Below are 1,026,644 nucleotides of genomic sequence, written 5' to 3'. Positions count from 1 at the left end.
GATAGAATGGTAAACGTGCTATACTGAAGCTTGCTTTCATCGGATGGGGTGTTTTGTGTAAAATTAGGGAACACATGTTGCAGCTGCATAAAAGGCCACATAAAAAGTGAGTATTGTGTACTTCTGGTTGCTGCATTTCAGGGAAGATGTGGAAGTATTAGAGAGCAAAAGAAGTTCATGAGGATACCTCTTGGATTAGAGAGGATTTGCTGCGAAGAGAGGTTGGACAAAATTGGATTGTTTTCTCTGCGGCATTAGAGGCTAAGTGATGGAAGTATATAAAACCATAAGAAGTATGGACAGGGTTTGGAATTTAGGATCAAAAAGAACACATGAGTATTATAAGGAGGACAGAAAAGAACTAAAGAAGGAAATTAGGAAAACAGGAGGGGCCATGAAAAGTTCTTGGCAAGTAGGAATAAGGTGAATCCCAATGCATTCTATACATACATCATAACCAAGAGGATAACTTGGAAGAGAGTAGGACCACTCAAGGATAAAGGGGGGAACACTTGTTTGGATGTGGAGAATGTGAGTGAGGTGCTTAATGAGTATACTGTATTACTTCAGTATTTACTAAGGAGAAGGATATGGAGCACCAGGAGATCAGTACTGAGTGCACAAGTACGTTAGGACATTCAGAGGTCAAGGGTGAGGAAGTGTTGGGCCTTCTAATGGGTATTAAGGTGGATCCCAGGGCCTGATGGAGTTTACCCCAGGTTGTTGAGGGAGGCAAGAGTTGAGATTGCTGGGCCCTTGACAAGTATCTTCATGTCCTCTCTAACCACAGGCAAGGTCCCAGAGGACTGGTGAGTGGCTAACGTTGTACTTCTGTTTAAGAAGGGAACAAGGGAAAAAGCTGGGAACTTATAGACTGGTGAATCTCATGTCAGTTGCAGGGAAATCACTGGACAAAATTCTGAGGGATAGGATATATGAGGATTTGGAAACCCATGGCCTAATTAAGGAGAGCCAGCCTGGCTATGTGTGGGGCAGGATATGCTTTACCAGTTTTTTGACAAGGTGAGAGAGATTGATGAAGGTAGGGCAGTGGAAGCTGTCTATATGGATTTTAGTAAAGCATTTGACAAAGTCCTTCATGGGAGGCTAATCCAGAAGATTAAGATTTATGGGGTCTGCAGCAAGTTGGCTGTTTGTACTCAGAACTGGCTTGTGCATAGAATATAAAGGATACTGGTTGAAGGGAGTTATTCAAGTTGGAGGTCTGTAATTAGTGGTGTTCTGCAGGGATCTGTGCTGGCGCATCTGCGGTTTGTGATGTATATAAATGAGTATATCAAAATGTAGATAGGTGGATGATACCAAGATTGATGGAATTATGGATAGTGTAGAAGACGGGCAAATAATACAGCATGATATAGATCAGTTGTTGATATGGGCAGAGAAATGGTAGATGGAGTTTAGCCTAGATAAATGTGAGGCGTTCCACCTTGGTAGGGAAAATGCAAGGAGGCAGTTCACTGTTAAGGGCAAGATCCTTAACAGTGTTGCTGAGCAGAGAGATATTGGGGTTCAAGTTCATAACTCCATGAATGTGGCTACACAAGTCGATAGGGTGGGTAAGAAGACTTATGGAATGCTTGCTTTTATTAGTCGAGACATTGAGTTCAAAAGTCAAGAAGTTGTGTTGCAACTTTTTGAAACTCTGGTTCGGCCTCATCTGGAGTATTGCATACAGTTCTGGTGCCCACGATAGGAAGGATGTTGGGACCTTGGAGAGGGTGCAGAAGAGGTTTACCAGGATACTGCCTGGTTTAGAAGACATGTGCTATCATGAGAGTGTGTAGGTAGGAGGGATTACGTTTTTTTGGTGGGGGGTGGCATTTGATTTACTTTTTAGCTGGTTATATTAGTTGGCAATATTGTGGACTGAACTGCCTGTTCCTGTGCTGTACTGTTCTATGTTGTTAGTATGATTTTTTTTGCCAGAATGAAAAAATTCAAATAGAGAACATAGCTTTAAGGTGAGAGAGAGAAAGTTTAAAGGAGATTTTTGAAGTAAGTTTTTGGCACAGAAAGTGAGAGAAGTCTGGGACACACTGGCAGGAGACAGGGGAAGGAGATACAATAGTAATGTTTAAGAAGCATTTGGACAGACACAACAACAATAGAGAGTTATATAAATGTGCAGACAGACAGGATATTTAAATTAGCAGGTGGCACAAGCATCTTTAGCCAAAGAGACATTCCTGGCTTGCACTGTTTTGTGTTTTAAACTCCTGGTATTCCCTACCATGTAAGAACAGAGGAGAAAAAACCTTCCCAATGGAACTAAGAATAAAAAAGTATCATACATACCTGGACAATGATTTTTCTAAAATAAATGAAACCAATGTAATAGAAAAATCCCATCAAAATTCTGTTCATGCTCCAATCTGGAGAAACATCTGAAATGTCCGCTCTGCTGCTGCTGCTACTGTGCTGTCCGGAATCTCCGGAGCAGAAGGCCCCGAATCCTCGGCTTTGCTTGTTTCAGCGGCTGGGGCGAGGTCGAAGGTGCTCGGCAGAGGATGGTGCTCGGGAGGCTGTATCGGAGTGGCTGGTCGGAGGCTCAAAGTTGTCGGATGGATGGTCTCAGTGTCGGCTGTGGTCAGGTGCTTCCAATGCATCGGCAGTCATCAGTGCCTGGAGGTTTGTGGCAAGGAGTTTCTTCCTTTTGCCGCCTGCTATCAGGGACTCGGGAGTCGATCGGGACTTGAGGCTATTTTTACCATGCCCATGGTCTGTTCTTTATCAATTTAAGGTATTGCTTTGCACTGCTGTAACTATATGTTATAATTATGTGGTTCTGTCAGTGTTAGTCTTTGGTTTGTCCTGTTTTTCTGTGATATCACTCTGGAGGAATATTGTATCATTTCTTAATGCATGTATGCATTTCTAAATGACAATAAATGAGGACTGAGTGTTCTCATAATCTAATCTAAATAGCTGCAGATTTTAAACGCCAAAGCAAAGTATTTCTTCTGTGCATAAGAGATTCTGCAGATGCTAGAAATCCCGAGTAACACAAAATGCTGGAGGATCTCAGCACATCAAGCAACATCTATGGAGAAGAATAAAGTGCTGATGTTTCAGTGTTGGTGAAGGGTCTTGGCCCAAAATGCTGACTATTTATTCCTCTCCTTAGATGCTGTTGAGTTCCTCCAGCATTTTGTGTGTTTTTCTCCTATTGTTTCTTCTTGTGCTTGTGATCAACACAACATGACTCCGATTCCATGACTACAAGTAGTAAAATTCATTCCATTTAGAAGTGTTTCCTTGTCATAAATGGCCCTGTCGAATTTCAGCCCTGATTTTAAAACAGATCTTTTACATGTGCAGAAATTCACCAACTTGCTGCTTGGTAAAAGCTAGTGATTACATTTATTTGCCTGAAATCTAATATTACTTCCTCCTTGTGCAAAGCATCCCACTTATTTAATTGAATAACAGATTATTAAGATTTGGGAACTTGTAGTGCCTGAGGGATCTGCTGGAATCTGACCGGTTAGTGTTGCACAGTACAGTAGTATGCTATCAGATATGTATGCCAGGAGTTTCCTGCTGATTAGAGAATGGTTTACTGTATTATCCAGAGACAATAGAAAAGAATGAGATGGATCTGGCAGGTAAGGTTAGGGGAAATCTCAAGAGGTTCTATGGCTATGTTAAGAGGAAAAAGTTGGTGCTAGGGAGAGAGAGAGAGAGAGAGAGTAGGTCACCTTAGAGATCAGCAGTGCCACTATGAATTGAGCAATAGGCGATGCATGGGATTTAAACAACTATTAACTGTTAACTGAGGAGAAAGTTATTATTGCTCAAGAGCTGAGGGAAACAAGTGGAGATGTTTTTGGGGACATTCATAATACCAAAAAAGGACGTGCTTGCAGCCTTACAGTAAGGTGGATAAATCTCCAGGGCCTGACCAAGTGCCTTCTCTTTTTTTAAATTCAAATTTTTATTATCATTTATTCTTATTTTACAAAGCAGCACAGCATATCACGGAGCAGATACAGTACAGCATATTTACACAGCCATCCCATGACAGGAAAACAAATAAAACTTAGAGACAGAAAGAAGTTCTAATTTAAGTTTAAATTAACATACAACCAAAATTAATCCCACACATCTTGCACCTTTTCCTCACTGTTATTTCTTCCCAACATGTGTTCATATGATGAAATCTTAATCAGTTCCTCAGTCCATTCCTTTACAGTGGGACATCTGGATTTTTTCCAATTTTGCAATATAATTCTTGCAACTGTGATGAGACCCACCTTTAAAATAGTAAATCTGTCCTTGTTTACATTAGGTATCATTGTCCTATCACCCAAGATTCAAAGCCGTGGGCACAAGGGCAGTGTGGAACCCGACCAATTCCGTAACAGATCAAGATCTTTACACCAAAATGGACGAATCATGGAACACTCCCAAATCATGTGAATTCTCAAACCTTATGGGAGGCTAGGGAAGATATTGCGAAGGTCCTCATGAAGAGATTTGTTTCATCATTAGCCACTGGCAAAATTCCCAAAATCTGGAAAGTGGCTGATGGTGTTCCATTGTTTCAGCTTGGCAAGAACAAACCAGGAAACTACATATTGATCAGCCTGACACCATTGGTGGAGAAGTTACTAGAGGGAATTCTGAGGGGCAGGATATTCCAGCATTTGGATGGACAGAGTCTGATCAGGAGGAGTCAGTATAGCTTTGTTTGTGGAAAGTTGTCAGTCACAAATCTTTTGAAGAGTAACCAAAAATATAGATGAGCGTAGGGCACTAGATGTTGTCCATTTGACTTAGGAAGGCCTTTGACAAGGTTCTGCATGTTATCCTGGTCTGAAAGGTTATGTCCCATGGAATCCAGGGAAAGCTTGTTAAAGTGAATTCAAAATTGCCTCGGAGGTGGGAAGCAGAGGGTGGTGGTTGAAGGTTGTTTCTCAAATGAATGCTTGTGATCAGTGTTTGGACTCTTGTATATCGCTATTATATAAATTATTTGGATGTGAATGCACAAAGCTTGGTTGGTAAATTTGCAGATGACACAAAATTAGATGACATTGTTGACAGTGAAATTTATTGAAGATTATAGGGAGATTTTGATCATTTAGGGAAATGGCCCAAGTGGCAAATTTATTTCAATCCAGATAATGTGATGCATTCTAGAAAATCAAGGCAGCATAAGGCTTGTACTATGAATGCTGGGCCAGTAGGGAGTGTAATGAAACAGAGCAACTTAGGAGTACAGTGGATCACTTGTTGGAAGTGGCATCACAGGTAAACAGGGTGGTGGAAGCAGCATTCAGCATGCTGGCCTTCATCAGTCAATGCACTGCTTTGTGAAATTATGTTGCAGTTGTACAAGTCGTTAGTGAATCTGCACTAATGACTTATGCAACTAAAATATGGCGCAGTTAAACTGGAAAGGGTGCAGAGAAGATTGAGAAGGATGTTACCAGGATGAGAAGGCCTGAGTTATAGGGAGAGTTAGGTCAGGCGAGGTCTTTACTTCTTAGATCTTAGGGGAATGAGGGGCAACCTATGGAAATGTTTACAATCATGAGAAGCATAGATAGAGTAGACATAGTGGAGTCCAAAACTAGGGGACAATTTTTAAAGGGACCTGAGGGGTAACATTTTCACACAGATGGTGGTACGTATATGGAATGAACTGCCAGACGAAGTGGTTTGAGGCTTCATTTAAGAAGCTTTTGGAGGGGTGTCACTTAGAGGGATACAGGTGAACACAGGAAATCGGGACCAGCTGGATGAGCACCGTGGCTAATGTGGACTTACTGAGCAAGAGCTTGTATCTGTGCTGTACTGCTCTGTGGCTTGAATTACTGGCTCTGGTCCACATTTTGATTGGTTCCAATAATCTATTACATGCATTGAAGCTGTATAGCAATGTGGAGAACTGATTTTGAGGGCAGTTGCAAGTTCATAAATGACAAATGTAGGTTAAAACCCTGACTTGCCAGATGGTACAATTGAAAACCTTCAGAAGGAGCATCTTTGGCAATATTATTCAGACTAAGATGTATAGTGCAATGTCACTGTGCTTCTAAACACAACAGAAATATATATTATGTCCTGTTGAATGCTGATACCTATGCTCTAGAATTTGAATGTTTTTTTAAAAAAGCGGTATGTAACCGTTTCCTACCAAGCAATATAAATACTGTTCTTGAAGGCATAGAGGAAGAGAAGGGGCTTTTGTTGTGTTAAACTTGGACAGTGCATGCTGGACTTTAGCTGGTGTGTTTTTAGGTGCTTGGCATTTGCGGACAAATTGATGAGCTCAATAGAATAAGATTCCAATAATCCAGCATCCAGCTATGTGGAAAACTTTGCGTACCATGCAGTTAGTCTCAACGTGAGCAGAAAGTCAGACACTGTGTAGGGTTTACAGACAAATCCAGAGCTCTGTGTACAATGTAGGCTGTATATGTGGGTACAGCTCACTTCAGAGTCCAGAATTTCAGAGGTCTGGAACATGGTTAGATTTTCAGCATGAGGTAAATTCTGGAGGGCTGGAATGCTTCCCGCTCCTTTTAAACTCACCAGATTCACCAGGAAATTTATTATACGATTTTGCAACATGCCATTATTTTAAGTGAAACAAAAATCTGCTAAAAAGAGTAACATTCAGATGAATGGAAAATTGGGCTCCACCAAAGTCCCAAGGTTGCTGGACTATCAAAGTTTTATTGCAACCAGTTACTTATTTATTACAGTCGCACAAATTGTAACCTATCAACCCGCATATTTATATTTCTTTAATGTTTTGCCGTGTACCTACCTAGGGAAGAATGCACCTTAACTGCCAAAGATTTGCAGGTGTGTTAAGATTTTCCCAAGATGAAATTTTCCATTCCTAATTATTTTAAAGATTTATAATAAAACATTAGCTACCTCATCATATTTGAACATCATTGTCAAAAATGGTTAAGAAAAATCAACCTTTTATCTGCAAGGATGAAGTAATACTTACTAATTAGAATTTGGTATACAAAGCCAGGCAATCCCACAAGGATGCAGAACTGATGCAAGCAAATAGTATTAATATAGATAGAACAAAGTTCGGCTCGGACCATAATGAGACGAGGGCCTGTTTCTGAACAATACGACTCTGACTCATGGTGAGACAACATTGAAATTCACAAGGTTGGGCATGGCAAAAAAAGTGACACTATGTTTTCTCCCTAAAAGCTATCTGCAAGACTTTCTCATTTTGAAAATTTGGAGAGAAATACCTACCAGTTTACGGCAGATTGCAAATCTTGTTTTTCCAGTGGGCAAAAAGCGAATGCCATCAGATTTTAATCCAGCTGCATAATTTTTCTTATCAACATGCCTTACTACTTGCAAAACATCCCAATCTGTTTGTCATAGAAATGAAAAGGTAATTGATGTGTTTATTCATAGTTCCTAGTTATGACTCCATTTTTCCTGCAGGCTAAACTGGGAATTCCATTCACAAAGCTTCACCGCAAAGTATATCTTGGATTAGACTGAGACAGGGTGGAGTTGTTTGCCTGCACTATAAACAATGAGGTAAACTTTCTGGTGTTCATTCATAAATGCCTTTCAATACTTAAAGGCAAAGTCTAACTTCAAGTACTCGGGAAAGAATGTTATGTTCTGCAAAAGAGTGTGAGAAAGGCTTGCAACCTGGGAAATACAATTCTTGAAATAGTATTGAATGATCTTATGCACTGGAAGTCAAACTTACATAAACTTATAGTATGTCTGCTGCTATCTTACATGTGCAATGAGTGATTTGAGCTGTGTTTGGGTATGACTGTTGTTACTGTGTTTTGTACCTTGGCCCTGGGGGAACGATGTTTTGTTTGGCTGTATTCATTGGTATTCACGTATGATAATTAAACTTGAACTTATTTTTTTTAATTGAACCAAATTCTGAAAAAAAATCAAACAAACAGCTTTAAATACTTTGATATTGCATTGCTGAGTTGGTTTTCTGCAGATTTCATCTGCGTAATTCACAATTTGTTTTTAAATTTGGGGAAAAAAAAAATTTGTGAAAATGACCTTCTAGCGGCAATTAATATTTAGGAGCCATTTTCCCACAAGCTGTTTCATGTCTGAGGCTTAAGTATAAAATATCAGGACAGAGGTAATATTGGGTATAATGCTCAAATATATGTACATATAAGCATAAATAAAGATTCCATGCAGTTTCAAAGCAATTGTCAGCAAATGGAATATAGTTTGTGTTAATGGCATGAATAAACAACAGGCAATAACTTGCCAGACCAGTGAAGTCCAACGATATTTAGACTTGTTCCTTGTCTGTGCAATCTTACTGATGTTTTATATTGCTAGTTACTAGAAGTGGGAGGTGATAATGTTGTGCTGATGTTAACTGAGAAGGTGGGATTCAAATTAACAGGGCAGGTCAACTGTATATCTCCTTAACCAATAAGATAGAATAAAAAAAACTATAATAAACTGCATGAAATACTGAGCAGGAAATGCAAGTTTTCAGAAACTCAACAGGTATTTGTATTTGTAATGTCTCTGTGATATTATTATTCCGATAATATTGACTTTTGATAAATTTAAATGTGCAGTTACACAGAAAAGATCAAGCCCAAGGTTTCTTCAGCAACTTTAGCCATGTGAATTTCTATTAAAAGGTGGATGTAAAAAGATAATATTTTCTTAAAGTTCATGGAGGACCAGTGCTCTTGGGGTTGCAACTAGTAATTGGCTTATTAATTTGACACGTACTGATATAACACGAAAGGCTTTGTTTTGCTTGCTGCTCAGATAGATCATTTCGAATTCAAGTACGTACATTGAGGTAGTACAAAGCAAAAATTGACGACGGGATATAGTGTTACATTTACAAAGGAAGTGAATTGTGGGTAAACAGGTATGTTAGAAGGGCAAGGTAAGTGTGAGGTCATCCCCTTTGGAAGGAAGAATGGAAGGTCCAATTATTATTTAAATGGTAAAAGGTTGCAGTATGCTGCTGTGCAGAGGGACTTGGGAGTGCTCGTGCATGAATCACAAAAGGTTGGTTTGCAGGTGCAGCAAGCTATCAAGGAGGCAAATGAAACGTTGGCCTGTATTGCTAGAGGGATTGAATTTACGAGCAGGGAGGTTATGCCGCAAATGTATAGGGTACTGGTGAGGCCGCATCTGGAGTACCGTGTACAGTTCCGGTCTCCTTACATAAGGAAGGATATACTGGCTTTGGAGGCAGTGCAGAGGAGGATTCCAGAGATGAGGGGGTTAGACTATGAGGAGAAATTGAGTTTCCTGGAACTGTACTTGCTGGAAATTAAAAGGATGAGAGGAGGTCTTATAGAAACATAATAGAATTATGAAAAGGATAGGTAAGATAGAGGTGGGAAATTTGTTTCCGCTGGTAGATGAGACTAGAACTAGGGAACATAGTCTTAAGATTTGGGTGAATAAATTTAGGATGAAGATGAAGAGGAACTGCTTTTCCCAAAGAGTGGTGATTCTGTGGAATTCTCTGCCCAATGCAGCAGTGGAGGCTGCCTCAGTATATACAAACGTTTGGAGATTTAAGACCTATTTGGATAGATTTTTTTCATAGTAGGGGAATCTAGGGTTGTGGAGAAAAGGCAGGTAGGTGGAGATGAGTACATGGTCAGATCAGACATGATCTTATTGAATGGTGCAGCAGGCTTGGCAGGTCAGGTGGCCTACTCCTGCTCTTATTCCTTGTGTTCTATGTTTAAGGGCCATGGCAAGATAGATTGTGAGGTCAAGGGTCTATCTGATCAGATCTTGGAACTGTTTAATTGTTTTACAACAGCAGGAAAAGAACAGTTTTTCTGCCTGGCGGTACATTTTTCAAGCTTTGTCATCTGCTGATCTATAGAAGGGGAGAGAAGAGAGAATGCTCAGGGTGGAAGGGATGTTTGATTACTTTTGGTGTTTGATTATGCTCACTGTTTTCTTGAGGCAGCAGGAAGTTTAGACAGAGTCAGTGGAGGGGAGGCTGGTATTCATGATAGACTGGACTGTGTTCACAAGTTATTGCAACTTCTTATGGTCTTGGGCCAATCAGCTGCCATACCAAGATGTGATGCATTCCAACAGGATACTCTCTATGGTGCATCTAGGAAAAAAATAGTGAGGGTCATTGGGGAAATGCTGAATTTCCTTAGCCTTCTAAGGAAGTAGAGGTATTGCTGTGGTTTCTAGGCCATATTGATTGGAACAGGACAACCTATTACACTTAGAAACTCGAAATCCTTAAACATCTCCACCTCAGCACCATTGATAGAGACATGTTCTGTGTTTCTCCCTGCTTCATAGAGTCATAAAACACCACAGCCCTCTAAAAAAGCCCTTCGGCCATCCAGTCCGTGCCAAACTATTAATCTGCCTCATTCCATTGACCTGTACCCACCCTCCATACCCTTCCCATCAATGTACCTATCCAAATTTCTATTAAGTGCTGAATTTGAACCCATCACTGCTTCTGGCAGTTCGTACCACACTCTCGCCGCCCTCAGAGTGAAGAAGCTTCCCCCCCAAGTTCCTCTTAAACATTTCACCTTTCACCCTTAACCCATGAACTCTAGTTCTAGACTCACCCAACCTCAGTGGAAAAAGCATGCTTATGTCTACCCTATCAATACCCTTCATAATTTTGTTTATCTCTATCAAATCTACTCTTATTCTCCTACGCTTCAGGGAATAATGTCCTAACCTATTCAACCTTTCCCTATAACTCAGGGTCTCTGGTCCTGGCAACATTCTTGTAAATTTTCCCTGCAATCCTTTAATCTTATTGATAACTTTCTTGTAGATAGATGACCAGAACTGTATGCAATTCTCTAAATTAGGCCACATCAACGTCTTACACAACTTCAACATAACATCCCAACACCTGTACTCAATACTTTCACTTATGAAAGCCAATATGCCAACAGCTTTCTTTATGACCCTATCTACGGTGACACTACTTGAAGTTATGGATATTCCCAGATCCCTCTGTTCTACTGCACACATGTGCCCTACCATTCATCGTGTATATCCTTCTAAATTTCTTTTATCTTTTATCTAGATGGCTCTTAAATGTTACTAATTTGCCTGCTTCAACCACTATTTGTAGCTGCTAATTTCAAATATGCACTGCCCTTTGCTTGATGAAGCTGCCTCAGATATCCTTCTTAAATCTCTCATTTCCGATCTTAAACCTATGCTTCTTGTTTTTTTGCACTCCATCCCAGAGAAAATGACGGTGTTTTCACCCTGCCTACGTCTCTCATGATCTTATATACCTCTCTCAGGTCACCCCTTGATATCCTACATTCTCCGGAATAAAATCCTAATCAATACAACCACTCCTTATAATTCAGGCCACCCAAGTCTAGCGTAGTGGTTAATACAACTATTTACAGTACAGGGAACCCCAGTGGGTTAATTGGTCATTGTTAATTGTCCTGTGATTAGGCTAGGACTAAATCAGGTGTTTGTTTGGCATTGTGGCTCAAAGGGGCAGAAGGCCCCATTCCACACTGTATTTCAATAAAGAAATAAATAAATAATCCTGGTAAAAGCTGTTCTGTACTCTTTGTAGTTGAACACATCTTTCATACAACTTAGTGCCCTGACTGATGAAGGCCAACATGCCAAACACGATCCTATCTACCTGTGATTCTGCTTTCAGTGATCTATGCACTTGCAAAAACACTCCCTAGGGCCCTATCATTCACCACACAAATCCTAGCCTGGTTTATCTCCCAAAATGCAATACCTCACTTATACCTGGATAGAAAGCCATTTTCCAGTCCTCAGACCATATACTGAGCTGACTAAGATCCCCCTTTAATTTTTCATAACCTTTTACATGATCTACAATGCCACCTATTTTGAAATCATCCACAAGCTAAATAATCATGCCTTGTATATTCAAACCATTTATACTGTAGAAATGACAAGCAACAAAGGTCCCAGCATAAAGCCCTATAGCATAGCACTGGTCACAGGCCTTCAGTCTAAGAAACAGCTGTCAACCATTTCCTTCTACTTCCTACCACCGAGTGAATTATGAATCCAATCCACCATCTCCTCTGGATCCCACGCAATCTAACCTTCCAGATTAGCCTGCTGTGAGGGACTTTTTCAGCGGCATGCTAATGCCCATATGGATAACTTCTACTGCACAGCCCTCAACTACTCTCTTGGTTACTTCCTCAAAGAACTCTAAGAGATTTGTCAGACACTACTTCCCATACACAAAGCCATGGTGATGATTCCAAATCAGACCCTGTCTCTACAAATGTTGGTAGATCTTGATCCACTGATGTCAGACACCTGTAGTTTCCTCACTTGTTTTTGCTTCCATTTTTAAACATGAGTGACATTAGCCATCCTCTGGAAATCAACCTCTGCCCTGGGAAGAAACAAAACTCTATGAAAGAACCTCCATAATTTGTTCTCTACCTTACCACTGGGTCTAAGAATGCACTAGGTCAGGCCCTGGGGACTTATCCACCCTAGTGCACTTTAAGGCCTCCAATACATTTTCTCCACTCATATGTGGTCTAAATCAGCACCTCTCATTTCCCCCATTTCCCTATCTTCCATCATTTTCTCCATAGTAAAAGCTGAAGAGAAATATTTATTAAAATATCACCGATTTCCTTTGTTTTCACTCACAGATAACCATGCTAATCTTTGACCATAAGCCCATAAGATACAGGAGCAGAATTAGAACATTTGGCCCATTGACTCTGCTCTGCTATTTCATCATGGCTGATCCAATTTTCCTCTCAGCCTCATCTCCTGTTATCTCCCTGTTTCCCTTCATGTCCTGACCAATCAAAAATCTATCAACCCCTGCCATATATATTCATGAAGACTTGGCTTCCACAGCTGTCTGTGGCAAATAATTCCACAGATTCACCATCCTCTGGCTAAAGAAATTCCTCTTCATCTCCATTCTGAAAGGATGCCCCTCTATTCTTGAGGCTGTGTCCTCTTGTCTTAGACTCTCCCACAATTAGAAACATCCACTCTATCAAGGCCTTTCACCATTTGATAGGTTTTAATGAGGTCATCACTCATTAAAGAGGGCCTATTCTCTCCCTAACCACTCTTTTACTCTTAATATACCTATAGAATCTGGGATGTTGCCTCACTTGCTCTGCCAGATTCTTCTCACATCCTCGTTTTGTCCTCTCTAAAGTTCGCAAGAGATTCACCTGTTCTCAATTCCTCATGTACAGTGTACATCTTGTTTTTGTTTGTTAACCAAATCCTCACTATCTCTCATCAACCAGGGTTCCTGAAACCTGCCAACATTGTTTTTTCCCCTAACAGGACCACATATGTCCTGAACTCTTGACATATACTTTTAAAGGCCTCTCACTTAACAGATGTGCCAGATCTGCTGATACTGATCCAGAGATTCTTCAAAAGTCAAGAAAGAGGCATAAAACTTAGTGGTTATAGCCATTTTATTAAATATTACAAGAACAAAGAAAGACAAAGAAAAGTGAAACAAAGAAAAAGAAGGGACAGTTGTTTTTATACTCAGACTAGAGAAAGCACTTTCCAGTGGTAATAATTAACCTATAAAATACCTAACTTCAAGTAGTGTGACACCAGCTGAGGAAAAACTCAGAAGCTTCCAGCAAAATACAGGATCAACTATCCCACAATCACTGAACAATTGGATGTATCTAGCTACTATATAAAAAATATAGGAAAAGTAAACTCCAGGAAAAGTACGAGAAACCTAACAATTCTACACCCTAATCCAACAGACATTGCTTCTTCTGCAAGCAATCTCACCCAATCAACTACTGCAAGATCCTCCTTAATGGCTCCAAAATTTGCTCTGCCTCATTTCAAGACCTTAGCCTGTGTACTGGACATAGCCTTCTCCATAAATACGTTTGTATTTTAAAATTAATAGAATTATAACCAAAGGACTCTGCCACTTGCTCTACCTCCCCAGTGGTGGGGCCCTGTGTTTCCATCTCTCTAGTAGTTTCCTCCATATATTGATCAAGGAAGCTTTCTTGGATACTAATTTCAAACCGTTCAAGGTGTTTACACTATGGCTGGCTAATATTAGGGAACAGAATCTCCCACCTATCCTAATCTATTATGCTTACAACTAATCACAATCTTTACCTATCTGCTCTCTCATTGCAGCTGACTACTGGGGGTGGGGGGGGATGTCTATAATACTTTCTCATGAAAGTGATCATCCTTTTTTGTTTAAGAACCTTAAAGGCAAGTTCTACCCATAAGGTCTCACTGGATGACCCTCCCAGAGTATCGTCTTTAATCACCATTATTATGCCCTTCATTAAGAAGGCAACTCCCACTCCTCTCTTACCAGCACCAGTATTATAGTTGTAGCATCTCTGTGTTGAACATTGAGCTACCAGTCCTGCCCTTCTGTCAGCTATGTTTCTGTTATGGCTGAAGGAGGGGGAGTTCTCATAGGATCAGCATGTGAATAGTAACAATATTTTCACCATCACACTAGCAGCAAATTGTGGTCTAATATGTTTAATAATTTATTAGGAACATGTCTAGGCAGTGATATTTTACTCTCACATTAAGGAGAAGAAACACTTCTATTTGCCTTTGGACACACAAGGAGCATACATTTTTGTTTTATTCGTGACATTCAAACTGAATAATGGTCAGGGTCATTAGTATAGCAATTGCAGTATTGAATTTGGACTACTAAAATAAATAGTTGATTCTTACTCAACGTTCTGCAGTTATTAGCAAAGAAAGAAACTGAATATAAACTCACACCGTATGTCTTCAAAAGAGTGGATAGCAAAATACCCCACAGTGCATTTAGAGGAATTGCTTCTTTCAATTTGAGCCAACGTTATTAATTTCCAAAGGTCTAAACTGTTTATTTGCTGAAGACCCAAGCTTTTAGATTTATTCTAGGAATCGCGTTTCTATAAGTTTTTAATATAAATGCTCCTATCGATGGTAAATTTGTTTCCGTAAAAGCCTGCTCATGTTAACTCTGAAGCATATTGCGATCAGATAATGTTTCTCACTAGATAAACTTGCAGTATCACATGAATAAGCACAGCCCAGGATATCCTCATATAACTAAAAGTCACATTTTGATTTCTGATGGCTCCTGTCATGTCTGTTGTCACTGCCAGTCTTCCTCCTTTTCCTCCTGCAACAATTATATGCTACTTTTGGTGACAGCATCTGAAATCATGGTATCAGCTCTCATACATATTGATTCCAAAGCTATTGCTTGACGACCCAGAAGTCAGTCTGATGTTGGTTTGGATGACTGGCCCAGCTGATTGGAGATAAAGTTAAGATCATCCTTCTTACTCACACTGAGCTCCTATTTTCCTGTCCCTCCGGTTTCATCAGTGGTGTTGCTTGTGACTTTGATCAAATTACAATTTCATCTACATCTTGCATGTCTTCTTCAATTATTATTTATTTTTTCTTTCTCTTGCGCATTGAGTGCTGGCCTTTACATTTAATTTCATTCTTTTTTCTTTAATTGGTTTCTTTCAGGTTTCTTGCTTTGTGGCTACCTGTCAGCAAACAGGTTTCACGATTTTATAATTTATACATTCTCTGGTATTAAATGAACCTTGAATCTTCAATTTAGCTCTGCCATTGAAATTTCTTTCTTCTAGTGTAAATATTACTAAGTTGTGTCCATAATTTTGAAACTCTAATCTATCATTATCTTGTTCCTCAACTTGTTGAAAGCTCTCTCCTGAAGCCTCCCAAGTCTTAATACATTGCAAATTGTGTATCTGCCTGCATCCATCTCCATAGCACCTCATACACATTTACTAATGCCCCATCACCGGCCTTGGTGACTCACTGTGGCCCTTCAGTTTAGTTTTGATACCTTCATACTCTTCATTTTAAATCTAGTTTCATTCTAAAAATCTTTTTCATCTTAAAATCAATGTTCATGTCCTTTTGCTTCTCCAATGCAGATGGAATTCATTCCTCTCTGCCTTCTGTGCTTTCCCATTCAATATTGACTGCATTATATCCCCAACTACATTTGGCCCAGGGCTAGTAAACAATTTGTCTCATTTTGCTCTTAACTCTCTTAATTAGCATTAACCTTTTAAGGCACAATAAGTAACTTTTTTTTAGTCATTGGGGAGCTTTGCAGTGACTCCTGCGCCAGTAGGCTGCCTTCATACTCGGAGGTGTTAGAGGAAACTCGAGCAGGGGCAGGAACATTTGTTGCTCGCTTGCCTATTAAATGCACTATGATCATAAGTCTTCACTTTCAGAATGAGAATTACAGTCCCAAATCCACAAGCTAAGTTCTCAACTTTGAATACTGTAAAACTAGAGCTATAAACAATCTGCTGGAAGAACTCAGGAGGTGGAGAAGCATTTGTGGCGTCCTGATGCCGGGTCTTGACCCAAAACATCGACAGTTCCTTTCCTCCTATAGATATTGCTTGAACTATTAAGTTCCTCAGGGAAATTGCTTGGTGCACATACAATCTCTTGTGTTTCCATCGGCTAAAACTAAATTGCTAGATTTGAAGGGAGAGTAGGTTACAATGGATTGAGAAATTAGATTAAAGAGTATGGTGGTACATAAGTAGAAGCAAACACTTAAGAAACATTTCATAATTATCAGCAAAGGTATACATAATTGAGAAAGAACAATCCACCCCTGACTAACAAATAAGGTTAAAAGTAAAGAAATGATAGTAGGTCCAAGGAACAGGAGAATTTTAGTGACAAATAAAGGTTAACTGAAAGGAATTAATGTAAAGGTAATATTGGAGCATATTAGCAAGGAATATGGAATCAGATTCAATAAAATTTTGTCCAAAAAGAAAGTGGGTAGCAAAAATAAATGATGGTCTATTTTATCATGAGATCAGTGGAATGAAAAGACAGTGATAGAAGTACAGCACAGAAATAAGCCTTTTAGCCCACCAAGTCTGCACTGAACATCAAGTACCTATTTATCTGAAGCTTATCCAGCCTATCTTATTCTCTCCACAAACTCCCTCAGATTCAACCACTCACAACATATAAGGGTCTATTTATAATGGACAACTGTACTGTCACCACACATGTTTTTTGGCATGTGGGAGGAAATTGGAGTGCTTAATACCCTTTCCCTAGTATTTGGGAACATCCCAGTGGATTTGGAAAACTACATGTATATTGCCAATATTCAAGAAAAAGGGGAAAGACAAAACAAAGCTGCAAACCAATTAAATTAACACAAGTCATTAGAAAAGTGTTGGAATTTGTTATTAAGGACCTGGTAACGTAACAGTTAGAGAATCATAATACAATTAGACAGAATCTAGATGATAATATTAAAGGGAAGCCATGTTCGCTAAATCTAGTTGAGTTCTTTGAGGATGTAGAACTAGCAGGGAACAAATGGATGGAGTATATTTGGATTTTTAAAGGCCATTCAGTACGGTGCCATGTGGAATGTTACTGCACAAGAAAACAGCTCACAATATTGGGGTTAAGCAGGAAGTCATCACAGTGATTAGGCTATTACAAAAGGAATTGGACATAGTAAATAGGCCACATTCAGAATGGCAAGCAGTAACTATTGGGTACCACTGGGATTAGTGTTGGGGCCGTAGCTTAGACAAAGGAATCAAGTGTATTGTATAAATGATTTATTGTAAAATGAGGACAGAGAGTCTGTAAAAGTATAAAAAGTGAGTGGGCAAAGTGAAGAGAGAGAAAACATAACGTAAAGATTTGTGATATTGTTCACTTCTGGAATTTGAGAACATAGTATGCATATGTTCAGAGAAGTTTTGGTGTCCTTGTATAAGAAGCAAACTGTTAGTATTCAGTATACTCTATATATTCAAGGTTGAGGTAGAATTTTAGACTTACGGATAATGAAAGTTTGTGTGAGGACTTGCGATGGGGTTCAGGTTAATGATGATCTTGTTGAAAAGTAAAGTTTTTGTTTCTTCAATGGATCTTTTACCAGTAGCCTACTCTACAAAGTGAGTTCCAACATTTTTCAGCAAGGCCTTGCACAGCAGATAGTGCTCTAAATGTCATCGGCTAGTAGAGCTAGAACTCTAATTTTATAAATTCACATTTTATGGCATCGTCGACCAGGAATGCATGCTGCAAGCTCATTTGGAAGAGAAATCCAATTAATATAAGGATTTTAAAAAATTTATGACCATGCATTTTTCCATATTATATTCCATATCCTATATTGTCACTCATTCACTTAGCCTTATGTTCAAGTCTATGCTCACTTAGTCTGTGTTCTCCTGAAGTCCCTTTGCATCCTCTTCGCAGCTAGGACTACCATCCACTGTTGAATTATTAGCAAATTTAGGCATCTTGTGCATGATCCCCTTATCCATACCATTGTTATGGATTGTGAATAGCTTGAGTTCCAACATCATTGCTTTGCTATTCATCCTTTCATAAACCAATGGGGACTATGCCCAATTCCATTATTATTTCCCACATCCTTAAGAAAAGATTCCAGCAATTCCTCTACTACTGAGCTCAGGCTAATTGCTTCATTGTTATTCTGCCTCCATCCCTTTTTCAATAGCCGAGTTATATTTGCTTCTTTCCATTGTCTGGAACTTGTGGAATTTTGGATAATATTAGTTTATTGTTATCACATGAAACAAGATACAGTGAAGAGCATTGTCTTGCGTGCCGTACATAATTACGCCGAGTTAGTAAAAAGAAACTAAGATGTAGAATATAGTACAGTATTGTAGTTAAAGAGAAAGCATCGTGTAGGTAGACCAGTGCAAGGGCCATGATGAGATAGATTGGAAGAATTTGTCTTTATTGAATAAAGTTCAGTAGATATTGTATGTATGATACCATCTGTGCCACAATTCATCCAAAGTCGGGTCTTTATCTTTAAAGTACTTGCACTAAAATATCGCAATGGGTTGTTTCTACATATGCTGAACAGCTCTATTCTTTTAACAAATAATGTCCATTTCTTTCAAAATCAAAGTGGGACAGCAGATTTTTCTTAAGAGGTGGTGGAAGATTATCTGAAACATCAGGAAATTAAGGGTTCTGTGAAACAGGCACAGAAGAGGAATGTTTGGTGGCTCCAGGCCCGTATGCACTGGAATTCAGAAGAATGAGGGGGATCTCATGGAACCCTGTCAAATGTTGAAAGGCCTCAATAGAGTGGATGTGGAGAGGATGTTTCCTTTTGTGCGGGAGTCTAAGACCAGAGGACACAGCCTCAGAATAGAGGGATGTCCATTTAGAACACAGATAAGGAGGAATTTCTTTAGCCAGAGAGTGGAGAATCTGTGGAATTCATTGCCACAGGTAGCTGTGGAGGCCAAGACATTCAGTATATTTAAGACAGAGGTTGATAGATTCTTGATTAGTCAGGGCACGAAGAGATACGGGGAGAAGGCATGAGGTTGGGGATGAGAGGGAAATGGAACAGACACAATGAAATGGCAGAACAGACTCAATGGGCCAAATGGCCTAATTCTGCTCCTATATCTTATGGTCTTATGGCCTTTAAGAGGTTGAGGCCAGAGAGAGATCATACAGAGTGTTGAAGTAGATTTGAGGGGTCTGGTATTTTCTTGAATTCTTATGGGTGACTTTGAAGAATTAGAAGTGTTTTTTTAAAAATAATTCTGGTAGTTTCATCACTGTAGTTACTGAGATTAACTTTTCTAAAATACAGATATACTTTAATTTATATTTTTCTGTCTGTATTGAACTTGTATCTCTGGTTAAATTGTCCAGGACCCTGGGCACCAGCCCAATAACTTAATCTTAGTTGTCTAAATGCAACTTAATGACATCAACCCGCAAAACCATTGGAAGACAAGTTAGTTCTCACTTGCATATCTTATTGCTTTTCCTCTTCTTGACTGAAAATGTAAAAACATTACACTTCCTTAGGGGTTGCTTCTTTCTTTTCTCAAACCTACTATTGATAATTATGGTTAATATTTCTGTTGGTCCATCCCCAAGTTAGCATCAATATTGCCAGCTTGGTATTGTGGGTCTAGATTTTGCAGTATGCAGGGTAACATGCACAAAATGCTGGAGGAACTCGGCAGGTCTAGCAGCATCTGTGGAGAGAAATACACAGTCAATGTTTCAGGCTGAGACACTTAGGACTGAAAAGGAAGGGAAAAGAAGCCAGAAAATGGAGGTGAGGGAGGGGATAGACACATATTACCAAGCTAGCAATATTCATGCTAACTTGGGGATGGACCAACCATAATGATCAATAGTAGGTGATAGTTGAAGACAGGCGAGGGAAAGGTGGATGGTGGAGGAGGGGGGATGAAGTTATAAACTGGGTGGTGATAGTACGTATGATGGATATTCACTTCCTAGGGCCCAAGAGGCTTATTGCTAGCCTCGGCTTTCTACTACAGCAGCATAACCTTTCCAAAGGGTTGTTTGTGACCAGGTTAAACTTCTAATAAATATTCCTTGCTCAGCATCTTGTTGTAAACAAGAATCAGTCTTCATTCTTAATGCAAACTGCAAGCAGTAATATGTTTGAAGTGAAAAGTTCACCTAGGCTAGCTGCTAAGAGATGTGGTTTGCAAAGTGATGTGACCATAGGATTTCTTGTCTGCATTAGACAAATGCAAAACAACTGGGCTATGTTCATTGGCCTACATTAAACCAGGCAACTACAGTAATTTATTTGCACAGTTTTCCTTAGAAGCTTTTAGAACATTTGTGTAAATAACTTTGTCCCAGCAAAGTTAACTGGAAAACATCACATATAGATTATGTTATCTTGTAGTAAAACAGTATATATAAATGAGAAAGCACTGGCAGCTGTTAGGAATGAGAAGGAGAATGACAGAAAGGTGGAGTGACAGAAAGAAGAAATTCCTTCCTCAGCTTTCAGTTTGCAATGGACGGCCCATTCATCTGTAACTCATTGGTATGTTCTTCTAGTTCGTAAGAATTGTACATGTGTTTGGAATTGCTTTGTAGTTTGTAAATGTTTTGTAATTTGGAAATCTTTTATGTCAGAAATCCCCTGTGCTAAGTATTATTTATCTAAATTTAAATGTGTATCATTAACACTAAAATAAATTGAGTTTAAACTACTTCACTAGCTAGAAGCATCTCCTCCTTGGTAGGGAGGAGGCTGGGCCCCACAACTCAATCAGTGGGTATTGCCAGCTAGGCCTCGCCACAAAGGCTAGACAGGGAAGTAAGCTAGTCATTAAAGAGTAGGTGGATACAGTATAACCCATAGATAGCTATATCAGATCAGGCTTAAATCTTCTTTTGAGTTTAGGTCTTTGCAGACAGGGAACCCAAAGCTATCAGAGTAGAAAAGATAAAGGACTAAAGAAGAAGGAATCTGATAAGGGAGGAGAGTGGACCATGTGGGAAAGGGAAAGAAGTACAGCACCAGAGGAGGTGATAGGCAGATGAGGAGAAGGCAAGGGTGAGAGAGGAGCCAGAACGGAGAGTGGAAAAGGAGGGAAGCTGGAGGGGGGAGAAATTACCAGAAGTTAGAGACATTGATGGAAGGATAGCTTCAGATGTATGCGTCAATGGGCTCTCTTCCAGGACATTTGGGGCTGATAGATATTAGTAAATTGGTTTATTGTCGTCATATGTACCAAAGTATAGTGAAAATCCTGTCCTGCATTTTATTTTCATGGATCAATTCATAACAACAATGGATTGAAGTAGTACAAGGTAAAACAGTAACAGTGCAGAATAGTATTATAATTACAGAAAAAGTGAACTGTGGGTGGACAGGTGCAAGGTCGTGGTGTGGTAAATTGAGGTCAAGAGTCTATCCTATCATACTAGGGAAATGTTTAATAGTCTTATTATAATGGAATATAAGCTTTCTTGGTTGTATGCACTTCCAGGCTTTTGAATCTTCTGCACAGTGGGAGGGGAAGAAAGAGGATGACTAGGGTGGGCAGGTCTTTGACTATGCTCGTTACTTTACTGAGGCAGCAAGCGAAGGCTGTTTTCCAAGATGTGATATGCTATGTCCAGAATTCTCTGCAGTTTCTTGTTGTCATGGACAGAACAGTTGCCATTCCAAGTCGAGATGCATCTGAATAGCGTACTAATGTGCATTGATAAAAATTGGTGTGGTCGAACCAGCTTGTGCTGTTAGTAATGTTCACTGCTCTGTTGACTTCAGCACTGTGAATACAAGCAGGAACCTGTGCACTCCCTAACCCACCACCCTGACTCATCATTATTTGATATATGGCCCACTACAGTGGTATCATCTGCAAACTAGTAGAAGGGGTTAGAGCACAATCTGGGCATGCAGTCATAAGTGTGTAGGGTGTAGAGCAGGGGGCCAAGAATGCAGTCTTGTGGGACATCAGTGCTGAGGATAATCATGACAGTGATATTGCTGTATATCCTTTTTGATTGCAGGCCTTTGGTCGGGAGGTCAAGGATTCAACTGCAAAGGGAAGTGCTGGGTCCTAGGTCTAAGAATTTGGAGATTAGTTTGCATTGAATTATAGTATTGATGATGGAGCTGTAGTCTGATGTTCATGCCTTTATTGTCCAGATACTCCAAAGATAAGTGTAGGGCCAGGACAATGGCATCTGCCGTAGACCTGTTTTGGTAGTAGGTGAATTGCAGTAGGTTGAGATTGTCCAGAAAGCTGGAATTAATGTGTGTCATGACCAGCCTCCCGAAACACGTAGTGATAGTGGGTTTCAGAGCCATTGGGCAGTAGTCATTAAGGCATATTACTATGTTTTCCTTAGTTAATAGGGTGATAGTGGTCTTCCTAAAGCTGGTGGGAACCACAGAGTGAAACGGAGTATTCGTAATGTCTGAAAATTCCCCACCAGCTGATTTATGCAAATTTAAAGATATATCTGGGTCACTATCTGGGCCATCATCATCATCCTCATCATTATCATCATCAGGTGCCATGCCCAGTTTGAGCTTTGACTGCCATGGCCCACACACTCCTGTTTCAGGTCAAGTGGATCAATTCATTGGTATTCATTTCCAGTTCTCTGGCTGCTGTCTCCATCATCATTTGTCTTTGTCTTCCTCTTGCTTTCTTCCCTTCAATCTTTCCCATAATTGCCGCACATTCTAACTCCTCTTTCCTAATCACATATCCAATGAAATTACGTTGCCTTTTCATGATCTCATACATTATTTCTCTTTTTGTGTTTGCTCTGTTCATAACATCCTCAGTAGATATTTGTTTCGTCCATGATATTCTTTGCATCCTCCTCAAAAACCACATCTCTGCTGCTTCAATTTGTTTCCTCATGTTACTAGATATTGTCCAACATTCTGAGCCATATAACATAACTAGATAAAGGTAACATTTCAGTACTCTGAGGCGGTTTGTCATGACTAGTTCAGTATTGGTCAGTATATTCTTCATTCTCCTAAAGGTGTCTTTTGTCATCCCTATTCTTCCTTTGATGTCCAAGTCGCACCTGCCATCTGATGTCACCCAGCTTCCGCAATAGCAAAAGTTCTGTACTTGCTTTATGTCTTCCCTGTTTATTCTCAGCCTGCAGATAGGATTCTCCTTCTTTTTGAATATCACTATACATTCTGTCTTTTTGCAATTGATAGACAGACCCATCTTTGCACTTTCTTCAACAACTATATCAATTAAGTTTTGTAGATCTTCCTCCATACTTGCAATTAAAACAGAGTATTCTGCATATCTGAAATTATTGATGTTTTCACCGCCAACTTTGATTCCCAAGTTGTCTCTTATTTTTTGTAATATTGTTTCACTGTACACATTAAATAAATCAGGGGAGAAAACACACCCTTGTCTAACGCCTCTCTTGATATTCGTAAACTGACTCACTTCTCCATCTATTCTTACAGCGGCAGTTTGTTTCCAGTACAGATTTCTGATTAGGCAGAGGTCTTTTGAATCTAGATCTAGAGTTTTCTGTAATATTTCAAATAACTTATTGTGCTTCACTTTATCAAATGCTTTTGTGTAGTCGATTAAACAAACAAACAGATCTTTTTTTGCACTTGAATAGCTCATTCTGATAGTATCCTTAACATCAATATTGCGTTTCTTGTACCCTTGTCCTTCACAAAACCACATTGTTCTTTACCTATTTCAGCTTGTAACTTACTTTTAGCACTTGTCATCAAAATTCTTAGAAGTATCTTGCTGATATGACTCATTAAACTTATGGTCCTATGTAATTCACATTCTATTGCTCCAGGTTTCTTAGGAAGAGTGATAAATACTGATTTTTTCATCTCTTCTGGTATTATTCCAGTCTCATAAATATCATTGATTAAATCAGTAAGTTTTTCAGTTCCATAATCTTCAAGGGTGATAATTTGTTCTATTACTAATTCATCAGGACCTGCTGCCTTTCATTTCTTCATCTTATTGTATTACGAACTTCAGATTTTAAAATACTTGGACCTTCAATATTTTTCTTAATTTCTGGTGTTACGTACCTCGTAACTGGGTTGCCAAACCAGCAGAAATGGAACACTCGTTGGAGTCTGTGATTATTGGAATTAATAAAGTTTTATTAATGAAATAAGTAATACAGTACACTAATCACAAGGATATAAATGTAACAGGTTAGCAATGATAATACACACATACTCACTGAAATAGGGTAATAGGAATCAACCAAGCTGTATCGCAGTCTTGGGGTAAAATGATCAGTCTTAAGTGAAGCAGAGTTCAGTTCAGTTTAGTGCAGTTCGAAGTAATCGCTGTTGTTGTACTGTTGGAGAGAGAGATAGAGAGTAAGAGATGCAGTTGGTTTCGGGCAGACCTTTTGATGTCTTCTGATCCCGCTGTGGTCACCGACTGTGACCCCTCCGTTCCGGATACGGTCATTCTTCCGTGGTGAACCCGGCACCCAGGCAGGGGCGGACACACACCCCAGGTTCCCACCGATCGTACCTTTACACCCTGTGAGCCTCTGACCGATTCCCGCGAACCGGTCCTCCAATCTCCCACCAACTTGTGGGGGCACACTGCTCCTTCCAGGGTCTCGTGGCCTGTCGTGCCTTAGCAAACCTGCTCTTTTTATCCCCCTGCTGGGGTATCACCTGTCCATCAAACTTCAAACAGTTCAGGTTCAAAGCAAACGGTCTGTCAATATCTGAATTGTGTTTCTTTCTCGTTAATCTCTCTCTTCTCTCTTATTAGCATTTTGAATGTTTCTCCATTGTCTTCTGTTATCTCTCTCATTAGCATCATCCGTCTGGTAACTCTGCTTGGCGTCACACATGACACTGGTTTTTCGCCTCGATCATCTTCAAACAATTCCTGAATATACTCAGTCCATCTGTTCATATATCTCATCTTTTTCCATGATAATGGTACTGTCCTTTGATGTCAAACATCCACCTGAAGAACAGAGGAGCTTTTTACCAATTATATTCTTGATTTGTTGATGTAACCTTTTTGGATCAGTAATAGGGATTCTTTCTATTTGTGCACATTCCTGATTTAACCATTCTTTGGCTTTTTGACATAAGCTTTTAACTTTTTTATCTATGGACTTATATTTTATAGGATTTGCCTTCTTCCGTCTCCTTTCTTCCATTAGATTTTTGATTTCATCTGTAGTCCATTTATTCTTTGTGCTTTTTTCTTTTTTAGGGATCACTGACTTTGCTGATTCTACCAAGGCATCCTTTAGAGAGTTAAATTTCATTTCTACATGATTGCTATCATCTTCAACAGATTCTATTTCTTGACCTTGAAATCAATTCCTGACTTCAATTGTAAATCTTCGTCTTGACTTTTCTTCTTTAATTAATTGCAAGTAGTGAAGGGATTGTTCAGAATCTGGTTTCTTCAGTTTTTCAAGTTTTACTTTTACATGACATACTACTGGGTTACGGTCACTATTACAGTCTGCACCTGGATATGTTTTGCATTGAGTCACTGAGTTTCTAAATCTTTGGTTGAAAGTAATAAAGTCAATTTGATTTCTGGTTTTATCACCTGGACTTTTCCAGGTCCACAAGCACCTTGGATGGTTTTTAAAGTAGGTATTCATAATGCCACATTCCAAGTGGAAATAATTTTCTTTTGTGTTACTTTAATTTTATGAGCAGTAGCTTGATGACGGTCGGGGATCCCCTGCTGACCAGAATCAACCATACCAAGCGAAGCATCTTCAGAATTATCTTGAAGATCCTCTTGACGCTGTTGTTGTGTGATACATTTTGTGAGTTTGACCATGGTTTTCTTAGCAAATAGATTCCAGGAAACCTAGTATCTAGCAATGGTGGTTTGCTATTGCCTACCATTGGGCAAAGTAACGAAATCACCATTTCTCTTCCCATATATTCATCCGCCTGTACTATAGCCATTGACATTTGAGGTCCTAGGTCATCCGTCTTCTCCATCATGAGTTCAGTTACTTAACCTGCTGGATCTGCCATTGGCCTTCGATCATATCCTGAGCAGAAACCCTTGCAGGTGCTACTGTTCCAGGTCAGACCGGCCCTGGGAGCAATGAATGACTAAGGGGTAACTCCACTTTCCCCAAAGCTCTGAAAGTCCCCAATCAGAGCCTCATCACCAGTTGTAGTTTAGAGTCATACACAGGCCAAAGAATGACCATATGTCCATGATAGTGATGGTGGGTTCAGGTACATTAGAGATTGTCAGGGTGGATGGTGAATTGACAATCCCCTTCTGTTCAAAATGTGCACAGAATGCATTAAGTTCATTGGGAAAGGATGTGCTATTGTCTGTAATGCTGCCCCACTTCCTTTCATAGACCCTGATGATGTGTAAACCCTGGCATAACTGATAGCTGGTCTTATGTCCACAATGGTGGACTGTGGTTTCAGGTGCATTGGATGCTTTTAGAGAGGGTGGTAATATTCCAATCCCCTTCTGTTCAAAGCATACATAGAATGGATTAAGCTCATTGGGAAAAGCTATTGTCATCAATGCTGCAAGGTTGCAGTCTGATCTTAGCTTCCAAAATCTTGATCCCTTTTCCTTCCTGACTAAATTTAGAATTACTTGGGTCACCTAAGGTTCCCTTACCTTCCCACTCTTGTCTTTCCTCCTTATTGTACATGCCGATCCTGAATTCTCATCAGCTGGTTGAAATCAGATGTGGATTTACCCAGCTGCAGTAGCTCCTAACCAGTTTCCCAATCTTCTGTCTCATCCTGCCATAATTTGCCCTCCTCCAATTTAACAGCTTCCTTCAAGACCCAATTTTATCCTTCCTCATAACTATCTTAAAACTTAATAATTTGTGGTCACTCTACCCTAAACTATCCGATCACTGTCAGATTCATCACTTGACCTGGCACCTTGTCCACAACTAGCTCCAGTAAGTCCTCTACACATGTTGGACATCCCACATACTGTTTCAAGAGCCCCTCTTGGATGCAGCAAAGAAATCCTGCCCCATCCAAGTTTCTTGAGTTAAGAAGTTCCAAACAAAACTGGGGAAGTTAAAGACCCCACTATGACAACCCTGTTGTTTCTGCATCTTTCCATAATCTGTATGTATGTCTGTTCCTCCACCTCTCAGGGGCTATTGGTGGGGCTATAGTATAATCCCATCAGAGTAATTGCACTGTTCTTATTTCTGAGATCCACTACAACTGTCTCTGTCGATGAGCTCTCCGTATATTATCTCTGAGTACAGCTGCACCTTTCTCTCTCATTAGTGGTGCAATCAATACCTCCACCTCTTTTACCTTCTCCAATATTATGTCTAAAACAATGAAATCCAAGAATGTTGAGCTGTCTTGTCCCACATGAAACCAGATCTCTAATGATGACAACATCATAATCCCATGCACTGATCCAGGCTCGAACTTTTATCCTCTTTACTGTGTAAAAGTAAACACAGAGACTGGTGGGTGTGTGGAATGCACTGCCAGCGGCGGTGGTGGAAGTGGATAAATAAGGTCTTTTAAGGGCCTCTTAGATAGATACATGGAGCTTAGAAAAATAGAGGGCTATAGGCTAGGGAAATTCTAGGCAGTCTCTAGAGTAGATTACATGGTCGGCACAACATTGTGGGCTGAAGGGCCTGTAATGTGCTGTAGGTTTCTATGTTCTAAATACATTTCTGCCAAACAGTCTCACCATGTTTAATAGCCTGACTTTGCTTTTCTTCCTTTCAGTCCTACAATTCGTACCATTGTTCTTGTCCTCAACCTGACACATGTTGTTCTGTTGTCATGTTTCCACCTTCCTACCACATTAGTTTAAACCCTCCCAAGTATCACTAGCCTATCTCCTAGTGAAGATGTTGGTTCAACTCTAGTTTAGATGTAAACTGTCTTGTTTGTACAGGTGCCACTGACCTAATGACCCATAAATCTGAAGCCCTGCCTCCTGCACTAATTCCTTAGCCATGTATTGAACTGCACTATGTATCTATTTCTCACCTCACTCACATGTGGCATGGGTAGTAATCCTGAGTTTACAACCTTCAAAGTCCTTTTTCTCTTTCCATCAAGTTCCCCAAAACTAGCTCCCTAAATTGCTGGGGCCTTGACTGGGTTTTTTGTATCCATTCCAGCCATAGATGAGATTCTAGAGAATAGCCAGGGTTGGTCTTTTGTTTAAGAAGGAAAATGGGGACAGTTCGGGAAATTAGTAGCTGGTCAGACTCAGACAGTGGTCAGGAAGCTATGGGAGAATATTCTTAGGGTTCTTGCATTTGGAAAAACATGGGCTAATTAAGGACGGTTGGTATGGCATTTTGCAGGGCAGATCATGTCTTACAAGACTGAGTTTTTTGAAGAGGTGATGAAGATGATTGAAATAGGGCAATGCATTTTGTCTACATGGACTTTGGTAAGGTGTTTGACAAGGTCCCACATCATTCATCAAGAAAGTTAGGATGCATGGGATCCACGGTGAATTCAGAAACACCGAAAATCTGCAGATGCTGGAAATCTAAAGCAACACACACAGACACTGCAGGATCTCAGCAGATCTGGCAGCATCTATGGAAAAGAGTAAACAGTTTGTTTTGGACCGAGACCACTCATCAGGTCCCTTCATCCTGAGTTAGGGTCTTGGCCCGAAATGTCGACTGAGACTGTGCCTTCTGGTCCTAGACTCTCCCGCTATTGGAAACAACCTCTCCATATCCACTCTTCTAATTTTCTCTGAAATCCTGTCCAACAGCACTATGAGAGTACTGTCACCAGAAGGATGCAAGGTGGTTATAATTACCTTCTTAAGGGCAGTTAGTATCAGTAAGTCTTTACTTGTGAGTGAATATTGAAGGTGTTTGAGTGGAAGGTGACATTGATTTTATCAATGTAAAAATTCCTGTGCTATTTTATACTATGACACTGCATTGAAACTTACTTCACATAGCATTTGATTAATTTCTTATAGATGTAAATAATTGTATTACTCTCTAACATTTTTTAAAATCTGAGATATTTGCTTCAAAAACAAATTTCCTCTTTTGTTACCAGTTTTCTCTAACTTCCGGTAAATTATTCCCTTTGCCCCTTCTCTCTTTTCCATTCCCCATTCTGATTACCCTCTCATCGCTTCTCTTCTCACGTACCCATCACCTCCCTCCAGTTCCCCCCCCCCACTTTATTTCATGGTCCATTGTCCTCACCTATTAGATTCCTCCTTCTTTTACCCCTTAGAACATAGAACTGCCTGTCTACATATTGTGTTGGGAATCCTTCCTGGGCACACCGAACAAATTGCTCCTCTTCTAAACCCTTTGTACTGAGGAGGTGCCAATCAATATTAAGGAAGTTGAAGTCACTCTTGACAACAACATTGTTATTTTCCATTTTTCCAAAATCTGCCTCCTGATATACCCCTTAGTATCTCTGTTGCTATGGGGGGGGGGGGGTGACAGACTATAAAATACTCCCCATAGAGTGATTGCTCCCTTCTGATTCTAACTTCCACCCACACTGATTTAGTAGACAAACCCTTCACAAGTCTCCCCTTATGCATTTGTGATTCTATCCCTGATTATCAATACCACTTCCCCCCACCCTTTTGTCTCCCTCCTTGTCCCTTTGAAACATCTAGACTTCACCTCTTACACTTATCATCTCCCAGCTTCTTATTTCAATCCCTCTCCTCCCACCTTCTTATTCTGGCTTCTACCTCCTTCTTTTCGTGTCCTGATGAAAGGTCTCAGCCCAAAATGTCGACTACTAGATGCTACCTGACTTGCTGTGTTCCTTCAGCAGTTTCTGTGTGATTCTTTGTTTACTATGACCATTGGCTCTTTTCAAAGAAAATTTCTACTTTCTCAGAAAATGATAATTATTTATGACAATAAGCATTGATTGGTTAGTTGGTACTGGGGCATCAGGGTGATTGTAGCTGAGGCCAGCCCTGCTCTCTTTCATTTCTGGACATGCACAGTTCTATCAGGGATATTTGGAATTGTGTATGTCAACTCCAACCCTGATACAGATTCAAAGGCTAACCCTTTAAACATAATACCCCTCTATTTATATCCCTGCACCTCAAATGAGGATTCAAAATCAACCTAATGGGAAAATTTTTTTATTGTTCAGCCTTTGCTTTTTTTCCAAAGTGACAGTACACCAATGTACTACAAAGCAGAGCTATTGTGTTATACAAATTAGAGCATACACAGATTCTTCATTTCAAAAGACAGTTGTTATCAGTGATAGACTGCATGCTGACAATACGGTACAGTGTTGTGTCTCTGATTCCCACTGTCCACACTTTTTGCTGCAGGAGACCAAGTAGTGTTAAATTTAGATGCACCGTTGACTCTGAGATCACATTAGATGGACTTTTTACATGTTCTAGATACCCATCATGTATTACATCAGCGCTGAGTCAGAATCCCTCATCCATGGGGGAGGTCTCTTGCCACACACATTGTAGATGTTCAAGTAATAGCAGATTGACATTTTTTGGGACACCTCAGCATGTGCAATAAATCCCGTGTCACATCATTTCAAGAACCCAGGGAGTGGAGGGGCTGGGGGAGTTGCTCATCTTTGAACTTGTGACAGTGATGCTCAGGACAGTCCTTGGGCTGTTTATGTAGAATTCTGGGCAATGTCTTCCTTAGGATGCAATTATTGTCATTCGTGGTATTGTTTCCTTTTTTCTGTTGGTTCACAATGACAATTACATTGCGGTAAGATGTCAGCTAATTGATAAAGGTCCTGTAGCTATTAGATATCACTATCAAAGGCACACTTGACAGCTGTAGTATTATGGATGAGGAGTGATACATCACCAGAAAACATTCATATTCATTGCTGCGAGGTTTGGTTGCAAATCCTTCCTGCTGATCTTCACAATTTTCTTATTATTATGTTTACACAATATTATGTATACACAATATTATGTATTACACGGGAATTATGACTTTGTAAATATTTTGATTTACATTTTTTTCTACATTTGAATGATGATGAAAATAATGGGGAAAAGGTGAGAGATATCTGAGTATTTAAAAAAACAGTGAACAGTTATGCAATATTTATGTGTAAAGGATGTACACTGTCATAGTTCACAGAAAGGATAGATCACAAATAGTGCTAAAGCGTTCATTCCATCTGTACCACCACCATCTTTCAATAAAACATATAGGTCTTGCATTATGTAACCAAAATAAAACGCGTCATCAAAATCCTTCTAGGACAGTGGTTAGTTTTTCTTAATGATATTATGATTACACAAAACTGAGCTACAGTGCAGATACCTTGAAGAACAATTCTATTTGTAGAAACACAAGAGAATCTTCAGGTGCCAGAAACCCAGAGTAACACACACAAAATGCCGGAGGAATACAGCAGGTCAGGCAGCATCCATGGAAATGAATAAACTGTCGACTTTCTGGGCTGAAACCACTCATCAGGACTCGAAAGGAGTGGGGAAGAAGCCAAAATAAGAAAGTAGGTGGAGGGGAAGGCGTACAAGCTAGAAGGTGATAGGTAAAGCGGGTGGGTGGGGGAGGGGTGGATGAAGAAAGAAGCTGGTGAAAAAGGGAAAGGACTGGAGAAGAAGTGATGTGATAGGAGGGGAGAGTGGATCATGGGAACAAGAGAAGAAGGAGGAGCACTAGGGGAGAGGTGATAGACAGGTGAGAAGAAGAGAAGAGGTAACAGGGGGCTAGGGTGGAGAATTGAAGAAGTGGAAAGGGGTAGGGGGAGCTTACCAGAGGCTGGAGAAACCACTGTTCATGTCATCAAGTTGGAGGCTACCCAGGCAGAATAGGAAGTGTTGCTCCTTTAACTTGAGTGTGGCCTTATTGTGGCAGTACAGGACACCATGGACCAACATTTTGGAATGAAAATGGGGATTGGAATTTAAATGGCTGGCCAATGGGAAATCCAGCTTTTTGCAGATGAAGTGAAACTGTTCAACAGTACGGTCCCCTAATCTACTATGGGGCACGCTAATGCAGAGGAGGCTGCATCATGGTTAGATTAGATAACCCCAATGGATTCACAGGTAAAGTGTTGCCTCACCTAAAGTACTGCTTGAGGCCCTGAATGGAGGCGAGGGAGGATGTGAATGGGTAGTTGTAGCACTTCTTCCACTTGCAGGTGTAAGTGCTGGGAGGGAGATTAAGTAGGGACAAACGAATAGACAAGGGAGAATCTTCAGCCAGGGAGTAGTGAATCTGTGGAATTTGTTGCCACAGGCAGCTGTGGAGCCCAAGTCATTGAGTACATTTAAGGCAGAGGTTGATAGATTCTTGATTTGTCAGGGCGTAAAGGGATACAAGAAGGCAGGAGATTGGGGTTGAAAGGGAAATGGATCAGCCATGATAAAATGACGGACCAGGGTCAATGGACGAAATGGGCTAATTCTGCTCCTCTAGCTTATGGTCTTATGGAATCATGGAGGGAATGATCTTTGCAGAACGTGAAGAGCGATGGTGGGCGGGGGGGAGGGAATAAAGATATGCTTGGTAGTAGGGTCCCGTTGAAGATGGTGGAGGTTGTGGAGAATGATGTATTGGATGTGGAGGCTCATGAGTGGTATCTGAGGACAAAAGGAACTCGATCCTTGTTAAGGCAGCAGGAAGATGGGTCAGGGCTGATGTTCAGGAAATAGAGGAGATACAGGTGAGGACAGCATCAATGGTGATGGAACGGAAACCCCATTCTTTTAAGGGGACATACAATGGAAAAGAAAGCCTCATGTTGGGAACAGATGTGGTGAAAATGAAGAAACTGAGAAAAGGAAATGGCATTTTTACAGGAGGCAGGATGGGAAAATTTATAGTCAAGATAACTGTGGAAACAGCAGGCTTATAAAAGATATCAGTAGACAATTTATCTCCAGAGATGCAGACAATGTGAAAGTGAAGAGAGGTTGGCCTGGTTTCTGACACCACAAAAAAAAAGATCATTTTAAACAATAAAGAATAATTTCTTACAGTTCAAATATTTGTGTTTTGGTTGAAGGATATATCCAGGCATTGCTCATCTTCATTGGCTACCATGTTTGATATAGTAAAATAAGTTCTGCATAGAGCTTTACATAAATCATTTTTTTAACAAGGCATAGATCCAAACTATACAGCAATGTGAACTATTACATTACTTGGTATTTAACCAAGGTGAAAGTGTTTGTGTCTCAAATGCAGTTCAACAGTATCCTTCAGAGTAAGAAAAAAATATTTTGTCCAGCATTTTCATTGGTATTAATTGCCCTGTATTTAACATTGAAACATCGATAGAAAGATGTTCTGTATGGGCTTTATGCTTTTCCTGCTTTTACTGTCCTGCATTGGTGACCTTAGTTGTAGTGTGTTGCTCAAATGTCAGGTTTATTAAAATCGGCAATCATACCTACACTGTTGGGGAAATGGTTGCTTATACCCTGCAGATAAAGGTGGACAGACATCAACACTGTGTTATAGAGAGATAACAATGGTTATAGTGCACTGAGAAAACTTTACTGCGTGCTTAGTAAGTCTTTATTATTTTTTATTCCTGGCAGATACTAGAAACAAGTATCACATAAAAAAGGGTCATAAGTGTATACAAACCAGGTGCACGTCGCACTGAACTTACAGCAATAAGTAAGTGCTTTGTGATGAAGCCCATGACAGAAGAAAATATCAACTGAGTGGATTGGTTAGTATGGCCTTTTCACCTGGAACTTATTTTGGAATCCAATTCAAGCTGTTAACATAAGATAGGTGATTACTGATCAGGGGTCTCTCGCAAGAGACTCACTTGCAAGAGACATTAGTTGATAATCTCACAGGTCTGCAACTCCTGATTTTTCATCCATCCAAACTAGTGGTGAAAAATTAAGGGCTAAGAACTTCTGATTCCCCATTGATACTCTCACCAGTAACTGCTTCTCATTTGAAATACCTGATCAAGTCTGTTCTTTTTGACAGCTGTTAGAAATAAAGCTACAGAGCCCAATTTGTACATGATCACATCCAGAAATACCTTACTTGCAAAGAGGATGAAAACTTGGGATCATGAGTGCTTGTGAATAGTGCAATAATTTATTAACTGGGTTTGATTACATAAATGGGAATTTGGAAATAAAAAGACACCCTTTATTGCTTGAATTTCTCTTGTTATAATGTCCTGGTTTGTGCTTGCATCTTTTTAACTGAGGAGAACAAAACAACCTATGATAATTCAAATTTTCTGACTTCACATACCAGATATTTCTGGTACCTGGTATAAGTTTAACTGTGCAATGATGTAGACCCACCTTCACTGGATTATAGCTGCTTACATTTGATGAATATTTAGAGTTGACAAAAAGATGAGAAAGCGAGAGAAATCTTAATTGTTCAGCAGCCAATTAGTGGAATGCTGTCTAGTTTCAGAGTGTTATGGCTTCCCGCCTTCTATGTTAAGATGCAGTAGTCAGGCAACGGCTAGTCGACCTAGTTGCACCTTGGCCTAATCTCTCCACCCTTTCACCTAAGCAGATGGAACGTCAGATGGCTTGAAAGGACAGTCTGGATTTTTCCTGACAAATGAGCTCATTTGCTTCACTTAATCCAACAAGCATAATACAGAGGATTCAGGTTAACTGGGACACATCGGAACCAGTACACCCAGCTGAAGCTACTTTGAAACGGTTCGCTCTTAGCATGGTGTATTGTCTAACGGCCCCACAAGATACTAGTTAGAAATTTGTTGGCAACTGTCCCCTGTCCCAGTTAAGCAGCAGAGTGTCCCAAGAATCTCAACTATTTTCTCAATTAGTTTTTGTTCTTTAAGAGATGTCTCAAATAAGCAACTGCCCTGATTAACCGATAGCCCAATTAACCAGTTTCCACTGTATATGAATCATTTTTGGTCAGGTTTGGCTGTATATTATTTATGGCTGTGCAAAGGTGATGTCTTTTTTTTGCTTTAGCGTACAATAATGATGGAACTTGACAAAGAGTCCAAATGCCAGGTAAATGTGAGCTCATTTCTACATAACTATTTGATTTTCTGTGTGAGAAAACGAGTAACAATCTTCTATAGCTAAGTAGGCAAAAATAGTGATGATGTCTGATTTGAACTCAAATGCCAATTGTGTGCCAACTGTCTGTATAATACCTTAAATATCAAAACCTTAAATATCTTTGGTAGCTTCATTTTTAACTGATGATATCTACAAAGACATATCTAAATATTTACTTATCTTTTTTGTCCCAGTAAAACACTTTTGGCAGTAAATCTTATCATTAGCAACTGTACATTTTGTTTTAAGAATTTACTTCTCAAATGTTGGGCATGAACAAATGCAAACATTCAATAATTTGTGGAAACATAACAGAAGAAGCTTGCCAATGATGTGACTGGTTAATCTGGGATGAAATTACTGATATTACTGACAGTATCATTATTGACACTATAAATTAAGTTACAGTTAATTGTAGGAATTGAATGTTGATCTATTTGCCTAAGATTAAAAAAAAACCTGAATACCTGATTTTTCCAAATTAAAACTTCCTGTATCAGTTTCATCTCTGTCATTATTTTGTAGGTAAAAGTATAACCTTTCTATTCAACAAAATATACCGTCTAGGTAGTCTCCAGCCCCTTGGTATGAACATAGAATTCTCCAACTTCTGGTAATTCCCTCTGCCTCCCTTCTCCTATCCCTATGTCACTCTGCCCCCTCCCCCAGCTGCCTATCACCTCCCTCATAGTTCCACCTCCTTCTACTACCCATTATGTTTTCCCCTATTCCTTCTTCACCTTTCCTGCCCATCACCCCCCTGCCTCCCTCCCCCACCCCTTTATCTTTCCCCTTACTGGTTTTTCACCTGGAACCTACCAGCCTTCTCCTTCCCACCCTCCCCGCACCTTCTTTATAGGGCCTCTGCCCCTTCCCTCTACAGTCCTGATGAAGGGTTCCGGCCCAAAACGTCGACTGATCTTTTCCATGGATGCTGCCCGACCTGCTGAGTTCCTCCAGCGTGTTGTGAGTGTTGCAAAATCTCCGCTCTTAAGTTACTAATTAATAGATCTTGAATGAATAATTGGATTAATCATAATCTGATCATAAAGCTATTTTTATTTAGTTGAATATGGTCCAATTTTTTAGTGTGTGTGTGTGTGTGTGTGTATATATATTTTTTTCTATATTATATATTAGACAAAGTAAATATTCTAGGGATCCTGGGCCACAATGCTAATAGTATATTCTATTTTAAAACAAAGTTGTTAATATCTAGCTTGATATTTTAAAATATCCATTTAAATTGTTACACATGAAAACAGTTGACTTGGGATTTTCCACTGGTTTTCAGGTTTTTACCACAATTCAGTTACAAATCATGATTAAAGCTGAATGTTTTGTGCCAGAACTGTGTGCTCTGGGGTGCAAACTGAAATGCAGCTTTCCACTGCAGTTAATTGGCATCTGCAGAACTTCTGCTTTGTGCTAGTAGATTCCTTTTGGATTTTAAAGGGGTAATGCACATTCCATCAGATTTCCTATTAATGAGTGGGGAAGCTTTCCTGTTAAATTTCCTGTGTAATAATATCCATAGATTACTGATTAGAACATTTATTTAGATTACCTGAGTTATCATCAATTGTTTTTAAGGAAGCATAAATTATTTTTGCTTTTAACTTTTAATAATTTTTAAATTTTTCAACTTTTTTAATAGTGCATGTGTGTTTATTAATGTCATTCCCAATTTTAGTGTGAGCCTAGGAGTCATGGCCCTACCAATTATCCAAAGTCATAGACATCAGTGAATCATTGTACTGGCACTTGCCAATCTCCTGGCAGTAGTCATGTGCAGAAGGATGTGCCTGTGTCCACACTAGTCAAGGCAGTGAGGTCCTAGGAGAGACAAACTGAGGAGTTGCACCATTCAGTGGATAATATGGGCCAATAAACTAGGATAAAAAGGTGAGTTGTCTGTTAATTCCAACTGTTATTTTTCAAATCATAATCTTTGTTCTCGTCCCTGCTTTCTGTTTTTAACTTCTGTACATCAGCTATATAAAACAAAGCAAGCAGTGCTTGCTCTAACCCCACAACCCTCAATCTGTCTTTACAACTGTACAAACAAACAACACTAAAGCATTGTGGAAATAAATGAACTAATGCTTAACCACAGAATCACACTTGCATTGGTTGTACCCTGTGACTTTTCTCTGCTCTTTTGTTGAATGCTGTAATTCACACGGGATTGCAGACTCTACAAGTGTTATAATTTCCTTTATTTCATCTAAGTATCCACTCTTCCTGTGTGAATCCTGACAATTACTAGATGGACAGATAACCTTGATTTTCACATCTCAGGCTCAATCTTGTGATCCATCAACTTACAGGTTGTGATCAATCAAAAGAATCAAAACGCACAAGACGTTGGTGGAACTCAGCAAGTCAGTAGTTAAGGACGGGAATAAACAGTCAATATTTCAGGCCTAGACCCTTTATCAGGACTAGAAAGGAATGGGCAGCAGCCACAATAAGAAGGTGGGTAGGGAGGGAAAGGAGTATACACTGGAAGGTGAAAGGTGAGACCAGGTGAGGGGGAAAGGTGGAGGAGGTGGGAGGAAGAGGTAAAGGGCTGAAAAAGTTGGAATCTAATAGGAGTGGACAGTCAACCATGGAAGAAATGGAAGGAAGGAGGAGGGAAAATGGAGGGAGGTGATGGGCAGATGACTAGCAGAGAGGGGGTGAGAGGGTAACCAGGATGGGGAATGGAAAAGAGAGAAGGGGTGGTGGGGAAAGAAATTTCTCCGGAAGTCAGAGAAATCTTAATGTTCATGCCATCAATCTGGAGACTACCCAGACAAATTTGAAGTGTTGTTCCTCCAACCTGGGTTTGGGTTTGGGTTAAGGTTAGTAAAGGAGGCCATGGGCAGACATGTCAGATTGGGAATGAGAAGTTGAATTGAAATGAGTAGCCACAGGGAGGTTTTGCTCTCACCTGATCTCAACTATTACCTGCTGAACTATTCCCTCCCTTCCTCCACCTTATTCTGACTTCTGCCCCCTTCCTTTCAGTCCTGATGAAGGATTTTGGCCTGAAATGTTGACTGTTTATTCCCCTCCGTAAATGTTTCCTGACTTGCTGAGTTCCTCCAGCAATGTGTGTGTGTTGTTCAAGATTTCCAGCATCTGCAGAATTTTTTTTGTGTTAGCAATCCCAAATATAGTCTTTCCACTGTCATTTCAGCTGACATGATCTGTGTTGTATTCACACTTTTATGCAGAAGACCATAAAACCATAAGACATAGGAGCAGAATTAGGCGACTTGGCCCATTGAGCCAGCTCTGCCATTCCATCATGCCTGATTTATTATTCCTCTCAATGCTATTCTTCTGTCTTCTCCCTGCAATCTTTGACATCCTAACTAAGAAGTTATCAATCTCTGCTTTAAATATACTCAATGGCTTAGCCTCAAAGGCCATCTGTGGCAATGAATTTCACAGATTCACCAACATCTGGCTAAAGAAATTCCTAATCTCTGTTCTAAAAGGACATCCCTCTGTCTTGAGGCTGTGTCCTTGGGTCCTAGACTCAGTCGCTAGAGGAAACATCCTCTCTATATCCACTCTGTCTAGGCCCTTCAATATATGATAGCTTTCAATGAGATTCCTCCTCGTGCTTCTAAGCTCCAGTGAGTACAGGACCAGAGCCATCAGATGCTCCTCAATTGTTAACACTTTCATTCGCAGAATCATACTCATGAATCTCTGGAGCCTCTCCAAAGCCAGCATATCTTTTCTTAGATAAGATGCCCAAAGCTGCTCATAATATTCCAATGCCCTTAAAGCCTCTGCATGATACCCTTGCTCTGACATTCTAGTCCTCTCAAAATTAATGCTAACATTTTGTTTGCCTTCCTTACCACCAGCTCTACCTACAAATTAACCTTTAGAGAATCCTGCACAAGGACTCCTAAGACCTTTTGCACCTCCGATTTTTGAATGTTATCCCCATTTAGAAAAGAGTGTTGATGCTTTTATTCAAAGTTCAATGTTCAAAGTAAATTTTATTACCAGTATATGTATATATATGTGTCACCACATATAACCGTGAGATTTATTTTTCTGCAGGAATACTCAGCAAATCTATAGAGTAGTAAATATAACAGGATCAATGACCTTCTACCAAAGTGCACGACCATACACTTCCCCACACTTAATTCCATTTGCCACTTCTTTGCTCATTCTCCCAATCTGTCCAAGTCCTTTTGCAGACTCCCTGCTTCTTTATAACACCACCTGCCCATCCATTTGCAGACTTGGCCATAAATCCATCAATTCCGTCATCCAAATCATATTACATGAAAAAAGCAGTCCCAATAGCGACCCCTGCAAAAACCACTTGTCACCATCATCCAAACAGAAAAGGCCCTCTTTATTCTGACTCTCTGCCTCCTGCCAATCAGCAAATTTTATATGCGTACTAGCATCTTTCCTGTACTACAATAGGCTCTTGATTATCAGCTTCATGTGCGGCACCTTATAAAAGGCCTTCTGAAAATCCAACTAAACCATATGTAATCAGGTGACTGTCGAATCTCATTCATTATTGTTAAAGGTGTACTTAGGCATCCATCCGGGTAATGCTAGAATAGTTGTCTGTGCCTTTAAGTGGAGATGGTGATGTCATTATGCACACGTGCGATAGCGGGGAGATCATTTTTCTTTTCGGCAGAAGAAGCTGGTGGGGCTTTGGGATTAAGTTCCTCCCAGAGATACTGGGCATGGTGAGGAAAGATGAGTATTAATTGACGATATCCATGTGAATTTGTTTATGCTTGTTGGTGAATTGAGAATATCCGTAATTTGACATGTTTTACATGTGGATGCTTTAGATTTTCATGAGTGAAGGCATCGACGCTGGATCACGTGGCTTGTGCAAAGTTCCTCACCGGCCTAGTAGGTCAGCCTTCCTGTAATTTAACTACCAAGCAATATCTTGTAAAAGTTGTGCCAAAGTCTACCTTTTGTCTAACTTTATTATATCATGACTGATTGTGAATTGAACAGCGTAAAGTGAATGTTTAGTCTCTGTTTGGAAGTTCAGCACGTGTGTACTAAAAAGTAGTAGACGTCTTAGACGAGAAGTATTCGCTTACATTTTCGCTGCAATGTATAAGGTGCAGGGTTGGTGGGATTCTAATGTTGTTTGTATTGTGTTCCTGCAGAATTGATAATACCATATTAGTTTTATGCGGTTTGCTTTATGTATTTTTATGTTGCATACACAATTCATCGATACACAAGGGTGTGGATCGAAATTTAAACTGAGATTGTAACGGCAGGAAGTGATTGTAAATTCATTCGTTTTGTTTTGAGACCCTCTTCCGGCACTAAAACATCCAGAACAGATAAAGGAATTAAAACCTGAAAAAGTACTTGTTGTCCTGAGTGTGTACTTTTCCCCACGCTACAAAATTTGGTACCAGGAGTTGGGTTAATTCCAAGCCAGTTTAGAGGGTCCCTGATTGTTGTATGCAGTATAATATACAATACCTAATACAGTAATGTATGGCGCGTGGCCAAGTGGTTAAGGCGTTCGTCTAGTGATTTGAAGGTCGCTAGTCCGATCATGAGATTGACGGATGCCTATAAAGTACGGTAGTAGTGAAGACAGGAACGCTGTTCCTGTCGGGGGGAAGGAGGGAGTGCCTGTTGCCTTGTGGAGGGCGCAGTAGAGCCTCGGAAATGTGCTATGACATCAGCGACTGATGTCAGGACGCAGAACGGAGATGTGGATCCAGGGAACTGTGGGCCATGAAGTCATCGCGTTTGCAGCAAAGGACGGCAGCAACTCTTTTTGCAGGCTTGTTGTTAAAACTTTAAAGACTTGAGCTTTTACTATGTTACACTCAGATTTCACACCAGTTGAACTTGATTTGAATGAACAAATTAGGGAATTGCATAGTAGATATGACGAAGCCATGGCAACCATAAATAAATTAAGTTATATGTCCCAAGGGAAAGACACTTTGTTTCATTCATGGGGGATGTTGAGAAAGGTGGGAGGTCTGTTGATGACTTTATTGAAGAAGTACAATGTGCACTTCATACTAGAAATCAGCCTGACCAGGGTCAGTATGACTTTGTTATGTCCCTGCTCAGGGGGGCAGCCTTAGAGGAAGCACGTATGCACAGTGATGCTGAGGAAGACCGGGGCTGATGACTTGTTCACCTATCTCAGGGAAGCTTTTAGAGACAAGCGTAGTGCATCCCAGCTGTGCCATAGCTTCTACAGTTGCAAACAGCGTGAGGGTGAAGATGTAAAAGAGTTTTCACATGCCCTAGCCCAAGCTCTTAACTTGCTACAGAAGCACTCCCCTGATGCCGTGACCAATAAGAGGGTGGTGCTAAGAGATCAATTTATAGAGGGGATCAGAGATCCTTCCCTCAGAAGGGAGCTCCACAGCTTTGTGTGGGACCACCCTGTGTCCTCAATGATAGAAGTGCAAGAGGAGGCTCGTCTGTGGCTTGTAGAAGAGCACCTGGGAAATACAAGGTCTGGAAAGTCAAAGTGTAGCAGTGGCCAGGCACAGTGCTCGATTCTTAAAGCTCGGGAACCTGAGTCTGTCACACTAGATGATGTCCTTAAAGTGGTCGCAGAGCAGGGCAAAGCCCTTTGTGAAATGACACAAGCAGTGAAAGATCTCACTGTACAGAGGGATTTTACACGCGCTACTAGCAGTAGACATAAGTTACAGCCTAGGTTCACAGAAGATGGGCAACCAATATGTTTCAAGTGTCAGGAGGGAGGGCATTTGGCCAAGGACTGCCCACAGAAGCGGGGTACAAGGGAAGTGGAGCCTGCATCCTCCTGCCCTCAAGAGGTTGGGAGTCGGGCAATCCGGCAGAACCTCATAGACACAGATAATGTACAGCTATCCCATGACCAGTTGCTGCAACACGCCATAGGAACATGTCCAGTTGTTGAGCTTGAAATATCAGGTGTCGCTGTCCGTTGTCTGTTGGACACAGGTAGTCAGGTAAGCACCCTGACTGAGCAGTTCTTTCGAGAACACTTGAATGGACAGGACAAGGATATGTTGTCCACTGCTGGCTGGCTTAGGCTAACAGCTGCAAATGGTCTTGATATTCCTTACCTTGGGTATCTAGAGCTAGAGGTTCAAGCAATGAGCATGAAGGTACCAAATTGTGGCTTTCTAGTAGTCAGGGATCCTGTTAGCACCGAACCACCTATCCCATGTACTGTAGGCATGAACATTGTCAGCCAGTGTAGGCAACTTGTCTACGCAGAGTTTGACACAACTCTAAAAGGGAAGCTGGATTCAGATTGGAGAGATGTTTTCCAGAAAGTGCAGATGCACACCACTGAAAAGAAAGCAGTAATCCGAGTATTGGGAAAAGATACTGGGCACATACCTGCTGGATCTGTAGACACCATTGCGGCTAGCAAGGCCACTGGCGATGCTGGTAGTGACCATGAAATGTTACTTGAGACGCTTAACACCCCTTTACCAGGAGGTGTCGTAGTCATTCCTACGGTCATTGAATCGTATAGTGTCAGTGCAGATTTTAAACCTCTCTCGAGAGGATGTATGGCTCGCACCTAGGATCTGGCTGGGTATCCTGTCAAAGGTGGAATGCATGGATAGTGATCAACAATGTGCAGTAAGATTTCAGTGGATCTCAGCTGGTGTTGATCACGTGACAATGGATGTAAAGGAGGAGTGTAGTAATTACAAGTTAAAGTCAATTCTAGACAAGCTCGACATTGGGAGTAGTGAAGGACAACAAGTTCAGCTAAGAGCTTTACTGGTTAAGTACCTGGATATCTTTGCAGTTGAAGAGGTAGACCTTGGGTACACTGACAAGCATGAAATTCAGTTAATTGATGACGAGCCTGTTTCACTGCCATACTGTCGTGTTCTGCCAAATCAGTACAATGAAGTGGAAGAGCACATCTCAAAGTTGTTGAGGAAGGGTGTAATTCAGGAGAGCAATAGTGCATATGCCTCACCTGTGGTGTTTGTCCAGAAGGCGGATGGTAGCATAAGACTGTGTGTAGGTTATCGGAGACTGAATCTTATGACCAGAAAGGACGCGTTCCTGTTCCCGCATTTTGATAATTGTTTTGATGCCCTGCGGGGAGCGCAATTTTTCTCGACAGTAGATCTCGTGAGTGGTTACCACCAAGTGGCGGCAGAGGAGTGTGATAGGCATAAGACTGCTTTTTCGACCCCGTTTGGTCTGCATGAATACCTTCGCATGCTGTTTGGGATCTGCAGTGGACTGGTGACTTTTCAAAGGCCTGTGCAGGCAACCATGAATGACTTAGTCTTCCAAATCATGCTTTTGTACTTGAGTAATATTCTGGTGTATTCACAGACTGTCCAGGAACACTTGGAGAGGCTGGACACTGTGTTTAAGCACCTCAAGGAGACTGGTCTGAAGATAAAATTGGAGAAGTGTAATTTTCTGCAGTCAGAGGTCAAGTTCTTAGCACACCAGATATCAGCCAAGGGGACAGGCACCGATCCTGAGAAGGTCTCAGCTGTTCAGCAGTGGCCAGTACCATCGACAGTTAAGGACTTAAGATTGTTTCTTGGTTTTTGCAGTTATTATCGACAATTCATTCAGGGATTCTCAAAGATTGCAGGTCCGCTGCATGATGTAGTGAATTTGTGTACTAATGTAGGGAGTCCAAGTAAAACAAACCGGCTGTTAAAACAGTCTTGGACGGAAGAATGTCAAACTGCCTTTGACTTGCTCAAAGAGAAACTGACCAGATCCCCCATCCTTGGCTTTGCCGATTTCTCCCAGCCCTTTATAGTGGAGACCGATGCCAGCAATCATGGGCTAGGAGTTGTGTTATACCAACAGCAGGGAGAGGCAAAGGGGGTTATTGCATATACAAGCCAGCGATTAAGGAATGCCGAGAAGAATGATAGGAATTATAGCAGCATGAACTTGGAGCTGCTTGCACGTAAGTGGGCTGTGGTAGAGAAGTTTTGTGGATACTCGTTGGGTTCCAATTTCACTGTAATCACTGACAATAACCCCCTATCCCATTTGAAAACTGCCAAGTTGGGAGGAGTGGAGTAGAGATGCATCTCACAGCTGTCAGTGTTTGACTTCGAAGTCCAGTATTGTCTGGGTCGGAGCAATACCGTGGCTGATGCACTCTCTAGACAGCCATTTGCAGGGGAGACTGAGCCTGTCTCAGAGGATGCGGAGTTTGATGGGTCTGTGGCGATCTGTAGTTTCATCAATCGCGGCACTGCTCTTGACCCGGCACTGGTTACCGCTGGTTAAGCAAATTCAAGCCTGGGAAGCTGGTACTAGTGATGTAAGTGGTCTGATGCAAGGGAACACTCCAACCCTCCCAGGTTATTCTAATGGGGACTTGCAAACTTTTCAGCAGCAAGACCCTGTGTTAGGTGTCCCAAGAGACTTATGGGATCAGAAAAGGAAGCTGAGTGGCCAGGAGTGTAAAACTCTGCCTAAACCTGTTTCGTCTCTGTTAAAGCACTGGGACAGTAACAGGGAGTGTAAAGGGTTACTGTATAGGATAGTTGAGGATGAGAAGCTTGGGGAGTGTTACCAGCTTCTGGTACCTATCAGCTTGAGGAGCAAAGTGTTAGAGTATGTACATGACTCTATGGGCCATCAAGGCATAGGACGCACTCTGCAATTGTTGAGAAACTGATGTTTTTGGGTGGGCATACACGAGGATGTGGTACGGTGGATCAAAAATTGTCCACGTTGTGAGCTAACTAAGATGCCTCAGCCTGGGATCCATCCCCCCATGAAGTCATTTCTGGCTTCTAGACCACTTGAAGTTGTAGCTGTAGAATGTCTTAGCGGTCACGGACATCTTCACTAAATTCACCCAAGCATTTCCCACTCAGGATCAAAAGGCGGATACCACAGCAAGGGTGCTCGAGGGGATGGTTCATGAAGTACGGTGTTCCTGAGAGATTGCATCCTGATCAGGGCCGTAACTTCAAAAGTGAGGTCATAGCTGAGCCTTGCAAACTATACGGGGTAAAGAAGAGCCGTACTACACCTCATCATCCTACTGGAAATGCGCAGTGCAAGCGTTTCAACAGGATGATGCATGATTTGTTGCATACATTGCCTCCAGAAAAGCGCAGATGGCTACAACATCTACCCGAGTTGGTGTATGCATATAATGCGACACCTCACACAACCACCGGGTATTCATCTTACTATTTGTTGTTTGGGGTGGATCCCCACTTGCCCATGGATGCTCTGCTGGGGCAAGAACAGATTGTGGACTGGAAATATGACTGTACAGTTTCCATGATCTCACTACTTGTTTTCCTTAATTCCATAGACTTCATGCCAGTTTCCTTAGTAAACACAGACGCAAAAAACCTATTTAAGATCTCCCCCATTTCCTTTGGTTCCGCACATAGCCGACCACCCTGATCTTCAAGAGGACCAATTTTATCCCTTACAATACTTCTGCTCTTAATATACCTGTAAAAGCTCTTTGGATTATCCTTCACTTTGACTGCCAAGGCAACCTCATGTCTTCTTTTAGCCTCCTGATTTCTTTCTTAAGCATTTTCTTGCACTTCTTATACTCCTCAAGCACCTTATTTACTCCCTGCTTCCAATACATGTCATACAACTCTCTCTTCTTCTTTATCAGAGTTGCAATATCCCTTGAGAACCAAGGTTCCTTATTCCTATTCACCTTGCCTTTAATCCTGACAGGAACATACAAATTCTGCACTCTCAAAATTTCTGCTTTGAAGGCTTCCCACCTACCGATCACATCCATGCCAGAGAACAACCTGTCCCAATCCACGCTTTTTAGATCCTTTCTCATTTCTTCAAATTTGGCCTTCTTCCAGTTAAGAACCTCAACCTTAGGACCAGATCTATCCTTGTAAACTGAGATTGTAACAGCAGGAACTGGTTGTAAATTCATTCATTTTGTTTTGAGACCCTCTTCCGGCACTAAAACATCTAAAACAGATAAAGGAATTAAAACCCGAAAAAGTATTTGTTGTCCTGAGTGTGTACTTTTCCCCAGGCTACAAAACATATCCACTAATATGCCTTTGTCCAGCCTGCCTGTTATTTCCTCAAGGAATTCCAACAGATATTTCAGGCAAGATTTCCCTTTAAGGAAACTGTACTGACTTTGGCCTGATTTATCATGTGCCCCCACATATCCCGAAACTGAGAGCGAGAAACAAGCTGATGTCTGACTGATTTAAGTGCCGGGCTAGATTGAAAAGGTCAGCGTACTGGAACTGGAGGCGAAAAACATTCAGCTCCTTGCTTGGTGAGTTTTACTCGTCTTTGCGCTGAACTGAGAGTGTGTGGCTTGCAACTAAATGGGCTCCTGGACTGGCTATGATGTTGGCCGGCTTTGTGGCTGTGAACTCACTTTTGTGAACTTTAGTTCTGAATATGATTTGCTTACTTTTTAATGTTTGCATGATGTGTTCTTATTTTCGCACATTGGGTGTCTGATAGTCTTTTTTAATGGGTTCTATTGGGTTTCATTGTTTTGTGGCTGCCTGTAAAGACACAAATCTCAAAGTTGTTTACTATATACATACTTTGCTAATAAATGTACTTTGAACCTCATCCTCAATGATAGACTCTAACATCTTCCCATTCACTGAAGTCAGGCTAACTGGTCTATAATTTCTTTTCTTCTGCCTCCCTCCCTTCTTAAAGAGTAGAATGACATTTGCAATTTTCCAGTCCTCTGGAACCATTCCAGAATCTACACGTTCATGAAATATCATCACTAATGCCTTCGCAATCTCTTCAGCTACCTCTTTCAGAACTCTGGGATGTAGTCCATCTGCTTCAGGTGATTAAACTACCTTTAAACCTTTCAGCTTCCCAAGCACCTTCTCTTTGGTAATGGCAACTGCACTCACTTCTGCCCCCGATACTCTCGAATTTCTGGCATACTTCGTGTCTTCTACAGTGAAGACTGACACAAAATATTTATTAAGTTCATCCATCATTTCTTTGTACCCTATTACTACCTCCCCAGTGAAATTTTCCAGTGGTTCAATATCCACTTATGCCTCTCTTTTACTCTTTATATATCTGAAAAGAAACTGTTGGTATCCACTTAGATATTTTTGGCTAGCTTACCTTCATATTTCATCTTTTCTCTCTGTCTGCTTTTTTAGTTGCCTTCTGTTAGTTTTTAAAACCATCCTAATCCTTTAACTTCCCACTAACTTTCGCTCTATTATTTGCACTTTCTTTTACTTTTATGTGGTCTTTGATTCCCCTTGTCAGCTGTGGTTGCCTCATCCTCACTTTAGAATATTTCTGCATCTTTGGGATGTATCTACCCTGTAACCTTCCGAAATGTCCCCAGAAACTCCAGCCATTGCTGTTCTGTTGTCATCCCTGCTAGTGTTCCCTTCCAATCAACTTTGGCCTGTTCCTCTCTCATGCCTCTTTAATTCCCTTTACTCCGCTGTATTCTGATACATCTGACTTTATCTTCTCCCTCTCAAACTGCAGTGTGAATTCAGTCATATTATGATCACTGTCACCCAAGGGTACCTTTGCCTTAAGGTCCCTAATCAATTCTGGTTCATTGCACAACACCCAATCCAAAATAGTGGGCTGAAACACAAGCTGCTCTAAATATCCATCTCGTAGTTCCCTCTCTCAGGATTCCCCAATTTACCTGCATCTTGAAATGACTCATGACTGCTGTAACTTTGCCCTTATATTTCCCATTGAAATTTATATCCCATATCCTACTTACTGTTCAGGAGGTTGTATATAACGCCCAGTCAGGGCCTTTTTACACTTACAGTTTCTTAACTCCATCCATAAGGATTCTATATCTTCCAATCCTATGTCACCTCTTTTTAAGAGCCACCCTACCCCCTCTGCCTACTTGCCTGTCCTTTCAATACAAGTTGTATCCTTGGATATTAAACTCTCAAAACTTCGATCTTCTTTCAGCCATGAATCAGTGATGCCCACAACATCATACCTGACAATCTCTAAATGCACTACAAGATCATCTATCTTATTCTATATAGAGCATGCATTCAGATATAACATTTTCAGTCCTGTACTCATCACCCTTTTCAATTTTGCCTCCTTGTTACACTTCACCTTATCCCACTGACTGCAATTTTGGCCCAATCATCTCCCCGTCCACCCTCACAGTCTCACTATATTGCATTGACTTGTATACCAATTGCCCCAACCACAGCTCTATCACTCCAGTTCCCAGCCCCCTGCCAACTTAGTTTTAACCCACCCACAGCAAACCTGTCTGCAGAGATAATGGTCCCGCTCATTGGACTGAGTTTAACCATCTGATCATGTTTCTCTTTACAATTTGATGAAAAATAATATGTTTGCAGTGTTGATTTGTACCAGGCATACAATCAGGTACTGACTTGCATCAGTTTGACTGCTAAGTGCCTACCCTGGTATCCCAATGCTAGTAATGTTCCATCTGTCATTTAAATGACTCTGCTCTTAAAAGGAGGATCCACAGACCTCTGGAGATTTTAAGGTAAGATCTCCTGTACTGCCAGCACATTCAATGAACTGCCTCACACTGAAGAAGCAGCCTCCTGATGAGGTAACACACATAAAAGTTGCCGGTGAACGCAGCAGGCCAGGCAGCATCTACAGCACCTATAAATGCTGCCTGGCCTGCTGCGTTCACCAGCAACTTTTATGTGTGTTGCTTGAAATTCCCCATGTGTAGATTTCCTCGTGTTTGCGTCTTGATGAGGTAACTCCACATCAAAATTTATCTTTTGGCCAACCAGAACAGCTAAAGTGTGTTTCCTTTTAGAAAACCAGGGAACAAACATTACAAGCAAAATGTTGAAATCCTCCAATCTCTGGAATTGCTGTCAGCATTTTTGAAATATTATTTTCAAGATTCAAGAGTGTTTAATGTCATTTCCTGTAGACAAATGTAAGGAGAACAAAATAATTGTTACTCTAGATCCAATGCAGCACAAAAAATACACAAAAGAATAAATAACAATAATAATGCTAAAAGAACACAATACTCATAAATACATCAGATTGCGGATTTACATAGATTGATTGTATTGTGTGTCCATAAAGTGATGCCAGGCTGTACATAAGGAAGCTGATGGGAAATAATAAAGTAGTGGTGGAGTTAGTGGATGGAGTTGTTGATCAGTCTTACTGCTTGGGGAAAGTAACCATTTCTGAGTCTGATAGTCCTGGCATGGATGCTACATATCTTCCTCCCTGATGGGAGTGGGGCAAACAGTTCATGAGCAAATGTGTAGGACTCTTCTTGATGTTACTGGCCCTTTTCTGGCACCTTTCTAAATATATTGTATGTACTGTATTTGATGGTAGGTAGGCTGGTGCCAGCGATGCTTTGGGTAGTTATGATGACCCGTTGTAGAGCCTTCCCGGCTGCCACAGTGTGGTTTCCATACGAAGCAATGGTGCAGCTTGTTAAGATGCTCTCTACTGTGCATCTGTAGAATGATGTGAGCATAGATGTGCAATGTTCAACTCTCTTCACCCTCCTCAGAAAGTATAGGTTTTGATGTGCTTCTTCATTGTGTAAGCTGACTTCACTATGGCACAAGATCATCTCATGGCTATGGTAATCATCAAACTACCTGATAATCCTTAGGATGACTGAATGCCAACCTATGTATGTCCACACTAGCTTTTAAAACATATTTTTTACACTATCACTGTCCACTATAGATCACAGAGATCTAAGCAAAAATTGAAATATTCTGAATGTCCCTCTGTAATACTGAAAATGTGGATGTAAATAGCATTGTCTGTGACTGCATCAAAGGGAATCCCACAGAACAGAAGGGCTGCTCCTACAGGCAGCTGAAGGACCAGATACCATAAAGATACAAGCACCAAATCAGCCGCAGTTGGTGCTTTGAAGATAATTGAATAAACCCCTCATTGTGTTGCTGGAAAGTCTAACCCATCAGCAATGTTGCAGCTGAAATGAATGGTGGAATGTTCTGATAAAAATATGCTGAGGTGTCAAATTGTGTAGGATGTTTTGTCTGGTTAATACCAGGCATGCAGAAGAAAAAGAATTTTGAAAATTGGCCATGGGCAGGATATTAAATGTGCAATTGTGCTGTTTCATTTAGCAAGCAAACATGCTGAGATTAAAATAAAGCATTTTAAAAACACCATATTGAATGTTAAAATATCACAATGTCACATATTTAGAATGGCAATTTGCATATAGTAACATGCAAAAAAATATACAAAATCTTACAAGTCATTTTAAACTCTTCTGCTATCTTGGTTAAGACATTCCAATTGCAGCAGTGATCTTGCTATTTCCTTAGTAGGTGATGTAATGAATCACAAAGTATTATAGGGCAGAATTAACCTATTCAATCTATAGTACTGATTTTTTGAACTAGTCTCTATCCCATTATATATTTTCCCTTTGCAAGCATATGCAGTATCAAATTTCCTTTTGAAAGCTATCTCTGAATCTGCTTTCATCACCCATATGGATGCTTGCCATGTAGAAAGAAAACAAATTTATAAGTTCGAGTTCATTGTCATCTGACTGTACAACCAAACGAAACAATGTTCCTCCGGACCACGGTGCACCCACACAAAATATATCACACACAGCACATAAACCAAAATATTATCCAATAAATAAGTTAATAGAATATAATTCAAAATGCAAGTGATAAAGCGCAGCACTGGTAAACAGTACAGTAAACAGCTCACTGACCTAGTGACGAGACCTCGGTAGTGACAGAGAATACACTAGTCTCACAGCCTAATGGAAGAAGCTGTTACCCAGTCTGACAGTCCTAGTTCTGATGCTTCTGCACCTCCACCCTGATGGTAATGGGTCAAAGAGATTGTGCGATGGGTGGTAGGGATCCTCAACAGTGCTTTAGGCCCTTTGTGTGCAATCTTCTTGATAAATGTCACAAATGGGGGGAAGAAGACCCCAGTGATCCTCTCAGAAGTTTTTCCTGTTCTCTGTAGGGTCTTGTGGTCTGATGTCCTGCAGCTTCCATACCACACAATGATGCAGCCAGACACAACATTTTCAATGCTGCTCCTGGAGAAAGTTATTAGAATGGGAGCAGGGAGCCTTGCACACCTCAGTCTCCCCAGAAAGTATAGACACTGCTGTGCCTTCTTGACTGGTAAGGAAGTGTTGTGAGTCCAGGTTTGATCATGTGTTATATGCACACCAAGGAACTTTGTGCAATTCCCTATCACAAACCCATTGACGTGTGCTTTCCTGAAGTCCACAATCGACTCTTTTGTCTTGTCCACGTTGAGACTCAGGTTGTTGTTCTCACACCATTTGACAAGCCCCTCTACTTCCTCTCTGTATGCTCACTTATCATTGTTGATGATGAGGCCAACTTATGTACAGTAGTATCATCAGCGAACTTGATGATGTGGTTTCAGCTGAATCTGGCAGTGCAGTCATGAGTCAGAAGTGGACTGAGCACACAGCCCTGGGGGTGCACTAATGCTCAATGTGATAGAGCTTGAGATGTCACTGTGAACTTGGAATCACTGGGGTCTTTCTGTCAAGACCTCCATGGTCCAGTTACAGAGAGGGGTGTTGAGTCCCAGTGAGGACAGTTTACCCATAGCCTCTGGGAGATGATCATGTTAAACGCCGAGATGAAGCCAATGAACAACATCCAGGTGTATGAGGCATAATTTTCTAGATGGGACAAGATGGAGTGGAGGGCCGAGGCAATGACATCATCAGTGCACCAGTTTGAGCAGTAGGGGAACTGGAAAGGTTCTAATGTAGCTGGAAGGTGGGATTTTATATGATCCATTATCAGCTGCTCAAAACACTTCATTATTGTTGAGGCTAGCGCCACTGGGCAGTAATCATTTAGGCCAGTTTCCATCACTCTCCTATGCAACGGTCGCTTCCTTGAAGCCTGCAGGGACAGTGAACAGAGAGATATTAAAGATGTCCATTATGACCTCTGTTAGCTGAGCCTCACAGTCCCTCAGGACCTGACCTGCTATGCCTCCCTGGACACACTTTAGTCTGTGCCTTTCAAACAGTCCTGCAAAGCTGAGGTAGCACATTCTCAACAGGTCCTGATATCCCTGGGACCGGGTTTTACCAGTTGTCTTTACGTGGGATTAGCAAAATGGATATGTGGTCATAGTATCCAAGGTGAGGATGAAGGTAGTCTTGTAGGCTCCATGTACGTTGGTGTAAACCACATCCATAAGCCACAGGAGCAGATTTAGCCCAACTAGCCCATCGCCTCTGTTCGATCTTTTCATCATGGCTGATCCATTTCCCTCTCAGCACCATTTTTCTGCCTTCTCCCAGTAGCCTTTCATGCCCCGACTAATCAAGAACCTATGAGCATCTGTCTCAAATACACCCAATCCTGGTCTCCACAGCCACCTGTGGCAACAAATTCCACAGATTTTGCACCTTATGGCTAAAAAAAATTGCTCCTCGTCTCCATTCTAAATGAATGTCCCTTTATTCTGAGGCTGTGCCCTCTGGTGCTAGATTCCTCCACCACAGGAAACATCCTCTCCACATCCACTCTATCTAGGCCTTTCAACATTTGATAGGTTTCATTGAGATCCCCTCCTCATTCTTCTAAATTCCAGTGAGTACATTCCCAGAGCCATCAATCGCTCCTCATGCAATAAGATCTAATATATTCTCTCTGCTGATTGTGAAGTTAACATGCTGGTAGATCTTCGGCAGGACTGTTTTTAAGTTGACATGTTTGAAGTCACCAGCACCAATGAAGACACCGTCGAAGTTATTGGCTTTGAGGTTGCAGATTACATCGTACAGATCCTGCATCGCCTCCACAGCACTTGCACAGGGCGGGATGTAAGCAACAATAAGCACAATGGCAGTGAACTCCCTCGGTATGTAGAAGGGTCTGCACTTCACCATTAAAAACTCTGTCTGCGGTGAGCTGTGTGCTACCACTACTGAGGTATTCAGGCGCCAGTTCTTATCGATGCAGACACACAGACCTCCTCCACGGGTTTTCCCGGAGGTCGCAGCAGTTCTGTCCACCCGAAAGGAGAATGGGTCGTCCAGCTGGATGGTTGAGTGTGGAATGGTGTCCAGACAAAGCTGAATATTCCAATTATAATTTTAGCTAAGTAAATGTATGAGTACTTATCATAAGTTGCATTTTGTGTACCAAGATCATTCTCAATCAGTGCTGCTTTTATATGGAAATGGAGAAAATAGCTGACAGAGCAGACCTGACTGTTTAGCATTTACCCTGTCATGTTATGCTTGCTTAATTTATCCATAAAACAAGTCATTGAATGTTTCCCCACTTTTAGTCAAACTTTTTTTTTGTAAAAGACTGCTCTTGCATAAATCCATAAGCCACATGTGCAAAAAAGAGTATTTGCAGCAGTGGCAGCCATACGTGCAGTGCGTACTGGTGGACACTGTTACGTCGGCACCGCGGATTACCCATGCCGGAGTAAGCCTTCACGAGGGCCATGAAGACAGTTTAAATGGAATCTGCTGAAGTCGGGCATTTGAACAGGCTGTAGATAGGGTGATCTTGAAGCAGAAGAACAAGCCTGATGTTGCATCTTTCTCTCAAGCTTTCGCCTCTCAGTCCCTGCCCCAGCTTGTTTCCCACAGTACACCATTCTTCAATACCTACCTCAGTTGACTGTAACCTCATCTCAGCAGCTAATCATTTAAACCCCCAAATTTTATTCCACTGAGTCCTTTTGGCCTGACCTGACCATTTTTTTCTACACTTGCTCCACCATGCTAGGTAAGGAAGTTCTTTTTTTGGTGTCAGACATGAAAAACCCATGCTACTCCACATAATTCCAAAACAGAACTCTGTAGCTGCAGGCTGTATCAAAGACACAGTCTGGCCTTCATGCACAACCTGCTTAATATGCTTTTCAGAGCAAAAGAGATTTTGGGGCCAAAGTTTCTGTCCCTAATCTGACTATTATTGTTGGTTTGGTAAATTGAATTGGTTTCTCAGCTGTTGTACTAAATCAAGGGACAACCAAAAGAATGTCGCCGAATGAAATGGATTTCTACTCTCGAAGAATCACTGGGCCTAGCTCAAGGTAGATAACAAAAGTCTGGCAGGAAACTGGGGTTCCTTGTTTAGTTGGCCACTTGAAAAGATCTTATGGGCAATATTCTGAGTTTGTCCTACAGCCCTGGAGTGTAAGACACTGAAAACATAACACAAAGATCCATTTATTACCTGAATCGCAGATTCTTACAGCCTCTTCACCCTTGACTTCTTGTAAACCCTTCTGCTGAATGGTATTTTGTGTGGGAAACATCAGAAGTACAGAATCACTAGCAGAGAATTTAGCTGCATTGCCAGCTTTTTTATGTTGTGTACACAATTTCAGTCATTTGCAACAGTATTTGAGCAAATTGGTAGGAAAAATAAAGGAGCACCTCCCACCCAAGTCTCCAGCCCCTCTGAAAGTTGCTTTTGAAGCAACTTGTCAGATCTCATGAAAAGCTGAGATCTGACAAACTGCTTCAAAAGAATTTTCCATCATATTTTGTACATCTAATAATAGGATTGAAAATACTGCTGCATTATACCAGTAATAGGTTCTCTGATACATTCTGTACAAAATTCTTAAGGAATTGTTAACATTTTAGTTTCAATAGAGGACAAGGAACTCCCTATAAATGTTTCTAATGTGACACAACTGCTCTTAAAATGGGTTTGTTCTGTATTAAAGTTTAATATATTTAATTGCTGTCACTTTAGCCCTCTGTCCTAATGACAGGGAAGCTTTTGCAAAGGAAATAGCTCTGAGGCAAAAATTGTCTCCCCAACACTTGCCAAAAGGTTAAAGCTGGGAGGCTAAATCTGCTGTAGAAGATAAATGCTTGTCATCTGTATGCCACAGACCAACGGCACACATTCCAACAAAACTTTCATGATTTAATTCTTATATTCAATCATAGAAATGACAACTGTGCAAATAAATGGCCTACAGTAATTTAGTTTGGGGGAAGGGGGCTGTTCTGCCTTTGCAGTAAGGGAAAACCTCACCTGCTAATGGTGCCTAATGCAATTTTGGTCATCTATTACCTGATTTTCTGAATATGATTGTAAGTGGCCAGGACGACTATGTAAAATCAGATTTTCAGTATGTACTTTCATGGCAAGATTCCAGCAGAGAGAGAGGGCAACTTTTTCATAATTCCTTGTTCTCACTTGAAGAGAAAAATGCACATAGTTTTTTTTCTTTCTTGTATCTTTAACTCCTAGTCCTCTTGATGATTGAAGAAACAAAGCCACTCTTGGGAGGTGGTGCCCTCAGCATCGGGGCTTGGTTCTTGTGATTTATTGTAATCTGTGAAAAACAGAAATAGAGGGAGGGAGGAGATTGAATGAGTTTAAAATTAATATTGGAGCTGTTTTATAAAATCATCATAATACTAGATTGACTAAAATATATATTGGATTACTCAAATGATTCACCAATCAGAAAAATAGGATTCTTAATTGCAATCCTTTTAGTTATGCCAAATATTCTCTTCCTTATATGGGTCATGGTAATGAATGAGGATTTTTGACTGCAATTGGAACTTTTGAATTACACAGTTAAGTAGTACATTTTTGATAACATATTGGAGAAATTATTGCATTGTATGCCATTTATATTTTTTTCTTCTAATGCTACAGACTGCAAGTTACTTGAGAATTAATGCATTTACTCTAGTAGTTCTGCCCAATACAATCTGTGAAGGAGTGTCTTGCACGGTCAATATTGACACAATCAAAAAGAACAAAATATCTTTCATAATTTTAACTGAAAAAGGAATCAATCCCCCTCACCCTGTTATTGTTTTTAAACAGATTTGAGTATTAATCACATGAATACATAGTTTTCAGAGCATTAACTTTTAATCCATAAAACAGCTATACTTAGCAACCACGGTGTGACTGGATGTTTTGCCAGCTGGGAAAATGGTTGATTTGTTTCTTCCAGACGTTCAGCTGGTCATTATTATAACAAGCTGGCCTGGAACTTTAGCCTCTGAAAGGGACTAGAGTCATAGACATAGAAATCTACAACATATTACAGGCCCTTCGACTATGTAACTTACTCTAGAAACTGCCTAAAAGTGTCCCTTCACTTTTTCCTATTTCCATCTTGTTACATGTGAGCCTTTTTTTTGGTCAGTCATTAAAATATTGGTCTTCGTTAACTATCTTGGAATAATGGTTGCAATTTGTTCCTTTTCATATTTTTTTCCTTCATATACAGCTACTTTAGCTAATTATATGATAATTAGCATTAACGCTGGCAAGTCCAGTGAATGTCAAATGGACTTCCTACCTTTTATTAAACTGGTAACATTCCTGTGGATCTGATACTCATTTCATTTTTTTTTTAAATTTGCTTAATGCAGATGGTGCTTTCTGGGGAAAAATTCTTAGGTGATAATTTTATTTTCGAGGACAGCTGCATCAAAATGTACTAAATGTAATCGTATTATATCACTGCAATCAGAAGTAATGAACATCAACTCTACTTGGAACATAGCAATTAAAGTATTCTTTCACAACGTTAGACTAGGGACATTATTGTGTCATTGCAATTCTATAACCTGCTATGAAAATGACAGAAATGCAAAATTAAAATAAATGATTAATGGTATTTTTCCATGTTTTATACTAATAGGTATCCCTGAGCCTTGAAATTAATAGACCTGTCAAGCTTCAGGTTGTTATAGATGGAGTGCTGAACAAAAATGGAAATTAAATATTCTTCAGACACTGCGACACGACACTTCTGAATATTTTAAATTTAATTACTAGTTACTGAATTTTTATCTTTTATCACTAATTTAATTGTTACAAATTAATTAGAATTTTGTCATAGTTATTTCTCTTATATTGAAGTGTGCTTATTTGACCAGAATGTTAAAGCACACAGTGTAAATTAGTTGTCAATAATTTTGTAAACAACTATTAAGAGAATTAATAGTAGAATTACCTTCCTCTCCTTTTGTGGTTTTCATTGGAATATGGAATTCTTTTTGGTGTTTTCATTGGCTAGTGTAATCAGTGTACTGTGTTATCTAAATGTTTACTTAAACTGGTGGTCATCTTAGAACCAATTCAAAATTTAAAGCAATGCACAGCAAGTTGATTGGTTTATGTCAGGTTATGTACGTGACGCAATGATGGCTTCACTTACAACTTGACTGGGTATTCACCAGGCTTCTTTTAAAGATTTTGGGAAACAGAAATCACCGAGATTTTGCCAGGCTGCCTATGTCCTCTTTTCCACCTTTCACCGCAACCTTTCCTCCTTTAAAGGGTCACAATCATCTTTAGGACTGATTAACTAGCTGGTGATACGCTTCTATACTGACAGAATTTCTCTCCAACTTGTAACCCAAGAATTTTAGATCAATGCAAGAATATAAAATTAACCAACTCTGACTAAATCCTTTGATAAATTAGTCATCTAAATCAGAATATCAAAATTTTGGACTGAAATCAATTAGCTTTATCTGAAAGGTCTAAGTTAGTGATATCTGAATAAAATCACAGTTTCTCAAAGTTGATCTAAAAGCTAGTTACATACAAATATCTGCCTGTGCACAACGTGCAGATTCACCCAAAAACAGAGCAATACTAATCTTTGACAACAATGTTTTCATTTATAGGCAGACAATCCTTCTTTGGCTATAATTTTTACAGTAGTTAGGAGAATTTAGATTTATACCACATGCTAGTTCAAAAAGTTGTAGTTTTCTGAGAATGAAAATAAGTCTCTATCTTATCACATGAACAAGTAATACCTCTCGCATCTACATATCCTGTTATGTTTAGTTTCATATTCCAGACATGCTGGAGACACTGCAGATGAAGTGTTAACAACTGAATGTTATGAAATTAGGTTCCTACTGCTGATGGTTGTTCTAGGATGGTATGTTGAGAGGCATCACTAAAACTAAATTTCTATGTTCATTTTTTTCTTTGCAGGATTTGCTAGAATAATGTGTTCAAGTGTCCATGTTAGTCATAATGAATTCACAGCCACTATAATAGAAATTTTCCTATTGAACTGTCAACACAGATGCATTTTTCACTATCTAAAGGGATGTATAATGGGTTGTATTCAAAGATAGACTTAAAATTGCACATTTTGTTACAGAAATAAATCACAATTTTTGGAGGTTTTATTTTGAATGTTCTGCAAAGACCACTAACAGGGTGTTGTATTTGTGGGCTATCCAGTACATGCTTGGATGTGAATTTTGTGATCAATGATCTGAAATTACCATATAAACCATAGAAACTACAGCACAGAAACAGGCCTTTTGGCCCTTCTTGGCTGTGCCAAACCATTTTCTGCCTAGTCCCACTGACCTGCACACGGACCATAGCCCTCCATACACCTCCCATCCATGTATCTGTCCAATTTATTCTTAAATGTTAAAAAAGAACCCGCATTTACCACCTCATCTGGCAGCTCATTCCATACTCCCACCACTCTGTGTGTGAAGAAGTCCCCCTTAATGTTCCCTTTAAGCTTTTCCCCCCTCACCCTTAACCCTTGTCCTCTGGTTTTTTACTCCCCTTGCCTCAGTGGAAAAAGCCTGCTTGCATTCACTCTATACCCATCATAATTTTATATACCTCTATCAAATCTCCCCTCATTCTTCTACGCTCCAGGGAATAAAGTCCTAACCTATTCAACCTTTCTCTGTAACTGAGTTTCTCAAGTCCCGGCAACATCCTTGTAAACCTTCTCTGCACTCTTTCAACCTTATTTATATCCTTCCTGTAATTTGGTGACCAAAACTGAACACAATACTCTAGATTCGGCCTCACCAATGCCTTATACAACCTCATCATAACATTCCAGCTCTTATACTCAATACTTTAATAAAGGCCAATGTACCAAAAGTACCAAAAATTGGAATCCTATGCAGATTTAGCATGGTTCCTCCTTTGCTAATTTTAATTTCCTGACTAAGTTACTTTCATCTGTAAAACTGCTGGCAGTGTGTTGAATTCCTGCCCCATTATCTCTCAGTTCATTCATACTATAAAGATTTTTCCATCCCTAATTAGAGGTAGTTTATCTTTGCCCACAAGTAATCAGACATCATTTCATATTTAATCTGTAGCCTGGATTAGCTCACCCTCATCTTGTCATCGTTGACTGCCTCATATTAAAGAACTGTGAAGTGAAAGTAAGGGTTTATTTACAGTACAAGATATACTGTCTCATCAAATCAATGAACCATACCGATGAAGAAATCTTAAAGCTCAGCAATATTTGTGAAACACAGCATAATGAGCTTCAGTGTACAAACAGAAAAGTGGACAAATTTATACAATAACAGTATAATGGATGGCCTTATTCAGATGAAATAGGAAGATAAAAGTTGACAAATAAAACTCAAAGCCACAATGGAAATTCTAGACGATTGATAAGCTATTAAACTAACATAACTCCAAAAGAAAATGAATCAAGCTTTGCAGTTCCATGAAATAATAAGGAGAAAAGATCAAGTCAGAAACTTAAAAATGATACTACTTAGGGAGTTATTAACAGTAAATGGAAACAATACAAGGTTTCTGAATTCTAAAGGCTTGTGTAGAACCCCAGAGTTATGGGATAATAAAATCCATTGACAAGAAGATATGCATGATGTAAGAAGGACTATACATTTAGAAATCAAGAACTTAAGGTGAATAATATAAGCCAATCTTATATTCTGTAATTTCTTTCCCATCTGAGAAACATCAGTTAACATCTTATTTCGGTAGCTAAGTAAGTTATATGCTGGCATTCTAAGATTTTCTCTTTCCTTCATTTCACGTCAGGTTTTACCTGTCGAGCTTTTTTCACAACATAATCACAGCCAGAAAAGCCTGACAGCAAAGGCTCTGCAATTAGTCAACGTCCTAGCTGCACCATGGAAGGCTCGTTTTAGAACTCATTGCCCCAAGCTAACTGTTCCAGTATAGTTATAATTCTGGCGCCTAAGAACAACGTGGAAACATGCTCAGGGCTCCCCTGTACAAAAAAGGCAGGACAAATGCAATCCAGTTCATTTCTAACTAATCAATCTACTTTCACAAGTTAATGGTGTGGTTAAAAAGGCGTATGGTGTGTTGACCTTCAGTAGTTAGGGGACTGAGTTCAAGAGCCATGGAGTGATACTGCAGCTCTAAAAAACTAGGTTAGACCACACTTGCAATTTTGTGTTCAGTTCTGGTTACCTCATTAGATGAAAGATATGGAAGATTTAGAGAGGATGCAGCAGAGATTTACCAGGATGCTGCCTGGATTGGAGAGTATGTCTTATCAGGATAGGCTGAGTGAGCTAGGGCTTTTCTCTCTGGAGTGAAGGAGAATGAGAGGTAAATTGACAAAAGTATACAAAATGATAAGAACAGATAGGTTAGGTGAATAGATAGAGACTTTTTCCCATGGCAGGAATGGCTAATATGATGAGGGCGTAATTTGAAGGTGACTGGAGGAAAGTATGTGGGGAGGTCTGAGGTAAGTTTGATTTAAATACACAGAGCGGAAGGTGTATGGAACGTGTTGCCAGGAGTGGTGGTAGAGACAAATACATTAGGGACATTGAAGAAAGATAGAAAAATGGGGAGCTTTGCAAGAGGGAAGGGTTAGATTGATCTTAGAGTATGCAGGTTTGATAAGGCTGCACTGTGATGGTAAAGCCCTAAACTCATTTTAAGCTATATCTGATTGTGACGGGATCCTGGATTACCCCTATGAACTGTGCTTTTAAAAGAAAGAGAGAGAGAGAGTTGTGGAACACGGACACCTTGTTAAAAAGAGAGAAAGAAAGAGAGAGAGGCAAAGACTGCTCACAGTTTGTTTATACTTTCTACAAGGAGGCTGCCTGCTTCTAAGTTTTTACAGAGAAAGAAGGAAGGAGCTACTTGAGAGACAGTTGGTATTCAGCACGGTGAGATAGATAGAAGATCAGATGATAGACCTGCAGACACATGGTTTTGGACACTGAATGAGCTTTGTTGTGCCCACAGAAACGGTGAGCTTTGGAGGATCGATCAGTGGCTCTCACAGTGTGAAAAGGGTGTGACCAGTGGGGAGTTATTCGTGTTTCAACCCTCACCTGGATTGATAATTCCACCACAGAAGAACGGTCCCCTTTGTTGTGGTCACAGTCGGTGACTTCTAAAGGAATTTGGAGGACAACGGGAAGATCGACGGCATCAGCTCACTTGAAGACTCAAATTGCTCCCTCTCTCTCTCTCTCCATCACTACTCAACTCAATACCACGAACTGAACTGAATTTTACTCAACATCGTAAGACTATCTATTTATCCCCATACTTGAAGAAGCTTGGGTTTCGTATATCTCCACATTTACATATATATATATATAAAATCATTGCTAACCTATTTGATATATCTGCATTTATATTACTGTATTGCATAGTTACTAATAAATATTATTAGTTAATAGCAATACTGGGCTCCAAAGTGTTTTCCATTTCTGCTGTTTCTTTAACCTGTCACGGGGTACGTGACATGGTATAAATGTCTACAGGTATCCTCACTAAAAGGAGGTTATACTGTATCCACCTACTCTTCAAGGACTATCCTGCTTCCCTGTCTAGTCTCTATGGTGGTGTTCAGCTGCCAATACCCACTGCACAAGTGGTGGATTCTTCTCCTTACCAGGGAGGAGATACTTCTAGCTTACAAGGTAGTTATTTTATTTTTTAAATTATATACATTTAAATTTAGACACATAATTCTTAACACAAATTTAACACTCACAGACAATATCAGATTTATAAAAGGTTTCCAAATTACAAAACATTTACAAATTACAAAGGATCTTCAAACACAGGTACAATTCTTACAAACTAAAAGAACATACCAATGAGTTGCAGATGAATAAATTATCTGTCGCAGAAGCGGAAGGTTGAGGAATGAATTCTAGTTCTTCTTTTTGCCACTCCATCACCCTGTCATTTTTATGTCATTTCTAACAACCTCTAATGCTTTCAAATATTTATACAAGATGACATATTCTACATGTGATGTTTTCCAGATATTAATAAACTCTTCTTGGGGTTCCAACTGGTTACAGGTATCCATTCTAACTGACATTTTGATGACAAACTTTGCCATCTTCATCAGGGATGATGCCTGGGCATGTCTAGTCTGGTGGTGTTTATACCCCCATCATCCGTCCCTCCTGATTGGTTAGTCCTCGTCCAATCAGGTTTCTGCTCTCCCACCTTCTTTACAATTGAATTCCAGTTCTTACTTACAGTGAGACCTTTGTCGTTGTTAAAATTCTTTTCCTCAAGTTTTATTTCAATGGCTTCCTTTACCAGGCGGTCCCAAAAGCCATTGGCACAGCACAATAGATTTGTGCCATTGAAATCAATCCTATGGCCATTGCAAATGCAATGTTCTGCTACTGCCAGTTTCTCTGTGCATCCCAAACAGATACACCTCCTGTGCTCCTTGATGCAGGTTTCCACCGTGTCCCCCATCTGGCCGATATATGCTGCTCCGCATTCACAGGGAATCCTGTAAATGCCAATCATTCTGCGTCCCAGGTTGTCTTGACCCGCATAAGCTGTGATTTGAACTTCTTTATGAGTATGTGGATGGTATTAATCCAGTATGTCTTCAGAAACCTGGCAATATTTCCAGAAACCATGGAAATATAGGAAAGACAGGAGGTAGCGACGGTTTCCTGGTTTTTTTGTCGGCCCTTTAAAATGCTGAAGATCCTGAAAGCTTACGGAGTGCCAGACCATCTACTGAGAGCAATAGAGTCCAGCTATACCTAAACCATGGCGAAAGTTGTATCACCAGACAGAGAAACAGCAGTGTTCGAGCTCCTAGCTGGTGCGCTGCAAGAAGACACTCTGGCACCCTACATAATCATCCTTGATTATGCTCTGCGTCAAGCTACCAAAGTTCATGACAAGCTTGGTTTTACCATAAAACCAGCACAAACCAAAAGGGTCAGACCAGTTACGCTCACAGATCTCGATTTTGGAAATGATATAGTTCTGCTCTCTGACCAGATGGAGGAAGCACAGCAGCTACTGACAAAAGTGGAAATTGAGTGCAATAAAGTTGGACTTCACCTAAATGCTAAAAAGACAGGGCACATGGCATTTAACTGCGACAAAGGTACTCTCAAGACCATAAAGAATGATACCGTTCTTTGACTGTAAGTACTTTGGGTCAAGAATAATGACTTCGGAGAAGGACATAAAGATACAGAAGGTGCTAGCGTGGAGGGCTATGAATGACATGAAGGAAATCTGGAAGTTGAACCTGACCAGAGGGCTTAAGAAGAAGAACTTCATAGCAGTCATAGAGTCTATTCTTACGTACGGATGCGAGACGTGGACACTCACCAAGACTATGCAAAAGTCTCTAGATGGTTGCTATACATGAATGCACTGGCTGGCTCTTGACGTGAGTTGGCAAAAGCACACGACGAACGTCGAGCTCTATGACAACCTACCAATGCTCACCACTAAAATCGAGGCGAGAAGACTGCAACTAGTGGGGCACTGTCTACGCCACCCCGAGCTACCTGCCAGCCTAGTCATCGTATGAGAGCCCAAGCATGGGAGGATGAACCCTGGGCGCCCTCCCAAGACTATGGTCAACACGCTCCAAGAAGACAGCGGCACGGCTAATGTAGATGAACTGAACACACACTTGAGGGAGAGGGAAAAGTGGAGAGTCCGTCATCATGCCCGACGCCGACCCCCTAGGCCTGAGTCAACATAGTAGTTGTAGTTTAAAGGGCACAATTAATTTCCTTCAGCTTGTAGCTATTCTGTAGGAACATCGTGCATAATCATCTTATTTTCTTCTGGATGTTCTAATATGACAGCAACCGAACGATAGCCTCGGACATGCTGTCCATCAGAAACCCACTCACATAGACCTATACAGCACCTCAACAATAACAGCCACCGTCATGCTTTCCAATGCACAGTGGTTCATTCTACCTTGATTAACTGTGAGAAAACTATTTTGGACCTGGAGGGTCTCCATGAGGAAATAAGGTTTCCCTGTGAATGTGGAGCAGTGTACATCGGCCAGAGAGGATGCACAATGGAAACCCACACCAAAGAGCACAGAAGGTGTATCTGTTTGGGTTACTCAGAGAAACTGATAGGAGCAGAACATTGCATTTGCAATGGCCATAGGATTGACTTTGACAGCTCAAATCTACTGTGCCATGCCGATGGATTTTGGGACTGCCTGGTGAAGGAAACCATTGAAAGAAAACTAGAGGAAATGAACTCTACCAAAGATAAAGTTCTTGCTCTAAGTAAGAACTGGAGTTCCATTGTAAATGAAGTGGGAGAGTGGAAATATGATTGGATGAGGACTAACCAATCAGGAGGGATGGACAACGGGGGTATAAATACCACCAGACTAGACGTGCCCTGGCATCATCCCTGATAAAGGTGGCAGAGTTTGTCATCGAAACTTCAGTTAAGATCAATACCAGTACCAGGCTGGAAGCCCGAGAAGAGTTTATTCATCATATATGCTGGGAAAGCACTAAATCTTATTTCCATATACCTTTGCTGTGACAAAGTAACTCACACAGATAGTCTTAAAAGTTTCTGGTGACAGAGATCCCAGACACCCACAATTAATGCTTTGAGGGTTGACCTTGGAGTACAGAAGCATCCTTATTTGTAACAATGTTTGATATATTAAGTGACACAATGCTATTATCCTGCGTTTAGCTGATGTAGAGAACTTCTTGGTTACAAACAAGAGAAAATCTGCAGATGCCAGAAAACCAACCAACATACACAAAATGCAGGAGGAACACAGCAGGCCAGGCAGCATCTATGGAAACGAGTAAACAGTCAACATTTCGAGCCGTGACACCTCCTGATGAAGGGTCTTGGCTCGAAACATCGATTGTTCATTCTTTTCCATACATGCTGCCTGGGCTGCTGAATTCCTCTAGTATTTTGTGTGAATGTCTTGGTCACTCCACTTTGCAAAGCAGAACTCTTAGCAGGCAGCCACCTGCTGTGGGCTATCAGCCTGTATTCTGTAACACTGTTGGCAAAGCTGTACATCTAACTTCAAACTGATTATTGCTTATAATTTACATTAAAAACTGGAGACTGGTTTTTGTTTATAACAAAAATCTGAGAAAAGAACACTTGTTAGAAGTCTAACTTTGTAACCAACAACTCTGACCCTTTGGAAAGGCCATGCCACTGTGCAAAAAAGCTGAGGTTAGCAATAAACCTCTCAGGTCCTGGAAAGTGAATATATATCACAGCACACCATCATGGCCAGAAGGGCCTGTACTGTGCTCTAATGTTCTATATTGTAAAGGGCAAACTCAAATTCTTGATCTCCCAAGCTAACTTGCCGTGGCCCTTGCACTTTATTTGTCTCTCTGCACTGCACTTTCTCTGTAAGTGTAGCTCACTATTCGACATTCTCTGTTTTTCCAATCACCTCAGTGTAATAGTATGGCATGCAGAACAACTATTTTGCTATCAAATTCTTTGAATCTTGCTACATGTAACGATAGTAAAATAATAGTAATAAAGGATGGTAGCTTACCTCATGTCACACCTCAAGTTACTCAGATAATGCATCTAAAAACACAATTTCCGGAAACAAATCCGCCTGACTTACATTTGAACTACCTAGCACTTAAAATGAAGCTACATTAATATATGAATGAGAAATTAGTTGATGGACTGGTAAGTAGAGCTGGACAAAATAGTGTGAGAAGAGGCTCATATGGACATAAACACTAGAATCTGTAGTTGGGTCAAACAACCCATTTTTGCAGCATTTACTTAATGAAATTCTATGTAATTAATTCTAACCACTTGTAGAGTCTTCCCAACTAGCATCGAGCCTCCTTCCTTAATGGTGTCAGCAAAGTGACATCCCTACATCGCTCTGCCGGAGAATTTGAGAAGACTCTGCTGATCTGCCTGCTGCTAGTCATTCATGGGAATTACCGGGATTATCCTCAGCTGCAGGTTTGGTGTCACTTCTGGCTGTGGTCGAGTTATTTGACAGCTCCTGGGGAGCTTTTATTTTTTCTTTATGGAGAACCCATAGTGAAAATGATAGTTTAAAGTTAATACAAAGAGTGTAGTTCTTCAGTTGTATAATTGATTTCCTTCATGTTTGGAAGTATGTATGTTTGGAAGTTGGTGGTTTTGTATTAAGACTTGTAACTGTACCTGGGCATTTGGAATTTTTAAAACATAAATCAAGTTGGGAAGGGTTTGGGAGATACCAAGCCTTCAGTTGCTTCTTCCTTTGATGGTCAGAGCTGATGAATTTACACACACCTTGATAATTAATATCACCTTTTCCAAGCCCCAATCCAGTTTCATCAGTAAATTTACTGTTGATTGCAGAAATATGTACTAAGTTTTCTGCCTGCTGGTTCCAATTTTAAGTGCAGTACAGTTGCAGCTAAGTCAGAATATCTTTGCCCAATCTGATTAGTGTCCTGAGCTACCTAAGTCAGCTACGGGAACAATTATTTAAACTTTTTAGTCCCATCTAGCAATATTAAAAAGAGCTGATTCTGTGATATTTGGTTGAAGTCCTTAGGAGAATTCATGGTTTAAATTTGTGAGGTCAAAGCACATACAGGAACATGGCTAATGTATGCTGGGAGAAAATGAGCAAAAAAATCTGTGTGAATGCACTTCATTGAAAATATTATTTTCTTCCATTAAAAATAATATAATTGTGAAACAAAGTAATGAATGAGGTATCACTCAAGGTAATTAATCCATTCAGAAGTCAAATTAGGGATGGAAGTAGAAATAGGAATTGATTTATTTTGCTTAATTTTTCACATGGGATTGGAGAAAGAGTGGATAATTATTAGAAGTGGAAGTTAAAAGGAAGGTAATGGCCCACTTGCAAGAGACACAGGAAGTTTTGCAGATGCTGGAAATCTTGAGCAATACCCACTAAAAGCTGAAGGAACTCAGTGGGTCCAGAAGATCTATGGAGGAAAATAAATAGTTGACTTTTTGGGCTGAGACCCTTTATTACTGATGAAGGACTTGGCCTGAAACTTCAATTCTTCATTTCCCTCCATAGATGCTGCCTGACCTGCTGAGTTTCCTCCAGCATTTTGTGTGTGCAGACCAATTACAAGTATCCTGTAAAGTGTATGGAAACACAATTACTAAACCTTTGTCCATTGGTTTCCAAACTCTTGGAAAAGAAAAAAAATAATTTCATAAGGTCAAGGAAGCAGTAATCCTGCTTCAATGAATGAAAAAGGAGTAATCCAGGGAAATTAAGTGGCAGTGTTTTTCCAATAAGTCACCAATGTTCCTGATTGGAGATGATATTTTCTCATTTCATATAATTTCTCTTTGTTCTTTGTTTTTTTTCTGTTTCTTTTCTTGGGAGCAGCAGAGGCTAAGGGGAGATCTGACAGAGGTTTAAAGATTAGGAGACACATTAATAAAGTAGACAGGGAGTATCTTTTTCCCAGGGTAGAAGTGTCTAATACCGAGAGCATGCATTGAAGGTGAGAGAGGGTAGGTTCAAAGAGGATGTGAGGGGTAAGTTTTTTACTCAGAGAGTGGTGGATGCCTTGAATGTGCTGCCTATTATGGTGGTAGAAGCAAGTACTTTTGAGGCTTTTAAGAGATGTTTAAATAGGCACATGAACGTGAGGAAGATGGAGAGATATAGACATTGTGTAGACAAGAGGAATTAGATTCTGTTTTTTTAAATTTACTTTTTAGCTAGTTTGGCACAACATTGTAGATCAAAGGCTCTGTTCCTGTGCTGTACCGCTCTGTATTCTATGTTCTATGTTCTATCAACCTGGGTCAATCAGAATTTTGGCAAAACAACATTATTTTGTGAAGAACTAACATGAAATTCAGTTTGTGTAGATATTCAAAGTGAGACATATGACCAAGATATGAAGTTGTGATCAACACAAAGGGAATATGATGCCCTCTATTCACTGTGCTGAAATGTGCTATTATCAACGATAAGATTGTTTGAAGGCAGATATCTGTGGTGATATCTCAGTGTACTCGGATAAGCAGCACAAAATTTTAAATCAGATTCAACAGATAAAATGAATGCTGAAGAAGAAAAGCCAGAGGAGTTTTCTTGAGGAAAGTAGAATGGATCAAAGTGTGATTTAGAATGATAAGACCTGCAAACCTCTATGTTGGACCATTGATATTCATGACAGGGGTAACTGTCATAATCCATCAGTTAGTTACTGTCAAGGCAAAGATGTCAAGGAAGTCAACCAAGGTAAGCTTGTGGATGACCAAGGGCTTCATTCTGAGCTGATTGATGTTCTGGGGAGGAGGCTTTGCAAGCAATATACCTTCAATCCCGGCAGGGTTCATTTGGACAAGAAGGAGGTTGATAAGAACAGTACCTTCTAGGCAAGCTTGGTAGGGAGATAAGCATGATTATGAGATAGGTAAATCGGAAGATAGTAGTGACTGGTTCCTTGGGGCGCTTTTTGGAGGCTGCCAGAAGAGACAGAGTGAAACCCATTGCTTAATAGGAAGAACTTTGCATCTAGTGATCATAATGCCATTGGATTCAAAGTAAATATGGAAAAAAGACACGTCTGGTGCATTGGTTGAAATTCTAAATTGGAGAAAGGCCAATTTTGATGGCATCAGAAAAACTCTGATAAGGAAAAATGGAAGATCCGATTATTATTTAAATGGTAAAAGATTTCAGCATGTTGCTGTGCAGAAGGATTTGGGAGTGCTTGTGCATGAATTGCTAAAGGTTGGTTTGTAGGTGCAGCAGGCTATCAAGAAGGCAAATTGAATGTTGGCATTCATTGCTAGAGGGATTGAATTTAAGAGCAGGGAGGTTATACTGCAACTGTACAGGGTACTAGTGAGGCTGCATCTGGAGTACTGCATGCAGTTCTGGTCTCCTTACTTGAGGAGGGATATGCTGGCTTTGGAGGCAGTGCAGAGAGGGTTCACCAGGTTGATTCCAGGGATGTGGGGGTTAGATTATGAGGAGAGATTGTGTCACCTGGAACTATGCTCGCTGGAATTCAGAAGAGATCTTTCTGAAACATATAAAATTATGAAAAGGAAAGATAAGTTAGAGGCAGGAAAGTTATTTCCACTGGTAGGTGAAACTAGAACTAGGGGACGTACCCTCAAGATTTGATGGAGTAAATTTAAGATGGAGATGAGGAGGAACTGTTTTTCCCAAAGAGTGGTGAATCTGTGGAATTCTCTGCTCAATGAAGCAGGGGAGGCTACCTCAGTAAATATATTTAAGACCTAGTTGGATAGATTTTTGCATAGTAGGGGAATTAAGGGTTATGGGGAAAAGGCAGGTAGGTGGAGATGAGTCCATGGTCAGATCAGCCATGATCTTATTGAATAGCAGAGCAGGCTCAGTGGGCCAGATGGCCTACTCCTGCTCCTAATTTTTATGTAAGTATCCATGGGACAGGCTGTTCTCTGGCAAAGGTGTACTTAGTAGTTGAAAGGTCTTCTAAGCTGACATTTTGAGAGTACAAAGCTTCTATATGCCTCTTAGAATAAAATGTAAAAATAACAGGTTTAGAGAGCCTTGATTTTCAAGAGATATTGAGGCCCTGGTTAAGAACAAAAATAAGGTGCATTGGATGCATAGGCAAGTAGGAACAAATGAGGAACTTGAGGATTATAAGAAATGCAAAAAAAAAAAAACAAAAAAAAAACAAAATGCACAGGAAAGAAATCAGCAGGGCTAAAAAAAGGCATGAGATTGCTCTAGCAGACAAGGTGAAGGAGAATACTAAGGGATTCTACAGAAATGCTAAGAGCATAAGAATTGCAAGGGACATAATTGGTCATCTGGAAGATCAGAATGGTAATCTATGTGTGGAGCCAAAAAAGATGGGGAGGATCTTTATTAGAATTTTTGCATCATTATTTACTCAAGAAATGGACACAGCTTCTATAGAAATGAGGCAAAGCAGCATTGAGGTCACAGACCCGCTATAGATTACAGAGGAGGTGGTGTTTGCTGTCTTGAGGCATATTAGGGTGGATAAATCCCTAGATCCTGACATGGTGTTCCATCAACCTTTTGGAATGCAAGTACAGAAATTGCAGGGGCCCTAGCAGAGATATTTAAATCACTCTTAGTGACAGGTAAGGTATGGGAAGATTGGAGGATAGCTAATGTTGTTCCACTGTTTAAGAAAGGCTCTAAAAATAAATCAAGAAATTATTGGTTGGTGAGCGTGATACCAATAGTAGGCAAGATATTCTAAGGGACTGGATATATGAGTATTTGGATAGACATGGACTGATTAGGGGGCTTTGTATGTGGTAGGCTGTGTCTAACCAATATTATGGAGTTTTTCGAGGAAGTTACCAGGAAGGTTGATGAAGACAAGGCAGTAGATGTTGTCTACATGGACTTTAGCAAGGCATTTGACATCGTCCTGCTTAGGAGGTTGGTCAAGAAGGTTCAGTCACTCGGCATTCAAGATGAGGTAGTCAATTGGATTAGGCATTGGCTCTGTGGGAGAAACCAGTGAGTAGTAGTAGATGGTTGCCTCTCTGTCTGGAGGAGATACTGGTGAGGTGTAGCAGGGATCAATGCTGAGCCTGTTATTGTCAATGATCTGGATGATAATGTGGTTAACTGGATTAGCAAATTTGTAGATGCCACCAAGATTGGGGGTGTAGTAGACAGTAAGGAAGGCTATTAGAGCTTGCAGCAGGATCTGCACCATTTGGAAAAATGAGCTGAAATACGCCAGATGGAATGTAATCCAGACAAGTGTGAGGTGTTGCACTTTGGTAGGACCAACCACGGTAGGTCTCACACAGTGAGCAACAGTACACTGAAAAATGCGGTAGTACAAAGGGATCCGGGAAAACAGATCCATAATTCATTGAAAGTGACATCACAAATGTAAATAAGGTTGAAAAAGTACGAAGAAAGTTTACAAGGATATTGCCAGGAATTGAAGAGCTTAGTCATAAGGAAAGATTGAAGAGTTTGGGACCTTATTCCTTGGAAGGTAGAAGACTGAGGGGAGATTTGATAGTTATTGATGGTATAGATAGGATAAATGCAAGCAGGATTTTTCCACTGAGGTTGGGTGGGACTACAACTCTCATGGGTTAATGGTGAAAGGTGAAAAGTTTAAGGGGAACATGAGCGGAAACTTCTTCACTCAGAGGATCGTGGGAGTGTGGAATGAGCTGCATGTGGAAGTGGTGCATGCAAGCTCAATTTCAACATTTAACGGATGTTTGGATAAGTACATGGATGGTAGGGATATGGAGAACTATGGTCCAGGTGCAGGTTAATGGGAGTAGGCAATTTAAATGGTTGGGCATGGACTAGATAGGCCTAAGGGCCTGTTTCTGTGCTGCGCTTTCCTATGATTAACAGTGGCAATAAAGTAGAAAGGCTAATGAATACTTGGAGTGGCAAACTGAATTCCAAAGAATCACAGAAAGAGTTTAAATGAAAACGAAAGGAGAGATAGGCCTGCAAGGGAAAATTAGTATGAAAAAATATAAAGCACTAAAAATGGAAAGGGTAATGATACGCTGGGGTGTGTGGCGACCGTCAGAGTGTGCAGGCAGATGAACACAAGGAAAACCCGTTGATTTGGTTTTGTAATGTCAGTATTCCTAGGATGCATGTGTAACTAGGGAATAAGGTAAGAGTTTGAAAAGGTAACAGGAATAGTCATTAAAGGTGACTAATAAGAAGGTGAGAAATAGTCATATTCAAAGTGCCATACAGGATGAAGAAAGGCCCTTCAGCCCAACTGGTCCATGGGATCCAAGGTGCCCATCTAAGGTAGTCCTATTTGCCATATTTGGCCTTTATCTCAAGCAGGCTATTTCCACTGAGTTTTGGGTGGGACTACAACTAGAGGTCATGGGTTATAGTTGAAAGGTGAAAAATTTAAGGGGAACATGAGGGGAATCTTCTTCACTCAGAGGGTGGTGAGAGTGTGGAATGAACTTCCAGCACAAGTTGTGCACTCAAATTCAAAGTTTTAAGAGTGGTTTGGATATGGATATTTCCTGTCCTTGTATTCCTCTAAGTGTCTCTTAAATGACGTTAACGTACTTGCCTCAACCACTTCCTACGTAGACTACTATTTTGGGGGGTAAAAGTTGCCTCTCAGGTTCCTATGAAATCTCTCCCCCTCTCACTTTAAATTTATGCCTCTAGTTCTTGATTTCACAACATTGGAAAAAGAAAGCTCTGTGCATTCACCGTATGTCCCTCATGATTTTATGCATCTCCATAAATTCACCCCTCATTCTCCTATGCTCCAATGAATGAAGCCCCAGTCATTATATAAGGCAATTAAACCAGTTTCATATTTGAGACATAGAATACATAGACAAAACACATGACAAAAAAGACAGAAGCAGGCCCAGTACATAAGATAGTAGCTGCACTGTTCTTTGCTTTCAATCTCCTAAACTGACCCCTATAACCTCCAACTCCCCTTTCATCAAAAAAATACCTATCTCAGCTTTGAGAATACATCACAGGCCCCTGTGGAAGAGAATTCTAAAGATTTACAACTCTCTGAAAGAAGAAATTCCTCCTTAACTGAATCTTATATGGAAATTTCTACTTCTGAAAACAAGTGCTCCCTCCCACAATTCTATATTGCTCCACCAAGAAAATGTCCAACAAGTGTCCACTTCATCAAAATCATAAAATCTTTCATGTTTCCTCTTATTTTTTTTCTAAATTCCTGACTTTCTCTGTGCCATTGTACTCAATATTTTCTTGCAAAACAATACCCTCATCAGAGGAGTCAATCAAGTGAACCTATTTTGCACTAATTTTACACATGTATATCCTTCCTCAACAACACACACATAAAATGCTAGAGGAATTCAGCAGGTCAGGCGGCACCAGGATCTGAAGGATCCTGATGAAGGGTCTTGTCCAAACTGTCGACCGTTCATTCATTTCCATAGATGTGCCTGACCTGCTGATTTCCTGCAGCATTTCACGTGTATTGCTTTGGATTTCCAGCACCTGCTGAATCTTTTGTGTTTATATCTTTCCTTAAGTATAGGGATCAAAAGTGCAGGCAATGTTTGAGAAGGAATCTCAGGAAACCTTGGACAGCTGGAGCAAGATTTCCATTCTCTTGTAGGATTACAACTAAAGAAAGTTAGACCAAAAAATCATGACAAAACAGTGCAAGGATTAAATTTGGCCACATCTGGAATATTGTAGATAACTTTCTATCTTATGAAAGATACAAATATTTTTTAACAAATGCTACAGATAAAGCCAATGATGTCATTGAGAGAATCTTGAGATATTAGAACTTTTTCTATTGGTGTTGAAGTATGGGGTGATCTGATAGAGATCTTCAAAACAAGATAGTACAGCTGTGATAAGTTGTTTCCACTACTCATTGAAATAGTTACATCAGGGCACATTTTCAAAATACCTTCTCAAAGGATTACAAGGAAGGCTAATAATATTCTATGAAAATGGGGGATTGAATATCGACTGCTCTCTGATAAAGTACCGAGGAAGAAGGCTCACTCAGAAATTTGTTTTGGAAGGAATTACCTGCTTTTAAAAAAAATGCAATATTTAAAGGAATAAGTGAACAGGCAGAGTGAATTTAACTGGAGAGAGAAAAAAAACACAATTAGTTACTATTTGGGATCCAAGATACTGCCTTGTAAACTGATATGTATCAACTCTGAATATTTGTTGCCTTGAGTATTTTCTGGTCAGTTCCTGTTATGCTGTTTTTTGTTTCCTATCTCTCTCCCCCCCTGACCTACAATGCCTTTTAATGTTTTGGGCCTGGAATTGCGGGAGAGATGGAAAGTTCAAAGTGAGATTCAGAGGATCAGGACTTGGTGACTGGCTTTCTGCAATGTAGCTGTTGATTGACAACTAGGGAGAGCGCAGAAGATGATCAGCATCAATTGGTAAGTGGTCTCTCTCTTGGACAGCTGTCAAGTGATGCAGGAGAACAGGGGAGACAGGATGAAAAGAAGCTGACAAGGGGCTAACAGGGTAGGAAAAGAGTGAAGAGGAATGAGCTAGTGGGAGAGTAATTGAGGAGGGAGAGGACTAATGAAAACAATTAAGGGAAGTAAAGTAAAGATAGGAAGATTAAAGAGGGTTGTTTCCAACGGAGAGACAAGATCAGGTTAATGTTTGTGAGAAGGAGTTTTTAAGGAAAAGTGTGCGGACAGTGTCCAGGTCATGATATGCATTTGTCAAGGAGTCTTACAGCAAGAAAACTGTGTCTTTGGCCCTAAATGCCAAACATCAGGCATTCATTTACATAAATCTAATTTATCCTCTTGCATTTCCGTCAACACTCCATCCACAATTCCACAACCTGCCAACTCTTGGGACAATATATAGCAGCAAATTAACCTACCAATCAGCATGTCTTTGGTACATGGGAGGAAACCAGCACACAAAAGGAAAACCCAAATGGTCACAAAAAGAACATGCAAACCATACAGACAGCACCCGGTATTAGTCAAACCTGAGACCATGGAGGCGCGAGGCAGCAACACTAACCACAGAGTCTATGTACTGTAGGTTAAGTCCTGCAGTCGAGCCTACTCCCTAATTATCTTTCCCAGCATGTGTGTTAGCAAAACACTTTATAGCGCTAATAATTGGACAAACGGGGTTCAATTCCCACAGCCGTATTTTCGTCACCAAAACTGTGTGGGTAACACAGCGCAGCATATCACAGAAACCAATCTTCCGGCCTTGGACTCACTTTACACCGCATGCTGTCGGAACAGTGCTGCCAGGATAATCAAAGACGCGACCCACCCAGCCAACACACTTTTCGTCCCTCTACCCTCCAGGAGAAGGCTCAGGAGCTTGAAGACTCGTACGGCCAGATTTGGAAACAGCTTCTTTCCAACTGTGATAAGACTGCTGAATGGATCCTGACCCGGATCTGGGCCATACCCTCCAAATATCCGGACCTGCCTCTTGGTTTTTTTTTTTTGCACTACCTTACTTTCCATTTTACTATTTTCTATTTATGATTTATAATTTAAATTTTTAATATTTACTATCAATTTGTAATCCGGGGAGCCGGAAGCACAAAATCAAATATTGCTGTGATGATTGTACGTTCTAGTATCAATTGTTTGGCGACAATAAGGTATAACGTATCCTCCCATATTCCAAGGACATATTGGAGAAGGTTAGTAAGTTGTGGCCATGCTCATTGGCATTGGACATATAACGACACTTGTAGCTGCCTTAGCACCTCCTCGGATTGTCTTGGTTGTTGATGCAAATGATGCATTTCCCTGTGTGTTTGATGTACACGAGAAGTAAAACTAATCTTTATCTTTAGTAACGCTAATCCATTGGACAAAAACACATTCCATCGAGACTGTGAGGTAACCAGTGCACGATGGCTACTGCTTTGTGAAAAGAATTCTTGCCCAGGCTTTTTGCACATTCCAAAAATAGAGTGAAAGCAACACATCTTCCATGATAGAGGACTGCCAAAGAGAAATGGTAGCTTTCCGAAGGGGAATTTAGCAATATTGAAGCTCTCACATTACTGTCGAAAAGATTTCTGAATTTAGGAAGAGCTTCTGGGCTACTTCCAGAATACCAGTTTTGAGACTTGCTCACTGGCAAACATATATCTAACCCAAGTAAGATGGTTAAAGGACTGGGTTTACTTTCCCTTTAAGTAATCTTCAAAAGCCTCAAAGCTCTGCAATTGGAGCAAAAGGTTAGCTTCAGTGTCACACCAGTCAGCTGAGGTCTTTCTGAGTAACGGTAGTAAACATGCTTACAGCCAAGATAAAATGATCAACTCGGTCGTTCTACCTTATCGTTGGATAAGTGTATTCCGGGTGTTATTATCAAAAATACTTGCTATCCTGCTTCCTTAGGGACTGTGTTAAGGAACTGGAGCTGCACTTCGATGACCCTTGGCTTATACAGGAAACTGAGGAGATGATAGATAGGAGCTACAGGGAGGTAGTCACCCCCTAAGTTGCATGAGGCCGGCACCTGGGTGACTGTCAGGGGAGGGAAAGAGAATAGGCAACCAGTGCAGATTATCACTGTGACCATTCACCTCAATAATGTCTACCACTTTGGATGCTGTTGCGGGGTCAATTACCGGGGGGGGGGGGGTGCAGTGTTATAGCTTACCAGCATGCAGGTAGATTGGAACACTTGGTTGGTGCAGAACCGGAAGAGAGGTAATTTGTAGAATGCTTACAAGATGCTTTTTTTAGAACAGGTTGTGGTTGACTCCACTGGGGGAATGACAATTCTGAATTGGGTGTTATATAATGACACAGATTTGATTAGGGAGCTTAAGGTAAATTAACTCTTAGAAGGCAGTGATCATAATGTGATGTAATTCATCCTGCGGTTTAAGAAGGAGAAGTTAAGTCAGATGTATTAGTATTAGAGTGGAGTAAAAGGAACTACAGAGGCATGAGAGAGGAGCTGGCCAAAGTTGATTGCAAGAGGACACTAGCAGGGATGATGGTAGAATAGCAATGGCTGATATTTCTAGGGGAGTATTGGAAGAAGTATTCTAAAGGAAGAATGAGGCAACTGTGGCTGACAAAGGAAGTCAAAACAACATAAAAGCGAAAGAAGGGGACATATAACATAGCAAAAATTAGTGGCAGAATATTGGGAAACTTTTAAATACCAACAGAAGGCACCTAAAAAAGCAAAACAGAGAGAAAAGATGAAACATAAAGCCAACCAATAATCTAAAAGAGGATACAGAAAGGTCTTTCAGGTATATAAAGAATAAAAGGAGAAGAGAGTGGATATTGGATCACTGGAAAATGATACTAGTGAGGTAGCAATGGAAAACAAAGAAATGGTAGACAAACTTAATAAGTATTTTGTGTCAGACTTCACTGTGGAAGACAATTGTAGAGTGCCAGAATTACTACAGCATCGGGGGACAGAAGTAAGTTAGTTGCTATTACTAAAGATATGTTGCTCAAGAAGTTGAAAAGTCTGAAGGTAGATAAGTCACCTGGACCAGGTGGAACTCACCTCAGGTTTTTGAAAAAGGTAACTGAAGAGACTGTGGAGGCATCAGTAATGAACTTTCAAGAAACACTAGATTCTGGAAGGGTTCTGAAGGACTAGAAAATTGCAAATGTCACTCCAAGAAGGGAGGAAGACAGAAGAAAGAAAATTATAGGCCAGTTGGCCTTACTTCAGTGGTTGAAAAGATGTTGGCGTCCATTATTACGGAGAAGGTTTCAAAGTATTTGGAGACATATTATAAAATAGGCTAAAGTCTTCATAGTTTTCTAAAGGAGAAACCTTGCATGACAACTCTGTTGGAATTCTTTGAGGAAATAACAGGCAGGATAGACAAAGGAGAGTTAATGGATGTTATTTGAATTTTCAGAAGGCCTTTGACAAGGTGCCACACAAGAGGCTGCTTAACAAGATAAGGGTCTATAGTGTTACAGGGAAGTTACTAACATGGATAAACTCTGATTTCAAACCCCTGCTGCCTTGCGGCCATACCCATTCATGGGAAAGGCTTTGGGAGTAAACCCTGAAGACAAATCCAGAGCTGGAGTCCCTAAGGCAGCCCGACACTGCCTTCAACCTTGTTCTGGCAACTCCTGCGACAACACTGGTGCCAAGCTGTATTGGCCCTTGCCCTTCCCTTGGACAACATCGGTGTCGTGGAGTGGGGAGACTTGCTGCATGGGCAACTGCCGGTCTTCCATACAACCTAGCCCAGGCCTGCACTCTGGACAGGACAGAGACTTTCCAGGCGCAGATCCATGGTCTTGCGAGACTAACGGATACCACCACCACTAACATGGATAGAAGATTGGCTGACTGGCAATAGGCAAAGATTGGGAAGAAAGGGGGCCCTTTCTGGTTGGCTGCCGGTGACTAGTGTTGTTCTACAGGGGTCGGTATTGGGACTGCTACTTTTCATGTTATATGTCAGTAAATTGGATGAAGGAACTGATGACTTTATGGCAAGTTTACAGATGATACAATGATAGGTGGAGGGGCAAGTAGTGTTGAGGAGGCAGGGTGTCTGCAGAAGAACTGAGACAGATCGGGAGAATGGTCGAATAAGTGGCAGATGGAATATAGTGTAGGGAGGTGTATAGTTATGCACTTTAACGTGAGGAATAAAGGCATGGACTATTTTCTAAGTGGGGAGAAAATTCAAAAATTAGAGGTAAAAAGGGACTTGGGTCTCCTTATGCAGGATTCCCTAAAAGTTAACTTGTAGGTTGAGTCAGTAATAAGGATGGGAGATGCATTGTCAGCATTCATTTGATGAGGAATATAATACAAAAGCAAGGATGTAATGTTGAGGCTTTATGAGACATTGGCCAAACCGCACCAATTTTGAGCCCCTTATCTGACAAAAGATGTACTGGCATGGAAAAGGCTCCAGAGGAACTTCACAAGAATAATCCGGGGAATGAAAGGGTTAACATATGTGGAGTGTTTGATGACTCTGGGCCTGCACTCGCTGGAGTTTAGAAGAATGAGGGAGTATCTCAGTGAAACCTTTTGGATATTGATAGGCTAGATAGAGTGGATGTTGAGAGGATGTTTCCTATATTGGGAAAGTGTTGGACGTTAGAATTGAGGGGTGTCCACTTAGAATAGAGATGAAGAAAAATTTCTTTAGCCAGAGGGTGGTGAATCTGTGGAATTCATTACCATAGATAACTGTGCAGACCAAGCCATTGGGTATGTTGAAGGTGGAGATTCGTAGGTTCTTGATTATCCAGTGTGTCAAAGGTTACAGGAAGAAGGCAGGGATTGGGATTGAGAGAGATAATTAATCAGCCATGATGGAAGGATGGAGCAGACTCGATGGGCCAAATGGCCTAATTCTGCTCCTATGTCTGATGGTCTTATGGTCTTTATGATTTTGTGCAGTAGAGTTTAACATTTAGTATTCAATGAAGATTGGAATATAGGATATACTGTATGTGTGTGTGGGGGGGAGGGGTGAGAGGGGAGGGGCGCACAGCACGGTAGCATAGCAATTATCGAAATGCTAATACAGCACCAGCAGTAAGATCAGTGTTTGACTCCTGCCGCTGTCTGTAAAGAGTTTGTACATTCGCCTGTCACCATGTGAGTTTCCTCTAGGTGTTCTGGTTTCCTCCCATATTCCAAAGATGTATGGTTAAGGTTAATGAGGTGTTGGCCCCTGAAATGTGGTGACCAGTAATCTTCACTGATTTAATGCAAAACATTGCATTTCACTTTGTATTGAAATATATGAGGCAAATAAAGCCAATTTTTATAAGTACTTATCATTTTGCTACTCATTAAAAAACATTTAATAATTCCACAGTTATGCAAACATTTCTAATTTTAAGAGACTCACAATATCTAATAATAAAATCTATATCTTAAGTATCCATGGAATTGTCACACTGTTTTGAATCGCCTCTACAATCCTACACTTAAGACAGTATTCTGCTACATCAAAATGAAGTTCAGAGTTGAAATATTCCTCAGAATATTAAAAGTTATACACTTGAATTATTTATTTCCAAATGGACTTTGCAATTAAATGTGAATATTAAAACAAATATACTAATATGGCCTAATTTAAGTTTATTTGTTCACTGTGTACATTTTGTAGTAATTAAAACTATGTGTATGCTCATATTGTGTTTGAATTATACAGTGAAGAGACAGCTGGACAATGATAGTAACCTATTTTGCAAACTGAGTGAAACCTTCCTATTGAATTGTGGAGGCTACTCCAAAACACGGGCAGGTCCTTTGGGTTATTTAATGGAAGGGATCATTACCCCAAAACATCATTTATGAGGATGTCTTAAACTCCATACATGCAATTAACAAATCCTTATGAATATCCTAACTCTGTTTCCCAGCGATAAATAATATATAATTGAGAATAAGATAAAAATATTAATTTTCAGAATTTTGCCAAATTCGTTGTCTGTGCGGGTTAATGTACATTCGCAGTCCCACTGTTCACACTTCGTTTATTTTCAGTTGATTCATCCGAGGTTTATTTTTCCTGTACAGATATATAATTTGTACACATCCCTTTCCTGGGTAAAATGTAAACACTGGAAAATATACTGTACACAGTCTTTTAGAAACATCAGTTACAACCCTCGCTCTGCCCAAATATTGGTAATTACTAAGATGCAGTATTTATTGGCACACCACCATTTTCTTTTTAAATTTGACTTTATAATGGTTTGCATTAGTCAACTGCAATTTTTTTCTGACAGGGAAGGTAAATTGTTAAATAAATCAGAAAATTTGAACTCTAAATTTCTCATAGCTTTTAGCTTATGTCTATTTAATAAGGATGTAATTTAGTTTAAATATGTGTCCATCTGAAATGTTGTTCATTATATTTTAACAAAGATAACACTTAGCTGTCCCAAAACCATTGTGCATTACAAGTACAAACCCACTATTTATCAACATAACATCTGCATACAACAAGCATGAGATATGCCACAAGTCTCTATATTGCTGACATTCTTTGTCCATTAAAGATTATGAGCTGCTGATAAAATCAAATGGATCGAAAGCTGAGGTGAAAACAGTATAGACTCCAACAGCCAAAAACAGGTCAATTGGCCTGATGTGCTACTTTTGGCTTTTTGGTGCAATAATCCCATTTCTTTATCCTCCTCCATAAAACTGTACATGATTTCCTTTGATGTGTTGAAGAATGGATACATAGACACCTCAGTACAGAAGGAGGGAGTCCCAGGAGTACCTGGATGCCTAGAGCACACAGGAGTGGTGACCCAGCTGATCCAGGAGGCAAGGGAGAGCAGAGAAGACCTTGCAGCACTCTGGCTAGGCCTAACCAACACTTATGGATCCATCCCACACAAGCTCATTGAAACAGCACTGACAAGACACTATGTTCCAGAGATGATCCAAAACCTCATTCTGGACTATTACAGCGACTTCAGGTTGAGAGTCTCCTCAGGGTCACTAACATCCGCCTGGCATCGGCTGGAGAAGGGCATAATCACTGGCTGAACAATCTCGGTGTCACTCTTCTCATTGGCCATGAACGTGATTGTCAAGTCAGTGGAGGTGGAACGTAGAGGCCCCATATCTAGATCTGGTACTCGGCAGCCCCCCATAAGAGCATTCATGGATGACCTGACGGTGATGGCAACATCCGTCCCTGGGTGCAGATGGCTCCTTCAAGGGCTGGAACGGCTCATCTCATGGGCAAGGATGAGCTTTAAACCAGCTAAGTCCAGGTCTCTGGTCCTTAAAAAGGGAAGAGTGGCCGACCGGTTCCGCTTTACCCTGGGAGGGATCCAGATTCCATCGGTGACAGAAAAACCAGTCAAGAGCCTGGGCAAGATCTTCAACAGTTCCCTGAAGGACACAGCCGCACTTTAACAAACCAGGAGCAACTTGATAACCTGACTCACCACGATTGACAAATCGGGGCTTCTAGGAAAACTCAAAGCCTGGATGTACCAACACGGAGTCCTGCCATGGCTACTCTGGCCCCTTCTAGTCTACAAGGTGCCAATGTCAACAGCAGAGGCTCTAGGGAAGACCATCAGTCAGTTTCTCCGCAGGTGATTGGGGCTCCCTCGGACCTTAAGCTGCATTGCCCTGTATGGGCATTTCACCAAGTTGCAGCTCCCCATCAGCGGCTGTCAGAGGAATTCAAAGTCACTCGGGCCAGGGAGGTTATGATGTACCGAGGCTCCTCTGATGTTAAAGTCGATCCGGCAGGAATCATTCATTTTTTATGGACTTTCACAGTGGATATAAAGAAACACAATTGAACCAATGAAAAACTATATACAAAGACTGACAACCAATGTGCAAAAAGACAACAAATTGTGCAAGTACAAAATAATAATAGTAAATAAATAAGCAAGAAATAGTATGACAAATATGAGCTGTAGTGAGTCCATTGGTTGTAGAATTAGTTCAATCAGTTCACTATTGGGATGAGTGAAGTTATCCACTCTGGTTCAGGCGCCTAATTGTTGAGGGTGCGGGACTTAAGTCTCCTGCAGTTCCTTCCTGACAGCAGCAGTGAGAAAGAGCATGGCCTGGATGATGGAGCTCCTTGAAGATGGATGCCGCTTTCCTGTGACAGGGCTTCTTGTAGATATCCTCATTGGTGGGGAGGGCTTCACCTGTGATTGAGTGGGCTGTATCCAGTACCATTTCAGGCTTTTCTATTTAAGGGCATTGGTGCTCCCATACCAGGCTGTGATGCAAACAGTCAGCATACTCTCCACTGTGCACCTATAGAAGTTGCTGAAAGCTTTAGATGACGAAGTTTTAGTTTTAAACTCCTAAGAAAGTAGAGGCACTGCCATGCCTTCTTTGGAATGTGCTAGATCCTGGATCATTTCAGAGGATCTGTATTGGAACCTGGACAGATCCTTTCAAATGATAACACTGAGATGGAAGTTACTGACCCTCTCCATCTATGATCCCTTGATGAGAACTGACTTGCGGACCTCCACAGACTTCTCCTCCTGTAGTCCATAATCAGCTCTTTGGTGTTGCTGATAGTGAATGAGAGGTTGTTATTGTGGCACCATTCAGCCAGATTTTCAATATGCTGATTAGTCACCACGTTTGATTTGGCCAACAACAGTGGTGTTGCTAGCCTCCGTCCAATAGAACAGGGGTCCCCAATCTTTTTTGCACCGCAGATTGGTTTAATATTGACAATATTCTTGTTGACCGGCCAACCGGAGTGGGGGGGGGGGGGTGGTGTTCAAGTAGGGTTGCCAACTTTCTTACTCCCAAATAAGGGACAAAAGTAGCAGTCAAATACGGGACACTTGTGTTTACCCCGAGAAAGACTACCATGACCATGAAGCTTTGCGCGAACACCTGTGTGCGCATACATGACGTGTGCATGCGTGTACATGCGATTTTTTTTTCTACAAATTGGTTTTGGCTTAATCTTCCTGATTCTGTCAAGTGAAACTACACTGTACATACATTATTTCTACTTTATATAGGCTGTGTATTTATCATACCATTCCTGCTTTTACTATATGTTAGTGTTATTTTAGGTTTTATGTGTTACTTAGTATGATTTGGTAGGTTATTTCAAGTTCAACAGTGTGTGACAGGGAATGAGGAAAGGTGCAGCTGACTCATATAATTTCATATCGCCAAATCATATTGTTTCCTCACGGCCCGGTAGCGCATGCTTTGTGGCCTGGAGGTTGGGGACCACTGCCATAGAACAAAAGACGAGAGACCAATAATACAATCAGAAACAATTTACTGAAATTCCCCAGGGAACAGAAGTTTATTTTTCTAATTAAACTGCAAATATCTTCTGATCCATTTACCAGAAGTTTCCAAAAATATAAAGGGATTGTTCTGGGACTCAGTGACAGCTCTAACCACATTGTTATTGTGCCTAACAACAAGCAAGGCGAGACGAGATGAAAGGCACACTGTAGTGAAGCAGTTAGCACAATGTTATTACAGCTTGGGGCATTGGGGTTCTGTGTTCAATCCTGGCATCCTCTGTAAAGAGTCTGTATGTCTGCCCTCTACAGACTCCTTACAGAGTACACCCCGATTGAACTCCAAATGCCTGGGTTTTCTCAGGGTGCTCTAGTTTCCTCCCACAGTCCAAAGATATAGTTAGTTGGTAATTGGTGATTGTAATTTGTCCTTAAATTGGGGGCTGTTGGGCAGCACAGCTCACAGTGGCAGAGCAGCCTATTCCATGCTGAATCTTAAAATAAATAGAATACATGAAAAATTAAATGAAAAAAAGACCAATAAAATGCTGTCTTTCTTTCTCTGTCTATAAAAGTGAAAGGGCCTGTTTTAAAGGTACTGTTCTTTTAAAAGTTTTTTTTAAGGTACTTAGGGTAGTCCAAGGTAATATAAGTTGTCCCAGGATGTCAGGATGTTTACTAGATGGTGGGACCTACCAATGGAGTGCAGTGTAACCCCCCCCCCCGGGGTATGTGATCCTACTGAATAGTAATTGAATGAAAACTTGGCTTAATTTTGTCAAAGAGAACTCAAAGAAAATCTGAAGTGGAGTGGGAATGAGTTACTAGTTGCCTTTTAAGACCAATAACCAGGCAGGTGTGATACCTCCAGTGATTGACAGCCAGGGAAGGCCAAAGTCACATAATAGCCAACAACTCTGTGTAAGATACCAACACTGTAGAGACTGATTGACAAGTAGGTTTGACATCACCTGTGCTTCCAGCATCGAAGTCAGGCCAGGCTCAATACTAACACTGCACAAGGTGCCCGTACTGTAGAAACTGAGAGTAGCCAAGCCTGATATTCTATGAGGTGCCAGACTGTCATAGGGGTAGGCCAGAAGAAAAGTCAGTTAAGTGGCATAAGCACAGTAGTTAGAAGAATTTGGGATGTAGGCTTGAAGACTAGGAAGAACCATAGGTTGCAAAGGTTTTAATGAAAATAATGACAGCTAATAATCTACTGTTTCTGGTCTGCTGAGTCTGCTTGAATCTGCACATAATCATGTTGATTTGGGGCTTCAAAGTTCTTCATAAACTCCATAGTTACATTACTAGATACACAATTAAGGATGTTTTGTTTGGCGTGAGGATTCCTTACCTCATCTCCTGCCTCTCTGGAAGGCAGGGAGACCTCCAGTGTCCTTGATGACTTCACCTGCAAGGAGTGCATACAGCTGCAGCTTCTCACACTCCACATTAAGGAGTTAGAGCTGGAACTGGATGAACTCCAGATAATTTGGGGGCTGAGGGGTGATAGACAAGACATATAGAGAGATAATTACTGTGTTATTACGTGTGTACTTAATAACAAACTTCAGTTCCCAGTGTGCAAAGTGGGTGGTTCACCCGGAACCTGAAGTGATGTGGGTGTGCCGGTCACAAGAGCTCAGTTTGGAGCTAGAAGCCATAACTGGTGCATCCTGTAAATAAATATGTGGTAGCGTTAAAAACAACGCAAAGTTTGTCATTATTAAGAACAAACATAACGTGGTGTCAGAAGTCAGCGTAAGGATTAAATGTACCTTGAACAATTAAGAAAGAGACACTAGATTCCGATGGAGAGAAGCTGCCAGCCAGAGAGCATGTTGAGTCCTGAGAGAGATTCAGGTGAGAGCCCAAAAATTCCGTAATGGATAAGCGAAGTCCTTCCATCCCTATGCAGTTTACTGTCAATCTAACGGACAACTGAAAACACTTCAAACAGCGTTTCAATATATATTTAGATGCGAACAAAGCCGGAGGCGTGTTTGAAAATTTGAAAGCGTCTCATCTTTCTACATGTAATTGGCAAAGATGCTTTGGACATCTGTAACAACTTTCAAATTGATGAGATAGCCCTGACATTGGACACCGTGATGACAAAATCTGAGGAGTATTTAGTCCCAAGTAAAAACATCATGTTTGAAAGATGTAAGTTCTTTTCCTGTGACCAGAAACAAGATAGTAGCTTTGACTAATTCTTAGCTGAGCTTCATACACTGAATAAGTTCCTGTGAGTTTGGAAATTTGAGAGTCTCGCTAGCTAGAGACAAAAAAGTTTGCAGAATCCTAGATAATGGACTTGGAGAAAGCCTGCTCCTTGAAAAAGATTTAACGCTGCAAAAGTCTATGGATATGCATAGGGCAGCACAGACCACACAAGCACAAGCCAAGGAGCCGCACAAGACAGACACAACAGTGAATGCTGTGAAAGCAGAGGGACAGAGCACAAGGAACTTCCCAAAGCAATAGTGAAGCAGAGAGGTAGGCTCAACCAGCAAATGTGGAGGTAGACACATTCCAAAGATGTGTCCTGCCTATGGATAGTCCTGCATTAATTGTGGAAAGAAGCAAAGTGCTGCAAAGCTGGGGCTACCAAGAATAAGGTGCACATGGTTGCTGAGGAAATGGAGGAAATCTTTGTAGATTCGATACAGACTGCTGATACTGTTAACACAGAATGGATTGTTCCAGTGACTATGAACAAGACAGTAATTCTATTCAAGCTTGACATCGATGAATCTATTATCCATAGGTGATTTCAAGACTCTCAAAGTAAGGAGCAAGATTTATCCAGTGAAGTTAAAAGTGACTGTCTAGACTAGAGAGAATGTACCAGCAAAAGGGGGCTGTATGGTGACACTTAAGCACAAGGGGCCGCACCTAAAGACACAACTACTGATTGTTGAAATAAGAGTACAGCAGATATTAGGTCTGAGTGCATGTGAAAGGCGGAACCTGGTGGAACGATTTTTCATAGAGGCTTCATAGATGAAAGATGACCATGCAACACCCATGGAAGAGTACACAGATTTCTTTGAGGGGCTCAGATGCTTACCTGATGTAACCTGAGAGCATTATAACAGCATTGACAAGAGCTCCAGAGAGGTTATGCAGGAGGAACACAAGAACTCCACTTTGCATAGACATCTGTACCAGTTACACCAGCATGACAGTCAGGATGCCAGTGCTGAACAGAGTGATCATGATGAAGAAGTCACTAGTCTTGCTTCCATGTCATACAGCTGTGGTTCAAAATCTGCCTCTCATCGACTTCCATTTAAAGTGAAAATCTAAAATTCTCCATGATCTTCTCTGAAGTTGTAAAGGAAAAATAAAAAGGAAGATGGGAGTTCACACAGAACTCAAGGTCAGAACAACAGCACCAGTTCAAAGCAAATCAACACGAGGAGTTGCTATCTATGATACACAGCCAACAGAAGGAGCTCCATGAATTGAGATTCATTCAGTTGAAACATTTGCAAAGACTCACTGATCACATGGATGTAGTCCAGGGCTCTATTATGATGTACATGGAGTGAATTATGGTCACACAGCAAGAACAAGAACAGAGACAAACAGGTAGGAGCTTGGCAGAAAAATGTGAAAGAAAGAAACATGTTGATCAGAGTTCTCAAAAAGAAACTAATATAACACAACAAGTGAAAGCAATACACCTGTGGAGAGAAAAAGTAGGCCAAGAAGGATCATAAAACCACCTCAGAGACTGATTGAGAGCCGATGAGTGAAAAGGGATTGTATTTGCTCAATACAATTGAAGTTAATGTCAATAACTTTGTTGGAAAGCATTACAGCTTGTTGCAGGTTTATAAGGACATTGTATTGCATTTGTATTTTTCTTTAAAGGGAGAAGATATGTTATCATATGTGCATATAATATAGAACTTCAGATGCCAGTGGGCAATGCAGGCAGTTCACCTGGAATCAGAAATAACATGGGGGTGATGTCACATGCACTCAGTGTGGAGCTAGAAGCCATGGCTAGAATGTCCTCTAAATAAATATGTGCTAATATTAAATACCACCCAAAGTTTGTCTTTATTAAAACAAACATAACATTTATAGCAGTTACACCCAAGGTGCAAGGACACAGAAAACTGGATGAGAGTTGGGAGGGTGAAAGAGGTTAAACAGCCCATGTGGGTGAGACCTAGCAGAGAAATGTCACAGTGGCCAGGTCTCTGGCCCTGGGTGTGGCTCTGGAGCCGAAGGGAAGTGGGGAAAAGAGTCGACTTGTGGTGTTAAGGGATTTGTTAGGGGAATAGAAAGGAGGTTCTGTGGATGCCTACCAGGTGCCAGATTCCAGGACATCTTGGGTGAGTCCTCAGCTTTCTTAAGTGGGCCGGTAAGCAGCCAAAGGTCTGGGTCCATATAGACACCAACAACATAGGTAGGAGGAAGGATGAGGTTCTGCAAAGTGAGTTCAGAGAGCTACGTGCTATGTTAAAGGAAGGGATGACCTCCAGGACAGCTACCCATGCCACAAGCTAGTGAGACCACAGATAGGAAGTTTAACACATGGCTAAGCAGTTGGCGTAGGAGGGGGTGTTTCAGATTTCTGGATCACTGGGGTCTCTTCTAGCAAAAGTAGAACCAGTACAGAAGAATAGGGGAGCTAATATTCTAGCAGGACGATTGCTAGTACTGCACCGGCAGTGGGGGGGGGGGAGTGGGGGAGCTGTGTTTAAACTAGAGTTGCGAGGTGATGGGAAACAGATTGCCAGAACAGATAGTAGAGAGGCTGTGGAAACAGAGTGTTAAGACTATAAGACATAGGAGCAGAATAATGCCATCTAGCCCATCGAGTCTGCTCCACCATTCAATCATGGCTGATCCTTTTTCTCCTCCTTAACCCCAGTTACCTTCTCCCTGTAACCTTTGATGCCATGTCCAATCAAGAACCTATCAATCTCTGCCTTAAATACACCTAATGACCTGGCCTCCACAGCTGCACGTGGCAACAAATACCACAAATTCACCACCCTTTGGCTAAAGAAATTTCTCCGCATCTCTGCTTTGAAAGGGCGACCCTCTATCCTGAGGCTGTGCCCTCTTGTCCTAGACTCTCCCACCATGGGAAACATCCAATCCACATCTACTCTGTCTAGGCCTTTCAACATTCGAAAGGTTTCAACGAGATCTCCCCTCATCCGTCTGAATTCAAGTGAGTACAGACCCAGAGCCATCAAATGTTCCTCGTATAATAACCCTTTCATTCCTGGAATTATCCTTGTGAACTCCTTTGGACCCTCTTCAATGACAGAACATTTTTTTCTAAGATGAGAGGCCCAAAACTGTTCACAATACTCAAGGTGAGGCCTCACCAGTGCGTTATGAATGCTCGGCATTACATCCTTGCTCTTGTATTCTACACCTCTTGAAATGAATGCCAACATGGCATTTGCCTTCCTCACCACCAACTCGACCTGCAAGTTAACCTATAGGGTGTTCTGCACAAGGACTCCCAAGTCCCCCTGCACCTCATATTCCTGGATTTTCTCCCCATTTGGGAAATAGTCCGCACATTTACTTCTACTACCTAAGTGCATAACCATGCATTCTCCAACAGTGTATTTCATTTGCCACTTTCTTGTCCATTCTCCTAATCTAAGTCCTTCTGCATCCTACCCGTTTTCTCAACACTACCTGCCCCTCCACTAATCTTCATATCATCTTCAAACATGGCAACAAAGACATCTATTCCCTCACTTAAATCATTGATATACAACATCAAAAGAGGTGGTCCCAATACCAACCCCTGTGGAACACCACTAGTCACTGGCAGCCAACTAGAAAAGGATCCTTTTATTCCATTTGCTGCCTCCTACCAATCAGCCAATCTTCTAACCATGTTAGTAACTTTCCTGTAATACCATGGGCTCTTAACTTGGTAAGCAACCTCATGTGTGGCACCTCATCAAAGGCCTTCTTAAAGTCCAAATATACAACATCCACGGCATCCCCTTTATCTATCCTACTTGTAATCTCCTCAAAGAGCTGCAACAGGTTTGTCAGGCAGGATTTTCCCTGACAGAAACCATGCCGACTTTGTACTATCTTGTCCTATGTCACCAAGTACTCCATCACCTCCTCCTTAACAGTTGATTCTAATATCTTCTCAACCACTGAGCTCAGGCTGACTGGTCAATAACTTCCTCCCTGCTGTTTCCCTCCTTTCTTGAAGAGTAGAGTGACATTTGCTATTTTTCAGTTCTCTGGCACCATGCCAGAGGCAAATGATTTTGAAAGATCCTTTCTAATGCTACCTCTTTCAGAACCCTAGGGTGCAGTTTATTTGGTCCGGGTAACGTATGTACCTCTAGGTCTTTTAGCTTTTCGAAGATCTTTCTCTTGTAATAGTAACTGGACCTACTTCTCTTCCTTCACACATTAAAACATCAGGCATACTGCTAGTGCCTTTCACAGTGAAGACTGATGCAAAGTACTCATTTAGTTCATCAGCCATCTCCTTGTTCCCCATTATTATTTCTCTTGCCTCTTTTTCTAGCGGTTCTATATCCACTCACATTTTTCTTTTATTTTTAACATACTTGAAAGAACTTTTACTGTCCACTTTGATACTATTTGCTAGCTTGCTTTCGTATTTCATTTTTTCCCTTCTAATGATTTTTTTAGTTGCTCTCTGTAGGTTTTTAAAAACTTTGCAGTCCTCTATTTTCCCACTAATTTTTTGTTTTCTTGTATGCTCTTTCTTTTGCTTTCTTACTTTTGACTTCCCTTGTTATCCATGGTTGTACTATTTTACCATTTGAGTATTTCCTCATTTTTGGAGGACATATGGCCTGCATCTTCCTTATTTTTTCCCAGAAATGCACACCATCGCTGCTCTGCTTACATCCCCGCCAGCAGCTCCTTCCAATATACTTTGGCCAACTCCTCTCTCATAGCACTGTGATTTCCCTTACTCCACTGAAATACTGTTACATCAGACTTTACTTTCTCCCTTTCAAATTTCAAGTTGAACTCAGTCGTATTGTGATTACTGGTTCCTAAGGCTCTTTTACCTTAAGCTCCCTAATTGCCTCCAGTTCATTACAAAACATCCAATCAGTATTGCAGATTCCCTAGTAGGCTCAACAACAAACTGATCTAAAAAGTCATCTCTTAGGCACTCAACAAACTCACTCTCTTGAGATCCATTACCAACTGATTTTCCGAATCGACCTGCATGTTAAAATCTCCCATGACTACCGTAATATTGCCCTTTCGACTCACCTTTTCTTTTTCCCATTTTAATCTGTGGTCCACCTCCCAGCCACTGTTGAGAGGCCTATATATAACTGCCATCAACGTCCTTTTACCCTTGCAGTTTCTTAACTCAACCCACAAGGATTCAACATCTTCTGATACTATGTCACATCGTTCTACTGATTTGATGCCATTCTTTACCAGTAGAACCAGACCAGCCCCTCTGCCTATCTTCCTATTCTTCCTATATAACGGGTAACCTTGGACATTCAGCTCCCAACTATAACCATCAGTCTGCCACGATTCAGTGATGGCCACAACATCATACATGGCCATCTATAATAGTGCAACAAGATCATCCCCCTTATTTCTTATACTGCGCAAATTTAGATACAACACCTTGAAGTACTGTATTTGCTATCTTTCCTGATTCTGTATCCATAAAGTTTTAATAGTCAGCCTGTTGGCTACAACTAAGTCTCATCACCTGCCTGCCCCTCCTGACAGTCTGACTGCATGCTATCTTTACTTTTTTACCATCTGCCCTATCCTGAGTCCCTTCACTCTGGTTCCCACCCCACTGCCAAATTAGTTTAAACCCTCCCCAATAGCTCTAACAAACCTGCCAGTGAGAATATTGGTCCCTCTCGGGTTCATGTGCAACCCCTCACTTTTGAACAGGTCATACCTCCCCCAGAAGAGATCCCAATGATCCAAGAACCCGAAGCCCTGCCCCATGCACCAGCTTTTCAGCCACATATTTATCTGCCAAATCATCCTATTTCTATGTACCAAGACATCTGGCTGCTCCCCTGCCTCTCTAAAAGACATCAGACAAAGTTAGGAATCACAAACTTTAGTATGATGGGACTAATGTTCTGAATTGCATATATTTCAATGCAAGAAGTATTGTAGGAAAGGCAGATGAGCTCAGGGCGTGGATCAACACATGGAATTATGATATTGTCGCCATGAGTGAGACTTGGTTGCAGCAGGAGCAGGGCTGGCAGCTCAATATTCTGGGGTTCCGTTGTTTCAGACGTGATAGAATGGAAGGGTTTAAATGGGGAGGTGTGGAAGTACATGTCAGGGAAAATGTCATAGCAGTGCTCAGTCAGGACAGACTGGAGAACTCATCTAATGAGGAGTTATGGATGGAACTGAGGAATAAGAAAGGTATGACAATGCTAATAGGGCTATACTATATTCCACCCAACAGTCTGTGGGATTTCTAAGAACAAATTGTAGAGAGATATAAACTGTTGCAAGAAACTTCAGGTTGTCATAGTAGGTGATTTTATCTTTCCACATATTGACTGGGATTCCCATACTGTAAAAGGACTAAATGGGATAGAGTTTGACAAATATGCTCAGGAAAGTTTCCTTAATCTTTCTCTCCTAATATTGGAATGAGAAAGGGCTGGTGACGCAAGTCTGTGTAGGGGAACACTTTGCACCTAGTGATCATAAGGTCATTATTTTAAAGGGAATTGTGAAAAAGGATAGGTTTTGTCCTTGGGTTGAGATTCTAAATTGGAGAAAGATCAATTTTGATGATCTCAGACAAGATCTGGCAAGTGTGGATTGGGACAGGCTGTTTTCTGGCAAAGCTGTACCTGGTAAGTGGGAGGCCTTTAAAAGTGAAATTTTGAGAGTATAAAACCTGTATGTGCCTGTCAGAATAAAAAAAAAACAAGATAAATAGATTAAGGAGCCTTAGTTTGTGAAAGATATTGAGGCCCTGGTTAAGAAAAGAAAGGAGGTGCACAGCAGGTGTAATGTCCTGATTAAGATTCCTGCTGCTATGTTGTAGTTATTTCATTTTAGCAGTTTTCTGCAAAATTAGTGAGTCCTGCTGGTAGAATGTTTTGGTTTTGGCTAAAGATACGAAACCAATTTAGTATTATTATTTAGTATGCTGTTCAATTTAGGATTATTGTGTCAGCCAATCAGGATGGTGAGATTTAGAGAAAGTTCCAGAGAGAGCAGGGCGGAGAGAGTTTCGTGACGGACAATAGCATGGTTTGGGGACTTTTGGCGGGAGCTGCGGAGTAGGACAGGAGGGAAGGTGCCATAGAATGCCATTGGAAGGAGAGTCCCCATTGCAAGAAGTGCTTTGTGCTGATGAATGGCTCCAAGGAGGAAGGGCAATACTCCTGAGAGAGCTAGTTTGCTCAATTTGGTCTTTGAGGGGAGTTCGACAATGTGGCATGTGTTTTTCACACAGACCATGGGTTCAGTGTGCGAGTAAGAGATGCACCCTAAAATATCCAACTTTGGAAGAGATGAGCACCAATGGCTATGTACACATTGGCCTGATTTAGCTGTAATGGGCCCTTTTCTTTTCTTTTTCCTGTTAACTGTTCAATAAAGCTGAAATTGGTAAGGATACTTTTTTTATAATTTTATGCAGTGTACGATCTTTTACTTCGTGCTGACCGACAATTCTAAACGGGCAGTATTTACACAGCATTAGCTCAAACCAAGGATTCTTTAATTGGAACATCATGCCATTCCTATTTGGTTGAACCCCAAATCATACTGACCCTGGACAAATATTGTTTATGAAAGGTCACCTTGTCACAATTGAGCTACATTGCTGTTAGCCAAGTTAGCAATCAAGCCAAGTTTGCATATGAGACCGGTGAAAGGGTAACACAGGTATAGGCAGGTAGCAACAAATTAAGTACCTGAGGAATATAAGAATTGCAAGAGGACACTTAATAAATAAATCAAGAGGACTAAAAGAATGCATAAGGTTTTTCTCGCAGTTAAGGTGAAAGAACATATTAAGGGCTTCCACTAATAAATTAGGAGCGAATGGGTTGCAAGGAATACAACTGGCCCTCAGAAAGATTAGAATGGTAATCTACACATGGAGCCAAAAGAGATGGGGGAGATCTGAAGTTGATTTTTTGCATCGGCATTTACTCGGGAGAAGTGAGTCAAAGCAGTAGCGATGTCATGGGACGTTTACAGATTCAAGAGGTAAAAGAATTTTCAGGCTTGAGTCTAATTAGGGTGTGCCTCAGAGATCTGTTCTGGAACTCCGTCTCTTCATGATTTTTATAAATGACCTGGATAAGGAAGTGGAGGGATGTGTTAGTAAATTTGCTGATAACACAAAGGTTGGCGGTGTTGTGGATAGTTCAGAGATTGCAGTGGGACATCGATAGGATGTAAAACTGGGCTGAGAAGTGGCAGATGGAATTCAACCCAGATAAGTGTGAGGTGGTTCATTTGGTAGGTCAAATATGATGACCAAATACAGTATTAATGGTGAGACTCTTGGCGGTGTGTTGGGTCAAAGGGATCTTGGGGTCCAAGTCCATAGGACACTCAAAGCTGCTGTGCAGGTTGACTGTGTGGTTAAGAAGGCATATGGTGTATTGGCCTTCATCAACATGGGACTGAGTTCAAGAGCTGAGAGGTAATGTTACAGCTATATAGGACCCTGGTCAGTCCCCACTTGGAGTACTGTGCTCAGTTCTGGTCACCTCACTACGGGGAAGGATGTGGAAACCATAGAAAGGGTGCAGAGGAGATTTACAAGGATGTTGCCTGGATTGGGGAGATTGCCCAATAGGTTGAGTGAACTTGGCCTTTTCTCCTTGGAGCGATGGAGGATGAGAGGTGACCTGATAGAGGTGTGTAAAATGATGAGAGGCATTGATCGTGTGGATAGTTAGAGGCTTTTTCAGAGGACTGAAGTGGCTAATACAAGAGGGCACAGTTTTAAGGTGCTTGGAAGTAGGTACAGAAGAGATGTCAGGGGTAAGTTTTTTTATGCAGATAGTGGTGAGTGCGTGGTATGGGCTGCCGGTGATGATGGTGGAGGTGGATACGATAGGGTCTTTTAAGAGACTCCTGCACAGGTACATGGAGCTTAGAAAAATAGAGTGCCATGGATGACCCTCGATAATTTCTAAAGTAAGTACATGTTCAGCACAGCATTGTGGGCCAAAGGGCCTGTATTGTGCTGTAGGTTTTCTATGTTTCTATGACAAATCCCTGACAAGGTGTTCCTTTGGACCCAGTGGGAGGGAGGTACAGAACTTGCTTGAGCCTTAGCAGAGATATTTAAAGCATCAATAGCATAAGTGAAGTATTGGAGGATAGCTGATGATGGTTGTTCCACTGTTTAAAAAAGGCTCTCAGAATAAATCAGGAAATTATAGGTTGCTGAGCCTGACATCAGTAGTGGGAAAGTTATTGGAAGGTATTCTAAGGGACCGAATATATTAGTGTTTGAATAGACAGGGAATGATTAGGGATGGCCAGCATAGCTTTGTACAGTCTTACAGAGTTTTTTGAAGAAGTTACCAGGAAAGCTGATGAAAACAAGGCAGTGGATGTTGTCCATATTGACTTCAGCACGGCATTTGGCAAGGTCCTGCATGGGAGTTTGGTCAAGCAAGATTAATCGCTTGGCATTAAGATGAGGTAGTAAATTGGATTAGACATTGTCTTTGTGGAGAAGTCAGTTGTAGATGGTTGCCTCTCAGGCTAGAGATCTGTGACTAGTGGAGTGCCACAAGGATCGGTGCTGGGTCCACTGTTTTTGTCATTCGATAGCGAAGGTCTGGATGATAATTTTGTTAACTGCATAAGCAAACTTATGGATGACACAAAGTTTGGGTTGATAGCGGACAGTGAGGAAGACTATCAAAGCTTGCAGAGGTATCTGCATCAGCTGGAAAAATGGGCTGAAAAATGGCAGATGGAATTTAAAGCAGACTCGTGCAAGGTATTGCATTTTGGGAGGAACAACCAGGGTAGGTCTTACACAATGAACTGAAGGGCACTGAGGAGTGTGATAGAACAAAGGGATTTGGAAATACAGATATAATTTGTTACAAGTGGCATCACAGGTAGATTGTGTCGTAACAAAAGCTTCTGGCTCATTGGCCTTCATAGATCAAAGTATTGAGTACAGAAGTTGGGATGTTATCTTGAAGTTGTATAAGACATTAGTGAGGCCTAATGTTGAGCAGTTTAGTCACCTACCTTCAGGAAAAATGTAAATAAGATTGATAGAGTACAGAGAATTTAGAAGGACTTTGCTGGGACTGGAGGACCTGAGTTATTAGGAAAGATTGAATAGGTTATAACTTTATTCTCTAGAACATAGAAGATTGAGGGGAGATTTGATAGAGGTATACAAATTATGAAGGTTATCAATAGAGTGGTGTCAAAATGATTGTTGTGATATGTCTCGGGTGGTAGTGTAGTGGGTAGTACTTGTCGGTCTCATTTCCAGCTACCGATGCTGGCTAGCAGTCTTGTAAAAAGGAGAGCTGAAAGTGTAAGTCTCTCCCTGCCAGTACATAGCTTCGACAACAGCAAGCCTCATGTAGTGCCTCCATGTGGAAACTGAACTTTCGGACTCAGGCTGAACTACAGAGGACAGGCAGGAGGTCTGGCCCCTGCACGCATAGCACGCAAACCTGCCGGTGTGTGGACATGTCCTGGTGCTCGTGAACCAGATCCCCAGGTAAATAGACCCACTGCCTTATGGGCAGCCTTAGGAGAGACAAAGCTATGGGAAGCCGTTCTAAGTGGAGGTCAGCGTGTGTGTGGCACCTGTTCCCCTGAGGGTCAGAGTGTGAGTGTGGGATCCGTTCCAAGCAACGAGTGTGTGTGTGTGTGTGTGTGTGTGTGTGTGTGTGTGTGTGTGTGTGTGTGTGTGTGTGTATCCTTTTCCAGTGATAGTGAGTGTCTATGGGACTCAGTGCCAGTGAGGGAAGGACAGTGTGTCAATCCCGTTCACTGTGAGGGTCGATATATTTGTATCGCAATGGAATAAGGGGAATTACAGAGGCATGAGAGCTTGCCCAGGTGAATTGGAGAAGGTTCAAACATCAGAGGTGCAGAGGGACTTAAGAGTCCTCATGCAAGACTCACAGAAGGTTAATTTACAGGTTGAGTCTGTGGTAAAGAAGGCAAATGCAATGTTGGCATTTATTTCAAGGGGTATAGAATACAACACTAGTCAGGCCACACTTTAGAGTATTGTCAACAGTTCTGGGCCCTATATCTCAGAAAACATGTGCTGTAATTGGAGAGTCCAGAGGAGGTTCACAAGGATGATTCTAGGAATGAAAGAGTTAACAGTCGAGGAGCATTTGGCAGCTTTGGGCCTGTACTCACTGGAATTTAGAACCATGCTGGAGCGGGGGGGGGGGGAATCTCATTGAAACCGACTGAATGTTGAAAGGACTAGGTAGGGTGGATGTGGAGAGGATGTTTTCTATGGTGGGGTATCCAGAACTAGAGGGCACAGCCTGACAATTGAGGGGTGACCTTTTAAAACGGAGATAAGGAGGATTTTTTTTTAGCCAAAGAGCAGTGAATCTGTGAAATGCTCTGCCACAGACTGCAGTGGAGGCCAAGTCTGTGGGTATGCTTAAGGCGGAAGTTGATCGTTTCCTGACTGGTCAGGGTTTCAAAGGATAGGGCAAGAAGGCAGTTATATGGGATTGAGTAGGATCTGGTTTCAGCCATGATGGAATAGTAGAGCAGACTTGATAGGCTGAATGGCCTAAATGTGCTCTTATGTCTTAAGGTCTAATGTTTTTCTACTGTTTTGTGAAATTGCCCGGTCAGTGATTTGCTTGCAGTTACAATTCTTCCGTGCTTGTTGGGAGCACAAAGGTAGAAAAGTCACTTTGTAAAATGCGTTTGTTTCATTTACATGAGCCAAATTTAGCTCGAAGATCCAATGAAGCCACCACAAAGCAAACAAAAAACATGGTATTTATAATGCACTTCACATTCTCAGTGCACTCCAACTCATTTTCCAGCCAACACATTACTCTTGACATTAAGTCACTGTTGTTATGTAAACAACAGCTAATGCCGATTTGCATACAACAAGATGTTAAATAACTAATCTGTATTTGTTTGTGCAGACTAAAGGACTATTAACTGAGCAGGATACCCAGAAACAAAGCCTTGCTCCTCTTAAAATATTGCTGTTGGATGGCAAGGAAATGAGTACTGGAAGGAGACTGTGGTGGTGTGGAGAAAGAACAAACAATCTGCCCTGTCTTGTGCTGCTTCATTTTGATTTGGAAATCAATGAATTTTAATAGAAAACAATGAGCTAATTCATTTATGGAGAACCATTTTAAACATTGGTCACTGCAGAATTTTATGTAGAACTGGAGTTTCTTTGGAATGCAAATGCATACACAATGATCTTTTTGAGTACCAGGTATCCAGTATTTAGAAACCATAGAAACCATAGAAACTACAGCACAGAAACAGGCCCTTTGGCCCTTCTTGGATGTGCCGAACCATTTTCTGCCTAGTCCCACTGACCTGCACACGGACCATATCCCTCCATACACCTCCCATCCATGTATCTGTCCAACTTATTCTTAAATGTTAAAAAAGAACCCGCATTTACCACCTCGTCTGGCAGCTCATTCCATACTCCCACCACTCTCTGTGTGAAGAAGCCCCCCCTAATGTTCCCTTTAAACTTTCCCATGTCCTCTGGTTTTTTTCTCCCCTTGCCTCAGTGGAAAAAGCCTGCTTGCATTCACTCTATCTATACCCATCATAATTTTATACACCTCTATCAAATCTCCCCTCATTCTTCTGCGCTCCAGGGAATAAAGTCCTAACCTATTCAACCTTTCTCTGTAACTGAGTTTCTCAAGTCCCGGCAACATCCTTGTAAACCTTCTCTGCACTCTTTCAACCTTATTTATATCCTCCCTGTAATTTGGTGACCAAAACTAAACACAATACTCCAGATTCGGCCTCACCAATGCCTTATACAACCTCATCATAACATTCCAGCTCTTATACTCAATACTTGGATTAATAAAGGCCAATATACCAAAAGCTCTCTTTACGACCCTATCTACCTGTGACGACACTTTTAGGGAATTTTGTATCTGTATTCCCAGATCCCTCTGTTCCACTGCACTCCTCAGTGCCTTACCATTAACCCTGTATTTTCTACGTTGGTTTGTCCTTCCAACGTGCAATACCTCACACGTCAGTATTAAACTCCATCTGCCATTTTTCAGCCCATTTTTCCAGCTGGTCCAAGTCCCTCTGCAGGCTCTGAAAACCTTCCTCACTGTCTACTACACCTCCAATCTTTGTATCATCAGCAAACTTGCTGATCCAATTTATCACATTATCATCCAGATCATTGATATAGGTGACAAGTAACAATGGACCCAGCACTGATCCCTGTGGAACACCACTAGTCACAGGCCTCCACTCAGAGAAGCAATTCTCTACCACCACTCTCTGGCTTCTTCCATTGAGCCAATGTCTGATCCAATTTACCACCTCTCCATGTATACCTAGCGACTGAATTTTCCTAACTAACCTCCCATGTGGGACCTTGTTAAAGGCCTTACTGAAGTCCATGTAGACAATATCCACTGCCTTCCCTTCATCCACTTTCCTGGTAACCTCCTCCAAAAACTCCAACAGATTGGTCAAACATGACCCACCACGCACAAAGCCATGTTGACTCTCCCTAATGAGCCCCTGTCTATCCAAATGCTTGTAGATCCTGTCTCTTAGTACTCCCTCCAATAACTTACCTACTATTGACGTTAAACTCACCGGCCTATAATTTCCCAGATTATTTTTCAATCCTTTTTTAAACAACGGAACAACATGAGCCACTCTCCAGTCCTCTGGCACTTCACCCGTAGACAGCGACATTTTAAATATTTCTGCCAGGGCCCCTGCAATTTCAACACTAGTCTCCTTCAAGGTCCGAGGGAACACTCTGTCAGGTCCCAGGGATTTATCCACTTTAATTTTCCTCAAGACAGCAAGCACCTCCTCCTTTTCAATTTGTAGTTTCCATGGTCTCATTACTTGATTTCCTCAATTTCATAGATTTCATGCCAGCTTCCTTAGTAAACACAGACGCAAAAAACCTATTTAAGATCTCCCCCATTTCCTTTGGTTCCGCACAAAGCCGACCACTCTGATCTTCAAGAGGACCAATTTTATCCCTCACAATCCTTTGACTCTTAATATACTTGTAAAAGCTCTTTGGATTCTCCTTCACTTTCACTGCCAAGGCAACCTCATGTCTTCTTTTAGCCCTCCTGATTTCTTTAAGTATTTTCTTGCACTTCTTATACTCCTCAAGCACCTGATTTACCCCGTTTCCTATACATTTCATACAACTCCCTCTTCTTCTTTATCAGAGCTGCAATATCCCTTGAGAACCAAGGTTCCTTATTCCTATTCAATTTGCCTTTAATCCTGACAGGAACATACAAACTCTGCACTCTCAAAATTTCCCCTTTGAAGGCTTCCCACCTACTAATCACATCTTTGCCAGAGAACAACCTGTCCCAATCCACGCTTTTTAGATCCTTTCTCATTTCTTCAAATTTGGCCTTCTTCCAGTTCAGAACTTCAACCCTAGGACCAGATCTATCCTTGTCCATGATCAAATTGAAACTAATGGTGTTATGATCACTGGAACCAAAGTGCTCCCCTGCACAGACTTCTGTCAGTTGCCCTAATTCGTTTCCTAACAGGAGATCCAATATTGCATCCCCTCTAGTTGGTCCCTCTATATACTGATTTAGAAAACTTTCCTGAACACATTTTACAAACTCTAAACCATCTACACCCCTAACAGTATGGGAGTCTCAATCAATGTATGGAAAATTAAAATCCCCTACCACCACAACTTTATGTTTCCTGCAGTTGCCTGCTATCTCTCTGCAGATTTGCTCTTCCAAGTCTCGTTGACTATTGGGTGGTCTGTAATACAATCCCACTAATGTGGCCATACCTTTCCTGTTTCTCAGCTCCACCCATAAGGACTCAGTAGACAAACCCTCTAATCTGTCCTGCCTGAGCACTGCTGTAATATTTTCCCTAACAAGCAATGCTACTCCCCCACCTTTCATTCCTCTGCCTCGATCACATCTGAAACATCGGAACCCTGGAATATTAAGCTGCCAGTCCTGCCCCTCCTGTAGCCAAGTTTCACTAATTGCTACAACATCATAATTCCACGTGTCAATCCACGCCCTCAAATCATCCGCCTTCCCTGCAATACTCCTAGCATTGAAATATATACACCTCAGAAGATTATTACTACCACTCACAACCTTTCTATCAGCGGATTTGCTTAAACTTTCAACATCATTTATTTTCACCCCAGCCACACTGTCAGCTCTGGCACTCTGGTTTCCATCCCCCTGCAAATCTACTTTAAAGCCTCCCCAATAGCACTAATAAACCTCCCTGAAAGGATATTGGTCCCCCTGTGGTCCAAGTGTAACCCGTCTCTCTTGTACAGGTCCCACCTGCCCCAGAAGAGGTCCCGATGATCCTGAAATCTGAAACCCTGCCCCCTACACCAGTTCCTCAGCCACTTGTTCATCCTCCAGAGCATCCTATTCCTACCCTCACTGGCACCTAGCACAGGTAGCAATCCTGAGATTACCACCCTTGAGGTCCTGCTTTTCAACTTCCTCCCAAGCTCTCTATACTCACTGTCCAGGACCTCTTCACTCTTCCTTGCTATGTCATTGGTACCGATGTGCACCACGACATCTGGCTGGTCACCCTCCCACTTCAGAATGTCATGCAATCGATCAGAGACATCCTTGACCCTGGCACCTGGGAGGCACAAACTTTTGGTACTTTAAATTGTTTTTATGGTAACTTTAGTAATGAAATCCATCAAATAAAGGTTGGATAAGTTATTACGTAGATTTTGCATCCAATTACAGGCAGATATGGAGTATACTAGTAAGTTTCCCTGTGATCAATAATTTCAGCCAAATGGACTCGATAAAACAAAAAGGTGAATGTGACTTTACCCAGGACAGTTAGATGGCAAATCTATGAATGTCAGCATGGTTTCCTTAAGGGGAAATCTTGTCTGACAGATCTGTAGGAACTCTTTGAGGAACTAATCAGTAGGATAGACAAAATAGAGTCTGTGCTGCTGTTTACCTGGATTTTCGGAAGGCCGTTGACAAGATGCTGCACATGAGGCTGCTAAACAAGTGGGACAGACAATGGTATTACAGGAAAGATACTAGATGGGACAGACAATTAGCTGACTAGCAGAAAGCAAAGAGGGACCTTTCCTGTTTAGATGCCAGTGACTAGTGCTGTTCTGTATGCGTTGTTGTTGTTTCCAATATTTTGCATGTTATATGCTAATGATGAGAAGATGGAATTGATGACCTTGTGGCCAGGTTTGTGGATGATATAGATAGGTCGAAGGCCGGTAGTCTTGAGGAAGCAGGGAGTCTGCTAAAGGACTTGGATAGATTAGGAGGATGGGCAAAGAAGTGACAGATGATTATAAATGCAGAGAAGTATATAGTCATGCACCTTGGGAGAATGAATAAAAGCATAGACTATTTTCTGAATGGAAGTGCAAAGGGACATGGGAGTCTTTGTGCAGGATTCCCTAAAGGTTAACTTGCTGGCTGAGTTGGTGGTAAGGAAGGTGAATTCAATGTTGGCATTCATTTCGAGAGGGCTAGAATACAAGAGCAAGGATGTAATGCCAAGGATTTAAAACGCATTAGTCGGGCTGCATTTGAAGTATTGTGAGCAGTTTCAGGCCCCATATGTACTAGCACTGGAGTGTGTCCAGAGCAGGTCTATGAAAATGATCCCAGGAGTGAAAGGTTTAACATATGAGGAATGTTTGATTGCTCTGGGCCTGTACATGCTGGCGTTTCCCTGAAAACTACATCTGCATGAAGTGCATTGAGCTGCAGCTCCTTAGAAACCATGTTAAGGAATTGGAGCAGCAGCTTGATGTCCTTTAGCTCATATGGAAGAATGAGGAGGTGACAGGTAGGAACTACAGGGAGGTAGTCACCCCTAAATTGCAGGAGGCAGGTACCTGGGTAACTGTCAGGAGAGAAACAGGGAATAGGCAGCCAGTGCAGAGTATCCCTGTGGCCATTCCCCTCAATAATATGTATACTGCTTTGGATACTGTTGGGGGGGTGGGGAGCAACTACTAGGGAAAAGCCACAATGACCTCAACTCTGGCACTGAGTCTGTCTTTGTCGTTCAGAAGGGAGGAGGGGTGAAAAGGAATACAGTAGTGATAGGGGATTCCATAATTAGAGAAACAGACAGCAGATTCTGTGGATGTGAAAGAGAGACCCGGATGGTATGTTGCCTCCCAGATGCCAGGTTCAGGAATGTCTCGAATCGGATCCACAGCATTCTAAAGGGGAAAGGTGAACAGATGGAAGTCATGGTAGATACTGGTACTAATGATATAATGTAAAGGAAAGAAATTTCTGAAGAGAGTATATAAGAAGTTAGGCAGAAAGATGAAAAGCAGTACCTTCAGGGTAGTAATCTATGGATTCCAGGTTGTGCCATGCACGAGTGAGGGTAAGAATAGGGTGATATGGCAGATGAATGCTTGGCTGAAGGATTTATGCAGGGTGCAATGTTTCAGATCTTTGGGATCCCTCTGGGAAAGGTATGACCTGTACAAAAGGAGCAGGCTACACCTAAACCTGAAGGGGACCAATATCCTTGCAGGTAGGTTTGCTAGAGCTGTTGGGCAGGGCGTTGAGAACTGAAATGATAGGGCTAAGGACGGGGCAGTTGGTATATAAATAGATGCAGTGTGTAGTCAGACTGTGAGGAAGGACAGGCAGATGATAGGGCAAAATTGCAGTCAGTTGGATGAGTTAAAGTATAATGGGGGCCAAAATCAAAAGGGGTGATGAAAACAGGACTGAAGGTGTTATATTTGGATGCACACAGTATACAGAATAAGGCAGATGATCTAGTAGCACAGAGATTGTGGGTTGTAGGTATCTCCAAGTCATGGCTGAAAAACAATCAAAGTAGGGATCTTAACATCCAAGGATACATATTGTATGGAAAGGACGGGCAGGTAGGCATTGTCTGTGGCGTGACTCTATTGGAAAAATAATGAAATCAAATCCTTGGGAAGAGGTGACATATGATTGGAAGATGTAGAATCATTGTGGTTTCAGTTAAGAAACAGCAAGTGTAAAAGAGTTATATACAGACCTCCAAACAGTAGTCAGGATATGGGCTACAAATTTCAATGGGAGACAGAAATGGCATGTCAACAGGGCACCGTTATGATAGTGTTGGGGGATTTTAATATGCAGGCAGATTGGGAAATTCCGGTTTGGGCTGGATCATAAGAGAGGGAATTTATAGAATACATATAAGATAGCTTCTTGGAGCAGCTTGTGGCTTAACCAAGTAAGGGAATGGCAGTTCTGGATTGGGTGTTATGTAATGACCCAGATTTGCTTAGGAGGCCTAACATAAAGGAACCTTTAGGAGGCAGTGATCATAACATGACAGAATTCACCCTGCAGTTTGAGAGGGAGAAGATAAAGTCAGATGTATCAGTATTACAGTGAAGTAAAGAGAATTTTAGAGGCATTAGAGAGAGGTCAAACTTGACTGGAAGGGGACACTAGCTGGGATGATGATAGAACAGCAATGACAGGTGTTTCTGGGGGGACATTCAGATGGTACAGGAAAGATACATCTCAAAGATGAATAAGTATTCTAAAGGGGGGAAGAAAGCAACTAAAAGCCATAAAGAGAGAAAAGATGAAATATGAAGGGAAGTTATCTAATAATATAAAAGGGAATAAAAATTATTTTCCAGTTATACAGTATAAAGAGTAAAAGAGAGATGAGAGTGGATATTGGACCACTGGAAAATGATGCTGGACAGGTAGTTATGGGGTACAAAGAAATGGCAGAGGAACTTAATAGTATTTTACATCAGGCGTCACTGTGGAAGGCACTAGCAGAAGGCTAGAAATGTGAGAGTGTCAGGGGGCAGAGGTGAGTATTGTTGCTATTACTAAGAAGAAGATACTTGGGAAGTTGAAAAGTCTGAAGGTAGATAAGTAACCTGGGCCAGATGGACTACACCCTAGGATTTTGAAAGAGGTAGCTGAAGAGATTGTGGAGGCATTTGTAATGATCTTTCAAGAATCATGACATTCTGAAATGGTTCCAGAAGACTGCAAAATTGCAAACGTCACTCCATTCTTTGAGATGTGAGGCAGGCAGAAGAAAGGATATTATAGGCCATTTAGCCTGACTTTAGTGGTTGGAAAAATGTCTATTTATTAAGAATGAGGCTTTGGGGTGCTTGGAGGCACATGATAAAATAGGCCAAATTCTGCATGTTTTTTTAAAGGAGAAATCTTGCCAGACAAATCTGTTGGAATTCTTTGAGGAAATAGCAGGCAGGATAGACCAAGGACAGTCAGTGGATGTTGTTCATTTGGATTTTCATAAGGACTTTGACAAGGTGCTGCACATGAAGCTACCTAACAAAATAAGAGCTGATGATATTATGGGAAAGGTACCATCATGGATAGAAGATTGGATGACTGGCAGGAGGCAAAGAATGGGAATAAAGGGGGCCTTTTCTAGTGGCTGTCAGTGACTAGTGGTGTGCTGTGGGGGTGTATTTGGACCACTTTTTTGCATGTTATAAGTCATTGAAATAGATGAAGGAATCGATGGCTTTGTGGCCAAGTTTGCGGATGATACGAAGATAGATGGAATGGAAGGTAGTGTTGAGAAAGTACGGTGTCTTCAGAAGAATTTAAAGAGATTGGGGGAATAGGTAAGGAAGTGGCAGATGGAATATAATGTATGGAGGTGCATTGTCATATAGGTTAGGCAGAAATATTAAAGGTGTGAACTATTTTGTAAATGAGGAGAAATTTCAAAACTCAGGGGTGCAAAGGGACTTGGGAGGTCTTGTGCAGAATTCCCTAAAGATTAACTTGCAAGTTTAATTGGTGGTAAGGAAAGCCAATACAATGTTAGCATTTATTTCCAGAGAACTAGAGCAAGAATGTAATGCTGAGGCTTTATAAGACAATCGGTCAGTATTGTGAGAAATTTTGGGCCCCTTATCTAAGAAAGGATGTCATGGCATTGGAGAAAGTTTAGAGAAGGGTCATGAGAATGATCTCAGGAATGAAAGTGTTAATACTTGGGGAGTGTTTGAAAGCTCTGCTCACTTGAGTTTAAAAGAATGAAGGGCATTCTCATTGAAACCTATCGAACATCGAAAGGTCTGGATAGCGCGGATGTGGATTCGAAGTTTCTTGTATTGGGGAAACAGCCTCAGAATTGAGGGTCATCTGTTTAGAACAAAGATGAGGAAATTTTTCTTTAATCAGAGGGTACAGCCTCAGAATTAAGGGATGTCCATTTAGACAGAGATAAGGAAAATTTTCTTTAGCCAGAGGTTAGTGAATCTGTGGAATTCTTTACCACGGATGGCTGTGCAGGTCAGGTCAATGGGTATTTTTAAGGTGGAGGTTTATAGGTTCTTGATTAATCAGGACATCAAAGGTTACATGGAGAGGACAAGAGACTGGAATTGAGAGGCATAATAAATCAGCGATGATGGAATGGCAGAGCAGATTCCATGCAATGAATGGCCTAATTCTGCTCCTAGGTCTTAAGGCCTTAGTGATAGATTTTTAATTAGTAAGTGCTTCAAAGATTATGGGGAGAAGACAAGAGAATGGGTTTGGAGGGAAAATAAAATAGCCACATTTGAATAGCGGGCCAATCTCGATGGGTCAAATGTTTATTTCTGCTCCTGTCTTATGGTCTTATTGACTTTATCAAATTAAATGTTATCTAATATTAGTAACTTAGTTTTCTCATTTCATCTTAATTTATATTAACCTAAGACTAGATACTTAAAATCAGCAAATAATTGATGCTGAATACTCCTTTGTAATTTATTATGCAATCTGTTTCCACCACCAATAAGTGCCACTTTTTAATTTTTCATCTTTCTTTAGACTCATTTGCCAATAATCTGAAATACTTACTGTAATTCGTACTATATGCAATTTCTATTTTAAGCAGTTCAGAAATGAATGCAAAACAAAACCCCGAGTATTATTGCATCATTTGTTAATATCCATCTCAGCTACAGCCAACACTAAGTCCCATCAATTCGAGTTGTCAGAATATACAACTGTTCTTATTGATCTTTTGGCCTAAATCCAAGTCCCAGGTTAGTAGATAATACATGGTAGTATTTAGCACAGATGTCTAATAGCTAATTTTGGATGAATACAAAGGATATTATTTTCTGCTTTGCCTTGTAAAGGATATAGCTTACTCATTTCTCATTGGAAGAATATTTACCTCATGTTGATAAATTATTCTCAAACATGTCATGTTATTTTACACATGCGCAAGTGTGTTCCAACTTTCAGTGGACCCTGGTGTGCTCCATGTGAATACCTTACATAATCTGGCAGCGTGACTAAAGTCAACCTCGTCAATATGCCATGCTCTCAGTAGTAAGTTACATATAATTAAGCCAACAAAAACAAGATTAAACAATATGCTCCAATATTTTAAAGATCTGAGGCTCACTGTATTTCATCAGTTAATTCATAAGCAAATTATAATCAGAGACCAAAGCAAATTTCAGACATCTTCCTCAGTTCGGTTGATATGTTTATATTAGCTTTCCTTTGCAATTGTTACTTTGAACTATGAAAAACAACCCTGGTGTTAGCATATATTGGTGTTATTTTAATTTAGAATTTACAAGAATTATTATTCAAATAGAACACAGTATTTACAATTCTATCAAGATGCAGCTGGTCTACCCAGGGAACAGTGCTTTGCTGCTGAATAATTCTGCCGTATTACTTCAATGTATATTTCATCTTTTTAGTCTTGATTATAACGCATAAGACAATAGACTTAGGAGCACAATCAGGCCATTCAGCCCATCACATTTGCTCCACCATTCTATCATTGATGAACTATTATTTGTCACAACCTTCTCCTGCCTTTATTTCACACAGTATTTTTCCCTCAAATCTCTTAAAGTGTTTCTGATGTAGTAAAAGCAGAACAAAATAATTAAATAAATTAGGATACAAGTGAAGTTTGCAACTCACTGGTTACAGCTGTCTAACCTTTATCATGGATGTGCAATCCCACTACACTTAATCTCACTTTGAGAGTTTAGAAGCCCGCATTACTCCTCGCCACGAATACGTTCATGTGCCTGACTGAACCTATTATCACGTACATCACAGACCCTTCGGCGCAGGAAGCTTCTGCAAGTTTTGACACCAAATTAAACTAATTCCATCTGCTTGCACATGATTCATATCATTCTATTCTCTGCATGCTCATGTGCCTGCCGAAATGCCCCTTAAAAGTTGTGATCATATGTACTTGCACCACTACCCCGACAATCCATTCCAGGCATGTGTCACTCTGTGTAAAAACACTTGCCTTGCACATCTCCTTTAAATTTTTCTCTCTCATCATACTGTATGTTCTCCAGTACTTGACATTTCAATCCTGGGAGAAAGGCTCTGACTATTCAGTCTATCCATGCTTCTCATTATTCTACATACTTCTATCAAGTCTCCACTTGGCCTCCAATACTCCAGAGAAAACATTCCAAGTTTGCTAAATCTCCTTCTAGCTGATGTTCTCTAAAACAGGCACCATCCTGGTGATGCTCTACTGCACCTTCTCCAAAGCCTTCACATTCTTTTTATAATAGGGTAATCAGAATGGAACGCATATGCCAAATGTGGCCCCGCCAAAGTTTTATACAGTTGCACCATGTCTTCTCAACTTTTATACTCAATAGCCCAACTGATGAAGGCACACTTTGTGATGCAGTATACCTTTACCTCCCTATCTATTTGTTTTGCCATTTTCAAGAACCAATGGACTTGTACTCTAAAATCCGCCTGCACATCAATGCTCCTAAATATCCTGCTATTTATCGCAGGCTTCCCCCTCACATTTGACCTCACCTCACACTCTATCTAACATTTCTCTGTCCATATTTTCAGCTTTTCTTTACTTTTCTGTCTCATTTCCTAACCTCTTCTCTGTCCGCAGCTCCACAAATTTTTGTATTGGCTGCAAAATTACTAACCATCCACATTTTTTATCTAAATTATTTACATATCTCACAAACAACAGTGGTCCCAGCACTGATCCCTGTAACACCATTAGTCATAGACCTCTAGTCAGAGAAACATCCCCCTTTCTAATTACTAATTTCTATATGCTAAGTCTGAATCCATTTCCCATGAATCACATGTTTCTTAATCATCTGAATATGCCTACCATGAGAGATCTTGTTAAATGTCACACTAACGTCCACTTAGAAAACATCCACTGCTCTAGACCCACCGAATATCTGTTATCTCCGTAAAATATCCAATCAAGTTAGTGAGACAAGACTTATCCTGCACAAAGCCAGGCCGATTATCCCTAATAAACCCATGCTGTTACAAATCTGAGTAATCCTCTCTTATAGCTTTCCTACCACTGATATAAAGTTTACTAGATTATAATTTGCTGGATTGTCCCTATTGGCCTTAAACAAAGGAACAACTTTAGTTATTCTCCTGTCCTCTAGGACCCTGCCTCACATTAAAGAATACCTCCTTCAACTCCACTCACTTTCTATATATCAAAGATATATGGACCTCATATGGGCCCAGGATACTTGTCCTTTTGTGGATTGCACAGAAAAGTCTTTAATTCAGTCCTTGGCTCCTTCTCTCAATTTTTCTTCCAATTTATTAACTGCTGTATTGGTGCTCCTTGATTACATTTGCTGAAAATTTCCACCTTGCTTTTACCTTCCATCTTTGATCCCTTCTGTTTTTGGATCTCAGGGACCAAGCTAGTGTTAAACATTAACCCAAAATGCCAGCAATTCCTTTCTCCATACAGACACTGCTTAACCTGCCAATTTCCCCCAGCAATACAACTATTACAAGTCTTCAGACTCCCACAGCTATTTCCACTACTCTACCAGTTTTTCCATCGCTGTTGTAGTTACTCCATTGACAAGGGTTTCTCCAGAATGTCTTCCCTCTTCCTAAACCATGGCTCCTGTCTACCATAGTTTATGGAGTTCTTGACTGCATCTCATCTAGTTCTCCACATCTCTGCTTTCATTTCTTCTCCTTAACACCTCCACCACCTTCCACCACAGCAGCCTTTGTATTCAACAGATCATCCTCTACAATTTTCACTTTCTTCCACACATCTTTCACCAGACATAACTTCCCTTTTCCACTTTAGCAATCTAAAGGAATCATTCCCTTCCTGATTCCCTGGTGTATTCTTTCATTCCCTGTAGTCATACCCATTCTTACAGTATTTTCCCATAGCACTGCAGACAACATGTCATTTTACCTCTTCCCTTCCAACTACATAGGGGCCCATCCTCTAAATCATGCTGACTATTGGGTGATCTATAATATAATCACATTAACATGGTCATCCCTTTCTTATTTCTCAGTTCCACCCATATAGCCTTGGTAGACGAGCTCTCCAGTCCTGTCTCAATATTGGCAAGATGTGGGGGGGGGGGGGTGAATGTGTGAATTCAGATAGTTATGGAGGCCAAGTTATTGGGTATACTTAAAGCAAAGTGTGATAGATTCTTAACTAGTAAGGGTGTCAAAGGTTTTGAGGAGAAGGCAGGAAAATGGTGTTGAGAGGGATAATAAATCAGCCATGACGGATTGGCAGAGCAGACTCGATGTGCTAGATGGACTAATTCAGCTGCTCAGTCTTATGGTCAAACAATCCTCCTGAGTGAGCTAGGAATTCATTTGAATTTCTTTCAGTCTAGTCCACTGCATTTGGTATTTACGATGTGGTCTCCTCTACACTGAGGACATGAATTGGATGACCAATATGCAGAGCAACAATGTTCAGTCTAAAGAGGCAACTTAAAACTTCATTCCAAAGCTGCTAACTTTATATAAATGATTTGAGATTAGAACATAGTACAATACCACACAGTACTGATCCACAATCAATTCAAAGCTTTTTCCTACATGGCCCAGAACCCTGCATTTTTCTTATATCCTTTTACCACCCCTGGCAGTGTAATCCAGGCATTTATCACTCTTTATGTAGAAACTTACCTCTGACATCTCCTTTATACGTTCCTCCACTCACCTTAAACAGATGTCCTCTGGTATTGACCTCTGCCTGCCAGGAAACAGAAAATGGCTGTCTCCTGTATCTATGCTTCTCATAATCTTATACAGCTCTACCAAGTCTCTTCTCATCCTCCTTTACTCCTGTAGCCCTCTCATTGGGCTCGTACATGAACTTGGCTTGTTAGCTGGCTCTGCTAACAACCTTGTGACACATCAGAGAGAAGGTCACCTTTCATAAACAACATACGTCTAGGGTCGGTATGATTTGGGGTTCAACCACACAGGAACATCGTGATGTTCTGATTAAGGAAATCTCAATTTGAGAGAATTTTGTGTAAGTGCCGCCCAATTATCAGTTGACAAGAAATAACAGATCCTACATCACATAAAATTACAAAGAAAGTATATTTACAAATTTCACCTTTATCAAACAGTTAATAGAAAAAAAGAAAAGAAAAAAAATAAAAGGGCCCATTACAGTTAAACCAGTCCAATATACACAGACTGTTGGAGCTCATACTGGAGTCAGCTTTTACTCTCGTGCTGGACCCACAGTCTGCGTGAAAGCACACACCACATTCTGAACCTCCCTTGAAGTCCAACTTGAAAAAACTGGTCCTCTCAGGAGTATTAGCCCTTCCTCCTTGGAGGCATTCATCTGCACAAAGCACTTCTCGCAACAGGGACTCTCCTTCCAATGGCATTCTGTGGCATCTTTCCTTATGTTCCGCTCACCGCTCCTGAACCAGACTACTGTCCTTCAGAAATCTCTTCTCCACAGCTCTTTAGAACTTTCTCTCACATTGCACAAACCTGATTGGCAGACTCACATTTCTACATTGGACTGCGTGTATCTTTATCCTTAGCTGAAGCCAAAATATACTTTCCAGAATGGCACACTGCTTTTACAGAAAGCTGCTAATATGAACTACCTCACAGCACAGGAGTAAAAGTCTTAACCAGGATATTACACTCCAAAGAGAAAAGCCCCAGCTCACTTAACACTTCATCATAGATTGGCACAAGTATACCAAACTGTGGCTGCCAATACAAAATTAAGCAGCATTGCAAACTGAGTTGTGCAAATTACAATGGACAGCAGTTACTCCTAGGCAAAGCATGATTAGATAAGAAACTAATTACGTAGTAGTGAGAAGGGAAGTGGAAGCAGGTCTCTACCTGGTATGGAGGGTTATTTGCCTTTTATCTTTGCATGGGTGACTAAATTGAGGACACAAGAGGGAACAATAAAACAGATGTGTATCATTGTTCAGATTTTGTGTAAGTGATCTCAAGATCTTGAGTATCTTTGATGGGGATGCCTTCTGAAGCAGACTGCAAGATTGGAACAAAATACATTTCAAGAAGCAACATTGAAGAAATGACCATTGTAGAGCTCTGAGACAATGACAAATTGTCAAAGTGAGCATCAGCATTTAACTCCTTGAGCAGTATTTATATTCAAGCTGTGAGTTAGTGTAATGAAAAATAAGCTAGAACAGTAAGTTAAATGTACAGTCATTAGTGATTAATTGAATGCCTCTATACTTGAAGTGGTTTGAGTACTAAGATTGAGTAGTACTAGACTTCATTTGAGTGCCTCTTGGTTTACTGTTGAAGCTGCAAAGAAGCAAGAGGGTCAAGGTGGCATGAAAGTCAGCAGTTGGAATATTCTTCTCCAGATTCTCTCCTAGATCAAGTTAAACATTACATAATAGAATAATCAACTCAATTTAAAAGATAACATTTGGTCCACAGTCTTATCATCAACTAGACCTACTAATGTAATATAATGTCCTGGGATACTTTGCATGAATGAAAATAATAAAATCCCTCTGAGACAAATAAGCTGGCATTTTGAACAGAAAATTGCAGTACAGCTTTATGAAGGAGATTGGCTTTATGGATCAAACTAAACAAGGTAAGGAGAATGATATAGGATTAAGCTGGTCACATAATGGTCAGCTCAGATGGAGTGGGCTAGAGGGTCATTTTCTGAACTATGTTACTCCACAAAACTAAGACAGGAAAAGAACATCAGCCAAATAAAATCAAGAAAGTGGAACAAGCCAGAAACTGAATTGGGTGACAGACAGGGTGAGGGGTTTGTGTGAGAGCAGAGTCGATGGAAGAATTGGAGCACAAGAATGAAAGGTTTAATTTCAAGCTGGAATGCAGAGCCAGCAGTATCAGTGCAGAGAGAAGCAGAGTTAACATATCAGCTGTGACCTCCCACATTGACAAGGCATTTTCACCCACAGAACTGCCACCACTGGATGCTTTTTGTGTTTTTGCACCATTCTCTGTAAACATCAGACACTGTTGTGTGTGAAAATCCCAGTAGACCAGAAGTTTCTGAGATACTCAAATCACCTTCCAAGCAGGTGGGGCTTGTCAGCTGCGGTTAGCAGCTCACCTAGATGAAGGAAGACTCTAATCTCAAACTTCCACTGTCTTGCAGCAATACCCACTCATGGGGAAGTGTTTGGGAGTAAACCCCTGACCAATAATCTAGAGCTGGAGTCCCTAAGGCAGCTCTATACTGAGGTCAATGCTTTCTGGCAACTCCTTCAATGCTGTTGGAGCAGACTATATTGGTCTCTGCTGTCCCTTTGGATTAGTTGCGTGGAGATGGGTGGGCCTATTGCATGGGAAACAGCTTGATCTCCACATCATACTACCCTGGTTTGCTCATTGACTGACAGTGCTGCACCAACAATGTAGACATTTATAACACAACATTCATGTTTGACTCCAACCAACAGAAGGCTTCAAACCACCCTGTCTGGCACCAACAATCATTCCATGGTCAAAGTCACTTAAATCACATTTCTTCTTTATTCTGATGTTTGGTTTGAACAACATCTGAACTTCTCGACCATGTCTGCATGACTTTATGCATTGAGTTGCTGTCTCAAAAATGTCTGCTTAATTATTTGCATAAATGAGTAGGTGTACAGATGTACATAATAATATGGCCACTGAGTGTATAATCTATAATATAATAAGCCACTGTAATCAGAATACATGTGCAAGATCTTGAGTGAAACATGATCATGGCTATTTTCAGACACATGGGTCATGTTGGTCCATCAATATCACTTTTGTAATGGATGTATGATAAGAAATGTCATTCCTTTAACATTATTTTTAATCATTGCTAGAGAAACAGACTGATCAATTTGGTCAATTCTGGAATAACCATGTTTTACAGGAACCGTGATGAATACAAATTTCTGAAGTAAAGTTTGGTCTTATCTTTAATATCTGGGCTCCCATGTTATCAACCAACCTCCAACACCAATCCCATGATTTGTCCACTGGCCCAGCTGTCTGACCACATCTATTTTGACTACACAGTTCTCTCCCCAGCCCAGACATTATTCTTCTTTAACGAGGTCAGCTGCTGCTATTTTCCACAGCAGGGAGTACACAGCAGCACTGTCAATAATGCATCTCTCCTCTTGGAATACCATAGTGCTCTCCTTCCTCGGAACACACCTGAAGTGCAGAGCAAGGTTATTGCATAGAAAACTACAGGTCAAGCGCTGGAAAACGGAGTCTGTATAGACAGGCACTTGATTGCTGGCACTAACACAAGGGGCCGAAGGGTTTGCTGCCAATCTCTATGACAAATGCAAAGGACCCTGCATCACCAGTAAGCCATGAATGTGTAAATAAATATACTAAATAAATAAACATTTTTATAAATAATAAATACAATGCAAGTAAATAAATGTGAATGGTTTAAATATTTATCAGTGAGGTTGAAAAGATAAAGCAAAATCTCCAGAATTCTGAAAAGTTAAACATTGAACAACATTGGCAGAGCATGAAGAGCAAAAGTTGAAGAATGATTTGATGTAAAAGGTTACCAAAACATAAAGCAAATGATTGTAAATTTTATTTAGATAAATGTTAGAACACAGTTTAAAATTAAATATCAGAAAAACTATGAAAATATGGAGAAAGATCAGAAAATAGCATTAAAGTAGATAATTCAATTGCGTTAAGAATTCAATTCAATACAAACAGGTGACTCCTCTGTGTTGTAAAATCATTGAATCTGAAGCGTGAGAAGACGTAGCTCACTCAGGTTCACCAACTGAATTTGCATCGATTCGCAGCAGTATGGTGTTTTGAGCAGAGGCTAATCTAGGATCGGGATTGATTGGAAAGAACAAATTAAAATAGGGCAGCAGTAAACAAAATGGCCTTTGATGGAATGGAAAGAGTTAAAGTGGGAATTTTGAGGCTTTAGCTCTTCGAGGCTTCAGCAAAGAGCTTGAAGCCTCAGAGAGGAGAGACTTGAGCGAGAGAAGGAGGAAGGAGAAAAAGCTGCGGGTACTTCCCCCCCCCCATTTTATTTATGGTTTTCCTTCTTTACATTTGCACAGTTACAGCAGTGGGGATGCCAAGCAGGACAGTTGAATGCTCTTCTTGCAGGATGTGGGAAGGCAGGGCGTCGTCAAGTGTCCCTGATGACTTCACCTGCAAGAAGCGCATCCAGTTAAGGAGTTGGAGCTGGAACTGGATGAACTTTGGATCTTTCAGGAGGCCAAGGGGGTGATAGATGGGATTATATAGAGAGGAAGTTACACCCAAGGCGCAGGCACCGGAGACTGGGTGGCAGTCAGGAAGGGGAAAGGACTTAAGCAGCCAGTGCATACTACCCTTATGGCTATTCTCTTCAACAGAAGATCGGGTGGGGTGGGGGGGTGACCTGGCAGAGGAAAGCCACAGCGATGAGGTCTCTGGCACGGAGCCTGGCTCTGTGACTCAGAAGGGTAGAGAGGAGAAGAGGCAAGCTATGGAGATAGGGGATTTGGTAGTTAGGGGAACAGAAGGGAGATTCTGTGGATGAGGACAAGATTTCTGGATGGCATGGTGCCTCCCAAGTGCCAGGATCCAAGATTTGCAAAGTGAGTTCAGGGAGCTGGGTGCTAGGTTAAAGGGCAGGACATCCAGGGTTGTGATGTCAGGATTGCTACCCGCACTATGTGCTAGAGAGGCCAGAAATAGGAAGATCATACAGTGTAACGTGTAGCTTAGGAGTTGACATTGGAGGGAGGGCATCAAATTTTTGGATCATTGGGCTCCCTGCGAAGGAAGGTGGGACCTGTACAGAAGAGTCGCTTTGCACCTGAACTGGAGTGGGAAAGTGGGAATCTTAGTGGGAAAGTTTGCCAGTGCTGTATGGTAGGGTTTAAACTAGAATTGCACGGGGATGGAAAACAAAGTGCCAGAACAACAAATGGAGAGGTTATAGAGGCAGATGTTGTTAAGACCCCAGACAAATACAGGAATTAAAAAGGTTGAGCATGGTGTGACTAATATCCCGAGCTGCATATATTACAATCCAAGAAGTATTGTAGGAAAGGCAATGAGCTCAAGGCATGGATCAACACATGGAATTATGATATTGTAGCCATAAGTGAGACTTAGTTGCAGGAGGGGCAGGGCTGGCAGCTCAATATTCAGGGGTTTTGCTGTTTTGGACCCTAAAGAGCAGGACGGGTTAAAGAGGAGGGGTGGCATTACTAGTCGGGGAAAATATCACAGCAGTGTTCATTCAGGACAGACTGGAGAACTCGTCTAGTGAGGCTTTATAGGTTGAAATGGGGAATAAGAAAGGTATGACCATGTTAATTCGGCTTTATTATAGACAACCCAACAGTCCACGGGACTCAGAGGAACATATTTGTAGAGATCACAGACTGTTGCAAGAAACATAAGGTTGTGATAGTAGGTGATTTTAACTTTCTACATATTGGTTGGGTCTCCCATGCTGTAAACGGACGGGATGGGAGAGAGTTTGTCAAATGTATTCAGGAAAGTTTCCTTAATCAGTACATAATGACAGAGTGTGCAAATCAAAAACATGTTCTACTATTAAGAAATGAGACAGGCCAGGTGACAAAAGTTTGTATAGGGGAACACTTTATATCTAGCGATTACAATGCTGGCTAGTTTCAAAATAAATATGGAAAAAGATATGGCTGGACCCTGGGTTCAGATTCTAAATTGGAGAAAGCCAATTTTGATGATATCAGAAAGCATCTGACAAGTGTGGATTGGGACAGGATGTTTTCTGGCAAACGTTATTCTTGGTAAGTGGGAAGCCTTCAAAAATGAAATTTTGAGAGTACAAAGCTTGTATGTGCCTGTCAGAATAAAAGGTAAAGATAGCAGCTGTAGGGAATCTTGGATTTCAAGAGACACTCAGGCCCTGGTTAAGAAAAAAAAGGAGGTGCATAGCAGGTATAGGCAGATAGGAACAAGTGAGGTACTTATGGAGTATAAGAAATACAAGAGAACATTTAAGAAAGAAATCAGAAGGGCTAAAAGAAGGTATGAAATTGCCCTAGCAGACAAAGTGAAGGAGCAAAAGGTTTACAAGGAACAAAACTGGTCTTCTGGAAGACGAGATTGTTCTCTCGGACCCTATGGGAGGCAAGTGCAGAAATTGTAGAGGCCCCAGCAAAAATATTTAAATCATCCTTAGTGACAGGTGAGGTACTGGAAGATTGCAGGATCACTAATATTGTTCCACTGTTTAAGAAATGTTCTAAAAATAAACCGGGAAATTATAGGCTGGCGAGCCTGACGTCAGTCATGGGAAGTTAATGGAAGGTATTCTAAGGGACTGGATTTATAAGTATTTGGATAGACATGGACTGATGAGTGGTACTCAGCATGGTTTTGTATGTGATAGGTCGTGTCTAACCAAACTTTTTGAGGAATTTACCAGGAAAGATGATGAAGGAAAGGCAGTGGATTTTTTCTACATGGACTTTAGCAAGAGATTTGACAAGGTCCCGCATGGGAGGTTGGTCAAGAAGGTTCAGTCACTCGGCATTTAAGATGAGGCAGTAAATTGGATTAGGCATTGACTTTGAGGGAGAAGCCAGAGAGTGGTAGTGGAGGGTTGCCTATCTGACTGGAAGCCTGTGACTGGTGGAGTGCCACAGGGATCAGTGTTATGTCCATTGTTGTTGGTCATTTATAATAATGATCTGGATGATAATGTGGCTAACTAGATCAGCAAATTTGTGGATGACACCATGATAAGGTAAGTAGTGGACAGTGAGAAAGACCATCAGAACTTGAAGTGGGCTCTAGACCACCTGGAAAAAGGGTGAAAAATGGCAGATGCAGTCAAGTGTGAAGTGTGGTACTTTGGGAGGACAAATCAGGGTAGGACTTAAACAGCGAATGGCAGGGCACTGGTGAGTGGGGGGAATAAAGGGATCTTGGAATACTGGTCCATAATTCATTGAAAGGGCAGCACGAAACAAAAGTTCTTGCACGCTGGCCTTCATATATCACAGTACTGCGTGGAAGAGATAGGATGTTATGTTGAAGTTGTATAGGACATTGGTGAGGCCTAATTTGGAGGACTGTAAACAGTGTTGGTCACCTACCTACAGGAAAGATGTAAATAAGATTGAAAACATACAGAGAAAATGTACAAGGATGTTGCTGGGACAGGAGGATCTGAGTGTGACAAGAATACACATAGATGTTAGCTGTCCTGTGTGATCAGCAGTTGGTCTGCCACCTGTCTTCGGGAGGGAGAGAGATAAGGAGCAGCATTTGGAGATGTGTAATGAAGGGACAGGAGAGAGAGCTGTCTAGAGCGGCTCCCCCTTTGAACCCTGAACTGTTTGAAGTGATGGACAGGCGATTTGGAGATGTGTAATGAAGGGACGGGAGAGAGAGCTGTCTAGAGCGGCTCCCCCTTTGAACCCTGAACTGTTTGAAGTGATGGACAGGCGATACCCCAGCAGGGTGATAAAAAGGGACAGGTTCGCTAAGGCAGGACACACACGACACCACGAGGTAACGAGACCCTGGAAGCGGTGCCCCTCCGCAAGTTGGCGGGAGTCGTTTGGAAGGCTGGTTGCGGAACCAAGCCTTAGACGCACAGAGTGGAAAGGTACGATCAGCGGGAACCCGGTGTGTGTCCGCCCTTGCTTGGGTGCCAGGTTCACTGCAGAAGATCGACCGCATCTGGAGGAGGGGTCACAGTCGGTGACCTCAGGTGACATCACAAAGGACTGGCCCGAAAGCTGCTTGTGAGCAATATCACAGGTCTGTGTGTGGAAGCCATTTTGAATGATCATTCGTTCTTGTTCTCTCTCTCCTTCCCCCACATTGTCCATCGCCACGGCAACGATTACTGCGAACTGAACTAAATTGGACTGAACTTTGCGTCACTTTGAAATTGGTCATTTACCCCTAGACAACGATAGAGCTTGATTAATCTTGTTATCTTAATTCTGTGTACATGTGTGTTTATCATTGCTGAACTGTTGCATTTATTAACCTTTTTTGATTAGAGTACTGTGTTGCTTGTTTCTTTAATAAAACTTTCTTAGTTCTAGTAATCCAGACTCCAACTGAGTGATCCATTTCTGCTGGTTTGGCAACCCAGTTACGGGGTACGTAACATAAGTTATAAGGAAAGATTGACTAGGTTAGGACTTTATTCCTTGGAACATAGCAGACTGAGGGGAGATTTGATAGAGGTATAGAAAATTATGAGGTGTATAGATAGGGTAAATGCAAGCAGGCTTTTTCCACTGAGGTTGGGTGGGACTACAACTAGAAGTCATGGGTTATGTGTGAAAGGTGAAAAGTTTAAGGGGAATATGAGGGGAAACTTCTCCACTAAGATGGTCGTGAGTGTGTGGAATGAGCACCAGCATAAGTGATGCATGCGTGTTTGATTTCAACATTTAAGAGAGGTTTGGATAAGTACATGAATTTTAGGGGTATGGAGGGCTAAGGTTTGGGTGCAGGTCAATGGGAGTAGGCAGTTCATATGGTTTAGCACGGACTAGATTGTCCAAATGGCCTGTTTCTGTGCTGTATTTTCCTAAGACTTTATGATTTTATATAAAAATCATTATCATCTCCTCAGAGCCAATTTTTCTGACTTATGGTGAAATCAAGGACTGATAGAGAAATGCAGTAATGTACGAGTAAAACTAAAATATATTAAATAATTTTAAATGACTTAACTCTTAAGATTTAAAATTGCAGTCATCCTTCTGAATTGCCCGAAATTACTTCAAGAAATAAAAGAGACTTGTGTTAGTTAAGCCATCTTCAATTCTGTGAAATGGCAACTTAATTCACAGAATACATTTGGGCTTGAAGTCATTGGTTCTAAGTGATGCAGGAGACTCAATGGCTCCAAGTAAAGAAGTTACTGATAAGTCAGATGCTCAACTTGTCTGGTTCATTCAATTTTTCTCAAGTTTCTGTTGTGTCAGTGGAGAATGTAGTCAAAGAAGTCCTGCTATCCCTTGGCTATTTCCACCACTCAAATGAAAGTTTTTAAAAGTGATCTGCGTACATGGGCTGAGAAATTAAAAAAAATGGATGATCACATGAAACCCATTAATGTTAACGACTTGTTCAAAATACAGGTGAGTGTCTGCATTTCCTACAAGTTACTATACCTGTCCCTGGGAATTCACTAACCAGATAATTAAATGATCCTAATAAAGAAATATTGTGATTTCTTTAAACATTTATTAAAAAGTTAACAATTAGGTTGAATGTTTCTATTGCAATATCAGATTAAAGTGAAGGCAAGAAAAATGCACATTATGAATTCTTTTATCAGAGATTACTCCTACTGCTCTGAACAACAGTAAATCACTTGGGACCACACAGGATGAGATTTTGACTACTACATGAGTTGGACTGACTATCAGATTTTGATCTGAATAGAGGAGGGAATACAAATTTGATTTGTAGGAGATTCCCAGTCAGGACCCAAGGAAAGGGTCCTGATTTCCCCGTCTTTTTGGTCCAAATTCTTCTTTTCATCATTATGGCTCGGTGAGGATGAGAATTGGATAGGAACTAGAAACGTGTACAACAGCTTTATGCATGTGACTTTGTACTGAAATTGCAGACAGGCATCAATAATATCAGTGATTCCTAAACTACAGAGTAAATAGTGGATCTTTCAAGTCAACCTCAGAACAGTAGATTAAGCTTGCAAGCTGTAGCAAGTCATTAGAGCTGGGAGCGTAAATTGCACTAGCCATTTTCATATCTATATTCTAATTATTCTTTACTTTAACTCACAAGTTTAAAAATTATCCAAATGTTTTTACCCTGCTATGCTTACTAACAAGGCTGGATGGACAAATCCCATAAGCTGAATTTCTTATATTTAATATTAACAGCAAACTTTTCAAACATCTACTATATATTCCCTAAACATAATTTCAAAAGTTAATAAACATTGATGTGGAGTTCAGAAAGGAGGATTGCTTTTCTGCAGATTGATAAAAACTCTAAAAATGAGAAAGATAAAATTCTCAATAGTGGATTGACAAGAAAGGGGTGATGTTGTAAATGATATCAACAGATCTTTAGAAGGTCATAAGAAATATGAGCAGTAATGGACTCTACACTCCTTTACATATCAGGAATTGCAGATGCCAGGAATCTGAAATAAAGGCAGAAGATAATGGAAGCACTCAGAAGGTCAAGGGAAAGAGAGAACTTCAAGTTTTCCCTTTATTAGGGAGAGAAAGAGAGAGGCTGTAGCAGGTCAAATTGTCGGGTGAACGATTAGTTTTTATTGTACTGCAGATCATGGTCTTTAATGGGGGCCTGCTTGGTGGGTGGAGGGTGTTGATGCTTTTTTGAGGAAGTTGTTGGGGTGGGGGATGGTTGTCCCTCTGCTGTTGATTGTGTGGGAGGGGGAGTGGGGGAGAGCTTTGGGGTTCTAACGTTTTAACTGTCACTCATTCTTCGAGGCTTTCTTCTGTTTTTGCGATGTCTGCGAAGAAAAAGAATTTCACAATGTATGTTTGTATATTATATACATTTCTCTGATATTAAGTGGAACAACTGAATAGAGTTGTATATAATTCATTACTACAGGTAGGGAAAGAGTTTATGATGGAGTTAATTCTTATTGAAGGTCAACAGAAAGGTAAGAATGATTGATTGATTGATATTTAAGGTACTGATGCTCCTCTTGCTGCATTAACAATCACTCTTATACCTACAATTTACTTGCTTTTGAATTGCCACAGATTTTCTCTTAAAAAACCTGTCAAAACCAATTTGCATCTTCTGCTGTACAGAGTAATTGAAATGGTTGTCCTACAACCATACCGTATATGATTTCTTGCTAGGACATTGGCAATGTAGTTTCTGACTCATGTGAACAACAAGTGAAATTCACCCTGAAAATGTTATTTCATAACCTGAAAACCCGAGTCTATTTTCATTTTATAATTTATTTTGAGTACAAAATTGCAGGAAAAAGTCATAACAAGTAAATTAATAATTAAAATTTTCAACAGAGTAGATAAATTTTAAGTGTAGAAGAGCCAAGGATTATAAGAATGAATGCAGGAAAACATCCTGAAATCTGATCATTCTAAAATTGACAGTAAATTGGAAACATTTTGACAAGGAATTCAGTCAGTCAAGGATGAAGGACAAGTTAAGAAACAAATTGAACAATTGTTTAAATATCAGGAGAAAATCTTTACTTAACCTTTTCCCAGGATATGTAATAAGTACTGTCATCTATTGAGCGGACTGCACATGGTTTGTAATGTTGCTTTAACCAGCTGCTTAGCTTCACTTTGACATGTTTTTTCTGCAATAACAACTTTTCAGCTAGTCATTTCCAGGAGCATAAGAGCAGGAATGAATAACTTAGCCTGGTCCATGTAACTTAACCAATAGCTTAATTCCCTTAATTCAAGGAGTCCTATTGGATAGAAATATATTATAAATTGCATTATTAAAATTTCCACTGAACTTTGACTAGTTGACAATCAACTATATGATCCCTAATGGACACATGTTGCCATGGAGCCGCAATTTCAATCCTCCATCTATGCTACTTCTTATTGGGAACAGTTTCATATGTCTACATTTGGTCCATATCCCTCTAAACCTTTCTTATCCACGTAACCGTCCAAGTGTCTTTTAACATTTATAACTGTACCTGCCTCTACCACTTCCTATGGCACTTCATTCCACCACCCTACCCTCTATATGGAAAAATGAGCTCTTTCAGGTCCCTTTTAAATCTCTCCCCTCTCACCTTAAACAAATGTCCTATAGGTATTTGAAATTGAGCAGGGTGGCAACAATCACACCTCCCTATACAAAGACCATAGTTCAAAGTCAAATCTTAATTGCTTTTGGCATTATGAAGAGTACTTCTGCTTACATCTTGCATGAAGATGGGCAGAAAGATCTCCAAAAATGAAATGTTATTTTATCTGAAATACCATTGGTCCACGTAGGTACTAATGACATGAACAGGACATGTGACAAGGTTATGTATAGAGAGTTCAGGGAGTTGGGTGCTATGTTAAAGGGCAGGACCTCCAGGGTTGTGACCTCAGGATTGCTACCCGTGCCATGTACTAGTGAGGCTCGAACTAGGAAGATTATACAGTTAATACGTGGCTAAGGTGTTGGTGTAGGAGGGAGGGCATATAAGCTTTTTGGATCATTGGGCTCTCTTCCAGGGAAGGTGGAACCTGTACAGAAGGGACAGTTTGCACCTGAACTGGAGGGGGACTAATATCCTGGAAGGACGGTTTGTTAATGCTGCATGGTGGGCTTTAAACCAGAGTTGCAGGAGGATGGGAACCAAAGTGCCAGAACAATTAGTGGAGATCTTGTAGAGGAAGATGTTGGTGAGACCTCAGTCAAAGTTAGGACTCAAAAGGTTGATCATGGTGCGACCAGTGTCCTGAGCTGCCTATATTTCAATGCAAAAAGTGTCACCGGAAAGGCGGATAACGGTGATGAAAATGAAGGTTTGCAGAGGCAGCATGTAGTGAGGACAGGCTGTTGATAGGGCAAAATTGCAGAGAAGAGGATGAATTGCAACATATAATGTGGACAAAATCAAAAAGGGTGAATACAGGACTGAATAGGTTGCATCTAAATTTGCGCAGTATATGGAAATAAGATAGATGAATTTGCAGCATAGTTGTAGATTGGCAGGTATGATATTGCAGGCATCACAGAAAGGTAATATCTGAGAGCTTAATGTCCAAGGATACACATTGTATTGAAAGGACAGGCTGGAAGGCAGAGGAGGTAGCATTGCTCTGTGGGTAAAAAATTATATCAAATCATTACAAACAGGTAACATAGGGTCAGAAGGTGTTGAATCATTGTGGACGGAACTAAGGAACTGCAAGGGTAAAAAGATCTTGACAGGAGTTGTATACGTATCTCCCAACAGTAGTAAGGATGTGGTCTACAAATTAAAATGGAAGAAAGGACACGCATGCCAAAAGGGAAATGAAACAATAGTCATTGGGGACTTCAATATACAAGTAGATTGGGGAAAATCAGGTTGATGCTGGATTACAGAAGGGGGGATTTCTTGAGTGCCTATGAAATGGCTTTTTTAGAGCAGCTTATGGTTGAGCCCACTTGGGGGATCAGCAATTCTGGATTGGCTGTTGGGCAATGAACCAGAATTGATTAGAGAGTTTAAGGTAAAAGCACCCATAGGGAAAATGATCAAAAATATGATTGAATTCTCCCTGAGATTTGATAAGGAGTAGCTAAAATCAAATATATCAGAATTACAGTGGATTAAAGGGAGTTATGGAGGGAGGAGTTGGCGAGAATTAATTGAAAAGAATACTGGCAGGGATGACGCAAAGCAGCAACGGCTGAATTTCTGGAATCAATTCGGAAGGCACAGGACATATACATCCAAAGAGGAAGGAACATTCTGAAGGGAAGATGACACAACCATGGCTAACAAGAGGTCAAGGCCAACATAAAAACCAAAGGGAGGGCATATAATGGAGCAAAAAATAGAGGATTGAGAAGCTTTTACAAACCAACAGAAGGCAACTAAAAAAGACATTAAGAAGATAAAGATGGAATACAAAAGTAAGCTAGCCAATAACATTAAAGAGAATACCAAAAGTTTCTTCAGACAGATAAAGTGAAAAAGAGAGGTGAAAGTGAATATTGAACCACTGGAAAATGATGCTGGAGAGGTAGGAATGGGGGACAAAAAATAGCAAACTAAAAAAGCATTCTGCATCAGTCTTCACTGTGGAAGACACTAGCAATATGGTGGAAGTTCCAGATGTCAGGGGTCATGAAATGTGTGAAGTTACCATTTCTAGAGAGAAAGTTCTTGGGAAACTAGAGGTAAATACGTCACCTAGACCAGATGGTGTACACCCCAGGGTTCTGAAAGAGGTGGCTGAAGAGATTGTGGAGGCATTAGTAATGATCTTTCAAGAATCACTAGATTCTGGAAAGATTCTGGAAGACTGGAAAATTGCAAATGTCACTCCACTCTTCAAGAAGGGAGAGAGGCAGAAGAAAGTAATCTATAGGCCAGTTAGTATGATGTCAGTCATTGGGAAGATGTTCAGATAATTATTGAGGATAAGGTCTCAAGGTACTTGGAGGCACATGATAAAAGAGGCTGTAGTCAGCATGGTTTCCTCAAGGGTAGACCTTGCTTGACAAATCTGTTGGAATTCTTTGAAGAAATAAACAGGATAGACAAAGGAGAATCAGTTGATGTCGTATACTTGGATTTTCAGAAGGCTTCTGCCATACATGAGGATGTTTAACAAGCTACAAGCCATGATATTACAGAAAAGGCTCTAGCATGGATAAAGCTGTGATTGAGGCAAACAGCTGGAATAAAGGGAGCCTTTTCTGGTTGGCTGCTGGTGACTAGTGATGTTCCATTGGGTTTGTGTTGGGACCCATTTTTTTTAATGTTATATGCCAATGATTTGGATGATGAAATGGGCTTCACTCCTCCCGTCCTCCTGGTCTCGCCTATCAACCACCATCTTGGATTTCACCCTCCCCTCCCCCCACCTTCTTACTCTGATTTCTCATCTTTTTTTCTTTATGCTTCGGGTTTGATTCGAAGAAGGAGCCTGAGAGTCTGAGTGGGAGTGCCGAGAAAGACATTTTTGAAATTTTCGTTATTTTTTTTTTCTCCAACGGCGTTCTGAGAGGCGGGACTGCGCAGGCGTGTGACGTTGGGCAGTGCAGCGCGGCAGATTTAAAAGGGCAGGCATCCTGCTTCGGGTTTGATTAGAAGAAGGAGTCTGAGAGTCTGAGTGGGAGTGCCGAGAAAGACATTTTTGAAATTTTCGTTATTTTTTTTTCTCCAACGGCGTTCTGAGAGGCGGGACTGCGCAGGCGTGTGACGTCGGGCTGTGCAGCGCGGCAGATTTAAAAGGAACAGAGCCTCATAGAGCGGGCAGCGGAGTTTGCGGGCTGTGGAGTGAGCCGGGAGCAGAGTGAAGACTTAAGGGCTTCGGCTCAATGGGCTTAGGCGGAAACAGGCGAGGAAGGTTTGGCATTCATTTTCTGTTGTTATTTGAGGAGAGAGGCAGTATGAGTGTGAGGGCAGTTTGCTGTTCTCGGTGTCGGATGTGGGAGGCCCTGGAGTCTACAAGCCTCCCGGACGTCTACATCTGCGCCAAGTGCATCGAGATGCAGCTCCTAAGGGACCGCGTTACGGAACTGAAGCTGCAGCTCGATGACCTTCGTCTGGTCAGGGAGAGTGAGGAGGTGATAGAGAGGAGTTGCAGGCAGGTGGTCACGCCGGGGCCACGGGAGGCAGACAAGTGGGTCACAGTTAGGAGGGGGAAGGGGAAAGGTCAGGTAATAGGGAGTACCCCGGTGGCTGTGCCCCTTAACAACAGGTACTCCTGTTTGAGTACTGTTGGGGGGGGACAGCTTACCCGGGAGAAGCGACAGTGGCCGTGCCTCCGGCACAGAGTCCGACCCTGTAGCTCAGAAGGGTAGGGCAAGGAAGAGGAGGGCAGTTGTGATAGGGGACTCGATATAAGGGGGTCAGATAGGCGATTCTGTGGACGCAGTCCAGAGACCCGGATGGTAGTTTGCCTCCCTGGTGCCAGGGTCCGGGATATTTCTGATCGTGTCCAAGATATCCTGAAGTGGGAGGGTGAGGAGCCAGAGGTCGTGGTACATATAGGTACCAATGACATAGGTAGGAAAAGGGATGAGGTCCTGTAAGGAGAATATAGGGAGCTAGGAAGGGAGTTGAGAAAAAGGACCGCAAAGGTAGTAATCTCGGGATTACTGCCTGTGCCACGCGACAGTGAGAGTAGGAATGCGATGAGGTGGAGGATAAATGCGTGGCTGAGGGATTGGAGCAGGGGGCAGGGATTCAAGTTTTTGGATCATTGGGACCTCTTTTGGCGCAGGCGTGACCTGTACAAAAAGGACGGGTTGCACTTGAATCCTAGGGGGACCAACATCCTGGCAGGGAGATTAGCGGGGGCTACTGAGGTGACTTTAAACTAGAATGGTTGGGGGGTGGGAATCAAATTAAAGAGGCTAGGCGTGAGGAGGTTAGTTCACTACAGGGGGATGGGAACCAGTGCAGAGAGGCAGAGGGGTGTAAACTGAGGGTAGAAACAAAAAGTACTATGGAGAAAAGTAAAAGTGGCAGGCCGACAAATCCAGGGCAAGCATTAAAAAAGGCCAGTTTTCAGCATAATTGTATAAGGGCTAAGAGAGTTGTAAAAGAGCGCCTGAAGGCTTTGTGTGTCAATGCAAGGAGCATTCGTAATAAGGTAGATGAATTGAAAGTGCAGATTGTTATTAATGATTATGATATAGTTGGGATCACAGAGACATGGCTCCAGGGTGACCAGGGATGGGAGCTCAACGTTCAGGGATATTCAATATTCAGGAGGGATAGACATGAAGGAAGGGGAGGTGGGGTGGCGTTGCTGCTTAAAGAAGAGATTAACACAATAGAAAGGAAGGACATAAGCCGGGAAGATGTGGAATCGATATGGGTAGAGCTGCGTAACACTAAAGGGCAGAAGACGCTGGTGGGAGTTGTGTACAGGCCACCTAACAGTAGTAGTGAGGTCGGAGATGGTATTAAACAGGAAATTAGAAATGTGTGCAATAAAGGAACAGCAGTTATAATGGGTGACTTCAATCTACATGTAGATTGGGTGAACCAAATTGGTAAAGGTGCTGAGGAAGAGGATTTCTTGGAATGTATGCGGGATGGTTTTTTGAACCAACATGTCGAGGAACCGACTAGAGAGCAGGCTATTCTGGACTGGGTTTTGAGCAATGAGGAAGGGTTAATTAGCAATCTTGTCGTGAGAGGCCCCTTGGGTAAGAGTGACCATAATATGGTGGAATTCTTCATTAAGATGGAGAGTGACATAGTTAATTCAGAAACAAAGGTTCTGAACTTAAAGAGGGGTAACTTTGAAGGTATGAGATGTGAATTAGCTAAGATAGACTGGCAAATGACACTTAAAGGATTGACGGTGGATATGCAATGGCAAGCATTTAAAGGTTGCATGGATGAACTGCAACAAATGTTCATCCCAGTTTGGCAAAAGAATAAATCAAGGAAGGTAGTGCACCCGTGGCTGACAAGAGAAATTAGGGATAGTATCAATTCCAAAGAAGAAGCATACAAATTAGCCAGAGAAAGTGGCTCACCTGAGGACTGGGAGAAATTCAGAGTTCAGCAGAGGAGGACAAAGGGCTTAATTAGGAAGGGGAGAAAAGATTATGAGAGAAAACTGGCAGGCAACATAAAAACGGACTGTAAAAGCTTTTATAGATATGTAAAAAGGAAAAGACTGGTAAAGACAAATGTAGGTCCCCTGCAGACAGAAACAGGTGAATTGATTATGGGGAGCAAGGACATGGCAGACCAATTGAATAATTACTTTGGTTCTGTCTTCACTAAGGAGGACATAAATAATCTTCCAGAAATAGTAGGGGACAGAGGGTCCAGTGAGATGGAGGAACTGAGCGAAATACATGTTAGTAGGGAAGTGGTGTTAGGTAAATTGAAGGGATTGAAGGCAGATAAATCCCCAGGGCCAGATGGTCTGCATCTCAGGGTGCTTAAGGAAGTAGCCCAAGAAATAGTGGATGCATTAGTGATAATTTTTCAAAACTCGTTAGATTCTGGACTAGTTCCTGAGGATTGGAGGGTGGCTAATGTAACTCCACTTTTTAAAAAAGTAGGGAGAGAGAAACCGGGGAATTATAGACCAGTTAGCCTAATGTCGGTGGTGGGGAAACTGCTGGAGTCAGTTATCAAGGATGTGATAACAGCACATTTGGAAAGCGGTGAAATGATCGGACAAAGTCAGCATGGATTTGTGAAAGGAAAATCATGTCTGACGAATCTCATAGAATTTTTTGAGGATGTAACTAGTAGAGTGGATAGGGGAGAACCAGTGGATGTGGTATATTTGGATTTTCAGAAGGCTTTTGACAAGGTCCCACACAGGAGATTAGTGTGCAAACTTAAAGCACACGGTATTGGGGGTAAGGTATTGGTGTGGGTGGAGAGTTGGTTAGCAGACAGGAAGCAAAGAGTGGGAATAAACGGGACCTTTTCAGAATGGCAGGCGGTGACTAGTGGGGTACTGCAAGGCTCAGTGCTGGGACCCCAGTTGTTTACAATATATTAATGACTTGGATGAGGGAAATAAATGCAGCATCTCCAAGTTTGCGGATGACACGAAGCTGGGTGGCAGTGCTAGCTGTGAGGAGGATGCTAAGAGGATGCAGGGTGACTTGGATAGGTTGGGTGAGTGGGCAAATTCATGGCAGATGCAATTTAATGTGGATAAATGTGAAGTTATCCACTTTGGTGGCAAAAATAGGAAAACAGATTATTATCTGAATGGTGGCCGATTAGGAAAAGGGGAGGTGCAACGAGACCTGGGTGTCATTATTCACCTGTCATTGAAAGTGGGCATGCAGGTACAGCAGGTGGTGAAAAAGGCGAATGGTATGCTGGCATTTATTGCAAGAGGATTTGAGTACAGGAGCAGGGAGGTACTACTGCAGTTGTACAAGGCCTTGGTGAGACCACACCTGGAGTATTGTGTGCAGTTTTGGTCCCCTAATCTGAGGAAAGACATCCTTGCCATAGAGGGAGTACAGAGAAGGTTCACCAGATTGATTCCTGGGATGGCAGAACTTTCATATGAAGAAAGACTGGATAAACTGGGCTTGTACTCGTTGGAATTTAGAAGATTGAGGGGGGATCTGATTGAAACGTATAAGATCCTAAAGGGATTGGACAGGCTAGATGCAGGAAGATTGTTCCCGATGTTGGGGAAGTCCAGAACAAGGGGTCACAGTTTGAGGATAAAGGGGAAGCCTTTTAGGACCGAGATTAGGAAGAACTTCTTCACACAGAGAGTGGTGAATTTGTGGAATTCTCTGCCACAGGAAACAGTTGAGGCCAGTTCATTGGCTATATTTAACAGGGAGTTAGATATGGCCCTTGTGGCTACGGGGGTCAGGGTTCTGAAAGAGGTGGCTGAAGAGTTTGTGGCTACGGGGGTCAGAGTTCTGAAAGAGGTGGCTGAAGAGTTTGTGGAAGCATTAGTAATGATCCTTAAAGAATCACTAGGTTCTGGAATGATTCTGGAAGACTGGAAAACTTCAAATGTCACTCCACGCTTCAAGAAGGGAGAGAGGCAGAAGAAAGGCAACTATAAGCCAGTTAGTCTGACATCAGTGATTGGGAAGATGTTGGAGATGATTATTAAGGATAAGGTCTCAAGGTACTTGGAGGCACATGATAAAATAGGCTGTAGTCAGCATGGTTTCCTCAAGGGAAAATCTTGCTTGACAAAACTGTTGGAATTCTTTGAAGACATAACAAGCAGGATAGACAAAGGAGAATCAGATGATGTTGTGTACTTGGATTTTCGAAAGGTCTTTGACAAGGTGCCACAGATGAGGCTTCCTAACAAACTGCAAGCCCGATATTACAGGAAAGATTCTAGCATGGATGAAGCAGTGGCTGATTGGCAGGAGGCAAAGAGTAATAATAAAGGGAGCATTTTCTGGCTGACTGCCAGTGACCAGTGGTGTTTCACAGGGATCTGTGTTGGTACCGATTCTTTTACATTATGTGTCAATGATTTTGATGATAGAATTCATGGCTTTGTTACAATGTCTGCAAACAATATGAAGATAGGTGGAGGGGCAGGTGGTTTTGAGGAAGTGGAGAGGCTACAAAAGAACTTAGATTAGGAGAATGGGCAAAGAAATGGCAGATGGAATAAAGTATTAGGAAGTATATGGTCATTTACTTTGGTAGAAGAAATGAAAGGGCAGACTACTTTCAAATTAGAGAGAAAATATAAAAATTTGAGGTGCATAAGGACTTGGGAGCCCTTGTGCAGGATTCCCTAAAGGTTAATTTGAAGTTTGTGTCTGTGGTGAGGAAGGCAAATGCAATGTTAGCATTTGTTTCAAGAGGACTAGGATATAAAAGCAAGGATGTAATATTGAGACTTTATAAAGCACTGGTGAGGCTTCACTTGGAGTATTGTGAGCAGTTTTGGGCCCCTTATCTTAGAAAGGATGTGCTGAAACTGCAGAGGGCTCAAAGTAGCTTCACAAAAATTGATTCTACAATTGAATGACTTGTTATATGAAGAGCGTTTGATAGCTTTAGGCCTGTATTCCCTGGAATTCAGAAGAATGAGGAGTGATTTTATTGAAACCCATTGAACGATGAAAAGCCTTGGAAGAGTGGATGTTTCCTATGGTGGGAGAGTCTAAGACCAGAGGGCTTAGCCTCGGAATAAAGGGGCATCCGTTTTGAATGGAGATAAGGAGGAATTTCTTTAGCCAGAGAGCAGTGAATCTATGGAACTTGTTGCCACAGACAGCTGTAAAGGCCAAGTCTTTATGTATATATAAGGCAGAGTTTGGTAGATTCTTTTTGGTCAGGGCATGAAGGGATAAGGGGAGAAGGCAGAAGATGAGCAGTGAGGAAAATTCGATCAGCCATGATGAAGTGGCAGAGCAGACTCAATGGGCCAAATGGACTAATTCTGATCCCAGATCTTATGGCCTTATAGCTTTAGGCTACCTACCCTGGAATAAAGACTGTGAGAGTCTATCTTAGCTGTTTCCTTTATGACTTTATAAACCTCTGGAGGGTCAGCCCTCAGTTTTCTTTGCTTCAGGGAAAACTGTTCCAGCCTATCCAGTCTCAAATAACTCATGTCCTCTAGACCTGACAATATTTGTGTATCTTTTTTGTACCCTCTTATCACATCCTTCTTCTGCTATGGTGATCAGAACTGCACGTAATATTCCAGATGTGGTCTCACCGCCTATTGTTGGCAGAATCTTATGTGGCAACGAGGAGACATACAGGAGTGAGAAAAATCAGCTTGTTGAATTGTTTTGCCACAATCTCGCACTCAACATCAGCAAGACCAAGGAATTGATTGTGACCTTCAGGAATAGGAAGTCAGGAGAATACTGAGGCACCCATTGTTGAAAGGACGAGCAGTTTCAATTTCCTGCATGTCAACAATCGTGGAGGATCTATCCAAGGCTGGATACATTGATACAATCCTGAAGAAGGCACACCAGTGCGGCTCTACTACTGTAGGAATTTGAGGAGACTCGGTATGCAATCAAAGACTCTCATTAATTTTTGCACTAATACAGAGGAGAGTGCATTGGCTGGTTGGATCACTGCCTAGTATGGAGGCCGCAATGCACAGGATCTCAAGAGGCTGCAGAGGGTTGTACAGTCGGCCAGCTCCATCATGGCGCAACACAACCCTACATCTTCAAGAGACAGTGCCTCAAGAAGGTGGCATCAATCACTAAGGACCCTCACCATCTGGGACATACCCTCTCCTTATCACCATTATCAGGGAGGAGGTACATGAGACCTACTCAACAATTCAGGAAGAACTCCTATGACTTCACAACTTTTATGGAGCCAATCATTTACAGTGGGAAGGAGAAGAAAGGATGCTAGAGAAACCAAAGTTTGAGATGCGGGTGTACGTCAGCCATGAATTGTGAAACAAGTATAAGAGTTAGAAAGATCAACTTCATTTCCCATGCTATGAGATGAATATGTCCTTATTACCTTCCTGGTCTAATGAACGTCACTGCCAGGCCATAGGTGTGCATTTGGCTGTGATTTAAAGACTGCTGGTTTGGCTTTTCAAGATTGTGTCATCAATATTGCATTGCTGTTTGTAAAACACCGAAGTTCCCAAATTGTCTGCCACACTTTTTAATTTACAGCAATCCCTTTAATTAATTGCAATTGCTCTGGAGAAGCCTCAAATTATAAAAAGTCCAAAGAAGAGGAAAAAAAAACTCCATATGACACCGTATTTTTCTACATGATAGGCCAATTGGGGATTATCCCTCCGAATTCTGTTCAGCTACTTTTAATAATTGCAATAGTTCAAGTATAACTAGGGACTGGTTTGATTCTCAAACTCTGTATGAAAGTACTATCTTTCCTTTGTTGTTTATTCATAGAAAAGCAGTATTGAATAAAAAATACTTGCACATATGGAGCATCAAAAACACTGAAATGTTTCAAAGCATTTTACATAATGAATTGCTTTGGGAGTGTTGTATTTGCGTTGACTGTTATGTTCGTGATATGAATTAAAATAGTTGCAATTATAATTATTATTTATCAGTCATCCATATAGCCAAAAGCTATCACAATTTACCTGCTTGTCTCCAAGTCAAATACTTAAATGTTTAAAATCTTCTGCCCTTTCCAATAAACTTAACCTTTTTCTTATTCCACCATGTCATTTGACGGATAGTTAAGTGTGAAGCTTTCTCTGTAAATACCAGTCTTGCAACAGTTCTGTTTGTACTGCTAGGACTTGCAATACAAAAACTCAAATTATCTCTAAGATTTAGACAGAATGAAAATTTTGCTACAGTCACAGAAATTTAAAAATTCTGTAGTTATAGGGAAAACAATTGAAACCAGCATTTAAAAACAATTAATGCCCAAGAGGATTTGGAAGTTCAAACATACTCTACCGAAGAATTCTAGCTGTGAGCTGACATTAACCTCCTCATGGAGTCCAGTAAAGGAGAGTGAATTTGCTACAATCGCCCAACATAATCCTTGCAGAGCCTTTAACTAGGGTAGTTAAAGTGAGTTCATTCATCTCAATGGAGACGAATGGCGCCAAGGGATATGGGTATACATATTTGAAAAAAATGGCTAATGATTTGAATTGTGTAAAATGTTTTGTAGTATAATAACTAAATTTTAATATTTACAATGTCGCTAAGATTATTTTTATTTGTTTCATTACTTTTTGTATGGTTTTCGAATGCCTGGGCAGAACTATGTAAACTCATACTTCAACATCTTGATTTAAGAATGAATTTTTGCATTACTTTAGGTACTATTATTGAGAGCGCAGCACAGAAACAGATGGTCCACTACATTCATGCCTACTCTTTTCACCATCTACTCTAATCCCATTTGTCTGTAATTGCTCTACATCCCTTTATGCCTTGCCTATTTAAGTGCCTGTCTGACATTTTTTCTTGTACGAATAAATTTTACGATCCACATGTCCTTACCGTGCAAGGGGTTTGCATCCAAGGTTCTCCATCAATTTGCATTGGTAGGAACTTGCTGGTTCTGAAAAACAAAGGAACAGCTGATGCAATCACAAGAGAACTAATTTAAACTCCTTGTAAAACAATAGCAAAAATCTTTCAGTGTCTTTATATATTATCTCTGATTTTACGTGACTACTATATTTATACCACGGAGCCATTGTTCACAATGCATTGATATACTGTACTTGTCCAGTTTTGTGATTACTGATCACTATTATCACCCATATACGCTCTAGATTTGCATTAGCAGATAGTAATAAGACCATAAGACCACTACAGAAAGGAGCAGAATTAAGATATTCAGCCCACCACGTCTGCTCCGCCATTTCCTCATGGCTGATCCATTTCTCTCTCAACTCCATTTTCTTCCTTCCCCCCATAACCTTTCACATCCTGACGAGCCAAGAACCTATCAGCCTCCGCCCTAAGTGCACGTAGTGACCTGGTCTCCACTGCTGCCTGTGGCATTAAATTCCACAGGTTCACCACCCTCTGGTTAAAAAAATTCCTCCTCATTTATATTCTAAACTGATGTCCCTCTATTTTGAGGTTGTGACATTTGGTTTGAGACTCCTCCACTGAAAGAAACATCCTCTTCGTATCCTCTCTCTCTAGGCCTTTCAACATTTCATAGGTTTCAGTGAGATCCCCCTCATTCTTCTAAATTCCATTGAGTAAATACCCAGAGCCATCTATCGCTCCTTATACAATAAGACTTTCATTCCTGGAATCATTCTCATGAACCACCTCTGAAACTCTCTCCAATGTCAGCACATCCTTTCTTAAATAAGGGGCTTAAAACTGCTCACAATTCTCCAAGTGAGGCCTCACCAGTGTCTTATACAGCCTCAGCATTACATCCTTGCTTTTATGTTCTAGAAATGAATGCTAACGTTTCATTTGCCGCTGATTCAACCTGCAAATTAACCTTTAGGGGATCCTGCACAAGGACCCTTTGCACCTTGGATTTTTAAATTTTCTCCCCATTCAGAAAATAATCTATGCTTTTATTCCTTCTACAAAGTGCATGAACATAGACTTCCCTGCATTGTATTCCATCTTCCACCTCTTTACCCATTCTCCTAATCTGTCTAAGTCCTTCTGCAGCCTCCCTGCTTCCTCAACACTACCTGCCACTCCACCTCTCTTGGTGTCACTGCAAACTGGGCTACAAAGCCATCGGTTCCATCATCCGAATCATTGACGTACAACATAAAAAGACGCAGTACCTACACAAATCCCTGTGGAACGCCACTAGTCACCATCAGCCAATCCGATCCAAAAAGGATTCCTTTATTCCCACCCTTCACCTCCGGCCAATCAGCCAATACTCTATCCATGCAGGTATCTTCCCTGGGCTCTTAACTAGTACAGCAGCCTCATATGCGGCACCTTGTCAAAAGCCTCATGAAAATCCAAGTACAGAACATCCACCTTTGTCAATACTGCTTGTTATTTCTTCAAAGAATTTCAACAGATTTGTTAGGCAAGATTTTCCCTTAAGGAAACCATGCTGACATTGGCCTATCTTGTCATGTGCCTCCAAATATCCTGAAACCATATCCTTAAGAATCGACTCCAACATCTTTCCAGCTATTGAGGTCAGGATAACTGGCTTTTAATTTCCTTTCTTTTGCCTTCCTCCCTTCTAGAAGGGAGGGACATTTGCAATTTTCCAGTCCTCTGGAACCATGCCAAAATCTACTTTACCAAAGTTGCTGGTGAACGCAGCAGGCCAGGCAACATCTCTAGGAAGAGGTGCAAAATCTACTTGTTCTTTAAAGATCTTTACCTATGCCTCCACAATCTCTTCAGCTATCTCTTTCAGAACCTGGGGTGTAGTACATCAGGTCCAGGAGACTTACGTACCTTCAGACCTTTCAGTTTCCCAAATACCATCGCCATATTAATAGCAACTACACTCACTTCTGCCCCTTGACATGCTCGAACATCCAGCATACTGCAAGTGTCTTCTACAGCGAAGACTGATGCAAAATACTTATTCTGTTCATCCTTCATTTCCTTATTCCCCATTACTATTTCTCCATTGTAATTTTCCAGGAGTCCAATATCTACTCTCACCCCTCTTTTCTTGCTTTAGGAATCATTTTTGATATCATTGGTTAGCTTACCTTCATATTTCATCTTGCCCCCCCCCTTATGGTTTTTCCCCCAGTTACTTTGTTGTTTTTTTTAAATCCCCAAACCTCTAACTCCCCACAAATTTCTGCTCTATTATATTACTTTGTTTTTGCTTTTATATTGGCTTTGGCTTCCCTTGTCAGCCACAGTTGCATCATCTAACCTTTACAATACTTCCTCTTCTTTGGAATGCACCTACCCTGCACCTTCCAAATTTCTCCCAGAAACTCCAGCCATTGCTCCTCTGCCATCATCCCTGCTAGTGTCCCCTTCCAGTCAACTCATGCCTCTGTAATTTCCTTTTCTCCTCAGTAATACGGACATAATCTGACTTTAGCTTCTCACTCTCAAATTGCAAGGTGAATTCTATCATATTATGATTACTGTTTCGTCAAGGTCATCCCTTCCCCAGATGTGAAGCCAATGGTCCAGAAATCTGAAACCTGACCCTTGCACCAGTTCCTTAGCCACGCATTCATCAGCCAAATCCTTGTCCTCACTGGCATGTAGCACAGGCAGCAATCCAGAGATTACTACTCTGGAGATCCTGCGTTTCAGTTTTTAATGTGAATATTTAGAAGGCAATTTAAATTTGAAGAGATAATCAGTATCAGAGCTTTATCCCGTTGAAGAATACCCTATGGCCATTGCAAATGCAATGTTCTGCTATCGCTTGGCTTCTCTCTATTTCTGCAGTCTCTGAAAGGATCACCAGGATCCTGAAGAAATACCAGATGAATATCACCCACAAACCCATAAGGAAGCTCAAATCGCAGTTTAAGTGGGTCAAAGATGACCTGGGACTCATGTCAGCTGGTGTTTACAAGAGTCCCTGTGAATGTGGAGCAGGATATATTGGCCAGAAGGGGTGCACGGTGGAAACCCTCATCAAGGAGCACAGGAGGTTTATCCATTTGGGTTACCTGGTGAAATCGGCGGTAGCAGAACATTACATTCGCAATACCCGTAGGATTGACTTAGATGGCACAAAACTACTGTGTCATGCTATTTGGTTTTGCGACTGCCTGGTGAAGGAAGCTACTGAAATAAAACTAGAGGAAAAGAATTTTAATAAAGATGAAGGTCTCACTGTAAGTAAGAACTGGAATTCAATTGTAAACAAGGTGGGACAATGGAAACCTGATTGGATGAGGACTAACCAATCAGGAAAGATGGATGACTCGGGTATAAATACCACTGTACCAGGCATGCCTCGGCATCATCCCTGATGAAGATGGCAGAGTTTGTCATTGAAAAGTCGGTAATAATCGATACCTGTACCTGGCTGGAAGCCTGAGAGGAGTTTATCCATCAGCTACTGTATATTTCTAGATACTCCAAAGTTTCTCTGCCATAAGCACAGTATAGGTCAGTAGTGTAATGGAAAACTCTCTGCTGGCCCAAATGACCACAACTCATAAGAACCTCAACACTATACAGAACAAAGCGGTTTGATTGTGGTACTCTCGCCCCTCTAAACATTCAATCCCCCCACCATCAGCACACAGTGGAAATGGTATGCACCATCTGCAGAAGATACTGCATTACTTGCCTGAGTTATTCAGATAACTAAGGCAAGTAATGCAGTATCTTCTGTACATGGTACATGCCATTTCCACTGAATAACTTAATTACTGACAACTGAATAACTCAATAACTGGGCCGCACAGAAGCGTAGTGGTTAGCACAACTCATTTCAGTACCAGTGACACAGGTTCAATTCCTGTCGTTGCCTGTAAGGAGTTTGCACGTTCTTCCCATGAGAGTGTGGCTTTCCTCTGAGTGCTCTGGTTTCCTCCCACAGTCTACAGATATACCAGTTGGTAGGTTCATTGGTCATTGTAAATTGTCCCATGATTAAACTCAGATTAAATTGGGAGATTGTTGTGCAGCACGGCTCAAAGAACTGAAAGGGCCTATCTGCACTGTATCTCAATAAACAAATTTTTAAAACATCTCCAAGACCCTTGAGCTTTACCATAAAAAAGAACAAGGGCAACAGGAACCACCTGAAGATTTACATAAATTCTCAATTCACATACCATTGCTGATTCAGTTTTTTTTTTTATCAGAGCTGGATCTAAATTCTGGAACTCCAGCTCCTTCACAAGAAGGATTATAGCAGTCCAAGAAGGTGGCTCATTAAGAACAATTAAGGAAGTGCCAACTTGCCAGTGGTGCACAGATTCACAAAACAGTACAAGAGATCGGTAAAGCTTGTTTTCTGGTTTTGCATTGTAATGCCCAGATATGTAAAATCTCCAGGTAAAGATCCCTAATATGCCACCAAGTTATTAAATATAAATTAAACCTATGAAGATGCTAAAAAGATCCAAATATTTGGATTAAAAATCTCTTCTAAATATTGCTTTGTAAAAGTATTCCAAATACTTTAAAGACACATATACACAAACAAAAAGGCAATTTTAAAGTTATTTTACCCCAAAAGTTTCTAATATGGACCAAAGATCACAGATTTTTTCATTTTAATATTTTTGCATTAATTCTGGACTTTAATGAGCCTGAGGCAGGAATGGGAATAATAAGCAGCATAAAAAATTCAGAAGACTTTATAATTGTTGCCAGAAATAACTTAGCAAGGCTGGTTCTCTCAGTTGAACATACCCACTGTCTGATGCATAGGGTGACTAAATCAGCATTCATCAGGTAGCCACAGACTACAGCTTATCATTGCTGGATTTATAACTATAGATTTACTTGAAACAAGTCTGGTGGAATTTGATATGTCAGCATTTAATCTTAGTGCTGCATTATAACGTCAAATCATCTGCCCTGCCATACCTTGTAGGACTGTTGAAAGAGATTGAGTCGTACCTGAGAGTTACCAAGGAGCACTGTGCCAGCCTTTTCCCTGCACTTTTTAACCCTGTGTAGATCTGTCCCATTTCCATGGCCCCCTCCAAGCCGATTACTTCAAGTAACTGGTCACTTATATCTGAAAAGTAAATAGGAAATTTCATAATCCAAGAATGAATTAGTAATCGTAATAGGTCATAATTCAACCCAGTCAAGTTTTTCTCCTGGTAGCCAATCCTCACTGCAGAAACATTTCATAGATTAATTGCATTTCAGTAGTCCTTTTAGTTGTTTTAGCTACACAGTCATGGAACAATCAGCTCCTGTAACTGACAAATAGCTGGAATTCAATTCCAATTTTGCCATTAGACAGTACTTTTCAATTTAAGAAATACAAAATTGTTTTGAGCCCAAATAAATCCTGAGATAATCAACTCAGTTAATTCAGAGATACCCTCTGAAGTATTGTTTTGCTTTTTTTTTGGACCAAATTCATAGAAGCCGATAACTTGCCATTGACTCTACTGGAAACACATAGCACATAGCCTAATTAAAAATGTCTGTTTAGATTTTCAAAGTTTAGTTGTTTAATCTACAGTGTTATTTCTGCACCATAAAATACCAGTGGAAAACATTTCCCTACCTCTGATCTCAATTGTTATGGATGCTAAGAATCATCATAAATGGAAAATGAGATCTCGAGCATATATTGAACATGTCCAGGAAAAGACATTGTTGACATGGTTAGTAAGTTTGTAGGTAGCACCAAAACTGGTAGTATAATGGACTACTGTGGAATGTAGATCAAGTGGGAAAGTGTGCCAAAGAATTGCAGATGGAATTTAACTTCAACAAGTGCAAGGTGTCTGACAAGGAGAGTCAAAGCCAACATAAAAGCGAAAGAGCAGGCATATAATAGAGCAAAGATTAGTGGGAAGATGGTAGGAAGCTTTTAAAGCCAACAGAAGGCAACTAAAAAAGCCACAGGGATGGAAAAGATGAAATGTGAAGGAAACCTACCAAAGAGGATACAAAAAGCTTTCTCAGATATACAACAGGTAAAGGAGAGGTGACAGTAGATACCAGATTGCTGAAAAATGATGTTAGAGAGGTAGTAATCGGGGACAAGGAAATTGCAGATGAACTATTTTGCATCAGTCTTCACTGTGGAAGACACTAGCAGTATGCTAGATGTTTGAGAGTGTCAGGGGCAGATTTAAGAGCAAATGCGATTATTAGGGAGAAGATACTTGGGAAGCTGAAAGATCTGAAGGTAGATAAGTCACCTGGACCAGATGGACTACACCCAAGGTTTCTGAAAGAGGTAGCTGAAGAGATTGTGGAGGAATTAGTAATGATCTTTCAGGAATTACTAGATTTTAACACAGTTATAGAGGATTAGAAAATCGTAAATGTCACTCTACTCTTCAAGAAGGGAAGGAGGCAGTAGAAGGGAAACTATAGGCCAGTTAGCCTGACCTCTGTGGTAGGGAAGATGTTGAAGTCGATTGTTAAGGATAAGGTGTCAGGTACTTGGAGGCTCATGATAAAATAGGCCAAAGTCAGCATGGTTTCCTTAAGGGAAAATCTTGCTCTATAAATCTGTGGGAATTTGAGGAAAGAACAAGCAAGATAGACAAAGGAGATTTGATGGATAATGTGTACTTGGTCTTTCAAAAGGCTCTTGACGAGGTGCTGCACATTAAGTTGCTTAACATGATGACAACCTGTTGTATTACAAAAAAAAAATACTAGCATAGATAGAGCACCTGCTGATTGGCATGATGCAAAGTGGGAATAAAGGGGTTCTTTTCTGGATGGCTACTGATGGGTAATGATGTTCCACAGGGGACGGTTTTGGAACCATTTCTTTTTACCTTGATTGTCAATGATTTGGATGATATAATATTTTAAATGTACAAGTCATTGGTGAGACCACACAGGAGCACTATATGCAGTTAAGTCACCCATGTCCTACATAGGATGCTACTGGATTGGAGAGCCTGAGATATGAGTAGCAGCTGGATGGATTGGGACTTTGTTCCATGGATCACCAGAGGTTGGTAACTACCTTATAGAAGTACATATCAGGGGAACAGTTACAGTTGTATTCCCAGAGTAGAGAAATGTAAAGCTAAATGACCCAGTTTGAAGGTAAGCGTATAAAGATTAGTTCCTCATTCAGTTTTCTGCCTTTAAGAGTATCTTCTCTTTTCCTGAGGAAGGAGATAGAGAACTCGGTAACATGGTGTTATGATAACAACCTGACCAGCAAAACTAAATAGCTGTCATTAGCTTCAAGATGGAGAGAAGTGTACATGCTCCTCTTTACAATAATGGTGCTGAGGTTGAGGGGGTTGACAGCTTTATATTCCTCGGACTGAACCCCATCAATATCCTGTCCAAGTCCTATCACCTATATACCATAGACAAGAAAATTTACCAACACCTCGACTTCCTCAGGAGGCTAAATAAACTTGGCATGTCTAGATTGACAATCATGATTTTTTAATTAATACATCATAGGATGCATCCTATCTGGATGCAATACACTTGTTCTGGCAACTGCTTAGCCTGTGATCATAAGAAACCGCAGGGAGTTATGGACACATCTCAGCACATCATGGAAACCAGCCTCCCCTCCATAGCCTCTAAGATTAATACTTGCTGCCTCAGTAAAGCAGCCAGAATAAGCAAAGATCCCACTTAGCCTGGATATTCTCTCTGCTCCCCTTTTCCCTCGGGACCAAGATATAAAAGCCTGAACTCATATACCATCAGGATCAAGAACAGCTTCTGCCCATTGCTATAAGATATCAAGTAATTCCCTTGTGTAAGGTTAACAATCTACCTTGTTATGATCTTGCACCATATTGTTTACCTGCATTCATTATACCTTATTCTGTTTTCTGTTATTGTTTTACCTTGCGCTACCCCAAATGCACTTTGTAATGAATTGATCTGTATGAACAGTACCAGTGTTTTTCACTGTACCTTTGTACATGGGACATTAATAAACCAATTCCAATTCTAACTTGAAGAATGAATTATTTATAGAATGGTGGGATACTTACAGAATCCTCAAAAGTACAACCAGAAATGATTTTTACCATAGCTAACATGTTCAAAATGTCTTTTGGATGCATGTATAGCTCAAGATTTTAGAATAAGCACCTATTGTTCTTTCAGATGAATAAGCAATAATTTGCAAAGTTGAAAACTATGGCATTTATTGGAAAAAGATTTTTAAAATTTATTTATGTATGTATGTATGTATGTATGTATGTATTTATTTATTGGAATACAGTGTGGAATAGGCCCTTTCAACCCTTTGAATTACGCTGCTCAGCAAGCCCCAAATTAACACTAGCCTCATCGCAGGACAATTAACAATGACCAATAAACCTACCAACAGGTATGTCTTTGGACTGTGGGATGAAACTGGACCACCTGGAGGAAGTCCAGACAGTTATGGGGAGAATATACAGACTCCTTACAGCTAGTAGCGGGAATTGAACCCAGGTCACTGGTATTATAAAGCATTGTGCTAACCATTACATTACCATGTCGCCCAATTTTGTTGCATCTCCAATAAGCGTTGGACTCTTCACACTATTTTAATTCCCCAATAAGAAAGCTGGGATCAGGATGCCCTGTTCAATATCTAAGTGAAAATGAATGTATTAAATATGTGGCTTTTGTACTTATTTAATAAATTCATTATCTTTAATTGTACTTAAAATGCACCAAAATATGTCATTGTGTTCTCTTATTAGCTATTCTGAGCTTCTTCAATATTCAGTTAGTGCCATGCTAATGTGTCAGCTCTCAGCACACAGCTATCTCTAGATACACCAAGGCCAGCAGCAATCTAGACACATTTTAAAGTTTGCACTTTCATTTGGCTTAGTAAGTGTGTCAGTTCCCAAAGCAAAAGTTTAATACAGCGGGAACGATCCCAAAATAAACATTTATTTTGCTCTTCTTGACAGGTAAACAACCTATTTTATCTTGCTGTGGGAAGCCCGTGACCCATAAAAGTGAATGTGGAAACAGAGACAGTTAAATGTTCTAACTGGCTGTATTTCTACATGCTGTAATGCAGCCAGTTAAAAAGAATCTGGTTTTGTTCGTGATCTAGAATGAAGTCTTATTCAGTGTTCTGTTAGAATCACAATCGAAGAATCCTTGCTGAGAGCCTGTCAATAACTTTTGCTCTCAATAATGAACAATTTAGCACAGCAACAGAAAGTATCAAGGTTAGAAGGCTGGGAAACTGGAAATGAAATGAATCATGAAAACTGATCTGCAAAACTAGCCAAGGTGGACATACAACTCAGTTTAAAATATAGAGCCTCCAAAAGACTCAAGAACAGACTTGAACTTGTACCAATATATGGAAAGAAAACCTGCTGGAAAGTACAGTGGGACTGAAGTGATGTTGATCAACAAAAGCTAACAAGTAGGCATTTCCAAACCAACAGTATCAATAGTTTATACTCTTTATCACTGTCTAGCAGTCCCAGGTGAAAAGGAACTCTTCTTTTTCTGTTACAACTTCTTATCTGTGTTGCATATACATGTATCACTCTACTTCTTTACTAATTTCCTTTTCTCCCCATTGATGAAATTCACATTCATTGTTATAATCTCTATTGTTTGCTTGCTTTTCACTTCATGTTTATTTGATTTCCCCTGTTTTTCTTGTTTTTATTTTTCTCTACTGGATCAAACCTTTGCAGGATCTAAACAAAAGCTAGTAGTGGTTGCAAATTCTCATGATCAACAGTGAAGGACAACTAGGCCAAAGGCATCTTGGGCAACAGTACTAACCAGCAAGAGACAATTTATAATCGATTTTACACCCCATGTAGCTGTTTTTTCAGTAAACCTAGATATGGAGCTGGAAATAAATAAATCCTGGTGAATCAAAAGAACAACTATTTTCAGCTTTTGGAAAGAATATTAGAATTATTCCAGCAACAATAGTAATGTAAAAATAAAGGTGAATCAGAATTAGAATCAGATTTAATGTCATTGGCATATGTGTGAAATTTGTTGTTTTGCAGCAAAGCAGTATGTTGTTTTACACACAGTAATAATAAAAACTATAAGTTACAATAAGAAAGATATTTTAGATTAGATTCGATTAGATTATGAGGACACTCAGTCCTCGTTTATTGTCATTTAGAAATGCATGCATTAAAAAATGATACAATGTTCCTCCAGAGAGATATCACAGAAACACAGGACAAACCAAAGACTAACACTGACAAGACCACATAATTATAACATATAGTTACAGCAGTGCAAAGCAATACCATAATTTGATAAAGAGCAGACCATGGGCACGGTAAAAAAAAGTCTCAAAGTTCCGATCGACTCCCGATAGTCCCGATAGCAGGTGGCAAAAGGGAGAAACTCTCCCTGCAATAAACTTCCAGGTGCCGATAACTGCCGATGCATTGGAAGCACCCAACCACAACCGACTCTGAGTCCATCCGAAAACTTCGAGCCTCCTGAGCACCATCCTCTGCCGAGCACTTCAACCCTGCCCCAGCCGCCAAGCAACAAGCAAAGCCAAGGACTTGGGGCCTTCTCCTCCGAGATTCTGGATCACGCAGTAGCAGCAGCAGCGAAGAAGACATTTCAGAAGTTTCTCCAGATGTTCCTCAGTGCTCTCACGTCTGTCTCCATCAAATCAGGATCGTGCATGGCACCCTACTTGACAGATAAGAGAAATCATTCACTGGAGTGACCGCTGCACGCTGTGTTGCGTTGCCATCTTCTCCTCCTCCATATTTTAAAAATTCATTTAAAATAAGTTGTGCAAAAAGAGAGCAAAAAAGGGAAGCATATCATGAGATTGTGCACGAGTTCATTGTTTACTCAGAAATCTGATGGTGAAGGGGAATAAGCTGTTTTGAAAATGTGGAGTGTGTGTCATCACCTGTACCTCCTCCTTGATGGTAGTAATGAAAAGACAGCATATCCTAGGTGATGGGTGTTCTTAATGATGGATGCCACCTTTCTGAGGCATTGCCTTTTGAAGACATCCTTGATGCTGGGGAGGTTAGTGCCCATGATGGAGATGGCAGAGTTTCAATCCTGTGCAGTGGTCCCTCCATACCAGATGGTTAGAATGCTTTCCATGGTACGTCTGTAGAAATTTGCTAGACTTTTTTGGTGACATACTGTCTCCTCAAAGCCAGAATGAAATACAGCCACTGTCATGCCTCCTTTATAATTGCATCAATATGTTGGGCCCAGGATAGACCTTCAGAGATGTTGACATCCAGGAACTTGAAACTGCTCAAACTATCCACTGCTGATCCCTAGATCAGGACTGGTGTGTGTTCCTGAAGTCTGCAATCAACTCCTTGGTCTTACTTATGCTGAGAGCAAATTGTTGCACCAAGAACCATGGACTTCTGTATGTCATCATCCACAGGGCATATCTGTGCAAGTGTACATAGCTCGTGGTCTGTTATGTTTTCTTGTTATAGAAGTGAACCATGGACCTCTGTAAAGCCTATATTTTAAATGAGTCTTTAATGTATTCCCAGGCGGTTTCTTCCCCATTCTCCAGTCCTGATGAAGGGTCTCAGCTCCAAGCAGTAACTCTTTATTACTCTCCATAGATGCTGCTTGACCTTCTGGGTTTCTCCAGTATTTTGTGTGTGCTACTCCAGATTCTCAGCAATTTTCTCTGTGCAGAATTCCAAATGTAGTTTTGTGAGATATTTGGCAGACTGTGATCTTGAGTTGAGAGTTTGCAAGAAAGGTGCCATTTCTTTGCTTGTAAAGTTTGTGGATAGTGGAGAATGGATGGGGATTTGTGTGAATAATTAAATTAACATTGAGGAGTGTGTTGTTTTCTATGACAATCCATGAGAAGTTATGCTGTTCGTCATTGTGATTTTTTTTTATTTACACTGAAATGTTAAAAAATTGTATAAAAAGCTGCAATTGTATAAAAAGTGGCATAATAGGAAGTACAGCAATCAATCAAACAAGCTTCCAATTTGCCATCATCATTTCACCATGTCATCAAAATATTAAAATACCCAGTCTGAAAACAATAGTGAGAATAATATGGCATGGGCATGACAAGTTTGGTTGCAATTTAGAACCTGCAGTATTTGCAAAACCAATGTAAATATTGAACTGGGCATCTGTTTCCCGTGATATTTTTCATCCTCTTTCTATCCACCTCACTGATAGTTATAAAGGTAAGTAGATGTTCTAATTAATATTAATAAACACAGGTCATAATTGAAGCTCTCAAAATTCAAATAATTTTCTAATTAAGAAACAATAGCAAATCATGAGCCATGAGCACTTGTACAAACATGCACTGCAGATGTTTACACTATGCTTTCCATGAAATGTGTACCTCACATGTTGTGGTATTGAAGATTTGGGCAATTCTGTTCTAATACAATTATAACACTTGCACCAACTCAAAAATGTGGAAAATTGCCAAGTACAGTCTGTCTGGAGAAAGCAGAATGGATCCAATCTCACTAACTGCCACCCAAACATAAAATGATTGCATGAGATTCTCTGAGCACTATCCTAGGCCCAACTATCTTCAGCTGTTTCTTTAACAATTTTCATTTTATCATTAGTGAAGATATATCACTTATAATTGCACAGTATCCAAATTTCATTTGCAACTTTCAGCAAATGCGACAGTGTAGATCTTAACCTGGACAGCATTCAGAGACAGACTAAGTAGGCAAGTAACATTTGTATTATCAAGGTGCAAGACCATAACCATCTTCAATCACTCAGAGAGAGTCTAAATATCTCCCACTCCATCACTGACATGAAATGCATTACCATCATCACCTTGTGGATCAACTAGAAATACAACTGGACCAGCCACACAGATACAGTTGCTACAGGATCAAATCAGAAGCTGGTTATCCTGCTGAAAATGACTCACTTCCAATTCTTCCAAAGTATTTCTCCTTTCTGTGAGGCACAAACCAAGGATATAATGGGATGCTCTCACTTGGCTCTAACAGTACTCAAGAAGATTGGCACCATCCAGGACGATGCAGCCCAGCATCCCAAATATTCAGTCACCCCATTGTTCAAAGTTCAAATATCAAAGTTATTTTTATCAAAGTATATGTATGTCACCATATTTTTACAGACAAACACAATAAATACAAAAAAAACAATAGAATCAATGAAAAACTCTACACAAGACAAACAACTAATGTGCAAAAGGCAACAAATTGTGCAAAAACAAAGAGAAAAACAAAGTAATAACAATAGATAAATAAGTAATAAAAATATTGAGAACAGGAGTTGTAGAGTCCTTGAAAGTGAGTCCACAGGTTATGGAATCAGTTGGAATCCCAGCGTTGGGGTGAGTGATAATATCTACTCTGGTTCAGAAGCTTAATCGTTGTCAGGTAATAACTGTTCATGAAACTGAAGGTTTGGGACCTGAGGCATCTGTACCTCCTTCCTGAAGGCAGATCATGGGCTGTGGTGTGTATCACCCATAAAAACATTTCTTGTTGCAAGATTTCCAAAAAGCTGTTTTGCTCTTACTCTTCATCATGAAGTGGAAATTTATTTTCCATCATAAATGACCTAAAAATATGCTGGACTATTGGAAAAACCCACCTGGTTCATTCATACTAGCCTTACCAACAATGCCAGGATGCAGAGAATGAATAATAAAAAGAAATTACAAGGTGAAATTCTTGGAATATGTACAACTTTCAAGAATTTCACACATCAAAGCATGGTAAACAACCCAGTGCTGAGATGTATTTCACTTGCTGACACACAGGATGGCAAGATGTTGGCCAAATGCCTGTCACTGTACATCTGCTCCTCCAATGTGTAATGTATGAAGACTACTTCTGAGCTTATTTTACAAGATGAGGAGGATATTAGGGAAAACCTAAGGTAGACGAGTGCTGAAGAATTAATTTTTCTTTTGAGATCTCCGTGGGCATTCTTGTATTTGATGTTAAAAGTTACAAAAAAATGTAACAAGGCCAATTCCCTCGGATAGAAAAACTGCCCTGCATTATTACTAGACTTTATGGTGATGTGTGAGGATTCTTAGCTTATTACACAAAATAGATTTTGATTTGAGGTGTAGATTTTTTCAAATGTAAGTCTTGTAGATAGTGCTAAGTGCCACCAGCTCTTGAGAGATTTGCATGTTGGATTCTGACTTGCCTATAGCCAATGGTAGATCAAGACTCATGAGAAGGACAGTCAGCTTTCAGCTGATTTAGGGAGGAGTGTTAATTGTGTAGTCCTCTTCTCAACAGCACAGATTTAAAACAAGACATTTATTGAAGTCAACATCACTTCATGTGAATATCTCAAAAAATCGCCCACATTCCATTGTATTTCATGTGTATTTAGGTAAGAAAATGTAAATAACAGTAGCAAAGGATGCTCATACTGTGATTATGCAAAAATCCAAATAACAATCTGAAATAGTCCAACCTCTGTTATTTGCAAAATTATAGAGTCAATAATCAACGAGGAATTAACCAGTCATTTAGGAAAGATGAACATAATTAAATCAAGTCTACATAGTTCTATGAAAAGGTAAAACATGCTTGACAAGTTTTTTTGAAGTCTTTGATAATGTTACAGGAAGAGTTTATAGAGGGGAATCTGTAGTCCATTTAGATATCCAATAGGCATTTGACAAGATGCCACATAAGAGCTTAAATAAATTAAGTACAAGGAATTGGAGGAAGTGTGCTTGTATGGATTGCAAACTGGCTGTCACACAGAAATTCTCAAGTTAGAATAATTAAGTCCTTTTTAAGCATGAGGGATGTAACTATTGGAGAAACCTCAGGACTCTTGCCCCTCAAATGTTGGAGTAACTAATGTTTCTGAAGGGTTTCTGAACTAATGTTAATGAAGGGTTTCGGCACAAAATGTCGACTGTACTTTTTTTCCATAGATGCTGCCTTGCCTGCTGAGTTCCTCCAGCATTTTGTGTGTTGCTCAGATTTCCAGCATCTGTAGATTTTCTCTTGTTTGTGATTTATTCCATGAAGTTTAGAAGAATTAAAGGTGTCCTTATTCAGATCTTGACAAAGTAGATATTGAGATGCTTTCACTAGTGGAATGGTCCCAACTAAGGTAAAAGCTACAAAATAAAGGGCCAATCTTTTAAAACAAAGATGTGTAGAGGTTTATTCTCTCGGAAGGTAGTAAATCTCTGGAATTCTCTGCCATAAGACAGAGGAAGAGAATTAGGCCATTCAGCCCATGGAGTCTTCTCCTCCATTCCATTATGGCAGATTTATTATTCCTCTTAACTTCATTGTAAGTAATTTGAAGGATTAATTGACTTCTGCCATGCTGGATGTCAACTGGCCCAGTAGAAGGATGCAGCAGCTTTTTCCCATTGGCTGCCTTGCATGCCACGGCACTGGTGTCCAGTTCCAGGCACCTCAGGGGTGTAAGAATAGCAAGTGCATGAGACTTGCAGGCTTTCCTTTGTCTCCAGGAGCTCATCGTCATACTGAGTACTGAGGTTGTGACCAGTGCCGAAGAGCTATGGGGAAAGTATGCTGCAGATATAGGAAGGCTCATGTGCACACTTAGCTAAGGTTCGTCCATCATCATCAGTGAAGACCTCGACACCATTAGTACTTTTTACGAGGTTGAGTTGCTAGCTCGACGCTCAACCCAGCATAGATGGAGAGCATGCAAGGGAGCTGGCCGGATTCGAACTCGGGACCTCTCACCCCGAAGTCTAACGCTGATGCCACTACGCCACCAGCCAGCTTGATGGTGTCAAGATTAGCGCTTGATTTGAATTTAAGTGAGGGAGAGTTGCTCAGTGTCAGCCACACTCTCTCTTCCTAATTCTCATCTGGATCCAGTGGCAAGACAAGAGTCGAGACGGCTGGAGATGGGGCTCGGCGCAGTGGGTGACCAGGACGTCTTCTGTGTCTTGTTGTGCTCTACGCATTCCACGACGCTTGCAGAGACCACCTTCCTGACCGTTGGACCTTCCATTGGTCTTGTTCGCTCAATCCGCCGGAGTCCGTCTTCACGTGCTGAGATAGATATTTCCCTATCTCACCGAGGGTTTGAGACCCGTCGGCTACCCTCACCTGGTTTAACCAGTTTGTCGAAGCCGTTGCCCAGGGTGTGGCCGCTGTCGCATGCAAACTGCTACGAAGAGCCACAGGTGAGAGCTGAATGCCAGGTGGGGACCAAAGGTAGACTAACTGCCTTGAAAAGGACATGACATGTTCCCCCACCAGAGGTGCTACCCCTCCTTGACACCCCATACACCTTAGCTAAATATCTGTTGAACAGTTAATTCTGTAGTTGTGCAACTTGGGGAGACTTAATGAAGTACCTGTTGAGTTTGAAGAGTTACTGAATGTGTAGTGTCATTATTTCTGAATTTTAGGGGGACTTTGATGTTTGGTCAAATGTTTTACTGTTTGTCTGTAAATAAAGATTAATGTGCTAATTCATAAACAGTATCTCCTTTCTCACTTACCAAACCTGTGAGTCTGCTTCCTCATAATACCATCTCTCCTGCCTTTGCTCTGTAATCTTTGACAACCTTACTAATCAAGAACCTATTAAAGTCCACTTTAAATACGACCTGGCCTCCACTGCCATCTGCGGCAATGAACTCCACAAATTCACCATTCAATGGATAAAGAAATCCTCTTCATGTCTATTCTAAAGGAACATCACTCTGAGACTGTGCTCTCTGGGCCTTTAATCTCAAAATCAGAATCAGGTTTATTATCACTGGCATGTGATGTGAAATTTGTTAACCTAGGAGCAGCAGTCCAATGCAATACATAATCTAGCAGAGAGAAAAAATAATACTAAATTAGAAATTAAAATAAAATAAAATTAAAATAAAATAATAATAATAATAATAAATAAACAAGGAAATCCATTACCCATGTTGAATATATTAAAAAATGTGCAAAAACAGAAATACTGTATATTTTTTTAAAAAGTGAGGTAGTGTCCAAAGATTCAATATCCATTTAAGAATCGGATGGCAGAGGGGAAGAAGCTGTTCCCAAATCGCTGAGAATGTGCCTTCAGGCTTCTGTACCTCCCACCTGATGGTAACAGTGAGAAAAGGGCATGCCCTGGGTGCTGGAGGTCCTTAATAATGGGCGCTGCCTTTTTGAGACACCACCCTAAAGATGCCCTGGGTACTTTGTAGGCTAGTACCCAAGATGGAGCTGGCTAGATATACAACCTTCTGCAGCTTCTTTCGGTCCTGTGCAGTAGCCCCTCCATACCAGACAGTGATGCAGCCTGTCACAATGCTCTCCACGGTACAACTATAGAAGTTTTTGAGTGTATTTGTTGACATGCCAAATCTCTTCAAACTCCGAATAAAGTATAATCATTTCTCCAATATAGGAAGCATCCTCTCCACATCCACTCTATCTTGGTCTTTCAACATTCAATAGGTTTCAATGAGATATCCCCTCATTCTTCTACATTCCAGCGAGTACAGGGCCAGAGCCATCAAACGCCTTATAACACTAACCTCAGTCCCTTTGCATCTCTCGTGTCTGAACATTCTCCCATTTACAAAAGTCTACACCTTTATTCCTTCTATCAAAGTGCATGACCATACAGTTCCCTACACTATATTCTATCTGACACTTTTTTGCCCATTCTCCTGCAGACTCCGTGCTTTCTCAAAACTACTTGTTCCTCCACATAGCTTTGTATCATCTGCAACTTGGCCATAAATCCATTCGTTTCATCATCCAAATCATTGACATATAACCTGCAAAGAAGCACTCCCAATACTGACCCCTGCAGAACATTACTAGCCCCTGGCAGCCAAACAAAAAAGGCACTCTTTATTCTTACTCTTTGCCTCCAGCCAGTCAGTCAGCCAATCTTTTATCTATGCTAATTTCTTCCCTGCAAACTATAGGTTTTTAACTTTTCTAGCAGCCTCATGTGTGGTACCTTGTCAATGACCTTCTAAAAATCCAAGAAAACAACATCCATCAACTCTACTTTGTCTATCCTACATGTTATTTCCTCAAAGAATTCCAACAGATTTGTTAAGCAAGATTTCCTCGGAAGGAAACCATGATAATATTGGCCTATTTTATCATGCGCCTCCAAGTACACTGAAACCTCATCCTTAATAATGGACTCCAACATCTTACTAATCACTGTTGTCAGGCTATTATATAGGCATCCGTTAGTCTCATGAGACCATGGATTTGCACCTTGGAAGGTTTTTCCAGGGCGCAGGTCTGGGCAGGGTTGTATGGAAGACCAGCAGTTGCCCATGCTGCAAGTCTCCCATCTCCATGACACCAATGTTGTCCACGGGAAGGGCATTAGGACCCATACAGCTTGGCACCGATGTCGTTGCAGAGCAATGTGTGGTTAAGTGCCTTGCTCAAGGACACACACGCTGCCTCAGCCAAGGCTCGAACTAGCAACCTTCAAATCACTAGACGAACGCCTTAACCACTTGGCCACCAGTCAGGCTAACTGGCCTATAATTTCCTGTCTTTTGTCTCCCCCCTTTCTTAAAGAGTGAAGTGACATTTGCAAATTTCCCACCCTCTGGAGCCATTCCAGAATCTAGTGATTCTTGAAAGATCACTACTAATGGCTCCACAATCTGTTTAGCTACCTCTTTCAGAACCCTGGGGTAAACTCCAGGTGACTTACCTACCCTCAGACCTTTCAGCTTCCCAAGCACCGTTTCCTTAGTAATAGTAACTGCACTCACTTTTGCCCCCTGACACTCTTGAATTTCTGGCAAACTACTGGTGTCTTCCACAGTAAAGACTGATGCAAAATTCTCCACCGTTTCATTATCTGCCATTACTACCTCTCCAATGTCATTTTCCAGCAGTCCAATAACCACTCTTGCCTGTCTTTTACTTTTTATATATGTGACAAAGCATTAAGTCTTTATATTATTGGCCAGATTACATTCTTCTTTCCTCTTCTTGTTTTTTTTTAAATTGCCGTTTGTTGCTTTTTAAAAGCTTTCCAATTTTCTAACTTCCCACTAATCCTTGCTATATTTTACTTTCATGCTGCCTTTGACTTCTTTGTTCCTGGAGGGATCATGAGATATGATTAAGGTGCAGATAAAAAAATATTAGAAAAATTACAGAGTAGAGAGACATACGAAACGAGCACAAAGTAAGTGCTGAGGGGGGCACAGATCCACCATAAACACATTGATGGCCAGGCAGGACTGGGTGCCCTGAAGGCCTATTCCTGCTGCTATTTTTTTTTACATTCTTGCAATGCATAAAGGCATAAATATTTCATTATGGTCACATAAGTTACAATTGCATTGAGCTTTTAAAAACTTGCAGAAGGAAACTCAAAAGGTCAATTGGAAGGAAAGGATGAATTATGAGAGGAAGCTGGCGACTAACATCAAAGAAGATACTAAAATCTTTTTTAAGTACAGGTTTCCCCCACTATCCAAAGGTAGAGCATTCCTATGAAATGGTTTGTAAGCCGGAATGTCGTAAAGTGAATAAGCAATTACCATTTATTAATACGGGAAAAAATTTTGAGTGTTCCCAGACCCAAAAATTAACCTACAAAATCATGCCAAATAACACATAAAACCTAAAATAACAGTAACATAGTAAAAGCAGGAATGATATGTAAATACACAGCCTATATAAAGTAGAAATACTTCTCTGCAGCACTGTCTAGCGCAGCGAAAATCTCGCAGAAACTCTCTCTAGTAACCTTTAAGCTATGAAGCTGCCAAATCACACCAAATAACACATAAAAATACACAGCCTATGTAAAGTAGAAATAATGTATGTACAGTGTAGTTTCACTTACCAGAATCGGGAAGACTCCAATAAATTGCGGTTTCATCACAGTTAAACACTTGCTTATACGAATAAACACCTGACGCAATCGACAATCGCCTCTGATCTGGGCCGACATTTACATGCCGGGCGGCACCTAATTAATTAGCTTGTTTACTTTGGCTTTTTTCTTAAAGATGTGCTGGGTGCATCCCGACTACCGCTGCACCACTGCGTCCTTCGCGGCCCGGTATCGGTCGGCGGTCCGAAGATTGGGGACCACTGCTTAAACTATGAAGCTGCCCTCGCTTCAGAAACCAATCAAACCACCCATGACTACCTTTAAATTCCACTTTGATCACCATCGTCCAGTGCTTTCTGTTTCAGCTTATTAAAAAGACTGACTGATTTCTCCTTAAGTATAAGAAAACTTAATGGAACACCACACTTTGTACACCCATCAATCCACTCAAGCAATAGACTTTCCATTTTATCCATTATTGGATGCCAACTACGAGAGACCACTTTGCTATGAGCAGAACCAACAGTAACATCGGTAGCTTTCAAAATTCTTTCTCTCTGCATATAAATAGTGCAAATGGTGGACGCAGGCAAGTTCAACGCGCGGACAAGTCCTTACTTCGTTCATCATGATCGAAACGCTTAATTATGTCTAGTTTTACGCTAAGTGTAACACCCTTACAAGCTCTTTTAGGCTTTTCCAATACCTTGGAACTCATCTTGCTAACGAATACACAAAAAAAAAAATCGAGATAAAGCATGCATTTAAGCAATGCCGGCTAGAATGCAGTTCCGGGGGAGGAGCTTGGTTGTTCAGGCACGAGCTGCCTTTTTTCACATGCTGCCTTTTCTCATAACAGTGAAAACAACTTCTGTTAGTGAAAACAGGTAACTAATGTAGGTCTTTCGAAACAGCAAGGTGTCATAAAGTGAATGTTGGGAAAATGGGGGCACCTGTATAAAAAAGGTAAAAGAGAGTCGAGGGTAGATATAGGACCAATAGAAAATGATGCTGGAGATATTGAAATGAGAGACGCAGAGATGGCAGAGGAACTGAATGTGTATTTTGCATCAGTTTTCACAGTGGAAGACGTCTGCAGTATACTGGACATTCAAGAGTGTCAGGGAAGTGAGTTTGTGCAGTGAAAATTACGACTGAGCTCAGGAAGCTTAATGGTCTAAGGGTGGATAAATCTCCTGGATATGATGGAATGCACCCTCCGGTTCTGAAAGAAGTAGCTGGAGAGATTGTGGAGGCATTAATGATGATCTTTCAAGAATCAATAGATCCTGGCATTGTACCGGATGACTGGAAAATTGCAAATGTTACTCCGCTATTTAAGAAGGGTGGGAGGCAGCAGAAAGGAAACTATACACCTGTTAGCCTGACATCAGTGGTTAGGAAGTTGTTGTAATCAATTGTTCGGGATGAGATTACATGACAAGATAGGCCAAAGCCAGCATGGTTTCCTGAAAGGAAAATCCTGCCTGACAAACCTATTGCAATTCTTTGAGGAAATTACAAGCAGAGTAGACAAAGGAGATGCAGTAGATGTCGTGTACTTGGATTTTCAGAAGGCCTTTGACAAGGTGCCGCACATGAGGAATATAAGAACCCATGGAATTACAGGGAAGTTACTAGCATGGGTGGAGCACTGGCTGGTCGGCAGAAAACAGAGAGCGGGAATAAAGGGATCCTATTCTGGCTGTCTGCCAGTTACTAGTGGAGTTCCACAGGGGTCGGTGTTAGGACCGCTGCTTATTACGATGTACGTCAATGATTTGGACTACGGTATTAATGGATTTGTGGCTAAATTTGCCGATGATACAAAGATAGGTGGAGGAGCAGGTAGTGTTGAGGAAACAGAGAGCCTGCAGAGAGACGTAGATAATTTAGGGGAATGGGCAAAGAAGTGGCAAATGAAATACAATGTTGGAAAGTGTATAGTCATGCACTTTGGTGGAAGAAATAAACAGGCAGACTATTATTTAGATGGGGAGAGAATTCAAAATGCAGAGATGCAAAAGGACTTGGGAGTCCTTGTGCAAAATACCCTAAAGAAGCTCCAGGTTGAGTCGGTGGTGAAGAAGGCGAATGCAATGCTGGCATTCATTTCTAGAGGTATAGAATATAACAGCAGGGATGTGATGTTGAGGCTCTATAAGGCACTCATGAGACTACACTTGGAGTATTGTGTACAGTTTTGAGCTCCTTATTTTAGAAAGGATACACTGACGTTGGAGAGATTTCAGAGAAGATTCACGAGAATGATTCCAGGAATGAAAGGATTACCGTACGAGGAACATCCGGCAGCTCTTGGGGGATCTCATAGAAACATTCCAAATGTTAAAAGGCCTGAACAGATTAGATATGGCAAAGTTATTTCCCATGGTAGGGGATTCTAGGACAACAGGGCACGACTTCAGGATTGAAGGATGTCTTTTAGAACTGAGATGCAGAGAAATTACTTCAGATAGATGGTGGTAAATCTGTGGAATTTGTTGCCATGAGCTGTTGTGGAGGACAAGTCATTGGGTGTATTTAAGGCAAGATAGATAGGTTCTTGATTAGCCAGGTCATCAAAGGATATGGGGTGAAAGCAGGGGAGTTGGGATGACTGGAAGAATGGGATCAGCCAATGATTGAATGGTAGAGTAGATTTGATGGGCCAAATGGCCTACTTCTGTTCTTATATCTTATGGTCGTATAATTAAGACTGTAACTTAATTGAAGGATGAACATCAAATAATTTGAATATGACAAACAAATTACAGAAATTAAATGATTCCCTATTATTTGGAGCAATTGCAAAGATCAGTGGAAGTGAAGGTCAGAGAGGAAGAGGAAGACCAGAGATCGCAGGAAAGAAGGACTAGATACTCTGGCAGTAGTAGTGCTGATGACCTTCCAAAATGCAGTGCCCGCAATTGAGTTAATTTGGCCCTTTGCATCACACTCCTAATATTGTAGATTCTGCAATATTACAATTCTAACTGGGTGTATATCATACAAAATCCAAACAAGAATAAATATTAGTCCTCTTCACTTTGCCTTTTTTGGTGCTGTAGTTTACCTTCAGATATGCCTTATCTAAATTACGAGCTGCAGAGTCCTGTACTTCTCATCTTTCCCTATTAACAGAAATTTTGCTGCACTGCATGGAAGCAAAGCACAGGCAGGTTGGAGGTTTCCTGAGAAGTGTTGCCATATGGCAAACATATTGGCTCTACCAAGGAAATCGACCTTCCCCATTGTCTCCTGGCAACATCCAAGGCATAGTATGTGTCGGACACTCTCTTTTGCATTGAATCCAGCTGGCCCCAGCACTTCTGATTATGAAGAAAATAAAAAGCAGAAAAAAAACAGTGATCCTAATTATGGTGGCTGAAATTACCTTGAGGTTCCAGTATTTTAAACTACATAACTTTGGTAAAATTCAACACTCACTTCTATTTCCCCATGTGGCAATACTTTAAATGTTCACAAGGTCAATAGCTGCACACATTTCATCCATGGTTCGTATTAAGATCAGATCTGAAAATAAACACTTAATTCACAAATACATTCTTATGACGCAGTTTCATGCCTGTAAGTGGATACTAATAATTAGTTGAAGGAAATTTACATTCCCAAATAAAAAGAATCTTTATTTTATGCTCCCTGCATGTCTACTGAAAGAAAAAAAATCATGAGGACCTCAACAATCTCAAAATAAGTTGAAAGAAACACAGAAAATAATATGAAATCTCCCTTCTCTGCATGTTCGCAATATGTCTGCTGTGTATCAGTAAGATAAGGCTTTGAAGGGTGGTTGCTTCTTTTTCCTCCCTCTGCTTATTTTCAATGTGAATTAGCTTGCAGGCTGTGTGGGAATATGTACACAGTACACAGCCACTCCTGCCTTTTCTATAATCTCTGCCACTTCACGTGCCTCTTCACATTACTGCAGGCTGAAAACAAGGCTTGATCTCATGAATGAGTGTTGATGTCAGCAAATTATGAATGACACTCACTCAGTGGCTGACCTGTCATGCTCAGTCCTCATGATTAGATGAAATTACCAGGGAGACACCATGTTCATTTCCTCTTTAAATTTAGAAAGCCTTTGGACAGGACCACAATCAGTTCAGAAATCATTTTGGTGCAATAGGCATGATTGAACTTGTTTTGGCCTCTACAGATCTAGATGTTAAAGATCAGCATTGATTTTATTGGCTTCTTTAGTCTGAACCTGCTAGCTACATAATGTGTTCTTTCACAGCTTCTTTCCCCTTTATACTTGTTGCAAGATCCAAGAACACAAGTAGTCAAACAAAATCGATTTCTCCAGCAAGCATCAAAAAATTTTCATGGAATTGCTTTCAAAAAACTCGTTCAGTCTTTGAGCTGAGGTAAAATATAATGGTGCAGAAATTATACTGTACATTGTGATGTAGTTCAATATAAAATCCTTTAACCTATGATTTGCCTTCCAGGTCCTATGAACATCTGATGCACTAACATAGGGAAGTGCATCAAGATCCACAGAAATATCCCAGGATATATATCAGCTGGATGCTACTCTGTGGTTTCCATGCACGCATGTCTGACAGCAGATGATGTGAGTCTTTCAGGTACCACAGTACCTGTGAGGCCTGTTTTTCTTGTAAGATAAAAAGACCTACTTAAGCATTGAATTTGGCATTGATAGCCCATATCAAATACATCTCTATCTAGTTAAAATACTTACCCTCGCACACATCATCTTCATGATCCTTCAGCCCTAATTCATGCTAGTCACAACCCTAATTCATGCTCGTCACAAATCTAATCCATTCTAATCCAAATACAACCTAATCCTACAGCCCCTCCCAACTTCAAATTTACTATCTAATCATGAAAACTCTCCATTTTTATTATATTCCACTTATAATCTGTGAGTTGTTCTCCTACACTCACTTCACAATGGTCCAATCTATAAAATACCCTGAACTTTTCTCAGAAAAGAAGCTTGTGGCAACAAGAGTTATGTATTCAATATTTCAGTAATACTTGAGTAATATTGTAAATATGTTGTTTAATTAAGCATTCTTTGTTGTTTTCACAATGCATTGTGACATATATGTATTGTAAAAGTATGTAAATGGCATACATCATCATGCCACCATGTGATAAGTGCGCGTCTCGCTTAAGGTAAAAGACAAAGTTAGACTTGCATTTCTGGCTCTTTTGTTTTCTTGTCAATTAGCTTTTATGCTTTGGACTTACAGTACCTAACAGCAAGCTCCCCTTGGCAATCCTGCACCAGTATTTAACATACCAAGCAGACACCGAAGCAGTTCTAGACCAGGATATTTAATGTGAGAGGGGGAAAGTTTAAAGGAGGTGTGTATGGGAAGCTTTCTTCCCCCAACACATTGTGTAGGAGGTATTTGGAAGAGGCTGCCAAAAATTGTTCAAGCAGATACAGAAGTAGCAATTAAGATGCTTTTAGATAGACGCATCAGTATGCAAGAAATTAGGGAAATGTGTCATGGGCAGACAGAACACTTTTAGTTTAATTTATCACGTTCAGCATAGATGCTGTGGGCAAAGGGCTTGTTCCTGTGCTGTGTTGTTCATAAAATTTTAAATCCCAACCTGAGGTTCACTCTCCCAACTTCTTAAAATAGCTTTTGTCATCTGGACAGTCTAACGATATTATCTCGCAAAAAGCACAGCATTTTGAATTTTCTATTTACATTGCTGAGCAAATATTACCATAAAAACCCATGTGCCCCTCTGATCCTTTGCTGGATGTAACTCTGAAATGCAAGGTGTTAACACTGTCAAAAAGTTTAAAAAGGATACTCTCAATTATCACCTAAGAAACATAAAGCATCTAATGACCCTTGGTCCAACTTTTGGCAATCATCTGAGATGGTTTCCTTCGTTCAACATAGTTTCAACATCTATCTTGGCAAGCTAACAATTCCGTTAAGGATTGTTGGATGGCTTAGACAAAAAGGTAGAGGCCATTACAAATAAATAGTGCATATCAGCAAGTCTCAGGGCATACTGTATGATGATAATTTGCAAACAGTGACTTCTATAATTTACTGGGATGATTAATCAGTCCTTTTTATCCAATGATATGATTATTTATTATTTCTAATATAAAACAGATCCAGGTTACAAAAAATCTCTGCTGAACATATGTAATAGGTAAGGCATACTGCTTGAAGAGGCATTTTTTTCCGTAGTTATTTAATTTCTACTTTTTTCTGAAGTGATTGATACACAGCACGATAGAATTACTTTCTCAGTAATGGGACCTGAGCCTGGATGTTAATGCGTCTCCTTCTTCCTCTTCTTTCACACCTGTAAAAATAATGCTTCCTGCCTATATTTGTATGTGGTCCATTCCTCTTCTACTCCCTGCCTTCTCAATCGCCATTTTAGGACATAATCTGGCAAGTAATATCGACTACAAACCCATGGGCTCCCATTGGTCCCTCAACTACACATCCTCTCACCAATTTGCTGTCAGGCCTCAACGCCCTTCTCTTGGTTTCTTCCACATCTGTATTGCATCTGTTCCAGTGATGCCACCCTCCACACCAAAACATTCAATTTATTTTCCTTTACTTTCAGTTAACAGGTCCTCAATTATATCCATGTTATTCCTTGCATCTCCATTCTCTCCGCACCCGTAATCACCATGGTAATCTAGCCCTCCAACTTTCACATTACCAGATTTCCAACAGCACCTCAGCCAACACTCCGCTCTTCCCTTTTCTTTATTCTGAAGAGACTGTTCTGAGCAGGATATGCTGGTTCAATCCCTCCTTCAATCCCCAAATTTTCTACATGTTAAAATATAGTTTATTTCTGACTATTCCCAGTTCTGCTTAAACGTCACTGACCTGAAACACTGAGTTTGTTTCTCTATCCATAGATGCTGCTTGACATGTTTGGCATTACTGTCCATTATTTTGCTTTAACTTCACACTTCTGGCATCAACACTGTTTTACATTTATATCAGCTCTTGATTGTATGCATTCAGATACATGCAACTGGAAGTATTTGATTCAAGACACAGATCAAGAGCTGATTATCTACCGCACTTGGCCAGCTGCAGAGTCAGAATCAGAATCAGGTTTATTATCACCAGCATGTGACGTGAAATTTGATAACTCAGCAGCAGCAATTCAATGCAATGCATAATCTAGCAGAGAGAGAGAAAAAATAATAATAAAATAAAACATAATAATAAATAAACAAATCAATTACGTGTATTGAACAGATTTTTTAAAAAGTGCAAAAAACAGAAATACAGTATATTAAAAAAAAGTGAGGTAGTGTCCAAAGCTTCAATGTCCATTTAGGAATCGGATGGCAGAGGGAAAGAAGCTGTTCCTGTGTGCCTTCAGGCTTCTGTACCTCCTAAGTGATGGTAACAGTGAGAAAAGGGCATGCCCTGGGTGCTGGATGTCCTTAATAATGGATGCTGCCTTTCTGAGACACTGCTCCCTAAAGATGTCCCTAAAGGAAGCAAACTGTAATGTGGCACTTTTCAATGTAGCCACTAATCATTATTTTTATTTATTTTATTTTATTGAGATACAGCATGGAACAGGCCCTTTTAACACTTCAAGCCGCGCTGCCCAGCAACCACCAATTTAACCCTAGGGCAACTTACAATTAGCCTTCTAACCAGTATATCTTTGGACTGTGGGAGGAAACCCACATGGTAACCAACCAGGTGATCATACAAACTCCTTACAGACAGTGGTGGGAATTGAACCTAATTCGTTGGTACTGTAAAGTGTTGTGCTAACCACTATACCACTGTACTACTCCACAAGGACATGCTTTAAGCTATATCTGAATGTCTCAGCTTTTCCAACATTACTCTTGGGAGGCAGCAGATGGAGGATGCACCTCTAAAGAAACAATGAATCAATCATTGTCCAGGTTATTTTCTCACTTTTAACTTCATAGTAGTAAAAAATGTCCGTCTTGTGAGCCTGTTAATAATTCTAATGCATGTTCCATGTGACTTTCTAGCTATTTCAAATAATGGTCAGAAAATTAAGGGCTGTTAAATCTTATCTTGGAGTGACAAAGATGTATTCTTAGCATATAAGATTCTCTATTCTAAGTTTACCCTCTCTTATTACACTGGTCGACAATTTTTTTTCCAAAAGCGTTGCTTCCTCAGAATTTTTTTTTTGTTTATGATAGACCAATTGAAGCTGAACACAAATATAATTTCAGATGACTTGTATCACGTAGGAATTTGGAGAAACAAGAAATTAACTTATTGAATATAAAGTGTTTAATTGCATAACATTGCTGATGTTTTGCAATAGTTAAACTAAGCTAAAAATGTTTTGGCGATGATTTTCATTTGTACTCAATGTCTGAGCCTTCTTACTTAAGTGTCCTACAATAAACAGCCGGCACTGATGGATTCCAGTTGTTCTGGTACTGTTTCTCCATGACCACAATGTCCTGGTGAAACCTTTCGCCACACTCACCACTGACTGGGCCAGGACCTCCATGGAAGAGGTCTAAATGGGAATGCAGAAAATTAATCTTTAGTGACATGTTGCACTTCATGGTTTTTGTATGTTGAAGTGTGTTGTCAACCAACTGCACGTAGTTTGCTGCTTTGTAGTTGCTACAAAATTTTCAACAAACTCCTTGAATGCCTTCCATGCAATTTTCTCCAGTCCAACTAGAAGTTCTTCAACTTGCCTGTCAATTTGACTGGTTTGATTTATGGACCAACAAAAATGCCTTCCTTAATCTTGGCATCAGTTAGTCTGGGAAATACCTGTCTCAAATATTGAAATCCATCAAGGAAATTTATAGCTTTTCTAAAACCTGTCTTGCCTAAACAAGCCCAGGCATGCCTTGTCAAGATAGAAAACTTTTCAGCTTACATTGTGTACTTTGTGAGTAACATTTTAATTGACTTGAGTTATGAATTGAAATAACAAATACGATAGGTGATATAGGTGATTAAATAAGATTGTGTTAGAGAAATGTCATGGTGGTTTTCATGACCAGCAGCCCGAAATCCATAAGATATACTCAGAAGTATTCAGGAAGCAAAATCTTTATTGTCCAGTGTTACTTGATTGTCTCTGCACGGGGTACCACTCTCATAGAGCTGGTTCTTACTTTAGATGATTCTGACAAATCAGGATGTTGCAATAATGATGAAGGACTATTTCCACTAATTCTGCCCTGGCAATTGACTTGAGTTTTCTGGTGAGACTTCCTGAAATAAGGGAATGTAAGTGGCTCATCCCTAGATACCACATCATTATTCCCACAAGTGGAAAATTAATAGCTTAAAAATCAAATTTAAAATTTAAAAAAATCAAGACCTATTACATGTTGAGAATCTGAACAGCACACATCAAATGAAGAAAACTATGTATAAGGTCATGTTAATTTCAGTCGCAACACCTGCATCTTGGGAAACAAATGATCTAGTTTGTTTTCCATTTTAAGTCTTCAAAATAGAAAATGTTGTACATCGTTAATCTCTAATGTACTTTAATTTTGGTGACTATGCCAACCATTCCTTTTGAATCTCCCAAGTAAGGACACTGATTCTCTGAATGTCAAGCCATTATTGTAATGGCATTTCTAGGTTTTCCTGTTTCTAATGAATGTCTTTTTTATTATTGCAGCTGCTCGCATTGGAACACTAACCCAAATGTCTGCCTTTAGCACACTACTGGCCAGCATCCAGAACTCTAGCAGCGCGTGCATACTGCCCACATTGTATTTGTTTTGTACCACTGAAAACGTGCTGGGGGTATATGCACAGGGGTGACTGCAAGCTAACTGTAGTCCTGTATGCCAGGATATGGTAAATTTCAGTTCATTCATGATCAGCAGCTGATCCAAATGAAAGGGTTGTGCTATAAAGAGATCTTGTCATCATGGATTTCTGGCTCGCAAGGAAAGCTTTCTTTCCATGGAAGTACTATGCTGAAAGTGTTCAAAAAGTGTCCTCATTGTAAAAGCTGCAGCAGATGCAAATTCCCTGCTCCATTTTAATTCTCTAGACTATTTGAGTATTATTATGCAGACAATGCCCTTTTTAATTGGTGCAAATTAACTTTGAGACTTGTTACACATTTGATTAAACTTTGGCTCTTTTTACCCTTATGAGGAATGAACATAGGTCAGGGTTTCAAATGTAGAATCTCTCTATGCAGTGAAGAGTCGTCATTTTTTTTAAAAGCAAAGGAATGGAATCCAAAGAAAATACAAAGAAAAACTTAAATACGTCCCTTATTTTCACTGTATGTCCACAGCAGTGAAATGAGGAAGAAATGAGGAAGTAAATAAAATGTGGTTTGGAGCTGATTCTTAAATTCAAATGAGTAATTAGTTATAGTATATATATACTTTTGTGCATGGGTAGAATTATTGTGCATTCTGTAATGTCAATTACTAGATGAGTAGTTATACTGAACTGCCTGCACCATGCATTTGGTAACAAATTTTGAGGCATTTCAAATTGATGGCAGAGTGCTTTTAACATCAAATCATAGAGATGGTGCAAAGTAGTTTCATTCACTACCATTGTTAGGAAGTTGTTATGTAAATCTGGAGTAAAATCCTAACCTACCTCTGGAAAAAGTGATGATCATTTAGAATCAGAATCATAAACCAATACAGCACAAACACAGGCCCTTCAGCCCAACTAATCCCTGCTGACCATGGTGCCCACACAGCCAGTCCCAATTTCTTGCATTTGGTCCATATTCCTCTGTCCCACCCCTCATGCATCTATCCAAGTGCTTGCTATTTATTTAATTTATAATATTTACAGATAACCATGGTAATAGGCCCTTCCTGCCCAGCGAGCCCATGTCACTCAATTACATGCATGGAGTGCAGGAGCACCCGGAGGAAACCCACGAAGTCATGGAGCATATGTAAAATTTCCTTACAGGCTGAGGTGAGAGTTAAACCCAGCTTGCTGGTATTGCAATAGACTTACACTAACCGTGCTGCCCACTACTATTGTACTCTGAAACGATGCTATTGTACCTGACTTGACCACTTCTTCTGGCAGTTCATTCCATAACTCATTTCTCCAGCTGCAGCATAAGTGCAACCTGAAGCACAGTTAGAAAAACTGCATATATCTGAAGAAGTGTGTTAACTGCAATGAAAGGAGGCAAGCTAATAAAAATCAAACATAAAGATAATTGTAAAAGATTAAAAAAATCTATTTTTTGGAAATCCATGGAATAATAAAACAGAAATTCATACTAAATATGTTTTAAAAACTGATAACCTACAGAATGTGTTTGAGACTAAAATCAATCAAGCATAATCAAAAGGTTGGGCAGACTAGATGGGCCAAATGGCCTAATTCTGCTCTTATGTCTTATGATCTTAATATATACAAAATGTCAAACAATGGGTTCAAATGTGAAAGAGCCAAAATAAGCTCAATGGACTGTGTGCTGGATAATTCAATGATTAAAATTGTACACAAAGTGGCTGTAAGTTTTGTACATAATGTTATTATTAAGTATGATACAATTTGGAGAAATCAAATATGTTTCTCAATCATGGATAAATCTCTTTCAATAGAAATACCTGCTACCCAAATATTCCAATATAGCTTCTTAATATACATTTTCATCAGTGGTACAGTTGCAGTTGAATAGGCAGAGGAGACTTCACGCAAGTCTGGGAGAGAGATTTTAAAAAAGAGTTTTTTCGGGAGGTCAGCTTTTTTTGACAGCTCAGTCACAGTCGAATTGATGGAGGAGGCCTCAGCGAGAACAGGCTTGTGTGAAGTAGTATCTGGTGAGTTTCTTCTTCTTCTTTCCACTTTTTCTTCATTCTTTGTCTGTTGGTGCATCGTTTGAACACTGAGAATGGCTCCAGGGGCTGTGTCGTGTTCTTTGTGACAGACATCCAGCTTCCCAGATAACCACATCTGCACCAGGTGTACAGAGCTGCAGCTCCTCAGAGAATGTGTTCAGGAGCTGCGGTTGCAGCTTGATGACCCTTCCACTCATATTGGAGATGATAGATATGAGCTGCAGGGAGGTAGTCACCCCTCAATTACATGAGGCAGGTAAATGGGTGACTGTCAGGATAGGATGCACGGACAGTACAGACTACCCCTGCAGCTGTTCCCCTCAATAATAAGTATACCATTTTGCATACTGTTTAGGGGGATGACTTCACGGGGTGGGGGCGCAGCGACCAGGTCACTGGCACTGAGTCTGGTGATCTGGCTCAGAAGGGAAGGGGGTACAAAAGGACTGCAGTAGTGATAGGGAAATTCCATAGTTCAAAGTTCAAAGGAAATTTATTACCAACATACATATATGCCACCATATACAACATTTTCTTGTGGGCATACTCAACAAATCTGTAATAGAATTATAACCATAATAGAATCCATGAAAAGCCACACCAACCTGGGTGGTCAACAGTGTGCGAAAGACAACAAACTGTAAATACAAAAAGAAAGAACCATAGAACCATAGAAACTACAGCACAGAAACAGGCCTTTTGGCCCTTCTTGGCTATGCCGAACCATTTTCTGCCTAGTCCCACTGACCTGCACACGGACCATATCCCTCCATACACCTCCCATCCATGTATCTGTCCAATTTATTCTTAAATGTTAAAAAAGAACCCACATTCACCACCTCATCTGGCAGCTCATTCCATACTCCCACCACTCTCTGTGTGAAGAAGCCCCCGCTAATTTTCCCTTTAAACTTTTCCCCCCTCACCCTTAACCCATATCCTCTGGTTTTTTTCTCCCCTTGCCTCAGTGGAAAAAGCCTGCTTGCATTCACTCTATCTATACCCATCATAATTTTATATACCTCTATCAAATCTCCCCTCATCCTTCTACGCTCCAGGGAATAAAGTCCTAACCTATTCAACCTTTCTCTGTAACTGAGTTTCTCAAGTCCCAACAACATCCTTGTAAACCTTCTCTGCACTCTTTCAACCTTATTTATATCCTTCCTGTAATTTGGTGACCAAAACGGAACACAATACTCCAGATTCGGCCTCACCAATGCCTTATACAACCTCATCATAACATTCCAGCTCTTATACTCAATACTTTGATTAATAAAGGCCAATGTACCAAAAGCTCTCTTTATGACCCTATCTACCTGTGACGCCACTTTTAGGGAATTTTGTATCTGTATTCCCAGATCCCTCTGTTCCACTGCACTCCTCAGTGCCTTACCATTAACCCTGTATGTTCTACCTTGGTTTGTCCTTCCTATGTGCAATACCTCACACCTGTCTGCATTAAACTTCATCTGCCATTTTTCAGCCCATTTTTCCAGCTGGTCCAAGTCCCTCTGCAGGCTCTGAAAACCTTCCTCACTGTCTACTACACCTCCAATCTTTGTATCATCAGCAAATTTGCTGATCCAATTTACCACATTATCATCCAGATCATTGATATAGATGACAAATAACAATGGACCCAGCACTGATCCCTGTGGCACACCACTAGTCACAGGCCTCCACTCGGAGAAGCAATTCTCTACTACCACTCTTTGGCTTCTTCCATTGAGCCAATGTCTGATCCAATTTACCACCTCCCCGTGTATACCTAGCGACTGAATTTTCCTAACTAACCTCCCATGCGGGACCTTGTCAAAGGCCTTACTGAAGTCCATTTAGACAATATCCACCGCCTTCCCTTCATCCACTTTCCTGGTAACCTCCCCCAAAAACTCCAATAGATTGGTCAAACATGACCTGCCACGCACAAAGCCATGTTGACTCTCCCTAATAAGTCCCTGTCTATCCAAATGCTTGTAGATTCTGTCTCTTAGTACTCCCTCCAATAACTTACCTACTACCGACGTTAAACTTATCGGCATATAATTTCCCGGATTACTTTTCGATCCTTTTTTAAACAACGGAACAACATGAGCCACTCTCCAATCCTCCGGCACCTCACCTGTAGACAGCGACATTTTAAATATTTCTGCCAGGGCCCCTGCAATTTCAACACCAGTCTCCTTCAAGGTCCGAGGGAACACCCTGTCAGGTCCCGGGAATTTATCCACTTTAATTTTCCTCAAGACAGCAAGGACCTCCTCCTTTTCAATCTGTGCAGTTTCCATGGTCTCACTACATTTCCCTTAATTCCATAGACTTCATGCCAGTTTCTTTAGTAAATACAGACGCAAAAAACCTATTTAAGATCTCCCCCATTTCCTTTGGTTCCGCACATAGGTGACCACTCTGATCTTCAAGAAGACCAATTTTATCCCTTACAATCCTTTTGCTCTTAATATAATAAGAAAACATAAATAAGCAATAAATATCAAGAACATGAGATAAAGAGCCCCTGAAAGTGAGTCCATAGGTTGTGGGAACATTTCGATGGCAATGAAGCCCTGCTGTCACCTATGTCACATCATTTAACTTTATAACAGGTGATAGTATTCAAGCCCTATCACAACTGCTGAGCAGTTTCTGTAAGCAAACTTCTGTCACCTGCCCTGTCTCATTCTCCATAAGCAGATCAAATATCGCACACTCTTCATTGGGACTTCGATTAAGGAAACTTTCGGGAACAGATTTGACAAACTCTATTCTATGTAGTCCTTTTACAGAGTGAGATTCCCAGTCAATATGTGGAAAGGTAAAATCACCTACTATCACAACCTTATGTTTCTTGCAGCAGTCTGAAATCTCTCTACAAATTTGTCCCTCTATATCCCAGAGACTGTTCAGTGGTCTGTAATCTAGCCCCATTATCATGCTCTTGCCTTTCTTAATCCTCAGTTCCACCCTTAAAGCCTCACTAGACAAGTTCTCCAATCTGTTCTGACTGAGCACTGCAGTGACATTTTCCCTTATTAGTAACGCCACCTCTCCCCCTCTATCATGTCTAAAACAATGGAACTCCAGAATCCTGAACTGCCAATTAAGTCTCACTAACAGCTACAATATCATAATTCCACGTGTTGATCCATGTTCTGAGCTCAACTGCCTAACTACAATATTGAAATATATGCAACCCATAATATTATTCACACTGTGCCTGACTTTATCTGTGGTCTTAACAACATCTGTCTCCACAACCACTCCGGTATCTGTTCTGGGACTCTGGTTCCCATCCCCCTGCAACTCTAGGTTAGCCCCCTCCTGCGCAGTACTAGCAAACCTTCCCACTAGAATATTTGTTCCCTTTCAGTTCAATGAAAACTGTCTCAGCTGTACAGGTCCCACCTTCCCTGGAAGTGAGCCCAATGATCCAAAAATGTAAAGCCCTTCCTCCTACTCCAATTCATTAGCCAGGTATTAAGCAGTATAACTCTTCCTATTTCTGCCCTCACTAGCATATGGCATGGGTAGAAATCCTGAGATCACAGTCCTGGAGGTTCTTCCCTTGAACTTGGCACCTAACTCACTGAACTCACTTTGCAGAACCTTGTCCCTCTTCTGACGCATATCATTGGTACCGATATGGTCCACGACTTCTGGCTGCTCGCCCTCCCACCTAAGAGTGCTGAGGATTCGATCTGAGAATTGCTGGACCCTGGCACCCAGGAGGCAACATACTATCCGGGAATCTCATTCTTGTTCACAGAAACTCCTTTCTGTTCCCCTAACCAATGAATCCTCTATCATCAAAAGTCATCTCTTCTCTCCCCTTCCCTTCTGAGTCACAGAGGCAGACTCAGTGCCAGCGACCTGACTGCTGTCACTTTCCTCTGCTCCGTCATCCCCTGCAGCAGTATCCAAACTGTTGAAGGCTTGGCCGTAGGGGTACTCTGCACTGGCACCCAGTTTCTCGTGTCCACCACCTTGGTTGTAACTACCTCTCTATAACGCCCTGTCTATCACCCCTTCAGCTTCCCAAATGATCTGGAGTTCATCCTGTTCCAGTTCCAGCTCCAAATCCTTAATGTGGAGTGTTAGAAGTTGCAGCTGGATGCACTTCCTGCTGGTGAAGTCATCAGGGACACTTGAGGACTCCCTGTATCCCTCCATCCCACAAAATGAGCAATCAACTATCTTGCCTGGCATTTCTACTGCTCGAACTGTGTCACTATAATGGAAACAACAAATAAATTGGGAAAACGCTTTTCACCGTCTCTCAATCAACCATCTCCTTACTAAAGTGTCAAAGAGCTAAAGCCTAAAATCTCCAAATCCCCACTCTAGCACAGTCCACTCCTACAATAGTCACTCTGCTTGCCTCTGCCTTATTTTTATTTATTCTTGTTAGTGAATTTCTAACTCTGATTGGCCACTGTTCAAATGCTGAAATTCCTGCAAAGAGCAGAGCTTTAATGCACACTCGAATCACCACTTCTCTCGTTCACAATCTCTGGCTGGCCGCTGTTCAAATGCCAAAACTCCTGTGAAGCATTGCTTTTTAATGCACATTTGCTGACCTGTGTGAGTCACCTCTTCCCTTGCTCCTGCTCTCTGACTGGCCACTATTCAAATGCCAAAACTCACACTAAGCGTTGCTTTTTAATGAACACCCGCCAACCTGTGAACACGGCCCAGTCCAACTACTTGAAGCAATCCCCTAGCCGCTCATCTGCCCCCACCCCCCCGCCCCCAATGACCTAACCTATGGAGCTTTACTCTGAGCCTCTGCCTGTATGTACTGAAATGCGGTCTAGGCGCAGAACAGTAAGCATTTCTTATCTTAGTAAAATAGTGGTCATGTGCATCGGACTTCTGGTGCTGCTGGTTATATGATGATGGTAATTGGACAGGAGTTTTCTTCAAGCAAGCCTGGTTGAAGTCACTGACTATGATTTGAAATGTGTTGGGATAGACGTTGTCTTGTTTGGAGTTGGCATCATACAGTATCTTAAGCAATTGATTACAGTCGGCCACTGGTAGTACGTAAACGATACTCAGCATTATGGAGGAGAACTCCCTAGGTATTTGACTGTTAGGTATTCAAGGACAGGGGACCAGAGTTTGATAAAGCTGCAACATCAGAGCACCACCGAGAGTTTATCAACAAACACACATCTCCACCAGTTGCCTTTTCCGAACCGGCAGTTCGGTCCATTCTGTGAATCAAGAAGCCTATAGGTCTGATCAGCATATCTGGCGTGCTAGGATTAAGCCATATCTCATTCAAACATAGAACACAGCAATCAGCATATTAAGTTAGAGGAGTATACACAAGATTCTATGGACACGATAGAGGCACCTGGCACCTGGCAGTATGTTGCCTCTCAGGTACCAGAGACAGAGATGTCTCATATTGGGTCCACAGTATTCTAAAGGAGAAAGGGGAGCAGCCAGAATTCTTGGTACACATTGGCATCAGTGACACAGGTAGGAAAAGCAAGGAGGTCCTGAAGTGAAAAGTTAAGGAGCTAGGTAAAAAGCTGAAAAGCAAGACCTCCAGTATTACTGCCTGTGCCACTCAGGAGTGAGGGTAAGATTAAGATAATTTGGCAGATAAATGCATGGCTGATAAACCGGCGAGGGGGCAGGGTTTCAAATTACTAGATCTTTGAGCTCTGTCCTGGGGAAGTTACGACCTGTACAAAAGGGATGCTTTACACTCAAGGAGGACCAATAACTTTGCAGGCAGGTTTGCTAGAGCTGTTTGTGAGGGTTTTAAATAATTTTGCAGGGGGTTAGGAACCAGAATGATAGGGCTGAGGATAGGCCCATTGGTTTACAAGCAGAGGCAATGTAGTGAGACTGTCAGGAAGGACAGGCAGATAACAGGGAAAAATCGCAGTTAGTGGGTTGAGCTGCAGTATAAAAGTGGGACAAAACTGAATACAGGACTGAAGGTATGATATTTGAATGCCCACAGTATAAAGAATAAGATAGATGATCTTGTAGCACAGCTAGATATTGGCAGGTATGACAATATGGGCAATATTGAGTCATAGCTGAAAGAAGAATTTCATTGGAAGCTTAACGTCCAAGGATACACATTGTATCGAAAGGACAGGCAAGTAGGGAGAGGGGGAGGTGTGGCTCTTTTGGTTAAAAAAAAATCAAACCCTTAGAAAGAGGTGACATAAAATCAGAAGATATAGAGTCCTTATGGTTAGAATGAAGAAACTACAAGGTAGAAAGGCCTCCAAACAGTAGATTGGATGTGGCTACAAATTACAACAGGAGGTAGAAAAGATATGTCAAAAGGGCAATGTTACAAAAGTCACGGGATATTTCAATATGCAGGTAGATTGGGAAAATTAGGTTGGTGCTGTATCTCAAGAGAGAGAACTTGTAGAATGCCTACGAGATGGCTTTTTAGAGCAGGTTGTGGCTAACGGGGATCAGCTGTTCTGGATTGAATTTTGTGTAATGAACTGGATTTGATAAGGGAGCTTAAGGTGAAGGAACCCTTAGGTTAAGGTGATCAGAATATGATTGAATTCACCCTGCAATTTGAGAGGGAGAAGCTAAAGTGAGATCTGTCAGTATTACAGTGAAGTAAAGGGAATTCCAGAGGTATGAGTGAGGAGCTGGCCAAAGCTGATTGGAAGGAGATGCTCGCATGGCAAAATAGCAATGGCTGGAGTTTCTGGGGGCAATAGGGGAGGCACAGGATAGGTACACCCTAAAGAAGAAGAAGCATTCTAAAGGCAGGAAGGCACAACTGTGGCTGCAAAAGAAGTCAAATCCAGCATAAAAGAGAGAGCACATAACACTGCAAAATTAGTGGGAAGGTAGAGGACTGGGAAACTTTTAAAAATGAGCAGAAGACAACTAAAAGAGCCATAAGGGTGGGAAAAAATGAAATATGAAGGTAAGCTAGTCGAATATATTAAAGGTGATACGGTAAGTTTTTTCACGTATATAAAGAGAGAAGGAGAACCCAGAGTAGATATTAGACTATTGAAAAATGACGCTTAAGAGGTAGTAATGGGAGACAAGGAAATGTCAGACAAACTGATTAAGTATTTTGCATCATTCTTGCCGGAAGTTTGGAAGTGTCAGGGCCAGAAATGAATGCAGTTGCTACCACTAGGGAGAAGGTGCTTGGGAAACTGTCAGGTGTAAAGGTAGATAAGTCAGCTGGACAAGACGGATTACATCCCAGGGTTCTGAAAGATGTGGCTGAAGAGATTCTGGAGGCATTCATAATGATCTTTCAAAAATCAACAGACTCAGGCAGGGTTCTGGAGGACTGGAAATTGCAAATGTCACTCCATACTTCAAGAAGGGAGGGAGGCAGAAGAGGGGACAGTATAGCCTGATCTCTGGTAGGGAAGATGTCGGAGATGTTGTTATGGATGCAGTTTCAGGGTACTTGGAGGCCAAAGTCTGCATGGTTTCCTTAAGGGGAAATCTTGTCTGACAAATCTGTTGGAATTATTTGAGGAAGTAACAAGCAGGACAGACAAAGGCGAATCGGTAGATGTTCTACACTTGGATTTTCAGAAGGCCTTTCACAATGTGCCACACATGAAGCTGCTTAACAAGATAAGAGCCCATGGTATTGCAGGAAAGATACTAGCATGGATAGAGCATTGGCTGATTAGCAGGAAGCGAAGAGTGGGAGTGAAGGGAGCCTTTCTGATTGGCTGCCAGTGACAAGTGGTGTTCCGCAGGGGTCAGTGTTAGAACTATTTTATGTTGTACGTCAATGATTTGGATGACAGTATTGACAGCCTTCTGGCCAAGTTTTCAGATGACACAAGATAGGTAGAGGGGGCAGGCAGAGTTGAGGAAGCAGAGAGACTACGGAAAGAGTTAGACAGATTAAGAGAATAGGCAAAGAAATGGCAGATGGAATACAGCGTCAGGAAGTGTGTGGTCATGCACTTTGGTAGAAGGAATAAAAGCATATACTATTTTCTAAATGGGGAGAAAATTCAAAAATACGAAGAGCAAAGGGACTTGGGAGTCCTCGTGCAGGATTCCTTAAAGGTTAATTTGTAGGTTGAGTCAGTGGTGAGGAAGGCAAATGCAATGTTGATATTAGTTTCCAGAGGACTTGGATAAAAAAGCAAGGATGTAATGCTACACACATAAAAGTTGCTGGTGAACACAGCAGGCCAGGCAGCATCTCTAGGAAGAGGTGCAGTCGACGTTTCAGGCCGAGACCCTTCGTCAGGATGTAATGCTGAGGCTTTAGAAGGTGCTGGCGAGGCCTCACTTGGGGTATTGTGAGTAGTTTTGGGCCTCTTACCTAAGAAAGGATATGCTAACATTGGACAGGGTACAGAGGAGTCCCACAAGAGTGATACAGGGAATGAATGGCTATTGTATGAGGAGTGATTGATGTCTCTGGGCCTGATTACTTGCTAGAATTTAGGAGAATCATATAGGAGGGATATCATTGAAACCTATCTAATGTTGAAAGGCCTAGATAGAGCAGATGTGGAGAGGATGCCTCATAGTGGGAGATTCTGATGTCACAGCCTCAGAATAGATAGATGTCCATTTAGAATGGAGATGTGAAGGAATTTGTTCAGAAGCAGGGTGGTGAATCTGTGGAATTTGTTGCCACAGACGGCTGTGGTGGTCAGTTCATTGGGTGTATTTAAGGCAGAGGTTGATAGGTTGTTGACTAGTCAGGGCATGAATGGATATAGGGAGAAGGCAGGGGAATGGCGTTGAGAGGAATAATAAATCAGCCATGATGAAATGGTGGACCAGATTCGATGGATGGAATGGCCTAATTCTGCTCCTATGTCTTATAGCCTTATAGTTCCCTGAGTACATTTTATTAAACTATCTTAATGGCTGGAGTTCCATAAGCTGCTATGCCAATATAACATAACTGACTATCTTTAACTCCATATTGAATTATTAGTGGTCCAGTTTTAAAGATGATTACATTCTAGAATTCTTGTTGAGTACCATTTAGATACTAACTATTTATTCCACTCTCATAAGGAAATGAAGAAATGTAGTAAAAGATTGCAAAACATAACTTGTTCATGATGATTCATCAGTTTATTCCAGTTACACTACACTATGTGAAATTGCCAGCACGAGGGGATTACAACAACATCTGTGATTTTGTTAATCACAGTTCAGATAATATTCCAACAACCTGCAGGTTTTATTGAATAAAGTCTAAATGAGTACTTATTGGCTTACAAAGCCATAATTACTGCTTAGCAGGATCCCAAATCTTAAGAAAAAAACTAATTTAAAGTATGTGAATATGAATTACCTAAGTAAGAACTTAGGGAATTCAGCAGAGAACTGCATTGATCAATTTTAATATTAAAGTATCATATTTTATTGTTAATATTTATTTATTAGCTTTCTGATTTTATCTTAATCTAATGATGGTTATAACATTTATTTCAGGCTCTGTAATATTAGCTGAAAGAGTGATTTCTATCTTTTGAGTTGCTGATCTTGAACATTACATAAATTGACTTGTCAAACAGCTGACGAAATAGTGGTACCCTAACATTCAAACCCTGCCAAACAAAAAAAAAGGTTTAATTTATTCCAACTCTTTGCTTTTTGTCTGATAAGTGGTTCTCAGTCCATATCAAAACATTATTCTCAATTGCATGTGCTCTAATCTTGTTAAGCAACTTCCTGCACAAGGACCTTAAAATGTCTTTCAGAAAGCTCTCTGAAGATCCAAAACCATCACCCCCATCAGTTCCTGCTAACTGTGCTACAGATTTATACAGGGAATAAAAGCACCAAGCAGCACCTACTTATACAAACCCCCTGTTCCTTTGTTCTCTTTACATTCCCATCAAAAGTCCTAAATCTGACCACTCATCTGCACACTAGAAACATTTTACAGTTAACAACTGAACTGGAACTGAGAGGTAGCAGTCCTAGACACTGCATTATTGTAACACCCCTTTTCTATTCTATTAATCACATCCTCAAAACACTCCAGAAGTTTAGTCAGAAGATTTCCTTTTCATAGATCCATGGTGACTGCCCAGTTCCACTACTTTTCTCAAGACGTTATGTAATTACTTCTTTCATTATAGCTAGTTAAAGCAGAAACATGGTATAAATATTATATCACAGCTCCAACAACATAGACACAATCATAATCTTCGTTTTTATTTGTGTAGAGTTAGCACATTTTCTCCATGACCGAACAAGTTTTTCCTAGATGCTTTGGCTTCCTCGACATCCCAAGGACATGCTCGTTGGTAACATGACTGGCCATGATTTATTTAGTGTAGTCTGAGTGGCAAGAAAACCAGGGCTGGGGGAAGTTGATGGAATTCTAATTTGATATATTACTTAATAAACAGAATGTTAATTAATATGTTATGGTGGTGTCTTAAGGTTGTGAAGCTGGGGGTGGGGGGTAATAGGGTATTAGGGATAAGACCTATTAAATGCCCCCAATGGCATGCATCTCAAATAGCCTCTGATAACCAAGTCCAGCTTCTGGCTTTTATGTGTGGCTTAGCTACTAAGCCTGGTGGAACTGTATCTACTGATAAGAGAAGGGGCAAAGGCGGGTTGCTGGCACCTTAAAACCAGTCACTTTGAGCAGATGGCACTCAACAGTCATAGTGGGCAGCTCACTTAGGAGAGGGAAAACTCTGATCTCAACTCTCTGTTGCCTGGTGGCTACACACACACATGGTGAAAGCCTTCGGAGTAAACCTCGTGATGAGAGACCTAGGTGAGGATGGCTAGGACCCAAGTGCTGGAGTATCCAAGGCTAGAATCGAGACTGAAATGAAGGTTGGGTTCTTAACTAGACACCAGATGAAAATCCAACTTAGAGCTAATGATTGAGCACCAAACCTCAGTTCAGGTGCTCTTTAAATATTAAAGTACCGGCATAAAAACATGGCTACCAATTAGTGAGCCAGGCCTGAAGCTTTAACGGGGCATGCCAGCTGTCAATATTCCACAAAGTCAGAGCATCTAAACCCTGGAGGCTAGCACAGATGGGTGCGTATTGTAACAGGACCCACTCCCCAATGGCTGACTCCTGATGGCCTTGGCTGCTCAGAGAGACAATGACAGTAGTCTTTGGTGAGAGCTGGATCCAAGATTTCCCTCTGAGGAACCCAGCAATGTTCCTGAGGTCCAAATCCTTCCCAGTCCACAAGGAACTCCCGAACACCCTGTCCAGTCTGTGAATTCTTTTCATAGCCAACACCTGTTCCCCGTCGACAAAACTGTGTGACAGCAGGGGTAATGCTGTTGGGTCCAAGGGCTGGTGCTTACACGTTTTAATTTGGAAATGTGTAAAGTGGGATTGATCTTCAGGCTCTTGGGGAGCTGCAAGGTGTAAGCCACTGGGTTTACTTCCTAGGGAACTTTGAAGGATCCAAAGAACTTGGTTGCCAATTTCCTAGACTCCACCTGGAGAGACAAATCCTGAGTAGACAACCAGACCTGTTGCACAGGCTGCAAATCTGGTCACTGTCTTTTCCTGGGGTTAGTCTTTATTTCGGCCTTCTGGGTACAGAACAAAACAATCTCCCTTGCCTTAGTCTATTTCTCCTTGCAGTGTTGGACAAGATCCTCAGCTGCAGGAACCGCAACCTCGGTCTCCTGCTCAAGGAGGAGTGGCAGAGAATACCCTAATTGGCATTTGAATGGGGACATCCCATGTGCCAAATGCTGTGAAATGTTGTGGGTGACTTCTGCCCACATCAAATGGTTGCACCACTCGTCTGGTTTTAATGATGCCAGGCATCTTAGGGTTCATTCCATATCCCAATTTAGCTGCTCCATCTGGCCTTTGGACTGCAGATGAAATACAGAGGAAAGACTCGCTGTTGCCCCAATCAGCAACAGAATGTACTCCAAAAATGTAATGTGAATTGAGGACTGCAATCTGACACAATGTCCACTGGAAATCCATGGATCCTGAAGACCTGGTGCGGGACAATTTTGGCTGTGTCCACCACAAATGGTAGTTTATTCAAAGCAATTAATTTGCAGGACTTCAAAATCTATATACTACTAAAACTCTCATGCCCTGTCTGTCTGTTTGTCTGTTTGTGACCTCCAATTAGTGCAAACGGTGTATTACAGCGGCAGTTTTTTTGGCTAAAACGAATTAAAATGTGCTAACTTGCAGAATGCAGGCAAATTTCAGGGTTATATATTCGTATAAAATTGCTCATTCGCAAAAATCAACAGCTTCCCTTTCACCAGAGAGCCGATCCGCCATCATGGAAATCGGGACACGACAGCCCAACGCATGCGCACGGCCAGCCTCAGCAGCAACACCTACCAGAGCAAAAGGACAGGGCAGCTCTATCTCGAGGGGTCACATTCTGCTAACCACCATCAGCAAGTGTAGGATTGGGACAGATCTAACTGCCACTCATCAATAAGAGATAATTAAATCTTATTGTAATGGCATACTTCGAGACACCCATAACACCCTTTGCTGCAGTCAAAGGACAGCGCTGACTATATCACGTCCATTTAGAAGAGCACCAACCACATCATCAAGAATAATCAGCATCCTTTGTGTGCTGATAATCGTATCTTCATACAAACATTAGGGTAAAAGACATGGTCAGCCTAATTATGCCACATGGAAAGGGAAGGGGAACATTATGGTCAAGAGATGACGTAAAGCGTCATTGGGAAGCAGCAAGGAGAGGGAGAGAACAAGAACTGGATGATGCCAGGGCTGCACGACTCCAGGATCAAAGAGTCAGGACAAAAAAGGATGAGAGAAGAAGAGACAGAGGAGAAGAGGCATGCACGTCTCCAGGATCGGAGACAAACAACAAACAGCAGAAAAGATGAAGAGATGGGGGATGAAAGGACTGCACGTCTCCAGAATGACAAGAAGAGGCACAAGGGTGGCAGATAAACCAGAAATGATGCCATTAAAGGTGTCTGTCATTAAACGAGGAGGAGTTATATTTGCTTTGCTACGTGTCGTTCTTCTTTGATAAACTGAGGTTTTCTATTCCGTTTCCAAAGTAAAGCGATACCAATAGCATTCAGGAAAATTTAATGTTCATTCTGCTCACATCAGACTGCATTACCCTTCTCTCAAAGAGTGCCCCAATGGGTCACCCCGTTGTCTTCTAGTATGATCTACAATTACCATGATGACAACACTGCACCCACTCCAATGTCTGAGGTGTCAACCTCCACGATGAAGTGAAGGTTCTGGTTAGGTGCAACCAAATGAGAGCTGTCATTAACTGCTGTTTGAGCTCTGCAAAGGCAACCTCCGCTTCGGTAATCCAAAAGAAAGGACCTGTGGATCTCTTGGTTAGTGCTGTCAGCAGAGCCACCACTGAGCTGAAGTTCCTGGTGAAAGTTTGCAAATCCCAGGAATTGTTAGACTTGTTTCACATTTGATGGTTGTAGCCAATCTCTGAATACCTGAGTCTTCAGATTGACATTAGAGATAATAAAATCCAAAAATAAAATGGTGGTTATGTGAAATTTGGATTTTTCCAGCTTGACATAAAGTCCATGATCAAGAAGCCTCTTTAAGACGTATCTAGTGTGAATGGCAGGCTCTTCCATGGACTTCAAGAAAATTAAGATGTCCAGAAGGCAAAGGCGTACTTATGGAGAGCACCCCGGAGCAAGTCATTTATAAAGGCCTGGAAAATGGCTGCTGCATTCACAAGGCCAAAGGATATGAGCAGGTCTTCATTGTGCCCTGTCAAATGTAGTCTTCCACTCTTCACTCTCCATTAGGTGAACCAGAATGTATGCACTACGCAAGTCTAGCTTCGAGAATACTCTTGCACCTTGGACAATCTTAATGGTAGAGTTCATGAGTGGAAGGGGGTATCGATTCATGGCTATTATGCAGTCAGCCCTATATAATCAATGCATGACCGGGGACTCCCATCCTTTTGCTTACAAAGAAGAGGCCTGAGCCGGCTGGTGAGGTGGAGGGCCGAATGAATTCAATGGCAAGAGCCTCCTTTATGTACTCCTCCATAGCATTTTTCTCTGGACCTGAGAGTGTGTACAATCAACCCTGTGGAAGACACGTACCAGGCTATAGGTCAATAGTGTAGTCATAGGGTCAGAGCAGTGGAAAGGCTGAGGCTTTTCCCATGCTGAAGACCTCTTCCAAATCCTTGTAGACAGAAGGGATTTCAACCAGCTTGGGTGTTGCAATTACCATCGAACCTTTCTCTGAGGATGACTCCTGAGGGTCCTTAGGTAGTGGGGGTGATTCGGCAGACCTCAGAGTCTCCTCCATAGGTTCACTAGTTAAAACAGAAGCCAAATCAGAGTCCAAATCCTCATCCTTATCCTCAGACATTGGCAGCAAGGCACTACAAATGGTCCTTGTACTCCTGGGACTAGGCTTTGTGGGTATGCGTTTTGGAGCCTTTCCCTTCGATGGGATCTGGCGATCGGATTCCTTAGGCTTGGCTGGAGCCAGTTTGTCTGCCTTTGGAGACAGGACTGGGTCTTTCCGAAGGCTCCAGATTATTCCAAACAAAAATCTGCCTCCTCATAGGTCACTGGGGGGTCTCGGGAGAGTGTGGGCGTTGGAGCACCAAGCCAAAAACATTCCTTTTCAACTACTGGATGAGGCAATGATCCTCCCTACCTTCCAGGTAATGAAAGGGTTATGTTGGGACAGCCAAGGGTGCCTGAGGATCAGGGTATGTGAGGATAATTGATACAGAAACAAATGTTCCCTATATGTTCCTCTGTCGTCATCCGCAAACTCAAGATTATTGACCTCAGGAGGAGGAAACCAGAGCTCCATGAACCAGTTGTCATTGGGGGATCAGACTTGAAGAGGGTCAGCAACTTTAAATTCCTTTGTGCTATCATTTCAGAGGATCTGTCCTGGGACCAGCACATAAGTTCCATTACAAAGAAAGCACAACAGCGCCTCTAATTTCTGAGAAGTTTGCAAACTTCTATAGATCTGTGGTGGAGAGTATATTGACTGGCCGCACCATGCCCTCATACGGGAACACAGATACCCTTGGATGGAAGAGCTTACTTAAAGAAATTACATGGTCCAGTAAAGCCCTCCCCACCATTGAGCACATTTACATGGGCCTTTGTCGCAGGAAAGCAGCAGCATCCATTATCATTGACTGCCATCATCCAAGCCATGCTCTCTTCTTGCTGCTGCCCTTAGAAAGAAGGTACAGGAGCCTCAGGAATGACACCATCAGGTTCAGTGACAGTTATTGCTCCTTAACCATCAGGCTCTTGAACCAGAGGGAATAACTTCCTTCCACACATCACTGAACTGTTCCTACAGCTATGAACTTACTTTCAAGGACTCTTCATCGCTCGTTCTCGATATTTATTGCTTATTGTATTTCATTTCTTATTTTTGCTCCGCTGAAGCTGGTAAAATCTGAGGTGCGGGTACTTGCAAATTCTAGGAGCTTTCAGATCATCCTAGTGGTGTTTAATATTGTGGCTTTCTGGAGATCCACATAGATATTATTGTGTAGGCCTAATTGTTTAATGCTATTGTGTAGTGTCTCTGGGATGATACCATTTATAGATATTACTATTGGGACAATTACTATTGTCCATGTTTTATAGTCTTCAATTCCCTCTATTAATTCTGCATATCCCTGGTGTTTTTCATTTATTGAATTCTGTATGTTATGTGTGTTTGGGCTATATCTATTAAGTAAGTTGTTCTTGCTTGTTTATCCTGTAATGTTATATCCCAACAGTTATTATGGATTGGCTTATTTGTAATAACAGATCGTAATATAATTTATAGGACTCTGACTCTAAAAGTGGATCAGGCTTATATTTATGGTAAGGTATGGTGTCTTTTATAAGTTTGTGTCTTAGAGCCGGGTTTTGGAGAATGCTGTTTGCCACATAATTGGGTCTGCCTCAGTAATCAGATTGAGTTAAATTGCTGCAGGATCCTGCAATGTGCTGGATTGTTTCTGGTTTCTCTTAGCATTTTCTGCATTTATTGTCTTGAATTTGATTATCCTTTATTGTGCATTTTTGATAACTTTTTTGTGTTAGCCACCTGGTCCTGTATTGCCTCTGCTTCTGGGATGAGGTCTCCAGCTCTGAGCCAGGCATTTGGCGCTTCCTTGTCAACATCTAGTCTGGTTAGATCATGGGGATGTCTTCAATGGAGGGTCATGCCCCTCCATTGGTTAACTTTTTCTTCTGTAATGATAATTTCTTCATTTACATGAGGTGTGCTTATTTGTTATTATTGTTACTTTTCTTTTTGTATTTACACAGTTTTTTATCTTTTGCATAATGGATGGGGGAGGTCATTCTTTGATTCTATTGGTTTTCTTGTACTTACTGTGAATGCCAACAGGAAAATGTTATGATAGTCATGGGAGATTTTAACATGCAGGCAGACTGGGAAAATCAGGTTGCTAATGGATCTGGAGAGGGTGAATTTGTTAACTGCCTATGAGATGACTTTTTAGAGCAGTTTGTCATTGAACCTACTAAGGGATCAGCTATACTGGATTATGTAATGAACCAGGGATGATTAGGGAGCTTAAGGTAAAGGTAACCTTTTTGAAGGCAGTGATCACAATATGATTAAGTTCAACTTGAAATTTTATAGGAAGAAAGTCAGACATAGAAGTTTTTCAGTGGAGTAAAGGAAATTACAATGGTATGAGAGAGGAGTTGGCCAAAGTAAACTGGAAGGAGATGCTGGCAGGGATGACAGCAGAGTAGCAATGGCGTGAGTGTCTGGGAGAAATGAGGAAGGTACAAGATAAGCTTATTCCAAAAACAAAGAAATACTCAAATGGCAAAATAGTACAACTGTGGCTGACAAAGAAAGTCAAAGCTATTGTAAAAGTAAAAGAGAGGGTATACAACAAAGCAAAAATCAGCGGAAAGTTAGAGGCTTGGGAAACTTTAAAAGACCCGCAGAAAGGAATTAAAAGAATTATTAGGAGGGAAAAGATCAAATATGAAAACAAGCTAGCAAACAATATCAAGGCAGATAGAAAAAGCTTTTTTTTAAGTATATAAAAAATAAAAGAGAGATGAGAGTGGATACAAGACCACGAGAAAATGAAGCTGGAGAAATAATAACGGAGGACAAGGAGATGGCAGATCAACTAAAAGAGTATTTTGCATCAGGCTTTACTGTGGAAGACACTAGCAGAGTGCCATGCGTTGAAGGGTGTGAGGGAATAGAAGTGAGTGCAGTTACTATTACAAGGGAGAAGGAAATCAAAAAGCTGAAAGATCTAAAGGTGAGTAAGTCACCCTGACCAGATGAACTGCACTCTAGGGGAGAGGTTGTGAAGGCATTTGTAATTATCTTTCAAGAATCATTGGACTCTGGCATGGTTCCGGAGGACTGGAAAACTGCAAATGTCACTTCATTCTTTAAGAAAGGAGGGAGGCAGCAGAAAGGAAATTATAGACTAGTTCTTCTGACCTCAGTGGATGGGAAGATGTTGAAGTCAATTGTTAAGGATGAGGTTATGGAGTATTTGTTGACACAGGACAAGATAGGACAAAGTCAGCATGGTTTCCTTAAGGGAAAATCTTGCCTGACGAACCTGTTGGAATTCTTTGAGGAGATTACAAGTAAGATAGATAAAGGGAGTGCAGTGGATGTTGTACATTTGGATTTTCAAAAGGGCTTTGACAAAGTGGCACACATGAGGCTACTTACCAAGTTAAGAGCCCAAGGTATTACAGAAAGGCTTCTGACATAGGGCATTAGCTGATTGGTAGAAGGAAGTGAGTGGGAATAACAGGATCCTTTTCTGGTTGGCTGCCAGAAAGTAGTAGCATTCCGCAGGGGTCAGTGTTGGGACCACTTATTTTTATGCTGTATAGCAACGATTTAGATAATGGAATAGATGGCTTTGTTGCCAGGTGTGCTATTGATACGAAGATTGGTGGAGGGGCAGGTAGTGTTGAGGAAACAGAAAGCCTGCAGAAGGATTTAGACAGATTAGGAGAATAGGCAGGAAAGGGGCAATTGAAATACAATGTTGGAAAATGCATGTCATTGCACTTTGGTAGAACAAATAAATGTGCAGACTATTTTCTAAACAGGGAGAAAATCCAAAAATCTGAGATGCAAAGGGACTTGGGAGTCCTTGTGCAGAACAGCATAAAGGTTAACTTGCAGATTGAGTCAGTGGTGAGGAAGGCAAATGCAAAGTGAGCATTCATTTCAAGAGGTCTAGATTACAAGAGCAGGGATCTGATGCTGAGGCTTTATAAGACAGCGGTGAGGCCTCACCTCGAGTACTGTGAACAGTCTTGGGCTCCTTATCAAAGAAAAGATGTGCTGCACTGGAGAGAATTCAGAGGAGGTTCAAATGGATGATTCCAGGAATGAAAGGGTCATCTTATAGGGACATTTGATGGCTCTGGGCCTGTACTCACTGGAACTAAGAAGGATGAGGGGAGATCTCATTGAAACCTTTCGAATGTTAAAAGGCCTAGACAGAGTAGACATGGAAAGGATGTTTCCCATGGTAGGGAGTCAAGGACAAGAGAGCACAGAGAACAGAGTTGTGACCATTTAAAACAGAGATGCAGAGAAATTTCTTTAGCCAGAAGGTCGTGAATTTGTGGAATTTGTTACCATAGGCAGCTCTAGAGACCAGATTGTTGGGTGTACTTAAGGCGGAGATTGATAGGTTATTGATTGGCCATGGCATCTAAGGTTACAGGTAGAAGGCTGGGGAGTGGAGCTGAGGAGGGGAAAAATGGATCAGCCATGATTGAATGGTAGAGCAGACTCGATGGTCCAAATTGCCTAATTCTGCTCCTATGTCTTATGGTCTAAAATGAATCTCAGGGTTTTGTATGTTGTCATATATGTACTTTGATAATAAATTTACTGTGAACGTTGCTATGTTGTAAGAAATTTGAAAAATATGAGGAAGAATGAATGGGCAGATCAAGTTTCCTGAACATATAATGACATATGGAAAACTAGGCTGTACAAAGAACATTGAGTCTTTACCAGGTTAGGTGAATAGACAGTGTGGGAAAATGGTGTATAATGTGTGAAAATGAGAGGATGTTCTTTTTAGCAGGAAGAATAGCAATTTAAATGCGAGAAGCACGAAGGAATGTTGTAGTTTGAAAATCTTGACATACAAAGACAAGAAATAATCATGATGGCATAGCAAACATACAAGTGGACAATCTCTATGTTGGTGTTTATTGAAAGGAAATCAAGCACAAGAAAGGGAATTCTTGACAAACTTGCATAACTTTGCCGAGTCTACACTTAGATTACTTTGAGCAGATATGAATACCACCCCCCCCCCCCACCCAAGGAAAAGAGAATACTTGTCTGGAGATGAGGCAGCATGGAAATACAGGATTAATTCTTCTGAATGGGGTGATTGTCCATATGGAGTGCTCATAAGACCATTCTCATTTGAGTTCAGAAAAATACATGAGTTTATTGGACAAAAATGATTGAGAGAAATTGACGCACCAAATACCGAGAGAATCTGATTTAATACAGATATTTCATCATATATCACAAAACAGTCCTCTTACTTACTGATCATCAAGCTCCCCCATGTAGAACCCTATACCAATTCAATTTTATTCTCCCCACCTTCCCATCTACTCTCCAGGTTCAACCAGCAATCAGTTAACATAGACTTTGGGATGTGATCACAGGAAGAAAGCTCACACAAATAACACCAGAGATAATGATTGAACTGGATCTTGACAGCTCCGAGGTAACAGTTCTACAAACATTGCTATTCTGCTGGCCAAGTTGTGCAACTGTACCACCTGCTATCAGCAAATTTTCATCCAGTGATAAAAGTTAAAATTATCCCAATTAAGTTTCAAAATTATGACAATTTGCTCCAGTATGAGGTCCCACTGGATCAGATGTAACATTTATTGTGACTAATTTGTGGCATCCCCATTTTCTGTCTATTGATTTTATCAGTGAGAAATTTGCTCAATACATGAATTTTGTGCATAAACCATTGAACCAATTCCTTGTCCTACATCCAGTTTAGCAAAACTTTTCAGCAGAATCAACATTTTAACAGCTTACACCCAAAACTGCAAAACAAGTTTTTCTCGTATGAATGACCTATACTTTTAAGTAAAGTTGCTGGGTAGAACTTTTCTGCTAACATAAATATGCCTTTTGATTTCTGCTGACTTGTGCATCTGAGTTGGTCCTCACTGAAGTCCATTAAAAAAAATCTATTCTAATTCTCACTTGTATTTTTAGTTTTTTTTTAAAATCACTTCCCAAGTAATGATTATGGCAACAATAATGGTAATAGCTCAAGGCCATTATATATTACTTTTTATTTTTTTACACAAGCAATCATTAGTCAACTTGTCAAGACTGTTTTCCTTTTAAAAAACAGAGAACAGAATCTTTCAGGGGTCCATGGAAGAAATATTTGCTGTCAGGAGGAAATCCAATGCATTGGCAGACATGTGAAAACTAGCACCCATACTAGTTGTCAAACGAAATCAGCAAAGCCAGGTCTTTGCTGTATTTCTACAACTCCTTCATTTCTACATCACACAATATGTCAATGGGGGTCCCCTGCCAAGCACATTTGATCAAATGGCAGCAGCACTAACTCGTGACTGTGTGTTATAGCAGAGGTATGAGGAATTCTTCAACTCATTCTAAATTCATTTGTGGACCTTGTGCAGAGGGACTTAGGAGTCCTTGTGCCAGACTCCCAGAACGTTAATTTACAGGTTGAGTCTGTGGTAAAGAAGGCAAATGCAATGTTGGCATTTATTACAAGGAGAATAGACTAGAAAAGCAAGTAGATAATGCCGAGCCTTTATAAAACACTAGTCAGGCTGCACTTGGAGTATTGTCAACAGTTTTGGGCCCTATATCTCATTGGAGAGAGTCCAGAGGAGGTTCACAAGGATAATTCTGGGAATGAAAAGGTTAACATGTGAGGAGTGTTTGGCAGCTTTGGGCCTGAACTTGCCAGAATTTAGAAGAATGTGTGGGGATCTCATTGAGACCTACCGAATGTTGAAAGGACTGGATCAGGTGGATGTAGAGAGGATATTTTCTATGGTGGGGGTATCCAGAACTAGAGGGCACAGCCTTAAAATTGAGGGGTGACCTTTTAGAACAGAGGTAAGGAGGGATTTTTTTAGCCAGAAAGTAGGGAATCTGAGGAATGGTCTGCCACAGACTGCGGTAGAGGCCAAGTCCATGTAAATATTTAAGGCAGAAGTTGATATTTTCCTGATCGGTCAAGACATCAAAGGATATGGCGAGAAGGCAGGTGTATGGGGTTGAGTGAGATCTGGGATCAGCTATGATGGCCTAAATCTGCTCCTGTGTCTTATGATCTTCAGTACTGTCTACTGGATTACCAGAACATATTCTGCAACTTCTATTACATATATGATCAAAAAATCAAGAAAAATGATTTTTCTGTTTCTTTCTGGTAAGGTTAGTAGCCGAGGAAATACTTACTCACTGATCCATGAGTCAGTGAAGAGGGCCTTTTCCACATAATCATAGTAGCCAAATATAACTACAATCCCACCTCACCAACCTCCTTGAGCAACACTATCCTATAAACAAAAGTGCACTTCTGTGTGAGACACTCACACATACTTCAGTTTGGGATGCTGCATTTACTATCTTGAAGGTGTCTGAAATCTTCTGGAATAATCGTGTATTCTTCTTTTCATGACCCTTATGCTGATTCCTCCCTTGATGCAGAGGGAATGGCCAAGTTGTGTGAGGTTGGGATTCCCTTTTTCTCCGTAACTCTGCATTGCTTTGCGTCAGCTTCTTGGTACTCATACAAAGAAAGTGAGCTGGTGGGATTTAAATGATGCAATTTAAACTTATTTATTTAGAGATACAGCATGGAATTCCACCCCTAAGAGTTGCACTATTCAGCAATGCACCGATTTAACCCCAGACTAATCACAAGACAATTTACAATGACCAATTAACCTACCAACCAGTACGTCTTTGGACTGTGGGAGGAAACTAGACACCTGGAGAAAACCCACATCCACCCAGGACTTAAAATAACCAGGGCTTGCCTTTTCTTCCAGCAGTGAGTATTGAACTGATCAAACTCAGTCACGAAAACCCATTTCCGTACAGACAGCATTAGCATCTTTGTCTCAATGCTTATAGTACAGCATTCCATATTTATTATCCCTTCAGTTGTACACCTTCATTCTTCTTGCTATAATCCCAAGTTAGCAATCACCTCTCAAGATATTCAGTAAGCTTTGATAGTAAAGTTTGTCATGAATTTGAAATGCTGAGTAAGTTGCCCCTTTGACAAAAAATTCTAACACTGATTCATCTGGCTGTATCCATGGGCATTCATGTACGGTAGCTTAAGTTTCACTTGTTAACAGGTAGTGGGAATCAGCTGCCACTACCTATTAAATGCTCTCAATGGCATGTATCTGAAATAGCTTCTGACAACCAAGTCCAACTCGTGGCCTTTATGTGTGGCTCAGCTACTAAGCCCAGTGGAACCATTTCTACTGACAGGAGAAGGGGCAAAGGCAGGTTACTGGTTCCTTAAAACCAGTTGCTTTGGGCAGATGGGGCTTATCAGCTCACTTAGGAGAGGGAAAACTCTGTTCGCAAACCTCCGCTGCCTTGTGGCTATACCGATTCATGGGGATGGCTTCAGGAGTAAACTCTGAGGAAAAATCCAGAGCTTAAGTCCCTAAGGCAGTCCAATGTTGAGTTTAATGCTGTCTGGCAACTCCCACAATGCCATTGGTGCAAAACTGTATCAGACTCTGCCGTTCCTTTGGATGCATCAGCTGCATGGAGAGCGTAAGCCTGCTACATGGGCAACAGCTCGCTCTCCATATTGTACTGCTCTGGGTTGGTTATCACATTGATGTCCATAGTCAACCCTGACCAACGGGGGTGGGGGGGGGCCTCATGTATGGTTGAGTGACAATTAAACTCGATCTGGAATTTGAAATACTTCTCATAGGTCCATATACACCAGTAATAGTCATGATCTTCAGGACAGGAATAGATGCATGGTGCTATGCAGAAACATTAACATTGTATCTTCTGTAGATCACGCTACAGAATCTGATCCATACCAGCAGTTCTGACATTCACAGGTGCAGATTAGCCTGCGCTGACATTGCTATTTATATGGTTCATTTACTCTCCTCCCTTCATGCTGTCATCTACCAGTGCAACAAAACTTTCTAGCTCCACCATATCATTTCCACTGCCCGGTATTTAGCACCAGATACAGCTCTTTACTGTCAGCAGATTTCAGATTAAAATCTTCTTAAAGAAGAAAATTGGAGTCACCTTGAAAATTAGATTTTGTGAAAACAATAACATCTGAGAATATTTACGATTCCTTTTCAAAAGCTGAAGGCAAAATGTTGGGTGATTTAGTCCAATGCGAGTGATTAAGAAGTCAAGAATACACCAGCTAAACTAAAACCTGTTTTCACCTGGTGATTTGATTTTTCTCTTGTTACCCAAAGATTGCATGAAATGCTTGCCACTTTTATATTTTTTTTATTTTAAACATGTTGTCAGACAGCTGAAACTTTACCAATTTCTTATGTATAACAGTTGGAAATATCTGAAAAATCATCTTGTATGCAAGCTACAAAATATGATTTTGCTTAAACATGCAATTTAACAATATCAGCTACAATTTGCACTTTTGCCTCTCAATTTTTGGCTTCAATGACTCCAATGGATCCAAAAATGAATGCTACCTTATGAGTATTAACAGCTCAAAGGCAAACTTCTATCCAAATCCTCACTAACTGAAGGAATGAAAAGTGTCACTGTACCATCATTGCAAAATATTTAAAGCCAAGAAAATTTCAGAATTCCAGAAATCTCACTCAGCATTCAAAAGAGAGAAAATGTGGATCCTTTTTATTATATTTTGTTTTGCTAAGGATCTCTAGGAAAACCACTCTTTCCAGATGATGAGAGACCTGGTTTATATTTCCTTTATTTTCACTGATTGAGTGTGCGGTGAATAATTTGAAACAACACTTCACTATCAACACTGTCACACCTTCTGTTGTAGCAAAGGCAGTTTTCTGCTCAGGGACATCTTGGTGGAGAGCACAGCATGACGTCCAAACAGCAGAAAGGTGACCTTGATACACTCTCACCCACTGTGTAGATGAGATTACTCTTTAATGGTTATGATTTGCTATAAAAGGAGTTGTGAAACGATATGGGTTGCACTTATCTGGTCTCCACAATTTATATATTTATCCTTTTTCCTAGTACCATCAACTAGGACTAATGATCGATGGGTTGGATCAACCATCTGTCTGTGCTCTCTCAATTCGATGGCAATGGTTTCCTAGCTACAGGAGGAACTCTTACAGAAACAGAGTCAAATTGGTCATTTGCTTCTGCAAACATTCAGGCACTGAGCTTGATAAGCTTACTGAATCTACAATACCTTTATCATCCTGCTTAGTCTCTTTTTCCAGATGAAGGGGTGGAGAATTTTTTTTTTATTTGCTTATGCTAAACATAAATAAGAGAACTGACTACGGTTTGCATTCAGCGACTGATGTTCAATCTTATTAAATTCCACAGAACCAAATACTGAGAGGTGAACAGAGCCAGGTATCGAGTTGCAGGTACATGATACATTCGAGGCCAAAAACATGCTTCCTCCTGGAAGTTCAATACAAACTTTGTGTCTTTCAGGTATGACAAAAGAATTTGCAGCTGCCTAAGTGTTTAAAGGTTTGTCAGCTAAGAAAACCTGCAAGCTACCATTATAATTTCAATTAGACTCCCTGGTGGTCATTGCTATATTCAGATTCACCTTTATGATTTATCACATGTACATCGAAATATACCATGAAATGTGTTGTTTGCATTAACACCCACCATATTAGTCCCCCTCTGGTTCATGTGCAAACCGTCCATTCTGTACAGGTCCCACCTTCCTTGGAAGAATGCCCAATGATCTAAAAATTTCATGCCCCCCCTCCTACACCAACTCCTTAGCCACATATTAAGCTGTGTAATCTTCCTAGTTCTGCCTTCACTGGCATGTGGCATGGATAGTAATCCTGAGATCACAATCGCAGAGGTTCTGCCCTTTAACTGAGTACCTGACTCCCTGAACTCCCCATGCAGAACCTTATTGCTCGTCCTAGCCACAACATTGGTACCTATATGGACCACGACTTCAGGCTTAATAATGCCGAGGACTTGATCCGAGATATCCTGGACTCCGGCACCTGGGAAGCAGCATACCATCTGGGAATCTCGTTCTCACCCACAGAACCTCCCGTCTGTTCCCCTAACTAACAAATCCCCTATCACCCCAGCATATCTCTTCTTCCGCGCCCACCCCCCACCCCCGAGTCACAGAGGCAGACTCAGTGCCAGAGACCCGACCTCTGTGACTTCCCTCTGTTAGGTCATTCCCTCCTCCCCCCCCCCCCCCCCCGCCGACAGTTTCCAAGTGATATACCTGTTGTCGAGGAAGATGGCCACAGGGGTGCTCTGCATGGGCTCATTCACCCCCTTCCCCTTCCTGACCATCACCCAGTTTCCTTCGCCCTGCACCTTGGGTGTAACTACCTCTCTATATGTCTTATCTATCACTCCTTCAGCCTCCTGAATGAGCCAGAGTTTATCCAGTTCCAGCTCCAACTCCTTAACACAGTTTGTTAGAAACTACACTGGATGCTCTTCTCATAGCTGTAGTTGTCAGGGACTCTGGAGGTCTCCCTACCTTCCCACATCCCGCAAGAGGAGCATTTCACAATCCTGCCTGTCCTAGCTGAGCAGATATAAAGAACAGAAACAAAAACTTGAGCGTTTCTTTTCTTTGCATTCTCTGAGTGAAGCTTCTCTTTGCTGAAGCCTGAAAAGCTAAAGCCTTAAGATCACCACTCTGACTCTGTAATTTCAGATGACGGCCGCTGCACTCATCCCTGTCTTCCTTTAACTTGCTTGCTTTTACTATTCAATCTTAAACACTGATTGGCCACTGGTCAAAGTTCTATTATGCTGGCACATACTGCTCCTGCCTTTTATCCTCAGACAGTGGACCTGATTGAAGTCTCCTCCTCTCCAAATATCCTATGTCCGGATTGGCCGCTGGTCAAAGCTCTGTTCTGTTAAGTTATTAACATTTGGGACATTCTGATAAGTTGTTATCATTTGGGACATTATTTGAATATTAATATTGCAACAGATACCATTTTCCTATTACGAAAACACAACATAAGAATGGGATACAGGTGCTGTGTTACTCTCTTTCTGTGAATGATACATGACATTCAATAGAAGCTTTGAAATCAGCATCTGGCATCCTCCAAGACTCAAGGTGGTGTGGACGGTCATATATGCAAACTTAGGCTTTGACTACATGTGATAGTTTCGATGAATAAGAAATAGATCATGCCTTCACAAATCTTTACGTAACAAACTGAAATATAAAGAGCAGCTGAGAGTACAGCATCAGAGCAACAGAAAGCTTAAACCTAATTAACAATCATGCATTTTACAACCATTAATGGAATTAAAATTACCTTCACAGAATAACAGGTTTGAAATCTAAATGTGATCTTATGACCAGAGGAAATAGACAACAGGTTTCATTTAGTGCTTCAAGTATGGAGATTTTGTTCCATTTTTAAAAAATCCTATTGGATTAACTTTAGACTTTCGATATTGATTTTTTTGCTTTCCATATATTTTGTTTACAGAATACTTTTGGTATATCGAAGAAAAAAAGCAAAAGGTCTGAAAATACTTCAGAATTCATCAAGCATAAATATCTTCTTAATGAATCAAATAGCAATTTTTTTGTGAATACTACCACTGGAAAATATCTTAGTATGTTGCATGAATAAGAAAATCTAATTTGTGGATCTATTTATAATCAGTATGTTACGTTGTCACGATTAACTTGATAAATGTCCTAGACAACTTCCTACCTTGAACACAGTATTTCAGCTCCTTGGCGTCAATCACTGTTCGCTTTTCTGGCACCTTTTTGCTGGTTCGATGATAACTGCGGCGTTTTTTGCTCTCACCCCACAGGTTCGATCCACCATGAATGCTCGGTATATTCAAAACAGCTATGCCTTCTAGAGGCATATTGCTCAAGTCCAGTAGAATTCCATCACACTAGAGTGAGGAATCACAACAAGAATAAGACAACTACTTTAGTTGAATCAAGATAAGCTACCACATGCAATGTTAACTATTAATGTTAGTATAGTCCACTTAATAGTCATGTGCACAGGGATCAGTGAATATTGTAATCATTCATTTAATGCTGCATTAGATACCAAGGTTAGAAACTTGTTCTCTGTTGTATGTGACAACTTGCAACATAAAAAGATACATGACATGATGCATGTTAAAGATGTGTGCATATTGAATGCCACTTCTAAAATTTAACTGAATTGGCCTAGAGCCAATCATTTTCACAGCTGGCATCTGCATCTTGCAGTACCTGGGTTCAAAGGTTGATTCTCAAAGTAGGGCACCTTCCCAGATTGAAAAGTAGATGTCTTCCCAGACTGAAGCCAAAAACAAATGGAGAAACTTTCGGCTTCTAAGGAAACCTTTAGATGTATTAACCCTCGCCACCATTGCATGTGAAGGCTCGGAGGCTATTTTTGGAGGCCTGCTGGGAATTTATAGGTGATAAGTCATTCCAGGTTTGATCCTGGAGGAACAGGAGGTGTAAGATGCATTCATTTCATACCACATGCTGAAATTTAAATCAACATTTAGAAAGGAAATAATTCCTTTGGAATGGTTTTGGCGCAGAATTCCTGCTCCCTCAGGCAATCCATCAGAATAGTGCCATTCAAGAATCAGGGCTTCTGATCTCCTGAAGTATGGTGAATTGCAATTGTTCCTGAATTAATTTGTTCATTTCTGAATCTCGATAACTATACTTAAAGGTAACATGCTGTGTTTAATCTGCATGAAGGGTAATCCTTCTAAATAGAAGATCCACAGGGGTTCTTAAATTTCCCTTGGCTTTCTGCTGAGGAGCTGAGGGCAGCTGGAGCCAAGAAGGACAGGTGCAGACAGCAGTATTTCATCATCATCAAAATCACACTCAACACAGTGACCGAATGTTAAAGATTAAGAAAAAATGGATTTCTGTGACATTCAATTGAGAGAAGATAAATTTGATACTTTTAATTGCCTAGGAGTCAATCTTTGTCTGAAACAGGTTATCATTAAAATTTAATTGTTGCCTCAAAAGAACAAATTTCTGTACGTAGACACATAGGGCTCCTGAATTATGTAGGAAGCTTGAGGAATTTTTATCAAAAGTTAACATACTGAACTGAATTTTTTGGCTTCTCCGCTAGGAAATACTCAATAGAATGGAGTGTCCTTCTGCAACAATACGTATAAAAATATTTCATTTTGGTTTTCAAGGAATTAAAATCTATAAGGTTCTTTAACATTTATGTAATTTACTCTACGAAAATTCTCCCCATGTAGTAAAACTATAAACTTCTCTTTTGTTTACACCTTTGCTTTATCAGTGAAAATATACTTATAAAATTTTAAATACATTTTGAAGACTCTGTTTGAAGAGCATACTGAATCATTCGAAATGAATCAAAGATGTAAAATGCATGAGTTGTAAAATAAAGCAAATGGAATGAGCAGTATACAATTTATGAAACAAGTTTAGTTTAATATGCTGTTAAATATAACTATTGTTGTAAAGAATGATTCACATAGCATGACTTTGGTCTTACCCCTTGTTACACTACAATAGATTTGAGGATGCCTGCTCCAAGCAGATTGGTAGATTCTGCTGAAGAACATGTCCCTACTCATCGTGTTTTAGAGGACAGGTAAGTGACATCAGCAGACAGTAAGTCATTTAATTGAAGATCCAGGCTATGGCATTTAGGAGATCTTAGTGACAATAAAATTAATACTGGGAATATAATCATGCCACTGTTTGTCAGTTGAGGGATTCAACTATAAAAGTTATAAGCAGTGTTGGTAAAAACTCTGGCAGCCTCAAGACCATGGAGTTGATACAGAGCTGGCATAGGGTGAAAGAAAGGGTGGGGGTTTAGAGTTAAGTGCTACTGAAGTGACAAATTGTAAGAGAATACCTTCAAAACTGATAGAAAATAGAGAAGGCGGAAGTAACCCTAATGCTGTTAATTTCTACTCATGTAAAGGGGAATATAAAGGAGGCACAGATGTACTGCTCAGCTACTGAAGGAAGGGCTGTTGATACAGGTCACAGGAAGAAGCAACGGGGGACAACATTCTGGAATGAAAATATGTCATCAGTGGCCATTGTCACATGAGTGAAATCAGCGAAATTGACCAGCTGGCAGGTAATCGTTCTCATGCATACAAAATATAGAGAATTTGGCAAAAAAGGGCAAACTTCCACCTGCTTTGCTGTGGCTGCAGGGGTCCATCACGGACGAGTGGCAGAAGGAAGTTGAAGCACTATGATTTCCAACTGCCTTTGGCAAAGTCCCTGATTGTATCACACAGGCGTTACACCTACTCGACTTGTGGCAAGGCACATCGACCCTTTCACATTCAGCCTAGAAACATCTGGTTAAAATTAAATTGTCTGGAAGGAAAATGCAATGGTGCAAACATTATGGAAAGGCCCTGTGTGCATTTTTCTAATGTTTTCTGTTACAACTATCTTTATCAATGTAAGATTTAGGTTTCCAATAGGAGTCACATTTTGTGAATTTCAATCCTGTAAGGTTTATTCGCATGCAGTTCTATTTCTTTTTCTAGTTTTTTCTAATCACCATTTGCAAACTAAGCCCCTTCACATTACTTTTGGACTATGAAGGTATAATCATCTAGTTTAAGGAGTTATTCTAAGCATTAAATGATAAGAATAAAACAACAGAGAGATGAGTAAAGAACAATGCTAATTATCGTTCAGTCCACACCAGCACAAGTGGAACCAATCTATCATTTCTAATACCATAATTAATCTCCTTTTTCTGCCAAGGGTAAAGATTTTATCATAATGAATCAGGCTTAATGAAAAGCAAAAGCAAGCAATGGCTAGCAAAATACATTATGCATGATGTGCAAAGCAGTGTTCAAAAATTACATCAGGTAATGATAATTGCGGGAGAGAGGTAATGGTTAATATACTAATTCTGGAGATTATGCTGGCATTTGTATATCATACAATTGTAATACACTTTGGTATATCAGTTTGAGTTTGTAATTCTTTGTGTCAGTAACAGCACAATTTCATTTAAATAGGAGGAAACCATCAAGTACAGGGCCAGTCTCTACTTGGATGTAATAAAGGGAAACGGATACTAACGTCACAATGGTCATTTTTCCCACTAAACATTTCAGGATTAGCAGGTTAAAGGCAAGAGAAATAAAATCCAGGAAGGTTGAAAAAAGACTGATGATTCACTGACAGAAATTTACACCATTGCACAAAGATCGGATTTAGACCCTAATACCAACCTAAGAGTTTGTAGTACTACTTCATTTTTCATGTCCTCTGATTTTTGAAAATGCATAAAAGCCAAAACAATTATGCTCTTCTATTCTTCTAAACATATATCTGTGGGATGTGGACAGCCCTGACAAGAGCTCAGACTGAATGAACTGTTTTCTTAAATTACTGCTTCCTTGTAGTGAAGGTACTCAGCGTTACTTTTGGGCTGGATGTTCTCAGCATCAATAAAAGAAAAGTGATATACTTTCAAGTCAGGGTGCTGAGCAATTTAGAGGAACTCCTTCAGATGGTGTGAACTTACCTGTTACCTGCAGACCTTGTCTTTATGGCTGGTGGCTGTTGTGCTTTTCAGGAGAGCTAGCAAAGGTATTTTTTATAGCTGTATCATTCAGCTAATTGCTGCATGCATTTTGAGGACAGTGTGTGTGGAAGTCGCAGTATACTAATAAATGATGCTCGGGCTGGTGTTTGGCGTTCAAAACAAGTTGCTTTCTTTTTAACCTCTTTGATGTTGTACCTCCAGAGTGGTGCTTGAGCTGTACTCATTGAGGCAAGTGGATAGTACTCTATCACACTCCTGACCTGTGCTTTGCAGATAGTGGAAAGACTGTGGGGCATCATGAGATGAGTCACTCTACGCCTGGCCTCTGATCTGCTCTTAAAGCCTCATTCAGTCTTTCTACAGTTCTGTAAAATATTTATCCCTCTCGCTCTCTCAGTTGGAACAACATTATCATTACCATAGAATTTTACAGTGCATGAGGGGGTCATTTAGCCTATCAAACCTATGCTTAGGTATGCAGTGGCCTCTTGTAAGTGAACTGTCTGAAATATATATGTATATATGTAACTTTACTATTCAGTAGCAGGAACAATAAAAGTCAATTGCCCATGGGGAATGCCCAGAAAACAGCTGTAACGTTATATAATTTACAGGCTGAATTAAAATAATTTGATCTTTTACTTGGAAGAAATGTCAAATAGTAGGGGGTCTATTGCAAAAAATGATGCACACCACTTGAATTCCAACTAATTCATGTCAGTCACATCTTTATACATATTAAAGTGTGCTTCATACAAGATATGATAAATAAACAGTCTAGTACTCCCAATGGTTAATTTAAAAGGAATTTTCTAAATGAAGTAAGGTGACTTAAATAAAAAAGGAAGAGTTGTGTCAGATAGAAGTTGCTAGGGAGGGCTTCTATTAACACCCAATATCGAACTCAGCAGGTAATTTACTGCTGTAATTATTTGACTAAGCTCTGGCTTCTCACAGTCTACTTACTGGATTATAAAAAAAGCTAAAATACATCACCACATTTTTAAAGTTCAAGAAGCAGAATTATTTGTATAACCTTTATTAAGAACATATTGGAAATATATAAATTCATTTCTGTCAAAGCCTGGATTGCCTTCCCTAGATTTCCCTTTGACCTCATCTTTAGAATTTCTTGATGACAATTTGTTGTTGGTTGCTGCAGGCATTTTTCCTTCTACTGATAAGAAATAACACTGGATTATAGTTCTTGTTGCTTTCCTACTTCTGCCACTCTAAAGTGATAATAAATGTTGAAACGGTTTCATTTGTTATGTGGTTTCATAAATCATATTTGAAATCTATTTAAAGTGTTGAACTCAGCAGTTTCTGATGGCACCTGAAAAGTAACTAAGCTAATCCTGTGAGGCTTTCCTCAGCAATCTAAAATAAAACACAAATTTGAAAAAAGAAATTAATTCAAAAAGAATATACAGGAAAACAAATTTGGAATGAATTCTACCAAAGCTCTTCCTGATGGTGGTAGAGTAGATTTATTTCTTTTGGGCTTGGAAATAAATTTGGCAGTACAGATAAAAATCATGCCAGAAGAGTCAACATTTATACTAGAGGCTACTGACTTTTGGTCTATTCACATTAATTTTGAAGAAAATTAGACATATGACCCTTCATACCTGACTTTCTTCATGTGTTTCATTGAGATAATTATATTGCACAAAGCGTAAGATCTACTGTAGTGTCCTGTGCAGTTATGGAAATATTTGGGATTAGGTGCATTTTTAAATGATTATAAAATGCACAATGTTCTTTAAAATAAATAACTCCTCCTGGGACTAACACGACAACACACACAAAACACTGGTGGAATGCAGCAGGCCAGGCAGCATCTATAGGAAGAAGTACAGTCGACGTTTCAGGCCGAGACCCTTCATTAGGACTGACAAAGGGTCTCGGCCCGAAACGTCGACTGTACTTCTTCCTATAGATGCTGCTTGGCCTGCTGCATTTTATGTGTGTTTCCAATGTCTGCAGATTTCTTTGTGTTTACGTTTTTAAAGAATATTGTGACATGTTGCTGAATCCACTGACTTAAATACTCAGAATGTGTCTTTGAGCTTTTAAATTAACTTATTTCTCTTGTCATGATGCTGCTTGACCAATTGAATATTTCAGCATTTTGTTTGCTATATTAAATAAAATTCACAATACCTTTGGAATTGGACTAGAAGGGAGAGATAGGGGTGTAGAAGAAAGGGGTTAAAAAGGCAACAATTAAACAACAGTTAAAGTCTTTGTAAATATACAGAGATTTGGTGAGTCAATAAGATATAAAACCCTATATCTGTGTAAGAAGTCATCAGAGCAGCCAAGTAAATTATCTGCGCCTCTGACCTTTCCTGCAATTATTGTATCTATGTGTCATTCCTTCATCTATTAAGTGGAGTGTGACAGCAGAAAGCCTCGGTGCTCAGAATACTGGTTTTAGTTGAAGAACACTAGATAACGTATTACACCTCAGACTAAACACAAAAGGTAAGAAATGGCAGGGGTCACAATAAAGTTCAATCTATCTTCAATATTGACATCCTCTTCTTGGTCTGAAGTCAAAAGAAATATCAACATAAATGGTTTGTTGATAATAATTTGTGTAATGTTGGAATCAATTACAGGAAAAGGCTTAATACAAATCAATGGTATGTTTTGGCACTTCTTTGGAAGGTGTAGAACCACAAAGAATAGGTTTCAGCTGATGAAGAAAGTGCTAAGCAAGCGTATTTTCTCAACTTCCAGTACTTGCAGATCATAGTTCTGAAAGGATATATGTTTTCATGCAGTCAGACTCTGACCCTTAACAGCCTCCGAATGAAAAATATTTTTGATTTCTCATGGAAGGAACTTTTTATTTCTTTGGCTCTCCTCTTTGTCACCCTTTAAGCTTTGCTCAGTCTCTTCTGTTGCAAGACTTATTCAATGTTACTACACAGTTCTACTTTTCCAATCCTGACAACACCTTTGCAAATCTCCTCTCTACTTTCCCTGGTGTAATTACCCCTTACTTCAATACGGTGACTAGAATTGCAAATAATTCTTAAGCTGTGACCTAACCCTTGCGACATAGCTTCCCTAATCTATGTTCTAGTTAATAAATGAAAGCATTCTGTGACTTGTTAACCACAATATCTACCTGTTATACTGTCCTTAAAGATCTGTGGACACACTTTCATTGTTTGTCTACACATTTCAATATCCTCTTACTTATTGTTTATTCACTCACATTGCTTTAGCTTCACAAATGTTTTCTTGCATTTTCCAGCATTAAACCCCATTTAAAAACTTACTGTTCAATTGACTGATGAATATACAATATATTTTTCTATAGGTCTTGAGCTTTCCGTCTGACTGTCAGTCACGTAGCCAGTTATTATAACATCTGCAAATCTGCAAATTTCCATAAAACCTGCACAATTCACATCAAACACAATGTCATTCTTAAGCTTCCTTGCTACCTCTTTAAAGAATTAATTCAGATTACTCAAACTAGACCTTCCCTCAATAACTGGTTTCCTCTGATTAATCCGTGCCTTCCTAAGTAGCTTGTAATGGATTCCTAGAATTTGCTCACAACCAAATTTAAACTAATTGGCCTCTAATTACCAAACAAAATGAATAGCTGGAAGAACTCAGCCAGTCAAGTAGCATCTGCTGAAAGAGAAAGTAGTCAACATTTTGGATCAATAACACTTCCTCTAGCCTCTGGTTATTTGGTTCAACTCTTCCTTGCTTTTTAACCAACTTGTTACTTGACCTGTAGTACTTTGGTAGCACTGTAGCTAAATTGAAAAAAAAATACAGATAAGGACTCTACAATTTTTTCCCTGATTCTTTTAATGAATTGGGATAAATTTAATCATGGGAACTGTTAAGTATGCATTAAGAACTTTTATTTATATCCATGAAGGCATATCCATCATGGGGAGAAGGCAAGAGAATGGGGGTGAGAGGGATAATAAATCAGCCATGATGGAAAGGTGGAGCAGACTCGATGGGGTGAATAATTTCATTTTGCTCCAAAGTCTGATAGTCTTAGGGCCTAAATCCACTGTCTCCACACACAGATTAACTTTCAGGTTCCTCAGACCTTACTGATTTCTAAGTTATTCTTTTGCACTTCCAAAGCAGCTTTGGATTATTTTTGATTTTCATACATTCACTTTGGTTGCCTAATATAATTTGTTTTAATTTCACTCCTATACTTCCTATGCTCCTTCAGGTATTTTATGCTACCCAGACATCCCTTCCCACCGATCTCTCTTATCCTTGTAAGCGGAACAAGTGCTACACATGCCCTTACACTTCCTCCCTCACCACCATTCAGGGCCCCAGACAGTCCTTCCAGGTGAGGCGATACTTCACCTGTGAGTCGGCTGGAGTGATATACTGCGTCTGGTGCTCCCGGTGTGGCCTTCTGTATATTGGTGAGACTGGACACAGACTGGGAGATCATTTTGCTGAACACCTACGCTCTGTTCGCCAGGGAAAGCAGGATCTCCCAGTGATCCTACACATTTTAATTCCACGTCCTATTCCCATTCTGATATGTCTATCCACGGCCACCTCTACTGTAAAGATGAAGCCATACTCAGGTTGGAGGAACAACACCTTATATTCCGTCTGGGTAGCCTCCAACCTGATGGCATGAACATTGACTTCTCTAGCTTCCGTTAATGCCCCACCTCCCCTTCGTACCCCATCCGTTATTTATTATTATATATATTTTTTTCTCTCTCTCTTTTTCTCCCTCTGTCCCTTTCACTATACTCCTTGCCCATCCTCTGGGATACCCCCTCCCCCTTTCTTTCTCCCTAGGCCTCCCGTCCCATGATCCTCTCATATCTATTTTACCAATCAACTTTCTAACTCTTAGCTTCATCCCTCCCTCTCCTGTCTTCTCCTATCATTTTGGATCTCCCTCTCCCCCCCACACTTTCAAATCTCTTACTATCTCTTCTTTCAGTTAGTCCTGACGAAGGGTCTCGGCCTGAAACCTCAACTGTACCTCTTCCTATAGATGCTGCCTGGCCTGCTGCGTTCACCAGCAATTTTTATGTGTGTGACCTTGAAGAGGTATATTTGGGAATCTCACCCTTTTTTAATAGGAGGAGATCACCCTGAACTTCTTACATTTTTATCATCAAGCCCTTTGCATGCAAGTGTTGAGATAATTGTCATGACTGACAATGAAATAAAATAAAATAACTGAAATAACTAAAATAACTGGGCCCAGAACACACACACTCATGACTCAAACACACTTGTTATTCACTTGTGCACAAGGCCGCCGGCACCCACACTGTTCTGAAGGCTCAACAGAAAACAGAATTTTATATACAGGTTTGGCTTATCATTTATGGATATTGATTACTCTAAATTGTATACAGTGGCATGCAAAAGTTTGGGCACCCTTGGTCAAAATTTCTGTTACTGTGAATATTTAAGTGAGGAGAAGATGATCTCCAAAAGGCATAAACTTAAAGATGAAACATTCTTTTCAACAGCTTAAGCAAGATTAGTGTATTATTTTTGTTTTGTACAACTTTAGAGTGAAAAAAAGGAAAAGAGCACCATGCAAAAGTTTGGGCACCCCAAGAGATTTGAGCTCTCAGATAACTTTTACCAAGGTCTCAGACCTTAAATAGCTTGTTAGGGCTATGGCTTGTTCACAATCATCGTTAGGAAAGGCCAGGTGATGCAAATTTCAAAGCTTTATAAATACCTTGACTCCTCAAACCTTGTCCCAACAATCAGCAGCCATGGACTCCTCTAAGCAGCTGCCCAGCACTCTGAAAATTAAAATAAATGATGCCCAAAAAGCAGGAGAAGGCTATAAGAAGATAGCATAGAAGATTTCAGGTAGCCGTTTCCTCAGTTCATGATGTAATTAAGAAATGGCAGTTAACAGGAACGGTGGAGGTCAAGTTGAGGTCTGGAAGACCAAGAAAACTTTCCGAGAGAACTGCTCGTAGGATTGCTAGAAAGGCAAATCAGAACCCCCCCCCCCGTTTGACTGCAAAAGACCTTCAGGAAGATTTAGCAGACTCTGGAGTGGTGGTGCACTGTTCTACTGCGCAGCGACACTTGCACAAATATGACCTTCATGGAAGAGTCATCAGAAGAAAACCTTTCCTGCGTCCTCACCACAAAATTCAGCATCAGAAGTTTGCAAAGGAACATCTAAACAAGCCTGATATATTTTGGAAACAAGTCCTGTGGACTGATGAAGTTAAAACAGAACTTTTTGGCCGCAATGAGCAAATGTATGTTTGGAGAAAAAAGGATGCAGAATTTCATGAAAAGAACACCTCTCCAACTGTTAAGCACGGGGGTGGATCGATCATGCTTTGGGCTTGTGTTGCAGCCAGTGGCACGGGGAACATTTCACTGGTAGAAGGAAGAATGAATTCAATTAAATACCAGCAAATTCTGGAAGCAAACATCATACCGTCTGTAAAAAAGCCGAAGATGAAAAGAGGATGGCTTCTACAACAGGATAATGATCCTATACACACCTCAAAATCCACAATGGACTACCTCAAGAGGCATAAGCTGAAAGTTTTGCCATGGTCCTCACAGTCCCCCAACCTAAACATCATCAAAAATCTGGATAGACCTCAAAAGAGCAGTGCATGCAAGACGGCCCAAGAATCTCACAGAACTAGAAGCCTTTTGCAAGGAAGAATGGGCAAAAATCCCCCAAACAAGAATTGAAAGACTCTTAGCTGGCTACAGAAAGCGTTTGCAAGCTGTGATACCTGCCAAAGGGGGTGTTACGAAGTACTGACCATGCAGAGTGCCCAAACTTTTGCTTTGGGCCCTTTACCTTTTTCGTTATTTTGAAACTGTAAAAGATGGAAAAAAATAGTTTTCTTGCTTAAAATATTAAATGTGTCATCTTTAACTTTATGCCTTTTGGAAATCAGGTCATCTTTTACTCGCTTAGCTATTCACAGTAACAGAAATTTTGACCGGGGTGCCCAAACTTTTGCATGCTACTTTTGTATGTTTCAATTCCTTACTTGCACAATCATTCACTATTCACAATAGAGGTGTTAGAGTCAACTGAAACTACAAGTAGACCCCTGATGATATTGTGAAGTTTGTAAAGACAAGTTAGTTGTTGGGTATGTTTCACATCCTTCTATTATCGCACCTGTCTCTGGCACCTCCTATTGTATAAAAGGATGCTATGTTTTACGAAAAATTTTCTGGAGAAGTCTTGCTCATCTGGCTTGAGTATATCCTGCCACCATCTATCTGGTCTGTAGTAATCAGAGTTGTCTCTGGCAGTCGCTCTTCAAAGGTCTCACTTGACTACAACTGCCCTGTGCTATTTTTGCCTTATGGCAACTTCCACACTCTCTCCCTGTTGTCCTGTAGAGGACAACATAAATCTTACTGAATTTCAATAGCAAGGAGTCTCTGAAACTCTGTGACACTTTCATCAGGGGTGATTGGCTGTTGTATTATGATGGAGGTGGCTGTACTGTGGGCTAACATTCCACAGAATAATCTCAGGCAAGAGACTAAAAGGAGTATGACAACTAACAAGAATACATCTCGCATTGCCCACTGTACAAGGGAATTGCCTTAGTTCCCAAACAAACTGTGAAGTCAGTTATTGGGTTCCCAAGGTGAGGATGCAGCCTGGGCAGCTCTTTCTCAATCACCCTAACTTTATCAGCTTCTACCTGGATGTGCACAGCCATACTGGTGATATTTTGAGACATAACATAGATGTACGTGCAACACACTTGACCAATGATAGCACAAACACCTCCCTTTTTGGCCAACAAAATTCCAATGCTAATCAATTTTGAAAGGCCAAAGTGCCAGATTACCATTATTTCAGCAGTGCTGACATTGATGGCTCGTCTCATATCATATACAGTAACGCTAAGGCTCCATTTTGCTCAACCTAAACATGTTTCACCAGCTGTCAGTTATGAAATTAGCTGAGGCCCTCCATTGGTCAGGGTAGACCATGGAAGTTGCATCCCACCTGTACACGTGATATGCAATCTGATACACAAACGTATCAGGGCGGTAGGATATGGAGAGCAGGCTGAAGTTAGCATGCTGGAAAAAAAAGTGCTGATCTCCTGTACCAGAAATAAATACCTTTATAACAAAAGCCATGGGGAAAAATATAGCATCTGCAAATGATCTTACTGTTGATTAGCAATTCTGCACTGACCGGAGATAGAATATTGTAAGTGTTCTTTTTGCTTGCAAGATTATTTCCACCAAATGCATTACTAATGTAATGCATTTTATACAGGGCTTCTTGCCATGGATTAAGAATGAAGTATGTATAAAAAAAACTGTATTCAGTTTAATTCTCTCAATTGCCCCATATAATTGCTTTCTGATATTATCACATGATATAAATACCATTAATGTTAAGAAAATCCCAAAATTGTACCAGAAATATTGGCTGCATTTATGCAGGCCTTCTCCCCAAATATATCATACCAAATTAATTCATTGCGAACCAGCAGCAGATTCTGTTTACCAGTGAATTTCCGGTAGCTTTTCTAAAGCCTGGTGCAATTCCAATGTAAATGGTGAAAAAATTAAATAAATCCATATAAGATGAAAGAGATGACTGCATCAGCCCCAAAATATGTTCATAGAAATCAGACCTCTGGATTCTGAATTAAAATGATTGTTAAGCATTGGAATTGCACACCAAATAATACTGCATATTCCTTAAAGTAACTAATCACCTGTGGAAAGGTTAGGGAGAGTTAGTCTTAAACCATTGCTACTAAATGGCTATTCATCTTACCTCTATCTCTACATATTCATGTAATCTCTTGCATGTAGCAGAGAATGTTTCAGATGTCCCAAATTCAAAATACCAGAATTTGTTCTTCATTCTACAAGGAAAGGATACAATATATCATTTCTCAGAACTATTTCTTAGGAAGTAATCATAGATCAGAACCAAACTGATATTTAGTCATAAAATTATTACAGTCAGTAGCCACTTTATTAGGTACACCTGTATATCTGCTCATTAATGCAAATATCTAATAAACCAATCACGTGGTGGCAACTCAATTCACAAAAGTATGCAGACATGGTCAAGAGGTTCTATTTTTGTTCAGACCAAATGTCAAAATGAGGAAAAAATATGATCTAAGTGACTTTGACCATGGAATGCCATACAGGTGGTTTGAGTATCTCAGAAACTGGGACTTTTGTTCACAACGGTCTCTAGAGGTTACAGAGAATGGTGCATAAAACAAAACAAAAATCCAGCGAGCCGCAGTTCCATGGGTGAAAATGCTTTGTTAATGGGAGAGAATGGCCAGACTGGTTCAAGCTGACAGGAAGGTGACAGTAATTCAAATAACCATGTGTTACAACAGTGGTATGCAGAAGATCATCTCTGAACACACAACACATTGGATCTTGATGTGGATGGGAAGAGCAGCAGAAGATAACAAACATACATCCAGTGACCACTTTATTAGGTACAGGAGACAGGTATCTATAATACATGGGATGGCTATTTCACCTTTTTTGTCAGTGCTGCTCCAGAAAGACCTATCAAACCTAATCCAACTTTCCAATTTCTGCACTATAGCCTTGCAGTTACTTCATTTTAAGTGGTTATGTGGGATAGCATACTACATCTGGGACAGCCAACCAGTCCACTCTGCTGGTTATAATGCCCCCTCCTTTTCTCATCTAAATTTACCAGCATACCTTCTTTTCCCTTTCTCTCTTATTTGCTTAAACAAGCTCTCCCAAGTTGAACCAGGTCACTTCAATCATTCCCCATAGCAGTCAGTTCCTGAACATCACTACTCTCTGGTAAAGGATTTTCTGAAGTTTCTTTTTGATCGGTATTTTATATTGGTGGGCTCTGATTATATCCCCCATACCCCCAAATGAATGCATTTTTTTTGTATCACTTCAATCAAAACCCTTCACAATTTTCAGTCACCCTTCAGCCTCAATTGAACACACATCAAGTACTTTTTAAATGGGATAAGAGATTCTGCTTCCATCATTCAAGAAGTTTTAAAGAAAAACTATTTGTAAATTGAGATATTTTCAGATCATCATCTTAATTGAAAACACTATATTAATTAACTCTTGACAGTGCTGAAAATCTACACCACGCAAAATCTGCTAAGGAAGAGAGGGAAAATACAGATGAAAGTCAATGACAGAAGCAGCTGCTGAATTTTTTTTTAAGTTGTTCGGTAAACTTTGTAGCAGCATTCAGAGATTAATGTTTAAGAACCCAGAAATCCCACAAGAAGCAAATGAGAAGTCTTTCCACTATTGTCTACTGTAACAGTTGGACAAAAGTTAACTCCCTGCCAAAGTGAAGCAACAGTTTGTTTACCTATCACTCTTTTGATCCTCTTTTTCTTTTTCATATGTCCTATTATTAAACTAATACTTTCCCAACAACTTTATGCTACTGACTTTCAGGTGATCCAAACACATGCCAACATTTCCTTACTAGGATCCTGCCAAAGTTTTCATATCACCACATTTTCAGCTATTTAAATAATTAGTTGGTTGCCTTGTGCTGTCTAAAACTGTAACTGAAAACACTGTGTATTTTATAAGTTCTTGAAGTAAACTGACCATATAGATTATCTCTATTTCTAGACAAATTTCTGGCTACATTTAGCTGGTAGGCCTGGGTTGCTTTTAGCTTTATTTTAGCTTCTGTAGGAGCTTTGTGGACTTGAAGGAGTAATAATAAGTTAACAGATATGCTCAATTCACTGTTAAATGTTTGACTGATTGATATTGTTCATTGTCACCACTTCATGTTACAGACTAGACTTGTCATCAGTCCAGTTTTATAGCGTGGCAACATTCTATTTAACCTTTGAGTTCTATTGTAGTGCATGTTTCATTAACTGGGCAAACATTCAGTCACACTAAAATAGTTCAAAGAGAAACAAATTTGACAATATTGATATTGTTGATTTGGAATAAATAGGGAAGTTTACATATTTTTTCGCAATTTTCGCATTAAATGAGTCGATCTTCAGGATTTTGTTTCCTGATGCATTTGTCTGGATAGAACCAGATTTGGCAGTCACCTCTCCTCAGAAGATAACATGTTCATTCTCTCCATTTGTATCAGAACTGTCCATTTCTGCCAAACACTCATCTATGATATTGGTTCCACATTTCCCTCTACTAATATAGGCCATCCTGCTGGGCATATAACATAGCCATACCATTCACAAAATAATACATGAAGAACCACACTGCCACATTAACTCATTTAGTCATACCTTGTCAGGGACATTCCCTTTATTGTGTCCAACCCTCCTTATTCTCTCTGCTGCTTCAACCTAAATTGTTTTTGATTTTTCCTGGTTCTGATGAAGGGTCTCAGACCTGAAATCTGAACTTTATTTCTCTTTCATAGATGTTGCCTGAACTGTTGAGTGTCCCTAGCATTTTTCATTATTTAAGAAGTCCTTTATGTGACAAATTTGTTTCTTTTTACAAAGTCTGCTGTTTGGACCCCTTGGAAAACCATTGCAATTAAATACACAAGTGATTGTAAAAATGCTGGAAATCTTGATAAACACACACAAAATGCTGAAGGAATTCAGCAGGTCAAACAACACCTGTAGAAGGAAATAGTTAGTCAACGCTTCAGGCCAAGACCCTTCATCGGTTGTAATTATTTGTTTTTTACAGTTGATGCTAACCCATAATTTACCTGGGGGACCTCAATGTCCATCACAAAGAAAGGCTTAGTAGCATCATCACTAATCAAGTTGTCCTTCATTACCAGAATTCACCTCATTGAAATGTATCGAATGGTGGAAGGTCTTGATAGAGTGTATGTGGAGACGTTGTTTCCTATGGTGGGAGAGTCTAAGACCAGAGGACACAACCTCAGAATAGGAGGGCATCCTTTTAGAACAGAGATGAGGAGGAATTTCTTTAGCCAGAGTGGTGAATCTGCAGAATTCTTTGCCCCAGGCAGCTGTGGAGACCAAGTCTTTATGTAAATTTAAGGCAGAGTTTGATAGATTTTTGATTGGTCAGAGCATGAAAGGATACAGGGGAAAGGCAGGAGGTCAGGGCTGAGAGGAAAATGGATCAGCTATGATGAAATGGCAGAGTAGACTTGATGGGCCAAATGGCCCAGTTCTGCTCCTATATCTTATGGTCTTCTGGGCTTATTCTAACTGGACGTAGCTGTCAGACTGAGATTTTATAAGGCGGGTTGTTAGAACTGATAAGCCTGAAACAACTCCACCTAATGTGTGACAGGTTTCTGTAGGAGAAACCAGACCTACAGAACTTAGTTCTTCTGCGGACAAGCAGTTCCCATTGGATTGTGCAGCACTACCACTTGTTACATGGGATGCATTTGGAACAGATCTTAACTGAAAAGTTAAAACTGAAAATCTGTAAGGAACTCTGAAGGGAAATTATTAATCCAAAATGATAATTTTGTTTTTCTTTCCACAGATGCTGCCTGACCTGCTCAATATTTGTAACAATTTCTGTAATTCCTTCCTGGAAGGGTTGTGCCCATGATGAACCTGGCTGACACTTCAGCATTCCGCAATACTGTGCACAGGAGCTTCCATGCCAAGCTGGGATGCAACCACACCAAATGCTCTCCACTGCACAGCAATAGAAATTTGCAAGATTCTGCGGTGACATACCAAACCTCCCCAAACTCTGAATGAAACATAGAAAACCTACAGCACAATACAGGCCCTTTGGCCCACAAAGCTGTGCTGTCCCTACCTTAGAACTACCTAGGCTTTACCCATAGCCCTCTATTTTTCTAAGCTCCATGTACCTACCCAGGAGTCTCTTAAAATTCCCTATTGTTTCTGCCTCCACCACCGCCACCAGCAGCCCATTCCATGCACTCACCACTCTCCGCATAATAAACTTACCCTGACATCTCCTCTGTACCTACTTCCAAGCACCTTAAAACTATGCCCTCTCATGCTAGCCATCTCAGCTCTGGGGAAAGGCCTCTGATTATCCACACGATCAATGCCTCTCATTATCTTGTACACCTCTATCAGGTCACCTTTCATCCTCCGTCGCTCCAAGGAGAAAAGGCCGAGTTCACTCAACCTATTCTCATAAGGTATGCTCCCCAATCCAGGCAACATCCTTGTAAATCTCCTCTGCACCCTTTCTATGGCTTCCATATCCTTCCTGTAGTGAGGTGACCAGAATGGAGCACAGTACTCCAAGTGGGGTCTGACCAGGGTCCTATATAGCTGCAACATTATCTCTTGGTTCTTAAACTCAATCCCAAGATTGACGAAGGCCAATGAACCATATGCCTTCTTAACCACAGAGCAACTTTGAGTGTCCTATGGACTCAGACCCCAAGATCCCTCTGATCCTCCACACTGCCAAGAGTCTTATCATTAGTGCTATATTCTGTCATCATACTTGACCTACCAAATTGAACCACCTCACACTTATCTGGGTTGAACTCCATCTGCCACTTCTCAGCCCAGTTTTGCATCCTATCAATGTCCCGTTGTAATCTCTGACTGCCCTCCACACCATCCACAACACCCTCAACCTTTGTGTTAATCGATGAAGCAGAATCACTGGCGTTACCATCAAACAGAAACCCACCAGGATCGATGAAGAATAAAGGTCAGTATAATGTGTACCAATAAATGTAGCAACCCGTGACACTATGTCGTTAGAATAACAGAAATTAAAATTGGGAGCGGTATGTTACAGACAAAACTAAGTGATCCTACAATGAACAAATCAGACTAAAGTTCTTTAATCATCCTACAGCCAGTTCTAAATTGTGATGGAGAATTAAACTTAATCTGAAAAGCTGGCTCCATCACTAATCTCAATGATGAAGCAGCCCTTCACAACCTCAGTGATGAAGCAGCTCTTCACTTAAGACTAAAAGTCAAGATGGAGGCAGTTAAAAATATCTCTGGCCCGAAGTGCTGGGTGCATAATCTATCAATGCTTCCTTCCAAAGACACCACGATCACAGAAGTCAACCTTCATGGAATTTGATTCATTTCACAAGAAATCAAGACATAATTGAGAGTCCTTAATAGAGGAAGAACTAATAACATCCTATGTGCAGTGCTGACAGCTAATGTTCCAAAACTAGCAGGTCCTCTATCAAGCAGTTCCAGAACAGCTACAGTGTTAGCATATATCGATTAAAATAAAATCTTACCCATGTATGGAAAAACCTGTACAACTCCAGTCCAAACTAGTACTGACATCTTAATCTGCTTGTCAGCATGGTGATTCAGGATATAATTGACAGTATTTATCTATAACCTGCTTAGCGATGTTCAATATGTGTTCCATCAGGACTAGGCGTTTTTATTTTAAAGAGCATAATTCCATTGACGAGGGACAGATCACTGGTTTTGACATCAGGGAAGCAATTAATCAAAGTGTAGCATCAAGGAGCCTGAGTAACACTGTACATACCAGCAACTATGGGAAAACACTTGATTACCTCATCACTGGTATTCTGTAGAATTAAGAAACTACAAGGGTAAAAAGATCCTGATGGGAGTTATGTACAGTCCTCCAAACAGTAGCCAGCATGTGAAAATCTGGTTGGTGCAGGCAGAATGCCTACAAGATGGCTCTATAGAGCAGCTTGTGTTGAGCCTAGTAGGGGAATGGCAATTCTAGACTGAATGTTATTTAATGACCTGGATTTGATTAGGATGCTTAAGGTAAAGGAACCATTAGGAGACAGTAATCATAACATGATAGCATTCACCCTGCAGTTTGAGAAGTTGAACCTAAAAAACAGATGTATCAGAATTACAGTGGAGTAATGGAAATTACAGGGGCATGAGGTAGGAGCTGGCCAAAGTTGATTGGAAGTGAACACAAGCAGGGGTGTTTGCAGAACAGCAATGGTTGGTGTTTCAGGGGGAAATTCAGAAGGCACAGGAAAGGTACATCCCAATGATTTAGAAGTAATCTAAGTATTCTAAGAGAAGGATGAGACAACCATGGATGAGAAGGGGAGTAAAGGACAGTATAAAAGCAAAATAGAGGGCATATAATATAGCAAAAATGAGTGGTAAGGTTGAGGATGGGGATGCTTTTAAAAACCATGAAAAGGCAACTAAATCAGTCATGAGCAGAGAACATAAGAATATAAAAACATAAGAAATAGGAGCAGGAGTAGGCCATCCGGTCCATTGAGCCTGCGCTGCCACTCAATAAGATCATGGCTGATCAGGCCATAGACTCATCTCTACCTACCTGCCTTTTCCCCATAACCTTTAATTCCCTTACTACGCAAGACTCTATCCAACCTTGTCTTAAATATATTTACTGAGGTAGCCTCCACTACTTCATCGGGCAGAGAATTCCACAGATTCACCACTTTCTAGGAAAAGCAGTTCCTCTTCGTCTCCGCCCTAAATCTACTCCCCTGAATCTTGAGGCTATGTCCCCTAGTTTCACTTACAAGTGTAAACAAATTTCCTGCCTCTATCTTATCTATTGTTTTCATAATTTTATATGTTTCTATAAGATCTCCTTTCATTCTTCTGAGTTCCAGCAAGTACAGTTCTAGATAATCCCTCTTCATAGTCTAACCCCCTCATCTCTGGAATCAACCTGGTGAACCTCCTCTGCACCACCTCCAGAGCGAATATATCCTTCCTCAAGTAAGGAGACCAGAACTGCACACAGTACACCAGGTGTGGCCTCACCACTACCCTGTACAGTTACAGTACAATCTCCCTGCTCTTAAATTCAATCCCTCTAGCAATGAAGGCCAACATCCCATTTGCCTTTTTGATAGCCTGCTGCACCTGCAAACCAACCTTTTGTGATTCATGTACAAGCACACTCAAGTCCCTCTGCACAGCAGCATGCTGCAATTTTTTACCATTTAAATAATAATCTGTCTCCATAGTGGATGACCTTGCATTTACCAACATTGTATTCCATCTGCCAGACCCTTGCCCACTCACTTAACTATCTATATCTCTCTGTAGGCTCTCTGTATCTTCTGCTCAATTTGCTTTTCAACTCAATTTAGCATCATCAGTAAACTCAGATACACTTGTGATGAGAATACACATAGATTAAGATGTTAGCTGTCCTGTGCTGGCACCAGTGAGATCAGCAGTTGGTCTGCCACCTGTCTTCAGGAGAAAGAGAGATAAGGAAAACAATGGAGCAGCATTTGGAGATGTTAATGAAGGGACGGGAGAGTGTAACGGAAGGAGAGCTGTCAAGATCGGCTCCCCCTTAAACCCTGAACTGTTTGAAGTGATGGACAGGCGATACCCCAGCAGGGGGATAAAAAGGGACAGGTTCGCTAAGGCAGGACACACGACACCCCGAGGTAACGAGACCCTGGAAGCGGTGCGTCTCCCACAAGTTGGTGGGAAGTTTTGGAAGGCTGGTCGCGGGACCAAGCCATAGACGCACAGGGTGGAAAGGCACGATCAGCGGGAACCTGGTGTGTGTCCGCCCTTGCCTGGGTGCCAGGTTCACCGCAGAGAAACAATCGTATCTGGAAACGGAGGGGTCACGTCGGTGAAAGCTGACTGCGAAGAATATCGAAGGTCTGTGTGGAAGCCGTTTAAATACTCATTCGTTTTGCTCTCTCTCTCTTTCCCCCCACTGTTCATCTCCCACGGCAGTGATTACTGTGAACTAAACTAAATTGAACTGAACTTTGTGTCACTTTGAAACTGGTCATTTACCCCTAGATGACGATAGAGCTTGATTGATCCTGTTATCTTAATTCTGTGTACATGTGTGTTTATCATTGCTGAACTGTTGCATTTATTATCCTTTTGATTAGAGTACTGTGTTGCTTGTTTCTTTAATAAAACTTTCTTAGTTCTAGTAATCCACACTCCAACTGAGTGATCCATTTCTGCTGGTTTGGCAACCCAGTTACGGGGTACGTAACACACTACACTCAGACCCCTCTTCCAGATTATTAATGTATCTCAAGAACAGTTGTGGGCCCAGCACTGACCCCTGCGGCACACCGCTCACCACTGACTGCCAACCAGAGTAACACCCATGTTTCCCAATTCTCTGCTTCCCATTTGCTAACCAATCCTCTATCCATGCTAATACATCACCCCCAACGCTATGGACCCTTATACGATGGGTAAGTCTTTTATGTGGCAGCTTATCAAAAACCTTCCAGAAATCAAAATAAATAATGTCCATCTGTTCCCCTCTATCCACTGCGCTCATTATATCCCAAAGAACAGTAAGTAAAGTTCCAGTGAAAGATGTTATATTATGTTAAGCTAGCCAATAATATAAAAAAGATTTTTCTGATATATAATGAGTAATAGAGAGATGAAAGTCAATATCGTACCAGTGGAAAATGAAGCTGGAGGTAACAATGGGGAATAAGGATATGGCAGAGGAACTTACTAAGTATTTTGTGTTAGTCTTCACTGTGGAAGATACAAGCAGAATGACAGAATTATGAGAGTGTCAGGGGGCAGAAGTGAATATAGTTGCTATTACTAAGGAAAGGATGCTTAGGAAGCTGAAAAATCCGAAGTTAGATAATTTACCTGGACCAGATGGATTACACCCCAGGGTTCTGAAAGAGATCTCTGAAGAGATTGTGTAGGCATTTATAATGATCTTGCAAGAATCACTAGATTCTAGAATGGTTCTGGAGCAGTAGAAAATTGCAAGTGTCCCGTTACTCTTTAAGAAGGGAAGGAGGGGGAAGAAAGAAATTATAGTGTAGTTAGCCTGTCTTTAGTGGTTGGAAAGATGTTGGAGTCTATTATTAACAATGAGATTTCAGGATACTTCAAGGTACATAATAAAAAGGCGGGAGGAGAAAATGGCAGCACGCCGCGCGTGTGCAGCTCTCGGGTAAAAAATGATATCGTATCTGTTAAATAAGGGCCGTGGACAATTCTGATTTGATGGAGAATGGACATGGAAGCACAGAGGAACAGCTGGAGAAATTTCTGAAACGCTTGTTCGCTGCTGTTGTTACTGCGCGGTCAGGAATCTTTTGGAGGGTAGGCCTCAAAATCCCCAGCCTTGCCTGCTTTTGGCGACCGAGAAAGAGGTCAAATCGCTCGGACAGAGATGGCGCTCAGTACTTGGTGTCGGAGAGATGATCAGAGCTCAAAGTTTTTGGATGACTCAGTGTCGGATTGTCATTGGCATGGCAGGGAGAGTTTTTCTTCCTTCTCCCATCTGCGTGAGATGTGAGACACCCGAGAAACTTTGAACTTTACTGTGCTCATGGACTTCTTCATCAAGTTATGGTATTGTTGCACTGCTGTAACTATATGTTATAATTATGTGGTTTTGTCAGCTTTTTTTAGTCTTGGTTTTTTCCTGTGTTTTGTGATATCACACCGGAGGAAATAATGTATCATTTCTTAATGTATGCATTACTAAATGACAATAAAAGAGGACTACGTGTCTTCATAATCTAAAAATAAGCCAAAGTCAGCATTGTTTTGAAAGGGGAAATCTTGCTTGACAAATCTGTCTGAATTGTTTGATGAAATAAGAGGCAGGATAGACAAAGGAGAGCCAGTAGATGCTGTTTATTTGGGTTTTCAGAAGGCCTCGGACAAGGTGCTGCACATGATGATGCTTAACAAAATAAGAGCCCTTGGTATAGTAGGAAAGGTATTAGCATGGATAGAAGTTTGGCTGACTGGTAGGAGGCTAACAGAGGGAATAAAGGGGTCTTTTCTGGATGGCTGCCAGTGACTAGTAGTGTGCCGCAGAATTTGGTGCTGGGATGGCTTCTTTTCATATTGTATGTCAATGATTTAGATGAAGGAATTGAGGGCTTTGTGGCCAAATTTGTGTAAGATATGAAGACAGGTGATAGGGCAGGTAGGGTTGAGGAAGCACAGTGTCTGAAAAGAGACTTAGACAGATTGGGAAAATGGGCAAAGAAGTGGCAGATGGAATATAATGTAAGGAAGTACACTGTCGTGCCCTTGGCAGAAGGCAAAAGATGTGGACTATTTTGTAAATGGTAAGAAGATTTAAAAATCAGAGGTACAGAGAACTCATGCAGGATTCCCTAAAGGTTAACTTGCAGGTTGGGTTGGTGTTAAGGAAGGAAAATCAAACGTTAGCATTCATTTTGAGAGAACTAGAACAAAAGCAAGAATGTAATGTGTTTATAAGGCAGTGGTCAGACTGCACTTGGAATAGTGAACACGAGGAATTCTGCAGATGCTGACGAAGGGTCTTGGCCCGAAATGTCGACTGTACCTTTTCCTTGAGATGCTGCCTGGCCTGCTGCGTTCACCAGAAAATTTGATGTGTTTGCTTGGAATAGTGAGCACTTTTGGGCCTCTTAACTAAGAAAGGACGTGTTGGCATTGGAGAGATCCCAGAGGAGGTTCACAAGAATGATCTCAGGAATTAAAGGGTTAACATAGGAGTTGTATTTGATGGCTCCGGGTTTGTACATGCTAGATTTCAGAATGAGGAAGGATCTTATTGAAACCTATCATATATTGAAAGGTCTGAATAGAGTTGATGTGCAGAATATGTTTCCCAGGGTGGTGGAGACTAGAACCATAGGGCACAGCATCAGTATTGAGGGATATCCATTTAGAACAGAGATGAGGAAACATTTCTTTAGCCAGCAGGTGGCGAATTTGTGGATTTCTTTGCAACAGATGGCTGTGCAGGCCAAATCATTGGGTATATTTGAGGCTGAGGGCGAGAAGGCAGGAAAATGGGGTTGAGAAGGGTAATAAATCAGTCATGATGGAATGGTGGAGCAGACTTGATCAGCAGAATGGCTTAATTCTGCTTCTAAGTCTTATGCTCTGATACTGTCGATGAGATAGTATGTCAGTGGTAAGTTTTCCTGCGCAGAGAGTGGCGAGTGCGTGGAATGGGCTGCTGGCAACGGTGGTGGAGGCGGATATGATAGGGTCTTTTAAGAGACCCCTGGACAGGTACATGGAGCTTAGAAAAATACAAGGCTATGGGTAACCGTAGGTAATTTCTAAGGTAAGGACATGTTCAGCACAGCTTTGTGGGCCAAATAGGCTGTATTGTGCTGTAGGTTTTCTATGTTTCTACACCTTGCTCACTATGCTGACGACCGGTCTCAAATACCAATAACCTGTTTGGATTGGATTTGCACAGCTTTCCCTGTATCTGGACAAGTCCGGTAACAAATGTGACCTCATTATTTAAGATATTTGGGAGAGAATTAAACACATGGACAATGAATGCCTGTTAGAGGAAAATTCTAGTGTCAATAATGAAAAAAGCAGGAACAGGACATCACAAAAATTTGGTGGATTTTTTGAAGAAAAATCATGTTTGTCTAACCTGCTGCAATTTTTGAGGATGTGACTAATATAATTGATAAGAGGAAACCGGTGGATATGATGTACTTAGAGTTTTGAAAGTTTGGATGGTCTACATGGAGAAGATTAATCAATCAGAAAGAATTATGGATAACTAGTCATTGATTGAGAATTAGTTATTGGAGAGAAAAAAAGAGTAGAAGTTAATACCTTTTTCCCTCTGGTTCACAGGCAGTGACTAACATTTCCTGCATGAACAATGCTTTGAGCCCACAAGGATTTGCCTGAGGAGACCAAATGTCACATTTCCAAGTTTGATGGTGAGACCAATCTACAGTAGGTGAGTGTAAAGGGAGTTCAAGGGTAGAGGGACAAGATGAATGAGTAGTAGAGGAAATATGAAATAGAAAAACATGAGGTAGTCCAATCTGGTTTGCTGAACAGGAAAATCATAATATTTCTTTATTGGCAATAGATTGGGTAGTGTGATGTTCAAATGAATTTGAATGTCACTGGAAATTACCAGACCAGTGTGACAAATGATTAGAATGGCAAATGATATGTTAGCCTTTATTATGAAAATGACTGAATGCAGGAAAAAAAAGTCTAAATGCAATTATATAGAGCTTTAGTGAGAACACATCTGGAGCACTGTGTAAACAACAGGAATTCTGCAGATGCTGGAAATTCATGCAATACACATCAAAGTTGCTGGTGAACGCAGCAGGCCAGGCAGCATCTCTAAGAAGAGGTACAGTCGACGTTTCAGGCCAAGACCCTTCATCAGGACTAACTGAAGGAAGAGTTAGTAAGAGATTTGAAAGTGGGAGGGGGAGGGGGAGATCCAAAATGATAGGAGAAGACAGGAGGGGGAGGGATGGAGCCAAGAGCTGGGCAGGTGATTGGCAAAGGGGATATGAGAGGATCATGGGACAGGAGGTTCGGGGAGAAAGACGGGGGGCGGCAGGGAACCCAGAGGATGGGCAAGGGGTATAGTCAGAGGGACAGAGGGAGAAAAAGGAGAGAGAGAGAAGGAATGTGTGTATATAAATAAATAACAGATGGGGTACGAGGGGGAGGTGGGGCATTAGCGGAAATTAGAGAAGTCGATGTTCATGCCATCAGGTTGGAGGCTACCCAGACAGAATATAAGGTGTTGTTCCTCCAACCTGAGTGTGGCTTCATCTTTACAGTAGAGGAGGCCGTGGATAGACATGTCAGAACGGGAATGGGATGTGGAATTAAAACATGTGGCCACTGGGAGATCCTGCTTTCTCTGGCGGACAGAGCGTAGGTGTTCAGCAAAGTGGTCTCCCAGTCTGCGTTGGGTCTCGCCAATATATATAGAAGGCCACATCGGGAGCACTGGACGCAGTATATCACCCCAGTCGACTCACAGGTGAAATGTCGCCTCACCTGGAAGGACTGTCTGGGGCCCTGAATGGTGGTAAGGGAGGAAGTGTAAGGGCATGTGTAGCACTTGTTCCGCTTACAAGGATAAGTGCCAGGAGGGAGATCAGTGGGGAGGGATGGGGGGGACGAATGGACAAGGGAGTCATGTAGGGAGCGATCCCTGCGGAAAGCAGAGAGAGGTGGGGAGGGAAAGATGTGCTTAGTGGTGGGATCCCGTTGGAGGTGGCGGAAGTTATGGAGAATAATATGTTGGACCCGGAGGCTGGTGGGGTGATAGGTGAGAACCAGGGGAACCCTATTCCTAGTGGGGTGGCGGGAGGATGGAGTGAGAGCAGATGTACGTGAAATGGGGGAGATGCGTTTGAGAGCAGAGTTGATAGTGGAGGAAGGGAAGCCCCTTTCTTTAAAAAAGGAAGAGATCTCCCTCGTCCTGGAATGAAAAGCCTCATCCTGAGAGTAGATGCGGCGGAGACGGAGGAATTGCGAGAAGGGGATGGCATTTTTGCAAGAGACAGGGTGAGAAGAGGAATAGTCCAGGTAGCTGTGAGAGTCAGTAGGCTTATATGCAAGAGACAGGTACTCTTTTGGTTCTTTACCTAAGAAAGCATATACTTGGTATAGAGGTAGGGCAGTGATGATTCAGTAGACTGGTTCCAGGGATGTATGAGGCAGGACTGAGTAGTTCGAGACAGTATTTTCTAGAATTCATAAGCACTGTATGACAAAATATCTCATTAAATTTACAAATCCTTGACAGACTAAGGGCAGGAACATAGTGTGGGCATCTAATAATTGAAGATTAAGAAGTAAACCAGTTAGAACAGAGACAAGGAGAAAATAATTCCTGACACAGTGTATGATAAGCATTTTATTGTGTGGAGGGGAGGAAAGGGGAGAGGATGGCTGGTATTGAAGGGATGGAGAAACTGAAAACAATAATATTTCATGCATTTTGAATTCTACCTATGATTGTGTGATGCTTCTTTTGTAATATAGGTACTTGTAACATTGCAGAGGCTTATTAGTGTAATACGAAGTTTTATTTCCTTTAAGAGAAAACGTGAAATGGTGCTAAAGCCTAGATCTTTTGATGTTGTTGGTAGTCTGGGGTCATACATGTAATGAACTGCTGATGAGGTAAGTACTATGAGCAGAAATTCATATTATCTATGCCAAAGTAGCAATTATTACAATTCATATGAATGTAATGTAAACACTCTTTATAGAAGCATAGAATGTAGAACAGTACAGCACAGGAACAGGCCCTTTGGCCCATGATGTTGTGCTGAGCCAATTAAAATAATGACACTTAAATTAACTAATCTGTTCTGCTTGTTCATGGTCCATATCCCTCCATTCTCATTTTCTTGCACCAATCAAAGAACCTCTTAAATCTTATTAGTATATCTACAGTACTTCCACTACCACCTCTGGCAATGCATTCCATGCACCCATCACTCTGTGCAAGAGAACTGTCCTACACATCTGCTTTGAACTTTCTCCCTCAAAACTTAAATTCATGCCCTAGTGTTAGAGGCACTTCAACTCCAGGAAAAAGTTTATCTATGCCTCGCATAATTTTATAATCTTCTAACCAGTCTCTTCTCAGCCTTGACTGCTCCAAACTCTGTTAACATATGCCCTTTCATCCATTCAGCATCCCGTAAACATTTTCTGCACCCTATCCAAATCCTCCACATCTTTCCTGCAATGGGACAACCAGAAATGAATGCAATATTCCAGGTTTTGCAACATAACTTCCAGACTTTTGAACTCAGTGCCTCGACTAATACAGTTAAGTATGATATAGGTCTTCTTTACCACCCTACTAACTTGTGCAGTCATATTCGGGGGGGGCATAGTGGTGAAATTTACAACACACACAAAACGCTGGAGGACCTCAGCAGGCCAGGCGCTATATGAGTTATCTGTCATTTCAGGCATATCTGATAACAAATTCAAATTTGAGATAAACAGATTTAAATTTCTGTATTTATATCAGAATAACTAGATTCATATTGCATAATCTTTGTCGACAAAAGGTTTTTCAGGTAGAAGATTAGGCCTGAACAATAATGTAACCATATGAGTTCTGGGAGAATCTACCGCAATCTGTCTTGCACATAAGTGTCGAGGAGACCAAGTTACTTGGGGACTTGTAAGAATTTCTTGTTAAAAAATGTTGTATTACTATGCATAATCACAAAATCAGTCTTTCTACTGTACCCTCAACATCTTGAACTGAGATGAGGGAAAAATTCTTCAATCAAAGGTTTGTGAATTTTGTGTTCTCAGCTACTCAAACCAGTGAATGCTCAGTCATGGAGTATATTCAAACCTCGAATCAAGGTCTTATAGAACATTAGGAGATTATATTTTTGGCTGGATTGTTGCTGTACAGCCTCCAAGAGGACCATAATCTTGTCGTGGTTTGGAGGCTTGCTGCCTCTATGATCCAGGGTACTATGTTGGCTGGAGTCAAGGCTTTATGCTTTGGCTCTTGGCAGGGTCACCCATGCCAAACAGGTCAAAGGGTATAGTCCATGAGTCCTCCAGACTCGAGGTTTCAACTCAGGATTAACAACCCTGATTGGTAAAACAAAATTGTTACAGAAACAGCAATGAAGAAACCTACATCTGAGTGCGACAGTATTCCAGAGTCTCTGTCCAGGGGTTGCATGACTGACAGTAGCTACTGACGTGATGAAGGAAGCCCTGAACACCACCCGAGATGAAGGACCTTCATCGCTGCCCTGAACAGTAATGGCGTAACAGGCAGTAAGTAATATTGCCCAGACATCGTACTGTGGTCCACCAAAGACAGGAAAGTCATTCTGGTGGAGCTTACAGTACCATGGGAGGAAGGATGCGAGGAGGCTCACGAGATGAAGGCCCTGAAGTACCAGTCCTTAGTCCAGGAGTGCAGGGACGAAGGATGGCCGATGCGGCTAATCCCCGTGGAGATCGGCTGTAGAGAGCTCCCGTCAAGGTTGCAATGAAGATTGCTGTCTGTACTAGGCATTGATGAAAAGAGCAAGAACCAAGCAGCTCGCAGGATGGGGGAGGAAGCAGAAGGGGCCTCTTGCTGGATATGGAGCAGGCAAGAAGAGTTGATGGGCAGTGACTTGACTATCACTGCTGACCTGCCAACTGAAGATCGTAGTGATTAAGGGTCAAAACACTCTGTGAAGGTTGGGCACCACTTGATGACATCTGCTCCTGGCTAAAGGCTATGGTTATCTCATCAGGTAGTTGCAGAAGCACCTCAGTGTATAGCGCAAGCAACAACACAGAGGGCTCTCAGTGATGTGAAACACATTTTGTCAAGAAGTTCCAGGCATTAATACTTATGCCAGCTACATCATAAGTGAAACATCTCAGAACACCATTTGAAGAAAGAACAGGGGAGTTTTTATTTATTTAAAGGTACAGTACAGTAATAGGTTCTTCTGGCCCAACTAGCCTGTGCTACCCAGTTACACCCATGTGACTTACTAACTTACTAATGCGTGAGGAAACTGGAGCACCCAGAAGAATGTCAAGCTGTTAGGTTGAGAATGCACAAACTCCTTAAAGCCAGCAGTGGTATTGAACTCAGACTGCTGGCTCTGTAGCATTTGTACCCCCTTACTTATCATCACAAAAAAAGGCCTGATTAATATCAGAACAACATTTAAAGAGGTTTTCATGAACAATTTGGAACTATGAATCCTACATTATAACAATGGCAATGGCCTCAAGAACGACTTCCTTAGTTATAAAATGCTGCATATCATCCTTATTCTTTGAAAGGGACTTTCACACAGGCCATATTTTTTCTGTGTCAGGGGACAACCAGTTGAAGCAAAAGCATCAAGTCAGCAAAATGTTCCGAAACTGCCACACTATACACTGCAACTTGAACCAAATCTTAGAGAATCAGATCAACAACAAGAAGAAATCTACCAGCAATTAAATTGCAAATAATGGATTATTTCTTAAAAGAAATGTCCTTCTTTTAGAGGGTAGTGAATCTCTAAAATTCCCTGCCTCTCTGCTTGGTTAATGGCCAGATGGTTAGATATATTTAAGGTGGGGATAAATAAGTATTTGAAAGATCGAGGAGTTGAAGATTAAGGGGAACTGGCACAGAGGAAGAGTTGAGGCAAGGTTTGGTCAGCCGCAATCATATAGAATGGTGCTACAGACTTGAAGAGCTTAAGGGTCAATTTCTCTTGTATTCTTATGTTTTTGTGTTCCTGCTACAGCATACAGTATGTACTAAACCGTGTAATAATTAAAGGATAGTATTAGGTAGAACACTCAAGTCCAGGGTGTGGTTCAGCAACACTGGTGCCAAGCTAATATTGCATATTAATTGGTATCACAATTTGCCATTTCTGTGTGGTTCTGATTGGGTTTCATTGCATGCACGATAACACAATACATTTGGATTTTCACAAGATAAGAGCTCATATGCTGTATTGAGGAATGGCTAGCTAACTAACAGCAAGCAATGTGCAGAGTCATTTTTAGATGTAAAACCTGTAATGAATGTCATGCATATCACTTGCCTCAACACTGAACTGGCTCCACAAACTACAGACTCCCTTTCAAGAACTCTACAATTCACATTTTTAGAATTCGCTAATTAGTTTTCTTTATTATTTGCACAATTTGTCTTCATTTGCACATTGGTTGTTTGTCAGTCTTTGTTAATGTATAGTCTTTAATAAATTCTATCTCTTTTTTAATTTTCCTGTAACTATCTGAAAGAAAATGAATTTCAAGGTAGTATATGGTGACATATATGTACTTTGATAATAAATTTATTTGACTTTGACTTCGAAGAATCAGTGATGGGACAAAAGCTGCTTACAAATTATATTAACAATTCATAGGACGTAAACAAATGTATTGTAGGTACAATGGTGGATGATACAAAAGCAGGGAAGAATGTGAGGAGAATGCAAACAGTTTATAGAGAAGCATTGATAAATGATGTAAGTGGGAAATTGTTCAAGGATATTAAAGTAGATTATTATTTAAAAGACTGCAGAAAATGGCATCATAAATGAATTTGGCTGTGTTTGAACATGAACATAGAAAGTTAGCATATGATATAGAAGATAAGGACGATAACTGGAAATGCAAGTGGAATGCTGCCTTTTACTTCAAAGTGATTTGAAGATAAACATGGAGAAGTCTTACTACAGCAGTAGAACACACCAGTGGTATTACAAGCAGAGGATACTCTTTCTGGTTTTAAGAAAATAATCAGTGGATTCCGGTTAATTTGGACATATCAAGTCCAGTACGTTTTAGCCCAATTAAGTGGCTGTCCCAATTAGCCGAAGTTTTTTGGAAATAGTTAAAGCGGTATTTTTAAAAAAAGACCAACTACTATTTAAGTGAGAAACACATTAAGCATTTAATTGAAATATAGAACAAATCAGAACATTACCAATACAGTATTATAAAACTGTGTATTAGTTCCTAAAAGTTATTGATGGAAGAATTCACCCAGGTACACCACTGCGTTCTTGTGATTGACTGTAAATGAACAAAATCAGTGCAGATAATGGACTGCCTTTATGCAGTGCATCCTCCAAATCTTCATTTTCATTGTAACATTCAAGGTGACTACCAATACCCTCAAATTCTTTGTAGTTCCTAACTTGTTGAAATAGTGAAATCATTTCATTTTCATTCCCGGCTGTTTCTGGCATTTCCAAGCCTGAACGCCAGAAACAGCAATGAGCAAATTAGTTCTGAATTGTCTTTCTGATTATTTATTGCCAACTATAAGTAACAAAGATCATTGCTTTATGAACACAAACACACACAACTAATGTTATTTAAAAACTGTTAAGCACAGTGTACTATCTAATGGCCACGCAAGTGCACATGACTGATGCTGGTTAGAAAGTGTTCAGTAAATCTCCTGTCCCAATTAAACAGCACAGTGTCCAAAATAAATGAAAGGAATCCCAGCTACTTTCTCAATCAGCTTTTGTTCTTTAAGAGTTATCTCTGATAGATAGCTGCACCAATTAAGCAATGGCCGAATTACCCGGAATCATAGAATAGACAAATTGTAATTAACTGGTATATTATGATTGGAAGCAATTTCATGAAGATCTACCTGGATGAACCCTGATATGTCCTGGGAGGAAAGTTTGAACTGATTGTTCATTATTAGGGGTTTGAAGAATGAGAGGTAATTTTATCAGAGCATAAATTTCTTAGATAGTGTAACAGGGTAAATGATGGAAGAATGTCTTGCCTCTTGCATGAGTCTAGGACAAGATCCATTGCTCTCAGAACTAGGATGTATCCATTTAAGGCTGGGATTAAGGGGAATTTCTTATTTCAAATAGATACATGCCATTGAAATTCCTTCCCTCTGTAAGTTACAGAAGTTAAATCCTTTAATATATTGAAATCAGTGATGGAAAGACTTTTAGATTTGTAAGGGAATCAGGATTGTGGGGTTCACAGACAAAACACTGGAGGAACTCAGCATGTCAGGCAGCATCTATGGAAATGCTCTCATGATGAAGCTTTTCATTCCAAAACTAATGAACACACAGCTACCTGGATGATACTTCTTCCCACCCTGTCACCTGTAAAAATACCATCCCCTTCTTTCTCCACTGCATCTGCTCTCAGGATGAAGCTTTTCATTCCAGAACTAAAGACCTCATAGCTACCTGGACTATACCTTTTCCCATCCTGCCACTTGTAAAAATGCCATCCACTTCTCTCATCGCATCTGCTCTCAGGATGAGGCTTTTCATTCCAGAACTAATGAGATTTCCAAGAAAGGGGCTTTTCTTCCTCCACCATCAATGCTGCTACCCAACCAGGGATAGAGTCCCTCTTGTCCTTACTTACCACCCTATCAGCCTCTGCGTCCAGCACTTAATTCTCCATATCTTCCAGCATCTCCAACGGGATCCCACCACCAAGCACATCCTTCCCTCCCCCTCCCCACCTCCCACTTTCATATCACATGTACAAGGGATTGCTCCTTACGTGAACCCCTTGTACATGTGATATGAAAGTGAGAAGAGGTAAGAGGCCAGAGTGGAGAATAAAAGAAGAGGGGTGGTGGAGGGAAATGTTGACTGTTTTACTCTTTTCCATAGATGCTGCCTGGCCTATTGAGTTCCTCCAGCATTTTGTGTGTATTACTTTGATTTCCAGCATCTGCAGAATTTCTTGTTTCTTATCCGTGGAAGTGAAGAAACAGTTGCTGTTTTGGGCCACGACCCTTCTTCAAAACTGGACAGGTAAGGGGAAGACACCAGAATAAAAAGTTTGGGGGGGGGGTGTGGAAGGAGGCTAGCGGGAAAGTGATAGGTGAAGCTGGATGGGTAGGAAAAGGGCTGGAGAGGAAAGAATTGAATAGGAGAGGAGGATGGGCCATAGGAGAAAGGGAAAGAGGAGGGGCACCATGGGGAGGTGATCGGTAGGTGAGAAAAGGTAAGAGGCAGATTGGATAATAGAGGACGAGGGGAAGGGGAGAGAATTTTTTTCACTGGAAGGAGAAATGGACCAACACCTCAGAACGGTAATGGGAATCAGAATTAAAATGATTGGCCACTGGGAAGCTCTAGTTATGGCAGGTGGAGTAGAGGTGCTCGGTGAAGCGGTCCCCTTACTTACAACGTGTCTCACAAATGTAGAGATGGCCGCATTGGGAGTACCAGGCACAATAGACAACCCCAGAAGACCCACAGGTGAAGAGTCGCCTAACCTGGAAGGCCTCTTTAGAGCCCTGAATGGAGGTGAGGGAGGAGATGAATGGGCAGGTGTAGCAAGTTGGCTGTTTGCAGGGATGTGCCGGGAGGGAGAACACTGGAAAAGTAGACTTGAGGATCCTTTTGAATGGCAGAACAGATGGATGCTGAATATCCTAGTCCTGTTTCTGTTTCTGATGATTCACAGCTGGTGGCAAGGTAGGTGACTGATACCTTTCGGGGACCCAAGCAGCAATCACAGTGCCCAGACAATTGACGTGACTGACCGGATCTTTAACAATCAACTTCAATTCAATACTTACTCTTTTTTATCCTCTTGTGAAAGTTAAATCCATAAAAAATACCCATTGAAAATAGATAAATACCACAGATATTAATTGTTGGAATTTCAATGATCTTTTCCAAGAGGAAAATTTGGATTAAGCTGTAGGAAGTCAGAACAAATATGCTGCAATTGGCATTAGTTCAACTCACTCCAGCTGAAAAGAAAAATGTGATCTTTCATGTACCATTAGCCCTGCACTAATTATTGTCATTGGGCCATCAGAGCTTGCTTATGATGTCTGTGGTTGACAGAACACTGAGACACCCTGACAAGGCCAGCCCCTTGATTTTTTTTTTTCATTATTGGCATCAGCTCATCTTCCAGTTACTTATGTATATTACAGGCTTCATTGCCTCAATGACCATATATGGAGCATTGCACAATTACTGCTGTCAGAGAAATTAATTTATTTCTGTTTGATTTCACAAACCAGCTGTTTCATAGCAAATATCTCATAATCAACAGAATCAGTGAACTTCTGCTTGAACCTTCTGAGTGCTCACTATTGAAGCTATTTGAAAAAGTTACATCTGAAAACAAATAAACAGAAACGTCAACATACTATGAAGAAATATTAAATATTTACAGGATATGTGCTGTTGAATTTGATACACCTGGTAATCTTCTGACCAACAAATAATTTTATTTATGATGAAATTAAAACTGAGCATCTCTATACAGCTTGCTAAAAACTTGGGGAAATGTATGCATACAGTGATCTGAAATTGCCAATAATTAAAGTCACCCTTAACAGTAAATCAATCTTTAGAATTATTTCCTTTTGGTTTATAGAAAGCATGGCAGCACCTCTACTTCCTTAGGAGTTAACGGAGATTCAACATGATATCTAATACTTTGACAAACTTCTATAAATTTGTAGTGGAGAGTATATTGACTGACTGTATCACAGCCTGCTATGGAAACATCAATGCTCTTGAACATAAAATCCCCAAAAATGTGGTAGATACGGCTCAGTCTATCACAGGTAAAGCCCTCTCAACCATTGAGCACATCTATACAAACAGCGGTCACAGGAAAGCAGCATCTATCATCAGAACCCCCCACCACCCAGGACATGCTGAATTCTTGCTGTTGCCATCAGGAAGAAGGATCAAGAGCCTTAGGACACAAACCACAGGTTTAGGAACATTTATTACCCCTCAACCATCAGGTTCCTGAACAAAGGGAATAACTTCACTTACGTTTACTTGCCCCATCATTCAAATGTTCCCACAACCAATGGGCTCACTCTCCAGGACTCTTCATCTCATGTTCTCGATATCTATTGCTTATTTATTTATATTATTGTTTCTTCTTTTCGCATTTGCGCAGTTTGTTGTCTTCTGCCCTCTGGTTCAATGCTTTATTTTGGGCAGTTGTTCATTGATCCTGTTAACAGTTACTATTCTATTCTATTATATAGATTTGTTAAGTATGCCCACGGGAAAATGAATCTTAGGATCTTATATAGTGACATATATGTACTTTGATAATGAAATATACTTTGAATTTTGATCTTTAGATTCTTCTAACGTTGGTGGACAAATCTTTTGAAGCACTGTGATCTACATTGTAGGCCTTCAGCTTTCACTTTAGTATTTAAATTATATTAAATAAGGTAAATATATTTACTGCATTTGATATGTGTAAGGCTCATAAACAATGTTCCCTCTAATTTTTAGTAGACAGTGTGCGCAAAAATATTATGTTGTGCAAATTTTTTTCCTGTGACAAAAGTATGTGCGCACTGAATGCACACATGGCACAGTTTATGTAGGTTTACAAAATATTTGACATAAAACTGCGCAGAATAACAACAAAATAACATACATATTTAAGACACTCGGTTATTTTTTCTCTCTCCCATCTTTGGCATTTACCCATTCTTTGTAAACTCTATCTAGACTAATAGAACTTCCATCCAATTGATAGCTTTTGATTCTCATTAACATATCCAAATGACATTCACCTAAATGGTTTCTCAGTTTGTTTTTCAGTTGATTCATTAGGCTAAAACCTCGCTCACAGTCCGCACTAGACGCAAGAAAGATTCCCCCAATGTCCATCAACTGTGCAAGGTCGCAAAACTGTTCATTTTGAAGTACAAATGCCACCATTTGAGCGAAGTTTGAAATCAGTTTGGATTTAATTTTTTCTTGCACGGAAAATTTGAAATCATTAAACTGTCTAACTATTGCAATATTTTTAGCTAGAAATTCATGATATTTTAGACACAAGGCATTAACTTGTTCATCGCCAAATGTGAAGTCACAATCTGCAATTGCGGAGAAATCAAAAGCTGACCATTCTTGTAACCTCAACTTTGATCTCCTCGTTTTTGCGCTCGCTCATCTGCACTCAACCATCATGCGTAGCACTCCTGTAACGGGTAATGACGGGTTCTGTTGCCTGAGCTTTTGTACACCGTCCAAATGCAATTTACTTGACAAATGATGCTTCAAGAAATCAAGTTTCCAAATATCATCTCACTTCTTTCCACTAGCAAATTCTCCAGCAACTTTCGCATCACGATAATACAGACAGATAACCCCAGTTTCCGAATCGAACATAAATATTTCTCGTAGCTGAATGTTCATGACTTCATGAGCTTTCAGTGTAGCAGTTTCTACTATTTTGTTAAGCCATTCAACTTTATACAAGTTTGCAGTTCTTTTGCGCTTCATGTCCTTCGCTTCTTTTGAATTCGACATAGTGAATCAATATTTTTTCCAATAAAACTTAGTAAGCTATCTACAGGGTTTGAAACAAATCTTTGTAAAATTTATGCTATGAACACTGTCCGCCAAACATAGATTCTGCCGTGATCCAGCTGTACAAACTGGAACAGGATAGGTGAGATGACATAAATTAGTGACATGCATTGTGGTATTTGAAAAACCGACTAGCTAGTTAACAGAAACAGTTAGCTACAAGACTGTTTTCAATAAGTATAATTATTAATTACTACATTATTTTAGGTAACTAACCTTTTGTGCGCACAAAATTTCAATTTTAAGGCTTCAATCTTTCCTCACAATACAAACCTTTGCCATTTTGCAACTGTTCTGTGTACAATTCCCAATATTTCAATAACTCCTTTATGTCTAGGTATGAGAAATAGGGCAGTAAAGACATGCCTTGACTCCGCATTGAACATTCTGACAGAGCTAGAGATGAAAACCACAGGAAAGAGGGATTATACAAATAACTTTATGAACGTCAAACAAGAAATTGTAACATGAGCAACATACAATAAGGCTAATTGACGTTAAGTGGGTCACATACAAAAACAAAATACTTGAAGTAAATGAAGTCTGTTGTGAAAGCAACTGTAATGCAAAACAAAAAAGGCTGAGTACCCAGTCAAACAGCAATAAATACAACCAATCCTCATGCTAGAATTTTAAAATTAGAATCTGTTATCATGCAAAATCATGCCATTCATCATATTGTACACATGATGGGTTTTATTTATAGAAATCCAATTTGCCCCATTTCTCATCTCTATTTCTGCACTTTGAAAAATATTACCTTAAAATCAAGAACCCTAGAATGGCACATGAGCCTTAAGCTAAATAAATGAAGGATATCAGAACATACAGATAAATCATAAACAAGGCTGCAAAAGAAGGGTTCCCGATCAGGGGTCCATGGACCCCTCAGTTAATGGTAGAAGCCTATGGCATTAAAAAGGTTGGGAACCCCTGCTGTAAAAGCTTGAAGTTTTACAGTGCAAATGCTGATTTAGCACTGCATGCAAGGTTAAAAAGCACATAAAATAAAATACAAAAATGTCATTTATCTTTAAAAAATGTTAAACTTGGGAGGGATGATTTGTAAGCCCAGACTGAACAGGAATAACCAGTAGAATATCAAGATTTTAAAAAAAGAATATTGAATGCTGAGCTCTTGCAGGATTTCAAGGGAACATAACATGTAACAGAGCAAGAGCAGGTGATCCAGAAAAGTAAATTCATTCCCAGAAGTCTTGACTGTAGAAATTCTGAATAAACATGACAAAAGAGGAGGAATGGCTTGTTGTGGCTGTTAGATCATCCAGTACAATCTTGGCTGATCCAGTCTTGGCCTTAACATCACTTGCCCACTCTCTCTCCTTACCCACACATCTGTTTACCTCCACCTTAAATACGCTCAGAAAATGTGCCTCCTCAGGTTTCTGGGGTAAAGAATTCTTAAGTTTCAAAACTATCAAGTGAAGAAATCCCTCCTCTCTAACTAAATTTGACTTCACACAGGACACCAACAAATATCACTCAACCTATTTAAAACAGAATAATATATTGCGATAGAAAGACAAATGCATTACAGGCATGAACCACTGCAGAAAAAATAGCTTTTCTCATCTTTACACTCAGGCTTCTTAATAAACTACAGAAACCCAGTCTTATTGAGGTGGTACCAGCTTGCTAGTCTTTGTAGTTACAAACTGTCTTTGATGCTGTCATGAAAAAGACCATTGATCTTTTCTGACACTTAATGCATCCTTCAGCATGATTTACTGCCTTATTTCCACACTAATTTCTCCGCTATCATAGGTGATAAATATCACATACATATAAATAGTTTTCTTTAAACATTATAGTTTACCGATTGGAATTTTGCATTGTGTCTATAATGGAATACATATGAACGATCAGTATAGTAGCAAGTATTGCTATTCATTGATATGGATTTCAATACATTCTAAGGCTACAGTTAGTTCAATAAGATGGGAGGTTTTCCTTCACAGTCATTCAGCAGAATGCAATTTTCCCCCATCTTCAGAAAAACACTGCAAATCATTAAAGCACATCACTTCTTGGTTGCTATTAAATAAATGTGGTGAAATAAATTTCACTAGCTAAGCTTTGTGAAGGTTCGGATGTGAACACAGTCTGAATTTAATTTGCTTCATAAACTTGTGTACCACTAAATTACTTATTATATAATAATGTTTTGATTCCTCAGTGCAAAGGAGGAATGACACTGTTGTTCTAAAATCTGGCATTGGAAGGGCCCTTGCAACAGTAAGACAGGTAAACTTGCAATGTTTGGGTTGGCTGATGTCACCAGTGAGAGGTGCTATTCACTTTCAAGTTGGGGGTCTCAGAACAGAATCAGTAAGTTGCCAACAGTGAAAATATATTTACAGAACTCTCAGCAGGATGGGCTTTCACTTAAGAGAAGTGAAAGACAGAAGCCACAAAGAGCAAGAAGAACACTACAGAAGATTTTTTATTTTGCTCCACCAAGGCCCAATAAAAATCACACCCAATGCACAAAGTCTTATACTTAAGGACAATTACTGTTGTCATTTGTGATTTGGCCATTCAATATCTGAGCACCATATGTTTTGGTATCTGAATATACCTGAACAGCAAAATCTGTCCACAAAGATGAACACCAAATCTACATTGGGCCCTGGGACCCCACTCAAGTAGATTAATACAAACGCTGCATGTTTTGAGTAAAAGGGTGAGCTGCTGTTTTTGAAACATGCTTGAAAATTGAGCTGGTCAGATATTGGGGAGCCAATGAAGAGTAGTTCATTTGAAACTAAGCAATAAATATTTCTTTAAGGACTAAATGACATTGGCAGGGTTGTCTACCCACAAACTTGAATAATAGTCTTAAGGATTAAATAATTGTGTAAGAAGATCACCTACAGAGCAAGGGTGGACAGCAGGCTGGGTGATGTAATTAGAACAACCTGTACCACAGTGTCCTCAAAACTGCAGAGCTGATTGTTGACCAGGAAGGGGGAGGAGGATGAACTAGGCGGATCAGAAATTTAAAGATTAAGCAGCCTTAAATTCCTGAGCGTTACCACATCAGACTTATCCTGAACCCAGCACATAGATGCAATCACATGGAAAGCATGCCAGAGTATTTACTTTCTTCAGAGATTAAGAAGGTTCAGCTTGTCACTGAACACCTCCTGTCAAGATGGCACCTGACAATGTTCCTTCGTTCGACATCTTCTGGAAAGATCCTGAAACCATAGATTTCACTTCTTTTATGTTTAATTTTTGTCTTGGATGTGATTCTGGAACTGTTGGAGCCTGTGATTTGCTGTTTGGAGATTGTTTGTGTGTTCTAGCATTCTTCAGTCTCTGAGACAATTCTGGAAGGCAGAAGCAGTGTGTGTGAACCTCATGGCGGGCAGGGCACTAGCCAACATTTGACTCCATATTGCCGATTAAAGCTTCCATTGTTCAACGATTAATGTGAGGAGGGAGATTGAAATATCGAGGCGGAAGTGGAGGTGAGTGCTGGCTGACTGTTTTTCGACTGCTCTGCTACCAGAGAGGGAGGCCCACCGCTGTGCCTGGAGAATGTTACCCAGGTTTTCTGCATTTTCGATATGGACTTAAGACTATAGAATTTTTTCAGTCTTATAGATGTTTTTTACTTTGTGTTTTTTGCCCGATTTTTCTCTTTTTTTGTGCAGGAAACAGGATTGGGGGGGGGGGGGCGGGTTCCAATGTGCCTCTTCTGCTTTGTTGGTTTTTTTGAGCGGGGAGGGGGAGTTAGGAGTTGACGTGCCTGTTCCGATTCTGTTCACTTTTTGTGCAGGGAGGAGGGATTTGTGGGTTGATGTACCTGTTCCATTTTTGTTAGTTTTTTTGTGCGGGGAGGGGGGATTTGTGGGTTGATGTACCTGTTCCATTTTTGTTAGTTTTTTTGTGCGGGGAGGGGGGATTTGTGGGTTGATAATTGTTCTGCCTTTCTTTTCTTTCTTGGTTTTATGGCTACCTGAAGAAGAATTTCAGAGCTGTATACTTTGATAATAAATTAACCTCTCAACCTTTGAACTTCAAGAAACCTCTACAGAAGTTGTGGTCAAAGTGTTCTGAATGGTTGCATCATGGTCCACCATGGCAATTCAAATGTGCACAAAAGTAGGAAGCTACAGAGAGTAGTGACTCTGCCAAATACATGACAGCCACATCTCTCCCCATCACTGGTAATATCGATAGGAGGGACTGCCTCAAGACGACAATATTCGTCATTAAAAGTCCCCGCTATTAAGGATCCTTGTAGCTACCATTGGGCAGAAGGTACAGAAGTCTGACATCCCACACCACCAGGTTCAAGAACAGTTACTTCCCTTCAACCATTCAGTTCTTGAACTGACCAGCACCACCCTAATCACTGGAGTTTAGCAACACAATGACCACTGCGATCACTTTGCACTAAGATGGACTTTGTTTATTTTTTGTTCTAATTGAGCTTTTTCTGACAAAAATTGTGTTTAATTTAAGCTTTTCTTGTGAATGCTGCTTATATGATGCTACATTCCTGTTATGCTGCAGTAAGTAAGTTTTACATTGCACCTGTCCATATGACAGTAAATTTAACATTTTGACTTTTGCTTTTGAAAGTTATGGCAGGTGTCTAACTTTGAATAGAAATTTGAACCACATTCCTGTTTAGTTCAATAAATAAAGGTTCGCTGAAGGTAGTACTGACTACAGAACACTGGGGACAACACTAATGTTTTGCATTGTTTGGAATTATACAGAACATTGACGGCATTATTTTGTATGCTTTTAGAATAAATAAGTAAACTTGCATCAAGCTCCAATAAGCTTTTGAAGCCACTCTAGTCATAATCCTATTATGACTGCATAGTTGGTTGCATAATGATGAAGAGCATAGAATAAACCAAGTAATTTTAGCATAGGAAGAGATCATTTGTCTGTTCTTCATCAACACTGAATTTGGATCCTTCAGCCACAGATTACAATTCTGTTTTTTTTTCATTTTCTATCTGTTGCCCTATATGTGTCTTTATGAAGTAATTATACAGAATCTATTTGCATATTATAATAATTTTATCATTACTCCTTGCTTTGGGTAAAGCATTTTACATTCCAATAATTCATTATTTAATAAATCTTTATACTTAATCTTATATGTTGAGCTTATTTTGTGTTTGTCCTCTTACTCTCTCTTTAACTACCAATAATAATTAAGCACTATTATTTGCTATAGCTTGAATGTCTAATCAATCTTCTAATGTTTTCTCATTAACTTTCTTCTGTATTCTTGTGCAATATCCAAGGTATTCTGGCTCCATGACTGGGCCAGCCTGAATTCGAATGCCACCTAGCACCAACATTCTCACACCCATCATCAAAATTATGTACACAGGCAGCCCAGAAATAGTTCTACCAGTTAAGTATTATCTGATGTCTGCCAAGCTGTATAAAGAAACATTCACAAAGCTGAGAAGTTTTCAAAAATGGATTGAAGGCTTTGCATGCCATCAATATTATACAATTGTAAAATTATACAAAATTATACAATTAGGCAAAAAAGAAATCTAATTTATTAAATTATTTTCGTATCTGAATCAACTCTTAAATTTTCTCTGCACACTCACACACACCATGAAATAAATACAGACACACTCTTTCTGCTAGGGCTAACCTAGCACAGAGAGATCCATAGACTTGCCAGTGGTGAGGGGTTACTGAAACAATGCTCCCGCACTGAACTCTATGAGAAATGGAGCATTGGAACGCACCTGGAAAAACAGCGCAGGGCTACTGATCACACATTTGGACTTGACATTCATGTGGAAAATCTGAAGATGATCATGGCTGGATGGAGAGCTGCACAGACCATAGGGACTGACAATTCCCAACCTTTTCCTTCTATTCCTTAATATTCTTAGTTCCCTTACTATTCAACTAAGAAGCAACAATAACAAAGTAATGGAAATCTGTTCGTTATTTCTACCATAAATTTCAATCTTGAGCATCTTAATGAACAAAAGATAATTCATAGCTATTTTTGTTGGCTACAAGAAGTCATAGTTCTTGCATTTTTTTATAATCGTGAAGTTTCGTCTGGGAGTCTCAGATGCATGCCGGAGGCCAGGGATCACTGTTTCAGTAATCCGTGAGTTTAGAGCTAAAGGTTGTGCTGTCATGCTGAAGGCAAAGGTGAACTTCATCAGTGATATCTGCCTTTGTTAAGAAATGGCTCCGAAAACATAGAATCAGAATTTCAGAATCACGTTTATTATCGTTGACGTATGTCATGAAATTTGTTGTCTTGTGGCAGCAGTGCAGGGAAAGATAAATAAAAAAAAAAACTACTATAAGTTACAACAAAGAAATTAAATAAATAGTAAAAGAGGAGATTAATGAGGTAGCATTTTTGAGTTCATGGGTTGTTCAGAAATTTGACGATGGATGGGAAGCAACTGTTCCTAAAATGTTGGTTGTGCACCTTCAGGCTCCTGTAACTCCTCCCTGATGATAGTAATGAGAAGGCAGTATGTCTTAGATGGAGAGGGTACTTTATTATGGATGTTGCATTTTGGCTTGACTAAGATTGACTCACCAGTATTCCCATTTGTTAATGTCATGACTTGCACACCATCACAAATCAAATGTAAGTTAACGAGGTGAACTTTTGATTGGTAGCTGACTTTAAAGCTTGTGTGAAAAAGGCCTCAATTAGTGATTGGTGTTGCTTCCTGCATTTTTCTTACAGTTGGAATAGATTTCAGTGGTAACAGGACAGTCAACCTGAATCTTCACTACCATTACTAACAACTCCATCACGATATTACCATTGTTGATGTCTTCTCCTCTCTTTACAGCAGAGTGAAATTATTGTTTACCCACAATAATTTAGTTCACTTCTCAATCATCATCACTTCATCACCTCATTCAACAGCAATTTCTTGCCCGACCACAGAAGACGAAATGGCATTTCAGAATACTCAATTTCCTGCTCACCATACTGTTTCCTCTATAATATTTAGAGGACAAAAGTCTGAATGGGTAATTCTGATCTTTCCATTTGGAATACCTGCTCCGGAACAACTTCTGTCTTAAACTTCAAGTCCACAAGACCATAAGACATAGGAACAGAATTAAGTCATTCATCCCATCAAGTTAGCTCCACCATTCCATCATGGCTGATTATTATCCCTCTCAAGTTCATTCTTCTGCCTTCTCCCCATAACCTTTGATGCCCTTACTAATCAAGAAACTATCAACCTCTACTTTAAATGTACGCGATGACTTGGCCTCCACAGCCATCTGTAGCAGTGAATTTCATAGGTTCACCACCCTCTGGATAAAGAAACTCCTCTTCATCTCTATTCTAAAGGGATGTCCTTGTATTCTTAGGCTGTGGCCTCTGGTCCTAGACTTCCTCAATATAGGAATGTCATCAATCATTTCATTTGTCCTACCTTCAGGATTTCTTGCATTTTCTTCCTATTCCCACCTCTCTCTCTGCATCTTTCCTGCAAGAACAAGAACCAAGGACCCTAAAAGAAGTAGTTTACTTTCTCATAGGAGCCACTCCTCTAAGCAGACATCATCAATGAAAGTCACTAGTACCTTCAGTGTACCTTAGACTTGCAGCACAACATTCGGCGCAAAACACATGGTCTACTGCGCAGCACAGATTCCTGCCTTCCAACATGCTTCCGAGACACTTAACGTACGTACTGTATCATGATTACCAGTGCTATAAAAAGTATTTTTCAGAACACTCATGCTCTTGCGAATAACGTGTGGTTAAACCTTGCAACCTTCTGATGTGGTAGATCTGCCCTTCACTTGCCATGAATGGAAACACTGACAGGTGTTGTGAAAAATCGAAGCATTAGTCCACTTATTTGCTACTGCCCTGACACATAGATAAAGAATTTACATAACTGCAAATACGGTGGTCATAAACAAACCAGTTATTCTCTGGAATTAACACCATCACCATTACTGATTCACTTCGGCCAGCATAGAATTTTAAAAATATCTCCAGAACATTTAGACCAAAATTATTCAACAAAGTTCATTCTATGTACAGTATCTGCAACAGCTAACCTTTTTTCATGGGGGGAGGGTCACTCTAGATTACATACACCAGATTTTCTTCATTGAATCATTGCTAAGAGCAAATATTGCAGAATGTACAGATAATAGCCTCTTTTAAATGGATGATTCAATTAGTTCAACAATTCATTTTACTGCCTGTGTGTAGTAAACATTAGCCTCTCTTATTCATGACTATAAGTGAAATTTAGAGTTGGAGGCCTGGTAGCGTAGGGGTTAACACAACGCTTTACAATACCAATGACCCGGGTTCATTTCCTGCTGCTGTCTGTAAGGAGATTGTACATTCTCCCCGTGACCGCATGTGTTTCCTCTGGGTGCTTTGGTTCCCTCCCACTGTCCAAAGGCATACCAGTTGGTAGGTTAGTTGGTCAATGTAAATCGTCTTGTGATTAGGCTAGGGTTGGAGGGTCAGACACCCTGAGCCAATAGGCTGGTCCTGGACTTATTTCCTGGCATAATTTACATATTACTATTTAATTATTTATGGTTTTATTACTATTTAGTTATTTATGGTGCAACTGTAATGAAAATCAATTTCGCCGGGGATCAATAAAGTATGACTATGACTAACAGTTGGTAGGTTAGTTGGTCAAAGTAAATTGTCCTGTGATTAGGCTAGGGTTAAATCAGGGGTTGCTGGGTGGTGTGGCTCAAAGGACTGGAAGGACCTCTCCCACGGGGTATCACAATAAATTAATGAATAAATAAAATTCTTCAACCAAGCAACTAAAGAATGAGGCCAACATTTGCGACAAATTTGACTTTAGTAAGTAAATAGGTTCTGATTTACTTTTTCCCCTCTAATCTTCTTTACTTTCTCCTTCTACTCAAGAAAAAGCCCAGCTATACTACTAAAGGGGTTTCCAATGCAAATTTCAGGAGCTGCACAAAGTAGGATTTTATGCCATTTTATGTCTCTCTAAGGGCTCACTAAATTTCCTGCCATGGCGTCCAGATTGAGTCTCCTGGTGCTCCATGTGTGACCCTGGACACTAAGTGTTTATTAAAGAGTCAGCTGTGGAACACAGCTCAGCTTCATCCAAGTTCCACAGAAAGCTTGTTTCTGGCAATGGTGAGAGGGATCTCAGGCAGTTACCCAGACTATCTGCTTTACCAAATACAGCTGCAAGATTTCTCATAGAAATTGTAATTGGTTTGTGCCTACTTCTAAGTAAATTCATGTGGAGTTGTTCCTGTCTTAGATTTATTTCATCGTATTCTGGATTATTTTGTACATTGGAACAGATTACCCAAAACATCTGTGAATGAGCAAGCTACAAACTTTAGTTAAGATGGCATTATTGATTTGTGACTTTCACTGCAAGGCACCAAACAAATACAAGGAATAGTTCTATGTTTTAGTTCCTCATAAGCTAAGAAATTAGACTAGTCATAGTCAAAATGATATTGTAAATAGCATCAGTGCTGGTACCACTTATTATCATTACAGACAATATCATTGCCTCCATGGACATTGTAATGCATTATTGCCATGCAAATGATTGGTAAAGATAGTCAGATCTTTAAATGTCCCTTTTGCTAGCAACTACAAAGTGGCTGCACAGAATGTTTTTCCTTATGATATGTGGGAAAAGATTGAAGTGACAGAGAATGAGGATCTTCTGTGTACTTGCCACATTATCATCTGACCTGACAGAGTGCCACTCTACAAATGTCCCCACATGACTGCACTTACTGAATAATCAGCGAGGAAGAGAAGGCAGCACGTTGAACTGAGACAATAAAATAAAAAGACTGTAAACATTGATAGACCAAACAATAGCTATTTTGCAAACATCTTGAGCAAAGCAAAATTAGGCTGGCAGATGTTGTGTGCTATATATCAATGTCAGAACAGAGCCCTTTAATTCACGGCTCATTGACAAACATCAAATGGCTTTGATCTTTTTTTATAGCAACTGTCATGTAATAGACATTTTCTCAATAAAGGAGTTCAATTGCAGCTGGTAAGGGTTAAAGGTGGAATGCCAAACTGACAACATGCTCAGGGTAAAATTAATTTTTCAATGTTTAAGTGGTTGCTGATTGACCAAATTCTGTTGCAAGAGAAACAGTCCCCTGAATAAATTGTTCTTGAAAAATTATTTCCTAATGGAACTCTACTCTTCTGTCCTGGTTCAATACAAATGTCAGTATGTATTCCAATAAACTGGACAATAAGAATGGGATCCACTGAAGGCCCCAGAATGCAAGAGCACTGCATTTGTTGGTTTTGTTTGTTCTCCCCATTTCTAACAACTGGACATTTTAATTTGTCCAATGTCCTTGAAGAATCAAAAGTGCAACAGGTTTTTCTTTTCTTCTAAATAAACATTTTGTTGAATGCGTATTTGGTATTAATCCTAATGATGTATCAATGCAACAGGGCCTGGGTCCTTGGGTGAGGAACGACCCGATGTTTGGACGTTTTATGTAGGGCCAGGTAGATTGAAAAGTCGGGCTGTCTTGAACAGAGGTAAGTGTTGAGCTGCTTCTGCTTGCTACTCCATGACATTAGTTAGCTTCACTCTTTGTTGCACTGAAGCCGCGGCTGTGGGCCTGATCTGGCTGCTCAGAGCTTTGTGTCTACGGAGTCACTTTTGTTCTGAATGTGGTTTGCTTGCTTTTATTGTATATTTAAAGTATAAAGTATATTGTTTGCACAATTTGTTTTTTCATCTCTCTGCATATTGGGTGTTTGTTGGTCTTTTGTTATGAGCTCTTTTGGGTTTCTTGTCTTGTGGCTGCCTGCAAGGCGACAAATCTCAAGGTTGTATAATGTATACATATCTTGATAACAAATGTACTTTGAACTTTGAACAAATATGTTTGTTGCTGCAAGACTAACTTGCAACACAATCTCTCAGATATTCTTGCAACAGCACAATGGTCCTGGGTAATACTTATCTTCTGTTGACATTGTTTCCACAAAATGCCTGCACACTTACCCAAAATCTACAAATTGTTTCTGTTGAGTCATTTCTGGAATAATTTAAATTGTAAGGGGTTATTATATGGAACAAAAATTGTTTCATAAAAGGTATTTATATTTAAATCCTTATTGAAGGCCCACATGCATCAATTTAAGATGTAAAGAAAGGTAGACATACACAATCAAAATAGTGGGTTAGAAAAATGCTTGGTGATTTCAGCTATTTCTCACAGAATATGAGTGATTATACATAAGATAACCAACCTCAGACAGCAATAAAATCCATTTTAGCTTAGTCAAAATAATTTAATTCAAGTTATCTGATAATTTAAATGTTCTTTTTTGCACTAAATCCTCATATTTCTTTGTTATTTGCATTGCACATTCCGATTATTTGATAATTTAAATTTTGATTTTATACAAGTATAAAGCTGAAGCAGGATTTCTCTCCGTATTTTTCATTAGGTAGATTTTTCAAGTCGAAATATTTTGGCATATATTTAAAAATAGACGTATATGAGAGATGGAAAGAAGCATGGAGAGGGAGAGGGAGAAAAGGGGGGGAGAGAATGAGGAGAGAGAGGCAGACACATAAGGAGACTGAGCGGCAGAGACAAAGGCAAGGGAGAGTATAAATGCAAATTATGATATTAAGAAGCGAGACTATTTTGTTCTTCCCAGATTTACTTGCTGATATTCTTGGAACTTATACAAGTAACAATTATTGATCTACAGTAAACATAAGAATTACTGAGCTTACTTAATGGTGGTATTAACTTGCTGCAGTATCTTTTATACATTTGCAGGCAGAACAGGTTTTAGAAATGTTTGAAAGACTTGGTAATGAAAACAATTATTAGAGCAGACCCTTAGGTTCACTTCAAAATGGGGATCCATCTGAACTGCTCAGTGGTTGCCCAGTGAGACGTGAGGGAGCTTGTACCCATACGGTCAGCAGCTACAGATTAAATGCAGGAAGAAGGTGGTAAATATAGTGGCCAGACCCAGTATGGATAGATGATAGCAGCTCCTCACCTCACGAAAACAACAAAAAGAAATGCACCTTTTACAGAGTTGTCAGCATTGATCCTCTTAAGGATCACTTCCTGAGCTTCTCGACCCTTGTAGCATACGAACTGCCATCCAATCAAATCCAACTCTGCCATTTCTATTTGACAGTTTCAAATGTGAATAAATAGCTGGTGTGGGCTATGAATTTGATATTTTACCCCAGAGGAATTGAACACTGATTTAGAGGCTTTGCTTGAAGCCAAATGAGGTGGGCAAATGAATACACAATTCCCACCTGGGATCTTTGGGATTTTGATTATGTGACAGCCCATCTTCAGGGCAGCCAATCAGTTGATATATGCCCACTTTGAACAATAAATGCAGCATTTGGTGCACAAGGGCAGATAAAGCTTGAAACCTATATCACTGGCTGTCAGTTTGGGAATAACTACTGTCAACTGAGTTTCTCTGAGAGTTTGGGAGTTGCCTCTGAATAGGTGAAAGTAAGTGTTTCAGTGTGACACATGATCGCTAAGTGTGACAAATTAATTCGATAATCCTGGTGACCGGTGGACATGCCAACAAGATTGTGTCAGTCAGCCTCCTTGTAATTATCTTCCACCTCCAAAGTCTTATTGGACATTATGTTGGCACAACCCACATCTGCAAAGTATCCTCCTTCCGGATTTTCTGCAGTAATACACATTTGACCTTTGTTCTTGGGAGTTCCTTGGACAAATGTGGCAGTTGACAGCTCACTCTTTGACAGGCTGTCAATTACTGTCCACCTGCCTTTCACCACACACACACACACACACACACACACACACACACACACACACAGAACTTCTTACAAAGTTAAATTGATAATTTTATTGCAAACTAAAGAGAGCTCAATTTGCAACTCAGATTGTCAGCATTTTAAATCTAAAGTGACATTATAATAGTTCAGTTCTAGAAAATTTAATGCAATCTAGTTTTGTTTGAAATTTAAACTCATAAAAATCCCCATTGGAATGGTGAACTATGCAAAGCAATTGCAAAGTAATTGTCCAGGAGAGTGTGATATCAAAATGCAAAAATGCTATTATACATGCATTTATCAAATGCCATGTAGTGGCAATGTGAAATCTTGTCTGAGCATATTTTATTTTTTCAGAAAACGCAGGATAAAATCAAGACAGGTACCATCCAAAGTTAGACACACCATCCAAACTGTGATCAGCAAAGAAATGGAAGGTCAACTTGAAAGTGTCATCAAGCAACCCTTATAAATAAACTGCTCATTGATATCTATTGTGGAGTCTACAAGGACCACTCCACTCCAGCATCATCACAGCTTTAGCCTGAACACGGGCCAAGAATCTGAATTCCAAAGGTGATACGAGAGCAACTTCCCATGATGTCAATATTAGAACTTGACTGAATGTGGCATCCGTCAAGATGTCCTTTGCTGTCAATCATCTCATAGGCATTTAGCATCTCCAACACTAAAGGACTTGCATACTCACTGGTTACATTGCCACCAGGAAACTCCCTAGGGGCGGCACGGTAGTGTAGTGGTTAGCACAGTGCCTCCCAGTACCACCAACCTGGGTTCAATTCCTGACGCTGCCAGTAAGGAGTTCGTACGTTCTCCCCGTGACATCATGGGTTTCATCCAGGTGCACCAGTTTCTTCCCACAGTGCAAAGATATACCGGTAAGTAGGTTAATTGGTTGTTGTAAATTGTCCTGTGATTAGGCTAGGGTTAAAACAGGGGTTGCTGGGTTGTGTGGTTTGAAGAGCTGGAAGAGCCTATTCCACGCTGTATCTCAGTAGGTAACAACTTCCAGGAAACCAGAAAACACTACCAATCAGTCACAAGCAAAAACGTGGAGCATGTACTGTACACAAACACGAGGAATTCTGCAGATGCTGGAAATTCAAGCAACACACATCAAAGTTGCTGGTGAACGCAGCAGGCCAGGCAGCATCTCTAGGAAGAGGTACAGTCGACGTTTCAGGCCGAGAGCCTTCGTCAGGACTAACTGAAGGAAGAGCTAGTAAGAGATTTGAAATCTCTTACTAACTCTTCCTTCAGTTAGTCCTGATGAAGGGTCTCGGCCTGAAACATTGACTGTACCTCTTCCTAGAGATGCTGCCTGGCATGCACGTACTGTAGTTCTTGTTATAGACTAGGTATCCTTTTGACAAGTCAACCACTCCCTGATACCACAAACTCATTTGATCATTGAAAGACAAATGTTAGGAGCATGGTGGAATACCCTCCATTTGCCTGCAACTGTGCAGCTCTAACAGATCACAAGAAACACAACACTACCCAACCCAGCGCCATGTAAGCATGATGGCGGCAGAGTGCACCATCTGGGAGACACATTGAATTACTTGCCGAGGCTACTCTAACAGCACCTCCCCAACCACAAATTCAACCACCAAGGTGGGCAAAGGGTGTTAAGCACAACAAAATGCTCCCCTTCAACATTCTGCCTTGAAAATAAATCACTCTTCTTCATTGCCATTGCAACTAAATCCTGGGAACATTGTCCCCAACCATAAAGCAAGAGTGTTATCTCCAGAAGAGCAAAAGTCATTCCAAAGACCATTGTTTCTAGGATCATAAATGCTGGCCTTGACATTGCTGCACAGATACCCAGGTGTAATAAAATAAAAAATGATGATGTTGGATTCACTCAAAGAGAATTCAGCAATCTGCTGCTTCTGAAAAAGTATTTTTTTACTTGAATGATGATGATCATTTTTAAAAGGTTTTTTTTGTTAAGTCTACTAGTGTTTCATTAACTGCCTAAGAACTAATAACACTTCATTAAGCAGATTACACCTATAGAAATTTAAAATGATCATGGAACTTAGAACTGAGGCAAAAATATGTAAGTGAAGCGGCAATCCAATCAGACATAGGTGACTTTATATAGACTTGAGTGAAGAGGGATCACTGCATTAAAGAAAAGGAAAAAAGTATTAAATATTCACCAGACATTGCTGATAATGTAATAAATCTTAGTGGAAAAAGACCAATGCATTAAAAGCTTGGTTTAAAAAAAGAGTACAAAACCGTGCATTAAATTGAGATCCTGCTGTGGCAGAGGCTGGGCCACAGGTGATATTTCAATGAATTACACTCATAAGTGGCCATGAATTATAGATGACAGCTTAGTTAGAGAAATTATTTTATTTCAAATTAGGACCAAGCAATTAGGCAACTAGAGGCGTTGTATCCTGCAGCAGTGTGAAAGCTAGTGCGGCAGGCTGGGTTGGGTCATATGACATGTCCTTTGAAGAAGCAGATAATTAAGGTAAGTATCTCTTAATGTTCTGGTTTCCCTCTGTCTTTTTGAAAGGTTAAAACAGTATATTTTAAAGAATGGGAGTTAGCAAAAAAAAGTAGCAGCATACCAGGTTTAGAGATTGAATAAATGTAACCTGTCTGCATGAGTTTTCATTTCCAGCTAATTGCAATTTTTGCCAAATTCATAAAATGTGATTTTTTTTTCAGACATGTTTTTAATAAGACAGCACAAAGGTGTTGGAAAATTGTTCCTGAACATTCCTATCAATTTTGTCGATGTTCCAATAGAATGCATGGCAAGTTAAAAGACTCTCTGCATGTACAATGATTTAGTATACTTTCTCAGTGATACCAGTTTCAGTACTGAACTGCTACCAGCTGAAACTCACATGGAATTGACAGATTAGAATTATTCTGCACAGTCCTCATTAGGCTTGGCCCCTGTAAAACTGCATCTTTTTGCTCTCTTGGATATTTTACTAACCAAGGAAGGTCTGTTCCACCTGGACACTTCATTCCATAATATTTTGAGCTGTAGTTACCAAAGAAATAGAAGCCTAATCCTCAACACTTGTTTAAATGGAATTTGCATGACTTCACATTCATTAACATAAAGCCGAGTCCATCTTTCAAACCATCTGGAAATCTGTTACTACTGAACAAGTCGCACTTATTTTGCTGACTGATTTATATTATGAACAGATCGAGTACCCATCAAGGAAAACCTGTAATGCATAAACTGTTCATGCATCTTCTTTACAAACAACAAATATTTATTATAGGCCTGGGATCCGTCACTATAGTGTTTCATTATAGAGTGACATAAAAAGCCTCCACTTTCAGCAAGAAATGGTCTGAATCAAATCAGTAACTGTGTACGTTATCAGGAGCTTTCATAGTCTTTCAAAACTGATCTCTTTTTTCAGACTCCAAAATCCAAAATTCAGTCGCCTCTTTTGCATGATGTTGGCTGGATGTTTTGGAACAGCAGCAATTAAACTAACCATGTTCCCTATCACAATCCACAAATGGCAGCTTTGTGATTTTACTTAAATTTATGAAGGTCTGAATATTCTTTAAAGTTTTAACAGTAGTCTAATCCTTTAGAATGACTTCTGACCAAGTTAATAGGCAAATATTAAATCTGCTGACAATTTTATGGATGAGCTACTCATGTCAATCCCATACAATACTCCATGATTGCCAAGAGGTCCCTGCAATTTCTCATTGGGAGGTTTGCTAGAGGAAGGGTTAATCATATATATTCCCCAAAAAACAGCCATGATTGTAAACTTATCACTAACAAAGAAATCCAGATCATTGTGGACTTCAAAGTTCCTTGTGCTGCTTGGTCTTAGTTGTGTAAAGCCTAGTCAATGACTTTTATTGTGATTTCATTAAATCAAACCATCTTTGCAAAACATCAGATCTTAGCAAAAGGACACCACTGAGCAAATGCAAATATAACTAATGGGCTCTCTGTGATGTTAACTGATGAGGTAATGGTTTCTCTGTAGCAGCAATGTTTGGGTTATAACTAGAGATAACGGGTGACTATCCAATGGGGGAAATGTTATTCTTTCTTGTGTGTCTGAAAGCTGTTGGTTTCGTGGACTTTTGCCAGAAGCTGTGAGGGAAATAAAGAGAAGAGACTCGACTTGAGCGAGCCAGTGGGTTGCTCGACCAGGGGGGATTCCGAGCGGGGGTCCGAAGGAGGAGAGCGAAGGTGCAAGAAGAACTGCTGGATTGCATGAGCTCCAACTTTGTGTGCTATGACTGTTTGATAAGATTATTGGCACCTTTTCTTTTATATTTTGTTTCTCTACTAACCATATTGTCAAAGAATTAAAAAGCTTAATCATTTAATCGCATATTGTGTACGATTTGTTATTTTGGGGTACTGATTTGTAATGGGACACATCGCGCAGCATCCACCCAAACGAGATTTCTTGAGTTTGGCCAGGCAGGGGCGTTATCATCCCCTAGATTAAGCCGCTAGAAGAAGTGAGTGTTACATAACACATCCTGTATCAAGGGAAGGATACAAGCCTCAGAACTACTGTTCAGAAATTAATATTAATCTACAAATGTTCAATATGTCCGTCCAAATTCCTGTCACTATTGGTTTGCAAGTTATTTTAAACAGTTTAATGAGATTGTAAAAATAGCAAAAGGAAGCATGCTGTAATATAATCTTAAGCATGGATATCTCATTCTCTTTGCATCTCTGATTGTGATTGCGATTACCCAGGGTAATCAAGCAGTGTTCCTGTTTCTCAGCAGTCTCACATTGCCACAGTCTGACTGCTGGTTTAGAGATTCAGCAAATAGATAGATTTATTTGATAACTTATAAATAAACCACAACTGTAGTTTCATGCAATTGTGAAATTATTGCAAATTTGTGTTGAGGATAATAGGTTTGCTTTGGGATTGGTGAAGATATGGATGGCTTGTTTGGCAAGCTTTAGGTTAGCTTGTAGCACCAAAACTCATTCCTTGCAAATTTTTCCATGGAATCTCACTGGTCTAAGGCTCTGTGTTTATTAAGCATGTACAATGGAGCAAACCCCAGAGGCATTGACTTATCATTGAATTACAGTACCACAAGCACCAAGTTTAGCTGTGTCACTGTTGAAGAAGATTGAAGAAATGTTGCTGTCCAGACCAGCTCCTTTGGGAACCGAGGTACATAAGACTAAGCTCAACAAAATATCAGTTCAAATACTGAATGAACCATTAAAAATAACATTTTAAAAGATGAAACAGAGAAACTAAACCAATCTGATAAATGAGCACAATAAGTACTATTTCAAACAAGATTAAATTGAAAGTATTTCGTATGCTAAAACATCTTCTTAAGCCACTTAAGGCAAAAGGTACTCTTTTAAATATATTGTGTAAAAATTACAAGGTTATATTTATTTGAAGCTGTTAGAAATAGCTGAAAATTATGAGCTTGCAACAAGCAGCCAGAAGCAGTGAGTCAACTAGTGACTACATTGTTTCCATTTATGATCTTATTTATGTTGCAGTTTTTAAGTCTTTGTAAGATTGTGCCTTACTTACACAATAGATTTTTATCCATTTGAATCTATAATATATTTGATGCTGCATATAAAATTGCTGTATTGATGGAAGGAGCATTGAAGAATAGTTTCCACCATCAGACCTTGGAATAATTGCAGTCCTCGAGAGAGCTTAAACAGAGACCAAGGTTATGAAGCCAAGTCCAAAATGTACTGGTGAGTTCACTCATTTGCTATCAGTCATCATTTACCTCACTGTTAATCAAATTAGAAGAGTTGAAGTCCACATTTTGATAACCTGCAGATCCAAGGTTAAGCCAAGCCACAAAGCAATTTGAAGCTAACCTTTTACAGACTTTTGGACTATCAGAGTCTGAGTGAGCCAAACAGTTGCTCTTCTTACCCTGCCTCAGCAATGCTAAACTGCCAGAACTAATGGTCCACATTCTGTCTCTCCTGGGAAATCACCATCCTTGTTTTATTTTTGAAGAGTTCTTCATGAAGCAAATGCCTGATCAAGTTCACATAACCCTACTAATGCACCCGCGAAGGATTATTGTTAAAAGGGCTGACAGACAACACTCAGCTAGGCAGTAGTGCATCATTCCTCCTCCTTTCTCTACCTCAATAAGTTTAGACAGCAAGACCCCCAATATAAGGACATCCGCGACTGCAAAGCAGACGATGCTGGGTCTGTGTTTTTATCATGCTCGCTTTGGTACAAACATTAGGAAGTACCGACTGCCTTGCAGCTTCGACAGCGCCAACGCATTGGGCTATCAGAGGTCTGTGACCACTATAGGTACCAACTGACAGGGTTGTCTACTGTTCACTACTGATGCCCTTTCAGGGCGACGCTTCCTGTGTGACACGGGTGCTCAAGTGACGATGCTGCCAGAATCACCTAGTCATGAGAAGGCAAAGAACGATGATGTCTCACTGTAGGTCGTCAACAGCAACAGGAGCCAGACCTATGGGACATGACGGGTGATGCTCTCTTCCAGTGGGTGACATTACACAAGACTTCATTCTGGCTAAAGTGGCTAGACCTCTGCTCGGTGCAGATTTCCTGTGTGCCCAAGGACTATGAGTCAATCTTAAGAACTGCCGGCTTGTGGAGGTCAAGGATTTTGAGTTGTTACCCTGCTCCCCCAGTAAATTCCCCACAACAAATCTGTGAAGCGCATCCACCACCACATCTGAGTTTGCTTGACTGCTGGGTAAATTCTCAAACCTCACCAAGCCCACGTTCTCCATCACAGTCAATAAACATGGGGTCGACCACCACATTTCTACAACTAGCCCACCAGTCCATGCCCGTGCATGCAGAATGGACCTAGAAAGGCTGGCAGCCATGAAGGCAGAGTTTACCAACAGGAACGACTTGGTATTGTACACTGGTCACATGGTCCCTAGGATTTGTCCTTCCATATGGTCACTAAGTCCAGTTGTGGTTGCTGCCCAAGTGGCATTTACCAATGCCTTAACGAGGCCACACCCCCGATTGTTACCCAGTCCTACACATCCAGGAGTTTTCAGCACAGTTACCCCAAAAGTTAATTTTCTCCAAAGTTAATCTAGTTAGGGGCTACTATCAGGTACCAGTGTGCTCAGAGGACATTCCAAAAACAACTGTGATAATCCCATTTGGACTTTCTTTTTGTTTACCTGGATGACATACTTGTCACCAGTGCATCCATATCTAAACACATATCTCATCTCCAAACACTGTTCAAGTGTTTAAGTCAATGTAAGCCATTGACTTTCTGGGCTAACTCCTCCCATCAAAAGTAGCTACTATTATGGATTTCCCACCACCCCCATAACTAAAAAAAAATACAGGAGTTTTTAGGTGGTAAATTTCTATCACTACTTCATTCTGTGAGCTGCTGAACTTATGCTTCCTCTGTATAGCGTGCTTAAAGGCAATATCCTGTTTTTTTGTGGATGAAGCTTAGGAGGATGATGGCTCCAAACGGTGACTCTTTTGCTTGCATCTCTGGAAACAGCCTTTTTTCCTATCTTTGATATCTTTTTTTTCCTCTTTCAAGGTTCTTTGGAAGATACATGCTGATTTCGGTTCTTTGCAGAAATGGGACCAACTCTCAAGGACTCACGACCAGCCACCTTTCGATATGCCAAGGACATGGCCTGGAAGACTAATGCGCCTTCAGGGTTCTGGATTTTTGTGGCTCTGGAGACGGGCTGATTTGAGGCCGGTGCTGCCGCCTGATGTGTTGTGGGAGTTCAAGGAAGATCGAAAGCAGCGAGCTGCCTGCTGGTTGTGTGCCCAGGGACCTGAGTTCTTTGGGCACAGAGTTCAGAAAAAGCAATGCAACAGACTTTTAACACCATAAGTCAGTGAGTTTCGTTATCTGTCCCCTCTCACTGTGAAATAGGGACACCTATTTTTCCCTTATTAGGGAGAGAGAGAGCCTGTGGTATGCTGAATACCGGGTGAATGAGTAGACTTTGGTGTACTGCAAGTCTGTGTCTTTATTGTTGCTTTGCTGCATGCTTAAGTACTTGGTGGGGATGCCGATGCTTTATTGCTGGTAGGGGAAGGGGGTCATTACTTTGCTGGAGGGAGTTGGGTGGGGGGGGACTTTGGGGTCCTAACGTTTATTCTTTGGGTCACTCCTCTGTTTATGTGATGTTTGCGAGAAAAAAAAGAATTTCAGGATGTACATTGTATACATTTCTCTGAAATTAAATGTACCTATTGAAACCTATCGAAGTGCTTGATTGGTCAACAGACATGACTAGAGCATCTGATGATACCAAATGAGGTCTTTCTAACACGACATTACTGGTGCACACACAACCCAAGACACCACAGTCTATGCTGTTTGTGCTGTGCATGAACAGATGGTTGGAGGCATGTGGCATCTGCTCACCTTCTTCAGCCAGCAACTCCATCCCTCCGAAAGAAAGCATAGCACATTTGACCGTGAGCTTCTCGGTCTCTATCCGGCTGTCCACCATTTGTGTTTTCTTCTAGACGGTTGCTATTTCACAGCATTCCACCCTCCTCAATAAACCCAATTCTTTCTCAGCTATTCCTACCTCCCATCACGGCGTACAGCACTCTTGGGTTCCTGTTGACCTACTTTCCCCCTCATCTCCTTCTACTTTAGGCCACGAACTTATCAATCACCCCTGATGAGTTATTAACTTCAAACTTTCTTCATAGTAACTGGAAGAGTTGAACTGCATGTGCGTGTAACAAGAGCTGTATAACTCCTCTCCTTCTACCTCAGGCCGCGAACTTATAATCACCACCGCTGTGGACACTTTCTGGAGGTCCAAGATCCATATGCTCCATGACTGCTGGACTAAGTGTGTACATGTAGCAGGGGACTATGTTGAAAAATAAATTGCTAGGTTTTTAAAAATTGACTCCTTCTACCTTAAGCCACGAACTTATCAATCACCCCTCATACAGTATTTGCCTAAATTGTAGGGGCAACTCACTGAATTATCTTTTGTGGTCATACCCTACTAGATGTTATCAGAGAACTTTCTTAGGCTTCTGTGGAAAAAGGAATGACAATCTCACAGTAGTGATCACCACAGTTGAATCGATAAGAAGCCCTAAGTTCAAGTGTCACGACTGAATGTACTATGGATGAGTTTGGGTACATGCCATGGCTTAGCTAAAGAGTTGAATTCTGCCTCAATTTAGATCAACTTTACAAAGTTTATGAAATGAAATGTTCTTGAAATATGTGAAACATTGTTTGACCATTTTATTTTTTGCTTTATTAGAGAGTGACATTGCACCATAGCACAGCTCCTGACGAAGAAGTGATTGAAAATATTCTTGAAACTTGTTTAAATAAACTCAGCTTCCTGAGAATAACTGACCCATGGAGCTATGAATGTCATTTATGACACCTATTAAAAAGAATGTGGTTTCAAGCAAACCACATTTTGAGCTTTCCTAGCAAGTCGTTTACACAAAAGCTGTCTTGTTGAATTTGGTGATTGAATCCAAACTGTTCAACCTAGACCAAATGATCTCTACTGATGTGAGCCACACATTAAGAAGTTGTGTGCAGGCTAGATCCACTTCAGAATGCAGCAATCCAAACAAGTCTGACAAAGAAACAAAACTTTCCTTGAATTCAAAAGTGGCTTTCTCACCAAACTCTGTAAGAAGATCAAGAAGACAGGGAAACTAGTTTTAAATAACCCTATAACAATTACAGCACAGAAACAGGCCATCTCGGCCCTTCTAGTCCATGCCAAACTCTTACCCTATCCTAGTCCCACCGACCTGCACTCAGTCCATAACCCTCCATTCCTTTCCTGTCCATATATCTATCCAATTAACTTTAAATGACAACATAAAACCTGCCTCAACCACTTCTGCTGGAAGCTCATTCCACACAGCTACCACCCTCTGAGTAAAGAAGTTCTCCTTCATCTTACCCCTAAACTTTTGTCCTCTAATTCTCAACTCATGTCCTCTTGTTTGAATCTTCCCCACTCTCAATGGAAAAAGTCTAATCACGTCAACTCTATCAATCCCCCTCATAAATTTAAACACCTCTAGTAAGTCCCCCCTCAACCTTCTACACTCCAAAGAATAAAGACCAATCTTGTTCAACCTTTCTCTGTAACTTAGGAGATAAAACTCAGGCAACATTTTAGTAAACCTCCTATGTTTATATAAGAGTTAAGGTTCTTCTTCTTCTTCTTGTTTTACGGCAGTTGGCACCCAGCTTAATGGTGCATTACCGCCACCTTCTGCTCTGAAATGTGCAATAGACTTACATTCCAAATTCCTTCACCCAATCATACACACACATATACCCTAACCTACATTTTATCCTCCCATATTTGGCCATCCTAGCACCCTATTCCTGCTTATTCATCATATCCTTTAAAAAAAACCCTGTACCCCTTAAGAAAGCTAAAAATACCCTGGCCTGTGTTCTCTCACCCATGCCCAGCAACCTTTTAAACGTGAACTCCTGCACCAATTCCCTTAGATTGATTATCATTCCTGCAACTCAGAACTACATGTTCTATCGACTCCTCTTCCTGACATACCTCACACAATCCTGTCTGGTGTTTCCCTATCATTTTCAATGTTTTGTTTAACGTACAGTGCCCCAGCCTTAACAACTTGCTCCCCATTCCCTACCAGTCAAACATCTCATCACATTTATTACTTTTTTACATTTCTCCTCAACTTTCCTGATATGGTCTGCCCATGTTAATCGTGATTCAAATAAAACTCCCAGAAATTTAAATGATCCAACCCTTTCTAATTCAATCCCATACATCCTTAACTTCTTCCCTACCTCAATTCTTTTCCTGCTGAAAAATACAGTTTGAGTTTTTTCTACTGAAAATCTACAATCCCAATCATAACCCCACTCCACCACTTCATCAATTGCTCCTTGTAGTTTCCTGACTATATGCTCCATGTTCTTGCCTCTTTTCCACAAGGCCCCATCATCCACAAACAGTGACCTACCTATATCCACTGGTACCTTTGTGATCATAATGATGAAAAGTAACGGGCTAACCACACTACCATGATGTGTGCCATTTCCCACTATGTACTGTTTTGATAATTCAAATCCAATCGGAACTTGAAGTTTTCTACCAAACAAAAATTCTTTAATCCAATTAAAAACTCTCCCACCAACCCCCTTATTGTGCAGTTTAATTAACAATCCTTCCTTCCACATCATATCATAGGCTTTTTCAATGTCAAAAAACACTGCAACTACTGACTCTTTATTTGCTTGGGTCTTTCTTATTTCAGTCTCTAACCTTATCACTGAGTCCATGGAATTCCTTCCCTTCCTAAAACCATTCTGGTAACTTGCCAGCATTCCTCTCTTCTCAAGCTCATACAATAACCTTTCTGTTATCATCCTTTCCGTTATCTTACATATGTTTGTTGTTAATGCTATTGGTCTGTAGCTAGTGGGTTTTGATGGATCCTTGCCAGGCTTCCTTATTGGAATTACTACTGCTTCTTTCCATGCACTTGGTAATCTTCCCTCCTCCCACACTCTGTAAAAATAAAAATCTGCTGAAGTTGGAGGTCTAAACAGAGGACAGAAACTGGCAGATATCAAAATATGAGGTAACATCTGTGGATAGGAAAAACAGTTATGTTTGAGGTCAAAATCCCTTCACCAGAACTTGAGAAATGAGAAATGAATTGAGAGTGAAGGGAGAGGAAGAATGGATAGGAAAAAAGGAAGCATTACTCATAGGATGAAGTCAGGGACTCCTAGTGTTTATGGAAACATCTGCATAATAGATCAATGACAGAAGCTGGAGAGATAGAGATACTGTAGAGATAAAGATAGATAGAGAAATAGAGGGAGAGAGAGAGAGAGAGAAATAGAGAGAGAGAGAGACACACACACACACAGAGGGATATGTTGACAAGTTTTTCCACACAGTGAGTGATGGGTGTAAGGAATGCACTACCTGTGAAGGTGGTAGAGACAGTTACGATGGGATCTTTTAAGAGACTCTTAGATAGGTACGTGGAGCATAGAATAATAGTGGGCTATGCAGTAGGGAAATTATGGACAACTTCTAGAGTAGGTTATATGGTCAGTACAACATTGTGGGCCAACGGGCCTGTAATGTGCCATAGATTTCTATGTTCTTTGCTTTGGAAACATTTGGCCTATGATATCTATGACACACTTTGCAGCGTGTCAAGCACAAATTGCCAAATAGCCGTAGATAGGCAATGGCAAAGCTATTTCAACCACATGCATACTTTTAGTGGAATATAGCTTAAACTCCTACAATACAGATAAATGTTGTTCATCTGTACCTACACAGAACATCCCATTGGCAAAGTAATGTAATCACAATTGGATAACATCTAATTTACTTTTTATCACAATATTTTATTTACAGATGTATAAGGTGAACATCCATATGCATATGCTGTACAAAAATGAGAACTGCATGCTCAGTGACAGCATATATTACCCATGAGAATAATTACAGACAACCTGGAACATTCATTCCGGCTGTTCAGAGAGGATACACTGGAGGGCTCGTCAACAGAGGCAATCTGGATGGAGCTCAGAAACAGATAGGTGCAATTTTGCTGATGGGGCTGAGAGTGGGTTTAAGGGATGGGGGGGAAATGTAATCTATGGTCATCTGTCAAGCAGTTGGAGTTGGGGGGTTGTGGGAATTGATGACTAGGAAAGGGTCAGGTCAAATGATTGTCACAAGCTGCTAAGAGTTTGAATGGAAGTCAGTGTGTACAGAGAGATGGAGTGTCTGGATGGAGAGTAAAGAAGACAATAATGCAGGATTCCCAATCCTTTTCATGCCATGGGGCAATACCATTAAGCAAGAGTTCCATAGATCCCAGGTTGGGAACCTCTGGCATAAGGAAGCACTGTGAAAGCCTAATTCTGCAGAGATTCACTGTAAATGGTGTGGACCACTTTGATGTAAATGAAAATCCAGTAACTAGCTTTTGGAAGATGTCACCCTGAATGCCTTGAGCAATCACACCACCTAAGCCCCCAATTTTTTTTCTCAATTTACCTCTCACAGTACTTGAATTGTGCACTATACTTAAACATGATGATTCAGAATTTGGTTTCCAGAAATGTAACTATATCTCAGGACAATGATGAAGAAAAGAATGCATTGTCAAAGTAAAACATTTAGAGTCTGACTGCCCACCTTCAATGAGGCTTATAAAATGTGGTAGATTATTATTCTGAGATTAAAAGTAAATTTGTAGAAGGTAGATTTGCATCATATTTGAACATCTTTTCAAATAGCTTCAGCAACACACATTCCAGTAAGTTCAAGTTTAATTGTCATTCAACCATACATGAATAACCATGAATACAGCCAAATGAAACAGTGTTCCTCCACAGCCAAGGTGCAAAACACCGTATCGACAGTTACACATTTAACACACACACACACACAAAGGAAGTAAATATATAATCACACACAAAAGATATATATAGCCCAATAACAATAAGGTGTCATTTGTTATTTTGTGAGTCAGATGCATAGGACATAATTATAATAGGAACTATCAGCACCAATACAATTCATAAATCATTCCTCTCCTTACATTTCAAAGTAATTCATCATCAGGACATTCCATTCTTGATCAAGCTCCACTAACATCTTCTGACTAAATTATCTTTTCTATTCTTCCACAGATTAATAGAAGATAGAGGGAGTCTGTTGTCGGGAGGTGATCATATCTCCCATATATACCTTGGTATGATCATTTTAACTCAGGTGTAGGAAAAGAAAATCGTCCCTGAAAGAAGAATCTCAAGACCCACCCAGTGAAAAACAAAAAGGTCAGGGGTCAGTGTAGCTGAGTACACTTATACTGACGGAATGAAAATTCAATCTTGTTGAATTCAGAGATGTACCTTTAAAATAGATATTGTACTCCCAACCAAATGGAAGTCTTATGTGCAGAGCTAGACTTGATGATAATAGGATTATATAAAAAAGGGATTGCTGCAGACTGTTACAGTATTGAAAAAAATAGTAAATCTAGTAATGTAGAAAATGGAGCAACTGGTTGCCAAGGCTAAAAAGAGAGATAACACAATGCAGGAACTTGAGACAGAATCTGTGACCAGCTTGCAGTGTGCAGCAGACCCTTCCTGGCCTCACAATGCTTAATGGAGAAATTCTGTTGGATCATCACCTGTACAGGGTGGTGCGTAAGCTTAATGCTATGCGTAGTATTATTGATAACTGTTAATGTACATGGAAGACAGCAAAGTAACTGCAGAGAATAAACAAGCTGTGGTTGTTTGTCAGGTGGATGCCATTAAATGTAATCTGCAAACTTTTCCCACAATTAATGCTCACTGATGCCAAGTGATCTTTCAAACAGAGATATCAGTAATTTCTCAACAAGATACCAAGCCAGGATACAATCCACATGATACAAGATGTAGTGAGCCTTGCCCCAGTCATATATTCCAAAGACTTCTGGTTGGATGTATGACATAAACACAAGGAAGTCTGCAGATGTTGGAAATCCAAAGCAACACACACAAAATTCTGGAGGAACTCAGCAGGTCAGGCAGCATCCGCAGAAATGTCTATTAATTTCCCTAGATGCTGCTTGACCTGTTGAGATTCTCAGGCATTTTGTGTGAATAGCCACCATAGTCAGCCTTTTAGCTTCTCCGCTAACATGGAATTTGAATGCCTACGGCAAAATCATTTTGTAAATATCACCCCAAAAGGCTCTAAAGAGGATGGTGGCAAGCTACCTTTTCAACTAATTTAAGGGACAGTAACATATTGTGTATGTCTGTTCTGGTATTCAGCAGGGGGAAAAAAAAGTTAAAGTAGTGGTCATACGTATCAGTTAGACTTTTTGACCCTAACAGCACATTTTCATCTCGATCGCAGTGTTGCCAGATATTGTTACAGACAAGGTGAGTTTGTTTGATATTGACTAATCTCTGGACCGCAGTTCGGCAGCAAACTAAGGGTGACTGACAAGGAAGTATGTAGCAGGATGTGTGGAGTTTGCTTGCTTCTTGCATGTCTTTCTTCACCTTAATCATAAATATTGTACCAAAGTGTTTTATATTTAAAAAATCACGATATTAAATTACCAACAGAAAAATTGTTGATTTCAGAAATATTAAAATATACTTGTATTAATTGCTCAGTAATTGTTTGAGTCCTTATGCTCTTTCTATTTCGAACAGACATGTTGACAAAAATGTTTTTATATTAAGTTTAAGACCTTAACAAGCCCGAGCATCAAACAGTTATAGGCACCTCAGTGCAGTAAAAAATAAGCAAATTGGGGAATAAAGAGTTGCTTGGTTCTCAACACCACACATATATTTCACCTGATGTCAGGATAAAGTATACAGCCTTGTGCAAATGTCCTTTCCCTCACACCCTTAAACAGCAGATTACCCGTTCATCAAAACATAAATCTGAAGTATGTAAATAACCACCTCTTTATAGAGCAAGTTTCTTCTGCCTCCTGTTTCTCCACTGGACCCCCTTTACAGATCGCAGAAAAGATCAGAAGAACTATCTTAGTTTTAAAGTTTGCAATAGCAAATAAAGTTGCCAAGTACATTAAAACCATGCTGTGAACATCAGCAGATGTTGGCTTCACAGATCATTTGAAGCTACAGTTTGCTGCTCCTTCATTTCATAAAACATGATGAACATCTCCACAGACTTCAGAGACATAAACTAATATTTAAAGATTTATCATGAGATTTCCACATCTTGAAAGGCTTATTTTGGGCTTTCATGCTTACTTTGACTAATCTTGAGAAGGGAACTAATACTTCTTCCTAAAAGATTGACAGCAAATGGTAGTAGTTGAAAACATCAAATAATATTCAATTTTCATATACTTTATCCTCTCTTCAATTCTAAAAATGGAAAGTATTTTATACACCACTTAATATATTTTTTAAAAAATCAGCTGATTGGGTTCAAGACTTAAACACATTGGTTGCTTATCGTTGGAGAAAACCTAATTTTAAGGAAGATCTAACAAAGTGAAAAATTGTTACATCTGAAATACTTCCCGTCATGTTCCTGCAGTTCTTATATTTCATTTTACATCATGATGCAAGATTATCTTACTAAAACATTCCTCAGCATTAAGAAATTATCTGGTCAACTCTGCAATAGTCTTTGAGAATTTGGGGTCATCAAATTGGTGAAACAGTTACTACATTCCAAAAGCAACTTTACTCCGAAATGTACTTACTGACTGTAAATTATTTGGGAATGCTCTAAGGCTCTGAAAAACATAATAAAATTTTGAATTGAACTGAATTGACTTTACTTCTTACATCCTTCACATAGAAAATGGCAGATCTTTCTGTTTAGTACCCAGTGCCTGAGTGAGAGAAACCAGAGATTATCCAGGACTGGACATTGTGCCAGCTTAAATGATATTGTCACTGCTGTCTATAAAATGGCCAAAGTGTTGTTATGATACTAACTGAATGGGTTCTGAAACTCCATGGATGACAAATACAATCCTATTGATTCTTTACTGTAGATTTCTACGAAAATGGAACTCAGTGATAGGTTAACGCTTCACTGAGGTTTCTACTGAACTTCTGTTAGGTAGATTGAGAGACTGGTCCTTCTAGTCAACATGGTGCCAGCGAAGAATGATTCTATGGGCAACATCTTTCAGATAGCAAATCTTCCCAATTATTTCACTTGTTCTATGCCTTCTGCCTGTCCTTTTGTCTTGTTGGTGTTACAGAAACTGATGGTGCCTGTGATGTACAGTTTGGAACTCGATCGAAGGATCCCGCACTATGCTGTGTCCAGAGAGCCGCCTCGTTGAGATCTGACACAGGAGGGGATCGAGAGGGTCAGAGACACAAGCTAACTTGTGGAAAAGACCAGAGACGAGGTGCAGGGTCATGAACAACTCCACCTCAAAGCCGTGAGAAAAGCTGAAGCTTCAAGGTGAATGAAGAGCAGGGGTCAGCAATGGCTCCCAACAGAGATGATCAGCAGTCAGATCAGCGCGTTCAGTCCCGGATCGGCGCGTTCAGTCCCGGATCAGTGCGTTCGGCATTAGGACCTGGGTTGGCAGTTACTCTTTATGGAAGGCCCAAGTTCGTGCTGCTGCTCTCCTTGCATGCAGACAAAAATATGTTTCCCATATTCTGAGGTTTATGTGATTATTGGACTACACTTTATGTTGGTTACATCCAGTTTCTCAGTGTTTCCTTTCTGATGGACAATAGGCAGGAAGGTGATCTGTTAATTTTTTTTGTGTATAAGAGGGAGGTTGGGGTTTGATGCTATTGTCACTGTTCTTTTCTGCGAGTGAGGGCGTCGGGGATTGTTATTTGTAGAGGATCATTGATTGTTATTGTGACTTTTTTGCTGTGGGTGGGGGATTTTGGGGTCTGCAAGTTCTATTTCTTTTCTTTTTCGTGCCAGTTGGAGGCGGGGGGGACTGATGTCTTTTCTTTCATCAACACCCATAGTCTTTCTGTATTTAATGGCCCTCTGGAGTAGGCAAATATCAGAGTTGTATTGTGCATGCATACTTTGACAATAAAATTAACCTTTTTGGACCATTGGTGATAAGTCTGAAGCATTAATATAAATGAAAATTAATTTTCATTGCATTCAATTTTGAAAGGGTGTCATTCTTCACTCAACTTAAAGAAAATTGGAATAGTCTGTTCCAAGCCTATAAAAATATGAGTGTCTTTCACCATCACAAAGACACCAGGACAAATAATGCAGGAAAGGTTACACAGGCAATGCTTCTTAGCCATTCAACAGTTGAACAACCAAAGGAAGTTGTCAACACCTCATGGTCCCTCTTGTTAGATGAAATGTCATTAGGCTGATGTACCTGGCAGAAGTATTATGGATTTTCAAAGCCATTGCCTGTGAATTATTTGCTGTCATAACTATTCATGGATCACATACGAGCCACAGTTAATGCAATGTGTAAATTAAAGACAATTCACTTCTGTTACTCTTTGTGGTGAAGAAATTACATTTTATTGTTCTAATCAAGAATCACTTTAGAAAAAAAGTCTTTACCGATTTCTTTAAATGATAAAAAGTTTGCACTTCTGAGCTGATTCATCTCCAAGAAGGTATATTAGTTCCTGTTCATAGATGGTTTCCAAATGCTCAGTATACAACACAATTCAGAAGTGGAAATTTCCACGACTATGTACAGCAAAGTTCAAACGTAGAGTTATTAATTAGAGCACATCACCTTCCCTAGTTTTGAAATAAGGGAAGGTATACAGATGAAAGGTTTTTAATAATTCTATCCTTTTGTCTGGCCTGTTTTCACGTTATTAAAACTCTTTGCTTTATCCTGAAACCGAGAAGAAATAGGGTCATAAAGGGTGGTTAAATAATACAGCAGGGAAAGAGCCCTTCTGCCTAACTCATCTCTGCCAACCAAGATGTCTTTTTGATCTAGTCTTACTTACCTATATTTGACCCATATCCCTCTAAACCTTTCTGATTCATGTACCTGTTTTGTCTTGTTGGCGAACTGGGGGAGCTGACAGGCATGAGGGGGAGAATTGTCACAGGGGAGTAAGAGATGGAAAGTGGTGGATGGGAATTTTCTGACTGCAGGTATGGACTGAATCGGCTATCATCAGAAATATAAACACAATGGATAACCTCTGGACCCTGTGCACCCCCTGTCCTATTTGGTACATACAGAAATCATAGAGAGGTAATTTTAAGAAAATTCTCACATTACCTACAAACATGTTGGATTGATATCCAAGTCCTACAACACTGAAACCCTGTTTCCATAAACCCGAGTCTCAGGCCTGTACAGATAGGTAGTTTTCGATCTCCACCCAACTAATAGAAATCACCTACCACTCATTTGCAACTCATCACCTGCAGCCTATTTAAACCCAGCTTTCATCCACAGTCCTTGTTCACCCATTGAACCAGCCAGTCAATCCTAGCCTCCAGTTATCCTGTTGCTTGCTGGGTTTGGTATCTGTTCTCTCTTGTTTTGTGGTCCCTCGTGGCTTGTTATTTTTGTATTATTATTATTAAAGCTATTGATCATTGCTGAATTGTCTCTGCTGCTCTGCTTTTGGGTTAAGCTTCCTCTACATTTCCTGACAGGATAGGTGAACCATCGATTGACTCAGCTTACTTAAAAGGAAGTTGTCTGTTGACATGAGCACATGACTCAGAAGAAGCAGGAAACCATTGACCATCTGCTCACCATTCTCTTCCAACTCTCCATCTCGATACAGCAGCCCCAGCACAGTCAACCTCCTCCCTTGGAGCCGCGGATTCCAATGCCTGAATACCATGATGGATCTCCAACCCGATGTCACAACTTCCTATCCCAGTGTGTCTTACGATTTCTGTATTCGATAGACCAGGCCAAGGTTTCCTTTGTCATCTCTCTCCTGACTGGATGAGCTCTGACCTGAGCCACTACTAACTGGGACAATAAAACCACCATTTGCAATAATTATAAGGAATTCACTGCTGAGCTGCACTGGGTTTTCATCCATCCAGGAAATAGAAGGAAGGCAGTGGATTGGCTACTTTGCCTGCATCAAGACTCACACTTGGTGCTGAAGTACAGCATGGAATCAGGACCCTTGTGGTGGAGTGCAGGTGGAACACAGAAGAGTTATTGGCCTATTACCATCGCGGCCTCTCAGAGCATTTGAAAAGTGAGTTGTCTACCTGGGAGATAGATGCCCACTAACCTTGAATACCTCTTCCCAAGCTACTTCTCCATTTCCTGACCCTTAGGTAGAATTTCCTAAGATATGTTTTAGAAGCTGACTCTTAGTGCTGAACTTAGTCTTATCCAAAATCAATCTCACCCTTCCCCCCCCCCCACACAGCATATAACCCTCTATTTCTTATATCCATGTGCCTATCTAAGAGTCTCTTAAATGTCCCCAATGTATCAGTCTCTACCATCACATATATACAGAGGAATTTAAGGTGGGGGTTTACATGGGAAGCAGGGTTTAAGGGTCAGTACAACATTGTGGGCCAAAGGGCCTGTACTGTGCTGTACTATTCTATGTATGTATCTATCTATCACCCCTGGCAGTGCACTCCAGGCACCTATCACTTCTGTGTATATATTAAAAAACAACCTCTGACATTTCCCTAATCTTTTTATCCATTCACCTTAAAAGTATGTCCTCTGATATTGACCATTGCCATCTTGAGAAAAAGTTGCCTGCTGTCTTTTCATCTTCTGTAGCCCTATCAAGTCACATCTCATCCTACCTCACTCAAAAGAGAAAAGCCCTCGTTCATTCAACTTTTTCTCATAAGACATATTTAATCCAGGCAGCATCTTAGTGAATCTCCTCTGCACCCTCTCCAATGCTTCCACATCTTTCTCATAATAAGGTGATCAAAACTGAACGCAATACTTCAAATGTGATCTTCAAATGCAGCTTTTGACCTCATTCCCCTAATTAATTGTCAGGACGCTGCAGAAGGAATCCAATTGCAGACCCAGTACAGGGATATTAATTGAGTAACAAATCGCAAGGTGCAAACAAAGTCTGCGTCAAAGTCCAGGCAGAGATCCAAACATCCAGAGAAATCCAAAAACCAGAATGAGGAAACAGACAGAGTTGATATTCAGACAGACAAAATGCTGGAAAGGCTCAGGAAAATTCACTGGCACAATTTGGCAACAAACAGGTGAAAACACAGGATGGAAATACACTGAGCAATAAACAGAGAGGCAGATGATAAGCAGAGTACAATGAGACACAGGTGGCAGCAATAAAGGTAATAATGAGAAGCAGATGAGAGACGGTGTACTCAGTAATATAGGGGCCAGAGTAGAGCAGGAGTGGGGACAGGAACAGGTGGCAATACAAAACTACAGACTGACAGCGAGGGGGAAACACACAAAAAGACAGAGTTCAACTGGAGGTACTGACACTAATAAAACCCAACATAGCATACACCTTCTTAACCATCCTATCAATTTACATGGCAACGATGAGGCATCTATTAATATTACAACAAAATCCATCTGTTCCTCAACACTGCTAAGAATCCTATCAACTTTTTACCCTGCTTTCAAGTTTAGCTTCCAAAGTGTATCACTTCACACATTTGCAAATTGAACTCTATCCACCACTTTTCAGCCAAGCTCTGCATCTTGTCTATGTCCTTTTGTAATCTATGACAACCTTCTACACTATCCACAACATCACCAACCTTTGTGTCATCTGCAAACTTGACTAACCTACCTCCCTGCTTCTTCATCCAAGTCATTTATAACACCACTAGTCAACAAACCAGGCAGAATATGCTCTATCTGGAACAGTGGTCCCCAAGGGCCGCAAAGCATGTGCTACGATATGACGCAAACACGAGGAAATCTGCAGATGCTGGAATTTCAAGCCACACACATAAAAGTTGCTGGTGAACGCAGCAGGCCAGGCAGCATCTCTAGGAAGAGGTACAGTCGACATTTCGGGCCGAGACCCTTCGTCCTGATAAATACACAGCCTATATAAAGTAGAAATAATGTATGACCAGTATCGTCGAGAAGATCAAGCCAAAACCGATTTGTGTGAAAAAAAAATCGGCACGTACACACATATGCACGTCACACATGCGCACACAGGTGCCCGTGCAAGGCTTCGTGGTCATGGTAGTCTTTCTCAGGGTAAATATGTGTCCCGTATTTGACTGCTAATTTTTTCCCTTATTTGGGAGTGAGAAAGTTGGCCGGTCCGCAAGAATATTGTCAATATTAAACCAGTCCGCGGTGCAAAAAAGGTTGGGGACCCCTGATCTAGAATCATCCACTGCCCTCTGTCGGCAAGTCAATTCTGAATCCATGCAGCTAAGTTTCCATGGATCAGTTCCTTCTGACTTTCTGAATGAGCCTCCCATGGGAAACCTTGTTACATGCCTTACTAAAATCCATATACAGACCACCCTACCTTCATCAATTTTTTCTGTCACTTCCTTGAAAAACTCAGTCAGGCTCATGAAGTATGACCTGCCCCTCAGAGTCATGCTGACTATCCCTAAAAAGACAGTTTATTCAAATGCTCACAAGACCTTTCCCTAAAAAAAACTCTCCATTAGTTTGCTTACCACTGGCGTAAGACTCACTGGTCTATAATTTCTAGGATTATCTCTATTACCTTTCTTGAACAAAACAACAACATTTGCCATCCTCCAGTCCTCTAGTACTACTCTTGTGGCCAGTGATCATTGTCAATGTCCCAGTAATCTCTTTGCTCGTTTTCTGCAGTAATCTGGGGTATATCCTATGCAACCCTAGGCATCTATCAATCAAAAGTTTCAACATGACCCGTTTCTTGACCTCAACATGTTCCAGCACATTAGTCTGTTGTCACATTCATCAAGGTCCATCTCACTGTGAAACAAGGTATTCATTAAAGATGTCTCCTACCTTCTCTGACTCCCTTTATCCCTAATCAGTCCTACTCTCACTCTAGCTGTGCTTCTATTCATCACGTGTCTGTAGAATGCATTGGGGTTTTCCTTAAACCTACTCACTGAGGCTGACTCATGTCCCCTTCTAGCTCTCTCAAATCCTTCTTAAGCTGCTTCCTGGCTACTGTAACTCTTCAAGAGCATTGTCAGAACTCTGCTTTTAAAACTTCATCCCCTTGACTAACTGTTCCACCTCTCTCGCCAACCCTACTATCCTGTCCCTGTCTCAGTGGGACAAAGCTACAAAGCTATCCAGAATCCCATAAAATGGCTCCGTAAATTTTCCGTTTAAGATGACGCTACTTACTGGTTTGAGCAACAACTTTGCTGGTGACAAAGGAAACAAAAAAGTAACTAAATACTTGGTTATTCACACATTTTCTGGTAAATGATCTCTGCAAACGGTGGCCTGTGGCTTCCCTGTTGGAATTGAGTGCAATTGCCTGTACGATCTGGCATTTTTGTAGTTTGACTGGACTCTCACTGCTGGAGGGTGGTTGCAGCATGTCTGGGCTGGAGATATCGGAGCAGACTTGAAAGCAATTCGATGCAGTGGAGCCGAGACGGGGTGAGGAAAGATCCGAGGTTCGATTGAATTGCAAAGGCCAGGTACTGGCCTTATCAAGCCAATGGAGCTCGAGAGCGAGGAACGACATGAGGTTTGTGCAATCTAAGCACTGGGCCAGACTGAAATGGTTGGGGTGTCGAGGTAGGAGGTGAGAGATGGGCCAGTTCGGCTCACTGCTCCTTGGGGCCTGCTCAGCTTTGTGCTGGACTGAGGCCTTCGGAATGAGCTTCTGTGGACATCTGAGTTGGCTACAGTGATGGCCAATGTTGTGAACTTCAGTTCTGAATACTGTTTGCCAGTTTTATTGTTCACACGATTTGTTTTTTTCTCTCTGCACATTGGGTGTGTGACAGTCTTCTTTTGTTTTTAATGGGTTCTATCGGATTTCTTTGTTTCATGGCTGCCTGTAAGAAGATGAATCTCAAGCTTGTATAAAGTATACATTGTTGGTGCATTGGTGGCAACCTTGCACTTTCTTTAGCATATGTGCCTGTCTTTTTTTTTAAAATGAGGTTGAGCTGATAGCTCTATGCTCAACCCAGCGTGGATGGGAAGTGTACAAAGAGCCGGCCAGATTCGAACCTGGGACCATTTACCTCGAAGTTCGCTACGAATGCCACTACACTGCCAGCCAGCAAAAGTATACTTACTTGGATAATAAATATACTTTTGAACTTTGAACAACCAGTCAGTTTAACAACGTTAAGGTCACCAGTAACAACAATCCTGTTATTTCTTCACCTTTCCAAAATCTACATCTTGATCTATTACTCAGGGCTCCTGTTGCTATGGGGGAGGGGTGCTATAGAATACTCCCAACAGAGTGATTTCTCCCTTCCTATTTCTGACATCCATCCACACTGACTCAGTAGACAATTCCTCCATGATTTCCTCCCTTTCTGCAAAAGTGATACTATCCTCAATTAGCAATACCACATTCCATCTCTTATATTTCCCACCCTAAGCTATTTGAAACATCTAAATACTGGAACATTAAGCAGCCATTTCTGCCCTTGCAACAGCTGAGCCTCTGTTTGCTTCCCTTCCCGTTAAGATACAACTTATTCTCATCTTGGGTGGAGCATTATGTTTATGATTACACTGGGATGGAGTGTTTCAGCTATGTGGTGCTACTGGAGAGGCTCAACCTGTGTATGGGGAGTAGAATGGTTAAAAGGGTCATTGATTGAGGTATATAAAAAGATGAGGGGTATAGATAAGGTAGATTGCAAGAAACATATCCATATATCAAAGGCAAATAACACTCAAGGACAAAAATTTAGGGTAATCATGCAGAAGAGTTTCAGTAAGAATCTGAGAAAACTTTTTTTTTATTATACGTATAACGTGATGAGCACCTGGAACATAAGAACATAAGAAATAGGAGCAGGAGTAGGCCATCTGGCCCTTCGAGCCTGCCCTGCCATTCAATAAGATCATGGCTGATCTGTCCATAAACTCAGCTCCATCTACCTGCCTTTTCCCCATAACCCTTAATTCCCTTACTATGTAAAAACCTATCTAACTGTAGCTTAAATATATTTAGTGAAGAATTCCATAGATTCACTGCTCTCTGGGAAAAACAGTTTCTCCTCATGTCCATCCTAAATCTTCTCCCCTGAATCCTGAGGCAATGTCCCCTGGCTCTGGTCTCACCTACCAATGGAACCAACTTTCCTACTTCTATCTTATCTATCCCTTTCAAAATTTTGTATGTTTCTATAAGATCCCCTCTCATTCTTCTGAACTCCAGAGAGTATAGTCCCAGGTGACTCAATCGCTCCTCATAGGTTAACCCCTTCATCCCTGGAATCAAACTGGTGAACCTCCTCTGCACTGCCTCCAAAGCCAGTATATCCTTCCTCAAGTATGGAGACCAGAACTGTACACAGTACTCCAGGTGCAGCCTCACCAATACCCTGTATAGTTGCAGCATGACCTCTCTGCTCTTGAATTCAATCCCTCTAGCAATGAAGGCCAACATTCCGTTTGCCTTCTTAATAACCTGTTGTACCTGCAAGCCAACTTTTTGCGATTCATGAACAAGCACTCCCAAGTCCCTCTGCACAACAGCATACTGCAACCTTTCACTATTTAAATAATAATCTGCTCTTCTATTACTCCTTCCAAAGTGGACGATCTCGCATTCACCAATGTGGTATTCCATCTTCCCGACCTTGGCCCACTCACTTAACCTATCTGTATCCCTCTGCAGACTCTCCACATTCTCTGTACAATTTGCTTTTCCACTCAGTTTAGTGTCATCAGCAAATTTTGCTCTGCTACGCTCAGTCCCCTCTTCCAAATCATCAGTGTAAATGGTAAACAGCTGCGGGCCCAGCACCGACTCCTGCGGCACCCCACTCATCACAGACTGTCAACCGGAGAAACACCCATTTATACCAACTCCCTGCCTTCTATTGGTTAACCAATCCACTATCCATGCCAATACACTTCCTCCGACTTCATGCATCCGTATCTTATTTATAAGTCTCCTGTGCTGCACCTTATCGAACGCCTTCTGGAAATCCAAGTATACGACATCCACCTGTTCCCCTCTATCCACTGCATTCATTATGTCCTCAAAGAACTCCAGTAAGTTTGGCAAACAGGACCTGCCCTTTCTGAATCCGTGCTGCATCTGTCTAATGGAACCACTCCTTTCTAAATGTTTTGCTATTTCTTCCTTAATGACAGCTTCAAGCATTTTCCTGACTACAGACGTTAAGCTAACTGGCCTATAGTTGCCAGTCTTTTGCCTACATCCATTTTTAAAAAGTGGCGTGACATTTGCTGTCTTCCAGTCCACCGGGATCTGCCCAGAGTCTAGAGAGTTTTGATAATTGATTACCAACACGTCTACTATAACCTCCGCCAATTCCTTCAGCACCCTAAGATGCATCCCATCAGGACCAGGGGACTTACCTCCCTTCAGGCCCTCTAGTTTGCTCATCATTATCTCTTTAGTGACAGTGATTTTATCAAGGTCCTCACCTCCCATTTTGTCCATAACATCCTTCTTTGGCATATTAGACCTGTCCTCCGCTGTGAAGACCGACACAAAATAGTTGTTCAATGCCTCAGCCATTTCCTTATCACCCAATATCAATATCAAATATCACCCTTATCATCTTCCAGGGGACCTACGTTGACTTTAGCCACCCTGTCCCGGTTTATGTATTTATAAAAACTTTTGCTATCTGTTTTTATATTTAGTGCTAATTTACTTTCATACTCTATCTTCCCTTTACTTATTTCTTGTTTAGTTGTTCTTTGTTGCTTTTTAAAGTTTTCCCATTCCTCCAGTCTCCCACTACTCTTTGTGACTTTGTACACAAGCTTTTAATTTGATACCATCTTTTATTTCCTTAGTTATCCAAGGCTGGCTCTCTCCACACTTACTGTCCTTACTTTTGACTGGAATATACTTTTGTTGAACCCTGTGAAAAATCTCTTTGAAAGTATTCCACTGTTCCTCAACTGTCCTACCAAATAGCCTGTGCTCCCAATCCACATTAGCCAACTCCTCCCATATCCCATTGTAGTCTCCATTGTTCAAGCATAATACACTAGTTTTAGATCTAACTCTTTCATCCTCCATCTGTATGCGAAATTCAATCATACTATGATCACTCTTTCCAAGAGGATCTCTGACTACAGGATCATTAATCTTATGTGTCTCATTGCACAGGACTAGATCTAAGATAGTATTTTCCCTTGTGGGTTCGCTAACATGCTGCTCAAGAAAGCCATCATGGATGCATTCTATGAAGACCTCCTTTATAGAATGTACTTTCTGAAAGAATGGTGGAAGCAAAGGTTGCTGGCAGCATTTTAGAGATATCTAAGAGAATACTTGAATCCTCTGGGGCATAGAAGGCTAAAAGATGACTGTCAGTCTGGATGTGTTAGGCTGAACAGCCCATTTCCATGCCTCTATATCTCTATCTATAAGTCTATGAAAGTAACACATACTTTCTCATACCTGGTAAAACTAAATATGATGTTAATTAATAATAAAAAGGCCAACAGGAAGAAGTAATAAGCTTTCTTTGGATGCCAGTCAGAGAATAGACACTAATTTGCTTCTATAACCTATTTCAAATTGGGGTACTACACCTACAGTCAGCTTGTGCAGTGAAAATGCTCCAAGATCACAGTAAAACGTTTAGATTTCCAATACTGTAGAAAGAGAACAGCTGTCATTAAATGAATTCCACAGGCCCTGCAATTCAACAGGATTTCTTCGGTGGGTGAATGATGCAAAATCAAGAGAAAAAGCTGCAAACGAGAAAGTCCTCAGATGCTGGAAACCCAAAGCAAACCACAAAATGCTGGAGGAACTCAGCAGGTCAAACAGCATCTATTGAAAAAGAGTAAACAGTCAACGTTTCGGGCTGGTACCCTTCATCAGGACTCAATTCTTCATCAGTCCTGAGTCCTGATGAAGGGTCTCAGCCTGAAACGTTGACTGTTTACTCTTTTCTAGAGATGCTTCCTGGTCTGCTGAGTTCCTCCAGCATTTTGTGTATTTGAGGTCTGCTGAGTTCCTCCAGCATTTTGTGTATTTTGTGCAATGTGACAATTTACATTGCTTTCTAATGGGTTCCACAAGTACAAATATTCTGTTAACCTTCTGCTCTAAGACATTTCTAAGCTACTTCGCAAATTTCATTAAAGACTGGTGATAAACATGCCTGCTATGTTTCTGTTCATCAAAGCATAAATATATTGGGGTCTTTTCTCTAGATCTCCAGGAAACAGTTTATCTTTTATTGAAATACATATCTGCATTTCAAGGTAAGTATTGAAAGGATGATTTTTTTATGGTTTTGCATGTATTTTGTTTCAAAGGTTCACATAATTTGTATTTCAAAATCTACATTTAAGTCCAACATAGTATTTTTCTTTCTATCTCAGGCTTCCCCTTTGATTTTTGCTCACTTCTTCAGATTAACCCTACATCTCCATTCTCTTTTCTGCCAGATACATATAACTACTCCAATTCTCTTTCATCTTCTTTTCCAAACATAAATCAAAAGTATCAGTATTGAGTCTTTTATGGAGTGTGAGAGGCATGCAGGAGGATTGCAAAGCAAAATTAAATACTCTAGATTAAATACTCAAGATTTCTGAAAGCAAACAAATTATTTGGACTCGCAAAAAATGGTTAGATCTTGAAATCACTCAATGTAAAAAACTTCTGGTTTAAGATGTTGCTACCAAATGCATGTGACAGCTCACTGGTAGTTCAAAAGGCTAGAAATGTGACTAAAACATTAATAACAACACCTTTACTGAAGTAAATTGCAGTAAATTATCACCACAAACAATGAAAGACAAATGAAGGCAAAGCAAATTTGAGGGGTGAACCATGTTAGTATGTTACCAACTTGACACAGTTGGAGTGAGCCACTCAAAGAGGAGAGGTTGAGGCAAAGGGAATCCGATGCCCATACAACTGGCCCGGGTGCAAGTTTGGATTGCTCTAGGCATTAAGGAGATTTGGAGAAATCAGTAGCAGCTTCGGGCTGGGTGGCGAAATCTGGCCCTGGAGCAAGTTGTTGGGCAGTGTGTTCTAGGCCCAGTGCCTTTCACTGTAGCAGTGCCCGATCCTAGCGCAAAGTACAATATTTTGTTTGGACAATTTAAATGATATACTGGAAAGACAGGGTATTGGGATCAGAGGCAAGAACTGATTACACTCACTCTCCGGCAATGTTTACTCCTCTCTCCATGGCACTGAAGCTATGAAGAATGCCCTTGGCTGCTGTGCTCCATTGCCTGTTAATATGATGGGCTGACACCAAGGCTCAGGCCTATTCTGGGTTGCTCCTGGATTCAGATCTAAGGATTCTTTTTGGTTCAGATTGTTGCTGCTCACTTCTATTGTTTGCATGATTTGTGTTTTTTTTTCCCCCTTTTTTTGCATATCAGGCTTTGGTCTTTATATTATTTTTTTAAATTGGGTTCTTTTGGGTTTCTTGCTTTGTGGCTGCCTGTAAGCAAGCAAATCTCAAGGTTGTATAACTTATACATTCTTTGATAATCAATGTAATTTGAATGAAATCAGTTCTGTTTACGTGTGCTGAGAGACTTAGACGTAGGTTTGTTTGGGTTTTGGTAGAGCGGTAACTGGCAGGTTCTGTCTCTTGTTCCTTTGTGATAACAAATACAAGGCGATTAACACCTTCTTCAAGGACTATAGTTCATTGCAGGGAAATTGCATATCCAATGTAGAGATCGAATGAATGCCAGTAGCAAGGAGAGGACTGTTACCAAAATTAATAGAAATACCTCTATGGATTGTGGCAGGATAATCAACCTCATCACAAACCAGATGCTAATTCAGCAGTGGGACACAATCTGGCCAGAGTGAGTATGTGGAAGACAGAGACTGCTGTGAAAATAAACCTCAAATGGAAGTTAAGAGTCACTGCAGCTCAGAAGTTGTAGGAAGCTGGAAAATTCACTACGAGCCAGCCAGTAGATCTGGGGACGAGGGGCTGTCTGGGGTGGGAAGATGCAGTTTGGGGGTGGAGGTAGAATTGATCCTGGTACTAATTGAGGTCAAATATCTTTGTATTTGCACAAACAAAAATTACCTCAAGATCATTTCTTGTCCTTTCCTTGAGCAGCCGTCACCCTTCCTTTTGTGAATCACAGACTTAGGCCACTGTCCTTCTGTTGTGAATGGGGATGACAAGATGGCTCACGTGCACTCAAAAGTAATAATATGCTCCTCCCTGCCAAGTTATGGGATATTTGCAATGTTCCCTCCTCTTTCAAATGCTACTACTTTGCATATTGCTAGGAGATGATTGAATTCAAAGTTGTACATTGATGCTGTTTATGATAATCACTTGTTTGATGCTTTATCATTGGAAATAGATGAAGTCAATTAATTTTTTTTAAGGTTTCTGCGCAGTAAAAAAAATGCATGTTTCCTTCAGAGGAGAAAAGTCAATAAAAGAAAGAAGGTAATGATAAAGAACTAGAATAACTATAATTGATACAATTAGATAATTAATGTACTGAGAATTTGTAGCAAGGCTCATCTCTGACTTGCAGGTGAGCTTCGCTACAAAATAATATTGAAATAATGCTGCCAAGATTCCCTACATGCTAGCATTTAGTAAATAACAGTTCTGCTTCTCTTGCATATTGAAAGAAAATATCTCAAAATTAAATGAACTATTGAATAAAATATCAATAAAAGAATATTCCAGAAATGCCAAGCAGATTGGTGACTTAAAGGCATCAATCACAGCAGTTCTGCGAAACAGAAGTGAGTACCTTTCTTGACCAAACTGAGAATCTCAGTGCAAACAATAGGATAGTGCCTTTCAACAATTTCAAGAATGGACAGTAGCATAAAGTACATAGTTACTGGCAGGACCCTAAGGAACATTGACTGCTCTGCTCTCAATACATGACTCTGTAGCGAGGCTCAGCTCAAGTACCTTCTAAGTTGCAACGATGACACAATTATTGTTGGCAGAATATCTGCTGGTCACTTCTGGAAGGGAAAGTTGGCAGAACAATCCCCAAAGGATTAGTCGTAGAAAGGATCAGCAGCTTCAAGTTCCTAGGCTTCAACATCTCAGAGGATCTACCCAGGGCCAAACATATTTACGAAGAAGGCATAGGAGCAGATATGACACATGAGTATGCAGAGAATGGAGGGATATGGACTATGTGCTGGCAGAAATGATTATTTTATTTAGGCATCATTAGTATAATTAATTTGGCACAAGATCATAGACTGAAGGGCCTGGTACTTGTGCTTGTACTGCTCTGCACTCTGTGTTTGAGAATAACAATGCATCAGAGTTATTTCAAAAAAAAATTTTTTAATCTTACCTCATGAATGGATGACTTCAAACAAATGTTACAAATAATGCCTTATCAGTTCCTCTATTTAAATATATTTAAATAAAAACAAAACTTTTTTTAAATTTTAGTGGAGTTGCTTGCAAAATTAATAAAAAATATAGGAGACTGACTTTAATCCAGCTACTTGAATGCAAATAGTACAGGGAAATTTGCATTGTAACCCAAACTCTTTCTTACTCTCTCCACTATTTTATACCTGAAGATTTACATGAAAGGCCACTCAACTCAGAAGAACAGGAGCCCGATCTCATACCAACATGTGACATTTCTGACAGACAGTCATATGGTCTTGAAGCCTCCAGCAGTATCTGGTGGCAGCAGAGTTCCCAAACACTAGAGGAACAACTGAATTAAATTCTATAATTTTAAAGGACACCATTGTGGAACGAGCAGATTAAGGTTATTTTCTTGCACTGGCAGGGAACAGCTGCAACCTGATTCTCTGTAAATTTTTTGTTACCTCTGACAACAGCGACATTCTTCCCACCATCTTCAAGTATGTCAGCATTTAGTCCTGCAGGTGAAGCCTGGGATTTAAAACCTCTTGTTCATAATGCTCCAAGGGAGTACAAATTGCCCACATCTACTCAATCATCTCCACCCCTAAAACAAAATGAGGGTTTAACATTTGTAGTTCAATTTCCAATATATTTTTGTTTCTCTCTTACATATTTATACAAATACCTGACCAATTTAAAAAAGGTTCAAATCTTTTGCTAAGTTCATGAATGAACATGCCTTATGGAGGCATCCATTCGAAGACCGCAATGGGAAACTGTGAGTACTTTCTGATCCAGTGAATTCTATAAATCATGATGAGCACAGTTCACAATTTCCTGACATGTTGTTGGCAAAAGAGGTTCTCTGATGGAGGGGGAAGGGCGATAGCAGGCCTTAAGTGCCTACACCTTTGAACCCCTTTCATGGTACCCTTAGTCTCCCATTTGGCCTTGCTTAAATGAATAACTGACAGACTCAATTTAGCAGCTATTATCTTCCAAAGTGCTTGACATGAGCAAAGCTCTCATTATCTAGATCCTGATCCAAAGACTCAGAAAATCTGTGAATCTGTGCTAATCACTGGCAGGTCAACCTAATCATTCCCATATAGTTGTAGTATAATGGATATTTTCATCATTTAGTTTAATTGCAGTAATAAAATGACTTTTGACATTTCAAGGCTTATTACTGCCTTATTAAGGTTTGCTTTATTCTGTAGCACATAGCAAAAGCTGAAAAGTTATAAGGAGTTTATGGGAGATGGTCAGCTTATTTCAAGCTGTTTTAGGGAGCGCATTGGGTAGGGAAACATTATGTGCATTTACTTACCTACGTTTTAGCTAGAGGTGAGAGTGGAAGGCCCTGAAATTTTAAACTCTGGGCTTCATCTAAATGCCGGCAGCCCACTTCCTACCTATGGCCCATCTTATGACCCTGTTAGATGAGCCTTGCTCTTCTTGGACCAGGCAGTTAGATTCTGGTCAGTTGATCCATCAGGCCTCGAGCCTGATTTGCAGTCAACCTAATGGAAAAGTACAACATTTTCCCCACTCAGCCTCAGTTACAGTACATACAGTGTGATTTGGTGTCCTGAATAGCATAAAACGCTTGAGACAAGGCCGCATTTCTGCTTGATCATAGTCTTCCTTACCTATTTCAAATGCCTGGCTTATTTAGATCAATAAACTGTGCATGTGTCCAAAACAAGTCAAACCAAGTTGAAATCTCTTGATTTCTCTTGGTTTTTGATCAGTCACATCAACTACAGTACTTCCAGGTTACTGATAAGACCATAGACCATATGGCCATAAGATATAGGAGGAGAACTTGACTATTTGGCCCACTGAGTCTGCTCTGCATGGCCCGTTCAATATCCTTCCAACCCCATTCTCCTGTCTTCTTCTCACTACTTTTGACACTCCTACTAATCAAGAACCTATAAACCTCTGCTTGAAATATGCATGCAACACACACAAAATGCTGGAGGAACTCAGCAGGTCAGGCGACCTATAAAGAGTATAGTCGACGTTTTGTACTAGAAACACTTCAGCAGGACTGGAGAAACAAAAGTGAGGAGTAGATTTAAAAGGTTGGGGGAGGGGAGGAAGAAACACAATCTCTTAAACCTACTCATCCTTTTTTTTTGTCCAGTCCTGCTGAAGGGTCTCAGCCCGAAATGTTGACTGTACTCTTTTCCATTAATGCAGCCTGGCCTGCTGAGTTCCTCCAGCATTTTGTGTGTGTTGCTTGGATTTCCAGCATCTGCAGAATTTCTCTTGTTTGTCTTTAAATATACATAATGACTTGGTTCCACAACTGTCTGTGCCAATGAATTCCATAGATTTACCAACAACTAAAGAAATTCCTCCTCACCTCTGTCCTAAAGAGACGTCTTTCTCTTCTGAGGCTGTGTCCTCAGGTTCTAGACTACCTTGCTATAGGAAACATCATCTCCACATCCACTCTATCTAGACTTTTCAATATTTGATAGTTTTCAAATAGATCCCACATCATTCTTCTGAACTGCAGCGAGTACAGGCCCAGAGCCATGAAACACTCCTCAAAAGTTAACTATTTCATTCCTGGAATCATTCCCATGAAGCTCCTTCCATGCCAGCACATCTATTCTTAGATAAAGGGCTCAAAATTGCTCACAATACTCCGAGTGAAGCCTCACCAGTGTCTTGTAGAGCCTCGGCATTACATCCTTGCTTTTACATTTTAGTGCTCTTAAAATGAATGCTAGCATTGTATTTGCCTTCCTTACCACCGACTCAACCTGCAAGTTGACCTTTAGGAAATCCTGCACAAAGACTCCCAAGTCCCCTTGCACCTCTGATTTATGAATTTTTCTCCATTTAGAAGATATTCCATGCCTTTATTCCTTCTATCAAAGCACATGACCATAAACTTCCTTATACTATATTTCATCTGCCACATTTTTGCCCATTCTCCTAATCTGTCTGGATCGTTCTGCAGATTTCCTGTTTCTGCATTATCCTTCATAATGTACTCCAATATCTTTGCAACCACTGATGTCAGGCTAACTGGCCTTTAGTTTCCTATCTTTTGCCTCCCTCCCTTCTCAAAAACTGTAGTGACATTTGCAATTTTCCGGTCCTACGTAAATATTTGAGAATCTAATGATTCTCAAATCAAGATCACTATTAATGCCAGCACAATCTCTTAAATTACCTCTTTCAAAACCCTGGGGTTTAGTCCATCTGATTCAGGGAATTTATCTACCTTCAGACCTTTCAGCTTCCCAAGCATCTTTTCCTTAGTAATAGCAACTAAACACAATTCTACTCCCAGATATTATCAAACTTCTAGCATACTGCTGCTGTCTTCCACAGTGCAGACTGACACAAAATCTTTATTTAGTTAATCCACCATTTCTTTGTCCCCCATACAATATTTCCAGCATCATTTTCCAGTGGTCAGATATTCATTCTTGCCTCTCTTTTACTCTACATATCTGAAAAAAACTTCTGGTATCCTCTTTTATACTTGTGGCTAGCTTACCTTCATAGTTCAGCTTTTGTTTCCTTCTTGCTTTTTTTAATTCCCTTCTGTTAGTTTTTACAAGCTTCCCACTCCTCTAGCTTCACAATAATATTTGCTCTATTGTATGCTCCCTCTTTTGCTTTTAAGTTGTCTTTAACTTCCCTCATTAGCCATGCTTGCCTCATCAATGTGGATAATGTGGAGGTTTTGGTACATGGCCTGGCCAGGTACTTTGCATTGTCCTTAGCACAAGAGTGTAACACCAGCACAACATTGCATTCCTTAGACTCCTTCTTCAGTGTAAGAGCAATGGCCCAAATAGTAAGAATTATATCAAGTATGTGTAAGGATTGTTTTAGGAACTTTACCTAATGGAACTTAGTGATTACCTCCTCTATATTTGTGAGACCTGTCGTAAATCATTTAATTATTTAACCTATGTATAAAATGTGGCCAGTATGATACTAATTCCTACAAACTGTGTGTTAATATGCATACAATATGCACAGGAAGTTTTGTAAAGATTCTGAAGAGATCAGTATCTGAAAATCTTGGAGACCTATGAAAAGGAGCTTCATTTTCTAATAAAAATCCTATAGATTGCTCAATTACTACTCCACTATTTATTAAAAATATTTCATATATTGCCTCTATAGTGGAAGGATTCACAGAAGTTATTTAAAGCATGACTGATGACAAGTGCAAGAAGATGGCTAGAAAATGAAAAGTATACAGTGCAGTGAGGTACATGACTGGGCTGAAGCACCCACATTTATATACACTTCACTATCTAGAGAAGGTCAAAAATAATATTGCACTATGCTTGAAGACAATCACTTAAAAAATAATTTGGGAAACTCCAAGAAAAATTATGTTGTGCACTTGAAGATTGATTAAGCCTGGAGGAGAGCAATATTACATCTCAAAGTTCAAAGTACATTCATTATTAAAGTATGTATAGATTATACAATCTTGAGATTTGCCTTCTTGCAGGCAGCCACAAAACTAGAAACCCAGAAGAACCCACGAAAATACCAACAAATGCCCAATGTTCAGAGAGAAAAAAAAACAAAATTTTAAACCAATAAAAGTTACAAATAGCATTCAGAAGAAAAGTGAGTACTACAATAATTTCCATCTTTGCTAATCTGAAAAATGACAGAGCAACCTTTACTATATCATCTCTGTTCTGGGAACTTTACAACTGAAGATCCCATTGTTCATGGGACCACATTTCTAAATTGTTGACTGATATCAGTTAATTGTGACTGATCATGACTGATATCATGATAATTGTTGACTTATTGAATCAGATATTCAATAAATGGAAGATTTTGGACTGCCAATTAAGATCAGACCTCCATTGTTGACGGAATGCAATATCTCCTTCATTCACATCGGGGTAGCATTTTAACATAGCAGTTAGTGTAACACTATTATAGTGCCAGTGACTGAGGTTTGATTCACTTGCTGTCTGTAAGGAGTTTGTACATTCTCCCTGTGACAACACTTGTTTCCTCTGGGTGCTCCAGTTTCCTCCTAGATTCCAAAGATCAACAGGTTAAAAGGATAAGCAGGTTCAGCAATTCACCAAAAACTCTTTAAGTGTCTTTTCGAAAGTATCCTGACTGTTTGTAACAGTCTGCCACAGCAACCTGAATGTGTAGGAACATAAGCAAGTGCAGAGAGTCTCTATGACACAAGGCATCCCTCCCCACCATCAGTATGAAGCACTGCCTCAATAAGGCAACATCAATCATTAAAGACCCTCACTATCTGGGCCATGTCATCTTCTCGCAGTCACTTTTGGGCAGGAGCTACAGAAGCCTGAAGTCCCATACCACTAGGTTAAAAACAGCTGCTTTCCTTCAACTAACCTGCACACCACACCTCAGTATGACCACTTTGCACTAAATTATTTGTTCTCTTTGAACTGTATTTTCCATATTTTTAAATACTTTTTCCTAGCAAATATAATGCTGCCTGTCTGTGAAGCTGCTGTAAGTTTTTTGTTATTGCATCTGTGCACACATGTACATGAGTAGATGATAATAAATTTGACTTTGACTTTAAAACATTTGCATTTTTACACTGCTCTTCATCTGTTTCAGGCAGGTGAGTTTTTCACCCATCTCCAAACATATTAAATGTAGCATCGTGTGTGTGTGTACATATATATGCGCCATCGGTTACCAGGAAACCCAGCAACTATGCCCTCCTTCCCTCCGTTGCTGAATTCAAGTTCCTGATGATTCAAATTCCAAAATTCAAAATAAATTTATTATCAAAGTTCATGTATGTCACCATGGTTCCTTAAGCTTGTTTTAGCCGGGAGTTAAATGCTCCTAATGGCATGCGACTCAAATAGCCTCAGACAACCAAGTGCAACTCCTAGCTTTCACGTGTGGCTTAGCTACTAACCCTGGTGGATCCTTTTCTACCGATAGGACAAGGGGCAAAGGTGGACTACTAGTGCCTTAAAACCAGTCGCTTCAGGCATATGGAGTTCGTCAGCCGAGGTTGGCAGCTCATCTAGGAGAAGGAGAACTCTGATCTCAAACCACCGCTGCCTTGCAGGTATACTCACTCATGGGGAAGGTTTTGGGAGTAAACCCTGAAGGGAAAATCTGGAGCTGGAATCCCTAAGATAGTCCTATGTTGAGTTCAATGCTGACTGGCAACTCATGTGACACTGCTGCTAAACAGTATCGGTCTCTGCCTTTCCTTTGGGTTTATTAGATGTGTGGAGAGGATGAGTTTGCTCCATGGGCAACAGCTTGCTCTCCATATTGTACTGCCCTGGCTTGTGTATCTAGACATCTAGGACACAACATCCATGGTTGACCTTGACCGATGCAAGCCTCAAATATGCCACCATATACAACCCCGGATTCATTTTCTTGCAGGCATACTCAAAAAATCTATAACAGAATGATAACCATAATAGAATCAATGAAAGACCACACCAAAAGAGCATTCAACCAGTGTGAAAAAGGCAATAAATTGGGCAAATATTAAAATAAATGGGAGTAGTAATAATAAATAAATATTCAATAAGTATTGAGAAACTGAGATGAGTTCTTGAAAGTGAGTCCATAGGTTGTGAGAACATTTCAATGATGGGGCAAGTAATGTTATCCCCTTTGGTTCAGAGCCTGATGGCTGGAGAGTAATAACTGTTCCTGAGCCAGGTGGTGTGAGTACTGAGGTCCCTGTACCTGATGGCAGCAGCGAGAAGAGAGCATGGCCTGGATGGTGGCATTCCTTGATAATGGATGCTGCTTTCCTGTGACAATGCTCTGAATATAAGTGCTCAATAGTGCAGAGGGCTTTACCATGATGGACTGGGCCACATCCACTAGTTTTTGTGGAACTTCCTGTTCCATGAGCTACTATTAAGGCTTGAAATTGGTGTCCTGGGTATTGCAGAAAAATTCCAATAATCTGTCGTATTCAGGACTTTACAGCATTGGCATATTTTCTGAAGTATGGATGTTATTTTAATCTCCCACACAATTGTAATGATAAGTTTTCCGGTTGACACAGCAAGTTTAAAGAGAGCAAAGAAAACAGAACATCAGAAAGCCCAAATCCATAGCTTGAATACATTTCACAGAAAAGAACTGAAGAACAGAAATATACCCATCGATTTGTTCCTCCTGCTGCATATCCACACATTCACATGTGCAGAGTTTAAGTTTTACTCATACCCTTTCCAAAATCCACTGCTTCAGGCCAGTAACCCTCCCGCCTCTATCTCTTTTTCTAGGGATCGATGTAATGTGTTTGCAATGCTTTAACTTTAATGTTGATACAGCAATTCCATTTTCTTCTGTTCAATGACATCATGTACTTTTCATTTTAGTGGATCAGTGACTTTGTATGTCTTTCTATTGGCATCTTCAGTAAAGTTCCACGGTACTTCCTTTTTTTATTTTCTGATGTTTAACTGACAAATGTTGCTAAGATTATTAAATCATTTTCAGAACAATGACATTTATCAACAAGACTGATTTGGTGATATCAAAACAGACTGTGGTGATTGAGCTCTGAAGGTCATAGCTGTCGAATTACATTTGCAGCAGATAGTGAGCGAGCCAACATGAGGGAGGAGCTTATCCTTGCCCTTCTCTTTATTGCAGAACTCTTTACTGTGGTTTTTCCTTTAGCATCTCACAAACCAACCTTTCATCTCAGGTTCTGAGCTGCCAGTTTAGGCAGATCATGGAACCCAGTTGGGCAGCAGCAACATCCAGATTCCACCCCTCCCCTTCCCATCCCACCCCTGCCCCATAACTTGCAGGTTCCCCTCAACACACCAGGCCATTCTGACTTGAAAGTATAATTCTGAGTCCATCCTCTGTAGCATTTTGGGAGTACCTTTCTCAGATAATTCTCTACTACCTTTGTAAAAATATTATGAACAGACAATTATTGGCGTACTCTTATTGCTCTGTCCCTGTTACTGATAACAAGGCATTTTGGAAGCTTATAAAATCACAAATTACAAAACAGGTCAACTTTTGTAAAGCAACTCACACGAAATTCTGGAGAAACTCAAAAGGGCAGGCAGCATCAATGGGAATTAATAAACAGTCAACATTTTGAGCTGAGACCCTTCATCAGGATTGGAAAGGAAGGGGGAAGACAGCAGAAGAAAATGGTGAGGGGAAGGGAAGGAGGCAAGCTGGAAGGAGATTGGTGAAGCCAAATGGGTGGGAAAGGTCAAGGGTTAGAGAAGAAGGAATCTGATAAGAGTGGATCGAAGGAGAAAGAGGCCCAGAGAAAATTAATAGGCAGGTGAGAAGTGAAAGGTCAGAGAGAGGAATGGGGGAGGGGGTGGGGGTTGGTGAAGAGATTTATTCAGCAGGTTGGAAGCTACCTAGATGGAATATAAGTTGTTGCTCCTCCACACTGAGGGTGACCTCAACTTGGCACAGGTAATGGGAATTGAAATTAAAATTAAAATGTTTGGCCACTGGGAAGTTCCTCTTGTGGCAGATGGAGTGGAGGTGTTCGACACAGTGGTCCCCCAATACAGGTGTCCCCCACTTTTCGAACATTCGCTTTACGAAACCTCACTGTTACGAAAGACCTACACTAGTTCCCTGTTTTCACTAACATAAGGTGTTTTCACTGTTACGAAAAAAGGCAGCGTGCGAAAAAAAAAATCAGCGCGTGCCCCGAGCAGCCGCTCTCCCCGGATTTGGAACGGCATTCTCGCCAGCATTGCTTAAACACGTGCCTGTGAGCAGCCGTTTGCAAGATGAGTTCTAAGGTATCGGAAAAGCCTGGAAGAAATCGTAAGGGTGTTACACAGTGTAAAACTAAACATAATTAAGTGTTTCGATCGTGGTGAATGAAGTAAGGACAAAGTGAGTTTGGATGTGGAAGCTGATGAAGATGATGTTGAAGAGGTTTTGGCATCCCATGACCAAGAACTGAAAGATGAAGAGCTAATGCAATTGGAAGAGGAAAGGATAACAAATCAAAACCAAATGAGTAATGATAAAGTACGACCAATTTTAAAAGGGTCCGTCGGTTTAGGGCATATTTGCAAGATGGTTTGAGTCCTTACAAAGAACTGTATGATAGAAAAATGCACAAGGCTCAGCAGTCAAGCATACTGTACTGTCGTTTTTCAAGCCTTCCACATCAGACGACGAACATCGACCTTCGACATCGAGGCAGGCAGTCAGGAGAAGATGACCTGCCTGCCCTGATGGAAACAGAAGACACCCCAGTGTCCCACCACCCCAACCCCCAGGCCACGAACAGATACCAATTCGCGGAGAATGCAGCGGTAACCGGGAGGCACACAGCACATCTTTAAGAAAAAAGCCGAAATAAACATGCTAATTAATTAGGTGCTGCCCGGCACGTAATTATCGGCCTAGATCAGAGGCGACGCAATCGGCAATTGGCTCTGATCTGGGCTGACAATTACGTGCCGGGCGGCACCTAATTAATTAGCATGTTTATGTCGGCTTTTTTCTTAAAGATGTGCTGTGTGCCTCCTGGCTACCGCTGTACCCCTGTGTACTTTGTGGATCAGTATCGGTTCGCTGCCCGGAGGGTGGGGGCCACTGCACCACCCAAACTCCGACGACTCAGCCTAACACACCACCATCAGTGTGCTTGCTGTCTTCCCAATTCCGGTAAGTGATAGTACACTGCACATACATTATTTCTACTTTATATCGGCTGTGTATTTTTACATGTTATTTGGTATGATTTGGCAGCTTCATAGCTTAAAGGTTACTGGAGAGCGCTTGCGCCGTGTTTCTGCGGAGAGCGCTTGCGTGAGATTTTCACTACAGAGAACAGTTCAGGCAATGATTGTGGAAAAGTATTTCTACTTTATATAGGCTGTTTATTTATGACATTCCTGCTTTTACTATATGTTACTGTTATTTTAGGTTTTATGTGTTATTTGGCATGATTTGGTAGATTATTTTTAGGTCTGTGAACGCTCACAAAATTTTCCTATATAAAAATGGTAATTGCTTCTTCGCTTTATGACATTCCGGCTTACAAACTGTTTCATAGGAACGCTCTACCTTCAGATGGCGGGGGAAACCTGTACACAACGGGGCTCACCAATGCAAAGGGGGCCACATCAGGAGTACCAGACACAATAGATGGCCTCAGTAGATTTGCAGGTGAAGTGTTGCCTCATCTGGAAGGACAGCTTGGGACCCTGAATGGAGATGTATGGACAAGTCTATCACTTAGGTCACTTGCAGGGAAAAGTTCAGGGAGAGAAATTAGTGGGGAGGGATAAATGGACAAGGGAATCGTGGATGGAGTGATCCCTGTGGAAAATGGAGAGAGGTGGAGAGGTAAAGATATGTTTAGTGGTGCAATCCCTTTGGAGATGGCGGAAGACGCAGAGGATAAAGTGTTGGAGATGGAGGCTGATGGGGTGGTAGGCAAGGACAAGAGGAACTCTATCAATGTTAAGGCAGCAGGAAGATGGGCTGAGCACAGATGTTCGGCAAATGGAGGAGATGCAGGTAAGGGCAACATCGATAGTAGAGGGAAGGAAACACAGTTCTTTGAAGGAAGACATGTCTGATGATCTGGAATGGAAAGCCGAGTCTTGGGGACAGATGTAACAGAGGCAAAGAAACTGAGAAGAGAGTGTAACTTCTGGAAATATAGTAGATGCTGGTTAATGGGACATCAGTTAATTGGGGCCACCGCTTATTTGGGACAACTCTTAAAGAACAAAAACAAATCAAGTAAATAGCTGAATTCTCTTAGCTTAGATGGGATGCTGAAAAGCTTAATTGTGACAGGAGACTGTTGCCAAAGATAATTTAACTAGTATCAGTCAAGTGCACGTCATGTGGCCATTACACAAAGCTTAGAGCAAACTGCTTTTAAATAGCGTGACTTGATAGTTTCTTTTCAAAAAGCAGTGATTTTTGTCACTGGTAGTCAGCGAGTAATAAACAGCAAGATATTTCGGAACTGTTTTGTTCACTGCGGTTTCAAGCATTCGGGCTCCGAGATGCCAGAAACAGCTGGGAGTGAAAATTAAATGATTTCACTACTTCAACAAGCTAGAAACTACAAAGAATTTGAAGGTATTGAGTCATCTCAAATGTTACAATGAAAATGTAGATTTAGAGGATGCAATCATTGAAAGCACTATTTGAAAGCAGTCCACTACTCTACACTGGGTGTCTTCACTGAATTTTGCTCATTTACAGTCAATCAAAAGAACATGACTGTGTACACTGAATAAATTCCTCCATCGATAACTATGAGGAACTAGTATACAGTTTTATAGTACTGTAGTAGCTTTGCTTGTGTTCTAATTTATTCTGTATTTTATTTAAATACATAATTTGGTACGCAGTTAAACAGTAGTTTGCTCTTTTTTATACATTTTTAAGTATTTCTATGAAAGTTCAGCTAATTGGGGCAGCCACTTAACAGGGCTAAAATGTACTGGTCCTGGTGTGTCTCAATTAACGGGAATCCACTGTATTTCTAACCTTAATAAGAAATAGGTAAACGTGATGGGGTAGGGAATATTGTTTAGTCCAGGTAAAGCAGCCATATTTGGACCACTGATGAAATTTAAATTAATGCAGTGAAAACTGCAGATAACATCATGAAATATTTTAATGTTGTCCTTTAAGTGGATTATGCATGAATCTTTTTGGGAAGGAAACAAACAATTTCCTAATGATGCACACATTTTCTAATGCTCACTTTCAGTTGTATTGGGGGCCTGGAATACTACCATGAGGCAGAAACTTCTTGTTCATACTTGGGCCATGGAATCTGCCATGAAGTGGGATGGATGTGCCGACAAATAGACCAACAACTGGATACCTCCCAAGCAGAGACTGCACAACAAGCAGTAAGCCAGAGATTTGAGCCTCACTGGCTGTCACAGCCATCTTGCTAATGCATCTGTCTATTTGTGCATTGCTCTAGCCCATGCCTATGGTCCAGGAGACCATTTTCCAATGGAAGAATGCATCTAGGACAGTGGATAACTAAGCAGTGTGGAGGTGACAAGTAATGTCAGAATAGAAGAAGATCTCTTCCATTATTATTCATTGAACTGCCAGTGCCTTTTGTATTCCCACAAGAGACTCACATATCAGGATAAATTAATATGGGGCATATTTCCCCATCCACAACATAATTCTCAAGTAATTAGGTTGTGGAGTGGCAATCGAGGAAAACTTAGATCCGGATCTACTTACTCCACAGCAATGATTATTTTTTTTTAAAAGCAGTAAGTAGCAGGTGACAAAGCTTGCCCACCACTACTCCACTCTCTGATACTGAATTGCAGAAAGTCTTCTGCAACATACTCTTCCAAAGACTCCACATCTGGTTCGGTCAGTGACCAAGGATGGCTGAAAAATCACCATACTCCGTGTAGGTTAAGAAATATGATATCTTTGAAATTGTTCCCAAAGTAGGCCCTTATTCTGATTTTGCATCCAAATACAGTGGCATGCAAAAGTTTGGGCACCCCGGTCAAAATTTCTGATACTGTGAATAGCTGAGCAAGTAAAAGATGACTTGATTTCCAAAAGGCATAAAGTTAAAGATGATACTTTTCTTTAATATTTTAAATAAGATTACCTTTTTATTTCCATCTTTTACAGTTTCAAAATAACAAAAAAGGAAAAGGGCCCGGAGCAAAAGTTTGGGCACCCTGCAGGGTCAGTACTTAGTCACATCGCCTTTGGCAAGTTATCACAGCTTATAAACGCTTTTTGTAGCCAGCTAAGAGTCTTTCAATTCTTGTTTGGGGGATTTGCCCATTCTTCCTTGCAAAAGGCTTCTAGTTCTGTGAGATTCTTGGGCCGTCTTGCATGCACTGCTCGTTTGAGGTCTATCCACAGATTTTCGATGATGTTTAGGTCGGGGGACTGTGAGGGCCATGGCAAAACCTTCAGCTTGCGTGTCTTGAGGTAGTCCATTGTGGGTTTTGAGGTGTGTTTAGGATTATTATCCTGTTGTAGAAGCCATCCACTTTTCATCTTCAGCGCTTTTTTTTTATAGATGGTGTGAGGTTTGCTTCCAGAATTTGCTAGTATTTAATTGAATTCATTCTTCTCTCTACCAGTAAATGTTCCCCGTGCCACTGGCTGCAACACAAGCCCAAAGCATGATCGATCCACCCCCCGTGCTTAACAGTTGGAGAGGTGTCCTTTTCATGAAATTCTGCACCCTTTTTTCTCCAAACATACGTTTGCTCATTGCGGCCAAAAAGTTTTATTTTAACTTCATCAGTCCACAGGACTTGGTTCGAAAATGCATCAGGCTTCTCCGAACCTATTCTGGTATCTGGTCCCCACTTTTCCTTCGTTACATCGATGACTGCATTGGCGCTGCTTTCTGCATGCTTGTTGACTATATTAACTTTGCTGCCAACTTTCACCCTGCCCTCAAGTTTACCTGGTCCATTTCCAATACTTCCCTCCCCTTTCTAGATCTTTCTGTCTCTATCTCTGGAGACAGCTTATCCACTGATGTCTACTATAAGCCTACTGACTCTCACAGCTACCTGGACTATTCCTCTTCTCACCCTGTCTCTTGCAAAAATGCCATCCCCTTCTCGTAATTCCTCCGTCTCCGCCGCATCTGCTCTCAGAATGAGGCTTTTCATTCCAGAACGAGGGAGATGTCCTCCTTTTTTAGAGAAAGGGGCTTCCCTTCCACCACCATCAACTCTGCTCTCAAACGCATCTTCCCCATTTCACGCACATCTGCTCTCACTCCATCCTCCCACCACCCCACTAGGAATAGGGTTCCCCTAGTCCTCACCTACCACCCCACCAGCCTCCGGGTCCAACATATTATTCTCCGTAACTTCCGCCACCTCCAATGGGATCCCACCACTAAACGCACCTTTTCCTCCCCCACCTCTCTGCTTTCCGCAGGGATCGCTCCCTACGCGACTCCCTAGTCCATTCGTCCCCACCATCCCTCCCCACTGAATCTCCCTCCTGGCACTTATCCTTGTAAGCGGAACAAGTGCTACACATGCCCTTACACTTCCTCCCTTACCACCATTCAGGGCCCCAGACAGTCCTTCCAGGTGAGGCGACACTTCACTTGTGAGTCGGCTGGGGTGATATACTGCGTCTGGTGCTCCCGATGTGGCCTTCTATACATTGGCGAGACCCAACGCAGACTGGGAGACTGTTTTGCTGAACACCTATGCTCTGTTCGCCAGAGAAAGCAGGATCTCCCAGTGGCCACACATTTTAATTCCACATCCCAATCCCATTCCCATTCTGACATGACTATCCACGGCCTCCTCTACTGTAAAGATGAAGCCACATTCAAGTTGGAGGAACAACACCTTATATTCCGTCTGGGTAGCCTCCAACCTGATGGCATGAACATTGACTTCTTTAACTTTCGCAAATGCCCCACCTCCCCCCGTACCCCATCCATTATTTATATACACACATTCTTTCTCTCACTCTCCTTTTTCTCCCTCTGTTCCTCTGACTATACCCCTTGCTCATCCTCTGGGTTCCCCCCCCACCCCTTCCTTCTCCTTGGGCCTCCTGTCCCATGATCCTCTCATATCCCTTTTGCCAATCACCTGTCCAGCTCTTGGCTCCATCTCTTCCCCTCCTGTCTTCTCCTATCATTTTGGATCTCCCCCTCCCCCTTTCAAATTTATTACTGGCTCTTCCTTCAGTTATTCCTGACAAAGGGTCTTGGCCCGAAATGTCGACTGTACCTCTTCCTAGAGATGCTGCCTGGCCTGCTGCAAACTTCTGACGCTGAATTTTGTGGTGAAGACCCAGGAAAGGTTTTCTTCTGATGACTCTTCCACGAAGGTCATATTTGTGCAGGTGTCGCTGCACAGTAGAACAGTGCACCATCACTCCAGAGTCTGCTATATCTTCCTGAAGGTCTTTTGCAGTCAACCCGGGGTTTTGATTTGCCTTTCTAGCAATCGTACAAGCAGTTCTCTCAGAAAGCTTTCTTGGTCTTCCAAGCCTCAACTTGACCTCCACCGTTCCTGTTAGCTGCCATTTCTTGATTACATTATGAACTGAGGAAATGGCTACCTGAAAATGCTTTGCTATCTTCTCATAGCCTTCTCCTGCTTTGTGGGCATCAATTATTTTAATTTTCAGAGTGCTGGGCAGCTGCTTAGAAGAGCCCATGGCTGCTGATTGCTGGGACAAGGTTTGAGGAGTCAGGGTATTTATAAAACTTTGAAATTTGCATAACCTTGCCTTTCCTAACGATGACTGTGAACAAGCCATAGCCCTAACAAGCTAATTTACATCTGAGACCTTGGTAAAAGTTATCTGAGAGCTCAAATCTCTTGGGGTGCCCAAATCTTTGCATGGTGCTCCTTTCCTTTTTTCACTCTAAAATTGTGCAAAACAAAAATAACACACTAATCTTGCTTAACATGTTGAAAATAATGTTTCATCTTTAACTTTATGACTTTTGGAGATCAGTTCAAATATGTTGCATGCCACTGTAAATGGCAGAATGAGATGCAATTCCTTACAACTGAATGTGAATTGAACTGAACTTTTACTATACGTAACCATCAACTCTATGAAAGATGGAACACAATTTTAATGCTTAAGAAAACAATTCATAAACTAAGAAGTATACCTTTGAAGTAAAAATTAAAGTATCTTCAGACACAATGTATCATTTCTGTCTGACCTCTAATTAAACTGGAACATCTGTGAATAAAATGCAATTGTTCTACTCCAGTTACTGAGCATAACTGAAACAAAGAACCTGTCAGCTTGACATCAGTGGAGGGAAAAGATGATTGGTTACCATTGACCCTTGTAAAAGGACTGCAGCAAGCAGATAGATCTGGAAGTAACACTGTTGCATTGGTACAATGTGTGCAGGAGCACTTTGGTTAAATTTCATAAAACGCTAATGATATGGGAGGTCACTGAACACAATTTTCACTTTCTTATCCTGTCAGCCGGGCTTTCCTGCTGTTCAGTTAATGACATTCTGTAATTTGACAACCAATTATGTTCAGACCTGTTTATTACTTTTAGATTTCTTACTGTCAGGTCACCAAGGATGATTGGGGGTTGGAAAGAGAAATTCTCAAATAATGGCTAGAAGTGACCACGAATCATTTTAAGAATGGTGTAAGTGCCTCAACTTTCTTAGGCCCAAAAGTCAATCGGCCTTAGGGGAGCATAAAATGTGCAGCATGAGCAAAAGTGTGACCAAGCACTTGGCTTTGGAGCTGAGGACAAAATTCCCTGTTTAAGGAGGGTAAAAGCACAGCAGGATATTTTTTGCCATGAATTCAGGCACATCAATGGCCATAGGGTTTCTGAGCATCTGGAATGGACATCTGCCGGCAAAATGAAAAGATATTGTTCTACAAGACTAGCAATAAGCAAATGTAAAAGTTAGTCATATTCTTCTTCCATCCTGCCATTAGCAAATGGGAAAGAGATTGCTTATTCTGTCAAAAAACACAGTCCAAAGACGTATCAGTTAGTAGGTTAATTGGTCATTGTAAATTGTCCTGTTATTAGTCTAGGGTAGGGTTTCCCAACCTGTTTTTGTGCCATGGACCCCTACAATTAACTGAGGGGTCCATGGACCCCTAGACTAGGGTGACCATGGTAGCATAGTGGGTAGCGCAATGTTATTACAGCTGGGGGCGTTCTGGAGATTGGAGTTCACTTCCAGCACTGTTATGTAAGGAGTCTCTGTACGTCCTCCCTGTGGACTACGTGGGGTTTTCTCTGGGTCCCTCTGGTTTCCTCGCACAGTCCAAAATCTACAGGGCAGGTTAATTGGTCATTGTAAATTGTCCTGTTTTTAGGTTTGGGTTAATTGGGTTTGTCATGGGTTGCTGGGAGTAGGAAGGGCTTACTCCAAGGAAAAAGGAAAAGGGGAGGGGAAGGGAGGGGAAGGGAGGGGAAGGGAGGGGAAGGGAGGGGAAGGGAGGGGAAGGGAGGGGAAGGGAGGGGAAGGGAGGGGAAGGGAGGGGAAGGGAGGGGAAGGGACTGTTCCTACTGGTGGAAAGGATGAAAATAAGAAGGCACAGATTTAATGTGAGTGACAAAAGAGTTAAAGATCAGAAGAAGAAAATAATTTTTAGACAGCAAATGGCTATCATCTAGAACTAAATGCCTGACGGGATGGTGGGGATAGATTAAATTAAACCTTTTAAAATAAACTTTGATCTATATTTTTAAATGAAAAAAGGGTCATGGCTTCAGAAAAAAAGGTGTGGACATTAGAAATACAATTGTGCTCTTACAGAGACTGACATGGACATAGGGCTGAATCCCCCCTTCTATGTTGTCATCCTTCAATCTATGAAAACAGATTATCTAATGATGGTCACATTGTGGTTCACTGGTGCTTGATACATGCAAAATATTTTTGATGTTTTCAACACCACAGGGACTAACCATCAAAAGATTTTTTTTTTGTTTGTAAAGCATTTTGAAGTATTCCAAAGATGTAAAAGGTACATTTTAAGTATGTCAGTGTTTTAAGAAACTTTGTGTTCCTTGTGGTAAAGATACCAAGCCAGCTGGACAACATTTAGCCCAGTGGTAAGTGACCTAGGAATCAGCCAGGACTTCATTAAGTAAAACTTGCTATTGCACTCCATTTGACCACTGTCAGTTGCAATCTCCCCAGGCATATCCCTCTCCCACTTTAGTGTTCACCTGAAGCTATATCTAATGCCACAGGTGGGCCAAGATTTGTACATACAGTGGAACAAGCAGCCTGTAGAGCTATGGCAAGCATTGGCAGCTTGCCCAGGTTATTTTCTTGAAGCCCAAGGGCCTCCCATTGTGGGCACATGATGAAATACATCAGCCGTCCTCATGCCAAATTAAGTTGCCAATTTTCTAACCCATCAACATTTGGGATGATAAACATGATGGATTCATGCATGTGCAGATATGCCAGCCAATCAAATAAACACTGCTTACTATTTTGATGACTATTATATTAATGAAGGAACAAAAATTGAAGATGAAGATATTGCATTCTTTCCCGAGCCCTTTTCATCTTAAATGGACTAGCATCTGTTTTAAAATTAACTTGGTAGGGATTAAAAGATTAAAAACTTGATTGAAATATTTTCCCTCAGGGTGCTAAAATTAGCTAGAACTCCACATCCAGTTTGGCAGTCTCAGAAGAATAATAAATTGCCACCTACTTTCTCTCAACATAATGTCTCAACTGAAATCTGCTATGTCTGATTACATTAGCAACCTAAAGAGAGAACTGAGCATGCACCAGATGGAAAATTTACCATAGATGTGTAATAGGCATAATGCAATTTGATATGCCTGGGACCAGCCAGAGAGATCGATTAGTCCTTCACAATCCTAAGTTCCTGACATCAACTGCATAAGAGAACCACTTAGAAAACTACCATGCTGTTTTCTGTATCTCAATTTGATGTAATAGTTTGCTAATTTGCATCAAATTTAGAAAGGTTTATGGAAAACATTGACAATGATTAAGCATGCTGCCCATAAGATGATGTATTTACCAAAGGGAAATATATAACGGAGGATGATTTTTCACCTTCATTCATGGTTTGACCAACCCATGTATCTTTGTAAAATTCAGAAATCAAGTGGCCCCATCATATATTTTTTTAATGTAATATAGTTCCACTAATTAAAACCTGGATTACTCCTAAGTCAAATGAGTCAAAACAGGTCATGTGTGCTGGGAGAAAAATAGGCATCATCCTGCATTTTCCTGAGTACTGTCAGCAAGTCATGTTGCAATTGTCAGGAAGTTTAGAGCTTCCACATCAACAGGAAGGTCTTGAGTTATTTGGTATTACTTGCTATTTCCTAGCTTTGCTCCTCAATACAGACAAAATCCCAACACTAATGGTGAGACTAGGCACATGGAGAGGACAAGCAGAAAAGAAAATTCTAGTCAGTTTTACATTCTATTGAAATATTTGAGATTAGATTAATGTATTTCATTTTTTTCTAATTTTTGAAACTGTTGCTTGTTAATTACTCTTGAAAGAACTGAAAACTCTGAAATTGCAGCAAAAATGCTAGGTCATTCACAAACAATAAGGGTCATTGAAGCTGGTAAGCCTGAGGGTGGGTAGTTATTAAAGAGATGTATAAGGTTACTGAGCTGGTTAGTTCTGATTTTATTCAGGAAATTACTTTTAGAAGACCGAGAATGGGTAACAATAAGACTGGTAGCGATGAAAGGTTAGTGATAAAGGCGCTAGATTGAAAAAGGGCAAAAAAAATTCAGATCCCAAATTAACTAGGCATGACATTCAAATGAGGTTGTAATTGTGCAGTGGAAAAGCAGGGAAAGTAAGATGCAGACGATGCAAAGTTCAGCTCAGCAGTTTTTTTTTGGTGCCATGGATACTGAATTGGTGACTGATACACAGTTGCACAATGCTAATTTGATATAAGTATTATGAAATTGGGGCTCGGTGCTTCAAATGATGGCCTCCTTAACTTGCTAAACAGGCATTAAGCAGCAAGAAGGATCCCCTCTCTGTTAGCATTAACTAATGTAATGAACACTGACAATTTTTTTTTTCTACTGCCAAGATCCAAGACAATTCTTGAATAACTTGAAATCACTGAAGTATAAACGTGGGCGTAAGATGCCAAATAGTGTGAACTGCATGAGTGCAGTAGGAATTATGGGTGCTTGGCTGGCATTACTAAATACCTTGAGGCTACCTTAGGGGCTTGTTTGCTTCTCCAGCTTTCATTCCCATCACCTTTTCAGCATATGTTGAGAGGTCTTGCCAGAGATATTGGCTGTTTCTCTTCCTCCTCCACCAATGCCTGCACTGCACTGTTGAAAAACCATGAAGACCTCTCTGCTCATGTGGCATTATACTTGCTTATCTTTTGCTTTAACTGAACTTCTAGAATCCTTGCCAGCATCGACTGAAGATATTGCAGACTTCCACTTTAAGAAATGCACACTAATCTTGGTTAGTGGAGGTTAGATCTAAATGGTACATGACAATCCTGAAAATGCCCCACCACGTGAGGTGATAAAACAGTGCAGTTAGCCAAAATCATTGTGAGTGGCTTAAACAGGTGCAATAAGATGGACATTTTAATTCTATACCAAGAAATGAAAAGTAGTGTAAATGTGCATTCATAAATTTGTGATATTGATAACATTCCTGCCACGTTTCCTAATTATACCATTTAAACAGTAATTGTAATTTGAAATTACATCACTGGCCCTTAAGTGACTTGAAATAGCTTGAGGTTATGAAACAACTGGTAATACATGTCATGTGTCCTTCTGACATATATGGAAAGCTTATCAATTGGTTATTATAGTCGTCCCTTTTGTACAGGTCATATCTTCCCCAGAAGAAATCCCAATGTTCCAGAAATATGAAACCCTGGCGCCTGCACCAATTCCTCAGCCATTCATGTGGGAAATCATCCTATTCTAACCCTCACTGGTTCGTGGCATAGACAGAAATCCAGGGATTACTACCCCAGAAGTGCTGTTTTTCAGCTTTTTACCTAATTCTCTATCTCCTCTCTTCAGGACTGCCTCCCTTTCCCTACCTATGTCATTGCTACCAATATGTTCCATGATTTCTGGCTGCTCACCTTTCCACTTTAAAATGCTGTGGACCCAATTCAAGACATCCTTGACCCTAGCACCTGGGAGGCAAAGTACTATAGGAGTGTCTCTTTCACATCCACAGAATCTCTCGTCTGGTCCTCTAACTACAGAATCCACTATTACTATTACACACCTTTTCTCCCCCTTCCCTTCTGAGCTATAGAGAAAGACTCAGTACCACAGATACGGTTGCTGCAGCTTCTACCACAGCAGTATCCAAGCAATCATCCCACCCAACAGTATCCAAAGTGGTATACTTATTACTGGGGGGAATGGCTGCAGGGTTACTCTGCATTGGCTGCTTATGCCTTTTCCCCCTCCTGACAGTCACCCAGGTACCTGCCTGCTATAACTTAGGGGTGCCAACCCTGATTCTACCTCCTCCTCATCCTTCCTCATGAGTTGAATGTCATCGAGGTGCAGCTTCATTTCCTTAACACGGTCTCCAAGGAGCTGCAGCTCAATGCACCATGAAGATGTAGGTATCAGGGAGACTAGAGGTCTCTCAGAGTTTTTGCAACAATTCCAGAGAACATACCTCTTACTCTGGAGCCACTGTGAGTGCTGTAGTCATGTAATAGTAGACAAAGAAAGAGAAAAAACATCTAACCAGAAACTTACTTAAAACCTCTGCTTGCTCAAGCCTATTCTCACCAAAGCTTGTTGAGCAAAAATCTTCCACTCCAACAATGGCTGCTCTATTTGCACCACCTTTCTTTTTATTGGCTCAAATAAAACTCTATCACAATGGCTTTGTTCTTTTTAAAGGGCTCCACCCTTCAACAATGTCTCTCTCTCTCTCACTCACTGCTTCAGATTAGGATTCACTCTCGATGAGCCTTGTTCTTTTCAAATGGCTTCTGCCCTGCAACAATGTCTCTCTCTCTCACTCTCTATTTTAAGTTATGATTCAAGATATTATAAGCAAAAGCTCTGATTCTCAGCTCTCCAAATTTGCTAAATTTATCACTTTTGGAATAAAAGTGATGCAGGGTTAACTGTTAAGAGTTAATATATTTTTCCACATCAATGATATGTCTGTTAAATTAACTTCAGTGACAAGTCTTGAGAAAAAAAAAGTGAATTCACTGTTCAGAACTGTTGAACAATAAATGGACATGGCAACCATTAAGAGACAAGCCAACCAAACAACTCCATTTACTATAAAATGGCTAATCAGTTCCACAGCAGGACGTGGAAGCTGAGATTTTAAAATTCTGTCCCTCAATATGCTGGCAGATTAATCTAGAATCATTGCTGTCTAATTCCCATTAGGATCAAATGTAATGTGAAATTGAATATTTCGAGCAAAATGTTTCTTTCAGAGATGCTGATTGCATTATTTACATGAAAAACCTGGAGTGGGAATGAAATATAAAGTTTCCAAGTTTGTCAATGATACAAAAATAGCCAGAAGGGCATGCTGTGATGAGAACATTGTGCAATGGACGATAGATTGCAAAATATCTGAAGGAGTTTAATGTGGGAATGTATATAGTCAGGTACTCTGATAATAGGGATCAAAAAACAGGTTATTTTCTAAATGGAGAGAGACTGCAAATGAGGAAAATTCAGAGGAAACAACATGTAAAATGCTAGAAAAAGAGAGTGGGTCAGGCTGCATCTCTGAATGGAAATGGACACTTGAAAATTCAGGTTGAGACCTTTCATTAGGACCGGAAAGAAAGTGTGGAGAGTTGAAGATGTGGGGTGGGGGATGGGGGATGGGTGATGGGGGAAGGGGTGAGCAAGAGCAGGCAAGTGATCAGTGGACATGGGTGAGAGGAGGATAATAGGTAGGTGAAGGAAGAGGAGTGAGAGAAGCTGGGAGTAAATAGGGGGAAGTGATACAGGACTGAAGAAGAGGGCAGTGGGCCATGGAATAAGGGGAAAGAGGTGAGGAGGAGAACTGAATGGAGAAATGTGTGGGCAATGGGCAGGTGGAGTGGGAGAGAAAGACGAAAGAGAAGGGGTGATGAGAACAGTGACCTTAAGGAAAACAAAGGGGGTGGGAGATGGACGGAGAAGAGTACCAGAAATTAGAAAAATCTCTGCTCATGTCATCAGGTTGAAGTTTACCAAAATGGAATATGAGATGCTGCTTCTCTAATCTGCATCTATCCTCATTCTAACAGTAGAGAACGCCATGTTTAGACGTGTCAGTGTAGGTGTGGAAAGTGAAATTAACTGCCTTTAGTGTAAGGATAACATCATCCTTTTTAACTTCTGATGGAAAACTTGGTTTGTTTGGAGGTAGATGTGTTGCATACTTAAAAAAAAACTAATATGAGAGAGCATAGAAAATAGGTTAGTTAATAAAAAAATTGTGCCTGATTTTTACACCTGTTTTAGATATTTCTGTCCATTTATATTAAGTACAGCATACACCTTTTTTGATTATCACAACTAATCACAGAATAAATATAATGATTCATGATATTACTGTTTTGGGTGGATCATTAATGTGACAATATTGTAACAAAGAGTTTAAATTAACTTACCGACTGTTGAACTTCTCAGGATGTTTCTCCCGCATGATATGGAATCTGTGGGCTATTGAGGCATCCTGAAAGAAAATTAAGAGAGAAATTGAGCAGTCATGTTTTAGTATAAATTTATATGAAATTTAATATTTTCAAAGCAAATTGGGCAGAATGCAAAATGGGCTGTTGATTTGCTATTGCCTACTTTGAGCCAACATGCAAAACAAATTGCTGTCTTGTATATATAATCTTTGAATGGCTCAATAAACATATGCGTAAATTAATGTTCCATCTTTGCACTTTGTTTAACCCAAGTATAAATGTAATAGACCTGCCAGAGTTCCAGACACCAAGTTTATACTCTTGTGGTGGTGCAATAGGAATAGAAAGAGCACAATTATTATATACATCCTTTTCATAAGGATAACATCATTGCAGAAAACTGAACTCTGTTTGTAGTTCAAAGACACAGGTTTCCTTTTCAATGGTATTTTACCATTTGCATTCAGTTCATCTTCAACTAAAAGCTTGGGTGCTTTGCAGATATTGCAACCAACATGGGGCATATATTGATGCCAATGGGCTAACATAATGCTCTGAATTCCTTCCTATTTCAACATCAACTCCATGAAAATACTCTTAACTGCAAAAACCTACTCTTGTTTCTCATCACATGTACAAGTCAGGACATGTACTGCAAATTCTGACAGATAGTTAAATGAATTTTCAGATTAAAGCACAATTTTACGGCTAGATTTGTTACAGATCATTCAGAAATAAAGACCAAAATTGAGGGCAAGGGAGAACATACCCACTGTTGTGGGTGTTAAACAGGTCTAATTCCTATTGACTTGTCTATGGAACTTTTTTTTGCCAATTGTCAAGATCTTCAGCTGTGATGCTGTTACTTGCTGGATAATTACAATCCAATGTCATCCATCTGGTCAGTGTCTAATCCCCTTTCACATCCTTCAAATCGATGATAATAGACTCAGCTGTTTGCCTTCTGCAGCCACTTTTCTGATGAACTACAAGTAGAGATCTTGGTGTGTGAAGTGATTTGGTATCTCTGACCACTATAGTTTGAGATCCAATTTCTTGCATTGAGAGTAATCTTTGCCCATGTAAAAGAAACTGGGCTTAGTAGATTTATACTTTGTCCAGTTTCCTTTGCTTGACACTCCCAAACTCAAGGATGGTAATGCATTAGATGGATAAAATCAGCCTCCTCAATGTCTAACATGTGCTATGATTTATTGGATGATGAATTAAGTTTAAGCAACATTTCTTTAAAAAATACCACAAAGAGTTTAAATCAAGTTTTCGTGACACACGTTTTCATACACATCAGCAGAATGGGTCGGGTGAGAATACACCGCTGACTTTGAATGCCAGTAATAAGTCAGTATCTACGCTCAACTGTTTTCATGTACAATCTTTTGATATTTACTAGCAAAAACATACACACTGTCAAAGTTGAAAGGAAATTTAATCAGTATGTTTTTACTCCTTCCAACTTCACATTTTTTAACCTTCCTGAAGAAAATCAAACATTTTTCCCCCACCAACTCTCAAACAGATAACCATTGGTGATAACGTGTAGGTAAATGTTAACCATGCAATTGAAATCTATAATCCAAGCTGTAAAGAATACATACTGTAAAGCAGAAGAAATGTTCCATGTTATGAAAGAATAGGTAATATTAAGCTGGTGGCTTAAACAGAGAATTCTGGATGAGTGGCCTGAAGCTTTAAGAAATGTTTCTCTTTGAAAAACATATTTATTTGTATCAATCAAAGCTGAAACCATTCTGGAACTCTATGGTATTACATATATGAGTGAAATTGCATCAACATAATTTAGTTAAGCAAAGTCAAACTGTGAATTATGTACAGTATTTGCATCTGATCACAGGCCTCAGTTCCTACTGCAAATTTTGTCCAGCCTTCCCTTATGCATACATGAAATTGGAACAGTTAAGAAACATTTTGTTTTTCCAGCTAAATAGATGTTTTCAGTCTCATCACAGACATTTCATTTATTTTACATTTCCCCCTTCTACCTTCTCTCTCACTGAAAATTAACTTGTATTTCTCTATAACCCAGTTCTAAGGGCCAAACACCCAAAATGCTTACTGTTTCTTTTTTTTTCCAAAGAAGAGTTTTCCCTGCATTTTCTGTATCTGTTACAGACTTTCAGCTTTTATTTTGATATCCATAGGTATATCCCTTTTTTCTCCCCTTTTCAGTAGAGTTTAAACTTCAGTCTTACTGCAATATTCAATAGCAGAAAGCAAAGCCAAGAGCAACCAATTTTGTTAGATCTTGGTGATGTAAATAGGAGTAACTAACACAGATTATTGTTGGGATCATTGAAATTCTGAATGTTCTGGACAGGCATAAAAGGAGCTCAGTGCCAAAATTTACAGATGACATTAAAAAAAGAAAACTGCAAAGAAAAAAAATGAAAATGATAAAGATAGATTAACAGAAAGGGCAGATTAATAGTCAAATCAATTTAATACATGGAGATGTGAAAAGGATAAATGAGGTTATTGAAGATTAGAATTTTGGAGTTCAAGAATAGAGAGGATTAAGTAAAACCTGGAATTATGACGGAGTTGTGCAAGTATAACAGATAAAAATTGTATTAAGTATTCACATCAATGTGTATCTAGTGATGAAAATACTAATAATAAGATTAAAATGGATTCTCCACTGCAACTAATAATCTTACGTAATGACAACAGTCCAGTTGTATTTCAGGTTATTACTAGTACTATTATTATTACTACACAGCATACTACTAGGAGAGAATTCAGCAATACTACTACAATCAATGCCTAGGGAATGTGGTTAGGTTCTCTGTTGTCAGTGTTAATGAGGCACAAATACTGCTTTATACCTAACAGGCCATATTTGATCTTTGTCCAGGTTTTGTTCCAGTGGACATAGATTACTTCATGATTTAAAGAGGTTTGAATGAAATAGAACACTGCAACCATCAGCAAACTGACTCACTTTCGACCTTAGCACTGATGAAGCAGTTGAAGTTGAATGGACATAAGGTACCTCTCTTTGGGGAGTTTCAGCACTGATATCATGAAGGTGACATGTTTGACATCTTTCCACTCCTCCCACTCCGCCACCTCAAAATAATATCAACTTTGATCAGTTAGTTGTCCTTTGTGTGACTCCTGTCAGTTTTCACCATTGATTCACAATGGCTTAACTCAATGAAATGTTGCTGTGGTATCAAAGACAAACACACTCACACTAATTCTTGTATCAGCTCATAGTGAAGCAAGGCTGAAACAAGACTTTTGAGTTAAATGGTCCTGATGAAATCAAACATTAAAAGAGGAGAACAAGTACTGCTTGATCACATGCTAACTAGTACCTTCTAACAGTCTGCTGAAGATGGAGCATAGACTAATGGAGCTGTAATTGGTTGGATTAGTTTGATGTTGTTCTTTGCAGAGAGAAATATAACAGAACACATTTCTACATTGCCAGGCAGAAAATAGTTGTACTGAAATATGGCTAGTCCTGTAGCACAAATATTCAATTCTACAGAGGTGGCTGTGGATTCACCATGTTACCACTGCCTTTTCTGTGTGCCTGCTCCTGCCACTTATTGAATCGTAATTCATCTCCTCACTGTTTGGGTTCAATAGAATAATAGGAAATGCCAATTTATGAAGTTATAGATTGTGGTGGAGTGCAGTTTTGTTGCTGCTGAATCCTGTAGCAATTGTTTTAGTTGTCATGCAGATGTTTAGTTTGTGCTGACAGATCAGCATTGACTCTGAATAAGACTGTCACATTAAATTAAGAGTTTCCTGGGTGCAAAGAAGAGAGTTGATCACCATAAGAATTGGGTGGGCAGTCACTTCTATCAATCCTGCCATGAGCAAGTACATCCAGAGCAGCTGGATCACTCCAGACAAGACCAAGCAGGTTGCTCCCTCATGCTAATTCTTTCATCACATGCCCCTAACCAGTCTGTCAGTAATGCTGTTCAGGAATTGGCCAGCTTGTTCAAGGCCAGCTCAGTCTGATGCATTCCTTCCACTACATTCTCTGCAAATAAAATCACCTGATTTATTTGTTTTTTCTCATTTTGAAAAAATACCTGGAACTTGAAACATAAGACAATTCTCTTTCCAAAGAGGGGGAAGGTCTGCCCCACAGCCATCCCATTCCAATTGGTTTCACATAACAGCTATGCACTGTCCCACACCACTCCCCAAACCATCTCTATCTGTCCATCATCTTCTCCCCATCTGGTTCCCATCAACTACTTGTATCTATGTACTGGCAATCTTTCCTGTTCCCTTAAAATCCTGGTGTAGGGTCTTGATCTGAAATATTGACCCACACCATTTGCCTGTACAGATGCGGTTTGACCTGCCAAAGTATGGCCTTTGTTCTCTTTCAATTGACACGGCATGACCCGGTAAGATTAAAAAAAAATATTTTCAGTTTTTTGTTCATTCCATATATATCCAGATTGATGATTGCCATTTGATACTAAGTTTCTTATTTCTTTCCAATTACAACACTGACTTTCCTAATCAGGATCTGCTCAGAGTGAGAGATGGGTAAAATTCCATTCATCAGTTCACTTTGTTGCGTGGTACTGGTTACGCTGTGTTTCCATTTTTAGGACAGTAAGATGATGAAATCTGGCACTAATTAATTAAACTGTTTTGATTACTAATCTTAAGTTGGTAGCCGTGACTTATTACTTCTCCATACAAAAAAAAATGCTATTTAGTAACAATTTATTCTAAACAGCAGGTGAGTTTTTGTGCTCTATCAATTCTCACTAGGAACTTACAGTAGTTAACACCACTAGGAATGCATTTTCAGGAACCGTGGAATTAGTGATAATAGACGCTCTAGATAGTCTATTCATTAAAATTAAAATGAATAGCCAGAAAATCAAAATCTGACTCAGACTGTGCAATGATACCATGAAACAAAAAAAACTTGATAATGCTCAAGTCTAGCAAGATTGCATTAACTAATGTAAAACAATAGTAAATGCTTTTGTTTTCCTTTTCTCAAGCAATGCTTTTGCTTTCCTTTATGTTCTGGGAGCCAACATCAGAAAATAGGACACATTACTGGCCTCTATTTACTGTTTTTAAATAGGACATTCTGTATTATTTGAGGGTAGATAAATATATCAGAAGGAATATAGTGAAGAAATAGTCTGAAGGGTTGAGTATGTTAGGTTATTGGAAGTATTTAAAGGTATTTTTTTTAAAGATTGGTGATTTCAAGGCAATGAGAAACTGGCATAGGAGAACAGATAAGACCTAATCACACTAAATGGCAAGGAAGAGTTGACTGTCTGAGTGTTCTTTTCCTACTCATGTTTATTTATGTTCTTTAGATTTTCATACTGTTAAATTACTTCTAGTTCCAAACAAACAGTCTCCAATTCTATGTCACTGCAATTTCAAAGTGCAGCAGCAGTACCAATCTCCTTCCATTTTACAGCTATTATTTATCAGGTGTTTCCTCTTTTCTACATTAGATGCCTTACCTGAGAAGATATCTAATCACCTAGTAATTTCAGTAAGCAATAGTTGTCAGAGTAACACAAGGTTAATGACCTTTCCTACAGAGAAAATATTGAAGTTCACTGGGCAAACATCCAGGCGTCTAACCCACACAGTAATCCAGTATACTATCTATCCACAGTTCTCAAAATTCATATTTGCTAGATGACAAACAATCCAGTAAAACCTCCTCCCTAAATTAGGGCTAATTCCATAAACCCATTGTTTGAGGTGAGTCCTATTCAATGGAACCAACTGTTTTCTACTCTGATTCTTTATTCCTCTCCATAATTTATGTCTGAAATCTTTGTTCTTTGAGTCTTTGAGACTTTGTCAGCCCCTTCCATCATAATCTCAAACACCAGTATAAACTTACTCACATACTGAACAACTCCTCCTGGAAATCTTCTGGTTTCCTCACAGTAGAAAAGTTATTGTTGGAATCTTTGTGGGTATAAGCAAGACCTGTCATTCCGTGATTTATCTGCTCTTTTCTTTATTTCAGACCTTCACTAAACCCTTCCTTACTTCTTTCTCTGGTATGTTCATGACTGTATCATTATTGCTTCCTTCTCTCACACTGAACAAGAAAATAGAAATATCTTTGCATCCAACTTCAAGACCTTCCCTCACCTTCATATCTCCAACTTCCTTTTATGTTATTGTTCTCCACATTTCCAGGTTACGAGATGGGCTTACAGTAAACATTCACAAACTATTTCTTAGAGCAAAATGCCGTCACTTGGTTCATACAAGCAGAGGCTCAATTCACGCTTCAAAAAATCTCCACTGACAACACAAAATACTTCTATGTGGTAGCGTCGCTCAGCAACTCCATGGCTGTGAGAGTGGTGAGTCTGCTTGAACACGCACCTGAACTCGATAAGCACTGATTGCTAAAAACACACCTTTTACAGACTTTTGGTCTATCGAGTCTGAGCACAGCAAACTGTTGCGGTCCCTGCTCAACCTTGGCACTGGTAAGCCTTTGGAGTTAATGGACCACATGCTGTCCCTCCTGGGAAATCACCATCCTTGTTTTATTTTTAAAGAACTCTTCATGAAGCAAATTCCTGACCAAGTTTGTAAAGCCCTCACTCATACACCCATGATGGACAGTGGGGAGCTTGCTAGAATGGCTGATAGTCTACACTCAGTTAGGCAGAGGTCCTCCTCCTTTCTCTACCTCAATAAGCCCAGTCAGCAAGGTGCCTAACATAAGGATGCCTGTGGCTGCAAAACAGACAATGCCAGACCTGTGCTCTTACCATGCTTGCTTTGGTAGGAACGCTAGGACATGCCGACTGCCTTGCAGCTTTGACAGTGCCAGCACATCAAGACATCAGAGGTCTGAGAACTCTGTGAGTTCCAGTTTCCAGAGTTGCCTACTGGACACCTTTTCAGGGTCACGCTTCCTGTGTGACATGGGTGTTCAAGTGGGTGTGCTGCCAGCATCGCCTATTGACCAGAGGGCAAAGAATGACAAACTTCACTGGAGGCCGCCAATGGCAGCAGGATCCAGACTTATGGGACATGATGGGTGACACTCTGCTTCACTGGGTGATGCTACACATGGGATCTCGTCCTAGCTAAAAGTGGCCAGATCTCTGCTCGATGCAGATCTTTGGCACAAGGACGGTTGGTTGATCTTGAGAACTGCTGGCGTGTGGATATCAAGGACTTAGGATTGTTACCCTGCTTCCTCAGTAAGTTCCCAATGACAACTCTGTCAAGTGCATGCACCACTGCGTTTACTCAACTGCTAGGCAAATTCCCAAACCTCACCAAGCCCACATTCTCCCTGAAAATAGTAAAAAATGGGGTTGAGCACCACATTTCCACAACTGGCCCACCAGTCTGTGCCCATTTGCATACACTAGACCCAGAAAAGCAGACAACCATGAAGGCTGAGTTTGCCAACATGGAATGACTTGGCATTGTACGCTGGTCAAATAGCCCCTGGGCTTCACCCCTCCATATGGTCCGTAAATCTGATGGTGGTTGCCACCCATGTGGTGATTACCAACAACTTAATGAGGTCACCACCACCAATCACTACCTGGTCCCACACATCCAAGACTTTTCAGCACATTTAGCTAGAAAGTCAACTTTTTCCAAAGTCCATTTAGTTAGGGGCTATCATCAGGTACCTGTGTGCTCAAAGGACATTCCCAAAATAGCTGTGATAACCCCATTTGGTGTCTTAAGAGTTTTTGCGCATGCCATTTGGCTGACATATGCAGCACAGACTTTCCAACGGCTGAGTGACTGTTTTAAAAGACTGAGATTTTCTTTTTGTTCACCTGGATGTCAAACTCAGTGCCAGTGTATACAAATATGAACATGTATCCTATCTCCGCACACTTTTCGAGCATTTAAGACAACACAGGTTGATTATTAACCCTGTTAAATGCCAGTTTGGGCTGTCAACCACACACTTTTCAGTCATCGCATCTCCACAGAAGATGCGCAATTCTTCTGTCAAAAGTAGCCGGTATTATGGATTTCCCACCACCCTGCATTACTAAAAAAACTACAAGAATTTTTAGACATGGTAAATTTCTATCACCACTTCATACTGCGAGCTGCTAAATTTAAAGACAACACCCCAATCATGAACTTGACTCGTCAGCGGACATGACCAGGGCATTTGCTGGTACCAAACAAGTTCTTTCTAATGTGATCCTGCTGGCGCATCCACTCCCCAACGCACCGATTGCCATTATCTCTAATGCTTCAGACTGTGGTGTGGGTGCTGTGCACGAAGAGTGGTTGGAGGTGTGTGCCAGCCGCTTGCCTTCTTCAGGCGGCAGCTTCATCCCCCCGAAAGGGAGTACAACACATTTGACCATGAGCTTCTCAGTCTCTAGCTGTCGGTCCACCATTTTCTTTTTCTTCTAAAGGGCCACCATTTCACAGAGTTCACTGACCACAATCCCCTTGTGCATGTGATGGTCAAAATATCAGACCCTTGGTCTGCATGACTACAGTACCACTTAGCCTACGTATCAAAGTTCACAACTGATATACAACATATCAAGGGGAAAAGTAATGCCGTGGCTGATTGACTCTCACAGGCAGCCACTAAGGTCATATGCTTAGGGGTTGACATGCCGGCATGGCAGCTGACCAAGCTAATGACCCAGAGGTCCAGGCTTACCGAACAACAGTCACGGGCCTGTGGTTGGCTGACATTGAGTTTGGGGAAGCAGTGATTTCTCTCCTGTGTGATGTCTCAATTGGTCTCCCTCGCCCCTTCGTGTCCACAAACTGGAGGTGGACTGTTTCTGACTCCATACATGGGCTCTCGCATCCGGGCTGGAAGTCCTCACATTAACTGGTTGCACTAAAGAAAGGATGTGCGTGATTGGACTGCAGCCTGTGTGGAGTGCCAGCAGGAAAAATAACTGTTATGGCACCTTTTGAGGTCCCAGTGTGATGGTTCGACCATGTCAATATAGACCTGATGATCTTCTTTGCTCCGCCGTGTTTTCACACACCTCCATATCATGGTGGACCGTACCACCAGGTCGCCAGAGGTCATCCCTCTAGATTCAACGACGGCCGCATTGTGGCTCAGGCATACAACAGCACCTGGGTTGCTCTGTTTGGCAGTCCATCTGATATTTTCACTGACTGCTGTCCCCAATTCATATTAAACCTTTGGGCTGTGATGGCCCAGAACCTTGGCATTAGGCTGCATCACACAAAGTGTATCACCTGCAATCCAATAGCCTATGTGAGCGGTCTCCACTGCCCCTTAAAAGCTGCTCTGAGGGCTTCACTGACTGATGAGTGTTGACATGATTCTCCCATGGGCCCTGCAGGGGCTCAAAATTCTTCCAAAAGAGGACCTGCAGGCGTCTGTGGCTGAGTTGATATAGAGACAGCTGTTATGTTTGCCAGGTGATCTCATTCCTGACACCACAACCTCTTGCTCGGCTTCTCAACAGTTTCCACCCTCCTCAGTAAATTCAATCCTTTTCACGTATTCCTACCTCCCCATCATGGCGTACATGGGTGACTGTTGATCTGGATTCCACCTCGTGTGTTTTCATCCGCCATGATGCACACCAACATTCCCTTAGGCCCCCTTATGATGGCCCGTTCCATGTTTTGGAACGTGGAGAAAAGACTCATCATAGATAAGAAGGGAAAAAACAGAATGTATTTCAGTAGGTCGTCTTAAGCCAGCCCAGCAAGATTTGTAGGATTCCTCTACTATGCCCCTACCTTCACGACATGACCATGAGTGTGTCAACACAGCTCTGGACGAGCCAGGGGCACCCGCTGTTCCTCCACCCATGGAACAGAGGACCTAACAGGCTGGGCAGTCTCACAATGCTGGCGAATTCTGGGGTGGAGGGCTGTGTAGGGTAACATAATTGGTGGAAATGTACATAATTCACAACCATTGCCATTAAGTTGGGGTTTCACTTCAAGAAGCTGCTCTGACATGATGGCATAATTATGTAAAGGACTTCTACTGCACTTTAGGTTCAGTTTCAGGTTTTCAATAAATGAGTTGCAACAGCCTTTCTGAAACATAAAATGCCTCCACTGTTTTATTTGCAAAACCCCACAATAGAAGTTAGACAAGTAGAAAGTGTTCCACTTGTGTTGAGGTAGGGCAAGACTCGAAAGGGAAGTGAGAAGACCCCGCTGAGTATTGTAGAACAGAGACTTAGGTCCCGACTATCTAGTTTCCTGAAAATAGCAACATAAGTGGACAGGGTGTCTTGCACACTTGTCTTCAGTGGTTCATCATTGAGCATTTGGGGAGACACAAGACATAGCCCGGATTCAGGATTCACCATGAAATTTTGACATTTTCCATCCTCCCACAGAAGATGCTTGACCCACTGAGTTTTTTGAGCGGTTTGTTAGTTACAATGAGTACAGGGGTTGGAGGATGAGGGTCATAGTACAAATGTACAAATAGTGCTGAGACCACACATGGAGTATTGTCCGCATTTCTGGTCACCAAGTATTAGGGAAATTGTAATTAAGATGGAAGGGGCGCAGAAAAGATTCATAAAGATGTTGCGAGAACTGGTGGGTTTGAATTACAAGGAGAGATTGGGTGTTTTTACCTTGGGGCATAGGAGATTGAGGGGGGGCTGACCTTAAATGTCTGAAATAAGCATGTCTCAGGGAAGAGTAGCTGCACTTGACATTTCTTGTTCAGGTGCCTTGTTGATTATTAAAGCAGCTAATAATGTGTAACTGAGAACTACAGAGCAGCAAGAATGATTTAGCAAGTTTAATTTTTCAAAGCAAAAATTTCACATTTCTTCTAATGAACTCTATTACATTGGCATAATTGAACTTGAAGTAGAATTAGACACTTCATATGATTTAAATACTCCACAGAATTAATATTAAAAATATACAGTAAATGCAAAAAAAACACTCTAAATATTAATCACGTAGAACAGAATGTGTTGGTTAGGATCATTAGCACTAAGAATGAGATCAAAGAGACAGTAAACAAAAGTATGACATTAGGTGACATAACAGGTACTAATACAAAGTTATAATGCATTCAATATAATCAAAAGACTACTTTAGAATATCTTATTGTTCTCTTATCATTACTGTGTAAGAGTGGTGAACATATTTCTTAGTTGTATTGAAGTGAAAATGAAAATAATTGGAAGTTAGTTTTACATTTACACACAAAGACTTATGCTCATATTATCTAGTGACCGTATGTGCAGTTGTAACTATTCCGTTGTGTGCTGTGTATTACTGCATGTACTGTATTTTGTACCTTTGCCCTGGAGGAACACCTTTGTTTAGCTGTATGCATGAATACGGTATAGTTCAATGACAATTGAACTTTATTTTTACCTTCATAATGCAGAATGAAATGCCAGAAAACATACTTAAAGCATATGCTTATGAATACAAACCCCGTGCAATAAACTAATTGATAATCTCCCTTTGTTGTCAGTTATGATGGTTGAAGGAAGAATTGAGTTGACACCCTATAGCTGTTTACGTTCTGAGAATGTAGGAATCCCGGCTATAACACTAAAGATCTGCTCTCCAGAGCCCGGCCAAGTTGCTCTATTACATCTACCCACAATGTGCAAAATTGCCTCAATTATGACTTGTTCACAAGAAAAGATAAGTCCAGCCCATCCAGTTTCTTAATCATCTGTGAATTGACGGTGGTATGGAGTGTCACTCACCCGTGCCTGGTTTGGATTTTAATAGGGTCACTAAGGGACAGATCTCATCACAACATCAGTCCAAATATGGATCAATGAACTTAATTATACAGAGGTGAGAGTAACTATCCTTGACATCAAAGCAGCCTTTGCTGATCAATAACATCAAATAGCACTGATAAATTTGAAGTCAACGCACATTAATGGAAAAAGTACTCCAAACCCCCTAGAGTCATAACTCCCACAAAGGTAGATAGCCATGGTTATTGGAGGTCAATCATCTCAGCCCTAGGCATCACTGATGAAATTTCCAAGGCAATTTCTTAAGCCCAGTCATCTTCAACTGCTTCATGGATAACCTTCTTTCCACCCTATGTCCACATATGGATATTACACGATGTCCTCAGCAAATGAAGCAGCGCATGCCAGCATATCACATTCAAGCATGTGCTGATAAGTGGCGACCAACATTCATGCCACATAGTACCAGGTAATGGCCATCACCACCTTGACAGAGTTTTACCATCTGCCTATGAAAATCAATGGCATTGCCATCACCAGAATAATCAGCATCAATGTCCTGCAGAGCACTTTCCACTTGCACCGGCCACAAAGGTGGATAAATTGTTCATCATAGGCCTCTTTGAGCTAATAGAATGAAACAATTTTGGCAACATTTGTTGACATGTCAGAAGCTTCCTCATTTTTCTTTAACAATGCAGATGTGTTTTTAGAATCATGCAAGAGGGCAGCTGGGAGTTCAGGTCAATGTCTCAACTGAAAAATATTACTTTTAACAATGCAGCGTTCACTGGTGTTTCACTAAATGCAGCTATCTTATAACCTAACCTCTGGACCTTCATGCATCATACGCAGTCATAGCTGACATCCTAAAAACACCCAATGCAATATTACTTCATTATAAAACAAATGTAAAGGCCTATTGAAAAAGGCTTTGAGATTTTAGGGAATAGAGCACAGCAGGCAGCTGCTACTACAGCTCTTTCCAATTGAAGAATCCTTCCTCAGGCAAAAAATCATGTAGCTGGAGATGCATAAATCACTTACTTGTGAGACTGAAACTGGCTGTCATGGATGGTGAGAAAATGAGCCAGAAGTAAACTAGTTTGACAAGCTGAGGTATATGAGCTGAAGTACATCAGTCATTCGTTGAATCACATTATTCCAGGTGGAAAAGCACAGGTGCTTAAATATTTGTTAAGTTAACAGATTCTTTCCCAATGACCTGATAAATGTTACTGATTTTACAGATCAGTTCTGCAAAGAGTCTTTTGCACCCCTTCATGTAGCAAATGGAATTTTATTTAAACAATGAATTAAATTCATAAAACCCTTTGTTAAGGTGAAGATTCATTAAGTAAACAAACAATCTGCTAGGCTGGAGGAACACAATGGTTTGAAAAGAGAAATTGTTGATGTTTCAGGTCAAACTTTACATCAGGACTGAGACTGGAGAGGAGAAGTGGAGTGAATGAATTCATGAAGTAAATGCTTGCTAACCAGAGGTAGACCTGTTATTGGGCACATAAAGGTGAAGTTCTACCACTTCTCCTGCGCACTCTTTCAGAACTGTTTATTTGGCAGACATTGTTTCTCCTGCCATGCAGAGAAAACTGTGCCTTCCATGACTCCTCGGCATCTATCTGTGCTATTATCCAAAAGTGATGGCTCTCATTAATAATTAAATCCATCCAAACAATTTCAACATTGAAAGAAAAAAAGGACAGAAACTGAGAGGTTTTCAACTTCTTTAAATTATACCAAAAGATGCATTTCCAATGCATACACACAATTCGTCGTCGTGGCTATCCCTCGAGGTCGGGGATGATGGTCTTTGTTCTGTTGATCTACTTATGGGTTCTCAAGTGGCTTATGCGTCCAATCTTGGCTTTGAAAGTTCTTCCGCATTCAGGACAGGTAGTTCCAGATGGCAGATCGGACTTTGGTTGTTTCTGCCTCTCTTTCCATTTTCTTCTCTTTTCTTCTAATTCTGCACATCTGTTGGCTTCGAAAGTTGCTGTTCCTCCTTGGATGATGGCTTGCCAGAGTTTCCTGTCCTTGGCATTGGTTTCCCAATTGTTGATGTCGATGTTACATTTCTTCATGTTGGCTTTTAAGACGTCTTTGAACCTCTTCTGTTGTCCGCCTCTTTTACGTTCCCCTTCTTTAAGCTGGGAGTAGAAGATTTGTTTCAGCAGACGTTCGTCTTTCAACCAAACAACATGACCGCTCCATCTTAGTTGGTTCTTGATGACGTAGGCTTCAATGCTTGTTGTTTTTGCTTCATTTAGCACACTGACGTTGGTTCTTCTATCTTTCCAGCTGATATTTAAGATGTTTCGAAGACAGCGTTAATGGAACTTTTCAAGTGCCTTCAGATGTCGTCAGTATGTTGTCCAGGTTTCTGATGCATACAGGAGCGTTGGGATTACCACGGCTTTGTACACTAACATTTTGATGTCTGTTTGGATGTCACGATCTTGAAAGTCTCTTGTTCAGAGGTTTGTAGGTTTTTTGTGGGTTTGATGTGTGGTAATAATGATTATTTATGACCTCCCACGAGTTACTGTCAATACAGTAACTGAACATACATGATCCAGTATGTAACATTTCAGCTCAGAATTGAGCAACAGCGACACATGGCCGTAAGTAATTCTATTTTCTTGATGAAAAGAAAGTGGACTTTCATGTGCCTTATTGGGATTGAGCTCTACAAATGGAGGTCACAAGTTCAATACTTGCCAAACCAAATGACAAAGATATCTGCTTTGGAACCTTGCTTTTTAGAACACAGAACATAGAATAGTACAGCACAGTACAGGCCCTTTGGCCCACAATGCTGTGCCGACCCTCAAACTCTGCCTCCCATATAAGCCCCCACCTTAGATTTCTCCATTTTCAACTCAACTATTCCAAGCTAAAGAATTCTTTCCAAATTTGATAAATGGCCATGGTGAATCTTTTATTTAATAACTTTGATAGTGTTTCTACCTAATTAAAAATACAAATATACACATTCTTAAAAAAATAGAAATCTTATGAGCACTGTTCTTTGAGAAGACCATTTAAGATGCTTGTCTCAAATTTCTCTGACAGTACTTAATGGCCAGTTTAAAATCATTTACATATGGTCTCATCCAAATTTCCTCCTTCCGGACATGTGCCGCATGAATTTAATAACAGGCCAAAATTGACCAATCATGGTGCTTGCTCACTATTAATCATTTTCATACTTTTTGGCACTCAATGAACTGCATCATTACTGTTCCTTCTTTTTGGGCAAAGAAGTAGATATTATGGAAGGAAATTAGATCATCACCTCATCACTCTAGCTGACAAGTTCCAGAAAAGATAAGAAGCTGTGTTGGCAACTACAGCACAGCCTATAATTTAAGTTTGTTGGAAGACCACCTCAACATTGCTTAGCCAGCACATTAACGAAGGATTACTTCTTTGGATGGAGTACTAGGAGTAGTAACCCACTTGGAATACAATGGAAAAATTTAAACTCCAATACTGCAGCCTTTTCTTGTAGCATAGGTTACAATGGGACATTATAAAATATTCCAAATATTATCACTTAAGAATCAAAAATAATCTAAGTAGCTACTTCCTTTCAGCGCCTGGGTGGGTTAAGTCCAAGATCATTGTGGAAAGTTTACTTTGCACATAACATTTTATAATACATAGTAAATAATGTAACAAAGGATTTATTTTGCTCAAAAATCACTGATACCATCGAACTTCTGGGTGAGAGCAAGGCACAGTTACCTGGCACCTTGGTAATTACTATTGCTGTCATTCCACTTGCAAGAGGAGGTCACAACTGTGAATATTGCTTTGCAATAGATGAATTTGGTCAGTGGTGCTTTTCACAGCATATATTATCCTTCTGACAACATGAAATTGTTGCTGAAATTTATGTAACTATGCACAAAAGGTTTGACTCCTTTTACCAAGGAACACAATTTGCTTATCATTTAGGTAGTTTTGTGTCCGCTGTGACACATCTAACTTTGTTAGCTGTTTTTTGTTCAGTATGAGGGGTGTTTTCTCAACATTGGCCCACTAACAGTAAATTCAGATGAAGTTTGGGCAATAAATACATTTTCCCATGTTTTAATATCAGATATCCCTCCTCTCCCAGAAGTTCCGGGAGTCTCCCGCATATTGATAGCAGCTCCCAGACGCCTGGAAATTATATACAATATCCCAGAAATTGATTTTTTTGAGAGGGAGAGCGAGCATCCTGATTGGTCTCTCTTTGTGCTAAGTAGACCTATCAGTTTTCTCTGTGGGCGGGCTTTATAGTCAACATCAAAAATAATGACAGTGTTGCTCTCTGCACTGTTTGCAACAGTGACTTTTCTATTGCCCATGGTGGGTTAAAAAGTAAAAGACATGTTGAGGTGAGTTTAACAGGTGTCATTCATTCATTAGCATAGCTAACGTTATTTAAACTAGCTGGCTAGCTGCTAAGGAGCTACTCAATTGCTGTCCTAGGTGATGAGGCCAAACTCCCTGTAGACTTGCTTAAAGTTGTATTTAAGCAAGTCTACAGAGGTATTCAATATTCAATATTCAGGAGGGATAGACATGAAAGAAAAGGAGGTAGGGTAGCATTGCTGGTTAGAGAGGAGATTAACGCAATAGAAAGGAAGGGCATTAGCTGGGAGGATGTGGAGTCGATATGGGTAGAGCTGCATAACACTAAGGGGCAGAAAACGCTGGTGGGAGTTGTGTACAGACCACATAACAGTAGTAGTGAGGTTGGGGATGGTATTAAACAGGAAATTAGAAATGTGTGCAATAAAGGAACAGCAGTTATAATGGGTGACTTCAATCTACATATAGATTGGGTGAACCAAATTGGTAAGGGTGCTGAGGAAGAGGATTTCATGGAATGTATGCGGGATGGTTTTTTGAACCAACATGTCGAGGAACCAACTAGAGAGCAGGCTATTCTAGACTGGGTACTGAGCAATGAGGAAGGGTTAATTAGCAATCTTGTCGTGAGAGGCCCCTTGGGTAAGAGTGACCATAATATGGTGCAATTCTTCATTAAGATGGAGAGTGACATAGTTTATTCAGAAACAAAGGTTCTGAACTTAAAGAAGGGTAACTTTGAAGGTATGAGACGTGAATTAGCTAAGATAGACTGGCAAATGACACTTAAAGGGTTGACGGTGGATATGCAATGGCAAGCATTTAAAGGTTGCATGGATGAACTACAACAATTGTTCATCCCAGTTTGGCAAAAGAATAAATCAGGGAAGGTAGTGCACCCGTGGCTGACAAGTGAAATTAGGGATAGTATCAATTCCAAAGAAGAAGCATACAAATTAGTCAGAAAAAGTGGCTCACCTGAGGACTGGGAGAAATTCAGAGTCCAGCAGAGGAGGACAAAGGGCTTAATTAGGAAGGGGAAAAAAGATTGTGAGGGAAAACTGGCAGGGAACATAAAAACTGACTGTAAAAGCTTTTATAGAAATGTGAAAAGAAAAAAGATTAGTAAAGACAAATGCTGGTCCCCTACAGACAGAAACAGGTGAATTGATTATGGGGAGCAAGGACATGGCAGACCAGTTGAATAATTACTTTGGTTCTGTCTTCACTAAGGAGGAAATAAACAATCTTCCAGAAATAGTAGGGGACAGAGGGTCCAGTGAGATGGAGGAACTGAGGGAAATACATGTTAGTAGGGAAGTGGTGTTAGGTAATTTGAAGGGATTAAAGGCAGATAAATCCCCAGGGCCAGATGGTCTGCATCCCAGAGTGCTTAAGGAAGTAGCCCAAGAAATAGTGGATGCATTAGTGATAATTTTTCAAAACTCTTTAGGTTCTGGACTAGTTCCTGACAATTGGAGGGTGGCTAATGTAACCCCACTTTTTAAAAGAGGAGGGAGAGAAAAACCGGGGAATTATAGACCGGTTAGCCTAACATCGGTGGTGGGGAAAATGCTAGAGTCAGTTATCAAAGATGTGATAACAGCACATTTGGAAAGCGGTGAAATCATCAGACAAAGTCAGCATGGATTTGTGAAAGGAAAATCATGTCTGACGAATCTCATAGAATTTTTTGAGGATGTAACTAGTAGAGTGGATAAGGGAGAACCAGTGGATGTGGTATATTTGGATTTTCAAAAGGCTCTTGACAAGGTCCCACACAGGAGATTAGTGTGCAAACTTAAAGCACACAGTATTGGGGGTAAGGTATTGATGTGGATAGAGAATTGGTTGGCAGACAGGAAGCAAAGAGTGGGAATAAACGGGACCTTTTCAGAATGGCAGGCGGTGACTAGTGGGGTACCGCAAGGCTCAGTGCTGGGACCCCAGTTGTTTACAATATATATTAATGACTTGGATGAGGGAATTAAATGCAGCATCTCCAAGTTTGCGGATGACACGAAGCTGGGCGGCAGTGTTAGCTGTGAGGAGGATGCTAAGAGGATGCAGGGTGACTTGGATAGGTTGGGTGAGTGGGCAAGTTCATGGCAGATGCAATTTAATGTGGATAAGTGTGAGGTTATCCACTTTGGTGGCAAAAACAAGAAAACAGATTATTATCTGAATGGTGGCCGATTAGGAAAAGGGGAGGTGCAACGAGACCTGGGTGTCATTATACACCAGTCATTGAAAGAGGGCATGCAGGTACAGCAGGCGGTGAAAAAGGCGAATGGTATGCTGGCATTCATAGCAAAAGGATTCGAGTACAGGAGCAGGGAGGTACTACTGCAGTTGTACAAGGCCTTGGTGAGACCACACCTGGAGTACTGCATGCAGTTTTGGTCCCCTAATCTGAGGAAAGACATCTTTGCCATAGAGGGAGTACAAAGAAGGTTCAACAGATTGATTCCTGGGATGGCAGGACTTTCATATGATGAAAGACTGGATCGACCTAGCCTTATACTCGTTGGAATTTAGAAGATTGAGGGGGGATCTTATTGAAACATATAAAATCCTAAAGGGATTGGACAGGCTAGATGCAGGAAGATTATTCCCGATGTTGGGGAAGTCCAGAACGAAGGGTCACAGTTTGAGGATAAAGGGGAAGCCTTTTTGGACCGAGATGAGGAAAAACTTCTTCACACAGAGAGTGGTGAATCTGTGGAACTCTCTGCCACAGGAAACAGTTCAGGCCAGTTCATTAGCTATATTTAAGAGGGACTTAGATATGGCCCTTGTGGCTAAAGGGATCGGGGGTATGGAGGGAAGGCTGGTACAGGGTTCTGAGTTGGATGATCAGCCATGATTATACTGAATGGCGGTGCAGGCTCGAAGGACCGAATGGCCTACTCCTGCACCTATTTTCTATGTTTCCATGTTTCTAATGGAATAAAAAAAATGACTCCATAATATAAGTACATATTTTAATGTCACATTTTCTGCATATACCCAACTTGGTTTACACATTAGACAAAATCACTAAACAAAGTATTACATACACCCTTGGAGGTCGACCGGGGGGGAGGAGGGGTATGGGGTTGCGGGGGGCCGGAGTGCTACCTCCATGAAATGAATTTTTGCAGGGTGGGATGTCTGTAATATGGTTTTCACAAATGCTACTGGTGCAATGAACAACAGAACAAGAAAGATTAGGGAGCAGAGCTAATGGCATGTGTAAAATAATCAGAGGAGGAAATATTATTTCTTGGCCACTGATGGTGAATGCCTGAATGGAAAATGTTTCTTTTATCATCACTGACTACAAAGTGCATAAAGGGAAGAACAACTAGTGGCCAATATCACAACACCCATTCAGCACATATTTCTTCTCCACTATCCCTCTGGGTATCTATGGAATTGCTAATTGAGGACTAGAAATATTATTCTTCATGATAAACTTATCTGGAATTTACACAGTTCCCAGAGACAGTCAGAGTCTGAGTACAGATAAACGTCAACAGAATTCAAAAAAATAAAGAATTGTCAGATTAGAAATGAGATAGAAAGAGACAGATCAAGAAGATGTCATTAAGCACGGAAATGGAGCAAAACATAAAGATAACATATGACACAAAAGAAATTTTCTATCTACTGGTGATTTGTTTCACTAAAATTATGCAGGAGCTCATGTATATGCTCAAATAAGTTTAACAAATGTCTTACTAAGATTTAATTGAAAGGCAGTAATTTCAGAAGCATTTAGCTTAAAGTGTTATTTTAAAATCTATTAGCTTTCAAATCATTTATTTTTATAGACAAGTTTAAAGAGATAGTATAATTACAAATATTTTAAATTCTTATCTTAGATATATATTCTACTGAAGTGCATGATCATTTGAAAGCAAGTTTACGGTTACATTTGGAAAGCATCTGCTGATTCATGTTTCTCCCCTCAAAATTAAGGTTTGTCAAATGCTTATTTTTCAAAGACAATGCCTCTTTAAATGTGCATGCTGTGTTGACAAAAAACATCCACATGACAAGGCAATCAGACAATGCCTCCCATTTTCTGGAGGGTGGTCTAACATTGATGACAATAATGAGCATGAAGTTTATCTTAGATTTCACGCACCACTGTCCAATTGAGCAGTTGACATTCACTTCATAGCAGAAACAGACACTATGTGCTAAAAGCCATGACAAATGTGCACCTTCTCCCACATTACTGTCCATCTCATGGGCAATTAACTGCATCACAGAAAATGTGACTGGGTAATGTGTGACTATCATGTACGAGTCTTAAATAGATTTAAAAAGGGAAACAAAAATAGGCCCTTTGATTTTTTTTGTCCTGTAATTGTATTTACCTTATACCCATTTTCACATTTTAAATTAGACTGTTATTAAAAACATAGACCAATTAGATCAGCCACTTTATTTATCATCTTTATGTTGCACAACTTATCCCTCAAGCATTTATCTTTCTATAAAGAAAGAAGCTTGCATCAAATTATGACCTTATTTCCTCGAATGATTTCTGACAGCTTCAAAACCAATGAATTCTTTTTTTAGAAAAGGGACTCGATTTGCATTTGAAGATATTCCTACAAACAAAAGGCAAATTAAATGACCAGAACATTTCTTCATGGTTGGGTTACAGAAGAAAAGTTGCCCATAGCAGCAGGAGAATGTCTTGCAATCTTTCAAATAGGATAATGCAATCCTTTGTGTCAACTTGAGCAGATGGATATGCTCTCAGTTTAGCGATGCTGCTGAAAGATGACACATTGGACAATGTAGGACTGCCTTAATTATAGACAAAAGTACAAGCCTCTGTTCTATCGTAGAACTTGAATTCAAGTGAGGACTGCAAGGTTGAGAGTGTTATGTAGATTGAGCAGTGCGGAGGTGAGCCATTCAGCCCAGTTCATGCAGACCAGTTTGCACGGTTCATTTATCATTCTTCCGCATCTAACCCTGGATTCCATTCTCCCTCCTGTGCATATAATTAAATGCATCAATCATACCAGTGAGTTTTAATTGCTCATTGCTTTTTCTGGATTACATGGTTTATTTTAGTGACCACCTTGTATTGATGGCACTTGACTTCACAATTCCTACGAAAATGGGGGCCTTTCCTTCCAGGTGAGGCGACACTTCACCCGTGAGTTGGCTGGGGTGATATACTGCGTCTGGTGCTCCCGATGTGGCCTTCTATATATTGGCGAGACCCGACGCAGACTGGGAGATCGTTTCGCTGAACACCTATGCTCTGTCCGCCAGAGAAAGCAGGATCTCCCAGTGGCCACACATTTTAATTCCACATCCCATTCCCATTCTGATATGTTTATCCACGGCCTCCTCTACTGTAAAAATGAAGCCACACTCAGGTTGGAGGAACAACACCTTATATTCCGTCTGGGTAGCCTCCAACCTGATGGCATGAACATTGACTTCTCAAACTTCCGCTAATGCCCCACCTCCCCCTCGTACCCCATCTGTTATTTATATACATACATTCTTTTTCTCTCTCTCCTTTTTCTCCCTCTGTCCCTCTGACTATATCCCTTGCCCATCCTCTGGGTTTCCCCCCCCCTCCCCCTTTTCTTTCTCCCCAGGCCTCCAGACCCATGATCCTCTCATATCCCTTTTGCCAATCACCTGTCCAGCTCTTGGCTCCATCCCTCCCCCTCCTGTCTTCTCCTATCATTTTGGATCTCCCCCTCCCCCTCCCAAATCTCTTACTAGCTCTTCTTTCAGTTAGTCCTGACGAAGGGTCTTGGCCTGAAATGTCGACTGTACCCCTTCCTATAGATGCTGCCTGGCCTGCTGCGTTCACCAGCAATTTTTGTGTGTGTTGCTTGAATTTCCAGCATCTGCAGATTTCCTCGTGTTTGCACCTTTAAAATACTTTTTTTAAATGAAACAAATAGGGTCTTATCCAATAACACATTACGCCAAAATAGTCCTGAAGACTAGATTTTCCTATGAAAACAATTTCTCTTCCAACAGCTTTTTCAGTGAACATACAAAAGGAAAAAAAAAGTGTTATAAAGTCTTATGGAGTGTAGTTTCCATAATCACAGACACTAAAGCATTTTATAGCCAAAAATATTCACTTACAGTGCCCCTGTGTTACAGGGGTGTTGGAGGTGTTGTGTTCCTGTAAGACCATCAGTACCACAATTTTTGTAATTCGTGTGAGCCCTTTTCTCTTTAAGGTTGTCACGACCGGGTATGTGGGGGGAGTGGGAGAGTAGTGGGGATAAGCCCCACTACCTATTAACTACTCCAAATGGTATGCATCTTAAATAGCCTCTGACAACCAAGTCTAGCTCCTGGCCCTCATGTGTGGCTTAGCTACTAAACCCAGCGGAACCATTTTTACTGACAGGAGAGGGGGAAAAATTCAGTTACTGGTGCCTTAAAATCGGTCACTTTGGGCAAATGGTGCTCATCAGTTATGTTTAACAGCCTATCTTGGAGAAGGGAAACTCTGTCTTCAAACATCTGCTGCCTTGCAGCTGTACCCACTCATGGGGAGGACTTTGAGAGTAAGCCTTGAGGGAAAAGTATGGAGCTGGAGTTCCTAAGGCCGTCCTATGTTGATCTCAACGCTGACTGGCAACTCCTGCGACACTGCTGGTGCCAAACTATATCGGTCTCTGCTATTCTTTTGGATTCATCAATTATATGGAGTGGGGGAACCTGCTGCATGGGCAACACTTTGTTCTCCATATTGTACTGTCCCGGCATGTCTACTGTTTTTCATATCGACTTCAACACCTAAGACACAACAACCACGCTCAACTCCGACCAATGGAAGCCCATAATGTGAGCACTTTTCTCCCCATTGATTCCCAAGTTAGGGGCAGAGATGCATCCCTCAACAATAATGCCCTTACAGGTGCGTGGTCTACAGGCAAGAGAACTCTCATTGCATAATTGGCAGAAGACAAAGGGCTGCTGTTTTAATTAACTAGGAATGTCACATTGTTTGATAAAGTAGTGTTGTAAAAATATCAATAGAAGGGATTGGCCCTGTCAGTTTCCAAAGCATATCCCTTCAACGACCTCCAGCTGCCAACCAACATTCTTAATTATTATCCTTGGTAAACTAGTTTGGTTCTCTGTTTACACTTAGTTCTTAACTTTTCTTACATAAATTTCGTAAGAGTGAATTTTATTCCATTTCTCAAAATTTTTGATCATGATTTGTGAATTTCTTAAGGGCAGATCACTATTCCCTGACTTACCATATCACAGAGGTGTACTGCTCTACAGCAGGCAATCTGCGAATAGCAAGATTTCATGTCAGTATTATAAATTACCAAACAATCTGTTTCAGCATTGTCCAGCATAAAAAGGACTCCCTTATTCTTTCAATAATGCTGAGGGATTCCTTACTACCTCAGGAGAAATGGCAAATCTAAGACTGAAGCTCTCCTTCAGTCCTGAACTGAGAATCAGTCTCGGTTCAATGCTCAAGTCAGTGGACTGGGCCTTGAATACACAACCTATTGAGTGACAAAACTGAGTCAAGGCTGACACATAACAAGAGTTACATTACTTACATAAATATCATTCTGAAAGACATTAATTCTATATGTTACTGTCTTATTTCTTTAGCTGGATGCAGCCTCACATCTGTTAATTACATAAATCCACAGTGTTGTCACAAGGTTGCCAGGCAATGATAGGGATTCAGTTTAGGATACAGATAATAGTATTACAACCATATTTCATTTCTTTCATTACTCTTCATTACTCTTCTCTTGCGTCCTAATGTTGCAAATTATCTCTTAAAATCTCATCACCATCACTGAAGGTTTCTAGGAAGGGATAAATTTGACTTTAGAGTTTTGTGAATGCACAGGAAGGCGAAACAAAGACTGATCAAATGTTACTACTACACATATCTAGTATAATAAGTATATCCAGAACAATACTTTTGCCAGCATTGCTCCTTTAGTAAGTTGGCAGCAAACTAATTGAAATGGTCATTCCACAGTCTTTCTTCCGGAGGAGGGATTCTTCCATCTTCACCATGCCCTGACCACTTGTTTTGGAGCAAAACATGGCTACAAACTTTCAACCTTCATTTCAACTCCATGAATGGATACCATTTCCCCTCCTGTTATCTGTAGGTTGGACTGAATTTTGTGCTCTGTTTTCAATCAGCCTTTTTTCCCTACTCATTCTATGTGCAAAATATTCCAGTACACTTGTTGCTGTGCCCTTCTTACAGATATTACACAAAAGGAACTAAAAATTATTCAGCTGTACATATAATCATCATAAATTCTGTTTAATAAGGATCACATATTACTGATTGTTTTGAAGCTTATGAGTGAACAACTTCAGAGACCAAATATAGTGGCTTACAGTTCTCACAGCTAAACAACACATCTGTTGTCAGAGTGTGTAATGCCTTTATTTTCTCAGCAATTCAACAGCTTTTGTTTTTCTTTATGTCACCCAATTGATCATTTATCTGACAGACATAACTAGATGCCTTGAAGCACCTGCCATAGTAAAGTGTGACAAGTGGCACAGTTGTTACAACATCACTAATGGTTACTCAAGGCATATTGCACCCGTATTTCACCAGGTGGGTGAAGCAAAGTGTAACTGAAATTGAATGAATAAACTCTTTAATTGTTGCTCGGATTTGTAGCTGGAAATGGCTATCATGTAATATTGAGGAATTGTTCGCACCCATTTATGACAAATTGAGGTGATTACTTTTCTTCAGAACTCCCTATAATTCTCTTTATCAAAGAGTGATGGAAACAGAGTCTTTGATAGATAGATTAGCAAGGGAATGAAATATTACAGGAGGAGAAAGGGAATGCCAAGTTGCGATCAGCCATTATCTTTTTCAACACCAGAACAGTTCTGAGAAACAGAGTAGTCTATTTCTACTTCTAATTCATAATTTTGTAATACTAATGATTGCTTATGAATATTATGCTACCCTCCATTAAACTATGATCTGATATCTGTAGTAGTCTGTTTTAAATCATCCAACCTTTGCAGATCTGTTAGGGGTTTACAGCGAAATAAATGTATTCATACATTTGAATCAGAAAACCTCACTGCTGAGTTTTAATAAAAGTGAAGTTGGTTATTGATGTGTGCAGGGAGCGACAAAGGTGGTGAACACACAGAGCTTTAATCAGACTAACCAAAGATGTTTACAGGAACATAAAAACCAACAGCTGCCACAAAACATGCAGGTTGTCCTCCTTTTGTTTATCTTGAGTTTTCCACTGCTGTATAAAATAATAAAGGCATCTTCATTTTATTGGTTTATATTCATAGTATTTCTTAAATGGTCGCTTCTAAACTATTTACCCCAAAAAAATCTTAAGCCATTTTTTCCCTCTGTTAACCTAAACTTTGCATCGTAAGGTCACCTTGCAACACTCATTTGGAAAATGAGAATGTTAACTTTTCTCAACTATACTATCAGTATCTTCTTCATGGTTTCATGTTTCATCTCTTCATGTGTCTCCAAAGGGTTGACACTTCTTCATGATATGCTAACTTAAAATGCTCAAGATTATTCTAGATTTCTTTTGTGTGTATTACAGTGATGTAACCTTTATCATGTGTGTTCATTTGAGCTCTTTTAATTGACTCTCATTCCAGTACTTTATTTTAGAATGAATTGTATTTGCACAAATAATCCCTACACAGGCCATCTTTTCTCTATGCATACTTTATGGAGTGTAGTTTCCATACTGGAGTGGCTTAACAAGTTGAAATACTGTTGAAGTGCACTGGTGTAATGTGGAAATTGCAGGTGATAAATTGCACACAATAGCTATAAACTAATGAATGGCCAATTAATTAATATTTTTAGTGCAATTTAGTGGGGGAGACATGTTGATCACCATTTGGAGAAACGTTCTGGGTATGTTGATTTGTAGCAGGCACAAGAAATTTTCTTTCTATGTACAGTGAGGTGGAAGAACAGGCTTGCATTTGGCAACTCTACAGGTAAGTGGCACATTTGACATTGCAATACTCTATGGTAAGGAGGCTGCACTGGATGCAGTCCAGATTTTGAGTTCTACTCTCCAAAATTGGATTTTCATTTTTTTTTTGAATCAGAAGTACAATTGGTGACATTAAGAACTTTAAAATGTCAGTAAGGTGGGTCAATGGATCAGATTGCTTACTTCTGAGATGAAAGGTAACATCCCGTAATGTTTGATGGGGAAAAAACTCATCATTTCATTGTCCCAATAATCATACATTTAAATCCTGTTCTTTTCCTACCTGCATACATGCAGAGGCTAAAGAGCAAAGCTCAGGAGATTAGGACAACAAAGGGTTGGTTGTAGGAGGCAGAGGAGTGGCTACAAGATTGCTTCAAGTCTGTGGACTGGGCGTTGTTCAAGGACTTATCACTGGAACTGAATGGGTACACTATGGTTGTCACGGACATTATTAAAACAGTTGTGGATGAGTGTGAACCCAGAGTCTTACCCAACTGGAAGCCCTGGGCGAACCACCACAATCTGTTGAGAACCACATGAGAGGCATTCAAGTCTAGTGACCAAGAAACCTATAAGAAGTACAGGTATGACATCCGGAAAACCATATCACAGGCAAAGTGGCAATTCTGGACTAAACTTGAATCAACAAAGGATGCTCGACAGTTGTGGCAGGGCTTCAATACTATCACCTCCTACAAGGTTACATCAAACGACATAAGCAACAACAGGGCTTCATTTCCAGATGAGCTCTATGACTTCTACACTTCCTTTGACCATCAGAGCATGGAAGAACCATCACAAACTCCCAGAGCCCATGATGATCCTGTGACTTCAGTCTCTGATGCCAACATGCAAGCAGCCTTCAGGAGGGTGAACACATGGAAAGCATCCAGCCCAGGTGGGATACCTGGCCAAGTACTAAAGACCTGTGCTCATTAACTGGCTGGAGTGTTCACTAAGATCTTTAATCCCTCACTTTGGCATCTGAGATATCCGCCTAATTCAAGCGGGCTTCAATTATGCTGGTGCCCAAGAAGAACCTGGTAACCTGCCTCAATGACTATCAACCAGTAGCACTTACATCCAATGTGATGAAGTGCTTTCAGAGATTAGTGATGAAAGGTATTAACTCCTGTCTGAAAAGTGATTTGGATCAGCCCCAATTTGTCTTCCGGAGCAACAGGTCCGTAACAGTTGACATCTCAATGGCTCTTCGCTCAACCCCGGAACACCTGGACAGCAAAGATGCATAACATCTTCCTAGCACAAAGGTTTGCTAGTACTGCATGGTGGGGGGGTGTTTAGACTAGAGTTGCAGGGGAATGGGAACCAGAGTGCCAGAAAAGATAGTGGAGTAGTTATGGAGATAGATGTTGTTTATACATCAGACAAGGTCAGAAATTGAAAGGATGAGCATGGTGAGATGAATGTTCTGAGTTGAGTATATTTCAATACAAGCAGTATTGCAGGAAAGGCAAATGAGCTCAGGGCATGGATCAACACATGAAATTATGATATTGTAGCCATTATTGAGACTTGGTTGTAGAAGGGGCAGGAATGACAGCTCATAATTACAGGTTTCTGTTGTCTTAGATGTGATAGAGCGAGAGGGATTAGAGGAAGAGGGTTAGTGTTACTAAGCAGGGAAATCGGCATGACAGTGCTCAGTCAGGACAGACTGGGGAGAGGGTTACTCAGGATATATGGGTGGAACTGAGGAATAAGAAAGGTTGATGGACCTATATTATAGACCAGCCAACAGTCTGCAGGACTTAGAAGAACAAGTTTGCAAAGAGAACGCAAGAAAAATAAGGTTGTTATAGTAGGTGATTTTAACTTTCCGCATATTGACTGGGACTGCCATGCTGCAAAAGGACTAGGTGGGATAGAGTTTGTTAAATGTGTTTGGGAAGATTTCCATAATGAATACACAGAAGTGCCAATGAGAGAGAGTGTGGTACCTGATCTCCTATTAGGGAATGAGGCCGGGCAGGGAATACTTTGCATCTAGTGATCATAATGAAATTTTTCCAAGGTAATTATGGAAAATGATAGGTCTGGTCTACGGGTTGAGATTCTAAATTGGATAAACGCCAATTTTGGTGGCATCAGAAAGGGTCTCACAAGTGTGGATCGTGACAGGATGTTTTCTGGAAAAGGTGTACATGTTAAGTGGAAGGCTTTCAAAGATGAAATATTGAGAGTACAAAGCTTGTATGTGGCTGTCAGAATAAAAGGCAAGGATAACATGTTTAGAAAACCTTGGCGCTTGAGAGATATTAAGGTCCTGGTTAAGAAAAAAAAATAGGTGTATTTCAGGGATAGACAGGGAGGAAAAAATCAGGAAATTGAAGAGTATAAGAAATGCAAGAGAGCACTTAAGAAAGAAATCAGGAGGCCTAAAAGAAGGTATGAGGTTGCCCTAGCAGACAAGGTGATGGAAAATCCAAAAGGTTTCTACAGATATATCAAGAGGAACAGAATTGCAAAGGACAAAATTGGTCGTTTGAGAGATCAGAATGGTAATCTAGGCATGGAGCCAAAAGAGATGGAGGAGATCTTAAAATTATATTTTTGCATCTGTATTTACTCAGGAGATGGACACAGAGTATATAGAAGTGAGGCAAAGTAGCAGCAAGGCAAGGACCATATACACATTTCAAACGAGGTGGTGTTTGCTGCCTTGAGGCAAATTAGTGTCGACAAATCCCCAGGGCCTGACAAGGTTCTCCTTTGGACCCCGAGGGAGGCAAGTGCAGAGATTGTAGGGGCCCAAGCAGAGATATTTAAATCATCCTTAGTGAGACATGAGGTACCGGAAGATTGAAGGGTAGCTAATGTTGATCTGTTGTTTAAGAAAGGCTCTAAGAATAAACCAGGAATTTATAGGCCAGTGATACTGAAATTAGCAGTAGGAAAATTAACGGAAGCTATTCAAAGTGACTGCATCTATAAGTATTTGGATAGGCAAGGACTGATTAGGAATTTTCAGCATGGTTTTGAGCGTGGTAGGTGACGTCTAAGAAATCTTATAGAGTTTTATAAGGAAATTACCAAAAAGATGATGAAGACAAAGCAATCAATGTTGTCTACATAAACTTCAACAAGGCATTTGACAGGTCCTGCATGGGAGGTTGGTCAAGGAGTTTGATCAATCAGCATTCAAGATCAGGTAATAAATTGGATTAAGTATTGGCTTTGTGAGAGAAGCCTGAAAGTGGTAGAAGATTGTTGCCACTCTGACTAGAGGCTTATGACTAGTGGAAAGCCACAAGGATTAATGCTGGGTCCTTTGTTATTTGTTATCCATTTCAGTGACCTGGATGATAATATGGTTAACTGGATCGGTAAGTTTGCAGAAGACAGCAAGATTTGGGGCGTAGTGTACTGCAAAGAAAACCTCGTAGCAGGATCTGGACTGGCTGGAAAAATGGCCGATGGAGTTCAGTGCGGACTAGTGTGAGGCGTTGCACTTTGTGAGGATCAGTCAGGTAGGTTTTACATCATGAGCAGTAAGCCACTGAGGAGTGCTGAGCTTGCTGTTGTTGGTCATCTATATCAACGATCTGGATGATAAGGTGGTTAACCGGATCAGCAAATTTATGGATGACACCAAGAATGGGCAGTGAGGAAGGCTACCATGGCTTGCATTGGGATCTGGACCATATGGAAAACTGGGCTGAAAAATGGCAGGTGGAATTTAATGAGGACAAGTGTGAGGTGTTGCACTTTGGTGGGACCAACCAGGGTAAGTCTGACACAGTGAACAGTAGGGTACTGAGGAGTGTGGTAGAACTAAGGGATCTGGGAAAAGAGATCCATATTTCAATGGAAGTGGTGCTGTAGATAGATAGGTTCTTAAAGAAAGCTTCTGGCACATTGGACTTCATAGATTGAAGTACTGAGCACAGGAGTTGTGATGTTAAACTGAAGTCATTTAAGATGTTGGTAAGGCCTAATTTGGAGTATTGTGTGCAGTTTTGGTCACCTACCTACAGGAAAGATATAAATAAGATTAAAAGAGTGCAGAGAAAATTTAAAAACGCAAACACGAGGAAATCTGCAGATGCTGGAAATTCAAGCAACACACACAAAATGCTGGTGGAACGCAGCAGGCCAGACAGTATCCATAGGAAGAAGCACAGTCGACGTTTCGGGCCGAGACCCTTCATCAGGGCTAACTGAAAGAACAGACAGTAAGAGATTTGAAAGTGGGAGGGGGAGGGAGAGATCCAAAATGATAGGAGAAGACAGGAGGCGGAGGGATAGAGCTAAGAGCTGGAAGGTTGATTGGCAAAAGGGATACAAGGCTGGAGAAGGGAGAGGATCATGGGACGGGAGGCCGAGGGAGAAAGAAAGGGGGAAGGGAGCACCAGAGGAAGATGGAGAGCAGGCAAGGAGTTATAGTGAGAGGGTAGTGAGAGGGACAGAGAGAGAAAAAAAGAGAGAGAGGAAAAAGGGGGGGGAGAGAGAAGAGAGAGAGATAGAGATAGAGATAGAGAGAGAGAAAGAAAGAAAAAGAATAAATACCCAGACAGAATATAAGGTATGGTTCCTCCAACGTGAGTGTAGTTTCATCTTGACAGTACAGGAGGCCATGGATAGACATATCAGAATGGGAAAGGGATGTGGAATTAAAATGTGTGTCCACTGAGAGGTCCTGCTTCCTCTGGTGGACAGAGCGTAGGTGTTCAGCGAAACGGTCTCCCAGTGTGTGTCAGGTTTCACCAGTATATAGAAGGCCGCACAGGGAGCACCGGGTGCAGTATATCACACCAGCCAACTCACAGGTGAAGTGCCACCTCACCTGGAAGGACTGTCTGGGGCCCTGAATGTTGGTGAGGGAGGAAGTGCAAGGGCACGTGTAGCATTTGTTCCGCTTTCAAGGATAAGTGTCGGGTGGGAGATCAGTGGGAAGAGATGGGGGGGGAACAAATGGACAAGGGAGTCACGTTGGGAGCGATCCCTGCAGAAAGCAGAAAGGGGCAGGAGGGAAAGATGTGCTTGGAGGCAGGATCCTGTTGGAGGTGACACAAGTTATGGAGAATTATATGTTGAACCCGGAAGCTGGTGGGGTGGTAGGTGAGGACAAGGGGAACCCGATCCCTAGTGAGGTGGCGGGATGATGGGGTGAGAGCAGACGTGCGTGAAATGGGAGAGATGCGTTTGAGAGGTGGAGGAAGGGGAGCCCCTTTCTTTAAAAAAGGAAGACATCTTCTTCGTCCTGGAATGAAATGCCTCATCCTGAGAGCAGATGCGGCAGAGACGGAGGAATTGCGAGAAGGGGATGGCATTTTTGCCAGAGACAGGGTGAGAAGAGGAATAGTCCAGATAGCTGTGAGAGTCAGTAGGCTCATAGTAGACATCAGTAGATAAGCTGTCTCCAGAGATAGAGACAGAAAGATCAAGAAAGGGGAGGGAGGTGTCAGAAATGGACCAGGTAAATTTGAGGGCAGGGTGGAAGTTGGAGGCAAAGTTAATGAAGTCAACGAGCTCAGCATGCGTGCAGGAAGCAGCGCCAATGCAGTCGTTGATGTAGCAAAGGAAAAGTGGGGGACGGACACCAGTATAGGCTTGGAACATGGACTGTTCCACAAAGCCAACAAAAGGGCAGGCATAGCTGGGACCCATACGGGGTGCCCATGGCTACATCTTTAGTTTGGAGGAAGTGGGAGGAGCCAAAGGAGAAATTTTTAAGAGTAAGGACTAATTCTGCTAGACGGAGGAGAGTGGTGATAGAGGGGAACTGATGTGGTCTGGAATCCAAAAAGAAGCACAGAGCTTTGAGAACTTCCTGGAGGGGGATGGAGATATATAGGGACTGGACATCCATGGTGAAAATAAAGCAGTGGGGCCCAGGGAACTTAAAATCATTGAAAAAATCCAGAGCATGCGAAGTGTCACGAACATAGGTGGGAACGGATTGAACAAGGGGGGAATAAAACCGTGTCGAGGTATGCAGAAACGAGTTTGGTGGGGTAGGAGCAAGCTGAGACAATGGGCCTACCTGGACAGGCAGGTTTGTGGATCTTGGGTAGGAGGTAGAAACGGGAAGTGTGGGGTGTGGGAACTATGAGGTTGGTGGCAGTGTATGGGAGATCCCCAGAGCTGATAAGGTTGATGATGGTGTGGGAGACAATGGCCTGGTGCTCCTTGGTGGGGTCATGATCGAGGGGTAAATAAGAGGAGGTATCAGCGAGTTGTCACTGTGCCTTGGCAAGTTAGAGGTCAGTATGCCAGACTACAACAGCACCTCCCTTATCAGCGGGTTTTATAGTAAGGTTAGGATTGGTGCGGAGGGAGTGGAGAGCAGAGCGTTCGGAAGGAGTGAGGTTGGAATTGGAACAAGGTGTGGTGAAGTCGAGACGGTTGATGTCCCATCGGCAGTTAGCAATAAAGAAATCCAGAGCGGGCAGAAGACCAGAGCGGGGTGTCCATGAAGAGGAGGAGGGTTGAAGTCCAGCCTTGTATCCTTTTTGCCAATCAACCTTCCAGATCTTAGCTCTATCCCTCTCCCTCCTGTCTGTTGGATGAGACTAGAACTGCATACAGGCCATGGGTTAAAGGTGAAAGGTGAAGTGTTTCTGCTAGCCAATAATATTAAAGAGGATACCAAAAGATTTTCAGATGCATAAAGTGTAAAGGAGAGGTGAGAGTGGATATTGGACCACTGGAAAATGATGCTGGAAAAGTATTAATGGGGAACAACAACATGGTGGACAAACTGAATAAGTATTTTGCACGAGCCTTCATGGTGGAGGACACTAGCCATATAGTGTCAGTTCCAGGTCTCAGGGGTCATGAAGAGCATGAATTTACCATAAGGTGACTAAGGTCTGAAGGTAAATAAGTCACCACAACCAGATGGTGTACACCCCAGTGCTCTGAAAGAGGTGGCTGATGAGATTGTGGAGGTATTGATAATGATCTTTAAAGAATTACCAGATTCAGCATAGCTCCAGTTGACTGGAAAATTCCACTATACAGGAAGGGAGAAATGCAGAAGAAAGGATAATCCAGTTAGTCTGGCCTTAAAGCTGCTAAGATGTTGGAGTTGATTATTAAGTATTTTGCATCAGTCTTCACTCTGGAAGACACTGGCAGTATTCTGGAAGTTTGAGAGTGTCAGAAGGCAGAAGTGAGTGCAGTTGTGATTACGTGGGAGAAGGTGCTTGGGAAACTGAAAGGTCTGAAGGTAGATAAGTTGCCTGGAACAGATGGCCTACACCTTAGTGTTCTGAAAGAGGTAGCTGAAGAGATTGTGGAGGCATTATTAATGATCTTTCAGAAATCACTAGATTCTGGAAAATTGCAAATATCACTCCACTCTTCAAGAAGGGAGAGAGTCAGATAAAAGAAAACAGTGGTTGGAAAGATATTGGGGTCGATTATTAAGGATGAGGTCTCAGGTTACTTGAAGGCACATGATTGAATGGGCCATAGTCAGCATAGTTTCATCAAGCGAAAATCTTGCCCGACAAATCTGTTGGAATTCTTTGAAGAAATATCAAGCAGGACAGACAAAGAAGAATTGGTTGATGTTGTGCACTTAGATTTTCAGAAGGCTTTTGACAAAATGCCAAACGAGGCTGCTTAACAATCTGCGAGCCCGTGGTATTACAGGAAAGATTCTGGCATGGCTAAAGCAGTGGCTGATTAGCAGGAGGCATTGAGTGGGAATAAAGGGAGTCTTTTCAGGCCAGCTGCCAGTGACTAGTGGTGTTCCACAAGGGTCTATGTTGGGACCAGTTCTTTCTATATTTTACGTCAATGACTGGATAATGGAGTTGATGGCTTTGTTGCAAAGTTTGCAGACCATATGAAGTTAGGTAGAGGGGCAGGTAGTTTTGAGGAAATAGAGAGGGCACAGAAGGACTTAGATTAGAACAATGGGCAAAGAAATAGCAGATGGAATATATTGTTGGGAAGTGTATGGTCATACACTTTGGTAGAAGAAATGAAAGAGTTGACTATTTTCTAAATGGAGAGAAAATATAAAAAACTGAGGTGCAAGGAGACTTGGGAGTCCTTGTGCAGGATTCCCTAAAGGTTAATTTGCAGGTTGAGGAAGGTAAATACAATGTTAGCGTTCATTTCAAGAGGACTCCATTATACAAATAAGGATGTAATATTGAGGCATGATAAAGCACAGGTGAGGACTCAGATGGAATACCATAAGCAGTTTTGGGCCACTTATTGGAGAAAGGACATGCTGAAACTGGAGAGGGTTCAAAAGAGGTTCACACAAGTTATTTCAGAATTGAATGGCTTGTCATATGAACAGCATTTGATAGCTCTGGGCCTGTATTCACTGGAATTCAGAAAAAATGACAGGTGGCCTCATCGAAACCTATCAAATGGTGAAAGGCCTTGATAGAGAGGATGTGGAGAGGATGTTTCCTGTGGTGTTCCCTCTGGTCTTAGACTCTCCTGTGGTGGGACAGTCTAAGACCAGAGAACACAGCCTCAGAATAGAAAGGTGTCCTTTTAGTATAGAGTTGAGGAGGAATTTCTTTAGCCAGAGAGTTGTGAATCTGTGGAATTCATCGCCACAGGCAGTTGCGGAGGCCAAATCTTTACGTATATTTAAGGCAGAGGTTGATAGATTCTTGATGCAGGGAAAAGGCAGGAGATTGTGGCTAAGAGGAAAATTGGATCAGCCATGCTGAAATGGGAGAGCAGACTCAATGGGCCAAATGGCCTAATTCTGCCCCTATATCTTATGGTATTACAATTTAAGAGTAACATGAGGAGAAAGTTTTTTTCACTCTAAGGGTGGTGAGAGTGTGGAATGTGGTAGATTAAATTGTTTGGCATGGACTAGATGGGCCGAATGGCCTGTTTCTGTGCTGTAGTTTGCTAAGACTCAATGACTATGACATCAGGATGTTTTTTTTTTAAATTGACTACAGCTCAGCATTCAATACTATCATCCCCTCAAAACTAATCAATAAGCTTCAAGACCTTGGCTTCAACACCTCCTTGTGCAATTGGATCCTTGATTTCCTCACTTGCAGACCCCAGTTGGTTCAGATTGGCAACTACATCTCCTCCATAATCTCCATCAGCGCAGGTGCACCACAAAGCTGTGTGCGTAACCCTGTCTTCTGCTCACTTTACACTTATGACTGTGTGGCTCCTATGCCATATTCAAGTTTGCTGATGACACCTCATATATGATGATCATCATATAGGAGGGAGATTGAAAATCTGGCTGAGTGCTGCCATAACAACCACCTCTTACTCAGGGTCAGCAAGACCAATGAGCTGATTATTGACTTCAGGAGAAGGAAGCCAAAGGCCCGTAAGTCTGTCCTCATTGGAGGATCAGAGTTGGAGAGGGTAAGAAACTTTAAATCATCAGTGTTACTATGTCAGAGGACCTGTCCTGGGCCCAGTATGCAAATGGAATTACAAAGAAAGCCTGGCAGCGTCTCTACTTCCTTGGCAGTTTGTAAAGATTCGGCATGACATCTAAAACTTTGACAAACCTCTATGGATGTGTAGTGGAGAGTATATTGACTGGTTGCATCACAACCTGGTTTGGAAACACCAAGCCGTTAAATGGAAAATTCTGCAGAAAGTAGTAGATATGGCCCAGTCTTTCACTGGTAAACCCGTCTCCACCATTCAGCATATCTGCATGAAAACACTGCTGCAGGAAAGCAGCATTTCATCATCAGAAACTCCCACCACCCAGGACATGCACTCTTCCCACTGCTACCATCAGGAAGGAGGTACAGGAGCCTCAGGACTCATACCATCAGGTTCAGGAACAGATATTACCCCTCAACCATCAGAATCTTGAACAGAAATGGATAACTTTATTCTCCCATCATTCAAATGTTCTCACAACCTGTGACTCACTTTCAATAACACTTCATCTCATGTTCTCAATATATATTGTTTATTTATTATTATTTATTTGTGGATTTGCACAGTTTGTTGTCTTTTGCACACTGATTGAATTCCTGGGTTCGTGCGGCCTTTCAATGATCCTTTCATGGTTATTATTCTATTTTGTATTTATAGAGTATGCCCTCAAGAAAATGAATCTCAGGGTTGTACATGTTGACATACTTTGATAATGCAATTACTTAAAACTTTGAAATCACAAACCTAGCCAAATTTAATTTAAAAAATCAATTTGAGCCTTGACAATGGTGTTGACAGCTTTTAGCGTTTGAACCACAAACAAGATAAATTACCAACATAAGATGCAGAGGAACTGACCTGTTCTCTCCTAATCCCTTCTCCCAAAGAACTAAAGAATAGTCATGTAAAGGAGAAGTTTTAATGTCTGTATATTGAATTGAATGGGATAAACTGGACACAATCTTGTCTACTATTCTTACTAATTGTAGGCACCCTATATAATGCATTTAAGCCCCTTTTCTCACTTCACATTAGCTCCTGTCCCCTAATAACTGGTTACAAATTTGTAAACATTATCTTATTTCAGCATCAACAATAAATTGTTGCCTATATTTTCCTTAGCAACCACACAGCTCTTCTTGATCACTACTTGGCAACACGGCTTCAAAGCTTTATGTCCGGCTGTGTTATCCATTGGTTGCCATAGCAGGTGTTTATTTTTGAAGACAATAAAAAGAAACTACTGCTACATTCCACTATTTGATTTAATGCCAAATATTACCTCTCATTATTTGATTTTGAATCTCATGCTACAGTTCTCTATTTGATGTATGCTGCATTATCATTGAGGTACTGAAATAGGATTTTGTTTTTCTAGTTTGCTGGTATAGTTTGATTTAGGTTATTGGGGTTCATTTTCCCTACTTACGTTAATGTTATTATATTACATAGTGAGCCAAATTCCTTTCTGTAATGAGAGCCATGTTTCTGGATTTTCCACTTGTTTTTCCAATTCTGATTTAACTCAGTGCTTTGTCTCATTTTAGTGTGTTTTGCCACAGCTAAAGTAGTTCATTATTTTTTATTCTGTTCTCTTTTTGAGTGATAACTTTTGTTCTATATATCTCAACCTTTTCTGTTTGATACAATTTAACTCCTAATATAATGAATTTGGAAGTTATCACTACAGGATCAGTTTGATATTAACAGAACTAGAATGTAAACCTGAAATAGGCAGTCCAAGCTCGAAAGCTTAACTTGAAAATTCCTTCTGGCTACTGCAAAACATATGGACAATAACTGAATCATCATGTCTAGATTTAATATCAATTTATAACATATTGTTACTGCCAGTTATCATAACATGCGTAGTACATAAGTGGGCAGGGTGTCAGGGTTGGAGGCGAGTGACGGTCTGGTTCAGCTCACTGCCCCAGGGGGTTTGCTCATCTCTGTGCTGGATTAAGGCTGTAGCCTGCAACTAGTGGACTTCTGGAATGGCTGCAGTAATGCCTGGCTTTGTGAACTTCAGTTCTGAACACTGTTTTCTTGCTTTTATTATTTGTATAATTTGACTTTTTTTCCCCTTTCTCTGCACACTGGGTATTTGACAGACTTCTTTTGTTTTTGGGTTTCTTTGTTTTGTAGCTGCCTGTAAGGGGACAAATCTCAAGGTTGTATAAAGTATACATGTTTTTATGATAAATATACTTTGAACAATGTCCAAGTAATGTTAAACATAGGCTTTGCTGAATGACAGTAGCTTATTAGATAACAACTACGTTAATTACAAAAGATTTTGAATAACTAATTTTTGAATTTATGGATTGGATTGTGCTTCATTTTGGCACTGCAGTGAGTATGAAAACTACCCTTCAGTGGCAAGTTCATCTTTGACTTCCAACTCTAAATGCTGCAGTGCAGAAGCTTTGGAGGTCAGATGCCACTTTGTGTTTGGCCCATAGCTTTAAGTCAGTCACATATAGCATATGCAGTATAACTTCATTCATTTGAATGGGGCCACTGACTTACATTGAGGGAAATCAGAGGAGGCTCACAAGAGTGATTCCTGGAATGAAAGGGTTACCATACGAGGACCAATTGATGGCTCTGGGCCTGTACCCCCTGGAATGCAGAAGAATGAGGGAGGTGAGTGTGCAGCCCAGCTGACAGAGGTACTGACGGATATACTCAACATCTCTCTGGAACAATCGACTGTCCCCTCAATTTTCTAGGTGGCAACCATCATTCAAGTGCCAAAGAAGGCAACAGTAAGCTGTCTAAATGACTATAGTCCTGAGGCACTAAAATCAACCATTATGAAATGCTTTGAGCAGCTAGTCATGGTGTGCATTAAAGCCCTTCTCCGAGCCACATTGGATCCTTTCCAGTTCACTTATCACTCAAATTGATCAATTGATGATGCCATTGCCTCTGCCCTCAAGTCTGTCCTGTCCTGTCCCGTCCCATCTGGAAAATGAGGTCTCATGTTGCTACTTATAGACTTCATTTTGGCATTTAACACCATTATACCCCAGGAACTGGTGGGAAAACTGCCCTCGATGGGTCTCAATACCTCTCTCTTTAACTGGATCCTGGACTTCTTAACAGTAAGGCCACAGTCAGTCCATGTGGGCAGCAACATGTCTAATTCCATTATGCTGAGCACTGGCCCCCACCAGGGCTGTGTGCCCAGCCCACTGCTGTTCATATCCACATGTCTGTGTCGCAGGATTTAGCTCAAACTGTATCATCAAGTTTGTGAATGACACAGCAGTGGTTGGCCTCATCAACATCGATGATGAGTCGGAGTAGAGAGAAAGAAAGTAGAGTGGCTGGTGGACTGGTATGAGAAGAACAAACTAAGTCTGAGCTTGGAGAAAACCAAGAAAATTATTGTGGACTTTAGGACAGTGCAAATGAACCATCCCCTTGTGTGCATACATGGCTCCTTCGTAGAGAGTTAAGTGCACAAGTTAGTTCCTGGGATTTCACATCACAGGTGACCTCACCTGGTGCCTCTCTCAACATATCCCAGAATAAGAAGGCACAGCAGTGTTTCCACCTCCCACCCCCCCACCCTAAATGAATTTTACAAGAGAACCACCTGTGTCCTGACAAGCTACATCTCCATCTCTCCATCTGGTAGGAGAACAGTAGAGCATCGGAGAGTGGCCGAGAGGGCCATAGGGGTCTCCCTATTATCCATCAGGGCCATTTATCAGGAGTGCAGGGCCCTTCATATTATCGAAGATCCTACCCATCTATCCAGCATCCTCTTTAGCATTCTACCATCAGACAGGAGACTCCAATGCAGAAAGACAAGAATGGTCTGAATAGAAAACAGCTTCTTCCCTCAAGTCATTACGCTTCTGAACTCCCTGCCACATTGCATTTGAAATGTCACCGGATAATTTGTTCTGTATCCTATAATATTTAATTTATGCACTTTACCTTGTTTATCTGTGGGTAATTTATTTGTAGACTTAATTCTTACATTCCCTAAGTTATTGTGTGTTATATGTGTGTAATATGTACTGCTGTGCTTCACATCCTGGTCTGGAGAAACATTGTCTCGTTTGGCAGTTTACATTTATATAATTAAATGGCAATAAACTTGATTTGAACTTGATCTCATTGAAACCCTTCAAATATTGAAAGGCCCCAATAGAGTGGATGTGGAGAGGATGCTTCCTATGGTGGGGGAGTCTAGGACCAGAGGGCACAGCCTCAGAATAGAGGGAAACCTATGTAGAATGGAGATGAGGAGGAATTTCTTTAGCCAGTGGATGGTGAATCTGTGGAATTAGGTGGCTGCGGAGGCCGAGTCATTGGGTATATTTAAGGCAGAGGTCGATAGATTCATGATTAGTCAGGATATGAAGGGTTATGGGGAGGAGGCAGGAGATAGGGGCTGAGAGCGAAATGCTGAACAGACTTGATGGGCTACATGGCCTAAATCTGCACCTATATCTTACAGTCTTATGGTCTAATTCACAAATACAAAATTGTAAATAAAACCATTTGCCTCTTTACATCTGAGAAATGAAAGTGAAATCACAAACAATACATTGTGTTCTATAGCGTCCTGTATCAATGCATTATTATTGGATGACTGGATAAATCAGATTTACATGAGAATTTAGAGCATGGCTTGCACTCATATTACCTTCAGGTGGCTTTTTCAAATACAAGTAACAGCCACCTAGAAATTGTACAGTGCATGAAACATGCTCTGGAATCACTCTGTGAGAGGGGTCTTTGGCAAGATTGACTTTCATTGTACACAATATGCAACACACATTGACAACACAATTCATCAACCTTTCATGCTGCAGGATACATTAATGTAAATTTGGAAGTCACACAAAAAGGACTAATTTACTGGTGGTATAAATTACGAATTCGCAAAGTTCTGGCACAGTTACCAGTTACCAGGAGTAATAATGCAGTGTTGGGTAAGTTGATGGTGTTATGCCGGGACCAACACGTGATTGACCATCCTGCTTTTGTGACACCATTTCGACAGAGTGATGCCAGAGATGAAGATTTGATTGGTGCAATCCAGAGTCCCTAGCATCTCAGTCTCCTCCAAAAGAAGGCAGCCTCAGGTTTCAACAACAGCTTCTTTCTCACTGCCATCAAGTTCTTGAACCTATCTGTATAACCCTAATTCTACCTTGGAAAATATTTCCCTCAACCTGTAGTAATATTATTACGTATATTTTTGTTTAGTTTGTCAAGTTATGTAGAAGCTATGTTAATTTACATTTGTATAATTGAGTTTATCATGTTTATAATACCAGCTGTTGCAAAAAAAAATGGCATTGATAGGTATGTTTGTATGTATGCCCATGACAATAAATTTGAAATTGAAACTTGAAAATGAATTTGTGTGCGATGTGCCCAAAAGTCAGTATATCAATGCTTTGGAGCACAATTAATCATTATTTTCTCCGATGGATTCTCCAACAAATTATGGAGAACCTGAACAGTTCACTTCCTTCATTGGATACTACATTCCTGGTCAAAGCCCCATCTAAGTCACAAATCTAAGGTGCAATGCTGTAGCTGCGATGTCATTTTGTGCTGCATATTGACTGATGTGACCTTGCATGCCTGGTGTCACTTGTACAGTATATATGAGCACCAAGCATATATTGACAGAAACTTCCACAATGCAGCAAACACGTCAGCAACTACTGACCACAATTTACTACCAATTATGCACCTCAATTCAAATCATGATGCCCTTAAAAATCCAGAATTTCTAGACCATTAGTGAGGAGTTCACTTGAATACTCCTGTACACTAAAATTTTGGTCAAGATCCCTACACTGAGAATAAGCATTATTTTGAAATGAACACACTTGCCTAAATGACATTGGGGCAGCTGCCCAATCTGCTTCATTGCAACTTTAACATACCAGGGTGACATATCAATCAACTTTGACATACACAGCTTTATTATATGTTATGGAGGGAAAAAAATCTAAGTACTGTAGTGAAGAATGACAGATTTGCTTTATTCTTGGCTCCTCAAGGCTTCTTTTCCAATTCATATCCAGCCATGGTGCTCAGAGTTGAAAAGAAAAACATAATATAGGAAAGGTAAACTATTGTCCAGAATATTGATCTGGAAACATATTCAGATCACATCAAAGCAGAAGGGGAGATTAAATTAATTTGAAGCAGATGTAGTCTAGGTTGGGATAATGATTTAAAACCCTAAATAGAAGAAATATTTTACTTCAATATAATAGAGCTCTTGCCAAGAAGAACTATTTAGTTTTCTTCATGTTTATCCTCTTTGAAACCTTCTGTTATCTGTTCCAAAATCAGCAAGGTTACTACTATTATTTCTAAAATTATGTCCCCTTCTTTCACAAAGGCACTATATAATCCATGTTCTATTATAGATCCAAATTTATATAAATCTCTGAGGTTTCTTTAAAACATAAAAACATAAGAAATAGGAGCAGGGCTAGGCTATCTGGCCTGTCGAGTCTGCTCCACCATTCAATAAGATCATGGCTGAACTGACCATGGACTCATCTTCACCTATCTACCTATTCTCCATAACCTTTAAATCTCCTACCATCCAAAAATCTATCTAACCTTGACTTAAGTACATTTACTGAGGTAGCCTTCATTGCTTCATTGGGCAGAGAATTCCACACAGATTCGCTATTTATTAAAACTTCAATTTATTAAAATTGTATTTTAGAAACTTTATCTGTTCAAAGAATCTTAGAAGCAACAGAAATGTGGTTTCTTAGAAGAATGTTGAAAATATCATATAGAGATAGGGTAACTAATGAGACAGTACTCCAACGTGCCCATACAAAAAGATCTTTAATGAGAACATTAAATGAGAGGAAACTTAAATTCCTGGACCATGTCATCAGAAAGGGAGAAATAGAATGCCTTACATTATAAGGTCGTATGCCTGGGAAATGCGGAAGAGGAAGGCAAAGAAGAAAATATATGGACACTGTGAAAGAACCAACAGATCTAAGTGTGTGAGATATCATTGACGCTGCATGGGATCACTCGATGTGGAAAGCCATGATCACCCAAGCACGTAACGCGCAAGGCACATGAAGAAGATCATCTGTTCTAACTCACCAAGCAATTCTTCTCATACTCAGAACCTCGAATCTATGTTTCCTCATTCTTCTGAATGTCATTGCCACATTTCAAAACTCTTGTCACAACATTCCCAAAATCTAGCGATACCTCTCTGGGATTTCACCCTTATCTCCAACATATACTCCCCCTTCTTGTCAATTATCTTTGCTTTATCTATATATGCCTAGCATCATTCCACACTTTTCTCCTGTTCTTTATCTTCTTTTCATTCTTTCTGGATTTAAGTCTTAGCTTTCTATATTTTGCAACCAACCCTACAACCTTGATGGATGTGAAACAGTATCTTGGAATTAACTGAGCTTTACTTTGTGCCCACTGCAGGTAATTATGGGCAATAATGTTGATTAGTGCCCTTTTCTGCCACCTCTGATAATGCTAGAAGCATAATACCACTTTTGATGTGGCTGAATGGTCTGTACTAATGAATGTACTGTAGGTCAGTAGACCTACACATTTTACTGAACTTGTTCATCAACAGTATCCCACAACTGTAATACAGTCCTCTTTATGGAGAATTTCAAATATATTTTTGCATTATTTTCAGTGCTAAGCAGCGGAAAATGCATTGTGGCATAACAAGCCTCAGAAGCTCTTCAATTTACCTGTTGGATGGTGAATACATTTTCATCTCATTCTTCTTTAATTCCAGTCATTAACCAAAGTTTAAAGATAATCAAACATTTATATAACTGGGCTTGGAAGGCTGAGTATCCAATTAATTATGAGATTGGATAGCAGAAATATTTTAAATGCAAAATAAATCCAGAAATTATCTACCCAATGTCTTATTAGGATTTGTTTAATATTCCATTTTCACCAATTTTCAGTAAGAAGCCTTCCTAATGCTTAATTTTAAAATGATACCTGGCCCTAATCCATGAAAGTTAAAGAGCTGAGAATGCTTTTCAAAAAGAAGCTATGAAGAATTTTATACTTACTGAGAACCAAGAGCGTCTTTGATACTAAACCATCAGGTTAAACATGACTTTATGATTTCATATATAACATGAAAACCATAAAAAAATCTGACACAGTCCATCACTTCAGCTAAGTCACAGTCACAGTAAATCTATTATACTGTATAAATACTATGATGTCACCATATACTACCTTGAGATTCATTTTCTTGCAGGCATTTGCAGAAAAATAAAGAAATGCAAGAGCTTTTGAGAAACTACACATAAGCAAAGATTGAAAAACAACCAATGAGTAAAAGACAAATTGTGCAAACAAACAAATAATTACTGAGAATACAAGTTGTAGATTGTTACAAACAGCAGTTGTAAATCAAGGACTTTCTAATGAATGAAGGTTACTGCAGTTCTACGCATTATAAAACTGAATCAACAAATAAAGCAGATTAAATTAGAAATGATTATATTATTACCAGAGGAATAGAGTATATGAATACAAGTTTACAAATAAGTAACTTTAATTGATTACATAAAATGTATAAAAGCAGATTACTGAGATTCATGTTCCTATTGACCATTGGGAACTTAACATGATTGTCAGTTACAGGCTTGCAGCTCCTTCTTCCTAAAACCTTCCACTGATTTTATCATTGCAGGAGTAATGCATAATCTGAATATTTCTATTCACTGTTGTTGTTGTTCGTCCATCATTGACGTCGAAGAGGACCTCGACACCATTATGATGGTGTCAAGACTAGCACGTGATTTGGATTTAAGTAAGGGAGAGTTGCACAGCGTCAGCCTCACTCTCTCTTCCCAATTCCCATCTGGATCCAGTGGCAAGACAAGAGTGGAGTCGGCTGGAGATGGGACTAGGTGCAGTGGATGACCAGGACGTCTTCTGTGTCTTGTCCTGCTCTACACGTTCCACGACGCTTGCAGAGACCATCTTCTTGACCGTTGGACCTTCCGCTGGTCTCATCCGCTCAATCCGCCGGAGTCTGTCTTCACATGCTGGGATAGACAACTCCCTATCTCACCGAGGGTTTGAGACCCGTCGGCTACCCTCACCTGGTTTAGCCGGCTTGTTGAAGCCGTTGCCCGGGGTGTGGCCGCTGTCGCATGCAAACAGCTACGGGGAGCTACAGGTGAGAGCTGAATGCCAGGTGGGGACCAAAGGTGGACTAACCGCCCTGAAAAGGACGCGACATGTTCCCCCACCAGAGGTGCTACCCCTCCCTGACACCCCATATTCACTAATTAGATGCTGTTTTACAGGCTCCCTTGTTTCAATTGTGCTTTTGAACTTATTATCTCCTTTGTGTATAGGACCTTGCCAACTCCAAAGGCTTGAATGAATAATAGTAAAGCTTATATGGTCTAGGGACTCAGAAGTCAGAATAGGAATACTAAACTAAGGAATAAAGACCAATCTTGGCCTAACAGGCAACCAAAAATCTAAAACTTTTAACTTCAATACAGAAGATGACCTATAATATATTTTTCCCAAACAACTTCAAAACAAAAAAAATGTTGTCCATTCAGGGAGCATTCTCTTATTCCCCTTCCATCATTTTAGCAATGATTCATTCAGTAACAATGTTGTCCTGCAGCTGCAAATATTTTGCTTGGATTTGGTATATATCCTTTTAAGAGCTGGATTCGGAGGATGTACCTGCTGGGTCAAATGTTCACACCTTAGACAAAGCGTATTGACAAGAAACACTGTACATTACAAAGGAAACATGACAGAGGAGCTTTGTTCAAGTTTTTGATCTTTATCTTCACATGACTTCCAGAGGGAGCATCAGGATACTATATAATCCCATTAACAGGTAATTATACAACCTCTAGGTGAAAACCTCTTGAGCATCAAAGAAGGTCTCATGATTAACAATTCTTTTGCAGAAATATCTATTATTCTCCCTCCACCAGATATTATACAATAAAGGAGTTGGGAGTTTCCAAAGTGAACGTTATGTCCAGCTTGTTTTCTCTCAGGTTTTAGAGAAGGTAGAAGCAAAAGCCGGGCAGTAATGATTTGCCAATAGAAGTGTAAATATCAACTTTTTCTTTTAAATCCACCAAGCACCATTTCAAGACTTAAATTAAATGCTTATCTGCAACAATAGGTATAAAAGCTTATCGTTCGAGCCAACTTACAAATTCAAAATTAAATTGTTGTGTGATTGAAATCACTTCTATGTAATTCTACCCCAAGTTTAGATGCAAGTGAAATCTTTGAACGAGCAAAATTATTCAGTTTTGTTCCTCTTCCCTGTGCAGGAAATGAGAAAGGTTTATGCAGGAATGTTAAAATATATGTAATATCAAGTTGACGCAGCCATCTTGATTGTAATATTTAAACCTGTGTGTTTGATTTTTATGAGTCTGGATTGATGCTATTCAGACCCTGCCAATATTTTTTTCTTTTTATTTTGTGGAGATACAGCGTGGGATAGGCCCTTCCAACACTTGGAGCCACACCACCCAGCAACCCCCAATTTTAATCCTAGCTTAATCACGGGATAATTTACAATGGCCAATTAACCTACCAACCGGTAATGTCTTTGGACTGTGGGAAGAAACCCACACAGTTACGGGGAGAACGGAGAAACTCCTTAACAGCAGTGGCAGGACCAAGGCCAACAAGAAAGCCTTGACAGCAAAATCCAATACAAGCAACAAATTAGAAGAAATGAATTAATTCCATTAACTTCAGATTTATTCAAAGAATGCTGAACACAGAAATGGACCACCTGGTTAAATAGTGTTCACACTGCACACAAGATTGGAATGAAGACTTCCTAGAACATGAAAACAGCATTAATGTTAAATCTGCAAGCCAGTTTGCTCTCAAGTGCACTTTATTGTGAAATTCCCAGACATTTAACCCAGTTATTTAACCTTCTATAATAGTTAAGCAAATATGTGTATCTACAACAAGATATTTGCTTAAAATCTTGTTGCAAACACAAACTTTTGTTGAAGTCAATATAAGCTTGCATAGAGCATAAAAACTGGCAGGGAGAACAAGTAATGTGGTATTGGCATAGAGGATTACCCGTTATTGTGTGGTGAAGTGAGTTCCTTGGGCTGAATGACCTATACCTGCTTTTGGCTCATCTATCTACAGGGCTGCTGGGTTGTTTCTGTTTTCCTCTACATCTGAAGTTGGCCATGATAAGAAATCTTTTATGTAAACACTACCACCTTAATGGCGACCACAGCTCCAAAATGGATATGATCTATAACAACTGTATGTACATGTAAATCATCCCGACAAATCTCTCTGGAGAAGAGGTGTCTGTCCAGTTATCTAGCTCAGTCCCATTCCAGTCACTCAAAATCTGAACTCAAGCAATTTCATTTTACCAGTGCAAACATGAAACTGTCACATAAATACTTGTTATAATTGAACATGACATTTTCCACTGTTTAAAAACTTGCTCTAATAATCAATAGTTTAAAATGAATATGTTATGTTTAAATCGATTATATAAGGTTTTCTGTAGAAACAAGAGAAATATTCAGGGTTGAGTTTTGCTCTGCATCAAGGGCATTTTGGAATGCGTTCTTAGAATACTAAGCAGAAAGAATCTTAGCATGCAACTATCGTAGATCTATTGATGGCTCTTATTGGCCCCAAAAGACATTTAACTATGTCAGTAAGATTTATGAACTGTCAGTCTTTTTAATCTGATGACTTTGCAAAGTCTCAGTACAAATGGGCAATGATCGCTTCTTTTAGCAACAAAATAGTGCTGTATTCATTGCAGCTGAACAGGAATCTAACTTACTCAAAGGAACCTGCCACATACTGGCCTTCAAAATACAGCACAATAAAGTTTTCATTGTTTACTTTAAAAATATTAGCTATGGTTGAATATGCGAGTCTGTGAGATGCCACTTTTTCAAAAGACTTTCCATTTTTCATAAAGTTGACTAGAATATTAGAAGTTGCAGGAAAGCCAAATAAAGGGTGTTTCCTTCACTGCTCTGTGGGTCAATTTTAATTCAGTTATTGCCCTTCCCCACACTAAGCTCAGTTTTTCAGGTTTTTTCCCAATCATTCCTCGTGTCAGAATCACAATGCCCTCATCACAACTTAACCATCTGGATCGCTGGAAAACTTGGGAATCTTAAATTTCATTCCCCTCCCCAAGAAAGCACTCGCAACACTGCAAGATGCTGTCTGTAAACAAGAAACAGTCCATCCCGATGCATTTCAACTTATAGGTGGTGACTTTAACTAGGCCTATTTGAAGAAAACTCTGTCCAATTATATCCAAAATATAACCTGGAGCATCAGAAGTCCAAAAACACTAGACCACTGCTAGTGTTTGCAGTGTTTTTCCTTACCTAGACCGCATTTTGGCAAGTCAGATCATTTGGCTGTAGTCCTTCAATCTGCATACAGACAGAGCCTAAAAGGCAAGGGGCCAGAGATCAAGACAACTAAGATGCAGTCGTGGGAGACAGAAGAATAGTTACAAGATTGCATTGAGTCAATGGACTAGGTCGTGTTCAAGCACTCAGCTGAAGATCTGAATGACAACACCGATGTTCTAATAGATTTCATTATAACAACTGTAGGTGAGTGTGTCACCCACAAACTCATTCAGAGTCTTCCCCAATCAGAAGCCCTGGATGAACCATGAAATCTGGAATTTGATGAGGGTCAGATTAGATGCATTCAACTCTAGAGATCAAGAATGCTACAAGAGGTACAGGTATGATCTTCAGAAAGCCATAACATGGGCGAAGTAGAAATTCCAAACTAAAATGGAATGAACGAGGAATGCTCGACAGCTATGGCAGGGTTTGAATGCCATAACCTCCTAAAAAGTTAAATCAAGCAACATGGTGGACAGCAGAGCTTTGCTTCCAGATAAGGTCAATGCCTTCAATACTCACTTTGACCATCAGACTTGGGGGAACTATCGTACTCCTCCACATCTCCAGATGTTTTGGTCTCGGTATCTGAAGATGTCATGTGGACTGCCTTCAAGAGGGTGAACCAAAGGAAAGCATCCGGTCCAGACAGGGTATCTGGCCAAGTACTGAAGACCCATGCTGACCAATTGGCTGGTTTGTTTACAGATAGCTTGAACCTCTCACTTTAGCAGCGTGTGGTACCAACATGCTTCAAGCAGGCTTCAGTCATACCATTGCCCAAGAAGAGCATGGTAATCTGTCTCAATGACTATCGCCCAGTAGCACTTGCATCCACAGTGATGAAGTGTTTTGAGAGGCTGGTGGTGAAACATATCAGCTCCTGTCTGTGTGGTGACTTGGATCTGCTCCAGTTTGCCTACCGGAGCAACAGGTCCACAGCAGATGGTATCTCATTCACTCTTTACACAACCCTGGAACATCTGGACAGTGAAGGTGCATATATCAGGGTGTTCTTTATTGATTACAGCTCAGCATTTAATAACATCATCCCCTCAAACTAATCAGTAAACTCCAAGACAAGGACCTCAATAGTTCCTTGTGTAATTGGATCCTGGATTTCCGCACTTGCAGACCCCAGCAGTTTGAAGAGACAAGAGCATCTCCTGCACAATCTTTATCAGCACAGGTGCACCACAGGGCTGCATGATTAGCCCCCTGGTCTACTCACGTTACATCTATGATTGTGGCTAAGTAGAGCTCCAACACCTTATACAAGTTTGCTGATGACACCACTATTGTGGGCCACATCAAGAGTGATGACGAATCAGCATGCAGAAGAGAGATTGATAATTTGGCTGAGTGGTGTCATAACAACAACCTCTCAGTCAATGTCAATAAGACCAAGGAACTGTTTGTAAGCTTCAGAAGAGGAAGCCAGAGGTCCACGAGGCAGTTCTCATCTGAGGATCAGACGAGGAGAGGACCAGTTGTGGACCTGGCATATAAATGTAATTGCAAAGCACAAAAGCGACTCTACATCCTTAGGAGTCTGTGGAGATTCAACATGACATCAAAAACCTTAACGGACTTCTATAGATGTGTAGTGGAGAGTGTATTGACTGACTGCTGGTATGAGAACACCAATTGCTTTAAACAGAAAATCCTAAAAAGGTAGTGAATTCTACCCAGTATGTTAAGGGTAAAGAGGATATCTACATGATACACTGGCATAGAAAAGCAGCATTCAACATCAAAGATCCTCACCACCCGGACCATACTCTTTTCTTACTGCTGCCTTCAAGTAGAAGGTATAAGAGCCTCAGGACTTGCACCACCAGGTTTAAGAACAGTTACTACCCCTCAACCATCAGGCTCTGGAACAAAAGAGGATAATTACACTCATCTATTGAGCTATTCCCACAACCAGTGATCTCACTTTAATGACTATTTATCTTGTTATTTCATGCTCCCGTCAATTTATCACTATTTATATTTGCATTTGCACAGTTGTAGTCTCTAAGCCCCACTTGACCTTTCATTGATCCTATTATAGTCACTATTCTATAGATTTGCTAGGTATGCCTTCAGAAAAAAGAATCTCAGGGTTGTATGTGGTAACATACATGTATCCTGATAATAAAAGCTACTTAGTCATTAATTTAAACAGTAAACATTTCAGGGCCATAAACTCCATTAGTTATATCCCTCTAACCTAAAAAGGATGTATTTATTCCAACTCTTTGATTTCTGTGTGACAGCCTGCTTACAATCCATGCTAACCCACTTCCTCCAATACCTTGGGTTCTCAATTTATGTAGCAGCCTCTTAATAGGCACCATGTCCAATGCTTTTTGGAAATCTAAATACAGTATATCTACTGACTTCTCTAACAACTCTCCCTGTCACATTGTCAAGGAATTGTAATACTAATAACAGATGACCAGCGCTCACTATTATTTTATTTTACAAGTGTAAACATCCCCATAAACATACACACGCACTGTTGAAGAGGGAGGTATTAACGTATTTTGAATTTTCTCATTGTCTCTTTTATCTTCCTCTCTACATTTGAAACCTTTAGTCTTTTTGTCTTTTTTCTAATGACAGCTCCTTGATTTTATACAGAATTCACTAGTACAGTAGCATATTATAATAGACTGAAAAACCTGGGTTTCGGTTGGGACGAGAGCCGATTTCGCTTGTTGTCTGCGATGGTCATCTCCATGGCTCAGAGGCTATGAAGACTGCTCTGTCTGCTGTGCTACATGCCACTAATATGATTAGCTGATAACCGAGGCTTTGGACCAACTCAGGGCAGTGCTGTGTTTTGGATCTGAGGTCTCAAGTTTGGTTTGGAATGCTGCTGCTGTTTGCCTCAACTGTTGGAATTTTTTTTTCTTTCTCTTACGCATCCAGTGCTGGTCTATTATTTTTTACTTTTATTCTGTTTTTCTCTTTAATTTGGTTATTTCGGGTTTCTTGCATTGTAGCTATCTGTGAGCAAGCAAATCTCAAGGTTGTATAATTTATAAATTCTTTGATAATAAATGAATCTGGAATCTTCCTGGTTCCAGTAGAACTGTTCATTAAGGATGGGTGAGTAAATGGGTAAATGTGAAGGCAGATACTGGAAAATGTGAATAAATATAAGGTTATCCACTTTGGTGGCAGATTATTACTGAATGGCAAATAGTTGAGAAAGTGAGAAAGGTTAAAAGAACTTGGCTTCCTTATGAAAGTTACCATACAAATGCTGCAAAAGTTTAAGGTGGCAAATAGTTGGTACATTGTTCACCATAGATTGGGTACTTGGAGCACAGGGGAAGTGCAATTGTAAATCGCAAAACTGCAATTATATTGAGCCTTGGTTCAATCCCTGATTTATTTTGATGAAGCTCAAGAACATGGTTATTTTAAGTCTCATTCAATCAGTCATGGCATGTCATTGCTGCACAGTGACAGAGATATGTATGGCATATGGAATTTAGGTTCCATAGGTGATGGACTCAGCTGATCAGCTCCGTATGAAAGAGAGGGAGAGAAGGGGAGAGGGAGAGGGTGAGGGAGAGCGAGAGAGAGTGAGGGATAGGGAGAGAGAAAAGGAGAGATAGATGGAAATCGAGTAGAGAAAGGGAGGGAAAGAGAGTGACAGCGATAAGGAAGAGAGATGTAATAAATAAAAGCCATCCTAACTTTTCATTCCCTACTTTTAGAGATACCTTAAGTCAGCCTTAATTTGAAGGAATTGCATACATTCTAGAATAAGTATGTACATGTAAAAGGGATTTTAATCAATTTTTAATAAAACAAACTTCCTCCTGAAATCCATGTATCCATCTTACTAGATATACCATAAACAGCATTTCCAAGTTGGGTAGTAATTCATCCCTTTTATAGTGCTGAAGGAATACAGGACATGCCTATCACACATTGTAAGCATCTTCCCCACACCTATCATCAGCATCATTAACTTTTATACATTTCACTCCACAATCAATCGGAAAACTTATTGATCTTCACTGTCACATTACCTATTTACTTTACCAGAACAAAGTCATCAAATCAAATCCACAAACCACGAGGAATAACTGCAGCTCATCTCCAGAGTAGTTACTTTTAGATGCATCAGAGATAGGACAAGAGCTGAGTGATCTGTTGTTATATGATTGCCCATAAGCAAATTAACACAATGACTCTGAATTTATATAACTAACTCACTGATGTGACCTGGAAATAAGTAATTTGACCTTATAAACCAAGCCACAGATCATGGTTACAATTGTCTTCAAGGCACAAAGATATACTTAAAGTGGATGAAGTGAAATGCCCCAAGAAATGCATTAAATACTCAAAGCTCTTCACAGGTATATTTTCAACAAACCAATCATTCTCTTCTCTTGGGTTAATTTTTAGTTGCCAGTAAACATTAATTTTATATAAAAATTACAATCGTTTTGTTTTGCCGCTGAATTAAACAGTTCTGTGGCATTTTTCTACATAATATTGATTAATATTTCTTGTTCTTATAAGGATGAACCTCCGTAAGCACTGTATCATATGAGTGATTGCCCACCTACATCATTGCAACAAGTTTATTTATTACATCCTGATGGTGCAAGATTTTTTTAATTGAATAAAATACCCTTATGGTTAATTTGAATCACCAACATTTTTCCAGATGTTGGATGAGATAGAGGTATTCTTCCAAAACCTTCACTTGTTTTGTATCAGTTCATGGGTGCACAGTGGTAGAAAACTGAATGAAAAATCAACCCCTACTGACACCCATTCATTATTTTTGTTCATGATTCATTTGCTTTCTGGTAAACTTTGCAATTATTTACCAATATAATATGGTTGGGCAAATGATTAATTCACTGCAATATCAGAGTAGATGGTCTGTCATACTTACGACTATTTTTGCTTCACTAGATTTAGAAATTATAGTTTAAAGATACATCATTTTTTAATAAGTAAATAAGATGGAATGCTCATGGATAAAATAGCAAATCAGCATATCTGATCATAAATGGTACCATCAATTGGGAACATTTATGCATTCTTATTAATTGTACATCGGAAGTTGCAAAACTGTGCTGTATATTTCCTTCATTTTATTAAATGCCTATTGCTTAAAGAGTAGCTGTGTAGAGACCTTTTGCCTATAAATTTTTTCTGGCTATGAGACAATTATCTGACACAAATGAGGAGCATCAAACTGTTATTTTAATGTATACATTCATATATTTTCAATCTGTTAACATCTCTGCCATATTCAATTACTACGTTAACACTTCTTTTAAACTAGTAGCGTTAGACTAATCACTCTTAACAGCTGCACACACAAATGTGGCAAGCACATGTTTGCTAATATCACTAATTGTCATTGTAAGGCTGTTACGTTTCTTCTATTTTTGAATTTCAGATTGTGTAAAATAGTAAGTGTATGCTTCCTAATATAAACTTTGGCCTCTTTCCACTCTATCCAGAGAGAAGCTGGCCGACATCAGTTAAATACACTCTATTTCTCATGGTGCAAAGCTTGCCTGTGATAAAGTATTTGCTGTTTAGTCACCAGTATGATTCATGGAACGTTTTACAAAAGTGCCACACCTATAACTCATCTTTTGGTATGTAGGAAATGAGATGCTCGGTGCCAAGATGGATTCTAGAGGCTTTGTAAAAAGTTACATATCGCCCAAGTATCAAACCTCATTAACTAGATCAAAATCTAGTTGAGAGAGTGTAGCAGTAGTAACTCTGTCTGCTCATCTGAACCCATTCAGGTGGGCAGTTAAATATTCTGCATTACCTGACAAATAACCAGCTGGATAATGCCTTGACTACAAGTTTGTTACCTTTCAGGAACAGCTTTGGTTTCCTTGCTTGGCAAAGATGTATAAGTAGATCAGAAAGCAGAAGAGGTGCTCCAGCTATGATCTCTACCTTCTTCTGTGGAATAGCAGGTTAAGTTAAATCATCATAACTCCTGGGACTCTTGACTCCACCTTGACACCATAACATGAGATGTCCAAAATTTCCCATCCAGCGTACCATTTTCAATACACATGTAACTGGGACCTCAGTGATTTTCCAAGGTAGTTATTACTTTGTGCCCTTTCTACCAAACTGGCTAGAGATGAAAACAGAGGCTGTTAACACCAAGAATCTCCTCCTAGATTTTACTCTGCTTACCAATATCAGGCTGTCTTTCAAGAGGGTGAAACCTCGCAAAGTGACAGGCCCAAATAGAGAATCTGGTAGGGCTCTGAATACCCTTGCCAACCAACTGGCAGAAATATTCAAAGACATTTTCAATCTTTCATTGCTATGATCAGAAGTTCCCACCAGCTTCAAAAGAGCAACAATTATACCAGTGGCTAAGAACAGTAGCGAGAGCCACCTTAATGACTACCATCCGGTAGCTCTCACATCCACAGTGATGAAGTGCTTTGAGAGGAAGGTTTTGGCTGGAATCAGCTCTTGCCTCAGCAATGACCTGGACCCACTGCAATTTGCCTGTTGCCACAATAGATCTAAGGCCAATGCAACCTCATTGGCTCTTCATGCAGCTTTGGATCACCTGGACCATACAAGTACCTATGCCAGGATGCTGGTTATTGACTACAGCTCAGCGTTTAACGTAATCATTACTGCAGCTCTGATCAAAAAGCTCCAAAAGCTGTGCTTTTGTACCTCCCTCTACAACTGGACCCTTGACTTCCTTACCAGAAGACCAGAATCTGTGCGGATCTCCACTTTGCTGACAATCAACACTAGCATACCCCTGATGACTATTGTTGTCTGAATTTCAAATGGTGATGAGAGGGTGTACAGGAGTGAAATATATCAGCTAGTTGAGTGGCATTGCAGCAACAATCTTGCATTCAATGTCAGTAAGACTAAAGAACAGATTGTGGACTTCAGAAAGGGTAAGGTGAGAGAACACACATAGAGGGATTAGAAGTGGAAAAAGTGAGCAATTTCAAGTTCCTGGGTTATCAACATCTCTGAGGATCTAACCTGGGCCCAACATATTGATGCAGCTTCAAAGAAGGCTCAACAGCAGCTATATTTCATTTGGAATTGGAGAAGATTTGATATATTACCAAAGACACTTACAAATTTCTACAGATGTACCATGGAGAGCATTCTAACTAGCTGCATCACCATCTGGTATGTGGGGGGGGGCGGCGGGGCGGGAACGGATATTGCACAGGATCAAAATAAACTGCCAGAGAGCTGGAGACTCAGTCAGCTCCATCATGGGCACTGGCCTCTGAAGTATCCAGGACAACTTCAAAGAGTGATGCTTCAAAAAGGCAGCATCCATCATTAAGAACCCCCATCGGCCAGGGCATGCCTCGTTCTCATTGCAATCATCAGGAAAGCATACACTCAACATTTCAGGAACAGCTTTTTCCCCTCCGTCATCCAATTTCTGAATGGACATTGAACACATGAACCCTATCTCACGTATATGTAGACACACACACACTTACTGTTATTCAGAGTTTGATTTTTTTCTATTATTATGTTTTGCGATGCACTGCTGTTGCAAAGATAACTAATTTCACAATATATGCCGGTGATATTAAAACTGATCCTGATTCTGATTCTGCTTTTAAAAATACTCCTTCTGCATAATTAAATAAAATTGCTGGCTATAATATCTACATAATTCTGAAGTACTTATTTCAGACAATGGCATCATTTCAAGATTGGAGTCACTAAGAGGTGTCATGCTGCAATTACAGTAATCATTTCTTACTGCCTAAACAATAAAATCTGTTAGCTTTAATGATAGTTCAAACAACTACTTCTCACTGGCTTGCTTGCTCAAGTCAGCTGTCATTTTACATCCCAATTTCAAGCATTTTGGCCGGTAAGTGACTTTATTGTACTTCCTATTTGGAATTACAGAGCCACAAAGTAATGCCGCACAGAAACAGATCCTTCAGCCCAACCCATTCATGCTAATCAAGTTGTCCACCTATGCAAAAAAAATTAAATGTTTAAAAATATGTAAATAAAGTCAATTCTAGTTTGAGTTACAGATAGAATACAGGAGCATTGGACAATGCACAAAAGGTAAACCCGAAGAAAGCCATACAACCATTAGACATTGGAGCAGAATTAGACAATTTGGCCCATCGGGTCTGCTGCCCCATTCTATCATGGCTGATTTACTATCTTCTCATTCCCATTTTCCTGCCTTCTCCTTGTAAACTTGACACCCTTACTAATCAAGAACCTGTCAAGATTGGCTTTAAATATGCCCAATGATTTGGCCCTCACAGTCATCAGTGGCGAAGAATTCCACAGATTCAGCACCCTCTGACAAAAGAAATTCCTCCTCATCTCTGTTCTAAAGGAATGTCCTTGTGTGTTCTCAGACTGTGTCTGTTTCTCCGAGCCTCCCCCAGTATAGGAAACATCCTCTGTATGCCCACTCTGTATAGGCTTTTCAATATTTAATAGGTTCAAATGAGATCCCTTTTCATTTTTCTAAACTCCAGCGAGTACAGCCTAGAGCCAAAGGACACGCCTCATATGTTAATCCTTTCGTTCTCGAGATCATTCTTGTGAAACTTCTCTGGACCTTCTCCAATGCCAGCAATTCCACCTGTAGATATCAGGCCCAAACTGCTCACAATACTCGTAGTGCAGTCTGTACAATGCCTCAAACAGCCACAGCATTACATCCTTGCTTTTATATTCTAATGCTCTCAAAATGAATGTGGTCATTGTGCTTGCCCTCTTTATTACTGACTCAACCTGAAAGTTAACATTTTGGGAAACCTGCACAAGGCTCCCAAGTCCCTTTAAACTTCTGATTTCTGAATTTGCCCACCATTATGTTTTCTACCAAAGTGTATGATAAAACACCTCCCTATGATATATTCCATCTGCTACTTCTTTGCCCAATCTCCCAATCTGTCCAAGTCCTCCTGCAGAGTCCCTGCTTCCTGAACGTTAACCGTCCATCCACCTATCTTTGTATCACCCACAAACTTGGCCATAAAGCCATCAACTCCATCATCCAGATCATTGACATATAAATGAAAAGAAATGGTCCCAACACCAACCCTTGCTACTGTTATTTCCTCAAAGAATTCCAACAGATTTGTTTGGCATGTTTTCCTCTATGCTGACTTCAGCCTATTTTATCATGTGCCTCCAAATAACCTGAAATCTCTTCCTTAATAATGGACTCCAACATCTTCCGAGCAATTGAAGTCATGCTAAATGGCTTATAATTTCTCGTTTTTTGCCTCCCTCCCTTCTTAAAAATTGGAGTGACATTTGAAATTTTCCAGTCCTCCAGAACCATTCCAGAATTTAGTGATTCTTGAAAGATCAATTTTAATGCTCCCACAATCTCCTCAGCTACCTTTTTCAGAACCCTGGATTGTTTTCCAATCCAATGGGTTCCCATTAATTTTTGCTATAGTATATACCATCTCTTTTGCCTTTACGCTGTTCTTAACTTCTCACCCGTCATGGTTGCCTCGTCCTCACCTTAGAATACTACTTCTTTGGGATAAATCTATCCTGCATCTTCTGATTTGCTCCCCAAAACTCCAGCCATTCCTATTCTGCCATCATCCCTGTTAGTGTCCCTTTCCAATCAACTTTAGCCAGCTCCTCTCTCATGCCTCTGTAAGGCAACGGAACGGTTACAGGATTGCCCAGAGTCAATGGACTGGGCTGTGTTCATGCACTCATCTGAGGATCTGAATGAACACACCAGAGTTGTAACAGACTTTATTAAAACAGTTGATGATGAGTGTGTCCCTGCAAAATTGCTCAGGGCTTACCCTAATCAGAAGCCCTGGATGAACCATGAAATCTGGAATTTGAGTATTTAAATCTAGAGATCGAGAATGCTACAGGTGCAGGTATGATCTCTGGAAAGCCATCTCACAGGCAAAGTGGAGATTCCGGACTAGACTGGAATCGCTCGATAGCCGTGGCAAGGTTTCAAAGCCATAACCTCCTAGCAACATGAGGGACAGCAGAGCTTTGCTTCCAGATGAGCTTAATGTCATTTATGTTCACTCTGACTACCAGAACAGGGAGGAACCAACATGCACCCCCACATCTCCCAATGATCCTTTGGTCTCTGTACCTGAACATGACATGCAGACTAATTTCAAAAGAGTGAATCCAATGAAAGCATCCAGTCCAGACAGAGTACCTAGTCATGTACTGAAGAACTGTGCAGACCAACTTTTCATAAATTTTGCTTAACTAAAACTTATGTAGGGTTCTCAGTAATATTAGATGGACTGTTACCTGTTAATTGCCTATTACAAAATGGCTTCTCTGAAGTGTTAAAATAAAATGGTTTCTTGTACTGTTAACTGCTGAGTAAGGAGTTCTCTGTGGCAGCATGTTTAGTTTATACTTGGTGATAACAGAAATTGTATTCACTTGCTCACCAATGGAAGTCATGTTCTGCTATCTTGTACATATGTGCTGAGCTGAGGATCGCAGGCTTTTCGGGAGGAGAACCGAAGAGGGAGGACGTGCTGGACGCGCTCTGGTTGACCACTGTGGTTGGTCCCAGGCAGCCAGTCAAGGTCGTCGGCGGGGATCAAATGGTGGAACAAAGACCCCATTAATTGAGCTCCAACAGTTGTGCACTAAGTGGTTGAACTCTGATAAGTTTGGCATCTTTTACTCTCCTTTTATATTGTATCTCTATTAATTACATAGTTCCAGTAAGATTTATAAAGTGTAATCTGTAAATCGTACATTGTGTGCTGTCTGATATTTGATGTGTGAGTTTGTACCAGGTGGCATTACACAGCAACTACGCAAACATGAGACACAGTTTGTCTGGCAGATGGGGTTTCCCCTAGATAAACACGAGCCGATAGTCCTGAGCGTTACACTTATATTTCAAGATGATTTCTAGTTTGCATAATAATTTCTCTCACTTCATGTCTGCGACATTACCACTCCAACAACATACATGTAATATTGGATCATTTTTCTGAATAAATAAATGAGAAAGTATAATGTTTTATAGTTATTTATTTGTTTTTTAAAATCTAGTTTTAGGACCTATGTGAAGTTCTAATTACGTTTTAAGTCATATTTGTGCAGAAACAGAGAACATTCTACCACTACTGTAACACACATCAAAGTTGCTGGTGAACGCAGCAGGCCAGGCAGCATCTGTAGGAAGAGGTGCAGTCGACATTTCAGGCCGAGTCCTGACGAAGGGTCTCGGCCTGAAACGTCGACTGCACCTCTTCCTACAGATGCTGCCTGGCCTGCTGCGTTCACCAGCAACTTTGATGTGTGTTGCTTGAATTTCCAGCATCTGCAGAATTCCTGTTGTTTACCACTACTGTATGTGTGTTGCTTTAGATTTTCAGCATCTGCAGGTTTTCTCATGTTTATAATATAATGTGTGTCCTTGAATATTAGACTCCTTACTGTGATCTTCTTTCACCCATGATTCGCTAATGCCCACAATGTCATGCTTGCACTACAGGATCATAATACCTTATTCCATATCCTGTGTGCATTCAAATATAACACATTCAATCCTGTGTTTATCACCCTTTCAATGTTTCCCTTATGTTGTTGCTGTTCAGACATTAAGTCAAGTCCGACCCTTAGTGACCGTAGGGTCCATAGGGCTTTTGTGGCAAGATGCTAGGCCTTTCTTCTGCCCAGGTTAAGACCTGGCTGGGTTTGAAATCAGGACCACCTGCCCAGAAGTCCAGTGCTGATGCCACTACGCCACCAGCCAGCCCATGCTCCCAGAAGATAAATACTTATCACTTTCTAAACATTTTGTTTTTTTATTTAATTTGGAGACTCTTGTAACCTCTCCTGCATTCTCCTTCCATTTTACTTTGTCCCCATTTTTCTGAACTGTTGAACCTACCCTATTAATCTTTTTTTAAAGCCCTATCCATAGCTCCTAGGGTGATGAGGAGGAGATACATCTCTACCAAAGGTGATGCAAGGCATTCCTTCCCTCCACTAAGCTGCAGATCATCCTTGAGCAAGGTGTAGCACTTGCTTACCACCACCCTCCCCCCAAGTCAGGGTCATGTGAAGCCATGGGAGCAGGTGGTGGATGGACGTATGAGCAACTGGTGCATTTCACAACTCCTGGTTATGCAACCATTTACACAAATCGGACACTGCCCAAAGGAAGACAATGGCAAACCACCTATGTAGAAAAAATTTCCAAGAACAATCATGGTCATGGGACCATGATTGTGTACTTCATACGACATGGGACAGGAGGTTCTGTGGGTAAGAACAAGACTCCTGGGTGGTATGTTGCCTCCCGGGTGCCAGGGTCTGGGATATCTTGGATCAAGTACTCAGCATTCTTAAATGGAAAGGTGAACAGGCAGAAGTCACAGACCATGTAGAATTGATTAGAGAGCCTAAGGTAAAAGAACCCTTTGGGGAAAGTGATCATAATATGATTGAATTCACCCTGAAATTTGAGAAGCAGCTCCTAAAGTCAGAGGCATCAGTATTACAGTGGAGTAAAGGGAAGTACAGAGACATGAAAAAGGAGTTGACCAGAATTCATTGGAACACTGGCAGGGATGATGGCAGAGTAGCAATGGCTGGAATTTCTGCAAGCAATTCTGAAGGCACTGCATATATACATCCAAAAGAGGAAGAAGTATTCTAAAGGAAAGATGACACAACCAAGGCTAACAAAGAAAGTCAAAGCTCACATAAAAACCAAATAGAGCAAAAATTACTGGGAAGCTACAGGATTGGGAAGCTTTTAAAAACGAACATAAAGACATCTAAAGAAGTCATTAAGGTAAAGATGGAATACAAAAGTAAGCTCACAGATAATATTAAAGAGTACACCAAAAGTTTCTTCAGATATATAAAGTGTAACGAAGAGGTAAGAGTGGATATTGGATTGCAGGTAAATGATGCTGAAAAGGTAGTAACGGGAGACAAAAAAAAACAGCAGATGAACTGAATAAGTATGTTGCATCAGTCTTCACTGTGGAAGACATTAGCAGTGTGGTAGAAGTTCCAGGTGTCAGTGGGTGTGAAATTACCATTACTAGACAGAAGGTTCTTGGAAAGCTAGAAGGCCTGAAGATAGATCAGTCATTTGGACCACCTACACCCGAGTTCTGAAAGAGGTGGCTAAAGAGATCATGGAGGCATTACTAATGATTTTTCAACAATCACTAGATTCTGGAATGTTTCCGGAAGACTGGAAAATTGCAAATGTCACTCAACTCTTCAAGAAGGGAGAGAGGCAGAAGAAAGGAAACTATAGGCCGGCTAGTCTGACCTCAGTGGTTAGAAAGATGTTGGAATCGATTATTAAGGATGAGGTCTCAAGTTACTTGGAGGCAGACGATAAAATAGGCAGTAGTCAGCATGGTTTCATAGAAACACAGAAACATAGAAAATAGGTGCAGGAGTAGGCCATTCGGTCCTTCGAGCCTGCACCGCCATTCAGTATGATCATGGCTGATCATCCAACTCAGAACCCTGTACCAGCCTTTCCCCCATACCCCCTGATCCCTTTAGCCACAAGGGCCATATCTAACTCACTCTTAAATATAGTCAATGAACTGGCCTCAACTGTTTCCTGTGGCAGAGAATTCCACAGATTCACCACTCTCTGTGTGAAGAAGTTTTTCCTAATCTCCGTCCTGAAAGGCTTCCCCTTTATCCTCAAACTGTGACCCCTCGTTCTGGACTTCCCCAACAATGGGAATAATCTTCCTGCATCTAGCCTGTCCAATCCCTTTAGGATTTTATATGTTTCAATAAGATCCTCCCTCAATCTTCTAAATTCCAATGAGTATAAGCCTAGTCGATCCAGTCTTTCATGATATGAAAGTTCTGCCATCCCAGGAATCAATCTGGTGAACCTTCTTTGCACTTCCTCTATGGCAAGGATATTTTTCCTCAGATTAGGGGAGCAAAACTGCACCCAATACTCCAGGTGTGGTTTCACCAAGGCCTTGTACAACTGCAGTAGTACCTCCCTGCTCCTGTACTTGAATCCTCTTGCTATGAAAGGGAAAATCTTCCTTTACAAATCTGTTGGAATTCTTTGAAGAAATAACAAGCAGGATAGACAAAGGAGAATCACCTGATGTTGTGTACTTGGATTTTCAGAAGGACTTTGACAAGGTGCCACACGAGGTTGCTTAACAAGCCCATGGTATTACGTGGATAAAGCAGTGGCTGTTTGGCAGGAGGCAGAGAGTAGGAATAAAGGGGACCTTTTCTGGCTAGCTGACAGTGACTAGTGGTGTTCCACGGGGGTCTGTGTTGGTACTGATTCTTTTTACATTATATGCCAATAATTTGGTTGATGAAATTGATGACTGTTGAAAAGCTTACAGATGATATGAAGATAGGTGGACAGGCAGGTAGATTTGAGGAAGTAGAGAGACTACACAAGGACAGATTAGAAGAAAATGAAATGGCAGATGGAATACAATGGAATGTGTATGGTCATGCACTTTGGTAGAAGAAATGAAAGGGTTGACTATTGTCTAAATGGAGAGAGAACACAAAAAAAAACCTGAGTTGTTTGTCATAGGAAGAGCATTTGACGGCTTTGGGGCTGTATTCACTAGATTTCAGAAGAGCAAGGGCTGATCTCTTTGAAACCGATAAAATGGTGAAAGGTCTTGATAGAGTGGATGTGGAGGAGATATTTCCCATAGTGGGAAAGTCTATGACCAGATGACACAGCCTTAGAATAGAGGGACGTATTTTTAGAATGAAGATCAGGAGGAATTTCTTTAGCCAGTGAGTGGTGAATCTGTGGAATTCATTGCAAGAGACAGCTGTGGAGGTCAAGTCTTTATGTCCACTTAAGGCAGAGGTTGATAGTTTCTTGATTGGTGAGTACATGAAGGGATACAGGGAGAAGGCAGGAGATCGAGGCTGAGAGGAAAATTAGATCAGTCATGATGAAATGGTGGAGCAGAACTGATGGGCCAAATAGCCTAATTCTGCTCCTATATCGTATGGTCAATGGTCTTATAATGATAGTGATGATCCACAGACCCTAATTCTATGACTTGCCAAGACCGAGATCACAGCATGGTTCCATTGAGCCTGTCCCATTGGAACAGCTCCCTCATTCCTCATTACTGGTGCCAATGTCCCACAAATTCAAAACCACTTCTCCCACTTCAACCTTTGAGCCATGCATATAGTTCCCTGATCCCTTTTTAACCTTTGCTCAGGTAACAATCTAGAGATTATTGCCTTTTTTTTTGCATTTTAATTTAGCACCTAGCTGCTCCAATTCTCTCAGCAGGTCCTCTTTCCTCATTCTTCACACATCATTGGTACTCACATGGACCATGACAACTGGATCTTTTCCCTCCCACTCCAAATTCCTCTGCAGGTCAGATAAGATGTCCTGCACCGGGGCACCAGGCAGACAACATAGCCTTTGCTACTCTTGATCCTTGTGACAGAGAATTGTGTCTATTCTCCTGCCCATACTATCCCCAATCACAACTACATTTCTCTTCTCTCACTCATCTTGAATGGCTTTCTGGACCATGGTACCACGGTTCAGTTACTCATCCTTCCTATAGCCTTCACTCTCATCCTCAGAGAGAGCAACAATATCAGAACTGTTGGGCAAGCTCAAGGGCTGAGGTTCCCTCTGCAATACCTCTGACATCTTCCTGCCTCATTCACAGTCAAACCTCTTTTCCCTAGCCACAGACCATATTTGAAATAATTACTCTAAGTGTGACTGCCTCTTAAAATACAGTATCCAGATAACTTTGCCCCTCTCCGATGCACAGTGTTTGAAGATCAGATTCCAGGTCACCAACTTTGAGCCTGAGCTCCTTGAATGACTAACATTTGCTGCAGATGTGGTCACCAGAAATGGCAGTGGGGTCTACCCGCTCCCATTCATGCAGTTTCAACATGTCACCTGATGGTTGCATCCCTATTTTATTTAATTTTTGTATGATTTGGTATCTTTTAGTTCTATAAAACCAACATTGTATGCAATGAAAAAACCCATACCTGTTCTCACCTGCTATTCACTAGTGCATCTGCCTCTTTTCACTGAAGCCTCTTGACCCAAAGCCTCAGTTCTCCACTCTAACACTGTCTACTCCAACAAAGACCGCTCTGCTTAAATAGCACTCCTTTTTATTGGCTCAAGTGAAAGTCACTCCCAATGAAACTCACTGTTTTAATGTCTTCTGCTCAGCACAGATCCCGCTCTTTCTCTCACTACTTCCAAATATGACTCACTCCCAACAAGACTTTGTTGTTTTTATGGCTCCCACTTAGCACAGATCAAGCTTTGATTTTCGCAAATTTGTGCAGTGGATAACTGTGATTCAGGCTTTGCCTCTATCCATGTTGAAGCACTTTTTTATCTTTTGTCCTCATATTCTTCATCCCTTTCTGTTTCTATAATTGCCCAGATATTTCAGCTGTTATGGGCTAATCAGACAAGACTGGATATACTTTTATCTTCCTCATTTTTTCTCTAATCCTGAACTGCTTGGAAAATTTGGCAGACATTCTTTATTTTGTTTTTTTTTTGGGGTGGAAAGCTTATGATCCATTTTACTTGGCAGATAGAAATGGAACTTATCTTTATGCAAAAACAAAGCCTAAATGCCTTCTGAATGTATATATTTATCAATTAGAAAGAAAACATGTATTCAAGTTTGTTATCGATTTTCAGTCTCCCAGAAAATTTCCCAGAGCTGCACCACTCCACCACCATCATTTCACAGCAAAAGACCTGGTCTGTAGGGTTTTGAGTCCAGTTCTGGCTAGGTTACATTTCTGGAGTGGGAACAGCTGCAGAGGAAATCCCGATTGCAAATGTAATTCAATGCATACTGACAGAGGATGACACCATTCCAAATATTAGAAATATTTTAAGACAACATCATCGCATGATGGCACACCAGGTAGTGCTAGTGAGTCCCAGTTTCAGCAACTGCAATCAACCCTGACCTTGAGTATTGTCTTGTGTCATGTTTGCTTATTGTATCTGTGATCGCACAAACTGTACGGAAATCTGAATTCTTTCAAGACACATCTTGTCCTCCAAAGTACTTCTACACCAGCACCTATTTTAATAATCCATTTGTTAACCTATAGAAGTAAAATGTTAGTAAAAATATATTAGAAAAGTAGTCATCTCAGATTTGCTAGAACAATGTTTAAAACTTGTTTTAAATTCAGAAGTGTGAAATTCCCATGTTCTTGAATAGCTTGGTAAGGTAATAAAGGTAGTGATTCCAATACTGCACACCTGAATAAGCATTAAAACCTTCTCATCCTGTTAAGTATCAGTTGGTGATCTTAACTGGTTTCTGGGGGAAAGAACATAGATAAAGTTTAGGTGTTTCTCAAAGAATGGTGTACATTTTAGGACACAGCAAAGTTTCATTCAGCACTTAAACCTTCTTACAATCTGAGAGCTCCAAACAGTAAACTTTGTCCTGTCACACCACATCCTCATATACCAGCTATTTAACGAAATTTCTAACACAAATAGTCTGAACTACAGACTTCCCATCCCTTGTGGCACCTGCAATGACAGCTCTTTAACTCTTTCCATAAGATAGTCTGTATTCAGGGGAAATACAGAGAAACAATGATACAATTAATAGCTCATTGCTTTAAACCATTTAGATTATCATTTCCATTACAAAACTGTTAGTAACACAAAATGTGATTTCAATCCTCAGTTGCTTAGAGCAGGGGTCCCCAACCTTTTGCACAGCGGACCGGTTTAATATTGACAATATTCTTGCGGAACGGCCGACCCGAGGCGGGGGGTGGGGGGGTGTTGTTCATGTAGGGTTAAACTCACCTCAACATGCCTTTTACAGTTAGGGTTGCCAACTTTCTTACTCCCAAATCAGGGTCAAAAGTATCAGTCAAATCCTGACAAAGGATCTCAGCCCGAAATGCCGACTGTGCCTCTTCCTATAGATGCTGCCTGGCCTGCTGCGTTCACCAGCATTTTTTGTGTGTGTTGACGGGACACTTGTGTTTACCCCGAGAAAGACTACCATGACCATGAGGCCTTGCGTGGGCTCCTGTGTGCGCATGCGCGTACGTGCCAATTTTTTTCCACAAATCAGTTTTGGCTTAATCTTCCCGACTACACTGTACATACATTATTTCTACTTTATATAGGCTGTGTATTTATCATATCAGTCCTGCTTTTACCATATGTTAGAGTTATTTTAGGTTTTATGTGTTATTTGGTATGATTTGGTAGGTTATTTTTTGGGTCTGGGAACGCTCAAAAATTTTGCTCATATAAATTAATGGTAATTGCTTCTTCGCTTTACGCCATTTCGGCACGGAAGGGTTTATAGGAACGCTCTACCTTAGCGGGGGAAATACGGGACAAGGGCGGTCCCGTATGGGACAAACCAATTTAGCCCAATATATGGGATGTCCCGGCAAATACAGGACAGTTGGCAACCCTATGTTCAAGTTCAACAGTGCGTGACAGGGAATGAGGAAGGATGCAGCTGACTCATATCGTTTCCTCGCAGCCCGGTAGCACATGCTTTGCGGCCCGGTGGTTGAGGATCACTGGTTTAGAGGAGTGAAGAGAGAGTGCAGTGAAGTTTGTCAGCAGTTAACTACCTTATGCTTCTGATGCTTTTTCTCTCACAAGTGAAGGTTCCTGCCAAAGTCATTTTCATTACAGCAACCACTTAAAAAAGTTCACCAGGGTTTACAGCTTGATTGAATGTGGACAGATTCCCCTCTTGCTACATCTAACAACATTGCTGTCAAAATGGGATGCCTTCAGGTTCTTCTAGGTGGAAAAGCAGAGAAAATTCATTCTGGTAGTCAGATTCAGACTCAAATCTAGACCAACTGCTCCATTTTTGCTAAGCTAAAATTCTACAATTTAAATTTGACAAGAATTACTTCTAATCAACTTTTGGTCTTTGAGAGCATTGCGCAACTACTTTGGTGGCAGAAAACACAAGAGACCTGAGATGCTGGTATCTGGAGCACAAAACTCACTGGTTGAGCATCAACTGAGGCAAAGAATATGACTCTGCATCAGGGATAGAAGTGAACAGGGAAGATAAGCAACAAAAAGCATTGTGAGGGAGGGGATGAGAAAAGGGCTGGAAGGTGATAGGTGAGGCAAAAGGGAAAACATACAAAATAAAAATGTCAGCATACTTCACAAACATGGTTACATTGACCACATCCTGTGAAACTACACACCTTCGTCTTCACCCCGTAACTGTTTACAAGCAGAACAGTTTGCAACTTTGAAATGAAACTGAAATCCCAGTTCCCAGATGTCTGCAGCCCCACAACAGTCAACAAATGCATAGTGCTAGTCTCCCCAGTGCTCATTCATACTTAAGCGCTACAAATCAATCAGGCATTTGTAAGATGGGAAGACCTGTAGTTTAAGCATCTTTTCCCCAATCCAAGCTATTTTAAAAACCTTTGTTATGACAACCCAATAATCATGCAAATTATTTGGAACAGTATGCACCAAATAATGTGACTAGGAAAGACATTTTTGAGTAAGCTTCATGAACATTCCTGAAGTGCATTTGTTGAAAAATCCCTTAAAAAGAGATCAAGTATTAACTACTATCTTCCAGATAAATCTCAGTTTAATTGCTCATGTAAATCTGTCATCAGAACTGTTTAACCCAGTGTGAGCATACCCTTTACATCAGCTGGTACAGTGCACATCCGGAGTTCAGCTACTGTTTCATAATTGCACTCCTTGCAGCTGCAACTACACACATTTATCGTCGCAACAAATGAACAGCTGTGGGCTTTTCTTCTCCAGGGGTGACTGACCAAATTGTGCATGATTCTCCTGCCAGCTGACATCAGCTGGTAGCACCATTCTATGAAATCTGGAGTTGCGTCTTTAAAATAATTGACAAGCATCCGTGCTAAGGCACTCTACTTCCCTTGATACACAATATGTTTCTAACTGTAAGCCTCGCATCTTAAACATAAAATCATGGTTGAACTGGACTACAGTGGGCTTCTCTCATGTGGCAGCTGAAGGCTAATAGAGAACTTGCCATGAAATCCCAAAAAGATCCAATCCACTAGAGTCCAGGAGGAGTTCTAACAGAATACAGACAGCAATGCATGAGCACAAGGAAAAAGAGCAGGAGAGGACCAGTTGTCCCCAAAACCTGCCTCAGCATTCAATATGATCATGCCTCATCTGTACCTTTGTCTTCTTCTATCTTCTGGATGGGTATCTTAAAAGGATGGAAGACAAGAATAGCTTCTACCAGAATGCTAAGCACCTTTCCAGAGGTGCTGTTATGTTCTGGGACCCTTAATTCTATCTCTCTCAATTTCATATAGTCCAGAATTACTAAACTCTGTAAATATCTACATTGATCGAGCCTCTAACAATGCTCTGGAGTAGATAATTCCAGAGACCTATCACCATCTGTGAGGAGGGGTTCCTCTGCATCTCAATTTTACTGCCACCTTACCTTTTAACTATTTCCTTGCTTGAGAATTTACCATGCCCCATAGGATCTGATATGGATCGAATCTCAAATATGCTTCCAAGTAAGCAAAGAAACGCGAGCACATGCACAAAAGTCAGTGCAATAGGGAGCAAATAATATTTAAAAGTTTGAAGCTATTTCACTTGCACTGTCACCTATTCAGTCAGGCAGCTGAAGTCTTTATATACTGTACATTCACATTGCCAAAAGCGAGCGTAAAGATAAAAAAGGTATCTACGAATGTTGGAAATGTGGGAAATGATGGAAAAGTGGGAAATAATGGAAATGGTAAGCATTTGGGCAGCATCCCAAAGAAAATGAAATGTGTTTTTTTCAAGTATGACCCTTTAGAATGAAGATAATAACATCATAGCATATCAGGTGTAAGTTAATCTTCAGTAACCCATCTCTGTTATAATTAGGGTCTGAGAACATAACAGTGCTACTTGTGACATGTAAATTGTGAAATCAGTCTTGACCTTCAAAAGGAACAGCTTTTCCTGATATTTGACCTTTATCCATTACATATCCAATTTCTTTAGCACCCATGATAAGTCACAGGAGTCAACCCGCATATGTTTTACCATGGAGATTTTTTTTTAACGAACTGCAGAAAATTTAAAAATCCAAAATAAAAATAAGACTAAAATGTAAGAATAGCTTAAGAGTTAATATCTTACACATCTGCCTAGCTTCCAAGGGAGATGAGAGTGTAGCTACTGTTTCAATGTCTGTGATTTTCAGTCATTATCCTTTTGTTCCTGCTTCCATTAACAACCCTCACACATAGAAACCGTGAAATGATTTTCATTTGGAGCAACAAATAGTACAATGCTTAAAAAAAGACAACTTTCTGATGCTGAATGTCATGTAGTGGCTGGAAAGAATTTCTTTTAAAAATGTATCGATTTATACCTTTGCATAAAAGTCCCATTCAAACTGGGAACATAAAGAACTATCTTTGCAGATTCAACAATGGTATTATCTAAAAGCTAATGTATTCTCATCAAATGTTTCTTTCTGTTATGTTAAACAGAGAGTAACCAAAAAAAAAGAGCAAAACAAGGCTCGATATGGGTTGATTAACTATTTATAGAAAAGAATCACTAACAGTAAAATCTACCTTTAGGTTAAATTATCAAACTGGACATAATATTTCAAAGACACTTTAAAAAATTGAATATAATCAATATAATTATATCTGAAAACTCAAGTATTATTTAGTAATACAACATAATGTCTAAAATATATATATAGGTAAAAGTCTTCCAGCAGTGAATATGGTTTTGGATTACACTGGACAACAAATTTTATCAAAAGTGTTGCTTCCTCAGAATTTTTTTTTTGTCTAAAAAAAAACACTTATATGATGTAGGAATTTGGAGAAACAAGAAATTAACTTTTTAAAATTTTTATTGAATATGATGTGTTTAATTACATGACAGTGTTGATGCTTTGCTAAAACTAAAAATATTTTGTTGTTGATTTGTATTTATACTCTGTGTTTGAGGCTCTTTGCTTAAGTGTCTTTCAATAATTAGGTGCCACTGATGGATTCCAGTTGCCCTGAAACTGTTTCTGCATGACCACAATGTGCTGGTGAAACCTTTCGCCATACTTGGCACTGATATGACCAAGGTTTGGAGGAAAGAAGTCTAAATGGGAATGCAAAAATGAATCTTTAGTGACATATTGCACTTCATCATTTTGTATGCTTGAAGCATGTTGTCAACCAGCTGCAAGTAGTTCAATGCGCTGTAGTTGCCAAGAAAATTTTCAAGAACATCCTTAAATGCCTTCCATGTGATTTTCTTCAGTCTCACTAGAAGTTTTTCAAATTGCCTGTCACCAGTGACCAGTTTGATTTGTGAAGCAACAAAAATGCTTTCCTTAACCTTGGAATCAGTTATTCTGAGAAACATCTGTCTGAAATATCGAAATCCTTCATGGAAATGTATAGCCTTCTAAAACCTGTTCTGTCATGCAGCCTTTATCCTGCCTGAACGTGCCAGGCATGCCTGGACAAGACAGAAAACATTTCAGTTTCCATTGTGGGCAACATTTTAATTGACTTGAATTATGAATTGAAATAACAAATATAGGAACTTTCAAGTAAATGATGCATGATAGAGAAATTTCATGCAGATTTTCATAATCAGCACCCAAAATCCCTAAGATACACCCAAAGATATTCGGGAAGCAAAATCTTTGTTGAATATCGTGAATATATTATCAAGAGAAACTGCTTAGTCTTGCAACGCATTTCTCACAATGTAACAATTTTAAAATAATCCCATGTTTGAGTTGGAATACGTAGGAATGTATTTTTTTAAAGATTAAATGTTAAATAACTAAAAGGGGTAAATTAAAGTAAAATCACAATGTAAAGGCAGGATTTCCCAGAGCAAATAAGGAAGAAATTTTCTTAAAGGAGTGTTTGGACAAACTTGGATTGTTTTCAATGGAGTGTTGGAAACTGAGGGAGACTGGAGAGGAGTTTATAAAATTGAGAGACATGGACAGCATATTTCCTGGGGTGGAAATGTCAAATACTAGATGGCATAGCTGTAAAGTGAGAGTGGAAATGTTTAAAGGGGATGTGCAAGGCAAATGTATGTTTTTTTAGAAAAACACAGATAGTGGCTGGTGTCTTAACACACTGTCATGGGGAGGGGGTGATGGAACAAATAAGATAGTGATATTTAAGGGGTCTTTAAATATCCACATGAACATGTGGGGAATGGAGGGATATCAATCCAGTGCAGGCAAATATGATCAGTTTAATTAAGCATTCTAGTCAGCACATACATCTTGGGCCAAATGGCCTGTATCTGTATTGCCATGAAATACCAAAATATATATAATAGAGTAAATTATGGATTTAAATTCCATCAGATAAGGAATAGAACTTACGTTTACAAACAATTTTAAATACAGTTGATCATAACTCCCTAGAATTGTAGGATTCTTGTTTCACTAATTGCGTGGAAGACCAACGAAAAATAGGCTTAATTTGTGATAAAACTGAAAAAATGACTTTGACTCTCTGAGAACTCAGTTTTATGACTATATTTACGTTATTAATTTAAGTTGATAAAGACTGCGTGGAATACATTCTTCATTAACTCAACTGCTTATTGAAATTGCATAAATAATAACACCACCAGCCCCCACATCGCAATGGATGAGCAAATTACTGACTGTCAGATGAACTAGAAGGTAACAATGGCCTTAAACTTTAAAACACATGTTTAAGATTGTTAGATGTTACAATTAGGAACTGGAGGTGGAAATTCCTGGTTAAGTGCAAATACGATGAGGGCAGGATCATCTGCAGGCCTGTTTGCAGAACTTATCAAACCAATGGAGAAACACACACACATAATGGTGAAATGACTGTCAGAATAGTTTTGCAAAGGTAGAATTCAGTTTGGCTTAATGCTTTTCATTAAGGAAATGTGTGCATCAGAAATGTGGTGAAATTGTAAAAGGAAGTTTTAGAAAATACGGAGAAGGGAACTGATACCCTGGGAGGTAAGTTTGTGAACTGGCATTTCATACGTTGAACTTCACTCACTGGAAGCATATTTCAGAAATTAACATCAATATGAGCATCCAACCAACAATGGATGGGAAAAATCTGAACAGAAATTTTTACGACTTTTGATATATGCTCCCAAATATCCAGCCCCTTGCAGGATTGTGAATACATGTGATAATTTATTGATTTTTTAAATTTTATTTTGAGATATAGCATGGTAATGGTCCTTCTGACATCAGTCTACACCACCCAATTACACCCATATGACCAATTAGCTTACAAACTCAGACATCTTTGGAACGTGCAGGGAAACTGGAGCACTGAGAGGAAAGCCTCACAGTTTCCTCCAAGGAGGAAACGTACAAACCCCTAACAGACTCAGAGTTGAACCTGGGTCTCTGGTGCTGTAATGGCATTATGCTAACCACTATGCTACTATGCCACCCATGATCCTTTACTTCATGAAAAAGCTCTCTCATCTGCCTAACTGCCTTGAATATACTCTTAACCAAGAAAATTTATTACATGTCACAACATTTAGATGAGGATTTCTGATAACCTATCTGAAAGTAGTGATCACTCTGCACCTAAAACACAGTTCACAAAGTCCATGTTTTTTCTTCTGAATTTTCTGTGCTTGTAACATGTTAACCCGTAGAAATAAACTGCCTACAAAGTGCTATTCAATGACATGCAATACAGGTCTACAAATGCATTGGTCCATACATTGTCGGTGGTTGGCAGTGCATATTGGTGCCAAGTGCAAGGAGAATGCCTCAATGCCCAATAGCACTCATGTCTACTGTGATTGTGATTTGACAGGTTGGTCATGGGGAGAATTAACACATAACTGTGTAATGATCTCCAATTTGTCCACTGCCACAACAGGTCTACAGCAGATGCAATCTCACTGGCTCTCCACTCAGCTTTGGAGCATCTGTTCAACATCAAAACATTTATCAGGCGGTATTCTATTGATTCAATTTGCATTCTACACCATTATCTCCTCGGTGCTAATCAACAAGATTCAATACTTCGGTCTGGTCTCTCGACCTCCTTCTGCAATTGATCATTGACTTCTTTATTGGGCCACCACTGTCAATGCAAAGAGGTAACATTTCCTCCTTGACAATGAATGAAGGAGCAACTCAAGGATGTGTGCTAAGCCCACCACTCTACTCTCTTTATACATAGGACTGTGTGGCTAGACACAGCTCAAATAACTTCACACTCAACAGCAGCAAGACAAAGGAAATGATTGTTAACTTTAGGAAGGGGAAGACAGGGAGAATACAAACCAGTCCTCAATGATGGGTCAGTAATGAAAAAGGATGAGCAGGTTTAAGTTCCTGAGGTGTGTATAAAAGGGATGTGTGCTTAGCCTCCTGCTCTTCTCGCTATACACTTATGACTATGTGGCTAAGTATAGCTCCAACACCTTATTCAAGTTTGCTGATAACCCACTGTTGTGGGCCGTATTACAAGTGGTTATGAGTCAGCATACAGGATGGAAATTGAAAATGTGGTGTCAAACCAACAGCCCCTCAACAAGACTAAAGAGCAAATTGTAGACTTCAGGAGAGGGAAACTAAAGGTTCACGAGCCAGTCCTTATCAGAGGATCTGAGGTGGAGAACATCAGTAACTTTAAATACTTAGGTGTTGCTATCTCAGAGGACCTATCACATAAATGTAATCGGAAAAAAAAACAACAGTTCCTCTACTTCCTTTGAAGTCTGCAGAGATTCAGCATGGCATCAAAAACTTTGACAAACCTTCTATAGGTGTGTAGTGGAAAGTGTACTGACTGGCTACATTATGGCCTGGTATGGGAACACCAGTGCCTTTGAACGGAAAATTCAACAAAAGGTAGTGGATTCGGCCCAGTACATCATGGATAAAGCTCTCCCAACCATTGAGCACATCTACATGAAATGCTGTCATAAAAAAGCGGCACTGATCACCAAAAATCTCACCACCCAGGCCATAATCTCTTCTCACTGCTGCCATCAGGGAGGGAGGTACAAAAGTCTCAGGACTTGACACCATCAGGTTCAAGAGCAGTTACTACCTCTCAATTATTAGGCTCTTGAACAAAAGAGGATAATTCCACTCATCCACTGATACGTTCCCACAACCAATGATCCCACCTTAAAGACTCTTCATCTTGTTATTTCATGCTCTCATCATTTATTGCTATTTATTTATAGTTGCATTGCAACATTTTGTTGTCTTCTATGCTCTTGTTCTATCACTGATCCTGCTTACAGTTACTCTTTTAAAGATTTGCTAAGTATGCACACAGGAAAAATGAATCTCAGGGTTATATATGGTGACATGCATGTACTCTGATAATAAATTTTATATTGAACTTTGGTCAATGTCTCAGAGGATCAGTCCTGGGCCTAACACATTGATGCAATCACAGCAATGGTTTAACTTCATTAAGAGTTTGAGGTGTTTTGATATATCACTAAGGATTGTTGCATATTTCTACTGCTGTGCAGTGGAGAGCATCCTGACAGCCTGGTATGGAGACTCCAATACACAAGATTGGAAGAGGTTGCGAAAGGGTTTCAGACAAAGCCAGCTCCATCACAGGCGCAATGCTCCCCACCATTGTCAACATCATCTAGGTAGTGACTCAAGAATGCAGTATCCATCATTAAGGACCGCTACCATCCAGGGCATGCCCTCTTCTCTTTACTACCATGAGGAGAAGCTACAGAAGCCTGAAGAGCCACAATCAATATTTTAGGAAAAGATTCTTCCCCTCTGCCATGAGATTTCCAACTGGTCCATGAATCCATGAACACTAGAACATTATTCCTCTTTTATACCATTTATTTATTTCTGGGATCCACAGTTAGTTTTATGTCTTGCACTATACTACAGCCACAAAATAACAAATTTCAACATCATATCTTAGTGATGATTGATCCTGATTCTAATCTTAAAGGGTCCAGTTTGGGGAGATCAGTCTGGGAAATCTGTTGCTGGGAAGTGGCATCACTGAAGTTTACGCCAAGTAAAAATTAGTTTTCTTTTCATCAGTTCCCTTAGCAACTAATTACAACAGTCTGCTCTACAAAATATGATACTCTAACCTGTCGCAACCCTTCAGGTCCCATTCCCAACCCTGAACCAATAATTGACACCATGATTGTCTACCCAGCCTCTATCCTCCAATTCCCTTTTCTTCTCCATCCCCACAATTTCCCGACCATCAACACAAGATCCATAAATGAACTCCACATACTGTACTCAGTTCACTCCTGATTGGTGAAGGAAGCACCTCAGAGTTGGTTAACTTTAAAAGGAGTTAGAAAATCGCTTTATTTGTCACATGTACGTCGACCAAATACTAAGCCAGAGCAGAAGAAGAGAACTACCTTTTCAATCAGGTTCACACTCAAGCTTAAAAAACTCAGAACTTTGTGGCAGTTTTTCCAGAGCTAGACTGCGACCACTGAGCGGGATTCATTAGAAAGGACGAATGAAAATAAAGCAGACACAAGTGAAGCTGCCATTGTTGTGAGTGGGCCAGTGTTTAGAGTGGCTTTGCCTCATCGGTCCTGGGTGAGGTAAGTATCTGGTACATTTCTTTTTTTTCTTCTTAACTCTTCATTCCGCATCTGTTAGGGCACAGTAATGCAGTGAGAATGATTTTGGGGCAGTGTTTTCTCCTCTGTGTGGAATGTGGGAATTCTGGGAGACCTCTAGTCTTGCAGTAACCACACCTACACCAAATGCGCTGAGCTGCAGCTCCACAGTGAACATATTAAAGAACTGGAGTTGCAGCTTGATGACCTTTGGCTTATATGGGAGAATGAAGAGGTGATAGACAGGCACTACAGGGAAGAGGCAGGTAACTGGGTGATTGTCAGGAGAAGGAAAGAAAATGGACAACCAATGCAGAGTACTCCTCTGGTTGTTCCCCTCAATGATAAGTATACCACTTTGGAAACCATTGAGGGGATGACCTAGTGGGGGGAGCCGCAGTGACTACATCTCTGGCACTGAGTCCAATGCTGTGGCTCAGAAGAGAAGAGAGGTGAAAAAGACTGCAGTGGTAATAGGAGATTCTGTAGTCAGAGGAACAGAGATGAGATTTTGTAGGTGCAATAGAGACATCAAGATGGTATACTACCTCCCAGGTGCCAGGGTCAGGGATATCTCAGATTGGGCCCCCAGCATTCTCAAGGGCAAGGCAGCCAGAAATCTTTGTGCATATTGGCACCAATGACATTGGTAGAAAAGGTGAAGAGGTCTTGTAGTGAGATTTTAGGGAGTTAGGTAGAAAGCTGAAAAACAGGACCTCCAGGGTAGTAATATCTGGATTGCTGCCCATGCCATGTGTGAATGAGGGTACGAATAGGAAGATTTGCAGATGAATGTATGGCTGAGGAACCGGTGAATGGGACAGAGGTTCAGATTTATGGACCATTGGGATCTCTTCATGGGAAGGTACGACCTGTACAAAGGGACGGGTTACAGCTGAACCAGAGCGGGACCAATATCCTTGCAGGCAGGTTTGCTAGAGCTGTTCATGAGGATTTAAACTAATTTGCCAGGGGGATTGGAACCAGACAGAAGGTGCTGAGGATGGAGTAATTGCTTTACAAACAGAAGCAGCGTGTAGTGAGACTGCTGGAGAGGCTCATGATTTGGCAAAATGGCAGTGAACAGGCTGAGTTGCAATGTAAAAGCCAGACAAAATCGAAGAAGTTGAATACAGGACTGTAGTACGCAGTATATGGAATAAGGTAGATGAACCTGTACGACAGTTACAAGCTGGCTTATATGACATTGTGGGCATCACTGAATCATGGCTGAAAGATTATAACTGGGAGCCTAACATTCAAGGATACACAGTGGATTGAAAGGACAGGCAGGTAGGCAGAGTGGAAGATATGGCTCTGTTGGTAAAAAAATTCAAACAATTTTTAATTGTTAAAATTGGTGATATAGGGAAGGAAAATATTGAGTCGTTGTGGATAGAGCTAAGGAACTGCAAGGGTAAAAAGACCCTGATGGCAGTTGTATACCTACCCATAAACAGTAGTGAAGATCAGGTCTACAAATTATGACAGGAGATACAAAATGCATGCCAAAAGGACAACGTTAAGATCGTCAATATGCAAGTAGATTTGGAAAACAGGCTGGTACTGGATCCCCAGTGTGGGAATTTTTAGAATGCCAATGAGATAGCTTGTGGTTGAGCCCACGAGGGGATCAATTATTCTGGATTGGTTGTTGTGCAATGAACTGGAATTGATTAGAGAGCTTAAGTTAAAGGAACACTTAGGGGAGGTGATCATAATATGATCGAATTTAACTTGCAATTTGAGAAGGAAAAGCTAAAGTTAGTGTGTCAGTATTACAGTGGAGTAAAGGGAATTACAGAGACATGAGTGAGGAGTTGGCCAGAATTGATCGGAAAAGAACACTGGCAGGGATGATGGCAGAATAGCAACGGTTGCAATTTCTAGGAGGAATTCAGAAGGCACAGGATATATACATCCTAAAGAAGTAGTATTCTAAAGGCAGGATGACACCACCATGACTACAAGAAAAAGTCAGAGCCAACATGAAAATCAAAGAGAGGGCATATAATTGAACAAAAAAGAGTGGGAAATTAAAAGATTGGGAAGGTTTTAAAAAACAACGGAAGGCAACTGAAAAAAGTCACAAAGGAGGAAAAGATGGAATACAAAGGTAAGCTAGCCAATAATATTAAAGGACATACCAAAAGTTTTTTCAGATACATAATGTGTAAGAGATACAAGAGTAGATATTGGATAGCTGGAAACTGATGCTGGAGAGATAGTAATGGGGGACAAGGAAATGGCAGATGAAATGAGTAAGTATTTTGCATTAGTCTTCAATGTGAAAGGCACAGTGTGCATAAGATGTATATTCTGTCTGGGTAGCTTCCAACCTGGTGGCATGAACAACAATTTCTCAAACTTCCGGTAATGCCTCCCCTCCTATCCTTCACCATTCCCCATTCCCTTTTCCCTGCCTCACCTTGTCTCTCTACCTGCCCATCACCTCCCTCTGGTGCTCTTCCACCTTTTCTTTCATCCATTGTCTTCTGTTCTTTACTACTGGACTCCCCCTTCTCCAGTCTTGTATCTCTTTCACCAACTTCCCAACTCTTTACTTCATCCCACCCCCTCCCAGTTTCACCTATAACATTTCTCTTTCCCCCCACCTTTTAAATCTACTCATCTTTTTTTTCCTCCAGTCCTGCCGAAGGAACTTGGCCTGAAACATCGACTGTACTTTTTTTTTCCATAGATGCTGCCTGGCCTGCTCAGTTCCTCCAGCATTTTGTGTGTGTTGCTTGGATTTACAGCATCTGCAGATTTCCTCTTATTTGGGAATAAAGGGAGCCTTTTTTGGTTGGCTGCCAGTGACTCGTGGTGTTGCATAAGGCTCTGTTTTGGGACCACTGCTTACCATGTTATATTTCAATGATTTCGATGACAGAATTGATGAATTTGTGGCCAAGTTTGCGGACCATCGGGCCAAGTAGTTTTGAGGAAGCAGGGAGAGGCTACAGAAGGACTTAGACAGATTAGGAGAATGGGCAAACAGTTGACAGATGGAATGCAGTGTCAGGAAATGTATGATCATGCACTTTGGTAGAAGTAGTAAAAGGGTAGACTATTTTCTAAATGGAGAGAAAATTCAAAAATGAGGCACAAAAGGATATGGAAGTCCTTGTGCAGGATTCCCTAAAGATTAATTTGCAGGTTGATTCAGTGCTGAGGAAGACAAATGCGATGTTAGCATCTTTTTCAAGAGGACTTGAATATAAAAGCAAGGATGTAATGTTGAGGCTTTATAAAAGACTGCTGTGGCCTCATTTGGAGTATTATGAGCAGTTCTGGGGGCCTTATCTAAGAACAGATGTGCTGACATTGGAGAGGGTTCAAAGAATGTTTACAAAAATGATTCCAGGACTGAAAAGCTTGTCATATGAGGAGCGTTTGATGGCTCTGGGCTTCTACTCACTGGACTTCAGAAGAATGAGGGGTGAAACTTATCAAATGTTGAAAGGTCTCGATAGAGTAGTTGTGGAAAGGATGTTTCCTATGGTGGGGGAGCGTAAGACCTGAGGACACAGTCTCAGAATAGGGGAACATCCTTTTAGAATGGAGATGAAGAGGAGCTTCTTTAGCCAAGGAAAGCTGAAACTATGGAATTTACTGCCAAAGATGGCTGTGGAGGCCAACTCATTGGGTATAGTTAAGACAGAGTTTGACAGATTCTTGATTAGTCAGGGCATAAAAGGATATGGGGAAGTGGCAGAAGATTGATGAAATGGTGCAGCAGACTCGATGGGCTAATTGGCCTAATTCTGCTTCTATAGCTTACAGTCATATGGAAATACACAGTGAAATATATTATTTGCTCAACATCTATCATAGTCTGAATTCATGCTCTGGGAAGCCCGCAAGAAAGGATATCGAGGAGCAAATAGGGAAACAGATCCTGGAAAGGTGTAATAATAACAGAGTTGTCGTGATGGGGGATTTTAATTTCCCAAATATCGATTGGCATCTTCCTAGAGCAAGGGGTTTAGATGTTCAGGAAGGTTTCTTGACACAATATGTAGATAAGCCCACAAGAGGAGAGACTGTACTTGATTTGGTATTGAGAAATGAACCTGGTCAGGTGTCAGATCTGTCAGTGGGAGAGCATTTTGGAGATAGTGATCATAATTCTATCTCCTTTACAATGGCATTGGAGAGAGATAGGAACAGACAAGTTCAAAAAGCGTTTAATTGGAGTAAGGGGAATTATGAGGCTATCAGGCAGGAAATTGGAAGCTTAAATTGGAAACAGATGTTCTCAGGGAAAAGTATGGAAGAAATGTGGCAAATGTTCAGGGGATATTTGTGTGGAGTTCTTTCCAATATTTTTATTAGTTTCTACATAGAAGAATACAGAGTACAGGAAAGTATATCTAAAAGGTCAAAAAAAACCTACCAATTATATTACATCTATTTATAATAACAATCTCATTACCCCATATTCATGGAAGTTAATCAGTTATATTGAAATATACTAATTTATTACAAAAAAAGAATCTAACCCCTACCAAGACCAAAGCTGTTTATTAAGGAGAAAAAGGTAAAATACCATCTCATATAATAAAAATTAATAATAGCCAACATCTGAATTTAAACATTGAATTGAAAGTTTTGAAAATAATTCAGAAAAGGACCCCACAATGTTTGAATGTTTTGACAAGATTCAGAAATTGGACAACGAATCTTCTCTAAATCTAAGCATGACATAATATCGCATAACCATTAAGCATGAGTAGGTGGAAAAACATCTTTCCATTTAAACAAAAGCACCCTCCTAGCTATAAGAGAGCTAAAGGCCAAAATGTGTAAATCAGATGTCTTCAGCTTGATATCTTGTCCTGCAATAATGCCGATTACAGCCATTAGAGGATTAGGCTTAAAATTGACTTTGAAAAGTAAGGAATGTGTGGAGTTCTGCATAGGTTCCAATGAGACAGGGAAGTTATGGTAGGGTACAGGAACCGTGGTGTACAAAGGCTGTAATAAATCTGGTCAAGAAGAAAAGAAAAGCTTACAAAAGGCTCAGAGAGCTAGGTAATGTTAGAGATTGAGAATAGTCATAGTCATACTTTATTGATCCTGGGGAAAACTGGTTTTCGTTACAGTTGCACCATAAATAATAAATATTAATAGAACCATAAATAGTTAAATAGTAATATGTAAATAGTAATAGTAATATGAAGATTATAAGGCTAACAGGAAGGAGCTTAAGGAGGAAATTAGGAGAGCCAGAAGGGGCAATGAGAAGGCCTTGGCGGCCAGGATTAAAGAAAACCCCAAGGCATTCTACAAGTACGTGAAGAGCAAGAGGATAAGACGTGAAAGAACAGGACATACCAAGTGTGACAGTGGCAAAGTATGTATGGAACTGGAGGAAATAGCAGAGGTACTTAATGAATACATTACTTCAGTATTCATTATGGAAAAGGATCTTGGTGATTGTGGTGATGACTTGCAGCAGACTGAAAAGCTTGAGCATGTAGATATTAAGAAAGAGGATGGGCTGGGGCTTTTGGAAAGCATCAAGTTGGATAAGTCGCTGGGACTGGATGAGATGTACCCCAGGCTACTGTGGGAGGGGAGAGAGGAGATTGCAGAGCCTCTGGCGATGTTCTATGCATCATCAATGGGGAGAGGTTCTGGAGGATTGGAGGGTTGCGGATGTTATTCCTTTATTCAAGAAAGGGAGTAGAGATAGCCCAGGAAATTATAGACCAGTGAGTCTTACCTCAGTAGTTGGTAAGTTGATGGAGATGATCCTGAGAGGCAGGACTTATGAACATTTGGAGAGGTATAATATGATAAGAAATAGTCAGCATGGCTTTGTCAATGGCAGGTCGTGCCTTACGAGCCTGATTGAATTTTTTGAGGATGTGACTAAACACATTGATGAAGGAAGAGCAGTAGATGTAGTGTATATGGATTTCAGCAAGGCATTTGATAAGGTACCCCATGCAAGGCTTATTGAGAAAGTAAGGAGGCATGGGATCCAAGGGGACATTGCTTTGTGGAATCAGAATTGGCTTGCCCACAGAAGGCAAAGAGTGGTTGTAGACAGGTCATATTCTGCATGGAGGTCGGTCACCAGAGGAGTGCCTCAGAGATCTGTTCTGGGACCCTTATCCTTTGTGATTTTCATCAATGACCTGCATGAGGAAGTGGAGGGATGGGTTAGTAAATTTGCTGATGACACAAAGGTTGGAGGTGTTGTGGATAGTGTGGAGAACTGTCAGAGGTTACAGCGAGACATTGATAGGATGCAAAACTGGGCTGAGAAGTGGCAGATGGAGTTCAACCCAGATAAGTGTGAAGTGGTTCATTTTGGTAGGTCAAATATGATGGCAGAATATAGTATTAATGGTAAGACTCTTGGCAGTGTGCAGGATCAGAGGAATCTTGAGATATGAGTCCATAGGACGCTCAAAGCAGGTTGACTCTGTGGTTAAGGCAGCGTACGGTGTATTGGCCTTCATCAATCGTGGAATTGAATTTAGGAGCCAAGAGGTAATGTTGCAGCTATATAGGACCCTGGTCAGACCCCACTTGGAGTACTGTGCTCAGTTCTGGTCGCCTTACTACAGGAAGGATGTGGAAGCCACAGAAAGGGTGCAGAGAAGATTTACAAGGATGTTGCCTGGATTGGGGTGCATGCCTTATGAGAATAGGTTGAGTGAACTCGGTCCTTTCTCCTTGCAGCGATGGAAGATGAGAGGTGACCTCATAGAGGTGTATAAGATGATGAGAGGCATTGATCGTGTGGATAGTCAGAGGCTTTTTCCCAGGGCTGAAATGGTTGCCACAAGAGGACACAGGTTTAAGGTGCTGTGGAGTAGGTACAGAGGAAATGTCAAGGGTATGTTTTTTTTACTCAGAGTGGTGAGTGCGTGGAATGGGCTGCCAGCAACAGTGGTGGAGGCCGATATGATAGGATCTTTTAAGAGACATTTGGATAGGTACATGGAGCTTAGAAAAATAGAGGGCTAAAGATAAGCCTAATATTTTCTAAGGTAGGGATATGTTCGGCACAACTTTGTGGGCCGAAGGGCCTGTATTGTCCTGTAGGTTTTTTATGTTTCTAAAGACACAGAAATATGGCCTCCTAAACTGGATGATTAGGTTTAAGTTGTTTATAGACAGTAGACACAAAACAATATGTTTCCCAAAGATTGCAGGCTTCATTGACAGGTCAGTAGTAGAAAAGGTGAGCAGCTTCAAGCTCCTGGGCAACAACATCGTAGAGGATCTATATTAGGCCCAACACATTGATGCAATCATAAAGGTGACATATCAGTGACACGACTTCATTTGGAGTTTGGGGAAATCAGAAACAATCCAAATCACAGTACATGTTTTGTCAAGATCACTTCAATTAATGGTCCTGTTCTGTTTTCATTCAAGGCAAATCACCTGCTAGTCAACCTTGATTGGCAACGAAATAAGGAGAATGCCGAGACTTTCCTGTAATGTACTCAACTATAGTATTCAGCAGCTGCCACTCATGATATGGATTTGCATCATGAGTACATTTTTGTATATGCTTCTTGCATGTTGGCAAAAAGGAAGGAGGTGCCTTTCTCCTGAGACACAGAGACAGAGAGATTGATCCAGAATGGACCATGTGAAGGTGAGAGCTGAATGTATATTAATATCTTTAGGCACTACTGTCTTTCATTGTCTCCTATGGTTAGGGGCATCAATTACATTTGTAATAGAAAGTAAACCCCCTCTTAAAAGCAGAAAGTACCGGAAATGCTCAGTAGTTCGGACGCTATGTGAAGAAAGAAAAAAGAGTTAATGTTTCAGGTCGATGACCAAGTTGCGAAGAGGAGTCTTTGAACTGAAATGTTAACTCTCTTCCACTTTACATTGATGTATAGTGTTTACAGCATCTTTTAATCTCTCAGATTTGCAGTATTCACAAGACCTTGCTAGGTCATTTTTAAGCCAAAATCAGCCATCACCACGAAGGCAGTGCAAACTGCTGCTAACATGGACCATGTTGATTCTCTTGGTATAATGGTGAGAGCAAGTATTCTGCTTCTTGTGGTTCATGTGCAAAGAGGACTCAGTGAACTTCAAAACAGAATCTTTGCACTGCAACTGGTTAAGACAATTCCCCAGAAAGAGCTGAAGGAATTGCATGGACAATTAGACAGATGTTCACCAATGGCAGGCACATGGGTAATGCTCGTTTTGGTGAAAGCAATTTGGTCCAGGAATCATAGAAGTAGTTGTAGACTTGATTAGTATACAATTCAAGCATGTGAAATTTCCTGAGCTCTACAAGGGTGAATCTCAATCATGCTCCATACCCATCATCCAGACTTGGCGTACTTGAAGGCAGTGAGTTTGTTCATAGGCCTGGAGTATACAAAGACACTGAAAACACGGTTAAAATATGCTCAGCTTGTCAGGATTCTAGGGCATTAACTCCAATTCAAACAAAAAGTTGCTCTAAACTGTTCATTTTGACAACCACCAGATGGAAACAGACGAACTGCTCATATTAGCAGTCTTCTTCATATGGTTAGAATTTAAATAGTGGTATTCTGCAACAAAATGGTTGAATCATTGCTAAATTACAACCAATCATCAGATAATAGGCTACAGGTCTGCTCCTGCTCAGAGTCAGAGTAATGCAGAGATACAGGCTCTCTGCCCACTATATCCATGGACGTCATGTGTGCTACACTAATCCCATCTATCAGCAGTTGTTCCAGAGACTTTTATGCCAAGGTGATTCAAATGTTTGCATAGATACTTCTAGAATATTGTGATTCCAACCACTCCCATGGTAAAAGTGTTCTTCCTCACAGTCTCACTGAACTTCATTTTCCTTGTCCTAAACCTATACCCTCTGGTTTAGATATCTCCACTATGGTGTATCTCCTTATCAAGTACCCCACAAGCTTCTCCACATTGAAGAAAGAAAACACAGACTATCCAGTCTTTCCTCATAGCCGAAAGGCAATATTCCTCTGCATTCCCTCCACTGTAATCATGTCTTTCGAATGGTGTACATAGAACATAGAGTACAGCACAGTACAGGCACTTCAGCCCAAAATGTTGTGCCGACCCTTAAACCCTGCCTCCCATATAACCCCCCACCTTAAATTCCTCCATATACCTGTCTAGTAGTCTCTTAAATTTCACTAGTGTATCTGCCTCCACCACTGACTCAGGCAGTGCATTCCACACACCAACCACTCTCTGAGTAAAAAACCTTCCTCTAATATCTCCCTTGAACTTCCCACCTCTTACCTTAAAGCCATGTCCTCTTGTACTGAGCAGTGGTGCCCTGGGGAAGAGGCACTGGCTGTCCACTCTATCTATTCCTCTTAATATCTTGTACACCTCTATCTTGCCTCGTCTCATCCTCCTTCTCTCCAGAGAGCAAAGCCCTAGCTTCCTTAATCTCTGATCATAATGCATACTCTCTAAACCAGGAAGCATCCTGGTAAATCTCCTCTGTACCCTTTCCAATGCTTCCACATCCTTCCTATAGTGAGGTGACCAGAACTGGACACAGTACTCCAAGTGTGGCCTAACCAGAGTTTTATAGAGCTGCATCATTACCCCATGACTATTAAACGCTATCCCTTGACTTATGAAAGCTAACACCCCATAAGCTTTCTTAACTACCCTATCCACCTGTGAGGCAACTTTCAGGGATCACGAAAAGTAGAGGTCCCAGAACCGATTCTTGTGGGACACCACTATTCACAACCCTCCAATCCAAATGTACTCCCTCCACCACAACCCTCTGCTTTCTGCAGGGAAGACAATTCTGAATCCACCTGGCCAAACTTCCCTGCATCCCATGCCTTCTCACTTTCTGAATAAGCCTACCATGTGGAACCTTGTCAAATGCCTTATTAAAATCCATATAGATCACATCCACTGCACTACCCTCATCTATATGCCTGGTCACCTACTCAAAGAACCCTATCAGGCTTGTTAGACACAATCTGCCCTTCACAAAGCCATGCTGACTGTCCCTGATCAGACCATGATTCAATAAATGCCCACAGATCCTACCTCTAAGAATCTTTTCCAACAGCTTTCTCACCACAGACGTAAGGCTCACTGGTCTATTATTACTCGGACTATCCCTCCTACCTTCTTTGAACAAGGGGACAACATTCACCTCCCTCCAATCCTCCTGTACCATTCCCGTGGACCATGAGGACATAAAGATCCTAGCCAGAGGCTCAGCCATCTCTTCCTTCGCCTCTTGGAGCAGCTTGGGGAATATTTCATCAAGCCCCTGGGACTTATTCATCCTATTGTATTTTAACAACTCCAACACCTCCTCTCCCTTAATATCAACATGCTCCAGATCATCATCATCATCATCATCAGGTGCCATGCCCAGTTTGAGCTTTGACTGCCATGGCCCACACATTCCTGTTTCAGGTCAAGTGGATCAATTCATTGGTATTCATTTCCAATTCTCTGGCTGCTGTCTCCATCATCATCTGTCTTTGTCTTCCTCTTGCCTTCTTCCCTTCAATCTTTCCCATAATTACCGTGCATTCTAACTCCTCTTTCCTAATCACATGTCCAGTGAAGTTACGTTGCCTTGTCATGATCTCATACATTATTTCTCTTTTTGTGTTTGCTCTGTTCATGACGCCCTCATTAAATATTGTTTCATCCATGATAATCTTTGCACCCTCCTCAAAAACCACATCTCTGCTGCTACAACTCATTTCCTCATATTACTAGATATTGTCCAACATTCTGAGCCATATAACATAACTGGATAAACGTAACATTTCAGTACTCTGAGGTGGGTTGTCGTGCCTAGTTTAGTACTGGTCAGTATACTTTTCATTCTCGTAAAGGTGTCTTTCGCCATCCCTATTCTTCTTTTGATGTCCAAGTTGCACCTGCCATCTGATGTCACCCAGCTTCCGCAATAGCAAAAGTTCTTTACTTGTTTTATGTCTTCCCTGTTTATTCTCAGCCTGCAGATAGGATTCTCCTTCTTTTTGGATATCACCATACATTCTGTCTTTTTGCAATTGATAGACAGACCCATTTTTGCACTTCCTTCAACAATTATATCAATTAAGTTTTGTAGTTCTTCCTCCGTACTTGCAATTGACACAGTATATCTGCATATCTGAAATTATTGATGTTTCACCACCAACTTTGATTCCCAAGACGTCTGTTATTTTTTGTAATATTGTTTCACTGTACACATTAAATAAATCAGGGGAGAAAACATACTCTTGTCTAACACCTCTCTTAATTTTCGTAAACTGACACACTTCACCATTTATTCTTACAGCGGTAGTTTGTTCCCAGTACAGATTTCTGATTAGGCGGAGGTCTTTCAAATCTAGATCTAGAGTTTTCTATAATATTTCAAATAACTTATTGTGCTTCACTTTATCAAATGCTCTTGTGTAGTCGATAAAACAAAGAAATCTTTTTGCACTTTAATAGCTCGTTCTGATAGTATCCTTAACATCAATATTGCGTTTCTTGTACCTTTGTCTTTCACAAAACCACATTGTTCTTTACCTGTTTCAGCTTGTATCTTACTTTTAGCTCTTGTCATCAAAATTCTTAGAAGTATCTTGCTGATATGACTCATTAAACTTATGGTCCTAAGTAATTCATATTCTATTGCTACAGCTTTCTTTGGAAGAGCAATAAATACTGATTTTTTTCATCTCTTCTGGTATTATTCCAGTCTCATAAATGTCATTGATTAAATCAATAAGCTTTTCGATTCCATAATCTTCAAGGGCGATAATTTGTTCTATTACTAATTCATCAGGACCTGCTGCCTTTCCTTTCTTCATCTTATTTATTGCATTACGAACTTCAGATTTTAAAATACTTGGACCTCTAATGTTTTTCTTAATTTCTGGTTTCTCACCTCGATCGTCTTCAAGCAATTCCTGAATATAATCAGGCCATCTGTTCATAATCTCATCTTTTTCCATGATAATGGTCCCCTCCTTTGCTTTCAAACATCCACCTGAAGAACAGAGGAGCTTTTTACCAGTGATATTCTTGATTTGTTGATGTACCCTTTTTGGATCAGTAATAGGGATTCTTTCTATTTCGTCACATTCCTGCTTTAGCCATTCTTCTTTGGTTTTTTGACATAAGCTTTTAACTTTTTTATCTAAGGACTTATATTCTATAGGATTTGCTTTCTTCCATCTCCTTTCTTCCATTAGATTTTTGATTTCATCTGTCATCCATTTATTCTTTGTGCTTTTTTTCTTTTTTAGGAATCACTGACTTTGCTGATTCTACCAAGGCATCTTTTAGAGAGTTAAATTTCATTTCTACATGATTGCTATCATCTTCGACAGATTCTATTTCTAGATTTTGAAATCTATTCCTCACTTCAATTGTAATTTTTTGTCTTGAGTTTTCTTCTTTAATTAACCGCAAGTAGTCAAGGGATTGTTCAGGTTTTTGCTTTTTTAGTTTTTTAAGTTTTACTTTTATATGACATATTACTGGTCACTATTACAGTCTGCACCTGGATATGTTTTGCATCGAGTCACTGAGTTTCTAAATCTTTGGTTTATAGTAATAAAGTCAATTTGATTTCTAGTGTTATCACCTGGACTTTTCCAGGTCCACAAGCATCTTGGATGGTTTTTAAAGCTGGTATTCAAAATGACCTGATCATTCATCTTGCATCATTCTACCCATTTCCACCCTTTCATTTCTTTCCCCTAGTCCAAATTTTCCTATGGTGTTTCCAACAGCACCTTGTCCCTCTTTAGCATTTAGATCTTCCATGACAATAACAATATCTTGAGATTTGCATCCATTCTTTGCTTGTTCAAGCTCTTCATAGAATTTATCTATATCTTCATTTGTTCCATCTGTTGTTGGTGCATATACCTGTATAATTGCTAAATCAAATGGTTGTCCTCTGAATCTAACAAGGAGCATTCTTTCTGATAATTGCCCAATATCCTAAAAAACTTTCTGCCATGTTTTCATCAATAAGAATTCCTACTCTATTAGTATGGGATATTCCACAAGAATAAACTAGTGTTTTATTTCTAGTCTGACATGTTCCACCACCTATCCAACAAACTTCGCTAGCTCCCATGATGTTAATCTTTAGTCTTTCCATTTCATTTATCACATTGCCCAATCTTCCTGCTTGATATAGGGTTCTTACATTCCAAATGGCACTAATTTTCTTTTGTGTTACTTTAATTTTATGAGCAGTACCTTGATGACGGTCAGGGACCTCCTGCTGGCTAGAATCAACCCTAGCGAGCGAAACAACTTCAGAGTTGTCTTGAAGATCCTCTTGACGCTGTTGTTGTGTGATACATTTTGTGAGTTTAACCATGGTTTTCTTAGCAAATTGCAGTGGTGGTTTCCTATTGCCTACCATTGGGTGAATTAAAGAAATCGCCATTTCTCTTCCTAAATGTTCATCTGCCTATACTATAGCCATTGACATTTGAGGTCGTAGCTCATCCGCCTTCTCCGTCATAAGTTCAGTTACTGAACCTGCCGGATCTGCCGTTGGACTTCGCTTGTATCCTGAGCAGGAACCCTTGCAGGTGCTACTGTTCCAGGTCAGGGCGGCCCTGGGAGCAATGAATGACTAACTCCACTTTCCCCAAAGCTCTGAAAGTCCCCAATCAGAGCCTGATCACCAGTTGCAGTTTAGAGTCATACCCAGGACTGAAATTCGGAACCTACCCTCATCTCTGCCTGTTTATGCTGAAGCCTGTTGAGCCAAAGCCATCCCACTCTGACTCCGTCCACTCCAACAATGGCTGCTTCGCTAGACGAAACTTCCAGAACATCAAACTCACTCATATTTTCCTCACTGTCAAGTTCCCTCTCATTGGTGAATACCAAAGAGAAGTATTCATTGAGGACCTCGCTCACTTCCACAGCCTCCAGGAACATCTTCCCTCCTTTATCTCTAATCGGTCCTATCTTCACTCCTGTCATCCTTTTGTTCTTCGCATAATTGAAGAATGCCTTGGGGTTTTCCTTTACCCTACTCGCCAAGGCCTTCTCATGCCCCCTTCTTGCTCTTCTTAGCCCCTCCTTAAGCTCCTTTCTTGCTACCCTATATTCCCTCAATAGACCCATCTGATCCTTGCTTCCTAAACCTCATCTATGATGCCTTCTTCCACCTGACTAGATTTTCCACCTCACTTGTCACCCATGGTTCCTTCACCCTACCATTCTTTATCTACCTGACCGAGACAAATTTAGCCCTAGTATCCTGCAAGAGATCCCTAAACATTGATCACATGTCCACAGTATATTTCCCTGCAAAATTTACACCCGCAAGTTCTAGCCTTATAGCCTCACAATTTGCCCTTCCCTAATTAAAAATTTTCCTGTTCTCTCTGATTCTATCCTTTTCCATGATAATGTTAAAGGTCAGGGAGCGGTGGTCACTGTCCCCCAGATGCTCACCCACAGAGATCTGTGACCTGACCTGGTTCGTTACCTAATACTAGACCTAGTATGGCATTCCCCCTAGCTGGCCTGTCAACGTACTGTGACAGGAATCTGTCCTGGACACACTTAACAAACTCTGCCTCGTTTAAACCATTGGAACTAATCAGGTGCCAATCAATATTAGGGAAGTTCAAGTTACCCATGATAACAACCCTGTTATTTTTACAACTTTCCAAAATCTGCCTCCCAATGGTAACCACAAATGCATCCACTCCAGCCTAGCTTAACCAGCGTCTAAGGTTGAATCTGGTGATCTTGATCCAGTGGTTTTTTAAGAACTTGGCGGTTACAGCCATTTTATTAAATGCTACAAGAACAAATAATAAAGATCGTCTCATACTCAGACTAGAGATAACAACATTCCAGTGATAACAATTAACCGACTGAACAGCCAGATTCAAGTGGTGCAACACCTGCTGCAGTAAAATTGAGAAGCTTCTAGAAAATATAGAATCAGTTATACTACAATTACTAGAACATATACTGAACAACTACACATACGTAGGTGATTATATAAAGCTACAAGGATAGGAAAGTTAAACTACATGAAAAATACTAGAAAATAACAATTCTACACCCTAATCCAACATATATGATTTTTTAATAACTTCCCTTGTCTTATATATAAATGTCTCAGTTAATTGAGGTAAGTAACTTGTTTGCCTTCTTCACTGCCGTACTTGTACTGTGTTGCCATTATCAGGGATCCTTGGACTTCTACATTGAGGTCCTCTGTTCCTCCATAATCTCCATGGCCCAACCATTCATTACGTATGTCCCTTCATCATTAGGAGCCAAATTAGGCCTTCTGAGTCTGCTCTGCCATTCAATCATAGCTCAGGTTTGATTTAAGAACTGCTATAAGAGCCCTTACAATGTATTGCGAAACACCTAAATATAGTATTGAAGAAGGGTCTCAGCCCAAAATGTCAATTGTTGATTTATGCCCATAGTTGCTGCCTGACCTGCAGAGTTCCTCCAATATTTTGTTTGTGTTGCTTTGGATTTCTAGCATCTGCAGGCTTTCTTGTGTTTGTGAATACCTACGTATATCAGTCACAATTTAGACATAATCTTTGTTTCATATACTTCATTGTTACCACTATTTTTAATTCACAAATAATTACAATGAATTGTGTCAGATAACATCAAAGCAACTGCTTTCTATCACCTCTGTAAGTACTAGTCTTGTACAGAGGAAATCGTCAATTTAGATAAAAACCATACTGAATTCAGATATGAATAACAACATCACTGCGTTAATATTAAAACAATGACTTCCTATGTATTGACTACTTTGCTTTCCCAGTAACAATGTAATCATGTGTTCATTAATGTGTCTATGGTTGAAATCCTTTAGTGGGATAACATAACCATTTCCAAAACACTCTGCTAATAGCAGCTGTTACTAGCAAAATTAAATTAAGTCATCCCATGAACTTTGACATGTACATGATAACAATAAGGCTGAACAGCTGTTAACTCATTGAAAGATTCAGAAGGCAATTTGTTCTTTCAGTTTACAATGTTGCCTCAGTATGGCTGCTTCCTTTTTACTGCGTCCCCACCTTCATTAATCTCCTTGGGACAAAAGGGTATTTTAATTGGATTAATTAGTTTTACCCAAAAGCCAAAAGAAACTTCAGGCTGCTAAGTAAGAAAGAGTAGAATATTTCAGTCCCAACTCCTGCCTTCCCCTCGTTTATCACATTAAGTTCTCATACACATATGCACAGTCTTAAGTGCAGCAGACTGAATCAGCACACAATCCCAAACTGGTTTGGTGAATCTGCACACAGTCCTACACAAAACGAATCCACACACAATCCCACAGGCAGGGTGGATAACACACTCCAAAGGAAAAGAACATGTTGGAAGTTCCATGGAAAAATAGAACAGTAACAGGCAGATGGAAAGATAAATATGCACACGCAAAGGCACAAGATAAACCAGCAGACATACAAATGCCTGCTGACAGAAAATCAGCTGGCTGTACATGTGCTTACACACACACACACACACACACACACACACACACACACACACACACACACACACACACTCATGAACTGAGGAACGTGACAATTACATGAGAGAAAACAGTGCTGAAATTTAAATTGTATATATCAAAATAACGCACAGTCAACAAATTTTAGATTTAAACAGAGCCGTAAATGTTTGAAAGCAGACCAGCACCCCTGTCTGAAATGATCCTCAAGTAACACCCAGGAGAAATCTATGGGGTTACAAATAGCATGTTTCATTGGAAAAGAAAACATCGGAGGTTGTTCGAGAGAAGAATCAATTACTCTTATGAGTTCTAGCATATGGTCCAGCTGGCTTAGGAAAATATAATTCATTAACTAAGTAAGGAGATGTTAGCAGCCATCTAATGTTTTCATTACAAGGATAATCTGCTTCGTTTCAGGAAATGTGCAGACCAGATCTGGTTTAAATGCTTTTATTTGAATGACATTAAGGAATGCACATGTTATTATAAAAATAGTGATTTAATAGGAATGGCTTTTATATCTGCTTTGGAAACAGCTCTCAACCTCATAAAAGATAATTGTGGTTAACTGTTGTAAAGGATGTACCCCAGACTTAACTAAATTATCTTGAATTCTAATCAAAAGTTGCACATAATTGAAAAAAACTTTTCCCTAGTTCAATCATTTGTGCACAAAATTGCATGAAACAGTAATGATTAAGACATAATGTAAAGATACAGCAAACTATGAATACCATGCAACATGTTAGAGAAACAATGCACAATTTACTGCAAATGGATGCCTCAAGCAGACAATGTATGAATAGAAATTCACCACTACGCTGGCTACCAATTGTATCCCCCTGCTGATGTTTGGCACCACTGAAGTCAATGAAAATATTTTGCAAAACTCCAGTCGATAAACTATCTGCAAGTTTATAAGATAAGATTAAAATTTAAAACATGCTTCTCTTTGCCAAACCAAAAGTCCAAGTCAAAGTAAATTTTATTATCAAAGTACATATACCTGGATGTCGCCATATAAAACTCTGAGATTAACTTATTTTCTTGCAGGCATACTCAGCAAAACTATAGAATAGTAACTATAACAGGATCAATGAAAGATTAACCAGAGTGCAGAAAACAACAAACTGCAAATGCAAATATAAATAAATAGCAATAATTAACAAGAACATGAGATAATGAAATAAAGAATTCTCAATATGAGATCATTGGTTGTGGGAACATCTCAATGGATGGGGCAAATGAGTGTAGTTATCCCCTTTTGTTCAAGAGGCTGATGGTTGAGGGGCAGTAATTGTTCTTGAGCCTGGTGGTGTGTGTCCTGATGGCAGCAGCAAGAAATGAGCACGGCATGGGTGGTGAGGTGTTATGATGATGGTTACTGCTTTCCTAAAACGTTTCACGAGAGATGATCACTGATTGGGAGGGCTTTACCCATAATGTACTGAATCCACTACCTTTTGTAGGATTTTCTGTTCAAAGGCATTATTATTTCTATACCAGGCCATGATACAGCTATAGAAACATAGAAAATAGGTGCAGGAGTAGGCCATTTGGCCCTTCGAGCCTGCACCGCCATTCAGTATGATCATGGCTGATCATCCAACTCAGAACCCTGTACCAGCCTTCCCTCCATACTCCCTGATCCCTTTAGCCATAAGGGCCATATCTAACTCCCTCTTAAATATAGCCAATGAACTGGCCTCAACTGTTTCCTGTGGCAGAGAATTCCACAGATTCACCACTCTCTGTGTGAAGAAGTTTTTCCTAATCTCAGTCCTAAAAGGCTTCCCCTTTATCCTCAAACTGTGACCCTTCGTTCTGGACTTCCCCAACATCGGGAACAATCTTCCTGTATCTAGCCTGTCCAATCCCTTTAGGATTTTATACATTTCAATCAGATCCCCCCTCAATCTTCTAAATTCCAACGAGTACAAGCCCAGTTCATCCAGTCTTTCTTCATATGAAAGTCCTGTCATCCCAGGAATCAATCTGGTGAACCTTCTTTGTACTCCCTCTATGGCAAGGATGTCTTTCCTCAGATTAGGGGACCAAAACTGCACACAATACTCCAAGTGTGGTCTCACCAAGGCCTTGTATAACTGCAGTAGTACCTCCCTGCTCCTGTATTCGAATCATCTTGCTATAAATGCCAGCATACCATTTGCCTTTTTCACCACCTGCTGTACCTGCATGCCCACATTCAATGACTGGTGTACAATGACACCCAGGTCTCGTTGCACCTCCCCTTTTCCTAATCGGCCACCATTCAGATAATAATCTGTTTTCCTGTTTTTGCCACCAAAGTGGATAACTTCACATTTATCCACATTAAATTGCATCTGCCATGAATTTGCCCACTCACCTAACCTATCCAAGTCACCCTGTATCCTCTTAGCATCCTCCTCACAGCTAACGCTGCCGCCCAGCTTCGTGTCATCCGCAAACTTGGAGATGTTGCATTTAATTCCCTCATCCAAGTCATTAATATATAATGTAAACAACTGGGGTCCCAGCACTGAGCCTTGCGGTACCCCACTAGTCACTGCCTGCCATTCTGAAAAGGTCCCGTTTATTCCCACTCTTTGCTTCCTGTCTGCCAACCAATTCTCTATCCCCATCAATACCTTACTTCCAATACCGTGTGCTTTAAGTTTGCACACTAATCTCCTGTGTGGGATCTTGTCAAAAGCCTTCTGAAAATCCAAATATACCACATCCACTGGTTCTCTCCTATCCACTCTACTAGTTACATCCTCAAAAAATTCTATGAGATTCGTCAGACATGATTTTCCTTTCACAAATCCATGCTGACTTTGTCCGATCATTTCACCGCTTTCCAAATGTGCTGTTATCACATCTTTGATAACTGACTCTAGCAGTTTCCCCACCACCAATGTTAGGCTAACCGGTCTATAATTTCCTGGTTTCTCTCTCCCTCCTTTTTTAAAAAGTTGGGTTACATTAGCCACCCTCCAATCCTCAGGAACTAGTCCAGAATCTAAAGAGTTTTGAAAAATTATCACTAATGCATCCACTATTTCTTGGGCTACTTCCTTAAGCACTCTGGGATGCAGACCATCTGGCCCTGGGGATTTATCTGCCTTCAATCCCTTCAATTTACCTAACACCACTTCCCAACTAACATGTATTTCCCTCAGTTCCTCCATCTCACTGAACCCTCTGTCCCCTACTATTTCTGGAAGATTATTTATGTCCTCCTTAGTGAAGACAGAACCAAAGTAATTATTCAATTGGTCTGCCATGTCCTTGCTCCCCATAATCAATTCACCTGTTTCTGTCTGTAGGGGACCTACATTTGTCTTAACCAATCTTTTTCTTTTCACATATCTATAAAAGCTTTTACAATCAGTTTTTATGTTCCCTGCCAGTTTTCTCTGATAATCTTTTTTCCCTTTCCTAATTAAGTCCTTTGTCCTCCTCTGAATTTCTCTCAGTCCTCAGGTGAGCCACTTTTTCTGGCTAATTTGTATGCTTGTACTTTGGAATTGATACTATCCCTAATTTCCCTTGTCAGCCACGGGTGCACTACCTTCCTTGATTTATTCTTTTGCCAAACTGGGATGAACAATTGTTGTAGTTCACCCATGCGATCTTTAAATGCTTGTCATTGCATATCCACCATCAACCCTTTAAGCCATTCAATACACTCTCCACTACACAATTATCGAGGCTTGCCAAAGTTTTAGATTTCAAGCTGAATCTCCACAAACTCGTAAGGAAGTAGAAGCGCTGTCATTCATCCTTTGCAATTGCTTTTATGTGCTGGGCCCCAGACAGTCCTCTGAAATAATAATGGCAAGGAATTTAATGTTGCTAACCCTCCCCACCTCTGATCCTCCAATGAGATCTGGCTCATGGACCTCTAATTTCCCTCTCCTCAAGTCCAATGTAGGAATAGAAATTCATCCACTGTATCCGCTTGCTGATGATTAGCACCACTGAAGTCAATGGAAGGAATTTGCAAATCTACGAACTACAAGTTTATGAGACTAGCACATAAAATAATGCTATTTGCCAGGCAAAAAGTGAACATGAAAGAAGCATTGGATGTAATTGGCCTCTTTGCCTTTAAACATACAGTATATCAAGATTGTGCACAACACAAAATAATTGTGATTTCATAATTGTATCAGCTTTCTGATGATCCTTAGTTTCTGACTATTCTTTTGTAAACTAAGCATCTAACCCTGGCAAAACCTTCCCTATAGGCTCTCATTTAAATGCCTGATTCTAAATGTGTTTTTTCCTCTGATTAACAAAGAATATATTCAAAAGTATGAAGATAAGGGCAGTATCCTAGAGCAGAAATTAAAACAGAAAATGCTGGGGAAATTGTCAGGACAGGCAGCATCCATGGAAAGAAAACTATTAATGTTTCTAGTTCAAGACCATTCATGAGAACTCATCTGAGAACAGAAGTTTTCAAGAAATTGGCCAAGAATTTACAATCAGCATTAACATGATGGTTTGAATTAAGTCCATCAATAGCTCACAAATGACAATCATCCTGAAGTCATATCATTGACTTCAATCATCGTCAAACGCTACAGACTCTGAATGTTTACAAGTGATGCTGGCATGGTTAGTAATTTTTTTAGATTTGGTAGCAAAGTAGGTTATCTAAAATTTCAACAGGATCTAACTTAACTGGGAAAGTAGGTCAAAGAATGGCAGTTGAATTTAATTTGGAAAAGTGCAATACGTTATATTTTGGGAATTTAAACTGGGGCAGGATTGTCCTAGTTTTCTAGCATCAGCAGTTTTATTTTGATGTAACAAACAAGCTCTATATGAACTCAATGGAATAAACTGCATGTATGCAAGCACTGAGCTTTGCTTTGAACTCATTGTATTTGCTGGCAAGGAATCAAGATAACGTTTCTGTAACTGATAATGCCTGCAGAAAGGATTTTTTTCAAGATGGCAGAACAAATTAAACAGAAAAGTAAAGTGGGGGGGAGCTCAAACACGAATCTGAGTCAAAGGAGCTGAAGTGATCATATTTTCATTTCCTAGGCAGGGCTAGCATAAGATCAAGTTGAGTTCAATGGGTAAATTAAATAGAGAGTAGGAAAAATTGCATTGTTATTTTTGAAAACGTTAGATTTAGAGGGAGTTTCACGGGTCTTAGCTGTGATAAGAAACGTAACAGAGGCAGGAGGTGGCTAGTTAAACTCCCTTCTCTCTCTGTATTTTCTTTATGAATTGAGGTAATAAATCCCAAAAATTCATTACACTCTTGGTGAAAAATAATCATTATATCTCAGTCCAGAATGGTCAACTCCTCACTGTGAGATCATGATACCTATTTGCACACACCAGCCCGGGAAAATATCATGCCTCATTTACCCTGTAAAGTCCAGCGAGCATTTTCTTTTTATCAATGAGATCACCTCTCATCCTTGTAAACTCTAAAGGTAAGCAGGTTAATAATGTGAATGATTTATGATGCTATTTTTATTGTATATTATGTAGATACAAAGAAAGTAAGGTTAATCCAACAATTTTGAAATTGTTTTTTATCATCAATTATTACAGCCTTAATTTTCTGTAAGCAATGTTGTCAATAAAGGTCTTTCTGAACTGTCAATCTACACTATGAATACAGAACATAGGTTTGAGTGGGAGAGTGACAGTGGTTACTGATGTCTCCTCACATCACTTAACTCATCGTGAATACCGGCCTAAAGTTAACAATTAAAGTATAAATGAGGCTGCTACTGCTCACCATTGCTTATACCTGACATGGCATTGCAATGACAGGCAAGTACAAGTGTTAGAATAGACACTAACTTCCTCTACATGGGACTTCTTCAACACATGAAAGACTGCAGGTGCTGGAACTCTGGAGTAACGAACAACAAATGCTGGAAGAACTCAATGAGTCAGGCAACATCTATGGAAGGAAATTGACAGTTGATGTTTCTGGTCAAGACTCTTTATCATGCCTGGGAAGGATAAAGACAGAAACCGGATAAAAGAGCAGGGGAAGTGCAGGAGCACAAGTTAGCAGGTGATAAGTGAGTTCAGCTGAGAGAGGACCGATAAGCAGATATGTGGAGGAAACACCTGAATTCACCTATCACCTGCCAGCTCATACTCCTGCCTTTCCTCTTATCCTTTTCTTCTGGCTTCTGCCCTTTTCTTTTCCAGTTATAATGAAGGGTCTCAGACTGAAATGTCAAGTGTTCATTCCCTCCATAGATGCCTCCTGAGCTGCCGAGTTCCTCTAGCATTTTTAGTGTACTACTGAGTTCTCAAGATTTGACCTGAAGTGTATTCCTCTGTTATAACATCATACAAATGGCATCTTCCTGCCTCTTTCCTGATTAAAATACATTGATATGTGGCATTGAATTGTATTTGCATGGTAAACATCAACTGCTTAGAAAAATAGAGGGCTATGGTAACCCTAGGTAATTTCTAAGGTAAGGACATGTTCGGTACAGCTTTGTAGGCTGAAGGGCCTGTATTGTGCTATAGGCTTTCTATGTTTCTGTGCTTAATCTTATCACAGGAGGTTCAGATTCGCCCATGTTGTACTTCTAGATATACAAGCTCTTTGATGTTGTTACATAATAAGGAAAATATCAATGCCAAAGCTACCAACAAAATAATGCACTTTATTGAAGGCAGGCATTTCAACTCCTAGCAGTAGCTGGAAAAACCGTGTATGAAACCTCATACATCATGGTACACTCTTAAAGGCACACTACCATTCATAGATACTGTAATAACGTCATAGACATTGTTAATTTTTATCAAGTACCTCTCTTGACTACAAAGACTATTACTAGTGGGGTCTCAAACTTTTAAGATCTGTTCATTGATAGGGAATTATCAAACTTTAAATTTAAAATGTAAATACTTATTTTTGTTTTAGTTTCTACTTTCTTTCGGGCGAGGATTTGCAGTCAGCGGAGATCTACCTGTACATACCAAACAGGATTCAGATCCTCTACTTATAGTTCTTTGGCAGGAATGTGTGGCCCTGATCTGGGTTAATTCCTTTCATCAAGGTCCTGCACAATGACAGGGCTTGACTTGCTATGTGATCACAGGGGAAACAAGCACAACCCACACAAAAAAAATCAACACACTTTTGACAGTGGCTCCTGGCACTCAAAGCTGTCAAAATCTCTAAAAATGATCTGACATAAATATATTCAAAAACTATTAAAAGCTATTAACCAATTTAAATATAAAATTAATACACTACAGAAAATTCTTCAACTATTTTAAGAACTTAAGCACTCAATTTCAACAAAAATATCCGGTGATGTTTGCCTCAGTCTCTTACAGCCATTCAATTCAAATGAAGCAGAGCTTGCACTGGAGGGAGTTCAGCAACAGAGTTCAGACTGAAAACAATTGTAAGTAGCTGACTACAACTTGGGAATTTCACCTGCAAATCTGCTGGGGTCGTCTGTTGTATCCAGTTCTCCTGATACAGCCTCCTCTACATCGGTGAGAGAGGGCATAAACTGGGCGACCACTTCTGCCAAAAGCAGAAGTTCCCAATGGCCAAACATTTAAATTCCAATTCCCATTCCCATTCTGGCATGTCAGTCCATGGCCTCCTCTTGTGCCACAATGGGGCCACCGTCCCGGTGGAGGAGCAACATCTGGGTCGCCTCCAATCTGATGACAGGAATATCGATTTCTTCTTCCAGTAAATAAACTTCCCTCCACATCCCCTCTTCTTCTATTCCCCATTCTGGCCTTGCAATTCTTCTCACCTGCCTATCACCTCCCCCTGGATCTCTTCCTGTTTCCTTTTCTCCTATGGTCCAGTCTGCTGTTCTATCAAATTCCTTCTTCTCCAGCCCTTTATATTTCCAACCCACCCAGTGTCACCATCAAATTTTTTTCTATCCTCCTTCCCCTCCTCCTCCACCTTTTTATTCTGGTGCCCTCTGCCTGCTTTTCAGTCTTGAAGAAAGGTTTTGAACTGAAACATTGACTGTTTATTCATGTCCATAGAGGCTGCCTTACCTGCCGAGTTTCTTTACTATTTTGTGAGTTCTTGGGAACTTGTTCATGCTACTGACAATTGCATAGAGAAAGGATCAGCAGATATGCAGACCAAAAATGTGGGCTTTTCATTACACTTGCTACATTTCCTTCACTGTGCTTGAGGTGATCATTTCATAACCCTTCAACATGATGCATTAAGATACACGTTGGTATGTATATTCTGTACTGTTATCAATAGATAGTGCAAGAATGTATCTCATAGCAGACATCATACAACCGTCCAGCAAAGACTGGCTCAAATATATGAGGAGAAAGTGGTCAAAACTACTTACTTAAAGCTGGATCATCTTGCCAGAGTAAAATCACAAGGCTTTTTTCCTCATGTAAATCATTGTCATTGGACACCATGATAAAAATTTATGCATCAAGAGAGTTTGATTGATACAGATTATCTGCAATAAAATTAGTGCAGACATACGTAATGAAACTCAAATAATCTGGACCCTCCGGACTTTGGTGTAACTGAGTTACCATTTTTTCTGGACTGTTGGTTATTTACTCCTATTGACATTTCAGCAGATGTTGCAAAGTACCATTGTGGATTTTCCACTGAATCAAGCAAGTGCAAAGGGAGAGAGCAGGAAGTAAGTTTAAAAAGATAATGGAAATGGGGCCCCGTTGAATTAAAAAGGGGAAAGAGATCAGAACCAAGTGAGCCTGATGCAAAACCACCTTGATTGCTAAGCAATCCAGTTGTGGATTATTGCAGTTTAACTCATGATCTCCAATCTTTCTGGCGAAAATCCGAAAATCGCCATTCATATTTTGCAGATGAGATTCCCTGTAATAGAACACATATAGAAATCATCAAATCTCTATTCCTTTATTGTCACAGGAGTGTGTAGCCACCTCTCTACCTACAAGACTATTGCACACATTAATCATGTTTCCAGAATTCAATTCTGAATTTACCCCTTTTACAATTCATGCTTCTTTTCAAGATGTTGTGGATGAGGTGTTAGATTTAATTTACTTTACCTGTTTCATGTTTGATGCACTTCTACAGGGAAACTCAACTTTTATTTCACTATTTCACATTTCTACACTTCAATGACACTTTACCATTTTCTCTATTTCTCGTGGTTATAATAATCTCTCATCTTCCTTCTCATATCTGACCAGTCTTTGTTCCATGACAGTATTCCAAATAGCATGGTGGGAGGAAGGATGGTGAATCTCCAGTGTTGTGGCTTCAATCAACATCACAAGAACAGATTAACCAGTCATTAGTTCATTGCTGTTTGCAGAAGCTTGCTGTGCATAAATTAGTTCCTACGTTATCATCAAAATTCACTCAATCTTTACAATATTCTCTTTCTCTGGTTTTGGTTATAAATCCCAGCCTTTAATTGATCAAGGGGTCTGAAACTCGAACCACAAAAGTGAGACAGATGTTAGAGTTGGTGTCAGTAAGTAAGAATCAGTCTTATTTGTCATTACAGAGTTATCTGTTATTCCTTTTCTGGCCTTTATGTGTGAGTAGGCAAAGAACATTCTCCAGAAACCTTGGTTTGACCTATCATCTCAAGTATGCTCTTGATTCTGTAGCTTGCTTTTGGTGCTTGTCTTGAGGATATCTGTAAAGCCTCCCCATTTCCCATCTACATCAGTGTGTAGAGCAGGGTGAGAGGGACAACATGGAAGTGTACTGGTTAGCACAACACTTTACAGTACCAGCAGCCTGGGTTCAATTCCCACCACCATCTGAAAGCAGTTTGTATGTTCTCCCTGTGACCAATGCTCCCTCTAGTTTATAGTGACCACTGTGTGCAAAAATCGTCAGCTGTGCAGTTTTTCTTTTGCCCAGTGACAACAACATGTGTACATTGAGTTATTGATTCAATAATTTCATCAATAAAACAGTATAAATAAGCCAGTTCTAAAATCTGCAGTCAAATCATCACAACCTCCACATTGTCAATACTGTCTGCATCAGAAACGGAAAAAGAATGGGTTTGTATATGATCGCAAGATAGACTTAACATGCCAACAAGGGTGACAACCTTTTGTGTGCAGTTTAAATTCTTTTATGCGCAAATAATAAAAGATATGTACATATATACACACACACACCTTAGAGGGAACATTGCTCGTGACCATATGAGTTCCTTCGGGGTTCTCCAATTTCCTCCCACAGTCCAAAGACATACCTGTTAGTAGGTTAATTGGTCATTGTAAATTGTCCTATGATTAGGGTAGTGTTAAATCAGATGCTGCTGGGTCGCATGGCTTGAAGGGCTGAAAGGACCTTCTCCACGCTGTATCTCAATAAATAATAAAAAATAACAATTTAGAGCATAGATAACAAATTTCACAACATAATCTGGTGATATTAAATCCATTTCTGATTCTAATAATACAGCATCCACTCCACTTCAAATGATACCGGACAGTCAAGGCCTTAGCTCTGAAGATATTGGCCACTGAGGGGACGCTAACATGAGTACGAAGAACATGCTGGTGCTGGTGTTCCCTGATTCTCAGGTGCTTTCACCCAAATCTTATATTTGGGCAATGAACTAAAGCTATCTTTTCCTGCAATTAGACACCTGACATTTATACTTTTTTTTCTTCAGTATTAATCATTGTTTTAATCATGCGCTATGGACTAAACAATATCACAAATGAAATCAGTCCAATGGAGATCACGTTCAAGTACTAATATGCAAATTAAAAAGCAGAAGCTCAAACTGAAGGGATTATATCTCATCATTGTTCCAAACCTATACTTCAATCAGCTTAAAAACAAAATAAACCCTAAAGTTTATAGAATATTCTATCTGCATGGATTTTTGTCAGTCACATGGAAGGTATATAGTTTACATGTGCTCCAAGAAAAATTTTCAATTTGTTAAATTGTTTTTTGTAAGGTAGAAAATTACCAGGGAAATTATGGGAGATCTCATGATTTGCTAAGTTGTATTAAATATTATCTGAGATTTGTAATATTATTGCATTGATGTCCAACTTAGTAATCAAGCTCATGGTTAGAGACTTCAAAACATCTGTGCTTTTTATATTCAGATCACGTCATCAAATTTATTCCAGATTCATTGATCAAACAGTGCAGAACCAAGGATCTACTGAGAATGGGATTTTTTAAGAAGTAACACTGGATAGAACCAAAATATAACAAATTCCTTAGGCCAAATAAGATAATCAGAATCAAGTTTATTATCACTGGCATGTGAGGTGAAATTTGTTAACTTAGCAGCAGCAGTTCAATGCAATACATAATCTAGCAGAGAGAGAAAAGAATAATAATAAGTAAAAACATAATAAATAAACAAGTAAATTACATATATAGAATAGATTTTTTTAAAAATGTGCAAAAACAGAAATGCTGTATATTTAAAAAAAGTGAGATAGTGTCCAAAGCTTCAATGTCCATTCAGGAATCAGATGGCAGAGGGGAAGAAGCTGTTCCTGAATCGCTGAGTGTGTGCCTTCAGGCTTCTGCATCTCCTACTTGATGGCAACGTGTGGCGCATGGCCAAGTGGTTAGGGTGTTGGGCTCACAATCTGAAGGTCGTGGGTTTGAGCCTTGGCCAGGGCAGCATGTTGTGTCTTTGAGCAAGGCACTTAACCACACACTGCTCCAGTCCACCCAGCTGAAAATGAGTACCAGCAAATGCTGGGGGTTAACCTCGCGATAGACTGGCGTCCTATCCTGGGTGGGGGGGGGGGGGGGGGGAGTCTTGTACTCTCAGTCGCTTCACGCCACAGAAAAAAGGGCATAAGCACCTGATGGGCCACGAAGGCTCGGGACAGACTTTGACTTTTTCACTTGATAGTAACAGTGAAAAAAGGGATGCCCTGGGTGCTGGAGATCCTTAGTAATGGCGATCTTAAGAGAGCTGTTCTAGACAGAATGGATGTTTCATTTTTGATGTTCCGGAGAGGTTGTTCAGAAATCTATCTATCTATTGATTGAGATAGAGTGTGGAACAGGTTCTTCCAGCCCTTCGAGCCATGCCTCCCAGCGTCCCAGCTATTTAACCCTAGCCTAATTGCAGACAATTTACAATGGACAGTTAGGTTACTAACCGGTACGTCTTTGGACCGTGGGAGGAAACCAGAGCACCCAGAGGAAACCCATGTGGTCACAGGGAGAACAGACAAAACCCTTAAAGGCAATGACAGGAATTGAACCTGGGTTGCGGGTATTGCCAAGAAGCAGAAGACACACAGTGAAAGCTACAGCTGTAATTACACAATCTGACATGGAAGATCAAATGTTTGTATCAGACCTTCCCAATTTTTCACCTGCAGTGAAATTAATGAAGGTTCCTGCTAAGACTTCATATAAGATGGGATAAGTTTTAAACACATGGGCTGCTGAATTATAGTATAAATCCGAAGATAATCATACTCAAAGACAGCAGTACAGCCAACATGTATGCATCTCAGATATCAAGTTACCCAAATAAGATAAATAACTAAATTAATTTTTTGGGTGGCTAAGGAAAAAAATATACCAGCTAGGATACTGGGAAAATTCCCCACACAGTTTTTCAAATGGTATCATAATATCCTTGACTTCCACCTTATTGCTGAGACTAATCAGTGATGTCACCTGGCATCATCAGGCATTCTAGGTTTTTCAACATCAGACACTCGCCCAGGTGACCTAGCCAGGGCTGGTCAGGCCCTGGCTTGTGTCCTGGCAGCACTGGTCCACAGATCACACCTTTTGATCCATAGCCATATGGAGGCTCACTCAGCTGCCTCTGTGATGGTTCTGATGGCTCTTTTCTTTGCAGCCCCTGTAATGCCAAGGAGAGAGTAGGTTCTGCACAGCGAGCAGCCAGCAAAATCTCTACATCCCACCTCTATAGGCGTGAATCATGCCTCCACCCCTGTATCAGGTACTGCTCTACTGGCTCCTGGTACTTGGCTTTCTTACATTCAAATGCCTCCTCACTCAGGTCTTCCCCAAGGAACTGTCAGTTCTACCACGAGCAACTGCTTTGAGGTTTCTGACAGAATGATCATGTCAGGCCTCACTAATGATGATGCAATAAAATCAGGGAACCTCAATTGCTTGCCCAGATTGACTTTCAGTTGCCAGGCAGATGCCACGGTGAGCAAGTCTGCTTGTAATCTGGGCTGAGGTGTGGTTGGTCTCCAGCTTTGACAAAAGCTATGGGCTTTCAGGGTTGGCGGAGGTGCCTACTGTTGTTAGTAGCTGAGGAGACACATTCCTTATTTGGCAGATGACGTTTCAATGTAACATATTGTTTAGACTCTCAACAATATGCTTAGAGGATGATGCCTACAACAACCAACATGCTCCTAGCACTCCACTGCTCTGTAAGCCTGGAATATACACTTGAGTTTTGGGATAGTGTATGATACCATCTACTACAGACTCAGATAGGAGTGTTGTCACTGACCAAAACTGTCATTCAGCTTAAAATGTATACAGAAAATAACATATTAATGAAGAGAGAAACAAAGCCATCTCTCTATATGATGAAAGACATCTCTGTTGTTTGTCCGCATTGTGTTTTCTAAAACGATCACAACCAAAATTACTCTGTCAGAAACAGGTGTCTGTAGTGCAGATAACTGTAACTGGCAGCAAGAGATACGAGGTTATTTGAATAAATCTGATTGAGGAATTATGACTCAAGAGGACATAAAATACCAATGATAAGAAAAAAAACATTTAAAACATTTGTTATTCAGTATAAATCGCATCAAAAGTCTAAATGGTTGAAACTTGATTCTCTGACTGGAAGCCTGTGACTAATGTGGTGCCACAGAGGTCAGTGCTGGGGTGAACCTCTGTTATTTATGTAAACAATTTGAATGTGAATGTACTCAGCATGATTAGCAAGTGTGCTGATAATACTTAGGCTACGTCCACACTACGCCGGATAATTTTGAAAACGCCGGTTTCGAGTAAAAATGACAGGCATCCACACTTAGCGTTTTTCAAAATATCTCTGTCCACATTAGATGGATATTTGGGCAAATTTCCTCCTATTGGGCATGCGCAGGACACAGAAAACAAGCGAAGAGCAAACGGTGTACTTGGTGCGCGTTTGTCCAGTTACAGACGTTAGTGGTGGGTAAATTGATGGAAAGTATTCTTAGAGATGGTATATATAGTTTTCTGGATGGACGGAGTCTGATTGGGAACAGACAACATGGATTTGTGCATGGAAGGTCATGTTTGACAAATCTTATTGAATTTTTTGATGAGGTTACTAAGAAGGTTGACAAGGGTAAAACGGTGGATGTTGTCTATATGGACTTCAGTGGGGCCTTTGACAGGGTTCCACACAGTGGGTTGGTTGGGAGGGTTCAATCGTTGGGCATTAATGTGTGTAATCTGGATGATGGGGCGGTAAATTGGATTAGTAAGTATGCAGATGATACTAAGATAGGTGGTGTTGTGGATGATGAAGTAGGTTTTCAAAACATGCAGAGAGATTTGGGACAGTTGGAAGAGTGGGCTGAAAGATGGCAGATGGAGTTTAATGCTGAAAAATGTGAGGTGCTGCATTTTGGTAGAATTAATCAAAATAGGACGTACATGGTAAATGGTAGGGCATTAAAGAATGCTTTAGAACAGAGGGATCTAGGAATGGTGGTGCATAGTTCCCTGAAGATGGAATCTCATGTGGATAGGGTGGTGAAGAAAGGTTTTGGTTTGCAGGCCTTTATTAATCAGAGCATTGAGTATAGGAGTTGGGATGTAATGTTGAATTTGTATAAGACATTGGTAAGGCCAAATCTGGAGTATTGTGTACAGTTCTGGTAACCGAATTATAGGAAAGATGTCAATAAAATTGAGAGAGTACAGAGGAGGTTTACTAAAATGTTGCCTGGGTTTCATCTCCTAAGTTACAGAGAAAGGTTGAACAAGTTAGGTCTTTATTCTTTGGAGCATAGAAGGTCGAGGGGGGACTTGATAGAGGTGTTTAAAATTATGAGGGGGATTGATAGAGTTGACATGGTTAGACTTCTTCCATTGATAGAGGGGAAGATTCAAACATGAGGACATGGGTTGAGAATTAGAGGACAAAAGTTTAGGGGTAACATGGGGGGGGGGAACTTCTTTACTCAGAGAGTGGTAGCTGTGTGGAATGAGATTCCAGCAGAAGTGGTTGAGGCAGGTTCTACGTTGTCATTTAAAGTTAAATTGGATAGATATATGGACAGGAAAGGAATGGAGGCTTATAGGCTGTGCAGGTCGGTAGGACTAGGATAGGGTAAGAGTTTGGCATGGACTAGAAGGGCCGAGATGGCCTGTTTCCATGCTGTAATTGTTATATGGTTAAAAACTTAAAAGGAATTGCTCTTGGCTCTCGCGCAGGAGGACTTAAAACTAAAAAAAAAACACTGGAGCGTATGGAGGCAACCGACAGGGAGTTCACGGACAGTATGACCCGGCTGACGACGAACATTGAAAAACTGAATAACTCTGTTGCATTAATAAAGCACCTTGTTAAATGTATAAAACATGTCTGCATCAGTGTTATCTTGTATTTCCATACAATGTTGCATTAGGCTGTTACACATCTATTGTCAGAGAAGTACTTGCATAAATAGGTAAACCAAATTGGTTCTTGGTTTTTGATCCTCCAAAATACTTCGCATGGAATTTAAACTGGAGGTGGCGGAGGGTGTTTTCTGTCCTTACCTTCATACAAGCAAGGACAAAAAACAGGGCAAAGTGAGTATACTTATTTATTCAGTAAGCTATGGGTTGAAGTATTTGGTGAGTACATTTCTAACTCTTCTGGCTTCGGTCTCGTTGCAGTCTGTTTTGAAATTGTTAGGTTCTGTGAAGCGCAGAATCAAATATCGCTGTGGTGATTGTACGCTTTAGTATCAATTGAAGAAGAAGGAGCCGCGCTGCCGCCATCTGTTGCGGCACGTCATGGCAGCGGTTTTAAAAAGCTCCGTTTACCATGTCCACACTGCAACTGGATATTAGGCGTTTTCAGATCTATTCACTCTGGAGACCGTTTCTGGAATTCTCCATTTTCAGAGGATGACAACGCCGTTTTAGTGTGGACAGATGGTCAAAACGAAGAGAAAAAGCTTCGTTTTCAAAATTATCCGGCGTAGTGTGGATGTAGCCTAAATTTGAGGATCTTGTTTACCGAATTGCAAAGAGACCTTGATCAGTTAGGGAGATGGGCTGAGGATGGCAAATGGATTTTAACTTAGATATGTGTGAGTGACACATGTTTGATATTCAAGGGGGGGTATGACTTATGCAGAGAATGACAGGGCACTGACAAATATTTGGAAACAGAGAGGCCTGGGAGTACAAGTGCATAGTTTGTTGAAAGTGGCAATGAATGCAAATTGACAGGGTGGAGAAGAAGTCATTCAGTATACTGGCCTTCATCAGTCAGGGCATCGAGTTCAGGAGTACCAACATTATGTTGAAGTTATGTAACTGGGACCAAGGACAACATCCAGTGTAGACTCAACAAAGCTAGAAATGTCTTCAGATCAATGAGCAACATATGGGGATCAGTCAAATGTAGCCTCCACACTAAGGCGAAGCTGTACCAGAGCTGTGTTCTGTCCACACTCCTGTACAGATCAGAATGCTGGCACGTGTCAAGAGAATGACCTTGCCAAGCTGTCATCATTCCACACCATGAGCCTCCAGAAGATCCACAGTATTTTCTGGCCAAGAAAGATCTCCAACCACGCCCTACTCCTTCAGTGTCACCATGAAGTCATGTCCACAACCATCATTAGGAAATGTCGGGGATGGATTGAGCATCTGGAGAGAAGAAAGGACAACTCCACCATCAAGACAGCACTCTACTGGAGCCCTGAAGGGCGAAGGAAAGGCAGGAGACCAAAGACAACTTGGCACTGTACTGTAGAGGCAGAAATGAGGATCCTGAAGCAGACCTGGAGCACGATAAAGAAGTTGGCCAAGGAATGCCAGCAACATAAGAGGCAGTAACTAACTAACTATACAGGTTGTTGGTGAAACTGTACTTGGAATACAATTTTGGTCACCCTGTTATCGGAAAAACATTGTCAACCTGCAGTCGGTGCAGAAGAGATTTATGAGGATGTTGCCTGGAATAGCAGGGCCAAGTTACAGGGAGAGACTGGCCACCATGGACTTTTAATCCTTGGAGCATAGAATAAGAGGTGATTTCATAGAAGTTAATAAAATCATGAGGGTTATGGATAAGGTAGCCATAGTATTTTCACCAGGGTCAGGGAGTCTAAAACTAGAGGGCACAGATAGACGAGGGGAGAATTTTAAAAGAGATCTGAAAGATAACTTCATTACACAGAAGGAAATGGGTAGATAGAATAAGCTGCCAGAGGATGCAACTTTTAAATAGCATTTGGATACATACATGAAGAGGAGAGCTTTTAGGCGAATGAACCTAGTAGGGAGGATGCGGAGGTCAACATCGATCAGTTGAGCCAAAGGGCCTGTTTCTATGCTGTTTTACACTATGACTCTGAGCTATTTAGCTGTGAATCCTCAAGTAGTATCTAAGATAACTTCAAGGAGTGGTGCCTCAGAAAAGCGGCTTCCATCATCAAGAACCGCCACCCCACAAGACGAGCCCCCTTCTCATTGTACCCATCAGGAAGGAGGCACAGAACCCTAAAGGCACACACTCAGATTCAGGAGCAACTCCTTCTCTTCTGCCACCTGATTTCCAAATGGACATTAAACCCATGAACACTACCTCACTACTTTTTTAAAATTTCTGTTTTTGCACTACTAATCTTAATTTAACTATTATATATATATATACACACACAGAACATACTTACTGCAATTCAGTTCTTTTTCTATATTTATCACGTACTGCATTGTACTGCTGCTGCAAAGTTAACAAATCTTACAATGTATGCCGATGATATTAAATCTGATATCAATTCTGTAGAAGAATCATGTACACTCCCTTAATCAGTATACAGTATGAATTGCAATACAGTAAAGTATTACAAAGCTACAAAAAACTGAAACAAAAAAGTTGTGTGTGGGGTGTGGGGGGTGGAATACAATGTTAAAAGATGAATACAACTATGAGAAAGGAAAGCAGTATGATTCAATAATTGTGAAATGTTTACAAGGGAATTAGCAAAGAGTTACGTGCCTAATGTGTTGTTAACAATGACACAAATGAAAAACAGTAAGTAAAGGAATTTTACCTGGTATCATTTTCAGTTTATACAGAGATATATACAATCGGCTGAGTGTGACAATTAAAAATACCTCTTAAGATATTCAGACTGCCTCAAATCCTGCTCTCACTGCGTCCCAACATTCAACTTGCCATATGCAGTTTACTAACATCCAAAGCAACAAACACAAAATGCTGGAGGGACTCAGCAGGTTAGACATCATCTACGGAAATGAATAAGCATGTTATTCATAATAAACGACTGTTTATTCATTTCTATAGATGCTGCCTGACCTGCTGAGTTCCTCCAGCATTTTGTGTTGCTTTGGATTTCCATCATCTGCAGATTTTCTCTTGCTTGTGTTAACAGAATATCCGGATTTGGACTTCACTCTCACTGACATTGTAAACACTACATTTCAAAAATTATGTACATGCTCTTACATTATTTTTCCTCTTTCTATGTATGTTTCCTCCAGGCAGATGAGTTCTGATCAACAAACCCTTACAGCTTGAATAAATAAAGAGATTCCCTAAGTTCTCTCTGTTTTTCCCCCTTGTCAGCAATTGCTTGCTTGTCTAAAACTCATTGACCTTAACTGTTAGCTATCTTTCTCCATATGGGTGCTGCCCAACTTCCTGGCAAAATACTACATTTTCTGTTCTTTTTTCAATCTCAGATTTCCAATATTTGCACCAGCCCCACCATCCCGTCACCGATCCTGAAATGCCATGACATAGCTATGGCATTATATAGAGGATTATGAAAATTGAAAAATTACAAATAGCCAGGCTGATAAAGAGTCAATGACAATTAAGCATTAATTCTATTTCATTCACAGAGTATCTCTGCCATTTTCTGTTTTTTTTTATTGAGGACTTTATTTGAGAACCCTGGGCAACATTTCAAAGAATCAAGGATAATTTCCAAATTAAGCATCAGAAGAAATGTAATTCACTGTTCCAAACACTGATCTCCAAAGCATTGCACCAGATTTTCTGAAGTGATTTCAAACTGCCTTTTAGATGCAGGGCAATAGACAGATGTTTCACTCTTTTAGGAACACGTGATCCTGAAAAAATCAATATAGGAATACAAACAAGCTACAATAGCCTCATTCAAGCTCAATTGTAGCAAGAAGGCTTTTCAATGAGAAGCATTTCACTGTTAGGTGATGTTTACCTTCTTAGGTATCCACAGAACATTTGTACAATTGCTATATTTTTCCATTAAATGTTTATGTTGTATATGATGGTAAAGCACTTTTGTATTCAGCATTAACAATACATGCATCATGCAATCTATAAAATAAAATAATGCCATTAATAAGTGCATATAATAACAAAAGTTATTTATGAGTTCACACTTACTATTTTGCTTTGAGAAATCTAGGGCATGCTCTGACAGATTCAACCCAACAAACCAAAAAAAAAACTCCATTATATCATTCCAATCTTAGCTGCTTTGTGTAATTAGAATGCAGATTTGCAGAATTTTATATTAAAAGATTACAAGCCTGGGCCTATATTACCAATTACATTTGTCCCTTAAGGTGAAGTAAGCCCACCTCCTGCTGATATTCCAAGTGTGCATAGGCAGATGCAGCAGGTTGCAAACTTTGCGAATTTATATTCAATGCACCTTATTCCATGTAAATTTTGACTTTGTATTGAATGCTTGATTTACACTTTCATCATGCTAAATTGATGGCGCTAGTTGGAGAAGTGGGGGGAGGGCAGCAGGGAGGAGATGGAGGAATCCGACATAAAATTATTCAATTATATTCATTGTTCTGGGATCAGACAAATTGTATTCATAACTCAAAGCACAGCACTGAAAGTGATGAATGGGGTTTCTTTTTAACTAATGCTGATTAAACAGAAATATAACTGTAGGCGGCCAGGTAAAAGTTTGAACTCTAAAATTAGCTGCACTGTCATTTATGATTCATTCAAATATACATCCAGCTTGAGAATATTTTTCAGTGGGTGGCCTCCTACTCTCCCCACAGTGACTGAAATACAGGGCTGATTGAAATTAGTTACTTGCTATTTGCAGTGGTATTGGGGATTGGTATCAGGAACTTTGGCAATTGCACATCAAATAGGTTTAGCGCCAACTTGGCAATGAGCCTTTGGCTTCAAGCAACAGATTGTGCTGACCTGCTGCTAACTTAACAGATTTGTATTTGGCTTGCAATGCAAATGGAAATTTCCACCAGGATCAACATGATTCATTTTGCTCCAGATTTCTCTCATTATAGATGACTCTCTGCTTTAAGAATAGAGCAAGACCACCAGAGGAATATTGAAAAGAAAAGATACCTGTCTTTAAAGGCATGATGTTATTTTAAGGGTGAAATTTGTTACAGCATTCAAAGTAATACAGCAGGCTACTGCATTCTTCTTTGACTGCATAGAGAACCAAAGCTGGGGTCAAGAATGGCCTCCCAAAGTCCTTGTGAAGATATATGTAAATGTCCGCACCATTTGCCACAAGTAGGACTTCCCGGTGACCAAATATTTTAATCCCCATTCCGACACGTCGATCCATGGCCTACTCTTGTGCCAAGATGAGGCCACCTTCAATTTGGAGAAGCAATACGTTGTATTCCATTTGGGTACCCTCCAACCTGATGGAATGAATAACGATTCCTCCTTCTGTTGACAAAATTTTCCTCTCTCCACTTCCTCTATTCCCTGCTCTAAACTTTTACTTCTCCTCATTTGCCTATTACTTCCTCTGGGTCTCCCTTTCTCCTTTGGTCCAGCATCCTCTCCTATCAGATTCTTTGTTTTCCAGTCCTTGACCTTTCCCACCCACCTGGCTTCACTGATCACCTTCCAGCTAGCCTCTTTTCCCTCCCGCTTCCTTTTTATTCTGGCATCTTTCTAATTCATTCTCAATCCTGAAAAAGGGTCCCAGCCCGAAAGGTTGACTGTTTACCCTTTTCTACAGATGCCGCCTGTCCTGCTAAGTCCCTCCAGCGTTTTGCATGTGTTGCCATGTAAAACTTGTAGTTTACTGACAGGGAAGAGAGGCCTGGGATTATGGTTCAATAAATCTGTAACAGCCCTTTGCAAGAATAACTAAATATTTTGTCCCATATCATCAACTGTAAGTTAAACACAATCAATAAAATCCACAAGGTTTTCATTGCACCTGTGCATATGACAATAAACTTGTCTTTGTAACAAATATGAGATTATTTTTGAAAATCACTGCTTTCAATATAATCCATGGAGCTTGCTTTGATCTTGTTTCAAGTTTGCCTTCTACGTCTTCAGTTTGTTCCTTTTTAATTTTTTGGTAATGCAGTGCAGGTTTATCATGAGCCAACTGCCAATGATCAATGCGTGAACATGAAATTTACATGCAAGTTAGTTATAAACTAAAAATGCATCAAGTCCCAGAAAAAAAAACAAGCTCTCCTGCAATAATCAAGCCTGGCTTGCTCCAAACTCAATATAATATTCTGGAAATAGTTTACAGTAGATCCATTGCAAATTAACGTTCATTTTTTAAGAATCAAAACAGCCCGAAATAGATTAATAAATAAGTAAAGAGAATCAGTCTCTCATTGTTTAATGGTTCCTAGGCCTCTGTTTTTTGAAGTGAGAATTTAATGGAAGTAGAACTAAGTCACAAGCAATAGCATTTTTATGATTTGTTTTGTCAATCACAAACTGTTGTGCTGACAAAACAAACATAAATGTTAGATTACAGATGAAATAGTTTGTAAAACTGTAGACTTACGCTGGTCCTGCAGGTGCAGAATTATTTTTCCAGAGTTACTTTGAGTGATCAATCTATTCAGTTGCATAAATTCCCAGAGACTATTTGAAACATAGAAACATAGAAAATAGGTGCAGGAGTAGGCCATTTGGCCCTTCGAGCCTGCATCGCCATTTATTATGATCATGGCTGATCATCCAACTCAGAACCCTGCCCCAGCCTTCCCTCCATACCCCCTGACCCCTGTAGCCACAAGGGCCATATCTAACTCCCTCTTAAATATAGCCAATATTGTACAACTGCAGTAGTACCTCCCTGCTCCTATACTCAAATCCTCTCGCTATAAATGCCAGCATACCATTCGCCTTTTTCACCTCCTGCTGTACCTGCATGCACACTTTCAATGACTGGTGTATAATGACACCCAGGTCTCGTTGCACCTCCCCTTTTCCTAATCGGCCACCATTCAGATAATAATCTGTTTTCCTATTTTTGCCACCAAAGTGGATAACTTCACATTTATCCACATTAAATTGCATCTGCCATGAATTTGCCCACTCACCCAACCTATCCAAGTCACCCTGCATCCTCTTAGCATCCTCCTCACAGCTAACACTGCCACCCAGCTTCGTGTCATCCGCAAACTTGGAGATGCTGCATTTAATTCCCTCATCCAAGTCATTAATATATATTGTAAACAACTGGGGTCCCAGCACTGAGCCTTGCGGTACCCCACTAGTCACCGCCTGCCATTCTGAAAAGGTCCCGTTTATTCCCACTCTTTGCTTCCTGTCTGCTAACCAACTCTCCACCCACACCAATACTTTACCCCCAATACCGTGTGCTTTAAGTTTGCACACTAATCTCCTGTGTGGGACCTTGTCAAAAGCCTTCTGAAAATCCAAATATACCACATCTACTGGTTCTCCCCTATCCACTCTACTAGTTACATCCTCAAAAAATTCTATGAGATTTGTCAGACATGATTTTCCTTTCACAAATCCATGCTGACTTTGTCCGATCATTTCACCGCTTTCCAAATGTGCTGTTATCACATCCTTGATAACTGACTCCAGCAGTTTCCCCACCACCGATGTTAGGCTAACCGGTCTATAATTCCCCGGTTTCTCTCTCCCTCCTTTTTTAAGAAGTGGAGTTACATTAGCCAACCTCCAATCCTCAGGAACTAGTCCAGAATCTAAAGAGTTTTGAAAAATTATCACTAATGCATCCACTATTTCTTGGGCTACTTCCTTAAGCACTCTGGGATGCAGACCATCTGGCCCTGGGGATTTATCTGCCTTCAATCCCTTCAATTTACCTAACACCACTTCCCTACTAACATGTATTTCGCTCAGTTCCTCCATCTCACTGGACCCTCTGTCCCCTACTATTTCTGGAAGATTATTTATGTCCTCCTTAGTGAAGACAGAACCAAAGTAATTATTCAATTGGTCTGCCATGTCCTTGCTCCCCATAATCAATTCACCTGTTTCTGTCTGCAGGGGACCTACATTTGTCTTTACCAGTCTTTTCCTTTTTACATATCTATAAAAGCTTTTACAGTCTGTTTTTATGTTCCCTGCCAGTTTTCTCTCAATCTTTTTTCCCCTTCCTAATTAAGCCCTTTGTCCTCCTCTGCTGAACTCTGAATTTCTCCCAGTCCTCAGGTGAGCCACTTTCTCTGGCTAATTTGTATGCTTCTTCTTTGGAACGAAAGAACAATGACTAAACCAGACCATGTGTTTTAAGTCCCAAATGTAACCTGTGCAATTATCAAAAGAAATTTTAAATTTAATAAATATCATTTACAGACTAAAACAAGTCAACAGCAATTTGCAAAGAATCATGTTTATTATCACTGATATATATTGTGAATATGTCACGAGGATTTGTGAAGTAAGTAGTCCTCCTCCCTGTCTCTGACGTAGAGAAATTTGGCAAACAATTTGTCCGTTGCTTGTGCACATGTCAATATGGTGAGATGCTCCTTCAAGATGAATCTACTCAACACTCTAAAAAGCCTATATTGAGGTCTAGGAAACACGCATAACATGCCGGAGAAACTCAGCAGCTCGGGCAGCATCCATGGAAACATTGACTGTTCATTTCCACGGATGCTGCCTGACCTGCTGAGTTCCTCCAGCGTGTTGTGTGTTTTGCTTTGACCCCAGCATCTGCAAGAGTATTTTGTGTTTGAGGTTTAGGAGCCACTTGTAGCAGAGCAGACAGTGGTGGCCCAGTGATATCAGGTTACGTGTTACGCTGGGCTGAAAGTTGGAGCTGTCAAAGAGAAAGCTTGTACAATTGCAAGCGAGGTGGAGGTGGAGCTCATATTAGGCCTAAGAACTTGATCAGTGTAACTACAAAGACGGGATGGAGATGTTGATCAGAATAGAAAAATGCAATTAGCAATTGGGAATTAGCCTTGGTGAGAGGGCCTGAGAAGGGGCATTGCCACAGCATAAGAGAGAACATCTAGCTGATCACTGGAGACTGAACGTGGCTCAGAATGTGAATGAAGGAGAGCAGGATGTGGAGGTGGGGGAATGGAGGCAGATTCACAGCAGCAATTTGAATTGCAGTTTTGTTTTCAGCTGTATCTATAATTTATGGCCATAGCAAACCTTTCCAACTGGATATTTAATGCTGGGCATGCAACTATTTTGCAGTTTTGCTTATAGTACTTCTATAGTGGGAGATTTGCAATAATTCAGTTCCTTGTATATACATTTAGATTCATAAGGGCTGGGATTAGGTCCTTCACATCACTGATTTTGTGCCATCCATCAAGCATCTATTTATATTCACCCTACACTGCACCCATTTCCTGGCTTCTCATGAGGGAAGAAAACAGTGCGGTTAAAACTATTTTTCAATACTCAAAGGACAGACTCAGTCCAGCATTCTGCACACACTCGGCAGTTGCTGTTTGTCTCTAATCAGAGGTATCGACGACAATGAAAGAACAATAAGTAGATCACTTAATCCTGTTGGGTAGATATCCAGGGAAGTCTCAATACCGTGCTTCATCAGAATGGCAATTATGACTGTTATACATATAGTATCAGGGTGAAAGACACTTCATCCCAAAAGAAGTGTATCTAATGCATCGCAAGACTTTAGTTAACCCACGCTAGAATCAGCAACAGAAGGAAGTTAACTCATTCTGTGCTTGAATATCACTTAGTCAGACAGTGCTAGGAAGTCATTGAATTCTGATGGAATAATACAGTATATTGTACTTTGAAATCAGCCTGAGTGCACAAAGATCAGTGGTTGGTTGAGTTTCAACTTAGGAAATGATCCTGAAGCAAAAGCTGAAGTCCAGTAACAATGCTGCAGCCATGGAGGAATTTATAGGTTACACACTCACAGTGTGGAATAATTTCTCTCCAATTTCAGCTTCCTCACTATCATTGCTCTTCCATGGTAAATAGGAATTGCACAATATCACGAGCAAAAACCCATTTGTTGCATTAATGTTACAGGGTCATACAATCTGGAAAATGGCCCTTTCATTTATCAACCATCTGTGCCAACATCAATCATCCATCTTCCGATCAAGATGGCACAAACAATGATTCCTCAGATGACATCTTCCTGATAAAGAATCTTGTGTATATGACAAATAAACTCTTCTTGGGTACAGGTACAGTTATCGATGATGCTTCAGTGATAAACTCTGCCATCTTCTTCAGGGAGGAAGATGGCCGAGTTTGTCATCAAAACATCATCAATATCTGTACCTGGCTGGAATCCCGAGAAGAGTTTATTCATCTTCCAGATAGTCCACAAAACTATCTATTTCACTTCTATGTCTTCTTTTTATTTTAAATGTGTTTCTGGTACTGTTAGAGCCGGTAATTTAGTTTGTAGATTGAGTCAGTGATCTAGTGCTTTGCTATCTCTGAGAAAATCCCAGGAGGTGAGCAACGTCAAGGTGAAGAAGCTTAGAGACAGGATGAAAGCCGATGATTGACTCCTTTTCTTGCTGAATAAAGCATCATGGAAGAGTGAAACATCAAGGTGAATGCAGAGGGCCAGCGAGTGTTGAGCGCCGACTCCCTGCCTCTTGTTTGCTGTTCCTGAGGGAAGGTATCTGTGTGTGACGTATTTCTTGCTCGCTGCTCCTGAAGGAAGCTGTTTCTGTGTGATGGATCTCTCAGTCATTGCTGCCCAGGGGAAGTGTTTGTGTGTGATGGGTCTCTCACTCACTGTTCCAGAGGGAAGACCTTTTTGTGCAAGTGGTCTCTCGCTCCCTCGATGCTGTCACCAAAGTTCTGAGATTTATGGATTGGACTGTGGACTCTAGTTCAAATTGTGCTTAATCTATAGTAGTTCAGTGTTGGCACATGGCCAAGTAGTTAAGGCGTTCGTCTAGTGATTTGAAGGTCGCTAGTTCGAGCCTCGGCTGAGGCAACGTGTGTGTCCTTGAGCAAGGCATTTAACCACACATTGCTCTGCGACGGCACCGGTGCCAAGCTGTATGGGTCCTAATGCCCTTCCCTTGGACAACATCGGTGGCGTGGAAAGGGGAGACTTGCAGCATGGGCAACTGCTAGTCTTCCATACAACCTTGCCCCAGCCTGTGCCCTGGAAACCTTCCAAGGCGCAAATCCATGGTCTCATGAGACTAATGGATGCCTATTATTATTATTACAGTAGTTCAAATTTAGTTCAAAAATGTGGACTCTGTAGTTCAAATTGGACTCTTTCATTTTATGCTTTTATATTCTCTGTTTTCGCCCGTTCTTATTGCTGCTTGGCGCCATTTCTTAGGTTTATTTGAGTAGGGAGGTCGTGTTTTCGGGTTTGATGCCTTCCAGTTTGCATGATTTGTTTTGTTGCATGTGGGGAAGGGGCGTGGTCTGAGGTTGTAGTTGCTGTTTGCGCATCCGCCCCCCCCCCCCCCCGTGTGGGGGTGTGGGGTTGGTGATCATATTGCCATTTGAGAGGTTTGTTTTTTTTTGTGCATGGGAGGGCTGATATTTTTCTTTAAATTGCTTCTATGGTTTTCTTGTTTTGTGGCTATTTGGAGAAGATGTATCTCAGCGTTGTATACTGCATACATTCTTTGATAATAAACGTACCTTTGAACTCTAGCCTATACTCATCCCTTTGTTTACATAGCATATTCCTGTCCCGACACTCTACTACTCATCTACCAACTTAGTCAATTAGCCAACCAATTCATACGTCACTGGGAAATGTGACAAAACCTGAGCCCTCCAAGATGCCTCAAAACAGTTAGGGGAAGAATATACAAACTCCAGAGGTCTGTTGGCCAGATTAGACCCAGGTCAGCAGCTCTATGACCATCACTGCATGATACAGTTGCTGTGATTTTCAGAAATAGAAATTCTGTAGAATTATGAACTAGGTGAGTGCTGTGTTCTTTGAAGATATGTTTGAATGTTTGTGGTAGGTTTGGAAGAGGGATAGAGAGTGTGAAGTAGGGAAGCAGAACATTGAGTACACAAATGCACACCAGTTTCCAGCAAGGTGGTGCTCTGAAAACCCCATAACAAGCTCAAATGGAAAATCTGAACCAGGAGTGCCAGATCTCAGACAAGCTCTACACTCTAGTAGATGATGTGGTGTCAGTGGCCCCTGATGAGGCAGTAAGTTCTCACATTCAAAGGAAAGTCTTACCTGCAACATACAGAGATATTGGACCCATCTTCTTTTGTGAAGCACTCCCTGTTAAGAACTGTTCTTTGACATCAGTCCTTCTGTCTTTCACTAACGTTTGCTTTGTCATTCATGCTGTTTCATGTTCACTGCATAGTTGCAGCTGTAAAGTCAAGCACATGTTGCCCACTGACTAATACCATTGTAACCCAGTAGCCCCTGCAGCAGCACATATGGGGATGGAGTGCCCTAACAGTGTTCATCTGGAGAAATGTCAGTTGCACCTTGCAATTCATTTCCAGCTTCAAATCAATTATAAAACAAACTAAATCCAAACTTATATCAGAATTTTTAGACCATAAAACCTTGCAAGAATTTTCAAAATGTTTTTACTGTACACAAAATCAAAATCTTCAATTAAGATTAATGTTTTACTGTACACAAAATCAAAATCTTCAATTAAGACACAAAGAAATTCAATTTCTATTCTGGACTGCACACAGAACCCTCAAATGATCCTTCTTCTCTGGGTTAGGTGCCTCCGCGATAAGCTAATCCAGCACTTGTTTAAATCACTAACCAGATGGTGGTACTATGGATGAATCTTGAATCTGTTGGCTAAAGGACTCCACAATAAATTCTGTCCTTCAGTAAGATGAAAGTCAAAGAAATTCCATACACTGGGAGCTGCTGTGCCATTTTTCAAAAGGGGAAACAATTCTGCCTGAATTGTGCAGAACCTCTCCAGCGTGATCTGATTCAACGCTAGTCACAGAATGATTAATAAATGGCAATGTTACCTAAGGAGATGTTAGAAACTGCAAACTCCTTCATGAATATAGGTACCTTCCTGTATTTAAAAAAAAATCAAAACTTAAATGAGTCTTCAATCTTCTGTGTGAAAACACTCACAGATAGAAATGTATCCTCAGTTGTTGGATGTTAATGATTTGGGTTGTGCTGTGCCAAGCTCACTGTCCAGAGTTGTTTGCCATGGGCTGGATGAGCAGGGCTGGATATGGAGGGTTGATCTTACTGCCTCCACTTTGGATCAAAGAAAATGATTAAAAGAGATAATTACTTAAAAAATCATAGAAATGCTAAAATATAACACTGAAATAACCTTATAATCTGTCAATGAAGAAACTCTAAAATAAATGGTCTCTAATCCCACATAAGACCTGACAAATATCAAAATAAAACTGCAGATGCCAATAATTCTGAGATAAAAACAAAGTGCTGGAAACACTCAACATCTGTGGAAAGTGAAATAGATGAATTGACAAAAGGTATTAGACCTGAAATGTTAACTCTGTTACTCCTTCTGCAGATGCTGCTTGACCTGCTGAGAACTTGCAGTAACTTCTGTTTTTATTGCACAAATTCAGTGTTACATGGGGGAATCCCAGCAATACTGGCCACCACTGGATTCCACAAGCAGGTAATCAGCACAGCATTTTAACACATGCAGCCACATTTGGCATTCAAAATCCATGCATGGAAGACAGAGTCTGAAACCGTCAACCCCAGCAATAAATTTTGTCCTGGTGGGTAAAAACATAGGAATTCATTTTCAATGAAGAAACTAAACTTCATTCATGATCTGCACGATATATGCTCTAAAATGGATGTATATTGATGTAAACAATGCAGAACAGATTTTTACCCATTTTTTTTTTAATATATGTAATGTGGGTTGGATAAGGCTGGATTAAAAAATCCAAAGACAAAATACTCGGACTGCCAAAACTCAGATAAAATCTGAAGATCTTGCTATCCTAGATAAGATGATCAAGTAGAGGACAGATGAGGTGGCACAGTAGCATAGTGGTTGGCACAGTAGCATAGTGGTTAGCACAACGCTTTACAGTACCAGCGATCTGGGTTCAATTCCCACTGCTGCCTGTTTGAGGTTTGTACATTCTCCCTGTGACTGCATGGGTTTCTTCCATGTACTCCGGGTCCTTCCCACAGTCCAGAAACATACTGGTCGGTAGGTTAATTTGTCATTGTAAAATGTCCCGTGATTAGGCTAGAGTTAAATCGGGGGTTGCTGGGCGGTGTGGCTCAAAGGGCCGGAAGGGCCCTTTATAGTGAAAATGTTCCTGTTGTGCCTTAGATATGAGATGCCTTGAATTACTTGAAAGTAGCATGATTGTTAAAGTGCCCCATGCATCTGTTCATTAATGTGAATGATTTCTTACTTTCTATGATCACAGCTGGGTCAGCAAAATAGTGTAATTATTCAAAATTTTGTCAGTATTGGATGGTGGCAGCATTGCAAGGAGCCATGAGGAACATAAATGCTGTGGAGATATGAACAGTGGAATCATTCTTTGCTAATAGAACTGAAGCAAACTGAATTATAAAGTCAAGTTATACAGCAAGGCAACAAGCCATTCAGCCCATCAAGTTCATGCCAAGCAGTAGGACCCCATTCACCACAGCCTTAATGCCTAGGTGATTCAACTGCTCATCTGGACATCCCTTAAGTCTGAAGTCCCAGTGTTCACCAAGTTGTTTTCAACTTAGTGCATCTTGAGGATGTTGCTCCAACTGGTGATGAAATGTCTGTAGCTAATTGCCTACCTCAGTAAACACCGCCACATCAAACACTTCAACCTGAGCTACCAATATTCACCCCCCATCCTGAACCCCTTAAATCTGTACCACCATTCTCTCTGGCTGAACATTCTAGGTACTCACTACTCTCTGGGTGAGAGAGCCCCACTCCCCACATCCCTCTAAATCTCTTGCCCTTTACTCCAAGTCCAAAAGAGCACTCTGTTTTCCTGTTTCATAATTATTACTGGAGAAGTGTTTATGCACAATCTCCGAACTCATGTACACTTTGACGAGAATGGCAGGTTGATAACAATCCATTACAGGTTATAATGTGTGCAACATATTCCTGCCATTAATTTATTATTTAAATCTGAGGACTGATTATTAATGTCTAAAAATGCCCACAATTATTTCATTCAATTGCTACTTCAAACACAAATAATGCAGTATTTAATAGTAGATAACAAATATCTCATGTAATTTAATATAATCAGAAAATGACAGGGGTTTAGCAAGATGTGACAATTTACAATTCTTCATGTAACAACTCTGGAGAACTTAAATGGAAAAACTTAAGTATAAATATAGGTGCAGGACCTCTTTATTAGTTAGATCTGAACACTTGCATGTTAATGCAAATATATAATCAGCCAATCATATGGCAAAAATTCAATGTATAAAAGCATGCAGACACTGTCAAGAGGTTCAGTTGCTATTTAGACCAAACATCAGAATAGGGAAGAAATGTGATCTAATTGACTTTGACCGTGGAACGATTGTTGATGACAGATGGGGTAGTTTGATTATCTCAGAAACTGCACATCTCTTTGTATTTTCACGCTCTAGAGTTTATAAAGAATAGTGCAAAAAAAATCTAGCGAGTGGCAGCTCAGCTGACAAAAATGCCTTGTTAATGAAGGAGGTCAGAGGAGAATAGCCAGACTGGTTCAAACTGACAAGAGTGATAGTAACTCAAATAATCACGCATTACATCAGTGGTATGCAGAAGAGGATCTCAGGACATACAACACTTCGAACTTTGAAATGGATGGACTACAGCAGCAGAAAACCATGAACATACACTCAATGGCCACTGTGTTAGGTAAAGGAGGTACTGGTCACTGAGTGCATGTTTGCTTTGTTTGTAATGTAGAAAATAAACATACCCTGGTACTTGAATCTCTTACTATTACTTCATAACTATATTACACAAGAACACAAACAAATAGGAGCAGGAGTAAGCTTCAGAACCTTCAAGTTCCCCCACCATACAAAATATCTCTGTAACTCAGGTTTTAAAAGATCGATCCCTTAACTTGTAGTTATGTCCCCTTGTCCAACTTTCCTGACTGGTGGAAGTATTCCAGCATTTACCATCAGAAGCCCCCTTTAGATCACAGATGACTGAATACGGTCTCCTGTCATTCTTGCAACCTCTAAAGGAATACAGGCCAAAACTATTTAGGTTCTTATTAGGACAATCCTCTCATCCCAGGAATTAGCCTGGTGAATCTCTTTTGGATGGAATCGTTTTTTTTTTCCACGGAAGGGTACCAAAACTGCAAGCATTATCGCAGGTGAAGTTTCACTAAAATGCTAACAAAACTTTCCTATCTTTAAAGTCTAACCCCTTTTCAAAGAAGAACAAAATGCATCTTGCCTTCACTGCTTGTTGGACCTGCCTGCTAGGTTTTTGTGATTCACACACGAGAACAATGATATTCCTCTGTACTTCACTTGCAGCTCCTTCCACTTGGATAATAATCTGCCTTTTTTTTTTAATTTTCCTTACCAAAATGCATGACTTCACTCTTGCCCACATTAAATTCCATTTGCTAGTCTTTAGCCTACTCATTTAACCTACCTATATTTTGTCACAGTATCACAGTGTCCTTATCATAACATGCTCTTTCTGCTATTTTTGGATCACTGGCAAAATTGAAAACCTTGCATGCTGTTCCTCCCTCTAAATTACTGTAAATAGTGAACAACTGGGGCCAAGTACTCAACCCTGCAGTTCTTCACTTGTTATCTCCAGTAATTCCAGCTCTGTTTTTTGTGAGGCAGGCAGATTTTAATCCATTTTGCACACTTCCACTGCACTCTTATGTTCCAGTCTTTTACGTGGTACATTGTCAAAAACCTTTTAGAAATCTAAATACACTACAGTATGTCTACAGGTTCCTCTCAATGAACTCTCCCTGTCTCATCCTCAAAGAATAGGACTAAGTTTGCCAAACATTATTTAACCATATTGACTGGGTTTAATTATGTTCAACTTTTCTAAATGATCTCCTTTTTGGTTACTGGTTTTAGCATATTGCAATAATGCACATTAATAAAGGAAATCACATTAGCAATATATGTGGCTGCTATACTGGAAGTCCTGAAGATTTCAATGAAACAATGTATACTGAAGTAGAAACCTACAAACAGGAATGCCATTATAAAATTATCCACAGGGGTAATAATGTAGTTCACGGACTTACCACTCCAATAGAGAAATAGTTGTTGATAATGTTATAAGGCACGGGATCTCCCTTTTCTTCTTTGTAATTGGGAATCACCTCAATTTTCCATCTGTCCAACATGACCACTGTGCAGTTCTCAATGTCTTTGATAATTTTCATCAGACTCTCACCTTCATAACCTTACAAGGTAACAAAGAAATAACCTGTCATATTGCTGAAACTGCTTGAGTGAGGCCAAACAACAAGAGTAGTATACAGTATGTGATTAAAATAAACACATAATAGAATGAAAGGATACATTTAGAGACACTCCCAATGCATTTTCCACTCACTGTCAGACCTGGTATGTTTGTACAGAGCTGTTCAATGCTTCAGTTAACAAAAATAATGTGAACTAAGTTTTGCTGGATAGTGGAACCTATTCAGCCATTCCTTCATATTAACTCAGATCAGTACTGGAACCAAACTCTTCTTTCTCTGTATCACTGACCATACATTTGATTTTGCAGTCAAGTGCATTCAGAAAGAAATGGATGAGAAATTAAAAATCTGAATCTGCCAGCCCATGAGTAACTGACCAACCTTCTGGCATGTATTTCCATTCTAGATGCTATCTAGTGATTTCCAATCACTACATTCGATATTATCTCAATTGAACAATGCTTTACAAAGAGCTAATCATAAAAAAGTGACATGAAAATGCATAATCATTAGACTAAGGAAAAGATGATGCACTCAATATGCATAAAATGTTAGAGCAGATCATAGCATGGTGAATAAAGCATCTGTAAACTCTGTCATTACCCATGAGACTGACAGTAACATTTAGTTATAGGCTGTATGTGGAAGTCCCCAAGTTACCATCAGTGACCCAATACACCTTTGTAGGCCGTACTGTTGCAACTTTCACCAACACAATTACCGTCAGCAATTGCATAGACATGTTTTAAGTTTGACACAAAGTGATCCTGCTACAAAATATATTGACAACCCCACACAAACTAAGTTCAGTTGTCCTATGTTACAACATTTAATATTCCCCAACAATTAATAAGCACTTTTCTGACTTTTTTTTAAAAAACATATTTCAGTTTCTATCCATATCTATCAGTACATATCTATCTGTATTTAATGCTGTGCACAACATGTAAATATTAATTAACAATTGCTTCTTGGCGTTCTTTCTGAAAGTTCACCAAGTCACCAACAATATTATAGCGGACTCTGGTCAGAATTCCTCTTGAGTTGTAACAGAAAGTAAGGGGACCTCAAGCTGCGAAGACTTGCAGTGGGATCTTCCCATTTTCTAATAGATCTGTGTGGCAGACTTTTACAAAGACAGTGGAAGCACAATCCTTTCACTATTGACCGATAATTATGAGCTATTTGTAACATGGTGGCTATACCTTGCAGCTCAAATCATTTTGTAATTTTTTTTTCACACCTCGAGAACTGCCTCGCATCAGAATTCAATTCTGAATACACAGAGACTTACTCAACAAACTTTGGAAAACAATTGGTCAAATTTGTCTACTGTGTTTGGAAAATTCTGCTTTGTGTTGACTTTAACTTTGGTATATTGCACATGACGCTGCTACTTATTTAACTACTTCTTTACATGTAAAGGGATACTGCTTCAGATTTGGATATACAGTAAACTGAAACTAGTAACAAAATGCTCTCAAATTTGTTCTGGTTTCCAAATTGATTTGTCTATCTCAGGTTTCCAAACAGCATGAGTCAGTGCTGAGAACTGACAAATCCTTTGTCTTGCAATTAAAATTCCTTGATGTAATTCAGGATGGTAATTTGACACTGCTTAAATAATGCAATTGACTTAATCAGGAGATTCAAATACTTTTGCTGTATTTATTTATTTTAAGTAACTAAAGTTTACTTTAAAAAGTGCTCAAAAGAAATTCTATTGTTCTGTTGGTTTCAGGATTAGAGCTGCAAAAACATTGCAACATTTTAACCAATACAAAAGATCATGCAATATTAATTTGTGCCAAAACTAACCTAACATTGAAATTCTGTCGTCTATTGAGCTTACTTAGCCAATTATACAATCTAAAAGCCCAAACCAAAAGTTTTAACAATGACTAAAAATAATTCAATGGGAACTTCTGTCCTTACCTCCTCCTGATCTAAGACACCGAGCCAAATCATTGCCTGTTCCAAGTGGAAGAACTGCCACTGGAGGATGTTGAGGCAAATTTGCCTTGTCTGTAAGTAAAATAGATAAATATTTTAAAGCTTATTATGTAACAATTTTAAATTTTCTGTAAAAATGAACCAACAAAAGTACTTTGGGATAGATAATGTTTCCCATTTGTTGAGAGTGTCGCATGTACATCTATGCATTACTCAGCTTCTGGAAAATGGAACCAGACTAACAAGGACAAAGCAATGTCACTACAATGCACATTTGCAGCCCATGGCAGAAAATTTCAGGATTTAACCTGAAACATGAAATCTGATAGAGTAATATAGCAGAGAGACAGACCCTACAGGCCAACATCAGTGCCAAAAAGATGCCTTCCTAAGCTATTCCTATTTGCCTATAATTTGGCCTTATGTAAACCTTTCCTATCAATGCACCTGGCCAAATTGCTTTCAAGTATTATAATTACACCCATCTCTACCAATTACTCTGTTAGCTCTTTCTATATAACTACCACCTGTGTGTGGAAAAACCTCTCCCCCAAGTCCCTTGAAATATATTCACCTCTCAACTTAAGCACTTGCTTCTAGATTTAGTTTCCCCATCCTGGGAAAAAGATTATCCCTATCCACTTTACCCGTGCCTCAATATCCTCCATGATTTTATTAACCTTGATTAGGGCAACCCTCAGCCTAAAGGAAGATAAAGAGGGAATCCTAAGAAAAATAGTCCCAGTCTCCCCACAGCCCTATCCTGCATTACTTCACACTTGTTTAAGTTAAATTCCATCTGCCATTCCTTTACCTACTTTTTCATTGATCAAGATCCTATTGTAATATTAGAGAACCTTTTGTCGCAATCCACAACATTGTTGTCATCCACAAACTTACGAATCATGCTACACACATCAAAGTTGCTGGTCCTGACAAAGGGTCTCGGCATGAAACGTCGACTGTACCGCTTCCTAGAGATGCTGCCTGGCCTGCTGCGTTCACCAGTAACTTTGATGTGTGTTGCTCAAAAGAACATCTGCAGAATTCCTGTTGTTTACAAATCATGATACCTGCATTATCATCTAAATTGTTAATATATATCACAAACTACAAGGAACATGGCACTAATCCCTGCAGACACCACTGGTCACAGGTTGATAATCTTAAAAACAATTCCTGACTATGACACCCCTCCTTTCACCTCCAATCCAATTTTGTATCTGATTGGCTACCTCAACCTGGATTCCCTGGGATCTAACTTTCAGGAGCACTCGACAATGAGGGACTTTGTCAAAATCCTTGCTAATGTCCATATAGATAACTTCTACTATCCTGCTCTCAACACAATCCTCTTGGTCACCTCTTCAGAAAACTCAATGAAATTCATGAGGCTCGACTCCCCATACACAAATCCATGATGACTATCGGCATCAACCATTGCCTTTCCAAATGCCGATAGCACAAACATCAGACTCAGCATTTACTATGTTGAGGATTTTTCCTCTAATTTGAAAGTGGCAATGAAATATTAATTTTGATTTGATTCAGCACTGGGACATTACTGTTGGCAGAAAAGAGTAACAGTCAACCACAGCTACGGTTAATCTGTGTTCTCAGCTGGATGCTTATAATGGCAGATTTCATCCAATTAAAAGGTTTTCCAGTCTAACAACTGGGTAGAAAGAGAAGGAAGTAAAATTCAGTACAATAAATACACCGAAACACTCTGTGAATGAAAAACACTAAATATACTTTCATAAAATAATGAAGCTTTTCAAGAAAAAACAACTGAATAATGAAATGAAGACTCCTGACTTGATCACTACAGTGTTTAAATTTTTAAAAAATCAGGCAGGAATATAATGAGTTAGGATTCATGCTATCAATTAACTTCTTATACTGAACCTAATCTTGCGTAATTAAATATTTTAGCTGTTAATATTTTTTAATTGTAGTGCTTCAGGGTCAAAGCTTTCCACTCAATGCCCTAGTGCTGCAGAAGGGTAAGTATTGTGAAAGATGATGTTATCCCCACAAAACTTCACCCAAGATTTCAGAGGTATATACTGAAATGGTTGAACGCAACCGCACTTGAGCACATCCTGTACAGAAGCGTAAGTGAAACAGATTGGCACATTCTTGGACTGTAGTCTCACTTTCCTCCAACTTCAAGTCAGCAGTATCGAAAATAGGCAGAGGTTTGAGTAACACAGATGATACCAAGACTGTCCATGTAAATATTTAGACTACTGGAATTGTCAGGACCACACACACAAAAAAAAATCATCTGGGCAGTAACATACTGTATTGTAGTGGTCTGAGATAAAAAAAAAGGACTTTTCACTTTTACTTTGGGGATTTTAGTCAATCGGAGTCATTTCCCATTAGAGCTTCATATGCGAAAGTAGGTTAAAGTGACTTTAATCAGTTATTGCCCATTGCCTACAAATAGGCATCTCTAGCAGGGATATCTGGATAGCTATTGTGGCTGGATAGCTGGTAAGCTAATTATGCTATCCCATGCACAGGGACACTGAAGCCAATTTTAATTCCCTTGCTGTGACATCAGATAAGATTTGTTTAATTGGCACAGGCCATGATCAAACCTGGGTCCTATTTAGTTGACATGGCTCAGTTACTCTTTGAGAAAACTGCCCAATTAGTTAGAAGAATTAATCAGTTCCACACAATTGTGTATGCATGAATTCACAAATACACATGGTTGCATTGATAATTTTTATGTTGCAGAGCATCTGGCCCTTTCTGTGTTGGGGATGTGAATGAATTCCGGCTGCCTTGCTTGTGACTGAATGGATTATTACTGTGTTGGAAAAGTCTTATTTGTTTCAATGTTTTACTTGCATCATCACCAAGACAACCTGAGCAGTGTATTTAATATTTATAGCATGGAAGCATTACAACTCAATAAGAGAGTTTTTGCTTTTGATGGAGCATTCTCTAACCAGATCATTTGTTTCCCAGCCTCCAATAAATATTCATATTCTTAAGTAAAATGTTTAAAATCAAATGAAAGGAACTAAAAGTCCATATTTAACTGGCAAACTTGTGAGATATTGAGTGGAAGGTTGTTGATAGTGAAACAGAAATGTGCATTGGGGCATGGCAGTGGAAAGGAAGCAAGTGAGATTATAAACTATGCACCAATGAAAAATAGTGAATGTCCAAGAGTAGAAAAAATATAACAACATTGCTCCACTATTGAATAAACTGCTTTGTTTTATCTGAATATTTGGAGCTCCTTCAAAAAGAATTACAGGTTATTTCCCCTATTTGAAATTTACTATATCCCAAATTAATCCTTTTGTTTCAATAGCAGTGGAAGAACTGACCACATGAGAGTCTTCATGAAGAATCAGTTCACTAGATAGCTGCAAGCTTGCCTTTATCTTTGGTGTTTTCAGTTTTATTTCAGGTTTCCAACATTTATCCAATTGTGGGTACAATTCTGGGGCTTACAGTAACTCAGTAACTCACAACCTTACCTATGCAATCGAGGATCCATCCTACTGTTCCATCTCCACCACAAGCCAGAAGTCTAAAGTCAGGAACATCTCTGAAAAAATTTAACCTAAATAAAAAAAACAGATTGTGACAAGCCTATCCTTAATGAAAAAATTGATGCTGCTGGAAAGAGGAAAACACTCAGTATGCCAAGAATTTTCTGTTTTATTTCCAGTTTTTAAACTGAATGTTTCCTTTCTAATGAGATGTTCAGTAATTTCCACAATAGGACTTGTACTAAATGATTTATTACTAAGAGTCTCAATTACAAAATTGTTTAGCCTTTCTTACACTCAGTGGCCATTTTATTTTTTTACACCTGCACACATGTTCATTAATACAAATATCAAATCAGCCAATCATGTGGCAACAACTCAATGCATAAAAGGATGCAGACATGGTCAAGAGGTTCAGTTGTTGTTTAGCCCAAACATCTAGAATTGGGAAGAAATGTGATCTAAGTAAGCTTCATCATGGAATGAATGTTGGTGCCAGACAAGGTGGTTTCAATACCTCGGAATCTGCTGATCTCCTGGGATTTTCATGCACAACAGTCTCTAGTGGTTATAGAGAACGGTGCACAAAGCAAATAATATCCAGTGAGAAGCAGTTCTGCAGGCAAAAAACCATGACAATAAGACAGATCAGAGGAGAAAGGCCAAACTGGTAAAAACTGACAGGAAGGAGACAGTAACTCAAATAACCATGCATTACAACAGCGGTGGGAAGAAGAGCATCTCTGAGCACACAACATGTCAAACAAAAATAAGTATCACCAATCTAGACATGCCTCGGTATCATCCCTGATGAAGATGGCAGAGTTTGTCACCAAAATGTCGGTTATAATTGATATCTGTACCCAGCTGGAAGACTGAGAAGAATTTATTTGTCATATACACTGGGAAAGCACTAGATCTTTTTTTCACAATAACTCTTATCCCAAATACTTATTCTAACATTTTAAATATTAGTAAATTCCCATCAATCCTCTTGATTTCAGAGAATCCTACCATAGTCCATTGAAAATCATAATCCTTATCCTGGCAAATATGAGGAAGTATGCAAATCCACATTTCTACTGTGGTCATTAACGTTTTGACCTATGGATTTGAATTCAATAGCTCTCTGCAGTAACTTTTAAATACATCTTGCCTTCCAATAGATGTTTTAAAAAAAAACTTATTATACACTTTTACACATTTCAATGGCTCGGCCTATAGAACTATGCAGTCTCTAACGTATTATTCTTAGCCTCCTTTAGAAGCTCACAATTTAAATCATTCCATTTCGTAATACAATTTTCCTAAAAGGAGTTAAATGACAAATGATTTAACATTAGAGTATTCAGTCTCTAGATTTCCTATAATTTAGTTATCAAGAACTTTCACTTTTTAGTTTAGTTATAAGTTTACCACAGAAGTAATGAAGTGAATAAAAGAAAGCACATTTAAATTAAATTTGTACGTTATCTTCAAATACAAATGTCTTTAAACTGCCATTTCCAGAGAAAAAAGTTTTTATTTTAATATATTGCATCCCCATTCAATTGTGAATAGCTGTACTTTAAACTTTTGACATTGAAGCATGATTCATATAAAAGTATAGCACTTTGATGTAGTTAACAGCTGAATCAACTCCAAGTGATATTCTGATTTTGCTGAGAGTAAAAAAATGGTCTATCAAAATTTAGCATTTTCTTTAATAAACGATCTCAGATAATTTGAAATCTTGCAGTTTCCATGTGGGATTATAATTTAATATCAATGATGGAAATGTGGCAGCACAACTGAAATATAGTAGAGCATCAGTAGAATTCATACAGAATTAAACAGCTTTGTAAAACACAATTTCAGTTTTGTATAATGAATAGTTTCTCTTGCTACAGCCAATGGCAGTATTTGATCAGCTTTCAACTATAGAATGTCTTTATAAGCAATAACCTGCATTTACACAACATTTAACATAGCAAAAAATTCCAAGGCACTTTACAGAAACATTTTCAAACAAATGTTTCTTTTGAACAGAGAAACCCAAATCCCCTATCTAGAACTATGAACAATTAGGACTTGATGTCTACTGGTAAGTCTCCAGCGAGTTTCAAACATCTTGTTTCAAAGTTATAATTTGCAGTTGGAGACTTGCTGCAAGTTGGAACTGCAGAGGGAAAGCTGCCAATTGAATTTCATGGCACTCAGGGAATGGGTAACATCATTGCCAACTGCCACACAGCTCCACTGTTAGGAGTGTTGAAATATTTAAATACAAGATCCTCACTCCTGACTTCAGCCAACCTCCTGCTGTTAATTTAAAACTATAATATTCCATTTAAATGGCAATTCCCCTGCTGAACCTAAAACTTAAATTGACGCTCATGCAACTCCTCCATCTTCTGAACAGCAATCATCTCCATACATCAAATCTTGAGTGATGAATTGCTAGTTAGAACAAATGACTAGTCAGAACTGTGTTTTGTTCCAACCGGTTCAAATTAGTGCCGTTTTGCTATACTTGTTCCATCTGGTGCTACAAACTCATTACATTTTATTTTTATCCCAATTTTTTTATGAAGTTATGAAATGTGAAATGCAGTCAGAAAAGTCTGTCTTGCAGAGAACAGAACTTTAAAATTTAGCTTTTCCATACATCATACCAAAAAATATTAATAAAACAAAAACATCTCTGACAGTCTGCTTAGAGCCCAGCAGAATTACCACCTGGTCTACTTTATTAAAGAGCTCTTACAGACACAGCATACAGGGAACTTTGAATAAGTATAACCTGAGAAAAAAAATTTGCATTTTTAAAATTGATTGTTTCTTCAAAGCAGGAGACTTTGAAGAAGTGCCTCAAGGAGAACAATGTTACATCCATTAGAAATAATGGAAATCACAGTTTCTGGAGTAAGGTGATTCTAGGAGCCATGGTCAAGGGTGCATCTTCAGCAGGTGTGATGCATGTTTTTGCCTGATACACCTGCCTATCATTTCAATGGGCAAGTCAAATAAAACTGTGTGAATAGTGTGCAAGCAATGAAAATTTACACCCTGCAGAGAAAAAATATGCATAGGCCATAGAATTTGCAGGAGCAATAGCTAAAATGGGCAGACATACAGGACCAGTTCCAAAGAAGTATGCACAGATTCAGTGCTGATCTACCTTAGGCTCTACTTTAGATTTCCCATTTTGCGTTTTATATTCTGCACTTTTCGCTTGTGTTTTTGTTGATGTTTGCACATTTTTTTGTGCATGGGGAGGGGGTTTGATATTTTTCTTTGAATGAGTTCCATGGTTTTCTTCGATTTGTGGCTGTCTGTGGCAAAGACAAATCTCTAGGTTGTATACTTCATACATACTTTGATAACAAATATACTTTAAATCTTTGAATGATAACACAAGTAATGCTGGCATAGACATTGGAGCTGAAGGAAGATAAAATTAGTAAATGGATAAATCTCTACACATTTAAAATAACATTAAGACCTCAGAATGGGTATATGGGGTATATGGGGTGTCAGGGAGGGGTAGCACCTCTGGTGGGGGAACATGTCGCGTCCTTTTCAGGGCGGTTAGTCCACCTTTGGTCCCCACCTGGCACTCAGCTCTCACCTGTGGCTCCTCGTAGCTGTTTGCATGCGACAGCGGCCACACCCCAGGCAACGGCTTCGACAAGCCGGCTAAACCAGGTGAGGGTAGCCGACGGGTCTCAAACCCTTGGTGAGATAGGTGAGTTGTCTATCCCAGCATGTGAAGACAGACTCCGGTGAATTGAGCGGACGAGACCAATGGAAGGTCCAACGGTCAAGAAGGCGGTCTCTGCAAGCGTCATGGAACGTGTAGAGCAAGACAAGACACAGAAGACGTCCTGGTCATCCACTGCACCTAGTCCCATCTCCAGCCATCTAGACTCTGTCTTGCCACTGGACCCAGATGGGAATTGGGAAGAGAGAGTGAGGCTGAAGCTGTGCAACTCTCCCTCACTTAAATCCAAATCACGCGCTAGTCTCGACACCATCATTATGGTGTCGAGGTCCTCATCGACGTTAACGATGGACGAACAACCAAGACCTCAGAATGGTTGTCAAGAATCAAAACTTCAGGGAGGGTTTCAAGGCACGGGGAGATTACGGCAAAGTTCAATTACGTCCCTAAATTAAACCTACAGTCAAAATCATTTGCCTACAATTGTATCACAACCAATTAATCTTCAGACCACTGCACTGATGATATTAATCAAGCTGGGCCTTATTTTTAGCCCTTATGAAATCAGCTGGACCACGTTAAGGTTTCAAAGACAGATCATCCATTTCAATATGTGAATACTGGGCCAGCTAGTTGACACCAGCTGCATGAGGTTTTGGGATAGGAGAGGGAGGCAGAGCAACAGAACATTTGACCTAAGAAGCACAGGCATAACTTAGAACTGAAAACAGGCATGGCCTTTCAGAAGAATCAGAATCAGGTTTATTATCACTGACTTACAGCACCTATAAAAAGTATTCAACCAACCCCTTGGAGGTTTTCATATTTCATATTCTACAACATTGAATCACAGTGGATTTAATTTGGCTTTTTTTCACACCGATCAACAGAGGCGATTTCGTATCAACATGAAAATGCATCTCAACAAAAGTTACCTAAATTTTACAGATATACTACACAAAATAATTAATTGCATAAGTATTCACCCCCTTTAATATGACACACCAAATCATCAATGGTGCAGCCAATTGGTTTTAGAAATCACATAATTAGTTAAATAGAGATCTGTTTTTAGAGATCAGTGTGCAGTCAAAGTGTTTCAATTGATTCTGGTAAAAATACACCCGTATCTGGAAAGTCTAACTGCTGATGATTCAGTATCCTGTTAAAAAATACACCACAAAGACAAAAGAACACTCGAAGCAATTCCATGAGAAGATTTTTGCAAAGCACAAGTCAGGAGATAGATACAAGGAAATTTCCAAGTCACTAAATATCCCTTGGAGTACAAAGAAGTCACGATCAAGAAATGGAAAGAATATGGCACAGCTGTAAATCTGCCATCCTCAAAAAATGAGTGACTGTGTAAGAATGGGACTTGTGTGGGAGGCTTATGACAACTCTGTAGGAGTTACTAGCTTCAGTGGCTGAGATGGGAGAGACTGTGCATACAACAACTGTTGCCCAGGTGCTTCAGCAGTCACAGCTTTATGGGAGAGTGGCAAAGGGAAAGACACTGTTGAAAAAAACTCTCATAATATCTCGGCCAGATGGCATGCGGGAGACTCTGAAGTCAGCTGGAAGAAAGTTCAATGGTCTGATGAAACCAAAATTGAACTTTTTGGCCATCAGACTAAATGCTATGTTAGGCAGAAGACAAACAACACATCATCAAAAACACACCATCCCTACCATGAAGCATAGTAGTGACTGCATGATGCATTGGGGATACTTTACTAAAGAAGGCCTTGGAAGGCTTGTGAAAGTAGAGGGTAAAATAAATGCAGCAAGATACAGGGAAATCCTGGAGGAAAACTAGATACAGTCTGCAAGAGAACTGTGGCTTAGGAGAAGGTTCATTTTCCAGCAAGACAATCACCTCATACATAAAGCCAAAGCTACACAGGAATGGCTTAAAAACAACAAAGTTAATGTCCTGCAGAGGCTAAGTCAGAGTTCAGACATCAATCCAATTGAGGATTTGTGGCTGGACTTGAAAAGGGCTGTTCACTCATGATTCCCATGAAATCTGACAGACCTTGAGCAGTTTTGTAAAGAAGATTGAGGAAAAATTGCAGTGTCCAGATATGCAAAGCTGAGAGACCTATCTACACAGACTCAAGGCTGTAATTGCTGCCAAAAGTGCAGCGACTAAATACTGACTTGAAGAGGGTGAGTAATTATGCAATCCATTATTTTGTGTTTAATAATTGTAATAAATTTAAACCAATTTGTAGAACTTTTATTTTCACGGACACAGAAGAGTCTTTCTGTTGACCAGTGTCAAAAAGGTCAAATTAAATTCACTGTGATTCAATGTTGTAAAACAATAAAACATGAAAACTTCCGGGGGGGGGGGGGGGGATACATTTTACAGGCACAGTATGTGGCATTAAATTTGTTGTTTTGCAGTACTATAAATTACAAAATAAATACATAGTGCACAAAATAAAAGAATAGTGAGATACTGTTCATGAGATTATGGACCATTCAGAAATTTGAAGAAGCTATTCCTGAATCATTGAGTATGAGCCTTCAGAGGTCCTGTACCTTCTCCTGATGGTAGGAAGGAGAAGAAGGCATGTCCCTTAGAGGTGTATGTTGCCTTCTTAGGGCACTGCCTCTTGCAGATGTCCTTGAAATCGGGAGGAAGGTTAGAGCTACAACCATCTGCAGCCTCTTTTGATCCTGTGCATTGGAGTCTCCACAGCAGGCTTTGATGTATCAAATCAGAATGCTCTCCACTATACATCTATAGAAATTTGTATGCCAATTTGGTGACATCATTAGAGACATACACCACCTAGGTTATGCCTTCACCTTGCTGCTACCATTAGGAAGGAGGTACAGCAACCTCAGGACTCCCACCACCAAGTTCAGGAACAGTTATTACATCTCAACTATCAGGTTCTTGAACCAAAGGGAATAACTACACTCAATCTTCACTTGCCCCATCATTGAACTGTTCCCACAACCTATGGACACCCACTTTCAAGGACTCTTCAGCTCATGTTCTCAATATTTATTGCTTATTTATTTATTACTACTATTTCTTTCTTTTTGAATTTGCCCGGTTTGTGGTCTTTTGCACACCGGTTGAATGCCCAAGTTGGTGCTGTCTTTCATTGATTATATTATAGGTGTATCGAGTACGCCCACAGCAAAATGCATCTCAGGGTTGTATATGGTGACATATGTACTTTGATAATAAACTAATTAAACTAAGCCACATATAAAGTGCCAAAGAGGTAGTTCACAGCAAGTCTGCTTCCATTATTTAAGAAGGGAGGCAGGAATAAGCAACACTCACAGCATGCTGGAGGAACTCAGCAGGTCGTGGAAAAGACCGGTTGACGTTTCGGGCCAGAACCCTTTGTCAGGACTGTAGGGGGAAGGGGCAGAGGCCCTATAAAGAAGGTGGGGGGAGGGTGGGAGGGAGAAGGCTGGTAGGCTCCAGGTGAAAAACCAGTAAGGGGAACAGATGGCAGCGGAGACACGTTTCCAGGAAGGAGACGTGGCTGTGGTAGTGGGTCTGGGTCAGGATCTGGTCGAAGAGGCGGAGATCACAGAGGGGGAGCAGTGAGAGAGGGTCTCACTGAACTCCCGTCGAAGAGAAGATTTATACTTCTTCAGGGTAGGCATACCTCGAAGAGACTTCGCAGCGGCGTAGCGAATCGTAAACACAAAATAATCTGCAGATGCTGGGGTCAAAGCAACACTCACACCATGCTGGAGGAAGTCAGCAGGTCGGGCAGCATCCGTGGAAAAGATCGGTTGACGTTTCGGGCCGAAACCCTTCGTCAAGACTGTAGAGGGAAGGGGCAGAGGCCCTATAAGGAAGGTGGGAGGAGGGTGGGAAGGAGAAGGCTGGTAGGTTCCAGGTGAAAAACCAGTAAGGGGGAACAGATGGCGGTGGAGACACGTTCCCAGGAAGGAGATGTGGCTGGTAATTAAAGACTTATGATCTACCCTCAGTGGTAGGGAAATTATTGAAAAGAATTCTTCAGAAGGATTATCTGCACTTGGAAAGGGAGGCCTGATTCAAAGAAAATCAATGTAGCTAGTACTTAGATAAGAAAGGCAGAGAGGGTTAAGGACAAATGCAGGCAAATAGAGATTAGTGTAGATAGATGTCACAGTCCACATGAAAGAAAAGGATCAGAAGCACTCTTTTCTGTGCTGGTGTTTATCTGATTCTAATACTTTATCATGTAAGGATGCTGCATACATCCTGACCAATCTGAGTGAATGTTTCAAAGAGTTAACAAACTGCAATGATAAGAGCTGTGATGTGTCCTCATGGCAACACACACAAAATGTTGGAGGAACTCAGCAGGGCAGGCGACATCTATGGAAAAGAGTACTGTCGACATTTTGTGGATGTTGCTTGGATTTTCAGCATCTGCAGATTTTCTCTTCTACGCAACCTCACGGACTTGGACTTCAGTGAAGCCTCTGACAAGATCCCAAATGGAAAACTGGCCTGAAAAGTGAGAGTATATGAAACATAAGGCAAGTTGGAAAACTGGATCCAAAATTGCCTTTGTCATGGAAAGCAGAGAATAAGAGAGGAGGTTATTTTCTCATGCCGTTATAGGTCTGTGATCAGCAACATTCACACAGTTATCAGTGCTGGGACCCTTACTGATTGTTGCATATAATAATGGTTTGGATAAAAATGTAGGTAATACAATCAGTGAGTTTGCCCGTGACATAGAATTGATAGTAGTATTGCTGGTAGTGATGATAGTTGTATGCTACAGGATGCTACTGATCAGTTGGTAAGACCTGAGAGGTGGAATTTGACCCTTATAAGTACACGCTGATACACCTTGGGAGGACTAATAATTGCAGAGTTGTGGACACAGCTCAGCAAATCAAGAAAACCAGAAAACCAGATTCCCCTCCAAAGATTCTGACTACCCTTCTCATTGCCTCAGTGAAGCAGCCAGCATTATCAAATACACTGCTCAGTCTGGACAGTCACACTTTTCACCCCTCCCATCAGACAGAAGATACAATACCCTGAAAGCATGTATCACCCCTTTCAAGGGCAGCTTCTATCCAGTTGGCACAACACTTGAACAGCCTCCTAGTATATTAAGGTGGATTCTTGTCCAAAAATTGAACTTGTGGCCTTGCATCTTATTGACTACCTGCACTGCACATTCTCTGTAACTGTAACATTTCATTCTGCTTTCTGTTATTGTTTTATCCTGTACTACCTCAATGCACTGCTGTAGTGAAATGACCTGTATGAATGGCAAGCAAAAATAGAAAGCACAGTATCTCAATGACAATAATGAACAATTTTTCAACTTACGTACGGAATGAGTGGCAGCACCTTTAGTAGGACTGCCGAAGAAAGTGACTATGGTGTACAAGTTCAAGGATTCCCGAAGATGGCAGAAGAGTTATATAAGATGGTGGAGGTGGCATATGGAATGCTTGCATTTATTACCCAGGTTGCAAAACATTGGTTAGGATATGCCTGGAATACGGTTTAGAAAAGACATGATTGCACTGGAGAGAGTGCAGAGGAGATTCACCAGGATATCATCTGGGTTGGAGTATTTCAGATTTTAGGACAGGCTTCACCCGCAGGATTGTTTTCCTTGGAGAGGGAGAGATTGAGAGATAATTGATAAAATTTCACTAAATTATTAGAAACATAGATAGGGTGTATAAGTAGGAAATATTTCTTCAAAAGTAGAGTGCTCAAGTTTAGAGTAGGGCTAAGAGTTAAGAGGGGACTGGAAGAAAAACTTATTTCACTCAGTGGGTGGTTGGAATCTGGAATGTTTCATCTGGCATGTGGGGCAGGTATTCTCATGATATTGAAGAAGTATCTAGTCAGCTTGAATCACTCTGGTGTAGTACTCTGTGGGCCATGAGTTGGTGATCGTGGTTGGTTTGGAGGGGTTTTTGATGATCGCCGTCTATGTGGTGGACTAAAGAGCTCTGGTTCTGTGTTGTGTGTCTCAGTACCTCTTATATAAGCAGTCGTATCCAGTCTACTCCAGAAGAAGGGGTTCAAAACAATTTTTTTTCAACTTTAGAACAAGGCCATATTTTACTTAGTGTTTCTTATTCACAATCCCAACAGTCAGATACAAATACAATCTACCTTGTCACATTATGAATCCACTTTGGAAGGTGTCTTATTACTCACATTCTGACACAACCCACGCGCCCCCACCCCCCCCCACGATCAGGGAACTCATAAGAACATAAAAAAACAGGAAAAGGGTTTGGTCATTGCCTCCCCCCAACTTCAATACCAGGGCTTCATGTTTCTACCATCTTTCAACAGCAATCGACATCCTTGTAAATCAAACCTATTCTAATCCCCGCCCCCCCTTGAATGCACTCAACATCACCAGCACAGATCAAGGTAAATAATTCAAAACTCTGAGAGAAGAAATCTCTCCTTTTTTCTGAAATTGGAGTCACCTTTTTCAGAAATATGGACGCTAGCTCTGGATACCTCACAAGGAATACACCTGTCTGCATCTGCATTGCTGAAGCTCCTCAAAATCTTGTTTGTTTATAAAAAAAACCTCTCATTCTTCTAAACTAAAATGAAAATATAGATACAATCTGCTCAACCTCTCATGGTAAATCAATGTCTTCATTAGGTGAAACAACCTTCTTTGACTGTTACTACTTTTAGATATGTCTCCTTTGGGGAAATATGAAGATCAACAACATACACAGCCCTCATCAGTGCCTGCGGAATTGCATCAACATTTCCCTATTTTTATTCTTCAAACCCCTTGTAATAAAGACCAGTATTTAATTAGCCTTCCTAATTATTTGCTAACCTACACGTCAATCCTTTTGTGCTTCATGCATTAGGAGCCCGAGATCCCTTTGTACAACAATATTTAGTAGGCTTACAATGTTTAAATCATAATGTGCTTTGCATTCTGGCTTCTGAAGTGAAAAACCTCATTATTTTCTCATTGTACTCTATTGTCAATTCCTGACAAACCCACACCCACTGAAAATCCGTAGAAATCAACAATAAATGGCACTATTATTTGTAATTATGTGAATAATATTACTATTTCTGTGGTCCTGCGTTGTGTTGGACTTCCTCATTCACAGAAAGGGAATTGTTGTCTCAACAGTGCAGGTGAAGAACCAGGTGCCCTATACTAGGAGTTCCCAGCACAAGAGCATGATTTAGCCAGCATTGGTGTAAAAAGGGTGCGCTGCAGCTGCTTCTGCAAATCAGCAGGGAAACATCAAGGTCAATGCTCCCCCTACGACAGGGCAGGCACCAGATATCCAAGCTGTGTAAGGTGTTTCCATGCACTCGTCCCATGCAATGCTTTCAACATTGTAGCTGCTGTTGTGAAGTTTCTGTGAAATCATGACTCCATTGATTTCAATAGACTGCAGCTTGTTTAGTGGATCCTTCAGTAATTTAACAACTAAAAATACCATTCCCTTCTGCTGATCACCAATCCCAAATATTTCACCATTGTTCTGTAATATTCAACAGCTAGCAACGTGTTTCGATCAGTGGTTTCTACTGCTAGCCCTTCTCAAAACAGATTCTTGTAGAACTTTGGGTGAAAAAAATAGCATCTTCAAATTGAATTACTTTCAGAATGAAATGCTCTCAGACTATCCTTGTTCCTAAGCAGGACGTTAGGTGACAGTCAAAGGGGGGAAAGCGAAGGTGAGCAGACAGGTAGTGCAGAGCACCCCTGTAGCCATTCCCTTGAAAAATAAGTATACTGCCCTGGATACTGTTGGCGGGAACGACTGACTAGGGGTGAGCCATAGTGGCAGGGTCTCCGGCATTGAGTCTGACCCTGTGGTGCAGAAGGGTGGGACGGAGAAGAGGAGAGCTGTCGTTATTGGAGACTCTATAGTCAGGGGAGTAGACAAGAGATTTTGTGGACGTGAGAAGGACACCCGCATGGTTTGTTGCCTCCCGGGTGCCAGGGTCCGGGATATCTCTGACCGGGTGCACAACATCCTGGTACGAAAGGGAAAGCAACCAGAAGTTGTGATACATGTTGGTACCAACGACATAGGCAGGAAGTGGGATGAGGTCCTGAAGTGTGAGTTTCGGGAACTAGGCAGAAGGCTGAAGAACAGGACCTCAAGGGTGGCGTTCTCAGGATTGCTGCCAGTGCTATGTGATAGTGATGCTAAGAATTGGAGGAGATGGCAGTTGAATGCGTGGCTGAGGAGTTGGTGCAGGGGGCAGGGTATTAGACTTTTGGATCATTGGGATCTCTTCTGAGGAAGGTGGGACCTGTACAGATTGGATGGATTGCACCTGAACTCGAGGGGGAGCGCTATCCTTGCAGGTAGGTTTGCTAGTATGGTTTGGGAGGGTTTAAACTCATTTGCAAGGGGGATAGGACCCGGAACGATAAAACAGAGGAAAAAATGCATGGAGTAAAGCCAGATCTGACATATAAAGAGGCTTTGAGGAAAGAACAGCAGAATAAAGGGTGTAAAGGTAGTAAGATAGAAGGGCTAAAGTGTGTGTGTACTTCAATGCAAGAAGCATTAGGAACAAAGGTGATGAACTAAGAGCTTGGATACATACATGGAATTATGATGTAGTGGCCATTACAGAGACTTGGCTGGCACCAGAGCAGGAATGGATTCTCAATATTCCTGGATTTCAGTTCTTTAAAAGGGATGTGAGGGGGGGAAGGGGAGGAGGGGTGGCATTACTGGTCAGGGATACTATTACAGCTACAGAAAAGGTGGGTAATGTAGCATTATCCTCTTTTGAGTCAGTATGGGTGGAAGTCAGGAACAAGAAGGGAGTAGATACTCTATTGGGAGTATTCTATAGGCCCCTTGGTAGCAGCAGAGATACAGAGGAGCAGATTGGGAGGCAGATTTTAGAAAGGTGCAAAAATAACAGGGTTGTTATCATGGGTGACTTTAACTTCCCTAATATTGATTGGTACCTGATTAGTTCCAAGGGTTTAGATGGGGTAGAGTTTGTTAAGTGTGTCCAGGATGGATTCCTGTCACAGTACGTTGACAGGCCGACCAGGGGGAATGCCATACTAGATCTAGTATTAGGTAATGAACCGGGTCAGGTCACAGATCTCTCAGTGGGTGAGCATCTGGGGGACAGTGACCACCGCTCCCTGGCCTTTAGCATTATCATGCAAAAGGATAGAATCAGAGAGGACAGGAAAATTCTTAATTAGGGAGGGCAAATTATAAGGCTATAAGGCTAGAACTTGCAGGTATGAATTGGGATGATGTTTTTGCAGGGAAATATACTATGGACATGTGGTCGATGTTTAGAGATCTCTTGCAGGATGTTAGGGATAAATTTGTTCCAGTGAGAAAGATAAAGAATAGTAGGGTGAAGGAAACATGTGTGACAAGTGAGGTGGAAAATCTAGTCAGGTGGAAGAAGGCAGCATACATGAGGTTTAGGAAGCAAGGATCAGATGGGTCTATTGAGGAGTATAGGATAGCAAGAAAGGAGCTTAAGAAGGGGCTGAGGAGAGCAAGAAGGGGACATGAGAAGGCCTTGGCGAGTAGGGTAAAGGAAACCCCCAAGGCATTCTTCAATTATGTGAAGAACAAAAGGATAACAGGAGTAAAGGTAGGGCCGATTAGAGATAAAGGTGGGAAGATGGGCCTGGAGGCTGTGGAAGTGAGCGAGGTCATCAATGAATACTTCTCTTCTGTATTCACCAAGGAGAGGGAACTTGATGAGGGTGAGGACAATATGAGTGAGGTTGATGTTCTGGAACATTTTGATATTAAGGGAGAGGAGGTGTTGGAGTTGTTAAAATACATCAGGACGGGTAAGTCCCCGGGGTCTGACGGAATATTCCCCAGCTGCTCCACGAGGCAAGGGAAGAGATTGCTGAGCCTCTGGCTAGGATCTTTATGTCCTCGTTGTCCACAGGAATGGTACTGGAGGATTAGAGGGGGACAAATGCTGTCCCCTTGTTCAAAAAAGGTAGTAGGGATAGTCTGGGTAATTATAGACCAGTGAGCCTTGCGTCTGTGCTGGGAAAGCTGTTGGAAAAGATTCTTAGAGATAGGATCTATGGGCATTTAGAGAACCATGGTCTGATCAAGGACAGTAAGCGTGGCTTTGTGAAGGGCAGATCATGTCTAAGAATCCTGAAAGAGTTCTTTGAGATGGTGACCAGGCATATAGATGAGGGCAGTGCAGTGGATGTGATCTACATGGATTTTCGTAAGGCATTTGACAAGGTTCCACACGGTAGGCTTATTCAGAAAGTCAGAAGGCATGGGATCCAGGGAAGTTTGGCCAGGTGGATTCAGAATTGGCTTGCTTGCAGAAAGCAGAGGGTCATGGTCGAGGGAGTACATTCAGATTGGAGGGTTGTGACTAGCAGTGTCCCACAAGGTTTGGTTCTGGGACCTCTACTTTTCGTGATTTTTATTAACAACCTGGATGTGGGGGTAGAAGGGTGGGTTGGCAAGTTTCCAGACGACACAAAGGTGTTGTGGATAGTGTAGAGGATTGTCAAAGGTTGCAGAGAGACATTGATAGGATGCAGAAGTGGGCTGAGAAGTGGCAGATGGAGTTCAACCTGGAGAAGTGTGAGGTGGTACACTTTGGAAGGACAAACTCCAAGGCAGAGTACAAAGTAAATGGCAGGATACTTAGTAGCATGGAGGAGCACAGGGATCTGGGGGTACATGTGCACATATCCCTGAAAGTTGCCTCACAGGTGGATAGGGTGATTAAGAAAGCTCATGGGGTATTAGCTTTCGTAAGTTGAGGGATAGCGTTTAAGAGTCATGAGGTAATGATGCAGCTCTATTAAACTCTGGTTAGGCCACACTTGGAGTAGTGTGTCCAGTTCTGGCTGCCTCACTATAGGAAGGATGTGGAAGTATTGGAAAGGGTACAGAGGAGATTTACCAGGATACTACCTGGTTTAGAGAGTATGCATTATGATCAGAGATTAATTAAGGGAGCTAGGGCTTTACTCTTTGGAGAGAAGGAGGATGAGAGGAGACATGATAGAGGTATACAAGATATTAAGAGGAATAGATAGAGTGGACAGCCAGCGCCTCTTCCCAAGGGCACCACTGCTCAAATCAAGAGGACATGGCTTTAAGGTAAGGGGTGGGAAGTTCAAGGGGGATATTAGAGAAAGGTTTTTTTTTCACTCTGAGTGGTTGGTGCGTGGAATGCACTGCCTGAGTCAGTGGTGGAGGCAGGTACACTAGTGAAATTTAAGAGACTACTAGACAGGTATATGGAGAAATTTAAGGTGGGGGGTTATATGGGAGGCAGGGTTTGAGGGTTGGCACAACAATGTGGGCCGAAGGACCTGTACTGTGCTGTACTATTCTGTGTTCTAATGATGTTTCTAAACATGCATTCTCTTCTAGTTTACCTAGATCTCAAAACCTGTAGAACGTATTATCTGTCCTTTTCTTGATGGAAAAACAACACTGTGGGTCACTCTAATATACTGATTCTGAAAGTAGCTTTAGAAGCAAGAACTTCAAATATGACATATACAAAAGAGTTGACATACATCCTAGGGTAAATGATAGTATCAGTTTCAGCTATCACTGCTGAGGTGTTGTGTGTCCTCATCATGGTCAGCATATAGATCTGTACAAGGTCTGAAGCCTATTCTTAAAAACGTGAACCCACAAGACAAGAAACAGTTGCCATTGATGAACGGAGAGAGCTAGAAGAATGCATCCAAGGAATCGGAAAGACCTGGACAAGCTGAAAGATAGCAACCACAGTGTTCTTATACAAGGGGAAGCTATAGAAGTTTCAAGGTTACAGGCATGTATGCTTGTCCTGAGAAGGATCTTGACATGAAACAGTGACTCTTTATTCTTTTCCATAGATGCTGCCTGACCTGCTGTGTTCCTCCAACATTTTGTGCGTGTTACTCAGGATTTCCAGCAACTGCATAACCTCTTTTATTTAGCCATGTACACCTAGTAGGAATTCCATGTGAAGACCTTAGGGTGGTCTCTAAATGCCTACATTTGTTAGCAGAGCAGGTAAATTGCTCATATATCTGTTTAGTCTATTTCCATGGGAGGAGGGAAAAGTGGATGAAGTCTCCTCTCCTTCAGAATAAAGTTTGGATAGAATGCCATGAAATGTTGCAGAGATTAGCTGGAAAGCTGAAAGTGACATTGGCTTTTACTACCCACATCCATCAAGCCATACCTGTGAAGTTGCATTTGACGTCCCAGAGATGGTCAGATTTTAAAAGACAGTGCAATTGTGTAAATGGTATACGTCCAAGGGGAAAGGATCAATGAAACCAAGCTTTAATGTTGTAGATAACAGTTGTCATGTTTCAGGTTAATAACCCTAAAAGGTATCCGCTAGTCTTGCGAGACCATGGATCTGTGCCTGGAAAGTCTTCACTCTCCAGGGAGCAGGCCTGGGCAAGGTTGTATGGAAGACCAGCAGTTGCCCATGCTGCAAGTCTCCCCTCTCCATGACACCAATATAACCATATAACAATTACAGCACTGAAACAGGCCATCTCGGCCCTTCTAGTCTGTGCCAAACTCTTACTCTCACCTAGTCCCACTGACCTGCACTCAGCCCATAACCCTCCATTCCTTTCCTGTCCATATATCTATCCAATTTAACTTTAAATGATGACATCGAACCTGCCCCAACTACTTCTGCTGGAAGCTCGTTCCACACAGCTACCACTCTCTAAGTAAAGAAGTTCCCCCTCATGTTACCCCTAAACTTTTGCCCCCTAACTCTCAACTCATGTCCTTAATCTCCACCCCCACCATTTTATTCTGGCATATCTCCCCCTTCTTTGCCAGTGGCTTGGCTCAAACGGTTGACTGACTGACCTGCTTAAGCAGGTTAGGAAAGATCTGCCGAAGTGGCTCTGTCCATCCCGTCCATCATTTATCTGCTGCCTAATCGGCTTGTTGTCCAAGGGAAGGGCATTAGGACCCATACAGTTTGGCACCCATGTCGTCGCAGAGCAATGTGTGATTAAGTGCCTTGCTCAAGGATACAACACGTTCCCTTGGCTGGGGCTCGAACTCACGACCTTCAGGTAGCTAGTCCAATGCCTTAACCACTTGGCCACGTGCCCACACTAATGATAATCCTAATGCAGATGAATAATATGTGTAACACTAATCTTAACATCATTTAGGGGAGTTTCACAAAAGTTGAATTGAAATATTCATACTACTTAATTGAAAATGGCAATTTCCTGATATGTGATAAAAGTTTGAGATAATTGACAGAAATTATCTCACTGTGGGTTAAACTATTTTCGTAACCAACTGTAGTGTTAAGTTTTCCCCAGCTCTGTGAAAATGAATTTCTAGCCCTTAGTACTTCAATGGTAGGTCATCTGAAAAAAAAAGATCAATCCTTCTAAACTATCTGAATTTTAATTTATTCCTGCAAAAGGACTTAGGTGCCAATACGGCATCTCCCGTATAAGATATAACTTCCATCAGTCTTAGAGATTATATTAATTACACGTACTGTAAATCTCACTAATTGCTTCAGCGTGTATAAACTGAAGGGAGTAATTAAATACAACTTTTATCACCAGTTCAAATCCCCTTCATCCCTCTAAAGAGTTTAAGCTGATTTACTTTCCATTATACACTCAGAGGCTACACTGTGGGATCCAACATTACTGAAGTAAAAACAGCACCCACATTCTATTTTCTCTGTTTGCATTGAAGCTTTGATGCAAGGAGAAGGCACTGGGGAGCAGGATGTTAATTTGTTTCTTTGGAGATTATTTTTACCATGTGCATTTTGATGTTTGAACAGGGAGGTTGAGATTTCTCTCACAGCATGTCTGAAAGTTTAGTCAGTCTTCTGCTGAGTGCACCTTTCACTTTCTATAACCAAGAAAGATTAGAAAACCTCTGTTTGTTATACTATCATCATTGTCATAAGGATTTCCAACATGAGCCATGTTAGCTATAATTGTGTTGTATTAAAATTCATATCATGATTTTTTAGGGGTTAGAGACTGCAGTGGATAAAGCTGTGGCAGTATAAACAATTGGAAAACTTCCAAAAGTGCAATGAGGGAAGGTTTGCTAAGATATGAATAGGTTTCTGAATTAAAGCCTTGGGTTTTGCAAACAAGTTGGTATAGCATAGTTGTGGCCAATTTTTTAGTCTCCTCCATTCTGAAATTCAACTGATGTTAACCACTTTACCTCTCACGATTTTGAATAAAACAAAGCTTCTATATTTAAAAGGAAGAATGAAGATTTTCAAAATTTAATTTTATGAATAAGCAATGCATAATTTACTTATGAAATGTTTCAGTTATCTACCAGTAACTTAAAGCTATATCATAATGCATTAATTAAACTTTGCAGGACTCCTGTTACAGAAGAGCTACATCCCTTCCAAAGGGAAGTTGGACTGAAATAGTGCCCCTTAGAATGACCCAAAATGCAGCCAATGAAGCAATTCTAAACTCCAGTCACTATTTAAATAAAATCAAATAGACATCAGTAATGTTTATGTGATCTTGCTTCAGACTATTAATCTACTTCAGTATTTCTGACTCAATGGTAGATGTTAACCTGGTCGTTTGAAGAATTCCCTGATCACTGGAAGAACTTCCCTGCTTTTAGAAACATTCATGTTCAGTTGAGGTTGGAGAAAGCTCTGGTTAAATCAAGATCTGCTTTTATTGTACTTCAAGTATGTATCCTTAGCCCCTGCTCTACTCCCTTTACACTCATGATGATGTGGCTAGGCACCCCTCAAACAGTATCTATAAACTTTCCAATGATACCGTCATTGTCAATAAAATCTCAGAGGTATACAAAAGTAAGATAAATCACCTGGTGAGTAGTGTCACAACAACAACCTTGCACTCAACATCAGCAAGATTGTGGGCTTCAGGAAAGAGAATTCAGTAGATTACAATCTAGTCCTCATTGAGGGGTCGGAAACGGAAAGGGTGAGCAGCTTCAAGTTCCTGGGTTTCAACATCTCAGTGGATCAATCCTGGGCCCAAAGTGTTGATGCAATTATGAATATGTGGCTCTTCAACATTAGGAGTTTGAAGTGAATTGGTATGTCACCAAAGACTCTTACAAATTTCTGTAGTTGTACAGTGGAGAGCAATCTGACTGGTTCCATCACAAACTGATATGGAATGCACAGGATCACAATGGGCTGCAGAAAGTTGTGAACTCAAGCAGCTCCACTAAGGGAAAATCACTGCCAACTATTGAGAACACCTCAAGAGCTGGTGCGCCAAAAAGGTGTCATCTATCACTAAGGACTCTGGCCATCTGGAACATGCCCTCTTCTCATTACTACCATTGAGAAGGAGGTACAGGACCCTGAAATTCCACACTCACTGATTCAGAAACTTCTTCCCTCCACTATCAATTTTCTAAATGGTTCACAACTTTCTTCTTTGCACAACTTATTTATTGTTTTTCTTATGTCTGCACTGTACTAGTGCTGCAAATCAACAAATTTATATATAACCAGCTTTTGTGGGGAGAATGATATTTTGTTGTTTTTCAAATAACCTCAGCAAACTATTGTATTGCATCCATCTGATTATACACACTGAAGTCACAGTGCACGGTAGAGAGAAGGGTATATCAGTAAAAAGGAAAATGTCCAGTCTGAAATTTAATAAAAAGTTAACAGAGGTAAAGGTGTATTTTGTATTTGTGAAGTACAAAGCCGAATTTTGAGAATATCTGAACATTTTATTTTCAGAGTCTATTCGGAAGGATCAGAATCAGAATCAGGTTTAATATCACCAGCATATGTTGTGAAATTTGTTGTCTTTGCAGCAGCAGTTCAATGCAATGCATAATAATAATAATAGAATAAAATCTATGAATTACAGTAAGTATAGTTAAATAAGTGGAAAATAGAAATAAAAAAAGTAGTGAGGTAGTGTTCATGGGTTCAATGTCCATTCAGAAATCGGATGGCAGAGGGGAAGAAGCTGTTTCTGAATCACCGAGCGTGTGCCTTCAGATTTCTGTACCTCCTTCCTGATGGTAGTAATGAGAACAAGACATGACCTGGGTGATGGAGGTCCTTAATGATTGACACTGCCTTTTTGAAGCAACGCTCCTTGAAGATGTCCTGGATACTACAGAAGTGAGTGTCCATAATGGAGCTTACAACTCCATCAAGTTGTAAGCTCCAAGTTTACAACTCTCTGCAGCTTATTTTGATCCTGTGCAGTACCCCTACCCACCAATACTGGACCACGGTACATCTGTAGAAATTTGCCAGTGTTTGAAGAACGTGGATGAGGAAAGACACATAATGAAAGGGTCAGATTTTAGTCATGATAGAGGTGGGAAAGTTGGAGGAGTTGTGTTTTTGATTAGCGATCCCATCACAGCAATACTTAGGATATCTTTGGTCCAATGAGGCAATATAGGTATAACTTAGAAATAAGAAAGGGATTATCATTTTGATGTCTTTATACTAGATTCCTTTCTATAACTAGCAGGTATGCAGTGAAATTGCAGATAGGTGCAGGAATAATAGGCTGTAATAGTAGACAATTTAAATATCCTTCATATTGATTAGGACTCCTATATTGCTAAGGGATTTGATGGCGCAATATTCATTAAGGGTGTCCAGAATTTTTTTTAAAGTAATAAGTAGGTGGGCTGATGTGAGGGGAGGGGGTAACACTCTGACTTCTCTTGAGAAATGAGGTAGGGCGAGTGGCTAATATGTCAGTGTCAGTAGCAACCATAATTCTATTATGGTTTTAAAACAGTTATGAAAGTGATAGGTCAAAGTCCTAAATTGGGCCGAGGCTAATATGGTGGCATTAGGCATTAGACAAGAACTTGCAAACATTGACTGGGAAAGGCTACTTACAGGTAAAGTGATGAAGGTATTTTAAAGATCATTATCATGCTCTACATATGGGAAAGGTCTTAAAAAGAATATTGCTCATTAGATTAGATTCAACTTTGTCATTGTGCCGAGTACAGATACAAAGCCAATGAAATGCAGTTAGCATTTGATCAGAAATGCAAAGGAAAGTGTTATTTACAAGATAACTGCGAATAAAAAGTAAGTGCTACAGCACACAAATATAGAAGTACTGAGGCAGTACTGCTTAGTGCTGTGATGTGAGGTTCAGCAGGGTCACAATCTCGGGGAAGAAGCTCTTCCTGTGCCTGCTGGTGCGGGAGCGGAGGCTCTTGTAGCGCCTACCAGATGGGAGGAGAGTAAAAAGTCCATGGTTAGGGTGAGATGCATCCTTGATAATGTTTTTCACCCTGCCTAGGCAGCATTTATGGTAGATGTTCTCAATGGTGGGCAATTGGGCGCCGATAATCCGCTGGCCAGTTTTCACCACACGCTGGAGTGCTTTGCGGTCCGATATGGGGCAATTGCCAAACCACACTGAGATGCAGTTGGTGAGTATGCTCTCAATGGTACAGCGGTAAAAGTCCGTCAGTATCCTGGGACAGAGGTAAGCTTTCTTAATGCTCCACAGGAAATAAAGGCGCTATTGCGCCTTTTTGATCAGGATGGAGGAGCTTAGGGACCAGGTGAGGTCCTCGGAAATGTGGATACCAAGGAATTTGAAGCTTGATACACACTCCACTACAGTTCCATTATTGTAGATGGGGACGTGAGTGTGGTTCCTAGCATGCCTGAAGTCCACAATGATTTCCTTGGTCTTCTGGGTGTTAAGGGGCAGGTTGTTGTCAGCACACCATGCAGCCAGGTGCTGGACCTCGTCCCTGTCGGCCTTCTTGTCATCCCCTCTGATCAGGCCAACCACCATGGTGTCGTCCACGAACTTGATTATGGAGTTAGAACCATGTATGGGAACGTAGTCATAGGTGAAAAGGGAGTACAGAAGAGGGCTCAGCACACAGCCTTGAGGCATGCCAGTGTTCAGGGTGACAGTGGAGGAGGAGAGGTTGTCTAACTCAACTGATTGGGGTCTATTAGTCAGGAAGTCCAAGGTCTAATTGCAGAGGGATGAGCTGATACCAAGCTGTATATACTGGGAAGGTGGTTGTGGAATCCAGTGAGTTCAAGGAGGTGCATGATGATATACTGAAAACCTGCATATGCAACCTTGAAGCATGTAAAGCTGGCTTCATCACTGTGGCCCAAGCAAGTGTATCCTAGGACTTTGTCAAGATCCCAAATGGTAGCATGGTCCAGGATATGAGATTACACGCAATCCAAGGTGAGCTAGTCAACTGGATACAAGACTGGCTTGGTGGAAAGAGTCTGAGGGTGGTGATGGAGGGTTTTGTTTTCAGGCTGGAGACCTGTGTCCAGTAGTGTACTGCAGAGTTTTCTTTCAAGTTAAAGTTCAAGTTTACTTGTCATTCAATTATACCTATACATGAATACCCATGAATACAGCCAAACGAAAGAATGTAACAGGGCATATTAATGATTTGGATGAGATAACAAGTGTCTGAATTAGTAAGTTTGTGGATGACACCAAAATTAGTGTGCAATGAGTGGTTAAGAAGGTTGCTTAAGGTCACAACAGCTATGACTCTGAGACAAAGGAAGGACAAAGCGCAGGCATTAAAAGCAGACACATCAGACCATTCAATGGCTGTTTTAGCCAAAATGACAGGAAATTGACAAATCATCATGAGGCAAGTGAAAGAAGGGTTAGTTTGTGTCACTCTGTGGTGCAATTCTTCAGTACAGCATTGGGTTGAGCCAAGTTAGAGATGACAGTTGACCATTATCACTTTGGATGTGGTAAGTGTTGTGTCTCTTAGAGTCTCATTACAGTGCAGCTGAAGATATCTTTGTTGGCCAGAAAGAACCACAGTCTACAAATCAGTGAATTTGAGTGAACCAAGGGTAGTGGAAGTAGACAGACCAATTGACTTTTTTCTTGCCATGAGTATGAAGCAATGGAGACTGCCATTTTGTGAAGCTGCTCTGTATCTTCCATCTTGTGAACTTGGCTGAATCAGTGTTTAAAGTAGAAACAATGATGCACCAGGTAATCTGTTGGACTAGAGATCATGTCCAAATAAGAAGTTATTTGTCAGGTGTTCTTTGGTATGATATAACTTTCATGTTTGTGAATGTGTGGTCTCCGTCTTCCCCAAATGATTTGTGCTGGCTGCTGGGTTTGGTAACTGACTTACAAGTAAAAGCAATAAATTATCAGTTGTCACTTGTGAAAGAGGGCAATAAATGGATGCTAGCTTGGACCAGGGCCAATAAAAAGGTGACATAGGTAAGTCAGATGACCTAAAGCCAACAAGGTTGAAATGGAACATTTAAACTGATAAGAAGTGATTAAAAGTAAGAAGCTTCAAATGCAAAATAGCAACAATTCTTTGGAGACCAGGCATCGTGGACATGGAGGACCCCAAATCACAGTATGGACTACTTTGCTGGGTATGATCTTTTCTATATTTTTGACTGTTCATGGAGGGTTGGAAACTCAATAGATCGGTACACAGATATTCGGTTGTGTAAGTTCAAGTGCTTTTTAGTTTGAGACAAAAAGGCACTTGACAGTAAATACAGATTCTCTCTGAGCCTAACTGACCATTATTATTAAGGGGTAATCCTTGTAACAACTTCCATTATCACCAGATGCTAGATGTACATGATGTCTTCCGGTCAAGAACATTTTGAAGAATACTGCAAATTAAACAAGTCAAGTCATCAGGACCTTGGCATAACCTTTTGTGATTTAAGTAGAGAAATAGTCATAGAGAAGTACAGCACATAAGCAGGCTCCTTGGCCCATCTAGCCAATGCCAAAACCATTTAAACTGCCTGCTCCATCAACCTGACCTGCACCAGGACCATAGCCCTCCATACTCCTGCCATCCATGTAACTATCCAAACTTCTTTTAAACATTGAAATCAAGCTTGCATGCACCACGTGTGCTGGCATCTCATTCCACACTCTCACAACCCTCTGAGTGAAGAAGTTTCCTCTCATGTTCCCCTTAAACTGGTCACCTTTTACCCTTAATCCCTGATCTCTGGTTATAGTCCCATCCAACCTCAGTGGAAAAAGCCTGCTTCCGTTTACCCTAACTGTACCCCTCATGCTTTTGTACACCTCTATCAAATCTCCTCTCAATCTTCTAAATCCTAAGAAATAAAATCCCAACCTATTCAATCTTTCCTTATAACTCAGGTTCTCCAGAGCCAGCAATGTCCTTGTAAATTTTCTCTGTATTCTTTCAACATTGTTTACATCTTTCCTGGAAGTAGGTAACCAAGATTGCACACTATACTCCAAATTAGGCCAATATATTATTCAGTTTCAACATAACTTCCCATCTCCTATATTCAATAAATTGATTTATGAAGTCCAGTATGCCAAAAGGTTTCTTTACGATCCTATCTACCTGTGATAACACTTGCAACTGGTATGGAGGGGCTACTGCACAGAACTGAAAGAAGCTGCAGAAGGTTGTAAATCTATTCAGCTCCATCTTGTGCACTAGTCAACAAAGTACCTAGGATATCTTCAGGGACCGGTGTCTCAGAAAAGCAGTGTCCATTATTAGGGATGCCCAGCACCCAGGGCATGCCCTTTTCTCACTGTTACCATCAAGTGGGAGATACAGAAGCCTGAAGGCACACACTCAGTGATTCAGGAACAGCTTCTTCCCCTCTGCCATTCAATTCCTAAATGCACATTGAAGCTTTGGACACTACCTCACTTTTTTTAAATACATAGTATTTCTGTTTTTGCACATTTAAAAAAATCTATTCAATATATGTAATTGATTTACTTGTTTATTTATTATGTTTTATTTTATTTTATTTAATATTATTTTTTCTCTCCGTCTGCTAGATTATGTATTGCATTGAACTGCTGCTGCTAAGTTAACAAATTTCACGTCACATGAAGGAGATAATAAACCTGATTCTGATTCTGAATTATGGACCCGTAATCCCAGATTCCTTTGTTCTACTGCAGTTCTCAGTGCCCTACCTTTCACTGTGTAAGGCCTACCCTGGTTGGTTCTACCAAAATGCAAATGCAAAACCTCATACTTGTCTCCATTAAATTCCATCTGCCATTTTCAGCCCATTTTTCCAGCTGAAGTACTTCTGTGGAAGCTCCAAACAATGCAATCAAATATTGTGCTTACCTTACCATAAGTGTACAGTCACTTCTTTATATGGCAAGAAGACATTTTCGCCCATATTACTAAAGCTTGCCTCAATATTGGATGACCACAGTCAAACACCAGCAACTGTGGGGTATCTTTGGACTTCTGCTAAATATTTTTAATTTAAGGATTATCAAATTAGGAAAGAAAAGTTCAGAATGGAAGCAATGAATGGAAGAGAGGGGTGAACATATGACAATATAGGAATAAAATATAGGGAGAAATACAACTAGCAACTGGTCAGATTGGAAGCACAATGCGCAGGTTTGTATGCTTGATGGGGTTTAAACTTTGACTAGTGGTGGAGATGATTTCTCAAAGAAGCAAGAATGTGCTGCTGTACTGTGATCATTAAGTTTGATAAACAGGTGTCCTGCATGTCCCAAAGGAAACAATCATCAAAGTCTTCAAATCACAAAATGTCAGCTAGAGATTTAATTCTATTCATGAAACTGGGAAAAAAAACATCACTATCGACAAGGGCAACCTGTCACAGCCACAGATTCAGCAGCGCAGCAGATACAGCAATTGCACTCATGAGTGCGTACATGTTAGCTAATTATGATTTCATTGTGATGGTATTTAACTCCATTCTTTGTGTGATTGAGACTTGCTGTCACTACGTTTGGATATGGCCCAAACGCGGAATGAGGGACTCTGAAGCAGGTCGATAGTTCACAGACTCTAATGCGAACAGAGTTAGGGGGAAAGGAAAACAATAAACACCAGGCCAAACAGGGCCATTAACTAAAACTCTCAAATGGAAAATGAAGCCAACACAACACTGCTGCTGAAAGGAATAACTAAATATAAAATTAATACCACTAGTCTTCAGGATGAGTTAACTCAACAGTCCAATTTCTCAGGCAACACCGAATGCAAGCAGGCAGTGAAACATTGCTGTGCTTTGCTCAAGTCTTGACAAGCGCTGTGATGGGAGTTTAATACCATCACAATGAAATAATAATTAGCTGACATATGCATATTCACGAGCACAGTTGCCGTATCTGCTGCATTGCCAGATCCATGGCTGTGACACAACCGTGTATTTTAGTTGAAACTTATCTAGCTAACAAATGTCCTTCAGGGAATATGATCTGCCGTGCTAGCCAATGACCAACATATCCAGTGAAGGGGGAAAAAAAACACTCATAAATGGCAATAACTTTGCAAACTTAATTTTCAATAAAATGAAACGTGGGTATGTTGAATTGTTTGTGATCATTGTAGACATATTTCTGGGACACCCTAATAATAATGACAATAATCAGAACAGGATACAATTTAAAATGAATGGCCAATCCTTGTTAGAGAAGTGATCACTACAAGAATCACCTACATTTCTGTAATGTGTTAATGCCGCACATTAATTAACATCTATTTCTGTAAAAATATTACTGATGCACATATGGGAATGCAACTGTTCACACAAATAGTTATTTTTCACACTTCTCTTGCCATCCAATCAAAGTTCAAAGAGAAAGCCAGCAGAATGATCAAGGACTAAGTAGAATATCCAGACTTTTTCTGATTCTCTCAGTTTTGCAGAATATTTGGCTATGTCACTTGTTGAGAGTTAACAGATGCAACAGACTTGCATAGAAACTAAAGTTATTTTCATGAACAGTGCTGTTCTCTGAGAGTTTAATTTTTTTTTAATTTCCATTTTTGCTATGATGCCATTTGCCTCCCATCTGGATCTTTGTTTTGCACTCAGTTCGTTTGTAATGCATATTAATCTGTTTCACTAGCTATTGGTCATTGGTGGAAATCCAACACAATATCACTGTCTCTTGGAGAGAAAGAATGGAAATGTCAGATTGAAATAGTAAGTTGTTTTGTGTGGGAAATGTTATGGAATATTCCCAAGACAATGTACCCAAGCTTAATATGTTACTGTAGAAATCTATTACTCTCCACCAACAATATTTATAGAGGAGAGAAAGTTCTGCAGATTTTATTTCATTCTTTCTATTTCTTGGATCACTGGAAGCAAAAAAACTATAGCTTTTCTGAATGATGAGGACTTCATTCCTTGCCCCTCATAGAACCTCTCGGCAGACAGGATCAGAATGTTGGCCAGATGATCTGTATCTTTGGGGCACCTTTCCGAAATTGGCACCATTTTATGATGTGACATCCATGCCAATGGAGGTTAGCACTCAGTATACCTTTGTCACCACCTCATTCACCTGTGCTTTGACCTTCAGTGATCTTTTGGGCAGGGAGGAGGGAAAGATGACAGACCAAGATCTTTCCATTTGATTAACATTTTATATTTGCTGCAGGTAGAAGCACCATGCATGTCACCCTTTAGATAAACTCTACAATTTCTCAGGTAGCTTGAACCTGGAAACATAGTATGATCTGAGAGTCGCGTCAAATCAGTCAGCCCAAAGATGTGCAGTCCTTTCAAAGATTCTGACTCCACAACCTCCAACTCCACTGACTTTCCCTGCTATTTATTCAGGATGACATTACCTTTGTCCAGTCCTGAGGTTTTGGATGATTGCTTTACTGAGCTTTCAAACCCCTACACAACATTTTTAATAAAGCCAATTCCCATTTTACCCCATGGACTCCATTATTTCTTGACCTCAATTTTGCTTGTTGACCTTCCTTGCTCCACTGTGCATGTAAACTTTAGCTCATCTACGACCACCACCCATATCCTACCCCAGACTGCCTCAGCCACTTACTTTTCCCATGTGTTTCACCATTTACTGCTTGTGTTTGAACACACTGAATACAGAAGGATTTTTATAATTCCTTCCACAGCATCATCTACCCTATCTTGACAAGGTTTTCCAACTTTACATGTCAGTGCACTGTTGCATTCTTCTGCTGCTAGTCTTCTGCAAACTCATATGCAGTAAACCCTTTAAGAGACTAGGCCGAACCCTTTAGAGCTCCCATTTTTCTCACAATTAAGTAAAATATCCCCAAAACCTCATCCTTCAAGCCTTCAATCACGTCCACTGTTTTTATTCTACTGCTGCCAAACTCCCACTCGAATACTGTGAAACACTTTATTGTGTTTAATTTAACATTATATCCCAATATAAACACAAAAATTCTGTTAACATTTTTTTCTTCACTGGACTCTGCTAGCAACATATTAAAACTATACCTCTTTTTCAATGAAATATAGTTCAGAAACAATACAATTGTTCATTGTAGTTTTGTTTATAATTTACAGGAAAGAGTCTCTACGGTTGAAGAGAAAGTCAGACGTTTAAGATATAATACTGTTGTTTGTGAATTAGGAAACAGATGTGTCTGGTAATCTTGCCTCAGGCTGACTGCAATCTTGTAATGTTTCTGTAAGGGTAAGATTTATCAGCTTGTACATCCCATCCTGCTGGGAACACAGGGTATCATAACAAACTGCACAGCGCATAATTCATACAAGAACGTTATTCACTATTTGTCTTCAACATTAATGAAACTTGTCAACTCCCAAGATAACAAAAGTTTCAATGCAGATTTAAGAGACTTCAGTGTGTCTCAGTATCACAAAAATTGAAGTAGATTTTCATGATCTTATTAGAGAGCAAAATATTAATACATTGCATCTTACTTATTTTAAGGTGATAATTAGTAAAATTGTTTTATATACTTTATAATATATAACAACAGAATTTTACAGTGTACAATTCCAGATTGCATTTCAGTCTTTAGAGAAGTTAATATGTGTCATGATGCCCTTCCAAATAGCTTTGATCTCTTTGTTCATATATTAAGTTATACTCGATAATTGAGCTTTAAAACCAGGATTAAATGTCTAAACATGAACTATTTTCTATGGATTATGTTAGTGCTTACTACAAGATCGGAAAATGATTTGTACCTACATCTTTAATGTTCAACATAAATATTATTAAAAACATGAATTTGGTAACCTTTTCATATTTTCAATCTGTACATGATATTTCTAATTCCGGTTTTCCTGTTGTACTTACCCTGGCATTGGGCCACTACTACCAAGACTGTAAACTTGGCGAGGATTCAGCAGAAACTGGAATTTTCTGAAGATTCTACGAAAAGATTAGAAAATAAATTATCCATTAGTTAAAACAACCTGTTTTATGTTAGAATTTTATGTCAGCTTCCTAGAAGAGTCTATTTGACAAAGCATAAAGGAATCTTTATAGATGAAGTAATATATGTGAATTCATCATTTAATATTAACGAAGAAGTGATCTGTATTGTTACTGTAATCATTTTAGTTTTAATGATGATTTATAATGAAGGTCTTTTCCAGGAGGGTGCTTGGGTCAAGCTCATACTGGTGTCACGCCTAATTAATGTCCCCAGGTACTGCTTTTACAGAAATGTGAGTTGAAACAGTGCACAAGTCACAGGGGAAGATAAATAGAGGCACTTGTAGGGGATATTAACTAGACACGACACTTATACCAGGTCATATGTTTTCTATTCTTTATTTTCACTGAACAATTAATGAGTGACAATTTCAATCATGCAATGCTTAGTATTTCATTGAAATTAGGCACAATTAAAAAGGAGAATTTCTCAAAAATTATTTTGTTGTATTTGTCTTATAAGATTTATTTTTCAAAATTAGTATTTAAATCTGATCACCCAATCTTAAATTACAGAAAATAAACTGCTGAAGGAACTCTGTGTGTCAGGAAGCAAAGGGATAGTGTCTATTACATTATATTATATCTGCAGGGGATGGATAAGTCCTTAAAGATAAACTAAATTTATCAGAAGTGCAGTCAGTTTCAGACATCTTTTGATCAAAATTTTGCAATTTTATACATTGCAAAACAACCAACATTACAATTCTCAAATGCATTTTAAGAATATCAAACTGTCATACTGCTTTACAGATGGTTGTTGGGGGTATTATTTTAATCATTATAGAATAAGCAGGAAATGGAGGAATATAGCATAACCTTTATGAAGAACTGCATTAACATTCATAAGCATCATGCAGTTACAGTAAATTCAGGAAAAGCTGTAGTAAACATTCCTTCTACATAATGACTTTACGTCACCAGCTAAAGCCTAATAACGATGATCTCAAATTGCTTGGCTTGTGACATTGTAGCAAGTGGTGCCCCCGTTGAGCTACACTGCCAATGCATAGTGTGGATGGTCAGGACAGACACAGGGGGCCAGACAGGAGCTAGCCTAGAAACAGATGATTCTCATCAGGCATTCTGCAATAACATTTATGCCATCTTCTACTTTGTACTAGGCCCCTCCCTTCTCCTGCTGGATCACCTTTGCCTCCGTCTACTATGTGCTGGTTCTACTTGGGCCAATTACTTGTAAAATTATCTTTGGAAGTCTTGGAGGTCCAGTACATTTACTTCCCTGAAGTATGAACTACAAAGACCACTTCAATTTTGTGGTGATCACCATGCTGTTACTCATTTGCTGCAGAAATGTGAGCCTCTTTGCCAGATAAGCAAGAGCAAATAATTGCTTTGGAGAATGCCTACTCTTCCTTCACTATTTGGAATTACATTTTAAGAGGCAGAGGTTGACTGTGCCCTGGTTTAGGCATTTTGAGGTTTCTGAAGCAATGGAGACTCACTTTAACCAGGTCTCTGACCTTTTCCAAGGAGTTCCATTCATACACCAGCTTGGAAATACAGTAAGCATGAGCAATTTCAGATGACTAACATTGTTTTTATTGTGTTTATTGGTGATAACCTCTATTTGCGTTGGATACTGACTAATCTTATATTTATATTTTAAAATATTGCATTATAATACATCCATAATTATCTGGGTTTATCATTAGTCTTCCCCAATTAGATTGTTGTTTGATTTCTCACCATGAACAACATTCTGTTTCATTTTTCATAACTCAATGACATACAAAGGCAGAGGCTCACCTTTCTCCTTGTTTTCCACCACTTTTTGGATTGACGAACACCAGAAGAGGATGTGTGCCTGGAACGGGCGTTATCTGGAAAAATATATCCACACTATGCAATTCAATCATCACCAAAGTTTCATTTACATATTACTTATCTCACTTGATTTTAAGAGTTTGAATCCTATTGGTACTATATTTAACAGGCCACCAAAGGAACTAACTGTTCCTGTAAAGGCGGGAGGAGAAGATAGCAGAGCACTGTTCGCGCGCAGCTCTCCAGTGAAAATGATATTGCATCCATTAAATAGGGGCCGTGGACAATTCTGATTTGATGGAGACAGACGTGAAAGCACAGTGGAACATCTGGAGAAATTTCTGAAACGCCGGTTCGCTGCCGCAGTTACTGGGCGATCGAGAATCTTCCGGAGGGAAGGCCCCAAAATCCCCAGCTTTGCCTGCTGCTGGCGACCAAGATTGAGGTTGAATCGTTCGGATAGAGATAGTGCTTGGTACTCGGTGTCGGAGGGCTGATCAGAGGCTCGAAATTTTCGGATGACTCAGAGTCGGACTGTGGTCGGGCATGGCAGGGAGAGGTTTCTTCCTTCTCCCGTCTGCATGAGATGTGGGACATTCAAGAGACTTTGAGCTTTTTTACTGTGCCATGGCCTGTTCTTCATCAAGTTATGGTATTGTTGAGAGATTGAGAATCCCGGATGGTCAGTTGCCTCCCTGGTGCCAGGGTCCGCAATATCTCGAGTCGAGTTCTCGGTATTCTCAGGAGGGAGGGTGAGCAGCCAGATGTTGTAGTCCATGTAGGGACCAATGACGTGGATAGGAAGGAGGAGGAGGTCCTGCAAAGAGAGTTTAGGGAGTTAGGTGCAAAGTTGAAGGACAGGACCTCCAGGGTTGCAATCTCCGGTTTGCTACCCATGCCACGTGCTAGTGAGGCTAGAAATAGGAAGCTAATGCAGCTAAATACATGGCTAAGGAGATGGCGCAGGTGGGAGGTCTTCCTGTTTCTGGACAATTGGGCTTTGTTCCAGGGAAGGTGGGACCTGTTCCGACGGGACGGTGTGCACCTGAACTGCAGGGGGACCAACATCCTTGTGAGTAGATTTGCTAGTGCTGCTCCGGGGGGTTTAAACTGGATTTGCAGGGGGAGGGGAACCAGAGTGTTAGAGCAGATAGTGAGGTGGAGGAGGATAAAGGTCATGCGAGGACTGCATGTATAGACAGAAATCAAAGGTTTGTACATGATAGAAACGTTCTCAGGTGCATCTATTTCAATGCAAGGAGTATTATAGGTAAGGCAGATGAGTTTAGGGTTCATTATTGCTATAGCAATCACATTATTGCTATTAGTGAGACTTGGTTGCAGGAGGGGCAGGACTGGCAGCTTAATGTTTCTGTTGTTAAGGATTCCGTTGTTTCAGACGTGATAGAGGGGAAGGGATGAAAGGTGGAGGAGTGGCATTATTACTCAGGGAAAATATCACAGATGTGCGGAGACAGGACAGCCTGGAGGGTTTGTCTACAGAGGCCATATGGGTGGAGCTGAGGAACAAGAAAGGTGTGACCACACTAATAGGGTCGTCTTATAGACCGCCCAATAGTCAGAGAGAACTGGAGGAGGAAATCTGTTGAGAGATAGCAGACCGATGTAAGAAACAGCAAGTTGTAATAGTTGGGGATTTTAATTTTCCACGTATTGACTGGGACTCCCAAACTGTGAAGGGGCTAGATGGCTTGGAGTTTGTCAAATGTGTTCAGGAAAGTTTTCTAAATCAATATATAGAGGTACCCACGAGAGAGGATGCAATACTTGATCTCCTATTAGAGAACCAGATAGGTCAGGTGACAGAGGTATGTGTAGGTGAACATTTTGGGCCCAGTGACCATAATGTCATTAGTTTCATGTTAACTATGGGTAAGGACAGGTCTGGTCCTCGAGTTGAAGTTCTAAATTGGAGAAGGGCCAATTTTGTAGAAATGAGAAAGGATCTAGGAAGTGTGGATTGGGATAAGTTGTTTTCTGGCAAGGATGTGTTCAGTAAGTGGAAGGCCTTCAAAGGTGAAATCTTGAGAGTGCAGAGTTTGCATGTTCCTGCTAGGATTAAAGGCAAAGTTAACAGGCATATGGAGCCTTGGTTTTCAAGGGATATTAGCGATCTGGTTAAGAGAAAGAGACAGGTGTATAGCAGGTATAGGCAACAAGGAACAAATGAGGTACTTGAAGGGTATACAAAATGTAAGAAAATACTAAAGAAGGAAATCAGGAAGGCAAAAGAAGACATGAGGTTGCTTTGGCAAATAATGTGAAGGTAAGCCCGAAGGGTTTCTACAAGTATATTAGATTAGATTAGATTAGATTATGAGGACACTCAGTTCTCATTTGTCATTTAGAAATGCATGCATTAAAAAATGATACAATGTTCCTCCAGAATGATATCACAAGAAAACACAGGATAAACCAAGATTAAAACTGACAAAACCACATAATTATAACATATAGTTACAACAGTACAAAACAATACCATAATTTGATAAAGAGCAGACCGTGGGAACAGTAAAAAAAAGCCTCAAAGTCCCGATAGACTCATCATCTCACGCAGGCCGCAGAAGGGAGAAACTCTCCCCGCCATGAACCTCCAAGCGCCGCCAACTTGCTGATGCAGCACCATTGGAAGCACCTGACCGCAGCGGACTCTGAGACTGTCTGAAAACTTCGAGGCTTTGACCAGCCCCTCCGAGCACCACCCTCTGCCGAGCGCTTCAACCCCGCCCCGGCCGCTGAGCAACAAGCAAAGCCGAGGACTCAGGGCCTTCTCCTCCGGAGATTCTGGACCACACAGTAGCAGCAGCAGCAAAGCAGGCACGTCAGAAGTTTCACCAGATGTTCCTCTGTGCTCTCATGTCAGGATTGTGCACGGCACCCTACTTGACAAATAACAGACATCACCACCGGAGTGGCCGCTGCGAGCTGCATCGCGCCGCCGCCATCTTCTCCTCCCGTCGTATATTAAGAATAAAAGGATAGTAAGGGACAAAGTTGGTCCCCCTAGAAGATCAGAGTGGTTGTCTATGTGTGGAGCCTCACGAGATGGGGGAGATCTTCAACAGTTTTTTTGCATCAGTACTTACTCAGGGAACTGGCACAGTGGAAATGGAAGGAAGGGAAACAAGCAGTAGTGTCATGGAACATATCGAGTTAATGAGGAGGAGGAGGTGCTTGCTGCCTTACAGCGAATAAAGGTAGATAAATCCCCCAGGCCTGACATGATATTTCCTCAGACCTTGAGAGAGACTAGCGTAGAAATTGCAGGGGCCCTGGCAGAAATATTTAAAATGACCTTAGCCACGGGTGCGGTGCCGGAGGATTGGAGGGTAGCTCATGTTGTTCCGTTGTTTAAAAAAAGGCTCCAAAAGTAAACCAGGTAATTACAGGCCAGTGAGTCTGACATCAGTAAGAGGAAAATTATTGGAAGGTGTTCTGAGAGATCGAATATATAAGTATATGGGCAGCTAACGGCTGATTAACGATAGTCAGCATGGCTTTGTGCATGGTAGATCGTGTTTAACGAATCTTGTAGAGTTTTTCGAGGAGGTTACCAAGAAAGTAGATGAAGGAAAGGCTGTGGATGTTATCTACATGGACTTTAATAAGGCCTTTGACAAGATGCCACATGGGAGGTTAGTTCAGAAGGTTCAGACACTAGGTATCCATGGAGAGGTTGTAAACTGGATTCGAAATTGGCTGTGTGGGAGAAGACAGAGTGGTAGTAGATGATTGCTGGAGGCCTGTGACTAGTGGTGTGCCTCAGGGATCTGTGCTGGGACCATTGTTATTTGTTGTCTATATCAATGATCTAAATGATAATGTGGTAAATTGGATCAGCAAGTTTGCTGATGACACTAAGATCGGAGGCGTTGTGGACAGCGAGGAAGGCTTTCAAAGCTTGCAGAGGGATCTGGACTAACTGGAAAAATGGGCCAGAAAATGGCAGATGGAATTTAATGCAGACAAGTGTGAGGTGTTGCATTTTGGAAGGACAAATCAAGGTAGGAAATACAGAGTAAATGGTAGGCACTGAGGAGTGCGGAGGAACAAAGGGATCTGGGAGTTCAGATACAGAATTCCCTGACATTAGGGGGAACTTCTTCACTCAGAGAGTGGTGGGAGTATGGAACGAGCTGCCATCTGACGTGGTAAATGCAGTAAGTTTACCACGTGTAAGTTTTAAGAATAAATTGGATAGATAGATGGATGGGAGAGGTATGGGCGTTATGGACTGGTTGTAGGTCAATGGGACTAGCGGAATAAAGTTTCGGCACAGACTAGAAGGGCCGAATGGCCTGTTTTCTGTGCTGTGTTCTATGGTTCTAAAATATTGAAAGTTTTAACAAACAACTCAACACTGCAATAGGAGACATTTTATTTGTAAATTAAGTTTCTTCATTTTCAGAATGTTTCAAAATTGATGCAAAAGCAAGTTAGTGGAATTCTATAAAGTATTGTCCTCAAAAGCAGTTCTTTTAAATTATCAGTCCTTTTCACCCATTCCAGCAAAACATCCACCAAGTGTATTTATCCATTAAAATAACAGGGATGAATATGAAGAAAAATCGAAAGGTAGTTGTGCAATTATATCCCTTCACTTTCAATCATTTCTTGAGATTGTAAAAGAAAGAAGATAGCAGTTTATATTGAGGATAGTCCTAGCAAGGTAAAAACATTGTGAAAGCACGTCAGATCCTTTTTTCACAACTGGTATAAATGGGTTCCCATACTTCTGGGCCCCATTTATTCCCTGCTCTATCTATCTGTTTGTATCAAGTGCTGAATTGATGAACATTCTGTCCTAAAGGGGACTGCTGAGTTTGGAGAGATGAACTGGAAACCTTTCTTGGGGTAATGGAAACAATAACCCCCATTCTCTTCCCCTTTATGACATCCACAAGGCCCAGACTGCTGGCTGACTCTATTTCGTTGCAAATTAGTTGCTGCCCACAAGGTTCACACAGCTGACCATTAACTATCCCTTTAGCACCAAGAGCTAAAAACAACTCCATTAAGCAGGAACATGGGTAAGAGGCTCTACACAATGTTTGATTTCTTTTTGGTGTAAATTTCATAATGACTGCTGCAAATATGCAAGTAGGTAAACATTTAATATCACAATCGCACTTCATATTTTTTTCAAGTTTCCAAATGGTATAGAAGGTCATTCAGCATATTGAGTCAATCCTGGCTCTCAGACCAGCTCCATCAATCCTATTTCCCCACTTGCTTCCTTTGGCACATGCTCTCTCATATATCCATCAGCTTCATCCTGATTCTCTTGCCATATTTCATGGTAACCTACCAACAAGCATAGCTTTGAGATGACAGGAAAAACTGGAGCACACAAGAAAACCCATGCAGTGACAGAAGGATGCCACTTAGACAGCACCTGGGGTCGGGATTGAATCCGGATCACTGAATCCAAGAAGCACCAGCACTATCTGTTCTGCCACAGTGCTATGGAAAATGAGTCAATGTATCATGGTAAAGATGAAACATGTGAGAAACCTACAGTGAGGAAACATTAGATTTCACTTTAGCCGTATGATTTATTTCTGGACAGGAATTCTCTATCCTGCCCATGAACTGTTTTGAAAGCAATTCTTTCACCAAATTTTCCATAGACTTACCAACTTTTACAGTTAATTAAGTAGCGTATTTAGTTGAAAGTAAATCTCTGATTATTAAGTGCCTTTATCATAATTGGCACAGTGGCATTTGGCACCGTGCTCTTACTTAATGTTAACACCCACACATTCCAAAAAGCAAATGCCATGAATCACCAGTGTATTTTATGTAACATCTATTGGCTTTAGAAACATTGCACCCCAAATTCCAAAGCAATGCCCTACATTTTCATATCACTCTTGTATAAAGTAGTCATAAACTTCCCTTGAGTATTCGTCATATTTTTCTTTCCATGATCACACTGCTGTCCTTTTCAGAGCATTAACTATGTGCCATTGGAGCACAGAATGACAGAGATGAAGTACCTAACTACCTCAGTATGAAGTCCCGATGGAATCAGGTAAATTAATGAGACTCATCCAAAGGTTATGTATGATCTATTACTTCCTCTAATTATAAATAATAATCCTGATCATTATGCTGGTTAGCTATAAAGAACTAAGATAAATGTGCTTAACTATGATTAATAGACATCAATGAATTGCAGTCTTTTTCGTTGCCATGGTATCTCTAGAGTGCACCGTAGTTATTCGTTTTTGTTTCTTTTCTCCTCTGATACAAGCATTAATTCTTTGGGAAGTAAATATGAATTTGCTTTGCAAATCAGTTTTAGACTTCAGTAGTACTTAACTCTTTGGAATGGTGCTCTTAGAGGATTGGTAGAGTACTCTAAAACACCTGAACAGACATGTGAGCCCTGCAATTAAAGAAATTATTTCCTGAGTAACACCAAAAGATATATATAATGTTATTTCTAGCACTAGGAGTAAAGTCCTTTCTGACAGCTGGAAGCCTTAATTTAATGGTGTGTCATATTGGAACACCTTTATCAACCATCCCACAGTTGGCAGCTGACTCTGAAACCTGAGGGCAAACAGCTTGGCAAATGATATTTATTTTACTGGATCTGAAACTGATCACTAAGTTGTTGCATTAACCAGGACTATCCTATCTCTGTTCATTCATATTGAAAAGCACTGCTTATTACATCAAATGCCGCATTCATTCATTGCGTTTCGAGAATGAACTATGATGACTGAAAAACACAGATGAAAGAAATAAGCCAATAATTTATTGTACCATTAATCAAAATGAACATTCATTCCAGCAAGTGCCAGTGAGTGGCACCAGAACAAAGTCAAAGGCTTATGATGCTTCAACCAAGAATGAATGGAAGTTTTTACCAAGTATTACTCCTGCACCCCGCTCCCTTCTCTTTTCCTCTTCTGAAGTTGAAAACTCGCGCTGGGTTACATTTCTTAAGGTGCCAGTCTCCCCTTCTGCTGTGCCAAAGTGACTGTGCTTGTGTCAGTCTGGATTGCAATTATTGGCCAACCACTGGAAGCAGCTCCGTATCTTGTCAAAACAGGTACTGTACATGGATTTTAAATACGGGTTCAATATTTCTAATACAAGAACAAAACTCAAAGAAACCAAAGAAATAACAAGAGAAAATATTGAAAAATGCAATCCAGAGGTTGTTGGCAAGATGGAGAGTAGACAGTGTGCTTTCATTAACAAAGTTGTTGACAATCAGAATTTAATTACATTTAATTTATTTGGCATGTACCTCAGATTATTCAGATGAAAGTGCAAGGATCTTTTTCATTACAGAATACAACTAATTTCTTGTGTGATTGTTCCATGCACTCACAGAAGAGGAAAATTTCCAGTCAGTCTGGTAAACAATTTGACATACAGCAAGGGAGTTGCTATTCACAACTCGTCCATTTGAGTGACAGAAATAATTAATGTTCTAATTACCTGCCTTTTGAAAAGAATCTGGCTCATCTTCAATGGAACAAGCTTAATGAACAGGCCATTTTGATCAGGTATGTCAAAACCTGGCTTGAAGCAATGTACATACAGTGCGTTATTCCCATCCAGAATTCCTTTGCTTCTATTGTTTCACTCGAAATTACCTGCTCAGACACTGACAGCCTTCTGCTTGTGGTAGTCTTGACATGGTTAATAAAGCCTCAACAATACTGCAGCATGGTAGGATAATGGTTAGTGCAACACCTCACAGTACCAGCAACTCAGGTTCAATTCCTGCTGCAGCCTGTAAGGACTTCTTACATTCTCCTCATGACTTAGGAGGGTTTCCTCTGGGTGCTCCAGTTTCCTTCTACTGTCCAAAGAGGTATACAAGTTGGCAGGTTAATCAGTCATTGTAAATTCTCCCACGATTAAGATAGGATTAAATCAGGGGAATTGCTGGATGGTGCAGCTCGAGGGGTGGGAAGAGCCTATTCTGCACCGCGTCTCAATAAAATTAAAATAAATGAGACCTGGAAAAGGATTCACTGACTTGAGACACTGCTATTTCAGTTTTGCAACCACTCCAGGTGATTATAAAACCATAAGATATAAGAGCAGAAGTAGGCCATTCGGCCATCGAGTCTGCTCCACCATTCAATCATGGCTGATCCATTCTTCCAGTCATCACCACTCCCCCGCTTTCACCCCATATCCTCTGATGCCCTGGCTAATCAAGAACCTGTCTATCTCTGCCTTAAATACATCCAAAGACTTGGCCTCCACAGCCGCTCGTGGCAACAAATTCCACAGATTTACCACCCTTTGACTAAAGTAATTTCTCCGCATCTCAGTTCTGAAAGGACGTCCTTCAATCCTGAAGTCATGCCTCCTTGTCCTAGAATCCCCCATCATGGAAAGTAACTTTGCCGTATCTAATCTGTTCAGGCCTTCTAACATTCGGAATGTTTCTATGAGATCCCCCTTCATTCTCCTGAACTCCAGGGAATACATCCCAAGAGCTGCCAGACGTTCTTCATACCCTTTCATTCCTGGAATCATTCTCGTGAATCTTCTCTGAACCCTCTCCAATGTCAGTACATTCTTTCTAAAATAAGGAGCCCAAAACTGCACACAATACTCCAAGTGTTGTCACACGAGTGCCTTACAGAGCTTCAACATCACATCCCAGCTCTTATATTCTATACCTACAGAAATCTTCTCTGTGGATTATCACTTTGTCGAGGTGGAGAAGCTTGTGTGGTCCTGAGGTCCCAAGAGCGATGCTGTCTGCAGCTATGCTCCTGGTAGGGTCACCCATGATGGTAAGGTCGAGGGTGAGGTCCCTGTGACAAACAGCAATCCAACCAAGACCTCAACGGTGGAACAGACGGATGAAGTTACCTCGAACTCAATGGATGTGAAGGCGGATGAAGGCTGCAACAAATCCCTCAGCTCCAATCGCCGTGGTTTCCATGCCATTGGAATGAGTTGGTTGATCTGTGAAGTGTCGTGTGCTTCCTGGAGTGCAACATCAAGTACACATTAAACAAATACATGCACAGGTGTCTTCGCTCTGTGGGCCACTTCTTCAAGTCTATTGGCGATCAGGGAAGGGCGATGGGAGCAAACAATGTGATGGTTGAAAGCTCCTAGTCAAGAACCGGCATGAAAGCAGTGAATACTTGATTCAGTCGCTCAACTTTTGGACAGAAGCATGAAAGCTGTTCGGTAGCAGTATTCACGCCTGAGAAGCCCTATTTAGGGTCCACTCTGCTCACCCTGAACTGAGAAGGGGCTAGAAAAGGTGCCTAAAAATAGTCTGCTTTACCCCATCCTGTCTGGAAAGCCACGTCCAGAGGGATCACCATCATGCGGTCGAAAAACACCGAGAAGTGAAACTAAACTATAAAATATACGAACTCTGATGGATAATCCAAACTCAGACTGACCAGAGTATGGAACAGATGGCAGACTTTTCAATCTTGCTCCTCTCAAGTCCAAAAACAAGACATCCACGAGTTCCTTCATTGAGTTCCAATATGCATATGACAACAGTGTTGCAGCTCTCTCAGAAAACCACTTACAACAGATTCTAACTGCCTTCAACTGTGCATCAACCATGAATTCAATTCCATCAATTGAATTACCATCAATTCTAAGAAGACTCAGATCATCTACCAACCGTCACCAACTGAGACAAATCAGATAGAACCATCAATTCAACTTGGCGAAATAACCCTGGAAAACGTGGACCACTATCTGCATCTTGGAAGTCACCTCTCCTCTAACGGCGAACTTAATGACGAGATCTAACATCGTCTTAAATGGGTTGGAACAGCTTTTGGACGTCTCTGAACAAGAGTCTTTCATGATCCTGCATCCGAACAGACACCAAAATGTTAGTGTACAAAGCAGTGGTGATCCCAATGCTCCTGTATGCATCAGAAACCTGGACAACATACCGACGACATCTGAAGGCATTTGAAAAGTTCCATCAACGCTGTCTTCGAAACATCTTAAATATCAGCTGGGAAGATTGAAGAACCAATGTCAGCATGCTAAATGAAGGAAAAACAACAAGCATTGAAGCCTACGTCATCAAGAACCAACTAAGATGGAGTGGTCAGGTTGTTCAGATGAAAGACGAATGTCTTCTGAAACAAATCTTCTACTCCCAGCTTAAAGAAGGGGAACGTAAAAGAGGCGGACAACAGAAGAGATTCAAAGACGTCTTAAAAGCCAACATGAAGGAAAGTAACATCGACATCAACAATTGGGAAACCAATGCCATGGACAGGAAACTCTGGCAAGCCATCATCGGAGAAGGAACAACAACTTTTAAAGCCAACAGATGTGCAGAGTTAGAAGAAGAAAATGAAAAGAGAGGCAGCAACAACCAAAGCCTGATCTGCCATCTGGAATTACCTGTCCTGAATGCGGAAGAACTTTCAAAGCCAAGATTGGACTCGTAAGCCACTTGAGAGCCCATAAGTAGATCAATGGAATGAAGACCATCATCCTCTACCTCGAGGGATAGCCATGACGATGGCCTCGAGGGATAGACACGATGACGACCTCCAGATATGAATGCTAACATTGCATTCACCCTCTTCATAACCAACTTAAAACGGTTAACTTTTTGGGTATCTTGCACAAGGACTCCCAAGTACCTTCGCATCTCTGCATTTTGAATTCTCTCCCCATCTAAATAATAGTCTGCCCGTTTATTTCTTCCACCAAAGTACATGACCATACACTTTCCAACATTGTATTTCATTTGCCACTTCTTTGCCCATTTCCCTAAACTATTAAATAGTTTAGGGAAATGGGCAAAGAAGTGGCAAATGAAATACAATGCAAGTTCTCTGTTTCTTCAACACTACCTGATCCTCCACCTACTTTTGTATCATCAGCAAATTTAGTCACAAATCCATTAATCCCATAGTCCAAATCATTGACATATATTGTAAAAAGCAGCGGCCCCAACACTGACCCCTGTGGAATTCCACTGGTAACCAGCAGCCAGCCAGACTAGGATCCTTTTATTCCCACTCTGTTGTCAGCCGACCAGCTAATGCTCCACACTAGTAACTTCCTGTAATTCCATGGGTTCTTATCTTGCTAAGCAGCCTCACGTGTGGCACCTTGTAAAAAGCCTTCTGTAAACCCAAGTACACCACGTCTACTGCATCTCCTTTGTCTCCCTGATTGTAATTTCATCAAAGAATTGCAGTAGATTATGCAGGCAGGATTTTCCTTTGAGGAAGCTATGCTGGCTTTGGCCTATGTGTGATTATGTTAAACACACACTGTGTTGCAAATTATTTGTTTCTTAATAATGAAACTAGTTGCAGATATATTCAACTGATAGTTTGTTATTGATCGGTACAGTCTAACGTATTGGATTTTCAGCCTTTTAGGAAGAACAGTGATATGTGCTGGACGACTTATATAACTTCTGGAGTAAAAGTAAATCTTTGGTGCAAGAGTGATGATTCTAGTACGTGCACATGGCACACGTATTGGAGTGAGTACTCACTCTAGCTATACAATCATTCTGCCAGAAGAATTGATCAATATTATTCTTCAGGGCTATTGCACACTTGAATGTAACAGATGGCTTTTTGCCCCAATCATTATGCCAGTAGGCAACTTACCATTCAGAGGGCAGAAAATCTGATAGGACAACAGGATCTTAAAATCAACCTCTCAGAAGGAAGGCCAACCTTGATAATTGGGAAGAAAGTACATTACCTGATGCAACGAAGCATAACTCAATGGGGGCTTTCAGACACAGTGATGGTATTTGTGGAAGAAACAAAGACATATCAAGGGTCTCTTTCCCCATTACAGCTGATAAATGTCCCAAAAAGTTAGTCAATAGCAATATAGAAAGAGATGGAACAATGCCAGTAGCATAACCTATAAAGAAAGAAATTTAAGGAAGGATTAGGAACTCTCCCGTATAGCTGAAAGTTTTTGTATAGTTCACAGTAATTTAGATACAGAAAATTGATTAGTCAGAGCTATTGTTAGACAGGCAAATACCATTACTTTCTTATCTGCATGTTCAGTATTTGTTCAGGGGACAACTGCGCCCACAAGGTGACACCAACTGACAAGCAGAGAATGATAGATGTCCCTGCTGTAACAGTGTGTCACACATGCATGAAGGCGGCAGTGGTCATCAAAAACAAGCTGCTTGAGGTCTCTCTGGCTGTGATTAGAAGGCCTGTTTGATCTTGAACTGGGTGTGAGGGAATGAACCAGTGAAGCAAGAACATAGAACAGATAACAGTACTGCAGTGGACAGGCCATTTGCCCATGATGTTGTGCTGAGCATAATGCCAATTTATAATAAATGTCTTCATCCTGCATGTCATCCATTCCCCACCCCTCCCCATTCCTTTATTTTCATGTATCTATCTAAAAGCCTCTTAAAATCCACCAAACAGTCTGCTTTCACAACTACTCCGGTACCGTTTCAGGCACCTGTCACATTCTGCATAAAAGTAAACTTGTCCTCATGTCGCCTTTTTACTCCCTCTTCTAACCTTAAAAGCATGTCCTCGGCTACTTGATATCTCTGTCCTGGGGAAAAGTTTTGATAGCCTACCATATCCATGTCCCTCATAATTTAAAAAACTCTCTCACTCCTCAGCTTCTGACACTATAGGGAGAAAAACTCAAATTTGTCCAAACTTTCCTTGTAGTTCCTACCCTTTAATCCAGGCAGTATCTTGGTCAATCTCTTCTGTACCCTCTGCACTGTTTTCACATTCTTTCTATAATGGGGTGACCAGAAGTACAGATAATACTCTAAGTGTGATCAGACTAAAATGTTACATAGCTGCAGCATGACTTTCTTACTCTTACAGTCAAAACCCCTGCTATATGCCTCCTTCAGCAATGTATTCACTTGTGCAGCCACATTCAGCGAATTATGGACATGAACCTCAGGATCCTCCTGTGCCTCAATGCTGCTTCTCCTTTCATTTGACCTCCCAAACTGCAATACCTCCCACTTAAATTTCACCTGGCACTTCTCTGCCCATATCTGTAACTGGTTTATATTCTGCTATTTTCCTTAATAATCCTTTACAACATTCATAACTTCACTGGTTGTTATCTGCCAATTTGCTATTGCACATTATTGGATCTAATCGTTTAATTCCTAGATTAGACAGTTTAATTGTTATTTTCTTTGCAGTTTAACAATTAATTATCTGATCATATTTTAATTACTTTTTGTGCTTTATGCTAGTTTAATATGCCTCCAGTGATTATACAATGTATAATTCTGGAAAGCTCTGGAAGTTTCTTTGTTCTGCTTTAAATAAATAAGTGTGTTCTCATTGGTTAACTTGGTACTGCAGTATTCAAATAAGTACTTTCCAATTCATAGTCTCTTATCTATAAATTTGAATGGAATTTCCCTTATCTCAATAGTATAAAAATAGCTGTTTTATGCTAGGCACCATTTTTAACTTTTCTCTCTCTTATTACTTTCTGTTTCAATATCTCTTTGTTCTATCAACCCCTAATAAAACAATCATGAAGCAACAAGTTTCGTGCCTCTTTCCTAACTTCAAAAATATCACTGGATTAAAACATCAGAATCTGACAAGTGGCGTAATTGGCAGGATTTCTGAGTTTGGAACTTGTAGAAATTGTCCAGTCGAAGTAGAATGCTTAGCACCGAACTAAAGGGGTAAGAACTTCCTCTTATGTTCCAAATTGTTGTTCAAAACTAGTTCTGGTTGGGAGTTAGGAGTGAGGAGTTACAATCTGTAAAAAAAAAGCAACACAACCGGGTAGAGCCATATGCAAACCCAGGAGTGCATGGTTTAAATACACACGCCAGTAGAGCATCAAAATTTAAATTCTTGCAAACAGTGGAGCATGGATAAAATGATAATAAATTTGTGCAATCCAGTGGAGAAAAGCTTAAACACATGCAAGCTAGCAGAGTTTGGGAGAAAATAATTAAGTTCAGGTTGCAGGACAACCTGTTAAAATTCTGAGATCGCGGTCAAAGTAATAAAAGATATGTATGAACTAAGAATGAATCAAAGCAATGGCCAAAGTCATGAAATGAACTACAGAATCTCTGTTACATGTGAACAGATAACTGAGGGTTTGAGCTCCTACTTGAATAAAACATTCTGGTTTGATAAAGTTAATGAGAAACATCAATGTTGGATCTAATGAAACTTGGCTTCTAGATGATGTTGTGAAAGTATAGGGTAAGACCCAGGAAACGGCTGCTACTGATTTAGATTGAACATCACGTGGCTGGTTTGATCAAATGTGTGAGTGGTTGAAAGAGTTAACGTTGAGTAAAGTCTTACTAATCAAAAGAAACATGAAACTTTTGATAAGCTACAAAAACAGCATGATAGAAACAGTAAAAAGTCCAATGAGCAAATCTTTGCATTAACCAAACAAGTGAAAAAACATGATAAAATTGATGTGCATTGCAGAGTTTCAAAGCAAACTCGATGTAAGAAAGGGCAGCCGTGACTTCAAGTGGATGTTCGCCAAAAGAATTACAGCTCACATTGAACAGTCTCCCTATACAGCGCCACCATCCGAACTCCAGAGATTTACAGTATACATTGGACTGACACTAGAGACAGTAACATCATCTGAACTCCAAAGAATTACAGGATGGACATGATATGGACTCTACAGCAGCCCCTAGTGACTCAAGTGAGAATGGCAGTGATGAATTAATAAGTTTTACAGCTATGTCACAGCTTACTCCAATAAAGACCAAAGGAGTAAAGACACAGGGGAATGAAAATAAAATCATTGCTAATTATTGTACTGACAAGCTAGTGGCAGATCCATCAACTATTACTCAACCACTCATCAATCTGCTGAAAGAGAATAAGTGCTCAGACAACCTTGTGATTCCTAATGAAGAACAACTGAAAGTGCTTCAAACTTTAAAGGTGACATTGTGTACTGCACCTGCATTATGAGTCCCAGATACAGGTAAGCCATTTACTCTGCATGTCAACAAAAAACCCATGATGGTCACCTCAATTGTGAATTCTGCGTCACCGACAAACAAGCATACAACATATTCGAGATGCGCAGGCTCAGCACTCTCCACAGGAAAAGTGGTTCTGGATGGAAAATGGTGGGAAGTTACATAGTGATGGAGTATGGAGCATTGACAATAGATAAAGAATTGTGGCCCCAACTACACTGCTTCCTTATCTGACACACTGAAGTACAAAAGATGATTGATAGATTCTCGTATTGGCAGTGGAATCCAAAGCTCAGGGCACAAAGTCGACAAGCATTTGAAAGATGTATGACATGCCAGAAAATGAATCCTGGAGCAAAGGAAAAGCTACCATAATTAAGTGCTCCTGCCCTACCTGGTCCATTTTTACACTTACAAGTGGAGCACATTTCTTTACCAAAGTATCAGGGATACTCAGTCCAGAGGTAATAGTGGACATGTTTTCAAGATGGGTGGAAGCTACTCCAGCAATGAAAACCACTGTCACTCATACAGCAAAAATTCTGGTCAAAAACTACATTCCGAGATGGGGATTGCCATGTCACATTGACTCTGAACAAGGAACACATTTCACACGATTCACCCTGTACAACTGAGGTAAAGATCGCAATCACAGGTGAATTATTCCTAGTTCCTGTACTCCAAGCAGCAGAACGGAATTATCATCCCAGGTAGAATGAATAGGGAGTTACAGAGATGTGCACAGCACAAGAGCAGGAGGTGGCACAACTAAGGCCAGTTTAGGATCAGCTCACTGGAGTGCAAGAATGAATTCTCACTCAGTTGAAAGGGAGATTTTTAACCAGATGCAGATGATAAGGGCTTTGACATGAACTAAAAGTCACTTTCTCTTCACCAGGCATTGTTCAAGGTGGTGAACAGCCTGGTAAGGAGATCATAAAAACAAGAGATTCTCAAATGCTGGAAATCCAGAGAAACACATACAAAAAGCTGGAGGCACCTAGCAGGTCAGGCAGCATACATGGGAAGGAAAAAACAGTCAACATTTCAGGCTGAGCCCCTTCATTTGTACTGGAATGGAAGGGGAAAGAAGGCAGAATAAGAAGGTTGGGGGAAGGAGAAGGACTACAAATTAGAAGATAATAAGTGAAGCCAGGTGGGTGGGGGAGGGGGCATGAAATGAGAAGCTGGGAGGTGATAGTTGGAGAAAGTAAAGAGCTGAAGAAGGAAGAATCAGAAAGGAGAGGAGACTGGATCATGCGAGAAAGGGAAGGAGGTGGGCACCAGGGGAAGTTATAGGCAGATATACTCGCTGGATTTTAGAAGATTGAGGGGGGATCTTATTGAAACGTATAAAATTCTAAAGGGATTGGACAGGCTGGATGCAGGAAAATTGTTCCCGATGTTGGGGAACGAGGGGTCACAGTTTAAGGATAAAGGGAAAGCCTTTTAGGACGGAGATGAGGAAAAACTTCTTCACACAGAGAGTGCTGAATCTGTGGAATTCTCTGCCACAGGAAACAGTTGAGGCCAGTTCATTGGCTATATTTAAGAGGGAGTTAGATATGGCCCTTGTGGCTAAAAGGATCAGGGGGTATGGAGAGAAGGCTGGTACAGGGTTCTGAGTTGGATGATCAGCCATGATCATACTGAATGGCAGTGCAGGCTCAAAGGGCCGAATGGCCTACTCCACCTATTTTCTATGTTTCTATGAGGAGAGGAGAAGCGGTAACAGGGGAGCTAGAGAGGGGAATGGAAGACGAGAGAAGGGAGAAGGGGAAAAATTACCAGAATTTAAAGGAATTGATGTTCATGCCATCAAGTTGGAGGGTACTGTAATGGAATGTTACTCCTCCAGCCTGAGATTGGCCTTATCGTACTCATTGTAGCAGTAGAGGAGGCCTTGGAGCAACACGTCAGAATGGGAAGGGGGATTGGAATTAAAATGATTGACCACTCGGATATCCTGATTGTTACAGATGAAAGGAAGGTGCTTGGCAAAGTGGCCCCCAATCTACATCAGGACCCACCTATTGCAGAGCAGGTCGCATTGGGAGCACCCAATTCTGTAGGCAGCCCCAAAAGATCCGCAGGTGAGTTGTTGCCTCACCTAGAAGTGCTGTTTGGGGCCTTGAATAGAGGGTGAGGGAGGAGGTGGGTGGGCAGGTGTAAGACTTCTTCCACTTGTAGGGATAAGTGCCAGGAGGGATGAATGGACAAGGGATTCACAGAGGGAATGATCACTGCAGAAAGGGGAAAATGGGGAAGAGTAGATAAAGGCATGTTTGGTAGTAGGTCCCATTCAACATGGTGAAATTTATGATAAAGGATGTGCTGGATGTGGAGGCTCATGGGGTGATAGGTAAGGGCAAAGAAACTCTATCCCTGTTAAGGCCGCAGGAAAATGGGGTGAGGTGGATGGCTGGGAAATGGAGGAGATGTGGGTAAGGGTAGCATCAATCAGACCTATTTTGTATTCTGACTGATGACAGTATTGCTACCCAATCAACCGTGGAACCATGTCATCGAGAACAACTTAATTATATAAAACACACCAAAGATCATGAACTTTCCACAGAAAGTATCAAAAAATGACGTAAGAATGAAGACAAGGAATTAGAAAGGGTGATGATAAACTTCTTCAAAGAGGAGGTTTGACAGAGCCTCCTGAAGGACAAAAAAAGGAGAGAGATTTATGGCAGACATTCCAGGTCTTTAAGGCTCAGGCCTTGGCCTAAGCAGGCAGTGGGAAAGTGGCAAAGATATAGAAACATGGAAAACCTACAGCGCAATATAGGCCCTTCGGCCCAAAGTTGTGCCAAACATGTCCCTACCTTAGAAATTACTAGGGTTACCCATAGCCCTCTATTTTTCTAAGCTCCATGTACCTATCCAAAAGTCTCTTAAAAGACCCTATCGTATCCACCTCCACCACTCTTACCAGCAGCCTATTCCATGTACTCACCGCTCTCTGCATAAAAAACCTTACCCCTGACATCTCCTCTGTACCTACTCCCAAACACCTTAAACCTGTGTCCTCTTGTGGCAGCCATTTCAGCCCTGGGGAAAAAGCCTCTGACTATCCCCACAAATCAATGCCTCTCATCATTTTATATACTAAAAGACACTCATCTTTTGGAACAGCTGTTGTCCAGAGCACCCAGAGGAAACACACATAGTTGCAGGAAGAACAAACAAACTCCACAAAGATAGCACTGCTTGCTCAAATTGAATCTGGGTCACTGTAGCTGGGAGACAGACTCTATTGTCAAAAATGACCAGCTAAGTTGAAATCAATTCATTCACGGCAGGCTGAGGATGCTGGGGGCTTTCTTTGACTTTTTAGTTCCACTTTACCAAATACATTTACCAACTTGGACATCACAGAAGAATGCTGTATTGTTTATTTTGAAAATATTATTATTAAGCAATTGTTTACAGATTGAGCCTGCTTTGTCCCATATGGATTAACATGCGTCTGAAATGAATCAAATCAATAAAAGCAGTCTTGGGGGGTATTAGTATCAATTGAAAAGATTATCTTTGAGCTAATGATACACTGTTTGAACTTAACTAGAATCTTTGGGAGCTAAATTGGGCCAGATGGAACATATTATTTAAGGTGCTACCTACTCAAATGAGAACCAGATTTGAAGTCCACATTAAATGCATACAATTTGTATGGAAGCTACACAAAATATTATCTTAGTAAAGAAAGTTTCAAAGAATTATCTATCAAAAACTGTTAACACAAGAAGAACTAAGCTGGTCATGCAAATTGATGGCCATATTCTATTTTTATTCTATATTCCAACTTTTTCCTAACACAGTCAAGCATAAAATGTGAAATCTAATCACTCTTGTCCACAACTAGCATTATTTAAAGTGATTTCAAACTACTAACATCTTTAATTCCTGACTTGTTTCTAGATTGTCACACTATCTATTATTGGTACTGGATGGGCAGAAATTTTCTCAGAAAATATTACAAAGACAGAAACTATCAAAAATCCCTTTCACTAACTTTGCGATGTCAATAACAATGTTGCAAATTCAATCAGATTATTTGCAACCTTGGTGTTATACTTGATTATGTTTCACGTGCAACACAATGAACAGAATTAGATAGAGTATGCATTGCAAATGCCATTGCTATCGCATATCCTGATTAAATTCTAATATTTCTGGATTGCTGTTCTGATATCACTCACAGTTTGCCAAAAAGAGAATTCTGGCAGGTAATATGAAAAGTAGCTTTGTTTGACTTGACTGCATTTTTAACCAACCTTGTTCAAGATTCCAGCCTGAGGGTATAATTATTTTTGTGTGCATTGGCATGCCCTCCTATTGTTTTAAATGAGGAAACTGTAATGGAGTGAATCTACAGTGCAAATTACTGTTAACTTCCATAATTATCCATTGCAATGTCAGATTATGCCCTGCTGAATGGTAGATTACAGACTGGGACCTTACCTAACAGTAAAAGCTATTCTGTGAAGCTTTTTTAAGAAAAGTCTGAATGTTTTTGTGCTTGTCAATATTGCAAAGTAAAGTTCCACTGTTGTTCCGTGGTGTCAAAGTACATGAAAAATAACAAAAGTCATTGTTAAGTAGAACTTGATAAAGCCCCTACAAAGTTTACTACCCTGAATGCCTTGGAAAAGAGTATCCTTTATAGAAACTGGAGACCACATTGAAGAAAAAAAGTAAGTAATATGGCCCCAAAACTGTGCTCTGCAATTTAAAAAAAATGATGGATTTGTTCTTACCTGATCTGATCTCAGTCTGGCCATTATATTTCTGCCAGTGTTCCTCATATTTTTTATTCCCTGTACACTAAAAATATGTCTATCTCAACATGAATATATTCAATGAATTGGCATTGGCAGGTTTCTAGGGAAGAGAATTTTTAAAAATCACAAAATTCAGAGTAGAATAAAATCTCCTCATTTCCAATTTAAAAGGATAACTCCATTATTCTGAAATTATGTTTCCTATTCCAGGTTCTCTCACAATTGTAAACATCCTATCAGCAACCAGCATATCAACGTCCTTCAAAATATTAGATGCTTTGATAAGCTCACCCTATTCTTCTGAACTATCGTGTATGGACCCAATCTTGCTCAAACTCTCTGCAAGAAATGACCTCTTCATCCCAGAAAAGCAAACCAGTAAATTTTCTCTGAATCATCTCAACAGTTATCCCCATTATTTAATAAATTTCACCAATGTCTACCACAAATTTATCAATGTATTCCCACAATCCTGAATGATAAGTTACAGAACCTAGACCTCTGTACCTCGTTCTAAATTGGATCCTCGATTTTCTAACTGGAAGAACACAATCTGTGCAGATTGGTTATAATACCTTCTTGCTGACGATCAACACTGGTGCACCTCAGGGCATGTGTTTAGCCCACTGCTCTACTCTCTCTATACCCATGACTGTGTGGCTAAGCATAGCTCAAATACCACCTATAAATTTGCTGATGATACAACCATTGTTGGTCGAATCTCAGATGGTGACGAGAGGGAATACGGGAACGAGATATACCAACTAGTGGAGTGGCATCGCAGCAACAACCTGGCACTCCTACGTCAGTAAGACAAAAGAGCTATTGTGGACTTCAGGAAGGGTAAGACGAAGGAACACATACCAATCCTCATAGAGGGATCAGAAGTGGAGAGAGTGAGCAGTTTCAAGTTGCTGGGTGTCAAGATCTTTGAGGACCTAACCCGGTCCCAAAATATCGATGTAGCAATAAAGAAGGCAAGACAGTGACTATACTTCATTAGGAGTTTGAAGAGATTTGGTTTGTTAAGAAAAACACTCAAAAACTACTGTACATGTACTGTGGAGAGCATTCTGATAGGCTGCATCACTGACTTGTATGGGGAAGCTACTGCACAGGATGTAAATTTAGGCAGCTCGATCCTGGGTACAAGCTTACAAAGTACCCAGGACATCTTCAAGGAACAGTGTCTCAGAAACTGATTCCCAGCACCCAGGGCATGCCCTTTTCTCACTGTTGCCATCAGGTAGGAGATACAGAAGCCTGAAGGCACACGGCCAGCAATTCAGGAACAGCTTCTTCCCCTCTGGCATCCGATTCCTAAATGAACATTGAACCCATGAACACTACCTCACCTTTTTAGTATATATTATTTCTGTTTTTGCACAATTTTTAATCTATTGAATATATGTATACAGTAATTGATTTAGTTATCTATTTATTTTTACTTTTTTTCTTCAATATTATGTATCACATTGAACTGCTGCTGCTAAGTTAACAAATTTCATGAAACATGTCTATAATAATAAACCAGATTCTGACTCTGACTTCTTTAACTTTGCAATCCACCTCTCTTTGCAAGAAATACCAACCCTTGATGTGCCTTCCTAGTAACCTGGTGGCTTTGTCTGTTTTACCTTTGAGAATACCCAAGCTACTATGAACCTCAGCAGTTTGTTATATCTCATTCTTTTGCCCCATCACCATTTTATTACAGTATTGTAAGCCATTTTTCCAATGTGACACCATCATTAAACTTTTTAGTTAAACTACAGCTGGATCATGCTTCTTGTAGGGTCTATTTCTCAAATAAATACATCTTATATGAGAATTAATAACTCTCATCTTAAAATATCTAATGCTCTGTATACGTTACCTTTCATTTTATTCTCTTGTTTTGTAGTTTGCCTTGGGAAGATTGCCTTTACATTTACCTTTCCTTTTAAGACACTAGTTTTATGCCAAATTTCTCCCTCTCAAATTGAATGTGAAATTCTATCATATTATCCTCTTCCCCAGAGAATCCTTCTCTTTGAAATATGTCTTAACCTAAAATAATCTATTCTTTGGTTGTCTAAACAAGAAACTGTCCAAGTAAACATTATGAACTTGTTTTCAAAGCATCTGTATCTTTGCAAGTCGATTGGCCAAATCTATTTGGGGTGGAACAGGCACTGGGCCTTCAGCTACCTGGGTTCAATCCCGATTTCTGGTACTGTCTATGTGAAGTTTGCACATCTATTCTGTGACCGTAAATTTTCCCCACAGCTCCAGTTTTCTCCCAAAGACTTGCTGGCTGGTGAGCTAACTGACCAGTCTACATTAGCCTTGAGTGATGATGGAAATGTAAAAAGAATAAAATGGATTCCGTGTACAATTTCGTAAATGGATGCTTGATTGTTGGTTGAGACTTTTTCAACCAAAGAGCATACTTACAAGCTGTCACACTTTACGATTCTATGATTTCAGATCAAGATTGCTGCAGTTCATAATATTGCAATATTGTTTGCAAATCCTTACAGCTTTGTGAATTATACTTTTTCCTAAGGCTGGGAACACAATATTCCAGGGTACTTGACATATCATAAGAATATGCAGAAGAGTAAAAGAAAATGTGCTGCCTCTGTTAACAGAACATGAGATCAGCATGTTAGGAAGAAATCATTTTGGCTCAGAAGATTCTATGTTGCTGTATAATAAGGAGCCCATTGACTTCTGTCTCTTCAATTTCTTATCTGTATCCAAACTCATCCAGTATCTGGATTTCCCTACTGCCTTGCACTTTCTCTTTAACTTTTTGAATTTTCCCCCTCAAATGATCCTTCCCTCCCACTACAACAGTTTATTGCATTCTCATGAGGGCAATAAGAACACCTCCCATCTGAACTGATCCTGTTCAAGTTCATGAATTGGCAATGTTGAAAGATTGCACTTTCCAAGTTTCTGCCTTCTTTTATATCCAGAGGCAACAGAATGACAGCTTTCCACATTGTTGGATAACGCACCTGCAAACCCTGCCCGTCAACAGTGACAGAGTTAGCTCGTTGTATCTTGGTGCGTTCCTCTGACTTTTTTGTTGGCAAGGAATTGTCGTCTCTTCTTTTCACAGTGGTTTGCCTATCCTGGAATTCAAACAAAACGGAAACATTAGTTAAGCTCTCATTTCTCAGAAACATAATAACATATTCTAAGAGACTGTATTTACACATGGCATCACCTACCATCATTTCAGCAAAGGATACAGTTTTTCAAATAAAATGATGGCAATCGATCAAAACAAAACCTTAATACCTATTCAGTCCAACCATGCGCTAAGTCTGTTGTCCTAGAGTTTCTCTAACATCAATGAAAAATTTAACAAATTTCATGACGTATGCCAGTGATATTCAATCTGATTCCAATTCTGAAGATGTTTCTGATGCACAAGATGGGATCGGTAGGAAGGAGTCCTCTATATATTCAAATTATTCTAAACCATACTCACATTCTTTTTTTATAGAACATAACTCATTTGTATAAATAACTTGGCACTGGGAAACATCTTTCATTTCTCTGTATGTTTAGGCTCTGTACATGATAGGTCCCAATTAGGCAGTGAAAGTACAAGCATGTCCCTGAGCACTGACTTGTGGACAAATCACTACCCCCGGATGTGCGTGGGGGGGGGCAGGATTGTGAATCAAATATGCCCACTCCATGCAAGAGCCAATCCACAACATTTAAAAAACAAAATGCAGCATCTTTAAAAGTCTAGAACGGCTCACTATTTTGGCCTAATGTGTAAAGCCTAACTCCAGTCTGCAACTTTTGACACTGGGTATTTAGGGTACACATAACAACATGGAAGGAAGCTACTCAGTCAATTGAAGCCACACTGGTTTCCAGCAGAATAATCCCATCAGCCTAGGGTAAATTTTACAGTATCCAAGAAACTTGTCAGCACATCTTCAGGATGTGGGAGAAAATTAAGAGCATCTGGTGTAAACCCATGTAGTCACAAATTCTAAACTGACAGTGCCTGCATTCCGAATCAAATGTGGATCACTGCAGAATAAGTCAGTAAAATTTACAGCTTCACATTTCTGAGCACATAATAGTTTAGAAAATATGAACTCTTGTTAACAATACTTGATTTGATAGTAATTGAATCCTGCTGAAAGGTCTCGCCCGAAATGTCGGCTTTACTCTTCCACAGATGCTGCCTGGCCTGCTGAGTTCCTGCAGCATTTTGTGTGTGTTGCTTCGATTTCCAGCATCTGCAGATTTTCTCTTGTTTGTGATTCAGTTGATAATGTCTTTGTTCAAGGATGCAAGTTCACATTTTACCATGGAGAGCTGAGCTTAATTAATGTATGCTAATAATCCACTTCAAGCATTGAAGCAACACTGTCAGAACTACTATCCTCAGATGGGACATTTAAGCTTAGGCCCTGTTTGCCCTTTTAGCTGGCTGCAGAATATGGTAAGCCACAAATTTGAAGAGGAAAATGTGAACTATCTGCAGTGCCCTGTCCGATATGTATTTGTAAATCAACATAATTATCATTTATTTGTAGGAGTTTAACGTGTGCAAATTCTCTGCTGTATTTTTTTTTAAAGTCACTATACTTCAAGAAAACTCAACCAACTGTAACAAAAATTTTACAGAACATTTCTTTCCAAGGTTGGGAATTTGCATTTATCTTATAAAAGTGGTCCTTCATTGAGCTGATAAAGTATTTGAATCCAACCACACCAAACTCCAATGAATAAACCAGCACTTCTTTGAAACGAGCTATGAATTTGCATGAATCCTTAGTGGGCTAGATTTGGCAAAACCACAAGGAGAACTCAACCACAAATTTTAGCCTCACATTCATGAAACATGAAACTCTTGTCTGGGCAAGATAACTCTGGATCAGATCCAGCCAGAAGTTGCAAACATGTTACTGTTTAGCTAAGCCCCATAATGCTGCTAGTTTGAGACCAGCATCTAAATGATATGTAAGATTACTTATGAAAGACAAAACCTTATCCTAACCTTTAATTAAATCCAGGGTAATCATTTGCAATACCCAATATTCTGATCTGAGACTTAATAGGCTCAGACTTTACAAAACCATTATTTCTTCAGCAGAAACTTCAAACAAAGTAATTCAGCAGTTACTTATTCTCTCTTTGTTTGCTATCTTTGGCCAGGCCTATGAAAACTACTTTATCAGTACTGCCTAGTTGAAAGATACCAGTGCACGGCACATAATCCAGTAGTCAAACTTCATTTAAAATTAATTAAATGTTTCCTTTTAAACACAAACAAGCATATTACTAATTTAAGTTTTGATATAGTTGTGATGGGCAGAGCTACAATGGCACTAGACAACGACTCCTTCGAGTTCATCTGCAGAAATAGCTGAATTTCTGCATTTAATGTCTCTCATTTTCCTTTTCATGGTGAATGGGTTTTGTCAAAGAACCGGACTTGGAGCTACACTCAGTTCTTTGTATCAACGGGACCCACTATTGGGGCTCACCAACAGTCCATTTTTTGATATTCCAATGACGTGAAGTAGAAGATAAGTGTGACTTTAAGGTCCTGTGGACAAGCTGATTCTATCCTCTCCCTCTCCCTCTCCTCCTTCTTTCTCTCTCTCTCTCTCACACACACACACACACACACTGGTGTAGGAGCTAGAGGACTCGGAATAAAAAAGCTGACTTCAGCACTGTAAATCAGCAGGGTTTTTTTCTCTTGTTAGTTTCTCCACTCACTCTGTGACACCTGTATGGCACCTCATTGTCCGTTTATTAGGGAGAGAGAGAGAGCCGTGGTATGTTGAATGGTTAGTTTTTATTGTACTGCAGATCATGGTCTTGCTTGGGGGCTTTGCTATTGCTTGCTTGGTGGGTGAAGGGTGGCGAGACTTTTTTTGCTGAAATAAGTAGGGGGAGGGTTGCTGCTCTGTTGCTGCTTCTGCATGCAGGGGGTAGGGGGCTTTCGGGTTTTAAAGTTTTTACTATCACTCATTCTTTGGGGCACTCTACTGTTTTCGAGGATGTCTGTGAAGAACCAAGAATTTCAGGTTGCATATTGTATACAGTCTCTGATGTTAAATGGAACTACTGAATAACACAAAAAATAATATCCATCCAAAATCAGCTGATTTAGAAGCAGTATGAATCAGGCTGTATCACAATATTATGCTCCACCTTATTGTTGATATGTGTCTTTCTGCGATTTTAAATACAAAACATTCATGACTTGTATCAATAAATACCTTAACCAGGCAGTTTCTCAGTCTGCCTTCAATAAGGTAGCAGACAAAAAGGTCACATAATAGGAATATCAAGGACCCTTGGTTTATGTCATAGCACTGTTTTTATTATTTATTCATTTTTCAGGATGCTAGTATGACTAGAAATGACAGCATTTGTTGTCCATTTCTAAGTGCCTTTGGGAAGTTGGAAATGAGCCTTCTTCATGAAATGTTGCAGTCCTTAAGGTGAGGATACTCCCACAACATATCTATATCTATTCTGAGTGCTGATGACAGATTTCCAAGTCAAGATGGTGTACACTTTAAGGGGAACCTTCGTATGGTGATGATCCTATGTGCCTGCTGTCCTTGTTCTTTTTGGTGATGTGGTTCATAAATTTAGCATGTGTTATTGGAGTGCAGTGAGCAACTGCAATGCATTTTGTAGATGGTCAATATTACAGCAATATTGCCTTATCGATAGATGAAATGCCATGCACCAGATAGTGTTGAGCTTCTCATATACTGATGATGCACTCTTTCAGGAAAGGACAGAATACTTTATCACTCACCTAATAGATATTGTTGTTCTTCTAAGTTTGCTGATGATACCAGGTTAAGCGAACTGCAATTATGGAGAAATATGGAGGCTTCAAGAAAATATAGACCACGTTGGTGAGTAGGCAGATGATATATAATGCAGAAAAATGTAAGGCCATCTACTTTGATGCACAAAGTAGAAAACCAGACCATTTTATAAATGACTAGAAATTGAGTAAAAGTGGCATAGATGTGACTGTATAGCCTAAATGCATGTAAAATAGGTGAATATCCATTATGAGGAGAGGACTGAATAATGAACTATGGAAGTTTTGTTGCAATTGTATGGGACTTGATGAGACTGTACCTACAGTTTTGATTTCCTTCCCTAATAAAGGACTTACTTATCACAGAGGCAGCAGTGCAGCATAGATTCAACAGTGATCTATGCATGACAATTTGCCATATGAGGAGATAGAGTATAGAGTAGACTGGTACTATGTTCTTTAAAGTTTAGAACAATGAGAGGTGATCTCATTGCAATGTACAATCTTACAGGATGTGACAAGGTGGATGGAACAGGGGGAACAATGTTTCCAATTGCCAAAGGATCTAGCAAGTTTCCAAAAGAAGACCATTTAGTACAGAGATGGGAATGTTCTTCACACAGAGAGTGGTGAATCTTTGGAATCTCTACACCAGAGGGCTGCAGAGCATCCGTCATTGCATTCATTTAGAACAGAGATTGATAGATTTCTGGGCATTACAGGATATGAGGACAGTGGAGGAAAGAGTGTTGATATAGATCATCCCTGATCTTGATGAATTGGCAGAGCGGGTTTTAAAGGCCAAATGGCCTACTCACTGGATTTCCTCCCAACCCACATGCTTTCATTTTGACGTAAATTAATTAGTCATGATTCATGCCGCACCACTATTCTGACTTTATCTTTACATTTGTATCTAGCTTGACTAATAACCCATTGCTCATTATTCTGCATCATCAATGCAGTATAATGTTTTCAGTTAAGTCTTTTCACTATCTTTTTTTTTCAACCACTCGTTATTTCACATTACTCTTATTTCATTATAAGTAAAATACATCGATCGGTGCTTACAACAATTTTCTCTGCTTCCATTCCATGTCCCAATTCCAGGCAACATAGGAAGAATTTCTGCCTTCAGAGAGTGATCAATTCTGCAAGCTAAGGGCTGTAGAGACTCACTTATTGGGTTCATTCAAAATAAAGATATTAAAGTAATGAAGGGTTGTACGGATAAAGCTGGAAAATGCTTTAAGGTGGAAGATCAGTCATGATTCTCACACCATGCAGAGTAGGTTTGAAGAGTCAGATGTTCTTTTCTCTTACTTTATTATGGTAGAAAGTCTTGAAGATTGTGAGGAGGCAGATTACCTTCTCTTTAAGTACGGTATCCAGACTACAAAATATATTTGCCTTCATTTGCTTTGTCATTTGTCTCATTGATCTCAAAACAAACCTATCATTTTCAACCCTGAAGCAAGACATATGAAATTATGGAAAATCTCACATTTGAGCTGGTAATTCAGAGATATTACTACCTCAACACTTATGTGCATTGTTATACAGATAGTGAAGATAATTACTGAAGACAGCGAAGATAGAATTAAGAATAGAGGGAGGAGAGACCATGAAAATCAATAATTAGGAATAAAAAATGGAAAATGAAAAATAGTTTAGAGACAAAATTTTGTATCAATCAAAATGCAACAAAACTCTGATAACTTACTCTCCAACCGTTTGGCTATTCCAAAGACTCAGCATTTGGCTCTATATATACTATATCCCATTACCTTTTTATACATTACAAGGCCCTGATCCCTACACTCTCTTTCACTCACTGGTGCCAAGTTTTCCTTTTTTTTTACTCACTGGGATCTCAATTCCCATGCTTCTTTGAAACACATCCAGATCTGCTACCTTCTCTTCCTTAAAACTGTCCCGACTCTGAGTCAGCATTCAACACCATTATGTTTTGTAACTCCAGAAGTAATCAAAAGAAAAAAAAAACACAGGAGCTCAGAGATAACTCTAATATGTTTCATTTTTAATTTGAGTCACGCATGGTGTCATGACATATGCTATGCACGTACTTTTACATATAACCCATAATGAATTATGTAAACAACAAAGAATGCTTAAAATCAAGCAATATAATTACAATATTACTCAAATATTACTGAACTATTAAATACACTATAGCCCTCCCTGCTTAGCTATAAACTCTAAGTCAATAAAGAGTGCATCTCAACTCAAATATGCAATGTATTGCTCTTTAGATACTTTATATACTGTAAACTCAGTATACTAGAAATACAACTACTATCTAGACATCCACAGTACCGTAAATTTTAAATTGTCCATTTCAGGCCTAAAGATTTAATTGCTGTGGAGGTTAGTTACTCTTGTGGGATTATATTTTCCTTACAAAGGGGACCACAGCTTGGCAGGAGCGACTTGTGGTTGTGAAAACGATCTCAGGTTCTGGGGCTTGCTCTGCGGTGGTTGTAGGAGTCCATTCTGAGAGTGGTGAAAGTGGTTCTGACAGCTCCGGACTGCTTTCTTCACTAACAATTGACTCTTCTCTCCTCAACTGATCGTTGTGTCATCTCCAGATGATATCAGATGCATCTTCACTGTGTAAGAGAGTGGTCCAGTTCTGCTCTTAATCTTTCCAAGTATTCACTTTTCACCACCTCTGTAGTCCTTTGCTAGGACTGTTTGTCCAAGTGTGAGACATTGAAACTCCTTGTTTGAGGAGCCCTCAATTTGTCTCAGCTTTCTGTCCTTCATACTCCTTCTGAGATTGGGCTTGAGGAGATCCAAGTGTGAATTCAAAGGAAGCCACCCCTGGATACAGCATAGCTGGTGAGTTGTTGGTTGTGGAGTGTGCTGCATTGTGGTATGCAAGGAGAAAACTGGCAAGCTTCTGATTCTGTGTCAGTGTAGTGGGTTCCACTGACATTGCTCACAGTGCATTTGTTAAGACTCTGGGCAAATCATTCCGCCAAGCCATTTGTAACTTGGTGGTACAGTACAGATGTAATGTGTCTTATTCTATTCATTTTCAGGAATGACTAAAACTGTTCTACAACAAACTGTAGTCCATTGTCACGGACTAAGTGTTCTGGAACACCAGTCCTAGAGGAGAGCCTTTTCAACACTTCAACAGTGTGCAAGGCCGTAGTGGCAGTTATTGGAAACACTTCTGGTTACTTTGTAGCTGTATCCACTACTACCGAGAAATTTGTGCCCATGAATGGTCTCCCAAAATCCATGTAAATGATTTGCTAGGGCAATGCAGGACATTCTTATGGATGGAGAGGCGCTGCTCTTGACATCTTCTGGACGTGCTGTCATCCCGAACAGTGCATAGCAAGTTGCCCGATCTGCTGATCTATCCCAGGCCATCAGACAAAGCTTCCAGCCAACACTTCAAAAATTTGATAATGCCTAGATGGCCACCTTGTAGCTTCTCCAACACTTCGCCTTTCAGCTTGCTTGGTACAACAGCTCTCAATCTCAGCTTGAGGCAACCACCATCAGGGTCAAGTTAGTATCAGTGCTGGTAACAATAGGGGCATTGGAGTTTCTGCTGCACATTCTAGCCATTTTGGGTGGCCACAAAGAGCTGAGACAATGTGGGAACTTCTTTGCTGTAATAGGGAGACTTCCAATTTGCATTAGGGAGAATATATTAGGAAGTGTCCTCTTTTCTAAATTTTTAACGTATTTTCTTTTCCAAGGATAAACAGGACAATCCATCAGCAATTCCATGATTAGTCATCCTCTTGAATTCGATCTTGTGTGCTCCAAGAAACAAAGCCCATCTCTGCATTCATGTTGCTGCTACAGCTGCTAGTGGAACACCCTTCTGTGGATTGAAAGTGGACACCAGTGGTTGATGATCAGTAATGACGGTAAACTCTCTCCCATACCAGTACTGGCTGAAATGTTTTATAGCCCAAACCAGACTCAAGACTTTTCTGCCAATATGGGCATAATTTTTCTGAGCAGTGGTAAGGGTAAGGGAGTAGTGAATCGTGGAATTATTTGCCACAGGCAGCTGTGGAGGCCAAGTCTGTATGTACATTTAAGGCAGAGATTGATAGATTCTTGATTGGTCAGGGCATGAAAGGATAAGAGGAGAAGGCAGGAGATTGGGGCTGAGAGGAAAAATTGGATCAGCCATGATGAAATGTCGGAGTGGTCTTGTTGAGCCAAATAGCCTAGTTTTGCTCCTATATCTTCTGGTCTTATGGAATGTAATGCAAAAGCTATGAGATGTTCACTTCCACAACACATCACGTGACTGCACTGATACTATAATACAAGGTATCACAGGCAAGTTTCACTGGACGATTTGGATCATAATGTGTGAGTACAGTGTCCGCCATGACCACTTCCTTTGTCTTTTGTAAACTACCTCACACTTCTTTGTCCATTGCCATTGTCTCTCAAAATATAGTCATCATTTCACGGGGTGGAGCAGAGTACTCAGGTTTGTCAGGAACCGTTTATAGTAATTGACAAATCCGAACAAGGACCGCAACAAAGAAATGAGTCCTTTGGCCTTGAGGCATCTACCACTGCTTGAATTTTCTCAGCACACTTGTGTTGACGGTGTGACCACAGTAAGTGATGCTTGGTCTAAAGAATTCATACTTGTTGCATTGTGCTCTAAGCTCATAGTCTTCAAATCTTGTTAACACTTTCTTGAGAAGTTGGAATGTTCCTTGTTGTCCTCACCAGTAACAATGATATCATTCAGGTAACACTGAGTGCCTGGGAAGCCTCTAGCATCATGTCCATAGCTTTCTGCCACAGTACAGGTGCAGAAGCTACTTCAAAAATAAGCCTATTATAGCAATAAAGGTCTTTGTGAGTGTTTATGGTGAGAAACACATTAGACACTTCTTTCATTTCCATCTGTAGGTAAGTCTCAGCTACGTCTACATTGCTGAACAATTTTCCTCCAGAAAAGGTTGCAAAGGTTGCAAGGGTATCCTCTACCCTGGGCAAAGGGAATTGATCTACTTTCAGTGCTGGGCTGATGGTGCCCTTAATTTCACCGCAGATCCTGACAGACTCATCCTTCTTGGCTACTGGGATAACTGGTGTTGCCCATGGCTCCATTCAAACTTTAAAAAATGCTTCAACCATCATGAAATCTAGCTCACTGGCTACTTTATCACAGATGGTATAAGGAACTGGACGGGCTTTGTAAAACTTCGGTGTGGCATTTTCATTTAACACTGTTTTATTGCTGATATGCTTAGGTCTTCCAATTCCATCCTTGAACACTGCTGTGGCATCATTGATTACATCTTTAAACTCGTTTTCAGTTTACTCTATTGCAGTGGATATGGCATGCAAATAATGCAAATAGTGGATGGATGTCCAATCAAGTTGTAATTGTCTCAGCCAATTGTGGCGCCGCAAAGCTGGCCTTCCTGCTTTTATCCCATACAAGCCCAATGTGGCTTGTTAGTTACTGTATTTCACAGCTGCAAATCTCATTCCCACAGGAGTTATCTTTTCTCCAGCTTGATACCTTCAGGCATCAGTTCAGTATCTTTGAAATGCCACTCAAGCTCATTTTGTGGAATGATTGAAATAGGCAAGCCAGTGTCCTATTCCATCTTAATAAATATGACATTCACTTCTGGTGTAAGCCACATTGATTGTCTCCTGTTAGTTTTCACATTTTAGATCTCAAGGCTACCCTACCCTGTGTCACTCTCATCAGATTTTTTTTTTATCAAGAACATGCAGATTAGTGCTAGTTTTGAAACTGCAAATGGACTTTTTATCTTTTTCTCTTCCCTGTGCATTCCATTTATTTTTCTCTGCATGACATGCTCTTTTTATCTGTCCTATTTTGTTGAATTTTCTGCACATTTTGCCTTTAAATCTCCATTGGTCTGGTTTATGTGAGCCACTGCAACAACAGTAACACAATTTGTTTGGCCAGACAGATTTCTGTTTAGACATTGCAATTTTGTTCATGCTCACTTTCATTCCTGAATTAATCAGCTGTTTCCATTGATACAGCAATTTCAACTGTTCTCTTACATGCAAGTTGTGCTTCAGTTAGCAGCTGTTTTTGAATGCTTTCTTCTACGATTCCACAAACTAAACGATCTCAGCGCATGCATTATTGAACTGACAATGCTCAATTTCTTCAATCCAGGCATGCATCCTGAAATAGATTCCTTTTGATTCCACTTATGAAACCGATAGCATTCTGCAATCAACAATGGTTTCAATTCTAAATGTTCCTGCGTTACTGTCACAATATTAGCAAATGAGCAAGGCTCATTTTGGCTGGTTTGGTTGGAGCAGGTAAAGATCTAAGCAAACTGAATGCTATTTCACCAATTGCACACCACAAAACTGGTACTTGTTTCTCATTGGCTATTTTATTTGCTTTCAAATACTGCTCAATTTGTGCAACTAAATAAATTATACTTGTATTTATTTGTTCTTAATATCACCCAGTATTCAATGTTTATGAACCATTGAATTTGGTGATTTCTTCCTCTTTTTTAACTCAATCTTCTTTCTCTCACCCTTCCAATGAAAATAACATGCTGTGCTTTTTTAAAGCTCAGGTGTCTGTTTCTCCCCTTCGAAGAAAAAACATACTGTGCTTTTTTTAACATTGTGCTTCAACAGGTAGATTATCATCTCGGGTTCATTTTAAAACTTACTCATCACCACTGTTATGTTTTGTATCTCCAGAAACTTATTGAAAGAAAATCATGGGAGCCCGTGGGTAACTTGTGAATGAGATGTTTTTACTTTAGTGAGGCATGAACATACAACGTGGTGGCATAATGACATATGCCATTCAAACAATACATTTGCAATATTACTCAAATATTACTGAAATATTAAAAACAGAACAAACACCATTAGCACTTCAGTACTAATAAACAAACTCTTAAATCTGGGCCTCTGTATCTCTCTCTGCAACCGGATCCTCAACTTCCTTATTAGGAAATCGCAGTCAGTGCGGATCAGGAACAACATCGCCGATTACTGATTACCGTGGTCATCACTGTGCATAGCAGTTAGTGCGACACTATTACAGCTCGGACATCAGAGGTCAGAGTATAATTCCGATGTCATTTGTAAGGAGTATGTATGTCCTCCCCATGAAGTATATGGGTTTTCCCTGTGTGATCCTGTTTCCACCCACAGTGCAAAGACATACCAGTTAGTACATTAACTGTTCATTGTAAATTTCCTGTGATTACGCTGCGGTTAAACCCGGTTTGCTGGGCAGTGCTGCACAAAGGGCCTGAGGAGTCTGTTTTGTGCGGTATCTCTAAATAAACATCTCCTCCTCACTGACCATCAACACAGTCACACTAGTGCTTAGCCCACTGCTCTACTCTTTCTATAATCATGACTGTGTAGCTGGGGTCAGCTCCAAAGGCACCTATAAATTTGCAGATGATATCACTGTTGCTGGCAGAATCTTAGAAGGAAGCTTTCAAGAGTAAAATAGATTTGAAATACTAGAATATTGGTAGCTAGGGTTTACTATTTGGAAGCTTGGTTGATCGTCGAGCCTGGCAAAATGTTTGATGGGATATTGATTGGATGTTGTGATCTGGTTGGCTGGTCCAAAACACTATGAACAGTTTAGCAGAAGATTCTGATTGGCTAGCTTTGAGGGAGGTCCATTGGAAGGGTTTGCTTCACCATCCAGATCCTGAGATTACTGGTCAATTATAGTCATCACTCTACAGGAAAACAACACACACCAATCAAATTCTGAACTTCAATAGTAAACACCCAAAGTGTCATAAACAAAGCTGCATGAAGACCCTCTTCCTGAACGAGTCAAGTTCCATTAAACTTGAACTTGAAGTTGAAGGCACACCAGAGGATCTAATTCTCCCAGAATTGCGGAGATTTGGCATGTCACCAAAGGTCTGCAAATTTCTATAGATATATGGTGGAGAGCATTCTGACTGGTTGCATCACTGTCTGGTATGGAGGCTTCAATGCACAGGATCACAAGAGGCTACGGAAACTAAGCCAGCTCAATCTGGGGCACAATCTTTCCCACCAGTAAGAACATCTTCAAGAGGCAGTACCTCAGGAAGGTAGCATCCATCATTAAGGACTCTCACCATACAGGATGTCTTCTTCTCATTAATATCATCAGGGAGGAGGTAGAGGAGCCTGAAGATACAAACTCAACATTTTAGGAACAGCTCTTCCACTCCTCCATCAGATTTCTGAATAATTCATGAACACTACATTGTTGGTTGCCTTTACAATATTTATTTATTGCTGTGACTTATAGTAATTTTTATGTCCTGCACTGTACAGCAACACATGTCCATGATAATAAATCTAATTCTGATTTTGATTCCTGTGCTTCCTTTGCATTTACCAGGTTCACTGCAAAATGTATTATTCTACTGTGTAACATCCTAAAGAAGTTGATTAAGATGGTTAGGAGTATTAATAACGATATTATCCAGACCATGTTGGATTAAGGGAATTTTATCATAAATGAATTGGAAACATCAGTTTTATAGATGTTGAAGTTTGAAACAAAATTGAATTTTGCCCTATTTCAAATCTTTTCAAGTGAACAGAAGTCCTTAATAAAAATTACAGTTTAATGTTCAGTACACAGACTGATTCATGACTTGGTTCATTTAATTTCTATTCATTTTAATTCCCTGCTCTTTCCCACAGACTGAATTCCTACAAATTGCTTTCCTCTCACCCACAACTGGTCCTGCCCTGACCAGAACGGGCAAGCCTGCAATTCTATCACAAGTGTCCAATTCGTGAAAATTATAGATGTAGATGCTAGAAGTCTAATGCAAAAAAAAAACAGAAAATACAGCAGATTTGTCATGTTTAGTTTGGTTTTCTTTCCAGTTTTTTTAAATCCTCTGCAATGAGATAGTGCTAGCATTAACAACTTATTTTCACCGACAGACTCATATTCGCCTGCTATTATGGATACTGAGTATAAAGTATTGGAACCAGAAACTCTAAATTGTTCAAGAGCCAATTAGATATTATCATGAATTATCTAGACAGACTGTATCATGTAACTTTGTGTTATCAGTTATAGAAACTGCGAGTAATGTATGTATCAAGAATTCACTCAGGCAGACAGCACGTGGCCCCGGAGATATAATAAAACATATTTTAAATTTGCATCTCAACACTATTCTTACAAAATTAACACAAACACTCTATTTTTGACATTTGACAAATCACAACAGTAACCTTTTAATTTGAATGTTTTATTCAGTGTCAAAATAAAATTGGACGTTTCCAAAAACGATTTCATTTGGAAGAAGACAAAAGGAGACAAGAAATCTGTTCCTTAAAATATAGTAGATATTATTACTTTGTTATACTCATATCTAATGCATGTGGGAAATGGCACTCTGGCCTGAGAGTTCTTTTAAATACGGATTTGGGCAATCAATGATTTTTGGGTTTCAAGTCTGAAATGAATGTATCATAGAGCGTCAATGGAGCCCAAGAAAAATCATTGCGTCTTCCCTGACAGAAGTAAACATATAAAAATGACTAGTAAATTTTCGTTGTGGGGGGCTGCCCACTTCTGGGAGTGTATTGCAAGTGTACGGAACAATATTGCATAATTCCAATTTGTGACTGTCGGCCATTCACATTAATAGATGATAGAGAGTTCATACAGGCATGGCTAGATTTTCCTTGTTTTTCTTGTGTGGGGAGGGGGGATTTGGTGGGTGATAACTACGCTGCTTTTCTTTTCTTTCTTGGTTTCATGGCTACCCGGAGAAGAAAATTTTTGTTGTGTACTTTGATAATAAATGAACCTTCGAATCTTGAGAGTTGAGCAATCATATGCTTTTCTAACCATTGACTAAAAGAAACATGTTGAGTGTATTGACTCCTCAATGACTGTTCCGTTTGTGTGAAGGTAGGTGTATTAAACCATCCTAGCAATAAGATGGAGGTGTAGCCAAGCTTGAATTTTTTGTGTGTGAAAATCACCACAAACATGTCAGTGCTGGTTGTTGTTCACTAATGAAGCTGTTTTGTTTTGATTAACACTTCTTTGTTGCTCCTGATCATTGCTTTTCAGGAAATAAGACAAGTACATTTATCATTCTCCCATTATATCATTTTAAATACTGATATTAGAAGTACTTAAGTGTTAATAATTCAGGCATAATTCAGTTGTAAATTAAGTTGGGCACTTGTCAATCGACAGTGACTGAAGTCAGGTTACCTGTCTAAAATTCAGATCCTTGTTTTCATGTTTACCTACTATTCAGATGAAATGGAAAAGAAAGAAAATGCAATTTACATGCTTTACATTTCTTTTCAAATAACAGATGCAAAGAATGCAATTACATTGCACCTTTCTGATACTCTTCACAGCACATTACACTCAAAGTAACTTTGAAGTGTGGGAAAAAGTAAGACGTTTATGACAAGTGACATATTGTTTCTTCAACAGGTTTATAAGAGGCACATTCAAAACAAAACCTCACAAGTTTGATAAAGCTTTAGGTGGGCTTTGTATTGCTTTGAAATTGTAGCCATTGAAACAAAAAGAATGAGTGCTACCTCTAAAGAAAACCTTGCATTTCTTGACGTGTTCGAGTCATGTATCCCTGTGTGGTTAAGAGTCATTGAATCACTGCCAGTCATACTCATTAGGATTTATGATTAGGTGTCTCCAATTGTTAATTAAGTCCAACCAACAGCACCAGCAGATAATGGTTACTTTCTTTTTAGTGTATAATTACAATATAATTACCCACAGGATATCAGAACGATACAAAACCTTTTCACTAAATGTGCCCTCATTAGAAATCAACTTATAACGCACAATTATTCAGTCAGCCTGAATTAATTGAAACATTATTCCATTAATGGATGTAACATTAAGTACCAAGGCCTGGTAATTTCTGTGCAGATTGGGTTTCATGTGCAGCAAAACCTGCTTATTATCATAATGTTTTACAGCCTAAACCCACTCATTATCATTGAATTCCAAAACACCACTCCATTCCCTATTCATTTCTATATAATTTATCATGTTTCAGGTCATAATATGGTATAATGTCACTGATTATTTTATTTAGGTTACAACATCTCAACCAGTCATAATTAACCCATGTTAAATGTATAAACATCTCTGAACCTTCTCACACCTCAACCTTGTTAATGACCTCTGTTTTCTACTATTGTTTTGCAGGGGGTTATTGGCAAGTATTTTCTTTTTCTTTTCCTCGTCTGTAGGAATACATCTATAAAACCACATCTGGATCCGGATTAATTGGGTCGTAGTGGGACCAATACATTTTGGCCCAATTAGCTGAAGCTTCATGGAAATAGTTAAAAAGGTATAAAAAAGACAAACTAATGTTTAACTGAGTAACAACTTATGTACTTAAATGAAATGCAGAACAAATTAGAGCACTACTAAAAATACTACAGTACTATAAAAACTATAAAGTACTATAAAACTGCGTATTAGTTCCCAATAGTTATTGTTCGAGGAGCTCCTTCAGTGTACACTGATGTCTTCTTTTGATTGACTAAATGAGCAAGATCAGTGCAGACACCAAGTGCTGATAAGTGCTTTCAAAGGTTGCATCCTCCAAATCTTCATTTTCATTGTAATATTCAAGATGATTGCTGATACCTTCAAATTCTTCATAGTTTCCATCATTTTGAAGTAGTGAAATCATTGTATTTCCCCTCTCAGCAGTTTCTGGCATCTCAATGACGGAATGCTTGAAACAGCAGTGAGCAAAACAGTTCTGAATTGCCTTACTGTCTATTACTCACCATCTATCAGTGACACTATCACTGCTTTTTGAACACAAGCATGCAGGTAAAACTATTCAAAAACTGTTCAATCTATGCACGGTGTAGCATCTAATGGCCACACAACATCCATACAACTTAACGCTAGTTCGGAACTGTTTGGTAACAGTCTCCAGCCCCAATTAAGCAGTTTAAGCCAAATAAACGAAGGGAATCCTGGCTATATTCTGAACTTGTTTTAGTTCTTTAAGAGTTGTCCCAAATGCGCAGCTGCCCCAATTAACCAATGGCCCAATTAACCTGAATCCACTGTATATCTAGAGGTTTAGTTAGCCGCCACAAAACACCACTGTATAATCATCAGTACCATTTTGGACCATTCAACCACTCACCACAACTCGGAACTGATTCCACAACCTATGGATCCACTTTCAAGGACTTTACAACTCATATTCTCAGTTTTATTTGTTTATTTATTTATTTTACACCTTGTCTTCTTTACACATTGCTTGTTAGTCTTTGTTTGTAGTTTTTCATTGATTTTATTGTAGTTCTCCGTTCTACTGTGAATGCCCACAAGAAAATTAATCTCAGTGTTGTATGTGGTGACATTAATGCTTTGATAATAAATTCATTTTGAAATTTGAAGTACTTATAGAAAAGGACCCTCTGGCTCTTCAGCAAAATTATATTTATTATGTGAGAGCCTGTACACTAAGCTGCAACCTATTAGTCCACAGTTTGGTAATACCTTACTTATAATCACTGGGAAAAGTATGTAGCCCCTCCCACAGCAGGCGTCGTGTAGTGCCTCCTCACCGGCGACACATGGAAACTGAACTCCTGTCGGGCTCAGGATGAACCACTGAGGATGGGGAGGAGGTCCGGCCCCTGTACAAGTAGCACGCAGGCTCACCGGTGTGTGGACACGCCCTGGTGCTCGTGAACCAGATCCCCAGTTATGGGGAAATAGCCCCACTGCTTTGTGGGCAGCCTCGGAGGAGTCGAGGGCTACAGGCGTAAACCCAGACAGCTAATACGGAGTGGATCCCCTAAGGTGGCTAGATGTCATCGAACATCCTTCCGGCTGCTCCTGCAGACAAGCTGGTGCCAAATGTATTGCTTCATAAGCTTTTGTTTGGACTCCACTGGTGAGGCCGAGACGGGGATCTTGATGACTGGGGCATCTCAGGATCTCCATACCTTCCTCCCAGGCTTGTGATGATGATCATCACCCATTGTCCTTCAAGACAGACGGATGCCAACCACCACTTGGAGAAGATATTGCTTTGACATGAAGAGCTTTATCCCCACTATTGCCACGATCTCATACTCTTAATTTTAACTCTCTTTGTTATTCTGTTAATGTCACTTTTGCACTTCTTTCAATTTGAACTTTAAATCTTGCACCATTCTGTAGTTTTGTACATATTGTAGTTATTACTTACCACATATTCTGCTTACTCTATAACCTTCATATGAGCAAGGACTTTCACTGCACCCTGGTTTATATGCTAAACTAATATCGTTAATAAAAACCATATTATTAAGAGCAGGACATTAATTCCAAGTGCTGTCACGCTAGCCACAATCACCAAATTCAATCCAGACCAAGAAACTGATCTGTGATCAGAGGTCTCTATCCACTTTGTTTGGCTAATACATTTCTCTGATGCCAGATCTTTGATCTCATCAGAATTTCCAGATAAACCAAACATACATGATTCCATATTTTTAAAAAACTTGTTCATTGCTTCATTACTGAATTTGAGGATATATGAATTTTGATGTGAAATGCAGGCTCCAGATCCTATTTCCTCCGATATAACGAAGTGTTTATCTTCTTTCCTTTCAAAAATGAACAGACCAGCATGGCTTGGCATCGCCTTTCTGAAAACAAATAGAAATAAACTATTCCAAATTTGCTCTATATCTATGTGAACTACAGCATAAATCTCAACTGTTAACTCCTCTACTTGCAATGTTTCTTCTGTGTGTTATGGATACCTTTTTGCTAAACTCAGCTTTTTAGTGCAGCAGAAGTAACTGTTCAAAGTTCAATTATGTTTACAGTTAATTTGTAACAAATATTATTTAGCCATCCCCTGAGAAACAATACTGGCAAGGCTCAGGAAGCCTACTGTTGACTTAATTGAGTCTGCAACCTAATCAGAAGAAACAACGTTGTCTGTTAACCACAGGCTCCATCCATCTGACTTGATCAATGCAGTTGTGAAAAACTTGCATGGAGATGAGGTCCACATGGAATGACTGCCAAAACATATATAAATATCGTGGCGAGCATTTGGTCCATAATGACAGACAAAGAAGCTAGTTAACTCAACAACCGTTTTATTGTGATGAACACAAAACAGACCGGGCACCAGGTCTGGGAGAGTGAACCCAGCCAGTTTCATTCAGACAGGGGAAGTGACCATCACGCACCCCAGTTACAATTAGGGTGACCCACAAATACACAAGTGAAGAACTGTATAACTCAAGACATTAGCCCGCTGTACTGCCGTTGTTGTCCACCCAGGTGTGGATAGCTGGTCCGTGTTGGGGAGAACACCAGGATGGATGAGAGCGATGGTCGACCCCATGTCCACCGATGCCCGGTATCTGATGCCCCCCACCACGCAGTCCATGTATAAGCCTTGTTCTTCACCCAAACCCACCCACAGGGGCGAAAAGGAGGGGTTCTGATGGAGGACTCGGGCGGTGTGCTGTCCGCTTAGCGTTTCCCAATGGCTGCTCTGAGCTGAGGCGTGGTGCTGGTGCGGGGCATTCCCGGGCCAAATTACCTGCCTCACCGCACTGGTAGCGGTGACTATTTTGTGGCCCCTGTTGGGTTGGTGCGGTGTTACTCAGACCTGTCTCACGGGCTCCTCCTCGTCAGTTTCCTCTTCATCTTCAGTGACACAAGCCCAGGCTCACTGCGTACAGGGCGATGCTGGAACGCCTTGGGAGGCTAAAATTGCTTCTGCCTTCTCCACCTCGTCTAGCGACGATGGCGACATGAGGTGAACATGCTGCCGAAGGCGTTCCGTCGACAGCGCCTTTACAAGTGCATGGAGGGCAAGCTCTTCCCGGGCCACGAGAGGGAATGAGGGTGTCCACGCCAAGCACAGTGGCGGAGATCTGCTTCAAATGCCCCCAAGTTTTCTCACATACGGCACCGTCTGCTGCACAGTTCTTCCCTCATTGCTTCCGCCCACGGCCTCTGCTCGAAACACCCCTCTAGTGCCACGACGACGACCCTGTAGTCACGCTGCTCCACTGGCATTAGTTTGAAGAGGGCCTGCAGGGCATCTCCCTCCAGTGCCAGGGTAAGGTGCACTGCCATCTTGGTGGGGCTCCACCCATTGTGCTATACGGTAAGTTTGACTTGCGCCAGATAAGGTTCCAGGTGGCTGGTATCGTTGTATCTGGGGAGTTTCAGGATAGACCTTGAGGCGCAAATTGTCGAGGCCCTTTGATCTTCCTCTTGCTCTGGTGGCATCTGCCATGGTGCCCATCCTCCCACGGCTACGGCGTCTTGAGCTCCCCGGTGCAGGTCGCTACGGATGCCAGTGATGTGCTCTGCTCTGTCTCCCAGGTTGGGGAGCCTGGGTACACTCGTTCTGTTGGGGCTCCCTGGTGCACAATGCTTCCCAGGTCCTCCCTCCAGGTCTCAGCTTCATGACCCCTGCCCATGGGGGAGGCATACTGCTTGGTCACTCATCTTATTCCCCGGGTTTAAGGCACTCTATCCGATGCCATAGCTCTTCGATCTGGTCGTCAATTTCTCATTCCACTCCTGACACCAATGTGGTGAGCATTTGGTCCATGACAGACGAGGAAGCTCATTGAACTCAACGACCGTTTTATTGTGATAGACACAAACAGTCCCAGAGAGTGAACCCAACCAGTCTCACACAGATGGGGAAGGTGACCATCCCACACCCCAGTTACTGTCAAGGTGACCCACAAATACAAAAGCGAATAACTGTATAACCCAAGCTAAAATGTAGCAATAAATGAACTGGAACTTCCCACCATAATCCCACAGAAGCATTTTAACACAACAACAATAAACAGTGCTAGTCATTAGAAATGCAGGAGAGGGCTGTTGACCAGCTCCCCCCCCCCCCCCCCCCAGAGCATCACAATATTATAAGATGGTAAAGTGGTAAAGATGGGGAGAAGTTACAGATTCAAGATTTAAGACTGTTTAACTTTTTAACTGTTTCACCTTACTGCTTGGGGAAAGTAACTGTTTTAAGGCTGGTGGTCCTCGTGTGGATGCTACATGGCCTCCTCCCTGACAGTGGGAATGGGACAGGCAGTCCATGAGTAGGGTAGGTGAGATACTTCTATGATATTGACGGTCTTTTTCCAGCACATTTCTGTACTTATGTCCTTGATGGGGGAAGAGGCTGCTGCCTGTGATGCGTTAGGCACTTTTAACTACCTGTTATACCTATGGATGTACTCCTCGTCGGATTCCACATCGGCGACGTGGTTGCAGGTCAGGGATACAAGTGTGTTGAAGGAAATAAGGTTTTAAACTCCCAATAATGACTATCTTGCTGGCAAACATGCAGTCTCTGGTGAATAAAGTCGATGAACTCAGAGCTAGAGTGCTGAGTCAGAGGAACATTAGGACTGTGTTTCCCGCAATCCTGGTTAACCCCTTCTGTACCGGATGCAGTGATTCAGATCAATGAGTTGACTATATACTGTCAATGGTATGTCGCATCCGGAATTATTTCCAGTTAGCGGACCATTTCCTTCCATGCCGCTCTGACGTACTGGGAAATTGCGTACGAGGCAAGTTACAGCAGTGGTTTGCCATTGCCTTCTGCCAAGTGAGTTTTTTTTAAGAGATCACCAGCCAGAGCTCTTAAAAAAAGAATCTTACCAGGAGCCGGCTAGATTCAAACTCGGGATCTCTTGCCCCGAAGTCCAGCACTGATGCCACTACGCCACCAGTCGGCCTTATACACCATCAGGATAGATCTATAGAGTCTCTCAAAAGCAGAGGTGAAGCAGTATGCCTCATAATCAACTCTTCTTGGTGCACAAATATATCAGTGCTGTCCCAATTCTGCTCACCAGACCTGGAATATCTTGCAATTAAATGCTGTCCATTTTACCTACCACAGGAGATTTCCATGATCATTTTGGTAGTGGATTATATTACATCTCAAGCCAATGTCAATCACGCTTTAGATGATCTGAGCAATGATCAACATGCATGAAACAGTGCACCTTAATGCCTTCACTTTCGTTTTGGGGGATTTTAACCAGACAAGTCTGAAAAAAAATCACTAAACAATTACCATCAACAGATCACTTGCAATACCAGAGGAAACAACACACTGGACCATTGTTACACCACCATCAAGAATGCCTACCATGCTGTTCCACGGCTTCACCAGGAAGTCTGATCACCTGGCTGTACTTCTACTCCCCGTGTATAAGCAGAGACTGAACACTGCAGCATCAGTAGTGAAGACCAAGAAGGTATGGACAAGGGAAGCACAGGAGTGTTTACAGGACTGCTCTGAATTGGTGGACTGGACTGTATCCAGGGATTCATCTTCAAACCTGGATGAGTATGCTCCAGTTGTAACCACTTCATTAAAACCTGTAGGGATGAGTGTGTGCCTAGAAAGACTTACTGTACATTCCAAAACCAAAAGCCTTGGATGAACCAGGAGGTATAACGTCTGCTGAAGGCTAATTCTGTAGCATTCAAGTCTGGCAACCAGGACTGTACCAGAAAACCAGGTATGACTTTCAGAGAGCTATTTCAAAGGCAAAGAGACAATTTTGAATGAGGTGGGAGGCGACATTGGATGCACAACAACTCTGGCAGGGTTTGCAAGACATTACTTCTTACGAAGTGAAACCCAATAGCATGAATAGCAGCTCTGCTTCACTACCAGATGAACTCAACGCCTTCTATGCATGTTTTGAAAGGGAGAACACAACTACAGCTGTGAAGATCCCTGCTGTGCCCAGTGACCCTGTGATCTCTGTCTCAGAGGCCGATGTTAGACTGTCTTCAAAGAGGTGAACCCTTGCAAGGTGGAAGGTCCCAATGGAGTACCTGGTAAAGCTCTGAAAACTTGTGCCAACCAATTGGCAGGAGTATTCAAGAACATTATCATCCTCTCACTGCTACAGGTGGAAGATCCCACTTGCTTCAAAAAGGGAACAATCATACCAGTGTCTAAGAATAATAATGTGAGCTGCCTTGTTGACCATGGCCCAGTCACACTCACTTCTGCAGTGATGAAATGCTTTGAGAGGTTGGTCATGACTAGACTGAACTCTTGCTTCAGCAAGAACCTGAACCCACTATTTGCTTATCGCCACAATAGGTCAACGGCAGATGCAATTTCAATGGCTCTTCACACGGTCTTAGACGACCTGGACAATACAAACACCTATGTCAGGATGCTGTTCATCGAATATAGCTCAGCATTTAACACCATCATTCCCACAATCCTAATTGATAAGTTACAGAACCTGGACCTCTGTACCTCCCTCTGCAATTGGATCCTTGGCTTCCTAACCAGAAGACCACAACCTGTGTAGATTGGTGACAATATCTCCTCCTTGCTGATGATCAACAATAGTGCATCTCAGGGGTGTATGCTTAGCCCACTACTCCACTCTCTCTATACCCATGACTATGTGGCTAGGTGTAGCTCAAATATCATCAATAAGTTTGTTGATGATACCACGACTGTTGGTAGAATCTCAGATGGAGATGAGAAGGCGTACAGGAGCGAGATATAACAACTAGTGGAGTGATGTCGCAGCAACAACCTTCCACTCAACATCAGTAAGATGAAGGAGCTGATTGTGGACATCAGGAAGGGTAAGATGAAGGAGCACATACCAATACTCGTAGAGGGACCAGAAGTGGAGTGAGTGAGCAGTTTCAAGTTCCTGGGTGTCAAGATCTCTGAGGAACTAACCTGGTCCCAACATATTGATGCAATTATAAAGAAGGCAAGACAGCATTTCATTAGAAGTTTGAAGAGATTTGGTATGTCAACAAAAACACTCAAAATCTTCTATCAATGTACCGTAGAGAGCATTCTGACAGGCTGCATCACTGTCTGGTATGGGGGGTGGGGCAGAGGGGGCTACTGCACAGGACCAAAAGAAGCTGCAGAGGGTTATAAATTTAGCTGGCTCCAGCTTGGGTACTAGCCTACAAAGTACCCAGAACATTTTCAAGGAGCAGTGTCTCAGAGAGGCAACATCCATTATTAAAGACCTCCTGCACCCAGAACATGCCCTTTGCTCATTGTTACCATCAGGTAGGAGGTACAAAAGCCTGAAGGCACATAATCAGCAATTCAGGAACAGCTTCTTCCGTTCTGCTATCCGATTCCTAAATGGACATTGAACCTATGAACACTACCTTACTGTTTTTATTATACATTATTTATTTATGCAAGATTTTTAATCTATTCAAGGTACATATGCTGTAATTGATTGATTGATTGATTTTCTTCTATATTATGTATTGTATTCACCTGCTACTGCTAAGTTAACACATTTCACTACATATGCTGGTGATAATAAACCTGATTCTGATTCTGATAAGCCTTCCTCTTCACTACAGTACAGCTTCTGTACCATGCAGTGATGTAGCACATTAGGATGTTCACTAATGTGCATCTGTAAAAAGTCCATAAGACCATAACACATATAACACTTAGGAGTACAATTAGGCCATTCAGCCCAGCAAGTCTGCTTCACCATTCTATCATGGCTGATTCCAGATCCTATTCAACCCCATGTACCTGCCCTCTCACCATATCCCTTGATGCCCCGACAATCAGTAATCTATCAACTTTTACTTTAAATATGCCCACAGACTTGGCCTCCACCACAGTCTGTGGCAGAACATTCCACAGATTCACCACTCTTTGGCAAAATAAAATCTTCCTTACTTCTGTCCTAAAAGGTCGCCACTCAGTTTTGATGCCATGCCCTCTAGTTCTGGATAAGACCACCAGGTGAAACATCCTCTCCACATCCACCTTATCTAGTCCTAAATTCCAATGAGTACAGGCGCAAAGCTGCCAAATACTCCTCATAGGTTAACCCCTTCATTCCTGGAATCATCCTTGTGAACCTCCTCTGAACTCTCTCCAATGACAACACATGCTTTCTAAGGGGCCCAAAACTGCTGAGAACACTCCAAGTGTGGCCTGACTAGTGTCCTATAAAGTTTCAGCATTATCTTCTTGGTTTTATGTTCTATTCCCCTTGAAATAAATGCCAACATTGCATTTGTCTTCTTTACCACAGACTCAAACTGTGAATTAACCTTATTAACCTTCTGGGAGTATTGCATGAGGACTCCTAAGTCTCTCTGCACCTCTGATCTTTGAACCTTCTCCCCAGTTAGATAATAGTCTTCACTATTGTTCCTTTTACCAAAATACATCATAATGCATTTCCCAACACTGTATTCCATCTAAAAAACTTGTTTATCCATTCTTCTAATTTGTTTAAGTCCTGCTGCAATCACATTGCTTCCTCGGCACCACCTACTCCTCCACCTATCTTCGTATCATCTGCAAACATTGCTACAAAGCCATCCATTCCACTATATAAATCACTGACAAACAGTGTGAAAAGCAAAGGTCCCAGTACTGACCCCTGAGAAACACCACTAGTCACTGGCAGCCAAACAGAAAAGGCCCTTGTAACACCATGGGATTTTATCTTGTTAACCTGCCTCATGTGAGACACCTTATTAACTGCCTTCTGACAATCCAAGTAAATGACATCCACTGCCTCTCCTTTGCCCACTCTGCTTGTTAATTCCTTGAAGAATTGCAACAGATTTGTCAGGAAAGTTTTCCCTTCACAGAAACCATACTGACTAATCTTATCATTAGTCTCCACATACCCCAAAACCTCATCTTTGATAATGGACTCCAACACATTCCCAACCACTCAGGTTGGGCCAACTGGCCTATAATTTCCTCCCTTCTTAAAGAGTGGAGTGACTTTGCAAATTTCCAGTCCTCCAGGACCATGCCAGAATGAAGTGATTCTTGAAAGATCATGTCCAATACATCCATTACCTCTTCAACAGCCTTCTTCAGGACTCTGAAATGTAGTCCATATTGTCCAGAGGTGACCTATCTACCTTACAACTTTTCAGATTGCCTAGGTAATTTTCCTTTGCAATAGCAATGGTACTCACTCCTGCTCCCTCATACTCACGCACCTCTAGCATACAGCTGGTGTCTTCCACAGTAAAGACTGAAGTGAAGTACTTAATAAATTCATCTGTCGTTCTTTGTCTCCCATTACTACCTCACCAGCATCATTTTCCAATTGGTCCAATATTAACTCTCACCTCCCTTTAACTCTTTATATAAATGAAAAAGCTTCAAATATCCTGCTCTATATTATCGACTAGTTTGCCCCCATATTTCATCTTTTCCCTTCATATAGCTTTTTTAGTTGCCTTTCGTTGGATTTTAAAAACTACCCAATCATCCAACTTCCCCCTCACTTGTGCTACCTTATATGCCCTTTTCTTGGCTTTTATGCAGTCCTTAACTTCCCTTGTCAGCCACGATTACCTAGGTCTGCCATTTCAGAACAACTTCTTCTGTGTGACATTACTATCCTGCACCTTGTGAACTATTCCCAGAAATTTCAGCCACCTCTATTCTGCCATCATCCTCACCCGTATCTCCCTCTTGAATGTGCATAGTCCAGCTCTTTTAATCCTCCTCAGAAAGTAGAGGTGTTGGTGAGCTTTCTTGATTGTGTATGATGTGTTCTGGGGCCATGAAAGTTTGTGTGAGATAAAAACTTCCATGAGCTTGAAACTGCTCACAATTTCCACTGCTGTACTGCCGAGGGGTGTGAGTGGTGCAAGTTCTCCAGAAGTCAATAACCATCTGCTTGTCTTGTTGATACTCAGGGATACATAGCTAAGGACACAGAAGTCACTGCTCAGCCTTGACCCACGAGACATCTCATCCCAGAGCCTACTTTTTGTGATAAGTGACACTTGTCTGCAAGTCATTTTCTAAGAAATAGTTCATAGAATTATAATCTCAATTCAAAGTAAATTTATTATCAAAATACATATATGTCACCATTTTCAGATTCTATTTCTTGCACCCATTTCACAGTCAATTCAAAGAAACACCATAGAATTGATGAAAGACTGCACACAACAGGATGGACAGATAACAGATGTGGAAATAACAACAAACTGTACAAATACAAAATAAAAAAATAATTAATAACAACAAAATAAATAAGCAATAAATATCAAGATCATGAGATGAAGAGTTCTTGAAAGTGAGTCCATAGGTATTGAGAATGGTTCAGTGTTGGGGTGACTGAAGTTGTCCCCTCGAGTTCAAGAGCCAGATGATTGAGGGGTAATAACTGTTCCTGAATGTGATGCTGTGATGAATGTGATGAAAGTGATACTCCTGTACCTCCTTCCTGATGAGAAGAGAACACGGCCTAGATGGTGGGGATCCTTGACAGTGGATGTTGCTTTTGTTGGACAGCGCTCCTCATAAATGTGCTCAATGGTGGGGAAAGCTTTATCCGTGATAGACTGGGCTGTATCCACTATTTTTTGTAAGCTTTTCTGTCAAGGGCAGTTGTGTTTCCATACCAGGCAGTGATGGAATCAGTCAATATACACTCCACCATACATCTATATAAGTCTGTGAAAGTTTTAGATGTCATGCTGATTTTTCACAAACTCATAAGGAAGTAGAGGTGCTGCCGTGCTTTCTTCGAAAGTACACTTCTGTGCTGGGCCCAGGACAGATTCTTTGAAATGATAACAGTGAGGAATTAAAACTCACTGACCCATTCCTCCTCTGATTCCCCAATAAGGATTGGTTCACTGGTTTCCTCCTCCTGAAGTCAATAATCAGCTCCTTCGTTTTGATGATATTGAGTGAGAGGCTTTTGTTGTGACAGCACTCAGCCAGATTTTCAGTCTCCCTCTTATGTGCTGTTTTGTCTCCACCTTTGACTTGGCCATCAACAGTGGTGTCGTGTTGTAACAGTAGGGAAATTGGATTAGATCCAAGTCGCTTTTGAGGCAAGAGTTGATACTTGCATCACCAACCTTCCAAAAGCTCTTAATCACAGATGATGTAAGTGCTATTGGATAATAGTCATTGAAGCAGGTTACCATGTTCTTCTTAGGCAGTGGTAGAATTGAAGTCTGCATGAGGCAGGTAGATACCTCAGTCTGCTGAAGTGAGAGCTTACAGATATCAGTAAACACTCCAGCCAGTTGAGTAACACAGGTCTTTAGTGCTCAGCTAGGCAACCCGTCTGGGCTGGATGTTTTCCGTGCTTCACCCTCCTGAAGGATGCTCTCATGTCAGGCTCAGAGACTGAAGTCACAGGGTCATTGGGGGCTGTGGGAGTTTGCAAAGCTACCTCCATGTTTTGATGGTCAAAGTGAACATAAAAAAGGCATTGAACTCATCTGGAAGTGGAGCCTTCTTTTCACCTATGTACAGTACATTTACTGTAATTCACGGTCTTTTAATATTACGTATTGTATTATATTGCTGCCGCAAAAACAACAGAACTTCATGCCACATGCTGGTGATATTAAACCTGATTCTGTATCCTCCCATCCTTCAATGTACTAACATCCTTTCTAAAGTATGGCTCTCGGGAATGGACGCAATGCTTCAACCATGGAAAAGTGACATTTTATATAAAAAATCCAAAACTAACTGCAGACGCTGGAAATATGAAAGAGAAAGAGAGACTGCTGGTAAAATTTTAGTAGGTCAGCCTGCGCCTGTGGAAAGAAGAACACAAGGTCTGTGATCCATTGTCAAAAATGAGAAGCCGAAGCAGAGATTCAGTGTTGTATATACATTCTGCCATTCCATCCTAGTTTCTTACTATCAGTCCTAGAATCTACAGTAAACATGCTCCTTATCTGTTTTGCTATATGCTCTAGGTACAATTCAAAATTTGCCCCTGGAGATGCGTGCATCATTCCTTGAGTGCATCTATACCACCAGTATTGTACTATATTATGTGGGCAAAGATTTTAATTCAGCCCAGTTCTCTTGACTGGCAACATATACAGTATCTCAGTTTGCACATTGATTTTATTCTCAAATAATCTCTCAGGCTTGAAGTCGACTTACTTCCACTCCAATTTTGTAGATTATGAATTGACTGTTGAGAATGGAACAGGGGGTCAGTTAGTGGATAGTTTGTGAAGTAGTGTATTCTTTCTGCCATTCATATTGGGCTTCTATGTGTTCCTGACAAATGTACTTGAGATTCTCAATACCCTCCTGAATGCACTTCGTCCACTTTAAGCAGCCATGGACCAGACAATGTTAAGAGTCACCAGAAATGTTATCATGGAGGCACTGGGTACATCCACGAATCTTTTCATCTATCCCATCTGTTAATCTCTTCACATGTCACAAATGTGAGAACAATTTAAGTTTCACCATGGCACAGCCAGTAGAACTGCTCTAGAAAGCACAGTTTCATCCTGACCTCTTGGACTGCATGTATCAACTTTGTAATTTCTCAGGAGGTCAGGCAATCTGGCCGTCTGGCAGAATTTACTGAGAGCAACAATACTGGGGATATTGGCCTAAAAGAGGACATTGACATTGGTTTACTTATTCTTCTAATGAATTTGGAGAATTGTTTAAAGAGAACAATGATGATATCTTTCTAGAGTCTTGGTGTGCATGAAGAAATATAGATATGGCAGAGATAATTCCTGCTCAACATATTACCTGTTTTATCTCAACTCTATAGACTCAGTATTCAAATATCCATTTCCTTAAATATTCAGTGGCCTTGTCAGTGCATTAAATGCAGTGGTAAGTTCCACCGTTTGTCTTTGCTGAGGAGGAGGCTCCACAAGAAGTGGTCCAGATCTCACCATGAAACATTTTGTTAAAATGCATTATACAGCTTGGATGCAGAAGAGGTTATTTCTCACATAACAGTGAGAAAGATTAAGGTAACGGTCAGGACAATGATGCTACCTTGTTTGACACTGGTCTTTACTTAAGCAGTTTCTGCAATAGACTTTTTGATTAGGAGCCTGGCTTGCAAGCCTTCATAAACTGAACATCAAGATCCTCTGAGCCACTGAATTTGAGGATAGTCCTTCCCTATGGTGGAGTCTATCAGTGAGCTCTACCCCACTATGAAACACTCCTACCCCAAGTATAAATCATCCTTCCCACTTCAGCTCAACTAAGCCCTTTTATTTACTCTAAAGGCGACATTTTAGAATTCTTTTACCATTGTAATGAGCTTAACTCATTTAATCAGTCGGGTTTGCTGAATATTTCATTCACCAGTGTTTTAACCTTTGAATTTAATATGCTTAAAATTATTAGATTAATTATTACATAACCCCGAAATCTTTACATTCATGCATACATATTACAGTAAATCATTTTTTAAAGATTCTTCTATCTAAAGTGTTTCTATTCCTCCAAAACAAATTACAACTAACTTCTATTTATTTGTTGCTTCCCCCCACTTTAATCTTATGTAGACATTCTTTAAGATACTCTGATTCCCCATTGAACGTGAGCCACTGCAAGAGCTGCATGAGAACACTCTAATTCAGAGCTGCCAATACAGTTACAGAAAGCAGATGGAGTATAAAACCATCAAGGGAAGTTTAATCCAACTGAAGAACAATAACGAAACAGAGAGTAGTGAGAATTAATACATAGAAGTCAATGTCCAGCAAGTTGGAAGAATGTAAAAAAGAAATAGAAAAATGAATGCTAAAATATCAGGTCAGTGAATGAAAATATGAAGCTGGTAATAGTGCTCACTGAATTTAAGTGTAACCATAGTGATAGTATCGACAGCATAATGTCATCTATGGCACTGATTAAATATTGCACCATAGTGTTGAGTGCCAAATGCAGAGAGCAATAATGGAAAATTGTTGTTTTCTATCGTAATGCAAAAAGAAAAATAATCCAATGCCAGTTTTCAACATACAACAAACTTTCTGAAATGATCTGCCAGGACAGAATCCACATTAGTACGTGACTGGTGGAGATCATAAAAAGGGCATTTTACACCCTCTGAAAACTCTATTAAGATCAAAGGATGAAGGAACAAATGAAGAGATAGAAAAGGGCAGGAAGGAGAAAAAGGAATGAAGAAAGTAGAGGATAACAACACATGAACTTTAGCATTATCTGGTATTTTTTTTAACCACACACTTCTTTAAAAAGAATTTTTGTTAGCACTATTGGAAAGATTTTAAGAGTGTCAAGAGAACGGGATAAAGAATAGATGTATAGTTGAGGAGGATGTGCAGAAAAATAGTGAAGAAAACTAAGTCAATCCAGTAGGCAAAGCAGACAAGGCTGTTTTAAGGTGCATGTGGAATACAGGACTAAATTTCAGATACTTTAATGCAAGGAGTTTGATGAGCAAGGCACATGAAACTAGAGTGAGTTCAGCACATAGGTTATGATTTTTTTTTCACAGACACAAGATTACACTGAAGGTGGACTAATAAGGATACACTGTGGGAGAACCAAGGAGGAAGGAACATACACATGAAAAGTAGGACACTAGGATTACCGAAGAAGGGAGCATAGGTAGACAAGTTGTTAAAAGAGGGTATGTGGGCTACATACCTTCAACTGCTGGGACGCTGAGTTAAAAAGGAAAGAGATGACAATACAACTCTACGAAATATTGTTTTGGAGTATTGTGTACAGTACTGGGGATCTGAACGAGATGTACAAAATTATAAGGGGTATAGATAGATTTGGATAGATAGTAAAGCTATAAATGGGTTCTCGATAGTCAGCATAGTGGGCAGAATGGCTTGCTTCTGTGCGTTGTGACTCAAGTTTTAGTGGAAATTGCGGAAAACAGTCTAATGATTCTTTCTGCTAGTCCTCTCCTAAATTGTATAGATATCTTTTTACTGACCAAACTAGAGGATAACAGACAATTGACTTCCTGCCCACCTCTTTACAAGTAGAATGTACGTCATAATACTGCAGCAAGATTCGTGCTAATATCCATGGCTTTTCTGATAAGAGCTCTCAGCAGAGGTGGGAGTGCATCAAAAGTAGTTCCTCAGAGAGAACAAATCAGCTTGGTTAGGTGTTATCCCAGGAAAGACAGAAGTAAAACCACTATTCCATTGTGATTGTAGATTACACTCAGCAGTCTACCTGTTCTGAGCAGCACATCTAGCCAGAGGCTGCACTTAGTAATGGGCAGATCTCTCAATCTAGCAGCATATTCCCTATCACCAATATTAAAAATGATTATCAGAAAATATTATTAAACTGACACTTCAAATTAATGCAAAGTATCTGAACATAGATTCTAACGTAACAAAAGATTCAAACTAAAATGGTTGGACAAGCTTCAAACTACATTCAATGTTTGTAGAAGAGATTTAGAACAGACATCCTACAGTGACTTCAAATACAACACAAGAAAAATGGAAATAATTTGAAAGTGAACCATTATAATGCTAATATATTTTATTATCATATTAAGAAAGTTCAGTAGTTCATTGAGACTATATTTTATATTTTAATATTGCTATTGGAATGAATCATAGTTCTCTGTAATTTTTGCTGCTTTGGGTTTAGGGTTGATTAACAGGATATGCGTAGAATTGTGTGTGATGGATGTTTACTGATCAGGGCCGAAAGGGGATTTTTGCTAAGCTCAGCTTTCTAACATAGCAGCTGACACTTGTCAAGATTGAAGAGTTATTTTTGAGTAAGTTAAAATTCCAACCAATATTCTTTGTTTAGCTTCTTCTGGTAAACAGGATCCAGTCTTCAATTCTTAGTGTAAATGGCAAGCAATAATCAGTCCGAATTTAAAAGGACAGCTTTGGAAATAAACAGCACTGTCTATAGAGCACAGACAGCTGGCATACAGCATGAGGTGGATTGCTCAGGAGATGCAGTGTAAGACAATGAGGTTGTGTTAATTGGCCTGTATCAAACTGGACAACATTGGTTAAGCTATTTAGTTCGAGGAAGTTTAGCAGACTAAGTTGATACTTATCACCTAGCTCATCAAATAGCTGATCTAACAATAGCTGGATGATCTGTGTACTCAGGGAGTCAGCATTCACAGCATTAATTCTGGGTTTCTAGGATATCTGAATTCTTTCAATCAAAATCTGGAAAAATAACAAATGCGTATGAAGTCACCTAATTGCAAAATAAAACAGCATTAATGTTTGAAAGGTTGTTAGGAATGGTCATGGAACAGCAAGAATAACAGAAATGATTAGAATCCATTCCTCTGCCTTTGATATCTGTAACAGATAACTCGTTCATTTGCGACTTGCTGGTATGACTTTTTACCTCAGGAATTTTATCAGTGTTTTGGAAATCCTTTGTTTGGGCATCACTTGTAGTTTGGAAAGCTTTTATAAGATAGATAACTGATGTGTATTTAATATTTGAGTAATATTGTAAATATATTGTTTGATTAAGAATTCTTGTTTGTTGAAATAATTCATTATGGGTATATGTAAAAATAAGTGAACTGCATGTGTCATGATGCTACAATGTCATACGTGTGCACCTCACTTAAAGTAAAAACAAATATATACTCATTTATCTCCTGGCTCTCTTGTTTTTCTTTCAATTAACTTCATGTTTTGGAGTTTCAAAACACAACAGTGGCAATGAGGTATTTTTAAAATGAACTCAAGACAAATAACTACTTGTTGAAATGTAGTGAGATATTCAAGTTTTTTTTAAATGCAGCAAGAAATAGTCAAGTTAGAAAAATGTGCAGTGCATTTTTTTCTTTGGAGCAGCATGTTTTCTTCACAAAAGGAAAGACAATTGAGTAAAACGAAAGACAGAAACCAGAAGAATTCATGGGTTCATAAGCAGATCAAAGTTCAAAGTAAATTTATTATCAAATGTCACCATTTACAACCCTGAGATTCAGTTTCTTGTGGGTATACGCAATAAATCCATAACAGAATAATAAACATAAGAGTGCAAAAGACAAATTGTGCAAATACAAAAATATATAAATAATAATAAGAAATAAACAAACAATAAATATTGAGAACATGAGATGAAGAGTCCTTGAAAGTGAATCCAAATGTTGTGGAAACATTTCACTGATGGGTGGTGAAGTTGAGTGAAGTTGTCTCATTTGGTTCAGAAGCCTGATGGTTGATGGGTAATATATATTCCTGAACCTGGTGGTGTGAGTCCTGAGGCTCCTGTTATTTCTTCCTGGTGTCAGCAGAGAGAAGAGAGCATGTCCTGGGTGGCAGAGGTCCCTGGTAATGGATGCTGTTTTACTGCAATAACATTTTGTGTAGGTGGGTTCAATGGTGGGGAGAGTTCTACCCATGAAGGACTGGGTGGTATCCACTATTTTTTGTAGGATTTGCTATTCAAGGGAATTGGAGTATACGTACCAGGCTGTGATGCAGCCAGTCAATATACTTTCCACTACATGTCTGTAGAAGTTTATCAAAGGTTTAGATATCATGCCGAGTGTTCACAAGCTGCTAAGGAAGTAGAGGCACTGTGGTGCTTTCTTTGTAATTGCACTTATGTGCTGGTCCTAGAACAGACCCTCTAAAATAATAACACAGTTAATACTGAGTAATAAGAATCATAAAAAAAAGAGCAGAAAGGTCCAACCACACCGGAAAGATTAACGTGCTTGATTGCTCAACAGACAACTAGCTCATGTAGACTGAGCTAATTGAGCAATATATATTGAAGCAAATGAAAAAGCCAATGAGAAGAGAGTGTCGATCTTGCTGAGTGCATTTATCTTTAAAGGCATATAGTTTGCTTAGAAATTTAACTGCTCCAAGAAAGCTAGCCAAAATGAGCTTTGCTGATATCGTGAAAATAAAACAGGTACATTTAGAACTGCAGCCATTGTTGATTGCAGAATGCTTTAAGTCTCATAAGTGGAACCAAAAGGAAGGGGATTCCATATCAGCTTTTGTGGCTGAATTGAACAAATTATCCAAGCATTGTCAGTTAGAGATGCATTTAATGATGCATTGAAAAACAATTAGTATGGGTCATAACTGAAGCACAACTTACATTTCAAGAGCAGTTGAAATTGTAGTATCAATGGAAACAGTGGACAGGGATACAATTGGGTTGTAGTCAGGAATGAAAGTGAGTGTGAACAAGATTGCAAGATCGAAACAGAAAAGCCTGGCCGAACAAACTTACAGAAGATGTAATAAAGTAAGACACATATAAAGAGTATGTCAGGCAGACAAAAATAAATTGATTGCACTGGAAAGAGAAAAAGATAAAACAAAGTCAAGTTTCAGTTTCAAGAGCACTAATCTGCATGCTGTTGATGAAAAATCTGATAATGATGAGACTGGGTAACCTTAAGGTTTACAATGTGAAAACTAGCAATAGACAAGCAATATAGTTTTCACCAGAACAGAATTGGACACTGGCTTGGCTACTTCAAACATTCCATACATTGGGTTTAAATGTCATTTCAAAGATACTGAACTGAAGCCTGCAGATTCCAACTAACAAGTTATACTGGAGAAAAGATAACTCCTGTGGGAATTACATTTGTAACAGTGAAATACTATAACCAACAAACCACATTGGGCTTGTATCTTCTTTAAAAAATAAGGAGGGTCAGCATTATTGGGGGTGTAATTGGCTGAGGGAACTACAACTTAATTGAAGATTCATCCACTATTTGCATGCCACACCCCCTGTAATAGAGTCAACTGTAAGTGAATTAAGAAAGGTACTGGATGATGCCACAACTGTCTCCATGCAGTACACCATGAACCATTGCCCAACAGAGGACAAACTGGTGTTGGTGCCAACCATGGGGCCTCTAGTTGGAAAGCGTATTGGACCAAGGAAGGAACATGTTGTTGAGAGGAATATGAAAGTGATGAAAGCAGTGGGCCAACTACAACAGTTTTTGTAGGTAACATACCTGAGAAAGCTTCTGATATGTTAATCATGCAGTTATTTGCAAAATCTGGCTTGGTTTTAAGCTGGAAGAGAGTTCAAAAAGCTTCAGGAAAGTTGCAAGTATTCAATTTTTGTGAGTATAAAGAACCAGAAACTGTTCTGTATGCATGAAGATTATTGCATTAGCTTCAATTGGGAGACAAAAAGCTGCATGTAAAGACCAAAGCCCAGTTAGATGAAAGGAAGAGCCAAGAAAGAAAGGAGTCAATGGAGATACTAAAACATAAGATTCATCAGATGATATTGTGGATGAGGAAACTAAGAGGAGATATCAGATCATAAAAGGAGCAACAGAAGGATTAATAAAAGAATACTCTAGTGAAATAAATGCACCTTCCCATGATCAAGATGAACATCCTTGAAAGAAGAAAACGGAAAAGAAAGAGAAGGGTGACAAAAGTGCTAGGGAAGTGGAAGAGGATAAACAAGACTTAATTTCCTAAGGAATTCGCAAATTCAGAGATACTCACAAGAAACTAGAAGGAGGAAAAGGAAGGCAAGAAAAAAAAGACAAGAAGAGGTAAGGATCAATGTAGATCCAGAGAGAAAAGCTGAGAAAAGGAGAAGAGAGTTGTCCAGAGCTGCATTCTCAGAGTCAACTCCTACAACTACTACAGAGGAGGCCCCAGAATCTGAGATTGTTTTCACAGCCAACAAATCTCACCTGCCAATCAGAGCGACACCCCTCCCCCTGCCACCTGTCAAGAAAGACGTTATCCCGCAAGAGTAAGAAAGCCTCCACAGCAGTTAAATTTTCAGATTAAAAAAATTGACTATGCTGTGGATGTCTGTATAGCAGTTGTACTATATAGTATATTGTGTGTATGGTTGACGTGAATACTATGTATAGTTATATATAACTGTATAGTTATATATAACTGACCAGACAGCAAGACACTACATATTTGAGTTGAGATGCATTCTAAATTGAGTTGGACTTTAGAGCAAAGCAGAGAGGAGTGTTGTGTATTTGGGTGGTTGTTGTCTCTCGGAGTCCGAGGCAGACTAAACATTGTGCAGTCATCGGTGTATACGCATGTGGCTTCGGAGGCCGCAGGCTGAGACACACATGCGATTGCAGGTTGGACATGGAATGGCGGTTGTTAGAACAGGTGCATACACAGCTTTGCGGCGTCGGTCTCATGCTGCTGCAAGGCGCTGATTTCGGTCATCCTCAAAGTCAGGTGCAGCTTTTCTGGTCAGGGCGTGCCACGCAGCCCTGTCGGCTGCAGACTCATCAAGTTGTCGAGGCTGGAGGTCTGCCCATTTGATGTAAAATTTCAGATTGTCTTTGAATATTTTTTTGGGGCGGCCCTGATTGCGACTGCCATGCTCAAGCTCACCGTAGAGCAGCTGCCTGGGGATTCTTGTTTCACCCATGCAGATTACATGGCCAGTCTGGGCCTGGAGTATCCTTGCCTCGACACTTGTGCTGTTGGCTCTGTCAAGGACTTCCTGGTTGGTGATTTGGTCCTGCCATCGAATCCTCATGATCGACCGCAGAGAGCACACGTGAAACTGCTCCAGTTGTTTGATGTGCCTGCAGTACAGGGTCCAGGTTTAGCAGCCGTACAGGAGAGAGGTGAGGACCACAGCCTTGTACACCTTGATCTTGGTTGAAAGCTGAATGTCCTTGTGCTCCAGAGCTTTGACACATAGTTTCCCGAGTACCTGGCTGGCATTCTGGGTCCTTGCTATGATCTCTTTGTCAAGGGATCCGTCACTGGAGATGGTGCTTCCTAGGTACTTGAAGCTCTCCACATTCTTCAGGACAGTGCCGTCAATGGTGATGCATGGCTGAGGAGGGTGACTGTTTGGTGCAGGTTGTAGGAGAACCTCTGTCTTACCGAGGCTGATTGTCAGGCCGAACAGCTTCGAGGCTGCGGAGAACTTGTCGACAACCGTCTGCAGGTGGTTCTCCTGGTGGGCCATGAGGGCACTGTCATCAGCAAATAGGGCTTCAGTGATGAGCCTCCTCAACGTTTTGGTCTTTGCAGCAAAGCGTCTCAGGTCAAACAATGATCTGTCTAAGCAATATCTTGTGTAAATACCCAAGTCTAGATCATATTTAACATTTCAGTAATATTCTTATGATATTGTTTGATTAAAAGTTCTTGTTTATTTAAGTAATTCACTGCAGGTTATATGTAAAGATATGTAAATTGATACATCGCAATGCTACCACGTCAGATGCGTGCAGCTTGCTTAAAGTAAAAACAAGCTTAGACGTGCATCCCCAGCTCTCTTGTTTTCCTTTCAATTAGTTTCTATACATTTTAATTACAGAACATAATAAAACCTCTGTGAGTTTTAAATACGTTTCAAGAACTTTGTCTGGATTTAAATGTGTATGACTAAAAATAAATGACTGATATTTAAATTTCTTAGTTAACTGGAAATATTTCCTCCTTGGTGGGGGGGGGGGGTTCACACCACTCAATTTGTGCATTGGCAGATAATCTCACTGCCGATGTTAAATAGGGAAGTGAACCAGCATTTTAAGAGTAGATGGCTACAATATAACTTCCCTTCAGTGAGGGTACTCATAGCTATCTATACCAGATAGGTTTAAATCTTTGTTTGATTTTTGAACTTCGCAGTCAGCAAACTCAATACCGTCTCATGTGCAGTAAGTTAATACTATAATTGAGTCAGCCTCCCAGGTAGAAATATGAATCCTGAGTAGATGCTAACAAAATTCACAGTTGTGAGTTTTAAAGGAAGAGGAGAAGATATTTGTGAATGTTGGTCAGTTTTGCTGGCCAAAATCTGGAGGAACGAGATGGCTAAAAGAGAAGACATTATGCAATACCACAGCTTCTTTTTACACATCTTCAGAATAAAGATTAATTTAACCAGAGATGAAAAAGTGTTAGAATAAAAATATAAGCAAAGGCTAAATTTCAACTATTATGTCGCACTAATGAATTCAAACTAGTGAGTAATGAATTATTAGCAAAGCCAGATTCTAATGAAAATTTAGAGTTGTATGAATTAGAACTAATAAATTTCATCAGAATTAAGTAACTGGATGGGGATGAATTCAAAATACTCGACCACAAGATATAGAGACAGGAGCTGGTCATTTGATCCCTCAGGGCTGGTCTGCCATTCATCGTGGCTAACGTTTAAAGCTTAATTCCCTTAATAATTAAAAGTCTATCAATCTCTGGTCCAAATGAATGTAATGACTGCATAGCTTTCTGAAGCATGCTTCAGATTTTTGTGAAAAAGCACTTCATGACCCATGATCGTCCACTAAAGAAAACAAAAATATCCTTCCCCACTCCCATCCCATCCCAGCAGCAGAGCATCAGTATTCCACATTTCATCCAATGTTCCAAAGAGTTTTCCCAGGCATAAAACATAGGAGAATATACAGAACATACGCCTAAATTCCCAAGGTGCATCATAATGAATAGAACATCATACAGATAATTCAGACTATTGCCCCAGTGTAATCCAGGAATATATTACATAAATAAATACAACTTAAATACAACTCTCATTTGTAAGCTTGGAATCAATGAATTCACCTGATTACAGTCTCTTTATACTGAAAACTATCCTCACCATTCAGCATTAAGGTACAAGTCTTCACTATGTAAATGAAATTAATTGCAGGATACTGTAGCTTAATTTAGTGAACACGCAGCTAAAGTTGAAAGTTTTAAACCCATCATGACATCAGGAAAATGTGAATTCATAAAACTGAATAAAACCTTGAAGTGAAAATAAAAGAATCTAGTCTCATGAAAGCCCAAACTGTTTTTTTTAAAGTCCATCTGGTGCACTACTATCTTCAGGGTAGGGAATCTGCCATCCCCACCGAATGTAGTATCTGTATTTCTCCAGACCAACCAACATGATTGACGTATCACTGCTTCTGCGCTTCTGAGGTGATTACAGATGAGCAACAAATGCTGGCATGGTCAACACATCTACATACTGCAAACGAATACATCTTAAATGATCAAGCTCATGAGCCAGCAAGTAACTTGGTTATTTGCTAAAATGCAGACAAGAAAATTTACCGTGCTTGGCTGATTTTAAAATATCAGGTGACTTACCAATACGATGGGACAAATCGAAGCTGGGGGTAAGATATGATCTTTCAGTGGCCCAAAGTCACATTCCGGTTTCATGTGGGATGCACACTTGTTGTGCAGCTGTAAAAAATATAAGGTCATATTCAGGTAAAGGTAGAATATTTGGAAACGATCTAACTTTTATTCTAGAATGGGAGATAAATAATATAAATCTAGAAAATGACTTCATTATTTTAGTAAAAATGTTGTCCATGGTAATCATCTATTCTACAATAATTTAATCAAATTGCTACACAAAGTCTATTTACACGTGTAGAAGCTTACAAAGATAGTTACATATGAACATACAAATTACAAAATGGAGTATGACATCTGGCCTGTCAGACCTGCTCTGCCATTAAATCAGATTATCGATAACCTGATAATATCAATTCCACATTCGTCCTGTGATAACTCCCCCCCTCCCACTCTCTTGCTTATCAGACAGCCATCTACTTTTGCTTTAAAAATATTTGGACAAATTTTTCTGAAAGAAAAATGCTCAGAGCAAATTTTTTGCCTCATCTGAACTAAATAACTGACTCCTTATCTTTAAACAGTGACCCTCAATTCCAGATCTTTCCACAAAAGGAAACACCAAATTAAGATCTTTCAGGGTCTTACCCATCCCCTCTTAATTTTCTAAACTTCAACAGATACAAGGCTTGCCTTTTGAGCCTTTCCTCATAAGGTTCCCTATTCAAAAGGTTGTCCATTAATCTCTCCCTGAACTGTTTTCAATGTTTTAGAGCATTTCTTAATTGACGATACCAGTACTGTGTAGAGTGACCTAGACGTATGTCTTCTCACAAATGTCCTATAACTCTGAAACATATCCTCACTACTTTTCCATCCATTCCTGTTGCAAAAAATAATTATATTCTATCAGTTTTACTGATTATAGTACTTGCATTTTGCAAATCATACACTAGGACATATGCATCCTTCTGTTTCCACTCTGTCTTTAAGTCAGCAGCCAATTTAACAACCATACAAACTTAGGACACTGAAATACACCATTCAGACTGTTGGGTAATGCAGGCTCTCAAAATACATCTTCCATCAGTGCCATTAACCCCACACTATTTTCTCTATAGTCCTACAACATATAGTAGGGGTGCAAGGTAGCTAGCAGATAGTGCAATGCTATTACAGCTCAGGACATTCTGGAGTTCAGTTCAATTCCTGTGTCATTCTGTAAGGAGTTTCTGTATGTCCTCCCCATGGAATACATGGGTTTTCCCTAGTGCTCTGGTTTCCTCCCACTGTCCTGAGATGTACTGCGTAGGTTAATAGGCCACTGTGAATTGTCCCGTGATTAGGTTACTAATCAGCTGCATGGTCTTGGTCATAGCAAGGACTAGGCCTCAAGTCGCAGTGTTGCCTGTTTGTAGCCACCCAGGAGAGAGGCGCTGGAATCGGTGCATTTGACCGGAGTGCCAGAGGTGGAGTGATGCGATGCATAGGCTGGAGTCAGTGTCCCCTCCAGTTTTCGCTCAGCAAAACACAAGATGTATTGTGTTTGACTACAGACTGCTACAACATTCATGGACTCGGGGACTTGGACTTTTTATTGTGTGACTAGATTTCACTGCTATGGGTGCCTTGTGCCGTGAATGCCTGTGGGTACAGTGTTTTGCACTTTGGCCCGGGAGGAACGATGTTTCATTTTGGCTGTATTCATGGATATTCATGTATGGTTGAATGATATTTAAACTTGAGTTTGCTCTTGAAATTTAACTTGTTAGGGTTAATTGGCATTGGTATGGTTGCTAGGGCATCATGGCTCGAAGTGCTGGAAGGGCCGACTCCATGCTGTATCGCTAAGTAAGTAATAACAAATATCCTTTCACATGCCCATCAATTCCCCTTTAAATCATTGATCACATATTGCCACCAAGGGATAATTTATAGTGGTCATTTCACCCAGCAGTTTGTCTTTCTAAAATAGGAGGAAACGAGCATCCAACAGAAACCCAACTGGACATAGAGAGAAAATGCAAACTTCACACTGATGTTATCTGCAATTGGTGTCAACCCTATGTCCATGAAGTTATGATGCTGCAGCTTTGATGTCTTCATCCATGCCATTTCTACCAGTTGTTAAAAGCTGAGGCTCCTGGTGGTACACTGCTTATTTATCTTGCCTACTTGCTGGTAGCCCATTTATGCCTACCTCCTTGTTTCTGTTGGCCAACTAGAATTCCATCCATATCAATTTGTTACCTGAAACACTGACATGGTAACTTCCAGCAAAGAAAATGCAAAGATAAAGATTGGGAAGAGATCCAAGAAACTTCTAGACTATTATCAACTTGAAACAGCACACCAATGCAAACTGAAGTATATTTCCACCAATATTGCTTGTAGGACTTTTGTCACAAATACGTCAACAATTTTGTGGTCTGCATATGCAGATAATTTGTTCTAGAACAAGCCAAAACAACAAGGCACATGCAGAGGACCCCGCCATTGATTAACTTCGATAGACTTTGGTGAAGTTTCCAAGTTCCGGTCTTGTCAGCTGCATTCTGCAAGCTCCTTGCATTCTTTCCATCTGAGGAGATTGGTTTGAAAATGCTCTTTCAAAAACTAAGGTGATTAAAACTGAATATAGGACACAGAAAAAGCACACTATTAATTTATAATTAAGTAACTTAGATGTATCCAGTAGCTTATACTGTATTGAGGCTTTGACATTCAGCATAGCAGCCTTCTTGTTTTGTTAGTTAGAGCTAACAACAAAAAAACACAAGAAATGCTAGGTTTAGGTTCTTTGATGCAACCAGTGGCTACACTTCCCCTATTATTCACATAATCCAGCACTTAGTCCATAGCCTTCTATGCTTAAGTGATGTAAGTGCTAATCTAGATAATTATTAAATGCTGTCAGTAATCAAAGCAGTGAATTCTAAGTATTTCCACGGTCTCTGGGTGAGGAAAAGCCCCATTATATTCCTCATGAATCTCTTCCTCCATGTCCTAAACATATATCCCCAGTTTTACCTACCTCTGATATGGGGAAATTTTCCTGTATTCTATTAAGATCCCTCATAATTTTACATACCTGGATCATGATTTCTCTTAACTTCCTTTGCTCTGGGAGAAAATAACCAGCCTTTCAAGTCTCTGCTCAATACTGAACTATTCCATTCCAGGCAACACTTGGTGAATCTCATCTGCACCTTCTTCGCAGCTATCATATCTTTCCTGTACTTTGGTACCAAAAGTTTCTCTTCAAAAGTCAAAGTGCATTTATTATCAAAGTATGCATACTATATAGAACCTTGAGATTTGTCTCCTTGCAGGCAGCCACAAAACATAGAAACTCAATAGAACCCATTCAAAAAGAAGACCATCAAACTTTCAATGTGCAGAAAGAAAGCAAGTCGTCCATACAGTAAAAATAAGCAAATAATATTCAGATCTGAAGTTAACAAAAGTGAGGCCACAGCAACAAGGACAGTCATAGCTGATTCAGGAACCCATTAATTGCAGGCCACAGACTCAGTTCAGTACAGAGACGAGTAAAACTTGTGAGCAACGAGCTGAATGGCATCCCATCCCTCTCCTCCAGCCCTGACACCCTGATCTTTCCAATCTGGCCAGGTGCTTAAATCGACCAAACAGTGGGCTTAGCACCGTCAATGATCCCTCCCAATCATCCAACAATCTCTTTGACCTGTTACCACCGGGCAGACTGTACCACAGCATTAAGACAGAAATAGTTAGGATGGGAAACAGCATCCTCTTCGAGGCTGTAAGATGATTGAAGTCTCTGCCACCACCCAGGTATCACCATGTATGAAGCAGAAGCACGAGGAGCACGGTTTACTTTCTGTGTCATAAATGCACCTTATTAACTGTTAAGTTACGTGTTTGAGTTATATGTATTGTGTTGTACACATTGGTCTGGAGGATCATTGATTTCTTTTGCGGTATACATGTGTACGGATGAGTGACAGTAAACTGAACTTGGTCTTGCCATATTCCAACTGAGCTCTGACCAGAGTTGAATAAAGTTGGAACATAACCTTCCTACTTCTTTATTCAATGCCCTGACTAATGAAAGCTAGCATCCCATAGGTCTTCCTAATCATATTGTCTGCCTGTATTGCGACTTTCATGGACTTAAACTCTGAGGTCTCTCTGCTCCTCAGCATTGTCTAAGGCCCTAAGTGTTAACTGTTTCTCCTTTCATAGATGTTACCAGCCTTCCATGCTTCTCACTTCATCCTCCCTCCCCTACTCACCTACCTTCCTCAACTGGCTTCACATATCACTCCATGCATACCTTCTCTTTCCCTACCTTCTTAGTCTGGCTTCTTCCCCCTTTTTTTCCAGTCCTGATGAAGGGCCTCAACTCAAAATATCTTCTTTTTGTTCCTCTCCATAGATGCTGCCTGACCTGTTGATCCCCTCCAGCATCCTGTATGTGTTTGTTACCAGACCAGTTCTGTGTTTCCAGATTTTTTTTTTGTTTTATTTCAGATTTCCAGGGATTTGTATTTTTGTAAACAAACCAACATGTCATTGTTTTTGTGGTTGAAAGGAAGTAATGAAAGTCTGGATTTGTCAGCTTCTGTAAACCTCTAAGACACACTGGATAAAAGCAAAGAAAATGTAGAATAGATCATAGGACTGTAAAATATAGGAGCAGAATTAGATCATTTGGCCAGTCGTGTCTGCTCTGCCATTTCATCATGGCTGATCCAATTTTCCTCTCAGCCCCAGTCTCCTGCCTTCTACCCGTATCCCTTCATGCCCTGATCAACCAAAAATATATCAGCCTCTGCCTTAAATATACATAAAGACTTGACCAGAAGCAGCCTCTGGCAAAGAATTCAACAGATTCACCACTCTCTGGCTTAAGAAATCTCTGTTCATCTCCATCTGTCACTTTTTTGCCCATTCTCCTGTTATGTCTAAGTCCTTCTGTAGCCTCTACTTGCTCCAAACTACCTGCCCCTCCACCTATCTTCATATCGTCTGCAAACTTTGCAACAAAGCTATCAACTCCATTATCCAAATCAATGACATATAAGGTAAAAAAAAATCAGACCCAACACAGACCCCTGTGGAACACCACTAGTCACTGGCAAACAGCCAGAAAAGGCACCCTTTATTCCCAATTGTTGCCTCCTGCCAATCAGCCACTGCTTTATCCATGCTAGAATCTTTCCTATAATACCATGGGCTAGTAGCTTGTTAAACAGCCTCATGTGTGGTATCTTGTCAAAGGCCTTCTGAAAATGCAAATGCATAACATCAACCAATTCTCTTTTGTCTACCCTGCTTGTTATTTCTTTAAATAATTCCAACAGATTTGTCAGGCATGCTGTTCCCTTAATGAAACCATGCCGATTATGGCCTATTTTATCATGTGCCTCCCAGTATCCTGAAACCTCATCCTTAATGATTGGCTTCAACATCTTCCCAACCACTGAGGTCAGACCAACTGGCCTATAGTTTCCTTTCTTCCTCCTCTCTCCCTTCTTGAAGTATGAAGTGACATTTACAATTTTCCAATCTTCCGAAACCATCCTAAAATCCAGAGATTCTTCAAAGATCATTACTACTGCCTCCACAATCTCTTCAGTCACCTCTTTCAGAACTCTGGGGTGTACACCATCTAATTGAAGTGACTTACCTACCTTCAGACCTTTCAGTTTCCCAAGAACCTTCTCTCTATTTATGGTAATTTCACACATTCATGACCCCAGACACCTGGAACTTCCACCATACTGCTAGACTGATGTAAAATACTTATACAGTTTGCCCGCCATTTTGTTGTTGCCCATTACTACCTCTCCAGCATCATTTCCAGTGGTCCAATATCCACTCTTGCCTCTCTTTTTCATTTTATGTATCTGAAGAAACCTTTGGTATCTTCTATAATATCATTGGCTATCTTACTTTCGTATTCCATATCTACCTTTTTTAGTTGCCTTCTGTTGGTATTTGAAAGCTTCCCAACTAACTTCTTACTAATTTTTGCTCTATTATATGCCCTCTTTTTGGCTTTTATGTTGGCTTTAACTTCTCTTGTTAGCCGCGGTTGGGTTATCTTTCCTTCAGAATACTTCTTCCTCTTTGAGATGCATATATCCTGTGCCTTCCAAATTGCTTCCAGACATTCCAGCCATTGCAGGCTCTGCCCACATTCATGCCAGTGTTGTTCTCCAATCAATTTCGGCCATCTCCTCTCTTATGCTTCTGTAATTCCCTTTACTCCACTGCAACATTGATACATCCAACTTTACTCCTCATTCTCAAATTTCAAGTTAAATTCAATCATATTTTGATCACTTGCCCCTAAGGGTTCCTTTACCTCAGAACAGATTTGCTTTTTGGAGATCCTTGAGAACTGAGGGAAAATTGCTTCCATTTACATTTTATGGGCTCAGGGGTGATGAATGATGCTTCCTCAGACAGGGCTGAAGGTGTCTAGTGGGACAGGGTGAAGTAATTTGTGAGGTAACACGTTGCCTGTGCGGGGTGTCTGAGTACAGATATGATCAAGGCTCTCATTCCATTCTGAATGTCTCTAACCAATTATGGGTGGTCTTGGGGCAGAGACTCCCAGCAGTAGTCAAATATAATAAAAGACTAAGAGACTCCTTGGAAGGTAGACAGATGGATGTAAAGTTGCTACAGCAAAAGGAGGAGACCTGCATAGATAGATGGTGGTAAGTCAAATTAGGATAGGACATACACAGTGAATGGTCAGATCCTGGAGATTACTGTGAAACAGAGAGACCTTAGAGTACAAGTAATGATAGGGGTATTAAAGGTTGTGGGGAAAAAGACGGGTAGATGGAGATGAGGCCATGGCCAGGCCAGCCATGATCTTATTGAATGGCAGAGCAGGCTTGACGGGCCAGATGGCCTACTCCTGCTCCTATTTCTTATGTTCTTATGTAAGTACATGTTTTGCTAAAAGCAGTATCCAGGTAGTTGAACTGGTGAAGACAGTGTTTGTCACACTGCCCTTCATCAGTCAGGGCATTGAAATTAGGAGTTGGGATGTTATATTACAGTTGTACAAGATGTTGGAGAGACTGCCCTTGGAGTACCGTATACAGTTTTGGTCATTGTGATATAGGAAAAAAAATCATTACACAGGACAGAGTGCAAAGCAGATTTAAAAGGTCTCAAGGCACTGATCTTGAGAGGTTAGACAGATTAGGATGCTATTCCTTGGAGTGTAGCAGATTGAGGGGTGACTTTGTCAAGTTGAATTAAATCAGAACAGGTATCACTGGGGTGAATGGAATGCACTTTTTCCTAGCAAAAGAAAAGCAAGAAGACACAGGTTTAAGGGGAGAGGTGAAAGATTTAAAAGGGACATCAGGGGCTATGTTTTCACACAAAGGATACTGCAGAAAATGGAATGAGCTAACAGAAATTGTGGTAGAGACATGTAAAATAACATTCAAAACATGTTTGGATAAGTACATGAATTGGGGCGGGGGGGAGGCAGGGGTTGCGTTATAGGGATATGGACCAAATGTAGGCAAATGGGATTAGCCTGGTAAGCACAGTGGTTGGTAAGGATGAGCTGGGTCAAAGGATCTGTTTCCTGCTGCATTACTCTATGAATCTATGTTGCAAAAGAAATGATTTTAAAATGAAGACCTTCTGGATGAAGGGAGTGAGTAGGAGGAGAAAATACAAAATTTAAAAAAAGCTGTAACACGGAGAATGGAATTGTACTGTGATAGAAAATGGGAGATACACTTAAATGATTGGATAAAAGGTTTGGATTCAAAATCAATCATTGCTCACTTACCAGTTGATAATATTGCTATATCACTTTATACACACAGATTACACTTTCAATTACCAAATCATATGTCTTGAAATGTAGTTCTGCTTTTAGTAGGCAGTAAGTAACATAAGAACAAGTGCTCACTGAAAGCCAGTTTTCAATGAGCTGTGAATTTTTGCTGCCTCATTTCATCAGACAATCTCAAGCAGTGGCAATGGACTGCCCCTAGTGGTGAAATGCATGCAATGATGTGAATTCTAATTTCTCTCCAACAAAACTGAAGTTGATGATGAGAAGATCAAAACACATGCATTTCTCTTTTGTAGAGGACTACATATTCAATATTGTTGAATTTATATAGTAAAGTGATGCAGTTGATAACATCAATTTTTTGTTATCAAATAATATGAAGTGTGCTATTCCTTGAATTAAGTCTTTGCAAAGGAAAGCTACTGACGCACCTTTAAAATAATGGCACGGGCAGCAATTAATTTTGAAGTGTGTTAACAGTCACTTTCTAGTCAGGCATAATAGCCAGTTTGTGGTCAGTGGATTTACGCAGACAGCAATAAGATCAATTTTCTATTAATCCGTTTTTGCTGGTGTTAGTTGCTGGATAAATGTGCCTTCAGATGCCAGGAGAACTGATGACAGATTTTTTTTTACATCCACCTGACAAGGCAGATGGAGACTTAACTCAATGTCTCATCTGCCAGACAGCATATCTGCCGAGGCAGCTTTTCACTGAAGTGCCAGACTAAATTAGTGTATTTGCTTAACAACTGTTAATGCTGCTAGCTCTTGTATAATTTCTTGATCTGGAAGAAGTTAGTACTTTTGAAAGAAATGTTTTTTTAAATACGGTTAATTTATTGCTGAAGAACTGGGAATATGTCATTATAGCATATGTCTCAAGTTCCATCAGACTCGATTTCCAAAGAATGCCACTACTGCACTAGTTTGCCATTTTCCCTTCCCCAAGGCCACTGTGCTTCAGCTTGCAGGAGTGGCATTGTAATTAGCACCAGTACAGTGCTGCATGTCCACGTAAACTAGCAGCAGGAATGAAAGAGAGCAGTAGGATTAGAACTGATTTCAGTGAGGGGCCTCATGCTCAACAGGGAAATTTCTATACATCATCTCAATTAGATTTCAGGTCACTGCTCTGGGATGGAAAAATTGCAGCTAAACCCATCGTCCTAAGTAGGTTCTTTGGAGGAATACATGTATAAAGTACATTTGACAATAGCTCACAAGGGTTTACTTGAAACACTTTTAAAATGCAATAGTCATTACATAAATTTGCAAAAGCACAAAAAGATCCCCTGCACAGTATGAGATCAAGAATCTGATGTGATAAAACTATGTGGTATTGGAAATACGTACTTTCTGTCACCTTAAACAGGATTCCACTGGCAGGCAAAACTTCCTTTTCTATTGCTTTTTAGCATTCCATTATACTAGAAATACAACTACGATATAGACATCCACAGGATGGTAAATTTATAATAGTCCCATTCAAGCCCAAAGATTTAATCGCTGTGGATGATTTTTAATTTTGTGGGATAACATCTTTCCTAACAAGGATGGTGGGGGGGGGGGGCGGGGGGGAGTCACTCTGCGTGGCAGGTGAGACTTGTGGGTGTGAAATAATCTCAGGTTCTGGTGTCTCCTCCATGGTGATTGTAGGAGATGATGCTGAGACTGCAGGAAGTGATTCTGACAGCTTTGGATACCTTTCTTCTCTAACAATTGGCTCTGTTCTCTTCAACCAATTGATGTGTTGTCTCTGGATGACATCAGGTGTAACCTCCACTGTGTCGGAGAGTGGCCCAGTTCTGTCCTTAATCTTTCCAGGTACCCACTTTTGATCACCTGTGTAGTGCCTCATCAGGACTGCCTGTCCAGGAGTGAAACATCAAACCTTGTTTGAGGAGCCCTCAATTTGTCTCAGCTTTTTGTCCTGTATACTCCTTCTGAGATTGGGTTTGGGGACATTCTAGTGTGAGTACAAGGGATGACCCAGGAACAGCATAGCTGGTGAGTTGTTGGTTGTGGAGTCTGCTGCACTGCAATACGGGAGGAGGAAATTAGTGAGCTTCTGATTCAGTGTCAGTGTAGTGTGTTCTGCTGACATTGCTCACAGTGCATTCTTTAGAATCTGAGCAAACGTTTCTGGAAGCCATTTGTAGCTGGGTGGTATGGTGCAGATGTTAAATAGCTTATTCCATTCATTTTCAGGAATGACTGAAACTGTTCTGAAACAAACTGTGGCCCATTGACGCTGACTAAGTGTTCCAGAACACTAATTCTTTAGAAGAGGACTCTCAAAACATCAGCAATTTGTAAGGCTGCAGTAAAGGCTATTGGGAACACTTCTGGCCACTTTGTAGCTGCATCCACTACTACCAAGAATGGTCCAGCAAAATCCACATGAATCCTCTGCCAGGGCAATGCAGGCCATTCCCACGATGAACAGGTGCTGCTTTTGGCATCTGCGGACATGTTGTCATCCCGACCAGTGCATGGAAAGCTGCTGGATGTGCTGCTCTATCTCAGGTACCAGACAAAGCTTTGAACCAACACTTTCATTTTGACCATGCCTAGATGACCAGTAAGTAGCTCCACCAACACTTCAGCTCTCAGCTTGGATGGTATAACAACTTTCATTCTGCCCATAAGTCAACCCCATCAAGGGCAAGTTCATCCTGTTGCTGGTAAAAATGGGGGAGCTGGAACGTATGCAGCACATTCCAGCCATTTTTGGTGGCCATGTGTATACCTGAGATGGTATAGGGTCTCTTCTGGTTTCCCTTTGGATCATCTCTGCTGTCATGGGGAGACTGTCAATTTGTGTTGGGGAAAATATGTGAAGAAGAGGTGTCCTTTTTTGTAAATTTTCCTGGTATTTCATTTCCTAACGGTAAATGGGACAATACATCAGCATCTCCATGATTGGTCATAGTCTTAAATTCAGTGTTGTAATTGTGTCCTCCAAGAATCAGCCAATCTCTGCATTCATGCTACTGCCATTAGTGGAACATCCTTCTGTGAATTACAATTGGACACTCATGGTTGACGACCAGTAATGAAGATAAATTCTCTCCAATACAATTACTGGTTGAAACATTTTACACCCCAAACCAGACTCAAGGCCTCTCTGTCAATCCATGTGTAATTTTTCTCTGAAGTGGCAAGAGAACTGATGCAAAGGCTATGGGGCATTCACTTCCATCATTCATAACAAGTGACATGACTGTCCATTTACCATATGGCAAGGTGTCACAGACAATCTCCACTGCACATAATTACTGCCTGTTACACCGTTGGCATTTAGGGCACCAGTGAAGGTCTTCCATCTGTGTAGTATTCAGGGCTTCCTTCATTTTGTCAGTAGCTTCCTCTCAATTTTCAGCACTGTCAATCATGCAAGACCCAGGTGAAGACTCAGGAATACCATCACAGTCAGATGTAGAAGAGTTCTTCTTTGCTGTTTCCAACAGTTTATCAGTCAAAGTTGTTTGCTCTGCATTGAACCTCCAACCTGGAGGGCAGGTGGACCACTCTTAGTCTGGCCTCTACCCTTTGACATGTTTGGCATAGGTGACTTTACCATGCCAAAACATAAAGCCCTGATTCCAGCCAACATAGCTCTCTGTGTCAATGAGGCATTGAAGCCTCCAAATCCAATGACAAGGTGGTCCTCCTGGAGGCTTCACTGGACTACGTAGATCATAATGTCCAATGTCACCATTTCCTTTGTCTTTTGGAAAGCCTCCTCACACTTTGTCCATTGTCATTCCTTCCTGATCTGTAGTAATGAGTTCAAGGGATATAGTAATTGAAAAATCTAAAAATTAATGCAACTGTGACGTGTCCTTTGGCCTTGGGCATCCATCATTGCTTGAAGTTTCTCAGCACACTTGTGTATTGCTTGTGCAGCAATCGTGTGACCACAGTAAGTGATGCTTGCTTTAAAGAATTCACTCTTGTTGAATCATGCTCTGGGCCCATTATCTTTTTAATACTGTCTTGAGATTTTGAAAATGTTCCTTATCATTCTCATCCATAACAATGAAGTCATCCGATTAACTCAAAATGCCTGGGCAGCCTTACAGAACCTGGTCCATAGTTTTCTGCCAGAATGCAGGTGATCCTGAAATAAAGCCCTTTGTGAGTGTTTATGATGAGAATCACTTTGGGCTCTTCATCCATCTCCATCTGTAGGTAGGCCACTTTGTAGGCCAGTTTCAATACTGGGTTGATGGTGACCTTAAAATGACCAGAGATTCTGACAGACCCATTCTTCTTGGCTACTGGGACTTCTGGCATTGTACATGGGCTCCAGTCAACCATTGAAAGAGTTCCTTCTGTCTTTACGTGACCTATGTAACTCACCAGCTTCTTTATCATGGTTGGCATGAGGAACCTGACTGGCTTTGTAAAACATGGGTGTGGCGTTTTCATTTAACACTATTTCACCCTGGATATGTTTCTGTTTTCCAATGCCATCCTTGAACACTACTGTGGCATCACCTGGTACTTTTAATGCGCTTTCTGTTGTCTCTGTTGCAGGGGATGCGGCATGCAAATGTGGCATGTGGATTGTTCTCCTATCACGTTGTAGTTGTCTCAGCCAATCACACCCCCACAATGCTGTCCTTCCTGTTTTATTATATACAAACTCAATGTGGTTTATTGGTTGTTGTATTTCACTGTTGCGAATGGCATTCCCATGAGTTATCTTTTCTCTAGTATAACTTCTTAGTTGGTTATCTGCAGACTTCAGTTTAGTATCTTTGAAATGTCATTGAAAATCGTTTTGTGGAATGACTGAGACAGTCAGACCAGTGTTCAATTCCATTTTAATTAATTTGCCATTCAGTTCTAGTGTAAGCCATATTGTTTTTCTCTTCTTAATTGTCACATTGTAAATCTCAAAGCTACATAGTCCTGTGTCATACTCATCATTATCAGATCTTTCGTCAACAGCATGCAGTTTAGCGCTGTTTTTGAAATTGTGCTTGACTTTCTATCTTTCTCTCTTAACTGTGCAGTCCATTTACTTGCATCGGCCCAACATGCTCTTTGTATGTGTCCTACTTTGTTGCATTTTCTGCAAGTTTTGCTTTTTAAACCCACATTTGTCTGCTGTACAGTGATGCTAGTAAGTTTGTGAACCCTGTAGAATTTTCTCTATTTCTACATAAATATGACCTAAATTGTGATCAGATCTTCACAGAAGTCCTAAAACTAGATAAAAAGAACCCAAATAAATAAATAACACAAAAAGCATTATACTTGTTCATTTATTTATTGAGAAAAATTTTCCAATATTACATGTATTTGATGGAAAATGTATGTGAACCTTTGCTTTCAGTAACTGGTGTGACCCCCCCGCCACCCCATACAGCAATAACCTCAGCCAAATGTTTCCGTTAACTGTTGATCAGTCCTGCCCCTCCTTACAAAACTGTTTTAATCCTGGGATGTCGGTGGGCTTCCTTGCATGAACTGTTTGCTTCAGGTCTTTCCACAACATTTCTATAGGATTAAGGTCAGGACTTTGACTCGGTCATTCCAAAATACCAACTAGCTTTTTTTTAAACCATTCTGTTGTTGATTTACTCTTGTCTTTCAGATCATTGTCTTGGTGCATTATGCAACTTCTATTAAACTTCAGGTGATGGACTGCCACATTCTCCTGTAAAATGTCTTGATACAATTTTGAATTCATTGTTCCCTCAACGATTGCAAGCTTGTCCAGGCCCTGAGGGAGCAAAGCAGCCCCAAACAATGATGCTTCTTCCACCATGCTTCACAGTTGGGATGAGGTTTTAGTGTTGGTGTGTAATGCCCTTTTTCCTCCAAACATGGCAAGGTGCATTTCTGCCAAAAAGTTCAACTTTTGTCTCATCTGTCCACAGGGCATTGTCCCAGAAGCATTGTAGAACATCCAGGTGGTCTTTTGCAAACTGGAAACATGCAACAATTTTTTTTTTTTTTTGGAGAGCAATGGTTTCCTCCATGGTGTCCTTCCATGAATGCCATTCTTGTTCAGTGTTTTTCTTACAGTGGACACATGAACAGAGAATTTAGCAAGTTCTAGAGATTTCTGCAGGTATTTTGCTGTTACCCTTGAGTTCTTTTTCACCTCCTTCAGCATTGCAAGGTGTGCTCTTGCTGTTATCTTTGCACAATGCATAAATATGACCTAAAATGTGGTCAGATCTTCAAGTAAGTCCTAAAACTAGATAAAGAGAACCCAATTAAGTAATAACACAAAACATTATACTTGATCATTTATTTATTGTGAAAAATGATTCAATATTACATGTATTTGTTGGAAAAGTATGTGAATCTCTGGGGTAATGTCTTCTACAAAATCAATTTGGAGTCAGCTGTTCCAATCAATTAGATGAGATTGGAAGTGTGAGTTGTAGAGGTGCCCTACCCTATAAAAACACACACAGAGTCAGGTTACTGGCACAGCCTGCTCTTTTCATGAAAGTGTCATTTGGAGTTGATTTTGAATGCTTTCTTGTGAGATTCCACAAAATAAATGATCTCTCAGTGTATCATTAAGCCCATCACTGAACTGACAATGCTTAGACAATCTCTTCAATTCAGCCACATATTCTGAAATGGACTCCCTTCCTTTTGATTCTGCTATAAAACCCAAAATATTCTGCAATCAACAATGGCTTTGGTTCTAAATGTTCCTGCATTACAATCATGATATCAGCAAAATTCATTCCAGCTGGTTTGGTTGGAGCAGTCAAACTTTGAAACAAACTGTATGCTCTCCCATCTATTGCAAAGTGTAACATTGACACTTGCTTTTTATTGGCTATTTCATTTGCTTCAAAATGCTGATCAATTTGTTCAGTATACATCACCCGTTGTGCAATTGAATGTGTCCAATGCAGGCAGCCACTTCTGCTTTTTAAAAATATTATTATTAATATCTAGTACTCACTGATTATTAACCTATGAATTTCATTTGTTTTCTGTCGTTTTTTACTCAACCATTTCTCTCAGCTTCTGAAGAAGAAAACTCGCTATGCTTTTTTTTAACTTGACTGTCTCGCTGCATTTCAACAGATAAGTTGTCGTCTCAAGATTGACTTAAAACTTACTCTCACCACTATTATGTTTTGTAACTCGAAAACATAAAGCTAACTGAAAAAAAAAAACAAAACACGGGAACCGGTGGCAAACGTGTCTACTTCATTTTACATTAGTGAGGGGTTCACTTTTGACGTGGTGGCATGACATATGCCATTCACATACTTTTACATATAACCTGTAACAAATTATGTAAAGAAACAAGGAATGCTTAATCAAACAATATATTTACATTATTATTCAAATATTACTGAAATATTATTCACACAACAACCCCCACCACCCAGGCTGGGCTCTCTTCTTGCTTATTACCATCAGCAGGTGGCACAGGTGCTTTAGGTCCCATACCACCAGGTTCAACAACAGTTATTATAGATAGATAGATAGACATACTTTATTGATCCTGAGAGAAATTGGGTTTCATTACATTTGCACCAACCAAAAATAGAGTATAAATTTAGCAATATAAAACCATAAATAATTAAATAATAATATGTAAATTATGCCAGACGGAAATAAGTCCAGGACTAGCCTATTGGCTCAGAGTATTTGACCCTCCAAAGGAGGAGCTGTAAAGTTTGATGGCCACAGGCAGGAATGACTTCCTATGACGCTCTGTGTTGCATCTCGGTGGAATGAGTCTCTGGCTGAATGTACTCCTGTGCCCAACCAGTACATTATGTAATGGATGGGAGACATTGTCCAAGATGGCATACAACTTGGACAGCATCCTCTTTTCAGACACCAACATCAGAGAGTCCAGTTCCATCCCCACAACATCACTGGCCTTACGAATGAGTTTGTTGACTCTGTTGGTGTCTGCTACCCTCAGCCTGCTGCCCCAGCACACAACAGCAAACATGATAGCACTGGCCACCACAGACTCGTAGAACATCCTCAGCATCATCCGACAGATGTTAAAGGACCTCAGTCTCCTCAGGAAATAGAGACGGCTCTGACCCTTCTTGTAGACAGCCTCAGTGTTCTTTGACCAGTCCAGTTTATTGTCAATTCATATCCCCAGGTACTTGTAATCCTCCACCATGTCCACACTGACGCCCTGGATGGAAACAGGGGTCACTGGTACCTTAGCCCTCCTCAGAGCCACCACCAATTCCGGCATTTAGGATGGATTACCATACATCCATCAAGCTCCTGAACCAGCGTGGATAACTTCACTCACCTCAACTATGAACTGACTCACTTTCAGGGATTCTATAATTCATGTTGTATTATTTATGTATATTTTCATAAATTCTATTGCATTTCTTTGTTTTCTTGTAAATACCTAAAAGAAAATCTGAAAGGAACATATGGTGACATATAAACACTTTGGTAATAAATTATCTTTTATTTTAATTTTGACATTCATACCCAGTTCAACCCAGAACTGAGCTGCTGGTATATATTGCTCCATCACCAAGATTGCAATCTTCTACCTTTGCTACATTTTCTGCCTCCACTCCTCTTCACCTACTTGTCATTGAAATTCTCATTGCTGCTTTTATCATTTGTTTACCCAGTTGCTCCAATCTTCCATGGTAATCCTCCATTTTCCATCAGCATGTCTAAAATCTACTGGCTTCTGGTTTTCTCATGCCACCAAATTTAATTTGTACTTAAATATCTCATGATATGAAATGGCAGGAGGAGAAGATGGCGGCACGCTTGCGTGTGCGCAGCCCTCCGGTGAAAAATGATATCGTATCTGTTAAATAGGGGCCGTGGACAATTCTGATTTGATGGAGAATGGACGTGAAAGCACAGAGGAACATCTGGAGAAATTTCTGAAATGCTCGTACGCTGCTGTCGTTACTGCGTGGTCGGGAATCTTTCGGAGGATAGGCCTCAAAGTCCCCGGCCTTACCTGCTTTTGGCGACTGAGAAGGAGGTCGAATCGTTCGGACAGAGATGGCGCTCAGTACTCGGTGTCGGAGAGCTGATCAGAGCTCGAAGTTTTCGGATGACTCAGAGTCGGATTGTGGTCAGCATGGCGGGGAGAGTTTTTCTTCCTTCTCCTGTCTGCGTGAGATGTGGGACATTTGAGAGGCTTTGAACATTTACTGAGCTCATGGACTTCTTCATCAAGTTATGGTATTGTTGCACTGTTGTAACTATATGTTATAATTATGTGGTTTTGTTAGTTTTTTCAGTGTTGGTCTGTCCTGTGTTTTGTGATATCACACCGGAGGAAATATTGTATCATTTCTTAATGCATGCATTACTAAATGACAATAAAAGAGGACTACGTGTCTTCATAATCTAATCTAATCTAGTCTCTTTTATCAGTTAACTTCCTTGGCCTAACATCACATCTTCAACTTTCAAATTCCTTTCCTGTATATTTTGTTTCTTTCTTCTCTTTACCTACTACTGGTGGCTATAACTTCACCTATCTAAATTTCCACATCAAGGCCATCTCCACTTCCTCCTCTCCCTTTAAGATCCTGTCGCCTGGACATGAATGCTTCAACCTACATTATGAGCTAAAATCCTGAGGTGGGCTTCGAACTTCTGATATTTAGGTTCGGTTACAGTAGGCAAATGTAAAACAAAACTGTACATATGTACCTATTGGCACCGTGCTTCTAAACTGTGCATAGAAATAAACTAAACCAATTGTCACATTTAATCACACGCCCATTAAAAGTTATGAAAATCTCTATTTCCAGACAAGGGCTTCAATTTTAATACTTCAAATCCTTAGGTATCCTGCCAGTTCTTTTGAGTAATATAATTGCACTAAGGCTGTCAAAGCAAGTCTCCAGCGTCAAGTTCTGGATGAATAAATCTTTCTTGCAACCACATAATCCACAAAACGAACCTCAGATGAACAATTAAAACTCTGAAGACACTGCACTGAGGAGTTGCTGTTTCACATTAGCATGCAATCTCAGATTAATTACATATTGTACATGATGCAGATGATATTCCAATGCTATATTTCATCGTTAGATAGAAGTACCCTTTTATTAAGTACCTTTCTCTTTGAAAGCACAGTCTTTTAATGGTTGAATTTTTAAAAGTCCTTGTTAATCTTCATGCTCGTCATTTAGAACTTACTTCGCATTTCTAAACCTGGCCCAATAAAATTGGTTTAAAAGTTTCAATTTTTTGTTTTGGAAATGCAGCAAAATGAAACAGATGTATCAAAATAGCACAACATTTTGAGGCAGCAGGATTTAGTTGTAGTTTTTTGGTACTGTGTTCTTGATCTGAGCTGTGTGACTATAGACCATCACCAGACAGAACCTAGCTGTTTCTTTACTAAAAGTTAACCAGCAAGGAATACATTTACATAATCATTTGTGTTTACTTGCAGACAGTTTAGATTTAAAACATGATGGCAAAAGCTCAGAAGTAAATGACTTCAGATTATGTGCCTATGGCCTGTGCTCTGTGAAACAGGGTGTCAAAATGCAATGAACTTGACAGCATTTGTGGAGACAGAAATAGAGTTAGAGTTTCAGGTCAGTGACATTGCATTGTCAAAAATGTCATTATCCTTCTCAATCTGTAATCTGCTGAGGGTCAGATCAGAGGCACTCAGGTCTGGTGAACAAAGAAGTTACAAGAGGTCCAGGTATGATCTCCAGAAAGCCATCTCACGGGCGAAGTGGCTATTCCAGACTAAACTTGAATCAACGAAGGATGCTTAATAGTTGTGGCAAGGCTTGAATGGTATCACTACTAATGAAGTTAAACCAAGCAACATAGGTGACAATAGGGCTTCACTTCCAGACCAGTTCAATGCCTTCTATGCTCACTTTGACTGTCAAAACATGAAGGAACCATCATAAGTTTCACAGTCCCTGATGATCCTGTGCTTTCAGTCTTTGAGGCTAACATGGGAGCAGCCTTCAAGGACGGTGAACCCATAAAAAGCATAGAGCCCAGACGAGGTACCTTGCCAGACTGGTTCACTGAGGTCTTCAACGTCTTACTTTGCCAGTCTGAGGTACCCACCTACATCAAGCAGATTTTACTCATACCAGTGCCTAAGAAGAACGTGGTAATCTGCCTCAATGACTATTGTCCAGTAGCAATTATATCCACAGTAATGAAGTGCTTTGAGAGGTTGGTGAAGAAACATACCAACTCCTGCCTAAGAAATAACTTGGATCAGCTACTAGAGCAATAGGTCCACAGCAGATGCCATCTCATTGGCTCTTCATTCAACCCTGGAACATCGACCTAGCAAAGATGTATACATCAGAATGCTCTGTATCCACTGAATCTCGACGTTCAATTCCATCACTCCCTCAAAACTAATCAATAAGTTCAAGACCTTAGCCTCAATACATCCTTTTGCAATTGGATCCTTGATTTCCTCACTTGCAGACCCTAATCAGATTGGATTGGCAACAATATCTTCTCCACAATCGCCGTTATTTTAGGTGCACCATAAGACTGTATGCTTAGACCCCTGCTCTACTCACTTTACACTTATGATTGTGTGGCTAAGCACAGCTCCAATGCCGTAGTCAAGTTTGCTGATGACACCACTGTCACAGGCCAAATCTAAAGTGGTGATGGATCGGCAGATAAGAGGGAGAGTGAAAATTTGGCTGAGTGGTGCCATAACGTCAGCAAAACCAAGAAACTGATTATTGATTTCAGAAGGAAGAAACCAGAGGTCCATGAGCCAGTCTTTATTGGGGGATCTGAGGTGGAGAAGGTTAGCAACTTCAACTTCCTCAGTGTTAACATTTTGGAGGACCTGTCTTGGGCCCAGCATTAGATTAGATTAGATTAGATTCAGCATGTAAGGGCAATTGCAAAAAAACATGGCAGCTCCTCTCCTTCCTTAGGAGTTTGTGAAGATTTGGCCTAACATCTAAAACCCTGACGAACTTCTATAGAAGTGTAATAGACAGTATATTAATTGGTTGCATCACAGCCTGGTATGGCAATACCAATGCCTTTGAATGGAAAATCCTACAAAAAGTAATGGGTACGGCCCAGTTCATCACGGGTAAAGCCCTCCTCACCACTGGGCACACCTACACAAAGCGTTATGGAATCCAGCATCAGGCACCCCCACTATCCAGGTAATGCTCTCTTCTCACTGTTGCCATTGAGAAGGTGGTGCAGGAGCCTTTGGACTCATACCACCAGGATCAGGAACAGTTATTACCTCTCAACCATCAGGCTCTTGAAACAATGGGGATAAGTTCACCCAACTTCATTGAAATGTGTTATGGACTTAATGACCATGCCCACAGGAAAATGAATCTCGGGGTTGTATGTGGTGACATATATGTACATTGATTTAAAAAAATTGCTTTGAACTTTGAACCTTAAGTGTTAACTCTGTTTCACTGTCCACATATAATGCTAGACCTTGTGAATATTTACAGTACCTTCAGTTTCAGTGAACAGTTTACATTATACAAGCCTGCATTTTTAGAAAGGATAATCATTGATTCCATCTATTTCCTGAAAATAATCTTACCAACAAGGTACAAATCAATTGTGGTGTACAAAACTTAAATCATTACATATGTGGGTCTTTCAAGACATTATCATAGAGCTGTAGAGCACAAAAGCAGATGCTTCAACACATTTCACCGTAAGTTTCAATTTACATGTGACAAATAAAACTAATCTTTATCTTTAATCCTTTGGCCCACCACGTACATATTTGCTGATATACATTATTCCCATTTTCCTGCTTAGGTCCATTTCTTTCTATACCGGCCTAATTAAATGTCTGTCTACATGGTGACCCAGTATCTTCCTACAGCTTGCAATGCTGTTCCTCACTGTTAACTGATTTGGGATTCACTATCAAAAATATATTTTATATATTTTAAATGACAGAAATTTTATTTCCATAAAAAATTACTTTTCCTACTTGAGAGATTTATGAAGAAAATCCATATGGATTACAGTAAATGCACCACACTCTTCAACACTCCTTGATACCACCATAGAAGTTTCAATTAATTCAGTCATCCTTTGTAAACCCAAGCTGATTTCTCCTGATTAACCTGCATCTTTTTAAATGATGATTTATACCAGACATCCCACCTCTCCCTGAAGTTCCAGGAGGCTCCTGCATATTGATAGTGGCTCCCTGACACCCAGAAGTTATATACAATATCCCGGAAATAGATTTTTTGAGAGGGAGAGGGAGAGGGAGAACAAGCATCCTGATTGGTCTCTCTTCGTGCTAAGAGTGGTCCCCAACCACCAGGCCACGAGGAAACATTATGATTTGGCGATATGAAACGATATGAGTCAGCTGCACCTTTCCTCATTCCCTGTCACGCACTGTTGAATTTTAATGCACGCTAGGTCATCAGTGACCCAAAACGTGCAAAGGAATGGGTCCGTGACCCATTTGTGAATGTCCCCGGTGAATCATCCATGTCAGCGCGGGAAAAAGATCATTTCCTCGAGCTTGCAAATGACGGTGGGCCGAAAAGTATGTTTGACATAACATCTCCGCTGGCATTCTGGATCGAAGTCAAGGCTAATTATCCTGAGATAGCCACGAAAACACTGAAAACGTATTTCTGCGAAGCGGAGTTTTCTGCAATGAATGCAACGAAAACTAAATTGCGGAATAGACTGGACATAAGGAACCCCCTTCGAGTATCACTGTCTCCCATCACCCCTCGATAGGACCGTGTTGTTGCAGGAAAACAAGCCCAGGGCTCCCACTGATTCAGCAATATTGGTGTGTTGCAATGATTTTATATGTTCATACGAGGAAAATATGTGCTGTGTGTTTAATATCCAAACGTTACTTAAAATGTTATGATGCTATTGACTTATAAGTGACTTATAATTCAGTGGTCCCCATCCCGGGCCACGAAGAATACAGCGGTGGCCAGAACGCACCCAGCACATCTTTAAGAAAAAAGTCGAAATAAACAAGCTAATTAATTAGGTGCTGCCCGGCATATAAATGTCAGCCCAGATCACAGGCGATTGCCAATTCCGTCGTCTCTGATCTGGGCTAACATTTATGTGCCGGGCGGCACCTAATTAATTAGCTTGTTTATTTCGGCTTTCTTCTTAAAGATGTGCTGGTTGCGTTCTGGCTACCGCTGCATTCTTCATGGCCTAGAGGTTTGGGACCACTGTTATAATTGACTTATCACTACGTTCACACAGCAAGGAAAACATGCGGTGTGTTTAATTTTAGATTTGTCAGATAAACCCTTTTAGAAATGAAATTGATTGTAATAGCCACTTACAAGTAACTTATAGTTGACTTATCACCTATATTCCGGTCGTGTTTAACATCACCGCCCACCACCGCCCCCCCCCCCCCCCCACCCCAGGGGTCGGCCGGTCCGCAAGAATATTGTCAATATTAAACTGGTCCGCGGTGCAAAAAGGGTTGGGGACCCCTGATTTAAAATAGCTGGCTGGCTGCCAAGGAACTACGCTATTGATGTCCTACGTGATGAGGCCAAACTCCCTGTAGACTTGCTTAAAGTTGTAATAGAATAAACATGATAATATAAGTACATATTTTCATGTCACATTTGCTGCATATACCCAACTTGGTTTACAGATTAGACAAAATCACTAAACAAAGTATTACATACACCCTTGGGGGTCGACTGGGGGGGAGGGGATATGGGGTTGCAGGGGGCGGGGGTGCTACCTTCCTGAAATGGTGGTGCTACCTCCCTGAAATGAGTTTTTGCAGGGTGGGATATCTGTTATACTGTACTTAAGAGTTCTTAAAATAATTTACCCAGCAACAATATCCTGACTGGTTAATAAGTACTTTCTCAATCCCTTTCATTCTTTTTAAATATATTGCAGTTTTTCAGTCTTCTGCATCACAACTATAGCCGAAGAGGTCTGGGAAATGATAGTTATTGCTCAGTATTGCCAGAAGTTCCCATAAAATCTTGCATATAAACCATATAGTCACAATTTTTGGCTGAAGCTTTGGGCCTTTCCTCAAGCAGTTTTACAACCGAAGAAGGTATCAAAAGTACCTGAAGAGCGTTAAAGTCAGTTTAAAAAAAGGAGTAGGAATCCACCCTGTTTTTACCCCTCTCTTTGACACACACACACACACACACACACACACACACACACACACACACACACACACACTTCCATCCTTTGCTCAAAAATATCCAAGTTCCCTAATATTTGCAAGTTATCCTTTCAAAGTATGTATATTCTGCGTAAAAGAAAATACAAAGCAAAATAGCCACATTAAGCTTCACCAAAGTCTGCAGGTTACTAAGCAACAAAATGCAGAGCCAATATGGTTGAACATGCACATCCTCTTTGTTGAAAAAGGTTTGGAAACAAATCTTTGAATCACACACCAGGCTCATTGGCCAAGAGAAACACTATAATTTTAAATAATTAATACTTGTCTTTACAGTATTAATAATTATTGCCAATATTACCTCACATGAAAAATAAAGAGGTCTGTAGTCAGAAAAACAGACCCTGTAATTGATTCTTAAATACAGCCTGCTTTCATTAAATAACTAGGCTGAGAGAAGAGGTTTTTTTACAAATTAGATTAAAAACAAAGTCTAAAATCAAGTGCCTGACCCCTAACAGGAGTGATATATTTTATGCAGAAAAGTTCACTTACCACAGGTAACTTAGCAACAGGAAATTAAATCCCAAATAGGGTTAATTTACCAAGGAGTCCAAGGCCTCATTGTGGTGCAATTCAGTGGCACTGTAATCTCATACATTTGTCACACTAATTCCCAACCCCAATGGTGAGGCTACTTGTATGCTAATTAATGCTCACCAGGCAATACAACATTAAATCAACGTACCTCAATGAGCCATTGAAATTCAATGATAAATAGCAGCTCTGTAACTTGACAGCATGCAGATTTAGCAATAAAATTATCAAATTCTTACATTAAAGTAAAGCATGATGGACTGTGGGAAGTGTGCCAAGCTCTTTGGGATATGGAAGAAATCAGATGCTAATTCCAGATTCATTAAACAGCAGGCTCTCAGTTTCATCCTTCAGTCCTGCAGTGCACTAAACTAACTTAGGTTTTTTATGCATGATGATCAAGCCAAACAGTCATTTTGCCTGGACCCGACTTCAATTTCCATTTGGTAACTAGCACAGTAAATAACGAACTCTCAAAGAACTCAAAACGGTCGCATGCTCTTTTGAATACCAGATGTCGTTTGGGAGAGATGATGGGTAGACATTATATAGAAAAATGACGTGAGCCTTGTGTCTTTGCAACTCGGAAATAAACACTGCACTGTAAATACCACACGCCTGAATTTCTGTCGGTTGAGTAGTTCCAAAGCTGCTCTACCCCAACGCTGGTACTAATAAATCCAGTCACTGTGAGATCCTAATATCAGAGTTTAGGCATGACATTTAGCATTTAGTAAAAGCCAGTTACGAGCAAACACAAAACGCAAAGCATTTGCCTGTTTGAACAAGGATTACAACTTAATTTGAAGCCAGATATGAAGATGTTCTTTTATAATGACATTCATTTCCAAAGATGTGAATTTTAAACAAGACTTTCTTCATTATGACATTAGTTCAAAATACTTAGCCGGGGTGAGGTAATGCAGTATTCTGAGCCACTTCTTTTTGTTGCAATGGTTGGATCTCTGATCAAACCCTATCTGCTTTCCACAAAAGTACAAAAAGGTCCCTACCCAACCCCTATCTCATTTGCAGATTTCAGATTAATACTTACAGAAAAGAAAAGAGCAGACCATCTGGTTTTCTGCCCCTGCCTAAGATTTGCGCTCAGCAGTCATAAGAGAGAAATCAACAAAGGATTCTCGACCATTCTGGCAAGGCTTGAATGCTATCACCTTTTATAAAGTTAAATCAAGAGACATAGACGACAGCAGGGCTTCACTTCCAGCTGAGCTCAATGTCTTCTACGCTCACATTGACCATCAAAACATGCAGGAACCATCACAAACTCCCAAAGCCCCTGATGAACCTGTGATTTCAGTCTTTGAGGCCTACATGCAATTAGCCACCAGGAGGGAGAACCCACTTAAAGCCTATATGGGGCACCTGGTCAAATATTAAAGATCTGTGCTGTTCAACTGGCTGGAGTGTTTACTGAAATCTTCCATCTCTCACTTTGGCAACCGGAGGTATCCACCCGCCTCAAGAGGATTTCACATACTAGTGCCTAAGAAGAATGTAGTACCCTCCCTCAATGACTATTATCTAGTTGCAGTTATGTCTACAGTGATGAAGTGTTTTTTTAATATAATTTTTATTTTTTCAAAAAGAATACATGAAAAGATAAAATCTACCCATTCCCCCCTCCCCTTAACCCTCTCCCCCCATATATAGTCCTACCTAAAAAGAAAGAAAGAGAAAAAAAAGAAAAGAACCGCCTGGTTATTGGAAGGTTTCCACATGCTCCATGGGATTCAAAATAAATTTGGTATAATTATTCGTTACTTTCCTCAAGTAACCAAAATCTTTATCGGAGCACTTAAATATGCCATCCTATCTTTTGTAAATAAGGGCGCCAAATATTCAAAAATGTTACATATTTATCTCTTAAATTATAAGTAATTTTTTTCAAGTGGAATAGAACTAGCCATTTCATTATTCCAACCATCCATACTTAAATACGAATCAGATTTCCAAGTAACTGCTATAGTCTTCTTAGCTACTGCCAATGCAATTTTTATAAATTCTTTCTGATATTTATTCAATTTAAGTTTCATTTTTATCCCTTCAATATCACCTAATAGAAATAATACAGGGTTATGTGGAAGTTGAAATCCAGTAATTTGTTCCAATAAGACTCTTAAATTTATCCAAAAGGGTTGAATTTTAAAACAAGACCAAGTAGAATGTAAAAAAGTACCAATTTCTTGATTACACCGAAAACATTTATCAGATAGATTTGAATTTAATCTATTTATTTTTTGTGGTGTAATATATAATTGGTGTAAAAAATTATATTGTACTAATCTAAGGTGAACATTTATTGTATTTGTCATACTGTCAAGACAAAGTCTTGACCAATTTGTTTCAACAATATTAATATTCAGATCTGTTTCCCATTTTTGCTTTGACTTATGGATTCCTTGTTTAATTGTCTGTTCTTGAATCAAACTATACATACAAGAAATAAATTTTTTAATTTTCCCTTTTTGAATTAAAATTTCAATTTCATTAGGCTTTGGCAAAAACATTGTTTGACCCAGCTTACCTATTAAGTAAGCCCTTAATTGAAAGTAACAAAAGAAAGTATTATTAGATATTTTATATTTATCCTTTAATTGTTCAAATGACATCAATATACCTCGCTCAAAACAGTCTCCTATAAATTTAATCCCTTTTTGGTACCAATTATATAAAAGTTGATTATCCATTGTAAAAGGAATAAGTCTGTTTTGGAACAAAGGTCTCCTTGCTAATAGAGATTTCTGTGTTTCCTTATCAACATTTATCTTATTCCATAGATCAATCAAATGTGTTAATATAGAAGATTCTTTCTTTTCCCGTATCCATTTAGATTCCCATTTATATATAAAATCTTCAGGTTTATTTTCTCCTATCTTGTCTAGTTCTATTTTAATCCATGCTGGTTTTTGATCATCGAAAAAAGATGCAATAAATCTAAGTTGATTTGCTTTATAGTGATGAAGTGTTTTGAGAAGTTGGTAACATATCAACTTGAGCCTGAGAAGACTTGGATCCACTCCAATTTGCCGACTAGAGCAACAGGTCCACAGCAGATGTCATCCCATTGACTCCTCACTCAACCTCAGAAACATCCAGACAGCAAAGGTGCATACATCAGGATGCCCTTTATCAACTACATCTCGGCATTCAATACCATCACCTTCTCAAAACTAATCAATAAGCTTCAAGACCTTGGCCTCAATACATCCTTTTGCAATTGGATCCACAATTCCCTCACTTGAAGACCCCAGCCAATTCAGGTTGGCAACAATCTTTTCTCCACAGTCTCCAGCAGCAAAAGGTTGTGTGTTAACCCCCTGCACTACTTGCTTTACACTTATGACTGTCTGGGTAAGTACAGCACCAATGCCACATTCAAGTTTACTGCCAACACCACAGTCGTGGCTGAACCAAAGGTGGTGACAAATCAGCATATAGGAGGGAGATTGACGATCTGATTGAGTGGTGCCACAACAACAACCTCTTACTCAAGGTTAGCAAGAACTGATTATTGACTTTAGGAGGAGAAAACCAGAGGTCCATGAGCCAGTCCTTATTGGAGGATCAGAGGTGGAAAGAGTCAGCAACTTTAAATTCTTCAGTGTTAACATTTCAGAAGATCTGTCCTGAGCCGAGCATGTAAGCGCAATTATGAAGAAAACACAACAGGACCTCTACTTTCTTAGGAGTTTGCGAAGATTTGGCATGACATTTAAAACTTTGACAAACTTCTATAGATGTGTAGTGGAGAGTATATTAACTGGCTGCACCTCAGCCTGGCATAGAAGTATCAGTGCTGTTGAATGGAAAATCCAACAAAAATTAGTAGATACCACCCAGTCCATCATTATGTAAAGCCGTCCCCACCATGGAGCACATCGAACATAGAACATAGAATAGTACAGCACAGTACAGGCCTTTCAGCCCACAATGTTGTGCCAACCATTAGACCCTGCCTCCCATATAACCCCCCACCTTAAATTCCTCCATATACCTGTCTAGTAGTCTCTTAAATTTCACTAGTGTATCTGCCTCCACCACTGACTCAGGCAGTGCATTCGATGCACCAACCACTCTCTGAGTAAAAACCTTCCTCTAATATCCCCCTTGACCTTCCCACCCCTTACCTTAAAGCCATGTCCCCTTGTATTGAGCAGTGGTGCCCTGGGGAAGAGGCGCTGGCTGTCCACTCTATCTATTCCTCCTAATATCTTGTATACCTCTATCATGACTCCTCTCATCCTCCTTCTCTCCGAAGAGTAAAGCTCTAGCTCCCTTAATCTATGATCATAATCCATACTCTCTAAACCAGGCAGCATCCTGGTAAATCTCCTCTGTACCCTTTCCAATGCTTCCACATCCTTCCTATAGTGAGGTGACCAGAACTGGACACAGTACTCCAAGTGTGGCCTGACCAGAGCCTTAAAGAGCTACATCGACATCTACGTGAAACACTGTTGCATGAAAGCAGCATCCATCTTCAGGGACCCCACCACCCAGGTCATGCTCTCTTCTCAGTGCTGCCATCAGGGAAAAGGTTTGGGAGCTTCAGACTCGCACTACCAGGTTCAGGAACAGATATTACCACTGCCTCCCGCCCCCCCCCCCAACACACACCAGCTATCAGGCTCTTGAGCCACAGGGGTAACAACACTCAACTTCACTTACCACATTATTGAGATATTCCTACAACCTATAGACTCACTTTCAAAGACTCTTCATTGCATGTTGTCAATAGTTTTTGCTTATTTATTATTACTATTGCTTTCTTGTAGAATTTGCACAGTTTGTTATCTTTTGCACCAAATGCCCAAGATGGTGTGCTCTTTCACTGATTCAATGATTGTTATTATTCTATTGTCGATTTATTGAGAATGCCTGCAAAGAAATGAATCTCAGAGTTGTATTTGGTGACATATACTGTATGTACTTTGATAATAAATTTACTTTTAACTTTGAACTTTGAGAGGAGAAACACTTTTAAAATAGGCTGGCTTTCAGTCCAATCGTCTTTCTGATGGTCTAGTGCTTTGTCCTTAATTATCATGTAACTCCCACTGCTGGCAGAATTTATGACTTGGACCTCCTGGCTTCACCAGCTTTCTGGTTGCTGATCACTTTTTGCATCTGAAAACTTATTACTTGACCGCTGATGATAGCAAATCCAAGAACAAAACAAACTTCATCTAACATCCACTCACAGACATTTTTCAGAAATGAATTTGATAAAGAAGTAACCACAAATGCCATTCAGTCCTTTGAGCCTGCTCTACCTGGGGCAATTGAAATATATAAAATCCTAATAGGTATTTCAAAGAATGCAGGAAACTGAGTGCTTGAATATGTTTAAGATTGGGTTAGACAGGCACAGTAGTTAATCAGCAAGAGGATATAAGGTTACCATGGGTAAGCTGGAATGCTGAGTGATGCTTAGGTTATAGTCACTTCAGCCACAATCTTATTAAATGTTGGAGCAGATTTAGGGAGTAAAGTGACCTACTTCTGCTCATAATTTGCTAATACTGGGTGTGCAGTTAAAAGACTATGTTACCAAACAGAAACTATGCATGGTGACAAAGTCTAAGAATTAAAGTTGATTTTGCTATGCAAAAAGTAATAGCTGGTCAGATGTAATGAATGGTAAAACTTAAATAGATGGACACTAAACTCTAAATTAGGAACAATCTGGATTTAATAAAGATTCATAATCTGTTCCATTTATTAAGTATCCCATTTACACAGGTGATCAATCAGCAACAAAAGGAAGTATTTTGACACAAGAACTAGACCATGGTATGAAAACATATTGAAATTATTATGCTACAGATGATCATGTCTTCATTGTACTATAAAGAGAGCCATGTGTGCAGCTCTGAAGGTAGAGAATGTCATAAACACTATGCGTGAGCCACCATTTGCTTTAGTTCAGATTCGCAGAATCCTAGCATTGTTAGTTTGAAAATTACCGAGATAGGCAAAAGCCAATGGCCAAAAATAATTTGGAGGAACTGCCTGCCATACTTACCCACATTGCAACAGAGATTACACTTCAATTTAAGAAGATGCTTGGAGGTGGTTATACTTCCTCAACAGGAAGATGAGTGATGAAGGGACTAAACTATTGAGTTTTGTTTCAGCCAGGAAAGTCAATTGTACTTTTTTTCCTAGATGCTGCCTGGCCTGCTGAGTTCCTCCAGCACTTTGTGTGTGTTGCTTGGATTTCCAGCATCTGCAGATTTTCTCTTGCTTGTGATTAGAGTAGGCACAAAATTAATTCAACCAAGCTTTAGTATTGTCACCTACACAATCATCATTTTCCTGCTTAACAGTGGTGACTCCAGCCTGATTAATCCAATCTCCTTGGTCATGGAACCAGAGAATACTACAGTACAGATACAGACCACTCAGTCCTCCTCAGTCGATTCTGACCTAAAATTATAATTCGTCCCATTTATGTGCACCTGGACCATATTCCTCTGAATCTATTTCATCCACATATCTATCCAAATGTCTCTTAAATGTTACAATTAAATCCACATCTTCCACTTCCACTTCCTGTGGCAGTTTGTTCCGCAATCACATTGTCTTCAACCTGAGCCTGAGGCTCCGGTGGGTTCCTGTGCTGTGGAAGACGTCCTGCCTTGTCCCTGTGCCGAAGATGCCGCGCCCCAGTGGCCTCAATGACTACAGACCGGTGGCATTGACCTCCCACATCATGAAGACCCTGGAGAGACTTGTTCTGGAGCTGTTCCAGCCTATAGTCAGGCCACACTTAAATCCCCTCCAGTTCACCTACCAGCCCCAACTAGGAGTTGAGGATGTCATCACCTACCTGCTGAACCGTGTCTACGCCCACCTGGACAAGCCAGCGAGCACTGTGAGGGTCATGTTTTTTGACTTCTCCAGTGCGTTCAACACCATCCGCCCTGCTCTGCTGGGGGAGAAGCTGACAGCAATGCAGGTGGATGCTCTCCTGATGTCATGGATTCTTGATTACCTGACTGGCAGACCACAGTATGTGTGCTTGCAACAGTGTGTGTCCGACAGAGTGATCAGCAGCACTGGGGCTCCACAGGGGACTGTCTTGTCTCCCTTTCTCTTCACCATTTACACCTCGGACTTCAACTACTGCACAGAGTCTTGTCACCTTCAGAAGTTTTCGGATGACTCTGCCATAGTTGGATGCATCAGCAAGGGAGATGAGGCTGAGTACAGGGCTACAGTAGGAAAATTTGTCACATGGTGTGAGCAGAATTATCTGCAGCTTAATGTGAAAATGACTAAGGAGCTGGTGGTAGACCTGAGGAGAGCTAAGGTACCGGCGACCCCTGGTTCCATCCAGGGGGTCAGTGTGGACATGGTGAAGGATTACAATTACCTGGGGATACAAACTGACAATAAACTGGACTGGTCAAAGAACACTGAGGCTGTCTACAAGAAGGGTCAGAGCCATCTCTATTTCCTGAGGAGACTGAGGTCCTTTAACATCTGCTGGACGATGCTGAGGATGTTCTACGAGTCTGTGGTGGCCAGTGCTATCATGTTTGCTGCTGTGTGCTGGGGCAGCAGGCTGAAGGTAGCAGAGACCAAAAGAATCAACAAACTCATTCGTAAGGCCAGTGATGTTGTGGGGATGGAACTGGACTCTCTGATGGTGGTGTCTGAAAAGAGGATGCTGTCCAAGTTGCATGCCATCTGGACAACGTCTCCCATCCACTACATAATGTACTGGTTGGGCACAGGAGTACATTCAACCAGAGACTCATTCCACCGAGATGCAACACAGAGCATCATAGGAAGTCATTCCTGCCTGTGGCCATCAAACTTTACAACTCCTTCCTTGGAGGGTCAGACATCCTAAGCCAATAGGCTGGACCTGGACTTATTTCCAGGCATAATTTACATATTACTATTTAACTATTTATGATTTTATTATTACTATTTAATTATTTATGGTGCAACTGTAACGAAAACCAGTTTCCCCCGGGATCAATGAAGTATGACTATGACTATGACTATGACAATGACTATTGCCACTAAACGAAGTAGCACCCTCTCATATTCCTTCTGAATATTTCACCTTTCACCCCAAACCTGTGGCTTCTAGTGCTATTCCCACCCAACCTGAGGGGAAACACCTGCCTGCATTCACTCTATCAACACCTCTCATAATTTTGTAGAGCTCTGTAAGATCTCATCTCTTTCACGTGTGCTCCAAGGAATAAAATCCTAACCTATTCAACTTTTTTTTCATAACTCAGGTTCTCAAATTCTGGCAGCATCCTTGTAAATTTTCTTGGCACTTCTTCAAGCTTATTGATATCTTTCCAGTTGATAGTCAATTTCTGTATTAGCCTCCCAAAATATCTGAGGTGACACCTCATCAGTACTAGGAAGTTAACCATCCTTATCCACCTCAAGACAAACAGCACCTTCTCTTTAATGTGGATCTGATCCATGAGACCACTAATCTTTTGCTTCAGCTCTGTAACCTCTGTTTCTATCTCCCAAATGAATACACAGATGCAAAAATCATTTACAACCTCCACTATTTCTTTCTGCTCCATGCTAGATAACCACACTGATCTTCAGAAGGACCAATTTTGTGCCTTTTGCTCTTACTATTACTATATCCAACATATCCTTGGAATACTCCTTAACTTTTTTTGCCAGACCAACATCATGTCTACTCCTAGCCCTTGTGCTTTCTCTCGTGATCGCTTGCATTTTTTATACTCATCAGGCATTTCATTTGATCTTATGATATGCACATGATATGCACCACTTTCTTGCAGCCTTTTAGTTTTGTGGGAATATTATCTGAATATTGAAGATGACAACTTCATCTCTTCTTCAACGTGTGTGCATGCATCCACTTCTTGATCAAGGTTGTAAAGTGATCAGTAATTGAGACAATCTTGCAGAACATGAACTAAGCTTCAATGAGCAAATTATTATCGTGTGTCACTATTGATTACATCTTCATCACTCTGGTAATGATTAGAAGAAATCTAATAAAGCAGAACTGGCTGAATTAGATCAGTCTTGCATTTTTGTAAATTGAACACATGTGGCGAATTGTCAGCTAGCTAATGACTTCAGTCCTGCATGAGAAATTCCTGCAAAAAGGTCTGCCAAATATTTGTACACAGATCTTTAGCATTCTATTTGTAGTATTATATTATATTTGGTGGATTCTGCCACTTTATCATTTACAGAGTGAGTTGACGAGCAACAAACAATCAGTAGGAGGAACTCAGTAGGTCAAGCAGCATCTGTGGAGGAAAAGAATTGTTAACATTTTGGGTCAAAACTTGTATCAGGACTGAGTGAATTAAATTGGCTAGCTCATGGGAAAGTGGATCCTTGGGAGAATACTGAGGAAACATATATTGTGCACATTCAGCTAAGAACATTGACCAGCACTGAGATTGAGACCTATCATCTGTACAAACAATCTGGCCTTCAACATGGTTGGAATGATAATACCAAAATGTTCATCTCCTTGTCCACCACCATTTTCAACACTATGTGATAATACTATAGAGCTTTACTTTGATATCTAGTCTGTTCCTGTGAGGTACTGTTCTATGTTCTATGTTTCCAGTTTTAAAATCACACCATCAGAGTAATAAAACTTGATAGGCTGAATGTTGGAATTTAATGTACATAATTATGCACACATTATTTCTGCACCATCTTCACAAGACGATATTCTTTGTTTGTTCTCGTGCTGGTGTTGCAAATGTGTTTTGTTTAAAGGTTGATCTGTACTAACCTACCCACAACCTAATACTTGTTGGGTGATGCAAGGTGGGGGGAGGGAGTGTTCTGTTGGTTCCACAAACTTAGCTTCATATTTTGAGGAATAATTACTCAGGCTCATTTGTCCCCTCATTCTGCTCTTTCACTCAAAGCTCATAAATATACTGATGTTAACTTGCTCTATTCAGCTTTGAGTGAAAGAGGAGAATCATCAGGGCATTAGGCAACTCCAGTGGTTATTCAGCGTTCTGCTGAGTGTGCTGCCCTCATGCAACTGCCAGGATTTAGTCAATAACTAAACTCCCAGAGTAGATTGACTGCTTATTCTCATGATATTGCATTGTACACAATAGAGAATACAAATAAATTATACAACAGATAAAGATGAAAGGAGTATTTAGATGGCATGACAGAGTGAAACGGAAAACAGAGAACCTATTTGGAATCAGTATTCATAAACTAGATAGATATGTTCATTATTTAAAACATCTCAATAAAGGGGAGATATTTAATATTTACAAGTAATAAATTCACAACTTACTTGAGCAAACATAATATTATGACTCACAGCAACTAAAATTGACTTTTTTTTTCATACCTGAAGCATAATATTAAACTATAGTCATCATTTCATTCCACAATATCAATGAGACAGTAGTCTCATTTAGTGGAAATTACGTTGACAGTAGTTCAAATTAGTTCTGATTGAATTAACATGGATAGCTACTTCAAACCATGTTCCACAATATTGGTATCAAACAGATTTAAATGCATGAAAATCCTCTTCAAATATTATAGCAAAGTCATTAACACTGCTGAAACAAGTGGAGTTATTTGCTACCAGCATTGCATGATTCAGTTTTAACTAACGTATAAAGCCACGTCAAAGCAGAATTAAATTTGTACGTGGTAGCAAATTTGCTTCCAAATCAGAAGTTGAATTAATTATATGACATTATATTATGTAACATTACAGAGTACAATGCTGCAATATGAGATTTTGCTGCGTATTCACATTCAAAATAGGGCAACCTAGAAAGGAAGTTTCTCTGTTGGGATGTCCTTTATAAGTACGGCTAGCATTCAATATCTGCGGATTGCTACAGCTGCAAATACTTACAGTGATTTGACACCATACACAATGAAGGCCTGTAAGACCCTGATAACACTTGATGGTTTTATGGCATTTGTTACATTTCTTTGGACAGTTTCCTTCCACCCAGAAGTGATGCATTACCTAAAGGAAGCAAATATGTATGTAATTTGTCTAGAAAATACATTTTGTCTATAATGTAAATCCAATGCAATTCACAGATAAGTAAAAGGGCAGCTCACAGTTGCATTCTTTTTTGACTTGACATAGGTGTTGATGCAGGAGGGAAGAGCTCTGGACACACAGCGTTCATGTACAGTATACTTGCAGACTACAAAATTAAAAACATGGGTCAATAAAATTAACGTGACCTTTCAAACGTAAGGCAAAATAATTAAAAGTGTCATATTTTCATTATTATAATTGATATTTAATCCCTGTCTGTGCCTGAAGAGAAAATATCAAGCATGGATGTTTATTTCCACTGCACTTCAGGAAGAATCTCTAGCCAATATGTTGCTATTAATAGTTACGGCTGAAAAAAGTAGAAAGGAGTCATCATTTAACCAGTTTGAGTCCATCCACCACTCAGTGATTTCCTGACTGATCTATTACCAAACTCTATTTGTTTGCTTTGTTTCAGTTTACTTTAAAATGCTCTTGACTGGTAAAAATCTAATGACCTGGTTTTTATTAAATGAAATTTAATAGTTATTATCTTAATTATATCAGACTTTGTAGAAAGAAATATTTCTTAGCTTCTCTTTTGAATGGTTCAGCTTTAATTTCAACGCTCTGCCACAATGACCAAGGTTTGCAAACAAATAGTGAAGGCTTCAGCAATTATCCTCTCAATTCCTTTCAAAATTCCAGCTTCTCAATCAAAGAAGAGACCTTTACCCATTAAATACCAGGGAATATAACCCTGGTTTACACATTAGCTAGCATATTATATCATTAGAAGGCTGACAGGACTTTATTGAATCTGAGTTGTACGCCTTCCAGTAACAAATCATTTCTGAGGTATGCTCTCTAAAAGTGTACAATGTTCCAAGAACAACCTTTAATTTTTACAATTTTATAACTAAGGAAAAAAATCCTCCCAGTTTACATTCAGGTCCTCCAGATTTTATTCCTCTAGGTATCATTCCATCAGACTTAGTGTACATGGAGTTTTAAATCGTTGCACTTCTCCTATCTTATCTTTTTATACCATTTAAAAATACTCTGTTCTATTCCTTTTTGGTTCAAAATGGATGACTTCATAGTTATATGCACTAAAATTCATCAACCACAGCTTTGTCTGTTAGCCATAAATCAATGTCACTTTATAATTCAACGCTCCCATCTGTGCTATTTACTGTGTCACCAATCTGTGTCATTGCAAACTTGAATTTATGGGTCACTATTGTTTTTATTCATAGCCATTAATAAATATTGAGAACTGCTGAGACCACGGATTCCAAATATGCTCTGGGTACCACTGATTCATCATCATTATGATGTGCTGTGTCGTAAGACGTCAGCAATCATGGTCTCATGACGATTTCTCTTGGCAAATTTTTCTACAGGAGTGGTTTGCCATTGCTGCCTTCTGGGCAGTGTCTTCACAAGATGTGCGGCCCCAGCCTTCATCGATACTCTTCAGAGATTGTCTGGCTGGTATCAGTGGTCACAGAACCAGGATATGTGATTTGTACTAGCTGCTCATCTGACCATTCACCACCTGCTCCCATGGCTTCATGCAACCCCAATTGGAGAGCTTTACAGATACTACACCTTGCCCAAGAGTGACTTGCAGGCTAGTGGAGGGAAGGAATGCCTTACATCTCCTTTGGTAGAGACATGTCTCCACCCTGCCTCCGCTGATTACTATATTCTAATTGAAATGTAAAGCTACTTTGGTTACTGAGGCCCCCATTGGTGGGGGTTGACCATGGAAATTGCATCGTAGGTGTCCACGTGATATGTAAGCCAGTATGCAAGCTAGAACAGTATGATACGGAAAGCAAGCTGATGCCCACGCACCCGGCTCCCCTGCACCATTCAGCCGATGAATCCAAAGGAACAGCAGAGGCTGATACAGTTTGGCACCAGCGACATCTCAGGAGTTTCCAGTCAGCCTTGAACTCAACGTAGGACTGCCTTAAGGACTCCAGCTCCGGATTTTTCCTCACGGTTTACTCACAAAGCCTTCCCCATGAGGGGGTATAGCCACCAGGCAGAAGTTTGAGATCAGAGTTTTCATTCACCTCGGTGAGCTGCCAACCATGGCTGATGAGCCCCATTTGCCCAAAGCAACTGGTTTTAAGGCACCAGTAACCTACCTTTGCCCATTCTCCTGACAATAGAAATTGTTCCGCCAGAAGGCAGCCTGTTTAACTATCTTACCTCCCTTCTAACAAACCCAACATCGTCACCAAGTTAATGTTTCGTCTTCTGTCCTACAAGAGTCATATTAAGTACAGCCATATCAAATGCCTTCTGAAGGTCCCTATAAGTCACTGGCATTTTGTTGTCTCCAATTTCAGTTACTTCTACAAAAAGATTACATGAATCTTCTGGCCATGACTTACCTTTCAAAAGATTCATGTCGGACCTTGCTAATGAGCTTAATTTTCTCAAAGCACTCTATTACTCCAGCCTTAACTATGGATTCCAATATCTACCATACAAAAATGTTGGACTAATTATAACTTATAATTGTATTGAGAATTTACTAGTTTAATTCCCTGTCTTTTTGTACATAGCTGGCCATTGGTGTCATGGCATCCTCACCAGACTTCACACCCGGGTTTGAATCAGGCTGGCTCCTTGCACACGCTGAGTTGAGTGTCGAGCTAGCAACTCGGTCTTATAAAAACAGACAAAAACGCTAAAGAAACAGCTAGATTGCCACAAGGCATGGAAAGGAAAAACAACTTGTACGTAAATAAATTGCATTCAAGGTTTCCAACAAAGAAAAATCTCAGAATTGAGAGCTTTTTAAATTTTTAAGAATAAAACATGTTATTTTCTTGCCTACATTTTTAATCTGTACTGAAACCCCATGGATTTCCCATTATTGAAATGATTATATTTTCTCAATGCTCAAAACCACTCACAATAACTTCAGTTAGCTTCAGTTTTTGATTTATTAGTTCCTTTGAAATGCCAATTATACTATCTATTTACTGCAATATGAAGAATAGCAATTATTCAACAGGTCTTTATTTTCATTTGCAGTATTTCAACATCTGTTGACACTTTTCTGACGTTCACCAGGGTAATCACATGATCACTTAATTTTCTCCGCATGTATGTATCGTTTTGATAATGTTATTCAGATTTACTATTTAGAAACTCACTAGAGAAAAACTGAATGAAAATGTGTTCACTACACTACCAGAGGAATCAGCCAGATGAGACACATCATGCATAGAAATAAGAGAGCAACACACATAAAATGCTGAGGGAACTCAATAGGCCAGGCAGTATCTATGGAAAAGAGTATACAATTTTCCATTTCGGGTCAAGACCCTTCTTCAGAACCCTTCATCAAATAAGTGAGATTTATTTTAAATAGTGAATGAAAATATTCCAGGCTTTACCAGTTGGTCAAATCAATTAACCAAATATGGATATAATAAAGAGGGTAAATTAGTCCATTGAAATTACTTTTTTTTTTAAATTGCTCGGGTATAATTTGCACTTTGTCATAAAATATCACCCAGAAATAACAAGAGAATGAAAATAATCTATTTTATATAAAGAATCACTCTTCAGCGCAGGCAATCTGAATTTTCAAAAGTGTGTGATAAGAAATGAACTACATTCTGATTTAACTTCATTCCAGTTACGCAATTCAGGTAAGTTGGATTCATTACTCTTCAAAATAATTTTCTCTCATACAGACTGTAACATAATAAAAAATGTCTAAATATGAAATGCAGTTGTCTAATGAATTTATTTACAAGCTATCATACATTTGATCTGAGGCATATTATAGCCTACTTCTAACGAAGATCCCACATTCATAATTTCAAAATATTTCTGTTTATGTACAATTTGTCTGCATTATTTAGATTATTTAATTAAAATGACGTTGTGGTCAGTTTTTAGTGCATGTGCTGTGTATTACATTTTGTAAAAATATTAGGTGAAAGTCTGAATAATTCCAAGCAACACTAACTCTTTCCGAACTCGCAGCATGTAAGGTGTGTGTACAAATTAAACACTGTAGGTTTGTTAAATGTTTGCTAACAGCAGCTGGACTATTTTTGGTCTCAGGCACTAGTGGCATGAGAACAAAAGACCAAAGAGTTCATCTGTCTCTGCACAACTCTGAATGCTTGTGGATTGAACCCCTGTTTGTTGAGGCACCTTTCACTCAGGTCTTGGGAGTTCACCTAGACCGCAGGATCACAATCAGTGTCCAGGACAGACCCAGGGTGTTTCCATGAGTCGGAATTTGAAGTTCCCCTGACGACAGTGTTTTTCGAGATCCCAAGAAGATGAGCATGGCTTTGAGGTTGCAATGCTTTGTGACCCTGGGGATAAGCCAATTCTATGCTGGTGCCACTGACTGAAGAGTTGCAGGAGAAAGCAGAATATTGTGAACAGAGGTCTCTGTCGGAGGTGTCGGGCAAATTGGCAAAATGTTCCCTCTCCTTTGTTGGTGAGAGATATTTTATTGCCGATTCTCGAGTTGGAGCACTTGGAAAAATATGCGACATGGCAGACTTGAACGCTGTAAATCAGTGTATTTTTTTTGACTTGTTAGTCTCCTCTCTCGCTATGTGACACCTTTCTACCCTTTATTAGGGAGGGAGGGAGAGACTGAAGTATGTTGAATTGTCGGCTGAACAATTAGTTTTTGTTGTACTGCAGATCATGGTCGTTATTGAGGGCTTTGCTTGGTGGGTGGAGGGTGATGATACTTTTTTGTTGAAATAAGTGGGGGGGAAGGTTGTTGCGTTGCTGCTACTTGTGTGTGGGAGTGGAGAATAGCAGAGCTTTTGGGTTCTAACATTTTTACTGTCACTCATTCTTTGGGGCACTCTTCTGTTTCCATGGATGTCTGTGAAGAACAAGAATTTCTGGTTGCATATTGTATACATTCTCTGATAGTAAATGGAACAATTGAACAGCGACAATCAAGTCCCCCAATGACAGCAACAATCAAGTGGAGATTAAGAACCATAAGCCCTGACATTTCTGCGAAAAATTTTCTAACTTACTACATACTACTTAGAGAAGTTTATTTGTGCTTTCCATTTTATGATAATAAATTAGGCTCAAGTTACTTTGTTCTGCTTGTACGCTTATTAACACATCTCCTGGACACTCGAATAGTTTGGGTCTTCTGGGTCTGATTGAACCAGCCCATTAAAGTACAATAAAAAAATCAGATCAGCCAGTATCTGTGCAGGCAGAGGGATGGTTGACATTTCAGGACTGGACAAGGACTGGGAGAGGAGAGGGGAGATAGTTACTATGAAGATGTGAAATGGAAGGGTGAGAGAGGAGTTGGGAGGTGAGAGGTGGATACAGGAAAGGTGGGTGCTGATGGGCTGATGGGGGGTAGGTGGGGATCGGAGAGGTGGAGATGAGACACAAGGGCTGCTGGGTGAAGGGTAGAGCCAGAAAGAGCCGAGCTGGGGATGGGGGGGGTGAGGAAAGGTGGAGGTAGAGGCAGAAGCAGAGAGGAGATGGTAAGTAGAGATACAGGAGGCTGCAAATCTGATAAGTAAGGAAGGTGATGTATTGCCAGATAAGGGAGAGATGGTGGACGGATGGAAGTATTTGGGAAAAAGGCTAGTTGTCTCAGTTGGCTAAGTATCTGGGTGATAGGGAGATAGAACCATGTGGGGGAGGGGAATAAATCTGGATAGTGGGCAGTGGGGGGGGATGATGGGAGAACAGGTTGGAGAAAGGGAGGTAAAAGAATGGGATGGATCAGGAGAAAGCAAGAAACATGGGGGTGGGAGTGTGCTACTGAAATTGCAAAATTCGGTATTCATTCCAATGGATTGTACACTACTCAGGCAGATTATGGGGTGCTGTCCTTCCACAGATGGGGTAGTAGAGAAAGGATGGTGTGGGAATGGGAAAGGGAATTGAAATAGCATGCAGCCAGGGACTTTGCATAGCCATTGTGCTTTGCAAAACAGTTGCCCAACGTTTTGGTCAGGCTGATGTAAACGAGACTACGCTGAAATTCCAAAATAGACCAGGCAAGGTAGGAGGATGTTAATCTTTTCCTGACTGGAAGGGTTGTTTAGTGGTGAGGGAAGTGTAGGGACATGGATTTCATTTCCAACGGTCACAAGGAAAGAGCCATAGGATGAAGAGAGGTAAGGATGGCAGAGAAAATGATCTCTGTAGAGCCTAGAGAGGGGTGGGGAGGGGAAGATGTGACCAATGTTGGCAAAATGTTGCAACTGACAAAAAAAGATTAAGGAAACAGAGGCTGAGAGGGTGAGAGATGAGAACCAAGGGAACTCCAACTCTGTTCTATCTGTGAGGCAGGAGTAGGACGAGGGTGCTCAGAGCTGGAGAAAGAGAAAGAAAGGGAAAGGTAACGGGGGGAGAGAGAAAATGGGGAGAATGAGAGAGGGGATGACAGAATGACATATATGAGAGAGTGAGAGCAGGGAAAGAGAAAAGAGAGAGAAAGGGGAAAGAGAGAAAGGGGAAAGTGAGAAAGAGGGAGCCAAAAAGGGTGAAATGAGAGAGAGTGAGAGAAAGGGATGAAAGGTAGATAGGGCAGAGAAAGAGGGGAATGAAAGGTGGGAGAGGAGGCCAAGGGGTGGAGAGGAAGAGGAGGAGGCCAGTACACACAGGTGGGGGGGGTGCGGTGTTGAGTACAAAGGAGGCGAGTGTACAGTAGGGAAAAGATTGGTGGGGGGGCACAGAGTGTGGGAGTGGGACAGAGAGTGCAGGGGGGTAGAGAGTGTGGGGGTGGCAGAGAGTACAGGGGGGGGGGGAACGAACAGCGCCAGATGGGCAAAGCGTCTGGGCACAGACGATGTAGTCGGTGAGGCATAGAGGGCTGGAAAGAGAGACGGAGGGTGAAGCAGGGCGGGAGAGAGAGAGAAATGGGGAGAGACAAGGTAGAGAGATGGGAAGAGGAAGAGAGGGGGGAGAGAGAGAGGGGGAGAGAGAGAGGTGGAGAAAGAGATGGAAGAGAGCGAGACGGTGAGAGGGAAGGAACTGGAGAAGGGATGGAGAAGGAAAGGGGTGGAGAAGTGGGGAGAAAGAGAAGGGGGTAATGGGAGAGGTGTGGCAAGAGACGGGTTGCAAACATAGTGTAACGAGCAAGAGGTAGAGTGAGAGAGGGGTGGAATGAGAAGAGGGAATGAGAGGGGGCAGGAGTGAGAAATGGGAGGAGCATGAGAGGGGCAGAATGGTAGAGGGGAGGAGTGTGAGAGGGGAGGAAAGAGAGAGGAAGATCAGGAGAATGGAAGAGTAAGAGAGGGGAGGAGTGAGACAGGGGATCAGTCAGGAGAGAATGATGAGATGAGAAAAACAGGGAGAGAGATGGGGAGGAGAGAGAGATCAGGAAAGACAGGGGAGAAAGAAGGGGCTAGGAGATATGGGATTGAGACCGTGGGGGAGATGGGAAGGAGACAGCATGGCAGGGAGGTACATGGGTAGCGAGAGACAAGGAAATGGATGGGGAAGATGGAAGGAAATACAAGGTGGGATAGCAGTAGGGGAAAGAGAGGTGGGGGTTAGACAGCGGGACAAGAGATATGGGAGAGAGAAAGTCAGGACAAGATGGGGAGAGACTAGCTGAGTGACAGGGTGACAGAAGGTGGTGAGAGATGGGGGGTTTTAATGAGGTTTCTCATCATTCTAAATTCCAGCGAATACAGGCCCAGAGCATTCAAACTCCCCTCATATATTAACACTTTCATTCCTAGAATCATTCTCATGAACATCCTCTGGACCCCTTTCCAATGCTAGTACGTTTTCTTAGATAATGGGCCCAAAACTGCTCAAGGTACTCTAAGTGCAGTCTGACCAATGACTTATAAATCCTCAGCATCATGCCCTTCCTCTTCTCTTCTAGTCCTGACAAAATAAATGCTAACTTTGCATTTGCCTTCCTTAACACCAACTCAAGGTGCAAGATAACTTTTAGGGAATCCTGCACATGGAATCCCAACTGCCTTTGCACCTCTAATTTCTGAATTTTCTCGTTGCACACCAACTGCCCCATCCTCAGCCCTATTACTTCAGTTCTCATCCCCCTTTTCATACAGGTCCCCAGAAGAGATCCCAATGGTCCAGAACTCTGAAACTCTGCCCCCTGCACCAATTCCTCAGCCGCTCAGTCACCTATACTATAATCCCATTCCTGCCCTGGCTAGCACGTGCACTGGGAGTAATCCATATATTGCTACCTTGGAGGTCCTGCTCTTCAGTTTCTCTATATTAATTGTGCAGGACTTTTTCCCCTTTTCTATCCATGCGATTGGTGCCAATATGCACCACAGCCTCTGACTGCTCACCGTCCCTCTTGAGAATCTTCTGCAGCCATTCTGAGACATCCTGGATCCTAGCACCTGACAGGCAACACACCATCTTGGCTTCTCTTTCCAGCCACAGAATCTTTTGTCTGTCCTGAATATAAAGTCTCCTATCACTATCGCTTTACCTGACTTTACCCATCCTTCCTGAGCCTCAAGAGCCGGCCACAATACTATTGGCATGGCTGCTGCTGCTGTGCCCTGACAGGTCACCCCCACATCTCCCCCAGGAGCATCTGAAAGGGTATACTTGTTGCTGAGGGGAATGGCCATAAATGAATCCTTGCACTGACTGCTTACTCCCCTTACTCCTCCTGGTGCTCACCCATCCACTGTTTGAAGCCTGCACTGTGGGTGTGACCACCTCAGTAAAAGTCTCATTCTTGGGGTTTTTCAGCCTCCCAGATGGCCCTGAGCACACAGCTCCAGATCCTTCATCTTGTCAATTAGGGTCAGCAGTTTGACGCACTCCCCGCAGATGCAGTCATCAGAGGGACTATCAGGTACCCTGAAATCCAACATCTCATACAAGAAACATTCTGCTAACTTAACTACCATCCTGCCAACACCCCTAACTTCTCAGACTTAAGTTTGAGCCTGCACCTTTTCTCACCCAAACCTGTTGAGCCAAAGCCTGACCACTCTAACATTGTTCTCTCCAACAATGGCCACTCCACATAAGCTTTGCTTCTTTTTATTGGCCCTTGCTAAGTTAATATTAACCCAAGCAATCTCGCGCTCTGCAGACAAATCCCAACAGGCCCTGCTCGCTTTTAAGAAACTGACAAGCCATGTCCACAGGGAAATGTCTCAAACTCACTCTGTGATCATCCACTCCACAGATCGGGGTGGGGGGGGGGAAGAAATACAGGGGAGAGCGATAGCGGAGGAGACAGAGAGACAGGATGCCTTGTTAACATAGTGGTACCAATGATATAGTTTGGCAGAGTGAACATCATTTCAATGTTGTGTGAGCATGAACTCTTAACATATTTTCCTGATTGTACATAATGCATGCGCAACTATGCTGTTCAAATTCATGCATCAAATAGCAGATATTTTACAGCCTGCAGCTCAACGCAAAGCCGCGCGCAGTTCAACTCAACCGTTTCTTTACATCATGTACATCAAAATATCATCAGATAGAACTTAACAAAATAACTTGGAATACAATTTTGATTATTCACTAATGTTGAACAAGTTTGTTGAATAATGTCTTCACCAACCTCATCAATTCGAGAGATCTCCCATTCATTACCACTCCCACACTACCACCTTCTCGCTCTTACCCAAGATCTACAACACTAACTGTCCAGTTGGACCATTCTTTATGTCTGCTCCTGTCCCAACAAACTAGTAGCTGCATACCTCGATCCCATTTTGTCTTCCTTGATTCAATCCCTTCCAACCTACATCTGTGACAGTTCTTGATATCTTTAAGTTCCCTGGCCCTGAATGCTTCATTTTCACTATCGACATCCAGTCCCTAAACACATCTATTCCCCATCAGAAAGCCTTAAAAAGTTAGCCTCTTCTTTCTGGACAACAGACCTAACTAGTTCCCCTCCAACACCACCCTCCACCATCTGGCAGAATTAGTCCTCACCCAAAGCAATTTCTCTTTCAGCTCCTCCCACTTTCTCCTAATCTCAGTTGTGAATCACATGGGCCTCAGTTTTACCTGCTTTTTCGTTGGCTATGTGGAACAGTCCATGTCCCAAGCCTACACTGGTAACACTTCTGCACCCATGCTAACCTCATCAATTTCATCAACTTTGATCCAACTTCTACCCTGCCCTCAAATTCAGTTGGTCCATCTCTGACACCTCTCTCTCGTTTCTCAATCTCTCTGTCTCCATCTCTGGAGGCAGGCTGTCTCCTGATGGCTTTTTATAAACCTTCTGTCTCTCACAGCTGTCTTGACTACACCTCCTCCCAACCTGCACTTGTTAAAATGCAATTCTCTTTTCTCAGTTCCTCTTATATATGCTGCATCTGCTCTCAAGATGAAGCTTTCCATCGCAAAACATCTGAGGTGTTCTCTTTCTTTGTACAGGATTTCCCCTCCTCAACTATCGATGCTGCCTCATCCACTTCTCCTCCTTTTCCCAACATCTGCCCTCACCCTACCTTCCTACTGATATAAGAGGGATAGAGCTCCCCCTGTCCTTACCTACTAACCCACCTACCTACACATACACATCATTCTCGACAATGTCTGCCATCTTCAATGGGATCCTCCTACCAGATACTGCTTTCTGCAAAGATTTCTCTCTCTGTTACTCTCTCACCCACTCATCCCTCACCATTGATCTCTTTCCTAGCCTTATCCTTGCAAGCGGGACATGTGCTACACCTGCCCCTACCCCTCCTCCCTCACCAGCATTCAGGGCTTCAAGCAGTCCTTCCAGGTGAGGCGACACTTCACCTGTGAATCTATTGTACTCAGTGTTCCCGGTGGGCTTCCTCTACATTATCCTGATGTAGTTTGAGAGACCGCTTTGTCAAGTGTTCCCCACAAAAGGCGTCATTTCACAGTGGCCATCCATTTTAATTCTATTTCCCAATCCCATTCTGACATGTCAGTCCATGGCCTCCTCTACATTCACGCTGAGGTCATCCTCATGTTAGAGGAGCAACACCTCATATCCTGTCTGAGTAGCCTCCATAACCTTTTCTGGATAGAAACATCGATTTCTCTAACCTTCAGTAATTTCTCCCCCCTCCATCTTCTGCCATTCTCCATTCTGGTTCCCCTTCTTTTCTCACCCGCCCATCACTCCATCCAGCACCTTCCTCCTTCCTTTTCTCCCATGGTGAACTCTCCCCTCCAATCAGATTTCTTCTTCTTCAGCCCTTTAGCTCCTCCACCTATCACCTCCCAACTTCATCACCTTTCCCCACCCACCCACCCACATTCCCCTCACCTGTTCTCACCTCACACCTGCCAGCTTGTACTTTCCTCCTACCACCTTTCTTATTCTAGATCCTTCCCCTTTCCTTTCCAGTCCCGATGAAGGGCCTCAGCCCAAAATGTTGACTGCTTATTCCTCGCCATAGTTGCCGCCTGATCTGTTGTATTTCTCCAGTATTGTGTGTGTTGTTATTGAGTAAGTTTTGTATATTATCCAGCTTTATAATGCAACTCAGTAATGATATGGCTGTGAGACTGATGGTCCATTTTTCAATTCATCTCAATACTCACAGGAACAACAGAGGCCTTGTTTGCCAAAACCAATCAGCATGTTCAAGCAGAGATTGCAGTAGGCAGGTTTGTTGAAGTGTTTCAGCCTCCAAACATGTTGACCATCATCCTTCACATTCTGCCAAGGAAGAGCAATCAGTAATCCAGATTATGCTACCGCTTACAAATAAAAAATACTCAATTAATTCAGTTTAACATTTATTATAATCACTCTGAAAGGAGATTGCAGATAGCTGCTGCAGGAATAAAGGGAACCATTAGGAAACAATTTTAACTTCCCTCTTATTGACAGATTATCATAGAACAAAGAAATTGGATGGGGCAGAATTTTTTATTTGTGTCTGTGGAAGTTTTCACAAGCGATATGTAGATGGCTCTCATGGACTCATAGACTTGAGCAAGACCCTTTACGAGGTCTCACGTGGTAGGTTTGTGTGGAAGGTTAGACCATAAGACCATAAGACAAAGGAGCAGAAATCGGCCATTCGGCCCATCGAGTCTGCTCCGCCATTTTGTCATGAGCTGATCCATTCTCCCATTTAGTCCCACTCCCCCGCCTTCTCACCATAACCTTTGATGCCCTGGCTACTCAGATACCTATCAACCTCTGCCTTAAATACACCCAATGACTTGGCCTCCACTGCTGCCCGTGGCAACAAATTCCATAGATTCACCACCCTCTGGCTGAAAAAATTTCTTCGCATTTCTGTTCTGAATGGGAGCCCTTCAATCCTTTAGTCATGCCCTCTCGTAGTAGCCTCCCCCATCATGGAAAACAACTCTGCCACATCCACTCTGTCCATGCCTTTCAACATTCAAAATGTTTCTATGAGGTCCCCCCTCATTCTTCTAAACTCCAAGGAGTACAGTCCAAGAGCTGTCAATCGTTCCTCATATGTTAACCCTCTCATTCCTGGAATCATTCTAGTGAATCTTCTCTGAACCCTCTCCAATGTCAGCACATCCTTTCTTAAATAAGGAGCCCAGAACTGCACACAGTACTCCAAGTGAGGTCTTACCAGTGCCTTATAGAGCCTCAACATCACATCCCTGCTCCTATACTCTATTTCTCTAGAAATGGTTGGATCATATGTGACTTGGAATGAACTAACAAACTGGCTAGGTGGTAGGACATAAAAGGTGGAGACGGAGACTTGTTTTGAACAAAATGGTACAACATAAAATAAATAGAAGGTAGGCATATTACTTGATTTTCCCAATGTCCCCCTCTGCATTTCTTTACTCACTTATAGTCAAAAAAATAGATATTCAGACTTGAATAATCACAGCTTTACTGTGCCTCTGCTGGTTATTATTTTTGATGGTAGAATACAATATGGAAACAATTGTTAGTGTTTCCCTCAAGTGGGACCCAGACCCAAGTAGTCACAGGGTAATCTAGTCAGCTGCATACCTTAGTTTGATTAAATCATCAGTGATATTTGCCTCTAAGACCGTAGGATATAGGAGCAGAATTAGGCCATTTGGCCCATCAAATCTTCTCTGCAATTTCATCATGGCTGATCCGTTTCTCTTCTCAGCCCTAGTTGACTACCTTCCTCCCATATCCCTTCATGCTCTTAATAATCAGGAAGCTATCAACCCCTGCCTTCAATATACATAAAGCCTTGGCTTCCACTGCTGCCTGTGGTAATGAATTCTACAGATTCACCACTCTCTGGCCAAAGAAATTCCTCCTCATCTCCGTTCTAACAGGACACCCTTCTACTCTGAGGCTGTGTCCTCTGGTCTTAGACTCTCCCACCATAGGAATCATCTACTCTATCAGGGCCTTTCACCATTTGACAGGATTCAAAGCGGTCACCCCTCATTCTTCTGAATTCCAGTCAATGCAGGCCCAGAGTCATCAAACGCTCTTCATGTGATAAGCCATTCAATCCTGGAATCAATTTTGTGAACCTCCTTTGAAGCCCCCTCCAGATTCAGCATATCCTTTCCAAAATAAGGGGTACAAAAATGCACACAAAACTCCAAGTGAGGCCTCACCTGTGCTTTGTAAAGTCTCAAAGTTACATCACTGTTTTTATATTCCAATCCTCTTGAAATGAATGCCAACATTGCATGTCTTCCTTACCACAGACTCTACCTGAAAACTAACCTTTAGGGAATCCTAAAGGACTCCCAAGTTCCAATGCACCTCAGATTTTTTTTTGTATTTTCTCTCCATTTAGAAAATAGTCAATCTTTTCATTTCTTCTACCAGAGTGCATATCCATACACTACCCAGCACTGAATTCCATATGCCACTTTGCCCATTCTCCTAATCTGGCCAAGTCCTTCAGTAGCCTCGCTATTTCCTCAAAACTACCAGCCCCTCCACCTATTTTTGTATTGGCTACAAACTGGAGAGAACCCGTTGTAGGATACCACCCAGTGCAGAGATCATGATTTGATGGCACCAAGATCGACTGAGAATTGGTGAATTCAGCTCCAACTAGTGCTCATTTGACTGTTAAATTATAACGGGCCCTTTCTGTTTTTTTCTTTCTTTTCTTTACTAAACCTTTAGGTAAAATTCATAACCTTTAATTGTATGCAGTGTGCTATCTGTTGTTTCTTGGCACTGCCTTGTAACAGGATTGCAAATTACAGAGCATCCACACAAACCGGGGTTTGGGGTGGGCGAGCCGGCTCACTCTCACGGTTTTGCAGGACCGGAGCGTGTATTCACTAGATTTACACAGCCAAAGAAACTAGCAGGGTTTCACAGTAAGTGTATACATGTATATTAAATAGTTAAATTAATAATCAGAGTGAAAAATCAGAAATAAAAAAGTGATATAGTGTTCATGTACCTCATTCCTGATGATAACAATTAGAAGAGGGCATGCCTTGGGTGATGGGGTCCTTAATAACGGATGCTGTTTTTCTAATGCCACTAAGTCTTGAAGATGTCTTGGATATTATAGAGGCTAGTACTCATAATGAAGCGACTAATTTTACAACTTACTGTAGATTCTTTAATTTTTAAATTTTAAATGCTAAATTAATTCTTCAGTCTTTGTTTAGTCATAAATTATGCTATCTCTAAGAAAACAAAAGCAAAATAATGCTAAATATAGACAAATGAAACAGAACAAAAATAAATACAAGAAACAACCCGTGGACAGGCCGTACTGGTGAAGAGTAACAGAGTCAATGCTTCAATCAGATGATCATTAGGTCTGTGCTTATGAACTTAGATCTTATTTTTTAAAAAATCACATCTATTGTGAAAGCTGCTTTGTTTTTCTGCTATCTAATAGCAGAGCATTTGTAACATTTTCTGAACATCTTAAGAAAATTATGTGTTCATGGTCCACTATGAATGAGATTAGATTAGATTAGAATAGATTAGCTTTATTTGTCACATGTACATTGAAGCATCCAGTGAAATGCATGATTTGCGTCAATGACCAACACAATCTGAGGATGTGCTGGTGGCAGCCCACAAGTGTTGCAATGCTTCTGTCGCCAATGTAACTTACTAACTTTAACCTGTCCTTCTTTGGAATGTAGGAGGGAAGAAGAGTATTGGGAGGAAAGCCACATGGTCATGGGGAGAACATACAAACTCCTTACGGACAGCAGTGGGAAATGCAGCCTAATCACTGATGCTGTAAATGTTGCACTAATTGCTATGCTACTGAGCCACCTACAGACAGTGGGAACTGAACCCTAATGCAGAGTGGTGGGGTAACTTATTATTCTGAATCCTAGCAGCACAGATAAGTATTAAAGGTACCATTCAAAACAAAAGGAGGAATTTACCAGTGCTTTGGTCAAGTGTTAATCCATCAGCTAAAATGATTACAGGCTCTCTGAACATCATAGGATTTTTGTACATTGTTAGGACACAACTGGGCAAGGTTTAGCACTTACATGAGAAAGCCTGCCGATGCTGAAAATCGAAGCGACGCACACAAAATGCTGGAGGAAATCAGCAAGTCAGGCAGTATCTATAGAAAAGAGTAACTAGTTGATGTTTCGGGCCGAGGCCCTTCATCAAGAATGGATAAAAAGATGAGAAGTCAGAGCAATAAGGTGGAGTGGGGGGAGGGAGGAAGAAGTACAAGGTGATAGGTGATAGGTAAATCCGGGAGGGGAGGAAGGGGTGAAGTAAAGAGCTGGGATGTTGATTGATGAAATAGAGAAATGGCTGGAGAAGGGGAATCTGATAGGAGAGGGTGGAAGACCATGGAAGAAAGGGAAGGAGGAGGACCACCAGAGGGAGATGATGGGCAGGTAAGGAGGTAAGATGAGAGAGGGAATTGGGAATAGGGGAACAGTGAAGAAGGGGTGGGAAGGCAATTAACGTAAATTTGAGAATTCAATGTTCATGTCATCATTGTGGAGGTTACCCAGACGGAAGTGGGGAGAAGATGGTGGCGCAACAGCAACACACGTGGCCACTTCGGTGATGATGTCTGTTATCTGTCAAGTAGGGGACCATGCACAATTCTGATTTGATGGAGACAGACGTTGCAGCACGGAGAAACATCTGGAAAACTTCTGAAATACCCACTTCGCTGCCACTGCTACTGTGTGGTAACCAGAATCTCCAGAGCTGAAGGCCCCAAAATCCTCAGATTCGCGTGTTTCAGCGGCCGGGGAGAGGTCGAAGGCGCTCGGCAGAGGATGGCGCTCGGGAGGTTGTATCAGAGAAGCTGGTCGGAAGCTCAAAGTTTTCGGACGGATGGACTCAGTGTTGGCTGGGTTCGGCTGCTTCCAAGGTATTGGCAAGTTGATGGTCCCTGGAGGTTTATGGCGGGGAGTTTCTCCCTTTTGCCGCCTGCAATTGGGGACTCGGGAGTCAATCGACTCGGGACTTTGAGACTTTTTCTTACTGTGCCCATGGTCTGTTCTTCATCAAATTATGGTATTGCTTTGCACTGCTGTAACTATATGTTATAATTATGTGGTTCTGTCAGTGTTAGTCTTTGGTTTGTCCTGTTTTCTGTGATATCACTCCAGAGAAACATTTTATCACTTCTTAATGCATGTATGCATTTCTAAATGACAATAAAAGAAGAGTGAGTGTTCTCATAATCTAAACCTAACATAGTGTTGCTCCTCCAGCCCAAGTAGGGTCTCATTGCGGCAGCAGAGGAAGCCCTGGACTGACATATCGGAATGGCAATGTAAAGCAGAATTGAAATGGGAGGCCACCTGCAAATTCGAGCGTAGGTGCTTGGCAAAGTGGTCTCCCAATCTACGTCGGGTCTCATTGATATACAGGAGGCCACACTGGGAGCACAAGATACAGTAGTTAACCCCAACAGACTCACAGGTGAAGTGTTGCCTCACCTGGAAGGACTGTTTGAGGACCTGAATGGTAGTGAGGGAGGAGGTGTAGAGGCAGGTGGGGCATGTTTCACTTTCAAGGGTAGGTCCCAGAAAGGAGATCAGCAGAGAAGGATGAAAGGACAAGGGAGTCACACAAGGAGCAATCCTTGCAGAAAGCTGAAACACCTGCTTAGCCCCTCCCCCGATCACGGTCAAGTGAAGCCATGGGAACAGGTTGTGAATGGTCGTATGAGCAGCTGGTACAGATCACAAGTCTTCGTTATGCGACCACTGACGCCAGGCAGACTAACTCTGAAGAGTTCTGATAATGGCTGGGGTTACCCATATTGGAAAGACACTGTCCAGAAGAAGGCAATAGCAACAACTTCTGTAGAAAAATCATGATCATGAGACGGTGGTCACCTACATCATACAATATGGCACACAATTGTTCTGTCACTCAACCCTCAGCTGCTTCACCAATAACCTTCCTTCTATCAAAAGGTCAGAGGTGGGGATGTTCGCTGATGACTGTACAATGTTCTGCACCATTCTGACTCCTCAGATAGTGAAACAGTTCATACCCAAATGCAGCAGAAACCGGGCAACATCCAGGGTTGGGCTGACAATTGGCAAGTAACATTCAAGCCACACAAGTACCAGGCAATGATCACCTCCACCAAGAAAGGCTCTAACCATCATCCCTTGACATTCAGTGGCATCACCATCACTGAATCTCCTACTATCAACACCCTGGGGGCTTACAATTGACAGGAAACAGAACTAATCTAGCCACATAAACACCGTGGCTACCAGAGCAGGTCAAAGTCTAGGAATCCTGCAGCATGTAATTCACCTCCTGACTCCCCACAGCCTGTCCACCAACTACAAGGCTCAGATCAGGAGGGTATTAGAATACTCGCCATTCCCCTGGATACGTGCAGCTCTATCAACACTCAAGAAGCTTGACACCATCCAGTACAAGGCAGTCCACTTGATTGGTAGCCCTTCCACAAGCATCCAGTCCCTCCACCATCGATGAACAGTTGCAGCAGTGCACAATATTTACAAGATGCACTGCAACAACACACCAAAGTTCCTAAGGCAGCACCTTCCAGACTGATGACTGCTACCATCTAGAACGACGAGAACAGCAGATACCTGGGACCACCATCACTTGGAAATCCCCCTCCACGTCATTCACCATCCTGACTTGGAAACATATCGCTGTTCCTTCATTGTCGTTCGGTCAAAACCATGGAATTCCCTCCCTAACAACACTGTGGGTTTATCCACACCTCAGAGGCTGCAGCAGTTCAAGAAGGCAGCTCATCACCACCTTCTCAAGGCCAACTAGGGACAGGCAATAAATGATGGCTTAGTTGGCAATGCCCAAATCCCATAAATGAATAGATAAAAAAAAAGAATTTCTGTTCATAGAGGAATCTTGCACTCTGAAGGAATAAAAGATATTGAGTTACTGTGTAGGAACTAAAATCCATAACCGTCTGAGTATGTAGCAAGGCAGGGGCAAGGGAGTGCTCCCCTGCTGTGCAACTGTTCTTTCATCTGTCTGTACACACTAATGCTTTATCACTTCTGCTTTTTAAGCAAACATGATAGCTGACTACCTTCAACCACACAATTAGTCCCTTATATACAGCAGCAGCATACAGTGTGTTTGGTAACATTTCATCTGTGAGAACTAGTTTGTCCATATGAACACAGGAACATAGAAAATAGGTGCAGGAGTAGGCCATTTGGCCCTTCGAGCCTGCACCGCCATTCAGTATGATCATGGCTGATCATCCGACTCAGAACCCGGTACCAACCTTCCCTCCGTACCCCCTGATCCCTTTAGGCACAAGGGATCTAACTCCCTCTTAAATATAGCCAATGAACTGGCCTCAACTGTTTCCTGTGGCAAAGAATTCCACAGATTCATCACTCTCTATGTGAAGAAGTTTTTCCTCATCTCGGTCCAAAAAGGCTTCCCCTTTATCCTCAAACTGTGACCCCTCGTTCTGGACTTTCCCAACATCGGGAACAATCTTCCTGCATCTAGCCTGTCCAATCCCTTTAGGATTTTATACGTTTCAATCAGATCCCCCCTCAATCTTCTAAATTCCAACGAGTATAAGCCTAGTTGATCCAGTCTTTCATCATATGAAAGTCCTGCCATCCCAGGAATCAATCTGGTGAAGCTTCTTTGTACTCCCTCTATGGCAAGGATCTCTTGCCTCAGATTAGGGGACCAAAACTGCACACAATACTCCAGGTGTGGTCTCACCAAGGCCTTGTACAACTGCATTAGTATCTCCCAGCTCCTGTACTCGAATCCTCTTGCTATGAATGCCTGCATACCATTCGCCTTTTTCACCGCCTGATGCCCACTTTCAATGACTGATGTATAATGACACCCAGGTCTCATTGCAACTCCCCTTTTCGTAATCCACCACCATTCAGATAATAATCTGTTTTCCTGTTTTTGCCACCAAAGTGGATAACCTCACATTTATCCACACTAAATTGAACCTGCCATGAATTTGCCCACTCACCTAACCTATCCAAGTCACCCTGCATCCTCTTAGCATCCTTCTCACAGCTAACACTGCCACCCAGCTTCGTGCCATCCGCAAACTTGGAGATGCTGCATTTACTTCCCTCATCTAAGTTATTAATATATATTGCAAACAACTGGGGTCCCAGCACGGAGCCTTGCGGTGTTGCACACCTGGACACAAAAGAGACTTCCAGGCATATGGATATATAAAATAAGAGAAGAGACCCTCGCCACCACTCATACCCACAAGCCTGTGCATAGATAACCTGATCTGTTTGTATTCAGGTCAGTTTCCATCACCCCATCAGAAGTGTTCACCAATTTGCTTATTAAGAATTCCTCTATCTCACCCTTAAAAATGACAAAGGTCTACTTCCAACACTATTTAAGGAAGAGGTTTACAAATATTGATGGCCCAATGAAATGTGTTCCTTGCCCCATCAAATGGCTGAACTTCTTTTGCAGTGGTGAACTCAGCCATGCAGAAATATGAGTCAACGGATCACAGGTACCAAAAGATGTGCAACAATTTGTGTCACTACTGTTGCACCAGGAGGTAACAGTACTTCTGGTGAAAAACATGGGAAAATATTTCATTAACTTCCCGTAGAGCCCTAAGTGCACATTATAACAAGGACCAAGTTGTCCAAGCTGTTATGTATTCATGTATATTTTGACTCTTACACGCTTCTGTCAGTCTTCCCTGTGTGTTACGTACTGAACATTGTGTGAGAAGGCATTCTGGGTAGATGAATTACAAGGAAAATAAACAGTAGCATATTTGTTCATCACCTCTCCATCTCTTGTGTGTTTTTCATGGTTGCCCAGCTTCCCAGTACCACAAACATAATATCTGACGATGAGATAACAAGCCCTCAAGCGATATTTATTGTTTTGTTCCCTTTGGCAAGAAAAGTCAGTATGTGTTGCACACCTGGACACAAAAGGGACTTCCAGGCATGCAGAAGTTTAAAATAACGTCTTTATTTTCCTTTCTGGAAACACCGGAACACAGCGCATCAACTCTCCATGCATGCTGCATCTCCGTCTACTCCCTCACGTGCACACTCCCATGCCCCCAGGACCCCTCAGCTGCCCCAAGTGCCTGTATAAGCTTTGCCCCTCGTAACCATCAATTAACCTCCTAAAATATTACTATTGCTAGTGCAACTGACCATTAATCAAATTGTGAATGAACAAAATAACAAACCAAAGCAATAAAAATAATATGAACATAATATAAGAAAATTAGGGGGGTATCCAGTGTCCATTAATATGCTCCACATTACTATGGGTCCCACATGTGCAATGCTGGTGATGTACCTCTGTGCAATGTGGGTGAGCGAAAAGAAAGCAGCCGTAGGAAGTGTGGAGAGTGAAGAATCCAAGGGGAGAGAATGTGAATGGACAGTTAAATGAAACGAGAGAGAGAGAGAGAGAGAGAGAGAGAGCGAGAGAGAGGTAGAGAGGTGGGGAGGAGAGGGGGAGGGAGGGGGGGAGAGGGAGAAGGAGAGGGAGAAGGGAGAAGGAGAGGGAGACAGAGAGAGAGAGAGAGGGAGAGAGAGGAGGGCAAGAGAGGGAGAGGGGGAGAGAGAGAAAGAGGGAGAGGGAGGGGAGAGAGAGGGAGAGGGAGAGGGAGACAGACAGACAGACACACCCCTGTAAGTCTAGCTATCGTTTCTGGACTGTGATTGAGTTTGAAAGTGACGACAATGTTTGGAAGTATGGGCTATATAACAAAACGACAGAGCAATGGAGTTCATATACTGAAAGATTAAATATTTTGCACAGGCAAATCAAATTTCAGATGCTATTCATGTTCCAACTTTTCTGACTGTGATGGGTGCAAAAATGTTTAATTTATTACACAGTCTAGTGCAATTTGCTAAGCTTGGCAATAAGTCTTGTGAGGAGACAGTTAAAGTCTTCAAGGAACATTATTCATTAAAACTTTGAGTATTGCTGAGTGGTTTAAGTTTAATGAAAGGAATCAAGAGGAAAGCAAGTCTATTTCACAGTTTATGGTGGTAATGAAGCAACTGCCTGAACACTGATTTTGGGCAGTCACTGAAAAGCACGGTATATGATAGACTCGTATGTGGTGTAGTGAGGCAATTCAGAAACATTTGCTTACAGAAGACAGAATAACATTACAGAAGGCAATTGAAATCTATACATCCATGGAGGTGGCAGCTAAAGAAGCACAGATATTAAGTGCAACTTCCCAAGTTCATAAAGTTTCCACTGACTTTTAGAATGAGATACATTGACAATCAACATTATCATTGTGGCAAAACTGGGCATTCAACAAAAGATTGCCAACATGTGACTAAAAGGGACATATTAAACATGCCTATAAAAGTAGAAAGATACTGTCAACAAAAAAACACTGTAATAAAGAAAAATAACTTTTTAAAAACAAAAAGAAATGTGAACAAGGTAGAGCATACTGAGGACAGACTAGGTGGCTCTTGCTCTGTGGTTGAAGAAGTTTTGTGAGTTTTATCTATTTCAGGACACAAAGATGGCTATTGGATGACCATGTGGTTGGATAGTGACATTGTTGAGGATGCAGGTAGACACAGATGCTGCAGTATCATTGGTGTCAGGGACAGTCCACAAGGAGAAATTGCAGCATCTCACCCCAGACAGGGCAAGGTTGACTCTAAAGACTTACACCGGTGAGGTTGTTCCAGTGAGGGGAACTGTATATGTTACAGTGGAGATTAACCAAGAGAGAGAGAGAAAATTCCACTGCACATTTTTAAAGATAGTTATTCGGAGCTTCTGGGCCTATCGTGGTTGGAGCATAGATCAAACTCAATTGGAATGAAGTGCACTTGATTGGCAGGAGCACTGGTCTGCAAGAGGTGTTGGAGAAACATGTCGAAGTAGTCAATGGAGAACTAGGCCATATGAAGGGAATCGCTGTTAAGCCTGGGATCTTAGTGAAGCTTTACAGGCAGCTGCTGAGCCTTGGTGGCAGCAAGGATAAAATAGAATGGATTGAAGAAGAAGATCAATTAAATGATACAATAAAAATGTGTGGCATGAAGAAACCCTTTCGATGATACAAAGAAAATCTTCTAAAAATCAGAGAGTACACATATGCAAAGCAGAGACGAGTATGTCTCTTGAAAAAATATGACAGTGAAGGCATCTGGGACACTGAAAAGTGGCATGCATCCTTGCAAACCCGTTTTGGCAAGAGTTGGCAACTGGATGAACAAAAAAGAACTATGCTTCAGATTTGGAGAGAGCAGTTCTCAACCGAAGAACTGCAGATCCACAAGAGAGAACAAAGACCATATAGCCATAAGATATAGTCGCAGAATTAAGCCATATGGCCCATCGAGTCTGCTCCACCATTTCATCATGACTGATCCATTTTTCTTCTCAACCCCAATCTCCTGCCTTCTCCTCAGATACCTTCAAGCCCTGACCAATTAAGAACATATCAATCTTGGCCTCTACAGCTGGTTGTGGCAACAAGTTCCATAGTTTCACTACTCTCTGGCTAAAGAAATTCCTACTACTCATCATTCTAAAAGGATGCCCTTCTATTCTGAGTCTTAGACAGTACCACCAAAGGAAACATCCTCTCCACATCCACTTAACAAGGTCTTTCACCATTCAATAGGTTTCAATTAGGTCACCCATCATTCTTCTGAATTCTAATGAATACAGGATCAAGGCTATCAAATATTCTTCATATGACAAGCCATTCAATACTTCAATAATTTTTTGTGATTCTCCTTCGAACCCTCTTCAGTTTTACCATATCCTTTCAAAGATAAGGGTTCCAAAACTGCTCACAATACTCCAGGTGAGGCCTCACCAGAGCCTTATAAGTCTCATCATTATATCCTTTTTTTTATATTCTAGTCCTCTAGAAATGAATGCTAACATTGCATTTGCCCGCCTCAGCACGTGCAAATTAGCCTTTGGTGAATCTTGCACAAGCACTGCCAAGTCTCCTTGCACCCCAGCTTTTTAAATTTTCTCTCCATTTAGAAAATAGTCAACCCTTTCAAATGACCATACACATCCCGACATGGTATTCCATCTACCACTTCTTGATGTTATACTCAGTCCTCAGCACTGAAAGTTTGGTGATGGTTGTCATGTGACCAATTCCTCCAATAGTCAATGATTTGGAAGTCCATTGGAAAACAAAAAGAACGAAAATATTTACGGATTGAGTTGCCAGTGGAGAATTGGAATCAGGCGCATAATAACATCAAGGACCTTTGATCGGGTGGTAGAGAAAAAGACTTACATGACAGAGATGCTAGAGAAGGAAATGAATGACGCTACAAGGAAATGCACTTTAGGAGAGTTTGTGGTGATGGGAAATGCATTTTTGATGAGTGGAGATGATGTGATTCCCATACTAAATAGTCCTGCCTGAACTTTGACTTCATTGAGTTCTTCAATATGGACAAAACAGCCACTCCTTAATCAGCAAGATCATTTGTCACCCATCACCTGTGCTTTCTGGGGTGCCCCCCACTGACAATGCAATAGCCTAGCCAAGATTTAGACATACACCACCAAGAGAAAAAAATGACCTTGCCATCATCCCCAGGTTCTCCGTACCCTCACAGGAACTGGAAGCCTGCAGACAGATTGTATGTTTAATTTAGTGACTAACTGCCAGCACATGGGGCAGAATAATCCCCAGGGTTATGTCCAGGAATAGAGGCAGTCTATCTCTTTCTCTATATTAGAAAAAAATGTTTTTTGTTGTTGGTTGTATTTGATTATTATTCCATTGAGTGTTAATAGTTCAGCTGCTGTTCTGTGTATGGGAAGGGGGAGAAATCTATAAAAATTATGGGGGAGAGATACGTTACGTATTCATGTATATTTTGACCGTAACAGATTGCTTTACAACTTCCCTACACATTACAGGCTGAAGGTAATGTGAGAGAGTTTTCTGGGTAGATGACTTACAAATAAATAAACAGCAGTACATTTGTTCCTCACGTCTCCAACTCTCATATGTGGTACCAGGCTTCCCAGAACCACAAATAATGCCATAAAATTTAAGTCAAATAAGATCTTTCTTTCAGCTACCAACGTACTATGCAAGATTTGTTCCTAACCCGGCTAGCCTGCTGAAACCACTTCATGAGCTTTTAAATAAATGAACATTACTGTCAGTGCACAGATCGCTGTGAAGAGGCTTTTAAAACTGTCAGAACAACTTTGTCACAATCTGAAGCACTCATATACTTCAACCCATCATTGCCCATTCAGTTGGCCTGCGATGCATCACCCTATGGTGAGGGGGCAGTTATCTCACACATTATGATCTCTGGTGAAGTGTATCCAATTGCTTTTGCATCAAGAATATTAAGCAAGACAAAATGCCACTATGCCCAGATTGAATGGAAAATGTTTGCAATTGTCTCTGAAGTTAAGAAAATCCATCAATTCCTCTTCGGTCGACGATTTACACTCCTGTCAGATCAGCACCTCTTGACATCAACTTCTGGTCTACATGTGGTATGTGGGTGTTCCTTCTCTGGCTGCAAGTCAAATGCAACATTGGGCTCTCGTACTCTCTGTATATTAGTGCAATATAAGGTACAGGAAGTCTGAGCCTAATTCGAATGCTGATGGTCTATCCAAACTTCCCTGTTACAGCTCGAGTCATCTCCGAAAGAGAGCTTTTACTTCAAGGAAGTACCTACAGCTCCAATAACTGCAGTGCAAATCCAGAAAGACACATATGCTGACCCTGTTCTATCTAAAGTGGTGGACATGGTAACTCATGAATGTAAAGGAGAGCCAACTATAGAATTGAAACCATACCAGGCTGGATGGAAGGAGCTCACAGTCCAATCAGGATGTCTACCATGGGGCTGTTGTGTTGTCATTTCTCCATTGTTAAGACTTCTCCGTGGATCGTCACCTTGGTGTGGTGGAGAAGCTTGTGTGGTCCTGAGATCCCGAGAGTGATGCCGTCTGGAGCGATGCTCCTGGTAGTGTCACCCATGGCGGTAAGGTCGAGGGTGAGGTCCCTGACAAAGAACAATCCAACCAAGACCTCAATGGTGGAACAGGCAGACGAAGTTACTTCGAACTCAACGGCTGTGAAGGCAGATGAAGGCTGCAACAAATCCATCAGCTCCAGTCGTCGTGGCTTCCATGCCATTGGAATCAGTTAGTTGATTTGTGAAGTATTGTGTGCTTCTTGGAGTGCAACATCAAGTACATGTTAAACAAATACATGCACAGGCGTCTTCGCTCTGTGGGCCACCCGATCGACAGAACGAAGACCATCATCCTCGACCTTGAGGGATAGCCACGACGATGATGACGATTGTTAAGAAAGCAAGTACTTGACAAGCTGCATGAGGGACACAGGGGCATTATGTGCTTGAAGTAAATTGCACTCAATCAGGAATGGACATTACCATTAAAGAGAAGGCCAAAGCATGGGCACATTTTCAGCAAGTGAAAAATGTTGCTCAACTTACTCCTTTGCAACCATGGTAATAACCTGAAGAATTATGACAGAGGATCCACATAGATTTTGCAGGACCTGTAAGAGGCCACGTGTTCTTAGACAGACACAGCAAATTGCCTGAGGATGCCATCATGAAGAGCACTACATCTGAAAATGCACTGAAGAACTACATTTCATCTTTAGTTCTTTTGGGCTTCCTCAACAGCTTGTAAGTGACAATGGCCCACAACTCCTCACTGAAGAGTACAAGGCACTTATGGAAGCAAATGGTATTCAGCATATAAAGTCAGCACCATATTATCCAGCTACTAATGGCTTTGCTGAATGATTTATACAAACAATCAAAGAAGTCCTCGAGACTTCATTGGGAAGTGGATCCCTCAACCAGCGTCTGAGCACCTTCTTGTTGACATAGCACAGCACACCTCACACCACCACCAAAATGGTTCCTGCCACTGCAGTCATGAAAAGACAGCTTTGTACCTGGCTCGACCTCCTCAGACCCCAAATACAAAACAGATTATACTAAATGACTAGAAAACCCAAGCAGAGAGATGTGCTAAAGTGCAGTACAGAAGTTTCACAGCTGGCAAGAGAGTACTTGCCCGGAACTATATCTCTAGAACTAGTAGATACCTGTGATGGTGGTAACCACAAACTGGTCCTGTGTTATACACAGTGGAAACCAATAACCACAACACCCAGACAGGGCATGTTGATCAGCTATTGCCTACTTCTGAGGCCACTGAAAACCAACACAAACTGACCAAACCAGATCCAGTTGTAGAAATGGGACAGGATTCTGAGACAATGACTGCCAGATCAAATGACACAGCCAGTGCTTCCTCCATCACCTCTGCTTTCTGACGTGCCCCCACTGACAATGCTTACCCAAGCCAAGATCTAGACATACACCACCAAGAGATAAAATTACTTTGGCATCATCTTTGGGTTGCCAGAACCCTCATAGACGGGCTCCAGGCAGATTGACTGTCTAGTTTAGTGACTAACCCTCAGCACCTGAGCAAAATAATCTCCAGGGTTATTGCAGGGAAAAGAGACAGTCTACCTCTTTCCTTAGCTTACAGAAAAAAATGTTTTTTTGTTGATCATTGAATTTGATGATTATTCCATTGAATGAAAAAAGATCTAGTGTTTTCCTGGCGTATATTATGAATAAACTCTTCTTGGGCGTCAAGCCATGTACAGGTATAGATTATGAACAATTTTTCAATGACAAGCCCTGCCATCTTCTTCAGGAATTATCCCTGGGCAAGTCTAGTCTGGTGGTATGTATATATAACCCCACATTCCATCCCTCCTGATTGGTTAGTCCTCATCCAATCAGGTTTCTGCTCACCCAGCTTTACAATTGAATTGCAGTTCTTACTTAGAGCGAGGCCTTCATTTTTGTTAAATTTTTTTCCTCTAATTTTATTTCAATGGGTTCCTTTACCAGGTGGTGCCGTCGAAGTCAATCCTATGGCTATTGCCGGGTTATCCAGAGAAATCAGTGTAGCAGAACACTGCATTCACAATGACCACAGGATTGACCTCAACAGCACAAAACTACTGTGCCACACCAATGGCTTTTGGGATACAACGTGGAAGAGCGGACACTGATTGGATGAGGACTGATGGAATACAGGAGGAATAAATACAACACAAGACTTGCCCAAGCATCATTGCTGAAGAAGATGGCAGAGTTGGTCATCGAAACGTCGGTTGTAATTGATACCTGTACCCAGTTGGAAGCCCGAGAAGTGTTTACTCCATTGAATGTTAATAGATCAGCAGTTGATCTGTGGATGGGAAGGGGAAGGAAACCTTGAAAGTATGGGGTGAGGGATGTATTATGTATTCATGTATCAGTATTACATTGGAGGAAAGGGTATTACAGAGGCATGAGAGAGGAGTTGTCCAGAATAGATTGGAAAAAAATCACTGACAGGTATGATGGCAGGGCAGCAATGGCTGGGATTTCCAGAAGCAATTTGAAAGCCACAGGAAATATACATCCCAAAGAGCAAGAAGCATTCTAAGGAAAGATGACACAACCGTGGCTAACAAGAGAAGTCAAAGCCAATATAAAAGCCAAAGAGGGCATATAATAGAGCAAAAATTAGTGAGAAGTTAGAGGATTGGGAAGCTTCTAAAAACCCACAGTAAGCAACAAAAAAAGTAATTAAGGTAAAGAAGGAACATGAATCTAAGCCAGCCAATAATATTAAAGAGGATGCCAAAAGTTTCTTCAGATACATAAAGTGTAAAAGAGAGGTAGGAGAGGATATCGAACCACTGAAAAATGATGCTGGAGAGGTAGTAATGGGGGACAATGAAATGTCAGATGAACTGAATAAGTATTTTGCATCAGTCTTCACTGTGGAAGAGACTAATAGTATAGTTGTAGTTCCAGGTGTCAGGGGTCATGAAGTAGGTGAAGTTACCATAACTAGAAAGAAGGTTCTTGGAAAACTGAAAGGTTTGAAGGTAAATAAGTCACCTTGATCAGATGGTGTACATCCCAGGGTTCTGAAAGAGGTGGCTGAAGAGATTTTGGAGGCATTAGTGATGATCTTTCAAGAAATACTAGTTTCTGGAATGATTCCAGAAGAGTGGAAAATTGCAAATGTCATGCCACTCATCAAGAAGGGAGAGAGGCAGAAGAAAGGAAACTACAGGCCATTAATCTGACTTCAGTGGTTGGGAAGCTGTTGGATTCCATTATTAAGTATGAGGTCTCAGTGCACTTGGAGGCACATGATAAAATAGGCTTTAGTCAGCATGACTGCCTCAAGGGAACATCTTGCCTGACAAATTTGTTGAAATTGTTTGAAGAAATAACAAGCAGGACAGACAAAGGAGAATCGGTTGATGTGCACTTGGATTTTCAGAAGGCCTTTGACAAGATGCCACACATGAGGCTGGCTGACAAGATATGAGCCATAGTATTACAGAAAAGATTCTGCATGGATAAAGCAGTGACTGTCTGGTAGGAGGCAAAGAGTGAGAACAAAGGGAGCCTTTCTTGTTTGGCTGCCAGTGACTAGTGGTGTTCCACGGGGGTCTGTGTAGGGTTCAGTCTTTTTACATTATATATCAATGATTTGGATGATGGAATTGATGCCTTTGTTGCAAAGTTTGCAGACAATTTGAAAATCGGTGGAGAAGCAGGTGGTTTTGAGGAAATAGAAGGGTACAGAAGGACTTAAGACAGATGAGGACAATGGGCAAAAAAAGGCAGATGGAATACAATGTCGGGAAGTGTATGGTCATGCACTTTGGTAGAAGAAATGAAAGGGTTGACTATTTTTTAAATGGAGAGAAAATACAAAAAAAAACATGGAGGTACAAAGGGACTTTGGGAGTTCTTGTGCAGGATTCCCTGAAGTTTAATTTGCAGGTTAAGTCTGTGATGATGAAGACAAATGAAATGTTAGCATTCATTTCAAGATGACTAGAATGTAAGAGCAAGGATGTAATGTTGAGACTTTAAAAGCACTGGTAAAGCCACACTTCGAGTATTGTGAGCAGTTTTGGGCCCCTTATCTTAGAAAGGCTATGCTGAAACTGGAGAGGTTTCAAAAGAGGTTCATGAAAATGATTGCAGGATTGAATGCTTGTCATATGAACAGCATTTGACTGCATTCATTGGAATTCAGAAGAATGAGGGGTGAGCTTATGGAAGTCTATCAAATGGTGAAAAGCTTTGATAGAGTGGATATAGAGAGGATACTTCCTACGGTGGGAGAGTTTAAGACAAGAGGACACAGCTTTAGAATAGAAGGGCATCTTTTAGAAATCAGATGAGGAGGGATTTCTTTATCCAGAGAGTGGTGAAACTGTGAAGTTGTTTGCCACAGGTAGCTGTGGAGGCCAAGTGTTCATGCATATTTAAGGCAGAGGTTAGCAGGTTCTTGATTTGTCAGGGCATGGAGGGATACTGGGAGAAGGCAGGAGATTGGGACTGAGATGGCCAAATAGCATAATTCTGCCCATATATCTTATGGTCTTATGGTCTTCAGTATGTTTTGACCTTTATGGGCTGCTATCAGGCTTCCCTGCGTGTTACATACTGAATGTAATAAGATTTGGGCAGATGACTTACAAGCAAAATAAACAGCAGCATGTTTGTTCCTCACCTCTGTCTTCATGTGTGTTATTCACGGCCACTCGCATTCCCAGTACAACAAACATAACACAAATAATACATGGGAATCCACTAACGGATGTGATGCTCAGCTATATCTGAAGGCATTAAGAAAAAAAAGTTGTCTTTAGTCTCATTTAGTATTGTAAAGGGTTAATCTTTGTGCATATCAAATATCTTACCACCACTGCCTTGAGTGTACGTGAACTGGCTGCAGGATCTTTGATTACTACTATGGGAAGATAACCATGAGATACAACCATGGGAACAACTGTGGGAACATAAAAGTTAGGTGAACACAGGGGTGGGGCTCATGAAAAGTGGTGACAAGGGATGATTGGTTCTGATTTGGTCGATTGAGTTGGTGTTATGTATTGGTTTACTTTACTGCAGGATTTATCAGTCAAGAGGGTCTCAAAGTAGAGCAGTCGGGGGGCTTAGAGTAGTTCTTCAAGGCCTCACAAACAGGTGGGTTGTGAACAGTGCCACAGATCAAGTGGGAGGTGTGCTGGAGTAAGAGGCCTAGATTTTAATGTTTGCTCTGCTCTGTCCTAGTAAACGTAGTTTTGTAGTTTGAAGCAGATAATTGTAGTTTGTGTCTTTCTGCCTATCTGAGCTGAATCTGAGTACCTTTTGATGTAACAACAACCTTCCAGGTTAGGGAATTCCTATGTTCATCACCCTCTGCAAGAAGTTCATACATACCTCAATTTTAGATTGGAACCATACCTCCTCATTCAAGTCTTTTCAACTAAAGTAAACACCTCAACATCTGCCCTATCATGCCACCTTTAAAATCTTGCATCTTTAGTAAGCATACACTTAATGTCTGTAGTTTCCAAAGAATACCAGTCCATTTTCTTTAGCCATTAATACCAGGATACCTTTGCATCCCAAGAATTAATCACACGAATCTCTTCTGGGTTGCCTTCATTGCTAATATATCCATGCCTATATTAACAGTATATTCAGGACTCCAGATGCAATTACACTATTAACATGAAAAATTTTAGTAATACTTTTCTAAGATTAAATTTCATGCCCCTTGTCTTAAAGACCAGGATGAATTTTGACTTCTTAATTATGTGCTGAACTTGTTTTTGAGTGTATAAAAATATCTCGACCCCTTTGTATTCCATTAAAATGCAGTCTTTCTCCATTTAGATAGTGGTCTGTTTTTTTTTTATTCCTTATAACAAGATGCCTGACCTCATTCATTCCTATATTAAACCCCATTTGACAAGTATGTGGGGAAAATAAAATATGGGATTAATGTGAGTCTGCTGTAAGTGTGTGGTTGAACTCCAGAGGCTAAGTCGTGTCTCTGTGCAATATTACTCTGTAATTCAATGCTAATTCTGAAATGATGATTCTGGAATTCCTATCGATATCTTGCTGGAGATTACAAATATCCACATCATTACATGTCCTTCCATCTATTTATGTACCATTCTCAAACTTGGATACCAAACACACTCAGCTAAGTCATTAATGTAAATTATAAATAATTGATGTCTAAGAACTGATCTTATATTCTACAAGACTGAAAAAAATCAATTTTTGAAACTGTCTTCAATGTGATGACTAATTTTCTATTCATTTTAACATGTAGTATATCTCCCACTCAGCTCTTACCTTTTGCTACAGTCTTTTATGTGGCACCTTGTGAAATGCCTTCTGGAAATCCAAATCGACAGGTTCCCCCTCTTTTGCCTCTGCCTAGAACTTCCTTGAAGATCTCCAGCAGGTTTGACCTGACTTAGTTTGGTTGCATTAAGATTTAATTAATATCTAGCTATTTTTTTTTGTTAATTACAGATTCCAATATTCTGTCAATGCAGTTTGAGGAGGCAACAATTTAAGTTCCACACAAAGGGTAATTAAGATTCTCAGAACTCACACATCCAAAGTTTTAGAATGTCAAGATGGTGAATGTTTATAAATGTCTCTAAGTAAAATGAATTAAAAAAGAAAGAAATCATAAAACACTTTTAAACAATTTAAATCAATGAAACAAAAATAATTAAATAAAAACACATAATTTACCTTTCTATTTATCTTTCTCTCTCAGCTACTCCTTTCTATCCCATAAATGGACCTGCTAGACTTATACTAAATCTAACGTGCTGTAGGTACCTTAGTGAACAGATCAAAGTGACTTGTTTATCCAGACTGGTTATGATTTTCTATGCTGAATATACCTCACACTCCATAACCACTTGAGCAGTAACCATCTGTGTCACTTTATCAAATGTCTTTTGGAAATCTAAAAATGTTACATTTACTGTTTTTATTGATCTATTCTGTTAACCACATCCTTAATCAAATTGCAGTAAATTTGACAATCAAGAATTTTCTTTTGATAAACTTATCTAGTCATTTTACCATCTCAAACTGTTCTGTTAATCACTCCTTCAATAGATTCCAGAAGTTTTCTAATAAACTTAAGTTACTGTTGCTGCCCTGTAATTCTGTTTTCCCTCTATCCTTTCTTAAACAAACACTTGCAGTTTTCCAATCTACAAAAATCATTCCAGAATCCTGAAAATTTGCAAGATTGCAACTAAAGCATCAACTGTGAAGATAGACACTTCTTTTCATACCAGGGAATGCAGACCACTAGGACCAGGGGATTTGCTGACCTTTAGTGCCATTAATTTGTCTCATATTTGATCTCCAGTGATATTAATTATTTTAGGCTTCTCACTTTTCTTGCCCCGGCTACCCATCATTTTTGCTGTGTCAGGTTTTCTAACAGTGAAATCAGATATAACCGATTCCTCATTAATTAGTCATTACTATTAATTTTATTGTTTTAGTTTCTAAAAGACTAGTATTTATTTCTCCTGCTCCCTTTGTTACATAATTATAGAAACCCTTACAATGTTTTTATATTCTTGCTGGTTTACTCTATAAATTTACAACTTTTCCTCTCTCTAATATCATACTTAATTTTAGTTAGCTACACATAGCTTCTTTATTTCTTTTGTGGAATTTATATTAATTGAGAATTATGAAATATTTATTTAAATATCTGAAAAAATTAATCTCAGTTAACTCACTTCACTGCTTGTATAATTGGCTGTATTCACATCTTAGGATCTGGTTTCATCTTCAGTCACTTTCAGACAGAAGTGAAAGTCTGTGATAGAAACACCTTCTGTTGTAATCCTTCACAGCAGTGCACAGTCCTTTACAGCTGATCAACCTTGTCTCAGTACTTATTACTAGATCTAAAATAACTGCCTCCTTGGGTGGGTTCACATTGTAAAATTTAAGAAAGAAGTCTCAAGTTTAGTCAATAAATGTGCATATTCGTTTTCCTAATTGATACAAAAATAAAGTTTCCTCAACTGAGCCATCCAAACTATTTAGATTACAGTCCTTAATATAGTCCAGATAGTTAATTCGACAGGACATGAATTCACTATGAGTGAACCTTGTACTACTTCCTCCCCTCCCTCCATCTTCTTATTCTGACTTCTCCTTGTTCTTTCTAGTCCTGTTGAAGGGTCTCGACCCAAAACATCGACTGTTTACTCTTTTCCACAGATGCAGCCTGGCCTGCTGAGTTCTTCCAGCATTTTATGAGTGCCACTATGATTGAAGCCCATTACCTTCTTCCCGACTGCTGAGGCTGGTGACATACATAATTATATACCTCTCTCCCTCTCTAGGCCTTTAGCTACTGTGACGAGAATACACATAGATTAAGATGTTAGCTGGCCTGTGCTGGCACCAGTGGGATCAGCAGTTGGTCTGCCACCTGTCTTCAGGAGAGAGAGAGAGATAAGGAAAACAATGGAGCAGCATTTGGAGATGTCAATGAAGGGGAAGGAGAGCTGTCAAGATCGGCTCCCCCTTTGAACCCTGAACTGTTTGAAGTGAAGGACAGGCGATACCCCAGCAGGGGGATAAAAAGGGACAGGTTCGCTAAGGTAGGACACACACGACACCCGAGGTAACGAGACCCTGGAAGCGGTGCGTCTCTCACAAGTCGGTGGGAAGTTTTGGAAGGCCGGTTGTGGGACCAGGCATAGACGCACAGGGTGGAAAGGCACGATCGGCGGGAACCTGGTGTGTGTCCACCCTTACCTGGGTGCCGGGTTCACCGCAGAGAAACGATCGCATCTGGAAATGGAGGGGTCACGGTCGGTGACCTCAGATGACATCACAAAGGATTCGCCCGAAAGCTGACTGCGAAGGTCTGTGTGTGGAAGCCGTTTTTGAATATTCATTCGTTTTGCTCTCTCTCTCCTTCCCTCCACTATCTGCGAACTGAACTGAACTAAATTGAACTGAACTTTGCGTCACTTTGAAACTGGTCATTTACCCCTAGACAACGATAGAGCTTGATTGATCCTGTTATCTTAATTCTGTGTACATGTATGTTTATCATTGCTGAACTGTTGCATTTATTATCCTTTTGATTACAGTACTGTGTTGCTTGTTTCTTTAATAAAACTTTCTTAGTTCTAGTAATCCAGACTCCAACTGACTGATCCATTTCTGCTGGTTTGGCAACCCAGTTACGGGGTACGTAACATAAGTGGGGTTCTCGTCTGCGATCTTGAACGCTAAATTTGGGACGGAGTAAATTGATTGGGTCAAAATTCCCAAAAGAAAGAAAAGACAAACAGCAGAAATGGAGGCTGAGGAAATTATAAAGGCGCCGACCTTGGAGGCATTAGAGGATGCCAGGAAATCGGAATTTGTAGCTGTGGCCAAACGGTTGAATCTTGCTAAGGGGAAGTCGACAATGAGGAGAGAGGAGATACACAGGGCTATTGTAGAGCACTATGTATCTAAAGGTGTGTTTCCCCAAGGCCAGCTGGAGGTGGTGTCTATTGAAAAACCTGCCGGAGACGCGGTACAGGTGCAGCTTGAAAAACTGAGACTCGAGCACGAGTTCCGGGTACGGCAGTTGGAGAGAGAAGAGAAAGAGAGGCAATGGGAGCGAGAAGAGAGAGAGGGACAGTTGGAGCGAGAGGAGAAACAGAGGGAAAGGGAATTCGAGCTGGAGAAGTTAAAGATAAGGGCAGAGCAGGGGCCCGTGCCGAACCAAGGTGGAGGGTTCCGGGCGACCCAGGAGGTTAGGCTGGTTCCCCCATTTGACGATACCGACGTGGATCGGTACTTCCTCCATTTCGAAAAAGTTGCTACAAGTCAGGACTGGCCGAGGGATAAGTGGGCTGTTTTGCTTCAGAGTGTACTGAAAGGGAAAGCCCAACAAGCTTACTCAGCTTTGTCCGCGGAAGATGCCCAGAGGTATGAGGTGGTGAAAGAGGCCATCCTCAGGATTTATGAGTTGGTCCTGGAGGCATACCGGCAGAGGTTCCGGAATGCGAGGAAGCAGTGGGACCGCACGTATTTAGAGTTTACCCGTGAGATGCAGACATATTGTGAGCGTTGGTGCGCCTCGAAGGGGGTAGAGGGGGATTATGACAGACTGCTACAGCTGATCCTGATTGAGCAGTTTAAAGGTTGTGTCCCTGAGGGTATGAGACCCTACCTAGATGAGAAAGAGGCAGCCACATTAGCCGCAACTGCTAAGTTAGCAGATGAGTATGCGTTGACGCATAAAATGAAGTTTTCCCCGAGTAAAGGCTACCAGAAGGGTAGTCAGGACGGCGGGGAGAGTCCGCCAGAAAAGTCAGAAAGTAAGCCGGGGACGAGTGAGAAGGATAAGGTAGACCGGGAGCAGTCTGGTAGGAAGTCTCCTGGGGTCGTCTGTTATAATTGTGGGAAAGTCGGACACTTTGCGTCCAGGTGCTTTGCCCCAAAGAAGGAGACGGGAAAAGGAAAAACGGCGATCTTGACTGGCTGTATCGAGCTGGTAAACGAACCGCTAGGACAGGACAGGTCTGCCAAAGTTCAGGAAGGGCGCGAGAGGTTTATCTCGGCCGGATTGGTGTCGGTGAAGGAGGGGTTAGAACCAGTTCCAGTGCGGATCTGGAGAGACACGGGAGCGTGTCAGTCACTGATACTGAAGAGTGTATTAGGGTTTAGCTCAGAGACCCAGACTGGGGAGGTCAAGGTCAAAGGTATTGGGGAAGGAACAGAGTCAGTCCCTTTGCACCAGATACACTTACAAAGCAACCTGGTCTCTGGACTAGTCACGATCAGGGTGAGGTCCGAATTACCGATGAAAGGCGTGGAAGTTTTGCTCGGTAATGACCTCGCCAGGGGAATTGTGTTCCCAGCCGTGAGATTGACAGGTCAGCCTGCCAGCATTGAGGCCCCACCCATGGACTCACAGGTTCATCACGGGACTGCCGTAGTAAATTTAGCTGAGACGTTTCTGCCAGTCTTGTACGAGAAGGAGGTAGAAAGTGAAAAGAAGGAGTGTAGTGAAACAAGAGGTAGTGAGAGAGCTGAGACAGACTTAGCATTAGCCAGGAAAGAATTTGTGCAGGCGCAGGAGCGAGACGAGGGGCTGATGGTTTTGGCAGAGACAGCTCTCTCTGACACAGAATTAACAAGGGAACTAGTAGGCTATTGTGTGGAGGAGGAAGTGCTAAGGAAGAAAGGGAGACCAAGTACCATACTCGCAGATGAGGAATGGGGTTGGTGCAAAAGAGTTATGGGGATGAGATTTTTAACCTGGCCCACAAGGCGCCCCCCCGGTGGACATTTTGCAATGCTGGAGGAAACAGTTGGTGGAATCATGAAAGAGGTTTACCGGCTGCCCAGGAGGGAGGATGTTATTGATTATGGCCGACGCTAACTAAGACGGTCACAGGCTTTTGATATGCTAACAAACCTAGTTGGTGTTAGCGCGGAAATCAATGAAGCTAGGGTCTCCTGATAAGAGAAAAAAAACATTTTGAAAAGATGAGTATGGTATCGACCAGATGGGAGAAGGCTATTGTTTCGGCCAGCTCTGCTGATAAGGTCTCTCCCTTAATCCCCGAACAAAGCGACTCTTTAGGAGAAGTAATTAAACGACTCGCACACGTGTGTTTGATTGTCCCAAGGCCATGCAAAGAACTGGGACGTTGGGTGGTGTCTGTTACACTAGGTTACCCTAGCGAGCATCATCACTACAGAATGAGTAATTCAGTGACTAAAGGGCTGACGAACACAGAGGTGTGTATTGGCAATGTAATATGGCTGTCTGAAGCCAGCTTGATAGTGAACCTTGAAAAAAATGAATTCAGCCACACTAAGGTCACTTACCTGGGAACCGTGGTGACACAGGGGCAGCTGGCTGCGATGCAAGCTAAAGTGCGGGCTATCTCTGACATCCCAACCCCGACAGACAAGAGGACCCTCAGAAGGCTCTTGGAGATGGTGGGGTACTGTAGGAAGTTTTGCAATAACTCTGCGGTTACTACCCCTCCCCCTCCTACTAAGCCCTTGCGAGAGAAAACTAAGTCGGAATGGGACGACCCTTGTTATTGTGGTCCGGGACGAAACCCAATGAGAGGTTACATTGATCGCAATTCATCAGTGTTTTTGGCCACTATGAAGTTTGCTAAGTTGGAGCCTGGTCTAAGGGATTATTAATAACACATATAAAAGGAACAGAAAATGTGATGGCTGACTGTCTGTCAGGTGTTGACAACTTCAAATTCGCTGTATTAGCTAAATAGCTGATAAAGATGTGTATTTGTGTGTATCAAATAATGTATTCATGTTTGTAATTTTTATCCCCCAATAAAAATCCTTAAAGGAGGGAAGTGTGACGAGAATACACATAGATTAAGATGTTAGCTGGCCTGTGCTGGCACCAGTGGAATCAGCAGTTGGTCTGCCACCTGTCTTCAGGAGAGAGAGAGAGATAAGGAAAACAATGGAGCAGCATTTGGAGATGTCAATGAAGGGGAAGGAGAGCTGTCAAGATCGGCTCCCCCTTTGAACCCTGAACTGTTTGAAGTGATGGACAGGCGATACCCCAGCAGGGGGATAAAAAGGGACAGGTTCGCTAAGGTAGGACACACACGACACCTGAGGTAACGAGACCCTGGAAGCAGTGCGTCTCTCACAAGTCGGTGGGAAGTTTTGGAAAGCCGGTTGCGGGACCAGGCCATAGACGCACAGGGTGGAAAGGCACGATCGGCAGAAACTTGGTGTGTGTCCACCCTTGCCTGGGTGCCTGGTTCACCGCAGAGAAACGATCGCATCTGGAAACAGAGGGGTCACGGTCGGCGACCTCAGATGACATCACAAAGGACTCGACCGAAAGCCGACTGCGAAGGTCTGTGTGTGGAAGCCGTTTTTGAATATTCATTCATTTTGCTCTTTCTCTCCTTCCCTCCACTGTCTGCGAACTGAACTGAACTAAACTGAACTGAACTTTGCGTCACTTTGAAACTGGTCATTTACCCCTAGACAACGATAGAGCTTGATTGATCCTGTTATCTTAATTCTGTGTACATGTGTGTTTATCATTGCTGAACTGTTGCATTTATTATCCTTTTGATTACAGTACTGTGTTGCTTGTTTCTTTAATAAAACTTTCTTAGTTCTAGTAATCCAGACTCCAACTGAGTGATCCATTTCTGCTGGTTTGGCAACCCAGTTACGGGGTACGTAACACTACAAATTTAACTCCCTGGACAGTCTGACCAATGCCAGGTTGCACATGGTTCAGCTGGCAATGTTATAATTATTATTTTTATGGTTCTACTTGTTACTTTAGGTTCCACATCTATTATCTGCCCTCTGCAAGAAGTACTTTTCCCTTCTATCTGCATTGTTAGCTTTTATATAATATACAAAAGAATTTCCTCACCACCCTCCTCCCAGCCAATGCACATGGCCTCCACCTCCAAGATCCCCTTGCCTCAAGGAGATGCCTTTATCCATGGCAAAGTGTCGGCATTATACAAACTCACAGATACATAGAACAGAATCTATGCCATTCTGACCACACTGCTCCACTGAGTTACACATTTCTTTCCATACATCCCACTCCACTCTGGTTCTTGTTCATCCACACAGGTTGCAAGATTCTCACATCTGTTGGGCATAGCCCTCCATACCACGTATCCATGCACTCTCCTGCCTAAGCATTGACTAAATGTGAAGTGCTTCTCAACCTTGGTGGAGTGACTGATCCTTGAACATTGAAAGGAGTGTGAAGAGAGATGAATGAAAACAAGCTTCAGTATCCTTGGCTTACAACAGGTACGCCTAGGTGCTCCTTGGAATGAAGTTAAAAAGTGGACAGGATTATCTCATTTCTAGTGTCCTATGTGATCACTCTTCACTCACTTTCATTTGAAAAGCTCACTCATGAAACATCAATGCTTGGGCAAATCACCAGAAAAGAACTGGTACTGTAGAAGTCATACACAGTCAATGGCATCAGTGGAAAACAGCAGGAATGCTAAAGTATCAAATTTGGTGCATTCCTTTCCATATGAACACTGACTCGGGAATTAAGATTACTTGTGCAGGTTTGTGACTCACCGTTTCCAGACCCAAGAGAACCAGGAGAGGGATTGTTGTCATTCCTCCCTGAATCCATTCTTCCAGAGACACTGTACCATCACGATCATAATCTATCTCTTCCATCATCTCCTGAAGAATCTACCACAAAATATAAAAATCCTTTAAGGGCATAATTAAATCATTTGTCACAACAAATATCTGCCTGACTGAAGTGTTGGGGATTTTGATATCCTTGCCTGTTTATGCTTACATATTAAAGATATGCAAATAGCAACAGAGATTTGAACTGAAGCTATTCTGACTAATTAGTTTCACATATGAATTTTGACCAAAATACTGAAAATGTGATAAACTAATTATTGGAGCTTGTTTCTTTTAAAGCAGTTTCACGTATTGGGCATCGTTACTGAGTATGTGCAGATGAGGAAAAATGCATTCATCATATCAAAATCTGCAGTCACATTTGTAGATATTGCTTCATTTGTCTGGTCCATTCTTGTGGCTCAGATAGATTGGGGCTCCTTATGAGGTCTGGTACCCACTCCAAGAATCAGATTTGGAACCTATATAATGAAATAGTTAAAAAGTTGGAAATATCTCAGAAAATGTGTAGCTTGACTGGTTGATGGTTAGGTTGAGTTGTTCTCTGATCCTGGCAATCCATTTGCAAATATTTTGTCACCATGTGAGGAGACATCATCAGTGCACTGTTCACTTGTGATGTGTCCTCTGAATGTTTGGTCTTTATATACTTATCAATCAGCTGATTGGCTGTCATTACAGAAACTCAATTGTGATATAGGAAGGGGTCTCATCTCTGATTTGGTGCATGGCGAACTCTGTACATTGTGGTCTGGAATTTTGCCCACATTGGCCTATAAATAGGATCGAGGTCTACATGTCTGCTTAAAGAATTGCTTGTGGAAACCATGCTTCTAGGAGTTCTCCTGCACGCTGTGCATTTGCTTACGCCATGACTTTCACTGATGCCCGGTTGAACTTGTGCCCCTCTTGATCTTCATGGGTGGAGACAAGCGAGAGTTCGTCATGCCACTTCACAGCCAGTTGATGTTCATGGATCCTTTTGGATAGTTTTCTCGCAGTTTGGCCAATATAATATTTGCTGCAGTCCCCGCATTGAATTTTGTAGACCTTATTGGTCTTGTCCAATATCTTGGTTTGTTCTTTTGGGCTGCAGAGCACTCATCTCAATGTTGCTGTTGGCTTATGTGTGACCAAATTTCTATGTTCTTGTGGCAGTTGGGCCATCACTTCTGAGATATTACAAATGTATGGAAGGATAACCCATATGATCACTTCTTGTTTGGTGTATTGTTGACCTCATAGGCATCCTCACGCAGAGTTCACCATGCAACAAATCAAGAGATGAAACCGCGTTCCTTCATCACGATTGAGTTTCCGTAATGATGACCAATCAGCTGATTGACAAATATACAAAGGCCTAGCATTTGGAGGACACTCCACAAATGAGCAATGCACTGATGATGTCTCCTCATATGGTGATGAAATGTTTGCAAATGGATTGCCAAGTTCGGAGAACAACTCAACCCAACCAGTTAAAAAGTTAAAAAAAAAGACACTCCCTACTACCAAAAGAGCATGCAAAAATGAAGAGACCCACTGGCACAATGGCACAGCCACTGCCACACAGCTCTGAATACTCAGGTTCAATTCTACCCTCTGATGCTCTGATGTTGCTGTATGGAGTTTGCATATTCTGCCTGTGACGAAGTGGGGTTCCTCTGAGAGCTTTGACTTCCTCCCACGTCCTAGACACAGGAGTTGGTAGGTTAATAAACCACTGTAAATGGCCTCCTGATGTGATTGTGAATGGTAGAATTGGTGTAGAGGGTGTGGTGTCAAAGGGAAAACAAAGACAATATAAACGGCGGGCAGTGCAGACTTGGCAACTTGAAATGTCCATTTCCTTGCAGTGTGATTTTATGAGTCTGAAACAAACACAATTAAGATATGGTGAAGGGAAACAGATGATGAAATGAAAAAGTAGCCATGTGGATACAATACTGCTGGGTCCAACCAACCTGCTGGTAGAAGCAAATTGATAGTGAGTTTACCTACTCACTAAATTATATTTCAAATATTTGTAGAACACAAAAAATGACTCTGGAAAAACTGTATACAATTCTCCACATGTCAATCTTATTATCACTTGTCTCCAGAATTAGCAATATCACACAACCTTCCTTTTTCCCCCAGCTTTTTCACAGCGTTAAGCTTTTCTACATTAACTTACAATAAAATTATTATTCTTTTTCATTGTTTTTACACAGCACAATTATTCTACTCTGATCTAAGTGGTAGATGTTCTGTGTAAGCTACCATCTTTAAAGGTTGTAACACAATATATAGTTATAGAGAAATGGGTTACCTAGTCATTTTATTTGTACAAGATTGGATTTGTGTTTGTGCTTTATCTGGGAGGGAAAGAGGATTTAACTTGAACTCAAATGATGATGAACACACTCCACTTGGTACTCTGAAATGAAGAAAGTGAAAAACGCTACTTGATTTCCATTATTTCCCCTTATTTACTTTCGAGTTCTAGTTGACAATTTTCATCCTAAGGAAATTGCTGAGTGGTGCACACTGGCAGTTTCACACAAACACCGATTCCATTTGAAGCACCTTGTAAAGCTGGCCTGTTGCAGATGAGCTCCATGAACACTTTAATTTTCAGTCATGTCATTTGACTATGAAATATTCAGAACAACCCTATTGTTCAGTTTAAGTAACTGAGGCAGCACTTGTTATATGAATGGTAATTACTATCTGACTGAACAAGTGACAAGGCACTTTACTACAACATACCAATATTTCAAAGAACTATTTGTCAGTTAAATTACCAAATAATTAGTTAATTTATGAGATGCTGATATAACAGATGAATTTAACACTATTATGTTAAATTCTGTAACAAAACAGGATGGGATTTTCTTAATTGAAATACCTTAACTGGACCCAAAAATGGAGCAGAGATAAGGTTTTACAATAGGAAGCAGGAAAATAAAGAGAACCAGAGACAATTTATAATTCCCAAAGTTACTAAGTTAAAAAATAAGTTCATCACCTGGATCCCCCACCTATATTTTAATCCAGTTTGAAATCTGTGTTTCCTCATCCTTAAGCTATCTACTTCTGGAAAAACCTTCATGTAAACACATAAATTAACAGTGGCCGTACATTCAACCACTCAATCCTGCATGCTAATCAATAAGATCAGGGCTGATCTGATTGTAACATTAACATATTTCCATTTATCTTTGGTAGCCATTCAACCTCTTGATCAGAATTTATCTATTTCTGGTTTCTGGTTTCTGCACTTTCAGGAAAGGAAGCCCAAAGACTCAAATCCCTTTGAGGGGGGAAAAAAAATCACCTTATCCATGTCTTAAATAGGAAGCCTTTTTATTTAAAAAATGGGATCTCTATTTCTGAATTTCTTCTTACCACCTCTGCCCAAAGGAAACATTGTCTCTATCAACGCCTTGAAGACCTTATATCATTGAAGTCACCTGTTATTCTTCTAGATTCATGTTGATATAATCCAAGTCCAAATTATGAATAAATTCAAGTTATGAATGAACTTTCATTCATAACTTGTTCCAGGTATTAGTCTGGTTAACTTTCTCTTGCACAGATGTTTTGATTCAAATGCTTTTTTCAATCAGGAGATTAATACAGATCCTCCATCTAAGCCAGTGGTTCCCAACCTGGTGTCCATGGACGCCACAGTTAATGGTAAGGCTCCATGGCATAAAAAAGGTTGGGAACCTCTGATCTAAGCTAACATTTATCATGATTTTCTGCACTTCTGTCAAATCCCTTCTCAAATTTCTTGGCTTCCAGGAGAATAAATTTAGCTTCTCCAATCTCATCTTGTACCTGAAATTTATTATCTCTGAAGCCTTTATTGTAATATTTCACAAGGCACTTCACAAGAATAATGTCAGATGAAATTTGCCAACAAGTCAGATAAAGTGGTATTTATTAATTTATTTAGAGATACAGTGTGGAATGGTCCCTTTCAGCCCTTCGAACCACACCACACAGTAACCCCCGACAACCCCCAATTTAATCCTAACCCAGGAGTTCTCAACTTGGGCTCCACAGAGCCCTTGCTTGATGATAATGGTCCATGGCATAAGAAAGATTAGTAACCTCTGTCTAATCTAATCATGACAATTTATAATGACAAATTAACCTACTACCAATACGTCTTTGGACAGTGAGAGAAAATCAGAGTACCCGGAGAAAACACACACATTCCATGTGGAAAACATAAAAACTCATTACTGAGGATGTTGGAATTGAACTCTGAGCTCCAACACCCTGAGCTGTAATATCATTGCATAAGACAAAAGGTTTTTTTTGGATATGTATTAGTGAAAAAGAAGTAGAAAGGTGATAAGAATAGTGGTAGTGATAGTGGTTGTGTATTTGAGTGATATTGGAAATATATTGTTTGATTAAGCATTGTTGTTTACATAATGCATTATGGGCTATATGTAAATGGCATGTGTCATTATGTCACCATATCATACATGTGCATCTCACTCAAAGTAAAAAACAAAGTTAGTCGTATTCCTGGCTCCCTTCTTTTTCTTTCAATTAGTTTGACGGTGGGGGGGGGGGGGACAGAGAAAGAGGAAAGGCTGGGGGAGTGAGAACAAGAGAGACAGAGAATGACAAAGAATGACAAAGAAGTGTTAAATGAACCTGAGACAGCTACCTACATGTGAAGAACAGCAAGATGTTCAAGTTCAGTAAGAAAACAGTACAGCACATGCTTCTTCGGAAAGAGGAGAAAACTTTTGAGTTTAAAAGTTGGCAGGAAATTGTCAAATTCACGGGCTCATAAACAGTCAGTATTGAGTGATAAGAATCATAAACTTTAAAAAAAAGCAAAAATAGCTGGCTATGGCAGGAAGATAGATGCATTCAATTGCCCAAGAGAAAACTGGATTTTGTATACTGAACAGATTGAGCAGTATTTTAAAGTAAATGAAGTCAATGAGAAACAAGTACCAATTCTGCTGAATGCATTGTATTTAAAGGCATAGTTTGGTTAGAAGCTTGCTCCAATCAAAGCAGCCAAAATGGGCTTTGCTGATAGTGTGCAAGTAAGGCAGTAACACTTAGAACCAAAACCATTGTTGATTGTAGAATGCTTTAGATTCATAACCACAATCAAAAGGAAGGGGAGTACATATCAGTGTACATGGCTAAATTGAAGAAATTGTTTGAGCATTGTTAGTTCAATGATGGGGTTAGTGATGCACTGAGAGATAATTTAATTTGTGGAATCTTACAAGAAAGCATTCAAAAGTGGATCTGAACTGAAACACTGACTTTTAAAAGAACATTTGAACTCGCTGCTTCAATGGGAACAGCAGATAGAGATACAAGTTGCAGTCAGGAATGAAAGTGAGTGTGAGCAAAATTGTAACATCTAAACAGAAACATGGCTGGCTGAACAAATTATGTTATTGTTGTGGCAGGGGTTCATATACACCAGACCCATGCAGATTTAAAGATGAAACTTGCAGAAAATGCAACGAAGTGGGACACATATAAAGAGCATGTCAGGTCGACAAAAGTAAATAGATTGTGCAGGGAAGAGAAAAAGATGAAAAGTCAAGTTCAAAAAGAACACTAATCTGCATGTTGTTAATGAAAAATTGGATAATAGTGAGAATGACACAGGACTGTGTAGCCTTGAGACTTACAATGTGAAAACTAACTGGAGGCAAGCAATATGGCTTATAACAGAAGTGAACTGCAGATTAATTAACGCAACACACATCAAAGTTGCTGGTGAACGCAGCAGGCCAGGCAGCATCTCTAGGAAGAGGTGCAGTCGACGTTTCAGGCCGAGACCCTTCGTCAGGACTAACTGAAGGAAGAGTGAGTAAGGGATTTGAAAGTTGGAGGGAGAGGGGGAGATCCAAAATGATAGAAGACAGGAGGGGGAGGGATGGAGTCAAGAGCTGGACAGGTGATTGGCAAAAGGGGATACGAGAGGATCATGGGACAGGAGGTCCGGGAAGGAAGACAAGGGGCGGGGGGACCCAGAGGATGGGCAAGAGGTATATTCAGAGGGACAGAGGGAGAAAAAGGAGAGTGAGAAAAAGAATGTGTGTATAAAAATAAGTAACAGATGGGGTACGAGGGGGAGGTGGGGTCTAGCGGGAGTTAGAGAAGTCGATGTTCATGCCATCAGGTTGGAGGCTACCCAGACGGAATATAAGGTGTTGTTCCTCTGGAATTGGATACTGGTTTGGCTGATTCAGTCATTCCATAAAATGAGTTTTAACAGTTTTTCAAAGATAATAAATTGAAGCCTGCAGATATCCAACTAACAGTTTATAATGGAGAAAAGATAACTCCACTGTTACAAAAGATGACATTTGTAACAGTGAAATACAAAACCAATAAGCCACTTTGGGCTTGTACAGTGGCATGCAAAAGTTTAGGCACACCTGGTCAAAATTTCTGTTAGTGTGTATAGTTAAGTGAGTAGAAGATGAACTGATCTCCAAAAGTCATAAAGTTAAAGATGAAACATTCTTTTCAACATTTTAAGCAAGATTAGTGTATTATTTTTGTTTTGTATAATTTTAGAGTGAAAAAAGGAAAGGGGCATCATGCAAAAGTTTGGGCACCCCAAGAGATTTAAGTTCTCAGATAACTTTTACCAAGGTCTCAGACCTTAATTAGCTAGTTAGGGCTATGGCTTGTTCTCAATCATCGTTAGGAAAGGCTAGGTTATGCAAATTTCAAAGCTTTATAAATACCCTGACTCCTCAAACCTTGTCCCAACAATCAGCAACCATGGGCTCCCCTAAGCAGCTGCCTAGCACTCTGAAAATTAAAATAATTGATTCCCGCAAAGCAGGAGAAGGCTATAAAAAGATAGCAAAGCATTTTCAGGTAGCCGTTTCCTCAGTTTGTAACGTAATGAAGAAATGGCAGTTAACAGGAACGGTGGAGGTCAAGTTGAGGTCTGGAAGACTAAGAAAACTTTCCGACAGAATTGCTCATACGATTGCTAGAAAGGCAAATCAAAACCCCCGTTTGACTGCAAAAGACCTTCAGGAAGATTTAGCAGACTCTGGAGTGGTGGTGCGCTGCTCTACCGTGTAGCAACACCTGCACAAATATGACCTTCATGGAAGAGTCATCAGAAGAAAACTTCTCCTGCGTCCTCACCACAAAATTCAGCATCAGAAGTTTGCAAAGGAACATCTAAACAAGCCTAATGCACTTTGGAAACAAGTCCTGTGGACTGATGAAGTTCAAATAGAACTTTTGGCCGCAATGAGCAATGGTATGTTTGGAGAAAAAAGGTTGCAGAATTTCATGTAAAGAACACCTCTCCAACTGTTAAGCACGAGGGTGAATCGATTATGCTTTGGGCTTATATTGTAGCTGGTGGCACGGGGAACATTTCGCTGGTAGAGGGAAGAATGAATTCAATTTAAATACCAGCAAATTCTGGAAGCAAACATCACACCATCTGTAAAAAAAAAAGCTGAAGGTGAAAAGAGGATGGCTTCTACAACAGGATAATGATCCTAAACACACCTCAAAATCCACAATGCACTACCTCAAGAGGCGCAAGCGGAAGGTTTTGCCATGGCCCTCACAGTCCCCTGACCTAAACATCATCAAAAATCTGTGAATAGACCTCAAAAGAGCAGTGCATGCAAGACGGCCCAAGAATCCCACAGAACTAGAAGCCTTTTTCAAGGAAGAATGGGTGAAAATCCTCCCAAGCAAGAATTGAAAGACTCTTATCTGGCTACAGAAAGCATTTACAAGCTGTGATACTTGCCAAAGGGGGTGTTACTAAGTACTGACCATGCAAGGTGCCCGAACATTTGCTTCAGGCCCTTTTACTTTTTGGTTATTTTGAAACTGTAAAAGATGGAAATAAAAAAAGTAATCTTGCTTAAAATATTAAAGAAATGTGTCAGCTTTAACATTATGCCTTTTGGAAACCAGGTCAACTTTTACTCGCTTAGCTACTCACAGTAACCGAAATTTTGACCAGGGATGCCCAAACTTCTGCATGACACTGTATGTGATAAAAACAAGAGGGCCCCCATTGTGAGGGGTGATTAGTTCAGGCAACTCCATCTTCCATGGAGATTCATCCAGCATTTGCATATCATATCCTCTGTAATAGAGTCAATTGAATGCAAGTTAAGTAAGTCATGATGATGGCACAACTGTCTCCATGCTATACACCATGAACTACTGCCCAACAGAGAGAAAACTGGGGTTTGTGTCAACCTCTGTGCCTTTGGTTGGAAAGCAGATTAGATTAGATTAGATTAGATTAGATTAAGGATATTGGATCAGGGAAGGACAATGCTGCTCAGAGGAATCATGAAAGTGACAAAAGCAGTGGTCCAACTACGAAACTTTTTGTCGCCAACATATCTGAGAAAGCTTCTGATATGTTAATCAGGTAGTTGCTTGTGAGTTTAAGGAGCTCCAGAAAAGTTGCAAGCATTTGACTTTTGCAGGTATAAAGAACCAGAACCTGCTCTGCATGCGTTAAGGTTATTGCATGAACTTCACTTGGGAGACAAAAAGCTGCTTGTAAAAGTAAATGCAAAGACCAAATCCCAGCTTGTTGAATGGAAGGCCAAAAAGAAAATGATTCAATGGATTTACAAAAACAGGATTTGTCATGTGATGTTGTGAATGAGGACACCAAGCGGAGAGATCTGATCGTAAAGGGAACAATAGAAGGATTAATAAGAGAATACTACAGTGAACTAAATGCATCTCCCCAAGATTAAGATGCACATCCTAAAAAGAAGGAAAAGGAAAAGAAAGGGGAGGATGACAAAAGTGCTTTTGAAATGAAAGAGAATAAACAAGCCATAATTTCCTAAGAAATTAGAAAATTCAGAGATACAAGAAACTAGGAAAAGAAAAAGGAAGGCAAGAAAAAGAAAGACAAGTTGAAAAGGAGAGAAGAGGTAGAGAGAAAGATCATGAATGAGAAAAAGAAAGGCAGGAAAGAGAGTGGAAACATAAGAAAGAACAAGAGCAGGTTAAAGAGACAAAAAGAAGCCAGGACCGGGAGAGAAGCAAGGATTGAAGTAGATCCAGTGAGAAAAGCCAAGAAAAGGAGAAGGAAGATGTCCAGAGAGTCACGGACCTGCAGACCCTACGTCAATTCCTTATAACCACTATGGAGGAGGCTCCAGAATCTAAGGTTGTTTCACAACTATAAGTCTCACCTGCCAAGCAGAGTGATTCCCCTTGTCAGGAAAGATGTTATCCCACAAGAGCAAGAAAGCCTTCAATGCGATTAAATCTTTAGGCCTGAATGGGTCAATTTAAAAGTTATTATGCTGCAATGTCTGTATCATAGCTGTATTATATAGTATATTGTGTATGTAGTTGAGATGCACTATATGTTGAGTTGGAACTAATGACTAAGCAGGAAGGGGAGGAGTGTTGTGTATTAAACATTTCAGTTATATTTGAGTATACTGTAAATATATTGTTTAAGCATTCTTTGTTGATTAAATAATGCATATGTAAAAGTATGTAAATGGCACACATTATAACGTCACTATGTCATATGTGCAAGCCTCACAAAGTGAAAACCAAGTTAGGAGACTCACATTCCTGGTTCCCTTTTGTTCCTTACAATTTGTTTCATGTTTTGGAGTTGCAGAACATAACAATAAAAGACCAAGAGGCCAGAAATAGAGGAGTGCAACAATCTCAGAGGATTATAGCCTAGACAGGCTCCAGAGATTGAATACAGCCACTACTGGATCTGACAACAAAGCTAATAATTGTAAGGACTAGAACAGGAGTCAATGAAGATCAGCAAGCACAGAGCTCGGGTGAACTGGCCAAGTTAGTGTAAGGGACACAGAGTTTAGATTACCTTGAGATTACGAGGAATGCACAGCAGGAGAGAAATAAAGAAGTAATTGGACGGAATAACAGGATAAAGTTAATTTATAGACTTTATTTGAATCATTCATGTTATCTGAATAAATCTGGCATGACTAGTATATAGTATCCACAAAAAGACTACAAATTGTGTATATTTCAGAAGGTAGTTAAGAGCCATTTCCACTAGTGGATCTGGAGTCAAATCCAGAGCACGTTGGGTAAAGATGGTAAATTGTCTTTGTTGAGGAACATTTGTGAAGTGGAAAGGTTTTCATGACAATTCAGGAATTTCATGCTCCTTAATACCGATACCAGATTTTTATTCCAGATTTAGCCAATTACAGGAAATTACACTCCATGTCACTGTAATAGGTACCTCCTGATTAATTATTTACATTAGCGAATGGGTGTATAGGTCTACCTAATAAAGTGGCTGCTGAGTAAGCTTTCCCCAAATACAGCGGTGGGCTTTAAGCAAGCTTTCAGATCAATCATCTAGGGCACCAGATTATTGTTCCATTATTTAAACCGCAATGCTGTTGTGCTACTCTGATATGTAATTTTTATTCCTGATCTTGTGCCATTTTGGGTTTTAAAGTTTAATATGTCTTTCTGACCATAAATGGGATTAGGATAGATGGGCAAAACAATTGGAATGGACATAGTGGACTAAAAGTAAGTACACTGTCTCTATTACCAAAACTCCTTTTATCATGATAATCTAAACTGGCCACTTAAATCATAAAAATATATAGTGCAATCTCACAACCCTATTTACACTAAAACTAAATAATGTGAATGCTTACCATTACTAATATCATTAAAAAATTATTACGACCATTGAGTTTCAATATACAGAAGTATGTGCCCTATTTATCTTGAAGAGACATTGATCTGAAATGTTACATTCTGTTTCTCTCTCCATGGATTAAACAGCAGTTGTGGAGTATTTTGTACACTCTGTTTTTTGCTTTAGGTTTTCAGTATTTGCTACAATTTTCTTTTGGATTTTATGCCCTAGTTGATCTTTTCACCTGGAGTTCATGTCATATTAGTTGCCAACAAGCTTTTGATTATCCATTCCTCTTTTACTCTTGCTTTAGAATATTTAACTTTAATCTCCATTAGTCTAATGAGGAAAGAATATGTATGTATTTTTAGGCAATGCTTGATCCTTATGTAATGAGCAGGTAACAGGCCTCCTTAAGGTGGAGAAGCATCATTTAATTTCTAATTAAACTCATTAACCAAGGTTAAAATTCAGCTCATTGCAGCACCTTCAATTTGACTAAGAGACTGCACTGCTATCAAATCAAAATGGTGCAAAATTTTAAACGGCCAATATTTCAATTTCTATTTTTTGTACAATGTCTCTGACAGATATGACTTCGGAACTATTCTAACTTAAACCTGCAGCCTGAACTTGCATTGTCACTTGCCCCGTAAGTTTACTGGTAGCACATACCTGAAGCCTAGTGGTTAATCATAATCTCAATTAATATTCAGAGAATGTGCACTTGGGATCCATCAAGCTTGGAATGCACACCCTCAGGCGGGAGACCCCTTAATAGAGTTCTGCTCTGAACCACAAAAAGATGTGCAAGGTGTGAAGGCACATTGTAGTTATTTAAATTCTAATTTTCTTCTATAAATAATAAATTAAAATGCTAAATTATGAATCACTGGAAGATATCAGAAGACGAGGATATAGGGAAAAAAGCCATTGTAAACTGCTCACTTAGAAAATTAAGGAAAGAATGCATGCTTAAATTAGATGATAATTTCAACCAACAGATAGTTTTCTTCTAAATAGTCAAATATTAGAGGTGAACAATATCACTCTTTGTATACCTGGAGTAAAGGTATTTTAACAATGAGTACTTAAACAATGTTACATACGAAAATGGGTTTAACAGTAACATGCACGTGATTTATCTTTTCAATTCTCCTGAGTCTACCCCATCGCACTCATGTCAACTGATCATAAATTAGCTCCAACCGCAGGTCAGGTGGGAGTTCAATGGTTTATTATTTATAAATAATTTGTAAATCACTGTTTTATACATTATAACTTTCAATATAAATATTGAACAATTGAAAATTTCCCTCTGTAATATGGATAGATGTTCCCAAGATGCTGACAACACCACTGCTTTTCAACTGTTGGGAAAAGCAACTATATTTCTTTCTCTCTACTGATCCCTTCCTCACATCCTTAACTTGTCCTTCCCTCTTTCTGAGAACATACTTCATAGAATCAATAAAAGCACGTGAGTATTCAACCTATTGAGTCTATGCTGATTTTATATACAATAATCTATTCAGTGCCAATCACCTGCTCTTTCCGTCCAAATCCCCTGCCTTTTCCTTCATAGTTTGTAAATTATTTTCCTTCAAATACCCTTTCAAATGGATTAAATTAATTGTGTTCTCATTGCCTCATAGAGTGGATGTGGAGAGGATTGTTTCCTGTGGTGGTTAAGTCTAAAACCAGCGGACACAGACCCAGAATAGAGGGACAACCATTTAGAATGGAGATAAGGAGGAATTTCTTTAGCTAGAGAGTGGTGAATCTGAGAAATTTGTTGCCACAGGTGGCTGTGGAGGCAAAGTCATTGGGTATATTTAAGGCAGAGGTTGATAGATTCTTGATTGGTCAGGGCACAAAGGGATACAGGGAGAAGGCAGGAGACTGGGGCTGAGACAGAAAATGGATCAGCTATGATGAAATGGCAGAACAGACTCGATGGGCCAAATGGTCAAATTCTGCTCCTACATCTTAGTCTAAATGCAGTGAGCTCTATTTTGTCAACCCTTCCGTCTCAGTGTATCATTTTCTCTTCAATGTGTACCACCCTCACCCTGTTTATGAATCATCTACTAATCAAGTGAATCTTATATTATTTTATTTCAGTTATCCTATTAAAGATAGTCATGATCTTATACATTTGCAGTAAACTTATTCTCAAACACCTTTAGTCCAAGTGGGACAACTCAAGTTTTTCTACTATACATATGTAGCTTCTCATCTCTGGGACCATTACTTGTCCTCTCTAGAGCCTTTACATTCTCCATAGTGATGAACAGAATTGCATCTTTTATTGTACTGTAATTGCGGCCCAATCAAAGTTTTACAAAGACTCAACATGCCCTCCCTGCTGAAAATCAAGAATCTGAAGATGCTGGGAATCTGAAATAAAAAAAAATACTGGAAACCCTTCACAACTCAAGCAGCATGTATGGAGGGACAGAATTAACATTTCATATCTGATGAAGGAGTCAGACCTAAAATGGTAACTATTTCACTTTGCACAGATGCTGCCTGACCTGCTGAGTGTTTTCAGCACTTTCTATTTTTATAGTCACCCTGCTTTTGTGATCTATTTCTCTATTAACAAATCCCAGAATTCCATGTTTTTTTCTGATTGCTCTCTCAACACAACTTGCCACTTTCAGTGTTAACTTCTGCTGTTACTCCAATAGACCCTTCATCTAGTTCAGCTAGTTGAGTTGTGCTGCAACAACAACCTTACAATCAATGCCAGTGAGACCAAAGAACAGATTGTGGACTTCAGAAAAGGTAAGGTGAGAGAACACACACTAATCCTCATACAGGGCTCAGAAGTGGAAAGGATGAGCAATTTCAACTTCCTGGCTATCAATACCTCTGAGGATCTAACCTGAGCCCAACATATTGACGCAGCTACAAAGAAGGCACAGCAGCAGCTTTATTTCATTGCGACTTTGAGGAGATTTGGTATCTCACTACAGACGCTCATAAATTTCTACAGATGTACTGTGGAGAACATTCTATCTGGCTGCATCACCGTCTGGGATGGGGTGGGGGGGGCTACTGTACAGGATCAAAATAAGCTGCAGAGAGTTGTAAACGTGGTCAGCTCCATGACTGCAATTAGTCTCCGTGGTATCCAGGACACCTCCTAGAAGCAATGCCTCAAAGAGGCAGCATCCATCATTAACAACCCCCATCACCCAGAACATGCCCTGCTCTCATTGCTACCATCAGGATGGAGGTACAGAAGCCTGAAGGCACACACTCAATGATTCAGGAACAGCTTCTTCCCCTCTGCCATCTGTTTTCTGAATGGACATTGAACCTATGAATACTACCTCACTATTTTTTTTAATTTGTTATTTTTGCATTACTTAATTTAACTATTTAATATATATTCTTGCTGTAATTCACATTTTTCTCTCTCTTATTATGTATTGCATTGTACTGCTGCTGCAAAGACAACAAATACTGCAACATATTAATTCTGATTCTGATTTAAACAAGTGTAAATCAAGGATTTGTTCTGTTATACTGCACCATTCTGTGGCAAATTACTTCAGCTTGTTTCACAAATTTATTTAGAATCACTTCTGCTTAGCATCTTGGGAACATCTATCCAGATTACTGAGAGAGATTTTCCCCTTCAATATTGAAATTAAAATCCTAAAATGTATAAAACAATGATTTACAAATCCTACATAAATAAATAATTGAAATCTTGTCTTCCCTGAGGTTGGGATGAGTTCATGAAGAATGTACATGAGTGGAGAGGAGTAGATTAAGAAGCACAGAACAGATGATAGTGTTCAATCTTCTTTTCTTACATAACTGTTTAACTACTGTAAGTGCTGCTATACCAGATATAGAAATAGTGACATTATTCTGCTTCAATATTTGACTCTTTAGAGTCTTTTTTTTGCATATGGATTTATAACTCTGACATGAAATATTTTAAGATTATTAACAGATTATATGGTGCTTCAAAAATGTGTAACTGACAATTAGTTATTAAAACTAAAAGCTTAATCATCTTAGCTATGAAGCAAGTAACAGATTATACAAAATGCTCATGAATTGCACTGTTATCTTTACTAAATATCTTACAGTAAGTGGTGAAAAGGATGATAGACACAAAATGAGACATCAAGAGATCATCACATAAAATCTCAAACAAGAGGAAATCTGCAGGTGCTGGAAACCCAAGCAACACACACAAAATGCAGGAGGAACCCAGCAGGCCAGGAAGCATCTGTGTAAAAGAGTTAACAATTGACATTTTGGGCCGAGACCCTTCATCTGGGCTCAGCCCAAAACATCGACCGTTTACTCGTTTCCACAGATGCTGCCTTGCCCGCTGAGTTCCTCCAGCATTTTGTGTGTATTGATCACATAAAATCTACTCACTTCCTACAAACCACTCCCGACCCAGCTCCAGACAACACTGACAGCCATCACACTAACTCTGTATTTAATGACAGGTATCATTAAGCTTAAGTTTACATTACTTAGGCCATTCAACAACATGAAACAGCCACAATTAACATATAGATCTTATTTTGCAAATTCTTTCAAGTTCACCCTTTGTGGCCCTTTGATTTGCAGATCTGTCAGAGGAATTTTTACTGCTTCTTTGAGAATCAGAGACAGTTGAAATATGTCTAAATAATTAGAAAATAAATAACAAAATAACAAAATGACAGATTTATTGATAAACATCCTGCTTCATAAATTGCTTGACATGTCAATCAATATACTCAGTCATTTCTCTTTGAACAGAGGAAGAGATGCAGATAATTTTCCTCATGTTGCTATTGCATACCAATGTTATTTTAGGAATGCTATTGGCATAATTTCAGAATTTAATTTTATCTTCAATCCTTATGTATTTTTAAGAATTGAAGATTTTTTTTAATGAATTCTATAGTGAGTTTAAATCTAAACCATGATACGAATGGATTCTATTCATTCTTAACTCTTAAACTGGTCAGTTACATAGAAATCAGTAGTAGCATACTAAGATGAATCAGGTTATCAAATTAAACCAAGTTCTTGTACTAGAGCAGAACAAATCTAAAAATGACACCAGTGAAATTCACCATTAAGTAAAATAATAGATTTTTAGATTTTATTTAAATGCTCAAGAGAAGAATATTTTGTTTTCTGGAGATACTAAACTCCATCTGCTAAACAGTCCTGGAACTAAATCTTTTGCTGAACAAAGATGTAAATGCTGGTTCAAAAATATTTCACTTCTAAATAATTTTTCCCTAATTTGATTCACAAACACAAATTAAAGAATTGCTTTCTATACATACATGTTTGCACACATTAAATGTTTAATGGAATAAAATCATACTTATTGTCATAATTTCTCCTGTAGTAAAATAAATCAACCCCATTCAAGTTATCATCAAAAGTAGTTTCCTTTTGAGAGAACAGAATGCAAATTGAAAGTTAATCTGAAAATTATTCAGCTCGGAATGTGCTTGGATATTTCACCTAGTTCTATGGTAAAATTAATGAGATCTTGGAGTCAACTGGCCAGCGATTGTTTTTGTTCGAACATAGCAGACATAACTGAAAAAGGGATCAAAATTGAAAAAAGTGACAAAAAGGAAAAATAAAGTCATAGTACCCTGTTGTTACACCAACATTGCTTGCTGACATCATTGATTAATCCCCAATTTGCTCACAGTGTATTGCTATGAAATGATCTGCAGACATCAAGTTCAAGCTCAAATGCAAGTTTACTTATCATTCAACCATACATGAATGTAGCTAAATGAAACAGCGTTCCTCCGGAGCCAAGATGCAAAACACATTACCAGCAGTGCACAGTACATAGCAAAGAGTACGTAAGGTTATGATTACAGAGAAAAAAAAAAGTACAGTCACAAAAATAAAATAATATAGCCCAAATCGTTGTGTGGCATTACTAGATTGATGGTGTTGTCCTGGTCTAGCTTGTGAACATCAAAGGACATTGCCAAGTAAATGCTGGAGAGAAGCACTGCCTTGGCATGTCCTCCCCTGGGTGACTGCCACAGGCAACGTCATGGTCTCAGCCGAAGCCAAGTCTTCACCATAACCAAGGCAACGTAGTTCCCCCACTGTTGGTCACACCAATGAACCAGTGAACTGGGCTTGCAGTATTCCATCATTGCTGCTAATTTTGTAATGGATCTATTGCACAGTGGAACAGCATCTGAACAGAAAGTCATGTCCATGTATTTGCAGAATTATTTATATTTCAACTAATCACATAGAGAATTATAGATGACCGAGAGTAAATTAGTCCAAATTAACTGGATATCAGATGTCTGGTGTGAACTGTGCAAATGCATTGTTTGCAACTAATCAACCCAGATTATTTTCACTTACAACTATTTAATTATTTTTTCCTAATCCATTTTATCTGCATTTTTAGTCCAGGACACCTGGAGAGCTGAGAGAGGAGTAGTGACAGGTGGGTTGTGCTTTTGAAAGAGGGAAATAGGTCAAAGAGTTCATTCAGCTGAGAGCTGCTTTTGTGATTGCACTCAGCAATCGTGCATAAAAACCTTGACGTGTCACTACATTTGATTAAGAACCATGACATCAATAAGATTTATTACAAAATTACTGTAAAATTCTATTTCTAGAATATGGTATGTTGTGTTACTAAACATATTCCTTCACTTTTTCTGATGAAAACCTGTATTTCTACCAATAGAAAACTGAAATGTCTAACGCATCAAGTATCAATATGTCAATAATCATTCTTTAGGGACAATTGAATTACCCTGGGCCAAGCTTGCTCAGCAAGTGACTGATTATTTTCAATACAGCTTCATGCCTGTGCACTCATTACTTAATATTAGCATTCAAGTTCAAGTTTATAATTATATATACAACCAAACAAAAACGAAGCAACGTTCCTCCGGACATTAGTGCACCCACACAACATATAACAAAAACAGCACATAAACCAACATATTACACTATAAATAAATTAATAAAGTATAATTCAAAAATGCATGTAGTAAAGCACAGCACAGGTAAACAGAAAACAGTAAACAGCTCTCGGTAATGCCAGCGTATTCAACAGTCTCACAGCCTGGGGGAAGAACCTGTTACTCAGTCTGGCAGTCCTAGTCCTGACGTTGCTCTACCTCTCTCCTGATGGTAGTGGGTCAAAGAGATTTGGGATGGATAGTAGGATCCTCAAACATGCTTTGAGCCTTCATCTGCAACACACCCAATAAATATCAGAAATAGTGGAGAGGGAGACCCCGATAATCCTCTTGGCAGTTTTCACTGTCCTCTGTAGGGACTTGCAGTCTGATGCTTTGCAGTTTCCGAACCACACAATGATGCAGCCAGACAGGACTCTCTCGATGGTGCTCCTGGAGAAAGCTGTTAGAGAAGGGCAGGGAGCTTTGCACTCCACAATCTCCTGAGAAAGTGTAGATGTTGCTGTACCATCTTGACTAGTGAGAAGGTGTTGTAAATCCAGATTAGATCGTCTGATATGTGCACACCAAGGAACTTCATGCTCTTCAGTCGCTCCATGGCAGAGCCATTGATGTGCAATGGAGAGTGGTTAACCTGTGCCTTCCTAAAGTCCACAACCATTTCTTTTGTCTTACTCACGTTGAGACACAGGTTGTTGTTCTCACATCATTTGACAAGCCTCTCTATCTATTCTCTGTATGCCAAATCACCATTTTGCTAATGAGGCCAGCAACTGTTGTATCATCAACAAACTTGATGATGCAGATCGAGTTGAATCCGGCAATGCAGTTGTGAGTCACCAGCGTGAGCAGCAATGGATAGTTCACAGACCTTGGTGGGCACCAACGCTCAGCGTGATGGAGCTGCCAAATCAGACTGACTGGGGTCTTTCCATCAAGAAGTCCAACATCCAGTTATAGAGAGGGCTGTTGAGTCCCAACGCGGACAGCTTATTCACCAGCCTCTGAGGGATGATTGTGGAAAATGCTGAGCTGAAGTCGACGAACAACATCCTGGCATACCAGGCATCATTTACTAGGTGGAACAGGACAGAGTGGAGGGCAGAGGCTATGGCATCATCACTGCACTGGTTTGAGTGGTAGGCCGACTGGGAAGGGTCCAATGTAGCTGGAAGGTAGGATTTTATATGATCCATTACCAGCCGCTCAAGGCACTTCACACTTGTTGAAGTCAGTGCCACGGGGCGGTAATTATTCAGGTCAGTTACCGTTGCTCTCTTGGGCACTGGAAAGATGATGGCTGCCTTGAAGTCTGCAGGGACAGTGGTCTATTTCAGAGAGATATTAAAGATGTCAGGTAACACCTCTGTTAGCTGGGCTGTAGATTCCCTGAGTATCTGACCAGGAATGTTGTCTGGCCCTGCAGCTTCTCACGTGTATACCCTGGCTAGGGTCTTCCTCACCTCGGCTGTGGCCAGACAGGATGCCTGTTCCTCAGGAAGAGGGGGGGCTTTCTTCAATGTCACTTCGTCCAAGTCGTTCATAGAAAGCATTCAGCCTATCAGGAAGGGAGGCATCACTGTGGTTGACGCACAGGGTGGACTCGTAAGTGGTTACGGTTTTGTGTACCCTGCCACGTGTGCTGCATATCCCTGGTGTCACAAAGGTGTCTGTGAATTTTCTGTACATGCTCACACTTTGTCTTCATTAGACTTCAATGTCAATATCCAGGAACATTTCCCAGGAAAGCAAACAGAGCTATATTAAAAAAAATAAATGCACAACCATAGAGACCTTCCTGAAATGAAACCCTTTGATCATTGAAATTTGATCATCGAACAAAGATTTTAACATTCCCAATCCCAGCCACCCAACGTTCTTACAGCACCACCAAGTGAGTGATAACTGAAGTTACATACAGGTTTGAGCTCGGTCACATCCCATTGTAGATACTCGGCAACATGCATCATTTGATTGATGATCTGGTCAAGTTCCTGTTGAACAAAGAACATACTTATTTTTTGACTCCATACAATAAGATTTTGAGCAACAATTCTATTAACACAATTGTTTACCTTTTCTACCATACTTCAGACAAAAAACATATTAATATCAATATTGGAATGTTCTTCTGTCTTGTACGTCTTCAAACCACTATGACATAAAGGGCGTTAAACATGTTTAAAATAATAGAAATACCAGCCATGCACTGCCATCAGCTCCAGACCCTTTCTTTAAAATAAAATCTTTTATCTGGGTAGTCATGCACATAAAACTGAGCTACATTAAAATGTATTTGACTGTTTAAAACAACAGTCTTGCTAAAGCTCTCCTAAACTCTCACTCTATTGTCATGCAAACTGTCCACCCAGGGGTGCCATATTGCTTGTACCACAAAACAAAAGGAAACTTCTGAAATGTCAGTCCAAATACTGGAAGCTTGGCAAAAAAAGGAAATGCATCTGCATTGCTCTAGTGCACACACAGCAGCAGCTGGGATAGCTAGCCTTAATAAAATGTGACCTTTAGTTTGATTGCCCGTGTGTGGGAAAAAAAATGCACATCAGGGCTAATATGAAAACCAGTTGGCAATATGCAGGTGATTTGGTGAGCCAAATTTTAGAGGACTATTGACAGCAAGTGTTGATAATGGCTCCATCTGCTGGTGCACACAAAGTGACACTTAATCTAGAATCCTTGAACAAAGCATCAACCAACCAATATTGACCTTTCCCCCCAGTGCTCCTCCCTCCCAATAAGCAATTATAACAATGATTGTCAACAAGGGAAATTATTTCTTTTTCATTTCTCCTCTTCATGAACAGTTTTGGATCAGCGAGAACAAGATAATGTGTGTAGAAGGACAGCTCATCTTGAACAGAGAGAACTCGACATGTACATATTCTAATAAATGCCATGGTGAAACACTAACTGCTTCTCTTTCTATGCTGTCTGATCTGGTACATTTCCAGCATTCTCTGTTTTATTTCAAGTTTCCAGCATCTGTAAAATTTTCCCTTTCTCCTGGGTTCTCTCCTAGGGCAGTGTTTCACTAAAGTTCCACATAACTCTGGATTTTTTCTATGTTGGCTTCCCTCTCATGCATTTCCCTCAGTAAGTAGTATTTGATCATTTTCGAACTTTGCTTGTTCCCCAAAATGCACCCTTTCCCACCCCATAACTGAGGTGGTTGCTGAACCTCATTTTATTTGTTGCAATGTAAGTTTCTAAGTCTGTAAATGTAAATGGTCAAGTTTCGAAAGATTTTGAAATTATCAGCTGAGCAGTCAAGTGAGAAAAGTGCCATTGCTGCGTGCTGAATAACAAAAACATATCGATGCACGGCCTTGAATTATCTGAAGATTCAGAATGGATGTCCCTTCAATCAGTATATGCCGAGGAATTTGGTCACTAGTCCTATGTCTCGGGATACATGCCGAATGCAATGTAACACAGTTTCAGGGGAATCCAATACAAGCTCTTTCTATCACTCACAATAAGACAAAATTTAGTTAATGATTTCACATTGAAGGATTCTCTTGGGAAGAGTGGTCATAGCAATGGCATCCCCTTTGAGAATGAGAACCTTTAGTCTAGAACTAACATCAAATCAATGACAAAAAGAAGTGGGTCTGGATAAAAAATACTTCAGAAAATAGTTTAAAAGTTGAATGTCATATCATTAAGAAAGTGATTCATAATTAAGAAATCGAGACTCTATTTGAAGAATCTGTGACCAACTAAGAAAGTTAAGGAAGGTAAATAAGATTGGGGAAATACTAATGGGAAACAGAATTGGAACAAACATTTCCAATAGTCTGCTGTGATTTCTATCCCAACCAAAGCAGCTGTCTTGCAATATCTTCATGGCTTTGGGGCACTCATCGCTGTCAATTTGCACAGTAGAAGGTTACACTTTTGAACATATTGAAGAAGTACAAATTGGAAAACTGATGGATAATAATCAAAGTACCTTGAAATAGACAGCTTTACAACATAGATAAAAAAGAATTGCTGTGAGGTGACAAAGAGCAAAACAATACGTAGATGTCTGAAAATAATGAGAAAGTAGTAGGAATGATTGACTAGAAGGAAGCCAAACACAAGTGATTATGTAAGCACATGGCATGTGCAATAAAATGCACGTGGATGTATGGATTTCAAAAGTTTTTAAGGTATTTGAAACATATTGCTGCAAAACCTAGATATCGTCTAAAGTGCACCACAAAATATATGACTGATGATCAGTAAATCTGCATCAGTACTGCCTGCTGGGAGAATCTTCCTTAAATAATGGCACAGATAGGCAATATTACTTTGATAAAATCTCATTTAAAAGTCACAATCCTCTCCCAGGACTTTACATAAAGACCACAAGTTTTAGGCAATAGCCAGTCTAAGATTTCCATAGAAATACTAATCAAAACTGCAGCTACCAATTTATTGTTATGCATATATGCAGACCTGTTTTTATTATAAATTTAAATGATTGTAGGATGTAGATGCCACTAACAATACCAAAATTTGTTGTCCATTCATAATTGTCTATGAACTCCAGAAGGATTTAAGTATCAACTACATTGATGTGGAGTCACATGTCCTCAAAGAGACGGAAGCCAACAGATTTACTTCCCTGGAGAATCTTAGTGAGCCAGATAGAATTTTATACAATTCATGATTTCATGGTGATTATTATTGCTGATGCTACCTTGTTCTAATTCTGGAATCTATGTAATTACTTGCATTTAAATTCCCAAGCTGCCATTCCAGTACTCTAACTCATTACTGTGAATCAAGAGTCCAAGCCTCTATATACAAGTCCTATAACTTCACCACTACACTACCATATACCCTTAAGCCAGCAGAAAATTATATGCCAGTCCTCTTTATCTGTGCATTTTACCTGAAATATGAAAAAAGTAAATATTTTCCCCAATGCTTTTTTTTCTTTATCAAACTATTTTAGATTAGAAGAACAATCAGGATAATAACAAGTTTTAACCAAGAATCTTATGCCAAAAATGGTGACAAAACAACAACTTGTTGCTAGTGACCAGCACAGAACAGAAATGACCAACTAAAGATGAAAAGGCTTTTGATGGTTAATGAATCAAGATGCTTACATATCAAGGTCACAATGCATTATGGTTAACAAAAAGATATTTGTAAAAGAAGCTACGGCAAAGGTTGTGCAGAATGTCTGATTATGCGTAATGGACTTATTTTTCAGCTGCTTCCATTGCTTACAGATGCTATTGTCTGCCTGGAAGGCCAGAAATCAAGGTTCAACAGGTGGATACCCTAAATGAACACACTGACATATGAATAGACATTGGCGTATTCAGGCTTAAATCTGCAAGTGCCTTCCACCATCTTTTTGTATATTTATTGATTTTTTTCATATAGGTTTTATTGTAAATTGTAGTTTTCTATGCATTGCACACTGCACTGCTCCCACAATACAACACATCTCCTGACATACATCAGTGATAATAAGCCTGTTTCTGATTCTGAAGTGTAGAGAAGAATGAGAGGGGCCTTTAGTGAAGCTTATTAAATCGCAGTTAATAAGCAGACTGGATGCATGATGTTCCTGATGATGGGAGTCTGGGTTAGGTGGGGGGTAGGGGGTCGGGGTGGGGGGGTGTGCTGGAGCACGTGCAAAGGGAGATAGCCTAAGAATACAGTCCAAACCATTTGGGACATGATGTGTGAAAATGTCTTCATTCAAAAACTGAAGAACCTGTGGAATTCTACACCACAGAAGACAGACAAGATCAAATTATTAAACTTATTCAAAGTGTTAATGACAAAAGAGACTAAGAGATATGGGAGGAAACAGGATCAGGGTCCTGCATTTGGATAATCAGCTATGATTTTGTTGAATTTGAAGTAGTGAGTGAGAGAGACAGACATGTGGCCAGGTGGGACCATTTGACAAGAACAAGTCTTGTCGAGAGTGAGTCATAATTTGAAATAATGAATGGAAGAGAAACATCATTGCAGGGTGGGAGCTATTTGAAGTGCATAAGTCTTGTCGGATTGGAGTTTTACTTGAGACAATAAAAAGAAGGGAGGTGTAAGCGGAGCAGCCATTGTTGGAGTGGGAAGCTTTGGCTCAACAGGCTTCAATGGCCACAGGCTTCAATGGCCACAGGCTTGGGCAAGCACAGGCAGAGGTTCTAAGTAAGCTTCTTGTGAGTTTTTTTTTCCTCTTCCTTTGTTTATTAGTGCATAGCTGCTGCACTGAGAATTGCTTAATAGTTAGTGGTATGTTCTTTGAGTGAGATAATTACATCGGCATGAAGGGCATTGAGTTGCAGTTCCTTAAAGACTGTGTTAAGTTTCTGGAGCTGCAACCCTGGGGTTGAGCTTTAGGTCTTTCAGGAGAATGAGCAAGTGATAGATAGGAGCTACAGGGAGGTAGTCACTCCTAGTTTGCAGAAGGAAGGAACCTGGGTGGCTGTCAGCAGAGGGAAAGGGAGCCTTGCAGGCAGCTAGTGCAGATTACCCCTCAATAATAAGGATACTGCTTTGGATACTGACCCACCGGGGGAAGTGGCAGCGACTGAGTCTCTGGCACTGAGTCTGGCTTTCTGGCTCAGAAAAGGAGTGCAGTATTGATAGGAGATTCCATAGTTAGAGAAGCAGACAGGTGATTATCTGGATGTGAAAGAGACACCCCAATGGTATTTTATTTCCCAGGTGCCGGGGTCAGGGAGGTCTCAGAATGAGTCTGCAGCATTCTAAAAGAGGAAAAGGAGCAGCCAGAAGTTGTGGTGTATATTGATACCAACAATGTGGGTAGGAACAGGGAGGACGTCCTGAAGAAAGAATATAGGGAGTTAGGTAGAAAGTTGAAAAGCATGACTTCCTGGATTGGTGCCTGTGCTACGCACCACTGAGGGTAAAAAAAGGATGTTTTGGCAGATGAATGTGTAGCTGAGGAATTGGTGCAAGGGGCAGGGTTTCAGGATCATTAGGATCTCTTCTGGTGAAGGTATGAAATATATAAAAAGGACAAATTACACTTGAATCAGAAAGGGACCAATATCTTTGCAGGCAGGTTTGCTAGAGCTTTTGGGGAGGGTTTAAAATAATTTGGCAGGGAGATGGCAACCAGAGTGATAAGGCAAAGGATGGGTCAATTGGTTTACAAGTCGATGCAGTGTGTAGTGAGACTGTGATTATGGACAGGCAGATGACAGGGCAAAATTGCTGTCAGTGGGATGAGTTGAATTGTACAATTGGGGTAAAATCAAAAATGGTGATGAATACAGGAAGGAAGATGTTATATTTGAAATCACGCAGTATAAGGAATAAGGTAGGTGATCGTGTAGTACAACTTGAGATTGGCAGGTATGACAATACGGGCACTACTGAGTCATGGCTGAAAGAAGATCATAGTTGGGAACTTATCATCCAAGGATATATATTGTATCGAAACAATAGGCATGCAGGCAAGGTGGTGGGGAGGCACTACTGGTAAAAAATTAAATAAAATCCTTAGAAAGAGGTAACATAGGATCAGAAGATGGAGAATTCCTGTGGGTAAAGAGACCCTGTGGGGAGTTATATACAGGCCTCCGAACAGTAGCCAGGACGTGGGATACAAATTACAATGGGAGATAACAAAGGAATGCAAAAAAGGCAATGTTACAATCATCATGGGGGATTTCAATATGCAGATAGATTGGGGAAATCGGGTTGGTGCTATATCCCAAGAGAAGGAATTTGTGGAATGCTTACAGATGAATTTTTAGAGTAGATTGTGATTAAAGCCACTAGGGAATCAGCTATTCTGGATTAGTATTGTGTAATGAACCAGATTTGATTAGGGAGCTTAAGGTAAAGGAATCCTTAGGAGACGGTGATCATAACTTGATAGAATTCTTCCTGCAGTTTGAGAGGTAACAATAAAGTCAGGTATATCAGTATTACAGTGCAGAAAAGAGAATTGCAGAGGCATGAGAGAGGAGCTGGCCAAAGTTGATTGGAAGGGGACACTATCAGGGATAACAGCAGAACAGCAATGGCTGGAGTTTCTGAGGCAATCAGAAGTCCAGGATAAATAAATCCCAGAGGAGTTGTTTTCTAAAGGGAGGATGAGGCAACCATGGCTGACAAGGGAAGTCAAAGAGAGCATAAAGGAAAAGAGGGGACATAAATATAGCAGAGGTTTGTGGGAAGTTCGAGTATTTGGAAGCTTTTAAAAACCAACAGAAAGCAACTAAAAAGCCTTAAGGAGAGAAAATATTTAAAATGAAAGTAAACCAGCCAATAATATCAAAGAAAATACAAAAAAAATTCAGATTTATAAAGAGTAAAAGAGAGTTGAGAGTAGCTGTCAGACCACTGGAGAGGTAGTAATGTGCGACAAAGAAATGACAGACAAACTTAAGTATTTTGCATTAGTTTTCACGGTGGAGGACACTAGCAGTATACCAGAAATTCTAGAGTGTCAGGGGGGCAAGAGTGAGTGTAGCTGTGATTACTAAGGAGAAGGTGCTTCAGAAGCTGAAAGGTTTGAAGGTAGGTGAGTCATCCGAACCAGAAGGACTACGCTCCAGGGTTCTGAAAGAGGTGCGAAGTTGAAGAGATTGTGAAGGTACTAGTAATTTCAAGAATCACTAGATTGTGGAATGGTTCCAGAGGACTGGAAAAATACAAATGTCCCTCCACTTTTTAAGAAAGGAGGATGGCAGAAGAAAGGAAATTACAGATTAGTTAGCCTGTCTTCAGTGGTTGGGATGATGCTGGAGTCCATTATTACGGACAAGATTTCAGGGTACTTGGAGGCACATAATGAAATGTCCCTGAGTCGGCATGGTTTCCTTACAGGGAAATCTTGTCCGACAAATCTGTTGAAATTCTTTGAGAAAATAACAGGCAGGATAAACAAAGGAAAGTCAGTGGATGTTGTTTACTTGGATTTTCAGAAGGCCTTTGACAAAGTGCCGCACATGAGGCTGCTTAACCAGGTAAGAGCCCATGGTATTACAGGAAAGATACTAGCATGGAGATTCAGATCTGATACTGGCAGGAGGTAAAGAGTGGGAAAAAAAGGCCTTTGCTGGATGACTGTCAGTGACTAGTAGCATTCCACAGGGACCATGGTGGGAGTGCTTCTTTTCATGTTATATATCAATGATTTGGATGATGGAATTGATGGCTTTGTGGCCAAGTTTGCCAACATTGCAAAGATAGGTGGAGGGACAGGTAGTGTTGATGAAACAGTGAGTCTACAGAAGGACTTAGACAGATTGAGAGAATAATCAAAGAAGTGGCAGATGGAATATAATGTGGGGAAGTGTATGGTCATGCAGTCCTTGTGCAGGATTCCCTAAAGGTTAACTTGCAGGTTGAGTCAGTGGTAGGAAGGCAAATGCAATGTTAGCATTCATGTTGAGTGAACTAGAATATAAGAGCAAGTTTGTAATGCTGATGCTTTATGAGGCATAGGTCAGACTGCACCTGGAGTATTATGAGCAGTTTTGGGCCCCTTATCTCAGAAAAGGTTTGCTGGCATTGGAGAGAGTCCAGAGGAGGCTCAGGAGAATTATTCCAAGAATGAAAGGGTTGACATACAAGGAGCATTTGATGGCTCTGGGCCTGTACTAACTGGAGTTTAGAAGAATGAGGCAGAATCTCATTGAACCCTATTGAATATTGAAAGGCCTAGATAGAGTGGATGTGGACAGCATGTTTCCTACAGTGGATGAGTCCAGAACCAGACAGCACAGCCTTAGAATACTTGCATGTATCTTTATAACAGAGAAAAGGAGGGTAGTGAAGCTGTGGAATTCATTACCACAGATGGCTGTGGAGACAAGTCATTGAGTATATTTAGAGCACAGACTGATAAGATCTTGATTAGTCAGAGTGTCAAATTTTACTGGAAGAAGGCAGGAAATGGTATTGAGAGGGATAATACATCAGTCATGATGGAATGGCGGAACAGACTGATGTGTCAAATGGTCTAATTCTTATGTCTTATGGTCTTCTGAATGGAAGGAGCCAGCCAGAAAGGCAGAATGTCCTCACTTTATTTTTATGTTCACGCTGAGCAGTATAGTGTAGAAGCATTGATTAAGAGGGCAGGGTATGGAAATATTTAGTTTCATTTTGAAATAATTAAAATAATTTGATTTGCTAAATAAGTTGCTACTACATTTTTTGTTCCTTAGAAACAAGTTGTAGCAATCTATCATGTATTGTTAAAACTTGGACAACAATAGATAAAACAAGGAAGAAGATTTTGTCCATTTTTGTGTCAGAAAATGCAACACCTTTCTGTGGCCATATTAAATGACAAGAATGTCTTGTTTTTACTCATTTCACCAACAAACCACTGTAGATTAATGCCAATATGGTACTGTGGATATGTTTATGAACCAGTATAGGTGGCCAGGACTATAGATCCAGAGACATAAATTCAAAATCTTCTACTGCTACCGAATTAAATAAATTTGTCCTAAAATGCTAATCACTTGCTACTATTATAATCTACTCTGAAAATGAAGCATGCAGGTCAGTCTCTATTGTGTATCAATAGCAAAATACAATGAATAAAATTTTAGCAATCACCAGGTCTCTAGAGATCTTACCGAGCTATCTAGCGACCCATTTCCATCAGTGTCATATAGACGAAACATGACTAAAAGGGAAAATAAAAAGAAATCATTCATCTTTGAAAAGCATCCCTAACATATCAATAAAGCCTTATCAAAAGTGGAGTCTATCCCATGCAAAACATTCCCATTTACAAATAATTTCTCATTTACTTAGATACTTTCTTTTTCAGCTGTACTAACAGGAATGAATCTCAATAGATTCAATAATAGATTCAGAATCTCAATGGACTCAGTAGATGCATATTAAGCTAATCTTACAGTAATTTCCACATAAGCTACTTCAGGTCTGATATTAAATTACTTCATTTATCAAAACAAACTAGGATTTAAAATGTAGAAGTAGGCTACCTTGGTTTTAATAGGGCATTACTGATCAGTTAGCGCATTACTATTTCCTTCAGAAAAAAATAAAATCAAATTAACGGATACCTTTACAATTGTGAGGGAAATTATCAAAATAGATACAAAGAACATGGATCTACAGGTGGGGAAATCCAAAACTTAGGCCTCTTTTAAGTCCAAACAGGACTTAATGACAAGAAACTGTGGAACCAGTAACAAAAAAGTTGTAGTGAATAGCAAAAATGCATTTAAAGCCAGGAGAGAAAATACCCTAGCCTAGATGGAGAGGATAAAAGCATTCAAACGCGAGAAATTAATAAATAAAGGTTAAAGGATACATACATGCAGCATTAATAACAGCATAAACCATAAATATATTTGTATGGTGCAATTCTGTGAATAAAACTATCAGGATAAAAACTGTTTTAATGTGTAATTTTACCTTATGGGGATAGGATGAGGGGCAGGGAGAGGGGAGACTGCTTATTAGCCCCTTACATTGGGGACAGGTGTAGGCCAGCTTAAAACAAAGTTTAATTTTCCTGTTAAATTCACAAAAATACCAATATCAGCTAGCAAACAACAAAAGACAAAAGCACAACTTGTCAAGAGGCAATTGTATTGATAATCAGTAGACCAACAGCTGGAAAATGATGTTTTGCTGATGGAATTTTCGGGTTCCACGATAAATGTAACTAATGCATATTCTTCCACCACGGTACCGTACTTTACTTCTTAATTTTGCAGTAGTTCTCAATATGATACTAATAGTGTATCACATTCGCATATGCTGTGCTCTATATTTTTCATTAAATCTGAAGGCTGGTCTGTATTTTGAATATCATAAAAACAGGAAGCAGCAGTATGTTTATTGAATGCAGATGTAGAGCACTCACCAAATAGCTCTGGTTAGTGGAATGCCCTGTTGGTATTAGAAAGCAATGAAGTTCCTAATGTTCCCAACAATTCAATTACACTCGCACAACTAAATGCACAAAATGATGGCGTCCCCATACCAAAAAAAACTCTTTTATTCTTGAGATAAAGATATAACTGGGGAAATCAAGTCGATTCTTCAGGTTTATTTTCAGGAATATCATGCTTATTGATGTTGTGGATTCAAGCTAACTTGTTACCAATAGACAAAATAAGACACTTTGAAACCACAATCTAGATATCAGTTAGGTCACAATATGAATTATGTTAAGGGATTAAGAGAGTATTATGAAGGTTTTGACACAGCCTAGTGTGAACAAATACAAATATAGTATTATAATTATAAGGTCTACAGCCTTAATGTATGGAAAAGATCTAATCTTAGTTAAATGTATCCTATTAAAAAGTATTCATAGACATAATTATTATGAATTGCTTTCCAGCAACACACATCAAAGTTGCTGGTGAACGCAGCAGGCCAGGCAGCATCTCTAGGAAGAGGTACAGTCGACGTTTCAGGCCAAGACCCTTCGTCAAGACTAACTAAGTAAATGAATTGTTTTCCGTTTGCTTCTCTAAATGCAAAAAGATCTACAAATAATCACTTGATTTGTATTTCAGAAATAAACTATTGAAAATTTAAAATCCAGAAACATATTTTTTCAGACACACGACTCCCAGTTAATGTGAGAATACTGCGACATTAGCAGCAGACCTCCAGTAGGGGGTGCTCTGTCTCTCTGCATTCTCTGCAGTTCTCTCTGGGACAATGGCAAGCATGTACAAGAAAAAGGTAGATTCCTTTCGATAAAATTGCATTAAAATGTTGCCAACAAATATAACAGAATTTCACAATAACTCATTCAGTTTTAAATTCACCAACAAAACCTCATCTAAATTATAATCAGATATAATTGGAGCCTTTTCCAAAATATTCAAGATTTACTTTTGGGAAAGGTTAATTTGAAAACTTATTTGAAAGTTTTAGGACAGCTGGTCACAACAGCATGATGCAATAACTAGCTGCTTGAAGTTCACGGTTCCATATAGCAGTAGGATTTGCAGTCCAGAGACATCTATCTACCTGATGCAAGATATCAGTGGCTGTGGGACTGTCCCATAAAACAGTACAAGACAGGAATAGGTCTTTCAGTCCACAACATATGCCAAATTAAACTAATTCTCTGCTGCCTGGTCCATATCCCTACATTCCCCGCATATTCATGTGTCTAACAGCCTCTTAAATGCCACTATCACTTATAGTTGAAATGATTCTCTCTCTCCCACCGGCAGCCTGTTCCTGGCGCCCACTGCTCTCTGTGTAAAAACTATTGCCACAGCCAACTCCCATAAGGACAAAGAACTGTCCCTGTAAGCCTGTTCCACCATTCATAAAGATCATAGCTGATCCTCCACCTTACACTATTTTTCTGTTCTACCTCATAATATCTGAATCCTTTAAAGTCCAGAATCTGTTTTGAATGAATACCACAGCTGACCCACCATATATAGAGACTTCTATCGGTTCACTACCTTCTCCTCATCTCAGTCCTGAATAGCCAATTCATTACTCAAACTGTACCCCTGGTTCTGAACTCACAGCTAGAGTAAAAATTGTCCCTGTAGTTAGCCTGTTGTGCTCGATCAATTTTCTAAGTTAAAAAGAGATCTTTTATTCTTCCGAATAGCTTCATAATCATTCATGGACTCTTTGAAGCATAAAACAATGGGTCAGGTCATACTGATAGCAAGCCAACAGTTCAAACAGTATGTCATTAGCAAGCACATAGTTGCACGTACAGACGTGTTGCATCTGGTTTGCCCCTGGATTCACCATTCATTTCAAGGCCATTCCTCAGTGTCCTCAACCCCCGCATCCTGAGTAAGGAAACATTATCTAAACATTGAGAAATTGCAAAGCTTTGAAATGCAGAGGGATATGGGTGTCCCATTGCAAGATTTGCAAAAGTCTTTTGTGCAAGTACAGCAATGTTGTTCAGGAAAGCTGATAGAACATTATTCATTGCTAGAGAACTGAATATGAAAATAGTGAAGTTATGCTTCAGTTACTGTATTTCTTGGGACTGCATCTGGGGCACTATATACATTATGAATCTCTTTTTTAAGTTGGTATGTCAAGATATTGTAAGTACTTTAAGTTCATAAAAGGTTTACTAGATTAATACATGGAACATGCCTGTTCCCCCAGGGAGGAAAGGCTGGACAAAGTAACTTTGTAAACACTGGAGTTCGGAGAATGAGAGGGATATTATTTGAAACATGCAAGGTCCTAAGGGACTTTAGGGATCTTAATGGAGTGGATGTGGAGAGAGTGTTTCCTCTTGTGGGAGAATCTAGAATTAGTGATAACTATTTAATAATAAAGGGGTCACCCATTGAAGACGGAGAAGAGGTGATAGCTCTTTCTCTCTTGAAATTTCACAAGTCTTTGGACTTCCCTTCCTGAAAAGGTATTGAAAGCCAAGACTCTGAATCTTTTAACACAGAGATAGATAATTTTTTGATAAACAAGTGGGTGAAAAGTTACTGGGGTAAACTGGAAAAGAGTTGAGATTACAATCGGATCAGTTATGACTTTATTAAGTGACAGAACAGGTTTGAGGAACTAAGTAGCCTACTCCTGCTCTTAATTCATACATTTGTGTAGTGTAGAATACTGTTTCCCTTCTTTGATCCAGAGCTTCCAATTAGTTTGAATATCCAGTAAGAATTCCCTTGAAATTGTAGAATAGCATTACTGAGGCCAACATTTAGCTACTCAATTCTCTCTGTGAAGTTCTTTAGAACGTTCACAGTACCATCACAAATTTTATGTGATGGGTTTAACATTCTGATATTCTAATGCTCACAAGCTTTAATCACACAAACATTTAATCTGGAATCCCTAAGTACCTTTGAGAGTGAAAAATGGAGGGATCACAATTCTAACATAGGTAGCCATTTGATGAAAACTTCCATGACATGGCACTCCTTCATTTTTCTTTTACTTTCCAACAACACTTTTTAAACAATAATCTTCTAGGTCTTTTTTAACCATCACTTACCAAATGCAATTGTCTGACATATCTACAGTCCTGATTTATACAAGTAGTTGTTTCCTCATTCTGAGTAACAATTTCTCCAATGAGAAGTGAGGTACCCATGCTTGTTGTTTGCAATGAAGTTCAAAGGATTTTGTGATGGATTAGGTGGCCATACTGGCCCCTCCCATCAATAACTTATTTTGAAACCTAACTTTGCAATTGGCTGGAGGTACACTCCATTTGCACTGTTAAGTGTTTTTTCTTGCCTTTGGTATCAAGTACTCTAAAGTTAGCTCACTATCTTTATTCGTATATTATATCACCACAACTTTGCATCTTTTATATTGAATGATAAAAAATAGAATGATAGCTTAAATAGAAGTAAAATAATTCATCTCATTTTGAGAGGTAAATTAATGTTTAGCTCTGCTTAGCTCATTACACTATGTTTCATGAAACGTTTTTCCTTTCCAATCAACTTGATCTGTCCACTCTTTTCATGGCCCCACAGCAGACATACACAACTAGCAAAACAGCCATTCTTCGTTACTTATGAGTCAATTTTAAAATGTGTATTTGCAACAGGACAACTTGGACACAGTACATATCAGGACATCTCTGGTTTTTGCATGTCAGCTTCTCTCCATTAAAACCAACAGGTCAAGTTAACCAGTTTTATCTTTATGTGGAATGTTTTGAATTGCAGCCAAAGTATGTACAGCTGTGGATTTCCTAAACTGTCATTCTAGTTGCCCTTCTGACTGTCATTAGCCAAATCAAAGGCGGTGACGAATCAGCATATAGGAAAGAGATCAAAAATCTGTCTGAGTGGTGTCACAACAAGAACCTTTCACTCAATGTCAGCAAGATAAAGGAGCTAATTATTGACTACAGGAGGAGGAAACCGCAGGTCAATGAGCCAGTCATCATCAGGGGATCAGAGGTGGAGGGGGTCAGCAACTTTAAATTCCTCAGTGTTAACGTTTCAGAGGATCTGTCCTGGGTCCAGCATGTAACTGCCATTGCAAAGAAAGCACCACAGGACCTCTACTTTCTCAGAAGTTCGCACAAATTTGGCATGTCATCTAAGACATTGACGAACTTCTATAGATGTGCGGTGAAGTGTATATTAACTCTCTGCATCATGGCCTGGTGTGGAAATACCAATGCCTTTGAATAGTAAACCCTACAAAAAGTATTGGATACAACATGGGTAAAGCCCTCCCCACCATCGAACATATTTACATGGAGCACTGTCACAGGAAAGCAGCATCAATCATCAAGGATCCCCACCGTCTAACTCATGCTGTCTTCTTGCTGCTGCTATAAGGAAGGAGGTACAGGAGGCTCAGGACTCACGCCACCTGGTTCAGGAATGGTTATTGCCCCTCAGCCATCAGGTCTTGAACCAGAGAGGAAAACTTCACTGACCCAATCACTGAACTAATCCCACAATTTATGGACTCATTTTCAAGGACACATCGTTTCACTTTCTTGATATTTATTGCTTATTGATTTATTATTACAATTATATTTTTTATTTTTCTCAGCTCAAGCTGGTAAACCCTGAGGTATGGGCATAGCCGAGCACACTCATTTCTCAATTTCTAGGAATTTTCAGGTTATTCTAGTGGTGTTTAGTATTGCCAATTTCTGGAGAATTACATAAATATTGCTGTTAGGCCTAATTAATTAATGCTATTGAATAGTGACTTTAAGATGATACCAGCTGTAGATAAAACTATTGGGACAACGTATACCCTGTTCGTGTTCCATAGTCTTTCAATTTCCTCTTTTAATTCAGCATATTTCTGCTGTTTTCACTTACTGATTTCTGTATGTTATGTGTTTTGGAACGGTTATATCTATTAAGTAAGTTGTTCTTATTTATCCTGTAATATTATATCCAGATGGTTATTATGGATTGTCCTATGTGTAATAACAGATCGGTCATAATAAATTTTGTCAAATTCTAAAACTGGATCCGGCTTGTATTTATAGTAGGTTTGGTGTCTTTTATGAGTTTGCATTTTAAAGCAAGATTTTGGTGAATAACGTCTGCCACTTGATTTTCCCTGTGTTAAGTAATCAGATTGAGTTAAATTGCTGCAGGATCCTATAGTTTGTTGGATTGTTTCAGGCTTCTCTTGGAATTTTCTAATTTTCTACATTTATCATCTTGAATTTGTTGGTCTTTTATTATGTATTTTTGATCATTTTTGGTGTTAACCACCTGGTCCTATATTGCCTCAAGGAATCCTTCTGTTTCTGAGAAGAGGTCTCCAGCTCTGAGCCAGGCATTTGATGCTTCCTTGTTGACATCTAGTCTGCTCAGATCATGGGGATGGTTTCCATGGAGGGTCATGCATCCTGGAGGTTAACCTTTGCTTCTGTAGTGATAATTTCTTCATTCTTCTGGAGTGTGTCTTCATTTAAGTTGAGTGGTGTGTACTTCTTATCAGAATTGCATCTGCTCACATGGAGTGCTGAATCCTGTTTTCATTGATGAAATTATAGTTTTAGAAATTAAACTGACTCCTGTGTATTTTTTTATGTCTGTTATTCCTCTTCCTCCTTCTGTCCGAAGCAATGTTAATCTAAGTGTGTTCGAGTGTACATAGGATTTTCTAAAATTGTCATTTCGTTTTTCATTTATCTTTGTAAATTTTTCAGATCTGTTTCAGCCCAAGACATTATACCAAAAGAATACACTAATACGGGTACAGCCAAAGTGTTTATTGCCTTCATTACAATTTTACTATTGAGCTCTGCTTGGCAGATTTTCACCACACTATGATATGGTTTCTTTGCAAGTTGATATCCCAGATATTTACCTGTTTCATATTTACCCATCGTTTGTATTGTATCCTGCTGCTCTGTTTATATTCTACTAGTTCTATTGCACCTTTTTTGTGTTTTATGTTCTACACTTAGCTAATCCAAAATTCACGTTTATATCTGTAGAAAATAGTTATACTAATTGAGTTAAATGCTTTAGCTTTACTGATGGAGTGTATAATTTTAAATTGTCTACGTGTAGAAGATGTGTCAAGGCACAATTATTTGGCTGTCTCTGATTTGATACACTATTTTCATCTGATTCAGTAAATTAGACAGCGGTTTTAAAGCTAGACACAACCAAAGTGGGCTTAGAGAGTCACACTGAAAAATGCCTTGGCTTATTTTGATAATGGTGGTTGTTCTTTTTTTGATTGTTAATAGATAGGGTGATTATGGTACACCAATGCTTCATCAGATGTTTAAGGAATTTCACAAGTATTGGGTATAGTTTATATATATTAAGAACTTCTATTAACCATGAGTGTGGAATAGAATCAAATGCTTTTTAGTGGTCAATATAAAATGAAAGATGTCTGCTTTTCTGCCTGGCTTGATTTAGAATTACAGAATCTAGTATCATTTGTACCTTACATCCTTTCATACATTTATGGCATCTTTTCTGCACTTCTGTAAGTACATTGTGGTTATCTAAGTGAGCGGTGATTAGTTGTGTGACACATCATGTTACAATTTTATATGTAGTTTGTAAACAAGTAATAGGACAGTATTTTGATGGATCTTTTGTGATTTCTCCTTTAGGTAAGAGATATGTTTTACCTTCTGTCAGAAGTTTGGCACCCTTTCAGGATTTATAAGAAAATTGTTGATATGTTTTAATAGATATGAATGATGGCAAGTAATTTTTTATACCAATAATTATGAATATCATCACTGCCTGCACTTTTCCAGTTGCCGGTATTTTTTTATAACAGCTTTTTGTATATCCATTGTAAATTAAGATGTTTGCATATCTTCAATTGTGTGAGAGTGTCCTTTCGCCTCTAATCTAGCTTGCTTCTGGATGGTGCGTCACCCTGTTTGACCAGATAGTAGACCAAAAGTTCATTATCTGTGTGTGTGTTGGTAATTCTGTGCTAAGGTTGGTCATATTTTGGTGCATTGAATTTAGGTTCAATGTCCTGTATAAACCTTTTTCATTGTTCCTGAGCTGATCATTCTGTTTTCTTTGTCTGGCACATTTCATGGACCTATTTAGCCTGGTTTTGTATGCAGCAAGCTTTTGTTTTAGTGTATCTATAAATTCTACCGTGCTTTTGTTGGGTTTATCATATCTTATATGCATCTTATGTTCCCTTAGCTTTTCTTTTCACTTTCTTGCTTGGGCTAGCCATCTTATACTCCATTAGGCAGGTTACTTCTTTTGTTTCTTAATCTCTTCTGCCATTTAGGTGTTCTCATTTAATTACTCAATTTTGACTTTCTGTTACTGGGTTTCTCTGTTTATGAGCCATTGCACTGCACTGCTGTTACTGTTGTTACTATTGTTATTAATTTTTTTTTCTATATTTCCACAGTTTGTTGTCTTTTGTGCATTGGTTGTTTGCCCGTCCGTCCTGTCGGGTGCAGTCCTTCATTGACTTGACTATGTTTCTTGTATTTACTGTGAACTCCCACAAGACAATAATGTACTTTGATAATAAATTTACTTTTGAATTTACCGGTGAATTGAGCAGGATGACTGAGAATAAACATTTGCATTTTTCAACGCTGGCTTAGCAAGGCAGGTGGGAAAATTGCAGGCAATTTTACTTGTTTGATTAGCTTCCATTCTTAGTATGTAATTTAATCTAATTAAATAATTTTCCTCTTTAAACTAGTGTGATAAAGTCAGACATTCGCAATGCAAAATCTGTGACAGCCTTTATATATAGTACTTCCTTAGGTCCTGACCTCATCAGACACTGTTCCTCCTAAGCTGAGCAGAAACCGAAATGCTCCTGTGCATATAGCCTGTGTTACCACAGAGCTAGAATTTTCTTCTATATAGTTAATATAATTTTGAAATTATGTTAATATAGTTTTGAAATTATGCTAATATAATGTGTGAAATACCCTATAATTGTGTTGATGAATATAATCCATAAATTATCTGAATAATAAAGTACCACAACCTTTACTTTGAAGCATTTTAGAGCTCAACAGATTTACATTGTCAGTGTTTCAAGTTACAACACTGTTACAAATTGTAACAAACATAGAAGGTAGTAGCTCTTTGTTAATAATCTGCCAGTCTGCTGAACGCCGACACCATCTAATCAAAACATTTTACTTTTGCCATCGTGCCTGTCAGCTGTTTTGACTGCCTAACATTGTTTACTTGTGTTGTGAGCTGTGGTTTTTGTTTGTTTAATGTGCAAACTACAAAAAAACACATTTCAAGTGTCGCACAGTTTTCAGGCCGTGTAAAAATTTCTTGCTCAGATCAATGTTTGGTCCATCTAGCTATATAAACAAATAGTGGGAACATTGTCAGTAGTCAAAATAATTCCATGAACACCTTGCCAATCAGTTCACAGCTAGCTTTGCTGAGAAAGTTCACAGAGATGACCTGCCCCCAGGAGTGACTGCATATGGCAAGCTTCTCTATGAAAGTTATGGGACATGAAAAGTTAATAGGTTGAAAACAATTAACTACTGTATATACCAAAATTCCCAACAAACACTACACAGTCAAATCTCCATGTAGTCTCAAGCATTCATAAAGTTATTTTTTATATATTTGAATGAGAAAATTTGGAACTATATTTGCTTGAAGTTATCCTAAATTTGAAATTCTTCAAGTAACCATTTTCCTTAAATTCTGGCTCACATTTCCAAATTTTTCTGGACCACCGTCCCCTTGGCTCCCAGACCACATCCCTAGCTCCCCCCTGCCTTTCCCAACATCACATAAAAACTATTAACAACTTTGATTTATGGTACACAGTGAAAGAAAATAGGAACTGCAAATGCAAAGCAGTGACAAGTAATTGGAAAAATTAATTAAATCTATTTAAAAATACAGATAAAAATATTTCTTTAAATACAGTATATACTATTTTCATCAACAATTTTAGAGAATACATTAGTCCAACTGTTTACTACTTCATTGCTTTTTCACTTTTCAATGTAATGGATGGGCTTGGTGCAGTGATATCAGCTTCTCGACATCTGGCTGAATGAAATTCAGGAGTCTCTGATCCCTATTGTCAGGAATTTATAGACTGCTTCTTTGCTGATAAAGAATTGGGTGACTGAACTGAAAATGCGCTCCACTAAATATACTGTTGGAAATGCAATAAAGAACATATTGACCTTTTTCCACAGTGCATGATAGTGTGCAGAGATTTATTTCTGCAACCAAAAGTTTTGATATGACTTTTTGAACTTCAGCTTCAGCTCAAAGCCATTTTGTAGTGAGATCAGTTCTTCCTTCATCCTTCCTGTTAATTCCTCATTACAAGTGTTCAGGAATGGATTCATTACCCAATCTGGAATTTGAATCAGGAGAAGATCCTGAAATCTCTTTTACATGTCTTTATGCAACTCACCCAAGAGGGTACAAGATACTTGAAGATCATCACCTGATATTCTTTCTTTCTCTTCTAACTCAGAGAGACTTAGAAATTGGAAAAGGTCATGACTGCCAATGTTGCACTTAAATAAGATTAACTTGGTCAGGAATGTGGAGACAACTGATTAGATTTTGACGATTTTCACTTCATGTCCTTGCAACTGTCATGCCTAATATTCTTGAGTTGATAGCTGAATGAAGCACTCAAGTCTTCAAAAAGAATCCGTGAATTACACAGTGAATGGTAAATATGTTAGATACAGATTCTCTCAAGAAACTAATAACTCAACAGTGGCACCTTGTCATTGATGGTGCCCCATCTGTTGCACAAGCAAGAATGTTGGTCAGTGGAACTGTCCTTGTCTTTGAAAAATTGCTAAAAAAAAACCCAAAATATTGACTTCCCCTTTGAATCTGTTTCTAGTCCCCTTGCAAATAATAGCTCTTGAACCACACTTCCGTCTTTTATGAAGTGAACACATCCAGGAAGCAAAGATTTGTTGCCTGGCAAAATTGACTCATCAAACTGTAGAGTAAATTCTGTTGTTCTAAGTATGTTGTACAATATGTCTTCCACATCCTCAGACAGTTCACCTATTCGTCTTTGAACAAAGCTGTGGTTGAGCAGAATTGACTTCTATTAATTGGTCTGTTAACTTATGCAAAACCAAACTCAGAACCTCCCTTACTGCTGGCAGAATTAGCTCTTCTCCAATTGTATGGGGATTTCCAGATATAGCAATGAGAAATGAAATATTGTATAGAACATACAAACCATCAATGTTTGTTGTGAAGTCCTGGGAAACGTGTTTTGAAATGTTTTCTGTTTCTGAAAGTTTTCACGAAGTGACTGAAAAATAAATCAGTTCTTGTTTACTTTATCAGAGTGTAGTTTCTTCAAATGTTCAAGGAGCATTCAAAAGAGAAGATTTTGAACTTTACTCCATTGAACGCCATAACCTAATTCACAGGAACTGAGTCATTGTGTGATTATGGGAACCATAATAGCTGACAGTGTACTACAGTAGTGAATGGCAATAATGTGTGGGCCAGGCCTGGAAATAACATGAGTTCTTCAGTCCAGATTTCTCATGATATGCCAGATACAGAAGTGTCACGTTTGCTTTTCAACAACTATAATGTTCTTCAAGCAAAGTCTAAGGGAATATTGGGTTAGCAAGAGATGGGGTGATTATGTGATCATTGTAATCAATTATCACTGATGATCAAATACTTACTATAAGTAATTCATTTTTTAAATTAAACCCAGAGTCTCTCAGCTGCCCTTCATACCACTGAACGCCCCTCTCCTCCCACCCACCACCCCCTTTATCTTTAGCACCTTTGTAGAAACTCAAACTGCCCAAACTGCCCCAGGGGTGTAATATCACCTATCTAGGGAACCACTAGCTTAGATTATCAAATATGAATGGCAGTCACACACAAGTCAGAGTACATAGATTCTAGTAAGTATTCTACTTATTAAAAATAAATTATCGGTAGCCTCAAGCATTGTCAACTTTTCAGAGATAACAACTGATGCCGAGGAGCAGTCATTGACTTGGGAAATCACAGGCCCTCTATTACAACTTACAGATTTACAGAGTTGCAAATTTAAGTTATTTGAAGTCATCGGCTCATATGATACATTGTAATGAATGCATTTTTTTTACCTTTAGGCATTCACTGGGTTGAAGTTGTGAGTAATTGAGGGTCTCAGATCATGAGGATTTCATGTTTAAAGCATGATGCAATCTTTTTGTAGCTGAGGTGATTAGGATGTTACAATGGGCCTTAAATTCAAAGTTCACAGTAAATGTATTACCGAAGTGCATATGTCAGCACATACAACCCTGAGATTCATTTTTTTACAAATATACTCAATAAGTCCACAACAGAATAATAGCTATAATAGAATCAATAAAAGACTGCACCAACTTGGGCACTCAATCAGTGTTCAAAAGACAATAAACTGTGCAAATGCAAAAATAAAGACATAATTAAAAAATAAATAAGCGATAAATATCAAGAACATGAGATAAAGAGTCCCTGATAGTGAATCCATAGGTTGTGGGAACATCTCAATGATGTGGCAAGAGAAGTTGAGAGAAGTTAACCCTTTTGGTTCCGGAGCCTGATGGTCCATTTTCAGTGTCAAATTATTCTTGTAAATTTGCATAAAAATAGAATAGAGGCAAGATTACAAAGGTCTGAAGGGGCAAAAAGCCCAACGATTCTTCAAATCCACAAACTGCCAACAGCACATGGACAAATTACAAGAGGGAAACCGATATAGCTGTGGACCAACTTACATTCGTGAGGAAAGTAACTCTTTAGAAGAGCTTGAGATGGAAGGAAACTCAAGTAAAAAGACTTCTGTAAAATCCTTCACATATTTCAGGCAATGCCTGAATAGATCCCTCTTTTGAAGCCCCGCATGTAAAAAGCAGTGTTTGAATCAATATCATTTCAAGCCTATTATAAGTGATTAAGTCACAAAACAACTGAGTTTAAGTTAAAAATTGTACGTAGTGTGGCAATAGACTTGCCGCCTTTTCTTTGCCACCTCAACTCCAGTGGACTTGAAATGGCAATCCCATTCACACCTCTGTTGATGTAATGAAAGAAACTCTAAAACTTTCAACTGTTCTTCTGCAGATATATTAGTAGCTTACATACATTCTAACTTGTCCTCAGGCCGACCTCCTTCCAGTAATGACAAGTAGCAAACTATGTCCTTCAGCTGAACCACGTCTGGTCCATGAATGCTGGCAATGGAAGATGATACAGAAGGAGATGACATTTCTTGAATATTCTGCAGCTCATTCTTTGTTTCAGAGCCTAGGAAGGAAAATGAAACATATTTTCAAACAGGAGTTATATTTTTTAACTTCACAAATTCACAAGGGACAAGAAATGTGAATATTTTTAAGACCATAAGGGTTGCCAGTTCATAACAACTTTCAAAAAAATGTGCATTTCAAATGTTGTTTGGAAAAGATCAACAAATCTGATCCTGTAAGGCTAAGATTATAAAAGTGAACCACCGATAGAACAGTATTTGTTTTATTCATTTATTTTCCTGTCCTTCTACTGTTATTTCCATTTCATTTATCCTGCGTTCCTCGACTTCTTTCAATTTTGAGGCAAACTGGTATTTGATGAGACGTCTGTTGATGCACTTTTTTTTTACATTTTCACTAATAGCAAATACTTACCCATTATTGTAGTACTTTTTTTTCTCAACAACTCCAGGTCAATTTCCACAAAATAAAATCTTAGATACTGGTCCAAGTATTATTAAATTCATTGTAAAATATAGTTGGAACATCATTTAATATGATGTTTAGAATTTTAGGAGACATTCCAAGATTTTTACTGTGGCATTGTTTCAACTAACATTTGTCATAGCTTTAACTGAATTCATGGATACTGTACTGAATGTATATACTATGATAAATTATTTTTAAATAATGAGCAAAAACATTTTGTTTTGTGAAATGTAACATAAAACAATTGCGAAGATCAGAGCATTCATGCATAAAGTGGTCAGGTCACTATTCGATAGAGTACAGTACTGAGCAGCCCACTATAGTAAGAGGAGTAAAACGCTAAAATTAAAGCTTTGAGCATATGATACAGATTGCCCAAGGAAATTCAGCAATGGAAATCTAGCAAGTTGAGGAAAGAGATGACCGGATACCATTAAGCTTATTTCAAATGAAACTTCAGGCTGCCAGAAGGCTTCACAACAAATTTTCTTTCACATTATTAGCTGCTGTTTTTATGCTGAAGTTAAACTAGCATTTCTCACAAGCTTTAAGATTGTGTCCAATAGTGATCCTGCCTTTTATGAAAATAAGGATGAAGCTTTTCTCCTTTTCTAGTCTGCAGAGGTCTGGTTCAGCTCAGTCAATGTGGCCTCTTAGCGAGGAATGTTCTTGTTTTCTCACAATCTGTTTACAATGGACTGGTATCTCTGAGGAACCATGAGCACCTATAAGATCCACAAGATGGGATTCTCCCATGCCATCTTTCTGAAGATCAGCTGGGAAGGAGGCCCAGAGCAACACAGCTTCTTGGTTGTAAATTATATCAAGAGGTGCATAATTCCTGCCTGAAGAAAACAGACAGCTAAGCCACACACCAATGCTAAATGAGCAATGAAAGATATGACAATTCTAGAATTTTCACAAAACTGAATTGAAAATAGATACAATGACCATAAAAAAAGTATTCACCCCCCCACCCCCCGGAAGTTTGCATGCTTTATTGTTTTACAACATTGAATCACAGTGGATTTAATTTGGTCTTTTTGACACTGATCAATAGAAAATGACTCTTCTGTGTCAAAGTCAAAACAAAACTCTACAAAGTGATCTAAATTAATTACAACTACAAAACACAAAATAATTGTTTGCATAAATATTCACTCCCTTTAATATGGCACAGCAAATCATCACTGCTTTTAGAAGTCACATAATTAGTTAACTAGAGAGCACCTGTGTGCAATCAAGGTGTTTCAATTGACTGCAGTAAAATACACCAGTATCTGGATGGTCTAACCGCTGGTGAGTCAGTATCCTGGCAAAAACTACACCATGAAGACAAAAGAACACTCCGAACAACTTCCTGAAAAGGTTATTGAAAACGACAAGTCAGGAGATGGATACAAGAAAATTTCCAGGTCACTGAATGTCCCTAAAGTCAATCATCAAGAAATGGAAGGAATGTGGCACAGCTGTAAATCTGCTGACAGCAGGCCGTCCTCAAAAACTGAGTGACCATGTAAGACGGGAACTCAAGAGGGAGGCAACCAAGAGACCTATGACAATTTTGGAGGAGTTACACGATTCAGTGTCTGAGATGGGAGAGACTGCGCATACAACAACTGTCACCCAGGTCCTTCAGCAGTTGCAGCTTTATGGGGGAGTGGTAAAGGGAAAGCCCCTGTTGAAAAAAACCTTTCATGAAATCCTGGCTAGAGTTTGCAAGAAGGCATGTGAGATACTCTGAAGTCAGTTGGAAGAAGGTGCTATGGTCTGATGGAACGAAAATTGAGCTTTTGGCCATCAGGCTAAACATTATGTTGGGCATAAGCCAAACACCACATATCATCAAAAACACACCATCCCTACCGTGAAGTATAGTGGTGGCTGCATCATGCTGTGGGAATGCTTCACTGCAGCAAACGCTGGAAGGCTTGTGAAGGTAAAATGAATGCAACAAGATGCAGGGAAATCCTGATGCAGTCTGGAAGAGAACGGTGACTTGGGAGAAGATTTGTTTTCCAGCAAGACAATGATCCCAAAAATAAAGTTGAAGCTACACAGAAAAGGCTTAAAAACAACTAAGTTAATGTCCTGGAGTGGCCAAGTCAGAGTCCAGACCTCAATCCAATAGAGAATTTGTGGCTGGACTTGAAAAGGGCTGTTCACTCACAATCCTCAGTTTTGTAAAGAAGAATGGGGAAAAATTGCAGTGTCCAGATGTGCGAAGCTAATAGAGACCTATCCACACATACTCAAGGCTATATAATTGCTGCCCAAGATGCATCTACTAAATACTGACTTGAAGGGGCTGATTAATCATGCAATCAATTATTTTGTGTTTAATTATTGCAATAAATTTGGACCAATTTGTAGAAATTTGTTTTCAATTTTGACTTGTAAGAGTCTTTTCTGTTGATTAGTGTGAAAAAGCCAATTAAAATCCACGGTAATTCAATGTTGCAAAACAATAAAACATGAAAACTTCCAAGGGCAAGTGGGTACTTGTTATAGGCACTGTATATAGGCAATGAAATGACTAAAAACGTTAACACATCAGAAACACAAAGCTAATTAAATGCACATTAGTTCAAAAATTAGTTGAATAAAATATAAGTCAATCTTGTCTCTTTCCTTCATTAAAATATGTGGCGTCTGTAAGGGAGTATTCTGGAGTTATGTGAATATAGCAGATATTCAAACAAGAACTAGTCTTCAGTTCTCAATGTGGATTGTAAATTGCAAGCAGTAAATTAAAAGTTAAAAGCATGCCTTTGCACTGTTTGTGGAGCACATGTTGACCATCAGACTAAGAGAGATGGTTTACAAGATGGTGATCTTGAGATGTCTGTATATGCATCAGCCATACATTAAGACAACTGGGTTATGTTAATTGACCTGCATTAAACCAGGCAACATGGCTAACTTATTTGCACCATTGTGACTTGAGTTCAAGCTGGCAGACCAGGCTGCTGTTCTCACATAGCATATTAAACATGGTCACAGGTATATTGTAGTTGCAGTCCATAGTTGATCTATTGTGGACTCAGAGAATCAACTCGCGCAAACACTCTTGGGCGTCTGGCTCTCTATCTTCCGAAGTTTATAGAATATGTGTCAATTAGTTTGTCCTAGGGGTATTTGAATATTCAGATGTGTCTCCCACTGTAGAAAAATAATTCAAAGGAAGCAGTGTCAACCCAAAATATTGAAGTAAATGATGTCATTGTAACTATTGAAATTGCCTTGTATCACCTACTGAAACCTTTGAACTTAAAAATACATCACATTTGGTAGCCTTGAGTTTGAGCGACTCTACCTGAGTGCCTCCAGAATAATACCTGCTTGTTGTGCTGAACAAAGACTTCTACATCACCAGCTTCAGTGACTTTGATCATCATAACAAAAGTGTCAATGTTTTGATTTAGGTGTGCCCTGATACAGAACAGACTGAAGATGCTGCAATTTGGAGTGAACTATAAACCGCTGAGTGTCAGCAGGTCAAACAGTATCTGTGGAGTCAAGAAGTGGTCAGAATCTTGGGTGATGTCCTGATGCAGGCCACAACCTGAAAAGTCAACAATCCCTTTAGATAGATAGATACTTTACTGATCCCAAAGAAAATTACAGTGTCACGGTAGCATTACAAGTGCACAGATATACAAATACTCAAATATTAGAGAAGTAAGAAAGAATATAAATTAAGTTAGCTCAAACAGTCTACCACGAGGGATTCATCACTTCCCCTGCTGTAGGTTGACTCATTATAGAGCCCAATGGCTGAGGGTAGGAATGACCTCATACAGCACTCTTTGGAGGAGAACAGTTGTATTACTGAAAGTGCTCCTCTGTTCAGTCGAGGTGGCATACAGAGGGTGAGAAACCTTGTCCTCAATTGACAGAATTTTCTATAGGGTCCTTTGTTCCACCACAGACTCCAGCGTGTCCAGTTTGACTCCTATAACAGAGCCAGCCTTTCCAATCAGTTTACTGAGTCTGTTGGCACCACCCACGTGCTCCAACACACTACCACATAGAAGATCGTACTGGTGACAACAGCCTGGTAGAATATGTGAAGGAGAGGCCTGCAAACTCTAAAGCAGTGGTCCCCAACCTCTGGGCCACAGATCGATACATCGCCTCGAAGCATGCAGGGGTGCAGCGGTAGCCAGGACGCACCCAGCACATCTTTAAGAAAAAAGCCACACACTAATTAATTAGCTTGTTTATTTTGGCTTTTTTCTTAAAGATGTGCTGGGTGCGTTCCGGCCACCGCTGCATTCTTCGTGGCAAAGTATTGGTTCATGGCCTGGAGGTTGGGGATCAGTGCTCTAAGGGACCTCAGTTTCCTCAGGAAGTAGAACCAACACTGGCCCTTCTTGTACACAGTTTCTGTGTTGGTGCTCCACTCAAGTCTGCCAAGGTGCACCCCCAGATACTTGTAAGTCCTCACCATCAATAGCAACAGGGAGCAGTACCGGCTTAGTCTTCCTGAAGTCCATCACCATCCCCTTTGTCTTACTGATGTTGAGCTGCAGATGATTCAGTTTGCACCATTTGACAAAGTCCTCCACCAGAGCCCTGTATTCATCCTCCCGTCCTCCCTTTATACACCTAACTATTGCTGAGTCATCAGGTAATTTCTGCAGATGACGTGACTCAGTGCTGTGTCTAAAGTCTGAGGTATACAGGGTAATCAGGAAGGGAGCCATCTCCTGTGAGGCCCCAGTGCTGCTTATAGTCATGTCTGACACACAGCTCTGAAGCCACACAAACTGTGGTCTGCCAGTCAGGCAATCCATTATCCAGGGTACAATGTAAGTGCCAACCTGCATTGAATAGAGCTTTTCCCCCAACAATGAGGGCTGTTTTGTATTGAAGACACATGGGAAATCAAAGAACACGATCTTCACATTGCTGCTCTGCTTATCCAAATGGGAGTAGGCTCTGTTCAGCAGATAGATGACAGCATCATCAACTCCAATGTGCTTCTGGTAGGCAAACTGCAAAGGATCGTGGGCTGATCTAACCAGGGGTCAGAGGTGAGCCAGGACCAGCCGCTCTTGGGTTTTCATGATGTGTGAGGTCGGGGGTCACTGAACGGTAATCATCCAAGACTTTTGGTTGACCCTTCTTGTGAACTGGGACCACACACAATGTTTTCCACACAGTCAGGACCCTTTCCAGGCTGAGACTCAGATTAAAAATGCACTAGAGAACTCCACACAGCTGCTCAGCACACTCTTTCACAACATTGGGGTTCACACCATCCAGTCCCAATGCTTTGCCACGTCTGAGCTTCCCCAGGGATCTTCTCATCTGCTCAGTAGTGAAGGTGAGTCCATGATGACTGGGAAGTTGGTAGAGGGGGGGGTCTGTGGAAGGTGAAGATGAGGGACGATAGCAGTTGGTGTATGGGGGTGTGGATGGTAGGAGCAGGGCAAGGATGGATGTAGACAGTGGTAGCCTGTGTTGTTCATCCATGTGTTGAACTGGAGAAGGGAGGAGGGGAGGCATTGGTGTGAAGGGAGCATTGGGTGCCTCAGCACCTGCACTGGTGTCCTGAGGGTGGTGTGAACGAGGGAAATTGTCAAATCTGTTGAAGAATTGTTTAACTCATAACCTCAAACATGAGACAATCTGTAGACGCTAGAAATCCAAGCAACACGCACACAAAATGTCTTGATGAAGGGTCTGTGCCCAAAATGTTGACTGTACTCTCTTCTATAGATGCTGCCTGGTCTGCCGAGTTCCTCCAGCATTTTGTGTGAGTCCCTTTCTCTCCACAGTTCAAGTTAAGTTCAAGTTTATTGTCATTCAACTGTACACATTTCGCCAAATGAAACAACATTCCTCTGGACCAAGGCACACAACATAGTACATACAACTCACACACAATAAATAAAATATTACCAGAAATAATTTAACAATTAATAAGCTGCATTAATGACACTGTTTAAAAGTAAACAGTATAATGCTACAGGTGCTTTATACATGGTGAAACCTGGGTGGTGGCAGGGAGTTCAGTCGTCTCATGGCCTGGGGGAAAGCGACTGTTTCCCATCCTGACAGTTCTTGTCATAATGTTGCGGTATCTCCTGCCTGATGATAGTAGGGGGATCAAAGAAATTGTTGGACAGATGGGAGAGATCATCGGCAATGCTAAGGGCCCTGCATATGCAGTGCTCCTGATATACATCTCTGATGGGTAGAAGAGAGACCTCAATGATCCTCTTGGCAGTCCTCTGTGGTTAGATATAGCAGGTATAGCTGGTATGGACACTCTCCATGACGCTCCTGTAAAAAGTTGTTTGAAATGGTGGGGGTGGGGGTGGGGGTGGGGGTGGGTGGGAGCGAGCCACACTTGACTTAATCTCCTCAGGATGTTGCTCTGTGTTCTTGGCCAAAGAAGTGATGTTGAAGGACCGGGGAGTTCAGTTACATGCACTCCCAAATATTTGGTGCTCCAAACTGTGTCCGTAGAGGAGCTGTGCAGTGAGGAATGGTCAATTTGCACATCCTTAATGTCCACAATCATCTCTTTAGTCCTGTCCACAATGAGGCTCAAGTTGTGCTCGCACCATTCTACCAGCTGTTGTGCCTCCTCTCTGCATGCTGTCTTGTCGTCACTGTTGATGAGTCCCACCATTGTTGTATCATCAGCAAACTTGATGATGTGGTTTGAACTGGATCTAACGGTGCAGTCATGCATCAGCCGTGGCCTCAGCACACAGCCCTGGGGGGGGTGGGGGATGTGGGGCACCGGTGCTCAGCTTCATGGAGCTAGAGATGTTGCTGCCAGCACCAACTGACTGTGGTCTTTCTGTCAAGAAGTCCAAGATGCAGTTACAGAGAGAGATGTTGAGACCCAGCGAAGATAGTTTTCCCACCAGCTTCTGATGGATGATCATATTAAATGCCGAGATGTAGTCGATAAGCAGCATCCTGGCGTACGAGGTTCCAGTTTCCAGGTGGGTCAGGATGGATAGAGTGGAGAGGCATCATTAGTGGACAGAGTTGAGTGATAAGCAAATTGGAAAGGGTAAAATGAATCAGGAAGATGGGATTTTATGCAATCGATAACCAGCTGTTTGAGGCACTTCATTGTTGTTGAGGTCAGTGCCACAGGACGGTAGTTGTTGAGGGAGGTTACCGTCACACTTAAGGTGGGATGATGGTGGCTGCCTTGAAGCCTGCAGGGATAGTAGGCTGTTCCAGAGAGATGCTGAAGATGTCCTGGCGAATCTCTGTTAACCGGGCTGCATAGACCCTCAGCACCTGACTTGGTACGTTAACAGGCCCCGTACCCAGCACCCAGGACATGCCCCTTTCTCACTGTTAACATCAGGTAGGAAATACAGAAACCTGAAGACACACACTCAGCAATTCAGCAACAGCTTCTTCCCCTCTGCCGTCCAATTCCTAATTTGGACATTGAATTTTTTGATACTACCTCACTTTTTTTAAAAATATACAGTATTTCTGTTTTTGCACTTTTTAAAATCTATTCAAGATACGTAATTGATTTACTTGTTTATTTATTATTCCTATTTTTATTTTATTTATTATTTTTTCTCTGCTAGATTATGTATTGCATTGAACTAACGCTGCTAAGTTAACAAATTTCATGTCACATGCCAGTGATAATAAACCTGATTCTGATTCTGATTATGAGCTTTACATGGGTTGACCCTGGCTCGGGGTCTTCCTCACATCAGCGAGTCAGAGTGCCTGCTTCTTGATGGGAAGGTTGGGAGCTTCACTCACTGGTACAGCATTCTGTGCAACAAACCATGTATAAAAGACATCCAACCTATCAGGAAAAGAGGCATCGCAGTTGCTGAAGCACAGAGTGGATATGTAGTCCTTTATGGTTTGAAAGCCCTGCCACATATGCCTTATGTCTCTGGTGTCACAGAAATGGCTATATATTCTCCGAATAATCCCGTTTTGCCTTGCTGCTGGCATGAGAAAGCACAGCTCTTGCTGATATGAAAGCCGTCTCATCCCCCGATCTGAAGGCAGCAGCCCGATCTCTCAGCCATGCCCAGATCTCAGCTGTCAATAGCTGCCTTTCAGCTGGGCACAGATTCTTCTTGACCTGCTGAATTCTTCCAGCAGTTTATTTTACTTGTCACAGATTCAAAGGACAGATTTCTTTGCATACCAGCAGGAAGCTACAGGAATTTACTTTTCCATCATGAAATCCACAAGCAGCCCATTGTCAGTGCACAGTCAAGCAATCATCAGCAATCAGCTGTGAGGAAGTTCCGAGGCTCCAGGCTCCCATTAATGTGTGTTGCAGTCCCAAACTTCCTCACAGGAATGGAACGAACTTCCAGCATTTCACAGCAAAAGCTCAGCTAGTATTTAAGTCTGATGAACATTATACTGGTAAATTAAAATAACCAGATGAATTCATTGAATTGGCTAGCAAAACATGTCCAAATCAAGACAAAATAAGAATGGCTACCCAATTAAGAGAAAGCATTCACTTCTTGAACTGGGCAGAGAACCTTCTAAACTACTTGCAGATAATAAAATGGGGAATCATGTATATGTGTTCCTTTGTTTTACATTTCCCCACTTGTATTTCCAATCAACATGCAAGGTCCCCAAGGAGTGGACAATAAAAACACCTATGTCAGGATGCTGTTCATTGATTATAGCTCAGCGTTTAACACCATCATTCCCACAGTCCTGATCGATAAGCTACAGAACCTGAGCCTCTGTACCTCCCTCTGCAATGGAATCAACTTCCTAACCAAATGGTCACAATCCGTGCAGATTGGTGATAATACCTCCTCCTCACTGACGATCAACACTGGTGCACCTCAGGGATGTGTGCTTAGCCCTCTGCTCTACTCTCCATATACCCATGACTGTGTGGCTAGGTATAGCTCAAACGCCATGTATAAATTTGCTGATGATACAATCATTGTTGGTGGAATCTCAGATGGAGATGATAAACTTGCAGGAGTGAGATATACCAGCTAGTTGAGTGGTGCCGCAGCAACAACCGTGCACTCAACGTCAGTAAGACGAAAGAGCTGATTGTGGGCTTCAGGAAGGGTAAGATGAGGGAACAAAAATCAGTCCTCCTAGAGGAAGCAGAAATGGAGACAGAGAGCAGGTTGAAATTCCTGGGTGTCAAGATTTCTGAGGATAACCTGGTTACAACATATCGATGCAGCTATAAAGGAGGAAAGAAAGCAGTTATGTTTCATTAGGAGTTTGAAGAGATTTGGTTTGTCACCTAACATATTTGAATACTTCTACAGCTATACCATGGACAGCATTCTGACAGATGGTACCACTGTCTGCATGGGGCGGAGGGAGGGGGGTGGGTGGGGGCACTACTGCACAGGACAAAAGAAGCTACAGGAAGTAAAATTAGTCAGCTTCATCATAGGTACTAGCCTCCATAGTATCCTAAACATCTTCAAGGAGTGGTGCCTCAGAAAGGCAGAGTCCATTATTAAGGACCCCATCTCCCAGGGCATGCCCTTTTCTCACTGTTACCATCAGGAAGGAGGTACAGAAGCCTGAAGGCATACACTCAGCGATTCAGGAACAGCTTATTCTCCGCTGCTATCGGACTCCTAAATGGACTGAATCTATGAGAACTACCTCTCTTTTTTTAAAAACATATATTACTTCTGTTTTTGCACTATTTTATTATTTGAAAAAGGAATGAGGGATTACCCTGGAAACAACAGACCAGTGAGATTCAAATTACTGGTAGGAAAGCCTCTGGCGAGATTTCTTAGGAATAGGATTTTTTGAGCATTCAGAAAACCATGGCCCGATTAGGGAGAGCCAGCATGGCTTTGCGCGGGGCAAGTGGCGTCTTGCAAACTTGATTGAGGATTTAGATAAGGTGATGAGGATGATTGATGAAGATAGTGCTGTGGATGTTGTCTACATGGATTTTAATAAGGTGTTTAACAAGGTCACTCATGGGAGACTCATCCAGAATATTAAGGTGTGTGGGATCAATGGTGAAATGGATTCAAAACTGGCTTGCCCATAGAAAACAGAGGATAGTGGTTGAAGGGAAGTCTGGGATTAGTGGTGCTCCACAGGGATCTGTACTGGGACCTCTGCTGTTTGAGATGTATACAAATGACCTGGATGCAAATGCAGATGGTTGAGGTAGTAAGTTTGCAGATTATACTAAGATTAACATGTTGTCGATAGCATAGAAGACTAGCTAAGAATACAGCAGGACATAGATCAGTTATAGGTTATACATGGAGAAATAACAGATGGAGTTTGACCCAGCCAAATATAAAATGTTGCACCTCGGTAGGTCAAATGCAAAGAGACACCACACTGTTAAGGGCAAGATCCTTATCGGTGGACCTCGGGGTCCAAGTTCATAGGTCCCTGAAAGTGGTCACACAGGTTGATAAGGTAGTTAAGGAGGCATATGGCATGCTTGCCATGACTAGTCGAGGTACTGAGTTCAAAACGACAGGAAGTTATGTTGCAGCTTTTTAAAACTCTAGTTAGGCCACATCCGGAGTAATCCATACAGTTCTGGTCGCCACATTATAGGAAGGGTGTCAAGGCTTTGGAGCAGATGTAGAAGAGGTTTACCAGAATGTTGCATGGACTAGAGGTCATCTGCTATATTGAGAGGCTAGACAAACTTGGGTTGTTTTCTCTGGAGCAGTGGAGGCTGAGGGAAGATATGACAGAGGTTTATAAAATTTTCAGAGGCAAAGATAGAGTAGACAGGGAGCATCTTTCTCAAAGATTTGAAATGTCGAATACCAGTGGGTACACATTTAAGGTGAGAGGGAGTAATTTCAAAGAGGATGTGAGTTAAAGTTCTGAATTGCCATTGCTCCTACCAGTATCACTGAAGTTTTGTTTTGCATTGGTTAATAGAGTCTTACTTATTCACACACAAAACTCACTGTTCATTTTAAAAATAAATTCATGATATGTTATATAGTCTAATCAACTGGAAAAACTGCAGCTGTACCACGAGTGCTTTAAAGCTTCAAGTCTAGTTTCAACCACACATGAATACCCATGAAAACAGCCAATTGAATCAGCATAACTCTGGGACCAAGGTGCAAGACATAGCGTTAACAGTCATCTACAACACAAGGCACATATAAAATAGCAGTAAAATACAATCACACTGAAAAAAACTGGCCCAAATCCCTGACTTTATGAATGTTGCAGCAGTCTGCAGTAGAACGCAATAGAACCTGTCTTCTGCCCAGCAAACACTGGGGCATTGAGGCAGCTCCAAACTGATCAGCTCCCACAGGCCTTGATGACCTGAGATTTCAGACTCTGAGGTAGACATGAGAGCATTCTTCAGGACGGCAAACCCAGAGAAAGCATCCGACCCAGGTGGGGTACTTGGCCGAGTACTAAAGACCTGTGCTGATCAACTGGCTGGAACATTAATGATATCTTTACCCTCTCCCTTTGGCAGTCTGAAGTACCTGCCCGCTTCAATTAGGCTTAAATTATACTGGTGCCCAAGAAAGACATGGTAACCTGCCTCAATATCTATTGCCCAGTAATCCTTACATCCACAGTGATGAAGTGTTTTGAGTCCTTGGTGATGAAACACATCAGCTTCTACCTGAGAAGAGTCTTGGATCCAGTCCAATTTCTCTACCATCACAACAGGTCAAGAGCAAATATCATTTCATTGGCTCATCACTCAACCCTGGAATACGTGGACAGTGAAGATGCATGCATCAGGATGCTCTTCATTGACTACAGCGCTGTATTCAATACTATCATTCCCTTAAAACTAATCAATAAGCTCCAAGACCTAGGCCTCCATACCTCCTTGTGCAACTGGATGCTCTTATTTTCTCACATGCAGACCCCAGTCAGTTCTGATCGGCAACATCTCCTCCACAAGGTGACCACAAGGCTATGTGCTTAGCCCGCTGCTCTACTCATTTTATACTTCTGACTGAGATGCTTAGGAGAGCTCCAATGACATATTTAAGTTGGCTGACGACACCACTGTTGTTGGCCAGATCAAATGTAGTGATGAATCAGGAGGCAGATTGAAAATCTGGCTGAGTGGTGCTACAGTAACAATCTCTCACTCAATGTCAGCAAAATCAAGGAGCTGATTATTGACTTCAGGAGGAGGAAACTGGAGGTCCACGAGCAAGTCCTCATCACAGGATCAGAAGTGAAGAGGGTCAGCAACTTTAAATTCCTCAGTGTTAACATTTCAGAAGATCTGTCCTGGGCCCAGGAGTCAAATGCTATTACAAAGAAAGTACAGCCGCACCTCTACTTTCTTAGAAGTTTGCACAGATTCAGCATTTCATCTAAAACTGACAAATTTCCATGGATATATGGTAGAGAGTACGGTTGTCACATGGCCTGGTATGGAAACACCAATGCCCTTAAAAAGAAAAGCCTACAGAAAGTAGTGAATACAGCCCAGTCCCTCACAGGTAAAGGATTCCCGTACATTGAGCACATCTACACGGAGCACTCTCGCTGGAAAGCAGCATCCATCACCAAGGCCCCCCACCATCCAGGCCATGCTCTCTTCACACTGCTGCCATCAGGAAGAAGGTCTAGAAGCCTCAGGACTCACACCACCAGCTTCAGGAACAGTTATTTCCCAACAACAATCAGGTTATTGAATCAGAGGAAATAACTCCACTGAACTGAACACAACCTATGGACTCACTTTTGAGGACTCTTCATTTCGTGTTCTCAATGCTCATTTATTTAATACTTTTTTTTGTATTTGCACGGTTTGTTGTTCTTTTGCACATTGGTTGTCTGTCCGTCCTGTTGTGTGAGGTCTTTCACTGTTCCTGTTGTGTTTCTTTGTATTTACCACAAATGCCCACAAAAACATGATTCTCAGGGTTGCAGATATAAACTTTGATAATGAATTTCCTTTGAACTTTGGTTACCAAATTTTTATTCTGTAACAAATTTGAAATATTATTTCTTGTGTATCTGTGTTAGTTAGTTAGTTAAAGGATAGTTTTTATTGAACCTCCTTTCAATAAATGTTATCAGAAATATAATCATTTTCTGAATACCAAAGTGATTATAAATCCTATCCAGTTTGCATCACATACCAAACTTCTTCCAGGTCCTGCATACGCATGATATGTTAATGTACAGAAACATCTTGTCAGCTAAATTGGCACCCACCAACATTCGATGCATGCTGAGACACACTTTATTTAAAATTCATCGACACATGGGTGAGCCATAAACAGCACAGTACACTGATGCCAAAGCAAGTTTTCACAATGCATATGCATTCACAATGTACATGTACATAAATTAGAAGAGACCTGGCTTCTTGATCCACTGCCATGGTAATCAATGACTTTTTTACAGGTCATTTTGGATTTTAACAGCACTCCCACATCCCACCCCACCTCTGCTGAACCCTAGCCCGACTTGACCAACTTCACAATTTCCACGCGAAATGTTTTTCCAGATCACTTCTCACTTCCCATCGGTAATAACGTTGGGGAATCTAAGAAGAGAAAGTGCTTGCAGTTGCTCCAGAGTTTAGATCCCAGCAAGACCACTGTGTCAGCTTGTTTGTATAGCCAGCATGCTGTGTGATTAATGAAGATAGAACATATCCTCTCTTCCCAAATCTGCTAAAACTGCAGCTGAGTAAACACCTTTCTGTTGATTCTACACAGTCTGGTCCACACCAGAAGCTGCAGGTAGCTGGGAACATTGCAGTAAACTGGATTGCCTTCAACTTTAAGGAAACAAGATAGGGAAGAACTCCACTTAAAAAAAAACTAAATACCACATTAAATCTTTGTCATTCAAACTGACTCCCTGTTCCCTTTTGGGATCACTCAGAGCAATGTGGACACAATCTGGGAACATACATTATTATCCCACAATAGTTGGCAGAATTGACAACAGGGCTGCGCAGACATTAATTACGACAACAGACAACTCCCCACCTCACTTTCTATGGTACAGACTAAAGACCTATGGTATTGGGGTCTGGGGAATGTTCTGGCACAAATGCCACCATTAACAATTAGACGTTGCAGCTGATGAACTTTAAGCTCAAGGGAAAGCTAGATGTCTGGCCCTTATTAAAATTCCTTCATGGGGAAACATTATCCATACCTAAATGACATTAGAATTGTGGTAAGCTACCCTTATGATCCACTGCACAACTTCTGGCAAGGTATGCCCAGAGCACTTTCGGATGAGGAGCTCAAGGATATAGATTAAATGATGATGAAAGAATTGCAATATGCACCTAGTGGCCACTTTATTAGGTACAACTGCTCACTAGTGTAAATATCTAATCAGCCAATCTTGTGGCATCATATCAATGCATGAAAGCATGCAGGCATGGTCATGAGGTTCAGTTGTTGTTCAGCCCAAACATCAGAGTGGGTAAGATGTGATCTCAGTGATTTTGACCATGGAACATTTGATGGAGCCAGACAGGGTGGTTTGAGTATCTCAGAAACTGCTAATATCCTGGGAATTTCATGTACAAGAGTCTTTAAAGTTTGCTGAAAATGATATAAAAGACAAAAAATAATTAGTGAGTGGCAGATCTGTGGATGAAAACACTTTGTTAATGAGAGAGTTCAGAGGAGAATGGCCAGACTGGGTCAAACTGACATTAAGGCAACAAGAACTCACATAACCATATGTTATAGCAGTGGTGTGCAGAACAGCATCTCTGAATGCACAGTACTGTACATCCAACTTTGATGTGGATGAGCTTCAGCAGCAGAAGTCTATGAACATACACTCAGTGGCCACTTTATTAGCTACAGGAAGTACCTAATAAAGTGTCCACTGAGTCTATAACAAATTGGGGTAACTTGAACCTTTCAGGGGCATTCTCCAGGTGGTGGTACATCCATGCCTTTTGCCCTTGCCCTCATTAATGGCACAGAGTGCAGGTTTAGGAAACCACACTGGAGTAGCGTTGGAGAATGATTACAGTGCATTTTGCAGATGGCACATACTATAGCCATGATACACCAGTGATAATAGGAATGAATGTTTATGGTGGTGGATGGGAATTAATCTCGGTCCTAAAAGGCTTCCCCTTTATCTTCAAACTGTGACCCCTTGTTCTGGACTTCCCCAACTTTGTCTCAGGTGATGCTGAACTTTGTGTGCCGTTGAGCTCAATGTCAGTAAAACCAAAGAACTGATTGTGGAGTTCAGACGGGTAAGACACAGGAACACAAACTAATCCTCAGAGGGACCAGAAGTGGAGAGAGTGAGCAATTTCAAGTTCCTGGGTGTCAATATCACTAAGGATCTAACCTAGTCCCAACATATCTGAAGATGACAGCGCATGTGTATCGTGAGGCTCAATGTCTTACCAGATTTCAAAAAATAGTGTTAATTTATCTGCTTGTTTCCTGCGTGTTCACTCAATTCAGCTATGCGAACTACACTTACTTACAGCAAACAGCCACTTTTGGACATTAACTATCGATGCACCAATACAGTTTTGGACTATCCATTCAACTTTGACCAACTACTGTACCTCTGGAGTTAGTAAGGACAGCGCAGACCTGCATTCAACTCGCTTCGACCAGAAGGGCCTGGCGCCGGCGTCAAGACCGTAAACAAAGATGGGGGAAGCGTGGAGATTTACGTGCTAGGCTAAGGCTAAACCCACACCGGCCAGCGCTACCTAGCATCTTCTTTGTCAATGTTCGGTCCCTGACAAACAAGCTGGACAAACTAAGGACTTGGACCCTCAGACAAAGAAGGCTTATGGATTGCAAAGTTGTGTTTTTTACGGAGACGTGGCTAAACAGTGATGTCCCAAACAACGTGGTGGAACTGGAAGGGCACACGGTCTTCAGGGCTGACAGAGCTGCAATAGCGACAGGTAGAAGTAGGGGAGGTGGTTTATGCATCTATGTGAATTGATCATGGTGTACTAACTCTACCTGACACTCATTGCTCTGCTGATCTAGAATACCTGATTATTAAGTGCAGACCTTTTTATCAACCGCGAGAGTTTACACGCATCATTGCTGTCGCAGTTTATGTACCACCGGATGCTAATGCTAAAGTAGCCATGAAAGACCTCAGTGCCGCTATTAGCAAGCTGCAGACATTGCATCCAGACCGAGCCTTTATTGTCACTGGGGACTTCAAACTACGTACCGTGCTTCCAAGATTTTACTAAAATGTATCATGCACCACAAGGGGAAATAAAAACTTAGATCATGTCTACACAAATGTGGCTGACACTTACAAAGCCACTACCCTCCCCCACCTGGGACAGTCCGACCAACTTTCATTGTTTCTGCTTTCCAAGTATAGCCCGGTCATTAAATGTGTAAAAAACCGACAATGAAGACTATTACGATCTGGCTGGAAGGTGCTGACTCTGCTCTTCAGCACTAATTCCAGCACACAGATTATAGTGCGTTTGCTGCCAATGCCACCACAGACTCTCAGATTAATATTGATTTATATACCACCTCTGTCTTTGAGCACATCAGCAATTGTGTCGATAGAGTGACATCACAAAAACAAATAAAAGTTTTCTCCAATTAGAAACCATGGACGAACAGGGAGGTTTGCCTCCTGCTCAAAGCCAGAGATTCAGCCTTCAGGTCTGGAGACCAGGAGGCTTACAGCTCAGCCAGGGCCAACCTAAGGAGGGGAATCTCTTAGGCTAAACACATATACAAACAGAGAATTGAGGAGCATTTCAACTCCTCGGACCCCTGGCTCATGTGGCACGGCATACAGGTCATTACAGACTTCAAACCACCTAGTACTATGTCCCCTTTCAGCTCTGCTTCCCTCCCTGATGAGCTCAATTACTTCTACGCTTGCTTTGACCGACAGAACAAGGAGGTCACCCTCAAAGCGGATCTCCCACCTGGTGAACTGCCTCTCTCACTTTCCACCTCCGATGTTTGCTCCACCCTGAGCAGGGTGAATGTATGGAAGGCAGCAGGTCCGGATGGAATACCTGGCCATTTCCTCAGAGTCTGTGCAGGGCAGTTGGCCGGGGTCTTCACGGACATTTTCAACCTGTCCCTGGCCCAGGTGGTTGTCCCCACAAGCTTCAAGATCGCCACCATCGTGCCAGTGCCGAAGCATTCCACTGCCACAGGCCTGAATGACTTCTGCCCAGTTGCACTCACCCCCATCATTGCAAAGTGCTTTGACAAACTGGTTCTATCACATCTGAAATCCTGTCTGCCCACTACCCTGGACCACATCAATTTGCCTATCACACCAACAGGTCAACAGAGGATGCCATCTCCACGGCACTTCACCCTGCCCTGACCCACCTGGTCAGCCCCAAATCTTACGTCAGAATGCTGTTCATTAACTTTAGTTCGGCATTCAATACTGTGATCCCTTCCAAGCTGATCGCCAAACTTCGCCAGCTTGGTATCAGCTCATCCCTCTGCAACTGGACCTTGGACTTTCTGACTAACAGACCTCAATCAGTTAAGTTAGACAACCTCTCCTCCTCCACTCTCACTCTGAACACCAACATGCCTCAAGGCTGTGTGCTGAGCCCTCTTTTGTACTCCCTTTTCACCTATAACTGCGTTCCTGTACATGGTTTTAACTCTACAATCAAGTTTGCAGACGACTCCACGGTGGTTGGCCTGATCAGAGGGGATGATGAGACGGCCTACAGGGATGATGTCCAGCACCTGGCCGTTTGATGTGCTGACAGCAACCTGGCCCTTAACACCCAGAAGACCAAGGAGATCATTGTGGTAATCAGGCATGCTAGGAGCCACATTCACATCCCCATCTACATCAATGAAGCTGTAGTGGAGTGTGTATCAAGCTGCAGATTCCTTGGTGTCCACATTTCCGAGGATCTCACCTGGTCCCTGAACAACTCCATCCTGATCAAAAAGTCAAGAAAGCTCACCTCTGTCCCAGGATACAGAGGGACTTTTACAGGTGTACCACTGACAGCATTTCAGTGTGGTATGGCAATTGTCCTGTATCGGACCGCAAAACACTCCAGTGTGTGGTGAAAACTGCCCAGCGGATTATCAGTACCCAGTTGCCCACCATTGAGAACATCTACCATAAACGCTGACTGGGCAGGGCAAAAAGCATTAACAAGGATGTATCTCACCGTAACCATGGGCTTTTTACTCTCCTCCCATCCAGTAGGCGCTACAGGAGCCTCTGCTCCCACACCAGCAGGCACAGGAAGAGCTTCCTCCCTGAGGCTGTGACACTGCTGAACCTCACATCACAGCGCTAAGCAGTATTGCACCCATATTGTACTGTCTCAGTACTTTTATATTTGTGTGCTGTAGCACTTACATTTTATTCGCAGTTATTTTGTAAATAACACTATTCTTTGCATTTCTGGTTAAATGCTAACTGCATTTCATTGGCTTTGTATCTGTATTCGGCACAATGACAATAAAGTTGAATCTCGTCTAATCTAATATCAATGCAGCAATAAAGAAAGCAAGACATCAGCTATGCTTCATCAGGAACTTGAGGAGATTTGGTTTGTCACCTACAACACTTGAAAACTTCTACAGATGTCCCTTGGAGTCTATTCTGACTAGCTACATCACTGCCTGGTGTTTGGGCGGGGGGGGGGGAGACACTAATTCACAGGATCAAAATAAGCTGCAAAGCGTTGTAAAATTAGTCAGCTACATCATGGGTACTAGCCTTCATAGTATCCAGGACATCTTCAAGGAGCAGTGCCTCAGAAAGCAGCATCCATCATTAAGGACCCCCACCACCTAGGGTATACACTTTTCTCATTGTTACATCAGGTAGGAGGTACAGAAGCTTGAAGGCACACACTCAGCGATTCAGGAACAGCTTCTTCCCTTCTGCCATCTGATTGCTAAATGGACATTGAACCCATGAATACCACCTCATTTTTTTAAATTTTCTGTTTTTGCACCATTTATATTAATTAAATTAATTTAGCTCTATATATATATACACACACACATATATATCTACTGTAATTCAGGTTTTCTTTCTATGTTTGTCATGCTGCCACAAAGTTAACAAATTTCACAACATATGCAGTGATATTAAACCTGATTCTGATTCAAAAGTTATAGTGAAGAATATGGCTAAATTCTGATTTGCACAATTCTGATTTGATGGAGACAGACATGAGAGTACAGAGGAACATCTGGAAAACTTCTGAAATGCTCGCTTCGCTGCCGCTGCTACTGTGTGGTAACCGGAATCTCCGGAGCAGAAGGCCCCAAATCCATGGCTTTGCTTGCTTCAGTGGCCGGGGTGAAGTCGAAGGCTCTCAGCAGAGGATGGCGCTCGGGAGGCTGTATTGGAGGGGCTGGTCGAAGGCTCGAAGTTTTCGGATGGACGGACTCAGTGTTGGCTGTGGTCAGCTGCTTCCAAGGCATCGGCAAGTTGACGGTGCCTGGAGGTTTATGGCAGGGAGTTTCTCCCTTTTGCCGCCTGCTATCGGGGACTCGGGAGTCGATTGACTCGGGGACTTTGAGACTTTTTTTTACCGTGACATGGTTTGTTCTTCATCAAATTATGGTATTGCTTTGCACTGCTGTAACTATATGTTATAATTATGTGGTTCTGTCATTGTTAGTCTTTGGTTTGTCCTGTTTTTCTGTGATATCACTCTGGAGAAACATTGTATCATTTCTTAATGTATGTATGCATTTTTAAATGACAATAAAAGAGGACTGAGTGTTCTCATAATCTACATGCTGCTGACATTTGTTTTGTAGTTTTCAGAACAGGGGAAATCCACTCACTCCGGCATCCTTCCAATCATCAATAACAATGAAAGAATCATTGCTCGTGTTATCAATCGGCAGTTACTCATCAATAAACTATTTATAGATCCTTAGGTTAAGCTTTTGCCATTACTTCAGATCCAATTCTCTTTTTATGCTTCAATGAAATGAATTCCAGGGATGACCTGACATCAGTGCATCTATTAACTAGCTACGTCACTGTCTGGTACCTGAAAAGCCCTGATAAAATTGAAGTCATTGTGAATGACCCAAGTGGAGCGAGTCTAATCCTAAATTCAGAAGTGATAATGTTTCCTGATACTATGCTGTACCCAATTTTGATAAGACCATCTATCTCCACATACAAGATTCAGGAAGTATGTAGGCTAGAGCAGGGGTCCCCAACCTTTTTCGCACTGCAGAACGGTTTAATATTGACAATATTCTTGCGGACCGGCCGACCGGGGATGGCGGGGGGGTAGGGTTGCCAACGAACAAGAGTAGCAAATGCGTTGTTTACCCAAAAGACTACAATAACCATGAAGCCTTGCACGGGCACCAATGCGCATGCGCATCGTGACCTGCCGATTTCCCCCCCCCCCCCCAAAGTAAATCCTTTTTGGCAATTCTGTTCGTGGGGGTGGGTGTTAATCACTACCGGAATATAGGTGATAAGTGGGTAATACACTCAATTTTGTTTCTAAAAGGGTTTATTTAACGAATTTAATATTAAACATACAGCGTATATTTTCCTCGCATGGATATAATGATAAGTCAATTATCAGGGGAGCTTGGAGTGTTGAACAAACTTCTAGTAGAAGTGGCAGAAGCAGGTTCGATATGATCATTTAAGGAAAAATTACATAGGTATATGGACAGGAAAGGAATGGAGGGTTATGGGCTGAGTGCAGGTCGGCGGGACTAGGTGAGAGTAGCGTTCGGCACGGACTAGAAGGGCCGAGATGGCCTGTTTCCGTGCTGTAATTGTTATATGGTTATATAGGTCACTTATAAGTCAATAGCATCATAACATTTTAAGTAATATTTGGATATTAAACGTACAGCACATATTTTCCCCGTATGAATATATAAAATCATTGCAACACACCAATATTGCTGAATCAGTGGGAGCCCTGGGCTTGTTTCCCTGCAACAACACCGTCCTATCGAGGGGTGATGGGAGACAGCGATACTCGAAAGGGGTTCCTGATGTCCAGTCTATTTCGCAGTTTAGTTTTAGTTGCATTCATTGCAGAAAACTCCGCTTCGCAGAAAAATGTTGGAAATGAAAGCAACGTTTTCAGTGCTTTCGTGGCTATCTCAGGATACTTAGCCTTGACTTTGATCCAGAATGCCGGCAGAGATGTTATGTCAAACATACTTTTAGCCCGTCGTCATTTGCAAGCTCGAGGAGTTGATCGCCTTCCCGTCCTGATACGGATGACGCGCGGATCATGACCTCGCATGCGTAATGGCTGATCAGTGGCCGTGACAGGGAATGAGGAAAGGTGCAGCTGACCAAGTCATATCGCTTCCTCGCGGCCCGGTACCTGGGGACCGCTGGGCTAGAGTTATGAAAAGGTAGTATTTGTACTGCACAATTGCCAGGCATTCACTATTTTCAAAAAAATGACAACCTAATGTCTCTCCTTAGCATTCTGATCCTCAAAATTACATTGTTATTGATCGGAAACACAGCAGAACCAGGTACATTAATGCCATGAATTTTAAAGAAGGTCAGAGTATTAATTCTGCTTCGATAGCTCACCTTTTTAACTGGCAAGTGACATACTGCCTGGATAAATATAGATAATTTACATTTAAGTGGAATGTATTATGGGACAGTCTGCAGTGCCTTGGGCATAAACTTCCTCTATTCTGGATGCTTTGGTGGCCTTACATATTGTCCGTGGATTCCATTCTAGGAACTGACACAGCCTCTTTAACAGCACCTGAGAAAAACACCTTGAAGGACAGGGACAATAAAGACAGAGCAGTAACATCCTCTGGAAGTCACAATTTTTCTCATGTATACTTGATCAAATAATCACCCTTCCTTCATCAGCTATGAGTTGATATTCTGAAATTTCCTTCCTGATTTAATTTGTAAGAAACTTTGTGCAAAATAAACTGCACCCAAAGGGCAATGAAAATGGGCAACAAATACTGGTTAATTGTGATGTCCAGATATTTGTGATAAAAATTTAGAAAACAATTGATTCCAAGATCTTTTTAGTGACAAAACAACTGAAAAAAATACCAACATATTTCTAATCTTTTTTGATGTTTCAATGCATGAGTGACCAATAAAGGTATTGTCTAAATTCATTAAAGAGAGAAAGCTGAGGTGGGAGTTGGAAATACTTGAAGATAACTTGCTCTATTCATGAACTTTCTCGGCATCCAGTTGTAAGGTGCTATTGGAAATTTTCAATGCATTAATCACTTGCTGATTCTTGCAGGAAATTACACACATTATTTAAAGAGTTAAGTTATGAAAACACAGTAACTTCTATTAACATGAAGAAATTAGAGAACTACAACAGTACTCATCTGACAATCCTGATGCAGGAAGGTTACTGCAGCCCATAAATTAACAGCTTATTAAATGAAAGTAAAAATATATATTAATATATATTAATAATAAAATATTCAATGAGTGTAGGACTATTAGTTGTTTATTGACATTATGTGGTGAGCACACTTTTCAACAAGAATGCTCATAATTAGGAAATGTACATGACTCATATAGTTGGCCCATGGTTATACTTTTCCATATAGAGATAAAAAATAAAGATTAATACTTCTAAGAAATGGAATTGCAACTAGCCGTGTTGGTTTTCTGATTTCAGAGTATAGTTTGCATCATATCTTACCTCCTTTCTGTTTTACTTTAGAGAATATCGGTTGCCGAATAAAACTGGCTGACAATTCACTAAAGTTTAGTTTGCATTTCAGCAATATTTGATGGGAAAGGTCAAACCTTATTTAAGCACTTATCTCAACATCAACACAAGAGATGCTGCAGATGCTGGAAATCCAAAGCAACACACACAAAAAAAAGCTGGAGGAACTCAGCAGGTCTTCTCAATTTTTTTTTTTGATTCTCATCTTTTCTTCTCCTTGTATATTACCCTTGGTAAGTTACCTAAATAATCATTAGAAAAAATTAACTTCAGTGTCAGCAGTCTATTTAATCACAAAGGGCAATATAGTTAATCTCAATTTATCCAGCTAATATTTAGGAAGATATTTCTAGCGAAGGCTATTAAAACTGTTCTTATTTCACTTTCCTAAACTACAGTATGTTATCATATTGCTGTAATTATGGTTAAAGAATCTTGAGCCTATCCTATGAACCTACTGTCGCAAAGAATGGAATTAATGCAGTACAAAATTGAACCTAAAAACAAATTTGTCTACCTATAAGCCTAGAATAGAGCACCTGATATGATTCCCCAGGACATCAAAATGACAGATGGCCATCTCTCACATGTACAGTTTAGGCAACAAGTTTGCTGACTTCTGATTGATCATCTTGGATTATGCGAATTGGAGTAAAGAGCCAAGCTTCAGGAGTAGAAATCAGAACTAAGTTCACAAAACAATTATTTTTCTAATTTCAGCCCCAAAATTCTTCGAAAAAGACACAAATTCAGAGAGATTTTTTCCTCAGTTAACTTCTATAACTCAACTAGGTAAAACCAAACCACAAGGTTTACAACATAGACAGAAAGGAATTGATCACAAAGTGGACATTTGTTCAGTTTACGACAGCTGGTTTTATAAAATATATACTTCCAACCAAACAATAGAACTTGGGTGCTAACAGAAACAGTATGTAAGCTTAGGGCACATAATCGCTCTGCAAATTTCAGCACTTCTTAAACAAGTCAGGTTCACCCTAGCATGGTACAACAAAGTTATATTTCAATATATTAAATCAACCTCTCAGATCCATATGCAAGACTTATAACATAAAACCGGACATGGCTGATCCCACCCCATTTGTCACACTTTCCCAATCCATTGCCTGCACCCCTTGCAAGGCACTATTTCTGACTGCAGGAAACACAGCTATAGCATATCCTCTTTATATCACAACATTGACTTGTTCTATAAACAACCATTGGAGGCCCAATAGCTTTATAATCTGTACTTCTTTGGCTATTTTACTAATACAGAGTAGGTAAACTACTAAATGAATGGTGATGGCTTCCAAAATTCTTCCTCTCTGGTGTATAGCAAGATGGGTGAATTGCTTGTATGCCCCTATGTAGTTATTCTGACATCAAACCCTGGTTGGGCTTGTTTGCAGCTGCTCACTATTTGGTGAAACCAAAGCCAATGCTTCCAGCATCTGCTGCACACACCAGCCATATTCTCAGGATGAACTAGACAACCCAGGGGAATTTGTAATCCAAAACAGATGGCTTAAGGTCAAATAGGAAGTGAAAATGTTTTCATTTCAAATAAGATCCTTATGTGACTTGAAGTCACCTTCCAGTTTAATGAATATGTAAGAAATAATCCAATCTCACAGAAAGGTTTGGCCATTGAAATCAGTCAAGGAAGCTGCTTGCCTCCCTCAACAAGCTTTCTGTTGTAAAGCTATTATTATCCAAATGCCCCTTGACTCAAAAAACCTGAAGGTAAGTGCACATTTCATAACGAAAGTCCTTTGGTAGCAGTTCTCAAAGCTAGATATAGCAGGGGCATTTCCTGCATAGTCAAAATTGTCTCCAAATGCCCATTCATTCAACATCTCAGAATCAGAACCTGGTTTTACAAAATAAGTTATATATGGCAGAAGGGAAGAAGCTGTCATTGTCTTAAGTCTCCTTCCTGATGATAGCAATAACAGGCATATCCTTGGTGGTGGGGAGGTTACTGTTCATGATGGAGATGGGTGAGTTTACAACGCTCTGCTGCTTTATCCAATCCTATGCAATGGCCCCTCCATACCAGACAGCTAGACTACTCTACGGTATATTTGCGGAAATTTGCTAGTGTCTTTGATGATATACCAAGGCTCCAAAAATACTTTATTAAATATAGCCACTGTTGTGCCTTCTTTGTAATTTAGATCACTCTGATCTAGATTTTCCGAACATTTATTAATCCCTTTACCTCATCATCATTTGTCACATCAGTACAGCTTTATGGAACAAAAGCAGAAATAATTGACTTGAAGCATTCATCCGGTTTCTCCCTCCACAGATAATGCCTAACCACTGTCCTCTTCAATTTTATACTAAGTTCTGTATACTTCATTGTAGTATTTTGTTAAGTGTTCTCTATTCTGGTTTGAACGGCTATAACATGTGGGATTGTACTGGGATCAGGAGTTGCATTCCACATCTTTACAGTCTGCATTATTGTCTGTGGAAGATATTGAGACCAGTGCCTAAATTTTATGACAATGGAAGCCAAGTGGAATTATAAGCAATGAGGACACAAGATGTAGATAGAAATAAAGAGATATATAAAATAACATAGAAAAACTCAGCAAGCCATTATAGAACTGAGAAAGAAGCAAGAGTTAACACTACTGGTTCAATCAACACACATCAAAGTTGCTGGTGAACGCAGCAGGCCAGGCAGCATCTGTAGGAAGAGGTGCAGTCGACGTTTCAGGCCGAGACCCTTCGTCAGGACTAACTGAAGGACTACTGGTTCAATGATCACTGAGTACTTCAGAATTCCAGCATTTGCAGTCTTCCAATGTTAAGGGCTGAGGACCATCTTCAGGACCTGAAAAAGGGTCTTGGCCTGAAATGTTGACTATTTATTCATTTCCACAGATGCTGCCTGACCTGATGACTTCCTCTAGCATTTTGTGTGTGGCTCTGGATTTCCAGCATCTCCAGACTTTCCCATCTCTACGATCAGTAGTCTTTTTCTTTCAAAAATACTGAACGATTGGACAAGAATGTGGAACTATATGTAGAGAAAGAAAAATAATTCTCTTAGGAAAGATAAAAAAGGATTGGGAACTAGGAAATGAACAGCAATCAGAAAGGCAAATAATGTTACACTTTGTTGGAAGAGAAATGGAATAAAAGGTAATTTATGTTTTAATTGTTTAAATTAAAACATAATTTAAACAATCACAAAAAAGTGTACATATTGAGTCTTTCTGAGATCATGACTTGATTCTCATGCTAATGTTTTTACAATACATAACACATTTGCCTTGCAGGAAGAGCAACAAAAAAAAAAAAATTCACCGGACTGACTCTTGCAATGAGGGAGTTACAGTACTTTAAGGAAAATCTGACAGTTTGCTGAGCGGACCAAGTCTCTTTTCCCCAGATGCTTGAGAAAGTGAAAAGTAATCTCATTCAAACATGTGGGGGTCTGGAAAGGCTTGACAGGTGAATGATTAGAGAATGCTTTTCTTGAGACTGTGGAATCTTGAGTTCAGGGCTAGAGTGACTGAAGGAGGTCTTGACCTTCACTCAAAGGAAAACGTATCTTCAAAATTCTGTGTGCCAGAGGGCTATGGTTGCTCATTCAAGGAATATATATACAAAACAAAAACCAACAGATTTTTGAATGCAAAGAGAATCTATGGGGATAACACAGGAAAAGAGATGATCAGCTATGACCTAACTTAATGGTTGTACAGGCAGGAAGATCTGAAAGGCCCATTCTTCCTCGTATTTCTTATAATCCATCATCCTTTTCTTTAAAGAAATGCCTCATAACTTCTCCTCTTTCAGCAATTATCATAAACTAACTCCTCAGCTGGACTGCCCAACCTAAGGGATTTTTTTTTCTCTCACCCTATTAAATTTCTTTGGAAATGCAGAACAATGGAAATAGCCAACAGAGCCTCATGTTTCCCCTTGGTAACTTTACCATTCAAGCCACTGTTTAGGCTTTCTGAAAACAGAAATACAGTGTACATATTGACTTAGAGGCCCCTACTGCTTACCCCCTGCACTGAGTGAAGGACTGCTGGAGTTTCTCGCCTGTGATGAAGGTCTTGGAATAGATGATTTGTTCTTGAATGACAGGAACAGATGCCGACAGAAGTCATCAGACAGCTCAGCTTCCAAGAATGTCTTCATAAACAGTTTGAAGCCTTCAAAGTCTATTGACTAGAGGTAAAATAAACAACAGTCTCAGAGAAAATAACAAAAATACGAGAAAATAGCTTTCATTTAAAATTAAGGCCTCTATAACTCCAGTTGAAATATAAAGATTTATTTATAGTACTGTGTATGTTTCAATATGGAACACTTGCCTTCATTAGTTGCAATCTTTCTTGATTGTCATATTTTATAATGTGATGAATATTGCAATTTTTATATCAAAAATTAGTCTAGTCATCATTCTTTAAATAAAGTTAAGCTTTAAATTATGCAGGTTACATAACATATCCAGAAAACAGTAATATCATTTTCTTTAACAGATATTTCAATTGCACATTGTGCATTTCTTTATCACATAACTCAGCCAAAGATCCGATCAACTCATGACTACCTCATTCCAAATTACTTAAAAATGTAGTGGAGTTCTTTGATGAATAATCACCCACAAATAGTGCACAAAGGACAATTAGAAATACTTCCATACTACATTATATTAACCTCTGAAATTGTAGATTTCAGTCAATTATTGTGTACATACACTATCTCAGAAGAATGATTTCTGAATTTTAATTTAAGGATCAACACATTAAACTGAGTTTCACTGTAATTATAACTGCTGGTCCAAGAAGCCAATACCATAAAGGCTGAGGGTTTAGAGAGGTATTTTTGTACCTTTATATTTATGGAATATTGCAAAGATGATTACAACATAATTAAGCACTTCCATTTTTATGTTCAGAAATATTCAAAAAAACAGATGTGGTTGATTTCAAGCTCCTTTAGACATCTTGAGAGTTGGATGTACAAAGCTAAAACTAGGAGGACATTAAATTCTGAGGGTATCTCATACTGCTCCAATTTATGATAGGACGGCAATAAATAACAAAGGTAATCAGAAGCTACACCAGAGCCTTAATTTTGATCCAACACTAACTAAGCTCAACTTCTTAGCATTATAGTCACCTGATGCCTTTATACTGTTCTTTACCAGATTCAAAACCCAGGACACAAAAGCAATCTTTCACCATTTCAATACTTTTTATTTGAAGAGAGCAATTCATTGCCTTCAAATCAATAGGAAAGCTGAACACAACACATGACTTTGTGCCAGACTTTGAATTTTCATTGAATACTCTACATGAGTACCTACTCATTTCTCATCTCACTTCACTCCCTCAAATTAATCTTCATACACATTGTGCTTTTATATTTACTGGTGTTAAATGCCATCTGCTCCTTCACAGTCCAGTGATTGGTTGCCACATTATTAGAAGAATGTGGAGGCTTTGAAGAGAGTGCAGGGGTAGTTCACCAGGATTTTGCCTGGACTGGAACACATTAGCTATAAGGTTGGAGAAAACTGGATTGTTTTATCATGAGAATTGGAGGTTGCCTGACAACTTAATAGAAATCTATAAAAATATGAGAGGCATAAATAGGATAGTTAAGCAAGAGTCCTCCTCCCCCACACCCCGAAGGTAAAAATGGCAAATATTACAAGGCATAGCTTTAAAATGAGAATGGGAAAGTTTAAAGAAGATACTGGATATAAGGCAAGTTCTTTTTAAAAATAAACTCGGAGTGTTAATATCCTGGAAAACACTGCCAGAATCATTAGTGGAAAAAGATACAACACCAATGTTTAAGATGCATTTGGATAGGCACGGGAACAGGCAGGAAATGAAAGGATATAAACTGTGCAGACAGACGAGATTAATTTGATTTGGCATTATGGTAAGCATAGACACCATAGGCTGAAGGGACTGTACGTGTGCTGTGTTGTTGTATGTTCTATGACTTAAACATTAGTATTATGGAAAACATCCAACCTGGTATTATCTATAAAAATACAAAACATTGTACAATAAACCATCTGCACAATCCATACATGATTAGGTTTAGTACCAACTAAAGTCAGATGGAGAGTTGAGTGTGTGGGCTCTGGAGCTCTGGAGTGTCTAACAAGCATTTGAGCGAAGTACTAGAGGTTAAGTAAGGATTATACCTATCAATTGTCACTCATACTCACAGTTTCAGAAAATCAGCTAAACTAGAGAAAGTTAGACATCTTCAACATTTCTAGGACAATGACATTAAATAATCTGTAATGTATGCCTTTAATTCAAATTGAATGTTTAGAAAAACACACTTTAAATAGAATTGCATGTCTTCAAGGCATAGGTCATTTTGCAACTCATCAGTTTGTGGGAAGATCTGTGAAATATTCAATCTCTTTAGGACTAGGGACAGTAATGAGCAGCTCAAACAATCTGATTTTCCATTTGCCAATCATGTTTTGAGCCCAGCAAACAACACAAGGGGTAAATATGTTGCAGTGAATTACAAGCCTTTGAACTCAATAATACATAGTTCATTTAACACAATAGCCTAGACTATAAGTTTTAATTCCATATTCACTGTGCCAAGGACTGTTAATACATCACACAATCACGTATAAGATTGGGCTTAGTTTTCAGCAAAATAACTTCCTGACATTCACATCAAACCATGCACACAATTAGCCTGAAACAAAGTTATTTGAAATACCATCAGCTTTTACATAGGGTCACATTTCAAATATTCAGATTAAGGTCTGGGAGAGAGTAGAACATTTAGCCCACTCCAGCAAAGCATCAGCATGATAATTAAATGCATTCTTCTAAGCAAGAAACTGATGCTCTTCTTCTTCTTCTTCTTCTTCTTCTTCTATTTCCAGCTGTTCAGACGCATCTAGGCATATTACAGCCCTCTGCAGGATGTATAATTAATTACAGAACTTCAAGGAACTCAAATTCTCGATTACAACCTAGTCTCACGTATAAACTGAATGATATTCAATCAGATGTTGATTCTCTTGATGGCCAAACAAAGATTGAATAGAAAACCAAAATAAACTTAAGCCAGATAGCCTCTTGAACAGCATGCTTCTTTCAATTTTGTATCGATTACAGCTCAGCAAAACATGCTGGACTGTCTCTGGACTACCACAGTCACATAATTCAGTAGCATGTTTTCCTATTATCTTTAAATAAAAGTTTAGCCCACAATGCCCCAACCTAGGTCTTGTAAATTTCACCATATCTCTACGACTTAAAAGGTAACAGTCTGAGACCGTTTAACTAGTGGGTGCCTAGAAAATTAATGCCTGCCCCTTAATTCATTTTTCCAATCCTCCTGCCACTTCTTCTCTACACCTTTTTTAATCCTACTTCTTAATTCTGCTCTGACTAGGGGAACTCTAATTTCTACATGCCTGCTCTGTAAGGAAGACTTTGTAATGCCATCCACAATTTCAAAACTGATGCTCTTTGAGTCTATTTCCATTAAAAATCTGCAAATAGTTAGTTGTGGAAAACATGAAATGGAATGCAAGGAAAAAAACTTTGTGCTGCCTCTGCACTTACGTAATCACTGAATGCGGGCAACCATTCATGTCACAGCTCATTGACTTAATTCTCAACAGGAGAGATACTGTTGTGTATAACTATCATGGTCCAGTCCGTGAAGTCTGCATTCCAGTTCACGGTCTGGTCCATCATTCCTTATTCCAGGTTTTCCAATTTTCCCTTGTCCTGTTGTGTGCCTTAATTGAGGCACATGATTCCCATTTTGGGCTGGCTACATAAACAGCTCCTGGGTTCAGCTTCAGTTGCTAGACTGTTCCCTTCCCTCCCCTTCCTTCTATAGCCCTCTCCTGCTACCTTCACCTGAAGTCTCGCCTGTTACCTTTGCCTGAAGCCTCGCCTCTACTAGGTAGCTCTGGCTGTTTGCCGCTACCTTGAGTTGGGAACTGTCACTGTGTTCATGCTTTCACTAGGTAGGTCCGGCCATTTGCCGCTACCTTGCATTGGGAACCATCTCTTTGTGCCCTCGCTTCTGCTGGGTAAGTCCGGCCGCTTGCCGCTACCTTGAGTGGAGATCTGTCTCTCAGTGTTCTGTGTATGAGTCCCAGCCCTACGTCCTGCTCCCTAGGAGGGGTCCTGACTCTCTGTAGAGCCCTGGCCCCAAGTCCTGTTCCCAAGGAGGGGTGCCAGCTCTGAATTCCTTGTTTCTGTTCTCCCTCGACCAAGGCTCTGCGTTCCTGTTCTCCCTCGACCAAGGCTCTGCGTTCTGCATTCCTGTCTCCCAAGACCAAGGCTCTGCGTTCCGCATTCCTGTCTCCCAAGACCAAGGCTCTGCATTCCACGTTCTGGTATCCCAAGACCAAGGCTTTGTGTTCCAGCCTCCCAAGTCCAAGTCCTAGCTTTGTGTCCTCATCCGCGTCCTGCCCAGGAGTCTCACGTCCAGTCCTGTAGCCACGTCTTGTCCTCGCCTAGATCCAGGGTCCTAGACGGAATCAAGACCCAGGTTCCGGATCCCTGTCCAGTCTCTGGCTCGGAGTCCTTGTCCAGGTTCTAAGTTCCTAGTTCCTTGTCCAGGTCCCGCTTCCCTAGTCTAATCCTAGCCCAGGCCCTGACTCCTGGCTTTGACCAGGGCCTGTGTCTTGTCCAACGTCATTTCTTCCCCACTTCCCTTGCTTGCTTGACTCACCTAGTCCTGTTCCTAGTACCTCAGTGTCTGTGTCTTGCATTTGGGTCCGCTCCCAGCGCCTCCTTATGACAATAAGTACTTAAAATGGACCTGCAATCACAATGAGTTTAGCAATAGCTCTTCAAAGCCTCATGAACAGCACCGCAGATCGAGTGCAAGTTGTGCTGCGGTAATACGGGCCCTGCACATGCCTAGATAAATATTTCAATGCTTGATATGTTCTATCCTAATAGACAGTTTTGTAGTTCTAAGTAGATAATTGGTGTTTGTCTCTTTCGGTCTCATCGAGTCAGATCCAAGAATCTATTGTTTTAATTAAACATTTTGGCACAGTCAAAGGATCTAGCAGGTGCAATAGAAAGCAAAAATGTTTACAGTAAGAAGGAAGGTCCCTTGTGCAAAGAATACTGAGTACCAGGATGGTCCGATGTCTCCATGGGGTTTGGCAGATTGGCCAATTTGCTGGCTGGCCATGTTGTGCTGATAGATTGCATTGACAAGCCGGGTTCTTGACGATTAAAGATGAGACACCATCTATCGTCTGTACTAAAGGGGTTAGGGTTTCCAAACAAGAGGGAGAGCCAGAGAGAGATTCTTGCTGCTAGTGGCCATCATAAACTAGCAACACAAGACAATCTCTTGGAAAGAGGAGCAAATAGGGAATCTTAAATGTGAGGTGGAGGCATTGGATCAACAGGGCATTAGCGTGGCCGAGGCCACCTGGTCAGCAGAGACCTGGGCTAAGGAGGTGGAGGGAAAGAGAGTCATGATCACCTGCTGCCTGGCCGAAGTCCAGCAGCAGGAAGTGGCATGAGGGGGCTAATTGGCAACCAGATCTAGTGAATATCCAAGCTATCTGATGATGTGGATAGCTGGGATGAGGATATTTAGTTTGATGGTGAGAATCAGGATGAGAGGGTGGAAAGCTGCACTCCTCCCTATGCTCTCCAGCCCTAGAAAGCATGGCCAATTAACGTGTCCACGTCCACAGAATTGTGGTCTGACCAGTGTCCCTCTCCAAGCACCCTTCAGTCTATGGGGTCTCCCAGCACTCTGGCCTTTCTGCAACCCGGGACAATGTGTCATTCAGCGAGAGGAAGAGTGGGAGTAGAGACAAGACACACTGACAACTTTGCTGGTTACTAGGGACTATTTCTCCAAGGAATTGGTGGAGCCGGGGGATCAGAAATTGGGGGAATCTTTGGGGCGTGGTTAAGGATATGGGACACGGCAGTTGGTGTGATCTTATTCAACCATGAAATGGGTGCCCTGGGAGGATTTTCTTTAAACCACGGGGGTAAACAATGCCCTACAAGGGACAGTTGGGGAGGAAAGATCTTTGAGGGAGAGAATAACAAATGCAGTAAAGGTTAAGCATCTCTCCCTGTCAGACTGGGATTTGAAGTCTCAAGAAGAATGGTATACAGTGGAGGAGGGGACCGAGGCTTTCTGTCAGTGAGCCCTGATCACTGGGATTTATGACCATGGGGATGGCCTGCCCGAGGATCAAAAGTTCACCTTGACCATGGTAAAAATGACAGGCCCCTCCCCCCACCATCAGAAGGGAACAATGCTGTCCTTTTTAGGGCTAGTGGAGGCACAACAATGGGATTGGCTATCAGGCTGCTGGAGTGGTTAGAACACATAGGCAGAGCTTGTATGCAGGTGAGAAAGATAGAAAAGCAGAATGGAAGTGGTCCCAACTGATCCTTAAGGAGATGTTTTTGGCACTGTTCAAGGCAGGCATCCCGAAGGAATGGGTGGATCCTGGCACTGATCCTTGCTAGCAGAACAAGTGCTACACCTGCCTCCTCCCTCACTACCATCCAGAGCCCTAAAAAGTCCTTCCAGGTTTGTGACACTTCATCTATGAGTCTGTTGGGATCACTACTGTGTTTGGTGCTCATGGTGTGGCCTGCTGGATGTCGATGAGACCTGACATAGACTGGGAGGCCACTTTGCTGAGCATCTTACAATTCGTCCGCCAGAAGAAGCAGGATCTCCCAGTGGCTGCCCATTTTAATTCCACACTCCATTGCCAGTCCTATCTGTCCATCCATGGCCTCCCCTATTGTCATGACAAGGCCACACCTCAGTTGGAGGAACAGCACCTTGTATTCCATTTGGGTAGCCTCCAACCTGATGGCATGAACATTGATTTCTCAAACTTCCGGTAATGCCCCCAACTCCCCTTCACCATTTCCTATCCCCTTTTTCCTCTCTCACCCCATCTCTTTGCCCACCCATCACCTCCCTCTGGTACTCCACCCTCCTCTTTTCATTCTTCCATAGCCTTCTGTCTCTTCTCGGCTCTTTACATCATCCTTCCCCCTCCAAGTATCACCTATCACCTGGCACTTCTCTCACCCCTCCCCCCACCTTTTACATCTACTTCTCAGCAAATTTCTCCAGTCCTGCTGAAGGGTTCAGCCTGAAACGTCAACTATACTTTTTTTCCATTGGTGCTGCCTGACCTGCTGAGTTCCTCCAACATTTTGTGTGTTGTCTGGATTTCCAGAATCTGCAGATTTTCTCTTGTTTGTCAGATGGAGAGGTCCTCAGGTGATGATCGAAGGACTGAGAGGGACACTCATCCAGGCCTGAATGGTTACATTAAGGGCAGCTACCAGCTCAGAACAGCTAGGACCTGTGTCAGAGCTGGTTGCGTCATCAATCAAGGGCACTTTGGGTCTGAATGTGCTGAAAGGCAAGTCCTTGCAGGTCCCCAAAAGGGGCCATTTACTTTTGGGGTGGCTCAAGTGACAGTACCAAGTAGGAGCCCCTTGTAATCATGTCTCCATGCAAACGGGTGAGCATCAAGAAGTACCACATCCTGGGTGGCACCAAGGTGATTGGAGGAACTGGAAGCACTGTCGAAGGAGGGGATTACTTGGCCAGCAACATCCCCCTATAATAGCCTGGTGTGACCTGAGCAGAAGGGGGTTGGATCTGGGTGAATGATGATAGATTTTAGGCAAATGAATAAGCACATCTTGCCCTTCACAGCGGCCGTCCTGGATGTGGTGACCATTTTATGGACATTGGAGTTAGGGAGGGCAAATATTAGCATGCTGTTGTGGATTTGGCCAACACTTTCTTTTCCATTCCCTGATCCCTAGGTTCTAAGACCAATTTGCATTTGCAAGGCCAAACCTGAGAAGGCAGATAGTATACCTTTTGTCATCTTCCAAAGGGATTTTTGTAGAACCGGACCTTGAGCCATGGCATAATAGCTCGAGACTGACGATGGATCTCACTCAATCCAAACATCTCAGTGTCCCACGTAATGCAGAGGCCCTTGGAGAAGATGGTGGGGGAGGCACTAGACAAGGTGGTTACCTCCCTGAGGGAGAGGAGATGGTCTATTAATCCTAACAAGATCTAAGGTCAAGCCAGAAAGTTTTGTTCCTGGGAATACAGCAGCACTCCGGATGTGGCAAAATACTCAATGGTCCCCACCTCTAAACAGAAGGCCCAGTGGTATTAGGGGCTACCTAATAGTGACACTGAGATGACATCAGGTATCCCAGGAAAAAAAAGACCCATTTCCAGTGGGGTCCCGACCCAGCAAGCTGCCTTTGAGACTGGAAACCGGCTGTTGAACAGGCACTCCCCCTGGCTCCGAGACAACATGAGGTACCTTTTGAACTATAGGTCTCTGACACCTCTCAAGTAGCTGAATAGGGTTTGTGACAGCTAATGAAAGGGTGTCAAGCTCCCTTGGGGTTTGGACCAAGACACTTGCTGAGGGTGCAACCAGATACAGGTTTCCCCCGCCATCCGAAGGTACAGCGTTCCTATGAAATGGTTCGTAAGCCAAAATGTCGTAAAGCGAAGAAGCAATTACCATTTATTTATATGGGAAAATTTTGTGAGCCAAAAATAACCTACCAAATCATGCCAAATAGCACATAAAACCTAAAATAACAGTAACATACAGTAAAAGCAGGAATGATATGATAAATACACAGCCTATATAAAGTAGAAATACTTCTCTACAACGATTGCCTGCACAGACCTCAATAGCGAAAATCTCACGCAAGCACTCTCAGCAGAAAATCTCACACAAGCGCTGTTGGCATAAACGCGATCTCCAGTAACCTTTAAACTATGAAGCTGCCAAATCTACCAAATAACACATAAAAATACATAGCCTATATAAAGTAGAAATAATGTATGTACAGTGTAGTATCACTTACCGGAATTGGGAAAACAGCCCTGGCATGTAAATGTCAGCGCAGATCAGAGGCGATTGCCGATTGCATCACCTCTGATCTGGGCCGACAATTACGTGCTAGGCGGCACCTAATTAATTAGCATGTTTATTTCGGCTTTTTTCTTAAAGATGTGCTGTGTGCTCCCCAGCTACCGCTGCATTCTTCGCAAATCGGTACAGTATCTGTCCGGGGCCCAGATGTTGCGGTAGTGGGACACGGGGGTGTCATCTCATCGTCAATCAGGGCAGGCAGCTCATCTTCTCCTATGACTGCCCACCTCGATGTCGAAGGTCGAGGTCCTTCGTCTGCTGTGGCTGATGTGGAAGGCTTGCTTGACTGCTGAGCCTCACGCATTTTTCTATCATACAGTTGTTTGTAAGCACTCAAACCATCCTGCAAATATCCCCTAAACCTACGTACCCTTTCAAAATTAAAGTCTTACTTTATCATTGCAGCGAAAATCTCACGCAGTTGCTTCACTTTCTGCATTCAGTTGCATTCAGTTTCAATTGTTATCCTTTCCTCTTCCAATTGCATCAGCTCTTCATCTATCAGTTCTTGGTCATGGGATGCCAAAACCTCTTCAAAATCATCTTTGTCAACTTCCACAAGCCAAACTCACTTTGTCCTTGCTTCGTTCACCATGATCGAAACACTTAATTATGTCTAGTTTTATGCTAAATGTAACACCCTTACTCTTTCAGGCTTTTCCGACAACTTAGAACTCATCTTGCTAACAGCTGCTCAATGCAACGTGTTTCAGCAATGCCATTCCGAATCCGGGGCAGAGCGGCTGCTCGGGGCATGCACTGCAGTTTATCGCACGCTGATTTTTTTCGCGCGTTGATTTTTTAATCACCCGCTGCCTTTCTTCGTAACAGTGAAAACACCTTCTGAAAGCGAAAACAGGGTACTAATGTAGGTCTTTCGTAACAGTGAGGTTTTGTAAAGCGAACGTTCGAAAAGCGGGGGACACCTGTAAACCTCTTTTGAGAAGATGCTCTTCACCTATTACTGGGCTCTTTTAGCCAAGCACCACATAGGCTGAAAGGTGGTGGTCTTGAGATCTCAGCTACCCATTATGCAATGGGTGAAATCCAATATTGTAACCCACAAAGAAGTCCGAGCTCAGTACTCTTCTATAGTCAAATGGAAATGGTACATAGCAGATCAAGTGGAGATAGGCCCCAATGGGTTGAGCCACCTCCATAAGCAGGTTAAGGCCCTAATTGATGATGACCATAGCACCTCTGATGAGGCTGCAGCCCATGACTCTTCACCTATACAATGGGAAAAACTGCATGACCTTCTGTAACCTTGAGGAGAAAGAACATGTGTGGTTCACCATTGTCTCCATCTATTGGCAGAAAATGGAGGAAGGCCACTGCCCACCACACTACAATGGGGCAAGAAGTAACAGTCGAGGAGGAGGGAAGATCCTGCTAACTAAGAGAACTCGTGGCTGTAACCCTGTGAGGTCACAGGGTGGGTGTGAATGTACACCAGCTCATGGGTTGTGGAGAATGAGATGACTGTATGGATGCCCCAGCGGCATGGGGAAAATTGGGAGATACATGGATAGCTTCTTTGGAGGCTATCTTATTGGGAAAACATATGGGATGAAACCCAGTCTTGGCAGATCACTGTCTACCATGTAGATGCCCACACTTCTCCTGACACGGAGGAGGTGGCTGTTGACAGAACTGCTCAGATAATGACAGCCACGGCGTCACCAGAGGAGGAAGACTGGGGTTGTTTGGCCTTATGGGCACATCAGCAGAGTAGGAATCTAAGGGTATGTTAAGGAGTATTCTAGAGTTAAATATCAGGCAGAATATAGCAGATATTGATTCAAACAAGAACCAAGCTTCAGTTGTTAAGGAAAATGTAAATAAGTTCAGGGAGCTTGCAATTAGCCTTCAGGTTTTATTATATATTACAAGTAATAAACTAAAGTTAAAAGCCCACAGACTGACACTTTTTGCAAAATGGTGACCATGAGACATTTGCATATGCACGAGCCAAAAGTTAAGAAAACTGGATTGTGTTAATTAGCCTGTATCAAACCAGGTGACATGGGCCAAGTTATTTGCACCACTGCAACTTGAGTGCAAGCTGGCAGATCAGAATGATGTTGCCACTTTGCATATCAAACATGGTCACAGGTAGTTTGTGTACTTATGATACCTGTGTACTCAGAGACAACCCTGACAACATTAATTTTCTGGCTCTCCAGCGTCAGAAGCTTTTAAGAATATTTCTGCTAATTATTCTCTCCCAAAAGCATCTGAACCTTCAGAGATGCCTTATCAATGACTATGTGCTTTCACAAAGGAACCATTTGTCAACCCAAAGTACTGAAGTGAACAATGTCATTGTAACTATTGAAATTGTATTGAAACACCTACTGTTGGTTTTGATCTGAAGAGTATAAAAATGTGATGTGCCTTTGGGTTTGTGAGCCTCTACCGCAGCGGTCCCCAACCACCGGGCCACGGACCGGTACCGGGCCGCAAAGCATGTGCTACCGGGCCACGAGGAAACGATATGATTTGGCGATAGGAGTCAGCTGCACCTTTCCTCATTCCTTGTCATGCCCACTGTTGAGCCATTTTGCATGTGAGGTCATTACCCGTGCATCATCCATGTCAGCACGGGAAGAAGATCAACTCCTCAAGCTTGCAAATGACAGCAGGCTGAAAAGTATGTTTGACATAACATCTCTGCCGGCATTCCGGATCAAAATCAAGGCTAAATATCCTGAGACGGTCACGAAAGCACTGAAAATTTTGCTTCCATTTCCAACATATCTCTGCAATGAATGCAACGAAAACCAAATTGCGGAATAGACTGGACATAAGGAACCCCTTCGAGTATCGCTGTCTCCCATCACCCCTCGATGGGACTGTGTGGTTGCAGGGAAACAAGCCCAGGGCTCCCACTGATTCAGCGATATTGCTGTGTTGCAATGATTTTATATGTTCATACGGGGAAAATATGTGCTGTGTGTTTAATATCCAAACATTACTTAAAATGTTATGATGCTATTGACTTATTTATATAACCATATAACAATCACAGCACGGAAACAGGCCATCTCTGCCCTTCTAGTCTGTGCCGAACGCTACTCTCACCTAGTCCCACCGACCTGCACTCAGCCCATAACCCTCCATTCCTTTCCTGTCCATATACCTATCTAATTTTTATTTAAATGATAATATCGAACCTGCTTCTGCCACTTCAACTGGAAGTTCGTTCAACACTTACTTCAAGCTCCCCTGATAACCGACTTATCACTATATTCTTGCGAGGAAAATATGCGCTGTGTGTTTAATATTAAATTCGTTAGATAAACCCTTTTAGAAATGAAATTGAGTGTATTAGTCACTTATCACTGATATTCCAGTCGTGATTAACACCCCTTCTGAACAGAATCGCCGAAAACGATTTGTAGAAAAAATCGGCACGTACAAGCATACGTAAATCACGCATGCGCACTGGTGCCCGCGCAAGGCTTCATGGTCATTGTAGTCTCTCGGGGTAAACAACGTATTTGACTGCTACTCTTGTCCGTTGGCAACTACCCCGCCCCCCCCCCCCCCCCAGTCCGGGTCGGCCGGTCGGCAAGAATATTGTCAATATGAAACCGGTCCGCAGTGCAAAAAAGGTTGGGGACCCCTGCTCTACCGAGAGTGTCTCCAGAATGATGCCTGCTTGTTGTGCTGAATAAAGACTTGATTTTCACGATGTTCAATGTCTCTCCAGTGACCTTGTTCACAGTCACATTAGGGTGGAAGGAGTAAGGAAACGGGCTGAGGCCGGAGGGATAGCTCTCAGATGTGATAAGGCCAAAGCAACAGTGAATTGTCCAATATGCCTGCAGGTGAAGGCAAGGGGATTGCCAGAGAGACTCTGGGGAGGAAACCAGAGAGGTATGGGGGCAGGCCAGATTTGACAAGTGGACAACATTGGGCCTTTACCTATGCAATAGAAAAAGAGATGAGTTGATTATGGTGGATGGTTACTTCAGGGTGCTGATGGCAATGCCCTGCAGCCATGCTAATCAGGAGCATACAATTAAGGGTCTGCAACTTCAATCCTCCATGTGTGGAATCCCCTGGAAATACAGTCAAGACAATGGCTCACATTTTGCAGGAGCCAAGGTCCAAGATTGGGCCGCAGAGTCCAGGATACTGTGGGTATTTCACATTCCCTATTATCCACATGCTGAAGGGTGGATCAAGCAGATGAAATGGGCTGCTGAAACAGCAGATCAAGTTACAAGCACCAACACACATCCAGTTGGGTGTCCTACAACAGGCAGTGGACAACTTGAATTCCAGAGCTAAGGTCAGGAAGGGTCCCCAATGTCCTGACATTTGGTAGTGTCTGACCCTCAAAAGGTAGAATTGGAAGAGGAGTTGAGGAAGATATGGGAAGGAGGGTAATGTCCTGGGAATAGAAACAGTAAGTAAGGCAGGTGCTATCAGAGGCTCAGAAAAGAGAGAAGTAACATGGACAAGGCAGAGATAGCAAATATCGATGATCCGTAGAAAAACAAAAGAATGATAAACAGAGCTTTAAAAAAGAATATAAAAATAAACATGCATAGGCCATCAAAGTAAAGGTAATTGGGGACATAATTTGCCTCTTAACGATACTGCACCTAAAAACATGGGCAGAAGCTGCATGAAGAATGATTGCTTAGCCAAAATCACCTATTACATTGAAATCTTCTCCATGTCTACATTCGATTAACTGACAGAATGGACAGTATGTGTGATAGGATCTAACCATCATTTTTTTTATAAATCTAATAATTTAAAACCATTTATAAAGAAATCTTCACTTTTAACAGAAATTTCCAATTTTTGATGAAAAGATAAAAGCATTAAATCTCTAGGAAGTAAACTGCCAGTTTGTGTCTTCAGCATTTGATTTCTCCTTTTAGGGTTTCGTTACTTGTATCTTTCCTCCAATACAAGTAAAAACAGAAGCCATAAACAATTCTGGCATCTTCCCTCTTCCTTTCCAGCCCTGATGAAAGGTCTCAGCCCAAAACATCAACTGTATTTTTTCAGTAGTTGCTGTGTGTCCTGCTGAGTTCCTCCAGAATTTTGTATGAAAAGCCACAAATAGTCCATTCCATCAATGTGTGCAAGTAATTTTTAAATTTGTTTTTTTTAATGAACTGTATGAGACATTTACAAATTTATGAGATCTATGGATCTTCAAGTCAGAAAAGGAATATGCAAAATATTGATCCTCTATGACAATTTTTCTCTCTCTCTTGCCTCCTGTAGCTATTGACAATTGATTGTGCTAGAACTTCCACTAGTCCTGATTGTGTGCATTGACAAACACACTGATGAGTTCTGACTGAGAATGTGCAGTCTATTTCACTGTAAGTGATTTCACTCTTTGTTCAAAGGTGAACGCTAGCAAAGATAATTGGACAACAATCAAAACAGCAGTCTCCAGACACTATAACATGGTGGAATTCTTCATTAAGATGGAGAGTGACATAGTTAATTCAGAAACAAAGGTTCTGAACTTAAAGAGGGGTAACTTTGAAGGTATGAGACGTGAATTAGCTAAGATAGACTGGCAAATGACACTTAAAGGATTGACGGTGGATATGCAATGGCAAGCATTTAAAGGTTGCATGGATGAACTACAACAATTGTTCATCCCAGTTTGGCAAAAGAATAGATCAAGGAAGGTAGTGCACCCGTGGCTGACAAGAGAAATTAGGGATAGTATCAATTCCAAAGAAGAAGCATACAAATTAGCCAGAAAAAGTGGCTCACCTGAGGACTGGGAGAAATTCAGAGTTCAGCAGAGGAGGACAAAGGGCTTAATTAGGAAGGGGAAAAAAGATTATGAGGGAAAACTGGCAGGGAACATAAAAACTGACTGTAAAAGCTTTTATAGATATGTAAAAAGGAAAAGACTGGTAAAGACAAATGTAGGTCCCCTACAGACAGAAACAGGTGAATTGATTATGGGGAGCAAGGACATGGCAGACCAATTGAATAATTACTTTGGTTCTGTCTTCACTAAGGAGGACATAAATAATATTCCAGAAATAGTAGGGGACAGAGGGTCCAGTGAGATGGAGGAACTGAGCGAAATACATGTTAGTAGGGAAGTGGTGTTAGGTAAATTGAAGGGATTGAAGGCAGATAAATCCCCAGGGCCAGATGGTCTGCATCCTAGAGTGCTTAAGGAAGTAGCCCAAGAAATAGTGGATGCATTAGTGATAATTTTTCAAATCTCGTTACATTCTGGACTAGTTCCTGAGGATTGGAGGGTGGCTAATGTAACCCCACTTTTTAAAAAAGGAGGGAGAGAGAAACCGGGGAATTATAGACCAGTTAGCCTAACATCGGTGGTGGGGAAACTGCTGGAGTCAGTTATCAAAGATGTGATAACAGCACATTTGGAAAGCGGTGAAATGATCGGACAAAGTCAGCATGGATTTGTGAAAGGAAAATTATGTCTGACGAATCTCATAGAATTTTTTGAGGATGTAACTAGTAGAGTGGATAGGGGAGAACCAGTGGATGTGGTATATTTGGATTTTCAAAAGGCTTTTGACAAGGTCCCACACAAGAGATTAGTGTGCAAACTTAAAGCACACGGTATTGGGGGTAAGGTATTGATGTGGATGGAGAATTGGTTAGCAGACAGGAAGCAAAGAGTGGGAATAAACGGGACCTTTTCAGAATGGCAGGTGGTGACTAGTGGGGTACCGCAAGGCTCAGTGCTGGGACCCCAGTTCTTTACAATATATATTAATGACTTGGATGAGGGAATTAAATGCAGCATCTCCAAGTTTGCGGATGACATGAAGCTGGGTGGCAGTGTTAGCTGTGAGGAGGATGCTAAGAGGATGCAGAGTGACTTGGATAGGTTGGGTGAGTGGGCAAATTCATGGCAGATGCAATTTAATGTGGATAAATGTGAAGTCATCCACCTTGGTGGCAAAAATAGGAAAACAGATTATTATCTGAATGGTGGCCGATTAGGAAAAGGGGAGGTGCAACGAGACCTGGGTGTCATTATACACCAGTCATTGAAAGTGGGCATGCAGGTACAGCAGGCGGTGAAAAAGGCGAATGGTATGCTGGCATTTATAGCGAGAGGATTCGAGTACAGGAGCAGGGAGGTACTACTGCAGTTGTACAAGGCCTTGGTGAGACCACACCTGGAGTATTGTGTGCAGTTTTGGTCCCCTAATCTGAGGAAAGACATCCTTGCCATAGAGGGAGTACAAAGAAGGTTCACCAGATTGATTCCTGGGATGGCAGGACTTTCATATGAAGAAAGACTGGATGAACTGGGCTTGTACTCGTTGGAATTTAGAAGATTGAGGGGGGATCTGATTGAAACGTATAAAATCCTAAAGGGATTGGACAGGCTAGATGCAGGAAGATTGTTCCCGATGTTGGGGAAGTCCAGAACAAGGGGTCACAGTTTGAGGATAAAGGGGAAGCCTTTTAGGACCGAGATTAGGAAAAACTTCTTCACACAGAGAGTGGTGAATCTGTGGAATTCTCTGCCACAGGAAACAGTTGAGGCCAGTTCATTGGCTATATTTAAAAGGGAGTTAGATATGGCCCTTGTGGCTACGGGGATCAGGGGGTATGGAGGGAAGGCTGGGGCGGGGTTCTGAGTTGGATGATCAGCCATGATCATAATAAATGGCGGTGCAGGCTCGAAGGGCCAAATGGCCTACTCCTGCACCTATTTTCTATGTTTCTATAAAGCAAAAATGTTTAAATGCTGGAAATCTACTTATTCTAATGGACCAAAAGGTTAACTCTCCTTCTCCATAGTACTCTGTCTGACTGAGCATTTCCAACATTCCCTCTTCTTACCCAATTAATTTTCTCCCCCAGAACACACTTCAGTAATGTTTGAACACAGTCAAGAATTAAGCCTGGTGTTTTACTATTATACTCTGTAAGCCATCAGTATTGAAGTTCACTACAATAATATTAATTTCTTAATTTTTACTCTACACAAACACATCCAATGGTGCTCATGCCCAAGTAAAGGTCCCAGCTGTTCTCACGCCATTCCTTCATCATAAAGCACAATACATTCTTGAATATGTAACACTTACTTGACTGAGAATATCTTCCTTCTGAATAGCAGATCAGGGAAAAAGAGGAAGTCATACGTTAGTGCAAGTGATATTTAAAGAATTTAAACAAGAATAGAATGAAAGAGCATTAGACTCTGACACATTTAAAATATAAATTGAGGTCTTTGACTATAAAAAAACTGTTAAAAAGAGATTGATAACTAATGTGATACAAATAATGTAAATGTGAACCGTGCAGTATCCTTCATGACTCTAATACATTTCAATTACCTTTATAACCAATTAACTTTATTTAAATGTAGCCACGATTGTAACATCAAATGGCAGCCACTTCATGCATAACAAACAACACTTTGATGCTGACTAGATCAGCTGTGTTAGTAAAGTTGATTGGGTTATAAATGTTGGCCAACTGATTGACTCCTTGTTCTTCCTTAAAATTACACCATTTATTTTCATGTCTGTCAGAATAAGTAGAGAAATGGTCTGGAAATTTAAGAAAAGGTAATTTAATAGTTTTGCATAGAAACTGATCATTCAGTCTAGGATAACTGGTCATGATTCCTTTGAATGTCAGAGGCAACATGAGGCCAATTTCTACAAACATCTCTGATGTCTCAGCTTAACATCTTACCCTAAAAATGCCAATGCTGACAGACTGCAATGGAATATTATCTTGTATTTGGGATTCAGGTTTTCAAACCAACATTTAAACAATGGCCTTCAATCTGATCAGTCAATTACATCAGCAGGCCACACAAGAGACTCCACTGGCATTGAGTCCCACTTACATAAATGCCTTGGTTTCAGAATGCAAACCTAGAGTTGACCTAAAACACATTCCCAAAGAATTTTGAAATCTCATATTTCAGAGTGATTTGCAACAGAAGAAAAATCTTTAAATCCATATGTATTGGTTCACATTGTCTTTTAATTTGGCCATTTGTAAATTGCACAGCAACTGATGTAATAAACTGCTGTGATTCATAAATCAACAAACTCTTTTTTCCACCGAGAACACTAAACATTTCTGAACTGAAAACCCTTTCACACCTAGAACACTAAACAATTCTGAACTGCATCATTATTATATACAAAGAGCTATCACTTGTGCATTTTATAAAAATTGCTCCCGAGAATCAGCCGAAGTTTGCCTTCAAACTCATTTTGTGGCTGCTTTAGGACAAGTCTGATCAATATCTCATCTCCAATTAACCACCTTTTCTCATTTCCCTCACAACCATTATTGAACAAAGTCTATTCAAGTTCACTTATTATCAGTGTTTATACAACCTTGAAAATCATCTCCTTACAGGCAGCCACAAAACAAAGAAACCCAATGGAATCTATTTAAAAAGGAAACCTGTCAGACACGTAATGTGCAGAAAAAAATACAAGTCACACAATCAATAAACGTAATCCAATAACATTCAAAACTGAAGTTTGCAAAAGCGAGTTCACAGCCACGAAGCCAGTCATCAATGCAGCCAATCCGGGAACCCATTAGTTGCAGGTCACAGCTTCAGTTCAGCACAGAGATGAGTAAAGTAAACGTTGTGGAGCAGCAAGCTGAACAGTGGCCCATCCCGCTCCTTCAGCCGCGGCACCTCAACCTTTTCAATCTGGCCTGGCGCTTAAATCAGCCAAACCTTGGGTTGTTCCAGGCCCTGCCGCTTCAAAAGCCCAGGCTCGAGCCTAGGCTCCGCTGCCTCGATTTGGCCCATACCTGACCTTTCCAATCTGGCCCGGTGCTTAAATCTCACTCTTCATAATTCTTAATTAGAGTCTAAGAATAATACAGCATGGAAAAGGCCACTCAGCCCAACGGATCAATATGGAACATGGCATCCTCCTTGCTTGCTCCGGTTGCCTGCATTCTGCCCCCAACCCTCTAACCCCCTTCCCTTCCTGTACTCATCCAAATGTCTCTTAAATGCTGCAGTTGTACCTGCCTCGACCACTTTTCCTGGCATGTAATCCCAGGTGCTCACTATCTTCTGTATGAAGTTACCTCTCTGGACTCTTAAATATCTCCCCTCTTCGCCTGTATCTGTGCCCTCTAGTTTTGGACTCCCCAGCCCTGGGGAAAAAACTGTGACCATCCACCTCATCCATGCCCCTTATGATTTTATGAACTTCTAAGAAGTCACGTCTTATTATCCTGTACTAAAGGAATAAAGATCCAGCATGACCAACTTCTCCCTCTAACTTACCTCCTCTAGTCCAAGCAGCATCCTCAAATCTCTTCTGCACCCTCGGCAACTTGACAATGTCTTTCCTATAATGGTGTGACCAAAACTGTGCACACGACTCCAATTGTGGTCTCACCAATGACCTGTGTAACTGCAGCAACACGTCCCTATACTTCAACGTAGTTCCCTATCTGATGAAGGCAGCATGCTGGACACCTTCACCACCCTGTCAACCTATGCAGCCACTTACAGTGAACTGTGCACTTGTACTCCAGGTTCCTCCATTCCACCATTATCAATACCCCATCCCCCCAAGTTCAGTATCAGCAAACTTGCTTATTATGACTTGCACATTCACATCCAAATCATTTACATAAATAATGAATAAGTGGTCCCAACACTGACCCCCACTAGTCATAGGCCACATTCAGAGGATCAACCATCAAACTCGGCTTCCTATCAGAGTTATTTCTGAGTCCACCTCACTATCTCCTCCTAAATTCTGTACAAACTAATCTTCCAGGCTAGGCTTTTTTTTGAAGGCCTTACTAAAATCTGCATGGACAACACCTACTGCCCTACCTTCATCCATACCCTGAGTTAACTCTGAAAAACTCCAAAGACTTGACATACATGACCTCACGTGCATAAAACCATGCTCACTATTCCAAGACAGTTGCATAGTGGTTAGCGTGCTTTCCAATGCAAGCAGTCATGACTGGGGTTCAATTCCCACCTCTGTAAGGAGATTGTATCCTTATCCTTCGACTATGTGAGTTTCCTCTGGATGCTCCAGTTCCAGCACAGAGTAAGTAAATTGTGGGCATGCTATGTTGGTGCAAGAAGCATGGTGACACTCACAGGCTGCCACAGCACAATTCTTGGATCGTGTTGGTCGCCGACAGAAACGGCACATTTCAGTGAATGTTTTGAAGTACATGCAACAACGAAAACCAATCTAATCTGGTCAGGTCTTGACTATCCCAAGTGATGGTAAATCTTGTCCCTCAGCATTCCCTGACAAATCCATCTCATCCTTCTTTTTGCCCTCCTGATATCCCTTTTAAGCCTGCTTTTTAAACTTACTATATTCTTTGGGGGATTATCTTGTAACCTGCTTAAAATCATATATGCTTCTTTCTTCTTCCTGATCAGAGCCTCCATGTCACTCATCAGCCAAGGTTTCCTGAAGCTTCACCTCAACAGGAACATGATGCCACAGGACTCTTGATATGACCCTTTTAAAAGCCTCCTCCTTGACAACTGTTCCTTTGTCTTTATCTAGTCACCCATGCAACTCCAGTTAGATCCCGGCTGATGCCTTCAAAGTTGGCTCTTCTCCAGTTCACGACTTTAACCTGCGGATCTGCTCTTTCTTTCCTCGTAACTATTTTAAAACTAATAGAATTGTCATCACTAGACACAAAATGTATCCCAACTGCCACTTCAGTTACTTGACCTGCCTTGTTCCCCAGCAGGAGGTCCAGTATGACTCCGCCTAAGTAAGTTTTTCTAAATATTGCACAAAGAAATTGTCTTGAACTCACCGCACAAATTCTGCCCTATCCAGGCCTTTTGTACTTTAGGTAGTGCAGTTGATAGTGGAAAAATTGCAGCAGGACCATTGTTGTGCAATACAATTAATTACAAATTCATGGCTCTCAACATAGAAATATTATTTAATCCACTACCAGTGCTCAGCCCAAGGGTTGGTTTATTGAGAGATAATAAACCTATTGGTTGGAATGATGAAGAAATCCAAAAATAAATTCACTCGAGATTGCAAAGTGGGAAATTGATACATTACCTTTAGGAATCTGAATTACCTGAATGTGACAGGTGTGAAAAAATTTTTTGGGGATTATTTGGGGATAATCAGGGAATAGGGAACCAGGGAAAAGAGAGATGGGTGATGCATCTTGGGAACACTAATAAGGCCAGGAGGACAGGACAGACACCACAAGTGTATTGAGGAACGGACGGACCTCTGAGTACATCTACAGAAACAGCGAAGATGGCAATACCAATAGGCAATGTGGTTGGGAAGTCATATGGGATACAAGTCTTCATTAGTTGAGTCAATGAATACAGAATTAGGGAAATTATGCTTAGCTGGAGTACTATGTAAAGTTTTTGCTACCATGCTTTAAGGATGATGTGATAGCACTGGGGAGGGTCCAGAAGAGATTCAATAGGAAGTTGCCCAAAATGGAGCAGTTTGGTTAGGAAGGGAATCTGTAGAACCCAAGTCTTTTCTCCCAGAGTGGAGAAAGGCATAATTGAGGTGTATAACATTTGGAGTTTATAGATAGGGTAGATTGCAGGGAGCTTTTCTCCATGTCGGAAATAGATAAAATTTGAGGACATTAAATCTACCTAAAATAGATTTAGGTAAGGGGGATGAAATTTTGAGGGGATATGAGAGACGTAGTTTCAGAATTGTACAGCATAGAAACAGGCTATTCGGGCCATTATGTTTATCTTACTCAACCTACATTAATTCCATATTTCTCTGTGTCCTGATCTTTCAAGGACCTATCCAGTTTCAACCTCAATATTGTTACTATTTTTGCCTCGACCTCCTGCTCTAGCTGTTCATTCCAAATATCAACTACAACTCTGAGAAATATTTACCCCTCAGGTCTCTGTGTTTTTTTCATTTATTCTCCCTCTCGCATCTTAAACTTATGTCCTGAGTCTTGATGTAGTCTTCGTCAAAAACATCAACCTTCGCTCTGCCTCCACAGCTACAGCCTGATCCATTAAATTAGTTCAGCAGTTTGTTTTGGGGTTTTTTCACTCCTCATTAAAGCTTCTGTAGTCCTTTGTGTCTCCTATACCCTAAAGTTTTAGACTCACCCATCATGGGAAACAGACACTGGCTATCAAACGTCGCTCAAAATGTCATCTACCTCTATCATGTCACCTCTCAACCTTCTGTACTCCAGGATAAACAGACCTAGCTTCTCCAGTCTCTCCTAAGCTAACCAACACCCTTGTGAATTGCTTCTGCACCATCTCTAACTCAGATATGTCCTTCTTGTAGTATGGTGATCAGAATTGACATAACACTCCCAGTGTACAACTGTAACATGATGTCCCAACTTTCATATTCAATGCCTCAGCCAACAAAAACAAGCATGGCATGCTCCATCCTCACTCTGTCTACCTGTGTTCCTACTTTCAGGGAACTATGTGTCACAACCACGGATTCAGCAGCGCAGCAGATTCAGCAATTGTGCTCGTGGATTTGCACATGTCAGGTTATCATTATTTAACCCCATTCATCTGTCCTAGTATTTGTCGAGACTTGAACCCAGGACAGAACACAGAACACTTCTCTGCCTTGCCTGAGAAATTGGACTCTTGAGTCAACTGAATCTGAAGACTAGCGATATTTGTTCAATTCTTAGCTGTTCTTTTCAGCTGCAGTGTAGCCTCCATTTTCCATTTCAGTGTTTTAGTCAACGGCCCTGTTCGGCCTAGCAGTTATTGTTTTCCTTCCTTTAATACAGTTTGCATTAAAGTCTGTCTTCTCTCGACTTGCTTCAGTGCCTCTCATTCCGCACATGGGCCATATCTGATCCACGGGGTGACACTATGCACTTGTATGCACGCCCACTGCTGTCTCTAAGGAGTTGGTATGGTTCTCCCTGTGACCATGTGGGTTTCTTCCACATGCTCTGGTTTCCTTCTACATTTCAAAGACCATGTGTTAGTAGGTAAGTTAGTCACATGGGTGTAATTGGGTGGTGTGGGGTTGTTGGTTCAGAAGGACCTTTTTCTGTGCTGTATCTTTAAATTGAGCACAGAAATAACTCAAAGTCTTTCCATTCAACAACACTTTCCAGGGCTCTGCCATTCTCAATGCATGTCCTGCCCTAGTTAAACCTTACAAAAGGTATCACTTTGCCTATTTGAGTTAAATGCCATTTATCTTAGACAATATTCTTCACCAATTCTGGTGCCATCTGCAAACTTACTTATCTATATTCTCGTCTAAATCATTAATATCTATGACAAACAGAGGAGCCAAACTGATCCTTGCGGTACACCACTGGTCACAAGCCTTCAGTCAAATATCATAATGTACATTGAAGCATACAGTGAAATGCGTCATTTGTGGTGACAGCCAACACACTTAAGGGTGTGCTGGGGACCACCAACATACTGTACGTCACTTTATATTCTGGTGCTAACATAGCATGCCCACAATGCTCAGCAGAACAACACAGAACACAATAATCAACAAAACATCAACAGCAATACAAACTGTTCTTTCCTCCTACACAAGCACATTCACAGTATTAAACCCCAGGGCATGCCATCTTCTTCAGCCTCCAGCTGACTCAGATTTGTATCTGAGCTTGCAGACATTGAGCTCCAACTTCCCCAGCAGACTCAAATTTGCAAGCCTGGATCCTCCTCCCACTCCCAAGCCAATTTTGTTTTCAATTTACCAGCTTGACTTGGATTCCAAGTGTTCTACCTTCCAAACCAGCCAAATATGTGGATCCTTGCTAAAGTCCATGTAGACAATATCTACCACCCTCCCTGCCTTTCTCAATCCTCTTGGACTCCTCTTCCATAAATTATTCAAGCAAATCCAAAATAAATTATTATCTATAAACAAAGTAATTTTAAGACAGACGTAAAATGCTGGTAAATCAGGCTGGTTCAAGCCAGATTTTGCATTAAGCAATATGTAAATGAGTTTAAGAGAACATGTACAAATTAACCTGGAACCATAGAATGCAACAAGGCAGGAGGCCCATGTATTTGGCAAACTGACTTTAACAAGCTAATAAAAGTGATGATCTGCCCATGTGTTGGGAACATTATTTTATATATTTCATATTAAATTTCAATAAGTTTGCAGTTGGATTGGCAAAGTGCACTGCTATGGGATAATATCTATTTGGTCATCAGTTCATTCTTCTGCACAACTGTCATTAGCCTTATCCGAGACGGTGATGAGTCTGCATACAGACGGGTGGTGGAACAGCTGGCCCTCTGGTGTGGTCAGAACAGCTAAATACGCTCAAGGCTGCGGAGATGACAGTGGACTTCAGGAGGAGCCCCCCAATACTCCCCCCACTCACTATACTCAACAGTATTGTGTCTGCTGTGGAGACCTTCAGGTTTCTGGGTGTCACAATCTCCCAGGACCTGAAGTGGACACCCAACACGGACACTCTTATCAAAAAGGCTCAGCAGAGGTTGTATTTCCTACGTCAACTCAGGAAGTACAGCCTGCCTCAGGAGCTGCTGATTCAATTCTATTCAGGAATAATTCAGTCTGCTCTCTGTTTGTCCATCACTGTCTGGTTTGGATCAGCTACTAAACAAGACAAGAATAGACTCCAAAGAACCATCAGGGCTGAGGAAAGGATTATTGGTGTGAAGCTGCCCTCGATCCAGGACTTATATGCATCTAGAGTCAGGAAGTGAGCAAGCAGCATCATTGTAGACCCATCACACCCTGGACATCTCCTGTTCCCACTCCTTCCTTATGGTAGGCGCTTTAGATCACTGTATGCCAGGACAAATATGTACTAGAACAGTTTCTTTCCATATTCCATCAGTCTTATGAACACTTGAATTTTAGTCTATTATAAACCAAGTCCACCTGTACTAACACAGGTATACCTCATTGTATATAGTTCACGATTATTTGCACTATTGTTTTGTTTGCTTTTTGATTCCGTACAGCGAGAGCTCAGGGAAACCGGCATCAAATTCCTTGTATATGTCCACATACTTGGTGATAATAAAGGATTCTGATACTGATTTTGATTCTGCTCAAAAGACAAAACACATGTGAATCTTTCTCCATTAAGCAAGCACAGAAGTATTATGTTCACCTCCTAAGGGAGGTAGAGGCATTGGTGAGCTTTCTTGCCTGTGACACCTACGTGGTTGGACTAGGAGAGGTTCTTGGTGATGTTCACTCTAAGGAATTTGAAGCTTTCAACCCTCTCAACCTCAACACTGTTGATAAATAGCAGAATGTGCACAGTCCCACTTCCTGAATAATTAAGACACCTGAAATTGCTCAAGGTACCAGTTACTGATTGGCAATGTCGCATTCAAAGACTCATTTCCCCTGACTTTGTTATCTTTAATCAGCCTCATCCCACCTAGGCTAATATATTACCCCCAATTTTAATGCAAAGCATCTATGTGGAACTTTATCAGATGCCTTCAGGAAATCTACATTCACTACATCCACTGTTGTTTTTCATCCTCTTTCATTATACGTTCGAATAACTCAAATTGGCCCAACGTAATTTTCCTTTTAATGCAACCCTGTTGATTCCGTATGATTACATTACAAATTTCTAATTATCCTGTCATTACCTCCTGAATAGTTGATTCCAGCATTTCCCAATGACAGAAATTCAACTAACTGGCCTATAATTTCCTGCTTTTTGTCTCATTACAGTTTTGAATGGTAGCATCAATTTGCAGTTTTCCAGTCACTGGTAGCTCAAAAAAAATGGTAGATTACAATCAACAAATCCACCATTGCAGCAGCCACTTCTTTAAGACTTTATAATGCAGATTAAGATACTTAGCTTTCAGTTCCATTTCTTTGCCTGCTACTTTTTTGCAGTGACAGATTTTTCTTCTAGTTTGGTCCTGCCTTCATTATCTATTATTAGATTAGATTATGAGGACACTCAGTCCTGGTTTATTGTCATTTAGAAATGCATGCATTAAGAAATGATACAATGTTCCTCCAGTATGATATCACAAAAACACAAGACAAACCAAGACTAAAACTGACAAAAACCACATAATTATAACATATAATTACAACAGTGCAAAGTAATACCGTAATTTGATAAGAGCAGACCATGGGCACGGTAAAAAAAGTCTCAAAGTCCCGATAGACCCAACATCTCATGCAGATGGTAGAAGGAAGAAACCCTCCCTGCCATGAACCTCCAGCACCGCGAACTTGCTGATGCAGCATCCTGGAAGCACTCGACCACAGTCCGACTCTGAGTCTGTCCGAAAACTTCGAGCCTCCGACCAGCTCTCCAACACCGAGCACCAAACATCATCTCTGCCAAGCACTTCGACCCCAGTTCCAGCCGCCAAGCAACAGGCAAAGCCAAGGATTCGGGGCCTTCCCCTCCGGAGATTTCGGATCACACAGTAGCAGCGGCAGCGAAACAAGCATTTCAGAAGTTTCACCAGATGTTCCTCCGTGCTCTCACGTCTGCCTCCATCAAATCAGAATTGTGCACAGCCTCCTACTTGACAGATAACAGACATTCATCACCGGGGACGCCACGCGTGCTGCATCGTGCCGCCATCTTGTCCTCCCACCAGAGGAGGATATTATTGGGATATATTTAGTGTTTCTATGGCAGAAGCTGATCCAAAACAATTCAGAACCTCGAACATTTCCTAATAACATTTCTAAATAGTAATTCTCTAGTACCATCTAATAAGTGACTAATGTTTATTTTAGCTCTGTGGTTCCCAAAGCAGACTATATCACCTCCAAAGGGGCAGTGGGAGTTTCAAAGGTGGCAATAAAGATAAAGGGGGTAGTGGGGGTTTGCTTACTAGCGAGGGGGCAGCTGGGGGGGTGGTTTACAGGCTTAATTTGAGTGAAGAATGACTTATTATAAGCATTTGATCCTCAGTGCCGCATAATTGATTAGAATAATCACGTAATCACTTCATTTCCTGTTCTCTTTGCTCGTTATAGTTGTTGAAAAGCAATGTGGTACTTCTGCATTTGGCATAACATCAGACAGATGTGAATCACTCTGGTTTCTTCGGCTGTGTGAGTGTAGGGAAGACAATCTCCAGCTCCGCCAGATGTGTTAGGTTCAGGCGTGAGCCCCCCTCCCCTCCAAAAAATCCCCTTGTGGTAAACCATGTATATATGTTGTAACTCAGTTACCTGTCTGGACACACCTCTCTGCTGACTGCCCCTGTGGCTCCTCCCACAGAGTCCTGTATAAAGGTGTTCGCCTTGCCCCTCCCCCTCAGTCCGGGGGCAGACACTCACTGTGGAGGTTGTATTGTACAGCGAATAAAAGCCTTTCAGTATTTTACCAAACCTCAGTCTTTTGGAGTAATTGAAGGTGCTTCAATTTTATTCGCTGTACGTTTTAAAACATAGAACAGTCCTTGAGACCAGAAAAATTAGACCTCAATCCGCAAACACCTGAAGCTGGAAACGCTTTCGAACTCTGGCTGGCCTGCTTTGAAGCGTATCTAGAGGAGATTAAAGCGACCGACCCCGTAGCGAAGCGCAGAGTTCTACTCTCCAGGGTCAGTCCACGGGTTTATTCGCTGATCAGAGACCAGCCGAACTACGACAGCGCAATGAACGTACTCAAAAGACAATACCTGCGGCCGATAAACAGCGTCTATGCTCGGCACTGTTTAGCGACACAGCAACAACGCCCCGGGGAATCGAGTGCTGAGTTCGTCCAGGCCCTACGGACGCTCGTGCGGGCCTGCAATTGCCAGGAGCTGACGGCGGCGCAGCATGCAGAACTCCTAGTGAGAGGCGCCTTCGTCACGGGAACCAGGTCAGTGTACGTGCGCCAGCGGCTGCTGGAAAAAGCCGATCTTACCCTAAGTTCGGTGATCGAGCTGGCTGATACGTTGGAGGCCGCTCTGCATAACTCCGAGGCTCTCCAGGCACGCGATTCTCCGATGGTCTCGTGGGTGCCGCAGACCCCGCAACCTGCTGGCGAATCTACCTCAGCTGCCACCAGTCGTGAGTCCGCGAAGTGCTACTTCTGCGGACTAGAGAAGCACCCCGGGAAACGCTGCCCGGCCCGACAAGCTACCTGCTCCAGCTGCTGAAAGAAGGGCCACTTCACCAAGGTCTGTAAGTCACAACCGCGAGCGGGTTCGAGCAGCGCCGTGTGCGAGACGTGGGGGTCGCCATCTTGCCTGCCGCTATCTTCCCTGCACGCCACCACCACGTGCGAGACATGGGGGCGGCCATCTTGGTCGGCACCACCTCCCAGTGCACCCCACCACGCCGGACCAAGACAGCGACCCCACCCTGGCTTCCATGACCCTCGACCAAAGCGCTCCCCACCAGTTTGCAAGGTCAATGATGGACATCCTGGTGGAGGGGCACAGGACAAGCTGCCTGTCTGACACAGGCAGCACGGAGAGTTTTATCCACCCGGCCACGGTGCGGCATTGTGGACTCATGATACGGCCGGTAAGTCGGAGGGTCACCATGGCCTCCAGGTCGCATACAACAGACATCCGGGGGGGTTGTGTAGCGACACTAGTGGTGCAGGGCACAGAATATCGGGACTTTAAATTACTGGTCTTGCCTCAACTGTGTGCCCCTGTGCTGTTGGGGTTGGACTTCCAGAGCCACCTGAAAAGCATGACAATGAAGTATGATGGGCCCCTCCCACCAATTACTGTCATAAATCCCCTGTTTTGTAGAGATATGTCACGTACCCCGCTACTGACCACACACACACACCGACCCGCGCATCCCACCCAACATCATGCCAACTGCCACACTACCGACACCACTTGCGGCCTCTCCACCCTCAGGATCCCTCCCCCACTGCTGTTCGCCAACCTGACCCCCGACTGTAAACCTGTGGCAACTAAAGGCAGGAGGTACAGTGCGGGGGACAGAGCTTTCATTAAGTCGGAGGTGCAGCGGCTGCTCAGGGAGGGGGTCATTGAGGCAAGCACAAGTCCTTGGAGGGCGCAGGTGGTGGTTGTTCGGAATGGGGAGAAGAATAGGATGGTCGTGGACTATAGCCAGACCATCAATAGGTTCACGCAGCTCGACGCGTACCCTCTACCCTGCATCGCGGATATGGTCAATCAGATAGCACAGTACAAGGTGAACTCGACCATAGACCTAAAATCCGCTTACCATCAGCTCCCCATCCGCCGGGAGGACCGCCCTTACACTGCCTTCGAAGCGGACAGCAGGCTTTATCAATTCCTGCGCATCCCCTTTGGTGTCACGAATGGTGTATCTGTCTTCCAAAGGGCAATGGACCGGATGGTGGACCAGTGCCAACTGAAAGCCACGTTCCCATATCTGGATAACATCACCATCTGCGGTCACGACCAGCAGGATCACGACAACAACCTCCAAAAATTTCTCCAAGTGGCCAAATCTTTCAACCTCACCTATAACAAGGACAAGTGTGTATTTGGGACCACCCGACTTGCTATCCTTGGGTGTGTCGTGGAGAATGGAGTCATTGGCCCTGACCCCGACCGTATGCGCCCCTTGTTGGAACTCCCTCTTCCCAATACCCTCAAAGCCCTCAAAAGGTGCCTGGGCTTCTTTTCATATTACGCCCAATGGGTCTCTAACTATGCAGACAAGGCCCGCCCCCGGTCCAGTCCACCACATTCTCCCTCTCAGCCGAGGCCCGCGCGGCCTTCAGCTGCATTAAAGGGGACATTGCCAAAGCAGCAATGCATGCGGTGGATGAGGCCATTCCCTTCCAAGTAGAGAGTGACGCCTCCGACTTTGCGCTGGCTGTTACCCTCAACCAGGCAGGAAGACCAGTGGCGTTCTTCTCCCGTACCCTTCAAGGCCCTGAAATTCGGCACTCTGCTGTAGAGAAAGAGGCCCAGGCCATAGTGGAAGCTATAAGGCACTGAAGGCACTATCTTGCCAGCAAAAGGTTCACCCTGCTAACTGACCAGCGCTCAGTCACATTCATGTTTAATAATCAGCAGCAGAGCAAAATCAAAAATGATAAAATTCTGAGGTGGAGAATCGAACTCTCCACCTACAACTATGACATCATGTACAGGCCTGGGAAGCTCAACAAGCCCTCCGATGCCCTATCCCGGGGAACATGCGCCAGCGCGCAGATTAACCCGCTATACGCCCTACATGTAGACCTTTGTTCACCAGGGAGTCACCCGGCTTTTCCACTTCGTGAAAGCCCGGAACCTGCCTTACTCCCTTGAGGAGATCAGGATGATGACCAGGGACTGCCAAGTCTGCGCAGAGTGCAAACTGCACTTCTACCGACCCGAAAAGGCACCACTCATCAAGGCCACCCTCCCCTTTGAGCGACTGAGTGTTGACTTTAAGGGGCCCCTTCCCTCCACCGACCGCAATGTGTACTTTCTTAATGTAATCGACGAGTACTCGCGGTTCCCCTTCGCCATCCCCTGCCCCGACACCACTACCACGTCAGTTATAAAAGCCCTGCGCAAGCTCTTCACTCTGTTCGGATACCCATGCTATATCCACAGTGACAGAGGGTCCTCGTTTATGAGTGACGAGCTGCGCCAATATCTACTGGCTAGGGGAATTGCAACCAGTAGGACCACAAGCTATAATCCCCAGGGGAATGGACAGGTGGAGAAGGAGGATGGCACAGTGTGGAAAGCCACACTCTTAGCCCTCAGGTCAAAGGGACTGCCGGTCTCCCGCTGGCAGGAGGTCCTTCCCGAGGCACTCCACTCCATCCGCTCCCTGTTATGCACAGCCACCAATGCCACCCCTCATGAGCGGCTCTTTTCTTTTCCCAGAAAATCAACCACTGGAACCGCCCTACCATCTTGGCTGACGTCCCCGGGGCCAGTGCTGCTCCAGAAACATGCGAGGAGCAATAAATACTCCCCAATAGTCGAGAGGGTTCACTTACTTCATGCGAACCCCCAGTATGCCTACGTGGTTTTACCTGATGGGCGGGAGGACACGGTCTCCATCCGCGACCTGGCGCCCGCAGGCGCTCCAGGCCCCTACCCTGAACACTCCGTGGTGACTATTGACCCAGTACCCACCAATGTATGTACCTACGAGACACCGTGCACCCCAAACCCTATACAGACACCACACGACACTCCCATACCGGGCGCAACGCACACGCACGAGGGATTACCGATGCCTAACGTGCTGGCACCTGAAGTCAGGCCGGAGCCAGCACAACCGCCATCGCCGGTGCTACGTAGATCACAGTGACGGACTCGACCGCTGATAGACTTAACCTGTAAATATACTTCTTGTAAATATTGTCAGTCACTTCACCCCGCGGGACTCTTCTTAAAAAAAAAGGAGGGGTGAATGTGGTAAACCATGTATATATGGTGTAACTCGGTTACCTGTCTGGACACACCCCTCTGCTGACTGCCCCTGTGGCTCTTCCCACAGAGTTCTGTATAAAGGTGTTTCGCCTTGCCCCTCCCCCTTCAGTCCGGGGGCCGACACTCACTGTGGAGGTCGTATTGTACAGCGAATAAAAGCCTTTCAGTATTTTACCAAACTTCAGTCTTTTGGAGTAATTGAAGGTGCTTCACCCCTGTTTGTGTAATTCACTACCCTGTTACAAATAAATGCCATGAAATAACAGACATTATAACAGGAATTATATTTATGAATCTTGACTAAAGGGTTAGTAAAGAATAACAAAAAGAAAAAGGGCCCATTGTAATTAAACAGTCAAATGTGCATAAGTTGGAGCTCATGTTGAACTTCTCTGTCAGTCACGCGTTGGGCCCTCGGTTAACATGAAAGCATATTTCTGCGGGCATACTTAGCAAATCTACAAAACATTAACTGCAAGCAGGATCTGTAATCTGTAAGTATCAGAACTGTAAACTAAACAAACTGTGCGAATGCAGGTAATAAATAAATAATGAGCATGAAATAACAAGATTAAAAAAGTCCTTAAATGAGTGCAGTTATCTTTTGTTCAAGAGCCTGATGGTTGAGGGGTAGTAACTGTTCTTGAACCTGGTGGTGTGAGCCCTGAAGCACCTGTACCTTTTACCTGATGGCAGCTGCAAGAAAACAGCATGGCCTGGGTGGTGACAATCTTTGATGGTGGATGCTGCTTTTCTATGGCAACGTTTCATGTAGATGTGCTCAATGGTTGGGAGGGTCTTACCTGTGATGTACTAAGCCAAATCTACTACCTTTTGTAGAATTTTCCAGTCAAAGCATTGGTGTTCCCATACCAAGCCATAATGCAGCCAGTCAGCACACTTGCCACCATACACCTATAGAAGTTTGTCAAGATGTTTGATGACTTGCTGAATCTTCACAAATTCTTGAGGAAATAGAGCCGCTGTTGTGCTTTCTTGGTAATTGTATTTATATAATGGGTCCAGGACAGGTTTCTTGAGATAGTGACACCCAGGAATTTAAAGTTACCAAACCTCCTCCAATGATTACTGGCTCGTGGACCTCTGGTTTCCCTCTCCTAAAGTCTACTATCAGCCCCTTGGTCTTATTGACATTGAGTAAGAAGTTGTTGTTATTACACCACTCAGCCAAATTTTTAGTCTCCCTCCTACATCCTGATTCATGACCAACTTTGATACAACCCACAATAGTGGTGTCATCAGCAAACTTGTACATGGTGTTGGAGCTATAGTTGGCCACACAGTCATAGATGCAAAGTGAGTACAGCAGTGTGGAGTATGTGAAATATGAATTTATACCAACATCAAACAAATAACGGCAGCCAATGTGTCTGTTGTGTGAAAAAATCTTTTTTCCAAATGAGGCAATGAAAGCATCCAAACTCCTTAAATATTTGAAGAAAATACACTCTGATAAAGCAAATAAGAACTTGGCTTATTTTCAGTCAGTTTGTGCAAAACTTTCAGAAACTGACATACACTTCAGAACATGTTTGCCAGCACTTCACAACAAAGCAGTGATGGATTGCATGCTTCATACATAATTTCATTCCTCATTGCTAAATCTGCAAAGCCATATACAATTGGAGAAGGATTGATTCTGCCAGCAGTAAGAGAGGCTCCGAGCATGGATTTGCTTAAGTCACCAGACCAAATCAATTCCACTCAGCAACAACTCTGTTCAAAGATGAATTGATGAAATGTTTGATAATGTGGAAGACATTGTGCAACATACTTAGAATAACAGAATTTGCTCTGCAGTTGGATGAATCAATTTTGCCAGGCAATGGATCTTTGCTTCTTAGTTACGTTCACTTCAAAAAAAGATGAAAGCATAGCTTGAGAGTTGTATTTCCAAGGGGACTAGAAACAGATACTTTGGGATGCTGGGCAATTTTTCAAAGAGAAGGATATTCTGTTCACCAACATTCTTGCTTGTGCAACAGATTTGGCACTACCAAAGACAAGACACCACCATGCGTAATGAATTTCTTTTAAAAAAACAGCATTATTTACCACTCACAGACAACATTTTGTTGCAGAAAAACCCAAGTAATCAGATACATAAATAATTAAATACCATTATCACAGCGGTGAACAAAATCATACCCCATGTGTTCCATTCACAACCACTTCGAGAGCCTTGCATTGAGAATGATGAAGAGTTTGAAGGCTCACTGTTACACATAGAAGTCGGGTGACCCTTAAAAGGAAACAGCCCGAGACTATTTTATGTGCTTTCTGAAACTGATAATCAGATTTAGCAGAGCACGGTTTCAGTGCAGTACCTCGAATTCTTTAAAAGCAACAAAACATTCTGCAAATTACTTAATGTAAGGATCTAAAACTCCTTCCGAGTGACATTCAGCCTGATGTTGAGAAGCTGATATCACTACTACAAGCCTATCCACCTCATTGAAAGAATAAAAGCAATGAAGTGGTGAATTGTTGGAGTACTAATGTACACTCTAAAATTGTTGATGAACATAGTTTTTACTGTAATTAAACAATTTTATTTGTAGCTTTAAATAGATTTGAATATTTTTGCAATTGAATTTGCCGTTCTCATTTTCTTTCACTGTACATCATATTTCAAAATTGTTAATAGTTTTTATGTAATGGCCAGAAAGGGATAGGGGAGCACTGGGGATCAGGCGGGCGGTAATCCAAAATTATTTGGAAACCATTATTTTTAGCTGCTCTTTTCATTTTTATATGCCCTTGGAAACACTAACTTTTTAAAAATTATTTGCAAGCTGACTTTAATAGTCCATCTTTAACATCTTGATGATTTTAAATCTTTGCTGGCTTCCAATTCCAATCCTCTGATCCTTCCAAAATTTTTCCCAATGTTGTATATCTTTCATTTTTATACAAAGCATTAATCCCTTTAGCCACAAAAGTTGTATCCTCACAGTACAGTCCTTCCTTCTCAATGAAATATACTTTTGCTGAGATTTGAAATATCTTCCTAAACATCTGTCACTGGTAACCCAGAGTTTTAATTGTTAATCCATTATTTTCCAAGCCAATTTCAATGTTAAAACATTTCAATTGCCTATATTAAAATTTTGGATAGTAGTTTCCAAGGCAGTTTTTTCATCGCTAACTTCATTTGAAATTGTACTGTGTGATGATCTCTCTTTCTGAGGACACAAATAATTAATCTGGTCAGGACCAGACCTAAAATAGTCTGTTCAACCTTTGGTTTCAATCTATTGTTCTGAAACACTACCATCATTACATTCTGTGAAATCATGCCTAGCAAGGATGGTGAACCTAGAGAAGGCATGGCCAAAATGGCACATGTAAAAATAAATTATGACACACAGCATGCAGTCATACCCTTCAATTCTTTAAACCCCACCTAGAACAAAAAGATATAGAATGATTACCTTTACTACCAAAAGAAGCAGAAAATGATGCTTACAACATGAGAGCAGAGAGTTTGTTTTACGGTGGCTTGGTGCCAGCTAGATGTTTGCAAGAACATAAAGACCATAGACACTGGAGCATAATTACACCATTCAGCCCATTAAGTCTGCTCTGCCATTCCCTCATGGCTAATCCTGGATCCCACACAACTCCATACATCTGCCTTCTCACCATATCTTTGATGCCCTGACCAAACAGGAAACTATCATCCTTTGAGATATGGGGCCCAACACTGTTGACAATGCTCCAAATGCGGCCTGACTAGTGTCTTATAAAGCCTCAGTATTATCTCTGTTTTATGTTCTATTCCTCCTGAAATAAATGCCAACATTGCATTTGCCTTCTTTACCACATACTCAACCTGTAAATTAAACTTCCGGGACTCCTGCACAAGGACTCCCAAGTCCCTTTGCACCCTCGTGTTTGTATTTACTGCTTTGAGAAAAGAGTCTACATTTTTGTAATATATTTCCCAACACTGTATTCCATCTGCCACTTCTTTGCCCATTCTTGCAATTTGTCCAAGTCCTGCTGCAATCGCATTGCTTCCTCAGTATCTTCATATCATCTGCAGGCTTTGCTACAAAGCCATCAATTCCATTATCTAAATCACTGACAAACAATGTGAAAACCTGTGGTCCCATACTGACTCATGAGGAACACCTCTAGTCACTGGCAGCCAACCATTATTTTCCCACTCACTACCTCCAATCATATCAGTCATTCCTCTATCCTTGCCAGTATCTTTCCTATAACACCATGGGATTTTATCTTGTTAAGCAGCTTCATGTGTGACACCTTATCAAATGCATTCTAAAAATCCAAGTAATGACATCCACTGCCTCACCATTGTCCATTCTGCTTGTTACTTCCTCAAAGAACTCTAACAGATTTGTCAGGCAGGATTTCCCTTTACAGAAACCATGCTGTCTATGATTTATTTTATCATTACTCTCCAAATAACCCAAAACCTCATCCTTAATAATGGACTCCAACACCTTCCCAACCGCTAAGGTTAGGCTAACTGGTTTATAATTTCCTTTCTTTTGCCTTACTCCCTTCCTAAAAAGTGGAGTGACATTTGCAATCTTCCAGTCCTCCAGAACCCTACCAGAAACAGATGATTCTTGAAAAATCATAACCAATGCATCCGTTACCTCTTCAGCAACCTCTTTAAGAGCTCTGGGCTTGAATTTATCTGGTCCAAGTGACTTATGCACCTTTAAACCTTTCAATTTGCCTAGGACTTTTATCTTTGTAATAGCAATAGCACTTACTCCTGCTCCCTGACACTCACGGACCTCTGGCACACGGCTAGTGTCTTCAACAGTGAAGACAGATGCAAAGTCCTTATTAAGTTAGCTGCCAATTCTTTGTCTCCCATTACTACCTTACCAGCATCATTTTCCAGTGCTCCCTTTTACTCTTTCTATAACTGAAAAAAACTTTGTATTTATATTATTGGCTGGTCTTGTCACCATGTTTGGATATGGCCCAAGTGTGGAGTGAGAGACACTGAAGTGGGTCGATAGTTCACAAAACTTTAATGTGAAGAGTGTTAAAGGGAAAATGAAACAACAAACGCTGGGCCATACCAGGCCGTTAACTAAAACTCTCAAACCAGAAACGGAGCCTACACTGTGCGTGAAAAGAACATCTAATTATTAGACGAATACTGCTAGTCTTCGGACTCAGTCGACTCAACAGTCCAATTTCTCGGGCAAGGCCGATGCAAACAAAAGCGAAGAGTTGCTGTGCTCTGTCCAAGTCTCGACAGCACTACAACGACAAGTATGGAGTTAAATACTATCACGATTAAATAATAATTAGCTGACACGTGCAAATTCACAAGCACAATTGCTGTATCTACTGCCCTGCTCAATCCATAGTTGTGACAATTCTGCCTTCATATTTCAACTTTTCTCATCTTATGGCTTTTTAGTTGCCTTTTGTTGGATTTTTAAAAGCTTCCCAATCACCTTTGCTACCTTATATACCCTTTCCTGGGCTTTTATGCAGTCCTTAACTTCCTTTGTCAGCCACGGTTGCCTACCCCTGCCATTTGAGAACTTCTTCCTCTCTGGGACATATCTATCTTCATCTTGTGGAACTATTCCCAGAAACTTCAGCCATCTCTGCTCTGCCATCATCACTGCCAGTATCATCCTCCAATCCACCTGGGCAAGTTCCTCTCTCGTGCCTCTGTAATTCCCTTTATTCCATTGTGATACTGATATGTCTGACATGTTTCTCTCTATCAAATTGCAGAATGAATTCAATCATATTATGATCACTGCCTCCCAAGGGTTCCTTTACTGGATTATTACACAACACCCAATCTAAGATAGCCTTCCCAGAGTAGATTCAACCACATGCTGCTTTAAAAAGCCATCTCATGGACATTCAACAAGTTCTCTCTCTTGCTATCCAACACCAACCCAATTTTCTCAATCCCCTTGCATACTGAAGTCTCCCATTGCAATTGTGAAGTTCCCTTATTACATGCCCTTTTCCGCACCCTTTGCAATCTCAACTCCACATCTTGGTAATATTTGGAAGCATATATATGATACCCATAATTTTTTTTTTACCCTTGTACTTCCTTAACTCCACCCACATAGTTTCAACATTCTCTGACCCTATGTCACCTCCTTCTAAAGATGCAACTTCATTTCTTACCAACAAAGCCACACCACCGCTATGACTGTCTGTCCTTTCGATACAAAATATATCCCTTGATATTAAGCTCCCAACTATGATCTTCTTTCAGCCACGACTCAGTGATACCCACAACACCAAAAAACCAGTCTCAAACTGTGCCATGAGTTCAGCTACCTTATTCCGAACACTATGTGCATTTAAATTCAACAACTTCAGTCCTGCATTTTCCCCCTTTTGTATCACAGAGGCAAAGTTCAACTTAACTCTTTGCACTATCAGTATTTGTATACACTCATTGGCTTGTCTGTCCTTACATTCATATCGTCTTCCTATCGTCTATTTGTAAACCAGCTGACTCATCCTCAGCTCTGTCAAACTGGTTCCGATCCTCGTCATCTTAGTTTAAGCCATTCCTAACAGCTCTAGCAAACTGCCCGCAAGCATATTGGTTCCCCTCAGATTCAAGTGTAACATGACGTTTTGAAATCCTTGCAGACCTGGTGTACACATCAGTATATGTATAGCAAAAGGTTACAAAAATATTATTTAGAAATGGTATTTTTTGATTGTCTTTTTAAAAGATTAATATTAATTTTTGAAGAAGTTTTTGAAAATGCTTCATATTTCAATTTGCCTCTGTTCTATTTTTATTAATATTTTAACAATGAATACACACAGGCAACAGGACATTCTTTTGCCTTATAAGGTCCATTATTATTGTTAATAATTCATTAATCAATCCTAATTGCAACTCAAATTATCACGGCATGAGAGGCAATATTTGAGATGATTTCCATTTTGTACAAATTTTCTCAAAAGGTTCGCCAACTTTGATACCATCACCACCAAATGATTTGCCAAGTTTATATCAAAATTAAAGCCACTTACGATTATTGTATCATCCTTTTTATAATTCCATTATTTCCTGACTGATATTCCATGTTCCTGTTTGGGGAGGGGGGCTACATGGTACACCCATTGAACTCCGAATTCTTAGAAGATTCTCATCTCCAACTGAACAGATTCTATATCAAGTTTCTGAATCAATTTTATTCCTCACCATAGAAGTAATCATGTCCTTCGTTTTCCGATTATTATTATTTATGCTAACTCCACACTAATTTACAACTATTTCCAATTCAGAATTCTATATGATTGTAACAAAGAGTAAACCATCTTTATGCTTTCCCAACCCTGTCCCTACCACATTAAGGACTCTTAATATTTAATTCTGTTAGAAAAACTATGAACACATCCCTTGAAGCTGGAGCTTTTTCAGGTGCCTTCAAAACTGTGGCTGTAAAACTCCTACTCAAAAAGCCAAACCTTGATAGTGAGATATGAACTAACTACAGGCCTATATCAAATTTTTCCTTCTTGCGCAAGATACTTGAGAAAGTCTTTATCAACCAACTCAGCAACTTTCTGAAAGAGAACAATTTTCCAGAACAGTTTTAGTCTGGTTTTAGAGTAAACCACAACATGAGGATGGCCAAAAATGTCAACTTTTGGCAGAACACTGATGCCAAATAGGTCTCAGTTCTAATTCTCCTATATCTAAGTGCTGCCTTCAACACAATTGGCCACAACATTCTCCTAGATCACCTTGAGAACTGGAGTGGCCTCACTGGTAGTACCCTAATTGGTTTTGCTCATATATCTTACAGAATCTCTTGGGACAAATTTTCTAAGAGATATGATGCACATTTTGGTGTTACCCAGAGAAGCCGTCTTGGTTCCCTATTTTTCTTCTTATACATGATCCCCTTAGGAGACATTAGCAAGAAAGAAAAACTTGATTTGCACCGTAATGCAGATGAAACACAATCGTACAACTTGGTTAAGCCTGATGATGCTAACACCCTCTCTTCTGACTTCTGGTACAGCTGCAATAAACAACTGGGTGAGAGAAATTTCTTCAGACTAAATGAAGATAAACTGAAATACTTTTAGTTGGTCCCAAAGCCAAAAGATTCTTGATAAACTTGGGAATTGGTAACCCTTGTAAAGTAGCAAGCTTGGGTGTTACTCTTGATTTAAGATTGGAATTTTAAATCCCATTTAAAGAAAGTAATCAGAGCAGCATCTTTTAACTAACATAACTTGGTCTTTTACTTTCATGTTTGCAGTTTATCCCATTGTAAAGCATTTTGAAATACATCATTTGTATGAAATTGCTCTATAAATAAGATACAATTATTCTTTTTCTTTCTGTCTATCTTCCCTCAATAAAAAATCAAGTATTCATTTCCCAGCTTTGTAACGCAACTCTAAAATGCCTATCAGATCATTCTCAGTACTTCTTATTTGTGCAATTAACTCATTTATCTTGTTGCACATGGTGCATGCAGTCAGATAAACAGAAGTTAATCTTGTATGTTCTACCTCATCACAATATACTAGTTATCAACACCCTGTCAATGTCTCACAGTACTGTCATTTCCTTTCTCCACACCTCCACTCAGTTTAAATAACTGAGTGAAAGTTTAATAATTATGTGTACCCTTAACATTCTCTAATACCTTCACATCCTCAGATTGTCACAAATTGTTCCACAGTCAACTAATTAATACAGTCACTCTTATAATGCAGTTAAATTATTAAAATAGATTCTTCATAGCTGCTCTTGCATTGCAGACAAAACCATGGCAAAAGGGGCAGAGATCTCATTTGTATTTGTAAATTCCAGTTCAGAATACTGAGCATATAATAGACTAAGACTGGTAACATTTTTCCCTCATCTCCTCTCATATTTATTGCTAAAGTGTAGATTTTCATTTATACTTAATATATTATATAATATGGCTTTGATAGATTGGTGCACCAGACACTGCTGATTAATTGAGAGTTAGTACCTTCAAGAAAGGATGTCCTTTTGATACCGCTATCTCATTTGCTGACACAAGCCGCAACTCAGAACTGTACCACAATAGCACTGAGTTTGGGACATTGCACCTTGGAGAAATAGCATGCAGTGGAATCATGCAAATCAAATAGAGAGCGGAGAACTCTAGGTTCAACAGTAACAAAGGCAGGGTGCTGGACATGTGCTGGATATGTGGGTGAGTTTGAATAATACAAACAAACATTGCAAGTAATGGCAAGCAATATGACTGAAAAAGGATCTCGTGCTTTCCCAGCAGATATGAATCTCTTCTTAGGCTTCCAGCTGGGTTCAGGTATCGAATCTAACCAACATTTCAATGACAAACTCTGCCATCTTCAACAGGGATGTCTAGTCCGGTGGTATTTATACCCCTGTACGCCATCCCTCCTGATTGGTTAGTCATCATCCAATCAGGTTTCTGCTCTACCACCCTGTTTACGCTCGAATTCCAGTTCTCAACTTAAGAGTGAGACCATCAACTTTGTTAAAATTCTTTTCCTCTAGCTTTATTTCAATGGTTTCCTTCACCAGGCATTCCCAAACCCATTTGTGCCATCGAAGTCTATCCTGTGGCCACTGCAAATGCAATGTTCTGCTACTGCCAATTTCTCTAAGTAACCAAAATGGATACACCCCTGTGCCTCTTGATGCCGGTTTCCATGCCTCCCAATGTAGAGCGGTTCCTTCTACGTTGCTTAACCATGCAAAAACTACTTCAGACACAGAGAGTCTCCACAAAGAAATAAGGTTATTTTGCACATCGTTCCTACAGAATGGCTACAAGGTGAAAGAAATCAATCAGGCCCTTAAAAGGGCTGACAGAAAAACCAGGAAACCTAACAACGAGGAAGAACCTGTTGCTACTGCCTGTCTTCTCTATATTTCTGTGGTTTCTGGAAGGATCACCAGAATCCTGAAGAAATACAGGATTAACATCATCCACAAACCCATAAGGAAGCTAAAAACTGCAGCTTATGCGGGTCAAAGATAACCTGGGCCTCAGGACAGTTGGCGTTTACAGGATTACCTGTGATTACCTGTGAATGCAGAGCAGCATACAGTATATAGGCCAGACAGAGCAAATGATGAAAACATATATCAAGGAGCACAGGAGGTGTATCCATTTTGATTACCCAAGAAATCGGCAGTAGCAGAACATTGTATTTGCAATGGCCATAGGATTGCCTTTGATGGTACAAGACTACTGTGCCACACCAGTGGTCTTTGGGGCCACCTGATGAAGGAAGCCATTGAAGTAAAACTAGAGGAAAAGAATTTTAACAAAGACCACGGTCTCATTTTTAAGTAAGAACTGGAATTCGATTGTAAGCAAGGTGGGACAGCAGAAAACCTGATTGGATACGGACTAATCAATCAGGAGGGACAAGTGAAGGGGGTATATACACCAACAGGCTAGACATGCCCAGGCATCATCCCTGACGAAGGTGGCAGAGTTTGTCATTGAAACATTGGCTGGAATCGATAGCTGTACCCCGCTGGAAGCCCAAGAAGAGTTCATGATTGAAGTCGTGGGTAAGAGCACAAAATGAGAAACTGGGGAAGTATGTGAGAAGAACACAATATTGTTATTATTGATAAGACTAAAACCAAAGAAGAATGGGTAAATTTGCAGCACCATGATAGGAGGACGTGTTTTAAACCCGAAAGGTGCATTTTACTTTCGCACTGTCAAAGACTTCCTAGTGTACAAGTTTAGCACACACAGCAAGAGAAAACCTTTGATGAATACACGATCTCCCTAAAGAAACTGGCAAAAAGGTGTAATTTCCAGACCGTTTAGATCAGGTATTGCAGGACTGCTTGGTATACTAACGGACTGATGAGAAAACTTAAGCACAACTATTTGACACTTTTGAGGAAACAAGTAGAATAATTGCCAGTCTAAAGGCAATTCTGCAGTGCAACAGGAAATATGCCAACAGAAGTGATATGGAAGGCACTGTCTTTTTCATGTAGAATACACATATACAGCTTAAGTTGTTTCAGGGGAAACATGATGGCTACACGAATGCACAATACTGAATAGCTGTAGGTCATTTAATTGTTTCTTATTGACGTTATGGGAACCACCTAACCTCAACAGGCCTGTTCAAAAGTGCAAGCACAGACCAGGCAGTTTGATTCTAGTTGTGAGGAGGTTTAATGGAATAATCATCACAGAAGCTATGAACAGATACTTGGAGAATTCAAATTAACATAGCAGAGTTAACACACAGTTGTTAAAGGAAAAGTAGGCTCAATGAAACTCATAGGATGACATAAAAAGGTGAAGAACATACACTCCAAATCATCTGAATGACTTTGAGATATTTGAGTAAGTCCTACACATGAGATTTGCTACTATCGAAGTAGTGCTCAAGACAAAAAGCAGAAAGTAATGGTAAATACAGTGGAGTCTGGTTAATTGGGAGATACTGAGACAGTACATTTTGGCTCAAACAGCTGACCCAAGTAGCCAAAGTTTCATGGAAATAGTTAAAAAGATATAAAAAGACAAATGGAATAACAAATTACGTAGTTAAATGAAATACAGAACAAGTTATCACACTACCAACACTACTGCAGGTACTATAAAACTGTATTGGCTCCTAACACTTATTGGTAAACAAATTCATCTGTGTCACAGTTTTTTCTACTGTAAATGAACAAAATCAGCGCAAAGATCTAGGGCAGACAGACTGCCTTCATACAATGCTATCAATGACCGCATCCTTCAAATCTTCCTTTTTTTTGTGACATTCAAAATGATTGTCAATACCTTCAAATTTTTCGTTGTTTCTAACTTGAAGTGAAATTTTTCATTTTTACTCCCAGCCATTTCTGGCATCTCAAAGCCTGAATGCTTTAAAACACAGTTGTGAATTATCAGTGACAAAAAAAACATTGCCACTCTTTGAACACAAACACCCGCAACTGATGCTGTTTAGCAGATGTTCACTTGAAGCAGTGCTGTGTATAAATGCCTTGAAAGTGCACCCAAATTTTGCTAGTTAAAAACTGTTCAGCAACTGTATCCTACCCCAATTAAATGGCATAATGTCCCAAATAAACAAAGGGAATCCCTGCTGTTTTCTCAATTTAGTTTTTGCTCTTCAAGAGTTAAGTGTCTGCCCTGATTAACCGCTGGCCCAATTAATTGGAATCAACTATATTTGTTTTTCAGATCAAAGGATAGTAGACAGTAGGTTCATTAGGAATCAGTTCTGGTACAATTTGACATGACTTATATTAATGGTTTAAAAATAGGTACTCAGTAGAATTTCCAAGATTGTAGATGATAGAATACTTGGAAGGATGATTATCAATGAGGGCAGCAATAGATTGTGAAGAAATATACAGTATTTTGTCAGAAAGACTAAGAAATTACATTGATTAAATGACAGTTCTGATCGATGCAGAAATGTACAAATCTTTAAAAAACAATCAAAGAGCATGTTATAAAATGCAGAGAACCGCAAGTTTCATAAATGTTGCTTAGTATGTGAATGCAGACATGTCATGCTGAAAATGAACAAAACACTAATTTATTGATCTTGCTCTTGTTACCAATCTCTTGGAAAGATAGGAAGTTTCCAATTAAGATTCTTAGAATGGAGTGGGAGGTGTTCTGGGGATGAGGAACACAAGAACACAAGAACCAGGAGCAGGAGTAGGCCATCTGGCTTATCGAGGGTCTGCTCCGCTATTCAATAACATCATGGCTGATCTGGGCATGAACTCATCTCCACTTATCTGCCTTTTCACCATAACCGTTAATTCCCCTACTATGCAAAAATATATCCAACTAGGTCTTAAATTTATTTACTGAGATAGCCTCCACTGCTTCATTGGGCAAAGAATTCCATAGATTCACTACTTTCTAGGAAAAGCAGTTCCTCCTCATCTCTGTCCTAAATCTACTCCCCCGAATCTTGAAGCTATGTCCCCTAGTTCTAGTCTCATCTACCAGTGGAAACAACTTTCCTACCTCTATCTTTTGATATGTACCCCGTAACGGGTTAAAAGAACCAGCAGAAACGGAACACAGCTGGAGTCTGTTTTGCTGTTAACTAACACTACTTTATTAGTAACTACACAATACAGTAATATAAAACTAGGTAAGTTGAACAGGTTAGCAGAATTCATGCATATATAGGTGTGGAAATATAAAACCCAAACTTCTTCAAGCTTAGGTGGTAATTGATACAGTCTTACGAAGGTAGGTAAGAAAAGTTCAGTTCAGATGCACAGGTTAATTAATGCTAGATGTTTGTAATCCAAAGGCGAATGTGGTGAGAAGCCAATTACATCGATATTCCACAGATTCCATGACAGTAGTACAAAATAACAGTAGTAGTAGGTTTTATCTCTGAAGTTGTTCCACTCCACACATGAAATATCACTGACAGTGGTCTTCAACGAATATCCTTTCAACACAAGTGGTACCACACCCGAATTCAGCTATGGGACATCTCAAAGTGGTGGCCACAGGATACTCCAACAGAATCCACATATGGATTATCACCAACAGTACCTTATCACAAAGGGGACCCTCTCTAAGGGAACCACCACCCAGGCAAGGGTCGACACACTGGTAGATTCCACAAGGTTACCCCAAAGACACAACATGATAGCCACTTAACCAGTTCCACGACATATGAAATAACTGCAACAGTGATTCGCCACTGGTGTGCCTTTCTTCAGTGAACTAGCACACCCAGGCAAAGAGTAAATACACACGTGGTATTCACAAAGGTTTTCCCCTCACCAGAGAACCCACTCCTGTGGATTAACTAAGTCACAATCACACTTTTGTAGTCGAATGGAAACAAACTCACCCTCACAGGCTACTTAGAGAGAGAGCCCAAACAGTGATCTCTTTGTCACTAGGTTCCTTCTGTTTTAAACGTCTCTCTCCTCTTTTCTCTTCCTGCAAACTTGTATTAGTTGCAGAAAACTTGTGAGAGTCATTTATCAATACTCAGGATCGATCTCAACTCACCCCTTTTGGGCTACTGAAAGTTTAAACCAGCGACCGACTCACTGGCGTCTTCCATTGACCGAATCCATCTTGACTCTAATTGTGTGTGTCTGCGTGTCCTTGTATATTCAAAACAGGCTGCAGAGAAACCATAACATCGATTGTCCGTCAAATAACTCACTCTCACTCTCTCTCTCTCTCTCTCTCTCTCTCTCTCTCTCTCTCTCTCTCCCCCTCCCTCTCCCTCCCTCTCCCTCTCTCTCAGCTCAAACAGTGTCCAAAAGTTAGTCTCATTCTCCTGACGTTTTATAGTGACAGTCCACAGAAAATATGAACCCTAGGGGTACATAACACTTTTATATCTCTTTCATAATTTTATTTGTTTCTATAAGATCTCCTCTCATTCTTCTGAATTCCAACGAGTACAGTCCCAGGCAACTCATTCTCTCCTTGCAGTCTAACTTCTCATCTCTGGAATCAACCTGGTGAACTTCCTCTGCACTGCCTCCAAAGCCAGTATATCCTTCTTCAAATAAGGAGACCAGAACTGCACACAGTACTCCAAGTGCGGCCTCACCAGTACCCTGCACAGTTGCAGCATAACCTCCCTGCTCTTAAATTCAATCCCTCGAGCAATGAAGGCCAACATTCCATTTGCCCTCTTGATAGCCTGCTGCACCTGCAAACCAACCTTTTGTGATTCATGCACAAGCACTCCCAAGTCCCTCTGCACAGCAGCATGCTGCAATGCTTTTTCACCATTGAAATAATAATCTGCTTCCATAGTGGATGACCTCACATTTACCAACATTGTACTCCATCTGTCAGACCCTTGCCCACTCACTTAACCTATCTAGATCTCTCTGTAGACTCTCTGTATCTTCTGCAAAATTTGCTTTTCCACTCAATTTAGTATCATCAGCAAACTTAGATACACTACACTTGGTTCCCCTCTTCCAGATCGTTAATGTATATTGTGAACAGTTGTGGGCCCAACACCGACCCTTCCAGCACACCACTCACTACTGATAGCCAACATGAGTAACACCCATGTATCCTAACTCTCTGCTTTAACCAATCCTCTATCCATGCTAATACATCACTCCCAACTCTAAACAGCCTTATCTTAGGGATAAGTCTTTTATGTGGCACCTTATCGAACTTCTGGAAATCCAAGTAAATAATGTCCATCTGTCCCCCTCTATCCACAGCACTCATTATATCCTCAAAGAATGTTTGTCAAACAGGACCTGCATTGCTGAATCCATTCTGTGTAAATCATCACCAAAGCCTCTACTATATCTTCTGCCATTTCTTTTAGTACCCTGGGATGCATTCCATCAGGAGCAGGGGACTTATCTATCTTTAGGCCCTCAAGTTTGCTCAGCACTGCCTCAGCTATAAGCTTAAAATGAAAAAGCTGGGGTTGTTGTCCTGGGATGAAACTGGTTTGAGAGGAGATTTGAAAGACCATAAGACATAGGAGCAGAATTAGATCACTTGGCCGATTGAGACTGCTCTGCCATCCAATTAAGGCCGATTTATTTCTCAACCCCATCTTCTTGCCTTCTCCCCATAACCTCTGACAAAATCACTAATCAAGAAACTATCAAGGCTTAATGATCAGGCTTCCACAGATTCACCACCCTCTGTCTAAGAAATTTATCATCTTCTCAACTATAAAAGGACATCCTTTTATTTCTGAGGTTGATCCCAGACTCTCCCAACAAGGACACAAGCTTTCTATACCCACGCTATCCAGGTCTTTCAATTGTTAATAAATTACAATGAGATTTCACCCCACCCACCCACCCTTATCCTTCTAAATTCCAGTACGTACAGGTTGAGCCAAGAAACTTTCCTCTTCTGTTAACCCAGGGTCATTCTACTAAACCTACTTGTACCCTCTCCAATGCCAGCACATCCTTTCTTAAATATGGGACCCTAAACTGCTCACAATATTCCAAATGTGGTCTTAACAAAACCATAGAAAGCCTCAGCATTATACCCTTGCTTTCATATTGTAGTCCTCCGTGAAATTAATGCTAACGTTCCATTTGCCTTCCTTACTATCAACTCAAACTGCAAGTTAGCATTTAGGGAATCCTGTAATAGGACTCCCAAAACCCTTTGCACCCCCAATCTCTGAAATTGTACCCTGTTTAAAAATCTATGCCTTTATTCCTTCTACCAAAGTGCATGACCATACATTTCCCTACACTGTATCCCATCCTGCCACTGATTTGTCTATCCTCCCAACCTGTCCAAGTTGGAATGGGACGTTTCGCTGAACACCTATGCTCTGTCCGCTAGAGAAAGCAAGATCCCCCAGTGGCCACACATTTTAATTCCACATCCCATTCCTATTCTGATATGTCTATCCACGACCTCCTCTACTGTAAAGATGAAGCCACACTCAGGTTGGAGGAACAACACCTTATATTCCATCTCGGGAGTCTCCAACCTGATGGCATGAACATTGACTTCTCTAACTTCCGTTAATGCCCCACCTCCCCCTCGTACCCCATCCGTTATTTATTTATACACACACATTCTTTTTTCTCTCTCTCCTTTTTCTCCCTCTGTCCTTCTCACTATACCCCTTGCCCATCCTCTGGGCTTTTTCCCCTCCTCCCCCTTTTCTTTCTTCCTAGGCCCTTTTCTTTCTTCCTGTCCTCTATCTTCTCATATCCCTTTTGCCAATCACCTGTCCAGCTCTTGGCTCCATCCCTCCCCCTCCTGTCTTCCCCTACCATTTTGGATCTCCCCCTCCCCCTCCCACTTTCAAATCTCTTACTAGCTCTTCTTTCAGTTAGTCTCGGCCCGAAACGTCGACTCTACCTCTTCCTATAGATGCTGCCTGGCCTGCTGCGTTCACCCGCAACTTTTATGTGTGTTGCTTGAAATTCCAGCATCTGCAGATTTCCTCATATTTACAACCTTCAGGACTCTTGATCTTTGTGACAGAGATCTGTGTCTATTCCCCTGACTAAACTGTTCTCAAGCTAAACGATATTTCTCTTCCCCCTCCTCTTGAATGATTCCCTGAACCACAGCACTATGGTTAGGTTGCTCAATTTTCCTACAGCATGCACAGAGAACAAGAATCTTAGGGTTGATAGACAAGCTCAAGGTTAAGAGTCATGGGAAGAAGGCAGGAGAATGGGATTGAGGAAAAGAAAAAATCAGCCATGATTGAATGGCAGAGCAGACTCACTGGGCCAAATGGTTTAATTCTCCTTCTATTTCTTATGGTTTAAGGTGAATTTAATTATGAGCCATTGGATTCTAAAACACTTCCATTAGCATTTTAAAAGAGGGGTATTGATATTGACTGGAGGTAATGACATATTTATTTTTATAAATAATTTGTCTAAATAGAGAGAGAAACATAATCATGTTTATAAACATATAGTTGCCAAGAAATTGATCAATAGTTGATAAATTAAACACACTAGGTTGTAGGATGTAGTGTCATCTCTCTCCAATATTTATTCAAATGACTTCAATGGAATGATTTATAGAGGTGGAGTGCACTTCAGTTACTGCAAAGGAAAGTCCAAAGACAAATGTTGACATGTTATTAGAGTTCCAAATAACCATTCCCTTTACTCTTTCCTTGCATGACCCAAACTCTTGAATAAAGTTAACTTGAATTTAGCAAGGTTCAGTCATCATTCAGGTTTTGAAGCACTGGTTTCTCAACATCAGATGTTTTTAATTGAGTGGACTTGAAGGTTAGAAGGGAAAATACCAACTGATATTAAAAACCAAAGACAATGAAAGAACATTCATATTGTCCTTATGGTACCTCCATCTACTTTTGTGAATCGAGATTACTTCAATGAAGCCACAACAATTCTAAATAAGATATGGTCAATAATGTTAACAATTAAGAATAAATGCAAACTGGGGCAGATGTATACAAATAAAGTTCTTTATCTCTCACATTCATTTCAAAATATCTGTCAGTTTACAGTCAAGGACCAAAAAAAATGTCATGACCACTACTGATTTACAAATTCTTTCTGGATAAATGAACCAGTGTCAATTATCCATTTGGGCTTACATTTGATACCAGAACCAGAAAGAATAGTTTCATCTATGTCTCCAAAGTGGCCAAAAGAATCATTCAAAGGTTCAAACGTTTATCTATTATCAAAGTATACAACTCTGAAATTCTTCCTCGGGCTACTTTGAATACATGGATACTATTCTTTCTGGTGCTGATATCAATTGTATTAAATTAAAACAAAAATACTTGTTAAAATGGGTGAACAAACAATCCAATCTATCTCACAATCTGCAGATTCAAATAAACATCCATTCATTCCATGTAATAAATGGAACTGATAAATATGAACTACCTGCTCAGGGTTGTATTTTACAAGCACACCAGCACCATGGAATTCTTCGAGAACATCATTAAGCTTCTTTGTAGAGTCTTAAAAGAAAAGAAAATATTTTAGATAGTAAGAGCTTTTTCCTAGGAAAAAAATCAGATGAATTTGTCACTGGTCAGCAATGATGGGTTTTCGTCATACTTTATGTCCTAACATCCTAGGGTAATCGAACAATACAATCAGAAAGCCAGTTGCACAAACAAAAATAAAACTGCACTGAACAACATCAGCCTATTGATTTACATCAGCATGAGAAATACATCATAAATACACATAGTAAGATTCAAAATGTAAGAAAGTGGGCCAACAAATATTCCTTTGATACTTGCTGTTATGATATGATAGATATATTTACAGCTCTATTTTAAAAAAGTTCTCCTCCTGGTCAAGCAAATACATTTTGAACTTGGTTCTCTTATTTGAAACTAAACAATATATTTTATCATCCGCATCGGCATCCAGATTTGTCGACCACACAAGGCATGCCAAAAGTACAATTTGGAAAGAGTAATAGCAAATGATATAGGGATATGGGGATTTGTTAACAGATGTGATTAATTGCAGTGTCTGGACGTAGAGTACACAGGGCTGAATGAATGGTGGTCTGGATGTTTTCTGGTGTGTTAAGGAAGAAGTTCCGAGGAAACCCATAGGTTCTCTTGTTTTGGATGTCCACCTGAACAAAATATTTGCAAAGGAATTCCCAGAATACAAGTGGCCTATGACAAATGGTAAATGGCATTGTTTTCTCCCAAAAGAGGCAATGTACCATTTCTGTTAAGACTACATAGAAAGGGCATCAATAAAGTGAGTAGAATTTCTGTTCTGAAAGTTTCCAAAGAAATATTTCCAGTCTCACATCATTCAAAATTTACCTTAATAGTGTAATATATTAGAAATTATGGCAAAGAAGACAGCTCCAGTTATAAGTAGATTGGGCTTATTGGATTACTAAAATCATTTACATTCTCACTGGGAATAAAAAAAAATTTAATTCAACACATACAGTATACTTCAAAGTTAAAAGACCATAGATACAAAGAGCTAATTTAGCATCTCTCTACAGATGCAGACTGATGTGGATACACATTCCCAGGTTTTGTATTCATTAGAACTACAGTACGTATCAATTTCTATGAACATTTGCACAACAGTGAACATTGAGGGCAATATCTATACAAGACAAGAACTTCAATTAGATGTTTGCACAGCATTTCAACTATCACCACCGTTGGGAAAACACGTTTTCCTCAAGTCTAAGCTGGTTTAAATTCACAGTAATAGTTGATACTAAGTGTAGATATAAATCTTCCCATTAATTTACAATTATTTGTGCCCTGAGCCAAACATACCAATTGTAAACACCTTTTAACATTTTATTTTCTTCTTCATCAGAGGCCAATGATTGTTTTTTCCCCAAAAAAATCAATTTGACTGATGAAATTATATCACTCATAAACTAAATACAATAATAGTTTTCAGACAATGCTTATATGACTAAATTTTACACTAAAAAAAGTTTGGATTCATCAAACCATAATGTTAACTGAGAAAAAATTTGTCAGCCCCATGCACTACCCTGTGATAAAGCTGCATGAGACAGCATTTCAGCTGATCTTCCTGAAAGTAGAGATGCATAACTGGAATTGCTGAAACCTGGAAAAGAAACATCATCACTATTCAGATGACTATCCAGAGAACGGGGTGGAAGAGTTAGACATCCACAGTGAATAACAGGGCTATTAGTGACCTCCTAGAAAATTCAGATGGCTTCACCTCAAGAACAGAAGTGTGTTCGACTGTTTCTGCCAAGCTGACCCCTTTAATGTCTACTGTAATGAGGATTCCCGTGGATATAACCAATGATGTATGGCAGTAAGTAATGCGCAAACAAGCATGCTTTCCTCTGCCTGACCTACTCCTACGTTTTTCGAGTATATATGCAGTCGTGCATGAGAAGAGCAGCGTCAAGGAAATTTGTACAATTATTATCAGCACTGCAGCTCAAATGACAACAGACTGAGAATCCAAACTGTCTTCTAGAGAATCAAATAACAATTAACAGAGGAAAGCAGAATGTATGTAGATTGCTATGAACTTATTAACTGGGAGCAGACAGGATAGGCATAATACACATAATACATATTCCAATTTGCATCTCTTATACAGAACTGTGCAAAAGTCTTCAGCATATCCTCTAAGTATAGCTAGGGTGTCTAAAACTTTTGCAGAGTACTGTGGTAATGTTATATATTGCAGAGTACTGCCCCCACAAACAAAGTACAAATTTCATGACATATGTGAGTGATGATAAACCTGCTTCTGATATGGGTCTCTATTGTGGACTGAGAGTGGGAAGGAGACAGGGAGGGTGGAATCGTGGTTGGGAAAAGGGGAAGGGAGAGGGGAGGAGGACAGAAGCACCAGACAAACATTCTGTAAAGATCAATAAATCAGTATTTTGGAATAAATGACCTTGCCTGTTGTTTCAGGGCTGGCTGTGTTTGCACCTGTGCCACCCCCTGCCAGCTGTCCCATACCCCACCCGCTCCACCCTCACCATTCCTAACATCCTTTGCTCCTACCAGATTTACAATCTCACTCTCTGCTCCTAGTTGGCTAATACATTATTGTGCAAAGGCCTAAGGCACCCTAGACAGACTTTTGTACAGTATTGTATTATACCTCATTCACCTAAGATGCTGCATTTTCTGTTATTTGCATTTATTCTTCTGAACACTAGATGGGGCAATGAACAAGCAACTACTTTCGAAAAAACTGACAGAAATATCTCCAATTCAAGATAAGAGGTTCATTTGTCACTGATAACAGGCCTTCTGGTGTTCCTCCTCTTATATAGAAATGATAAACACCAACTTGCTTCTTTCAATAACTCCGGATATTTGTAACTCATTTGGGAGTGCAAAGTTACATGCTTCTAAGTTGCATATGTTAAACAACTTCCAATCATTTTTGTTTTTGATAAAAAATAAATATTAGTTGGAGAATTACATGTGGGACAAACAATTGGTAGATTGAAATGGGGGTTGTCCCAATTCCCACAGTAACATCAATGGAAGATCCATGGAAATAAACTAAATGGAATAAAGGGTTTCTGAACCATGAACAGCATAGAAAAGAGTAGCAGCATTTCTAGATGTCTGTGCTTTATTCACTTCAGTAGTACAAAGCTGCTTCCTGAAAATAAAAATGCTTAATTAAACTTCTTGCTTTTAAAAACAAAATTCTTCTTTCCAAGTTAGTGTGTGATCTCTGTCTCAGAGGCCAATGTTAGGCTGACTTTAAAGAGGGTGAACCTTCGAAAGGTGAAAGGTCCCAATGGAGTACCTGGTAAGGCTCTGAAAACCTGTGCCAACCAGCTAGTGGGAGTATTCAAGGACACTTGCAACCTCTCACTGCTACGGGCAGAATTTCCCACTTGCTTCAAAAAGGCAACAATTATACCAGTGCCTAAGGAGAATAATGTGGGCTGCCTTAATGACAATCACCCGGTAGCACTCACATCCACAGTGATGAAATGCTTTGAGAGGTTGGTCATGACTAGACTGAACTCCTGCCTCAGCAAGGACCTGGACCCATTGCAATTTGCCTGTCGCCACAATAGGTCAATGACAGACACAATCTCAATGGCTCTTCACACAGCTTGAGACCATCTAGACAACACAAACCCCTATGTCAGGATGCTGTTCATCGACTATGGCTCAGCATTTAATACCATAATTCCCACCATCCTGAGCCTCTCTACCTCCTTCTGCGATTGGATCCTCGACTTCCTAACCGGAAGACCACAATCTGTGCAGATTGGTGATAATATATCCTCCTCGCTGACGATCAACACTGGTGCACCTCAGGGCTGTGTGCTTAGCCCTCTGCTCTACTGTCTATTTACGCAGGTCTGTGTGGCTAGGCATAGCTCAAATACCATCTATAAATTTGCTAACGATACAACCATTGTTGGTAGAATCTCAGGTGGTGACGAGAGGGTGTACAGGAGTGAGATATGCCAACTAGTGGAGTGGTGCCACAGCAACAACCTTGCACTCAACATCAGAAGAAGACAGAGCTGATTGTGAACTTCAGGAAGGGTAAGATGAAGGAACACATACTAATCCTCATAGTGGGATCAGAAGTAGAGCAAGTGAGCAGCTTCAAGTTCTTGGCTGTCAAGATCTCTGAGGATCTATCCTGATCCCAATATATTGATCTAGTTATAAAGAAGGCAAGACAGCAGCTATACGTTATTATGAGTTTGAAGAGATTTGGTATGTCAACAAATACACTTAAAATCTTCTATAGTTGTACCAGGGAAAGTATTCTGACAGTCTGCATCACTCTCTGGTATGGGGGAGCTACTGCACAGGACCGAAAGAAGCTGCAGAGGTTATAAATCTCGCCAGCTCCATCTTGGGCACTAGCCTACAAAGTACCCAGGACATCTTCAGGGAGCGGTGTCTCAGAAAGGCAGCGTCCATTATTAAGGGCCTCCAGCACCCAGCCCATGCTCTTTTCTCACTGTTTCCATCAGGTGGAGGTACAGGAGCCTGAAGGCACACACTCAGCAATTCAGCAACAGCTTCTTCCCCTCTGCCATCCAATTCCTAAATGAACATTGAATCTTTAGACACTACTCACTTTTTTTAAATATACAGTATTTCAGTTTTTGCACATTTTTTATCTATTAAATATAAATAATTGATTTACTTGTTTATTTTTTACTATTATTATATTATTTATTATTTTTTCTCTCTGCTAGATTATGAATTGCATTGAACTGCTGCTGCTAAGTTAACAAATTTCACATCACATGCCGGTGATAGTAAACCTGATTCTGATTCTGTTATCAAAAAAAACAGCAGCAGTTATTATCACAGCAGCATGAAATCCAGAAGTGTGAGCAATTAAATAATTAATATTGTTGGAATGGCACAGTTCTTGCAACAGTCAAGCTATCAGTAATAAATAATACTAAGGTACCCTGACTACTTTTTTATTAGATATTCATTGCAATTTAACATCCAATCACAGCCACATTCTTTAATGCTCAACTAGAACAGTTGATGGCTCTAAGTTTGTACTCAACAGCGTTCAGAAGGAAGCGGGGGGCTGCTTAGGATCTCATTGAAACTTACTGAACACTGAAAGGCCGGGACAGAGAGGAAGTGGAGAGAATATCAGATTCAGAATGAGTATCAGAATCAGGTTTATTATTACTGGCATGTGTCATGAAATCTGTTAACTTTTCTATTAGATGATGAATCAAGCATCTGAGAATAAATGAGCGTCCCTTTAGAACTGAGATGTGAAAGAATTTCTTCAGCCAGAGGCTGGTAAATCTGTCGAAATCATTGTCATGGAGACCTCTAGAGGCCAAGTCATTCGGTGTAATTAAGGCAGAGATTGATAGGTTCTTGATGGGTAAGATGGGAGAATGGAATTGAGAGAAAAAACAAGTCCATAATTGAATGATGAACAGACTTAATGGGCCGAATGGCCTAATTCTGCTCCAAAACATTTTGGTCTTAAGGATATCAATGTTTACAATCCTGTTGAAAAGATATCCATGCAGATCAATTTTACAGTGTTCTACTGATTCAAGTGCACCAAATAGTAGCAGAAAGTACACATTTGAAATATTCCTGGAGGGAGCTTTGTGTAGAAAATTGAAATTTCTGCTCACAATTCCATTTTGAATGCTCACTGGCAAAAAGCTTTAAAGTTCTTAGTAGGCGTAAGTTATTGAATGCACTTTTATAATATTTTAAGTACCTAATAAAGAAAGTCAAGATTTACAATGTGCTAAAATATAAATATCAAAACAATGCTTTCTGATGTTGCCAGAAAAGAATATCATATCACAACGCTGTGTCAATTGCATAGATTTTAAGTTGGCATTGGAACAGGTTTCATAACATCCTTTTGTTAGTATATTAATTAGAACATTAACAAAGAATGTGGATATATTTCAAGCTTTTTTTTCCAAACAATAGCTGCTTTGGTATCTAGGGAGGTACCGTCTGGTTTTGCTTCATTGATGAAGGATATAGCAGCAGAAACAGCTATTAATCATCATTACTTTAGTCTTAAAGCCAAATACCATAGCTTTCTCAGGCTGAGAAAGCATTTAACCCATTAAAAAAATACTTCCATCTTTTGTGTAAAAGGCAATAATTTTGCATTTCTCCTATAATCAGCTTCCATCAGTCTAGAATTTAAATGTAAGTAATGGAATTAAACACCCATAGCATTATTAAAGTGCAAGTAACTTGTAGAGAGAAAGAGATGCAATTGCCACACATAGCTTTTTACCAGCAAACTCAACAGTTTGCTGAACTCACATTTGCTGAAGATCAAGGAAGTGTTCATGGGCCCTAGCTATGCTTTTATTACTAGCTACGTAGAATTCCTTGTTCCAAATCTTTTCTGGAACACCGTTCCAACTTTTTTGCTGCTAATATCAATGATATCATCAGTGCTACTTTCCTATACTTGTATAGGGACCACTCTATTGGTGACTCCCTTGTCTGTTCAGCCCTCACCACCCAGAGGTCTTCAAACTTTCTATGCAATTGAAGGTGGTATAACACCTGTCTCTTTACCCCCTCCCTTACCACTATCCAATGACCTAAGCACACTTTTCATGTCAGAAAGTCACTCGACACCAGACACTAGAATACTACAACACAGTACAGGCCCTTTGAAAGAGGTTCACCTGCATCTCTTCCAACTTGGTCTACAGCATTTGCTGCTTGCAATGTGGGCCAGCTACTCTCTCTCTGCAATGGCCATCTTGAGCTCTTGCTTGTATGTCATTTTATCTCTTCTTCCCTCTCCCATACTGGCCTGTCTGTCCTTGCTACTTGAGGGGACCAGGTTCAAATTTTAAGAACAATTATCTCATGATCCACTTAGGTGGCTTACAATCCAATGATATGAATATATTGAATTTTCCAATTTCAGCTAATTCACGCCCCCAATGTTCTCATCCCAAATACATTCACTTGTCTACCTAATTTTTTTCTCTTTGTTCAGTTCTCCCTTCACTCTCCCTTCCCCATTCAGTTCTACCTATCACCCATCATAGCTACCATCACTAACAACATTGGAAATCTTTCCTCTGAGTCCTCTTAAGTGCCTCAACCCAATATATTAATACAAATCTTTTGCCTCTACTGACACTGTTTAGTCCACTCAATTCTTCCAGTGGTTTCATCCACAAGATGCCAGAGGAACTCAGCAGGCCAGACAGCCTCTACAGAAAAGAGAATCAGTCAACGTTTCGGGCCAAGATGTTAACTATTTACTTTTTTCCAAAGATGCTGTCTAGCCTGCTAAGTTCCTCCAGCGTTCTGTGTGTGTTCCTTGGATTTCCAGCAACTGCAGATTTTCTCTTGTTTGTAATTGGTCTCCGAGTAGTTGTTTTTTTTTTTGTTCAAGGTTCTAGCAACTGCAGCCTCCTTTATTTTAAATTTGCTACACTTGACTTGTTCCAATTAGTAACCCTTGCTGCAGCTAGGGACATATTGAACAATGTGTGGATCCTTGTAATAATGTGATTTTTTTTATTTTGCTGCAGTTAGTTTTCTCTGGCCACGACAGGGCACAAATAAATCAGTGGAGCTTTACTCATGAAGGTAACTACTGTGTGTCCTAAACTACATATCTAAAAACTTTATTTCCAATTATTACTTCTTTTGTTTCTTTATATTTTTCCTGCTAATCCAATTACATTTCTTTTAATCAGACCTCAACTCACTCTAAATCTTTTCTAAAATTCTTTCTTTACCTTCTCAACAAATTAATTTGTGTCACCATTACTTGGGCCATTCCATCTCTCTAGGTCTTCAACTTAATCTTTATACTTTACACTTTATACTTTACTTTACTGTCGCCAAACAATTGATACTAGAGCGTACAATCATCACAGCGCTATTTGATTCTGCGCTTTGCGCTCCCGGAGTACAAATCGATAGTAAATATTAAAAATTTAAATTATAAATCATAAATAGAAAATAGAAAAGGGAAAGTAAGGTAGTGCAAAAGAAAACAAGAGGCAGGTCCGGATATTTGGACTGTACGGCCCAGATCCGGATCAGGATCCGTTCAGCAGTCTTATCACAGTTGGAAAGAAGCTGTTCCCAAATCTGGTCGTACGAGTCTTCAAGCTCCTGAGCTTTCTCCCAGAGGGAAGAGGGACGAAAAGTGTGTTGACTGGGTGGGTCGTGTCCTTGATTATCCTGGCAGCACTGCTCCAACAGCGTGCGGTGTAATGTGAGTCCAAAGACAGAAGATTGGTTTGTGTGATGTGCTGGGCTGTGTTCACGATCTTCTGCAGCTTCTTTCAGTCTTGGACAGGACAACTTCCATATCTTTCATTTCTCTTTGACTCTCCCCTTTTTTTTGCATCTTAAAACAAGTTTAGGTTCTTTCTCTCTTTCACATTCCACAGATTTTGCCCAAAAGGTGTATTTCCAGTATTTTCAGTTTTTATTTCAGGCTTACATTTAATTATGGAACCTGTTATCAACTTGAATGTTCAGTCCCAATTCTTTCCAAGCAGGTTGAACAAATGAATTTAGTGAAATGAGTTACTGTGCATCAGAAGATGCCTATTTCAACAAACTCTGGGTCACTGAGAAAACTTATAATGCTAAAACAGCTCACCTGAAGCCAAAATGTAACAATATTTATGTACTGTACTTCCAAACCTTGCATTGACCTTACTTTACACATCTTTTAAAGCATTAAATAATTTTCCTTAGAAAATGAATTCCCATAGCATGGGTTTTATAAATACTGATTTAGTTTTCCCAATGAGGTAGATTTCACCTATTCTGTCATATGGTTTCCCCATAAAATAGTTGGCATTCAACAGAAATGGTTAAAAATTCGACAATTATTCTTGATATTATTTTAAAAGTCATAACTGAAGATCAATAATGTAACCCAGATAGAATCAAACCATCTGATACACATATTAAAAGTCAAATGATAACCTGAAGCTCAGAATGCTCTGTTTCAATATAAAGAACTCTATATATAGAGCTGTGGTGCAGTCTCAAATTTTTGCAATCCCATCATTCAAATTTATGATTACCCTCCTGAACGTGTGCAAAAGTTGAGATTCTGACTCATAAGCCAACTGAAAATTGGAGCTACCTGTCACAAGGGCGGGGGCATTAGGAGCAAGGGTGGACCCAAATGCAAGACACATCTTGTGAGAGTAATTAGATTTAGTTTATTGTTTGATACCAGGAGAGCAAAGCAGAAGGAGGAATAGCAGACAGGACAAGGACTACGACTAGGCTTGGACTCGGAATCGGCTCGCAGAACTAGAGGAGACATGAAGAGGCTAGGGTATGGACTCTGAGCCAGAGACTGGGCAAGGACCCAGTATCTGGGACTTGCCTCGGGCTCGGACTCCAGAACCAGGCATGGACATGACATGGGCTATGGAGAGGAGGAACATGGAAAACAGAACCTCGGTCTCGGGAGAGCAGGTACATGGAACCATCGACACATACACAGAACACAGAGTTGGGACCCCTCCTAGGGTACAGGACATAGGGCCGCGACTCACACACAGAACAGAGAGCCGGGACCCCTCCTTGGGTACAGGACATACGGCTGGGACTCATGACCCTCCGCGGGGCAACGGCAAGACGGCCTGACTTACCCCACGGAGGCGAGGACAAGACAAGACATGACCCCCCCGTGGAGCAACGGCAAGACGACCTGACTTACCCCATGGAGGCAAGGACAAGACAAGACAAACACCAAAGAAGAACAAAGTTCCTATCTAGCTCCAACCATAGAACTAGACCGAGGTGAAGGCGAGAGCTACAGACAAGGGCTAGAGGCGAGAGGGGCAGAGAAGGGATTCAGACAGGGGGGTAGGACAGGAATCACAGACCGCCAGGGCCAGGACTTGACTAGGTACTTGAATGCCGCCAGGACCAGGACTTGACTTGGTACTCGGATGCCGCCAGGACCAGGACTTGACTTGGTACTTGAATGCTGCCAGGAACAGGACTTGACTTGGTACTTGAATGCCACCGGAGCCAGGACTTGACTTGGAGCCTCTGGGTAGTGGCGAGCTCTCGACTCGACCCGGGAACAGTAGACAGCAGCTCCTGGTTCTCTCCGGCGGGTTAACTGACGGACCCACCTTGATGAGGAAACTTTCCAGGCTCGCTTTGGCGAGGTAACTGGACAGGGTTGCTCCAGTGAGGAAGGGCGAATTGCCAGCACTCGCTTCAGCAGAGACTAGGCTTGCTCCAGCCAGATGACATCGCACACCGTACCTTTGATGACTTTGCAGACGCTTCCGCGCCGAACAGCTGAAAGCCAGAGACTATAAACTACCAGTTCAGCCGAGCGTTAATTGCCTCTAATCACTAAAGCTGAGGGACATGGGAAAACAGGGAATCAACGGACCGGATCGTAACATAAACAAGGTAAATTTAAAGGGACCCCGATCTGGACCGTGACACTACCAGAATTTACAATGCGTGGGTTTGGATTTTATTGTTTTTGTGGATGAATGAAGTTCTATTGTATACATGTATTCTCAAGCCAAAGTTTAATAGATGACATATATAATTTAACCACAAGAGTACCAGAAATAATCCCACATATCAATATTACAAACCCTACAACCGAGGAGGATTAATTATTTGACAGCAACTGGAAAGAAGGTAATGTTTTTCCTGCTCGATCTCAACTTGTCAGCATCTGTGGAAAATTCAGGTTTAACCTAATTGTTATTGGACAGCAGTGAAAGGAGGAAACTGTGAATCATAATTGTCTTAGTTAGATACAAAATCAATAACACTTATGATAGCCATTTCTGGCACTACACATCCAATTATAAGGACTGCAGGGACTTTTTGATAACTATTATCCAGCTATTGGGCATGGTTAACAGATCTGTGCCAAAGCAAGTAAGAGATCAAAGAGGCTGGATGAGCTTGCTGAAAAGTAGGTAACTCAAGTATGTACAGCCTGCTTATCACTTTTACTAAATTCATGCAATGTCACAGTAGAAAAGCATGGCATTTAGTCTCTTGGTACTTTTATCTCTTACTAATATCCTGTTGTATTCCTTTCTTTGCACCTAATTATTTATCCAATATTCTACTTGAACTCTGAATGGGATCTCAGTGTTTCACTGTAAAAACTGCATGCTTGTTGCACTTCAGTCAACAATATTCATGCTTTGTCTGTATTATACTAAGTGCAATTTTGTGGGAGTAACAATAAGACATAGCAGGAAAAAAAGCCACTGTATGGTGATTGCCACATAGCTGAGGATTTATTATGAAATCTGGCTTCTGGAAGCTTCTATCACCAACCTTAAGCTTGTGCTTTCTCCCTTCCTGACCACCAGATTTGTTATTCATCTGCTATCGTGGCACACATGAACTTCAGCTTCCCAGACAAACTCAATCCAATGCAATTCACCTACTGCCAAAGCAGATTCACAGTGAACAGCATGTCCCTGCCCTACGCTCATCTCTGGAGCATCTGGATAGTAAAGACACTTATATTAGGCTACTTTTTACTATTTAACTATGCTACGCTCTAAGCAAGTTCTTCCTTAAACTCTTTGACTGACCTGGGACACAACACCTCCCTTTGCAATTGGATCTTTGACTTTCTGACCAACCAACTGCATTCAGTACGGAAAGGCAGCAATTGTCCTCAAACAGCAGTGTCCTTAGCACTCTACTCTACTCCCTGTATACACCCAACCGCATGGCCAGCTTCTGATCTAACTCCACCTACAAATTTATAGGTGACACCATCATAATGCGCCAACAAAAACAAAGATCCCACTTACCCCGGGCATTCACCCCTCTCCCATTGGGCAGAAGATACAAAAGCCTAAAAGCTTGTATGTATTAAAAACAGGTAGGTCAGCATTGTAGGGCCCTGTTTAGCTGAGATAACTAGAACTTTATTGGCGATCCAGCCACCATTTGCATGCCACATTCCCTGCAATAGAGTCAACTGAAAGCAAATTAAGGAAGGTACTGGATGATGCCACATCAGTGCTCAAGGAAGACATTAGAAAACCCAAACATATCAAGGATAAAATAGTGTTAAGTGAAAATGCCACACCCAAGTTTTACAAAGCCCACTTGGAACCTTATACTATCTGTGATAAAGTAGCCAGTGAGCAAGATCGCATGAATGCTGAAGAAACTCTTTCAGAGACCAAAGTGTTTCTCACCATAAACTCTCACAAAGGGCTTTATCGCTATAATAAGCTTATTCTTGAAGTAGCATCTGCACCTGCACCTTGCCAGAAAGCTACAGACCAGGAGCTGCAAGATTGCCCAGGAACTCAGTGTTACCTAGATGACATCATTGTTACCAGTGAGGATGACAAACAGCATCTCCAAAATCTCAAGACAGTGTTAAAAAGATTAAAAGGTTATGGGCTCAAAGCATGATGTAACAAGTGTTGTCTTGGTAAAAGAAATATCTGAAAAAGTTACAATAGACAACATTCCTCTTCACGTATTTTCCCTAAGCATCACTTATTGTGGTCACACCATTGACACACAAGCATTGCATAAGTGTGCTGAGAAAATTCACACAGTGGTGGATGTCCCAAGGTCAAAGGACATGTCACAGATGAGGACCATTTTTTAGGATTTGTCAATTACTATAACAGGTTCCTGACAAACCTGGCTATTGTGTTCCACCCCTTGGACTTATTACTACAGGTAGGAAAGAAATGGACAAAACAATGGAAGGTGGCTTTCCAATAGGCAAAGGAAATGGTAAACTCTAACACTGTACTCACACATTATGATCCACATTGTCCAGCCTGTGATGCCTCACCTTACAGTATATGTGAAGTCATGACATATGTTATGATTGATGTAAATGAATACACCATTCTTTCCTTAGTGCTGCAGGAAAAAATATGCACAGATTGACATAAAGGCATTGAGTCTGGTGTGTAGTATAAGACATTTCAACCAGTACCTGTATGGGCGAGAGTTTACCCTTATTACTGATCATCAACCACTAGTGTCCATTTTCAATCTACAGAAGGGTCTTCTACTAGCAGCACGAATGCAGAGATGGGCTCTGTTTCTTAGCGGACACAATCAGAGGATCAAATTCTAGAGGACAACTAATCATGGAAATGCTGATGGATTGGCTTGTTTACCCTTGGAGGAAGAAATATCCGAGAAAGTTACAAATGACAACACTCCTCGTGACGTATTCTCCTTAATGCAAATTCAAAGTCTCCCTATTATGGCAGAGATGACACAAACGGAAAACTAGAAAACACCCTGCACTGCCTCCGGACAACATGGCCACCCAAAATAGCTGGAATGCGTAGCAGAATTTCCAGTACCCCATTTTTACCAGCATTGGAATGAACTTGTCCTTGATGGGTGTTGCCTTATTTGAGGGCTGACAGTTGTACCATCCAAGCTGAGGGCTAAAGAGTTGGAGACACTACATGCCATTCATTGAGGTATGGTCAAAATGAAAGCGTTGGCTTGAAGTTCTGTCTGGTGGCCTGGGATAGATCAGCAGATTGAGGACCTTGCCATGCACTATTCAGGATGCCAACACATCCTGAAGTTGCCAAACACCTCTCTATCCCTGGGAATGACCATCATTGCCCTGGCAGAGGACTCATGTGGATTTTGCCAGACCACTCATGTGCCCAAATTTCTTGATAGTAGTGGATGCAGCTACTAAGTGGCCAGAAGTGTTCCCAATAGGCTCCACTGCAGCCTCACACTCGGTTGATGTGTTGAGGAGCCTCTTCTCAAGAAATGGTGCTCCAGAACACTTAAGTCAGTAACGATGGACCAGTTTGTTGCAAAATAGTTTGCTATTCCTAAAAATTAATGGAATAAGACATATTACATCTGCACTCTACCACTCTGCTACAAATGGCTTCGCAGAAAGGTTTGTCCAGACACTAAAGAACACATTGCAAGCAATGTCAGCAGAACACACTGCACAAACATTGAATCAGAAGCTGCCTGATTTCCTCTTTGCATATCACAATGCAGCACACTCCACAGTCAACAACTCACCAGCTGTGCTGTTCCTGGGTTGTCCCTTGTCCTCACGCCTGGATCTCCTCAAACCCAATCCCAGAACGAGTATGCAGGACAAACAGCTGAGACAAATTGAGGGCTCTTCAAATAAGGAGGTTTGATGTTTCATTCTAGGACAAGCAGTCCTGGTGAGGGACTACAGCAGTGATCAAAAGTGTGTACTTGTCAAGATTAAGGACATATCTGGATTAAGGACAGATCAGTTGTATTATATATTGTGTGTGTGTGTGTGTGTGTGTGTGTGTGTGTGTGTGTTCTTTGTTTACATAGTTCATTACGGATTATATGAACAAACTATGTGAATGACATACATTATTACACCACCACATCATATGCGAGTGTTTCACTAAAAGGAAGAAAATAAGTAGCCTTATCCCCGGCTACTGTGTTTTTCTTTCTATTTGTTTCTGATGTTACAAATATTAAAGTGTGGTTGGGGTCTTTGATTATTGCTTGCTGCTTTCCAGTGGCAACGAGAAGTAGGGATAGAGCCTGTGGAAGGGAGAGATTGGTTTCCATGATGTGCTGAGATGCATCCACAGCTCCATGGAGATTCTTGCGGTCATGGGCAGAGCAGTTGCCAAGCCATGGTGCTTCCGTATAATTCATTAAAATACAGAAAACAATTGCAACCCTAACTTGCATGTTGACAGTTCAACAGTAATTACACTTTGCTCATACTCCTTGGTGAACGCCTGTCCATTATACCCATACTCTCCAATCATTCAACCAATTTCCCAACGTCTTTCATAGCTTTCAGTCACCTCAGTTAAATCACTTCTTCTATCACAGTTGACCGTTCAGCTCAATGGTACCTCCTGGGCAGATTTTCCTGGTGTGCCCAAAGTCACTGGCGAGACAAGACCGAGAAATGCAGATTCGGGAACACTGGTCATGGGAGAGACACTATTGATAGTGCAGATGCTGAGGTCTTCCTATGCTCTCTGGCTCTGGGAACTCTATCCCATTGGCTCTCTTCAGATTTGATACAAGCCCTTTTGATCAAAGCACACCAGCCTATTCTGTGCTGGGAATGAGACTCCAGTTCTCTGACAGGAGTACCATTGTGATTGAGGCCCTGTGCTGCTCAGCACATTTCCCCTGGACCTGCCTCTCCAAGTAGACTGTGTTAACAGTCTTGTAGCTTAAACTTAATCCACACCGGGCCGCTAGTGGTCTTTTACTGAGACAGAACTAATCTGCTCATTGAGGATAGCCTTATAAGAGTCTTCTCAGCAATGGATTAATGGAAGGTATTTTCATAGTTGCCACAGTCTGCTTTGTAGCCTTCAATTTTGAAGAGGGAGACAACTGGGGCGAGGTCGAAGCGCTCGGCAGAGGATGGCGTTCGGTGCTCGGTGTCAGAGGGCTGGTCGGAGGCTCGAAGTTTTCCGACGGACTCAGAGTCCGCTGCGGTCAGGTGCTTCCAATGGTGCGGCATCGGCAAGTTTGCGGCGCTTGGAGGTTCATGGCAGGGAGAGTTTCTCCCTTCTACCGTCTGCGTGAGATGGTAAGGCTATCGGGACCTTGAGACTTTTTTTACTGTGCCCATGGTCTGCTCTTTATCAAATTACGGTATTGCTTTGCACTGTTGTAACTATATGTTATAATTATGTGGTTTTGTCAGTTTTAGTCTTGGTTTGTCTTGTTTCTTGTGATATCATTCTGGAGGAACATTGTATCATTTTTTAATGCATTCATTTCTAAATGACAATAAATGAGGACTGAGTGTCCTCATAATCTAATCTAATCTAAAAAACTGTAACACCTCAAATATCCTGTGGTGCCGTCTCCTCCTCTCAACTGCTGGTGAGACTGTCATGGAAAGCCCCCAAATTCCTGGGGCCAGCTGCTTTTAACAGTACAGCAAGAAGACCAACGTCCGACTCTGGATGTTGAAATTGTCAAGCACTGTCAACTTGTGGCTTGCAGGAACAGACTTCACAAGGCTGTGAAAGCTTTCAGAGAATCCTGTTGGCCAGAGTGATATTCTGACTGGGCAAGGGGGAAATGAAGCTTCAAGATACTAGCGGGAGGATTGGGAAGCAGTGTGAAGACCACAGAACAGATGGTGGATCTAACTCCATATATACAGTCCCCATTTTCAAGTTCACAATTCCAGATAAAGGGACAGCCTCCCTCCCACAGGGTCTCCTTTCTTCCACAGATGCTGCTCGATGATGTCCTACAGCAGAGTTTTTTTGCTCCAGATTCCCGCATCTGGAGTCTCCTGTGCCTCCAGTTTCCGGTCCTTTTCCTTGCAAGGGTAGGCAGTGCTTTCCTTCAAAAGGGCTGATGAATTGTTTGCTGAAATGAGTTTAAAGAGGGATGTAGCGACAAAACTAAACCAAAACTGAACCGCCAATAACCTGTAGCCCTGTAGAGTTGCTATACTTGCATGATGCGCTCACAGCTCCAATGATTGCTTCAAAAGCTAAACCCATATTCCTGTTCAGACGAGCCCTACACATGCCATTGTGCACTGCTGGACTGCCCTTCTGTTGCTGAATCATTCTACGGATTTCATACCCCACCCCCTTCCAAAACGGCCTTTGCATGCTGGGATAAGCAAATCCCTACCTCGGCGAGGGCTCTAAACTCATTGGATTTAGCTGGCCTATCAAAACTGTTTCCTGGGGTGTGTTTGCTATCAATGCGAACAGTTTCTTGGAGCTGCACATGAAAGCTGAGTAGCAGGCAGGGATCTGCAGGGCACGAGTAGCCCTGATAAGCGCATTGCCGAGGTACTAGCCGTAGGCATACACCCCCTTATGCCTCGTATTTTATTGGATATCTTTTGGATGTACTTATAAATAGCATGGATTAAAATTAGCAAACCTTTCTAAAATTCCATCAGATATGGACTATATTTAAATTCCTGCTGACTTCCTCTCCGATCAGCTGAAAGCTTTCAAAGCATTCAGCTGCTCTGTCTATAATTATAGACCAGCGACCTCCTGACAACAATCGTTAAGCTAACTGGTCTTAAATAATTTGTAGGTTATAAGAATCAAGAATACATTCAGAGTCCCTCTGAGCTCACTTCGACTCCTTCCCTCCCTCCTATGAACTTCCTCTTGAGCTTCTCTTTTTACTGGTCTCTGCCTACTCAATCGACTTCCAGTACCCACTACCCACTCTGCCATTTACCATGAACCCAACCATCAATCTTTTCAGTTGCCAAGAATCATCTCCTATGGCATCCACCTGCTGCTTTCATCCAGGGCCTGCAAGGATGTGATCTCCTGGTAATCCTCAACATGATTATAGCCACAGTACCACGAATAGTCATGATTGCCACAGTAAGTAATTGCATTGGAGTAGATTCACCAGGTTGTTAAGCAACAAACACTCAGCTGGCAGGACTCAGTCGGTCGAGCAGCAACCGTAGGTAGTGAGAGAAAGAAAACTCTGCTAAAGACTCAGGAGGAAAAGTGTGGGGTGGAAGGGGGGACGGGAGTTGCCTGATAAAGATATTCCAAATTGTGAATAATCTAAGTTTTCCCATGGCAGAATCTAAAATTAGAAGGCAAATGTAAGGAGTATGAGATTTCGAAGGAAGTTAAGCAAGAGTTCTTTCTCATCCAGTGATTAGAATCTGGAACACTCTCTTTGAGGGGTGGTAAAGACAGAAATATCTCACAACACTTTGTAAGCATTGAGACCAACTCTCGAATCGCCAAGTGAGATGCAGTGGGATTGGTACAGAAAGGTAATGTAATAGTCAGCATGGGCCAAAGGACTGGTTTATCCTCTGTCTAATTCTCTGGCTCAGGAACCTAAGTATGGCTCAGCAACCTAATGGTATGCTGGCATTCATAGCAAGAGGATTTGAGTACAGGAGCAGGGAGGTACTGCTGCAGTTGTACAAGGCCTTGGTGAGACCACACCTGGAGTATTGTGTGCAGTTTTGGTCCCCTAATCTGAGGAGAGACATTCTTGCCATAGAGGGAGTACAAAGAAGGTTCATCAGATTGATTCCTGGGATGGCAGGACTTTCATATGATGAAAGACTGGATCGACTAGGCTTATACGCTCTGGAATTTAGAAGATTGAGGGGGGATCTTATTGAAACATATAAAATCCTAAAGGGATTGGACAGGCTAGATGCAGGAAGATTGTTCCTGATGTTGGGGAAGTCCAGAATGAGGGGTCACAGTTTGAGGATAAAGGGGAAGCCTTTTAGGACTGAGATGAGGAAAAACTTCTTCACACAAAGAGTGGTGAATCTGTGGAATTCTCTGCCACAGGAAACAGTTGAGGCCAGTTCATTGGCTATATTTAAGAGGGAGTTAGATATGGCCCTTGTGGCTAAAGGGATCAGGGGGTATGGAGGGAAGGCAGGTACAGGGTTCTGAGTTGGATGATCAGCCATGATCATACTGAATGGCAGTGCAGGCTCGAAGGGCCGAATGGCCTACTCCTGCACCTACTCTCTATGTTTCTATGTTTCTAATCTTTGCCAATGTTTCAGTACTTCTCAGCCATTGTTGCAATTCTCATACACTCCCCTTCCTTCAGTCATTTTCATAGCTCATGGCAGGTGTTATTGCCAGGAGGAACAGTGAAAGACTTAGGCCATCATTAATCATCATCTAATAAGAAATTTAAATGTTAGTTTTATGCTAAGTAGCTTGAGGACACCTTATTCCATCAGTGATGAACAATACGGAGTTAAGTAATAGTGCATTATAAATTACAGAGATTGGCTTTTTGTATTATACTTTTAAATTGTGTCTGTATGAGAGTAAGGATGCAAATCTGCTTCAGTTATGTGAATATCAATAAAAAAACAATCATAATGATTTGCATGGTGTTGTAAAAATTTAAGAGATTAACAGTTAACATAACAACCTCATACACATCTCAGCCCAATGATTAATTTGACTTATCCTCTGTCATGACAAAGGAAACAAATGAGCTTGAACTGATTGTTTAATAGCAGCCAACATGCAGGTGTTATGTGTCACTGTCAAACACTTTGATTTTATATACAATTCTTGATATCTCTGCATGTTATGACACAAACCATTTTATAGCTAATCTGTGATTCCTATTAAAAGGATAATTCAATATAGTTCTTCTGTTGCATGATCCTTCTTCCTGCATTTAGTTTTCAAGCTGAATCTGAAATGCTATTTGGAGGTAGCAAGGGACTATATATATACATAGCATTCACAACATCAAGGTGTCAAGGAATGAGGATAACCATTTAATTTAATTGAATGCATCTAGGCAAAAGGTGTCATATTCCCAGCAGAACTTCCATGAAATTTGACTTCAACAAATTGCCCTCTGCCCAAGTTGTTTAAAAAAAACTGTATCAAATCTTCAAATTATCTTTAAGGTTACCTTGCTTTCCTACATCTCACTCAGTTCAAGTTAAAAGCAATATTATGAATTAATTCATTTCATTCCATTGTCTTAAATTTATAATGCTCATGTAGAATCATACATCCTGTCCCTTCACTGGTCTCACCTACACCGGTCTACTGGTGCCTCATACTCAATCCTCTGAACTCATATTTTATCCACTCTGACAGTTCTCTAAGAGTCTAATTCTGATCTCTTGAATAGAAAGCAGGACACAGATTACTGGACCTCAGCCTACTCCTCCATTAAGCATTGATCTCTCACAGCTGGATTACCACATGCAGTTGTAAAACACTACAGCCGAGCTGGACACAGAAAAGAATTAGGAAATATACTGAGAAGCTTCAAAATGAAACACATACTACAACCATATGGACGTGACTCTCTTATTTGTTGAGAAATTGAAATTGAAATATATTTAAGTAATTAGATTATGCTCATGCAAAAGTCAGTGTTTTTTTTAAATATAAAGAAAGGCTTGCACGATAAGGACACCAAAAAATTGAAAAGAAGATCATTTAGAAAGAACATAAACCATTTCCTAGAAAGCTAGTTAACTTCTGGAACTGTCTACTAAAGATGGCTATGTGAAAACTAAATTTGATATCCATAGATTCAAACTGGACAAGTTTATTTAAATAATCACGAACTACAACTGTGAAGACAAATGGAAAGTGATTTATTTTACATCTTTTGAGGTTTTATCACTACTTTTCTATGATGTTAGCTAATTGTTATCTGAATGACTAAATGAAAGTGTGGACTTATTTGGTTAATTTGTCAAAAAGTTTAAAACAGTAACATTCTTTAGAAATAGATAACACGAAATGTCAACAGAGTAAAGGTAAAAACATGACTTTATACTTTAAGAGAACATGGAACCAGAAAAGGACTGACAGTGATCTAAAATAGATTCCTGACAGTGTTGCATTTAAAGTACAGCTGTGAATGAATGGAAGTTCAAAGTATCTCATCTTGTTTTCAATGATATTAAAGTCTCCATTTGTAAAGCCGTCATTTTCCATCTCGAAGCATTGTGTAATTGTGGCAGGAAAAATGTTTGGAGATGGGTCTTCAGAGATGAGTTTTAAGCTATTTTAAATGTCCTATTTGAAATAATTGCAATAGTCTTTATTTACTGGTTTTCAAATTACATTAATAAGGGAATATATTTCTGTGAAGATTTCTTTCAGCTTTCAATGCAGATTCAAATTGCTGAGCCAACAACATAATAATTTAAAAGAGCTTTTTCCTTTGTGACATGGATAATTATTAAGTACTGTGAATAACTAATTGTTACAGCATTCAGGTATTTTGACTTTCCTCCTCATCTCCATTTTCATCACTATTATAAGTAACTGCATTGTGCAGAACTGATTCCTGTAAATTAGTATGCGGCAGCATGCAAAAGTGCCCTTAAGTCATGTTCATATTCAGAAGTCATTGATTTAATCTGCAGTGAAGTGCAGATGAGGTACTGCGTAACTAAAATTCTCTGAGGATCTTTTGTGTGTTAGCTATAAACAGAACAGGCTGCTCAGTCAGAGAGTGAAGAACAAGGTAAAGCTCTGGGCTTGGTGGCATTTTAAGGTGCATATCGAAAACAAAACAATGTTTATGCCTGCAGTATGAGAGAACATTTATAAAATTAATTTAATTAACATGAATTCTTTTGTGAATTCTGGTTGTTTACAATGGGAAATAACTGCAGAATAAAGAGCTATTTCTGGGGCTGAATTGTATGTACTTGTTAAATTAGAATTGTAACATACATGAAAACAAAATCAAAGAACTGCTTTTGAGAAGGTGTAAAACTGGGAGCATCCTGAGATCCATGAAGGGATTAGTTGGGGAAAAGAGAAAATACATTCAAACCATGTGAAAAATTTTATCAGAAGACAAATCCAGAACTATGAGGAGAGAAGATAAATTCTGATGCCTTGCCCGTCACTAATCCATCTGCATTCACTTTGCCTGTTCTGGTTATTCAATTAATATTCTCACTTGAAAGCCCAAGCCAGCAACCACTGCTCATCTCATTAAAATTGCTATTATCACTTAAATACTTTCTCCTCCTTCACGTGTACCTTGTTAATTTACATATTTTGCCATACCTGCATCCTTTGCCCATTCCTAATTTTCCCTCAAGAATGTGGCCTTGAACTTTTCTTGATGGTTATTGTCTAGTACAAATATTTGAACAGTACTGTTGAGTAAGGAGTTCCAGCATCTGGATCCAGCAAAGATGAAAAATATTTATATATTTTCAAGAGACATCTGAATGCACCTTGGGCAGATTTGCAGGTGGAGTTCCAATGTTGTCTTCATCCTTCTTGGAAAAGAAGTCATTGAATTGGGACTTGCTGTTGAGGAAGCCTTGATCAACTTTGACAATGACATTGTAAAGCAGGCACATTGTAGCCATAATGGTAAAAAGAGCAAATAAGGTGAAGCATTTGCTACCTAATCATAAAAAAGAAATTGCCTTAATTTCTCTCAAAGCAATTTTTTGAACTGCAAGTTATTTTAATTAAATAAATAATGGATAAAATACACTTTTATATGGATAATATAGTGCCTACAAAAAATATCCCCACCCCTTGGAAGTTTTCATGTTTTATTATCTTACAACATTGAATCACAGTGGATTTAATTTGGCTTTTATTGACACTAATCAACCAAAAAAGACTTTTTCTTACCAAACTGAAATCAGATCTCTACAATATGATCTAAATTAATTACAAATATAAAATACAAAATAGTTGATTGCATAAGTATTCACCCCCTTTAATATGACACATCAAATTATCACTGGTGCAGCCAATTGGCTTTAGAAGTCACATAATTAGTTAAATGGAGTTCTGCTTTTGGATCCTATGTGCAGTCAAGGTGTTTCAATTGATTGTGGTAAAAATACATCTATATCTGGAAGGACCAACTACTGATGAGTCAGTATCCTGGCAAAAACTACACCATGAAGACTAAAGAACACTTCAAGCAACTCCGCGAAAAAGTTAGAACACCAGAAGACCATAAGATATAGGAGCAGAATAAGGCCATTTGGCCCATCGAGTCTGCTCCACTATATCAACATGGCTGATACAATTTTCCTCTCAGCCCAAATCTCCTGCCTTCTCCCCGTATCCCTTCATGTCGTGAACAATCAAGAATCTATCAACCTCTTCCTTAAATATACATAAAGACCTGGCAGTCTGTGGCAAAGAATTCCACTGTTTCAGCAGAAATTCCTCATCGTCTCTATTCTGAAAGGATGCCCCTTGTTCTGAGGCTGTGTCTTCTGGTCTTGACTGTCTGACCACAGGAAGAGTCCTCTCCACATCTACTCTATCAAGGCCATTCACCATTTGATAGGTTTCAATGAGGTCACCCCTCATTCTTCTGAATTCAAGTGAATAAAGTCCCAGATCCATCAGATGCTCTTCATACCACTATCCATTTAATCATGGAATCATTTTTATGAATCTCCTTTGAACCCACCCCAGTTTCAGCATATCCTTTCTCAGATAAGGGGTCCAAACCTAATCATTCCAGAATCTAGTGATTCTTGAAAGATCATTATTAATTCCTCCACAATCTCTTCAGCCACATCTTTCAGGACCCTGGAGTGTACACCATCTGGTCCACGTATTGTATCTACATCCAGACCTTCCAGTTTCCCAAGAACCTTCTCTCTAGTTATGGTAACTTCATACACTTCATGTCCCCTGACACTTGGAACTTCCACCATACGGCTAGTGTCTTTCACTGTGAAGACTGATGCAAAACACATATTCAGTTTTTCCACCATTTCATTGTCCCCCATTACTACCTGTCCAGCATCATTTTCCAGTGATCCAATATCAACTCTTGCCTCTCTTTTACACTCTATATATCTGAAGAAACTTTTGCTATCCAAAAGTTTTATTGGTATTATTGAAAAACACAAGTCAGGAGATGGGAACAAGAAAATTTTCAAGTCACTGAATATCTGTTGGACTACAGTTAAGTCAGTCATCAAGGAATGGAAAGAATAAGTCACAGCTGTAAATCTGCCTAGAGCAGGCCATCCTCAAAAACTGAGTGACCGTGCAAGAAGGGGACTAGTGAAAGGGGCCATCAAGAGAGCTATGGCAACTCTGGAGGAGTTACAAGCTTCAATGGCTGAGATAGGAGAGACTGCGTATCCAACAACTGTTGCCCAGGTGCTTCACCAGTCGCAGCTTTATGGAAGAGTGGCAAAGAGAAAGCCACTATTGAAAAAAACTCACATGAAATCTCAGCTACAGCTTGCCCGAAGGCATGTGGGACACTCCGGTCAGCTGGAAGAAGGTTCTATGATCTGATGAAACTAAAATTGAGCTTATGTGCCATCAGACAGCACATAGCAAAAACACATCACCCCTGGCTACATCATGCTGTGGGGATGCTTCACTGCACTGGGCTCTGGAAAACTTGTGAAGGTAGGGACAGCAAATCAGACGGGTAAATCAAGCTAAAAGACAATTATTGTAGATTGCCAAAAATAGCTAGAGCTAAATTACAAGGCTTTTACTGAGAAGCAATATCCTAATGTGATTTTTTTTCAATATCTATTTCACTGTTCCGATCAAGATGTCGCCAGCAATGATTCCTTGAGTGACATCATCCAGATAGCCCTTTAATTATTTCACTTACTCTACATCTTCTGCTCGTTCTTTTTGTCTCAATTGTGTTACACAAGCTGTTGGAGCCTGTGACGTGCAGTTTGGAAATCAATCAACTAATATAATACTCTGCTGTGTCCGGACAGCTGTCTCGTAGAGAAGACCAGAGACAGGGGCCCATAGACAACTGAGAACATGAGCCGACTTGTGGAAAAGACCAAAGACCAACAGGATCATGAATGACTCCATCTCGAAGTGTTGAAGAAGATTGAAGCATCGAGATGAATGCAGAGGATGTCAGCATTCGCTCTCAACAGAGGCCACAAGGTTAGTAGTCTGGTTGGCAGCATTCAAGTTCAGACCTGACATGGCAGTCGCTCATCATGGAAGGACAGAGCTCGTGCGGCCGCTCTCCCCAATAACTGATGGAACGGTATTTACAATATTCTAAGATTCATGCAATTACTGGACTGTACTTTCTATTGATCTTCTTCAGTTTTCAGTATTTTTCTTTCTTGTTGCTGATTGGCAGGTGGGCGATATGTTATTTTTTATGCGAGGGAGAAGTTGGGCCTTTGGTGTCTGATGTTTGATGTTCTGTTGATATTTTTCTGTGTAGGAAAATCTGTTAGTTTGTATGTGTGAGAGAGGGGTAGGGGTTTGGATGTTATTGTCACTGTTCTTTTCTGCAAGGTGTTATCATTGCTGTGCTTTTTTTAGGATTTGATGTCATGATTTGAATTTGAAAGTATCGTTACTGTACTGTGTGCAAGGGAGGAGGTGGAGGGTTTGGGATTGTTTCTTTTTCTTTTTCATGTCAGTGGGGGTTTCTGATGGCTTTCTTCTTGACAACTTCTATGGTTTTTCTGTATTTCCTGGTTATCTGGAGAAGACGAATATTAGAGTTGAATAGCACGTGTACATTGACAAAAATGAACCTTTTAATTTTGATTTAAATGAACCCTTTTCTTGTTCATATTTCTTAAATTTTCAGCACAAACAATGAAGAGGCGAGCAAATTTGAGGGATAAGCCATGCTGATGTGTGCAAAATCGGCACAGTTGGAGTTGGAGTGAGCAACTCAGAGAGAAGTCAAGGCAGCAGAGCTTCGATGGCTGTCCAACTAACTGTGAGGTTGGACCACTCTAAATGCCGAGCCAACTTGGAGAGGCTGAGAATGGCTTCAGGCTGTGTGGCGTGGTCTGGGTTCAGAGCAAGTCACTGGGCAGCTTGGTTTAGATCTAGAGTGTTTCACTGCAGTGGGGCCTGGATCCTAATGTGAGGCACGACTCACTATTTGGAGAAGTTCACTGCCAGCCAAGGTAGACTAGAAAGGCAGTATGTCGGGACCAGAGGCAAGAGTCAGACTGATTTTGTTCACTCTCCTGCGATGCATGCTCCTCTTTCCGTGACACTGACCTGATGCTGGGAGACTTTTCTGACTGCTGTGCTTCGTGTCTGCAGGATTCACGGTGATTGCCCACTAATATGATGAACTGAGGCTGAGGCATGGGCCTACTCCAGCCTGCTCCAGGGATTCTGATCTAAGGACTCAATCTGGTTCAGAATGCTGTTGCCTGCTTCTATTGTTTGCGTGATTTGTGTTTTTTTTTCTCTGCACATTGGGTGTTGGTCTTTATTTTTTTTTTTCTCCAGGGTTTCTTGCTTTGCGGTTGCCTGTAAGCAGACAAACCTCAAGGTTGTACCATTTATACATCAGGCCTGCAGAAATACAATGTCAAACGTTGTATAGATACAGGTCTACCTAGACAGCAGAAGGTAAAATGATGTCAGGACTTCCTACAGCATCATCCAAAACATTCCCAAAGTAGTCAGAGAAGGAAGCAATGCACGGGAGAAAAGAAAATCACCTCCTTCAAATCTTCTGCAACATGCAAAAATGCTGGGTTTTCTTTCAGAATGCTGACTAATATATTGATCTATATATTAATCTTGAATTAGCACCAGAACTACTTTTGACTTGTTCATTGCTGTTTGTAATCTTTTGTTGTTTTGCTCAAATAGTAACAATGATTGTACATCAAAAATAATTCTATGCTATTCTGAGATAGGCTGAAAGTATAGCATGCTATACAAATATGCCTGCTTTTAAAACCAGTTGCCTTAAAACCCATCACTTCAGGCAGATGGGGTACCTTAGCCATGATTGGCGGCTCATCAAGGAGAAGGAAAACTCTCATCTCAAACTTGCGCTGCCTTGCGGCTATACCCACTCATGAGAAAGGCTTAGGGAGTAAACCCTGAGGAAGACATCTGGAACTGGAATCCCTAAGGCAGTCCTGCGTTGAGTTCAATGGTGACTGACAACTCCTGCAAAGCTGCTGGTACCAAATTGGACCAGACTTTGCCATTCTTTTGGGTTCATCAGATGTGTGAAGAGAGGGAGCTTGCTACATGGGCAACAGCTTGCTCTCCATATTGAGCTGCCCAAGCATGTGTATCTACACAGCTAGGATGCAATATCCATAGTCAGCTCTGACTGACAGAGGCCCTCACTTTTAACTAATTTATGAAAACTTTCATTCATCTAGCTTTAACCCGATGACCAATATGAAATTGACATACTTACAGTCAAGAGCAGTGATGGAATATAAAAGTTCCATTTCATAATATGGAAGAAATCCTGCCTCTCAACTCAAAATACCAGGTTACGCAAGCAATTCTGCAGATGCAGAAAATCTTGAGCAACACACACCAAATGCTGGAGAAACTCAGCAGGACAGACAGTGACAATGGAGGGAAATAAACAGCCAACATTTCAGTTCTAATGACAGGTCTCGGCCCAAAACGTCAACTGCACAAATACCTGGTGCCTTGCTTATTTTATCTTATGCCATTGTAAGCTTCCCCTTGTGCTTTGGGAACTTGATGACGTAATAAAAATTGGATCAAATGTAGGATTAGTGTAAATGGGAAGTTGATAGCATGGACTTGATTGATCAAATGACCCACTTCTGTATTGAGTGACTCCAGGGTGAAAAAGGAATAGGAGATGGTGAGATATAAACACTGTCATGGGCTGCTTCAGTAGAGAATCTACTGTATATAATGAATTATATACAATGACAGTAATTCACTGCATTCCTCTCTTTCTTGAACTTAAAGAAGTTCACTATAAATTCACTGGCATACCAGCCTGAATAATTTCTATAATCCCAAGAGTATTTTTAAAAGTGTGTGAAATATAACACACCAAATGCAAATCAGCAGCACGATATTAAATATCAATTAAGTAGCCAGAGTAAACATGCAGCATGTAAAAGAAGCAGTGCAGCTGGTTTACAACAGCAAAGAGATGGTCGGCTGCCTTTACTGAATGCTGATGATTCATTGGGCTATTGCAAAATTACACTTGAAAAAAAAATATAAATCATAGTGTCTAATAGTTAAGCCAGGAAGCAAAAAGGAAAGGGAGCCAGTAGGATCCACTGCCAAGGCTTAAAAGGTTAGTCAACCAACAAAAGCCATGTGAATAAGAAAGAATTACTGTGGGAGAATAGATTTATGGATTAGAGCTTGCAATTAAAGAAAGGAACACAAATCAACAAGTAAAATACTTAATCCCAACTGGAAATGGCAAGGTTATGACCACTGATGCCTTGGTAATTTCCCTGCTTGGCCCCGTTGTAATGTTGTGACCAGCAACAAAGAGTCTTTGATTAATAGCTCAGTACTTACAGGACAGGATCAGAGAGGTCGGGATCAGTTTGGATTTACTGCTCTGATACAACATTCACAGTGACATTGCAGTGGGTAGGTAGCATGTCCATATATTGTATTTACATAATTACAATTTTACTTACTGTATTCTACAAGTATATTCCATGCATTTTCCATGCCTATTGCATATCATTAAGAAATGCATAATGGAAAGCAAACTTTACTCTACTTTAAGTTACACTCATTTTGTTTTCCAGGCTGAGGGTTTCTAGTGATCAGAAGAGCCTAGTAGCAAAACTCTCACTCACTATAGTTATGGTTATGCAAGATTATAGGGGAATCTTGAGCAGTTAGGTATCTGTGCTGAGGACTGGCAAATGGCTTTCTATCCAGATAAATACAAGGTATTGAATTTTGGGAGATCAAACCAGCGCAGACTTATACAGTGAATGGTAGGACCCTGGGGAGTATTATGGAACACAGGGGCCTACAAGTTCACTGAAAGCAGCATCACAGTTAGGTGAGATGTAGATGCCATTTGGCACACTGACCTTCCTCAGTCAGGGCATTGTGTAGAAGAGTAGGGAAGTTATGTTGCAGTTATATAAGACATTGGTGAGGCTGCACTTGAAGTACTGTGTACAGTTCTAGTTATCCTGTTATAAGAAAGATGTTATTCCACTAGAAAGATTGCAGAAAAGATTTACCAGAATGTTGCCTGGACTTGAGGGTTTGAGTTACAAGGTGAGGTTTTGTAGACTAGGACTTTATTCCCAGAATATAAGAGATTGAGAGATGGCCTGACAGAGATCATAATGGGTACAGGCAGGGTGAAAGGACAGACTTTTTCTGGGGGAGGGGGTCGGGTGATAAAAACAAGAGTGCATAGGCTTAAGATCAGAGGCAAAAAATTTAAAGTGGCCACCAGGGTGAGCTTCTCCAGCTTCTTCACACAAAAGATGGTGCATCTTTGGAATGAGCTGCCAGAAACAGTGGTGGATCTGGGCACATCTGTGACATTTAAAATGCATCTGAACAAGTACATGAGGTTTAGAAGGCTATGGGCCAAATGTTGACCAATGGGGTGAGCTTGCTGGGCAACATGGTTGGCATGAGCAAGCTGAGCCAAAGTGTCTGTTTCCATGCTGTATAACTCTGTGATGGTGCAGAGGAATCCAAATTTAGGGAAGTCAGTCAGCATATTATTTTAGTAGACTTGTAGAAATTGGATGGCACATACCTGTCCTATTAAAATGTAGGAATTAAGTCAGATGAAAAGCTAGTGCCAAGGCTTGAAAGCTTACTGGACCAGTTGGAGCTATGAGAATAAGATGGGAGGTTTAATATTGAGAGGAGTTAGGCTTATAGATTACAGCTGAAAAAGATGGTAACAGCCCAAGTACCCCATTAATATACAATCACAAACTTGAAGATTTTCATACCATTCTCTCCATCCTCACAAAACAATTTAACTGTAAATTTCCTTTTCTCCTGTAGAGTGCTGCCAATATCTCACAACCTGTCTTACTGGTCTCTATTCCTCCCACATATCTGCTTTAAGATTTTCACTGGGAAGAAAACTAAAATAATTCCACACAAAATGCTGGAGGAACTCAGCAGGTCAGGCAGCATCTATGGAAATGGATAAGCAGTCGACGTTTCAGGCCAAGAACTTCAGATGTTGCTTTGGATTTCCAGCATCTGCAGACTTCCCCAAATGAAATTGTGAACAGAAAACAACTAAATGAAAGTTACTCTGGAATACAAAACGAAAAATAATCACAGTCCATAAGGACAAAACTACATTACATAGTATTGTCTAACCTAATGACACGAGTCATGAAACAATACAGCATGGAAGCAGGCTCTGCACGCCAACTGGTCCATGCTGACCACCACATCATCCCTGTTAGTCCAGTTGCCCGTGTACAGCCAGAATCTACAAGCTCCTCCCCTCCATCTACTTCAAATGTTGCAATTTTACCTGCCTCAGTCACTTCCTCCAGCAGCTCATCCTAGGTGCCCACTACCCACTGTGTAAATCAGTTATCTCTCCGATCTCTTTTAAGTCTCTCCCCTCTTTATCCTGTATCCTGTGCCCTTTAGTTTTGGACTCCCCAATCCTGGGGAAAAGACTATGACAGGACATCTTATCCCTCATTATTTTATGACCTTCTATAAAGTCACCTCTAATTCTTCTATGCTCCAAAGGAATAAAGACGCAGCACAGTCAACTACTCCCTGTAAATCAGGCTGTGTAGTCCAGGTGGTATCCACATAAATCTCTTCTGCACTACTCCAGTTTGACATTGTCTTTCCTGAAACCGGGAGACCAAAACTATACCCAATACTCCAACCGAGGCCTCCCAAATGGCTTATAAATGCCACATAATGTCCCTACCCCTGAACTCAATATCCTGACTGATGAAGGCCAGCATAACACCACCCTACTTATTTGCGTAACCGCTTTCAGCAAACTATAGACATGTGTACTCCCATTTCCCAGTGCCATTCACTGTAAAGGTCCTACACTGGTGTGAACTGTCCAAAATGCATCACCTCACACTTACTTAAGTTGAGAACCATTTGCTATTCCTCAGCCTGTCTTCCTAACTGATCAAGGTTTTTTTTTAATTCAGTCTCACAGGGTTTCAGTAGATACATCAGTACTCTTGCCTGGTTTACACTAGTTAGAAGGTTCATAGTTTTATGTAGTGTTGAAGGGAGTCATACGGCCCAGTGACTCCATGCCAGCTCTCAGAGCAATCCAATTAATTCCATTCCTGCACTGAGTTCCTTGCATTCATTCCCTAAAACTTGCCTGCCAACTACATTCCAATTTTCTTACCACCCACCTACACCTGCAATGATTTACCACAATGATTTAACTTACCAGCATCTTTGGGATGTGGGAAGAAACCAGAACACTCAATGAAAACCCAGGCAGTCATAGGGAGAAATGTGAAAATTTCACATATACATCATGTGGTCAGGATTAAACCCGGTTTATTGGAATGCAGGACATCAGCACAATCAGCTGCACAATTGTGCCACCCATGATGCCAACCCTGTGCTGCTGCTAAAGCCAACAAATGTATTCTGAAGATGGTACTGCTTCTTGAAATAGCAGCACAAGCACACTCATCTGCTGCTCCCCTTTAATCCCTGCACAGTCGGCAAAATGATGAAAGGAAAAGTTGTGTTTGTGGCAATAAAAGAGCTGCAATCTGCAACAAATCCAATGCAGAGCTTTGTATATCAATGTTCCTTCTGCAAATGTATTATATGATTGCAGCAAAGCAGCTTGTTATTTTTGTGCACTTCTGCCATTGAAGCAGACATCCTACCTCTCCCGGAAGTTCCGGGAGTCTTCCGCATATTAATAGTGGCTCCCTGATGCCCGCAAATTATATAAGATGTCCCGGAAATCAATTTTTTTGAGAGAGAAAGCGAGCGAGAGCGCGAGTGCGAAGAGACCACGAGAGCGTGAGAGAGCGTGACAGCGATCACGAGAGAGAGAGCGAGCACGCGCCATGGCAGAGTGTTCCAAAAAAAGAAAATATAAAACGTATGTCACCCCAGACTACGCTAAAGTGTACCCCTGCCTAACAGGGGTAAAAAATAATGACAGTGTTACTCGCTGCACTGTTTGCAACAGTGACTTTTCTATTGCCCATAGTGGGTTAAGACTGTAAAGGACATGTTGAGGTGAGTTTAACAGGTGTCATTCGTTCATTAGCATAGCTAACATTATTTAAACTAGCTGGCTAGCTGCTAAGGAGCTACTCTATTGCAGACATCCCACCTCTCCCAGAAGTCTCCTGCAAATTGATGGTGCTACCTCCCTGAAATGAGTTTTTGTAGGGTGGGATGTCTGCTGAAGCAGCTGCTGGAAGACAGTCAAGGCTAAATATAAGGCTATGTTTTTAATACACTGGAGCCGAGAATCACTGATCAAACAAGTATCATGATTTCATTTTGAAATTATGGAAGAGCTAAAATTGCATTCTGTACTATATATGCAGGCTAGGGATTTCCTTTGAGCAGCTTCAATTCTGCTGCACCTCCAGTAAAAGTACAGTGGTGAGTGGGAAGTGTTCCAATAAATTTCTTGTCCCTTGGTCCTTAAAAGGCACAGACGCTTCATTCATCTGAAGTAATGTGATCTGAGATGTGGATGGAAAAAAAAATTCTTCACAATTTCTAACTGATGTTCCACTCAAAGACAAAATGTACACAGCATTATTACTGAATTTCCCTCATACATTTTCCCTAAAGAAGCAGTCCTGTTCAAAATCAAATCATCCTTACAACTACTGGGTTGTCTTTTACTGAGCCTGTCGAACTTTGTAACCATTAGGGCCCCTTTTTCCTTTGGGAACTCATTATGGAAAGACTGTGCCGCACACAACACATTGTTATAAATCTTCAATATTCTGGCAAGGATGATACAGAACATTTCCAGCTTACCCAAGCCTCTGAAACATGGTTTCCAAACATTAACGATATGCTCCATAATTTCCAAGACGCACAAATGGATTTTGTTAAACTGATGTTCCATTCAGCTACAGAGTGGCCACTGACCTTTGATGAGCTAGGTTTTAAATAGGGCACCTTTGATCCAAGGGAAACCGCTGGATTACAGCCATGTGATAATGGGTCAGTTAAAGCATTGTGGACATTCCCAGAGTAGTGAGCATTTCATTTGCTGGTTGAAAACAAACTGAAAAACTGGAATACAACAAGAAAGCCACTGTACCCAAGTCTTTTCACCTTTGTAATTTTGCGACTTTTCACTGCCTTGTATTGCTGCTGCTAATTATAAAGGAGCTAATTTATGATTGCTTAAAAACTGGACATAAAAACACTCTCACCAGCCAATATCAAGATAATAGGCTAATTTCCTTGTTATTCAAACTTGTTGATAACCCAGAATACAGAAGTGAATAAAATTAAATTTATGGACACACTATAATTTGTGTCAAATTTCAGTAGGTATATTTTCATGAGAGATTAGATTACTCAGCTTTTATTGCGAGAAATTGTTATTTGCTCTAAAATACCTTGTTTACACTATTTTATCTCATCTGTTTCCATTTCCCACATTCTAAGTAGCCTCCAGATACCTACTGTAAGTTTTATTCAGAATCTTCTATTAGATTTGTATCTAGTTTTATGTCAGCTACCTTAACTTATAGAATCAGCCTCGTATCTAAATAAATCAATAAGTGAACATGTGGGAACTCTTCAGAATTTAAGAATAATGGCGAAGGAAAAGAAAAAAGGAGAGAGGAAATCTAGAAATATAGATAAAAAAGGAGCAATAGTTGGCTATTCTTTTAAGACTGCACGATCATTTAATGAAATCACAGGGACACTTGTGTCAGTATCACATTTCTGCTCCTCCCCAAATGCATTGGTGGCTTTTGCACAAAGATAACTATTTCCTTTCTCTGTAATTCTAACAACTTGGCTTTGAAAGCCTATTGCAATTATTTATTTTGCAGGTTCACCATCCTCTGAGTAAATTAACATCTCATATTCTCAGTCCTATATTTTTTGTATCATAACTGAAGACTGTGTCCCTTATTCTGGATACCCAACCAATGTAACCATCCTTCCATATCATGTCTGTCCAGCACTGTCAGAATTTGGAAGCTCCAATTAGGTACCCACAAATTTTCCTGAAGCTTACTGAATACAAGTCAACTTAATCTCTTCTCAAACAGCAGTTCCACTAACTCAGGAACCAGTCTGATGAATCTTTATTGCACTTATATAGGAGGGAGACTGAAATTCTGTCTGAGTGGTACCACAACAACAACTTCTTACTCAATGTCAGCAAGACCAAGAAGCTAATTATTGACTTCAGGAGAAGAGAACCAGAGGTCCATGAGCCAGTTCCCATTGGACGATCAGAGGTGGAGAGGGTCAGCAACTTTAAATTCCTCGGTCATATTACTTAAGAGCACCAGCTCTGGCCTAGCACATAAGTGCAATTGCAGAGAAAGCATGACAGCACCTCTAGTTCATTAGGAGTCTGCAGGGATTTGGTGTGACATCTAAACCTTTGACAAACTTCTATAGGTATGTGGTGGTATATTGACTGGCTCCATCACCACCTGGTACGGAAACACCGATACCTTTGAATGGAGAGTACCACATAAAGTAGTGTATATGGCCCAGTCCATCAGGGGTAAAGCTCTCCCCACCATTAAGCACATCCACACAAAGCATTGTTGCAGGAAAGCAGCATCCATTATTAGTTACCAGGACCTCTGGTTCTCTTCTCCTGAAGTCACCGTCACCAGGTCATGCTCTCTTCTCGCTGCTGCCATCAGGAAGAAGGTATAGGAGTCTTAGGACTCACACCACCTGGCTCAGGATGAGTCATAGAACATAGTATAGCACAGTACAGTACAGTCATTACCCTTCAACCTGCAAGCTCTTGAACAAAAGGGATAACTTCATTCAACTTCACTTGCCCTATCAATGAAATTTTCCCACAACCAATGGACTCACTTTCAAAGACTTTTCATCTCATGTTCTCAATACTAATTGCTCATTTATTTGTTATTATTATTTCTTTCTTGTTGTACTTGCACAGTTTGGTGTCTTTTGCACACTGGTGGTGTGGTTTTTCATTGATTCTATTTGGTCAGTATTCTATTATGAATTTATTGAGGATGCCTGCAAGAAAATGAATCTCAGGGTTGTTTATGGTGACGTATATGTACTTTGATAATAAATTTACCTTGAACTTTGAACTTAATCCAAGATCATAGATGCAGCTACAAAGAATGCAAGACAGCGTCTATACTTCATTAGGAGTTTGAAGAGATTGGGTATGTCAACGAATACACTCAAAAACTTCTATAGATGTACCATAGAGAGCATTCTGACAAGCTGCATCACTGTCTGGTATCAGGAAGCTACTGCAAAGGACCGAAAGAGGCTGCAGAAGGTTGTAAGTGTAGTTGACTCCATCTTAGGTACTAGCCTACAAAATACCCAGGACATCTTCAAGAGGAGGTGTCTCAGAAAGGCAGCGTCCATTATTAAGGACCTCCAGCACCCAAGGCATGGCCTTTTCTCATTGTTACCATCAGGTAGGAGGTACAAAAGCCTGTAGGGACACACGAAGCAATTCAGGAACAGCTTCCTCCCCTCTGCCATCTGATTCCTATATGTACATTGATCCCGTGAACACTACCCCACATTTTAAATACATATTATTTCTGTTTATACATGATTTTTAATTTATTCATTACACATTTACTGTAATTTTTTTTTAAAATTTCTTCTTCTATATTATGTACTGCATTGAACTGCTGCTGCTAAGTTACTAAATTTCATGACACATGCCGGTGATAATAAACCTGATTCTGATAGATAAGGAAACCATGACATCACATTCTATTCCAGGTGTTATCTAAACCCTATAAAATTGTAAGGCAATCTTGCTGGTATACTCAAATGCCCCTGCGATGGCGATCAACATATCAACTTGACTGCTTGCTCCATCTGCATATTCCAGTTCGCTGCAAATCTCTCTGCACATCAACTCTTCCCAATCTAGCAATCTTCGAACAATATCCAAACTCTCTGTTTTCCTGGATAACATTGAGAGGAATAAGCTAAAGAATCAGATACGGAAACTGCACTGAAAGAAGTGCAAGATTTGGCATTCAGAGTAAGGGAGATGATAAAAGGAGAAATGAATTACAGTGAGAGACATACCTACTGCAATATATAACATAGAGGAGATGAAGCAAGAAATATTTGCAAAACAGATCAAAGAATTTTACTGAATAAATTCAACTGTATGTCATTTAGGATTATTCATTTTAATCAGGCTATCAATAAAACATGAAAATTTATGTTAATGTAATTCATATTGCAATGATCCAAATAAACTATTTTAAAAGTAAAATCAACAATCTGTTGGTTTATTGAGACATATATCTATCTAAAAATAGTACAGCTCAGTGGAATAAATCATAACACTTAATTTTTTCTTATTAACAAGTCATCAACTTTATTTGCTCTCTAATCCTATAGACATTACTGAGAGATTGGTATCAATAGCATCAGTTACATTTCTAGTTTAAATATCACATCCAATACAGCTATCTGATTTCTAATAACTTTGTATTTCCATGTTAAACATTTTTTTCTGTTACTTAACTGGCATTCACAATTGCTATATCTTCATTAATGTAATTATTAGAAATAATAGTCTATCTGGGTGGCAGGGTGGAGATACATCTCTACCAAAGGAGGTGTAAGGTGCTCCTTCCCTCCACTAGCCTGCAGTCACCCTTGGATATCCCCTCCAATCAGGGTCACATGAAGCCATGAAAGCAGGTGATGGATAGCCGTAGGAGCAGTTGGTGCATATCGCAAGTAGAGGTTATGCGACCACTGACAACAGGCAATCTCTGAAGAGTATTGATAATGGCTGGGGTCACCTATCCAGAAGGTGGCAAAGACAAACCACTTCTGCAGAAAATTTGACAAGAACAGTCATGCTCAAAAGACCATGATTGCCTATGCCATATGACACGGCACATAATGGTGATAATGAGTAGTCTATCCAAACATTTTTTGGACGGGGACTGGTGAAAAATGTTGAAAAAGAATCTAGTCACTACAAACCCAATTTATGTTCTAATTTTCATCTCTAATTCATTGTGACATTTTCTCTGCCCAATTTTTCCCAGTATAGCTACAAGATCTTGCAATGAATCTATAAGATAATTCATGTCAAAATCAAGATAAGTCAAATAGGCAGAGGAGGAGGAGTAGCTCTGTTGGTAAAAGTGACATCAAATCTTTAGAAAGAAGTGAAATAGGATTGGAAGATGTAGAATCCTTGTGGGTAGAATTAGGAAAATGGAAGAATAAGAAGACTTTGATGGGAGATATCTACAAGCCTCCGAAAGGAGTCAGGATGTTATCTGTAAATCACAACAGGAGATAGAAAAAGCACGTCAAAAATGCAATACACACAAAAAGTGCTGGAGGCAGCATCTAAAGGAAGAGGCACAGCCAACGTTTCGGGCCGAGACGTCAACTGTACCTCTTCCTATAGATGCTGCCTGGCCTGCTGCGTTCACCAGCATTTTTTGTGCGTTGCTTGAATTTCCAGCATCTGCAGATTTCCTCGTGTTTGCGTTCAAAAATGCAATGTTAGATTAGTCATGGAGGACATCCATATGTATATGTATTGGGAAAATCAAGTTGATGTTGGATCCAGAGAGAGAGAGTAAGAGAGAAAGTTTAAGAAATGCCTCCGAGATGGCTTTTTGGAGCAGCTTGTGGCTGAGCAAAGAAAATTATGGAGGTTTCAGCAAGGAGCTGGCCAAAGTTGACTGGAAGGGAACACTACCAGGGATGACGTCATAAGCAACAATGGCCGGAGTTTGAGAGAGCAATTCAGAAGGTGCAGGATAGATACATCCCAAAGAGAAAGTTGTATTCTAAAGGCAAGAAGATGCAACCATGGCTGACAAGAGAAGTCAAAGCCAAGATAAATGCAAAAGGGAGGGTACATAATAAAGTCAAAATTAGTGGGAAGTTACAGGATTGGGAATTTCTTAAAAACCAACAGAAAACAACTAATAAAAACATGAAGTGGTGAAAAGATGAAATACGAAGGTAAGGTAGCCAATAACATCAAAGGGGAAGTCAAAAAGATTTTCAGAGATGTAAAGAGTAGAACAGCGGTAAGAGTAGATATTGGACAGTTAGAAAATGATGCTGGAAAGATAGTAATGGGGAAAGTAAATGGTGAAAGAATGGTGTAAATATTTTGCATCAGTCTTCACTGTGGAAGATATTAGTGGTACGCTGTATTTTTGAGAGTGACAAGGGGCAGAAGTGAGTGCAGTCAGTATTTCTTGGGAGATGGTGCTTGGGAAACTGAAATGTCTATAGATAGATTAGTCACCTGGACCTGATGGACCACACCCCTGGATTCTAAAAGAGGTAGATGAGGAGATTCTGGAGGCCTTAATAATAATCTTTCCAGAATCAATAGATTTTGGCATGGTTCTAGAGGACTGGAAAATTACAAATGTCACTCCGTTCTTCAAGGGAGGGAGGCAGAAGAAAGGAAATTATAGGCCAGTTAGTCTGAACTTAGTGGTTGGGAAGATGGTAGGGTTGATTGTTAAGGATGTGGTTTCTGGGTAGTTGGAGGCACATGATAAAATAGGCCAAAGTCAGCATTGTTTCCTTAAGGAAAAATCTATCCTGACAAATTTGTTCAAATTCTTCAAAGAAATAACAAGCAGGATAGACAAAGGAGAATCGGTGGTTACTGTGTACTTGGATTTTCAGAAGGTTTTTGGCAAGGTGCCACAAAAAGTATAAGGCTGCTAAACAAGATAAGAACCCAGGGTATTACAGGAAAGATAGTAGCATGGATAGAGCGTTGGCTGATTGGCAGGAAGCAAAACATAAGAATAAAGGGATCCTTTTCAGATTGGCTGCCAGTGACTCGTGGTTTTCCACAGGGGTCACTTCTTTTTATACTGTATGTAAATTATATGGATGATGAAATTGGTGGCTCTGTGGGCAAATTTGCAGATGATACAAACAAAGGTGGAGGAGCAGGTAGTGTTGAAGAAGCAGGGGAGGCTGCACAAGGACTAACTGCATATGAGCAGCAACTGAAAGCTTTGGGCCTGTACTTGCTGGAATTTAGGAATAATGTGGGGAGGGGGGGTCCCATTGAAACCTGTTGAATGTTGAAAGGCCTAGATAGAGTGGATGTGGAGGATGTTTCCTTTGGTGGGGTGTCTAGGTCTGGAGGCCTCAAAATAGTGGGACATCCATTTAGAATAGCATTGAGGAGGAATTTCTTTAGCCAGAGGGTGGCGAACCTGTGGAATTCGTTGTCACAGGTGGCTGTGGAGGCCAGGTAACTGGGTGCATTAAAGGCAGAGGTTGCTGGGTTCTTGATTAGTCAGGGCATGAAAAGTTATGGGGAGAGGGCTAGGGAATGGGGTTGAGAGGAAAATGATGAAATGGCGGAGCAGATTTGAAGGGCTGATTGACCTAATTCTGTTTCTGTCTTATGGCCTTGTCTTTTTTTTTTCTTTTTCTTGTGCACTTGTAAAAGGTGTCTTTTTCCAGTTGCGATCAAAGTTCATTAAGCTGAAAAATAATCACTGGTCTAAACTACTTAATTGATACTGCCAATGAGTATTAGTTTCTGCTTTTATTACATAATAGCAACACTGACAATCATTTGCCAGTATTTGAAAATTAGTAGCATTCACAAATTGAATACACTCTTTATTTATGTGTTGGAAATGATCATTACAGAGCATAAATAGCAGGTGAAAGCAAATTTCTCATGAGCATTACATTTAAAACCGTGCACTGCCTGGTGGATTTATGATTCCTGGTTGCACAATGGAAGCTTTACAGTGGGATATTTCAGCAAACCTAATTTTCTAATGAATCTCTCCCCTCTCACTGCATACCTGATTAATTCTAGGTTGATGCTCTATTTGCAAGAACAATTTGAATTAGCTTTCTTGTAAAACAGAATAATAGACTGCAAACAAGTGTTAAATCAAACTGTGTAAGAACTTATAAAACTCAACATCTGCTGAATTTACTGTGGAATTATTTTGATGGCAGCCTTGTAACCTCAAGGACTAATAATCCTGTGTCCACCACCACACAACTATACATTACATTCAACTGCTGATACTAAGTGCACTGTTAAAGTTGTCGCAAAGAGGCCAAAGATAAATCCCACAGCAAGGGACAGAAATATAAAATTGAAATATGATTTAATAATTAACATTATCCAGGGATAGGACGATTTTAGAAATAAATGCGTAATTGACTTTAGCACCAAGCATAGAATGATGGAAATAGAACCGCAGATAAAAATATTCGGTGCAAGTAAATGTTTCCATATTGCTCTATTTTTCCATTGCTTCTCCACACAGCAAGTTTGAGGCACCACTTCAATAAGAATCACACTTGCCCTGAATCACAGAAACACATCTAGTGAAAATGAAAATGGAATGTGCACAGTTGACATCAAACGAAATGTGCTAACGTTGCATTTAACTATTTTTGAAAATGCTTTTCTGCATAATTTATTTTATTTTAGCACTTTTATCAAGAATTTGCCATTTGTAAAATTTGTTAAAATATCAATTGGAAGTTGAGGAGACACAATAAACTAAGGAAGTTGGGAAATAACCCAACTTTGTAAAGTGAAGGCAAAAGATTGCTGAAATGTCATGATATTGTCTGCACAGAGAGGTCTTGGGGTCTAAGTTTCTAGCTCCCTAAAAGCGGCTACACAGGTAGATAGGGTGGTTAAGAAGGCTTATGGAAGGCTTGTCTTTATTAATTGAGGCATTGGGTTCAAATGTCAGGAAAACTCTAGTTAGGCTGCATCTAGGGTATTGCATACCATTGTGGTCACCCCACTACAGGAAGGATTTTGAGGCCCAGGAGAGGATGCAGAAGAGGTTTACCAGGATGCTGCCTGGATTAGAGGGCATCCACTATAACAAGAGGTTGGACAAACGTAGGTTGTTTTCTCTGGAGCGGTGTAGGCTGAGGGGAGATCTGAAAGGAATTTATAAGATGATGAGATGCATAGACAAAATTGACAGACGGTATCTTCTTCCCAGGGTTGACATGTCTAATACAAGACAGCGTGCGTTTAAGGAGAGCAGGTAATTTCAAAGGAGATGTGGGAGGCAGGGTTTTTTTTACACAGAGGATGGTGGATGCCAAGGATGCACTGCCTGGGGTGGTGATAGGGCCAGATAAATTATGGATTTTTAAAAGGAATGTGAGGGAAATCGAAGGATATGAATACTGTGTAGGCAGAAGTGATTAGCTTAATTGCCATTTGATTTATAGTTTGATTGGTTTGGCACTACATTGTGTGCCGAAGGACCTGTTCCTTGTCCCACGCTCTATGTTCTATAAAATGAATTTAAAAATATTTTTGTCCAATTGGACTACAAATACTGAGTGGAGTGGAAGATTTCTAAATCAATTACATTTCAACTTCATAGGCGAGTTGACAAGGCATAAAATTAAACACAAATAAAACTGCTGTAATTTCACAGGGAAACCCACAATAAAAATATGCAGTGTGCATTAAGCCCAAATGATTAGTGAGGTAGTCCTAATTCTACATGCCTCTTAGATATTCATCATTCCTTTAATTATCTAATCACCACATTCAAGAAATTGGTATATTTTCTGCTTCAGCTATAGTTAGTGCAGTTACAACTCTCCATGAAATTTCATCAAAAAATTAACTCAAAATATGCCAGCGTACCTTGTGAGCTCAGTGTCCTTCAACCTCAACTTGCTACGTTGCTACAGAGCAGTAAGGTTACTTAACAGTAGTTGTACATGATCTTATACCCATCCTCAGTTCACTAAAAATTTCAGAATGTTACACCCCTTCTCATTCCACCAATCACCTTGAAAATCCTATCTCACCTCTCCCCTTCTCCACTCTGTGATGGCCACCTTACCTCTTCACTCGTAGTCCTGATATAGGATGTCGATCTTCTGAGCTTCTCCCGCAGATTGTTTCTTGCTTAAGATTCCAGCATCTCCGATTCAGATTAACTGCATACCAATTGTACATCAAAACATACATTTGTGGTGACAACCAAAACTACCTAAGGATGTGCTGGGGACAGCCCGCAAGTGTTGCCACACAATCCTTTGCCAGGATAGCAGGTCCACAACATTCAGCAGAACAACACAAGCAACCAGGCAGCAGCAAAACAAGCCCCTTTCCCACTTTTCACCCACCCATTCACACATATAGACAGGCCTTCAATGCCAGGACAGGTTACATTCAGAGTCCTAGGCCCAAGGTTCTCAAAATCACAGACACTGGGCCAGCATACCCCCTGCCTGCCCTGATCTCCAATCTCAGAACTCAGGAACCCTCGTCCATGGGGCCCGCCCACGGGAACTGATGGCTTTCATCCTCAGGGCATGCTGACCAGATGTCTGTCCATGGGTGTTGCAGTAAGTGCCTAACTTACCTGCTTATTGAAATCCACTCCCCTGTGGGAGGTGGGGATTGTCCGTGTAAGGTGTATTGCAGCCCCTCACACTCCTGGCCACTTGGCTGATGGTGTCACAGCTCTGGTAGAGTATGAATCCAGCACATGGTAACCACACGGCTTCTTTTCAATCTCTTGAGTTGCCATGGACCAGATAGCCGAAGGTGCCACAGAACTGGTAAACAGTGGGGGTGTGCTGCAGTAAAGACGGCCCAAGCACTCACAGTAGATAAGTATTTACCACTGTGTGCGTGTTTAGTGTCTGTTTTGTCCTGCCACTTCAGGTGCTCAGTTTAGATAAGAATCTGTAACCAAGTGTATCTTGAAGGGTTTACTGAATGTTTAGCATCTGTCCTGTCCTGAAAATAAATAGTTAACCTACTCATCAGTGGTGAGACTCTTCTGTTCCCACTCACCAAACCCGCCAACCTGCTTTCTCACAATTGGCACTGCAAGTAGGTCTCGGTAATTGAACAGAAGATGGATATCTTTAGAAGGCAAAAGAAGAGGGAGAGCCCCCACACCTACATGAGGAATACTGAGTCCCGGGGTGGACAAACAACAGTATGGGATTCGGGAGTCTCGCCAACCTACTGGTGGACTACAGGATGCACATAGACTGGTCAGACATGGTCTCACATCAGCAATGATGTCTCTTGTTCTCCTTCTTTTCCTGAAACCCTTTTGCACTTCAGGAAGCTCCCACTCTAAATAAGGTTGCAGTCTTTCCTCGGTAACCTTTGGTAAAATCTTACTGGTGTGAGGAACGAGGGTGATTGTACAATAACTTTCACACTCCATCGGATCTGTTTTCTTCAATATTGGCAAAAGCATGGATTTTTCCCATTTACTTGGCCATGACATTGCATTCCAGAACAGCCGACAGAGGATTGTCAGTATTACAACAGCTGCATCTGATTGCTGTAGTATCTCAACTGGAATTCCATCACCGTCAGGTGCCTTGTTCTTTGGTAGAGCTCTTAATGCTGCTTCAACTTCTTCCTTCATCACCATCGGCTCCTGATTGTCAGATATAGGATGATACTCCTGATCCGGTTGATCTTTCTGATGTAATGACTCACAGTATTCCTTCACAAACAATGGAAAATCTGCAGATGCTGGAAATCTAAGTAACACACACAAAATGCTGGAGGAACTCAACAGGCCAGGCAGCATCTATGGAAAGAAGTACAGTCGATGTTTCGGTCCAAGACCCTTCGGCAGGACTGGAGAAAAAGATGATGAGAGTAGATTTAAAAGGTGGGGGAGAGAAGAGAGAACCACAAGGTGATAGATGAAACCAGGAGGGGGAGGGATAAAGTAAACAGCTGGGAAGTTGAATGATGAAAAAGATACAGTGCTGGCAAAGGGGAAGTCTGATAGAAGAGGACAGAAGGCCATGGAAGAAAGAAAAGGGGGGTGGAGCACCAGAGGGAGGCGATGGGCAGGCAAGGAGACAAGATGAGAGAGGGAAAAGGGGGTGGGGAATGATGAACCGGGGAGGAGGGCATTACCGGAAGTTTGAGGAATCGATGATCATGATGCCATCAGGTTGAAGGCTACCCAGATGGAAGATGAAGTGTTGTTCCTCTAACCTGAGTGTGACCTCATCACAACAGTAGAGAAGGCCATGGATTGACATATCAGAATGGGAGTGGGAAGTGGAATTAAAATGGGTGGCCACATCTGAGGTCCTGCTTCTTCTGGCATACGGAGCATAGATGCTCAGCGACGCAGTCTCCCAATCTACATCGGATCTCACCGATATACAGGAGGCCACACAAGGAGCACCAGACATAGTATGTGACCCCAACAGACTCATAAGTAAAGTGTCACCTCACCTGAAAGGACTGTTTGGGGCCCTGAATGGTAGTGATGGAGGAGGTGGAGGAGTAGGGGCAGGTGTAGCACTTGTTCTGCTTGCAAGGATAAGTGCCAGGAGGGAGATCAGTGGGGAGGGACAAATGGACAAAGGAGGGTGCGATTCCAGCAGAAAGCAGAAAGTGAAGGGGAAGGAAAGATGTGCTTGGTGGTGGGATCCCGTTGGAGGTGGCGGAAGTTTCAGAGAATTATGTGGCTGGATGTGGAAGCTGGTGGGGTGAGGACAAGAGGAACCCTATCCCTGGTAGGGTGGCGGGAGTATGGGGTGAAAGCAGGCATAGTTGAAATGGAAGAGATGCGGTTCAGGGCAGCATTGATGGTGCAGGAAGGGAAGCCCCTTTTTTTTTGTAGGAGGAGGACATCTTCTACAGTCTAATATGAAAGGCTTCACCCTGATAGCAGATGTGGCAGAGAATGAGGAATTGCGAGAAGTGGATGGCATTTTTACAAGTAACAGGGTGGAAAGAGGTATAGTGCAGGTGGCTGTAAAGGTCCGTAGGTTTACAATAGACACCAGTCGATAAGCTGTCTCCAAATTGTGAAGGGTGTCATGGAAAGAGTAAACAGTGTGGGTGCATTGTGGTAAAGAGGGCCCAGGCACACACTCTAGACTAGTATTTACCACTGTGTGTATGTGTCATGTCTGTTTTGTCCTGGAACTGTGGGCACTCAGTTTAGATACATATCTGTAACCGAGTGAACTCCTAGGGTTTACTGAAGATTTAGTGTCCATCTTATCCTGTAAATGAATATTTAACCTGGTCACCAGTAGTGAGTCTCTTCTGTCCCCACTCAGTGAACCTGTAAACCTAATTTCACACAACAATGGGGATCGCTGGCCTTCGACCACGAGCAGGACTCCCAACTCCAACTACCAGCTCCTGCTCCTGACCTCTAACTCACCCTCGTCCACGTCTGTAAACACTTCCTTAGCCTCTAACTCCCGACATTATACTTAAAATCATCCCTACGATTTAAAAAAAGCCACAACCACAATGGATATGCAGCTTGGCGCTATTTTGATCTGATATCAGACATCTTGATCCATAGTCGCTTATATTTCCAGAATACACACTTGCTGTACCAGAAAATATAAATTACAAATGATTTAGAACAATTGAAGCAGCTATTGGATTAACATAGCAAAACCCAGCAGAAATGAAAAAAAATGTTTATTCTCAGTCTGACCATTGGATCATGGTAGATTTTCAGCATGCATTTAGCTGCATCAGTTTTTAAAATGATACCAATGAATACTAACGGCTGGATACTTTTCCACACAAAGAAATTAGCATAACATGGATTTAGGTGTACTCAGCACATGCTGTAAGCTATACAGAACGTGACACATTACGAGACCCTCCCAAAAGCGCCATCTTCCGGGATTTAGATGCTCTTACACCCTGGAGTACGGATAGCTGGCACAGCCCCTATTAGAGTTCAGGATGGTCCCGCTAATTGGTATTCATATTTTGGGCATTAACAATTGAGTATTTAAGGAACACCTGCTCTGAGGCTCAGTGTTCAATTGTAAACCCTACTAATGATTTTGTCTAGCATTTGTTTTGTGTTTAGTTAGCATTGGAGTCACTGGCTAGAGGGGGCCAAGAACCCTTTTATTATTTGGACTGACCACCAGAACCCGACTTATTTTCAGGAAGCCAAGAGCCTGAATTCCAGGCAGGCCAGACGGTCTTTGTTCTTTGAGCCATTTGATTTCATCCTGACCTATTGACCGGGGTCAAAGAACCAGAAGCCAGATGCCCTGCCCCGTCAGTTTGACGAACAGGAATTAGAGGAGCAGCCTGCCACCATTTGCCCCAAGCCAGGATAGTCGCACCAATTTATTAGGGAATGGATACTCTTGTTTGCAAGGCCAAAGCACAAGGGGAGATTACTAAGAATGGTCTTCCAGGTTGGCTGTCCATCCCAAGTCCTGTCTGGCCCCAGGTACTCCAATGAGAACATTCGTTGAGAATGACTGCCCATCCGGGGATTGACAGGACCCTCAAGTTTATCAAGAGGAGGTATTGATGGCCTGAATGATGAAGGAAATTTGGCAGTACGTGCAGGCATGCCCAGAACATGGAGCCCCGTACCCAAAATCAAGGGCTCCTCTACCCCTACCTATTCCAGAAAGACCATGAGAGAGTGTCTCCATGAACTTTGTCACAGATCTACCGCCATCCAAGAGGAAGATGGTCATTATGGAATTGTCAACTGCTTTAGAAGGTCTGCAAGTTTATTGCCTTGGAGAAACTACCATTTACAGTGGAGACAGCCAAAATTGTCCCGAAGCAGGTCTACAGGATCCATGGATTCCCGGAGGACATTGTCTCGGATTGTGGTCCACAATTTGCTTCATATTTTTGGAGGGCATTCTATAAACTGATAGGTACAACAGCAAGCCTTTCCTCTGGGTTTCACCCACAGTCCAATGGCCAAATGGAGCAGACCAACCAAGATTTAGACTGCACTTTAAGATGCCTGGCCTCAGAAAGACCTGATGAATGCTGCGGGCATTTGGTGTGGGCAGAGGTCACTTTGCAGCATTCAGCACGTGAGATGTCACCTTTCAAGAGCTAGTTTGCCTTTCCTCCAGCTCTCTTTCTGAAACAGGAGACTGAAGTTGGTGTCCCTGTGGCTGAAGATCTCATTCAATGCTGCAAGCAAAAATGGATTAGGGGAAGAGAGATTTTGCTGGCCTTGACCCTGAAGGTGGAGACCAAGGTGAAGATGGGGACTCACTTTACTACTTGAGCAACAGGTATGCCTGTCCACTCATGATTTGCCTCTCTGGGTGGACTCTAGAAATTTGGCACCTCAGTTCATTGGACCCTTCAAAGTCCTGAGGAAAGTAACCCTGTGGCTTACAACTTTCAGCTCCCCAAGACCATAAAGATCAATCTCACCTTCCACATCTCTAAATGAAAACCTGTCTGCACGAGCCCCTTAGCCCCACCACCATCAGTCCTGTTGCCATCCAGGTTTATCGATGGGGAACGGGTCTTCATGGTGAGAAGACTTTTGGACACACGTACTGTTCAGGGCTTTCAGCAATACCTTGTGGACCGGGAAGGATTTGAACCCAAGGAGAAGCACTGGGTGCCGGAAAGAGATATCTTGGATCCTGATGTCATCCATGATTGCTGTCACTGCATTCTTGAGCCAAGGCTGTCAGGAGTCAGCCATAGGGGAGGTGGTCCTATTACAAGACACTCTCAATTGCACCAGCTTCCGGGATTTAGACCCTCTTACTCCCTGGAATACAGACAGCTGGCAGAGCCCCCTTAAGGGTTCAGGATGGTCCCGCTAATTGGTAATCATGTTTTGGGTGCCAAGAATTGAGTATTTAAAGAACACCTGCATTGAAGTTTGGTGTTCAATCCTAAGTCCTACTAGTGATTTTGTCCAGTGTTTTAGTTTGTGCTCAGTTCTCGATTCATTTCATGATCCTTGCTTCGGATACTCCAACATTTGGGTCCAAGCCATCCTCATTAAGGAGTTTCATCACAGCAGATTTCTTAAGGCCTTGGCATAACTTCATGAAATTTCTGGAGTTCTACTATCAAGGACGTCTTAATGAGGTCTTCTTAATACCAATTTCTACTGCAAATAATGGGGATAAACTGACTGACCTTCTGTTGAATGTAATAGTCTGACCATCAGATGACTGGACATTCCACTTCACGGGTGTATCACTGATCAGCAGTAGTGGACACATGGGGCAAGAATGGTCAATGAGATTGGCATCCAACATGCCCCAATACTTATACAAGGACTTATACAGTGCAGTTTCTTCTAACTTTTAAGGCTTGCTTTCCTGCTAGATTTGAGGCTCACTTTCCTGAAAAGACACCATTTTGTTTCTTCGTCACATTAAAACACAAGAGAATATCTAACATTACCCCCTTGAGAATGAAGCTGGAGAATTAAATAAGGAAGTGGCAGGTAAGCTAAATCAACACTTTGCATCAGTTTTAATAATGGAGAACACTGCAAATTATCCCTAATCTCACAGGCCAAGTTCAACAGTATGGAAAGACACTTAACAATTATCATGGGGAACAAGATTTTGGAAAAAAAACTAATGGGATTCAAGACAGGCAAATCACCAGATCCTGATAAGTCTACACCCAGGTGTCTTGAACGAAGTAGTCACAAAGAATGGAGGCACTGAATGAAGTTTTCAAATGAATAAGAATACCACAAATGTGACACTATTGTTCCAGAAAGGAAGACGACAAAAAAAAACAGCTGCCTATGTTGTGAGCCTAACATCTGTTGTTGACAAGATGCTAAAGACAGTATCAAAATAGAAATAGCTAATCATTCAGAGAAGCTTAATGTGATCAAACCAAGTCAACATACTTTTATGGGAGCAACACCTTGCATTCCATTTGGGTAGTCTCCAACCTGATGGCATAAACACAGATTTTTTGAACTTCCAGTAATGCCCCACCCCTTCAGCATTTTCCATTCCCATTTCCCTCTCTTACCTTATCTCCTCACTTGCCTATCACCTCCCTCTGGTGCTCCTCCTGCTTCCCCAGCCCTTCAGATTTTTCAACAATTGACTTCCCGGCTCTTTACTTCATCCACTCCCCACTCCCAGTTTCACTTATCACCTTGCGTTAAAGGTTGCATGGATGAACTACAACAATTGTTCATCCCAGTTTGGCAAAAGAATAAATCAAGGAAGGTAGTGCACCCGTGGCTGACAAGAGAAATTAGGGATAGTATCAATTCCAAAGAAGAAGCATACAAATTAGCCAGAGAAAGTGGCTCACCTGAGGACTGGGAGAAATTCAGAGTTCAGCAGAGGAGGACAAAGGGCTTAATTAGGAAGGGGAAAAAAGATTATGAGAGAAAACTGGCAGGCAACATAAAAACAGACTGTAAAAGCTTTTATAGATATGTAAAAAGGAAAAGACTGGTAAAGACAAATGTAGGTCCCCTGCAGACAGAAACAGGTGAATTGATTATGGGGAGCAAGGACATGGCAGACCAATTGAATAATTACTTTGGTTCTGTCTTCACTAACGAGGACATAAATAATCTTCCAGAAATAGTAGGGGACAGAGGGTCCAGTGAGATGGAGGAACTGAGCGAAATACATGTTAGTAGGGAAGTGGTGTTAGGTAAATTGAAGGGATTGAAGGCAGATAAATCCCCAGAGCCAGATGGTCTGCATCCTAGAGTGCTTAAGGAAGTAGCCCAAGAAATAGTGGATGCATTAGTGATAATTCTTCAAAACTCGTTAGATTCTGGACTAGTTCCTGAGGATTGGAGGGTGGCTAATGTAACTCCACTTTTTAAAAAAGGAGGGAGAGAGAAACCGGGGAATTATAGACCGGTTAGCCTAACGTCGGTGGTGGGGAAACTGCTGGAGTCAGTTATCAAGGATGTGATAACAGCACATTTGGAAAGCGGTGAAATGATCGGACAAAGTCAGCATGGATTTGTGAAAGGAAAATCATGTCTGACGAATCTCATAGAATTTTTTGAGGATGTAACTAGTAGAGTGGATAGGGGAGAACCAGTGGATGTGGTATATTTGGATGACATGAAGCTGGGTGGCAGTGTTAGCTGTGAGGAGGATGCTAAGAGGATGCAGGGTGACTTGGATAGGTTGGGTGAGTGGGTAAATTCATGGCAGATGCAATTTAATGTGGATAAATGTGAAGTTGTCCACTTTGGTGGCAAAAATAGGAAAACAGATTATTATCTGAATGGTGGCCGATTAGGAAAAGGCGAGGTGCAACGAGACCTGGGTGTCATTATACACCAGTCATTGAAAGTGGGCATGCAGGTACAGCAGGCGGTGAAAAAGGCAAATGGTATGCTGGCATTTATAGCGAGAGGATTCAAGTACAGGAGCAGGGAGGTACTACTGCAGTTGTACAAGGCCTTGGTGAGACCACACCTGGAGTATTGTGTGCAGTTTTGGTCCCCTAATCTGAGGAAAGACATCCTTGCCATAGAGGGAGTACAAAGAAGGTTCACCAGATTGATTCCTGGGATGGCAGGACTTTCATATGAAGAAAGACTGGATGAACTGGGCTTGTACTCGTTGGAATTTAGAAGATTGAGGGGGGATTTGATTGAAACGTATAAGATCCTAAAGGGATTGGACAGGCTAGATGCAGGAAGATTGTTCCCAATGTTGAGGAAGTCCAGAACGAGGGGCCACAGTTTGAGGATAGAGGGGAAGCCATTTAGGACCGAGATTAGGAAAAACTTCTTCACACAGAGAGTGGTGAATCTGTAGAATTCTCTGCCACAGGAAACAGTTGAGGCCAGTTCATTGGCTATATTTAAGAGGGAGTTAGATATGGCCCTTGTGGCTACAGGGGTCAGGGGGTATGGAGGGAAGGCTGGGGCGGGGTTCTGAGTTGGATGATCAGCCATGATCATAATAAATGGTGGTGCAGGCTCGAAGGGTCGAATGGCCTACTCCTGCACCTATTTTCTATGTTTCTATGTTTCTCTCCCCTCCCCCCACCTCCTTCCTCAGATTTGTCATCTTTTTTTGTTCCAGTCCTGATGAAGGGTCTCAGACTGAAACATACACTGTACTGCTCTCCACAGATGCTGCCTGGTCTGCTGAGTTCCTCCAGCATTTTTTATGTATTGCTTGGATTTCCAGCATCTCCAAATTTTCTCTTGTTTGTGATTGGAATACTTTTATGAATGGAAAGTAACATTTGACAATTTTGTCAAATTAGTCCTATCACATTTGACAATCAAAGATGTAACAATAGAGGGAAAACTGTGGATAGAGTATATTTTGTTTTTCAGAAGGCATTTGACGAGGTGTGACATAAAAGGCAAGTGCTTGGCATATAAGGGGGAGTATGTTATCATGAATGGAAGGTCGGTTCTTACATAGAAGACAAAACCAGAATAACGTGTCTTCATTTGGCAGGAAGAATGTCCCCAGTGCAGTGCACTCAAGATCAGTTATTGGCTCTCAATTAATTATAATTTATATTGATAGCCTGGAGAAGGGGTCAAAGTCTAAGGTATCCAAGTTTGTTGATGATATGAAAGTAGGTGTGAGGGCATGTTGCAGTAAGGACCCTGCAGCAAAATATTGATAAGCTGAGATAGGTTGGGAAAAATGTAGTATTAATAGAAAAGTCTAAACTTATGTCCACTTAAGAGATACCTAAGAGAAGATTATTATCTAAATACAAGAAAATGTCAGATGAATGAAGTACAAAGGAGCTGAGAGACTGTTGTACTTGAATCACAAACGTTGCTAAGCAAATACCACAAGTGGATGAGGAAGCTAAAGGCATATTGGTCTGTATTGAAGGAAGGCTACAATTGAGATAAAGGGGATTATTGTTACAACTGAACAGGGTACTGGCAAGGTCATACCTGGAGTACTGTGCAAAGCTTTGGCCCTCTTATTTCAGAAAAAAAAATGTACTGGTCTTGGATGTAGTTTAAAAGAGATTCACAAGGGTAATTCCCGGTACGTGAATGTTAAAAGAACAAGCAGTGAAAGAAATTAGAAACGAAAGAAAATCTGCAGATACTGGAAATCCAAGCAACACACACAAAATGCTGGAGGAACTCAGCAGATCAGGCAACATCTATGGAAATGATCAAACAGCCGCACTTTCTTGCATACTGTCTTGTGTGGGAGAAGCTAGTGCTCATTGTCTGGAAAGCATTTGTCATTTCTAAAGGTTATACTTAATGTTTGTCAGTATAAATAGTATTGCTTAGCCAGGCTTCAAAAGATTTAGATAAAATTCCCTACAGTGTTCACGATGATGGAGTCCAGGTAAGATCAATTTTATAACTTTCTATGCTGATACTGGTGCTAATTGACATTAGTAGAATTTGCTGCTACTGTATGCAACACAATGTTAAATGCAAAGATTGATACTGACCACATAAACACAATAACAAATCACACTTACAGGGATCCCTGTAACTAACTTTCTCTATCGGATTTATTTCTTTTAAAGATTTAACCTTAGCACTTAATGATTAAGGTGACTGTATCAATCACCACCTCAAGGCTCATGCCATGTTGAATGAACGTATTTTTGTTACATTTTAATAATCTGAATTCTTTGATAGAAAATATATGTTTCTGAAATATGAATTGTATCGCAAGGTGTAAACTTTGAAGAATGGCGAAGCAAGGACACAATTACAGTATAGAATTCCGCTACAGAAGAATCTCGGAGTCAGGGAACAACGGTAAAAGTTTTCGCTTACTTCGATTTATTTCTTGTTTTATCCCTTCCACCTTTCAGTAACATCTTACACGCTTAGATATATATTTTTTCATTCATTTATTACAGGAACACTTAATTTTGATACTACTGTTTATAGGAGCCTGTCGTGTAGAAATAGACTGCTTTATCATTCACATTACTAGTGACTGCAATTTATAAATATTTCTCTCAAATGACTAAAGGCTAAAATAATGAAAAAAAAATAAGAGCTTTCTTTTACGTATTGGGATCGCAATGAGGGAAGTAAAGAATTGACATGCACGATTGAACAACCCAAGCCCCATCCCTCACTCCTCTAAATCTGTTCATGGGGAAGGAAACAATTTCAAAATGTGGTCTATTTAGGAAATGCAACAATCTATTTAACCACCCAAATATCACCTCTCTAACTTTAATTTGGCTCCTTATTCCTCGCTCTGTTGATGCAGTCAATAGCACCAGAACAGTACAAAACTGGAATGGGCCCTTTGGCCCATCACGATAAAGGCTTTAGGTCAGCAGTTGAACTAGAAATTAAGTGCTTACCTAAAGTAATCCCATTTTCCTGCAAATGATCTATATCCCTCTATTTCCTGCAGGTTAATGTGTCTTTCATGCCTCTTAAACATGGCTATCACATTTGCTTCCATCACCACCACTGGCAGCACATTCCAAACACCAACCACTCTCTGCATAAAAAAAATTGCCCAGCAGATCTTCTTTGAAATTTTCCCCTCACCTTAAAGCTATCCTCTCTTATTTTTGCCCCTGCGAGAAAAGGCTATGACTGTCCATCATTCATATCCAAAATCACAATTAGAATCAAGTTTATTATCATTAACATGTGTTGTCATTTTTTTTGTTTTGCGGTAGCAGTTCAATGCAATACATAAAGTGTTCTATAAATTACATATAGTACATACAGAACAGTGCAAAAGTCTTGGGCACATGTAAAAATTCTGTAAGTGAATATGCTTTCAAAAATAGTGAAATGAAAATTTTCTAAATATTAAAAAAACTTACTATAAAGGGCAGTAAACAGTAAAAAAAACTAAACCAGCTCAATATTTGGTGTGACCACCTTTTGCTTTTACAACGGCATCAGGTACACTGTTGTGCTGTTCTGTAAGAAAGTCATCTGGTAGGTTGTTCCAAGCATCTCGGAGAACTTGCCACAGTTCTTCTGCAGACTTCGGCTGCCTACCATGCTTCTGTCTCTCCAGGTAATCCCAGACAGCCTCAATGATGTTGAGATCAGGGCTCTGTGGAGGCCATGCCATCTGAATCCATAGAAAAATCTAGCATGCACAGCACTGTACATATTTATGACAAACAAGAGAAAATCTGCAGATGCTGGAAATCAAAGTAATTAACACAAAATGCTGGAGGAACTCAGCAGGCTAAGCAGAGAGTTTTGAGCTAAGACCCTTCATCAGAACTGGAAAAAAGAGATGAGAAGTCAGGGTAAGAGGATGGTGGGGTGGGGAGAGGAGAAAGGCAGTAGATGATAGGTGAAACCGGGAGAAGGGGGAGGGATGAATTAAAGAACTCGGAAGCCGATTGCTGAGAGAGACAGAGGGCTGGAGAAAAGGGAATCTGGCAAGAAAGGGCAGAAGACCACGGAAGAAGAAAGGGAAGAGGGATGAGTACCAGAGGAAGGTGGACAGGTAAGGAAATAAGGGTGAGAGAGGGAAATGGGAATGGGGAGTGGTGAAGGGGGGTTGGCATTTACTGGAAGTTCGAAGAATTGATGTTCATGCCATCAGGTTGGAGGCTATCCAGATGGAAAAAAAGGTGTTGCTCCTCCAACTTGAGTGTGGCAGTAGAGGACATATACCAATATATTATATAATCTTTCTTTCTGTACTACTTAGGAGGGTTAATGGCACCTAACAGTGACTCCTTTGCTTGCACCTCTATTTCCACCTTTAATATTTTTATCTTCCCCCTTCAGGGTTCTTTTGAAGACCCTGACCTGGAGTTACATGCAGGCTTTGTGGGAACGGGACTTGTTCTCGGGGTTCCACGACTGGTTGATATTCAACATGCCAAGGGTTTGGCGTGAGAGTCTCACTCGTGTTTGGAAGCCTAAGATCTCGGGGCTCTGCATACAGGTCGAAACAGGGTCGATGTCATGGTAGGAGACTAGTGTATCATCAGAGAGGCCAGAAAATCTTTCGCTGAGGGCCCGAGGTCTTTGTGATCTTTGGACACAGAGCTTGTAAAAAGCGATGAAACAAACTTTTTAACCTCGCAAACCAGTGGGTTGTTGTTATGTCTCCCACTCACTGTGAAAAAGGCGGAGGGACACTTCTCACTCCCTTAATAGGGAGAGAGAGAATCTGTAGTTTGTAGAATATCAGATGAAAAGCCTTTGAGGTAACTTTGGGGTGTGTCTTTCCTGTTGCTTAGCACATGCTTGGGCTCAGTGACAGTGCTGATGTGATTTTCTTTTGCTGGTGGGTGGGGGGGGGATGGTTGCTTGCTGCCACTTACGTGTGGGAAGGAGGAGCTGGGGAGGGACGTTGGGGTTCTCACATTTAACCTTTGTTCATTCTTTTGTTCATTCTTTGGGGCACTTCTCTGTTTTTGTGGATGTTTGCGAAGTAAAAGCATTTCAGGATATATATTGTACACATTCTCTGATATTAAATTGGACCTTTGAACCTTTGAACTTACACTCAATGGCCACCTTATTAGGTATATCTCTGGCCCTGCTCGTCAATGCAAATATCTAATCAGCCGATCATGAGGCAAGCAACTCAATGCATAAATGCATACAGACATAGTCAAGAGGTTCAGAAATTGTTCAGACCAAGCATCAAAATGGGGAAAAATGTGACCTAAGTGGTTTTGACCATGGAATGATTGTTGGTGCCAGACGGGTTGGTTTCAGCATCTCAGAAACTGCTAATTTCCTGGGATTATCATGCACAAGAGTCTCTAGAGTTTAGAGAATGGTGTGAAAAACAAAAAAATACCCAGTGAGTGGCAGTTCTGTGGGTGAAAATGCCTGATTAATCAGGGAGGTCAGAGCAGAATGGCCAGACTGGTTCAAGTTGATAAGAAAGCAACAGTAACTCAAATAACCATGCATTTCTTCAGCGGTGTGTAGAAGAGCATCTCTGAACGCAAAATACATTGAACTATTGAAGTGAATGAGCTACAGCAACAGAAGCCAATAAACATAAACTCAGTGGTCATTTTATAACGAAGAGGAGGTACCTAATAATGTAGACACTGTGTACATAAGATAAATAATTATTGCAAAAAGAGAGCAAAAATAGTGAGTTCATGGGTTCATTGTCTGTTCAGAAATCTGAGTGATAGATGCTATTCTTAAAATGTTGACTGTGTGTCTTCGGGCATGTCTGGGGTGGTGGGGGTTCTTAATGATGTATGTCCCCTTTTTGGGACATCACTTTTTGAAGACATCCTCAATGGTAGTGAGGCTAGTGCCCATGATGCAGCTGGCTAAGTTTACAACCCTCTGCAGCTTTTTCTGATCCTGTGTAGTGGCCCCTCCATACCAGACAGTGACACAACTAGTTAGAATGCTCTCCACGGTTCATAATTTTATCAGATCTCCCCTCAGCTTCCCACACTCTAGAGAAAACAGTCCAAGTCTTTCCACCTCTCCTTATAGTTTATACACTCTAACCCAGGCAGCATCCTGGTGAACCTCTTCTGCACCTTCCTCAAACCTCCACATCCTTCTTGTAATGAAGCAACAAGAACTGCAAACAGCATTCAAAATGAATCTAATCAAAGATACAAATAGCTGCAACATTACTCCCTGACTTTTATACTTGATGATGAAGACGGGCATGCCACACGCCTTCTTTACCACACTATCTACTTGTGTTGCTACTTCCATGGAGTTATGAACTTGATCCTCCTGTACATCAATATTATGAAGGCTCTTGTTATTTACTGTATATTTTCCACTTGCATTTTATTTCACAAATATAAGATAAATAATTATTGCAAAAAGAGAGTAAAAATAGTGAGGTAACACACATAAAAGTTGCTGGTGAACGCAGCAGGCCAGGCAGCATCTCTAGGAAGAGATACAGTCGACTGTACCTCTTCCCAGAGATGCTGCCTGGCCTGCTGCGTTCACCAGCAACTTTGATGTGTGTTGCTTGAATTTCCAGCATCTGCAGATTTCCTCATGTTTGCGTTTTTAAAAATAGTGAGGTACTGTTTATGGGTTCATTGTCTGTTCAGAAATCTGATGGCAGTGGTGTAGAAGCTAGTCTTCAAAATGTTGGCTGTGTGCTTTCAGGCATGTCTGGTGGGGGGGAGGGTTCTTAATGATGGATCTCACACTTACACTCCATCTGCTATTTCTCCACCCATATCTGCAGCCGATCTAAATCCTAGTGTATCATTTGACAAACATCTTCACGATTAAAATCTCCACTAATATTTGCATCATCTACAAACTTACTACTCAGTCTATCTACATTTTTGTCAAAGTCATTCATATATCTCACAAGCAATAAAGGTTCCAGCACTGACCCTTATCAAACACTGTTGGTCACAAACTTCCAGATAGAATAGTACCCCTCATCACTCTGCTCTGCCTCCTACGAGCAAGTCATAGTTAAAGACATTTTAATAATTTTAGTAACTCAAAGTGTTTTAAAGCAGTTATTGAAAGTTAACCATCAATAACTTTACATACTTAAAACTTACTTGCCCAAGCTCTAACTTGTTCAATTAGGAAGTACTAGTAAATGACAAAAGTTGGAAATATCGTTGAGCGTTTTCAGCTGCCGGGGCATCCCTGTATTGGTCAGGGTCGACCACAGATGTTGCATCCTCGTGGTCTATGTTCAGTCCATTTTCAAGCCAGTTCTCAAGTCAGGGCAGTACGATACGGAGAGCAAGCTGCTGCCTGTGCAGCAGGCTCCCCCTCTCCACGCAGCTGATAAATCCAAAGGGAAAACAGAGACTAATCCAATTTGGCATCAGCTTCATCGGAGGAGTTGCCAGTCAGCATTGTACTCATTGGCTGGCCTAGGGACTCCAGTTTAGGATTTTTCCTCAGGGATTACTCATGAAGCCTTCCCCAAGAGTGGGTATAGCTGCAAGGCAGCAGAGGGTTGTGATCAGTTTTCCTTCTTCTAGATGAGCTGCCAAGCACAGCTGATGAGCCCTATCTGCCCAAGTTGCCAGGTCTGTTCATTAAAGGCGGCTGTATTATTTTCAGCAAGCACTATCCATTCTGACTGCACTTTATGCCAATCTACTTTCTATAGTGAAGTTATGGCTAAAGTCCTCCTCAACTGTTCCCTCCAAATGATGGAAAAGCCACTCCCAAACCACAGTGTAGATTCTGTCCATCCAGGGAAACAGTGAACATGATATTCATTGTGTGAAAACTCCAAGAAAACTGCAGGATGCAGCAGCAGCAACCACTGAATGTGGCCTTTACTTACCTCGCTAAAACATCTGACTTCATCAATCATGAGGGACTGTGGAACACCATCTTCAAGTTCAACTGCCCACTAAAACTTGTTTCTAGCATACACTTGTTCCATGACAGCATGTAAGCCATGATACCAGCCAGCAGAATTCCAACAAAGCAAACCTCAGTGAGATACAAAATAATGCTGCACATTGCCCCAACTCTTGTTTTAATCCTTCTCAACTCGAATGTTGCATCTCACCACCAAAACATTACTGTGAGAAGAGCTGGGTTTGACAACTAAATTAGCTTACAGAGACTACACTTCTGAAACTCAATGATCAGGTTGCAGTAAATATTCAACAGCAACGTTTGAATACACTCAAAGACTAAATTTCAAATAATTGTTGGCTCATTTACTGAATCAAATGAGTGACATCTGTGTTCAACATTCACAAGGTAAATGACCTCTACCAACCAGCCTCCACTGCCCTCCATCAATAATGATTTACTACAAGATTTACTACAGACAAAGGAAAAGGATTTGGAATGTTCTCAAAGCTTCCTGGAAAAACTGCTCAAAATGTAGAAGCATTTGGATGGCAAGAAGAACTTCAATGGCATGTATCAGATGTACACAGAAGCCCTTTCCAAATATTTGCCCCTTCAGATATCTCCTATGCCAAAAAAGGATACAGTTTCCACATTGACTTCATGGTCATCTCAGAACATAATGAAAGGAAGTGTAAATCATTCTTGATTCCAAGAGACAGCCAAGTAAAAAGGAAGTACATTTATACCAATTTATTTTCCATATGAACTGATAATAGGGATTCATTCATAGGAGCAAAATGTAGCTAATTTTTGGAGAACAATAAAAATTATTAAATAAACTTGGGACCTGGAAAATTACCAAAAGCAGCCAAATTCAACTGTCTAGGAAGCAATCATTGAGAGAGATGCTGGTCTGAAACAATTTCAAACCAATGCACTTCATGCTAAATATTGTTTTGTTGCTAAAAGCTAGTGAGTTATCCTCCTGAATTCACTTTACGGCAATTACTTGTGAGTCCCGACATTGGCTTGGATTGAGCTCACTTGCAGTTGAGAGTTCCACAGAGGAAATCAGCATTCAGCATATCAGCACAGACAAGTCCTCATTGTATACCAAGCCAAGCAAGGAAATCTCAGACACCCTGGACATCAGATGTGAACTTCACCACAGGATTTACAAACTCTATTCTGGTGGGGAGACAATTGGATATACTTCGAATCCAGCTCCTCAGCTTTACACCAAAGATCCCTGGTATGAGAACTGCAACCCTATTTATTTGAATAGGGAGGGAATCATACAAAAAGAGATGTTGACACAAGGTTAATTTCTTTTTTGAAGTTTCAAATAAATTGTTATAATTTTAACCTAAGTTTCACATATATTAGATCCTTTTACTGATTTTTAAAAGTTATTTAAATTCATTTGCCGAGATTATTCTTAAAACATTGAAACATTTAATACAGTTCCAAACAACAGGAATTCTGCAGATGCTGGAAATTCAAGCAACACACATAAAATTTGCTGGTGAACGCAGCAGGCCAGGCAGCATCTCTAGGAAGAGGTGCAGTCGACGTTTCACGCCGAGACCCTTCGTCAGGACTAACTGAAGGAAGAGTGAGTAAGGGATTTGAAAGTTAGAGGGGGAGGGGGAGATCCAAAATGATAGGAGAAGACAGGAGGGGGAGAGATGGAGCCAAGAGCTGGACAGGTGATAGGCAAAAGGGATACGAGAGGATCATGGGACAGGAGGTCCGGGAAGAAAGACCAAGGGTGGGGGGGGGGGAACCCAGAGGATGAGCAAGGGGTATATTCAGAAGGACAGAGGGAGAAAAAGGAGAGTGAGAGAAAGAATGTGTGTATAAAAATAAGTAACAGATGGGGTACGAGGCGGAGGTGGGGCATTAGCGGAAGTTAGAGAAGTCGATGTTATCCCCTTCTCGCAATTCCTCCATCTCCGCCGCATCTGCTCTCAGGATGAGGCTTTTCATTCTAGGACGAGGGAGATGTCTTCCTTTTTTAAAGAAAGGGGCTTCCCTTCCTCCACTATCAACTCTGCTCTTAAACACACCTCCCCCATTTCACGTACATCTGCTCTCACTCCATCCTCCCGCCACCCCACTAGGAATAGGGTTCCCCTGGTCCTTACCTACCACCCCACCAGCCTCCGGGTCCAACATATTATTCTCCGTAACTTCCGCCACCTCCAACGGGATCCCACCACTAAGCACATCTTTCCCTCCCCCCCCGCATTCCACAGGGATCGCTCCCTACGCAACGCCAGTGTCCATTTGTCCCCCCCATCCCTCCCCACTGATCTCCCTCCTGACACTTATCCGTGTAAGCGGAACAAGTGCTACACATGCCCTTACACTTCCTCCCTTACCACCATTCAGGGCCCTAAACAGTCCTTCCAGGTGAGGCAACACTTCACCTGTGAGTCGGCTGGGGTGATATACTGCGTCCGGTGCTCCCGATGTGGCCTTTTATATATTGGCGAGACCCGACGCAGACTGGGAGACCGCTTTGCTGAACATCTACGCTCTGTCCGCCAGAGAAAGCAGGATCTCCCAGTGGCCACACATTTTAATTCCACATTCCACTCCCATTCTGACATGTCTATCCACGGCCTCCTCTACTGTAAAGATGAAGCCACACTCAGGTTGGAGGAACAACACCTTACATTCCGTCTGGGTAGCCTCCAACCTGATGGCATGAACATCGACTTCTCTAACTTCCGCTAATGCCCCACCTCCCCCTCGTACCCCATCTGTTACTTATTTTTATACACACATTCTTTCTCTCACTCTTTTTCTCCCTCTGTCCCTCTGAATATACCCCTTGCCCATCCTCTGGGTCCCCCCCCCCCATTGTCTTTCTTCCCGGACCTCCTGTCCCATGATCCTCTCGTATCCCTTTTGCCTATCACCTGTCCAGCACTTGGCTCCATCCCTCCCCCTCCTGTCTTCTCCTATCATTTTGGATCTCCCCCTCCCCCTCCAACTTTCAAATCCCTTACTCACTCTTCCTTCAGTTAGTCCTGACGGAGGGTCTCGGCCTGAAACGTTGACTGCGCCTCTTCCTAGAGATGCTGCCTGGCCTGCTGCGTTCACCAGCAACTTTTATGTGTGTTGATACAGTTCCAAGGTTCTTCACAAACACCCACAAAGCCTGACAACCCAGTGATTTCAGTCTCTGAGAACGACGATGTAAAAGCATCCTTCAGGAAGATGAACGCATGGAAGCATCTGGTCTAGATGGTGATGCATTTGAGTACTGAAGACCATTGGCTGGATGCTTACTAGATTCTTCAATCTCTCACCTCATCAGTCTGAGGTACCCAAGAGGAATGCAGTAACCTGCCATAGTAATAACTATTGTCCAGTAGCACTTGCATCCACTGTGATGAAGAGCTTTGAGAGGTTGGTGATGATGCAATGAACTCCAACCTGAGCAGCGACTTGGATTTGCTCCAATTTCCCTACGGTCACTTGAGATCAACAGTAGGTGTCAAGTCATTGGCTCTTCACTCAGGTCCGGAACATCTGGACAGTGAAGATGCATACGTCAGGATGCTCTTCACTGGCTATAACTCAGCATTCAATACTATGATCTACATGAAACTGTTGTTTCATAGCTCCAAAAATCATGACATGTTTACATTTAATCCATAATGAATTATGTAAACAACAAAGATGCTTAATCAATGTATTAGCAATATTACTCAAATATTACTGAAGTATTAAATATACTACACTCCTCCCTGCTTAGCTATAAATTCCTACTTAATGCTTTTCAACTTGTATACAGTGCCTACTAAATTAATTACAAATATAAAACACAAAATAATTGATTGCATAAGTATTCACAACCTTCAAGTACTTAGTTAGTAGATGCACCTTTGGCAGCAATTATAGCCTTGAGTCTGTATGGATTGGTCTCCATCAGCTTTGCACATATGGACACTGCAATTTTTCCCCATTCTTTACAAAACTGCTCAAGCTCTATCAGGTTGCATAGGAATCATGAGTGAACAGTCTTTTGCAAATCCAGCCACAAATCCTCAATTGCATTGAGGTCTGGATGTTGACCTGGCCACTCCAGGACATTAACTTTGTTGTTTTTAAGCTATTCCTGTCTAGCTGTGACTTTATGCTTCGGGGTCATTTTCTTGCTGGAAAATTAAATCTTCTCCTAAGTTGCAGTTCTCTTGCAGACTGCATCGGGTTTTCTTCCAGGATTTCCCTGTATTTTGTTTCATTCATTTTACCCCTTAGCTCCACAAGCCTTACAGGGCCTGCTGCACTGAAGCATCCCCACAGCATGATGCAGCCACCAACATGTTTCACAATAGGGATGGTGTGTTTTCGATGATGCGCGATGTTTGGCTTATGCAAAACATAGTGTTTAGTCTGGTGGCCAAAAAGCTCTATTTTGGTTTCATCAGACCATAGAGCTTTCTTCCAGCTGACTTCAAAATCTCCCACATGCCTTCTGGCAAACTCCAGCCAAGATTTCTAGCCAATTGTTTTTTCAACAGTGGCTTTCTCTTTGCCAGTCTCCCATAAAGCTGCCACTGTTGAAGCACCTGGACAGCAGTTGTTGTATGCATAGTCTCTCCCATCTCAGCCACTGAAGCTTGTCACTTCTCCAGATTTGTCATAGGTCTCTTAGTGGCCTCGCTTTCAAAGGTTTCAAAGGTATATTTAGTGTCAGAGAGATGTATATAATATACACCCTGAAATGCTTTTTCTTCACAAACATCCATGAAAACAGAGAAGTGCCCCTAAAGAATGAACAATAGTTAAATGTTAGAACCCCAAAGTCTCCCCCCCCCAACTTCCCTCCTTCCCGCACGTAAGCGGCAGTAAGTAACGATCCCCTTTCCCCCCACCGGCAATCAAAAATGTTGGCACCCATCACTGAGCACTCAAGCATGAGCAAAGCAACAGCAAAGAAACAGACTTGCATTAACCCAAAGACTACTAGTTCACCCAATATTTGACATACCACAGTCTCTCTCCCTCTCTCCCTCTCCCTCTCCTTGCACGGTCATTCAGTTTTTGAGGACAGCCTGATCTAGGCAGATTTACAGCTGTATATATTCCTTCCATTTCTTGATGATTGACTTAAATGTACGCCAAGAGACTTTCAGTGACTTGAAATTTTCTTGTGTCTATCTCCTGACTTGTGTTTTTCAATAACATTTTCTTGGAGTGTTCCTTTGTCTTCAGGGAGTAGTTTTTTGCCAGGATACTGACTCACCATCAGTTGGACCTTCCAGATACAGGTGTAATTTTACAACAATAATATTGAAACACCTTGACTGTACATAAGTCTTCAAAACAGATCTCCATTTAACCAATTATGTGACTTCTAAAACCAATTGCCTGCACCACTAATGATTTTGTGAGTCATATTAAAGCCGGGGGGGGGGGGGGTGAATACTTATGCAATCAATTATTTTGTGTTTTATGTTTGTAATTAATTTTGATTTTGATCACTTTGTCGAGATCTGTTTGCACTTTGACACAAAATAATCTTTTTCTGTTCATCTGTGTCAAAAAAGCCAATTAAGTCCACTGTAATTCAATGTTGTAAAACAATAAAATGCAAAAACATCTGGGGGTGAATACTTTTTATAGGCACTGTACACGTATGTATACTATATATTACATCTAGAATATAGACATCCATAGCATAGTAAATTTTAAATTGTCCCATTCCGGCCTGAAGATTTAATTACTGTGGAGAATTTTTATTCTTGTGACAAGAGGGATGACTCTGCTTGGCAGGTGAGACTTGTGGCTGTGAAACAATCTCAGGTTCTGGGGACTCTTCCACGGTGTTTGTAGGAGTTAACTCTGGGACTGCAAGAAGTCTTTCTGACAGCTCCATCCACCTTTCTTCTCTAACATTTGACTCTGCTCTCCTCAATTGATTGATGTGACCTCTCCAAATGATATTTGACACAGTCTTCTGTGTAGGAGAGTGGTCTAGTTCTGTGCTTAATCTTTCCAAGTACCTACTTTATTCATCCCTGTAGTCCCTCACCAGGACTGCTTGTCCAGGAGTGAAACATCGAACCTTCTTGTATGTGGAGCTCTCAATTTGTCTCAACTGCTTGTCCTGCATACTCCTTCTGAGATTGGGTTTGAGCAGATCCCAGCGTAAACTCAGGAACAACTCAGGAACAGCAATAGCTGGTGAAATGTTGATTGTGGAATGTGCTGTAATACGGTCTACAGGGAGGAAATTGGCAAGCTTCTAATTCAGTCCTGCTGACATTGCTTGCAATGCATTCTTTAGACTTTGGACAAATAATGTGTAGCTGGGTGGTACGGAATAGTTCTAATATGTCTAATTCCATTCATTTTCAGGAATGACTAAAACTGTTCTGCAACAAACTGTGGTCCATTGTCACTAAGTGTTCTGGAGCACCAGTCCTTGAAGACGTTTCTCAACACATAAACAGAGTGTGAGGCTGTAGTGGAGGCTATTGGGAACACTCCTGGCCATTTTGTAGCTGCATCCACTACTACCAAGAAATTTGTGCCGGTGAATGGTCTGACAAAATCCACATGAATTCTCTGCCAGGGCAATGCTGACCCTTCCCAGAAATGAAGAGGTGCTACTCTTATCATCAACCTGAAGAGCGCATGGCAAGCTACTCGATCTGCTGATCTACTCCAGGCCACCAGGCAAAGTTATGAGTTAATGCTTTCATTCTCATCACACCTAAGTAACTGTCATGTAGTTTCTCCAGCAGCCCAGTCCACCAAACAAAATGCCCTCCCCAGCACTGAGCACACCTACAAGAAAGCAGCATCCATCACCAAGGCCCCCACCATCTAGGCTGTGTTCTCTTCTCACTGCTGTCATCAAGGAGGAGGTACAGGAGTCTCAGGTTCCACACCATCAGGTTCAGAAACAGTTATCACCCTTCAGCCATGAGGTTCCTGAACCAGCATGGATAACTTCATTTACCTCAACACTGAACTGATTACTGTACTCAATCTAACTTATGGACTTACTTTCAAGGACTCTACAACTCATGTTCTAAGTATTATTTATTTACTTATTTAATATTATTCGTCTTTTTTGTACGTGCACAATATTTTTCTCTTGCACAGTGGTTGTTTGTCCTTGTTGGTGTATAGTTTTTCATCGATTCTATCGCATTTCTTCTACTGTGAATGCCTGCAGGATGAATCTCAGGGTATTATATGGTGACAAATAGGTACTTTGATAATAATTTTACTTTCAACTTTGAAAAAATTTACTTCAGTACAAAGCCTGTACGTCTTCATAGGCAGCTCTTAGGAATACAGGGTTGCATAGTGACTCTTTGCAAGTTGCTCTCTGCAGAAATTTGTTAGGGCAGACTGGCAGATGTGGCAGCAAACCTCAATCAGGAAATCCAACCTCTACAGTTATGTTGATGCTTTGATGCTGCTACACCACAATAAAATGACTAGCCATTAAAATCAAATAAAATTATGGACATATTATTTCAAAAATGTGAATGAGGAAAGAGAGAGTTACATGATTAATAGTTTTGTTCATAAAATACATGAAAACATTTACTGAGCAAGTATATTCTTTTACTTTTGACATTCAACTGAGTTTCTAGTTGCTTTATAGAAACACTCTGAGGGTCAAAGTTCATAGTAAAATTTATTATCAGAGTACATACATGTCACCACATACAATACTGAGATACTTTTTCTGCAGTCATACTTAGCAAATCTATAGAACAGTAACTATAAACTGTAAACAATCTGAGCAAATAGCAATAAATAATAAGCATGACATAACAATATATGAGTCCTGAAATGAGCGTAGCTATCCCCTTTTGTTCAAGAGCCTGATTGTTGAAGGGAAGTAGGAGTCTCAATAGAAGTCTTGTAATTTATGTAATTCAGTGTTTTTATTAGTTTTTTGAGCCTTTAAACCTTATAATTAAAATGCTTATGTTCAGTGATAGTGAAAAATTTTAGAAACGAATATTTGCAAATGTCTCATACACTGTATACTGAGTGGTTTTAAAAGATTTAAGTTTTTGACCCCAACTGTTAAGTACATAGCTTAAACTAATGTCAATTTCTTAATTACTTAAGTTTGCTGATGATTCAGAAATAGATGGAAGACTATGTTGTGATGAGGACATTGTGATTCTGCAAGGGAATATAGACCGGTTGAGTGACTGTGTGAAAACCTGGGAAAGGGAGCTTCATTGGGATATGGATAAGATCATGCAATTTGGTGAGGTGAATCACAAGGTGGATTATTACCTGAATGGAGAAGGACTAGAAATGAATCCAGTTCGCACGAATCACAAAAGGTTAGCAGATAGGTCCAAGAAGCAGATAAGGTACCTTAATGCATTTTGGCCTTTATTGCAAAGGAGTTGGAGTTTTGTTATAGTTTTAAAGGGTCTTTGTGAGGCCACACCTGGAATACTATACATAGTTTGATTCCCTTGCCTAAAAATGATACTGTTGCTTTGAAGGCAGTCTAAAGGAGATACACCAGGCTAATTTAATAAAAGGTTGTCCTTTTATGATCGGCTATACAGTTTGAAGTGAAGTGTGACCTTATCTAATCATGCAATGTCTTAGGAGGTCTCGATAGGGTAGATGGTAAGACGTTCGTTCTCACCAACGTGAGAGTCACTAACAAGGGACATTATTACAAGATCTGGAGCTGGTCATTTAAAGCTGAGATGCATAGAAATTTCTCCTCTCAGAACATAGTGAATCTCTAGAATTCTCTGCTCCAATAGTAGCAACAAAATCATTAGATGTACTTAAAGTAGAGATAAATATATTTTGAAAGATCAAGGAATTGAAGTTTAGTTTAGATCAAGGAAAGTGATATTGAAGAAGTGCAAGGTTAGCATAGATTTGCTGTGATCATATTGAATGGTGGAGCAGCCTTGAGGGGTCTGGGGGTCTAGTTCTACTCCCGTTTTCTGGTGTCCCTGGAGGCAATAGCAGATTTCTACTGCACAAGGGCGCTGCCTTTAAACCTTTGCTTCTGCAGCCACGATAGCAGTACTTGCGGGAGAGGTGTCAGATACTGCACCATTTCTGCAGGTTGCCCAAAGGCAGCTTGAGCACTGCCATCTGGGCTTTCCTGAGATCTGTCTACAGACCAAACACTTGGTGGTTTCACATGTGCCAATGTTGCCTCCAAGGTAACCTTCACAGTATGCGGTGTACTTACACCCAAGCTTGCCCCTGTAAAGGGTCACGTCAGCATGGGTGTCATGGTAGCTCGTGGCTGCGTTGGTAACACAGAGGTTAGTGGAACACTACAGCGCAAATGATCTGGGTTCTATTCTGCCATTGTGTGTAAGGAGTTTGTACAGTACCTTCTCGCCATGACCACATAGATTTGTTATGGGTACACTGGTTTCCTCTCACATTCCAAAGCCATGCAGGCTTGTAGATTAATTGCTCACATGGGTATAATTGGGTGGCATGAGCTCATTGGACTCAGAGTTGCTACGTGCTGTATCTCTAAATCTAGAACCTAAATATAAAGTGAGGGCACAAGCGGCAGTATCTTGATTCAGCCAATCTCTTGTGGCCTTGTCCTTTGATTAATGAGATGCATGTATTGTGATACTATCAAAATAATATCACATAAAACACAATACTTTTAATACAAACCAGCCGAATTAGGAAGTACTTCTAGCATCCAATCACTATGCTTGGGAGACTAGCTAGGATTGTTGCCGCAAAGCAACTCCGGGTAATCTCTCCATCTGCAGTGGGCAATCCTAAAATTATCCAATGCCCCAAGCATTTTCATATCTTACTGGACACTCCAGATTAAACCAACAAATCCTGTATTTATAATCTCAAAATCCACAGTGTTCAATTAATACATTCAAATATCTAATTTAATTTCCCATGGTTATTATTGTTTGACGATTCATTGTAGTTTGCAAAGTATTTCTGATTTTTTTTGCCATGTATGTTTGTACACAAGCTCTGAGTTTTATTGTTGGATGAAGCTGTCACGATTTTTTGCCATTGCAAGAGTTCCTCAAGTGCACAGCCATATTATCGTTCTTTCCCTTAATATTTAAGTTCAAGCTTTCTGCAGATATTATTCCTACATCCATTTGTTTTCTGAATTGTGTTAATATTTAATAAACAGAGCGTTTCATTTGTCATGTATTTCATTGTCCTACAGACTCATTTAAGTATTTTGCTGCAAAAAAAAAATAGCATCTTTGGAAATACCTGTCAGGATGCTGTTTATTGACTACAGCTCACAATCATTCCTGCAGCTCTGATCGAAAAGCTCCAAAACCTGGCCTTCCATTCCTCCCTCTGCAACTGGATCCTCAAATTCTAAACCGGAAGGCTGCAATCTGCACGGATCGAAAATAATATCTCTATCTCGCTGACAATCAGCACTGGTGCACATCAGAGATGTGTGTTAGCCCTCTGCTCTATTCTCTCTACCCCCATGACTTTGTGGCTAGGCACAGCTCAAATGGAATCTTTAACTTTGCTGATGATACAACTATCGTTGGCAGTATTTCAGATGGAGAGAGGGCGTACAGGAGCAAAATATATCAGCCAGTAGAGTGTTATCGCAGCAACAAGACAACCTTGCACTCAACATAAGACTAGATTGTAGACTTCAGAAAGGGTAAGTTGAGGAAACACACACCTGTCCTCATAGAGGGATTAGAAGTGGAAAGAGTGGGTTCCTGAGTGTCAATATCTCTGAGGATCTACCCTGGGCTAAACATTTTGATGCAGCTACAAAGAAGGCATAACAGCAGCTATATTTTATTAGGAGTTTGAGGAGATTTGGTATGTCACCAAAGACACTTGAAACTTTTTACAGATTTACCGTGGAGAGCATTCTAACTAACTGCATCACTGTCTGGTATGGCGGGGGGGTGGGGGGAGCGCGGTGTCTACTGCGCAGAATCAAAATCAGCTGCAGAGTTGTAAACTTAAATCAGCTTTATCATGGTCACTAGCCTCCGTAGTATCCAGGACATCTTCAAGGAGTGATGCCTCAAAAAGGCGGCATCCATCATTAAGATCCTGCATCACTCAGGACGTGGCTTGTTCTCATTGCTATCTTCAGGAAGGAGGTACCAAAGCCTGAAGGCACACACTCAACATTTCAGGAACAGCTTCTTTCCTCTGTCATCTGATTTCCGAATGGACATTGAACCCATGAACACTACCTCACCATTTTTTTATTTTTACAATATGTATTTAATTTAACTATTATATACCTACTGTATTTCATATTTTTTCTATTATTATGTATTGCATTGCTGCCACAAAGGCAACAAATTTTACAACATATGCCCGTGATTTTCAGCATGATTCTGAGCTGTTTTGTATTGTATTGCTAGCAGTTTATGAAAGGCACTCTTCGTTGTACAGGACATTACATCTCTTTTCAGTCACTGAGGTCAGATGGACTGAGTATATTCAGGAATTATTTGAAGACGATCAAGGTGAGAAACCAGAAATTAAGAAAAGCATTAAAGGTCCAAGTATTTTAAAATCTGCAGTTCGCAATGCAATAAATAAGACGAAGAAAGGAAAGGCAGCAGGTCCTGATGAATTAGTAATAGAACAAACTATCACCCTTGAAGAATATGGAATTGAAAAACTTACTGATTAGAGACTTAAATTAGAGACTTAAATGAAATAAGAGACTTAATGACATTTATGAGACTGGAATAATACCAGAAGAGATGAAAAAAATCAGTATTTATCACTCTTCCTAAGAAACCTGGAGCAATAGAATGTGAATTACATAGGACCATAAGTTTACTGAGTCATATCACCAAGATACTTCTAAGAATTTTGATGACAAAAGCTAAAAGTAAGATACAAGCTGAAGTAGATAAAGAACAATGCGGTTTTGTGAAAGACAAAAGTACAAGAAACACAATATTGATGTTAAGGATACTATCAGGATGAGCTATTCAACAGCAAAAAAGATTTGTTTTATCGACTACACAAAAGCATTTGATAAAGTGAAGCCCAATAAGTTATTTGAAATATTACAGGAAACTCTAGATCTAGATTTGAAGGACCTCCGCCTAATCAGAAATCTGTACTAGGAACAAACTGCTGCTGTAAGAATAGATGGAGAAGTGAGTCAGTTTATGAAAATCAAGACAGGCGTTAGACAAGGGTGTTTTTTCTCCCTGATTTATTTAATGTGGGCAGTGAAACAATATTTCAAAAAATAAGAGACATCTTGGGAATCAACGTTGGCAGTGAAAACATCAATAATTTCAGATATGCCGATGACACTGTGTTAACTGCAAGTACGGAGAAAGAACTACAAAATTTAATTGATATAATTGTTGAATAAAGTACAAAAATGGGTCTATCTATCAATTGCAAAATGACAGACTGTATAGTGATATTCAAAAAGAAGGAGAATCCTATCTGCAGGCTGAGAATAATTGGGGAAGACATAAAACAAGTACAGAACTTTTGCTACTTAGGAAGCTAGGTGACATCAGATGGCAGGTGCGACATGGACATCAAAAGAAGAATAGGGATGGCAAAAGACACCTTTACAAGAATGAAGAGTATACTGACCAATACTAAACTAGGCATGACAACCCACCTCAGAGTACTGAAATGTTACGTTTATCCAGTTATGTTATATGGCTCAGAATGTTGGACAATATCTAGTAACATGAGGAAACGAATTGAAGCAGCAGAGATGTGGTTTTTGAGGAGGATACAAAGAATGCCATGGACGAAACGAATATCTAACAAGGATGTCATGAACAGAGCAAAGACAAAACGAGAAAGAATGTATGAGATCATGAAAAGGCAATGTAGCTTCATTGGACATGTGATTAGGAAGGCGGAGTTAGAATGCATGGTAATTATGGGAAAGATTGAAGGGAAGAAAGCAGGAGGAAGACAAAGACAAATAATGATGGAGACAGCAGCTAGAGAACTAGAAATGAATACCAAAGAATTGACCCACTTGACCCGAAATTGGAGTATGTGGGCCATGGCAGTCAAAGCTTAACCTGGGAAGTGTGAGTCAGTAATTTTGGAGCAAGCAAACAATCTTTGTTCCCTGGGATACAAAGTGTACTGGATTAAGTTAACTTTTCCCTGTTCCTTGGCAGGTATATCCTGCATTCTTGACCTATTCACAGACCCATGCATGGAAACAAACTGAAGACACTCGAAAATAATTTTTATCACTGTTGCGTGCTGCTGGACTGATGTTTCTACATTTCTAAAGTATTCTCATTTCCAAGGATTGCATATGTACAATGGAGGACTTGAAGATCAAAGGTGGTCCTTTTCACCAGATTTGCTGCACATTTTTTCCTTTCTAAAGCCCATGTTTGCAAGACGCAATACTTTCATGAGGATACTTTGATAAAATACCTTTCCTCGTTGTATATTCACTGAGAGCATGAAAAGCTCAATACAGCATCAATGTCAATCATTTTCTGAGTCTCACTATTGCAGTGCTCGATTAATTGTAGCACAATGCTAGGATTCTGAAGTCATGCAGTCAGCCACCAATTTGAAAATATTCTCAGCAAAGTCCAAGTTGTTGTGTTGCTTGTGGAAACATGTAAATTTGTTGGTGGGGTTATTTCTTAACTGTTTAGATCCGGTCTAATAAGATATTTTCTCTGTCTCCACAATGTTAACACCTGCTCCTGGGCAAAGCTGTTCACTCCAACATGGCCACTGGCACAGAGTTCTCTGGAAGCTCTCTGCACTTCGGCATGACTAAGCTCAGTTTCGGACCTGTCCTACAGAACTTAAAATGCTTTTGACAGCCAATGTGACCTGATCCTAGGATCACCAGTTGTGAAAACTGTCAGATATTACTGATTGTGAGCATCTTTGACATTCACAGTCAGTAACAATCAAGTTGATCCGAATGTTAGATATTCATTTTTATAGTAAGCATGTTGATAGCACAACCACCCATAAAATAATCAAGTAAAACTTGGAAACTAGTTTTAGTAAATAAAGAAAATCTACTTATCCTTTTCCCAGGATGAATCAGAATTATAATCAGGTTTATTATCAGTAATATACGTATATCACGTTTTTTGTGTTTGTTTTGTGGAAATGGTACAGTGCAAAGACATAGAAGTTGATGCAACTTACAACAAATAGATAAATAAATAGCGCAAAAGGGGAATAGTTCATGTGTTCATAGACCATTCAGAAATCTGATCGCAGAGGGGGAACAGATTTCCCCATTCAACTGAATGCAACCTGTTGTTTTTCCCTCAAGTCGAACACAGGAGAGGCTTTGCCATCTACCATACCAGAATGAGAGCTAATAATCCAGTAGAAGTTCATCCTCATCAATTTGATTCCTTGAAGGGTCCAATGTTGCAGGACAGAAGCAAACTGGAGATCAATCAGTAGGGTGGAAATCACCACCTTTAAACAAGACCCTCACTAGTGTTGGGAAGTGGTACATCTGCTGGGATACTGGGCAAGTATTGACAATAATAGCAATGTGTTGGAATGTCACATTCTCAGTGACATTTCCTCAAATATTTCACTACAATGGCTTTGGCAAATTTGTCTTCTATCTTCAGTTTGATATTTGATTTTGGTTGCATGTTACGGAGATGAATTTTTTTCTATTTTTTAATGGGCACTGTTAACAGAAGATGCAGTATTTGAATGATAGCTAAGAGCTGAAACTCTCCTTTGAGTCTTTGTAGGAATTGAACAGCTTCACTTGGAGTTAAATGATAACGTCAAAGGTAGAAGAAAAGCTGTTTCTGCTTCTAAGAAAATGCAAAACAAATCAGGAATAACAAATTACAATATTACCAACGATGTGCTTCTCTGTGCTTTTCCAAAATTTAACTAGTTCTGTGCATCTAAATTCCATATCAATCGGAGTCCTAAGTGAATAAATCATATGTGCAACCACCATTACTGATGCTTGCCAGCAACCAAAGCATTCTTTTACCTAATAGTCTTCGTCATACTAAAACATTGCTGAAACTATGAGATGAGTGGAGAGTCAAGCACTCCCCAGTCTCTGCCAACTGTGTTGCAAAAGCAAGAAGGTGAAAGATTTGAGCTTTAAAAGAGGAATAGAATGAATCATCTTTTCTGGAACATAGAACTATCCCTATAACCTTTTCAAGATATTAAGCTATCTGCAGGGAAAATTTCTTCCATTCTCTAAATCTTAACTAAATCTCATTAGTATTTTACTGTTATCTTCCAGTTAGGCATCCAGAGCCAATGTGAATGATTTGCTTATATCAGTATTATACCTTTATACCTTTCAATATTTTAAAGTTCTAAGACTTTTTTGAAGACATTCAGCTTGCTTGTTATTTGCAATGTAACACCCTGTGTCAGAATTTTCACTACTGCCCTGCTTTGATGTCTTTGGAATGCATCAACATTTTTTGGAATCAGAATCATAATCAGATTTCTTATATACTAACTAATATGCATATATTCTTTGGCAGCACAAATACAGTGCAATACATAAAAATTACTATAAATTTTAATAAAAATATATAAAAAGAAATAAATTGTGCAAAAAGAGCAGCATAGTGAGGAAGTGTTCAGGAGTACATAGACTCTTCAGAATTCTGACGGCAGAGGGGAAGACACTGTTCCTAAAACACTGAGTGTGTGTCTTCAGACTCCCGTACCACCTCCCTGATGGTAGAAATAAGAAGAGGGCATGTCCCAAATGGTGAGGGTCCTTTATGTTTAATATCACCTTCTTGAGGCATTGCCTTTTGAAGGTGTCCTCAATGGTGGGGAGGCTGGTGCCCATGATGAGTTGGCTGAGCTTACAACCAATCTTATGCACTCGAGCTCCATAACGGGTGGTAATGAAACCAGGCAGAATGCTCTCAACCTGTAGAAATTTGCTAGTCTTTGATGATGTGCCAAATCTCCTCAAATTCCTAATGAACTATAGTCTTTGACGTGCTTCCTTCATAATTGCAACAACGTGTTTTGTCCAGGATAGATCTTCAGAGATGTTGACGCCCAGGAACTTGAAGCTGCTCACCCTTTCTGCTGCTGATGCCTCAATGAGCACTGGTGTTTGTTCTCCCAACTTCCCCTTCTGAAGTCTACAATCAATCCTTGACCTTACTGACATTGAGTGCAAGGTTGTTGTTGTGACACCGATCAACATTACCCCTCTACATCAGCACATCACCATCGAAGATTCTGCCAGCAAAAGTGCTGTCACTGGCAAATTTATAGATGGTGTTTGTGCTGTGCCTAGCCATACAACCATGAAATTAGAGAGATTAGAGAAATATGGTAAGCACGCATATTTGAGCTATCACTGTGTTGATAGTCAGCGAGGAGGAGATGTTATTTCCCATCCATACTGACTCTCATCCCCTAATGAGGAAGTCAAGCATCCAACAGCAGAGGGTGGTACAGAGTGCCAGGTTTTGAAGCTTCTTGATTATTTCTGAGGGGATGATGGTGTTGAATGCTGAGCTGTAAACAATAAACAGCAGCCTGATATAGGTATTGCTGTTGTCCAGCTGATCAAAGGCCAAGTGGAGAGCCAGTGAAAGTGCATCCACTGTAGTCCTGGTGTGGCAGAAGGCAAATTGCAGCAGGTCCGGGTCCTTGCTCAGACAGGAGTTAATGTTAGTCAAGACCAACATCTCAAAGGACTTCATCACAGTACATGTAAGTGCTACTGTGCAGTAGTCGATGAGGCAGCTCACACCAGCTTTCTTGGCCTGATGCCTTTTTGAAGCAGGTGAGAAACTTTGACTGAAGCAGTGAGAGATTGAAGATATCCTTGAACACTCCCACCAGTTGGTTGGCACAGGCTTTCAGTGACCTACCAGATACACCATCAGGGCCTGACACCTTGCGAGGGCTCACCCCTTTGAAAGATGTTCTGTCATCAGCCTCCGAGACCGAGATGACAGGGTCACTAGATACTGCAGGGGTTTGCACAGGTGGACTTTTATTCTCTCTTTCAAAGTGTGCATAAAAGTGTTGAGCTAATCTGGGAGTGGGACAGTACAGCCATTCAAGATGTTAGATGTCCTTGAAAACTCCCACCAATTCTACACTATCATCAGGACCCGCTGCCTTGCAAGGGTTCACCGTCTTAAAAGATCTTCTGACGTCAGCCTCCAAGGCGGAGATCACAGGGTCATCAGGTGCTGCAGGGATTCACACAGATGTAATATTTTTTCTCCCTTTTAAATCATGTATAAAAGGTGTTGAGCTCATTGGGAAAGCAGAGCACCCAAAATAGAAATTTAATGAGGTGATCTAAATTTATCTTATCTTAAATTACACAGGGACGTACAATCTAGATTGCATTATAATCAAATATCTAAGAAACAATCTAGAGTTTGATCAAGCAACATACACAAAATACTGGTGGAACTCCGCAGCCAGACAGCATCTATAGAAAAGTGCACAGTTGACGTTTAAGTCCAAGACCCTTCAGCAGGACCCTCCTCCAGACCTGCTGAAGGGTCTCAGCTTGAAACATCAACTGTACTCTTTTCCACCGATACTGCCTGGCCTGCTGAGATCTTCCAGCATTGTGTGTGTGTTGCTTGGATTTCCAGGATCTGCAGATTTTCTCTTGTTAGAGTTTGATGAATTCTATTAGTAACAATATCATACTGCCTAGATTCTTCCTGAATGACAAATTGTCACTTTCACTGAGATATTCACACACTGAAAGTTTTATGATTATCTTGTGAATTAGTTTATGGACCATTGGAGTTCATGTTTGGTTGTATTGAAGAAACCTGTCTTAATTTGTAAATAGTGCCAGCAATTATAATAAAATTGTTCATTTCAAGGCTGAAATTGTCACAGTGGTCAGTAGGACAGTTTAATGGATTGGTGCATTTCTGTGGTTGGATATAGGCCCAATACATTGACTGCAGGCTGCAGAATCATTGCACCAGCTACAGTCAATGAGCATACACAACAGGGGACCACCAACTCCACCTCATAATTCTAAACAACACACACAAAATGCTGGAGGAACTCAGTACGCCAGGCAGCACCTATGGAATAAAAGTACAGTCAACGTTTCTGGCCAAGACCCTTCAGCTGTACTCTTTTCCATAGATGCTGCCTGGCCTACTGAGTTCCTCCAGCATTTTGTGCATGTTGCTTTGATTTCAAGCCTTTGCAGGTTTCCTCTTGTTCATAATTCTGAAGTAGAATTTACTTCCACTCAAAGTTTTAAGGTAAAATTGAGTTGACTCTACCCTGCTGTTACAATTCAGACAAAGAAACTGTACCTATGAAAACAAGAAGAATGCTATAATTTCTTGATAAATATTGGGCATAGATTAAACCATCTTCATTGTCACATCTCTTGCAGCAAATATACGATGCTGGAAAAGTCCTTCTACTTATTTGTAATGAAACTGTAAGCACAGCTTTTATATTCCCATACAAATGTTGTTAAAACTAGAAGAGGAAAAGCTGGAAACACTGACATATGCAAGCAGGAAAGGTCAACCGTGTTCAGCCTTTTGTTGAACCCGGCTTGCCGTGGCATGTTGTACTTTTACTGCTTCCAATTGCCTTGGCTCCAGAGATCCAAACAACCTTTATCAGCATAAATATTGTGATCACTGATTTTAAACTATTAATTGATTTTGCATCTATTTCATTTGAGAATGGCTTGCCTCTGATGTTAAGGTTCTGCTCCAAAATAGATGATCTTCCTTTGAGTTGCACTGAACTATACATACCACAATTTTTCCACTCACTTAATCTGTCAATGCCACTTTATAATTTTAGTGTTCAATAAACACTATTTAATGTGCCACTATTTTTGCTCCCATCAGCAATCAAGCATGTAGGCTTTCTCATATTATCAAAGTTGATAATAAATACAGAAAGAAAGACAAACTTTTTTATTGATATTGCAGATCTCATATCCCTTCAGAACATGCAAAAGCACTTTATAGCCAATGCTTAAGAATTGTTCTCACTTGGAATCATGAAACACGAGAAATTCTGCAGATGCTGGAAATCCAAAACCACACAAACAAAATGCAAGAGCAACTCAGCAGGTCAGGCAGCATTTGTGGAAATGAATAGATAGTCGACATTTCGGGCTGAGATCCTTCTTCAGGGGAATGTCGACTCAGACAATGAGAAGCCTGCGTCCGGCATTTTTTCATGCCTTTTCATGCCTCTTCAGGACTGACACGGGAAGATGCCAGAATTAAAAGGTGGAGGGAAGAGGAAGGAGGCAAGCTAGAAGGTCATTGGTGATAGGTAATGGGGTGGGAAAGGTGAAGGTTTGGAGAAGACGGAATCTGATAGGAGAAGAGAGTGGACCATTGGAGAAAGGATAGGAGGAGGGAACCCATGGGGAATTAATAGATAGGTGAGAAGAAGTAAAAGGTCAGAGTGGAGAACAGAAGAAGGGGTGGTGGTGTGAAGGAGAAATCGATAGTCATGCCATCAGGTTGGAGGCTACCCAGACGGAATATAAGGTGTTGCTCCTCCACCCTGAGGAATGCCTCATCTTGGCACAAAAGGATGGACTGACATGTCAGAACAGGAATGAGAATCAGAATTAAAATGTTTGGTGACCAGGAAGTCCCGTTTGTGGCGGATGGAGCAGAGGTACTCAACAAAGCAATTTACGATGGGTCTCACCAATGTAGCACTCTCTGCATTGGGAGTACCAGGCACAACAGACAGCCACAGTTGAAGTGTTAGCTCACCTGGAAGGACTGTTTGTGGCCCTGAATCGAGGTGAGAGAGAAGGTATATGGGCAGGTGTAGCACTTACGCCACTTTCAGATATAAGTGCCAGGAGGGAAATTAGTGGGGAGGGACAAATGGACAAGGAAGTTGTGGAGGGGGCAATCACTGTGGAAGGTGGAGAGATGAGGGAAGGTAAAAACATGTTTAGTGGTGGGATCCCTTTGGAGAAGGCGGAAGTTGCAGAAGATGATGTGTTGAATGTGGATGCTGATAGGATGGTAGATAAGGACAATAGGCAATGTATCATATTAAGGTGATGGGAAGATGGGGTGATTGTGAATGTCTGGGAAATGGAGAAGATGTGAGTGAGGGCAGCATCAATATTGGAGGGAGGGAACCCCGATTCTTTAAAGAAGGAAGACATCTCTGATATCCTGGAATGGAACATCATCTGGCTTTATCTATCACATTCCAGCTAGACTCCTTTCCCTCCCCCCATCTTTTTTATTCTGGCATCTTCTCCCTTCCTTCTCAGTCATGAAGAGGGGTGTCAGCCCAAAGTGTCAACTATCTGTTCATTTCCATAGATGCTACCTGACCTGCTGAGTTCCTCCAGCATTTTGTTTGTGTTGCTTAGGAATCATGAAAGTTGGTTAACTTGGAGCAAAATCCTACAGACAACAATAACAAGATTGACTGCATTAAGACTGGGAACTGAAGGATAGACAATGCACCAGAATCAGGAAAACATTAAAAAGAAAAACAGGAAATCTGACGCAAAAATAGAAAACACTGGAAATTTGGTTTGGAGTGGCTACAGAGGATGTTATTATTTCAGGTATATTATTGGATCAGGAAACATTATCTCAGTTCTTATTTCCCCAAAAACTGTTCAATGTGCTGAGTATTTCCACCATGCTCTACATCTACATTATGGAAAAGAAACATGTTCTTTGAAATTGTGAAGAGGTTTGTTTGACATCCAGATGAGTAAGCAGATATCTGTTCTCTCTAAAGACAACATTTGTAACAATATAACATTCCCTCTGTACTTACAGTGATGATAGTGGAATTGTGTGCTCATCGCTGGATTCAGAGATGATCTCATGAAGTACTAACAGCCAACCCATAGCCAATCGGAGCTCCACCACAGGTACTCGCACCAGTTCAAACATATACTGATTATCGCTACTGCTAACCACCAATTTATTTCCTGCTGGCAATTAAACACTGAGTTCCCACAGAGTAGATGCACTTGAACTAGCAGAAAGTGGTGTCTGAATCATTGCTTTAAATAATAAACAACATTTAATGGCAGTGGTGCAATGGTTAAATTATCAGATTAGTAATCCAGAGTCAAATTCTTCCAAATGGTGGAAGCAAAATTTAAACTCAATTGTTAATCTAGAATTGGAGAAAAATCTAGTCATTAGTAATGATGTATTGATGTAAAAACTCAACTGGTTCACCAATATCTTCATGAAAAGAGACGGCCCTTCCTTATAAAATTCCACCATCTTAAAAAAGGATCTTATGACAGATCATATCTTTACCTCCCCCTCCCCCACATCCCCGCTTTTTGCAGGGTTCACTCCCTCTGTGATTTATCCCTGCAAATGCCTAAGTGCTACACCTGCCCATTCACCTCCTCCATCACCTCCATTCAGGGCCCCAAACAGTGATTCCAGGTGAGGCAGCACTTCACCTGAAAATCTGCTGGGGTCGTTTATCATGTCCAGTGGTCCCAAAACAGTCTCCTTTACATTGATGAGACCCATCGTAAATTGGAGGACCACTTGCTCAAGCATCTGCACCCCATCCGTCAAAAACGGAGAACTTCCCAGTGGCCAATTATTTTAATTCTGGTTCTCATTCCCATTTCAACATGTCGGTCCATGGTCTCCTCAGTATGGAGGAGCAACACCTTATATTTGTCTGGGTAGCTTCCAACCTGGTGGCATAAATACCTTTTTTTTCCCCTTCCAGTAAAAAAAACTCCTTCTTCTATCCCCCACGCTGGCCTTTTAACTCTTCTTACCTGATTATCACTTCCCCCGGATCCCCTCCTCTTTCCCTTTCTTCAATGGTCCACTCTCCTCTCCCATCAGATTCCTTCTTACCTTTCCCACCCACAAGTCTTCACCTATCACCTTCTAGCTAGCCTCCTTCACCTTGCCCCACCTTTTTTATTCCGGTATCTTTCCCCTCTGTTTCCAGTCCTGAAGAAGAGTCTCAGCCCAAAATATCAACTATGTATTCATTTCCATATATGGTGCCTGACCTGCTGAGTTCCTCAAGCATTTTATGTGTGTTGTTTTGGATTTCCAGCATCTGCAGAATTTCTTGTGTTTATAGTCTGACCGCAATATGTTTTCAGACCCACCCAGGTAAATGGTTCTTAAAATGTTCTCGACACTCAGCTGAAGGGCATTTAGGAATAAGCAGTATATACTCACCTTATCAGTGTGCCCAATACCCCAAACCACAAAATCCTCAGTAAAAAAATACAATTGCTTCTGTTTAGGAGAATACTGCAGTCAGTCAGAGTAGCTGACAACTTCTCATATAATACGCTCAGAGGCCACTATTCCTGTAGCTAATAAAGTGGTCACAGAGCGTATCTTCATGGTCTGCTGCTGTTGTAGCTCATCCACTTCAAGGTTCAACCAGCTGTGAATTCGGAGATGCTCTTCTGCACACCACTGATGTAACACATGGCTATTTAAGTTACTGTCACCTTGAACCTGCCTGACCTCTTTCATTAACAAGGCATTTTCACCCACTGAACTGCACTCTCCGTATTTTTGCACCACTCTCTATGAACTCTAGAGACTGTTGCACATGAAAATCCCAGGAGATCAGCAGTTTGTGAGATACTCAAACCAACCTGCCTGGCACCAACAATCAAAGTCACTTAGATCATATTTCTTCCCCACTCTGATGTTTGTTCCAAATAATGACTGAATCTCTTGACCACGTCTGCATGCTTTGATGCAATGTATTGCGGCCACATGATTGGCTGATAGATATTTGTTTTAATGAGCAGGTGTAGAGGCGTACCTAATATCCTGCTGCCCGCAAGGGCAACAAAAACATGTGAACACCACTGCCTGGAAGTTGTCCTGCAAACCACATGTCATTCTGACTATTGCTGTTCCTTCACTTTTGCTGGAACACTCTCTCACAGCATTGTGAGTACCCACACCTGAAGACAGCTTAACCCAAATCACTGAGCTGCTGTCACATGACTGGCTGATCAGATACTTGCATTAACAAGCAGGTGTACAGGTGTACCTAATAAAGTGGCTACTAAGTGTATACAGTATCTGTTTCTACTCTTGCCTTGCTCCACAAACTACTGTCCCTCAGGTTTCCTGTTTGAGAGAACTCTATTCAGGGATAGATGCAGCCTGTGTCTTCCATTGAGTTCAAAGGCCCTGAACTGGTAGGTGTTCCAGCATAAATATTCTATCTTGTGCTTCTGATTACAGAGGCCAAAATAAAGGCTGAAACAGAAATTAGAATGATCAGTGAGAGCTCTCAGCTCAACTCGAATTAAATTAACAGAATACTAGAAGCTTGTCTTTTTCAAAATAAAACATGCATAAATCTTAAATAACAGAAAATAATGCCGACCAGAGCTGTTTCTTTGGGCAATTGCGTTTTAAATAATTCTGATCCATAACGTCGCAGCATGACATTACATAACAGGTACCGAAATCAACCAAGCTGTACATCCGAAAGCTAGTTAAAATTTACAGGCGCCACAGAAGTGCGATTCTCAATGGGCGACCCTTCAAAGCGCAAATAATTTAATGTAGTTTGTCTTCTGGTTCCATATCGACCTGGGACACGAATAATGCCTTTCATTTCTTGAGAGGAATAGCCAAACAAATCGACAGTGACCTTTTTTTTTTAAATGGTCCCTCTTCAGTCAACAGCCTGGTGGTGACCAGCCTTGATTTGGTACTAGCGCAAAGCACATGACGCAAAGTCGAAGGATGAGAACAAACAGGCAGCAATTAAGTAGGTGTTCGGGGCTCAAAATCAGCATCCAAATAATGCTGTATTTGAAATGCAGCCCGAAAAATTACAACGTTTCTGTTTTATTTGCAAAATGCATTATTTGTCATGCTCATAAAAGGAAAAGCGCTAATCTTACATTCAATTTAAAATCCAACATTATACTTTAAAATCACAGTGTAATGTAACAGCTCCCGTTAGTCCATGTTACACTGCGATTTGTTGTGCAGTATTAATCTTTAATGTATCTCTAATGCACGCAACGGTACATTAAACCTGGCGCCGCTTTAGTTCAGCAACAGCATCTTAAACAGCGGCATTATCAGGGAAACTAAATTATTTGGCAAATTCTTTAACACTTACACTGGGCGTACTTCTGTAGCTGGGAGAATTCTGCTGGGCTGAGAGTAATCCACTTTTCCTGGTTAGTCATGGTGGTCTTCGAACTCATTTCCTTGGCATGCCAAGTCCGCTTCTGGACGGATTAAACGACCGCTGGGTGGGATTTCCACTCTACAGCACGCACATTAGGCTTCAGAGGGTTTTTTTTTAATTTCTTAGCTGACTTGTAGAGGCAATGTCTACGCGAAGCGGCAGCAGAAGCTACTGCTGGTATAAGCGCCTCCAGATCGAACTGCTGCAAATATCTGGAAATAGACAAAAGCAAGCAGCGGTGATGCGTTTGTTCATTAGATCAGAACTTGTTTCAGCAGAGAGCTAGTGAACGTGCACTTCTGGTGACTCCAGCATAAATATTCAGTTTTAAATTCCGATAAAACAGTTACGAACCATTTTGCGTTTTTGATGTATTATCATAAATCATCCTATCGATTATTTTATAGTCGGTTGCAGAACGAGAACTTGGATAGAGTTCTCTGTAATCCTCTGCACGTGTCAAGTACGTCATGGGTTTCTTGCCCAAGGGAGGAAAGCTCATTATTACTCAGTCCACTTAATCTAATTATTCCATAACTTTCATAGAATATAAAACAGTATAGAATATTACACCATACGAACAGGCCACTTGGCTGAAGGTCTCTGTGCCAACCATGATGCCAGTTTAAACCAATCCCATCTACCTGCAGGTGCCCTCTATCCCTTCAATCCCCATCAAAAAAAAATCTTAAAGGTTGCTGGCATCCTCTATTATCATGTCCCTTTGCAACCCATTCCATGCACCTAATACTATCTATGTAAATAAAATGCATCTCCTTTAAAATTACCATCTTTTACCATAAATCTATGGCCTCTAGAGTTCAGCAATTCCATCCAGGGAAGAATATTCTGTCCACTGCATCTATACCATGAATGATTTTATACACTTCTGTAGGCCGCTCCTTAGCCTCCAAAGCTCCACAGAAAACAACCCAAGTTCATTCAACGTCCACTCATAGTTAATACTCTACAGTTCAGGCAATATCCGAGTGAACCTCTTCTGCACCATCTCCAACACTTCCACATCTTCCTTGTAATCTGGAAATCAAACTCAAACAATCCTCCAAATGTAGTTCAAAGATGTTTTACACATCTACAGTAACATTTTGCCTCAACACCCTGACATGCAGCACATCTTTTGTGCCCTATATACTTGTGTTGCCACTTTCAGAGAGCTATGGACTTGCACCCCAAGATTACTCCATACACCAGTGCTCCTAATGATCACATCATTTTCTGCTGCATACTCTTTGAAACCATGCTATTAATTTTAAATAAAGATTAAAAAAAACAAAGACTTTGTCCTTTAAACTGTATTTTCTCAAGACCCCTGGGCTGCAGCGGATGGTGAATAACTGAACTTTCAACATCACACCCCCAGCCAAACACCATCAGCAAGGACAGAACCCTTTTAGCTTTCCCCTTGGGCCCTTAAAAAAGGTATCCTGACTGATTAGGTAGGAGAATGGACCTTGGAAATAATCAAAAGTTCTTGATTGTCTCGTTCGCTGTGTTTTTTTTTTACCCATGAGGCAAATATTAAAGTCAGTCTATTCCAAAGCATATTGCAATAAAATACTCTGGTTGCACATTATGGTTGACTTAATTATAACAGATTACTTTGAGAAGTGGCTATATTCCTTTCAGAGAGTGGATCAGTTAAATGTTCTTTCTAGAGCTCTAGGAGTATATTACTTGGAGGTGGAGTTCAGGATCAGTAGGAAAAAGATAATGGATTCTCTTCCTAGCTTTGGAAATGCAATTACTTTACCCTAATATAATCAATAAAAATTAAACAACAGTAACTTCCTACAAAGTGAGATAGGGTTGCATAAGTGGTAATAACCCATCACTGCCAGATGAGTTCAATACCTTTTATGCATGCTTTGATGCTATGACACACCCTCAGATCTCTGGATACCTTATTATTTCGGTCTCTGAGGCCAACATATGTGCATCTTTCAAGAGAATTAATTCAAGGAAGGCATCTGGTCTAGAAGGTAAACCTGGCCCAGTACTAAAGATGTGGATCAACTGGTTGGAGTATTTACAGACATATTTAACCTCACACTTCTGTGTCTGAGGTTCTCATCTGCTTCAAAATGTTATCTATTGTACCAGTGCCCAAGAAGTTGTGGTGACCTTCCTCAATGATTACGATCTCTGGTAATGCTTACACCAACTATAATGAAATGCTTCAAAAGGTTGTTTAACATGCAAATCAGCTCCTGCTTCAGAGACGACCAGGATCCACTCCTATTTGACTACTACCAGAGCAGATCAACAGCAGAAGCAATTTATAGGACTCTGCACCCTGCACTGTGTCAAATGGACAACAGGAGTTCCTACATTAGGCTGCTGTCCGTTGACTACAAGTCAGCATTCAACACAATATTGCCATACAAGCTCATTTTCAAGCCTGAAGACCTGGGCCTTTGTACCTTACACTGCAATGGAAAATGACTTCCTCATCAGTAGACCTCATTCAATGTGGATTGGTAATAAGTGTACCTCAAGGCTGCATGTTTGGTCCCCTACTCTGTTCTCCATACACAGAACTATGTGGCTATGCACAACCTCAATGCCATGTTCAAATTTGACAATAGCACTACTTTTGTTGAACAATTCACCGGTGACAATAGGTCATCTTAGCAGAGCAACATAGGACACCTTGTTGAGTGGCACCACAAGAACAACCTCTCATTCAGTGTCAGTTGACTGTTGACTTCAGGAAAAGGAAGGAGGGCAAATACACACCATTCTATATTGGAAAATCGACAGCAGAGGGAGTCAGCAGCCTTAAATTACACACCAGATGACCTCAGCACAAATAGATGCAGTTATAAGAAAGACACTGGCATGCTTTCCTTAGGAGTTTAAGGGCGCTTGGCTTGTCACCGAATATTTTAACAAGATGTACTGTTGAAAGCATCCACACAAGTTGCAACAGTTCCTGGGACAGCAATTGAAATGCACAGGAACATAAGAAGTTGCAGAGAGTGGTGAACTCTGTCCAATATGTCATGGATGCATCCTTCTCCACTGTTCATATTTTCTACAGGACGTAATGTCTCAAAAAGGCAAAATCTGCCATCAAAGACCCCTTCCATCCAAGTCATGACATCCTTTTGCAGCAATCATTAGCCAGAGGCTTGAAGTCCCATGCTATTAGGTTCAGGAACAGTTACTTTCCTTCAACTGTTTGTTTCTTAAACAAATCAGCAAACACTGATCAATACAGTTAGGCAGGGAGATGGGAACCAGAGTGATTGATCAGAGCATGGAGCAATTGATATAAAAGTTAGATGCAGCATGTAGAGACACTGTGAGGAAGGATAGGTAACAGAGAGGGCTTAATTGCAATCAATTGGATGTGATGAAATGTGTATATTTTAATGCAGGAAGTATCAGGAACAAAGCAACAACATCATAGCCATTACAGAGACTTGGCTCTCACAAAGGCAAGAATGGCTGCTGGATATTCTGGGGTTTAGATGTTTCAAGGGGGACAGGGAGATAGGTAAATGTGGTGGGGCGAGCATTGATAATCAGGGAGAGTATCACAGCTGCTGAAAGGGAGGACATCACAGAGCGATCAGCTACTGATTCAGTGTGGTGAAAGTTAGAAAAAAGAAGCACACAATCACTCTATTGGGAGTATTCTAAAGATCCCCAAACAGCTACAGAGACACTGAGGATCAGATCAGGAGGCAGGAGTAGGTGCATGAGTTTGTTAGGTGTGTCCAGGAAGGATTCCAAATAATATATTTAGACAAGCTGACTAAAAGAGAGGCCACACAGAATCTGTTACAAGGCAAGGAGCCTAGTCAGGTTTCAGAACTCTCAGTGGGTGAGCAAATTGGAGACATTGATCACAACTCCCTGATCTTTACCATAGACCAGGAAAGGGAAAGGAACAGATAGTATTGAATAATATTTAATTGAGTGAGGGCAAAATATGATGCAATGGCAGGACTTGAGCGTATAAATTGGGAGTAGATGTACTCAGGAAAATGCACAACAGAAATGTAGAGTTTGTTCAGGGAGAACTTGCATGGGCTTCTGGATAATTTGTCTCATTGAAGCAGGGAAAGGATGGAAGGGTGAAGCAACCATGGTTGACAAGACGTGGTTGAAATGTAACCAAAAGGAAGAAAGAAGCATACTTACGCTTTAGGAAGCAAGGATCAGACAGGGCTCTTGAGAGTTACAGGACAGCCAGGGAGGAGCTTAAGAATGGACTTAGGAGAGCTAGAAACAGATCTAAGAACACCATGGCAAGTAGGATTAAGGAAAACACCAAAGCATCTTACATGTACATGAAGAACAGGAGGATAACCAGACTGGGAGTAGGACTGCAGTGGATACGGTCAAGTCCAGCATGGATAACGCCCTCCCCTCCATTGAGCACATCTGTATGGAACGTTGTCACAGGAAAGCAGCATCTATCATCAAGGATGCTCACCACCCAGTTCATGCTCTCTTCTCACTGCTGCCATCAGAAAGAAGGTACAGGAGCCTCAGGATCACAGTATTAGGTTCAGGAACTGTTATTACCTCTCAACCATCAGGCCCTTGAACTAGTGGGAATAACTTCACTCAACTTCACTTTCCTTATCATTGAATTGTTACCACAAACTATGGACTTCCTTTCAAGGACTCTTCATCTCATATTCTCAATAGTTATTGCTTATTTATTTATTTATTTTTATCGTTTGTATTTGCACAGTTTGTTGCTTTTTGCACATTAGTTGTTTGTCCCCCCATTCACCCCCCCCCCACCCGCCGTATCAGGTTTGGCTTTTCATTGATTCTATTATGGCTCTTGGAGTTACTGAATATGCGCACTAGAAAGCAAATTTCAGGGTAGTATATGGTGTTGTATATGTACCTTGATAATAAATTTACTTTGAATGTTGAACTTTGACTGATCAGGGATAAAAGAGGAAATGTGTCTGGAATTGGAGGAGGTAAACAGGGTTCCTTAATAACTACTTTGTTTCTGTATTCACCAATAAGAGGAACATGGACAAATGTGAGGACTGTGTAAAACAGGCTGATGTGCTGACACATGTTGACTTTAAGAAAGAGGATGTGTGTGAACTTTTGGAAAACATTATGGTTGATCGATTGGTAAGTACTCAGGGCTGGGACACCTCAGGTCCCTACAGTATACGAGGGAAGAGACTGCAACACTTTCAGTGATGATCATTACATCCTCACTGGGCACAGGCATAGCACCAGAAGATTGCTCAAGAATGGTAATAGGGATAGTCCTGGGAACTGCAGACCAGTGAGTCTTACTGCAGTGTGGAAAGGATTCTTAGAGACAGAGTTTACAAGCATTTCAAGAAGCATAGACTGATCAGGGATAGTCAGTAAGGCTTTCTAAGGGGCAGGCCATGCCTTATCGCCTAAATGAATACATTTTAATAACAGATAATTGATTGGCTGACTGGCATAGAGGAAGGTAAAGAGTGGGAATAAAGAAGTCCTTTTCTGGTTGGCTGCCGTGGCTAGTGGGGTTCTGCTTGGTTTGGTGTGGGGTCTGCTAATTTTTACATTACACGTTAATGATCTGGATGATGGAATTCTGACTTTGTGGCCAAGTTTGCAGATGATACAAAAATTGCTAGTGTTGTAGAAGAACTTGGACAGATTAGGAAGATGGGCAAGGAAGTGGAAGATGGAATACAGTGCAGGGAAGTGTTTGGTCATGCACTTTGGTATAAGGGATAAAGGTGTAGACTATTTCTGAAATGGAGTGAATTCAGAAATTTGAGGTACAAAGGGACTTGGGGGTTCTGATGCAGGATTGTAGGTTGAGTTGGTAGTAAGGAAGCAAATACAATGTTGACATTCATTTCGAGAGGACTAGAATATAAAAGCAAGGATACAATGCTGAGACTTTATCAGGCATTAATCATAGCACATTTGGAGTATTGTGAGCAATGTTGAGCCCCATATCTAAGAAAGGATGTGTTGGCGATGGAGAGGGTCCAGAGGAGGTTTATGAGAATGATCCCAGGAATGAAAGGGTTAACCTAGGGGGGGTATTTGATGGCTCTGGTCCTGTACTTACTGGAGTTTAGGAGAATGAAGGGGGTAGGGCCTCATTGGTCCTACACTCCCCTATTAATGGAAAAGTGTTCTCCACATACACCCTATCTAGGCTTTTCAATATTCAGTATGTTTCAATGAGTATTGAAAAGCCTAGATAGGGTGTATGTGGAGAACACTTTTCCATTAATAGGGGAGCGTAGGACCAAAGGACACAGGCTCAGAACAGAAAAGTGTCCCTTCAGAACAGAGATAGTCATAGTCATACTTTATTGATCCCGAGGGAAATTGGTTTTTGTTGCACCAACCAAGGAATTCTTCAGCCAGAGGATAGTCAATCTGTGGAACTCATTGCCACAGATGGATGTGGAAGCCATGTCATTGAGTATATTTAAATGGAGGTTGATATGTTCTTGATTAGTAAGTGTATCAATAGTTAGAGGGAGAAAGTAGGAGAGTGGAAAAATAAATCAGATATGATAAGGTGGTGGAGGAGACTCGATGAACTAAAGGGCCTAATTCTGTTCCTATGTTTTATGATCTTTGATGAAGGTAAAGCAGAGGATGTGGTGCTTATGCACTTTCATAAGGCTTTTGACAAGGTTCCCCAGGGTAGGCTCATCCAGAAGGTCAGGAGGGATGCGACCCAGTGAAACTTGGCTGTGTGGATTCAGAATTGTGTTGAACACAGAAGGCAGAGGGCAGTCATAGATGGACCTCAAGGATTTACCTTGAGGTTCATGATCAGTGGTATTCCGTGACCCATGCCTTTTGTGATTTTTTATAAATGACTTGAACAAAGAAGTGGAAGAGTGGGTTAGTAAGTTTGCAGAATTCACAAAGCTTTATAGAGTTATGAATAATGTAGATGATTGTCTCAGGACATTGACAACGTGCAGAGGCTGGGCTGAAAGTGGCAGATAGAGTTCAACTCAGGAAAGTGTGAAGTGATTCACTTTGGAAGGTTGAAGTAGAAGACAAGATACAGGGTGAATTTCAGGATTCTTAGCAGTGTGAGGAACAGAAGGATCTTGGGGTTCACGTCCATAGATCCCTCAAAGTTGCTGCGGAAATTGATGGGATGGTGAAGAAGGTGTGTTGGCCTTCATTAGTTGGAGGATTGAGTTCAAGAGCCACAAGGAAGTGGTGCAGCTCTATAAAATTCTGCTGGACCCCACTTAGAATATTGAGGTCATTCCTGGTTGCCTCCTTATAGGAAGGATGCAACCAGAAAAGAGTGTAGGGGTGATTTATCAGGATGCTGCCTGGATTAGACAGCATGTATCCTCAGTGTATGTTGAGCCATCTAGTGCTTTCCACTTTGGAGCCAACAAGGATGAGAGGTGACACACACAAAATGCTGGAGGAACTCAGCAGTCCACGCAGCATCTATAGAAAAGAGTACAGTCGACAATTCAGGCCAAAACCCTTCGACAGAACTGGAGAAAAATTCCAGAGAAAATTGTAATTCTCCAAAACTTCCTCCATTTCCAACGGGAAACCACCACCAATCACATCTTCCCCCTGCCCCCACTTTCTGCTTTCCACAGGAATTGGTTCCTACACAAGTTCCTTGTCCATTTGTCCCTCCCCACTGATCTCTCTCCTGGCACTATCCTTGCAAGGATAGGCTACACCTGTCACTATACCTCCTCCCTCACTACCATTCAGGGCCCCAAACAGTCCTTCCAGGTAAGGCAACACTTCACCTGTGAGTTTTTCGGAGTCATATATTGTGTTCGGTGCTCCCGGTGTAGCCTCTTGTATATCGGTGAGACCCGACGTAGATTGGGAGACTGCTTCACTGAGCACCTATGCTCTGTCCAGCAAGAAAAAATAGGATCTCCCAGTGGCCACCCATTTTAATTCCACTTCCCATTCCCATTCCAATATGTATATCCATGGCCTCCTCCACTCTTATGATGAGGCCACATTTAGATTGGAGGAACAGAACTTTATATTTCATCTGGGTAGCCTCCAACCTAATGGCATGAACATCGATGTCTTGAACTTCCAGTAATTCCCCTCACCCCCCCCCACTCTCTCCTTCACCACTTCCCATCTCCTTTGCCCTCTCTCCTTATCTCCTTGCCCGCCTATCACCTCCCTCTGGTGCACCCCACCCCCCCCCATTCTTTCTTCCATGGCCTTCTCTCTCTTCTCTCTCTGCTGCTTGGCCTACTGAGTTCCTCCAGCATTTTGTATGTTGTTTGGATTTCCAGCATCTGCAGATTTTCTCTTGTTTGTGGAAGGATTAGAGGTGACTTGATATAGGTGTGTAAGGTGATAAGAGGCATAGACCGAGTGGAAAGCTAGACTTTTTCTCAGGGTGGAAATGGCTAATATGAATTGGCATCATTTTAAGGTGATTGGAGGAAAGTGATTAGAGGTAATTTCTGGGAGATTCAGATATACTAATGATATTTAAGAGACTCTTAGATAGGCAAATAGATGACAAAGAAATGGAGAGCTATGTGGGACAGAAGGGTTGGATTGAACTTAGAATAGGTTAAAATGTCAGCACAACATCATGGGCAAATAGCCTGTACTACGGTGTACTGCTCTATGTTGTACAATGTTCTAAATGTGGTACCTTTATTCAAGGAGAGCAATAGGGATAAGTCAGGTAATTATAGGCTGACAAGGTAACCTTAGTGGTAAGAAAGTTGTTGGAGTAAAGTTATGAGGGATTCAATGAGATGTGGGGATTGATTAGAGGTCAGCAATGCTTCAAGGAAAAGTCTGTCAGAACAATTTGATGTGTTTTCTTTTAAAGGGAAGTGACAGTTATGCTGAAGAGGGAAATGTGGTTGATGCAGTCTACATTGACTTCAGTAAGGCATTTGATTAGGTCCCACATGATAGACTGGTCCAAAAATTAAGATCCCATGCAATCCAGGATGAAAGGCCTCCCGCTTGGCAGATACTCCTTTCTCTGCAAAAAATGTTGCTCACCACTGTAGGATCCAGCCTAATAGCTCCAAAATTTGTATTACCCCAGTTCAGGACTTTAACCCATGAATTGATCATATTCTTCTCCATAACTAATTTATAACTAATAGAATTATGGTCATTGGACCCAAAGTGCTCACCAGCAGACATTTCTGCTACTTGCCCAAAATCTTTTCCCAGCGGCAGATACAGTGTTGCCCCCTGTCTAGTAGTTCCCTCTATATATCGATAAAGAAAGCTTTCTCGGACACATTTCACAAATTCCATTCTGCCCAAGCCCTTTACACTATGGTTGGCTCACCCAATATATTTTCCCCTCCAATTCCCAGTGACCATTGGGAACTTAAAATACAATCCCATCAGAGTGACCATTCACTTCTTGTTTCTAACTTATACCCATATGGCCCCAATGGATGAGCTCCCAAGAGCATCCTCTCTAATGTCCACTGATATGTTTTCTTTCATCAAAGAAGGGCACTACCCCTCCCCTCTTGCCTGCCCATCTGTCATGCCTGTAGTATCTGTATCCCAAAACTTTGATCTGGAGGTCCTGCTCTTCCTTTAGCCATAGTTCTGTAATGTCTGCAATATCCAAGTTCAGAGTCAATCCATGCCAAGTTCATCCACTTTACTTGTCAAAACACTTGTACTGAAATAAATACAGTTTAAACTAAGTCTTTCCTCTCCCTTTACTCTGCTCCTGCCTACACCGCTGACTAAATTTTCTCTCATTGGCCTCCAATTTAAATCATATTATTCCATTAGTAACAATTGTTACCAAATATTCTCGGAACAAACACAATTCTTCCCAGGAATCAAAATCTTAAACAGCTTTTAATTTTGTGTGTATTTTTGCATCATGATTTTGAAACATCTTGCACTTCATCAGCTTTATCACTGTGTGGTGCGTTTCTCGTCATTTTGTAAGATTTCTAAAGGATCCTGTAAGTAAGAAGTCGGTCATTTTGCTTCGGCAGTTGAACGGGGCAGGACTGCGCAAGCGCATGTAAGGCAGACCATGAGGCAGCAGGAGTGTTTAACAGAGAGCAGATTAATGGAGCAGGTGACGTTGTAGCGGGCGACGGAGTGGAGGGAGACAGAGTAGGAAGGCTTTGGCTCGAGCGGCTTTGGCGAGCAGAGGCTGAGGGAGAGCTTCACTCCAAGTGAGGTAAGTTTGGGTAAGTTCCTTTAATAAATCTAATTACCTTAAGAGTAGGTAATGGAGGCAGCAGTTAGGGCAGTTGAGTGCTCTGTTTGCAGGATATGAGCAGTCAGGGCAAGCACAATCGTCCCTGATAACTACACCTGCGAAAGGTGCATCCAGCTGTAGCTCCTGACAAACCAAGTTAGGGAACTGGAGCTGGAGCTGGATGAACTTCAGATCATTCGGGAGGCAGAGGCAGAAATAGAGAGGAGTTACAGGGAGATAGTCACCCCAAAGAGTCAGGAGGCAGGTAGCTGGGTGACTGTCTGGAGAGGGAAGGGGAATAGACAGAATGAGCAGAGCACCCCTGTGGCCATTCCACCAATAATAAGTACATCATTTTGGATACTGTTGATGGGGACGACCTACCAGGGACAAGTTGCAGTGGTTGTGTCTCTGGCACCGAGACGGGACCCTCAGCTCAGAAGGGAAGGAGGGAAAAGAGGAGAGCAGTAGTGATAGGGGATTCGATAGTTAGGGGGACAGATAAGAGGTTCTGCGGAAGAGATTGAGAATCCTGTATGGTCTGTTGCCTCCCTGGTGCCAAAGTCCGTGATATCTCGGATCGAGTTCTCGGTATTCTCAAGACGGAGGGTGAGCAGCCGGATGTCGTGTCCATGTAGGGACCAATGACCTGGGTAGGAAGACTGAGGTGGTCCTGAAAGGTGAGTTTAAGGAGTTAGGCACCAAGTTAAAGGACAGGACCTCCAGGATAGCAATTTCAGGATTGCTACCAATGCCACGTGAAGGTGGGTTTAGAAATAGTAATATAGTGCAAATCAACACATGGCTGAAGATATGGTGCAGGAGGGAGGGCTTCAGATTTATAGATAATTGGGCAGTTTTCCAGGGAAGGTGGGACCTGTTCCGGCAGGACCGTCTACATCTAAACTGGAGGGGGCCAAATATTCTTGCTGGTAGGTTTGCCAGAGAGGCTCCAGTTGATTTAAACTAGATACGGTGGGGGTGGGGGGGGGGGGAACAAAAGTGTAGGAACAGATGTAGAGAAGAAGGAAGAAAAAGAAAATAGTAAACTTGTTTGCACTGTTAGTGATAATTAGAGAGAAAGAGGTGGAAAATTTCTCAAATGCATTTATTTTAATGCTAGGAGCATTATAAGAAAGGTGGATGAGCTTAAAGGATGGATTGATACCTGGAAGTATGATGTGGTAGCTATTAGTGAAACATGGTTACAGGAGGGGTGAGAGTGGCAACTAAATATTCCTGGATTTAATTGCTTCAGGTGTGATGGAATTGGAGGGACAAGAAGGGGAGGTGTTGCATTGCTTGTCAGGGAAAATATTACAGCGGTGCTCTGGCAGGATAGATTAGAGGGCTCATGTAGGGAGGCTATTTGGGTGGAATTGAGGAATGGGAAAGGTGTAGTAACTCTTATGGGGGTGTATTATAGACCACCAAATGGGGAGCGAGAATTGGAGGAGCACATTTGTAAGGAGATATCAGATATTTGTAGTAAGCACAAGGTTGTGATTGTGGGAGATTTTAATTTTTCACACATAGACTGGGAAGCCCATACTATAAAAGGGCTGGATGGTTTGGAAAATGTGTGCAGGATAGTTTTTTGCAGCAATACATAGAGGTACCAACTAGAGAAGGGGCAGTGTTGGACTTGGTTCGGGAAAAGAGAGATATCTACAATAAATATAGGCAGCATGGAGTAAATGAGGTGCTCGAGGAATATAAGGAATGTAAAAAGAATCTTAAGAAAGAAATTAGAAAAGCTAAGAGAAGATATGAGGCTGCTTTGGCAAGTAAGGTGAAAATAAATCCCAAGGGTTTCTACCGTTATATTAATAACAAAAGGATAGTGTGGGATAAAATTGGTCCCTCAGAGGATCAGACTGGACAGCTATGAGTGAAGCCAAAAGAGATGGGGGAAATTCTGAACAATTTCTTTTCTTCGGTATTCACTAAGGAGAAGGATATTGAATTGTGTAAGATAAAGGAAACAGGCAGGGAAGTTATGGAAACTATGATGATTAAAGAAGAGGAAGTACTGGAGCTTTTAAGGAATATAAAAGTGGATAAGTCTCCAGGTCCGGACAGGATATTCCCTAGGTCCTTGAAGGAAGTTAGTGTGGAAACAGCGGGGGCTCTGACAGAGATATTTCAAACGTCATTAGAAACGGGGATGGTGCCGGAGGATTGGCATATTGCTCATATTGTTCCATTGTTTAAAAAGGGTTCTAAGAGTAAACCTAGCAATTATCGGTCTGTGAGTTTGACATCAGTGGTGGGTAAATTGATGGAAAGTATTCTTAGAGATGGTATATATAATTATCTGGATAGACAGGGTCTGATCAGAAACAGTCAACATGGATTTGTGCATGGAAGGTCATGTTCAACAAATCTTATTGAATTTTTTGAAGAGGTTGCTAGGAAAGTTGACGAGGGTAAAGCGGTGGATGTTGTCTATATGGACTTCAGTGAGGCCTTTGACAAGGTCTCACACGGAAGGTTGGTTAGCAAGATTCAAACATTAGGTATTAATACTGAAGTAATAAAATGGATTCAACAATGGTTGGATGGGAGACGCCAGAGAGTAGTGGAGGATAACTGTTTGCCAGATTGGAAGGCGGTGACTAGTGGTGTGCCTCAGGGATCTATACTGGGTCCAATGTTATTTGTCATATACATTAATGATCTGGATGATGCGGTGGTAAATTGGATTAGTAAGTATGCAGATGATACTAAATTAGGTGGAGTTGTGGATAATGAAGTAGATTTTCAAAGCTTGCAGAGAGATTTAAGCCAGTTAGAAGAGTGGGCTGAAAGATGGCAGATGGGGTTTAATGCTAATAAATGTGAGGTGCTTCATTTTGGTAGGACTGATCAAAATAGGACATTCCAGGTAAATGATAGGGCATTGAAGAATGCAGTAGAACAGAGGGATCTAGGAATAATGATGCATGGTTCCCTGAAGGTGGAATCTCATGTGGATAAGGTGGTGAAGAAAGCTTTTGGTGTGCTGGCCATTATAAATCAGAGCATTGAGTATAGGAGTTGGGATGTAATGTTGAAATTGTACAAGGCATTGGTGAGGCCAAATTTGGAGTATTGTGTACAGTTTTGGCACCGAATTATAGGAAAGATGTCAACAAAATAGAGAGAGCACAGAGAAGATTTACTAGAACGTTACCTGGGTTTCATCACCTAAGTTACAGAGAAAGGTTGAACAAGTTGGGCCTTTATTCTTTGGAACATAGAAGGTTGAGGGGGAACTTGATAGAGGTATTTAAAATTATGAGGGGGATAGATAGAGTTTACGTGGAGAGGCTTTTTCCATTGAGAGTGGGGGAGATCCAAACAAGAGGACATGAGTTGACAGTTAAAGGGCAAAAGTTTAGGAGTAACATGAGGGGAAACTTCTTTACTCAGAGTGGTAGCTGTGTGGAACGAGCTTCCAGCAGAAGTGGTTGAGGCAGGTTCGATGTTGTCATTTAAAGTTAAATTGGACAGCTATATGGACAGGAAAGGAATGGAGGGTTATAGGCTGAGTGCAGGTCAGTGGGACTAGGTAAGAGTAAGAGTTCAGCACGGACTAGAAGGGCTGAGATGGCCTGTTTCTGTGCTGTAATTGTTGAATGGTTATATAGAAGAGTGAAAATTCTAGGATCAGTTATCTAGGGTGACCAGGGATGGGAGATCAACGTTCAGGGATATTCGATATTCAGGAGGGATAGACATGAAGGAAGGGGAGGTGGGGTGGCGTTGCTGGTTAAAGAAGAGATTAACACAATAGAAAGGAAGGACATAAGCCGGGAAGATGTGAAGTCGATATGGGTAGAGCTGCGTAACACTAAGGGGCAGAAGACGCTGGCGGGAGTTGTGTACAGGCCACTTAACAGTAGTAGTGAGGTCAGAGATGGTATTAAACAGGAAATTAGAAATGTGTGCAATAAAGGAACAGCAGTTATAATGGGTGACTTCAATCTACATGTAGATTGGGTGAACCAAATTGGTAAAGGTGCTGAGGAAGAGGATTTCTTGGAATGTATGCGGGATGGTTTTTTGAACTAACATGTCAAGGAACCAACTAGAGAGCAGGCTATTCTGGACTGGGTTTTGAGCAATGAGGAAGGGTTAATTAGCAATCTTGTCGTGAGAGGCCCCTTGGGTAAGAGTGACCAATATGGTGGAATTCTTCATTAAGATGGAGAGTGACATAGTTAATTCAGAAACAAAGGTTCTGAACTTAAAGAGGGGTAACTTTGAAGGTATGAGACGTGAATTAGCTAAGATAGACTGGCAAATGACACTTAAAGGATTGATGGTGGATATGCAATGGCAAGCATTTAAAGGTTGCATGGATGAACTACAACAATTGTTCATCCCAGTTTGGCAAAAGAATAAATCAAGGAAGGTAGTGCACCCATGGCTGACAAGAGAAATTAGGGATAGTATCAATTCCAAAGAAGAAGCATACAAATTAGCCAGAGAAAGTGGCTCACCTGAGGACTGGGAGAAATTCAGAGTTCAGCAGAGGAGGACAAAGGGCTTAATTAGGAAGGGGAAAAAAGATTATGAGAGAAAACTGGCAGGGAACATAAAAACAGACTGTAAAAGCTTTTATAGATATGTAAAAAGGAAAAGACTGGTAAAGACAAATGTAGGTCCCCTGCAGACAGAAACAGGTGAATTGATTATGGGGAGCAAGGACATGGCAGACCAATTGAATAATTACTTTGGTTCTGTCTTCACTAAGGAGGACATAAATAATCTTCCAGAAATAGTAGGAGACAGAGGGTCCAGTGAGATGGAGGAACTGAGCGAAATACATGTTAGTAGGGAAGTGGTGTTAGGTAAATTGAAGGGATTGAAGGCAGATAAATCCCCAGGGCCAGATGGTCTGCATCCCAGAGTGCTTAAGGAAGTAGCCCAAGAAATAGTGGATGCATTAGTGATAATTTTTCAAAACTCGTTAGATTCTGGACTAGTTCCTGAGAATTGGAGGGTGGCTAATGTAACTCCACTTCTTAAAAAAGGAGGGAGAGAGAAACCGGGGAATTATAGACTGGTTAGCCTAACGTCGGTGGTGGGGAAACTGCTAGAGTCAGTTATCAAGGATGTGATAACAGCACATTTGGAAAGCGGTGAAATGATCGGACAAAGTCAGCATGGATTTGTGAAAGGAAAATCATGTCTGATGAATCTCATAGAATTTTTTAAGGATGTAACTAGTAGAGTGGATAGGGGAGAACCAGTGGATGTGGTATATTTGGATTTTCAGAAGGCTTTTGACAAGGTCCCACACAGGAGATTAGTGTGCTAACTTAAAGCACACGGTATTGGGGGTAAGGTATTGGTGTGGGTGGAGAGTTGGTTAGCAGACAGGAAGCAAAGAGTGGGAATAAACGGGACCTTTTCAGAATGGCAGGCGGTGACTAGTGGGGTACCGCAAGGCTCAGTGCTGGGACCCCAGTTGTTTACAATATATATTAATGACTTGGATGAGGGAATTAAATGCAGCATCTCCAAGTTTGCGGATGACACGAAGCTGGGTGGCAGTGTTAGCTGTGAGGAGGATGCTAAGAGGATGCAGGGTGACTTGGATAGGTTGGGTGAGTGGGCAAATTCATGGCAGATGCAACTTAATGTGGATAAATGTGAAGTTATCCACTTTGGTGGCAAAAATAGGAAAACAGATTATTATCTGAATGGTGGTCGATTAGGAAAAGGGGAGGTGCAACGAGACCTGGGTGTCATTATACACCAGTCATTGAATGTGGGCATGCAGGTACAGCAGGCGGTGAAAAAGGCGAATGGTATGCTGGCATTTATAGCGAGAGAATTCGAGTACAGGAGCAGGGAGGTACTACTGCAGTTGTACAAGGCCTTGGTGAGACCACACCTGGAGTATTGTGTGCAGTTTTGGTCCCCTAATCTGAGGAAAGACATCCTTGCCATAGGGGGAGTACAAAGAAGGTTCACCAGATTGATTCCTGGGATGGCAGAACTTTCATATGAAGAAAGACTGGATGAACTGGGCTTGTACTCGTTGGAATTTAGAAGATTGAAGGGGGATCTGATTGAAACGTATAAGATCCTAAAGGGATTGGACAGGCTAGATGCAGGAAGATTGTTCCCGATGTTGGGGAAGTCCAGAACGAGTGGCCACAGTTTGAGGATAGAGGGGAAGCCTTTTAGGACCGAGATAGGAAAAACTTCTTCACACAGAGAGTGGTGAATCTGTGGAATTCTCTGCCACAGGAAACAGTTGAGGCCAGTTCATTGGCTATATTTAAGAGGGAGTTAGATATGGCCCTTGTGGCTACAGGGGTCAGGGGGTATGGAGGGAAGGCTGGGGCGGGGTTCTGAGTTGGATGATCAGTCATGATCATAATAAATGGTGGTGCAGGCTCGAAGGGCCGAATGGCCTACTCCTGCACCTATTTTCTATGTTTCTATGTTTCTAAAAGCCTTGTGCTCTATTTCCAGCATTGTTTGCTTTCAATTCAGGTTGAGTGCATAGAGAGTCATTGCTTGCAGCAAGTGGATTTCTATGTTATTCAGAAATAACTTTTATAGACATTCATCATTTCACACATAGTTATTTCTTTTATAGCACAAATACTTATAGAGACATGAAAATGAAAAGGAGAGACAATGAAATTGACTTAATGGCATGTTTAAAGAGTCTTTAGTACCATTTCAGGACTGGATTCAGTTCATTGATTATTGAATACAACGTCTTACAGTAAAATGCAACATAATTTATTTTCTCATTTTACGATTTGAGGAAAATCATAAGTTAGAATGTAGGAAAGGTCTATGAATCCTAAATGCGCTGTTAAGATTTTGAAAATACAAGAGAGACTACGGATGCTGGAAATCTAGAACAACACACACAAATCCCTCCAATAGATCTTGTCTGGCCTTATGAATACCTCCAGAATTGTGTATGCATTGCTTAAGATTTTGAAGTGTCTTTAACATTTATAAATATAAATCCATGACAGGCCTGAGTACATGGTCATGAGACCCATACTTTTCCCCATAGCAATGACATTAATGGTAGATAACACCATCTGCAAACCATGATTCTTGCATATTAGGATAATTGAATTCTAACACTTTGCAGTAATCTTGGTGCATACCAACACTGGAATCTCGGACTTGGCATATTATTGCATGGGCCTTGGATTCCTAAGAGCCAGTGGGAATGTTGCATTTCCTCAAGGAAATTTTGGGCACATTCTTAAATATTTTTCTTTGTTTTGCCATTAATCTCTTCCCATGGCAGAGCTTAGAATAGACTGACTGTATCAGAGTCTGGTGTTGGCATGAAAACATAATATATATTGCACATAATTTCAAGATTATATTTATTACACATTACTAGTTGCTTTGTCAAAGTGACATGTCCTCTAAGTGTGAATGCTTATATCCCAGATGAATATAATTTTTATATTATACTATAGAGTAAGTTCACTTTTAATGTGCCAACCTATCAATGCAGAACATGTTCAAAGCTAAATACTTGCAAATCATACAGTGTACAAAAAATTTTCAAGATAATTTCATGCTATTGCTAAACTAAGAAGTGAAAACAATTTTGCAACTTGCCAAGGCACTGCTTACCAAGGACTGCTGTATCTGGTGCTCAAGCTTCTCATTCGCCTCACAGAGCTTCCCCTTGTAAGAAGAAAGCAAAAAAAACTGCAGTTCACTGAATACTGAATAACCTGCACTTATATTAGGTTTTACTATATTTGATAATAGGTCAGATGGCAAATTAGAATTTGCTGCATTGGATTAAGGTATTTATTCTTGGCTTTTGCAATACATCCTGAAAATGATCTTATGAAATAATTGCCCAAACCTGCTCTGATTTTGTGAGATTCATATTTCAGTTTGACCAGCACTGTATTTGCTTTCCTACCTATATTTTGCTGTAGATTTTTCTTACAGGGTTCAATTACATTTGCCTTTTATTAAAAGAAAAAAAGTCACACATTTAGTATTATTATTATTATTATTATTATTATTTAGATCCCCCACTTCTGGCCCACAAAGCTCCACCACCCAGTACCCACCAATTTAACCCTAGCCGAACTACAAAACAATTTACAATGACCAATTAACCTACTAATCAGTAGGTCTTTGGACTGTGGGAGGAAACCAGAGCACCTGGAGGAAACCCATATGCAAACAGGAAGAATGTACAAACTTTCTTACAGGGAACGCTGGAATTGAATTCCAAACTCTGATGCTCTAAACTGTAATCTCATCACAGTAACAGTGAATGGTCGGGCCCTAGGGTGCATCGAAAACAAAGCAACCTTGGTATACAAATCCAGGGATTAAGGCAGCATGCAGGATTCTCTGCAGCAAGGTTGCATACTGCTAAAGCTAGCAGGACTGCTGCCTGAAGCCAGTAATCCGGATCTAGCCTTGATTCTTTTGTGCTGCTTGTGTACAGTTTGCTTGTGCTCCCTGTGACCACATGGGATTTCTCTCACAAACCTTATGAGTTACCTATAGGAGTTAGTTGGTTAATTGGCATTTTAAATTGATCCAAATGTATAAGTGAGTACTCAAATCGAGGGATGGATGCAGCAGAATGGTAGTTGATAGAAAAGCAAGAAATATAGTTTAGACAAAAAGTTTGTAGGGAATGGGCTGCTGTGTAATTCAGCATGGAGTCAATGGCCTGAAATGATCTCTTCCTATGTCAAAAGGAAATTCAACATGATACATTAGCCTCAGTGTGGAATATAAAAGCAGAGACAGCATTAGATAGGCCACATCTTCATTATTGTGTGCAGTTCTGGTCACTGCACTATTGGAAGCACTTAAATGAATTGGGGAGGGTGAAGAAGAGATTCACCAGGATGCTGCCTGGGACAGAGTATTTCAATTATGAGGAGAGAATGGACAGGCTGAGTTTGTTTTCCTATGAATGAAGGAGATGAGAGGTCTCCTGTTTAATTCAAAATTATGAGGGGCATAATTGGAGAAGCTCGTAAGAGGCTTAAAAGGCAGAGGTTTAAGGTAAGGGCAGGTGACCGAGGGTACCAGAGAAGAAAGAATTTTTTTCACCTGGAAGACTGAGAGGATCTGGAAGGTATTGCCTGAGTGGTTTGTGGAGACAACATTTATGTACTTAGTCTTGCACAGATTGGCAAGCAAAGAATGCTGGAAATGGGTCAGTATAGGTGGATACCTAATAGGCAACAAAAAGCCTGGTCTTGTGCTCAGCAAACAGAGAGTCTCATAAAAACAACAATCTTAGGTGAAAAGAGTAAAGACAAATAAAAAGATATTCAAAACAGATCATGCTTTGAATTAGGTCCAACGTATGATATTCCATAAACAAATGCAGTGAGAGAGAGAACCTGTGGTTTGTTGAATTTCGGATGAAATGCAAAGCTTTTGGGGTAACTTTGGTCTGTGTCTTTGCTATTGCTTAGCACATGTTTGGGCTTGGTGATGGTACCGATGCTCGTTTATTTTTGCTGGCGGGGGGGACGGTGGATCAGTGCTCGCTGCCACTTACGCGCGGGAGCGGGGAGCTGTGGGGGTATTTTGGGGTTCTCATGTTTAACTGTCATTCATTCTTTGGGGCACTTCTCTGCTTTCATGGACGTTAGTGAAGAAAAAGCATTTCAGGATGTATATTGTATATATTTCTCCGACATTAAATTTGACCTTTGAACCTTTGATATTACTAGCTTGGGAAAGGAGTTTTGAGGTCAGGGATGTGGTGAATAACAAAATTCCTTCATGCTTCATGTTCAAAAACCAAATGCCATGGATTTTTTGCCCTTAGTTCTTGAGTTTAGCATTCTACAGGATCTTGATAGGGTGAATGTGGAGAGAATCTGGAACAGTAGGTCACTATTGAAAAATAAGGATCATCCATTTAATCAGGGATGAGCTAATTTCATTTCCCTCAGGGCTGCAAATCTTTAGTCTCTAACTTAAGTCTCTTACTAAATGCAGTCAAAACAAACTTCTTGAATATGTTTAAGCAATAGGTGCACAGAATCGTGAAAAGCAAGGAAATGAAAGGTTAACAGATGTGGTCAGGAATGCAGAATTGAGGGTACAATTGAATCAGCCACTATCCTACTAGTGGAGCAAGAGGCCTATTTATACTACTAAAATACACACTACTAGATCCAGAATGTGCTTTCAACAGAATCAGAGCAGGGTCTATTGTACTGCCCAAAGATCAGTGTTTATAATTATACCCAATGATTTTATAATTGGCTTAGTTTTATCTGATGTAAACTAATTCTGAACTACTTGTTAGAATTATTCTCCTCACTGTTGAGCATGCAATTCTGTGGTCCTGCATGCTCTTTGAGGTTATGAGATGACTACTGGGACAGTGATAAGCTTCTGAACGAGCATTGCCTTCTTAACCAGAAGTTATGTCCTTTTTATGAATAGGATGACAGAGCTTGCCAATTCTCAGTTTTCATTAAAATGAGCTGCCTAATCATTCTCAGTTAAATAGAATTCCATAGAAGTTCATAATAAAACCTTCACAGCAGTGATAGCAGAGTGGGGCATTGCTGATATTTAAACAGGGAGAAAGAGATAAGCTGGGCAATTGCCGACAAGTCCAGGTCAGATAATTGTTGGGAGTCTATTATAATGTACAATATCATCTATCATGTAGCAATATTAAGGTTAAACAGGGGCAATCAGCATGAATTATTAAGCCTTGTTTGAATAATAATTTGAACTTTCTGAAGAAGAAATATATATTCATTTAGGGCAATGCATCAGATGTAGTCCCCACGGATTTTAGCATTGTAAAGATCCAACAGCAAATTTGAGAGGGATGAGTAAAAGCCCATGAGATCCAATCAAGAGCAGCAATTTGGTTCCAAAATTTTCTCAGTGCCAAACAACAGAATGTAATGGTAGCTGGATAACAGTAGCGTTTCATAGGACTTGGTACCCTCTATTTTGTAACCTATATTGATGAATTAGGTTCATACATGGGAGAGTGATAAAGCTTTTGCGTGAAAGGAAAATGGGTGTGTAGTTTGCAATAAGGAAGAAAGCCTTAGAATGGAATAAGTCATAGATGGCCTGGGCAGTAGGGCAGGCAACCAATATATGGAATTTAATATAGGGAACTGTACAGGATTTGGGAAGGTCCAATGAGACAAGGGAAGAATATAAAGAGGGTGACAATTTTCATTTAGTAGAGGGTTAAAGCAAGGGGTGTGAATTTAAAGTAATTGGTCAGAGATTAGAATAGAGAAAAATAAAAGAATCACCCAGAAGGAATCTCAGTCTGAATGAATAGTGGAGGCAGAAATCCAAAACACATTTGAACATTACTTGGCTACATATTTTAAAAGCCATGCTTTGGTGACGTTGTGCTGGAAAATTGGATTAGGCTACATAGCCCTTATTACAAGTGGCCCAAATGCTATCCTTCCATTTCCTAAACATTCATGATTTATAGTTTAATGTCTTGTTGTCCCCTTGAAAGTTTCTGGATTATGGCTATAGCTTTACTGTCTACGATAAAATGAAGCTGAGTGCAACAATTGGGAATTACAGTGAGAAGTTAATTCTGAAGAATTTATAGTCTACAGGTTCAATATTGAAAGAAAATGGAGATTTTTCTAAATCCAAAATTAAATTTGTGTGGGTGCTGGAAGCATGTAGTACAGTTTGACATTTAGAATTTGAATAACTTTTCAATAAGAGACTAATTTCAAAAACAAATGCCACTTTAAAAGACTTACCAGAACTTAGAGAGAAAAATAATTAGAATACTGTAGGAAGGAGTTTCTGCACGGCAAACCTGTGCCAGTATTAGCTCTAAAACTGCAGATATCAAAAGTGGTTGCTTTTTCACATTCTGTTATCCTCACACACCCACATGCATAATTTTTTTAGATAAATTTGAATAGATTTTTTTATCATATTGGTACTTCATTATGAAGTTACTGCTGACAAGACCAGCATTTATCGTCCAATCCAAATTGTCCTTTTGAAGGTGGTGATGAGCCAGCATGTTAAACCATTACCTTAATACCAGAAGGCCATAAAATATAGGAGCAGAATTAGGCCATTTGGCCCATCAAGTCTACTCCACTATTTCATCATGGCTGATGCATTTCCTTCTCAGCCCCAATCTCCCACCTTCTCCCCATATTCCTTCATGCCCTGACTAATCAATCAACTTCTACCTTAAATATACCAAATGACTTGACATCCACTGCCACCTGAGGCAACAAATTCCATAGATTCATCATTCTCTGGCTAAAGAAATTCCTCCTCATCTCCATTCTAAATGGACATTCCTCTAACCTGAGGTTGTGTCCTCAGGTCTTAGATTCACCCAACATAGGAAACATCTTCTTCCAAATCTACTTTATCAGGGTCTTTTAACGTTACAGCCCCGTCTTTCGAAGGCACTCGTACAATGTCAGGGACAGAACTGCAGAATTTAGACCAAGAGATGATGAAGAAACTATGATATATTTCTGAGCCAGATTCCAGTATAATTTCAAAGTTCAGAGTTAATTTATTATCGAAGTATGTATACGTCATCGTATCATACACTGAGAATCATTTTCTTGCACACAATGACAGTATAACAAAGAAATATAATAGAATCCTTGAAAAACTACAAACATTTGTACATACAAAGACTGACAAACAACCAATGTGCAAAAGAAGACAAAGTGTTCAAATAAAAGAAAGAAAAATAATAAATAAATACCATGAACATGAATTGTAGAGTCCTTGAAAGTGAGTCCTTAGGTTAAGAATCAGTTCAGTGCTGAGGCAAGTGAAGTTATCAATACTTGTTCAGGATGCTGATGGTTGAAGGATGGTATCTGTTCCTGAACCTGGTGAGATGGGACCTAAGACTCCTGTACCTCCTTCCTGATGGTAGCAGTGATAGGAGAGCGTGGTCTGGAAGGAGTGTATCCTTCATGATGGAAGCTGATTTCTTGTGGCAGTCTCCATGTAGATGTGCTCAATGATGAGGAGGGCTTTTCCTGTGATCTACCATTTTTTGTAGGCTTTTCCATAAATGGGCATTGGTGTTTCAAAACTAGCCCATGATGCAAACAGTCAGGATACTCTCCACTGTGCATCAAGAGAAACTTGTCAAAGTTTTACTTGATTCTGAATCTGTGCAAACTTCAAAGAAAATGGAGGGGCAGCCATGCCTTCTTTGAAATGACACCTACATGCTGGTCCCAGGACAGATCCTCAGTGATGATAACATCAAGGAATTTATATTTACGGACCCCCTCCACCTCCAATCCCCTAATGAAGACTCTCCTTCTGTAGTCAATAATTAGCTCCTTGGTCTTGCTGACACTGAGTGAGAGGTTATTGTTGTGGCATCACTCAGCTAGATTTTCAGTCTCTCTCCTATACGCCGATTCATCGCCAGTTTAGATTCAGTCAAAAACAGTGGTATCATAAGCAAACTTAAATATGGCATTGGAGCTGCAAGTCTCACAGTCATATGTATAAAGCAAATTGAGCAGGTAGCTAAGTACACAGTTTTTGGTGCATCTGTGCACACAGTGATTGTGGAAGAGATATCATTGTTCATCTATATTGACTGAGGTAAGGCCTGTAAGTATGGAAATTGAGGATCCAGTGGCACAAGAAGGTATGGAGGCCTAGGTCTTGGAGCTTATTAATAAGTTTCGAGCGGATGATAGTTTCAAATACAGAGCTGTTAGTCAATGAAGAGCATCCTGACTGTCCAGGTGTTTCAGAGCTGCGTAAGGAGCCAATGAAATGGCATCTCCTGTTGACCTGCTGTGACGATCGGCATAATGGAGCGGATCCAAGCCACTGCTCAAGAGGAGTGAATCTTTGGAATACCATGTTCAAGGAAGCAGTAGAGGCTACCTAATTAAATATATTTAAGACATAGTTAGATTTTTTTTGATAACGCATAGTTAGATACTTTATTGAAGAGCAGAGGAATTAACGGTTGTGGGGAAATAGGAAGCAGGTGGAGCTGAATTCCTGGCCAGATCAGCCATGATCTTATTAAATGATATGGCAGGATCCATGGGCCAGATGGCAACTCCTGTTCCTATTTCTTCATTTCTTATGTTCAACAGGATCCAAAATCCAATTAATATTAAAAGTAGTTGTATACCTTTTGAAAAGAGGGAAACAAAAATACTTTAAAGTAATTGAAAACACTGAAGGGGAAGGATTAAAAGTTATGTGTATTTGAATGATCACTATTTTGATAGCTTTAGAATTAAAATAAATTGATATTGCAAAGGCTTGCCACCCTAAGTATCTGTGCATGAAAATTGAAAAACATATTGGCAGGATCTCTCTTTTCACCTGGATGAGCAAAACAAATTGGCAGTTTAACACCTAAGAGACATTTTGTACAATTGTATTCTTGGTCCTGTTCCACTGAAACAAACACTTAGCAAAGCTTCAGGGAGTTACAGATGCATCCCTGTTCTTTTCTGATATATTTTTCTTTCCATTTTATTTCTTTAACTCTTACTATACCTATGAGGGTATTTTATTAAACCTGACTATGAAATAGAAGATCAAAAGGAAGAATTACAAGATACTCAAGAAGAGAAAATCAAAACCATATGGAATTTTGCAGATCCTGGAAATCTAAAGCAGCACTGACAAGCTGCTGGAGGAACAGCAGATCAGGCAGCATCTATTGGCCTGAGAACCTTCCTCAGGATTGAAAAGGAAGGGGGAAGATAATAGAATAAAAACATGGGGGGGAGGGGAGGGATGACAGCTAGAAGGTGATAGCTGAAGCCAGGTGGGTGGGAAAGGTAACGAGCTAGAGAGAAAGAAATCTGATAGGAGATGAGAGTGGACCAAATGAGAGAGGGAAGGAGGAGGAGACCCAGGAGGAGGTTATAGGCAGGTGAGAAGAGGTAATAGGCCAGAGTGGGGAATAGAAGAAGAGGGGAGGGGGAGGGAAAAAATGTTTTTACCAGAAGGAGAAATTGATATGCACACCATCATGTTGGAGGCTATCCAAATTGAACATAAGGTGTTGCTCCTCCACCCTGAAGATGGCCTCATCTTGGTACAGGAGGAGGCCATAGACCGCCATGGCGGAATGGAAATTAAAATGTTTGGCCACTGGGAAGTTCTGCTTCTCACGGATGAAGGAGAGGTGCTTGATGAACTGGTCCCCTAGTTTATGACAGGACCCACCAATGTAAAGGAGGCTGCATCAGGAGCATCTGACACAATAGACAACCAGACATCTCATGCCAATGACAATGTTGATTGCAGGAAAAAAAAAGTACATGGTCCTGGGGAATAGCTATGAGGAACTTACTACTAATGAGGATAAGCGCAAAGAGACTGGCCAAAGCATGACAGAGACCCCAAAGGAAGTAATAAAAAATTATTTCCTCGTTCCTTGTAAAGAACTGGATCTCCACCACATATTCCTCTTCAAAGTCTTCAAATATAGCACACTTCTGAAATACATACTCATCTCGTGCAACTTTATGCTTGATTGTCTAATCAGATTCTTATCCCATGACACGGTTGGAAGAGTGGTGAATTTGCAGAGTCACCAAAGGACATCCTGTAATTATAATTTTGGGTATGTTCATCCTCAAACAATATTTAGCATTTGATGTGGTTAGTCATAGTCATAGTCATACTTTATTGATCCTGGGGGAAGTTGGTTTTCGTTACAGTTGCACCGTAAATAATAAATAGTAATAACATCATAAATAGTTAAATAGTAATATGTAAATTATACCAGGAAATAAGTCCAGGACCAGCCTATTGGCTCAGGGTGTCTGACCCTCCAAGGGAGAAGTTGTAAAGTTTGATGGCCACAGGCAGGAATGACTTCCTATGACGCTCTGTGTTGCATCTCGGTGGAATGAGTCTCTGGCTGAATGTACTCCTGTGCCCAACCAGTACATTATGTAGTGGATGGGAGACATTGTCCAAGATGGCATGCAACTTGGTCAGCATCCTCTTTTCAGACACCACTGTCAGAGAGTCCAGTTCCAACCCCATAACATCACTGGCCTTACAAATGAGTTTGTTGATTCTGTTGGTGTCTGCTACCCTCAGCCTGCTGCCCCAGCACACAATAGCAAGCATGATCGCACTGTCCACCACAGACTCATAGAACATCCTCAGCATCGTCCGGCAGATGTTAAAGGACATCAGTCTCCTCAGGAAATAGAGACGGCTCTGACCCTTCTTGTAGACAGCCTCAGTGTTCTTTGACAAATCTAGTTTATTGTCAATTCGTATCCCCAGGTATTTGTAATCCTCCACCATGTCCACACTGACCCCATGGATGGAAACAGGGGTCACTGGTACCTTAGCTCTCTTCGGGTCTACCACCAGCTCCTTAGTCTTTTTCACATTAAGCTGCAGATAATTCTGCTCACACCATGCGACAAAGTTTCCTACCGTAGCCCTGTACTCAGCCTCATCTCCCCTGCTGATGCATCCAACTATGGCAGAGTCATCAGAAAACTTCTGAAGATGACAAGACTCTGTGTAGTAGTTGAAGTCCGAGGTGTAAATGGTGAAGAGAAAGGGAGATAAGACAGTCCCCTGTGGAGCCCCAGTGCTGCTGATCACTCTGTCGGACACACAGTGTTACAAGCACACGTACTGTGGTCTGCCAGTCAGGTAATCAAGAATCCATGACACCAGGAAAGCATCCACCTGCATCTCTGTCAGCTTCTCCCCCAGCAGAGCAGGGCGGATGGTGTTGAACACACTGGAGAAGTCAAAAAACATGACCCTCACAGTGCTCGCTGGCTTGTCCAGGGTTCAGCAGGTAGACGATGGCATCCTCAACTCCTAGTCGGGGCTGGTAGGTGAACTGGAGGGGATCTAAGTGTGGCCTGACCATAGACCGGAGCAGCTCCAGAATAAGTCTCTCCAGGGTCTTCATGATGTGGGAGGTCAATGCCCATGTGGGAGGTCAATGCCAGTGGTCTGTAGTCATTGAGGCCGCTGGGGTGCGGTGTCTTTGGCACAAGGACGAGGCAGGACGTCTTCCACAGTACAGGAACGCTCCGGAGCCTCAGGCTCAAGTTGAAGACATGGCAATGTACTCCACATAGCTGAGGGGCACAGACTTTGAGCACCTTGGTACTGACACCATCCGGTCCTGCAGCCTTGTTTGGGTTGAGACGTGGTTAAGCACATTGCTCCTTCACAGCCTCTGCACATAGTTCAATTTGAACAATTTCATTCTAAGCCATCAAGTCACCGCGGGAAAATTATCTTAACTGGCTATGATTTTCATCAACCTTTTCATGTCATTCAGTCAGAGACCTCAAGAATCTATCCTTAATCTAATCCTACTCCATGCATATATACCACTGGTCAGGACCAACAGTCAGATAAATTACAGTTTTCACATTTGTGCCAATGCCACCCAGCTCTACTTCTGCACAATCCCTTTCAGTCACTCAGTAGAATCCGGTGACCAAGGTTCAGTCCTGACCTCTGGTGCTGAGTGTGACCACAAGTTCATCCTGCATGCTCCCACGTTCCAAAGATATGCAGGTTGGTAGGTAAGCTGGTCACTGTTTATTATCCCTAGTACAGATGGCTGGTAAAATACTCGGTGTGGAGCATCAGGTTAATGTTAAAGGGAAGTGAGAGGTGGAATGGAATAGTTGGCATAGATTTGATAGACTGATTGGCCTCTTCCTTAGTCATGGTGAAATACGAGAAATTTGAAATGACCAATCTGATTTGCCATGCTCGTCTTCCGGAATCCAATATTAGATGGACAGAGGATATCATTGCCTTCAGCACCCAATGCAAATTTAAGTTCCTTGCACTTCTTTGTGATTTGTCACATTGACATTTTTGAGGTCAAATGCAACTGATTCCAATTCAATGTCCTAATTGTCCTAGGACTAAGTTCTATAATTTAGACCATTGTTGTCTCTGCCACAGCAAATCTGCTTCTGAAACTCTCATACATGCATTTTATTTTCAACATTCTCCTTTTTGGGCACTCTTTTTCCATCAGCTATATGTTTCAGATGGCTGAAAACTGTTACACTAAGTTTCTTTCAGCCTTCAACACTGTGGTCACAGACCTACATTAACTTCCAGTCAGCCTGTGCACAAATCCCTCTGAGGCAACAGCCATCCACTCCATTAACTCTTTTTGCTCTAAAATCCTTAGAACTCTGCATCCTGAGCTCTCACAAAATCTAGTTTTCTCGTTCCTTTCTCTTAAATTCTCCAAATCTCTATCTCCTCTCCTGTAAGATATTCTTCCATGAGACTTAGCTCTTTGGCTAGTGATTTTATGATTAGTGTATTAGTGTATTAGAGCAAGTGTATGATTAGTACTTACCTAATGCAACAGTTAGAGAGGTTGATTGGACTAGAGCAGTTTTTATATCCCTCCAGTTGCTATTCCTCTGAAAATGGAGCTTGAAGAGGCATGAAAACAAAGCTCCATTTATAGAGGAACATACCGTAGAACAAAAAATGGTTGTCTTTGTCGTGGCTATCCCTCAAGGTCGAGGATGATGGTCTTTGTTCTGTTGATCTACTTATGGGCTCTCAAGTGGCTTATAAGTCCAATCAACAGACAATTTGGCTCACAATGTTGAAATAATAAGTAAACAAAAAAAAGTAATCCCTTCTACCTGCACTGTGTTTACATTTTTCCATTTCCTGCACATTCATGCGCATAGCTAAGAGCTTCTTGAAAGCCTGTCATCTTTGTCTCCACTGCCTCTCCTGGGAGCACATTCCAGGTACTTACCACACTCTGTGCACAAAATAACATTGCCCTGCACATTGTTTTTGAACTTGCCCCTTCTCACCTTAAATGCACGACCTCTGATATTAGATAAGTAATACAAAACAAATTGGAGTCCAGAGGAGGTTCACAAAAATATCCAGAAATGTAAGTGTCAATGTATGATGAGTGTTTGATGGCTCTGGACCTGTACTCACTGGAGTTTAGAAGAATGAGGGGGAGTCCCATTGAAACATATCAAATATTGAAAGGCCTAGATAGAATGGATATGGAGAGGACATTTCCTATAGTGGAGAATCGAGTATACAAGGATGATCCTGTAGGGCAAGAATCAAGAGAAATTTCTTTAGCCAGAGAAGATGAATCTGTGGAACCTATTGCCGTATGTGGCTGTGAAGGCCAATTCATTGGGTATATTTAAAGCAGAGATGATTAGCTCATGATTAGTAAGGGCTTCAAAGGTGACGGGGAGAACGTAGGTTGAGAGGGATAATAAATCAGCCATAATAGATTTGTGGAGCATACTTGATGGGCTAAATGGCCTAATTCTGTTCCTATTTCTGATAGTCTTATGGACAATGAAATAAAAACAAGCTCTGGTGCACAGGCTTTCTTCTTCAGAAGCACATTGGCAAAAATAATAATAGAACTCTTTCACTGCTGTTGGGTTTGGTAATAAGCTTGCCGTGGTCAGTTGTAAAATTGATTTACAATGTACCTGCTCACTTCGTTATTATCAAGAATTTATATGTAATATTCAGTCCTTTTCTTAGAACATGGTTGAAACAACATTTACATGCCATAACACAGTTCAAGAATACAGCAATGAAATACAGTTATATCATTTATTTACATGATAATTTTCGTTTTATTTTCTGAATTCATTCACCAATTTTATTTACCTTGTTCTGCTGACATTTAAAAGTTTAGCAAACAAAAAAGCATTTTTTACATGTAATAACCCATTAATGAACTGATTTTGTAACCTGTTTCTTTGCAGTCAGTAATGTTAACTCCAGAAAGCATAACTCAACAGTAGCCAAGGGTGTGAACAATTAATTGGGCAGAATTCAAACCCAGTAGAAGAAATGAAAATCTGGCATTTAATAATACAAATGTTTTTTGTTTCCCTACACAACTGAACAACATGCTGTATAGGTTAATTTAAGAGTTTAATTTTTCTGGAAAGAGTAAGTAGATCTTTGAAACAACAAGTAGAGTATTAATTTCTTTTGAGCAAAGCTATTTGGTTTTGGTTTTCAAATCATCATCTGCATTTCTAAAACTGCCCTGTCTTGATGTTTACTTGGCCCCATTCAGCCCATTTGCAGTCACCGAAAGGGAGTCAAATTTTACTCAAGTGCTTGTCAGAATCAGAATCAAGTTTAATATTGTTTGCATATGTCATAAAATTTGTTGTTTTGTTGCAGTTGTACATTGAAATACACAATAATAAAAACTATAAATTACAATAAGTATATTAAAAAAAGAAAATTAAATTAAATGAGTAGTTCAAAGAGAGGAAAAAGTACTCAGGTAGTGTTCATGGGTTCAGTGTCTATTCATAAATCTGATAGCGGACGGGGTGTAGCTGTTCCTGAAATGTTGAGAGAAAGTCTTCAAGCTCCTGTACCTCTTCCTTGATGCTAGCAATGAGAAGAGGTCACGTCTTGAGTGATGGGAGTCCTTAACGATGGATGCTGCCTTTTTGAGACATCACCTTTTGAAGGCATCCTCGATGCTGGGGAGGCTAGTGCCGATAATGGAGCTGGCAGACTTTACAATTTTCTGCGGCTTTCTTTAATCCTTTGTGGTGGCTGCTTCATACCAGATGGTGATGCAATAAGTTAGCATGCTTGCTAAGGTACATCTGTAGAAATTTGCAAGGATCTTTGGAGACATACCAATTCTCCTTAAACCTCCTAATAAAATATAACTGCTGTTGTGCCTTTTTTTGTAATTCCATCAATATGTTGGTCTCAGGATAGATCCTCAGAGATGTTGACACCCAGGAAATTGAAACTGCTCACTCTTTTCATTTCTGACGCCTCGATGAGGACTGGTGTGTGTTCCCTCAATTTCCCCTTCCTGAAGTCCACAATCAATCCTTTCATCTTCCTGATATTGAGTTCAAGGTTGTTGCCATGACACCACTCAACCAGCTGGAGCTATCTCGCTCCTGTATGTCTCTTCATCGCCATCTGAAATTCTGCCAACAGTAGTTAAATCATCTACAAATTTATAGGCACTTGAGCTGTGCCTAGCCATATAGTTTTGGGAGAAGAGAGAGTAGAGCAGTGTGCTAAGCACACATCCTTAAGGCACACCCGTGTTGATTAACAGCGAGGAGGAGATGTTATTTCTGATCTGCACAATCTGTGAGCTCCTGGTGAGGAAGTTAAGAATCCAGAGGGAAGTACAGTGGTCCAGGTTTTGGAACTTGTTAATTAGAACTAAGGGTATGATGTTGTTGAACACTAAGCTGTAATCAATAAACATCAGCATGATATGGATATTGCTATTGTCCAAGTGACACAAGGCCAAGTGGAGAGCCAGTGAGATTGCATCTGCTGTAGACCTGTTCTGGTGATAGGCATATTGCAGGGGTCCGGGTCCTCATTTAAGCAGGAGTTGATTCTACCCATGACCAATCTCTCTAAGCACTTCATCAGAGTAGGCGAGAGTGCCACTGGGCAATAGTCGTTGAGCTAGCTCAGCCTCCTCTTCTAGGGCATCGGTATAAGGGTTGCCCTTTTGAAGCAGGTAGGAACATTCGGCTGCAGTTGTGAGAGACTGACGATGGACTTGAGGCACTCCCACCAGTTGGTTGATACAGGTTTTCAGTGCCCTACCAGGTACATCATCAGATCCTGATGCCTTAAGAGAGTTTACCCTCTTAAAAGATTTTTTGATGTCAGTCTCCCAGACAGAGATCCCAGGGTCACCAGATGATGCAGGGATTCACATAAGTTTAGTTTTATTCTGCCTTTCAAAGCATGCATTAAAGGCATTGAGCTCACCTGGGAGTGAAGCATCACAGCCATTCATGATGTTAGGTTTCACTTTGTAGGAAGTGATGGCCTGCAAACCCTGGCAGAGCTGACGTACATACAATTCCATCTCTAACCTCAATCAGAATTGTTTCATCACCCTTAAAATAGTTTACCAATGGTCGTATCTGGACTTCTTGTATATTTCTGGATCACTGGTTTTGAATGCCACAGATCTAGCCCTCAGCAAACTACTAATCCTCTGGTTCTTCCACAGCTTTTGGTTTGGGTATGTTCTCAGAGGCACACACTCATTCCCACAGGTCTTAATGAAGATGGTGACAACTGTAGCGTATTAATTCAGATTCAAAGATGAATCCCTGAATATTGTCCAGTCCACCAACTCAGTCCTGTAAGCGGTCCTCTACTTCTCTTGACCATACCTTCTTAGTCTTCACCATTGATGCTGCAGTCTTTAGTCTCTGCCTACACACAGGGAGTAGAAGTACAGACAGATGATCAGATTTTCCAAAATGTGGGCATGGGATGGCACTGTAAGTGTTCTTGATTGTGCTGTTACAGTAGTCATGTGTGTTGGCTCCTCTGGTTCCACAGGTGATATGTTGTTGGTAATTGTTCGGAGACTTCTTCAAGCTGGCTTGGTTGAAATCTGCTGAAATGATGGGGAAGACATCAGAGTGCACAGTTTTGTCCCTGCTGATTACCTCCAGTGCCTGCCTGACATTGGCCTGAAGTGGAATGTACACCGCCACCAGGATGATGGTGGAAAACACCCTCGGCAGATAAAATGGATGGCATTTGATCTCATGATGTTTCAGATCGGTTGAGCAGGGCTGAGACAGTACTGCCAATCTGTGCTTTTCAGGACAAAAATAATTCTTAAATCATAATATGAACCAGTATTTATTCATTGAAAAAGAGGGTGTTCCAAGTGCTTGCTCATTCATGTGTGAAAGTATAAAAACACAACAACAAAAATCTGCAGCAAAAGTCAGAGTCTAAGAAGAAACTACCTTAGTTTCAGAACTTGCTGCAGTCATTATTTTGGCCACACACAGCTGAAATAGAAATGTTCATTGCTAGTATACAGTAGATAGGGCAGATGCAAGATAACGTGATCCACTACAAAGTTGGAGCATTCTATTTCATTTCTGAAGTTATTCCTTTACCCACTAAGTAATGCTCCAATACTCACCAGAGAGATGAACCCACCAACGAAAGTGAAGGATCAAGAGGTACAAAAAAATAGTGATCTAAAATCCTGCACAAAGGTCATCCAGCCCAAAATATTTAGTGAGATTCTTCCAGGCAATGCAGTTCCAGACATTTTAAGTGTCTCTAGCAATTGATATCACAGATGTATCTCTCCTTTGTGCCAGATCTATGTTTGGCACACAATTTTTCTGGTGGTTTACTCTGTCACTCTAAATATTGAAGAACATGATTTGAATATGGTCATCCACATTAATAGACACGAGTATATTCATCATCCATTGAGGAATGAATTACCTTATATTATCTGTCTGTCTGCAATGGCTGATAAGCAATGATTCTTGCACAAAGGTGACCCCCCCCTCCAAAAAAAAGTCTATTTTCTACCAATTTTTAAAATTCCGCTTTTAATGACATTTTCTTCTTCCTTTGGAATCAGAACATTTTGACAATGTTTACAGAGAATCAAAAGCAGATGACAGCACAGCACCACATAGAGGAAATGAAAAGACATCAGAACTTAACAGAACTCCATTGAACAGGGAATTATAGTTCAAGTTACTGAAGTAGCTGCTTGTAATATGCTTCCAATAGAACATTATGTGGGAATAGATATTCACCAGCTGTCAAAGTCAAAGTAAATTTGTCAAAGTACGTACATGCTACTATGCAGTATACAGTACCTTGAGATTCATTTTCTTGTAGGCATTTACAGGAAAATAAAGAAATACAATAGAAGTTATGAAAAACTATACATAAACTAAGATTGACAGCCAATGTGCACAAAAAGACAAATTGAGCAAAAAAAAACATAGTACTGTGTACATACTCCTTGAAAGTGTGTCTGTAGGTTGCGAGGTCAGTTTTTTGTGAGTAAAGTTATCCATGCTGGTTCAGGACCTGATGGTTGTAAGGTACTAACTGCTCCTGAACCTAATGGTACAGGGTCTAAGACACCCGTACCTCCTGCCTGATGGTGGTAGCAAGAAGAGAGCTTAGCCTGGATGGTGGGGATCCTTGAAAAAAGGAAACTTCTTTCTTGTAAGCAGTGCTCAATGCAGATGTGCAACGTCCACACCAGGAACATTGGACCCTAAAAGAGTTACTTCCTCCCAAGCCATCAGGCTGATCAGCACCTCCCTCTGCCCATTAACCCATCCAACCACATGTCCCACCACTACTACTTTATCATTTCCTGTCCCATTCGCTTTCTGAACAGACACTCCTGTACCATAGGTCATTTCATGTACATACAATCAGTCTATGTATATAAGTCAATTTTATGTATTTACAGTATATTTATTGTTATTTATTATGTTCTTTTACTTATTGTGCTTTTTATGCTGCATCAGATCCGGAGTAACAATCATTTCGTTTTCCTTTACGCTTGTGTAATCAGAATCAGGTTTAATATCACCAGCATATATCATGAAATTTGATGAATTTGTGGCACCGGTACAATGTAATACATGATAAAATAGAAAAAAAAACAACTGTGAATTACAGTAAGTATATACAGTTACAAGAAAAGGTTTGTGAACCCTTTGCAATTACCTAGTTTTCGGCATTAATTACTAATAAAATGTGATCTGATCTTCATCTAAGCCACAATAATAGACACACACAATCTGCCAAAACTAATAAAACACAAACAATTGTACCTTACATGACTTTTTTGAATACATTGCTTAATTATTCACAGCCCAGGCTGGAAAAAGTATGTGAACCCTTGTATTTAATAACTGGTAGAACCTCCTTTAGCAGCAATAACCTCAATCAAATATTTCCTGTAACTCTGACCAGACTTGCTCAACAGCGAGGAGGAATTTTAGACTATTCTTCCATACAGAATTGTTTCAGTTCATCAGTATTTCTGGGATAACTTGTATGAAAAGCCCTCTTCAGGTCATGGCACAGCATCTCAATTAGGTTAATGTCTGGACTCTGACTTGGCCATTCCAAAACATTAATTTTCTTCTTTTTAAACCATTCTGTTGTTGACTTACTCTTGTTTTTCAGATCATTGTCCATTGCATCATCCAACTTCTATTATGCTTCAGGTGACAGAATGCTACCCTAATATTCTCCCGTAAAATTTGGAATTCATTGTTCCCTCAATGATCACAAGATGTCCAGGCCCTGAGGCAGCAAAGCAGTTCCAAACCATGATGCTCCTTCCACCATGCTTCATAATTGGAATGAGGTTTTGGTGTTGGTGTACATTGCCCCTTTTCCTCCAAACATAGCAGTGTGCCTTTCTGCCAAAAAAGTTCACCTTTTGTCTCATCTGTCCATAGAACATTGTCCCAGAAGTGTTGTAGAACATCCAGATGGTCTTTTGCAAATCTGAGGTGTGCAGCAGTGTTTTATTTTGGAGAGCAGTGGTTTCCTCCGAGATGTCCTTTGACGTACACCATTCTTGTTCAGTGTTTTTCTTATACTAGGCACATGAACAGAGTCTTCAGCACGTTCTAGAAATTTCTACAGGTGTTTTTCTGTTACCCTTCAGTTCTTTTTCACCTCCTTCTGCATTATACATTCTGTACTCGGTTGAGATTTGCAGGATACCCACTCCTAAGGAGAAATGCAACGTTAATGAATTTCCCCCATTTATAGACAATTTCTTTTACTGTCGACCGATGAACACTCAGGTCATTAGAAATACTTTTGTGGCCTTCTCCAGCTTCATGCATCTCTACAATTCTTCAAATGTTCTCTGAAAGTTGTCTTGCTCGAGGCATGGTGCACATAAACAGATCGTTCTTGAGAAGTGCAATCTCTGTCAATAACCTGACTTTGTGTGCCTTTCTTTATATAACCATGAGAAGATGGCAAGTGGTGGGTGATGGAGGTCCTTAATGATGGACACTGTCTTTTTGAGTGTTACGTAACCGGCAACAATGAATATTAATCGAGACAGGTTTTATAAAAACAACCAAATATTTATTAAACATGTATAAACGATAAGGAAAAAAAAACAAAGGAAAACTTTAACCGGAGGTTAAACAGGTACGCAGCTGTTCATCAACTCCACTCAGCTCTGGTTCTTAAAGTGTTAAATGTGAAAACAGTTCTTAAAGCGGTAACTTCGAAAGTCAACAGTTTTACACATTCAATTGGGAGAGACTTCTCTGGAGAAGGATTTCTTCACAGACGCACCTTTACTGCTGGTTCTGTCCACAGGATTCCCGATGCCTAAAATAAACAGTTTAAATCGACTGACCTTAAATTCCTTTAGAGAGAGAGAGAGAGAGAGAGAGAGAGACGGAGAGAGAGAGCACCTTTTTGCATGAACTCTTTGCTCTTTCTGGCAAGAGTTATCTCGATGCAGGTACTTCCCCAACGAAGACTCAATAAGGGCGATCCTTTATTAAACTGCCAAACGATGCCGACTTCTCTCGATCCTGCACTTCGATGAATTCTTCACTCTCCCTTCAAAACTGTCGGAGTTAAGTAACTTGGCACTTCCAGCCACAAATTTCCAGTCCAATAAAACAATATCTTGTAAGAGAACGCACCTTCCGTTTTAAAAATGAAACTGCGTCACAAAAAACAAACACGCAACAGAAACAGAGGCACAACACGTTCTACCTGGAAATCTACAAACTCAAAAACTAACTGCGTCATCTGGGTCGACTTTTATATAGTCACGGGGTACATGTCATCACGTGACCTCACATCGGCAGGAAAATCACATCAGGTGACCTCCAAAAGACCATTACATCATTCTCACAAAAAAAAACAGATCTCCTTGAGCATGTAACACGAGGCACTGTTCCTTGAAGATGTCCTGGATACTACGGAGGCTAGTACACATGATGGAGCTGACTATTTTTACAACTCTCTGCAACTTACTTCAATCCTGTGCAGTAGCCCCCTCCCACATACCAGATGGTGCTGCAGCCAGTTTGAATGCTCTCCGCAGTACATTTGTAGAAATTAACGAGTGTTTTAGGTGACATACCAAATCTCCTCAAACTCCTAATGAAAGATAGCTGCTGTCTTGCCTTCTTTATAGCTGCATCAATATGTTTCGACAAGGTTAGGTCCTCAGAGATGTAAACACCCAGGAACTTGAAATCGCTCACTCTTTCCACTTCTGATCCCTCAATGAGGACTGGCGTGTGTTCCCTCATTTTACCTTTTCTGAAGTCCACAGTCAATTCTTTGGTCTTACTGACGTTGAGTGTAATGTTGTTGCTGTGACACCACTCAAGTATCTGGTATATCTCGCTCCTGTACATCCTCTTGTCACCATCTGAGATTCAGCCAACAGGAGTTCTGTCATCGGCAAATTTATAGATGGCACTTGAGCTATGCACACAATCATGGATGTAGAGAGTGTACTTGTGAAAGAAAATAAATGATGTTGAATCCTGAACGTAATTTACCTGGGCAGTAAATTAATCGAGTAGTTTGGCTGTCCACTACCAAATCCAGCTGTGCTTCATTATTTTATCCTTTCAGCCCTGTCATGAGCCATGGCCTCAAAAAATGACGTCTACCAACTTTGTGAGTGCCATTTTCAGGGTAGGGACAGGGGCATACAACCATACACATCACCTGAAGTTTAACCCCAGCTTCACTCAAGGAAGTATCAGCATTCGTGATGGAGGAACAAATCAATATAAGTAAAAGCACAGAGGAAAAAGTTTAAAATGACAATGAAGTGAAATTTTTCTAGTTGGTTGTGAATTTGAGGAGCGTAGACTATGTATGTATAAGCTTCAGACAACATGAATATGAATCTCAAGGATGTATATGGTATATATACATTGGTAATAAATGAACTTTGCACTTTGAACTTTGAACATGACTTAGAAGGAAGCATAATCCTATAGAGTTGGAGATTAGGCTAGAAATGGATTAATGCATTTCTCTACTGAATAAAGGAAGCAGCTCCCAGAAAAAAAGGCTGATGTGCAGAAAAGAGCTAGATAAATTTGCAGCCAGGAATGAAAGCTACAAAAGCCAATATGAATAAAGGCGCACAAATTTTGCGTCGAAAGTTAGAAGGAAGAAAATAAAAATCTGAAATAAAAATCACAAAATTCTGGATTTGCACAATCAACAAAGGAGAGAAAATACAATGGGTTTATCTTTTCAACTGACTCCAAAAAGACCCATTACGAAAAGAGGGAAAGAAAGGAAAGGGAATAAGTAATCAACAAAGAAACTAATGGTGTTGCTTCGATGCCCTGCAAACTGCTTCATGACAATCATGAACAGAAAATTTGCCCAGATAACACAGATATTCCAAAATTGGCAAATGATTTGCAAATGGTGTGAAGGAGCCCATGGAGGTAAAGACACCGGAAGATAAATAACCTGTGTACAACACATATTAGAATCATCAGTCATGAGCTGAGTGGACGTATCCATATTACTGGTTCAGACTTGAAACATCTATCAATGCCTTACAATATTCTCTGTGATCTCAGCAAGTCAGAATAAGTAAAATTTATTTGGGGAGTTCTTCTTTTGAGTGCCTTCTAGTCATCTGAAGTTTTCTTTTCATTCATATCAGAGTCATTAATTTTGCCTTTCATTTCCATGTGCGTGTGTCTCAGTGTGAAATTAGCCCATAATAATGACATGAGGAATCAGCAACATTTCCTATACCAATTCTCTCCTCTATTGACTTTAGTGAAAGGAAATATTGGGATACAGAAGCAGGAAAAAAGATTTGCTATAAAACTGTTTTCACATAATTCGGAGTAGAAAGAGTTGGGTCCAACTAGAAAAGTCATGATATCTTAGTGCATTTCTCATAATCCTGAATTCCAATTCATTTCAGGAATCTGTTTAATTCCTTCATGAAATACATCATGGTTTCTTTTTCCACTGTGCATGGTAGCAATGCAGATGAAGGTGGCAGGATCAGCTAATAATAACGGCAAATAACATTCTATGTACTTTTGCCATGGTCACCAGGTTTGAGGCCTTGGCCAGCATTGGGGCATAAACAAATTACGATAACAATAATTTCCTCTGAGTTAAGTGTCACCTCAAATTGCTCTTGTACAATCATACAAATGTGCCACTACTTTCCCTGCCCTGTATCACAACTCTAATCTGGTGCCTGCCATCTCAGATATAGCCAAGAACTATTGGCAGTGACTGAAGAGGAAAAGGTGGAGCAGCAAGAGGGTTCTGATGATGATCACACACTGACTCTTGATTTCATATTTGTAGTTATTTGTTCAGGAACCAACACTGCATATATTTTAGAGGAATCTTTAAAGGTGGGATCTAAGTGTGGTAAGACACCAGGCAAAGTGCCTTAAGGCTAGGGCAGGATCAGATAGCCTTGGTTCCAGTTTCACATGGAGGTGATTCAGAAGACTACTTCGACATATATATATAAAAAAGTTCAGGTGCTGGAAATCTGAAATAAAAACAGAAAATGTTGGAACAGTCAGCAAGTCAGGCTGTATCTGTGGGAAGAGAAACAGAACTATTACTTCAGGTCAGTACCAGGGTGCTCAAAGCCTGTGCCCCTCAGCTATGTGGAGTACTTTGCCATGTATTCAACCTGAGCCTGAGGCTCCGGAGGGTTCCTGTATTGTGGAAGATTTCCTGCCTCGTCCCTGTGCCAAAGACGCCACGCCCCAGCGGCCTCAATGACTACAGACCACTGGCATTGACCTCCCACATCATGAAGACCCTGGAGAGACTTGTTCTGGAGCTGCTCTGGCCTATGGTCAGGCCACACTTAGATCCCCTCCAGTTCGCCTACCAGCCCTGACTAGGAGTTGAGGATGCCATCGTCTTCCTGCTGAACAGTGTCTACGCCCACCTGGACAAGCCAGCGAGCACTGTGAGGGTCATGTGTTTTGACTTCTCCAGTGCGTTCAACACCATCCGTCCTGCTCTGCTGGGGGAGAAGCTGACAGCGATGCAGGTGGATGCTTCCCTGGTGTCATGGATTCTTGATTACCTGACTGGCAGACCACAGTACGTGTGCTTGCAACACTGTGTGTCTGACAGAGTAATCAGCAGTACTGGGGCTCCACAGGGGACTGTCTTGTCTCCCTTTCTCTTCACCATTTACACCTCGGACTTCAACTACTGCACGGAGTCTTGTCATCTTCAGAAATTTTTGGATGACTCTGCCATAGTTGGATGCATCAGCAAGGGAGATGAGGCTGAGTACAGGGCTACGGTAGGAAACTTTATCACATGGTGTGAGCAGAATTATCTGCAGCTTAATATGAAAAAGACTAAGGAGCTGGTGGTAGACCTGAGGAGAGCTAAGGTACCAGTGACCCTGTTTCCATCCAGGGGATCAGTGTGGTCATGGTGGAGGATTACAAATACCTGGGGATACGAATTGACAATAAACTGGACTGGTCAGAGAACACTGAGGCTGTCTACAAGAAGGGTCAGAGCCATCTCTATTTCCTGAGGAGACTGAGGTCCTTTAACATCTGCCGGACGATGCTGAGGATGTTCTACAAGTCTGTGGTGGCCAGTGCTATCATGTTTGCTGTTGTGTGCTGGGGCAGCAGGCTGAGGGTGGCAGACACCAACAGAATCAACAAACTCATTTGTAAGGCCAGTGATGTTGTGAGGATGGAACTGGACTCTCTGATGGTGGTGCCTGAAAAGAGGATGCTGTCTAAGTTGCATAGCATCTTGGTCAATGTCTCCCATCCACTACATAATGTACTGGTTGGGCACAGGAGTACATTCAGCCAGAGACTCATTCCACCGAGATGCAGCACAGAGCCTCATAGGAAGTCATTCCTGCCTGTGGCCATCAAACTTTACAACTCCTCCCTTGGAGGGTCAGACATCCTGAGCCAATAGGCTGGTCCTGGACTTATTTCATAATTTCCTGGCATAATTTACATATTACTATTTAACTATTTATGGTTCTATTACTATTTATTATTTATGGAGCAACTGTAATGAAAACCAATTTCCTCCGGGATTAATAAAGTACGACTATGACTATGACTAGGTCAATGATCCTTCAGACATAGGCTGTGAACCTGAAATATTAGCTCTGTTTCTCTTCCCATAGCTGTGGCTTAACCTTAAGTATAAGATCAAGAGTAACTCTATTTGTCATATATACACCAAAACATAGAGTGAAAAGTGATATTTGCATCAATGACCAATACTCTCCAAGGGACAATATTAATAACACTGAAAGAGTACAAGGAAAATTTACAAGAATGTCACTGGGATTTGAGGACCTGAGTTATCGGGCAAGATTGAACAGGTTAGGCCTTTATTCCCTGGTGCGTAGGAGGGAATTATAAGTGGTACAGATAGGGTGAATGCAAGCAGGATTTTTCCACTGAGGTTGTGTGAGACTAGAACTAGAGGTCATGTATTAAGGATGAAAGGTGAAATGTTTAAAGAGAACGTGAGAGGGAACTTTTCACTCAGAGGGCGGTCAGAGTGTGAAACAACCTGCCAACAGAAGTGGTGGATGCGGGTTCAATTTCAACATGTAAAAGAACTTTGGATAAGTATATGGATGGGATGGACACGGAGGGCTATAGTCCAAGTGTAGATCGATGGGACTAGGCAGAATAATTGTCTAGCACAGACTAGATAGGCCAAAGAGCCTGTTTCTTTACTGTATGCTGAGATAGCCCACAACTGTGACCATGTTTCTGGTGCTAACATAGCAAGCCCACAACCTAATAACCCTGACCCGTATGCCTTTGGATTCTAGGACAAAACTGGAGAGCATAAAGGAAACCCACATGGCCATGAGGAAAAGGTACAAACTCCCAGACAGCGGTGGGAGTTGAACCCTAATCACCGGTGCTGTAAAGCACTATATCTAACTGCTATACTCTTGTGTGGCCCATATTTCCGCTGCTTAGTTTCTTTTTATTTCGAGCACTTTTGCAGGATTGACTGAGGGATGCAGTTGATTAGTGTTCAGAGCAATCCACAGGGTGAAATTGTAAGCCAGAAAGTGCACAAGGCTTGATAAGCAAACATGATGTAATCTATCTCTAACCTTTGTGCAGAACCTTGGAGCCCATATCCTCTAACATTTGTAAGTGATGGACAATTTCATTAACACACTTATGGTCTAGACCAGAATAATGCACCTGACAACTGACATCTCAGTATAATGGACTCCAGTCAACATCTGGGGCTGAATTGAAGTCCAACATCTGCATGATCTGGACACCAATATCCAAGTCTGCTTGCAGGGTATCACTTCAGACCAGGAAGTAGTTGATTCCCAAGGTACCCATATGGATAGAATGTGGTCCCAAGTGGTACTGTCCAGCTCTCCTCACCTGATACTACCATCAGAGCAAACACTCTACACCACTACCACTACACTGATAGCCCTGTTTTTCTGTAAATCAGTGATCCAGCCAGCTCATGTTATCACCTTGAGGTGTTAGCTCACCTTCCAAATTTATTTACAGACTTCAATTTTGTATGTCAGGGCTCTTTCATAGTTCTGTTTAAACCAGCAGCATGTAGGAGCACAAGGACAGACAAAGTTGGACAGAAGAAAGGCATTAAGAGAATGCACAAGAGTGCATAGTTGATCTCTGATTATTCTTGACATGATTTGATTCTGAATGTTCTTTTTTTTGCATCAGACCAACAGTGGGCAACAGTTAGAAGATGTTGCTACTCTGCTCTTCGGTTTGACATTGACGTCATGGGCTGTGAGGAGTTTGCACATTCTCCATATGACTGAGCACATTTCCATTGGCAACCTTGGCTTCTTCCCACATCCCAAAGATGGACAGGTAAGTTATTTGGCCACCCCTCAGAATTCCAGGAGGTGCAAGCTTCCTTTTAGACTTCAGCTCCAGCACACACCATGCTACAGAATAGTTTTCCTCATATTGCCTGTCTAAAAAACAGATGCTGGAAATCTGAAATAAAGACAAAAATCAAACACCAACAAGACTCAACAGTTCATATAGCATCTGCAGAGAGAGAGAGAAAAATCTTGTTTACTCAATCAAGAAAACAACTTCTCAATCTTGCTTATCAGCAAGGTAATGAGGTATATTTACAACAACTATGTTATATGAATTATACATATGACCCCTTATTATTTCTTCATTAATGTATTTGTATTGTGAAATTGCAATATAAACAATTAGCAATGCAAACTAAAATTCAATGCACAAATTTATTATTTAAAAAATCATATTTACAGGAAAATATTTGTAGTTTTAACGCTAATGTGAGCATTTAGTTGGTGTGAATTGGGATGGCATATTGGCATTGCAGTCATTGCTGTAGTTGACAGTTCCAGTAACTGGGTTTTAATCCTCACCTCAAGTGCTATCTGTGAGCTATTTTAATTTCTCTCTTTGATTGTGTGGATTTCCCCAGGAGCTCTGTTATCCCCTCACAAGCTGGAGATATTAGGCTAAATGGGAGCTGAAAAATAATGCTTATGCAGGTGGCTGGCAGGAGTATCTGGGAGGAGTTGCTGAGCACAAGAGAGGGAATAGATTGTGGGGGAATAAGTGCAGGGATGGAACATGGAGCAGTATACTAAACAGCAGCCATTTGGTCCACAATGTCTGTGGCAACTACAATGTCTAACTAAACTAATTCCATCTGCCTGCATATGCATTATTTTTTATTCGTTCTACTCATCTAATATTTATATCAATGCACTTGTAATGTTACTGTGAAACTGTAATTTCCTTTGGGATGAATCTATCTATGCTGTACATCCACTATTGCTGCCTGTACTTGTGCTCACCTGAAAACCACTTTTAACACTGGTATTGTATCTGCTTCAACCACTTGCCCTGGTAGTGCATTCCAGGCACCTTCCACTGTGTGCAAAGAAAAACTTGCTATTAAACATTAACCTTCTCACCTTAAAGCGATGCCCTCCGATCTTTGTCATTCCTAGCCTGGGAGAGGATTCTGACCATCTACCCTATCTATGCCACTCAACGTCATAGATTTCGATTAGGTTTCCATTCAGCCTCCAATGCTCCCTAGTAAACCTTCCTCGTTTGTTTAATCTCTCTTTATGCTAATTCTCTCTACTCTGGGCAGCATCTAATCTCTGCCTTCTGCACCCTCTCCAAAGGGTTTATGTTCTTCCTGTGATACAGTGATCAGAACTGCACACAGTACTCCAAATGCAGCTGAAATAAAGTTTTATACACTTGCAACATGATTCCCAAACTTTTAACCTCATGGTCCAAACTGGTAAAGGCAAGCATGCCATTGGCATTGTTTGCCATTGTATCTACTTGTTGCCCACTTGCAGAGAGCTAGGGATTTGCTCCCCAAGATCCCTCCATACCTCAATGCTCCTATGGGTGCAACTAATTACTGTATGCTTTTCCCTTTTGTTCGACCTCCCAAAGTGTAGCATCTCATACTCGCCCAGATTCCACTCTATCTGCACACATTTCCAACTGATCTTCATCCCGCTGCATCCTTTGACACCTTCCTCATTACTCACAGCTCCACCAAAATTTCAGTCGTCTGCAAAGCATTATTTTAATCAGACCACTTACATTTTTGTCCAAATCACAAGCAATAGAAGTCCCATTGGAACATTATTGGTCACAGTCTTCCAGTCAGAATAACACTCCACATTACGCCTCCGTATACTATGGTCAACCCAGTTTTGAATCTAGTCTACCAAGTCACCTTGCATCATCTTTGTCACCTCCTCAACAATTCAATAAAGTTTGTAAGACATGACCTCTCCACCCAGAGCAATGTTGATTTTCCCTAATAAGTCCATGCTTTTCCAAATGAGAATAAACCCTCTCCCTGATGGGACAGATGGGATTAGTCTGAGACCACAAGTAAACTCAAAGGGCCATATAGAGAACATGAGAAAAAAAACTATTTGCAATAAAAAGATACATATTTGTACTAAATAAAGTAGAACATCTGCCTTTATTTAGTGCTGCATGTGTACTCAAATACAGCCTTGAGTTGCTTTTAATTCTAAGTGCTGTGTTAAACAAAGGCAAAATCGGAAAGAGAAAATGTACTGGATATTACGTCTCTGAGTCAATCACATGCAGTAGTTGGAAGCTTAAATGATCCAAAAGAAACTAGCACTGAAAGGAAGTTCAACAGTTCTGTTTATTATTAGGCAGGTGATAAGAAAATACCCTACATGGATGGTCCCAGGCCAGGCTGCGAAAGTTGGAGGGTTGGGCAACCCCATCCCGTAAAAGCTTAGAGCTACAGGAGCTCTGAAGACCTCATCCTTAGAAAAAGTAAGATCTTGAAATGGATCTACACCTGGAAACAGTATGAATGACTGGCCCAGGATAGAGGACTCTGATGAACTGCTGTCGACAGCATACCCCAGTAGAAAAAATGGGCATAAAAAAAGGAGAAATAAAGGTGAAAATGTAAAATCAACTGCAGAGAGTAGTAAGTAAAGATATGCAGTAGTTAACCACAATTATAAATTAGAAAAAGGACCTACAGAAGAGTAAAGAGAGTGGGAAAGGAAAGAATAGATAGTTATTCATTCAAGAAGAAATGAAAGCAAACAAATATCCTGCACAGCATTGGAGGAAATGAATGGAATCAGGAGGAAGAGAACGACTGAATAATAAGATTTTAAAAATGACAAAGAGATAATAAATTGCCTTGTCCCATCTGTAATCTTGCACTTGATTGTGTCACAAAATTCAATGTATAGAAAAGGATATGAAAGGATTCATTCACTACACCTTGAGAGCTCCAGGACCAACGATTTAAAAGTAAATTCTATGTTATTGCTGCTGATTTTTCTCCAATGTGGTACCTCTGATTTGAACTACACTTCTTACTGGACGGTGCAGTTGTGCACCCATTACTGTATAGTATTATGGTAAATTTTGCACTACCATCTTATCAGTGTGAACTTGAAAATCTTCTAAATCTTGTAATCTTTGATTTGTAAATCTTGTACATCATATTTTAAGGTAATTTTTTTTTATCTTTTCTTACTTCTCTTCTAATGTTTGTATATCTGTGCACTTGTAATGCTACTGTGACACTGTAATTTCCTTTGGGATCAACGAAGTATCTAGGCAATAAAGTATCTCCACCTATCTGTCTACAGAATTAACTTCTTGAAGTGAAGGCCATTGGTATTCCTTCCTGGACAACAAAGGTAAAGCAACGATGCCAGAGCTGGAAGTCGTGACAAAGTTAGTTTTGAATGGGAGAGGGACTACCCTTCCGGGAAGAAGAAACATCAACAGAAGACCGAGGGAGGAATGAGTGATCAGCATTAGAGTGGAGGAGAAGTTAAGGGACCAAGTTTTGGGATACAGAGGAATAACACACACAAAATGCTGGAGGAACTCAGCAGGTCAGACTGCAACTGTGGAGAGAAATAAACAGATGATGTTTCAGGCAAGAACTTTCATCAAGGTAGAGAGGAGATTGGGAAGGGCAAGGTGGTGGAGAAAGGCAAAATAAAAAGTCTTTAAGAAAGACGTACTGCATAAAATGATAGGAGAAGCAGAGAGAAAGTTAAGGAGATAAATGGGCAATAGTCTTGATAATAGAAACAAACATGAACTGCCATTGCATCAGGAGAGAAAGTCAAACAGGTTATAAGCAAGATGTCATACAAAAAATAGCAACAAAACATAATAAAAATTAGCAGCAACGCCCAATTTCAACAAGATAGCCTCAGAGTCCGGCTTGTAGCCTGTTTACTTAAATATCTCACCAACTTCCCACTATACAGATTGCAACATATAACAACACATAGCTTATTGAGAGCTTTACTTCATTTCTAAAATCACAGCTACAGAACTCCTAAAATAATGCAAGGAAGAAACTAGCATTTGGGCAATGAGAAACACAAGTACTGCTGAACAATTATATCATTTACCACCAAGTACACCTGCTCAATTTTGAAGAATTATTTGTAAGATTTTTTGAGATTTTGTGATCAGCCGGCATTCATATGATGTGGAAATGCTTGTACTTTGCTTGCCTGGAGAAGCATGGACTTTGTGCACTAATAAAATGCCTGGAAGATGAAATTTCAAAATGATTTTTTCATCAAGATAAAAATGATCAAAAATCCTCAAAAATCATGAAATTAAGGAACTGACATCACTGGACTAGAATATATTTCAACATTTGTTATGTTAATGAGATGAGTTGAGATATAATTTGAAAATTTTAATTGGACCTGAACTCCATCACTACTTCATACAAAGAAGGGTACAAAGACAATGAATACTGTAGTGTAAGTTACCACATTTCTGTCCTCCATTCCCACTTTGATATATCAGCTTCCAGGCATTTCCCTCAAATATGTTCTAAAAGACTACAGAATACAATATCTGAAAAGTCAGCAACACAATAATTAAACTTGCAGTTCATTTAATGCAACTAGAAAAATCAATGTAGGATTTCACCTTTCACTACCATAAAGAATCCATCAGCTTTTTGGCTAAATTGTTATTCATAGCTTCAATGCCTTCATACTTAAGATTCATCAACAGTTTCTTATCCATCAATTGAGTGCCTCAGATGAAGGGAATATTTTCAGTAAGTTTCCAGCAGGTTTCCAGCAAAGAGATGTTTTAACTAATTTATTTTATTTGTGTTTTTAAATTTTCTGGGAATGAACATTTATAGAGAGGAAATGTCTTTTGTGATGGAAGATGAGAAAGGGAAGTAAGTATGAAGGCATTGTCGAAATGTGGAAGAGTAAGTCAGTTTTATTTAAAGACAAAGCGTGAAAATTGGTAAAATGGTTCATTATTATTGTCACATGTACCAAGGTATAGTAAAAATATTGTCTTAAGTGCTTTTTATACAGATCATTACAACAGTGCACAGAATTTGTACAAGGGAAAACAATAACGATGCAGAATAAAGTGTTGAGTTACAGAGAAAGTGTGGTGCACATAGACAATAAGATGGAAGGTTATAGCAAGGTAGATTGTGAGGTCAAACATCCATCTTATCATACTAGGGGCATATTCAATAGTCTGATGATATGTGCTTTGAGGCTTTCATATCTTCTGCCCAACAGGAGGTGGGAGAAGAGAAAATGTCTTGGGCTTTGGCTAGTGAGAGCTGTAGACAGAATCCACAGAAGGGAGACTGGTTTCCATGACAATGCTGAACCGTGTCCACCATCCTCTGCAGTTTCTTGTGGTCTCCGTCAGAGCAGCTGCCAGGCCAAGCCATGATACATCTAAATAAGACACTTTCTTCAGTGCAATAGTACAAATTGGTGAGGGTCAAAGGGAACATGCCAATTTTTCTTTAGCCTCCTGAAGAAGTAGAGGCACTTGTGAGCTTTCTTGGTTGAGGCATCTATGTGTTTGGACCAGGACAGACTATTGGCGATATTCACTTCAACGATCCTGAAGCTTTCAACCCTTTGAACCTTGATCTGTTGATGTAAACAGGAGTTCATTCATGCACTGCCCCTTTTCCTGAAGTTAATTACCAGCTATTTTGCTGACATTGCTGTTGTTGTGACACCATGGCACCACACACACTCCCTCCCTCTTTTTCTTGTACTATGGTTCATCATTATTTAAGATTCAGCCCATTATGGTGGTATCATCTGCAAATTTGTAGATGGAGTTCGAGAAAATATGGTCATGCAATCAAAAGTACACAGCTTTGAAGGGCACCAGTGTTTAGAATAATCATGTCAGAAATATTGAAGCTGCCCTTACTGATTGCAGTCCTTTGGCCAGGAAGTCGAGGATCCAGTTGCAAAGGGAGGTATTGGATCCTAGGTCTAGGAGTTTGGAGATGAGTTCACTTGGAATTATAGTTTTGAAGGTGGAGCTGTAGTCAATAAATAAATCTGACATAGATGTTTCTACTGACCAGATGCTCCAGAGATGAGTGTAGGGCAAGGGAGAGAGGCAGGAGGCAAACTACAGTGGGTTGAGATTGTTTGGGTTGCCCTAGAATTAATGCATGCCAACTTCTCAAAGAACTTCATAATGCTGGATATCAGAGCCATGGGGCTGGAATCATGAAAGCATGCAACCTTGGTTTTCTAGGGTATTGTGATGATAGGCTCAGCCGGCTCCATGATGGGCACAACTCTCCCCACAATTGATGACATCTTCAAAAGGTGTGGCGTGAAGTAGGCAGCATCCATCATTAAGAATCCTCAATATCTGGATCATGCCTTCTTCTCATTACTACCATCAAGGTTGTGGTAGGGGAGACTAAAGACCCACACTCAATGTTTTAGGAACAGTTTCTTCCCTCTGCTATCAGACTTCTGAATGGTCCATGAAGATAAAACCTCACTATTAGTCTTTTGCACAATTTATTATTGCAACTTATGCTTTTTTAATATTTTATACTGTGCTTCTTCCATCAAAACAGCAAATTTCATGACATATGTCTGTGATAATAAACCTGATTCTCATTCTTAAAGCAGGTGGGAAATGCAAATTGAAGAAAGGAGACGTCTCTCTGGAAGACTGACCTTAAGTCTGCAATAATGACTGTTGAACAGATGCTTTAGAGGCTGCCAGATGTCTGGTGACATTCCAGCCACTTTCTGTTTGTGCATAGATTGCGTAATAAATCTCATTGGAAAGGACTAGTTTGCTTTGTTTTGTGATGTTATTGGGTTTGCTGACCACAAAGTTCTTAAGCCAAATAAAGACCTTAAACATTATCAGATATAAATAGCCACAAGTACTCTCACTAAAGGGAGACTATGCTGTAACTATCTAATCTTCAAAGACTAGTTTACTTCCCTGTTTATTCTCCATGACGAGTTTTTGCTGTCAACACCCATTATTGCAGTGGTGTGTCCCTCCACCTTGCCAAGAAGATACTTCCAGCTGACAAAATAGTTCAAAATACATGTAAGGGGGTTTTGATTTTTATGTTACTGTGGAGGCTAATTAAAATGGCGTTTTTGTTATGTTAATCTGGGGAATGCGGCTTTGTTGTGCTTTAACGCTGAGAAAGTTTGCGCTAGCAGCTTATTGTGGTTTAGAGGGTGATAAGAGGGTGCTATTAACCAATTGGGATAGTTGTTATGGTTTCGGTGTATTTGAAGATACTGTATGCGCGGGGTTTTGGGGCAGAAGGCGGGAGAGCGAGACAGAGGATGGACCAGGTGCTGTGAGTCCGCTAACGGGGTCGGGCCCCGAGCGGGACGTTCGGCGAGGAGACGGAGACGGACTCGTGTAGAGCGTCTGGTTGACCACCGTTGTTGGTCCCAGGCGGCCGGTCGAGGTGGTCCGAGGGGGTCGCAGGGTGAAGAAGAAGGTCCTTGAGCTCCAACGGTTTTTGTGCACGAAGAGATTGAACTTTGATAAGTGTGGCGCCTTTTATTTTCCTTTTATATTTTATTCTCTTTTAATTATATAGTTCCAGTAATATCTATAAACTGTAAATCATTTAATTGCATCTGGTGTAATGTCTGTTATTTGGGCGGGGTGGGGTACCTCACACAGCATCCACACAAACGAATTACCCAGTTTGGCGGGGCCGAGGCTGTTTCCCTAGACGACAGCGAGCCGAGCGACCCTGAGGGTGGCCAGGGGGCTACATACAGTTCATTTATTTTCAGTGATATACGTTAAATCCAAATAATGCTCTTAGAACACATTTACCACTCACAGAAGATTTCTATCTTATAAAACATTTCCAAATTACAAACCATTCCTAAAACAAAAGGGATTTCCAAGAAACATAGGTACGATTTCTATAATCTAAAGGTCATACCAATAATATAGACCAACAAATTATCCATCAGAGAAACCAAAGCCAGAGGAATGGATTCTAAGTCATCCGGTCTTCCTGTCATTCTTTTTGATGTCCTTCAACCACTTCTAATAAACCTGAACTGATCTCTACATTTATTCTCTTTCTTACCACTTGGTGACTTCACACTTATATGCTATTTCCTCAGATACCCTTTTAACACAAATGCATTTTGAAGACATAATTCTCACTTAACGTTCACAGTTCACAATACATAAATGATGTAAAGCTAATTTCCTTGAACACATAAACCTTCCAACTATAAACATATCAGTTATTTGATAAGCTAAATGATATTATCCATCTCATCTGCAAGCCTCCTTGAACTAAGCAACTTAGAGTTAGCTTGGCTGTTTGAAAGGAGCCAAATTAAACAACCCATTGTGTTAGACTTTATCTTGAACAGTAATAAACTAGGTGTAATGAGCTAAATCTTACTTCTCACAAATAGAGAGTCTGCCATCTACAGAGTTTGTTTGCAAAACTGTTCTATAGCCGTTCTTGTTTAACTTCAAGCTGATTACTGCTTGCCATTTATGTTTTAAGAAGGGAAGACGAACTTCCATTTATGACTGGAAGTCAAACAACTGTTAGTTCAAAGTTTACTTACAATTGTTCACGATCTTACAAGTGGCAGCTGTTGTGTTTAGAGAGCAAGATTAGCAAACAATCAAGAGGCCTTCTGGCCAGGAGTGAATATCCATCCCATCCTCCTATTGCTTAGCCAAGATTTCTAACCCAGCTTCTTCCTACAGATATCAGCTTCAAGATCAAGACACCATCACTCCTCCATCGATTCTACTAGATTACCAGTGCAAGAAAGGCTCTCTACAATCCAATGCTGAAAACACTCAGTTGAGTACTTCTCAATGTAGGGGTTTCTGTGTGATTTCCTCAGAGTATTCACTTCCTTAATCTTAGCTGCACACATTTTCCAAACCTCAAAGTATTGTCACTTTTATAATTTTCCATAAACAATTGATAACAATGAATCAATGCCCATATAATTAGCAAAGATTCCTATAGATTTTTTACAGCTGTACGTAGCAACTATTGTTCTGAGCAGGACATTTTTTAAACAACCTGAAAACTGTGTGGCACTTTACATCTTTTCTTTTGTTCCAACATTTTTTTAATTTAAAAATTCTTATTAGATTATGATTTTTTTCAAAGATTGCTTACCAAAAACATCAGAAGCTCAAATTTTTACATCAAATGACACAAACTGCAAATACAAGTAAGCGATGTCAGGCAGTCAAAACAATTGACAGGCACAATTCCAAAAGTGCAATGTTTTGACTAGACTGCATTGGCATTCAGTGGACTGGTGATTTATTAACAATGAGCTTCCAACTTCCATTCTGTGTATATTGTTACAATTTGTAACAGTGCTGAAATTTGAAACACTGACAATGTAAATATATTGAAGCTCTAAAATGTTTCAAAGTAAAGGCTGTGTTATGTTTATTATTTAGAAAATTCATGAATTATAGTCATTAACATATAGTTAATTACAGGGTATTTCACAATTATATTAACATAGATTGCAAAATTATATTAGCATAATTTCAAAATTATATTAAAATTATATAAAAGAAAATTCCAGCTGTGCGACAACAAAGGCTATGTGTGTGGGAGCATTTAAGTTACTGCTCAGCTTAGAGGGAACAGTGATTATATGTCCTTATCAGTCCATCTTTAAGATCTTCTTCCCCACAAACAGTTCTTGCCATTTTCTTGATGCAAGTTCGAACCATTGTCTCCATTGCAGTTAGTGCAGCTGGCAGTGTCTTTCAATGATCTCAAGATGTTCATTTCTTTCATACAAGAGTTTGCACTGCTCTCGATGTGGTGTGTGATTTTATTCAGATTTCCTGAAAACAATTCTTGTAAACAAGTTATGATAGTGCATTGCTGTCTTCTTTTGCTTAAGGATTAGTAATCTCCCATTTACTTACAGAAAATTATATCCGTCAGTTAGATGATTTCACAATATAATAATGCACGTAAAAATTAAACATATACAAAAGTAAGGAAGAGCATAGTTCTCCTGTTGAGGTTTCTGTCTATATCCTTAATTCTAAGCTACTAGAAAAAAAAAATTGTTACAACACAAGAGATGGTTATGACCCTCCCAAGGAAGTGAACACTCATTGGTATGCTGTCCTTAACATTCTAATACCAACCATACCATCTTCATTCTATCCCTCTAGGTTCAGTGTCCGTTCCCACCTACCTCCACGACACATACTGTATGCTCAATCTCCTCATTAACTTTCAATTCCCTGAGCCCGACTGCCTCATTTTCACCATGGATGTCCAGTCCCTATACACTTCTAACCCCCACCAAGAAGGCCTTAAAGCTTTCTGCCTCTTTCTCGATAAAAGAGTCAACCAGTTACCCTCCTCCTTCTGGCAGAACTTACTCTCAACAATTTTTTCTTTGCCTCCTCCCATTCTCCAGACTTGAGGGTAGCCATGGCACCCATATGGGCCCCAGCTATGCCTGCCCCTCTTTGTTGGCTACATAGAACAGTACATGTTCCAAGTCTTCTCCAGTAATGCTTTCCAACACTTCCTCCATTACATTGACAACTGCATTGGTGCTGCTTCACACTCTCATGCTGATCTCATCAATTTCATCTCCAACTTCCACCCTGCTCTTAAATTCATGTCCATTTCTGTCACCTCCCTCCCCTTTCTTAATCTCTCTGTCTCCTTCTCCAGAGACAAACTGCTTATTGATCCCCATGGTTACCTTGATTTTTCCTCTTCCTATCCTGCCTCTGTAAAAATGCTATTCCCTTTTCTCAGTTCCTTTCCAGGACAACAGAGATGTTCTTCTTCAAAGACCAGGGTTTTCCTTCCTCTACCATTGATACTGCCCTCACCCGTACCTCCTCCATTTCCAGTACATTTGCGATCATCCCATTTTCCCACCGTCTCAACAGTGATCGAGTTTCTCTTGACCTTACCTACCACCCTATGACCTTCTGTCTCCAACACATCATTCTCCACAACTTTTGCGATCTCCAAAGAAACCCTATCACCAAACACATCTTTACTCCCCCCTTCTACTTTCCACAGGGATCACTCACTCCATGATTCCCTTGTCCATTCGTCCCTGCCCACCAATCTCCCTCCCAGCACCTACCCTTGCAACAGCCAAGATGCTATATGTGCCCATACACCTCCTCCCTCACTTCCATTCAGGATCCTAAGGAGTCCTTCCAGATGAGGTAACACTTCATCTGTGAATCTGCTGAGGTTGTCTATTGTGTCTGGTGCTCGGGATGTGGCCTCCTCTACAATGGTCATAAACTGGAGGACTGCCTTATTGAACATCTCCACTTTTTCTGCCAAATGTGGAACTTCCCGGTGGCCAAACATTTTAATTCTGAATCCCATTCCCATTACAACAAGTCAGTTCATGGTCTCCTCTTGGGCCATGATGAGGCCACTCTCAGGGTGGAGCAGCAATACCTTATATTCCATTTGGGTAGCCTCCAACATGATGGTCTGAATATCGATTTCTCCTTCTGGGAATTTTATTTTCCCTCCCCCTCTCCTCTTCTTCTATTTGGCACTTTTATACCTAACATCTTCTCACCTGTCTATCACCTCCCCCTGGGTGCCTCCTCCTAACCTTTCTCCTATGGTCCATGTTTCTCTCTTATCGGTTCCTTCCTCTTCAGCCCTTTACCTTTCCCACCCACCTAACTTCACCTATTACCTTCTAGCTAACCTCCTTCTGGACTCTGGGTATAATGGTTTAGGTCTTCCCCCTTTACTTGTTAAAGATCAGGTCTCACTGATAAGAATGCGCACGTCTTCACTTTTGAGTTTTCCCAGAGAACTTTAACTGACCAAGGCTACTCAAACATGAGGAAGTCTGCAGATGCTGGAATTTCAAGCAACACACACAGAAAAATGCTGGTGAATGCAGCAGGCCAGGCAGCATCTATAGGAAGAGGTACAGTCGACATTTCGGGCCGAGACCCTTTGGTGCGTGGAATGCACTGCCTGAGTCAGTGGTGGAGGCAGATACACTAGTGAAGTTTAAAAGACTACTAGACAGGTATATGGAGAAATTTAAGGTGGGGGCTTATATGGGAGGCAGGGTTTGAGGGTTGGCACAACATTGTGGGCCGAAGGGCCTGTACTGTGCTGTACTATTCTATATTCTATGTTCTATGTTCTATCAATTCCTGTAACGTTAAGCATAACATGAATAGCAGTATTGACAGGGCTAGTGGTCCTACTTGTTGCATTGTAGGAGTACCACATATGCAATATATACTTATACCCAAATAGTAGATAAGCCACATTCAAATAGTTTTACCTGATGACAATATAATGCTTAGTTAACTTCAGAGGCCCTGAGATTACATCTCTTTTTCTGAAGAAATCACAACAGAATAAGTTTCAGTAACAACTTCTTCCCCTCCACCATCAGATTTCTCAACATATGTCAATAATATTAAACCTGATTCTGATTCTGAACCATGTACAGTGGATTCCAGTTAATTATCTGTGTAAGCCCGATATTTAGGATTATCAATTAGTCTCCAACAGTAAATTTTCTCATAGGCTTGTTTCCCTGTTTTTCCACTTATAGTCAAGGTCTATCTGAAATATAATTGAATTCCTAAAGATTCTGAATAATTTAATAAAAGGTTTCAATAGGTATATTTAATATCAGAGAAATGTATATAACATATATCCTGAATTTCTTTTTCTTCGCAAACATCCATGACAACAGGCATGCCCCAAAGAATGAATGACAGTTAAATGTTAGAACCCCAAAGCCCCCCCCAACTCCCCCTCCCACACATAAGCAGCGGCAAAGCAACAAAATCCCACACCCCACCAGCAAAAAAAGAATTGGTACCCCCCCCCACCACCACCAAGCCATCAAGTGTGCAGCAAAGCATCAATAAAGACACAGATTTGCAGTGCCCTAAAGACTACTCATTCACCCGGTAATTAGACATACCACAGGCTCTCTCTCTCCCTAATAAGAGAAAAAGAGGTGTCCCCATAGCAGTGGAGGAGGCCGTTGGCAGATATATCAGTTCAGTGAAGAAATGAGAAGTGGAATTAAAAAGGCTGTTCCCCAGGAGATTATGGCTTTTTGTGGCAGATGGAGTGAAGCTTTTCAATGTATTGCCCCTCCCACCCCCCCCCCCCACCCCCTCAATCTATGTCAGGTCTCACTGATGTACAGGATGCTGCACCTGGAGCGCCAGATGCCATAAGTGGTCTGTTGCCTCACCTGGAGGGACTGTTTGGGACCTTGAATAGTGGTGAGGGAGGAGGCGTGGTGGCATGTGTAACACTTAGCATAGTTGCAGGGTTAAGTGCCTGGAGGGGAATATCAGTGGGGAGAGAGAAGTGGAAAAGGGAGTCATGGAGAGAGCGATCGCTGCAGACAGCAGAGGGAGAAGAGAAGGGAAGATGTGCTGGTGGTGGGATCCATTGGAGATGGTGGAATTTAAACAAAAGTTGCACTAGATTTGGAGGCTCAAGGAGTGATAGGATAGGACAAGTTCTGCCCCATCACTGTTACATCTTGAGTCCAGGGAACGAGGTGAGGTCTGACATGTGGCAAGTGGAGCAGATGTGGGTGAAGGCTGAATTGATAGCAGTCTGAAAAGAGGACATCTTATATGTCCTGGAATGAAAAGCCTCACCATGAGAACAAATACAGAGGGGACAGAGGAACTGAGTGACGGGAATAGCAATTTCTGCAGACCAAAGGAGTAGCCATGAGCCCCAGCTATGCCAGCATTTTGTTGGCTACATAGAACAATCCGTGTTCAAAGTCTAGACTGTTAATACTCTTTCTCTGCTACGTTTATGGCTGTATTGCTGTTGTTTTCTGCGCCCATGCAGAGCTTGCGAATTTCATTTACTTTGCCACCAACTTCCACCCTGCCCTCAGATTTACTTGGCCCATGATTTTCCACTTCTTTAATCTCTCTGTCTCCAGAGACAGATTATCCACCAACATCATTTACAAATGTACAGACTATGTTACTTTGACTACACCTCTTCCCACCCTGTCATTTGCAAGGACCCATTTCACAGATGAGTAGAAAAACACCTCATATTCCATCATTGCAGTCTTTAACCTAATGGCATCAACATCAATTTCTCTACTACTTGGTAACCACTTGGCTCTGCCCCTCCTCATTTCTCCATTATCCCTCTGTCCCCCTTGCCCTTTCTTTTCCCCTGCCCCACCCTCACAACAACTTACCCGTCACCCACACCTTCCTTCCTCTTTTTTTCCAATCCCGATGAAGGATCTCTGTCTGAAAATTCAGCTGTCTATTTTTCTCCATAGATGCTGCCTAATACATTGGGTTTCTCCAACTGTGTGTGCTGCCCCAGATTTCCAGCACCTGCAGTTTTGTGTCTATGTTCAATCTGGTGGTGTGACCTTATTTTAATTTCTCTTTCTTTCATTCAGAAGCAATAAATTTCACAGTGAGAGACAAGCAGCAGTGCAAGAGCAAAGACCAATCCATAAATAACTATAAAACTATTAAAATGTGGAAGCTTGCTTTCAATTCTATTGAACCCAGAACTGTTGCCATATTTTTTTTATTTTTGAGGAGGCTAATACGCTGTCTTGAACTCAGTGGCTTCTCAGACTATTTGGTCAGAAATTGACCACAGCCATGTGTGTCTGAAGTCACATGGATGTCACTCCAGGCAAGAAATCATGGCTATCATGAAACAAATTTGTTGTCATGGGATTAAATTTCCTCCAGATTAATCATCCAGGCCTCTGAAAGCAAATAGATTAATTTAATCATTGTGCAGCCACACCATTGTGAGTTACTGATTTAGATTTGGGCACCATGTCTTAGAAATATATGATAGGTTTGGAAGTGGTAGAGTTCTTTGTGTACCAGAGCAATATGATGGTTTCATGAGTCCTAGTTCATAAATTTGGTTTGGACATCCTTGCTTAAAAGGTTTAGAGCACCTTTAACCATGGCATTTGAAATGTTAATGAAGTTCGTACAATCTCAACAGCACATAATGGCATCAATCTATGAAGGCAGCAATGGCTTCTGTTAAGCAATATGATCATTCACATATACTGTAGTCTTGCAACTTACTTCCCCTCTAGTGGCTGTGCAATTCCCTTTCAAATGCCCTGTTCGACCATGTTTACACCACTCGTGCAGGCAACAAGTTCTAAATCCTACAGTTAGAAACATTTCCTCACATTTTCATTGTATACCTTGCTCAATCCTTTCTATCTGTACTCCTACTCTTTTCAAGTATCTACTAGCAGGAAGAAGAGCCCTCTACTTAACATGCCTATGTCCTTGTACAAACCTTCGAAATACCCTCTTCATATTTTTTGCATCAACAAAATCAATCACAACTTCTCTATCTTGACATTGAAACAGATCTTACATCACCTGAACCACCAGAGTAAATATTTTGCTCATCTTCTCTTGCATCTTCATGTTTACCCCAAGTTTTGTTGATTAGAACTGGATCTAAACCTTCTGTCACGATGTAGCAAGTTTTATTGAGGTTTAACATTACAACCTTGTACTTGCTCTTCATACATCTAATTCATAAACCTTAGCATTTCACATGCCACTGCATAGTCACTCAACATATTTAGACACACATATGCATGCACAGGTGCTTACGTACATACTCACACACATACAAATCATTTAGTCTGTATATTGTGTTGTTCATTCTGTCAAATTATAACACTTCAACTTTTTCATTAATATTTAGTCATCCATTTGTGCATCCTACTTGCCTATCTAGGTCCATTTTGACTACTCATAGTTTATAACATATCTAAATATGGTGTTACCTGCAAAAAAAATCCTGTCAGCTACACTTTTACAAAAAGTGACCTGTTAACCGATGTCCAATCTGGAAAATCACAGTTTATTATAATTCTGTTTTCTGTCCTTGAATCATATTTTTTAATTCATGCTGACTCAACAGATTTCAATTTTGTAAAAAAAAATGTGGAACATTCTTTAGTGCCATTTGAAAATCTAAGTAAACATTAAAGGTTTAAACAAATGCAATTCAATTATTTCATTAGATCTTTCAATAGAGCGTCAATCTCTCTAATATTAAAGAAGGATAAAGATCCTGCTCAATGTGCATCTTATAGGCCAATATCTTTATTAAATGTTGATTCTAAAATTTTTTCTAAATTATTAGCAAACAGATTAGAAAAAGTACTTCCTTTTATTATTTCGGAAGACCAAACGGGTTTTATTAACAGTCGTTAATCTTTCTATAACATACGTACACTGTTAAATATTGTTTATACCCCCTCACAAAATGTTCCTGAGTGTGTTATCTCTTTAGATGCTGAGAAAGCTTTTGATAGAGTAGAATGGCCTTACTTACTTAAGGTGCTTGAAATGTTTAATTTTAGCTCGAAATTTATATCCTGGATTAAACTGTTATCTCATTCTCCTGTAGCCTCGGTCCATACTAACTCTTTAAGCTCACCTTTTTTCCCTCTTTTTCGAGGTACTCGACGAGGCTGTCCTCTTAGTCCTTTATTATTTGATATTGCATTAGAACCTCTTGCAATTGCCATTCGAGAATCTCCAAATATTACTGGGATAACAGGGCTTAAAGTCCCATAAAATATCACTCTATGCTGATGACTTACTTTTACATATTTCTAATCCTCAAAAATCCATCCCTGCTGTTTTAGATTTATTAGCACAATTTAGTCTTTTTTCAGGTTATAAATTAAATCTTAGTAAGAGTGAACTTTTCCCGATTAATAAACAACTTCCCTTATATCACAACTTTCCGTTTAAATTGTTTAATAATTATTTTTCATATCTTGGGATTAAAATTACTTGTAAACACAAAGATTTATTTAAGATTAATTTTTTACCCTTAATTGACCATATTACTCAACTTTCATCTAAATGGTTATATATTTAACTTTGATTGGTCGTATTAATGCAGTTAAGATGTTTTTTCTGCCAAAATTTTTATATATATATTTCAGGCATTACCGATTTTTGTTTCAACATCTTTTTTTGATAAAGTTGACTCAAAAATTTCTTCATTTATTTAGCAAAATAAAAACCCGAGGCTGGGTAAAATACATTTACAGAAAGCTAAGAGAGATGGAGGTTTAGCATTACCTAACTTTAGATTCTATTATTGGGCAATTAATATTCGACATATGAAATTTTGGTTACTTGACCAGGATATACAATCCATTCCTAAATGGGTAGTATTGGAATTACAATCTGCTCAGGGCTATACACTTGGCTCTATTCTAGGTTCCTCTCTTCCTTTTGATTTGAAACGCCTCAAACAGGTCTCTAACCCGATAGTTAAATATACCTTACGTGTGTGGTTTCAATTCAGAAAATTTTTTGATCTTAACCAATTTGGGCTAGCGATTCCTATTTTAGGTAACATACTTTTTCCTCCCTCTTTCACGGATCGTATTTTTCAAATTTGGAAGACTAAGGGTATTTCACGGTTTTTGGATTTATTTTTAGATGGTTTGCTTATGTCTTTTGAACAATTATCTAATAAATATAATTTATCAAGAATACATTTTTTTAGATATCTACAAGTTAGAAATTTCCGAAGTACTATACTTTCTTCCTTTCCAATGCTCCCTCCTACATATATTTTAGATACTATAATTAACCTTAATCCATGTCAGAAAGGTGCATCGGCTATGATTTATAATATTATTATGAAACTTAGGAAAGCTCCATTTGATAAGATTAAGGTAGATTGGGAACAGGAATTGGGCTCTATCATTTCAGTGGATGACTGGGGGCAGATTTTACAATTAGTCAATACTTCCTCTATCTGTGCTAAACATTCCCTAATTCAATTTAAAGTTGTTCATAGAGCACATATGTCCAAAGACAAATTAGCTCGTTTTTATTCTCATATTAATCCTTTCTGTGATAGATGTCTGGGGCAGATAGCCTCTTTAACTCATATGTTTTGGTCTTGTCCTACTCTGGAAACTTTTTGGAGAGACATTTTTAATATTATCTCAAAGGTATTGAATATAGATATCTCTCCTCACCCTATTACTGCTATCTTTGGATTACCTAAAATTTCCAGTATTCTTTCTCCTTCAGCCTGTAGAATGATTGCATTTCTTACTTTAATGGCGAAAAGATGTATCTTACAACATTGGAAAGAGCTTAATGCTCCATCTACCTTTTTTTGGTTTTCTCAGATGATATTATGCTTGAATTTGGAGAAAATTAGAAGCAATCTTTATGATTCCTCACTTAAATTTGAACAGACCTGGAGATCTTTTATTCAATATTTTCATTTAATGTAATTTTTTTTCTTCCCCTTTTTGCTCCATATTTATATTCCCTTCTTTTTTTTTCTACTGTTTTTAATGGAGGTCAGGTTTGAGGACGTGATTTTAAGTCTTTTAACTCTACTTGTTTCCAAGTTAGCCATTGCTTTGCTTTGCTTTTAGTTTAGTTGCACAGTGGTTTTTTTTGGGGGGGGGTCCGTTTTCTATTGATATATATATATATAAATTAGTATACTATTATGTTACCTTATTATTTTATGTTTAAATTACATTGTTTGTATCATTTCTTTTCTGTTTTAATATCTCCTGTAATTTTATTATATTCTAACAGTGTATTAGTGCCTATATGGCTTACCTTTTGTATACTTATTCAATAAAAAGATTTAAAAAGAAAGAAAGAATTATTTCATTAGAAAATTCATTCAGGTTAATCAAACATGATTTAATTTTAACACATCCTTGTTGATCTTCTTTAAACAAAGAATGGCATTCATTCATTGGTTATAGATTCCATGCCTGGTTAAGGATTTCAAAAGCTTCCCTGCAACAGATGAGTAACTGATTGTGATTAGCCTACCATTGAGAAGCCATATTATTATACAATGAAGTCATATTTGTCATGTAAGTATCCCCAATCCCCGATAATATACTGCTGAATATACCACTGCCACTTCACTACAGGTGTTCCTTCATCTTGTCCTGTGGTCAAGTAAACGGATCTTCCTGGCGGACAGGTTAGTAAAAGAATACTTATTTACTTATGTTAATACCCTATGAGATACATATAGTCTTCATGATATTCCCATTTATGGAAAATTTATTCTTCATTGATAATCCAAGTTTTACATCTAGTTCTTTCATTTTCAATGCACTAGGAAAACAATTCCAACAACTTCCCTCAGCAACACACACTAAGATCTTCTCGTGTGCTTTTAGGCATAGAACAACAACATCTGTTGACTGACCTTGAGGTTCTACCTTATATCTTGCAACTGATAATACATACATTCTTCAGATAAGCACTCCTTAGAGCGTTTACTACAGGTGCATCTCAGCCTGTACTGTAATATCTATTTAGCTCCGAGAAAGCCATCTACTTTATCATGTCCTCAGAAGAAATCTCTTGTTTCCTCAAACCTTGGCTACCAGTGTTTCATTCTGGAGCACCATTTATCAGAAATGTAGCTGATCGTCTTATTGTGCATTCCGGGCTTTTTGACATTCCTCAATCTTACCTAACCAGAGGTTTTCATGCAGGATGAATGCACCACATATTGAGTGTGTTTAGGACCATCTCCTCACAAAGTTGCAATTCATTGAAGTACTCAGACCCTTTACCAAAATTCTTGGAGAGATCCCCTTACCTAGCATTCATCTACTTTTCCATAATGAAAAGCATGGAAACAATCACAGCACACATATCACTGCATATTTCTTCAAGGTTTAGAAAGATGCCATTGACTCACTGAGACTTTGCCAGCTCTTAGAACAATTCCATCAATCCTATTTGGACCAAAAGACCATAAGATCTAGGAGCAGAATTAGGCCATTTGGCCCATCAAGTTTGCTCTGCCATTTCATCATGGCTGAACCAATTTTCCTCCCAGCCCAGTCTCCTGCCTTCTCCCCATATCGCTTCATGCCCTGATCAATCAATAATCTATCAACCTCTGCCTTAAATATACTTGAAGAATTGGCCTCCACAGCTGTCTGTGGCTAATAATTCTCTGGCTAAAGAAATTCCTCCTCATCTCCATTCTAAAAAGACACCCCTCTATTCTGAGGCTGTGTCCTCTGGTCTTAGACTCTCCCGCCTTAGGAAACATCCTCTCCACATCCACTTTATGAAAGCCTTTTGCCATTTGACAGGTTTCAATTAGGTCACCCCTCATTCTTCTAAATTCTATTCAGTACAGACCTAGAGGCATCAAATACTCCTCATATGACAAGCCATTCAATCCTGGAATTATTTTCAGCACAACCTTTCTAACATAAAGGACCCAAATCTGCTCACAATATTCCAAGTTAGGCCCCACCAGTATTTTATAAAGTCTCAACATTATATCCCTGCTTTTATATTCTAGTCCTCTTGAAATGAATGCTAATATCGTGTTTGACTTCGTCACCACAGACTCAACCTGCAAATTAACACCATAAAACCGTAAGACATAGGAGCAGAATTAGGCCATTCAGCCCATCAAGTCGGCTCCACCATTCCGTCATGGCTGATCACGAATCCCACTCAATCCCATACACCTGCCTTCTCACCATATTCTTTGATGCTCTGACCGATCAGGAAACGATCAACTTCCACATTAAATATACACACGGACTTGACCTCCACAGTAGTCTGTGGCGGAGCATCCCTCAGATTGACCACTCCCTGGTGAAAAATATTTCTCCTTACCTCTGTTCTAAAGGGTTCTGGATACCCTCACCATAGGAAAGATCCTCTCTACATCCATCCTATCTAGTCCTTTCAATGTTTGGTAGGTTTCAATCCTTCTAACTTCCAGTGGTTACAGGCACAAAGCTGTCAAACGCTCCTCATATGTTAACCCCTTCATTCCTGGAATCATACTCGTGAACCTCCTCTGGACTTTCACCAATGACACCACATCCTTTCTGAGATATAGGGCCCAAAACTGTTGCCAATACACTAAGTGCGGCCTGACCAGTGTCTTATAAAGGCTCAGTATTATCTCCTTGCGTTTACATTCTATTCCCCTTGAAATAAATGCCAACACTGCATTTGCCTTTTTTACCATAGACTCAACCTGTAAATTAACCTTCTGGGAGTCTTGCATGAGGATGCCCAAGTCCCTCTACACCACTGATGTTTGAACCTTCTCCCCCTTTTAGATAATAGTCTGCTCTATTGTTCCTTTTACCAAAGTGCATTATCATACATTTCCCAACACTGTATTCCATCTGGTGAATGCAGCAGGCCAGGCAGCATCTCTAGGAAAAGGTACAGTTGACGTTTCGGGCCGAGACCCTTCTTCCTGACGAAAAGGCTCCTTTTATTCCTACTCGCTGCCTCCTGCCTCAGCCATTCCTCTACCTATGCCAGTATCTTTTCTGGAATGCCACAGGATTTTATCTTGTTAAACAACGTCATGTGAGGCACCTTATCAAGTGCCTCTGAAAATCTAAGTAAATTTCCTCCACTGCCACTCTTTTGTCCACCCTGCTTTTCACTTCCTCGAAGAATTCCGTCAGATTTGTCAGGCAAGATTTCCCTTCACAGAAACCATGCTGACTTTGACTTATTTTATCATTAGTCTCCAAGTACCCCAAAACCTCATCCTTAATGATAGACTCCAACACTTTCCCAACCACAGAGTTTAGGCTAATTCACCTATGATTTTCTTTCTTTTGCCTTCTTCCCTTCTTAAAGAGTTGGTGACATTTGCAATCTTCCAGTCCTCCAGGATCATGCCAGAATCAAGAGATTTTTGAAAGACCATGACCAGTGCATCTGTTATCTCTTCAGCAACCTCTCTCATGACTCTGGGATGTAGTCCATCTGTTCCAGGTGACTTATGAAATTTGAGCTGCCTAGCACATTTTCCTTTATAATAGCAATGGCACTCACTCCTGCTCCCTGACACTTACGGACCACTGGCACATTGCTCGTGTCTTCCAAAGTGAAAACAGATGCAAAATACTCAAGTTCAACTGCCATTTCTTTGTCCCCCAGCATCATTTTCCAGTGGTCCAAAATCAACTCTCACCTCCCTTTTACTCTTCATACAACTAAAAAAAACACAACTTCTGGTATCTTGCTTTATATTAATCACTAGTCTGCCCTCATATTTAAGCTTTTCCCTACTTATAGCTTTTTTAGTTGCCTTTTGTTGGATTTTAAAAGCTTCCCAATCATTCAACTTCCCACTCACTTTTGCTACCTTATATGCCCTTTCCTTGGCTTTTATGCAGTCCTTAACTTCCTTTGTCAGCCACTGTTGCCTACACCTGCCATTTGAGAACTTCTTCCTCTGTGGGACATATCTATCCCACGCTTTGTGAACTATTCCCGGAAACTTCACCCATCTCTGCTCTATCATCATCCCCACCAGTATCCTCATCCAATCCACCTGGGCAAGCTCCTCTCTCATGCCTCTGTAATTCCCTTTATTCCATTGCGATATTGATACATGTGAGTTATGCTTCTCCCTCTTAAATTGCAGTTTGAATTCAATCATATTGTGATCACTATCTCCTAAGTATTCCTTTACGTTAAGCTGCCTAATAAGATCTGGGTTATTACACAACACCCAATCTAAGATAGCCTTTCCCTAAGTAGGCTGAAGCACCATCTGCTCTAAAAAGCCATTTTGTAGTCATTCAACAACTTCCCTCTTTTTCGATCTGACACCAACCTGATTTTCCCAATCCCCTTGCGTATTGAAGTCCCCCATTACAATTGTGTCATTACCCTTATTACACGACTTTTCCAACTCTCTTTGCAATCTCAACCCCATCTCTTGGTTACTATTTGGAGGCCTATATATGACGCCCATAATTTTTTTTTATACCATTGCAATTTCTTAACTCCACCCACAAATATTCAACATTCTCTGACCCTATCTCACCTCTTTCTAAAGATGTAATTCCATTTCTTACCAACGGAGCCATACCAGTGTCTATGCCCTCCTGCCTGTCCTTTTGATACAAATTACATCCTTTGATTTTTAAGGTCCCAACTATGGCCTTCTTTCAACCACAACTCTGTGATGCCCACAATGTCATACCAACCAATCGCTAATTGCACCATGAGTTCATCCACATTATTCTGAATGCTATGCACATCTAAATACGGCACCTTCAGTCCTGCATTCTTTATCTTTTTGAATTTTGCCTCTGTAGTACAACTTAACTCTTTGCTCTGTCTGCATTTGTACCCAGTCATTGGCTTGTCCTTCCTTACATTCATGTTACACCTTTAGGGAATCCTGTACAAGGGCTCCCAAATCCCTTTGCACCTCAGTTTTTATTTATTTTCCATCCATTTAGAAAATAATCAACCCTTTGATTTCTTCTACCAAAGTGCATGACCATACACTTCCAGACTCTATTCCATCTGCCACTTCTTTGCAATTTCTCCTAATCTGTATAGGTCCTTCTGTAACTTTTCTACTTCCTAAAAACTACCTGCCCATCTACCCATCTTCATATTGTCTGCAAATTTACAACAAAGCCATCAATTCCATCATTTAAATCATTGACATAAAACATAAAAAGCATTGGTCCCAACACAGACCCCTGTGGAACACCACTAGTTACCAGCAAACAAGAAGAAGAGGCTCCCTTTATTCCCATTCTTTGCTGCCTGCCAATTAGTTTCCTTCTGTTGGTTTTTAAAAGCGTCCCAATCCTCAAACTTCTCAACAATTTTTTGCCTTTGAAAGCAGTAATGAGGATGAAATTTAGAAATAAAGTCCCATCTTTCAACACGATAAACAGCCTTTCACCTCACAGAGTTCAGAAGATGAAGCAATTTCTCCATTAGTTGCATAACTTTTATCAGACCAAGGATGAGATTACAGGGTAGCTGGTGGCACATGACAAGATAGGCCAAAGCCAGCATGGTTTCCTGAAATGAAAAGCCTGCCTGACAAATCTACTGCAATTCTTTGAGGAAATTACGAACAGGGTAGACAAAGGAGATGCAGTAGTTATGGTGCACTTGGATTTTCAGAAGACCTTTGACAAGGTTCCACACATGAGGCTGCTTAGCAAGATAAGAACCCAAGGAATTACAGGGAAGTTACTAGCATGGGTGGAGCATTGGCTGGTCGGCAGAAAACAGAATGGGAATAAAGGGATCCTATTCTGGCTGGCTGCCGATTACCAGTAAAGTTCCACAGGGGTCGGTGTTTGGACAACTGCTTTCTACGATGTATGTCAATGATTTGGACTACAGTATTAATAGATTTGTGGCTAAATTTGCCAGTGATAAAAAGATAGGTGGATGAGTGGGTAGTGTTGAGGAAAGAGAGAGCCTGCAGAGAGACTTAGATAGTTTAGGGGAATGGGCAAAGAATTGGCAAATGAAATACGATGTTGAAAAGTGTATGGTCATGCACTTTGGTGGAAGAAATAAATGGGCAGACTATTATTTAGCTGGGGAGAGAATTCAAACAGCAGAGATGCAAAGGGACTTAGGAGTCCTTGTGCAAGATACCCTAAAGGTAAACCTCCAGGTTGAGTCAGTTGTGAAGAAGGTGAATGGAATGTTGGCATTCATTTCTAGAGGTATAGAATATAAAAGCAGGGATGTGATGTTGAGGCTCTATAAAGCACTCGTGAGACCACACTTGGAGTATTGTGTGCAGTTTTGGGCTCCTTATTTTAGAAAGGATATACTGACATTGGAGAGGGTTCAAAGAAGATTCACGAGAATAATTCCAGGATTGAAAGGGTTACCATATGAGGAATGCCTGGCAGCTCTTGGGCTGTATACCCTGGAGTTCAGGAGCATGAGGGGGGATCTCATAGAAACATTCCAAATGTTAAAAGGCCTGAACAGATTAGATATGGCAAAGTTATTTTCCATGGTAGGGGAGCCTAGGACAAGAGGGCATGACTTTGGGATTAAAGGACACCCTTTTAGAACTGAGACACAGAGAAATTACTTTAGTCAGAGGGTGGTAAATCCATGGAATTTGTTGCCACGAGCAGCTGTGGAGGCCAAGTCATTGGGTGTATTTAAGGCAGAGATAGATCATTTCTTGATTAGCCAGGGCATCAAAGGGTATGGGGAGAAAGCAGGGGAGTGGGGATGACTGGAAGAATTGGTCAGCCCATGATTGAATGGCGGAGCAGACTCAATGAGCTGAATGGCCTACTTCTGCTCCTATATCTTATGGTCTTATGGTCTAATTTTTGCTCTATTATATGCCCTCTCTTCTGCTTTTATGTAGGCTTTAACTTATTTTGTTAGCCTCATTTGTGTCATCTTGCCTTTATAATACTTCTTCCTCTTTGAGATGTAAATATCCTGAGCCTTCTGAATTGTTTCCAGAAATTCCAGCCATTGCCATCATCCCCACCAGTGTTCTTTTCCAATCAATTCTGGCCAAATCCTCTCTCGTGCCTCTGTAATTCCCTTTACTCCACTGTAATACTGATAAATCTGACTTAGGCCTCTTCTTCTCAAATTCAAGTTGAATTCGAACATATCGTGATCACTTTCCTCTAAGGTTTCTTTTACTTTAAGCTCTCTGATGAATTCTAGTTCATTGCACAACACCCAATCCAGAATAGCTGATCCCCTAACGGGTTCAATCACGAGCTGCTCTAAAAAGCCATCTCATAGGCATTCTAAAAATTCCCTCTCTTGAAATCAGCACCAACTTGATTTTCACAATCTACCTGCATATTGAAATCCCCATGACTATTGTAACATTGCCCTTTTGGCATGCATTTTCTATCTCCCATTGTAATTTGTAGACCATATCCCTACTACTGTTTGGTGATCTGTACACAACTCCCATCTGGGTCTTTTTACACTTGTAGTTCCTTAACTCTATCCACAATGATTCAACACCTTCCAACCCTATGTTACCTCTTTCTAAAAATTTGATTTCATTTTTTACCAACAGAGCAACCCTGTCTGCCTTTCTACCTGTTCTTTAGATATAATGTGTATCCTTGGACATTAATCTCTGAGCTACACCTGTATTCAACACTTCATTTTGCCCATAAATGTCCCACTGATTTTCTTACTATGCACCTCCAGGAGCAAACAATACTAGCCAACTGTCAGCATGCCTTTGGACTTTGAAGTATTGGCAATAACCCATGCTCAGAACATGAGGAAAATTAATACACTCACAAAAGCCAGAATAACCTGAAAAATACACATTGCAGGTACATGATTTTGACAACTGTTTAATTTTTATTTCCATATCCAGTATGAGCTGATTAGTATTCCATTTGTGAGAACTATTCCTCACTAATGTATTCCTTGCAGACTGAATTGATTTTTTTGTTTATAAGGCCATATTTTGATAGTACATTTCTTGCAGACTAAATAGATGTTCTGCATCTGGTTGTGTATTTGTTTCACACATAATAGTGTTTCAGCTCATCACGTTTGGTCTCCTGACCACTGTAATCATCAAGCTGGCAAGAATCCTGCTTGAATATGTTATCTTTAGCGAGCATCATCTTAATTGACCATCACGCTCTGAGCCTCCAACCTTATACCATGTTCAAGGAGTTAAACATTATTGTTGTTTCAATAAATATTTAAACAGTTTCAAAACAATAACAATATTTAAAACACCAGTACATTTTAGAAATCTCTTTCTTTCTTTTTAAATCCTTTTATTGAATAAGTATACAAAGGGTAAACCATAAAGGCACTAATACACTGTTAGAAATTATAGGAGATATTAATACAGAAGAAAAAATTGATACAAACAGTGCAATTTAAACATAAAATAATATGGTAAAATAATAGTATACTGATTTATATATATATATCAATAGAGAAAAGGAAAAAAAACCCAAAAAAAGACCCCCCCAAAAAAACCCACCGTGCAACTAAACTAAAAGCAAAGCAAAGCAAAGCAATGGGCTAACTTGGAAACAGGTAGAGTTAAAGAACTTAAAATCATGTCCTCAAACCCGACCTCCATTAAAAACAGTTAAAAAAAAAGGCAAGAAGGGAATATAAATATGGAACAAAAGAGAAAAAAAATTACATTAAATGAAAATATTGAATAAAAGATCTCCAGGTCTGTTCAAATTTAAGTGAGGAATCATAAAGATTACTTCTAATTTTCTCCAAGTTTAAGCATAATATCATCTGGGAAAACCAAAAAAAGGTAGTTGGAGCATTAGGCTCTTTCCAATGTTGTAAGATACATCTTTTCGCCATTAAAGTAAGAAATGCAATCATTCTACGGGCTGAAGGAGAAAGATTACTGGAAATTTTAGGTAATCCAAAGATAGCAGTAATAGGATGAGGAGAAATATCTATATTCAATACCTTTGAGATAATATTAAAAATGTCTCTCCAAAAAGTTTCCAGAGTAGGACAAGACCAAAACATATGAGTTAAAGAGGCTACATTTTAGAAATCTCGTGACAAAAGCTTGTGCTGTGTACTTAGAACATCATTTCTTGGATAACACAATGGTACAGCTGGTGTTTCACAGCTTCATTTACCTGGGTTCAATCCTGGTTGCTGTCCGAGTGGAACATGCACACTGTTTTTCAGCTCCTCTAGTTTTGTCTCAAGTCCCAACACATGCAAGTTGGTGGTTTGGGAGGTGATGTGTTTTGGGTGGGGGGTGGTGTAGTTGATGGGAGTATGGCGGGAATGGGCTACAGGGAATATCAATGGGAAATAGGATTGTTCTGCGAGCTGCCATAGATTTGATGAGCTAAAGTTGTCTCCTTCTACAAGTCAACGTGAAACCAACTCACCATCTAGCTTCCTTCACCCAGGAACAAATTTCTGTGACCTAGAAACCATTTGCTAACATAGTTTTTTTTTCTTTCTGTAAATTCAACACAGGCAAAATATCAAATATTCATTCAAATGAATTGATTTACCTACATCAACAAGCTTCAGTTCTGGTGAAGAGTGAAAAAACACATTTCTTTTAAATGAAATCCTATCTTTTCCATTTACTGCTTACTTGCTCAACTACACTGGTTCTCTTACTTACCAGAAGTGCAAACATCTTAATTTTCCTTAAGCCTTTCCCCCACTATATTTCAAGGTGTGCACACATTGCCACTGAGGACTGAGTTTGCTTCCTCCAACGTTTCCATTCCATAATGCAAATAGAACTTAGAACAGTACAGCACAGTATGGGCCCATCAGCCCACAATGTTGTGCCAACCTTACAACCTACTCTAAGATCAATCTAACCCTTCCCTTCCCCCATTGCCTTCCACTACTTTTTCATTCATGTGCTTAAGAGTCTCTTAAAAGTCCCTCATGTTTCGAATTCTACCACCTCCCCCGGCAGCACACTCTATGAATTTACCACTCTCTATGCAAAAAAAAACTTCATCTGACATTCCCTCTAGACTTTAATCCAATTTACTTGATATTATGCTCTCTTGTATTAATCTTTTCCACCCTGGGGAAAAGAATTCTGGCTGTCCACATTATCTATGCCTTTTTTCATCCTATATGCTTTGATCAATTCACCTCTCATCCTCCCTCACTCCAAGAAGAAAAGCCCTAGCTCATTAACCTACACTCAAAAGGCATGTTCTCTAATCTAAGCAGCATCCAGGTATATCTCATCTGCATCCTCTCTAAAGCTTCCACATTCTTCCTCTAATGAGGCAACCAAAACATATACCTTCTTAACAACACTATGGCAATTTTAAGGTATCTATAGACATGGACCCCACGATCCTTCTGCTCCTCCACACTGATAAGAATCCTGCCGTTAACCCTGCGTTCTGCCTTCAAATTCAACCTTTAAAAGTGTATCACTTCACACTTTACTTAATTGAATTCCATCCGCAATTTCTCAGCCCAATTTTTTATCCTATCAATATCCTGTTACAAAGTACTGTTATGTGCCAGCAGCCATGGACCACAGACACAGATTTTAATGTTAAACAAATATATTTTCAATACCTACCCAAAATATAGACAATTAAAACAACTGCTCACCTAATCAAAAATTAACAGTGCAATGCATCTTAGCCCACAAACTGTGGAGGTCGGAAACAGTTCCTCCCAAGTTTTACTCAAACAGAATCCTAGGATGGCAATCCAGAAGGTTCCGGAATCCACAGGAACAGGTACAGGTGTCTGTGAGGAAGAGTTCATAAATCCACGTTAAGATGACACAAGATGATGATCACGGAAAATTCCAGAGGACAAGTGATCGTCAAGTAACACACTGGATCCACGCAGGGATAACGAGGTGACGGTCACAGAAGATTCCAAAAGTCGAGTGGTCGTCATTTAAATACTAGAGTCCACACAGGGATAATAAAGTGATGCCTAAGTTCGAAAATCCACGTGGGATACCACAAGGTGACGGTCATGGAATATTCCTTAACACGCGTGGTCACCGTGTAACACATCCGAATCCATGTATGGATTAACAAAAAGTGGTCACCACAGAATACTCCAGAAATCCGAGTATGGATCATACAAAAGTGACAGTCACGTATCCAATATGCACTGTGTGCCGCAAATGATCACAATCTTCTGGACACAGAGAAATATTGGGAACGCCCACTGCTGTAGCGAACTCTTCAACTAACTCAACTCAACTCACTCTCTCGCTGGTAACTCACAGTCCGTTGCATCACTTAGCTGCAGAAATTTTTAGAAACCTCCCAAATTCATTAGAAAAAGCCTGCACTGGTTTGTTATATGACGCTATCCCCACGCCTCATCCAGGCACACCTAAATGATGCCTATGGTTAATCCAAGCAACGTTGCCGTGCAACAGTACAAACACCTTCCACAGCACCACCAACCTTCATGTCATCTGCAGACTTACTAACCCCCCCCTTCCACTTGCTCAGCTATTTATTAAAAATCCCAAAGAGCAGGGAATCCAGAAGAGAGCCCTCCAGAAAACCACTGATCACCAACCAACAAGCAGAATAGAAGCCAATAAACTATACTACTACCACCCTCTGCTTTCTGTGAGCAAGCCAATTCTGAATCCATGTTGCCATGTTTCCTGAGATCACATGCCTCTCGACTTTCTGAATGAGCCTACCATGGTGAACCTTGCTAAAATGCATATGCTCCACATCCACTACTCTACTTCAGTAAACAACAGGAATTCTGCAGATGCTGGAAATTCAAGCAACACACATCAAAGTTGCTGGTGAACGCAGCAGGACAGGCAGCATCTCTAGGAAGAGGTGCAGTCGACGTTTCAGGCCGAGATCCTTCGTCAGGACTAACTGAAGGAAGAGTGAGTAAGGGATTTGAAAGTTGGAGGGGGAGGGGGAGATCCAAAATGATAGGAGAAGACAGGAGGGGGAGGGATGGAGCCAAGAGCTGGACAGGTGATAGGCAAAAGGGGATACGAGAGGATCATGGGACAGGAGGTCCGGGAAGAAAGACAAGGGGGGGGGGGACCCAGAGGATGGGCAAGAGGTATATTCAGAGGGACAGAGGGAGAAAAAGGAGAGTGAGAGAAAGAATGTGTGCATAAAAATAAGTAACAGATGGGGTACGAGGGGGAGGTGGGGCCTAGCGGAAGTTAGAGAAGTCAATGTTCATGCCATCAGGTTGGAGGCTACCCAGACAGAATATAAGGTGTTGTTCCTCCAACCTGAGTGTGGCTTCATCTTTACAGTAGAGGAGGCCGTGGATAGACATGTCAGAACGGGAATGGGATGCGGAATTAAAATGTGTGGCCACTGGGAGATCCTGCTTTCTCTGGCGGACAGAGCGTAGATGTTCAGCAAAGTGGTCTCCCAGTCTGCGTCGGGTCTCACCAATATATAAGAGGCCACATCGGGAGCACCGGACGCAGTATATCACCTCAGTCGACTCACAGGTGAAGTGTTGCCTCACCTGGAAGGACTGTTTGGGGCCCTGAATGGTGGTAAGGGAGGAAGTGTAAGGACATGTGTAGCACTTGTTCCGCTTACACGGATAAGTGCCAGGAGGGAGATCAGTGGGGAGGGATGGGGGGGGACGAATGGACAAGGGAGTTGTGTAGGGAGCGATCCCTGCGGAGTGCAGAGAGAGGGGGGGGAGGGAAAGATGTGCTTAGTGGTGGGATCCCGTTGGAGGTGGCGGAAGTTACGGAGAATAATATGTTGGACCCGGAGGCTGGTGGGGTGGTAGGTGAGGACCAGGGGAACCCTATTCCTAGTGGGGTGGTGGGAGGATGGAGTGAGAGCAGATGTACAAATGGGGGAGGTGTGTTTAAGAGCAGAGTTGATAGTGGAGGAAGGGAAGCCCCTTTCTTTAAAAAATGAAGACATCTCCCTCGTCCTAGAATGAAAAGCCTCATCCTGAGAGCTGATGCGGCGGAGACAGAGGAATTGCGAGAAGGGGATGGCGTTTTTGCAAGAGACAGGGTGAGAAGAGGAATAGTCCAGATAGCTGTGAGAGTCAGTAGGCTTATAGTAGACATCAGTGGATAAGCTGTCTCCAAAGACAGAGACAGAAAGATCTAGAAAGGGGAGGGAGGTGTCGGAAATGGACCAGGTAAACTTGAGGGCAGGGTGAAAGTTGGAGGCAAAGTTAATAAAGTCAACGAGTTCTGCATGCGTGCAGGAAGCAGCGCCAATGCAGTCGTCGATGTAGCGAAGGAAAAGTGGGGGACAGATACCAGAATAGGCACGGAACATAGATTGTTCCACAAACCCAACAAAAAGGCAGGCATAGCTAGGACCCATATGGGTGCCCATAGCTACACCTTTAGTCTGGAGGAAATGGGAGGAGCCAAAGGAGAAATTATTAAGAGTAAGGACTAATTCCGCTAGACTGAGCAGAGTGGTGGTAGAGGAGAACTGATAGGTCTGGAATCCAAAAAGAAGCGTAGAGCTTTGAGACCTTCCTGATGGGGGATGGAAGTATATAAGGACTGGACATCCATGGTGAAAATAAAGTGGTGAGGGCCAGGGAACTTAAAATCATCGAAAAGTTTAAGAGCGTGAGAAGTGTCACGAACATAGGTCGGAAGGGATTGAACAAGGGGTGATAAAACAGTGTCGAGGTATGCAGAAATGAGTTCGGTGGGGCAGGAGCAAGCTGAGACAATAGGTCAGCCAGGACAGGCAGGTTTGTGGATCTTGGGTAGGAGGTAGAAACGGGAAGTGCGGGGTGTGGGAACTATAAGGTTGGTAGCAGTGGATGGGAGATCCCCTGAGCGGATAAAGTCGGTGATGGTGTGGGAGACAATGGCCTGGTGCTCCTTAGTGGGGTCACGATCGAGGGGTAAATAAGAGGAGGTATCTGCGAGTTGTCGCTATGCCTCGGCAAGGTAGAGGTCAGTACGCCAGACTACAACAGCACCCCCCTTGTCGGCGGGTTTAATAATAAGGTTAGGATTAGTGCGGAGGGAGTGGAGAGCAGAGCGTTCGGAAGGAGTGAGGTTGGAATGGGGACAAGGTGCGGTGAAGTCGAGATGGTTGATGTCCCGTCGGCAATTAGCGATAAAGAGATCCAGAGCAGGCAGAAGACCAGAGCGGGGTGTCCATGAAGAAGAGGAGGGTTGAAGACGGGAGAAGGGGTCATCGGTGGGGGTGGAAGAGTCCTTGCCGAAGAAGTAGGCTCGGAGACAGAGACGGCGGAAGAAAAGTTCTGCATCGTGGCGAACACGGAACTCGCTGAGGTGTGGGTGAAGGGGGACAAAGGTGAGGCCCTTACTGAGGACCGAGCGTTCTGCCTCCGACAGTTGAAGGTCGGAGGGGATAGTAAAGACCCGGCATGGATGAGAGCTGGGATCAGAGGGGGGAGGGGGGAGGCTGGGGGTGTCAATGGAGAGGGAAGGGTTGGGGTGAGAGGAAGATGAAGCCTCCGAGGGCCCAGGAGTTGACGGTGGGATCTGAGGAAGACGGGGCTGTGGAGTGGTGGTGGGGGAAGGGGAGATGGGAGTCACAACAGCAGCACATAAAGACCCGGCCTGGAGTTCAAGGCTGGCGTCGCAGTTGGTGGTTGCGCAATCGCTGTGAAGGTGTCCATGGTCGTTGCTGAAGTCCGGGTTTTGAATATGCCCTGAGATGTTGGAGCCGCCAAGATCAGTGGCAGGAGCCGCAATCTGAAGTTCATGCCTGCTAGCGTCGGGGCCGGCAGGCTCTGGAGTCCGTAGATGTAGGATCTTGCTGAACATCTACGCTCTGTCCGCCAGAGAAAGCAGGATCTCCCAGTGGCCACACATTTTAATTCCACATCCCATTCCCATTCTGACATGTCTATCCACGGCCTCCTCTACTGTAAAGATGAAGTCACACTCAGGTTCGAGGAGCAACACCTTATATTCCGTCTGGGTAGCCTCCAACCTGATGGCATGAACATCAACTTCTCCAACTTCCGCTAGGCCCCACCTCCCCCTCGTACCCCATCTGTTACTTATTTTTATGCACACATTCTTTCTCTCACTCTCCTTTTTCTCCCTCTGTCCCTCTGAATATACCTCTTGCCCATCCTCTGGGCCCCCCCCCCTTGTCTTTCTTCCCGGACCTCCTGTCCCATGATCCTCTCGTATCCCTTTTGCCAATCACCTGTCCAGCTCTTGGCTCCATCCCTCCCCCTCCTGTCTTCTCCTATCATTTTGGATCTCCCCCTCCCCCTCCAACTTTCAAATCCCTTACTCACTCTTCCTTCAGTTAGTCCTGACGAAGGGTCTCGGCCTGAAACGTCGACTGCACCTCTTCCTAGAGATGCTGCCTGGCCTGCTGCGTTCACCAGCAACTTTGATGTGTGTTTCTACTTTAGTAAATTTGTTTTGTCATTGCCTCAAAGACCATAGGACTATACAATATAGGAGTAGAATCAGGCCCTTTGCCTCAGAGTCAGATCTGCCATTTGATCATGGTTGATTTATTTTCCCTCTCAACCCCATTCTCCTACCCTCTTATAATTGTTGATGCCTTTACTAATCAAGAAATTTTCAAATACCCAATGACTTGGGCTCCACTGCCTTATGTGGCAATGAATTCAACAGATTTGTCACCTTCTGTCTAAAGATGTTCCTCATCTCTGTTCTTAAGGGACATTCTTCTATTCTGAATGGGTGTCCTCTTGTCCTCAGCTCAGGACATCCCACTAATGGAAACATCCTCTCTACATCCACTCTATGCATGTATACTTCTGCTAGGTCCCCCTCATTCTTCAGCGAGTACTGGCTCAAAGCCATCAAATGCTCCTCAGACATTAACCCTTTCATTCTTGTAAAACTCCCCTGGACCTTCCCTAATGCCAGTACATCTTTTTCTTCGACAAGGGGCACAAAACAGCTCAGAATACTCCAAGTTCAGCCTGATCAATGCTTTATAAAGCCTCAGCATTATACCCTTGTTTTTATATTCTAGTCTTCTCAAGATGAATGCTAACATTGCATTTGCTTTCCTTACCACCGGCTCAACCTACAAGCTATCCTTTAGGGAATCCTGCACGAGGACATTGAAGTCCCTTTACACTTCAAATTTCTGAATTTGTTCCCCCTTTAGAAAAGTCTATGCCTTTATTCCTTCTAATAAAGTGCATGACCACAAACACCCTGATACTGTATTCCATCTGCCACTTCTTTGCCTATCACATAATCTGTCCAAGTCCTTCTGCAGATGCCCTACTTCCTCAAGGCTACCAGGCTTTCCACCTATCTTTGTGTTGTTCACAAACCTGGCCACAAAACCATTAATTTTGTCATCCAGATCACTAACATATAATGTGAAAAGTAATGGACCTAACACCGACCCCTGTGGAACACCAGTAGTCTGCAGAAAAGGTCCCCTTTATCACCACTCTTTCCCTTCTACCTGTCAGTCAATTTTCTCTCCTTGATTGAAAAGGATTAAATTAGGCTTGTGAGGCACAGCCTGCCCCTAAAAAGCTATACTGACTATCCTCAATTGAATTATGCTTCTTCAAATGTTTGTAAATCCTGTCTTTAACAACCCTCTCCAATTGTTTTCCCAGCACTGACAAAAGACCCGTTGGTGCATAATTCCCAGAATTATCCTTATTAACTTTCTTGAACAAAGGAATAACATTTGCCTCCAATCCTCTGACACTACTACAATGACCAGTGGGGATGCAAATATCATCAACACCCCTGTAGTATCTTCCCTCGCTTCTCATTACAACCTGATGTATATTCTATCTGGCCCCAGGGACTTATCTATTCTAATGTTCTTCAAAATTTCCAGCACATCCTCTTTCTTAACACCAACTATTCCAGCATACCATCTTGTTCTGTGCACACCTCACATTCATCAAAGTCCCTCTCATTGGTGAATGCTGAAGCAAAGCATTCATTAAGGATCTCCCTATCTCCTCCAACTCCATGTACATGACCTCTTTATCCCTAATCGGTCCTACCCTCATTCTAGTCATCTTCCTATCCTTCACATCTTTGTAAAATGCTTTGCTTTTTTTTTCTTTAATCGACTTGCCAAAGCCTTTGTGCTCCTTTTTGGCTCTTCCAAGTCCATTCTTAAGCTCCTTCCTGACTATCTTGTAACTCTCAAAAGTCTGCCTGATCCTTCTTCACAAGCCTTAAGTATGCTTCTTTCTTGCTCTTGATTTGATGTTCCACATTTCTTGTCATCTATGATCCCTTCATGCTATCCCAATGGGCCAATCCTATCCAGAACTCCATGCAAGTTCTCCCAAAGCAACCACCACATTTCCAATGTGCATTCTCTGGATACATCTGTTTCCAGTTTATGCTCCCAAGTTCCTGCTGAAGAGCATAATTTGTCCTCTGCCAATTAAATCTTTTCCTTTACTATCTGCTCGAACCCCTGTCCAAAGCTATGTTAAAGGTAAAGTAGTTGTGTCACACATATATAAAAAAAGCAATTTCAAACATATTCTGGCTAGTGCAAGAGATCTACTGACTAAAACAATCCCATTGTTTTATGTATTTTTGCTCCTTTCATTTGTTGAATACAGATTAAATGCTTAGATTTCAAACACCTGTGATCTTGAGCAATATGACACAAAGAGGTCAAGATTTATTTACCAGACAGTGCTCTGTAACAATAGAATCAGCTGGTTGCAAACTGAAGGTTTGTGACAATATTCCTTTAATTTTTTTGTCCAATATCACAGCAGAATGAACATACGCAAAAGTAAATTAATCAGAGAGTCCCTGCTGGATCAGTATTGCAGCTTACTCAGGTTATTTTCTCTCTACCGTGGGTCCTGCTTGATGCTCACTTTGATAAGTTATTGCTCATTTAATTTTATTGCCTGCTCTTTTTAAACCAACAGTTTGTCATTCTTTGATTACTTTTTGAATTTCAAATAGAGCTGTTTCACATAGTGAAATCATTTGACTGGACAAGTATGAAGTGACTATTTTCTCTGGTGAAGAACAACAAATGGCTTTGGTCATAAAATTTGCATTCAGCCTTTCAGGAAGAAAATGGTGAAGCCATTTGTTCAATTTATGTAGAATCTGCATTTGTATCCTTGGGCTGTCATAAGGCTGCAGAATTCAAGTACGTTCTCCTGCTATGAGGTGATCTTTGGGCCAGAGCAGTTACTTCATTGACCACACCCCACCATCTCCCCATCCCCCACCCACTGTGCCCAATCCAAAAACAAGAACAAGGTTGAATTCCGCCAGAAATGTATTCTGACAGATGATGCTTGTTCTCGAGAACAATCTTAACTTTGGAGTGCAAGCATTTGTTCATAGCAGTCAAATGAAAATACTCATTTTGCTGCAGAATTTCCCAGAATGTATTTAATCAGTAAGCTTGCCTTCGAAAAAGCTAAACTTACTGTATCCATTGCGTGTAGGAAGACAACAAATATTTCACTCCATTTTGCTCAGAGATCATACTGATATTCTTTTCTGAAATGTGATATGTGCAGATTCATGGATAGTTTTGCTTATAAAGCTGGAAGATTAATTCTTCATTTTGAATGGGATAAAATATAAATTAAATTACTACAAAATGTGAATTGTGTGATTCCACTAAAGTGTCTTCTGACCAACTGAATGTTGCATTAAACATGTTAAAAGCTATTCCAATTTACAGATGGTGCATTATTATCACCCATGTACAATACCATGTTTAATAAACATTATAATTACTGGGGACCCATTTAGTCTCCAGCAATTTTTTCTTCTTATTTATTCATATGCTGAGTACCATGGTGTAATATTAAATAGGACTTGCTTTCATTTAAAAAGCAATGCATGACTTTTACATAACGAGTGATAAAAATACATAACAGGATTATTGGGATTTGAAACAGAATATTGAACAGCACAGCACAAGGACTGGGCTTTCCGCCCACGGAGTTTGTGATGGGCATGATGTCAAATGAAACTATTCTCTTCTGCCAGCGCATGATCCATATTCCTCTATTGCCTGCGTATCCATGTGCCTATCTAAAAGCCTCGTGAATGCGACAATCATATCTGCTTCCTCTACCACTACTAGTGCTTACCACTCTGTGCAAAAAGAACATACCTCCATTAAGCATTACCCCTCACCTTAAAGCTGCACTCTCTGGTATTCAAAATCTCTATCTTGAGAAAAAGATTTTGGTGATCTGCTCTCTTTGCAGCTGTCAATTTTATCAGGTTTCCCCTTATCCTCCAGCAGTTCTGAGACAACAGTCCGAGTCTGCCGCTCCAAATGATGGATATTGGCCTGAAACATTGACTTTTTAATCCCCTTCACAGGTTCTACCTGACTTGATAAATTCCTCCAGCATTTTGTGTGCTTTGCTCCTGGATTGTTGAAATTCTCCCTGTAGCTAATATTATTAAAGATTGATTTCCTCTTTATTAGAAATGCTTGGTGCTAGAAGTGCTTCAGATTTGTTTTGATTCTTTAATATATAATGAGATACCTTGGGATCACCATCACTTCTGACTCAGAATTTATGTGCCACTGGTGAGCAGTCTTTGTCTTATACCTGTTCATCACATATATATACTTAACAGTAAAAATGATTATATACCATTAAGGTAATCAAAATACCATGTCTGCAGGGTAACAAAAGCAGCATTGGGAGAATAACTGAATCAGCTGGTGAACAACAGCAAACAACAGCAGGCATTCAGTCTCCACCTACAATGCCGTGTTTTGATTAAATGGCTACAGTGCACTGTATTGGTATTGTACTTTTCTTTTGGTCTTTAAGTATAAAATCAAAAGATTGAATTTAAATACAGGTAAATGGAATGGAAACATTTTATTTTTAACACAATAATGACAATGGAGATTAAATTCAGATTTTATGCAAAATAATATGTTTTTTAAGTACCAGAAAAGCATGATGATCTTCGCTAACAAAAGAAGATAAACACAGCACCAAACACAACAACTACATCAGGTCCAAGAGACCTGAGGGAGAGGGTATATCATTGTTGACATCATTGTGGTTGAGGGACCTGGAAGCAAATACTCTTAGGATGAGGAGCCACTGTGCTAGTTGACTTTTTTCAAAAAAAGTTTCTTACAATGTTATCAGCCTCATTAACAAGGGGTTTTGTTGTTGAAATGTTTATTTTTATAAACTGACTTGATTTCTTGTTCTGTTATGAATGCATGCTGCTCTAGCTCTTCAGTAAGTCCATCACAAATTTTCACCATTTTATCTATGAGTACCTTTTCTTCTGTGTTAACATCATCCTCATCTTCGCATCTCCACTATTCTCATCATGATCACCCTGATTCAGAACCATTTCAGCTACTTCACCATCGGTCATTGAATGAACAAATTATGACTCATTATCAATGTTAGGAACATCTTCGATATCCACTTCCTCCAGCTTTTTAATAGACTCAAAGTATCACTTTTACGTATGTAAGGAGCTCTGACATAATTTTTTTCTCACTTGACATACATAATGCATGTCTTCGAGTACAAGAAAGACAAGACTGTGCAGGCACATGACGTAGACAGGACAGCGCAGAGAGTTTAAAAAGGAGACCACCCTATACAGTGGGCAGCGGATTGAGTGGCAGCAAAGTGTAGAGCTTTGGCTCAATGGGCTTAGGTGGTAACGGGAAGAGGCGTGAGCGAGGCACCAACTCTTTTTCTCCCCTTGGCAAATTGGCCCGGACAGACAGAGGAACAGCAGGGCTCACACAGCTAACAGTTTAAAAAGTTCATGTGTTTGGTGAGGTAAGTGGGTGAGTAGACTTATCTTTCCTTGTTTAATTCCTGTAGAATTAGATAGTATGTCTGCAGGGTTAGTGCTTTGTTCAGGGTGTCAGATGTGGGAATCCTGGGAGATCTCCAGCTTCCCTGATGGCCACATCTGCGCTAAGTGCACCAAGATGCAGCTCCTCAGAGACAGTGTTAGGGATCTGGAGCTGCAGCTTGACGACCTACTGCTTATTGGGGAAAGTGAAAAGGTGATAGACAGGAGCTACAGGGAGGTAGTCATCCCTAGGCTACAGGGGACAGAAAACTGGGTGACTGTCAGGAGAGGGAAGGAAAATGCCCGGATAGTGGAGAGCGCCCCTGTGGCTGCCCCCCTCAGCAACAAGTATCTCGTTTTGGATGCTGTTGAGGGGGATGACCTGACAGGGGACGGCCATGGTGACCAGGTCTCTGGCACTGAGCCTGGTGCTGTTGTGCAGGAGGGAAGGAGGAAGAAGAGGAATGCATAGTCATAGGGGATTCCATAGTCAGGGGAACAGACAGGAGATTCTGTGAGCCTGATAGAGATACCCACAAGGTGTGTTGCCTCCCAGGTGCCAGGGTACGGGATGTCTCGAATCGGGTCCAGAATATTCTGAAGGGAGAGGGTGAGCAGCCAGCTGTCTTGGTACATGTTGGTACCAATGACATAGATAGGAAAAGGGAGGAGGTCCTGAAGAGAGATTTCCAGGAGTTAGGAAGGAAGCTGAGAAGCAGGAGTAGTAATCTCAGGATTACTACCTGTGCCACGTGCTAGCAAGGGCAAGAATAGTCGGATCAGGCAGAGGAATGCATGGCTGAGAGACTGGTGCAGCGGGCAGGGCTTCAGATTCTTGGATCATTGGGATCTCTTCTGGGGGAAGTATGACCTGTTCAAAAAGGATGGGTTACACCTGAACCTGAAGGGGACCAATATCCTGGTGGGAAGGTTTAATAGAGCTGTTAGGGAGGGTTTAAACTAGGCTGGGGGATGGGAACCAGAATGATAGAGTGGAGGAGGGGGAAAACAGAAATAAATCTCAGATAATGAGCAGTATGGATGTCAGGAAGGACAGGCAGGTGATGGGGCAAATTTGCAGCCACTGGGATGAGTTGCAGTGAAATCAAAGCAAAAAGTACCAAATACTGGACTTTAGGTGTTATACTTAAATGCATGCAGCATAAGGAATAAGGTGGATGATCTTGTTGTACAGCTACAGATTGATGAGTATGATATTGTGGCCATCACTGAGACGTGGCTAAAGGATACATGTCACTGGGAGCTGAAAATCCAAGGATACATGGTGTATCGGAAGTACAGGCAGGTAGGCAGAGTGGGTGATATGGCTTTATTGGTAAGAAATGATATCAGATCATTAGAAAGAGGTGACATAGGATCGGAAGGTACAGAATCTTTATGGGTTGAGCTAAGAAATAGCAGGGGTAAAAGGACCCTGATGGCAGTTATTTATGGGCCTCCTAACAGCTGCCATGATGTGGACTACAAATTACAACAGGAAATAGAAAAGGCTTGTCAGAAGGGCAGTGTTATGATCATTGTGGGGGATTTTAACATGTGAGTGGATTGGAAAAATCAGGTCGGCACTGGATCTCAAGAGAGAGAATTTGTAGAATGTCTGTGAGATGGCTTTTTAGAACAGCTTATTGTTGAGCCCACTAGGGGATGGGCTGTACTGGATTGGGTATTGTGTGATGAACCAGAGGTGATTAGAGAGATTGAGGTGAAGGAACCCTTAGGAGGCAGTGATCATAACATGATTGAGTTCACTATGAAATTTGAGAAAGAGAAGCTGAAATCATGTGTCAGTATTTCAGCAGAGTAAAGGAAATTACAGTGGCATGAGAGGGGAACTGGTCAAAGTTGACTGGAAAGGGACACTAGTGGGAAGGACAGCAGAGCAGCAGTGGCTGGAGTTTATGTGAGAAGTGAGGAAGGTGCAAGACAGATATATTCCAAAAAAGTAGAAATTTTCGAATGGAAAAAGGATGCAACCGTGGCCGAGAAGAGAAGTCAAAGCCAAAGTTAAAGCAAAGGAGAGGGCATACAAGGAAGCAAAAATTAGTGGGAAGACAGAGGATTGGGAAGTTTTTAAAAGCTTACAAAAGAAAACTAAGAAGGTCATTAAGAGGGAAAAGATTAACTATGAAAAGAAGCTAGCAAATAATATCAAAGAGGATACTAGAAGCTTTTCAAGTATATGAAGAGTAAAAGACAGGTGAGAGTAGATATAGGACCGATAGAAAATGATGCTGGAGAAATTGTAATGGGAGATAAGGAGATGGCAGAGGAACTGAATGAGTATTTTGCATCAGTCTTCACTGAGGAAGACATCAGCAGTATACCGGACACTCAAGGGTGGCAGGGAAGAGAAACGTGTGCAGTCACAATTACGACAGAGAAAGTACTCAGGAAGCTGAATAGTCTAAGGGTAGATAAATCTCCCGGATCAGATGGAATGCACCCTCGTGTTCTGAAGGAAGTAGCTGTGGAGATTGCAGCGGCATTAGCAATGATCTTTCAAAAGTCAATAGATTCTGGCATGGTTCCGGAGGACTGGAAGATTTCAAATGTCACTCCGCTATTTAAGAAGGGGGCAAGGAAGCAAAAAGGAAATTATAGACCTGTTAGCTTGACATCGGTGGTTGGGAAGTTGTTGGAGCCAATTGTCAAGGATGAGGTTATGGAGTACCTGGAGGCATATGACAAGATAGGCAGAACTCAGCAAGGTTTCCTTAAAGGAAAATCCTGCCTGACAAACCCATTGCAATATTTTGAGGAAATTACAAGTAGGCTAGACAAGGGAGCTGCAGTGGATGTTGTATATTTGGATTTTCAGAAGGCCTTTGACAAGGTGCCACACATGAGGCTGCTTAACAAGGTAAGAGCCCATGGAATTACAGGAAAGTTACATACATGGATAGAGCATTGGCTGATTGGTAAGAAACAGAGAGTGGGAATAAAGGGATCCTATTCTGGTTGGCTGCCGGCTACCAGTAGTGTTCCACAGGGGTCCGTGTTGGGGCAGTTGCTTTTTACGTTGTACATCAACGATTTGGATTATGGAACTGATGGCTTTGTGGCTAAGTTTGCTGATGATACAAAGATAGGTGGAGGGGCCGGTAGTACTGAGGAAACAGGGAGTCTGCAGAGATACTTGGATAGATTGGCAAAATAGTCAAAGAAGTGGCAAATGAAATACAATGTTGGAAAGTGTATGGTTGTGCACTTTGGCAGAAGAAATAAACGAGCAGACTATTATTTAAATGGGGAGGGAATTCAAAGTTCTGAGATGCAACTGGACTTGGGAGTCCTCGTGCAGGATACCCTTAAGGTTAGCCTCCAGGTTGAGTCGGTGGTGAAGAAGGCGAATGCAATGTTGGCATTCATTTCCAGAGGAATAGAGTATAGGAGCAGGGATATGATGTTGAGGCTCTATAAGTCACTGGTAAGACCTCACTTGGAATACTATGGGCAGTTTTGGGCTCCTTATTTAAGAAAGGATGTGCTAACATTGGAGAGAGTTCAGAGAAGATTCACTAGAATGATTCCAGGAATGAGAGGTTTAACGTATGAGGAATGTCTGTCCGCTCTTGGACTGTACTCCTTGGAGTTTAGAAGAATGAGGGGGGACCTTATAGAAACATTTCGAATGTTGAAAGGCATGAACAGAGTGCATGGGGCAAAATTGTTTCCCATGTTGGGGGAGTCTAGTACGAGAGGGCAGGACTTAAGGATTGAAGGGCGCCCATTCAGAACAGAGATGTGAAGACATTTTTTTTAGCCAGAGAGTGGTGAATCTATGGAATTTGTTGCCACGGGCAGCAGTGGAGGCCAGGTCGTTGGGTGTATGTAAGGCAGAGATTGATAGGTATCTGAGTAGCCAGGGCATCAAAGGTTATGGTGAGAAAGTGGGGGAGTAGACTAAATGGGAGAATGGATCAGCTCATGATAAAATGGCGGAGCAGACTCGATGGGCCAGATGGTTGACTTCTGCTCCTTTGTCTTATGGTCTTATAATCTGTCAAACTCATCACTTTGTTCATCATCACCACTGAAAATAGCTGTAGTCTAGAGGCTGTGTTAGGCATGTACAAGTGTGACTTCAGTTGCAGTGTTTCATCTATTGGTGGTAGCATACAGGGCATCCCTGAGGCTCGACTCCTTTTGGAAACCTTCCACACCTATGCCTCTGTTCACTGCCTTTCTATTTAATCTTCAGTGATCTCAGAATCCCTTGGTCACAGGGCTGAATTAATAAAGTCACATTTGGAGGAAAGTGCATGACATAAACATTATTTTTGATTAGATCTTCAGCTGGAGGATGAGCAGAACAATTGTCAAAGAATATTCAAGATCTTGTGGTTGTCATCCCTGCAGTGGGGACGAGGCACTGGTACAAAATGTTTGTGAAACCAATCATAAAAGATACCCCTTTCCATGTCCTTTTGTTAACATAATAAAGGACTGGTAAGGTATTCAATTCTTTCAAAATGAGGATGCACAATTTTGCCTACCACAGCATTGCTTGCCTTTTTGCATGCCTGCTGTATTAGAATATCCCAGTACAGTTATTCTGTCCTTAGCATCCTTAATTCCTGTAGGAGCTTTCTCATCAGTTGTAGTCAGTGTCTTCCTGGGGCAAGAAAACCAAAACAGTGATATCTCATCAGCATTGTAGGCTTGTTTTGTTGTTAGATGTTCAAGAACTACTATCGTGGCAAACTCATCAATGAACTTCTTTGCTGATTCATAATCAGCAGATATTTTATCACCGCAAAATTTTGAAAATTAATGCTGTGCCTTTTCTTAAAGTTCTGCAACCAGCCTGCTGAGTATTCACAATTACTTTCAATTTTCAGTTTGCCAAGACAGATCTTTGCTTGTTTCATGAGAGGGGGCTGTGGGATTCTAATATTTAACTGTCATTCATTCTTTGGGGCACTCCTCTGTTTTTGTGGATGTTTGCAAAGAAAAGGAATTTCAGGATGAATATTGTATATATTTCTCTGACATTAAATGTACCTATTGAAACCATTAAGCAGCTTATGTTTACTCTGATGCTGATGAATCCATTCTTTCAATACACATTCAAGATCTTAATTTTGCTTTGTGCAGTTTTTTTTCTATTTTTCATTAACTTCTGTTCATTATTTTCAGCATAGAACTTTAACAGTTTGTACTTCTGTTTCTTCAGGTCATAGACGGTGGTTGCTTCAACAGTATACTCCTTTGTCAGGTGCTTCACACTTACACCACTGTCAAGTTTTTCCAACAAGTTGAGTCTCTGTGTTATAGGTAAACAGAAATGCTTCCTCTTTTTCCTTTCACTATTACCCAAAAGATTAACTGCAGGCCTTTTTTGACATTTTCAACAATAATTTCACAGCACAGAGCAGAGAATAAGCATAAAACACATGGTAATGACTGTGAGTAATGCACAAAGGCGATGATGACTGCTGAAAACAAGTTTGCACCAACAGTGGCTCCCTCACGGTACGTGAGGTCACTTCTCAGAACTGTCTGTGGTGTCCAGAGACCTGCACATTGCCTGGGAACCTTTCCAGCACCTTGTGGAACTTTCCATTTGACATCATGTCAGCACTTTAAAAAATTTCAGATTCCGGAGGTTTTCAGATTTTAGATTTTCGGATAAGGGGTACTCAACCTAAAATAGGTTATGGGAGAAGACAAAAGAATGCGCTTGAAAGGGAAAATAAATCAGCATTGTCGAATGGTGGAGCAGAGCTAATGGACCAAATGGACTAGTTCTGCTCCTACATCTTATGGTCTAATCTGGTATCACTCTGGTAAAGCAATTTTGAAACCTTCTCAAACCGTCACATCATACGGAATCAATATGGGTAGAGCTGCGTAACACTAAGGGGCAGAAGACGCTGGTGGGAGTTGTGTATAGGCCACCTAACAGTAGTAGTGAGGTCGGAGATGGTATTAAACAGGAAATTAGAAATGTGTGCAATAAAGGAACAGCAGTTATAATGGGTGACTTCAATCTACATGTAGATTGGGTGAACCAAATTGGTAAAGGTGCTGAGGAAGAGGATTTCTTGGAATGTATGTGGGATGGTTTTTTGAACCAACACGTCGAGGAACCAACTAGAGAGCAGGCTATTCTGGACTGGGTTTTGAGCAATGAGGAAGGGTTAATTAGCAATCTTGTCATGAGAGGCCCCTTGGGTAAGAGTGACCATAATATGGTGGAATTCTTCATTAAGATGGAGAGTGACATAGTTAATTCAGAAACAAAGGTTCTGAACTTAAAGAGCGGTAACTTTGAAGGTATGAGACGTGAATTAGCTAAGATAGACTGGCAAATGACACTTAAAGGATTGACGGTGGATATGCAATGGCAAGCATTTAAAGTTTGCATGGATGAACTACAACAATTGTTCATCCCAGTTTGGCAAAAGAATAGATCAAGGAAGGTAGTGCACCCGTGGCTGACAAGAGAAATTAGGGATAGTATCAATTCCAAAGAAGAAGCATACAAATTAGCCAGAAAAAGTGGCTCACCTGAGGGCTGGGAGAAATTCAGAGTTCAGCAGAGGAGGACAAAGGGCTTCATTAGAAGGGGAAAAAAGATTATGAGAGAAAACTGGCAGGGTACATAAAAACTGACTGTAAAAGCTTTTATAGATATGTAAAAAGGAAAAGACTGGTAAAGACAAATGTAGGTCCCCTACAGACAGAAACAGGTGAATTGATTGTGGGGAGCAAGGACATGGCAGACCAATTGAATAATTACTTTGGTTCTGTCTTCACTAAGGAGGACATAAATAATATTCCAGAAATAGTAGGGGACAGAGGGTCCAGTGAGATGGAGGAACTGAGCGAAATACATGTTAGTAGGGAAGTGGTGTTAGGTAAATTGAAGGGATTGAAGGCAGATAAATCCCCAGGGCCAGATGGTCTGCATCCTAGAGTGCTTAAGGAACTAGCCCAAGAAATAGTGGATGCATTAGTGATAATTTTTCAAAACTCGTTAGATTCTGGACTAATTCCTGAGGATTGGAGGGTGGCTAATGTAACCCCACTTTTTAAAAAAGGAGGGAGAGAGAAACTGGGGAATTATAGACCGGTTAGCCTAACGTCAGTGGTGGGGAAACTGCTGGAGTCAGTTATCAAAGGTGTGATAACAGCACATTTGGAAAGCAGTGAAATCACCGGACAAAGTCAGCATGCATTTGTGAAAGGAAAATCATGTCTGACGAATCTCATAGAATTTTTTGAGGATGTAACTAGTAGAGTGGATAGGGGAGAACCAGTGGATGTGGTATATTTGGATTTTCAAAAGGCTTTTGACAAGGTCCCACACAGGAGATTAGTGTGCTAACTTAAAGCACATGGTATTGGGGGTAAGGTATTGATGTGGATGGAGAATTGGTTAGCAGACAGGAAGCAAAGAGTGGGAATAAACGGGACCTTTTCAGAATGGCAGGTGGTGACTAGCGGGGTACCGCAAGGCTCAGTGCTGGGACCCCAGTTGTTTACAATATATATTAATGACTTGGATGAGGGAATTAAATGCAGCATCTCCAAGTTTGCGGATGACACGAAGCTGGGTGGCAGTGTTAGCTGTGAGGGGGATTCTATGAGGATGCAGAGTGACTTGGATAGGTTGGGTGAGTGGGCAAATTCATGGCAGATGCAATTTAATGTGGATAAATGTGAAGTTATCCACTTTGGTGGCAAAAATAGGAAAACAGATTATTATCTGAATGGTGGCCGATTAGGAAAAGGGGAGGTGCAACGAAACCTGGGTGTCATTATACACCAGTCATTGAAAGTGTGCATGCAGGTACAGCAAGAGGTGAAAAAGTCGAACGGTATGCTGGCATTTATAGCGAGAGGATTCGAGTACAGGAGCAGGGAGGTACTACTGCAGTTGTACAAGGCCTTGGTGAGACCACACCTGGAGTATTGTGTGCAGTTTTGTTCCCCTAATCTGAGGAAAGACATCCTTGCCATAGAGGGAGTACAAAGAAGGTTCACCAGATTGATTCCTGGGATGGCAGGACTTTCATATGAAGAACGATTGGATGAACTGGACTTGAACTCGTTGGAATTTAGGAGATTGAGGGGGTATCTGATTGAAACGTATAAAATCCTAAAGGGATTGGACAGGCTAGATGCAGGAAGATTGTTCCCAATGTTGGGGAAGTCCAGAACAAGGGGTCACAGTTTGAGGATAAAGGGGAAGCCTTTTAGGACCGAGATTAGGAAAAACTTCTTCACACAGAGAGTGGTGAATCTGTGGAATTCTCTGCCACAGGAAACAGTTGAGGCCAGTTCATTGGCTATATTTAAGAGGGAGTTAGATATGGCCCTTGTGGCTATGGGGATCAGGGGGTATGGAGGGAAGGCTGGGGCGGGGTTCTGAGTTGGATGATCAGCCATGATCATAATAAATGGCGGTGCAGGCTCGAAGGGCCAAATGGCCTACTCCTGCACTTATTTTCTATGTTTCTATCATTCATGTAATGGGGTGAGCAGAACTATTTGACTGTTATATTCTACACTCGGACCAATGAAGGTAAGTATACATTCCTTAACAATCTATTTACTTGTGTTGGGGTGTATGGGGTGTCAGGGAGGGGTAGCACCTCCGGTGGGGGAACATGTCATGTCCTTTTCAAGGCGGTTAGTCCAGCTTTGGTCCCTAACTGGCTCTCAGCTCTCACCTGTGGCTCCCGGTAGCTGTTTGCATGTGACAGCAGCCACACCCCGGGCAACGGCTTAAACAGGCCGGCTTAACCAGGTGAGGGTAGCTGATGGGGCTCAAACCCTCCGTGAGATAGGGAGTTGTCTATCCCAGCATGTGAAGACAGACTCCGGCGGATTGAGCGGACGAGACCAATGGAAGGTCCAACGGTCAAGAAGGCGGTCTCTGTAAGCGTCGTGGAATGTGTAGAGCACGACAAGACACAGAAGATGTCCTGGTCATCCATTGCGTCTAGTCCCATCTCCAGCTGTCTCGGTTTTTGTCTTGCCACTGGATCCAGATGGGAATTGGGAAGAGCCAGTGAGGCTGATGCTGTGCAACTCTCCCTCACTTAAATCCAAATCATGCGCTAGTCTCGACACCATTATCAATGTTGTCAAGGTCTTCGTTGACGTCGACGATGGACGAACAAGAGAATAGAACAATTTACTTGTGTCACCAATTTCAGAGATGTATAGACCTGGACCCCAAAGTCCTTATGTACATCAATGCTGTTAAGATTCTGCCTTTAAAAGTATGCTTTCCCTTTGCATTTGTCCTCCCCAAGTGCAACATCTCACAAAAACTCCATATGCCATTTCTCCATTCATATGTTTAAGTGAGCTTTACCAAAGGAATCGATTGACAACCTTCACATCCACATCTCCACCATTTTTTGTGTCACTTACATGCTTAATAACTAGACCATCTACGTTTTCATTTGTTATTTAAACATATCACAAACAATGGATTTCCCAGCACGAATAACTGTAAAGTTCTGGTAGTCATGATCCACCAGCTAGAATAAGTCCCACCAAACATTACCCTGTCATCTATGTACATGCCAATTCTGAGTCAATGATCATTTCACCGTGGATTTTATGCATTGTGAACTTTCAGATCAACCTATTATCAGGGTCATATTTCAAATCCCTTAAAGTATGTGTGGACAACATCCACTGGCTTTGCTTCAATTACCTTTATCACCACCTCAAAAAAAAATCTCAATCAAGTTTGCAGGACATGTCCTGCCCCACGCAAAGCCGCACTGCCTACCCAATTAGCCCATGTGAACAGATCCTATTTTGGTCCAGGTGAGATTCTTCAGAGGTTCACCAATCATTGATTCGATTAAAATTTGGCACAGAAGTCCTACGTGCTGAAAGTTACTTGACTTGAGTGCCTTTGATGATCCCAGCAGAGGGGCAGCTGAGGCATTTGATGTTAGTGCTCCTGAATGGGTTAATGAGACAAGCAGATCTGATCCACAATGGGACCAATAATCTGGTGGTTAGATAGAAGGGTTTAAACGAGGGACTGGCAATAGATGGTTAATTGATGATGAGGGGAAGGAGCTAAAAGTGAGGCTAAAGACAAATTAAAACATGAGAGATTGAATAATAAATTAAACTATGGGAAGAAATAAATAGCCAGTTTAGATGGTTAGAGAAGAGGAATTTTAAACGAGAGTGAATATTAAAGTGAGAACTACTATTAAGCTGTCTACAAAGCAATGCATACAATGCTGTAAGAAAACATGGAAACTGGAGTCAGTAATATACTGGGAGGAACCCAAATACAGTATAATAAGATTTGGAAAGACTTGCTTCAAAAATATCATGACCACAATAAAATTTTGCAAGGTATAGCAAATTTAACAAAGGCAGAGGAGGATAAAGGTATTAAGAATAGCCATAACTATTAGGGATTGAGATGGGAGTCATTTGTAAGATAAAAATAGAGCTAGAAATAGTTCTGCACTGGAGAAGGCTTATTAAACCCACAATGCACAGTGGGAGTCAACATGTTTTAGGCTGAAACATCCATCTGCAATATTTCAATCTGCACAAAATTTAAGGTGTTTCTTACGATTAAACAGCACTTGCACACTCCACATCCTCAGGGACTTTATTCTGAAGCTAACTGTTGAACTCTGGTGCAATGTTTTGTGGTCTTGATGGAGAGGTGACAGGAGTATTGGATCTTTTGCTTGGCGGAGGGGAGATGTAAACAAAAGCTTGGGAATGGTGATGACAGGGTTATGATCAACTGTGTCATTGGTTAGCTCTGATTAGGTTCACAATGTGACACAGAAATCAGAAAGTGAAGGAACAGGACTTCGAGCAGTGACTCTGACTGTGTGGATGGGCCGTATTACACAATAGTCATAGTCATAGTCATTGTCATACTTTATTGATCCCAGGGGAAATTGGTTTTCGTTACAGTTGCACCATTAATAATAAATAGTAATAAAACCATAAATAGTTAAATAGTAATATGCAAATTATGCCTGGAAATAAGTCCAGGACCAGCCTATTGGCTCAGGGTGTCTGAACCTCCAAGGGAGGAGTTGTAAAGTTTGATGGCCACAGGCAGGAATGACTTCCTGTGACGCTCTGTGTTGCATCTCGGTGGAATGAGTCTCTGACTGAATGTACTCCTGTGCCCACCCGGTACATTACGTAGTGGATGAGAGACATTGTCCAAGATGGCATGCAACTTGGATGGCATCCTCTTTTCAGACACCACCGTCAGAGAGTCCAGTTCCATCCCCACAACATCACTGGCCTTACGAATGAGTTTGTTGATTCTGTTGGTGTCTGCTACCCTCAGCCTGCTGCCCCAGCACACAACAGCAGACATGATCGCACTGGCCACCACAGACTCGTAGAACATCCTCAGCATCGTCTGGCAGATGTTAAAGGACCTCAGTCTCCTCAGGAAATAGAGACGGCTCTGACCCTTCTTGTAGACAGCCTCAGTGTTCTTAGACCAGTCCAGTTTATTGTCAATTCGTACACCCAGGTATTTGTAACCCTCCACCATGTCCACACTGACCCCCTGGATGGAAACAGGGGTCACCGGTACCCTGGCTGTCCTCAGGTCTACCACCAGCTCCTTAGTCTTTTTCACATTAAGCTGCAGATAATTCTGCTCACAACATGTGATAAAGTTTCCTACCGTTGCCCTGTACGCGACCTCATCTCCCTTGCTGATGCATCCAACTATGGCAGAGTCATCCGAAAACTTCTGAAGATGACAAGACTCTGTGCAGTAGTTGAAGTCCGAGGTGTAAATGGTGAAGAGAAAGGGAGACAAGACAATCCCCTGTGGAGCCCCAGTGCTGCTGATCACTCTGTCGGACACACAGTGTTGCAAGCACACGTACTGTGGTCTGCCAGTCAGGTAATCAAGAATCCATGACACCAGGGAAGCATCCACCTGCATCGCTGTCAGCTTCTCCCTCAATATTGAAGGGAAGGAACAATTAAGGGGTTGGACAGGATGTAAGTCTAATGGGCTGTATTGTCCTGGATTATAATGAACTTCATGAGGTTTGTTTTTTGGAAGATACATCCATCTGGGCAAGTGACGATCATTCACAGAGTTCATTTTGCAGGTGGTGGGAAGGCTTTTCATTATCAGCTGTGTATAATTCATTACATGCAGAGCAAATCAAATGACTTGAACAGAGGCTTCTGGGATGACAATACCTCAGGAGGAAGGTCAGACAGATTATCGATTGAGCACTCAGGATGATCATGATTGTGGATGCTTCAAACTCATCATTGACATGGTTGAGGATATTCCTGAAACACGTTCCTCCCATTCACTGTGTAATTATCCATCATGGTTCATTACTAGAGATGCACTGGTACTACCCAGCTTTAATCTGATTTATTCAGAGTGGGATTGGTCAATCCGGCTGTTGCTTGATGTTTAATGCACATGCAGTCCTGCATAGGAATTTCACCAGGTCTGTTTGCACTTTTAATGCTTTCACTATATCCTTCTACAGTCTTCACAGAACCAGAATTTACTAAATAGTGAGGAATATGCCAAGCTACAAAGTTATCCGTTGTGCTGGTATACATTCCTGCTGATGAGGATGGTTTGCAGCACCTTTGGAGATGCAAAGTCTATTCCTTGTCTGTCCCATATAGTGTGAAAGTGATGCTCCTTTGTCTCCAGAACAATTACAAGGTGTCTTCTCTCAATGATAACACAGAGAAATGCATCTGCAACTGGTAGATTGGCAAAATCAAGTCAAGGAGCTTATCCTTATTTTAGCTCACCCATTACTCTTCCACCCAACCACAATACATTCTGTACCTTTCTCACTCTGAGCTTTTTTCCAAGTGGTATTCAACACAGAGAAACATTGATTCATCAACTGAAGTATGAGTATACAGTGGTAGGTCAGCATACAGGGATCTTCAACAGTTCACTCATCTAGACTGCTGTTCCCACATGCTTCAAACCAGCCACCATTATCCCTGTACTAAGGAACTCTACAGCTTCATATTTAAATGACTACAATCCGGTGGCACTGACACCAACCATCATGAAATGCTGTGAACGGCTGGTAATGTCATACATCAAAAACTACATTCCTGCCACACCGGAGACTCACAAATATGCTTACCGACAGAACTGCTCTACAAAAGATACCACAGCATCTGTCACACATCTAACTCAGACAAACCTAGAAAACAAGGACATATGTCGGAATGTTGTTTCTGGAGTTTACTTTAGCATTCAACACTATTACCCCACAGACATCAATGAACAAACTCCTATTCCTTCGTCTAAACACACCACAGTGTAACTTAACCAACAGACCTCAGACTGTCTGGGTGCCCAAAGGCTCCTCCCTGCTCATCATCCTCAACACAGTTGCCCCCCTCCCCCCTTCAGGGCTGTGTGCAGAGCCTGTTGCTGTACACTCTGCTCACGCATGATTGCATAGCCAAACACTCGAAGCATCACATTGTCAAATTCACCAATGACACAGTGGTGGTGGGGCTCATAGCCAACAACGATGAGACGGCCTACAGAGAGGAAGTGCAAGAGCTCAAATTCCAGGCAAATAAACTCTTCCTCAATGTCAACAAGACAAAGGAGATGGTTACTGACTTCAGGAAACCTCGCACCACTCACCCTCCTTTTCATATCAACAGCACAGCAGTGAAAACTGCAAAGCAGTTCAAGCAACCTCGCATGGTCCCAGTACACATCCTCCACAGTCAGGAAAGTTCATCAATGGCTCTACTTTCTGAGGAGCCTGAGAAGAGCTGGACTACGCACAGGATTACTCACAGCCTTCTACAGATGCGCAGTAGAGAGCATGCTAATATGCTGCATCACCCTGTGGTTTGGAAACTGCATTGTACTAGACAGGAGGGTTCTACAATGGGTAGTTAGAACTGCCCAACACATCACTGGCACACGTTTACCCACCATCAAGGGCATGTATACAGAAAGGTGCTGTTAAAATGCCAGCAAGATCACAAAGAGTCCCACCCTGCCTGATTTAGGACTGCTTGTTCCACTCCCATCAGAGAGGAGCCTACACAGTATCCACGCCAGAGCCACTAAACTCAAAAGCAGTTACTGCTCCCAAGCTATCAGGCTGATCAACACCTGTACACATTAACCCACCTCCACTATATCCACATCAGCCACTCCTCCCCATAGCCCCTCAGCACCCTCCCATCTACCACCCCCCATACACTCACTTGACACATACACTCCACACCTCAACCCTACACCGACACAGTCACTGTTTACATATATCCTGTAGAAGAGCTCCTCATGCCGAGGGTCTCTAGGTTACTGTATCATTTCCTGTAGGAGTCAGCATCACCTTATGTACAGTACATACCAGTCTGTGTAGAGAAGCTAATCCTATATATGTAGGTCACACTCAGACAGTTACTTGTACATTGTGTTTTATAGGATTGTTTTTATATTTATAGTATTTTAATTGTGTTCTTTAGAGTTTTGTGTTTTTTTTAATGCTGCATCGGTTCTGGAGTAATAGTCATTTCGATCTCCCTTGCACTTCTGTACTAAAGAATGACAATGCACAATCAAAAATCTTTAAGTTTTTCATGATGCTCCAACAAGTATTACTCAACCAGCAAGGTCCAGAGTTAATACTGAAGGCTCTGATGGCTATTTCCTCCTATCAGTAAACCAGAATGCTGCCACCTCGATCAAGACAGGAGAAGCCTGGCAACTGTTGATGTGCGAAGAAGCGACTGATATGACCACAACCAGCTGCTGCTCAACCCATTGGTGAGGTAGTTCTTCTAATTTAGACAACAATCTGAAAATGGTCACGGGGAGAATTCTATAAGATTGTCCGGGAGGGTGTGACCCTGATGTGACCATGACGATGTGTTGCTGGTTTTATTCTTTCTGTAGAATATTGCAGCTGTGATATAACTGAGCTGCCTGCTAAGTCATTTCAAAAGTAGTAAATACACTAGTATTAAAGAGTCAATACAGTACTTAAGTTCTGAAATTATACATGGATCAAAACAGCTGAAGATGGCAAATGTCCTCCCCAGAAGAACATTTTTGAGTCAAACGGATTTTGAGACAATCCAGTAGTTTTGTGGCCACCTGATACTTGGATTCATGTTACAAAACAAACGTATGTTAAGTCATCAAATTGAATTGAACTGCATTTCAACCAGGGTGGATTTTGAGGGTGCATCCTTGGCTTGTCAACCATTTTTCATATGTAGTGTGGTAATTTAACTATTTAACCACCAGTGTCATTCCCAACCCCCTGTTAGGATAGTTGTATGTTGGGAGGAGAATTTGCTTGTAGCTGCCCTGAAGCTCTCTTCATCATACTTATTTTTAAAAGCTGTGGTTTGGGATGTAAAGAATAACCAGCAATTAAAATGGCAAACGAGTTTCTATTTGTGGATAGAGTAAATGTTTATGGTGATAAACAGATTAGAGAAGTTAAAAAGGCAATTAAGTTGGCAAAGCACAACAACAAAATTAAGTTTGATTTACATTCCTTAATAGCAAAATATTCTCTAAAGAGAAGTGAAGACAGAAACTGCACCACTAACTAAAATGATAAAAATCACTGACAGCAACAATAAAATCCTAAAAATAAAACCTATTACTTTGTTTCATTATTTACCAAAGAGTCAGATCATATGGAAGTAGCCTCTGATGATGAGATTAGAAGTGATAACAATCAAAATTGAAAGGTCATGAATATTACATGAATAATCAGTTTACAAAATGATTTCCTTTTAGGATGACGAAGAAATCCACAGAAAACTTCTTCGTAAACCTGGAGAGAGACAGAAATATGGATCTCACTACAACAGAGACTGATAGTAAAGAAGCAATAAAGTACAGAAAATTAGTTATGTATAGTTAAATCAGGTGGGAGAAAGGTAATACAAATGCCAGCAAAGGACTGAACAGGCTGCTTTTTGCATTTCTGGTTGCACATCTTTCATTCAGTTACTTCGTTTCTTTGATGACAGTTATGCTATTTATAATACAATGCATAAAGCACAAGATTCCAAGATGGATCTTTTATGGATCCAGCCATATTGTATTCCAAACAAACAAGGTTTTTAGGGAAGAAAAGACTTTATGTTTGCGCAAAGGAGATATAAAAAGAGATCTTGCAGTAAGGAGAATGTAACTACTGAAGTTGTTTCTGACACCCTTTCAGGCAAAGCATTGAAGATTGAAGTTGAAAGTACACTTATTATCTAAGTATGTATACATTATACAACCTTGAAATTCTCCTCTTGCAGGTAGCCGCAAAACTAAGAAACCTCAAAGGAACACATTAAGGAAAAAAACTATCAAACACCCAATGTACAGAGAGAGATAATAACAAATCACTCAAACAATAAAAGTAAGCAAATTGCTTCAGAACTGAAGTTTTATGAAAGGCACGAAGCCAGGCATGAGCCACAGTTTCTCACAAAGTCCAGTAAGATCACACCAAAGCACCAGATAATACAATCAATTGTTCACAAACACAAGGAAATCTGCAGATGCTGGAATTTCAAGCAACACGCATAAAAAGTGCTGGTTGAACGCAGCAGGCCAGGCAGCATTTATAGGAAGAGGTACAGTCGACGTTTCAGGCCGAGGTCTCTATAGATGCTGCCTGGCCAGCATTCTTTATATGTGTTGCTACAATCAATTGTTCGCACAAATTATCAATAAAAATAAGCAAATTCATGAACTCCCAGTCTTCCAAGACAATCACTGTGATTTCAGCTCATACAAAGTAATATTTAATAAAATATTAAGAGCTATATATCAATTCACTACCAAACAGGATGCAGAATGTACAGGTACAAAATATTTTAGTTCATGGCTGATTTATACTTATATCTCCAAACAGTCGAGCAATATAATAGGTAAAAAAAAATCAAAATTAAAATGCAAGTACTGTGAATTCAAAATCTGAAAAAATAGAGAATGCTGGAAACATGCAATAAGTTAGGCAGCATCTGTATGAGAAGAAACCGCTAAGAATTCAGCTCAAGGATCTTTAATCAGAATAGTTCCGATGAAGGATTTCTGATTTAAATTTACAGTTGTATCTCTTTCACACTAATGTCACCTGACTTCAGAGCATTTCCCCCATTTCCTGGTTTTATTTACACTTCTATACACTAAGTTTGAAACTTTCACTTTAGCCCCATTCTCTGTGCTGCCCCATTATCAGCAGGGCATTGTTGTAATTGTGTTTAAGAGCAATTGTATCAATGCCCCTGCTGATGATGGCAGCTGCATAGAAAATAGGCAAAATGGTAGCATAGGAGTTAGCATAACGCGATTGTCAATGACCCGGGTTCAATTCCATCGCCGTTTGTACATGCTCTCCTTGATGGAGTGGCTTTCCTCTGGGTCCTCTGGTGTTAAATTTTAAAAACAAGTTGTTGACATTAAGCACCCTCATTGAGCATTTCTTTCAAATGACAGGCTGCACATACATTCAATGTTATCCCAAAGTGGAAAACTTATTAAATGATATACCAAGCATCTGTAGAATAAGGAGTTTACTGGAAAGTGGTACAATTCACGTACCTCAAAACTATGCTTCATTTGCATCAGAAGAACATCCCGATTTCACCATCAAAGCATGATACACAACAAGTTTTCTTTCAAATAGATGCAGCAATGCTGTCAAAGCTTGCAGCCAAAGAATCAATGGTGTACTAAAGATGAACTGTGGGTGTGTAATTATGCCCCTCAGTACTGACGTCAGGCTCAGGCTCCACAAGCGTATAATAAACGCATTTGATTGATGTCATGAGCTAAAACACTTACAGGAAAAATCTTGGGTTACAGCTGAGCCAAATGCATGATTATTCTTCAGTATCTATGCATCTGCTCTGCTTTATAAACTTATTGATCATAACTATTTAACATTTTCTGAAATGATTGACTTAACAATGATGCAAAATAATCACTTGCTTCAGAGGCATGGAGCTTTAGAAAATTAATCAAAAATAAACATTATACAAGACGTTAGATAAAGATCTCATTTATAAGCTATCCGGTAATATAGAAGAGACTGCCATTCCTGAACAGCAGTTACATTTCGCTTCTTTTTTCAGTGCAGAGCTCAGTACAGATTGAAGAAGAAAGTAAATGCACCTCATGTAAACAAGAGATTAGTTTAGGGTCCTGTAAAATTATTACCACAGGAGTTATAAACAGGATGATCTTTACATGTGGAAATGATACCTCTGTACCTGTGGAAAGGGACAAATAGGGAAGTGTGAACAATTCAGATGGGTTTGAAAAAGGACACAAATATACAAGTGTTTTTTTCAGATAAGAAACAAGATTTGTTTTCAAAATTCAACTCCTTATAGAGAAGGAATTTCAACAAATAAGCCGTATAAGCTGGTGTAGCTACTGCAGAAATACAGGCAGAATATATGATTGGAAGCCAAATATCTCAATGGCAAAAAAATTTGATAAAAATAGATGGAAATTGACAAAAGACAAATGCTGCAATTCAACTGAGGAGATTTTGGAAGGGCAAACGTTAGCGAAAGATGAAACACATGGCTGGGAGTTGTTCGCAGAACTATCAACAACAATGCGAGTGATGTATAAAGAATCAGGAAAATATTCTGGGAAAAAAATAGCTTTACAGGGGCATTTAAATTTTTTCCATCTGTACAAAGCAAAGCAGACTTGGCAAAGCAAGGCAATGCAGTAATTAAAAACAGATATTCGAGCTACACAGCTTCATATTTACAGGGAATTGAAAAGAGGTATCAGAAAGAATATGACATGCATTAATTTATAACTTGAAAAGATATTGTCCAATTTCAGCAGCACCAGGACAGTTAGTCAATTTGAAAAGTTTTTAAGACTGATCTGCTGAGACAACCACACAAGTTTGCACCCAGCTTGGTGGTGAGGACAGAGAGAAAGGACTATCACAGAAAGAGGTTGAAGCGAAGGGATAAGGTGGTGTGCATCAATGAGTTGCTGGCCAGGAAGAGTATCAGTGGACTATTAGGTCATTTAGTAAAGAGCCTTCAATTAGAGAAGTTAACACAATATCACAGAGGACTTAGTGCGGTGAAAAGGGACCCAATTCTCCTTCCTCACAAGCACAGCTGGGATGATATTTCCAGTTCCCTCCAGAGTTCTCATTTCCTTCTGTTTTCTAATGAATCAGAAACACCACCAATTCAGTGCACGCAAAGAAACATTCTTGGGCAGAATCTTATTAAAACATTGAGATGAGAGAGGCAGCAGGTGTGGAATTTGTAAATTATAAACTATTACATAATCCACATCTATTGTTTCAGATTTTTAAATTATACTCAATCTTAGCAGAATAAGAAATGATGAATTTATTAACAGATTTAACCAACCATATGATAGAAAGGAAAAATGACAATTGATAATTGTAACAATGGATAGGGGTCATGGGAGAATACTCTGAAAGATTTAATAGGATCGAGGAAGGCTGACAAAGAACACTAAAAGGAACAGACTAGTTTGGAAGGTTAGAAAGCACATGACCCAGAGTAAGATAGCAAATTGGATGGAAAATTGGCTAGGGGTGAGAAATAAAGAGTTGATTTTTTTTCCACTTTGGAGATTAGGAAACAGTGGCGTGCAGCACGGATTAGCATTGGGTCATAGAACACAGGATATGGGAACAGAATTGGTCTATTTGGTCTGCTCTGCCAATCAATCATGCCTGATCCTTTTTCCCCCTCCTCAGCCCCACTCCCCAGCATTCTCCCTGCAATCTTTGATGCTGTGGCCAATCAAGAACCTATCAATCTCCATCTTAAATATACCCAACGACTTGGCCTCCACAGCTACCTGTGGTAAAAAAAAACTCCACAAATTCACTAACCTCTGGCTAAAGAAATTTCTCTGTATCTGTTTTAAATGGATGCCCCTCTATCCTGAGACTGTGCCTTCTTAGACCCCTCCCCCCACCATGAGAAATATCCTTTCCACATCTACTCTGTCTAGTCCTTTCAACATTCGAAAGGTTTCAATGAGAATCCCCCCCCTTTATATTCCAGTGAGTATAGGCCCAGAGCCATCAAATATTCCTCATATTAAAACCCTTTCATTCTATTGAATTGAATTGACTTTATTACTTACATCCTTCACATACATGAGGAGCAAAAATCTTTACGTTACATCTCTGTCTAAATGTGCAATTTATAGTAAGTTGTAATAAATGGTATGTACAACAGGATAAACAATATAACATAGAAATACAATTGTACCAATGTGTATTAATCAGTCTGATGGCCTGGTGGAAGAAGCTGTCCCGGAGCCTGTTGGTCCTGGCTTTTAAGCTGTGGTACTGTTTCCCAGATGGTAGCAGCTGGAACAGTTTGTGGTTGGGGTGACTTGGGTCTCCAATGATCCTTCGAGTCCTTTTTGCACATGTGCTGAGCTGTCCACACCACTTCCTGCAGAGTCCTGCGATTGAGGAAGTACAGTTCCCATATCAGGCAATGATGCAGCCAGCCAGGATGCTCTCAATTGTGCCCCTGTAGAAAGTTCCTAGAATTTGGGGGCCCATACCAAACTTCCTCAACCATCTGATGTGAAAGTGGCACTGTGTTTTTTTCACCACGCAGCCGGTATGTACAGACCACGTGAGATCTTCAGTGTGTGTATGCCAAGGAACTTAAAGCTGTTCACACTCTCAGCCCCAGATCTATTGATGTCAGTAGGGTTTAGCCTGTCTCCATTCCTCCTGCAGTCCACAATCAGCTTCCTTGTTTTTGCGACATTAAGGGAGAAGTTGTTTTCTTGACACCACCGTCAGGGTGATAACTTCTTCTCTGTCGGCTGCCTTGTCACTATTTGAGATTAGGCCAATCAATGTAGTATCACCAGCAAATTTAAATAGCAGATTGGAACTGTGGGTGGTGACAGTCACAGGTATATGGAGAGTGAAGGAGGGGACTTAGAAGACAGACCTGAGAGGCTCCTGTGTTGAGGGTGGGAGGGGCAGAAGTGAGGGAGCCCACTCTTACCAACTGCTGGTGATCTGGCACGAGATCCAGGACTCAGCTGCACAAGGCAGGGTGAAGGCTGAGGTCTCTGAGCTTCTTGTCGAGCCTGGAGGGAATATGGTGTTGAATGCTGAACTGTAGTCCAAGAACAGCATTCTCCCATAAGCATCCTTCTTCTCCAGATGTGTAAGGATGGTGTGTAGAGCTATAGCTATTGTGTCATCTGTCAATCGGTTATGTCAGTAGGTGAATTATAGGGGATCTGGTGTGGGTGGTAGCTTGCTACAGATTCCTGGAATCATCCTTGTGAACATCCTCTGAACTCTCTCCAAAGCCAGCCCGTTTTTCTTAGATAAAGAGCCCAGAACTGTTCACAGTACTCAAGCTGAGGCCTCACCAGTGCTTTATAAAGCCTCAGCATTACATCTCTGCTCTTATACTCGAGACCTCTTGAAATGAATGCTAACATTGCATTTGCCTTCCTCACCACCAACTCTACCTGCAAGTTAACCTTTAGGGTGTTCTGTACAAGAACTCCCAAGTCCCTTTGCATCTCAAATTTTTGGATTTACTCCCCATTTAGAAAATAATCTGCACATTTATTTCTTCTAATCAAAGTGCATGACCATGCATTTCCCGACATTGTATTTCACTTGCCACTTACTTGCCCATCCTCATAATTTGTCCAAGTCTTTCTGCAGCCCACCTGTTTCCTCAACACTACCTGCCCATTTACCAATTTTTGTATCATCTGCAAACTTGGCAACAAAGCTATCTATTCCATCACCTAAATTATTGAAATACAGTATAACAAGAAGCAGTCCCAACACCGAACCCTGTGGAACACCACTAGTCACTAGCAGCCAACTAGAAAGTGATAATTTTATTCCCCTCTCGTTGCCTCCTACCGATCAGCCAATGCTTTAACCATTCCAGTACCTGCCCTGTAATACCATGGGCTCTTAACATGTGTGGCACCTTGTCAAAGGCCTTCTGGAAGTCCAAATATACAACATCCACTGCATCCCCTTTATCTATTCTACTTGTAATCTCCTCAAAGAATTCCAACAGGTTCATCAGACAAGATTTTCCCTTAAGGAAACTATGCTGCCTTTTTCCTATCTTGACACCAAGTACTCCATAACCTCATCTTTAACAATTGACTCCAACATTTTCCCCCAAACACTGAGGTCAGGCTATCTGGTCTATAATTTCCTTTCTGTTGCCTCCTTCCTTTCTTAAAGAGTGAAATGATATTTGCAAGCTTCCAGTCCTCTGGAACCAAGCCAGTGTCCAATGATTTTTGAAATATTACTAATGCCTCCACAATGACTACCACTACCTCTTTCAGAACAGTTCATCTGGTCTTGGTGACTTACGTACCCTCAGGTCTTCCTTTCAGCTTTTTCAGCACCTTCTCCCTTGCAGTAGTAACTGTACTCATTTCTCTTCCCTCACACACTTCAACATCAGTGTTTTCCACAGTGAAGACTGGTGCAAAGTACTCAGTTAGTTCATCTGTCATCTCCTTGTCCCCCATTATTATTTCTCCGGCCTCATTTTTTAACGTCCTATATCCATTCTCATCTCTCTCTTATTTGTTTTTTTTAAACATACTTGAAAAAGATTTTACTATCTGCTTGATATTGTTTGCTAGCTTGCTTTCATATTTCATCTTCTCCCTCCTAATAGTTCTGTCAGGACACTGGAGCAGGGATTCAATCGCAGACCCAGTACCGTGCACACAGTGATATTAATTGAGTAACAAATCCTGAGGTGGGAACAAAGTCAATGTCAAAGTTCAGGCAGAGATCAAAACATCCAGAGAAATCCAAAAACCAGAATCAGGGAAAGAGGCAGAGTCAATATTCAGATGGACCGAGTACAAATACAAATGCTGAAAAGGCTCAGAAAAATTCACTGGCACAACCTGACAACAAACAGCTGAAAACACAGGACTGAAATACACTGAGCAGTAAACAGAAAGGCAGATGATAGGTAGAGCACGATGAGACAGGTGGCAGCAATACAGGTAATAATGAGAAGCAGAGATGGAGTACTCAGTAATACAGAGGCCGGAGCAGATCAGGAGTGGGGACAGGAGCACATGGCAATACAAAACCATAGACTGACAGCTATGGGGAAACACACAAAAAGACAGAGTTCAACTGGAGGTACTGACAAATTCTTTCAGTTGCTTACTGTAAATTTTTAAAAGCTTCCCAATCCTCTACCTTTCCGCTACTTTTTTCTTCATTGTTTGCCCTCTCTTTTGCTTTTACATTAGCCTTGACTTCCCTTGTCAGCCATGATTGTACTATTTTGCCATTTGAGTATTTCTTTTAACAGAAATAGAGTTCTGCAGCACAAAAACAGGGTCTTCAGCCCAAAGTGTTTCACAGACCCAATCAAATTAGTAGTCAAATGGCTAACTAAACTAATCTCTTCTGCCTACAGAGGGGCGGAGCTACGATGGTGCTTGGCAGCAACTCCTTCGAGTTCATCTGCGGAAACAGCTGTATTTCTACCTTTAATGTCTCTCTTTTTCCTTTTCAAGGTGATGGGGTTCTGTCAAAGACTCTGATCTAGAGTTGCACTAGGACATTGGTTCTTTGCGGTGGTGGGACCCGCTCCTGGGGTTCACAACCGGTTGTTGTTGCCACCGAATGATGCACTGCAGGAAAAAACAAAACACCAGGATCAATGGATTCATTTTCATTTTCTTTCATTCGCTCTCTCTTCCTCTCCTTCTCCCTCTCCACCTCCCTCTGCCCTCTCACACTGGTAGGGAGGTTGTTACTGATTCTCAAGTTGGAGAAGCTGTGGGGGGAAAAAAGTGGCTCTACAGCCATTTTCATCCTAAATCAGTGAGTTGTTTTGTTTATCTCTCCCATCTCATTGTGAAAAGGTGACAACTCTGTGTCCCTTTATTAGAGATTAGTTTTTGTTGTACTGCAGATCGTGGTCTTTCTTGTGGTCTTCCTTGTTTCTTGCTTGGTGGGTGTAGGGTGCTGATGCTTTTTTTTGCTGAAGTAAATGGGGGAGGGGAGGGTCGCTGCTTTGCTGCTGCTTGTGCATGGGGGTAGTGGGGGGGGCTTTGGGTTTCTAATGTTTTTACTGTCACTTATTCTTTAGAACACTCTTCTGGATTCATGGATGTCTGTGAAGAACAAGAATTTCAGCTTGTATATTGTAAACATTCTCTGATATTAAATGGAGCTATTGAACTACGCAATGTCCATTTCTTTCCATTTTCCTCTCATTCATCTGCTTACCTAAACGTCTCTTAAAAGTCCCAAATGTTTCTGCCTTTACCGCTACCTCAGGTAACATATTCCAGGCACCCACTACTCTCTTTAAAAAAACAATTATCCCTCACATCTCCTTTGAAATTACTTCCTGTCAACATAAATGCGTGCCCTTTGGTATTGGACATTTCAACCCCGGGAAAACCATACTATCTGTCTACTCTATCTATGCCTCTGAATATCTTATAAACCTTTATCTCAGGGTTTCTCAGCTGGGGTTCAGCTGAACCCTAGGGTTCCATGACAAGTTGCTTGAGACTCCGCAAGTGATAGTGATAAAAAGAAGACCATTTTTTGAAAATCGCGCAACGCGCAATGCTACCACTCACAGTGATGGGCAATTACTGAGCAGCCCCATTAGCAATCTCATTACAGGTGTCTCAGCCCAATATGGCAGTGTTCAGTAGGACAGCTTTTGTTTATTTGGTTGAGTCCATTGTCAGTTTTTGACGTGAGATAGAGGAGAACATTGATAATTGGTGAGCACTCTATTGCATGGAGGGGAGGACGGTAGTCTGATGAGTGTGAAGTGCATTTTTCAAATATTGAATGGACTTGCCCATTTTACTTTTTTAATCCTGTGTTTTACATATACGTCTGATGATCCAATGTGGCAATTTTTGAATTATTATCTTCTGAGCCATTTCTCTGCACTAGTGCAACAACAAAACACAAAAAAAAGTCAATTTTTACAATGAAAGCTACTTATCAATAAGTTTTACATGGACTGGTGATCCAAGTTGTCCTATTCCATTGTGCCTAGACTGTGGCAAACTACTTACAAATGCAGCAATGGCTCTAGCAAAATTGAAAAGAAACTTAACTGCAAATCACAGCCATATGACACATAGAAGTGCTGATTATTTTAAATGGCTATTGCAATCTCAAAACAAACAGAGCACAGCTTTTGTTAATAAAGTCACAGTCAGTAAAAAGATCCCAGTAGCAAGTTATTCAGTAGCAGAACTTATTAACCAGAAAAGGAAAAGTCACACGTTTGGTGAGAACCTAATAATGACAGCATTAAAATTATAGGGGATAAAATGCTAGAAGATGCAGTATGAGAAATTGAAAATGGTTCACACTCAATAATGATTATGGCTGGTTCTTCACTTATGAAGATCAGGAGGGAAGAAGAGTCTTCCAGAGAGAAAACATGATTGTTGGTGACTGTAGAGGCCAATTCTGGATCTGCAGACTCTGGAGCAGTGAGGACACGGGAACAGCTGGGATGTGAGAGTTTTGGTATTAGGATCCTTCCTGTATCTCTTCTTCTCTTCAGCAGTCACTCTTCTGGATTCCTCAAAATTCTTGACTGCACCGTCGATCAGCATTCTCCAGTTGTCTCTGTCACAAGCCAGCTACTGCCACTCATTGAGCTCAATATATGCCTGAGAGAGCTGCTGCTTACGTTGGTCTTTGGACCTCCTTCACGGGGCACCATGATCTTTCTTGCCCTGAGGGAGTTCTCTGTAGAATACAGCTTTTGGTAACCTGGAGCTGTCCATGCGAGACACATGAACCAGCCTGAGTGGTAAAGTGCCTTCAATGCTTGGAAGTGGAGCCTTCTTCAGGACCTCAATGTTGATTTTGCTGAGTGCTTTGAAGATGAAGAATGACTGCAGAGAGTAGCAATAGCAGACATTCTTCACCATATGAACCAGTTGAACAAGTCTTTGCAAGGCCCTGGAGAAATTGTTTTGACTTCAAGTGATGGAGGGCGTAGCTTAGTCATGATGGCACTAAACGGCGACTCTTTTGCTTGCACCTTTGGAAACAGCTCTATTTCAATCTTTGATATCTCTATTTTTCTCTTTCAGAGTTCTTTTGAAGACCCTGATCTGGAGTTACATGCTGACTTCGGTTCTTCACGGAAATGGGACCTACTCTCGGGGTTTCACGACTGGCTGTTATTTGACATGCCAAGGATGTGGCCTAAGAGGTCAGCTCACCTTCAGAGGGCCGAGATCTCATGGCTCTGCAGATCGAAGGTTGGTGTCCCGGCAGGAGATCAGTGTGGTGTGGGAATCAGAAGATCTAAGGTTGTGTGCCCAGAGACCTGGGGTCTTTGGGCACAGAGCTCAGAAAAAGTGATGCAATGGACTTTTAACATTGTAAACCAGCGAGTTGTTTGTTATGTCTCCCCACTCACTGTGAAATGGAGACATGCCTTTCTCCCTTATTAGGGAGAGAGGGAGCCTGTGGTATGTCGAATACTGGGTGAACAAGTAGTCTTTGGGGTACTGTAAGTCTGTGATTTTGCTGTTGCTTTGCTGCACGCTTGAGTGCTTGGTGGTGGGTACCAATGCTTTTTTTTCTGGTGGGGGGAGGGGGGATCGTTGCTTGCTGCCACTTACACGCAGGAGGGAGGGGAGCTGGGGGGGACTTTGGGGTTCTAACATTTAACTGTCATTCATTCTTTGGGGGCACTCCTCTGTTTTCATGGATGGTTGCAAAGAAAAATCAAAGAAACGTTTGAAAATTCTTGAATTTAAAAGGAAACTGAATCTTCGGAAAAATCATCTTACAAAAGAAAATCTTGAAATGTTTCCACTGCTGCTTGGGCTTGAGAGTGAGGAGAGATATCAGAAACTCTCAAATCTTATTGAAAACCACCTGGAAGAACTGCAGAACAAAATTGAACAGTATTTTTCCTCCCTTTCAACACAAGTGTATGACAGGGTGAGGGACCCTTTCTCTGAATCTTGCGCTCAGCATGAGAACTTTACTTTGAGAGAAAAGGAAGAGCTTTGTACGATGCAGTGTGATCATGCACTCAGGATGAGATTTACTGGCTTGCCCTGGTCAAGTTCTGGATCTCTGTGAAAGAAGGATATCCTGCCATTCATAGGAAAGCAATGAACATTTGGCTGCAGTTTTCAACTTCTTACATATGCGAGCAAGCTTTTTCTTGTTTAACAATCATTAAGAGCAAGGATAGAGATCGCCTCATTTCAGTTGAAAGTGAAATCAGTGCATGCTGATCTCAAGTTCGACATAAAATTGAGTATTTGTGCAGCAAAAAATACAAGCACACGTTTCACATCCAAGGCCTATATTTGTGCCTGATCATGTCACTTAGTAAGGAATGTTTTTTTGAAGTCTTGTATAAAATTGTATCTTGGGCTATATTTTCATTCATATTGCTTTGGCTTATAGATTTTACTAACTTTACTATTCAACACTGTCAATAAATTTTCATATTGTAAATAGCATTAATTGAAATCAATTTACAACCTTTATGTAAAATAAATCTACTGAGCCTACCTTTATTAAAATTAAATCCTATTTCGGCTGAAGCCAGTTACTTAACAGAAATTTATTATGTTTGTGTTATGCGTGTTCAAAAAGGAAAGGGAAAGGAAGAGATTAATTTCAAAAAAGGTAAGCTGAGCTTAACTACCTGTTATTTTTTCCAGGGAATGTTGGCTAAAAATTTATTCTCTACACAAAACAGCATTAATATTTACTTTTCGATTATTATAAATACAACTTACTAATCATGCAAACATACTGTGAGCTGTAGGTATATTTTTATGCAGGGGTTATCTGTGACCTGAAAATTATTTTAATATTTCCACTAGGGCAAAAAGGTTGAAAAAGGCTGCTCTATCTGATCTTCCCTCAGCTTCCACTGCTTCAGAGAAAACAACCCAAGTTTGTCCAACCTCTCGATACAGCACATGACTTCTTATCCAGGCACCATTCTGGTAAACCTCTTCTCCATCCTTTCCAAAGCCTTGACACCCTTCATATAATGTGATAGCCAGAACTGTATGCAATGTGGCCTAACTAGAATTTTTTAAAATTTGCAGCATAACTTCAATATCTCAATTCAATATCTCAACTAATAAAGGCAAGCATGCCATATGCCTTCTTAACCACTCTATCAACCTGTGTAGTCACTTTCAAGGAGCTCTGAACTTGGACTCCAAGATCCCTCTGCTCATCAACACTGCCAGGGATCTTGACCAAAAGTGTACTGTCTCTTCACATTTGACCAAAGGTGAAACACTTCATATTTGGATGGGTTAAACTCCATCTGTCATTTCTCTGCCCATGTTGGAGAAATATTAGGAACTGCATTCAGACACGGAGGAGATTGCTTCAACCAATCTTGATTCGTGATATCACAGGGAACTCTTCCCTAAGAGCATCAGAAAAAACAGCTTCAAGTACAGTTTCATTTATACAGTTTGAGTACATATCAGTAAGCACTACTGTGGTGGGGTATCTGTTAGTTATCAACTGTTCACGCATTCATGATCACAGCACACTCCATTGGTGAGACAGTGGGATACAGGTCTTGGGGTTTTAAATCATAAAAAAGAATAACATTCACAGTCAGCCCTGATACATGACCTTTGTGCAAACACACAATTACATTCTGTTGTCCTTTAATCATGATGAGGAAGCCGCTCTAGCAGAAATATACTGTTGTGTGATAAAGAAATACAAAACAGGGACAGGCTGGTGCGTTCGGTTCCCCCCACTCTCGCCTTTCACAGGCATCAGTCATTTTATTCCATTTTAGTCCATATTACCCCTTTGATGCTTGACAATTCCTCCACAGCCCATATCTGCAACTGATCTATATCACTCTGTATTCTTTGCCAGTCTTCTACACAATCCACAACACCTTCATATCAACTGCAAACTTACTAACCAAGCCATCTGTATTTTCATCAAGATCACTTATAAGCATCACAAACACCAGGGGTCCAGTACAGATTCCCACTAAGCACCACAAATCACAGATCTCCAGCGAGAGTAAATCCTTTTGACCGGCATCTTCTCTTTTCTATGGGCAATCAAATTCTGAATTCAAACTTCCAATTCACCATTGATCCCATGCATCATAATCTTTTAGATGAGGTCAACCGCCTTATTAAAATTCATGTAGGCAACACCCATAATGATGATCAATCAACTGATTGATAAGTATATGAAAGCCAAGCATTCAAAGGACACATCACAAGTGTACAGTGCACTGATGATGATTCCTCATATGGTGATACTAAACCATTGCAAAAACCATTGCAAATGGATTTCCAAAATCGGAGAACAACTCAACCAACAACCACCTGAGACACATATTTATTTTCATCCACAGTTCCGCCTTCATCAATCACCCTCAGCACCTTGTCAAAAAACTCAATCAAGGATGACTTGCCCTGTACGAAGCCATGCTGGCCCTCCCTAATTTGGTCATGGTTTTCAAAACACTCATAAATCCTATCCCTAAGAATTCTCCCAAGTAACTTCCATGAGACTCACCAGTCTATAGTTTCCTTGATCATCCCTGGTTCCTTTCTTGAATAATGAAATCAAGTTATCTGCTCACCACTTCTCCAGAACCTTTCCTGTGATTAGAGAGGATGATGGTAAAGAGGACTTCCTATTTAAGGTGGCTACAGAAGTTCGGTGACAGTTTTTTTTGTGGTAAATTGTGGTAAACTGTTAACACATACAATGGAGAGACTAGTGAAGGCAAGACCGGCCCGAGGATTGAGGTGTGTGGGTGCCATGCAAAGTCAAAGCATGGCATGTGCAAGGAGAAATGAGGTCAAGGCATGGTCCAGATGTATATGGAGTTCAAGCAAGTGAGTCAGAGAGGAGTTCTGGAGCCCATCCACCTAAACTGGGAGTGAGGTTGGATCGAGCTAAACACTTAGGTGACTTGAAAAGGTTGAGAATAGCCTTGGGCTGGGTGGAAGGGTCTAGGCCCAGAGCATATCGCTGTGGTGAGGCCCAGATTCTGGTGTGGAAGATGACCCAGTGTCTGGATGATTTAAACACCAGCCCAGATAGTCTGAAAAGGTTGTTGTTAATAAATGTACATTGGAAGTTTGAAGGTATCAGTCAAGGCCCTAGCAACCTTTTCTCTTGCCACTTTCAATACCTGCAGCATATCCCATCAGGACCTTTATTAATCATTGCATTTGTTTGGAAAAAGAAGTACTGTAGGCGGCATGACTGGCAAGTTCATGGAAGAGGAAGACTCTGAAGGGACACAAAATACAATAAGGTTTCCGAATGTCAACACTTTGAGGAAAGCTTTCAAATAGACAAATACTCTTGGCTAATTTTCCTCTGCTTAAGCTTAATTTTCTATTATCACATTGTTTCTGAATTATTGTTATTGTAAACATGTTATGCTCCTCTTTTTGCTTGCCATTTTCAAATGACATTTAGTCTCCATCTCCATTGTGATTATTAAGTTATTATTGTAAATGAAAAACCATTGGAACGAACAGAAAGTCAAAAGGCATCACTGGGAAGAGAAAAAGAATCAGTGTCTTGAATTAAAAGGCCTTTCATTAGGACTGGAAAATGAGAACAGGTATGTTTTTAAGTTGCAGAGAGGAGGATGGGTGGGTAAAGTAGAATATCTGTGAAATTACCTTGAGCTCCTTGAAACAATGAAGGCTAAAGACAGAATGAATGTGGGATGGAGAGTGATGAAATACTGGAAGACTAAACAGAGACAGTTTCAAACACATTTCATTTTTCACACATTACAGATCATAAAGCAAATTTGAATTCCATAGCTGAGATGGTGAGATTTGAAATCAATCTCTGGTTGTTAGTCTTAGCCTACTAGTCCAGAAATTTAAAGACTGCACTATTACCGTATCTTAAACTCTTCTTTGCAGATTCAGCTTTTGGAATTCATTCTCATGTGCTATGGTCACTTCTTTTCAATCTTCCAAAAAATTTCAGTGATTAAATCTAAAGCCTTTGCTTGTGAGAAGTGTAGAGGATCCTTGCGTATATCCACAAATCCTTAAAAAGTAGCAGGCACATCCAAGCAGGTGGTGGAAAAGGAATTTTAAAATTTTTTAGTACCCAAGACATGGAAAAGAAGATCAAGGAGGTTATCCAAGAACTTGCTATAACACCGGCTTGACCACAACTCAAGTACAAAGAAATATCTGCAGGAGGGTGGCGAGAAGGCTGAGGGACTTTGTGTAATTTGTGCCATGCTTCAGGAACGTGTTGAGAATATGAATCTTTTGAAGATGCTGAATTCAGGTTGTGGGTTGTGAGAAACAAAACACATATGTGATAGTGAGGAGTTGGTGTCTGGTTACCTAAGAAACAAATGCACCTAAAGCCTAACTTTCACAATAATGCCATACAACAGAGGATCCTTGGAGGTCTTTTATTTGTCCTCAGAAGCTTTTAGAATAATGATATATACTAGTTTGTTTCAAAAAAAATATATGAAACTTCATAGTGGTCTTATCATTTAAAATGAGCTATGTATGTAAACATACAATTATTTGAAGCTATTTCTATACACAATTGTAACTCCTGAAACTATTTCCCTCTGAACTATCTACAATCAGTGGCCACTTTAATAGATACCTCCTGTACCAAATAAAGTGGCCTCTGAGTGTATGTTCATGAGCTTCCATGTCAATGTATTATATGTTCAGAGATGCTCTTCTGCACACCATTGAGGTAACACATTGTTATTTGAGTTACTGTCATTTTTCCTGTCAACTTGAATCAGTCTGGCCATTCTCCTCTAATCTTTCTCATTGACAAAGCATTTGCACCCACAAAACTGCCATTCATGGTTTTTTTTTTTGTTTTTCGCACCATGCTCTGTCAACTCCAGACACTGTTGTGTGTGAAAATCCCAAGACGTCAGCAGTTACTGAGGTACTCAAACCACCCTGTCTAGCACTAAGGTTAAACTCACCTAGATCACATTTCTTCCCCATTCTGATATTTGGTCAGAACTACAACTAAATCTCTTGATTATGTCTGCATATTTTGATGCATTGAATTGCTGCCACATGATTAGCTGTTTAGATCTTTGCATTAATAAGCAGATATACATACAGCTGTACTTAATAAAGTGGCCACTGGGTTTGCATATCCAGTTCCCGGCAAGAGCAGTTGCCCTCCAAGCCACACACCATTCTGATTTGGAAAAGTATTGCTGCTCCTTCACCTGTGCTAGAACGCTGTCTAACCGCATTGTGAGTACCCACATCTGAAGACAGCTTACGACCACCTCTTGAAGGGCTAATAGTGATGGGCAATTTAATGTTCATTCAGCGTGCAAAGCCAACATCTCTTCACTGAATATAAAAAAATTGTTCTTCTGCAGATCACGTCCATCAGTCTAAGGTTTGGATGGACAAGCAGTTCAACTCCTTAGCTGCAAAAAATTCAACTATCTGCAACTCATGAAGTAAACTTATCGGGAAGTTCTGAACAACTGCAAAAACTATAACAAATGCTTACCTGTTTCTATTCAGTACAAGTTTAATGAAACAGATATACCTCCTTCAGGAGTAAACAATCCTTAATATTAACCTGAGAAATTCTGCAGATGCTGGAAAACCAAAGCAACACACACAAAATTCTGAAGGAATCAAGTGAGTCGGGCAGCAACTATGGAAATGAACAAGCAGTCAATGTTTTGGGCTGAGAACCTTCTGCAGGACTGGATAGGAAGGGGTAAGACAACAAAATAAAAAGATGGGGAAGTGGAAGGAGGAGAGGTAGAAGGTGACAAGTGAATGCAGGTGGATAGGAGAGTTAAAGGACTAAGGAGGAAGGAGTCTGATAGGAGAGGTGAGATGGACCATAGAAGAAAAGGGAAGAAGAAACCCAGGGAGGAGTGATAGGCAGGGAAAAAGAGGTAAAAGGTCTGAGTGGGGAATAGAAGAGGAGGGGAGGGGAAAGGATTCTTTTAAAACTGGAAATAAGAATATTGATTTTTCCTATCAGGTTGGAGGCTACCCAGACGCAATATAAAATATTGCTCCTCCACTGAGGGTGGCCTCATCATGGCAGAAGAGGAGGCCATGGACCGACATGTCAGAATGGGAATGGGAACGGGAATTAAAATGTTTGGCCACCGGGAAGTTCTGCTTTTGGTGGATGAATGGAAGTGCTTGATGAAGCTGTCCCCCAATTCACGATAGGTCTCACTGATGTAGAGGTGACCACATCAGGAGCACAGGACACAATAGACGGCCTAAGCAGATTCATAGATGAAGTGTTGCCTCAGCTGGAGGGACTGTTTGGGGTCCTGAATGAAGGCGAGGGAGGAGGTGAATAGGCAGGTGTAGCGATTAGGGCATTTGCAGGGTTAAATTGCAGGAGGGAAATTTGTGGGGAAGGACAAATGGGCAAGAGAATCACGGAGAGAGCAATTCTTGCGGAAAGTGAGTGGGGGGGGGATAAAGATGTGTTTGGCAGTGGAGCGGTGGCAGAAGTTGCAGAGAATGATATGTTGGATATGGAGGCTTACAGGTAAGGAAGAGAGGAACTCTTGTCACTGTTCGATATTTCTAGTCCCATCAACCACCTTGAGCAGTCACTGCAACACACACATACACACACGATGCATTCTGCACCACGTACCAAAATGGCAGCTTCCTTACCACCAGAAAGAAAGGGCTCATTTAAAACAACAGAGCAGCTGCTGCTTGATAAGTCACAAAACGTATACCTGGAGATGTATCTTTATTCCTTTCCTGAATGAGTAAGCATACATCATATTGAATTACTCCAGAGCAAGAGTTCCCTCACCACATGCACTGCAGAAGATCAGAAAGGTGGCATTCCACCAACCTCTGATGCAAATGAGAGCATATGATAACCACCAGCCACAAGTAATGGCAAACAAAATAAAACTAAATTTTCAAAGATTTTCATGCTGCTGCCCATCTCACCACCACTTCCATAAAAATCATGATAAGCAGAATTCAGCAACTTAACTAATCCATAATATACAATGCAATATTCAATTACTCACCCTTGTACTTTATCTTCAAGTGATAAATTGTGGACTTTCTCCCAGGGATTATGGCATATTGTGGTCTTCTGCTACTGTATACCATCCACTTCAAGGTTCATTGTCTTATGCATTCAGAGATGCTCTTCAGAACATCAATACTGTAATGTGAGGTTACTTGAGTTACAGTTGCCTTCTTACCAGCTTGAACCAGTGTGACCATTATCCACTAACAAGGCATTTTCACCCACAGAATTCCCATTCATTGGATGTGTTTTCGTTTTTCACACCATTCTCTTTAAACTCTAGAGCAGGGGTACCCAACCTTTTTTTATGCTATGGACCCCTACCACTAACTCAGGGGTCTGTGGACCCTAGGTTGGGAACTCCTGCTCTAGAGACTGTTATGCAATACTCAACCCACCCCATCTGGCACCAACAATCATATCAAGGTCAAATTCAATTAGATCACCTTTTTTCTCATTCTGACATTCGGTCTGTACAGCAACCAGAATGCTTGACCATGTCTGTATGTTTTTATGCATTAAGGTGCTGCCACGTGATTGGCTGGTTAGATATTTACATTAATGAGGTGTAAGCGTGTACCTAATAAAGTGGCCAGTGAATGTAAATCAGAATCAGTGACCAGAAGTCATTCCAGAATCTAGCTCCATGTTCATCCAATATTCAGATACCCAGCATCAGTGGATGACAGACAGGAGGGATACCAAGGACAAAGGAGGGAGGCAGTAAGCAACTGAGTTGTAAGGTCAGTTGTGTTTAGCAAAGTCAATGTGTTTAATAAAGTCACTTTTCCTTTATGGCCACATCTATCAGGCTTTCTAGAGCAGAGAGTAAACCTGCAATCATAGTGTCTTGTCTGGTTTTTGCAAGAACAGTTCACTGTAAAAGTCATTAGGGGATATTTTTAAATCCTGAAAAAAACATTTAAACTGATAATCCTTGCTACATCATAATAGTGCTTCAAAAATACTTTATTGGCTCTTACTTACTAAAGTATCCTGAATTCATGTGGTCTATATAAAGGATTGCAAGGGACAAAATTGGTCCTCTGGAGGATCAGAATGGTAATCCATATGCGGAGCCAAAAGAGATAGGGGAGATCTTAAATAATATTCTTGCATCTGTATTTATTCGGGAGATGGACACAGAGTCTATAGATGTGAGGCAAAGTGGCATCAGCTTTACGGACCTTATACAGATTACAGAGGAGGGGGTATTTGCTGTCCTGAGGCAACTTAGGGTGGATAAATCCCCAGGGACTGACAAGGTGTTCCCTCAGACCCTGTAGGAGGCAAGAGCAGAAATTGCGCGGTCCCTATTAGAGGTAAGTAAATCACCCTTAGTGGCAGGTGAGTTACCAGGTGATTGGAAGATAGTCAATATTGTTCCGCTGTTTAAAAAAAGTCTCTAAAGATAAACCAGGAAATTATAGTTCAGTGAGCCTGATATCAGTAGTGTGAAAGTTATTGGAAGGTATTCTGAGGGACCGGATATATATGCTGTTGAATGGACATGGACTGATTGAGGATGGTCCACATGACTTTGTGCGCGATAGGTCATGTCTATCCAATCTGATAGAGTTTTTTTGAGGAAGTTACCAGAAAAATTGGTGAAGTCAAAGCAGTGGATGTTGTCTACATGGACATCAGTAAGATATCTAACACAGTCCCCTATGGTAGATTTGTTAAGAAGGTTCAGTTGCTCAGCATTCAGGTTGAGGTAGTAAACAGGATTAGACATTGGCTTTGTAGGATAAGCCAAAGAGTGGTAATAAATGGTTCCCTCCCTGGCTGGAGGCCTGTGACTAGTGGAGTGCTGCGGGGATCGGTGCTGGGTCCGTTGTTATTTTGTTATCTATGTCAATGGTCTGGATCAGCAAATTTGTGCATGACACCAAGATTGGGGGCGTAGTGGACAATGAGAAAGGCTAATATGGCTTGCAGAGGGATCTGAACCAGCTAAAGAAATGGTCTGAAGAATGGCAGATGGGGTTTAATGCAGACAAATGCAGGGTGTTGCACTTTGGTAGGACCAGCCAGGGTAGGTCTTACACAGTGAATGGTAGGGCACTGAGGAGTGTAGTAGAACAAAGGAATCGGGTCCATAATTCATTGAAAGTGGTGTCACAGGTCGATAGGGCCATAAAGAAAGCTTTTGGCACATTGGCCTTTATAAATAAAAATATTGAGTACAGGAGATCGGATGTTACTGTATTTTGAAGCTGAATAAGACATTGGTGAGACCTAATTTGGAGTATTGTGTGCAGTTTTGGTCACATGTCTACAGGAAAGATGTAATTAAGGTTGAAAGAGTACGGAGAAAGTTTAGAAGCATGTTGCTGGGACTGGAGGACCTGAGTTATAAGGAAAGATGAATAGGTTACAACTTTAATTGAGAGGAGATTTGATAGAGGTATACTCAATAGAGAGGTATAGATAGGGTAAATGCACACTTAAGTTAGGTGGGACTACAACTAGAGGCCATTGGTTAAGGGTGAAAGGTGGAATGTTTAAGGGGAACACAAGGGAAAATTTCTTCTTTCAGAGGGTCGTGAGAGTGTGGAATGAGCTGCCAGCACAAGTGGTGCATGCAAGCTCAATTTCAACACTTAAGAGTAGTTTGGATAGGTACATAGATGGTAGGGGTATGGAGGGCTATGTTTCCAGTGCAGGTTGAAGGGAGTCGGCAGTGTAAGTAGTTCAGCATGGACAAGATGGGCCAAAGGGCCTGTTTCTGTGATGTACCTTTCAAAGAATATTCACATTTTATCCAAAATGCCACTTGTATTCACAAATATGTGTCGTAAACTATTTGAATGACAGTTCAAGAATAACACAACAATCAGAATACAAACATAATAGTAGGGATCCTACCACCAGGCACATATTTCCCTCCCCACCCTCCACCTCTCATCCCCTCCACTTTCCATTGGAATTGCTCTCTGCATGACTCCCTTGTCTGCTCGTCCCTCTCCACTGGTCACCTTCCTGCTGCTCATCCCTGCAGATGGAACAAGTGCTACACCTGCCCCTACACCTCCTCCATCATCAACACTTAGGGCCCCAGAAAGTCCTTTCAGGTAAGTTGATACCTCACCAACAAGCCTGTCATGGTCATCTATTGTATCCAGTGCTCCCGATGCTGCCTCCTCTACATTGGTAAGACACAACGCAAATTGAGGGACCACTTTGTTGAGCACTTTCATTCTGTCCACCAGAAAAGGTAGGATATCCCAGTGGCTACATGAATATTGATTTCTCTAACTTGCAGTAATTTCTCTCCCTCCCTCCTCTCTTTTTACATTCCCATCCTGGTTGCCCTCTTACCCTTCATTTTCAGCTTACTTGCCCAACTCTTCCCTCTGGTTCCCCTCTTCCTTCTTTTTCTTCCATGGTCCACACTCATCTCCTAAGAGATTCTTCAGCCCTTTACCTCTTCCATCTATCCCCTCCCAGCTTTTTACTTCACACCCCCCTCACCCAGCCACCAACCTACCTTCTCAACTTGTCTTACCTATCAACTGCCATCTTTTACTCCTTCCCCTCCCCTACTTTCTTATTTTTGTTTCTGCTCCCTTCCTTTCCAGTACTGATAAAAAGGAATGGTCTGAAATGTTGGCTGTTTATTCCCCTTCATAGATGCTGCCTGACGAGCTGAGTTGCTCTAGCATTGTGTGTGTGGTGCTCAAGATTTCCAGCGTATGCAGTGCCTCATGTGTTTATAACAACTGGAATTAGTGCTAAGGTGTTTAACCATTCTCAATAGCTACGGAAAGCAACAGGTTCAAAAATCCTCATGAATTGCTTCACAGTATTGTATTTGTCACTGATTATCAGAGTGCGTTTCTCCTCAATATTAAATGATTATCATTTTTCAGAAAGTTGTCATGCAGTAATAACGTATACTTTTTCAGACACTCTTCAGTGTTAAGATTAATTACTGCTCTGCTCATATTGGATGCAATAAAAGCTTTTGCGTCTCAATATAATGCTGGTGTTTGGACTGAAGACATATTCCAAAAGGAGGGCATGACTCCAGTTACACTTACAGCACTGACATCTGTCCATCAAATCTGACGCTTTACTCGGTTATGAACAGTTCGAAAAAATGCAGAGTGTAACCAATTTCGCTAGATCATGAAACAAAAACATGAAAAATATTGCCTTTGATCACCTTCTTAATTACTTGTCTACTGATGCCCGTCCTGTACTTTTTCCAAGATCATTCATTTTCAGAGCCTGATTCCAGAGTTCTAGTGATGACAAGACAGTATTTGAGTGAATACCAAGGAGTCCTGATAATAGAGACCAAGAGATATTTTTTCGGGATGAAGTCACTCTAATCCTAAAAGGGCCATGGTTATTAGAGAGAAATCTTCTCAGATCCATGATGCAGGTATATGATCCGACCAACTTCAACTGATTCATTAATAACATTCCTTCCAACAGAAAATCAGAAGTAAAAATATTTATTAATATCTGCATAGTCCAGTTGCAATGCAAATAATGATGCAGTATACACCCCCAAACAGCAAACTTTGGAAAAGTCCTGGATTTGAGGGAGAAGCAGTTAACAAGCAATATGTGATCCATGCAAGTGCCTAGTGATAACCATTTTCAGAATCAGAATCAGGTTTAATATCACCAGCATATGGCAATAAATTTGTCGGTTTGCAACAGCAGTAGATTGCAGTGCATAGTAATACACTGTAAAAAAAAACTATATATATATAAATTAAAGTAGTGCAAAAGAGGGAAAAATACTGAGGAACTGTTCATGGCTTCATTGTCCATTCAGAAATGTGACAGCGGAGTGGAAGAACCTGTTCCTGAAACATTGGGTGTGTGTCGTCAGGCTTCTGTACCTTCTCTTTGATGGTAGCAATGAGGAAATGCCATGCCCTGGGTGATATGGGTCCTTAATGATGGATGTTGCCTTTTTTAGGCATCACCGTTTGAAGCTATCCTCAATGTAGGGGGACGGAGGGCGTGGGGGGGGGGACGAGTACACATGATGGAGAGCTGGCTGAGTTTACAGCTTTCTGCATCTTTTACTGATCCTCTGCAGTGGCCCCTCCAGATCGGACAGTGATGCTATCAGTTAGAATGCTTGCCACAGTACATCTGTAGAAGTTTGCAAGTGTCTTTGGTGACATACCAACTCTCCTCGAACTCCTAATGAAACACACCCGCTGTTATGCTTTCTTTATAACTGGATCAATACATTGGGCTCAGGATAGATCCTCTGAGGTATTGACACCCAGAAACCTGAAACTGCTACACTTTCCACTTCTGATCTGTCAGTGAGGACTAGTGTGTGTCCCCATGACTTCCACTTGCTGAACTCCACAATCAATTCCTTGGTCTTACTGACAATGAGTGCAAAGTTGTTGCTACAAGACCACTCAACCAGTTGATCTGTCTCAATCCTAAATGCCTCCTCGTCACCATCTGAAATTCTGCCATCAATAGTTCTGTCATTGACAAATTTATTGAAGCCATTTGAGCTGTGCCTAGCCGCACAGCCATGAATGAAGAGAGCAGAGCAGTGGGAAAGCCGCCATCCTTTAGGTACACCTACTGTGATTTTCAGTGAGATATTATTTCCAATCCACACAGACTGTAGTCTCCCGGTGAAGAGATCAAGGATCCAGTTGCAGATGGAGGTACAGAGGTCCAGGTTTTGGAGCTTTTTAGCTAGAACTGAGGGTGTGATTGTGTTGAACACTGAGCTGTAGTCAATAAACAGCATCCCACCACTGGTAAGGAGTTTGTACATTCTCCTTATGACCATCTGGGCTCCCACCACGGGCTCTGGTTTCCTCCCATAGCCCAAATTTGTACTGGTTGATAGGTTGGTTGGTCATTGTAAATTGTCCGGCGCTTAGGCTCGGGTTGAGTCGTGAATTGCTGGTCAGCGTGAATCAAAAGGCCGGAAGGGCCTGTTCCACACTGTATCCCAGTAAATAAACAAACCTTCCCCTCCCCCATCCTTTTCTACGGGCATCTCCTTCCTTCTTTTCCAGACCTGATGAATGGTCCTGCCTGAAATGTCGACAGTTCCATGGATGCTGACTGACCTGCTGAGTTCCTCCTGCATTTTGTATATGTTGTTTTGGATTTCCAGCATCTGCAGAATTTTTTTCATTTCTATTAAGTATTGCTATTGTCCAGGTGATCCAAGCCCAAGTGGAGAGCCAGTGAGATTGCATCCAGTGTAGACCTATTGTGGCGAATGGTAAATTGCAGGCGGTTCAAGACCTTGCTTCGGCAAGAGTAGATTCTATCCATGACCAACCTCTTAAAGCACTTCAACAGTAGATGTGAGCATCACTAGGTGATATTCATTCTGGCAGCTCACCCTGTTTGTCTTGAGCACTGGTATGATTGTCACCCTTTTGAGGCATTTTCACATGGAAGAATCTAATCACCTCCTTTACATTTAAAGGCATTACTGCCAGTAAATTTGATACCATCAACATAATATGTTGAAGGTAACACTATTGTCTAGAAGCTTAGCCAAAGAGTAGCAAGATTACTGCAATATACCAGTAGGTTGAAGCCTGGATATTTATTTGTAAGTTGATCCACTTCCCAACTCCCACGCCCTTCTCTCAGCTACAAGGCAGGATTGCAGTGTTTTCACTTGCCTGGATGACTGCAACAATATAATTAACATTCAAGACAAAAAACAGTCCTAGATCTACCTTAAATAATCGTTCCCTTTATTGTAGGCATTCAATGGAGGTTGAGTATACAATCTACAAGTGCTATGCTGCCACTCACCATGATGTGTTTGACATACTCCAATCCTTGTTTTCAGAAATTTGAATACATATTAAATCAAAATACTAAGAACCCAAAACTTCTTCCTGGCTGCACATTGCTCCTTTGAAGCAGTTGTATAATATTTTTATTAAAAGTACACCAAGTAATGTATCCTATAATTTACAGTCACTACTATATACTTCACTATACATCCTATAGAATATACTATAGTGATTGATGATATATATGCCCAGCAACAACTTGCAGGCAGCAAAAAAACAAAACAAAGGAAACTACTACATGATTTATTAATAACACTTTATCAATAATGATCAACACTAATACCTTATTAATAACATTTTATAAATAATAATCAACACTAACAGTGGAGAGGTTAGCAAAGAGTGGTTGAGGCATGTGGAGGTGAACATTAGCACAGGCAAATACTGGTCATGGAATAGGCATATGTATATATATTCCACAAGGCTAAATTGTCAACTTGCATTGCAGTAGTGTACAATTACACAGCATCAAACAAATACAAAAAGCTGTATTTCACATACACAATGTCAAGAGTTTTAACATCCTTTTCTGAGTGCATGTAACTGTAGGGCGCATTTGGCTGTACCACATGGGATGACCAAGACTCTACAGTTGAGTACTGCCTGAACTGTTTCATGCTCTACCTCTGCTGGTTTATGAAATCAGCAACACAAAAAGGAACTTGAAGACTCTAAGCAGACCATTTTAATAGAGATTTTGATTAATGCAACCCAGATCCTTGGCATCACACACCCCCTTGTAAATTACAAGAAAAAAAATAGGGAAAAGCAGTTGAATGTCATACTATACATACTGAGGTGTGACATTTCACATCAGACAATCCTTTCTGTTAAATATGCAATCCAAATATTAATTGATTTTATCACATAGCAGAATTCTGATCATTCCAGTGGGATAATTGTTTCCCACTTCCAACTGTGAACCAATTTATTAAAACATCTGTATTTTTCTGCACAGTGGAAATGAAGTCCAGCACAGGCACAGGCTCAAATTAATAGCAATATCTCCACCTGTGCTAATAACTCTCCATCTCTTCAGTGGGCTTGAGATATCATGAGCAGTCTCTTGTTTAGAGGAGTAAGTGCGAGCTTTGCAAAGTGAGTGGAGCCTTTCAAAACTTTTTGGTGGGCTTGAGATATCGTGATACATTGGGCACTTGGCAAAAGCCTAAAAAAAGAATTGAGGTTTATCTGGAGTGAATATTGAGGGGTGGCCATTGTGTGAATGGACAATGTTAGAGTGGCGAGCTTGTTCATTAGCTCAAGAGACTGCAGCGAGAAGAGGAGAAGACTAAGGTAAGTTTCTTTATTTCTTTGTCTATTTGTGCCTGGTGAGAAAGGGGAGAATGGATCTATGTCAGATGTGGGAGATTTGGGAGACCTCCAGTCTCCCCTCCATGAAGTGCAACCAGATACAGCTTCTTACAGACAGTGTTGGAGAACTGGAGCTGCAACTGAATGGCAGTTGCATTTGAGAGAACAAGGAGGTGATAGATAAGAGTTACAGGGAGGTAGTTGCCCTAAGAGGCAGGAGGCAAGTAGCTGGGTGGCTGTCAGGAGAGGGGACAGACAGTGAAGTGTTCCCCTATGGCTGTTCCCCTCAATAAGAGGTATACTGCTTTGGATACTGCTGGAGATTGATCTAACGGGGAAAGCCATAGCAACCAGGTCTCAGGCACTTAATTTGGTTCTGTGGCTCAGAAGGGAAGAGGGAGGAAGTACAGTGCAGGAGATAGGAGATTCAATATTTAGGGGAGCAGACAGGAGATGTTGTAGACAAGGAAGGCACTGAATGGTATGTTGCATCATAGGTGCCAGTGTCAGGGACATCTCAGATCATGTTCACGACATTCTAAAAGGGGAGTCTGAACAACCAGAAATTCTGGTACCTATTGGTACCAATGACATAGACAAGAAAAGCGATGAGGTCCTCAAGAGAGAATATAGAGAACTAGGTAGGAAGCTGAAAAGCAGGGTCTCAAGTGCAGTGGTCTCTGGATTGTTGCCTGTGTTTTGCACCAGTCAGGTTAAGAATAGGATGACTTGGCAAATGAATGTGTGGCTGAAGAATTCGTGACGGAGACAAGGTTTCAGGTTTGTGGGTTATTGTGACCTCTTCTAGGGAAAGCATGACCTGTACAAAAAAGGCAAATTACACCTGACAATGAGGGGTCCAATGTCTTTGTAGACAGATTTGCCACAGCTGTAGGGGAGGGATTATACTATTTAGGCCGGGAGTTGGGAACTAGAGTGGTAGGTCAGAGGATGGGAGGTTGGTATAGGGAAACTGTGAGGAAAGATAAGCAGTTGATAGGGCAATATTGCAGTCAGTGGGATGGGTTGAAGTGTGACTATTTTAATGCAAGAAGTATCAAGAACAAAGGAGATGGACAGAGAGCTTGGGTCATTAGATTGAACTATGATGATCTGGCAGTTATGGAGATTTGGCTGTCATAAGAGCAAGAGTGGCTAGATGTTTAAAAGGGATTAGGTGGGAGGTAAAAGAGAGGGCTGGGGGATTGGCAGTGATAATCAGGGACAGTATCACAGCTACAAAAAGGGAGGACATCGTGGAGGGATTTTCTACTGAGTCAGGGAGGGTCAAAATCAGAAGCAGGAAGGGAGAAATCATTCTATTGTGAATAGGCTATAGACCCCCAGAGTTAAAGAAACAGATCGAGAGGCAGATTTTGGAAAGCTGCAAAAATAACAGTGTTGTTGTCAGGGGTGACTTCAAATCCCCTAATATTAATTGGCAACTCCTTAGTACAAAATGTTTAGATGTGGCGGAATTTGATAGGCTTGTCCAGGAAGGACTGGATCTGGTGCTAAGCAATTAACCAAATCAAGTGTCAGATCTCTCAGTGGGTGAGCATTTTGGAGATAGTGACCTCAACTCATTTACCTTTTCCATAACCTCAGAGAGGAATCGGAGCAGACAGTATGGGGAAGAATTTTAATTGGGTATGATACTATTAGGCGAGAACATGGAACCATAAATTGGGAGTAGATGAACTTAGGGAAATGCACAAAATAAATGTGGACACAAGAAATTCTGCAGATACTGAACATCCAAAGCAAAACACACAAAATACTGGAGGAACTCAGCAAGTCAGGCAGAAATTAACAAACTGTCAACATCTGTTGAGACACTTCTTCAAGATATGGAAAAGTGGAGGTTGTTCAGGGCACACGTGCATGGTGGTCTGAATAGATTTGTCCCATTTAGGTTGGGAAAGAATGGGAAGGAGGAGGAACCGTGGCTGGCAAGAGATGTGGAACATCTAATTAAGAGGAAAAAATAAACTTACCTAAGGTTGAGGAAGAAAGAACCAGGCCGGGCTCATGAGAGTTACAAGGTAGTCAGGAAGGAGTTAAGAATGAAATTAGGAGAGCTAGAAGGGAAAAAGCAGAAGATCTTGGTGAATAGGATTAAGGAAAGCTCCAAGATATTCTAGACACAAGTGAAGAAGAGAATGACTAGGGGGAGAGAGTAAGACTGATCAGGGATAGAAGTGAAACATACCTGGAGTCAGAGCAGATTAGGGATATTTTTAATGAATACTTGGCTTCAGTATTCACTGTAGGTTACAATGGACCATTGACAGGATTCAAGTCTGGTCTGAGAAATGGCAGGATGAACTGTTTTACTTTGGAAGGTCAAATTTGAAGACAGAATACAAGGGTAATGGAAAGAGTTTGAGGAGCGTGAAGCAACAGAGGCATCTTGAGCTCCACATCCAGAGATTACTCAAAGTTCCCATGCAAGTTGATACAGTGGTTAAGATGGTATATGATGTGTTTGCCTTCACTAGTCATAGGATTGAATTCAAAAGTCATGAGGTAATGTCGCAGCTGTATAAAATTCTGGTTATGCCATACTTAGAATAATATGCATATTTCTGGTTGCCTCACTATAAGAAAAATGTGAACGCTTAAAAGATTGCAAAGATTTACCAGGATGTTGCCTAGATTAGAGGGCATGTCGCTTAAAGATGGGTTGGGCGAGCTGGTGCTTTCTCTCTGGTGCGAAGGAGAATGAGAGGTGTCTCGATAGAAATGTACAAGATGATGAGAAGCATTGATCAAGTGGATAGTCAGAGCAGTTCCCCTCCTGCCAGGCAAAAATTGCTAGTACCAAGGGGCATAATTTTTAGGTGAATGGAGCAAATTATAGGGGATTGTCAGAGGTAATTTTTTTTTTTAAACACAGTCGTGAATGCATGTATTGGTGATAGAGCAAAATACATTAGGGCTATTTAAGGAACTCTTAGATAAGAAAAATGGAGGGCAATGTAGGAGGGAAGAGTTAGATTGGGTTTAGTGTAAAATTAAAAGGTTGACACAACATTTTGGGATGAAGGACCTGTACTACGCTATAACGTTCTGTGTTCTATTTGTAGGGCCAGAAAACCCCCAATGGAGACCAAACTGTAGTGCAAACATCGATAGACTTCCCAGGTACTTGGCTTGGAAAAAACTGTTCACTCAGCCATTGCAAGTTAAATTGACACAAATAACCCAATTAAAATCAATGTGAAAAAGCAGTTACAAGAAGAATAACAGGTAGATTTTGTTCAATTAATTTAATTTAATTGAATTGGTTTACATTATGTGTTTTTTTTCAGTGTCACTAATATGTATATTGGTATTTAAAACATAGATTTATTTTTAAATATTCAAGTCTTTTTAAAAGTTTGTGAATGTCAAAGACACCAGGAGCCATACTAGAAAACAGTCAGTCCTAGAATAGTTAATAGTGTGAAATGTGAGGAGGATGTTATGAGAATGCAGGGTGACTTGGACAGGCTGGGTGAGTGGGCAGATGCATGGCAGATGCAGTTTAATGTGGATAAATGTGAGGTTATCCACTTTGGTGGTAAGAATGGGAAGGCAGATTATTATCTAAATGGAGTCAAGTTAGGAAAAGGGGAAGCACAACGAGATTTAGGTGTTTTTGCACTTCAGTCACTGAAAGCAAGCATACAAGTACAGCAGGCAGTGAAGAAAGCTAATGGCATGCTGGCCTTCATAACAAGGGGAATTGAGTATAAGAGCAAAGAGGTCCTTCTGCAGCTGTACAGGGCCCTAGTGAGACCACACCTGGAGTACTGTTTGCAGTTTTGTTCTCCAAATTTGAGGAAGGGCATTCTTGCTATTGAGGGAGTGCAGCGTAGGTTCACAAGGTTAATTCCCGGGATGGCGGGACTGTCATATGTTGAAAGATTGGAACGACTGGGCTTGTATACTCTGGAATTTAGAAGGCTGAGAGGGGATCTTATTGAAACATATAAGATTATTAAGGGATTGGACATGTTGCAGGCAGGAAGCATGTTCCCGCTGATGGGTGAGTCCAGAACCAGAGGCCACAGTTTAAGAATATAGGGTAGGCCATTTAGAACGGAGTTGAGGAAAAACTTTTTCACCCAGAGAGTGGTGGATATATGGAATACTCTGCCCCAGAAGGCTGTGGAGGCCAAGTCTCTGGATTCTTTCAAGAAAGAGATGGATAGAGCTCTTAAAGATAGTGGAATCAAAGGTTATGGGGATAAGGCAGGAACTGGATACTGATAGTGGATGATTAGCCATGATCACAGTGAATGGCGGTGCTGGCTCGAAGAACCAAATGGCCACTCTGCACCTATTGTCTATTGTCTATAATAGTCTGTCCCAATACTTTTGCAGCAACATTTGGTTTCTTGGCTATAAGAAGTGGTATTTCTCAGAGCAAAAATATCAAGTGGTAATTTTGTACCTACTAACAAATTAAGAGCAACAGGGATAAACAGCTTTCAGTCTGAAAAGATGAAAGAAAAAAATACAGTCATTTACAGAATAACCAAGAGTGATTTGAAGACAATATATTTAGTAATGAATTTTGATAGCTTTGGCTGCACTGTCTGAATAATTGCTGAACAGCAGATCCAATAATAACCTTCAAAAGAAAGTTACTTGACACCAAATGGAAAAAAAGTACAAAGCCCTGGGAGGAAAAAGCTAGGATGTGAGACTTTCCAAAGAATAAGCTCAGCAATACTGAGATAAATAACCTCTCAGACTGGATTATACAACAATTCTATTATTATCCTTTTCAGACAACAAGTTCCATAATGTGTCATACATTCAGCTGTTGCATGGTATACATTCCAATCGCTTCCAAGTTAAAGTGACAAAGCAGCATCCAGACTCTCTTTTGCAATTCACTCTCCTTAACTGAGACATTTTTCTGGATGCACCATATTAAATTCCTCTAAAAATAGATGAACTGCTTTAGCTTTAACAAATATCTACAAAACCAAGAAGCCATTAGTACTCCAATAAATGGCAAGCATAACAAAACAAATTGCTAACTAAATAAAGCACAAGATCTACAAGGTAATAATCAGTGATATATTTCTTTAACTAATGGAAAAGCTTCATGATTATACCAGAACCAAGATTAACTGAAAAACTAGAGGAGCTCTCCATAAGAACAAGCTGCAGCATATAAGACTTAAGAAAAAGAACATGAATACTTTAGATTGAATTAAAGATAACTACTCAATTAAATGCTTATTATTCAGAACAACTGTTTGGTGTTTCTGGCAATTTGCAAATTCAGTACCAGAATTTCAGCAAGAACTGATCCTATTTAGGCCAATATCCTAACAATCACGAGTCGCTTTTTTTGATCCTCTACATTGAAGAATAGGCCTAGGATAGATCCTCAGTGGTTGCTGTCTGTATGAAGATTATTGTGACAGAGCTGCCAAGTTCTATATTCTGATGACTGTAAAAGAAAATATGTCAGAGCCTAGTAAACTAGACAAGTTTTCAACAAAATGTCTACATCTCAGCAACATGTTCTCACTCTGCTCTATCTTATATTTCCACAATGCAAAGTGAGTACAGCCCATGCCAAGATCAACAAAAAAAAAACTGTTGGAAGCATAAAAGGCTGTAGAAAGCTATCATCAGAAAGCATTGGGAGGAGTTTCGAGATCATTACATGTGCCGATATATTTACAGGGCGTAAATGATCTTAAATTTTTAATTTTTAAAATGTACAAACTGAAGCTTTAAACAGGAACTAAGTTTTATAAAATATTAAATGAGAGGCTTCAATGCCTTTTCAGCAATATGGGCACTGGATTCTAAAGAAGGCCTGAAATTTTGAGAAGTTACTGTATCTTTATCGAATAGTGTGAAAAACATAGGAGTCTTCCATCTGGACCACTGTAATCTTAGAATATGATCCCACCAACCACAAAACATACCCTATGGCCAACGTTGGGAAAGACAAGCTGTCAAGTTGTCTCTGGACACCTAATGATTTTCACATTTTGCCAGCAACGTTATGAGACTCAAACCTGGTCAAATCTCAGGATTTTGACATCTGAGGCACAATCTCACCACAACAGTTAGTTCCACTCCAATTCTGCTCCAAAACTCTTACCTTGCATTTCACATAATGACTCACAATAAGATTAGATTGCAAAATATGCATGCATTTCTAAGACAGTAAGTGTTTCCATGATAGAGACTTGTGAGTACCTGATTGATAATGTTATCACTCACCAAGATCCCATATAATGTCACAAAGGGCACATCAGTTAAAATAATGAAGAGCTATTGGAGATGGCATCATGCAACAACTCATCTTACTGTTGTCTTCTCTTGCTTTACCCCTTGATTTATAGCTTCATTTAAAAATACGGTGCAAAGGACCCAGAAGTTAATGTTGTCTTTATAAGAAGAAAGATGGATTTTACAAATAAATTTAGTAAAATGGCTGCGATTGATGGAAAAATGTATCCCTTTACTTCACTTGTTATTGGCTTGGGTTTTCTAAATATTGGCCAAGCACATTAATGCATTAATTTGTTTAATTTTGAGCAAGTGATTTCTTTTGCCAACAGTTGCTTACAAGTATGATTGATTAATTCCAGATGCCACACAAAAGTAAGAAACTGCTCCAGGTCTTATCTGCTCAGTTCTCATTTACAGGAAATTAGTATTCACGATGTATTTAGAAATGTTGATGTGAATAAACGGCATCATGCACAAATTTCAATAAAATTTTCCCTGTATATATCCTTTGTGAGAAATTTAACTGTTTAGCTGCATTCTTTTCAGGCTGGTGAGGGGAGACTTGAAGCATTCCATAACACATTTTTTTTTAGTTTGACATTTTTTTTCTGATATCTCCATTTGCTAGCAGTGGCCATTTGTAGCAAATATGATAAAAATGCTTTCAGAAAATAAATAAACCTAACATGGCAACCAATTTCTTGTAGTCCCACCAAAGGCAGATTTTAAGTATTTTTACAAATGAGTGTTAATGGGTTATATGATGGAGAAAAGTGTCCATAGACTCAAAAGGAAACATAGAGAACTAAGCAAGTTGTGGATGGTTGGACTACAGCTTATTTATGAAAACAAATGCAATGTAAATGGAAGTATCAGATCAAGAAAGAAACAATATATGCAGCCCACAAAACTGGAATATATTTAATTCAGAAGATAGACTAAAATTTGGAAATACTTAATAAATAATCATCACAATGTGTATACTCTTCCCCATGAACTTTATTCAGTTAATTGCCTGTAAAAAAAACAGGCAAGTGTTGGTGGTCTTTTCTTTTTCCATGAACCAAATCCAAATTCAAAAACACATTTGCAGCAGAATTCTGTTCTGTTTTGCAAGTCATTAACCCTGAGGTGTGACAAATTCACTTTTATTCTGAAAGTTTTAAGATTCAAGATTCAAGTTTGTCCTATTGTCATTATTTAGTACATGAACGCAAAGAAAAACAAAATGATTGTTACTCTGGATCCAATGCAGTATAAAAAACACAATGAGCATAAAGAAAACAATAAAAACACAAAAAACCTAATAAATATAAAAGCAATAAAACAAAACACAATGTACATGTAATTGTTATATACATAGAATTATTGTATGTATATGAAATGACACTAGGCAATGTGCATGTATGTTTCTTCATGCAGTTGAAGAAAAGTTGATCATTTCTAAAAGCCTCAATACTTTAAATTTCAGTTATGTTGACTTATTCAGAACATGATCCAAAATATCACTTGAGTGATTTCAAAATTTACAAATGGACATTTAACTACATGAATGACAGAACGGTACAGGAGCAAAGTGCACTTCTGTTAAAACATTTAGGAAAATAGGCAATAAAAGCTTTTATTACATTAAAAGGAAATGTAATGTAATTATGGGCAACAAAAATAAAATGTAGCCTTAGGCTCAAAGTTGAATTAGTCATCATTTGAAGTTCATTCTCAAAAATTGAACAGAAATGTTACAAGTCTGACTCAAGCATCAGTGTTCATGTATTTTTTGCAAATGGATTGTGCTGCTCTACTGACAACAAAAGCGTTGATGGAATTGTGTAGTCAGGCCTAATAGGACACAACTTCCGAGACGCAGGAATAAACTCAAATGACTAAATGGTTTCTTCCCACATGTATTGATTGGAAGAGTGGCAAGTCTGGCAACTCCTTAAAGGCAATCTTGACCTTTCTCCCTTTCAATACTCTTAAATTCCAGCCGTATCTTGGCTTATTTGAAATACTAAACAGAAGTTATTTGTGCTGCATTAAAGTATATGAATGTATTCTGTCTTCACCAATACTGATTATAAGCCTTTTTCTGGAATAAGGATGCCGACGTTGGTTTGAGATCCCAGCCATTCTCCTCTCTCCTAGAACCACTGTAGGGTTCTTCCTGTACTTACTTTGCTTAATGCCAGCCTTTATATTCAAAGGATCATCTTTCAACATTTCCGCTACCACCAAATATAACTTCTGCTCTACTGTCTGCATTCAGCAAGGGGAACTCCCTTTCCAATACTCTACTCCAAATCATCCTAAAATTACTTTGCCTTTCCTCACACCACCTTCTTCTGCCAGATAGGGCATACCAGACTTTTCATTTGCCCAGCTTGCCTGTCAACACTCCACTCACCAATACTTCAAGTGGAATTGATTTACTCATACATTTCTCAATTTAATATACAGTGTTCATCAAATGGCTGCTTGGCAGACATTGAATGTGGTGACGAATCAGCAGATAGGAGGGAGATTGAACAGCTGGTTGAGTGGTGCCATAACAATCTCTCACTCATTGTCAGCAAAGCCAAAGAGCTGGTTCTTGACTACAGGAGGAGGCAGCAGCCGGAGGTCCATGAGCCAGTGCTCATTAGGAAACAGAAGTAGAAAGGGTCAGTAGCTTCGAATTCCTTGGCATTAACATATCACAGGATCTGTCCTCAACCAGCACTTAAGTGTCATTGCAGTGCCTATACTTAGAAGCTTGTGTAGATTTGTCATGTCACCAAAAAATTTGCAGACTTCTATAGATGCACCGTGGAGAGTATCTTAACTGTTTGCATCATGGCCTGACATGGAAACACCAATAAAAGTGGTGGGCAGAGACCTCCTCACCATTGAATACAGGGAATACTTGCACAAGAAAGCAGCATCTATTATCAAAGACACCTTCTTTCTCATTACTATCATTGGGCGGAAGGTAGAGAAGCCTTCAGTCTAACACCATCAGGTTTAGGAGCAGCTATTACATCGTCTCCTCGCGCAGCAATCAATACGCCAGATTGTGTCACCTTGGAGTCAGTAATTTAAATGGGTTAAAGTGCAAAAAAATTGAACACCAAGTATAACTAAAGTGTTTTTTTCATAACGTTTGGAAGAATATAAACATAACTGTTATCCAAGAGAGTCTTAATGGTTACAAATTTTCTAGTTTTCAGAGTTCACATCACACCTATGTTACCTACAAGATCTTGAGAAATGTTTTGTCATATGCATTACAAATGTACACTCAGTGACCAATTTATTAGATACCTCCTGTACCTAATAAAGTGGCCACTGAGTGTATGTATGTAGTCTTCCGCTGCTGTAGCCTATCCACTTCAGCTTTCAACATGTTGTGCATTCAGAGGTGCTTTTCTGTACACCGCTGTTGTAATGTATGGTTAGTTAAGTTACTATCGCCTTACTGTCAGCTTGAACCAGTCTGACCATTCTCTCTGACCTTTCTCATTAACAAGATGTTTTCCCCTGAAAAAATGCCACTCACTGGATTTTTTTGTTTGTTTTTTGCACCATTCTCTGTAAACTCTAGAAACTGCTGTGTGTGAAAATGCCTGATCAACAGTTTCTCAGATACTCGCACCGTCCCACTTGGCACCAATAATCATTCTACAGTCAGTCACTTAGATCACATTTCTTCCCCGTTCTGATGTTTGGTCTTAACAACAAATGGACAGCTTGATGAGGTCTGCCTGCTTTTAGGCATTGAGTTGCTGCCATACGATTGGCTGATTAGATATTTGCATTAACAACCATGTGGACCTAATCAAGTGGCCTTTGAGTCTATAGTATGAGAGTCAAGAAACATGAACTCTCACTAAAAATATCTTAAAATTCCATTTCTCAACAGGAGGGTGCAGGTATACTGTTTTTTCAGCAATGTGAAAAGTTGCAACATTACATGTTATAATAATATTTTCTATTATGCAACTGATCAATAAATGTCTGTCATGGGAAAATGCTGGAATATACTTATTATAAAAGATGTAATAGGGAACATTTAGAACTCATTAATAAGATTGCACAGAACAAAAATGTGAAGGAAATTGTGTTTAACAAATGTTGGAGACTTTGAAGATGTAGCTAGTAGTTTTAAGAATGTAACCAGTAAAGGGGAACCAGTAGATGTGGTGACCTACTTTCCAGAAGACTTTTGACAAAGTCCTCCAGAAGAAGATTAGTGCAAAGGTGTGAATATAAAGCTCATAGAATAGGGGATAACAGTGGTATGAATTGAAAACTTGTTGACAGACAGGATCTTTTCCAGATGGTAAGCAATGACAGGTAGTGTGTTGCAGGGATCAGTGGCTGCAGGTCAGCTATGCACAATATTTATCAATAACTTGTATGAGGGAGCAAAATGGGGCAAGTTTACAGATGGCACAAAGTTGTAGGGTGAATGTGAACTTTGAGGAGACTGCTAAGGAATTCCATTGTGATTTAGTCTGATTGTTAGCAGTGGCAAATGATTGGTAGGCGCACTGTAAGATTATCCAGTATTTTTCTAAAAAACTGGAACTAAGATTGTTACCTGAAATGGATAAACTGGGAAAAGGAGACCTGATGCCAATTTTACACTAATTGTTGAAATAACGTTTGGGTGCAACAAGCAATTAGCATGGTAGGTGATATATTGGTCCTCAACGGAAGGGAATTTGCATATAGAAACAAACTGCCTTGCTGCTTCTATTTAAGCTTGTGCTGAGATTCCTACTGGAGTCATATGTACAGTTTTTGCCTCCTCAATCATGGATAGATGTTTTTGCCATGGACAAGCATATAACAATGCTTTATGAAACTGATTCCCAAGAAAGAAGGATTCACAAAAGAAGAGAAAGAAGAGACCAATTAGATTTTAGAAGAAAGGGCGGGGAATATCAGAAATCAATAACTTTTGAACAGGAATAGACAGCAAAAGTGTTGGGAATATAGATAGATGGGCAAGGTCACCATACTGGAGATAAGGGTCAAGATCTGAAGAAACTGTTTTAACCCAAATGAAACTGTGGACTTCCCTATGATGTAAGGCAGTGGGTGCTGAGTCATTAATTATTTTCAAGGGAAGTAGATATATTCAATATTAATGTGATACACAAATATAGGGAAAAGAGGGGAGCAGAATATTGAAGTGGATGATCTGCCAGTGCTACAACAAATAAAGCAACAGGCTGAAGTGAGTCTTACAGGCCTTCTCCTGCTTCCATTTTGCATGTTTTAAAACAGATTTCTATTTTTTGACAGTGCAAGTTCTTTAGTTTTGGAATACTTCTCCTGTATTGCCTGCACAATATAACTGCCGTGCAAGCAAACGGGAAAATCCTAGAGCTTTCATAACTATGTTGAAAACCTGCACATCTATTCTAAATTAATGATGAGTATCCCAGACACAGTTGAAAACTTATTTAGTAGAATTCATAGGAACTCAATTGGATAGATCTGAATTGGTTTTGGAGAGCATTACAAACTGCATACAATTTTAACACCAAATTCAATAGAAGCTTTATAAATCTAAAGTATGCATCAAATGCTTAATAAAGCAATTAATGAGATCTATGTTTAAAATCAATGGGATTTTTCAATTTACTAATGTTGTGCTGACCTACACTCATTTCCATGGAGAATTTTGCCACTAAGACTTGTTTTATTTAAAATATGATAATGTGCAACTTGTAGTTTTACTTCCATGCAATACGCTTCTGGTTCTGATTTTTCATTCACCCCCAATTCTATTTAACCATTTTGACATGAGCAATCTAAGTTGTTTTGCTATACTGTTGGAAACTAGTCCCATCAGCTTGTGAAATATGCCCAAATAACTACAATGGTCTTTTACTTTTTTGCCAAGCTTAGTTTTCTAAGAAATGTTGTTTTTGAGTAGGTTAAACTTCCAACCAAAATTCCCTTTTTGCTTCTGGTCATAAATGGAGGCAGTTTTCAGTTCTTAATGTAAATTGCAAACTGTAATCAGTTTAAAGTTAAAAAGACAGCTTTGCAACAAGCACTGATCACAGAGCTGATTAACAAGTCATGTACTTAAATGAAAAACAGAAGTTAGAATACTATCAATACTACATTTAGTGTGTATTAATTCCCTATACTAATCAACAGAGGAATTCAACTGCCGTGTTCTTTTGATTGACTCTAAATGAACCCAAATCTGGCCTGGCATTTAAATCAGCCAAACAGCAGGTCATTCCACACTCTCCAATCTGGGCCCTGCTGCTTCAATATGCTCTTGGGCCTGGGCCCCACTACCTCAACTTGGCCTGTATCCGACCCTTCCCAATATGGCCTGGTGCCTAAATCAGTCAAATATTAGCTTGGTCCTCACTCTTGGTCCCTCCACTTCAGCTCTGCCTCACCTCAGTTCTACCACTTCAAATCACCTCAGCTCTGCTCGAGCAATAGCCATACATTGTCTTGTTCCTCACTCTTGGATCCAGACACTGCTGCCTTGATTTGGCCCATACACATCACACTGCAACCGTCCTGCGCTTTTGAGACTTAAGTTGACACTGCAAAAAAAAATGGCAGGTAGTACTGGCAGTTCTACAGAAGTGGCCTTCTTCTGGGCAATGTCTTTACAAGATGGGTGACCCCAGCCATTATCAAAACACTTCCAAGATTGGCATCAGTGGTCGCATAACCAGGACTTGTGATCTGGCATCATAGCCATATCTTGTGATATGATCATCCATTACCTGCTCCCATTGTTTTATGTGACCCTGATCGGGGGGCTAAGCAGCTGCTACACCTTATCCAAGGGTGACCTGCAGGCCAGTGAAGGAAGGGAAACACCATATACCTTCTTTGGCAGAGATGCATCTCCACCCTGCCACAAGTGGCCATTTATATCCGACAGGGCTTAAGGACTTTGATTGAGTTTAGAACTTCACAGTCAGAAAACCTATTACCACCACAAACAGATGTTGGAAATTGCATTCTATTTGCATTTTTGTGGAAATCACCTCAGGTCATGAATTAGAAGGTCAAACAAATCAACGGGGCAAAATGGGTGCAGTTTCCAATCCAGGAAAACCACAATACCCAATTCAAATGCTAAAAGATTGCTTGTTAAATGGATGGTAGTTTGTTAACAACAATCACAGACTTAATGCTCATAACTATAGATTAACCAAAACTGATAACATCTCTGGTGGTAACCTGGAAAGCGCTATAAACAATGAGTTAAAAGTCATCGTGGCTTTAATTGTGTTTTGCTGGCTGCAGGAATTTGCTGCTAGTTGTAATGGTTGATGTAAACTAAGGATGGTCTATCAAGAGAACTATTGCTTCCTTAATGTACCACACCCCAATCACTAACCAATAGTTGTGATGGATATTCACTTTCCAGAGTTCGAGGCTTGTTGCTAACCTCAGCTTTCCAGCACAGTGGTGTGACCTTTCCACAGAGTCAGAGTTATTGGTGATGAAGTTAAACTTTTAACAAGTGACCTTTGCTCAGCTTTTTATTGTAGACAAGAACTATTCTTCATGTCTTAATGTAACTTGCAAGCAGCAATCATTTAAAATTGGATGCACAGCTTTGCAAACAGTGTAACAGCATACAGGCTGTTTGCACACAGCAGATAATTGGCTGCTAAGAGGTCTTGTTTTCAAAGTGAAGTGACCAGGAAACTTCTTGTCTGCATTAACCAAATACAAAACATTGGGGTTACGTCACTTACCACATCAAACGTGGTTACAACTTGAGATGTTTGTGTACTCAGAGGATCAGTCTTCACAGGATTTATTGTGGATATTTGGGATCTCCATCACCAGAAACTTTTAAGATCATTTGTGTGAGTTCCTTTGTCCCAGCAAACTTGTCTGGAAAACATCACACCCAGATATCATGTAGTAGAAAATAATATAAATATCAGAAGCATTGAAGATTGTTAGGAATGACAGGGAGAATGGCAACAAAATCAAGTTACAGAAAGAAAAACTAGAATTCTTCCCTCAGCCTTCGGTCTCTGTGACAGATGACTCGTTCATCTGTAAGTCATTGGTAAGTTCTTCTAGTTCACACGAATTGTACGTGTGTAAATCCTGTGTAGTTAGACTCCTGTTAGACTGTTATTAACCTCTATTTACCAAAGAACTGTTTAAGCTCTGTTTACCACATCCTGCTATCACGGACACTCTGTGCAATACTACCATCACTTCTTATCCGGATGGTGCGAATGTGTACCATTAATGTATAATATTATGATAATTCTTGCGCTACCACTTTATCAGTGTGAACTTGTAAATATTGTAATCTTTGACTTGTAAATCTTGTACATCTTATTTTTAAGATAACATTTTTTATTCTTTCTTACTTCTCTTCTAATACTTGTATATCTGTGCACCTGTAATGCTATGGTGACACATTAATTTCCTTTAGGATTTAGATAAAGTATCTATCTAGTTTTTAAATCATTTATAATTCAGAAATCTTTTGTAAATCAGAGATCCTCTGTGAGTGTTAAATGTGTGTTAACAACCATTTAAAACTACTTTGTTTGCTCCAGTATTATCTCCTCCATGGTTGGGGGTGGGGGGCAGGGGTGGATGACTCACCACTCTTTCAGTGGGTATTGGCAGCTAAACTTCACTGTAGAGACTACACCGAAAAGATAGTACTTGGAAGAGTAGGTGGATACAGTATAAACTCCCTATAGTGAGAGTACCTGCAGATTCAAGACTCAAGATTTCATAATGTCATTTACAGTACACAAGTATAAAGGAGAACAAAATAATTGATATCTAGATCAGATAGGGCTTAGAATCTTCTTCTGAATTTAAGACTTTGCAGACAGGAAACCCAATATCATCAAACAATCAAACATATGCGTTTAGCCTTTTTAATGTCTTAAATCAGGTCTTGCAGTTTTCCTAATGCTTATAACCTGACATTTATCATCCTAATTTTTCCATTAGTTTCTGTAATATAGAAACCACAACTTACAAATGCAATTCAAAGTGAGCTTTAACTAGTCCTTTGTTAAAATTAGCAGTAACTTCTGTATTATTTGATTCTATTCCACACAAAATAAGAGTCCAGTGTATTGTTATGATTTTTATACCTTTAACTGCTCCACAAGCTCACTTTTAGTCATTTATATATTTGAATGAAATATTGCTTTGTTTCTTTACTCCATTTAGCTTGCATTTCCTAAGAAATACAACTTACATTTCTTGACAGATTGCAATAATTTACATGTTCACTGGCTAATGTCTACATTCATTCTGCAAGTGACTAATGTACTGTAATTTGTTGCTTTGTCCTCAATACCTTATACCTCCACTCAATTTGGTTTTGTGATAAATTTAGCAATTTTGTTCTAATGCTAAAATGTGGAAAAACTGGTATAAATTGGAACAGCATTCTTATTATTGGTCCTTGTGGCAGGGTGAATGCAAAGCTCCACAGTACCAAATTGCTATCCATCCGACAACTAATCCATTTATTTATTATCTGCCTTGCCAAATAAGTTTAGGAAATTCAAATCAATTTGCTCCACTGCATTATCCTCATCTACCTCTGTAACTACTTCAAATAACATAATAGTTTATACATACACTGTAAGATTTCCCTTCTGAAATGCATGTCAGATATTCAATTTTCATTTTTTTTATTTTCTTCATTTGTTATTGCAATATCCTCCCATTGATTGATCAACAACTTCTACATAGATTTTACATTTATCAGGATTATTGATGTATCTACAGTAGGGGCAGGGGAACTGCTTTTTCTTCACATTTCATGCCCAGCTAATTTTATATTAAAAAGCAAATATTATCTTTCTATCGGTTCCTTAAATTTGTCATAGCCATAGGAGTTGCGGGAATAAGCTCCTATTAAATATTAAATGCTCCCAATAGCGCGCATCTCAAATGATCTCTGACCACCAAGTCCAACTCCGGGCTTTCACATGCGGCCTTGCTATGAGGCCCAGCAGAACTGTTTCTACTGACAGGAGAAGAGGCAAAGACAGGTTACTGATTCTTTGTGCAGAGGGGGATTGTCAGCAGTGGTTGATCTAGCAGAAGGAAAAATCTGATTTCAAAAATCTGCTGCTTTGTAGCTATATCCGATCAAGGGGAAGGCTTCATGAGTAAACCCTGAGGAAAAATCCAGAGCTGGAATCCATAAGACAGTCCTACATTAATTTCAATGCCAAACGGCAAATCCTGCAATGCTGCTGTTGCCAAACTATATTGGTCTCTGCCATTCCTTTGAATTCATCAGCTGTGTGGAGAGGGGGAGCCTTCTGTATGGGTAATAGCTTGCTCTTGCCCATAAGCAGCTCAGATTAATTATAAAAATACCAAGTCACCATGTTCATATTTCGTAACTCCAAAACATTAAAAGCTAATTTAAAGCAAAATAAGAGAACTGGGAATATGAGCCTAACTTCATTTTTTACTTTCTTTTCAAATCTTTTTATTACTATTATATTATTCAAAAATAACACGAGTTCATCAAAGCAAACAACACTTACAATGTCTCAAGGAAAATAAACATTATTTTAATGATTGAAAGATTTTTGGTGATAATAAAAAAACCCTACTAAGCAGATAAAGTGGGGAAAAAATCCCCATTAGGTGTACAACCCAGAGCCAGGCGTCATACAAAAAACTTCTAAAGATAAACAACAAACTGCCAGCGTAAAAAAACACCAAAAATTTACAATTAGATCATAGAGGAAATCTATCAATTAACTCAAATGATAATAATGAGCAAATGAACCCCATCTTTTCTCAAAATCAAATAAAGGTTCAAAGGTTCGATTTCTAATTTTCTCCAGACTAAGACATAGCATCACTTGAGAGAACCATTGCGACAAAGTGGGAGCTGATGTATCCTTCCACTTCAACAAAATGGCCCTCCTAGCTATCAATGTAACAAATGCAATAACATGTTGGTCAACTTTATTTTTTACTTTAAGCAAGGCGCTGCACGTGTCATGTGGTGGTGTGATGACATATTCCATTTATGTACTTCTGCAGATAACCTGCAATGCATTATGTAAACAACAAAGAATACTTAATCGAACAATATTTACAATCTTACTCAAACATTACTGAAATAGTAAATGCACAACAACCTGGTTAAACAATACCTAAAGCAGAGAATTCCTAATCACAATCCAACCAACCCCACAGTAAAAGATTTTTTTCTGGCGTTTCCTTGAATTAGCAGTATTATTGGTTTACAACTTTATCCATAGGGGAAACAATCATAGAACATGGAATAGTACAACCCAGTAACAGGACCTTCTTCCCATTATGTCTCTGCCAATAATGCCAATTTAAACTAATCCAACTGCATGCACAAGGTCCATACTCCTCTGTTCCACTGTACCACTTACCCTGGCAGCATGTTCGAGGCACCTAACATACGGTATAAAAAAAACTATTGCAAAATCTTTCCTCCCTTGTACTTCAAATCAATGCCTCTAGTATTTAACCCTAATAACGCCTTTGTATCAGGTTTTCCCTCAGCTTCTGATGATTCAGAAAAATAACCTAAGTTTACCCAACCTCCTATTATAGTTGGTAACTTCCAGTCCAGGCGATATCTTTACGAACGTCTTCCGCACATCCTTTCTGTATTGAGGTGATCTGCACGAAGTACTTCAGGTGTGGGCTAACCCATATTGTGAACAACTGTAATATGACTTGCCAATTTTTATACTCAATGCCCTGATCATAAAGGCAAATTTGCCATATGCCTTCTTTACCACCCTAACTACTTTATTGCCACTTTCAGAGACCCAAAACCTTGCACTCTGAAATCCATTTGAATGTTATTTCTCTAATCCACTGTATGCATTTGAACCCCCTAAATGCACCACATCACTTGTCAAGATTAAGCTCCATCTGCTACTCCTAGAGCCACATTTTCACCTGATCTGTATCCTGCTGTATCCTTTGACAAACTTTCTCACCACCTGCACTTCCACCAATTTTTGTGTCATTGCATGTTTCTCAGGACAACAGTTAACCTCACTTCTCATTAAAATTGTAAGTAAAGACATGTGCACATTATCAAGGCTGACATTGTGTGTGACACTGAGTGCTAGATTTTTGGGGGTGCCCTTTGTTTTGAGACAATAAATGTCAATTTAGATGAAGGAGAAAGGATAGCTTTTATTTTTCTCAAATGTACCTTTCATATAATTTGGGCTTTTAAAACTTATGAGTATTTACAATTTGAACTTCAGTCTGTGTTGTTTTGTGAACAAACTCAGTTTCAACAGAGCAAGGTCTAAGAATCAAGACACATGCTCATTTAATTGGTTCCTGTGAGTATTAATACATTTCTACTCTCCACAACACAACCAACTTTCATGCCATCTGAAAACTTAGCCACCCTATCACTTCTTCATCTAAGTCATTAAAAAAAATCACCAGGAGCAAGGGTCCCAGAGCAGATCCCAGCAGAACACTACTATTCATGGGCTTCCAAGCAGAATAAGTTCCATCTACTACCACCCTCCGCCTTCTGTGAGCAAGCCAATTCTGAATCGATGCAGCCACAGCCACAATTCCGTTTTCCCATCTCGCCTGACTTTTTGAATGACCCTACCATGGGGAACATTATCAAACGCCATATTAAAATCCACATCCACTACCCTACCTTCATCAATTTGTTTTGTCACTTCAACAAAGAATTCAATCAGGCTCGTGAGTCATGACCTGCCCCTCAGAAAGCCTTACCCAAAATATAAGCAATTGGACACATCAATGCCACTTTGACTCAAGATTTTAAAAAAAAATGTTGTGCATTAATTTCTTCTATTTATCCATGGGCAATTACAATAGTTTGTCAGTTTGCAGTACAGTGTGTCTACTTTCATCCTATGAAATGAATGGTATCACCACAGAAGGGGACAGACATGGTAGGGTATATTTGCCTTTTGGAGGAAAGAAAATCAGCTCACCTCAGGCTATTTCTTGTACAAAAGTTTCACTATGAACCCAGTATACTGTAAGTGATTATGTACCTACTTAATACAGCCCATATATTTGGGGAGTATTGAGCAACTGAGAGTCACACCACATTTAGTATAGCCTGTAAGCTGTCCACTTCCAGTTTACAGTGACTTCCATTAAGACAAGTTGCACTGGCTGACTCAGCTGACAAAGCCTGAATATAGACTGTAGCCCACCAAGTCTGCTCCACCGTTCCATCATGCCTGGTCCATTTCCCTCTCAACTCCATTCTCCTGCTTTCTCCCCAAAACCTTTGACACTCTTATTAATCCACAACTTTAATATACCCAACGAATTGACCTCCATGACCACCTGTGGCAACAAATTCCAAATTCACCACCCTCTTACTGCAGAAATTTCTCTTCATCTCTATTCTAAAGTGAGCCTTTTATTCTGAGGCTGTGCACTCTGGTCCTAGTCTCCCTCACTATAGGAAATATCCTCTCCATGTCCACTCTATCTAGGCTTTTCAATATTCAAGGTTTTTATAAGGTTTCCCCTCATTCTTCTAACTCCAGCGAGAACAGACCCAGAGGCATCAAATGCTCCTCATTCCTGTAGAAGGGTTTCGGCTCAAAACGTCAACTGTGCTCTTTTCCTAGACGCTGCCTGGCCTGCTGAATTCCTTCAGCATTTTGTGTGTGTTGCTCCTCGTACATTAACCATTTCATACCCTGAGTCATTTTTGAAGCTCCTCTTGACCCTCCCCAATATCAGCACATCCTTTCTTAGGTAAGGGGCCCAAAACTGCTCACAATACTCCATGTGTGGTCTGACCGATGCCTTATAAAGCCTCAGTACTACTTCCTTACTTTTATGGAACAGGGAGGGTGAATGCCTGACATAATGAATAAATAATTTTACTGTTCATTCATATTCAAATTATTAATGTTCCAACTTTTGCAGTCTATCGTCTGTAAGTGATGTTCTCTATTGTTCTGCCTTCAGCCATTACTTTGACTGTGACTGCTTACTGTAAAGTGGGAACAAATGCGGATTTGCATAGATATTAGAAGTGCAAAATTTATCTCTTTCCTAAAATTGGCATACAAGGCCTTCTTGATCAAACCTCTGTATCAATTTGTGGCTACTCCACAAAACTTCAGTTTTCCTCTCTCCTCCTGACCCTCATATCCTTTGTTTTTCCAGAACCCCCCCCCCATTTCATTAATTTCATCTCTAACTCATTTTACTGAGGATGTTCAAACTATCCATGTGCTCCTTCTCCTCCAAGCACCACATGCCCAACACTAAACCTGACCCCAGTACCCAGCAGACCAGTCGTAGGGTCACTAGAACATTGACCAAACTAATAACAATCCACAACCACTCAGGTGGAAATGTCCTTACGACAGTATCCTTTTCACTCTCACAACTTTGAAGGTGAAAGGAAGGCAAGATGTATAGTACAGTTTTTACTCCAGTCTACACAGGCCACCTTTCTCACTGCCAATCTACCCAACCCATCAAGCACACCTGAATACCCGGAGAAGAGCCTACAAGTTCTTATTGACCTCATCAACCATAGAAATTCTGTAGAACAACTTACACTCCTGAGAGGCTGGCCAAGGTAAAGAAAACTGCCGACAAACAACAACAGAAGCAAGAACTTATTTCCATTTTGAAGCTGTTGCCATTCATTGCAGTAAGTTTTAAAAAATTGCATTTCTCTTTCATAGAATGTGGCTGTTAAGTAGTCTTAAAAATCATTATCACAATTTTCAGTAATAAACATGAACTCCTATCTACAGAAAGTCATCACTATAGATTCAGCCACAACCAGCAGGGTTAAATACACTAGATACTGACAACATGTTGTAGTCTACTTAATCATTTCCTTGACTTGGTGCTTAATCAACTTCTGTGTTTCTAAACATATTTATTCACCTTTGACTTCTCTTAAATTTTATTCCAGGACTGTCTAAACTGCTTCCATTTGAAACAAACATCAATATTTTCAACTCTAATCATGAATCCAAACTTCACAATTCTTTACTTTCATTTGTATGCATCTTCAGGTGTACTACTGTAATAGAAAATAAGTTATTACACTGGTTCTCCAGACTTCTTGACTGTCATGTTTAGCTACACTGAGCTGTGAATCCAAGCTGTCAGTGCACAGAATATATTCCAGACATCTTTTCTATGTATATTTATATTAACTGTTAGAACAGTTTCCTGATAGACAACTAACTGTTCATTATAATGAGCAAATATTTCAGAAGTTGAACTATTTGCTCACACACAAATTGCTGGAGAAACTCAGCAGGCCAGGCAGCACCTATGGAAAAGAATATAGACAATGTTTCAGGCCAAGACCCTTCATCAGCACTGAAGAAAAAAAGATGAGGAGTCAGAGTGCGAAGGTGGGAGGAGGGGAGGAAGAAACATAAGGTGATAGATGAAACCAGGAAGCGGTGACTAATGAAGTAAAGAGCTGAGAAATTGATTGGTGAAAGAGATACAGGGACAGAGAAACTACTGCACGGAACATCCCCCCTAGACACACAGGATTGACCTCTGGCAACAAACAGAAGCCAGAACCCCACCAAACAATACAGTGCAAGACCCCACAGAAACATTACCAGGCGGGGCACTGCTTGACAGATGGAAGTGGTGCACTCTCAACAGAGCAAGAGCTGGAATTTGTAGGATGGGAGACAATATGGTGAAGTGGGATTTAAAGACCAGCGAATCCTGTGAGTGTGTTCTGCGCAACTGCCCACTGTCACCTGATTTAGCTGACGCTGACCTGCTCAACATCAACCAACCAACACTAGTGTGGCTGGCTGTCTGATGTGACAAGCTATGATGATGAGGGATGGAGAAGGGGGAATCTGATAGGAGAGGACAGAAGCTCATGGAAGAAAGAAAAGTGGGAGGAGCACTTGAGGGAGATGATGGGCAAGTAAGGAGATAAGGTGAGAGAGAAATGGGAATGGGGATTGGTGAAGGAGTGGGGGGAGCATTACTGGAGGTTCAAGAAATTGAAGCTCATGCCATCATGTTGGAGGCTACTCAGACAGAATATAAGGTGTTGCCCCTCCAACCTGAATGTGGCTTCATTGCACCAGTAGAGGAGGCCATGGACTGACATGTCGGAATGGGAAAGGGAAGTGAAATTAAAATAGGTGGCCACTAGGAGATCCGCTTTTTCTGGCAGATGGAGCGTAGGTGCTTGGTGAAGTGGTCTCCCAATCTACGTCTGGTCTCATCAATATTTGGAGGCCACATGAGGAGCACCAATGACCCCAGACTCGCAGGTGAAGTGTTGCCTCACCTGAAAGGAGGGATACCTTTGAGATGGCAGAAGGTACAGAGAATTATGTGCTGAATACAGAGATAGGTGGGATGGTAGGTAAGGACAAGATTAACCCTATCCCTGGCGGGGTGCTGAGAGGATGGCGTGAGGGCAGACGTGTGAAATGGAAGAAATGTGGTTGAGGGAAGTGTTGACGGTGGTGGATGGGAAGGTGGTAGCAGTGTTTCTCTCAAGGATATCAATTAATAAAATGTTGATTAGAAAACAACAAGTGACTTCTTCTCCAAACTACTGAGGAAAAATGTTGAGTGTTGGCGCGTGGCCAAGTGGTTAAGGCATCGGTCTAGTGATCTGAAGGTTGCTAGTTCGAGCCTCAGCTGAGGCAGCGTGTTGTGTCCTTGAACAAGGCACTTCACCACACATTGCTCTGCAACGACACGGTGCCAAGCTGTATTGACCCTAATGCCCTTCCCTTGGACAACATCGGTGGCATGGAGAGGGGAGACTTGCAGCATGGGCAGCTATTGGTCTTCCATACAACCTTGCCCAGGCCTGCACCCTGGAAACCTTCCAAGGCCCAAATCCATAGTCTTACGAGACTAATGGATGCCTATTGAGGAAAAAGTATTAAATCTATTTTGTCTGAAGCATATTAAATACTAAATGAATACAGTCAAGGGAATTATTAAATGCATCTGAAATAGATTTGAAATATTTAGTAAAATTATAAGATGCATTCTACAAAGCAAAGTCAGATAAAATTGTGAGCTATTGCCACAGAATGTCTATATTCAAAATCAGTACGATACAGATTTTCCATTTGTGGAAAACTGAACATAGAATAGTACAGTATAAGGGTTCGGGTGATGTCATCGTCCAGAATGGCAGCTTAAATCAATAGCTCCTCCGGAAAAACACATATATTGCCCCGTTAATCCATCAAATATAAGATCTTCTGAAAATATCTGAATTGATAAGGGGGGCAAGAATGGGGAAAAATAATGGAGATAAAAAAATCATCACTGTGGAGCCTATGCACGAGAGAGGTGCAATGTGCGGCACTCCTACACATGCACGGCAGGGATGATGCTGACGATGGGCCTCATTCAGGCGAAGTGGCAAATATGATAAAAATTCTGGAAGAGATAAGGGAAGTCCAAAAAGATATAAAACACCAACTCAATAATATTAAGTCAGAGCTCGCCAACGTTAATCAGAAAACAGCAGTGGCAGAGAATCGAATTGAGAAGGTGGAAAATTGCATGCAAAACATGGAACAGATACTAAGTAAGATGATAAAAATATTAAATCACCAAGAAAGTAAGTTGCTTGACCAGGAGGGAAGATCGCGATGGAAAAATATCAGGATTTATAATGTTCCCAAAGGAGTGGAGGGGATGTCGATGATGGAGTTTGTAGAAAAGTGCTGCGGGAAGCGCTAGAGATTCCCCCAACTATGGAGATTGAAATTGAGAGGGCGCATCGTTCACTCGTACTGCAGCCCTCCAGAGACAGAGAAAGTAAGCCGCGCTCAGTAGTACTTAGATTCCTGCGATTCCAGAGTGAGGCCAAGATTCTCCAAAGGGCCCAGGGTAAGAAGAGGGTGTTTTGGAACGGGAAGTTAATATGTTTTGATCATGATTACCCCCCCAGGTGGTCCTACAGAAACGGAAGGAATATTCCAAAGCGAAATGAATATTAAAGCAAGAAAAGATTAAATTCCAAACACCTTACCCTGCTAAACTGAAAGTATTTTATGAAGGAGGGATACAGCTATATCAGACAGTGTAAGAGGCGACTACAGACATGAACAACAGAGGGCTGCCCGTTAGCGTGGTCAGACCAAGGGAAAGTCTGGCTGAGCAGTTATCCCGATCTGCTGGAGAAATAGTAAGAGAACCGAGAAAGCAGGGGACAGGAGGAAAATGAGAGAAGGATATTAGAAGACAGCCCTCACCTCCTCCAGAAGAGCCATAAGGTTTGGCTAACTTTAAAAATGCTGATAAACTAAATGGAAGCAAAAATAGATGGTGATATACCTATCTGAAGTAATACGTATTATAATGTGCATTTTTTATTACTCAATTCTTCTTTTATTCATTCATTCACTCATTTTTCCCCACCTAAGTGAGAATATATATATGGGAGGAATACACAGGGAAACCTTTTCTGTGTAACGGACATAGATTATTTTACTTACTTTTATAGGTACTGCAGCCGGGGCCCTCAACCCACAGGTAAGAGGGGCTATCCCTCATAGCTAGACTTTTCTTCTAGCCCAATCCAGGGTCATCTAGAGTCCCCAGCCTTGGAATCACACCTTCGTTACCTTTTTTTTTATTATTCGCGTTTCTTGGTTCTTATTTGTTTATTGATCATTTGTTCATCATTGCAGATCGATTAAGTTATATTCTGCAAACTTCAATGATATGCTAACAGATAAATACACATGGCTAAGGACAAAGTAAAATTCATTTCTTTTAATGTCAATGGGCTGTTAAATCCAATCAAACGAAGTAAAATTCTATCAAAAATGAAAAAAGAAGAAGCCCATATAATATATTTACAGGAAACTCACTTAAGTGATAATGAGCATGGAAAATTAAAGAGAATGGGCTTCACTAATTTGTTTTTCTCCTCATATAAATCAGGACATAGAAGAGGAGTTGCTATTCTCATCTTAAGCAAGCTAAATTTTGAAAAAGTGTTCAAAATGGGAGCTAAGGAGGTCAGATATATTCTGGTAAGGGGGAATATAGATGGAAATCGAGTTACTTAATTGAATATATATGCACCCCCAGGAAGTGATATTAGTTTCTTCCAGAAAATTACTAATATTATGGTAACGGAAACAGAAGGTCTCTTGATATGTGGGGGAGACTTAAATTTACAATTACAACCAAAGTTAGACTCTTCCAATAGAAAAACTTATGAAACAAAGTCCTTTCATAAGAAAGTTAACACTTTTTTTGAGGATGTTGGTCTAATTGATACATGGAGGGACTTTTTCCCTGACAGAAGGAATTGCACTCATTATTCTGCACCCCATTCCGTATATACAAGAATAGACTATTTCATAACATTTGGAAAAGATAAAGACAAAATAAACACCTGTGGAATTGGGACAATAGATGTAAGTGACCATGCACCTATATATTTATCTGTTGATTTTGACCTATAACCAAAAAATACTATTTGGAAACTAAATTCAAGTCTACTCAAGAATTCCTATTTTGAGAAACAAATTAAAAAAGAAATTGGGCTTCACTTAGAATTCAATGATAATGGAGAGGTTTCACCGCCTATTCTATGGGATACTATGAAGGCTGTCTTAAGAGGGAAAATTATAGCGATATCTTCATATAAGAAAAAAAAAGGAATAAAACATTAAAGGAATTACAAAATAAGCTAAAGGAACTAAAAAAAGAACACAAATTGAGTTTGGCACAGGATACACTAGAGGAAATTTTTAAAATTAGTAATGAAATTAATAGTTTGGCTACACAAGAAATTTGAAAAAAATTAATGTTTCTGAAACAGAGACACTATGAAAGTGGATCTAAATCTATGAAAATACTGGCGTGGAAACTGAAAAAAATGATAGCAGAAAATACAATTCATAGAATTAGGGATCCAAGAACAAAAATGATAAAAAATAAGCTAAGTGAAATTCAAGAAGCTTTTGAAATGTTTTACAAAACTCTATATTCCAAAACTCTGAGGGAAGCATAGCCCAAATTGAGACCTTCCTGAATTCTTTAGAGTTACCCACTTTAAGCAAAGAACAAAATAGAGTGACGACTGCTGACAGAACTGAAGCTGATCTAAAAACTGCAATTAGTAGGCTTAAATTAAGCAAGTCACCAGGACCAGATGGATATACGGCAGAAGTGGTATAAGGGATTTAGAAATGAGTTAATTTCTGTTTTGCTCCCCGCACTGAACTGGGCTCTGAGAAAGGCGCAAATGCCACCCAGCTGGAAGGAGGCAATAACCTCAGGTATCTGGAAAGAAGGCAAGGATAAAATGGAATGTGGGTCATTTAGACCAATATCTGTTCTTAATGTCGATTATAGATTATCTACCGCCATCACGGCCAAACGATTAGAAGAGTTTCTACCCACACTGATACATAATGTTCAGACAGGTTTTATACAACAACACCAAATACAAGACAATATATGACGGACACTTCACATTATGGATCATATAAAAAAAATGAAATTGAAGCAATAGTGATAAGCGTGGATGCTGAAAAGGCATTTGATTCGGTTAATTGGAATTTTCTTTACAGAGGTTTACATAGATTTGGTCTACATTACACAATTATCAAAACTATACAGGCACTATATGACAATCCTACTGCTAGGATTAAAATCAATGGATATTTATCTAATAGTTTTACCCTAGAAAGGGGCAGGAGACAGGGTTGTGCATGGTCACTGCTACTCTTCACATTATGTCTGGAACCATTAGCTCAATACATCAGACAAAATGAAGATATCAGTGGAATTACTATTAAAGGGTCAGAACATAATTGGCCTGTTACGCAGATGACCTTTTGATCTACCTAGGGCAACCAACATACTCTACCTAAATTGGTGCAATCCTTTGAACAATATGGCCAATTAACAGGATACAAGATCAACATAGATAAAACCCAACTACTTTCATATAACTATAGCCCACCAAGAGAAATTGAAAGGAGATATCCTTGGGCATGGCAAACAGAGTCTGTCAAATATTTGGCATCATTATGGCAAAAGATTCGGCAAAATTATCAGAATGCAATTATCAGCCTATATATATATAAATTTAAGGAAGATATAACAAGATGGAACCTAATTCCTTTTCTTGGTCTCAGTTCAAGGATTGAATCTATTAAAATGAATATACTGCCCAGACTACTATATCTCTTTCAGACCCTACCAATAGAGATTAACCAAAGTCAATTCAACGAATAGAACAAGATGCTATCAAGATGTATATGGCAAGGTAAAAGGCCTAGCGCTCATCTCAAAACTTTGCAATTAGCCAAGGAAAAGGGGGGATGGGGCCTACCTTCTCTTAGAGATTACTATTTTGCACCACAGTTGAGAGCTGTGATATGCTGGTGCAACCCATCATATGACACTCAATGGAAAAACGTTGAGGAGAGGATACTTTCCATCCCCATACAGGCAATTTTGGCTGGTAACAACCTACAAAGTTACATAAATACTATTGATAATCCATGGATGAAATGGACTTTTAAAATATGGAAAACTATTATAAAAGAATATAAACTAGAGAGAGATGTTGCAATTCTTAAATGGTGTGCATACGACTCAGATTTTACGCCGAACAAACTGGATGCTAGATATAAGGACTGGACAGCTAAAGGAATAACAGCTATTTGCAAATATAATGAAAGAAGGAACACTGTTCAGTTTTGGAATGCTCAAAGAGAAGCACTTATTAGGAAAAACCAGACTTTTATCAATATTTACAGATGCGACAGTATGTTAATAAGACAGTTAAAAATGTAACCAAGGTAAGTACATGTCTGACAGAGCTACCTAGAAAAGCATATAATTCAGACAACGGTAGTAGAATAATTTCAAGCCTGTATAAGGGTTTGTCAAATCTTAAAACACATTTGACTTCATACATTAAAACAAAATGGGAGAAGGAAAGAGGGATAATAATATCTGAAGAATACTGGACAATAATATGGAGGTATCAATGGAAGTGTACCAGTTCACAGAAATAGAGGGAGTTCGGATTGAAAAACTTGATAAGATATTTTATTACACCCTCTCAGAAATCCCATTATGATAGTGACCTCCCTGTTTGCTGGAGAAATTGTGGAATCAAAATGCAAACCACCCATCATATTTAGATTATGAAGACACGCAGTCCTCGCTTATTGTCATTTAGTAATGCATGCATTAAGAAATGATACAATATTTCCTCCGGTGTGATTTCACAAAACACAGGACAGACCAAGACTGAAAAAAACTAACAAAACCACATAATTATAACATATAGTTACAACAGTGCAACAATACCATAACTTGATGAAGAAGTCCATGAGCACAGTAAAAAGTTCAAAGTCTCTCAAATGTCCCACATCTCACACAGACGGGAGAAGGAAGAAAATCTCTCCCTGCCATACCCGACCACGGTCCGACTCTGAGTCATCCGAAAACTTCGAGCTCTGATCAGCTCTCCGACACCGAGTACTGAGCGCCATCTCTATCAGAATGATTTGACCTCCATCTCGGTCGCCAACAGCAGGCAAAGCCAGGGATTTTGAGGCCTTCCCTCCGAAAGATTCCCGATCACGCAGTAAGAACAGCAGCGAACTGGCATTTCAGAAATTTTTCCAGATGTTCCTCTGTAATTTCCTGTCCATCTCCATCAAATCAGAATTGTCCACAGCCCCTATTTAACGGATACGATATCATTTTTCACCGGAGGGCTGCGCACACATTTTCTGGGAATGCCCCGTTATCAAAGACTATTGGAGTGGCATACACAATGCCCTACAAGACATCTTTAAATGTGAAATACCCTTAGAAAGTAAGACCATATATTTTAGGTATATACCTCAAGAATAGTTGAAAAGAGATAAATATTTAATGAATGTACTGCTGGTGGCTGGTAAAAAGACCCTTAGCAGGAAATGGTTATCACAGGAGAGCCCAACTTTAAATGTATGGTTGGAAATTACAATGGACATTTACAAAATGGAGAAGATAACAGCATCTGTTAATCATAAGTTGGAACAATTTGATTCATACTGAGAAAAATGGTCTAACTGCATAACACCTCATAGGCCTGATTTTATTCTCACAAGTCAATGAATATGTTGTTAAAAAAAAGGACACTCTCTGCTTTGTACATAGTTTTCTTCTTTTGATTGTTCTTTCTTTCCTCTCCTTTCTTTCTGTAAGAGTATAACTCAGATAAATATTATGTGGAGATTTGTGACAAATATGACCATATGATATATATGTATGGTATATGAAATATATCCTTTGGAAATGTTGGTTTGATGATGAAATTCAATAAAAAATAAATTACAAAAAAAAAGAATGGTACGGTATAGGAAAGAGCCACTTGGCCCATCATGTCTGCACTGTTCATGATGCCAATCCAACTCATCTAATCCGCCTGCAAATGGTCCATAATCTTCAATTCCCTGCCTTCTTGTGTATCTGCCTAAATGCTTTTTAACTGCTAATATCACATCGAGTCCCACCATATCCCCTGGAAATATGTTCCAGGCACCTGCCATTCTGCCTAAAAAAATCTCCTTTAACCACACTCCCATTCCCATCTAAAGCAGGTTCTTTTTCAGAATTTATTCAAAAATACAGTGAATTTAGAATGACATTTGAAAGAAAACAATCTTGACCACTTTTATTCACTTATGTAATATTGTTGATTTTTCTTTTAGGCATTAGTTCACAGGATGTGGACATCACTGACAATCCTAACATTTATTATCCAAGCCTGTTGCTCTGATCTAAGGGGGCATTTGAAAATGGCCACTACATTGATGCCCCTGGTCTCACACAAAGCCCAAACTGTTTCGAGATGAAAGATTTCCTACCCTGAAAGACCAATGAAGGTCACAACACAATAGTTTCCTGATCATTTATAATGAAAAATATTCTGTTTAAATTCCATAACTACATTACTTCATATTCATTTTCCCCAACTATCCCAGGGGATGGAGGGCACAATGGGATATAATCGTGTGTTCCTTGATCAATGATGCAGAATTCTGGTTACTTCACCACTTCACAAGTCCTTTGAAATAAATTAACTTGACAAAGGCTAAGATTATGATTACTGGCAGCACTACCAATTTCAATCTCGATGGAGAGGAAACCTAAGTGGTTGACAGTTTCAATTTGCTTGGATCAATGGTTAACACTGAAGCAGTAAGCAGTCAAGAAATCCAACAAAGAATCACCCTTGGCAGAGCAGCCATGAAGGATTTAGAGAATATCCTCTGGATCTATCTCTACATACAAAGATTCGACTCATGCAGGCGATGGTCTCTCAGCGACATTACATGGATGCGAAAGTTGGACGATAAATGGGGATAAGAAGTGTATGAACTCCTTTGAACTGTGGTGCTGGAGAAAAAATAGTACACATCTCGTGGACCTTTCTCAGAATAAATTAGTTGTTCTTCAACGAGATCAAACCAAGTCTTTCTCAAGAGGCTCAAATGACAAGACTACACCTACCGTACTTTGAGCACATCAGGCAAAGATACAGCTCTCTAGAAAAGGATATCATGCTCGGCAAGGTGGAACAACGGTGGAGAGAAAGGCCACCAATCAAATGGACACAATAAGGACAGCTATGAATGCAAGTTACCTACAATGAGCTACTTTTGTGAGGAACAAAACTCATTTAGGGCCACTATCCATAGAATCGCAACAAGTCGATGAAAGCTTGATGGCACTTAACAATAACAGGTTATATCACCAGCCATAAATCCATTAGCACCCATTTTACATCAATGTAAAAGTCTTCCAATCCTATGCAATGTTGCAAATTAGTTTCCAGCCAATCTTTTTTTTTATTAGTCCATTTATCTCAATTATCAAATCTGATACCTCTTTATAATTATACTGACAACTTTGTATTACTTTGCTTAATATGATCAGCAAGTGTTAAAGAAAGTCAATATATTAGTCCATCCTTTCAAATTATTGAGCAACTACAATTCTTCCCTTTGACCTCACTTTCACAGGATTCCGCAAGTCAAATTGAACTTGATTTGCTAATGACATCTCTCACATAGACAACACCTTCAGCGCAGTCAGTAGCTGTTGCAGAAGAAACACCAGCTTCTCAGCTTTGAGATAAAATTATTGGAGTAGAATGAAATGGCATAAAACAACGGCATTTCTCAATTTATACCAAGTGTAATGAACCATAAAATGAGAAGATTGTCCATTGTGTTAGACTTGATTCTAAATTGTTACCTTTCTTCTAGTTTAACTTTTTTATGCTTGCTTATCTGTTTTTATATAATCGCCTATGTGTGTAATTGTTTAGTGAATTTTCTGTCATTGTAGTATAGCTAATTCTGTATTTTTCTGCTGCCGTGAAGCTAACCCATTGAAGCTAACTGTTTCATAGGCGTTCCTTATCAATGGCATATCTCATCTAGTCTGAGTTAGATTTTTAAGCATAAGACAACCATGACTTCTTGGTTCTTTGTTCTTTCACTTTGCTCTCTCCTGAGCTTGTTATTATTTCTTTATTATGAACACCTACTTAAATGACTGCAACCACAGGTTTTATGCTTCATTCTTGGTTTTCAAAGAACCTCTGGATCATAACACCTCAAGTTCCAACAATTGTAACATCTTTGTTCCTCCCACTGATTACAATGCATGCTTTACATGAAAGAATATTCCAGCTAAATACCTTCTGATCTGCAAAGGGAATGAAGAAAAACTACTGAGCCTTTATTGATAATTACTTCCCATTACTTTAGCTTGCTCCTTCCACACATCAGCTGCACTAATAATTGCACAGGAAAGCAAGACCACTAATAACTTAAGCATTTTCATCCAAACATCACCCACACTTAAAAATACAACTGTGAAAACCTCTTAATACAAGACCAATTTGTTGCTAATATTGAATGACAATGTGCCGTTTCATATCCCTACAATTACTGAAGAAAGGAAGGAGCACATTGGGTTTAACATATACCACTTTCAGTAACAAGCAATTATCCACAACCCAAGGGCTACTTGAAATTTATCCTGTAGAAATCACGCCTCTTGCCACAATATCTCAGCATCACAAGCAAGTGCAAGGATACAATCTCCTAGCATTAAAATAAGTCTTGCATAACAACTGAGTGCACACTTGTTTATTTGAGTGAGGTAAGCAAGGAAGACATTTCTTCTACTCATTCTTGCATAGGAATTATAAGTTTGAGCTCTTCACAAGGAAATTGTGTATTATGGGTGCATAATAGAAAAAAGTTCAAAGGTTCATTTATTATCAAAGTATACAACTCTGTAATTCTTATTCTCCAGATAGCCACAAAACTAAGAACAAAAAGAATGGCAACACAATCCCCAAATCCCCCCTCCCTGCACAAAAATAACAAACAAAAAATGAATCAGGGCCATCGACACCCAAATCCCCCTCCCCAGCACAAAAACAAATGAGAAAGATCGGGTGAAAAACACAGAATATAAAAAGCTATAAGACTGGGAAAAAAAGTCTATATTCCCAGTCCAATTCCATATCCATACCCAAAGTGTGGAAAACCTGGGTAACATTCTCCGGGCAGAGTGGCAGGCTCTCCCCTCTCCAGCAGCGGAGTGATCCTACTTGCAATCAAAAGGCGGGCAGCCAGTGCTCTCCTTCTGCATTCCCCTTGATACTTCAATCTCCCTTGTCTCTTTAATAGGTGAACAATGGAAGCTTTAATCAGCAAAATGCAGTCGAACATTGGCTTGCACCCGTCTGTAATCTCCTTACCATGAGGCTCATGCTTGCTGCCTCTACCTCCTGGAATCCTCTCAAGATAGCAATTCAAGCAGAGAAGTTGATAAATTTGGATAGACAGTATACATATCAAGTTTACTTTTATTCATGTAAAATACATCAGAACTATGGACTTCCATTCCAAAATTCTTGACTCACATTTTATTGTTGCATAGGTGCAGATTAATGTTACTGATCCATAAAACCTCCTTCATGGCAAATAAGTTGTAAACACCTTTTTAAAAGAATGTGTTTATGTTTTTGCCATCCAGAATACCACCCCACCCCCAATACGTTAATAATCAGTGAAGCAAAGAAATACAAGAGCCAATTCTCCAAGTGTGAGTTTCTAATTTAATTTGACGTGTATAAGGAGCACTGGTCAGGAAAAAGGAGTCAGTCAGCAGACCTACCTTTTCATCTATTTAAAATAAGGTTAAAATAATTTAAAATAAACTCGTACCACAACAATATGTATTTGATGTAAAATGCATTCCAATGCATTTCCCAAAAGGATAGATCTTAAAATTTGAATATAAATATGGTAATAGGAGACTTGCAAGGAGTGGTAGAATGTTTCATGATGGAAATAGAGGGGGCATTAATAAACAATAACCATTTTATGACTAGTGTATTCCCTAGTTACCCACATTTGCAATGGGCAGGTAAACAGATTCTCAGAGGCACTGACTTGGGATTTTGGTAAGTAACAAAGGGGAAAAAAATCTCTGTTATGTGGCAAAGGACCTTTTCAGTTCTAGAGATTACAATAGAATTCATGTGACAGCAGACAATATGATTCCTTTCATTTCACTCCTCCCTATTGTGTCATGAGGAGAGTCCAATATATATTCACAGATTAATTTACTTAATTTATCACATACATCCAAAGATACAGTGAAATGCGCCATTTGTGTTAACAACCAACACAGCTCAAGGATATGCTGTGGGCAGCCCACAAGTGTCGCCACATATTCTGGCGACTATATAGCATTCCCACAATGCTTAGCAGAACACAGAACACAAGCAAGCAACAAAGCAACAACAGCACAACAAGCCCATTTCCTCCCCTCCCACTCACCTACCCACCCACACAGAGCATCCTCCAACACCAGGACAGGTCTTTGGGACCCCAGCAGACTCACAGACAACAGGCCTTTGACTTCTCCAGTGGACTCCAGACTTGTAGACCCATGGTTTCCACTTCCTGAAATTCCAATCCACCTTCAGGCTTCAATCTTTGATATCAGCCCCAGGACTAGCCAATGATGGCAACCTGAACTCCAAGCCTCAAACTCCAGACTTGCCGATCACATACCTACAGAGTCTCATGGAATGGGGGGAACTAGCTGACCCGGTGAGCCACCTTTGTGTGTGGGAAGTCATGTCTGACCATCCTCTTGGAGATTTTCAAGGAGGTACCCAAGGGGGCCGATGAGCATAGGGTGGTGGTAGCGTTGAAGGTTATGTAAAGTTACGGGGGGGGGGGGGATGTTGATCAGCTAGGCATGAGGGCTAAGGACTGGCAGATGTGTTTCAATCCAGATAAATGCAAGGTATTACATTTTGGAAGATTAGATTGGCACTGGGTGTGTTTTGAAACAAGGGACCTAGGAGTGCAAGTGCATAGTTCACTGAAAGCATCACAATAGATAGCATGCTGAAGGAGTATGATACACTGGCCTTTATCAGCCAGGGCACTGAGTATAGCAGTTGGGAAGTTATGTTGTAATTTATATATAAGACTTTGGCAAGGCCTCATTTGAAGAAACATCTTACTGATCTGTTATTGATAATCCACTGAGCAATTAACTTTTGCTGACTGAGCTGCAGAACTTCCTCAACAATAGCCTGCAAGTTGTGAGTCCAACCTGTAATGCTGACTTATTGTTGCCGACTGCCGTGCCCCCATGATTGAGGAGGTGTTACTTTCAAGTTAAAATTCCACTAGGCATTAACAGTTGGTCACGTCTTACCTGTCAGTGTTGAACCCCTTTCCATCCCCTCCGCCAACCTAAGCAAATAGAATTTCAGCTTTCTTTCCATCTCCTGCCTAATATTTGTGTCAGCTGTTTGATGCAATGTTAACATTGTAAGTTATTTTCTGTATGGTTACAAACTATTATAATACTTTCAAAGTGTTTCCAGAAAGGCAGTTCACACCAGAGTTAGATTTGATGTGGGGAAAATGGAAACATCAAAACAGCTCAACTTGCATATTTGTTATTGTGACTGACAAACTGCTCATGGAGTTTTGTGTCGGGTATATGAGCTTTGAGTGGACCCTGGGATGATTAGAGAGTTCATGTTCAAGGGACTGCATTGTAAAACTGAACTACAAAAGGAAAAGATTCACGCTGATCAGTGCTGGACTCCAAACAGTTGTGCCATCACTCATTCCTTGCTGTCGTAATTAATAAACATGACTTCTCAACACCTGAACCAGCCACACTTGAGTGGTAGTAAAACAAATTGCTGGAGGAACTCCATGAAACAAACAGGCAGTATCCATGAAGTCAGAGGAATAGTCAGCTTTTCAGGTTGAGATCCAGTATCAAGATTTGAAAATCCCTTTGCTTTTAGAGATTCTACCTGACCACGGAGTTCCTCCACTGCTTTAGTTTTTACTCCACCCGAGAACTAACTACCAGGAGACTTAAAGATACCTACTGTACTTAAATATCCAGCAAATAAACTTTTGTACTGTTTCACTCTCAATCAACAGAGCAAATCATCAATGTATGCAAGATGCCCATTGGATACCTGGTATTGAACAATGATGGATTTCAGTAGAAGCTAGTGTACTGATGAAGCATGGCTTGAACAAGCTGCACGAGGAATAAAGGTGATCATCTGATGAAGCTTTCACTGGAGAGGAAAAGAAGAGGAAGAGGATTGGTAGTGTATGTATGGATACCAGGACATCCCGTCATTTTAACTAACAAAATAGCCACTAACTTCTGGACCTGCAATAACAACTTCACCCCTTTGCACTCCTGGTACTGGCATTGGTTTTATTATATCTCAATACTTGTGACAACAATAAAATACGTTTGCATGTTTCTTCACTAATCTGCTTCAATCACACCTCACCAATATAGAGCAATAAGAAGATTATGCAATCATTTCAGTATATTTGTGTTTTGATATTCACCAAAATCTCCCATCATCCTCCCACTGTACCTGACAATCAATGCAGGAAATGATATGAATAGTGAGTATATTCACTGACCATACAACCCATCCACATTCTGCCAAACCCTCTCATTTTTATTGAATAAAGTCAGCTTGGTAGCTGCAAAGAAAAAGTACTTGCTTGCTATCTTGAATGTGCTGTGTATGTTTTTTACCTAGACCCCAGAGGAATGCTGTTTCATTCTGCTGTATTCATGTATGATTGAATGATAACTAAACTCAAACTTGAAAAATTGTTTCCTTTGTGGACAGAGAATTTATACGTAGAACTAGGAAAAAGAATTTCAGAATAACAGATTGTCCATTTAAAATGGAGTTGAGGAGAAATTTCATCCACCAACAGGGCTGGAAACTTTTGGAAATATCTTACATGGAGATTTGTAGAGACAGGACACTTTTAGGACTGTGGGGGTTATGGAGAAGGTGGGGAGGGAGCAGCGTAGTTGAAAAAAAAGAGGAAAAGAACTCTGGAGGTCCACATGGACCAGCTCTGCTTCCAGGAACAGGCCCTTTATGATAGCTGTGCCAACGGTGATGTCAATTTAAATTGCACATCTGCCTCAATATACCCCTCAATTCCTTACCTGTTCAGGTTTCTGTCTTAGTGCCTCGAGTGTTACTGTCATATCCACTTTCATCACTTGCCTAGGTAGTGCATTCTTGTCACCTACCACTTTGTGTAAAATAAAACTGTTACATAATTATTCTTTTTTAAACCTTACCCCTCTCACATGAAACATATGTCCTCAAGTATTAACATTTCTACTTTGGGGAAAAAAAGACTGAGTATCTACCGAATCTATGTTTTTTTATAGTTTTATATATTTCTATCAGATTGACGCTCCAAGTATTGTCCAGTCTCCCCTTATAGCTAATATTCATCATTCAAAGACACAGATAGTGATCTTCTTCTGTACCTTTTCCACGTCCTTTATTGTGATGACCAAAACTGCACACAATGTTCCAAATGTGCCTAATCAAAGTTTTCTACAGCTGCATCATGAGTTCATAATGGCCTGAAGAACGAATATAGGTATGCTGCCTGCCTTCTTTACCATGCTATTTACTTCTTTTGCACCTCTTATGTTAATTTCATCTTTCAAACAGCGCTTGACGAAACAGTGCATGGAATACATAGTACCCACTACCGTTTCATAATAGACATCTCCTTCAAATTGTAATGGGGAAATTACACCTTATGAAGCAACATCACACCAGATTATATGCACAGAAGGCTTGAAAATTAGAAGTTGCATTACAGGTACTGCAGCTGCCTCTCAGCTCCAGCAAGTTTCAAGTTAACTCTAACCTTTGATACCAGCTGTGAGGTTTACACAGTTCTTCCTGTGACCATGACTTTCCTTCCGGTACTCAGTGCCCATGTCCCAAGAAGGCTTTTTTTTTAGTTAATTGGCTCCTTGTACAATTGTCCCCAGTGTATAGATGACTGGTAATGAGAGAGATGGAAAAAAAATCAGGTTGACAGGAATGGAAAAGTGCCAATGGGAATGCCTAAGATACAGTAATAGCTTATGGGAAAAATAAGTAAGGAAATAGTATTGCTATGAAAACCAGCCTAGACTCAAAGCCAAAAGGCACTTCTATGTGGTAATGAAATACAAAAAAAAGGTCAACTTTATTTGTTACATAGGCATCAAAACGAACAGTGAAGTGTGCCATTTGAATCATCGACTGATACAGTCCAAGAATGAGATGTGGGCAGCCCACATGTTGCCAAGTTCTGGCACCAATGCAGACTGCCCATATCTTACTAACACCAACTGCTAAGTCTTTGAAATGTGGGAGGAAACCCATGCAATCACAGGGAAGAACATACATGCTCCTTACAGACACCTTTGGGAAATAAAACCCCCATTCACTGGTACCGTAAGGCATCATACTAGCCACTCTGAATACTGCACACTGCACATCTACTGAAAATGGTAAGGAGGCATTCCTTTAGAAAATAAAGACGTTTATTATTACATGCTTCTGAAAAGAATTGAACCAATGAAGAGCAATAAGATAAAAAGTCATATACCTCAAAGACCATAGGATAGGCAGAAACAACATAGAAATCCACATCAGCAGTAAATTATAGACCTGTTAGCTTGACATCGGTGGTTGGAAAGTTGTTGGAGTCAATTGTCAAGGATGAGGTTACAGAGTACCTGGAGGCATATGACAAGACAGGCAGAACTCAGCATGGATTCCTTAATGGAAAATCCTGCCCGACAAACCTATTACAATTTTTTTGAGGAAATTACCAGTAGGCTAGACAAAGGAGATGCAGTGGATGTTGTATATTTGGATTTTCAGAAGGCCTTTGACAAGGTGCCACACATGAGGCTACTTACAAAATAAGAGCCCATGGAATTACGGGAAAGTTACATACGTGGATAGAGCGTTGGCTGATTGGCAGGAAACAGAGAGTGGGAATAAAGGGATCCTACTCTGGTTGGCTGCCGGTTACCAGTGGTGTTCCACAGGGGTCCGTGTTGGGGCCACTTTTTTTTACATTGTACATCAACGATTTGGATTATGGAATAGATGGCTTTGTGGCTAAGTTTGCTGATGATACAAAGATAGGTGGAGGGGCCGGTAGTGCTAAGGAAACGGAGAGTCTGCAGAGAGACTTGGATAGATTGGAAGAATGGGCAAAGAGGTGGCAAATGAAATACAATGTTGGAAAGTGTATGGTTATGCACTTTGGCAGAAGAAATAAATGGGCAGACTACTATTTAAATGGGGAAAGAATTCAAAGTTCTGAGATGCAATGGGACTTGGGAGTCCTCGTATAGGATTCCCTTAAAGTTAACCTCCAGGTTGAGTCGGTAGTGAAGAAGGCAAATGTAATGTTGGCATTCATTTCCAGAGGAATAGAGTATAGGAGCAGGGATGTGATGTTGAGGCTCCATAAGGTGCTGGTGAGACCTCACTTGGAGTACTGTGGGCAGTTTTGGTCTCCTTATTTAAGAAAGGATGTGCTGACATTGGAGAGGGTACAGAGAAGATTCACTAGAATGATTCTGGGAATGAAAGGGTTAACATATGAGGAACATTTGTCCGCTCTTGGACTGTATTCCTTGGAGTTTAGAAGAATGAGGGGAGACCTCATAGAAACATTTCGAATGTTGAAAGGCATGGACAGAGTGGATGTGGCAAAGTTGTTTCTCATGATGGGGGAGTCTGGTACGAGAGGGCATGACTTAAGGATTGAAGGGCGCCCATTCAGAACAGAAATGCGAAGACATTTTTTTAGTCAGAGGGTGGTGAATCTATGGAATTTGTTGCCACGGGCAGCAGTGGAGGCCAAGTCATTGGGTGTATTTAAGGCAGAGATTGATAGGTATCTGAGTAGCCAGGGCATCAAAGGTTATAGTGAGAAGGCGGGGGAGTGGGACTAAATGTGAGAATGGATCAGCTCATGATAAAATGGCGGAGCAGACTCGATGGGACGAATGGCTGACTTCTGCTCCTTTGTCTTATGGTAACAAGGATTATAGTTAAACTATGAATAACAAACTTACATTGGAAATCATAACTTAATAAACATTGTAAAGAATTGTCATGGAAGGTGTTATGTTCAGTAAATCCAAGACATAAAATGAATCAAATGAAAAACATAGAGCCATGGATAATGTGTACGCTTCATAGTTCTACTTTAGCGAGATGCATACATATGACATGGTGACGTGATAATGTATGCCATGCATATATTTTGACATAGTCAATAAATCCATAACAGAATCAAGAATAAACCACACCAACTTGAATGTTCAACCAGTGTCAAATGACATCAAACCATGCAAATACAAAAAGAAAAAGAAACTAATAACAATAAGTATTGAGAAATGAGCTGAAAGGTCCTTGAAAGTGAGTCCATTGGTGTGGGAACGTTTCAATGATGGGGCAAATAAAGTTCAGTAAAGTTATCCACTTTGGTTCAAGAGCCTGACGGCTGAGAGGTAATAACTTTTCCTGAAACCTATGGTATGAGTCCCGAGGCATCTGTACCTTCTTCCTGATGGCAGCAGTGAGAAAAGTGCATGTCCTGGGTGGTGGGGGTTCAGGATGATAGATGCTGCTTTCCTGCAACAACTCTTCGTGTAGATGTGCTCAATAGTGGGGAGGGCTTTTCCATGATGGACTGGGCTGTATCCACTACTTTTTGTAGGATTTTCCATTCTAGGGCTTTGGTATTTCCATACCAGGCTGTGATGCAGCCAGACAATATACTCTCCATCACACGTATAGAAGTTTGTCAACGTTTTAGATGTCATTCCGAATCTCCGCAAAGTAGAGATGCTGCCGTGCTTTCTTAGTAATTGCACTTATGTGCTGGGCCTAGGACAGGTCCTCCAAAATAATAACACCAGGGAGTATGAAGTTACTGACCCTCTCCACCTCTGATGAGGACAGGCTCATGGACCTCTGGTTTCCTCCTCCTGAGGTCAATAATCAGCTTGACTAAGAGGATGTTCTAATGGCACTACGCTGCCAAATTTGTAATCTCCTTCATATATGCTGATTTGTCACCTCCTTTGATTCAGCCTATGACAGTGATGTCGTCAGCAAACTTGAATATGGCATTGGAGCTGTGCTTAGCCACACAGTCATAAGTGTAAAGCAAGTAGAGCAGGGGATTAAGGGCACAATCTTTTGATGCACCTGTGCTGATGGAGATCATGGAGGAGATGTTGTTGTCATTTTGAACTGACTGGGGCCCGCAGGTGAGGAAATCAAGGATCCACTTGCATAAGGAAGTATTGAGACCAATGTATTGAAGCTTAGTGATTAGTTTTAAGGAGATGATATCATTGAATGCCAAGCCGCCTTTGCTGTCCAGATGTTCCAGGGTTGAATGAAAACTCAAGCAGATGGCATCAGCTGTGGACCTATTGCACTGGTAGACAAATTGGAACAGATGCAGGTCACTTCTCAGGCAGGTGTTGATATGTTTTATCACCAACTTCACAAAACACTGCATCACTGTGGATGTAAGTGCTATTGAGTGATAGCCATTGATGCATCAGTGCAATTGAAGCCTACTTGCAGCAGGTGTTTACCTCAGACTGCTGAAGCGAGAAATTTAAGATCTTTGTGAACACTCCAGCCAATTGATCAGCACAGATTTTTAGTACTTGGCCAGGTATCCTGTCTAGGCCAAATGATTTTCATGGGTTCACCCTCCTGAAGGATGCTCACGTCAGCCTCAAAGACCCAAATTACAGGATCATCGGGGACTGTGGGACTTCATGATGGTTCCTCCATGTTTTGACAGTCAAAGCAAGCATAGAAGGCATTGAGCTCATCTGAAAGCATAGCCTTATTGTCACCCATGTCACTTGCTTTAGTTTTATGAGAGGTGATGATATAAAAGCCCCACTACAGCTGTCGAGCATTCTTCAATGATTCAAGTTTACTCCAGTATTGCCACTTCACCCATGAGATGGCTTTAAGGAGATTGTACCTGGACATCGTGTAATTTTCTTGGTCATCAGACTTGATTGCCTCTGATCTGGCCCTCAGCAGATTGCAGATCTTATCGTTCCTCCAAGGCTTCTTGGTGGGAAACAATTATTTAAACAACAAAGAATGATTAATAAAATATATTTAAAATAGTTCTCAAATATTAGTGAAAAATTAAATACACAACACTCCTCCCTACTTCAATACATAACGTATTCCCCTCTCTTGCTATACAGGTAAATGCAATACACACACTCAGAGATATATATTTATATGAACATATATATATACTTCTTTGTGAGCATGCATTTTTTCTTTCATCTCAGTTCCCCCTACCAGAGGCCTGAGAGCCTGAGGGTTCAGCTCAGTATCCTTGCTGTTCCTACTTGTGCGCTCTTCCGGTCCAAGATCTCGGATGTTATTCCCGGGATTTGTTGGAGCCACTCTCCCCGCCCAGGTGTCACAGCCCCACAGTGCAGACGGCTCCTATCACCAGTTGGATTACTTTGGTATTAACATTCCACATCCTTTCTATCTGCTCTTTGGTGTGTGTGTGAAAGAGCAGATAGAAAGGATGTGGAGCATTAAAGCCAGAGTAATCGACAGCATAGTGGATCGAAATATATCCACTGTAAAGTGAATTTTAAATTATCCTATTCAGGCCCAAAGATTTAATCACTGTGGAGGATTTCTTACTCTTTTGGGATAAAGTCTTTCCTGACAAGGAGAGGAGATCACTCTGCTTGGCAGGTGCGACTTGTGGTTGTGAAACCATCTCAGGTTCTGGGGCCTCCTCTGCGGTGGTTGTAGGTATTGACTCTGGGACTGCAGGAAGTGTTTCTGACAGCTGGATACCTTATTTCTCTAACATGTTGACTCTGCTCTCCTCAACTGATCGAGGTGTCATCTCCAGATAATATCAGGTGCAATCTCCACTGTGTAGGAGAGTGGTCCAGTTCTCTCCTTATATTTCCAAGTACCCACTATTGATCATCTCTGTAGTCACTCACCAGGACTGCTTATCCAGGAGTGGAAGATTGAACCTCTTGGTTTGAAGAACCCTCAGTTTATCCCAGCTGTTGGTTCTGCATACTCCTTCGAATATTGAATTTGAGGAGGTCTAAGTGTGAGTGCAAGAGACGACCCAGGAACAGTGTAGCTGATGAATTGTTGGTTGTGTAGTGTGCCACATTGCAATATGCAGGGAGGAAATTGGCGAGCTTCTGATTCATGGTCAGTGCAGTGGGTCTGCTGACATTGATTGCAGTTCAATTGTTAGACTCGGAATAAACCTTTCTGCCAAGTTATTTATAGCTGGCTTCTCTGGTGCAGATGCAATATGTTTTATTCCATTCAGGAATGACTGAAACTGTTCCACAACAGACTGTGGTTCTTTGTTACTAAGTGGTCTGGAACACTAGTCCTTGAGAAGAGCTTTCTCAACACATTAGCAGTGTGTGAAGCTGTAATAGAGTCTATTGGGAACATTTCTGGCCACTTTGCAGCCACATCTCCTACTACAGGTGCACATTCCTTTATCCAAAATTCTGAAATCCAAAAAGCTTCGAAAACCAAAATTTTTTTTCGCCAACAGCTGATGTCACTCAGATGTGACGTGGCAGCACTGCCAGAGGCCACCAGACGTCAGTTATGGCTCAGCACTCGTACTGGTTACACGTGCATTTGCTGTTCGCTGATATTTTGTTTTCCCTGTTGGCTTAGTGTTTAATTTCACTGTGAAAAAAGAGCTGCAGATACCCCTATGGGTAACAATGAGAAAAAGAGAAGGAAGCATCTTTCATTATCAATAACGCAGAAAGTGGAGTTATTGCAGAAGCTTGATCGTGGTGTGTCTGTGCGGCGTCTTACTGAAGAAAATAGTGTTGGAACTACCACTGTATATGATTTAAATAAACAGAAAGACAAGTTACTGAAGTTTTATAGAGACAGTGAGAGTGACGTTCTACATTTATTCCAACAAGTCACTTACCATGTGTTTGATTCGGTTTGTTTGAAGTTGTATATTTTTATATTTTATTGAATGTTTTTGTTGGAAATAAAATTTCTTCTTGTCATTATTCCCTACACAATACAGTATAACAATTATTTACATAGCATTTACATTGTATTAGGTGTTATAAGTAATCTAGAGATGATTTAAGGTATACAGGAGGATGTGTGTAGGTTTGGTGCGCCGCTGGGCCCTAAAGTCCGCCACACTGAGTCAGGTTAAATAAGGGACTTGAGCATACGTGTTTTTTGGTATCATTGGGGGGGGGGGGGGGCTGAAATCCAAAAAATGCTGAATTCCGAAATGCAACCGGCCCCAAGGATTTCAGATAAGGGATTGTGGACCTGTACTTAGAAATGAGGCTATGAATGGCCTGGCAAAATCCACATGAATCCTCTGCCAGGGCAATGCAGGTCATTCCCAGGGATGAAGATACACTGCTCTTGGCATCTTCTGAATGTGTTGGCATCCCGAACAGTGCATGGTGAGCTGCTCGATCTGCTGATCTGTCCCAGGTCACCAGACAAAACTTTGAGGCAACTCTTTAATTTTGACCACACCTGGATGTCCAGCATGTAGATCTTCCAACACTGTAGCTTGCAGTTTGGATGGCATAACAACTCTCATATAGCAGCCTCTGTCAAGGGCAAGTTCATCCGGGGCTGGTAAAAATGGGGGGAAATGGAATTTCTGCTGCACATTCCAGCCATTGTTAGTGGCCACGTAGGCCTCAGAACGCGTGGGGTCTTTTCTGGTTTCCCTTTGGATCATCTGTGCTTTAATAGAGAGACTTTCAATTTGCATTAAGAAGTATATGTCAGGAAGAGTGTCCTCTTTTGTAAATTTTTCAGGTATTTCCTCTTCCAACAGTGAACATGACAATCCCTTAGCATTTCCATGATTAGTTGTCCTCAAGTTTGACCTTGTAATTGTGTCTTCCAAGAAACAGAGCTCATCTCTGCACTTGTGCTGCTGCTGTTAGCAGGACACATTTCCGTGGATTGAAAATGGACACAATGGTTAATTTTCAGTCATGAGAGTAAGCCTTCTCCCATACAAGAAATAATTGAATTGTTTTACACCTCAATCCAGACTCAAGTTCTATCTGTCAATCTGTGCGTAATTTCTCTTTACAACAGTAAAGTGATGTGATGCAAAGGCTATAGTACATTAATTTCCATCACTCATAACATGTGATTGGACTATACCATAGGCCAAGCCATCACAGGCAAGCTTCACAGGATGATGTGGATCATAATGTGTGAGCACAGTGTTTGACATCACCATTTTGTTTCTCTTTTGGAAAGCCACCTCAATCTGCCTTGTCAGTTGCCATTTCTTCCCGATCTGTAGTAATGAGTCCAAGGGGTGGAGCATAGTAGCCAAGTTTGGCAGGAACCTGTGATAGTAATAAGCAAATCCTAAAATAGGACCACAACTGTGACATGTCCTTTGGCCTTGGGGTATTTGTCACTGCTTGAATTTTCTCAGCTCACTTGTGTAAAATCTCGTGCACCAATGCTGTGACCACAGTAAGCGATACTTGGTTTAAAGAATTCACACATGCTGCGTCATGCTCTGAGCTCATAACGTTCCAGACTTTTTAGCACTGTCTTGAGATATTGGTGATGTTTCTTGTCATCCTCACCAGTAACCATGATGTCTTCCAGGTAACACTGAGTGCCTGGATTGCCTCCCAGCACCTAGCTCATAACTTTCTTCCTGAGTGCAAGTGCAGGTGCTGCTCCAAAAATAAGCCTAATGTTGCGTTAAACCTCTGTGAGTGCTTATGGTTTGAAACACTTTGGACTCTTTGTCCATCTCCATCTGTGGGTAGGCCTTAGCTAAGTCCACTCTGCTGAAGTATGCCCTCTAGAAAGTTTTACAAAGATATCCAGTATTCTGGACAGAGAGTATTGATCTGCTTTCAGTACTGGGTTGGTGGAGACCTTAAAATAACCACAGATCTTGACGGATCTATAGTTCTTGCAGAGAATTCCTTCAGTGACCATGTAATCTAGCTCACTGGAAAATTTACCATGGATAGTACATGGAACCCAATGGACTTTGTAAAACTTGGGTGTGTCATTTTCACTTAACACTATTTTATCATTGATATGTTTGTGTTTTCCAATGCCATCCTTAAACATTGCTGTGGCGTCATCCAGAACTTTAATTCACTTTCGGTTGATTCTATTGCAGGGGGTGTGGCATACAAATGGTGAATGGATCTCCAATCAAGTCGCAGTTCTTTTAGCAAATCACAGCCCCATAACCCTGGTCCTCCTGTTTTTGCCACTTACAAGCCCAATATGGCTTGTTTGTTGTTGTATTTCACTGTTACAAATGTCATTCCCACAGACATTCTTTTTTCTCCAGTATAAGTTCTTACTTTGATACTTGCAGGCTTCAGTTCAGTATCTTTGAAATGCCATTCAAACTCATTTTGTAGAATGACTAAAATGCCAAGCCAGTGCCATTTTAATTAATTTGCAGTTCATATCTGGTGTAAGCCATTATCTTTGTCTATTGTTAGTTTTCACATTGTAAATCTCAAGGTTACCCTGTCCACTGTCATTCATCACTATTAGATTTTTCATGACAGCATGAAAATTAGTGCTCTACTATCGGGAGGAGAGAGAGCAGCACGCCGCGCGTGTGCAGCCCTCCGGTGAGAAATGTTATCGTATCCATTAAATAGGGGCCGTGGGCAATTCTGATTTGATGGAGACAGACGTGAAAGCACGGAGGAACATCTGGAGAAATTTCTGAAACGCCAGTTCGCTACTGTTGTTACTGCGTGGCCAGGAATCTTCCGGAGGGAAGGCCTCAAAATCCCCGGCTTTGCCTGCTGTTGGCGACCGAGATTGAGGTCAAATCGTTCGGACAGAGATGGCGCTCAGTACTTGGTGTCGGAGAGCTGATCGGAGGTTCGAAGTTTTCGGATGACTCAGAGTCGGACTGTGGCTCGGGCATGGCAGGAAGAGTTTTTCTTCCTTCTCCTGTGGGACATTTGAGAGACGTTGAACTTTTTACTGAGCTCATGGACTTCTTCCTCAAGTTATGGTAATGTTGCACTGTTGTAACAGTATGTTATAATTATGTGGTTTTGTTAGTTTTTTCAGTCTTGGTCTGTCCTGTGTTCTGTGATATCACACCAGAGGAAATATTGTATCATTTCTTAATGCATGCATTACTAAATGACAATAAAAGAGGACTGTATGTCTTCATAATCTAAAAAAAATGCAACTTGACTTTTTATCTTTTTCTCTTCCCTGTGCAGCCTATTTATTTTTGACTGCACAACATGCTCTTTGTGTATGTCCTACTTTGTTGCATTTTCTGCAAGTTTCACCTTTAAGCCTGCATTGTGCTGGTGTATGTGAGCATCTGACACAATTGTTAAGCCAGGTAGGTTTCTGTTTAGAGACTGACATTTTGGTGACACTCACATTCATTCCTGACTACAACTCAGACCATCTCTTCAGTTCAGCCGAGTAAGCTGAACTGGACTTCCCTTTCTTTTGATTCCGCTTATGAAATCAAAAGCGTTCGGCAATCAACAATGGTTTTGGTTCTAAATATTCCTGCATTACTTTCACAATATCAGCAAAGTTCATTTTGGCTAGCTTAGCTGGAGCATTCATCCTTCTAAGCAAACTGTATGCCTTCCCACCTATTGCACTCAGCAAAACTGCCACTACTTTGCATTGTCTATTTCATTTGCTTCAATTTGCTCAGAATACAATATTTCTTGTGCATTCAAACATGTCTATTCCCCATAGTAGCCAGCTATTTTTGTTTTTCTAACTTTTTGATTATTACCTGTAAATGTCAACCATTTTCTGCTGTCTTTAAAAAAACTTGAACATCTTGCTGTGCTTTCAAACGGAAAAAAGCACTTGCAACACACATCAAAGTTGCTGGTGAACGCAGCAGGCCAGGCAGCATCTCTAGGAAGAGGTACAGTCAACGTTTTGGGCCGAGACCCTTTGTCAGGACTAAATGAAGGAAGAGCTAGTAAGAGATTCTCTTACTAGCTCTTCCTTCAGTTAGTCCTGATGAAGGGCCTTGGCCCGAAACATCGACTGTACCTCTTCCTAGAGATGCTGCCTGGCCTGCTGCGTTCACCAGCAACTTTGATGTGTGTTGCTCGAATTTCCAACATCTGCAGAATTCCTCATGTTTGCGTTTTTAAAAAGCACATGTGCTTTTTTTTTAAAAAAAAGACTTAATATCCCTTCCCCTTGTGAAGAAAGAGTGTGCTGCATTCAACAGGTAGATAGTCGTCTTGGGTTTGTTTTAAATCTTACTCATCGCCACTGTTAGGTTTTGTAACTCCAAAACACAAAACTAATTGAGAGCAGAACATGGAGCCAGGGATAATGCATATGCTTCTCAGTTTTACTTTGGTGAGGCATGCACATATCATGATGTATGCCATTCACATACTTTGGCCTATAACCTGAAATGAATTATTTAAACAAGCATGCTTAATCAGACAATATTTACAATATTACTCAAATCATACTGAAATATTGAATACATAACAGATGGTTTATATAAATCTTTCACCATAGCCACAAGAAACAGAAACTAAGATTAATGTGCAAAATCAATAAAACCAGTTTTGGAATTTATGAATGAGATAGAGGTCAACTAAATAAGAGTTTTGAAGTAATTTTAAAATTTAATTATTGTTTCATTGAAGCACTTAGATCACATAGGAAATTCCCTAGCACCTTCGAGTAATGAGAAAAAAGTAGGTCAGGATCTGATTAATATTTTTAGAAATACCACAGAGGCAAAAATTGCCTTGGAGATTTCAGAGGACATTTTTGTAATGATTTTAAGTTATGAAGTTTGACGTGAATGAAAGAACTATTTATCACAGTTGCTAAAATCTGCCCTTCACAAAATGCACAAGAGTATTCACTGGTATTTATCCAGATGGTGCAAGAATACTCTGCTGATAGGTCATGCCTAATAAACCTCTGAGAGATTATATCCTTACAATGTCTGTCACATGATTTTAAAGTTCCAGAACTTTTACTCAGCATTCAATCCTTAATTTCTGTATGACAAATTTACTCAATGTTAAATTGGAAATTTGTTGAATTCAATGTATTTGGCAGTATAAAATTATGTACAATTAATGGGAAACACGTCCCTCGTCAAAGACAAGGAGCTGAAAACTTAGTATCAGTTAACATTAAAGGTTCCTTTGTAATGCCATCAAAAATCTATAGATTCTACAAAGGAGTCTTTAAAACCAATACTTTCAATACCAGAAAAGCCTTTGCCACACAAAAAATAAATCCAAGATAAATATCAAGGTGAAAGGAGCTGAAGGAAAATGCTAAATAAGTTCAGCAAGAATCAAAGATGAAAAAGAAATCTTGCAGGCAAGCTGAGAAATAACCCATATAATCACAATAAAATGTTTTTGGGTTTAATAATGAATGTACAGTATTTATCCTTAAGAAAACACCAGTAACTTTTAGAATTGAAAATTCAAATTTGAAATTTCGATTACAATATCACTATAATAATGAACAATTAGAATGGAAAGACCATAATAGGAAGAAGTGGTATTTGAATGATGAAAGGATTGCTTTACAAAAGCTAATAAATTCTCCAGGTGCATAGCAGAATAAGGTGAAGTATATGAAACTTCAGTGTTATCGAAAATGAACCCAGCATACTTTTCCTGGAAGTGATTGTGTAATCTGGCACCAGGAGATAAATTTTATGAAGTTTAAAGTTTACCAGACATACAAAAGTTTAAAGTGGCCATGCTCAATCTTGCAAACAACTGACTCAAAATGATTTTTCCTCCACTGGCAGATGGCTATTCTAATTGGGAAAATCTAACTCAGAAGAAAAAAGAAATGGGGTACTCCATGGTTGACACACAGGAGAACATGTCAGGATACAAGAAACAAGGTTTTGAATGGATAACAGGTCATATCAGCAGTATCACAAAAGAGTAGAAGTTGCACAGATGCCTTGCTTAGCATCAGGTAGCATGTTGAAAACCACAAATGTAATAAAAACTACTGTTAAAAATAATCAACGGAAACCTAAATCAGACCGATATATGCTGCTCTGCGTTCACAGCGAGTCCTGTAATCTATTTCAAACCCGAAGAGTCTCACCGAGGAAATAAAATGATTACACACAACATTCCTACAGTATAGCTATAAGGTGAAGGAAATCAATCAGGTCCTTAAAAGGCCGATAGAAAAACCAGGAGATCTATAAATGAGTAGGAACCTGTCACTACCACCTGTTTTCCTAATATTTCCACAGTTTCTGGAAGGATCCTGAAGAAATACTGGATTAATACCATCCACAGGCCCGTAAAGAAGTTCGTCACCACTTATGTGGGTCAAGGATGACCTGGGACTCAAGTCAGCTGGCGCTTACAGGATTCCCTGTGAATGTGGAGCAACATTTATCAGCCAGATAGGACGCACAATAGAAATGCGCATCAAGGAGCACAGGAGGTATATCCATTTGGATTACCTGGTAAAAACATCAGTAACCGAACACTGCATTCACGGTAGCCATAAGATTGACTTCAATGACAAAAAAGACTACTGTGCTATATCAATGGCCTTTGGGACTGCCTGGTAAAGAAAGCCATTGAAATAAAACTAGAGGAAAAGAATTTTAACAAAGATGAAGGTCTCACTGTAAGAACTGGAATTTGATTATAAACAAGGTGGCAGAGTGGAAACCTGCTTGGATGAGGACTAGCCAATCAGGATGGACAGATGATGGGGTACAAATACCATCGGACTAGACATACTCAGGCACCATCCCTGAAGTAGATGGCAGAGCTTGTCATCAAAATGTTGGTTATAATCTTGTTTATTCATCATATACTCCGGGAAAGCGCTATATCTTTCTTTTCACATTCTTATCCTGTTATCAGGAAATCAGAAGTGTGAGAAATCCTCACACTCTACCCATAATCTAAGGTAGGAAGAGAAATGGAAGAGCAGAAACAATGGCAAAACACAAGTTTTTTTTTAATGTGCAATTCTATTTCCCAACTTCTCCGTCAGGCTAGAGGCAAGGAGTTAAGCTAGTGTGAAACATGAAGTGCTAGGTTTCCTAGGGAAGTAAACAAAATGCATTTCTGTTCTTTTTGACTTGTTTTAATAAAAGAATGATGATCTATTTACCTTTGCTCCTCACAGGGGCACAAAGGTGCCCTGCCTTTGCAATGGTACTGGGCTGTCCTGACAGAAACACTTCGAGGACTGAATTCTAAATATTTGAATTTAAAGCCGTGAACCTGGTGCAAGGGCTTTAGTTTGTGTCAGAGCATGCCTATTAAAATGTCTCTTAGTACAAGGTTGGACTTTAAAGTAAAATGTATGCTTGGGGAGATTGGGAGTGGGGAGGAGGAGTAGGAATTGGTCACTGCTGGAATTTTTGCCTTCTCTGTTGTGTGGTGGTGGGCAAAGGAATGAAAATACACTAAACTGGAAAGGTTTTCCCTGAATTACCTCACTTTATGGAGGCTTTCAATTTTTTTTTAAACTAATTGTCATAAATGCCATTCACCACAATTCCCCATTTAACTATATAACTAAATGACAAGCAGCATTTTCTTACCAAGTATTTGTAAAGCAAATGCTGAGACCATTTACAGACTAAGTAACCAGTATGCTTGTCACAGATAGCCAAACTGGCCTTCATCTGAGATTTTTTATAATCTTTTTATAATCAATGAGAAACAGCCTTCCCGGAGATCAGGTTAGAAGACAAGGCAATTTCACAAGCAGCTTTAAAAATGAAGAGAAAAGTGGGTACTTGAACATCTATTCACATCAAGAAATGCCAATTGGTTATACTTATAGAAGCTTATGTTTGATCATTGCTGCATTAGAAAGCCAAGCTTTAAGAAACACATTCAGACTGTTCACTAGCCTGCCTCAGAGGTATTCATTTCTATCTTCATTGAACGTATAACTTATTTTTAGATGTTATTGATTATGTGCCACTTCAGAACACAAAATAATTGAAAGCTTTAGAGCTGCACAAGAATCTATAGAACAATCTTCTGTTTTACAGAAGTCCTTTTTCATTGTATATTTCAAAGATTTCTTTTTATTTCAGTGAGATTGATGTTCGTAATATAATAGCAGTATTTTTGTCTTCTTAAACACACACAAAATATGGTGTACAATAAGCTAGCAGCAATCTGCTGGCTCGGAGCCTGATACATATTTTCATTGCTATTCATAACTATGTTTTGCATTACTTTCTTGCCATAAACTGAAGAAACCAAAGTAGAAAGTTTATGTAACATATATGTATAAATAGTTTAGACTTCAATGAAAAAGATAAGGATTATATCTTCAAGTATTGTTTTATAAAATATTTTATAGGCAGAGAAGCAAGAAGAAATTGCAGTTATGTTGAAGTGAACTCTCCCAACATACAAACTAGAAGCAGTGGTCATTTATCTCTGGAGTCTGTACTGCTATTTAGTAAGATCAAGGCGTTTCTGATTGTACTTCAGCTCAATATTCCTTACTATCACCTCCCAAAAATGAGCATGACTTAAAAATAGGCTTGGAATTAAACTGAATTAAATTCACTTTGTTTCTTACATCCTTCACATACATGAGGAGTAAAAATCTTTGCATTACATCTCTGTTTTAGTGCACAATATGCAATTTATAGTAATTTGTAATAAACAGTATGTACAACAAACAATCAATATAGCACAGAAATATAATTTCTGTGCATGAATTAATCAGTCTGATGGCGTGGTGGAAGAAGCTGTTCCAGAGCTTGTTGGTCCTGGCTTTTATGCTGCAGTACTGTTTCCTGGATGGTAGCAGCTGGAAAAGCTTGTGGTTGGGGTGACCCGGTCCTCAGTGATCCTTCAGGCCCTTTTTACACACCTGTCCTTGTAAGTGTCCTATTTACTGCGAAGTTCACATCTGCAGATGCGCTGAGCTATCCGCACCACTCTCTGCAAGGTCCTGCGTTTAAGGGAAGTACAGTTTCCATTCCAGCCTGTGATGTAGTCTGTCAGGATGCACTCATTTGTGCCCCTCTAGAGAGTCCTTAGGATTTGGGGTCTCATGCCAAACTTCTTCAGCCGTCTGAGGTGAAGGAGTCACTGTTGAACAGACCACATGAGGTCCTGGGTGATGTGTATGCCGAGGAACTTAAGGCTGTTCACTCCCTTAACCTCAAATCCATCGATGTCAATAGGGGTTAGCCAGTCTCCATTCCATCTGTTGTCCACAACCGAGTATATGGAGGATAAACAGAGTTTCTCTAAGAGTTATTGATGTGTTATACAAGTGGACAAAATGTTCGCAGACTGAGTACAATGTGGAAATATACAAAGTTTTTTCATATTGCAAGGAAAGACAATTAACTGATCATTAAATTGAAGAGAATCTGCAGACAACTGTAGCAAAAATGAGCTGATGGGTCCTAATGTATAAAAAACAAAGTTTCACAGAACTTCAGCAGGTAATAGGATAGACCACTGGAATATTAAACTTTACTTCAAGAGGCTAGTAGTAGAAAAATCTTACTGTGACTATGACACCACATCCAAAGTACTGAGAGCAATTTGTATTTCCGTTAAGGAAAGATGCGCTTTCATCGGAGGGGTCGCAGAGCCTTGGTTCATTGGTTGAACCCAGGCATGGAGGAATAATTCAATAAAGTAGGATTAAGCTGAAATTCTACACTTTGACTCAAAATATTAACTCTTTTCTCTTTCCATAGATGCTGCCTGAGTGTTTCTACCAGTTTCTTTTTTGATTTGGGATTCCACTTGCTGGAGTTTAGAAGAATGGGAGACAATCCAATTGAAACATTCAACTTCTTAAGGTATAAAACAGGGTAATCACTGAGGGGACTCTTTCTCCTCAGTATCTTACTCTGGGTATATCTCAGTCTAGGAGATATTTCTAACCAGGAAAATAATGAAGGATTATGAGGGGGTGGGAGGAAACTGGCAAGTGGATTTAAGGAATGCCAGATCAGTCATAATCCAATTAAATTGTTCTCACAGGCTTGAAAAGCTGAGTGACTTACTCCTGAATCTACTTCTAATGGTCTCACATGTCACAAAAATACTCCAAGATATTGTTCCCACTGCCCACTGAGGAAGTTCCAAAAAGTTGTGATGCACTGAGAGAAAGAAAAGCTCACTACTGATAGCAAGTTATAGAAATATAGAGCAATACAGCACAGAAACAGGATCTTTTACCCACCAAGCTCATTCCAACCATCCATTCACACTAAACTCGGTTTATTCTCCCCATATTGCCAACCTCCAAATTCCACCCCTCTCCTAGACATTGGTGGTAATTTACAGTTAATGTAGCTAGCGGCATCATGTGGGAGGAAACCAGCGGACACAGAAGAACACACAAAATGCCGGGGAAAATCAACAAGTCAGGAAGCAACTATTGGGGGCGGGGGGAATAAATATCCAACACCTTTGGGCTGAGACCCTCAATCAGGACGTACACAGGTCACATTTTATTCTTTCCGCATCCTGTATGACTCTGTGGACTGCTTTGGTTCGAAATGGCGGTTCAAGGGCAATTAAAGACAACTAATATATGCTGGCCTTACTAGTGACACCCACATTACCAAAAACAAAAACACTAATTGACTAGACTACTCAGCCATTTCAGGGAATAAACCTAATTTGTTGTGAGCAGTTGAGAAGACGTTTGGCAGTACGTGGCAATTTGGGCTGCCTCCTAGGTTCCCTCCTTAGGCCAAGGGCAACTATGGATATTGCGTCCTCGCTGTCTAGTTTGTTGATGCCGTGCCTTCTGGAGCTGGTGAAACCAATGAGAGTGTGACAGTCTTTGTTACAAAGGTCACATCTACAATACAAGTGGTCTCAGCTCTGTTGGAGCTGCAGTGTTCCTTTCTATGGACCCATTTGTCTTCTGCCGCTTTTAGAAACTTTTCTTCACCCGACGCAAGGTCCTGCTTCAGTGTGCTTCTCCGCCTGGTGCTGTCAGCCGAAACTTCCTCCCAGGACTCCACATTGATGTTCAGAGCCTTCATGTCCCACCTGCAGACATCTTGTAGTACATTCATGAGCTGCCAGTGGTTTTCTTACCTGAAACCAGCCCACCGTGAAGGGTGTCTTTTGGTATGAGGGCATCCTGCCTGCAGCAAATGTGGCCCAGCCAGCACAGCCCATGCTACTTGAGCAGGGTGTACATGCCAGGGAGGCCGGCATGAGAGAAAACCTCGGCATTGGGCACTCTGTCTCTCCAGAAGATGCCCAAGATGTAACAAAAGCACCTTAAATGGAAGGTGTTGAGCCTTCTCTTCTGTTTAACGCAGATTGTCCAGTTCTCACTGCTGTATGCCAGTGTGCTGGTGACAAGTATTGTGCACTGTCATCTTTGTTTTGACTGAGATTTTGGAGTGCTCCCAAGAGTTGTTGCAGCCTTCTCAATGCGCTTGTCAATTTCTCTTTCCAAGGAGAGGTTGTCACTGATGATGGATCCCAGGTACTGCAAGCGAATTGATGAACATCCATTTCATAGTTATCAACCGTGTTGACTGATGATGCCTCCTCATCTTGTCCCAAGACATTTATCTTTTTCAGGCGGATCAGACCAAATTCCGTGCAGGCCAGGGAGAAGCGATCCATCAAGTTCTGGAGGTTCTGCAGATTGTGGGTTGTGACTGCTGATGTAATCAGCAAACAGCAGGTGTCTGATCATAGTTTTACACACTTTGGTTTTGACTCTTAGCTGGGTGAGGTTAAAAAACCTACCATCTGATCAAGTGTGGAGACAGATCCCCTCTGTTGCAAAGCAAGATGCGTGCCTCAGGTGGGCATAGGTTCCAAAGAGTGATGGGGCGAGGGCACAGCCTTGCTTGTTGCTGCCGCTTATTTATTTAGGCATAGAGTGTGGAATAGGTCCTTCCAGTCCTCTGAGCTATGCTGTCCAGCAACCCCCTACAACCCCCGATATAACCCCAACGGAATCACGGGACAGTTTACAATGACCAATTAACCATTTTTGAACTGCGGGAGGAAACTGGAGCACCCGGAGAAAACCCATTGGCATTTCATGTGGACAACTTACAGACTCTTACAGAGTATGCCGGGAATTAACGCCAAACTCCAAAGCCCTGAGCTATCATTGCATCGCGCTGAACGCTATGCTACTGTGCCGCTGAAGAGCCGGAATTGTACTGCACAATCCTCTTCATGATGTTCTGGAAGGATTCGATTATGCTCTGCAGTCTTAGAGGTCAGCCTACCTTGAAGAAAGAGCCTGTCTCTGCAGACCAAGTCAAATGCCTTGGTGAGGTCAATAGAGGACATTTGGGGATTAGCTATTATAAAAGCTAAGGGCAGTCATTGAGCTAAGTGGGATATAATTGAAGTACGGGTTTCCCCCGCCATCCGAAGGTAGAGCATTCCTATGAAATGGTTCGTAAGCCGGAATGTCATAAAGTGAAGAAGCAATTACCGTTTACTTATATGGGAAAAATTTGTGAGAATTCCCAGACCCAAAAATAACCTACCAAATCATGCCAAATAACACATGAAACCTAAAATAACAGTAACATATAGTAAAAGCAGGAATGATATGATAAATACAAAGCCTGTATAAAGTAGAAATACTTTTCTACAATCATTGCCACACTGTTCTCCGTAGTGAAAATCTCACATAAGTGCTGTCGGCAGAAACACGGTGCAAGCGCTCTCCAGTAAGCTTTAAGCTATGAAGCTGCCAAATCATACCAAATAACATGTAAAAATACACAGCCTATATAAAGTGGAAATAATGTATGTACAGTACTTACCGGAATCGAGAAGACAGCGCCGAGCACACTGATGATGGTGTGTTAGGCTGAGTCGTTGGAGGCTGGGGTGGTGCAGTGGTCCCCAACCTCCGGGCAGCGAACTGATACCAATACGCGGAGAATGCAGCGGTAGCTGGGACGCACCCAGCACATCTTTAAGAAAAAAGCCAAAATAAACAAGCTAATTAATTAGGTGCCACCTGGCATGTAAATGTCGGCCCAGATCAGAGGCAATTGCCAATTGTGTTGCCTCTCATCTGGGCCGACATTTATGTGCCGGGCAGGACCTAATTAATTAGCTCGTTTATTTTGGCTTTTTTTCTTAAAGATGTGCTGGGTGCGTCCCGGCTACCGCTGCAGCACTGCATGCTTCACAGCATTGTATCTGTCTGCGGCCCAGGGTTTGGGACCACTGGGGTGGTGGGACACTGAGGTGTCATCTCATCGTCGTCTGTTTCCTTCAGGGCAGGCAGGTCATCTTCTTCTATCTCTGCCTGCCTCGATGTCGAAAGTTGAGGTTCATCATCTGCTGTGGCTGATGTGGAAGGCTTGAAAAACCACAGTATAGTTGAACTGCCTAGCCTCACACATTGTTCTATCATATAGTTCTTTGTAAGCACTCAAACCATCCTGCAAATATACCCTAAACCTAAGTACCCTTTCAAAATTAAAGTCGTACTTTTCTGCAATCATTGCAGTGAAAATCTCACACAGTTGCTTCATGTTTAGTTCCTGGACAACCTCACTTTCGGTCCGTTCGCTACTGCATTCGGTTTCGATGGTTATCCTTTCCTCTTCCAATTGCATCAGCTCTTCATCTATCAGTTCTTGGTCATGGGATGCCAAAACCTCTTCAACATCATCTTCGTCATCTTCCACAAGCCAAAATCACTTTGTCCTTACTTCGTTCACCACGATTGAAATGCTTAAGTATGTCTAGTTTTACGCTAAGTTTAACACCCTTATGAGCTCTTTTAGGCTTTTCCGATACCTTAGAACTCATCTTGCAAATGGATGCTGAAAATAAATCGACATAAAGCACAGATGCTCACAGGCACGTGTTTAAGCAATGCCGGCTAGAATGCAGTTCTGGGGGAAGAGCTTAGCTGCTCGGGGCGCGCACTGCCTTTTTTCATAACAGTGAAAACACCTTCTGTTAGCGAAAACAGGTAACTAATGTAGGTCTTTCATAACAGCGAGGAGTTGTAAAGCGAACGTTCGAAAAGCGGAGGACACCTGTATAGGCCAAGCACAATTCAGGCCTGAGCAATTCATCCAGGAGCAACGGCAACAGGAACCAATTCTATGGAGGAGGTGTTTTGAATAATAGAACTGTAATTAATATTTTCTACAGCTTGGGAAAATAGCCATTATTGAAATTTTATGAGTAAATTCATTAGAAATGAACTGATTTTAACAGCCATAGAGTTGCAAATCTGAGATTTAATCACACCATTGCTAGAAGTCAATTGCACCATCTGCTTGCTGCAAAGGAAGCAGCAGAACGAACGAGTAAATATAGTTCTCTGTTCTGTGCTATTTGCTTACTTTAATAAATAATTTATTTTAATACATTCAAATCTGTGTAACTATTTCAGAAGTTATTTAAATGAGGCACACAAAGCTTCATTAAACAATGTATGAAAACATAGTGATTCTGCATCAACTCCTATGACATGAATAAGGATTCCATAGCATTTGAAAGAGCAAGTGATAGCAGCTGACAATTCCCCACTCCTATATCACATGACAGGTACATTTAATCTGTCACCTCCTGATGTAGAATTAAAATACTGTATAATGTCAGCAATGACTCATACCAGCCTCAGAAATGGCTTGGTAAGCTACTCTATTGTACCAAACCACAATGAAATGCAAAAAGTATAAAATCATACGATCATTTGATATCAAGGCAAAACTGAATAATTAATGAAGAATTTCTCACTAAAGATCTGCATGCCGCAAGATTTGTTAATTCAGACCCACCAATGTTAAAAAACTCATTATTATTATTGATTGGATCCAGTCCCATGAGGTGGATTCACCACGGGGGGAGTGGGGGGGCATGATAATAGATGATTATGAGTTATCATTCCTTGAAGCTCTCAACATTGCAAGATCTCACAGGGCCTGTAGTTAAAAAAAAAACTTGCCCAAGATAACTAGATAGATAATTTTTTGATCCCAAAGGAAATTGCAGTGTCAAAATGCACAGATATACAAATATTAGAAGAGGAAATAAAAAATAAGTTACCTTGTAAATAAAATGTACAAGACTTCCAGGTCAAGGATTACAAGATTTACAAGTTCACACTGATAAGATCGTAGTGCAAGCATTCCTGCAATATTATAAAATAATAGGTGCACATTCACACCATCCAGATAAGAAGTGATGGTAGTATTTCACATGGTGTCTGTGATAGCAGGGTGTAGTAAACAGAGATAAACCAAGCTGAAACAAAGCTCTGGTAAATGGTGGTTAATAACAGTCCAACAGGAGGGGGTCATCACTTCCCCAGCTATAGAACCTAATGGCCAAGGGTGAAAATGACCTCATGCTGCGCTCTTTGGAGCAGCACAGCTGTCGTAGTCTGGTACTGAAAGTACTCCTCTGTTCATCCAGGGTAGCATGCAGAGAGTAAAAAATATTATCCAGAATTGCCTGGATTTTCCAGAGGGAAAATAAACTGCATGTTTATTACAGACAAACTAACATATTGAATGCAACCTGCAAGAAACACACAGAGCACAATGGACAAAAGAATGTATTCTCACATTGACAACTAGCTTTTAAAGCATCAACAGTATCACCCACTGCCAATTCCTGAAAGATTGAACAGATTAAGCCTATAGTGGATCACTAGAAGACCAGAACTTAACAAAAGGTTAACAAGACCAACTGCATAAATTTCATGACAACAAAAACAGATTGGATGTTGACTATCCTGTTGCAATTGACTTGTCACTTGTCTTGGCAATGTCTTATCAACAGTAAGTCAGAGACGTACCTGCATGACATCAGCTGTAATGGCAGTCAAGAGGCAGTCAAGAACAATGGCTTGTTCTGGAGCTGCTCTGGCCTATGTTTAGGCCCCACTTAGATCCCCTCCAGTTCGCCTACCAGCCCCGACTAGGAGTTGAGGATGCCATCGTCTACCCGCTGAACCGTGTCTACACCCACCTGGACAAGCCAGCAAGCACTGTGAGGGTCATGTTTTTTGACTTCTCCAGTGCGTTCAACACCATCCGCCCTGCTCTGTTGGGGGAGAAGCTGACAACGATGCAGGTGGGTTTTTTCCTGGTGTCATGGATTATTGATTACCTGACTGGCAGACCACAGTACGTGTGCTTGCAATACTGTGTGTCCAACAGAGTGATCAGCAGCACTGGGGCTCCACAGGGGACTGTCTTGTCTCCCTTTCTCTTCACCATTTACACCTCGGACTTCAACTACTGCACAGAGTCTTGTCATCTTCAGAAGTTTTCTAATGACTCAGCCATAGTTGGATGCGTCAGCAAGGGAGATGAGGCTGAGTACAGGGCTATGGTAGGAAACTTTGTCACATGGTGTGAGCAGAATTATCTGCAGCTTAATGTGAAAAAGACTAAGGAGCTGGTGGTAGACCTGAGGAGAGCTAAGGTACCGGTGACCCCTGTTTCCATCCAGGGGGTCAGTGCGGACATGGTGGAGGATTACAAATACCTAAGGATACAAATTGACAATAAACTGGACTGGTTAAAGAACACTGAGGCTGTCTACAAGAAGGGTCAGAGCCGTCTTTATTTCCTCAAGAGACTGAGGTCCTTTAACATCTGCCAGACGATGCTGAGGATGTTCTACGAGTCTGCGGTGGCCAGTGCTATCATGTTTGCTGTTGTGTGCTGGGGCAGCAGGCTGAGGGTAGAAGACACCAACAGAATCAACAAATTCATTTGTAAGGCCAGTGATGTTGTGGGGATGGAACTGGACTCTCTGACGGTGGTGTCTGAAAAGAGGATGCTGTCCAAGTTGCATGCCATCTTGGACAATGTCTCCCATCCACTACATAATGTACTGGGTGGGCACAGGAGTACATTCAGCCAGAGACTCATTCCACCGAGATGCAACACAGAGCATCATAGGAAGTCATTCCTGCCTGTGGCCATCAAACTTTACAACTCCTCCCTTGGAGGGCCCTGGACTTATTTCCTGGCATAATTTACATATTACTATTTAATTATTTATGGTGCAACTGTAATGAAAACCAATTTCCCTCGGGATCAATAAAGTATGACTATGACTATGACTATGATGTTCAGTACTATCAAGGATAAAACATTCTACTTAATTGGCTCTCCATCACTCCCTTAAAGATTTGCTTCTTCCATCCCTTGTACAACATGGTTGCATTGTGTTTACAACATATACTCCAGAAATCAGTCAATAGTTCATCAGTAGCCCACAAACCTACACTTTAAAAAAAGAAAAAGATAGTATGTGTGTTATTATGTACTTTATTGTCGCCAAACAATTGATACTAGAGAGTACAATCATCACAGCAATATTTGGTTCTGTGTTTCGTGCTCCCTGGGTTACAAATCGATAGTATATATTAAAAATTTACATTGTAAGTCATAAGTAGAAAAGGGAAAGGGGAAAGTAAGGCAGTGCAAAAAAACCAAGAGGCAGGTCCGGATATTTGAAGGGTACGGCCCAGATCCGGGTCAGGATCTGTTCAGCAGTCTTATCACAGTTGGAAAGAAGTTGTTCCCAAATCTGGCTGTACGAGTCTTCAAGCTCCTGAGCCTTCTCCCGGAGGGAAGAGGGACGAAAAATGTCTTGGCTGGGTGGGTCGCGTCCATTATTATCCTGGCAGCACTGCTCCAACAGCGTGCAGTGTAAAATGAGTTCAAGGACAGAAGATTGGCAGTGGACTCTGCTTGGTTGGACCAAGTCAGGTCATTTGTGATATTGACCCCGAGGAACTTAAAGCTTTTGACCTGTTACACTTGCACACCACCAATGTAAATTGGGCCATGCGGTCCGCTACTCCTTCTGAAGTCAACAACCAATTCCGTCGTCTTGCCGACGTTGAGGGATAGGTTATTGTCTTCGCACCATGCCACCAGGTTCTTAATTTCCTCTCTGTACTCAAATTCATCATTACCCGAGATACGGCCTACAATTGTTGTGTCATCAGCAAACTTATATATTGAGTTTGATGGAAACTTGGCTACACAATCATGGGTGTACAGTGAGTACAGCAGGGGGCTAAGTACACAGCCATGTGGGGCACCGGTGCTCAGAGTGATTGTAGAGGAGAGCCTGTCCCCTACTTTTACAGCTTGAGTCCTGTCTGTGAGGAAGTTGAAGATCTAGCTGCAGATCTAAGTGCTAAGGACCAGGTTCCGGAGCTTAGGAATCAGTTTATTTGGAATGATGGTATTAAAGGCAGAGCTATAGTCAATGAAAAGGAGCCCTACATGTGCGTCTTTATTCTCCAGGTGTTTTAAGGAGGAATGTAGGGCCAGAGAGATGGCATCTGCCGTTGACCTGTTGCTCCGGTACGCGAATTGGAAAGCGTCGAGGTCGACCTACTGTGGTTGATGTGTGCCATAACCAATCGCTCGAAGCACTTCATAGCAATTGATGTCAGAGCCACAGGTCGATAGTCATTCAGGCATGCCGCCTTGCTCTTCTTTGGCACTGGGATTATCATTGCTTTCTTAAAACACAAGGGGATCATAGACTGAAGCAAGGAGCAGTTGAAGATGTCTGCACTCCAGCTAGCTCCCTTGCACAGGCCCGGAGAACCTGTCCCGGGACGCTATCTGGGCCCGTCACCTTCTTTGGATTTATCTTCAGGAAGACCCTTCTAACGTCCTTCTCGGTGACGATGAATCTCGATGCCACCAGGTCCAGTTCGTCTGGAGGGAGCAGGACGCTCCTCTTCTGTTCGAATCTTGCGTAGAATACGTTAAGTTCATCAGGAAGAGAAGCGCCACAGTTATTGATATCCCCAGCTTCTTCTTTGCACCCAGTGATCTCATTTAGACCCTGACATAGTCTACAGGCATACCTCTGGTTAGCCTGGGCTTCCAACTTGGCTCGACATTGCCCCTTGGCACCCTTAATGGCTTTCCAGAGTTCACGCTTGGATTCCATGTTGCGACTGGTATCCCCGGAACTAAAATCTGCAGCTCTAGCCTTCAAAAGGGGCTTGACCACATAATTCATCCAAGGTTTCTGCTTAGGGAATACCTGAATCGTCTTGTGAGACACACAGTCTCTGTGCATTTCCAAATAAAGTCCGTGACAGCTGAGGCATACTCATCAAGGTTAGCTGCCGAGTCCTTGAATACTAACCAGTCCACTAATTCAAAGCAGTCACGGAGGACCTCATCTGTTTCCTCCGTCCAACGCGACAGCACTTTTGACACCATGACCTCCTGCTTCAGTTTCTGTTTGTAAGCCGAGAGGAGGAGTACGGCCTGATGGTCCGATTTTCCAAAGTGCGGTCGTGGGATGGAACGGTACGCATTCTTGACTGCTGTATAGCAGTGGTCAAGTATATTCGGGCCTCTAGTGGGGCAGGAGACATGTTGGTATAACTTCGGCAGCACCTTTCTGAGGTTGGCCTGGTTAAAGTCCCCAGCTGTAATGAGCAAAGCCTCCGGATACCTGGTCTCAATTTCACTGATGTTGGCATACAGTATGTTCAGAGCACACTCTACGTCCACCTGGGGGGGAATGTAGACCGCTGTTAGTATGACCGAGGTGAATTCCCGTGGCAGATATTAGGGACGACACTTCACTGACAGGTGTTCCAGGTCCGGGCTGCAGGAGCTTGCAGTACCACTGTGTCCGAGCACCATGCAGTGTTGATCAATAGGCAGACACCGCCTCCCCTCATCTTGCCCGAAGACGCCGTGTGGTCCATCCGATGGATTGAAAATCTCACCGGTCAGGTGGCACAGTTGGGGGTGCCAGGGGAGAGCCAGGTCTCAGTGAAACAGAGTACACAGCTGTTCTGCATCTCCCTGCAGTAGGTGAGTCTCCCTTTAAGATCATCCACCTTGTTCTCTATGGCTTGCACATTAGCTAGTAGGATGGTGAGCATAGGGACGCTGAAGCCCCTCAGCTTCAATCTGACCAACAGCCCAGCTCTTTTCCCACGCTTCCTCGGTAAATAGTGCACCTTTTCAGGCATAACAATGTGTGCATAATAAAGAATTTCTGTTCCCTGTGGGCAATGCATGCGGTTCACCCAGAACCAGAAGCAATGATGGATAGGGAGTGGCACTCTTTCAGGTTGAACAGCAGTTCAGTCATAAAATGTTCTAGCGTAAACTCATGCCAAGTTTGCCTTTATTAAGAATAAACATAACATGGTGTCAGAAGTGTGTGTGAGGCAAACACATGGAGAGTAAATGAATACTGTGAGTATTTGAGAAAGAGAAGCTAGTTACGACGGAGAGAAGCAGGCCAGTGAGGCAGGAGAGCACGTCGTTCCCAAAGTTCACCAGATACACCAAGAAATTTGGGTGAGAGGTCAGGAGTTCCCGTCTGGATAAGCCAAGTCCTCCTGCCCCTATGGAGAGTTCCTATCCAGCGGCTAGCGAAATGGGAGGGACTGATGAAAAATTGAAAGCTTCTATTTTTCTGCATGCAATTGGTGAAGATGCTTTGGACATCTACAAATTCATGAGACAGCTGTTTCATCAGACATTCTGCTGAAAAACTCCATGTCATGGTCCAGTCTGTAAAGTCTACATTCCAGTTCACAGTCCAGTCCGTTGATTCCTTATTCGGGGTTTTCCTGTTTTCCCTTGTTCCACTGGGTGCCTTAATTGAGACACCTAATTCTCGTTTTGGGCTGACACATAAATACCTTTGCAAACCAAGGATTCCGTGCTGGACTGTTCTGTCTCTCTCGCCCCCTCCCTCCTCCCTTCTGAATCCCTGGCAGTTAACCTCGGGCAAGTATCCTCAGCAGTCATCCCGGCCCTGTGTCCTAGAAAGTGACTCGGCCCTGCATCCAAGAAAGGGTCCTGGCCCTGTGTCCTAGAAGACTCCAGGCCCTGCGCTCCAAGAAAGAGTCCCAGCTCAGTACCCAAGGGCCTAACCGAGCCCAGTCCAAGAGCCCAGCCTAGCCTAGTCCAACAGCCAAGTCCTGGCCTGATGTACCTCGCCCAGCCCGGTGCTGGAGTTCCCTCGTTCAGTCCAGGAGTCTCTCGTCCAGTCCAGGAGTCCCTAGTCCAAGCCACATCCTAGAACCTCATCTAGTCCAAGCCACATCCAAAAACCTTGTCTAGTCCATGCCACGTCTAAGAACCTTGTCTAGTCCATGCCACGTCCAAGAACCTTGTGTAGTCCATGCCACATCCAAGTACCTCGTCTAGTCCAAGCCACTTCCAAAAACCTTGTCTAGTCCATGCCACGTTCAAGAACCTTGTCTAGTCCATGCCACGTCCAAGAACCTTGTCTAGTCCATGCCACGTCCAAGTACCTCGTCTAGTCCAAGTCACTTCCAAAAACCTTGTCTAGTCCATGCCACGTCCAAGTACCTCGTCTAGTCTAAGCCATGTCCAAGTACCTCATCTAATCCAAGCCAAGTCCTAGAACCTCGCCCTGTCCAAGTCAAGGCTTTGTGTTCTCGTCCTGTCCAAGTGCCATGTCCTGTGCAGGGGTTCCACATCCAGTCCTATAGCCACATCTAGTCCTGTGGCCTAACCACGTCCAATCCTGTAGCCACGTCTTGTCCTCGCCTATATCTGGGGTCCGAGCCTGAGTCAAGACCCAGGTTCCGGGTCCCTGTCCAATCTCTGGCTCAGAGTCCTAACCCAGGCTCCTAGTTCCAAGTCCCTTGTCCTGGTCCCACTTTCCTAGTCTTAGTCCTAGCCCAGGCCCGGTGTCCTTGTTTCGTCCAAGGCCTGTGCCCATGTCCAGCGTCATTTCTTCCTGACTCCCCTTGCTTTCTTGGTAAACCTTGTCCTGTTCCTAGTACTTCAGTGTCTGTGTCTTGCATTTGGGTCTGCTGTCAATGCCCCACCTATAACATCAAAGGAGTATTTTGTCCCAAATAAAAACATCATGTTTGAGAGAAATAAGTTCTTTCCCTGTGACTAGAAACAAAATGTTAGCTTCGACCAATATGTAGCTGAGCTTCACACACTGATTTGGCCCCGTGAATTTGGAGATTTGAGAAACTTACTAGTTAGAGACAGAATAATTTGCAGAATTTTAGATGACGGACTTAGAGAAGAACTGCTGCATGAAAAAAATTTGATGCTGGAAATTATGTGAATATGTGAATATGTGTAGGGCAGCAGAGACCACACAAGTGCAAGTTAAGGAACTGCACAGGGCAGACGCAACCGTGCATACTGTGAAAATAGAGTGGCAGAGCACAAGGCATTCCTCAAAGAAAGGGCAAAGCAAAAAGGAAGGCACAAGCAGCAAGTGCAGAATGTGTGGAGGTAGACACATTCCGAAGACATGTTCTACTTATGAAAATTCCTGCAATAGTTGTGGGAAGAAGAACCATTTTGCAAGATGCTGCAAAATTGAGGCTACCAAGAGAAAGTTGCACACAGTTGATGAGGAAATGAAGGAAGTGTTTGTGGATTATCTACAGATTGCTAGCGCTGGTAGAATAGAATGTATTGTTCCAGTGACTGTGAATGACACACTAATTCCATTCAAGCTTGATACCAGAGCCCAGGTGACTGTTATTTATGGATGATAATAAGACTCTCACAGTAAAGAGCAAGATTTACCCAGTGAATTTGAAAGTGCTATACTGGAGAGAACATTCCAGTGAAAGGGGGCTACACAGTGACCTTCAAGACAAGGAGGTTCACCAAAAGGCACACACAGATACAGGTTATAGAAAAGAGAGTACAGCTAGTATTAGGTCTGAGTGCAAGTGAAAAGCTTAACCTGGTGAAAAAATTTTTGTAGAGGCTTCATAGACCAAAGGGGTCCACCCAACTCTGCTGGAAGAGTACACAAATGTCTTTGAGGGGCTTGGATGCTTACATGGAGTACACAAAATTAATATAGATGAGACAGTGTCTCCTGTTATCCATGCATACAGGAAAGTTGTGTTTGCACTGAGAGACAATCTTAAACAAGAGGTAGCACAAGTGGAATGGATAAGTGTCATTCAGAAAATTGAAGAACTGACTGATTGGGTGAGGTCACTGGTCATTGTGCAAAAGGAAAACAAAACATTGCAGATATGTCCAGTCTCAAGAGATCTCAATAAAACTGTCAAGAGAGTATTTTATGTTGCCAACACAGGAAGAGATCATGTCCCAGTTTGTAGGTGCCAAGTGGTGTAGCAAGCTCCTCTGGGTTTTGGCAGTTGAAGCTTGATGAGGCAAGATCAAGACTGTACTTTTAGCACACTACAGGGAAGATATCACTCTCTTCAACTATCGTATGGGATTCTTTCTGCACCAGAAGTCTACCATAAAACCATCCACATGATCCTTGAGAGCTTACCTTGTGATAAGACCATGACAGATGACATCATCATCTGGGGGTCCACGAAGGATGAATATGACCGATGACTGAGACAAGCTAAGGCTTTCCTCATTCATTCCATACCCATTTTGATGAAACGGTGATACTTCAGTTTCAACAATCAACTGCCATAGGTTTCATATCCTGAAATACTTCACTGGAGATTTAAGAAAATCAGGGAGATAGAGAAGATGTAGAGGTAAAAATTTAGGCGAGCATTTAAACAGATTTAAATTTCTGGCAGACCAGCATACTAAGATTACTGCCATGATCTTTAAGGCATCCCCAGGATAAAAAGGTTCAAGCTGATCTGCGATGCTGCTGAAGAGTACTGCATGAAGGAAGATGTTATCTTATACATTCCCAAAATATAAACCAACTTAATGTCACAAGGTTGACTTACAATCTAAAGAATCTGGCCGATTTTGCTGATTTTTGTGATTTAATCTGGAAATGGTTTCAGGTATAACCTACTTCTAGTATATTAGCTTGAAATTATGCTGTATCAGAAAAGCAAGGGCTATTCAATTCAATTTCGAGTCAATAGAACCAGGGAAATTGCAGACATCACAAGTGGCAAGGTAATAAATTTAAAGAAAAAAAACAAAGATGACAATTTTAAAATCAAAATGTCATCAGATTTGATATAATGCAGGCTAGCAGGCATAGAATTGACAGGGAAATGGGACTTAAAGCAAGTTAGAAAATGGGGATTATTTGGAAATACTCATGCTCACATAAGAGCAGGGAAGCAGGTCAGCTCGAAGAACACTATAATCATTACATTTGAAGAAGGACTGTAGCATTATCTTTGCTTTTCATGATGATCCTGGAAAGAAGGCAATTTTGGCATGAGTAATGATACAATTGTGCTTGAAGTAATCTAGTTATATCTAACAATAGATATCTGAGCCTACACCATTTATATTTGTGAATTTTTTTTTATTATTTAGTTCACCGAAATCAAAAAAGATGGGAGTGAGGGAATGGATAAGCATATCATCAGCCGCTGCAACTTTGTACAGAAAGGTAAGGCTGACATTTGGGAATTTGGAAGCTCATTAACTACTCTAAACTTTAACTTCCCCTCATCTCTGTCCCTAAACATTAACTGGACCAACAACTCCCCACACTGCCCCCCAAACCATCCCTACAAACATAAAATAAACAATTTCAGTTTGAGTCACAATCTTGAGCGACATCATAATCAGAATCAGAATTAGGTTTACTATTACCGGCATGTGACATGACATTCCTTAACTTAGCAGCAGCAGTTCAATGCAATTCATAACCTAGAAGAGAAAAAATAATAATAAATAAAATAAAAATAATAAAAAATAAATAAATAAATTACATTGTACACATATTGAATAGATTCTTTTTAAATGTGCAAAAAATCCAGAAATACTGTATATTCAAATAAGTGAGGTAGTGCCCAAGGGTTCAATGTCCATTTAGGAATCGGGTGGCAGAGGGGAAGAAGCTGTTCCTGAATCGCTGAGTGTGTGCCTTCCGGCTTCTGTACTTCCTATCTGATGGTAACAGTGAGAAAGGGGCATGTCCTGGCTGCTGGAGGTCCTTAACAATGGACGCTGCCTTTCTGAGACACCGCTCCCTGAAGATGTCTTGGGTACATAGGCTAGTACCCAAGATGGAGCTGACTAGATTTACAACCCTCTGCAGCTTCTTTCGGTCCTGTGCAGTAGCACCCCCATAGCAGACACTGATACAGCCTGTCAGAACGCTCTCCAGGATACAACTATAGAAGTTTTTGAGTGTATTTGTTGACATACCAAATCTCTTCAAACTCATAATTAGGTATAGCCACTGTCTTGCCTCCTTTATAACTGCATCGATATGTTGGGACTAGGTTAGAGCCTCAGAGACCTTGACACCCAGGAACTTGAAACTGCTCACTCACTCCACTCCTGATCCCTTTATGAGAATTGGTATGTGTTCCTTCGTCTTACTTTTCCTAAAGTCCACAATCAGCTCTTTCGTCTTACTGACGATGCGTGCCAGGTTGTTGCTGCAGCACCACTCCACCAGTTGGCATATCTCACTCCTGTATGCCCTCTCGTCACCACCTGAGGTTCTAACAACAATGGTTGCATCATCAGCAAATTTATAGATGGTATTTCAGCTATGCCTAGCCATACAGTCATGTGTATATTGAGAGTAGAGCAATGGGCTAAGCACACACTCCTGAGCTGCCCCAGTGTTGATCGTCAGCGAGCAGGATATGTTATCATCAATTCGCATAGATTATGGTCTTCCGGTTATGAAGTGAAGGATCCAATTGCAGAGGGAGGTACAGAGGCCCAGGTTCTGCAACCTCTCAGTCAGGATTGTGGGAATGATGGTGTTAAATGCTGAGCTATAGTCAATGAATAACATCCTGACATAGGTGTTTGTGTTGTCTAAAGCCATGTGGAGAACCATTGAGATTGCATCTGCGTTGACCTAGTGTGGTGATAGGCAAATTGCAATGGGTCCAGGTCCTTGCTGAGGCAGGAGTTCAGTCTACTCATGACCAACCTCTCAAAACATTTCATCACTGTCGATATGAGTGCTACCGGGCGATAGTCGTTAAGGCAGCCCACATTATTCTTCTTTGGCACTAATATAATTGTTGCTTTTTTGAAGGAAGCCAGAACTTCTGCCCGTAGCAGTGAGAGCTTGAAAATGTCCTTGAGTACTCCTGCTAGTTGGTTGGCACAGGTTCTCAGAGTCTTACCAGGTACTCCATCAGGACCTTCTGCCTTGCGAAGGTTCACGCTCTTTAAAGACAGTCTAACATCAGCCTGTGAGACAGAGATCACAGGGTCATCAGGTTCAGCAGGGATCTTCACAGCCGTAGTTGTGTTCACCCTTTCAAAGCGTGCATAGTATGTGTTGAGTTCATCTGGTGGTGAAACATCATTGCCATTCATGGTATTGGGTTTTGCTTTGTAGGAAGTAATGTCTTGCAAACCCTGCCAGAGTTGCCGTGCATCCAATGTTGCCTCCAACCTCATTTGAAATTGTCTCTTTGCCCTTGAAATAGCCCTCCACAAATCATCCCTGGTTTTCTGGTACAGGCTTGGGTCACCAGACTTGAATGCCACAGATCTGGCCTTCAGCAGCCCATGTCGCTCCTGGTTTATCCATGGCTTTTGATTTGGGAATGTACAGTAAGTCTTTGTAGGTACACATTCATCCACACAGGTTTTAATGAAGTTGATAACAACTGCAGTATACTCATCCAGGTTTGAAGATGAATCACTGAATACAGTCCAGTCCATCGATTCAAAGCAGTCCTGTAGGCACTCCTCTCCTTCCCTTGACCACAGCTTCTTGGTCCTCACTACTGGTGCTGTAGTCTTTAGTCTCTGCAATACTCAAGGAGAAGTACATCCAGGCAATCAGACTTCCCGAAGTGAGGACGTGGAATACCATGCTAGGCATTTGTAATGGCAGTGTAGCAATGGTCCAGAGTGTCATTTCTTCTGGGTATTGCAAGTGATCTGTTGATCGTAGTTCCTTAGTCATTTTTTCAGACTGGTCTGGTTAAAATCTTCCAAAACTATGGTGAAGGCATTAGGGTCCGCTGTTTCATGCATGTTGATCCCATTGCTCAGATCATCTAAAGTCTGCTTGACATTGGCCTGAGGGGGAATGTAAACTGCTACCAAAATGACCCAGAGAACTCCCGTGGTAGGTAAAAAGGATGGCACTTAACTGCTAGATATTCCAGGTCTGGTGAGCAGCATTGGGACAGCACTGATATATTTGTGTACCAAGAAGAATTGATTATGAGGCATAGTCCTCCACCTCTGCTTTTGAGAGATTCGAAAACTTGACCAGATAAGAATGTATTCTGTCCTCTTTCTCCCAGGACCTGTCTGGTGAGTGGGCTCAGCTTTGTAGAGTTACATTCAACCTGTCGAAGAGTTGGGGCAGATTCTGAATGGAAAGGGGTGTAGCATGCGAGAGCCTATGGAAGCTTGACATGACTTCGTTATGTCCCAGCTCAGGGGGGCAGCCTTAGAGGAAGCACGTATGCACAGTGATGCTGAGGAAGACCGGGGCTGATGACTTGTTCACATATCTCAGGGGAGCTTTTAGAGACAAGCGTAGTGCATCCCAGCTGTGGCATAGCTTCTACAGTTGCAAACAGCGTGAGGGTGAAGATGTAAGCTTTTAACTTGTTACAGAAGCACTCCCCTGATGCCGTGACCAATAAGAGGGTGGTGCTAAGAGACCAATTTATAGAGGGGATCAGATATCCTTCCCTCAGAAGGGAGCTCCACAGATTTGTGTGGGATCACCCTGAGTCCTCAATGATAGAAGTGAGGGAGGAGGCTCGTTTGTGGCTCGTAGAAGAGCCCCTGGGAAATACAAGGTCTGGAAAGTCAAAGTGCAGCAGTGGCCAGGCACAGTGCTCGATTCTTAAGGCTCGGGAATCTGAGTCTGTCACACTAGATGACGTCCTTAAAGTAGTCGCAGAGCAGGGCAAAGCCCTTTGTGAATTGACTCAAGCAGTGAAAGATCTCACTGTACAGAGGGATTTTACATGCGCTACTAGTAGCAGACGTAATTTACAGCCTAGCTTCACAGAAGTTGGGCAACTGATATGTTTCAAGTGTCAGGAGAGAGGGCATTTGGCCAAGAATTGCCCACAGAAGCGGGGTGCAAGGGAAGTGGAGCCTGCATCCACCCACCCTCAAGGAGTTGGGAGTCGGGCAATTCAGCGGAACCTCATAGATACAGATAATGTACAGCTACCCCGTGACCAGTTACTGCAACGTGCTATAGGGACATATCCAGTTGTTGAGCTTGAAATATCAGGTGTCGCTGTCCGTTGTCTGTTGGACACAGGTTGTCAGGCAAGCACCCTGACTGAGCAGTTCTTTCAAGATCACTTGAATGGACAGGACAAGGATATGTTGTCCACTGCTGGCTGACTTAGGCTAACAGCTGCAAACGGTCTTGATATTCCTTACCTTGGGTATCTAGAGCTAGAGGTTCAAGCAATGGGCATGAAGGTACCAAACTGTGGCTTTCTAGTAGTCAGGGATCCTGTTAGCACCGAACCACCTATCCCATGTACTGTAGGCATGAACATTGTCAGCCAGTGTAGGCAACTTGCCTACGCAGTGTTTGACTTCGATATCCAGTATCGTCCGGGTCAGAGCAATACTGTGGTCGATGCACTCTCCAGGCAGCCATCTGCAGAGGAGCCTGAGCCTGTCTCAGAGGATGCGGAGTTCAATGGGTCCGTGGCGATCTGTAGTTTGATCAATCGCAGCACTGCTCTTGACCCGGCACTGGTTACCGCTGGTTAAGCAAATGTGAGCCTGGGAAGCTGGTACTAGTGATGTAAGTGGTCCGATGCAAGGGAACACTCCAACCATCCCAGGTTATTCTAATGGGGACTTGCAAACTTTTCAGCAGCAAGAACCTGTGTTAGGTGTCCCAAGAGACTTATGGGATCAGAAAAGGAAGCTGAGTGGCCAGGAGCGTAAAACTCTGCCTAAACCTGTTTCGTCTCTGTTAAAGCACTGGGACAGTATCAGGGAGCGTAAAAGGTTACTGTATAGGGTAGGTGAGGATGAGAAGCTTGGGGAGTGTTACCAGCTTCTGGTACCTATCAGCTTGAGGAGCAAAGTGTTTGAGTACGTACATGACTCTATGGGTCATCAAGGCATAGAACATGCTCTGCAGTTGTTGAGAAGCCGATGTTTTTGGGTGGGCATACACGAGGATGTGGCATGGTATATCAAAAATTGTCCACATTGTGTGCTAACTAAGATGCCTCAGCCTAGGATCTGTCCCCCCATGAAGTCATTTCTGGCTTCTAGGCCGCTTGAAGTTGTAGCTATAGATTTCACTGTGTTGGAGCCGGCAACTGATGGGTGTGAGAATGTCTTAGCGGTCACGGACATTTTCACTAAATTCACCCAAGCATTTCCCACTTCAGGATCAAAAGGCGGATACCAAAGTAAGGGTGCTCTTGAGGGAATGGTTCATGAAGTACGGTGTTCCTGAGAGATTGCATTCTGACCAAGGCCGTAACTTCGAAAGTGAGGTCACAGCTGAGCTTTGCAAACTATACGGGGTAAAGAAAAGCCGTACTACACCTCATCATCCTACTGGAAATGCGCAGTGCAAGCGTTTCAACAGGGCGATGCATGATTTGTTGCGTACGTTGCCTCCAGAAAAGAAGTGCAGATGGCCACAACATCTACCTGGGTTGGTGTATGCATATAATGCAACACCTCACGCAACCACCGGGTATTCACCTTACTATCTGTTGTTTGGGGTGGATCCCCACTTGTCCGTGGATGCTCTGCTGGGGTAAGAACCGACTGTGGACCAGAAACATGACTGACTAGTTGTACACCAGAGCCGAATGAGGATGTGCATGCCAGAGCAAAAGAATACTCTGAACAGAAGGCAGCAGAACGCATTGCCTGGTAGGAGGACAAAGTGTACTGTCCCAAAGTTGATGTGAATGCGCTGGTTTACCTGAGGAACAGACCATTAGGCCGTAATAAGATCCAGGATGCTTGGAACTCAACAGGGTGGTAGAGGTACTGGGCAACACATACACTGTGGAACGTTGGGAGGGTGGGCCGAGCAAGAGGGTGAACAGGGTAGACATCAGGGCCTGTGAGAACCATCCCACTCCAGCTACCCGAAGGAGTCTGCAAACACCAGTAACTCAGGCCTGCTCACCCCTGGTGCATGACTCAGATTCTGAGGATTCAGAAAGTGGTGTGATATTGGTAGAAAATATGTCAGAGAAGGGTGCACAGGGATTTGACCCTAGCCCAGACAGCATATCTTCTGAAAATATGACACCTTCTGGAACTGAGACTGGGGAGCCGACGACTGCTAATGCAGGGGCGGAGGACGGTAGCCCTCTTGTAGCAGCACCCCGCAGTAGTAAATGAGTAAATGCTGGACAGCACCCTAACCCACATCGCGAACCAAGGTCAGTCCTTGCTGAGGTCCCCATAAGTCCGGCCGCAGTGTCTGAGATACTGGCTAGTCTCAGTTCAGTTCTCTTTAGAGAAGCAGTTAAGGAGGTTAAAAGTACCCTTGTAGTGAGCGAGTAATCGAGGACGATTACTTGAATGCAGGGGAGAATGTAACCAGGTGACCGTCGAATCTTATTCAGTATCGTTAAAAGTATACCTAGGCATCTATCCGGGTAATGCTAGAATAGTTGTCTGTGCCTTTAAGTGGAGACTGTGATATCATTACGCACGCGCGGGATGGTGGGGAGAGCATTTTGTTTTCTGCTGAAGACGCTGGTGGGGTGTTGGAATTGAGTTCCTCCCAGAGACTGGGCATGGTGAGGAAAGATGAGCATTAATTGACAATATCCATGTGAATTTGTTTATTCTTGTTGGCGAATCGAGAATATCGGTAATTTGACATGTTTTACATGTGGATGCTTTAGATTTCTATGAGTGAAGAAATCGATGGTGGATAGCGTGGCTTGGGCAAAGTTCCTCACCAGACAAGTAGGTCAGCCTTCCTGTAATTTAACTACCAGGCAATACCTCATAAAAGTTGTGCCAAAGTGTACATTTTGTCTAACTTTATTGTATCATGACTGTGCGTGTAACAGTGTAACATGAATGTTGAGTCGCTGTTCGGAAGTTCAGCACGGGTGTACTAAAAAGTAGTAGACATCTTAGATGAGATGTACTCGCTTACATTTTTGCTGCTATGTATAAGATACAGGGTTGGGGGGACTCTAATGTTCTTTGTATTGTATTCCTTCAGAATTGCCACTACTGTATCAGTTCTGTATTAGTTTTGTGTGGTTTGCTTTATGTATTTTTATACTGCATACACAATTTGCCGCTACACAAGGGCATGGATCAAAAGTTAAACTGAGGTTGTAATGGCAAGAACTGGTTGTAAATTTGTCTATTTTGTTTTGCAACCCTCTTCTGGCACTTAAACATCTAAAACAGATAAAGGAATTAAAACCCGAAAAAGTATTTGTTGTCCTGAGTGTGTACTTTTCCCCAGGCTACATACATTTTGATATTTATCCTGTTCCTGTGCTTTCATTTCTTTTGAACCCTTAACTTGTTCAAGATTGCTCATCTCACTGGTTCATTCCCGTATTAAATCCAAAAAAACCACCTTGATCCTGTCCCGAACCCAGCCAAAAACCAAATACTCTTGATGCAAGAATATTCAGTGGGTTAGCTAACATCTTCAGAATGCAGAGAAGTGAACTCTATATTTTCTCTTCAAGGATGCTGTCTAACCTTTGGAATGTTTCCAGGAATTTCTGATATATCTTGTACTAATCCTTATTTTCATTTACCTCCATTGGCAACCTGATCCTGGCATATTTGATTTAAGAAACTTGAACTTGTATTACAATCATTTTCCAGCACCTCTTGCTTAGAAGTTCTTCTTTGTCTTATACTTCTACAATTCTGTCATTGTCTCATGACCTTTGGCTCTAGCTTCTTGTTAGACCATAAGATATAGGAGCAGAATTAGGCCATTTGGCCCATTAAGTCTGCTCCATTTCATCATGGCTGATCCATTTTCCCTCTCAGTCCCAATCTCCTGCCTTCCCCTCATATCCCTTCATGCCCTGACCAGTCAAGAAACTATCAACCTCTTCCTTAAATATATATAGACTTGACCTCCACAGCTGCCTGTGATAACAAATTCCTAACCTTTGGAGTGTTTCCAGGAATTTCTGATATTTCGTTCTCTGGCTAAAGAAATTCCTCATCTCCATTCTAAAAGGACACCCCTCTATTTAGAGGCTGTGTCCTTTGGTCTTAAACAGTCCCACCATAGGAAACATCTTTTCCACATCCACTCTATCAAGGCCTTTCACCATTTGATAGGTTTCAATGAGGTCACCACTCATTCTTTCGTATTCTAAAGGTTACAGGCTCAGAACCATCAAACCTTCTTCATATGACAAGCCGTTTAATCCCAGAATCATTTTTGCAAACCTCCTTTGAATCCTCTTTGGTTTCAACACATCCTTTTTAAGATAAGGGGCCCAAAACTGCACATAATACTCCAAGTGAGGCCTCGCCAGTGCTTTATAAAGTTTCAACATTACATCCTTGCTTTTATATTCTTGTCCTTTTGAAATGAATGCTAACATTGTGTTTCTTCACCACAGATTCAACCTACAAATTAGGCCTCCCATTATCTTGCTGTAACTCTTTGGTTGGTATGTATTAGATTCTTCTTAGTGTGCTCTATGACTATATCTTCAACCTTCCTTGCAATTGTGACTGTATGTTTACTTATCATTGTTGAGCATGTAATTGACTATGAAGTCTGCTAGGATGTGTTATGAGTTTACACACATCAACATTTCAACCATTTCCTGAGTAAATTATTGTTGTGCAGATATTGGGCAAGGACAAAAGCAGAGTAAACTGTGAATCCCTCATAATTAAATAACCATCAATATTCTAAATCTGAATAGAAATAAAGCATCAGGTGATGATGTGCACACATGGAACTCCACACTAACAAAGAGGTAAAAAAAACTGAAGAGAGGATTAGAGGATAGACAAACAATTAAGCAAATTAGAAACACAAAAAAAAATCTTTAGATGAGATGTTTACTTTCAGCAGTGCCAAATATTTAGAAGTAAACAAGTGGTTTACTTCTAATATTGTGAATCAGCCAACTAATCAATGCGTTTAAATGTTTTATGAGAGACACTAATGGAAGACTAATATTTTCAAGTGAAGTTATATTAGAAAATAAATTTAAATATATGTTGATTTTCACAAAAATCAAGAACTGAAAGCTACAATGATGTAGCTAAAACTATAAATAAGTAAATGCATGAACTATTAAATAAAACTAACAAGAAAAGATAAAGTATTTACTTCATATTTGTATTTCAGTCCAATTACATTTCCACATATTTTGAAATAGTTTGAGATGTGGTTTCCAGCTCTGTGTTATCATCACATTCCACACTTCCAACATCACCTTTCAGTAACATTACTTTTAAAGTTCGCACATTTGTTATGCCTTCATATCATACTCTGGGTTATGCCAATGATGCTGATTATTCATGAGGAAAGGTTTGCTTCTGCTTTTATTTACATTTATAGAATGCTTTTGTTCTAGGCATGACAAAATGTTGATCAAAATATATTTCTAGGTTGCCTTAGAAATTGCAATGCAAGCACTTGCTTTTCTAGAATAAAGAACAGTTCAATGTAAGAACTCAGCAACTAAGCAGTATCCGTGGATGCACTAGGTGTAAGTCAATGCTTCAGGTCAAAACCTTGCATTAGGACTGAAAGTGAAGAGAAATGATTCACAGTTTATAGTGGGGCGGGGTGGCAACAGAGGCTGGTAGGTGAAAGATGGAACCAGCTGGGGAGGAACCAGGTACAGAAATGGAATGGGACAGAGGAACAAAGTGAGGGGAAAAAATAGTTGGATAGGCATGTCTGTGAGGAGAACAGGGGTGTGGGTTACATGAAATTGGAAAATTCAAAGTTCAATGGTTCAAAGTAAAATTTATTATCAAAGTACATATATGTCACCATATACTATGTTGAGATACATTTTCTTGCAGGCATTCACTGAAGAACATATAAATACAACAGAATCATTGAAAAAATATGCACAAAGACTGAACAACCAATGTAAATAATGTACATGTGAAATTTAAAAAAATAAGCTCTTGGAAATACTCAGCAGGTCAGACAGCATCTGTACAGAGAAAAAAAAATCTCTGGTATGTATAAGGTAGATCATCTTGTATCAAAGGTAATTCATCTTGTATCAAAGGTAAATTAATAGGCATCCGTTAGTCTCATGAGACCACGGATTTGCACCTTGCAAGGTTCCCAGGGCACAGGCCTGGACAAGGTTGTACGGAAGACCAGCAAGTCTCCCCTCTCCACACCACCAATGTTGTCCAGGGGAAGGGCATTAGGATCCATACAGCTTGGCACCAGTGTCGTCACAGAGCAAATGTGTGGTTAAGTGCACACACACTGCCTCAGCCAAGGCTCGAACTAGCGACCTTCAGATCACTAGACCAACACCTTAACCACTTGGCCAAGTGCCAACAATCAACAATCAAAGGTTAGAGCATAAAGTATGCAAACACTGATTTAAGGTACAAGATTTGGTGGCAGAGCTGAATAAAACTTTTTGTCACCTGAAGGTTGTTAAGGGGCTTGAACACTGCTTTAGGGGATGGTGGAAGAGGAACCTGCAATGCATTTAAAATGCACCAAGTTAACCACTGGAAGAGTTGTAATGAAAGGGCTGGTAAAAGATTTGTGTCAAAGGATTTCTTTTATAAATCAGCTGGTGTAGACATGGTGGACCAGACAGCCTTCTTCGATACTGTAAATTTTACAGTTTTCTACTTCAGCATTTGTTTCTTCTAAAAAGCCTAGCTGCTGAATCTCTGAGCTGCTTAAATGTTAAACAGTCCTTTGCTCAGTATATTACCTTCCTCTCACAACCGTTGAGTCTACACCAGGCCAAAATCATTATACTGGTCTTTCATTTCAGTAACAAACATTACGGCCTTCTTATTTTAAGACAACCCTTAAAATCAATCACTCTGCTCACAACTGTCACCAGATCCAATTTCTCCTTACAGAGCTCATCAAGTTTTGACTGAAAACGCTGCCGGGAAGCATCTTGGGCAGGCTTTATTAAACTGTACACAATATAAATATGAATTGTTATTGTATACCTGAAGGAGAGATGCTCCAGAAAAAAAGAGACACACTTTATGGTTGAAAGGATCATAACAGAAAGTTAATATTTCAGACCTGAAGGATTTTCATTAGAATTAACAATTTCCCAAACAGAATGTTCATCTGAAGTTGAAAGGAATCTACCTGCTGCTCCATTAGCCACCTCGGGCTCATATCTACTTACATAAAAAGTGCAGCTATGTTTAACCAGTGAACCAAAAATTATTATGTAGAATCTTGTGACTAAAACTTATTCCTTCTGCCAACTGTTGTACTTAATATCTTATTTTTAATATCTGAAGCAAATGATTACAGTCATAACAGGTTGAATCAGAATCAGGCTTATTATCACTAACATACAGTCCGTTGTGAAATTTATTGTTTAGTGGCAGCAAGACAAAAAAGTTACAACAAGTAAATAAATAGTGTAAAAGAGAAATAGCAAGGTAGTGTTCATAGGTTCATGGACTGTTCATAAGTCAGATAGTGCAGGGGAAGAAGTTGTTTCTAAAACATTGAGTGTGAATCTTTATGCTCCTCTATCTCCTTACTGCTGTTGAATGCTGAGCTGTAATCAATAAACAACAGCCTGATGTATTACTGTTCTCCAGATGATCCTGAACTGAGTGAACAATCAGTGAGATTCGTTCCTGTATAGACAGGTTGTGGCGGTGAGCAGATCGCAGCTGGTCCAAGTCCTTGTCCAGGCAGCAGTTAATTCTAACTACAGCCGACCTCTCAAAGCGCAAGCAACCATGTCCAGCAGTCACATTTCCTGAGACAATGGAGATATTCCCTGAGCCTCCAACTGCTGCATTTGCTTGCTGGGTGGTCTGCAGCCCCGAATACTCTGGTTCTGAAGACCTCGGGTTTTTATAATGACATGAAACAATGTCACTGCAATGTACGTGGCTGCAGATTTTGGCTGTCATAGTTCTGGATAGGAATGAGTGTTGATTCCCTTGGGATCTGCACAGAAAAAGTCACCATTCTCCATTGCCATCTTGTATAAATTGTACTCCAGGACTTCCTCTGAACCAGCAAAAACTTACAGGAGCATCAGCGAGGCCATGGACCCTATAGAGAGTACAGAGGAGGACATGTTCACTGTCTTGAGGCAAATCAGAGTGGACAAAACCTCAGGGCCTGACAAGGTGTTCTCCTGGACCTTGTGGGAGGTAAGAGCAGAAAGTGCAAATACCCCAACAGCGATATTTAAATTGTTCTTAGTGACAGGTGAAGACCCAGAGAATTAAAGAGTAGCTGATGTTGTTCTGCTGTTTATGAATGGCTGTAAACATAAACCTGGAAATCATAAACTGGTGAGCCTGACAACAGCAGTGGAAGAGTTCAAATCACAAACAAGAGAAAATCTGCAGATGCTGGAAACCTGAGCAACACACACAAAATGCTGGAGGAACTCAGCAGGCTAGGCAGCATCTATAGAAAAAAGAGCAGTTGAGGTTTTGGCACGAAATGTCGACTGTACTTTTTTTCCATAGATGCTGCCTAGCCTGCTGAGTTCCTCCAGCACTTTGTGTGTGTAATGAGAGAGTTATTGGAAGGTACTATAAGGGACCAAATATATGAGTATTTTGATATACAGGGACTGACTTGGGATAGTCAGCATAGCTTTGTGCGTGGTAAGTCTTGTCTAACCAATCTTATAGAGATTTTCGAAGATGTTACCAGGAAGGTTGATGAAGGCAATACAGAGGATGTTGTCTACATGGACTTCCGCAAGGCACTTGACAAGGTCCTGCATAGGAGGTTGGTCAGAAATGTTCAGTCGCTCAGCATTCAAGATGAGGTAGGAAATTAGATTAGATATTGGCTTTGTGGGAGAAGACAGAGAGATGGTTGCCTCTCTGATTGGAGGCCTGTGAGTAGTGGAGTGCCACAGGGATCAATGCTAGGTATATTGTTTAAAAACGCAAGCACGAGGAATTCTGCAGGTGCTGGAAATTCAAGCAACACACATCAAAGTTGCTGGTGAACGCAGCAGGCCAGGCAGCATCTCTAGGAAGAGGTACTGTTGACGTTTCAGGCCGAGACCCTTCGTCAGGACTAACTGAAAGAAAGGCTAGTAAGAGATTTGAAAGTGGGAGGGGGAGTAGAATGTTTGGAAAGCAGGATCTCCCAGTGGCCATACATTTTAATTCCACATCCCATTCCCATTCTGATATGTCTATCCACGGTCTCCTCTACTGTAAAAATGAAGCCACACTCAAGTTGGAGGAACAACACCTTATATGCCGTCTGGGTAGCCTCCAACCTGACGACATGAACATTGACTTCTCTAACTTCCGCTAATGCCCCACCTCCCCCTCGTACCCCATCCGTTATTTATTTATATACACACATTCTTTCTCTCTCTCTCCTTTTTCTCCCTCTGTCCCTCTGACTATGCCCCTAGCACATCCTCTGGGTTTCCCCCCCCCCCCTTTACCTTCTCCCTGGTCCTCCTGTCCCATGATCCTCTCATATCCCTTTTGCCAATCACCCGTCCAGCTCTTGGCTCCATCCCTCCCCTTCCTGTCTTCTCCGATCATTTTGGATCTCCCCCTCCCCCTCCCACTTTCAAATCTCTTACTAGCTCTTCCTTCAGTTAGTCCTGACGAAGGGTCTCAACCCAAAACATCGACTGCACCTCTTTCTAGAGATGCTGCCTGGCCTGCTGCGTTCACCAGCAACTTTGATGTGTGTTGCTAGGTATATTGTTGTTTGTCATCTATATTTAATAACCTGGATGATAGTGTGGTTAATAGGATCAGCAAATTTGCGAATGACACCAAGACTGGGGGTGTAGTGGACACAGAGGAAGATTATCAAAGCTTTCAGCGGGATCTGGACCAGCTGGAAAAATAGACTAAAAATGGCAGATGGAATTTAATGCAGACAAGTGTGAGATGTTGCACCTTGGGAGGACCAACCAGGGTAGGTCTTACACAGTGAGCAGTAGTGCACTGAGGAGTGGCATAGAAAGAAGGGATCTGGGAATTCAGGTCCATAATTCTTTGAAAGTGGCATCACAAGTAGACAGGGTCTTAAAGAAAGCTTTTGGCACCTTGACCTTCATAGATCAAAGTAGTGGGTGAAAGCCAATAGGATGAGGCAGTTTAAGTAGTTCAGATGGCCAAAGGGCCTGTTTCTATGCTGTAATTTTCTATGATTTATGACTCTCAACATAAATTATATAAAACATTTAGAAAGACCCTTCAGCCAAACCTTTCCATTCTAACCATGGTGCTCACCCAGCTAGTTCCAATTTCCTGCATTTGATCCATATTCCTCAAATCACTAGCCCTCCATGTACCTCTTTGATTGCTTTATAAATGATACTATTTTACCTACTCCAACCGCTTTATCTCACAGCTCATTCCATATAATCTCCACTCATTGCATGAAAAATCTGCCCTTCAGGTCTCTTTTAAATCTTGCCCCTCCCAACCTAGATCTAGGCCCCTTGTCTTGGACTCCCTAGGAAAAAGACTGTTACTGTCCACCTTATCTCCACCTCTCATTATTTTACACATCTCTTTAAGTTGCCCTTCATTCAAGGAACAAGCGCCTCATCTGTCAACATCTATTTATAACTTAGGCCCTCTTGTGCTGACAGTATTCTCATAATTCTTTTGTATACTCTTTCCAGTTTAACCATGCCTTTCTATAAAAGGGTGACTAGAAGTGTCCACTGTACTTCAATTGCAGCCAACAATGTCTTACAGAACTGCAGCCTAACGTCCCAGCTCCTACACTCAATGCACTGATGATGAGGGCCAGTGTGCTGTTGGCACTCAGGCTCCTGTACTTGTAGATTTGGAACGTAGGAGTGGCTGCAATAGTACGACTCAACCGATAACTTTCCCAACACCACTGCCATGATCTTGTTGGACTTGTAATGAATTGACAAAATAAAATCCAGCTTAGTGCCTTTTAACAGCCATACTCCCGCTGCAAGGCAAGTCCAGACCCCCAAAAATACTCACTAGCTACTTGGTCATTATAGCACAAAATGTATTCTATATTTGGATATCTTACAGTGTGAGATTGTGCCAATGATTGACCTGCCATTACAAATATCCTCAGAATCATTTTCCTGTCTACTGTTCCAATGATGGAGTATGATATAACTGTAATTGTTATTGCAATTTTTATATTAGATCACAGCGACACATTGAAGGCTAAACCGTGCATGTCAGTGTCTGATGGTCAAGTGGGCTTTCAGAAGCAACCTGAGAATTCGCATTTTGAATACAAGAACAATTTTCTGAGAAGGTGATACATTGTGCTAGCTTATGTATCTGAGCGGTCCATTGATGGTATAGGTTTGCTGTTGGCAATATCAGAAACAATTGAAAAAAAAGACTGGTATGACGGATTTGTTCAGATGATGCATATGTACAAAATCTGCCTACTATATTAATCCCCAGTCAGAGATTTATCACAATCAGAGCAAGATATATGCCAGTGGAAAACTTAGGTGGCAAGGTAGTTACTTGTCTTTCAGACAAAGATAAAAGATATAGAATAGAGTAGTTAACATAAGGATGGAGAGCAGTCATTAAAAAAGTAGATCAGGACTGAAAGATTATATATGATTGAATGAAAGATTATTTTACCACCCTATTACCAGATTTTGCTGAAAATGCTGTCTAAGGTTTTGGAGATAAATGGTTGATTGATCATCTTGTGTGTTTCACATGAGTTTAAGGAAGTCTTTTAGCAGTCTGATGTGATTTTATGCTCTGGATACATTAGTCCATTCTTTCATTTCCACTGAGACTAATTCCCCATCTGTCAGCACCTTCCCATGTAATTATAGGAGATGCAACTCCTTTCTTTCACATCATACAGGGATTCAATTTGTCCTTCCTGTTGAAGTTGTGATTTGCATCCAATTCAGTAGACAGCTTGATATGGGCATGATGTGAGCTCTCCTACATTGTGGTAACCAGGTGAAGATTGGGTGACAATCTTGCTGAACACTTCTGTTCTGTATACAAACGTGATATCACATTGCTAATTCCAGTCACTGATCATTTTATTCTCCACTACATTTCCACTTTTACATCCCACCCCTAAGTTATCCAAGATTGTAGAACAAGTGGCCACTGTAAATTGTTGCTTGTGTTTAGCTGAGTGGTAGAATCTGGGGTGAGTTGAGAGGGGTATGTGGAGAATAAAATGAGATCAGTGCATGATTTGTGTGAGTGGGAACTTAATGGTTGACATTGACTCGGTGGTCCAAAGGGACTCTTTCTGTACTGTATTACCATATATGTTAATATCAACGGAAGTAAATTTTGGAGACAGAGCGCAATATGTAAATCATATTATAAAATACATTTAACACAACTGACCAGGGATACATTTCTAGATGACTATTATATCTATGAACTAATAATGTCTTTATTAACCAGTATGTAAATATATGTTGATAGAAAAGCATTAAGTTAAAGAAAGAAAAATGGCTAAGGAACATTTACTATTTAATGAATTGAAATACTGAAATATCTGGTTTATTCCCTACACAATGCACATTTACAATAACAGGGCATGTGTGCAAGAGAAGCAAAATGAGTGAAGAAATCATTTTATCTGTAGAAAAATAACTATTAAGTCAACAGCTCAGCTGCATTAAGTATGACATTATGTATGTATGTCAAGGACAATATAAAAAAGAAGTTAGGGATATTCATATAAATTCTCAATAGGACAAAATAATATTCAAGAAAATGTTAAAAGTTCATGAAGTTAATTACATGGAGTTTCAATTATCAGATCCAGGGGGACAGCAGTGAAAAGTAAAGGGTGGAAAAGAGAGAATTTATTTAGAAGTACAAAGACATTTATGCAAGTTATACAGTGAAGAAAATGAAATAGATATAAGACTTTAAAAGAGGATATTTTGTGGACTTCTTTAAAATAGCTAAACAAATATTCATCTGATGTCTTTCACAAAGGAATGAAATACAGGATGTGGTTTAGCATTCTGAACTGAATTCTTTGGTCCATTCTTCCTTCTGTACATATACATCTCTGCCCTCTTGCAACATTTCTCCATGTAATTGCTGGAGAGGCAACCTCTCCATTTCCCATCACCCAGGAACGAAACACTCCATCAAGTTAAAGTTATAAATTACCTGATTTGATTTAATTTAGTTTATTTAGTGTTCAATGTGATGTATTCATTATGTTACCTCCTATGGACTGTGAAACCAAATGAAGGAAGAAGAAACTGGATCCAGACATAAAGATTTTTAAAAAGGAGACTTTATTCAAGAAAAACAACGACTAATCTCAAAATAATGATTGGAATGTCTACTTTCAAAACGATAGGAACAAAATATTAGAGAGAGTAAAACAAATTTTAAAAAATCTGAAGCAGTTAGTAAAAAATAGTATCAAGAATGAGCAAGGACCTTCCAAAGCACAGAGGAATTTCTCATGACAGAAGCAGTACAAAGCAATATGGTTATAAAAGCAGCTAAAAGCAATATGGGAAAACATATATCACAGAGAAATCAAGACAAACATTTAATGAGAGCTGTATTTAGCCCAACACCCAGACTCAGTATCTACTGTACACTCACCTGAGCAAGATGCAGATTAGACAAGATAAATTTCAAACCCTGGCAGTTGTGCAGTGAGTAACAGCGAGACCTCCACAATGTATAGACCTTAGGATATTACCTCTGAGGACCTGCCTTCTATCAAAGTTATCAGGACTTTGAACACAGAGCAGGACAGCACAGGAATAGCCCTTTGGCTCACAATGTCTGTCCCTCCTGTGACAGCAGTCTAAACAAATTCTATCCAACTGCTCATGGGTCAATATCCCTCTATTCCCTGCCTGTTAATGTGTTTGTCAAAATGCCTCTTAAATGTTGCGATTGTATCTGCCTCCATCACCTCTCCTGGAAGCACTTTCCAGGTTTCTATCTCTCTCTATGTAAAAAAAACTTCAACGATCTCCTTTAAACATTCTCCCTGTCACCTTAAACCTATGTCCTCTAGTATTTAACACTTGTAACTGTGAATATGACTGTAACCATTTGCCCTATCTATGCCTCTCACAATTTTATAAATTCCTATTAGGTTGCCCCTCCCTTTCTGATGCTCCAGAAAAAAACAACCCAAATATGCCCAAATCCAGGCAACATGCTGGTGAACTTAACACCTCTGATTGATAAAGGTAAGTTTGCCATACTTCTTTACTACACTGTGTACTAGTGTTGCCTCTTTCCAGGATCTATATCTCAAGATCTCTCTGTACATCAATGCTCCTAACTCTCCTACCATTTACTTTACATTTTCCTCTTCCATTTGCCTTGTCAGAATAATACCCCAGGTATTACCAGGTGCTGTGTCTTACAGTGGTCGATGTGAGGAGAACCCTGTGCGGAGTCAACCCACGGAAGGCTGCTAGACCAGACAATATTCCTGGCAGAGTGTTTAGAGGATGTGCAGACCAGCTAGCTGAGATTCTCACTGACATCTTCAACATCTCCCTGAGCAGCACCGTCATTCCTACGTGCTTCAAGGCCGCCACCATCGTCCCCGTGCCGAAGAAGTCTTCAGTGTCCTGCCTCAACGACTACCATCCCGTTGCACTCACATCCATCATCATGAGGTGTTTTGTCATGAGGCACATCAAGACCCTGCTCCCCCGCCTCACTGGACCCCTGCAGTTCACGTACCATCCCAACCGTTCAACAGACGACACCATTGCCATCACCCTCCACCTGGCCCTAACCCACCTGCCAAATGCTGTTCATAGACTTCAGTTCAGCATTCAACACAATCATTCCTCAGAAACTGATTGGAAAGCTGAGCCTACTGGATCCGAGACTTCCTGACTGGGAGACCTCAGTCAGTCCGGATTGGAAGCAACATCTCCAACACCATCACACTGAGCACAGGGGCCTCCTAGGACTGTGTGCTCAGTCCACTGCTGTTCACTCTGCCGACCCACGACTGTGCAGCAATACACAGCTTGAACCACATCATCAAGTTTGCCGATGACACGACCGTGGTGGGTCTCATCAGCAAGAACGATGAGTCAGCATACAGAGAGGAGGTGCAGCGGCTAATGGACTGGTGCAGAGCCAACAACCTGTCTCTGAATGCGAACAAAACAAAAGAGATAGTTGTTGACTTCAGGAGGACATGGAACGACCACTCTCCACTGAACATCGATGACTCCTCCATAGAGATCGTTAAGAGCACCAGATTTCTTGGTGTTCACCTGATGGAGAATCTCGCCTGGTCCCTCAACACCAGCTCCATAGCAAAGAAAGCCCAGCAGCGTCTCTACTTTCTGCGAAGGCTGAGAAAAGTCCATCTCCAACCCCCCCCATCCTCACCACATTCTACAGAGGTTGTATTGAGAGCATCCTGAGCAGCTGCATCACTGCCTGGTTTGGGAATTGCACCATCTCAGATCGCAAGACCCTGCAGCGGATAGTGAGGTCAGCTGATAAGATCATCGGGGTCTTTCTTCCTGCCATTACAGACATTTACACCACACGCTGCATCCGTATAGCAAACAGCATTACAAAGGACCCCACGCACCCCTCATACAAACTCCTCTCCCTCCTGCCATCTGGCAAAAGGCACCAAGCCATTCGGGCTCTCATGACCAGACTATGTAACAGTTTCTTCCCCCAAGCCATCAGACTCCTCAATACCCAGAGCCTGGACTGACACCAACCTACTGCCCTCTACTGTGCCTGTTGCCTTGTTTATTATTTATTGTAATGCCTGCACTGTTTTGTGCACTTTATGCAATCCTGGGTAGGTCTGTAGTCTTGTGTAGTTTAGTGTTGTTTTACGTAGTTCAGTGTAGTTTTTGTATTATTCATGTAGCACTATGGTCCTGAAAAACATTGACTTGTTTTTACTGCGTACTATACCAGCAGTTATGGTCAAAATTACAATAAAACGTGACTTGATTTGACTTGACCCCTCCACCACTCCCCTCTGTCTTTAATGGGCAAAACAATTTTGAAATAAATCTACCATCTTCTAGATCAGTTTACCATAAGGGACTTTGTCAAATACTTTAACAACATCCATATAGACAGCCTCGTTTGCCTTAACCACTTCAAGCAACTTCATCAGCTACTCAAAAAAAGACTCAATCAAGTTCATAAGGCATGACATACCCACAAAACTCCATGCTGACTGTCACGAATAAGCCCATGCCTTTCCCATCGCAAATAAATTCTATGCCAAAGAACCTTATTCAAGAGCTTCCCTATCACTGGTGTGGAGGCTTTGGAGAGGATGCAGCAGAGATTCACCAAAATATTGCCCTGCAGTAGAGAGTATTAGCTAGAAGCAGAAGTTGAGCAAACTTGGGTTGTTTTCTCTGGAACACTAAAATCTGAGGGAGACCTGGTATAAACTTATAAAATATGAGAAGTATAAATAAGGTAGATAGCCAGAGTCTATGCTCAGGGTGGAAATATCAAGTATTAGTGCATAGTTTTAAGGTGAGGGGGAAACATTAAAAGAAAGCATGTTTTATTTTAACAAAAAGAGTGGTGGGTGCCCGGTACACTACAGTAGTGGTGGTGGAAACAGATATAATAGTGACATTGAAAAAGCATTTAGGCAGACACATGAATGTGCAGGGAATGAAGAGAGATGGATCATTTGCAGGTAGATAGGATTAGCTTAAATTGGTATCACGGTCACACAGATATGTGATGAATGGCCTACTCCACAGTATGCACCAGCCAAGCTAATAACACTATTGAGATAGCAGTATACATTCACTACCACTGGATATATTTTCACTGAGACTAAACTTTATTAAATCATACCTGAATGGCCTTTTATTAAAATATATTCATCATTTCTTACACTATAAGTAGTTGAGATTGAAAATGCATAAAACATGTCACATGTCATAAAATTATTTGGGCAATACAGTATTTATGAGATTTAATTTTTATATGTCATATAAACAGAGCATTCCAAAAGATATTAGCTTGCTGTTACATTTCCCTGAAATCATTTCTGACAACGTAAAGGAGGTGAATATGATTCATAAAATATCTCTAGTGAAGAATGCACTTAGTTCATAATAAAGGATGTATTTGTACAGAATCAGAGTGTCACTATCAAGGCCTGCGCTTACAGTTCATTACTAATTGACCCTGAGAAGGTGGTGGTGAATCTTCTTGTTGAACTGCCATTGTGAATGCCCCCCGCCCCATCCCCGGCAGTGCTGGTGGGTACAGAGTTCCAGGATTGAGACAGCGACGCAGCAAATGGCTAGGTCAAGATAGGATGTGATTTAAGTGGAAAGTTTGCAGGTGATGGTGTTCCCTGCACTTACTAGTCTAGTTATCCTTGATGAGAAAAGTCATAGGCTTATGACGTCCTAACAGAACAGCCTTGACTACCAACTGAAGTGGACTTTATGGATAGTGTGGTAGTAGTGGCAGAAATTAATGTGTGGGGTGGTTAATGGGGTACAAGTCAAGGAGCCTCTGTAATCCTGGATTATTTTAAATTTCAGGCTGCACTCAACCAGCCACGTGGAGGATATTCCATCAGATATTTGATGCATTGCTTGTAAATGGTTGAAAAGCTTTGTATTATCAAGAAACAAGCCATTAGCTCTACGCGATACTTAGTCCCAAACCCGTTCTTATGGCCATGATATTTATGTAGCTCCTCTAGTTGTGTTTCTAGTCAAAGGTGACCCCAAGAATATTGGTTAATTTAAGACTCAGTGATGATATCAACATTCAATAACATGGAGAGGTAGATACACTCTTACTTGTTGCAAATGGTTATTGTCTGGCATTTCTTTGGCATGAATGTTGCACTAAGTCTTCCAGCTTATGGGCATAGAACATGGTACAGCAGAGTACAGTCCTACAGCCCACAATGTTGTGCCAACCTTTTAACCTGCTCTAAGATCAAACTAAAACTTTCCTCCCACATAGCCTTCCATTTATCTTCCATCCATTTGCCTTTCTGAGAGTCTCTTAAATACCCTAATGTGTCTGCATCTACTACCACACCTGGCAGTACTCTCCTTGCATGCACCACTGTCCACATAAAAATCCTACCTCTGATATCTCCCCCTATACTTTTCACCATTTTCCTTCAAAATTATGCCCTCTTGCATTAGTTATATCCACCCTAGGAAAAAGGAACTGACTTTCAGTGCCTCTTATTATCTATTTCTATTATATTATTTTATAGTGTTTATATTATCTCATTATCAATGTCTCTTATTATCTGATATGTCTCTGTTAAGTCACCTCGCATTCTCTTTCACTCCAAAGAGAAAAGCCCTAGCTCACTGGACCTTTTCTCATAAGCTATGCACTCTTATCCAGGCAGCATCCTGCTAAATCTCCTCTGCAACCTCTCTAATGCTTCCACATCCTTCCTATGATGAGATGACCAGAACTAAACACACTCCTCTAGATATAATCTAACCAAAGTTTTACAGTGCGGCAACATTACCTCTCAGATCTTGAACTAATTCCACTGACTACTGAAGGCCAACACAACATATGTCTTCTTGAAAACTCTATCAAATTTAGTGGCAACTTTAAGAAATCTATGAACGTAGACCCCAAGTTCCTCCACATTGCTAAGAATCCTGCTATTAGCCCTGTACTCAGTTTTCAACTTTAATCTTCCATTTGTATCACTTCACATTTTCTCAGTTTGAACTGTATCTGCCACTTCTCAGCCCAGTTTTGCATCCTATCAATGTCCTGTTGTAATCTACAATTACTTTCTATACTACTCACAACACCACCAATCTACATGCCATCTGTAAACTTACGAACCCATCCTTCCACTTCCTCATCCAACTCATTTATAAAAATCACACAAAGCATGGTCCCTAAACAGATCCCCGCAGAACATCACTGGTCACAGACCTCTAGGCAGTTCACTCTTCATCTACTATCAGCCTCTGCCTTCTGTGGCAAGCTAATTGTGAATTCCTGCTGCCATATTTCCCTGAATCCCATGCCTCTTACACTTGATATGCACCAAGATCCCTCTTCCTAGTGAATGGTGAATCAAAGTATGCATTAAGTACTCTTCCTACCTCCCCTGACTCAGAATCAGAAACAGGTTTAATATCACGGGCATATGTCGTGAAATTTGTTGTCTTTACAGCAGCAATACAATGTAATACATAATAACAGAAAAAAAACTGAAAATTTCTGTAAATTATTTATATATATAAGTAATATTAGATTAGATTATGAGGACACACAATCCCCTTTTATTGTTATTTAGTAATGCATGCATTAAGAAATGATACAATATTCCTCCGGTGTGATATCACAGAAATACAGGATGGACCAAGATTGGAAAACTAACAAAAACCACATAATTGTAACATATAGTTACAGCAGTGCAACAATACCATAGCTTGATGAAGAACAGGCCATGGTCACAGTAAAACAGTTCAAAGTCTCTCAAAAGTCCCACATCTCACACAGACGGGAGAAGGAAGAAAACTCTCCCTGCCATGCCTGACCACAGTCCGACTCTGAGTCGTCTGAAAACTTCGAGCCTCCGATCACCCCTCCGACACCGGGTACCGAGCACCATCTCTGCCGAACGCTTTGACCCCAGCCTCGGTCACCAGCAGCAGGCAAAGCTGGGGATTTTGGGGCCTTCCCCGGAGATTCTCGATCGCACAGTAGCAGCGGCAGCGAACCGGGCATTTCAGATGTTCTTCTGTGCTTCTCACGTCTGTCTCCATCAAACCAGAATTGTGCACGGCATCCTACTTACAAATACAATATCATTTCACCTGAGAGCTGCGCACGCTGCATCGCGCCGGCATCTTCTCCTCCCGCCTAATATGTGTGTGTGTAATAGTTACATAAAATAACTAGGGCAAAAATGTGGAAATAAAATCAAAAAAAGAAGCCGTTCCTGAACTGATGACTGTGCGCCTTCAGGTTTCTGTACCTCCTTCCTGATGGTAGCAATGAAATGAGGCATAACGTGGGTGATGGGGTCCTTAATGATGGATGCTGCCTTTTTGAGGCATCGCTCCTTGAAGATGTCCTGGATGCTGGGGAGGCTCATGACCATGAAGGAGCTAACTGAGTTTACAACTTTCAATCCTGTGCAGTAGCCTGCCATCCCCCATACCAGATGGTGATGCAGCCCGTTAGAACACTCTCCACAGTTCAACTGTAGAAATTTGTGAGTGCTTTTGGTGACATACCAAATCTGCTCAAAATCCTAATGAAATATAGCCGCTGTCGTGCCTTCTTTGTAGCTGCATCGATATGTTCAGTTCAGGTTAGATCCTCAGAGATATTGACATTAGATTAGGTTAGATTAGATTCAACTTTATTGTCATTGTGCCAAGTACAGATTCAAAGCCAACAAAATGCAGTTAGCATCTGTCCCAGGCCGACAGAAATGGTGGCGGCATATGCGTATCGCAAGGCTCAGTGTCTTACATCTAGGAACTTGAAATTGCTCACTCTTTCTACTCTTGATCCCTCTATGAGGACTGGTGTGTCTTCCCTCGTCTTATCCTTCCTGAAGTCCACGATTAGTTCTTTGGTCTTACTGATGTTGAGTGTGAGATTGTTGCGAAGACACCACTCAACTAGTTGATATATATCATTCCAGCGTGCTTTCTCGTCACTATCTAAAATTTTGCCAACAATGGCTGTATCTTCAGCAAATTGATAGATGCCCTTTGAGCTGTGCCTAGCCACACAATCATGGGTGTAGAAAGAGTAGAGCAGTAGGTTAAGCTCACATCCCTGAGGTGCACCAGTGTTGATTGTCAGCAAGGTGGAGATACTATTTCCAGTCTGCACAGATTGTGGTCTTCTGGTTAGGAAGTCGAGGATCCAGTTGCAGAGGGAGGTACAGAAGCCCAGGTTCTGGAGCTTTTCAGTCAGAACTGCAGGAATGATTGTGTTAAATGCAGAGCTCCAGGCATATTTCCTCTTTTATCTCTGATCAGTCCTACCCTCAGTCTAGTCATCCTCTTGTTCTTCATGTATGTGAAGAATGCCTTTGGATTTTCCTTAGTCCTACTCACCATGGCCTTCTCTTTCTTTCTTTCTTTTTCAATCTTTTTATTAGTTTCATAAAATATAAACATAACATAGCAATAATACAAATTGTTGGAAATACATTGTTATACTTAAAATGAGTAATTATAAAACCAAATAGTATAAATTGACAAAACTCCCAATCACGTAGGATAATAATGAATAATACAGGCCAAAAAAAAGTGAAGAAAAATCATGAAAAAGAAAAAAAAATAGAAAAAAAAACCCCACCCCAAAAAAAAACTAAACAGAATTAGTCAACTGAACTAAAAAGACTTGGGCAATTCTAACAACGTAAAAATGGAAGAGAAGAAAACCTTAGTGTCGACGACTCCATTCCTCTCAACCAACAGTACAGAGAAGTAAAAGAAGTCTGGAAATGGTCAAATTACATCATATGAAAATGCTGAATAAATGGCCTCCAAGTTTTCCTTCATGGCCTTCTCATATCCTGTTGTAGATCTCTTAAGTCCCTTCTTAAGCTTCTTCCTGGCTATCTTATAATTCTCTAGAGCCCTGTCTAATCCTTGCTCTCTAAATCTTGTCTTGACAAGGTGTTCCTCACTTCTTGTCAACCATCCTTTCCCTTTCTCAATGGGACAAACCTATCCAGAACCCTATACAAGTGCTCCCTAAACAAACTCCACACGGATCGCTTCATTTGCTGAGGAAATAAAAATGGAACCTTGTGCAATCATCATGAAGCAGTTGAAGATTGTTGGATCTGAGACGTTGTCCTGAGGAATGTTTGCAGTGAGATATGGAGGCTGCAGTGATTCAAATCTAACAACAACAAACATCTTTCTTTGTATGAGATTTGACTCCAACCACTAGAGTGTTTTTTCCTTTGGTACAATTGATTTCTGTTTTACAGGATGCCTTGATCCACCCCGGTCAATACCTGCATTAATATCAAGGAAAGTCACTCTCTCTTCACCTCTGCAATTGAGCTCTTTCTCCATGTTTGATCAACTTTCCACATTGTCAAGTAGTTGCTAATGTTACTTGAATAGATTCATTAGAGGCACAACTAGTTCTGGAACACAGATCTTCCATACTGTAACTGGCCCCATAACCTGAATAGAGACTTTTCAAGTATGTATCCAAAAGAATATATTAAATGATTCCTTTCCTTTCAAAAAAAAATAGGCAGGGCTTGTTTAATTTAATCATCATCTTCAACTTTCGATCAAACAGAACAGCTAATTTCCAAAACTTGGTGATGTTCGATTTATGAACTTAAGTATAATGATAATAAGATCTAAGATGAAAAAAAAATAAAAGTTGCAAACAGGTTTCATTACCACATAAGAACAATCATACCTGTTTGTTTACTCATTGTCTATGTATAATAATTCCTGGAGTAACTTCTAAAAGTAATGTTTGAAAAGCATTTTTGAACTAATTAGAGTTCGTGTTCAGAGAAAAGGACTGAAAGACAGTAAAGGTTCAAACTATGTATTGCAAAAATAGAATCATATACAGTAATTTTATATGTTTTTAATTAGCTACAATAACAATTAGAAATATTATCATGTTTGTGCTATCTATACAGCTGCCATTGCTTTTTATAACTTTATCCCTCCCATATAAATAGACTTTTTTCATTCTTCATTTAATTAAAAATACTTTGGTCTTTAATTAGATAAGTAACAGCCTGTTGGCAAAACCTGGGAACAAGATTCAGTCCCTGTTTCAGAGAATGGGGAGTCTTTACACAATTGAAATCGGACACAAGACCTCATTTAATATGACCAGGGAGCTACAGAGAGGTGGCTTATTAAACCACATGCAAACGCTTCTTCCTTAAGAGAAACCTAGATTAGTATCCAAGTCATACCTTATTCTCACTGCTGTCATTATGCAGGAAGTACAAAAGCCTCAAGTCCCCCATCACCAGGTTCAGGAACAGCTGCTTTCCTACAGCCATCAGGTTATTGAACCAGCCTGCACAATGCTAATCTCTCATCAGCACTGGAACATTAAGGACTACCTCTTGAACTATCATGGACTTCTCTCTGTGTAAAAGAAGCACTGTCTTGTACAGTTTATGTATAATGTATGTTCTGTGTGTTGTCTGAACCTATGTGCCTGTGACACTGCTACAAGCAAAATTTTCACTGTATCTATACCTCACCATATCTACGCTCATGACAATAAACTCTGCTTGAATTATGATAAGTAAGATTGGGAAGTGTCTCACTAGATGGCAAGGCTCCTTATTTGCAAATGACAGGTAAGTCACACTTGATGGAGAATGTATGGGTATACACTTTACCCGACCCTTCCCCTAGCCACCACCATTGTGCCAGGTCCATTGATACCACTTTAAATCTACATATATAAGAAATGAGCAATATTTTGACCATGAAACACATTTATAGGATGCAGGGTTCTCTTTGACACTTGGTATACAAATATAAAGCTAGTGTTAATTTTGTCATTACGGAATGAGAATGTGTTGTTCCTCATTTCTGCACATAGAGTCGCTGCGCCTGGGGTGATTAAGCCTGATTTACTTTGACATTAGAAATCTCTGCATTTCACCAGTGAATCTTTAGTCTCTTTCAGCTTGTTGCCTTTTTCAATGTTTGTTTCACTTTCCAAGGAGAATGTTTCAACACAGAAACAGGAAAATAATGTTGGAATTTAATTTCTTCTTACTTTTCTTTTTTCATTTATTTTTGGTTAACTCTATTGCCATATGAATAAAATGTAAACTGAGTTCCTTCATCCCTGGATTGGCAAATCTATGACCAGGAGGTACAACAATGAGAATGAGGTGCAAGGTTAAAAAATATTTTCACAATAGGTTCCATTATGGAAAATCATACCACGCAGAAGCCTGAAAAGAAACACTAATGTGGTTAAGTGCCATAGCCAGTTTTATGCCAAACTTAGTGACAACAGCATTCTATAAGACAAGGCACAAGGTGTCTGAACTTTACCAAAAGAAATCAGTACGGGATACCTTTAGCCTGTGATTTCCCAGCATTTCAAGCACAGATTGAGGAGAAAATTAGGTCAAGGAGTGAATTAGAAATCTGGAATGGAGGATTTCTTGTGAGGATTGATAAAAAAAAAGAAGATCATAAAGGGACTGAAAGGATTTTTCAGATAGAGGGTTCTCAGAGGAGAAAGGATCAGAGACACTATCGCAGGGGAAAAATACCTCAAAAGGGAAGGAAGTCTATGTAGCGGGAGATTATCATGAAGAAGAAATCAGGGGAGATTGCTACCAAAGGGTCTCAGCCTGAAATGCTGACTGTACCCTTTTCCATAGCTGCTGCCTGGCCTGCTAAGTTCCTCCAGCATTTTGGCATGTTGCTTGGATTTCCAGCATCTGCAGATTTTCTCCTGTTTGTGAGGAGAAATTGTAACATGCGTTCATTTAGAATATTCAAGGACAATCAGTGCCCAGGTGTTGGGAGATAAATCAAGGAAGTAGGGGGTATATTATTATTAAATAGTGGGTGAATGAGGGGTCTTCAGAAAAGAATTCTTGAAGAAACTACATGGAGGAAGGTGGAATCCTTAGATCACCAGACAGCAGCTCAGATTCAAACAGTCCCTTTCCATAATTTTGAAGCAGCCCAGAACTCTGTTCAATGTCAAGGCCTGCTTGCCTACGCAACACAGTTTCACAGGATGAGTGTTGCATGCCATTAGACACCTCTGCACGCATCCGGCAATCTCCACGGCTGTGAGCAACATATGCAGATGGGACCCATATCTAACTTGTGAAAGTGTGCTATAATTACACTGTGTACTTGATCGTATTTAACTAAAGTTAATTCTTGCTGTGCATGAAAAGTTTGCACTATGCAATAGAATTCCTGATCCATCATAACAATATTATTGAAAGAATTTCATTGGTATCTGAGGATAATGAATAGAGTCAACAGATCTGATTAAACATTTAATTTCAAATGCCTGCCAGTAGATTCACGCTGAGCTGCAACTTCTGCATGGCTATGATTCGAATACCACCACTTGAATGTTTACCCTTGACACTATTTACTTGTATTGTAACTTACCAATTGAGCTGAAAAATGTCTTGCCCAGGAATTTGCCTGTGTTACTGAGCTCTAAAACAAATAGGAATATGAATACCAAGTATGGCCCAGAAATTTTTTTAAGATGTCGGATAAAATCAGTCAAAATGTAGAATGATCATTATTTTTACAATATCCCATAAAAAAAAACTTCAGTCAGCCATCCCAAAGTGACTGATTTATTTCTACTTTCTCTATTGAGCCATTTAAACAGACTATCCGATGGCGCAAGTAACTCCCTGTAGGTTTTTGTAAATAAAATGGCAGAGATGTTTTAAGTTTAGGGAAAACCATAACAACTCACTTTATTGTCAAACAAATGCAGAACATAGAGCACAATAAAAACTTCAAGTCATTATGTCATCATGTCAGACCAGTCTCTTAAAGTGAAGCCCAACTCAATGTCGGTGGTAGTGAATTATGCTATGTTTCCTCCCCTTACATTACCCTACACCACCCCTGCCCATGAGTTCCATGTTTTTCACTTTTGTCGTTTCTTTCCCTCACAAATACTCTATATTTGCTTTCGTATTTCTACCTCCTCAACTATTTGCATACAATGCATCCTCCCCTTTATGCGAATGGTGAAATAGTATCCAATAGTTACACACTTATACATGCTGCGGGATGGACAGCCATAACTCTCTGCCTGTATCAATAATGTCTTCCAGATCATGCAGATTATTGAGAGAGTAAGCAAGGGAATATCTACTATCATTGTGGTGTTGTGATGGTGACTGAGCCACTCAAGACTGAAGATGGTAGATGTAAACAACACACACAAAATGCTGGAGGAACTCAGCAGGCAATGGGATGCCACCACCGAGCACATCATTCCCTCCACCCCCACTTTCTGCTTTCTGCAGGGATCGCAAGTCCCTTGTCCATTTGTCCCTCCCCACTGATCTCTCTCCTGGTACCTATCCTTGCAAGCAGGACATGTGCTACACCTGCCCCTACTCCTCCACCTCCTCCATCACTACCATTCAGGGCCACAAACAGTCCTTCCAGGTGAGGCGACACTTCACCTATGATTCTGTTGGGATTGTATACTGTATCCAGTGCTCCCGGTGTGGCCTCCTGTATATCAGTGAGACCTGACATCGGCTGGGAGACCGCTTCGCCAAGCACCCATGCTCCGTCCACCAGAAAAGATGCGATCCCCCAGTGGCCACCCATTTTAATTCCACTTCCTATTCCCATTCTGTTATATTGGTCCATGGTCTCCTCCATGTTGCGATGAGGCCACACTTTGGTTGGAGAACCAACACCTTGTATTCCATCTGGGTAGCCACCAACCTGATGGCATGAACATCGATTTCTTGAACTTCTGGTAATGAACCCCCTCCCTTCTTCACCATACCCCATCCCTTTTTCCCTCTCGCACCTTATCTCCTTGCCCACCCATCGCCTCCCTCTGGTGCCCCTCCCTGCTTTTCTTTCTTCTATGGCCTTCTGTCTCTTTCACCAATCAACTTCTCAGCTCTTTGCTTCATCCCTTCCCCTTCAGGTTTTACCTTTCACCTTGTGATTCTCTCTCCCTTGCCGCTCATCTTTTAAATCTAATCCTCAGCCTTTTTTATTCAGTCCTGCCGAAGGGTCTCGGCCTGAAATGTAGACTGTACTTTTTTCTATAGTTGCTGTCTGGCCTGTTAAGTTCCTCCAGCATTTTGTGTGTGCTGCTTAGATTTCCAGCACCTGCTAATTTTCTCATTTCTGATAGTAGACTTAAATGATCTTTATTCAACACAAGCATTGACTATGGAGAACCAATTTCTCCTCTCCTGATACTCAACAGTAGAGTGATGATTTATACCATTTATACACAAAAATAACAAAAAAGTTTAAATAGTTTTGATCAGCTATAGTTTTAATTACACAGAGAGAAAATTATGTCAGTATTCACTTCAGAGTGAAACACATTATTATTTGCACAACACCCATTTCCACCCTTGTCTGCATGATTTATAGTTGGAATTTTACTCTCTTGGAATCATCTCATTAGCACTGTTTAGTTTTTCATTATTTAAAGGGACATTCTGCTGACATCAAGAGTAGCATTAAAACTAACTGTAAACTACTCAGAGTGCTAGAACAGGTACATTTTCTTTAGCCTCCAGATACCGAAATATCCATTCAATAGGTTTACAGGTGCTGACTCTGGTGGTAACTCTCCACTTCTAATGATTTTGTAATGAGACACACAGGTTGGGTCAGGGGACAGAAGTCAACAGGCCCAAAATCAGCAAACAATCTACTTACATAGTCTTCAAAAAACAGCTTGCCTTTCTTGGATTTCTCTGATGAACGTCCTTACATTTCCCAATAAAGTCAGGACTGAGATGTGTGACAATCTGTGAGATGATCTCCAGCATTCTCTCACGCTTGGACTATTCTCTCCATGGAAGTCAATGTCATGTTGACTTTCAATTATTTTTTTGACAGAAGTTTATATAAAGTACAGCATCACCACCAACATATCTATAATTGATTTCCATCACTAACCCAATCTGAACATGTGATCGGTCACTTCTGACGTTATTACTCCTGCATGTTCTAATTAAGTCATGATTAGAGAAATTTTTGGAGGACCCACCAGAGCTATCTTTGTTATATAGGAGGCACCCTGGAGCTCAGCCATTATCTCCAGATATATTCTTGATTTAAGCTATGATGTTTCAGGCCTGTAGGCTTGCTTTACTTCTGCAAGGCCTTATAATGAAGTACATTGTTGCTCATCTTGTATGGACCTTTATTCTCAAACTGTACTTCATGGTACTGGACTCCTCAGAAAGAGGAAGATTTTCCACTGTATCTACAAAATTGTATGCTTCATTGCTATCTCCTCGTATTCTTCTGGACTCTAGAGAACATGGTTTCATAGTCCATTTATTTCAGCCTCATCCAGCACACGATCCATATCCCTGGAATATCCATATCCATCTCTCCAAGGAAAATACATCCTTTTAAGCCAAAGGGACCAAAACAGTTGCTGACATAACAAATCAGAGACACCATATAGCAGCAGAGAAAAAAAAGCTAGCTGAAACACATTCATATGGTTTGTAGTTTATGTTCTCACAACTTATGACATTTATTGTCTTTTTAGTTTGTTACATCCTCATCACAGACTCCAGTCCAACTTATTAATCACTATTAACTTTTGACCTTGGCAATGACTTAAAAGGCTTCCATAAAAATAGAGTACCTCACTGTAAAGAAGTACATTATGTCTATAAAGCCATCAGCCCCTGATTGACAGTTAAAACATTGACAATCCAGATATATGAGACACCTATTATTCAATACAAAATAGAAATTAAAAGGTACATTTTTAAATGATGGAATATGATTTTCAGACCCTTTGGCACAGTTCATTTTTTTTTATTTTAACTATGCTTATACTCTTTTAACTGTTACAGTATCAAAACATAAATAAAGATGAAGGGTGTTTCTCTCCTACTGAATTTGTCTCATATTACTAACATAAGCTCAGTGGCCACTTTATCAGGTACATCCACTTCAAGGTTCAAGGTGTTATGCGTTCAGAGATGCTTTTCTGCACACCACTATTGTAATGCGTGGTTATTTGAGTGACTGTCGCCTTCCTGTCATCTTGAATCAGTCTGGCCATTCTCCTCTGTCCTCTCTCATTAACATGACCATTTTGCCACAGAGCTGCCGTTCACTGGATTGTATTTGTAGGTTTTTCACACCATTCTCTATAAACTCTAGAAACTGTTGTGTGTGTGAAAATCGCAGAAGATCAGCAGTTTCTGAGATACTCAAACCACTCTCTTTGGCACCAAAAAAATCATTCCACCGTCAAAGTCACTTAGATCACATTTCTTCCCCATTCTGATGTTTGAACCTCTTGACCATGTCTGCATGGTTTTATGCATTGAGTTGCTGTCACATGATTGGCTGATTAGGTATTTGTACTAATGAGCAGGTGTACCTTATAAAATGGCTGCTGAGTGCATATATTAGCATTTTAATTTTAAGATGGTGCTGCTGAAGCACAGTGTCTACCTGCTGGGAGTAAAAGACAAATAAAATACTACTTTAGAAAAACAAGGTAATAAGGGAGCTAGGGCTTTACTCTTTGTAGAGAAGGAGAATGAGAGGAGACATGATAGAGGTGTACAAGATAATAAGAGGAATAGATAGAGTGGATAGCCAGCGCCTCTTCCTCAGGGCACCACTGCTCAATACAAGAGGACATGGCTTTCAGGTAAGGAGTGGGAAGTTCAAGGGGGATATTAGAGGAATGTTTTTTACTCAGAGAGTGGTTGGTGCGTGGAATGCACTGCCTGAGTCATTGGTGGAGGCAGATACACTCGTGAAGTTTAAGAGACTAATAGACAGATATATGGAGGAATTTAAGGTGGGGGGTTATATGGGAGCCAGGGTTTGAGGGTTGGCACAACATTGTGGGCCGAAGGGCCTGTAATGTGCTGTACTATTCTATGTTCTATGTTCTATATACATTAACGACTACTGCCCAGTGGCTCTGACCATCCACTATCATGAAGTGTTTTTGGGAGGCACTCATTAATTCCAGCCTCCCAGGCAATCTCAACCCACTGCAACTCACTGCCAAAACAGGTTGTCAGCAGATGACATCTCCTTGGCCCTACACTGAAGCACCTGGACAGCAAAGACACCAATGTCAGACTTATTGTTCACTGACTACAGCTCTGCCTTCAAGATTACAATTGCAAGCAAACTCAACACCAGACTCTGAGATCTGGGAGTCAACAACTTCCTCTGCAAATGGACCTTCAACTGTTGACCAATACACTACAATCAGTAGGGATAAGCAGCAACACCTCTGCCATGATTATTCTCAACACCGGTGGTCCACAAGATTGCATTCTCAGTCCCTGTGTACACTCATGACCACACGGTCAGAGTCTGCTCTATCTCCATCTACAAGTTTGCAGATGACACCACCGTATTGGGCTGTATCTCAATAAACAAAGCGTAGGAGAACAGGAAGAAGATTAAGAGTTTAGTAACATGATTAGTGTAACAACTACCTTTGCCTCAATGTCAGAGAAACATAATAGCTGGTCATTGATTCAGGAAGGGGGCGGTGGACATGCTCCTGACTTCATCAGTGGTTCTGAGGTTTGGAGGGTTGAGGGCCTCAGATTCCTCAGAGTGAACATCAGCAATAGCCTTTCCTGGTCCAGCCACGAGGACACCATGGCCAAGAAAGCCCACACATGCCTCTACATCCTCCAGAGGCTAAATAAATCTACCATATCTCTTTTGACCTTTTCCAATTTTTATCAGCACAGTGGGAAAGCATCCTATCCAGACATGGCAACTGCTCTTGCCCTGACTGCAACAAACTGCAGAACGTTGTGGACACATCTCAGCACATCATGCAAATAAAATGGCCAGAAAATTTTAGACCCCACCCACCCTGGACATTCCCTCTTCTCCCATCAAGCAAAAGATACAAAAGCCTGAAACATGTACCACAACACTCAAGGACAGCTTCTACCCTGCTGTTATAAGGGCATTGAATGGTTTCCAGTACAGTAAGATGGACTCTTGACCTCACATTCTACCTTGTTGTCTGCCTGCACTGTATTTTCATTGTAAATGTAACACTTCATTTTGCATTCTGTTATTGTTTTGTCATGTACGGTGTAATGATTTGATCCGAAGGAACAGTAGGCAAAACAAACTTGGTACATGTAACATTAATAAACTAACACCAATTTCAATTCCTATTGAGCACCCAATTCCGTAATCATGTGAATCGCTGTCTAACTCTTAACTCAATGAAAACATCCAACCTTTGCATTTCTTTTGTTTTTAGAATCTACCTTGTTTGGACCAGCAGACTTTTTCAGTAATCACCAACTGGGGAAATACCCTATATTCTTCATTCTTTAATCGCTTTTCCTTTGTACTACCCCAATATACTTATGTTGTGAAATGATCTGTCTTGATTGTTTGCAAAACAGTTATTCAATGCATCTTGATACATGTGACAATAATAAACCAATCACAAGATTTTGTACCAGTCTCTCACTGTTGGACTGTTCCTGTATGGCATCACTTGAAAACAAGGGATCTCCTAGCCTTTGCAGGGAACTTCCACTGGCAGCAATCCCTACTCAGCTGACAGTTATCAGCATAAACCAAAGTTCAAAGTAAATTTATCATCCAAGTACATACAGTATATGTCACTGTATAGAAACTTGTGATTCATTTTGTTGCAGGCATATTCAATAAATCCATAATAGAATAATAACCATAATAGAATCGATGCAAGATTGCACCAACCAGTGTGCAAAAGACAACAAATTGTGCAAATACAAAAAGAAATAATAAATACAAAAGTAATAAATATCGAGAACACGAAATGAAGAGTCCCTGAAAGTGCGTCCATAGGGTGTGGGAACCTTTCAATGAAGGGGCAAATAAAGTTGAATGAAGTTATCCCTTTAGTTCAAGAGCCTGATTGTTGAGGGGTAATAACTGTTCCTGAACCTGGTGATGTGAGTCCTAAGGCTCCTGTACCTCCTTCCTGATGGCAACAGTGAGAAGACAAAATGGCAGGGTGGTGGGAGTAATGGGGACAAGGAAAGGTATAAAAGCATAGACAATTTTCTAAACGAGAAGAAAATTCAAAAATAAGAAGTGCATAGGGGCATGTGAGACCTCGTGCAGGATTCCCTGAAGGTTAATTTGTAGGTTGAATCAGTGGAGAGGAAGGCAAATGCAATGTTAGCAGTCATTTCAAGAGGCCTAGAATATGAAAGCAAGGAATTAGTGTTGAAGCTTTATAAGACACTGAAGAGGCCTCACACAGAGAATTGTGAGGAGTTTTTAGATTAGATTATGAGAACACTCAGTCCTCTTTTTATTGTCATTTAGAAATACATACATGCATTAAGAAATGATACAATGTTACTCCGGAGTGATATCACAGAAAACAAGACAAACTAAGGACTAACACTGACAGGACCACATAATTATAACATATAGTTACAGCAGTGCAAAGCAATACCATAACTTGATGAAGAACAAACCATGGGCACAGTAAAAAAAAAATCTTAAAGTCCCAAGTTGATCGACTCCCAAGTCCCCGATAGCAGGTGGCAAATGGGAGAAACTCCCTGCCATAAACCTCCAGGCACCGTCAACTTGCTGATGCCTTGGAAGCAGCTGACCACAGCCAACACTGAGTCCATCCGTCCGAAAACTTCGAGCTACCAACCAGCCTCTCTGATACAGCCTCCCGAGCGCCATCCTCCGCTGAGCGCCTTTGACCTCGTCCCGGCCGCTGAAACACGCAAAGCTGAGGATTTTGGGGCCTTCAGCTCCAGAGATTCCGGTTACCACACAGTAGCAGTGGCAGCAAAGCGGGCATTTCAGAAGTTTTGAGCCCCTTATTTAAAAAAGTTTATGCTGGCATTGGAGAGAGTTCAAAAGAGGTTCACGAGAATGATTCTGGGAATGAAAGGGTTATCATATGAGGAGTGATTAATGGCTCTGTGCCTTTACTCACTGGAATTTAGAAGAATAAGGGGGATCTCATTGAAACCTATCCAATGTTGAAAGGGTTAGATAGAGTGGATGTTTCCAATAGTGGAGGAGTCTAGGACCAGAGGGCACAGCATCAGAATAGCAAGGTGTCCATTTAGAATGGAGATAAGGAGGGATTTCTTTAGCCAGAGGGTGGTGAATCTATGGAATTTGTTGCCACAGGTGGCTGTGGAGGCCAAGGCATAGGTATATTTAAGGAGGTTGATAAGTTCTTGATTAATCAGGACCTGGAAGGTTATGGGTAGAAGGCAGGAGTATGGGGTTGAGAGGGAAATGGATCAGCCATGGTGAAATGGTGGAGCAGACTCAATGGGCTGAATAGCCTAATTCTGCTCCTCTGTCTTATGTCTTATGAAATGAGGCAGCCAGGCAAAAAGGCAGGTGCATAAGTGATAGATAGACAACCAAAAGAAAGGTCCAGACAACTTTTCTGATGGTGTTTGTAGTATGGGAACCTCTTTTGGAATCCTTTTAACACAGGTGGGAACAGTGAAGGTGATTCTGAGTTTCTAATTTCTTGACACATTAAATTTCCATTCTGCACTCACTCTAATCTCTCGGTCTTCATTCTCCCCCATTTTCCAGCAATGCCCAAAGAGAGAATGAGGACCAGCCCTTCATTTTCATTTTAGGTATGTTGAAGCTCTCAAGACACAATGTTGAATTTAACAATTTCAGCTTTTCCTGCTCTCCACAGATGTGGCTATATTTCTTTGTTTCAGTTTTATTCTTTTTCTCTCTTCTGCCCCTTCTCAAAAGCAATTGTCACCTTGACATTTGTCTACACCCTATCACAGACATTTCCTCTGTTCACCTTCACTCTCTACCCTTTCTGCAGCTTAAAACACACTTGTATTCTCATGTTTCCAATTCCAATAGAGGTTTCTTGACCTGAAACGTTGGCTCTGTTTCTTTTCCCACTGTTGCTGCTTGACCTGCTAAGTGCTTCCAGCATTCTCTGTTTTGGATCTCCTGCATAAGCAGCTCTTCATTCATGAGGAATGATTTGATGCCGTTTCATTGCAGTCGGAATGATGCCACTAGATGGCGCTGCAGTTGAATCAATTTGTTCTCTTTCTGGCATGTGGATTCAGTAACTGCTGATCTGAATTACCTACTCTTTATTTAGCATTAAAACATATGATTATCAGCACCACATCACAACACTTTTCTCTGAAAAAAATATAATAAAATATTCAGTGTGGGAAAAACTAAAGCTAATTCTTCCACAAGTTGTTGTTGTCCCCATGCCACTGCTGCTGCATTATCTAGAGCCCCACTGTTGAGCAAACAGAATATGTGAGGTAACCTCACTTTCCTCACCATGTGCTTTGATAACACCATTACTCTGCCCCATTTCTAATATCAAAAGTCCCATTGAAATTTCACTAGATTTCTCTTCCCTAACTACGCCATTTTGTAAGTCACCTTCACTGTTTCTGTATCTTCACCCATCTTAAATCCTCTCCAACTTCCTTCAGTTTGTGGTCACAAGAGAATCACACATTACAGAAAGACAAAATTTGGTGAATCACATTTTCAATCCTTCATCTGACATACTAAATTTTCTGTGGCCATATATCTCCCGACATCTCTCAACTTGTCCGGAACTATGGTTGACTCTGTACCACCTATTCTTTCATTCCTGATCCTTTATTGTATCAACATCTATTCCTTTAACCATTTGCCTCATTCCCCTCCTTCAACTGGTGAAATATACAAATTTTGCTCAACTTCATATTGTCTTTCCTTTCAATCACCACCCAATGCTTTACAAAGCATTCTTAGCACTTTCAGACTTGTACAACGTACAGATGATGCTGTGCTGCACCATTCACTTTATTGATAGAATTGGAGTGATGCCTTCTTGAAGTGACATGTTTATAATAATATAAAGATCTAATGAGAGACAATGTGATTCCAGAGTGATGCCTTTCCTGGTGAGAGCACATTTCAGAAATTTAGACGCACACTACACACAGTTTATTGCCCACATTTCACAATGAAATTACTGCAAACAGAAAATTTTCTTCTGAAGAATTTAACTCTGTAAATTCATCCATTTGTGAAAAAGGATACAGGGCTTTGCCAGCATATATGATGAATAAACTCTTCTTGGGCTTCCAGCCTGAGATTTTAAAATCGATACCTATACCCGGCTGGAAGCCCAAGAAGAGTTTATTTATCTATTTGTGTTATTCTTAACACATTAAACGCATCCATATTTTCTTATCAACTGTATGACCTAAAAAAAATCTTAATTGGTAATCTCTGTCTCAATACTTATACAGGAATTGGTCATTTTTTTGTTAAGAGTATTCTGTATTTACAAGACAAACCTGCAATAATATAATACTATTATAAGCTAAACTCACTATTACCTTTGTAAAGCAAGTCTGGCACTAGTTTCATGACCTTGAGTAGGAGCATGATGTTATATTGTCTGCTATATGGGATAGAGAGAGTGGAGAAGCAGGGGGTTGCACAGATATGTGTGAATTAATGTGCACCGCTCCTATAAGCAATGTTAAATTGGCAGGAAATTATTTATCACATAATAGAATGTAAAATGTTCCATCAGCTCTTAAATCATGTTAACTCTGTCAAAGTGCTCCAAACTACAATAATATAATGATTAAGCAGTGCAAGACTGCCCCATTCAAACCTGAAGCCCTTTGACTCCAGTTGTACTGCATTATGCAGCTGCAGAGCAAATATTGCATTGCAGCAACACCAAGTTATTATTAAAATTATTCTGGTACTAAATACATATCAAATGCTTAGGTCATATTTAAAATATTAACAGAACAGAAGAGAATGACAGAAGCACACCACACACAGTCGCCAATGCATTCTGAAAACAGGGTGTTTGAACTTCAAAGGAGCAATGCCTACCTTTATATAAAACAGTTTATTGATCTCCGGAGGAGAATAAGTTGCTAGTACATTGCTGGCTAGACAGGTGCTTTTTACAGTTCGTTCTAAGCACAGTAGGGGGGAGATTATACTTTTCATGATGACTATTTTTCACTCCACAGACTCCTGTTTACAAGTCTTTGAGATGACTAATTGAGCACCTTTCTGGAACTACTGATTTCTACTCTCCAGCTGTGTTCATTATCAGCAAATAGCAGAGTAAACTGTTGAAAATCCCCCAGTACTGGAGGATCAATTAGGAATAAGCAATAAAATTAGTTCCTGTGTCTGAATTAAAATTAATTCACAACTAGTTGAATCTATCACAATTTATTCTGGTAGAATTTGCATTCTGATTCACACATTTTATTAACAGGTCAAGCTGGGTACAAGGGGTAAGCAGAGAATCATAGTGTCCTGTGTAGCACCCAACAATCGCAGAGCAAGTCCTCACCACTCTTGTGATTAGGATTGAAAAGGGGTCTTTGCCCGAAACATTAACTGTTTATTGATTTTCATAGAAGCTGCCTGACCTGCTGAGTTCCTCCGGCATTTTGTGTGTGTTGCTAGGGGAGATACATTTGGAATTCAGACAATAATGAGCAAGGTAAAGAAATCAGAATGGGCTTTTTTGCAGCCCAGTTTTAACCAAGGAAGGGGATGGGGGGCAGGTTGGGATTTCTGTGACTCCTGATGGCAGCCAATGACATTGGGAAGGTAGTGGATTAAAGAATGTAAGGCATGCCACCATAAGAAGTCTGGTTAAAGGTTCAGTATACAAGTGGGAGCAGGAATTTATAGAAAAAGGTCACATGCACGGACCCCTGGTGTACATGCCTGGAGGCTGGTGTGGGATTTGCATTCAAATGGGTTGGGTGGGTTGTTAGGGATGGTTATGATTTGGTCATAATGTAATGCAGTGGCAAGTAAAATAGAAGGCTGTTTTGAGAAAACATGAAAAGTGAATTTAAAGCTTACCTCGCTGAGTCTCCTCTGGCTGATATCCAGTCAGGCAAGCTTGGGCTACGATGAAGCTGACACAGTAACCTTCTGGTCAACGTTGCACATCCAGTCCTGGTGATGTCATATTTTAAAGCTTCCTTCCTATAGGTATCTTGCTGATCTGCTCAAAGTACCAGATTAATGTGGGAACTCAGGAGAGAAGCAGGATCAGTGGATAAGAAATTCCTGTAAATTTAATTGCCTGGTCTTTGATTTCCAGGTTTACAGCTGGTGATTGT

General features: G+C 40.7%; 1 protein-coding gene and 1 long non-coding RNA gene across 4 annotated transcripts; both read right to left on the bottom strand.

Moving 5' to 3' along the window:
- Nucleotides 1-55,102: 55,102 nt before the first annotated feature.
- dgkb (diacylglycerol kinase, beta) lies at nucleotides 55,103-793,606 on the bottom strand. Of its 3 annotated transcripts, XM_072251979.1 has the most exons (25): nucleotides 793,537-793,606; nucleotides 711,901-711,977; nucleotides 679,255-679,275; nucleotides 662,217-662,382; nucleotides 654,513-654,527; nucleotides 634,945-635,070; nucleotides 621,502-621,551; nucleotides 612,814-612,888; nucleotides 593,192-593,311; nucleotides 565,298-565,415; nucleotides 553,819-553,907; nucleotides 553,604-553,720; nucleotides 519,149-519,247; nucleotides 480,407-480,523; nucleotides 457,617-457,690; nucleotides 455,706-455,780; nucleotides 426,891-426,976; nucleotides 423,367-423,456; nucleotides 421,249-421,409; nucleotides 296,472-296,536; nucleotides 205,722-205,812; nucleotides 193,076-193,268; nucleotides 139,447-139,567; nucleotides 134,428-134,488; nucleotides 55,103-55,778 (listed from the first exon to the last, which is right to left on the bottom strand). In XM_072251979.1, exons 1-25 carry the CDS (start codon nucleotides 793,604-793,606, stop codon nucleotides 55,683-55,685), a joined length of 2,373 nt encoding a protein of 790 aa, XP_072108080.1. In that variant the 3' UTR covers nucleotides 55,103-55,682. The 3 variants fall into 3 exon arrangements, with proteins under 3 accessions (XP_072108080.1, XP_072108079.1, XP_072108078.1); XM_072251978.1 differs by lacking the exon at nucleotides 679,255-679,275; XM_072251977.1 differs by lacking the exons at nucleotides 654,513-654,527; nucleotides 679,255-679,275 and having other exon boundaries at nucleotides 634,945-635,106.
- Nucleotides 793,607-811,437: 17,831 nt separating this feature from the next.
- LOC140194715 (uncharacterized) lies at nucleotides 811,438-1,026,434 on the bottom strand. The gene is made up of 4 exons (XR_011885273.1): nucleotides 1,026,382-1,026,434; nucleotides 986,276-986,332; nucleotides 931,928-932,069; nucleotides 811,438-811,480 (listed from the first exon to the last, which is right to left on the bottom strand). It is a non-coding gene; the product is annotated as an uncharacterized lncRNA (long non-coding RNA).
- Between the last annotated feature and the right edge of the window lie 210 nt (nucleotides 1,026,435-1,026,644).

The sequence above is a fragment of the Mobula birostris genome, chromosome 3, assembly GCF_030028105.1.
Source record: "Mobula birostris isolate sMobBir1 chromosome 3, sMobBir1.hap1, whole genome shotgun sequence".
Lineage (NCBI taxonomy): Eukaryota > Metazoa > Chordata > Chondrichthyes > Myliobatiformes > Myliobatidae > Mobula > Mobula birostris.
The sequence above is the reverse complement of the archived record's forward strand: the minus strand, read 5'-3'. Positions and strand labels throughout refer to the sequence as shown.

Coding starts and splice junctions, on each gene's coding strand:
- dgkb (XM_072251979.1), bottom strand. CDS start 793,606: ATGACTAACCAGGAAAAGTGGATTACTCTCAGCCCAGCAGAATTCTCC. Junction 480,524..519,148: donor CGATTTGTCCCATCGTATTG/GTAAGTCACCTG, acceptor TTTGAATTCCAG/GATAGGCAAACCACTGTGAA. Junction 421,410..423,366: donor GTGTCTTAGATCAGGAGGAG/GTAAGGACAGAA, acceptor TTACCTTGTAAG/GTTATGAAGGTGAGAGTCTG.